Below are 1153433 nucleotides of genomic sequence, written 5' to 3'. Positions count from 1 at the left end.
CAATCTGAAGCCCATCTATCCATGCTACTCCATTTCTATCTATATGTCTATCCAATGACCATTTAAATGCCCTAAAAGTTGGCAATTCTACTACTGTTACAGGCAGTGTGTTCCACACCCCGACTACTCTCTGAGTAAAGAAACTACCTCTAACATCTGTCCTATATCTATCACCACTCAATTTATAACTACATCCCTTCGTGCTAGCCTTCACCATCTGAGGAAAAAGGCTCTCACTGTCCACCCTATCTAACCCTCTGATATGTCTCAATTAAGTCACCTCTCAACTTCTTCGCTCTAAAGAAAACAACCTCAAGTCCCTCAGCCTTTCCTCATAAGACCTCCACTCCATACCAGGCAACATCCTAGTAAATCTCCTCTGAATCCTTTCCGAAGCTTTCACACCCTTCCTATGATGCAGTGACCAGAAATGTATGCAATACCCCAGGTGCAACTGCACCAGAGTTTTGTACAGCTGCCGCATGGCCTCATGGTTCTGAAACCCATTCCCTCTATCAATAAAAGCTAACATACAGTATGCCTTCTTAACAACCCTCTCAATCTGGCAAATTTCAGGGATCTATGTACATGGACACCGTGGTGTCTCTGCTCATCTACACTGCCAAGAATCTTACCATTAGCCCAGTACTCTTTATTCCTGTTGCTCCTTCCAAAGTGAATCACCTCTCACTTTTCCACAATAAACTCCATTTGCCACCTCTCCATCCAGCTCTGCAGCTTATCTATGTCTCTCTGTAACCTGCCTAATACTTTGGCACAATCCACAACTCCACTGACCTTAATGTCATCCACAAATTTACTAACCCATCCTTCTATGCTGTTATCTAGGTAATTTATAAAAATGACAAACAGTGGACCTAAAACAGATCCTTCAGGTACACCACTAATAACTGAACTCCAGGTTGAATATTTCCCATCAACCACCACCCTCTTTCAGCTAGCCAATTTCTAATCCAAACTGCTAAATATCCAAAAATCCAAACCCTCAATCCCATGGCCTCTGTATTTTATGCAATAGCCTACTGAGGGGAACTTGTCAAACACTTTACTGAAATGCACATACACCATATCAACCACTATACTCTCATTCACCTGTTTGGTCACCTTCTCAAAGAACTCAATAAGATTTGCGAGGCATGACCTACCCTTCACGATACCATGTTGACTATCGCTCATCAACTTACCCATCTCTAGATGATCACAAATCCTATCACTTTTCCAACACTTTACCCACAACCAAAGTAAGGCTCACTGGTCTATAATTACCAGGGCTGTCTCTATTCCTCTTCTTGAACAAGGGAACAACATTTGCTATCCTCCAGTCTTCTGGCACTATTCCTGTAGACAATGATGACATAAAGATCAAAGCCAAAAGCTCTACAATCTCTTTCATAGCTTTCTAGAGAATCCTAGGATAAATCCCATCAGGGCCAGGGACTTATCTGTTTGCATACTTTCCAGAATTGCTAACACCTCTTCCTTGTGAACGTCAGTCCCATCTAATTTCGTAATCTGTATCTGAGTAATCACCTTGACAACATTGTCTTTGTCCAGTGTGAATACTGATGAAAAATATTCATTTAACATTTCTCTTATCTGCTTAGAATCCACTACTATCCTTGATTGACCCTAATCTTTCTTGAGTCATTCTTTTATTCTTGATATATCTATAGAATGCTTTAGGGTTTTCCTTGATCCTATTCTTCCAACAACTTCTCATGTCCCTTCATGGCTGTTCTTAGCTCTCTCCTTAGGTCTTTCCTGACTAACTTTTAACTGTCAAGCACTCTAACTGAGCATTCACATCTCATCCCAACGTATGTCTTTCTCTTCCTCTTGACAAGACATTCAACTTCTTTAGTAACCACGGCTCCCTCACTCAACCACTTCCTCCCTGCCTGACAGGTACATACTTATCAAGAATATGCAGTTGCTGTTCCTCGAATAAGCTGCACATTTCAATTGTGCCCATCTTCTGCAGTTTCCTTCCCTTTCCCAAGCACTATAAATCTTGCCTAATTGCACCATAATTGCTTTTCCCCCAGCAATAATCCTTGCCCTGTGTTATATACCTATCCCTTTCCATCGCTAAAGTAAACATAACCAAATTATACAAAGTTAAAAGTCAGACAACACCAGGTTATAGTCCAACAGATTTATTTGGAAGCACTAGCTTTCGGAGTGCTGCTCCTTAATCAAGTGGTTGTCGAGTATGAGATCGTAGGACACAGAATTTATAGCAAAAGTTTGCATGTGATGTAGCTGAAATTATATATTGAAAAAGACCTGGATTGTTTGTTAAGTCACTCATGTTTTAAAATGAGCATCTTGGTTTCAGTTCTTTCATATGTAAATCCCAGAACCTAAAGTTACATTCTCAAGTGAACTTTAACAATAGGGCCATGTTGACCCAGACAATGCATTGAAGGTGTGAGGTCTGTGTCCTGCGATATTATACTCCACAGTCACCTGATGAAGGAGCAGCGTTCTGAAAGCTAGTGTGTCCAAATAAACCTGTTGGACGTTAACCTGGTGCTGTGTGAATTTTAACTTTGTACACCCCAGTCCAACACCGGCATCTCCAAATCAAAACCAAATTGTTGCCACTATCACCAAAGTGCACAGCTACCTCCAAACCTAACACTTGGCCAGGTTCATTACCCAGCACCAAATCCAATGTGGCCTCGCCGCTTGTTGGCTTGTCTATGTACTATATCAGCAAACCATCTTATACACTTTGGACAAAAACTGGCCCATGTGAAGTACTCGAACCATAGTTTCTCTAGTCAATATTTGGAAAGTTAGAGTCTCCAATAACAGGTACCCTGTTACTCTTGCTCCTATCCAGAATTGTTGTTGCTATCCTTTCCTCTTCATCTCTGGAACTATTCAGAGAAAATTCCCAACAGGGTGACATCTCCTTTGCTGTTTCTAACGTCAGCCCATGCTACCTCAGTAGACGAGTCCTCAAACATCCCTACTGCCACTGTAATACTATCCTTGATTAACAATGCCACACCTCCCCCCCTTTTATCATCTTCTCTGTTCTTACCGAAACATCTAAATCCTGGAACCTGCAATAACCATTCATGTCCCTGCTCGATCCTTGTCTTCAAAATGGCCACAACATCAAAGTCTCAGATACCAATCAGTTCACCACCTTATTCCAGATGCTGCTGGCATTGAAGTAGACACACTTCAAACCAGCTTCCTGCTTGCCAGTGGACTCTTGCAATCATGTAGCCCTTCGGGTATTTTCCAACACTCTTGATATTTCAACTCAACTTCACCTTCGTACGCTGCACGCTGCATTAATTACTTTAATGCACAAGAATTGATCAACTTCTGTCTTAACAACAGCACATTCAATAATTCTGTGGGTTGGAGCATAAAAAAGATTCCCAATCATTTGAGTGACGAATTTTCTCTCCATCTCAGTTCTGAATTGTTGATCCCTTATCCAACAGTGTCCTCATGTTCTAGATTCTCCAGCCAGGGCAATGCATTGACTCTGTCAAGCTGCATAAGGTTTCTTTAAATTAAATTAAATCAACTGTCACTCTTGTATACTCCAAGTCCGAGTCAACTCAACTGCTTCTCAAACAATAAGCCCCTCATCCTCAGAACCAACCTAGTATGAATCCATGTTACAACAACTCTATGAAAGTATTCACTTTCTGATGCAATCTATTTATCAGCCTCACCAATGCTTTGTCTAAATGTAGGGTGAAGTTTTTACATTTGTACTCCAATCATTTTGTATAATTAAAGCTAACGTGCCATTTGTTATCCTATTTGCTGGCTGTAACTGCATGTCAGCTTTTTATAATTCATGTAGAAGGCTATCGAACCCTGGTCAGAAAGTGCAAAGCTATTATCTCTCAAATATTTTCCGATCTTTTCGATTTTTTTTCTGCCAATGTGGATAACTTTAGCTTTTACCGCATTGTATCCCATCTGCCATGTGCTTGTTCTACATCCCAACCTGTCTATTTCTATCGATAACTTCTTCTCATCCTCCTTGATGCTCACATGTCCAGCCAACTTTGTATTATCAGTAAGCTTGGAAGCATTAAACACCTCATCTATGTCATCATCAATATAGTAGATTGTAATTAACTGAGAGCCAAACACTGATTTTTGCCATACCCACTGCGAATGCCAATCTGAAAATATCTGACTTTGTCCCATTAGTGTTTTCTAACCATTAGCCAATCTTCGATCTATATTAAAATATTACCACCAATTTTATCAATCCTAGCTTTGTAATATACTCTTGTATGGCAACTTATAAAATACTTTCTAAACAAAATCCACATAAATCATTGGTTACTCCTTAGCCATCTTATTAACTATAATCCCCCAAAATCTCATTGATTTTTCAAACACAATTGCACTTTCAAACCCAAGCTGACTCTGCTGATCATATCCTGGGTTTCTGCATGCTCCCTCACCATGTTCCTAATGATAGGTTCCAGCACTTTCCCTGTTATCGACATTATGCTACAGTAAATATTTCCCTCTCTTCTTCCTTCTTTTAATAGCCAGGTTATGTTTAAGAACCGTGCTGGAAACTGGTGAATTCTGTGTAACAAAGTGAATGTATCCATTGACTGCATCTATTTCTATTACAGCTCTAAACTTTTTGTAATTAGGTGCAAGGGATCTGGGTCCCATTCATTTCTGCAGTACTATTTCTTTACTTGCAATAATTTCTTTACTTACAATAATTTCTTCAAATGCCACATTCTTGAACCTTATTACTCCCTCAATTTTCTTGTATCTTCCTGGAAAGCAAACACAACTTATCTATTTTATATCTCTACCATTTCCTTATTCTCCAATATAATTTCACTTGCCTCTGCCTCTGTGTTCACTTTCACGAACCTTTTCCCATCCATATATCAATTGGAACATCTGTGATTTATTTTCATGTGTTTGCTAGTCTACTCTCTTATTCCCTTTTCTCTTTCTTTATCAACTTCCTAGCCCTCCTTTTATGGTGAATTCTAATAATCTCTCATCCCCCTCCCTGAACAGATTGCTTTTTTGGCAATGAGTGTCTTCTTTTGATCAAAAATCCTTTTTACTTCTGCTTGCTATGCACATGTGGAGCATTTTATCTTGAGGTTTTTAAACCTTAAAGGAATCCTTATTTGTTGCAAATTATTGAATGACTCTTTAGGAATTAGCGACTGCTTATTTTACCATTATATCTTGAAATGCATTTGCACAATGTACTTTTGCCAACTCATCCCACATGCCAATATAATTTGCTTTGTTTAGATTTAAATCTCTTGTTTTTGACTGAACTAAATCAATTTCAAACTCAGTATAAAATTCTGTCACCCTATGATCACTTTCCCCTGCAGGCTATATCACTGCAAGATCATAAATTGATCCTTTCTTGTTGCAGTAATAGACATGGTCAGATGTCCTATGACACCAGGTAAATGTTCAACAGGCTTATTTGAAATCACAAGCTTTCAAAGCACTGCTCCTTCTTCAGGTGAAGTGGACAGAAGCACACAGGCACAGAATTTATAACCAGAGAGATCATTGCAAGATAATTCTAGGTAATTAACAGTATCAAAAGAGAAGCACAAATGGTGTGTGACAGGCTGAACAATAAATCTCTGCAGGTGATCAGAAGTTTCAAACTTTGTGAGTAAATTGTCAACAGCAAGTGAAATGATGACCTTTGTTCCCGATTAATAATTACAAATAGTCAAAGTTAAAAATCGCACAGTATCAGGTCATAGTCCAACAGGTTTAATTTGAAGCACTAGCTTTCAGAGCACTGCTCCTTCATCAGCAGGTAGTGGAGTATACTTGATGTATCAACCACATAATGAAGGAGCTGCACTCCAAAAGTTAGTGTCATAAAGTCATAGAGTCATAGGGAAACAGACCCTTCGGTCCAACCCGTCCATGCCGGCCAGATATCCAACCCAATCTAGTCCCACCTGCCAATACCCGGCCCATCTCCCTCCAAACCCTTCCTATTCATATACTCATCCAAATGTCTCTTAAATGTTGCAATTGTACCAGCCTCCACCACTTCCTCTGGTAGCTCATTCCATACACGTATCACCCTCTGGATGAAAAAGTTGCCCCTTAGGCCTCTTTTATATCTTTCTCCTCTCACCCTAAACCTATGCCCGCTAGTTCTGGACTCCACGACCTCAGGGAAAAGGCTTTGCCTATTTACCCTATCCATGCCCCTCATAATTTTGTAAACCTCTATAAGGTCACCCCTCAGTCTCCAATGCTCCAGGGAAAACAGCCCCAGCCTGTTCAGCCTCTCCCTATAGCTCAAATCCTCCAACCCTGGCAACATCCTTGTAAATCTGTTCTGAACCCTTTCAAGTTTCACAACATCCTTCCGATCAGAAGGAGACCAGAATTGCACATAATATTCCAGCAGTGACCTAACCAATGTCCTGTACAGCTACAACATGACTTCCCAACTCCTGTACTCAGTAGTCTGACCAATGAAGGAAAGCATACTAAACGCCTTCTTCATTATCCTATCTACCTGCACCTCCATTTCAAAGAGCTATGAACCTGCACTCCAAGGTCTCTTTGTTCAGCAACACTCCCTAGGATCTTGCCATTAAGTGTATAAGTCCTGTTAATTAAACTGTTCCCTCTTTGCCTACACTTGGTCTGTGGCCCTGTTGAAATTTCCTTTCCAATAATACAATCCATATCCATCTGAATAAGCACGTACAATTACATCCCAACCAAAGTGTAAATCTACACTCTACTCTGACCTTTATTCGCTGCACGTGGCTCTTTTACCACCATCTTCCAAAACCAGGAACATCTCCCACCTAGAAGAGCAACTGACACACGGAACATAACCACATGCAACTTTCCCTTCCAACTTACTCACCATGCTGACCTGGATGGGTTTCAGCTTCTCTCCACTACCTATAGGTCAAAGCTATTCCTCCCTCACAGCACTGTGGGCATTTCACCACCACACGTGCTATAATCCCTGCAGTATGGAAGCAGGCCATTCAACCCATCGAGTCCACACCGACCATCCAATGAGCATCCCACCCAGATCTGCTCACAGTCCTAGCTCCATTATCCTGCACTTCCCATGGCTAAACCACTTCACCTGTACATCCCTGGACTCTGGGAGGAAACTCACGCAGATAGGGGGAGAATGGGCAAACTCACACAGACAGTCACCCGAGGCTGGCATCGAACCCAGGTCCTGGTGCTGTGAGGCAGCAGTGCTAACCACTGAGCCATCAGGATGCCCATTGCCTGCAGGAGCTCAAAAAGGCAGCTGATCACTACCTTCTCAAGGCTATTTTGGCATCAGCATGAACTGCTGACTCAACCAGTGATACTTACACACCATGAATTAAATAAACCGTGATATAAATCCCCATTACTAAGCTTCATTATTAGCATTGTATCATTGTTATTTAGAAACTAAGGTTTAAAATTCACTCTTTAAATCTAAAAACATCCCTATTTCTCCTTATTTTTGAATGCACTTTAAAATGCGTGGTTTGTTCATAAGAACATAAGAACCAGGAGCAGGAGTAGGCCATCTGGACCTTGAGCCTGCTCCACCATTCAATAAGATCATGGCTGATCTTTTCATGGACTCAGTTCCACTTACCCAAACTCGCATCCTAACCCTTAATTCCTTTACTATTCAATAATCTATCTATGTTTGCCCTAAAAACATTCATTGAGGAAGCCTCAGCTGCTTCACCAGGCAGGGAATTCTAGATCCACAGCCTTTTCGATGAAGAAGTTCCTTCTCAACTCAATCCTAAATCTGCTCCCCTTTATTTTAAGTTTCTGACCCCTCATTCTTAGTTTCACCCAGTGTTTCTATCTTATCTATTCTCTGCATAATCTTAGATAGTGGGCAGCATGGTGGCACAGTGGTTAGCACTGCTGCCTCACAGTGCCAGAGACCTGGATTTAATTCCCGCCTCGGGCAACTGTCTGTGTGGAGTTTGCACATTCTCCCCGTGTCTGTGTGGGTTTCCTCGAGTGCTCCGGTTTCCTCCCAAAGATGTGCAGGTTAGGTGAATTGGCCATGCTAAATTGCCCGCAGTGTTAGGTGAAGGGTAAATGTAGGGGAAGGGGTATGGGTGGGCTGCTCTTCAGTGGGTCGGTGTGGACTTGTTGGGCCGAAGGTTCAGTTTCCACACAGTAAGTAATGTAATCATATTTATATAAGAATCACCCTGCCCCCATTCTTCTAAATTCCAGTGAGCACAGTTCCAATCTGCTCTATCTCCCCTCACAAGCCAACCCTCTCTCAATTCCAGTATCAGCTTAGTGAACCTCCTCTCCAGCCCCTCCTGTGCCAGTACATCCTTTCTCAAGAAAGGAGACCGAAACTGTACACAGTACTCCAGGTGTGACCTCACCAACACTCTGTACAGCTGCAGCATAACCTGCCTGTTTTAAACTACAAGCCTCCAGCAATAAAGGACAATATTCCATCTGCCTTCTTATGTGGGCTGAAAATGTGTTGCTGGAAAAGCGCAGCAGGTTAGGCAGCATCCAAGGAGCAGGAGAATCGACATTTCAGGCATGAGCCCTTCTTTAGGACCCATGCCCGAAACGTCGACTCTCCTGCTCCTTGGATGCTGCCTGACCTGCTGCGCTTTTCCAGCAACACATTTTCAGCTCTGATCTCCAGCATCTGCAGACCTCACTTTCTCCTAAAGCCTTCTTATGTGGCTCAACATCAAATTACATTTGATTATCGGTTCTGTCAAGTTGCTTGAGCTATCTTATTATGTTAAAGCAGTTACTTAAAGGCCGGTTATTATTGTATACTTTAAAATGCATTTCAGTTTGTCTTCCAACCTCCTTAGGGACAATCCTTTCAGGGTTGAATGATACCATTGAGTGCAACTATTGCTTCATTTTCATTTCTTAGTAGAACTGTGATAGACAATATTAGTGTATCAGTCACAAAGTCATAAAGATGTATACCATAGAAACAGACCTTCGGTCCAATTTGTCCATGCCTACCAGATATCCTAAATAAGTCTAGCCCCATTTGCTTGCATTTGGCCCATGTCCCTCTAAAGCCTACCTATTCATATCCCCATCCAGATGAATTTTACCAGCCTCCACCATTTCCTCTGGCAGCTCATTCCATACACGCACCACCCTCTACATGAAAAAGTTGCTGCTTAAGTTCCTTTTAAATCTTTCCCCTCTCACCTTAAACCAATGCCTTCTAGTTCTGGACTCCCCCACCCCAGGGAAAAGACCATGTCTATGTACCCTATCCATGCCCATCATGATTTTATAAACCTCCATAAGGTCACCCCTCTGACGGTCGAGGGATAACAGCCCCAGCCTATTCAGCTTCTCCCTATAGCGTAAATTCTCCCATGCTCCAACTTGCTTGTAAATCTTTTCTGTTTCAATAGGAAGGAGATCAGAATTGCATGCAATATTCCAAAAGTGGCCTAACTAATGTCCTGTACAGTCACTACATGATCTCCCAACCCCTATACTCAATGCTCTGACCAATAAAGAAAAGCATACTAAACACCTTTTTCACTAGTCATTTGTAATGTAACCTGCGTTTTCAGATCTTATATATTTTATGGTAGGTCATTATTGAACTGGCAAAACGTGAAAGGGAAATTGACCCTCCCAGCTTCTAAATGATGCAAGACTGAAATTTATTGCAAACCAAAACTGCTGGGGTGTCAGAAGACTACATAAAAACCATCTGAGCTGAGATGATGATTCCAATGGTGCACTATAGGCAGGACCGGATTTTCATAAATCCACACAGGAAAAGGTGGCGCCAAAGGTTAGAGTTTCATCCTGTGGTGCTGGCTTCCCAGGGAGATTGACCAGATGATCTTCAAATGAGACCAGAGCGTACTGAAACTGCTTGGGTGCCTCAATGCATCCTCTGCAATGAAGCTTAATTAAAAACATAACAACACATGAAGCATCACTCCAACCTTCACCACTCCACTTCATGACAGGGATATGCCTAGATACCTATCAACTTAGTGTTAACACGTGCATATCCATGAATCCCACCCCCACTCTGCCTCAGCAGATATGTAAAATTCAACTTACATACACCTTGCAAAGACCTCAGGACCCAGGTAAAAATGACATTGAATAAAGTTCCATGCAATAAAATTTTCCTGCCAACTGAATAAATGTCTGCTGAAGACTTCACTATATTTCATTCAATCCCTTGTAAAACAAAGCATTCAAATTTACTAAGTCCTGCTTCAAAGCCCTGATGACCGTTTGTAGCTGTCAATGAAACTGTGAAATAGAAGGCACCCCACTTGAATAACGAGTGGTTTGAAAAAAGCATTCAACTAGTAATGGAAACCCTCAAGCTTTATGAAGAGAGTGCATTCACAAGTGGTCATTTTGTTTTAAATCTAGATATTATTTTGCGAAAAAATTTTAAATATCTTGACAGATTCACAACTCCAATTGAGGTTCTGTTGCCAGGCCCCCTTGATGCTGTTGACAAGTGCTCTTGACAGTTCCCTTTTTGATAGAACCCATCTGCAGGTTGTCTTGAAACTCTTGACAGATCTTCAAGGCAGCTCATTTCGAGAGGTTCTCTTGACACTTGTCAACTCACCTCAAAAGTCGACTTGGTATTTTGTCTTGTCATCTTGACAGGTGCTTCAGGTGGCTTCGACAGCTGCTTTTGAAAGGTCCATTGACAAAGTCAATGAGTTTAACTGTACTGGATTTGTGCAATTTTTATGCGGATTTATGCCTGTGTTTCACAATTCCAAAGGACACTAGATCCAGCCCAAAGAGCATGTGATCTACCAAAGGCCATGTAACCTTCAACAAAGGGCATGTTTAGTTCCCCCAAAGGTGTCCCAGGACAAGATCCAAGAGGTTCTTTTTCTTCTCCAAACGGGTACCCTACAGCGTGGAAACAGGCCATTCAGCCCATCACACCAACCCTGCAAAGAGCATCCCACCCACACCCACCCCCATACCCGAGCACCTTGCATTGTCCATGGCTAATCCACCTAGCCTGCACATCCCTGGGCAATATGGGCAATTTAGCGCGGCCATCTGCATATTGTTGGACTACGGGAGGAAACCAAGGCACCCGGAGAAAACCCTCGTAGACTCAGGGATAATGTGCAAGAGAATAAGCGTCTGTGGTGCTGTGCGGCAGTAACACTAACCACTGAGCCATTATGCCGCCCACTCTAGTCAGTGTATTCTTCACAGATAGACGAGGAAGTACTCTAACATCATCAGCAGGATACATAGTGCTTAAAATCAACTGAGAACATCATTTATTTTTTATAATGTGAATAATGCTTCATTTCTCACAGATTTTAGACATAGCTTTGATCCAGCTCCTTTGATGCTATTCTAATGATCGAACTTGGAGACATGAGACTACTTCGTCAATCTGTGTCTAGAGGTTACCAGCAGTCGTCAACCAATCATTTGTAACAGCAATGTTCAAAACAAAGATCGCAAGTTGATAGATTCCAGTATGGGCAACTGACTCACCTGATTCAAGTAACATGTGTAACTTGCTGCTTTTAACCCATGTATTGACGCGTGTTTTGATGCAGCAAGACTATGGCTGCATTTCAATTTGAAATGTCAGGATTTTGCTAAAGGTTGCCAATTCTATCAGTGCCAAAGTCTAACCTGTACCATATCCAATTATATCAATCTGACATTTGCTAAAATAGATCACATCACAGATTGAACTGGGCATTGGCTATGAAAATTCTCAATCAAACATTTGGAAATTAGTCAGACAGAACATCATCAATATCATAACATTTCAATTCCTCGGGTCTTTTTTATTTTTAAATATGTCTCTCAAGCTATAACAATCAAAATGGGAGATGGTGGTGTGTTGGCAATTTGTCTATTAATCAAGACTAAAGCAAAAGCAGGAATGACTGGGACAGCTCGGCAGGTCTGGCAGTAACAGTGAAGAGAAATCGGCGTTAATATTTCGGGTCGAGTGACCCATCTTCAGAACCATATTAACATTTTAGGTGGAGGCACCTTTCTTCTGAAGAGGTTTCTGAAGATGGGTCTCTCGATCTGAAACGTTAACTCTGATTTCTCTCCACAGATGCTGCCAGACCTGCCGAGCTGTTCCAGCAACTTCTGCTTTTGTGTCTGATCGACAGCATTTGCAGTTCTTTCGGTTTTTAATCAAGACTAAAGCCCTGGGAATGTCTGTTCAAATCCCACCCTTGGCAGTTGGAGGAATTTAAATCAAATATCTAAATCAGGGAAACAACGTTCGTCTAAATAAAAGTGACAACCAGCATTGATTGCTGCAAAAGCTGATCATTGATTCTGACCTTTCTGCTGAAATAGCTGAATAAGTCTGTTAGTTCAAGAACAGTTAAGGAAGGGAAAAATGCTATCTCTTCAGTACTACCTACCTCTCACAAACAAAAAAAAATTGCTCTGTGCCATTCAGCTCCTGAATAAATGCCAGAAGTTACATTCCTTTTAAATTCACAAGTTTCACACATATATTACCAATACTGCTATAGAATCCCGACAATGTGGAACCAATTCTCTAAAGAACATCCCACCCCATTCCTGTAATTTCAATGGCCAATCCACCCTAACCCGCACATCTTTGGACTGTGGGAGGAAACTGGAGTATCCAGAGGAAACTCACACAGGCACAGAAAGAACGTGTAAACTCCAAGCAACACAATCACCCAATGCTGTAATCAAACCTGGCTCACTGGCATTGTAAGACAGCAGGGCTGACCACTAAGCCACCACACCAGGTAGATAGGATAGTGAAGAAGGCATTTGGTATGCTTTCCTTTATTGGTCATGGCATAGAGTATAGGAATTGGGAGGTCATGTTGCGGCTGTACAGGACATTGGTTAGGCCACTCTTGGAAAATTGCGTGTAATTCTAGTCTGCCTCCTATCGGAAGGATGTTGTGAAACTTGAAAGGGTTCAGAAAAGATTTACAACATGTTGCTATGGTTGGAGGGTTGAGCTACAGGGAGATGTTGAGTAATTTGGGGCTGTTTTCCCAACACTGTTGGAGCATTGTAGGCTGAGGAGTGACCTTATAGAGGTTTATAAAATCATAAGGGGCATGGATAGGGTAAGTAGACAAAGTTTTCTCTCCCTGGGGTGGGGGAGTCAGAACTAGAGGGGTTGAGAGGGGAAAAACTTAAAAGGAAATTAAGAGGCAACTTTTTCATGCAGTGGGTGGTGCGTGTATGGAATGAGCTGCCAGAGGAGGTGGTGGAGGCTGATATAATGGCAACAGTTAAAAGACATCTGGATGTGTTTATGAATAGGAAGGATTTGGGCAAAATGCTGGCAAATGAAACTAGATTAGGGTATTGGATTGGCATGGACTAGTTGGACCAAAAGGTCAGTTTCTGTGCTGTACATCACTGTGACTCTATGCTTGGACTGTGGGAGGAAATTGGAGTATCCAGAGGCACAGGCAGTACATGTAAAATCCACAAAGACAGTCACCCAAAGCTGGAATCGGACTTGATTCACTAGCATTGTAAGGCTGCAGTGCTGACTGCTGAGCCACCATGCCAGCCTCTGTGACACTGGTACTTTTTTTCCTTCAGTTTGATTTGTTGCTGTTTCATGAATCACATTTGTCCAAATCCAGAAACTGATTTTGCTTCCCCCTTCAACCCTTGACATCTGTTAGCTGTTGTCCACCTCAACATCAACAGACAATAGGGCTGACAGTAGTTAACCTGCATAGGCATGTGGAGGATCGCAGTGCTGGTTTAACACACACACCACTTTAAGTTTGTGCTGTGTAATGTTTTGAATGATCTCTGTGCACAGCCAACATTTCTCATGCTGTTTTATTGAATGCACACAACAGAAGGGAACTCGATATGGTAGCTGGCTCAAGGTATTTAAAGGCATTCTGCATCTAGCTCTTAACGATGTATTGTGGCTGAACAAAGTACGTGAATCGTTCTGTTTTTAAACAATGAATCTGGGTTTTCAAGGGTGGCTGAATATATGACAGAATAAGCACCAAGGTTTTCTGACAATGTACTAAAGAATGGTTGTGTTCCCATTATAACGTGACGATCCCCAGGCTTTGCTCTTTTTATTTTATGAAGAGAGCTTGAAACAGAGGTGGAATCTCCAAGCTGATAAAATAAATTGTTTGTGAGGCCTTGAAGATTTTTTTGGAAGTTGGAACAATAGAAGTAGCATGAACGAGTGGAGTCAGGCTCCCACAGAACCAAGGTTTTATAGACTTCTACAGTCGCAGCGTCAAACAGCATGGAAACAGACCCTCTGGCCCAACCAGTACGTGCTGAATATCATCCCAAGCTAAACTAGTCCCAACTGCCTGCTCCTGGACCATATTCCTCCAAACCTTTCTATTCATGTGCCTATCCAAATGTCTTTTAAACGTTGCAACTGTGCCCACATCTACCACTTTCTCAGTCAGTTCATTCCACATGTGAAACCACCCACTATATATAGATTTGGTCCTCATGTCTTTTTTTAAATCTCTCTCCTTCCACGTTAAAAATATGCACCTACTCTTGAAATCCCTTATCCTGAGCAAAAAAAAATCTACCATTAACCCTATCTATGCCCCTCATGATTTTACAAGCCTCTATAAGGTCACCTCTCAACCTCCTGCTCTCCAGTGAACTTTAATTTAGCTTTCAGTATTTGTTGGGAATTTGAAGCCTCCATACAATTCTCCCTGCTACAGCAGAACACTTGAGTTATTTCTCTCTCTCACTCTCTCTCTCTACCAGAATTTCCTCTTGATGTTCTTTCCTCCTGGACTGGAAATACACTGCGTGAGGGACAATCTATCTTACCGACTTTGCCTGTGCCAAGTGTGTGTTTATGGGATATTACTATATTGGGACAGCCACTGCTTAGTAGCCGCTGCTTATTATTCTGTTGAGTTTTCTAACAGAGTTGAAGTTTGACCAATTCCTCTTTCTTTAGGTTGTATTTTAGCTGTAGAATAAGAATGACATATTTTGCTAAAAGCCAAGTAGTGTCACCAATCAAATTAGACATGGAACACAACACCTTTAAATAAAAAATTTCGGGACAAGGCTATCCCCTTGATGTATTTGAAGATTGATAACAAGAGCCACTCAATAGTGCTCTGACTCCTACTACCAAGATGGTGACAGCAGAATAGATAATGCCCGTGCTCAGCCTACTCTGCATTTTCCATTCACTTCTTCTTTTTCCCTTTTCTCATTTTCTTTTAACATTTAAAAAAGAAACCCCGATCAGAGAGTGGTAGCATTGGCATGGGAGGGTTACAGCAGCTGAGAGCCCAGTGTGATGGTCAGTGGATCAGGAGTACAGCAGGAGGACTAGGGGTCAGCTGACCCAGAGTGGAGTAGGCCACCCAGGGGTCAGGTGACCCGGAGAGGAACAGGATGGTCGCAGAATGAGGGCTCGGTGTGGTCAGCCTGTCACAGACGATGGACAGCGAGCCCAGTTGGGGTGAGCCCAGTGTGGGAGAGAGCAAGTTCCAATTTGGACCAGCTACAGGCTACAGAAGGACTGTAATATTTATCTTTTAACTTTATTTCCTAATTTATTCAATGAAGACCTGTAATGCAGAACTCCTGGCTTTTTTCTTTCTTTCTCTATTTTCATACCTAATCTATTTTAGCAGGAAAGATTTGCAGCTAGGTACGTTGTACCCCCAGATGGTGCAGTGTCGGGCAAAATCATACACTTGTCACAGCGCTCCTGTGCTTTTGAACATTAGTACAGGTAATAATAAAACTTAATTCCAATTCAAATTCTATTCGCTGGCTTAGTTAGATATATGCCAGCTATCATGAGATGGTGTGGAAATGCCAGAGATGGACAAGGTCAAAAATCAAACAACACCAGGTTATAGTCCAACAGGTTTATTTGAAGTTATGATTTGAAGATGTCAGAGTTGGACTGAGGTGGACAAAGTTAAAAATCACACAACACCAGGTTATAGTCCAACAGGTTTATTTGGAAGCACTAGCTTACGGAGCGCTGCTCCTTCATCAAGTGATTGTGGAGTATAACATCGCAGGACACAGAATTTATAGCAAAAGTTTACAGTGTGATGTAACTGAAATTATATATTGATAAAGACTTGGATTGTTTGTTAAGTCTCTCATCTTTTAGATTGGGCATGTTGGTTTCAGTCCTTTCGTGTGTAAATCCCAGAACGTTTTTAAAGTTACATTCTCAAGTGAACTTTAACATTAGGTGCCATGTTGGCCCAAATAATGCCTTGAAGATGTGAGATGCCCTGTGTGAGGATGTCTGTGTCCCAATGTTCAGACTGATTCTAATAAAAAAAAAGTGATTTACAGAATCTTGCACGGATTCATGCAGTTTTCCAGCAAAATAAAATTTAATTTGCAAGTAAAAATTCACCCACAAACTTAGGTGTGTGTGTAAATGTAAATGTAAAGGGGTATAAGTCTGTGAGAGGGTGCGTGTGTGCCTGTGAGTGTGGGAGTGTATGTATGAGCATATGACAAGGAGCTTGTGTATGAGAGAGGGTCTGCATGAGTGTATGGGTCTGTAGGAGTGTGTGTGTAGGAGTGTCTGTGTGTCTGTGTCTGTGTGTGTACGTCTGTCCGTGTGTGTGTAGTGCAATTGAGTCACCTGTATTTTGACATGAACCCAAGGTCCCGGTTGAGGCCATCCCGATAGATACCGAACTTGGCTATCAGCCTCTGCTTGGTCTCTGCGTTGTTGCCTGTTCCTAAGCCTGTGTTGGAGGATGATCACCTGAAGGTCCGAGGTCGAATGTCCTGGACTGCTGAAGTGTTCTCCTGCTGGGAGGGAACACTCCTGTCTGTTGATTGATGTGTGGTGTCCCTTTATCTGTTGCCGTACCTCTGCTTGGTCTCGTCAATGTACCATGCCTCAGGGCATCCTTGCCTGCAGCATATGAGATAGACAACATTGGCCGAGTCACATGAGTACCTGCCACGTACATGTTGGGAGGTGTCCCCAGGTGTAATGGTGGTATCTGTGTCGACAACCTGTTCAAATAAACCTGTTGAATTATAACCTGGTGTTGTTTGATTTTCAACTTTATCCCAAGATGCTGGTGAAACCAGGCTTGAAGTTGCCCTGAAGGTAATTTTCAGTATCCTCAACTGAATAACAATAAGCCATGGTCCACACATTGAAAAAGTGCCAGGTCGGACATTGGCAAAAGCACAAGGAATATAGACACTGAAAGAATGCAGAATGGTTACATTGGTTTTTAAATGTGCACTTTCTGGTGTTTTATTTTCATTTTTGTGATGCTGGTTGGAGGAAGCCATTGGAGAAGGAGGTGACAAAAAGTGTTGTGGTTCTGTTCGCCGAGCTGGAAGTTTTTGCTGCAAACGTTTCATTCCCTGGCTAGGGATCATCATCAATGCTATTGGAGCCTCCTGTGAAGCGCTGCTTTGATGTTTCTTCCGGTATTTATAGTGGTTTGTTCTTGCCGCTTCCGGGTGTCAGTTTCAGCTGTAGTAGTTTGTATGTGGGGTCCAGGTCGATGCGTCTGTTGATGGATGTTCTTGCCGCTTCCGGGTGTCAGTTTCAGCTGTAGTGGTTTGTATATGGGGTCCAGGTCCATGTGTCTGTTAATGGAGTTAACAGTGACCTGGCATCACAGGGTTTCTGAGTCAATAAGGTTATCATCGTGAAGGTAAGGGGAAGTGAGTTTGTGGAGTATTTAGAAATGTAAAAGAAAAATCTTTGGTGAACTTGCTAAGGAATGGGAAGACAGTGGGGCCAAAGAAAAGATTGCAGTAAGTAGAAAACCAGGCACATTGGTCAGGATATTGCCTGCACTGTTCTGGCTTAAGGTCTTTATCCTCACTGTAAAAGAAATTGCATTAATTCCTTATTTTCGCTTTATGGTCATTTTACTGTCCACTTGATAGAACAAGGGAAAATGTAATTTTCAAAGGTCTTATGTGCTTTGCTGCTCTGTGTTCTTGACACCACAATGTCCATCCATGTTGATGTTATGGTCAAAAAAGCACAACAACACCTCTACTTCCTCAGGAGGCTAAGGAAATTTGGCATGTCCACAAGGACTCTTACCAATTTTTATAGATGCACCTCAGAAAGCATTCTATCCAGATGCATAAAGGCTTGGTACGGCAACTGCTCTGCTCAGAACTGTAACTACAGAGAGTTGTGAACTCTGCCCAGAGCATTACACAAACCAACCTTCCACCCGTTGAATCCATCCACACTTCCCACTGCCTCGGGAAGGCAACCATCATCATCAAAGGTCCCTCCCACCCCAGTTATAATCTCTCCCAACCTCTTCCATCAGGCAGAAGTTACAAAAGCTTATCACAAGCAACAACAGATTCAACAATAGCTTCTGCGCCACTGTTATTAGACTTCTGAATAGACCTTTCAAATTTCAAATTTAATGTTGATCTTGATCTCTGTGCACCTTCTCTGTAGCCGTAACATTGTATTCCTCGCTCTGTTCTATTACCCTAAGGCACTTTGTATGGTATGATCTGCCTGTACTGCACACAAAACAAAACTTTTCACTGTACTTAGGTACGTGTGACAACAATAAATCAAACATAAAAAATGATGAGCAGAATGGCAGCTATGCCAGCCTTGCCAGGAACATTTGATATGTTCTCATGGATATTGTAAACCCTGAATTTCTGCACCATTATAAGTCAGATTTCAACTTGATTTTATCATCATGATTCGGCTAGGTATAGCTTTTCTGGCCATTCCAAAATGCCTTGTGACAACTGTAGCTTTTCTATTTGATGGGCAGTGTGATAAATGGAAATAAAGCCCACAGCTAGACCTGGGTATGTGGTGTCAACTGTACAAATGTTCCCGCAACGATACCAGAAAATGCAAATTAAAGTATGGATATGATGACAGATGTGTCAAATACACTTATTCTGTCTCGGAATTCCCTCACTCCCCCAAGGATACTTTTCCCAAAGTTTTACATGTGACCCAGAGCTACATTTTCTGGCGTCCTTGAACCTTCCTCTCCCCCTTTGTTTAGCCACAGTCCCCAGTTTATAATGCGTATTGTTGTTACTAATAACACCAAGTATGTTAGAGAATCAGTGTTCTTCATTTAGGTATATTTACTTTTTAATCCACCCATTTGGGTGTGGTGTGATGCGTCTTCTGGGCAGGTGGTGCTTGAATCCGGACCTCCTGGTCTAGAGGTAAGGACTCTACCACTGTGCTGTAAGTCTCTCATTTAACTATGGGAATTGCTGCTACTTTGTGAATGGACAGTTCAATTTATAGCTCATGAACAGACCTCTGTTTGGAAAATACTTCTCTGCTGGCCACCTAAACTGTTTAATGTTTTGGTGAGGCAATGACCTCGCGGTACTATCACTGGACTGTTATTACAGAGACCCTCCCTTGAACAGCCCCCACTCATCCCTGATGAAGAGTTCATGCTCGAAAAGTCAGGTCTCCTGCTCCTCGAATGCTACCTGACCGGATGTGTGTTTCCAGCACCACACCCTTTGACTGTTATTACAGAGCACCCGGCAATATTCTGGGGACCTGGGTTCAAATCTTGCCACGGCAGATAGTGGAGTTTGAATTAAATTGAAAACAAAATCTGGAATTAAGAGATTAAAGTTGACCATGAATCCACTGTTGATTGTTGGGTAAAACCCTTTTGGTTCAAGGAAGGAAACTGCCATCCTTACCTGGTCTGGCCTACATGTGACTTCAGGCCCACAGCAGTAGGGTTGACTCTTAACTGCCCTCTGGATAATTAGGGATGGGTAACAAATGCTGCTTAGCCAGTGACACCCTCATCCCATGAATGAATAAATAAAGGAATCTTCAGTCCATAGTCAAAAGTGCCTTTAGGAGCAGAACTCTGTATATAGAGCCCATTCAGCCTGTGCAATTGTGTTGCCTACTTGAGAGACAGGAAAACCGGAATAAGACTATTTTTATCTTACTACCTGTATGTCCAATTTGGATACTTATGAAATACAGTTCTTGAGTTATTTCTCCACGAGACACTTGGATATACAGTGAGGGTGAACACTGCTACCTCCAGTTCTCACTTCTCAGCAAGACAGTGCAACATTGTTATCTCCATATGGATTCCATCTGAAGTTTGGAATCCAATATTACCCTCCGACTCCCCCACTCCCAGTGTTCCGGCCATCTTGGAGAAGCAGAATTTCTCAGAAGTCTGTTCTTGCCACATCCTGCGATCTACAGGAGTTTGCACATTGTCCTCATGTCTGCGTGGGTTTTCTTCGGGTGCTCCGGTTTCCTCACATAATCCAAATATCTGCAGGTTAGGTGAATTGGCCCATAGTGTCCAGTGCTGTGTAGATTAGGCGCACTAGTCCAGGGTAAATGTAGAGTAATAGGGTAGGGGAATGTGTCTGGATGGGATACTCGTCAGAGGGTCAATGTGGACTTGTTGGGCTGAAGGGCCTGTTTCCACACTGTAGGGATTCTATGATTCTCTGATTCTACATTCAGTGCCATGTTCCGCCCAATGCCCACAGACAAACCCACTCTCCCCACAACAGCACTGACTTGCCCTAGCACAGACCTATCCCTGTCCACCCATTTCATTCCATTCTTCAGTCTCCACTGTTGCCTTATAAAGTCATTTTTTTTCTCTTCCTTTCAGCTCTTCATTCTATTAATACAATGCTAGTATTATTCTCAATCACATCATGTTTGACTATTTCAAGCAATTGCTCGCGGGTTTATCACAAAGCAGCTATCGCCTCCTATATTGTTTTCCAATAGCTTTTCTGAATAGTTCAGTTCAATTTTAAAATGTTGCTCATTGGAATTATATCAGCATTCTAAAAGCACTTCAGTTCCAGTCTGTCTTGGATATGGTGTCCCAGTCCGATTAATAACAAGTAGGTGAAGAGGAATTGAGATTAAGGGCAGATGCACATTGGAACAGTTTGAAGAAAATCAACACTTTGAAACACAAGATTACTGAAGTGGACTGAGAGAAAGATTCGTCATCTCTGTCTCCTTGTTTGTATTTTATACAGAGGAACCACGATTATCTGGCATTCAATTAACTGAATTTTGGATTATCCAAACAAGATCGCAAGGCCCCAATTCTCAGCTAAATATCTCATCCGGAATTCAACTAACCAAACAAAATACTCCCCGCACGTGTCTTTCAGATAATCGAGGTTCCTCCCTGTTGATGACACTGTATGTTGGGTCTCACAAATGAATTTCCCATGACTTCAGGTTGCCAATTGAGGAGAGCAGGAAATCGGCCAATTTTTCCACTCATTACGTCTCAGGAGTGAATCGAAAGAAATCGCGACAAGTTATATTTGGACATGGTCAATGGAACTTGTGATATAGATAGACCTATATCTGTATAAATACAAGGCACATCTCAAGAGTGTTTTGGATTGCTCACAGCATCCCTGCCTTTTTTTTTGCTTTCTGCGCCTTGTCTTTCAGCTAAAGATACTAAGTTCACAGCATTATTAAGTGAAAACCAAAAGAAATGCTGATGCGAGATATCAGAAATAAAAATAGAGAACTGCTGGAAAAGCAAATCCTCTTGGGGGTGAGTCTGAGCTGGAGGCAGTTACTGAGGAGAGTGATGTCGCTGTGGAAACAGGTTTTAGCAAATATCTTGTCAATTGCCAGGATGCCACCACCAGACACATATACCACTCCCCTCCCCTGTCAGCTTTCTGCAGGGACTGTTCCCAGGTCCACTCCTCCATCACTGGCAACACTCCACCACATCCAGCCCCTGCCCCCACAGAGCATCTTCCATGGCAAGGTTTCACCCACACTTCCCACGAACTAGTCTGCTGCATTCACTGCTCACCATGTGGATCTCCTCTCCACTGGGGGAAACAAAGCGCAAACTGGGTGACCCCTTCGTAGAACATCTACGTTCTGCCCACAAGATAGATCCTGAGCTGCCCGCCACTCCAACACCCCACCCTGTCTCCTGGCCAACGTCTCTGTCTCAGGCTTGCTGCAGTGCTCCAGTGAAGCTCAGCGTGAGCTGGGAGAACAACACCTCATCTTCCCACTTGGGAACCTTACAGCCTTCTGGACTCAATATCGAGTTCAACAATTTTAGGGTTTGAAGCACCTTCTCCCATGTCCTTACCCCAAGCCCCACGCCCCTGTTATTAGATTAGATTAGACTTTTAGATTAGATTAGACTTACAATGTGGAAACAGGCCCTTTGGCCCAACAAGTCCACACCGACCCGCCGAAGCGCAACCCACCCATACCCCTACATTTACCCCTTACCTAACACTACGGGCAATTTAGCTTGGCCAATTCACCTGACCCGCACATCTTTGTGACTGTGGGAGGAAACCGGAGCACCCGGAGGAAACCCACGCAGACACGGGGAGAACGTGCAAACTCCACACAGTCAGTCGCCTGAGTCGGGAATTGAACCCGGGTCTACAGGCGCTGTGAGGCAGCAGTGCTAACCACTGTGCCACCGTGCCGCCCCCTTGCCACCGTGCCGCCCCCAATTATCACATGGAGAAAGAGAGGACTGCAGATGCTGGAGATCAGAGTTGAAGAGTGCAGTGCTGGAAAAGCACAGTCGGTCAGGCAGCATCCGAGGAGCAGGAGAATCAACGTTTCGGGCATAAGCCCTGATGAAGCCTGATTCCTGATAAAACGCTTAGGCACAAAACGTTGATTCTCCTGCTCCTCAGATGCTGCTTGACTGGCTGTGCTTTTCCAGCACCACACTCTTGACTTGTTATCACACAGTCTGCTATTACACATGTTTGGTCACTAACAGTCCCCATTAACTGCTCTCACACCCCTGGAGTGATCGTTATCCACCCCTTTGTTTGTTCAAATGTTCTTCTCTCTCTTTGGGTTCTATCTCCACTTAGCATTTACAGAGGAACCTCGATTACCCGAAGGACACAGGCAGGGAGTATTTCCCTCAGTTAACCAAATTCCGGATCATCAAATGCTGGATAATCGAGGTTCCTCTGTACTCCTTAACCCATTCCCCCATTCTACCTTCTGCATAAGAACCAACCTTTTCCAAGCTACCATAAGTTCTGAAGAAGGGCCACTGATCCTGACATGTTAACTCTGTTTTCTCTCCATACATGTTGATGGACCTGCTGAACATTTCCAGCAGTTTCTGTTTCTGCTTCATGTCATTGCTCCATTCAGCACACAGACACAAAGCCGGGGAGCTGGATATGGTTGTCAGATGTCCTCAGTTAAACCAAGGGGTATAACCTTCAGTGCGGGGATGGTTTCTGGTAAGACAAGGTCAGCCCTTCACTATCACTCATGGGTCTTGGAGTCAAAAAGTGTGGCTCTGGAAAAGCACAGTGGGTCAGGCAGCATCCAAGGAGCAGGAGATTCGATGTTTCAAGCATAAGCTCTTCATCAGGAATTGGACACAGTAGGCAGCAGCTACAGTCAGAGTCATACAGTACAGAAACAGACCCTTCCAACCATGGACTCTGTTTACACGGCTCGCTGCTGTGGAAGTGCTGTCAATATCATCACAGACCCCTCCCACCCCGGTAATGATCTCCTCCAAACCCTTCCACCAGGCAGAAGGTACAGGTCTATAACTATGACTGTAGTTAGCATGAAGGTGAGATATCAGAGAGTGAAAGATGGCACTTACGCTAGCCGAGTGGGGAAGATAATTGACCTTTTTTCCTACAGTGTTGGACATTCCACTAGGTGGCTGAGACTGGCATTGTTTGATTTTGTGGCCTCCTGTCATGTTGCTGAGACATGCGATCTCTGCTCATGCCTTATCCACAGGATTTCCAAATCCCTGTTTGCAACGTGCCCATGTATCCATGTTGCTATTTCACATCCATAACATCACCTGGTAACTGTGTCAGTATCGACTTACACGTCTTGTGTTATATTTTGTTTTATAATACATCTGCAAAGCATCTTAATGACATCCAAAGCAGGACACAAATGCAAGTTATTATTGTACCATGGAAATTGGACTCAGAGTTGATGGTAACTCACTTTGGTTCCCCATTTGTTTTGCAGAATTATCTCTGCAGGCAATGCATGTTTATTAAACATGATTTGGTTATAATGCGATTTGTGAATTGTGGAGTTTTTAAAAATATAAAGTGAACTCCCGTTCGCTGTTATGTGATTCCATCCCTGGCCCTTACCTGAACAGCGAAACCCAGCCTCAGGATCCTCTGTCTGCAAAATGCAAATTCAGTGGGGACAGCTATAGCAGGAATGTAATCTGCTCTGCAAGCCTTGAACCTGAGCCGGAAACTGGGAATTGTCGTCTACATTTAGAAGGAACTTTATTTCAAACCCGGGGCGAATCATGGGGAGGACTGGAATTCCGCATCAGGATCACATGGTCAGTCAGCTTGTGTGCTTTCTGGTGAAGAGCTTCATAGAAGGTACAGTGCTGTAGTCAGTGATTGTAGTGTTAAAGTGTTAAATTTACTATGTTATTTCATTAAAATATATGATTTAAAGATTTTGTTAGGCTGTGCTATCATTTGTGTTAGGCTATTATTTTTGTTTCAATTTTTACTGATATATTTGCTGTTTCGCCTCTCTTCCTGTTTTTGCCCACAGGCCACATTATTTATACTGCACCGTTTTGTATAACTCGGTATCACACAGGAACACAGCTACAGCGTTATACCTGTACATAAGAGTCATGGAGTCATACAGCATGGAAACTCACAATTGTATTCAAGTTGGCAAACAGTAAAGAACCATTTGGGTCAACCTTCCATTTGGTGGACAATCCAACCAAACAAAACATTGATCTGTCTTAGTCTGAAAAGCGAGAACCCGCTCTACTTCTTTCTCTGTGCCAAGATAGTTTTAATAAATAGTTGAGGCATTTTTCAGCAATAATGGGAAAACTGTTGAAAATCTAAGGAAAATGTTTTAAGGGGAAGAAGTTCCACAAAACAATAATGTTTGGAGAACCCATTCTCATGGGAAGGCGATGAGTGGTAGCATGACACATATGGGCTGGAACTCTCCTTTGTCTCCATGGTCTGAGATTTAATCATTTTGCAAACAACACACATCTGCCGCGATTGCCTTCCTCAACTGAAAATAGCTTTGCCCAACACTTTTTGTGTCCTTTCCTGGAGATGTTGTCCTTTTAAAGCTGTATCAAAGAGGTAGATTTAAACCGTTAGTAAACGAGTGAAATTGTTGGTAAGTGAGTGAACCTTTTTCCAGGCAATTTGCAAAAAAATCACTTTGGGCATCATAGTGGCTCAGTGGTTAGCACTGCTGCCTCACAGCACCAAGGACCCAGGTTTGATTCCAGCCTCGGATGACTGTCTGTGTGGAGTTTGCACATTCTTTCTGTGTCTGTACAGGTCCCTTCCGGGTGCTCCGGTTTCCTCCCACAGTCCAAAGATGTGCAGGTTAGGGTGGATTGGCCATGCTAAATTGCCCATAGTGTGCAGGCTAGGTGGGTTAGCCGTGGGAAATGCAGGGTCACAGGGAGAGGGTACATCTGGGTGAGACGACCTTTGGAGGGTCAGTGTGGACCTGATGAGCCGAATGCTTCCACGCTGGAGGGATCCAATAAAACCATTGCAAGGTAGGAAGAGCCTTTGACTGTAATTCCACTTTGTTGGTTACTGTGGTGAGAAGCTGAAATTACTGCAGATCATCTGATTAACTTGCTCAAGGCAGGACTTTACACATTGTGTTTACAATGGGTTTAAGGGTTTGGGGATACTTGGTGGCTCAGTGGTTAACATTATTGCCTCACAGGGACCTGGGTTCATTTCTATCCTCAAGTGACTCTTTTTGTGGACTTTGCATATTCTCCCTGTGTCTACATGGGTTTCCTCCCACAGCTCTAAGATCTGCAGGTTAAGTGGATTGACCATAGGAAATGCAGGGTTACAGGGATAGGATACGCGGAGTGGGGGTGAGGGTACTCTGGCCGGGATGCTGTTCAGAGAGGCAGTGTGGACCCGATGGGGCGAATGACCTGCTTCAGCATTGTAGGGTTTCTATGACCAGCCAGCACATTAGGTGCTAACGTTGAAGCTGCAGTTATAATAATCTTGCCTCACTGAGGGGGACATGGCGATATCAGGATAGTAAGAGACACAGTCAACAAAATATGGCGCTGGAAAAGGCACAACAGGTCAGGCAGCACCTGAGGAGCAGGAGATGTGTCGTGCAAGACCCTTCCAGCTCTCTCCTCGGATACTGCCAGACCTGCTGGGCTGGTTCCAGCGCCACACTTTCACGACTCTAACTCTCTAGCATTTGCAGTCCTCACTGTCTCCGATTTGCAAGAGACAAAGCAAGTAATACTTCATACTTCCTGTGTGCAGCTCACAATGTTTTGAGTTTGGTGTGTCACTCGCAGAGCATGTGTACAGGGCTTTGGTACGATATGGATTAAGAGGTTGTGTACTTCCAGTAAATGTGAGCCAGCTTTAGAAAATCCATGAGTATCAATATCACACTGACAAGCAATGGGAAAGCTTTCAAGAAGAGCAAATGTTTTTAAATAAAAAATAGATCAAGAAAATCTGAGCTCTTCTTTCCTAGGAAGAGGTCACTGGTGGAATATTGTGTGCAAGTCTGGTTTCCTTCCTATTGGAAGGATGTTGTAAAACTTGAAAGGGTTCAGAAAAGATTTACAAGGATGTTGCCAGAGTTGGAGGATTTGAGCTACAGGGAGAGGCTGAACAGGCTGGGGCTGTTTTCCCTGGAGTGTCGGAGGCTGAGGGGTGACCTTACAGAGGTTTACAAAATTGTGAGGGGCATGGATAGTTAAATAGACAAAGTCTTTTCCCTGAGGTCAGGGAGTCCTGAACTAGAGGGTATAGGTTAGGGTGAGAGGGGACAGATATAAAAGAGACCGAAGGGGCAACTTTTTCACGCAGAGGGTGTACATGTATGGAATGAGCTGCCAGAGGATGTGGTGGAGGCTGGTACAATTGCAACATTTAAGAGGAATTTGGATGGGTATATGAATAGGAAGGGTTTGGAGGGATATGGGCCGGGTGCTGGTTCAGAAAAGATTTACAAGGATGTTGCCAGAGTTGGAGGATTTGAGCTAGAGGGAGAGGTTGAATAGGCTGGGGCTGTTTTCCCTGGAGCGTCGAAGGCTGAGGGGTGACCTTATAGAGGTTTATAAAATCATGAGGGACATGGATAACGTAAATAGACAAAGTCTTTTTTTCTGGAGTGGAGGAGTCCAGAACCAGAGGGAACAGGTTTAGGGTGAGAGGGGAAAGATATAAATGAGACCTAAGGGGCAACATTTTCACATTTAGGGTGGTGCGTGTGTGGAATGGGCTGTCAGAGGAAGTAGTGGAGGCTGGTACAATTGCAGCATTTAAAAGGCGTTTGGATGGATGGATGAATAGGAAGGGATATGGGCCGGGTGCTGGCAGGTGGGACTAGATTGGGTTGGGATATCTGGTCAGCATGGGCAAGTTGGACCGAAGGGTCTTGTTTCTGTGCTGTACATCTCTATGACACTATGAGGTGATTAAGGTCTGAGCCTGTAGAACTATAATAAATATTACACGGCAAAAATATTACTTTGTGGTCATTCAGCCCAAATTTTAAAAAAGACATAAATTGAAATTGGTGGCAAGAAAATTCAAAGCTGCTTCCTGTTCATGTTAAATATATCTGTCCAATCCAGGCAAAACAATGAGAAACAAATGCTTTAGATGTATATAAAGAAAAACAAATCACTGACATTTGTCTTTACTTTAATAGTCCAAGGTTTAATTTGGCAGTGTTCACATCCCCACCCATCCTACTGCTCAAATTAATTGTTAAATTTGCAGATTTTGTTGGTTGGGTTAATTCACATTTAATTCAGTTAAGAGACCAACAATACCATGGTAATGAAACAAATAAATGCTTCAGCAAATGTTTTGAAAATCATTATCAGTGACCTTACGTCAGGTCATTTATCGATGGAAAGTTGGACAGAATTAACACAAATGCCCATTGTTTCTGATAAATCTATTTTCAACTTTTTTTATTCCTTTGAAGTTTTATTTGGTGAACTAGCAATTCCATATTATTGAAACTAGTCAATGCTTCAGAGGACTTTTTGAACATCATTATCCGTGACCTTACATTAGGTTGTTCACAGCTGGAAGATTATACAGATTCAATAAAAGTACCTACTGTTTGTGATAAAGCCATTTTCAATTATACTTTTATTCCTTCACCGTTTTATATGGGGGTTTCTAGAAAAAGCAACAATTGCCCATCCTTCAATGCCCTTGAGAGCAGTGACGAGTGAACGACATTAACATAGTTCCGAAGTCACATGTGGGCCAGACTCAGTAAAGGAAGCAGACATCTTTCCCTGAGGACATTCATGAACCAGGTAGGCTTTCAAGGCCTGATCGATTATCCATAATATCAAGATGGTCCCTACACATGTATAGGCATGGCCCATGATGTCATAGAATCCCTACAGTGTGGAAAAAGGCCATTTGGCCCAACAAGTCCACACCGACCCTTTGAAGAGTATCCCACTCAAAACCATTCCCCTAATGCTGAACTCTCCCCTGACTAATGCACCTACCCTACACATCCCCAAACACTATGGATTATTTAGCATGACCAATTTACCTAACCTGCACATCTTTGGATTTTGGGAGGAAACTGGAGCCCCAGAGGAAACCCAGGCATACACGGGGAGAATGTGCAACCTCCACACAGGCAGTCGCCTGAGGTCAGAATCAAGCCTGGGATCCTGACACTGTGAGACAGCAGTGCTAACCAGTGAGCTACCGTGCTGCTCCAGTTAGCTGCAGCAAGCTGCAGAAAGTGTTTATAGACACATATAAGGCTGACCTTGTGTACCAGGCTGAGATTAATGGATGATGAGGATGAAGAGGCCAAGGAGGCTGGAAAGGTCAGGGAAATGGTATCTAGAGACAGGTGGAAGTAGAGGCTTGGAGCAAGGGGGCCATGTAGGCTGGGCTTGAGGGCAGTGGAGATTTGGAAGCTTGCACTGATGAGCTTGAACTTCCCATCGCTGGAGATGTCTGTGACATCAGTCTCCTGCTGTTCTTTCACCACATTCATTGCAATGCTCCCTCACAGTGGTAAATCATAACCACATAGAGCATAAGAACAAGTAGGCCATTCAGCCCCTCGAGCTTGTTCCATCTTTCAATGAGGTCATGGCTGATCTGGAAGGGAAGACCCTTCAGAATGGAGGTGAGAAGAAAGTTCTTCAGCCAGAGATTGTCGACTCTATGGAATTCACGGCCACAGAAGGCTGTGGAGGACAGGTCATTGAGTTTATTTAAGACTGAGATAGATAGGTTCTTGATTGTTAAGGAGATCAAAGGTTATGAGGAGAACGCAGGAGAATGGGGTTGAAAAACTTATCAGCCATGATTGAATGGCAGAGCAGACACAAGGGGCTGAATGGACTGATTTCCTGCCCTTGTGTCTTATGGTCTGATGGAATCACAAAAATTTAGCATGCAGTTACAGCGTGTAATCACATAGGCTAACTGAATGCCTTTATTATGAGTGGAATTTAACATTAACATTAGGATGTTATGCTTTATTTAGACAGGTCATTAGTGAGGTCACACCTTGAATACTATGTGCAGTTTTGGTCTCCTTATTAAAGGAAGGATAGATTTCAGCATTGGAGACAATTCAGGAGGGATTCACAAGATTGATGCTAGTGAGAGTGGATTATCTTGTGAGGAAATATTGAACCGGCTGGGTTTGTTTCCACTGGAGTTCAGAACAGTGAAGGGTGATTTGTTTAAAGTAAATAAATGTGAATATTTTTGACAAGGTGGATGTGGCAAAGATGTTTCCTATTGTGGGTGTGCCCAGAGCTCGGGGCACTATTTAATTGAAAGTCCTGACTATCAAAATCAGATGGTAGAAGTCCTGAAGAAGGGTTACATCCGAAATATTGACTTCGCCACCTCCTGATGTTGTGTTGCTGTGTTCTTCTAGCCTCCTAAGTGTCTACCTTGTGTGCACCATCCAAAGGATGCACTGCAACACTTCACCCAGGCCCTTTGGACTGCACATACTAACCATGACTACTTCTAGCTAGAAACACAAGGACAGCAGATACATGGGAACGTGACCACATACAAGTTCACTTCCAAGCCAGACACCTTGCTGACTTGGAGAGTTTGATTTGGATAAATGTGAAGTACTGTATTTTGATAATACAAAGACAGGACTTATACAATTAACAGTGGGGACCAGGGCCATGTAATGGAACAGAGAGACCTAGGAGTTCAGATACATAATCCTTTAAAATTTGCATCAAAGGTAAGACAGGATGGTTAAGAAGGTGTTAAGCGCACTTGCCTTCATTGTTCAGAACTTTGAGTACATGAGTTGGGGCGCTATGTTGAGGTTGTACAGGACATTGGTGAGACCTCTTCTGGAGTACTGTGTCCAGTTCTGGTTGCCCAGTTATAGGAAGGGTGTTAGTAAACTGGAGAGGTTTCAGAAAAGATTTACCAAGATGCTGCCTGGAGTGGAAGGTTTGAGATATAACAATGAACTAGAAAGGCTGGGATTTTTTTCACTGACACATAGGAGGTTGAGGGATGACCATTTAGAGAATTGCAAAATCATGAGGGGCATAGACAAGGTCTTTTCTCTAGATTGGGGGATTACAAGATTATGGGAGCGAGGACAAAATTTTAAAATGGAAATGAGGGGCAACATTTTATACAGAGAGTGGTTTGTGTGTGGAATGAATTGCCAGAGTAAGTGGTGGATGTGGGTACAGGTACAATGTTTAAAAGACATTTGGATAAATACATGAACAGGGAAGGTTTGGAGGGATATGAGCCATGTGCAGGCAGATGGGACTGGTTTAGTTTGGAAAATGATTGGCATGGATGAGTTGGACTGAAGTGTCTGTTTCCATCCTGTCTAACTCTATGACTCTAAGTCAAAAATTAATAGTCCATATTTTCTCACTATTGTCACATGTTTTAGTGTGAATATCACTAAGCATCAGTGTCAAAGTTCACTGCCTGTCACCATCTGTAACAACACTCTGCTGACAAACAAATGGTGATAAATTTGTTGCTGAGATGAAGATGCTTCCAGAAGCTCCCAGTATGAGCAGATATCTGTTAGAGGCTGTAACTCTATTCCTATTTTCATCTAATGGTTATAAATTGTTGAAGTTTGAATCTTTGGCCAATAACATTAGGAAAGTTGCAATTAAATTTTAGCTGTAATGTACTCTTTCATATCATTATAACCAATTGAGATTTTTCATTAGTTTCCAGTGTGTAACTCAGTTTCAGGTTTCCATTATCCTATTCTAGGTCTTGCAGGTCTCTCACCTCAAAGATTAGCCCTTGTTGTGGTTCTGTTCGCCGAGGTGGGAATTTGTGTTGCAGACATTTCGTCCCCTGTCTAGGTGACATCCTCAGTGCTTGGGAGCCTCCTGTGAAACGCTTCTGTGATCTTTCCTCTGGCATTTGTAGTGGTTTGAATCTGTCGCTTCCGGTTGTCAGTTCCAGCTGTCCGTTGCAGTGGTCGGTATATTGGGTCCAGGTCGATGTGCTTATTGAGTGAATCTGTGGATGAGTTCCATGCTTCTAGGAATTCCCTGGCTGTTCTCTGTTTGGCTTGTCCTATAATAGTAGTGTTGTCCCAGTCGAATTCATGTTGCTTGTCATCTGCGTGTGTGGCTACTAAGGATAGCTGGTCATGTCGTTTCGTGGCTAGTTGGTGTTCATGGATACAGATCATTGGCTGTCTTCCTGTTTGTCCTATGTAGTGTTTTGTGCAGTCCTTGCATGGGATTTTGTACACTACATTGGTTTTGCTCATGCGTATCGGGTCCTTCGTTCTGATGAGTTGTTGTCTGACAGTGGCTGTTGGTTTGTGTGCTGTTATGAGTCCTAGTGGTCGCAGTAGTCTGGCTGTCAGTTTCGGGTTGAGTGACCCTTCCTCAGAACTGGAGGGTCAGGTTGTGGGTTTGGATGGGAGGCTCTTCAGAGGGTCAGTACAGAATCAATGACCCGAATGGCCTCTATCTGCACTGTAGGAATTCTATGAATGTCTGACTGTGTTTGCCCCAGATGTCCATTAACAGATCCTCTGCACAACTGACCAGTCCCTGACCACAGCCTTCTCAGCTTCCTGACTGATGATACATGAGTCCTTTCACTGCTCTTGCCTGGCCCCATATGACTGGCTGGTACCTACTGACTGGACAGTGCAGTTAGCTGGATGGCTGGTTTGTGATACCAGTGAAGCCAATGGCATGGGTTCAATTCTTGCACCTGCCGAGGTTACCATGCAGATCTCTCCTTTGTAACGGCTGCTCTCTCCTGAGGTGTAATTAAACTCAGCACCTGTCATCATTCTCTTTTTCATGACAGAGGAGCCCTGTGGTCTGCTAAACCCTTGCTGCAATCGAACTGATCCTCTGACCATTAGTGTCTCAAGCAGACAAATAACCATGGGCCCCTGCACTTTGTCTGTGACTAAACTGAGCACTACCCTCGAATTATTTTCCGACATGATTTGGTGCATTTGCCATTCAGGCAGCTGGAACATGCTGTCTCGGTTTGCTGTACACCAAGATGCCGTCCATTACTGGAGTGATCACTGCTGCCAAGCATGATAAGGAGACAGCATGTCAGTACTGATAGCCTTGAGCTGGTGGCTGAAGGGTTAACATGTTAAAGATATGGCAGGACATGGATGCTGTGAGTATGCAGGTTGGCACAAAGAGTCTACGAATGCCAAGGCAGTGGCCCTGAGAAACAGTCTGGCGCAGTGAGCTGGGAGTCTGTCCTTGTTTACAAAGTGTCCTCACTGTCGCCTTTCAAGGCTAGTTGCTGGTTCTGTCTGCAATGCAAAGGCTGTGATTCCTAAATGGGCAGCCTGTGGATTGGGGAGATGCCATGACTGATCGTGAGGGGTTGGTCGATGGTAGATCTGTGGGCAAGGGGCGTATGCGTTGTTACTCCCAATGAACGTTGCCTTGCAACAGCGTTTGGTTCTGATTACCATGGAGGCTGGCATCGTCTGGCAGCGAGCTGAAATTGCCAGGCACCAGCTCTGACTTCCACATCCAGTTTTCCTGATGTCTTCCTTATTTAGGGCATTTCATGATGACATAAATGTGGCAAATTGCCAGCTGATGGGATCACTGGCTCATTATGAAATGCCTCATTGACACTGCGACTCACCACTGCCTTCTGTGAATCACACCTTACTGCTTGGAAAATGTATCCAAACTATCCAGAGGATATCATAGACTCTTTCCAGCGTAGAAAGAGGCCATTGGGCCCAACAAGTCCACACTGACCCTTTGAAGAGTAACCCATCCAGATCCATTCCCCTACGTTTACCCCTGACTAATCACCTACACATTGCTGAACACTATGGGCAATTCAGCACAGACAATTCACCTACACATCTTTGGACTGTGGCAGGATAGTGGAGAACCCGGAGGATGGACGGATGGATGGACACACACGCGTACACACACAGGCCACTGCCCGAGGCTGGAATTAAATCCAGGTCCCTGGCACTGTGAGGCAACAATGCTAACCGCTGAGCCACCAAGACTCGAGATGGAACTCTGATGTAATTTTGTCAGTCAATTCGCCACAGCCCACATTGCTCTTCCAATTATTTTTCTTTCCAGGATTCTCTTGCGTGAAAGAAGGTGTAATTTTATTATCTGCAAAACGTGACCAAAGTAATAGAGATGTGACATCACTTGTACAGAAAAGTTAAAAGGGATAGCATGGAAGGACAGTGAAAGTAAAGTACAGTTTAAATCCTTCAAGTGTCTGTCATGTATAGATTTTTAACCTGGGATTGTGTTTGTTTAATTACATATCTTCAGCCACAGTAAATATTTCTGATGTCCTTTGAGTTCTCAGTGTTCTAATGTCTCTTCTTAAACTTTTCTGTCACTAAGCTTTGGAAAGGCTGAGAGGACACTTTTTCCAGTCAAAACGCAGGTCCTTATAAGACCGCCTGATATGTGTGTTTCTCCATCTGAGCTCAACGCTTCTAAGTCTTTCATCCCTCCAATGTGAAACTGACCAAAGAAATTGATTAAGCGAATGGGCAGATGGAATATAAAGTGGGAAAATGAGACGTTGTCAGGAGGGTTAAATGAGCTGAATATTATTTAAATTGAGGCAAACTGCAGAAAGCAGGGACTAGAGTGCTTTTGTGCATGAGTCATAAAAAGGTAGCATCCGAGCTCAGCACAGGATGGGGAAGTAAATGCATTGTTAGCCTTCAGTTCAAAGGAAATAAAAATAGAGATGGCTCACTAAATCTATACACGGCACTATCGGACCACAAGGAAAGATACACTTCCTTTGGAGGCAATCCCAGAGAAGGTTCATGAAGACCCTGAGCTTCCAGCTGCAATCCACTTGAACACCCCACCCTGTCCCCTGACCAACGTCTCTGTCTCAGGCTTGCTGCAGTGCTCCAGTGAAGCTCAGTGCAAGCTGGAAGAACAACACCACATTTTCCACTTGGGAACCCTGCAGCCTTCCAGGCTCAATATTGTGGTCAATAACTTTAAGAATTGGGCTGCCTCATATCGTTACCCCAATCCATCCCCTCCCTTCCCAGGCCTTGTTATCACATAGTCTGCTATTACATACAACCCACTGTTAGCCACTAACAGTCCCCATTAACAGTTCTCACTCTCCTAGCTTGACTGTTATCCATTCCTTTGTCTGTCCAAATCTTCTCTCTCTTTGGGCTCTATCCCCATCTACCGTTGGTTCTCTCCATGGATGCTGCCAAACTTGCTGACCTTTTCCAGCAATTTCCATTTTTGTTTCATGAAGTTGATCCCAGTTATGGAAGGATTTTTTTTCAGAGAAATTAAGTAGGTTGGGCCTGTACTCATTGGAGTTCAGGAGACTAAGAGGCAAGCTTACAGAAGTGTGCAAGAATTCTTTGGAGATTTGACAGTTTGGATGTAGAAAGGTTGTTTCCCTTTGTGGGAGAGTCTGGATAGCATTATTTCAGAATAAAGGGCCACTCTTTTAAGACAGAGATGAGATTGAATTTTTTTCCTGTGGATGGTAGTGAGTCTGTGGAATTCTTCACTACAGAGGGTTGTTGACCTTGGGCCATTATCTGTATTCAAGGCTGAGATAGATTAGTACTGTTGTTCATAAGAGGGGGTGCACAGTGACCCTGTGAGCCCTGTGAGTGTGAGGTTTTTATAGATGCACCACAGAAAGCATTCTATCTGGATGCATCGCAGCAGCTGCTCTGCCCAGGACCATAAGAAACTACAGAGAGTTGTGAACACAGCCCAGTCCATCACACAAACCAAATCTTCCATCCACTGACTCCATCTACCCATCCCACTGCCTCGGGAAGGCAGCCAACATCATCAAAGGCCCCTTCCACCCCGGTTATAATCTCTCCCACCCTCTTTTGTCAGGCAAAAGATAAAGTTTAAACACATGCACCAACAGATTCAAAAACAGCTTCTTCCCCGCTGTTATTAGATTTCAGAATGGACTTCTCTGACTTTAAATATAATGTTGATCTTGCTCTCTCTGCACCTTCTGTGTAGCAGTAACATTGTATTCCTTGCTCTGTTCAATTACCCTAATGCACTCTGTATGGTATGATCTGCCGGTACTGCACGCAAAACAAAACTTTTCACTGTACCCAAGTACGTGTGACAGTAATAAATCAAATCAAATCAAATCAAATCAAAAATGCATCAGACAAAAGTTGTTGTAAAGGGTGAAAAGATCATTGACCTTCTTCCTGCCTAGCATTTTAGATTAGATTACATTCCCTACAGCGTGGAAACAGGCCATTTGGCCCAACAAGTCCACACCGACCCTCCAAAGAGTAACCCACCCAGACCCATTTCCCTGTGACTAATGCATCTAACACTATGGGCAATTTAGCATGGCCAATTCACCTGACCTGCACATCTTTGGACTGTGGGAGGAAACCCACACAGACACGGGGAAAACGTGCAATGTCACACAGACAGTTGCCTGAGGCTGGAATCGATCCTGGGACCCTGGTGCTATGAGGCAGTAGTGCTAACCACTGAGCCATCATGCCCCAGAACCCTGCATTGACCCAGTCCATCAATACTAACAGCACTTCCATCACTTCCATCACACTCAATCCCTCCTGATGCACGATAAATGGTCCATTCTCTGGACTCACTGCATTTGCATTTCCTTATTCCAAACTTGCCTCATTCCTATGTAGCTTCGAGTTTCTCTCTTCCTGAGAAATGAGACGGTGCCAATTCCTGATATGAGAGAATGGCAAACTGATGGCAACAGCTTGTCGCTTGCTTTCCTTGGCTTTTGCCCAGCTCTGTCTCCACCATGATGTCCTTGCATGGACAGCATCCTCCTTTACCCTTTGCCCATACAAGTGAAGAATGTTAAACCCGCAATGCCATTACATCACCGTACTCACATTCAGACCAACTCACTCAACACTGACAGCTTCGGGACTTCACTTTGGAATTCACAAATGCTGATGGCTTGTGTGATTCTGCCAGCTCCATTTGCACGCAGGAACACAAGCACATCTCCTGCATCTCCACAGGATGCACCTTATGGCTCTTGGCTTTATTTCTTAACACCCACTTGCTTTGCCCGTCATTGGAGGCTGTTAGCCCGTCTGGCTTGCATAGCTTTTCAGCAGGTAGGGTGAGGCAGCAGCTTGTCACAGCCTGGAGAACTGAGCAGTCAAAGGAATGGACATGATGTTCAAAGTGGGTACCATGTTACATCAACATTACACTGACAGAACCTGTATGCTACTTATGCAGTAAACAATGACGCACACCCTTCAAACAGACGCCTATGTGTTAAAGACTGAGGGGATCAATTCTTGGTGGGTCAAGGGCTTTTGTATTAGTCAGGGGTATCACCACATTCCATCAGGGGTTCATCTGATTGCAGTCCAGGGCATTGGCAGTAATCAGTTCTGCAGGTCAAGTGCAGCCAGTCATAGAATCATACATCACAGGAAACAGACCCTTTGGTCCAACCAGTTCACACCCAGTTGGATCCTGAATTAAAACCATCCCACCAGCCTGCACCTGGCTTGTATCCCTCCAAGCCTTTCTTACTCATGTGCTTATCCAAATGACTTTTAAATGTTGCAACTGAACTGATATCCACCACTTCCTCAGGAAGTCCATTCCACACGTGAACCACCCTCTCTGTAAATAATTTGCCCCTCATGTATGCTTTACATCTTTCTCCTCTCACCTTAAAAATGTGCCTCCCCCACCCCCTTAGTCTTGAATTCTCCCATCCTCGGGAAAATAATACCTATCATTAACTCTATCTATACCTCTCATCGTTTTATAAACTTCAATCAGGTCGCCTCACAGCTACCCAGGGTCCAGTGAAAAAAGTCCCAGCCTATCCAAACTTTCTGTATAACTGAAAACTTCCATACCTGGCAACAAACCTCTTCTGAACCCTCTCCAGCTTAATCATATCCTTCCTATAACAGAACGACAAGAATTGGATACAGGTATTCCAGAAGAGGTCTCACCACTGTCCTGTACAGCCTCAATATGACTTCCCAACTCCTATACTCAAAGGGCTGAGCATTGAAAGCAACTCCCTGGATGGCAGGGTGTCAGTCGGAGTGCTGTGGAAACATCATATTGTTACGACACAGGGTAAGCTCTCCTGCTTAATTTAAAACCAGCAACACAGAAATGATTTATCCTGTGCAGTAATCTGTGAAAATACGATAGGCCAAGAACTAGTTAAAGTAAAAATTAATAATTTCTTAAAATATAACAAATTAACTAACAACTATTTACAACTCCTTCCTCTAACCTCACTTTTACTTTCCCCGTTTATAAAACAAAACGTCTGATATGAAAACCGATCAGCTTTCAGTTTTCTCTGTATTCCAGGATTTTGTTCTACGGGTCACTGATTGATAAAGATACTTTTAAGTTATTTTTCTGGGCAGTGTGCAGATGTTGTTGGCTTGGCAGTTCTCCTCTCCACTGTTCAATTTTCCCCAGTCTTATGCACCCAAAGCATCAGATTGTGTCTTTGGCTTTTATGATTGTTAAGATATTAAATTCAAACTGGATTGGAGTTTGGTATTTTTCGGGGTATAATTTAAACTGATTGGCTTAATTCAAATCTGGTTTTGAATACAGGCAACTAACTACCCTACATACCCCAGTAGTTGGAGCACATGTTTACATTGTATCTTATTGATAACACTTAGTGCTGTCACTGCCAACTTTTAACTCTCTTCAAGTTAAAGTACACCCACATGTTCATAACAATAGATAAACACCAGATGCATATAATTTTAGATTTTGAAAGCTCTTCACACTGTGGTCTAGCTGCATTATTGCAAAGGAAGTAACCAAGGGAGGTCAATTAGCTGCCCCATTCACCAACAGGGACCTGGAGGTGATGTGAGATGGAATGGTGGAAAGATGGTGAGGTGTTGTCAGTGAGGGAGTAGGAAGGGCAGTAGAGTTTGTTGTTTGGGAAAATGGAACAGGATAGAGCTGTTGAGTATTTACAATACATGGAACATGCAAGGGCATTGTGGTGGAGGCAGAACTGGATGAAAGCCCAGGAAAGCAAGTGTCAAGCTGTTGCCTTCAGTTTGCCATGCTATTATGTCAGGAATTGGTACCGTCTCATTTCTCAGGAAGAGAGAAATTTGGAGCTGCATAGAAATGAGGCAAGTTTGGCTAATAAGAAAATGCAATTGCAATAATGTTATTCAAGATCATTAGCAAGATTCTGAACTTACCATTCAAGCCTTAAGGGAAAAATCGGCACTTACTTTCTTGACGAGATGTTGATTTTTTTCTTGTTTTTGTCATATCTTCTCACATTTCTCACCATTGCCCACGTTATTCAAGGAAGTGAATAATTCCATTTTGCAGCTCTTTAACATTTAGTCAACATATCTTTTTCTGAATTCTTTGGAAAAAGCAAAATAATCACAGAGCAATTGCAGACACGTTACCTCTTTTCAATGCATAGACTATTTCTGTAAAATTTTGCAGCCTGTTCTTGCACAAAGGTTTGCAGATGTGATTAAAAACTCACACTTCACTCAACTATCATGAGGAATCACCATCGAACGAAGGCCTAATGTTTAGGACAAAGTGTGTCTTTGAAGCACAAACATCAAACGCAGAAATGACAAATCAGTGGGAACATTTAATCATATTGTAATGAAATATTTATTTTGTTGAGTTTTAGCCATAATAAATTTTAACTATGGTGACTTTATTTCAAACAACTTTTGAAAAAAAATGATTGAGGGATATATTATTCATCAAAGTTATAGTAACCTTTTACTCTAAGAGATTCAATTATAACTTTTTATGCTTGGAATATAAATCACTGCTATAATTTTCCAAAAACGTTACTGAGAGCAGGAAGTGGAAGTTGTGAACACAAGTTCTAGGAGAAACATTTTTAACTGGTGGCTCCTCAATTTCCTAAGGAAGGTCACATCCACAGTTACAGTGATGTTGGGTTAGAGAATTGGGGAAATAATTGCACCAGCAGGCACTGTCATAGTTAAGTTCTTGTTTTATACTGTTACATAAGACCATATTATTCATGGCAATTAAGTGGCAATGTTTACAGTAATTTGGAAATGAGAAATAGGTAGTTTCTCTGCAGCTCAAGCTGCAGATCTATTAGATAGAAAGCGGAGGCATCCCGGAGTTACCACTGTTGGAGAGTGGACAGCTTGGATGGACAGTTTCCATTATTAATAGGGAAATTGATGCAAGACAGTGACAAAATGTGATAGCAAGAGCAATGTTTTAGAAGATAGGAATTTTCATATATATGGACAGATATGTCTTGACAATCAATTTTCTTTTAATCAGTAATAACCATGTAACAGCTCTGAAGGACATTTTCAGATTGAATAAGTGGTTCCTGACATCATTTTTCATGATCATTACCATTCCTGTCCACCCACCTCACTGAGACAAATTTTGAGTAATGTACCGAGAACACCTCCAATGCCTGCTGCCCTGACATTTAGAATCCTAGAATTCTTACAGTGTGGAAGCAGGCCATTCAGCCCATCATATCCACTCCATGCCTCTAAAGAGCATCCCACTCAGGCCCACCCAACTACCCTATCCCTGTAATTCTGCATTTCCCATGGCTAACCTACCTAGTCTGCAGATCCCGCAATACTATGGGAAATTTCCCATGACCAATCCACTTACCCTGCACATCTTTGGATTGTGGGATGAAGCCGGAGCACCTGGAGGAAACCCATACAGACACGGGGAGAATGTGCAAACTGCACACAGCCAGTCTCCTGAGGCTAGAATCGAACCCGGGTCCCTAGCACTGTGAGGCATGTCAGGAGTCCCATTCCTTTGATTCCTACAGGAAATGAGACAGAAGCTTAAATTACCAAAAGAATGTTCAGTCAACATCTGGACAAGAAGCAAAGTGCTGCAGATGCTGGACATCTGAAATAAAAGCAGAACGTGCTGGAGAAACTCAGTAAGTCTAGGAGCATCAATCGTAGAACAATCCTATCAGACCTGTGGTGTTAGCTCCCTTTCTGTCTTTGCAGATGTTATCTGATGTTCTCAGGTTCTCCAGCACTTTCTGTTTTAGTTCTGAAGGAGAAGGTTTAACTAGTTTAACAACTACCTGATGAAGGAGCAGCGCTTTGAAAGCTAGTGCCTCCACATAAACCTGTTGGACTATAACCTGGTGTTGTGCGATTTTTAACTGTGTCCGCTCTAGCCCATCACTGGCTCCTCCACATCATAACTATTTGTGGGGAACTTTCATGAGACTGCTTGCTATGTCTCACTTTTCCAGCAACTCTAGCTCGAAATGAAGAGTCACTACATATCTTGCAGCTGCCTTTTTATTAATAGCCTGGCATAGCTTGGTGCTGATAACTCTTCTATCGTTGCTACATCTTTAGTGTTGCATCTTCAGTTAAGTCAAAACATAAATGTGGCCCAATACCAAGTCTTGTACAGTAGCCCTAATGCAAGTTCCTTAAAAGAAGCACATCTTGGCTCAATCCCCTCCTCCCACCCTCTTAACACTGATTTGATAATGTCAACATTCCAATCAGTCATGAAGGGCAACATTCCTTCAATGAATAAGTAGAGCCATAGTTGTAAATGAAAAAAAACATATTAAATGGTGTAAGTCATTCAGCAATCATGGCTGCATATGAAATGATTTTTCAATGAGCTAAGTTGTAAATTAACTATATATGAGTCTATACAGAAACTCATCTTTCTGCATCCATGATGACTTCACACTGGTACCTCTGTTCTTTTCATGGCCCCCCCTCCGACAGGCCAGTAGCAAAAGTTCTATTTGCATGTGAAATGGTGCTTCCGCAGACAATTATTTATACCCTGGCACTTAGCAATTGGACTCAATCTGCTGAAAACCCTTGAAATGTCAGCAAGGAGTGTATGCCTTCTACAGTTAAAAAAAAGCGATAAAAGAATTTGACAGTTCAGGCAGAATCTGCTCACAAAGACCGTATGAAAAAGGAGCAGAGTTAGACCACTCAGCCTATCGACACCGTTCCACCATTTGATCATGGCTGATATGTTTCTCAATCCCATTCTCTTGCTTTCTCCCCCTGACCCCTTGCAGGTATGTACAAAGTGCAGTAACACTGCTCCACCAACATCTACCATATATCTTCCTTGCAAAGATGCAGTTTTTAGAAACAATGAATTACTCGAAGCTGTTTGGATTCTGCTCCTTGTGCCATTGCTATTAAGCTATTTTTATGAAATGTTACTCTAACTTGGGTTGTGGACTCGGTTGTCACATCAACACAAGCTGGAACATCTCGGGACTGCTCTTTTAATATTTACATAACATGCCGGAATTCTGAATGTCAAACTTTGCAACTCGATTCAATCACGTTGATCCTCAGTCAGTCCTATCCACAGTAATACATTTGTAACCTTGGCTTTTATATGACAGATCCCATTGGAGCTATTAATTTCACTTTTGGCAACAGACACTCGGCACACAAAAATACATTTTCGCAGGCAGCTTGCAATTAAATGAAAGCTATTGATTTGGGACCACTTTATCTGTGATCTGGAGAAGACTCAGTACTCGTGAATAATTTAAAAAGGTTTGCAGCCATTATGTCCACAACAAATGGAATTTGCTACAGATTCATGAATTACGCCATTTATTTTGTTGGCAGAGGAGTTGGGATTTTCTGTAAATAATGGGAAACAGTACTAACAGCAAGAGGTTTTCTTTCAATTAGCAAGTTCTGGGAGATTTATTTTTGCACTGCCTCCGCATTCACTCTACTGTTTTAACAATCTTATGTGAAATTCTTTGGGATGCTGTTTCTAATTAAATGGTGCATAGAAGGGAAGTTAGATAAACACATGAGAGAGAAAGTAATGAAAGCATCTGTTGATTTGACGGGTTTGTTCTACGCAGCTTCTCGGCAGCTTTGACCTCTTCAAAATCAACATGACACGGTTCATTATTAAGTTATGAGAGGCTACTGAAAAGGGAGCTATCTGCTGTCCTTTATGTGAAAACATAACTGCCTCAGTGATGATGTGGGGGTGCCGGTGTTGGACTGGGGTGGACAAAGTTAAAAATCATGCAACATCAGATTATAGTCCAACAGGTTCATTTGGAAGCACTAGCTTTCGAAGTGCTGTTCCTTCATCAGTTAGTTGAGGAGAACAAGATCATAAGATAAAGAATTCATAGCTAAGGATTTCAGTGTCATGGAACTAAAATGATATATTGAACAAACCTGGATTGTTAAGTCTTTCATCTTTCATCTTTTAGAATTTACATGTCAACAAACCGAAACTTGCAATCCATTCTAAAAGGTGAAAACATAACAATCCAGGTTTGCTTAATATACCATCTCAGTTGCATGACACTGTAACCCTTTTGCTATAAATTCTCTGTCTTATACTCCACAACCACCTGATGAAGGAGCAGCGCTCCTAAAGCTAGTGCTTCCAAATAAACCTGCTGGACTATAACCTGGTGTTGTGTGATTTTTAACTTTACCTCAGTGATAGCATTCCCAACCAGAATGAGACAATCATGTATTTCAGCCTTCTCCAGAAACATGTTCCCAAACACTCTGGTGCAGGACTGCGACAATGCTGCAGTGTGAGAGGTGTTGACTTTCGAACAATGCATTAAATGTGGCTTATATTTGACCTCTCACATAGGTAGAGTCATACATCGTGGAAACAGACCCTTTGGTCCAACCAGTCAGACTATGTTTCCAAACTAAACTAGCCCCACCTGCCTGTGTTTGGCCCATATCCCTTCAAACCTTTCCTATTCATGAACTTATCCAAATGTCTTTTAAATGTTGTAACTGTACATGCACTCGCCACTTTCTCTGGCAGTTCATTCCATGCACGAACCTCTTTCTCTGCATAAAAAGGTTGCCCCCATGTCCTTTTTAAAATTTTCTTCTCTCACCTTAAAAAAAAACCCCTTAGTTTTAAACACCCTCACCCTAGAGAAAAGACGCTTGTCATTCATCTTGTCTGTGCCCCTCATGATTTCAACCGAGCAATCCCATGGCATAATTACAATCAAAAGCAGCAGAGTTCTTCCATGTCCAGTCAAGTATTGATCCCTCAATCAACGTTGCAAGGGGAAAAGCAGCATTGCCTGTCATACCCCTGTCACAGTTTGTGGGATCCTCCTGCATCTAAATCCGAAAAGATTGGCAAATTCTGAGTCACTCACTATCACAGAAATGTACATATATCCAAACTGCAAGCACTTTGGTAGATCTTGAGGATTTGGAAGGCACTTTGACCTTAGTTTTGCCCATTCTATTAGCAATGATAGTGACATATTCTTGGAAGTGGGTGGGGTGTGGTGCTGGGAAAATACAATGGGACAGCTCCACAAATCGTTTCCCACCTCAGAAGGAATTTTCAAGGTGGATTGGGATACAGTAGTCAGCTTCATGGCCAGCCAATCAGGACAATTTTGGCTCCAGTTCAGAATGAGGCTCGGAATACCACAGCGAGTAACTCACCTCCTGACTCCCCAAAGCCTGCCCACCTTCTACAATTCCCAAGTCAAGAGTGTGATGAAATAGACCCCCTTGCTCAGATGAGTGCAGCTCCAACAGCACTCAAGAAACTTGTACCATCCAAGACAAAACAGCTCGCTTGATTGACACCACTTCCACAAACTATCTACTATCTACAAGATGCACTGCAGAGATTCACCAGAGATGCTCAGACAGCACATTCCAAGCCCTCAACCACTTCCATGTAGCAGAACAAGGGCCGCAGATATATGGGAACACAACCACTTTCAAGTTCCCCTCCAAGCCACTCACCATCCTGACTTGGAAATATATCACCATTCCTTCACTGTTGCTGGGTCAAAATCCTGGAATTCCCTCTCTAATGGGATTGTGGGTCAACCCACAACAGGTAGTCTGCAGTGGTTCAAGAAGGCAGCTCACCCTCACCTTCTCAAGGGGCAACTAGGGATGGGCAATAAATGCTGATACAGCTAACGATGCCCACATCCCACATTTGGATTTTAAAAAACTTCCAAAACCAGGGCAGTTCCCCATCATTACATCAGCTAACCCTCTTCCTTCCTCACCCTTACATCTCACTGGCAGTTCCCTGGATGATGAAGCATCATTGACCAAAAACATGAACTCTCATTTTGCCCACAGATGCTGCCTGACCTACTGACTAATTCCAGTATTTTCTGTTTTTGTTTCGAACAATATACAGTGGAAACTGCACTGGTCAGCTTTTGACAATGCTTGAAACATTTGATCAGTTTAGACCATTTTCTACATTTGTAGAAGTCAAAATATTGCACCTTAAATTCCTCCAAATTCACTGAGTCTTTAAAGATCTAAAGCACTCAGCATCCCAGTGTTGTGTTCTGATGGAAACATTTGATCCTTGCATTTAATTTTCCCCAAAGTACGGAACTCTACACCAGAAAAATATATGAGTGAAATCACAAGTGATTTCATAAGTATTCCCAAGTTGTATCATTTATTCAAATATAAAAGGGTTAATTTAAAATCTGTTACCGAGTGACTATGCAACAAAAAACAAACAGGAACATGACATGATGGAGCTTTGAAACATACTGCTTGAGAATAATCTCAATAACCACAAATAAGAAGGAAAGGTCAGGTCAGTCGTTTGGAAATTGTAAGGACATTCCCTTCTCTACCATGAGAAAACCATCTTCTCTCACAATAAAACCAAAAAAACTGCTGATGCCAGAGACCAGCGACGACAAAACAGAAAGTGTAAGAAATTCAGCAAGTCTGGCAGCATTTGTGGAGAGGGAGACAGAGGTAATGTTGTGAGTCTGCTATGTTCTATTTCCCTTTTCCTCACAATATCTCAGAATTCATGTCTTCACATTTAGTTTGCACTGCTTCCATGGTGGCTCAGTGGTTAGCACTGTCCCACGGTACCAGGAACTGGTGTTCAATTCCAGCTTTGGGTGACTGTCTGTGTGGAGTTTGCACATTCTCCCCATGTCTATGTGGGTTTCCTTCCACAGTCCGAGGTTAGGTGGATTGGCCATGCTAAGTTGCCAGTGATGTGCAGGCTTGGTGGACTAGCCATGAGAAATGTAGAGGATTGGAGGGTCAGTGAACTTGATGAGCTGAGTGCTCCATTTTCACACTATAAGGATTCCATTCCTAACATTAAAAAAACTTCAAAGACAGATACTGTCGATTATTAAAGATTGTTGCACTATTTTGTTCCCCAGAATCACACATTTTTTTTCATGATAATTTAAAGGCATTGTCTGCTTCCCAACTGTTCTTCAGCCATCAGAGTGGGATGTTTAGATTCCATTCAGCCCAACAAGTCCACACCAACTCTCCAAAGAGTAACCCACCCAGACCCATTTCCCTCTTACTCATGCACCTAACACTTTGGGCAATTTAGCATGGCCAATTCACCTGACTTGCACATCTTTGGACTATGGGAGGAAACCAGAGCACGCGGAGGAAATCCATGCAGACACATGGGGAATGTACAAACCCCACACAGACAGTCACCCAAAGCTGGAATTGAACCTGGGACCCTGGCGTTGTGAGGCAGCAGGCCACCCTAAAGTGGTGAGCATTTTGAGAATAACTGGCCCATTCAGTTAGTTAGAGGTTCATGTCAATTGCTTCTAAGTTCTCTTTACTTCTTGATCATTATCAACTCCCCATAAAACCTATGCCTCTCCTTTCACATCCAAACCTACCCCCATCACTGACGTTAACCACTGGTCACCATTGTGCTAGGTACAGTTGTGTCAGATTGCTTCTTGTCAACATGTGGGGACTTGTGCCTAAATTGGGGGAGTTGTCCACGGACTCATCAAACAACAGCCAGATATACTCACAGGACGGGATCTTAACAATAACGGCCAAGACATCACAATTGCCATCCTCTGGCTATGTGTCGTCCTACCAGTAGGACGGACCCAGTAGGGGTGATGGTCAGTAGGTATCAGGACAGGAAGGTGTTGCCCTCAGCATTGGCTCTGATCTCCATGGCGTCAGGTCAAACTGGGAAAGGAAACCTCCTGCTGGTTATCATGTACCATTTCCCTCAGCCGATGAATCAATGTTCCCCCATGCCGAACATCACTTGGAGGAAGTGGTGAAGATGGAATGTGTGCACAATGTGCTCTGGGTAGGGTGCATCAATGTCCATCACCCAAGACAGGCTCGGCGGCACCTCTACTGACTATTGGTTGAATCCTGCAGTGATATAGCTGCTAGACTGTCTCTGTGATACATGGTGAGGGAAATATCAAGTGAGAAAACCATACTGCATGTATATCTATCCATGACTGCATTGACTTCATTGATATGAATGTCCAATTCATGGTCATTGTGGAAACAAAGACTCATCTTTGCACTGAAAATATGCAGCATCGTGTTGCATGGCACTATTAACTTGCTAAACAGAGCAGAATCTGAGCATGTTTAAAGATGGAACATCCTGATGGCACTGTGAGCTCTACCCATTGCTGAGTTCTAAAGGCTGTAAAGTGTCCAGATGGACATGAGCTGTTCCTGCAGCTCACTCACAGCTTTGTTCGAATACCATAGCAAACCCAGGACAGAAATGTCAGCAGGAGGAAGTAAGGTGGTTAGCCAAAATGACAAGCAATGGAAGGTCTCGGTAATTCTTTCAGCCAGAGCAGAAGTGAGTTGCAAAGCGATCACTCAGTCTGCATGTGACCCTGTCAGTATAAGGAAGACCACAAAAAATAGCAGCAATTGGTGTTGGGGCATGGGATCTAAGAGGCCAATAGAGTGACGATGAATGTGTCTACAATGGGAATGTGAGGTCTCTAGAGAGAGAGGAATCGAGGCAATTGTGGGGCCAATTGTTCTGAGGGATACTGTGCAAGTCAGAATCTAGTAACCTGCTGGAAGTTTATTTTTGTGCCTTGACATGGCTTTTGAGGCACACAGGGAGCACGGAGAGTGAAGGATGAGTGACTGAGGTCCTAATTGCCCAGACATAGGATCTTCTGGAGAAATGCTGTACATTATTACTGTCCCCTTGTTTTAAATGTTGCAATTGTACCAGCTTCCACCACTTCCGCTGGCAGCTCAATCCATACATGTGCCACCCTCTGGACCTTTTTAAACCTTCCCACTCTCACCTCAAGCACATGCCCTCTAGTTTTGGACTCCTATACCCTAGGGAAAAGACCTTGACTCTTCACCCTACCCATGCCCATCATGATTTTATAAACCTCTATAAGATCATCCCTCAGCCTCTGACACTCAGGGAAAACAGACTATTCAGCCTCTGCCTATAGCTCAAGCCTTCCAACCCTAACAACATCTTTGTAAATTTTTTTGAATCTTTTCAGATTTCGCAACATCCTTCCCACAGCAGGCAGACCAGAATGGAATGCAGTATTCCAAAAGTGTCCTAACCAATGTCCTCTGATTTTAGGAACATGCTGGATGTATAAAAGGAAGAACTTTATCTTTAAGGACTACAGCAAGGATGGAAAACTCACTTGAACATGGATTTTCAGGAAAGGGAGAGGAGACCGTGGCCACGGATGCTCTTTGTACACACACTCCCAAGTTGCCTCCTGCACTGAATTCCTTGGCCACTTCCATCCATGCCTGTTTGTAAAATACAATACAATGCAATTCAATACTGCACAGGATTAGGCCTTCCAGCCCACCAAGCCTGTGCCAGTTCTTAATCCTTACTTAAACCCACTACTTATTGTGTTTATTGTATGGTGGCTTAGTGGTTAGCACTGCTGCCTCACAACACCAGGGACCTTGGTTCAATTCCAGCCTTGGGTGACTGTCTGTGTGGAGTTTGCACATTCTCCCTGTGTCTGTGTGGGTTTTCTCTCACAATCCAAAGATATGCCAGTTATGTGAATTGCCCATGGTATTCAGGGATGTGTAGGTTAGGTACATTAGTTAGGGTAGGGGAATGGGTCTGGGTGAGTTACACTTTGGAGGGTTGGTGTGGACTTGTTGGGCCAAAGAGCCTGTAGGGATTCTATGATTCTTATTGCCATTGCGTGGTTTCTATCCACATGTTCACCTCCTGTCCATGTATCTATCAAGATACATTTTAAATATTGCTAATGGGCTTGTTTCCCCCACCTCCACTGGCAGTGTGTTCTAGGCAGCCACCCCCCTCTGTGTGAAGGATTTTCTCCGCATTTCCCTGCAAAACATTCCCCCACTCTCTCTGAACCCGTGTCCTCTTTCCACTCTGGGAAAAAGCCTTTAACTATCCACCCTATCTATGCCTCTCATAATTTTGCAGACCTCTCTCTTTCCAGTGAAAACTATCCAGGTTTATCCAACCTCTCCTCATAACTAAAACCCTCGAAACCTGGCAACATCCTGGGAAACCTTCTCTGCATCTTCTCCAAAGAATCCATGTCTACTGGTAGGGTGGCAACCAGAACTGCATGGAATATTCCAAATATGGCCAAATAAAAGTTCTATACAGTTGTAACATGGCTTGTTTGATTATAGACGTTACTGCTTTCTCCCACCTTTTGGAAGGATTGTGTCTTTGCATACCCTCGGATTCCCAACAGCCAGCTGAAGATAAAAGAGAATAGCCCATCCACGATCTCCTCTCCATTTCCTGAAAATCCATGTTCAAGTGAATTTTTTGAATCCTTGCTATAGTCCTCAAAGGTAGAAGTTCTTCCGTTCACACTTCCTGCATGTTCCCATCTCCAGAGGACATTGGCTAGGCTACTTTTGGAATATTGTGTTAAATTCTGGTCTCTCTGCTATGGGAAGGATGTTGTGAAACTTGAAAGGACTCAGAAAAGATTTACAAGGATCTCACCAGGTTGGAGCACTTGAGCTACAGGGAGAGGCTGAATAGGTTTGGGTGGTTTTCCCGGAGTGTTGGAGGCTGAGGGGTGAACTTATAGAAGCTTACAACATCATGAGAGGCATGGATAAGGTGAATAGATGAGGTCTTTTTCCAAGGTATGGGAGTCTAAAACTAGAGGGCATAGGTTGAGGAGAGAGGAGAAAGATATAAAAGGGACCTAAGGGGCATCTTTTTCACACAGAGAGTGGTGCATGTATGGAATGAGCTGCCAGAGGAAGTAGTGGAGACTGATACAATGCAACATTTGCAAGACATCTGGATGGATATATGAATGGGAAGGGTTTAGAGGGATATGGGCCAAGTGCTGGCAAATGGGACTAGAATAATTATGATATCTGGTCAGCAAGGACGAGTTGGACTGAAAAATCTGTTTCCGTGCTGTACATCCCTATGACTTTATCTGTGATTCAGAAACGTAAACAATGACTGTGAATACCATGATTGTGTTAATGAACTACAGGGAAGTCCACTAACAGAATCAACAGGCTGCTAACCCATGAACAATCCTGACAGATTGGCAGGGATTAACTGGCTAAAAAAACGTCTTGTGAGTCATTTGAGAAACTTGGGAGTGAATCGTTAATTCATCCATTCTTCACCAATTCTCATTTTAGATAAGACAAAACCAAACCTACATAAATTTCATGTTTTCATTTCTTTAGGATCCTCGATGAACATGCCTGGAAATGGTATGAACTTGTTGCATCTGACTGAATGGATTCTGTCTGGTCGAGATGAGATTCTGTGATTTTTGAAGCTGCTCCTTTCCAAATTCCCAAACTTTTGGGTGACAAGATCAAGTATCAACAACTGAGCTGATTTATTTCACAGCCAGCAAGTTGAACATGGGGCACACTGATTAAAAGGGATACCTTTTAATTTAACCACTTCTACTTTGTAAATTGGCAGAATCTTCGAATAGCATACCCTCTCCTTTCCTCAGGCTGAACTGCTCTTTTTTGGGATACCTTTCATTCTCAGTGAATTTTAACCTGAAACCTGAATATGTTTCCCTTTTGGTTTTAGTTTCTGTGCTATTTTTGTCTCTCTTCTTCGTGTCTGTAACATTTATTCCTTCCTCTCAAGTATTTCTCTTTTCTTCTCTCAATGCTTTCCTCCCAAAAGCTAAAAATTCCATTAGAAAGACAATATAACCAGCTACCTTTCTTGTAGAATCCCTGCAGTGTGGAAACAGGCCATTCGGCCCATCAAGTCTACACCGACCCTCTGAAGAGTAACCCACCTAGACACATTCCCCCCACTCTATATTTACCCCTGACTAATGCACCTAACCTGCACATCCCTGAACACTATGGGCAATTTAGCTCAGCCAATCTATCCTAACCTGCACATCTTTGGACTGTGGGAGGAAACCGAAGCAAACCCATGCAGACACGGGGAGAATGTGCAAACTCCACACAGACAGTCAGCCGGGGCTGTATTCAAGCCTGGGTCCCTGGTGCTGTGAGACAGCAGTGCTAATCACTGAGTCACTGTACTGCCCCTTTTTTAAAGGGTAACCCACCCATAACCATTCCCCCACTTTGGTATCCTATATTTACCCCTGACCAATACACCTAACCTACACACCCCTGAACACAAAGGGCAATTTAGCACTGCCAATCCACCTAACTTGCACATCTTTGTATTATGGGAGGAAACCGGAGCACCAGGAGTAGCACAAGGAAACTGTGCAAACTCCACACAGACAGTCACCTGAGGGTGGAATCAACCCCAGGTCCCCAGTGCTGTGAGGCAACAGTGCTAACCACTGAGCCACCGTGCCACCTGTATTTTCATGTTTAATATTTTAATATTACATTTTAATGCAATGCAACCCAACCAAGAATATTTTCCTTCAAGAAAAAAGATGATCAAATTCCAAAAACAGGATGAGTCCCAATCTCATCTACATTTGAAGCCTCACACGACAATAATGGCCAAAAGTGCTGTGTCTCTCATGTTAGCATTTAGAAACAGTTTGTAATGACCCAATACTGCCTGAGGTGGAGAGGAAATTGACATGCATCATGCTCATTCTGCTATCTGTCATGAATCATAATCATTTTACTTCAAAATACAGAAATACTGCAATAATGTTTTACAATAATTTATTGAAGAGAGGGAAATTCTGCCCAGAGGTAAAAACAGCAATGAGTATGGATTGGTAGCAAAGACGAAAGGTTCTATTGATTGATGTGGGAAAGTTCTCCTAGTAATTTCCTTGATTAAATTCTGTTACTTCCTCCTCCTCTTGGGACCATTATACATTATTTCCTCGCATTTGTTAAGACATTTTAGCATTAGGCTGTCTCTGGTGATGTTTGAACTTCCATCTGCAATCAACATCCAGCAAATATTTCAGAATATAATTAAGTTGCAATGTTTTTAAAAGATTTCTTGGGCTGTACTTGACAGTAGAAGTGTCTAACTTTTAGCACTTAACAAAGTGAGTCTAACAGAGTCATAGAGTTGTTGAGTAATACAGCATGGAAACAGGCCCTTCGACCCAAACTGGTCCATACTGACCATGGTACCCACTCAGCCAGTTCCAATTAAATGCAGTTGAATTGCATTGAATTGAGTTTATTGTCACATGTACCGAGGCACAGTGAAAAGCTTTGTCTTGAGAGCAGTACAGGCAGATCACAGAGTTAAGTAGAATCGATAAGTAAATAATAGGTAAATGGCGGCAAAAACAAAAAACACAGGTACAGGTGAATGTTAAGAGTTTGTGAATCCATTCAGTATTCTAACAACTGTAGGGTAGAAACTGTTTCGAAACCGGCTGGTGCATGTATTCAGGCTTCTGTACCTTCTCCCTGATGGTAGAGGTTGTAGAAAAACATTGCCAGGGTGGGATGGATCTTTAGGAATGCTGGCGGCCTTTCCTTGACAGCGGGCCTGTTAGATGGATTCTGTAGATGGGAGGTTGGCCTTTGTGATTGTCTGGGCTGAGTTCACCGCTCTCTGTAACCGTCTCCAATCTTGAATGGTACAGTTGCCATACCAGATAGTGATACATCCAGACAAATGCTCTCGATAGCACACCCATAAAAGTTGGCAAGGGTATTCACCGTCACGCCAAATGTCTTCAGCTACCTGAGGAAGAAGAGACATTGTTGGGCCTCTGTAACCAGTGCGTCCATATGAACAATCCAAGAAAGCTTTTTGTGGATGACCACTCCCAGGAGCTGAACATTCTCCACTCATTCCACCTCTATGCTGTTAATGTATTGGGGGGAGGGGCATAGTAATATCCAGCCAAAAGTCAATAATGAGGTCCATATCCCTCTAAATCTTTCCCATCCATGTACCTATCCAAATGTTTTTTAAATGTTGCTTTTGTAACTGCCTCAACAACTTTCTCTGGCAGAGATTAAACAAGTGGCAAAAGGTACAATGATTTTAGCATCTAGGATGAGTTGAACCTTTTGCCCTGCTGGGGATCAAGGATTGAATCTCATTGTCTCCATCTCAAAAGCTATTGATGTCCATCTTGATAATTTTTTTTTTATTTGTTCGTGGGATGTGTGTGCATATTGCTGGTATAACCAGTAATTATTGCTCATTCCTGATTGCCCTTGAGATGGTGGCCAAATTCTTGATCAACTATAGTTAGCGCACTTTATGAACTTTAATCACGTTCTAAAATAGAGATTGGCAGAATTTCCGCCCAGCAACAGTGAACGAGCAACAATTCAGCTCCAAGATGATGTGCCACTTTGGAAGGATAGTTTTGGCTGGTTTCATTCCCTTGGGTGAGCTGTCCGGAAGCCATCAAGATTGTCAATTTAAAGGATGCTATCAAATAGTAACAGTGCATCATGTTTGTTGAACACACTGGAAGCACTGTGATCAGATGGTGAAGAGGGTGGATATTTGTGGCAGCTATTGATCAACTGGGCTGCTTTACCCTGGATGGAAGTGATGTTTTTGAATGTTGTTGGAAAGGCCCTGACAATTGCCTGTTTCTTTCCCAAACTCCACTCAACTCCTGATAAAAGCATCATTGATACCATGGTCACCTCCACTCTCAACCATTCGAATGCTTTCTCAGCCATCCAACATCAATGTGTATGAGCCCAAATCTCCGTTCCCATAAACCCTAACCCTTCACAGCAGTATGGTGGCTCAGTGGTTAGCACTGCTGCCTCACAGCGGCAGGGACCTGGGTTTGATTCCAGCCTCGGGAATTTGCTGTGTGGAGTTTGCGCATTCTGCGTGGGTTTGCTCCGGTTTCCTCCCACAGTCCAAAGATGTGCAGGTCAGGTGAATTGGCCATGCTAAATTGCCTATAGTGTTAGGTGCATTAGTCAGGGGTACATATGGGGAATGGGTCTGGGTGGATTACTCTTTGGAGGGTCGGTGTGGACTTGTTGGACTGAAGGGCCTGTTTCCATACTGTAGGTAATCTAATCTAATCTTTCAGTCAGTTGATGTTCATTGGCTCCAGTCAACCTGTGCTTCAAATTTAAAATTCTCATATGTATGTTTAAATCCCTTTATTAATAGCCTCATCCATCCATTTCCCTATCTCCACAACGTCCTCTTTCTAAACAACCCTTCTATTGTTTATATTTCTGTTCTATTGTGCAACCTTCACTTCCTTTCCCTGACCATCAGTGCCTTGACTTCTAACACCTCGGCATTAAACTCCAGAATTGTCTTTTTAATGCTTCCTGCTCTTCTCAGTCTATTCCACTTTAAGATTCTTCTAGAAATCTGACCAGGAGTAAGGAAATATTCAACAGGACTGGCAGGACTAGAGAGAGAATGAACAAAAAACAGGGTTAGTTTTTCAGGTTGAAGACTTGTCAATGAACACCAAGTATGTTAGGTTTTAACCAATAAAAATTATCCAATAAATTTGTAGAACGGTGTAGTCCAGAAAGGAGCCATTCAGCCTATCAGAGTCAGCTTTCTCATAGAATCATAGAATCCCTTCAGTGTGGAAACAGGCCATTCAGCCCAACAAGTCCACACCGACCCTTAGTGTAGTCCACCCAGACCCGCTGTCCGACCCTATTACCCTACATTTACCCCTGCCTGATGCACCTAAACTGCACATCCTTGGATACTATGACCAATTTAGCATGGCCAATTCACCGGCACGTCTTTGGATTGTGGGAGGAAACTGGAGAACCCGGAGGAAGCCCACGCAGACACGGGGACAATGTACAAACTCCACACAGACACACTTCTGATGGAAGTATCAATTAAATGCTACCCTGCTCTCTTCCATATACTTGCAATTAGTATCTCCTCAAGCATTTATCCAACACTCTTTCAAATGTTACTATTGAATCTGCTCTCGCCAAAGTTTAAAGCGGTGCATTCTAGATTACAACTCCATCAGTTTTGTCAAATCACTGTTATGGACTATGCCAGACCCCTCAAAACATATTTAAGCATATAGCCCAGACTGTAACTTTGCTATTTGTTTTAGCTTAGTGTAGAGTGGATATTCTTGGAGTAAATTAGCTGGTTCAACTGCCAAGTTTTGAACAAGCAAAATTTATTTACAAAATTATGGAATAAAACTAGGGACGGCACGGTAGCTCAGTGGTTAGCACAGCTGCCTCATGGTCCCAGGTACAATTCCAGTCTCGGGTGACTGTCTGTGTGGAGTTTGCACGTTCTCCCTGTGTCTGCGTGGGTTTCCTCTGGGTGCTCCGGTTTCCTCCCATACTTCAAAGATGTGCGGGTCAGGTGAATTGGCCATGCTAAATTGTCCAAGTGTTAGCTGCATTAGTCAGAGGGAAAGTGGCTCTGGATGGGTTACCCTTTGGAGTGTCGGTGTGGACTGGTTGGGCCGAAGGGTCTGTTTCCACACTGTAGGGAAGCTAATCTAATCAAAACACAAAGAACAAAAAGCAGAATACTGGATAATTTATCTTATCCAAACCTGACTTAATGATGCTGTTCTGAAAAACACTTGCAACAGTCCTAATTTGCACATCCTGTAGCACAAACAGCGAAAATGAAACAAGCTTGAGCTTATAGGCTTGAGGTCAGAGGGCGAGATCAACAGCCTGTTTCACACATCCCAAACTGACTAAAGTTCTGAATTGAATTTAAAAAGGCTCTAATCTAAGCTAAGGCTAGCTATGCAGCTAGCTGGCCACTCCATTTTGACTATACCTTCTTTTAAAGACATGAAAGCTTTTGGCCTGGAACACTATCTATTAGGGGTAAACAAAGGGCTGCAGTAAAACTTTCAAACCCAGCCTAGTTGGACCCTGGCCACTTACTCTCCTCTCTGGAAAAAAAACACTCAAGGGTATAGTAACATTGGAAAAAGAACTAGCATTGTGACACCACTGAAGTGTCCATTGAACTGAATGTAACCGAAATAACTCCACAAAGGCTGGTATTCCGTCACCAAGTCACCCTTTATCTACATGTGTACAGTAGACCCCACTGACCCAGCTCACTCAGAGCTGGCTCTGAGAGTGAATAGAATCCCTGACACTCCTGTTTGCTTTTTTTTCACTGTTGACACTCCTATTTCTATCTGTCAGCTAGGACTACCTGATTGGCCCAGGTTAACAGCCCCACTCAGGGATCTCATATTCAATTAAATCTACCCAGCCCTCATTCCAATCACTACATTCTTCCTTCTTCCCAGGTCCGGGGACCTGTCCTTTCTCTTGGAGTTTCTCCTGGGACATTTTCACATCAGGTCCATTTCCTCCAACTCTGATCGGGTACAGGCGGTGTGTACCCGTCTCTTGCATCCGGTGCATTTCAGAACAAATTCCCCCTCTTCTTCAGGCAGTAATGGCGTCAAGGCGAAGACATCGGCCACATCCATCTCAGACTCTGATGTTTCTTCAATGCTAGACCAAGGGGGAGGACCCAAGGTTTCTGACAGCCTTTCCGGCTGTTCTGAGGGGCTGGGTATGTTTTACTCCTGCCCCAGTTGCGAGGTAGCAGCTATCATGTGAGTGAGTAGAATATCTGAGACTCCTGTTTGTATCTATCAGCCAGGACTCACTGCTAGGCACAGGTTAATAGCCATAATTAAGGAACACATAGTCAAACTGATCCGCCTGGCCAACTTTGTTCTAATTACTACATTAGAGTGAGAGACCTGCTCAGCTTTGAGGTTACTCTTTCTTGGCCTTCCTCAGAGGTGAAGGTGATATTTGCTATAACTCAGGGTGTCTAGTAGGTATCCAGGTGAGTGTTAATGTCTCTCTGTGTCCCTAAGGTTCTGCTGAACAGAAGTTAGGATGCAGATAACGGGGTTTTGGATGAGCTGCTGATGTTTCACTGTCAACCTCTGTTTAAATATTTAACAAGATGAGAGGTGACCTTACAGAAGCTTATAAAATCTTGAGGAGCATGGATATGGTGAATGGTCAAGCCCTTTTTCTCAGGGTAGGAGAGTCCAAATCCAGAGGGCATAGGCATATGGTGAGGGGAAATATTTAAAAGGGAACTAAGAGGCGATGTTTTCATGCAGAGGATGGTGAGTGTATGGAATGAGCTGCCAGAGGAAATGGTGGAGGCTGGTACAATTACAACATTTAAAAGGCATCTGGATGAGTACATGAATAGAAAGGGTGTTGAGGGATATGGATAAAATGCTGGAAATAGGAATAGATTAATTTAGGATATCTGATCAGCATGGATGAGTTGGACTGAAGGGGCTGTTTCCATGCTGTACATCTCTATGACTCTATGATTCCGATTACTCAGGGGTGAAATAACTCCACAGAGACCAGTATCCCATCACCAAGTCACCCTTTATTTACATATGCGCAGTGCATTACACTGACCCAGCTAGCTCAGAACTGGCTCTTAGAGTGAGTAGAATCCCTGAAACTTCTGTTTATATCTGTCAGCCAGGAGTCCCTGATTGGACCAGGTTAATAACTCCAGTCAGGGAACTCACATTCTATGAGGTCCACCTGGCTAACCTCATTGCAATCACTACACAAGGCTGAACAATGAGCTATACGATAGGTATGGGTATGCTGCCCCTCTGAAAGGGTATCCCTCCTCTCTAAGTTACTCTGGTATGTTCAGACCTTCTACCAGGTCAAAAGTTCACATATTGTATTTTGAATAGCGTGTTCAAGAAAATCATTACACCTCCATAAAATGGTAAAGTTGTCTCTATAAAACACAAATTTACAAAGTGGAAACTGGCACCATTCCCCATTACCCCAAGCACGAATCCTGGATTAGGGACTCCATCACCATTCGTACACAGATTGGGAGACCCACCTTCTATTCAAACATTTGTGCCCTTGTGTTGGCGACATTTTAGTAAATCCCCCTTAACAATTTCATATTTGCTCGCATTTTTTATTTCCCGGATTAAGACATTACAGGGATAAGTCATCACATTATTTTGCTTGGAATTAAAGTTCATTGACCACTCTTTCATTAAGATTGCATCCTTTTAAGGTCCAGAAACAACATTCAAAAACAGACTGACTATTATCAGTTCTGAAAACTCAGTGTTCTCGATCAGTATGTGAAATTAGTACTGTGAAAGAAATAAGGAACACAAAAGATAAATGCCAATAAATTTCATGCTTAGTGATCTTTCCTCTTCATTCCAAAATGTTTCATAATGTTAGTTTCCTATATTTGTTACTTTCATGTCCTTTTGGCTTTGTCCATGATTCAACATGATCCTTGTAACAGTGTACTTCAAATGAACATCACTTGCTTTATGAGCACGTTGGCTCATCTCATGGAACCATCGGGCTGTACAACACAGAAACAGACCCTTTGGTCCAATTTGTCCATGCCACCAGACATTCTACATTCAACTAGTCCCATTTGCCAACATTTGGCCCATATTCCTCTAAACCCTTCCTAATCACATACCCTTACAGATGCCACTAAAATGTTGTAATTGTACCAGCCTCCATCGCTTCCTCTGGTAGCTCATTCTGTACCCACACATCACCCTCTGCGTGAAAAAGCTGCCCCCTTTAAATCTTTCCCCTCTCACATTGAACCTAAGCCATCTAGTTTTGAACACCACCACCACACTGTGGAAAACACTTGTCTATTTACCCTACCCATGCCCTTCGTGATTTTATAATCCTCAATAAGGTCACCCCTCAGCCTATGATGCTCCAGGGAAAACAGCCCTAGCCTGGTCAACCTCTCCCTGTAGCTCAAACACTCCAACCCTGGCAACATTCTTTTCTAGAGTCTTTCACATTTCTCTAGGCATTGGGAATCAACAAAGGCACTCCTTGAGGCTGCTTCCTGTTTGTTAACCTGCTACTCTGAATCTCCAGCATCCCTCATCAGTCCCTGTCACAGAGTAGGTCTCTCTCACTCTCTTCAGTATTGTAACACACTTTATTTGACATTGTGCTATTACAGATTATTGACTACAACTCTCTGGATAATGCCTTAGTCTTGGCTTCATCGTCACTCTCTGTCCCTTTGCTTTGTTCTTCCATCATACTCCTCTGATGTCAGAATAACTTCATGATTTACATAAACCTCATGAGCATATTCTAACATCTTGCATCTTTGATACATTTACAGTATTTTTACTGCACTGCCCTGTTCTGCATACAGACTCCACCAACATTTATCTTTGTCCAGTGGTTCAAGAAATCCTATTTGGGCATTCAGCTGTTAATCCTACAATTTTTTCCTCTCGAGCCTTCGTTTCTCCAATAGAGTGATAAAGCTGTACAGCACGGAGTCAGACCCTTCGATCCAACTCATCAATGCCGACCAGACATCCTAAATTAATCTAGTCCCATTTGCCAGCATTTGGCCCATCTCCCTCTAAACTTTCCTATTCACATGCCCATCCAGATGCCTATTAAATGCAGTAATTGTGCCAGCCTCCATCACTTTCTCTGACAGCCTGTTCCATAATGCACCACCCTCTACCTGAACACGTTGCTCCTTAGGTCCCTGTTAACTCTGTCCCCTCTCACCTTAAACCTTTAGTTTTGGAGTCCCCTACCCTAGGGAAAAGACTTTGCCTATTCACTCTATCTATGATTTTATAAACCTCTATAACGTCACCTCTAAATCTCCAGGAAAAATACCTCCAGCCCATTCAGCTTCTGCCTATAGCTCATATCCTCCACCCCAGGGACATTCTCTTCTGAAACCTTTCAAGTTTAACAAAATCTTTTCTCTAGCAGGGAGACCAGAATCAAAAGTAGTATTCCAAAAGTGGTCTAACTAACATCCTGCACAGCCGCAACATGGCCTCCCAACCCCTATACTCAGTGTACTGACCGATTAGCTGATCCCTTTCCCTCTTTTCAGTCCTGAATAAGAGCATATACTACAAACATTAACTCACGGTTCTGTTTCATAAAGATTACTGCAGCTGATAGACTTGCTGCGAAATCCCAAAGTACCAGCAACTTCAATATTTGGAAACAGCGAATTAAAAAATCGTAGTACTGGTTCAGGTAGGTTGGTAAGAGTTAACAGCTGATGTAAGGCAATCCTTCAAGACAAGCGTGTGATCAAGTTAGTGTAAAAATTGGACATGATAAGAAGTGTGTCCACTCGCAATGACATTACAAACACGCTCCTAAAAGAAAGTGAAAGGCCAAATCATTCCATTAGTCAAAATCGTTGTGACATTTCTGGATAGATTTGCTTCACATAACTAGTGCTGGCATTAGTTTCAGTGCCTCAAGCTTCAATTTATTACTTTCCTTCTGGGCATCTAATTTTAGGAGCATATTTAAGTTCTCCAATGAATCTTTAATATTGTGAAACCTTCCTTGGATGAAATGGCTTCACCTCATCCCTTTAAATCAGCAGCATTCATCTCAAACCGATACATTGTGCGGCACTTTTCAAAGCCTCACTTTGTTGGTGGGGCCTCATGTAGCAAGGTCATTCATCAGCACACCTTGGCCTGTGGTCCCACTAACATCGCAGAGTAGGAAACTGTGGACTCATTATTTGTGAATTAACACTTGGGATATGCGACTTCAGAAAGGGCTGACTGTGATACCTAGGCAAAAGTGAGGACTGCAGATGCTGGAAATCAGAGTCTAGATTAGAGTGGTGCTGGAAAAGCACAGCAAGTCATACAGCATCCGAGGAGCAGGAAAATTGACGTTTCGGGCAAAAGCCCAAAAGGATTTCCTGATGAAGGCTTTTGTCCGAAACACTGCTCCTCGGACGCTGCCTGACCCGCTGTGCTTATCCAGTACCACTCAATCTAGACTCTGCCCATGATATCTATCTCATTCACACCCAACAAAATCAATAGGAATCACATCAACACTTCTCTATTACAGACCATCTAGACCGTATGTAACATTTTGTGAAATTAATTTCAATGTCTTCCTCAGAGCTATTCAGATGACTGGCATGGTGGCTTAGTGGTTAGCACTGCTGCCTCATCGCACCAGGGACCCGGGTTCAATTCCACTCTCGTGTGACTGTCTCTGTGGAGTTGGCGAATTCTCCCCATGTCTGTGTGAGTTTGCTCCAGATTCTTCCCATAGTCCAAAGATGTGCAAGTTAGATGGATTGGCCATGGCAAATTGACCATAATATCTAGGGATGAGCAAGTGGGGTGGGTTAGCTATGGGAAACGCAGGATTCCAGAGATATGTCAGTCTGATGGGATGATCTTCAGAGGGTCAATATGAACGCAATGGGTTGAATGGCCTGTTTCCACACTGAAGGGATCCAATCTATCAAGTTATGTGTAGGTACATATGTATGAGCTCACAGACTCCAAAGATTCAATTGTATTATAGTGGGATCACTCAAGGTCAGTTTTCACTTCCGTAGACATCATCAAAGAGATCCCATGATACTGTTGTAACATTCCAGCCTCCAAGTTGAAGACTCATCCCAGAACATGATAGGCAAGGTCAGTCGCTTCACAATGCAATCAAACATCTTGAGTACCAATTTGGAAATTCCTCAAACATGCAACAATTGCAGATGCTAAAAGTGGGTGAGGTTTCCGGTCAGTCAACTGATGGAAAGAAATTGGAGTCTCCATTATCACTATGACTCCAGGCTGTGACACATTAAATCACCTATTGTCACAGCAATTCCAACCTCTTGGGAGGCTTGGCTGCCTGACTGTATAATTGATGTGATTCACATTGATGCTAAAAGCACAGGGTTCATTTCCCCCTTCTGATGGCATGGATTTGCATTCTGGCCCTAGATTTGAGGGAAATCACTATGCTATAGGTGGGAACTGCCTGAAAGCAGAGATCTCAAGAAGAAAGTAAAGATTTCATGAAAACAATTAATAAAATGTACTTATGAAAGAATATAACAGACAATCTTTAAAAAAATACAGAAAACAAAATAGAAATTGCTGTAGAAAATCAGCAGGTCTGGTAGCATCTGCGCAGAGAAAGCAGAGCTAGTGTGTCAGGTTGACTGACCCTTCTTCGGAATTGGATTATAGACTCTAGATGTTAACTCTGTTTTCTCTGCAACAATTTCGTTTTTTTTATTTCAGACCTCCAACATCTGCAATCCTTTTTGTCACGAAAAAATACAGAGCCTAGGGAATGAGTCAGAGGTGATAGGCTGTATAGAATCCCTACAGTGTGGAAACAGGCCCTTCGGCCCAACAAGTCCACACCTACCCTCTGAAAAGTAACCCACTGAAACCCATTCCTCTACATTTACCCCTGACTAATGCACCTAACATACACATCCTTGATCACTATAAGGCAATTTAGCACATTGACCTGCACATTTTGCTTTGTGGGAGGAAACCACAGCACCCAGAGGTACTAGTGCCTATGAAACTTGGGTGGGTTGGGTAATGCTGTTGGGTTGTGGATTGAAGACTCATTTCTTGAAGAAGAGGAGCTAGAATTCCGTCAGAAAAAAAGTTCGGAGCTTTGAAGGACATTGCATTTGAAAGTAGCACCAAACATACTGCTCAATAAATCTATGACTTACATCTTTTTTGCATATGCTATTTAATTGATGTCTTATATTGATCACAATTTTGTCTGCTAATTCATATGGAATTTATATTGGTTTTGCTTTCAATTTTAAAGTGACATCCTGCCCCTGTGGTAACTTTGGTTAAGTCAGTCTCCGTGGTGATCATAGCAGTGCACAGAAATTGTTCTCGAAGTTACAGATTAGCATATGCTCATGGACAGCACATTTCTCCCGAGATGACTGTATACATCCAGGCCAACATACCTGAGTAAGATTGGCAGGTTGGAGCCAAATCCACAGCGTTTGCTGGTTGAACTACACTACCCCCCAGCTGAATCGAAACCCACATGCGCCTCTACGTCAAAATTCCTCGCTGTCTCCTCTCACCACAATTGATTGTGAGATACATGACAGACCCTAAATCTTATTATTTTCTGACTCCAAGCATAGGGTCACATAGTATTCAGAACACTGAGCAAAAAACACCCCAAGAATCTTACCTTGCTCATGTTTCAGATGCATGTCTTATTGACATGTTTAGAACTTAAAAAACTGATGTAAAATAAGAATTACCAGTGCAGGAGATCACTTTTTAGAGCACCTCTATATTAGCTTGCTCCCCTTGATATAACTGATTGTCGTTCTCCATTGCTTGACCTGAATTCTAATACAAAACTCTTGTCACCATAGAGTGTCTGATCGCCCAGCAATGCTGTGAATATTGCTTTTCGCATTATACTATCACTCGGGTGGCACAGTGGCTAGTACTGCTCCCTCACGGCAACAGGGAACCATGTTCAATTCCAGTCTCAAGCGAGTGTCTATGTGGAGTTTGCATACTCTCCCTGAGTTTGTGTGGGGTTACTCCAGTTTCCTCCCACAGTTCAAAGATGCGCAGGTTAGAGTGAATTGGCCATGGGATATGCATGGAAACAGAAGGGGGTGGATCAGGATGGCATGCTCTTTGGAGAGTCAGTATGGGCTGATTGGCCTCCTGCCTGCTATAGTGATTCTCCAATTTCACGGACATATTTTACATCTGCAGATTCCTCTTAGCATGTCTCATGGTAATCTTAAAGGCATGGAACCTCAGGATTTATCTGAACCCCAAACAATTCCCCATAAGGCTGATCTGGTTAATCGTTCCTTTATTGAATTGATTTGAATTAATTATTTCTAAATTGAATTGAATTGTATTTATCATCACGTGTACCGAGGCACAGTGAAAAGCTTTGTCTGGCGAGCAATAATGGCAGATCACAGAGTTAAGTAGCATAGATAGCAAATAAGCACAGTAAAGCAGCACAGTAATTATTTTCCTTTACGCTTGGATCCAGCCCTTGGTGTTCCTTCAGCCTATCTGACTTGAACCATTGGGTCATCTGAATTTCTGTACTTTTTATCTAATTTCAACCACTCTCAGTTTCTCTGGACATCAGAAGTTTCTGGCACAATTGTAAAATCTCCAGAAACCTAGACATTCAGTTTCCCTTTCAGTTATGGCTTGAGTCAAAAAAAAATATTCTTTAAAAGTGCAGGTTCCATCGCAACACTTTTATATTTCATGTCACAGCTGCAAGTCTCCTGGTTTTCTGAAACTCAGCATTCAATTCAACCAAACCAAAGACACAGCTCCAGCTGAGGGCCAGATTATCAGCCATAGAAATGTCCCAACACACAGTCAGTAATACGGAAGCTTTCTCGTTAGTCAGGTAGCATTGGAAGAGCAGGAGAGTCGATGTTTCAAGCATAAGCTCTTCCTAATGAAGGGTTTATGCTCAAAAAGTTGATTCTCCTGCCTGACCGGCTGTGCTTTACCAGCACCGCACTTTTTGACTCTGATCTCCAACATCTGCAGTCCTGACTTTCTCCCAGTAGCTTTCTCATCCACACTGCACTTTTCCTCAGGAATAAATTTCTAAACAGTGAATGCTTTCTGAGGAGTGACCCCTTGGTTGCCTTAGAATGAACATCAGATGAGAACAAAGATGGCCATCAACATTGGCAACATGTCCCTCTGGAGGAAAACCACAGCTGAACATCCTGGGGAGAAGGTAACAAAGGGGCAAAGCTGGGAGTTGGAACATCATGTTGAGGTTGTACATGGCATTGATGAGGCCTCTTCTGTGGTGTTCTTGTCTTCACAGCTATTGGAAGGATATTATTGAGCTGGAGAGAGTTCAGAAGAGATTTACTGGGATGTTGCCAGGTATGGAAGCTTTTTTGTTTTCAAGAAAGGCTGGATCGGCTGGGACTTTTTTCACTGGAGCATAGGATGTGAAAAAGTTTATAAAATAAAGAGGGACAGAGATAGGATTAATGGTAGTTGTCTTTTCCCTCCAATAGGGGACTTCAAGACTAGGGGGCATATTTATAAGGTGAGAGGAGAGAGGTTTAAAAAATACGTGAAGGCAAATATTTTACACAGAGAGTGGTTAGTGTGTGGAATGTAAAAAATGAGGTCTGCAGATGCTGGAGATCACAGCTGCAAATGTGTTGCTGGTCAAAGCACAGCAGGCCAGGCAGCATCTCTATGCTGCCTGGCCTGCTGTGCTTTGACCAGCAACACATTTGCAGTGTGTGGAATGTACTTCCTATGGAAGTGATGGATGTTGGTACAATTGCAACAGTTAGAAGACATTTGGATAAGTACATGAATAGGAAAGGTTTGGAGGGATATGGGCCAGGAGCAGGCAGGTGGGACTAGTTTAGTTTGCAGTTATATTCGGTATGAACTGATTGGACTGTGCTGTATGACTCTATGACGATGACATTATGATGTGATCCACGACCTATGACTTAGGATGTAATACCAGAGAGTGAACAACCTTAGCAATTTGGAACGCGATTGCTTATGGAGGCTCAGGCTATCACATCAGGTGGTGACAGAAGTCTGCAGAGTCTTAGAAAAAGGTCTGGCCTCCAGTGGAACTGAGAATCAGAAGCTGTCAATGGCTGTCAAAGTAATTACTGCCCCCAGTTCCTTTGCCTTCAAATCCTTCAAGGCTCTGCCAGGAATATATCCATGATCTCTCTCTGTCAACAGCACATAAACGCAAAGGCAAGTGACAGCTGCCAGGACTGGGAATTATTTAAACTCCACTTATGCAGAGACTAGTCAGAATTAATTGCACATGCGAGTTATTATCATATGTACTTCTGTGATCTGTACAACACAGAAAGAAAAACAATGCTCATCAACTACATCAGCTTCCTGCTCACCAAAGTGCAACTGATCTACAAAGACAAAAAACATTTCTGAGATGTGTGCTAGACTCCTGAAAAATTGAATGATTTTTTTCATCCAGTAAAAATCCAAGCTTCACAATGTTCTTAACATGTACAAAAAGACTTCAGTAGTAGCTGCGAGGAGACATATAGTACTCTCATTAAACTTGACAGCGATACTCTTCTGAAAGCCAACTTATCCCAGCTAATAGTGATACAGGATAAGTCAGAGTGCAGAGTGACTTGATTGATCATATATTATATTGTTGCTATTTGTTTATGTTAGTTGATCACTGCTTTAAACAATAAAACATAAACATTTGTTAGACATATAAGGAACAGTAGCTATAAAAACAATAAATACATTATGCAATACATGAATTAGGGACATGATTTGGAGATGCCGGTGTTGGACTGGAGTGTACAAAGTTAAAAATCACATAACACCAGGTTATAGTCCAACAGGTTTATTTGGAAATTGTAGCTTTTGGAGTGCTGCTCCTTCATCAGGTGATTGTAGAGAGTAAGATTGTAAGACACAGAATTTATAAAAAATAAATTGCTATAAATTCTGTGTTTTACAATCTTATTCTCCACAATCATGTGATGAAGGAGCAGCGCTCCAAAAGCTAGTGCTGCTAAATAAACCTGTTGGACTATAACCTTGATGTTATGTGATTTTTAACACCATACATGAACTGTTGAAATGGTCTCATTACAAATAGAAGAAATAAAGTATCAGCCTTTTTACTCTTAACACATCCCTTAAAGATACTCAAATCTCAGTGAAGAATAAACCCATCTCCACTTTAAATTTCCTGGTTCAGTTGACATTACTGTAATTTGTTCCTGGAGCTTTTAATCTTCCTGACTTCTAAATATTGATTGTACTGAGGTTGACATTGTAGAATAAGACTCCCCTGATTGGGATTGTTAATCTGGTCTCATCAGGGAACCCTGGCTGACAGATATATCAAGAGTGTCAGGAGACTGTTTGCTCTGATAGCTAGCTCTGTCATGTACTGCCCACGTGTAAATAAAGGGTGACTTGGTGACAGTATACCGGCCTCTGTGGAGTTATTTCAAACACCTCTGGAGCAAACACACACATTTTTCAAATTCTCATCTTCCAGCAGTTTTCTATATCTGGAGTCTTCTTTCAAAACATTGAGAACTTTGTTCTCAGCTTTCAAAGTTTTTTGCAATCTCCCAGGCAAACAGCAAATTTTCCCGCTGAATGATCCTACACGCACTGCCTTACCTTCTGTAATACTGGACTCCTGTTACTAAGCAACAGTAGTTTTCTTTCCTTCTACTCTTATTTTCTAATACACCAAACTGTTCACCTTAAGCTCCATTCCAAGGCTAGAAATACTGATGTGGAAATCCTATCCACAAACTTCAGATATGATTCATGGAACAAATCTAAAATGAAACTGAAAGCTATATCCTCCGCTCCCTTAACATTGTTATAGACCAGAATTAACCCCATCAAATCTATCATGGAGATAGTCTAGACCCTAACATTTTCTTATATAAAGGCAAGTATAAGGTGCTGTGTTCCAGATGTAATTTGATTGATTACACTACTCAGCTTTAAGAAAAACACACTTTATTCTTGTTCTACAGTTAAAATATAAACAAAAGAAAGAAGAATTGGTCTAACTTTAATCCTACTTAGCAGAATAATAGATTATTTAACAACAAACCAGCAAATGCACCTATATAGTAGCCTTCCCACATACACACAATTAGCACAGGCATATTCAGTAAAATAGATTGTCTCACGTGCAATGTTTCTCCAGTCCAGGGAGAAAAAACATCAAGAGACAATGCTGTAGCAGGGAGTGATGTAAGGCAGTTTCAGAACACCAACAACCACTGAATGGGTCTGGTGGGAGCCTGACTCCATCCATTCATGCTGCTTATGCTGCTCCAATTTTACAGAAAAACTCAAGACCTCACAAGCCACCTGCATCATTGGCTTGAAGAGACCACTCGCCTCCTCTGTCTCAACCTCTCTTCATAAACAAAAACCAGGATCAAATACAGCCATTGTATCATCATAACATACAATGCAACAATACACATCAAACCTAAAGTCATACATTGTTCATCAAACTTCGAGCCAACTAATCATAACATTATACTATAACGGTCAGAATTAGGGATGCTTGCCAATGATTGCACAATGTACAACACTATTCCTTACTCCACAGACACTGAAGCAGTCCATGTTCAAATGCACCAAGATCTGGACAATACCCAGGCATAGTCTGACAACTGGCAAGTAACATTCAAGCTTCATAAATAGCAGGGATTGACCATCACCAACAGGAGACAATCAAATCACCATCACTTGACATTCAATAGTGGTACCATCACTGAACCTCCACCCCCAACATTTGCGGGGTAATCATTGACCAGAAACTCAACTGGACAAACCACATAAACACAGTGGCTACAAGAGCTGGTCAGAGGCTAGGAATGCTGTGGCGAGTAACTCACCTCCTGACTTCCCACAGCCTCTCCACCATCTATAAGGCACAAGTCAGGATTGTGATGGAATACTCCCCAATTGCCTGGATGAGTGCGGCTCCAACAACACTCAAGAAGCTTGACACAATCCAGGATGAAGTAGCCCACTTGACTGGCGCCACATCCACTCCCTCCATCACCGATGCTCAGTAGTAGCAGTGTATATTATCTACAAGATGCACTGCAGAAACTCACCAAAGATCCTCAGACAGCACCTTCCAAATCCACGACCACTTCCATCTAGAAGGACACATGTAAGGTGCTGTGTTCCAGATGTAATTTGGTAGCTTTAAGCAAAATACACTTTAGTCTTAGTTCAGTCTTACTCTATGGTTAAAATACAGAAAAAAGCAAGAAGAGCTGCAGATACTGGGAACACCACCACCTTCAAGTTCCTCTCCAAGCCGCTCCCCATCCTGACTTGGAAATATGTCACCCTTCCTTCATCGTTGCTGGCTCAAAATACTGGAATTCTCTCCCAATGGCATGGTGGGTCAACCCATAGCAGGTGGACTACAGCAGTTCAAGAAGGCAGCTCACCCCCACCTTCTCAAGGGGCAACTAGAGACAGGTAATAAATACTGACCCAGCCAGCAATGCACACATTCCAGAAATGAATAAATATAAATAAAGAAAGTTCATCATAAAATTCACAATTCAATAACACTGCCATGCAAGCCAGATGACTGACCAATTTATGACAACGCATCCTCTTCTGGAGCACATACAGATGTGAAGACAGCCTTGAGAACTCACCAACAAAAGCCTCAAAACTGGGTATCATCTATTGCAGCCTACACAACACTGTATAACAGTGAAGTTTGGAACTACAGAGGGAACAAGGGGCATGGTAGAGAACACTTGCAAATGTATCTAATGGGAGGGGATGGAAAAGCAAGATGAGAATGACAAGAAGCAGGGAGATAGTGACTGTAGTTGACACCAGTTGCTTACTCAGCTACCTAGGATGATTTTTCTTGTAATGCAAGATTCACTTATATATTATCAGTGGGCCAATATTGAATAATTTAGTCTGGGCACCCACCTCACCTCCTCAAACCCATTACAATGCACAAAACAATTCAGCAAACAACGGTGCGGTGGCACAGTGGCACAGTGGTTAGCACTGCTGCCTCACAGTGCCAGAGACCTGGGTTCAATTCCTGACTCAGGCGACTGACTGTGTGGAGTTTGCACATTCTCCCCGTGTCTGTGTGGGTTTCCTCCGGGTGCTCCGGTTTCCTCCCACAGTCCAAAAGATGTGCAGGTTAGGGTGAATTGGCCATGCTAAATTGCCCGTAGTGTTAGGTGAAGGGATAAACGTAGGGGAATGGGTGGTTTTCGCTTCAGCGGGTCGGTGTGGACTTGTTGGGCCGAAGGGCCTGTTTCCACACTGTAAGTCTAATCTAAAAAAAATCGCCCATTACAAAATCTTCTTCACTTCTCATGCAACTCCCTTTCCATTTGCAAAGATTTACTATGAAGAGGAAGTCACTGATGATTCTTAGCTATGCATTCCTTTCATAGTCGGTCTTGTCAGAATCAGAATTGCAGCCTTACTTATCCTTTGAGGTCTTTAACCTGCATTTCAATCAAAGTTCTGCTCCTGTTCTGTGCAGGTTGAGTTAAGAAAAGGCCATTGCTGTGGACCATATGTGTTCCAGTTGGTGCTAAAGAAGGATTAGATATGGGAAAGCGCAGTTGGAATTTAAAATGATTGACAAATGTTCAGAGTAAAACAGCTCTTCCAACACATTTGAACAAATTTGTTAATGTCTGTGAGGACTGACTTAATTTGTGAAGAGATTAGTGAATGATGTGAGCAGTCTTATGATGTTCAGTTTGTACATTGACACCCAGGGCATTGTATATGCTAGTTAATATCAATTAATTGATGATTCATTTGCACTTTCAAAAAAATGATTTAAATTTTTTTTTATATTAGTAAGTGTTTGCTTTACTGTCAGGTGGCTGTAGTTATAATCCCTGGGACTGCTCATTTCTTGTGAGAATATCACAATTAAACAAGCATAAAGAGCAGGTTTTGCAGGGAAAATTGAGGCAAATCTGCATTGTGGAACAATTCTCCCAAAAATGCAGTGGTCTCTGATCTTTTCAAGGTTAATTGAAATTCCATGAGAGTGATGCTGGAAGGATTGACTGATGATTCATCCTAGGAACTGAGTCCGCACCTTCTCTGGCATTAAGTGGCAAACTGGATGGACATTCTAGCTGCTAAATTCTGAAATCCAAACAGCCGAATATGGAACATAGAACATCACAGCATAGTACAGGCCCTTCGGCCCTCGATGTTTCACCGATCTGTGGAACCAATCTAAAGCCCATCCAACATACACTATTCTATTTTCATCCGTATGTTTTTCCAATGACCATTTAAATGCCCTTAAAGTTGGTGAGTCTACTACTGTTGCAGGCAGTGCATTCCATGCCCCTATTACTCACTGGGTAAAGAAACTACCTCTGATATCTGTCCCATATCTATCACTCCTCAATTTAACACTATGCTCCCTCGTGCTAGCCATCATCATCCGAGGAAAAAGGATCTCACTGTCCACATTATCTAACCCTCTGATTATCTTATATGTCTCAATTAAGTCACATCTCAAATTTCTTCTCTCTATGCAAACAGCCTCAAGAGCCTCAGCCTTTCCTCGTAAGACCTTCTGTCTATACCAGGCAACATCCTAGTAAATCTCCTCTGAACCCTTTCCAAAGCTTCCATATCCTTCGTATAATGCGGTGACCAGAACTGTATGCAATACTCCAGGTGCGGCCTTACCAGAGTTTTGTACAGCTGCAGCATGATGTAGGTGTGTCACTGTGTGGTGGAAATTATTTGGCATTCTGCGTAAACTTTTATTCTTGAGAACCTTTAGAGCTTAGAAATAGCTGAATACCCTGTTTCCTGAATATCTATTCCTTCCAGATGAAGGAGTTAAACTTTCTTTGATTATACTCCCAGATCTAAGATGGAATCCAGTTGTATTCACTACAAGCCAGAGAGAACCCATTTGGCACCCAGGTCCAATGGATGAGAGCTGGGCACAACAGATAGAGTCATAGTGTCACACAGCATGGAAACAGACCCATTTGTCCAACCCAGAGCTGAAAATGCGGTTCTGGAAAAGCACAGCAAGTCAGGCAGCATCCAAGGAACAGGAGATTCGACGTTTCGGGCATAAGCCCTGAAGAAGGGCTTATGCCCGAAACATCAAATCTCCTGTTCCTTGGAAGCTGCCTGACCTGCTGCACTTTTCCAGCAACACATTTTCAGCTCTGATCTCCAGCATCTGCAGACCTCACTTTCTCCTTCTGTCCAACCAGTCCATCCAAACATAATCCCAAATTAAACACCTGCTGACTCCTGGCCAATATCCCTCCAAACCTTTCCTATCCATGTACTTAACCAAATGTCTTTTAATGTTGTAATTGCACCCATGTCCACCACTTCCTCAGGAAGTTCATTCCACACATGTACCAACCTCTGTGCAAAACATTCACACTCATGTCCTATCTAAATCTCTTTCCGCTTATTTTAAAAATGTGCCCTCCATGGTCTTGAAATTCACCCATTGTTGGGAAAAGACACCTACCATTAGTTCTATCGATACCTCTCATGATTTTATAAATTTCTATAAGATCGTCTCTCAACCTCTTATGCTCCAATGAAAGACATCCCAGCATATCCAGCCTTTCCTTATTACTCAAACCTTCCATACCCAGCAACATTCTGGTAAATCTCCACTGAACCTTCTCTAGCTTAATAATATCCATCTTATAACTGGTTACCAGAACTGGATGCAGTATTCCAGAAGAGGCCTCACCAGTATCCTGTACATCTTCAATATGCCTTCCCAACTCCTATACACAAAGGACTGAGCAATGAAGGCTGGTATGCTCAATGCCATTGTAACCACTCTGCCCAGTTGCGATGCAAGACTCAAAGAATTATGTACCTGAACTCCTAGGTACCTCTGTTCTACCACACTACCCAAGGCCCTACTATTAAGTATATAGATAATATATATAATTATATATATTGTACCTATATCTTTTATATCAAAATGCAATACCTCGCATTTATCTAGATTGAACTCCATCTGCCATTTTTCAACCCATTGATCCATTTGATCACAGAATACAAAATTAACCTTGATCACATTGTGCGGGTGAACTGCAGTCTCTATTTGGGTAAAAACAATGACTGCAGATGCTGGAAACCAGATTCTGGATCAGTGGTGCTGGAAGAGCACAGCAGTTCAGGCAGCATCCAACGAGCAGCGAAATCGACGTTTCGGGCGAAAGCCCTTCATCAGGAAGGCTTTTGCCCGAAACGTCGATTTCGCTGCTCGTTGGATGCTGCCTGAACTGCTGTGCTCTTCCAGCACCACTGATCCAGAATGCAGTCTCTATTCACCCTGTTTAGTTTGAAAAGGAAATTCTTCGAGGTTATACCATAGCCACACACCTCTTGGCTTGCCATAGACATGTGACTTCTAATGAGACACTGATTCTATCTTGTAGCCACCTTCAATACTGTTATGCACCAGGCCAGACCCCCTCAAAACATTTCAAGAAAATAGCCCAGTCCCTAACTTTGCCAGTTGTTTTAAGCAAGTGTAATACGGATATTCCAGAAAGGATGCAATTGGTCAAACCACGTGGTTTCAAACAAAACAGAATGGATTTACAAGATTACTGAATGAAGCACAAACAAAAAAAGAACAGAAAACGGGATAACTTAGACTCTCCAAAAACCCAACAGATTATCCAACTTAATGATGCTGTTCCAAATAATTGCAACAATCCCAATAAACACCCCTTGGCACAAAAGGTCAAATCAAACGCAGGATCTTACAGGAGAGGTGTCAGAGAGAGGGAGGATCAGCTTCTTTGGGTCCAGCAGCTTCACAACTGACTGACTGCCTTCAATGAACAGCCTGACCAGACCAAACCAAACCAGAGAAAAGCTGACCTGGGAGATCTCCTCACAGCGCCTGAGACCCGGGTTCAATTCCCGACTCAGGCGACTGACTATGTGGAGTTTGCACGTTCTCCCCGTGTCTGCGTGAGTTTCCTCCGGGTGCTCCAGTTTCCTCCCACAGTCCAAAGATGTGCGGGTCAGGTGAATTGGCCATGCTAAATTGCCCGTAGTGTTAGGTAAGGGGTAAATGTAGGGGTATGGGTGGGTTGCGCTTGGACGGGTCGGTGTGGACTTGTTGGGCCGAAGGGCCTGTTTCCACACTTTAAGTAATCTAATCTAATCTGGCCACTCCTTTTTTTTTACTTGAAAGCCTTTTGTATCTGTTAGCTATACTCAAACTGAGCCTAAAATTCTTTAATCCCAAATGTTTTGGAGTCTGTCTCTTTTACAATCTCTCTGAAAAAACAACGAAGGAAGTCATAACCTTGTCAAAGGAGCAGCATCATCACAATACAAACATAGTACAGATGACAATAATATTCCTTAATGCTTTGATTTTGTCTGAGGGTGGCACAATTGCACATTGGTGAGCACTGCGGCATCTCATTGCCAGGTACCTGAGTTTGATTTAAGTAATGGGTGACTGTGTGAAGTTTGCACATTCTCCCCGTGTCTGTGTGGGTTTCCTTCGGGTGCTCTGGTTTCCTCCCACAGTCCAAAGATGTGCAGGTTAGGGTGGATTGGCTACAGGAAATTACCCATAGTGTCCAGGGATGTGCAGGCTAGGTGGATTAGTCATGGGAAATGAGAGGTTATTAGGATGGGTTTAGGGTTGTTGCAGATTCGATGGGCCCATTGGTTTCTTTCTGCACTGTAGGGGCTTCTTACTTTTGTTTTTTGCTCAGAATAAATGATGCTATGCATCTCACACATCATGCATTTCCCCTCAGAAGGTTTCCTCATGAGGTTCAACTTCTCCAGCAGCTATTTTAACCTTATATTGTACCTCCTTGAGTTTTACCTTTGTGCATTGCAAGATCTGATCTAAGCTGTTCCCTGGGACCTTAAGTCCAGACCAGACCTTCAAGTATTTATTTATTCTGCTATCTCCACCATATAATCTAGGCCCATCACTTTTCAACAAGTTTCCTCAGCTGCCTGCAGAAGTCCATAATGGTATGGACTCAAGGTTATCAAAGGATAAGTTGGAAAAGTGGTAGAAAAGGTTATGGCTACAACATTTTGGGTCTTCAGTAAATATTTAAGACGTGCTATCAATATCACATCTCTGTTACAAAAAGAATAAACTATAGAGTGGTTACCCTTACTTTAGTGGCAGGCGAACACTTAATATCCACAGATTTTTGATAACATTAATGATCAAGTTTGAACCAGTGGCGGCACTTAGAGTCATAGAGTCAGAGAGCTCTACAGCATGGAAACAGATCCTTCGGTCCAACCAGATTTCGTAAATGAATCGAGTCCTTGGCCCATGTCCCTCTAAACCCTTCCTGTTCATGTCCCCATCCAGATGCCTTTTAAATGCTGTTATTGTACCAGCCTCCACCACTTCCTCTGGCAACTCATTCCATACATGCACAACCCCTTGCAGGTAAAGGTTGCCCCATAGGTCACTTTTAAATCTTTCCTCTCTCACCCTAAACCTATGCCCTCGAGTTTTGGACCGAGGGAAAAGACCTTGTCCATTTATCCTATCCAGGCCCCTCATGATTTTATAAACCCCTATATGGTCTGTTGCATTTCAAAAATGTAAGAGGATGTTTCGGGGACACGAATGATTGGACAAAGCAGGAAATGTTGCATATGAATTGTGAGCAGAAACTACCTCAAGAGGCTTTGTAGAAATGTGCACATACAAAATCTTTGAAATGTAGCTGCATTGATTGAATATTTGTTGATTGATAGGAGCAAAAATTGAGATAACTAGATATTGCTCGGATTGAAAAGGTATTGGAAACTGTGTCCCTCAGTTTGATTATGGGATCATGTTCTTCTTAATTGATGTATGCAGAGGACTGGGACATGGACATAGCAAGTACATTCACTGACAATAAAACAAAGACTCAACCAACAGTTGGGAGGACCAGAACATTTCAAGAAAAGATACAGTTCGATAGGTGGCAGATGCAATTTGATATGAAAAAGGGTCAGGTGGCACGGTGGCACAGTGGTTAGCACTGCTGCCTCACAGCGCCTGAGACCTGGGTTCAATTCCCGACTCAGCCGACTGACTGTGTGGAGTTTGCACGTTCTCCCCGTCTCTGCGTGGGTTTCCTCCGGGTGCTCCGCTTTCCTCCCACATTCCAAAGATGTGCGGGTCAGGTGAATTGGCCATGCTAAATTGCCCATAGTGTTAGGTAAGGGGAAAATTTAGGGGTATGGGTGGGTTGCGCTTCGGCGGGTCGGTGTGGACTTGTTGGGCCGAAGGGCCTGTTTCTACACTGTAAGTAATCTAATACATTGTTAGCTGGGGTGGCATGGTGGCTCAGTGGTTAGCATTGCTTTCTCACAGCACCAGGGAGCCAATTCCAGCCTCAGGCAACTGTCTGTGTGGAGTTTGCACATTCTCCCTGTGGATGCTCCAGTATCTTCTCACAGTCCAATGATGTGCAGGTTAGGGTGGATTGGTCATGAACAATGGAGTTGGATCTCAACGTGCTGCTCTACGGAGGGTCACTGTGAACTCAATAGGTCATCTGGCCTGTTTCCACACTGTACAGACTCTTAAAAAAAAGAGCTGCTCTTAAAAATCAAAAAATGAGGTGGGAAAAATTCACCTGGACAGGCAGCATTTGCCGACAGAAAGAAAGGTCATGCTTTAGGCCAAAGGTCTTTCATCAGAAGTAGATAGTTGGAGAAATTAAAGAGTTTGAAGATAAGAGTGGGCGGGAAGAACAAAGCAGACGGTCCGTAATTGGGTGGTAGTCATTATATATACAAAAACAAAATCATATGTAACAGCCAGAAAGAAAGTTCATGAATAAAGTGACGAAACAAAAGGTCATGTTCTATTGAGACATAAATTATTACATGAAAGTGTTTGAATGCGACATGAAGGGATAAAAAAAAGAAACAAGACAAGCAACAATTAAAACAGTAAAACATGTGTGAGAGAAAAAGGGAAGAAGCAAAAATGACATGGAACAAGGGAGAGGCAAAGTTTATGAACTAAATTTGATTTGATTTGAATTATTATTGTTCCATGTACCCAGGTACAGTGAAACGTTTTGTTTTGTGGGCAGTACAGGCAGATCAGACCATACAGATGCATTAGGGGTAATAGATCAGAGAGAGGAATACAATGTTACAGCTATGGAGAAGATGCACAAAGATCGAAGTCAACATCAAACTTCAAGTTTGAGAGGTCCATTCAGAATTCTAATAACAGCGGGGAAGAGGCTGTTCTTGAATCTGTTGCGACATGTGTTTAAGGTTTTGTAACTTCTGCACAGCGGAAGAGTTTGGAAGAGATTATAACTGTTTTAAGGTGAGAGCAGAAAGATTTAAAAGGGAGCTGTGGGGCAAAGTTGTTGCACTCAGGGTGGTTCATATGTGGAATCAACTATCAGAGGTAGCGAGAGATGCAGGTACAGTTACAACATTTAAAAGACATTTGGACAGATATATGAAATAAGAAAGGTTTAGAGGGAAATGGACTGAACACAGGCAAATGGGACTAACTTATTTTGGTAAACCTGGTCAGCATAGTTGAGTTGGACCGAATGGTCTGTTTCCTTATTGTATGACCCAATGATACTCCTTCTTTCTTTTCCCTGTTCTGCTTCTGTTTCCCTTTAACCTGCTCTATGACATTACACAACAGAGATTAATGCTTACTGCAAACCCACAGACACCCATAGCTGATTCATGGCCTCATGCCCTGCCACATCACATCTTTGACCAGGCCTTTCAATGCATCTGATATATTTTAAAGCACCTCTATTCTCATCCTTTGCCCTCCCTCCCAGGACTGTGATAAGGCTTGCATTATCCTTACCATCACCCCCACCGTCCTTCTGCCACTGCTGCCACAACCTGCATGATGCAACCACAAAGCACATCCTTCCCTGCTCACACTTACCAGCTTCTCCTGGTCACCATGGCAGCTGCACCACCATGGTCCATCGTCAGTCACACTTGACACACCCTGTGTTCTATTCAACAACTCTTTTGTACAAGTATAGGGGATGGATCTCCTATCATTCACCTTTTGTTTTTTATCATGGTCCGAATCCCTAAACATTCCTTCCAAGTGATATAATAATGTCATTCTTCCAAAAAAGTAGACAATATTCACTATTTATGTCTGGTCTCTTCTACATCAGGAAGTTTAAATGTAGACCAGAAGATCACCTTAGGGAATACCTCTATTCTAGCCACAAGCCAACCCCTAGCTTCTGTTACTTAGAGTCATGGAGTCACAGAGATGTACAGCACAGAAACAGGCCCTTTGGTCTAACTCATCCATGCTGACCAAATATCCTAAATTAAGCTAGTCCCATTTGCCAGCATTTAGCATATATCCCTCTAAACCCTTCCTGCTCATGTACCCATCCAGATGCCTTTTAAATGTTGTCATTGTGGCAGCCTCTAACACTTGGTCATTCCATACATGCACCACCATCTGTGTGAAAAGTTGCCCCTTAGGTCCCTTTTAAATCTCTCCCCTCTTACCTTAAACCCATGCCCTCTAGTTTTGGACTCCCTCACTCCAAGGAAAATATCTTGTCTATTTACCCTATCCGTACCCCTCATGATTTTTTTAAACATCTACAAGGTCACCCCTCAGCCTCCGACGCTCCGGGGAAAACAGGCCCAGCCTGTTCAGCCTCTTCCTCTTCCCTCTAAATTGCCATTTCTGTCCATGGCTTTCTGCAGCGTTCCAGTATGAGCTCAGAAAACACTTTATCCTTTCAACTGGCCCACTACAGAATGTTGGACTCAACAATTGAGGTCACCAATTTTTGATTGTAACAGCTGCCTCTGTTGAGTGTTCAAAATATGAATGGAGGCAGCAGGTGAATTTCCACTCAACACACATAAAATGGCAGGAAACATTCCTTAACCGGTGAGACGGTGGGAAGCCAATCAGAGAAAGATAGGTAGAAATGGTAGAATTCTCAGCTGCTGCCCCCACCAATCACGGGCTGTTGTTCTCTCACCTTTGCTGGTAGACTCAGTGATGAACCTATCTATCGCTGAGAATGTTTGATGGTTCTCCACGAGTGAGTTGGTCTCCTGAACAAATGTAGCAGGGGACCAACTCATTACTAGAGAATGGTCAAGCGTTTGGAAGCATTTTGGAACTGCTGTGCTTTGCCAAGGCTTTCCTCTCACCGAAGCTCTGACCTTTGGAAGGGACCCTGCATTGTGCATGTTGCTGGAGCTAGAAAGCTTGCCTTATGCTTGTTGTGGTTTGAACTTTAATGGAGGATTGGTGAGTATTGAGGGTGAATTATTGTCAACCATCTACACAAATACCGAAGGTACTGTTACTGCTTCATCTAACACATGAGGTAATGAGAATGAGAGAGGCGCACATGAAAACTAGAAAGGTTGCTCCTGAAATCAAAAAAATGGTCCTAAGGAAAGCCTTTGTATTTTGACCAATGCCTCCATCTTGTTCTATCATTTTTGTTATTTCTCCTTCTGTTTTGCTGGGTTGGTCTTTATCTTGTGTCTTCATCCCTTCAAGTTTAGATAATTTTTAACTAGCAATTCACATTGCATTTGTACAATAACCTTTGTTTGCATTACCATTCATTTTGTCTCTTGCACCACAAAACCATTTGTTGTTTCACCTTCCTGTCTACAGTGTGACACGAGGATGGCTCAGTGGTTAGTGCTGTTGACTCACAGAGCTAGGGCCCCAGATTTGATTCCAGCCTTGGCTAACTGCCTGTGTGTCATTTGAATGCTTCCCCTGTGTGTGCATGGGCTTCTGCTAAGTCCAAAGATGTGCAAGCTGGCTGGATTAGCCATGGCTGAAAATGTGTTGCTGGTTAAAGCACAGCAGGTTAGGCAGCATCCAAGGAATAGGAAATTCGACGTTTCGGGCATAAGCCCTTCATCAGGAATGAGGAGAGTGTGCCAAGCAGGCTAAGATAAAAGGTAGGGAGGAGGGACTTGGGGGAGGGGCGATGGAGATGTGATAGGTGGAAGAAGGTCAAGGTGAGGGTGATAGGCCGGAGTGGGGTGGGGGCGGGGAGGTCAGGAAGAAGATTGCAGGTTAGGAGGGCGGTGCTGAGTTGAGGGAACCGACTGAGACAAGGTGGGGGAAGGGGAAATGAGGAAACTGGAGAAATCTGAGTTCATTCATGGGAATTGTGGGGTTATGGGGATAAACTGGGTGTGCTGGGTTTGGATGGAATGCTCTTCAGAGGGCTGATGCAGATGCAGTGGGTTGAATGGCTTCTCCCTGCACTGTAGGGTTTCTATACCACGATCCTCCCCACTACCTCTCTGTTTGCACCCTTCCACTGACTTTGAAACCTATACATTTCAGCTCCAATGAAAGCTCATTGATCTGAAACCTTCCACCTCTTTCTCTTGACAAATGCTGTCTGACCTGTAAGTGGCTTTCCAGCTAACATTGTACTCATTTCAGATTTCTCATTTCCACAGTGCTTTGCCTTTTTATCAGCAATGTTGCTACCTAGTCAGTGGAACGATGTAGAGTGTATGAAAGAATGAAAGGGTTCAACTATAAATCCATCATCTAGGGCTTTAGGGGAAAAAAAGGCATAGAACACTAAAAGGTAATGAGAGCTATATATTTACCTTGGTTACTCTACTCTACAGATCTGACCATCTATTTATTAGATGGTCCCAAAAACTCAGGGAGAATATTTTCTAGAATCTTGAGCAGGATGTCAGGAATATGGAACTATCAACAAGGGGCATTAGAAAGCTAAGAACAGACCTAGTAGATGGTTTTAGAATGATGAAGGGTAATGTATAGGGAATGACTAATTTCTCTGATTGGAAGGACAAGGGGTCAATTTGACATTATTACTGAAGGTCATAGAGTCATAGACATATATAACATGGAAACAGACAGTCCAACTCGTCCATGCTGACCTGATATCCTAAATTAATCTAGTCCCATTTATCAGCACCTGGCCCATGTCCCTAGAAATCCATCCTATTCATATACCCATCCAGATGCCTTTTAAATGCTGCAATTGGACCAGCCTTCACCACTTCGTCTGGCAGCTCATTCCATACATGCACCACCCTCTATGTGAAAATGTTGCTCCTTCTAAATCTTTCCCCTCTCATCCTAAACTTATACCCTCTAGTTTTGGATTCCCCTACTCTGGAAAAAGGACCTTGGCTATTCACCCTATCTATGCCCCTCAAGATTTTATAAACCTGGTAAGATCACCCCTCAGCCTCCAACACTCGAGGGAAAATAACTGCAGCCTATTTAGCCTCTCCCTATATCTCAAACCCTCCAACCCCAGCAACATCCTTGTAAATCTTTTCTGAACCCTTTCAAGTTTCACGACATTCATCCTATAGCAGGTGAGGACATTTGGAAAAACATGTTTTTTAGATCATTGGGACTGTTGACGGAGAGACTATTCGAACGTATAAATGGAGGTTGGATACATATTTGAAGCAAAAAATATAAAAAAGCTTTGTATATAAGGTGCAGCAAAGGAATGGGTTTGTGCTTGCTCTGATAAGGAACAGGCACATACAAAATGAGCTGAATATTTTCTTTCTGTATTATTCACTACTATTGTTTCATGCATTGCATTTTCATTTTATGGTGCTGAATATTGGTATCCATATACATAGCTACAGTCCTTTATTATTGTTCTTACCATATTATGCTGTTTGATTTTGTTGAGACAATTGTAGTCTGTGTTGACTTTTATTTCTGATACACTGAATTGCTTTATTTAAATGTTGCTACATTTTGGTATTCCATTATTGGTAACAAAATACTTGTCTTTGATTGATGATACAATTGTATATAGATATGCTCCACTTAATAATTTCCATCGTTGCATTGTTGCGTTTTAGGATTTTAAAGCATTTTTCTACACTGCCACATTTTGAATATTGTACCTTAAAACAACGTATAAATCCAAGGACTGAGCTGAAAGTTGGTCAGATGATAACGAGCTTGGTGTTCTTCCAAAAATGTTTACAGCAAGAAGCATGATCTCCCTCTGGCAAAGCCATGCTGACTATCTGCAATTCATCCAATCCTTTCCAAGTGGGTATTATTTCCCTCCTTCAGAATTTTCTCTAAGCTGCCCTAAGAAATTGATTGATGCACTGGGGCTAATTTGGGTAGCTCCCAAAAATAAACCATGCATAATTAGCCTGTACTCATTCAGCAAAATACAGTAGAACCCCTGTATCCGCAGATTTGGTTTCCATGGTTTCAGTTATCTGCTCAAAAATATTATGTGGAATACTCCCGAAATAATTCCAGGGGGCTGCCAGGGAGGTAAACTTTCCATTTAAATGATAAAGTTTGCTACTATTCGCGGTTTCAGGCATCTGCTGTAGGTCTTGGAACGTATTGCCTGTGGATACGGGGAGGGACGAGGTGGGGGATGGGGTAGGGGGGCACCTGAGCAAGTAAAGTACAACTTTGTACTCCCTGTGTTTAAAGCAATTGCAACATGCAGTCGGTGCTAACAGTGGTGTGCATTGGCTACACCTATAAGAGGGTCAATAACTAGGAGGACAGCACCAATTAAAACTCACCCAAATTACTTAATAGCAGACTGCACTTCTGAAAAAAGAGATGTACTGTGCCTCAGATCATTTCTAGAACTAGTTCTACAATGAGTTTTGGCCGTGAAAGTTGGAGAAAATTGAATTGAATTGAACTAGGCTTTTTGTCACGTGCTCCAATGATGACGGTCAGTTCTTCTAGAACGCCATGGATGCATTCTTGTGCAGCTCCGGATTGTACAGAAACCATGCTTCCGAAACAGCACTTAAAGTGTTGGCGATGTAATTGCGTTACAGCCAACACACATTTTAAAGGTTGCGCTTTAGAAACAGCGTTCCCAATTCGTCAATCACGTTGCGGCGAATTCGTGTTAACGTAATGCGTGTTATAACACAACGACTTGTGCAGTTTCTAAGTCACCACTTACACTGCCACCTGACGTACAAAGGTACCTCGGTTCAGCTTCTTCCTTCACAGATTAGTTACAGTGTAATAATGTTACCAACACACGGTTCCATCTTAGGTATAATGTACCCAGGTAAAATCCTGAGTTGCAGAATAGAGAAATGAAGAAAAGACAGTGACATTACAGCAGAGAGTGTAAAGACAGGTCAGCACAACAAGAAGGATATGTGGAACAGTCCATCTTCCGCAGCTACACTGGCACCACCCCCCACCTTTTCCTCTGCTACATCGATGACTGTATCGGCGCTGCCTCATGCTCCCACGAGGAGGTTGAGCAGTTCATCCACTTTACCAACACCTTCCACCCCGACCTCAAATTTACCTGGACCATCTCAGACTCCTCCCTCCCCTTCCTAGACCTTTCCATTTCTATCTTGGGCGACCGAATCAACACGGACATTTACTACAAACCGACCGCCTCCCACAGCTACCTAGACTACACCTCCTCCCACCCTGCCCCCTGTAAAAACGCCATCCCATATTCCCAATTCCTTCGTCTCCACCTTATCTGCTCCCAGGAGGACCGGTTCCAATACCGTACAACCCAAATGGCCTCCTTCTTCAAAGACTGTAATTTCCCTTCCGACGTGATCGACAATGCCCTCCACCGCGTCTCCTCCACTTCCCGCTCCTCCGCCCTTGAGCCCCATCCCTCCAATTGCCACCAGGACAGAACCCCACTGGTCTTCACCTACCACCCCACCAACCTCCATATACATCATATCATCCGTCGTCATTTCTGCCAGCTCCAAACGGACCCCACCACCAAGGATATATTTCCCACCCCTCCATTATCAGCATTCCGAAAAGACCACTCCCTCCGTGACTCCCTTGTCAGGTCCACACCCCCCACCAACCCAACCTCCACTCTCGGCACCTTCCCCTGCAACCCCAAGAAATGCAAAACTTGCGCCCACACCTTCCCCCTTAGTTCCCTGCAAGGCCCCAAGGGATCCTTCCATATCCGCACAAATTCACCTGCACCTCCACACACATCATTTACTGCATCCGCTGCACCCGATGTGGCCTCCTCTATGTTGGGGAGACAGGCTACCTACTTGCAGAACGTTTCAGGGAACACCTCTTGGACACCCGGACCAACCAACCCAACCACCCCGTGGCTCAACACTTCAACTCCCCCTCCCACTCCACCAAGGACATGCAGATCCTTGGACCCCTCCATCGCCAGACCATAGCAACACGACGGCTGGAGGAAGAGCGCCTCACCTTCTGCCTAGGTACCCTCCAACCACAAGGGATGAACCTAGATTTCTCCAGTTTCCTCATTTCCCCTCGCCCCACCTTGTCTCAGTCAAATCCCTCGAATTCAGCACCACCTTCCTAACCTGCAATCTTCTTCCTGACCTCTCCGTCCCCATCCCCACTCTGGCCTATCACCCTCACCTTGACTTTCTTCCACCTATCACATTTCCAACGCCCCTCCCCAAGTCCCTCCTCCCTACCTTTTATCTTAGCCTGCTGGACACACTTTCCTCATTCCTGAAGAAGGGCTCCTACCTGAAACGTCGACTCTCCTGTTCCTTGGATGCTGCCTGACCTGCTGCGCTTTTCCAGCAACACATTTTCAGCAGCACAACAAGAAGCAAAGTTAAGAAGACAAACGTCAGAGTCTGTCTCCAAGGGCAGCAGACCAACATAGTGGGGCCTCCACACAGCCTGACTGCTGGTTGCTGCCATGCTCCACATAGGCTGCTGGTCACTGGTACCCCCACTTCGGATAACTGACTGCCGACCCTGCTTAAGAGACCAGGAGTTGGAGGCTGGGACCAGATGCCTGAGGCTGAGAGAAGGGAGAACACGGAGGAAAAGAGAGGGAGCAGACGGGCTCCAGCTCAAGCATTCTACTCCGCTGCCATTTTACCGGAAAGATACAACAGGACATGAAGCATGGTCCAAAATTCTCAGATGCTGCTCTGGAGGACTTGGTGGAGGAAATCCAAAGGAGGACAGAATATTGATGTCTGCAGGAATAGAAAAATCCCTTGAGACACCTCAGGAGGAGCAGATTGAAAATAATATCAGGGCAATGACCAAGACCATGATACAGTATTGTAAAAGGTTCAATGACATCACATGAGTGGTCAAGGCCAGTGAATGCATTTTCAAATTCTCTACCAACTGCACCACAACTCTCCCACACTGCACAATTCGATATTTCCCCTTCAGTCACTGACCAATAATTTCTGTCAACTGAAATGATTAATCACATGTCACACAGCGCCTTCCAAACACAGTTGAAGAATGAAAACATCATAACTGTTACTGAGACTGTGAACAAAGACTTGCAAATTTTTTGTTGATGTTCATACACCAGCCAGCCATTGAACAAGTGAAGTCCTTTGGATGGTAGTTTACAACAGTGTGATTTGCTATGTGCTCAAGTCAACGTAGCTATTGTGATGATCCCATTTGATATTAATATTGGACAAGTCAGATCCCTGAATAAAACCTGGTTTGACTGATCATATATTCAACTTATGCAATTGGTGAATGTAATGGTTATTCACTAAAACATATTCACACACAAGGTTACAAAAGTTCTTTAACAATAAAACAAAACTTTATTACAGAAAAGAAATACAAGTTATATATAGGAGAATAAGAAACATTTTAATGCAACGAGCAAAACAAATCTTTAAACTGTTTCACAACACTTATCTTTATACAGGTATTCAACTTTCAAGAGATATCACTATCATAACATCTCTAAATTCTTTAAGAAATTCCAATCCTTTTCTGAAATTCACCAAATTCTCAAGGTATACAATCCAGATCCTAACCAGTCAAAAGATAAACATATTCTGTCGTATGTCATTATTGATTCTTTTCCAACTACTTTAAATTGGTGGCCTCTGTTCCTCAACACTTAGGCCAATTGTAAGCTTATCTACTCTTTCTACCTGTCTCAAGATTTCAAACACCTCCACTTTCCTCTAAGGAATGCAACACCAGGTTTGATTAAAAAGTTCCTCACCCCTCGAACTAATCTTGTGAATTGTTTGCGCATTCCCTCTCCACCCTTGCCATCCTTTCTAAAGTATGGGTATCCAGAAATGGAACCAATGCTTCAGCTGAGGCCAAACTACGAGACAGTTCTGGTCGCCACATTACCAAAAGTATGTGGATGCTTTGGAGAGGGTGTAGAGGAGGTTCACCAGAATGTTGCCCAGTATTGGGGGAGGGGGGGAGTTGGGGGGGGGTGAGGGGAGCGCTAGCTATGAAGAGAGGTTGAGTCGATTGGGATTATTTTCATCAGAAAGACAGAGGTTGTGGGGGGACCTGATTGAGGCCTACAAAACCATGAGAGGTACAGACAGGGTGGAGACCAAGATATTTTTCTCAGAGTGGGTGACTCAATTACTAGGGGCCATGGGTTCAAGCTGAAAGGAAAAAAGTTAAAGGGAGATATGCATGGAAAGTTCTTCATGCAGAGGGTGATGGGTACCTGGAATGGTTGCCAGCAGAGGTGGTAGAGATGGGCACAATACAGTATTTAAGATGTATCTAGACAAATACATGAATGGGCAGAGAGCAAACTGACATATCCATAGAAAATGGATGACAAATTTAGATAGAGCATTTGGATCGGTGCAGATCTGGAGGATCAAAGGGCCTATTCCTGTGCTGTAATTTTGTTTGTTCTTTGTTCTCTTATTCAAACCAGAATTTTACAAAAACTTATCCAAAATGTTTTTGCCTTGTATTCTGTGCTTCTACTTATAATGTCCAGGTTCAAATTTTAAAATCGCACAACACCAGGTTATGGTCCAACAGGTTTAATTGGATGCACACTAGCTTTCGGAGCGACGCTCCTTCATCAGGTGATAGTCTCCAAATCTGGTTCTATATTTGCCTTTTGAACCACTTTCACTTACTGGCCTGCCACCTTCATTAGAATATATCACCTCACTGTGTTATTTCATATTCCACATGTCCACTAAATTCATCAGCCTTTACCCTCGTGATGTCTGTCACTTTGCTCCCCACAGTGCAGAATCCTTCCATATTTTGTATCAACTGCAACTGGGACTGGCTGAATTTCCCTTGCAGGGGACTAGTACAGATAGAAAGGATCGAATGTCTTCCTTCTATGAGTAGAGTGGTGCTGGAAAAGCACAGCAGTTTAGGCAGCATCCAACGAGCAGGGAAATCGACGTTTCGGGCAAAAGCCCTTCATCAGGAATATTCCTGAACTGCTTTTCCAGCACCGCTCTACTCCAGAATCTGGTTTCCAGCATCTGCAGTCATTGTTTTTACCTGTCTTCCTTCTATGCCATTACCGTCCTAAAATTCAATGATCTTCAGGGAGATTCTTCAGCCAGAAGATGGAGAATATGTGGGATTCATTGCCACAGAGGGCTATAGAGACAAACTCATTGAGTGTATTTAAGACAGTGATGGATAGTATACTGATTGGAACCACGTGGATCTTATTGACTATGTGATGCTTGATTAAGCAATCAGGGAGCCCTGGGCTACAGATGTAAACAGGGGATGCTACCGCAGTTAGATGGTAGTGTGGGGGTAATATTAATAGAAAGAACAGGAGTGTCAGACATCCTGTTCACTCTGAGAGTTGCCTCTGAGGGGGCTGAATCAGTGTCAAGGACTCTCCACATGAAAATAAAGGGTGACTTGGTAACGGGATATTGCCAACAAAAGTACGGTACTGAAGAAATTCGCTCGCAACAGTTGTGTTGAGTTTTTTAATTATTTGTGGGATGTGAGTGTCACTGGTTGGCCAGAATTTATTGCCCATCCCTAGTTACCCTTAAAAAAATAAACAGAGGATGCATTGCCCTTTGATGTGAAGGGCACTGCTTGCCGCTGGCCATTCCGGTGTTTCCTTTCTTCCTGGTGGTGGAATATGAATAAAGATTTACACACCAGTTGTTCATCACTGTGTCCGATACCTGCACACACACGACATGGGTGCTGGGGAAAAATAAGCACTGTTGCTGTCAAGCAGTAGTGTTGGAGAGAAAGAAAAAAAATACATCACCAGGAGATTTGGAATCCCTTACAAAGGAAGAAAGAAAAATAATTTTAAAAAGAGTAAAATCAATAAACAGGTGATTTAGAAGCTCCTCAGTATATAGAAAAAAATATATAAATAAAGGATGCATTGCCCTTTGTCGAGAAGAGCATTGCTTGTCACAGGTCACTCTGATGTTTCCTTACTTCCTGGTGGTGGAAAATGAATAAAGGGTTACACATGTTGTTCTTCACTGTGTCTGACGCCTGCACATACACAACATGGGGGCTGGGGAGAAATATAAGCACTACTACTGTTGGGCGGTAGTGTAAGAAAACAATTACAAACAGAAATGTCAGATATCCTGTTCACTCTGAGGGAGCTGGCTCTGAGGGAGCTGGATCAGTGTTTGAAGGACTCTCCATTTTTGTGTGTTAAGGAGGGGGGGAGCTGACCTCTGAACTGCCTGGACCACACAGTCAGTGTGTTTATTACTGCTGTTAAGAAGAAAATAAAATAAACAGCGGATGCATTGCCCTTTCATGTGAAGGATACTGCTTGTTACTGATCACCCTGGTGTTTCCTTTCCTCCTGATGGTAGAAATTGAATAAAAATTTGTACACCTATTGTCTTTCACTGTGACTTACACCTGCACACACATAACATGGTTGCTGGGGAAAATATAAGCACTACCGCTGTTGGCAGTAGGGTGGGGGAAATAGAGAAAAAAAAATACAACGACTAGAAAGGTAAAGAAAATATATGAACAGAGGATGCATTGCCCTTTGTCGGGAAGGACACTGCTTGTCACTGGCCACTTTGGCGTTTCCTTTCTTCCTAATGATGGAATATAAATAAAGGTTTATGCGGATGTTATTCTTCACTGTGTCTGACACCTGCACACACACACACTTGGGTGCCGGGGAAAAATAAGCACGACTGCTGTTAGGTGGTAGTGTGGGGGAAAATAAGTAAAAAATACACAAAAGATTCAGAATCTCCTCACTCCAGGGTCTGACTCCTAGCTGACTGGCCACAGCCACTGTACTGTACACGTGTAAATAAAGGGTGACTTGGTGACAGGATACCGGCTTCTGTGCAGTTATTTCAGACAGGTTCTTGATTAGTAAGAAGATCAAAGGTTAGAAGGTAAGAGAAAGGGGTTGAGAAACAAATCAACTGTTATCACATAGTGGAGCAGACTTGCCAAATGACCCAATTCTGCTCCTATATCTTATGGTCTTGAATTCTACTGTTATACAAATATGATGTGTTTTGTCATCGTTATTTGGATACAAAACTGGCTCGTAGGTAGCAGGCAGAGGGTGGTGGTGGAGGGTTGTTTTTCAGACTGGAGCCCTGTGACCAGTGGATTGCCACGAGGATTGGTGCTGGGTTAGAGCAAAGTAGACAGGAAATTCGACGTTTCGGGCATAAGCCCTTCCTGATGAAGGGCTTATGCCCGAAACGTCAAATTTCCTGTTCCTTGGATGCTGCCTGACCTGCTGTGCTTTTCCAGCAACACATTTTCAGCTCTGATACTCCAGCACCTGCAGACCTCACTTTCTCCTAGAGCAAAGTAGACCAAGACTTATACGCTTAATGGGAATATGCTAGGGGTGTTGCTGAACAAAGAAACCTTGGAGTGTAGGTTCATAGTTCCTTGAAAGTAGAGTCGCAGGTAGATAGGAAAGTGAAGAAGGCATTTGGTGTGCTTTCCGTTATTGGTCAGAGTATTGAGTACAGGAGTTGCAAGGTCATGTTGCAGCTGTACAGTACATTGGTTAGGCCACTTTTGGAATATGGCGTGCAGTTCTGGTCTCCTTCCTATCGGAAGGATATTGTGGAACTTGAAAGAGTTCAGAAAAGATTTACCAGGGTTGGAGGATTTGAGCTATAGGGAGAGGCTGAATAGGCTGGGGCTGTTTTCCCTGCAGGGTAGGAGACTGAAGGACGACCTTATAGATGTTGACAAAATCATGAGGGGCATGGATAGGGTAAATAGACAAGGTCTTTTCCCTGGGGTGGGGGAGTCCAAAACTAGACAGCATAGGTTTAGAGTGAGAGGGGAAAGATTTAAAAGTGACCTAAGAGGCAACATTTTCACACAGAGGGTGGTACGTGATTGGAATGAGCTGCCAGAGGAAATGGTAGAGGTGGGTACAATTGTAGCATTTCAAAGGCATCTGGATGGGTATACGAATAGGAAGGGCTATGGGCCAACTGCTGCCAAATGGGACTAGATTAGGTTAGGATATCGGGTTGGCATGGACCAGTTTGACTGAAGGGTCTGTTTCCATGCTGTACATCTCTATGACTCTAGGTATTGAGCAGTCTCCTGAATGTAACATGTCCAATCTGATAATGGAACTGCCTAACTATATAGGATCTGAACGACTATTTCTATATGAGTATATAGTGGAAAGTGATGATTTTAATTCCTTTCACCATTATGCATTGATCAGTTGATTAGGTTTTCGCATATCTGTAGTTACTGTTTTTCGTATCTTTGTGACTTGCAATTTCATTCCTAGCACTATTGTGTTTATTTCTGTTTCTTTTCAAACCATTGACATATTACAATGCTGCGTGTATGTATTGACATGATTCTGTATTGTCATGCTATTTAATATTTGCTGCTATTACAATTTGCCAGCTTTGTTTAATTTTATAACAACATCCTTGAACCATTGAACTACTTAATTTTATAAACATTTGCTATTTTCAATGAGGAAACAGTTGCATACCTTCTCAATGTTATATTATGGTGAAGAGCCAAGGTGTTGTTTTGACACCAGATCTTTGGTATTCATTAGCAACATTTAAATTTAATTTAATGGAAAATAGTCCAGCATTGTACATGTTTAGGTAACATCAGCTTGCTATCACTTCCATCCAAGGCCTTTGCTTATCTCATTCATCACCAACAACATTAATTTTAGTAGGTACAAGAATAAGGAAATTGTCATGAATGATGAAAACTTTTGGCACGGCATGCCATTCTGGGAGAAATAATGACTAAAACAATCTTGATGGTGCCTGCCAGATGTTAATGTTTTACATTGAACTGAAACATGTACTAGCTGCATGAGAAATTTATAACTGAGTATAAAATGTGCAGGAACAGAACGAAATCATAGTGCAAATGACATCCTGTCAGAGAAAATAAACATCGTTGTGGTTCTGCTCGCCGAGCTGGAAGTTTTTGCTGCAAACGTTTCGTTCCCTGGCTAGGGAACATCATCAGTGCTGTTGGAGCCTCGTGTGAAGCGCTGCTTTGATGTTTCTTCCGGTATTTATATTGGTTTGTTCTTGCCGCTTCCGGGTGTCAGTTTCAGCTGCAGTGATTTGTGTGTGGGGTCCAGGTCGATGTGTCTGTTGATGGATGTTCTTGCCGTTTCCGGGTGTCAGTTTCATGAACATCGTGTAAGCAAGGATGTTGTAGGGATTAATTGCCCTCTCTATTGTTATAAGTGAAGGGACCATAGAATTCCTACAATTAGAAGCAGGCCATTCAGCCCATCAAAACCATATCAATCCTCTGTACAGCATCCCTCCCAGACCTAGCCCCTACCCCCTACTCCAAACCCAACCCCATCTCCATCTCCAACCCCAACCACATCTCCATCCCCATCCCCATCCCCATCCTCAGTTCTAACCTCAACCCCATCCCCAACCTTAACCCCCATCCCTATCCCCAAACCCATACCCAACCCCATCCCTATCGCCAAATCTATCCCCAACCCCAACCTATCCCCAACCCCAACCCCATCCCCAGTCCCAACCCCATCCCTATTCCCAACCCCATCCCCAAACTCAACCCCTACCCCATCCCCAACCCCAGCACCAATCCCAACACCACCCCTAACCCCAGCCCCACCACCATCCCTGCCCCATTCCCATTCCCAACCCAAACACCACCCCCAATTCCATCTCCAACAACATCCGCACACCCATTTCCAATTCAATCCCCAACCCCAACCTATCCCCATCCCTAACCACATCGCAAACTCCATTCCCATCCCCATTCCGATTTCTAACCCCATCACCATCACCAATCTCATCCCCAACACACCATCACCGCTCCCATTTCCAACCCAATCCCAACCCCAACCCCATTCCCACCACAATCCCCAGCCCCATCCCCAACCCCATTCCCAGCCCCATCCCCAACCCTATTCCCACCCCCATTCCCAATCACATCCCCAATCCCATCCTCATCTCCAGCCCCATCCCCAACCCCACCCATATTCCCATTCCCAACCCCAACACCATCCACAACACATTCTCCAACACCATCCCCACCCCCCTTTCCAACCCAATACCCAAACCCCAAACCCCATCCCAATCCCCACACCCACACTCACCACCACCCACAACCCCAACGCCATTCCCATCCTCATCCACATCCCAGTCCCTATTCCCAATCCCACCCACAACGCCACCCGATCCCCAACCCCACACCCAAACCCAACCCCATCCCTACCCACATCCACATCCCCATTCTCAATCCCACCCCCATTCCCACATTCATCCCAACCCCATCCCTATCACCAACTCCTACCCCACCCTACCCTCATCCTCAATTCCATCCTCGACCATCAACATCACCATCCCGATATTCACTCCCACCCCATTCTCACCACCACCACCATCACATCCCCATCCTACTCCATCCACAGCCCCATCCCCAAACCCTTCCCCATCTTTAATCCCACCTCCATCCTCAACCCTATCTCCAACCCCACCCCATCCTAACCCCACCTCCATTCCCAACCCCATCCCCAGCCCCAGCCCCAATCCCACCCCCATCCTCAACCCCATTTCCAACCCTACCCCATCCCTAACCCCACCTCCATTCCCAACCCCATCCCTAGCCCCATCCCCAAACCCCTCCCCATCCCTAATCCCACCCCATCCTCAACCCCATCTCCAACGCCCCCATCCCTAACCCCACCTCCATTCCCAACCCCATCCCCAGCCGCATCCCCATTCCCATCCACATCCCTCACCCTACCCCCATCCCCACCATCACACCCATATCCAACCCCATCCTCATTCTCAAGCCCCTCCTCATCCCAATCCCACCCCCATCCTCAACCCCCTCCCTAACCCCAATCCTATCCCCATTCCCATTCTCACTACCATACCCAACCCACCCTCATCCCCACCCACACATCTGACCCCAACCCTATCCCCATCCCCATCCCCATCCCCATCCCTAAACCTATTCCCAGCCCCACCCTCATTCTCGTAACCCTACACTGCCTATGGCTAATTCACCTAACCTGCACATCTTTAGACTGTGGGAGGAAACTGAAGTACCCAGAGCAAGCTCATGCAGGCAAGGGGGAAATGTGCAAACTCCACACAGGCATGATGTCAAGAAGCCAGTTTTGGACTGGGGTGGACCAGATTATAGTCTAACAGGTTTATTTAAAGCCACAAGATTACCTGGAACTATCTTGCCATCATCTCTCTGTCTATATATTGTATTCCTGTGCACCTCCCTCCACTTCACCTAACAAAGGAGCAGTGCTCGGAATGCTTGTAATTTTAAGTAAACCTGTTGGACCATCGCATGATACTGTGTGACTTCTGACTTCGAATAAACTGTTGCCCGAGGTTGGAATCAAACTCACATTCCTATGCTGTGAAGTAGTAGTGCTAACCATTGAGCCGGTAGATGTACATCATTTGGGATTTAACGTCCACGCACTTACAGTTTGATGAATTCATGATGTATGGAATTGAAGAGTTCTGCTTCTACAAAGATCCCTCCACTGGGTCTATCTTTTGCTTACATCAGAGGAGAAAGTGAGGACTGCAGATGCTGGAGATCAGAGCTGAAAATGTGTTGCTGGAAAAGCGCAGCAGGTCAGGCAGCATCCAAAGAGCAGGAGAATTGACGTTTCGGGCATAAGCCGGGCGTCTGCCCGAAACGTCGATTCTCCTGCTCTTTGGATGCTGCCTGACCTGCTGCGCTTTTCCAGCAACGCATTTTCAGCTTTTGCTTGCATCAGCCAACATAATTCTGTTCAAAGTAATTCTTTGTTCGTGGTGTACATGAGCCCCTTTACCTGAGAGAGGTGAATTTGCTGTAAGCGCTTTCCTTAACATAAAAAATAACTTTGGATTTTTCATGGTTCGAGAAAGCTTTCATTAACTTCCCATGTTGGATCATTCCAGCTCTCTCCACCCTGAAATGTGGTTACTCAGCTAGATTAGATTAGATTTCCTACAGTGTGGAAACAGGCCCTTCGGCCCAACAAGTCCATACGGACCCTCCAAAGAGTAACCCACCCCCCTCTGACTAATGCACCTTACAAATATGGACAATTTAGCAAGGCCAATTCATCTGACCTGTGCATCTTTGGAATGTGGAGGGAAATCGGAGCACCCGGAGGAAACCCAGGCAGACACGGGGAGAATGTGCAAACTCCACACAGACAGTCGCCCGAGGCTGGAATCAAACCTGGGACCCTGGTGCAGTGGGCCACCGTGCCGCCCCTTGACAAATGTCCTTCTGTGTTTGTCATCATTAAGAATAGAATGGAAACCTACAGTGTGGAAAGAGGCCATTTAGTCCATCGAGGCTGCACTAACAACATCACACCTAGACCTAACGTAGCCCTGCATTTCCCATGGCTAACCCATCTAGCCTGCACATCCCTGGACACTATGGGCAATTTCCCACAGCCAATCCACCCTAAACTGCACGTCTAGGTATGAGCCATGTGAGCTCTAGGCATTTGACGACCTGTTCTGTTGTATAAAGCTCAGTAATAATCATCAGTTTAAGTTACACAGACTCTAAGAATAACACAATAACAAACCCTTCCTCTTGTTCTTTCTCAGGCTCCTGCATTTCCCAGTAGGGATCACTGAATAAAGATGCAACAATGGAACACAGTCAGCTTTCACCCCCCTCCCTTCCCCAAGCTCTTCCTTTTAAGAAACCCTGGATCAAAAAAAATGTCTTTGATGTTTGTTTTCCTTTGTATCAATGTTCAGAAAGTTAGAATCTAGCTTGTTACAATAGATGGAGTTTCCAGATATTCCACTGGTTAAAACTGACATTTTAAGCAACATGCTGTGTCAGCTGCATGTTAAACACTCGCTTCAGAAAACGTAAATGTTCAATATTAGAAAGTCAATGTAAAAGTTAAATGTTGAAATTTCACATAGAGGTGTTCGTTGTCTTCTTGTGTCAGTGGCAATTAAATCTTCTGACAGGAACTCCCTGATAGCTTACCAGATAGCAAGCTACGTGTTGTTGGAGCCCACACATGCCCGTGTTTTCTGGTATTGGTTCCATTCTGGTCAGTAGAGCTAACTGTCCCACCATACGTGCTGGCAATTGGTCAGGTCAGCCCAGCCTGCTCCAATGGGATATTGTCTTTCAGCACAAGTTTGATGGACCAAATAGCCTCTTCCTGTGCTGCAAACATTGAAGATCTGAAAAGAAAACAGTGCAGGACCTGGTGAACAGGTCCAGCAGCTTGTGTGGAGAGAGGGGAAAAAATGTTAACATTTCAAATTGAACACCACTTCTTCAGAACTGGAGGAAGGTGGATGATTTCATCCTGTCAAACATTGTGTGTGTGTGTGTGTGTGTTTGTGTGAATGTGTGTGAGTGTGTGTGAGTGTGTGTGTGTGTTTGGGTGTGTGTGCGTGTGTGTGTGTGTGTGTGTGTATGTGCGTGTGTGTGTGTGTATGTGTGCGCGCGCGTGTGTGTGTGTGTGTGTGTGTTATGAAGTTGAAGGCATGTATTGTACCTTTAAGAGAGACTGAAAGCTGGCAAGCACCTGTCATGTGACTGAATAGCAGTCACAGAGTGAGCTGGAAAATGGAAAGATGTAACATTTGGCTGTAACTTAGATACCTCGTTTGTTTGAATTTATCCAATCAGTTTAAATTATGCCTCAAGATACTAAATCCCAATTGAATTTCAATGTTAATGTCTTGACAATATCGAACCAATGAGACAATCGGATGGTTGGGGTATAAAGACAGCTGGCATTTTGGACAGTTAGCCAGAAAGAGCACCAACTGCCCTTGAAACACTGCTATTCACCACACTCTCTGTCAAAGGTACTTTTTTCACCTGAAACAAATTTGCAGCAGAAGACAGAAGATGACCCTGGAAGGTCTACAAACAGGAAGATCGACACCAGAGATGACAGCAGCTGTCTGGTTTTGAAAGTTAAATTGCTGTAAATCGAATAGGAGCTTTATTGGATCAGTATATTGTTATAGAGTGGGAGGTAGATAATAAATCTTTAAGGGATAGAAGGCTTAGAGTTGTAAATAGTTTTTGTTTAATGTTCACTTTTAGCTTTAAAGAATAAAATTGATATTTTTATTAAATAGTGGAATTTGGTAGTTCTCTGTCACTCATACTTTAACAGATGATGAGGCGAGGTGAGTTTTTCTGTGTGTTTGGTTTAATTAGTAGAAGGGTTCACTGCTGTGCTGTAGCAGTGTCACTCTGACTTCTCCAGCATGTGCAGTTTTCACTTTGTCTCAACCGTCCAGGAACCTTTGGTTATGGTCATGTGTGCAGATGATGTATTAAAGCTGCTCACTTAGGCCAGGGCAAGGCTTGTATGTGGTTTCCCAATCCACAAATATGTTAAAAAGGGAAAATTGACCATTTTATTGAAAATTTATTGTAAAATAAATTGAAAAATTTATTGAAATTTTATTCAAAATTTATTGAAATTTTATTCAAAATTTTATTGAAAATTTATTGAAAAGATCAGGGAAATGAAAAACCATCTTAATCAAAGAGGAATATTGCCTACAGCTAACCAACTAACGTCTAAAATGGACATCAAATACCTCTGGGCAGCTGGATCATCTTGGAAGGAGACTATTATAAGGTTGTCTCTGGTCTCTCCACCTCGGTGGACAGTTGCTTTGTCTTCTTCTTCTCTTTGACAGTTCTCCTGATCTATCCCAGGATTGTTGTGGTTCTGCTTGCCGAGCTGGAAGTTTTTGCTGCAAACGTTTCGTTCCCTGGCTAGGGAACATCATCAGTGCTGTTGGAGCCTCGTGTGAAGCGCTGCTTTGATGTTTCTTCCGGTATTTATAGTGGTTTGTTCTTGCCGCTTCCGGGTGTCAGTTTCAGCTGCAGTGACTTGTATGTGGGGTCCAGGTCGATGTGTCTGTTGATAGATGTTCTTGCCGTTTCCGGGTGTCAGTTTCAGCTGTAGTGGTTTGTATATGGTGTCCAGGTCAATGTGTCTGTTGATGGAGTTTGGGGATGAATGCCATGCTTCTAGGAATTCTCTGGCTGTTCTCTGTCTGGCTTGTCCTATGATAGTGGTGTTTTCCCAGTCAACTGGGACAAGCCAGACAGAGAACAGCCAGAGAATTCCTAGAAGCATGGCATTCATCCCCAAACTCCATCAACAGACACATTGACTTGGACCCCATATACAAACCACTACAGCTGAAACTGACACCCGGAAACGGCAAGAACATCCATTAACAGACACATCGACCTGGACCCCACATACAAATCACTGCAGCTGAAACTGACACCCAGAAGCGGCAAGAACAAACCACTATAAATACCGGAAGAAACATCAAAGCAGCGCTTCACACGAGGCTCCAACAGCACTGATGATGTTCCCTAGCCAGGGAATGAAACGTTTGCAGCAAAAACTTCCAGCTCGGCGAGCAGAACCACAACAACGGATACCCGAGCTACAAATCTTCAATCAGATTTTATCCCAGGATTTTCACCCTCACGGCTTGCTCAAGGTTTCCTTATTTCATCTGTATCCTTTCTTTGGCAAACCAGCCTCATATTTGGATGACAGAAATTGCGAGGGTTGAGCACACCAATGTGTTGCTGACACTCTGCCTGGTGTGCGCTGCAATATACCGCATGACCAGCCCAGGTATTGGACCCTCATTTTTCAGATACCTGGGTCTGCTTTACATTGCATCTTGGGAAAACATGCCGAGAGTGTGGATGCTGGAAAAGCACAGCAGGTCAGGCAGCATCCGAGGAGCAGGAGAGTCGACACTTTGGGCATAGGCTCTCCATTAGGAATTCCTGAGAAGTGTTACTAGCCAGGAGTACCCCTTATTGACCGCCAACCATTCCTATGTGCATTGAGAGGCTTGATATTTCATTGAATTTCATTGAATCCCTACAGTGTGGAAACAGACTACTTGGCCCAATAAGTCCATACCGACCCTCATAGTATCCCACGCCGACCCGTTCCTCTACCCTATTACTTTAAATTTGCCATGGCTAAAGCACCTAACCTACACATCCCTGAATATTATGGGCAATTTAGCATGGCCAAACCACCCTAACCTGCACACCTTTGGACTTTGGGAGGAAACCGGAGCACCTGGAGGAAATCCACGCAGACACAGGGAGAATGTGCAAACTCCACACTGACAGTCATCCGAGTCTGGAATCAAAACCATGTCCCTGGCGCTGTGAGACATTGAGAGATGTTGGTGCCTGTGAGTGGTCCAGGATGTTCAAGTCATGACAGCTCCTTGGCTCTCTCGTGCCCACCTACATTACCTGATTAATGTGGTCATAGACAGCCTGTCTAATGAGGGAATGGAATCCTTTACTATTGATGAATATTGCTGCTTTATGCTAGGTGCTCCAATAACCCTGTGGGTGCAATCAATTGCACCCTGCATTGTAAATAAACCAACAATGACAAGTGGACCAACCACTCGAGCCAGTTGGTTCACAGCACCTCAGGGAAAAGTGATAAATCAGTGGGGTCTTGTGGAGAGACCATCAGTAACTCCTCAGACACACTTATGAATGGAAGTTCCTGTGTAAAGTTCCTTTGGTCTTGAATGGCTCCCTGAAATAAACTACTGGTCTAGAAATTCAGGGAAGCTCTTACCTTTAGGGAGACTAAGACTGACTTGTCAACAAATCCATACAGTCACAGGCAGATGCATGAAACGATGGCTCATGAGGGTCTGAGGCATGCATAGCTACAGTGGAGCCAGTAGATAGCATTTTGTACATGGGCTCTCTCTCAAAGTGGTAGCTGTCATTCTGGCTCCTGTTCCTCTTTAGGATGGACCTTTGTGATTTTTGAGAAGATTTGTAACTCAGGTTGAGGTTCAGGTTGCAAGTTTGATCGCTGAGCTGGAATGTTTGTTCTCAGACGTTTCATTGCCAGGTAATATCATCAGTGAGTCTCTGTTGAAGTGCTGGCATTCTGCCCCACTTTACACGACTTGGTCTATTAAAGGGGGTGATATCATTTCCAGTTCTTTTTCTCAGAGGCTGGGAAATGTGGTCCAAATCGATGATTATTGATGGCGTTCTGGTCTGAATGCCAGGCCTCCAGGAATTCCCGTGTGTATCTTTCTTTAGCCTGTCCTAGGATAGATGTGTTTCCCCCGTCAAAGTGGTGTCCTTCATCTGTATGTAAGGACATGAGTGATTGTTGGTCATGTTTTTTTGTGGCTAGTTGGTGCTCTTGTGTCCTGGTGGTTAGTTTGGTGTCCATCCTGGATGGACCTTAGCAAGAAGTGGCTGATGCTGCCTCAGTAATTTTCGACACTGGTTCCTTCAGCCTTAATGGAGGCCCAACAGAATGGTAGAACGGATGTACACTATTGTCCTTGTGCTTTCAAGTGGTCTATGAAAACGTTGAGTGAAAGGACACAGGCAGGCTACTGGGACATTTCACTTCTTTCCCATGAAGCCTGATGTCATGCCTTCACAGAGGCTAGTCTCACACTTGGCCATGTCCCCAATCAGCATGTGCTCCGTGAGAATTGACATGGGCTGTGTGACGTCAGAGGCCACATCAGTGACTGCATCACAAGTGCTTGGAGGTATCAATTGTTGCTGGAGTTCCTTCAAGCATCCCAGTACTCCACACCTTCCCTCCACCCCCCACCCGTCTCCACACCCCCAACCAGGCTCAATAGCTTGACTTCAGACATAAAAACATTAAAAATAGGAGCAGGAGTAGGCCATTCAGCCCTTTAAGCCTGCTCCATCACTCAATATGATCATGGCTGATCATCCAACTCAGTCTCCTGTTCCTGCTTTCACCCTTTCATAGCTAGCCCCTTCTGGAAGCGCACAATGTTTGGCCTCAACTGCTTCCTGTAGCAGGCTCACCACTGTTTGGTGAAGAAACGTCTCTTCGCCTCAGTCCTAAATGGTACATTGTGACTCCTGGTTCTGAACTCCCCACTCATCGGGAACACCTTTCCCGCATTTACTCTGTCCAGTCCTGCTGGAATTTTATCAGTTTATAATGAGATCGCCCCTCATTCTTCTATACCCCATTGAATATAGCCCTAACCAATCTAGTGTCTCTTCACACCGCGCTCCTGCCAGCTCAGGAATCTACCTTGTAAATTCTAGTTGCACTCCCTCCACAGCCATAACATTCTTCCACAGATATGGAGACCTGCATGCAACACTCCCAGTGTGGCCTCGCCAAGGTCCCTTATAAATGTTGGCAGACATTCTCTCTCGATGAAGGCCAACAAACCTTTTGCTTTCTTCCCCACCTGCTGCAGTTAAATGTTTACTGTCATTCAGCAAACAATGAAACCCAAGTGTCTTTGCACCCCCCTGCTTCCCAACCATTCGCCATTCAAATTCATAGATCATAGAATTTCTCATAGAATCCCTACAATGTGGAAAGAAGTCCTTCAGCCGAACAAGTCCACACTGACCCTCCGAAGTGTAACCCACCCAGACCCATTCCCCTACCCTATGTTTACCCAACTAATGTACCTAACCTACAATATGGACAATTTAGCACGGCCAACTCACCTAATCTCTGCACATCTTTGGACTGTGGGAGGAAACCAGAGCACCTGTAGGAAATCCATGCAGACTGAGGGAGAATGTGCAAACTCTACATTCAAGGCTGGAATCGAATACTAAACTGCATTCCTGTTTTGCAACCAAAGTAGATAACTTCACATTTTTCCACTTTATATACTGCGTCTGCCATGCATTTGCCTACTCACTCAACCTGTGCAAGTCACATTGAAGCACCTTCACATCCCCCTCACTGTCAGAATGCGCCTCGTAACAGTTGAATCCATAGCAAGTATTCTTCAAACCACAGTCAGACCTATTGTCTTTCTCTTATTGCAGTTCTTAGAAATAGCTTACAATCAACTTAAGGCTAACAGTTCCATAGAAACATAACTTATTCTTTTCCATCTTATTGGACAACGATGAGAAACTGGCTATTTACCAGTCCCTTAGTGCAACTTGCCCATTAAGGAGCATTGTAAAATCATGATTATAAAATCACTGCTACCTCCTCTCTGACTTTCTTGAACAGTTTCTTTCCCCATGTCCTCATAATATACTTTTCTTAATAGTTACTTCAGCTAGGTTTTCTCTTCAGACAGCTTTATTTTTTATAAAAATAGGGTCCACCTGGCCATCACCTACCATCCCACCATCACCCACATCCAAAGGATCATTAGCTGTCATTTCTACCTCCACCGGTAGGAGGCCACCACTAGGAACATACTCCCCACCTCTCCCTTGTCACCTTTCTGCAGGGACTGTATCCTCTGTGACACCTTGGTCCACTCTTCCTTCACTCCCAGCACTTCCCAGCAGTCTCACAATAAGTTCCCTTGCAATCTCAGAAGGTGTTACCCCCTGCTCATTTACTTCCTCCCTCCTCTCTATCCAAGGGCCCAAATATACCTTCGGGTAAAGCAGCACTTTACCTACACTTCCCACAATTTAGTCTATTGCATTCACTGCCCACAATGTGGTCTCCTCTACTTTGAGAAATGAAGCATACATTAAATGATTGCTTCACAGAACACCTACGTTCTGCCTGCAAAAAAAGACCCTGACCTGCCTGCCACTTTAATACCTCACCATGTTCCCTGGCCAACATCTCTGTCTCAGGCTTGCTGCAGTGCTCCAGTGAAGCTCAGTGCAAGCTGGAAAAGAACAGCGTCTCATCTTCCACTTGGGACCCCTGCAGCCTTCCAGACTCAATATTGAGGTCGATAATTTTGGGGCCTGAGCACCTTCTCCCATGACCTTATCCCAAACCCTATACACCAGGCCTTGCCATCACATGGGCTATCAACGCACTGTCAGCCACTAATGGTCCCCATTAGCAGCTATTCATTCGCTCAGGGTGCCCTGTACCCATTCCTTTGTCCGCCACACAGCTTTTCTCTGTCTCTCTCTCTTTCTCTCTCTCGCTCTCTCTCGGTTCTACCTCCACATATTGTTTGTTCATCCCCCAACATCTTGCTCTGCAGCCCCCAACCCCCTCACAATCTTCAGCATAAATACTAACCCTTTCCGAGCTACAATCAATTTTGAAGAAGGGTCACTGGACACAAAATGGCAATTTTGTTTTCTCTCCCGAGATGCTGCTAGACATAGAGTCATAAAGAGAGTCATAGAGTCCTACAGCATGGAAACAGGCCCTTTGGCTCAAACTGGTCCATGCTGACCAGTATGACCATCCATGCTAACCTCATTTCCCTGAACTTGGCCCACATCCTTCTAATCCTTTCTTATCCATGTATTTGTACAAGTGCCTTTTAAATGTTGTTAACGTACCTGCCTCAACCACTTCCGCTGGCAGCTCATTCCACATGCGTACCACCCTCTGTGTAAAAAGATTGCCCTCAGGTTCCCATTTATTCTTTCCCCTCTAACCTTAAACTGAACCCCTCTAGTCTTCAAATCCCCAAACCCGGGAAATAAACTGAGTGCATTCACCCTCTCCATGCCTCTCATGATCTTATACACCTCTTTAAGATCGCCCTCAGTCTCTTACACTCTAAAGAAAAAAATGTCCTAGATTGTTGAACCTTTCCTTATAACTCAGTCCCTTCAGTTCTGGCAACATCCTTGTAAATATTTTCTGCATTCTTTCTAGTTTAATAACATCCTTCCTATAGCAAGGTGACCAAAACTGAACACAATATTCCAAGTGAGGCCTCACCAATGTTCTGTTTAACTGCAACAGAACTTCCCAACTTCTATACTCAATGCCCTGACTGATGAAGGCCAATGTGCCAAAAGCCTTCTTTCTCTGCTCTGTCTACCTGTGACTCTACTTTCAGAGAACCATGTACCTGAACTCCAAGGTCCCTCTGCTCCACTACACTCCTTAAGGACCCACCATTCACCATGAAACTCCTACCTTGATTTGACTTTCCAAAATGCAAGACCTCACAATTATCCATATTAAACTCCATTTACCATTTCTCGGCCCACTTCCTCAGCTGATCAAGGTCCTGCTGCAATTTCTGATAACCTTCCTCACTGTCCATGATACCACTTGTTTTAGTGTCTTTTGCAAATGTATTCATCATGCCCTCTACATTCTCATCCAAATCATTGATACAGATAACAAACAGCAATGTGCCCAGCACCAACTCCTGAGGCACTCCACTCATCACTCCACTCCAGTCCAACAAGGATCCTTCTACTATCACTCTCTGCGGCCTAACATCAAGCCAATTGTGTATCTAGATTGCCAGCGCCTACTGGATCCATGTGATCTAACCTTCCAGAGCAGCCTGCCATGCTGAGTTTTTCCAGCAATTTCAGTTTTTGTGTTTAATTTTGATCAACCTTTCCCAATTTCTCTGCCAGCCTTCATTGCAACTGATTGTTCTAATTTTCCTCATTTCTTGGAGATGGTGCTAGGAGAAAGTGAGGACTGCAGATGCAGGAGATCAGAGTGGAGAGTGCAGTGCTGGAAAAGCACAGCAGGTCAGGCAGCATCCGAGGAGCAGGAAAATTAACACTTAGGGCATAAGCTTTTCATCAGGATGTTAACAAGGACTGTTATTTGAGAATGCCCTTTCCTTTTACTGGCATTCTCTCCAACTCACCTTAAAATTTGAGCCCATCCTTCTTGTATAGCAATGCAACTAATAGTTCATCAATTTAACACTCTCTGTAATTTATCCAATGTGAAATCAAGTGAACAATTCAGAGATGACCATCTGTCTCGAGGGAGTGGTGCTGGAAAAGCACAGCAGGTCAGGCAGCATCCGAGGAGCAGGGGAATTGACACTCCTGGTGAAGGGTTTATGACCAAAACATCGATTCTCCTGCTCCTGGGATGCTGCCTGACCTGCTGTGCTTTTCCAGCACCACACTCTTGACTCTGATCTCCAGCACCTGCAGTCCTCCCTTTCTCCCAGAGACGCCCACCTCTCTGTTTTGTCTTGTTCAGACTGCGGTACTTCGTTAGCTGGATTCAGGGCATCAATAGAGCCATCCCATTTGCCTTGTGCAGCCTAGCCTCCGCCTTCCTGCAAGTAAGGTCAATGTGTGAGAAAAGCGTAGCTATCAAATCCGCAAACAGCTCAGGGTTAAAAATAGAAGCCACATAGCCAAAGGGTGAACCGCTAGTACTTTCGAATCATCGATTTAAAATATGTGGGTAAAATGCAGATTTCAAACCCAAACTAGTAATCATCATTCAACATACTTTCAAATTGCTGCCTTGAAACACTGGACATCCATATTTTTTTCCAGCATTCTCAGCATGAGCCTGGAGAAAATGGAATTTGGAAAATCTCTCCGTCACGCTGAGTTTGCATTGTAATTGGTGTGTCCTCACATGTTACCTGGTCATATTTGGGCAGGTACTTCCTGTCTTTATCATCACAAGTGTGCCTTCACAGACATCACTGTGCTTCCGAAACACTCTGTGAGTTAAGCATACATGAGAAAAACTGGGTCGCTCAATCAACAGCGTTTTCCGATCAGCACAACAGCTCCCTGCTCTGTTCAGTAAGCTTGCATAGGGAATACATGCCAATTATTACAGAAAATTGATTTCATGAACTGCTGTGATATAGTTTCACAGGCAATGCCCACTATGCTCTCATCCAGCACTTGGATCAACTGATCAAGAAGTCCTGTCGATTCATGAGTCCTGACTTATTACTTCTGAAGCCACATTTTTTTCCCTTTGAAGTTTCTGGCAATTTCATGTGAACACTCATAGTCTTGAGGGCAGTTTATAGCCACGAATTCGGGTCTGGATTCACATTTGAATTATTTGTCTGATTTTAGGACCACTTAAGTTGAGTCCTTTCCCAATCTTCAGGCACAGGAGTTATAAGGATGAGATCTTGAAAATGTTAATTGCAATGTGTGTAATGTGTTTGTTATTCCCACGCAATCTGCACACTTTATGACAGTAATCTGTGCCTTGAGGAGGAGTCATAGAATTAAGACCAGATTTTTACCAATGTGTGTGTCCTCCAATTTAAGCCAGAACTCTAACTGTTGTAAAATTCAGAATGAAAATAAGGTGACAAATAGTAAGAAAATGTAATTATTGATTTAAGGTGAAGTTGGCACGGTTGTGGTCAACAGCTCAAAATGTGAACAAAAAGCAGCTAACTGTTTCTGCTTTGAATATACAAACAAGGAGTAGCAGTTGGACAATCAGCCCTTGAGTTCGCTCCACTGTTTAATAAGATCACGAATGATCTGATTTTCACCTCAAATCTATATTCACAACTACCCCTGCTAGCGTTTTACACTCTTGGATACCAAGACTCAATCCACTCCTGCCTTAACTATATTCAAGGACGCTGTGCTCACCACCTTTCCAGGAAGAGAGTTCCAAAGATTACAACAATCTCATCTTCGTTCTGACACCCCTTATGTTTAAACAATGTCCCTGATTCTAAACTCTCATCCACAAGTGGAAACATCCTCTCAACATCAGAAGAGCAGGGATATTCAGGGGGCTGGAAACTGGAGCAGGGATGGTCAGGGGGCTGGAGGCCATAGTGGGGGATGGTCAGGGGGGTGGAGGCTGGAGTGGGGATGGTCAGGGGGCTGGAGGCCAAGTGGGGATGGTCAGGGGGCTGAAGGCCGGAGTGGGGAATGGTCAGGGGGGTGGAGGCTGGAGTGAGGATGGTCAAGGGGCTGGAGGCTGGAATGGGGAGAGTCAGGGGGCTGGAGGCTGGAGTAGGGGATGGTCAGGGGGCTGGAGGCTGGAGTGGGAGCGGTCAGGTAGGTGGAGGCTGGAGTAGGGGATGGTCAGGGGGCTGGAGGCTGGGATTAGGGCAGTCAGAGGGCTGGAGGCTGGAGTGGGGGCAGTAAGGGGGCTAGAGGCTGGAGTGGGGGATGGTCAGGGGGCTGGAGGCTAGAGTGGGGGATGGTCAGGGGGCTGGAGGCCAGAGTGGGGAATGGTCAGGGGGCTGGAGGCCAGAGTGAGGGAGGGTCAGGGAGTTGGAGGCCAGAGTGGGGGATGGTCAGGGGGCTGGAAGCTGGAGTGGGGAATGGTCAGGGGGCTGGAGGCTAGAGTGGGGTGTGGTCAGGAGGCTGGAGGCCGGAGTGGGGGATGATCAGGGGGCTGGAGGCCAGAGTGGGGGATGGTCAGGGGGCTGGAAACTGGAGTGGGGGATGGTCAGGGGGCTGGAGGCCAGAGTGGGGGATGGTCAGGGGGCTGGAAACTGGAGTGGGGGATGGTCAGGGGGCTGGAGGCTGGAGTGGGGGTTGGTCAGGGGGCTGGAGGCTGGAGTGAGGGATGGTCAGGGGGCTGGAGGCTGGAGTGGGGACAGTCAGGGGGCTGGAGGCCAGAGTGGGGGTTGGTCAGGGGGCTGGAGGCTGGAGTGGGGGTTGGTCAGGGGGCTGGAGGCTGGAGTGAGGGATGGTCAGGGGGCTGGAGACTGGAGTGGGGACAGTCAGGGGGCTGGAGGCCAGGGTGGGGGTTGGTCAGGGGGCTGGAGGCTGGAGTGAGGGATGGTCAGGGGGCTGGAGGCTGGAGTGGGGCCAGTCAGGGGGCTGGGGGCCGGAGTGGGGATGGGCAGGGGGCTGGAGGCCGGAGTGGGGACGGGCAGGGGGCTGGAGGCCGGAGTGGGAATGGTCAGGGGGCTGGAGGCCAGAGTGGGGACAGTCAGGTGGCTGGAGGCCAGAGTGGGGAATGGTCAGGGGGCTGGAGGCCGGAGTGGGGGATGGTCAGGGGGCTGTGGCAGAGTGGAGACGGTCAGGGGGCTGGAGGCTGAAGTGGGGGATGGTCAGGGGGCTGGAGGCCGGCCCCACTTATTCAGGACTAAGATGAGGAAGAATGTCTTCATTTAGGGAGTTGTGAACCTGTGGAATTCTCTCCCACAGGAAATGGTTGGGACTAGTTCATTAGATAGATTCAAGAGTGTGCTGCATGTAGCCCTTGAAGCTAAGAGGATCAAGGGGTACGTGGAGAGAAACCGGGAATGTGATACTGAGATTACATGGTCAGCTGGGATCATATTGATGAGTGGGGCAGACTCGAAGGGCTGAATGGCCTACTCCTGCACCTCGTGTCTCTGTTTAAAAGTTAAAATCTACGTAGAGTCTTAGAGTCATAGCATCAGAGAGCACAGAAACAGACCCTTCAGTCCAACCAGTTATATCCAAAATAATTCCAAACTAATGTAGTCCCACCTGCCTGCTCCTGGTCCATATCCCTCCAAACCTTTCCCAATCATGTACTTACCCAAATTTTTTTTTTTAAACATTGTAACTGTACCTCCATCCATCTCTTCCTCAGGAAGTTCATTTCACAGACAAACCACCCTCTGATTAAAAAATTTGTCCCTCGTGTCTTTTTTAAATCTCTTCGTCACACCTTAAGATGTGTACCCTGGTCTGGAAATATCTCATCCTTGTGAAAAAAAACAACTACCGTTAACTCTATCCATACCCCTCACGATTTTATGCAAGGTCGCCTCTCAACAGAACTTAGTTACAGTTATAGATCATTTAAGACCTGTTTTGCCTTTCAGTGAGATCATAGCTGAGCTGCAACTTAAATGCACATGATATCTACAGTCAGTCCCTTGTCCACAGCTTTAGTCACCTCCTCATTAGAGTGATCCAGTTTGATCTACCTTTACCAAATACACGTTAGATGATGGATTCTGTGCTGTATGGTTATGACACTCTCTGATCAACTGAAATGTTCAGGTTGCTCAGTCCTTAGTGATGGACTCCAGTAAGGTCTTGATGCATTACCATAGAATCCCTGCAGTGTGAAACAGGCCATTTGGCCAACCAGTCCACGCCGACCCTCTGAAGAGTAACCCACCCAGACCCATTCCCCTACCTCTCTGCATTTACTCCTGACTAATGGACCTACCCTACACATCCCTGAACACTATGGTCAATTTCCCCTGGCCAATCCACCCTAACCTGCACCTCTTTGGAGTGTGGGAGGAAACCAGAGCACCCAGAGGGAATCCACACAGACACAGGGAGAATGTACAACTCCACACCAACAGTGACCCAAGGATAGAATCGAATCTGGATCCCTGGCGCTGTGAGGCAGCAGTGCTAACCACTGAGCCACCATGCCATTATTTGACCAACTGGTCTGTAATTTTCTCATTTCCATCCTTTCTTAAATAGCTAGTTGTCATGGGCAAATTTTCAATTAAAAGAAATAGATTTAGAGAATTTAAAAGATTGTGTGAACATCTTTAATGTTCTCTCCTACTTCCTTTAAAGTCCTGTGATGGTGAACATCTCATTTTGGTGCTCATTGCTCTTTACTGTCACCACTTTCCTCACCAGTGCTATTCTGAATCTGTTGATTTCATAAGTCTCCTTGCTTGATTCAATATCCGTTCCCTTGGAATGTTAATATTACTCTCTATTGTAGGTACTGATCCAAAGATTCAATAGGTTTAAGTGTCCATTATTTCTTTATTTTCATTGAAATTATTATCCAGTTTTCAAGGGGCCCAAGTTACTCCCAATTGGTATACATTTCCTAAAATAATTGCAAAAAATAAGTGTTCAAGTTGATTTCCCTTTGAAGTTTCTTTTCTAACTCCCCTTTGTAACCTGACTTTTTCTTCATTCATTCACCAGATGAGGGCATTGCTGGCAAGATGGGCTTTTATTGCCCATCCCTAAGGGCAGTTACAACTCAACTACATTGCTGTGGGCCTGGAGTAACATGTAGGCCAGACCAGGTAAGGATGGAAATTTCCTTCCCTGAAGGATGTTAGTGAACCAGATGGGCTTTGTCCCCTGATAATTGGCTCATGGTTATTAGATAGATTCCCTATAGTGTGGAACAGGCCCTACAGCCCAACAAGTCCACACCGACCCTCCGAAGAGCAACCCACCCTCACTACGGGCAATTTAGAATGGCCAATCCACCATAACCTGCACATCTTTGGACTGTGGGAGGAAACCGGAGTACCCGGAGGAAACCCACGCAGACACGGGGAGAATGTGCAAACTCCACCCAGGCAGTTGCCCGAGATGGGAATTGAACCCGGGTCCTTGGTGCTGTGAGGCACAAGTGCTAACCACTGAGCCACCGTGCCACCCAAAAGACATATAGAATTCCTAGAGTGTGGCAGCAGGCAATGCCAACCTGCCAAAGAGCATCCCGCCCAGTCTCACCCCACCCCTATAATCCTGCATTTCCCATGGCTAATCCACCTAACCAGCACATGATAGAGAAAACCACAGCACCCAGAGGAAACCCACAGACACAGAGAGAACATGCAAACTTCACACAGACAATCATCCAAGGCTGGAATCGAACCCAGATCCCGGGTGCTGTAAAGCAGCAGTGCTAACCACCTCAATAGACTCTGAATTCTAGATTTTTACTGAATTCAAATTCCATCATCTGCTGTGGCGTGATTCAAACCTGGATCCCCAGAATATTACCTGGGTCTCTGGATTTACAATCCAGTGATAATTACAGTAAGCCATAGCCTCTGCCCATCCCCTTCACTGCTCTTTGTATCCCTCTTAGTTATCAGGGTCCTTTGTGACAACATGCAATTGCGCTACTGACTTCTCAATTTGTGTAACTACTCAAGGATAAAAGCTAACATTTCTGGGAGTAATCAGGTAACCTTTGATTGAATCAGGGGCAGACTTCATAGCAACTGAGTGAAGTCAAACTGTTTGTTTCTGGAAATAATTTGAGGTCTGGTGGTAACCATGGCGATCAACTCAAAAGAGCGAGCAGTGAGACGTCTCAGTTCTGTTGAGGAAACAGTTTGGACAGTGATAACATTCCCATATGCATATCACTTCAAAAAGTGAAAGTTGCGTGTATATTTTTAAAAAGTATGTTTTGGTCTCTGTGCAGTTTTGTTGTCTTGTTAGTTGGGCAGGGTGCTAACTTGGACCCTGAAGAAGGGCTCATGTCCGAAACGTCGACTCTCCTGCTCCTTGGATGCTGCCTGACCTGCTGCGCTTTTCCAGCAACACACTTTCAGCCCAGGGTGCTAAATTGTTTGCCAATCTGCTGAAAGCATCCTTCTAATTCACACAAAATAAAAACCGAAAGAGCTGCGGCTGCTGTAAATCAGAAACAAATCTGAAATTGCTGGAAAAGCTCAGCAGGTCTGGCAGCATCTGTGGAAGGAAATCAGAGTTAATGTACCGCATTCGGTGACCCTTCCTCAGAACATTCTGAGGAAGGGTCACCGGACCAGAAATGTTAATTCTGATTTCTCTTCACAGATACTGCCAGACCTGCTGAGCTTTTCCAGCAATTCCGGATTTGTTTCTATTTCACACTGTGGGTATCTCATGAAGAGAGTTCGAAGGCAGTGGCGGGATTCTTTTTTAACAGTGATCAGTAAGATTCAGGATTCAGAGATGTTTATATTCTGAGGGGAAATAAATTTGTTTACATCTAGAAAAGGTTTGCTATATGGTTATTTCTGAAACAGAACTATCTTCATACCTTTGTGTATTTTACTGACAAAAACGATAAAGGATGCGTCTATGTGTTGACACTAAGTTAAAAAGCTATAATCATGAATGCTTTCAAAGGAATAAGAAAAACAAGCTTGCCTATCAGGATATCATTGGTTCAAGTCTATTTAAATTACTGCTACGAAAGAGTACAGTTACAACAAGAGCAGCCGAATCTTCCTAAAAAACAGGCTCAAAGTGCTCTGCCTACGCATTGCTTAATGCCTGGGCATTAATGACACTAATGTATGCTGATGTGCTTGTGGTATTGTTGAATAGTCATTCCAGAGCCACTGGGACAGGTCTCTGGTTACAGTGATCCGGACAAGAGTTTAGCACTATTGGCAATTGCATCAATAATGCCTTGACTTAAAACCAAAGAATTTCAGTATTGGGAAGGGGAGCCAGTTATGTGCTGAATCTCACTGCGGCTGACAGACAGATCTTTGCTGTGTTTCTGGCCCATCTTTCCCTAGTAGATTATGGATTAATATGCTGTCAGATGCCATGTCAGATTATTAGCAGCTAAAGATGTTAGAAATCCTACACATTTAAAGTAAACAAAATGATGAGCTAAGTGTGTCTTCAGGATATAATTTAATCTGTAGGTTTTCAAAGCACCTTCCCTTATCATCTAGTCTTTTGAGACTATGCATCCATACTCTAGACAAGACCAACTTATGACTAGGCATGGAATTTATTTCTGTGTATCTGCTAACTCTGCTCTGTAACTGGTCACCCTTGATGGAAAAAGGGCTGCCTTTTGAGTTCAGTGCCTCTCTCTGGCAAGGTAACTGGAACTGGGAACTAATTGTGTGAAGAATTCTGGGCACAAATCTCTAAGGTACTGCCAATGTAACAACTTATAAAATCTTTATGATGAATACATTATCATTTCAAGATCAATACTCATTATAAAACAATGTTTTTTAATAGAAGTCCTATAGTGTGGAAACAGGCCATTCGGTCCAACAAATCCATACCAACTCTCTGAAGAGCATCCCATCCCTTACCCTATAACCTCATATTTTCACATGGCTAATCCACCTAGCCTGCACATTCTGGGACACTACGGGACTGTGGGAGGTAAACTGGGGCAAACCCGCACAGGCAGTGGCCTAAGGGTGGAATTGAACCTGGGTCCCGAGTGCTGTGAAGCAGTGCACCAATCAATCCACTGAGCCAATTCGCCACCATCAAAGCATGGTTAAAAGCCACTAAGTAGATGACAATGCCTTAAGTATGTGTGTGTTGTAAAGTCACTAGGACTCCTGCCATCCTTATTAAGTTAAAAAACACAATACCAGGTTATAGTCAAAGAAGTTAATTTGGAAGTATTTCCAAATAAATCTGTTGGACTATAACCTGGGGTTGTGTGATTTTTAACTTTGTCCACCCCAGTCCAACATCAGCACCTCCACGTCATCCTCATTAACCTTCTTTTATACAACACTTTATCGCATTATACATATCTAATCACCTGTCCAGTTTCACCCTACATTTACCCATTGAAATTCTGACTAGTTTGAATTAAATAAATATTTGTATTTATATAGATTTCATAGTCTCAGGATACCTCAGAAATTATACCGATAGATTCATAGAGATACAATGGGTGGGATCATTCCTTCCTTAAGGTGAGTGGGAAAGACTTAAAAGGGACCTAAGGGTCAACTTTTTCACACAAAGGGCAGTGTGTGTATAGAATGAGCTGCCAGAGGGAGTGGCGGAGGTTGGTCCAATTACGGCATTTAAAAGGCATCTGGATATATATATGAATAGGAAGGAATATGGGTCAGATGCTGGCAAATGGGGCTAGTTTAGGATATCTGGATGGGTTTGACCTAAGATTCTGTACAACTCGATGACTCTAAGAGGCAGAGATTTTAAATGAATTGCAAAAGAAGCCCGTGAGAAAGCAAAAACTCATTTTCACTCAGTGGGTAACCAGTGCACGACCTGGGGAGTGTGGTGAAGGAAGGTTCAATTGATGCAGGCTAGAGGATGATTATTTGAATACAGAGGTATGGGGGAAAGAGACAGTATATTGGCACCAGGTAATGAAACTCACTTGATGGGCTGGTGTAGGTAGGAGGGCTGAATGGACTTTTTCTGTGCCTTAAGAATTCTGTGATCTGCACTAATTTGTGCAAGACTTAGAAGCTGAATCCAGGGTAGGGGTGTGTCCATTGAGACTCATTCCCCATCAAGTAACATCTAGCTTGGAAACTATTATTTCATTGCAGTGAAACTACAAAGAAACATTGACTAACTCTGAAATGTCCATCAACGCCACTTTTATTGCTCGGAGTGTGACTGAGCTACTCAGGGAATGAAGCAGTCAGAAAGGATGGTGCACCCTCCCACAGTGGGAACATATTAACTCAACCTTGATGACTTGGACAGCAGAATGCAAACCTGTATATCTTGCGAGCAAACAAAGTTAGAGCTGCGATCAGCATTCACACGACATAGTTAATGCAGTGCAGAAACCAACAACGTGAGTCTTTGTAGCTACATTGGTACCACTTGGAAAACATTGTTCCTCACAGACAAGTGGAAGACCTAATGCAGCCTGACTGCATAGCGAAACATAATGAACATCGAGAGATATGAACCATCAATTAATCTGTCGAACTCCCGCACCACAATCTTTCACTGGGGTGCTGTGCTCCCACACATTTTGCACAGTTTTTTCAACAAAATGCCTTGGGAAATATATATTGCTTTTCATAAAATGATACCACCAGCTGGTGAGCACATGTGTGTACTAATGCTACTGGAGGCACGGGCTGTGGCATTTGAGCCAATTGTACCAGAAAAGATTGTCTCCAGGCAACCAGATTTTAATTGCGATCAAATCACAGCTGATTCAATATTTCCAAAGGGCTTTTTTTCCTCCAAAATAGAGAACACCGAAACTGGCTGAAGCAAGATTGATTAAGAATTTTCAGGAGTTGGATAAGTCAGTGAAAAGAAACAGTGCAGTCAGTTAGCTATGGCAGCAAGCAGCCTGAGAGGAAGATTGCTTTCAACTTCAAGTTGAACAAGGGCACTTACTGTGAATGTTCAAAGTGTTTATTGTTAATGCTAAAACTGGCAAGAGGCTTGTGTGGTGCACTGTAATCTTTTGTTCGCAAAGTTAGTGATAACTGAACATGTCTGTAAAGTCTTGTATCAATTTTTACAGTTGCCCATTCTATCTGAACGCATCACCACTTGGTATGGCAACTACTCTGCCTAGGACTGCAAGGAATTATAGAAGAATGTAAGGGAATGGGTTTGGGTGGGTTGCCCTTCGGAGGGTCGGTGTGGACATGTTGGGTCGAAGGGCCTGTTTGCACACTGTAAATAATCTAATCTAATCTAATCACACAAACCCAACTTCCCCCCCCCCACCATCCATTGACTCCATCGACATTTCTTGCTGCCTCGGGAAGGCAGCCAACATCATCAAAGAGGAGTCAAGATTAGAGCGGCGCTGGGCAAAAGCCTTTCATCAAAGACTGCTCCCACTCCAGTTAAAATCTCTTCCAACCTCTTCTGTTGGGTAGAAGATACAAAAGCATAAACACACATACCAACAGATTCAAGCACAGCTTATTCCTGGCTGTTATTAGATTTTAGAATGGACCTCTCTAATATTAACTATAATGTTGTTCTTGCTCTCTCTGCACCTTCTCTGCAGCCATAACATTATACTCCTCACTCTAGTCTATTACCCGGATATATTTTATATGGAATGATCTGTCAGTTCTACATGCAAAACAAACCTTTTCAATGTATCTAGATACATGGGACAATCATCAATCAAATCAAATCAAAGATTTTCCTCAAAGAGCCACATGAGCACTAATGTTACAACTCATCTGGCTTAAAGTCAATCAGTACATTTAAGTAAAGTCTTTAATGTGAGGCAATAGCTCAGATATTATGCTGACTTGGTAGAGGTTGCACATTTCAGATTTGTGAATCTTATTGCCCAACCATAATCCTAAACGATCCTCCACTCCTACATCAGACACAATGTTGTGCAATCAAAAGTGGACCATCTAGCAGCCTATGGTCATAAAACTGTTCAAAGCTTTAGGCACAGAGTGTTGATCTGGAGTTCCTTTGGGAATGCAATATAATTCCTGGGTCTTTACTTTTGCGCACTTTGCATTACTTCTCTAACACAAGAGACGATGTGTTTGATATTCACTGAAAGTATATCCGGTTGATGTGTTCCATTATGCCCCAGTATTATTAATGGAGATATCTGTGCACTTATTGTTACCTTTGATTTTCCCCTTGGTTCTATGCTGAATTGCGGTTGTAAAGCAGTCAACTTATGTGAACCTCTCTCTTCGTGCAACGCTATAACTTTCAATTGCTGTCTCAGCTGATTGCTTATACTCATAAATCACTAGAGTGGCACGTAAATATTTGCACTCAGTCCGCTTCTAATGAACCATTCTAAATTATGACAAGGAATAACTAAGGTATACCATTAGCACTGCAGTTGTCTTTTACAATATGGACAAATTAGTATGATACATTCTGCTTGAAAGATTCAAAATATGCAGCAGAAAATAAAAAGTAATCAGTGTGATAGAGATTTAAAAAAAGGAATGATGATGTTACACATCCCAACTCAATGGCACACTGAAATTAAAGTATAGTCATTTTCACAGCATCATGTCCAATGCACATTGCTGACTCACAATTACATAACCAGGAACCATTCTTAGTTAAATGATGATATTAATTAGGAACAACTTCTTAGAACTACTTTCTCACTTAGCACAGCTCATCTAAATATCCTGATGACTATTTCTGCACAAGGATATATGTTTGATAAAGTGAACATGAACTTGCTAAGAAAGATCATAATTTTGACTCATCACGAATGCCATTATTCATTGGTGCAAAAATATCGTGCAAACTAATAATTACATTTTTAAGTTTCTCTCATGTGAATGAATGCACCAGATATTGAGGATTAGAAATTAGAAAGCACTTTGTGCTGGAATCAGAATTTTGTTTCGAGTTAGAGTCATAGAGATGTACAGCATGGAAACTGATCCTTCGGTCCATCCTGTCCATGCCGACCAGATATCCCAACCCAATCTGCCAGCACCCGGCCCATATCCCTCCAAACCCTTCCTATTCATATACCCATCCAAATGCCTCTTAAATGTTGCAATTGTTCCAGCCTCCACTACTTCCTCTGGCAGCTCATTCCATACACGTACCACCCTCTGCATGAGAACGTTGCCTCTTGGGTCTCTTTTAAATCTTTCTCCTCTCACCCTAAACCTATGCCCTCTAGTTCTGCACTCCCCGGCCCCAGGGAAAAGACTTTGTCTATTTATCCTATCCATGCCCCTCATAATTTTATAAATCTCTATAAGGTCACCTCTCAATCTCCGACACTCCAGGGAAAACAGCCCCAACCTGTTCAGCCTCTCCCTATAGCTCAAATCCTCCAACCCTGGCAATATCCTTGTAAATCTTTTCTGAACCCTTTCAAGTTTCACAACATCTTTCTGATAGGAAGGAGACCAGAATTGCACGCAATATTCCAACAGTGGCCTAACCAATGTCCTGTACAGCTGCAACATGACCTCCCAAATCCTGTACTCAATACTCTGACCAATAAAGGAAAGCATACCAAACGCCTTCTTCACTATCCTATCCGCCTGCAACTCCACTTTCAAGGAGCTATGAACCTGCACTCCAAGGTCTCTTTGTTCAGCAACACTCCCTAGGACCTTACTATTAAGTGTATAAGTCCTGCTAAGATTTGCTTTCCCAAAATGCAGCACCTTGCATTTATCTGAATTAAACTCCAAGTGCCACTTCTCAGCCCATTGGCCCATCTGGTCAAGATCCTGTTGTAATCTGAGGTAACCTTCTTCGCTGTCCATCACACCTCCAATTTTGGTGTCATCTGCAAACTTAGTAACTGTACCTCTTATGCTCGCATCCAAATCATTTGTTTAAATGACAAAAAGTAGAGGACCCAGCACCGATCCTTGTGGCACTCTACTGGTCACAGGCCTCCAGTCTGAAAAACAACCCTCCACCACCACCCTCTGTCTTCTACCTTTGAGCCAGTTCTGTATCCAAATGGCTAGTTCTCCCTGTATTCCATGAGATCTAACCTTGCTAATCAGTCTCCCTTGTCGAACGCCTTATAGATCACATCTACTGCTCTGCCCTCATCAATCCTCTTTGTTACTTCTTCAAATTATTTGCTTGCTTTTGAAATATACTTAAATAAGATCTACCACTAAAATTGACAGATGAATTGATGGAAATGAACTGTTGTCCAAATAAGTACAGGCATGAAAAACTGAGCGAGCAAAGATATACATATGCATTGATTGACAGACAAAGAATGCGGAAACAGAAGATTGTGAAGCAAATGCAGATAGACAGATTTATAGAAAGAATGACAAATAGACATGGACAGATGCACTAAAAATGCATTCACATCTTTTCTAACATGTTGTTTAAACTTTTACTGAGGTGATTTACCCATTGTATGATGACTGGCGGAAAGCTTTATTCCTTTCGATGGGAATGGGAGAGGCCATCGGGAAATGGAAACCCTTATACATTTCACTTGTGCGCTGTGAGGATAAGAAGGTTTTTTCACAATGACTTTCTCCTAGAGAATGTTCTACTCCATGTCACTGTCTATGATTAATTCCTTCACTGTTGATTCATAAACCCACTCTAAATCTGGACTACTGTTGCAAATGCAATTTCACAGCAGTGTCAGGAGTGCTTCAAAAATTCCAAAGCTGGTCAACAGTCCAAAACAAATTCAATCTCGTTTCGTGATTCTTTGATCTCTTCCACCTCAATGATGAATCAAAATTACATTCACTCCCACATTAGCAATATTAGACATACACTTAAAAGCAAGAGTACTGTTTATATAAATTATTCAATATGAATAAGTAGTGAATTATCCCTGATGTTTTTATTTCATCAATTTCCGCAAGATATTCTCTACTGAACTCCGGATGCTAGAAATCTGAAATAGAAATTGATGGAGTAACACAGCAGGTCTGACAGCATCTGTGGAGAGAAAACAGAGTTAATGTTTAGGGTCCAGTGACCCTCCTTTACAGCTCATTAACTTTGCTTTCTCTCCAAAGCCACTGCCTGATGTTGCTGGAGATTTTCAGGCAGTTTCTATTTTTGTATTCTATATTAGCTCCTGACCTAATTTCATTATATTGGTTTTGATGCAAAAATGCTCATTATTTTACTATAAATTAATTAGAAATTAATATTTTTGCTCTGTTTCTTTTTGACTCTGGTAATTCAAGTATTCAAAAATGATAAATTTAGGGATTTGAGACTAAGCAGCCAGATCTTTGTGCAGCTAATATTTTTCACTGTCAAACTGCTGCCTCATGTCAGTAACATTTGAAACTAAAACACATTTGTAGATAGCAACTACGGCATGACATGTTAACAACAATTTGTGCAGAATATTATTGTGTGAAAACCTTCATCACTGTGCAGATTTCACAAAATAATTTCACAAGTGTTCTTAAGAACAAACAAATCTAATGCAATTAGACTGTATGTTTTATTTAACTTATCCATATCTTTTCTCCCTTCGGTGAGTCTCAAAACCAAACATTTGCTCACTCTCAATCCTGTTCATTATTACTTCCTTTCCTATTCTTCCCTCTCACCCCACTGCCACCCACCTTCTAACACCTTGTCCCAAACACTGCACCTCTCTCCACGATTCCCCTAACCTCCCGATTTACGATTATTCTGTGGCAATCTGACATCTACACAGAAAACTTACAGTTAGCAGATGGAAAAGCTATCCTTGCCCATACTTTAAAGCTATTCCTCTATGAAGTTGATGACAAGGAGAAATGTATTTTGCTTCTGCAGGATTAACAGGAGTTTTGGTTTATTGTTAATGAGCTCCTGGGAGAAATACCAGGAGTCGTTTTAAATTCTGTGGGATATTTATGTACATACATTTACATCATATTTTACAACACAACAATTTGCCGCTTGGTCAAACTGGTCTATGCTAGTGTTTAGTGGATTAGATTCCCTATAGTGTGGAAACAGGCCCTTCGGCCCAATAAGTCCACACCAACCCTCTGAAGAGCAACCCAGCCAGACCCATTCCCCTACATTTACTCCTGCCTAATCCACCTAACACTACAGGCAATTTAGCATTGCCAATTCACCTAACCTGCACATCTTTGTGATGGGGGAGGAAACCAGAGCACCCAGAGGAAACCCACGCAGACACAGGGAGAACGTGCAAACTCCACACAAACAGTTGCCCAAGGCAGGAAGTGAACCTGGGTCCCTGGCACTGTGAGGCAGTAGTGCTAACCACTGAGCCTTTTCCCATTTAACTGTATCAGCATGCCCAGCTATTCCTTTCTATCAAATATACTTAGCTAGCTTTCCATGAAATACATTGAGACTACTTGCTTCAATCATTACCCACAATAGGACGTTTCACTATCCGATCACTCTTGACGGATTTCGCACCATCACTGAATATTCCAGTGTGTGTTTCTCATATTGTCACTGGATATTCCAGGGCATATTTCTCACACCATCACTGAATATTCCAATGCATATTTCTCATACTGTCATTGGATATTTCAGTGCGTATTTCTCACACTATCACTGGACATTCCAGTGCGTATGTCTCACACCATCAATGGACATTCCAGTGCATATTTCTCACACAACCACTGGGCATTCCAGTGCATATTTCTCACACTGTCATTGGATATTTCAGTGCGTATTTCTCACACTATCACTGGACATTCCAGTGCGTATGTCTCACACCATCAATGGATATTCCAGTGCATATTTCTCACACCATCACTGGACATTCCAGTGCATATTTCTCACACCATCACTGGATATTCCAGTGCATATTTCTCACACCATCAATGGATATTCCAGTGCATATTTCTCACACCATCACTGGACATTCCAGTGCATATTGCTCACACCATCACTGGACAGTTCAGTGCATATTTCTCACACCATCATCAAATTGTTACATAAACAGGAGGAGAGCATCTGGCCATCAGGCTCTCACCAGCTCTCCAAAGGAGTAGTGAACCTGATGCCACTCTCTTGCCTTCTCCACGTCGCCCTGCATACTGTTCTTTTTCAGGTAATAATCAAATCTCCTCTTGAATGCCTTGCATGAACCTGCCTCCAGCACATTCACTGGGAGAATATTCACCAATTTAACCACTAACTATACAGAAGCATCCTGTGCTCGCCATTTCTATTTTTGACATTGATTTGCAATGTGTGTCCTCTCAATTGTGACCCTTCCACCAACGGGAACATTTTATCCATAGCTACTTTCGATAAATCCCTCGTGGTTTGGAACACCTTGAAATCTCAGCATAACCTTCTATCCTCCAAGAAAAAGAGTCCCAACTTCATCAATCTATTAATATAACAGAAGTTGTTTATCTGTGCATCCATTCTTATTCTTATTCTCTGTACCCTCTCTAATGTCTTCACATTCTTCCTGAGATGAAGATTCCAGATCTGAACGCAATGCTTCAGCTGAAGCTGAATATAACATAAACTCCTTGCTTCTGTACTCTATGACCCTATTGATGAGATCTATTTTGATGAACACACTTATAAACTGCTCTTTCAGTCCGACTTGCCACCCACTTTCACTTTCAATCTATCACGTATATATGAAACTGAACAATATTTTACTCATCCAAATCAATTCCATGCTGGCCTTGTGCAAGATATTGTACTTAAGTCAAAAGAATTGTGCAGAAAGATAAATGAAGGGCTTTGCAAAGTGACAGTTGCTTTGTACAGGTCAGGCAGTATTACACTAACATGAGAAAAACAATATTTTTACTGATTAAATGCACTTATATAGTTGGAGCATACTGCGCAACAGAAATATGATTGACCTTGATCAGCAATAGTTTTCGTTTTGATAAAGTTGCAGACCATTTAAACTCATGGTGTACGGGTGTTGGAGGAAGTGTAATAAGTAGCCATAGCTGCTCTTGTGATTAATAGTCAGGCAATTCATTTAACTATAAAAACACATTGAAAAAGGTTGCAATCTGAATGCCAATACGTTCTGTGCATTTCAATTGGATAACATTAGGACATATTCACCTTTATAACCCAGGGAATGCTGCTTTGTACAGATCATAGCATCCAGGGATGTGCAGGCTAGGTGGATTAGCCATGGGAAATGCAGGGTTACAGGGATAGAGTAGAAGGGTGGATCTGGGTGGGATGCTGTTCAGAGAGACAGTGTGGGTTCAATGGGTCGAACAATCTGTTTCCACACTTTGAGATTCTATGATTCTATTTTAACATTACTTTTAAGAGTTAAAAGCTGCTGATAAGCAGTTCTTCAGCAAGAAAATTTAATTTAAATCATACATAGAAAATGATAAATGTTCAGGAAAGAAATGGTCAACTAATCTGAAAATAAGATAACAATTTGTAGTCTGAAGGCAAGAGATTATGCTGTGCAATATTGCTGTGACAGAGTGTTGTGTATTTGTATAAATTATCTTGATTGCATTTAAATAGACAAACTTTGTTTTAAAGGAATGTATTCAGCATTTGTGTAATACTATATGGCATAATTAGATTTCCAACTCTGATGGCCTCACAGTGAAATTATTTATTACATTTTGCTTGAACTGTGCTGTGGAAACTTGCTTCAGTTAATGTACTCTTCCTGACACAAGCATGGAGTCAAATGACTGATACAGATTCAAACCACTGAGGTTAAATAGATTGTTAGATCTGTATGACAGACACCCAAACATCTGCAAATCCACCTCATCACAAATTAATGTTGACACTAACTGCTATTATTCTGAATTATCTACCAAAAGATACCATAAACAGCATGTTGATTAACTAATGTTGAAACGTATTATTAATTAGCATTGTTGTAATCAATATTATACAGGGTCTCAATTTGTTTGCTCCTCATACACATGAATACGGCACAATCCTTCAACACCATCACTTCAAAAACGATGCAGACGTTCTTTCCCACAACACGTCAAGCAGTGGCTTAAACCCAGCTGAAAGGTAATGGTCCTGCGCTTTTGCACTGGTCTGCCGCACAATACCGTCTCTTTAAAAAGGAACAATTTCTTCAGCTGACTGCCTTTGCAGAAATCCAAATTAAAATATACTTTTATCTGTCAACGTTAGCGAACTTCCTTAACTGTTTAAATATACGTATATATAAACAGAAAACACACCATCGTTAACAGACACTCAGGATGTCGAGGCAGCCGAGTTATCAGTGCAGCTGGCTACAAAGTACGTCTGCGAGTCCTGAAGATGATCTTTTTGAAAGCCTTGCGGAAGTCCCTGTTGAAGATGGTGTAGATGATGGGGTTGAGCGAGCTGTTGCAGTAACCAATCCAAAAGAAGAAGTTGAAGAGGGGCTCGGGGATGGTGCAGTTCTGTCGACAGATGGCCCTCAGGCTGTAGGTGAAGAAGAAGGGGAACCAGCACAGCACAAAGACGCCAATGACCACGGCCAGCACAAAGGTGAAGCGTTTCTCCCGCAGCTGGGCCAGCCGGCTCTTGCTGAGCCTGGACACGGGCCGAGCCGCCTTCCTCTTCCTCCTCTGCTCCAGGAAGAGCTGAGAGGCCCTATGGCCAGCCCAGGACAGGCGGCTACAACCCGGACCCGGGAGGGGAGGCAGGGTCGAGGAGGACGGAGGAGGCAGGGCCAAGGGAAGGGGGAGAGGGACCTCCTGACTCCTCCTGAGCTCCACAGGCCGGCTCTGTGCCTCCGAGGAGCAACTCTCCTCCAAGTCAATGTCTTCCAGCTCTTCCTCCTCATCGTCCTCCTGGTGTGGGTGGCTCTGGGAGCTGGGTGGGCTGCCACCCGGGGCACTCGCCCGGTCTCGGGGACGGCGGCGGCGGGAGAAGGCGCTCTCCAAGGGAAGTGCAGGGGCAGGGGCACCGGGCTGCCCATTGCCAGCCACCGAGACCACTGAGGTCCTCTGCTTGGCCACCCGGTAGATTCGGAAGTAGACCAACATCATGATGAGGCAGGGGGCGAAGAAAGAGACAGCGCAAGATGACAGGATGTACCAGGTCTCATCGTTGAGTTGGCAGCAGCCTTGCCTGGCACGGTCCACGCTGACCAAGGGCGGGAAGGAGATGACCGCCGAGATAAGCCACACCACCGCGATCATGGCTTTGATGCGGCGTGGGGTCCGTTTCAAGTTGTATTCAACGGCTCTGGTCACAGCCCAGTAGCGATCCAAACTGATGGCACACAGGTGGACGATGGACGAGGTGCAGAAGAGCACGTCCAGTGCCAGGTAGATGCCGCACCAGACGCTGCCGAAGTACCAGTAGCCCATCAGCTCGTTGGCCAGCGAGAAGGGGATGACCAGAGCAGCCACCAGGATGTCCGCCGATGCCAGCGACACCAGGAAGAGGTTCTGCGGAGGCCGGAGCGCCCGGCTGGTCAACACGGCCACCACCACCAGTGCGTTGCCCACCATGGTCAGCATGATGACCGTTACCACTGCCAGACTGACTGCTGCTGCCGCTAGCCCACTGTAAGGTGCTGAGGTCAGCTGACCTCCGGCCATCATCGTGCTGTTCCCCTCCTGGGAGCGGTTAGGGGCGGGCTGCCCACACAACTCCATCTGGGGGCTGGGGAGGGGCTGTCCCTCAACTGCCTCTCCCTCACTCCCTCCAGCTCTATCCCCCTATCACCTCTCCTTCACTCTCTCTAGCTCTACCCTCCCTCTACCACCTCTCCCTCACTCCCTCCAGCTCTACCCTCCCTCTACCACCTCTCCCTCACTCCCTCCAGCTCTACCCTCCCTCTACCACTTCTCCCTCTCTCCGTCCAGCTCTATCCCCCTATCACCTCTCCCTCACTCCCTCCTGCTCTACCCTCCCTCTACCACCTCTCCCTCACTCCCTCCAGCTCTACCTTCCCTCTACCACCTCTCCCTCACTCCCTCCAGCTCTACCCTCCCTCTCTTGTCTAGTCCTCACTCCCTCCAGCTCTACCTCCTTCTACTGCCCCTTCCTCACTCTCATCAGTTCTAACCTCACTCTAACACCTTCCCCTCCTTCCCTCCAACTCTGCCCTCCCTCTACGGCCCCCTCCTCACTCCCTCCATCTCTACCTTCCTTCTGCCACCTCCCTCTCACTCCCCCAGCTCTGCCCTCCCTCTACAGCCCTCTCCTCACTCCCTCCATCTCTACCTTCCTTCTGCCACCTCCCCCTCACTCCCCCAGCTCTTCCCTCCTTCTCCTGCCCCCTCCTCACTCTCACCAACTCTATCCTCCCTCAATCACCTCCTCCTCACTCTCTCCAGCTCTACCCTCCCTCTACCTCCTCCCTCTCACTCCCTGCTTCCTGTTACATACCCTCCGGCCGCTCTCTGCCCTCTCCTAGTGCAATCACCTCCTCTCCAGTGCCTCTCCTCAGTATTCACTCACTGCCGAATGTATCTCCGAAACTGCATTCAGGATGCTGCTCTCCCTCTCTCTATCTCTCTCTGTCCCTTTCTCTCTTTAGCAATCCCTCTCTCTCTCTCTCTCTGAGGAGGGAGAAGCTCAGAAGGCAGTGTTTGGTTGATTGGTTATTTCCCAAACGTTCCTGGATAACTCTCCGCACTTCGGATTTCTCTCTCTGTAGCCGCTCAACCTTTACAAAGCTCCCGGAGCCCTGACGTCAAGCCAATCGCAGTCTTCAGGAAACAAAAAGGGGGGGACTAGATCTCTCTCTCTCTCTCTTTGACTGACTCCAACACTTTATTCTGGACAGACAGGGAGAGAGGGTAACTACTCCTGACTGCTTAGCCAAGAGCTGTGTAGCTCATGTTGCAAGTGAAACCCTAAGTCTGTCTCACATCTTAATCTCACTTGGGTCAGGAGTAAATCCTTGTTCCAACTTTACTCCAGGTGAAGACGACGCCCCCAGCTTCCACAGTTGAACTTACTGTAGGTGTATTTTTCTCTCTCGCTCTCTCTCTCTTATCGATAATCTTGTAAGCGTGTGCATCGCCTTAATGTTGGTGTCCTTTGCAAAATGTCCTGGGGCATAGTCAGAAGTGATTACCCTCCCTCTCACCCTCCCTCTCTCCCCCTCTCTCTCTCATGGCCTGTCCACAATAAAACGTTGAAGTGCAGAGAGAGTCAAGGAGCTGAGGTGCCGAAGTGGAATTTTGTTTCTTATGACGCCGGTTTGTTTTTATTTCACTTCAACGTGAGACTGAGAATTGAACGCTGCATTTCGCCTGCCTCGAAACGCAGGGTGAATGAGGCTGGAAATTCCTGGGGACAACTCGGGCACCCGCTTCTCGCCCTGAACTACCCTTCCAGTGAAATGTTTCTGACCCATTTGCGGGGTCAGAGAGGTCACAATTTCCTGATGAGATTTAAAAAGCAACATGCGGTCCGGTGCAAAAGTCTTTGTCCGGGGTTCAGGTTGGGGTGAGGTGCGGGGGCGAAATACCACCGTCCGGATTTCCACAGTGACACTTCCCGCTCGGTGACAGCTGGGAAACTTGTTTGTCAATAATCTGCAGCAAAGGGAAGGCTGGAGCTGGCATTGTTAACCTTGGCTTCGATGCAAGAAATAGCCGAATGCATCCGCCTCAGACAGAGCCAGCTCAGAGAGAAACAGGAGGTGACTGATACCTGAATCCAGACAGGGGGAAGGAGTTGTTGAAGAGACTCCCGAAGGTGGCAGTTGGAATAGCAAGAAAAATATTCAGGTAAAGATGTGCAGGTTAGGGGGGATTGGCCATGTTAAATATTCCCACAGTGTCCAGGGATGTGTAGGTTAGGGTGGATTGGCCATGCTAAATATTCCCACAGTGTCCAGGGATGTGCAGGTTAGGGGGGATTGGCCATGTTAAATATTCCCACAGTGTCCAGGGATGTGCAGGTTAGGGGGGATTGGCCATGTTAAATATTCCCACAGTGTCCAGGGATGTGTAGGTTAGGGGGGATTGGCCATGCTAAATTGCCCCACAGTGTCCAGGAATGTGTAGGTTAGGTTGGATTGGCCATGCTAAATTGCCCCACAGTGTCCAGGGATGTGTAGGTTAGGGTGGATTGGCCATGCTAAATTGCCCCACAGTGTCCAGTGACGTGTGGGTTGGGGGGGATTGACCATGTTAACTTGCCCCGGAGTGTCCAGGGATGTGCAGACTAAGTCGGTTAGCCATGGGAAATGCAGGGTTCCACTAATACATTGGGGGGTGGCGGGAGATGGGTCTGGATGGGATTTTCTTCGGGGGACGGGGGTGGGGGGGCGGGGTCTGTGTGAATCGGAAGGGCCGAAAGGCCTGCTGCCAGGCTTGTGGGGATTCTGTGAGACAGTCTTGGGGACTGAGGGTAAGACTCATTGCTGCAGTTTGGGTGAAGGCATGGGGAATATGCCCCAAAATAAAACCGAAGGAAGCTCTGCGTTTACCTGACGCCGCTCACCACGCAGTCGGAAACCGGGACATTTATATTTGAAGCCACTGGAATGAACGTCCACTCAGCCAACGGCGTGGTGTGAGAATGAGCAGTGTCTGATATTTTTAGAGCCTGTGTGAGGCATCACTTACCCCCTCCCCCTCCCCTTCTAGGTAGTGCCAAGGGACCACTGACATCCAACAAAGGGCAGTGATTACGTTTCCTTTGCCTTATCCTTCCAAAACCCAACCACTACCATCCAGTAAGAGGAGGCAGTAGGTCCAGTTCTGCGGAAGGGTCACTGGACCCGAAACATCAATTCTGTGATTTTTCTCTCCACAGACGCTGCCGGACCTGCTGAGCTTTTCCAGCAATTCCTAGTTTTGTAGCAGATCCATTGGGATCACCAGCAATTGCATGTTATTCCCCTCCGCCCATCATCCTGACTTGGGAACAACCGTTCCTTCACTCTTGCTGGATGAAGAGGATGGAAATCCCTTCTGAACAACGCTAGAGGTGTGCCCCTATCCTAACGCAGCTCACCACCACCTTCTGAACGGCTTTTGAGCATCAATAGTAAATGCTGGTCCACCCGAATACAGGTGGGAGACACGGTATGAAACAAAGTCAGCGTCTTCCCCCCCCCCGCAATCCTCTCCCCCTTCCCAATCCTCTCCCCCTTCCCCATACCCCTCAATCCTCTCCCCACCCAATCCTCCCTCTCCATCACCCCTTCCCCATACTTCTCAATCCTCTCCACTCCCATCCCCATACCCCCAATCCTCTCCCTCTCCTCATCCCCCCTTCCCCACCCACAATCCTCTCCCACCTCCCAACCCCCCTTCCCCCATGCCCCCAATCCTGTCCCCTCCCCATCCCCCTTGCCCCATCTCCCATCCTCTCCCCTCTACCCATCCCCTTCCCCCATCCCCCAATCCTCCCCTTCTCCCATCCCCCATCCTCTCCCCTCACCCCATCCCTCCTCCCCATCCCCCTTCCACCATCCCCATCCTCTCCCCCTCCCCATCATCCCTCCCCTTTCCCCATCCCCCCATCCTCTCACCCCTCCCCTTCCCCATCCCCATCCTCTCCCCCTTCCCCATCCCCCCATCCCCATCCCCTTCCCCATCCCCCTTCCCCCATACCCCTCAACCCTCTCCTCTCCCATCCCCCCTTCCCCAACCCCCCAATCTTCTCTCTCTCCCCATACCTCCCTCCCCATCCCCCATCCCCCATGCCCCCAATCCTCTCCCCCATTCCCCACCCCTCCCCAATCACTGATGAGACAGCTTTCATTATTACACGAGAATCTCAAAAATACAAAAAAGGTGGGAACTGAGTTTTTGGTCTTCGAGCCTAGTGCCGACCTCAAGTGCTGTGTACAAGGCGGCTTGCCTTCATTACTTCCAGAAAGACCTGGTTAGGGAAGATTTCCCAGGATAGAGAGGAATGGGAGAGCTGATAGGAATTGGGGTGTTTTTGGGGGTTTTTTTTGTGAAGCCCACCAGGATAACTTGTATGTGGCAGCATCGTTGGAAAAAGCTGAGAGGAGGATCTCTGAGGTAATTGGACCGAGATAGAGGCAGGCGAATAATATTGGGGAGTTAGTGATTCCTGTGTAAGGATGGACATGGGCTCTCAGGTGAAGCACCCGCCCGCCTGTATACACCCACAGACTATGGTAGAGTTGGGACAGAGAGGAGGGTAAAAAGTGAGGTCTGCAGATGCTGGAGATCAGAGCTGAAAATGTGTTGCTGGTTAAAGCACAGCAGGTTAGGCAGCATCCAAGGAACAGGAAATTTGACGTTTCGGGCCAGAGCCCGAATGAAGGCCCCTGATGAAGGGCTCTGGCCCGAAACGTCGAATTTCCTGTTCCTTGGATGCTGCCTGACCTGCTGTGCTTTAACCAGCAACACATTTTCAACAGAGAGGAGGGTCCAACTCTTCCTGTATCAGAGCGAAGAGACATTGTAGCTACAATGAGTCTGCCCAAATCTGTACCCCTGTTAATCTACTAATGTTACCGAACCCCAAACTGAGAACGTTCCAGCAAGGACGAACCAAGAGGTGAAAGGACAGTTCCGGATTAGCGAGTCACTCACGAGCATAGAAAATGCTGGAAAAGCACAGCAGGTCTCGCCGCGTCTGTGGGGAGAACTCAGAGTTAACGTTTCGGGTCCAGTGACCCTGAGAACTCAGTTCTGAGGACGGGTGGCTCCACAGATGCTGCCAGACTTGCTGAGTTTTTCCAGCAATTTCTCTTTTGGTTTCTGATTTCCAGCATCCGCAGTTCTTTCGGGTTTATTTTTAGTAGCTCTGTTCAACACAATTCCGACTAGCAGGAAGATTTGCACGTGTCATGTGTCAGTATTCAGGTCCTGAATGGGAATAATCGAATCGCCTTTGGAATATACACCAGGGTAAGTCAAATGGCCCTTGTTGGTGATTGTTCCTGGTCGATGTGATGTGGGGTTTCTCAGGCTATAGTTACACCCAGTATCTCTCTCTCTCTCTCACCTGGTAACCAGTCACTCCAAAGCTTCATTGACCCTCCCTTCTCCACATGGCTGAATTCACCGCGAGATTTCCTCCCCTCTAGAGGGGGGAAGATGGATTGTTTACCGTGCCCACAATCCACTCTCCAGCGATCACACACTTCCTGAACTCAGAATCGATGCAGCAATCAAACGGCAAATTGGTGAGCAGTAAAACTGACTTCATTCGCTGGGAATTGTCGCTCATTCAGTTTGAAAACAAGAAAGCCAGCATTAGAAGCCCAAATCAGATATACTTTTTAAAGTTTCCACTATAAACTTTATTTTTGATCTCCAAAGCATTTATTTATTTCCTGAAACGTTAAATCGCCTGTGTTTTTTTTTCTCCAGGTGACTTTTGATTTTGCCTTCTGGTTTTAATTTTGTTGTTCCAGAACATTTACTAATACAATTTGCCTTAATTCATTTTTTAAAAATCACACAACACCAAGTTATAATCCAACAGGTTTATTTGGAAGCACTAGCTTTCAGAGTGCTGCTCCTTCATTAGGCTGAAAGCTAACGCTTCCAAATAAACCTGTTGGACTATAACCTGGTGTTGTGTGATTTTTAACTTTGTCCACCCCAGTCCAACACCGGCTCCTCCACATTATTAATTCATAATGACTGCTAATCATTAGGACTGTGTCCTCTAGTTAATTGGGTTTCAATATATCCCCCCCGTAGTTTCTATTTTTTTCATCCAACATTGGTGAGGCTTAATGTTTACCCCAATCTGATTCACTATGTTCTTTCTCAAAAGTACTTGATATGACACTTTGCCATCCAATCCTGTTTTTGGCATTCCCCAGCTTGTACCCCTCTTCAATACAATGGAGATAGTGAGCTGCTATGTTCCTCCCAGCAACCCAAGTGAAATGTATTTTAAGTAGAATGGCAGAAGACAATTAATCCAGGACAATTAGTTAGGACAACTAATCTCGATGAATAGTTGTGAAGCTGGAAAAGCACAACAGGACAGGCACCATCCGAGGAGAATCAATGTTTCAGGCAAGATCCCTTCATCAGGAATGATGAGCCACGGGGAGGGGGGGAAGTGGAGAGATAAATGGGAAGGGGGTAGGGCTGGGGGGAAGGTAGCTGAGAGGGTGGTAGGTGGATGGAGGTGGGGTGATGGTGATAGGTCAGAGGGGAGGGTGGGGCGGATAGGTGGGAAGGAAGATGGACAGATGGGGCAGGTCATGAGGGCGGTGCCGTGTTGGACGGTTGAAACTGGGATAAGGCTGGGGAAGGGAAATGAGGAAACTGGTGAAGTCCACATTGACGCCGTGGAGTTGGAGGGTCCCGAGGCTGAAGATGAAGCGTTCTTCCTCCAGGCGTCAGGTGGTTAGGATGTGGCGATGGAGGAGGCCCAGGACCTGCATGTCATTGGTGGAGTGGGAGGGGGAGTTGAAACATTCAGCCACATTGCAGTGGGGTTAGTTGGTGCTGTTGTCCCGGAGATGTTCTCTGAAGGGCTCTGCAAGTAGGCATCCTGACTCCCCAGTGTAGAGGAGTCCACATCGGGAGTGACCAATCCAGTAAATGACATGTGTGGAAGTGCAGATGAAACTTTGATGGATATGGAAGTCTCCTTTGGGGCCTTGGACAGAGGTGAGAGGGGAGGTGTGGCACAGGTTTTGCAACTCCTGCGGTGGCAAAGGTACATGCCGGTAGGGGAGAGTGGGTTCGTTGTGAGGTGATGTGGACCAGACAAGAGAATCGCAGAGGGAATGGCCTTTACGGAAAGCAGATAGGGTTGAGAAGGGAAAAAAATCTCTGGTGGTAGGGTCCGTTTGTAGCTGGATGAATATCCCATCCTCAGTGATTCTGTAGTCCGGTACATAATGTAAAAGACAAGTCTGAAGGATGATGGTCCCATTCAGAGAATTCCTACAATGTGGAAACAAGCCATTCAGCCCATCGAGTCCACACACCGCCCCTCCGAAGAGCTTCCCAACCCATCCCTGTAACCCTGCATTTCCCATGGTTAATCCACCTTGAGTGCACACTATTGGCAATTTAGCATGGCCAATCCACCCTAACCTGCACATCTTTGGACTGTGGGAGGAAACCGGAGGACCCTGAGGGTACTCACACAGTCGGAGTGAACGTGCAAACTCCACACAGGCAGTCACCCGAGGGTGGAATCAAACCCGGGTCCCAGTCACTTCGAGGCAGTAGTGCTAACCACTGAGCCACCCTCATTGTCTGAGATCTCCTCAGATCCTGAACAGATTAACACACATGCCACAAACTAATAACTGAATGGACTAGATTCAGTAAAGGCCAGAAGTCTCAACAATGTCCCAGCTATTGTGTTAAAGGCGAGCCCCAGAATTTGCCCACTCCTTGCCCTGTTGCTTCGGTACAGCTACAAAACTGACAATGTGGCAACCTTCCCAGATATCCTGACTATCTGCCCCAACCCCATCCTCCAAAAAAAGGTACAAATTCAGCATTGACATTGATCTGTCTCCTCTCAAAGGGATGGGAAGCAATCATGAATTATGCTATCAAATAGCATTTGCTGAACAATAAGCTGCTATCCAGCACTCAATTTGGATTATCCAAAGACCATTCAGGCTTCAGACCCCTTGGCCTCAACATGGACAACACAGTTGAATCAAAAAAAGTGAGGTGATGATAACTGTCATAAAGATATACAGCAATGGAAACAGAGCCTTCAGTCCAACTCACTTATGCCATCCAGATATCCTAAACTGATCTAGTCCCATTTGCCAGCATTTGGCCCATATCCCTCTAAACCCTTCCTATTCATATAACCACGTACCAGCCTCTACCACTTCCTCTGGCAGCTCATTCCATACACGCACCACCCTGGCAAAATGTGCTGGCAAGTCCATCAGAACCAGGCGTCTTTCCATTCTGAAGCTGCTTCACAGCCTTCTGCACCTCTTGCTCCGATAAGGGGGCATTAAGAAAAAGACACTTGGTTGGGCATTACACCTGGAAGCTCCAGATAATAGAGTCATTGAGATGTACAGCATGGACACAGACCCTTCAGTCCAACTCATCCATGCCAGATATCCCAACCTAATCTAGTCCCACTTGTGTGTACTGGCACTTGCCACTCATTCCATACATGCACCACCCTCTATGTGAAAAAGTTGCCTCTTAGATCCCTTTTAGGCAGGTTTCGACCAAGCATAGCATGAAAAAGCCCCAGTAAAATTAATGTCAATGAAAATGAGGTTGGAGCACTGGGACGAAAGGGTGAATTCTCCACCAACTGGACTGATAACCTGACACATTGTTGGAGGCCAGTCATCTCAGTGCCCACCCATCACTACACATCTTCCTCAAGGTAGTAACCTAGGGCTAAACATCTTCACATGCTATATTAATCTCTTCCTTCATCATAAAATCAGAAGTGGGCAGTTTCATTCTCAGCTCATTTGATTCTGGATTAGACTGTGTTTACATGCAGTAAGACCTGGACAGCATTCCTGTTTAGCTGATAAAGGGCAAGTAATACTTAAATTCAATAAAATTCTGGAATCAGAAGTTAGTCTTATAGCAACCATCTAACAAGTGTCATTAAAACCCATCTGGTTTCCTAATGTGCTTTAGCCAAGTAAATCTGCTGCTTATTACCTAATCTCACCTAATTGTGACCCATACCGATGGATTGACTCTTAACTACATTCTGAAATGATCTACAAAGCCAATCAGATCAATGGCAATAGAGAGAAGCAGTAATTGCTGACTTTGCCTGTATCCCATACAAGAATAAAGAGAAAACAAATCCATATTCATCATTTTTGGATATTGCTTACATAGCACACGTTTACTGTCCTTTGGTACATACTTATTCTAAAAGGTTTCTGACTTCCCTCAACAGAACCCTTCATATTGCAACCCATCCCAGTTAATTTCTTTCAATGAAATTTTTATGCTGTTGAAGTTCACTTTCTTGGAAATCCCATAATCTAGTCCAGGTTCCTGCCGCTGTATTTTATAAATTATCTCAACTTCCACTGTATTATGATTGACTAATGCCCGACGTCATATTACTTTTGAATTGTCGAGTCCGATCCTCCTGTCAGCCTGTAGCTGGAGATCTTTGTGGTGAGCTTCTTGAAGATTAGCAAAGAATTTCCAACGCAGATGCAGCTTAACATCTGAAAGGTTAGAAATGGGTTTTATGCTGAGCCAGCTGAGGCATAATTCCAAGATCCATTCATTTATCTTCGTTGTGAATTTCTCCAATCCTTTGCTCTTATTTTTAGCGCCAGTGTGATGGCTTCATTTTACTTGAAATCCTAATCAATTCTATCCACGCACATTGAATTCTCTCTCTCCTGCACTGACTGTTTCCAGAGTACCTTTGAGTCTCCTTCCCCCCACCTCCCTCTATCCCCGCTACATTTGCATTCAACTCCAGCATTTTATTTGAAATGGTTTCAGCATTTAGTTAAAAGCATTTATTCAGCTTGAACCTCTTCTACAGTCTCCTGTTAACATACTTTTCACCATGCTAGTATTAGTTTAGATTTCTATCTCAATATCTTATGACACATTCTCAGCTTGGCATGTAAAGAGATAGCCATATATCCCCATCTCGGACTTGAACCAAGGTAACAAATGAGAAAAGATGTTGCAGTTAATCCACTCCACTCTTCCATGCCACCTCCCCTCCACCCCCACCCCGATGCATTATTTATAATAAGAAAAGAGCTTGCTCTTCAACAGCACTATGACCACAAGATTTGTCAAAGTGATTAATAAGCAAATGATTACTTTCTGAATTACAGTCACTGTTATAATGGAGTCAAATGCAGTAGCTAATTCGTTCTTGGCAATGTGCCACCAACAAATAAATGATCATACACTCTGTTTATGATGGTATTAATTGAAGGAGAAATATTGACCAAGGCAGCAGGACTTGCTGCTTTAAATAGAATCATAGGATTGTTTACAGTTATTTGAGCAGACCTTTTGCTGTAAAGAGTCGTACCTGGGTCAGTGCTAAAACTCAAATAGTGCTCATGAGTGATAGCCTGGATGAGGCACTCATGTCTTGATTAGGGTGTGAAACAATAACTTTGTAACATAGCCAATGATGCCATTGTAAAGAATAAAGTGGATGTTGTTAGGGTATGGGCACTGCTGCTAGTTGTAAGCATTTCTGATCTATTCCCTCGTTGCTCTTGAGCAGTCACAGATGGCTCAGTGGTTAGCACTGCTGCCTCACAGTGCCAGGGACCAGGAATCGATTCCACCCTTCGGTGAATGTGTGGCGTTTGCACATTCTTGCTGTGTCCATGTGGGTTTCCTCCAGGTGCTCCAGTTTTCTCCCACAGTTCAAAGATGTGCAGGGTAAGTGGATTGGCACTGGGAAATGGAGGGTTACAGGACTGGGATAGAGGGGTGGGATGCTCTTTGGTGGCTCAGTGTGAACTTGATAGGCTGAACGGTCTGCTTCTACAGTGCAGGGATACTCTGATTAAATGTGCTGCTAAGTAGGAAGTTCCAGGATTGTGGCCAACAACCATGAAGCAACAATAATAAAAATCAAAGCCTGGCAGAATGGATGGACATGTCACAACTGAAAATTAACACAGTGTAATGTGAAGGAATGCCTTTTGGAACTAAGAACACAGAGTAATAATTTAAATAAACTAATCCAGCATTAAGTCGAATGTCAGAATAGAGAGATGCTTTCTTGCTAGAAATCATAAAGCCTTTGGGCTAAAAGGGTCACTAATGAATATAATGTGCTCAGCGGTAGAAAGCAGAGTGTTGTGGTGAATGGCTATTTTTCAGATAAGCGTGCTGTGCACAGTGAAGTTCCTCAAAGTTCAGTACAGGACAAGTGTACCTGTAAAGTTATGCAGTGTAAAACAAGCAATCCAGCAGCCTGTGCAGGTCTTGTTCTGTGTTACATACCCTGTAGGTTTGGCAGCACAAGACAGTTTAAAAGTACAAAACAGTGATTTTCTTTTATTTGTTCATGGGATGTGGGCTTCATTGACCAGGTAAGAATTTATTGCACATTCCTAATAGCCGTGACAGTGAGCTGTTTTTGTGGACTCTAACAGTCCTTGGGTGTAGATACACCACTGTTGTAGTTAGGAGGGGAGTTCCATAATTTTGTTCCCCAGTGCCAGAGAAGGAACAGTTATATACTTCATTGGCAGGATGGTGTGTGACTTGGGGGAGAACTTGTAAGTGTGCCTATGTGTCTGCTGTCCTTATTCTCCTAAACACTCAGTCATAGCCACTGGTCAGGACTCTGAAGGATGATGGCAACGTCTTACATGTAATTCCAAACTAGATTTTTAAAAAACTATACACCTAAAAAATAGCAGCAGATGCACGTTAAGTGGCTGTCTGGAGAGGTAGAGACATCCTAGTCCACAGGTAGACAAGTCTAAGGCATTTGGCATTCTTGCTTCCATCAGTCAGTGCACTGAGTATAGGAGTTGGGATGTTATGTACAAGATATTGGTGAGGCCACATATGGAGTACTGCATGCAATTTTGGTCACCCTACTTTAGGAAGGATATTATTAAACTAGAACAGATGCAGAAAAGATGCTCTCCTGGACTGAAAGGTTTCAATTATAAGAAGAGTTGGGATAGGTTGGGACTTTTTCCCCGGAGCGTAGGAGACTGAGGGGTGACCTTATAGACATCTGTAAAATGATGTGAGGCACCAATAACAAAATCATTGGAGGCACAGATAAGGTAGATAGCCAACAGCCTTTTCCCATTGTAGGGGAGTCTAAAACTAGAGGGCAAAAGTTTAAGGTGAGAGGGGAGAGATGCAAAAGGGTCCAGAGGGTCAATTTGTTCACACAGAGGGTGGTGAGTGTCTGGAACAGGCTGCAGGAGGTGGTGGTGGAGGTAAGTACAGTTTCTTCATTTAAGAAACATTTGGACAGTACATGGATGGGATAGGTATGGAGGGATATGAGCAAATGCAGGCAAATGGGACTAGTTTAAATTGTAAAAACTGGACAACATGGGCAAGTTGGGCTGAAGCGCCTGTTTCCCTGCTGTAGACCTCTACAACTGTAGTCCCAGAGGACATTGAGCTACTCTTCCATAAGAGAGAGACAACTGGTGATGAGATTAACCTGAGAGTCACATCTCAGGCAAGAGCCAACACTGAGATTGTATGGCCTTCATGGGAACGTCAGCCAGTATAGGAATTGAACTGACACTATTGGTGTCATTCTGCATCACAAACTAGTCATGAAGCTAACCGAGCTAAGCAAGTCACACAGCAGTCCACTTGTTTGGTGCCACATCCACAAGCACCCAATCCCTCCACTACCATCACTCAGCAGCAGCAGTGTGTGCTGTCTACAAGATGCACTGCAGGAATTCACAAAAGATCCTCAGACAGCACCTATCAAACCCACAACCACTACCATCTAGAAGGTCAAGAGCAGCAGTTACATGGGAATGCCTCCACCTACAAGTTTCCCATCCAAATCACTCACCATCCTGATTTAGAATTAGAATTAGCCTTCTTGTCACATGTACTTAAGGACCGGGATATATGGATACAGAGAAAAGCGCACAGTCCCTGCTTCTGGCACCATCTCAGTCACAAAGATACCTAGGTACAAATTCTTGGAAAGATATGGTCACTTCGTCAATGGCGTTGGGTGAAGATGCTGGAATTCCTTCTCGAACGGCACATGGACTGCTGTGGTTCAAAAAGACAGCTCACCACCACCTTCTCAATGGCAAATAGCCCAAGGCAATAAATGCTGACTCAGCTAAGTCTCACGAGAGAATAAGAAATAAATCCCATTTGATACCACTGTTGATAACCCCTTCCGTAACTTTGCAGTTGATTAGGAATGAATTGATGAGGAAGTAATTGGATGGGTTGAATTTATCCGGCTTTGCGTGAAAAAAATACCTGGGTGTATTTACAGTGATACCAGAAAAATGTTGGCTTGGGGCTTGCCTAGTTCTGGAGGACACATCTTCAGTTCTGTTCCCAGAATCTTTGTCAGGGCTCCTAGCCTTTGCAATACCCAATATCTTCACCAGGTTAATCTCATAATCAGTTATCTCTCTAATGAGAAAGCAGCCCTATGCCCTCAGGGACAAGGATATTATGTGAAGTGAATCAAATTTGATTTGAATGCTTCAGCCTTGTCTTTTACACTGATGTGCTGGCTCCCCCATTGTGGAGGGTGGAGATGTCTGTGGGGCAAGTCGCCCGACACCTCCTCAAAGCTTGAGTAATCTTCAGAAGGTCATGAGGCAGGCAAATCGATGACAAGAAGTCTGGAGTTTTCCTGGTCAATCGCCTTCAAACCTGCTGGAGGAGGGGCTCCGTGATTCAAAAGTGGCAAGAAAAGTTGAGAATGTTATTAAAATAAAAGCCTCTCAATCGTTACAGAATGCACTAGCAAGGCTTTCACACACACCTTTCAAACAGCTCAGAGTTTTTCAGCTCGGGAGCTAATCGATCTAGATTAGATTCAGAAGCACAGCCAGGCGAGCATGTCACTCTGCAAGTCCTTTGTGTAGGACGGAACATTCCAGGGTCTCTGACAGTCCGAGCACTGTTGGCTGCCAGCTATTTATATCGCTTCAGGCAGGAGACAATCCCATGGTCTTTGCCTGCCTCAGAAACATCTTCAAGATGCACAGAGGGTGTAGCTGGCAAACCGGTCCGAAGAATGAAGAACAGTACCAGGGCTATTAGTAAGGTGCTGGCTCTTACATGCCCATGTTTGGGATGGCACAGTGGCTCAGTGATTAGCACTGTTACCTTACAGTGCCAGGGACCCGAGTTCATTTCCTGTCTCAGGTGACTGTCTCTGTGGAGTTTGCACGTTCTCCTCGTGTCTGCGTGGGTTTCCTTTGGGTGCTCGGGTTTCCACTCATCAATCTGAAGATGTGCAGTTTAGGTGAATTGGCCATGCTAAATTTCCCATAGTGTTCAGGGGTGAGTAGGTTAAGTACATCAGTTTCCTGACGAAGGGCTTTTGCCTGAAATGGTGATTTTCCTGCTCCTCAGATGCTGCCTGATCTGCTGTGCTTTTCCAGCATCACACTCTTAACCATAACCTCAGCATCTGAAGTCCTCACTTTCGCCTAGGTGCATTAGTCAGGGGTAAATATAGCATTATAGGGGAGGGGAGTGGGATCTGGTTGGATTACTCTTTTGGAGGGTTAGTGTGGACTTGTTGGGCTGAAGGGCCTGTTTCCACATGGTAGGGATTCTGTGATTCTGAACTGCCATGGACACCCCACAGACCCCTCACACTCAGTGTCTGTCAGATAATATACACAGTCCATCCCTTCTGGAAAGCTGCTCAGCATCAACAGCAAGGTAAGGGGAGGGGTGGGGGTTCGGAAACGAGGCAACTTCACCTTCACTCAATGCCCCCTTTTCTCTCGGGGAGTCAGGGTAGTTCCGGCACCCACCACAGGGAGGCAGAGCCATACACCATATGCCACAAGCTTCTCAGAACACACCTTGGACACTCAGCCTCACCACCTCCCACCTGTCACTTGCCTGAAGCCAAGGTTGGACGAGCGTGCAACTGCCCAGGACAGTCTTAGGAGCCCTCAACCATCTAGGTCAAAATGTCCCTGGGGACAAACAACCAAGACTTCCAGGCAACAGGGCTCGGTGTAAGCAGGTTCTTTCCACCATAAATGTGGACCCCAGGACTACACTTTGAGGTACTGGGAGAGAAAGGAATAAAATTACCACCTGGGGGCACTTTAACAAATACATCTTCACTTAAGCTCATTAAGTGTCTGCTCTAGTGCCTTTGCAGCTGGTGAAGTTGAATCCATTTGAAATATGAGCGGCCTCGGCGCACATCCCAAGGGTTAGAAACATTGCAATGGCCAAGTATTGGTCATCTCTCACAAACAACTGCCTCCTTGGCTGTAGATAGCATCAAACATCGGGGATCCTTGAACCTTTGATGACTGCAGCAAAGGTGTGGTGTTGTATATTAATGTGGGCAACAGGCAATGATCAGGAATTGCACTGGCGCCTGACCTTGGCACAAATCATCCAGACCTACGCCCACCCTGTGAGTGAGAATATGGGTGGTGAGTTCACCAGGCAAGTTTTCATTCTGTTTTTCAGTTTCTCAAGGGAGCGCACTGCCATTGAAGGCTGGAAGGTGAACAGTAGGAAGGTCTGATCTCCACTCTCCCTCCAGGCCCAGTGGCCTCAGGAGAAGTTGCACAAAGCACTGCCTCCTCTCAGAGTAAACACCACCCTGAACAATAGTCAAAGGTTTCAGGACAGTTTAGCAGTAAACATTTTGCCTGAAACATTGAGGACAATTGAAATTGCCTCAGAGCTGTGAATGTTGAAGGGAAATTTAAAAGGAGATAGAATCATAGAGCTGTACAGCACCGGAACAAACCCTTCGGTCCAACCGTCCATGTTGACCATAGAGTCATTGAGTCATAGAGATGTACAGCATGGAAACAGACCCTTCGGTCCAACCCGTCCATGTCGATCAGATATCCCAACCCAATCTAGTCCCACCTGCTAGCACCTGGCCCATATCCCTCCAAACCCTTCCTATTCATATACCCATCCAAATGCCTCTTAAATGTTGCAATTGTACCAGCCTCCACCTCATCCTCTGGCAGCACATTCCATACACGTTTCACCCTCTGTCTGAAAATGCTCCTTCAGTCCCCTTTAAATCTTTCCCCTCTCACCCTAAACCATACCCTCTAGTTCTGGACTCTGCTGCTCTGGGGAAAAGACCTTGGCTATTCACCCTACCCTACCCTTCATGATTTTATGAACTTCTTAAGGTCATTCCTCATAGTTACAGTTTTAGAATCAGAGAGTTATAGAGATGTACAACTCGAAAACAGACCCTTTGATCCAACTTGTCCATGCCAACCAGATATCCTAAATTAATCTAGTCCCATTTGCCAGCACTTGGCCCATATCCCTCTAAACCCTTTCTGACCATGTACACATCCAGATGGCTTTTAAATACTGTAATTGTACCAGCCTCCACCACTTCCTCTGGCAGCTCATTCCATACACGTACCATCCTCTGTGTGGAAAAGTTGCCCCTTAGGTCTCTTTTATATCTTTCCCCTCTCACCCTAAACCTATGCCCTTTAGTGCTAGTCTCCCCCACCCCAGAGAAACAACCTTGTCTATTTATCCTATTCATGCGCCTCATGATTTTATAAACCCCTATAAGGCCATCCCTCATAGTTACAACTATAAAGTGTTTGGACACACTGGATAAAAGGAAGCTGTCTCCAGTGGCAGAAGGGTTGATCACGAAAAGAGAGAGATTTAAGATTACTGGAAAAGAACCAGAGTGAAGTGAAGTGTTGTCATGGTGAGGGTTGTTATGACTAGTTTGGAAAGAATCAGATTCAAGAACAACTTTTAAAAAATTAATGAGCTGAGAACTTGAAGAGAATATAGCAGGATAATGAGGAAAGAACAAAGCAAGAGACTAATTGGATAGTTGGCTCACTGATACAAATCCAAAATGGACCAAATAGCCTGCTACTCAGAGTCATGGAGGGGTTGTACAACTTTGATACAATTTGTCCACGCCAACCAGATATCCCAAATCAATCACTCTGTAATTCTCAGGCAGATGTTGTAAGACTTTGAGCAGACCTTGGAAGTGATAGTGTTCCCATTCATCTATTGCCTTGTCCAATCAAGTCAACACACGCTGACCTTTTCTGAATTTAATAAATAAAATTAATGCATTGTCATGCTGATGCTTTACGAAGGTAAAGTGCCTTGCGCATCAGCATTGCAACTCACTTGCATCTGTACTGGTGTAAAAGATTAGAACTCATCAAAGTTCATCACTTGCACAATACCTCTACTTGTGAGAGCACTATACCATCAAGAGACATCATAGTACGTTTTATCTATGGTGCAGAATTTAGAGTCACCCCATGTAATATGCAGGAAATGGAACGTTGAGTTAAAGCTGCTGAGAATGCTCAATTCTGAGTTATTGCTGCTCACTAAATCTGACATTAAATATTATTTATGGATATGAATAAAACATATTTTTCAGAGTTCGCTCTCAAGATTTCCATGGTTGGTTCTAAACCTCATAGAAAAGCAGTGGAATTGGAGATGGAGTGAAGATGAAAAGAAAACAATGAATGCTGAAATATAAAGGAACAGCCCTATAGTTAGGTTAGTAATCCTGATAAAATGAAAGTAAAATTAGAGTGACAGTCTTTGTAAAGAAATCTTTAACTTTCACACAGCGACTGATCTATGTTGATTCCTGGTCAAACAAGAGCATCAAGCAGAGTGCCTGCCCTTTCCTAAAGACAGAGATTGTAAATTTGCTATTCTCAAACTGAAACACCAATGGGGTTGAGTTTGAGGTTGAGGTTAAGGTTGGGAAATAACTCAAGCGAAAGCAAGGATGCTGAAAATCTGAATTATGTACGATAAATGTTGAAAACACCCAGCAGGCCATAGGGAACAAGATACAAGAGTAGGACTAGATCTCTTGGGAAATTGAGCCTACTCTGCCTTCAGTATGACAGATTCATCGAGCTGTAAAGTCTACATGATGCCTGAAACATTGAACACAACTGAAATTGTCCTCAGAGCAGAGAAGGTTTAAGGGACATTTAAAAAGAGATGGATTCATGGAGTCATAGAGCTGTATAGCACCGAAACATACACTTCGGTACAACTTGTCCATGTCGAACAGAGATCCCAAATTAATCCGGTCCCATATGCTAGCACCTGGCCCATATCCCTCTAAACCCTTCCTATTCATATACCTATCCAGATGCATTTTAAATGTTGGGATTGTACCAGCTTCCACCACTTGCGTTGACAGCTCATTCCATGCATGCACCACCCTCTGCTTGAAAACTTTGCCCTTGGGTCCCTTTTAAATCTTTCCCCTGAAACATATTCCCTCTAGTTTTGGACTCCCTCCCACAACTGATCTTGGGAAATCTTGGGCTTCAGCTCCACTTTTCCACCCACGCTCTGTATCTTTTTGTTCCCGACAATTTATTAATCTGATTGTCCCATTTTAAATGAAGGAGTATCCACAACTCTTGGGTAGAGAATTCTAGAGACTCGCAGTCTCATCTCAGTCCTTACACTTAATGTCTATGACCTCTCACCTCTTGAAACATTAACTCTGTTTCTCTCACAAATCTACTGAATACTTGCAGCATTTTCTATTTTTATTAAGGAAAACCTTACCTGTGCATGATATTTGTTGTGAACATTGTTTCACAGCAGAAACAGAGGGAAATGTCAAAGAAGAGTAAGATGAAAGAATTTTAAAAAGCATATAATGTCTGGGATGATTTCTGACATCTTCACTTTTTCTTAATTTCTTTTAACTGTCATGTTTTGACATATGAATTCATATCAATTTTCAGAGTAATTTAGAAACAGGCAAGTGTTGATGTCTTTCCATTCTGAACCAGTATTCACATTTTAGGACGTTATAATGGTCAGAACTGATTCAAAGATCATTGATTTGTGTACTTATGCAGTGTACTTAAAATGAAGCTTATTTTCTGGATCAAGTCCCAAACTGTAGAATAGGATTTATCTACCTAAAATTAATCGGTTATTTTTGGGAACCATTTTACACACAATGAATTCAGAATGTTTTGTTTCCTATGTTTATCTTCAAATGCTCTCCTCACAATGGAAACAATTGAAATGCATCTTTATTCTGTTCCAACAATATCCTTCCACACAGTGTGAAGTCTGACACGTTTTGTTTAACCTAACAGCATTATGATTCATCACAGCCTATACTAATAATTGCACTTTTGACAAATTAACTGCTAATTCACTCAATGAGATTTTGCTGGAAGTGGGTCCGTGTTTTCCTGAAGTAAGTGAGAAGGAAAGTTATTCCGATGTGTCCATTTCTGAGGTTTTGAGTAGGCCACAGCATCAAATGGAAGCTATTTTATTTTTCAGTCAAAAGCTTGTGAATCCACATTGTAGTAATATGATGTAGAGTGGCTCAGTGTTAGCACTACTACTTCATAGTACCAGGGGCCCAGGTTCAATTCTAGCCTCAGGTGACTGTCTGTGTGGAGCTTGTGTGTTCTCCCTGGACAACCTATAGTATGTAGGTGGGATGCTCTTTGGAGGGTTGGTGTAGACTTGATGAAGGGCTTATGCCTGAAACGTCAAATTTCCTGTTCTTTGGATGCTGCCTAACCTGCTGTGCTTTAACCAGCAACACATTTTCAGCTGTGATCTCCAGCATCTGCAGACCTCATTTTTTACCCGTAGACTTGATGGGCCAATGACCTGCTTCCATGCTATGGGGGTTCTATGACTTGACCTCCTTCTTTATAACACTGCTTATTTTGATGCAACAAAAACATTTAATTATTTTCCTCAACCTTCAATTAAAATGTAATTCTAGTCCAAAATTAAGGAACCATTCCAAGGTTTATTCATGCTAAAGAAAGAAATTACTTATTAATTCCAAGAGAAGTAACAAAACATTGCATCAAAAACACAGGGTTTAAAAAGGGGAGAGTGTCTTGTTCAAAAAGAATATCAAAAATGGGTACTTTAGAAAATCCTTACCTGAGACCACAGTTGATTAATTAGTGCATCCTCAACAGTGGCAAGTTTTCCAAATGACTTTATATTTCAAATGAATGGATGTTTCTCAAATTTGCTTTATCATCAGGAGCTGTTTTTTAAGAGGTTAAGAGAAACAGAGAGAGAGAGAAAGAGAAAGAGAGAGAGAGAAAGAGAGAAAGGCTTCTAGTTCTGTTGTTACAAATCCATACTCTTCTACACTGCTCCAAAAGCTGTTGCCTGAAATATAATTTCTTTGTGTTTTTTGTGTCTGGCTTCATTGTTTTTCCCATGCAGGAAAATCTGCAGCCAACTTTCATCCCAAATGCAAAATGTTCAGAAAGGTTTAAATCAGATGGGGGATACAAAACAGATTGGCTGCTTTCAATCATTTTGAAGACATGCTGATTTCAGTTCATGCAGGGTTTCACAAACTGGGGTTTAACTTTGTCAGGTGACCACTATAGTTATCTTCAATCCATGTTTCCCTTTCATTGCAAACTATTTTACTCCATCAAAAATGGTTCAGGTGTTAAAACCAGATGGTGAAAGTCAAAAGTTAATGCTCCATTCTTACACTAAATTAACAACTTGAGGGACTTCAGGGAATTGTGGACATCATTTAATCTGACATTCTAGTGCAGCACTGAGACAGTGAACACAAATTATTCCATAGCACTTTGTTGGAGAAAAGCTCAATTTATCTCTCCATGCGTCCGGCTCACTGCCTTTATTCCTGATGAAGGGCTTTTGCCCGAAACGTTGATTTTGCTGCTCGTTGGATGCTGCCTGAACTGCTGTGCTCTTCCAGCCCCACTGATCCACAATTTATCTCTCAGCCTCCCCCCACACTGCCCCCACCCACCCTGAACCTGCTGCATTCTGATGAAGGGCTTATGACCAAAACGTCAACTCTCCTGCTCCTTGAATGCTGTCTGACCCACTGTGCTTTTCCAGCATCACACCTTTCAACTCTGATCTCCAGAATCTGAGCCCTCACTTTCTCCTAGTTTTCTCCAATGCCCTAGCCAAAATTAATTTCTGTGCGAACAATACTAGAACAGATGAAATGGTCATCACAAGTTTGCAGGAGCTTTCTGGCTGCCATCTTTCCATATTACAACAATAACCGTATTTACAAAAGCAGTGTAAAGCACTGTGGCGATTCTGAGGTTGTGAATGGTGCGATGTAAGTGCAAGACCTTGTGAAAACTGTGAGGAAAAGAATGTTTGCAACTGAAGAGCACAGGCTGGAGTAGTCCCACATTTCCTCATGGCATGAACTTAACCAAGCAATATAGAGCAGTACTTCCCAAACTTCTTCCCACTGCACCCCATTTCGAGGTTTGCAAATTGCCATGACCCCTCGGTGAGAACAGGGGAGAGTAGGTGACTGGCTGAGTGTGTAGGTGCCTGTTAGGGTTGGAGTACAGCTATATAACTTGCTTGGACCTCCCCATTAGGGGTCACACATCCAAAATTTCAATTCACTTGGCATCTTGATTCCCACTTTGGGATCTCTAAATGCGAAGCTGAGACAGGGTCATTGTGTCTTGCTGATGCAGTTATAAGTCATAGAGGTGTACAGCATGGAAACAGACCCTTCAGTGCAACCCGTCCACACCGACCAGATATCCTAAATTAATCCAGCATTTGACCCATATCCCTCTAATCCCTTCCTATTCACATATCCATCCAAATGTCTTTTAAATGTTGTAATTGTACCAGCTTCCACCACTTACTTTGGCAGTTCATTCCATACATGCACCACCCTCTGTATGAAGAAGTTGCCCCTTAGTTCCCTTTTATATTTTTCCCCTCTCACCCTAAACCTATGCCCTCTAGTTTTGAACTCCCCTGCCCTGGAAGAATTAGGCTATTTACCCTATCCATGCCCTTCATGATTTTATTCACCTCTATAAGGTCACCTCTCAGCCTTCGACACTCCAGGGAAAACAGCACCAGCCTGTTCAGCCTCTCCCTATAGCTCAAACCCTCTAAACCTGGCAACATTCTTGTGAATCTTTTCTGTGCCCTTTCAAGTTTCACAACATCTTTCCTAAAGCAAGAAGACCAGCAATGCATGCCGTGTTCTAATAGTGGCCCCATCAATGTCCTGTACAGCCACAACATAATCTTCCAACGCCTATACTCAATGCACTGACCAATAAAGTTCGAATGAAAAGAAGCTGAGAGTGGCGTGAGAAGAACTTGGCTGAGGTGTTTCAGAATGGGGAAAGTCAAGGAGTGGTAGAGGTAGATAAGTCATCACAAGTTAGAAATTCAGCTTGTCTGCAGATTGACAAACTCACTGCCCATCAAATTAGTTACCAGTCTGTTAACCCCAAATTTGTCATCACATAGGAACATGGGGCTAAATCCAGCCCAAAGATGGGCCAACTGGTGCTTTTGTTGGGTTCCAAGGATGGTCTCACTCTGCAAGCTGTTGGCCAAAGTTTGCCTCATTACTAACCTACCACACCCCCTATGGGATCCCACTTGTCCAATGCTAGCCTCAATCTCCAACTTGTCCTGGGCACAAGTACTCAGCACTGCCAGGACATCAGGATTCCTCGCACCCATGCCATCTTTACAAAAACCTTGTCAGTCCAGAGCTGCCCTGCACAGTTGTGAAGTTTACCCTGGGCATGACAGACAAGGCAAGTTGGCACCCAGCCTTTTAGACAGGATACTGGAGGTGGTGCAGAGGCAGAGAGCTCTCTTCCACCAGGGACTGGCAGCAGACATCACAACACCAGACTCCAGGCGGCATTGTCCAGGCCACTGTCTGGGTCAATTCGGGATCAACCATCTAGAAGAATTCCCATCAGAACAAGTGGGTCAATGATTTTCTCCGTTCCATTATTTCCTCTCTGCTACCTCACACTCACTCTATATCACTTGTTGCTCCAACCAAGTTTCACGCTGTACCACTCTCACTATTGCATGCAACATCTTGCCTCTCTCTCTCTTACCGCAACCCCCCTCAAACAGTAGCCCTGCAATCTTCCTACTCACTCCTTCACTGTACCTCAGCACTTTTCTCTCACCTACTACCATCTGTGCCACCCACTTTCATCACACATAATCCCTCCCTTTCAATGCTGGAGTATATGGCCCATAACTGTTCAAGACAGAGATCAGTAAATATTTACATATTAAAAGACCATAAAGATGTAGGAACTGAATTAAGCTGTTCAGTCCATCTAGCCTGGTTCACTATTCGATCATAGTTAAGAGCCATTCATGTCTGCAAGGGACCGTCAATCTTAATGAGCTTTATTTCTATTCTTACAGAAGTGAAAATATGTTCCATGTCTACTGTCTAAATCTTTCATAATTTTTATGCCTTCCATTAGGGAATCCATTAGCCTTCACTCCTCTACAGAAATGTAACCCAGCCTGTTTATTCTTTCCTGCTGGACAAAAATTGCACAGTTCTGGTATGATTCCTGTCAGTCATTTTGCATTCTTTTCCAATACCTCTCTATGTATTTTATCGTGTGGAGATTAGAACTGTATAAGTGCACCAAGTGTGATTTAACCAAGGCTTCTTCTCAGATCCAATTGATTGGTTTGCTTCCATTGTGGCCTTATTGATCTGTTGATTATTTTGAGTGATATTTTGCATTTGCATTCCCAGATCACTTTGTTCCTCCATCCCATTTAAAATCTTTTGTGCACTCTGTGACTTACTTATTTTTAAAACAAAATGTAATGCAACATGCTTATCTGTGCTGAAATATTTTGTCAATTTTATGTCCATTCTCAAAGTCTCCTCAGTAATGAGTCTTCATCTACCTCACCACACCTTCCTTCAATTTAATATAAATTCGTATAAACTAATTAAATAAGTAGAGATGGCTGAACAGGTGATGTGCTGTAGCTGTATGATGTGGGAGCTGGCTGATCCAGTGTGAACGGCAGTGACCACATCTGCAGCAAGTGTTGGTTGCTGGAAGAACTCCGGCTCAGAGTTGATGATCTGGAATCTGAGCTTCCAACACTGCAGCACATCCAGAAGGGGGAGAGTTACCTGGATGCTTTGTTTCAGGAGACAGTCATACCCAGTAGATTGAGTAATTCAAATTCAGTTCGTGATCAGAAACAACAGGGTGTGACTGTAACTGAGGCAGGTTGGGGGATTCTGAGTTCATGAGTGGAGGAGCCTCAGCCCTTGTCCTTGTCCAACAGGTATGAGATTTTTGCTCCCTGTATGGATGAGGAAAAGGGCTGTGGACAGAATGAGTCATCTGACCACAGCACCATGGTACAGAAGGCCATTCAAGGGGGGGGAGCAAAAAGACAAGTAGTTGTTATGGGGGATTCTATAATTAGGGGGACAGATAGTATCCTTTGTGAGCCAGATCGGGAGTCCCACATGGTGTGTTGCCTGCCCGGTGCCAGGGTGCAGACATCTCCGACCAGCTTGAAAGGATATTGGAGTGGGAGGGAGAGGGTTCAGTTGTTGTGGTCCATGTTGGCACTAACAGCATAGGCAAGGCTAGGAAGGAGGACCTGTTTGGGAAGTATTAACCATTAGGAAGGAAATTGAAGAACAGGTCCTTAAGGGTCATAATCTCTGGATTACTGCCCGAGGCATGTGCTCATTGGCGTAGGGATAAGAAAATTAGGGAAGTAAACACGTGGCTAAGAGATTGGTGTGGGAAAGAGGGATTCCATTTCATGAGACATTGGCATCAGTTTTGGAATCAGGAAGATCTGTACCAATGGGACGATCTCCACCTGAACCGATCTGGAAAGGGTGTTCTGGTGAAAAGGATAAATAGGGCAGTCACCAGCACTTTAAACGTGTGAGTCGGTGGAAGGGAAAGGGAAATTGACAGGGAGTATGGAGTCAAGTAGAAAGATAAGCAGCAGGTTAGCATATATACAGGGTTTAAGTTTAAGGCAGACTAGGTATGAAGGAAAAAGGAAGGATAACTTAGATGGGATGATGGAAATCATGAGGATAATAAAATTAGCATTAAGGTGCTTTACTGAATGCTTGTAGTATTCGTAACAAAGTAGATGAATTAACAGCACAAATCATCATGAATGAATATGATGTGGTAGGCATCACAGAGACGTGGTTGCAAGGGGTTCAGGACTGGCAGTTAAATATCCAAGGATTTACAACTTATTGGAAAGACAGGGAGGTGGGCAGAGGGGGTGGGGTTGCCTTGTTAGTTAAGAATGAAATTAAATCTATGGGGATATAGGGTCAGAGGATGTGGAGTCTGTGTGGGTGGAGTTGAGGAACCACAAAGGCAAAAAAAACCATAATGGAAGTTATGTACAGACCTCCCAGCAGTGGTCAGGACCAGGGGTGCAAGATGTACCAGGAAATAGATAGGGCATGTCAGAAGGGCAAGGTCATGGTGATTATGGGGGATTTCAATCTGCAAATGGACTGGGTGAATATTGTTGCCGCTGGATCCAAAGAAAGGGAATTCATGGAATGCTTACAAGATGGCTTTTTGGAACAGCTTGTGATGGAGCCCACAAAGGAGCAGGCTATTCTGGACTTAGTGCTATGTAATGAGCCAGATTTTATAAAAGATTTTAAAGTAAAAGAACACTTAGGAGGCAGCAATCATAATATGATAGAGTTCAGTCTGCAGTTTGAAAGAGAGAAGGCAAAATTGGATATAATGCTGTTACAGTTAAATAAAGGTAATTACAGGGGCATGAGAGAGGAACTGACGAAAATCGACTGGAAGCAGAGACGAGTGGGCAACAATTGCAGGAGTTTCTGGGTATAATTGAAGACACAGTACAGAGGTTCATCCAAAAGAAAGATTATCCAGTGGAGTAGGGGGAGGTGGGGAGTGATTAGACAGCCATGGCTGACAAAGGAAGTCAGGAAATGGATCATAGAAAAAGAGAGATCCTATAAAGTGGCCAAGAACACTGTGAAATCCGAAGATTGGGAAGACTACAAAAACAAATAGAGGATAACAAAGAGAGAAATGAGGAACGTGAGGATCAAATGTGAAGGTAAGCTAGCCAATAATATTAGAAATGATAGGAAAAGTTTCTTTCAATACATAAGAAACAAGCCAGAGGCAAAAGTAGAAAATGGGCACTCCAAACTGATGCAGGAAAGCTAATGAGGGGAGATAAGGAAATAGCTGAAGAACTCGATAAATACTTTGTGTCAGTCTTCACAGTGGAAGAGTTGCATAATATCCCAACAATTAAGGAGAGTCATGGGGCAGAGTTGAGTATGGTAGCCATTACAAAAGAGAAAGTGCTAGAAACACTAAAAAGGCTAAAAATTGATAAATCTCCCGGCCCTGATGGGCTACAGCCTAGATTTCTGAGGGACATGGCTGAAGAAATAGTGGAGGTGTTGGTTGTAATCTTTCAAAAATCACTGGAGTCAGGGAAAGTGCCAGATGATTGGAAAATTGCTGTTGTAATCCCCTTCTTCAAGAAAGGGTCAAGACAAAAGATGGAAAATTATAGGCCGATTAGCCTAACCTCAGTTGCAGGTAAAATTCTCGAATCCATCATTTAGGATCAGATTTCTAAATTCTTGGAAGTGCATGGTCGGATTAGAACAAGTTAGTATGGATTTAGTAAGGGGAGGTCATACCTGACAAACCTGTTAGAATTCTTTGAAGAGGTAACAAGTAGGTCAGACCAGGGAAGCCTGGTGGATATTATCTACCTAGACTTCCAAAAGGCCTTTGATAAGGTGCCTCACGGGAGGCTGCTAAGTAAGGTGAGGCCCATGGTGTTCGAGGTGAGCTGCTGGCATGGATTGAGGATTGGCTGCCTGACAGAAGACAGAGAGTTGAGATAAAAGGTTCTTGTTTGGAAAGGTAGTGGTGACAAATGGTGTCCCGCAGGGCTCAGTGTTGGGGCCACAGCTGTTCACTTTATATATTCATGATCTGGATGAAGCGACTGGGGGCATTCTGGTGAAGTTCTCCAATGATATGAAGTTAGGTTGACAGGCAGGTAGTACTGACGAGGTGGGGAGGCTGTTGAAAGATTTAGACAGTTTAGGAGAATGGTCCAAGAAATGGCTGATGAAATTTAATGTGAGCAAATGCAAGGTCTTGCACTTTGGAAAAAAGAATACAGGCATGGAGTATTTTCTATACAGTGAGAAAAGTCATAAAGCCAAAGTACAAAGGGATCTGGGAGTGCTAGTCCAGGATTCTCTAAAGGTTGACTTGCAGGTTGAGTCTGTGGTTAAAAAAGCAAATGTAATGTTGTCATTTATCTCAAGAGGGTTGGAATGTAAAAGCAGTGATGTGCTACTGAGACTTTATAAAGCTCTGGTTAGGCCCCATTTAGAATACTGTGTCCAGTTTTGGGCCCCACCTCAGGAAGGACATAGTGGGACTGGAGCGTGTCCAGCGGAGATTCACATGGATGATCCCGGGAATGGTAGGCCAAACATACAATGTACGGCTGAGGATCCTGGAATTGTATTCATTAGAGTTCAGAAGGCTGAGGGAAGATCTAATAGAAACTTACAAGATAATGCATGGCTTAGAAAAGGTGGACGCTGGGAGTTTGTTTCTGTCAGGTGGGGATACTAGGACCCGTGGGCACAGCCTGAGAATTTGGGGGGGGGGGGGGTCAATTTAGAATGGAAATGAGAAGACATTTCTTCAGCCAGAGAGTGATGGGCCTGTGGAATTCATTGCCACGAGTGCAGTGGAGGCTGGGATGTTAAATGTCCTCAAGGCAGAGATGACAAATTCTTAATCTCGCAGGGAATTAAGGGATACGGGAGAGTGCGGGTACGTAGCATTGAAATGCTCATCAGCCATGATTGAATGGTAGAGTGGGCTCAATGGGCTGAATGGCTTTACTTCCACTCCTATATCTTATGGTCTTATGGTCTTAATTTGCCATCATTTGCAAATTCAGAAATCGTGCTTTTGATTCCAATGTTTGGATAACTAATTTGAATATTAAACAAGAGTGGTCTTAGTATTGATGCTTGTGGGACCCAACATTGCACCTGTTGAATGATAACTCCTTACACTATTCTCTGCTTTCTGCCTTGCAGCCATCTTGCTCTCCATTTTACTAATTGTCCCTTGACTCCACATGCATTATCCATCAGTTTGTTTTGTGGTTTCTTATCAAATGCCTTATAGAAAAGTAGTTTTATTCATAAGTGCAATATATTATAATTGTATATACTTTTGTATTTTTTTTTCTTTTTCTTTCTCTCTCTTTTTCTCTAAGAATTTAAAGTGTTTAAAAAAAAAGCTTACCTGGAGCAGCTGAGGGCTGGAGCAGCTGAGGGCTGGAATCATGGTGCAGAGCGGGGCCAGATGTTAGTCTGGGATTGATGCAGACAGTCAGACCACGTGTGCAAGCCTCCTATGCTGTAATATTTATCTGTAATCTGTTTACCTGACTGTAATGCTTATCCTTTTCAAAACCAAAAGAACTGTGGAAGCTGTAAATCAGAAACAAAAACAGAAACTGCTGGAAAAGCTCAGCAGGTCTGGCAGCATATTTGGAGACAAATCAGAGTTAACATTTCGGGTCAAGTGACCCTTCCTCACAACTTATATTTTGAATTTTATTTCTTATTTTCTAACTTATGCTGTGAATCACTGCAAAGTAATGAAACTTTGAAATTCTTTAGTTTTGCATTTTGTATATAAAATTTCTACCTAAAATGACACTGCGAGGGGCAACATTGTAAACTTTTCACTGTATCCTGTACTCGAATGCACATGACAAGAAACCTAATGCTAATTCTAACTCCTACAATCTCTTTATTCACTCACTTTCCAAAACTTTCAACATGTTTGCTTAAGTAAGTCTTTTCCTTTATAAATCCATTTTGATTTTATGAGTATAATTCTTCGGAGAAAGTAAGGACTGCAGATACTGGAGAGTCAAGACTGTGTTGCTGGAAAAGCATAACAGGTCAGGCAGCATCCGAGGAGCAGGAGAATCGTCGTTTCGGGCATAAGCCCCCACCTGCTTCTCTGTTACATCTGTTTTTGTCGGAATAGTCCATCTTCCACAGTTACAGCAGCACCAACCCCCACCTGATCCTCAGTTACATCTCCTCTAAACCAAAGGGCTAGCCATGGGCACCAGCATGGGACCCAGCTCTGTTGTCGGATACATGGAACATGGAACAGTCCATCTTCTGCAGTTACACCGGCACCACCACCGCCCCCACCCCCCTCAACTGTTCCTCCGTTACATCAGCCTGACCTGCTGTGCTTTCCCAGCAATACACTCTCGATTCTGACCTCCAGCATCTGCAGTCCTCACTTTCGCCTTGCAGATACTGGAGAGTCCGAGTCAAAAAATGTGGCGCTGGAAAAACACAGCGGGTCAGGCAGCATCCGAGGAGCAGGGGAATCGATGATTCCTGACGAAGGGTTTATGCCCGAAACATCGACTCTCCTGCTTCTCTGATGCTGCCTGACCAGCTGTGGTTTTCCAGCGCCATACTTTTCAATTTGAATACAATTCTTAGTTATTTGATATTTTTCTATTTTCTCCTGTGGTAGTGGAATGATTACTTCCAACTCCCACCATTAAGCTGGTTGTCTATATTTCTCACAAAATCATATTTTTCTTTATAAGTATAGATAGAATATGAACTTTTCACTTGTGCCCTCTGGCTCAACACTTTTGAATGAATTATTAAATGCGTCAGTTGGTTGTGCAGATCTGAATACTGCTGAAGAAAAGAGACAAGCTGTCATATCTTTACATTCTTTGACTGATCAGGACTGACACAAGAATATCAAATTTCCAAGGGACCAGCAATTTATGCTATATGAATAAAAGGGGCTGATTTGTTGGCAAGTCAATTTTCATTGGATATTATGGAGAATGTACCACAGAACTGTTGTGCCCAGGCATTGTATCTATTTTTAAATTAAATGGAAGCATAGGATGAGGAGTTCCCTTGGTCCATTCTCCATGGGAACAACTTGAACAATCGAAGTCAACTTGCCAACCAGCCAATATCTTTTTCCTTTAATAGGAAGACATTGGCCTAATGGCATTATCACTGGACTGTTAATCCAGAGATTCAGGTAATGATCAGGAGACACAGGTTTGAATTTTGCCATGGCAAATGGTGGAATTTAGTTCAATTCAAAATATGGAATAAAGAGTCTGAATATGACTATGAGTCAATTATTGGGGAGTGGTGGGGGTGCGGGGGGGAGAACTCATCTGGTTCATTAATGTCCTTTAGAGAAAGAAACTGCCATCCTTAACTGGTCTGGGCCTACATGTGACTCCAGACCCACAGCAATATGATTCACTCTTAGCTGCCCTCTGGGAAATTAGGGATGGGCACGAAATGCTGCCCAGTCAGTGACACACTCATTCCCATGAAAGAATAAAACAAAAAGTATAAGTTGTTGTTCCCTTTGAAATCTGGCATTCTTGCATTTGCCCTTTTTTTTAAAGCATGTTAAATGTTAATATTTCCTCTTCTTTCTCTACCTTAGATATTATAAAAATGCATAGTTGCAGTCTTCCCAGGCTGGGACTTTCATTCCATTTGAGTTTGATTGGTTTATTTAATATCAGTTTACTTCTTTTATTTTATTTTAATTTTATTTTGAAGGCAGTCATAAAATTTTATAATCTCATTTTCCAATGTTGTGCTGAGTTGATCAGTCAAAAGCAATGTAATTATTTAATATTTCTGCCATTTCACTGTTCCTTCCTGTGAGCTAATCCTGACTGCTTCTTCATGACCTTATTTCAATTTTGACGCTGTCTTTTTTGGCTGAGTGTCTGTTGAATATTTTGCTCCTGTATAATTTGAAGAAAATCCAGCTTTGGTTCTAAGTAATCTGCTTCTTCCTCAAAATGTACCACATCTCACATTTCAAATTATTCATCAACTGAGTCCCAAAAGGCTATTTTCTGAGAGAAATTCTATTAAATTTGCATTTGGATTAATCAATATTAATTGCTTCTATCATTTCCCTCGGCAAACAGTTCCATAGGCTGACTACTCTCTTCCAGTAATTAGTTTTGAATTTACCTCCATTCCAATGTAGGCATTGACCTTTGGATCAACTGGACAAGGTGAAATGGTTCACTGTAATCTATGTTACTTGGCCTCTTTAGAAACCTAAAGTCAGCAATTACATTTCCTGTTAACCCTCTCTGCCAGTGAGAACATGCTTAATCTATGTTAAGCATCTGTTGGCCAAAGCAGCTATTGATGAAGGGATCCAGCATCACCTCCAGTGTGCTAGAGTAGCGTTTGGCAACTTGAGGACAAGGGTGTACGGTAGCAACAACATCAGATCTGACACCAAGCTTATGGTACACAGAGCTGTGTTCCCACCCTCCTATATGGCTCTGAGGCATGGACTGTCTACAGCAGACACCTCAAGGTACTGGAGCAGTCCCACTAACACTGCCTGAGCAAGATCCTGTGAATCCACTGGGAAGACAGACACACCAACACCAACGTCCATGATCAAGCCAACATCCCCAGCATCGAGGCACTGACCCCCCTCTTGATCAGCTGCAATGGGCTGGGCATGTCGTCCCTATGACCGACACGAGGCTCCCCAAGCAGATGCTCTACTCCCGGCTCCAAAATGGCAGACGAGCCCCAGGTGGGACAGAGGAAGTGCCTCAGGGATACCCACAAGGCCTCACTGGTGGAGTGCAGCATTCCCACAGACACCTGGGAATCACCAGCCCGAGACAGTCCACAGTGGAGGAGGAGCATCCGGGAAGGTGTCAAGCTCCAAAAGACTTGCCGTCTGGGAAAAACAGAAACCAGGGGAGGGAGACGCCATAAGGAGCGTGAGCCTCACTAACACCCCAACCACCCCCCTTCCCATGACCACCTCCTGCTCCAAATGTAACAGAGCCTGTGGTAGCCCCATCACTCTGTATAGCCACCTGCAGACTCACGCTGAGAGTAGAAGAGAGTCATCCTGATCTGTGAAGGACCACCAATGATGGTGATGATGAATCCAAAGTAACATTCCTCATAATCCAGTCCCACCAACACCTCAATATTTCTGGCTGCTTTCTTCTGCAATTTTTCAATGTCTGCATTACGACACGCCCAGTTCAAAGCACAATAGTCTTTTCTCAGGCAATCACCCCTGCTGTGCTGTTCACAATATCTCACATGGAGCAATAATGATTACTGCTGTTGGAAAAGGGGAAATCTATGGTGGCTTAGTCTTCAAACAGTTCATGCGGGACACCTGGAAAGATTTCTCAATTTTATGGTCTGCAATGAATTCATAAAAGAGAAAGCTCTCTTTTCACTTGAATTCAGACAGATATCCCTCCATTGTCTGAACATAAAACACGGCCCACTTCTGTCGGTTGTTCTACTCCACCTGAGAATGCTTGAGGAGAATGAGAGAATGTACAACTCATCATTCCAATGCTTGTTGCAATCTCAGTAATGTCGTCACTCACTTGCTGGGCATATAAATTCTCCAGGTCGTATCACTGGAGGACCCTCCAGCATGCTGCGGTACTTTCCAAAGACGGACTTTCTGTCACTATAGACCTTTGGTAAAGAACATGCCACTAATCCCCCTTGACTCGCATTGATTCCCTTCCGTCTCACTCGTCCCTTTGACAGAATCAGTATCTACCCCAAGGTCATCTCACTCAACTGGCCATTGCATAAAGGTGGGAGCTTCAAGAGATTGGAGCCAAATTTAAGGTTACTGATGCATAATGGCCACAGATGCGCGTTTCCATCTTATTGGATTAGGTGACAATTTTCACTGCTTCTTTACAATAAACCAGCTTTGAAGCCATTGTAGCCGATACCAGTGCAGTCGAGGAAATTATCTACAGGCTCTTCTGAAAACATTCTACTTCCTTCATACACAGGTGCACCCCCACCCCACAACGTATCCGCGGTTGATATGTTCCAAGACCTATCGCGGATGCCTGAAACCATCAATGGTAGCCAACCCTGTCATTTAAATGGGAAATTTACCACCCCAGCAGCCCCCTAGAATTATTTCTCAAATGCTCCAGGGGCGGTACGGTGGCTCAGTGGTTAGCACTGCTGCCTCTCAGCACCAGGTTCAATTCCAGCCTCGGGCGACTGGCTGTGTGGAGTTTGCACATTCTCCCTGTGTCTGCGTGGGTTTCCTCTGGGTGCTACGGTTTCCTCCCAAATCCAAAGATGTGCAGGTTGGGTGAATTGGCCAAGCTAAATTGCCCATAGTGTTAGGTGTATTAGTCAGAGGGAAATGGGTCTGGATGGGTAACTCTTTGGAGGGTCGGTGTGGACTGGTTGGGCTGAAGGGCCAGTTTCCACACTGTAGGGAATCTAATCTAAAATTTTCAGGCCGTGGTCAATTGCAGATAGCGGAAACCGAATCCATGGATAATGGGGTTTCACTGCATTTACCTCAGCAATTGATTGAGCTATCCAAAAACTATTTTTGAGGTCCTATTGATTCTCACTTTAAGTCTTAAAAAGATGGTTTTAATGAGGGACACTGTAGAGATTGTAACGAGGTCAGCCGGGGGACATCATAGAATTCCCTGATGAGTTCCCTGATTGGGGCTGTTAACCTGGTGCCATCGGGGAGCCTTGGCTGACAGATATAAACAGGAGTGTCAGAGGTTCTGCTCAGTGTAGGAGTTAGCTCTGAGGAGGACAGACCAGTGTCCTCTCCTCTCTCTCTCTGTGCACATGTAAACAAAGGGTGACTTGGTGACAGGATATCGGTCTCTGCGCAGTTATCTCAGACATGGTCTCCCTTAAAGTGACAAATATCAGACTTGCTTTCTGTTGATGCAAACTTGACTCTCAATGGGCAACATTAAAACAATTGGATGATCAAGTAGTACTGTTATGCAGTTGATTACAAAGCTTTTTTGAGGTTTGAATCAGCAATGTTCAATACCTGATAGCTGGAAGGCTGCTGATCAAATTGGACTTGGTGTGCATTGGCAATCTCTTCTCAGGCAACCATGGATGTACACCATGGGATGAAATCAAACTTATGTTCAGATACGCAAGCAATACTTAATCTCTGACCCCACTTGAATTGTTTGGATTCGTCAATGGACTGGATGTAGACAAAATATTTATCAACAGTCGCAAGACTTGATCAGAATATCTAAACCCAGCGGAAATGTTGCCCTTTGATAACTGAACATTGATCGAAACCATCTGAACACAAAATCATTGCTGGATCTGTTGCAGTCTGAAGTTGTTTAACAGTGCAGAGATGTATTGCTGTGAAGGACTCTGGTCAGACTTATTTGGAATACTGCGAGCAGTTTTGGGCCCTGTATCTAAGGAAAGATATGCTATATAGATGGAGGTCCAAGGGAAGTTACAAGAATGATCCTGGGGATGAAGGGCTTGCCATATGAGAAGCGGTTGAGGACTCTGGGTCTGTATACGATGGAGTTTAGGAGGATGAGGGGGGAAGCTCATTGAAACTTACAGAATACCGAGAGGCTGGAATAGAGTGGATGTGGAGAAGAAGTTTTCACTAGTAGGAGAGACAAGGACCCAAGAGCAAAACCTCAGAATGAAGGGACGACCCTTACGAATTGAGATGAGGAGAAATTTCTTCACCCAGAGGGTGGTGAATCTGTGGAACTTATTGCTGCAGGGGTCAGCGGAGGCCAAGTCACTGAGTGTGTTTAGGACAAAGATAGATGGGTTCTTGATTAGTCAGGGGATAAAGGGTTATAGGGAGAAGACAGGAGAATGGGGCTGAGAGACATATCAGCCATGATCAAATGATGGCGCAGGCTCAATGGGTCAAATGGCCTAATTCTGCTCTTTTATCTTATGGTCTTATATTGCCACAGTATAGTTTAATGCTACACTCATCTAGTAGTTGTCATCTACATCTTCCTTAATGGAAAAGGGGACAACTTTAAATGGAGCACACACTGGCTCAGGAATTTGAAACCAGACTGAGGAATTCTGACTGAGTTCAGGTCAATGACTCTCCACCTGCTTCTCACATGCCTAGGCAATGCTTCCCCAGGGAAACCTAAGACTTCACTCATGCTTTCCTCATAGGATTTAGTAAAGTCTTCTTCCAATAACAAGTACATTAGGCCTCTGGGAGGCAAAATAGAGATTGCTTAACTAAGAATAAAAGAACATTGCTTCCTTTGGCGAAGAGGTGGTCTTTAAAACTTTGATCTTTGGCCCATTACAAATCGTGTGGCATCCTCCTTCAAAGCGGGAGAATGCTGCTCCAAATTCCGGTCACATCTTTGCAGATTGGGCCTGTGCATCAGCTATGTAAGAATTTAAATGATTCCTTATCTGGTTTTTGGAATGGGATCTCTGTCTTTTGAAACAGATAAGTTTGAATCCATCCACTATTCCAAACCATAAAATGTCTGGTTCAAGGGTTCTTTTGTAGAATTCTTCCAAACCCAGATGCTAATTGTGAATAATATTTAATGTAATTAAAGTTATTGGAATGTGTATCTGGAAAGATAACTACTTTGCATTACCTTTTGTTTCATTTTCTTTCACCCCACGCAAAATTAATTCAGATTAGTTAATACACCAAACATAATAGTTCCTGTGGTTCTGCTCACTGTATAATAGAAACAAATAGAGGTGCTGGACTGGGTGCAGAGAAGATCTGCAAAAATGGTGCCAGAAACGTATGAACATCCATGACAAGAAAGGATTGACTGGCTGGATTCTTTCTTTCTTGGAAAAGGCAGGATTAACATTTGATTAAAGCATATGGAATACTGAAAGGCCTGGATAGAGTGGACATTAGGAAGATGTTTCCATTGGTTGGAAAGACTAGGACCTGAGGGCACAGCCTTAGAGTGAAGGGAAGACCCTTTAGAACGGAGATAAGGAGAAACTTCGTCAGCCAGAGAGTGGGGAATCTATGGAATTCATTACCACAAAAGGCTGTGGAGACCAGGTCATTGAGTATATTTAAGACAGAGATGGATAAGTTCTTGATTGCCAATGGGAATCAAAGATTACAGGGAGAAAGTGGGAAAATGGGGATGAGAAACTTATCAGCCATGTTTGAATGGCAGAGCACACTTGATGGGCCGAATGGCCTAATTTCTGCTCCGATGTCTGTGAAGGGAGTGGTCGAAATAAATTGTATAGATACATTTAACAGGAAGTTAATGAGGGAGAAAACAATAAAAAGTAATTATGATAGGTTAGATAAGTAAAAATGGTAGAAAGCTGAAGTAGAGCAGGAACACTGGCATGGACTTGGGCTGAATGGCCTGCTTCTGTGCTGCATATCCTATGTATTGTCATTTTTGAAAAAAATTTGTTTTGTTAGTTAAAAAATCAGGGCTTGATTTCTTTAATTTCAGCGCTGCTTCAAAATCTGTGAATGGGAAACAGTTTTCAGTTAGCAATACAGAAGAAATCTCGTTTCTCTCTTCAATGACAGCTTGAGAGTAAAATGGGTAAAAATTGGTATAAGTTGAATCAACGTCCCATAAGATTATCCAAATTTAAGATGATTTCAGAAGATTAGAGCAAGGTGATGAACAGGTCAATTTTATTTGTTACAAATCAATCATAAAGGAATAGGCAAAGTTATGCAGTCATGGAAAATGGAAAAGCATTTATATTAAACTTTGAGTAACTGCAGTTCAGATATTAAAAATATCAAATGACATGACTGCTATAAATAGAACACCGGGTCCCCATTCTCTATTTCACTGTGAAGAAGTCAGCTGTTTATGAAAGGATTGACTTCCACCCTGGTATGGGCAAATAGCTGGAAGCTGTTTAGTGCCAGGGCATGGTCTGCATCCAGTTCCCAGTGGCAAGGGGACATAGAATTGGAGGCAAAATTAGGTGGCAAGGCAAGGGCTTTTGTGGTGTGATGCTCGGAGACACTGGTCAGAATGGTGAGGAGTGTGGGTGGATTGGTAGTCAGGCCAGGACTCAGGGGAACTAGATGAAATAGGGACCAAGGGAACTAGTGGCTCAGTGGTTAGCACTGCTCCCTCTCACCACCAGGTACCTGGGTTTGATTCCACCCTCGGGTGACTGTCTGTGTGGAGTTTGCATGTTCTCCCCACATCTGCATAGGTTTCCTCCAGGTGCTCCAGTCTTCTCCCACAGTCCAAAGATGTGCAGGTTTAGGTGGATTGGCCATGTTAATTTGCTCGTAGTGTCCAGGGATGTGCAGGCTAGGGTAGGTTATCAATGTGAGATGCAGGGTGGTAGGGATCGGCCTTGGAAGGATGCTCTTTGGAAGGTCAATATGGACCCAATGGGCTGAATGGCTACTTCCTCACTGTAAGGATTCTAGGTGAAGGCAGGTTTATGGTATTCCAAAAATGAGCCCATTAACGACCTTCCTCACCCACCATTGTTCTGCGTAACAAGCGATTGGCATGAGCCTGACCCACCACTAGTTAAATCGCAGGGGCAGCAGGCTGGTTGAAGCCCAAAGCAGGCCACCATTGGAGGAGTTATAGACCTAGATTATTAGGCCATGGATGTGTTCTTGTGCAATCCTGCGTCATAGAAAACTTGCACTTTAGAAGCAACACTTTAAGGGTTGGCAATGTAATCACATTACAGCCAACACATATTTTAAAATGTGTTCAATGAATTTGTGTTGAAGAAATGCGTGTGCGTGGGGTGAGGGAACATGTTAAGGAGGGAAGATAAGGATTAGCTGGAGTACTGTAGGGTGTGGGGGAGATCTTTCTTGTAAGAGATGCCCAGTCCCAACACCTGGCTGTGATAGGATCTGCTTTGCGGGCTTACATGTCTAAGGATTAGCCACTAAAGTCATCTGCAGAAGAGGCATATACTTGAGTAACAAGAAGTAGTTTACTACATAATAATACAATAACAGTTTACATTAGCTTAAGGCTAGTTAACTGCATTTACATTAGATAGGAGAATTTAATTCCTCTGAGATAGTAACTAGATCTATGCCATATGGCTGTAGAACTGACAAACAACAACTCGCCCTGACAAGTTGCTCCCAGAGACAATCATTTATAGAGCAGTATATATGAGTAGGCAGAACTAACCCAAAGCTTTCACATTAACATTTTCAGGCTAATTGCCTTGTACAAATACACCATCCTTTATCCACAGGATGCCCGAACAGGAGGAACTCCAAGCTTTAACCCACGGAGTCAGACTAGAGCTCCTCAAAATATTTTAAGAAGGCAGCCTAGATCTTATCTTGTTCTTATCTTAAAGGCAAATGTCAATAACTATAGCATAATAATAACAGTTTACTTCCGTGTAAGACTGGTTAACTATATTAACATTAGGTTCTCTGTTTCCTCAAGGCAACTAGTCAAACTACTCAACATTAAGCCAAATGCAATTTATTTATGCATGGTTAAAATACAACTAAAGAAAGAGGAATTTAGAATAATTTAACTCGATTGGAAACTTAACAGAATAATCCATACAGTACCTGTTACTAATTAACTGTTCCAATACAGTAATACCCCATACACACCCCTTGTCAAAAAGGAAAATCAGACACAGATTCTAACATGCAGTTCTCCAATCCAGGAGGAAAAACCATCAAAAGAAAAACTCAGAGCATGTAGAAGTCAGAGAAACATTCACTGAAGCTTCCAACTCTGATGAGACCTCAATAGCTTCGACTTAAAGCTAAACCTAAAAACTGAAAAAAAAACTTAGAAAGCCTGGACTGTGAGAGCTGGTCACATGCAGGCTGCTTCCATTGCTCTAACTTTGAAAACAACACCCCATGGGCTCACAGGCTGTTTGCTCAAGTGGTCTTCAGTAGCCGGCCCAGTAGCTCTGCATTACAACCTCTCTTCAAAAAAACCAGGATGAAATAGCCTCTTAAAGTGACAGGTTCACCACTCCTGCCAACATGGTGAAACAGCAACAGCAGCAGAAGACGACCTGATATTGACCATTCAAAAGCCTCAGTTGGGTTCCAGGCAAGTGGATAGGTGGGGGTTAGCTATCTAGTCCTCCACTGCTGGTAAAGGGCAATGGGAGTAGGCCCAGACTGTTTCAGACTGAAAGATTGCCGAAGGGTGGGATAGGCCATAGATTCAGCCCATAGGATGGTTACAATGCAGGAGGAACCACATGCCCATCTTTTATCCATAGCTCTGTAAGTATTTTCTCTTCAGGTAATTATCCAATTTTTTTTCCCAGAAGCTGCTTCCACCACAGCCTCAGGGGAGTTTATCCCTCATCCTAACCACTACACAAGACAGCTTTTTCTCAGTCGATGATGCTTCTTTTGCCAGACATAGAATCCCTACACTGTGGAAGCAGGCCGTATGCACACCATCCTCCAAACAGCATCCCACCCAGCCCTGCCCTCACCACCTCCCTGTGACCCAGCGTTTCCCATGGCTAATCCACTTAACCTGCACATCCCTGAACACTATGGATAATTTAGCACAGCCACTCCACCTGACCTGCACATCTTTGTACTGTGGGAGGAAACCGTGCAGGCACGGGGAGAATGTGCAAACTCCCCACAGACAATCACCCCAGGCTGGAATCAAACCCAGCTCCCTCGTGCTGCGAGACAGCAGAGCTAACCACTGAGCCACTGTGCAGCCCGTCATCGGCATCTTCGGATTCTTGATATATCTATCAATGGAAGCAGTTTCTCTCCTGGTCCACTCTGTCTAGACCTCTTATGATTTCAAACAGGTCTGTCAAATCTTCATTGTAACTTCTCTAAAAAGAACAGCACCAGCTTCCAGTCCGTCCCCAAACAGGAAGTCCTGTATCTTTTTTGCACATGATCTGACATTTCACATCCTCCCTAAAGTGTGACACTTAGAATTGGACTGAGGCTGTCCCTGTGTTTCATACAGGTTTTTCATATAGGCTTCCCTCTATGCTGCTATTTACAAAGCTCAAGATCTCACATTCCATTATAACGTCGCTCTTAACCTGCCCTGCCACCTTCAATGATATGAGTCCATATATCCCACGTTCTTCCAGCCCTGTACTCTTTCTGAATTTTTTTGCACTTCCTCTTTTTCATTCTTGGTACTAACCTTTTCATTTATCCCTGCATTATGCTTCATGTCGTCCATTCTAACAACCTATCTTCTTTATAATCTATCGTTGTTCTCTTCACAGTCTACAAATTTTGTTTCACCCTCAAATTTGGAATTATGCCCTGGGTATCCAAATCAAATTCATTTATATTCACCACAAAAAGGCAATATTGATGCTATGCAACTCCCATTGATAGCTCTTCCTTAAAATAACCAATCAACTTGACTCAGTATCCATGCCTTCCCTATTATATTTTAACTTCCACAATTCTAAACTTTGCTGCCAAAATTGTTGTGTAAGCATTTACTAAATGCCAGCTGGAAGGTCATGTACACCATATCAATCACATTACCCTCATCAAACTTTTCTGTTACTTCATCAAAAATCTCAATCATGTTAGTTCTACATTTTGACTTTTGCGGCTTTTCTTAATTAATGCACATTAGTGCAAGACACAGTCACCTTGACCCAGATTACTTTTTCTAAGCATTTTCCCCCCATGAGATAATTACTGAACTTCTCCTTATACAGTCGATTCTACTATAACGCGGTGGTTCCATTCTCTTATAATCCCGTTTTATAAGAAAATCATGTAATAGCAGCACCATTTAAACTAACAGGGCCAGTATCGCGTTATAACGAATACATGCTGTAAAACTTCGAGCTTTAGAAATAGTGTCCCCAATTCGACAATTGTATTCCAACAAATTTGCGTCAACAAAACATGACCTGTACCCGTTTTTGAAACAAGGGAGTGATACTATTGTTTAGAAGCATCACTGCAGAAAGATAATTTGTTTGGAAGGCAACTTGGAATTACCACTGGGGTAAGCTGTTCAATTCAGATGAAAACCAGCACACAATTTTGTGCAGTTTCAAGTGCAAGCTGAGGTCCTGCTATCTGTCATGTCTGTTTAAAAGGTATTTGTTCTTGCAGCCACTGTAGAGGGGCATGCTCAGGACACTTGCAGTAGCAATATATGTGACCTCCCCATTGGAAGTTGCTGCCTGCATTGAAGAACACTGAAATTGACTAATCATCATACAGGAAATACACTTTATTTAAAATTTAAATGTACGTGTAACTGAAATTGACTAATTATTTTACAGAAAATACGCTTTATTTAAAATTTAAATATACATGTGACTGAAATTGACTAATCATCATACAGGAAATACACTTTATTTAAAATTTAAATATACATATAATTGAAATTGACTAATTACTTTACAGAAAATATGCTTTATTTAAAATTTAAATATACATGTGACTAAAATTGACTAATCATCATACAGGAAATACACTTTATTTAAAATTTAAATGTACGTGTAACTGAAATTGACTAATTATTCTACAGAAAATACGCTTTATTTAAAATTTAAATATACACGTGACTGAAATTGATTAATTGTTATACAGGAAATACACTTTATTTAAAATTTAAATATACATATAATTGAAATTGACTAATTACTTTACAGAAAATACGCTTTATTTAAAATTTAAATATACAGGTGACTGAAATTGACTAATCATTATACAGGAAATACACTTTATTTAAAATTTAAATGTACGTGTAACTGAAATTGACTAATTATTTTACAGAAAATACGCTTTATTTAAAATTTAAATATACATGTGACTGAAATTGACTAATTGTTATACAGGAAATACACTTTATTTAAAATTTAAATATATATGTAAATGAAATTGACTAATTATTCTACAGAAAATACACTTTATTTAAAATTTAAATATACGTGTAACTGAAACTAATTAATTATCATAATGAAAATACGCTTTATTTAAAATTTAAGTACACACGTAACTGAAATTGACTAATTATTATACAGAAAATACACTTTATTTAAAATTTAAATATACATATATCTGAAATTGACCCGTTATTATACAGAGAATGTGTTCATTTAAAATTTAAATGTACATGTAAATGAAATTGACTAATTGATATACAGAAAGTATGCTTTATTTAACATTTAAATATTCATGTAAATGAAATTGACCAATTATTATACAGAAAGTGTGGTTTGTTTAAAACTTAAGTATACATTTAAGTTGCAAGTTTGTTTCTTGAAGTGCTTAGATCCTGGGGGCAGAGATGAGTGAGGCGGTAAGGGTTTGGTGAGCAAAAACGTGAGGGGATCTGCAAAGGAAACAACAAGTGGGATGTTAGGAGGAGTGGTGAGGGTTCAACAGACGAGGTCAGCTGCCATACACATGTGCTTATGGATGGACAGGATGCTAATTTCCTGTTCCAGGCCCATAATGATAGCAACAAATGAGGAGCAACTTACTGCGGATGTTGGAATCTACACCGAAAACAAAAAAATGCTGGAAATCACAGCAAGTCAGGCAGCTCATCTGTGGAGAGACAGCAGGCTAACGTTTCGAGTCAAGATGGTTTGTCATCAGAGCTGCTCTGATCAAAACTCATCTGGACTCGATGATAGCAATGATACTGACTTCCCATTCCTATGCAGTGGCAGGGCAGATGAGAAAGTGCTGCTATAGAAGCCAACCAGCTCACTAATCTGGCCACACTCACAACTGAATTAATTACCTGGAAGAATTTCCCCCAGTTGCATTAATTTGCTAGCCTTCAACAAGGTCCTAAAAATTAAGCTGTTCTTTTCAAGCATTTGCTAAAAGCCTGACTCCATACGCCAACACAACTAGTAATTTAGATTCCCTACAGTGTGGAAACAGGTGCTTCGGCCCAACAAGTCCACACCAACCTTCCAAGGAGTAACCCACCCAGGCCCTCTGACTAATGCACCTAACTTTATGAGCAATGCAGCCTGGCCAATTCAACTGGTCTGCACATCTTAGGATTGTGGGAGGAAACCCACGCAGACATGGGGAGAATGTGCAAACTCCACACAGACAGGTACCCAAGGCCGGAATCAAACCTGGGGCCCTGGTGCTGTGAGGCAGCAGTGCTAATCACTGAGCCACCGTCCCACCCTACCTGCTAAAATCATTTCCAGCTAATTAAAATCAGGTTACTCACATGCAACAGAACAGACACTGTGACTAGAATGTTCATTTATTTGGACCAACTCACTTTCATTTGCATTTGCTCCAGGTCACAACTCTCAAATATGTCACGGAATAGTTTCTGTTCATGCAATAAAGGTGTTGTTCTAATTCAAAATAAAGAACTTCAGATGCAGAAGACCTGCTGCAAAATAAAACAGAAATTGCTGGAGAAATTCAGCAGGTCTGGCAGCATCTGTGGAGAAAAAGCAAATGTAATGTTTTGAGTCCAGTGACCCTTCTTTTTACCTTTTTCTCCAAACAGTCTGCATTTGCGTTATTTTAATGTAGCTTGGTCTGAGACATGGCATTCTAAACTGCTCTCTGATTGATGGAAGATCCTACAGTCAGTGATATGCACATAATTTTGAATGCAAACTGGAATCAAAATTTCACTGTGCAAAGCGAATGTAATGATAAACACAATATGTACCAGATGGTCGATTACACTGAATGCAGAAACTCTTGGCTGTAAGTTCCAGTCTACCCCCACCCTCCCTCTAATCTATCCTTATGTTAGCCCAGTTCTGGAGCAGCATCTCAGTATGCACTACAGCTCCATCATGCGACAGCATCACCATGTCACAATATATTTACGCCTTCAAAGTTATCCTGTGAACGTACTTAAATGTATACACTTCGTTTAGTGAAATGTAATAAAAATGACCTGCCTGTGCCCCTCATTTTTAAGGATCCTTACAGTATGGAAACAGGCCATTCAAGTCCATACTAACCCTCCAAAGATCACCCCATCCCTCTGGATTCCCCACATCTAACCACTATGAATAATTTAGCATAGCCAATCCACCCTAACCTGCACATCTTTGAACTGTGGGAGGAACCCAGAGGAAACCCACACAGACACAGGGAGAATGTGCAAACTCCACACAGAGAGTCACCTGAAGGTGGAGTTGAACCCAGATCCCTGGCATTCTGAGGCAGCAGTGCTAGCCACTGAACTGTGTACACTGTATACTGACTGATGTTGTGTTAGAGAGGGTAATCAGCCTGATATCCACCATGCATAGAAATCATCACTTACCTCAGAGTGTTTAACAAATAAAAAATGCATCCATCTGCAGGACTTTCCCTGCTCATTGAGGTATTGGGGCTGAAAAAGACTTCTTATTTTTGCCAGAAGTACAGTTGGTTTAAGTTGGGCAAAGGGCAATCATTACTATATTGCATAAAGGAACAACAGGACAATAATACATGTTACATTGAATTTTATTACTTTCTTTGTCTCTTTAGTGTTTTATCTTAGAGACTCTGCCTGTATTAGGCTCATAGGAACAGGAGTGAGACATCCCAGTCTTCTTAAGAACACCCTGTTATTTAATATGATCCTGGCTAATTGAAGATTTCAATGTCTTTCACCCACACCATCCTTTCCACCAGTAAAACTTTATGAACCAAACCACTGAGCACGCTCCAAGACTAAGCTTCCACAACCCTCTGAATGCACAAAGATTCACCAGCCTCTGTGAAAAAAACAATTCTCATCATCTCAGTCCTAAATGGTATCCCCTTTTTAGTTGTTCCTTCTGGTTTTAGATTCACCTACCAGGGGAAATATCTTACCCTTTCTACCCCATTAGTAGGTTTCTAATGAGATCAACCTCATTCTTTGGAATTCTAAAGAATACAGACCAAGTGTGCTCACCCCAGCAACATGTCTGCTCAGGAATGATTTAAAAGGGACCTGAGAGATACCTTTTTCACACAGAGGGTGCTGTGAATGTGGCACAAGCTACCACAGTTGGAGGCAGGTGCAAATAAAACATTTAAAAGACATTTGGACAGATATGTGGATAGGAAAGGTGTAGAGGGATATGGACCAAATGCAGGCAAATGGAACTAGTTTCGTTCAGGATTTTGATTTCCATTCAGATTTCGATGTGGATTGGTGGCTCAGTGGCTATTACTACTGTCTCAAGCGATTGTCTGTGTGGAGTTTGCACATTCTCCCTGTGTCAGCGTGGGTTTCCTCTGGGTGCTCCGGTTTCCTTCCACAATACAAAGGTGTATAGGTTTGGCTGTGCTAAATCGCCCATAGCGTCCATGGTTGTGCAGGCTAGGTGGTTAGCCATGGGAAATGCAGTGGTACAGGGATGGGGTGGGATGCTAATTTGGAGGGCTGGTGTGGACTCGATGGGCAAAATGGCCTGCTTCCACACTGTAGGGATTCTATGAAACATGGACAAGTTGAGCTGAAGGGCCTGTTTCCGTGTTGTATGGCTTTATAACATTATCCTTCCTGAGATAAGGTGACCAAACCTGCAAATTTGGAAATATAACATTTGGTCACTGTGGCCAAATGGTTGATAGATGTTGCAAACAGCTGGGTGCAAGTACTGATCCTTCAGGTAACCCACTAGTCACAGTCTGCACATTATTCAGCTATTTCAGCACAGTCATTAAGTCATAATAATGTAACATGAGGCTGGTGGAAGAAATGGATAAGTAAGCTATAAAGCTTGTTTTGTTTTTTTTCATACAAATCTTCTTGAAATTGGTATTCAAACACACATCATGTGCCAATGTGATATATCAGCTTATAAAGTTGTTTTGTTCATTTATGTTATTTGTTTAATGCTCACATTCAAACAATTACTCAGTATAAACTGAAATATAATGTTTGGTTTATTATCACTTATACAGTTAGAAAGCATCACATCTGCAATACTTGATAGTTGCTTGCCTCCAGCATTGCAGTAAATGATTAGGCTCCACCACTTAAAATGGTGATGCAGAAGACAGTAACTTGCTAGTTCTTATCTGGAACTGATTTAAGTCCCTTACTTATTCCATCCAGCCTAATGTTTATCCCTCCAATTGCCTTTTTAGATTGCATTAAAGGAGTACAAAATATTTTTTAATTCCCAGCAGCCTTGTTAAGCAGTGTCCCAGTGGAAACTGCCAAACTTTCTTTCCATTGATGATATGAAGATGTAGCTGCAGGAATTTCTGTTACATGTGTGAGGGAGCTGATTCTTTAAGAAGTTATTTCATCCTTTTTGGAGATTGTAAGGCAGAGGCACCAAACGGTCTACCAATCCTTCAAGATTTTGAGCTGTTCTGCCCACAAGTCAACATGACATCTACATAGTCGGTGGTGCTTATGACACACTTAAGTATTAACCCTTTCAACCCAATGTTGAGTTGGCATCAGTCGGTTGCTCTTCCCCAGAGAGTGGAGTAGTGAACCTCTGTTGGTCCAGCTGATCCTCCCAGTGGGAAGTATAGTTTAAGCTAACAACCTGCCCGAGGACTTTACCATAGAAATAGTATATGATCTGATGGGCGGATAGCAGCAGAAGAAGGTTTTTTCATGTGTAACTGGGCACAGATGAGAACATACAGAGGAACAGATTTTTAAAAATTCTTTTGAAAAATTGGTCTCTTTCCTGAATAAATGTTAATGAGGCAGTGTATACCTTTCTCAGCTCCAAGGGAGGCTTGTTCATCTCTGTCATATTGATCGCAATGTTTATTTCGAGAAACATTGACAACTTGCTAATCTTAAAGGTTGTTTTCATAGTGGTGAGCTCTTATCTAATGAGGCACCGGAGGCTCATAATCGTCTCTCATCAGTAGTAAAGCTTTGATTGTGATGTTTATCCTGTGCAAGGGGAGGGGTGTGTGGAATGGTTCACCCTGATTTATATTGACATTTTACTATGTGTTAACAACTGCCTTCCCAATGCAGAAAGTCCTGATAATTTTCTGGGTGGCTTCATTTCAGATCAGACTTTCACTTGTAAATTAAACCTGATATGTGGATTTTCAACACTCTGGGCCTTTGAAATATACCGATGAGGTCAGGGTTATGTCTGGTATTAAGAATCTGTGAAATAAAAGACCTTTGTAAACACTTTTCGTTGTGTAATCGTGCCCCAAGGAGTTCCAACCAATAATTTTTGTGATGCAGTCACTGTGTTTCCATGGGAGACTATAGGAGAAAGTGTGGAGTTTGCGTGTTCCCCCACCGTGTGTGCTCAGGTTTCTGCCAGGTGGTCTGGTTTCCTCCCGCAGTCCAAAGATGTGCAGGTTAAGGTGCATTGACCATGCTAATCTGCCCTATAGTGTCCAGGGATGTGTAGGCTGGGTGAATTAGCCATGGGCAATGCAGGGTCACAGGGATAGAGTTGGGGAAGTGGGTCTGGATGGGATGCTGTTCAGAGGGTTGGTGTGCACTTGATGGGCTGAATGGTCAGCTTCCACACTGCCAGGAATTCTATGAAATCAATAGAGTACAAGTTTGGAACTGAAAATGTCAGTTTAATTTTATGTGTTACAACCTTGTATCTAACACACAAAGAATATATCTATAACTTTAGCTCAACATTAAGAGGCTAATCCTGGGTAAGAGAAGACTGAGTTAGGAAAAAGAGGTAGAAAGCTTGAACTCTTTAGCCTCAAACTATTCAGGGCGAAGTGAGGTACTGGAGCTTCTGGAGGTACAGCATGTAAATTGCTAAGCCCTAAATGAAATAGAAATAGAGAAGTTAGTAAAAAGTAATTTTTGGAACTGAAATCAGAAAGAACATAGAATCATAGAGATGTACAGCATGGAAACAGACCCTTCGGTCCAACCTGTCCATGCCAACCAGATATCCCAACCAAATCTAGTCCCACCTGCCAACACCTTGCCCATATCCCTCTAAACCTTTCCTATTCATTTACCCGTCTAGATGCCTTTTAAATGTTGCAAACCAGTGATGTTAGTTACCATTTTCCCTTTAGTTGTACATTTTACTTAATGTTATTCTAATGTCACAGTTAGATGTTTATTGCTAACTCTGCTACAGTGACCTTCAATTGCAGACTAATCTATCATGATAGATATTTAGTTATTCCATCTGATACAATAGTCTTCTGTCTCAAGCTGACTGTACTAACTATTAATTAGATATTTTAATGTCATGTCTCAAATATTCACGGTCCCAATCCTGTCATAATAACATTAACAGAGAAAGTTGCTTTATTACTTGTGTTATCTCATCTCGCCACAGTGACCTTTCAGCCTTAACCTTACCCTGCTAATTGGTGTAAGAATGTTCCACTATGGTTATCCCATCCTGCCCCTGCCTTCCACAGATCACAGATTGCCAGTGGTCTTCATGCTTTAATCCTTCCCATTATTTCATGTTCTTTATTTTCCATACCTGCTGTGCTTTACTAGCACCACTCTAATCTTAACTCTGATCTCCAGCATGTGCAGTGCTCACTTCGTCTGGCAGGTCACTCCATACACATACCACCCTCTGCATGAAAAGGTTGCCCCTTATGTCTCTTTCCTATCTTTCCCCTCTCACCCTAAACCTATGCCCTCTGGTTCTGGACTCCCCCTCCCCAGGGAATATTCTTGCAAAGAGAGATTAGCATGTGCAAACCCAAACAGGCCAGCAAAGACTTAGACTCTGGAACCATTCAAAGGAAAGCTGCGATACTGGTACAAGTTTGTATGGGAGGTCACTTGCTTGACTGAATCTGTTCATTGTGTTTATCATTATGATTTTACCCTTTCAGAAGACCACCTGTGATCCACAAGATTTCCATTTAATGCATTAACAATGTGGTCTTCAGCCTGCTACTCTGATATAGATAATTAATGAGATATGCTACAGTCTTTCAAGATGATTTGCCTGCTGTTTCTCTATCTTTATTACTTCAGGGGTCCAGGAATTACGTCTGTATAATTAAGTTTAGCAACATTGGTGAAGGATAATACGGTAAACATTCAAATTTATGCATGCTGTGTGTTTTGACCCCCACCATGCCATTAGGTTAGCTTCATATATGTTGAAAATGACAAGGAAGAGCTCATAACAGAGACCCACTAAAGATTTTGGAAAAAAAATCTTAGTTAACAGTTCCATCTCTCCTTCCCAGTAATTAACGCAACAAATATTGCACAATTAGTGAAATTTCAGCTGTGTGAAAGTGAGCACTGCACATGCTGGAGATCAGAGTTAAGATTAGAGTGGTGCTAGTAAAGCACAGCAGGTATGGAAAATAAAGAACATGAAATAATGGGAAGGATTAAAGCATGAAGACCACTGGCAATCTGTGGTCTGTGGAAGGCAGGTGCAGGATGGGATAACCATAGTGGAACATTCTTACACCAATTAGCAGGGTAAGGTTAAGGCTGAAAGGTCACTGTGGCGAGATGAGATAACACAAGTAATAAAGCAACTTTCTCTGTTAAGTGTTATTATGACAGGACTGGGACCGTGAATATTTGAGACATGACATTAAAATATCTAATTAATAGTTAGTAGAGTCAGCTTGAGACAGAAGACTATTGTAACAGATGGAATAACTAAATATCTATCATGATAGATTAGTCTGCAATTGAAGGTCACTGTAGCAGAGTTAGCAATAAACATCTAACTGTGACATTAGAATAACATTAAGTAAAATGTGCAACTAAAGAGAAAATGGTAACTAACATCACTGGTTTATTGTGTAGCTAGAGTGAGGTACTTTGATTAATATAGTTGGACATGCTGATAAGCTAACAGAAACATGATAAAAAAAGATATAAAATTCCATGGACCCTGAGGTTCTTGGGCATTCGAGAATCAGCTTTCTTAGTGTCACGGTTTTTTGTTTGCAAATAAAAGACCTACTTCTTGAAGAACTCTCTGTGTCTCCTGGTGGTTCTCTACATTTTCTCCACAACACAGGTCAGGCAGATCTGAGGAGCAGGACAATCAATGTTTCGGGCACAAGCCCCAATTCCCAAGAAGGACGTCTTTCGAAATGTTGCAGTGCATTAGGTTGTTCACCAGGTTACATCAGTACAAACATTAGAAGCATGGTTTGTGTGCGTATGTACCAGACTTCTTCTTTTAACATCAGATCATGATGAAACAGTGTCATCATTAGAGTAGTGAAAGTAACAGGCGACAATCTCGCTTCATATACCGTGTGTCACAGCTTAGATATTATCCCAAGCCATCTACATGTGTTTGCGTTGTTTGTTCAGAATGATGATATGGTCTCTTTGTAATTAGAGTGGCATTTCTTTGATGCAACAATTCGATGTCCTTCTTGTCAGTTCTCTTTCAAGTGGAGAACCATCTGGAACAGTGTGGCAGATATGAGTTTAATACTTTGCCACTTTGTACCCTGTTTATCCTTTCCCATCCAGCCATCAAGAGAGTAAAATGATAACTGCATCAATATAATAAATAGAGACACTAAACCTTGAAGCAAACGTCTGTCTGTATAGCGACTCTAACTTTATTATCTCTTGAGTCAGGCTACATTAGCTCTTTTCAAGCAGCATTCTCTTCATAAAACATAAACCTTTCCAAATCTTTTATTGTTTGAGGAAGAAGGGTCATCAAGCACAGTCACATTTCTGTTGCAAAGTGACACAGTGAGTGATGAACTTTCTAAAATGTGAGTCTGTATGTTCTGTGTTCAAACAGACATCATAAAAGATCTGGGATCATAGTGTTCTTTTAAACAAACTGATCGTGAAGTCAATTCCACATATTGTCACTTGTGTTCTTTGATTAAATTAAAGAGAAAGTTAAACTGGCTGTTTCATTTGGAAAACTAACCCTTTACCCGGTCCTTCATAAAGAGGAGTATGCATTCAAATCCCATGCCACCAGCGCAGGATGGGGTGGCACAGGACTCACCGCTTAGCGTTGCTGCCTCAGAGCACCAGGGATCTGGGTTCAATTCCAACATCGGGTCATTATCTGTGTGGAGTTTGCACATTCTCCCCATGTCGGCATGGGTTTCCTCCCACAATCCAAAGATGTGCAGGTTCGGGTGGATTGGCCATGCTAAATTGTCCTTGACGTTCAAGGATGTTTAGGCTAGGGGAAAAGGTATGGGTGGGATGCACTTTGGAGGGTTGGTGTGGACTTGTTGGGTTATAGAGTCATAGAGATGTACAGCATGGAAACAGACCCTTCGGTCCAACCTATCCATGCCGACCAGATATCCCATCCCAATCTAGTCCCACCTGCCAGCACCCGGCCCATATCCCTCCAAACCCTTCCTATTCATATACCCATCCAAATGCCTTTTAAATGTTGCAATTGTACCAGCCTCCATCACATCTTCTGGCAGCTCATTCCATACGCGTTCCACCCTCTGCGTGAAAATGTTGCCCCTTAGGTCTCTTTTATATCTTTCCCCTTTCACCATAAAGCTATACCCTTTAGTTCTGGACTCCCCGCCCCCAGGGAAAAGACTTTGCCTATTTATCCTATCTATGCCCCTCATAATTTTGTAAACCTCTATAAGGTCACCTCTCAGCCTCCGACGCTCCAGGGAAAACAACCCCAGCCTGTTCAGCTTCTCCCTGTAGCTCAGATCCTCCAACCCTGGCAACATCCTTGTAAATATTTTCTGAACCCTTTCAAGTTTCACAACATCTTTCTGATAAAAAGGAGACCAGAATTGCACGCAATATTCCAACAGTAGCCGAACCAATGTCCTGTACAGCCGCAACATGACCTCCCAACTCCTGTACTCAATACTCTGCCCAATAAAGGAAAGCATACCAAACACCTTATTCACTATCCTAACTACCTGCAACCCCACTTTCAAGGAGCTATGAACCTGTCCATCGGGATTCCCTCCAACAACTTGCCCATCACCGAGGTCAGGCTCACTGGTCTATAGTTCCCTGGCTTGTCTTTATCGCCCTTCTTAAACAGTAGCACCACATTTGCCAACCTCCAGTCTTCCGGCACCTCACCTGTGACTATCGATGATACAAATATCTCAACAAGAGGCCAGCAATCACTTCTCTAGCTTCCCACAGAGTTCTTGGGTACACCTGATCAAGTCCTGGGGGTTTATCCACCTTTAACCATTTCAAGACATCCAGCACTTGCTCCTCTGTAATCTGGACATTTTGCAAGATGTCACCATCTATTTCCCTACAGTCTATATCTTCCATATCCTTTTCCACAGTAAATACTGATGCAAAATATTCATTTAGTATCTCCCCCATTTTTTGTGGCTCCACACAAAGGCCGCCTTGCTGATCTTTGAGGGGCCCTATTCCCTCCCTAGTTACCCTTTTGTCCTTAATATATTTGTAAAAACCCTTTGGATTCTCCTTAATTCTATTTGCCAAATCTATCTCATGTCACCGTTTTGCCCTCCTGATTTCCCTCTTAAGTATATTCCTACTTTCCTTATACTCTTCTAAGGATTCACTCAATCTATCCTGTCTATACCTGACATTTTCTTAACCAAACCCTCAATTTCTTTAGTCATCCAGCATTCCCTATACCTACCAGCCTTCCCTTTCACCCTGACAGGAATATACTTTCTCTGGATTCTTGTTATCTCATTTCTGAAGGCTTCCCATTTTCCAGCTGTCCCTTTACCTGCGAACATCTGCCTCCAATCAGTTTTCAAAAGTTCTTGCCTAATACCGTCAAAATTGACCTTTCTCCAATTTAGAACTTCAACTTTTAGATCTGGTCTATCCTTTTCCTTCACTATTTTAAAACAAATAGAATTATGGTCACTAGCCCCAAAGTGCTCCCCCACTGACACCTCAGTCATCTGTCCTGCCTTATTTCCCAAGAGTAGGCCAAGTTTTGCACCTTCTCTAGTAGGTACATCCACATACTGAATCAGAAAATTGTCTTGTACACACTTAAGAAATTCCTCTCTGCCTAAACCTTTAACACTATGGCAGTCCCAGTCAATGATTGGAAAGTTAAAATCCCCTACCATAACCACCCTATTATTCTTACAGATAGCTGAGATCTCCTTACAAGTTTGTTTCTCAATTTCCCTCTGACTATTGGGGTTCTATAATACAATACCAATAATGTGATAATCCCTTTCTTATTTCTCAGTTCCACCCAAATAACTTCCTTGGACGTATTTCCGGGAATATCCTTCCTCAGCACAGCTGTAATGCTATCTCTTGTCAAAAATGCCACTCCCCCTCCTCCCTTGCCTCCCTTTCTATCCTTCCTGTAGCATTTATATCCTGGAACATTAAGCTGCCAGTCCTGCCCATCCCTGAGCTATGTTTCTGTAATTGCCATGATATCCCAGTCCCATGTTCCTAACCATGCCCTGAGTTCATCTGCCTTCCCTGTTAGGCCCCTTGCATTGAAATAAATGCAGTTTAATTTATTAGTCCTACCTTGTCCCTGCCTGCCCTGACTGTTTGACTCACTTCTGTTCTCAGCTGTACCCATCACAGACCGATCTCTTTCCTCACTATCTCCCTGGGTCCCACAGCCCCACTTTACTAGTTTAAATCCTCCCAAGCAGTTCTAGCTAATTTCCCTGCCAGTATATTAGTCCCCTTCCAATTTAGGTGCAATCCATCCTTCTTGTACAGGTCACTTCTACCCCAAAATAGATTCCAATGATCCAAAAATGTGAATCCTTCTCCCATACACCAGCTCCTCAGCCATGCATTCATCTGCTCTATCCTCCTATTCCTGCCCTCACTAGCTTGTAGCACTGGCAGTAATCAAGATATTACTACCCTTGAGGACCTCCTTTTTAAATTTCTGCCTAACCGTCTGTAAGCTCCAACAAGGTTAGATCTCACAGAATACAGGGAGAACTGGCTCAAAGGTAGAAGACAGAGGGTAGTGGTGGAGGGTTGATTTTCAGACTGGAGGCCTGTGACCAGTGGAGTGCCACAAGGATTGGTGCTGGGTCCTCTACATTTTGTCATTTGCATAAATGATTTGGATACGAGCTTAAGAGGTACAGTTAGTAAGTTTGCAGATGACATCAAAATTGGAGGTGTGATGGACAGCAAAGAGGGTTGCCTCAGATTACAACAGGATCTGGACCAGATGGGCAGATGGAAGTGGCAGATTGAGTTTAATTTAGATAAATGCGAGATGCTGCATTTTGGGAAAGCAAATCTTAGCAGGACAGATACACTTAATGGTAAGGTCCTTGGAGAGTTGCTGAACAAAGAAACCTTGGAGTGCAGGTTCATAGCTCCTTGAAATTGGAGTCACAGGTAGATAGGATAGTGAAGCTACAGGGAGAGGCTGAACAGGCCAAGGCTGTTTTCCCTGGAGTGTTGCAGGCTGAGGGGTGACCTTATAGAGGTTTACAAAATTATGAGGGGCATGGATAGAGTAAATAGGCAAAGTCTTTTCCCTGGAGTGGGTGGGTCCAGAACTAAAGAGCATAGGTTTAGGGTGAGAGGGGAAAGATATAAAAGAGACCTACGGGGAAACTTTTTCATACAGAGGGTGGTACGTGTGTGGAATGAGCTTCCAGAGGAAGTGGTGGGGGCTGGTACAATTGCAATATTTAAGAAGCATCTGGATGGGTAAATGAATAGGAAGGGTTTGGAGGGATATGGGCCGGGTGCTAGCAGGTGGGACTAGATTGGGTTGGGATATCTGGTCAGCATGGAGGGGTTGGACCGAACATCTGTTTCCATGCTGTACATCTCTATGACTCTATGAGGTTTATCTGAAATCACAAGCTTTTAGAGCAATGCCCACTTCAGCTGACAAAGGAGCAGCACTCTGAAAGTTTGTGAATTCAAATAAACCTGTTGGACGCTAAGCTGGTGTCATGTGACTTCTGACTATGTATATCAAGGCCACATGTGGAGGCACACATAATATAATGCATCTCCTTAAACAAAAGCTTGCATGTGTATAAGGAATGGCTTCCAGGCCCATCCTTCCATTGGAGCTATAACATTCATTACCTCAGTCTTGCAATATAGAAGGACAAGGAGGTTCAGAGATGTCTATAAGATCACAATCTGACCTCAACCCATCCAAACTAGTTGGGATGGAGTATGGCAGGGACACTGTCTCCATTTATTTTAATTTGAGATAAGGCAGGGGCATTGAAATAATCATGCATCAGTCATGCAATTTGACGTGACACACATCATTTCTTGAGTTTTGAAAACAAAATATGCCTTTGGAAAATGCATTATTCCATTCAGGAAACATTCATTTTTGGAGCATTGTGTGGTAGAATGTCACAGTCTCAGGGAGTGAGGTGAGAAAGTTTTAACATACGAATCAGTAGCAGACCATTCGACCAACACCTCGAGTCTACCCCACTCATGGATGGGCTCATAGCTGATCTGATTGTGGCCTCAACTCTATTTTAATACCTCTCTGCAATATCCTTTGACTCCATTGTCAATAAAGAATCTGCCTAGCTTTGCTGTGAAAATATTGAGTCTCTCTGCTTCTCCCATTCCCTGGGGAATTGAGTCCCACAGACTCACGATCTTCTGAGAGAGAAAAGAAAAACTCATCTTCAACTCATCCCGGATCCCTGACTTTTAAAATGTGTCCTGTAGTTTCAGCCTCTCTCTCAATCTGCACACCTTGAGACTCTATATGTGATCACTTCCTCTGCCAAACTCCAATCACAACCTGTCCAACCTTTCCTCTGAAGATAGCCCCTTCAACCTAGGAATTAATCAAGTGAATGGCTTCTGATGCAAAACTGTACCCTGTACATTAGTTGTGGCCTCACCTAAACCCTGTACAATTCACAGAACATCCCCACTTTGATATTCTATTCTTCAGGTATTCCTAATCAATGCCTTCCTGAACACTTGTTGTACTTGCAAAGTATCACCTGGTTTGTTGTGGGGGGGTTTTGTTTTTCAGCTACATGTGCAATTTTAGTTAAACATGCACTAAGGACTATCATAACATTAAAACCTCCCTGGATTTCTGAAGGTTAGTCAATCTGTTAAGTATAATTGTATGCTTACAGCCCTCCATCTAGTTATAAGTCAAACTATCAAATATTTTTGCTTTCGTGAACTTTGTTTGTAGGCCATTTGCAATAGTTTTTGTTATCTGATTTGGTTGATGACTCATATAGAGTCTTGGAGATCCAAACACAGAAAAAGGCCCTTCAGCCCAAACACATCTGTGCCAGTCAAAAGCAATCACCTAACTATTCTAATCCTATTTCCTAGCACTTGACCCATAGTTTTGTAAGCCTTAGCATCCCAAGTACACATCCAAATACTTCTTAATGCTGTTCAGGTTGCTGCCTCCTGTGAGAAATAAAGCTCACTCACTTCGATAATTTCAGTCCGAGACAAGATCTGAATCTGTAGTGTCATTTATTTCACACTTGCAAGTGGGTGTGATGTCCACAAGGCAGGGACAAAACACACGGAATTCAACAAATATTCGATATTTATATAATTTGGTTCCTACATTTTTAAATTTCATTGTTCCCCCCCCCCCCCCCTCCTTTACATCCTCCACTTCCCTGAGACCGGTACCCATTACTCCTGTTTATCTCTTGCCTTATCCGGCTTTGTTTGTGACAAAATGCTTATTCCTGGCCTCACAAGGCCATTTGACCTCATCCCATCTTTTGCTTACCATTATCTACTCCCTCCATCTGTGCCGCCCCTCTCAGCATCTTATCATTAAGCGCTTTTAATTGGGGTTTGTTCCTGTGTTTCTGTAAAAGTGGGAAACAGATGTTTATACTTACTGTTTATACAGGCCTCTCTTCACAGCATCTTATCTAGTACCTGTAATATCTCCCATTGTTTTGCAGTCCCGTCTCTTTCTTGCATACATTTTTAGCTAATACAAAACAAAAATTATGCATTTCCTCCACATAGTTTCCATTCTTGTTGACTCAGCTCTTGCCTGAAACAATTACACACTAGTGGAGTTCATTTACCTTGCTTAAGTAATTATGGTTGCAGAAGTAACATTAATTTACCTACATCCCTCAATCAGGAAGAAGGGTTGCACCAGAAACGTTGACTTCTTCACCTCCTGATCCTGCCTGGCTTGCCATGTTCTTCCAGCCTCTTACCTATCTACGGCTACCACACTTGCAGGCAGTGAGTTCCAGTTCCCACCATCCTTTGGATTAAAACATTTTTCCTCACATCTTCTCCAAACCTTTTGCCCTTTACTTTAACTCTACACCCCTATGCCCCCCACTCCCTGGTCACCGATCCCTCCATCAAGGGGAAATGTTTCTTCCTGTCTACTCTTATCCATGCTCCACATCTCAATCATTGCCCACTCTCATTCTCCTCTGGAGAAGGAAAACAACTCTAGTCTGTCCAATCTCTCTTCATAACGAGAGTTCTGCAGGCCAGGCAACATCCTGGTAAATCGCCTCTGTGCCATTTCCAGTGCTACCATATTTCTCCTATTATGTGGATTCCAAAACTGCACACAACAGTCAGAATGCAACATCTGACTTTATTTTCCCTTACGTGATGCAGTATTTTTAAATATATATATATATTTTTATTGTAAAATAGATTTTTTCGATATTGCAACAAATACAATTCAAAACAGTATAAAGAAAGAGCAAAAAATAAAACCAAACCCCACTCATGTAAAAATGTATAAATATATATTTTTAAAAAAACAACTAACTACTTAACTAAATAAATAATAACTAACAACTACCTAATAAACAATAATAATAATAATAATAATAATAATGTGACTCAGCAAGACAAAAGATTAGCTCTTGAATATCGAAAGCATTAAGTTTTACGTGTTCACATATTTGCAGTTCTCCTCTCTGGATATTACACTCGCAAAACACAATCGTCCCGGCTATATAAAAGCCCTTATTAGTGTGGCAGACAGATCTGTGTCCAGGTAATGCAAAAAGAGCCACTGTGTCTTATAAAAATTCTCAGTTTTATGATGCACCATACTTGTAAGAAAATCCAAGGGGAGTTGCTCCATAACAATCTTATGCCAACTTGACAAGCCCAGAGAATTTTCAGATGCCCAACCTAACATTACGTTCTTTCTTATGCACATCTACAGGGAATACACTGGGCAGGCCAAGAAGAAGTCGGGTCCCTCCCCACCCTTGTCCCCAAAATCCTCTCTGTTACACCTGCCACAGTGCTTCAGTGGCAGGACCAGAGGCAATGTGTAAGAGTATCCATACTCATTTTGCACTTGGGACATGTTGAAGATACTCCTGGTTTAAGTTTTAATAAACAATCTGGAACCAAGAGGACCCTGTGGAGAATCTTCAACTATAAAGCATGGTCCTCTTGCAAATCAAGATCTTTCTCGCATTTTTCCTAATATCTTCCCATGCCTCTGAGGAGATCTCGACACCCAACTCTCTCTACTACACCCTGCAAAGCCATTTGATCCCATTGGAGAAACCGTCCCTCAGCAGGTGATAAAGAGTGCTGACAGACAGTGAGTTCTGAGCACTGAACACTCTCTTTTCTATGTTGGATTTGTCGGGATCAGTTAAGAGTGTAGTCTTTTTCTGAATAAAATCCCTAATTTGAAAAAAAAACCGAAAGAGGTCTCTGCGAGATAGCTTGTACTTCCGGCTAGTTGGTCAAAATACATCATTGTGTCTCCCTCAAATAAATCACCCATGCAAGCCACACCCCCAGCTGCTCTAGTTTAAACCCTGAGTCCACCACCCCAGTTGAAAACCCAGCATACCCATTATAGATATAAAAAAAGATGTTTTGGCAATATTTCCTTTTCTCTGCCACATTGCTCTCCATGTTTTAACAGGAATGATAACCAGTAGATTGTGGCACTATTCCTTGACTATCGTCATTCTGTCCAGAAACAGCAAACCAATAAGGAGGCACTTTGCCTGAGAGGTTTCAATACCTAACCACATTGAAAGAGGGTCCTCACAAGTCCACTCACTCACATAAAATAAAAGTGAGCTTAGGTGATAGTTTTTAATGTCCGGGAGATCCACTTCCCCCCCCCCCCCAGTCTGTGAGGCAATTAAAATTTAGCTAACATAACAAGGGGCCGCGAACGATACCAGATAAAAGAGCTGAACCAGCCGTTCAGTCTCCTGAATGTTTGCTTAGTGAAAATCAAGGGGAGCATTTGCATTGGGTATAGTAGACGGGGAAGATTCATTTTAATAAGAGCTATCAGACCAAACCTCAATACCGGAAGTGTCTCCCAACTTTGAAGGACTTGTTTGACTTTGTCGAATAAATGAACAAAATTAGTTTTAGACAGCTGACCAAAAGCTGGAGTAATGAATATACCTAAATACAGAAAACACCCCTGTGACCACTTTAAAGGGAATCAAGATTCGCTCTCGTTTTGGTAAGACCACCCATTGGCGTAGCCTCTGATTTTGCAAAATTGATCTTGTACCCCGAAAAGGTGCCAAACGAACTGACTCATTGCATGAGGCGAGGCACAGAGACCGCTGGGTTTGACAAAACGCTGAGGGCATTGTCCACATGCAATGAAATCTTGTGTCATTTTGACTCCACTTCTGGAGCCGGTATATGAGGATCCCTATGAATGGCCTCTGCCAGCGGCTCAATCACCAATGTAAAAAGCAATGGCGAAAAGGAAACAGCCCTGTCGGCTACCCTAAAGGTATTAAAACTGCTTGATCATACACCATTGGTGAGCACTGCAATGAGAGGGTCACTGTAGAGAACCTTTACCCATCTTATAAAGGCTTCATCTAAGCCTAACTCCAGTAGAAAAAAGGTACAGCCACTCAACCCAAATGCCTTCTCTGCATCTAGAGAGATCACCAATCCCTGGATAGACTGCCGATGACACGCTTGAATTATATTAAGCAAACTCCTAACATAATTGGGGGATCTACGGCCCTTTATAAAGCCCGTCTGGCCCCCTTCAATAAGAGAAGGCAACACAGATTCCAGCCTTAATGCAAAAGTCTGAGAAAGGATTTTAAAATCAACATTTAAAAGTGAAATGGGCCTATAAGAAGCACTGACCTCTGGGACTTTCCCTTTTTCAAGAATAAGAGAGTTCCTAGATGTAGGTTTGCTCATTGAGCTGGAAGGTTCATTTTCATCACCATCCCAGGTAATGTCATCAGTGAGCCTCCAAATGAAGCACCAGTGGTATAGCCCACTTTTCAATTATATTTTTGAGTTTTCATGGGTTGGTGATGTCATTTCCTGTGGCGACATCATTTCCTATGGTGACGTCATTTCCTGTTCTTTTTCTCAGGGGTGGTAAACATGTCCAGAGACTCTAGCCACTCTCCCCTGCATCAAAGACATCTTTGAAATGACTGCCAGATAACTCAGACCCCTTGGCATCGTGATAGCCCACATACCCACCAACACACTAAAACATCAGCTAATGAACTTGAAAGACTCTATTAACACAACAAGTAAAACTAATGTCATTTAGAAACTACCTTGTAAGAACTGTAACAAATACTACATTGGACAAATAGGCAAAAAACTAGCCACCAGGATACATGAACATCAACTTGCCACAAAACAACATGACACACTCTCAGTAGGATTTGTGCATACAGATGAGGAAGGACACCACTTCACCTGGGACAACACATCCATCCTTAGGACAAGCCAAACAGAGGCATGAGATTTCCTAAAGGCATGGCATTCCAACCGGAACCCTGTCAACAAACACATTGACTTGGATCCCATTCACCACCACTGAGAAAAAGAACAGGAAATGACATCACCATAGGTAATTATGTCGCCACATAAAATGACATCACCAACCCAAAGCAACTCAAACATATAAATAGAAAATGGGCTACATCACCAGAGCTTCATTTGGACACTCACAGATGTTACCTAGTATGGTGATGAAACATCTGAAAATGAACCTTCCAGCTCAGCCAGCAAGCCTAAATGCAGAAACTCAACCTGAGTTACAATTCTTCTCAAAACTCGCTAATAAGAGAGATATTGGTCTCTCTTAGTGATGGCAGGAGGCAATCATGATGGTACGAGTCATTGAACATGTTGAGCATCAGGCCTGACAATATGTTTATAAATTCCTTATAAAATTCGCTGGCATGTCCATCAGAATCAGGCACCTTTCCATTCTGAAGCTGCTTTCCAGCCTCCTGCACCTCTTGCTCTGATAAGGACACGTTGAGAAAGGACTCTTGTTCAGGGGTCACACCCGGAAGCTCCAGATCTTAGGGTCATAGAGATGTACAGCATGGAAACTCATCCATGCTGATCAGATATCTCAATCCAATCTAGTCCCACTTGCTCGCGTCCAGCCCATACCCGTCCAAACCCTTCCTATTCATATACCCATCCAGATGCCTTTTAAATGTTGCAATTGTACCAGCCTCTGCCACTTCCTCTGCAGCTCATTCCATACACGTACCACCCTCTGTGTGAAAAGGTTGCCACGTAGGTCTCTTTCATATCTTTCCCCTTTCACTTTAAACCTATGCTGTCTAGTTTTAGACTCCCTCACCCCAGGGAAAAAACCTGTCTATTTACCCTACCCATGCCCTCATGATTTTATAAACCTCTGTAAGGTCACCCCTCAGCCTCCGAGTCTCCAGGGAAAACAGCACCAACCTATTCAACCTCTCCCTATATAAGCTCAAACCCTCAAACCCTGATCCTTGAAAAAAGACTGCCTCCTGGCCCGCCCCTCCTCACAACCTTCAGATTGGTACAAGTCAGAGTAAAACCTCTGAAATGCAGCATTAATCATTTTAGAATCACAGCTTAGATTTCCAGCACCTTCCCTAATCGAAGTAATGGATTGAGGGACATTCTTTTTTTCTGGCAAGATACGCTAAGTATCTTGCATGGTTTGTCACCACGCTCAAACAGCCTTTGTCTTGCAAAAGTAAGCTCCTCCTTTGCTGTCTGTGTGAGCATGGAATTCAGTGCAGACCACACCGCCGTAATCCTCTGTAGCTTGGCCAACAAGGACCTGTCAAAGTAAGCTTTCTTGGCTTCAACCGTGCTGCCAGGTGATATTTCTGCTCGCCCTGCTGCCAGTTCCCACTGACAGAATAGGAAATGACTAACCCCCTGGCATCAGCTTTGGCAGTTTCCCAAAGAGCAGGCGGACTACTAACCGAGCCTGAGTTAATTTCTAGGAATGCCCGAAATTCCCTAGAGAAGTACTGCACAAGCATACTATCCTTAAGGATAAAGGGATCCATTTGCCAGTGCCTGGGACCAGCTAATCATCCTGCTGCAATTTCAAATGCTCTCTATCATCCAAGTGTGTATCCTGCAATAAAGCAATATCTACCTTTTCCCTTCTAAGACTTGAGAGTACCTTTTTCCTCTTGATTGGTGAGTGACTCCCCTTGATGTTCCGGGTGCACCATTTAATCAAGTCACTAGCCATAACCTTCTGCAGTAACATTTGGACTCCGGAGAGAAAGAATTTGAATTACAAGTTACTGAGCCTTAGTGAAGGAAAATCCACAGAACATAAAAATTGCACAAACTAAAACCACTACAGTTAACAAACCTACACAGCTATCAAAAACTGTGTCCAACAAAAAACAAAAAAATCAAAACAACATAGAAAGCACCAATGGCACTGGATAGGGGAATTCAGCCCCTGCCCAAAGGAGAAATCTACACACCCAAAGCCCAACACCCTGCACCACTGCCAATACAGCAATCAGGGCATTTAAATACCTGAACAAGGCATAAACTGCCTGTTAATAGGCATCTAGCCATCCCAACCATTTTCTCTCCTCCTAGCTAGAGCTACACCAAAAACACAAGCATCAAAGAAAGAAAATACACAAAAGGATAACAATATGAACAAAGAAGTTAAAAATGAATAGTGAGTAAGTAAGCACCCCACCCATCCCTTTGTGTCGCTTAATTTAGAAGTTAAAAGTAAATACCCCAGCCACTCCTGAGAATAATTTAAACCAGATTATGACCAAAAAGAAAGGGGAAAAGAAAACCCAACACGATTTCCTTTTTTAAAAAAGAAAAATAAAGACATATTCAAATAATGCTACTATTCGTACATACTCAATTGTTCAGACTAAGTTAGCTGGTCCACAAAGTCTCTTGCCTTCTCTGATGAGTTAAAGAAATATACAGATCCATTAAAGTTGATAGGAAGCATTGCCGGGAACCTCAGAGATTACTGGATCCCGAGATCCCTCAGTCTGTTCTTAATGCAATCGTAGGATTTCCTTTTCCAGATCACCACCACCGAAAAGTCTTGGAAAAACATGATCCTATAGCCCTCGTAAGCTAAAGTCTTTGGATCCTTCCCCTGGATTCTGGTAGCTTCCATGATTCTCTTCTTATCTCTATAATTATGGAACTGTACCACGATAGGACAAGGATGTTGGTCCAGATCTGACCTTCGCGCTGTGACCTGGTAAGCCCGCTCAATCTTCAAGTTTCCCATTCCAGCCTCTAAGTTAAGGAATTTCGGCAACCGGTCCTCAATAAATTCCACTGACAGCTCATCTTCCTTTCCCTCTGGCAGACCTACGACCTGAATATTTTTCCTCCTGCCACGTTTTTGAGATCATCAAACTGGTCAAGCAAATTACGAACCTGTGTTTCCAGGGCCTGGATGCTATCCTTGGATGAATCAGTCTCGGCTTTAACCACCATGACCCTGCGTGTGACCTCATCCCACCTTTTCTCAAAGTCTCCCAGCTGCTGTTCGTGCTTCTGCAGCACAGTAGAGATCGGGTCCAGCTTCTCTTCAATTTTCTTACCCAACATCTCGCGAGATTTTGTGATCTCCGATACCAGGGCCTGATGCGAAATCGAGTCTGAGGATCCTGTAGGCCGGGCCATAGCCCTGGCCTTTGGGCAAGCCTCCTCCCGTCTTAGGCACCCCTGGATGGCGAAAATGCAGGTAAGTACCTTTTGAAAACTTCCTCGGACTCTGCGACTTTTCCAGAGTCCTAGGATACCGCGCTGACCCGGGTAGGATGGGTTAGGGTTTGTCCTGGCTGTGACGTGGTGCAGAGCTCTGTAACGTGATCTTTCTATATAGAATTCTATATAGAATTCTATCAACAGACACATCGACCTAGACCCTATATACCGGCCACTGCAACGGACAGCAACTGACAACCGGAAGAGGCAGATTCAAACAGTATAAATGCCGGAGGAATCAGCACAGAAGCGCTTCACAGGAGGCTCCCAAGCACTGAAGATGTCACCTAGAAAGGGGACGAAACGTTTGCAAGAAAAACTCCCAGCTCGGCAAACAGAACCACAACAACGAGCACCCGAGCTACAAATCTTCTCACAAACTTTGAACTTTGAGGTTTACTTATCCTAAAGTGCACTGTTCACTGGACAGTTTCAGCATAACATCCACAGAATTAAATATCTGGTTGGGTATCCCACCTAACTTTTACTTTTAATTACTTCTTAATGAGGTACAAAGTAAGACTTCTAAAAGGGTTAATGTTGGTCAATGTTTCCACATTGTAGAGAATCTAATCTAATCTAATATATTAGAGCCCGGCAAACCTGATCATGTCACATAGTCTTGAATGAAGAACCAGCAAGGTCTTTATTTTTGTCAACTCAGACTCCTGTTTCTCTTTATAAATATACCTAATTAGTTAATGTAACTTGTACCTCTTGCTAGCATGCAATAAACTATATCTTGTTGTTAAGTAAAATGCCTCTTCTCTTTCAGCCTCAATGGTGGTTTATCCTCTACTGCTGATATTATACAGACCCACAGACCCAGCATAGAAAGGAGGATGCTAAAGTTACTTTTCAAAAAGAGCAGAAAGTAAGATGAGTAGCAGCACTCTACCCCAACCAAAAGTTGGTACCTCAAATACAACATTATCCCATTAGCTGAAAATGTGTTGCTGAAAAAGCTCTGATCTCCAGCATCTGCAGACCTCACATTATCCCATTAGGGCAACATACAAGTCCTGCAATTAGATTAGATTCCCTACAGTGTGGAAACAGGCCCTTCGGCCCAACAAGCCCATACTGACTCTCCAAAGAGCAACCCCACCCAGACCCATTCCCTTCCATTCACCCCTGACTAATACACCTAACACTATGGGCAATTTAGCATGGCCAATTCACCTCACCTGCACATCTTTGGACTGTGGGAGGAAACCCACGCAGACATCGGGAGAATGTGCAAACTCCACACAGACAGTTGCCTGAAGCAGGAATTGAACCCAGGTCCCGTGAGGCAGCAGTGCTAACCACTGAGCCACCATGCCACCCAATAGCTTCCATCCTTTCTTATGTACATTCGGTTTCCTTCACTTCGCATCTATATTACTCTCCCAGTTTATATTTTATAATTGGCAATATTAAATTCCACTTGGTATTAATCTTCTCAATTGTGCAGCAATTGTATAACAGATATAAATCCTCCTAAGTTATTTCTCTCCTCTGCACTAAAATACTAAATTAACAATGCTAGCTGTAAGGCCTAAAGCAATGGCAATTATATTCCCCTGAGTTGCTGATGTGGCAAGATGTATTGCTGTGTTCCTCAAGTTTCACTGTTGCAAACAGAACAAATGTCATCTTCTGTAAACTCTTGCTGGCATTACACTGAATTGTAGTGGATCTAAAGTTTTGAAAATGTTCACTTTGCCAAGATATAAATGTTTAAACATTTCAACCAGCTTTGAGACAGACCATTGTATCACAATGTTAGCACTTTTCCTCTATAGCATTAACCTATATTATGAGCCCAGGCCTTCCAGCCTAGATGTTGGGACATTATGACTGAGCAACAGCGGACCTATACCTATCTTTGATGTAAGATTACAATGTCACAACAGAAGATGGACAGAGCTTAATTGATTACATGTAACTGATGAATAGCAATGATGTTGTTTGGGCAGGTCAATTAGTTGTCAAAACACTAGGCTATTGTCACACACTCTGTTAATTAATAAGACATTTGCCCAAGCTCATTAAGCTAGCTTCTAATTAATCGTTTTGTCTGTCAAAGCCATTCTTTTACACAGTGAGCAAGCTGTTGGGAAAACAACAATCTGACTAATGAGATAGAAACCTGTATCAAGGACCTAGCCATGAGTTGTGCTTCATACCCAAGTGCAGGATCATCAATGCTATTCCATGGTTAACTTGACCAAAGTATCACCTCACCTTTAAGCTTCCCAGTGGTTTCATTGTCACATTAATCCTTCATTAAATACACTGCAGAAATTTAAGGCTAGTAATTTACAGCAAAATGACTGTATGATGACATGGTCATTATTAATGACTGCTAATTAACCTCTCACATACATATCCATTACGAGGCACATTAGTAGTACCCCTCCCTTTAAGTCAGGAGGCTTGGATTCAAATCTCATCTGCTCCATCTGTAACCTCTGAACAGGCTGTTTCAACATAACATACAAGTTGGGGTCCAGGGTGGGGGAGTGTCTCTTGTGGCATGGTGGTAGTGTCCCTACCTCTGAACTAGGAAGTCTCGGTTCAGCTCCCACAGTATATCATTTTCTTATATTAATTCATGGGATATGGGTGTCTTTGGCTTGGTTGGTATTTATTACCCATCCCTAATTGCCCAGAGGGCATTTAAGAGTCAACCACTTTGCTGTCGGTCTGGAGTCACATGTAGACCAGACCGGGTAAGGAGGGCAGTTTCCTTCCCTGAAGGACATTAGTGAACCAGATGGGTTTCTCCTGTCAATCAGCAATGGTGTCATAGTCACCAATAGACTCTTAATTCCAGATTTTTTTTATTGAATTCAAATTCCACCATCTACCATGACCCAGTTCCCCAGAACATTAGCTGGGTTTCTGGATTAGTAGACTGGTGATAACACCACCAGACCATTACCTCCCCAGTAACATCTCTAAACATTATGATTAGAAAATACTTGCATACCAGTAAGGAGCAAGAGTAGACCATTTGACCTCCTTTAGCTTTTCCCAGTGTTTTACAATATCATGTCTGATCTCACCTCCATATTGCTGCTTACCCTTGATAAGGTTTTACCGCTTAACAGGAATCTAACCATCGCTGCCTTAAATATATCCAAAAGTTCTACTTTTGTGGATGAGAGTTCCAAAGACTCTCTGAGACAAAAGCTTTTTGCTCATTTCCATCTTCATTGGGCAACTTCTTATTTTTAAATGGTGACCCCTTGTTAAAGATTTCCCAACTGGGAAGTTTTCCACTCTGACAAGCCCTTTCAGTGTGTTACTTGCAATCAAGTGACCTCCTACTCTTCTAAATTCCAGTGGAACAGCAGACTTTTCCTGTCAATGTAAAGAATCTCATTTTTCTCTTCCCACTATATTTTTCCAGCTAACTCGTCACTGCCTACATTAGTCAGGATCTGGGAAAGTTTCATGGAATTCTTAGAATCACTACAGTTTAGAAACAGGCCATTTGGCCCAACAAGTCCACACTGACCCTCCAAAGAGTATCACACCCAAATCCATTCCCCTACCCTATTACTGTATATTTCCCTGACTAATGCACCTAACCTAACCTGCACATCCCTGAAAGCTGTGGGCAATTTAGTCTGACCAATCCATCCTGACCTTTGGATTGTGGGAAGAAACCAGAGGAAACCCATGCAGACACAAGGAGAATGTGCAAACTCCACACAGACAGTCTCCCGAGACTGGAATTGAACCTGGGTCCCTGGCGCTGTGAGGCAGCAGTGCTAACCAATGATGGTCACCTACTGACTGTCTTTCTATTCCAGGTCTGTTTCAATCAAAGTCAAATTTCAAAATCTGTTATGGTGGGATTTGAACCAGTGGCTCTAAGACCAATAGCCAAGGGCGCTTTATTATTGGCCTAATAATATTGCCACTGCAGTATCGTCTCCCTCCCAATACTTACACTCAATTTCCCTCACAATTCAATTAATTTTCCTGTATCCTAGTTTTCCGTAATTCATCTACTAGGATACTCAGGTTCCAAGACATAATGATGTTAACTAAAAGGGAAGCTTGTGTTAACTAAGAGGGAAGTTTCAGGCATAACCCCTTCAACAGGAATGATGAGGAGCTTTTGCTCGAAACGTCAACTGTCCTGCTCCTCGGATGCTGCCTGACCTGCTGGGCTTTTCCAGCACCACAGTCTCGACTCTAATCTCCAGCATCTGCAGTCCTCACTTTCTCCTCCTCAGTTCCCATTTCATCTCAAAGCTCTGCAACATATCACCATTTAATCACTCTGCTTCTTTTTCATTTTTCTGACCAAAGTGGAAACATTTCAGTTTCCCCCATTAAAGTCTATTTGCCAGATCTTTGCCCACTCACACTACCAGGACAAGATGTACTCCAGTAACTGACTAAAATTCCTTTTGACAACACCTTCAAAACCTGCAACCTATATCACCTAGAAAGACAAGTGAAGCCAATACATGCAAACAGCACTGGTTCCCCTCTTAGTTAACATCATTATGTTTTGGAAATGAATTAGACTCAGGTTTTATTGTCATGTGTACTCCAGAACAGGAATCCAGTGAAAAATTCACAATGTCGCTATTCCTGTCACCATCTTAGGTACAAAGGTAGCTCGGTACAAAATCTTCGGAATGGAAATAGATAAATAAAGAAATAAGTTAACTAGCTCATCACTGCAGCTCTTCTTAGCATTAAGAAGAATAAAGTTACAAGTTAAATATTACAGCCCTTTCCTAAGCCATGGGTCTGGAGACACCCCATGCTGACTTTTCACCAAGATCACTTGTGATCCCCCATGCAGGACATGATTTTGCCCACGCTGTGTTCACTCTCCCCCCATGCTGAGCTCACTCTGCACCACCGCCTCCCCCCCCACCACCACTCTCCGACCCACATACACACTGAGCTCAATTTCCCCCACACTGGGCTCACTCTCTCCCTCTGCACTCAACTCACTCTCCCCCCCTGCACTGAGCTCACTTTCCCCCCCTGCACTGAGCTCACCTCCCCCCACACTGTGCTTGCACTGGGCATGCTCTCCACACACACTGGGCTCACACTCCCCTGCACTGAACTCACTCTCCCCCTGCAATGGGCTCATTTTCCCCTCACACTGGGCTCACTTTCCCCACACACTGGGCTCACTCTCCCACCCCCCCCGCACTGGGCTCACTCGACCCCAAACTGCCTTCGCTCTGCCTCTGCACTGGCTTACCCACCCCCAATACCAAGCTTGTTCTCCCTCACATTGGCATCACCCTTCCCCCACACTGGGCATGCACTCCCCCCCACACTGGGTGAAGTCCCGCCCGGACATGTCTCTGCTTTGCCACCGACCGCCATCTTGGTTCATGCTGGGTCCCAACCATTGCCTCCACGACCAGGCTCTCCCCAGAAGGTCAGTAAAAAAAAAGCATGAAGCATTGAATGAAAAGAGAAAAAAAAAGAGGAAAAGAAAAACAAGGAAAGAAGAAAAAATAGAAACGCAGATAGAGTGGACGAGACCTGGGCTCAGGAGCTGCCTTCTCCACCACCGCCATTTTGGAGTAAACCAGTGCATGCTGGTCCACCCAGTGACACCCATATCCCATGAATGAATTTTCAATAACTTAACCCTAGACTAGAAGAGACTTTATTCTAACTTCTCTATCTGTCAACCCTTTTTGCAATCTTTCCTTTATTCTCTTTATTTCTCTTGCTTAACTGATTTAACTCTAACTCCCCAGTCTAACCTTTTGGATCTTCCTCTGCTTTTTTGTGATTTTGTTTAAATCTCAGTAACTGTATAATCTTCTAAATCTCTGTTACTGTTCAACAGCTATCTTGTTGCCCTCACTGCACTACACTGAGCTTGCAATGCCAGCAACTTGGTCTGCAAACCTTTTAAACATAAATTTACATAAACATGACTACATGCATAGTCATGGAGTCATACAGCATGGAAACAGACCCTTCGGTCCAACCAGACCACGCTGACCATAACCAATCCAACCTTCCTGCACTTTGCCCATATCTAACATACAGGGTCTGCCATAAGATGCCATACTCCAGTGAAATCTGACTTATTGCAATAAATTGTAACATGGGCTTTAGAAAAATGATATTAGGTTAAAAAGCAGGTCAGCAAGGTCACACTGGCTCGCAGCAGGAGCATCTCAGAGACTTTACCATGCGTCTTTTCCTAATTCACAGCCCCTTCATTCAATTCGAGACCGTATGTGGCCACCTGATGCTGCTAGCCCAGGAATGGTAGGGCAGAACCTCCACTGAGCGATGATGAGGCAAGAAGGAGACCTTGAGTATGCACAGCCACTCAGTGGTTAGCCCTGCTGCCTCAAAGTGCCAGGGACCTGAGTTTGATCCCAGCCTTAGGCAACTGTCTCTGTGTGGATTTTGCATATTCTCCCTATGTCTGCGTGGGTTTCCTCCATGTGCTCTGGTTTCCTCCCACAGTCCAAAGATGTACAGGTAAGGTGGATTAGCCATGCTAAATTACCCCATAATGTTGAGGGATGCGTAGGCTGGATGGGTTAGCCATGGGAAATGCAGGGTTATAGGGTAGGGAGATGGGTCTGGATGGGGTGGTTGGTGTGGAATTATTGGGCTGAATGGCCTGATTCCACACTGTGGGAACTCTACACATATTCATGGGATTCTATTCAAAATAAAAACATCTGGGGCCAGAGAGTAAACCTCTCTTGGGGGCCTGAGGGATAATAATGGCTGCCCTTGCTGATTGTCGACCCCTTTTAGGCACCGAGCTTCAGGCTTTGCTGGTCTCTGGGCTTCAACACAAGGCTGCCTCCAAAAAGCTGGCTACCTCTCAACATAAAATCATGAGGGACATGGAGAGGGTAAAGAGACAAGGTCTTTTCACTGGAGTGGAGGAGTCCAGAACTAGAGGGTATAGGTTTAGGGTGACAGGGGAAAGATATATTTGGGACCTAAGGGGCAACTTTTTCACACAAGCGGCAATGCGTGTATGGAATGAGCTGCCAGAGGAAGTGGTGGAGGCTGGTACAATTACTGCATTTAAAAGACATCTGGATGGGTATATGAACAGATATATGGTACATGAAGAGGAATATAGAGGGATATGGGCCAAATGGTGGCAAATGGGACTAGATTGGGTAGGGATATCTGGTTGGCAATGGATGAGTTGACTGAAGTGTCTGTTTCCATGCTGTGCACCTCTATGACTCTATTACAGAGAGCCACTTCGCCACTGGCAAAATGACAGCAGTTGCTAAAACGGTGTTTAAAAGGGCCATTATTTGCACAAATCCACTTACCACTTCCTTGGAAAGTGCAGCCAAGACCTTCAAAGACAACTACAGAGAAGTTTCCTCACATCAGGCCTGTACTGGACAGATACCCAAAGCAGCCTCCCACTATTGTACTGCCCTGCATTCCCCTCCACTGTCCATCACCCGGGACGCTAGTAAAACTCATCCATTGCATTGTAAATTCCTCCTGGGTATAAGGAAGAGTCTCTGCTACAGTGACTGGCAAGTGTCTGATCGGATTGGAGTATTTGAATTCTCTCAGAAGTGAACAATGTTTGAAGGATTCAGAGTTTCACAGCAATTATGAGGAAGCTTTGTGTCCAGGGTAATCAAGGTTTGATTTCTACGAATCCAGGAACTTTGTCAGATATAAATGAAAATCTTTCCCCTTCCTGCATAGATTTCAGGCCTCAACCATAAACCTGTTATTGCCCTACGCTATCTTTTATTTTGTAGCATATTTGACATGTTGACCACAGAGATGGTTCCCAGCATTTGCATGGATATGTGCATCCAAAATTAAGTCCCACTGCAGGGAGGAGACAAAACCTTATTTTGGATTGGCCTCATTGGAGGATCTCCTGGCTGGATACCTGATTAATTGGGTGAATATCTAAAGGACATGGTCCCAAATGCGGAAGAATCTAAATGAGGAACGTTTTTACGATTAGACAGGGAAATGCTCCAGAGGTGAATTTCCTCAGGATTGTTTTCATTCTAATTGCTGCAGATTTCAAAATATCTAACCATCCCCACAGCCTGTCAGATGTTCACCGTGCATGTTCAACTTGCAATTCAAACTAACATCAGACAGGAACATCCCACAACCCAGCTGCAAAATGCAAGCTCCATTCTTAATGCACATAGTGGACTATATGGCGGCTTCTTGAACGTCACTTTAGATGTTCCTGCAACACTTTGAAACTTACTTTGAGAAGTGAAAGTGGCTCACAACAGAAGAGAACAACTCCAAACTTCAAGAAATTTTAAACATACCTTTGAAGAGCTCTGTTGAAGATTGCTCCTTTGACCAAAGATGAAAAAGTGGAATGTGAAACTCTAATAGAGTACAAAGATTTTATGGCACTTTTATATCCCTGGTGTATTAACATGGCAATGCTATTAGAAATGGTATATTCTTAGCCCAGAAATGTTTTCTCTTAAACAAAGTGCCTAACTCACTTAAGTGTGAACACTGAACTTAAGACTTAGATACTTTGATACAAAATAGACTGAGAAGTGGTGGTTCCCCACCCTGCACATTTCTGCTTGCTCCTGACCAACTCTTCTTTGTATTCCTGGAATCCTCAACATCATATCTACAACCTTCTTCCACATTCCTGGGATCTCCTGGCTTATGTTTCTTCATATGTCCGGCAACATGCTGCATTCCGAGTTAACACTTTGCTATGTTCATCGAAAGCTATGGACACAACAAGAAATCAACAAAGAGTACATTATTCTGCAAGTGAAAGCAATATCCTCTAATTGTACAAATTAGTAGGTGAGATCTATTTGAAATCTTAAACAAAATAGACAAACAGGAAGTGAACACATCTCCACACATGCAGATTGATGCATGTCTATTTCCAACATTCACAGTTGTTACTACAGTGCTCATTTATTATACTGTGTAATTGTTTGTTTGATTCAGTGGCAATACATTATTCAGACAGATCATGCAAATCAGTGAAGAATATTGCATGATGTCATAGTGGACTTTTTTTGTAATCATCACTCTCTAAGGGCATTGGTAGAATCTAAAGGCATATTTCAATAATGAATAGATGGCCATTTGTTTGCAGGAGTCATTTCAGAAACCTGTTTCCCGTGCTCATTCTTCTCTTGACCACAGTAGTCTATCCTCATCAGCATAAATAGTAGGGTCTCTTTGCAGACTATGCTTGTGAAGCACAGTGCACTTTGCAATATATTATCAGAGCTGGTTTCCAATGGTGTTCTAATAAAGTCAGAAGTCGCGTGACACCAGGTTATAGTCCAACAGATTTATTTTAAGTCACAAGACATAAATTCTGTGCTTGCACACTTCCCTCCACGTCACCCAACGAAGGACAGGAAAAAGTTCAGGAAGGAGCAGTGCTCCTTCGTTGGGTGACATGGAGGGAAGTATGCACGCACAGAATTTATGCCTTCACTTGCTATTCTGCTATTCACTTTACTTACACCATTTGACAATTTTGATCACCTGCAAAGCCTTGTTGTTCAGCCTATCGACACTCCACTCACATCATTTGCACTGGCTTTTGACACTCTTAATTACCTGGAATTTATCTTGTCATTATATCTCCATCTACAAAAGTTGTGTCTGTGCGCTTTCCTCCACTTCACCTGCTGAAAGAGCAGCGCTCCAAAAGCTTGTGAGTTCAAATAAATTTGTTGGACGCTCACCTGGTGTCATGTGACTCCTGACATTGTTCATCCCAAGCTAACACTGGCACCTCCACATCACTGCTCAAATAAATCTGGATATCTCTGAGCAACGAATGTGCATGCATCTACATTGAGTCTTCCAAACGTTCCACTGCCTGCGGAGAGTGGAAAGAATTTCACCTTTCATTTCCTACGATAAATGTAGTGTTATGTGCGATGCAATTATGGCATAAAGGTAGGAAGTCAGGCTCTGAAACACACAGAGCAGCAAGCCTATCCATAACTGGAGGTTGCAGCCTGTTTATGTTGAAATCTCGTTATCTCAACCAACTTTGTGCTTTACAGAAACTACAGTGTGACTGCACAACTGAGTTCTCGATTCGTTTCTCTTTGTTATCCAAATCTGTTTTTGTGTAAATCTGTTTTGCAATCTTTTGAGATGACATGCCCATTTTGTTTTGGTGACTGAACTTTCTTCTGTCCTTTTCTAACTAGGGATGTGAGCAAGGCCAGCAACATCTTGTTAAGGCTGGATCGCTCAGGAAGTTGGCAATCAACATGAACCACAGCATTAAGAAACTGTGACTTGGATGGTTGGTAATTTAGTTTTAACGGGCTGCTGAATAAAAGTGTCTAACCCTGTCTCTGACATTGCTCTCTGTCAAAAGTGTTTAGTTATTTAGCTCATTGGCAAATAGAAAGGCCAGGTATGTGACTGACTCTCCTTCATCCTTATTAGTCTAATGACTGCAACCTATACCGTTGGTTCCTTTGATACTTTTTTCCAAGAAAATGTGGTCAGAATTAAGTATAAGAAATCAATCTCTTGCTTACTGATAACGGGTGAACAGGGAACAAATCATATCCAATTAAAGACTGCATTGCGCACTATACCCTTTTGAAATGTCAATATTTCACGACAAACAGCAGTTTATCAATGGATTACTGAAGCGTTTGGGGTGCGGTGAGAGCTAACACATACAGACACAAGAATATGGCAGAGAGCTGAGCCAATAATGCAGAGAGCTGGGCTAATGATGGAGAGAATTGGGGCCTGCATTCTAACCAGTCTGAAGGCACCCACACAGCCCCAGTATTGCCTCAAATCTGCCTGGAAAGTAGACAAATAAATCTTGCCCATCTACATTTGGGGCGGCATGGTGGCTCAGTGGTTAGCACTGCTGCCTCACAGCACCAGGGTCCCAGGTTCTTATCCAGTCTCTGTAGAGTTTGCACGTTCTTCCTGTGTCTGTGTGGGTTTTCTCCGGGTGCTCCAGTTTCCTCCCACGGTCCAAAGATGTGCAGGTCAGGTGAATTGGTCATGCTAAATTGCCTGTACTGTTCGGTGCATTAGTCAGGGGTAAATGTAGGGGAATGGGTCTGGGTTGGTTGCTCTTCAGAGGGTAAGTGTGGACTTGTTGGGCCAAAGGGCCTGTTTCCACACTGTAGGGAATCTAATCTAATCTACTTGTCTAGGTGATGAAAAATATGGTAGGTGTGGAGGAATTGACAGATCTGAATTGGTGAAATTTGGCAGAGCTGTTCCAAGGCTTTTCCTGTTCGCTTCAAGAATCAAAGGGCAAATTCTTCAACTGAACAATGCCAGCAAGGGTCAGCAATTTAGTAGCCAATATCAGTTGTTTTTATATTATAAATTCATTCTTTGGCAGCATGATAACTCAGTGGTTGGTACTGCTGCCTCTCAGCGCCAGGGACCCAGGTTCGATGCCAGCCTCAGGCAACTGTCTATGTGGAGTTTGTACATTCTCCCCATGTCTGCATGGGTTCCCTCCAGATGCAGATTAGAGTGGATTGGCCATGCTAAATTGCTCACATTAATCAGGGATGTGTGGTTAGGTGCATTAGTCAGGGGTAAATGTAGAGCAATAGGATAGGGGAATGGGTCTGGGTGGGTTACTCTTCAGATAGTCGGTGTGGGCTTGTTGGGCACTGTTTCCATCCTTGAGGAATTCTATGATTCTAAGTGGACAAAAATAGCAAGGTGAATATTTACTGTCCATTCCATTTTGCCTTGAGAAGCTGATGGTTTGACCTTTTCAGAATCACTAAAAACCTTCCAAACATTTCATAAAAGCGAGTAATGGTTGGCTTTAGCAACCAAATAATACTCAACTACTTTGGTGTGAAACAGGTAAGGAGTACAGATTTCCCTCTCATATGAATTTATTTGTTACAATGATCCAACAACTTCATGTCCACTTTTGCTGCTCACAACATTTTATTGCCAAAGGTTTGAAATTGAACTCCAAGAGTATGATGTGAAATCAAACTTACAGGATTAAGGCAGTGACCAGAACCACTATGTCACTATTACCCTGAATAAACAAAGAATAATACTTTCCCAACCATGCATCAAGATCTCTCAAGTGAGGATCATGGTGGCTCAGTGGTTAGCATTGCTGCCTCACAAGGACCCGGGTTCGATTCCAGCCTCGGGTGACCGTCTGCATGTAGTTTGCACACTCTCTCCTGTGTCTGTGTGGGTTTCCTCTGGGTGCTCTGGTTTCTTTCCACAATCCAAAGATGTGCAGGTCAGGTGAATTAACTGTGCTAAATTGCCCATAGTGTTCAGGGATGTGTAGGCTAGGTGCATTAGTCAGGGATAAATAAAGGGTAGGGGGAATGGGCATGGCTGGTTTACTCTTCGGAGGGTCAGTGTGGACTTGTTGGGCTGAAGGGCCTGTTTCCCCACTGTAAGTATTCTATGAAAAATCAGCCTTTTTATCTTAAATACTTTCATGAATCAGCTACAAGTTTAATTGTTACAGGCTCTTATACAGGAGCACTTTTAGATTATTATTTTTTAGATCAGATTAGATTCCTACAGTGTGGAAACAGGCCCTTCGGCCCAACCAGACCACACCGACCCTTCGAAGAGTAACCCACCTAGACCCATTTTAATAATAGACTTTGTAAGATGAGAGAAGCAAAATGGGAAATGCAGGAAAATAGGTAGATTCTGCAGAATACACAGAATTACTTAAACAAGTTATTAACTTGTAACCTCAGCAGTTCAAAGTAAAATCTTTTTTGAGAGCCATTGTATAAAATCAGAGTCGCAAGGATTGCCATGGAGGGATATGCTCTCAGATAGCAGTCAATAGGATCAAGCCTATTTGGTTTGGTGTTTTGTTTGAAGACCTGTGAATAGTTCACATGCAGATCTTTTTCAATCCTCACCAGGGCAGCCTCTGTCATTGGGTCTATTCTCAGGGAATGAGAGGTCTGGGAAATGAGTGGTGAGTGAAACTAATGACTGATGAATTTTCATCCAAATGCGCAGTTTCTTGGATAGGTCACTTTTAATCCAAACATATGTGCAAGGGAAGGTTATTGACTCCCAGGACTTGAAGCAATTGCAAATGCCTCACTGTTAGATAGAACCTTGCTTGGAGTGAATTAGCTCCGTGCAGTTGTCAGAGAGTCACAGAGTCCTGGAATTCCAAAATTCCAAACCAACTTCTAACCATTTCAACCAATTTCTATCTCCATGAAGCCCACCAAGGTTACATTTTCATTGAATTATCAACAGCCAATTTTTGTAGAAACATCCCATTCAGTCAGCTTGGTTTCAAGTGTGAGAGTCTATGCATTTTTTCAGCTTCAGTCATGGTTATTTAAAGGTCAACTGAACAGACAATCTTAAAGGCAGGTTTGGGAAGAATGAAGCCATTGTTTTGTAGCCTTGCTCTTAGTTGTTTCATTCTCAAATGTTGATTCGGCCACTTATGAAATAATGCATTCAATTCTGGTCTCCCTGCTATAGGAGAAATGTTGTGGAATTTGAAAGGGTTCATAAAAGATTTACAAGGATGTTTCCTGAGCTGGATGGTTTGAGCTACAGGGAGAGGCTGAACAGGCTGGGGCTATTTCCCCTGGAGCGTCAGAGGCTGAGCGGTGACCTTGTAGAGGCTTATAAAATCATGAGGGGCATGGATATGGTAAATAGACATGGTTTTTTCCACAAGGCTATTGGTGTACAAAACTAGATGGCAGTGGTTTAAAGTGAGAGGGGAAAGATTTAAAAGGAACCTAAGAGGCAGATTTCTCACGCAGAGGGTAGTGCATGTGTGGAATGAGCTGCCAGAGGAAGTGGTGGAGACTGATACAATTACAACACTTAAAAGGCATCTGGAATAGGTATATGAATTGGAAGGGTATAGAGGGATAGGCTTCAGGTGCTAGCAAATGGGATTAGATTAATTTAGGACATCTGGTCGGCATGGATGAGTTGGACTGAAGGGTCTGTGCTGTACGATTCTCTATGATTCTATGACTGACACTATCTCTCTCCCTGTTCTGATTTGGAGGTGCTGGTGTTAATAAACCTGTTGGACTATAACATGGTGTTGTGTGATTTTTAACTTTGTCTCTCCATGTTAACATTCTGAGGTTAAGGTAGCCTGGCTGTACACAACCTTGGTGTCCCATATGAGATCAGCTTTCATTCTCATTTTTGTGTTATTTCTAGGACCAGCTTTTACCATTGTTCAATTTCACCCCTGTTTTATTTCATCTAATGCTGATCTCTCACTCATGCCTTCATTAGCTCTGCTCTTTATTATTCCAATATACTCCAAGCTGATCTGAAGTCCTCTCCCCATTTCTGTATGCAGTTCTTCCAAGTGCTCTGGTTTCTTCCCACAGCCCTCCCAAGATTGGCCTTGCTAAACTGCCCATAATATCTGGGGACTGTAGGCTAGGTGGATATGCCATGGGAAATGTGGGGTTGCAGGGATGGGGTGGGGAGATTAGGTCTGGGTGGGTTGCTCTTCAGAGTGTCTGTGCAGACCAAATGGGCCAAATGGCCTCTTTCCACACTGTAGTGATTCTATCATTAAAGTGTTTGTGAGCTTAACAGGGTAGGTGCTGAGAAATTGCTTTCCTATGAATGCAGAACCTTTTCAAATAAAGACTTGCCTATTTAATATGGAGAAGAGGAGAACTTCTCCTAATTCAGACTGTTGTGAACTTTTGGAATTCTCATCATATGGAAGTTTCATATATCCATAGAATCGTACAGCACGAAAAATCCCTTCAGCCACCTACATAACTACCACATAACGTGTGCTAATCCCAATTTCCTGCACATGCCCCATATTCCTTGAATGTTACGATATTTTAGGTATTTGACCACATATCTTTTGAAGATTGTAAGGTTTCCAGCCCCCACTATCTTCTGTTCTAGAGCTATGTGAATACTCCATTATTGGGAATACTGTATTTACGAAATCTAATTGTCAGTCAGGGAATTGAAGAATATCCCTATTAAATTTGGTGTGATGGAGTCATACAGCATAGACACAGGCCCTTTGGTCCACCATGTCTATGCTGACCAACAGCAAACTACACTAATCCTATTTCCCTGCACTTTTAGTTCATAGCCTTCTATAACCTGGCAACTTAAGGTCAGATATTTTTTAAGATGTTGCAAGAGTACCTGCCTCCCCTACAATCTCGGGCAGCACACTCCCCATTACCACCAACCTCCAACCGGGTAACCATAGAAAACCTATTGTGTGGAAGCAGGATTTAGCATGATCAATCCATTTAACGTGTCCATCTTTGGACTATGGGAGGAAACCGGAGAACCCGCAGAAAACCCACGCAGGTACGGGGAGAGCGTGCAAACTCCATATAGACAGTCTGCTGAGGATCAAACCCGGGTTCCTTGCACTTTGAGTCAGCACTCAATGAGCTGCCATGCCATCTCTGATTTGAGCAAAATCGTTCCTCAGATCCTCTCTAAACTGCTTATTCCTCATCTTACAATTGTGCCCTCTGGTCTTAAATATGTCTGCCACGGGGAAAATGTGCTCACAAAAATTCTGACAATATCTGCTCAATGTATTTGGTTTTTTTGGAATCAAGATAAAAAAAATTATTCTGTTGTATTCCATTAACTTTCAGAATTATTGTTATCTGATAGAACTCAGAGTCACTGTTTGAAAATAAGGTGTCTTCAAGTTAAGAAGGACTTAAGGAAATGTTTTGTCTCTCTCAGCATCATGATTCGGAGGAATTCCCTTCCCTAGAGAGTGATGGAAGCAGATCATTGAATATTTTTAAGACAAATAAATGAATTGTTAACCAATAAGGAAGGAAATGGTCGGGGGAGTTGGTAGGAGTCTGATTATGATTCCATAATCAGATTTAAAAATCACACAATATCAGGTGGTTGATGAAGGAGCATCGCTCCAAAAGCTAGTGCTTCCAAATAAACCTGTCGGACTATAACCTGGTGTTGTATGATTTTTAACTTTGTACACTCCAGTCCAAACACTGGCATCTCCAAATCATAATCAGATTATCCATCATTTTATTCAAGATTGGCTTAAGCACAAGGGCATAAACTCATACACCTAAGTCTTCTGTTCGTATGTTCATTTGCATACTGACAGCTCCAAGTTCCTAACAGAATTGACCATTCTGCGAAAATTTCTGAACTAATTCAATTTAAGATATTCCAAAGGGCATAGCAATAAAAAAAATTTAACAAATATTTGTCTCAATTTGTTTGCAAGGATAGTGAAATGATAATTGACCTTTTGATTTTCATTTGGAATATAATTTGATCAGGACTGGAAGAAGTTAATGAGGCTCATTCAACTCTCAGTCAAATTTTATCATTAATCATTTGTTTAGATAAAACCCATTCAGCCACTTGACTGTTAATGTTCATTGACTCCATTGGTCCTTATGTTTACAATTTCCCTGCTTCTAGTGACCTTGACTCACTCTGTCATACAGTTATAAAATCATAAAGGTCTACAGCATGGAAAAAGGCCATTTAGCCCAACTTGTCTATACTGTCCAGCTTTCACAATTAAACCATTCCCATTTGCCTGTATTTTGCCCTCCATACTTATTCCATCCGTATACATGTCCAAATGTTTCTTAAATGATGAAATTGTACTCACTTCTATCAGTATCTCTGGTCCAGATACTCATCACCCTCTGTGTGAAAAATATTTTCCCTCTGGACCCTTTTGTATCTCTCCCCTCTCACCTTAAACCTACGCCCAACAGATTACCGGTAATCAGGAAGAACTCAGGTCATGTGGTAAAGCCACCGGGTATAACCTGGCACAATGTCTGGAGCTTTTCTTCATCAGGCTGTGGTCATGAATCTGACAAGTTCCTCATCCCTGTGTTTCCCCAACTCTGGGCGAAGATCAGGGCCAAGTTTTCTTCAACAGCATTCACTGCTCGTCCACTCATGAAATTCCTATATCACCTATTTTTCTTCCCTAATGTAGCATTTGTTTTCCTATCACTTTGTATTATGCTGCAGGTTTTTTTTTCTACTCACTGTGTAATATCTGAATTGCTTTATGGACTCCAGGTTATCCATAGATTGGTATCATTTGCCAATTTTGCCAAATTAAATTTAGTTAAGTTATATGAACTGAAACAGAGGTGGTTCCAACATCAATACTGATGGAATCACTTTAATACCACCACCCACTCTGACAAGATGTTCTTTAATGACAACTTTTGTCAACCATGTTGCTTTGCACCTTGACTCAGATACAGGCCAGACTGAGTTTCTTCTCGAAAGGACATTATTGAACGAGTTGGGTCTTTAATAGAGTCATAGAGGTGTGCAGCATGGAAACAGACCCTGTGGTCCAACTTGTCCATACTGACTAGATATCCTAAATTAATCTAGTCCCATTTGCCAGCATTGGGACCATATCCCTCTAAACTCTTCCTTTTCACATACCCTTCCTTTTCATATACCCATGTCATTAATGACAATTTTATAATCACCATTTCTGAAATGAGTATTGTATAACAGATTTATCATTTAATTGATTTAAATGAGTGCAATAGAGCAATTTCCCTGTACAAATAATTGATCAGATATAGATAGTTGGACGGCTTTATGGCAAGAATTGGAGATGCCGGTGTTGGACTGGGGTGTCCAAAGTTACAAATCACACAACGCCAGATTATAGTCCAACAAGTTTAATTGGAAGCACTAGCTTTCGGAGCGTCGCTCCTTCATCATGTGGTTATAGGAGTGGAGCTCCGAAAGCTAGTGCTTCCAATTAAACCTGTTGGACCACAATCTGGTGTTGTGTGATTTGTAACTTTATAGCTAGAACATCTTATATAACTACATCATGAATTTATGTATTATCTATTACTTATTGAATTATCCAAGGTGCTTCAGAGTAGATTTGTAAGACATTGACTGGACACATCTAAAGAAGGAGACATTGTAACAGGTAGCTTAAAGGACACTGCGTGTCACTGACCACTCGGGTGGTTTTTCTTCCTGGTGGTGGAACATGAGTAAAGTTTTCTGCACTTGTTTCTTCACTGTGTCCTGTACCTACACACACACAACATGGTGCTGGGGAGAAATAAGTATGACTGATGTTTGGCAGTGGTTTGGGAATGTAAAAAGATATAGCCAGGAGATTAGAACTTCCTCAGTTCAGGGAAAATTTAAAAAAAGATAGCTTAATGTTGAATCTGAAAAGTAAATTTTAAGCAATAGTTAAAGGAGGGGAGAAGAGCAGAGAGTCAAATGGATCAGTGGAGTAAATTCTAGACCTTTCAGACAGTTGAAAACATAATTCCCAATAGAGGGAAGGTGGGAGTCCAAGAGGCCAGAGTGGATGGATGCATGGTCCTCTGAGATATCTGGAGTTGGGACGTGATGAAGAGGTAAGGGGAGACATAGTCAAAGAAGTGAGAATTGCAAAATCTGGGTGTTGAAGAATTGGCAATGCATTCAGGTCAATGATTACAGGAATGATGGGTGATGGGAGCATGTTATGAATTGGATATGGGCAGCATTGTTACATGGAAGTGTTTTTAAAGAATATTCAGATTGATAAAATTATTCATGATGTTATGTTAAGACTCTTACTCACTGGAGAAGATCTGTGACAATGGAACTTGAGAAAACATTCTGAACAGCAACAACCAGAAAGAATATTTCAGCAGCTTTGCTGATAAAATCCAGGAGGGTCCGGATGCATATTTCTCTTCCATTACCTGGGAGCTGCCATTACTCTCTTTATCCAACTTTGGCAGCTCATTGGGTTTCTGAAACTCAAGTTGCAGGAGCTAGAATCTCATAGTTGCTTTCCACAGAGTGACAACTATTTTGAATTACAAAGGGTTCCTCACCAGTGATATAAAAAAAATGTCAAAGTCAATTTTAACAATTTTTTTCTGAGATAACAAAGACATCTTCATACATTGCAGTTCCTTCCAGGGCCAGTGAAAGCACCAGACGTGTAAATTTGTTCTCGTGATATTGACAGCCTAGGTTCATTATGTGGTATTATCATGACTGCAGAAAGCCTAATGGTTTTCAGCACAGTTTTGGAGTTGAGTATTCAGGCAGATGTCCCATGCACTTGACAGAAACCTGCCAACAAGAAGACATTTGTCAGACGTTGTCCTTACGTCTTTCAATCTGATACACTTCCTTTATCAGACACCGGTCTCTCTATTTTTATTCAATACCATCTGCGTGCTACTGAGATCCAATTAGAAAATGAGTCACATTAATGAAAGCTAATGATATCTCAATGGGGAGTCTGAATATCCTGCCCTGTAATGCGTAATCCCCTTCCAAGACTTGGAGAAGTGAATGCATACTTGTAGAGTCCCTAATTCAGGCTCATTATTTTGGGGTACACAAAGCTTTGGTTCCTTACAAGTGAAATTGGAAATTCTCAGAGACCCATTACAGGCAGACCTCCATGGGGGTTCACTATCTCTTATTTTAATGCTAGTTCTCAGCCTTGGTGTCAGTGACAGAACACAGAGAGGAACGAATTACTCTGCCCACACACATTAATCAGCAGCAGGGACACCAGCAAACAGACAATGAGCAGCACAGTGAAATGATTGAACAAAGACTTTCTGAGCCTGAGGAGAGCTAGACTGATAATAGGCAACCAGATATTTGTCGTCACTGCATGAAAGTGACTCAGCAGGATTATATTTCTGGTTAACGAAAGAAAGTTGCAATTTTAAAGCAATTATACAGATGCTTTCATGTTCATGCTTCATTAACACTTTCCTCTAATGCTCAACTGTCATAGGAACAAATACAATTTAGTTTGAATTAGAATTACATATGATCGTCAGATGTACTCATTACAGGAATATGTGAGCACAGTGAAAAGTGTACAATCTCTCAATTTCCAGCAACATCTTAGGTACAAAGGTCCCTTGGTACAAAATCCTAGGTATAGATTAGAAAAATAAAGAAATAAAGGTACAAATTCATCATTACAGTCCTAAAGCCGAGGAAGGGAGAGAAAAAAATTAAGAGCAGGCTGCAATGGTTGGAGCAAGGTTAACCAGCTGGATCGCTTGAGTACGAGATCTCTGATTGAGGCTGTTAACTGGGGCCAATCAGAGAGCCCTGGCTGATAGATACAAACAAGAGTCTCAGGGATTCTCCTCATTGGGCTCTCGAATAGCTGGTCAGAGCTCATGGTTAGAGTGGTGCTGGAAAAGCACAGCAGTTCAGGCAGCATCTGAGGAGCAGTAAAATCGACGTTTCGGGCAAAAGCCCTTGGTCAGAGTTCATGTACAGTGCACCGTGTAAATAAAGGGTGATTTGGTGACGGGATATCAGCCTCTGTGCAGTTATTTTGCAGATGGAGCAGACGAGTCCATGCTGGGCTTGATCTCGAGGCTAGGAGTCCGCGCTAGGTGTCACCTCACGGCGGGGAGTCCTTCGAGTCCATGTTGGGCCTCACTTTGAGTCCACGCTGGTTCAACTCACCACCACTGAGGCTGTACAAGGACCGGAGATCAACAGAAAGGAAATTAAAACATGAAAAGGGAACAAAAGAATGAAAGAATAGATGGCATGGAAGAGCTCTGGCTCAGACACCTACTCCACTGCCATCTTGTCTCTATCACATGAAGTCTGAAGATAATTATCATGCATCATATTTCCAGTCAGTCCACAGTCAGATGGAACTTGAAGATGAGATTATTTGGCAGGCTATCAGCAGCATGTTCCTGCAAGACAGTTATCATGTCAACAGCAGAAAAACCTTCGAAACTCACCCACATTTTACAGTTCCTGCGTCACAGTTGTAGTGTCCCTACTTCTGAGTCAGGTTCAAGTCTCATCCGTTCCAGAAGTGTGCAATAATTGATTGGGAAAGTAGAAAATAAACTATCAGCAATGTGCCTACACTCAGCGGAAAAACTCCCAGCTGACATGGTGTTATTCTGAGCAACAATATAATGTCATAGACAGAGTATTCCTCCCAAATACGCAAAAGAATTCTCTGAATACTTGCATTTGTTGGAGCGGTAATAACACTCATTGAAAGTCAATTTTGTTGAAAGAACTTTCTGTGGTGTCTAGATTATGGGAACTAGATGGACACACAGAGCTATTGACTAAAATGGTTTTGTTTTCACCATTTATAGTTAGAGCTGATTAAAATGAGGTTCACTTTTGTATCAGGGTTAAAATAAGACCAACATCAAACATTATAGGAGGAGATAAAAGCTGCGATTGAAATGAGTCGGAAAGCTAAACCAAGTCTGGCCAGGAAGCCAGAGGTTTTGGAATAGATGCTAGAAATTGAAACAGATGACCTAAGCCCTCACTAATTATTCATCTCCAGCTTAGCTTTCCTCAATATCTCTCTTAGACAGTTGTCTGGCATCAGAAAAGAAACCATTCTGACCTCTTTTGAAACACCTACATTAAAACAAATTCAAAGAAGGTTCAAACAGAGAAAAAAGAAAGAAGAGCAACACATTTTTTATTGCAATTGTTGATGTAGCGATTGTAATGAGGTCAGCCAAATGGAATATGAGTTTCCTGACTGGGGCTGTTTGGTTGACAGATATAAGCAGGAATGTCAGGGGTTCTGTTCATTCTGAGAGCCGGCTCTGAGGAAGCTGGATCAGTGCGAAGTGCTCTCCACATGTAAATAAAGGGTGACAGGATAAAGGGTAACTCCCCAAAGGGGAGTTACTTCAGTTTCTTACCAAGCAAGGTGATTCAAGTCTTCAAACTAAAAACACGGTTAAGATGAAGGAAAAACTCCTCCTGAAGGTTAGAAGTGAAATTGTAATCGCGAAAGCTCACATCCAGAAATGAGACTAATGGTCTAATTTGGCAATCAGGTTCTTCTGTTAAAAGGAACTCCTCTCAGAAGCATTGACTACAAAGCCTTAGACCTAATATTTCCCATCCATTGATCAAACCAGAGATCAGTGGTAGCATCATCAGAATATGACTCAGACATGAGTGGCAGTGTGTGTCTGGGAGAGTGTTGCATTAGATGCCCAGCATTGGGAAAACTACCTCCACTGAAGTTAAAGGTACAAATAGCCTGAGGCAGGAATTCCACTCCCTGGCAGACTGATATTACCAAGCTTATTCACCTGCCACTTCAGAGCAATTATCTCTGAACCCTCCGGGACCTAGTGATTCAATGAAACTCAAATGATTCACTGCAATTCCCAAAGGAACTGCAACAAATCCTATTAAGGTTACACAAGCATGGGCAATGAGTGCTGGCTAAGAGCCTAGATTCTCATAAAAGCATTCATTTTGTTGACAATGGTGCAAAAAAGGAAAAAGATGTTTAATTGACAGCTATACAAGATTTTTTTTTTCTCTCTGAGATCTGATTTGTCAATGATTTCATGACTTTTACACAGCATTATGGACCAGACCAAGCCCCCTTCAGTATTCAGTAAGTAGTCTAGTTCCTAACGTATTCTTATTTTAAAGGTAAGTGTAAGGTGTTACATTCCAGATGCAATCCAATTGGTCAAACTACTTGACACAAAGCAAACATACACTTTATTCATATACGGTAGTTAAACTGCAAAAAAAGAAGGAAGAAATTGGAATAACAACACTATTAGAAAACCTAACAGAATAACGGATTATTTAATTACTAAAGCGTAACTGTTTCAACATAGTAATGTCCCCGAAACACACCCTTGGCAAAAGACGAAATCAGTAAAACAGATTGTCTCCAATGCAATTCTAGCAGCAGGAAGAGAAACCCTAACTTTTAGCTGTATGTGAGAGAAGAAAAACATTTTCTATATCCATTTTCAAGACCCCAATAGCTGTTACTAAAAACTAAAACTCAAAATCCTGGTTCTGTGGGAGTTTGCCCCACCCAATCAGGCTGGTTCTATTGTTCCAACCTTAAAAAAAGCCCAAAGCTTCACAAGCTGTTTATTTTATAAGTTTCATTAGAGAGCTCAACACCTCTGTCTTAAAACCTCTTAAAATTGCAACAACATACACCTCTTAAAGCCATAGCATCATTACAACAAGATAAATAACTTTCAAGTGCTTATGCTTTCAGTTATTGAGACTTTAAAGATCTGGGTAATTGACAACTTTAGATGGTTGCAGGTCAATGGTTTCATATTTTTTACACAGCATTATGGACCAGCTTTTAAAAATTATATGAATGGGTGAGGGTATGAAATGAAACTCTACAAGTGCCATTGTTATTTCTTGGTTCATTGGATTTGTACAGAGTGTAGAGTGGGTGAATTATTATGGAAACGCTATAAGCTGGCATGTAGAATGGGTCATGGAGGTGGAGAGGAACATTATTCATGATTATGTTGGTAAAGGGGTTATAAAGGACCAGAGGTTATGTAAGGGCTATGGTTGAGCATTAAGTTGACGAGGGATCTAAGGAGTCATTAGGTGGTGGGTGTGGACATGTCAAGGGTGAAACTTATACAATGTAATATTTCAGAAAACAACTGGGAGAAATTCCCAAAAGGATGAGGTGGGTTGTTTAATTAGTCTGTCTCAGCATTCTACCATCATCACGGATACCTTCAATCTGTATGTGGAAATGACAGGCAGAACCCATTCTCACATCCTTCCTAGAATGAAAATCCTGCCAGTTGGGTACTTACCCCAGAAACAGTTGAAGTGAACCGGGAAAATTTATGAAGCGAAAATCCTATCCATCGTTTCCACAAACAAAAAAACAAACACACTCCCTCTTGCAACATCGTCTCCTTCATCCCTAAGGGTTCTTACAGAATGCTACCCAAGTGACAGCTTGTGCAAGGTTCCTGAGTTTGGATGGGGCTTGGAAGAGCACAGCAGGATGGTCTTCGTCAGCTCCTGGCCTGGAAAGACTACCCTCCAACTGCACAATCATGGCAAGGTGGCAGGAGTCAAGGCAAGGCACAGTAGTCCAGAGGAACGGATGTTCCAGTGGAGACATTGCCATTACCACAGTCATTCACAAACATGGAGGGCCCACAGTGAAGTGGGAAGTCTGGAAGCAGCAGTTTCAATGTCACTGAACTCCATCAGGTCTACTTATACAAATATGCCAAGTCAGCACAACTGTATACGCTGCAGGTCCAAAAGCTGATGATGTTCTGGTAAGGCAAAGTGTAAAGATGTAGTATGGGAGATCTTACATTCATTAAAATTCATGATGCATATGTTAGTTCTAAAAAAAAACTCGTTATTAAAAAGTCACGATTAAACATTCTCAGTGATAGACAAAATCAACCGAATGTTTTAATAGATCTCTGGGATGTTGCAGGCACTGAGCTTTCAAGCATGAATCATGAGGGATTGTAACGTAGTTGGTGTGAGGGGTGTGAAGACGTTGGCTTTTATTCAAACCAAGTCAGGCCTAACATTATGATGACATCAGAGATCATGGCTCAAAATCGGTCAGTTTTTGAAAGAAACACTGGGAATTCTTCTGTAATGGTTGATTGCATAGGCCACAGTGTTGTCACCCTTTCAAAAGCCCACAAACATGGCCAAGAATCGGAATCAATGTACTTGAATATATTGGGCTGAAGCTTACTTTTTTTGACTAAATGCAAGTTGCATTGTGTTTTTAGGGGGAATTCACTCTCCAAGAACCAGTGATTTCTCACCCTACCCTAACAAACGTCATTACCTCATTAACTACATAGTCATAGAGTTATGCAGCACAGAAATAGACCCTTCAGTCCAACCAGTCCATGCCAATCAAATATCCTAAATTAATCTAGTCCAATTTGCCAGCATTTGGCCCATATCCCCCTAAACCCTTGCTATTCATAAACCAGTCCAGATGCTTTTTAAATGCTGTAATTGTACCAGCCCACACCACTTCCTCTGACAGCTCATTCCATATACGCACCATCCTCTGTGTGAAAAAGTTGCCTCTTAGGTTCCTTTTATATCTTTCCCCTCTCACCCTAAACCCTCTCACCCTACGCCCTCTGGTTTTGAACTTCCCCCACCCAAGGGAAAAGACGTTGTCTATTTACCGTCTCCATGGCCCTCATAATTTTATAAACGCAAAAGGTCACCACTCAGCCTCCGACACTCCAGGGAAAACAGCCCCAGCCTATTCAGCCTCTCCCTATAGCTTAAACCCTCCAACCCTGGCAACATCCTTGTAAATCTTTTCTGAATTCTTTCAGGTTTCTAAAGCAGGGAGATGCGAATTTTTTTTTTATTATTAGATTCCCTACAGTGTGGAAACAGGCCCTTCAGCCCAACCAGTCCACACCGACCCTCCAAAGAGTAACCCACCCAGACCCATTTCCCTCTGACTAATGCACCTAACACTATGGTCAACTTAGCATGGCCAATTCACCTGACCTGCACATCTTTGGACTCTGGGAGGAAACCGGAGCACCCGGAGGTAAACCCCTGCAGACACGGGGTGAGTATGCAAACTCCACACAGCCCAAGGCTGGAATCGAACCCTGGTCCCTGGTGCTGTGAGGCAGCAGTGCTAACCACTGAGCCCAAAAAAGTGGCTCAGGCTTGAATGCAATATTCCAGAAGTCCTGTACAGTCACAACATTACATTGAAACTCCTATACTCAATGCACTGACAATAAAGGAAAGCGTACCAAATGCTTTCTTCACTACCCTTTCCACCTGCAATTATATTTTCAAGGAATTATGGACTTGCACCTCAAGGTCTCTGTTCGGCAACACTCCCTAGGACCCTATCCATAACTGAAAAGATCGACCCTGACTTGCCTTAACAAAATGCAACAACTCTTTTATCTAAATTAAACTTCATCTGCCACTCCTCAGCCCTTCGGCCCATCCGATCAAGGTCCTGTTGCATTCTGAGGTAACCTTCTTCATGAAAATGAATTTTCCAGCTCAGTGAGCAAACCTACATCCAGAACCTCAACCTGAGCTACAAAATCTTCTCAGAGCTTGGTAACCTTCTTCGTTGTCTACTACACCACCAATTTTTGTGTCATGTGCAAACCTACTAACTATACCCCCTATATTCACAACCAAATCATTTATATAAATGACAAGAAGCAGTGGGTGCAGTATTGATCCTTGTGGCTCACCGCTGATCACAGGCCTCCAGTCTGATAAACAACACTCCACCACCACCCTCTGTCTCCTTTCTATGGGTCAATTATGTATCCAAATGTCGAGCTCTCCCTGGATTCCATGTGATCTAACCTTGCTAACGTGTGATCTAACCTTGCTAACAAGTCTACCGTGCAGTCCATATCCTCTGCCCCGATGACATTTGTCACATCCAATTCTATCCCCATTCTACTACATGGTGTTTCCACAACCCACCACTCAGTGGATAGCCACTGAAAGACCAGAATACCTAACATCTGCATCAACTTTAAAAGGATGCTGTGCACCCCAGATAATCACTGGCACTCTGAAGCTGCCTTGCATGGTAAAGGAGAGAACTTTGGAGAAAGGGAAGGTGACATCAGGATTCTCCACCTGGATGTCCAGGTCGAAGGGATGGCGTAAAGGCGAGGAGCCCCTTTAAACAAGATATGCCTGGAGCATCAAGGTGGACCCAGGAAGTCAAAACATGCAGAGAATTTCCATCAACACAAATGACATATCATGCTTCTCAGGCATGGTCTGCCAAATTGGGAAAGTTTATTCCTAACACAGCCCAGGAGCGAGTTTATGGAAAAGGTCAGGGATGTTCCTGGAATAAGGAACAGGCTGCAGCTTTCCAGAAAATTAAACTTACTCATATTCTAACTCATAGAGTCATACAGCATGGAAACAGACCCTTTGGTCCAAATCATCCTTGCTGGCCAGCTATCCCAAACTTTACTGGTCCCATATGCCTGCATTTGGCTATATTCCTCTAAACTTTTCCTATTTATGTACCTGTCCAAATATCTTATAAATGCTGTAATTGTACCAGCCTCCACCGCTTCTTCTGGCAGCTCATGCCATACACTCACCACCCTCTGTGTGAAAACATTGCTCTTCTGATTATTTTTAATTATTTCCTGTCTCACCTTAAACCTATGCACTCGAGTTTCCTATCGTAGCCATGGATGGATAATCACTGGAATAGGAGCAATTGAAATGGATGGAACAAGCAAATCTGGAGATTTCATGCTGAGCGCCTAGACAGAAACTGAACAGAAAAGTACACAGCTTTAGAGAAGGAAGCAATGAGTTTTATATGGGCTGTGAAACGTGCATAGGCTGCCTGATAATACTGAAATTCCTGGTCAAGATAAATCTTTAGCAACATTATTAGGATCAAAGATCACAAAAATGCCACATATACACAAAGATTCAGACTTAGACTGAGGAGATGCCACTATGTAATTGTTGGGTCCAAAACTAGAGGGCATATGTTTAAGGTGAATGGGGCAACTTTTTCACACAGAGGGTGGTCCATGTATGGAATGAACTGTCAGAAGAATCAGAGGAGAATGGTACAATTATATCATTTAAAAAGCATCAGGATGGGTACATGAATTGGAAAGGTTTAGAGGGATGTTGGTCAAATGCTGGCAAATGGGACTGGATTAATCTGGTCAGCATGGAGGAGTTGGACCGAGGGGTCTGTTTCCATACTGTTAAGCTCTATGCCTCTACGTTACAAGGCACAAGTAATAGCTGATAAACTCTCAAGGGCAACAAGGGATCGAGCAGAAAAAGTAAGATTTAATCCTTAAGGAGCTTCTTACAGAAGTCTTTTCCTTTGGAAATATTCAGTATTATATCAGCAACTGAGAGAAGTCTTCAAAGGAATTTGCGCAGTTTGCAAATCTGAGGAGGAATGCAAAATGGTCAGAAAATTCTGACTGCACACAAATTCGAAATCCAATCTAGCAGATAAAATGTTAAGATAGTATCACAAGCAATACAATATTGAACAATGATGGAAGATATATTGATGCACCACCATAACATAGCTACACCAAAGTTGATGACATGGAAGAATTTGAGACTTTATGGGGAGGCATTTAACACTGCAGAATGCAGACCAAGGATTTACTTAACAGTGTGATAGTCAGACCTTATGGCAAAAAAAAGATTACATTTCAGCATTTATTGCAAAAACAGTCAAATACCTACCGAACTGTTATTTTCCTCAAAATGTCCAAAAGGTCTTGGGAAAGATGAACAAAAAGCTTTATTTGATTTCAAAGGGAGCCACACTTACTCTTAGTTTATTCCATTCAAGATGGACTGCAGTGGTAAGCCTTCATTCTTTCTCGAGCCAAGAAATGAGGGTAAGCAAGATTATCATTGGATACAGAACAGAGCAACCCATAATCAAGTGAAGTACAGAATAGTACAACGATTCCAGACGTGGTACAGCTGCTGAGATCAAGTGAAACAGATTGGTACATTCAGTCAGAGTTCCTGATTGTCTTTGGTAGGTGTAGGGAACATGTGATAATGTCATTGAGAGTTACACTGACTATGCAATGAAGAGTAAATTGGTATTGCATGTACCAAGAAAGAGAGAAACTTAGAGATTGATGTAATCTCAGGGAATGTGCAACTGATGATGGGAGCTTGATATCAAGCTTAAAAGAAGATATTAGACCAGAAGAAGCAACTAAAGAGAGGAGTCACAGAGACCACACTAAACAGCTGTATTTAATAATCTCTAATATACAGGTGTGAATAGAAGAGTGGTATAATACAGTGGAATTGAATTTATTGTCACGTGTACTGAGGCACAGTGGAAAGCTTTATCTTGCGAGCAATACAAGCAGATCACAGAATTAAGTAGCATAGATAGACAGCTACAAATACAAAAACACAGGTACAGGCAAATGTTAAGAGTTTGTGAGTCCTTTCAGTATTCTAACAACAATAGGGTAGGAACTGTTTCAAAACCGGTTGGTGCCGGTTATTACTTAATGGTTATTACTTAATGATAAGGAGTCGACAGAATATATGTGTAAACGTCCATAATCCAGAAATACTCAAGGGAAGTACTTAACTATGCATGTTGCAGCATTAGCATAGAATAAAGCAGGGCAAACTAATTTCAACTGACAGGAGATCAATAGTAGAAGGACATTACAATTATTGACATAATGACTAAAGAGAGGTGAGGAGAGTATTTTTACACAGCCAGTAGTTATGATTGCATTTTATATGAAGGGGTGATGGAAGTCACTTCAGGGGTAGCTTTCAAACAGAATCAGATAAATAGCGGGAGAGGGTATAGTTGTTCCGGGCTATGGTTTAATAGATCGCTTTAAGAGCTGGCACTGAAACGTGGAGCAGGATGGTTTCCTCCTGTGCAGTAAATGTTTCTAAATTTATAAACAACATAGTTCCTCACTTTTCATTTTAAATTGTTGGGAATTTCCTTGATCATCATACTTATTTTTAACCCTTAAAGGTTGAGCTTTGTTTGTTTTTTAAAACAGAACATTCAAGGTCATTGTATTTTCTGCTTTAACACAATAGAGGTAAAGGTTGGCATTGAAAGACTGTATGGAAATCCCAAATCAAAAACAATTCCTAATGCTGAATTGTTTGTGTTTTCAAACACCTCTCCAATCTTTGATGATTATTGCCCGCCTTATTATTTTCAGTTCCTTTCCTCTTTTGCCCTGTTCATTGACACAAAGTAAGTGAATGTTTTGCCTTCCATATCTTCTATACCTTTCATGGGCAGTGCAGTGGTTAGCACTGCTGCCTCATAGTGCCAGGGGTTTGATTCTGTTCTCAGGCAATTGTCTGTGTGGAGTTTGCACATTCTCCCTGTGTCTGGATCAGTTTCCTCCCATAGTCCAAAGATGTGCAGGTTTGGTGGATTGGCCATGCCTGCTAAATTGCCCATAATGTGGGTTTAGCTATAGAAAATGCAGGGTTATAGGGTTTGGGTGGGATGTTTTTCGGAGGATTAGTGTGGACTTGATGAGCCGAATGGCCTGCTTCCACACTGTAGCAATTCTATGTTTAGCACATGAGAGAGATGCACTTGAGAAAGAGCTTGCATCCTTAAAGATCTGATTTGTTTTTCCCAACTTGACTGCCCCCATCTTTCAGGTCATTTGCTATGTCAGAGATACGAGCAGAAACCTTGCAATTTTCTTTGATGGAGTAGACTTCCAATGGGTTCCAGGAACAGCAACCAAACCATTGTGCCAGATCTTCCTTACTGCGCTCCTTTTAGGATTTTCTTAATGCGCAGACAAAAAGCCTATCCTGATGTGACCCATGTGATACATTTATACTTATCTGATCCAGCACCAGATACTATTCTGTGGAATCATAGAGGCATGGATGCCATCGCCAATACACTCTTCTATCCAATGAGTCAGCTATGCAAGAGCAAGGTTTTTGCCCTCAACTTTGATTTTCCTACTCCTTGGATGCTGCCTGACCTGCTCTAATCTATACAAGAACATGGTCTACCTGCCCAGCAATTGTTGGCAGTAGGAAGATGGATCCTTTAACGTAATGGTGTTCTCATTGTAGACATGGAGATTAACAAATGGACATTGTAGGCCTGTTCTGCAAAAGCTTACTGCAATTATCCATGTGAAGCACACATAAGGAGAGCTCCAAAGAGTCATGCCTTCATCTACAACTCCTAGACGGGGTTGACTCAAGAAATGACAAGAAGCGAAGGAAGGTGATTCCGTTTTGTTCTTGAATGGAATCTATCACATTAAATCTGGGGTCTACATTCTCTGACAGAATGGTGCATAAACAGTGGCAAATATAGAAAAAGCTCAGGGGTGTCTAAAGGAATAGGTATTCCCAAACATAAAGATATTATTGCATGTGTGTTCCCTTCTTTTGTAAAATGTCGAATTTATCTGTTGATAACTGTTTTTAATATAAATTATAAGTTGAAGAAATACGCATGAACTAATGAAGACAACGTTCACATTCATCTCTGTCTCTGTTATTGCTTGTTACTTCTCTTTTACCTCACTACTTCCTGGAGCTGAATGAAACACACTGCAGCAAACACCAACAGTTTCTCATATTTCAAATTGTGGGCAATTAACTCAGACACCTTACTATTGAACCCAAATGGAACCATTTCATTCTATTACTGATTTGCCAGTGACGTATAATATGTCGAATTGCAAGTACTCTTCGTCTTGGATGACAAAGGGAAGAATAATTAGAATTATCTTGTGCCTGTATGAGGGTCTATTTGCAGTGATTAGAAATAATGAGATTTGAAGAATTACAGCTGAATGTATGGTTCAAAGATGTGCCAAGGATAGTTACGTATTGATCCACGGTTCGCATAACAAGGTGAAAAGGAAGGTAGTTAAAAGCTTCTACTATCTGGTAAAGTGTATATATTGATGATTGGGAGAATTAGGTTACTTCATGTCTAGGATTTGAACTTATTCCAGCCTGGACTGAATACATTTAAGTGACTGTTCTGTGACAATGGATAAGGAATTTGTCGTGTTTAGCAGAACAGAGGAGACGTTATCCTACATCAAACCTCTATCATTCCCCATACCATGTGTTCAAGTGTCATCACATTTTCAAATTTAAGACTAATTAGATTTTCTTTTGAGCAAAATTCCAAATAAAATTCCAGAATGTACTGCTGGACAAATGTGTTGTTTCAAAAAACTAGCACACTATTTAAAATAACACAGAAAATAATACAGGAAAAGCATTAGACCGTCAAGTACTATTATTGGAAACATTAAACATGAGCTTTAAGTGTACATTGGCATCGTATCATAACTGTCGGATAAGGTAATGGATCCGAAGGGGTTAAGGTTCATGTTACATTGGCTCCACCCGTTCAGCTGATGCCAGCAACAGTCTACAATTGAAGCAAAGTATTCTACTCAAGATTTCAGAGGAAGCAGAGATACCTGTACCAACTCCATAAGGTCTACGCTTGACTAAATCTAGTTGCAGGCTTATTGTTAGCAAGTGATCAGCCATCTTGTGGTACAGTGGTAGTGTCCTTACCTCTGGGCTAGAAAGCCTGAGTTCAGATCCCATCTTCCCCAATTGTGCCACAATGTATCTGATCCTGTTGATTAACAGCATCCACAATAAAAGTTCTTCTTATCTAAGAATAGTTGATTTTCTGTGGATATTCTACAGTGGTGGTGTATCCTTTGTCACTAATCATTAGGTGGGCCCAAGGCAAAGCAAAGACAGCAGAGAATTAGTGGCATTAAGCTAGAATGAACAGGCCTTACCCCAGTACTACATACTTGTAGAGGTGGAAAATATGACAAAATGACTGGAGTAGTCATCTGGGGAAATCCCACGATAATTCCACTGCTCCAATTCTGCCATAATTAGATACATTAAAAGAGAACATCATTTCACTCCACTAATCATTCCGATATCTGACATGCCACAGCCCAATGCTAAAACATTGCCAGGGATGGCACTGTGGTGGCTCAGTGGTTAGCACTGCTACCTCACAGCATCAGGGACCTGGGCTTGATTCCACCCTCAAGCGACTGTCTGTGTGGAGTTTGAGTAGTGTCTGTGTGGATTTCCTCTGGATTCCCTGGTTTCCTCCCACAGTCCAAAGATGTACAGGTTAGGTAGATTGGTTATGATAAATTATCCATAGTGATGTGCAGGCTAGGTGGATTAGAGTCATGGAGACATTCGGCATTGTAACAGAGCCTTCAGTCCAACTCATCTGTGCTGACCAGATATCCAAAATTAATCTAGTCCCATTTGCCAGCATTTAGTCCATATCCCTCTAACCCCTTCCTATTCATATACCCATCCTGATGCCTTTTAGATATTGTAATTGTACCAGCCTCCACCACTTCCTTTGACAGCTCATTCCATACACACACAACCCTCTGTATGAAAAAGTTACCCCTTGATGGTGAATGCAAGGTTATGGGGATAAGGTAGAGTTGGGGTCTGTGTAGGATGTTTTTCAGAGGGGCAGTGTGGACTCGATGGATCGAATGGCCTGCTTTTACGCTGTAAGGATTCCATGATCTGATTCAATGTAAACGCATCCCACCGCATTACCCTTTCAAAGGCCATTGGATCAGCATACTGAGGAAATCGTTTCCTTGACATTGTCCCAGAATCTTCAACTTTTCTGCAATTTCCTGAAATTCCTATCTTACATCCAACCTGAAACCAGGTTTTTTGAGAGTCTGCTCTGACCAATGAGACCTTGTGCAGCAAACAGGGCATTTTTGAAAAAATTCATTCCTAGGATGATGATGTCACTGACTAGGCCAGCATTTACTATCCATCCCCAATTGTCCAGAGGGTAGTTAAGAGTCAACCACATTGCTGTGGGTCTGGAGTCACATGTAGGCCAGACCAGGTAAGGATGGCAGTTTCCTTCCCTAAAGGACATTAGTGAACCTGATGGGCTTTTCCAACAATCAACAATGGATTAATGGTCACTAGACTCTTAAATTCCAGATTTCCTTTTTGTTGAATTCAATTTCCCCCATCTGCCATTGCGGGATTCAAACCCCGATCCTCAGAACATTGGCTGGGTCTCTGGATTAACAATCCAGCGATAATACCACGAGGCTATTGCCTCCCATTGCAACTTAAGGGCGCACTGGGGCATTCCGGTCATCCAGTCATGATTATCTAATTAACCAATCACTGTGTGAAAGGTCTTGCCAATAACAGTGCACTTCCATCAATTCACATCTCTTATACATCAACAAGCAGATTAAGCGAAAATAATTTCATTTCAAAACAAGAGGTTTTTTTCTATCTTTTAATAGGAATACTTGTACTTAGAACAGTTAGACTGAAGGGTCTGTTTCCATGCTGTACAACTCGATGACTCTATCTTAGGATAGCCAAAAGTCTTTGATACCCAACTGAATGTTTTTCAAGTGTAAGTAATGTCAGAAATGCAGCAACCAATTATTGCATAAGATCCCACAAGAAAAAATAATTGCTAACAGGAGTGCTGTGGTGGCTCAATGGTCAATGCTGCTGCCTCCCAGCACCAGGCACCCAGGTTCAATTCCAGTGACTGTGGGTGAGGAGTTTTAATGTGATGGGGTTAGTGTTGGACTGGGGTGGACAAAGTTAAAAATCATTCAACACCAGGTATAGTCAGCTACCTGCTGAAGGAGCAGCGCTCTGAAAGCTAGTGTTTCCAAAAAACCTGTTGGCCTATAACCTGGTGTTGTGTGATTTTTAATTGTGTGGAGTTTGCATGTTTTCCCCCTGTCTGTGTAAGATTCCTCCCATCATCCATAGATGTGGAAAATAGGTGGGTTGGCTATGCTCAATTGCCCCATTGAGTCCAGGGATTATGCCATTTTTTGTGGATTAGCCATGGTAAAGATAGGGGAATGGAATGGGGAGCTGGACTGGAATGGGATGCTCTTCAGAGGGTCGTTGCAGACTCACTGGGCTGAATGGCCTCTTTATGCATTTTAGGGATTCTATGAGTAATCTGGATTAAGGATGATGGTTGAAGGATAATTACTGACCTGGGGTTTTTAGTACTTGTGGCCAGCACTTCACAGGCTGACTCTATCACTGCTCCTAATTGATATCCCATATTTATTGTTGTGTATGGATGAAGGATCATGAGCAGGCAAATGAATTGCCACAATTGCTGATACGTGCGTCTACTCTGTGATAGAAGTGCTAAAAATTAAAACGTCACCCCAGATTAACTCAGAGTGATAACAAAGAGAAAGCTTCACCTCAGAACTCAACCATTAAGAGTAGGCTTTTGCAGCAATTCTCTGCAACATGGGCTTTGTTGACAGTTAACATTCAGAGTGCGAGCATATTATTGCACCAATAAAGGAGGCAAGAGCTTGTTTTGTTTGCTCACTGTCCAGCACCTGGTCTGTTTTACAGTTCCTAATGGAGCGCAAATGTATCGAGTCAGCCAGGCATACCTAGTGAAAAAAAATCAGTCACTAGATGATTCAATTAAAGATGACAAAATACAATAATGCCCAATGCCTGACAAACTGTTCATATTCCACATGTAATCATTGCAGTGAAATATTTATGATAAACAAATAAACCCATCTGGTTAAGACCACTGCTATAAAGAAGAAAGACTTGAGTTCAAAACTTTGCACTGTTATAAACACGAGATATATAAGATTGCTGTACTTTGGGGTTATATCTTTAACTTTGGATGAATTAAGAAGGCTATTGGATCTGTTCTGAGTTGTGTGTGAAATTAAACCTGGGTGGGGTGGTTGTCATTGATTAATGCTGTTTTACTGCAAGGACAGTGCAAACAGGAGGCAGTTTCTCACGTTACCCTGCACATTGAAGGCAATATTGAACATCACCATTGCTGCGTGTTGTTTACAATCATTTCCCAAGGTGTGGAGCGTAGTCTGTGTTTTCCAAAGCCTTGCTGTCGATTTCGATTGGCAGGCAGCAGTAGGTGATGGAGGGGCAGATTGTCTCACGAATGCTTAGTGTAAGGTTCACATTCTGAAATGAATTGAATCGAATTTATTGTCATGTATACCGAGGCACAGTTTAAAGCTTTGTCTTGCGAGCAATAAAGGCAGATCACAGAGTTAAATAAATCATAGGTAAACAGTGGCAAAGAGAAAAACCACGAGTACAGGCGAATGTTAAGAGTTTGTGAGTCCATTCAATATTCTAACAACAGTTGGGTAGACACTGTAATGAAACCGGCTGGTGCATGTGTTCAGGCTTCTGTACTTTCTACCCGATGGTAGAGGTTGTAGAAAACATTACCAGTGTGGGATGGATCTTTGAGAATGCTGGCGGCCTTTTCTTGACACAGGGCCTGGTAGATGGATTCTATAGGTGGGAGGTTGGCCTTCTGGTCTGTCTCGGTGAAGGTGTTGGAGTTTGAACTCCGAGTATACACATACACAACACAGTCCTGTAGTTTAATAAAAGAGGTTGAGATGCCTTTGGAGCTAGTCTATTCACAATGTTTCTGTTTGTCCCAAACATTAGCCCCATTTTGGTCAATGAGGCTGAGGTATTATTCATAGAATTCTTACAGAGTGGAAACGGGCTATTAGCCCAACATGTCCACACTGACCCTCTGAAGAGTAATCCACCCAGACCCACTCGCCTATTACTCTTTATTTAACCCTGACTAATGTACCTAACCTTGCACATCCCTGAATACTATGGACAATTTAACATGGCCAGTTGACCTAATCTGCACATCTTTGGATTGTGGGAGGAACCACTGAGCCCTATGCTAACCTAGGTTGCAGCAAGAAAGGTTGAAAGGAACACTGGTGTGGTGACAGAGCCTTGCATTACCTAAATCAAAACCATAAGTTGGATCTGTGATGGACCCATTGCTTAGAATCACAGCTTGAGCCTGAATGAAGGAGTGGAGGATGGTGACAAACATTTGGGGGCAGCCAAACCAGAGGAGGCTGCACCATAATCTCTCATGGTTGACGGTGTTTAGGCCTTGATAAGGTCAAAGAAGACCATGTACAAGGCTTGGTACTGTTCCTTGTCTTTCCCATGTAGTTGGCAATACAGATCAGGTCTGTCAGAGGGTGATTCTTGAGATAATTTTCCCTGATTCCAACAGCAAGGAAATTCCTGTGTTGTTACCACAGGCACAGACCTGACATCTTTCTTGACAGTGCTAATGGCGTCAGAACCTTAAGAATCCCTATGGTGTGGAACAGGTCATTCAGCTCATTGAGTCCACACCACCCCTCTGAAGATCATTCTGCAGAGACCCATCCCCCCAACCTTATCCCTGCATTTACTCATGGCCAATTCACCCAACCTACACATCATTGGACTATGGGAGGAAACCCATGCAGACACAGGCAGAATGTGCAAACTCTACATTGTTGCCCGAGGCTGGAATCGAATCCGGATCCGTGGCGCTGCGAGACAGCAGTGCTAACCACTGTGCCACCATGCTGCCCCAAATTCCCAGCATCTCTGAGATCTCCTTGCATACTTGCCTTCCAGAGAAGGGAAATAAGGTCAAGATATCAGGCCAATGACACTTCTCCACCACACTTGAGGGTTTCAGTGGGGTTTCCATTTGTCCCTGATGCCTTGTTGCCCTGAAGACAGGTTATACCTGAATCGCTGATGTCTCCACCTCCTGATGCTGCCTGGCTTGCTGTCCAGTCAAGTGGCCTTTCTACATCGCATTGTGTTGTGGTTGAGCTGACCTGATGATGGTTGGGCACGCTGCAGGACAGAGTTAAAGACACTCACATTGAGATAGAGTCGCTGTTCTGGAGATCTTTGAAATGTTCCTCCATCAAGCATCTGTCTGTCCTTGACAATCACCTGTCCAACGGTGGATTGAAGCATTGGGTGCATGGGCCATAGGTAGCCTTGACTGACTTAAAGAAACCACGTACATTGCGGTTATGAGATAACTGTTGGATATCCGGTGATCCATTATCTGTTCTTTAAGTCATAGGTTTCCTTTCCCAAGTCTTCAGCCATCAATGACGTTCCTGTGTCTGAGGTTATTCCCATTAAACCAGAATTTCAGCTCCTGCCACAGTGTGGGTGATATGCACATGTTTCTTTTTCCCTTTATTCATTCATGGGACATGGGTGTCGCTGGCTTGGCAGAATTTATTGCCCAGAGGGCAGTTAAGAGCCAACCATATTGCTGTGGGTCTGAAGTTACATGTAGTCCAGACCAGGTAAGGTTGGGAATTTCCTTCCCGAAAGGATATTAGTGAATCTTGCATTTATCATACATAGCCACTAAATATTTTCCAAAATCTTTTGAGTATCTGTTAAGCAACTGTTTTTTCTTGCCCTCACACTCCACCAAGCAGGTCTGCGTATTTTGAATTTGAATCATAAATTGTCACACCTATTTAATGCAAAATACATAGAGAAGTTTAAAGTGTCGCCATACATTGGCACCATTTTGAGTAACTTAAAAATTAAAAAGAAGATTTAAAACATTTTAAGAAAGATAACTTAAAGAGAGTCCAACTTCCGACCACCCCAATAGCCGTTTCCTCAACATGCCACAAGGGCTGCTCCCGGTTCAACAGCCAGCTGACTCTGTCACCATTTTGTTGCCAGGTACAGGAGTTGTGAGGTCATGTTGCGGCTGTACAGGACATTGGTTAGGCCACTGTTGGAATAATGCATGCAATTCTAGTCTTCCTGCTATTGGAAGGATGTTGTGAAACTTGAAAGGGTTCAGAAAAGACATACAAAGATGTTGCCAAGGTTGGAGGGATTGAGCCAAAGGGAGAGGCTGAACAGGCTGGGGCTGTTTTCCCTGGAGTGTCAGAGGCTGAGGGGTGACCCAATAGAGGGTTATAAAATCATGAGGGGCAAGGATAGGGTCAATAGACAAGGTCTTTTCCCTGGGGTGGGGGAGTCCAGCACTCGAGGGCATAGGTTTAAGGTGAGAGGGGAAAGATATAAAAGGGACTTAAAAAGCAACTTTTTCACACAGAGGGTGATACGTGTATGGAATGAGCTGCCAGAGGAAGTGGTAGAGGCTGGTACAATTACAGCATTTAAAAAGCATCTGGATAGGTATATGAATAGCAAGGGTTTAGGGGGATATGGGCCAAGTGCTGGCAAATGGGATTCGATTAGGTTAAGATACCTGGTCGGCATGGACGAGTTGGACCGAAGGGTCTGTTTCCGTGCTGTACATCTCCATGACTCTATGACTCCGGCCCCCAATGCTACTGCCTCTACAGCTGCCTCTAAAGCAGCCACCACTCTGGACCCCATCACAGCTGCCTTCCTGCCCACCAAGTTCTCCGCAGAAGGCAAGCAGAAGTGAAGACTAAAGAAGAAAAGATAATGAGAAAGAAGAAGGAGAAAAGAAGAAAAGCAGACGGAGTGGGCAAGCCCCAGGTTTAGGGGTGTGTGTGCATGCTGCCTACTCTGCTGAGGGATCATCTTCTATTAACGACCGATATCGGTGAGTGGTGAAAACAGCCACATTATTCAGCAATCACAGCACAAGTTCCAGGCGGCAATGAAATCCCGGAATACAATTCTTACAAGAGCCCTTTAGACACAGTTCTTATGTAGATTGAAATTCCATTACTATGGTGTTACATTGTTTTATCTATAGTACACAAGGGTTTGAAGGGCATCTGTCCTGGGAGACAGGAGATGGATTAAAATGTGCTAAATGCTGGCTGCTCCTTCTGATGGGATTAAGAGTGTCTATCTGGTCTGCTTACATAATTAAGAAGTGTTAGTCCTTTTGTTTTTTAAGTTAGTAATTGTTATTAAAAGTACGAGACCTATATGCTGTAATTTTGTTAGAAATTGTACCTGTACTTAATAAAAGAGTAAAGAATATTAAACGGATTACTGCAACTGGATTATGAGATGTGTTTACTATTTGCCTGTGTGAGTTTCATTCATTCGTGCAATTTTATGAAAGCGCTGTTTTATCAGGTAGTTTCTTAAAGGGATAATGGCCCACTTAGAATGTCTTTAACCGATACATACTAACTGGGGAATCTATTCAGGTCCAGGAATGGTTTGTAAAGGCTGATTAATATTATAATGTTTCGAAGAGACTTGATGGGGATGGTATTGTTCTAGACGCTACACTTATTCAGAAGCAAACACTGCTCGTAGGAAGGATTGATAAGGTGGGAAAATGCAGTAAAATGTAGCAAGCAAGTGAGTGAGTTAATAAAGATAACCTATAACACAATATCACACACCGCCATCTTGGAATATTACACCTTCATGGAGTAATGGCTGTGCATCAGTCAGAATCCCTATAGTGCAGAAGCAGGTAGGAGGAGCGGAGACAATGATAGATCAGCCATGATCTTAATGAATGGCAGAACAGGCTCGACGGGCCAAATGGCCTACTTTCTATTCTATTACTATGAGACTATAAGCAAGCCATTTGTCCCAATGAGTCCACACTGATCTCCAAAAAGCTTTCCCTCCCTCTATTTACTTCTGGGCTCCCCTCCCCAGACTTGATGAAGGGTTTCGGCCCAAAACATTGATTTTCCTACTCCTCAAATGCTGTCTGACCTGCTGTGCTTTTCCAGCTCCACATCTATTGACCCCAGATTTCCCATGGCTAACCCACCTAGACTGCACATCCCTGCACACAATGGGAAACTTAGCATGGCCAATCCTTTGTACTGTGGGAGGAGACTCATGCAGACACAGTGAGAAAATGCATACTCCACACAGATAGTCCCCTGAGGGTGGAATCGAACCGTGGCATGATGAGGCTGCAGTGCTAACCACTGAACTACCATGTCATCCTTTTGGAAAGAGCAAGTCTGGTTTCTGTTATAATTCTGGGCTTTGGTAGCAGCATGGTGAGCATTGGACATTGACAGAGAAAGATAATAACCTGGGAGTTTGATATAGCTGCTACTACAAGCATTTAAGCAGAGATGGTAAACAGCATATCCCACAGAGCTAATACCTGTAAAACCATTAGAAAATGCCAATATTGTCATTTCTATCACTTAGTTTTCCATTATGAATCTCAATAACACTGAAAAGCGATGACCAATGTAGCCAAGGGAGTAAAGCACAAAGACTCTGTCTGAAATTGCAAATTGTACAAGTTGAAGTGTTTGGTCAATTGAAATTTTGAAATATGCCATCATTAGTTGTGTGTGGTTGAGTCACAGGACTGAAGCTCAAAGAGTTCTGAAAGCAGACCCTGTGGATTGTGAAAATATGAAGTAAAAGCTGAAAATACTGAGAGTATTTAACCAACTGTGTCTGTGCAGAGAGAAACAGAGGTGATGTTGCATATCAATGTAACATAACAATGCCCTTTATCTCTGCGATTCTCACCATCCAAAATCCCTAAATATAATCGATTATATTCCTAACTCATACTAATGTAGTTTCTTTCTATATGAGGAGCACAACTTCCATTCAGTGCATAAATATGATCCTGAGCCTCAATTGACCTGCCATTTTAATTTTCTACCTCACTCTCCTGCTGCCATCTCTGCTATATGGTGCCAGTGAGTCAACAGAAACGTGAAGACCAGCACCTCATCATTGTGCTGGGCACTTCACAGCCTGCAAGTGTCAACGTTGAGTCAGATAATTTCAGATCACAATCCATTATATGTCATTCTCTTTGCACGTTTTTCTTTTTCTCTTACCTTCTTGAGACGGCATGGCGGCTCAGTGGTTAGCACTGCTGTCTCACAGCACCAGGGCCTTGGGTTTAACTCCAGCCTTGGGCGAATGTCTGCGTGGAGTTTGCACATTCTCCCTGTGTCTGCGTGGGTTTCCTTCAGGTGCTCCAGTTTCCTCCCACACTCCAAAGATGTGTAAGTTAGTTGAATTGCCCATGCTAAATTGCCCATAGTGTTAGGTGCATTAGTGAGAGGGAAATAATTCTGGGTGGGTTACTCTTCAAAGGGTTAGTGTGGACTTGGGTCAAATGATCTGTTTGCATACTTTAGGGAATCTATGATTTGGAGATTCTGGTGTTGGACTGGGGTGTACAAAGTCAACAACCACACAACATCAGGTTATAGTCCAACAGCTTTAATTGGAAGCACTAGCTTTCAGAGCGCTGCTCCTTCATGAGGTGATTTTTAACTTCGGGAATCTAATCTTCCTTTGCAAAAATGTAGCCCACCTGCTCAAGTTACAAATTTGTTTCTTTTCTTCCTCTCTCTCCATTCTCTTTGATCCTGCAGGACTAAGTCATTAGTTATTGAATCTTTTCAGTTTCTACCCTGCCACAGACGTTCCTTTAGCCCTTGACCAAACCATTCCATGCTCTTCAATCTCCTCAGTTCTGATGAAGAGTCATTGATGTTAAATACCACTTCTGTCTCCACAGAAGTTATAGGTAATGATACTACCATTACACTCGAAGAACTTCTCTGCTGTTTTGATCACATTCATAAACTCACTTCTCCCTTTAGCATGTGACTTATTCGAAAAAGCATTTAACTGCACTTTCTGGAGGTAAATGAAAACAGATTGATGCATGTACAGTAAGTTGTTCTGTAACACAATAATTGTACAACCCTGTGTTATAGAAAATCGCACGTCAAAAACAGCGCTTAAAGTATTGGCAATGTAATCACATTACAGCCAACACACATTTTAAAAGTTTAGGCTTTAGAAACAGCGTCCTCAATTCATCAATTGCATTACAGCGAATTTGCATTGACAAACATGCATTATAGCAAAACAGCTGTAGTGTTATGTGTGTTATCATATACCTACAGTTACACAGCCCAAATTACTTGATGAAATAACAGCGTGCACTGCATGTTAAGCTGTGAGGAAGAATTAGTCTGGAAAATCGCAAATCCATACTTTCTAAACCCTCCCATTCAAGGACAAAGTTACTTATTGGGAAAGCACTTTAACCTCAGAGATCAAGGTTTGATCCAATCCAGGCAAAAGAAAGTTTCTCTCTGATTGATAAACTAAGTTTGTGATCTGAGTCTATTTATTTATCATTCAAAACCACAAGTGCAAATGACTCACATCACAATCATCAAATTAACCCCCTCAACCAACAGGTCTTGATGTAATCCTTGATGTAATACTCCTCTTGCCAGAGAAGATTTCAGATACAAAGAATGAAAAATGGGGAAAAATTTTAAAGGGGGAGGCACAATTAGAGAGAAAGTTTTTTTTCAAAGTTTGCCAAAGGTAAATGAGTTTAGAGTGTGGGAACGTAAATAAGATTTATAAAAATGAGTTACGAAGGAGTAAAGTGACTTCTTACATCAGGTCCTAGCTCCCAGCCCTGTTGAGTTTTCACCATCCCCCCAGACCTCCCCCTCACTGAGGACAAATGATCAGTCCTCAGCAAATCCCTTATCTTTATCCCCCTCTGTCTACACATCAATGAACTTAATACGCGTCAGACACCACACGGGACTTCTGGCAAGTTAAATTTATAAGATAAACTTTAGAAGCATAGACCTTGAACATTTTAAGGGTCAGCACAAATGACTGGAGAGGAACCTTTTATATCATAAGGCTGTAAGTCATGTTGCAGACTAGAGATTATAAATAGATTCCAGTTGATTGGATAAGGAACGACCTAGGACAGAAGATTTCTGTTTATCGTACAAGAATGAAATGCAAACAACATATGCACATGTGATCACAGGGGTATAAAGATTGGTAGTTGTTTTATAAGTATGAGCTAGAGATTGAATAGAGTGGGACAGAATATCAGACTGAACTCTGCTTAGCTAGTCTAAGATAGGCTATCTCTCTGATATCAGTTAAATAAAGACACTTGATTACCTGCAGAGACATATTATTCACCCTGTCAACACTCCATTCACACCATTTGTATGATCTTTTGATCTCTCTGATTATAAATTCTGTGCCTATGTCTTCTCCTCACTTCACTTGATGAAGAGGCAGTGCTTTGAAAGCTTGTGATTTCAAATACACCAGTTGGACTATAACCTGATGCCATATGACTTCTAACTTAGTCCACCCCAGTCCAACTTTGACACCTCCGCATCATGAGAATCATTTTTAAAGCTCAGAAGTGTGCTGATTGAAGAATCAGGCTCCAGTGATGGGATAGAATAGAAAATGAATGGTAAGTTGACATCAGAGGGACAAAAAGTCTGAGCCCGAACTCTCCTAGAGCCCATCTCTTAGCAACAGTGAAACAAGATGGAGATACTTAAAAATGGGGCTTGAAACTGTAGCAAGTACGAGCATGATGGTGGATGACAAATTGTTTGAGAAATCCAAGTGATAACATGACACTGTTCTATGCATGTTGTCATCTGTGGCCATGGACAGTAATGATAGAGAGTCCCATTTTCTTTCTATCTCATGGTTGACCAGGAATCTGTCCCACTATTACTGCTGGCCATTAACTGGAAGGATTTGCAGTTTGAAAATCAACCTCTTTGGTAGCACTGTGAGTATGCCTTTGGAAAATCCAACAAAACTGCTGATGCTGTCAATCAGAAGCAAAAACAGAAATTGCTGGAAAAGCTCAGCAGGTCTGGCAGCAACTGTGGAGAGGAATCAAGAGTTAGCATTTCAGGCCGAGTGACTCTTCCTCAGTACTTCTGAGGAAGTTGGAGTGAATGCAGATGGAAATACAAATGAAGTCAATGGATGGGAGGTTGGTTTGTGTGATGGACTGGGCTGTGTTCATAACTCCCTGTAGTTTCTTGTTGTCATGGAAAGAGCAGTTGCTGTACCACATTTGATGCATTTGGGTAGGATGCTTTGTATGGTGCGTCTAAAAAAGTTGGGGTGGACATGTCAAACTTCCTTAGACTCCTGAGAAAGTAGAGACATTGTTGTGCTTTCTTGGCCACCACATCAACGTAGATGGGCCAAGGACAGATTGTTGGTGATTGTTCCTCTCAAGAACTTGATGCTGTCAATGATCTCCACCTCAGCACCATTGATCCAAACAGTTTCCGAAGTGGAGTTTTGGCATCATCAAAGTGAAGACAAGTGCAAGTGGATGATGTACCAAAGATGGAAAAGATAACTCTTTCTTTGTCCCTGGATTTGTGATAAAATACATCAGGGTAGGGTTGAAAAGAACTGTGATATTATGCATTATACTATTCAGCCTGAATGAACACCCAGGACAGACTTTGCCAACTTTATGGGCATTTAAATGGTCATTAGATAAACATATGGATAATCATGGAATAGTATAGGTTAGATGGACTTCAGATTGGTTTCACAGGTTGGCGCATCATCAAGGGCCAAAGGGCCTCTACACTGCAATGTTCTATGGAACTAAAGTGGGGTATAACAATTGCAGCAATTTAATAAAACTTAATTCTAAATTTGCCAAATAGACAGAGATTATCACTTGGAAATAGAGTGTTTTCCTTTTGAAATACCTAACATCATAGCAAACACACTCTAGCAGCAGTAGCAGTGTTCCCATTGTAACTCATGTTACAAAGGCAAGGCAGATTTAAGGTATGGGCAAGACTGGAAATATGGGAAAGGACTTATTATTTACACAGTGACAGACAACAAATCTGAATTGTTTGAATTCTGAGTCTGTCATGAACCCAACATTTTGGCTCTCACCTGATTAACTCTTTCCATTCACCACATTTCACATGGAGTCTCCATCGACATGCACATTTCCATCTACTGGCGGAATTTCCTTGTCCAGTTGGAGACTGGCTGGGAGGTGAGAGGTTTGAAAATAATGCCATGGGGACACATCAGGAGAAGGGCTACTGTCTATTCTCCTGAACCTTTTGCCCAAGTTGCCCGGACTCACTGGCACAAGGGGAGACCTTTTGGGATATCCCTCATGAGCACTGTGTGGAGAAAATAGGGGGGAAGTGAACACTGCAGATGCTGGAGATCCGAGTTGAAGGGTGTGGTGCTGGAAAAGCACACCTGGTCAGGCAGCATCCGAGGAGCAGGAGAATTGGCATTTTGAGAGTAAACTCTTCATCAGGAAAGGGGGTGTGGCCGAAGGGGGCGAAGAGATAAATAGGAAAGGGGTGGGGCTGGGGGGAAGGTTGCTGAGAGTTCAATAGGTAGATGAACATGGGGGTGAAGGTGATAGGTCGGAGAGACCGGTAGAGCAGATAGGTGGGAAGGAAGATGGACAGATAGGACTTGCTAAATTCATGCATATGACATTGTAGATAAGATTCCCCATGGTAAACTAATGGAGGAAGTGAAGTCACATGGTGTGCAGGATGTTCTAGCTAGGTGGATAAAGAACTGGAGACAGAGAGTAGTAGTTGAAGGGAGTTTCTCGAAATGGAGAAAGATGATCAATGGTGTTCCACAGGAAGCAGTGCTGGGACCACTGTGGTTTGTGATATACATAAATGATCTGGAAGATGGCACTGTTGGCATGATCAGCAAGTTTGTAGATGATACGAAGATTGGTGGAGTAGCAGAAAGCATAGGGGCCTGTCAAAGAATACAGAAGAATATAGATAGACTGGAGACTTGGGCGGAGAAGTGGTAGATGGAGTTCAATTCAGGCAATGTGAGGTTATGCATTTTGGGAAGTCCAATTCTAGAGTGAATTATACAGTAAACCAAAGAGCCTTCAGAAAAGTTAATGAGCAGAGAAATCTGGGGGTTCAGGTCCATTGTACCATGAAAGTGGCTGCACATGTGAATAGAGTGGTCAAGAAGGCATACGGTGTGCTTGCCTTCATCGGCCGGGGTATTGAGTATAAGAGCTGGCAAGTCATGTTAAAATTGTCAAGACATTGGTTCGGCCGCATTTAGAATACTGTGTACAGTTCTGGTCGCCACTTTACCGAAAGGATGTTGACACTTTGGAGAGGGTGCAAAGAAAGTTTACGAGGATGTTGCCTGGTGTGGAAGGTGCTAGCTATGAAGAGAGATTGAGTAGGTTAGGATTGTTTTCATTAGAAAAAAGAAGATTGAGGGGGGACCTGTTTGAGGTTTATAAAATCATGATGTGTATAGACAGGGTGGATAGAGAAAAGTTTTTTCCCAGGGTGAAGGATTCAATATTGAGAGGTTACGCTTTCAAGGTGAGAGGTGAAAAGTTTAAGGGGGATACACATGGCAAGTACTTTACACAGAGGGTGGTAAGTGCCTGAAACGTGTTGCCAGCAGACATAGTAGAGGCAAGCACGGCAGATTCATTTAACGTGTATCTGGACAGATGCATGAGCAGTTGGGGAGCAGAGGGATACAGATGCTTAGGAACTGGGCGATAGGTTTAGACAGGGGATTTGGATCAGCTCAGGCTTGAAGAGCTGAAGGGCGTGTTCCTGTGCTGTAAATTTTCTTTGTTCTTTGTTCTTCTTTGTAAGTCAAGGGGGCAGTGCCGTGTTTGAAGGTTGGATCTGAGACAGGGTGGAGGATGGTGAAATGAGGAATCTGGTGAAATCCACATAGATTCCATGTGGTTGGCGGGTCACAAGGTGGAATAAAATAGGTCCTACCAGTTGGGAACAGCACCATTAGGTCACCCCACACCTCTCACCATTGAGGAGCCCTCATTCTGGAACTGCAGTGTCAGGAATGACCACCATTAATGGTGGCACTGCTGAGGCTAATGTCCATCTGTTGGAGCTGACAGAGTCTGAGAGAGATAAACTACCAACCCAAAAGGGAACTCCCTGCCCTTCCAGTAGCTACCTAATTGGCTGCTCTGGGTAAAATGCCCATGATCTGTCATCCTCAAATGTGGAAACACCTGCTGCTTTTGCTGTATTAACTCACGAAATGTGGGTGTCACTGGCTTGGACAGCACTCATTGCCCAAATTTATAAACACCCAGAAGGCAGTAAAGAATCAACTACATTGCTGTGGATCTGAAGTCACTGTCGCCCAGACCAGCTAAAGGAGGGCAAATTTTCTTCCATATGGGGAATTACTGAATAAGATTTTTCTTTTCGGGACAACCATTATTGGGTTGGCTTTTTACTTCCTTTACGTTTTAATAGATTAAGATTTGATCTCCCGATGCAATAAGATTTACACTTCCAGACCTAGAATATCAACCTCTGTTCGGGGATTACGAACCCAGCCACATAGTAACTGGACCACCACCTTCCCTTTCAGACCCAGAAGCAGACTTCTAAGATTTCTCTGTGGAAAGGTCAGCCCTTTGATTCTGCCTCAATGCTTCGCGTCAAAGTAACCTGGTTGGAACATTCTCTGTGTGTACCAGCGTGTTATTTTCTGTTTCCCATTCCACCTACCTCTGACCCTTCGAAATGAGATTGTCAATTTAGTGTCAATTAAGAAAATTAGAGGCAGTTTTATGTTGTGCGCCCATGCCACAAGGAAATGATTAAGTCTGTATAAACCCATAAATTTTGCCATTTATATTTAATTTGATTTCATAACTGTGTCACAGTAGCATTGTATTCAGGGTGAACTTGTGCTGTCCTTTCCCATCCAACTTAATACTGCTCCAAAACATCAATTCCCATCAATTCCATTTATGCATCAACTCAATTTTGCCTTTTGAATGTAACTTGTAATGAAAGCGAATAAATACATGAAATTCATTACAAGGATGTGAGCTTCTGTAATACAGTTAACTCGGCTTCTCTCACTATCTATGAGGTAAGGTGGTTAAAACTTAACAAGGAAGTTGCCACAAATGACGTTGCATTAGAACATTATTTCAATGAGCCACCACACACTGCAGCACAGAGGAATTACAAAGAGCAGAGGAAAATCACCTACGCAATGCATTCAGAAAGAATGGGTACCCAATGAACACAGGAGACAGTGAGGTCTGCAGATGCTGGAGGTCAGAGTTAAGAGTATGTTGCTGGAGAAGCACAGCAGGTCAGGCAGCATCTGAGGAGCAGGAAAATCGATGTTTCGGGCTGCAGACCTACATCAGGAATCAAGCTCATTCTTGATGAAGGATTCTGGCCCAATACGTCGATTTTCCTGCTCCTCAGATGCTGCCTGACCTGCTGTGCTTTTCCAGCAACGCACTCTCAACCCAATGAACACAGTCCACTGATTCCTCAGCAACAACCCAAACAAGCAGACAAAGCATGTCCAGAAACCTTAGCCACTCTCCCCTACATCAAAGACATCTCAGAAATGACTGCCAGACTACTCAGACCCCTTGGCATTATGGTAGCCCACAAACCCACCAACACACTAAAACAGCAGCTAATGAACTTGAAAGACCCTATACAGACAACAAGCAAAATACTTTGCAAGGACTGTAACAAACACAACATTGGACAAATAGACAGAAAACTAGCCACCAGGATACATGAACATCAACTAGCTACAAAAAGACATGACCTACTCTCACTAGTATCCTTACATACAGATGAGGAAGGACACCACTTCGACAGGGACAACATAGCCATCCTAGGACAAGCCAAACAGAGACACACAAGAGAATTCCTAGAAGCATGGCCTTCCAACCGGAACTCTACAACAAACACATTGACCTGGATCCTATTTACCATTTTCTGACAAAATGACATCACCAGAGGAAATGAAGTCACCAGAGGAAATGATATCACCAACCCAAGGAAACCCAAACACATAAGTAGAAAGCGGGTTATACCACCAGAGCTTCATCCGGAGGCTCACTGATGATGTTACCGAGTTTGGTGATGGGATGTCTGAAAACGAACCTTCCAGCTCAGCGAGCAAACCTGCATCCAGACGTTAGCAAGGAATACTACAGTGAAAGCTGATGCCACCAGAGGATTTATACTCATTGTTTAAAGTTTTTCCCATGCATATCTAAATTAAATAAAATGTGTTTGCATTTTAGACAAATCCAAAGTGCAAGCAACAACGCAATTCTTCCAAGTGCATTATTAGCCTTCCTGTTTGGATTTGTTTGTATGATTCCTATAACCTGGTATTGTGTGATTTTTAACTTAGTTGGGCATTGTTGATGAGGTGGCAAGTATTTGTTAGAATTTTCTATTTAAGTACCTCCATTATTGCACTTCAAGTCAGAATGCCAAGGTTACATGTCAGAGTTCCCTGGGAATCAGAGCTAAGGGTTCAGAACCTGCAGATCAATAAGGCTGAGAGCTTCTCCCAGGAAAGCATTGGGATTCAGGCACTGGTTGTGTAATCAGGAGAGTCACGGATTTGGTCGTGAGATCATTACAAGGCAGGACTTTGGTCTACAGATCAGTGGATTGTTCTGGAGATCATTGAGAGCCAGAGAGTTTATCTGGAAATCAGTGGAACTCAAAGGATTGATTTTGAGTGCAGTAGGAGTCGCAGGATTGGTCAAGAGATCAGTGGGTATTGGGGAATTGATTCAGATATCCATGTGAATGAGATTACTTGTTGGGAGTCTAATGGGATCAAAGCTTTGGATGAAAACCAAAGGGAATTGGAGTTTTCCTTACAATCCCTACAGTGTGGAATTAGGTCATTCAGCCCAATGAGTCCACACCAACCCACCAAACAACATCCCAACCCTCTCCCTGTAACTCTGGATATCCCATGGCTACCACACTTAACCTACATGCTATGTGTGATTCAGCACGGCCAATCCACCTAACGTCACTGGAGTGTGAGAAGAAACTGGAGCACCTGAAGAAACCCACACAGAGAACGTGTGAACTCCGCACAGACAGTCACCCAAGGCTGGAAACAAACCCCAGGTCCCTAGCACTGTGATGCAATAATGTTAACCACTGAGCCTCTGTGACACTAGCTTTGTGGAGAGAATCCAATGAGAATCAGGAATTTGCTCAGGAAACCCGAATTCAGCTGGCAATTGTTAAGAAAGGATTGTATCTACATTTTTCAAAACTAGAGATATACTTAAGCTTTATCTGAATATATTGAAAACATTGATTCGATTAAATAAACAGCTCAATAAGAGCTACAAAAACATTCTATCTAGCCACGTACATTGGGATTGTATTATCGCCAGTTCATCAGAGTGCAGTCCAACATTAAAGCTCCGCATGATCTTTGATCAGAGACCTCCCGTGCTGCCGTAACATTTCTTTATCATCAAGTCTAAAAATATCAACGTATATTTTGAGAACAACATCACACATTAAATGACTTGCCCCTTCCACGACAACCAGTTCAGTGCTCAGTCAAGCAGTAATCAAGGAGGGAGGAAATAGACTCAAAATACTTGGTAATTATAACAGCGTTACTTATTGATCGTCGGTTGATTTTCATGTTGGCCAAATGAGATGGTGCTGCTGGCACTAAAGACGTTCGAGGCATCTTGAGATGTGCTTCTTTGTCGGGTTCCTCGACGTTGGGATCCCCTGTATCAGAGCAACAACATTTCCCAGTTCACCTCTAAACACCAATGACAGAGCTTTGTGCCAACACAGTTCTTTATTACGCATGTTTTAGAACCTGAGCCCACTCCTATTGCAAGGTGGAACTCATTCAAAATTAATCCATTACCAGAATAAAGTGCTCAGATAGAAAAGTAACAGGTTTGTCCACTCTGTCATTGCTAACGACCCACCAAGTGTTTGCAGCAATTTTTACTGAGACAATTTTTCCCGACTCAGGCGACTGACTGTGTGGAGTTTGCACGTTCTTCCCGTGTCTGCGTGGGTTTCCTCCGGGTGCTCTGGTTTCCTCCCACAGTCCAAAGATGTGCGGGTCAGGTGAATTGGCCATGCTAAATTGCCCGTAGTGTCAGGTAAGGGGTAAATGTAGGGGTATGGGTGGGTTGCGCTTCGGCGGGTCGGTGTGGACTTGTTGGGCCGAAGGGCCTGTTTCCACACTGTAAGTAATCGAATCTAAAAAAAGCACAGTGGGTCAGTGGTTAATAGTGCTACCTTACAGTTCAAGGAACCTGGGTTCGATTCCAGCCTTGGGCAAATTTCTGTGTGGAGTTTGCACATTCTCCCTGTGTCTACATGCGTGTCCTCCTACAGTCCAATAGACAATAGTGCAGGAATAGGCCATTCTGCCCTTCGAGCCTGCACCACCATTCAATATGATCATGGCTGATCATCCTTATGATCAGTATATATCAGTATATCAGTATCCTATTCCTACCTTGAGAGCTCTTTCCAACTCTTTCTTAAATGAATCCAGAGACTGGATCTCCACTGCCTTCTGGGGCAGAGCATTCCACACAGCTACCACTCTCTGGGTGAAGAAGTTTCTCCTCATCTCTGTCCTAAATGGTCTACCCCGTATTTTTAAGCTGTGTCCTCTGGTTCGGCACTCACCCATCAACAGAAACATGTTTCCTGCCTCCAGAGTGTTCAATCCTTTAATAATCTTATATGTCTCAATCAGATCCCCTCTCAGTCTTCTAAACCCAAGGGTATACAAGCGCAGTCGCTCCAGTCTTTCAGCGTAAGGTAGTCCCGCCATTCCAGGAATTGACCTCGTGAACCTACGCTGCACTCCCTCAATAGCCAGAATGTCTTTCCTCAAATTTGGGGATCAGAACTGCACACAATGCTCCAGGTGTGGTCTCACCAGGGCCCTGTACAATGATGTGCAGGTTAGTTGGATTGACCATGCTTTAGGTTTGAGGATGTGGAGGCTAGGTGGGTGAGCTGTGGTACGTTTGAGGTTACAGTAGGGGTCTAGGTGAGATCATCTTTGGAGGGTTAGTGCAGACTCAAGGGCCAAATGGCCTCTTCCTGCAGGATGGAGATTCTATGAAAAAACAGGTGTCATATTGCAGATAAGTCCAAAAATGTGCAGGTTAGGTGGATTGACCATGGGCAAATGCAATAAATACAGGGAGAGAGTGGTGGGATGCTCTTTGGTGTGGACTGGATAAGCCAAATGGCCTGCTTCCACATGGTAGGGATTCCATGATAATTACAGCACCTGAAAGTTTCAGTAAGTCTACTTTTGTAACTCAATTAGTTCTGCATTTGATGTCCCTGTGGTTAACGGTTAAAAAGGGGACCTTGTGTAGTTGGAGGGGAGAGGTGGTTGTGCTCAGTTTTGTACACTGGCTATTCAGGGAGTTATGATATGGAGGTGCTGGTGTTGGACTGGTGTGGACAAAGTCAGAAATCACACGGCACCAGGTTATAGTCCAACAGGTTACTTTAAAATCTTCATCAGGTGAAGCTTGTGATTTCGCTCAGGGACTGAAAGAGCCTTATATGGCTGTTCTCAAGAGCCAGTCTGAAAACTCTGCAAACTTAGAGGGGAGTGGGGATGACACATACTTTAAGTGTGTTGTTTTGACTAATGAGGCAATGGCTTGGCAGAAATCTTGCATTTAATTGGATTTGATGTTCATAGTAGTGGAGTTTGTACTATTTTTAAATTAATGAACTTTTATTGTTCATACATCACATACAAAAATTAAATGCATAAAAATTACCGAGACTGTTGCTAAGTAACTCATATATGCCTTCTTTGCATTGTTAGCAATAATATTGCTTTGATTTCTGGATAGCTAGTGGAGATGATTTGTTATTTTTAATTTGGCTTTTAGCTGCTGATTGAAAGAAGTGCACATGCAAAGAGAGAAATTTGCAATGACTCATGAAACATTGACGCCCAATTGACCCAAACTGTTTAATTTTCCAAGCTTAAACTCAAAGGATTCTTTCCCAGGATATGGATAACACTGATAAGGCTGGAATTTGTTTCCTTTGAACTGAGTGAGTTGCTGTGCTACTTCAGATACGGTTAAGAATTAACCACATTGCTGCTGGTCTGGCATAACATGTAGACCAGCTCATATAAGAATGGCAGATTTCCATCCCCAGAGGGCCTTTTAGAGTACCTACAGGGCAGATAGAGACCATTAGGCCCATTGAGTCTGCACTGACCCTCCAAAGAGTATCCCAAGCAGACTTAAACCCCACCCTTTAACCCCACATTTAACCATTTACCTAGCCTGCACAATCCAGGGCAATTTAGCATGGCCAATCTACCTAAGCTGGACTGTGGGAGGAAACCCACACAGACAGGCACCCGAGGCTGGAATTGAACCCAGGTCCCTGGCACTGTGAGGCAGCAGTGCTAACCAGTGAGCCACTGTACTGCTCAGATACTCTTTTCCAAAATAATAATTGCTCTTATGGTCATTATTACCGAGAGTAGATTTACATTTTGGATGTGTTAATTAAATTTAATTTCCCCCAACTGCTGTGGTGGAATTATGAACCCATGACTCTGGGCTTAACAAGCACAATGTTATCGCCACAAACCCTCCAGCAGTGAAGAAGAGAGAATTTTAATTGAGGCATTTCAAATTGGCAGCATTCTATGGAATCCTATCATTTGTACAGTATGTGAAAAAGTCTAGGGAATGTCTCATTGAATAGAAAACTGAACTCTTGATAAAAATCATCTAATTATTTTTTACATTGCAGCAAATGGAGATTTGATATAATACCCCTCAAACAGAATATGTGGTTGAATTCACTGGCTTGCAAAAAGCTACATTTTTTCTAACATAGTTATTCTGAAAAGGAATATTTTATCACCAGCAGTTCTGGAGGTAGAGAATGTGATTTTTCTTTCAGTAGCAGGCAGAGAATATAGTCTTTAAAAAATTTAATGTTTTCTGCCTCTCCCAACCTTTTAGACAGAGAGTCCCACTCTCTGAGTGAAAAAAAATCCTCAAATCCTCTGTAAATCTCCTGCTCCTTAGATTAAAGCTATGTCGCCCAGTCATCAGCCCTCAGTTAAAATTCTCTTGTCCTTAATATACTTACAAAATGCAGTTGCATTTTCCTTAATGTTACCAATCGATATTTTATCATCCCTCTTCTTCACTCTCCTAATATTATTTTTAAACACCCCGCTGCACTTTCTGCACTCTTGCAAGGCCGCTGCTATTTTGAACCTTTGGTATCTATCATAAACTTCCTTTCTTTTCATTTGATCCTGTGCATTGGAAGGATGTTGTGAAACTTGAAAGAGTTCAGAAAAGGTTTACAAGGATGCTGCCAGGGTTGGAGGATTTGAGCTATAGAGAGAGGTAGAATAGGCTGGGACTGTTTTCCCTGGAGCGTCGGAGACTGAGGGTGACCTTATAGAGGTTTATAAAATCATGAGGGCCATGGATAGGGTGAATAGACAAGGTCTTTGCCCTGGGGTGTGGGAGTCCAGAACTAGAAGGCATAGGTTTATGGTGAGTGGGGAAAGATATAAAAGAGACCAAAAGGGCAACTTTTTCATGCAGAGGGTAGTACATATATGGAATGATCTGCCAGAGGAAGTGGTGGAGGCTGATACAATTATAACATTGAACAGGCACCTGGATGGGTATATGAATAGGAAGGATTTAGAGGGATATGGGCTGGGTGCTGGCAGGTGGGACTGGATTGGGTTGAGATATCTGGTCAGCATGGATGAGTTGGACCAAAGGGTCTATTCCATGCTGTACATCTCTATGACTTGATGATTCTAACTCTTGATATCCTGGACTCTTTGGCCTTTCGGTCCTACCCTTCACCATTATGGGATCATGTTGGCTCAGTGCTCTCACTTTTATCATTTTCTCTCGTGGATCTGATATTGGATGTTCTTGCAAGTAACTGCTTCCAGTCCGCTTTAGTCAGATGTGACAAACTATTGGTCAGAGCACATTTGCAGTATTGTGTTCAGTTCTGGGCACCTTATTTCAGGAAGGAGGTTAAAGCCCCAGAGAGAGGTCAAAAGGGATTCATTGGAATGATACCAGGATTGAAAGACTCTAGATACAAGGAAAGATTAGAGAGATTGGGCTTGCTCTCCTTAGTGCAGAGAAGATTAAGAGGTGACCTTATTGAGGGTGCTCAAAATTATGGAGTAGAAAGTGAGGACTGCAGATGTTGGAGATCAGAATCGAAGAGTGTGGTGCTGGGAAAGGCACAGCAGGTCAGGCAGCATCCAAGGAGCAGGCGCATTTCTGATGAAGGGTTTATGCGTGAAACATCGATTCTCCTGCTCCTCGGATGCTGCCTGACCAGCTGTTCAAAATTATGGCAGGGTAATGGAGGACATTCAATTTCCACAAGTCAGCATGTCAGTAAGTATGGGTCACCAGCTTTCAGATTGTCAGTGAGAGAGCTCGGAGTGAGATGAGGAGAAACTTCTTTACTCAGAGAGTTGTTAGGATATGGAATGTGCTGCCTGGGAGAGGGGTGTAGAGATTCCATAGGAGGTTTCAGAAGAGAGCTGGATATGAATTTGAAAGTGATGAATTGAGAAGGCTACGGAGATAGGGCGAGGGAGTGGGGCTGGCTGGGTAACTCTTTCAGAGAGTCAGTACTGCATTCAGTGATGAGTTAAATAGTCTCCTTCTGTCCTGTAAAATCCCATGATTCCATGCTGTATTATTTTATTAACATCAGCCTTCCCCAGATTCAGAACCCTTTTAGATTAGATTAGATTACTTACAGTATGGAAACAGGCCCTTCGGCCCAACAGGTCCACACCGACCCGCCGAAGCGCAACCCACCCAGACCCCTACATTTACCCCTTCACCTAACACTACGGGCAATTTAGCATTGCCAATTTACTTATCCTGCACATCTTTGGACTGTGGGAGGAAACCGGAGCACCCAGAGGAAACCCACGCAGACACAGGGAGAATGTGCAAAATCCACACAGTCAGTCACCTGAGGCGGGAATTGAACCCGGATCTCTGGCGCTGTGAGGCAGCAGTGCTAACCACTGTGCCACCGTGCCACTCTGGTCTGTCATTAACTATGCATAATCACCTTAAATCTTAATAATTTATGGCCACTGTGATTTTTAAATGCTCCCCTACTGCCACATCTACTGTTTACCCAGCTTCGTTCCCAAAAATTAGATTCAGTACCAACCTCAGCTCTTGTAGGACGTTCTAGTGTTGGCTTAAAAAGCTCTCCTGGGCACAGTACACCTCAGAGAATGGGCTAAAAGGGAGTAGACCACTCGTAGACAGCATCCTATAACCCTCATTGCCATTTTACACATACAACGCGCTGGTCGTCTGATCGAGGAGAGATGTAAGCATGGAGGCCCTCCTTAAGGAAGTGAGAAATGGAAGATTGTGATCCCCTTCCCAGAAGGCAGCAGGTAGAGGCTTCCCTCACTGACCAAGGAGGAGGGAGTTGACATAATCAATCAGTCATTGGAGTGTGCTGCTGAGGAAACAGACCCTGTGGGATCACTGTGAACCCTTCAAATGAGGAAAAAGGGTTACACCCGAAACGTCGACTTCCCCACCTTCTGATGCCGCCTGGCTTGTTGTGTTCTTCCAGCCTCCTGCCTGTCTACTCTACTCCAAATGAGGAAGACAGCTGCCCGCATTCACAATTTGTGTGTCCACACGTGAGTCAGCAGGCATATCCTAGAATCACTGATTGTTTGGACATGGAAGAGGAATGCAGAGGAAGAGTTATTGCTCTTGTGGAAGGGGCTAAATAAAACAAAGACAAATCAAGCAAGGCAGACAGGTACCAAACAAGGTGTGTGTCATGCAACTAGTCATGTAGTGCAAACCACAACTTGCGCCAGTAATGATATGTGACCCACGTGGCAAGGATCTAAGGCAAATGACCGAATGCTACATGAGGCATAACCAAAGCAGGATATGATTAGTCCATCGTGTTGCTGAGGCTTGAAATCAATATGTAATTGGTCAATAAGAAGAAACCAATATACGTTTGACATGGATTTGTGTGTAGAAGTATGATTATAACTGCCAAAAGGCAGACTCTCTGGGCAAGGATGACCTTTGATCCTTGTAAGGTTAAGTCTGCTTGCATTACAGGTAGTAAAGATGCTGTGCCTGTGTAACAAGGATGCTATTGTCCGGCTGATCTTTTTTGACAATCTGTCTCTCTTTGCGCCTTTGTTGCTTCTCCACAGCAGAGTTTTCCAAGGACGCTCCAGCTTGCTGCACGGGTCTATCCCTTTTCGTCAAAGCGATGTACAGTCTTGGTTTGAGGGTGGGCAAGTCCATTCCCTTCATGGTTGCCCATCCAGCCCAGGTATTTATTTGGAGGGGATGGCAGTTTGCACCCAAGTGTTCCTCCATTCCAGCCACATGGAGTGGAGAGAAAGAGAGAGCATTCACCCCAAGGAGGTGAAAGGTGCCACCATTCACATGGAGTCATTATCATCTCTTGACCTCCAACAGAGCGATAATAAATGCAGCTTGTTTGTTGGAGAGGGTCCCTTCACTGGTGCTGGTGCAACAGTCTCTAGAGGTGTCGCTTCTGATATCTTCATAATGAGGATGACTACCATGAGCATTTGGGCAGCATGGTGGCTCAATGGTTAGCACTGCTGCTTCACAGTGTCAAGGACGCAGGTTCAATTCCACTCTCAGGTGTAGTGTGGAGTTTGTGTGTTCTTGCTGAGACTGCGTGTGTTTCCTCTGGGTGCTCCAGTTTCCTCCCACAGTTCAAAGATGTGCAGGTTAGGGTGGATTGGCCATGTTAAGTTGCTCCATAGTGTCCAGAGTTGTGTGGATTAGCCATGGGAAATGCAGGGTTACAGGGATAGGATTGGATGTTCTTCGGAGGGTTGGTATGTACTAAATGGCCTGCTTCCACACAGTAGGGATTCTATGATTCCGAACTGGTTGGAGGGCATGTACATTCTGCAAGCCATACAAAAATAAACAGGGCACGTCACTGGCTTCCTTCCCCAGATATAGGACACAGGTTACAAATGACCCAAAATATATGATCACCACCTATTCCTGATTTCCTGATGAAGGCCTTATGCCAGAAATATCAATTCTGCTGCTCCTCAGATGCTGCCTGATCTGCTACGCTTTTCCAGCAGCACACTTGCGACTCTGATCTCCAGCATCTGCTGTCCTCACTTTCTCCCAATCTTGTGAACCGAACTGATGGGTGCAATATATAAAGTTTCATCAAAATGTACCTTTTTTTTCAGCGACACTCAAGCCTGTAATTGCCAAATGACTGAAGAAGAACTTGAGTGAAGGTCTAGCTTTACCCATGGAATAATGAGTTACTGTTTCCAAACAGAAGGGAAGAAGATTGGATGAAGAGGTTGATTTAACTCAACCATTGGTTTGTAAGTTTCAAATGTAGACGATTGTAGGACTGAATCACTGTATCCACATACACAATCCCTAATGTAGAAAAGATGACTAAAACAACTATGCAACTCAAATAATACTGCTCCATTACACTAATGTTGTTATCCACAAACATGAAACAACAGATAAGGTAATTCCTAACAGAAAATTTTAAACATGCTCTTTCTGTCTGCAAAAGATCTGAATCCTGAAGAAAGGCTCATGCCCGAAACGTCGTTTCTCCTGCTCCTTGGATGCTGCCTGACCTGCTGCGCTTTTCCAGCAACACATTTTCAGCCCTTATATTAATGTGTAAGGCTTCCACTACACTCAGTGTCTCTCACTTGTGTGATTGACAGAAAATATTTTTAGCTTGATGGTAGCATCCTGTTAATAGTGAATGCCACTCATATTGCTATGCAACGTGAACAGCCAGCATTATCAGTTGTCTGTCAGGCTCTCAGTGAGAGACACTGAATGTAGTGGCAGTTAATCATTGAACCACCAGCCCCAAGCATAAGTCTTGGTGAGTAGGAGTAGAAATGAGTCTCCTTCCCCTCAGTCTAAGAACGTTGAGTCAAAGAACATTGGTTCAAGAACATTCCAAGAACACAACTCTTAATTGTCCCCATCATATAAGGAGAGAGTGAGGACTGTAGATGTTGGAGAAGGCAGAGTATAAATGGGTGGCACTGGAAAAGCACAGCAGGTCAAGCAGCATCCAAGGAGCAGGGGATTTGATGCTTCACACATAAGCAATGTCCTGATGAAAGGCTTATGCCCGAACCTTTGACTCTCCTGCTCCTTGGATTTGTCTGACCTGCTGTGCTTTTCCAGCAGCCCACTGCTCGATGTCCCATCATATAAGCTTAGTTAACTTGATGCAAGTTACAGCATTAAGAATTTCTTGCCATCAAGGCTAATAATCTTAGCACATGCATTTACCTAATTAATGACTGAACACAACTACTGAGTTGCAAGCATAATTTAATAGAATATTTGAATTCAGGGTGAATATGATTTCATTCTATACAGTTTCCTTTTGACTGGATCAATGTTTTTACATTAAAAGCAATCTATCTGCCTCTGAGAAATGCTAAGACATGTTCTGTAAACAGACCGTAAGATTTGTGAAGTAACTTGTCACAGATGGAGTGTTGTCAGGGAATGAGACCTCTGCTACCTTGCTACAATTTCCACAATGTGTTTCTTCATCATCATTTTTTGACAATTAACAGTGAATTTACATCTCAGGAAGATTGACATTAATCATGAAGCATTCAATCCCACGTACTGTAGAATGCTTTTCTTGCCGTGCAACCGCAGAATGGTAGGAGGAAGTGAGGACTGCAGATGCTGGGGATCAGAGCTTACAAATGTGTTGCTGGGAAAGCGCAGCAGGTCAGGCAGCATCAAAGGAGAAAGAGAATCGACGTTTCGGGCATGGGCCCTTCTTCAGGAATGAGGAGGGTGTGCCAAGCAGGCTAAGATAAAAGGTAGGGAGGAGGGACTTGGGGAGGCGCATTGGGAATGCGATAGGTGGAAGGAGGTTAAGGTGAGGGTGATAGGCCGGAGAGGGGGTTGGGGCGGAGAGATTGGGAAGAAGATTGCAGGTCAAGAAGGCGGTGCTGAGTCCGAGGGTTGGGACTGAGAAAAGGTGGGGGGAGGGGAAATGAGGAAGCTGGAGAAATCTGTATTCATCCCTTGTGGTTGGAGGGTTCCCAGGCGGAAGATGAGTCGCTCTTCCTACAGGCGTCGTGTTTCTATGGTCTGGCGATGGAGGAGGCCAAGGACCTGCATGTCCTTGGCAGAGTGGGAGGGGGAATGAAAGTGTTCAGCCACGGGGCAGTTGGGTTGGTTGGTGCGGGTGTCCCAGAGGTGTTCTCTGAAACGTTCCGTAAGTAGGTGGCCTGTCTCCCCAATGTATAGGAGGCCATATCGGGTGCAGCGGATGCAATAGATGATGTGTGTGGAGGTACAGGTGAATTTCTGATGGATACTGAAGGGTCCCTTGGAGCCTTGGAGGGAAGTGAGGGGGAAGGCGTGGGCGCAAGTTTTGCATTTTTTGCGGTTGCAGGGGAAGGTGCTGGAAGTGGAGGTTGGAGTAGGTGGGGGGTGTGGATCTGACAAGGGAGTCGCGGAGGGAGTGGTCTTTCTGGAACTCTGATAGGGGAGGGGAGGGAAATACATCCTTGGTGGTGGGGTCCGTTTGGAGGTGGCGGAAATGACGAAGGATGATACGATGTATCTGGAGGTTGGTGAGGTGGTATGTGAGGACTAGTGGGGTTCTGTCCTGGTGGCGATTGGAGGGGCGGGGTTCAAGGGCAGAGGATCGGGAAGTGGAGGAGATGTGGTGGAGAGCATCGTCAACCACGTCTGAGGGGAAGTTGTGGTCTTTGAAGAAGGAGGCCATCTGGGTTGTTCGATATTGGAATTGATCCTCCTGGGAGCAGATGTGGCAAAGGCAAAGGAATTGGGAATATTGGATTGCCTTTCCCAGGGTGGGAGGAGGTGTAATCTAGTTAGCTGTGGGCCTCGGTCGGTTTATAGTATATGTCCAGGTTGAGTCGGTCGTCCAAGGTAGGGATGGAGAGGTCTAGGAAGGGGAGGGAGGAGTCTGAGATAGTCCAGATAAATTTGAGGTCGTGGTGGAAGGTGTTAGTAAAGTGGATGAACTGTTTAACCTCCTCATGGGAGCACGAGGTAGCGCCGATACAGTCATCAATGTAACGGAGGAAAAAGTGGGGGGTAGTGCCAGTGTAGCTGCGGAAGATGGACTGTTCCACATATCCAACGAAGAGGCAGGCATAGCTAGGGTCCATGCGGGTGCCCATGGCTACTCCTTTGGTTTGGAGGAAGTGGAAGGATTGGAAGGCAAAGTTGTTAAGAGTGAGCATCAGTTCAGTCAGTCGAAGGAGGGTGTCAGTGGAAGGGTACTGGTTGGTTCGGTGGGAAAGGAAGAAGCGGAGGGCTTTGAGGCCTTGGTGATGGGGGATGGAGGTGTATAGGGACTGGATGTCCATGGTGAAGATAAGGCATTGGGGGCCGGGAAGCGAAAATCATGGAGGAGGTGGAGGGCGTGGGTGGTGTCCTGAATGTAGGTCAGGAGTTCTTGGACTAAGGGGGAACAGGACCGTGTCAAGGTATGCAGAGATGAATTCGGTGGGGCAGGAGCAGGCTGAGACAATGGATCGGCCGGGGCAGTCAGGTTTGTGGATTTTGGGCAGGAGGTAGAAACGGGCGGTGCGGGGTTGTGGGACTATGAGGTTGGATGCGGTGGATGGGAGATCCCCTGAGGTGATGAGGTTATGAATGATCTGTGAGATGATGGTTTGGTGGTGGGAGGTGGGGTCATGGTCAAGGGGGCAGTAGGAGCAGGTGTCCGCGAGCTGAACAATGCAGGTGGCCTCCTTCTTCAAAGACAGCAATTTCGCCTCAGACGTGGTTGACGATGCTCTCCAGCGCATCTCCTCCACTTCCCGCTCCTCTGCCCTTGAAACCCGCCTCTCCAATCGTCACCAGGACAGAACCCCACTAGTCCTCACCTACCACTCCACCAACTCCAGATACATCGGATCATCCTTCATCATTTCTGCCACCTCCAAACGGACCCCACCACCAAGGATATATTTCCCTCCCCTCCCCTATCAGCATTCTGGAAAGACGACTACCTCCGCGACTCCCTTGTCAGATCCACACCCCCCACCAACCCAACCTCCACTCCCGGCACCTTCCCCTGCAACCGCAAAAAATACAAAACTTGTGCCCACACCTCCCCTCTCACTTCCCTCCAAGGCCCCAAGGGATCCTTCAATATCCATCAGAAATTCACCTGCACCTCCACACACATCATTTACTGCATCCGCTGCACCCGATGTGGCCTCCTATACATTGGGGAGACAGGCCGCCTACTTGCGGAACGTTTCAGAGAACACCTCTGGGACACCCGCACCAACCAACCCAACTGCCCCGTGGCTGAACACTTTCATTCCCCGTCCCACTCGGCCAAGGACATGCAGGTCCTTGGCCTCCTCCATCGCCAGACCATGGCAACACGACGCCTGGAGGAAGAGCAACTCATCTTCCACCTAGGAACCCTCCAACCACAAGGGATGAATACAGATTTCTCCAGCTTCCTCATTTCCCCTCCCCCCACCTTTTCTCAGTCCCAACCCTCAGATTCAGCACCGCTTTCTTGACCTGCAATCTTCTTCCCGACCTCTCCGCCCCCACCCCCTCTCAGGCCTATCACCCTCACCTTAACCTCCTTCCACCTATCGCGTTCCCAGCGCCCTTACCCCAAGTCCCTCCTCCCTACCTTTTATCTTAGCCTACTTGGCACACCCTCCTCATTCCTGAAGAAGGGCTTATGCCTGAAACGTCGATTCTCCTGCTCCTTTGATGCTGCCTGACCTGCTGCGCTTTTCCAGCAACACATTTTTAACCGCAGAATGGTCACAATTCAGAAGGAAGTAATTCGGTCCATTATGTCTGTGCCAGCCTTGTGAGGGAGTAATTCACTGGGAGCCACTCCCCAACATGATCCCTCCCCCAGTTGAATGAACCTGCTTCCATCTCACACTCAGGCAGTGTTTCACAGACTATAACCACTGCTGGGGAAGGAGTTTTTCCACATGACACCATTGTTTCCACTGCCAACTCCTTTAAATCTGCAACCTCTTATACTTGATTTCTCCATTAATATGATCCTTCCATCTCAGAAACTCAACTAGACTCACCACATAAATACAGTGGCTACAAGAGCAGGCCAGAGGCTGGGATTACTGTGGCAACTAGGATTCGTCTTCTGACTCCCCGCAGTATCCCAGCACCATACACAATATTCCTGGTAAGGCCAAAACAGTGTTTCAAACAAATGTAACGTAACTTCATTGCCTTTATACTTTATTCACATTGATAAAGCCTGGGATGTTTTACCAACCACACTCAGGCTGCCTTGCCACCTTTGATGATTTATGTACATTTACAACTGCTCCCTCTACTCCTGTATTCCCTTTGGAATTGTAATCTTTATTCAATATTTCATTTTATTTTCTTCTTTATACCGCAATGAATCACTTCATGCGTCTTTGCATTAAATTTCATCAATCATTTTGTCCACCTGTTCCATTAACCTTTACATATCCTTTTAAATTTCTGCACTCTCCTCCTCACAATTCACAATACTTCCACGTTTCAGGCCTTCTGCAAATTTTGAAATCGTGCCCTGTACACCAAGGTCAAAGTCATAAATATATATCAGCAAAGGTTAGGATCCTGGGGAACATTACCATAAATCTTCCTCCAGTCTGAAGACTATCCATTAATCAGTGCTCTCTGTATCCTGCCACTCAGTCACATTTATATCAATGTTGTTCCTGTTCTGTTCATTCTATAAGCACCAACCTAGCCTGGTATGTAGTTCTTTATCAAATGCCTTTCAAAAACCCATGTACACATCACCTATAAGTATTACATTTGACAACCCTTTCTGCTGCCTCACCAAAATCTCAGGCAAGTCAGCTAGAATCATAGAATTTTACAGTACAGAAGAGTCTGTTCACCCATCATGTCTATACTGGCTCCTGAAAGAGCTACCCAGCTAGTCCCACTCTTCAGCCCTATCTCGGTAATCTTCTAACTTCATCGCTTTCAAATATGTATCCAGCTCTCTTTTGAATCATCCTATGGAATCCACCTCCCTCACTCTCCCAGGCAGCACATTCCAAATCGGAACAACTCTCTGAGTAAAGAAGTTTCTTCTCATCTCACTCTGAGCTGTCTCACTGACAACCTTGAAATTGCAATCCCTAGTTACTGACATACCAATGAGTGGAGATGGAATCTCCTTCATTACCCTGTCAAAATTGTTCATTATTTAAACACCTCAATAAATCACCTCTTAACCTTCTCTGCTCCAAGGAGAGTGAGCCCTCTAATCTTTCCTCACATCTGAAATCCATCATTCCTTGTATCATTCTCCTTTGCACTCTCTCCAGGGCTTTAACCTTCTTCCTTAAATAAGGCAGTTAAAAATCACACAATACCAGGTTTTAGCCCAACAGGTTTATTTGAAAGAACAAGCTTTCGGAGAGCAGCTTCTTCAGCGTAACTACCTGACAAAGGAGCAGTGCTCCGAAAGCTTGTACTTTCAAATAAACCTATTGACTATAAATTGGTGCTGTGCGATTTTTAACTTTTTCCACCCCAGTCCAACATCAGCACCTCCACAACTTAAATAAGGAAGTCATAGCCCAGAACTGAACATAATTTCATCTGAACATTTGGGTGGCACGGTGGCACAGTGGTTAGTACTACTGCCTCACAGCGCTAGAGACCTGTGTTCAATTCCCACCTCAGGCAATTGTCTGTGTGAAGTTTGCACGTATTCCCCTGTCTGCGTGGGTTTCCTCTGGGTGATCCGGTTTCCTCCCACAGACCAAAAGATGTGCAGGTTAGGTGAAGTGGCCATGTTAAATTGCCTGTAGTGTTAGGTGAAGGGGTAAATGTAGAGGAATGGGTCTGCGTGAGTTGCTCTTCGGAAGGTTGGTGTGGACTTGTTGGGCTGAAGGGCCTGTTTCCACACTGTGTGTAAAATAATACTCTAAATGTGGTCCAAGCAATGATTTATCGAGGTGAAGTATCACTTCCTTGATCCAATGTCTCTATTTATAATCCCAAGAATATTAGAAGCCTTCTTTTGGAATATCGTGTTCACTTCTGGTCACCCTGCTGTAGGAAAAATGCTGTGAAACTTGAAAGGGTTCAGAAAAGATTTACAAGGATGTTGCCAGGGTTGGAGAGTTTGAGCTATAGGAAGAGACTGACTAGACTGGAGCTATATTCACTAGAGTTTCAAAAATTAGATGAAATCGCATTGAAATTTACAGAATAATATAAGGGATAGTCATAGCAGATGCAACTAAAATATGCCCCCGGTTGGGGGAATCTGGAACTAGGGCAATTTTTTAAAATAATGAGGATTCCACTTAGAACTAAGATAAGGAGAATATCTTTAAATCAGAGAGTAGTGAATCTTTGGAATTCTCTGTCCCAGAGGGCTGTGGAAGTTCAGCTATAGAACACATTTAAAGTAGAGGCTGAAAGATTTCCTAATGCCAGTGAGGTAATGAGTATAGGGATAGTGTGGGAGGAAGGCATTGAAGTGGATGATCAGACCTGATTGTGTGCATAGCAGAGCATGGCGAAAGCCATTCACACAATCTCTGGAACATCCGCACCAACCAACCCCACCGCCCTGTGGCCGAACACTTCAATTCCCCCTCCCACTCCTCCAAGGACATGCAGGTCCTGGATCTCCTCCATCGCCACTCCCTCACCAATCAATGCCTGAAGAAAGAACACCTCATCTTCCACCTCGGGACCCTCCAACCCCAGGGCATCAATGTGGACTTCACCAGTTTCCTCATTTCCCCTCCCCCACCTTATCCCAGTTCCAACCTTCTCGGCACTCATGACCAGTCCCCTGTGTCCATCTTCCTTCCCACCTATCTGCTCCACCCTCCCCTCTGACCTATCACCATTACCCCCACCTCCATCCACCTATCACACTCACAGCTACCTTCCCCCAGCCCCACTCCTCTCCCATTTATACCTCCACCCCTTAGGCTCCCAGCCTCATTCCTGATGAAGGGCTTATGCCCGAAACATGATTCTCCTGCTCCTCGGATGCTGCCTGACCTGCTGTGCTTTTCCAGTGCCACACTCTCGACTCTAATCTCCAGCATCTGCAGTCCTTACTTTCACCTGAATGGCAGACCAGGCTCAGCAGACAGAATGGTATACACTACTCTGTACCTCACTGTTCCTTCAGGGCCAACGGAGGAGAGAGAAAAGGACAGGAAACAGTCCACCTGTCTGAACCTAGTTGTAACAATGTGTGTGCTTCATTGAACCCACAAGTCTGCCACCCTATTATAACAAATCAACCCATCTCACATGCTCAGTACAAAGCTCATACTCAATGGGAGAATCAGAGCTTTCCTGTTCCTTGCCCTTTTCAGATACCGCTGTTTGTTGTGAATGTGACATCAACGGATATACCCTGCTATATCCACAAATTGAAATGTTCCTTCATTTCAACTTTTCAGTTTTTGAATATGACAAGGATACCGAATCAGAGTTTAAAATTAAGTAATCTGTTTGATCCATCCACAGAGTCAATAAATATATAAACTAGTGAGGCAAAAACCCAAACTCCAGAAAAATAAATTTTCATGTTGAATAATCTATAAAGATTCAAACCTGCCTTAAACCTTTTATCTAATTTAATCTTGTTCATCCTCTGTAATAATGCCTACTCAACTCTTCCTGCATCATTGTGGGTATGATTATTTACAGCACCATCTTCGAGTGGATCATTATCGCTAATAAACCAATACTGCTGTGTTTCTGTCTGTGTTTGTCGAACATTTTCAGACCAGTTTAATGAGAGGTGAAAGGGCAGACAAGGGGAGAGAATGCAAAAGACTGGCATCTGCAATGAAAAGGAGTCGATATGTTTTCTGTGGGCATGTAAATAGCACAAGGGCGGTTAAAGGATCCACACACTCACTCACTTACACACACTCATTCTCTCTCTCACACACACACACTCACTCTCTCGCTCTCTCGCTCTCTCTCTCTCTCTGTCTCTCTGTCTCTCTCTCTCTCTCTCTCTTTCTCGCACACACACACACACTTTCTCTCACACACACATGCAGAATTGTATTTACAGAAACAGTCTATTTTGTTCAAAAAGCACACAATTTGTAGGCAGTCATTTTATAAATGTGACATTTTATAAATTCCTACTTTGGAAATAGAACCAATGTGACTTGAGGTTGGAATACGGACAGACCCTAACCTCATACGTTTAATGTGTTGTCGGAGCTGACTGTCACCTTTTTTCACAAAGCCTTAAGTTAGGTCGGGAATGGGACTGGAAAGAAGTTCTGGGATTTACATATTAATGAACTGAAACCCACAACCCATTCTAAGTGATTAAAGACTTAACAGCAACCGAGGTTTGTTCAATACCTCGCAGCGGGGTTGTATGATACCTTGATCTTTTACTATAAATTCTGTGCCCTATGATCCTGTCCCACCAGCTACCTGATAAATCTGCAGCACTCCAAAAGCTTGTACATCCAAATAAACCTGTTGGACTATAACCTGGTGTTGTGTGTTTTTTAACTTTGTCCATACCAGCTCCTCCACATCATCCTCATTAATAGTAAGGAGCCATAGGTCACAAGGGGCCTTAGACATCTTCCTGCATTAGACAGAGACAATTCATTATGTATAATTTGAGGGAAGCAAAAGATTTCTTATATCTTCCTGAATGAAGATAAGGAACCATTGTACATCGTTGCCTTTTCTCTATTCCTCATTGTAAATTCTACTTGAAACTGCCTGCAATGGACCCAGATTTGGCTTAGACAATCTTTTTTTTATATACTTATAGCTATTACAATCTGTTTTATATTTTCTCCTATACTTAATTCATATCCTGGTTGCGCTTTCCTTATCAGCTTCTTGATCCTCCTTTAGTCTTTGAATCCCAATCATCAAGATATTACTATTTCTGGCAACTTTATAAATCCTTAGTATCTTTATACAATTTTTAAATTCCTCACAACAAAGTTAGAATTTAAAAAGGAAGGTAACATCATCAAATATATTACTCAGTATAAGATTGGAGACACCAAGATTCCTTAAGTAATGAATGAAAAAAAAATTCATTGCAAACAAAACTTACTGAAGGAAAGATATGAAGGTTCTGAACAAAAGTTTTGAACTTAGCAAATACATTGAATTGAATTGAATTGAATTTATTGTCACGTGTATCGAGACACAGTGAAAAGCTTCGTCCTCTGAGCAATACAGGCAGATCACAGAGTTAAGTAGCCAGATAAGTAAGTAATAGGTAAACAGCTGCAAAAACAAAAACACAGGTACAGGCAAATGTTAAGAGTTTGTGAGTCCATTCATGATTTGGAGATGCCGGTGTTGGACTGGGGTGTACAAAGTTAAAAATCATGCAACACCAGGTTATAGTCCAACAGGTTTAATTGGAAGCACACTAGCTTTCAGAGCTTTGCTCCTTCATCAGCGATGCTCCGATAGCTAGTGTGCTTCCAACTAAACCTGTTGGACTATAACCTGGTGTTGTGTGATTTTTAACTGAGTCCATTCAGTATTCTAAAACGAGTAGGGCAGAAACTGTTACGAAACTGGCTGGTGTATGTGTTCAGGGTTCTGTACCTTCTCCCCGATGGTAGAGGTTGTAGAAAAACACTGCCAGGGTGGGATGGATCTTTGAGAATTCTGGCGGCCTTTCTTTGACAGCGGGCCTGGTAGATGGATTCTATAGATGGGAGGTTGGCCTTTGTGATTGTCCGGGCCAAGTTCACCACTCTCTGTAACCGTCTCCAATCTTGAATGGTACAGTTGCCATACCTGGTAGTGATACATCCAGACAGAATGTTCTCGATGGCGCACCTATAAAAGTTGGCAAGGGGATTCGCCGTCATGCCAAATTTCCTCAGGTGCCTGAGTAAGAAGAGATGTTGTTGGGCCTTTGTAACCAGTGTGTCCATGTGAAGAGTCCAATTAAGCTTGTTGTGGATGACCACTCCCAGGAGCTTGACACTCTCCACTTGTTCCACCTCTGTGCTGTTAATGTGTAGGCGGGTATGAGTAACATCCCGCCAAAAGTCAATAATGAGTTGCTTGGTTTTGCCGGCATTGAGAGCTAGGTTGTCTTCAGCGCACCATTTTTCCATGTCTTCCACCTCCCGTGTATAGTCTGTTTCGTCGCCATCTGATTTGTTGCCATACAGTAACCATGTGAACAAAATAAAGTGCATATACACTTCCAGACTGGGACATAAAAATAATTGTAAACTGTGAAGTGTTATCTTTGAGCAGGGCAACATGGGGCTCAGTGGTTAGCACTGCTGCTTCACAGCACCGAGGACCCAGGTTTGATTCCAGCCTCAGCTGACTGTCTGTGTGGAGTTTGTACATTCTCCCCGTGTCTGTCTGGGTTTGCACCGGGTGCTCCGGTTTCCTCCCACAGTCCAAAGATGTGTGGGTGAGGTGGATTGGCCATGCTAATTTGCCTTGTAGTATCCAGGGCTATTTAGGTTAGGTGGGCTAACTATTGGTAGCCATGGGTTTATGGGGATAGGGCGGGATGCTCTTTGAAGGGTCGATGCAGATAGATGGGCTGAATGGCCTTATTTGCCCTGTACGGATTCTATGCCAGTCTACCTTGGCCACGTAACAGCTGAGTTAAGGAACAAATTAGAGAATATTTACAGGTTGGTCTAACTGTTGGTCTGCAGCCACGTTTTACTCAAACTAATAAAGCTGGTCTGTCTGTCAGTATCAGTTATGGCTAACTCGCGTTCACTTCATCGAAAACAGTAAATACTGAATTCTCCCTTACCACTGGGAGGGGTGAGGTCATACAGTCAGTTTACAACTCACACACTTTAATAAGATGGGTTTTCAAGGAGGATAGCGAGAGAAAGCAAAGTTTCCCAAATTACGTGCAGTCCCTGATTTACAAACATCTAGCTGGTTACATTCAACTAAGATCCCATGTTAATGTTAAGCTTAAAGACATGGTGTGCAATCATTTGTTTCAACTTATGAAAAACTGTTTTATCTTGTATTGTATCGGGTCCCTGGAGTACAAACTGACTTACAAACATTCCCTGGAACAGAAACGGGGTTTGAACCCTGTTGAATCTTCCTTCTACATTTGATATCTTGATATTTCATTAGAGACACCTGTGCTGATCTACCACTTTTCACTCTCATTGGATGTCTCTAAGCGGTTTACAGGTCATGAAATATTCTTGAAGTGTAGCAATGGCACACAACAAGGACTGAATACTCTGTTTTTAGTGTTGACCGGAGCACAAATATGGCCAGAATTCCCGGGATAACCGGAAATCTATTTGTAATTTAAATTAGTGCCATTGGATCTTTATCTTTCATATTTTCTCTTGCTGCTGCCTGTCCCCTTTGCTTTGCAAAGTGTTCTCTCCACAATGTCCATGATACGGATAATTGTACAATGAGTGATGCTTTAAGTGAGCATTTCGGATAACATGTCTCCACAATAACATATTGCATCCTTTTGTAACTGGACACCTATCGTTTTGGGAACAGAAAGGAGGGGAAACATCCGATTTTGAAGCAACATGACTTGGATGAGTTCAAGCAGTTGCTGGAGCTGATCATCGGCAAGGCCATCCCATCAAAAGTGGCAAGCTGCTGGATACATGCCCACAGTTCGCAGCAGCAGTGGTGACAGCAAGGACCAGGGGGCTGCCGGGAAAGAAATGTCCCTATTTGAGACTAACCTCATGAATAGGGGGAGTGAAGGCTCAACTCATGAGTATGGGGATTGCTGGGGCTGTAGCTAAACTCGAGACACTACACATGTCCTCCTCCACTAGCCAAACAAAAGACTGTGTCTGGAAGGTTGGTAGGATCAGGCAAGGCTTTTGTTGATTTTTCTTTTCATTTACTCAATCTTCGTGGTAGCTTAGAGCAGAGGGGATGGAGGATAGGGCAGTTACATGCTCCTCTTGCAGGATGTGGGAGGTAAGGGTCAACACTGGTGTCCCTGCTGACTTCGCCTGTGAGAAGTGCATCCAACTCCAGCTCCTCACAGACCACATTAGGGAACTGGAGCTGGAGCTGGGTGAACTCTGATCATTCAGGAGGCTGAGGGGCTAATAGAGAGGAGGTATAGGGATGTAGTCACACATAAGTCACAGAATAAAGGGAGCCAGGTGACTATCAGAAGAAGGAAAGAGAATAGACAGACAATGCATCCCCCACCTCTCCTGTTGGTTGCGGGGGGACCTACCAGAGGAAAGCCACAGCGGCCAGGTTTCTGGCACTGAACCTGACTGTGGCTCAGAAGGGAAGGGGGGGAATAAGAGAGTAATAGTTATAGGAGATTCAATTGTGAGAGGAGCAGACAGGAAATTCTGTGGTCGTAAGCAAGATTCCTGGGTGGTGTGTTGCCTCCCTGGTGCCAGGGTCAGGGATGTCTTGGATGGGGTCTATTGAATTCTTAAGGGGAGGGGAGAACAGCCATAAGTCATGGCATACATTGGTACAAATCACTTAGGCAGGGAAGGGGAGGAGGACCTGAAAAGAGAATGTACCGATTTAGGTTGGAAGCTAGAAAGCAGGACGAACAGCATAGTAATCCCAGGATTGCTACCGGTGCCACGTGCTAGTGAGGCTCGGAATAAAGAACAAGTGCAAATGAACACATGGCTGCAGGGCTGGTGTAGGAGGAAGGGTTTCAGATATGTGGATCATTTCGGGATACCTTCTGGGGAAGGTGGGACCTGTTCAAGAAAGATGGGTTACACCTGAACTGGAGGGGCACCAATACCCCGGGTGGGAGGTTTGTTAGATTGACAGGGGGATGGGAACCAGAGCTAAGAGCAGATGATGGAGTAGCTAGTGATGGAGTCGGTACAGTGTGCAGAGAGTCTGTGAGGAGAGATAGGCACTTGAAATGGCAAAGGTACAGTCAGTGCGATGGATTGAAGTGTGTCTATTTTAATTTAAGAAGTATCAGGAATAAGCGTGACAAATTCACATGGGTCAGTACTTGGAACTATGATGTTGTGGCCATTACAGAGACTCGGATATCACATGGGCAGGAATGGTTGTTGGATGTTCCAGGGTTTAGATGTTTCAAAAGGAATAGGGGGAGGTAAAAGAGGTTTAGGAGTGGCATTGCTAATCAGAGATAGTATCACAGAAAGGGAGCTCTTTGAGGAGGGTTTGTCTACAGAGTCAGTATGGGTGGAAGTCAGAAACAGGAAAGGAGCAGTAGCATTATTGGGAGTTTTCTACAAGCTTTCCCCAATTACAACAGGGATACAGAGGAACAAATTGGGGGGCAGATTTTGGAAAAGTGTAGAAGTGGTAAGGTTGTTGTCGTGGGTGATTTTAACTTCTCTAACATTGATTGGCACCTACTCAGTTCAAATAGTTCAGATGGAGCAGTTTTTGTCAGGTGTATCCATGAAGGGTACCTGACGCAATATGTGGATAAGCCAACTAGAGGGGAGGCCATATTGGATTTGGTGCTTGGCAACAAACCATGCCAGGTGTCAGATCTCTCAGTGGGACAGCATTTCGGTGATAGTGATCACAACTTCCTGACCTTTACCATAGTCATGAAGAAGGATAGAAGCAGATGGTATGGGTCAGCATTTAATTGGGGGAGGGGGAATTATAATGCTATTAGGCAGGAACTGGAACAGATGTTCCCAGGGAAATGCACAACAGAAATGTGGAGGTTGTTTAGGAAGCACTTGCTGATAGTGCTGGGCAGGTTTGTCCCACTGAGGCAAGGAAGGGATGGTAGAGTGAATGAACCTTGGGTGACAAGGGATGTGGAACATCTAGTCAAGCAAAAGAAGGAAACTTACTTAAGATTGTGGAGGTAAGGAGCAGACAAGGCTTTAGAGGGTTACAAGGTAACCAGGAAGGAACTAAAGAATGGATTTAAGAGAGCTAGAAGGGGGCATGAAAAAGCTTTAGCAGGTAGGATTAAGGGAAACCCTAAGGCATTCTATATTTGTGTGAGGAACAGGAGGATGACCAGAGAGGGGGTAGGGCCGATTAAGGATAGTGGAAGGAACTTGCGCCTAGATTTGGAAAAAGTAGAGGAGGTTCTTAATGAATACTTTGCTTCAATGTTCACTACTGAGAGGGACCTTGATGTTTCTGAGGACAGCGTGAAACAAATCGATATGCTAGAACAGGTTGATGTTAGGAAGGAGGATGTGCTGAAAATTAAGTGTCAGGTTGAAAGTTTGCTCGCCGATTTGGAAGGTTTGACTTCAACTACTGCTACAAACCCTCCATCGGACAAACAGGCCGAAAACTAGCCACCAGGATACATGAACACCAACCAGCTACCAAAAGACATGACCCACTATCATTAGTATCCTCACATACAAACAAGGAAAGACACCACTTTGACTGGGCCAACACATCCATTGTAGGACAAACTAACCAGAGACATGCACAGGAATTCCGAGAGGAATGACATTCTAATCGGAACTCCAACAATAAACACATCAACTTAGACCCCATTTACCATCCTCTGAGATAAAGAAGCGGAAATGAAAACAAACCTTCCAGCTCAGCGAGCAAACTTACAACCTGAACCTCAACCTGAGCTACAAATCTTCTCAAAAATTGCAAAAACTTAAGTATAGATGAATCCCCTTGGGCCAGGCGGGATATAGCCAAAGTTACTACAGGAAGCGAGTGAAGAGATTGCTGAGCCTTTGGCAATCCTCACAGTCCACTGGAGTGGTGCCAGATAATTGGACGGTGGTAAATGTTATTCCCTTGTCAAGAAAGGGAATAGGGATAATCCTGGGAATTACATACCAGTCAGTCTCACGTCAGTGGTGGGCAAGGTACTGGAGAAGATTCTGATAGACAGGATTTATGATTACTTGGAAAACCATAGTTTGATTAGAGATAGTCAGCATGGCTTTGTGAAGGGTAGGTCATGCCTTACTAATCTTAGTGAATTCTTTGGTGATGTGACAGGGATGTGGTGTACATAGATTTGAGCAAGGCGTTTGATAATGTTCCCCATGGTAGGCTCATTTAAAAAGTAAGGAGGCATAGGATACATTGGAATCTGTCTGTCTGGATATAGAATTGGCTGACCCATATAAGACAGAGGGTGGTGGTAGATAGAAAGTATTCAGCCTGGAGGTTGGTGACCAGTAGTGTTCCGCAGGGATTGGTTCCAGGACCTCTTTGTGGTTCTTATAAATGACTTGGATAAGGAAGTTGAAGGGTGGGTTAGTAAGTTTACTGATGACACAAAGGTTGGTGGAGTGGTGGATAGTGTGGACGGCTGTTGTAGGTTGCAGCGGTACATTGACAGGATGCAGAACTGGGCTGATAAGTGGCAGATGGAGTTCGACCTAGAAAAACGTGAAGTCATTCACTTTGGAAGGTCAAATTTAAATGCAGAATACAGAGTTAAAGGCAGGATCCTTGGCAGTGTTGAGGAACAGAAGGATCTTGGAGTCCATGTCCATAGATCCCTCAAAGTTGCCACCCAGATTGGTAGGGTTGTTAAGAAGGTGTATGGTGTGTTGGCTTTCATTAGCAGGGGGAATTAATTTAAGAGCTGTGAGATTATGCTGCAGCTCTATAGAGCCCTGCTTAGACCACACTTGGGATACTGTGTTCATTTCTGGTCACCTCATTATAGGAAGGATTTGAAAGCTTTAGAGATGGTGCCGAGGAGCTTTTCCAGGATGCTGTCTGGACTGGAGGGAATGACTTACGAAGAAAGGTTGAGGGAGGTAGGGTTTTTCATTGGAGCGAAGAAGGATGACTTGATGGAGGTGTACAAGATGTTGATAGGCATAGCTACAGTGGATAGCCAGAGTCATTTTCCCAGGGTAGAAATGTCTATCATGAGGGGGCATAATTTTAAGGTGATTGGAGGAAGTTTACGGGGAGAAAGCCGAGGTAGGTTCTTAACTCAGAGAGTGGTGGGTATTTGGAATGCACTGCCAGCAGTGGTTGGAGAGTAGGATCCATTAGGGACATTCAATCAACTCTTGGATAGTCACATGGAAGACAGTACAATGAAGGGTACGTAGGTTAGTCTGATCTTAGAGTAGGATCCTACAACGTCGAGGGCTGAAGGGCCTGTACTGTGCTGTACTGTTCTATGCTCTAATTAAGGAAAGCGTAGCAGTATGGAATCCAACTGATATTGTTCTGCAGCCATTATTTGATTTAGCTGGTAGAATCACGAAGGTGTTAAGCCAGGGGTGAATATATAGGAACAGGAGTAGGCCATTCTGCCTCTTGAATCTTTTCTGCCTATCTGTGAGATCATGGCTGGTCTGTGGCCTAACTCCTACCTTTGGCCTTGAAGCCTTTGTTTAACAAAAACGTATCTCTCTCAGATTTAAACTTAACAACTGATGCAGTTGTCGTTTGTTGAAGAGAGTTCTGAAAAGTTGCCCTTTCATCTTTGTCCTCTCGAACTAATTCATTGTAATGGTTGCAAAACCTTGCACTGAGAAGCACAGATGTAGAAAGCCCTGGCTCAGGTTTCAAAAATTGTCTGAAGGCAGGGAAAGATTTGATGAAATTGCACCAAAATGGGGGAATAGTGAAGGGCTTTTGCCCCAAATGTCAATTTTTCTGCTCCTCAGATGCTGCCTGACCTGCTGTGCTTTTCCAGCACCTCTCTAATCTTGACTCTGATCTCCAACATCTGCAGTACCCACCTCAGCCTGAATAATTTCCACAGTCTGTCACACCGAGGTCCACTTGAGAAGATCTTTCAAGGCTCAGTCAGGACACAGTTGAAGGAACATTACCAGACAGTGACTGTATTTCCAGAAATTCAACATTGGCTGGATAGCACGTTGGGAGACCGTGAGATCATGAATATTCAGTCATATACAATATTAAAGCAGTTTAACATTTCTTTATTTGGAATGCTCCATATTGACAATAATATCCAAAACTGGAAGTGTTTTATTTGCTAGATTTAATAAATCTGATCTGGATGAGCACAAAATTTCTTCAGAAAGCAAGATAATTTATTTAGTCCATAGCCCCATGAGAGAATAAAAGAAAAATAATATCTTTGCTAAATCACGGCAAGAGTGAGGTTTTTAGAAGCCTTCATTAAACAAGCACGAACTATCTCTGGGGTTAATGTGGAATCGTCTCGGATGAAAGATTTTATGATGGCATACTTCAAATGTTCAAGAATTAATAAGTGCTCCTTTAAATTATTAATCTCATTACTATTCAACAGACGGCACAGTCAATCTATCCAAAAGAATTAAGGGAAGTTCCAAGGTTAATTAGTTTCTTGTGTTCCAAGTATTTATTAAAATAAATTCAAGCACACAACAGTCGCTCAGGCACCAGTGGGTCTGCACAAACAGGGCAGAGGTTCTGCAATCCCTTACTACTTTTGCCACATGAGGAAAACTTTGCAAAGCAAAGATTGGGTTGTACAAGAGTAGGTGCATCCCTTGTTTTACTCTCCTTATGCCACATTACACCACTCACGACAGAAAGAGTTACAAGATACCTAACTATCTGCTTCCGAATAGCTTAGATTTAAGCTTTATTATAACTTGTACTCAAGTACAGGAGAACAGTGAATAGCGGGCAATATCACTACACATGGCTCCATCTTTGGTACCGAGGTACAAAACTTAAATATGGGTAGTAACGTAGAGAAACAATGTTAAAAGTAAAGCATCACCTTTGCTCCGTAAGTAGAAAAATAAAGAAATAAAGTTAAAAGTTCAACAGTTTTTCTTAAGTGCAAGGTCTCAGTCTCCTCCATTTTGGCCTGCTCTCCTGGAGACCTCGGACTTCCCACTCTCAACTCCGTAGCTGCTGAGGGACCTCTGTCACCGACACTTCGGTCTCCCTCTAACTACCCAGGCCCACGGCCCCTTCCACACACCAGACCCTCTAACCAACACCATTTAGGATCATGCTCACTGCCAATGCCATCACCGTTACTCCTCTCCTGAAGCTCAAAGTCTGGTCACTATGTGGTGGCCAGTCATGGCCCAGGATGATTCACAACATTGTCTGTGGGTCCAAGGGGGTTCAATATAAGTCTTGCAGAGGGAAAGGGACCCGGTAGCTAAGCCAAGCTCTGATTCTCAATTTCAGGCACAACATGATGACATCAGCAATGATTAAGAACCTAATATTCAGACATTATAAACTATAGAAAACTTTGCTATTTTAAGTGCAGAGACAGAGTATTTTTAAAGAAGAGTCATACTGCAATGCATTTCTTGCCAGACATGTACCTGTTAGTGGCTTCGATGTTGATCTTGAACTTTTGGTGTTGTCTGGATTAATGTTTGGTGTCGATGGGCTGGAGCTGACATTGATCATAACCATGAATTCAGCTCTGCACCTCCTTCCCAACCTTCAGCTCAATATCCCAGATGTAAAATGGGCACACAAAGGGTGGAAGATTGAGAACAGGCAAGAGAGGGCAAACAAGTCCCATCCTCGGTGGCAGGAACAGTATTAAAGCTGTAGATCGAGCACAAGTTCCAAGCAAGTGCATTTCAGTTTTGGAGAGAAGATTTTGCTTTTTCAACTAATAGTGGAAAACTTTAGTTTAATTGTTTTTCACGAGCCGGATTTTTGAACGCAGTCTTCCTGTTTACATGAGTGCAGTCTCCCCAGACATTGTGAACATGTTGAAAAATATCAAGCAGAAGCTGCTGTCAGCCTCAGTAAGAGTGAATACTCCAGCACCAGCATGAGGTTACACTCACAAATACACACACACACATGCAGACACAACACACACACGTGCACACACAACACACACACACGTGCACACACAACATACACACACAACACACACACACGTGCACACACAGCACACACACATGCACACACATGCACATGTGGCACACACATACAGACACAACACACACATGTGCACACACAACACACACACGTGCACACACAACACAAACATACACACACAATACATACACGTGCACACACAACACACGCACATACACACACATGCTCACACACATGCACACACAACACACACATACACAAGTGCACACACAACACACACATACACACACAACAAACACACACATGCACACAGATGTGCACACACACACAAAAACACAACACGTGCACATAAAACACACATGCAGAGCACACCTGCATGCAACACACATACACACATACACACACAGCACACATACACACAAGTGCACATACAGACACACACAACACGCACACAAACACACACACGTGCACATACAGACACATGCACACACAAACACCTGGCACACATACACACACAAAGACACACACGTACACACACAACACACACACACACACAACACACGCACAAACATAATACACACACACACACACAAACACAAACACACGTGCACATACCACACACACACACACACACACACACACACACACATACACACACACACACACACACACACACTCATTGCAGTTAAGCAGTTTTTGGTCAAGTATTATTGTGATATTTTCAATGCAAGGCAACTTAATTTTTATAAATGGTCATTCTTGGTTTATGAGAATTGTAGGCAAAGCCAGCAGACATAGCTATCCCTGAGCACTTGATGGTGGAGTGGCAACTTTGAAATAGTACTCAAATAGGAACAGTAATCTAATATACTCAGGCCAATGCTCTGCAAAACTAAACACCAAATCCAACCACATCAGCAATCAATTAAATGAATAAAGTCTGGAATGAAAAGCTAATCTTCAGCAATTTTTACTTCTGCTCATGGGATGTGGGCTTCAATGCAGCACTAAATTTCAGCAGAAGGTAAGCGAGCGACAGTTTGGGACCTCACTTTATGAGGAATCTCTAAATACATAAAATAAAAAAAAATTTGCAGAAAAATAAAGGAGACGTTGAAAAAAGACACTCTAAAATTGACATTTTTGTCCTGATACAATAAAAATATACTAATATGGCTGCCCAATGATGATATAATTTATTGTATCCTGCCTGGATATTAAACACAGTCAGAAAACTTTGAATTACTCCTAGCCCTGCTTGAAGAAATGCAGTACTCAGACTCCAAGGTTCTTATGTCTCACACTATGAACAGTAATGTAACAAAACACTTCATTGCTAAGTTTCAGCTATCTCTAGCATTATTGAGCAGTGCCAGAAGTCAAATGACACCAAACCATAGTCCAACAGGTTTATTTGAAATCACACTCTTTCACTTGATGAAGGGGCAGTGCTCCAAAAGCTTGTGATTTCAAGTAAACCTGTTGGACTATAACCTGGTGTTGTAACTTCTGACTTTGTCCACCCTAGTCTGACACCGGCACATCCACATCATTACTGAGCACTGGATGTGGAAAGCCTTCATACTTAAACAATGTCATGATGAACATACCAGCATATGACCAATATGGTCACAGGACCTTTTCTGGATTACTCGAGAAAGGCAGGAAGTTTTGGTTTATCTGTTGCCTCTACAATTGGTTGTCATCACCGAATTGTTATTGTAAGCACCAACCAATGATGGTATTTCACCTTGATCACTTTCCAAACTTCCTTGAATTAGAAAAACACAGCGATGAAGACATGGCTAATATGATCTTGGATTATCTAATAAGTTATGCAACAGCTCATGGTGGCTCAGGGGTTAGCGCTGCTACCTCAGAGTGCTAAGGACCCAGGTTCAATCCCAGCCTTGGGTGAATGTCTGTGTGCAGTTTGCACATTCGCCCCTTGTCTGCATGGGTTTCCTCCAACAATTCAAGGGTGCATGGGTTAAGTGAATTGACCATGCTAAATTACCCATAGTGCTGCAGGATAAGTACATTACTTGGGAGCGAATGGACTTGGGCTACTCTTCAGAGGGTTGTTGGGCCAAAGGGCTTGTTTCCACACTGTAGGGATTCTAAGTAAGTTGTAAGCACAGTCATTTTGATAATGCAACTCATTTAATATGGCAGCAAGGTTTAATGGCATGGAGTAAAAGGAAAATAATTTAGCTATATTTATTCCTTGTGCTTTATATTCACAAAATATTGTACAGGACTACTATCTGGATGTGATTGTTGTGCTGTTGTGCAACAAATATACTCATTCTTTTCTGCCTGTACATAGCTCTGGATAGTACTCACATCATTTTGGGATCCTGATGTCACTGTAGCAATACATCTTCCTGACACTAGGTGGCAAGCACAGGCAAAGTCTACTTTTGCCATAGCTGAGAATCATGGTTGAGTTGTGGATATTGTTTCTCATCCTCATGCTGAGGATACTGAGGAGTGATAAAAGAACAGAAGTTGGCATTCCGCAGGAGAAAATGGAGAAGTTCAAGTTTGCATTCATGTTAGAACATTACAAAGATTTGTTAGATCAGTTCCACAAATTCAGGAAGGCCCTATAATATGCACCGATAGAACAAGCACCGATAGAATTATACAACCAGTCCATGCTAACCATAATCCCAAACTAAACTAGTCCCACCTGCCTGCTCCTGTCCCGTATCCCTTCAAACTTTTCTTATTCATGTACTTAGCCAAATGTCTTTTAAATGTTGTAACCGTACCCGCATCCATCACTTCCTCAGGAAGTTCATTCCACACACGAAGCACTCTGTGTGTGAAAAAGTTGCCCCTCATGTCCTTTTTAAAATCTTTCTGCTCTCATATTAAAAATATGCCTCCTAGTCCTGAAATTCCCCAACCTAGGGGAAAAAAAAACACTTGCCATTCATCTTATCTATGCCCCTCATGATTTATAAACCTCTTAAGGTCAACTTCTTTGAGAGAGACCTGATAAATATTTGTTGAAATTGAACTCAATATTAAAGAAAATCTGATGTGGACCACAAATGCGTGAATAAATTAAAAAAAACATTTGAATAAAGAAATCAAAGATAGCAGTTTATTTGCTGCTAATGAGACACTTTCCCCAAGATTCAAATTTCAAGTTAAATCCTTTATTCATACAATGGAAACCAACCTGAAGTAAAAAATAATCATAGGTGAAAATGTTGCAACAATTTGTTGCTTTCAATTATTTTGATAAAACCTACTCCAAATGAAAATGCTACCCCAATATATAAAGGTTGTGAAGTCCCATATCTTTCACAAGTACTGAGAGTATACATCAGATTTTCAGCTTCACAGAATTTGTTCTGGCAAGGAGTGACACGATGGCTCAGAAGTTAACACTGTTGCCTCACAGCACCAGTGGCCTGGGTTTGATTCCATGACTGTCCCTGTGTCTGCGTGGATTTCCCCCCCACAGTCCAAAGATGTTCAGGTTAGGTGGATTGGCCATACTAAATTGCCCTTCGTGTTCAGGGAGGTGGAGGTTAGGTGCATCAGCCAGGGGTAAACATAGGATAGGGGGAATGGGTGGGTTACTCTTCAGTGGATCAGTGTGGGCTTGTTGGGCTGAATGACCTGTTTCCCCACTGTAGGGTTTCTGTGATTCTATGAACTCTTGTGGCAATAGGACAGCTGGTAGTTTGTTCTTTTTGTGCATGGCCTTACTGATGGGTTAGCTGCTCATTCCAAGCTTTATTGAATTCAAGTTTCATTATCTACTAATCTTATCTGATCTACCATGGAGGAAGTTGAACCCACTCCCCTGGAACATTAACCTACCGTTTTGGATTGCTTGTGCAGTAACATTACCACCACCTCCTCAGGATTGTAGCTAGCTCCTAAACTGAGACGGAGTTAACTCACAAAATCTAAAGTCTCCACTTGGAGATTAAGGTAAATGTTACTTCATTATTTGATCAATATCTTACTTAAAATAATATCCTGCAACAATAATTGAATTTAAAAACTGATTTCTCTACTAGAAGTTAAATTGTACTTTCTTTTTGTAGAAATATATCACACTGTGATTGCATGTTGACATTGCAATTTTAATTGAATATTCAGTTTTTTTTAATAAACATGTAGTGATTTTGGAATTAATATAATTTCAGTTCATAATAAACTTGAAACTATTTTAGAATTTATATAATTTCTTTTTTAATAAACATGTGGCTATTTTGGAATGTATCTAATTTCAGTTTTTTAATGAATATGTAGCTATTTTAGAATTTATATAATTTCACAATGTCCTCTACATACCTAACTCATGAACCAAACTCTGTACTGTCTCTGATGGGGAAATACATTAACGTGGAGTTATACGCAGGTCCTAATAGCCTGGAGTAAAAAGAATGCTAAATAAAACAGCAATTCTGTGACCGAAGTAGATTGAAGTAATAACCCATTGGTTCGTTACTATCTTTAGAGAAGGAAATCTATTATCCTTAAGCGATCTGTCCTACATGTGTTAACAGACACACACCGATCTGGTTGACTTGTAACTGCCCTCAGGCAATGAGGGATGGACAGTAAATGCTGTCTAGCCAGAGATACCCAAATTCCACAAACAAATATTCTGGCTGAAACATGTTAAAGACTATCCAGTGAATTGCAATGCACTTAGTAGACATCTTGCCATCGGGGAGAGGTATCAGACTCATTAGTACATTTAGGGTCTGTCTTGCTCAAATTGAGAGGAATGGGCCAGGTACTTCTGAGCTGAGGTTATCCCAGAAAGGGCTGAAAATGTGTTGCTGGAAAAGCGCAGCAAGTCAGGCAGCATCCAAGGAGCAGGAGAATCGACGTTTCGGGCATTCCTATCCCAGAAAGGGGTTAGGAATATAACTCATCACATTGGAGGTCTGTGCTTGGTTTAGTTTACTGGCCAAGGGATGGGAAAGACCATCACTCTGGCCAAGGTGTAATCCACAATCTACCTTTCTTGGGTGGAGCTGACTTATTTTTTTTGGGATACATATGCTGCTTAACCTGGACAGCTCAACACGGAAGCCCCAATTTCAGAGTTCACTTTCCTTCGAAATACCACCAGTTCACAGGTTCTCAGTTTTGGAAACTTGTCACGAGAAGTACGTCCAGGAGTTTGAGGTCAACACAGCTCCGGTTGCTTCCTGTTCTAATGAAAGCTAGCTCCTGATGCCCACAAGGTGAACATCCACCATTGGCTAATGAATAACCAAGCCATTGACACAGACCCTCAAACAAAAGCACGATGGTCTGACTGGAATGCACACTGTCACAAACTGACAATCTGCCTATCTCTCTGTAAACCTGCCAACCCATCGAAGAAGTGAGTCCAGTTTCTGAGTGATATTGAGGAGTGTGATTAAACCATTGGGCTCATGAAACCTGCTCCAACATTTGATATGATCATGACTTTCCCTTCATGGAGAATCTTGAGGAAGGGCTCCGGCAAAACGTAGCTAGTGGTTCCACAAATGGAAATGAGGGAGAGCTCAATTTGGGACTGGATCCACTCAAGTCAGGCCCTTCTGCCTTCCACTGTCCAGGCACTGTGGCAATACAACCATTCACTCTGTCTCAAAGGGTGATGTTGAAGGGATGGTTGACTTTAACACTATGTTCTAGACTGTAAGAGTGAAAACAAGCCTGAGCTGTCCCACTCCAACCCTCCTCCAGAATAGATGCTACTACCACAACTACCATCCCCTCACCACCCTATACAAACCATCTTGCTGACCAGTAGCCTGCAAAACCACTAATTTAGGGCTGGTTCATTATGAGGACAATACTTTATTAATGCAGTTTAACGTAAGGTGCTCAGTCAATCAAACAAAAACTTACAATTGGTGGGGGAGTCCATAAGTAGAGGACACAGGATTAGGGTGAGAAGGGAAAAATTTAAAAGGGACTTAAGGGGCAACATTTTCACGCAGAGGATGGTGCGTGTATGGAATGAGCTGCCAGAGGAATGGTGGAGGCTGGTATAATTACAGCATTTAAAAGGCATCTGGATGGGTATATGAATAGGAAGGGTTTGGAGGGATATGGGCTAAGTGCTGGCAAATGGGACTAGGTTAGGATAACTGGTCGGCATGGATGAATTGGATAGAAGGGCCTGTTTTTGTGCTGTATATCCCTGTGACTCTAAGTGGAAGAATATTGGAGTCTAAAGGATAAGTAAGCATCCAACTAGTCCAGCCCTCAAGATGGACCATGTCTCCTGTTACATTATTGCCAGCTGTTTAAACACTGTCTAAGTCCAGGCAGGAATTTAAGCACTTGTTTCTAATATAGACACACATTTGATCTTACATGGTGTTGTCCAAAATGTACTGAAAACAGTTCACTTGACAAATTGTCAGGTTGGTTTTAAAGAAAATAAAATAACAAAACCACTGCCTGTATTGTTAGGTCAGTATGTTCCTGCTGGAATTGGTTACCCAGATTCAATTATTCATTCTAGGAATGTGGACATCACTAACACAATGCTTTATTCTTTGTGCTGTTTGAGTTCCTAATCAATTAGTCTAGTCTGGCAGTATCCATGACAAACTACCGTACATGCTCAAGTAAGAGTCAATTTTTTTAGGCATTTTTTAAGGTTAAGTTTGTGTGGTTGAATATTGCATGGAAACACTTTTGAAGAGCTGGCATACATGCCACAGTTCTTATCATTCACAGAAGCCCAATTGATCTCTAAACAAATAAAGAAAAAGATATTGATCTGTTATCTGTGAAGTACTAGATTACTTACAGTGTGGAAACAGGCCCTTCGGCCCAACAAGTCCACACCGACACGCCGAAGCGCAACCCACCCATACCCCTACATTTACCTAACACTACGGGCAATTTAGCATGGCCAATTCACCTGAACCACACATCTTTGGACTGTGGGAGGAAACCGGAGCACCCAGAGGAAACCCACGCAGACACGGGGAGAACGTGCAAACTCCACACAGTCAGTTGCCTGAGGTGGGAATTGAACCCAGGTCCCTGGCGCTGTGAGGCAGAAGTGCTAACCACTGTGCCACCATGCCGCCCCTTGCCACCTAGAGCCGATGTTTACGTGAGATATGTGGAAAATTCCAGATTCTTTGGCCAGAAATAGGGGGTCAAATTTCACATGAGATGGATTTTTACTGAAGTATATATCGTAATGTTTAATGCAGAATATAAAATGAATATTAATTCGTTTCATATTTGTCCTGAAAATATTAATAAATTAAACGAATGAAAACTGAAGCCTTAGTTCGTGTCTCAATCTCACTCCTCCCACATGTTGGAGAGCATTGAGACATTGGTTAAGGTGCAAAAAGGTGGATTTCCAGTTTAAAACAGCATGGTTAACCAAATGGGTTTAAAGGTCTCAGCCTGTTTACGTCAAAGACATTTCAATGCACAGTGTGACTTCTGAAATAAAGCGAGGCAATTGATAAGTTACTACGTCCACGTTATTTGAGCTGAAGAGGTTAGGGAGACATGGGTTTATATTGGAGATAGTGAGGATTGCAGATGCTGGAAAGTCAGTGTCGATAAAGTGTGGAGCTGGAAAACAGCACAGCAGGTCAGGCAGCATCCAAGAAGCAGGAGAGTAGATGTTTTGAGCAGGACTTTTCTTCAGGACTGATGAAGGGTTATGCCCGAAACATCAACTCTCTTTCTCTTCTGAAAATGCTTGACCTGCTGTGTTTTCTCCAGCACTACATTTTATCGACCTCCACAGACTTAGTATTTATGACTTATGTACCAGTGGAACTAGGTTGGAGAACCAGATTAGGAGTTGGCTCCATTTACCAGAGAATAGCCAATGTGTGGTACAGGCTAAGATGGTGGGCACTGACTCACTGAGTGCAATTCTGGTCTTCCTCCTATAGGAAAGATGTTGTTGAACTTGAAAAGGTTCAGAAAAGATTTACAAGGATGTTGCCAGGGTTGGACGGTTTGAGCTACAGGGAGAGGCTGAACAGGCTGAGGCTGTTTTCCCTGGAGCGTCGGAGGCTGAGGAGTGACCTTATAGTGGTTTATAAAATCATGAGGGGCATGGGTCGGGTCAATAGACAAGGTCTTTTCTCTGGGGTGGGGGATTCAAAAACTAGAGGGCTTGGTTTAAGGTAAGAGAGGAAAGATTTTAAAAAGACCAAAGAGGCATCTTTTTCACACAGAGGGCGGTGCGTGTATGGAATGAGCTGCCAGAGCAAGTGGTGGAGGCTGGTACAATTACAACATTTGAAAGGCATCTGGATGGGTATATGAATAGGAAGGGTTTAGAGGGATATGGGCCAGGTGCTGGCAAATGGGACTAGGATTAAGTTAGGATATCTGGTCGAGATGGACAGGTTGGACTGAAGGGTCTGTTTCCATGCTGCACATCTTTATGACTCTATGACTGATCTTTTTCACGAAAGGACTAGACTACAGGTTTGAAAAGCGATTTTACAGATTTCCTTTTCCTAACTGACACAAGGTTTTAAACTTAGCTTTGACTTATCATCATAACTGGCCTGGATGGCATGTTTAGCTACTGGCAAGGTACTGAAGGGAGCTTCTAAAATGCTTTATAAATCTGCTTACAATCTTCACAACTTCACCCACTACAGAATCTATTAGTCGCCTCAGATCTGTCAAAAAATAACTTATGTGATTCAAAACTGTTCCAGAGTTAAATTTCAAAATGAAACGCATTACATTAAATACAAGCCACATATTTTAAAAAGGATTTCCTCAGCAACTGGACAAAATAAGTCAGAATGTATTATTAACAGCAAATTTCTACATTCTCCAATGAACACAAATACACAATGATAGGGTTATGACAGCTTTCAATCATTTCAGTCTGAACTATTAAAATGGAATGATGAGAAATTGTAGTTGAAGTTTTCCATCATATTTCAGCGATTAGTTATACTTTTGCGATATTTTACATTAGACATTTAAACTGCCATCTTAAGTATACACATTTTACATTTTCTCTATTGTGACTTTCTCTACGAGAAAATGCAATCTTTTGGAGAAATGTTCAAAGGAGCCCTTTAAACACCTCTAAATAAAACCAGTAGGTGCTGAAGAAATTCAAAAGATTTGATAAACTTAGCTTGCATTGTACTTCACTGGAACCCTGCTGTAGGTGTACGGCAGATAGGTGAGCATAAGAGTGGGATGGTGTATTGAAATGGCAAGCAACTGAAAAGACTCTCCCGTAGTTTAAATGGAGTGTTCCACAAAATGGTCACCCGGTCTGTGATTGCTCTTAATGACATAGAAGAGTCCAGATTGTGAAGAACGACCAAACTAGTGGTAAGTACAAATGAATCATTGCTTCACCTGGAAGCAGTGCTTGAGGTCATCGAGAGCATGGAGGCAGGAGGTAAAAGAATGAGTGGTATTCTCCTTCAATTGCATGGAAAAGTGCCACACGAAAGTGAGATGAGGTGTTGAGGGTGATAGCGGCCCAGGTTATCATGGAGACAACAATCCCTTTCCCAAGGCCAACATGGCAAGAGGAAGTTCTGGGGGTGGCAGCAACAACAAAGAATGATCATTTGGATACAAACACTGATGGAAAGCGAGGACAAGGAGAACCCAAGCATGGTTCTGGAGGCTGGAAAGAGGTGAGGGCAGAGCTGAAGAAAGTGTGTGACACAGGGATGAAGTTCCTGCTCAACAGAGTGAGGGGAGTCCTTATAGAGGGAAAAGGAAGAGCATTGAGTATAGGAGTTGGGAGGTCATGTTGCGGCTGTACAGGACATTGGTTAAGCCACTTTTGGAATATTGTGTGCTGTTGTAGTTTCCCTCCTATAAGATAGATGTTGTGAAACTTGAAAAGGTTCAGAAAAGATTTATGAGGATGTTTCCAGGGTTGGAGGATTTGAGTCATAGGCAGAGGCTGAATAGGCTGGAACTATTTTCCCTGGAACATTGGAGGCTGAGGGGTGACCTAATAGTTTATAAAATCATGAGGGGCATGGATAGGCTGAATAGCCAAGGTCTTTTCCCTGGGGTGGGTGAGTCCAAAACTAGAGGGCATAGGTTTAGGGTGAGAGGGGAAAAATTTAAAAGGGACATGAGGGGCAACGTTTTCACACAGAGAGTGGTGTGTGTATGGAATGTGCTGTCAGAGGAAGTGGTGGAGGCTGGTACAATTACAACATGAATAGGAAATGTTTACAGGGATATGGACCAAGTGCTGGCAAATGGGAATAAATTAATTTAGGATATCTGATCAGTATGGACGAGTTGGACCGAAGGGTCTGTTTCCGTGCTATACATCCGTATGACTCTATGACTCTATCGGAAGTGACATCATAGAAGGTAGCATCTGCGGAACAGATGTAAGGGAGGTGGAGGAATAGGAAAACCGAATGCAATCTTCCAGGAAGAGGGGTTTGAGGAAGTGCAGTTGAAGTGGTTATGTGCATTAGAAGCTTTGCACAGAATATCTGCTGATAGGCTATCACTGGAAATGGAGGCAGAGAATGGGGAAAAGGCGGGAAATTGGATCTGAGGAATATCCAATCAGCCATGATTTTATTCAACAGCGGAGTAGACTCGATGAGCTGAATGGTCTAATTCTGCTCCTATATCTTATGGTCTTAAGCAAAGGAAGTGTCAGAGTTGAAACAGGTCAAGATGAGAGACGGAAATTGGAAGCAGAATTCATTACTTATTCCAATTCCAGACGGAAGCAGGAAGCAGCGCCATTACAGTCATCAATGTACCAGAGAAAGGGTTGTGGCAGGAAGAGCTGGAACAAGGAATGTTCCAGAAACTCCACAAAAATGACAGGTTGAATTATGGCCTGTGCGGGTACCCATTGTCAAGACACATTTTATTTTGAGGAAATGAGACAATATAAAAGAGAAAATAAATTTAAAAAAACAAAAAAGGACTGCAGATGCTGGAAACCTGGAAAGGTGCTGGAAGGATCCTGGCCGTCAGGAATACTTTGAGGAGAAAGGGAAGAAAGTAGAAGGAGGAGTGGGAGGGCCACACAAAAATCAAACAAATATTTGGGAAGGAAAGAAAGGGATTTTGAACCTTGTAGATGCTCGGACACTACCTCCCAACTCCGCTGGCGGAAATGGCGGCTAGTGATCCTTTGGATGTGGAGGCTGTGGGGTGGTAAGTGCGGACCCAGGGTGGGGGGACACCATCACTGTTGAGGGTAGGAAGAGAAAGGGTGAGGGCAGAAGTATGGGAGATGGGTCAGACCCAGCTGAGGGTCTTGTCAACCACACTAGTGGGGAACCTGTGGGTGAGGAAGAATGTGGACATTTCAAAGGCCCCACTTGTGGAAGCTGGCTTCTTCAGAATAGATGCAATGGAGACAGAGAAACTGGTAGAATGGAATGGGATCTTTACAGGAGGCAGGGTGTGAAGATGTATGGTCCAGGTAACAGTGGGTGTCGATGGGTTTGTAGTTTCTGGAAAGACTCCATCCCAATCTCTCAGTTTCTCTGTCTCCACCACCTCCATTCTGATGATGCCAGCTTCCACAAAGGGAGTCCCCAAAATGTCCACCTCCATCCTCAAGCAAAGATTCCCCACCACTGCGTGATAAGACCCTCAGCCACATCCAGCCCATCCCCTGCACTTCAGCCCTCACCCCTTTGTAAGATTGTGCTAAAATCCCAATCATGTAAAATGCTGTAAAAAGACGCAGGATTTTTCTAATGTCTAAAACAGTGAACAAAATCCTGAGCTCAGGCTACAACAAATACACACAGAGCCAGAATGGTTTCCATCTGGGACTATAGTTCAGCTTGGAATTCCAATATACACCTCCACTCTGAGAGATCAATCAACCAAATCTAACATTCTGGACTGAAATTAACCGTTACATCTTGGGCTACCCAACGCAGACAGTATGGAGCATCAGAGATACTGGACATTCAACGTCAGTCAAAATACACTCACACACAATCTTAACCATCAGGAAGTCAACTGACCAGAAACACAGCAGCAACACAGGTTTGAGAGGAGATAACATTAGGGAAGTCTGCATGAGTGCCAGCCCTGATCTTACCTGGGTGAGAAACTTTGTTAACAATGAACTTCTGCAGAAACAGCTTCCCCCCCAACAGGTTTCCAGCTGCAACACGCAGCTTCAAAACCAAGAGCCACAGACGCCAAGCGGAGGACCAACAACAGGAAAGCCAGACCGAGGGCTCCATCACAACAAAGGACATCCGAGAGGGGGGAGGCCAACCAAGTGCTATCCAATCAAGAGCTTCCAGACACGGGGCTGTTCTGAATCAAGAGAACTGATAGCAAGAGCCTCCACAACCAACACACATTTTAAAAGCATGTTTCCCTCAGTGGTGACCCTAAAGTTTCCGACCTTGCTAGCAGGGAGGGGAAGGCGGGTGGGAACAGTGGATGGGACCCCAAGGGTAGGAAGCCTAATTAAAGTTTCTGTGACTAAATCGGCTGTGTTTAACCTGTGCTTAATTTAATCGTGCATTTAATCACCATCCTCTGAACAATTGGATTAATTTCACAATTTATTGCATTTGCTTTTATTTATCATATTATCCTTATCTTTTCTGTATTTAATAAACGCAGAGATTCTTTCACCCTGAAACATCTGCCTCTGCCTTCTTCATTTCACATTCCCTCAATGGGTCCAATGTCAGAACCAGGGATCTGGGGATGATTCAAACCACCTAAAATCAGCAAATTACAGCAAGCCACAACCTTATACTTCTTCCCTCCCATAATACCAATAGAGTCCCATTTGTCCTCACCCACAATCCCACCAACATCCACATCCAGAGGATCATCAGCTGCCATTATCACCACCACCAGGGGATTCCATGACCAGGCACATGTCCCCCTCTGCTTTCTTATCAGCCTTCTGCAGGAACCGTTTCCCTCTGAGATACCCTGGTCCATTCATCCTATGCTCCCAACGCATCCCTATCCTCCCTTGGCATCTTCCCCTGCAACTGCAGAAGGTGCAACTCCTGTCCATTTACTTCTGCCCTCCTCATAATCCAAGGCCCCAGAGACACCTTCCAGATGAAGCAGCAATGCACCTGCACTTCACTCAATCCAGTCTACTGCATTCGCTGTTCACAATGTGGTCTCCTTTATACTGGTTGGACTAAAGTGTCAGTTTTTTTTGGATTAGATTACTTACAGTGTGGAAACAGGCCCTTCGGCCCAACAATTCCACACCAACCCGCTGAAGCACAACCCACCTATTCCCCTATATTTACCCCTTTACCTAACACGGGCAATTTAGCATGGCCAATTCACCTGACCTGCGCATCTTTGGACTACATTTTTGTGCTACATGACTCTATAACTAGGATGAATAGCAAGCTGTCTACAAAATCAAGAACAGTGAGTAAGGGCTAAATGTAGTCACTTGGACTTGAAAACACAGTTTCAGGATGTGCTCGAAAACAACTAGTATGGGAGTGTGGCTATGACAGCTGAAGAATGTGGCAAAATACAGGAAGGTATTGATAAACTTGCAGAATGGGTATGCAATTCTGAAATGGACTTCCAGGTGGGTAAGTGCAATGTGGCATATTTTGGTATGAAGGAAAAGGAGGGAATTTCTTGGAAAATATCCCCTTAATTGGTATGGAGGACCAAAATGACTATGGAAGTACAGATAGACAAATCAGTAACATAAGAACATAAGAACTAGGATCAGGAGTAGGCCATCTGGCCCATCGATGCTGCTCCCCCATTCAATAAGATCATGGCTGATCTTTTCATGGACTCAGCTCCACTTACCCGCCCTCTCACCATAACCATTAATTCCTTTACTGTTCAAAATATGATCTATCTTAGGTTTGAAAGCATTTACTGAGGAAGCCTCAAATACTTCACTGGGCTGGGAATCTCACAGATCCACAACCCTCTGGGTGAAGAAGTTCCTCCACAATTCAGTCCTAAACCTGCTCCCCTTTATTTGGAGGCTATTCCCTCTTGTCCTAGCTTCATCAGCCAGTGGAAACATCCTCTCTACTTCTATCTTATCTATTCCCTTCATAATTTTATATGTTTCTATTAGATCCCAAACAAACACTTTGATTTATTTACAAAGGAATAGAATTGGTTATAAAAAAGTTATTCTATTTAACTTGTACAGAAGCTTTAATTTGATGACAGTTCTGAGCTCCCTATTATGACATCACCTCCTATAGCAAAGCGCAGAAAAATATTTATGAGGATGATATCAAATGAAATACCTCCACAGAGGCCAGTATCCCATCACCAACTCACCCTTTATTTACACATGAACAGCCCTTAGCTGTAGTGCTGCCTTATTTAGGTTCAGTCACCAGAGAGTCAGTATCTCCGGCACACACTCACTTCATCTGTCAGCCAGGGCTCCCTGATTGAACCAGATTAACAGCTCAATCAGGGAGCATATATTCTTTGAGGTCCAGCTGGCTGACTTCATTGCAGTCACTATATCAAAGCTAATGTTTTCATCTGTCAGGAAACATTCAGAATGGAACACAATCAACGCCTGCAGAATTATAGAAAGGTCAGGTATCTTGCATGTGGAGAGACCAGAACTACAGTCTCATACGTGTGTTCGATAGTTATTAAGAAATTCAATAACAAAGTGAGGAAAACATATTGTTTTGACTGAGAGAGTCCTTAACTTGTTGCCATGATAAGTAGTTGAGTGAAATAACAGAGATACATTTCAGAGCAAGTTAGATAAACACACGAGAGAGAAATCTATATTAATGGAATTGGATGAAGAGAGCAGGATTTTAGGAGCATAAATAACAAACTGATCTTGTTGGGCTGAATGGCTTCCACTGATCTCTAAATGTTGTATAATTCTATGCAATATACCATATCATGCCTACAATGACTTCAGACTACCCCCAAAAAGCTTTACAACAAGAGAAATGTTTGAAATATAAGCATTGTTTTCATGAAAAACAAATTTTATTGCACAGCCTGTAAGAGATTTTAATTAATCCCATCTGTATAAACTGAGCAGCGATTATACTATATCACATACATTACAGTCTTAATAGAATTACTACAGTGTGGAAGCAGGCTGTTCGGCCCACCAAGTCCACGCTGCCCCTCTAAAGAGCAAACCCACCCCCCTTCTTTATCCCCATAACCCTGCATTTACCATGGCTAAGCCATCTATTCTGGACACCTTGGGCAATTTACTTGGGCAAATCTACCTAACTTACACATCTTTTACTGTGGGAGGAAATCCGCACAGACACAGGAGAATGTGCAAACTTCTCACAGATAGTCGCCCTAGGGTGGAATCAAACCTGGTCCCTGGCTCTGTGAGACAGCAGTGCCAACCACTGAGCCGCTGTGCTGTCCTTTCTTGACTGGTTATAAATACACAGAATATTCAGATAATTTTTGAAACTTCTCAGAAAAAAAAATGTTTGCAACAGAGAAGCAGTTAGGATCTTTCATAGTTCACATCATGGAGAGGACATACTTATACTGCAATACGTTATTAACTAAGATATCAGATCACCACTTAATGGACATAAGGAGATCAGCTGGCTTGTGATAGCAATGTGATGCTATGGGTTCAATTCCCACACTGGCAGACGTTACGATGGAGGAATTTCCCTCTCAACCTCTGAGATATGGTGGTTCTCAGGTTAAATCACCACCTATTGTCTCTCTTTAATGAAGGAGCAGCCCGACAGTCTGGGAAGACTATGGTGACATAATGTCTTCTGAATAAGATGTGCTTTGTCTCCCTCTGCTGAATGTTCCTGAGCCTTGCACTGTAAAGTGACACTTGGGGAATTCTCAATGAGATGAGGCTACATTTAGAGTATTGTGAGTAATTTTCAGGAAGGGCTTACTGGCTCTGGAGTGGGTTCAGAATGATCCCAAGAATGAAAGGCTTAATATATGAGGAATGTTAGAGAAATCTGGGTCTGCACTCAATGGAGTTTAGAAGCATGAGGGGGAATCTGATTGAAACTTACCGAAGACTGGAGAGAGTGGACATTGGGAAGATGTTTCCATTGTCAGGAGACACGAGACTTTAGAGTAAAGGTCTCCAGAACATAGATAATGAGAAACTTCTTTAGCCAGTGTGTGGTGAATCTGTGGAATTCAATGCCACAGAAGGCTGTAGAGGTCAAGTCATTGAGTATATTTAAGACCGAGATACATAAATTCTTGATTGCTAAGGGATTGAAGGTTACAGGGAGAAAGCAGGAAAATGGGTTGAAAAAACCAATGATTAAATGGTGGACCAGACTCAATGGGCTGAATGGCCAAATATCTACTCCTATGCCTTATGGTCTTGCAATCTTATAAATGTTAACAGTACTATATTAGTTCCATATTTAATGGCTAGCATCAAATAAAACCGACTGACTCCCACAGCTACCTGGACTACACCTCCTCCCACCCTGCCCCCTGTAAAAACGCCATCCCATATTCCCAATTCCTTCGTCTCCGCCGCATCTGCTCCCAGGAGGACCAATTCCAACACTGCACAGCCCAGATGGCCTCCTTCTTCAAGGACCGCAGATTCCCCCCAGACGTGATCGACGATGCCCTCCACCGCATCTCCTCCACTTCCCGCTCCTCCGCCCTTGAGCCCTGCTCCTCCAACCGCCACCAAGACAGAACCCCACTGGTTCTCACCTACCACCCCACCAACCTCCGCATACAACGTATCATCCGCCGCCATTTCCGCCACCTCCAAACGGACCCCACCACCAAGGATATATTTCCCTCCCCTCCCCTATCAGCGTTCCGCAAGGACCACTCCCTTCGTGACTCCCTCGTCAGATCCACACCCCCCACCAACCCAACCTCCACCCCCGGCACCTTCCCCTGCAACCCGCAGGAAATGTAAAACTTGCGCCCACACCTCCACACTCACTTCCCTCCAAGGCCCCAAGGGATCCTTCCATATCCGCCACAAGTTCACCTGTACCTCCACACACATCATCTATTGCATCCGCTGCACCCGATGTGGCCTCCTCTATATTGGTGAGACAGGCCGCTTACTTGCGGAACGCTTCAGAGAACACCTCCGGGCCGCCCGAACCAACCAACCCAATCACCCCGTGGCTCAACACTTTAACTCTCCCTCCCACTCCACCGAGGACATGCAGGTCCTTGGACTCCTCCACCGGCGGAACACAACAACACGACGGCTGGAGGAGGAGCGCCTCATCTTCCGCCTGGGAACCCTCCAACCACAAGGTATGAATTCAGATTTCTCCAGTTTCCTCATTTCCCCTCCCCCCACCTTGTCTCAGTCGGTTCCCTCAACTCAGCACCGCCCTCCTAACCTGCAATCCTCTTCCTGACCTCTCCGCCCCCACCCCACTCCGGCCTATTACCCTCACCTTGACCTCCTTCCACCTATCCCACCTCCATCGCCCCTCCCCCTAGTCCCTCCTCCCTACCTTTTATCTTAGCCTGCTTGGCTCTCTCTCTCTCATTCCTGATGAAGGGCTTATGCTCGAAACGTCGAATTCTCTATTCCTGAGATGCTGCCTGGCCTGCTGTGCTTTGACCAGCAACACATTTGCAGCTGTGATCTCCAGCATCTGCAGACCTCATTTTTACTCAAATATTTCCTGGTCAGGGTATAGTGCAGATGAATGAATGACACAACTTCATCCAATCAATGAAGCTTAGTCCCAACCTCCTGAAAGTATCTGCTACTGCAGGTATTCCAGCTAGATTATATAACTACAAATTGCTCCCACACCACGCTCAAACATAAAATAGGATCTGAAGGCAACACAACATCATTCAGAAATGATAGAGTGTAGGTGGGCACAAGTCAGAGGCCCGCCTACTAATCAGAAATGACTAATTGTCATTGAGCCTGGGGAAGAAGTCACTTGTCCTAAAGTTGTCATTACTCACTATATTTCTCGGATATCAAACATGGCAGGGTATGGCAGAGATGACGAGGCAACATGAAGCTGAAAGAGAAGACCTGGCACCAAGACTAGATGGGACAGCAGGACAGAACACCAAGACTCTTCACCGGAGACTCTCAGTGATGATGTTTCCTAGCCTGGTGACGACACGCCAGAGAACAAACCCACCAGCTCAGTGAACAAACTTACAAACTGATCCACAGCCTGAGCTACAAACCTTCTCCAAAATCTCAGATGGTGCCAGTGTCTATAAGATTTTTGAATTCATTTAGTCGCAACTTTTTGTGCCTTCTAGAAGAAATGAAGGCAGACTCAGTGAGCAGGGAGCTTTTGAATTTGTAGTCAAGACCGATTTCCTGCTCACAGCATGACTCCTCTCTGATGTGACCTCTGACCTAGACTTCTGACTGGGTACAGTCCCTGACATCATCATTGATTACCTGAATTCTACAGAGAGGATTCTAATCATCCAGTAAGTGGAAGACCCAGTTTCTTATTCGTCTCTCTCACCCCGCCTAACATCACAACATCCTACCCATTGTGTCAATTCCCACTTCCCAAGTCTCAAGCCTCAAGTCTGCGTGGAGTTTGTTCATTCTCCCCGTGTCTGTATGGGTTTCCTCCGGGTGCTCCGGTTTCCTCCACAGTCCAAAGATGAGCAGGTCAGGTGAATTGGCCATGCTAAAAGGCCCGTAGTGTTAGGTGCATTAGTCAGAGGTAAATGGGTCTGGCTGGGCTATTCTTCGAAGGATCAGTGTGGTCTTGTTGGGCCAAAGGGCCTGTTTCCACGCTGTAGGGGATTGAATCAAATCAAATCTTTTGTTCATGGCACCACTTACTTCATTTCTATGGTGCCAGGAGAATGGAGAGTAGATTTAGGACAGAGATGAGGAAGAGCTGCTTTTCCTAAAGAGTAATGAATCTATGGAATTCTCTGCCTAAGGAAGCAGTAGAGGCAACTTTATTAAATATATTCAAGACACAGTTGGATGGGTATTTGCATGGTAAGGGAATTAAGGGTTTTGGAGATAATGCTGGTAGGAGGAGCTGAGACGATGGATAGATCAGCCATGATCTTAATGAATGGCTGAACAGGTTCAGTGGGCCAAATGGCCTACTCCTGCTTCTATTACTATGAAACTGTATGTCCATAATAAAATGGGAAAGTTCCCCTTTCACGCTACAGGGAAGTTAGTTTGATGATTGGAACTCCATAAACTCCAGGAACAAGGGTGAAACAGGGTCACATTGAGTTCAGAGGCAATTTATAACGAACAACAAACAGGGCATTCCCTCCTTACACACATGACCAGGATTTGGACCTAGAGCCTATCAGATTCTAAAAGGACCATTGACTGAAAGCTTGACCACAGCTTTACCATCTCAAATTCAACAACGTTCAACAGGTTTTTGAGCATGTGGTCTAATGGTGCAGAAATAGTCTACCACAATCATGGCAGCGATCTGGGTACAGAAACATAAAGATACAGAGTGCACCTGATGAAGGATCCTGATCCGAAATGTTGACTTTCCTACTCCTCAGATGTTATCTGACCTGTTGTGTTTTTCCAGCATGACATTTTATCAACTCCAACCTCCAGCATTTGCAGTCCTTACTATCCCCAAGGTTCAGTGTGTAATGCCTGCGAACCTGAGAAGAATTTCGTAGTCACCACTTTTAGTTCAATATATTTGAGGTGGGGGGGGCAGTTGGGGTGAGATGATTGAGTATTGAAGGGAAAGGGATTGTGTGGAAGGACAGGAATTATTAATAGCTTCTATAGGCTTAGTACATGACCATATCTAGCATTATTTGTTATCAGTTTAATTCACCAGTGTTTGTTACGAGTAGCTGTTTTCCTGTCTCCAAGGAGCCCTCCATTGTTACCTGACCTTACCTTGAAGAATCTGGAACTCATACCGTCATGTTCCTACCCATAGTGATATTTCTACATTTTTGTTCGACTCCCTCAAGGTCTGTCCATACTGTAGAATTCCTTTTGCCACCTTGTTATTACCAGATACACCCTAGACTTGTGGCACATTGGCTGCTATTGCTTTCTGATCACAACTGGAATCTCACTATTGTCAAGGACTAGTGCTGTCAGATTCCAGCAATCACCTGTCAAACAATCCTCACATTTCTGCCTCTCGGTGCCACCAAATTGGTACATTAGCCCCACAATTCTTCCAAAGCCACAACTGTAATTGCTTCGAAACCTCAAAACCAGCTGCGCTACTATTGCCTCAAATCTGCTGCAAGAAAGTTACCAAATTGCTGGGCTTTAAAGAGGCTTTAAAGTGCGTAGATAAAGAAACATGTCATATCAATTAATTTCCTGTTGTCACTGAGAACCAGACATTTGGAGATTCCGATACCCAGGTATTCTAATAATGTTGCATAAAAAATGTTATTTAACTCATTCAATTGTGGAAGCATACGAACATTAATAATCAGAGCCCTAATAATATATCCTATGTTATATGCTATCATATGTTTGTATCCCAAGCCATTCTGCATAATAACAAGGTACATTTCTATGAGTCACAGCTCAGGCATCAAATGGCAACATTTCTGCATTAAACTTATTAGAGAGAGCAAGACAGACAAAGATTAATTTCCCTTGGATTATTCTATCTGTATGACAGAGATCTACAAAAAGATTTATCTTGCAGCACTGAGGAGCAAAAGGTTCATTAGCAACCTAAAAGCGATTAGTGTGTAATTAGTCTGTCCACACATATCCTTTCTCGAATGGAGTAGTTATGCAAAGCATAACTAATGATAACAATGAGAGGTCCACCTTCGAGATCACTTTGTAGAGGTTACTTACCCCAGCCAAAGAATCCCTTAAAAATACCTTTGGTTCTCTTTACCACAACAATACAAGGTATGTGTCATAACTGCTGATCTTATCCACTCACTGAGGAGAAAGAAGAATTTAATAATAACAGTGGGTATAATTTACCATGCTCAAGCATTCTAGTCATTTGACTTCACTCCTTGAATGGCTCAGGCAGAGCAGAAATATCAATGAATGAGACAAACCAAAGCATATCCAGGATGGACATGACATATTCTTTATATCTGCTCAGATATAACCTTGACAGCCAGTGAATGGTCAACCTTTATATTAAGAAAGTTGAGTCAATTAATAGTAGGAGCTTGCATTGTTATGTCTCTGTATTCTACTACACCATGTAATTTAGGAAACCCGGTGACATGATAAAACTAGATTGCCCTTTCACATATTCGTCTGTCTGTCCTGCCAACTTAAATGTATTTCCAAGCTATACTAAAAGCTATATCAGTTACCCAGTTAGCACATACCAAGACAGCACTTAGACTCATAGAGTCATAGAGATGTACAGTATGGAAACAAACCCTTTGGTCCAAGCCGTCCCACCTGACAGCACCTGGCCCATATCGCTCCAAACACTACCTATTCATATACCCATCCAATGCCTTTTAAATGTTGTAATTGTACCAGCCTCTATTACATCCTCTGGCAGCTCATTCCATACACATACCACCCCCTGCGTGAAAAAGTTGCCCCTTAAGTCTCTTTTATATCTTTCCCCTCTCACCCTAAACATATGCCCTCTAATTCTGGACACGCCACCACAGGGAAAAGACTTGTCTATTTATCTGATCCAAGCCCCTCATAATTTTGTAAACCTCTATAAGGTCACACCTCAGCCTCTGACGATCCAGGGACAGCCCCAGCCTGTTCAGCCTCTCCCTATAGCTCAAATCCTCCAACCCTGGCAACATCCTTTTAAATCTTTTCTGAACCCTTTCAAGTTTCACAACATCTTTCCAATAGGAAGGAGACCAGAATTGCATGCAATATTCCAACAGTGGCCTAACCAATGTCCTGTACAGCCGCAACATGACCACCCAGCTCCTGTACTCAATACTCTGACCAATAAAGGAAAGCATACCAAACGCTTTCTTCACAATCCTATTGACGTGTGACTCCACTTTCAAGGAGCTATGAACCTGCACTCCAAGGTCTCTTTGTTCAGTAACATTCCCGAGGACCTTACCATTAAGTGTATAAGTCCTGCTAAGATTTGCTTTCCCAAATGCACCTCACGTTTATTAAAATTAAATTCCATCTGCCACTTCTCAGCCCATTGGCCCATCTGGTCAAGATCTTGTTGTAATCTGAGGTAACCTTCTTCGCTGTCCACTACACCTCCAATTTTGGTGCCATCTGCAAACTTACTAACTATACCTCTTATGCTCACATCCAAATCATTTATATAAATGATGAAAAGTAGAGGACCCAGCACCGATCCTTGTGGCACTCCACTGATCACAGGCCTCCAGTCTGAAAAACAACCCTCCACCACCACCTTCTGTCTTCTACCTTTGAGCCAGTTCTGTATCCAAATGGTTAGTTCTCCCTGTATTCCATGATATCTAACCTTGCTAACCAGTCTCCCACGGGGAACCTTGTCGAACGCCTTATTGAAGCCCATATAGATCAGAAAACATCTCCGGGACAACCGCACCAATCAACCCCACCGTCCCATGGCTGAACATTTCAACTCCCCCTCCCACTCTGCCAAGAACATGCAGGTCCTTGGCCTCCACCATCACCACTCCCTCACCACCCGACACCTGGGGGAAGGATGCCTCATCTTCTGCCTCGGAACACTTCAACCCCAGGGCTTCAATGTGGACTGCACTAGTTTCCTCATTTCCCTTCCCCCCTGCTTTACCCCAGTTCCAACCTTCCAGCTCAGTACCATCCTCATGACCTGTCCCACCTGTCAATGGTCCCTTCCACCTATCCACTCCACCCTCCTCTCCAACCTATCACCTTCACTCCCACCGCCCTCCCATCCATCTCTCCGCTCCCAAGGCTCCCAGCCTCCTTTCTGATGAAGGGCTTTTGCCCGAAACGTCGATTTTCCTGCTCCTTGGATGTTGCCTAACCTTCTGTGCTTTCCAGCAGCATTCTAATCTTGATTCTAATCTCCAGCATCTGCACTACCCACTTCTGCCTAGTCTATGTAGATCATGTCTACCGCTCTACCCTCACCAATCCTCTTTGTTACTTCTTCAAAAAACTCAATCAAGTTGTGAGACATGATTTCCCATGCAAAAAGCCATGTTGACGATCCCTAATCAGTCCTTGTCTTTCCAAATACATGTACATCCTGCCCCACAGGATTCCCTCAAACAACTTGCACACCACCGATGTCAGTACCACTTTTCTTAAACAATTGATGTGTGAGTGTGCACAGATCAAAATGCTGGAAAACCTGACTGTGGTCAATACATATCCCAGCCACAGGAAGAAATGACGTAATCCTTTGAAGTTTGTGTCACAGGCAAACAATGTATTTAGCGCATTTGCCTTCATTGTTCAGACCTAGGAGTATAGGAGCTGGGACGTCATATTGAGGTTTTATAGGACATTGGTTGGGTCTCTTCTGGTCCCCTTGTTATAGGAAGGATGTTATTAAACTGGAGATGGTTCAGAAAAGATTTACTAGGACGTCGTTGGGAATGGAGGGCTTGAGATATAAAAATAGCCTGGATAGGCTGGGACTTTTTCACTGGAGCGTAGGAGGTTGAGGAGTGACTGTCTTGAGGTTTATAAAATCATGGGGGGCATATGTAAGGTGAATTACAAAGGTCATTGATGTAGGGTGGGGCGAGTGCAAAACTGCAGTGTACTTTTAAGGTGAGAGGAGAAGATTTAAAAAGGACATGAGAGGGAACGTTTTTACACAGCTGAAAATGTGTTGCTGGAAAAGCGCAGCAGGTCAGGCAGCATCCAACGAGCAGGAGAATCGACGTTTCGGGCATAAGCCCTTCCTCAGGAATGAGGACACTTTCCTCATTCCTGAGGAAGGGCTTATGCCCGAAACGTCGATTCTCCTGCTCTTTGGATGCTGCCTGACCTGCTGCGCTTTACCAGCAACACATTTTCAGCTCTGATCTCCAGCATCTGCAGTCCTCACTTTCTCCTCGAACATTTTTACACAGTCAGTATTCATGCGTGTAATGACCTGCCAGTAAATAGTGATGGATGCAGGTAAAGTCACAATGTTTACAAGGCATTTGGATAAGTTCATGATGAGAAAAGGTTTATAGGGATAAGGGCCAGGAGCAGGCAGATGGGATTACTTTAGTTTGGGATTATGTTCAGCATGGACTGGTTGGACCGAAGGGTCTGTTTCCGTGCTGGATGACTCTGTCTCTCTGACCATCTGTGTAGATGAATTTTGCTGCTGGTTTCCATGCAGAAATAGTCCTGGTTTCATGTAAGCCACTTTGATGAATGTCCAGAGCTCTTCACAAAGATGACATCTCCATGACTTTGGGATGGGATTAGGGTAAAACCTTGGATGGCGCATTTGTCTTAATGATGCCTGGAAAATGATGTGTAAATTTGGAGTGACAACACCCCTCTATTATCCTCCCCACAATACAATGATAGTGCCTGGCTTCAGGTACTGTATTCTGACTCTTTTATTGTGCTAAGTATAGATAATAAGCTTTGGATCTCTTTGTTGAAAACTAACAATAATGCCGCATTAAATACTGAACATCCACACATTACAGAGCTATCAATTTTGACAATCATTATCATGTTAGCTGCAGTTGCAAAAATGAAAACAAAATAATGCAGCCAGTCCATCAAAAGCCAGAATTTTGGTTTATCATATTGCTATTTGGAGCAATTATTATAACATTGGCCTGAAAAGAGAAAGTAATTATGTAAAACCTTTTCTATTCATGAACTTATCCAAAAGTCTTTTAAATGTTGTAACTTTACCTGCATCCACCACTTTTTTCTGGCAGTTCATTACACACATGAATACTGATTGTGTAAAAACACTCCCTCTCCCTTTTGAAATCTGCAGACATCTCAAAGTGTTTGACAGCAATGAAGTATTTTTGAGGTATAGTCATGGTTGTGATTTGGGGAATCACATGCAATCATTCAATAACCATAGAATCCCTACAGTGTAGAAACAGGCCCTTCAGCCCAACAAGTCCACCCTGGTCCTACAAAGACCCACCCAGACCCATTCCCCTACCCTGTATTTACCCCTGACTAATGCATTTAACACTAATTCTCTAAACGTTGCAGCTATTGTAATTTCAATGGGATGACAGTGATTGAAGGAGATGATTGAAGGTGAATTCTTACCCAGCAGAATACCCTGAGCAAAGCGATGAGGCGAATGAAACCAGAAACTGTTCAGTACCAAGATTTAAAGAAAAAGTATCCTTTTTGTAAACTTGAAAATTAATATCAATGGGCTCTTTTATTATCAATAAATGCATTCCCTGAACAATACCTGCCACACTAGTGGAAAATTGTTAATGTCACTTCATTATATAGGATGGATGTGACAGAAAAACTGGGAACTGAGTGGTAACATTCTGCAGTTCTGATGAAGGGTCACAGATATTACACATTGACCAAGCTTTTTTTTTAAGAGAACCTGTTTGCTTAAGCAATAATAACATAGTTGGACCAAAATTGGAAGACACTTCCCTGAACACTACATTTTTCATTTATGTAAGGTTGGGAATAGAGTCAGCTGTCCAATCCTGGGGACAATGCTTTGAGAAGGATGTGGATTTTATCAAGAGGATGCTGAAAAGATTTCTCAGAATTATTCCAGGAATGAGGAACTTCAGGTTTGTGGATCGATTATCTTCTTGGATAGGGGAAATGACCTCTCAATATGTCTCTAGCTTCAAAACCTTTTAATTTTCCATGTGATGAAGTCTCATTCTACAAAACTGCAGAGAATTAGACTTCATTCTATTTGATGGTCAATGAAGCCACTTAAGTAGCTAGTTAAGTGTCATCTCCCATCTCATTGGCACTTAGCATTGGGAGGATCGGTCACCATATGAGGAAACATCTCAGGAATCTCTTTTGGGGGTTGCCAGCAGTACTGGGGTAATGGGTGTGCGTGTGTGTGGGGGGGGTGGTTGTTGGGGGTGGAGTGGTGGGGGGTGGTGAGCAGACTCTCGCAGCACATGATTAAAAATAGTCCATGACGTAAACCATCAATTTCAGTCCCTTTGCACTTTTCCATTGTCTACAACGCAAAGTGATGGAGAAAGTCACTATAAGCTGAGCGTTTCAAATGATTATTATAATTATCAATGTTTTGAATAATTACCGTTGTCAAGATAAGGCGGAGAACTGTTATTGATGGTTTTCTATTTGCAGTCTGTACCACAAGTGTAAATATGACATTCCACAAAATCTAGCAACATTTCCAATAAATTCCAAAAGTAGGAAACAATGTGGGGTAGTTTATGCCAGGGGTATATGTAAAATTAAGTCAATACAATGGACATATAAAGTCTGATCTTGTTGAAGCAGGAGATCATACAGTTAGGGTTTCCTCAGTTCCAGGCTTTTATTTTATATGTCTTAACTTTCTGTCATTGATAATGGTGCAGTCAGGACATCACGACATCTGGAATTTTAATGAACAGCAGAACCATCAGTGTGTCTCCTACAAAAGATATATCACAGTTTGAGGAAAGTTGAAACGAGAGGAGGCAGTGCGGCAGGATGAATTAAAGGGAGATCGGGTACGGAAAAATAAATAAAAGAGAGAAAAAGAAAAGATTGAGAAAATACAGAAAAGTAAATGAAAAAATCGTGTTGTTCTTTTAAAAGAAAATCTGTAAGATCAACTTAGCATATGAATGAAATTTAAATAAAAATAGTTCACATTTCAACAGAGAGACTATGATGACATTATATTAGCAATAATGCAGAAAGGTAATTATCTGATTTAATTTTCTTTGCTGAGTTAAGTAGAATTGAATTTTAAATCAGGAGTTAATTCAGTCCTCTGTGCCATGTCTCTGCAAGAGCTTTCAGCTTGAACAATAGCTTGACAAATATTTTCTCCTCAGCCGCTATACAATCCACTTTTGAGGCTGTGAGTGAATTTGCTGCAGGTGTAATGCTGAGCCCTCAGAATTGTGAACACCTTGAGCAAATCATCTCTCAGTCTCCGCTTTACCACAAAGAACAGAATGGAGTGGCACAGTGGTTAGCACTGCTGCCTCACAGCACCACGGACCTGGGTTCCATTCCACCCTCAGGCGACTGTCTGTGTGCAGTTTGCACATTCTCCCTGTGTCTGTGTGGGTTTCCTCTGAGGGCTCCCACTTCCTCCCACAGTCCAAAGATGTGCAGGTTAGACTCATAGAGATGTACAGCATGGAAACAGACCCTTTAGTCCAACTCATGTCTATTTATCCTTTCCATGCACCTCATGACTTTATAAACCTCTATAATGTCACCCCTCAGCCTCCAACACTCCAGGGAAAACAGCCCCAGCCTATTCAATCTCTCCCTATAGCTCGAATCTTCCAACCCTGGCAACATCTTGTAAATCTTTTATGAACCCTTTCATGTTACACAACATCCTTCCGAAAGGAAGGAGACCAGAATTGCAATATTCCAAAAGTGGCCTAACCAATGTCCTGTACAGCCGCAACATGATCTCACAACTCCTGTATCAATACTCTGACCAAATAAATGAAAGCATACCAAACGCCTTCTTCCCTATCCTATCTACCTGCGACTCTACTTTCAAGGAGCTATGAACCTGCACTCCAAGGTCTCTTTGTTCAGCAACACTCCCTCGGACCCTACCATTTTTTTTTTAAAGATATTTTTATTAGAAATTTAATATTTTGACAGATTTACAAAAATAAACAGAACTTTCAAGCACAAACATTAATATAAAAATAGATCTTAAATATATAATCATCAAAATTCAAAGGAATGATACTAAAGAAGAAAGAAAAACAATGAAACTCAGTTAACTACTAATCTAATCCACAATTATCCAGAGTGTATAGTTGAGTCACTTACATCCTTCAAACAAGAGAAAATGTTCTCTAATACACTCATAACAGTATAATAAAAAGGAAACTATTTCCAAACAATAAGAACAAAAAAAATAAAACATGTTTGAATGGAGATCCTCCCCCTTGTTCTCAGGGGGCCTTACTTCCTTTCTAAAGGTCCACCATATCCTCTCCCAAACAGTGTCCCACCCTTGACCCGGGCGCCCCTTAATAGGATTTAGATATAATACCGAGCTAGAGTTAACAGTGAGCGCCCCACCCCCACCCCTCCCCACCCATACCTGAGTATATCTGATAGCATCAATGCCACGTACAAACACACATAACTATAAAATTACAACTCCAACAAATTACAGTTAAGTATAATAACATAAAATAGCAAGGGAAGACAACCCTGCTCCCAGAAGCAAAAGTAAAGTAGAGTAAAGTATCCATTTCTCCCCACGAAGTGTGGAACATAGAACATAGAACATAGAAGGATACAGCGCAGTACAGGCCCTTCGGCCCTCGATGTTGCGCCGACCGAATCCTACCTAACCTATACTAGCCCAATAACTTCCAAATGCATATCCAATGCCCGCTTAAATGACCATAAAGAAGGAGAGTTCACCACTGATACGGGCAGGGCATTCCATGAACTCACAACCCGCTGTGTGAAGAATCTACCCCTAACATCTGTCCTATACCTACCACCCCTTAATTTAAAGCTATGTCCCCTAGTAACACCTGACTCCATTAGCGGTAAAAGGTTCTTAGTATCTACCCTATCTAAACCCCTAATCATCTTATACACTTCTATCAGATCTCCCCTAAACCTTCTCTTCTCCAATGAGAACAGCCCCAAGTGCCTCAGCCTTTCCTCATAAGATTTTCCTACCATTCCAGGCAACATCCTGGTAAACCTCCTCTGCACTCGTTCTAAAGCTTCCACATCCTTCCTATAGTATGGCGACCAGAACTGCACACAATACTCCAGATGAGGCCGCACCAGAGTCTTATACAACTGCAACATGACCTCAGGACTCCGGAACTCAATTCCTCTGCCAATAAAGCCCAGTACACCATATGCCTTCCTCACAGCACTATTTACCTGGGTGGCAACTTTCAGAGATCTGTGTACATGGACACCAAGATCCCTCTGCTCATCCACACTACCAAGTAGCCTACCATTAGCCCAGTAATCCATCATCTTGTTATTCCTACCAAAGTGAACGACTTCGCACTTAGCTACATTGAATTCCATTTGCCACATTTCCGCCCAGCTCTGCAACTTATCTATATCCCGCTGTAACCTACCACTTCCTTCCTCACTATCCACAACTCCACCGACTTTTGTGTCATCCGCAAACTTGCTTACCCAGCTTTCAAGTCCTTCCTCTAGATCATTTATAAAGATAACAAAAAGCAATGGTCCCAAAACAGATCCTTGTGGTACACCGCTAGTAACTGCGCTCCAAGATGAACATAATCCATCAACTACTACCCTCTGTCTCCTTCCAGCCAGCCAATTCCTAATCCAAACCTCTAATGTATGAATAATGTGGAAGAGGCAAGCCAACATAAATTGTCTCTTACGATTTATTTAAACGAGTCTAAAAGTTCCTTAGCCTCTTCTGGTGATCTAAAATTATACTCGGATCCTTCGTGGTTAAAGCATAACGTCGCTGGGTAGCGTAAGGTGTATTGAATATTTAAGTTCCTTAGACATTTCTTCACCTCATCAAACGCCTTCCTCCTTCGTGCCAAAGCCGGGGAGAAGTCCTGAAATAACATAATCTTGGATCCTTCATGAATCATAGCTTTAGGATCCTTTCCAAGCTTTCTGGAGGCGTCCAGGAGTATCTGCCTCTCCCTATAACTCTGCAGCCGGAACAGGACCGGGCGTGGGCGCTGGTTTGGGCCAGATCCGCGTACTGCGACCCGGTAGGCCCACTCCACCCTTACCCGGTCAGTTTCAGCCCCCAGGTTTAAAAGCTGGGGCAGCCATCGCTCCAGAAATACTGCTAACTGTCCCTTCTCTTCTTGTTCAGGGAGGCCCAGAAGACGGATATTCTTTCTCCGATTTCTATTATCCAGGTCATCCATGTAGATTTCAAAGGCCCGGACTCTCTGCTCCAGAGCTCGTACCTGTTCTGCAGCTGTTTGTGCTGCAGCCTCGGAGGTCGTGGCCTTTAGCTCCGCCCCCTTCACTCGGCCCTGTAATTCCTCGAGAGCCTGGCTGTACTTTTGTAACTTTTCTTCGAATGAGTTCCATCTCTGTCGGGATTCTGCGATGAAATTGACGAGTGTCGTTTCCAGCCTGGCAATCATCTCTTCAAGGCCTGTTTTTACATCAGTTGCAGCAGGAGGAGGAGAGGAGGGTGGGGGAGGGGTCTTTGTTTTCTGAGAGCTGCGGGATCCCTTTGGTTTACTCATTATCCACTTAATATTAACCTGCTTAAATATAATAGTAAGCAGCTAATTAAGGTTAGAAATTTTTTTTGGGTGGTTTGGTAAGTGTGGTGGGGATGAGTAACTCACTTTACCCAGGTTTTGGGAAGAGCACTGTAAACTCAGACTTGCTGAGTCGCCGCCATCTTGGATCTCTCCGGACCCTACCATTAAGTGTGTAAATGTTGTTAAGATTTGCTTTCTCAAAATGCAGCACCTCACATTTATCTGAATTAAACTCCATCTGCCACTTCTCAGCCCATTGGCCCACATGGTCAAGATCCTGTTGTAATCTGAGGTAACCTTCTTCACTGTCCACTACACCTCCAATTTTGGTGTCATCTACAAACTTATTAACTGTACCTCTTATGCTCACATCCAAATCATTTATGTAAATGACGAAAAGTAGTGGACCCAGCACCGATCCACTGGTCACAAGCCTCCAGTCTGGAAAACAAACCTCTACCACCACCCTCTGTCTCCTACTTTTAAGCCAGTTCTGTATCCAAATGGTTACTTCTCCTTGTATTCCGTGAGATCTAACCTTGCTAAGCAGTGTCCCATGGGGAACCTTGTCGAACGCCTTACTGAAATCTAGAAAGATAATGTCTACCGCTCTGCCCTCATTAATTCTCTTTGTTACTTCTTCAATCAAGTTTGTGAACATGATTTCCCACCAACAAAGCCATGTTAACTATCCCTAATCAGTCCTTGCCTTTGCAAATATATGTACATCCTGTCCCTCAGGATTCCCTCCAACAACTTGCCCACCACCGACGTCAGGCTCACCCTGGCTTGTCCTTACTACCTTTCTTAAATATTGGTACCACGTTAGCCAACCTCCAGACTTGCAGCTCCTCACCTGTGACTAAAGACAATACAAATACCTCAGCAAGGGGCCCAGCAATCACTTCTCTAGCTTGCCACAGAATTCTAGGGTGCACCTGATCAGGTCCTGGGGATTTACCCATTTTTATGCATTTCAAGACATCCAGCACTTCCTCCTCTGTAATATGGACATTTTTCAAGATGTCACCATCTATTTCCTACAGTCTATATCTTCCATATCCTTTTCCACAGTAAATACTGATGCAAAATACTCGTTTAGTATCTCCCGCATCTCCTGCAGATCCACACAAAGGTCGCCTAGCTGATCTTTGAGGGGTCCTATTCTCTGAGGAGAAAGTGAGGTCTGCAGATGCTGGAGTATCAGAGCTGAAAATGTGTTGCTGGAAAAGCACAGCAGGTCAGGCAGCATCCAAGGAGCTGGAGATTCGACGTTTCAGGCATAAGCCCTTCTTCAGGAATCCTGATGAAGGACTTATGCCTGAAACGTCGAATTTCCTGTTCCTTGGATGCTGCCTGACCTGCTGCGTTTTTCCAGCAACACATTTTTGGGCCCTAATCTCTCCCTAGTTACTTTTTTGTCCTTAATGTATTTGTAAAACCCCTTTGGATTCTCCTTAACTCTATTTGCTAAAGCTATCTCATGTCCCCGTTTTGCCCTCCTGGTTTCCCTCTTAAGTATACTCCTACTGCCTTTATACTCTTCTAAGGATTCACTCGATATATCCTGTGCATATATGCTTCCTTCTTTTTCTTCACCAAGCCCTCAATTTCTTTTGCCATCCAGCATTCCCTATACCTACCGGCCTTCCCTTTCACCCTGACAGGAATATACTTTCTCTGGATTCTCGTTATCTCATTTCTGAAGGCTTCCCTGCCATCCCTTTACCTGCAAACATCTGCCCCAAATCAGCTTTTCAATGCTCTTGCATCTAATATCATCAAAATTAGCCTTTCTCCAATTTAGAACTTCAACTTTTAGATGTGGCCTATCTTTTTCCAACACTATTTTAAAACTAATAAAATTATGATCACTGGCCCCAAAGTGCTCTCCCACTGACACCTCAGTCACCTTGCCCTGGCCTATTTCGCAAGAGTTAGGTCTGTTTTGCACCTTCTCTAGCAAGTACATCCACATACTGAATCTGAAAATTTTCTTATATACACTTAACAAATTCCTCTTCATCTAAACCCTTAACACTATGGCAGTCCCAGTCTATGTTTAGAAAGTTAAAACCCCCTACCATAACCACTCTATTATTCTTTCAGATAACTAAGGTCTCCTTACCAATTTGTTTCTCAATTTCCCTCTGACTATTTGGGTGTCTATAATACAATCCCAATAAGGTGATCATCCCTTTCTTATTTCTCAGTTCCACCCAAATAAATTCCCTGGATATATTTCCAGGAATATCCTCCCTCAGTACAACTGTAATGCTAACCCTTATCAAAAACGCCACTCCCCCCCGCCTCCTCTCTTGCCCCCCTTTCTGTCTTTCCTGTAGCACTTGTATCCTGGAACATTAAGCTGCCAGTCCTGCCCATCCCTGAGCCATGTTTCTGTAATTGCTATGATATCCCAGTCCCATCTTCCTAACCATGCCCTGAGTTCATCTGCCTTCCCTGTTAGGCCTCTTGCACTGAAAGGGTGAATTGGTCATGGGAAACTGCTCTCTGATGTGCAGGCTAGGTGGATTAGCCAAGGGAAATGGAGATTGAATAGATGGATGCACTTTGGAGGGTCAGTGTGGACTTGATGGGCCACACTTTAGGGATTCTAACAGCCCCAGGTTCACTGATCTATCCATGTTAATGTAGTTACTTATCCTGGAACTATGCTTTGGAATTTTGCCTGTGCACTCACTAATGTTTACAAATCATTCTTCATCAACTGGCTTCTGAATCTGCACTGGCACCTTCAACAATTTAAACGTGTGCATTGCTAGATTCCTTTCTGCCTGCACTCCCTTTTATAATGGTATCCTATCTTTGATATTGCCTCTTGTTGTTCAGATATTCATCTGCTCCATTTCAAACAGGACCACTGTTGTGGTCTCTGCTGATTGAGGTTGCCTTTAATCTGAAGTCATTCACCAATCCTGCCAAATTGTGTAATATCACATCTAGTATTGCTTGCTCTCTTGGTTGGTTCCGGAATGTGCTACTCTTAAAGAACTTTCTTTGAAATATTTAATGAATTCTCCATCCAGGCTACCTTTGCCAGTCTGATTTTTCCAGTTTTTCTGTAAATTAAAATCACCAATGATCAGTGACGCCCCTTTAATCCATGTACCCAATATTTGTTCTTGTATACTTCCTCCTGTACTATGGTTACTGTTAGGTGCAGAGAGTTCTTCAAGAAGATGATCTTTTATTTGCAAACAAAAGCTGTGACAATCAGGATGCGAATTCCTGATTGCCCCTGAACCTCGGAGTCCGTTGTTTTTTTATATATTTTTGCTATGTGTTTTCTTCAGGCTTATCAGTATATCCAATTGTGTTAGTCAAGGCTAACGTAACTACAGACATGTCACAAAACAATGATGTCAGTTCATGTTATCTCTCTACTTCGGCCTCTATGGCATTTCCTCCTTCAAACTTAGTTCTACTCTACTATATCACGATTAGATATTTACTATCACATCTGTCACAATGGCTTTCAACCCCAGGGTAATTCTGCTAACGACTAATTAGATATTTGCTGCCACATCCTGCCACAGTGGTCTTTTGCTCCAGGCTGACTCTACTAATTGATGTCACACTCCAATGTAGCATTTCATCGATCCTTCCATGTAGTATTTTGATTAATGCAACATTTCACAGACCCCTTGTAACATTCCACCTTATGCTTTAACCATTCACATGCCTTATGCTCTTTCTTTTCCATATTCTTTAGATCACCTCACAGTGGCTTTAGTTGCCATACTAGTCTTCATCTCCACTTTAATCAATTCTGTATTCTGATCTCCTTAAACAAGCTTGTCATTATTGCTACCCTTGTTTGACCTTCCATCTTTACCCCGCTTTTTATTTGTCCCAAATATCTGTCAACACTCTTCAGTCAGCACCCAATGTCTGTAATTCTGCAGCCACATTTCCTTATTGTATGATGGTACTGTGCCTTTAGGTTAGATTCCCTACAGTGTGGAAACAGGCCCTTTGGCCCAGCAAGTCCTCACTAACCCTCCGAAGAGTAACCCAAGCAGACCTATTTCCCTCTGACTAATGCACCTAACACTATGGGCAATTTAACATGGCTAATTTACCTGACCTGCACATCTTTGGACTTTGGGAGGAAACAGGAGCACCTGGAGGAAACCCACGCAGACACAGGGGGAACGTGCAAACTCCGCACAGACAGTCACCCGAGGCTGGAATCGAACCTGGGACCCTGGTCCTCTGAGGCAGCAGAGCTAACCACTGAACCACCGTGGGAGTTGTTCTGTGGGGTGCTGTCACAGTGATTCTAGAATGTCTAGTTCAGAAGACATGGTGAGTAGACTGTTCAGATGAAGTTTTGTTACAGCCATTCAATTTGAAAATTATATACAGGACAGGACAAGAGAACATAATTGTCGACACGTTGTCAGGACTTTGATGAAGGAAGATGCTTGATGGTGGAAGAATGGACGGAGATGCATTATACAATTGAATGTTTACATGCTTAGGTTCAATTTAATATGGTTTAATAAGAGTTAATGATACTAAATACTTTGAAAGTGAAGCCACCTTTGTATTTTGATGGTTCATGTTCTTTTTTTAAGGGTGGAGGTGTGATGATACTGTGCCTTTAAGAGAAGTTCTATTCTGTTTCGAAGGAGGGTGTTGACACCATGGTGAAGACATGTCTGCTTCAATAGCAATTGGTAAACAGCTCTGAATTCCCTAAGTATCTTTCTACTTAGACAAAAGAAGCATGATTGAGTTGAGTCAGGCTCTCACAGACCTGGGGTTTTAGTTTTGCAGGGTTTGGAGTTGGCTGTTGAAGCTGATAGATGCAGCTCTCTCTCTGCTGCAATAAAAAGCTTGTGTTTTCCCCTTGCTGCCAGATTGTTTCTTTTGGTGTTCCTCTCTCTGAGACTGGAGAAAGGACGTGACGGTCTGTTTTGTTGAATTTGCCTTTGTCTAGGGTGAGTTAATACGATGCTGATATATTGGAGCAGTTAATGATTAGTTGTTAACTAATAAATTAGTTTATTAAGTATTTCAATAGAGTTAATGTTTTGCCAATTCTGCTTTTTTTGTCGTTGTATTTTAACTGTGTTGTAAGAATAAAGTGTGTTTTGATTAAAGCCTAGTAATCGAATCACATCTAGAACACAACACCTTACACTTGCTAAAGTGTAAACTAAAGTTAGGGTCTAGGCTATCTCCTCGATATATTTTGAAAGGGGTTGTGAAATCATATTTATTTATTTCAATATTTGCTTTCAATTGACTTAATTTGATATGAATGCTATGTGTACTCAGATACAGAGCTTTTAGTTTTGTCTTTTGTTTTCTTTGTAGTACTTAATCTTAACTACTGGTGTATTAGGTTTATTCTCTATTGTCTCATTCTGCCATTCATTGGCATCAGACAGGCCACACAGCCATTGGGACTACAGCTGCAGAGAGCGTGTCACTCTCCCTCATTATACTGTCCCCTAAGACCACAATATTCCATCTCACTGCCTCTCTTGGTGGCATCCTCCACCATAGTCAGTTAGCTCAAACACCTTGGCAGAGCCCAATCTCACTCACACAAAGCATGCAGAGCGTCAAACCCCGTTAGACAACAGCAAAGACTGAAGCCTTGCGTTCTGCCCTCTGTGTCCCCTTACCAGCCTTACTCACAGTTAGAGTTTTCTGTCTAGGAATACCGAGCAAGTCAGAAGACCCAACCCTAAAAGGTGTGACTGTTCCTCTGGTACAAGTAATCCAGGAAACATCCTGCATCCCTGATGGATTGCAATGTCTGCAGCTCTGGACCGAAGCGGCTTAAACACTTGCTTCAGGTGTATTTGGACTAGACAGAACTGTTATCCAGAGTGATGATGCTGCAGCTTTAAAAGGTGTATTTTGACCTGGTTTCTTTTACAGAGGGAGTGGGGACATGTAGCAAGCAGTCTATAAGAAGATAAACAATTTGTGAGGTGTTGAATTTCTTTTAAAAATTGCAACAATAGAAGCAGCCTTCCAGAATACTGAATGGTCTGGGCGGAGTGGATGTTGGGAAGATGTTACCATTGGTGGGTGAGACTAGGACCTGAGGGCACAGCCTTAGAGTAAAGGGAATATTAGATTAGATTCCCTACAGTATGGAAACAGACTCTTTGGCCCAACAAGTCCACACCAACCCTCCAAAACGTAACACACCCAGAACCATTCCCCTACCCTATATTCACCCTGACACTATGGGCAATTTAGCATGGCCAATTCATCTGACCTGTGGGAGGAAATCCACACAGACACAGGGAGATTGTGCAAACTCCACATAGTCGCCCGAGGCCAGAATCGAACCTGGGTCACTGGTGCTGTGAGCCACCGTGCCTTCCTGTTTGAAGACCTTTTCGAACAGAGATAAGGAGAAACTTCTTCAGCCAGGGAGTGATGAATCTATGGAATTCATTGGCACAGAAGGCTGTGGAGTCCAGGTCATTGAGTATATTTAAGACGGAGATAGAAAGGTTCTTGATTGTTAAGAGAATAAAGGGTGAGAAAGTGGGAGAATAGGGTTGAGAAACTTATCAGCCATGATTGAATGGCTGAACAGACTCAATGGGCTGTATGGCCAAACCTCTGCTCCTATGTCTTGTGGTTACATGAGTAGATGTGGTCAAGTTCTCACAGATCCAGGATTTCCCATTAGCTTTCAACAGTTGACACTGAGGTATCAGCAGGTTTGGAAGGCAATGAATCTTTCCTGGCTGCTACCACAACTCTGTCTGAGTTGTCTTGGATGTTCTTTCCTCCTCAATTGGAGAACTGCATTTGAGACAAATCTGTTTTCTCAATGTGCCTTTACCAAAGGGTGTGTTTATGGGATGTTATCACATTGGAATAGTCTATTAGTAACAGTTATTATATCAATTATTCTTTTACATTTTCCAATAGAGTTAAATTATTCCTAGTCCTTTTTTCTTTTGTTGTATTTGAATTATAACGGATGAATAAGATTAGATTCCCTACAGTATGGAAATAGGCCCTTCGGCCCAACAAGACCACACTGATCCTCTGAAGAATAACCTACCCAGACCCGTTTCCCATATTCACCCCTGACTAACGCACCTAACACTATGGGCAATTTAGCATGGCCAATTTACCTGACCTGCACATCTTTGGACTGTGGGAAGAAACTGGAGCAATCGGAGGAAACCCACACAGACACGGGGAGAATGTGCAAACTCCACACAGACAGTCGCCTGAGGCAGGAATTGAACCCTGCCACTGTGAGGTAGCAGTGCTAACCACTGAGCCACCATGCTGCTGCCTCTCCCCGCCCCCATCCCAATAAAGTGTATTTTGCTTTAAATCTGGCAGTTTGACCAATCAAATTGCACCTGGAATGCAACATCTTACACCAAAAAGAAAAAGTTAGAGTCGAGACTATCTTCTGAAAAGTTTGAGAGGGTTTGGTCTGGTTCATAACATCAGGAACTCCCACGTGCTTCAACAGTGGTACATCACCTCTCCTGCCATCCTTAGTTATTGTAATAGTTAATTTAGTCAAATTTGCATTTTGTTATGTTTTGATACATCTTACCAACTAGGTTCTACACTATATTGAATAGAATAAACTTTACTTACTTACCAGGTACCCACCAATATATCTGACTTTAGTGTGGATATTGAAAATCCAGTCATGGTAGAGCAGCCATCTATCCAGCTCTCGAGACAGTCACGATTCACAAGATTGAAACCATACTTACAGATGCAGGACAGATCAGATACAATGCAGTCAATTCAGTCAGCGATCTGGAAAGATTGGACGTTGATTGAGGCTAAGCCAGATACCAGGGTGATCAAATCTGAGACATTGAACCAATCCACACAAAGACTGGGATATTCCTCTCATGCTCTCTGCAGCGATACTCTGGGTTGTGAAATTGAAGTCATTGTCAGGTTTGGTTAGTCACACTTTAACCAGAGCTGGTGTGGACAGGTGCAATCAGCAACTGCTGAAGATGAACAAGGACATACGTTTGCAAATTGACTTTATCTAGGGATGAGGGATGGTATTAAAGAAGAAGCTGAGAAAATTTGTCTCTTTTGCCCTGCAGAGAAAAAAAACCTGGTGTGAAGGTTAAAGTAGACATGTTCATGAACGAAACTGGGCACAAGGGTTTTGAGGAATAGGTTGGAAGGTTGAGTTGAAGCCAATGTCACATCAGCATGGGCTGAGCAGAGTCGAGGGGCTGAATGGCCTACCTCTGCCTGTAATTTGTGTGTACACATGCTCATACCCAAATGCCGGGAACCCACCTGGTAAGACAGTACTCAAAGTCACAGAGTGCAGTGTGGTCCCCAATGTGGCACAGACCTTTGTGCAGAGTTTAGGGCCCATCCTTTGCCCAATGGACATTACCGTGGGCACTGCTTCACATTCAATGTGGCGGCAGAGTATCAAAGAATTATAGAATCCCTGCAGTGTGGAAACAGGCCATTCGGCCCAAAATGTCCACATGGACCCCCCGAAGAGCCCAACCAGACCCATTCCCCTTACATTTCCCCTGACTAACGCACCCTGAATATAGCAGGGCTGTGTGCGGGCTCCCACTCAGGACTCCTCCACTCCCACAAGCATTCTTTCTTTCTTTTTACTGCCACTCCTCTCCTTTTCTTTTTTGTTCCTTTTGTTTGTCTTTTCCTTTGGAGCCTGACTGTGACAGGTTGGTCAGTGAAATCGGTGTTGGCGGCTAGGGCGGACCGTGGGCGGATTGGCGACTCCTCCCAGTGGTTGGAGGCCATGACAGTGCCAGACAGTTTCAAGATGGCGGCACACCAGCAAGGCAATGTCTTGGGGTGGGGTTGGGGAGGTAGCCGGAGCCGGCTGGTTGGTGAGACCAAGGCAGCCTAATCAGGCAGCGGAGCTGGGGACATCCCGGTTGCCATGGAAGTGTGGGATCAGCATGGGCCCAGCAGCGAATATTGGTGGCAGTGATGTTTGGGCCCAGGACAAGGTGATGGCACCCAAAGACTGACAACTCCTACATTTGTGTATCCGCAGTGAGGCGATGGGGGAGGGGTTGTGCTGGTGTCATTGTTGAACAGCTCAGGGCTCTCACTTATATCGTTACTCCTTTCTATTCTTAAACTAATCAACTGTGCCAAATTGCAGCAACTATTGAAGCTTTTCACTGTATTTTGCTACATTATTCATGGTAAAATACACGTGACAATAAATAAATAAATAAGCAAAGCATGCTTTTGTGAAATCAAATCTGTGACAGCCAACCTCACAATATCCATTTTAGCAAAAGCAACCGGAGAAATTGGTCAATACTGAGAGTTTCAATTTACCAAACGATGTCTCTACCACACAATCCCATACAGATTGTTAAAACCAACTTGGAAAAGGACCGAAATCTCACAGCAAAGACCAGAACACCGAAATCAGCCATTAACTTGCCAGGATTTGCTGATTCTGCACACTGCTTAACATTGCATTGAGCAGCGTGAGATTGGGAAAAATTGTAGGCTAGAACGTGGAGCTCAGAAATGACACTCCTGGTCCCAAATCAATGTAAATGACTGTTCGTCATCATGATCTATCTCTCTGCATGTTGCTTGGCAGATGTTTGGTGCAGGTCTGTTAATGATTCCTGTTATCAGCATGTCAACTGGCCCACATCATTGTTGTGGTTATGTTCACAAAGCTGGGAATTAGTGTTGCAGATGTTTCGTCCCCTGTCTAGGTGACATCCTCAGGGCTTGGGAGCCTCCTGTGAAGCACTTCTGTGATGTTTCCTCCAGCATTTATAATGGTTTGTCTCTTCCGGTTGTCAGTTCCAGCTGTCCGCTGCAGTGGCTGGTATATTGGGTCCAGGTCAATGTGTTTGTTGATAGAATCTGTGGATGAGTGCCTCACAACACACTTCATATTCAACAACCAAATATTTGAGTGCCTCTCGGAATTCTCTGGCTGTTCTCTGTTTGGCTTGTCCTATAAAAGCAGTGTTGTCCCAGTCGAACTCATGTTGCTTGTCATCTGTGTGTGTGGCTACTAAGGATAGCTGATCGTGTTGTTTCGTGGCTAGTTGGTGTTCATGGATACGGATCGTTAGCTGTCTTCCTGTTTGTCCTATGTAGTGTTTTGTGCAGTCCTTGCTTGGGATTTTGTACACTACGTTGGTTTTGCTCATGCTGGGTATCGGGTCCTTTGTCCTGGTGAGTTGTTGTCTGAGAGTGGCTGTTGGTTTGTGTGCTGTTATGAGTCCTAGTGGTCGTAGTAGTCTGGCTGTCAGTTCAGAAATGTTCTTGATGTATGGTAACGTGGCTAGTCCTTTGGGTTGTGGCATGTCCTCATTCTGTTGTCTTTCCCTTAGGCATCTGTTGATGAAATTGCGCGGTTATCTATTTTTGGCGAATACATTGTATAGGTGTTCTTCTTCCTCTTTTTGCAGTTCTGGTGTACTGCAGTGTATTGTTGCCCTTTTGAACAGTGTCTTGATGTAACTTCGTTTGTGTGTGTTGGGGTGGTTGCTTTCATAGTTCAGGACTTGGTCTGTGTGTGTGGCTTTCTTGTATACCTTTGTGGTGAATTCTCCTTTCGGTGTTCTCTGTACCATCACGTCTTGGAATGGGAGTTGGTTGTCCTGCAACACAAATTCCCAGCTCGGTGAACAGAACCACAACAATGAGCACCCGAGCTACAAATCTTCTCACAAACTTTGAACATCTACAGGCAAGAGATGCTAAGACAAGCCAGGAAATGGGAATCCTGTGCCAACTGCCTAAGCGCCACATACGAACAACTTTGGTTCCTGCACGAATGCCAAAAAAAATCGAAGCCTTCCACCATGTGTCAGATACAGACCACCAATCAACAACCCACAAGCCAGAGACACAGCCAGACAGAACGGATTCAGGATGATCCAGGTAATGATTACAGACACACACAACAGACTATACAAGTACAGAGAAGAAATTGCACGCCAAAAATCATTAATTTCAAAAACCACCAATCAGGAATGGACCTGGACCATAGAACAGGCTGTCACCATAGGACAGAATAGGACCACACACCGCAAAAAAACAGCACTAAAAGAAAAAATGGCCAAACTAACACACAACAGAGAGGACACCACAACACACACCTGGGTTAGAAACCTCTCCCACAGACAGCTCATAGACACGGAAAGAACAATACTGGCCAAGGGACTCAACTATAACCACAGGGACGCCAAGACAGCAGACTTCCCAGCAGCACTAGAATACACACTCAGGAACAATGGACTGACAGAAGAGACACAACAAACAGTGAGACAAAGTATCGTACCCCTGATAACAAGGAAAAGACAAACATATAACTTCAACACCAAGGAGAGGGAAGCACTAAAAGCACTAAGAAATGATAAGAACATAATCATACTACCAGCAGGCAAAGGCAGAATGACGGTCATCCTGACAAAGCAGGGTACATCCAGAGAACACAACAACTACTTGCAGATACCAACACCTACCAAAAGAGGGAGCTTGACCCCATCCCACAGCTCACCAATAGGATAAACAATGCACTGAGGAATCTACAAAAAAATGTACAGATAACCAGGTTTGACCTACAGAGAATGAAACCTTAAAGCAACAACACCCCCAGATTCTATGGACTACCTAAAGTACCCAAACCAGACATCCCACTCAGACCCATAGTATCACTACCAGGGACACCACCACACAAACTGGCTAAAGAACTACAACAGAAACTGAAACACTGATCAGCGGATCCAGACACTCTATACAGTCAACACAGGAATTCTTGGACATCATCAGAAATATACACATAGACAAGAAGAAGCAATGGTCTCATTTGATGTAACGACACTGTCCACCTCTATCAACAAAACCCTAGCCAGAGAAACAATAGCCAGCCTGCTGGACATACAGAACAGACAACAAGACAGAGAACCTATCAACAAAGACGGCATACTCAAACTACTGGACCTGTGCCTCACAACACACTTCACATTCAACAACCAGATATATGAACAAATCAACGGCACACCCATGGTCTCACCGATCTCTGGAGTCATAGCGGAAGCTGTAATGCAAAAATAAAACAAACAGTCTTACCACAAATTCAACCCGAACTCTGGGTCAGATATGTGGATGACACCTTTTTAATCATTAAAAACACAGAAATGGAGAACACACACCGGATCATCAACCCCACACTCACAGGAATCCAATTCACTAGAGAGGAAGAAAAGGACAACCAACTCCCATTCCTAGACGTGATGGTACAGAGAACACCGAACGGAGAATTCACCACCAAGGTATACAGGAAAGCCACACACACAGACCAAGTCCTGAACTACGAAAGTAACCACCCCAACACACACAAAAGAAGTTACATGAAGACACTGTTCAAAAGGGTCACAACACACTGCAGTACACCAGAACTGCAAAAAGAGGAAGAAGAACACCTACACAAGGTATTCACCAAAAACGGATACCTGCGAAAGCTTCATCAACAGATGCCTAAGGGAAAGACCAATAGAATGAGGACATGCCACAACCCAAAGGGCTAGCCACGTTACCATACGTCAAGAACATTTCTGAACTGACAGCCAGACTACTACGACCACTAGGACTCATAACAGCACACAAACCAACAGCCACTCTCAGACAACAACTCACCAGGACAAAGGATCCGATACCCAGCATGAGCAAAACCAATGTAGTGTACAAGATCCCAAGCAAGGACTGCACAAAATATTACATAGGACAGACAGGAAGACAGCTAATGATCCGCATCCATGAACACCAACTAGCCACGAAACGACATGACCAGCTATCCTTAGTAGCCACACATGCAGATGACAAGCAATATGAGTTCAACTGGGACAACACTACAGAGAACAGCCAGGAAATTCCTAGAGGCATGGCACTCAACCACAGATTTTATCAACAACCACATCAACCTGGACCCAATATAACGGCTGAAAATGTGTTGCTGGAAAAGCATAGCAGGTCAGGCAGCATCTAGGAACAGGAGATTTGATGTTTCGGGCATAAGCCCTTCTTCAGGAATGTCCTGAAGAAGGGCTTATGCCCGAAATGTCGAATCTCCTGTTCCTTAGATGCTGCCTGACTTGCTGCGCTTTTCCAGCAACACATTTTCAGCTCTGATCTCCAGCATCTGCAGTCCTCACTTTCTCCTCCAATATAACGGCCACTGCAGCAGACAGCTGGAACTGACAACCGGAAACGGCAGAGACAAGCCACTATAAATGCCGGAGGAAACATCACAGAAGCGCTTCACAGGAAGCTCCCAAGCACTGAGGATGTCACCTAGACAGGGGACGAAACATCTGCAACACAAATTCCCAGCTCGGCGAACAGAATCACAACAACAACGAGCACCCAAGTTACAAATCTTCTCACAAACTTTGGCCCACATCATATCAGATTTGTGAATGGACCTCACAGAAGAGGTGGCTGGTGATCAGAACTCTACTTTCCAACTCCCCCCACCCCACGATGTTGTCTCCTTATACAGACGATGGTTGACCATGCTTCCACAGTAAGATTTAGAATGGGAGCTGTTTTTAATGTCATGTTCCAAAACATAAAACGTGATTACAGTGGGAGAAAAGGCAATTTGAAACTCTGATTAATTACAATAATTGGTGAAAATGGAATCCATTAGAATCTTGAATGCACTGTCTGAATGGGTGGTGAGACCACTTACATGACAGAAAGTCCAAGATGCATGCCTCAAGGACTTTTATTTGATTTTTAACTTGATTTTGATTTTACTGCCGCAAATAATTTAAACAGTAATACAATACAATAAAATACCGCGAAAAGGTGCCATTTTGAATAATTTAAGAATAAGGGAAAGAAATGAAAAATGTGTCTTGAAGACAGTCCGTCAGTCCAGAGCTAATTCATCGCTATTGATGCCAGCACCACCATGCCTTCTATCGCCGTTTTGCTGCTGTCTACACCGGACCCAACCGACATTGAAGTCATTTATCCTCAAGCGTCATCTTTGATGTTGGGTTGATAATCCTCTGCCACCACTTGGCTGCCATCTGCACTGGACCCAAACTGACATCAAAGTCGCCATTCTCAGGCGCCATCTTTGCCATTGGGTCAATGACCATTTGCCACCTCTTCGCTGCCATCTACCTCTGACCCCAAACCGACATCAAAGTTACTGTCCTCAGGTGCCATCTTTGCCGCTGCGCCAATACTTCACTGCCACTGCCTCCTGTGCTGAACCTATCAATGTCAGGGGCATGTCTCTTGCTGCTGGGCCCACCTCATCAACATTGCCATGACGCACCACCAGTTTTGGACCCAACCAACAATGAGGTGGCTGATCCTGAGGCACCATCTCTTGCTGCTGGCTCTTGCTCCCTCTCTGACATCACCTCTGCCAATGTGGTAGCTGCCAATTCCTGGTCCTGTGTTTGCTCCTGAAAAGTAAGTACATCGGTCACTCAAGGGCCGCCTTGGGTTCATGCTCTTGGCTGTCGTTGCTGCCAATGCCATCCAGGCTCAAGTAAGCAAGTAATCAAAAAAAGAAAAGAGACAGGGAAAAGAAAGAAAAAGAGAAAAGCAAAGTTGACGAGCTCCAGCACAGGAGCCCAATTCTGCTGCCATCTGGACCAGATAACGTTTATAGGATCATAGAAACTCCTCTGTGTGGAAACAGCCCATTCAGCCCAACAAGTCCACATCAATCCTCCGACCAGCATCCCACCCTATTTCTGCATTTCCTGTGACTTTGCCATGGGGCAATTTCCACAGGCCAATCCACCCTAACCTGAACATGGTTGGACTGTGGGAGGAAACCCCAAGCAGACACGGGGAGAATGTGCAAAATCCATACAGGCAGTCACTCAAGGGTGAAATTGAACCTGGGTCTCTGGTGCTGTGAGGCAGCAGTGCTAACCACTGAGCCACCGTTCCGCCCTTTGTTACTCGATGTTGAAGGTATTGGAGATGCAGGACAAGGAGAGTGACCAGGCCAATTGAGGGCATTGGGTTATGAAGACCATTCTGTAAATTGAGCAGGTCCTCGGCGAAAAAGAGGAAGCTCTGAAGGTCATATTGCTGCCACTTTTAAGAGGCTAAATGGACAAGAGAATGCTTGGATTTCCAAGGAGGGCTTGATTAATACAGGTCCTGCTTGGTCGAGGAGCTGCTAGACGAGAAGAGTCTGTGTATTTTCTTTTACAGAAATGGCTACTTTTCTAAAAGCCGCAGATGTTAAAACGTTGTTTCTCTTCAGCATTTCGATGGGCATCTGAGCAATAGGGTCCAGGAAATGATCTGCTGTGTCTTCCTCTCGATCTTGATGAAGTAATCGGCCTCGTGGTATTACCGCTAGACTATTAATCCAGAAACTCAGCGAATGTTCTGGGGACCTGGGTTCAAAATCCACCATGGCAACTGGTGGAATCTGAATTCAATTAAGAATCTGGAATTAAGGATCTAATGATGACTATGAAACCATCGCCAGTTCATCGCAGAAAACCCCATGTCGTTCAGCAATCTTCTTTAGGGAAGTGAACCTATCATCCTAACCTGGTCTTGTCTACATTTTACTCCAGACCCATAGCAATGTTGTTGACTCTTAGCTGCCCTTTGGAATATTAGGGATGGGCAATAAATGCTGGCCTAGCCAGTGACACCATATCCCATGAATGAATAAACAATAGTCTAGTTCCAAGGTTCTAGATTATGTACATGGCTAGGAGAATGAACGTCATGGCTTGGGAGAAGTGAGAGAGACAGTCTGAGGACCAGATTGAGGGATAGTGTGACGGTGAGAGCTGCAGGTTTAGAAGTTTGTTTAGGGAGGCTAGTTAATGCTGGAAATATCCGGGGCAGATGCCAGTCCTGGAGGAATTTCTTTTCTCCCTGGTTTACAAACAGTGCGAGAAGGACCACACTCAATTGGTTCTAGACGCACTCTCCAAGCCTCAGAAAACCTGACCTGCAAACATTAACTCCAAAACCCAATTAAAATCCGAGGAACACAGATTTATTTAAATATTTAAGCTCAGCTCCAAGGTAGAAAGGAAAGGGTTACTCAGCAGTCCAGCACTCCCCCACCACAGCCCCAACCCAACCACATCCGCCAGAAACACAAGTCAAGGTTGGCCATTTTTGCAATGCCAATCCCACAATCTCCCAAACCGCCATTCTCCATTCTGGCCTGGGTTGGGGAGGAGTGGGAATGGATTTCAAATTACTCCAATATTTCAGTGAGAGAGTGGTCACTCTATGACATGTTCCTCAGGTCAAAACTGGAAGTAAATGTTTCACACAAATTACAGGTAGTTTTCACAGAAGAACATTTTGAGATCTAATAGTTGAATAATTGGAGACATGACAATACTGGCTCCTACCTAAAAATATGAACAATTGGCCCAAGTATAAGCAGGACAAATCCAACCCGACCAATTACCACCTCACCTGTCTGCCCTTGATCATCAGTAAAGTGATGGACGGTGTCAGTAACAGAGCTCTCAAGCAGCACCTGCTCAGCAATAACCTGCACAGTGACGCCCAGTTTGGGTTCCTCCCAGGGTCACTCAATCCCTGAGCTCATTACAGCCCTTGTTCAAACATGGACAAAAGAGCTGAATTCCAGAGGGGAGGGAAGAGAGACAGCCCTTGACATCAAGGCTGCATTCAACCGAGTGTGGCATCAAGGAGCCCTGACAAAACTACAATCAATGGGTATCAGGGGGTAAACTCTCCAATGGTTGGTGCCATACCTGCCACAAAGGATGATGGTCATGGTTGTTGGAGGTCAGTCGTCTCAGTTCCAGGACATCTCTGCAGGAGTTCCTTTGGGTAGTGCCTGAAGGGTACAACCATCTTCAGCTGCTTCGACAATGACCTTCCCTCCCACCGTAAGATCAGAAATGGGGATGCTCGCTAAACATTACACAATATTTAGCACCATTTGTGACTCATCAGATATTAAAGAAGTCCACGTCAATTTGCAGCAACAGCTGAACAATATCTAATGCTGATAAATGGCAAGTAATATTGATGCTTCACAAATGGCAGGCAATGACTATCTCCAAATAATGACAGAAATGAACCATCACACGTTGACATTCAATAGCATTACCATCAACATGCTATGGGTAACCAGAAACTAAACTGAATTTTCATGTAAATGATACAAGAGCAGGTCAGAGGCAAGAAATCCTGCAGTGAGTAACTCAACTCCTAATTCTTAACTCCCTAATACTTGCCTACCATCAAAAAGAATGTGATAGAACACTTTCCACTTGCCTGGATGGGTGCAATTCCAACAACACTCAAGAAAATTGACACCAACCAGGTGAAAGCAGCCCATTGGATTGGTACCCATTCCAACACCTTCAGCATTCACTCCTTTGAATACCAATACACACTGGCAGCAATGTGCACTGTCTACAAGATGCACTGGAGTAATTGGCCTGAGGTTAATTAGGTCTAACATACGAGGAACGGCTGAGGATCCTGGGATTGTATTCATTGGAGTTTAGAAGATTAAGGGAAGATTTAATAGAAACTTACAAGGTAATACATGGCTTGGAAAGGGTGGACGCTAGGAAATTGTTTCCGTTAGGCAAGGAGATTAGGACCCATGGACACAACCTTAGAATTAGAGGGGGTCAATTCAGAACAGAAATGCGGAGACATTTCTTCAGCCAGAGAGTGGTGGGCCTGTGGAATTCATTGCCGCAGAGTGCAGTGGAGGCAGGGACGCTAAATGTCTTCAAGGCAGAGATTGATAAATTCTTGATGTCACAAGGAATTAAGGGCTATGGAGAGAATGCTGGTAAGTGGAGTTGAAATGCCCATCAGCCATGATTGAATGGCGGAGTGGACTCGATGGGCCGAATGGCCTTACTTCCACTCCTATGTCTTATGGTCTTATGAGCATCTTTCTGAACTCATGACTACTTCCATCTGGAAGGACAAGGGCAGAAGATACATGGGAACACCGCCACCTGCAAGTTTCCCTCCACGCCATTTGCTACCCAGACTTGGAGATGAAGCATCAGTCCTTCATTGTCTCTGCATCAAAATCCTGGAACTCCCTTCTCAATAACATTGTGAGTGTCTCTACACTCCAAGGATTGCAGCACTTCAAGAAGACAGCTGACCATCGCCTTTGCAAGGGCTATCACGGATCGACAAAAACGCTGACCTAGGCAGGGGTGACCACAATGTTTTTAAGAAGGGCATATAGTAAGTGTAGCATTTTGTGAAGGATCGATCTACCATTCCCAAAATTCTCTCATGATTTCCCTCATGTCATGCTGTGGACTGTGATTTCCAAGATTTATCTAAAAATCACTGTCTTGTAAAATGCAGCCAATAGGTTAGCACAAAGTGAACTCAATGGACCTTGGTCCTTTTACACTGAGCAATTCCAACTTTGCTAAATACAAGTTGTCACTGCAATGGGCAAAATCCTTTGTTTCATGACTCCATGTTTGTAATGTAATTCTCATGGAATTCACGTGGGACTGACGTAAGGATAAATCGCCAACTCTTACCTTTAGCAGATATGTTTTAATGAAGAGTATCTCACATTAATCCTCTTGTCATTGGTTTAATGCAGGATATTTTTGGAATCATAGAAAGTTACTTCCCATATATTGAGAATAGAGAGGAGAAGATTAATATTAGAGTATAGAAAAGGTTGAGATTAGGGAGGACTGAAATCAAGTTTCAGGGACACAAGATGGCACCGGCAAGCAAGAAGTTGGTTTGAAGTGTGTCTACTTCAACACCAGGAGCATCCGGAATAAGGTGGTGAACTTGCAGCATGGGTTGGTACCTGGGACTTCGATGTTGTGGCCATTTCGGAGATATGGTTAGAGCAGGGGGCAGGAATGGTTATTGCAGGTTCCAGGATTTAGATGTTTCAATAAGAACAGAGAAGATGATAAAAGAGGGGGAGTGTGGCATTGTTGGTCAAGGACAGTATTACAGTTGCAGAACGGATGTCTGGGGACTCGTCAACTGAGGTAGTATGGGCTGAGGTTAGAAACAGGAAAGGAGAGGTCACCCTGTTGGGGGTTTTCTATAGGCCTCTGAATAGTTCCAGAGATGTAGAGGAAAGGATAGCAAAGATGATTCTCGATAGGAGTGAGAGAGACAGGGTAGTTGTCATGGGGGACTTCAACTTTCCAAATATTGACTGGGAACGTTATAGTACAAGTAATATAGATGGGTCAGTTTTTGTCCAGTGTGTGCAGGAGAGCTTCCTGACACAGTATGTAGACAGGCTAACAAGGGGCAAAGCCACATTAGATTTGGTACTGGGTAATGAACCCGGCCAGGTGTTAGACTTGGAAATAGGTGAGCACTTTGGTGATAGCGATCACAATTCTGTTATGTTTACTTTCGTGATAGAAAGGGATAGGTGTATACCACTGGGCAAGAGTTACAGCTGGGGGAAAGGCAATTACGATGCGATTAGGCAAGATTTAGGAAGCATAGGATGGAGAAGGAAACTGCAGGGGATAGGCACATTAGAAATGTGGAGCTTATTCAAGGAAAAGCTACTGTGTGTCCTAGATAAGTATGTATCTGTCAGGCAGGGAGGAAGTGGTAGAGCACGGGAGCCATGGTTTACGAAGGAAGTGGAATCTCTGGTCAAAAGGAAGAAGAAGGCTTATGTTAGGATGAGATGTGAAGGCTCAGTTAGGGCATTTGAGGGTTACAAGGTAGCCAGGAAAGCCCTAAAGATAGAGCTCAGCAGAGCCAGGGGGAGACATGAGAGTTTGTTGGGGGATACGATCAGGGTAAACCCTAAGGCTTTCTATAGGTATTTAAGGAATAAAAGAATGAAGAGAGTAAGATTAGGGCCAATCAAGGATAGGAGTGGGAAGTTGTGTGTGGAGTCAGAGGAGATAGGGGAAGCACGAAATGAATATTTTTCGACAGTATTCACTCTAGAAAATGACAATGTTGTCGAGGAGATTACTGAGATACAGGCTACTAGACTAGGTGCGATTGAGGTTCACAAGGAAAAGGTAATAGAAATCCTGCAGAGTGTGAAAATAGATAAGTCCCCTGGGCCGGATGGGATTTATCCCAGGATCCTCTGGGAAGCCAAGGAGGAGATTGCCGAGCCTTTGGCATTGATCTTTAAATCGTCATTGTCTACAGGAATAGTGCCAGAAGACTGGAGGGGAGCAAATGTGGTTCCCCTGTTCAAGAAGGGGAGTAGAGATAATCATGGTAATTATAGACCAGTGAGCCTTACTTCAGTTTTTGGTAAAGTGTTGGAAAAGGTTATAAGAGATAGGATTTATAATCATCTAGAAATGAATAATTTGATTAGGGATAGTCAGCACAGTTTTGTGAAGGGTAGGTCGTGCCTCAGAAACCTTATTGAGTCCTTTGAGAAGGTGGCCAAACAGATAGATGAGAATAAACTGATTGATGTCATGTATATGGATTTCAGCAAGGCGTTTGATAAGGTTCCCCACAGTAGGCTATTGTACAAAATGCGGAAGAATGGGATTGTGGGAGATATAGCATTTTGGATCAGTAATTGGCTTGCTGAAAGAAGACAGAGGGTGATGGTTGATGGGAAATGTTCATCCTGGAGTCCAGTGACCAGCGGTGTACCGTAAGGGTCAGTGTTGGGTCCACTGCTGTTCGTCATTTTTATAAACAACCTGGATGAGGGTGTAGGAGGGTGGGTTAGTAAATTTGCAGACGACACTAAGGTTGGTGGAGTTGTGGATAGTGACGAAGGATGTTGTAGGTTACAGAGAGACATAGATAAGCTGCAGAGCTGGGCTGAGAGGTGGCAAATGGAGTTTAATGCCCACAAGTGTGAGGTGATTCACTTTGGTCGGAGTAACCGGAATGCAAAGTACGAGGCTAATGGTAAGATTCTTGGTAGTGTAGATGAGCAGAGAGATCTCGGTGTCCAGGTATACACATCCTTGAAAGTTGCCACCCAGGTTAACAGGGTTGTTAAGAAGTCATACAGTGTTTTAGCTTTTATTAATAGAGGGATTGAGGTTATGCTACAGCTGTACAAAACTCTCGTGCAGCCGCACTTGGAGTATTGTGTACAGTTCTGGTCACCGCATTATAAGAAGGATGTGGAAGCTTTGGAAAGGGTGCAAAGGAGATTTACTAGGATGTTGCCTGGTATGGAGGGAAGGTCTTACAAGGAAAGGCTGAGGGACTTGAGGCTGTTTTCATTAGAGAGAAGAAGGTTGAGAGGTGACTTAATAGAGACATATAAGATAATCAGAGGGTTAGATAGGGTGGGCAGGAAGAGCCTTTTTCCAAGTATGGTGCCGGCGAGCATGAGGGGGCATAGCTTTAAATTGAGGGGTGATAGATGTAGGACAGATGTCAGAGGTAGTTTCTTTACTCAGAGAGTAGTAAGGATATGGAATGCTTTGCCTCCAACGGTTGTAGATTCGCCAAATTTAAGTACATTTAAGTCGTCATTGGACAAGCATATGGACGTACATGGAATAGTGTAGGTTAGATGGGCTTCAGATTGGTATGACAGGTCGGTGCAACATCGAGGGCCGAAGGGCCTGTACTGCTCTGTAATGTTCTATGTTCTAATAGTTTTGATTTTTTAAATTCTGTCTCTTCTTCTCTCCCAAGGTATTAAATATCTAATTCAGTCCATTTGGGTCTCTGTAGGAGGCAGAATGAAGCAATGGAGGCAACAAAAGTAGGAGAGCAGCACCCTCCAGTGGGCAATGGCAACATTACTACTTGTGCTGAGTAATGAGACACCAGGACTTTTACCACATCGTGTGCTGTTGTTAGTTTCGCATTTCCAAGCTAATAATTGTCATAATATTTGATCTAGATACACTCTTATGAGCAATCAGAAACAAGCTGTATTGAACATAACTATAAACAGAGATGGAGTAAGTGAAGACTGCGGTGAGGACTCCCATCTATCCGCTCCATCCTCTTTTCCGACCGATCACCTACTATCCCACCTTCATCCCTGTCCATCACCTTTTCCATCTATCCACTCCATCCTACTCTCTGACCTATTATCTTCTCCCCCACCTTCATCCCTGTCCATCACCTTTCCCATCTATCTGCTCTATCCTACTCTCTGACCTATTACCTTCTCCCCCACCTTCATCCCTGTCCATCACCTTTCACAGCTATCTGCTCCACCCTCCTTTTTGACCTATTACCTTCTCCCCCACCTTCATCTGCCTATCACGTTCCCAACTATCTTCCCCCCAACTCCACCCCCTCCCATTGATCTCTCAGCCCCCAGCCCACAAACCTCATTCCTGATGAAGGGCTGCTGCCTGAAACGTTGATTCTCCTGCTCCTTGGCTGCTGCCTGATAGACTGTGCTTTTCCAGCACAACACTCTCAACTATAAAAAGTGATGGTAAGGGAGGACATCCTTGGTTCTGAAAGACAAAGGCTCCAGATCTGAAAGATCTAATGTTATTGTCATAACACCTTTTGCACATCGTAAGTAGCTGTACTTGGAGTAAATGTACAATCCCCTCTACTCTGCTGTAATCATCTTTAAGCTATTGTTTAATTTAAATTTCAGTGAACTCCCTCACAAGCGTTTTCTTCAAATGGACTTTATTTGCAGCTGTGACCAGGAGGAACACCAAGAAAGCTTTTGATATATTTATAGGTGTAAACCTTCTGAGATCTGCATTAGGATGATTTTTTTTCAGGTGTGTTTAATCTTCTATGTTTGACCTGCATGATCCTGGATGCAATGTGTATTTTGAAAAACATGTTCACAGGATTTCAGTGCAGCACATCAACTGATTGATTTCGAGAGCACGGTGGCTTTGTGGTTTTGCACTATTGTCTCGCAGCACCAGGGACCTGGGTTCAATTCCAGCCTTGAGTGATTTCCAGTGTAGAGTTTGCATGTCTGCCCTGTATCTACATGGGTTTCCTCCCATAGTCCAAAGATGCGCAGGCCGGGTGGTTTACCAGCATAAACCCCAACAACAGGTGTTGACTGGTGGGACTAGATTAGAACATCTGGTCGGCATGGACGAGTTGGACCGAAGGGTCTGTTTCCATGTTGTATATCTCTATGACTCTATAACTATTGAAAGCTAAACTAAAACCCTGGTTCTGAGGGAGCCTGACTCCACCCTAGGTGGTTTAGCTACACTATCTCTGCACTGTCCCTAAACCATCTCCCCTTGGTAGAATACCCATTGTTCAGATTTTCCTGCAAGTATTTGGCCCTAGGCTATCCAGCCCAGATGTTCTTGACCCACTCAAGTCTACTCTGTGAAGCTTATCTCTGCTTATTCTAGATTGACCAATGTCATTTTATATCATCATCCTGGACCTTACTTTCTTTTATTTGTTCACGGGATGAGGGCATCTCTGATGAGGCCAACATCTATTGCCTTTCCCAGAGTGCAGTTAAGAGTCAAACACATTGCTGTGGGTCTGGAGTCACATGTAGGCCAGACCAGGTAAGGATGGCAATTTCCTTCCCTAAAGGACATTAGTGACCCAGATGGATCCATGGTCATCATTATCTCTTAATTCCAAAGCTTTTCAATGAATTCAAATGCCACTGTCTACCAGGTCCTCCGGAACATTAACTGGGTCACTGGATTAACTGTCCAGCAATAATGCCATTAGGCCATCATGTCATTATGCTGCACTGATCACTGTCCCCTAAAATGTTCCCAATCTGACAGTTAATCTGCTTGACCTACCTCATTGCCAAGTACCAGATCGAGCAGTGCTTCCTTTCTTGTTGGACTGAACATGTAGTGTGTAGGAAATTCCACCAAGCACAATCTAGGAACACTTGCCCCTTAGTGATCCTTATTTTACCACTACCCCAGTTGACTTATGAGCAATTGATCTCGGCCATTATAACTACTTTATAATATTTACATCCTCCATAATTTCCTCACAGATTAGATCCTCTATATCTTTCCCACTGTTTGGTGGTCTACACAAAGGAATGTAACAGCACGTGCCTTGTTCCTTAACTCTAACCAAATTGATTCAGTCCTAGAGCTCTCTGAAACTCCATACGCTGTGCCTCGGAGTTCATATCTTCCTGTGCTAGTTTAGAAGTTTACGCTTTTCAAAATGACTGGAATTGAAACACGCTCCCCCATGGTTGCAAACTCAGCCACACGGTAACAGAATGTGCTCCCTTGCTGGTCTTCACATCGAGTATTTGAAAAGCCTTGACATTTCTTCACTTGCAGCCCAAGAACATGCTGTCTCTCAGATCCTAATCTTCTTGTAAGGTGATAACAATTAGACCATAAGACCAGTCAATTATAGCCTCAGTTGGGAGAACCAGTCTAAACATTTACTGGAACAATAACAGAAATTGCTGGAGAAACTCAGCAGGTCTGACACAGCATATGTGGAGAGAAAGCAGGGTTAACGTTTTGAGTCCAGTGACCCTTCTTCAGAAGTTTAGCCCTGATTAATTAAAAGAGCCATTCCAGATATATTTTCACAAATTGCACAGAATTTATGTTATCATAAATAAATGAAATGATACTTTATAAAAACAGTTGTTTTTCTGTCACCAGTTCGGGGATACTTAGAACACAGAACAATACAGCACAGAACAGGCCCTTTGGCCCTCGATGTTGCGCCGACCTGTGACCTATTCTCAGCTTGTCTCCCTACACTATCCCATCATCATCCATGTGCTTATCCAAGGATTGTTTAAATCTCCCTTGCTCACACATCTCTTGCTTTTTTCTGTTGACTAAAGGTATCCTGTCCTTAGTCTTTCTTCCCTGTGCACCGAATCACAGCAAAGCATCATTTATTTACCCTGTGCTAGTCACGACTCTCTGTGCATGAGCAGAGACATACTAAAGTTTAATTGGCTTGCCAATGCGTGAACATAAATGACCGATCTTAGAATGGCTAAACATTTTATGGCCAATTCTTAACTGGTTTCTTTAAAAGTGATGCCAATCATAATGACATTACTTCCTATTATTTCCTATGACATGCCAGTTGCTTTGTAAGTTCACCCCTTTATACACAGTTGGTCTATATCAATCTACAGAAAGTAATCAACAAGGCGAATGGAACATTTGCCTTTATATCTGGAGGATTTGGACGCCCAGTAAAAGGAAGGATTTATTTAGCTGAAGAGGGTTCAGAAGAGATTTACCAGGATTTTACTGGGTATTCAAGGTTTGAGTTATAAAGAAAGACTGGATAAGCTGGGACTTCGTTAACTGGAACGTAGGAGGTTGAGAAATAGCCTTATAGAAGTTTATAAAATCATGCAGGGCATAGATTGAGTTAAAAAATAGTTGTACTTTTCCGAGGATGGGGGATTTTCAGATGAGGGGGGCTTATTTTTAAGGTAAGAGGAGAGAAACTTTTAAAAGAACAAGAGGCAAATTTTTTCACACAGAGGGTGGTTCGCATGTGGAATAAACTTCCTGAGGAAGTAGTATATATGGGTATAATTACAGCATTTATTTGGAGAAATAGAGACCTTGGAGTGCAGGCTCATAGCTCTTTGAAAGTGGAATCGCAGGTAGATAGGATAGTGAAGAAGGCGTTTGGTATGCTTTCCTTTATTGGTCAGAGTATTGAGTACAGGAGTTGGGAGGTCATGTTGCGGCTATACAGGACATTGGTTAGGCCACTGTTGGAATATTGCATGCAATTCTGGTCTCATTCCTATCGGAAAGATGTTGTGAGACTTGAAAGGGTTCAGAAAAGATTTATAAGGATGTTGCCAGGATTGGAGGATTTGAGCTAAAGGGAGAGGCTGAACAGACTGGGGCTGTTTTCCCTGGAGTGTCAGAGGCAGAGGGGTGACCTTATATAGGTTTACAAAATTATGAGGGGCATAGATAGGATAAATAGACAAAGTCTTTTCCCTGGGGTGGGAGAGTCCAGAACTAGAGGACATAGGTTTAGAGTGAAAGGGGAAAGATGTAGAAAGGATCTAAGGGGCAACCTTTTCGCGCAGAGGGTGGTGCGTCTGTGGAATGAGCTGCCAGAGGAAGTGATGGATAATTGCAACACTTAAAAGGCATCTGGATGGATGGGTATCTGACTAAGAAAGGTTGGAGGGATATGGACCAGGTGGGACTAGATTGGGTTGGGATATCTAGTCGACATGGACATGTTGGACCGAGAGGTCTGTTTCCATGTTATTCATCTCAATGACTCTATGATTAAGTGCATGAATAGGAAAGGTTTGGAGGATATGGGCTAGAAGCAGGCAGCTGGGGACTAGTTTAAATTGGGATGATGTTCAGCATGAACAGGTTGAAGCGAAGGGTCCGTTTCCATGCTGTATGACGCTATAAGGACACAGAAATTCTGCTGCACTTTTACGAACCACAGTTAGACCCCACTTGGAGTACAGAGAGCAGATCTGGGCACCAGGACTTGGGAAGGATATTGGCCTTGGAGGAATGACAATGTACATTTACAAAAATGATATCTGGACTTGAAGAGAGGAGAGAAATCATTTTTTCTCTTGAGAATTTAGAAGGTTAAGAGATGATCTGATTGAAGCATTCAAGATATCAACAGGTAAAAGCAACACAGGAAAATGGATTCCATTGATGGGGGATTCCAGATCCTGGGGTCATAGTCTAAACATTGGGGCCAGACCATTCAGGAGAGAGATTAGGAAGCACTTCTACACCCCAAGTCTCTCACACAAATGGCAGTTGATGCTCAATCAGTTGTTAATTTTAAATGTGTGGTAGATTTTTTTGTTAAACAAAGGGCAGCACAATGGCAAGGTTGGCACAGTGGTTAGCACTGCTGCTTCACAACGCCAGGGACGCAGGTTCAATTCCACCCTCAGGTGACTGTGTCTGCATGAGGTTTCCTCCCACAGTCAAAAGATGTGCAGGTCAGGTGAATTGGCTATGCTGAATTGCCCATAGTATTGGTTGCATTAGTCAGAGGGAAATGGGTCTGGGTGGATTATGCTTCGGAGGGTCGGTGTGGACTTGTTGGTCTGAAGGGCTTGATTCCACGTTGTAGGCAATCTAATCTAATATGAAAGGATATGGGCCAAAGGCAGATACATGGGGTTATGCCACCAATCAGCCTTGATCTCATTGAATGGTGGATCAGGCTTGAGGGGCTGAATGGTCCCCTCCTGTTCAAATGTTCTTATGCCTATCTTTTACATCTTGACTCATAATGTGTACATCTGCTTAGTGTGCATACGTCACCTCCGTGTGATTAACTATACCTCAAAAGTCTCAACTGATGTACCTAGGTACCATATCCTTTAACTAATAGGACAATGTGTGACTCCACAAAAACGTGTTAATATCTAAAACTCAAAATGACCGTACAAAACTAATGAACAGAGGCATGCAACATACTTTATGTTACCAATCTAACTATTTTACAAAGTGAGCATTTAGAGAACACGGATACAATGCACGTACAAAGACTGACAAAAATGGAAATGACTGGAGTCAACACACTGTCTTATTAACAAAAGATATTTGTTCTGTGACCATGTTTATTGGTTAACTTACCAACTGTAAATTATAGTGCATGCATTTTTTAATGAAGAGAAGGATGTTTGGTGGAATGCAAGTGTATCCTGGTGTACTGGCTGGCTTACCACACTCATGTCGTTTCTACCTGCTGTAAGTGTTTTTGTGTGCAGCCACAAACTCTCATCACTCGAGACACTCTGAAAACAATGTGCAGAAAGTATTTCACGAGCTGACCTTCCCTATACCATGGCCTCATCACAACTGCTCTTAATCGGTATGTCTCAGGGCACAGTGAGGAAATGTTAGGTTAAAATATTCCTACTTACACGTCACTTCCTCATTGGACCAGAACAGGTTTTTCCCTATTTGTGTAACACAGAATACACAATTAGTAAAGCAGCCTACTACTTGCTATTCAATCCAGCATTTGGTATGTTTTCTTTGACCATCCATGGTCTGCAAATATGACATTGTTGTGTTAGCACTGATTGAATCAATATTAGCTGAGCAAAGGTCTCACTGTTGGGACAATCTCATTATTTTTAAATAACTGACCGCCACAATGACCAGCCTTGCCTAGTTCTGAATCAAGGCTTCAATCAAAACCAGTCAAGGGGTGAAGCTCAAGGCCTCAACTAACATTTATGTAATACGCTGAATAAATTTCAAGCTTTTCAGACACCATCATCGGTCATAATATGTTGTTTTCTTGAGGAACATTCCTGAGATGCATAGATAGGGTTGACTGTCAGAATCTTTTAGCAGAGTTGAAATGTCTAAGACTAAGTGGCGTGCATTTAAGGTGAGAGGGGGAAAGTTCAAAGGAGATGTGAGGGGCAAGTTTTTGTTTTACACAGAGAGGTTGAACATGAGATGAAAAACTGTAAAAAAAGTAAACAGCTTTAAAGGCTCTGGGTTTTTTTAAATTAAAGGTTGGAACAAGTGAGGCAGTCTGGCTGGTTGAGTGGCCAGTTCTCACAGACTAGGCTTGCTAGTCTTTTTTTTCATTTTTAGGTTTAGCTTTAAGCTGTTGCAGTTGTGGGCTTGAAGAAACAGAAACTTGTTTTTCCCTGACCTTTTGATTACAGCTAGAAGCTGGGGTTTCTTCCTGCTGCTGGGTTACCTGGGAGTCAAAACAAATTTTTAAAAAATTTTCCTTTCTTTTGCCAAGGGGATATTTATGGGATGTTACTGTATTGGAACATATAATTAGTAAGAGTTACTGTGTCTATTATTTAGTTAAGTTTTCCAATACAGTTAAGTTCTTCAAAGTTCTGTCTTTTGTTTGTATTTAAAATAAAATTGTTTTGCTTAACGTCGAGAAGTTTGACGAGTCACATTACATCTGGTACAAGATTTTACACATTTGTCTTAGAATTAAGAAGTTGAGGCTAACCTTTTTTGAATATTTTGAGTGAGTCTGGTCCAAAACAATAACGTAACAGAGAGGCATTTCAGGTACAAATGGTCAACCTTGGCTTGTCTACCTTCCTCGTTTTGGAGAGTATGTATTGAGTGATGAGTCAACTGTAAAAACATTAATGCCTATTTTATCATCATAGGTTTTGAGGATTTCATTTGTCCAGCTAAAGCTGATAAAATGTAGAGAGTTAAGAAGCTTCTAGAAATTTAAAGATGTCTGAGCATTTTTATGAGCCTAGTAAGATTGCGCATCGTTTAAAAAAAAACAGGATTTAAGCCTGAAAAGATAAAAACACATTCGTGATTTCTTATGCCCACTAGTCCTGACCAAGTTCTCTCAACTACCTCACTCAACAACACCCTGCCATTAATAATTCTTAGCTGTTTAGCCTTCGGCTAAAAAGCAAATGTTCTTTTGTCGATTCTTCTACATTCTTTGATCAGGTTTTTGGGGAATACCTGAAGTCTTTTATTAGTCTGGACTGATTTAAACAGCTGTCCAATATGGCATGTAAAGTCTTTTTACCCCGTGATTTAGTTGCCGGACTTATTCAACCACACAATATCTGGTGAGCTCAACTTTCGTTGCTCTCAAACCTTAAACTCTCTCATTCTGATGCTTATAATTTGGCAGGTTTCATCAAAGGTTGGTCAAGAAAATGAGCAGAAAAGCCCCATTTGACATTGCCCAAATTGTTAGCTCATTTTTGTTACTTGGCAACAATTTTAAACATACTTGGCTGGGGTATAGAGTCATAGTCATAGAGATGTATAACATGGAAATAGACCCTTCGGTCCAACTTGCCCATGCCGACCAGATATCCCAACTCAATCTAGTCTCACCTGCCACCACCCAGCCCATATCCCTCCATACTCTTCCTATCTTCTTAAATGTTGCAATTGTACCAGCCTCCACCACTTCCTCTGGCAGCTCATTCCATGCACGTACCACCCTCTGTGTGAAGTTGCCCCTTTATATCTTTCCCTCTCACCCAAAACCTATGCCCTCTACTTCTAGACTCCTCAACCCCAGGGAAAAGACTTGGTCATTTACCCTATCCATGCCTCTCATAAAATCCTCTCATTGTCTCATAAGACTCTCTGATGAATACTGACAAAGCAATCATTTAATATTTCTAAATTTTGCTGTTTAAAGACTCAAAATAATTAAAGTTTCCAGTGATTGAGGGGACTAGTACAAGGGACACAGATGGAAAATTATACATTAGTGATTACAGTATCTTGAACCTTAGCTCATGATGTTACATGTCAGCAAGAACCATTTTACAAGAATTTCAACTGTTTATAATCAGCATTTATTATAAATGTTAGAAATACCCTTTTCATGACTTAAATGCAAATCAAATCAAATCTTAAATGACTCAAAATAAACAAAAAAATCAGTTCCTACTCATTAATTTAGGAGAGAGAGTTTAAACAAAAGGAAGTTTGGCTGCAGAATCCTGATATCTACCAACTGACCGGATTACAAATATAAAATGCTAGAGAAACTCAGCCTAGCAGCATCAATGAAAAAGAAGTTAATGTTGAGTCTGATGTGACTTACTCCAAATTAAAAGGGATTAGGAAATGGTAGATTTGAAACTTTTGACTGAAGCAGATGGTATGAAGGTCCAGTTTAAGGTAAAGGAGTTGTTAATGGCAGTTAAAGAGAAATATAGATGTAATAAAGACTGCAAATCGAAGGTGCAAAAATGAGAAAATGGATTACAGAGGAACCTCAATTATCCTAAGGACTCAGGTTGGGGAATATTTTGTTCAGTTAATCGAACGCTGGATAATCGAGGTTCCTCTGTATACCTGCTTACAGAAAAGTAAACAAGACACAATAAAGACAAAGCCAGAGGTGAGGCAGAGTGGGTAAGAAAGAATCCAAAAAAAATGAAGGACATCAGGTGCAGGCCCAGGTTGTGAAATTTAATACCAAATCCTAGAGATTAAAATACCTAAATAGGAAATGTGCTAATCACAGAATCTCTACAGTGCATAGACAGGCCATTCAGCCCATCAAGTTCACACTGATCCTCCAAAGAGCATTCTACCCCATCCTCAAAATCATCCATTTCCCATGACTAAGCCTAGGCTGCAGAGCTTTGGACTGTAGGAGAAAACCAGAGCAACTAGAGGAAACCCACGCAGAAACAAGGAAAAGGTTGCAAACTCCACACAGATAGTCACCAAAGGCTGGAATCGAGCCTGGATCCCTGGTGGCTCGAGGCAGCAGTACTAACCATGGACTGACCATGTTATTCCTCAAGCTCATATTGTACTTCATTGGAATAGTGTAGGAAACCCAAGACAGAAATATTAGCATTAGCTTTGCTTATAACAAAATATTTTAACTGAATGGATTATATTCACTCAAATCTAGTCAAATAGCTATTTGACTACCAGTGCTCATTTCAGCCAGATGCTAACTTCTGTTCAATTGAATTAGAATTCACTTTTTTTTGCGACAATGTAACACACACTAAATAATGTCGGGTGTGGGGCTGAAAAAGCACAGCAGGTCAGGCAGCATCCGAGGAGTAGGAAAATTGACGTTTTGGGCAAAACCCCTTCATCAAGAATGCAGGGCTTTTGCCCGAAACATTGACTTTCCTGATCCTCGGATGCTGCCTGACCTGCTGTGCTTTTCCAGCACCATACTCTCTACTCTAATCGCCAGCATCTACAGTACTCACTTTTGCCTATGCACTAAATGCTTTCCACACACTTCCATCTAGAAACGCTGATGACATACATCTACAAATTAATGTCATATTGTCTCCAAATAGCACATCTCAGATGATGGCTGATGGAGGTAGATTTCATCCCAAGTACTCCAAATGGAGGTACAAGTTCTTGCAAGTTGCCGCTTTGTTTTGGCACTTGTTGCTAAACTGCTGTAGACAGTGGTCTTCTCAGTTGTAGACATCTGTGGAATGAGATGCTGTCCTTTCTCCCAATTATCACCTAGAGACTCCATTTGGAGTAAATGACATCAATAAACTTCAGGTACAGATTGCAAACATCCTGGGAACAGCTTTGACTTCCCCCTGGTCTACTAAACAATATCAAGGTGATTTGGTTTAGAACATGGAAATACTGAATGTACATAAATCAGTGAAGTATCTCCATTTCAAATCGGGAAGACGTTCAAATCAGAACAAATACAAAAACAAGTCACAAAAAGACAGATTGGACACTTCACCTTAAATTTTATTTAAAAAAGAGAAGCACTCGGCTGAAATCATGACTGTTGTTTACTGGGGGAAATTTGGGTTAAAACATTTCAACTCCACTAACTGGCAAGACAACCAGGAGTGCTCCTTCCCATCCAGTTTTTAACATGATTTTTATTCTGATTTATATTTTAAGTAAAATATAACTGCCAGAATGTGTCAAGAATTAGAAGTATATGCAGTTTACTGACAAGAGCCATAAACTCAACTAATTGAACACATCTGCACTGTTACCATTTCAGTGCGATAAACAGGTAGCTGTTGCAACTTCTCGAGGCTTCAGTTCAAGATCCAGGTTCCATGTAACACAGCTGTCGCCCAAAAACATCCTTCAAAACAGTCCATCTAATTACCAGTAGCAAAGAAAAAAAAATGCTGCATCATAATATCTTCAGGTGATGACTATAGATGCAGTTTGATTCCTTTTCCTGTGCCTGCCAAAATCTGTTAGTTTAGCATTAGGTGGCAAAATAAGTGCTGGCAGCCATTTTACAGTTGCACCGTAATCAAATATCACAATCACCAAAACTTCAGCTTTACACAGGAATTTACCCAGTACAGAACGAGTTCACATCAGTGGGTATCTTCTGTAAACTCTCTCAAACAAAGCTGAACAGAGAATTTATGATGAGAACTCAGAGATAAATGAACTTCAATGTTCTCTTCAGGATCAAATACTCAATCCGAAACTTATATATGGGCAATTACAATCAAATTTGGCTGCAAACCAAAAGTTTTATTTAATCGACCATAAAGTCTAGCTCTGTTGTATATCAGCAATTACACAAGGTGAATTACATTCGGTGAAAGACAACAATTTCACAGAGTCTCAAATGCTAATATTCCTACTTTATAAAGAGAAACTATGTATAGAATACTGCAAAAATACAGTATGAGAACGACTATCGTGCAAATCCGCTCAGGAGAAAAACACCTCTTCTTGCTCTGCCACTCCCAAGCTTGTTATATCCCTCCCAGTTCATTAAACAAGAATTGAGGCATTTTATTGCTTCTCCTCTTTCTTGTCTCCACTTTCTCCACTGTCCGTGCTGCCGGAACTCTCCCGCTCAGATGCCATCTGAAAAAAAAAATCAACAAAAAGCAGTTTGTTACTGTGCATTCTTCAAGGTTCAGTTCAGAATTTTGAACACCATTAAACCTGACCAACTACACATCGTAAGGAACAGACAACGTACAAGAATTACTAGACTACTGCTGAGTAGAAAATCCTCTAGCTTATTTGGCTGAATGTCATATACTAATAATTCACCTTCTTATATGCCATTTCAAAAAGTTTCAATGATGCCTGCTGTAAGTTGGACGCTGCTGCTTTGATGGCTTCACCCGTTTCAGTATCCTTTCGAGCCAACAGTTCCTTCAACTTTGTTATCTCATCACGCAATTTGTCACACTGGTGGAACAAAGCAAAGCAAAGAAAATGAAATTCACGTTGATGTCAAGACATCAGTTATCAATACCAAAATTGATTCCTTTCACCACCTAGAAATCATTCTTTCAACAATCTGTAATACCTCCTCTTTTGGAAGCTGATCCTTGAACTCCTCCATTTTGGACTCTGTGTCATGAATAATTCCTTCAGCACTGTTCACTGCTTCAACTGTTTCCTGTTGGGAGAGGGCAGAATTCTTTAAATCTGGCTATGCACAACACTCCCCTTCAGTTAAGCAACTGTTACAATTTTAAGTATGGGAATGTGCTTTGAAAAGTCATTGCTTTAGTTACCAGAAATATTTACAATATTAAGTTTTTAAAATGCAGTAATTCACTGCACTTTATAAATTTAAATAATTGAGAGTCGTTGCAAAGATTCTGAAATTTAAACAAAAGTGAACCATAGATTAGAAATTAAATGCAAAACAAAGAAGTTGTTTTAAACAAAAACAGAGGCATTGAGTTGGTCACACTTGTCCAATCTTTCTTTCCATGCACCTATGAATCCTACTGTTGTCATACCTTCTTCCTCCTGTCTGCTTCAGCATACTTTTCTGCATTTTTGATCATGTTCTCAATATCATCCTTGCTCAGCCCCCCAGAAGACTGGATGACAACTAGAATTGAAAAGAATTTTCAAACTTTGATGTTTCAATTAAATTCTAATCAGAAGCATTTAAAACAATCAAAATTCGTTTCAACAACCTAGCAGAAGTTCAAGTCAGCATCGAACCAGAGTCAATATTCCAGTTAATTAGGATTCCCCCCCCTTTATTTCTATACTCAATTCAAGTCTGCATGAAAACATTAAAATGTTTCACCTCTACACTCCTTGTTAAAGTTATTAATTTTAAATCACCTGATGAAGGAGCGGTGCTCCAAAAGCTAGTGCTTCCAATTTAACCTGTTGGACTATAACCTGCTGTTGTGTGATTTTTAAATAATTTTAAAAACTGTGATCAAATTACTTAATAAATGAGTAGAAATACATGCAGTCACTACAGTTTGAGTCAGTACTTACTCTGCTGTTCACGACCTGTGCCTTTATCCCTTGCAGAAACATGAACAATACCATTGGCATCAATATCAAATGTAACTTCAATCTGTGGAACTCCACGTGGAGCTGGGGGCAGTCCAACCTAGCAAAAAACAGAAATAACTTGAGGCTGTTTATTTATAAATCAAGTGAATGCAAGGTCACGAATCACAACAATCCTAAAAATCCTTATTTTAAATTTTTTATGTAGTCTGGATAACACAAAAGATTCTGATTCCAGGTGGGAACAATTCAATAGCTTTCTTTTCCCCCCTGCAGTTCCGTTCAAAACCTTTATAATTCTCAAACAAACTGGAGAACTTCAGCATGTCTGGCAGTACAAGTACACCCCCGATTGATTTTCACTTATACGAAAAAGATAACTGTTTCTTTGCTTTACACCATTTCTGCTTGAAAAAGATTTCATAGCAATGCTCTGCTTTTGGATAGTGGGGGGAGACCTGTATCTGTGGGGAGAGAAACTGAGTTAATGTTTCAAGTTAGATACGACTTCTTCAGAATTGTTTTTCTCCTTCCATAGGTGATGTCAAACTGCCGAGACTCTCCAGCATTGTGTTTGCTTCAGATTTATAGCATCCATTAGAATTTGTTTTTATGACATTCAGACTTCTGGTAATGCAGCAATTACAACTTGGGTCACAGTAAAAATACACAGTATGTTTGAAATAAAATGCATACAAACTCTTGCATGAAAGTAAATTTAGAGTCAGACGTAAATGTGCACTGTATTTACAGGTATTTCAACAATTATTTTCAAAATACTATGCAAATTGGTGTCACCCATATGTTCTGGCTACAAAGTGGACATATAGAACATTTTAGTTTCATTTACTTAAAGGTGTTAAGATATGGATCAACTTCCCAATTTAAAATAAAAACAACTGTGCAGTTAAGCAAGTTGATGGATCACAACAGAACTCACCAATGTAAACTGTCCTAGAAGCTTGTTGTCAGTTGCCATCTCCCTCTCTCCCTGGAACACTTTGATTTCAACTTGTGTCTGTCCATCAGCAGCCGTAGAAAAGACCTGCCATTGATACGAGTCAATATACAATTCACCATGCATTTAAACTGGGAGCTTGATGTATTAAAGTCTCAAGTCATGATATTAGCATAATTATCAAGAATGCCAACTTCAAAATACATTCAACATCAATTAATGAACACCATTCACGTGAAAACGTCGGTAAAATTACTAAACTCCGTACCTGGCCTTTCTTTGTTGGAATTGTTGTATTTCGACCAATAAGTTTGGTGAAAACACCACCCAGGGTCTCGATACCTAGTGACAGTGGTGTAACGTCAAGAAGCAGCACATCTGTGACATCGCCAGCAAGCACTCCACCCTGAATAGCAGCACCGACAGCTACAGCCTCATCTGGATTCACCGACTTACTCGGGGAACGGCCAAATAGCTCCTGAACAGTTGCCTGGACCTACATACACAAATGCAGCATCAATCAAGATAAAGTCATTCAAAATAAATTTTTAACTTAATATGCATGAAACATCTGTTACAAAGTTTGTACGAATTAAGGCAACTACTCCCAAATCGTGCTCCTAGTGTTAATATCTGGAGGGATCATCTCAAATAGAACACAGCTTAACATTCTCTGCTTCATTTGTTTGCATCCTGTTTTTGTACTGCCAACACCAGAAAAGACCAAAGCTGCGCCAAAAACAACCTGAATATCTTAAAGTCACTTACCTTTGGCATTCTAGTCATTCCACCCACTAGGATGACCTCGCCAATGTCACTTTTGCTGACCTCTGCATCCTGCATGGCTTTCTGGCAGGGATTAATTGTCCTCTTAATGAGATCAGCAACTATGTTCTCAAACTGAGCACGAGTGATTTTCATATTCAGATGTTTTGGTCCAGAAGCATCCATTGTTAAGTAAGGAAGGTTAATGTCAGTCTGTAAAAATACAAAGGAAACATTCAGCATAAGAAGAACATTGCGTCGTCTCATACCGTCTGTTTTTCCATTATAAGATAGGTAAGTCAATGGGAAAAAAATAGGACGCAATCCTAGCTGGAGGGCATTTTATTCCGAGGTAGTTGTCAGACTGCAAGTCAGAAAAGGATCAATCAATTTTGATAGCCTTGTTTGAAGTATTAAGTGGTAAAGTAATGGTGACAAATAGAATACACTAACTGAAGGTATATCGTTGAAATAGCAACAAATATATTTTCTTATTTTGCTCTAACCAAATGTTAAAAATTCCCAACTCCATTTGGATGGCATTTTACACTTCCTACACCAATCAGACTGAAAACTGCTAAAGCACAAGTTTGCATTACATAGTTCCTTGTTGACATGACTATCTTGGAAACTGAGTAGAACTTAATTCAACGTGGAAAAACACACTAGTCAGCATCAAATCCAATTTTCAAAATTATAAAAAACTAATTCGGATCTTTGGAAGTAAACTTCACCTAATCATTGAGTGAATATTTTTCAAGGGCATAGAAAAAGTATTGAACAGAACCAAAAGCAGCATTCTGCTCTCTCATAGTTGCAAAACTGCATAGATGTAGTTCACTATTTGCAAGCTAATTCAATCCTTTACATGAGAAAGATAAGGGCTGTATTAGGTTCTGGTATTATCCACTCAACTTTTTATCTCTGTTCTACTTTGCATTTAGAACCCTGTAAATGAGTTTTGAAAATTAACATTTCACATAATTCATACATAAGAGACAGAATCATTATCACCCAAATGTATTAAGCCTGTATATGCATATAAAAATATAAATTTAATTGAATTAACTTCACATCCCATAATTTGTAGATTCAAGTCATACTGTCCAGGAGGCATCTTCAAAGCCTTAGATATTTGTTATCATGCTTAACTACCAACAGCCAACTCATCCTTTATATACAATTTTTTTTGCAAAACAGATCAAAACTTGATTTAAAAAAGTAACAACTTTTGGAACAAGTCTGTATAACTATTCTGCTGGAAAGCTTTCTCACCTGAAGGGATGAAGACAGCTCACACTTGGCTTTCTCAGCAGCTTCTCTCACTCGCTGTAGTGCCATGTTATCCTTGGTAAGATCTACTCCAGACTGAAAATTAAGTTAAGACTTTAAAGAATGCAGCATTGCAGATAAGAAATCAAACAAGTGAGATATATCATGTTTGAATACTAAACTTTACAAACTTAAGAGCAGAATGCTAATAAGCCCAAAAGAACTTAAGATATGCAATAAATTCGACTTTTAATGCCCATACTACAGAAGATGTAGTGCTGGATGTCTTTAAGTGCATAAAAGTGGTTAAGTTCCCAGAACCTGATCAGGTGTACCCTAGAACTCTGTGGGAAGCTAGGGAAGTGTTTGCTGGGCCCCTTGCTGAGGTATTTGGATCATCGACAGTCAGAGACAAGGTGTCTAGGCAAAAGTGAGGGCTACAGATGCTGGAAACCAGAGTCTACATTTGAGTGATGCTGGAAAAGCACAGCAGGTCCTGGCAGCATCCGAGGAGCAGGAAAATTGAAGGGCTTTTGCCCGAAACGTCATCGCCTCCATTCCTGATGAAGGGTTTTTGCTTGAAACGTCAATTTTCCTGCTCCTTGGATGCTGCCTGGCCTGTGGTGCTTTTCCAGCACCACTCTAATCTAGACACAGGCAAGGTGCCAGCAGACTGGAGGTTGGCTAACATGGTGCCACTATTTAAGAAAGGTGGTAAGGAAAAGCCAGGAAACTACAGACCAGTGAGCCTGACATCAATGGTGAGCAAGTTGTTGGTGGAAATCCGGAGGGGCAGGATTTACATGTATTTGGAAAGGCAAGGACTGATATGGCAGAGTCAGGATGGCTTTGCACGTAGAAATCAGGTCTCACGAACTTGTTACTTCAAAAAACCTCAAACAAAGAATTGAGGAGGGCAGAGTAGTGGGCGTGATCTATACGGATTTCAGTAAGGCGCTCGACAAAGTTCTTCTTGGGAAACTGGTTGGTAAGGTTAGATCTCATGGAATACAGGAAGAACTAGCCACTTAGAAACAGAACTGGCTCAAAAGTAGGAGACAGGGCATGGTGGTGGTGGTGAAGAGTTGCTTTTTGGACTGGAGGCCTGTGACCAGTGGTGTGCCACAAGGATCAGTACTTTTCATCATTTATATAAAATGCTTTGGATGTGAACACGGGATGCATAATTAGTAAGTTTGCAGATGTCACCAAAATTGAAGGTATCGGGACAGCAAAGAAGGTTACCTCGGAGTACAACAGGATCATGATCAGATGAGCCAATGGGCTGAGGCGTGGCAGATAGAGCTTAATTTAGATAAATGAGAGATGCGGCATCTTGGAAAAGCAAATCAGAATCGTACGTATACACTTAATGGCAACATCATTGGGAGTGTTGCTGAACAAAGAGACCTTAGAATGCAGGCTCATAGTCCCTTAAAAGTAGTCGCAGGTAGATAGGATAGTGAAGGCAGCATTTGGTATGCATTCCTTTATGGTCAGAACATTTAAGTATAGGAGTTGGGAGGTCACGTTGCAGCTGTACAGGACAATGGTTAGGCCACTTTTGGAATATTGCATGCAATTCTGGTCTCCTTCCTATCTGAAAGATGTTGCATAATTTTAAAGAGTTCAGAAAAGATGGGCAAGGATTGAAGTATTAGAGCTATAGGGAGAGGCTGAATAGGCTGGGGTTTTCCCTGCAACATCGGTGGCTGAGGGGTGACCTTATAGAGGCTTTTAAAATGAGGGGCATGGATAGGATAAATAGATACGGTCTTTTTTCTTGGGTGGGGAGTCCAGAATTTAAGGACATAGGTATAAGGTAAGGGGGGAAAGATGTAAAAGGGGCCTAAGGGGCAACTTTTTCACGCAGAAGGTGGTGTGTGTATGGAATGAGCTGCCACAGGACGTCGTGGAGGCTAGTACAATTACAGCATTTAAAAGGCATCTGGATTGGTATAAGAATAGGAAGGGTTTGGAGGGATATGTGCCGGGTGCTGACAAATGGGACTAGATTAATTTAGGATATCTGGTCGGCATGGATGAGTTGGACTGAAGGGTCTGTTTCTGTGCTGTACAATTTTATGATTCTTTGTTTACAGGGAGGCACTGGGGAAAACTAGTGTCAGCACACCCATAAAAACATTAGGGAGGGAGTTACAGGATATTGACCCAATGAAACTGAGGAAGCAGTGATATATTTTCAAGTCAAAATAGCTTGGATGAAAGTCAGTGGCGATCCCGTGTATCTGCTGACTTTGTCCTTCTGAATGATAAGTGCCCTGCGTTTAGAGACTGCTGTCTAAGGAGCCTTGGTGAGTATCTGAAGTGCATCTTGTAGACAAAATAAGCTGCTGCCACTTAGTGTTGTGATGAATGGAATTAATGTGTGTGGATATGATACCAATCAAATGGACTGCTGTTTGATGATGTTAAGGTTAAGTGTTTTTGGAACTGCACCCATTCATTATAGTGCAAACTATTCCGCCACAGTGACCTGTGCCTTGCAGATGGCTGAGTGCCTTTGGGGAATCAGGTGGTCTTGCAGGATCCTTATCTCAGACTTGTTTTCGTAGCATCAGTAATTATACTATTAGTTCAGTTCAGTTTCTGGTCAATGGTAACCTCCAGGATGATGGTAACAAAATCACAAGAGATGGTAAACGGTATAGGTCGTTCAGTACCCAGAGGCTGCTTTACCATTCAGGAGAATCAGGGCTGATCGGACATTCCTCATGACCTGCATTTTCCCCGTAACCCTTGATTTCCCCAACTGATGAAAAACCTATGTTCTGCCCACAAAAAAAAAACGAGCTTCCAGTTGCTTGCCACTTCAAGCCACCATCCTGGTCCCCGGCCAACATCTCATCTCAGGCACGCTCCAGTGAAGCTCAGCACAAGCTGGAGAGCAGTATCTCATTTTCCACTTGGGACCCTACAGTCCTCCAGACTTAATATCAAGTTCAATAATTTTAGGACCGGAACTTTTCCATTTCCTAGCCCCTAACTCCACACACTGGGCCTTATTGTCACTGTCTGCCATTACACACTATCTATTGTTAGCCACTAAAAGTCTCCATTAACAGCTTTTCACTCTCCCAGCCAGATTACTATCCACACCTTTGTCTAACTATCCTTCTCTATCTTTGGGCTCTACCCATACCTATCATTTACTCCTTACCCCCATCCTATCTTTGTGCATAAAATGACGTTTTCCTCGTTACCATCAGTTCTGAGGAAGGGTCACTGGACTAGAAATGTAAACTGATTTCTCTTTGCAAATGATGTCAGATCTGCTGAGCTTTTCCAGCAACTATTTCTGACTTACAGCATCCGCAGTTCTTTTGGTTTTTATTTAAGAATCTACCTACTTCAACCTTAAATGTACACATGGACTCTAGCCCCCACAGTTCTGCAGCAATGAGTTACAAAGACTGTCAACCAGAGAAGTTCCTCCTTACTGAAGTCTAAAACTGGTGCCCCTTTATTCTGAGACTATGCCCTCTGGTTCTAGACTCACCCATAAAGGAAACCATCCTTGTAGTATTCACCATGTAAAGTCCCTTAATAATCCTACCCTTAATCCTTAATAATCATCTTTCATTCTTCTAGCCTTCAACAAGTAGAGTCATATACTTGATGAAGGGCTTTTGCCCGAAACGTCGATTTTCCTGCTCCTCGAATCCTGCCTGACCTGCTGTGCTTTTCCAGCACCACTCTAATCTAAACTTTTGCCTAGAGTTGTATACTGTTTAGCCTTTGCTCATAAGGCAATCCCTCTAGACCAGAGATTAGTAATCTTTTCCACGCATCTCCAATTAAATAATATCTTTCTTCAAACAAAGAGGCCAAAACTACTCTCAGTATTCCAGATATGGTCTCACCAGCATCTTGCAGAGTTACAGTCAGAATTCTCTATACTTCAGCTCTCTTGAAATAAAGCATTAGCCTTCCTGGTTACCTGCTGCACCTGTGTGCTAGCTTTGTGTTTCACGTGCAAATCCTACCCCCCACCACCCCCATCCCCCAAGTCCTTTTGTGTTGCAGCTTTCTGCAGTTTCTCTCCATATAAATAAACCTCCATGCTGTAGTGAAGGATTTGGTAATATTAATACCGTTGAATATCAAAGGATGATGCTTAGATTCTCTCTTCTGAAGATGACCATTTCTTAGCACTTATGTGGCACTGAAGTTACTTGCTAGTTGTGAATCTAAACCTAGATATTTTCCAGGCCATGCTGTATTTTGAAATGCACTGCTTTGTGTCAGTAAAATAATTGTAATACTGGCAGTACTAATTCTTAGGTGAAAAAAAAATCAAAATGATCGAAATGAAAGGCTAACTCAATCAAGTTATTTTGTTAAATACCAAGGCAATGTCAATACGAACCTCTCTCTTGAATTCCTTAATGATGTGCTTGAGTAAGGCCTGGTCAAAGTCCTCACCTCCCAAGAAGGTATCGCCATTTGTGGATTTTACTTCAAAAACTCCTTTCTGAATTTCCAGCACAGAAATATCAAAGGTGCCACCACCCAGATCATAGACAGCAATGCTGTAAAGTTCAAATGAAACAAAAACTTCCCAGAGTTAGGTCTTATGATTTTACTATATGCAAATCAACAGAATTTGCAAGCATTACTTAAACTTGAGTGAGGAATAGAATGTGGACATTTTAGCTATATTTAACAAGATTTTAATGTAATTTATAATACAACTTCAGTCTTTTTTAAAAGAAATAGTATCAGCTATTCTAATACAAATCGTCTGATGTGTACCTCAGTTCCATGCACCCAAAACATTCTTCTTGTACTTTACACCTAGCAAACTTCTATCCAGCAAAGTCTTGAAAGTTTAATTGACCTGATGTCCACACCTTTTTTTTGGACTGGTTTTAAATTTCCAACATCCTTTTTGAAGAAAAACTTCCTGTTTTACTCCACTAAGAACTAATACACCTCTACTTGCATAGAATTTACAGAATCAGGTGAGCTAGTGTAATAGATCAATGCAATGACCACATAAGCTGCCTTCTACCCACATAAATATATCCCACGTATATTTTCTCCTTCATGTACATACTAGTTTCTCTTCAAATGCACTAATACCATTTGCTTCAACCAATATTCCGCCTAAGCTGTGTGCATGCACAATCATGGCTGTGCAGCCAAAATGATACAACAGCCACAGAATCTGTGAAGTGTTCAAGGCCAAACAAAGAAATCACCAGGTACAACACATTGACATTACAGTCTGTATGCAAGAACTTTGGATCATTGGCCTGACTTTCATATGTTAACAACAAAGAAATTTTGTGTAATATTTTATTGTACAAGTAAACAAAAGATATTAATGGCCCATAGTTTTACACTGCCCCAAAGTCAAATCATCTTTTCTCTTATTTACCTTAACAAATTCATCATTTTACATGTCATCCCTTCTCTTGCAACAGTAAAGTATTCTAACCTGATAGTTACACTGGTGAAGGTTCGGGAATACACCACAATAGGAGAATTTCTCTATATTTAGCCTCAACATTTTCAGGACTTCAATCCATCTATTAATTTTCTAAGTACTTTAGGTCCTGGTGGTATTCTGGCTAATCTGCAATGCATCCCTTTCCAAGATCATTCGCTTTTCCAGAAACTTGATGCCCAATCCGATCGAGGTGCTATGCAACTGAAATGTAACTTTCTCCCTGCTGAATCTGAAACTCCCATAATAAAAAGGGCAGGACTGTATTTACTTCAAGTACGAGCATCAGTTTTTGATTGGTATACAGGGACACCTACATCTTGCTCCTCCATGACTGCTGGACGCTTAACATTGAAAAAATATTCAGATTTGACGCTCATTCAAAGAGAACCTTCATTCACAATGAACTCCATTTCAGGCTATGTTTCTCTGCAACTTCATGTTACCTTCAATGTCAGGATTTACGACTATTTTCTCACCTAAATCATTAATCTTTGTGCAAAACTGAAACCCCATAATCAATCAGGGAATACATCCCTAATTCCTATTCTCCATCTCTACCAATTACTGTTATGTCCACAAGCTTATCTCCAATTCCATATACAGAGGGACCCCGTATCTGTGGGTCTGGATACCATGGTTTCACTTACCCCCGGTTTCCCATGACCCGAACATTTAAAAGGGAATATTCCAGAACCAGGAGGCTGCTGGGAAGGTGTGTTTACCATTTAAATAAATGGGTTTGCTCCTATCTGCAGTTTCAGCCTTCCATGATGGTTCAGCCTTCACCAGTGTAACTATCAGGTTAGAATACTTTACTGTTACAAGAGAAGGGATGACATGTAAAATGATGAATTTGTTAAGGTAAATAAGAGAAAAGATGATTTGACTTTGGGGCAGTGTAAAACTATGGGCCATTAATATCTTTTGTTTACTTGTACAATAAAATATTACACAAAATTTCTTTGTTGTTAACATATGAAAGTTAGGCTAATGATCCAAAGTTTCTCTGCAGATACAGAGGAACTACTGTATTCCCAACTTTGCTAGTAATCCCTTGTGATTAGCTAAAAGTATTTTATATCAACTTCTACAAATAACAGACCTTCCTCTAAAGCTTTTAATGTCATGCAATGAAACTAGATTTGTCAGAAATCACATGACGTTCCTGTAATTCATATTAAACCCATCCATCCACCTGGAACACACACCTGTTAAATTATAGATAACATTTCCAATTTAACAATCTAAAAGCACAAGTATTTTGAAAGGTCATGCTGTAAAAGTATGGAAGCAAGGAGTCCATAAATCAAAATTCAAGACACATTAGCTATTTTTCGAAAAACTAGATATATATTTATTCCCATTATTAATTGTTAAGGATCACAAAGATGATCTAATCACAAAAAGTCTAAAATTTTGCCAGCTTTTTAACCCACAGTATCAATGCTGGTCAATGGACGATCCTTCAGATATGCAAAATCACTACATAATAGTATCCAGAAATGGCTTCTTTACAAGATTTCAAAGTTCTCTAGTGTGGCCTATGATCTATCGCTTTGCACTAAATGTAGAGCTCCAAAGCTTCTTCTCTATTGGCTTTCTTATCTTATATTGCCAGAAATCAAGCGAGTGGCTATAGCAATACAACTTTGCAAGCCAATTTCTTACACTGAAAATAATAGCAAGTGGGGGGAAGTAACGCCTCTGAACAAAGCCTAACCATGTCTTGTTATTGTTTTCTAGGATACTGAAGTCTGCATTACTAACTGTAGTAGCTTGGACACAATTTCTGATAGTCAGGGGATTAATGGTGAGCAAGAAATGGATGCACTTGCAGTCAATATATAGCAGACACTGCAAGACTTCAGTACAAGTGCAGGAGACAAGTGGAAATGAGGGAAGTTGCAGTCCTTTCCCTTTTATAAAAGGAACAAATTTGTTTATGAATTAGAAAATTTACTCTTTACGTACACTTTGTCTTCTGATTTATCTAATCCATACGCTAGAGCAGCTGCTGTGGGTTCATTGATGACTCGCAGAACGTTTAGCCCAGAGATCTGTCCAGCATCTTTTGTAGCCTAGATAGGGATAGCACCATAATTACTGAAGGTGTAAATAAACGTGTCAATGCTTGATACAGGAAGTAACAAAATACTATGATATAAACTTGGAATATTGTGAACATGCAGCTATCAGCATTTATAAGCACAATTAAAGTACCAAGGCCTGAAAGGTCATTTTTGCGAAATTACAATCTCCTTGCACTTTTCAAATGTTTAACGGGCAACATTTGATTGAGGACATCTAATAATTAAAATGCATTTACACTGTAATGAAGCAGAGCACATTTTTCAAGAGACAGGCTTATTTCACTTCTGAAACAAAGTGCCAAACTATCGCTTAGCAAGAACAAGCAAGCAAGCAGTAAATTCAAAAACAGTTAAACCAATTTAAGAATTAATATTTTGTTTTTACCTGTCTTTGAGAGTCATTGAAATACGCAGGCACTGTAATAACAGCATTCTTTGCCGTTTGTCCCAAATAACTTTCTATAAACAAAAAGTTAACATCAAAATCCTTCAATGTAACTTAATCCATGTCTACTTAAATTATATTGTAATATGAAAATGCAACATCTACTGTTGTCCAAGAATACATGAGGAAATTGATCCAAGATTTGGTCAGTATTCATTAGATAATATTGATCATATACCTAAAATAAATTATACAAACTTATTGATCACACTGAACGGTGAAAAGCATAAAGCTGGAATAGAAATAAACTGCCTGATCCTTTAATTTAGAACTGTAAAACAAATGCAAGGTTTTAAACTTGAACAGGTTCAAAGCTTCGCCTTTATTGTTCCTACCTGCTGTTTCCTTCATCTTCATGAGGACAAATGCTCCAATTTGGCTTGGAGAGTACATCTTCCCATGAGCTTCCACCCAAGCATCACCATTCGAGGCACGCACAATTTTATATGGCACATTTTTCCTGCAAATAGTTTTTAAAATATAAATTATTTTTGTTGGAGAATCAAAATACTAAAATTAAGGCTATAAAGAAACATTTTTTGCTTAAAAAGATAAAACTTACAAATCTTTCTGTACTTCAGAGTCATCAAAACGCCTCCCAATTAATCGCTTTGTGGCATATAAAGTGTTTTTCGGGTTGGTTACAGATTGCCTTTTCGCTGGCATCCCAACCAAACGTTCACCATCAGCTGTAAAAGCAACTACTGAGGGAGTTGTTCTGGCACCTTCTGAATTTTCAAGAACCTAGAACCCAGCACAAAATATCTCAGCAATCAAACAGGAACACAGTAATTGGGTACTGTAAGGAAAGCTGCACAGACAGATCAAAATATTCCCATTCAGATGGGACTCTCAACATAATCAAAGACAAGTGGCAAAAAGCAATACACATTCAGAATTTCCTGCTATGTGATATAGCCATTACTAACTGATTTAGCTTAGGTCAGGATCTTTAACAGAAGCAACCAGCAAGACACACTGCAGATGGACTCTAGTCTATTAATTTAATTTAAGGTTTACCACGTTACTGAGACACTAAAGGTTTCAAAGAAGATTAATATACATGTTTCCATTTAAGTACTCACTACTATTCACAAGTTGACAAACTATCTATCTGTCATCATAGCCTCGATGCAAGACCTATTTATTTGCAATACAAAGGATTACTGTTTCTTGGAGTATAAATTATTAAATTTCTGGAGTAAAAGAGCATGAACTGTCAGAGTATAATGGAGTATTCAAAACTGAACATGAAACACAAAACATGGAGGTAGGGTTTTAAAAAGATGTATTTGTCCCAAGATGTTTGATGCCAGTGACAATGTAAGGGTGGCAGAATCTTACAGTTGTGCGCTATTAGAGTTCGGGAATAGCCTCCAAATTGTAGTGTACACAGACTTTGCAGGATCATGCAAATGTTGGAACAATTTTAACTAGAGCAGGAAAAACTGAAGCAAGATTTAATAACTTAAATTGATGGATAATTTTGAACAGGGTGAATAATGCATGATGCCCCTTCTGGAAGAGTTGATGACAAGGGATTATTGATTTCCACCCATCAGCAAAGAATGGATATTTATGCAGATTGTATGCACAATGCAACATTTTGTTGCAAGGAATGACAGGGTCTTATTGCATCATTTGTGAAAATTGGTCAATGTGGAAATTAAAAGGCATTTCTGCCACACCCTTCACTCCAATCTCTTGCTTATTATTCATTTCATAGCTTTAGTCGGGGTATTTGAATAAGAAGGGTTTAAAGGGATATGGGTCAAATGCTGGCAAATGAGTCATTAATTTAGGATATCTAGTCGGCATGGACGAGTCGGACTGAAGTGTCTGTTGCACTACAACAAGGTGTTTCACAAAAGGGTTAAGTTTAAGATAGAGCCCGCGGCATTGGTATAGATATAGAATTGGTTTATGGGCAGGAAACAGAGTGGGGATAAAGGGTTGTTTCTCTGGTTGGCAACCTGTTGTGACCAGTGGGGTTCTATGGGCATCAGTGGCAGGACCCCAACTGTTTTTAACACATGTTTAATGACTTGGAGGAAGTAAGTAAATGTACAGGAACCAAATTGGCAGACAACACAAACACAGGTGGAAAGATAGGCTGTGAGAGGGATACAAAAAAATTGCAGTTTGATAGTTTAAGTGGAAAATGAAGTATAATATCGTCAAACATTACATTGCTCAGTTTGGAAGGGAGAACTAAACAATGGTATTACTTAAAATAGGGAAAAATGCTGAAAGCTGCAAAAAAGAACAGGGTTACTTGAAAATAAAACACAAGAGTAGTACATAGGTGCAGCTGATAATCAGGAATGTTGGCCCTTATTTTACAGGGTTGGTGTATAAGAGTATGGATGTCTTACTGCAACAGTACAATGTGCTGGTGAGACTACATCTGAAGTACATGAGCGGTTTGGGGCCACTTATTTAAGAGAAAGATATCATTTCATCCAAGGCAGTTTAGAGAATGTTCAGAAGGATGATCCCTGGTATAGAGTATTGTCTTATGAACAAAGGTAAAGCTGACTGGAACTGTACTCCCTGGAGATTAAATAGAATGAGGGATCTCATTGAAAAGTTCAGGATTCTTGAGAGGCTTGACAGGGTAAATGCTGAGAGGATGGTACCCCTCATGAGCATCTAGGACCAGAGACACAGTCTTAGACTAAAGGGACACCAATTTAAGACTCACATGACCAGGGGTTTCTCCTCATAGAGAGGAGTGTGTTTGGAACTCATTGCCACACACCTTGTTTATATTTAAAAGGTCAAGATGGATAATTCTCGATCATTTAGGGAAATCAACGGTCACAGGGAAAACAGAAAATTGGAAGTGAGGAATATTGGATCGACGATGATTCCACTGAATGGCAGAGCAGTCTCAATAAACCAAATGGCCTACTCTTTATCCTATTTTTTATGGGCTTTTTGCTCAATGCCACATTTGATTCCACATTTCAGCAATGCTCAGTTCAATTTCAGCAACTCAAAATTCCACATATTTTATTAGAAAATGTTCAGATATGCTCAGCTGGTCCATCAGAATCTTTAGAGACAGAACCTGTGAATGTTTCCAAAATACTGAAGAGTATTTCAGTACTTCACCTCAAAGACTTGGTTAAGATACAATAACCTACCCTGGCTTGTTTGCCCTCCATTACTGCAACACAGGAATTGGTTGTGCCCAGATCAATTCCAATAACAGCACCCTTAATAGCTTCAGACCTGAAAAACATCAAAATACAAGTATGGATCTGCAGTTCTTTCTAATAGTCATAACTCTCGATCAAAAATGGAACAATTATTCTAAGCAAGAGCTTGGCATAGTCAACACGCTGATATCCAATTATAATGAGAACTGACCCTGCACAACTCCATCCTAGCATCATCTCCTGTTACTTAACATTGTTATGTATTTTAATTTAGCAACACCTTAAGTCATTTAATAGTCACGCCAACAAACAAATGATTCAGAGAAGGAAATTTCAAATTCCCGCACTGTTTTGACAACACTTGTACTTACTGGAAACTAGATATAATAAATAGTGCCCTTCTGTTTTATAGAAAGGACACAAACACACATTAGACCTGCTCCAAGTTATAGAGAGTCATAGAGATGTACAGCATGGAACCTGACCCTTCAGTCCAACTCACCCATGCCGACCACGTATCCAGACCTAATCTAGTCTCATTTGCCAACAGTTGGCCCATGTCCCTCCAAACCCTTCCTATTCATATACCCATCCACATGCCTTTTAAATGTTATAAATTGTACAAGCCTCCACAACTTCCTCTGACAGCTCACTCCATACACACACCATACTTTACATGAAAAAGTTCCCCATCTCATGCATTTTAAAATCTTTCCCCTCTCACCCTAAACCTATGCTCTCTAGTTCTGGACTCCTACACCCGGGAGTAAAGACCTTGTCTACTTAACCTATCCATACCCCTCATGATTTTATAAACCTCTATAAAGGTCCCTCTACAACCTCCTACACTCCAATGAAAAAAAGGTCCAGTCTATATTTATATCTCAAACCCTCCTGACAAAGCAATACTCTGGTAAATCTTTCCCAAACACTAATTTAATAATGTAACAGGGCAACCAGAACTGTACACAGTACTCAAGAAGAGGCCTCACCAACATCCTGAGTAACCTCAACATGACATCCCAACTCCTGTACTCAAAGATCTGAGCAAGGAAAATAAGAGTACTAAATGCCTTAACCACCTTGTCTACCCATTAGACAAATTTCAAAGAATTACGTCCCCCTACCTCCATTCTACAAAATTACCAAGGAGCCTACCATTAATTATATAAGTCTGCCCTTGTTTGCATTACCAAAATGCAGTCTCTTACATTTATCTAAATGAAACTCCATCTGCTAATCCTCGGTCCTAGCAGCAGACATCAGCATTTTGAAATCAACAAACAGATAACTATAATTCAAGGCTACAAGTTGTTAAGCATAGAATAGTGCCTGAACTATGAGTGTGCTATTATACATTTAGAACAAATTACTACACCAGTCAGAATTTTGATGTGACATATTTAGTTTACTGTGATTATCTACAACATGAAATTAGAAGTGACAATAAGCTTCTAATAGTTACTGGCAGAGAGTAACAAGATCAGTTACATCATTGAGTACACAACAAAAACTCACGCATAATTGCGCTTTGACAATGATCGAAGTACATCCTGGCTCAGTCCATTCCAATGGCCCTGCAAAATAAATAATTTAGCATTAACACTTTTCAATCATTTGCTCCTATAATTTCAGACCGCAGAGACCAATTAAACCTTTCCTACAAGGAGGGGCTGTTAATTAACTCCAAACAGCATAATTTCTTGCACAACTAGGGAGCAAAGGTAAAACTATTACTCAAGATCTTTGCCAACTCAAACTCACAATACAGTTACTCTCCCGTTTATCCCAATTCTAACATCCCTCTCCAAAATAAGAAAGAAACCAAATGACTCCTCAAAAACACAAGTGACAGAAGAGAATGGTGTGGCTGACTATGCCATAGACAAGAGACTGGTAGAGTGCACAAGTCACAACAGATGACACTTGAGAGTTCAAAGGCTGTTTAAGGACAATTGCAAATGTTAAATTTATATTCCCTAAATTCCACTCTGCCACATAAGGAGCTCCTGCAGCCAGAGTGAGACTGTCAGTCTGGAATGATTGCCTCACTGTGTATATATTTTTTTCTTTAATATGCCAACAAGGATCAGGATGAATCTACTCAAACTGACTTTGGATCTGAACAGTTAGTTGAGAGATTTATCACTTCAAGTCAGATTAAATTTAATCCTAGCTTCAATCAAGGATGTTGCATCAGACACAAAAGTAGAGATTGCTGGGAAAGATTAGGCAAGTCTGGCAGCATCTGTGCAGAGAAATCAAGAGTTAGTTAGTGTTCCCATTCGAGTGACCTTTCCTCAGAACCTTCCTGAAGGATGTCCCATCAGATTATGGTTGAAAATGTGTTGCTGGTTAAAGCACAGCAGGTTAGGCAGCATCCAAGGAACAGGAAATTCGACGTTTCGGGCATAAGCCCTTCATCAGGAGGCCAATTTACACTTTATTGGGGGTGGGGGTGGCAGGGGGAAGAGATTCCCACTCTACTGTGTAAAGTACCTTCATGATTTGACACAAATATTCTAAAACTAATATTTTTCCGTGCCCTAGATTTCCCAGAGGAAGCTGTGTCGATCCTATCAAAGCACCGTCTGTGTCAATCACCAACCTTCTATATTCAAGGGCATCAACGCCAAATTTGAGCAACCGCTCCCCACAATGTGACCCTGGGTGTTTGAATGGTCCTGTTTAAAGGGGAAGGGGGGGGGGGGGGAAGGCGCTCGGGTTTAATCCAGGCCCCAGGATCTATGGAGGGTGAAATCTCACTGTTGGTGGGGATCCACGTGCGAAGGTGAAATCGCCCTGAAACGAGGAGGTTGGCCCTGGGGGGGGGGGGGGGTAACAGGGGTAGAGCTGTCTCACGTCTCCGGGATTCCGAGAACGGCCAGGCTGAGAGGGGTGTGTTGAAGGTCAGGGGTCGTGGCCGAGAGAGAGAGAAGAAAAGAGAAAAGGGAGATAAATAAAAGATGAAAAGGAGAGGGGGATGGGAAGAGAGAGAAAAAAAGATAGAGGGGCCGGGTCGGATGGGAGTGAGAGGGATGGAGGGAGACAGAGGCCTCGGCCCAGAGTCAGGCCTAGGCCCAGAGTCAGGCCTCGGCGTCGCCCTATCTCCCGCGCCCTGGCATCCCTCCCCAGCGGGGACCATCTTCCCCACCCTCCCCTCGCCGACGGCCTTCCCCACTTACCGAGCCGGCGGCGGCGGCCAGGCGCCGAGAGGCCGAGCGCACCAGGTACAACATGGCGGTGGCGGCGGTTGCTAGGGCTGTCCGTGTGGAGTGAAGGTCCGGGCGGCTCCGGCCGACAGCGCGAGGGGCGGGGGGCGGGTCCGCGCGGGAATCGGCTCCGGGGGGAGACTGTCTGCGGGCTTGCGCTCCGGCAGGCTCTGGGCAGGCGCGGCGGCTCGAGCGGCTTCTGGAAGATTCCGGCCAGCCCACGTGCTCAGTGCCGGCTGGGGGACGGTCAGGGAAGGACCGGCTGCAGTGCCCTCCCCTCCCGCTCTCACCGGCGGCAGCGGCGCCTCCTTCCTCCCTCGGTGTCGAACACGGAGCGGGCCCTCGGGCAGGCGCAACGACTGAAACGGCTCGGGATTCGAACGTTGTGCTCGGTATGTTCAACTCGTTTTTAAAAAAAATATTTATCAAACAGGCGCCGGATGGGCGGCTCTGGGTCCTTGCGCATGAAGGTGACAGGACGTCAGAGCATTGCAGGGAATTTCATCAGGCACCACCTGGGGGGTCAAAGGTTACTACGTAGGGGTCAGAGGTCAACATCAGGAGGTCAGAATACTGCAGGGAGTTTTATCAAGCACCACTTAGGGGGTCAGAGGTCAACATCAAGAGATCAGTGTATTACAGGGAGTTTCATCATCAACCACCTAAGGGTCAGGGGTCAGTGATCAGCATCAGGAAGTCAGTACTGCAGGAAGTTTCATCAAGCAACACCTGAGGGTCAGAGGTCAGCATCAGAAGGTTAAAGTATTTTGCAGGGAGCTTCTTCAGGCACCACCTGAAGTTCAGAGGCCAGCCACAGGAAGTCAGATTATTGCAGGAAGTTTCATCAGGGCAGCACCAGAGGTTCAGATGTTACCACCTGGGGATTAGAGGTCAGCAAGAGACAGCATCTAGGGATCAGGTATCAGGAGATCAGAGTTTTGCAGGGACTTTCACCAGGCAGTGTCTAGGGGTGGGGGAGTCAGGGGTCAGCACCAGCAACATCTGGGGACTAGAGGTCAGCAGTAGGAGTTCAGGGGTCAACATCAGGTGTTGAGATTGTACCAGGGAGTTTCATCAGGTAGCATCAGAGTCGGAGGTCAGCACCAAGGGGGCACGGGTAGGTACCAGTAGCACCTGGGGTTGAGGTCAGCAGCTGGGGGTGTCAAAGATCTGCATCACTGTGTACACAAATGCATTTACGTCCCTTCCAAGGCTGGATACACCCAAAAGATGAACCTGTCTGGTGTTTACACACAGGTCAGACATCAGCTTTGTTTTTACTTGGAGACTGCCCTCATTCTTCACCATTTTAAAGTTGAAATAAATTATTGTGTCACTTAATGTGACTCTTTCCTTTCGGTTCACCCTCGCATCAGATTCAGACGATTCTGGTTCAAATCCTGCACCACGACTTAAACACAGAAATCTGAGCTGGCACTCCTGTTCTTGCTCTATTCCATTAGAGTTACAGTGCTATGTTTCAGATGAGCTGCGAAATCAAGCCTGCAAAATATTCCTCCATGTGTATAATAAAAGACCCATGGCTCTACATCAAAAACACTGCAGTTGTCTGGAGGTCAAAGTATTGTAGGGAGTATCTCCAGTGTCTTTACCAATATTTAGTAACTTCAATCAAAATACACAAAAAGACTATCATTATCATAGAATATTACAGCACAGTATGAGCCCTTCGACCCTTGATGCTGCATCGACCTGTGAAACCAATCTAAAGGCCATCTAACCTACACTATTCCATTATCAATCATGTCTATCCAATGACCATTTAAATGCTTCATCCTCTGATCATCTTGTATTTCTCTATTAAGTCACCTCTTAACCTCCTTCTCTCATGAAAACAGCCTTAAGTCCCTCAGTCTTTCCTCATATGACCTTCCCTCCATACCAGGCAACATTCTGGTAAATATCCTCTGCACCCTTTCCAAAGCTTTCGCGTCCTATAATGTGACGACCAGAACTGTATGCAATACTCCCAAGTTCAGCCACACCAGAGTTTTGTACAACTTCAATGTGACCATACGTTTCTTAAGAACCCTATTAACCTGTGTGACAACTTTCTGGAATTTATGCACATGGACACAGACCTCTCTGTTCATCCACATTACCAGGAATCCTACCATTAGCCCAGTACTCTGTCTTCCTATTACTCCGTCCAAAGTGAATCACCTCACACTTTTGAGCATTAAACTTCATTTGTCACCTCTCAGCCCAGCACTGCAGCTTATCTATGTCCCTCTATAACCTCCAACATTCTTCAGCACTATTCATAAGTCCACCAACTGTAGTGTCATCCGCAAATTTACTCACCCATCCTTCTATATCCTCATCCAGGGCAGCATGGTGGCACAGTGGTTAGCACTGCTGCCTCACAGCGGTTAGCACTGCTGCCTCACAGCACCAGAGATCCGGGTTCAATTCCCGCCTCAGGCAGACTGTCTGTGTGGAGTTTGCACGTTCTCCCCGTGTCTGCTTGGATTTCCTCTGGGTGCTCCGGTTTCCTCCCACAGTCCAAAGATGTGCGGGTGAGGTGAATTGGCCACGCTAAATTGCCCGTAGTGGTAGGTAAGGGGTATATGTAGGGGTATGGGTGGGTTGCGCTTCGGTGTGGACTTGTTGGGCTGAAGGGCCTGTTTTCACACTAAGTAATCTAATCAAACAGCAGTGGCCCCAAAACAGATCCTAGTTACTGAGCTCCAAGTTGAACATTTACTATTAACCACCACTCAGTCTTTTTGCAGCTAGCCAATTTCTGATCCAAACCGCTAATTCACCATCAATCCCATGCCTCCATATTTTCTGCAGTAGCCGACTGTGATGAAGCATATCAAATGCTTTACTGAAATCTGTATACACCACATCACCTGCTTTACCCTCATCCACCAGTTTGATCACCTTCTCAAAGAACCTTGAAGGGCTTTTGCCCAAAACATAGACTTTCCTGTTCCTCAGAGGCAGTCTAACCTACTGTGCTTTTCCAGCACCATGCTAATCTCCAGTAGCTGCAGTACCCACTTCTGGCCCTAATCTTACTCTAGTCATTCTTTTATTCCTGACTTACCTGTAGAAAACTTTAGAGTTTTCCTTGATCTTACCTGCCAAAGATTTCTCCTGGTCCTGAGCTCTTTCTTTAGGTCATTCCTGGCTAACTTGTAACTTTCAAGCACCCTAACTGAGCCTTCAAGTCTCATCTTTACATAAGCCTCCTCTCTTGACAAGAGATTCAACTTCTTTAGGAAACCAATGTTCCCTCACTTGACCACTTCCTGCCTGACAGGTACATATTTATCAAGGACACGCAGTAGCTGTTCCTTGAACAAGGTCCACACGTCAATTGTGCCCATCCCCTGCAGTTTCTTTCCCCATCCTGGAGATGTTGTTAAGGTACAGGACTGGAAGATGAGTATTCAGGGATATAGAATCTTTAGCGGAGATAGGACAAGGAGGAGTGTAAAAGAGGTGGTGTTGCAAGATTGGTCAAGAAGTCAAGCACTGCAGTGAGGGGGAATGATATCTTGGAAGGTTCCTCAAATTTCACCATATCAGTGGAACTTAAAAACAGAAAGTGAAATCATTTTGCTGCTAATGTAGTATAGATTCCCAGTGAGGGAGACAGAGAAAGATGGATACGCAGTCAAAAGGAGTATCTTGACAGGCACGAACAGAGAGACAGAAACCGCATCTGGGTAGTGATTAGTGGGTCTAAATAAGGATTAGGAATCGGTGCAGGTTTGGTGGGCCAGAGGACCTGTTCCTATGCTGTATTGTATCGTATTAAGTTTTTTTAAATAAAGAGTAATTAAAGGAGGGGATGTCAATATCCCTAATATTAACTGGGATAGACAAAGCCTGAAATACTAAGAGGGGGCAGAAATCTTAAAATGTGTCCAGGAGAGCTTTTTAAATCAACACATAGAAGCTCCTATAAGATGGGTTGTGGTACTAGACTTAAATTTTAAGATAGGAATGTTATGATGAAGGTGATGGGTGGGACCCACCAAACCACAGAATCCTGGATTTCAATAGATCAGTTAAGGGAAAAAAAAATGCAACTTACGATATATACCAAAGTCTTAGAACAGCAAATGCTCTCGAGAATTACAGAAAGTTCACAGCATAGTTTAAAAAAATACATTAGGAGAGCGCAAAGGGGACATGAAAATACACTGGTGGATAATGTTAAGGAAAATGCAAAAGATGTTTTAAGAATATGTTAAGAGTAAAAGAATAATCAGGGAAAGAGTAGGCCCTTTAATGACCAAAGTGGCAATCAGAGTGGAGCCAGAAGCTGTAGCTTTAAATTATTACTTTGCATCTGTATTTATTAGAGAAGGATAATGTAGATATAGAATTAGAGAAGGGTTCTGTGAGGTATTTGAAAATGAACTAGTATGGAGTGAGAATTATTTATGATTTTAGGCTTGAAGATGAATAAATCCTCAGGCTGCTGTGGGAGGCAGTGGAGATTGCAGGGATTTTGACATTAATTTTCAAATCCTCTCTGGACAAAGTAGGGATGCTACAGGGTTGCTAATGTCAAAAACCCTAACATATTAATTGAGAAGGGCAGTAGGGTTGCACCAGGAAACTACAAGCCAGTGAGTCTAACACCTGTGGAAGGGAAACATTTTGGAAAACAAATTAGGGTCAGAAGAATCAATCTGCATTCGGAGTGTCAAGGATGGTGGTCAGCATAGCTTTGGAAGGGACAGATAACGTTTAATAAAGTTGACTGAATTTTTTGATGAGGTACGTACGTGTTCAAGCAGTCCCTGGTTGTTAACAGGTTGTGTTCTTAAGTCCATTCACAAGTTGATTTGTACACAAATCAAAACAATGCAGGACAACATGTAATAGTTGTCCATAAGTACAGGAAACATTTATAAGTCAGATCTTTAAAATTAGATCCACATAGGATTACGTTCATAAGTAGAAGCATTCGTAAATCAGGGAACTCCTGTAGTGCAATTGATATGGTCTACGTGAACTTCAGTAAGGTTTTTGACAAAGTCTTGCATGGCAGACTGGTTAAGGAACTAACAGCCAATGGGAGCAAGGGAAATTTGGCAAATCAGATCCAAAATTGGCTTAGTGGCAGGAAGCAGAGGGTAGTGGTCAAAGACTGTTTTAATGACTGGAATCCTATGTCCAGTGGGTTCAGTGCTGGGTCCCTTGCTGTTTGTTGTCCACATTAATTATCTAGGCACAAATATCAGAGCTACGATCGGTGAGTTCACAGCTAATGCACAAATTAGTGGTGCAGTAAATGGTGAGAGAGGAGTCCTTAAGACTACAGGACAATATAAACAAACAGTCTGGTCAGATGAGCTGAAGTCCAAATAGGCTTTAATCCTGAAAAGTGTGAGATGATACATTTTGGAAGGACCCACCAGGCAAAAGAGTACACACACATTGAATGATAGGACCCTCAGAAATACAAGAGGATGAAGGGAACTTGCTTGTGCATACCTATTGATCTTTAAAGACAGCAAGAGAAGAAGTGGATAAGTGTTTAAGAATCAATTTGGGATATTACCTGGACTGGAATAATTCATCTATTAAGAGAAGCTGGGCTTGTTTTACTGAGAGCAGAGAAGGGGAAACTGATTGAGGTGTAAAAAGTTCTGATGGGCATGGAGAAGTAGGTAAATGGACAGAACCTCAACTTGAGCTTCAAATCTTCTCAAAACTCGCTAGGTAGATAGAGAGAAACATTCCCCTTTAGAAGGTCATAATTTTAATGTAAGCAGGGGATTTGAGAAAACACTTTCACTCAGTTGCAGATACAGCTCGTTCTGCTATAACATAACACTTGTGTTCTTCTGCAACTTAGCAGTATAGGAATTGCACTACAGAAAACCACTATAGAAGACTGTGATACCCATTCAGTAGAAAGTCTGTTATCCAAACAACGTCCACAATTCCTCAATAACATTATTGCCAATTCTTGCTGATGAAAGATGCATATTAGGAGAACCGCCTGTATTTGGAATTTATCATCCAAAAAGCCTGGTAAAAGGCTAGAAATCTCAAATTATTTAGATGAACATTTGAAAAGGCCATGTCATGGGCGGATACAGGCTACATGCTAGAAAATACGATTGGAATAGGTTAATATTTGATGAGTGGACAGACACAATGTGCTGAAGGACCACTTCAACTGCTATAGAAATTCTGGCCATCTACAATTCTGCTTCTAGAGGACTTGCAACAATCCTCAAGTACATAATTAAGTTTAAAATAGAAGTGTGTGATGGGCAAGACATTAAAACAGATGGACGTTTTGAAAACTACATTCAATAATTTTGAAAATTAAGCAGCATTTCAGCCTAAAACAAAACAACATGCTGGGAATCAAATAATGCTGGAACTTAGCTGCAACAACTAGAGAGAAAAGTCTGGCAACAACTAGAGAGAAAAGTCAATTATTTATTCTACCATAAATTCTACTTGATTTGCTGAAAATTCCTGCATCTGCTGTTATATTTCAATTTTATCACTGCTATGTATCGCCAGGAATGGAAAGTTTTTTTTAATATTTAAACTTTCCAATCGGAGACTTATTTTCACTGCAGAACAGGAGGCTGGGGTCACTGTATTGAGGTTTATAAAATCATGAGGGGCATAGATACAAATTTTTAAGAGGACATGGGGCAATCTTAAAAAAAAATGGTTCATGAGTGGAATGAACTGCTAGAAAAAAGTGATAGATGCAGCTACAATTACAACAGGTTTGTTTTTTTCTCTCTCCTTGTGAATATAACTCAGATTGAGGAGAAAAAAAATTGGAGGTCATTACCTTGTGGCACTCTTTTCTCAATAATGCAGTCTCTGCCACTTTCTGTAACTTGTTCAAGGCAGAGATTATATTGATTTTGATGGATAGTAAGCAAAAGGGTTATGGGAAACAGAAGAAGGTGAAGATAAGACTTTAACCAGATCATTGATCTTAGTGAATAGCTACTCCTGTTCCTAAATTCCCAAACATCAGTCAGCACCAAATCAGAAGTGCTATGAAATCCAACTTCAGGAGAAAGATGCTCATTGAATGCAAGAACAACTCATTAAGACGACATTTTTATTCTGGGTACACAAAACCTGAAAGATGTACCCTAAACATTTCCACCAATTATGAAAGTCATTGTGAAATTTTAGTAGACAGGCATTTTTAAAGGCAAATAAGTTTGGAAGAATTTAAATAAAAAATGTTCCATATGTTCTTAAAACATGTATTAAACACTTCAAAACTTTTCTAAATGTTACAGTTCAGTGTAACTAGACACTAAGTCTTCATTTTAAAGTTGTCACCCATTTGCTAGCTCTGCATTCCTGATCCAAATCAGGAACAATATTTACTGAACAGCAATAATGAGTAAGATCAACAGGAAGACCCCTGAATGAACTAGATATCTATGACATGTCTGGCACGGATATTTGCTGACCCCACAAAAGAAAATTTGATGGTAGTGAATTGAATATTCAAACCCAAATGCAAATGGAAGCAGCTTCAAAAATCTATTGATGCCTAACCAGGTTCATAAACGTCAAGTTTACTCCATTTTTCAGGAAAAGCAAAAACAAATAAATATGCATAAAGTGCATAAACTTCTTAAAGACAGGTGAACAGAGCAACTTGGATAACAAAGGGCTTTACTAACCCAACCATGTTATTTTCACACTTCATCAAGGCATTGCAATATATTCCAAAGATAGGAAACAGGTGAATTTCCCGTTGGTTTGAATTTACTGCAAATTCTTTCGCAATAATGTATTGTCACAAATTCAATGTTTAAAAAAGTTCACATTGAAATGGGTTCCAGATGTTTCTTGCACCTATTATTTCAGCTGTTTAATGATGTCATTGGCAGAGTTTAAGAGTCCCAGGAAGTAACCATCTGTCTCACCCTCTTTCTGTTCTTCAGCAGCCAGTCCCTCATACTCTGATTGGAGCATGTCCAGCAAGGAACTCAGGCCCTGTATAGCCTGGTACTCGCTCCTACAGGATGAGATCATAAGGTTCATGGTCCGTAAAACTTTTTCTCTTGTGTCATGTTCACTGGATGTCAAGAGCTTGGGAACCATCGTGCACCAGTCCTGTTCCAGCATAAGAGGCAGCAAATTAAGCTCATCATATTGACGACATTTCTCCTGGTGTTGAACACTATCATCTTGTGTCCCTTGGATAAGTTTCTGCGAAAGAATTCAAACTAGATTGAATATTCACTCAGCTGGAGTTAATAATCAAGCTACAGTAAATTACTTGCCTTGTACTTCAGCTCAAAGTTTTGACCACATTTAAAAAGTGGAAGATTACTGTTTGCATCGGAACAAAAGATTTGTGAAAGCAAACAACTATCTCATTATGCACCTGAACATTAACCCGCATCTATAATTTTTGTCAACAATCTAAAAGAGCAGAATTAAGAATACTAACAAAAAGCAGCAAACAGGATGTGACTTTAACATTGTTAAACTGGAAAAAAATTGAAATCGTTGTGGAATAAATGACTCAAAACAAGAATAGAAAATGGTGACTGTTAGGAGTCAGAATTGTATACATGTATAAAAAGTCATGCTGACTTTTTATACGGTTAAAAAATCAACACTAAAATTTAGTCCGTTTCCTCACCTTCTCCATGACCATGTCATAGAGCAAAGTCATGATTCGAAGACGCAGAGACTCCATTCCCTTTGCCTGAAACAGCTGCCCAAGTATCTGCAGGCCTCCAAGTTTCAAAAACTGTTGCTGAGCAAATGGAAAATGGCGCAACAATGATGAGAATGCAAAGAGGGCCTGAAAAGAAAAAAGCACAAATAAGTGAGACATTTTATCCATGAACACACTTTTCAAAGTTCTTCTCCCTCCTTACTTTTCCAAATTACAACTTCCCACTGCCTTGGGGTTTTGGCTCCCTGTTAAAATAAAAGGGCATGAGAGTTGCAAGGTTTCTTAGTAGTCTACTAACTTTCCTTTTTAAGAGTTCAAATCAATTGTCCTGCAGAATTAGCTCAATTTGAAAATGGTGTTCAGACTAAACATTGTATTCCACCAATGGGCCCTTAAACTTGACTATAAAAAGGGTATCATGAAGTGAATATGTAAAACTGGAGTAAAAAGTGAGGGCTGCAGATGCTGGAGATCAGAGCTGAAAATGTGTTGCTGGTTAAAGCACAGCAGGTTAGGCAGCATCCAAAGAACAGGAAATTTGACGTTTCGGGCCAGAGCCCTTCATCAGGAATGAGGAGAGTATGTCAGGCAGGCTAAGATAAAAGGTAGGGAGGAGAGACTTGGGGGAGGGGAGGGGCGATGTAAAACTGGAACCCAGTGTGGGGAGGCTAACTGGATACTAGCTTCTACCTAAAACAAGGAGTAGGAGAGAGGAAATTGTGCTTCAGTTCTGCAAATCAGATCTGTTCTTGAGTAATGCCTTAAGTTTTTGGCACCAATAAAAAAAGCTTTTCTGATTTCAGAGTTCAGTATATATTTATGAATTAAATGGCTTAAAATGTTAAACTGAGGGGGTAGACAGTGAATCTGGTATGAAGGTATTTAGGTATATACAGGAAAACCAATTCATCTGGTGTTTAAATCCAGAATGAGGAGCAGCATTTAGATTTGATGCAGCCATATACATATAGTGAAAATGTAGAATCCTACAAGCCAAAATGTGCTAAGCAGTGTCGGTCAGACATGGCTGTTAGGGGATCTGGAACAAAGATAGTTAAATGTAGTTGGAGGTACAAATTAACCATAATCTAATTAAATGGAAGAAAAGGCACAAGGAGTTATTTAGCCTACTTCTACACCACTCAAATCCAAATCAAAGATTGAGTAATGAGTTTCTTTTCCCCCAAATGAGTTGATAACCTAACAGTGGGAATCAGTCTCATGGTCTTTCATGCTGATTGCAAGACCAAAAAGCAATACTTAAAAAATGGTGCTGTCTTACAAATGCTCATACAACTTCAAAGTAACAGGAATCAAGAGTTACTTGTGCTTAAGAAATGTACCTAACTTTGATCATTCTTTCTTCCCTTCCCACAACATTAAATGAAAATTTACATCCTTAAATAGGCTTGTGTACATTTTAATATTAAGCCGTTTCTTGGAATCCATTTTTTTTTAAATTGAGATTTGTCTTTGAGCAAGTAGTTCAAACACAATAAACAAGCCACAACCTTGGCCTTACTAGAGATTTACCTTTAGCTGAAAATTGGAAATTTTCTTTATCCATACCTTTTTCTTCATTGCCACTGGTTGATCCGTTGCCAACAATATCAACAATTTCTGTAAAGCCCCAGCTTCTATCGCCTCAATCTGAACTTTTGGGTTGCTAACAAAAAAAGTAGACTGGAGATCATTTATACAAATTACATAGAAGTTCTTGACAAATAGCATAGATTTATTAGGTTGGAAAAATACAACGCGTCACAAAACAAATTTGGTAAGAAATCCAGGGTCAAAGTAGTTAAAGGTAAGCACATAATATATACAGTGCAGAATGATAATGCAGTCTCCACTGGTACACTTAGAGGCCTTACATTACCAGTGCTTACCAGAAGAGCTAGAATATATCACCTCCACATTTTGAAAGGAAACCCAAAATTTAACAAGTTAATTTTCATTAGACATTTGTTTAAAGGGGCCAAAGAGGTGGTACATTAGTTAACTTGTTCATTATTTCTTGTTTACTTGAAAGAACATGCACAAATCGTGGAAGCTTGATCTCAGCTTGTCTCAAAAAGGCTTTGCAGCTCAAAATACATTTTTAAAAAAAAGTGTAGAAATGCATCTGCAAATTTGTACATTGGAAGGTTACAGAAAATAGCATTAAGAATAATGACTAGATCATTTATTTTAGTGATGTTGGTTCAGTGATAAAGAAGGACCAGAATTTCAGAGAGGACCATCCATCCTTCCCCAAATAGAGCACAATATATTGTACATTTGAGAGACAATAGGCAGGCCTCTATTTGACTTTACAACCTAAAAAAAAACAAAGTCAGTAATTCCCCAGTGCTGAACGATCATCAGCTTGATCATTTAGTCAAACCTCAGCAATGAACCTCAAACCCATAACCTAACAAGAGGGGAGAATGCTACAACTGAACCAAGGCTGACAATTTACTGGCAAAATACAGTGTTTCAGTACATATATCTTAATGGTGAGGATTAATTTATTTGTGGCAAGGATAACTCAGTGAATTACTCACGGTTATAATTTGATGCAGATTTAATACCTTTGTGAGCCTGCTCTCAACTAGTCAAGCATTTGTGACATTTATATTGTTAGCAGCCTTCATTGGCTTTATCAGTTAGGCCTGGTATTTAATGGCACAAGGACATTTGTAAAGTGATGATAAATGCCAAAGGAAACAAACAGTCTCACCATAGAGTCATAGAGATGACCAGACCCTTCGGTAAACCCGTCCATGCCGACCTAGATATCCCAACCCAATCTAGTCCCACATGCTTGCACCCTACTCATATCCTTCCAAACCCTTCCTATTCATATACAAATTCAAATGCTTCTTAAATGTTGCATATGTACTAGCTTCCACCACTTCCTTTGGCAGCTCATTCCATACCCATACCAGTTTGGGTGTGAAAAGTTGCCCCGTAGGTCTCTTTTATATCTTTCCCATCTCACCCTAAACCTATGCCCTCTAGTTCTGGACTCCCCGACCACAGGGAAAAGACTTTGCTTATTTACTCTATCCATGCCCCTCAATTTTGTAAACCTCTATAAGGTAACACCTCAGCCTCAGACACTCTGGGGAAAATAGTCACAGTCTGTTCAGCCTCTCCCTATAGCTCAAATCCTCCAACCCTGGCAACATCCTTGTAAATCTTTTCTGAACCCTTTCAAGTTTCACAACATCTTTCTGATAGGAAGGAAACCAGAATTGCATACAATATTCCAACAGTGGCCTAACCAATGTCCTGTACAGCCGCAACATGGCCTCCCAACTCCTATATTCAATACTCTGACCAATAAAAGAAAGCATACCAAACACCTCCTTCACTATCCTATCTATCCGAGACTCCACTTTCAAGGAGCTATGAACCTGCACTCCAAGGTTTCTTTGTTCAGCAACACTCTCTAGGACCTTACCACCAAGTGTATAAGTCCTGCTAAGATTTGCTTTCCCAAAATGCAGCACCTTGCATTTATCTGAATTAAACTCCATCTGCCACTTCTCGGCCCATTGGCCCATCTGGTCAAGATCCTGTTGTAATCTGAGGTAACCCTCTTCACTGTCCAGTACACCTCCAATTTTGGTGTCATTCACAAACTTACCAACTGTACCTCTTATGCTCGCATCCAAATCATTTATGTAAATGACAAAAAGTAGAGGACCCAGCATAAACCCTTGTGGCACTCCACTGATCACATGCTTCCAGTCTGAAAAACAACCCTCCACTACCACCCTCTGTCTTCTACCTTCAAGCCAGTTCTGTATCCAAATGGCTAGTTCTCCCTGTATTCCGTGAGATCTAACCTTGCTAATCAGTCTCCCATGGGGAACCTTGTCGAATGCCTTACTGAAGTCCATATAGATCACATCTACCGCTCTGCCCTCATCAATCCTTTGTTACTTCCTCAAAACACTCAATCAAGTTTGTGAGACATGATTTCCCATGCACAAAGCCATGTTGACGATCCCTAATCAGTCCTTGCCTTTCCAAATACATGTACATCCTGTCCCTCAAGATTCCCTCTAACAACTTGCCCACCACCAAGGTCAGACTCACTGGTCTATAGTTCCCTGGCTTGTCCTTACCAACCTTCTTAAACAGTGGCACCATGTTTGCCAACCTCCAGTCTTCTGGCACCTCACCTGTGACTATCAATGACACAAATATCTCAGCAAGAGGCCCAGCAATCACTTCTCTAGCTTCCCACAGAGTTCTCAGGTACACTTGATCAGGTCCTGGGGATTTATCCACCTTCAAGACATTCAGCACTTCCTCCTCTGTAATCTGGAGATTTTGCAAGAGGTCACCATCTATTTCCCTACAGCCCACAGTAAATACTGATGCAAAATACTCATTTAGTATCTCCCCCATTTTCTGCGGCTCCACACAAAGACCGCCTTGCTGATCTTTGAGGTGCCCTATTCTCTCCCTCGTTACTCTTTTGTCTTTAATATATTTTTAAAAACACAAACTAGGTTAGATTTTTTTTAAAAAACAAGATTATAGAACTTTTATCAATCTCAAATTTGAAGAGTTTGAAGAGTTCACTGTTTTCTTTTGTTACTACCTCCATTTTTTCCATCTTTGAATTACACGGGTATAGAAGATAAACCTCTGGCTGTGTCTGTGTTACAGAGAACCCCACTGATTTCCAGAAATACTGGCTCAAACAAAATTGGAGCAGCAGAAATAAGATTTATTTCTTATGCTGCGAGATGTCTAGTCCAACCAAATTAATAGCCAGTATTGTTAAGCAGGAAATACTCAGATCTGAGGAGAGGAAAATAATTAACATTTTCAGGTGATGAGAAGTCCTTAATAGCAAACATCAACTAAGTTCCTTTCTTTATAAATGCTGCAACACCTGGCAAATATTTCACTTTTATGCTATTTTTAAGCTGTGAAGTCTGCTTCTAGTCAGGTTTCGCATGTTTCCCCCAGTGATGCCAATGTAAAGCTCAGAGATTGTCGAGTGTTGGAGTAAGACTACCTATGGAGAGGAAGTGGTGAACAACTGAAAAATGAGTGAAGGGGAGAGATGCAGCACTGCATCCGTTGCTACATCTATGCTCATGGCCCAAACATTTCAGCGTGCAATCCTAGCTAGGATCCTGACCACCTCCCCCACCCAATTTGAGAAGATGACCAACAGAGGTGCTCGAATAGTTCTATTTTACAAGAAGTTTGCTGCAGTTGCATTCTGTAGACAGTACGTCCCTCCAAGATTTCAACAGACAAGTCATTACCCAGAGAGTGCAGATCCCAGCACAAAGGCAGCATGCTCCTGAATACGGGGTTCGGTGGCGTTTAGTGCCTTGATCACAAGTTGCAACCCCCCAATGGACATCAGATGTTGGGCATTGTCCACCTAGGAATAACCATAAGACAAAATGTCAAGTCTCACTTCCAGTTCCCGACAGTCATGTGACACATAAAACTTTGCCAGTACCTGATGGACATAGTATTCCAGGTCGTATAGAGCAGCAACCTTATCCTCCAGTGTCGCACCGGAGCTGTTGAATTTGCTGACAAGTTTATTGATTATTTCCATATCAGTCTCCATTACCACATTCATGGCTTCAAAATCTGCCATCAGTTCTTTGATTGGGCGGAATGTCTCACGGAGCTTCTCCTGATGACCCTCAAAAAGAAACATGACATAGCTCTACTGTAGCTCTAAGCTCAAATTCCTCTCCCAACCCCACTCCCCTTCAAAGAAAAAAAACCTGTTCAATTAAGTTTTTAGTCAGCTGTTTCAAGGCATATTTTGGTTCACTGTAGATTTTCGTCTCAGACTGTCAAGGACTTTAGAACATTATGTTAATGTCAGTGTAATATTCAATGTTCATTATGCATTTGGGATAAAATACAGGTTTAGTCCATTTCAGCAGTACTACTGACAGTACATTTCAATGAAGGTCAATGTAAACCTCAAAATATGAATATTTCCTAGAATGGGTCACCCCATTCAGCCGTTTGTTCACCCATTTCTTCATAAGTACTCCTAACAATGACAGGGCACTGCCACTTAAATGCCTAACTAAAGACCACTCCCATATCCTCAAGCATTTTGTCCAAGTTGGGGACATCAAGCGTAGCAAGCTAAAACAAAAGAACCACTGGCAGCCTCCCAATAGGTTCCTGGGGAAAAAGGAAAGGGTTCTGCGGTGTGTTTGATCCAGGGCAAGCACCTCAGCTGGTACGTACCCTTGTTTCCATACAACTCAGTTGAAAGTGTCCTCTCCTTCATACTGCAGCCCTAGCAGTAGCCCCCTCCAACAGTGGCACTGCTGAGCATCCAGTTCAGATTAGGTTGAAGCTCTGGAGGGCACATTCAACCTCCTTTGGATGGTGACCCAAATAACAAATGCCACCTCTGCTTTCTGCTGGGGATGTGGTTAACTCCTGCTTTCAATCCCAGCAGCAAGGGTTCGCAAATGAGAAAAATTCAGCCCATAGCATTTTTCACTCCCAAAAAATCAGGAAATGGTGGCAAAGCTTATTTCTGTTTCAACTGCAATAGCAAAATGATTAAGCTTAATTAGATTTGCTTTTTTTTAAAAAAATATATAGCTAATCAAGAGGAGGGATGGATAGAATTTCAGCTTGGGGGAAGACATTTATATGTCAGTTGAGCTGAACACAAACATTTGGCTTTTGCAGGCAGTTTGAATAAGGACAAAGTGTGATCACAAGAATAAATGCTCAATTTCAAAGATGACAGACTGAAATTGTAGGCAGAGTAATTGCAGAATTCACTGTTCATGAAACAAAGTTTAAGAAATTTTCAATGATGTACTCAAGTGAATTGTTTACACATACTGATGAATCACAAGATCTTTTTGCTGGGATACTTTGACTGAATCCATTCTAAAATGTGCCTTACCTCCTCAGTCTGTGTATTGCTTTCTAGTTTCATTAACTTCAAAGCCTTTTTCAACTCCTCGGCGGTGAAGGATTTAGAATCTAGATTAACCATTCCATGTCTGAAAAGGACAAAACTAGATGAGTGGGCAGGAGTCCTAATGCCCTGTTACACTAGCTGTAAGTAAAATGGCATGCACAATTTCTGAGACCAAGCTATGTTTCCCACCCAACTCCAGATAAATTTGAGAGGGTTCTGCTAAATTCAAATGAGGCCCAGAAATGAGACCTCATGCTCAACTCACTGCAAGGGATTGGGAGGAAAATTGGGGTTTCCTCCTGGGCCATCTGACCCACCTGCTCCTACAACTTTGGGTGCAATTTCCCACAAGAAAGAAAGAAAGAAAGATTGCAAGAAGTTACAGGATCCCTAATTTTACTTTTGTTCACCAAAAGCAAGACAGAAGTCTCTGTGCAAAGTTCCTACAGTACCTGGTTCCTTGCTTCCAGTACTTCAAACCAGTCTTCCCAGTCTCACCATCTGGTATCTTTGCCTCATTCTTTCCAGTTTCCAAGTTTAACCTAACATGTAGCCCTGCAGGAATTGCCTGACCTGTGCAGAGAAAACCAGAAGAATATTGATTACATAAGGTGGTATGGAGGTGGGGTGGGGAGGGGGAGAAAGAGGCGGGTGGGGGGGTAGAAATTCCTGGGATTACACACTTTCCCTGTGCTATAATTCTAGTGGAACCCTGATGTGCAGGTTGACTGTATGGTTCTAGTTCGCAGTTTATTGTTACACTTCATTGTGATAGTGTGCTAGAAATCAAGCCCAGCTATTGTGACAAAAGTTACAGACTTTGAGAAATGTATGCAAGAAATCCGATACTTGCCCATCTTTTACATCAGGTTGGCAAGGAAGTTTTCTGTAGTTAACACAAATTACTACATGAAGTGTACACTCTAGCTGCAGGTAAACAATTACGAATAGCTGGCATTTAATTCTAGTTGAAACTCTAATCCGTTAAAACTTGACCTTACACAAACAGACTAGAAATAAACATGCATGTTATAGATAAAGGGAAAACTCAAGCAATTCAGTGGTCAGTTCACGGGCTCTGCTGGGATTATTTTAGAACGCTGGTTCTTTTTGATCATCCTCCTTTGAAGGCCTTCACTTGTTTACAGGAGAGACTAGGCAGCTAGTCCACACTCCTATGGAGAGGTCTGATTTATCAGTTAAATGAAAGAAACTGCTTTTTCTTTAAGCTGAGTGACTTTTACTGCAGACAGCAAAGAGCCCCTGAGCTGCTGGAGATCTGCTGGCTTCTGAAATACATGGACTACTAAAGGAGAATCCTGCTGTCACTGTGGACTAGGTAAAGTTTATAAAGGGTGAATTACACCAAAATATTCTCATAGCTACCTCAGGAGGTTTTAATCAAACAATCGGATTTTCACAGCTGGGAAGGCTTGCTGGGCCCTATTTGGTACCAAAAGATAATTTAAGCATATTTCAGCTTAATTCGATTTATCGTAATTATGTTCATGGTGCTTATTTTGAAGGGGTCTGTTGCAGTTCCTTTTACTAGAGGCAAACAGTCCAGCTCTAGTCCTATAGGTTTACTCTGTGCTCAGTTCCACGATCACAAAGGAATTATCCATTTAGCTGCCTGACACCTTACAACAATGAGCTGCCCAAACAGTTGGATGTTACCCAAGTGGCAAAAGTTTGTTCATATCTGTTACTGAGGCAAGCAAAGCAAAAAAGGAAATTGTACTGCAGTAGGAGAAAGTGAGAAAGGGATCAAAAGGATTAGTAGGGGAGTTACCTGGTTTAACTACCTGCCAATCATTGGTTGGATAAAAGACCTCCATGTCCTCAGGGTCCAGATCATCCTCCACTGTTGCTTCCTCTTTACTCTCACCAACATTTTCTTCAGTGTGTTCCAGCACAGTAAGAGCAGACACTTGCTAGAAACAACCAAAATTAGTTGGAGATATTAGACAAGTCAGTTCTTTCTCCAGTTCTCCAAAGATGCTGCAAGAGGATTTGTTGGCAAGTATCAGGTTAAAAAGCCTCGAAATTAAGGAAACAGAATCTGGTATCCTGCTCCTTCCTGTGCCAGAGGGTTTCTCATTGGCAATCAAGCTTGGAGAGCCTACCTTCCTTTACTGGATGGGCTGCGAATTTGTCATGATGTTGGACAGGGTCAAAAATCACTTGACACCAGGTTATAGTCCAACAGGTTTATTAGAAATCACAAATCATCCAGTTAATGAGCCAGTTCAAGGGGGAAAACAAAATTACTAATGAACGAAGGTTTCCTCTGATTCTCCATTTTAGACTAAGTCCTGAAGCCCACTGTACATCCTGCCCAAAGTCTTAACTGAAAATAAAAGCACAGGTTACAAATTCATTAGCTCAATAGAAGATGAAACAGCATTTTCAGAAAACAAAAAATGTTCTGATTTCTTTCATTGCTTGCTTTTATACCTTCATCCATGAATTTGGATTTGAGACACAGACTATGAAAAGCATGGGGTTTCTTAATGAAGCACTGTTACATATAAAGACTAAAAATATATGGTGTTCAGAGATGTAACAGATTCTAATCTTACTATTACATTATTTAAAAAGACTATTCCATAAACATCACTGCGTAATGTCAGTGGGCCTATTCCACATTTCTCTGCACACATTTCTAACATTCACAAGGTTAGACTTCAGGTTTCTGCCCCACACTCCATGTGTTTCTCTCTCTAACTCTGCTCACTGTGTTCTAAAAAAGGCCCATGGAGGAACAATTGTGCGGTATCACAAAGTTGCACTTGGCCTAAAGCCCTTACACGACTTAGATATCCACAGAGGGAAAAAAAAGCAAAAGCACGTACAGATCTAATAGTATATCCAAATGTGCTTTTTAAAAAAAATACTACCAGGAAAATATTAATACCTCTCCTGGTATAACTTTCACTTTAGGTTCCCTTGCTTAAGTGGAATCTAATTAAGAGTTTACAGTGCAAAACTACAGGACCAAAACACAAGAGAACTATCACCATACTGAAAGTGGACATCACTTAATGAACTCTACTCCAACTCCATCACACAGGGATTATCTTTCCGACATTCCATAGTTTGGGACAAATACATACTTACCCCCTTTGTATAAACTTGCAGTTTATTGATAACTCACTTAACCCTTAAATCAAAGTACAGATTGAAACTGCATGCCAGGATGTGAACATTTTTAAGCTGACAGTTGGTGTACTTTTGAGCATGTTTTGCATTGTAGGTGTCAGTCTTCAGACAAAACTTGGAACTGTCAGTTCCAATGGAACTAAAAATATCCCAAGGGATTATTTGAAGGGGTGGTGGTTTTCCTGGAGTCTTATCAAACCATTTTTCTTTTGCATTACTCCGTGCTATTAATTTGTCATGATGTGGAAGTGCTGGTGTTGGACAAGGTCAAAAAAATAATAGCATGACATCAGGTTACAGTCCAACAGGTTTATTTGAAATCATAGGCTTTCAGAGCTTTGCCCCTTCTTCAAGTGCTAGTGTATTAATATTTGTTGTACCAGTCACTCCCCAAAAAAGGAATTACCTGGATATGTACAGATGTTTAAAACAAATTCACAACAAATAACATATCACATGTATATATGGCTATTTAGCAAAATTGACTAGATAGCTAGCATGGGTTCGGAACAACACTAACAATTTAGGTTTAATTTCCATTAAGATTTTGGACTTGCCACAGAGTGGAAAATAGCAAGACAATGAACTAATAGCCTGCCTTCAGGGGAATGATAGGGGATGGATGGATGGACGGATATACTACATAGACAAATCTATAACTTTCCAAGACTTACATTTTTCTACACAGGAAAACCACATTCAGATCAAGCTCCATTCCAATCTAACTTTATTCCCCCGGAACCCAGCTAAATCTCATTGACTTTCTTACCTGCTGTTGCCTGTTCTCACTCCAACAGTAATTCAAAAGTTGCACAGAAATCAGGAACAAGACCAGGTTCAGAAAACCAAGCTTCATTGTGAGAACTTCTGCAATCTGTTATGCAAGTAATGCAGGGTTGTGAAAACATACAAACTTAAAATTACATTAATCCTGTTATCAAACCAGTGACTCAACATCACCCCTTTTCATTTAGCTACCATACAGGTTCCCTACTGCATGTTTTTCTCCAATCACATCACCACCATTCTTGCTGGCAAAACTAGCATTTTGTTCATCTCTAGTTACCCCAAAATGCAGATATAACCAAGTGTAGTAAAGTTGGGTAGTTAAGAGTCAAGCATGTTCGTATGAGATGATGAGAGTGTCATAACCAGATAAGAATAGTGGCTAACTTAAAGAATATCAATGAACACATGATTTGTAAAGAAATGATGTTGCTGCCCAGACAATGGGACTAGTTAGTCCAGAAATTATCACTGGAACATCAGCTCAGAGAATAATCGGGATTTTAAATAGAATTCAGAAGTGGAGAAGACAGAATATGGGGAAGAGATTTGGAGGGTGAGGAGAGAGAATGGAATATTGGGGACAGAGTGGAGGGAGTGAGGAGAGACTGGGAGCGTGTGATGGGTAAGTTGTTAGAGGGTATTCTGAGAGACAAGATCTACAAACATTTGGAGGGGCAAGAACTTATTTGGGACACTCGGCATGGCTTTGTGTGGGAAATGGTATCTCACAAATTTGATTGAGTCTTGTGAATGTGTGACCAAGTAAGGAGATGAGGGCAGTGTGGTAGATGTTGTCTACATGGACTTTAGCAAGGACTTTGACATGGTAGGTTGTTGAGGGAGGTCACAGGACCTAGGGAGAGCTATCCAATTCAATAAAAAAAAGCTTGAAAATAGAAGGCAGAGGGGAATGGTAGATGATTTTCAGACTGGAGGTCTGTGACCAGTGGTGTGCCACAGGGATCAGTGCTGGGTCCACTATTATTAGTCATTTACGTAAATAATTTGGATGGGAATTTAAAAGTATGGTGTTAAGTTTGTGGAGGATACCAATATTGGTGGACCAGTGGACAGTGAAGAAGTTATCTGGGAATACAGCGAGATCTTGATCAACTGGGCCAGAAGGCTGAGGAATAGCAGATGGAGTTTAATTTAGATAAATTCAAGCTGTTGCATTTTGGCAGATCAAACTAGGGCAGGACTTGCGCAGTCAACAGTAGGGCCCTGGGGAGTATCATAGAACAAAGATCTACGGGTATACATTCATCACTTCTCAAAAGTGGAGTCACAGACAGCTTTTAGCATGTTTGTTTTTATTGGTCAGAGAACTGAGTTTAGGAATTGGGATGTCTCATTGCAACTGTACAAGGCATTGGGTAAGGTCACATTTGGAGTACTGTGTGCAGTCAGCCTACTATAGAAAGAATATTATTAAAGTAGAAAGAAGGCAGTAAAGATTAATAGGATGTTACCTGAACTGGAAGATTTTTGAGTTATAAGCCTCTCCTTCATTCCCCACACCTCCCCCAAGCATAAGAGACTGAGAGGTGACCTTATACAGATTTAGAAAATCATGAGAGACATAGATGCAGCCAGTAGCCAACAACTTTTGTCTGGTTTGTTTCCATGCTGTACATCTCTATGACTTTGTAGGGCATTGGTTGAAGGGAAGAGATACAAAAGATTCCAGAGAGAAAATGTTTTCACACTTGGAGGGGGGGGGGGGGGGGGGGGGAAGTGTGTCTGGAGTGCCAGAGGTAATTGTGGAGCCCAATACAGTTTTAACATTTAAGAAACATTGGGACAGGTATGTGGACAGGGGCCAAATACAGGGAAATGGGACTAAAGTCATGGCATAAACTCAGCAGCATGGACAAGTTGGGCCAAAGGGCCTGTTTTTCTGCTATTAAGCTCGATGAATCTAATCTCAAATTTATAGCATTCTAATGGTTTAATGTGATCATAAAAACTAAAATGAAAAGCTTGAAACTGTAAATTATTTCCCCCAAAAAACATTGTATTCATGTTCTGTGCATTTGGCCAGAACTCTGGATTATTTGTTTAATCATTGTGTTCCGAGACACTTTTGCAGTGTGAATGATCGAACATTAGGGCAAGATTTCACACAATACAGTACAAGAGTCTGGATCACTCGAGTATAGGTAACTTTGAGTACAACGCATTCACCTCTAGCTCGCGGCAAATACTCGTTGAAAACAAGAAACTTTCACTTAGGAATAAGAACCACGTTTTATAACAACATCGCAGGCACCATCCAGCAACCCTTGTTTATTCACTAGCCCCTCACTGCTCTCTCCTTGACTTCCCCCTAACTTTGTACTCTGTCCTCAAATCACCAGTAGGAAGGTTAGTGTAATCTCGCTTCCCCTCCTCCTTCACTTTACCCTGTCCCTGTCCCTGTCCTCTCATCTCCCTCTGCTGCTGTCTCCTTACTTCCCCGCTCCTTCACTTTACTCCGTCCCTATCCCCTCATCTCCCTCACTGCTGCTATCTTCTTGTCCCCCTCCTTCACTTTAACCTGACCCTGTGCCCTCATGTCTGTCTCTTCGCTTTCCCTTTCACTTCAGCCCATCCCTGTGCAGTCACTTCTCTCTCCCTTTACCTTATCCCGTTCTGTGCACTCACCTCCCGCTGAGCTGCTGTCTCTTTACTTCCCTTCTCTCAGTTTCTCGCCACCACCAGTTCCTGCTGATGACTTGGTTTCCTCTGGAACAGCCACGTCCTTTGGCATAGTTACCAGGCAGCCAATCACAGCATTTGCATGCTCGCTGATGCAATAATTTAAAGGGATAACACCTTAAAGGGACACTGACCAGTCTACAAACACCACTTCATGGGAGCAAATTTCCTGGGTGACTTTTGCAAGACTGCACTGACAGCCTCTCTCTCTCTTTACAAATACTTTTTTTTTCCCTTTGAAATAACTTTATCTGGATTATTTCAGCAGCTTTCAGGGAATGTTTGCAAAGACCTGAGAAATGCAGCTTCAGAAAAGTAACATCCTGGGATCTGATTCAGAGTTTATTTCAGTCACCAGAAAAGATGTGGCTGTGCTCTGGAAATTTTGCTTGAAGAAATAATACAATCATAGAACGAAACCAAACAGAACTACTGATATCAGAAACTGGGGGAGGGGAGGAACTCAGCATGTCTGACTGCATCTGTGGAGACTGTGTTGCTGGTTAAAGCACAGCAGGTCAGACAGCATCCAAGGAACAGGAAATTCGACGTTTCAGGCCAGAGCCCTTCATCAGGAAACTGCATTCTCCTGCTCCTTGGATGCTGCCTGACCTGCTGTGCTTTAACCAGCAACACATTTTCAGCTCTGATCTCCAGCATCTGCAGACCTCACTTTTTACTCGCATCTGTGGAGAGTAAACACAGTTAGCATTTTGGGTTCAGTGACCCTTCTTCAGAGTTCAAGAATATTCACTGGACCTGGAATGTTAACTCTGATTTCTCTCCACAGATGCAACCAGACCTGCTGAGCTTTCCCAGCAATTTTTGTTGTTTTTGTTTTGTTTCTGATACCACCATGGACTTTAATGTTTTCTGGTATTGCCCGACTATTAGTTTTCATAGTGTCTTTTGCATTCCTTTAACATTAAAGTATTAAAATAAATGGTAACTTCAAAGCAATAAACACACATGGTCAAGTTCAATTTCTGAAACAATAAACACATAAACAGTGCTGTGAATGCAATAAACTATTCCAAGGTGTTTTAAAATAGAGTAACATTATCCAAATAAGGATAGATTAGTTCAGATAACCATAGTGTTGGTCAAACAGCGAGGCTTTCAGGATTAATGGAGGAAAAGCAAGGTGGGGAGGCTTAAGAAGGGTATTTTAGATCTCAAGGCCAGGTAATTGAAGGCATGAGCACCAATTAACATCACTGATGGTTGGAATCAGAATTTGAGGAATGAAGAAGGTTGTGAAACTGGGGAGTGGGATATGGCCACAAAGATAGAATCAGTTGGAATTTAATTAGCATACATAAAAGGCCTTAAGCATATTTGAGGTACTACTCAAGATGCATGAAAAAAAATGGGCTACTCGGTAATTTCTAGCAGCCTTTGGAGCTATGCTTCCATTTTTCAATGGGATACAAGGAAGATATTTAAGTTCTGGAGGCTACCTAGACAAGGGCTGTAATACTGACTATAAGAATTTAGGATGTCTAGTTTTGGAAAAATAATTTCTGATGAATAAACAAAACAAATGTGATAGTAGGGTAGGGACTACTAGCTCAAGCTGCAGGCAAGTCTATGAATAAGATTTACATCGAGAGGGATGGAATGGGCTTCTGGATAGAGCAATGGAGAGGAAATTTATGAAATAATTTAAGATCTAGATATAGTGGAATGAATGCTATTGGGCAGCATGATGGCTCAGTGGTTAGTACTGCTGCCTCACCGCAACAGGGACCTGGGTCTGATTCTAACCTCTGGCGACTGTCTGTGTGGAGTTTGCATATTCTTCCTGTGTCCGCATTGGTTTTCTCTGTGTGCTCTGGTTTCCTCCCACAGTTCCAAGATGTGCAGGTTAGGGTGAATTGGCCAGGCTAAATTACCCATAGTGTTCAGGGATGTGTTGGTTAATTGCATTAATCAGAGGAAATATAGAGTTTTAGGGTTATGGGTCTGGGTGGAATACCCTTCATAAGGTTGGTATAGACTTATTGGGTCAAAGCACCTGTTTCCACACTATGGGGATTCTTAAGAAAGAAGTTGAGTGGTATGGTGGCTCAGTGGTTAGCACTGCTGCCTGACAGCACCAGGGACCCAGGTTTGATTCCACCCTCGGGTGATTGTGCAACTCTGCACAGACATTCTCCCTGTGTCTGCATGAGTTTCCTCCCAAAGAGAGTTAGGTGGATTGACCATGGGAAATTGCCCACAGGTGTCCAGGGATGTGCAGGCTAGGTAGATTAGCTGTGGGAAATGAACGAATACGCTGGATCTGGGTGGAATGCTCTTCAGAGGGTCAGTGTGGACTTGATGGGCTAAATGGCCTGCTTCCACAATTTAGGGAACATTGATCAAATAATTGCACTCAGGAACCCTTAACATTGAAGCCTACGGGGATAAAAGTGAAAATAATCCAGCGCCTAGAGTCAACAAATGAGATTGTTGTCTATATATCATTTCTCATCAACACCGTCTGAACACACAACATCAGGATCTATTTATGTATTGACATCAGCTAACTTTCCACAACCTCTCTTGCTTCCCTCTGGCTATTATCTCTGTGTTGTCAAACATGCTGCTGATACCTTGTCCTGACTTAAGTTTCAAAAGATTAAGTCATTCTCTTCATGTCCTGTCACAAAGGGACCTGACCACCGATTCCAACCCTCTCCCTGGCCAGTGTCCCCCCTTACTAAACCAAACCATTCACTGTCTAGGCATTCTACTTGGTTTAAAGATCAGAACTGAATTTTCGTTTCTCGTAGCACATTTTCTAGCTCCATAAATTCACCCAGTGCTCTGGCAGTTAGAATTTCCCCTCTGATGTGCTGGAATTCCTGGGGAATTAAGCTAAGTGGATCCAAAACAAAAGATTAGGATGCTGGGTTCATTGAATGAAGTGGGGGGTGATGATCATAGGAACTGGATGCTGCTGCTGTTTTTATTCTATGGAAAACTGCCATTGTGAAAGTAAACCGCACAGAGTCAGAAAGGAGAAGTTGCAGGCAAAGTGAGAAATAGGCTAGGCGAATATATTGTTTGGAGAATTTGAAGGCATCATGGGAACAGTACTGAATACCTTTCTTTTTTTCTCCATTTCAAAAGCTTCAAATTCGTAGTCTTGTTAAAGGGTCATTAAGGTAGCTGACTGAGGGACTGTCATCAGACAATCACTAGAAGCCTATATAAGGTCTCAACAGGTGCTGATCACTGTAGAAGCTTGCACAAGTGAGATAATGAGAGTTCAGAGGCTGCATGTTCCTGTTAGAGTGAAAGTTAAGAGTAAGGAACAGTGGATTTATTGAGATATTGAGGCTCTTGTCAAGAATAAGGAGGAAGCATATGAAAATATAGACAACTGAGATAAAGTGAATCTCTTGGAAAGGATAAGGGGTGTAGGGGAATTCTTAAGAGAGATATCAGGAGGGCAAAAATGGTACATGAAATAGCCTTGGCAGATATGCTCAAGGAGAATCCAAAGATATCCTACAAATATTTTAAGGGCAAAAGAGCAACTTGTGAGAGAATAAGGCAAATTAAAGATTAACAAGATTGCCTATGTGTGTGAGAAACAAAGCTCACTCACTTTAATAATTTCAGTCCGACACAAAATCTGAATCAGTAGTGTCATTTATTTCGCTCTTGCAAGAGGGGTGTCGTGTCTACTGTGTACAAAGGCAGTCACACACCCACACACTGAACTCAACTAGTACACAGTATTTATGTAATTTGTTCCTATTCCCTCCTCCCATTGCTCCTCCCCTGTTTACATCTCCCACTTCTCTAAGACCGGCGTCCATTACTCTTGTTCATCTCTTGCCTTATCCAGCCTTGTCTGTGACAAAATGCTTATTTCTGGCCTCACAAGGCCGTTTGATCACATCCTGCTGTCGTCCATTGTTAGGTATATCCTCCTTTACTACCATCTGTTTCCCTTACTTGTTACGACCTCATGACTTCTTGATTGTGGTTTGTTCTTGTTTTTGCAGAAGCAGGAAATAGATGCTTATAACTACTGTTTGTACAGGCATATCTAGCTTAACCCCCTCCCCTCATAGCACCTTATCTATTTGTCTGTAACATCTACCATTGTTTGCAGGCACATTTCATTGTTGTATGTACATTTTAGCTAATACAAAAACAATTATGTATTTCCTTCACATAGTTTTCATTCTTGTTGACTCAGCTCTTGGCTGAAATAATTATAAATGGTGTGAGTTTATTTACCTTGCATAAGTAATTATGATTGCAGACGTAACACTACTTTACCTATATCCCACAATTTCCCCCTTTTTCTTTAATTACCATTTGTTACCTCTTGCATTTTTCTTAAATGTCACTTCCAAATTGACGAGCATCTTACCCAAAATTTCATTTATTTTGGAAATCGCCCCGAGGTCACTTATTCCTTCATTGTTTAACAGGTAGAGCCCTTCTCTCCAATTACTCTTTAGGGGCATTTGTTTCATTAAGGCCGTCTCAATCAGTCTTTGGGTGAGTCTTCATATACAGGGTATGATACAACAGCCAATGGCTACCAATACCCCGGCTACTACTATCAGAGAAGTAAGGATGGAGACTACCACCCCCTTCAAATTTCCAAACCATGATTCAAGCCATCCTGTGAGAGATGTGTCTGTTTCTGAATTCTCAGCCAGTTCCTCTGCTAAGGTAGTCAATCCCCTTATGACCCGAATATTTGAACCATCAGGCGCAGTGTTATTAGGAATAAAGGTACAACAGCTTCCTCCTAACATCACACACACACACACACACACACACACACACACACACTTTTTCCGCTAGAATCATGACAAGGGCCATTCTGTTTTCCTATGCCATCCTACTTGTCGCATCAATCTGTTATGATATTCCTTTAACCGCATCTCTTGTATAATTTATAAATCACTGTTGATTATAGAAAATGTAATTTATCCAGTCTACATTTTTATTAATCATTACCCACCAGAAGAGAGCTGACTCAAAGCCTGCTGCAATCTGGTTGCGAGCCTTGAACTCATCAGGTACCCCCCACCCCCGGGACTCCTATAGAGTCTAGATAAATCCTGCCATCGAAAGAGGTGTCTAACAGTGATCTCTTACTCCTTCCCTTTTTCTCTACTATCTTTTCCTTCTCAAATGCCTGGGTAAATGGAATTGCCAATTGTACAATTGCACATATCCCTCGCCAATCTTGAGGGAGGATGGGTCTCAATATTTTGCCTCCACAGTACCACCACAGATCCACTCGGGGAACCTTTACTGCTGAGTAGTTCCCTCCCTTGTCCTTTTCGATGACATTCTTAATCTCTGTACATAATTTCAGCTCCCCCAAGTCTCTGGACCGATTTGTACCTTGCCGACACACACACGACGTGTGATTTCCAACTGCGGCTGAAAATGTAGGGGGGTGCTTTAAAGTCTTTCTTCTCCAAGGGAGGGAACATCAGAGATAGGGCGGTACAGTTCCTATCATTCCATGCAGTCTCATCCTGATACAGGGCTATCATACATTTCATGCTCTTCCTGTCTTGCTTCCACCTGAGCGGAAAGGGAACCACCTGGGCCACTGGTCTACCAGAAGGACATGCATAGCAATTGCTCTTGTTCAGACTTCTTACAATATACTTTACCCATTCAATCTAGGCATTTGCATCCCCATATCCAGTTTCTATTTTGATGGTCTGTTTCAAGTCCTTCACCTCTATAATTTGTACTGCTTTAGGGTCATCGGGAGGGGTGAAAGGTTGTATCTTATTATCCAGTAGTTCTGTCCGTTTTTCCCTGTCCTACGCTAATTCGAAAAGAACAGCCCAAGAAATCCTTCTCGTTTGCTTTCACTTCTATCCCAAATGTTTCATTTAATTGTACCTGAATTGTACCCCCCCAGAATTGCTTCGTGCCATGTGGTTTTCTTTATTGTTAGGTATACTGGGTTACGCTCTTTATCGGGACAATCGAGAGCTGATCGGAAGGGAGCCGGTGTACTGTGACAAGACCATTATACCAAGTACCATCCCCAAAGGACTTAAGATGTATCTCTGAGCTGCTGTACTGTCTCTGATTATCTACATTCCCACTATTTACTAAGTTATATGCATCAGGTCTATTGCGGATGATCAGACTTAGGAACCGTTAATAACACATATGAAAATAATGTTTGACAAAATCCCAATATTAAGAGAGCTTGTATCATAACCCTAAGCATCCCCAGCTAAAAATCATGTTGAAGCACCAAAAGACTTAATATACAATCCCATAGAAATAATCCCACACTTGCGTCGCCACTGTATAATCGGTTGCTCAAAGTCTTTTTAGCCTGAGTTTCAGTGGTTAAATAAATATTTATATATTAAAAATTCATTTATTCAATATTCAAAATGTAAAATGCAAAATGCATACAGTTCACAACTTTGAAATCCACTATAATTACCCAGTTTTAGTCCCTTAATTTAAATCCAAAATTAGTTTTCTTAAGTGGTCCTGACCAATCATTGCTCAAATACAATGCTATAGGTTGTGAAATAATCAGAGCTGCCTTAAAAGGATTTGTCTATTCAAGTTTAAAACAAAACTTCTAATGCATGAATAATGGCCGAATCCAAGGTCATGGATATTAACCATAGGATTTTGTTTTTACTACAATCTAATGTCGAACTGAAACTTCAACTGTCCTCCATAAATCGCTTTTATGTAAGGATAAAAGAGATTAGTTAGAAACTGATAGTAAAGCAGTCATGGTCTGTAAAAAGAACAGGAAGTATCATTTTATTTCATAATCACTATAGAATCCTTAACCTTAAAAGAAATCATGTTAAGTTTCCATAATAAAAATCAGATTCAAAACAGTCCTGGAGCTCCAGGGCATAAAGTACAAACATTCACTCACCAACAAATGTGCATTCAAACCAAATCACAAAGGGTTAAACTTTCCATTAGCTGTACAACTCTTTTCTTTCTCTCTCTCACACACACTATATCTCATAGACACTTTCTGAACTTCCTGCCACAACACCTCTAGATGCTCCTCACCTCACCCCTCTACTTTTTGAATATTTTTCTGGATGTCTGGCCATGATTTAATTACAAAGTGTACTCTCAGTAGCCCTCCAGCCACGAGCCCTTCCGACTTGTCTTCCCAGTGTCGAGGGCCACCACTCCCCCCGGCGATGGAAGAATATCCTGGACGAGGCCCCAATTGTGAGAAATAAAGCTCACGCACTTCAATAATTTCAGTCCGAGACAAAATCTGAATCAGTAGTGTCATTTATTTCGCTCTTGCAAGAGAGGTGCCATGTCTACTGTGTACAAAGGCAGTCTCACACACACATGCACTGAATTCAACTAGTACACAATATTTATGTAATTCATTCCTATTCCCTCCTCCCATTGCTCCTCCCCTGCTCACATCTCCCATTTCTCTGAGACCGGCACCCATTACTCTTGTTCATCTCTTGCCTTGACTGTGACAAAATGCTTATTTCTGGCCTCACAAGGCCGTTTGACCACATCCTGCTGTGGTCCATTGTTAGGTATATCCTCCTTCACTGCCATCTGTTTCCCTTACTTGTTATGACCTTATGACCTCATGACTTCTTGATTATGGTTTGTTCTTGTTTTTGCAGAAGCAGGAAATAGATGCTTATAACTATTGTTTGTACAGGCATATCTAGCTTAACCCCCTCCCCTCACAGCACCTTATCTATTTGTCTGTAACATCTACCATTGTTTGCAGGCACATTTCATTCTTGCATGCACATTTTAGCTAATACAAAAACAATTATGTATTTCCTTCACATAGTTTTCATTCTTGTTGACTCAGCTCTTGGCTGAAATAATTATACACTGGTGTGAGTTCATTTACCTTGCATAAGTAATTATGATTGCAGAAGTAACACTACTTTCCCTTTATCCCACATGTGGAACCACAGGAAATGGGTGAGTTAATAAGCAAATATTTTGCATCAGTTTTTACTGTGGAGAAAGTAATGGAAACTAGGGAACTAAGGAATAAATATTGATATCTTGGAAGCAGTCCACTTACAGAAAAGGAGGTGCTGGAAATTTTAAGAAGTATAGATGTAGATAATGTCCTGGAGCATCAGAGGCAGAGGGGTGACCTTATAGAGGTTTATAACATTTTGAGGGGCATAGATAGGAAAAATAGACAATGTCTTTTCCCTGGGTTGAGGGAGTCCAGAACTAGAGGACACAACTTTAGGGTGAGAGGGGAAAGATTTAAAAGGGACCTAAGGGACAATATATTCACGCAGAGGATGGTGCATGTATGGAATGAGCTGCAGAGGACATGGTGAAGGCTGGTACAATTACAACATCTAAAAGGCATCTGGATGGGTATATGATTAGGAAGGGTTTAAAAGGATATGGGTCAAGTGCTGACAAAATGGGACTAGATTAGGTTCGGATATTTGGTTGGCAGGGACGAGTTGGACCAAACAGTCTGTTTCCATGCTGCACATCTCTATGACTCTATAACTTTTAAATATACCCCAGGACGTTATGGGAAGCTAGTGAACAAATTGTGCAGCCCTTAACACAGATATTTATATCATCTACAACCACAGGTGAGATGCCGGAGAACTGGAGGGTGGCTAATGTTGTGCCTTTAATTAAGAAAGGAAGAAGCCTGAGAACTGTAGACTGGTGAGCTTGCTGTCAGTGATGGGTAATTTGTTAGAGGGTATTCTGAGAGACAGGATTTACATGCATTTGAAGAGGCAAGGATTGATTAGAGATAGTCAGCATAGCTTTGTGCATGGGAAATTGTGCCTCACTAATTTGATTGGTGTTTTGAGGATGTGACCAAGACGATAGATGAGGGCAGTGTGGTGGACATTGTCTACGTGGACTTTAGTATGGCCTTTGACAAGGTTCAACATGGTAGAGTGGTTAGTAATGTTAGACCACATGAGATTCAGGGAGACCCTGCAAATTTTAAGATAAAATTGACTTGATGATAGGAGACAGAGGGTTCGAGAGTTGTTTTATGTTCTGGAGGTCTGTGACTGGCAGTATTCCGCAGGGATCAGCCACTGTTGTTTGTCATTTATGTAAACAATTTAGGATAAGAATATAGGAAGCATTGTTAGTAAGTTTGTAGATTTAGTGCTACAGCAGGCAGTGAAGAAGGTTATCTAAGATTACAAAGGTATCTTGATTAATTAGGCCACTGTCTGCTCACTCCCCACTTGCACAAATACTAATAGAATTACTTTCATCTCACTCAATCCATCTCTTTCTCTCACTCCAGGAGGAAATGGCTCCTAATAAAGCCACAAGGGCCGAATAATTGGACTGTCAGATACATGTCTCCTCAACCCATACAATCCCACAGTGTGGAAACAGGCTATTTGGCCCAAGTCCATACTGACCCTCTCAAGAGCATATCACTCAGACTCTCCCCCAATGCCCTAGCCCTATAGGGGCCCATGGTATTGCAACCAGGGACTTTGTGCACCTACATGGTCAGACACAGGAATAGCAGACAACTTTGTTGGTTTACAGGACTGCAGCAATAGGATTGACCATGATGCCTCTGGACTGCAAGTCCTGGCTGCCTTCATGGGTATGTAGGCTGTGAAGAACCAAGGCCAGCAATCACAGAATCTTCTGGATCTCTACTTAGATCTGTGTGTCTCTAGCCATTGGGTGTTCAACCCGAATGGCAAAGTGACAAAGGACCTTGTGCTCTCTCCAGTGGTGCCAGTAAGCACCCTGCAGGAGTAGCAGTCACAGATAGGCTTCCCAGATGTCTCAAACAATACTACAGTGTAGAAGCAGATCATTTGGCCCCTTGGGTTTGCACCAAAGAGCATCCCACCCAGACTGACCTCCCTACCTATCTCTGCATTTCCTATGGCTAATCCACCTAACCTACACATACTCAGACACTACGGGCAATTTTCCATGACCAATCCTCCTAACCTGCACATCTTTGGATTGTGGGAGGAAACCAGAGCACCCGGAGGAAACCTACATAGACACAAGAAGAAGGTGCAAACTCCACACAGCCAATCACCCAAGGGTGGAATCAAACCTGGGTCCCTAGTGCTGTAAGGCAGCAGTGCTAACCACTGAGCCACCATGCTGTTTCCTGTCGGGACACTCTAGAGGTGGCTGCACCTTCTACCCCACCCTATTTTCCCTCAGCCATCTGGGCAAGGCCCACTCAGCACAATTTAGAAGGGGAAAACCCCAGTCTCCCCCAATCATACCTCTAAGGTCAACAGGCTCCACTAGGCAGGCTCCCTCCAACCCACTTGTGGAAACCAGGACTGCACTTAGACATTGTGGGAGGGAAAGGAAGAGGAGCATGTCTGATGTTGAGATAGGTGGGATGAGTGACGTATCTCTGTAAATAGAGTCATAGAGATGTACAGCATGGAAACAGACCCTTCGGTCCAACCCGTCCATGCCGATCAGATATCCCAAGACAATCTAGTCCCACCTGCTAGCACCAGGCCCATATCCCTCCAAACCCTTCCTATTCATATACCCATCCAAATGCCTCTTAAATGTTGCAATTGTAACAGCCTCCACCACTTCCTCTGGCAGCTCATTCCATACACGTACCACCCTCTGCATGAAAAAGTTGCTCCGTAGGTCTCTTTTATATCTTTCCCCTCTGACCCTAAACCTATGCCCTTTAGTTCTGGACTCCTCGACACCAGGGAAAAGACTTTGTCTATTTATCCTATCTATGCCACTCATAATTTTGTAAACCTCTATAAGGTCACCCGTCAGCCTCCAACGCTCCAGGGAAAACAGCCCCAGCCTGTTCAGCCTCTCCCTGTAGCTCAGATCCTCCAACCCTGGCAACATCCTTGTAAATCTTTTCTGAACCCTTTCAAGTTTCACAACATCTTTCCAATAGGAAGGAGACCAGAATTGCACACAATATTCCAAAAGTGGCCTAACCAATGTCCTGTACAGCCACAACATGACCTCCCAACTCCTGTACTCAATATGTTATCACATTTGTGTTCTCGTTTTCACCATCATCTGGTTGCATAAGTCTCTGCCCAGCCACAACTGCAAAGTTGAAGGTACAGGGCCCAACCCTCCTTAGTGCATCACTGATGGACAAAGATGTGAAATGAGCAGTGCGTAAATGGAAGGTGATTGCAACTTTGCCGATAGACAAACATCACAGGCATTAAAGGGATTCAGCTGTTATTTTTAATGATATGGTCAGGAGATTTGGGGAAGGATTTAGACTGAACACCATAGCTTAAAGCTTAAGGGTCATAAAGCATGTACAATTTCCTGGTGTGTTTCCATTGCACTGTGTGTGTGTCTGTGTGATGCTGTTGCCTTTGGAAGGACCTCACCTCACTTGAACTTGAATTCCCTTCCCCGCAGAAGGAAGCATTTGCCCTGTCCTCTTGTGGCTTGGTCCCAACCATTTTCCATCTCCATTACACAGTGACTATTTCCAGCTCAATGGAAGACCACAGCCTTCCCGTATCGAACAAAATCTCCCACCGCCCTTCCGTCTTGATAACCCTTTTCTGGTAGCCCACTGTTATGACACAGCGGTGAACCATTCTGTTAATTAACCGAAACACTCAGAAAAGCTCACCTCACTCTCTCATCTGTTACAGTGTGAGTGACAGAGGACTCTCAAATTCCACTATTTAAAGAAAAAAATATCAATTTATTCTTTAACCCTAAAAATGAACATTACACAACAACTATTTTAGCTCTAAACCTCCTTTCTCTTAAATGTTTGTTATCTACCTCCCACTCTATAACAATATACCATTCTGATAAGAACCCATATTAAAATTACATCAACTTAATTTCAAAACTACACACTGGCTGTCATTGTTGGTATCTTCTTACTCTGACTGTATATCTCCCTGGGTCATCTTTGGTTTTTTGCTGCAAAGATGTTTCACGTGATAGAGGGTATGCTGCTGGCAGTTACTCTGGTGATGGCAGTTGGTCTCTCTGGTTAACTGTCAAAATGTCTGCTTCTGTATATCCCAAATATCGGATTGTTTCATTGGTTCAATGTTGGCAAATTCAAAATCAATTGGATTTTAGTATCCTGGGGCATAATTCAAACTAGTTAAATTTGAATGGTTGTCAACATAGCAACCAATACTCAGGTATTTGTTTCACAGCCAAATGTTACACATTTTCAATTTTCTGGTACACTTTGAGACTGCTAGTCAGTCACGTGACAGGTGCCCACAAACTCTCAGTACGAAACAGCTTTCATGCTCTCTTAAAGGGACAGTACACACCTTCAACCTCTCATAACACCAACTCCATCAACTCCAAAGGCTTTGCACTCTCCCAAATCCATCTATTGAAGTTTTCATCTGACCGCCTAAGCTCCCACCCCAGTCTTGACCCCAACCCCAGGCTTCTCAAGTAAATGTGCTAGGTCTGGTAGTGTATTATCCCCTCCCATGGTCTGTCTTCTCCCATCTCTTAGAAATTGAGTTGTGCCTGCCATCAGTATTTTAATCCCTGCTATAATCCAGCATTCTGACTCCAATCGCCACCATTACACTCACAGTCTCCCTTCTGGAGTAATGGCCCAGAAATCACTCCTTTGATTTTTGATGGATGGACTCCATGATTGAGTGTGGCACATTAGCATTGAGTAACATAACCGGACAGCCTCGACTGATGACAGACTGTGATCCGTACAGCTCCCCAATTCTCCCTGGTCTGCTGCACTGGTTCCAAAAGGCTAACAGTGGCCTCGAGTCTCTGACAGTGACTGGCTGACCATTGCCAAGTCCCCGGATTGAATGTGGACAATACCTTTGCGTCAATATGCCTGGATTGAAAGCTGCCTTCCTGGACCTGACTGAGGGTTACTCTGCTTAAACTCTGAACATATAGTTATTTGGTTGATTTGCCACATATGTGTTGGACGTGTGAGACTGGCATAGCAGTGTGTGTGCTAAACAGCAACATGTCTTTGACTGAGTACTGCAGGTAGCCATGACAGCTGCCTGGCTCTGTGTCTGCATTAAACTGCGGAGCAAGACAGAATTACTGTCAACCTTTCAAGGTGTGGCTGAGTAGTGAAGTGTGAATAGACAAGGTAGCAATGCTGTGAACATCTAGGCTCTGCGTAAACAAGCGCTAGGAGAATACATGGTGTTAGATACGGCTCAAGATGCAGGAGCTGAGGAGAGGCTTTACAATGGGCTATTGTGTGAGTGGAATTATGCTGAGTCATTCAGGTCTGCTAAGAGCAAAGATTGCTGGGGAATCAGCAATTGCTGTCTCAACAGAAACATTCAGGATTGATCACGTGCTCGGATAATTCCAAATAAGGCATATAATTGGCACAGTAATCCGTGTATAAAGCAGCCCAGGAGATCCCTGATTTATTTTTCTGCAAAACTCTGGCGAATAACTCTGCAGGAGATACCGTACATCAGGAGGTGTGGAGAACCCTTACCAATCAAGAAACTGTCTCTTCAGTCTTAAAGATACTCAATGACTTATTGTTAGGCCAACACTTTTTATTTTTTTACTTTTCACCTCCCACCTGCAACCCAGCCTCCAAAGCTAAAAGCTGCCTCCACTGGAAAAATCCAGCTCTCTATTACTTTTTCCTTACCTATAATGAGGTCAGACACCTGATTACCCAATTTTTACCCAAGCCTTTTATCCCTGAAAACCTTAGGAACCTTACTCATAACCTTTTGTATTTTTGGCTGGGTTTGCTTTCCCTTGAAGTTGGGAGGTTGGGGGTGAGGGAGGAGGTAAAAAAATTCAGAGAGGCATAAGCAGGGTAGATGATGAGAATCTTTACTCCTATGGTGGAGGAATCTAAGACGAGAGAACATACGCTTCAAAGTGAAGAGTAAGTGGTGGTGAGGAAATCTGAGCAAAGATTTTTCACACTCAGAATGTGGTAGAAGTTAGAATGCACTGCCTGAGAGAGTGATGGAGGCAAGTATTCTCACAGCATTCAAAAAGCATCTCAACGAGCACTAGGGAATAGTGAGCTATGGACCAAGTGTAGGTCTGTAACATTAGTATCATTGGGTGTTTGTTGTCAGCATAGACATGGTGGGCTGAATGGCCTGTTTCTGTGCTGCATAACTCTCTCAATTTGCATTATTTTGGATTCAGAGAACATAGAGTCATAGAGATGTACAGCATGGGAAGCAGACCCTTCGGTCCAACTCGTCCATGCCAACCAGATGTCCTAACCTAATGTCGTCCCATTTTCCAGCACTTGGCCAATATCTCTCTTGACTCTTCCTATTCAAATACCCATTCAGATGCCTTTAAAATGTTGTAATTGTACCCACCTCCACCACTTCCTCTGGCAGTTCATTCCATACATGCACCAGCCTCTATGTGAAACAATTGCCCCTTTGGTCCCTTTTAAATCTTTCCCCTCTCACCCTAAACCTATGACCTGAGAAGGTCACTTCTCAGCCTCCAAAGCTCCAGGGAGAACAGCCCCAGCCTATTCAGCGTTTCCCTATATTGAGAACGGTCTTTTCCAGGGGGGGTGGTCTAGGCCTGGTGTGGCATTCTTATTTTAGATTAGATTAGACTTACAGTGTGGAAACAGGCCCTTCGGCCCAACAAGTCCACACCGACCCGCTGAAGCGCAACCCATCCATACCCCTACATTTACCCCTTACCTAACACTACGGGCAATTTAGCATGGCCAATTCACCTGACCCGCACATCTTTGGACTGTGGGAGGAAACCGGAGCACCCGGAGGAAACCCACGCAGACACGGGGAGAACGTGCAAACTCCACACAGTCAGTCGCCTGAGTCGGGAATTGAACCCGGGTCTCTGGTGCTGTGAGGCAGCAGTGCTAACCACTGTGCCACCGTGCTGCCCTATCTCGAGGTGGAGGTCTCATCCTGTCTTGGAGGCCTTGTTTGGCAGCTCTGGGCTTTCCAGCAGCCCGACATGAAGTTCTAGCCCCAGTGAATGTCACGTCCTTGCTTTGGACCTGGCTTCCAACGACCCATCATGGAGGTCTAGTCCTGGCATGACAGCCTAGGCCTGGTTTTCCAGTGTAAGCCCAGGTGTCATTAATTGCTTCGTGATGACATTTTACTTCTTATTTCTTCTTACTTATGACCTCCGGCATTAATTTAGGTGATGTGGTGTTGGTGACTTATAAAAATTGTCATGTGTACTTTACAAAAAAAACGTGAAAATAATGTGCTATTCTGTCCTCTCGTATCTACGAGTAGTTGTGGGATAACACCTGTTCCTGCAGCGTGATTTGGCTGTAATATTGCTGGAGAATTAGGAACGGTATTTTCGAGAACGCTTATCTCTGGTCGCAATAGCATGATGCCAGTGGGGATTGGTTTGCGCACTTCCTTCTGCGCATGCGCCGATGTCAGCTGCTGACAGAGCAGCTTTCTGTGAGAGATATTGTGCAGAGATCAGCTTTATTATATTTTTTAACGTACTGTGTTAAATTACTTTTGTTGATACATATGATTTCAACCTTTATTCAGGTTGTGCTATACTTTTGCGTTAGACTTTTGGGTGATTTTTGAGCGACCGTGAGTGACATTTTTTGTTGGTCTACTCCAACCCCACTTTTCTTTTAAGTAATTTTCTATTAAGCAAGGTTTCACTGGAACACAACTGCAGCGTTACAGGAGAACAACCTGTATTCTAAGATGCTGGGTTATGTTCAGTGCCATCTAGTGGCTATGAATTAAGGTGTACCCTCAACCTCTGGCTTGTCATTTGATTTCACTGGGACACTGCCCACTCTTGTGGCAAGAAACAGCTTTACTACCCTTTCTTTTGCTTGGCTTTACTTCAAAAGTTTGGAATCACGCTGTGTATGTACACAGAAAGATTGTTTTGGCAGTAGCTGCATATCCAGCCCTCCAGGATTGCCCTAAACTCTCCAGGAATTGGAAATTAATCATCAAGGCACCCTGAGAACAGAAATGCTGAAAAAAACGCGAGCAATCTTGAAAATGTAATTTAAAAGAAGTTCTAGGGTTTACATATCAAAGAACAGAAAGCAGCATATCCAAGTGTAAAAGGTGAAAGTTTTAATCTAAGATTGTTTACTGTATCACATCTCCATGACACAGGACTCCTTTGGCTATAAATTCTGTGAGCATGATCTTAATCTCCACAACCAACTGGTGAAGAAGCAGTGCTCTGAAAGCTAGTGCTTCCCAATAAACCTGTTGAACTATAACCTGGTGTTGTGTGATTTTTAACTTTGTACACCCCAGTCCAACACCGGCATCTCCAAATTATGAAGAAAGATATTGTAACGCTATTATAACAATTTTGGATGCTTAAAAAAATGTTCCTTTCACCGTGTTAGATTTTTAAACATTTAAAATGTTGGAGGTTGTGAGAAAAAGCCATTTTAGTAGACAGCAAAGAGTCTTTGAATAATCACGTTACCATAGCCACTGAAAGGACTATGGCTCCGGGCATATTGAGACACACGAGGCAGGAGTATAGGGGAAACAAAAGCTCATCATGGAAGTTGTAAAGAAAGGTCACTGCACCCAAAACATTAACTCCGCTTTCTCTCTGCAGATGCTGCCAGACCTGCTGAGCTTCTCCAGCAACTGCTGTTCTTGTTGCTGATTTCCAGTATCTGCAGATCTTTCGGGATTATTTTTGTTTTGTGTGATGGAAGTGCCAGGGATGTGTTTAAGTAGAACCGGAAACTCTTGCAGTAAATCTGGATGAAGAATGTTTGGTTGACACTCAGCCCAGAATTACTTCAACAATGTGGCCCTTCATTTCGACGGTTAGACCTGTGAATTGGAGATGAGGTAGAGGGGAGGAGTTGGTGTGGATGCCTCGTCGTTGTACCATTTGTCACTGGGGGAGATTTCCCTGAACACAACATGTCATCTTGCCAACTCAATATTTTAACTTGCAAGTTTCAGCTGTTACATCATGGTACAAAATCAGTTTTGGTAATCCAGGGGAGAAATGGCCCAGTGGTTAGCACTCTTGCCTCACAGTGCCAGGAGACAGGTTTGATTCCACCCTCGGGTGACTGGCTGTATGGAGTCGGCACATTCTCCCTGTGTCCATATGGGTTTCCTCTGGGTGCTCCCACTTCCTCTCACAATCCAAAGATTTGCAGGTTAGATGGACTGGCCATGCTAATTTGTCTCTAGTGTCCAGGGATTTGCAGGCTAGGTAGGTTAGCCATGGGAGATGCAGGGATTTTGGAGGGGGGATTGGTGGGGGGGGGGGGGGGGGGGGGGTGGAAACGTGGGTATGGGTGTGATGTTCTTTGGAGGATTGGTGTAGACACAATGGGCTGAATGATTTGCTTCCAACTGTAGGAGATTCAGTGAAGTCTCTCTTTTCTGTGGATGCAAATCCAGCTGCCTTTCACAACCAAGACCATGCGACTGAAGAAATCAATTCTGGTTTTGGTGGATTCTGCCATTTTATTGTTGCTTTTAAAGATCATATTACATTATTTGTTCATTAGATTTTGGGACAAAGGTTCACAATAACTGAATGTAGCAAATTCTGTTTAAACAACGCAGATCGTGGATACCTGCAGGTCATAACATGAGACATATGAATTTTTCATGGAATTTAGTTCTTGATAAGTTACATTTTTACAAGACCCTAGCATAAACAGCCTCCTATCCTTCTTGATGGGAATAGGCTATCAATGTTGTTATGACGAAGGGTCATAACAATCAAATTATTTTGTCATTTTGAACTTTTAAGTATAACACACTTTGTTTTTCTAAAATAAATACAAATTAGAGAAGGCTGAGAATGGAATTCATGGAATAGAACATACTAGAAAAAGTCCTGTGTGAATTCCACCCAGCATTGAGAGAGACCCTCTGAAATATTGCACTAGGCAGAATGTCAAGGAATCTCAGAGAATTTGATTTGATTTGCCACATGTACGGAGATACAATGAGAAGTATTGCTTTGTGTGCTAACCAGACAAATCATACCTTATGTAAGTACATCAGAGTAATAGAACAGAATGCTGAATATAGTGTTGCAGCTACAGAAAAGGTGAAGAGAAAGATCAACTCTAATATGCGAGAGGTCCATCCAAAAGTCTGATAACAGTTGGGAAGAAGCTGTTCATTAATCTGCTGGTGTGTGTTTTCAAAGTTTTGTATCTTCTGCCTGATGGAAGAGGGTGGAAGAGAGTTTCACTAAGTGGGAGGGGACTTTGATTATTTTGGTTGCTTTCCAGAGGCAGCGGGAAGTATAGATGGAGTCAATACGGTTATTGTGATGGACTGGGATGTGTTCACAAATCATGGTAATTTCTTGTGGATTTGGGCAGACCAGTTGCCATACTAAGCTGTGATGCATCGGGGTAGAATGGTTTCTATGGTGCATCTTTAAAATTGGTAAGAGTCATTGTGAACATGCTGAATGTCCTTTGCCTTCTGAGGAAGGAGAGATGTTGTTGTGCTTTCTTAACCATATCGTCAACATGGATGGTCCAACAGAATGTTGGTGATATTTTGTTGTACAAACTTGAAGTTCTCAACCATGTCCACCTCAGCACTATCAGTACAGACAAGGGCGTGGCCTCCACTCCACTTCCTGAAGTGGATGACCATCTCCTTCATTTTGATGTTGATGGGGAGATTATTGTCTTTACACCATGTCGCTAAGCTCTCTATCACTTTCCTGTACTCTGTCTTGTTGTTACTTGAGATCCGACCTACTACGGTGACATCATCAGCAAACTTACAAATCAAGAAACACTTCAAAGGAAGATATTTAATGGCAAAATCTGACTCATCTCTCATGAGCTGCATCCTCAGGCTGGGGATGTGATGTGTGGTAAAAGAAAGCGGGTTGCATCCCACCCAAACCCACCTCCTACCCTATCCCTGTAAGCCTGCCTTTACCATGATTAAACTGCACATCTCTGGGCACTATGGGCAATCCACCCTAACCTGCACATCTTTGGACTGTGGGAGGAAATCAGAGCACCCGGAGGAAACCCGCGCAGACACAGGGAGAATGTGCAAGCTCCGCACAGACGGATGCCCTGGGGTGGAATTGAACCGCAGTCCCTGGCGCTGTAAGGCAACAGTACTAATGGATTAATAGACATCCCTGACCTGCTAGTAAAAATACATAAATAAGGGAAAACCCTATCTTTGCTGAAAGTAGGTCATGAGTCAAAAGCCCCTAGTCAATCAGGAAACCTGGACAACAAATCTGCAAAATCCAGATTCTCCAAACAAACCACTGAATCGCCAGAGTCAGCCCAACTTGAATCACTGGATGTAACAGCTGCAATGTTTCACCATTTAATTCACACAAAACGGACTCTGATTTCTTTTTAAACTTATTTTCCTGCTCAGTTCCCATTTCCAGTCTGTGTGCATATGTTGTGCTTTCTCTTTCCTCACGCTCATTTTTGCTTAACTCAAAACCTGAATAAATTAACTCCTCTTTAAACAAATACATTGAAACTGGGAGAAGTATCCATCAGGGCAGGGGTTCTTTGTTGTGGTCAACAGAGGTGTGTTTGAACAAGGAAAGGGAGTCAACTCCACCTTCTGCATCTGGGATCAAAACAAACTGGTGAACCTTGCTGGTAATCAACTGTAATCACACAAAGGGTTAACACTTGAATAGTACCTTTAATTAGACAAAGTTAAAAATCTCACAACACCAGGTTATAGTCCAACAGGTTTATTTTGAAGCACTAGCTTTTGGATTGCTGTTCCTTCATCAAATGGTTGTACAGTATAAGATTGTAAGACAGAATTTATACCAAAAGTTTACAGTGTGATGTAACTGAAATTACAATCCAGGTCTTTTTCAATGTATAATTTTGATTACATCACACTGTAAACTTTTGCTATAAATTCTGTGTCTTACAATCTTATTCTTCACAATCACCTGATGAAGGAGCAGCGCTCTGAAAGCTAGTGCTTTCAAATAAACCTGTTGGACTATAACCTAGTGTTGTGTGATCTTTAACTTTGTCCACTTCAGACCAACACCGGCGTCTCCAAATCATAATTAGGCAAGTGAGTTGTAACTTGTAACTGGCCTGTGTCAATTCTAATGGCAATGATCAGGCTTGCAAATCCGCTGCTCCCCACCCCCCCAACATTTCATTTGACTGGTTCCAATGTTGGACCGAGCAATTCCTGTGCTGTTGGTTTCCTTTGCATTCGGCAGTGGTCAAGTTCCATTGTTATATGCTGCAGCCAGCCTTCTGTTCTGTACAGCAACCTGGGCCTCCTAAAAGGGAAGCTGCACTGAATGACATTAAATATTGTTATTGTAATTCTAACAAGAGGAGAACGGAATGCCAGGGTGGACAGCAGGTTCTGGGGGCACGGTTGAGGTGTTTGAAGCTTTTAAGTTTGGTAATGGACAGAAGGAGAGACACTGGTTCCACAGAGTCTAGAAGGCTCTCATGCACTGAGGTGGAAGCAGGTATCCAGGTTGCCTTAGTGCGCCCATAATTCTACCAATGTTCAATTGAGGCATTCAAGAAGTAAGTAGATAATTATTTAGATAGAAATAATGCTTAAAAGTATGGGGAACATTGCAGGCAATTGGCAGCAAGTAATAATGATTATTTCAAGAGCTAGGATGGAATGTCCTTCTTCTGCATTGTAATATTTCTGAGATTCTTTGATTATCCAAGCAAATTACTGTGGATGCTTAATAACTGAAACAAAAAAAAACAGAATGCTGTAGAAAATTGCAGCAGATCTGGGAAGGAGTTCATCTTTGACTAGAAAGTTACAGGCCTTTACAGCATCTTTCAGGCTTCAGAGCTCAATGTTGAGTTCAGCAACTTCAGACTGTGAATAATGTCTTTAATTTATTATATCATACCCCTGCCCCTCTTCCCCAACCCCTGTACAATCTTAATCTTGCCCCCCCCGCACACAAACACACCACACAGCACACATCTCACACACACACCCCATAAAACACACACACAACACACACACAGCCCACACAATATATACACACACAGCCCACACAATATATGCCACATACACGCACACACACACAGCCCACACAATATACACAACATAGCTCACACAATATATACCATACACACGCGCACGCACGCACACAGCCCACACAATATACACCCCACACACACACGCACATGCACACTCCTGGGTTTGCTGTCAATTTTCTATTGGTCACACCAACTATTAATGTCTATTCTGCATCTATTTCGCTCCTCTATTTCCATTAACACTCCCTTTTTCCTTTCCCATGGGCCATCTTAACATCGGTTCCAATTCTCCTCCTCCCACTTTGCTATCACCATGAAAACCATCATTTTCCTGGCCCCTTCAATTCCAAAGCAGAGTCATATTGGACTTGAAATAGTAACTCTGTTTTGATCTCTCAGGGCTGCTGAATTTCTCCTGCATTTTGTTTTTGTTTCAGATCTTCAACATCTACATTACTTTGCTTTTACTCAAAGCATTAATTTTGTTTCCCTGGCCCCTGCTTCTTCAAGACTTGCTGGGAGTCTTCCAGCATTTTCTGTTTTCATTACCATTGTTACCTGATGTATAAGGATCTGAAGAGTTGTAGAATCATAGAGACAGACCCTTCGGTCCAACCTGTCCATGCCGACCAGATATCCCAACCCAAACTAGTCCCACCTGCCAGCACCCAGCCCATATCCCTCCAAACTCTTCCTATTCATATACCCATCCAAGTGTCTCTTAAATGTTACAATTGTACCAGCCTCCACCAGTTCCTCTGGCAGCTCATTCCATACACGTACCTCCTTCTGCGCGAAAGTGTTGCCTCTCAGGTCCCTTTTAAATCTTTTTCCTCTCACCTTAAACCTATGCCCTTTAGTTCTGGACTCCCCGACCCCAGGGAAAAGATACTGAGGAATGCCTTAAGCACCACTCACAATGAAGAAGTCATATAGACCTTGTCAGAGACAGCTCCAGATCCTGAAGCAGTTAGGCCTGCCATCTGGGTCCTCTGTAACTATGTCTAACACATTAGTGTAACCTGTACGTCATTACTACCGTGCAATAACCTACGTCTTGGTTAACAGAATAGCCTCTTCTCGAGGAATTACCAGTGGTTTTCCTTTACTTCATGATTCTGTTGGTGATCTTTACCAGGATAGGGGATTGTGATCACAAACATACCAGATAATTTATGCAATAAGATAAACAGCAGTGAGGATTCATCCTATAACACCACCAGGCAAACATGTACATTTTCCTTCCTGCCTGTAGAGCTATGACTGACACATAACCTAACAGAGTAAAACCCAATCATTGACATTTAATGGAAAGGTCTCATGGTACTAGCGCTGGACTCTTCATCCAGAAACCAAGTAACATTCTGGGGACCTGGGTTTGAATCCTGCAGATGGTGGAATTTAAATTCAATTATTTTTTAAAAATCTGGAATTGACAATCTAATGATGACCGTGAATTGATTGTTGGGAAAAACCCATCTGGTTCACTAATGTCCTTTAGTGAAGGAACCTGCCATCCTTACCTGGTCTGGCCTACATGTGACTTTAGACCCACAGCAATGTGGTAGACTCTTAACTGCCCTCTGGGCAATTAGGAATGGGCAATAAATGCTGGCCTAGTGAATGAAAACAAAATTATTTCTTTGCACTTGCTAGAGAAGGTGGCACAGTGTAGCAGGGAGTAGAGACAGAATTAAGGAAATCAGGGCCATCCAGCATTGTTGACAGAATTGGGGATGACAGGATGATTGATTGTTGACACACATACTGAGATATAGTGAAAAGTGTTGTTTTGTGTGCTGTTCCGACAGATTGTAGCAAGCCAGGCAGCATCAGGAGGTGCAGAAGTCGGCATTTTGGGTGTAACCCTTCTTCAGGGTCCTGAAGGGTTATACTCCACTTCCTGATGCTGTCTGGCTTGCTGTGTTCTTCCAGCCTCCTGCTTGTCTACTTTGGATTCCAGTATCTGCAGTTTTTGTGTCTCTATTCAGGCAGATTGTACCATACAAAGTGCTTCAGAGTAGCAGAACAGAGTGCAGAACACAGTGTTACAGCTGCACAGAAGGTGCAGAGAGAGAGATCAACATTAAGAGGTTCGTTCAAAAGTCTGATAACAGCGGGTAAGAAGCTCTTGAATACGTTCATATGTGGATTCAATCTTTTATATCTTCTGCCTAATGAAAGACAGTGGAGAATATAATCAGTATGAAAGGGGGCTTTGATTATGTTGACTGCCTTCCTGAGGCAGTGGGAAGTATAGATGGAGTCAATGGATGGAAGGTTGACTTGCATGATGGACTGGGATGTGTTCACAACTCTAATTTCTCAAACCATGCTGTGATGCATCCAGATAGGAGGCTTTCTCTGGCACATTGTAAAAATTGGGTCATTGTTTTGGCATGCTGCATTTCCTTAGCCTCATACCCCTTTTCAACTCTCCACTCTGCTATATGATGCATGAGCAACCTGCAGAATGTGTGTCCATGGACCGCTTATGAATCACTGCACACCCTTCCTCTCATCACCTCCTTCTCCGCTTGGTATTTTCCTTTCAGATACTGGGAAAACATTAGCTGGCCATCCACAATGGTCCCAAGAGGAGAAAAGAGAGAAAAGACACAGAACTGATAAAGAATAACCCATCACTCAATTGAACACTCTCAACTGCCATTTCATATACTGGCACTGCACCCAACTCAGAGGCTAGTAGTGATCTACGTATAATGTCTTACTAAGCTGTGGGCAGGCCAGGACAAAGATTGGTTCATTCACTAAGAGTGTAAGATCACAGACCGGCCTGCTACATGGGACATGGGAATGCTGATGGGCACATGCACTGAGATCCTCAGACCCCTGTCAAGTAGCATGGAGGAATTTGGTCCCAGCTTGGCAGAAGGCACCACGTAGACCTTGACCTCTCTGAAGGTTCTCTCCCTCTTACAGCTGAAACCCTGATCTTGGGTGAGTGAAGTACGACTTTGGATCTAAGTAGTCTAAATTTTGGGAAATAAGAATCTCATCAGCCATTATAGAATCACAGAATCCCTACAGCGCGCAAGCAGGCCATTTGGCCCATCGAGTCCACACTGACCCTCAGAAAAGCATCCCACCTGGATTCACCCCTACCCTATCCCTGTAAACCTGCATTTCCCATGGCTAACCCACCTAGCCAGCACATCCCTAGGCACTATGCACAATTTAACTTGGTGAATCCACCCTAACCTGCACATAGTTGGACTGTGGGAGGAAACTGGAGCACCCAGAGGAAACCCGCGCAGACACGGGGAGAATGTGCAAACTCCACTTCAGGGTTCTGATGTCAGGAAAGTATTGACTTCCAGCAGAGCCTGTACAGGGTGGAATAATGAACTTCACATTGTGCACCTTCTAGGTGGAGTCCAGCTACAGACAGTGCTGTGGAGACGAAATTTATGCCTATTTATCTTAACATTAGGAACTCATTTGGTCATGTCCAAGACAAATTAAACACCCACAGCTCCTCAAGCATCATGTTGTACAGGTAAAATGGACCCAGCATTTATAGATTTCTAGGTCAGTGCTTGCTGTCATGCTTCAATTTTTAGAAATATATCAATTGTCCTCTAGTGGGAATACAATGGTATGTTAGAGTCAAGACTGAGTGCAATAATGGAATAATATGTCAGGCAAAACCATGGAAATTAAACAACTAAATTGCTTCAAACGCTGTTAGATGACAGAATGGAAAAGGTAAGCATGTGAGATTGATGGGCTTTGATGTCAATTACCTTTTTCTCATCCTCGACCTTTTCGTTCTTCGATGTTCCAATGCTTTTACAGTAGTATTCTGGTACCCTAGTGTATTCACAGGAATTGAGATTGATCATTTTTCAACTTGTAATCATTCATTCTGAATAAATGCATTCTAACTTTAGGTGTTGGCTTTATTGAGTTGAATGAGTTGGAAAAACACAGATGTAGCTTCAATTGGACACTGTTGGTCCAAAGCCAAGTTCCACACAGCTTTGGGGATTGGGAGCAGGGGGGATGGTGGGCAAAGAATAAACTCCCAGCTCACATATCCCAGACATGAGACTTCTTTAGTCAGACTTCTGTTCTTCTTTCTAATTTATCTTATTCATTGTATTCTTTGTCTACAATATACCTTTCTCTTCTTAGAGCCATAGAGATGTACGGAACGGATATGGACCCTTTGGTCCAACTCATCCATGCGACCAGATATCCTAAATTAATCTTGTCCCATTTGCCAGCATTTGGTCCAAATCCCTCTTAACCCTTCCTCTTCATATACCCATCCAGATGCCTTTTAAATGTTGTAATTGTACCAGCCTCCACCACCACCTCTGGCAGTTCATTCCATACACGCACTACCTTATGCATGAAAACATTGTCCCTTACGTTCCTTTTATTATCTTTCCCCTCTCACCATAAACCTATGCCTTCTTGTTTTGGGTTCCTCTACCCCAGGGAAAAGACCTTAACTATTTACCCTATTCATGCCCCTCATGATTTTATAAACCTTTCTACAGTCAAAGAGATCTTGGAATGCGGGTTCATAGTTCCTTGAAGCTGACTGACAGGTAAACAGGATAGTGAACAAGATGTCTGGTAAGCTTGCCTTTATTGGTCAGTGCATTAAGTAGAGGAGTTGGGAAGTCAAGTTGAGTTGGGAAGTCAAGTTGCAGCCGTACATGACATTGGTTAGGCCACTTTTGGAATACTGCATTCAATTCTGGTCTCTCTGCTAAAGGAAATATGTTGTAATTCATGTTTTTTTTAAACAGGCATTGCCTCTTAAACATCAAGAGTTACAGTTTCAGTATTAATCACTGTCACTTCTTCTCTTTGTCCTTGTATAGTCAGTTCTATAAAGGGACCCCTCACCTTTCTTTGCCAGGTCTCAACTCACTTTAACAAATTCAGTGAATACTACACAATAAGAAATGACAAAATTCAATCAGTTCTTAAACAAATTATAACAAGAACCGATACAGATTTGGTATGTCATTTAATGTCAAATATTGGAAGATATTTTATATCTTTGTGGTTTGATCTAAAACTTGTTTGATGTAGTGGAAAAACGGTGCTAGCACTGAACTGTTCAGCAGGAACTGAGCTGACTTCCATCATCCACTTGGTGCTCCCATGTGTATTCACATTAAACTGAAACAATTGGGAAGCTTCTGCTAATCAATCCCAGTTCAGTCGTAATGACTGCAGGCTAACTGAGGTCAGTGTAGGATCAATGACGATAGGTTATTGACTGACAGAGCAGGATCTGTATTAATGACTACAGGAGAACCGTTGTCAGTACAGGATCAATATTAATGATATTAGGCTGATGACTGTTGGTACAGGACCAATAGGGCGGCCTGATAGCAGTACATAGAATTGTAAGAGACATGGATTGAGTGGATGGTTGGAGTCTTTTCCCAGGATGGAAATACCAGATGGCATTGGTTTAAGGTGGAGGGCATGACAGAGGCAGATATGACTGCAACACTTACGAGGTATTGAGACAGACGCATGAACAGACACGGAATAGAGAGATACGGACAGTGTGCAGGCAGATGAGATTAGTTTTAGAATGGGATTATGGTTGGCACAGACATGGAGGGCTGAAGTGTCTGTTCCTGTGCTGTGTGGGTTCCGTGTTTAATATTAATGATCACTTGCTAACTACCTTCAATGCAGGATCTATATTTAGATTAGATTAGATTAGACTTACAGTGTGGAAACAGGCCCTTCGGCCCAACAAGTCCACACCGACCCGCCGAAGCGCAACCCACCCATACCCCTACATTTACCCCTTACCTAACACTACGGGCAATTTAGCTTGGCCAATTCACCTGACCCGCACATCTTTGGACTGTGGGAGGAAACCGGAGCACCCGGAGGAAACCCACGCAGACACGGGGAGAACGTGCAAACTCCACACAGTCAGTCGCCTGAGTCGGGAATTGAACCCGGGTCTACAGGCGCTGTGAGGCAGCAGTGCTAACCACTGTGCCACCGTGCCGCCCACAAATTGATGACTATATATTTTCCAGTGTCGTTGCTAGTTACTAATGACCACAGGCTAACCACTGTCAGTATAGGATCAATACTGGTGTTTACAGATTAACTCTGCCAGTACAATGTTACATCAACATAGGCTTTCTATCAATGCAGCTCAGTCTCTATATTGAATGAGTGTAGGCTCAATTAGGCTGAGTATTGAAACAGTATAAGCACAGTACTGATGTAAATAGGTTCAAACTAGAATTAATATTTATTCAAGACTACTTGAATCCTTACAGGCTCATCCAGGCTTAATGCTGAATCAATAATGCTCAGTTCCAAACTAATCCAAATTCCTAACGGAATCAGTTCAGGCACCATTCTGAATCATGAGTGCCATCATAAATGCAAGTTGGCATTTCATATCCAACTCATTTAGACTCAATATTGAACCAATATAGGTTCAAAGTGAAAGCTAAGGCAGAATTAGGATGCAAGAAACAAACTTGTACAAGAGCGACACCATGTTACACAGCATAAAAAGAGGATGCTGATTCGCTGAGCCATTAGAAGCATGGAGTTGCAACAAGAACAGACAGTTACCTGTCAATATTGATTCTCAGACTGGGAATGCCAATTTTGACTGGGTAAGGTGTTGCCACAGGGAACCAGCAGGGATTGGCTGCATCCACGACCCCACTATTTTATTTTTGAAACAGGCAGAGTAGGGTTCTTGTAGTGTAGCACCAGTGTCTTCTGTCTCTGAGCCAGGAGGCCTAGGTTCAAGTCCCACCTTCTCCAAAATGCACGTGATAATAGAACTTAGAATCTCTACAGTGTGGAAACAGGCCCTTTGGCCCAACATGTCCATACTGACCCTCCAAAGAATAACCCACCCAGACCCATTCCCTTATTTCTCTACGTTTCCCCTGACTAATACTAAGGCAATTTAGCATAGCCAATCCACCTAAGCTACACATCTTTGGATTGTGGGAGGAACTGGAGCACATGGAGGAAATCTACACAGACACAGGAAGAATGTGCAAACTCCACACAGACAGCTAACTGAGGATAGAATCAAATCCAGGTCCCTGGTGCTGTGAGACTGCAATGCTAACCACTGAGCCGCCCTATATCTCAGAACTGGTTGATTAGGAAAATGCCTGAGAATGGTGCAAATGTATATGACTTTTTTTTTGCTGAATAAAACTGGGTCCTGTGTATGTAACTCCTCTTTCAGTTTTAGCTTTCAATCTATATTGGTTCAATATTGAGTCTAAACGAGTTTGATATTAAATGCTAACTTGCATTTATGATTGGACCAATGATTCAGAATAGAGCCTGGACTGATTCAGTTAGGAATTCGCATTAGTTTGGAAGTGAGCACTACTGATTCAGCATTAAACCTGGATGAGCCTGTAAGGATTCAAGTAGTATTGAATAAACATTAAAAGCACCTCACTGGCACTGTCGGTCAACCTACAGCACATGGACATATAGTCATACAGCACGGAAACAGACCCTTCGGTCCAACTCGTCCATGCCGACCAAGTTTCCCAAACTAACCCATTCCCACTTGTCTGCATGTGACCCATATCCCTCTAAACCTTTCCTATTCAACTAACTGTCCAAATATCTTTTAAATGGTGTAACTGTACTTGCATCTACCACTTTCCCTGGCAGTTCATTCCACATTCAAACCACCCTCTGTGTGAAAATGTTGCCCCTCAGGTCCCTTTTAAATCTTTCTCCTTTCATCTTACACCTAGGTTTGTGGTGTGGAGAGAAATCAGAGTTAATGTTTCAGATCAAGTGACCCTTCTCAAAACATTAACTTTGATTTCTCTCCACAGATGCTGCCAGACTGACTGAGCTAACTTCTGTTTTTGTTTCTGATGTAAAACATTCACAGTTCTTTTGTTTTTTAAATAATCGTGGATATATTTTTTCAGAGGTTTGCCAGCATAATTGGCATGCTGTCCACTGGGAATGGTCAATGGGATGTGTTAAATACAACATGCGTAAAGACACAGGGCCCTGTTTTATGTAGGCAAAAGGAATTTGTCGATACATTGTCCCTTTTTCCAAAAAAACGTCATAGAGACCGTCAGTCTGCCACATCTCTATAGCAACATCTTCACCAATCAATCCAAATTGATCTACATGGTCTTCACAGATATTCCAGGCCTAACCAATCAGCACTCTTCTCTCATGCTGTATAAAATGACGCTTTCTTTGTTGAAATTTGTTTCTTGTATCTTGTTCAAAATTAAACGCTTCAACTTCGTATCCTCTTAACTAATGTTTAAGCTCTGTAACATCAAACAATGAGTGGAGCTTTAAACCAATACTAACTATCTACAAACTTGAACTGCTAACCTAAAGTAAAATAAATTAATTATCTGTCCATTTTTTTGGTGCAAACACTTTCATTTATTGTTTTGTACAAGACATAGTATTTCACAAAATATATAACATTAAAATGTACATATTTTTGTAAAACAAAGAATAAAGGGTTAAACACCTGTAAGTTGTAAACTGCTCAAGAGGTTTATTTCCTTGTGGTCATTATCAGGGAGAACGAGTCAGAGTCAGACTTCCTGTATCCACTTCTGCTGCTACATCTCACAGTAGACAGATAGAATAAATGGGCATGGTGTAAGGAGACAGGAATTGTTGTTTGTAGCCATTAAAGATGAAGTCTCACGTTTTGCCTCACTCTTTCTGACCATACTTCCATCCAGAATGGAAGTTGTACTGTCTGAAGCCTGTCAACACCTTGGTGATGGTTTCCAGTATGAAATATACTAAATCTCACCTCGTTTCCCTATAGTATGTAAGCCGCAAAGGAACCTTCACTGATTACAGAAGTGATGTAAAGGTGTGCATTTATCACGTACCATTGGACTTTTAGATCCATACACACCAGGTTGACAATTTTGATGAGTGGTTGCAAATACTGGATTGATATGTAAAAGATTAATTGCTAAAGAAATTGGCAATCATACGAGTGCAATTGATACTGGGTTCGCTGGGAGTAGCACATCACAGCCTTCAGTGCTGCAGAGTTAAACAACCATTACTATGAGATGCCCTTCAGTGTATTTAGGATGTTCTGTGAGAAGATACTCAATGTGTAAGGCATTATTTTGACTTTTCAGCTCTTGGGTTAACATATAAAACATAAGGTTGACTGTAAGTCCTCAGTTTAATGCATAAGGCATTGGGTGGATTGGAAGGTACTTATCTTAAGGCACAAGACATTGTAAGACTTTTAGGTTAATGTGTAAGGCATTGGGTTGACCTTAAGGGCTCTCAGTTTGTCAGGCATTGTGTTGATGCCAATTTTCTCCCTCAGCTTAATGTACAAGGCATGAGGTCAATTGTAAGGTCCTAATGTTAAGGCATAAGGCATTGGGTTCCTGTAAGACTTTCAGATTAACATGTAAGGCATTGGGTTGACTGTAAGGTTTCTCAGCTTAATTTATTAGGCATTGGATTGATGCTAGGACTTTCCCTCAGGTTAAGGTATAAGGCATTGTGTGGATGCTCAGGCACTTAGATCAATGCAGCAAAAATTGCACTTTGGTAATACTTCAGCTAAATGTAAGGCACTAGGTTAATTGCAGTAGATAGTGATTGGATTTTTAGGTCAATACAACAGTCAATTGTCTTTTCTCTTCGATTTCTTTATACTTTTTAATGAAGTGGGTGAGCAATCTCTAAACCTCTATAAATCCACTGTCCCACACACGCAAATCTCTTCAATAGATGAGCTCTACATGAGCAATAGGTGGGTTGTGGTGAGTTACGTCAATGGGAATCATCTGATGGGGAGCACTAGATCCTGAAATCCCTGATCTCCTTGTTGACTGATCATTGTCTTACCACTGCAAGTAATATGGTACACAAGTCGTTAGTTCTTCCATTTATCAGAATGCTATGTATATGATTGGAACTCTGGGACATCAGCATAGGAATTCCTTGCAGTTAAAGCCTTTGTTTGGACCAAACTGATTTATTTCCACATTAAACTCTCGAAAGAAAATTCAACACTTGCTGTCATCCATCACTTGCATCAAAACCATATTGTGCGGCTCTTCCTCTTCGATGTTTATGCTTAATGCTCTGTAAATCATTGGCCCAAGCAGCTGAATTGTACTCAGCAAATAATAAATCTTCATCTCCTGGAAGCTTAAATGTCTGATACCCAAATCCTCAAGAGCAGATAATAAGAACAGGGATTGGCACATGTGAGACATTTGAGATAGCAGATACCTTGGGGGCAGCAATATGAGACAGAAAATCAATACGATGCTCAGACATCACATAACACAGTCCAGTTTTACATTGCTTTGGTGTGTCACGGTAAAGAATCAAGCCCAACGTCTGTGCAGATGTGTAATCTCCTCTATTGCATGCACTATGGTTATCAGAATTAAATTTTATATATGTTTCCTCAACAGTATGACCTAATGTCTGGCAACACGGTCTAATGGATAAAAGAGCATTACTTTCTGCTTGAGGACCACTGAGCTATGGCAAGAGCTTTGAGGTCTAGACCTTTAATCATGTTAGCCAGAGATGAAAAGCTCTTGATTAAATGGTATTAGGAGATGGGCCAAATGCAGGCAAATGGGACTAGTTGGACCGAAGGGTCTGATCCATGCTCTACAACTCTATGACTCGAGAATAATAAACACCTCTCAGGTGATGTTTGTACAGGGTCAGCTCCAAGTGTGCAAATGGTGCCCTACGGGCTATCTGCAAGGCTAATCTGTGTTTTTGTTTATTTCCTGATTGGTCCTGTTTTTAATCTCTGGAAGTTTTCAAAATAAACTCTTGTATTCTTCAACCAATTGGGATACTGCATGCAGTAGTCTGACGGGGAACTGTGGAAGATTCATAGCTCTTCAGAGGGCAACACGGTGGTTAGCACGCCTGCCTCCCAGCACCATGGATTCAATCCCAGCCTTGGGTGAAACTGGCTGTGTGGAGTTTGTAGTTTCTCCCCATGTCTGTGTGGATTGCCTCCAAGTGCCCTGGTTTTCTCCCACAGGCCAAAGATGTGCAGGTTAGGTGGATTGACCATGAGAAATATTGGGTTAAAGGGATGGTGTGGGATACACTTCACAGAGTCAGTGTGGACTCAATGGCTTATTTCCACATTGTAAAATTTTTATGATCTGGTATTGGATGACTACGCCGTACTCTATGCTCAGTAACAAAAGTGCATTCCATACAATGTCAATACAGTATTGGATATCTTCAATACGTTGCACAGTGTTTAGGTTATGTGTGTAAATTCAGTGTGTATATTTTCTACTTGGTTACTGAAAATCTGTAATAAACTGTATCCTATTGTCAAAGTTACTGGAAATCTAGTGTGGTCTATATGTTATTTGTTTCCTTATAGAATGATTGACAATGTTTTCTCATTTTTGGATATCTGCTTCACATTGTGCGCATATTGTTAGGTATCTGAAATGGATTTTACACTGTATTATGTCATTGGGTTTCCACAGTATGCTTCACAACGTTATTGTTAACAGTGGCCTGTATTTTATGATTTGGAATGAAGAGACAGTGCTTAACACTGACCTCAAAGAAAGCTGTCAACAAAGATTTAACTATCCACATCTTACCAATTCTATCTTCTCCAGCATTAACTTAATTGCAGTGCCAAATGTGCCGATGCCGTGGCTTTAAGAGGTGTGTTTTGTCCTTTCAAATAGATAGATAGATAGACAGAGAGAGATAGATTGGGGAACAAGTACTAGGCATCCTATGAGAAAATAAACAACTTGTGAAGCCTTGGGTCTTTTTTTTTTGAAGTTGGAACAATAGAAGCAGCATGGATGGGTGTGGTCAAGCTCCCACCCACAGAACCAAGGATTTTTAGTTTTCAGCAGCTGTTGCTGTTGGCGTCTTGAAGAAGTGGAAGCTATTTTTCCCTCTCTCGATTACAGCTAAAAGCTGAGGGCTGTCTTCTTAGGTTACTGGATTGCATTAGTCAAAATTTGTTTTCTGAATTTGTCTTTTGCCAGGGGGGTGTTTATGTGGTTACTATATAGGAACTGTTAATTAGTAATGGTTACTGTATCTACTATTTGTTACATTTTCCAATAGAGTTGTTATTCTAAGTTCTTCTTCCTTTTGTTGGAATTTAACTACAGTGTTTGAATAAATTGTGCTTTGCTTAATGTCGCATAGTTTGACCAATTGAATTGCATCTGGAACACAGCACCTGACATTTACCTTTAAAATAAGAAAAAATTAGGGTCTAGGCTACCTTCTTAAAATATTTTAAGGGGGTCTGGTCTGGTTCATAACACCAAGTCAAGACAACCTCCTGCACCAATGATATAATTAATTCAACCAAATAGCCAAATACATTGGCGAATTCCCATAGACATCAAGTCAGAGAGGTAAAAGCACTGATTATCTGTGATTGTTGCACATAATTTCATGGAGAATGAAATAAAATTGGAGACAGATTTCCAGACATCACAGAATTGTGATACTGACAAATGGAAAAAAAGACTTGTGATTGAGGATCAGAGAAGTTGTTTAGCAATAATTTCAAACTTTAAAAAGCATTAAAAAATCCATTTAAAAATGACAACATGAAAAATAGTGGAGGTCCTGATCAGTCCAATGATTTTTGTTTTGTTGGTCAGTAATAAATCTGGTCCGTAACAACTTCAACAGTGCTCCATGGAGGAGCAGAGAGCCACTGTCAACAACTCATGGATTTCTGCGTTTAACTGTGCAAGTGTGGATGGTAGAAGCTGCTGGCAGTTACACAGCTTCATTAGCATTATGGCTATTAAATCGGAGACAGCAAGTTAGCAGGGATCTGAAGAGTATTGATTACACTGTATTGACAGTCACGTGAAAGTCCCTTGGACAACAACACAGGGGTCAGGAAGGATGATGGAGGCTACAGTAAAATGAAGAGCCAATTGGTATTCAGCGACGTTCCTTTCTTCAAAAGCTTAAGTCAGTTGGACAGTAATATAACAGGTCCTTCAAACACTTTCACATTAACCAATTGAGCAAGCTTTTTCCAGAATATCTCCGTCAGGTTAATAAAACAGAAAACAAAACATCTTGCAAAGGTAACAAAGTATGGTATACATACCCAGGTGATGTGATATATTTTAGTAATACCTGAAGAAAATAGTCCTTTTTTTTAATAATAAAAATAGGTTCTATTTGTTATCTTACAATATATTTCCATTTCTTTTGGTCCACTATGAGAGTTAAAGGGTTCAATACTTGTCACAGGTGCATGCTGTTGTTGAGCCTCCACTTCCTGTTTCGGGGCCCCTACAAAGAACAACTCCCACAGCCGCAGTCAACAACCCTCTCAACGTCTTCCACAAACGAGGAGCCGTCTGTGCACTGGAAGACATATTTCCGTCGCTTGCTACGTAGTGGCACACAGCACTCCCCATTGGCACAGCTTCCCTTGCATTCCAGCCGAGGGACTTTAACCGTGGTCTGGCATGAGGCGTAGCCTTGCTGCTTACGATAGACATCGCGAAACATTTCCTTTTGACAGAGGAGCTCTGCAAAATGAGAGGGGAGAGGTCACCATCAAGATTGCGTTTGCCTCACTAGCTTGCTTCAAATACTTTGATCCATGAGGATCAGGCATCGTAATTTCAAGGCAGGAAGTTGGTTAGATATTAGGAGGGGATCCATTTCCTGGGGAATACTGCTTCTACGGAAAAGGCTTGGGCTGATTTCCCTAGCTTGTCCAAGTGAGGTTAAGACTTTTGGCTGGCTCAAAGATCACGTCGGACAAAACGTGAGGTAGTAGAGTCAAAGTGTTCTCCTGATCTAGTGGTCAGCAGGAGAAATGGCAACAAGATTGGTGAGGAGCATGCTGGGAGTTTTGGCCAAGCTAATTTAAACTCTGACTTCAGTTAAACTGGAGCTAGGACATGTTGGGACTGGTCCTGTAAGTTGTGAACTGCAGTTTCCTGTGTTGATCGGATAAGGGAGGTTTTATGGTGGAGAGTATGGTGCTGGAAAAGCTTTTCCAGGACCATACTCTCAACTCTGATCTCCAGCATCTGCAGTCCTCATTTTCTCCAAGGTGGTCTACTACACATACTAGCACCACATTACTTTATACTGAGTACGGAATGTGGATGTTTACAACTTGGTGCAAACATTTTGGGAGTTGTTTACCAGTAAACTCCATTGGCTGGGATTGAACAATATGATCAGGCTTGGTCAATTCATTGGTTGAGTGCTAGAGAAGTTTCTAGAAAGTGGAGACACTTCAGGATAGAAGTTACCAGACAAAGGATTACGCAACAGCAGCCACTGAGGCCAACACCTGAGAAGCATGTGCCCCGAACTGATCCTCAGAGAAAACAAAGAACCACGAGGCAAGGTCTACATCAACAGCAAACACTGGTCACTTCATTCAAATTGGGGTAGTATTTGTTTCAAACCGTATAATAGAGCTAAAGTTATAGTTAGGACTAAGTATAATTTAAGTTCAAGTAAAGTGAGGTTAAATGAAATGGGTTAAAGTTTAATTTAAGGTAGATGAATCATAGACTCCCTACAGTGGGGAAGCAGGCCCATTGAGTTCACACCGATTCTCCAAACAGCATTCCACCCAGACTCATTCCCATACCCTACCCTTATAACCGTGCATTTCCCAGGGCTAATACACGTAGCCTGCACACCCTGGACACTATGGGGCAAGTTAACATGGCCAATCCACCCACCCTGCACATAGAATCATTGAGTCACGCAGCACAGAAACAGACCCTTTGGTCCAAACAGTCCATGCCAGAGATAATCCCAAACTAACCTAGTCCCGCCTGCCTGCTCCTGACCCATATCTTTTCAAACCTTTCCTATTCATGCACTTATCCAAATTTCTTTTAAACATTGTAATTGTACCCACATCCACCATTCCCACACGAAGTTCATTTCACACACAAACTACTCTGTGTAAGAAGTTTACTGGTCATGACTTTTTAAATCTTTCTCCTCTCACCTTAAAAAAGTGCCCCTTCACCCTATCTATACACCTCATGGATTTATAAACCTTTGTATGGGCACTTCTCAACATCTTACGCTCCAGTGAAAATCTAGGGACAAATGTTAGCTGCTGGCTTTGTAATTACCAACAGAAAAAATCTGGCATTGACATCAGGTGAAGTTTTGGTCAAATCACCAGATCACTGTGGGCCCTCCGCAGTGGTGGGTGAACAATTAATTGGCTGGAGGAAAGAGAAAAGAATTGTGCCTCTTCCCAGCCTTCATCCTGAATAAGTCCATGACAGGAAGGCTCTGCAGCCAATAGAAGCCTTCAAGTAGGTAAAGATTGTCTGCTCAGCAACTCATTGGAATGATTCCAATAGGATATACAAACCTGAGCATTGTTTGTCCTCTGAACCCATACAGAACCTGGGGTAATGGGGGATGGGTGGTGGAAGAGAGCAGCAAACATCCCTCATTGTCAGGCACTTGGCGTCCAATCAAGGCACATAGCATTATGAAAGGGGGACTGGGAATTATATTGCTGATAGTCACCCCACCATCCTTCCTACTCATCAGAACCATCCATCTGCCCAACCCCCTCTCCCATTCCACCCTACAAACCCCCTTTCTCCCATGTGCCGGGGTCCTTGAAGACTTTGGGTGGGTGATGTACTGACAGTAACCACTACCACTGCTGTGGTGCCACTGAGTATAGAAGAGCTTCTACCTTTTGGCCAGGCTCTTAATTGGTTGGCAGCTCTCAATGGACTGGACCTGTATCCTTGGTGTTTTTGATGCTAGGAAAGGCCCATCACTTGTGCCAGATGGGCAGAAATATGGTGGGCCTTCTCAAAAAGAGGCAACACACAGGTCTCATTGGCTCCCAGTTGGGTGATTAAGACATTCGTCACCTCCAGAAGCCTCTGAGCACAATGTGCAGCTTTAGGAGTCAAGACCCTTCTCTTTCCTTACCTGTTTGGCAGGTTTCTCCGGTAAAGTTGGTATCACACTCACAATATGGCTCCCCTTGACCAGATATCTTACAGCGGCCATGGTCGCACTTCAGATTCTGACAGTTGTCTGTCAGTTGGCCTTTATCACAGAGCTTGCCAACATAGCCATCCTTGCACACACAGCGGTATGTGGAGTCAGACATTACACATGTTCCATGAACGCACCTGGAAGGTGACATAAGAAAAGTTACTCATGAAAAGCAGGGGTCTCTGCAAATAGATCTGGCAGCATTTAGAAAATCTGGCAGCACTTAGATCTCGAGCAGTGTAAGACACAGATCGTGGAGATTCTCAATTATAAGCTGTGTTGAACCATCACAGTGAACACTGGATCATATAATCCCTAAAGTGTGGAAACAGGCCGTTTGACCCACTGAGTCCATATACACCGTCATCTCACACTGACATCCTCCAACCCCATAACCATGTATTTCCCATGGCTAAACCCTAGCCTGCACATGCCTGAACACTTTGGGCAACTTAGCATGGCCAACTCACCTAACCTGCATTTCTTTGGAAACTGGAGCACTCAAAGGAAACCCACTCAGACATGGGGAGAACATGCAAACTCCACACAGCGAGTCACCTGAGGCTAGAATCAAACCTGGGTCCTGGTATAAGGCAGCAACGCACTGTGTCGTTCTTTTACATTTAGTTGCATGTCAACAGTGAGCCATATGTGAGATTACTTGCCAAAAGATGCAGATAATCAAGATTTAGAGTCAGAGGTAGGCAAAAGGTAGGTCAAGTGAACCTTGTTGGAATTTTTTGATGAGATATGGAGAAGAGCAGTGCAGTGTCAGTGCGAAGTCTCTTTGGCAAAGTGCCAAAGGAGGGATGCAAAGGTCATAACATATACAACAGGGTGATGGCAGCAGAAGCAACTGAAAGATGGCTACAAAACAGAAAACTGGGGAGAAATGTGACGTTCCTCAGAGTTAGAAATGGGATGTGATGTCTCACAACAATCTTTGCTGAGACCACCGCTATTCACAATTTACTTAACTCAGAAACTGGAGTATTCGTAGTAAATTATGTTGATAGTATCAAAAGGTGGTGCAGGTTTGAGGTAATAATGCGGAAGGCTGTACTGCAATGCAAGGAGATGTGAAAAAGATTTCAGAGTCTGTGGATGAATGGAAAATGCAGTTGAATGTATTGCAGCATGAGGTAATTTACAGGTTATTCATTTCCGGGAAGCACCAAAATGGAATGGGTGAGAGGGGAGTTTCAGAAATGCAGACATTCAAATCTCTGAAAGTGGCTTCAAAAGTTCATACGACCATGAAAAATTCAAAGTTCTTTCTATTCTAAGAGTACAGAAAGCAGAACAGCGATGCTCATCTGATGGACTCAACACTGTGAGCAGGTCTTGCTGCTTATTTCTGCATTCCCTCTCTCCCTATAACTCTCGGTTTTCTGCGCACCTCCAATTCTGATCTCTCTCATACCCTCAATGTTCATCAGTCCACCACTGGCAGCAGTTTTATCCTCAGTAGTTGAAACCCCTCCTCATACCTTTCACTGTCTCTTATTTTTCCTATTTTAACGGCACTTCTTAAACCTTTCACTCATGAACAGGCTTTCAATTATCAGTCCTCATATCATCTTATGTGTTCAGTTTGTTTGATAATTTGCTATGATGTGTTTTGGGTCATTGGAGATTCTGCATAGATAATAAATTATTTATGGTACAACAAGAAATAATATTGAGACATTGTAGAAAAGACATCGGTAAGGTCACTTTTGGAATACTGCATTCAATTCTGGTCTCACTGCTATAGGAAAGATGTTACAAAACTTGAAAGGGTTCAGAAAAGAATTAGAAGGATGTTACCAGGGTTGGAGGGTTTAAGCTACAGGGAGAGGCTGAATAGCCTGGGCTGTTTTCCCTGGAGTGTCAAGGCTGAGGAGTGAGCTTATAAAGGTTTATAAAATCAATGATGTGCATGGATAGGTTAAATGGTCAAGGTCTTTTCCCTAGAGGGTTTAAGGTGAGAGGGCAAAGATTTAATAGGGGCCAAAGGGAGATAATTTTTTCGCACAGAGGGTGGTGAAGAGTATGGAATGAACTGCCAGAGGAGGTGGTGGATGCCAATACAACTGAAAGACATTTGGATGGGTATATGTAACGGAAAGGATATGGGCCAAATGTTGGCAAATGGGACTAGACTAATTTAGAATATCTGGTCAACATAGATGAGTTGGACCAAAGGGTCTGTTTCCATGCTGTATATCTCAAAGACTAAGTTGTACCAGAACTGGGGCAAGAGAATTCAACTATCATAAAATATTTTTTTCTCTCTGGAAAGGACAAGATTCCCATGTGATGTATGACAGGAGAATGGGTGGCCAGGCAACAGTGTCATTTTCCTCTTGAAACAAGGCAGGACTCTCTCCCCAGCAGATGGCGGTGTTGTCTGTTGATTTGCTCACAATCAAAAAACAAGTGATATACAATCCCTGTCTGCTGTATAAAGGCAGGATTGCAGCAGTTTAAAAAAAGCTGGCTGAAACAAGACAAGGAAGTCAAAGCTTACTCACGTTAAGGCAAGGGAAAGCAGGATGCAAGTTCATTTCAAGTGTGGCATGGTGACTGAGTGGTTAGCACTGCTGTCTCACAATGCTAAGGACCTGGGTTTGATTCCAGTCTTGGGTGACTGTGTGGAGTTTGTATGGGATTCCCCTCACAGTCCAACGATGTTCAAGTTAGGTGGAATGGCCATGCTAAATTGCCCATAGTGTGCAGGCTAGGTGGATTAACCATGGGAAATGTAGGGTTATGGGGTGGATATGTGTGAGATACTCTTTGAAAGGGTGGTGTGGACTCAATGGGTTGAATAGCCTGTTTCCACTATTATAGGAATTCTATCCTACAATCAGAGTCAGAGATCACGGAAACAGACCCTTCAGTCCATGCCGAACATAACCCCAAACGAACCTAGTCCCACCTGTCTGCACTTGGCTCATATCCCTCTAAACCGTTCCTATTCCTGTATTTATCCATATCTTTTAAGTATTGTAACTGTACCTGCATACATCACCTCCTCTGGAAGTTCATTCCACACTTGAACCCTCTGTGTAAAGAACTACTGCCTCCCCATGACATTTTAAAATCTTTCTCTTCTCACTTAAAAATGTACCCACTAAGTTTGAAATCCCCTCTCCCTAGGGAAAATCACCTGCCATGCACGTTATCTATACCCCTCATGGGCTATAAACTTCTACAAGGTCACCTCTCAAACTCCTACGCTCCAGTGAAAAAATGTCCCAGTCTTTCCAGCCTCTCCTTCCAACTCCAGCCCTCCATACCCAACAACATCCTGATAAATCTTTCTGAACCCTCTCCAGCTCCGTAATATTCTTCCTGCAACAGGGAGACCAGAACTGGACTCAGCTTTAACTGAGAGTTTATCCAAAACAGAGTGATATGTTAGCGTTCCGCGCCATAATGGAAAAGTTGTCTCACTGCACCTTCCATAGTGGGTCTGTAACACTTACCTGTTGTTAGGACAGAGGTGCTGGGTTTCCTGGTCACACAGCGGCCCTGTCCACCCAGGATGGCAATCACAGGTGATGCTGGACTGGTCGAGCGAGTGGCACACGCCGTGTTTGCAGACGTTGCAGGACCTGCATCCCGGAGAGACGCCCAGGGGCATCTGGGCCAAGCTCCTGAAGTCCTGCAGCTCGTTATTGATGCGCACATCGTGAATGCAGCCATGGAAGCCATTGAGGCTGCGGTCAGGTCCTTGGCGGAGTGCTGCCATCCCCGAGACTGGGGGGATGCCTTTAACGACAAACAATGGGCACGGCTTTTAACAAGAGAGGTGGTGGTGGTCACTATCTGAACCACGTCAACCTTAGGACACTGGCTGACATTCTCAACTTTGAACCAGAAGATTTCAATGCAATACTGAAGAGTTTTTAAAAAATTCATTCACGGGATGAGGACATTACTGGCCAAGCCAGCAACTATTACCCATCTCTAATTGCCCAGAGGGTGGTTAAGAGTCAACCATGTTGCTGTGGGTCATGTAGGCCAGACTGGGTAAGGATGGCAGATTCCTTCCTTAAAGGACATTAGATTACTTACAGTGTGGAAACAGGCCCTTCGGCCCAACAAGTCCACACCGACCCACTGAAGCGCAACCCACCCATTCCCCTACATTTACCCCTTTACCTGACACTACGGACAATTTAGCATGGCCAATCCACCTGACCTGCACATCTTTGGACTGTGGGAGGAAACCGGAGCACCCGGAGGAAACCCGCACAGACACGGGGAGAATGTGCAAACTCCACACAGTCAGTTGCCTGAGTCGGGAATTGAACCCGGGTCTCTAGCGCTGTGAGGCAGCAGTGCTAACCGCTGTGCCGCCGTGCCGCCCTCTAGTGAACCAGATGGATTTTTCACAATAATTGACAACGGTCATTATCAGACTCTTCATTCCAGATTTTACTGAGCTCAAATTACACCCATCTGCTGTGGCAGGATTCAAACATGGGTACCCAGAACGTTACCTGGGTCTCTGGATTAATAGTCTGGTGATAGTACCATTGCTGCCCTCATCACTGGCAGAGGTGCATTTTACAGATGAAATTATGAAGAGACACATAAACTTATAAGTGGATTTATTCATCAAAATGCATGTTGTCTCTGGTACTTAGCCAATATACAGCAAACTTTTTATTAACCGGCACTCTCCTGAGCCAGGTATGTGCCAGTTTATCAGAAATTCCAGATAATCAAGAGGTACGCATAATCGTCATAAACCCTGACAAAGCAAAGCTTCGAGACATTAACATCCCTCAGAAAACCTAAAGTAAAAATATCAACATACCTCAATGTAAAAACTGACAGTACTAGAAACGTAATGCAGGGGGTATACACATCACTGTTATACAGAGGAACCTTGCTATCTGGCATTTAATTATCCCAATATCGGATTATCCAGTAAGATCGCAAGACCTTGATGCTTGGCTAAACTATGTTATCCGGCATTCGATTATCTGGAATTCGATTAACTGAGTGAAATACTCCCCGTCCGTATCCTTCAGATAATTGAGGTTCCTCTGTACGCTACTTACAGATCGCAGTATTTTGAGTTATATCATTTTTGCCAGTTTATCAAGAGTGCTAGGTGATAAGGCAGCCGGCTAAAACAAAGTTTCGCTGTATGTCCTTTCTAATGTGGAGGTGTTGGTGTTGGACAGGGGTGGACAAAGTCAAACATCACACAAAACCCAGTTATAGTCCAATAGGACTTTACAGCATCAAATGACCTGTTTGTTGCATTCCCACAGCGATCTCTGTTGAAAGTGGCTGAAAAGTGCTCATAAACGGATTGTGTGAATAAAAAATAAGATTTATTTCTTGAACGTGCAGTTCAACTTGGACAGGCAATAATTGGGCCTTTTGAAAATAAGGATTGGACAATGTTGCATTTAAAGTAAATCAAAATTGTGCAGACAGAAAACAGAGGGCAATTGTACTAACGATAACCAATATACACTAAAACTATACATGACAGGCTCTTGTCACACTGTTCAGCTACACTTTCTAAAAAATCCGCCCTTTGGATGTGGGTAAATCTGACCAGGCCAGCATTTATTGTCCAGAGGGAAGATGAGAGTTAACCACATACTGTGGGTCTGGAGTCACATGTTGGTCAGAATGACAGATTTTCTTCCCCAAGGACATTAGTGAACCAGATGGGTATTCCTGACAATGGATTCATGGTCATCATTCGACTCTCTTAATTCCAAATGTTTATTAAATTTAAATTCCACCATCTGCCATGGCAAGATTTGAACCCAGGTCTTTGGATTAACAATACCACTAGGCCATTACCTCCCCAGTTCTTAGAATCATAGAATCCCTACGATATGGAATTGGCCCATTTGGCCTAACAACTTCACACCAGCCCTCCAAAGAGTTACCCACCCTTACCCAATCCCCTACCCTGATACTTTACATTTACCCCTGATTTATGCACGTAACTTGCGCAATTTAGCATGGCCAATCCACCCTAACCTGCACATCTTTGGATTGTGGGAGGAAACCGAAGCACCCAGAGGAAACCCACACAGACACGGGGAGAATGTACAAACTCCACACAATCGAACCCAGCTCCCTGGCATTGTGAGGCAGCAGTGCTAACCACTGAGCCACCGTGCCACCCCTAACTGGATGGCTATGTGCTCGATACTGGCCCCTTCCTGCAGCAGTGCCACCTCCAGACTGAGGCAACATGTGGTGAAAAAGGCCAAAGCAAAATGACAGTGGAGAACTGAGAAAAATAGAGGGGGCAACAGCAGTCAGGTCAGCCTGTTCCTACGCTATAGATTGTGTGTGAAGGTTGATAGAAATGGCTGAGAATTAAATTTACAAACAGCACACTGTACATATGAACATACAAATCTGCAGGAGTAGGCCATCAGCTCCATGAATCTGTTCCACTGTTCAATACAACATGACTGATCCAATTGTAACCTAAATCCATCGTCCCATCTATCTTTGATAACCTTTCAACTCCTGATTTGACAAGGATCTACTACCACTGCTTTAAAAACGCTCCATGACTCGACTTCCATCACCTTTTCGGGGAGGGGATTCCAAAGGCTCACATAGAAAATAAAACTCGCCTAATCCTGCTTTTAATGGACGACCCCGTATTCTTAAAACAGTAATCCTGAGCTCGAGGCTTTCCCAGTGGAAGAGGCACCTCTCCAGGTCCAATCTGTCAAGATCCTGCAGGATTTTGTGTGTTTCAATCAAATCACCTCTTCTTCCTCTCAATTCCAGCAGGTCCACATCTAATCATAACAAGAGGAATTGAGTATAAGAGCAAAGAGGTCCTTCTGCAGCTGTACAGGGTCCTGGTGAGACCACACCTGGAATATTGTGTGCAGTTTTGGTCTCCAAATTTGAAGAAGGACATTCTGGCTATTGAGGGAGTGCAGCATAGGTTCACGAGGTCAATTTCCGGAATGGTGGGACTATCATATGTTGAAAGATTGGAGCGACTGGGCTTGTATACACTTGAGTTTAGAAGGATGAGAGGGGATCTGATTGAGTTGTATAAGATTATTAAAGGATTGGACACTCTGGAGGCAGAAAGCGTGTTTCCGCTGATGGGTGAGTCCAGAACCAGAGGACACAGTTTAAAAATAAGGGGTAGGCCATTTAGAACAGAGTTGAGGAGAAACATCTTCACCCAGACAGCGGTGGGTGGATGGAATGCTCTGCCCCAGAAGGTAGTGGAGGCCAAGTCTCTGAATACTTTCAAGAAAGAGCTCTTAAGGACAGTGGAGTTGAGGGTTATGGGGATAAGGCAAGAACAGGATACTGATTGTGGATGATCAGCCATAATCATAAGGAATGGTGGTGCTGGCTCGAAGGGCTGAATGGCCTACTCCTGCACCTATTGTCTATTATCTATTATCTATAACACAATCTGTCCATTCTTTGTGTCAGTCTAGTGAACTTTCGCTCAGCTTCAACCTCCATTGAATCAGATTACCAATATTGTGCAATGTACTACTGAATCAGTCTCACCAGTGCCCTGCATAATTGAGGCAACCTCTCTGCTTTTGTATCCAGCTCCCCCAGCAAAAAATGATAACAGTCTGTTACTTTTCCTTACTTGCAATAGCTTCGTACTAAGGTTTTGCAATGGCAGGCGCAGGGACACCCAGGACATAATGCATCCTCAGGGCTCTGCAACCACACCATCACCTGGAAATCTCAGGCAAAACCATTTTTGGAACAGAAGGTGGAGAAAACATAGAACATAGAAAAATACAGCGCAGTACAGGCCCTTTGGCCCTCGATGTTGCGCCAATCCAAGCCTACCTAACCTACACTAGCCCACTATCCTCCATATGCCTATCCAATACCCGTTTAAGTGCCCATAAAGAGGGAGAGTCCACCACTGCTACTGGTAGGGCATTCCATGAACTCACGACTCGCTGAGTAAAGAATCTACCCCTAACATCAGTCCTATACCTACCACCCCTTAATTTAAAGCTATGCCCCTTCGTAATAGCTGACTCCATACGTGGAAAAACAATGAGCAGTGAAGGATAATACGTGGTGCAGCAAACGGAATGCATTGAGCAGCTGATGGGATCATGCTGAGCGGCTCGTGGGATTGCATTGAGCAGCTGAACGGAAAGCAGGCCCTCGCTTGTTGGAACTGCATAGCACTCACCCATATTGTGTGGAGTAGAAGCTGGCATCTTTGACCATCTAGGAAACAATAAGGACTGTGTGCGCTGAAGATAATCTGATGCTACCTAGTACTTGGTAGGAAGGAGAGAGGACAGAGACCCACCTTCTATTGGGTCCACGATCATGGTGAGAGTTAGCTGGCGAAGGGAATGACAGGAGCACAGACCCAACCACTCTTTCTTTTTAATCCCAAAGGGATGTGCGCATCACTGGCTCAGCCAGTATTTATTGCCCATCCCTAATTACCCAGAGTCAACCATGTTGCTGTGGGTCTGGAGTCACGTGTAAGCCAGACCAGGTAAGGATGGCAGTTTCCTTCTCTAAATGACATTAGTGAACCAGATGGGTTTTCCAAGCTATTGGCATCTGTTTCATGGTCATCATTGGACTCAATTCTAGACGTTTAATTGAATCTAAATTCCACCATCTGCCTTGGAGCTCCCCAGATTATTACTGATAAAATAGTTAAGGGATACTACCACTGGACCATTGACTCTCCACTTCAATGCAGTGTTAAAGCACTCAATGACATCACATGAATAGCCAAGGTCAGCAAGTTCATCTTCAAAGCTCAAAGTTAAAAATCACACAACACCAGGTTATGGTCCAACAGGTTTAATTGGAAGCACACTAGCTTTCAGAGCGCCACTCCTTCATCAGGTGATAGTGGAGGACACAATTCTAAGGCACAGAATTTACAGCAAAAGTTTACAGTGTGATGTAACTGAAATTATACATTGAAAAATGCCTTGATTGTCTGTTGAGTCTTTCATCTGTTCGAATACCATGATAATTTCACTTCTTTCATGTGTAAATCACAAAACCTTTTTTTTAAAAGTTGCATTCTCAGATTAGCTGTAACAATGACTGTTAGCTAGACAATATTGTTACAGCTAACCTGAGAACGCAACTTTTTAAAAAAAAGGTTTTGTGATTTACACATGAAAGAAGTGAAACTATCATGGTATTCGAACAGATGAAAGACTCAACAGACAATCAAGGTATTTTTCAATGTATAATTTCAGTTATATCACACCAAATTTTTGCTGTAAATTCTGTGCCTTAGACTTGTGTCCTCCCCTATCACCTGATGAAGGAGCAGCACTCTGAAAGCTAGTGCTTCCAATTAAACCTGTTGGACTATAACCTGGTGTTGTGTGATTTTTAACTTTGTACACCCCAGTCCAACACCGGCATCTCTAAATTCTAAGGTCAAATCCTACTAACTTCCCCACTAGCCACTGCTTCCATACCAGCAACCATTTACAAAGAATTTATAGAATTTCAGACTTGTATTCATATCCTTTACCTCATCCTGACTCACCAAGCAAGCACACTCCTACAGTTTGCAAACACTGTATATTTCTGCATTATAGGGAAATCCTCCTGCCTGCTCTGTTTATGTGTCTTCATCAAGGTGGAATGAAATGGGATTCTTTCTTTAACAGTGAGCTTTGGTGAGCCCTGTAATGACTGAACTTCAAGCTGTGCAATTCCACTTTTAACGTATAAATGCAAAGCAAAATGCTTGCAACAAGAAGTTCATTCATAACCAAAGCTCCCTTTCAGAGCGAGCGGAATGACTGGCAGTGGCAGTTCACTCATCTGCTGCCCGTTTCTCTGTTGGAGATGGAGAAAGTGACGAACGAACCCACCTCCAATATACAGCGGGGAGTTCAGACTCAGAGTCGGCTGTTTGTGTAGCTTCCCCAAGCTCCTGGGAGTTCCTTTGTCCACAACCAGGCTCAGCGATTGGTTCATCATCATTAACTCGACGGTGTGGAATTGTCCGTCGTTGATTGTCTCCACACTGAAAGGGAATGAAAAGGTGTCAGCCACAGGAAAACTGACAGGATATTGAATGTGAAATAAAAGGGATTGACTGAGCACGCGACTACAAACAGACATTATCTGGCCATTACTACACTGTTGTTTGTGCAAATTGCTGATTGCATATTAGCTGTCGTGTTTTTCACAGCGACTACACTTGCAAAATATTTTCGGTTCTGAGGAAGGGTCAATGGACTCGAAACGTTAACTGTGATTTCTCCCCACAGATGCTGCCAGACCTGCTGAGCTTTTCCAGCAATTTCTGTTTTTGTTTCTGATTTACAGCATCCCCAGTTCCAAAATATTTCATTGACTGGAAGTAAAATCCCGAGGTTAGAGAAGTTGTTATTGAATTGCTTCATTCCACTGCACGTGTCAGTCAGGATAGAATAGCGCAAGAGGAATTTATGACAGCAGTGGGCTGTCTGATTTCAGTCTTCCCCCATGGTAGCTATTTTACAATGAAACACTGCTCAATGTGATGACCAAAGAGCCTCTGTGACAGCATGGTGTGGTGTCTGAGAGAATTAATCCTGCCTGTTGGAGGCAGCAGACAGGATGAAAGGATTAAACTCCAGAGCTGAGAATGGTATCATAAATGACAAGAAACAGGTGACTGGTTCAGGATATTTCGTTGCTGCAAATTGCAGAAGTGTCTCTCTTTGAGGTTAGAGTCAGTTCAACAGTGGATGCAGACACAAACTCGTCAAAGGTCAGGATACTCCCTTCCATGAACAATGTTACACGAGAGCAGGACCACAAAGTGCAAATAATCAGCTCACGTTCCATATGAGAAACTCACAGCTGAGACAACACTCTCTGAACTGAAAAAGTTCTGTACTATTGCACGACACTGTTTTTATTTCCTTTCAGGCTCCTCACAATACTATGTATAATGGTCTGATGCAGACAATATATAGTCAGTTGCAAGGAGTCGGGCAAGTTATAAAAGCCAGACGGTACCACTTCCTGAGTAAGTGTTGGCAGTGATTTGACCACAACTAAGGTGACAACATGAAGACATGAATGGCAGCAACGTTTTTGATGACATTTTGCATGTGACAGCTGTTGTATGTTTTGGAATGAAAACCATGACCAGCCCAGGGCTGGGTTAGCTTACTGCAGCCAAGTGAGGGAAGACTCTTGTCTTAAACAAGATGTAGTTTATTGCATGACGGCATGAGCTATGAGTTACTCAGATAGATATTATTCCTGTAATTGTGAAGAGAGTAAGTCTTTACTCTGCATGCTGGCTCAGTGGTTAGCACTACTGCCTCACAGTGCCAGGGACCTGGGTTTGATTCCACCCTCGGGCGACTGTCTGTATGGAGTTTGTATGTTCTCTACGTGTTTGTGTGAGTTTCTCCAGTTTCCTCCCACAATCCTATGATGTGCAGGTTGCATGGATTGGCCATGGGAAATTGCCAGTAGTGTCCAGGGAAGTGCAGGTTAGGTGGATTAGCAATGTGGAAATGCAGGGTATTAGAATAGAGTGGTAGGTCTGGATGGGATGCTTTTCAGTGGGCCAGTGGGGACCCAATGGGTCGAATGGCCTGCTTCCATCTGTACTGATCGGAAGCTGCCTTGCTTTTTCCTCACACAGTCCATATCCCATTTACTCCATCAGAGTACACAACAGGGTTCTAGGAAGGGTCACTTGACCTGAAACGTTAACTCTGATTTCTCACCACGGATGCTGCCAAACCTGCTGAGTGTTTCCAGGAATTTCCATCTTTGTACCTTATACAACAGCATTGGTCCAAAAGTGTCTATCAGCAAACAATGTAGGATGGACAACTGGTGAGCATTGGATACTACTGACTGTCTGAGGTTTAACTGGCTGCTGGGCATCAGGCAATCTGCTGGTCAGCTTGTTGTGATTTTGCTCTTTGTTCAGAGTGTGGAAGCTGCCCTACTTCAATAAGGAGTCCTTTAGAAAGGAAGCAGGTTGAACTGCTCATACCCCAGCTCCTTTACAGGGGAATCACAGGATGGATTTCATTAACCAGCTCAGCCACAACAGGGTTTCACTCAACATGAGAACACATCAGACGGAACTTGAAGATTGATAAACTTTTCCAATTCTGGACCAGGGACACCTTCTCCGATGTCCTTACCCCCAACCTCCACACACCAGGCCTTGTTACCACATGATCTGCTATTGTACACAACTCATTGTTAGCCATGAATAGTTCCCATTAGTAGCTATGGGCTATTTCTAGGTCTGATCATTATCTAGCAGGCCAGGCAACATCCATGGAGAGAGATGAAGCGAACATTGCAAGTCCAGATGACTTTTCATCTGAGCTGATGTGCTTCACCTCTGATGAAGAGGCATCTAGACTCGAAACATGTGCCTGCTCTTCCTCCATGGATGCTGCCTGACCTGCTGTGATCACCAGTATTTTTTATTTCCAGTATGGATTGCAGCATCTGCAGTGATTTGCTCCTGATCATTATTTGATCCTTTGTCTGTCCAACTATTTTCTCTCTCTTTGGGCTCTATGTCGACCTTTCGTTTGCTCCTTACCCCCTCCCCCCACCCTATTTTCTGCATAAAAACCCAACATTTTCGTAGCTAGTTCTGAGGAAGGGTCACGGGACCTGAAATGTTAACTTGATGTCTCTCCACTGATGCTGCCAGATTTGCTGAGCTCTTCCAGCAATTTCTGTTTTTGTTTCTGTGCTGACCTCTTTGACATAACTCCTGAAATGTGCTCCATCTTTCCAAACTATTTCACAAAACTCTTCTCTGAGACAGAACACCAGTGGAGCAAGGTAAACTGGTAAAGGTACTTTGTTGAAAGGCTCCAGTTTGATATTTCATAATTTTAGATAAACAATTTATCTTTCCAGTAAAGAATTTAAGGGTTAAGACTGCATATTGAAAGATAGTATAAAAATATCTATTAATGATAAATTTGTTTATTAAAACCAGACACCAATTTGTTTATTTCACAACTAATGCAATGAGAGGCAATTATCTCAACTCTCACCCTGGTGCAATAGCCAGGGTAGGGGGGGGGTCCTTGAAAACAGTGGCAGATGTCCTGATTACAGATGTCCTTAATAGATATGAGAAGAGATTGTACAAACTTGGTTTGTTTTCAATTGAACGTCGAAGAATGAGGGACAACCTGATCGAAGTTTACAAAATTATGAGAGGCATGTATAGCCAGAGTCTTTTTCCTAGGGTAGAAATGTCAATTACTAGCAGCAATAGAGTTAAGGTAAAAGCAGGTAAGTTTAAAGGAGACGCGAGAAGCAAGTTTATTTTTACACAGAGGGCGGTAAGTGCCTGGAATTCGCTGCCAGACGATGGGGTGCAGTCAGACACAATAGCAATGTTGACAGTTATATGAATAGGCAGGGAATCGAGGGATATGCAGAACGTAGAGGCAAAAAGTTTTTTATTCCGAAAGGCATGTGTCAACATAGTCTTGGTGGGCTGATGGGCCTGTTCCTGTGCTGTATGTCCTTTGTTCTTTAAACACGTGCCTTTATCTACATTCTTCAATCTCTCAAATATTGATGGGAATGAAGCCATTGGGTAAGCTATGTGAGAAAGATACCATATCCAGTTCAGACTTTGCGGAGGGTGTTGGCCCTATGACAGTACCATTGGATTAAGCTATTGGATGCCATGGAGGGCTAATGGACCCATTAATGTAAGATGAATGGGCCGTAGAGTCATAGACATGTACAGCATGGAAAAAGACCCTTCGGTCCAATTCGTCCATGCCGACCAGATATCCTAAACTGAGCTAGTCCTATTTGCCGGCATTTGGTCCAAATTCCTCTAAACCTTCCATGAGAGACTTTTGAAAGCAGAGTCCAAACTTGCAATACCCAGTAAGAAATCTGCTAGAGTTTTCTAGCTTAGCTTCAGCTCTGTGCCTCTTGAGACTGCAGGGTGATGGCATTGTAGTCTTTGTGCAGATGTGACGGGAAAGTCAGCAATGTTAACCAAGGTCCATCAAGAAAACTCAGAGAGGTCAGTATTGCTGTCAGAACATACGGCAAAAAAAATGTAGGGGTGGGTTGGGGAGGTAGCCTCACACCGTTTTGTGAATTATTAGTCACAAAACACAGTGCACAGATTGGACAATGGGGAATTGAATTTTAAACAAAGGAGTGAGAGTGTAGGGAATGGGTCCAGCAGTTAAAGCAGCAATGGTAGGTGAACTGCTTGCAGTTTTTCGACAATGCAAACAAGCAAGTCAAGTCACAGAATCCCTTCAGTGTGGAAGCAGGCCATTCAGCCCATCGAGTCCACATTGACTCTCCAAAGAGCGTCCCACTCAGAGCCAGCCCTCTACCGTATCACCCTGCATTTCCCATGGCTCATCTGCTTGATCTAGACATCCCTCAAAACTATGGGCAATTTAGCATGGATAATCCACCCTAACCCCTACATTGTGGGAGGAAACCTACACAGACACAGGGAGAGTGTGCAAACTACTCACTAACAGTCATCCGAGGCTGGAATTGAACCCAGGTCCCTGGCGCTGTGGGGCAGCAGTGCTCACCGCCATGCCACCCCACAGAATGGGGCAGGAGCCTTCATTACATTATTGTTCTCTCCCCATGGTGAGCACTGAGAGTGAGTTATGGAAGTGCAGTTTTGTTTGGCTTTTACTCTCTGGATGATCATTAAAGCAATGCTCATTTTTGGATATGGACACAGCCAGCACGTTACCACTTACTGCACATTGCTGGGTGCCCGTGAGGATTCTTCCTGTGGGCTGTGTGACAAAGGGACTCACACAACGCAGTGCAAGTTCGAAGAGCATGTCCCAGCAACAATAAAAGAACAGTCATCTCAGTTCTGAACCTTCTGCGAGGGAAGGTTGGAGGTGATACACTCTAATGGAGGGGTAGGGGGAATGTTAAAAGTTTGGGAAGTGCTGTCAAAAAGTCCTGGGGAGTGGCAACAGTACAGCTGTATGTGAACCGAAGCAGTTAACAATCTTTCATGACTGGCATCATCTCACCGAATGCTTCAATGCTAATTTGAGAGATTGAAAGTGACAGGGTGTATAAAGCCACCATGTCCCGTTCTGATCACTGGCGGGGATTCTATTGTAATTCTGTCGGGTTATGAACTTTCAGCTGTTACACAGAGCTGCCGTACTCCTGACTACATGAGATAATGTATGCCAGTGACCGGTGCTGCTGGACACGAGAGGCTATGGGAAACAGATCCGAAACTTGTAATACCCAGTGAGAAGAGACAGCCTCAGGGAGCTACAGTATTCTAGCTCAATTGCAGCACTCTGCTGTTTGTCTGCAGTGATATTTATGAGCAGTGTACAGATGTGGGAGGTAGAACAAGTGGAAAGACAGCCAAGTTAACCACTATATTAAAAAAAACACACAGGAGGTCTCTGAGAAGTCAACATCTTCTTGTCAAAATGATCCTTACAAAAAGAACCAGAGAGAGACAGAGAGAGAAATGCAAGGATTGCTTGAAATACAGCATCCTTTTTTTCAAAAAAACATGAGAATTCTTACTGAAGTTCCTCCTTTCTTAAGGCACATAATATTAATTCCCACGGGCAGCTTAAAGGTTCCTCTGTCTTGTTTAGATGGAATGCCTTGTAGGAACTGATGATAAATCTCCGTGGTCTCAGACAGACAGAGACAGTGGCTTGGCACTGGATGAAGGGGAGTCAAGCAATATTTTGTGTCTTTATTTCATGGCATTCACCCTGACATAATGACAGCTACAGGCGCCAAACTGTGTATCCTGCCCAGTTAAGCAGCTAAACGTGCTGTTTAAACCTTTCCAGCGACTGACTTTTCACAGAACATGCAGCTAAATTAGGTCCAACACCCACAAACCAATCAGTGTTTTGGATTAAATAAAAAATGATTGTTTCCTGGAAAGCTGTGGCTTTGTGTTTGTACTTTCCTGCTTTTCAGATATAACAAGCTACCACTCTAGGTGAGTTTTCTAATATTAAAAGATAATATGAAAATTAATATTAGAATATTAAAAGTAGCCTTGGCCTATAACAATGGTAATTCATAGTTAAGCATCTGACTTCATGGCATGGTGGTTCAATGGCTAACACTGCTGCCTCACAGCACCAGGGACCCGTGTTCAATCCCACCCTTGGGTGTCTGTGTGGAGTTTGTACAGTCTCACTGTGCCTGTATTGGGTTGCTCTGGTTTCCTTCCATTGTCCAAAGACATGTAGGTTAGGTGGCTTGGCTGTGCCAAATTGTCCATAGTGTGCAGGCTAGGTAGATTAGCCTAGGGAAATGCAGGGTTGTGGGAGTGGGATGCAATTTAGAGGGTTGGTGTAGACTTGATGGGCCAAATGGCCTGCTTCCACACTGTAGGGATTCTAGTCTCTGATTTACATTTGCTGAGATTGCCTATTTTCACCTATGTAATATCGTCTGCTTTTCCCGGTCTTTGCTCACCTGCCTTTGAACCCTCATTTACACTTCAATTACCTCTAGATTTAGCTATTTCAACAGACTCTGAGCTGCATGATCTCTCTCACTCTGAAACTGAGGTCATTCACAACCCTGCTGCCCATAACGTATTTCACACCAAGTTCTGACCTCCTGTTGTTCATTGACCAGTGCTGACTGCCAGTAAAGCAATGTCTTCATTTCAAACTTCACATCCGTGTTTCCAAATTGTTCTGTGTCCTCACCCCTCCCAGTCTCTGTAAACATCTTTCCATACCCAAACCCTCAGAGATATCAGTGCTCCTCTAATTCTTTCCTCTTGACCATGCCCCAATTTTAATTGTTTCAACATTGGTGCTCTACCTTCAGTTGTCTGGGTCCCAAACTCTGGAACTCCCTCCTCATGCATCTTCGACCCTTGCATTTTCACCTTTAGGACATTCACTAAAAGCTTTCTCCAGGGTCTTTGTCATCTGACCTAATGCCTCATTCTATGGTTCAGTGATGTTTTACTGAACGACCTTTCTATGCAGTGTCATGAGATATTTTACTGTGTTCAAAGTGCAAAAACACAAGTCATTGTAGCATTGCAGTAAGTCGTACCAACCGGGGGCGGCACTGTGGCTCAGTGGTTAGCACTGCAGCCTCACAGCTCCAGGGACCTGGGTTCAATTCCCACCTCGGGCAACTGTCTGTGTGGAGTTTGCACATTCTCCCCGTGTCTGCGTGGGTTTCCTCTGGGTGCTCTAGTCCAGGTCAGGTGAATTGGTCATGCTAAATTGCCCGTAGTGTTAGGTGCATTAGTCAGGGGTAAATGTAGGGGAATGGGTCTGGGTGGGTTGCTCTTCGGAGGGTCGGTGTGGATTTGTTGGGCTGAAGGGCCTGTTTCCACACTGTAGGGAATCAAATCTAATACTCAGTTGGTTCTGAGTGAATTCATCACAAAAGGCAATCTCTAGGATGTTTCAGGACCATCCTCGCCAGTGCTGTCCTCCAAATTAATTGACGTTCACTGCCTGGGCTCGTACATGAACAGTGAAGCCATAGAGAACGGACAGGTCTCTCCCATGGGAGCATTCTCTTCATCATTGTCTTTGTCGGAGTTGTCAAAGGGAAGAAAGAAAGGGGCAGAAAAGGCATTTGGGAGATTTCTGTCTCCTTTCCTCCATCGGATTACCAGTGCTCAATGTAAAGATAAAAGTAATTCTTCAGGGCTATCAGCAGCTTACTTTTAGACAGCCATCACTTTTTATACAGCATTGTCAACTCATTTTGTGGGATCTGACTGTGTCACCATCATGTGACATTGCTGAGCTATTTTTTAATAAAATCATTGCGTCACCCCGCAAATTACGAAAATTATGTTTGACCCTAACAAGATAAAAAATGAATATGCCACTTCAACAAAACTGTGTTCTTTGTTCAGCTTGACGTACATGCTGTTGTCATGTTGAAGCCAATATAGGTCTTGTCCTATTTTACACCTCAATGGCAATGTTCAATGCAGCAGTATTACCCGAAGGCCACACAATGATGCTACTTACCTTCCGTGTAGCACGTCCAGGTTATGTCAGCAGAGGATTAACTGTGAAATACCACTGCCACAACAAGAGGCTTCAGCCAAGCATCGTGATCACAGTGCAGTCCTGTTTATTGTGAACTTGTTTGTAATAATGCTGCCTTTGATTCAGTTTGTCAGTCAGCTCCACATCGAATTGAATGAGCTGCATCGAAAGTGGCGGTGATTGAGATAGACCCCAAGGGGGAGTCTCAATAAGCACCCAGCTCCTCCCACAAACAGTGTGATTGGCACCTGGGTTTAAGTCAAAGTGTTGAAGGTTTTAAGACCATAGGACCATAAGACATAGGAGCAGAAATTAGGCTATTCAGCCCATCGAGTATGTTCTGCCATTGAATCATGGCTGATAGGTTTCTCAATCCCATTCTCCCGCTTTCCCCCCATAATCCTTGATTCCCTTGACAATTGAGAACCTATCTATCTCTGTCTTAAACATACTCAATGACCTGACCGCCACAGCCTTCTGTGGCAGTGAATTTCATAGGTTCGCCACTCTCTGGCTGAAGAAGTTTCTCAATATCTCCTTTCTAAAAGGGCTTCCCTTTACTCTAAGGCCATGCCCTCAGGTCCTGGTCTCTCCTACCAATGGAACCAAAATCCACTCTTTCCAGGCCATTCAGTATTCTGTAAGTTTCAATTAGATCCTCCCGCCCCTTCATCCTTCTAAACTCCACCAAATATTGACCCAGAATCCTCAAACAATCCTCATATATTAAGCTTTTCATTCCTGGGACCATTCTCATGAACCTCCTCTGGACCCACTCCAGGGCCAGTACATCCTTCCTGAGATCAGCCTCTGATGCTCTGGAAAAAACAGCCCCAGCCTATTCAGCTTCTCCCAATAGCTCAAACTCTCCAACCCTGGCAACATCCTTGTAAATCTTTTCTGCACCCTTTCAAGTTCAACAACATCTTTCCTGTAGCAAAGAGATCAGAAATGAACACAGTATGCCCAAAGCGGCCTAACTAATGCCTTATACAGCTGTAACATGACATCCCAACTCAATGCACTGACCAATATATGCAACTATTCCTTTAATCCTTTTAAAACACCATTCAAATCCTATTTCGTGGGCCCGCTAATTGGGATCTACACAAGTCAACAGGTTAGACTGACTGGGGTAGGTACATACATAATGAATCCAGCAGAAACTGGACACATAATTTCCCTTGCTCAGCAAGATGGCCAGGAATCAAATGCAAATGTATGACAGAAAATATAATATACAGGAAGCAAAACACCCCATCCAGCAGTTCGTTACCAATGACAACATAGATATCTATCATAACACTACCAAGCATCAGACATATGATGCCACACCAAGGGGTTAATAGGCATCAATTACAGAGACAAGCTGTGTTCCAGAACAGTGGAAGGAATCAATGCATTTGTTTCCCTTCCTGTCCCTCCTTCCCATTAGAAATGGTGCCAAACTCTGACTCATATATGCTCAAAGGAAAATGGTCACATATCCGCTAAGGGCACAAAGTAACTAAATCACCACAATGGACAAATGTACAGCACTCAGCCACTACCGCCAACCACAGCTATCAAAACATTGGGGCTTTTCTTCCTCTATTGAGGAACAGCTACATCCGAACAGAACCTGTTGGAAATCAGGCAAATGAGGATTTCTTGTGGTTAATCAGATGTGGACCAATTGCAAACAATTTTATAAAATCTTGCTTTGGCTCATCACCACTCTAACCTAAATTTAGTGCATGCATGGCAGGGTAATGGTATACCAGAATAAGACAGAACACGGTAGCTCAGTGGTTAGCACTCCTGCCTCACAGCAACAGGGACCTGAGTTCGATTCCAGCCTCAGACAATTGTCTGTATGGAGTCTGCATGTTCTCCCTGCGCTTGTGCAGGTTTCTTCCGGGTGCTCTGATTTCCTCCCCCAGTCCAAAGATGTGCAAGTTAGGGTGGATTGCCCATGCTAAATTGCCCAGAGTGTTCAGGGATGTGTAGGTTAGGTGGATTAGCCATGGGAAATGCAGGGGAAAGGGTCTGGGTGGGATGCTCTTCGGACAGTCATTGTAAACTCAATGGGGCAAATGGCCTACTTCCATACTGTAGGGATCCTATGATCTTAGAGATTGCTATAGAGTAATAGTACACCAGTCCAACACAGATATTAGATCCTCACTGAGTAAAGATATACCAGTCTAACACAATTCATCTCAGAATAAATGTGGACTAGTCTAACCTGGAATATTTCAAACATTGCTGAAAATGTGTTGCTGGAAAAGCGCAGCAGGCCAGGCAGCATCCAAGGAACAGGAGATTCGAAGTTTCGGGCATAAGCCCTTCTTCAGGAATGAGGAAAGTGTGTCCAGCAGGCTAAGATAAAAGGTAGGGAGGAGGGACTTGGGGGAGGGGCGATGGAGATGTGATAGGTGGAAGGAGATCAAGGTGAGGGTGATAGGCCGGAGTGGGGTGGGGGCGGAGAGGTCAGGCAGAAGATTGCAGGTTAGGAGGGCAGTGCTGAGTTCAAGGGATTTGACTGAGACCAGGTGGGGAGAGAGGAAATGAGGAAACTGGAGAAATCTGAGTTCATCCCTTGTGGTTGGAGGGTTCCTAGGCGGAAGATGCCTAGACGCTCTTCCTCCAACCGTCGTGTTGTTACGGTCTGGCGATGGAGGAGTCCAAGGACTTGCATGTCCTTGGTGGAGTGGGAGGGGGAGTTAAAGTGTTGAGCCACGGGGTGGTCGGGTTGGTTGGTCCGGGTATCGTTACTCTGTAATGTATTTCAAACATTACAGAGTTTTGGCATACCAGTCCAACATAGAACATTGTGGATCATGACAGAGCATGACCATTCTAACAGAGATTACCCCAGAGCATTACATAGTAATGTTATGCCAGCCTAACGCGGACCTTCCCGGATCATTACACAATAAGACGACAGCAGTTATATCTGGGATCATTGTGGAACAAAGATACACCTGGTAACCTGAAACTTCTCAGTTAATTACAGAGTGAGGGTATATCAATTTGGCATGATTAACAACTGTCATTTACTTTGCTTCGGAGAATTGCGATTACCTTTGTAAGACTGGCGGGTCTCGAAGTTTATTCTAAAGGAGACTTTCAATCCCGGCTCCTTTGTAAAAGACAAAGGATTCAGATTTTTTGCATAATTTTTCTGACTCCATAGGCCTTTAAAAATTGCAGGTGGGACATGGATCCGACTTCTTTCTCTGGCAGACTCGACTATTGTCAGTGAGGGCAGCATCCTTCACTCACACAGGAAAGAAACCCAAACTCAGCAAGACCATTTGAACTTAGCGCTGAGTTTAAATAGATCCATTGTAGCTGTTGGTAGGACATAGTGTGGAAACCACAAATCAAAAGAGTCTGAATAAATGGTCTTGAAGAGGATTAAGGTCTGTTTAAGTGTTATGCTCTGAATTGTCTTTTTAAAAATCCCTCAGTCTTTAAACATGACATGAAATCTTAGACTGTAAGTCAAAATCCAAAAATAATCCTCTGCTGGACAGCTTTGATGGACAGGCTATCTGTTGTAGGTGAGAGAATTAAATTAGCATCTGGCCATACAATCTCCATAAAAGTCTGCTGACATGTTGGCAAGGATAGACTGAATAGCCAAGGTCTTTCCCTGGGGTAGGGGAGTCCAAAACTAGAGGGCATAGGTTTAAGATAAGAGGGGAAAGATTTAAAAGGGGCCTAAGGGGCAACATTTTCATGCAGACAGTGGCTTGTGTATGGAATGAGCTGCCAGAGGATGTGGTGGAGGCTGGTACAATTACAACATTGAAAAGTCTAGGTATATGAATAAGAAGGGTTTAGAGGGATATGGGCCAAATGCTGGCAAATGGGACTGAATTAATTCAGGATATCTGGTTAGAATGGATAAGTTGGACTGAAGACTCTGTTTCCTTGCTGTACATTGCAATCTCTATGACATTTCCATCAGCGTTATCATTATGTCTTTATGAATGCTTTGCTTTGTTTCAAAAGCTACACTTATTTCAGTGAGAGTCCTGACTTCACAGTTTGAGTGACAGTTTAAAAGGGGATCCGAACAGAAGTTTGTTTTCATAAACAGAATAATCTGTTGAAGAAATTTGGAAACACTGGGTGGGGTTTTTGAATGCAATAGTTTTTTGTCACTATCAAGAATGGATAAGTGTGAGATATATTTGACTGTTTTTTTTCATCTCCACTTGCCTTCTGAGATCTGCCCAAAAAGGATACTGGATGAGTGACTATTCTGCTGGCATTGGGGTTAGGAAGGGAGATGGGCTGGCAGGCTTGGGAAGTCAAAGTGGATGGGTGGATGCAAGGGTGTGAGGGAAAGCATCTAGGTTGAAGTCCCAGAGAACGAAGATGGGCCTTTGAACCAGCTTCAGCACTCAGCCACCAAAATGGACCACTTTGGTTCCAGAATCAGAGGGCCCTGCTTTCACTTCACCAGGGCGAGGAATGAATCAGAGGAATCCTTAAACTCAAAGCCAGTCTGCTGAGATGGGAATTCAAGCTGCTTCAAAAATCTGACCCAGGGACTCCAAATCTAGATCACTTCTCAGTCCTTTGTATTAATTATGATTAACTTCAAGGATCCCCTCCTCCACTTGAATATATCTGTGGAACTGGTGACTCTTTTTCTTCCAATAAAATGTTTGCTGTTTAACATAAGCATAGAATTGGTGTAGTCTAATTTAACTTGAAGGTATGACTCATCTACAAGGCACAATTCAGGAATGTGATGGAATACTCCCCACTTGCCTGAATGAGTGCAGTGTCAACCACACTCAAGAAGCTTGACATCATCCAGGACAAAGCAGCCTGTTTGATTGGCACCACATCCACACGCATCCACTCCCTCCACCATTGACTAACAGCAGCATCAGGAAGGAGAAAGTGAGGACTGCAGATGCTGGAGATCAGAGCTGAAAAATATGTTGCTGGAAAAGCGCAGCAGGTCAGGTAGCATCCAAGGAGCAGGAGAATCGACGTTTCGGGCATAAGCCCTTCTTCAGGAATTCCTGAAGAAGGGATTATGCCCGAAACGTCGATTCTCCTGCTCCTTGGATGCTGTCTGACCTGCTGCGCTTTTCCAGCAACATATTTTTCAGCAGCATCAGTATGTACGGTCTACGAGGTACACTGCAAAAATTCATCAAAGATACTTCGATGGCAATTTTCAAACTAAACACTACAACAGTCCAGGAGGGCAATGGCAACACATACAAGTGAAAGCCACAGACTGAAGATTCCCTCCAAACACACATCATCCCGGTTTGTAAATACATTGCCTTTCCTTCAGTGTCACTAGACTGAAATTCTGGAACTCTCTCCCTAACAGCATTGTGGGTCTACACCGGATCAAATCGAGAAGACAGCTCACCATCACTTTCTCTGTAGCAACTGGAGATGGGCAATATAGATTGGCTTAGACAATGAAGTCCATATTCTCTGAGTTAATAATACGGAATAATGTTTAATAAGGAATAATGTTTAATGGATAAGGACTGACTTGAATATGATAACAGAGGGAAGGTAGTGTCCTCTTAAGATGTCACCTGAGAGAAGGGAACAGTGGTTTAGAATGGAACATGGAGGGATTCTGAGAGACAAGGAAACTCTGACTACAAGCCACTGCTGTAATTCTAAAGAAATATACAGAGCACCATCCAATCCTGTGCAATAAGTGATCCAATGTTTGTCATGCACGGTTCTTTAAGAATGTGTGCAAACCTTTACTGAATTTACAAACAACTGCCTCTTAGGAAATTGGATGCCCAAATTTAATGAGCAGCTTTCTCCGATTAGCCAGCTGGGAATTATATTTCCAAGACTTATTTCCAAGCTTAAGGGGATCCAAAGTTTGATTGCTTTTCTTACCAGTTCTGATTTAATTTGATGAGGATAGTTAAATCTTGCACCATCTCTCTTGCTGAGCTAACAAGATAACAGTGTGACATTTAATGAAAGGGTAGCGCATTAACCAATGGAATTAATTTCTGCGGCGAGGGCTCGACGCAGGTAGAATGGCATTAATCTTATGTTAATGAGATGTCACTGTGAGTGACGACCTCCTTCTTTATCAATATAATGTAATTAGAGCTCTTGCTGCTTTTGTTCTGCACTGAACCTTTATAGATGTGGACAATCTTTGAAAACCATCTGATCGAGGACCAGATTGCTGCCATCATGACATTTACAAATTGACAGATGAGGGCAGGGGTCCAGGAAAATTGTCACCTTTGAGTCAGCACCTGTATAATGAGATGAAGTCTATGGTAATTCCTATTAATGGCATGCCTGTACAGTGTTGCATCAAATGTCATTTTTACTCAAATATTTCATTTACTATATTTCTCAATTCAGTTCCCCTGAACAGCTAGTAACTTGAAGGTATTTTTTAAAGACAAAATTTATTCTATGCAATTGGTGCTCAATCTCAAAATGTTACATCCACACAATTACCACTCCAGGCCTTTTCTTTGGTCTGTCATAACTCAGTGATACTTTCAGCAGTGCATTCAGCTATGTCCTCAGCTCTGCTGTGTAGAATTGAGAGCTCAGAGTACAGGAATCGTGCAGTGAGTAACTCACCTCCTGACTCTCCAAAGCCTGTGCACCATCTACAGGACACAAGTCAGGAGTCTAATGGAGTAATCCTCACTTGCCTGGATGAGTGCAGCCTCAGCAACACTTGTGAAGCTTAACACCAACTAGCACAAAACAGTTTCTTCGGGTAAAAAATGAGGTCTGCAGATGCTGGAGATCACAGCTGAAAATGTGTTGCTGGTTAAAGCACAGCAGGTTAGGCAGCATCCAAGGAATAGGAAATTCGACGTTTCGGGCATAAGCCCTTCATTCCTGATGAAGGGCTTATGCCTGAAACGTCGAATTTCCTGTTCCTTGGATGCTGCCTAACCTGCTGTGCTTTAACCAGCAACACATTTTCAGCAAAACAGTTTCTTGACTGGCACTACATCCACAAGCATCCAGTCCCTCCACCACCGACACTCAGTAGCAGCAGCATGTACCATCTGTAAGATAAACTGCAGAAATTCACCAAGGCTCCTTAGACACCCCCTTGCAAACTCACAATCACTGTTATCTAAGGGCAGCAGGCACATGGGAACACCTCCATATGCAAGTTCTCCTCCAAGTTACTCATCAAACTGACTGGGAAATATATCGCTGTTGCAGGAGTTGTCTCTGGGTCAAAATCCTGGAACTGCCTCCCTATTGGTATTGTGGGCCGATGGTCTGAAGTGATCCAAAAAAGCAGCCAACTACTGCCTTCTCTGGGCAATAAATGCTGGTCCAGCCAGCAACACCCAGATCCCATGAATTAATTTTTAAAGAATGTGTGGGACCAGCTCCCTGCATTTACCATTATGGGGTAGGCAGCCTGCACTCTGTAGTACGAAGAGATCTACATTCTTTGTGAATGAACATCAACAGGATTTATTAACTCTAACCATGGACAAGGCATTGAGTGAAAGAACATATTTTGTAATGCTGGAGACTCAGGCTCCAGTTCCAGGTAAACTGATATCACCCTCCTCTAGCTTATCTCTCCACGCTTCCAGCTCACTGCCTTTATTCCTGATGAAGGGCTTTTGCCCGAAACATCGATTTCGCTGCTCGTTGGATGCTGCCTGAACTGCTGTGCTCTTCCAGCACCACTGATCCAGAATCTGATATCACCGTGGCATAGTTCCCTATTCATACACACAGTAAAGGTATAATCAACCTTTTACTCCACATATTCACTGACATTCTCATAGATCCATGACCCAGTGGCTCTAATTTGTCTTCAACCGTGAGCACATTCTGCCATTTACCCTCAGGGGCTCAGGTGATGGGGAAGGAGAACAGCATAGCTTCATTCGTGTTGTGCAAAATCCAACGCCAGTTTTTAAACCACTCCTAACTTTGTGACTTAACATTGCCAGCTAGAAGCCTCTTGAGAGTAAGTCTGCCCTCTTTAGACCAAATGAGATTGGCTACTTGACCACAAAATGACTCACCTGTACACAGTGGTAGGGGGATAGCTTGAAGCATCATATATCAGCCGAACATGTCCTTGGTAGAGTTCTAGCGCCAGAGGGTCATTGTCACCTTTGTACAGCAGTAAACCATTGTCCTTGTCTGTTGCAACCTAGATGGAAGGTACATTAGACAATATTCAATTACATCTCCTGAAATTTACACTTTATTTTGGATATCCAATTATGTGTCTTCTGATCATATCCTTCGCAACATAGAATTTCATAGAATCCTTACTCTGTAGAAGCAGGCCATTTGACCCATCGGGTCCTCACCAACCCTCCGAAGAGCATTCCACCCAGACCCACCCCCTGCCCTATCCCTACATTTCCCAGGCTAAACCACCTAGTCTGCACATTCCTGGACACTATGTGTAATTTAGAATGGCTAATCCAACATAACCTGCACATCTTTGGACTGTAGGAAGGAACTGAAACATCCAGAGGAAACCCAAGCAAACATGGGGAGAATGGGCAAACTCCACACAGACAGTCACCTGAGTGTGGAATCAGACCCATTGCTAACCATTGAGCCCATATCACATATCATTCCTGGGCAGGCAATACCTCTGGTTGTTGGAAATCCCTACAATCCACCTGAACTGGGAAAGTTTGAAGAAGCCCAATTTAAAATCAAACTCATATTGCAACTGGCCTAGGAGTGATTGCTGGGATATTGTAAATGGAATTATTCTGCATTTATCCCATGGTGAGGATCAATGCAGAGGGAGTTCTGACTTATATTTAGACTATAGTGAAATTATATATTTTTATCTCATTGTTTGCAAATATCTTGTTTGTGATTCATGTATTTTAGAGCATAAATGTTTGCTTTTAGGAATTCAATTTTAACAATAGAAACTGAGATAAATGCATCTGAATATCTTTGAAGTTTTGTCAGTTAAAAAAAAATTTGGGTCATGTTATGTTCAAAGGCTAAAAGCTAGAAAGATGGGTTCAGAGTCAGCCTGCTGAGCTTGCAACTTGGTATCTGAACTGCTTGCAGTAATCATCATCATCAAAGAAATTACAGAGTCCCTACAGTGTGGAAACAGTCGATTTGGTCCAACAAGTCCACACCAACACTCTGAAGAGTAACCCACCCAGATCCATTCCCCTCCCCCATTACTCCACATTTATCCCTGACTAATACACCTCAGACACATCCCTGAGAGCTATGGCCAATTCACCTGACCTGCACATCTTTGGACTATGGGAGGAAACCAGAGCACCCGGAGGAAACCCACGCAGACACGGGGAGAATGTGCAAACTCCAAACAGACAGTTGCCCGAGCCTGGAATTGAACCCGGGTCCCTGGCACTGTGAGGCAGTAGTGCTAACCACTGATTCAATGTGTAATGTCCAGAGAATGTTCACTTTGAGAGTGAAAAATATATATCCAGTGAACTCTTGAAGGTGGTAAGACTGAATTTCTTCATTAGATGCAAGAAAAAACTTGTAAATGATGATACTTAAACTATAAGTCAGGCTATGGATAGTTCAGAGTGTGTTATGTTATTATGGAAATGAATGCAGCTGAATATGAACCAGTGGTTACAACTTATCTGGGTGTTTGTGGGGAAATAAGTTAGTTCTAATTTGGAATAGGGAGCGTGCTTACACAGAACAAATGGCCACAATCAGCACAAGTGCTGGTATTAATAGACTCCAACAGGTTAGAGCTCACGGGAAGCCCTGGCAACATTGAAATTGCCATGCAGCTGTGAGGAAGCCCACAACTGCATTTGCTTGATGCAGCGAAGAAAGACTGGAGCTTAGAGAAATTCTGTGGCAGCTTGATAAAGCTGGGTGCATGGTAAATGCTGAAACTGTGTCAGAAATTAACGCTTGGGAGCAGTCTCAGGAGTGCTGGGAAACTTTGTCTCAGAACAAAAAAGAGGTTAAATGACCAAGGTATCAGGGATTATTGAAATAATCCATGTTGGAGAGGATTCTGAAGGACTTTCAAGGATGTATCTTCGAACGAGTTGGAATCCATTGTAAAGTGGAGAATATTTTAATGACATCAGTAACGCACAATATCACTAATATTTGGGGCTTGGGGATCAGAGTGACGTCCTGATCATAACTATAGACCAGTGAGCCTGACATCAGTGGCAGGCAAGTTGTCAGAGGGAATCCTGAGGGATAGGATGTACATGTATTTGGAAAGGCAAGGACTGATTAGGGATAGTCAACATAGCTTTGTGCATGGGAAATCATGTCTCACAAATTTGATTGAGTTTTTTTGAAGAAGTAACAAAGAAGATTGATGAGGGCAGAGTGGTGAATGTGATCTATACGGACTTCAGTAATGCATTCCACAAGGCTCCCCATGGGAGACTGGTTAGTAAGGTTAGATCTCATGGAATACAGGGAGAAGTAGCCATTTTTATACAGAACTGGTTCAATGGTAGAAGACAGAGGGTGGTGGTGGAGGGTTGTTTTTCAGACTGGAGGCCAGTGACCAGTGGAATGCCACAAGGATCGGTGCTGGGTCCACTACTTTTTGTCATTTACATAAATGATTTGAAAGTGAGCATATGAGGTATAGTTAGTAAGTTTGCAGATGACACCAAAATTGGAGGTGTAGTGGACAGCGAAGAGGGTTACCTCAGATTACAACAGGATCTGGACCAGATAGGCCAATGGGCTGAGACGATGGAGTTTAATTCAGATAAATATGAGATGCTGCATTTTGGGAAAGCAAATCTTAGCAGGACTTATACACTTAATGCTAAGGTCCTAGGGAGTGTTGCTGAATAAAGAGACCTTGGAGTGCAGGCTCATAGTTCACTGAAAGTGGAGTCTCAGGTAAATAGGATAGTGAAGAAGGCATTTGGTATGCTTTCCTTTATTGGTCAGAGTATTGAGTACAGGATATGGGAGGTCATGTTGCGGCTGTACAGGACGTTGGTTAGGTCACTTTTGGAATATTGCATGCAATTCTGGTCTCCTTCCTATCGGAACAATGTTGTGAAATATTTGAGGGTTCAGAAAAGATTTACAAGGATGTTGCCAGGGTTAGAGGATTTGAGCGGAGAGGTTGAATAAGCTAGGGCTGTTTTCCCTGGAACATCGGAGGCTGAGGGTTGATCTTATAGAGATTTATAAAATTATGAGGGGCATGGATACAATAAATAGACAAAGTCTTTTCCCTGTGGTGGGAGAGTCCAGAACGAGAGGCCATAGGTTTAGGGTGAGAGGGGAAAGATATAAAATAGACCTGAGGGGCAACGTTTTCATGCAAAGGGTGGTACGTGAAAGGAATGAGCTGTCAGAGGATGTGGTGGAGGCTAGTACAATTGCAACATTTCAAAGCATCTGGATGGGTATATGAATAGGAAGGGTTTGGAGGGATATAGGCCAGGTGCTGGCAGGTGGGACTAGATTGGGTTAGGATATCAGCATGGACAAGTTGGACTGAAGGGTCTGTTTCCATGCTGCACATCCGTATGACTCTGTGACTCTATATGTGCTATTTGATATAGTCTGCTATTAACTTGGGGTGTTCTAGCAATGTTTTTGTTTTAACTCATAATTAGTTATTTCTGGCTGTTAGAGTTGATTGGTTCACTTTTCTTACTTTGTATAGTGAAGTTTAACTTATTTGGTCAAAATCTTAGTATTTTGTGGCTTTATCAGGCATTCAAACCTTATCTGCTTGAAACAGAAAAAGAATGCTGTTCCCTTCCTAGTTTGTAACATAAATTTTTGGCAGTTACATCTGGGCCTGTAATATAATCCCTTGATGAGCAAAACATGCAATAAAAATCCCAGAATGAATTCTGAAGTGTTTACAAATGGACACATATTATTTTTGCAAAATAATTTTGCATCAATCCTCTGTGATGTCAACTTGCTCATCATCCAAACAATCTGCAGCTTATTATTCCCATTGCTAAAGTCATTGCAGCCATTCAGTTCAGTATTTAATATTTCTTATGTTTAATCCCAAAAGGCACAGAATCTCTGTATTATTGGGTACAGCTAGCCCTGATGCATATGTCACAAAATACAACTCAAACACATGCCCTGTGGCCATTTATTATGCAAACTATGTATGAGACTTAATGACCTAGAAGTTATTTCATTCAGAGGGCGAGCCTATAAACCAAAATTAAATATTCATTTGGAATGGATATTTCCAGAGAATGGCTAATGTTCTCCTCAGCATAAAATCACTTTGTATTGTAGAGGCTTTTAATGGTCAATTTCTTTAACAGGGAACTTTGAGCCACATCAGCTGCTAAAACAAAAGGGCAGCACTCACTGAGTGGAGTCATAGAGCTGTACAGCATGGAAACAGACCCTTTGGTCCAACTTTTTCCATGCTGACCAGATATCCTAAATTAATGTCGCCCCATTTGCCAGTATTTGTCTCATCTCCCTCTAAACCCTTCCTATTCATTTACCCATCCAGATGTCTTTTAAATGTTGTAATTGTACCAGCCCCCACCACGTCCTCTGGCAGCTCATACCATACACACACCACCCTCCGTGTGAAAAAGTTGCCCCTCAGGTCCCTTGTATATCTTTCCCCTCACACCTTAAACCTATGCCCTGTAGTTTTGGGCTCCCCTAACCTGGAGAAAATACCTTGGCTATTCACCCTATCCATGCCCCCTCATGATTTTATAAACCTCTATAAGGTCACCCATCAGCCTCTGATGCCTTAGGAAAATAGCCCCAGCCTATTCAGTCTCTCCCTACAGCTCAAACCCTCCAGCATCCCTGTAAATCCTCCAGGAAGCCAGCAAAAAAGAGAGGCTGGAGATGGAAACAAGAGCAGAAAGTGCTGGAGAAACCCAGCAAGTCTGGCAATATCTACAGGGAGAAAAACATAGTTAACATTTTGAGTCCAGTGACACTTCATCAGAGGTTCTGGAGAAGGGCTGTCAGACTAAAATGCTGAACTGTGTTTCTGTCTCCACACATGCTGCCAGACCTGCTGAGTTTCTCCTGCGTTTTGTGTTTTTGTCACCTTATTGTAGGAGTACAACATTCCTGCCCAATGATTCCACTTGGATTGACTTCATCAGGAACGCTGTTACATTCTGCAAACTAACTAAATCTTTAACATGGTGTGTGGTCTGCTCCAGAGAACATAAACACAGACTTCAACTCTGAATCCAGGTAGACCATCTGTCATCCTCATTTACCTGGCTTGTCCAACCCTCTGTCACATCGCTGAGGCTCCTACCTGGAGTGAGATATTTGCCTGCGGCCGAACCTGGGAGGCTGGCAGCACCACGTAAGAATCCTTCCCGATAAAGTTGACGGTGACAAGTTTCTCACACCTCTGTCCTGCAAAGCCAGCCAGGCACTGGCAGACGGGTTCATTATGTACCTCAATGCACTGAGCCTCGTTCTGGCAGTCGTAATTGTCGCAGGGACTGGTACGGGGCAGGACCATGGGTGGATGGATCTCACAGAACAACCCACTGGAGAGATAAAAACAGGGACACAAATGCCCACGCATGAGTCTACGTTTACTCTCTCTACCTTAATTAGTTTGTACAGTTTTCGATTGCTTGTTGCGTTGGTTAGACCTTTGCTATGTGATACCAATACCTATCATGTTATTCCAGCCGCTTGGTATGTCGCTAGTGCCATCTCATTTTTGATTATTTGCAGTTATGTCTCTGTGAGGTCATAGATTGGTTCACCAAGCTGATGTGTTTTTCTGCAGATGTTTCTTCACCTCGCTAGGTAACATCATCAGTGAGCCTCTGGTGAAGCGTTGGTGGTCTGTCCTGCCTAGTGTTTATGTATCTCTCTCTTAGAGTCATAGAGATGTACAGCATGGAAAAAGACCCTTCGGTTCAACCCGTCCATGCCAACCAGATATCCCAACCCAATCTAGTCCCACCTGCCAGCACCCGGCCCATATCCCTCTAAACCCTTCCTATTCATATACCCATCCAAATGCCTTTTAAATGTTGCAATTGTACCAGCTTCCACCACTTCTTCTGGCAGCTTATTCCATACACGTACCACCCTCTCTGTGAAAAAGTTCCCCGTAGGTGTCTTTTATATCTTTCCCCTCTCACCCAAAACCTTTGGCCTCTAGTTCTGGACTCCCCGACCCCAGGGAAAAGACTTTGCCTATTTACCCTATCCATGCCCCTCATAATTTTATAAACCGCAATAACAGCACCCCTCAACCTCCGATGCTCCAGGGAAAACAGCCCCAGCCTGTTCAGCCTCTCCCTGTAGCTCAAATCCGCCAACCCTGGCAACATCCTTGTTAATCTTTTCTGAACCCTTTCAAGTTTCACAACATCTTTCTGATAGGAAGGAGACCAGAATTGCACGCAATATTCCAAAAGTGGCCTAATCAATGTCCTGTACAGCTGCAACATGATCTCCCAACTCCTGTACTCAATACTCTGACCATTAAAGGAAAGCATACCAAATGCCTTCTTCACTATCCTGTCTACCTGTGACTCCACTTTCAAGGAGCTATGAATCTGCACTCCAAGGTCTCTTTGTTCAGTAACACTCTCTAGGACCTTACCACTAAGTGTATAAGTCCTGCTAATATTTGCTTTCCCAAAATGCAGCACCTCGCATTTATCTGAATTAAACGCCATCTGCCACTTCTCAGCTCATTGGCCCATCTGGTCAAGATCCTGTTGTAATCTGAGGTAACCTTCTTCGCTCTCCACTACACCTCCAATTTGGTATCATCTGCAAACTTACTAACTGTACCTCTTATGCTCACATCCAAATCATAAATGACAAAAAGTAGTGGACCCAGCACCGATTGTTGTGGCACTCCACTGGTCACAAGCCTCCAGTCTGAAAAACAACCCTCCAACACCACCCTCTGTCTTCTACCTTTGAGCCAGTTCTGTATCCAAATGGCTAGTTCTCCCTGTATTCCATGAGATCTAACCTTGCTAATCAGTCTCCCATGGGGAACCTTGTTGAACGCCTTACTGAAGTCCATATAGATCACATCTACCACTCTGCCCTCATGAGTCCTCGTTGTTACTTCCTCAAAAAACTCAATCAAGTTTGAGAGACATGATTTCCAATGCACAATGCAATCTGACTCTCCCTAATTGGCCCTTGCCTTTCCAAATACATGTCCTTACCACCCTTCTTAAACATTGGCACCATATTAGCCAACCTCCAGTCTTCCAGCACCTCATCTATGACTATCAATGATACAACTATTTCAGCAAGAGGACCAGCTATCACTTGTAACACAGAGTTCTAGGGTACACCTGATCAGGTCCTGGGGATTTATCCACCTTTATCTGTTTCAAGACATCCAGCACTTCCTCCTCAGTAATATGGACATTTTGCAAGATGTCACTATCTATTTCCCTATAGTCTATATCTTACATATCCTTTTCCACAGTAGAAAATACTCATTTCGTATCTCCATTTTCTGCGGCTCCACACAAAGGCTGCCTTGCTGATCTTTGAGGGGCCCTATTCTCTCTCTAGTTACCCTTTTGTCCTTAATGTACTTGTAAAAACTCTTTGGATTTTCCTTAATTCTATTTGCCAAAGCTATCTCATGTCCCCTTTTTGCCCACCTGATTTCTCTCTCAAGTATACTCCTAGTTCCTTTATACTCTTCTAAGGATTCACTCGATCTATCCTGACTATACCTTATATATGCTTCCTTCTTTTTCATAACCAAATCCTCAATTTGTTTAGTCATCCAGCATTCCCTATACCTACCAGCCTTTCCTTTCACCCTGACAGGAATATACTTTCTCTGGATTCTCGTTATCTCATTTCTGAAGGCTTCCCATTTTCCAGCCGTCCCTTTACTTGCGAACATATGTCCCCAGTCAGCTTTCGAAAGTTCTTGCCTAATACTATGAAAATTGACCTTTCCCCAATTTAGAACTTCAACTTTTAGATTTGGTCTATCCTTTTCCATCATTATTTTAAATCTAATAGAATTATGGTCGCTGGCCCCAAAGTGCTCCCCCACTGGCACCTCAGTCACCTGCCTTGCCTTATTTCCCAAGAATAGGTCAAGTCTTGCACCTTCTCTCGTAGGTACATCAACATATTGAATCAGAAAATTGTCTTGTACGCACTTAAGAAATTCCTCTCCATCTAAACCCTTAACACTGGCAGTTCCAGTCAATGTTTGGAAAGTTAAAATCTCCTACCACAACCACCCTATTATTCTTACAGATAGCTGAGATCTCCTTACAAGTTTGTTTCTCAATTTCCCTCTGACTATTAGGGGGTCCACAATACAATACAATAAAGTTATCATCCCTTTCTTATTTCTCAGTCCACCAAAATAACTTCCCTTGATAGATCCTCTTTCAGCACAGCTGTAATGCTATCCCTTATCAAAAATGCCACTCCCCCTCCTCTCTTGCCTCCCTTTCTATCCTCCCTGTAAGATTTGTATCCTGGAACATTAAGCTGTCAGTCCTGCCCATCCTGAGCCATGTTTCCATAATTGCTATGATATCCCAGTCTTCTGTCTCTGATTAGTTTGTATTGGGGAATGGGGAGAGGGAGGAATTCCTTTAAACCTGGCACTCCAACTAGAACATAGACAACACATTGAATTGACCCCATGTACAAACCAATCAGATGCAGAAGTGGACGTCCCAGGAAACAGAGGCATGTAAATACCAGGAGGGACAAACCACCATCGCTACACTGGAGGCGCACTCATGATGTCACCTAGCAAGGTGTCTGCAGAAAAATACACCAGCTTGGTGAACAAATCTACAACTTTACCCACAACCCGAGCTATATATCTTTTCAAACAACTCCAATTATCTTGCTATATTAACCAATCAGTTCATAGGTCATCTCTTCACTTGTTATTCAGCTGTTGACACTTTACTCACACTGTTTGACACTCTTGATCACCCGCAGAGATTTATTATTCAGCCTGTCGACACTCCACTCATATCATTTGTATTTATCTGTTGAAACTCTTAATTACCTGGAATTGTCTTTCCATTATCTCTCCATCTATTTATTCTGTGCCTGTGCGCCTCCCTCCACTTCATCGGATGAAGGAGCAGCGCTCTGAAAGCTTGTGATTTTAAATAATCTGTTGGACTATAACCTGGTATCATGTGGCTCCTGACTGAGTTGAAGTAAAAATGTGATGACAATCAATTGGAGAGTGCTTCATAAACTCGATCAATAAATGGAGTCTTCAGTATCCCATTCTAAAGACGCTACCAGACCTACTGAGCTTTTCCAGCAATTTCTGTTTTTGTTGCTGGTACGGCTACTGCTTCCGATGTGCAGGAGGTAGTTCTGGCTGCTACAAGTTTGGGCCTGACAAGTGGTGTCCCTGTATTTATGAAGTTGAGTAATGTTTTTGCGTGAAGTTATAATATTTCCGTCACTTGCCATGTGCTCGCTATCTTTCAAGTGCTCAGTTTGTTTAATCGATGTGTTCTTCTCAGTTGTTACAGATCATTGTGCAGGACACCATCTGGTAATCCTGTCTGTGGGTTCAGACTGTGACCATGTACAGATCATTGTGCAGGACACCATCTGGTAATCCTGTCTGTGGGTTCAGACTGTGACCATGTACAGATCATTGTGCAGGACACCATCTGGTAATCCTGTCTGTGGGTTCAGACTGTGACCATGTACAGATCATTGTGCAGGACACCATCTGGTAATCCTGTCTGTGGGTTCAGACTGTGACCATGTACAGATCATTGTGCAGGACACCATCTGGTAATCCTGTCTGTGGGTTCAGACTGTGACCATGTAGCCTGGTAGTTTGGTTCCTCATCATAAACTCAAACAGAGCATTATGTCAGTACCTCAATTAAATTTAAAGTAGATCAGAAATCTCAGTGCTTGTGAATATGCCGTGTTACCAACTTTGTTGCTCTCCCTATGACTGCTTACTTCTACCCAAGGTAAGACCACTTAGACCGATAAATAACAGCCTGCTATTTGGTATTTCACTGAGGCTGGAAACATCTCTGTAACTTCTAAGATTTCATCAGGGGTACAAGCCCCCTTATTATGTGGATCACACGAGTGTTGTTGAAGATCAGTGAATGCATGAGGTGTCGTACTGCCCAGCAGCACAGATTGGTGGTGGACAGTGATCCAGCTCTTGATCCATTGACTCATGTTGAGCTGCTGCACACAGTCTATAAAATCTGGACTGATTTGCAGATATAGCAGGTACTGAAGAAGGCAAATGGAATACTGTCCTTCATTCCTAGAGGGATGAAGCTTAAAAACAGGGAGATTATGCGGCAACAGTATAGGATGCTGGGCAGATCATAGCTGGAGTACTCTGTACAGTTTCAATCTCCTTACTTGAGAAAGGATGTACTGGCACTCGAGGGGATGCAGAGGAGGTTCGCTCGGTTGATTCTGGAATTGAGAGGGTTGGCTTGTGAGGGGAGATTGAGTAGACTGGGACTGTACTCATTGGAATTTAGAAGAATGAGGGGGGATCTTAAAGAAACATCTAAAATTGTGAAGGGAATGGAGAGATTGAAGCAGGGATGTTGTTTCCACTGGTTGGTGAAACTAGAACTAGGGGGCATAGCCTCAAAATAAAGGGTGAGCAGATTTAGGCCTGAATTAAGCAGGAACTTCTTCACCCAAAGGGCTGTGAATCTGTGGAATTCCCTGCCCTGTGAAGCAGTTGAGGTTACCTCACTGAATGTTTTTAAGGCAAAGATAGATTTTTGAGCAGTAAAGGAATTAAGGGTTATGGTGAGCGGGCGGGTAAGTGGACTTGAGTCCACAAAAAGATCAGCCATGATCTTATTAAATGGCTCAATGGGTCAGATGGCCTACTCCTGTTGCTATTTCTTAGATTTCTTATGTTCCAGTCAGCCCTAGCAATTGGGAATGGATTTGTTGGGATGGGGGTAAAGGGGGAGCTGGTAGTGAGGTCAATCTGTATTTGGGATCAGAACAAGTTCCTGCCTTCCAAAGCAACGCACAAAATTCATTTGCAGAAAAAAAGAATAAGTGACAAACATTTGGCTACAGAAGACTTCAAATGAAGCAAAAAATAATAAAAGAATGGCCCTGTCGGATTATTCTCTATTACCTAAATATCCACTCTTGGTTTATGTACTGGGAGAAACATAAGCATTGACAAATCAGGTAAACACTTAGTTGGAAGCACTGAAAGAGAGAGCGCTGGGAGATCCCACATACAACTCCACATTTATATTGATCAAAATTGACCAATTAAAGCATCCTTGTTCAGTCTGGTTTTGACACACTCTCTAACTCTTGTTAAAGCCCTTAAAAATGACCTTCTTATAGAGGTCCTGTAAGAAGCAATTTCTGGGAAACAATACAAAACACCCACACTCACACTTGTCCAATAACAGACGAATGAAAGATTGACTACTGTAGTTAGGATTGCAAGGGACAGAGATCGGACTGGTATCATTTATCCAACAATTCCCAAAAGCAAGTTCTAGTAGAACAGGCACCAGCTGATCTAGATCTTGATTGGAATGAGAACATCAGAAAAAGAAACCAACCCAACAGGTTGGCATGGTGGCTCAGTGGTAAGCACTGCTGCCTCACAGCACCAAGGACCTGGTTTCAATTCCAGTCTCAGGTGACTGTCTGTGTAGAGTTTACTCGTTCTCTCTGTATCTGTGTGGGTTTCCTTTGGGTGCTCTGCTTTTCTCCCATGGTCCAAAATACATGCAGGTTAGGTGGATTGGCCAGGCTGAAGTGAATAGGCTATGTGGGTTAGCTTTGGGAAATACAGGGTGCCAGGAATTGGTTAGGATGCTCTCTGGAGACTTAACGGGCTGAATGGCTTGTTCGCTCACTCTAGGGATTCTATGAAAACAGAATTTAATACAAATCTGATACGGCCTGAAGTTCACTTTTTCCCTCAATAGAAAACCTCATCACTTACCTGAAGCCAGTGGGGCAGACACATGTGTAACCATTAACAGCATCAACACATTGTGCACCGTGCCGACACTTATTTTCCACACAGTCGTCATAATCAGTTTGGCAGTTTTCACCAGTGTATCCAGGCAAGCACTCACATCTGTTGGAAGTGGGAAAGATTGGAAAATTTCACTGAAGGAAAGCTCGACAGCACACTGCAATCATCACAAAACCATACTGTAATGAAGTGGTCCCCATATGGAAAATCTCTGTATAAATACCGAAGACAAAGAGGATCCAGGTCAGTTCAGTAGCAAATGAACTTCTGTTACTCCCTGTCCAAGCACATAAAAGAAGAATGACCTCTTGGATGTGGTACTCGAAGGTTGGTGACATCTATGTAACTACAGCCCAGGAAGTTGCTCCCAATGGAGTGAGAAAGGGGGATTGGAGGGGAACACAATCCTAAACTACTCTGTCCATGACTGTAAGTGACTCAAAATAAGGCAGCATTGACTGAGATATGTAAGGGAGACCTGCGGAAAGGACAAACATTGGAGGGCCAGAATACAGCACTACTGATAACATAGAACATAGAAAAATATAGCGCAGTACAGGCCCTTCGGCCCTCGATGTTGCGCCGACCAAAGTCTACCTAACCTACACTAGCCCAATAACCTCCATATGCTTATCCAATGCCCGCTTAAATTACCATAAAGAGGGACAGTTCACCACTGCTACTGGCAGGGCATTCCATGAACTCACAACCCGCTGAGTAAAGAATCTACCCCGAACATCTGTCCTATACCTACCACCCCTTAATTTAAAGCTGTGTCCCCTAGTAACAGCTGACTCCATTAACAGAAAAAGGTTCTCAGTGTCTACCCTATCTAAACCCCTAATCATCTTGTACACCTCTATCAAATCTCCCCTAAACCTTCTTTTCTCCAATGAGAACAGCCCCAAGTGCCTCAGCCTTTCCTCTTACGATCTTCCTACCATGCCAGGCAACATCTTGGTAAACCTCCTCTGCACTCGTTCTAATGCCTCCACATCCTTCCTATAGTATGGCGACCAAAACTGCACACAATACTCCAGCTGAGGAGTTTTAACCTGTCCTGTTGCAATTCTGACTTCCCATTCTCAATCAATCCCAGAGGAACCATCTTCTCTGTGGTAGAGGAGGGACAAAACCTTGATGGGAAATCTGCTTCAACTCCTTGAATGTTCTTCTCAACAAATGACTATTCTCTAGCTTACACCGCAATTGGGAAAATCCATAATCTTAGGGAGGACATGCAAGATTAAGAGATTGGATGGCGGGGCAGTCGGCAATATTTTCATTGGAAAATATTGGAGAGAAATTGGAAAATTCTGCAGGAGATTCAACATGGATGAAAATGCTTGAGTTTCCTATTGTACCACACAATTGAAATTCAATATCTATGGAGTGCACAGCTGACTACGGATGTGACTATCTATGTTTTAATCACCTTACAGGTTCAATTTCAACTCCACTGACAACATTCTGGAGATTCAGAAAGATGGAGCGATGGAACTTGATACCTGTGTAACTTCCTGACCTCAGTCATAGCAACATGCAGAGTTTATGAAAAATGCTTTCTTCGGGAGAGAGAGGGGAGGTCAGAGTGAAAGTCATCCTTGACAATTGTGCACTGACGGAGGTATTTGGTACCTCTTTTGGAGGCAAGATTAAGTTGAGGTCTGCCCGTTCCCATGGCATTCCAAAGAGCCGGAGGTTTTTATGGTGTTCTGGCCAACATTTATCCCTCAATCATGTCCAATGTGAAAACAGATTCTTGAGACTTCACCTTGTTATGGACCAGACAGCCTCAAAATATATTAAGAAGTTGGCCGTTTCTTATTTCTAAGGCAAATGCAAAGTGCTGTATTCCAGATGCAATTCGATTAGTCAAACTACTCATTATGAAGTAAAACACAATTTATCCAAACACTATGGTTAAAATACAACAAAAGAAACAAGGAATTAGAATAACTTAACTCTATTGGAAAGCTTAACAGAATAATAGGTACACTAACTATTACTAATTGACTATTCCAATGTAGTAACATCCCTACATAGCATAAAGGCAAATTCAGAAAACAGATTTGCCACACATGCAGTTCTCCAATCCAGGAGGAAAGAACATCAACAGACAACTCAGAGAGAAAAAGTGTAGCAGCCAGGAGAGATTCACTGCCTTCCAATCCTGCTGAGACTCCAATAACAACTACCAAAACCTAATGAAAAATCCTGGATCTTTAAGAGCTTGACCACACCCACTCAGGCTGCTTCTATTATTTCAACTTAAAAAAAATCCTAGGCCTCACAAATTGTTTATCTTCTTATAAATTGCTCATCACCTGTTCTTCAATCTCTGTCTAAAAGAAACCAGGACAAAACACGCCTCTTAAAGCAACAACCTCTTTCTTGTGCATCTTGTAGTTGATCAATTTGACTGCTCTGTTTGCTCACACTTCAAAAGCATTTCACTGACAGAGAAGCACATTGGCATGTCTTACCAAGAGTGTTATGTAAGTCCAACTTCTTTTTTCACAGGTTGGAAAGTTGGGAGATACCGAACAAAATAGTGAAGACATTTAAATTTTTGTTAAAGCTTATAAAATTGATAGACTGAAGTCATACGATGACTGAATGATAAATCCCTGTACTCACCTGTACTTCCTGTCCTTTGAGATACATTTGGAGCCATGCTGGCAAGGATTATGGCTTGGAACACAGTAGTTTATCACCTCTTCACATAGTTCTCCTATGGAGAGAGAAGGACCATATTACTTAGGTGTTAAAATCAGGAATTGTTTGGAAAAATACAGTAAAGCTTAAGTATGCAAGCTGACATTAATACATAAATTTCTGGTGACAGCAGAACATTCTGTGAGTTGGGGAATCACCACAAGTTTCTGGACAATTTGCACCATTCTGCTGTTGTTGACTTCCCCTGTGAGTTTCAAGAAATTGATTTGATGTGAGTTATCGTATGTCAGGCAGATCATACTGTAGAAGTATATCAGGGTAACACTACAGAGTGCAGGATAGAATGCTAGAGCTGGTGCAGTGAAAGATCAACATGTACATGAAAGAGGTCCATTCAAAAGTTTAATAACAGCAGGGAAGAAGCTGTTCTTGAATCTTTTCATAAGTGTATTCAAACCTATATCTTCTGCCTGATGGAAGAGGGTGGAAGAGAGTATAACCGGGGTGGGAGGGGTCTTTGATTATGTTAGCTGCTTTCCTAAGGCAATGGGAAGTATAGATGAAGTCAATGGATGGGAAGTTGGTTTGCATAATGGACTGGGCTGTTGTTACGACCCTCCGCAGTTTCTTGCGGTCTTGGGAAGACCAGGCTGTGATGCATCCAGATAAGATTCTTTCTATAGAGTAACTATTAAAAAATTGTAATTTGAATTGCTGCATTACCACAATAATTGTCAATAAATCATCACAGATTTGGGGCTAGTACTTAGCCTCTGGATGTTTTTAATGACAAAACTCAGGTCCTGCAGCACCACTTAAGTACGAAATAGTTTCTGCCAATTGTACAAGCTCACCAGTCAGCATCTAAGAAACCCTTTGGCCTCTCTCCCACTTACACACCACTTTTCTGTTTGAATTTAATCAAAGAAAAGAGTTGCTGGAAGGTGAGAGCAGATTTGATATTTCTTTTTTTTAATTGATCAGATTCATTGTGAAACCAAGTAACTTAATTGGATACTGAGTTAGTTCACGACAAAACAAAACAGTGGGCATATGTCTCATTTAAAAAAAACAAGAGTGTTTGATGCATAGAAATGTGAAGTGATGCACTTTGATAGGAAAAACATTGAAAGGCAGAGACAAATAGAGGATAGAACTCTGAAGGAGGAGCAGGAGCAGGGAACCGATGTATATGTGTGCACAGATCATTGAAGGCACAGGACAAGTGGTGAGAGCAGTTAATAAAGCAGATGATGTTTTTGGCTTTATCAATAGGGGCATTGAGTAGAAGAGCCAAGGAGGTGATGTTGAACTTGTGCAAGACACTCATTCGATCTCAGCTAGAGGATGGTATACAGTCTGGTTGCCACTTCATTAGGGAAGGTGTGAAAGCATTGGAGAGCGTTCAGAAGGGACTAACATGGTTCCTGAGACGAGAAATTTCAGTTCTGAGAAACTTCAGAAAGAAACTGGTACTGTTTGCCTCAGAGGGAAGGTGGCTGAGAGGAGATGCATTTGGAGAGGCAGAGATTAGGGATAGTCAGCATGGCTTTGTGCGTGGGAAACTATCTCATAAACCCGATAGAATTTTTGAAGAAGCAATGAAAGAGATTGATGAAGGCAGAACAATAGATATTGCCTACATGGACTTCAGTGAAGCCTTTCACAAGATTCCAGATGGTAGACTAATTAGTAAAGTTGGATCACATGGGATTCAGGGAGAGCTTACCAATTGGGTACAAAATTGACGTGATGGTAGGAGACAGAAGGTGGTGATGGACTGAAGGCCTGTGACCAGAGATCTTCCATAAAGATCAGTCCTGGGTCCACTTTTGTTTGTTATTTCTATAAATAGTTTGGATGAGGACATAGGAAGCATCTAAGTAAATTTGTGGATGACACTAGGATTGGTCATGAAGTCAACAATGAAGAAGGTTATCAAAAATTACAAAGGGATCTTGATCAATTGGACGAATGGGCTGTGGAGTGGCAGATGGAGTTTAATTTGGATAAATGTGAAGTATGCACTTTGGTAAAACAAACAAGGTCAGGACTTATATAGATAATGGTGGGGCCTGGGAAGTGTTGTCGAGCAGAGAGACCTAGGGATTCAGATACATAATTCTTCGAAATTTGCATCACAAGTAGACGAGTGGTTAGAAAGCATTTGACACGCTTGCCTCCATCGCTCAGACCACTGAGTTTCGGAGTTGGGACATCATATTGCAATTGTACAGGACATTGGTGAGGCCACCTTTGGAGTACTGTGTACAATTCTGGTCACCCTGCCATAGGAAGGATACTATTAAATTGGTGAGGGTTCAGAAGAGATTTACTGGGATGTTGCTGAGACTGGCGGGTTTGAGTTGTAAGGATAGGCTGGGATATTTTCAACTGAAGCTTAGGAGGCTGAGAGATGACCTTATAGAACTTCATAAAATCATGAGGGATAAGATGAATAACAAAGGTCTTTTCCCTAAAGTGGGCGAGTTCAAAATTAGGTGGCATATTTTTAAGATGAGAGGAGAAACATTTAGATTAGATTACTTACAGTGTGGAAACAGGCCCTTCGACCCAACAAGTCCACACGGACCCGCCGAAGCGCAACCCACCCATACCCCTACATTTACCCCTTACCGAACACTACGGGCAATTTAGCATGGCCAATTCACCTAACCCGCACATCTTTGGACTGTGGGAGGAAACCGGAGCACCCGGAGGAAACCCACGCAAACACGGGGAGAACGTGCAAACTCCACACAGTCAGTCGCCTGAGTCGGTAAATGAACCCGGGTCTCAGGCGCTGTGAGGCAGCAGTGCTAACCACTGTGCCACTGTGCCACCCACAAGGGATTTAAAAGGGACCAAAGGGGCAACCTTTTCACAGAGACAGTGGTTTGTATGTGGAAGCAACTGCCAGAGGAAGTGGTAGATGCAAGGGCAGTTACAACATTTAAAATACATTGGACAGGCAGATGAGTAGGAAAAGGTTAGAGGGACATGGGCCAAAAGCAAACAAATGGGGCTAATTTCATTTGGGAAATTTGGTCAGCATGGACAAGTTGGGCTGAAGGGTCTGTTTCGGTGCTGTGTGGTGGTATGACTCTATTGGATTGCGGTTTTCAACCTCATGAGCGAGCTGGATAGAGTAGATAGGGAGATGCTGTTCTCCTCAAAAGAGGAACATGAACAAGAGGGAATAGTGTAATTAAAGTAATGTGCAAAAGAAGCAAGAGTGATGTGGGAATAAACTGTTTCACACAGTGAGCAGCTCGCGGATGGAATACATTTCCTAGAGATGTGAGGGATGCAGATTCAGTTGAGGCATTCAAAAGGGCATGAGCGGATTATTCAGGTAGAAATCGAGTTGAAGGGTATGGGGAACATGCAAGCGCTCAGCATTAGATTATGATACTTGTTTGAGGAGTTGGTGCAGGCATGATGGGCCAAATAGCCTCCACCCATTTTGCAAACATTCTATTTTCTAACATTTTAGAAATTGCTGAATAACTTTTGAAAAATTTGATTGCCTCACACAAAACAACAGAAACAGCAATCACCTATCCCTTGCAAATCAACTCAGTCTACCTCTACAGTAGTCACGTCAACCTCTATAAGTGCATTCTGGACACCACCACACATCTCACACAAATTGGCTCAATGAAAAGTTAGCTTGGCTCAAGTGTTGGCACTCTTAGTCAGAAAGCCATGGCTTCATGTACCAATCCAGCACTCGAATCTGTTTTCCGCAGTCTAGTAGACAACTCAGTGAGGGCTGTCTGAGCCCCAGATCCAACATTCCTCTTGGTTTTAGCACAAAAGAGGTGGCACTTCATCAACTACCCAGTAAATGCCCACTCAACATTCAGTTTAGTTGACTTCCAACATTCAGGTGTGCCACACAATCTATGGCAATCAGCACCACAATGCTGTTCTTTGTAACTGTCCAAGTCCAATTTCTACTTGGCTCTCTGTCAGGTGAGATGTTAATCCAAGGCTCCATTTGGTGACTTAATTTGAAGAAAAGTGGCTTTCCTCCCACAGTCAACACTTCCTAATAACTGATTAACCGCTCCTTTATATCAATTATTGCATGGAACACTTTCTAATGAGCTCATCAACTGCTGCTTGCCTGCACGACAACAGTGATTGCACTTGTAAAAGTAATTCATGCATGTGAAGTGATTTGAGAAGTCCTAAAAGACATGATATTCACTCTATGCACACACAGGCGCTTAATGTTCTAAGCTGAAAATGTGTTGCTGGAAAAGCGCAGCAGGTCAGGCAGCATCCAAGGACTAGGAGAATCGACGTTTTGGGCATGAGCCCTTCTTCAGGAACCCTGATTCCTGAAGAAGGGCTCATGCTCGAAACGTCGATTCTCCTGCTCCTTGGATGCTGCCTGACCTGCTGCGCTTTTCCAGCAACACATTTTCAGCTATGGCATTTAGTAGTCTGAATTAGGAACAAAATTCAGCAAGAGAAGTTAGTGGGCAGCCTTATTTGTGGGCTAGAACAGTAGAGGATCATTGGAATTGAAGACATCTCTGAAAGATCAAAGCGAGGTTACACAGGTCGGATCGCAAAGAAATGCTTTTAATATCCATGTCACCATGAAAAGAGGTAATATTTGCAAGCTTTGCGCTGTTTATCATGGAATCTACATCAGCTTACCCAGGGGAGTGACTTTCTTGAGTGTGTTCTTAGGTTGAAGTGAGAAGATTTCCTGTGGATTTTGGGTTGCCTCTGATCTGGTTATAAGTAGGTAAACCCCGATCTTTTGACCTCCGATTTTAATCCTCCTGATACACATCATCTTTTGTGGTTTAGATGGGAGGTAATCCTTGCCTGGGAACCACATGCCATCTCTCAAGGATGAAAAGGAAATGCACATGTGGGGCACATTGTGAAAGCTTAGAAATCACAGAACGCTCTGAACGCTAATGAGCCAAATGGAAACACCCTGCGTTTTCTTTGAATGTGCATTTTATTACAGATTTTTCTTAATTGTCATGAAGGTTTTTTTCTACAAGGTAGCAGAATCAGTTTAGGGGTATATTACAAAGTTTAATAGATCTTGAGGGAGGGATATTTCCCGTACTGGGGCCTTCATCGAGTGGGAGTACGGATGCTGTCCTCACAAGTGCCCGAATGGGTTGCAGTAGCGTTGAGTCACCCAGAGAAAAGTGATGTTGGGTTCCCACTGCAGTTTGTCAAGTGGTGGGCAAGACACCCACCGCCTTCATGAATAACGACTCGAAAGCCTGTTAGGCTGACGAACCAGGACATCATTCCTTTGCTAGAACCTTTCCTAAATGCTGCTTCCCATGTAAGGTCAAGTTCTGAGCTTATTTCAAGACAAATAGAATGAATACTGCTCCTAATTGATGGCCACACACATGCACTTTCTTATGGTGCTGCTAAGCTCACATCTATACGTTTGGGTTTGAGACAGACTGATTGAAGACAGAGTGAAGTCAACAACTGTGTGCAAGCATGGGGCTTCTTTATAACACTGTTTATTGCAATATTAAGGCTAAATCCTACAATATACTTTAATCAGAGATATACTAGTTTCCAATCTTGCATTATTGAAAAAACTATTCCACAAATCGACCACCCCACAGCAGTCAGCCTACCCCATAGGCTTCTTTGCAAAGGTTTTTAATATTCCCAAGACTAGACTTTGCCAAGTTCTGTGTAATTCTCTATAGTTTTCCCTCCTCTCCTGATTTCTGCCCATGCTCTGCCATTTGCACCCAGTGAGAAGCAGCTCTGTGACTTCTTTGCAAGACTGCTCCAGGGTCCTAAACTTTCACACACACTTTCAAACAAGAGATGCTCGACTGGAACCCAGTACTGGCAATGTGAGTGCTCCTCCCCTTCCCAAGCTCAGGGTTGCTGAGATTAGTCTATACTAGTGGCTTCTATTTTGTGTGGCTCTGGATAGGCCCTGAAAAAGACCTCAAGATTTTAGTACGGTAGTAAGGAAATCCTGTTCCTGTGGTGCCATACCATCCATACCTGTGTAGTTAGGCGGGCAAAGACAGGCGTAGTTATTGATTCCATCGACACAAGTGGCATTATTTTCACAGTCATTATCCTCACAGTCATCAGGATTTATCTCACACAGCTGCCCTTCAAAACCTGCAGGACAAAGGCACCTGGAACAAAAACGAGCAAAAAGAACTTAAAAGATACATGGAAAAATAAGGCTTTATTTAATATGTGCTGTGTAGCCATAAGAAATGGGATGGTGAACATAGAACAGGAGTAGCCCATTCTAGACCATAGCCCATTGATTACTCCAATGCCATTTCCTTCACTATCCCCATACCATCTGAATCATAGAGTCATACAGCACGGAATCAGACCCTTCAGTCCAACCAGGTGTTGCCGAACATAATCCCAAATGAACTAGTTCCACTTCCCTGATCCTGACCCATATCCTTCCAAACTTTTCTAACTTATCAAAATATCTTTTAAACTTTGTAATTATACACACATCCACCACTTCCTCAGGAAGTTCATTCTACACTTGTTACCAATATCTTAGAGTCATAGAGATGTACAGTACGGAAACAGACCCTCCGAACCAATTCATCCACACTGACCAGATATCCTAAATTAATCTAGTTCCATTTGCCAGCATTTGGCCCTTATCCCTCTAAACCCATCCAGATGCCTTTTAAATGTTGTAATTGTACCAGCCTCCAGCACTTCCTCTGGCAGCTCATTCTATAAATGCACCACCCTCTGTGTGAAAACGTCGCCCTTCAGGACCCTTTGAAATCTTTCCCCTCGCACCCTAAACCTATGCCTTCTAGTCATGGAATCTTCTTGAATTTACTTAATCAGGGAGTTTCCACAGCCCCGTGGGAGAGACAATTCCAAAGATTCACCATTCCCAGTCCTAAAGAACTTTTCTTTTATTCTGAAATTGTGACTCTTGGCTCTAGAACCTAAACTGTGGAGAAACATTCCTTCTGCATCTTCCACATCTATCCCTTTAAGACTTTTGTAACTTCCAAGAGATCACTTCTCATTCTTTGAGGCTATAAATACAGTGGGAAGTAACTCACCTCCTGCCTCCCCAAAAATGTCCACAATCTACAAAGCACAAGTCAGGAGTGTGATGGAATACTCCCCACTTGCTTCGATGAGTGCAGCCCCCAGCAACACTCAAAAGCTTGACACCATTCAGGACAAAGCAGCCAGCTTGCTTGGCATATTAAAATATGTTTGAAAGGAAGATAGGTCTAGTAAACTTAATTTTTTTAAAAATTAAATTTTCAACTCTAATTAATAGGGGGTAAGAAAACTGGATGATGCCAGTGATTATTTAAAAAAGACTATACCAATTGCTTGAATTGACAGGCCAGTTGATGGAGCTGTACAGCACTTGTTAACATTTCCTGATGGACTATTGTCATTTTATTATAAAAGCTTGTCTGAGTTTCAAAGTTATAATATCATCAGGGATTTCTGACTCTGACAGGTTAAAGAGTATTTTTTAAATTAGCTGCTTTTGACACGAGTGATGAATTCAAGTTTGTTTGCTTTCACCTTCAAAGGTATGAGAGGGACTTCACAGATGGCAATTTCCTTGACTACCAAGACAAAGTGATTGCTCTTTTTACTTTTTCTTCATTACTGGTATTTCAGCTGTACATGACCCCTGCCAACGGTGAATGCTCAGCAGGTTGGCAAGGATAGCGTAAGGAGTCATGGGGGTGTGAATGAGGTTCGACACGAGGAGGCAGTAAGGAATCAGGCGATGGGGTGAATGAGTAGTGAGGGCTAGAGTTCCTAACTGCACTTTTACAACTGGGGCAAGAATCCAGAGTAGCATGGTGGGCCTTTTAGCCAGTCTGCCCTGACATTCTCCCCCTCCTTTGGCCTCTGGGTTTGTTTCTCCAAATGATGGGCCTGACCCCATCTTGTACCTATCTACAGAATGCAAATAGATTGGACAGGCTTTAAATTGAGGTGGTTGAGAAATTTCCTGACTTGAGCTACCTGACTCAATAACAACGGTGAAGAGTGTGGCGCTGGAAAAGCACAGCAGGTCAGATAGCATCGAGAAGCAGAAGAGTCGACGTTTTGAGCATAAGCCCTTCATCGGGAATGTGGCGCTGGAAAAGCCACATTCCTGATGAAGGGCTTATGCTCGAAACATCGACTCTTCTGCTTCTTGATGCTACCTGACCTGCTGTGCTTTTCCAGCGCCACCCTTTTTGACTCTGACTTCGCCGACATCTGCAGTCCCCACTTTCACCCAGTAACAACAATCCAAAACTAATGCTTATTCAGGCAAATACTCTTGAGAGTTCACCACAAAATTCTGTATTAATATCATTCAGATACATCTCAGTTTGCACAGAAGAGCACCTGATATTTCTATGGTGAATATTCAAGAGTTAAGGTCATTAGATTCCATTGACTTTGACCAAGACAATGGATATGTTAAGAAGTTGTGAGCTCACACCCCACACTCTCTTAATTTCAACTTTCCAATTAAACCAGAGATCTGTGGTAAGAAAAGCTAAATCAATGCAGATCCACAAAGGTTAAAAATATGAATTTTATTGGGCATTTACTGATTATATTTATTATTCCGTTGGATCATTGGCCCCTATCCAGTGTAAACAAAGCTGTCTTAGGCTTTGGTTATTGATGCAGCAGACCAGACAAGAGCGTGACATTTTTATTTCTGAACCTAGTATACGAGACTATAGAAAGTTCATGGGAGCTTAGTCATAGTCTCTGCCCAGAAATAACACTTCAAAAGACGCAATCATTCAACCATAAACCGCCAATAAAATCAACTTAATTTCCTGGGAGATTTTCAGATACTATCAACTTTCAGAGTTTCATTTTCTGCTCCAGGCAACGAAGAAAGCATTTTGAAAAGATAACAGATCTGTAAAATCTAACACGGCAGCCAAAGACATGAATCTGTCACCATCTCTCCGACAATGCGGTATTTTTGAAACTGCAAGTCTTGAGTGCTGCTTAACCTTGTTAGGTTAACACAATACAATTTTAACATACTCCCAATGCATTATTATGAATGATCACAAGGGCTTCACTTTGTCATTGCATCAAAGCTGACAACCAACTGTTTTGTTTGCAATTAAAAAATCCCCCATTTGCTGAACATTCTTTCTTTGAAACAACAGGGGCAATTTTCAATTAACATTTTCCTTCCCATAAATAATATAACAGGCTCTCAATGATTCCACAATTCTCTTTAGAAATGCAAAACAGGACTGACTGATCAGTGAGTCAACTCTTATGCTGTGTGCCAATTGCATTATAAAACCCAGGAAGGTTCCAGGCACACTTGGGTCACTTTCTCTAGCAAGTGCCTCACCATGGTAATGTATTAGATTAGATTACTTATAGTGTGGAAACAGGCCCAACAAGTCCACACCGACCCGCCGAAGCGCAACCCACCCAGACCCATTCTCCTACATTTACCCCTTCACCTAACACTATGGGCAATTTAGCACGGCCAATTCACCTAACACGCACATCTTTGGACTGTGGGAGGAAACTGGAGCACCCGGAGGAAACCCACGCAGACACGGGGAGAATGTGCAAAGTCCACACAGTCAGTCACCTGAGGCATGGAGGTGCTGGTTTTGGATTGGGGTGGACATAGGCAGACATCGCACAACACCAGGTTACAGTCCAACAGGTCACTTCACCTGATGAAGGAACAGAGCTCCAAAAGCTTGTGATTTCAAACAAACCTATTGGACAAATACCTCACCAGTTACCTCTTAAACATGCCAACATCTTCACTGCCTAGCTGATTATCTGGTTCCATAGATCTATTACTCTCAAAGTAAATTGAAACACTTAAATTTTTCCACTAGCATGAGTTCACTAATTGTGAAGTTCTGGATCAGTGGTGCTGGAAGAGCACAGCTGTTTGGGCAGCATCCAGCGAGCAGCGAAATCGACATTTCGGGCAAAAGCCCTTCATTGTGAAGTTTGAAAATACCTCAAAGGTATCGTTAGAGGTCAAAGTAATCTTTAATGTTTTAATGGGAACCAGCTCAGAATCTTCTCTTCCCCATTGTATGAGTACTCTCAGATTCTACCTCAACACCCTCACCAAATGCAAATAGCAAAATTGCCCAGTCCAAGTCATCAAGTTAGCATTGCACCTTTTGTCCCCACTTTATTTATTGTGCCACGTCTAATGGTAACTTTTAAAACATTTTAAACCTTCAGATCCACACTTTCCTGACAACTCTGTAATAAGACATCTGAGCAAATCCTATCAAGGCTGAATTATACAGGGTGGCATGCTCTCCACCTCCTTGCCTAAGATGTCAAGGGAGCCACTCTCAAAATCCCAGGGGAGAAATGCCTGCCCCAGCAAGACTCTGATGACCATTTGGCTGTTCACAGAATCCCGACAGTGTGGAAGCAGGCCATTCAGCCCATTAAATCCACACCAACCCTCCAAAGAACCCACCCAGACTCCTATCCCTGTAATCCTGCATTTCCCATGGCTAATCCATCGAGTCTACACATCGCAGAACAGTATGGGCAATTCACCATTGCCAATCCACCTAACCTGCACAACTTTGGACTGTGGGAAGAAACCTGACCACCCAGAGGAAAGCTACGCAGCCATAAGGAGAACATGCAAACACTGCACAGACAGTCGCCCGAGGGTGCGATTAAACATGAGTCTCTAACACTGAGCGATGTTAACCACTGAGCCATCGTGCCACACAGACATTGGCGCAGTAGTTGGTGTTGATGGGCTGCACGTAGGATGTCCAAGGACAAGAAGTCCCACTTCCTCTGAGAGAAGCTCCTCAGGGGTGGGGAGTACTTGATGTATCGGTAGCACCAGCAGGAGTGTGGGCACTGGATGTGGGTGCTGAATTACAATAGGTCGGAACTTTGAGTGTTCAGGTGCCGTGTGGCTTCTACTCTTTGCAAGTGAACTGTAAGATAGGTTATCCTTTAAATTCCCAGCTATGAAGCACTGAGATTATGGTCTATAGACCTAAAATCAAATCTCTCTCAGTTGATGATATAAATGAGCACCTGAATCCATGCTTCTCCCCCTCAGTGAGGCGACAGGTTCCTCCATTTTGGCATGCGTGGTTGATACAGGCGTTGATGGGAACACCACAATCCTGGCCCTGTGAGAACAGAAGGATCAGAGAAATCACTGATGTCCTATGAAAAGGAGTACAATTCCCCAACCTACAATAATGCATGTGCAGCCTTCCAGAGCTGCATAGCATCCCATAACTTCGCCAATTTCTTCCATTCCCATGGTGAAAATGGTGATGTACATCAGGATTTGGTTCCACAAGTAGCTACAAGACTTAGTATCAAAACCAAGTGGTCAATTTCCAATTCGGAGTCTGGACAGAATTAGTATGGGACCCATGTATATTGGCCATCAAACATAAGGTTTAAGCTGAATTAATTTGCATTTTTATAACAGGGACTACTGAAAGCAATGTTAAACTAGACACAGGATGATTCACAAACACACACACACAAAAAAAGCTGGCAGAGTTCACAGAATCCCTGTAGTGCAGACAGAGACTATGCGGCCCATCACCAACAATTCAAACAGCATCCTGCCCAGACTCACGCCCATACTCTATCCCCATAGCCCTGCATTTCCCATGGCTAATCCACCTAACCTGCATATCATTGGAATGTTGGACAAAACCCAGAGCACCTAGAAGAAACCCACACAGACACAGGGAGAACAGGTAAACTCCACACAATCACCTGAGGGTGGAATCAAACTCAGGTCTCTGGTGTTGCAAGGCAGCAGCGTTGACCATTGAGCTATTGTGTCGCTCTACTGTTCCTACTAAAACTACTGAAGCTTATACACAAAGTAAACTTTCTGGTTGAAATGGCTAGGCCTTGGAACTCAAATATGCACAAACATGAGCAGAGGAAGGACACCTTTAGAATCGCAAAAGGTTTGAGTTTGACCCTTCAACACCATAGCAGAAGAAACTCAATGAGACACAGATTAGAGAGTGGTAGAGAGCAGTGTACCATCTTCTCACAAGGGAAATCCACCTAATAAAAGACAGCGATCTTCTGTCGCAGATGGCTCTTCAGGATTGTGTTAGCTGAGATTGGAGTCACCCCAACCCAGTTCCCAGCACTTGGGAGATGAATAAATCAATTAAAACAATGAACGGAAGACGCTGAAGATCTGAAACTAAAATAGCAATTGCTAGAGGAACTCAGCAGGGCTGAGAAACCTTGAAGTGCTGAAGAAGGATCGCTGGACTTCAAACATTAACTCTGCTCTTTCTCCGCAGATGTTGCTGGACCTACTGAATTTCTCCAACACTTTGTCTTCATTTCAGATGGGAGATGAAAATTTGCACTATTTATCCGATCAGTTGAAGAGCTCCCAAGCGCAATTGTGCAATAAACTGTATTCACCCTTTTATAGGCAATGGTGCTCTGACTGTAGGTTCAGGCAAATTCTTCTATTTCAAATGCAACTAAAGTTAATTATAAAACAAGATTAAGCCATTTTGGTCCTAATTTCTGGAACTTTCACCATGAACCCTCAATCTTGCTGTCTCCCTTCCCAGCTTTATAAACCTCCTCAATTCAACCTTTCACCACCCTTCTCTCCAAACCCCCGAAACACATTTTTTTTCCATAGATTTCTTACAGTCTGGAAACAGGCTACTTGGCCCATCAAGTCCAAACCGACCCTCTGAAGATATCCCACTCAGACCTAGTCCCCCCTAACCTATCACTGTACACCCTGTTTTGAGTATAAGGTAGAACATCAGCTTTCTCTGTCTGAACAGGGGAGGGGATTATAACTAGTTCAAAGGCTGCAAGACTGGAAGGCGAGGGCAGTGTGCCCATGAAGAAGTTCATTGTGCAATATAATGTGGCATGGTGGCTCATTAGATGGCACTGCTACCTTACAGCGCCAGGGACCGGGTTTGATTCCACCCTGAGGTGACTGTCTGTGTGGAGTTTGCATGTTTTCTCTTAATCTGTGTGGATTTCCATTGGGTGCTTCCGTTTCCTCCCACAGTCCACAGATGTGCAGGTTAGACTGGATTGGTCGTGCTAAATTGCCCATAGTGTCCAGGGATATGCAGGTTAGGGTGGATTGGCCGTGCTAAATTGTCCCATAGTGTCCAGGGATATGCAGGTTAGGGTGGATTGGTCATGCTAAATTGTCCTGTAGTGTCCAAGGATATGCAGGTTAGGGTGGATTGGCCATGTTAAATTGCCCCATAGCGTCCAGGGATGTGCAGGTTAGAGTGGGTTGGCCATTTTAATTTGCCCCATAGTGTCCAGGGATGTGCAGGCTTGATGGATTAGCCATGGGAAATTCAGGATTACAGGGATAGGATACACGGGGGTTGGAGCTGGGTGGGATGCTCTTTGGGGCGGGGGGGGGGGGGGGGGTTGGTGTAGACCTGATGGGCCAGTTGGCTTGATTCCACACTGTAAAGATTCTATGATAATCATTGTAGTTTGGTAAGCTTGTCCAGTCGGTATCTGAACCATACAGAGTTGGACAGTCTTGAGTTTCATCTTCTAATTGCTACCCATTGACATCTGGTGGATGTGCTTGTGTGTAAAAGGTAGAGGTGGGAACAAATCATCAACTGTCCCATTGCAAGTTTAACAAGATGTGGGGGCAGGTGACCAAAAGACTGGTCAAACACGTAGGCTTTAAAGAACATTATAGAAGGGAAAGATTGGCAGAGAGGTTTAGCGAAGGAATACCAAAGCTTAGTGTTAGATAAAGACTTGGTGAGCAATAGTGGAGGGATGAAAGTTGAGGATGTTGGAATGACCAGAATTGGCAGAATGCAGATACCTCAGGAGGTTATAGGACTGAAGGTGACAATGGTCTAGGGAGGGCAAAGCCACGAACAGATTTGGAAAAAAAAGGTGAGCATTTTAAAATTGGATCCAAACTTTAACTAGGAGTTAACGGAAACCAGCCAAGAACAGGTATTACAAATGAATAGGTCTTGACGTACAGAGCAAGAGAGTGACCTCAGGTTTAGGGAGGGCAGTCAAATGGAATAGGTGAATCTAGAGGTAACAATAAGTGTGGATGAGACTTTCAGCAGCAGGGGAGTTGATGCAAGGACAGAATCTGACAAGTTTATCAATGTGGAAATAGACTGTCTTGTTGAGAGCATCGATAATCCAAGTTGGGGTCAAATATGTCACTACTTGTGAACTTTCTCCCCTGTTATTAAACGATCTGCGGACAGTCACTGTTGAGTGCGTTACTATGACAGCAGACAGTGACGATGTTTATGCAATCACCATCCACGGTTAATTCACTGGAACGTCAGCAGAACAATCCCCTCAGGAGGGATTCAAAAACTGACAGGAAAATAGGAGCATCAAGGGAAACTTTGAGGTTATAAACAAGCCATTAAAATTACTCTTGCACAGCTAAATGACAAAGCATGTCTTAATCCAATAGCATGCAACATACCCACTCAAAACACTATTTCTTCCAATTATATCGCATTCCAAACAAGAAAGGCTCCATCAAACCATGAGAAAACAAAAGCACTAAGGGCCAAATTGAACCATATCATGAAAGCTTAGGAAATGGATAGCAGATGTAGAGAGATGTCTTTTTACGAATGCAGCAGAAAACTTGTGGTGTTATTGTTAATTTTGGATCTGGGAGCAGGGGCATGTTAGAAGATTTTATATTCCATGTGCCAAATACTGGAGCTGATGGAAGAGAGTTTTAGGGTTAAAATTCTCCAAACCAGGAATTAAACTCCATTTTGTGCTCATGACAATGTTTTTAGTAAAGATAACTAAAAGAACAATCTTACTATTTTTACCCACTCTCCCAACTACATTCTTACCTTAAACCCATAGGGACAAGTACATCTGAAGAACTCAGTGGGGTCACTGTTACAGGTCCCATTGTTTTTGCAAGGACTGGACAGGCAGGGGTTGCATTTGGCTTTGATAGCAATGTTCAGTGGATCTGAAAGGATAAAAGAAACAGATCTTATTGCAGCTTAAGATTACATGATTACTCCTGCTATCCAGGAACCCCAAAGCATAACGATTCTGTATTTCCCATGCAACATAAACCCTGCACTTTTTACAGGAGGGTGTTCAAGAGAATTGAGGAGAAAAAAACATAGACAAAGGATATTGGGGTGGTACAGTGGTTTGCACTGCTCCCTCATAGCACCAGGGACCCAGGTTTGATTCTAGTCTCGGTTGACCGTCTGCATGGATTTTTCACATTCTCACTGTGTCAGCGTGGGTTTGCTCTTCCACCCACAGTCTAAAGGTGTGCAGGTTAGGGTGGACTGGCCATGCTAAACTGCTCACAGCATCCAGGGATCTGCAGGCTAGGTGGATTGGCTGTGGAAAATTCAGGATTAAAGGGATAGGGTGGGATGATGTTTGTGGGGGGAAATCTGGAATCAAGTAGCCTGTTTCCACATTGTCGGGTTTCTGTGACACCAAATTAAGATAGAGAGAGGGTTGTTGCTCAGACTGGAGGCCTGTGACTGCTGGTGTCCACAACGATCAATGGCTGGGACCACTGTTGCCTTTTATTTTATTCATTCACAGAGTGAGGGCAGTTTGAGAGTCTGCTGTCTGGAGTCATATATAGACCAGAACAGGTAGGGCTGGCAGTTTCCTTCCCTAAAGCACATTAGTGCCACAGATGGGCTTTTCCAACCATTTCCAGTTTTTTTTTTATTGAATTCAAATTCCATAATCTGCTGTGGTAGGATTTGAACCCAGGTCTCCAGAACATTACCTAGGTATGTGGATTAATAGTCTCTAATAGTCTCAATACCGCTAGGCCATCACCTCCCCTTTATTTGCCAGTTATATAAACAATTTGGATGAGAACATAGGAGGCATAGCTAGTCACTTTGTGGATGACATCAAAATTGCTGGTATTGTGGACAGTGAAGAATGTAATGGGATGTTGATCAACTGGGCCAGTGGGCCGAGGAATGGCAGATGGAATTTAATTTAGGTAAATGCGAGATGTTTCATTTTGGTCAGACATCAGGGCAGGACTTACACAGTTAATGGTAGGGCAATGGGCAGGATGTTGAACAGAGAGACCTAGGGGTGCAGGTGCATAGTTCCTTGAAAGTGGAGTTACTGGTAGACAAGGTAGTGAAGAAGGCACTTGGTGCACTTGCTCCCCACCAACCCACCTTCCACTGCAAGAGGGGCAAAACCTGCACCCACACATCTCCCCTCATCTCCGTCCAAGGCCCCAAATGATCCTTCCACATCCGACAGAGGTTTACCTACACTTCCACACACTCCATCTATACGGCTATTGCTCTCGATGTGGTCTCCTCCACATTGGGGAGACACAATACCAACTTGTGGAACATCTCTGGGACACATGCACTAAACAGCCCTATCAGCCCGTGACTGAACACTTTAACTCCCTCTCCCACTCCACCAAGGACATGCAGGTGCTGGGCCTCCTCCATCGCCAAACCCTAATCACCCGACGCCTGGAGGAAAAACGCCTCATCTTCCACTTTGGGACTCTCCAACCACACGGGAACAATGTAGATTTCACCAGTTTTCCCATTTCCCCTCCCCCCACCTTATTCCAGATCCAACCTTCCAACCCAGCACCTCCCTTTTGAACTGTCCTACCTGTCCATCTTCCTTCCCACCTTTCCGCTCCATCCTCCTCTCCGCCTATCACTTTCGCCCCACCTTTATTTACCTTTCACACTCTCAGCCATCATCCTCCCCAGCCCCACCCCTCCCCTCATTTATCTCTCAGCCTCCTTAGGCCACCTGTAATTCCTGATGAAGGGTTTTTGCTCGAAACATTGACTCTTCTGCTCCTCGGATGCTGTCTGACTGGCTGTGCTTTTCCAGCACCACGCTCTTCGACTGTTACCGAGACTGGAGGATTTGAGTTATAAAAAGAGGCTGGATAGGCTGGGATTTTTTTTCCTGGAGTGTAGGAGGCTGAGGGGTGACCTTATAAAGTTTTTTAAAATCATGAGGGCTTAGATAAGGTGAATTGCCATGGTCATTTTCCCAAGGTAGGGGAGTCCAAATCTAGGCGGGACAGATTGAAGGTGTGAGAGGAAAGATTTATAAGGGACTTGAGGGCTACCTTTTCATACAGAGGGTGATGTACGTGTGGAACGAGCTGCCAGAGGAAGTGGTAGAGGCTGGTACAATTACGACATTCAAAAGACAATTGGACAGGTACGTGGATAGGAAAGGTTCAGAGAGATAAGGGCCAAATGTAGCCAAATGGGACTAGTTCAGTTTAGGATATCTGGTCAGCATAGACCAGTTGGGCCCAAGGCCCTGTTTCCCTGCTGTATGACATTGTTTAGTTCAAGCTGATTGGCTTGTGGCAGCAAATGAGCCTACCTCGATTTCTTTAGGAACAGTAGCTAGGAAATACCATTGGTCCCTTTCCTTGAGGAGTTTTAATGGACACAATTCAGAGACGATTCATTGGATTGATTCCAGAGATCAGGGGTTTGTCTTATGAAGAGAAACTGAGCGGTTAAGAGGTATACTCTCAGAAGTTTACAAGAATGAGAGGAAACCTAATTGAGATCTAATACAAGATGCTAAAGGAGATTGACAAAGTACACATAGACATAGAGACATTGTATTCATAGCATGAGACAGATCATTCCTCATTGGGGCAATCTAATATGAGAGATAGTAATTTTGAGATGAGGTAGCAGAATTAAACGAGAAATGAGGAGCAATTACGTCTCTCCAATTTGTGGTGGACATCAGTGTGTGCTGGATGCTGGGAAATTGGGTAAATTGAAGGGGGAGAGAGACAGATTTTTAACAAATAATGGATTAAAGGGTCCTGAAGAATAGACAGGAAAGTGGAGTCGAAGCTGAGATCTGATCAACCAGGATCGTATTAAATGGGGCAGCAGGCCTGAGTGGTTAAACAGCTGACTCCTGTTCCTGGTTCTTACGTTCACCTTTTTTGGGGGGGTGGGGGGGTGGGGATGGGGGTGGGGGTGTGGTGTTAGCTGGCTACACACACATCAGGCTTTCCAGCTTGCACACTTCCTAATTCCATTCAATTGGCAAAAACACTGGGTAGACTGCTGCTGGGTTGTTGGGTGGGACCACAGATCGGAGAATTAAACACAGAGGCGATCTGATAATTCACTCTCCTGACTTCCTCATCATTAATTTTCATGAGTCAGGAATGACGCAAGTTGGACCGACGGACTCTCCTATCTCTAGCGGAATCTGAAAAATGGGCTCCTGGATGCGGCGCCAGTGCTTCTCTCCATAACGTTCCTCCTCAATTAGTAATTCCGACATGATGGTGCATGAGACGATTTCGAGACCCTTTTCTGTGGTCCGACACAACATACCTTTGCAGTGAAACTTGTTTGTAGGCGTTGTTAGAAGGAGTTTCTCGTTCATTTCCTCTGGCCCGGTGCAGCGAGCAATTCCTGGTTCCTTGTAGCCTGTCTTCACCCATTCAGATAGCCAGCGCAGGCTACAATCACAGTACAAAGGATTAGCCCCAAGGGCACTAGAAGCAGACAGAGAGAGGAATGAAATCTTAGTGCATGTCCAATGGGTCAGTTTACCCTCTCTCACCAAGTCTCCACCCCCCTACCATCCCCCAGGAAGAACAACACCCAACATTTTCCTTGACTTTAACAAGTGCACTATGCAGAGATCCATTTCATTTTTAAACAGTCTACTGGTTAAACATACCAGTGCCAATGACCAACCCACTGCCTCTCAACTGTATCACTCAGTGAGCTGAAGATGTGCAGGGCCAGATCTAACTATACTGGCAGCACGGTCACTTGGTGATTAGCACTGCTGACTCACAGCGCCAGGGACCTGGGTTCAATTCCACCCTTGGGGGACTGTCTGTGTGGAGTTTGCATGCTCCCCCTCTGAGTGGCCCCCTCTGAGTGGGTTTCCTCTGTGTGCTTCAGTTTCCTCCCCAAGTCCAAAGAGTTGAATCGTAGGGTGGATTGGCCATGGGGAATTGCCCCATAGTGTCCATGGAGGTGCAGCCTGGGTGAGTTAGCCTTGGGAAAGGCGGGGTTACAGGGATAGAGTGAGATGCTGTCGGAGGGTTAGTGTGGACTGGATGGGCCAATGGCCTGTTTCCAGAATGTAGGAATTCCATGCTTGTGATTATGATACTGGGCTAGCAATGCAGAGAGCTGGAATATGATCTGGAGACATGACTTTACATTCAATCACATTGGCTTGAGAGTTTACACTAACTCTTGAATAAAAAGCTGTCATGAGTAAAAGTGATCATGAAACAATGGGACTGTTAATAAAAAACAACCCATCTCATTACTAATATCCTTCAGGGAGGAAATCTTTAGACTTCAGAACCACAGCAATGCCCAACAGCTGTGGTGCTGGAAAAGCACAGCGCTCTGTGAGTAGGCGCTTCACAGAACACCTCCAGGACACCCTCACCAACCAACCCCACCACCTTGTGGCCGAACACTTCAACTCCCCCTCCCACTCTGCCAAGGACATACAGGTCCTAGGCTCCTCCATCGCCTCTCCCTCACCACCCGGCGGCTGGAGGAAGAATGCTTCATCTTCTGCCTTGGGACTCTCTAACCCCAGGGCATCAATGTTGATTTCACCAGTCTCCTCATTTCCCCACTCCCCACCTTATCCCAGATCCAACCTTCCAAGTTGGCACCACCCTCATGACATATCCTACCTGTCCACCTTCCTTCCCACCTATCTGCTCTACCCTCCCCTCTGACCTACCACACTCTCAGCTATCTTGCCCCCAGCCCCAACCCCCTCCCATTTATCTCTCCATGCCCTAGGCTCACAGTCTCATTCCTGATGAAGGGCTTTTGCCTGAAACGTCGACTTTCCTGCTCCTTAAATGCTGCCTGACCAGCTGTGCTTTTCCAGCACCACACTCTCGTTCTAATCTCCAGCATCTGCAGTCCTCACTTTCACCTAGTTCTTTGAAGTGGGTTAGCAGGACATTCAGTTGCAATGAAGGCAACGCATCACCACTTTCAGGGCAATTAAAGAGGGGCAATAAATGATGGCCTTATTAGCAACACTGATATCCTGAGAATGAATTTTAACAAATCATTGAAGCCAATTTACCAGATGTTAAAAATTCCAAGTAGATGGAATAATACTCAGTGGCAGATTCAAGACTAAGTGCCCCTGGGAGATGGTCTCAGGAATTTGGTCATGGTGATCAAATACTACAGAATAATCCCAAAGAAAATACCATTTAGCCTATCATACCCATGCATGGTCTTTAGTAAAGAAATTCAACCAATCCTACTTCCTTGCTTATTCCTCAGTGCCCTGTTATTTGCTTTTTCCTTTCTGTATTTATTCCTCCCGACTTTCCGTCTCAAAGACGCTTAGTCTCAGCTACCAGAAATGAGACGCTGATATTCCAAACTAAATTCCACCCAGTCCTTCCCTACAATGCACAGTTCATCAGCCTGCACCGACCTTGAATAATCAAGGGTTGCAAGCCATGGATTTATGCCGTTATTTTACTAAAGGGCAGCAGAAGACATGAGCTTTCAGTCTACCTCAGCCAGAATTGGGATTAAACCCCAGGCTATTGTCAATATTAGCAACCTGGCAATGAGGTCCTCTGCCCTGACAACACATCTTTAACCATGGATAAATTTAGACAACTCCCTAGCCACTGCAGCATGCAATGAAATTGGAAGTGGGGACAGAAATAAACAAACTCAGAGTCGAATTGTATTGACAACTGTGCTCGCTGGGGATTTCACATCAGAACACGGAAGACAGAGGAGAATCATTATCTAATTTTGAGCTTGATTTAAACCAAAAGGGGTCAGAAGTGAAACGGCAGTATCCCACTGCACCCATCAGTTTTGTAAAACGGTCTCTCAAAAGAATACAGAAAGCAGATTATGGAAAACACAAGTTTAAAAAATGTGTAATTTGGCATCTTCATTACTGATAGTGCTACGAACTATGCACGATATAACTCAACAGAGACTCTTGTTTAATAAGCAAATGATAATGCAAAGCATGCGGTGTAAATCCTCTTAACTAAAACCATTAAACCAGTAAATGGAGAACATTAGCACAATAATTCCTGATGAATACATTAATTTCAACCAGTCCCTTCATCCCTTAATTCTTTTTATACCAACAGTATGTACCTGGTCAACTGCACGTAAAAGTTTAGTTTTACTCATAAACAAGTTGAAAGAAATGCCTGTTTGTTTCTGATTCTGTTTATCAAAGCCTTTGGTTTATTTCAAGTTAATGCACAAATTGTATTATCCCTTTAATGGAGTCCAGAAGTGTCTGGCTATTTTGTTATTCTGTTCAAGGTATATTGCAAAGTGCTTCATCATCACAACGACAGGTCAAACAGCAATACTTTTCACTGCAGCTGCACTGTTATTCTTAAGGAGGCAAAAGGTTGAGTGAAATCTATGAAGTAGTTCAGCAGACAAAAAGTTCAGCTCATTAATAATAACTCCCTCTCCAGCTAAGTCATTCAGTCATCCAGAGGAAATTAATAGCTCAATCACTTAGCAGATTGAGGTCCATTCTGTAGTATGGAAAGTTAAAGAAAATTTATTTTAATGAACTATTATTATACACCGGTGAGAGTTTGGTAAAATAATATTTGTTTAACTGTTAAACTATGAAGAAAACCATGATCATTAGACTCTCAAAATGTGGGGCTAGGATTAGCTGCTAGCTCAGGCTAATGGAATGAAAATCTTCATTTTCTACTGGTGGTAAGGTGCTTTACTCAAGATAACAGTATTGCTGCTAGGCTAGTCATCCAGAGACCCGCATAATGTTCTGGGGCTTGGGTCAAATCCCACCATGGCAGATGGTGGATTATTAATTTTACAAATATGTGTAGCACTGACCATGAAAGCGTGGCCAACTGTCGTAAAATCCCTTCAGGTTCACAAAAATCCTTCAGTGAAGGAAATCGGCTGTCCTAACCAAGTCTGGCCTACATGTGACTCCAGACCTACTCACTGTAAAATGCCCTTGAAGGAACACTGCTCCTTCAACAAGAGCAGCGCTTCGAAAGCTAGTCCTTCCAAATAAACCTGTTGGATTATAACCTGGTGTTGTGTGATTTTTAACTTTGTACACCCCAGTCCAGTGTCAGCATCTCCAAATAATGACTATTAGGTCTTGGGATCTGAACCATCTTGAAGCTTTTCAAGACACCCAACACCACCTCCTCCTTAATGGCAGAATATCAACATGTTCCCCCCAACCTTATCATCATCCATGTCCTTCTCCTTGGTGAATACTTATGCAAATTACTTAGTAAGGATGTCACCCACTTCTTCTGGCTCCGCGCACAAATTCCCTCCTTTATTCTTGAGTGAACCCACCCCTTCACTAGCAATCCTCTTGCTCTCAATGTACGTATCCAATACCTTGGGATTCTCCTTAATCTTATTGGCCAAGGACATTTCATGGCATCTTTTAGCCCTCTTAATTACCTGTTTAAATTCTTTTCTGTTTCTGTTATATTCCTCACGTACCTGTCTGATTTCAGGTTTCCTAAACTTTACATTTGCTTCCTTTCTCTTCTTAACTAAACTTTCAATATCTCTGATCACCCAGAGTTCCCGAATCTTACCATCCTTATCTTTCATCCTCATAGGAGCATGCTGGTCCTGAACTGTGATCAAATGGCCCACTCCTTTGGCCTTTGACCTGACAAAATGACCTCTTTTTCTGGTCACCTGTTCAGAGGCCTCCAGATTTCATTGGACACATTGCCCAGGACAGCACTGGGCCCTCATAACATGGGCAAATGTCAGGCGACACCCTTGAATGTCTACTTATTTGACCTCTCGGTGAGGTCAACCTACCAACAAGTCTGACAGAGAGGAGGCAGCAATGTATTGGATACGTACTGCCTTGCCATTATATCTGCTCATTCACAAAGCAAATTTCTTTTATTCCAACTATTTAGATTAAATTTAAATCCAACCCCTGCATGATCAGTCCAATGATATAACTACTATGTGACCGAATCTTTCAGCCAATATGGGAACACTGGAGTAACATTTGGGAATCAACTTGGCTCCAATTACATTATGCTTTCAAGGTAACATTGAAAACTTTGTTATTGTGATTGTTCAGTTAAGTGAAGCACAGATATAAATATGACGAAAGGTTGAGAAAAAGTTGCAAAGGTGTTTTGAAGCTTAATAGAAACAAGAACTAGTTGTTTTGTTTGACCTTTGACACAAAATGGCCATAGTCATCATCTGGGGTGTTTGACAGAGCTCTGTTGGGTGAGTATGTGATGTTCAAGTGGATTTGCACCTGAATGTTCTGCTACATATAGCACAGTTCATCACCGAACAATTAACATGTATATCCTGACAACAGGATTCTAGAAGTGCTCAAAACTTTGTGACATGTTAACCCCAAACCTCCTAACTGAGCCCAAATGCAAGGGGACAAACTAATCAATCAAACATGTGTATCACATTCTGGTCCCTCTCACTGACAGAAAGAGAAAAAGGACATAAAAAAAAAACGTTAATCTCTGTCTTTGGAACGGTCCAGGCACTTGAATAATCTCATTACCAAAGTACAACAGAAACAATAAGGAAGACATTCAGATGTACGGCACCATTGCATCCCCATAGCCCCTGCATTTCCCATGGCTAGTCCCTCAGCTTGCACATCACTGGACACAGGGGCCAATTTAGCATGGCCAATCCACCGAACCTATACGTCTTTGGACTGTGGGAGGAAACCAGAGCAAACCCAAGGAAGATGTGCAAACCCCACATACCCAAGGTTAGAATCAAACCCAGGTCCTTAGTACTGTGAGGCAGCAGTGCTAACCACTGAGCCACCAACTATATGGAGGTGTATCAAAAAGGTGTGTGCTGGTTATAAAAATTGCAACAAAATAATTGTACCTCTGCAACCAAATCATACAAAGAATAAAGCAATAAATGTTTTGGGGGGGGGGGGGTGCGATGGAATCTGCTATTTCCAAAACACTGACAATACTCAATAAAAACATCAGCAGAGAAAGTTAACTTTGAAAGAATTAAAATTCACAATGTCACTTCTGCAGCTCATTAGTGGGGCAAGTCACACTTTCTGCAAAACAAACAGTCTCAGCAGCCATAGTAATGGAGCTCGGAAAAACCTGTTGTCTAAAGTCTGCCTGGAATCGCTGAAAAGTGAGCCTCAATTTCACAAACTTATTTCAGTTGAGGCTGTGGCACATTACAAAGAATATCACAATGTAATTCCCAAGGAGTACCCCTTTCAGAAATTAAAGTAATGTGAAAATCAACCAGGAACACAAACTGCATACAGATATTAAAGAATTCTGCTTTTCGCTTACTCATGACTGTATCACAGACTAATATTCACATTCTGCCAACTTTTATGCTGTCAGCTCGAGAAAAAACAGATCTGCAGTGGTAGTCTTGATAATAAAAACTCATAAACAGAAATAATTTAGTGATGAGTCTTGAAGATTTCAAGTTACGTGGCTGGGAATATTTCCTTTGGCAGCTTGTTCCATTGTAGGAAGAAAGATTGTCGATACCTTCTCTTCAATACAATTCATCTTAGTAGCTTAGTCGCTAACTACCTTGTGTATTGTTATTGCTGGAGGGCACTCGGTACTTGTTCTTGTGAATTCCCACCAATTTATTAGTATACTCAATTTTCTTCTCAAGGGTGTTTCTTTGAAGAAGATAAGTCCTCTTTTTTACTTACAGGTGAGAAAGTGACGATAGACCACTGAATGCTCCGTTAGGAATGGTGGAGATGTCATTACCATGTAGGGTCCTATTTTTAAAAAAAAAATCTGTTAAAATTACATCAATGACTTTATACAAAATCCAATGGAACAATGTTACTCATTGGATACATTATTTTTAAAGTTGAAAATTTATATTGTATCCTTTGAAAAGGTGAGGGAAGAACTTTTCATATTATGTTTGACTATTTTATAGTGCAGGACACCTGTGAAAGTGGGCAGAATAACACCAGGCTCAGTCTACATGACTAATGTGAATTATACACAGGATCAGATGTAGCTTGGGTTGTCGCATACCCAGGATAATGCACAGGCTACAATATGACACACATCAAATAACACAGCTGTGTAATGCAAGGAATAGCCAAAGACACTAATACAGGGGTCCAGGGTACAACACAAAGAGTAACACACATTCTTATTCAACTATCAGATGTGGAAACAGTCAGGCTATAATCTGCTACAAGGCACCAACACATCATGAAGGTAAAATGACCTTGTACTAAGAGAGCAAACATGCCTAGGTCAGAGGGAATGTTAGGCAGTGGTATCAAAAATGAATTCTGCACCATCAGAATTCACTTCTCCTATATTTATATATTGTTTATCGTGCACGTTTCCAGGTCTCATTACATTATGAACTGAATTCAGTAATATTCCAATCTAATGCTGGCTCACTAATGTTCTTTGGGGATAGAACCTACCGCTCACACTTAGTCCAAATTGATCTAATCCATGCATGTTAAGAAGGAATGTACAACATTGTCCAGAAACAATGCAGGACAAAATTATGATGGTAATTCAGATTTGTGAGATAGAAACAGCATGTGGAAAGTGAGTGAATTGGAAGGGGTAAGCAGAGATAGAGAATGGGAGTATGGGCAGCAAGGTGTGAGATGGGAAGGGACTGGTCTTTGAGAGCCTGGGTTATTTTGCATTGACACTCCACACTGTGGAGCCAGGGTAAGGTCCACATTGACAATTCCTCATCACACAAAGTTTGTTTCAAGTAACACTTTGCTAAGTACTTACAACAACCTCAGAGATTTCAGACCATCAAAAGCATGGACGGGAATGCACCGCAGTCGGTTGTAGCTCAAAATTCTGACAAAACAAACATTAAGAATGAGTTAAGTTATGATCTGGGGACCAGAGCTTCCAAAAGTTTTAAAAAGAACCAGACACTACTATGTTCTGACATATTATTCTTCATTCTTCAGTAATGATTAATGGGATTCTTATTTGGTGTCTGAAATACCTCTATTTTCATCTAATGGCCTGGACCAAGTAACCAGCTGCAAGTAAAAGGCAGGGCAATTGCACTCCAGCAATGTCAATCCCTGGATAACATCAGCTTGAATGCCTTCCTCCTACTCTCATGGAGGCTCAAGCTCACCTTACATCCAGCCTCAGCCTAAACCAGGCTCTGAGTCTGAGGCTCACAAACAGAAAGCCAGTGCATTAATCCGATGTACCGGGTGAATTCTTGAAAAACAATTCGAGAGGCAAACTATTTACCTCGCATAGCTCTGTTGTCAAAGTAATTTGGTGCACTCATCCACAGCTATGAGCATTACTTATGTAAAAAATAGTGGTAACAGCAGTAACATTAATATCAAAGTAGTGCCCCATACACATTACTGTTGTTAGTAATAGCACAACTGACGGTATCAGGAGGCAAATTAATTGTAATAATAACATGCAGAGTAGCAACTCACACCACAGGGATCGATTGGATCACATGAACACACCAACAACTGAAGTCCGAAAATTCAGACATTTGAAAGAACAGAGAGGCTGGATCATGTACTCACAGTGTTGAGAGCTGGGACATGTTGCTGAAGCTAGAATTGCTCAGCACGCTGATACTGTTGTTGCTTAAATCTCTGCAAAATAAATCAACAAATACAATCATTAATTGTATCCGATTAAAACAAGTCTGTGCACTCTCTTCTCAGAGGCATACAATAGCATTGGGTTTATCATATCATAAACAAAATGCAAGGAGCTGTGCTGAACATAATTTGAGCATCACTGGCTTGTGGAGAAAGGAAAGTGATTGCACAGATAAGGCAACATTAATGTGCAAATGGGTCAGGATTAAGCAAGGAGGTGATGCACCATCAGTTACAAATTGCCACAATTTCCCAGCTGATGACTCTACCTCACTGCACCATGTGTTATATTAGGAACGAATTGTTAACTAAATGCCACATTCATTGCTCCAAAATGGCTGTGAGTAACAATTCACCAGCCGCATGGAGAATAGCAAGAAATACACCTGATGAAGTTCCTGATCTGAAATGCAATTATTCAAACTTAGAACCGCAAGATGTAAAAACACACAATAATAACAGCATGACCTCAACGCTGTTTAAACTCCCATGGGATTATTATAAACATTCTGCAGAAAGTTACGAGTTTGTATGTAACAATGCGAGTATTTTTAAACAAGTGATAATTAGTAGTGCATAATTCACTTGTCCAACCTAGAAGGGGTACATTCTAAGCTGCCATGTCTCATTCTCACGTGTAAACTTCCTCAAGACTTTGATTTAAATTCTATTTTTCCTTCCGTTTTTCTTCTTCTCACTCTTTCACTTAATCAAATTGTTTTATTCCTTGCTTATTTTGACAAATTAAGGTAGAGAGGGTTCACAAAAGATTTACCAGGATGTTGCCAGGAATGGAGGGTTGGAATTATATGAAGAGGCTTGATAGGCTGGGAGCTCTTTCACTGGATCTTAGGAGGTTGAGAGGTGACCTTACAGAGGTTAATAAAATCATGAGGGGCATAGATAAGGTAGGAGAAAGTGAGGACAGCAGATGCTGGAGATCAGAGTCAAAAGTTGGTCAGGCAGCATCCAAGGAGCAGGAGAATAAATGTTTCGAGCATAAGCCCTTCATCAGTAACCGTTATGCCCAAAATGTCGATTCTCCTGCTCCTCGGATGCTGTCTGACCCGCTGTGCTTTTCCAGCACCACACTCTCAACGGGCATAGGAAGGTGAATGAGAAGGGTGTTTTCCCTGAGATTTCAAAACAAGGGGGCATATTTTAAGTTGAGAGGAGAAAAATTTACAAAAGGTATGAGGGCCAACTTTTTTATACAGTGAATGGTTTGTGTGTAGAATGAACTTCCAGAGGAAGTGGTGGATGTGGGTACGGTTACAACATTTAAGAGACATTTGGATAAGTTCATGAATAAGAAATGTCTGGAGGGATATGGGCTAAGTGCAGGCAGGTGAGACTAGTTTAGTTTGGGATTATGGTCGGCTTGGACTGGTTGGACCGAAGGGTCTGGTTCCATGCTGTGGGACTCTATGAGTTGAACTTACTTCATTTCCTTCTTTATTCTTCCTGTTTCTTTCTAAAATGTTAAATCCCTTTGTTTTAAAGAGACAGACTATCGGTTTCACTATTCAGAAAAGGTCTCAGATGAGCTCTTCTTAATCCATTTTTTATGGAATTTTACAGGAAAGAAAGCTTTCAAGGTGGAAAGCGTGCAGGAAAATGTTTAACTAACTCTTCAGGATACACTGCTCCATCAAGATTTGGGCCAATTCTTTTCCAACCACTGATCCTGCAAACAAGGTTTCATTCAAATTGTGAGGAGTGTACTGAGTAATAAAGCCTCAAAGGGTTTATACATTCCAGTGGCCCAGAAATGCACTTACCTTAAACATGCTGAAATAGGAAAAAAAACAGTGGAAAATCTTACTTTTTTTTCCCAGGTAGTGACCAAGCAATTAAGGTTAGACCAGAGGGAAATTATGAAAGCCACAAGGGATAGGAGCTAAAGAGGTTTAGCCAGGGCAAATATTCACCAGCTCCCTACTAATTATAGAAACAGGAGAGTACAATCTCATGGGTAATGCGAAGCGACCTATTCCCTCCATCACTCAGCCAAGCACTGCACAATATTCAACATTAGGCCAACAAAAATGATCACCCCCACACTGCATATTCCCCATTACATCACCAGGGTGGAAGAGTTCCTCTGAGTGCCATGTAACAAAATCATGGACTGCTTGGACCAAAGGGTCTGTTTCTGTGTAGTATGGACCAATGAAGCTGACTCTTTATCAGTGCACTTATCACTCAGTTCTACATAGTCCACAGATGCAAATCTTCTCCTGTCCATCAGCTGAGGAGGGTTTCTGACTGCAATATGAATAATTCATTGCAACGATTGTAAATAAAACAGACCCCGTAATCCTGGATTACAGTTTTAATTAAAGGAACTAACAGGGTTATAATCAAAGCTTTATGTAGATAACAGATTTTATTATCCACAATGTATAAGTAGCTCTCTAACCTTCTACCTGGATTTTATTGGGATGTGATTTATTTTGAAGGTAACACAATGTAAAGATTTTCAGTGCTGTGGAATGCAATATATCTCCACTTCTTAGATTTTTTAAAATTCATTCACAGGATGAGGGCATTGCTGACTAAGCCAGCATTTATTGTCCAGCCCTAGCTGCCCTTGAACTGAATGGCTTGCTCGAATATTTCAGAGGAAAGTTGAGCATAAACCACATTGCTGTGGGTATGGTGTCATATGTAGGCCAGATCATGTAGCAGTTGAAAATGTGTTGCTGGTTAAAGCACAGCAGGTTAGGCAGCATCCAAGGAATAGGAAATTCGACGTTTCGGTCATAAGCCCTTCATCCTGATGAATTTCCTATTCCTTGGATGCTGCCTAACCTGCTGTGCTTTAACCAGCAACACATTTTCAACTGTGATCTCCAGCATCTGCAGACCTCATTTTTTACGAGATCATGTAGCAGTTTCCTTCCACGAAAGACATTAGTGAACCAGATAGGTTCATCTGACAATCGACAATGGTCATCATTAGACCCATAATTCCAGGTTTTTATTGAACTCAAATTCCATCATCTGCCATGGTGGGCTTCAAACCCGGGTTCCCAGCACATTATCATGGTTTCTGGATTAACAGTGCATTGATAATAACAGTAGGCCATCACCTCCCCTCTAATGGGCTAGATTTTTCTATCGGAGGAGAGCTTTGAGCAGTGAGATTGATGCCCATCTCGATTCTGCCTCCTTGACAATTGACAATCAGATGAGGAAGGACACCACTTTGACTGTGACAATACATCTATCCTTGGATAAGCCAAAAAGAGATTTGCACGAGAATTCCTAGAAGCATGGCATTCCAACCGGAACTCTGTCAACAAACACATTGAGTTGGATCCCATTTACCACCCCCTGAGAAAACAAACAGGAAATGAGATCACCATAGGAAATGATGTCACCACAGGAAATGACATTACTAACCTAAGGAAACTCAAATATATAAATAGAAAGTGGGTTATATCACCAGTGCTTCATTCAGAGGCTCATTGAAGATATTACCTAGTATGGTGACAAAATGTCTGAAAATGAACCTCCTGGTTCAGCGAGCGAACCAACATCCAGGACAATCAGCTTTGAGGAGTCATTTTTGTGGGATTGGGGTCTTTATACAGAGACAGATTTACCACCAACTTCACTCTCCTGCAGGTAGAAATGGGGGCAGGACATCCCATTCTGTCCCAAGCCAGCAGCCATTACAATGGTGGCATGATCGGCCATTGCAATGCACCTCTCTGTGCATGATCTTAAAAACACGGAGAGCATCTTCATCTCTGAAGAGTCAGAGTGAATGGAGAGCTCTAACTGAGGTAGGACATGGTTAAGAGGAAGACTGTTTATTGAAACCTTATTGCTGCTCTCCAGTATTTTGGTCCAAATGTTCACTTTTTTCATCATAACAAACAGTTTCAGCTCTGATGGTTGCTGTTTTCCAGTGAGCTGGAACTGGTCAGCTTCACAGAGCTCCAACCAACCTGCCCCAAAAAGTCAGCTTTTATTGAGCTTCCTGATCACCTCAACATTGTTAAAGTCACAAGGCGGGGCCTTAATGTCCTCACACACCAGCCCCACCCACTCCCGTCCATCCACCCATGTTCATGAAGGTTAGCGGAGTCAGGAATGGTAGACATAGACTGGCACACATTTGGTTGCTTCCCTGATTTGGGATAGGATAAGCTAAGCCCATTGTCAGCATCTCATCTTCCCTGGTCTGTAGCTTTAGGTAGCTGCATTGTATAATTCCCCTGACATTGCTGTATTGAGCAAACCCAAGTGCCCTGAGTGTGATAGGATGGACAGGGTAGATAAGATGTCTCTATCTCCTTGCCACAACCATGATGGAGATTGTCAGTCAGATATATCTTTGGGTAAAGGAAGTGGAGAAGGTGGAGAATTACTCTTAATAATCTTGAGTGAATTTAACTGAAAGAGTTGCTTCATTCTGGTACATCTTTGGCCAGACTAGAAATGGTAATGATGCCCCTCTCCATTGCCTGCCTAACAGAAGTGAAGGCAGAGATAGCCTGAGTGTTGGTTGGTTTGAAATAAAGTCACAGAGATCAGACAGTGCCAACACACCATTGCACTGCTGTCACCGAGTTATTTTATTTAACATCTCACTAAAGCAGCATAACAGCTGATCCCCACGTCTGAACAACCAAGCTCCTTGAGTTATCACAGCATATTGCCCTTCCTTGCTAAACAACAAGGACAGTACTGATTCCCCATGAAGGGTTAATGAGAGGAATAATCCTCAAACAGAATTAGAAACCAATCAACAGTCACTGCATCGGGTTGTAATAAAATGGAATTAGTATAATGCAACTCACTTCCTGTCATACATGACTTTTCCCCGTCATTAGATAAAGAATAATTAATTTATTACGATGTTACCATCATTTTGCAGCATGTTACAGAAATAACAATAGAGAGTCTAAGTCACCTACATGAGTGATAAATGCTTGTAGTTAGAGAGCTCTTTGGGGACTGACATCAGCTGATTCCCTTCCAAGTATCTGCAAAGCAAGACAAAGGCAGTCAATGGTGATGGGAACATGTACAATTGACATAAGCTTTCCCTAAAAAAAAGCAATGATTACCTGCAGTGAGAAAGATGTTTAATGCTTTTGTAACAAGAACTATCAAACAGACAGAGAGAAAGGTCACAGTCTGTGTATGGAATAATCCATCAAACACTCCGAACATTTGTTACCTTCCTTGGCAATATGCCGTGGCCCGAAATGAGAAACTTCAATTGTTTGTTAGAAGAATTACTGTAAAGAGGTAAATGAGGATCTAGTCAACTGAAGGCTAAGGGAGCATTCCAGGATTTGGGATCAAGTTAGCACTAAGATGAGGATGATTTTCTTCTATCAAAGAATTGGAGATCTTTGGAATTCTGTACCCCAGAAAATTGTGGATACTCAGTCATTGAATATATGTCAGGCTGGGTTAGATTTTTGGTCTCTCAGGGAAATCAAGGAAAATGGAGAGGAGTGGGTAAGTGGAGGTGAAGAAGATCAGCCATGATCATGCTAAATGGTGGAGCAGAACTCCTTTTAATTGTTGTTTATCTACAATTCCAATCCATCACAGTCTATAGGTGAAGGACAGGGAGCCTTACAAATGTGTCAAATATTGCCGTTAGGCAATAGCAAACATTTGTGGAAAGGACATCTATTGATTCTTAAGAAGGGGTTGTGTGGGAATGAAGAAATACCAGAAAAAAATCCCATTATGCTCATGCAGTCATTACAACGATCCTGCAGCACTGTAATTTTTCGTAGAACCCAGAAGAACATCTATTGTTTCTGTTGTGTATTGAAGTTGCTGTGTTTGTGCAGCCATATCTTTGAGTAATTTCTCATCTGAGGCCCTACGTCCTTTGGAAACTACACAAAGTCAAATTGAAGCCTCTCAATGTTTCCCACTCAGTGCATGACAATGCAAATGCAGATATGTCTACATTGACTTCTAGGTAAAAACAATGACAAGTCATGGGGACAGTGCTGAGCTGGAAGTTTGGAACTGGGGTGAGGTGAGGGAAGGGAAAATGAGGAAACTGTTCAAGTCCACGTTGATGCCCTGGGGTTGAAGTTTCCGAGGCGGAAGATGAGGTGTTTTTCCTCCAGGCGTCGGGTGGTGAGGGAGCGGTGGTGAAGGAGGCCCAGGACCTCCATGCCCTTGGCAGATTGGGCGGGGGAGTTGAAATGTTGGCACCAATCAACCACACTGCCCTGTGGCCCAACATTTCAACTCCCCCTCCCACTCTGCTGAGGACATGGAGGTCCTGGGCCTCCTTCACCCCCGCTCCCTCACCACCCGACGCCTGGAGGAAGAATGCCTCATCTTCCACCTCAGAACACTTCAATCCGAAGGCATCAACGTGGACTTCAACAGTTTCCTCATTTTCCCTTCCCCTACTTCACCCCAGTTCCAAACTTCCAGCTCAGCACTGTCCCCATGACTTGTCCTACCTGCCTATCTTCTTTTCCAGCTATCCACTCCACCCTCCTCCCTGACCTAACATCTTCATCCCCTCCCTCGCTCACCTATTGTACTCTATGCTACTTTCTCCCCACCCCCACCCTCCTCTCATTTATCTCTCCACCCTTTAGGCACTCTGCCTGTATTCTTGATGAAGGGCTTTTGCCCGAAACGTCAATATTACTGGTCCTCGGATGTGCTTTTCTAGCACCTCTAATCCAGTATATTGACTTCTAATCTCACTGTAAATCTTCATTGTATAAACTGTTCAAATTCTGGAAGTTCAGTTGTCAGAATGATTCCACAAATCCTGTGAAGTTACGTGATGAGGTAATACTGACACTCTGAGATTTATAAGCAGAAAAACTGAACATCTTTCTTTCATCTCTCTGAATGGATTCAAACCCAATTCTTAGAGATGGAAAGGCAAGGTTGTAACTTTTGTGATCCATGTCAGTAATCTGAATACAGTCTTCACCTGCCCACAACTTTCCTTACCCAAAACCAAGGCTATTTATCAAGGGATGGGTGGGTCATGGTAATGTCATTGAACTTTGTGGACATTGGTTCAGATTCAATAAATTAACAAGCAAATCAAAAGCTTGGTTTGGTAACTACAAAACTATAAATTTATTTGTTGCAAAAACCCATCTGTTTCTCTAGTTTCCTTTAGATCAGAATATTTATGACCTATCTGTGGCTCTATGCCCAACAATATGATTAGATTACTTACTTACAGTGTGGAAACAGGCCCTTCGGCCCAACAAGTCCACACCGACCCGCCGAAGTGCAACCCACCCATACCCCTACATTTACCCCTTACCTAACACTACAGGCAATTTAGCATGGCCAATTCACCTGACCCGCACATCTTTTGGACTGTGGGAGGAAACCGGAGCACCCGGAGGAAACCCACGCAGACATGGGGAGAATGTGCAAACTCCACACAGACAGTAGCCTGAGGCAGGAATTGAACCCGGGTCTCTGGCGCTGTGAGGCAGCAGTGCTAACCACTGTGCCACCATGCCGCCCTAATATGCTTGACTTTTATCTGCCATCTAGAAGGCTGAGCAAGTCACCCAGTTTAAGGGCAATTAGAAATGATAAAAATGACAAGTCCACACTGAATGTTATGCCATACTAACGTGTGTTTTATGTTAATGATCTGAGGAACATTGCGTATGGTAGGGGAGGGGTGTGTGTTTCAGCTTTGTTGGTGACTCATGATGCTATGGGGAGGGTCAATAGAAGTGGTGCAGTGTTAAGGAAAGCAAATTTCGAATGAGAATCGTATCATCTCTACAGCGTGGAAGCAGGCTATGCGGCCCACCGAGTCCACACTGACACTCCGAAGAGCATCCAACCCCATCCCTGTAACTCTGAATTTCCCATGGTCCACCCTAAACTGCACATCTTTGAATTACGGTAAAAGACCGGAGCACCCAAATTAAACCCACACAGACACAGGGAGAATGTACAAGCTCCACACAGACGGTCGCCTGAGAATGGAATCGAATCCGGGTCCCTGGTGCAGTGGGGCAGCAGTCCTAACCACTTCGCCACCATGCCACCTTAAATGACTACTTTTCATATATTATCTTGGATGAACTACAATGGCAGAGTATCCTAATGTTGTGACCAGTGCAGGCAATCCTAAACCTAGCCACACATTTAGGCATCCCAGTATGGTTCATTGGATAGTCACCAAGATCAGTAAGTCTAGACTATCAATTCATTCGACTTAACCCAGGCCAGCCATTGGTAATGCACCATAGATCAGAAACTGAACATGGTTCTGCATGACTCAATACTATCTTGGTCTTCCCATTAAACTGACGAAAGGAAGGTGAAAGCAGCCCAAACCCATACTGAACCTGAGGTATCTTTGTATGTTTCCAGTAACTACTGCAGCCTCTTGTGGTATTTACTATCTCTACCAGTATATGGTACTGGACTAGGGTTGTTTAAGGTAGATAACTGTTGCCAATCCTCCTATATCTTTTTTTTTGTCTTAGGCTCATCTAGTGACTAGTGCTGGAGGATAGACCAAGAAAGAGTATCTACAGATGAGGAAACACTTTTAGACAACAAGGGTGGCACGGTGGCTCAGTGGTTAGCACTGCAGCCTCACAGGGCCAGGCACCTGGTTCAACTCCAGCCTCAGGCGACTGTCTGTGTGGAATTTGCACATTCTCCCCGTGTCTGCATGGGTTTCCTCCAGGTGTTCTGGTTTCCTACCACAACGCAAAGATGTGCAGGTTGGGTGGATTAGCCAAGCTACATTGTCCCATAGGGTTAGGTGCATTAGTCAGAGGGAAGGGGGTTATTCTTTGAAGGGTCTGTGTAAACTTGTTGGGCCGAAGGGCCTGTTTCCGCACTGTAAGGAATCTAATCTAATCAAGAAAGCTGGTAAGGTAGTAATAAGAACAAAAAGACTCAGATACCAATAATTATTGAGCTAACACGGTTACCTCTGCTCAGTTGGAAAGCTACAACAGAACTTCTTACCTCCATTCACAGACTGAAGACAGCAGTAGAATGGGTAGAGCCAATGTAACATGAACATTAACTCCTTCAGAGTCATTACCCATACAGCAATATCCAACTTATTGGCCTTTCCACAGCTGGTTATTATGGGGCACACATAAATCTCAAAATCATTATCCTATTAACTTGAATAACACAAAATCGAGGTGTAAGCTGTTTTTTGACCCATTCACCACTGGGGCAGCTGCAACAACCATCATCCTTTATAAACCTTCAGGTTCACAACGTTGTAATTAGACAACCCTGCCACTGTTATGAGTAATAGAGCTGATAAACAGTTGTGCTTTAAGGACCATCTTTTAGGACTTGAGCTGGTGCACAGTTTGGACATCTGTAACCAAACAAATTCTGCACAATAGTTTGGAAAGGTATCCGGGGCTTAAGTGAGCACTGAATACTGGCCTGGAAAAAATAACAGAAAGACTTGCATTTACATAGCCTCATGACCTCAAGTCATTTCAAGCATTTATTATTATTGAAGATACTTAATTTGCTTGTAATCATGCCTGCACTACAGGAAGTGTGGCAGCCTGTTTGTATACAGTAATGGCTCCCATAAACAGCAATCAAATAATCTGCTTTTGCACTGCTAATTGAGACAGAGACATTGGTCAGAACATTGCGGAGAAGTTCTCTTTGAATACTGGTATTTGATTTCTTATGATTATCGAAAGGACAATTGGTTTATGGACTCATGCCATAGACCTTAGAATGAATGTTCATAGTTCCTTGAAAGCAGAGTCTGGAATAGACAGGGTGAAGAAAGATTTTGGTACACTTGCCTTCAATAAGTCAGTGTGTTGAGTATAGGAGTTGGGAGGTCAAATTGTGGCTGTACAGGACATTGGTTGGGCCACTTTTGGAACACTATGTTCAGTTCCAGTTTCTCTGCCATAGGAGCAATGTTTTGAAACTTGAAAGGGTCCAGAAGAGATTTACAAGGATGTTGTCAGGGTTCGAGAGTTTGAGCGAGAGGGAGAGGCTGAATAGGATGGGGCTGTTTTCCCAGAAGCTGAAGGGTGACCTCATAGAAGTTTAATAAAATCATGAGGGGCATGGATAGGGTGGAGAGCCAAGGTCTTTTTCCCAGAGTAGGGGAGCTCAAAACTGGAAGGCAGAGGTTTAGGGTGAAAGGGGAAAGATTTAAAAGGGATCTAAGGGGCAACTTTTTCACGCAGACTGTGGTGCATATGTGGAATGAGCTGCCAGAGAAAGTGGTGGAGGCGGCTACAATTACAACATTTAAAAGGGATCTGGATGGGTATATGACTAAAAAGGGGCCAAATTTTGGCAAATGGAACTGGATTAATTTAGGATATCTGGTCGGCATGGACAAGTTGGACCGAAGGGTCTGTTTCCGTGCTGTACATCTCAATCTCTCCTCTGACAGTACAGCACTCTCTCGGTACTGCTTTTGTGTGAAGCCTTTGGGGGTGGGATTCCAAGCCACAATCTTCTTACTCAGAGTGAGAGTCCGACCAGTGTATCGTGGCTGATGGAAGGTGTCAAAAGGCAACAGAGAGAAACAGACTGTTCTGTTCTCTGCCAAAACTGAAGGTTATGAAACTTGACACTTTGGAGAGGACAGAAACATCACATGAAGCACAGACTCACAGCTCAGTTGCGTCTTTGGGAATGCCTTTTGGTAGGGTGCGAAATCCTTTGTTACTGCATCTGACCACCGTGTCAACACAGCTGCAGAGTTCAGGACAGTGCAGCCCTGGCAGGCAGCTGCTCTCGTTGTTATCCACTGAAAGGCAAAAAGAAACAACGAATGAGAACGATTGATGGATGGGGTCCTTGGCCGACATCCAGGGACCAACCTCTGTGCTCCCACTTATTGCTTCCTGATGCTGGGCTGTGGTATCCTGCCGTGCCACATCCACAATCCCGCTGAGATACAGGGTTGAATTTTACCCCCAGGAAGGGAGGCCTGGGGTGGGGGTGAAGCACAAAGCACCGAAGTGTGATAGGATCAGGTGAACGGTCAATTTGCAAAATCAAAGGAGCAAGCAAAGACGACCTTGCAGCATTTCACTGCTGTAATATCCCCTATCCCCCTGCCAATGTGACCTGGAATAGGTGGGAGGGGTATCCTGCTGAGGCCCCAGTGTCTCCCCGGAGAGGTTTCCCCTCTGACCCCCCACCCTGTGAATTTCTATTGCACTTACCTGCACAGTCCAGCTGCTGAGGTCTCCCCTCAGCCTCAGCAGTGACCGCCTCTCCTGAAGGATGCCACTAGGCTTCGGAACATCCTGCCTTGCAGTTAAGGACACTGGGGCCTACAAGCAGCTCAGTCAGAGATTGTCTGTGGGAAAACAACTGAGCAGCTCCTGCAGCCGGCAGATAAAGACTCAAGATTTTCCTTTTGCTTCTACGGCCTCTGCAGTAATACTCAGGCCACATACCCTGGGTCCTACAGGGTCCTGCCTGATTGTTACAATGTACGGACAATGAAGATACCACTGGTGGCAATGGGTTGTGAACACGTTGGAAGCTCTGAAAATGCTCCCTGCAGTATTGCTCTGTGAATCTCGCACGCTGACATTTAATTTCCACAATCCTGAGATATTAGCACTGCTACCTCACAGCGCAAAGGACCTGGGATTGACTCCACCCTCGGGTGGCTGAGTGTGTGGAGTTTGCACATTCTCCCCGTGTCTGCGTGGGTTTCCTTCAAGTGCTCTGGTTCCCTCCAAGGATGTGCATGGTAGGTGGATTGGCCATGGTAAATTATCCATAATGCCCAGGAATGGGCAAGCTAGGCAGGCTAGCCATGAGAAATGCAGCGGTTACAGGGGGGTGGGTTTGGGTGAAATGCTACTTGGAGGGTCGGTGTGGACCTGATGGGCCGAATAGCCTGCTTCCACACTGTAGGACTTCTATGATAATTCTATATCTCACTTCCTCAATGGGTTAATGCCTCCACTAAAAAGTCAGTACTTAGTACGTGATATTTGTGAGGTACTACAGTGGATTAGAAACACGTTCTGTAAGAGCATGTATTTTATTCAGATGTATCATTGTTACAATGACATCCTCGTATTAAAGACAAAGGGAAATTTCTTCATGCAGACTTCCATCAATTCCCTGGCAGCAGATTGAGCTAGGGTCATGACCTGTGTACCATACTTCAATTCCATTAATGAAGAACGCCAAGCCTGTGACACTGTCTAACCTCAGGGAAATCAATGCAAGTTTGTGCCACTTTGCAAGTTAATTTATTTCACCTCCCCCAACTTACTTTTCTACAGCAGTTTCAATGTGAAGAAAAATGTTTCAAAGCACGTATACAGGAATAAAGTCTCTCAGCATCAGTTAGGACAAAAATCCAGGATCTAGCCTCGCCTGATGCAAGGTGTCCGTCTGAAATTGTAAGCTTTCATTTCAGAATTACAACTTTATCTCCCACTCAAAAGTTTGAACAGGGGACAAAAAGAATAGAATGGTTGGTCGGACACATGCATGCAAATACTACTTGTAGTCCTCGATAGAAGGGTTGTGCAGATTCTTTTACACTGTTGATTAATAACCTTCTCACTAAGACATTATCTGGTAAAAACAAACAGCAAGAGAATTGCAAAATTGCATGCAATTCTGGTCTCTCTGCTAATGCAATGATGTTGTGAAATTTGTAAGGGTTCAGAAAAGATTTACAAGGATGTTGACAGGGTTGGAGGGTTTGAACTACAGAGAGATGTTGAACAGGCTTGGGCTGTTTTCCCTGGAGTATCAGAGGCTGAGGGGTGATCTTATAGAGATTTATAAAATCATGAGGGACATGGATAGGGTAAAAAGACAAAGTCTTTTCCCCAGGGTAGGGGAGTCCAAAACTAAAAAGGCACAGGTTTAAGGTAGATGGGGAAAGATTTAAAAGGGACCTAAGAGGCAAGATTTTCACGCAGAGGGTGGTGCGTGTATGGAATGAGCTGTCAAAGGAAGTGGTGGAGGCTAGTACAATTACACCATTTAAAAGGCATCTGGATGAGTATGTGAATAGGAAGAGTTTAGAGGGATATGTGCCAAATGCTGGCAAATGGGACTAGATTAATTCAGGCTATCTGCTCAGCATGGACGGGTTTCCTTGCTGTACATCTCTGTGACTCTGTGGCACAAAATGCAGGCCAAGAAATGATGAAAACGATTTCAACATCTAACAACGGCTTCAAATGCAAAACAAACAAGAAATCAAAGTGATGCAACCTTTAACCTCTCAGCAATATCCAGAAAATGTGTCAAAGGATACAATTTAAACAAACAAGTGAACACACACAGGAGGTGAAAGTGCGGACAAAATGCTTTTATAGTCTGTCTTAATCTCTGAAAACAATTGAGAGATACAAATCTGGTCACTCTTACAGTGTCGGGAATGGAGATGAAAGAATCTACCGGAGACGTGAGTGTTTTAACTAGAATTTCAAAGAAAAATAGCATTTGCAATCTGTTAAGGCATAATATAACGCAATTATACCAAATATTTTTCCTGATGATAAAATCTTCTATTTCTCTTTTATAAAATAATGAATCATAACTGGGCACAAACGCTGATTTGATTTGAGAACTGGGACTGCAAAGAAAACAGCAAATTATTTGCCAGAAAGGTGACCTTGGTAAGCTGGAATCTCAGGTTTGAAATGCTACTGTGGCATAGAATGTTGTTATTTCCAAAATCTGCAGAATGGAACTGGAATACTCCCACCGCAATTTCATCTTTACTGTTATATTGTTCTGATTTGGAGGTGCCGGGGTTGGACTGGGCTGTACAAAGTTAAAAATCACACAACACCACGTTATAGTCCAACAGGTTTATTTGGAAGCACTAGCTTTTGGAGCGCTGCTCCTTCATTAGGTAGCTGTGGAGTATCATTCGAAAGCTCACTGATGATGTTTGAGTTGATTTGATTCCCTAGTGTTAAAACAGGTTCTTCAACCCGACCCTCCGAAGAGAAACCCACCCAGATCCATTTCCCTCTGACTAATGCACCTAACATTATGGGCAATTTAGCATGGCCAATTCACTCTAGACTGCACATCGTTGGACTGTGGGATGAAACCCATGCAGACACGTGGAAAATGTGCAAACTCCACACAGACAGGCGCCCAAGGCTGGAATCAAACCTGGGACCCTGGTGCGATGAGGTAGCAGTGCTAACCACTGAGCCACCCTAGTGTGGCAACAAAATGTCTGAAAATGATCCTTCCAGATCAGCGAACAAACCTCTTCCCAGAACCTCACCCTGAGCTACAAATCTTCTCAAAAACTCAATGACTATACATTGTTAGGTTTGTCAGTGATTTCCCTTTCCATTCTTTTTCTCTTGCTATCTTAATGAGCTCACAACTCTGTAGATATTTTAAGCCCTTGACTAAATTTCCCAGACAGTAGCTCCCAATAGAAGACAAAGACTTGAGACTTTTTCACGCAGAGGGTGGTACGTGTATGGAATGAGCGACAGAGGATGTGGTGGAGGCTGGTACAAATGTAACATTTCAGAGGCATTTGAATAGGTATATGAATAGGAAGGGTTTGGAGGGATATGGGCCGGTGCTGGCATGTGAGACCAGATTGGGTTGGGATATCTGGTCAGCATGGACGGGTTGGACCGAAGGGTCTGTTTCCATGCTGTACAGCTCTATGTCTCTATAAGTAAGTTCTTTTCAGGATGAAATTTGTGGAGCACTGTAAGGATCAGTGCTGGGCCCACAACTATTTACATTAAATATTCATAATGTGGATGAGGAAAGTGAAAGTAATATAGTTTGCAAATGGAATAATTGAGTCACAGAGATGTACAGCATGGAAATAGACCCTTCCGTCTAACCTGTCCTTACTGACCAGATAACCAAAATAAATCTAGTCCTTTTTGCCAACATTTGGCCCATATCCCTCTAAACCCTTCCTATTCATATCCTCATCCACATGTTTTTTAAATGTTGCAATTGTACCAGCCTCCGCCACTTCCTCTGGCAGCTCGTTCCACACAGGTACCACCCTTGATGTGAAAGCATTGTCTCTTAGGTCCCTTTTAAATCTTTCCCCTCTCACCTTAAGCTTTTGCTCTCCAGTTTTATGCCAGGGAAAAAACCTTGTCTATTTACCCTATCCATGCCCCTCATGGTTTTATAATCTCTACAAGATCATCTCTCAGCCTCCAAAACTCCAGGGAAAACAGCCCCAGCCAATTCAACCTCTCCTCATACCTCAAACCCTCCAACCTTGGCAACATTCTTGTAAATATTTTCTGAAGCCTTTTGGGGGGCACGGTGGTTAGCACTGCTGCCTCACAGCACCAGAGACCCGGGTTCAATTCCCGCCTCAGGCAACTGTCTGTGTGGAGTTTGCGTACTCTCCCCGTGTCTGCGTGGGTTTCCTCCGGCTGCTCCGGTTTCTTCCCACAGTCCAAAAACGTGCAGATTAGGTGAATTTACCATGCTAAATCACCGGTATGTTAGGTGAAAGGGTAAATGTAGGGGAATGGGTATGGGTGGGTTGCTCTTCGGAGGGTCGGTGTGGGCTTGTTGGGCCGAAGGACCTGTTTCCACAACATCCCTCCCATAGCAGGGAAACCAGAATTGCACACAATATTCCAAAAGTGGCTTCACCAATGTCCTGTACAGCCACAACATGACATCCCAACTTCTATACTTAATGCTCTGACCAATCAAGGAAAGCATATCAAACGTCTTATTTGCTATTCCATCTACCTGTGACTCCACTTTCAAAGAATTATGAACTTGCACTCCAAGGTCTCTTTGTTCAGCAACACTCCCCAGAACCTTACCATTAAGTGTATAAGTCCTGCTAAGATTTGATGACAGAAATAAGTGGGAGAAGGCGAATGGTGATGATGCAAATAGTTTGCAGAGGAATACAGACAAATAAAATGAATGGGCAAAAATTGTCACATGGGAATACAAAGTGGGAAAACATGAGGTCATGCATTTTGGTAGTGTGATACGGTAACTTCAGAACTGGGCGGCACGGTGTCAGTGGGCAGCACGGTGGTTAGCACTGCTGCCTCACAGCGCCTGTAGACCCGGGTTCAATTCCCGACTCAGGCGACTGACTGTGTGGAGTTTGCACGTTCTCCCTGTGCCTGCGTGGGTTTCCTCCGGGTGCTCCGGTTTCCTCCCACAGCCCAAAGATGTGTGGGTCAGGTGAATTGGCCATGCTAAATTGCCCGTAGTGTTAGGTAAGGGGTAAATGTAGGGGTATGGGTGGGTTTCGCTTCGGCGGGTCGGTGTGGACTTGTTGGGCCGAAGGGCCTGTTTCCACACTGTAAGTCTAATCTAAAACTCTAATAACTGCTCATTGGTTGAAAGCATCAGCAATAACTCCTATTATTTCCTGAGATATAAGGACAAACTGAGAAATGACTTCATGTGCCAATGAACCAGCCCCAGGAAAAGAAGGAAGAAAGCTACATAAACAAAGTGTTCTAACAACTGCCTGATAACTGGCTGCCTTATGCCAGAAGGACAAATAATTGCTCTGAAGAAGAGTTTAAGTGTTAATGGCAGGGTTCAAACAGATAGCTAACTTCAAATGCCACTAGGAACAGAGAAGCTCTACCAGATTCCCGGGATGTGGAGGTACCGGTGTTGAACTGGGGTGGACAACGTCAGAAGTCACACAACACCAGGTTATAGTCCAACAGGCTTATTTGAAATCACAAGCTTTCAGAGCGCTGCTCCTTTTTAGGTGAAGAGAACAGTGCTCTGAAAGCTTGTGATTTCAAACAAACCTGTTGGACTGTAACCTGGTGTCCCCAGCAACGCTTTCGGGTCCCGAACTGTTCACAGGGTGGAAAAGCTTTTTACCACATTTACTACTTTTGCAAATCACTTTAACTCTGTATCATCTCCACCTTTATAATTTTACGAGCAGGAAAAGTTTCTGTCTATCTATGTTAACCAATCTCCTTATAAGTTTGAAAACTTCCATTAGATCACCTCTTGGCCTTCTCCTCTCTAAGAAATTATAATCTCTCAAATCTACTTTAAAACTGAAGTCTCTCATCTCTGGAACTATTCCTGTAACCCTTTCCTGTACTCTCTCCAATGTGCTCACCTCTTTCCAACAATGTCATGCCCAAGGATACATTCCAGCTTATACCATGTACAACTTCAACATCACTCCTTACTTTTGTGCAATACACTCCTATTGACAAAGCCAAGGATACCGTATACTTTATTAACTGCTCTATTCACTTAACCTACCACCTTCAATGATCTATGCTCATGTACACACAGGTTCCTATTGCTCAGTCCTTTGAGTATCGGAGTTGGGAAGTGACACTGAGGTTGTACAGGACGTTGGTGAGGCTTCTTCTGGAATACCATGCCAGGTACTGTCATCTAGTTATAGGAAGGAACTATTAAGCTGAACTGGGTTCAGAAAAGATTTACCAGGATGTTGCCAGGAATGGAGGACTTGAATTACAAGGAGAGGTTGGATAGACTGGGACGTCTTTCACTGGAGCTTAGGAGGTTGAGAGGTGACATTATAAAAGTTTATAAAATCATGAGGGGTATAGATAGTGCTAATGGTAGGTGTCTTTTGCCGAGAATGGGGGATTCCAAGGCTGGGGGGCACATTTCAAGGTGAGAGGAGGAGGATTTTAAAAAAAGACGTGAGCAATTATTTTTAAACCGTGGGTGGTTTGCATGTGGATTGAATATCCTGGGGATGCATTGGATGTGGGTGCAGTTACAAGGTTTAAAAGACATTTGGATAAGTGCATGACTAGGAAAGGTTTGAGGGATATGGATCAGGAGACTAATTGAGTTTGGGAATGTAGTCAGCATGGACTGGTTGGACTGAAGTGTCTGTTAGCGTGCTGTATAATTCCTGGTGCTTTCTATGAAATGCATCATCTCATACTTATCTGCATTTAGCTTCATCTGCCAATGGAAAACTTGCGTATTTGAAGAATTACGTTGTATTCTTCAGAATGCTTCCAATCCATAAACTGTCCCCTACCCACCAAGTTCCAGACCAGTCATTTTCAGCATTAAATACTGTCTTTCCTTACCGTCACAGGTGAAATCCTGAACAGCCACATCCTGGATCGGGATTTCCTTGAGGAAGAACGGTTTCTGACAGCGTGGGTTTCCACTGACGACCCTTCTCTTCCTCAGCCACCGCCCCAACCAGGCCAGGTGACAGTTACAATTGAAGGGATTGGCCAAAAGGTTGCTATGGAGATTGGAGAACGAATTCATATTATTTTGTCAATTATAATGCCTTCACTTGGTCAATCTACCTTTCACATAAAAAAAAATGAACAAGAGTGTACAAAAAGGCTTTTAAGTAATTGAATCTTCTCACTGATGAGTTTGGCTTGGATCCATTGAATGTATCATGGCTTCACCTTCTGAGTTTTCTTTTGAGAACTAGGGGACACAGGTTAAAATATAGAGTATCTCAATTTTTATGTGTGGAACTCCCTGCTCAGTGAAGTAGGTAAGACAAAAAACTGTAGATGCTGAAGAAGGGTAACACCAAAACATTAACATCTCCACCTCCTGAAGCTGCCAGCCTTGCTGTGTTCTTCCAGTCTCATGTTTGTCTACAGTGAAGTAGTTGAGGCTTCTTCATTGAATGTTTTTAAAGCTAAGTTTTTTTTTGAACAATAAAGGAATTAAGGGTTACGGTGCGAGGGTGGGTAAGTGGAGTGGAATCCATGAAAAGATCAGCCATAATCTTATTGAATGGGGGACAGGCTCGATGGCTCAGATGGTGTACTCCTGCTCCTAGTTCTTGTGTTCCTATGCTCTAAACTGAGATGAGGAGACATTTTGTGCAATTAGGTGAAAGGTGAATACGTCATCTTCTGTCTTGGGACCCTCCAACCCCATGGTATCAATGTGGATTTCACCAGTTTCCTCATTTCCCCTCCCCCCACCTCATCCCAGTTCCAACCTTCCAACTCGGCATTGCCCTCACGACCTGACCTACTTGTCCATCTTCCTTCCCACCTATCCGTTCCACCTGCTTCTCTGACCAATCACCATTAGCCTGGCTTCATCTACCTATCACACTCACTGCTAGCTTCCCCCCAGCCCCACCCCCTCCCATTTATCTTCTCCCCCCGAATCACAGCTCCATTCCTGATTAAGGGCTTATGCCTGAAACATCGACTCTCCTGATCCTCGGATGATGCCTGACCTGCTGTGCTTTTCCAGCGCCACACTCTTGACTCTGTGGAATTAGTCTGCGGAACTCTCTTCCCAGAGAGCAGTAGAGACAGGGTTCATTTTAAGGCTAAGCTAGACAGATTAACAAGGTGAAGGTGGGCCAGTGCAGTTCAGACCACATTCAGATCTGCAATGATGTAATGGGATGGTGAACCAGGTCTGAAGGGCCAAATAGTCTACTCTTGCTGCTCATTCATATATTCTTGTGAGATATATCTTTACACTAGCTATTCAAGTGAAGAATGAATTGCCAGAGCTTTCTCTGACTGAAAACATGCAACCTCTACCACCACAGGGATGAGGGTAGCAAGGCTTGGAAGAACCATCACTTACCAAGTTCCCTTCTAGATGTTTCGTAAGCAATCTGTTCAGAGATATTATTACACGCCTCTGAAGCAGTTGGGATCTGAACCCAGGCCTCCTGGCCTGGAGGTAGGGATACTATCACTGCACTGCCAGAGTATCTTTGCAGGTTCCATTCTAAGGCACACACCATCCTGACTTCCAACTATATCACAGTTTCTTCACTGTCAATTGAGTCAAAATCCTGGAACTCTTTCCCTACCAACACAGAGTGTCACTCCACCTCATGGACTGACAAGTGGTTCAAGAAAGCACCTTCTCCAGGGCTGTGACTAGTGGTGTCCCACAGGGATCAGTGCTGGGACCTCTGCTGTTCGTGATCTACATGAATGATTTGGAGGAAAACGCAGTTGGTCTAATTAGTAAGTTTGCGGACGATACAAAGATTGTTGGAGTTGCAGATAGTGAGGAAGGTTGTCAGAGGATCCAGCAGGATATAGATGTGTTGGAGATAAGGGCAGAAAAATTACAGATGGAGTTTAATCTGGACAAATGTAAGGGAAAGGGCAAGTACAAGTGGAAATTATACAGTGAATGGCAGAACTCTTAGGAGTACTGATACGCAGCGGGATCTAGGTGTGCAGGTTCACAGATCACTGAAGGTGGCAGCACAGGTAGATAGGGTAGTAAAAAAGGCCCTTGCATGCTTGCCTTCATTGGAAAGGCCATTGAGTATTAGGATAGGCAAGTTATGATGCAGGTTTATAGAACCTTTGTCAGGCCACACTTGAATATTGTGTACAGTTCTGGTCGCCACACGATCAGAAGGACGTGGATGCTTTGAAAAGCGTACAGAAAGCTTTTTCCAGGATGTTGCCTGGTATGGGGGATTTTAGCAATGAAGTGAGGTTGGCTAGACTGGGTTTGTTTCCACTGGAATGCAGAAGGTTGAGGGGTGACCTTATATTAAGATTGTGAATATATAAGATTGTGAATAAGTTTATAAGGTTGTGAATAGTATGAATAGAGTGGAAAGTATGAAGCTTTTTCCAAGGGTGGATGAGTCAATTACTACAGGACACAGGTTCAAGGTGCGAGGAGGGAAGTTTAAAAGAGGTGTGTGATGCATGTTTTTCACACAAAGGGTGGTGAGTGCCTGGAACTCACTGCGAGAGGAGGTGATATAAGCAGACACAACAGCAGCATTCAAGAAGCACCTGGATGGATACATGAATAGGAAGGAAAGAGAGGGATTCGGATCCTGTAAGTGAAGACCGTTTTCATATGGAAGGGCAAAACGTGTCAGCGCAGGCTAAGAGGGCTAAAGGGCCTGTTCCTGTACTGTATTGTTCTTTGTTCTAAATCTTTAATAAAACGCTGAGCTGAAATTAGGTGGTACTCTGTGTACTTACATGGTGGAGAGAGAATGGAGGGTGTTGAAAGCTCCAGGGGTGATGGTGGTGACCCGGTTATCGTACAGTGACAGCAACCGGACAGAACTAAGGCCAGTGAAAGTGTCATTGTTGACACAACTGATCCGGTTATTCCGCAGCATCCTACAACACAGAGAAAGAAAAGGGAACACTTCAGCACCTAATAATCATATCAACATTGTTTCTCTTTCAAACATTTGGGACAAGACATCCATAGAATCTCGACAGTGTGGAAGCAGGTTGTTTGGCCCATTGAAGCCACACCAATCCTTTGAAGGGCATACCACCCCCTACCCTATCACATTTCCCATGGCCAATCCCCCTGACCCACACATTGGAACATCTGGAGAGAACCCATGCAGACACAGGGAGGAGAACGGGCAAACTCCACACAGACAGTCAGCCCAGGCTAGAATCAAATCTGGGTGCCTGGCGCTGTGAGGCAGCAGTGCTAACCACTGATCCACCGTGCCGCCCCATTAGTGAACAAGAGTTGCTGAGGACATTGCAGTATCTATCCAGTTAAATCACCGATGCTCAAAATAAAGATTAAAAATTTCATGAGTCATTGAAATAAATCCGGTTCGGCTCTTGGCCAAATTGAGAGATTCCACTGATTCAGAAATCCTCTTTAGATTGTGTTCAGTTTCTTAGGCACAATCCCACAATTTCAAAGATAGAACATAGAACAGTACAGCACAGAACAGGCCCTTCAGCCCACAATGTTGTGCCGACCACTGATCCTCATGTGAAGATCTTTAAAAGCTATTTACTAGGAACCCAGTAGTGCACAACCAAGGAAACCATTAAAAAGTTCAGTGCAGTTGTTTTTTTTTCATTTAAAATTGCTTTTAGTGAGCTTGGATTAGATTTCTCACACATAATGGATTGCAAACTTATTTAAAACATGTTTCTGTCTTGGTGATAAACAATCGTCAGCTGTGTCAATGAAACCACACGGCAATCATTCTTAAAACATGAGCAGGTATATTTTTGAATGAAAAGAAAAAAAAGAACCATTTTTAAACTGTCTGACTGCATTGGTCCATTACATATTTTTTATTAAATAAAAACCAAAAGAACTGCAGATGCTGGAAGTCAGAAACAAAAGCAGAAGTTGCTGGAAAAGCTCAGCAGGTCTGGCAGCATCGGAGGAGAGAAAGCAGAGTTACCGTTTCGGGTCCAGTGGCTCTTCCTCAGAGCTAATCAGATTCATCTTGACTCAAACGTTAGCTTGCTCTCTTTCTCCATGGATGCTGCCTGACCCACTGTGAATTCAAATATATTATTCTTATTTCAGCACAGATTCCCGCATCTGCAGTAACTTGTTCTTACCTTGTCACTAGGAAAAGTTGTTTTTAATGCAGAAGATAGGGTGAGGGAATTGGTGGAGATGGAGCCCAAAGAGAGGAGAACAGATGCTGAAAGAACTGCAGATGCTGTTAATCAGAAACAAAAGCAGAAGTTGCTAGAAAAGCTCAGCAGGTCTGGCAGCATCTGTGGAGGGAAATCAAAGTCAATGTGACCCTTCCTCAGAACCTCTCCACAGATGTTGCCAGACTTGCTGAGCTTCTCCAGCTATCTCTGTTTTTTTTGGGAGAGAGGGAAGAAGTTGGACAGACAAAGGAGTGGATAGTGATCAATCTGGGAGAATGAATAGCTCCTAACGGGGGCGGGGGTCATTTAGTGGCTAACAAAGATGGTGTGTAATAGCAGTCCATGTGATAACAAAGCCTGGTGTGTGGGGTTTATGGTAACGACATGGGAGAAGGTGTCTCAAGCCCTAGAATTGTTGAAATTGATGTAAATATTTTATGTCCGTGATTTTAATCAGAATCTTAAGTAATAGGCTATCCAGCACACTGCCCAGAATATTTTGGGTGGAATATTCTATCCAAAGTTGAAACTATGTCTGGCCACTTTCCATCTGTAACACCATCTGTGATTAACTGGCATAGTTTAAGTTGACGTACACTAAAAATCAAAAGTAAACAGCTTAAAATTAGAAATCCAACAAACTGGAGGCTTTTGGTGTATAAAGCAGATTTGCTCTGACAGCTGTCCTGATACCAGGTACTCTCCAGATACTGCAGATTATCGGCGCTCTGCACTTACAGTGTCTTGAGTCCAGAGAGACCAGCAAACATTCGGCTATGGACCATTTCCAGTTCATTTCCAGTCAGCAACAATTCCAAGACTCCTGACGCCCCTTCGAATGTTCCCTCCCGGATATCTCTGATCTTGTTGTTGCTCAGGTTTCTAATGAGAGACAGTGAAAAATATTAATTCTCAAAGGAACTATGACAAATGTTAATATGGGAAAATTATACTCCGTTCCTCTTTCCAAATGCATTTTCAGTGTAGATGTCCAACCTAAATAGCCTTTATGATTAGCCGTGCACAGAATTGGAAAATGAAGCAAGATGTTGATGAAAAATGGACACGTCTGAAACCCATTTCCTAAATTCTCCACAATGTTAAAATACATTTTTGATCAAAATTCAAACTGTTTTTAATATTCTAATTTAATTTATATTGTTAATGAGGTAGGTGGCACTGAAATTTAACACTGTCTGTGTACACTGTTTTATTAGGTATGCAGTCTGGCTTCCAATTCAGTTCATGCAGATGGAATGAAGCTTTCCCGTCAGATGGCAATTAAGGGTCCATGGTGAAATAAGTTTGGGCAGTCTCATAGTACAGTTCCCAGAGGAAACGAGTCCAGTTCACGAATCTGACTACAATTCAGCACTAATTGGGCAATACACCTTGGGATATGCACAAGGATAGATGGTGTAGGAAATAGAAATGTCACATTGATGCAAGTTGGGAATGTTTGTCAAGCATGTTACTAGGCGATATAAAGGGAACTGTGAACTCTATCTAACCTCAGCTATTTTGGAAGGGAAAGCGCTTAATGGAGACTAAGACGGTCCATTTCTAAGCTCTTCACACACGCATATAAACACAATGTCAGTGGATCTACACATGCACAGAGGTGAACATTACATTCTGAATGTGGATCCACACATACATGCACACAAGGTATCCTTGGTAGGTTAATACAAAAGGTAAAAATCTTCAGAATTGGGCAGAAGGACGTTACTTAGAGAAGCTCAGCTGGTACGATCATAATATTTAGCTATTATTACATTAGGGAATTTACCAATGGATCAGACGAGTTAAGATTTGATTAGAAAGTAAGTTTTGAAATGAGATGCCTATTATTATACAGCCAGGAACTCACAGGCTTTCCAAATTGAATCTCAGTAATAGGAAAATCCACTTATAATCTACAAAACAAGATTGCAAAGCTTAATCATATCTCTCTGTAACCTTCCGTTGAGAAACCTTGCAGTCGTGAGGAATGATTTGCAGTGTGACTCTGGGTCTACTTACACAATGTGAATGGCAGCGTTTGAGGGAGGCATCTTGCTGGGGCACTTAGGGGTGAGCAACAAATGCTGTCCATGCCATTGATGCCCATATCTTGGGAAAGAGCAAATACAAACTATGACTACATTAATGATGATTGAGACACAGATCATGGAGCAGGTCCTTTTCAAATGTATTCTGAACCTTTCCTGACTCATACTGGCACACTTCTAATGGACGGAAGAATCTCATGTTCAAACCCAGACTTCAGGCTATTGGATAATGATAAATGGATGGCAAGATGACAACCTGTAGTTTAAGAAGCAGGAAACTTTGTTCACAGGAAAGATTCAACAACAGTCGGCCAAAAACTATGAAAGCAATCTTTGTAACTGCAATAACCCCACAGAGGCCGGTGTCCTGTTACCAAGTCACCCTTTATTTATACGTGGAGAGGCGTTGACACTGACGAAGGGCTCAATCCCTGATGACGGCCTTATGCCCGAAATGTCAATTCTCCTGCTCCTCGAATGCTGCCTGACTGTGCTTTTGCAGCACCACACTCTTCGACGCTGATCTCCAGCATCTGCAGTCCTCACTTTCTACAAGTCCTTCACACTGGTCCAGCTCCCTCAGAGGCAGCTCTCAGAGTGAACAGAACCTCTGACACTCCTGTTTATATCTGTCAGCCAGGGCTCCCTGCCTGGACCAGGTGAACAGCTCCAGTCAGGGAATTCACATTCTCTGAGGTCCACCTGGCTGACCTCGTTACAATCATACAATAATCGTCCATGAGACAGGCAGACAGTCAACATTCTAGAAAACTTGGTCTATTGTCATCTTACAAACATGGGAGTGTGGGGGAGTCCACTTGCTCAGAAACCCAGCGGCATAATCTTCCTCACCATTACGTTAGTGTAGCAAATGAACCGTCAAATCAGAATATTGGCTCAGAGTTAACTCAAACTTGAAAATCTTTTCCTTCCTGCCTCTAAAAGAATCCATCAGGGTCCCTGGATGCCTGTTTTTTTGACTGCCTGTTTAGTTTCTCCAGGTGCAAGTTACAAAGCCAGTCAAAGAACTGATCCTGCTCTCCGAACTTAAATTTTGTCTGGAAAAAATAAACAGGCAGCTAAGTGAGGCAGTACTGGAACACCACTGTGCAATTCCTTGACATTAATCCGAGCACTAACATGGCTGATGCTTCGACGGTAATCACTGTATGTCCAATTGTACTGGAAACCTGTTGGGGCTAGTACAGAAAAGCATACAGCAAATCGAGCGGGGAGCTGGGTTAAGAAGTAAATTATACAAGGGCAACATGTAGAAGATGAGGTAAAGCCAGGCTGAGCCAAGACAGCAGAAAGGAGTGAGCCAAGAATCAAACTGTGCCAGAGTAGTAGAGGAAAAAGTAGAATAAGAAACTGTTTGAATGGTTAAAAAGCCAAAAATAACAAAGTTATGCAGGAGTTGCAGAATTGCTACAGCAGTCACGGTAATGCAAAGTCAAAAGTCACACGACACCAGGTTAGAGTCCAACAATACTGTTCTGAAGGCTTGTGATTTCAAATAAGCCTGTTGGGCTATAACCTGGTGTTGTGTGACTTCTGACTTTGTCCATGAGCAGTCCAACACTGGCACCTCCATATTATTGTAGTGCAGGGTTGGAAAACACTTCAGGAAGAGGTTAAATTATCACATTAGATCACTGACTCTTGATTATGGGCTCATTAGGATGTGAATACAATGGATGAAAGAATAGATAGAAGGCCACCTCATGGATTTAATCCAGAATTTTATCCCCCAGGAAAAGATGTGAAAAAACCTACTTGGTCAAAATACTTCCCAGAACTCAAATTGAGTCCGGTATGGAAAGGAGGGAGACACCTTGCCTTGATTGGGTATGAAGAAAGAGAGAGAATATATGAATCTTGCAAAGTATGAAAATGAAACAACTCATTATTCTCTAACCCATTTTCTGTCTTCAGTATGGTCCAAAGGTACGCATTCAGAGACATTGTCATGGAGTTATACAGCGGAAACAGACCCTTTGGTCCAATTTGTCCATGTCAACAAGATATCCTTAACTGATCGAGTCCAATTTGCCAGCACCCGGCCCATACCCCTCTTAAACCCTTTCTATTTATATACCCATCCAGATGCCATTTAAATGCTGCAATTGTACCAGCCTCCACCACTTCCTCTGGCAGCTCATTTCATACACGCATCACCCTGTGTGTCAAAAGTTGCCCCTTAGGTCCCTTTCAAATCTTTTCCCTCTCACCTTAAACCTATGCCTTTTAGTTTTGGACTCCTCCTCCCTGGGGAAAAAAGACTTTATCTATTTACTCTATCCATACCCCTCATGATTTTATAAACCTCTATAAAGTCACCCCTCAGCTCCCACACTCCAGGAAATTAGCCCAACCTCTGCCTGTAGCTCTAAAGCACCAATCTGTGCCATTCGTTACCACTCATTGAGAGGACAGCCAAAGATTAATCATCTTTGACTTATTTTCGTGTTATAATTTAAAGAAGAAATTCAATCTATTTTTCCTCAGAATCCTGGGAGTAATTCGAAAGTAAAGTGGTGTTGCATACTGAAACCATGACGATAAGTAACTGGCAACAAAGAAGGGTGGAGGTTTAGTGATGTAACAGGCAGCACGTCAGTTTCTGAGTCAGAAACCCTGGGTTTCGTTCCCACTCCAGCACGCGATGTCTAAGAACGATCCTCTCAGAGGGCGGAAAAACAGGTCGAGTGTTTGCGTATAAAATTTTGCGAGCACGCACCAATGGCAGGCAAAAAGACAGGAATGAAGCCCTGGTGAAGGTCTTATGCCCGAAATGCCGACTGTCCTGCTCCTCAGATGCTGCCTGACCTGCTGTGCTTTTCAGCGCCACATCTTTCGACTCTAACTCTCCAGCATCTGCAATTCTCGCTTTCCAAACAGAACCATGGACCAACACAGAAGTCCACGATGGGCAATGTCCTTTAGGGTGCACCAAGTTAAAAATCACACAACACCAGGTTATGGTCCAACAGGTTTATTTGGAAGCACTAGCTTTTGGAGCACTGCTCCTCCTGCTACATTGGAAGAGAAAGAAAAACGAATGTCCACTTTGGGGTTGAGAACTCATTGAGTTGGATCTGTCACATGAGTGATCCATTGTCAGTTTTTGTTGGAGCTATTCCAAGGGCATTAAACCCTGCACATTGTCAGCATGATCATTGCATCACACGTGCACTCATTTCCAATGTAGATATGTTATGGTCGGCACAGTGCCTCAGTGGTTAGCACTGCTGCCTGCATCAGAAACATGGGTTCGATTCCACCCTCAGGTGACTGTGTGGAGTTTGCACATTCTCTGCATGGGCTTGCTCCAGTTTCCTCCTGCAGTCCCAAGATGTACAGGTTAGGTGATTTGGCCATGCTAAATTATCCATGGAGTGCAGGCTAAGTGGATTAGCCATGGGAAAAATGCAGGAGTATAGGGTGGGTCTGGATGGGAGGGTTGGTGTGGACTAGATGGACCAAATGGCCTACTACCACACTATAGGAATCCTATGGTTTTATGTATAATGTTTCCAAATATCAGCTTTAGGATAGAAGACTATTTCCCCCTTTAGTTGTAACCTACCACAAGCAAAATACTAACACTGTATGGCCAATGAGTATTGTTTTCTTTCCAACCTCCCTAATCCCTCAAGGGAAACTCACTCTTGCTGAGGTACTTTTACCCTGGTGCCAAACTACGTCTGACTACCTTGACTAAGTGACCAGCCTTCATGAATGAATACAGGCAAGTCACTGAGCATCAGGCAAGCTTATCTTGCCTTTCCCAGCACAGTATATTTTACATATTTAACTGGATATTGCAGAAGGGCAAGGCTAGGAGTAACCTGAAGGTAGCCCAAAAGACTCAATAGTTGCTTGATCCACTCAGCCATTTGTACAGGAAGATACCAAGCATGCTCGGTCTCCATTTAAGGTCTAATCCATTCAGCAGAAAAGCAGACACACCTTCCCAGACTCTGCCTCAAGAGACATTACACCTTTCCCCTGGACACATTCAGCTCTGGAGTCAAGAGGGATTGATCACCCGATCACTGCACCCGATCAAGCTTGATGGGAAGTCAGTAAAACTAAAGACAAGCAGATCATCCAGGTGTGAGAATACTCAACTGATTTTTCTCCTTTTCTTCCACGGTGGAGTTTCTAACCTTCACTGTCATTCCCCCAATCAACCAACAAAAGTCAGACAACTTCAATTAAGAATGGGCAGATTAGATGGTTTGGCAATGCTAAATTGCCCATCGTGTCCAGGGATGCGCTGGTTCGATGGGGTGGCCATGGAAAATGCAGGGTTACAGGGAGACAGAAGGGGTGTGAGTCGGTGAGTAGGATGTTCTTCAGTGGATCCGATGGGCCGAATGGCCTGCTTTTACACTGTAGGGATTCTGTGAATGTAGTGGGGAAGATAGGAACCCAATCTGTGCCCTGCTACTTGAAGAGCAGCAAACACTGAGTGTGATAGTCTTTCATCCATGTTTGGACCGATTGGTCTAAATGGGAAGACACTTTGTTCTGGCTATTGGAGTGTTTGACTCACTTGGGGATTTCTGGAATTGCTTGCATAGAGCAAGAGTTCTGGTAGGTGCTAGATACAGGAAGTGAAGGAAATGAGATGAAAAGATTCCTATGGATCATCCAGATTTATTTTTCCACAGGTTCACTGGGTAAGTGCCCATTCGGATAGTGTTGGAATCAGCTGGCAGTAACCCTTGCTCCTGAAACTTTTAAGCTTGTGGCACTTGAGAGACGCAGTCAGTAATCACAAGAATGTGATGGATGCTCTCAGTGTTGTAGACTAGCAAGATAATTCCACGGCAGCGACTGAAGAATTTGGAGGCACAGGCCACTAGCATTCTCAGTCATCTAAAAGCATCTGGATTGCAAGCTCCAATTCTGGTGTGATAGACTTGACAAAGGAGATAGAACTACAGATGGTGGAGAGTCAACGTGGATAAAAAGTGGAGCTGGAAAAAGCACAGCAAGTCAAGGACCATCAGAGGAGCAGGAAAGTCGACGTTTCAGGTCAGAATCTTTCATCAGGTCTAGAGACAAAGAGAAGGCTGGGCGTTGGGTTACATTAAACCTGTACCAATGTCCAGAGATGTGCAGTTCAGGTGGGTTAGCAATGCTAAGTTGCCTATAGTGTCCAGGGATGTGTACGTTAGATGGATCAGTCATGGGAAATGCAGCATTAGGGTAGGGCATGAGATGTTCTTCAGAAATTCAGTGAGGACTTGTTGGGTTGAATGGCCTGTTTCTACATTGTAATGATCCTACGATTCTATGATTCAATGACTTGAGCTCAGAAATGCAGTCTGTGTCATGTCTTTTCATCGTCTGGCCAGGCAGACTTTGCGTGCCCTCTGTCAAAAAGGCTCAAGGCAGAGTAAAAAGTGAGGTCAGGGAAAATTGGCTTGGGTCATTCTTGGGTCTATTTGATTCAACAAATCATTGACCAATGATATTATTAGGGTACTAAGTACATCATTCTGCAGAGATCTGGCATTCTCAGTTCAAAGCGATAGCTGATATCCTCCAAGTTACACTCCAGTAATGTCTGGTAGAATTCATGTGTAAGTCAGCATTGTTGTATTTCAAACTATGGAAGGAGTGCTCAACAATAAAATCTTCATCAGTCAACAAAAATTCGAGGGTACAGAAGAATCGACATCACCGCACTCCTGTAATGCAAGGAGTCTGAATTGAAAAATGTGGTGCTGGAAAAACACAGCAAGCCAGGCAGCATCCGAGAAGCAGGATAAGCCCTTCTTCAGGAATGAGGCTGGTGTGCCAAGCGGGCTGAGATAAAAGGTAGGGAGGAGGGACTTGGGGGAGGGACGTCGGGAATGCGATAGGTGGAAGGAGGTGAGGGTGAGGGTGATAGGCCGGAGAGGGGGTGGGGGCGGAGAGGTCGGGAAGAAGATTGCAGGTCAAGAAGGCCGTGCTGAATCCGAGGGTTGGGACTGAAATAAGGTGAGGGGAGGGAAAATGAGGAAGCTGGAGAAATCTACATTCATCCCTTGTGTTTGGAGGGTTCCTAAGCTGAAGATGAGACGCTCTTCCACCAGGCGTCGTGTGGCCAGGGTCTGGCAATGGAGGAGTCCAAGGACCTGCACGTCATTGGCGGAGTGGGAGGGGGAGTTAAAGTGTTTAGCCACGGGGTGGTTGGGTTGGTTGGTGCGGGTGTCCCAGAGGTGTTCCCTGAAACGTACCGCAAGTAGGCGGCCTGTCTCCCCAGTGTAGAGGAGACCACATCGGGTGCAGCGGATGCAGTAAATGATGTGTGTGGAGGTGCAGGTGAATTTGTGGCGGATATGGAAGGATCCCTTGGGGCCTTGGAGGGAAGTGAGGGGGAAGGTGTGGGCACAAGTTTTGGACTTCTTGCAGTTGCAGGGGAAGATGCCGGGAGTGGAGGTTGGGTTGGTGGGAGGTGTGGACTTGACGAGGGAGTCGCGGAGGGAGTGGTCTCTCCTGAATGCTGATAGGGGAGGGGAGGGAAATATATCCCTGGTGGTGGGGTCTGTCTGGAGGTGGCGGAAATGATGGAGGATGGTACGATGTATCCGGAGACTGGTGGGGTGGAAGGTGAGAACAGTGGGATTCTGTCCTGGTGGCGATTGGAGGGGCGGGGTTCAAGAGCGGAGGTGTGGGAAGTGGAGGGCCCAACGGCCCGTGGCTGAACAATTTAACTCCCCGTCCCACTCCGCCACTAACATGCAGGTCCTTGGCCTCCTCCATCGCCAGACCCTGGCCACATGACGCCTGGAGGAAGAGCGCCTCATCTTCCGCTAGGAACTCTCCAACCACACGGGATGAATGTAGATTTCTCCAGCTTCCTTATTTCCCCTCCCCCCACCTTATCTCAGTCCCAACCCTCGGATTCAGAACCGCCCTCTTGACCTGCAATCTTCTTCCTGACCTCTCCGCCCCCATCCCCTCTCCGGCCAATCACCCTCACCCTCACCCTCACCTCCTCCCACCTATCATATTCCCAGCGCCCCTCCCCCCAACCTTTTATCTCAGCCCGCTTGGCACATCAGCCTCATTCCTGATGAAGGGCTGATGCCTGAAACGTCGATTCTCCTGCTCCTTGGATGCTGCCTGGCCTGCCTGGCCTGTTTTTCCAGCACCACATTTTTCAACTCTGGTACTCCAGCAGCTGCAGTCCTCACTTTCTCCTAGGGAGTCTGAATTGTCTAACAGTGACATGGAGAAACAACATCAACATCCAATTCTCCGGATTCAATGGGAAGACCATCAAAAAGATGCCGGTATCCTTTCTGAAGCCAGTTTCTCAAGCGCTCAGGCAAGGTCCCATAGAATTACCTTTGATGAACTGGACACTACACCCACATGGCTAAAATCCATGTTCCCTGCCAAGTTCTGCTTTCAGGAGCCAAGACTCCTGGCGAGGGCAAAGAAAATACTACAAAGACACACTGAAGCTCTGCTGGAAACAATTACAAAACGACACAGAGGAACTCGCTGCCAATCATTCATGACAACATGATGTTTCTAATCCAAATCCCTGAGTAATGAGATAGAATGACAGCAGAGAAGGGAAATAAAAAAACAAATCCTGCATTCTGGATCGCACTACTTCGTGAGACATCCTGCCCTGTGTTCACAAAGATTTGCTGGTCAGACACGCAGAGCAAAGGCAAAAATCCACATCCCTGACCAGACAGCATGGTCAACTCAAGGCACAGCCATTGACAAAGCCATCAATTCAGTCACTCGATAGACACTGATCCTCAGAATCAATAATTTGGCTTGTTTTCAAAAGTATCAGATTGTGTCTTAAACTCAAAGGGAACTGGTACAATGATTCAATCATCTGCCTTCCTTTGAACAAATCTAGCTACCGTCTTTTTATTGTGAGGATTTGCATGGTGGACATAATTTGCACAATGTATAAACCCAGATGGCTGTGTCAGTGATTGCATTTGTAACATCTGTTTATTGTAGTTAATCATATGCATGTATATTAAATTTGTTTTGGAGTTTATGAAACAAGGTTTGGCACACGGGAACAAAAACAGGGAGCTTAACAACAAGGGAATTTTTCAAATGAGGTTTGATCTAAAAATCAAAGCCTGGCTGATTACAAAGACAAGTTGTGCTCCCTGCTCTGTAAGAGAATGTTGTGATTTGTTTATTTAATGGATAATTGAACAGAGTTGGAAGCCAGTCTTCCAAAAGCTAACTTATCCATTACTGATATTCTGACATTAATTTTTTATGTTATTCCTCTCGTTGCCAATTGTTAGGTTTCTTGTTGTGATTTATTTGTAAATAAACATGAGGATTATCTACAAGGGATTGTAAGGATATGCAAAAATTCCCTGGAGTTTTCTAGTGCTCTTCTGTCAAAGTTAATATGGATTAACAGGGGAAAATGTCCATGAAAATTAATCCCCCTCACTGCCTTCACTGGCTGGGACATGGAGTACAAGAGTTGGCAAACCATGTTGCAGTTATATAAACCCCTCGTAAGGCTGCATTTGGAGGGTTGTGCGCAGTTTTGGTCGCCACACTATCAGAAGGAGGTGAAAGCTTTGGAGAGAGCACAGACAAGGTTCACCAGGATGTTAAAATCAACAAGGTAAAAGCAATGACTGCAGAAGCTGGAAACCATCCCTCACCAGGATGTTGCCTGGTCTAGAGGCCATTGGCTCTGAGGAAAGGTTAAAAAGACTAGGATAGGTTTCACTGGAAAGACGGTGGCCAAGAGGAGACCTGATAGAGGTCTACACCATTATGTGAGGCATAGATAGAGTGGAAAGTCAGAGGCTTTGTCCCAGGGTCGAGGTTTCAATTACAAAGAAGGCACAGGTTCAAGGTGAGGGGGGAAAGCTTAAGGGAGATGTGTGAGGGAAGTTTTTCACACAGAGAGTGAACGTACTGCCATAAGAGGTGCTGGAAGTGGGCGTGTTGGAGACATTTCAGAAGCATCGGGACAGTCACATGAATAGGGAAGGAAGAGAGGGATCTGGACCAAATACGGGCAGAAGGTTTTGTTGTTTGGTTGGGGCACGATGATCGGCACAGACTGGGAGAACCAAAGGGCCTGTTCCTGTGCTGTACTTGTCTTTGTTCTTTGTTCTGTACTACTGATACATAGATCAATACCCAAGATTTCAAAGGGGAGCAGGTAGGAGGTTGGTAGAATTTTAATATTCTAGTGGTAGGCATAAAATTGCATAAATGTGAGCGTCAAAGGCATCTCTGCAGAGATGGACTGCCAGAGTTTCCAGATTGTTGAGGAACATGGCTCCCAGAGGAACTAATCATAAACAGCTCAGAAAAAAGCCAAGACCACAGCAGTGTCACTGAGAACACAGAAGGTTGTTAAGAATGTTCCCATTTGCCTACTCAGTACATTCCTTCATCTTCTTCAGAGAGCTTTCACATACACAAAACGTTACAATGCTTGAGGTGAATACAGACCGGTGAGACTGACTGGTGAGTCACTTTCAAAAACCAAATGGTACCACAAAAGAATTAACTGCCCTGAGTGGCCAGCTCACTCACAGGCAGGAGACTGGGAGAAGGGAATAAACAAACACACAAATCGACCGTTCCCAGCAAATAAAACACTTTACAGGGTCCTACCCTTGACATTGTTGTGCCTGAGTGGTTCATTGAGTTGTCAGGGCACACAAAGCAGAATTCTCTGCGCTTGCTCAGAGATTTGAGATGGGTGGGTAAGGGAATTTAATTGGGCAGGAAGCAAAATAGACTGAGTCTCCTCTTGGTAGATTAAGCTTTTGTTGTTAAGTTCTCAGAACTTTGCAGACAAGTTGGACTTCCAAATCTTCACCTGTTTTGCATTTATTAGCAGGTCATGAATATGGATTGACACTATAGCCTACTGGAATTATGATCACAAGCGCAGTGTTGCTAGCCCAAAACGAGAAGCACATCTCGTTACAAATCCGACCAGACATAAGGGGGACAAACATGGGATGGTTGGTTGCTTCCTCCTAGGTCCAAAGAGTAAAACCATCTTCTGTTCCTTGGCTCCATCACAACCAAACCATTTCTTTCTGCATCTGATGGACATGCCTGGCACCAAATCTTTTGTGTTTAACTCCTGTGCTTGGCAACCTCACAATACTCAGGTCCACGAAGCATTGACTAGACAGTAGTTATTAGCCTGGCAGAGTGCAACACATCACTCATCTTCTTGTGACAATGGAGCCACATTCTCTTGAGCTGCCAATGGGCACTGGGCTCTGCAGCCACTTCTATCCAGGCTGCTGTCTTTAGCATCGCTAAGGATTCATAGAATCCCTGCATTATGGAAAGAGGCCGTTTGGTCCATCGAATTTGCACCAACCCTCTGAAGAACATCCCACCCAGACCCAGTCTCCCATCCTATCCAGGTAACCTTGTATTTCCCATGGCTAATCCACCGAGCCTGCACACTGCAGGGCAATTTGGCATGACCAATTCACCCTTACCTGTACATCGTTAGATTGTGGGAGGAAATCAGAGCACCTGGAGGAAACCCACACAGATATGGGAGAAGGTCCACATAGACAGTCGCCCGAGGCTGGAATCGAACCCAGGTACCTGGTGCTGTGAGGCAGCAGTGCCAACCACTAAGCCACCGTGGCGCACCTCCTATTGCGTCAGGGCAGGCTTCAGGAAAGCCTGTAAGCTAGTATCACTGATGCATGGCACTGATTTATTTGCCCAGTCTCTGATGTCTCCAGGGATGGGAGTGGGTGAGGTGTAGAGGTTGTGTGATGCTCCTGTACTGCAGAGAGTGAAGTGGTGTCCGGGTACCTTTTAAACATGGTGCCCAGAAGGATTTTTTTTTGCAAGGACTGAACCCCTTGCGTATGAAATGGGCAGTTTCTACACTCACGGTGAGCTGAGAAAAATGTCATCGTGCAGGAAATCTCTGCACTTGAATCAAGAAACCTATCACCTTTCACATAACGTGGCCACATAAGAGAAAATTCTACGGGGACAGACTAAATCAGCACTGCCTTCCTTCTCGGACTGCCTGCGCCACATTGACAATTTCTCCAACAGATGGACCGTGCACGCCAAAACCAAAGTGTTATAGATGCTGGAAATCAGAAACAAAAATAAGAGATGCTGGAAATAGCCAGCAATGACTGAGGTGAAGTAGGGTTAACGTTTCCAATGCTGAGCTTGCGCCAGACTTCCTAACGCTCGATAAACTTACATTTTCCGCAGGTTTGGCAGCTTCTTAAAGATACCTGTTGCCTCCAAGATCGTCAGTTCATTGTCATTCAGTCGCCTGAATCAGAAAAAAGGAGATGATTAGATGTATGAGGGAGAGGGTTACTACTTGATACAATAGAATTGTGCAGAAAACTCCAACGGAGAGAAACACTTTTTTTAAAAAGACCTTCCTAATCAAACATTTGTAAATTACAGGTGGAAGTAAAATCTCTAAATTTCACCCCTTGCACAGTTCACCCAGGAAAAGGTACAAAAGAAGTATCACTTGACTCCATCAACTGCGTTGCGGTCCTTAGCTCAGATTGCTTTGTTCCTTTTCCAACTTGCTGTCAGACTGGTGCTTCTTTTGAAACTGGAGTCAGTTCCACTTATTTCCTCAAGTAAAGCTGTACCCACTGCACTTTGTATCAGGATCCTCCACATCTCAAATGCCACAGGTTCCTTACAACTTGAACAAATGCGCGCAGGGCAGAGAGTGTCTAATCCCATCTCTCTCACGCTGTCAATAAACCCAACCTCTACTCTCATGCACAATTTCCTCCAGTTTCTGCCTGTTCCTTTCCTGGAGGTTCAGACATGTTGTTGTGGGTGTCTGTAACTCAAGAGGCTTTTTCAGAATCCCTATTGTGCAGGAAGAGGCCATTCAGCCCATTGAGTCTGCACAAACCTTCTGAAGCACATCCCAACTAAACCCAGACCCAGACCCCAATACCCATTACCTTGCACTTTCACGGCCAATCCACCTAGTCTGCCGAACCCTGGACAATTTACTATGCCCAATCCCTGGATGCTTTCCCATGGCCAATCCACCCTAACCTGCACATCTTTGGACTATGGGAGGTAACTGGAGGAAACCCACACAGACACAGGGGGAATATGCAAACTCCACACAGACCGTCACCCAAGGCTGGGATTGAACCTGGATCCCTGGCACTGTGAGGCAGTACTGCTCACCACTGAGCCACCATACCACTTCATGCCAATACATAATTTTAAAAAGGCATTGGCAGAGGATGTTTCAAAAGGAATGGTATCATATCAAAGCTTGTACCGTGTTCATGACATGTTCGGATCCAGCTTTTGGAGAAACATTGAAAACCAAATATATGCCTGTATTTTCTCGCTGGGAGAGTGAGGACTGCAGATACTGGAGATCAGAGTCAAAATGTGTGGTGCTGGAAAAGCACAGCTGGTCGGGCAGCATCCAAGGAGCAGGAGAGTCGATGTTTCGAGCATAAGCTCTTCGTCAGGAATGAAGACCATACCTGATGAAGAGCTGATGTTCGAAATGTTGACTTTCCTGCTCACACACATTTTGACTCTATACTTTCTCCTTCCCCAGGCCAATAGCGTAAGAATTCCTTCCATCTTGTCACTCTGCCTGAGATGGGCTAGTTGTGATTCTCAGACTCTCTCAAGCTCTCATCTGCTTCACAAAAATATTCTCAAAAAAGATCAGTCATATCATTGTCAATTCAAATTTGTCTCTTTTTCAGATTAGATTCCCTACAGTGTGGAAACAGGCCCTTCGGCCCAACAAGTCCACACCAACCCTCTGAAGAGTAACCCACTCCTTCTGACTCTTAATCTGATAATACTTCAACAGCTTTCATTCCTTTCTATCTCTGGGAGAGGTGATACTTAATGCTGTGCAGTTGTTGCTTGTTTGGGAGGGTATTACTCCACGCTGGGCCTCGCACTCAAGACTTACAGTTCAGTGGTGTATTCTGGGATGTGAGTGGGTATCCTGGTGAGCTTTTGGTTGGAGCAGTCCACAACGGTGCCCTCACAGCGACATTTCTCAGGGCACACCATGTCCATGAAGCAGTCACCAGTGAGCTTGGTCCGGTAGTCGTCCGATCCTGTGCACAACATCGAGCACAAACAGTTAGGTGCATTCATGACAATTCCTCTTTCTGCTCTTGATTTGATACGACCAGTCAACTATGCCGACACACGAGGCATACAGTTAACAAAATGTCGCCTTGGGCTGATTGGCGACACAGTGTATCAGAGCAACCAAGTGTGCGGTGACCAGAAGTGCCACAGATCAGTACGCTCCCATTTGGCCCATCGTACATGTTCTAACTTGTTAAATAAGCATTGTTACCCGGTGCCAATTTCCTGCTTTCCCCCTATACCCTCCCATGTTATTTTTATCCAAAGCACCACCCAATGCACTCACTCTTGAACAGCATCCCTGATCATCCAGATAATGAGTTCCCTTTGCATACAAGCACACCAAAACAGCATGTCTCATGGTAGTATCGCTAGATTGTTAATTCAGAGACCCAGGTAATGGTCTCAGGACCTGGGTTCGATTGCCACCACAGCAGATGGCAGAATTTGAATTCAATACAAGTCTGGAATTAATGATGGCCATGAATCCATTGTTGATTGTTGTAAAAGACCAACTGGTTCACTCATGCTCTTTAGGGAAGGAAACTGCCATCCTTACCTTACCGGTGACTGCAGACCCACAGCAATGTGGTTGACTCTTAACTGCCCCCTGGGTGATTAGGGATGGACAATAAATGCTGGCTTGGCAAGCGACGCCATCACCCCGTGGATGAATAAAAATAAAATTGATGGATAGGTAAAAACCTGCTGGTCCACCTGGGCTATTCCACAAATGACACCATCTCTCCTGTGCTGTCACTTCACTCCAATTGGTGCTTCCATGAAGGACACAACCACCTGGTTTCAATTTTCCCACAAACTGTACAACCTGTCACTCCTGGAAACTGTTCACAGGGCAGATTGCGAGTCTATTGTTCAGAGGAGGCTACAGCCTACCAAGGTTATCACTGTTAATCCTCAAAAACCCAGGTAACGTTCGGGTTCAAACCCCACCACAGCCGATCGTGGAATTTGAATTCACTGAATGTCTGGAGTGAAGAGTCTAAGGACGATCATAAATCTGTTGTTGGAAACACCCATCCAGTTCACTGGTGCCCTTGAGGGAAGGAAAGTGCCTTCCTTATCTGGCCTACATGTGACTCCAGACCCACGGCTGGTTGACTCTTAATTTAAGGATGGCCAATAACTGGGTGGCATGGTGGCTCAGTGGTTAGCACTGCTACCTCACAGCACCAGGGTACCAGGTTTGATTCCAGCCTCAGGTGACAGTCTGTGTGAAGTTTGCACGTTCTCCCCTGTCTGCGCGGGTTTCCTCCGGGTGCTCCAGTTTCCTCTCACAGTCTAAAGATGTGCAGGTCAGGTGAATTGGCCATGCTAAATTATTGCCCAAAGTGTTAGGTGCATTAGTCAGAGGGAAATGGGTCAGGGTGGGTTACTTTTCAGAGGGTCGGTGTGGACTTGTTGGATTGAACGGCCTGTTTCCACATTGGAGGGATTCTAATCTAATCTAAAAAATGTTGGTCGAGTCAGTGACCCCCTCATTCCGGGAGTGAATGTAAAAAAAAGCCACTGAGGCAGTGATCAAACAGCATCTCTTGGCCAATCGTTTGCACCACTGTGATTTTTGACTTAGTGCAGGCCTTTCCAAATTTTGGTCACGTCTGCGCCCTGCAATGGGGCCACAGGATTTCAGGATCAGGAGCTCCACGACAGCAATGGCAGCCTCAATGTTATGAGTTGTGAGGCCGCTTTAAATCCTTGTGGTTTTTTTTGTCCTACAAGTGAAGTGTAGAATGTCTCACTCAAACACCTTTCAGGACCTATTGCTGCTGCAAAACCAAAAACAGCTAGTTATAAAGGTCACATGAAATCTCACACATTATGCCAGGAAAGAGCTGAGGGATCTTTCTAAACTGCCAATGGTTAACCTCTTTGATAAGATAATTTAGCCAGAAGGAATCATAATCTCCCCCTTCTCCACTAAAAATTTGGATCCTCATCCTGGTGTTACTCAGCTGAATAGCACTGAGATTGGGGGTACAGTGAATTGGATCCTGAAATTAGTAATCCCGAAGCTGAAAGCTCAAATCCCAAAATAATTCAGAACATGCTGGAGAAACTCAACAGCACCTCTGCAGAGGGTCATGTTTCGAGTCCAATTCTGCGGATCAGAATGGGACTGGATAAACAACACCTTTTACGTTGTTGAGAAGGGGAGAGGAAGAGTGAGTGGAACAGATGAGAATGGTGCCCAGAGTAAAAGGGACTGTTCATGGCACGAACAGCAGCAGTTCGAATCCCACATCAGGAAATTCAAGTGGAATATCACAGCACAAACTCAACACTAATCAGAACAGAAATTGCTGGAAAAGCTCAGCAGGTCTAGCAGCATCTGTGGAGCCTAGTGAGAACATACTGATTTGATTTGATTTATTACTGTCATGTGTCCTGAGCTACTGTGAAAGGTGTTGTGATATGAGACCTCCAACAATGTGGTTTTCTCTTAACTGCCCTATGGGCAATTAGGAATTGGTAATAAATGCTGACCAAATCCGTGATGCTCTTATCCTGTGAATGAAAGAATATATCCAGTTCCAGTCTTGGTCACCTTGCAGGCATGTTCTTGAATGGCAATTAGACCATATCGATTCATCTCCTTCGTGCCTTTAGATGGTCTCCCTTTAGTTGTGAATGCTGCGTGCGGGCATGTAGAGTGCCCTGATTTGTGACAAATAACATTTGTATCAACAAATGCCACGCAATGGCCATCCCCGACATCGTGAAATTCAAGCATTTCTGCAAAACATTCAATAGAATCCCTACAGTGTGGGAGCAGGCCATTCAGCCCATTGAGTCCAGGCCAACATTCCAAAGAGCATCCCATCCAGACCAAACTCATCCCTGCAACCTCACGTTTCCCATGACTGACCCAGCTAGCCTGCACATCCCTGGACACCATGGGTAATTTATCATGGCCAATCCACCCTGACCTGCACATCTTTGGACTGTGGGAGGAAACTGGAGCACGCAGAGGAAACCCACACAGACACAGGGAGAACTTGCAAATTCCACACAAACAGTTGCCTGAGGGTGGAATGGAACCCCAATCCCTGGTGCTGTGAGGCAGCAGTGCTAACTCCTGAGCTGCCACGCTTACCCTGGTAATAGCATTACCATCTCTGAATTCCTCCACAATAACCAATTTAAGAGGGCTACTATTAACCAGAAAGTGAACTGTACCAACACTGTGATTACATGAGGCAGTCAAAGCCTGGGCCTTTTGTTGCAATTAGTTCCAGCATGTCTTTTTTTAAGTTTAAATGTAAGTTAGACAGAATTAACAACTTTCTAACAACTTTCCGAAAGCCAGTGTGCTTCCAATTAAACCTGTTGGACTATAACTTGGTGTTGTGTGTTTTCTAACTTTGTACACCCCAGTCCAACACCGGCATCTCCAAATCATAACTTTCAAGTAGGTAGTAGGAACGATTTCATTGTTCGACAGTAAACTGTTTGGTAGTAACAGTTATTTGTCAATAAGCTGAAAGTAGTTAGTTCAACTGGTGTTAATTACTGTAGCAGGAAGCTAAATTAGTTCGTGACTCATCAGGAGATGTCTTAGACTTAGCATTAGGGAGCTACATTTGATAACCAACAGAGATTCTCTAAAAGAATGTTGCTTTGCACAATGAGCTGAGGGGCCAGACGTAGAGATAGGGAGCAAGCAGGAGTGTGATTGAATACTCCCCACTTGCCTGGATGAGGGCAACTCCATCCAAGAAACCTGAGAGCATTCACTTGCTCCAGTCTAATGGCTACGCAAAAGTGAGGACTGCAGATACTGGAAACCAGAGGTTAGATCAGAGTGGTCCTGGAAAACCACAGCAGATCAGGCAGCATCCGAGGAAGGCAAGAAAACAGAATATGTTGAAATCCCGGTCTCAGGCTGTGGGAGGCTCGACACATCAAAAACATAATGCTGACTTTAAACATAAAGCCAAACAGAGGACAGCCAGGGAATTCCTAGACACATGGCACTCATCCACAAATTCTATCAACAAACACATCGACCTAGACCCAATATACCGGCCACTGCAGCGGACAGCAACTAACAACCGGAAGCGGCAGAGACAAGCCACTATAAATGCTGGAGGAATCAGCACAGAAGCGCTTCACAGGAGATTCCCAAGCACTGAGGATGTCACCTAGAAAGGGGACGAAACGTCTGCAACAAAAACTCCCAGCTCGGCGAACAGAACCACAACAACGAGCACCCGAGCTACAAATCTTCGCACAAACGCTGACTTTATCTCTGCCAAAGATCAAAATTTCACATCTCAACTCATTAAGCCACCCAAGATTGTGTTGCTTGCTCTTCAAAGTTCCATGAAATCCACCTTCCCCTCAGTAACCCAGTCCAAATTAACCAACTTGAACCTATCCAGATGCATTACAGTGTGGTTTGGCAACTGCTCTGTCCAAAACTGTTAAGAAATTACAGAGTTGTGAACACAGCCCAGTCCATTATACAAGTCCAACCCTCCATCCATTGACTCTATCTACACTTCCCACTGCCAACATAATTAAAGATCCCCTCCCACCCGAGTTATACTCTCTTCCATTGGGCAGAAGATATTAAAGTTTGAAAACACAAACGAACAGATTCAGGAACAGCTTCTTTCCTGCTATTATCAGACTTATAAATGGACCTCACACATTCCCTAGGGTGGGGAGTCCTAGAATTAGAGGGCATAGGTTTAGGATGAAAGGGGAAAGATATAAAAAAAACCTAATGGGCAAATCTTTCATGCAGAGAGTGGTACGTGTATGGAATGAGCTGCCAGAGGAAGTGTTGGAGGCTAGTATAATTGAAACATTTAAAAGGATATGGGCCAAGTGTTGGCAGGTGGGACTAGATTGGGTTGGGATATCTGGTCTGCATGGGAGGGTTGGACCGAAGGGGCTGCTTTCGGGCTGTATATCTCTATGATTCTATGACTCTATATGCGGCTGTACAAAACTCTGGTGCAGCCACATTTGGAGTATTGCATACAGTTCTGGTCAGTGCATTATGGGAAGGATTTGGAAGCTTTGGAAAGAGTTCAGAGGAGATTTACTAGGATGTTGCTTGGTATGGGGGGAAGGTCTTATGAGGAAAGACTGAGGGACTTGAGGCTGTTTTTGTTACAGAGAAGAAGGTTGAGAGGCGACTTAATTGAGACATATACGATAATCAGAGTGATAGATAGGGTTGACAGTGAGAGCCATTTTTCTCGGATGGTGATGGCTAGCATGAGGGGTGATAGACATAAGTCAGATGTCAGAGGTAATTTCGTAACTCAGAGAGTAGTAGGAGCATGGAACACACTTCCTGCAACAGTAGTAGATTCGCCAACCTTAAAGGCATTTAAATGGTCATTGGACAGGCATATGGACGAGAATGGAATAGCGTAGTTGGATGGGCTTCAGACTGGTTAAACAGGTTGGTGTAACATTGAGGGCTGAATGACCTGTACTGCACTGTAATGTTGTATATTAGAGTTAATCTTTCTCTGTTCCTTCTCTGTAGCTGTAACTCTGCATTCTAGTCCAATACCGTGGTGTACTTATGTGCAGCATGATTTGTCTGGTTAGCACACAAAACAACACTTTTCACTGTATCTCAGTACATGTGAGAATAATAAATCAAATAAAATCCATGAACAATGAGCTGACAAATGAGTTTGACATGGTAAGAATTACTGGCTTAGCACATACAAAAGAAAACATAATGTTTTGTTACTTCTTGAAGGATGAGATTAAAATCATTAGAAGGCGCTAGACAATTATACAGGAGCAAATTACTACAGATGCTGGAATCTATACTGAACACAACAAATGCTGGAGATCACAGTGGGCCAGACAACATCCATGGAGATAGAGCAAGCTAACGTCTCGAGTCTAGGTAACTCTTCATCAGATGTCCATCTGAAGAGTCATCTAGACTCGAAACGTTAGTTGTTTTCATGAATGCTGTCTGACTCTCCAGACAATTATATGTTGTGGAGGAGAAAATGAGGACTGCAGATGCTGGGGGTCAGAGTCGAGAGTGGTGCTGGACTAGCACAGCTGATCAGGCAGCAGTCGAGGAGCAGGAGAGTCGACGTTTTAAGCATTAGCTCTTCGTCAGGAATGAACAGCATTCATTCAGGAATGATGAGCTGCCAGAGGAAGTGGTGGAGGCTAGTACAATTGCAACATTCAAAAGGCATCTGGTTGGGTTTATGAATAGGAACGGTTTGGAGGGATATGGGCCGGGTGCTGGCAGGTGGGACTGGATTGGGTTGGGATATCTGGTTGGCATGGACGAGTTGGACCGAAGGGTCTGTTTCCATGCTGTACAGCTCTATGTCTCAATGACTATGAGTCTAAGCATGAGAGCATTGCCACCCCAGTTCATGCATAGCATGGATTTATAGTGATGCCAACCCTAGTGTTAGAGGTTGGTTTGTCAGAACATGTAGACGATTGAAGTTAAGTCAGTGCACTGAAATTGTGGGCCCTCTGGAAATCAAGAACTGAGGTGGGTTATGGGCCCAGCGAAAATTGACCAATACTTGGGATGGTATTGCCTGTGTCACCCAGTCTGTGGGAGAAAAGTTTGGGAACCTTCATGAAATTATCAAACAATTAAGCGAATTTAGTCTGTTTTTAAAAGCAAACTTCCTAAAGTAATTGAGAGCTCATCAGTTGTCCAAAATTAGGCACACCCCCACCCCAGGGGCAGACTGAATTGCCTTCCTTTCCCTGGCAGCCTCTAGATCCTCCCTACCTGCCTAGATAAGGGCAAAGAAAAACCAAAGAACATCCTGTAGAGGCGATCCCAGTTTCAAGAGTCCCCTTTTCAATCTTAGTTGGAAATGCTAATTATGAGCTCACCCCAAGATACTCTGGTATCATACCAACAAAACAAGCTTGACTCTTGTTCAATGAGAAGGACTCACTGCATTTATGCGTTACGTTCTTTAGATGAGGAATGTTAGTGCTGGGGAATTTCGGCTTCTCAGGTAAGCCCTGCAGTGCCCTGCTGAAGAAATCCCCCTCTGCTGAGCCTTGGTCCCAACCTATAGTGATTTGAGGGTCAGGTGGATCTCACTGACTATGAGGTCCTTGATTGGGGGTGTTAACCTGGGCCAATCAGGGGGCCCTACGTAGACAAGAAGCATGCTGGAAGAACACAGCAAGCCAGCAGCATCAGGAGGTGGAGAAGTCAATGTTTCTTGACATCTCCACATCCTGATGCTGCCTGGCTTGCTGTATTCTTCCAGCATGCTTGTCTACTTTGGATTTCAGTTTTCTTGTCTCAAATCAGGGAGCCCTGGCTGACAGGTATAAACAGGAGATTCAGAAGGTCTTCTCAGTCTAGGGACTAACTCTGAGCTGGCCATTCAGCACTGTGCACATGTAAATAAAAGGTGACTTAGTGACAGGATTCCAGCTTCTGTGCAATTCTTTCACAAACCCAGAAGATTTATAAGATTTTATTGTCAATTCATTCCAAGTTAAGCCCAGGCATATTGTCATTTTGTTTTGTTTTTCCCGAAACAATCTTGGGTTGATTCAGATGCACTGCTGCAGTGATTGGATTTGCATCCATGTCCCTGAGGATTGGTCTAAGCCTCTGGGTTACGAGTCTAGAGTCATGACCACACTGCCATCTCATTGGCCGCAGGCACATTGGGCTCCAGATCTATCATTAGCTGGATTGCAATTGTCCAATCAGATACAAAGCAATGACGAAAAGAGGCTTCTGTTTCATTAGTCTGGGTCCAGACTGAAGGATCCAATCCAGCCCTTTTTGGACAGGATTGTAGCCCATAAAATGCTGAACATTTGAAACAATTTAAGAAATCACGCAGAAGCAATGATATAGAATCCTGCAAAATAAAAGCATCCCCGATCAAGTGCAGAAACAACCAGCTCTTTCCTGAATGGGTATAAGAACTCTGATCAAATGTGAACATCATACATTTTGTATATCTGCATAAATGCCAGACCAGGCAGGCAGTTTGAGACAGTTAGAGGACATCACAGCTTGTGACATTCTGACATAAAGATGCTTTCTTTCAGCCATTTCCCATTTAAAGCAATGGAGTCAATGTAGTGCATTGTGTCAGTGATACATGCATAATGTAACAGCAACAGTCAGTCAGAGGAGAATCCAGATTGTGCGTTAGTCGATAATAAAGCACAGTGTTGCCAATAAACTTCAGGATATCTGTCTCAAAAGGATCCAAGCTTGGTTGCGTATGTTATGTGAGCTCCCACATGAGGAAGCATTCAGACTCTACCAAATTGGCAATGATGTTTCACACAAAAATTCGGTCAATACTCATGTCTGGTCCAGATAAAATCAGCTTTGATCTAGCACACACAATCAGCTTTAATCTAGTAGATGCATGACCCACTTCTAATTTAGTGCAGGAACTGCTAAGAGACTCGTATGAACATCTCCAATATTCTGTGGAGTGGCTGATGTATTTAATAATTATATATAGGACTGATTCCAGGTGATAGTACTTGCTGAGAGTGTTTGACAGATAGGGAGTGTAATGTGTGTGTGGCAATTCATTGCTGATAAAGCACTTTTAAAAAATTAACCGGTACTTCTAGGGGCGTGCCGGATGATCAATTATTCCAGATAATCAAGAGGTACGCATTACTGCAGTAAACCCTGACCAAGCAGACCACTGAGACATTAAAGTTAAAAAATCACACAACACCAGGTTATTGTCCAAAAGGTTCATTTGGAAGCACTAACTTTCAGACTGCTGCCCTATCATCAGGTGCTCCTTCATCAGTGGTGCTCCAAAAGCTAGTGCTTCCAAATAAACCTGTTGCGCTATAACCTGGTGTTGTGTGATTTTAACTTTGTCCACCCCAGTCCAACACTGGCACCTCCAAATCATTGAGATATCAACATCCATCAAAAAATATCTGTTAAAAACATCAAACAGTTCCTAAAATCTATGTAGAAACACACAGTAAGTAATAGAAACACAATGCATGGGGTATACACATCACTGTCATACTTTATTTCCAGAAGAATACTCGAATATTGCAGTATTTAAGGTATCTATTTTCTGCTGGCTTATCAAGAGCACTAGTGATACAGGTGCTGGTTAAAACAAAGTTTTGCATTGGATGATCAAAGATTATAAGGAACAAAGAAAATAACGGTGCCCCCAGTTTTGTTGGCCACATATGGCCCAGCTTTGGAGAAGGTATCCAGTTGGACAACCAAACTCACCTCTGGCCTTTGACCTCTTAAATGTCAAACAAACTTTAGGAGTTTGGGTTACTTTTGGAAAAGAAATAAATGGTTACAGAACAAATCTCTGAGTTCTCATTAAAACATCGAAACACACTGTATACAGAGACCATAATGGCCAAACACATGTATATGGGACTAGTTCGGTTTGGGAAAGCTGGTTGGCATGGAGGAGTTGGGCCGAAGGGCCTGTTTCCATGCTGTTTAACTCTATGGGAGCTATTCAATTTCATCAATTCCAACGCTGTTTCTCCATAGCTTGACAACTTGAAACATTTATTGGACTCCCTTTCTAAATCTCCAGTGATTCTACATTCACATCTTTTCAGGCAAGATGTCCCAGATCATAGCACTGTTGCAGTTTGCCTTACGTATAGACAGGGTGCTTAAAAAGGCACTTAGCACACTTGCCTTCAGTTGGGATGTCATGTTGAGGTTGTACAGGACATTGATGAGGCCTCTTCTGGAATACTGTGTCCAGTTCTGGGTCCTGAGTTATGCGAAGGATATTAGTAAATTGGAAAGGATCCAGAAGAGATTTATCAGGATATTGCTGGGTATGGAAGGTTTGAGTTATAAGGAAAGGCTGGGACTTTTTTCACTGGAGCATAGGAGGGTGAGGAGCTACGTGAGAGAAGTCTATAAAATGATGAGGGGTATAGATAGTGTTAATGGTAGTTGTCTTTTCCCTAGGATGGGAAATTTCAAGACCAGGGGGCACATTTTTAAGGTGAGAGTGTGGAGATTATAAAAAGACGTGAGAGGCAATTTTTTGACACAGAAGGTGGTTCATGTATGGAATGAACTTCCTCAGGAAGTGGCAGATATGGGTAAATTGCAGCATTTAAAAGACAATTGGTTGAGTGCATGAATAGGAAAGGTTTCAAGGTCTATGGGCCAGGAGCAAGCAGGTGGGACTAGTTTAGTTTGGGATTATGTTCGGCATGGACTGGCTGGACTGAATGGTCTTTTTCTGTGCTGTATGACTCTATGGCTTAAAGATGAAATTTAAATTCAACATCAAACCAAAATTTTGAATTCAGAGATAACAGAATGGCAACTTGTGCCAATAATTCCCAATGCCTGCCATCCTTATCTGTTCTAGCCAAACATTATCCCAGACCCATAGCAACATGGGAGAATCTTAATTGCTCTTGCATAGTGAGGGATGGGCTATAAATTCTGGCTCGTATTTGGAGACACTTACATCCCATAACTGAATAAACCAACAAGGTGAAAAACCTCAGGTTCTCCATACAACTGAGGTCTTCTATCCTTGGAAACATTCAGAGCTCTCTTTCTAACATCTTCAAAAGTCACTCGACACCAGGTTACAGTCCAACAGGTTAATTTAAAATCACAAACTTTCGGAGCACTGCTCCTTCATTGGACTATCACCTGATACCGTCCGGCCTCTGACCTTGTCCACCCCAGTCCAACACCAGCACAGAACTTTGACATTATGGCTTTCCAACATCATTACAATCATGTCAAAGTATTGTATCCAAAATTGGACAAAGTGCTTGAAAGTTTTTACATTTAAAATTGCAGGCTTAATACACAGCTAAGCACAGACATCGATAAAATGCATCTGGAGGCCAGCTACTATTCTAGATTTCCAGCAGTCCTTCAGCAGAAAACTGGGCAAGAGGCTGAGAAATGACAGTTCAAGTTACAAAAAGATTGTTTGGAGCATAGCTGCAAATGACGAAAAGTATATGAATTAGTTAGCAAGGCTATCTTGTTTGATCCAGAACACAGGAGAAATTTATAAGGATGTTGCCAGGACTCAAGGGTCTGAGCTATAGGGAGAGGTTGGACAAGCTAGGCCTTTTTTCTTTTGAGCACAGGAGGCTAAGTGGGAATCTCATAGAAGTGTATGAGATCATGGGGGACATAGACAGGGTGAATGCACTCAGTCTTTTTCCCAGGGTTGGAGGAACGAGGACAAGAGGGCATCAGTTTAACCCCTTACCCGGCAAAGACGAGTTAACTTGGCTTCATCCCATTTGTCTTTTTCAGAGTGCGACGAGTAAACTCGTCCAAAACATATAATTTCAAAAACAGCCACAGACAAGTTTATACGTCAATTCTCGGCATTTCTGGGCCCTTCTCAGCTAGAAACGAGTATACTCGGTGACTCATACGTCTGGTAGCTGTGTCTCTTCCGCCAGGGATTGCAAGAAGCGTCGCCGCACCACTTTTGGGCATACACTGTCATTCGGTTTTTTCTTTTTTTTTACAAATTACACCCAAATGTCGAGCTCAGATGACAATGAGTATGAACCTTCTATTAGAAGCTTGGATACGTCAGATGAGAGTGCAAGCTCGTCTGATAAGTTATTTCCATAATCAGCATTAAAAATACTATTAAAAAAAAGCAATTAAAAAATTTGTCTGAAAATGAAATGTTTTCTCCAAAAAAAGTCGCCGGGGGAAGGGGTTAAGATTAGAGGGGAAAGATTAAAAGGGAACCTGAGGGGCAACTTTTTTTATACAGAGAGTGGTACACCTGTGGAATGAGCTGCCAGGGGAAGTGGATGAGGCGGGTGCACTAACAACATTTAGATTAGATTAGATTACTTACAATGTGGAAACAGGTCCTTCGGCCCAACAAGTCCACACTGACCCACCGAAGCGAAACCCACCCATACCCCTACATTTACCCCTTACCTAAAACTATGGGCAATTTAGCATGGCCAATTCACCTGACCTGCACATCTTTGGACTGTGGGAGGAAACCGGAGCACCCGGAGGAAACCCACGCTGACACGGGGAGAACGTGCAAACTCCACACAGTCAGTCGCCTGAACCCGGTTCTCTGGCGCTGTGAGGCAGCAGTGCTAACCACTGTGCCACCGTGCCGCCCACAAAAGATGTTTGGACAAATACACAGATATGCAAGGTTTCAAAGGATATGGGTCAAGTGCAGGGAAATGGGGTTAGCGTGGATGGACATTTTGGTCGGCATGGACCAGTTTGGGCCAAAGGGCTTGTCTTTGTGCTGTAGGACTCTATGACTATGTGATCCCCGGAAGGAAAGGAACTTCCCAGAACTTTGTTCTCCCCAAATTGACAAATGACTGACAGAATAAGAAGTCTGTTAATGGTCCCATTAGGTTGACCCATCCAGATAGGCCAGACTGGTTTTCTCCCATTTTTTTTTGTACGTTCTTTTAAGCTATTCAAGGTTGAGTTAGACAGAATTTTGACAGACAAGAGAGTAGCGGGGTTACAGTGTGAAGGAAAGAAGAGTTGAGACCACAAGCTGATTTCAGGATAAGTGAATAACTCACAACTTTTCTACTTCAAATTGCGCCTCCTTCAGGCCATCATTTAAATGGCAACAGTAAATATTGTAGCAATGGACCCACAACAACTCTCAAATGCATTGTGACTTTACCATAACAAAAAGGACACAGTTAGCCTGCACAAGATGAAAATGATGAGGAAAACAGAAACTATTCAAAAATGTTCCATGTCTTTTTCATTAAACTTACTTTTTCCCCAACTTACAGCATATTATTTGGGTTCCACCCTTGCCCCCACAGTAATACCACCACTAATTATGCTTACAAACAAAGCATCGCAACAGTTGCTGTGGGGCAGAGGAGTTGGAGAAAAGACATGCATTGAGAACACTTCCTGGGCAGACCATAAGTGCCTTTGAATCACGTGAGATCTCGTTATTTTTACCCTTGTCTCAGCCATCACCATTTGTAACCCCGGCTTGTTGGAGTGAGGTAGGAAGAGCTTGACATGCTGCAGAAAGACACAAGGCGTACCATGGTGCTTGACGAAACCATGTTTTACTCATAGCTTGGAACCACATGGTTAGATCAAGCACAACAGAACACCTCGTTTAGAATCAGAGCCAGTGTTAGGCAACATCAAGGGCAGCAGAAAGACAAGAGAGAATAAAGAAGGCTGGTGAGCACAGTCTGGAAGCTTGGCTGGTAGTCAAGGATTTCATCCATGCAAAGACATTATGGAGCCAAATCATTCAATTAGAACAAGCCGTGCTTAAGTAGCAACACCAGGCAGAAGGATGTCCTTTATTGATGTGAAGAAATTATAGGTTCCCTGGTTTGGTGATGGCTTTCATAACCGGTTAGTTGATAGCAAAGTCCGAGCAATTCATCAAACAATATTAATTCGAACACACAGGGGAGACTGGGCTGCTGCGCCTGGATATTATATGCAGTCGCCTGAAGTGAATTAATCTTGCTCTGTGGATGTGTAAAATAATGAGGGAACAGCCCTTCAATACCTGACCACCCCTCCCCCCCCCCAGCAACTCCATCAGCACATCCCCACCCAATCCATATGAAAGGGGAGAAGCCAGGAGTTCCCGAGATGTAGCCAACTTAAACAAAGTCCGTTGGACACACGGTACATGGGAAAATATCAAATTGCATTTATGTAGCACCATTAATGCATTACAAGGCCTTTCACTGGGGCATTATTACAGGCTCAGTGGTTAGCACTGCTGCCTCACAACACCAGGGACTTGGATTCAATTCCAGTCTCGGGTGTCTGTCTGTGTGGAGTTTGCACATTCTCCCTGTGTCTGTGTGGGTTTCCTTCAACAATCCAAAGATGTGCAGGTTAGGTGAATTGGCCACTCTAAATTGCAAATATTATTCAGGGATGTGTTAGTTAGGGGTAAATGTAGGGTAGGGGGAGATACTCTTCAGAGGTTTGGTGTGGACTTGTCGGGCTGAAGGGCCTGTTTCCACGCTGTAGGGATTCTATTCTAGAACATGTAACAGACGCAACGGACACATTAGAACCAGTGAGCAAGAAGCTTAGTTGCATTCTATCCATTCCCATCATCAACCAGTGTTCTTACTGCTAGTTTTCAAGATGGCGGCAATGGAGTAAACAGCATCCAGGTTCTTGTGCCCAGGTCTCATCCATTCCGTCCACTCTCCTTCCACAGCAGTTGGTGTAAATCCGCAAAACAAGTCTCCCACAATAACCAACTCCTGCCCATGCTTTGCTTGCCATTTGCTGATTTCATTCATATACCTTCCCTTTAACGTGTGCCCCTTACCTTGGCGTGCACTAACCCAGAAAAGCAAAACGCCAATCCGTAACAAGGCAATGGAAGTCCCAACAAACTACAAGGTGTCAGAGAGCTTGGTAAAGCTTAGCACACACACCAATACATGAAAGCTGCAGTTCAGCAGCGGGGTCCTCCTGTAATCTTGAAATTATGCGGACCACCTGCTGTTGCCTAGAGGCAGGTCTCGTTTGTGCGAGACCATCAAAATTTTTTGGATTTGATAAAGAGAAGTCTGAAAGAAGGTCAGGGGGTGTACTGAAACTTTTGTGCTACTTGTGCTGTGTTCAGAATACTAAGCAGCAGCTAACCAGAATCTCTGGATTTAGCCTGTAGACATGTAGCTTCTGACACTGTACACGCCCCCATTTCACGGTTTATTTCATGAGTCTGAATGCATCATTGCTTTGTGATCATTCCCCAGGCCTGTCAAAAAGCCCCCGTGCACGACTTGGTTATCAACATGGATGTAGGTTTGCTCACTGAGCTGGAACGTTCATTTTCAGATATTTCGTCACCACGCTAGGTAACATCTTCAGTCAGCCTCCAGATGAAAATGAACCTCCCAGCTCAGCGAGCAAACCTACATCCAGAACCTCAACCCGAGCTACAAAACTCGCTTGGCTATTAACCCTATGAGTAAAAATGAGGTCTGCAGATGCTGGAGATCACAGCTGAAAATGTGTTGCTAGTTAAAGCACAGCAGGTTAGGCAGCATCCAAGGAATAGGAAATTCGATGTTTCGGGCATAAGCCCTTCCTGATGAAGGGCTTATGCCCGAAACGTCGAATTTCCTATTCCTTGGATGCTGCCTAACCTGCTGTGCTTTAACCAGCAACACATTTTCAGCTATTAACCCTATGAGATTGCTCTGGAGTCCTCAGAAATTGAAGCTTTGATTTGGTTTATTGTGTTATTTTGGTTTATGAACCCAAGTACAGTGACAAGTTTTGTTTTGCAGATCAAAGGGTTATACAACAGAGTGGGGAATACAAAGTAATGGCTGTACAAAAATCAAGATCGACATTAGGTTTGAAATTTGAGGTCCATTCAGAGGACTAATAACAGTGGGGAAGAAGCTGTTCTTGAATCTGTTCGTACGTGTGTTTAAGCTTTTGTATCTTCTGTGTGACGGCAGAGGTCGGGAGAGATTATAACCGGGGTAGGAGGGGTCTTTGATGAGGTTCTTCCCGTGATAGTGAGAAGTATAGATGGAGTGAGTGGATGGAAGGTTGGGAAGTGTGGTGCGGGAATAGCACAGCAGGTCAGGCAGCATCCGAGAAGCAAGAGAATCGATGTTTCGAGCATAAGTCCTTCATCAGGAAGAGCTTATGCCCGAAACGTCGATTCTCCTGCTCCTCAGATGCTGCCTGATCTCCTGTACTTTTCCAGTGCCACATTTTTCAACTCTGATCTCCAGCATCTGCAATCCTCACTTTCTGAATGGCTGGAAGATTGCTTTGTGTGAAGGACTGGGCTGTGTTCACCACTCTCTGTAGTTTCTGATGGTCCTGGGCAGAGCAGTCACTGTACCAAGCCACGATGCATCCAGATAGACACTGCTATGGTCAACTCTGTGTTATGATCCCAGCTGATTGTACTATAGGACAAATTAGAACCCAAAATAAAACCTGTCTTGCTCTTTATTTAAAAAGAAATATGTTTACTTTGGTCATGTGATGGTTGGTTAATGAGACCTTTTTGCACAAGTTTGCAGATTATCTTTAACAATCAATTGTTCATGACACAAAATGATAATGAAGCTGAGCTATCTTAAGTAACGAACCATGATTTGGAGATGCCGGTGTTGGATTGGGGTGGACAAAGTTAAAAATCCCACAACACCAGGTTAGAGTCCAACAGGTTTATTTGGAAGCACTAGCTTTCAGAGTGCTGCTCCTTCATCAGGATCCTGCTCCACAACTACCTGATGAAGAAGCAGTGCTCCGAAAGCTAGTGCTTTCAAATAAACCTGTTGGACTATAACCTGGCGTTGTGGGATTTTTAACTTAAATAATAAAGATAGTGAACTACATGTAATACAGAATGCAAAGCAATGTTTGAAATCATTTCCCGGCACAATTCATCGCATGGATTCAAACTGATTTAAATAACACCATGTTCTCAACTCTTCCAGGTTTATCTGAACTAACTCCTGACCTAACTTTAGACTGAGAAGACAAATGGACAAGTCCTTTCCAAATCTAGCAATGTGAATTCTTCCGTGGCTTTGACCTGAAATACCTGCCGCTCTAACAATTCCCACCCAAATTCTCCTCATTTGGAAGTTTTATATACCAAATCCTTCTGTACAGGTAACTGGCTCTCTGAACGGCCTCGAAAAACTCCTCGGAGATAAACTAAACTTGCTTCTAAGTTCCACAGACGAGTCTTCAGACTGCATTTTAAAAAGTTTAATTCAGCCCTAGATCATACTGAACTGAAAGCGAAACTAGTGATCTTAAATGTTTACCCGACCTGTTGTAAATCCAATGGTATATCATTCCACTAACATGATAGGAGCCTGCTGTCACCTTCTTTGAGCTTATTGTAAAAACCATAAAATCCTGTATTGAACTAACCAACACCCATATGCCTCTATTTTGAAATCCCTATTCCAATAAATGGTCATATATTATACACCTTTCATCATATCGTGAGAGAATTCAGAGAGCATTAAATACTCAAGGAAAAAAACGACACGACTGACAATCAAGGATTATCCAATCAGGAAACTCATGGACTGAGTTTAACTCTCAATCCTATGGCCCAGCTGCCTTCTCCATTATAGAGGTAAACATACAGCCCTTCAATAATGGACGCTTTTTGTCCTTTCTGTGATGCACAACAGGAGGATTGGTGTGGGCCTGGGATGGAGTTTGCTTTTACACTTTGTTTGAGAAATTAGGAAGATTGTGACACATCTTTGTAACTCCTAAAGCTGATTTGGAAGAAGGTTGAAAGATTACTGTATATGCACAAGCAGTTACACCATAAATCGGCAGGTACACCACTGTAAATAAAGGCACTGATGGCTTATTTGGTGACAATGGGCAGGGTTTCAACCATAACAAAGCAGATTGGCGTAATTATGAATGAACATTAAAGACTTGGGTGAAAGTGAACATAACAGGGAATAAGGAGGAAATTCCCTCAACATGCTGGGGACCAAGATTTTTTTGAGGTGGTGGCTATACAATGTTGTTGATGTCAGTGAAGAAGGCGTTTGATATGCTTTCTTTTATTGGTCAGAGCATCGAGTACAGGAGTTGGGAGAGTATGTTGCGGCTGTACAGGACATTGGTTCGGTCACTTTTGGAATACTGCATTCAATTCCGGTCTCCCTGCTATAGGAAGAATATTGTGAAATGTGAAAGGGTTCAGAAAAGATTTTAGATTCCCTACAGTGTGGAAACAGGCCCTTTGGCCCAACAAGTCCACATGACCCTCTGAACAGTAACCCACCCAGTCCCGTTTCCCTTTGATTAATGCACTAACACTATCGGCAATTTATCGAACTGGCACATCTTTGGACTGTGGGAGGAAGCAGAGCAATCCCATCCAGACACGGGGAGAATGTGCAAACTCCACACAGACAGTCGCTGAGGCGGGAATCGAACCTGGGATTCTGGTGCTGTGAGGCTTCAGTGGTAACCACTGAGCCACCGTGCCACCCCAACATTTACAAGGATGTTGCCAGGGTTGGAGGTTTTGAGCTATAGGGAAAGGCTGAATAGACTAGGGCTCTTTTCCCTGGGGTGTTGGAGGCTGACATGTGACCTTCAAGAGGTCTATAAAATCATGAGGGGCATGGATAGGATAAATAGATAAGGCCTTTTCCTTGGTTTGTGGGAGTCCAGAATTAGAGAATATAAGCTTAGGGTGAGAGGGGAAAGATATGAGGGACCTAAGGGGCAATGTTTTTCGCACCAAGGGTTGCACGTGTAAGGAATGAGCTGCCAGAGGAAGTGGGGGAGGCTGGTACAATGACAACATTTAAGAGGCATCTGGATGGGTATATGAAGAGGAAGGGTTCAGAGGATAAGGGCCAAGTGCTGGCAAATGGGACAAGATTAATTTAGGATATCTGGTCGGCATGGACGGGTGGGACCGAAGGGTCTGTTTTCATGCTGTACATCTCTATGACTCTATGCCTCCAGTATGATGGGCTATTCCGAAATCAATGAGATTCTGGATTTATATTATAGAAGAATAATGCTAAGAATGAGATGACATGGAGAGTCACATTTCAAGAAAGGAAGCAGCTGCAATCTAAGTGAGGCTGTTTCTGATGAAATTTGGAGAAACTCCCTTGTCACTATGGGTGTGGCACAAGCTCAGAAATCAGCCTCAGAGTCCCATTTGTAAGAGACCTATCAGAACAATAAGATCCAGGCTAGCTTTCGAACAAAGGCAACAAACTGACAAGGGAGGCCTGCAATCAGGACACACCCACAGGAATGGCAGATAATATTATTTAACAAATTGCAAGCAAGTTTTCTTTCCCTGAATCAGCTGGGGAGGTTCAATGGATATCAGCAAGTCCCAGCCTACAGTAGCCACGTTCACAGTCAGAAGTTCAGATGCAACTATTTACCAACATAACCACAAACCCTTTAAGTGCCCCACTCCCTGTCAAAATGCTGTTCCTGTCAAAATTTGGTCATATCCAGATTGCATAAAGGCGTTTTTGAAACAATAATACCCCAGGTCTCGACAAAGCTCTCGGTCAAGGTCATGGTGAATCTAAAGCTAGTTGAGAAGACTGGAAATGCTCGCCTGTGTCTCAGGTAGATATGGAAACAGAAGTTGGTGTTATCATGTGAGAAAACGTGAGTGAGAAAAACAGCAACTGGAAGATGAAAGAAATAAGGTGCGTGATAACAGGTTAAAATGAAATGCAAGTTGGAGCTTCATATCTTACCAACATTACTGATAACTGTATTCCTGTCGACTAATTCAAATAAAGTTCATTCGGCTCTAAGGCAATTTCCCTTATTTGAAACTGGTGTAAAACTGACTAGTTATTTTTGTAACTGTATTCTAATACTGGGTCTAGTTTGTGCTGAGCTGAGATATAACATACATCCTATTGTGTACCCATTCTGATGGAAGGAATTGGCTTATGAACATTGTGTAAAAAGGGAGGTCTGCAGATGCTGGAGATCAGAGCTGAAAATGTGTTGCTGGTTAAAGCACAGCAGGTCAGGCAGCATCCAAGGAACAGGAAATTCGAATTCCTGATGAAGGGCTCTGGCCCGAAACGTCGAATTTCCTGTTCCTTGGATGCTGCCTAACCTGCTGTGCTTTAACCAGCAACACATTTTCAGTTATGAACATTGTGACAATACTATGGCTAGAACAGGTTTTGAATTGTTTTTGTTTATAAAGAAAGGTTGAGACAGAGGTACTGAGTGGTTTGCTCAAAGCCCATAAAGTAAATAGCTTGCGAGGCCTTGTGGCTTTTTCCTAAGGTTGGAACAATAGAAGAAACCTGAACGGGTGGGTTCAAACTCCCACAGACCCAGTATTTTTAGATTTAGCTTTTGGCAGTTGCTGGGTCTTGAAGCTTGATGTGAAAGCTCTTATTCCTTTCTCTGTTACAACTAAAAGCTAGAGGTTCTCTTCCTTTTGCTAGAATTGCCTGTGAAACAATCTATTTCATTGAATTTGCCTTAGGCAAGGATGCGTTTGTGGATGGTTACCATGTGGGAACAGTTAATTTGTATCAGTTAACATATATACTTTTCTGTTAAGCATTTCGATAAAGTTACAGTTAATCCAATTCTTTTATTTTTATTTTGTCTGTGTTTTAACTATAGTGTTTTGCTTAATGTTAAGTAGTTTGACCAATCAAATTGCATCTGGAACACCGCACCTTATACTTACCTTAAAATAAGGACAAGTTGGAATCTAGGTTACCTTCTTAACATATTTTGAAGACATTGGGTTCGGTACATAAACAGTCAACACAAAGTTTGAACAAGTTGGATCAAATGATAAAACATTATATATCACAAGGTCAAAACAAAATAAGTAACAATACAGAGGCCAGACTACATTTTGCAAGATTTGACCAATTATTTACGCACAGTTAGAAGCAAGACTTGAATAGATTGAAAAGGACAGGGGCAATTAAGAAGGTAAAGAACACTGAATGGGTGTCATCTATCGTGAGAGTTCCGAAAGGACATTGGTCTTCAGATTTGTTGAGATTGTATTGATAGACAGTCAGCTAATGAGAAGGTGAACTATGCTGGAGGTGAGGGAGAGTGAAGAGAGTTTTTAAGGGTGAGACAGTGCAGGTGAACAGTCGTATAAGACAGTACATAAGGGTGGTGTTTTCAATTCAGGATGAGATAAAGGGCATAGCTTTGCCATAATTATACTCACCACTTAGTTTTCCGAATCTGTTCATTCCTGGATTCGAACTGGGGCCAGGCCAGAGGCTGCAAAGGCTCCAGCACAAAATTATAAGTGGGTTTTTAAAATCACAGCCAGGAGCCATTCCACCAATGACCAGAAACTTCAGACTTCAATCCCTAACACAAATTCCACTCCCTGACAATGTGACATTGGCCCCAGGTTATGTCTCTGACCACATATCCATGTCAGCAAAACTGTCCATCTCCTCCCCTGAAACAATAGACCAGCTCCACTCCTGTCTCATCCCATGTGCTGTTGAAACATTGATTTATTAGGTGCTGCCTCTGGATCTGACCAGGTAACATGCTCCTTGCTAGCTTCCCTTTTTCCACCCTCTGTAAACTTCAGGTCATCCGAACAGTCTGCTGCTCCTGATCCAACTTGCACCAAGCCCTGTTAACTGTTCGTTTCCAGCTAAGCAAGGCCTCAAAGTTGGAATTCTCAGTTTCATTTTTCCAACACCTCACCGCTTCCTATTTCTGCCACTACTTCCAGCCTCACAATCCGGTCAGACATCCGGATTTGTCCTCACTTACCCTCCTGATTTTAACCACTTTATCAACAATCAGCAACCCTCATCATATCGCCTTCAGGCACTGAAGTCTTAAGTAGTGTCTTCCATTCACTAATCTTTTTGGTATTTTTATCCCTCATACATCCTTTAATAGGATTCTTCAAATTTACCTCTTTGACCTTTCTTTAAGCCATCTGCCTTAATATCTTTTTTATGTGCCTCAGTATCGAATTTTGTTCTGCGAAATGCCTTGGGATGGTTAGTTACACTGAAGGAGCTCCATAAACACAGATTGCTGCCTTTGACATAACATATCCCCTTGTTCCAACGCCAACCATTTCATTTTAGATTGAATTAAATGGAAAAGTGTGACAAGTGCTTACCACAGGAAGTAGGCTTCTTCTAACAGGTTTCGGCTAATGATACAGGGTTAACTCAATGTGTAACTCAACGTGAAATGCAAGCCCAAGCAACAATAGCTCAATTAGTTCCACATTCATTAGCAATAAACAGTATCTTAAAGCACTCTGCATGGGTAAGCATTCATTGTTGTTATGTTCCAGTGATATTGTGTTTGATGCTACTCAAAGTTGTCACATTATAGAAAAAGGAACAATAGTGTAATTAGATTGCACCTTGGAGGTTTAGAAATGGCATATTGTTTTTAAACACAAAATGTGGGAGTACAATCTGTTCAGGAGCAAAGCTTTGGGGACTGTTTAATTAGGCAAATGCTGAAAATTAATGCTGTGAAACAGCTGGGATCATCACGTGATTGGTGTCTGGACAGTCGCCATTGGAAACAGTTTTATCACAAGTTCCAAACCTAAACCACCATGACCCTGACCATCTGTTAGTACTTTGAGCACTGTCTGTCGCTAAAACCTGTAGGCAATACCTAGAAGATCAGGCATACATTGAGGACATTCAGAGGACTGTTACAATCAACAACATGTAAAAGTGCCAATTTTTTTCAGAGGAATTTGGATTCAGACAGAAACGCAGATACACATTCGGATCAAATCTTTGTTTAAGGTCGCAGAAGTGGGTTAGAAAACACTGGATTCCCTTCAAAAATCCTTCCAAATCTTGGAACGCTTGTAATGGTGGAGCACTATTCAGAAGGTCCCAGGTGCTGAGCTTTGAGCTTAAGGTGGAGAGTGCTGAACTTTCGTTCAGAATAAACACCAGACCCTCACTGCCCCGCTCAGTCCCAACCCCCAGCCTCTCCAGCATCAGGTTTAACAGCATGAATTGTAAATTGCTGGTCTCCCATTCAAAGAGGCCCAACTGAATTGGACTTAGAGGTTGTGCACTTTCCTTCATGTTGTCTGAATTCAAATTTTAGGCTTGACTTAACGTTTCAACTCAACCGCTCTCAGTGGACAGACTTCACCTATATTCATTCCGGCAATTCAAACCAAAGCACACTGGACCAATGAAATATCCAGAAACCTGTTGCCACTTAGCTCCTTACTACATACTTCAGGACAGGGAAATGGCGACATGACCTTATACTTGCATTTCTTTTACCATCCACGAGGGACAGGTGTGGATTACCTGAACGGGCCCAAAGTTGAGTGTTTAATAATAAACTCCACATGACTAAGTTTTAGGCTTTCTCCAGGGGTCATTCTAGCTCAGTTGGCTAGATGGTTGGGTTGGGATATGGTGTGATACCAACAATGTGGGTTCAATTCCATCACTGGCTGACATCACCATGAGGGACTCTCCTTCTCAACCTCTCCCCTTGCCTGAGGTGTGGTGGACCTCAGGTTAAATCACCACTATTGTCTCTCTCTCTCTCTCATGAAAGAGCAGCCCTATAGTCTGACAGGACTATGAAAACTCCCTTCCCAGGGTCTCCGATAATTGAAATCTATTATCCATGCTATTGTTCAAAGACCAGGTTATACTCCAACAGGTTTATTTGGAAGCACTAGCTTTCAGAGCGCTGCTCCTTCATCAGCTATAAGCTGGTGTTGTGTGATTTTTAACTTTGTCCACCACAGTCCAACACCGGCTCCTCCACATCATCATTCTAATAAATCGCCTCACCTCAGCGTCCTCTCTCAGGTTGTGGTGTCCAAACAAAAGTGTGGTGCTTAGAATTGGACACAACATTCCAATGATTTACATTAATTTAACACAACCTCCTTGCTTTGTACCCTCTGTCTACTGACACCATTTCACAATATGATGCTCGATCCACGTGTTATTTCTCAGTTTCTTTATTCTTCTGCTCTGTGAACAATCACTGCAGTAGGGCATAGCAATTGTGAGGAACCGGATTGTCTTGGATTTGTTTTAGCAGGATAGCAGAGCTCGAAGCAGAACAAAGACCGATAACAGCACAGGAACAGGCCCTTCAGCCCTCCAAGCCTATGCTGACACGTTTTGCCCTTCCATATTAAAACTTTCTTCACTTATAGGATTCGTATCCCCTATTCCCTTCCTATTCATGTATCCGTCCAGGTGTTTGTTGAAAGCTGCTATTGTGTCTGTTTCCACCACCCGCTCTGGCAGCTTGTTCCAGGCACCCACCACCCTCTGTGTGAGAAACTTGCATTGTACATCTCTTTTAAACTTCCCTCCTCACACCTTGAACTTGTGTCCCCTAATTACTGATCCCCCCATCTTGGGGAAAAAAGCCTCATACTTTCTACTCTATCTATGCTGTTTGCAATCTTATAAAGTTCTATCAGGTCACCCCTCAATCTCCGGTGTTCCAGTGTAAACAAACCCAGTCTAACCCATCTTTCTTTGTAGCTAAAGTCTCCCAACACATCCTGGTAAACCTTTTCTGTATCCTCTCTGAAGCAACCACATCCTTCTGGGAGTGTGGTGACCAGAACTGTATGCAATATTCCAAATGTGGCCCAACTAAAGTTCTATAGAGTAGCACTATGGTGAGTAAACACTCATCTACAACAGTGTTATTGAGGGAGACCGACCACCTGTAGGAAGACTAGCAAACTAAAAATAAATAGCTCCACACCATCAGAGGTACGGAAAAGTGGACACCAACTATTATGTATCCTTCTGATTTCTCTCCACAGATGCTGCTAGATCTGCTGAATTTTTCCAGCAATTTCTGTTTTTGTTTGCTATTATGTTTCTTTCTTGTTTTTTGGCTCACAGATGTCAGAAATAGGCTTGGGAAGGGCTTTCTTCTTAATCCAACTTGCCATGTCAATTATTTAGCAGACTGCTGTGTGCTGGTGCACATAACCTGACTCTACTGCAATGATGAACTTGGGCCCCGGGTACACTCGCACATACATCTGATTCCTGCATAATTGGTTCTTAGGCCTTTACAGACAAGACAATGGTCAGTAACATCAAAGGTATGGAGTTCAAAACAGAAAGAAAAAAATTAGGTCAGTTTTAAATGTTGTTTTAAAGGGAAGTGGAGAGGGAGAAGAGTTGCAGTGGGAAATCTAGGAAGTTTTAGTTGGATGTCGATACCAATGCTGAAGCAAAGAGGTTAGAATCTGAAGAACAGTATGCACAGCGACACATTGTCAAACGAGAGGATGCTTCTGAGGTTTTAATATTATCCTGGACGGTTTTAAATTAATTGGAAATGTATAAAATCAGCTTGCCACGCTCCTCTGCATGAATAGCTCAATAATTGACTTCATTGTATAACATGCTACTGAACAATAAAGATCAGAGGGATCCCCGTTCCCTAATAACTTAATCAATGTCATTCAGAGATGCCAAATGTTTGCGGATTTGGGAACAGAAAATATTTGGTGTGATTTCAGCTCTCGATTGTTCTCCAGTGACCCCCCCTGACAAAAGAACATGTCCACTGATCCTAATTTGGAAGAAGCAGTGGGAAGCAATGGTGTAAATGTACTCTGGTCGGGGGATTTCAATGTCCACCACCAAGAGGGGTGCTGCTGCTACTGACCGGGTTGGTCGGGTCCTAAAGGACAGAACTGCTAGACTGGGTCTGCAGCAGATGGGAAAAACATATTTGGCCTCATCCTTCCGGCACGGTGGCACAGTGGTTAGCACTGCTGCCTCACAGCGCCAGGGACCTGGGTTCAATTCCCGCCTCAGGCAACTGACTGTGTGGAGTTTGCACGTTAGATTAGATTACTTACAGTGTGGAAACAGGCCCTTCGGCCCAACAAGTCCACACCGACCCGCCGAAGCGCAACCCACTCATACCCCTACATATACCCCTTACCTAACACTACGGGCAATTTAGCATGGCCAATTCACCTGACCCGCACATCTTTGGACTGTGGGAGGAAACCGGAACACCCGGAGGAAATCCACGCAGACACGGGGAGAACGTGCAAACTCCACACAGTCAGTCGCCTGAGGCAGGAATTGAACCCAGGTCCCTGGCGCTGTGAGGCAGCAGTGCTAACCACTGTGCCACCGTGCCGCCCCACGTTCTCCCCGTGTCTGCGTGGGTTTCCTCCGGGTGCTCCGGTTTCCTCCCACAGTCACAAAGATGTGCTGGTCAGGTGAATTGGCCATGCTAAAATTGCCCATAGTGTTAGGTAAGGGGTATATGTAGGGGTATGGGTGGGTTGCGCTTCGGCGGGTCGGTGTGGACTTGTTGGGCCGAAGGGCCTGTTTCCACACTGTAAGTCTAATCTAATCTAATCTGCCGGTTGCAGATGCATCTGTCCATGACAGTATCGGTAAGAGTGACCACCCGTACAGTTCTTGTAGAGACAAAGTCCTACTTTCACTTTGAGAACAACTTCCATCACGCTGTGTGGCACTATCACTGTGCTAAATGGGACAGACTTTAAACAGACTAGCAACTCAAGACTGGGCACTTATGACATGCTGTGAGCCATCAACAGCAGCAGAACTGTACTCCAGCACAATCTGTAACTCATGGCCCAGCATATCTTCCACTCAACCACGACCATCAAGCCAGGGGTTCAACCCTGGTTCAATGGAGGGTGCAGAAGGGAATGCCGGGAGCAGCACCAGGCTGACCTGAAGATGAGGTGTCAACCTGGTGAAGGACTACTTGCAGGTCAAACAGCATAAGCAGCAAGTGGTAGACAGAGCTAAGCAATCCCGCAATCAATTGATCAGATCTAAGCTCTGCAGTCCTGCCACATTCAGTCAAGAACAGTGGTGGACAATTAAACAACTCAGCGGAGGAGGAGGCTCCACAACTATCCCCATCCTCCATGATGGGAGAGCCCAGCACATCAGTGCAAAAGATACAGCTGAAGCTTTCGTAGCTATCTCCAGTCAGAAGTGCCAAGAGGATGATCCATCTCAGCTGCTTCCAGTGGTCCCCAGTAACACAGATACCAGTCTTCAGCCAATTCAATTCACTCCACATGATAAAAAGGAACGGTTGGAGGCAGTGGATACTTCAAAGGCTATGGGCCCTGATAACATTCCAGCAATAGAACTGAAGACGTGTGCTCCAGAACCTGTCACTCCCCTAATCAAACTGTTCATGTAAAATTACAACAATATGGAAAAAGGCCTAGGTATGTCCTGTACACAAACAGAAGGTCAAATCCAAAGCAGCAAATTGCTAACCCATCAGTCTACCCTCGATCATCAGTAAAGTGATGGAAGGTGTCAATGACAGTACTCTCAAGCAGCACCTGCTCAGCAATAACCTGCTCAGTGATGCCCAGTTTGGGATCCCCAGGGCCACTCAGCTCATTACAGCCTTGGTTCAAACATGAACAAAAGAGCTGAATTCCATAAGGGAATTCTGCAGTGAGTAACTCCTGACTCTCCAAAGCATGCCCATCATCTACAAGGCACAAGTCAGGAGTGTGATAGAATACCCCCCACTTGCCTGGAATTGCCTGGTGAGAGTGACAGCCCTTGACATCAAAGTTGCATTCAACTGAGTGTGGCATTAAGGACTAGCAAAACTGGAATCAATGGTTATTAGGGAGCAAACTCTCCGCTGGTTGGAATCATACCTGGCACATAGGAAGATGGTTGTGGTTGTGAGAGATCAGTCATCTCAGCTCCAGGACATCTCTGCAGGAGTTCCTCAGGGTAGTGTCCTAGACCCAATCATCTTCAACTGCTTCATCAATGACCTTCCTTCCATCATAAGGTCAGATGTGGGGATGTTCGTCGATGATTACATAATGTTCAGCATCATTCGTGACTCTTCAGATATTGAAGCAGTCCATGTTCAAACGCAACAAGATCTGGACAATATATAGGCTTGGGTTGACAAGTCACAAGTAACACTTCTGCCATGCAAGTGCCAGGCAATGACTATTTCTAATCGACCCACTGCCTCATTGCACTCAATAGTGTTACCATCACTGAAGCCCCCACTATCAATATCCTTGGGCTTACCACTGACCAAAAATTCAACCCATAAACACAATGGCTACAAAGATCTGTGGTTAGGAATTCTGCAGCGAGTAATTCACCTCCTGACTCTCCAAAGTATGCCCACCATCTACAAAGCACAAGTCATTACTCCCCACTTGCCTGGATGAGTGTAGTTCCACCAACACTCAAGGAGCTTGACAACATTCACAGCAGAGTACCTACTGATTGGCACCACATCCACAAGCATTCACTCCCTCTACCATTGACGCTCAGAAGTTGCAGGGTGCACTATCAAAAAGATGCACTGCAGAAATTCAAAGATCCTTAGGTAGCAATTTTCAAACTCATGACCACTTCCAACTAGAAGGCCAATGGCAGCAGACACATGGGAACATCATCACCTGTAGGTTCCCCTCCAAGCCACTCACCATCCTGACTTGGAAATATTTCTTCATTGTTGCTCGGTCAAAATCCTGGCATTCCCTCCTTAAGGGCATTGTGGGTCTACCTACAATTTGTGTTGTTAAGCACCATAGCAATCTTCTCTGCTTCAGTCAGGTAATAATTTATTCTCCTAAACTGCATTGAGTACAGGCCCAACCTATTCACTCCCTTCTCATAAGACAGGGTCTAACCTGGAATCAGCTGAGTGAACCTTCCCTGGATGCCTTCAATGTCAGCCTATCTTCCCTTGTTAAGGGGACCAAAATTGTTCATGCAATTCCAGGCTTGGTCTAACTATTGTTTTAGCAATTTATTCCAATCACTTTGTAATAAAGGTCAACATTCCATTTGGCTTCCCCTGTACCTGCTAGCTTTTTGTAATTCATGTACATGGACTCCAAAATCCCTCTGCATCCCAATGCTTTTTGCATTGAAATAATTTTCAACTTTCCGATTATTCTTGCCAAAGTGTATAACCTCACCTGCTACCATATTATACTGTGAAGTGGGAGTTGACACGGGGCATGCTGACATGGGGCACACAGACACAAGATGGCCGCTGAGCCGCAAGTGGGTCACTTAGCACACAAGATGGCCGCTGAGCCATAAGTGGGTCACTTAGCACACAAGATGGCCACTGAGCCAGTACAGGGAAAAGTGCAGTGAAGCATACACAGATACAGCCTGAGGCCAACAGGATACCAGCACAATAGACACAGAACATAGATAATTACTTTAAGGTGGGTGGGAGAGACAATACACATCAGTAACATCTACTGCCCGCCGAAGTATCTGAGTCCAGCCACCACCTTCAATAGAAATGTTAACTATCTGAGATTGCTTGTATTCAAGTGTTAATACCTTAGATTCGCAGTAATGGAAAACAATCTTCCTTCTCAGGATGAACGATCACGACCAATTACTGCAGCAAGGGACTTCTGTGTAGCTGCTGAAACTGAAAATGACTCTGTAACATTCCTCTGAAACTGACAATGACTCTGTAACATTCCTCCGAAACTGACAATGACTCTGTAATGTTTTCTGTGAACAAACCATGCTGCACAAAGACTCGATATCTGGACCATTATACCATAAAATGTATAAAATATTGTGACATGTGTTCCAAGGGGGAGAGAAAGCTCACAGCTGACAGCCATGCATGTCTCTCTCTTTCTCCCTGGAGCTCTGGTTTCCTTGTACAATAAACTCTGTCGCTGAATCCTGATTATGACGCCGAGACTGGTGATTTTCCCCATAATAATCATCTGTCAAGTCTTTGCCCTCTCATTTATTCTGTCTCTAACCTCTTCGGCTGAACCCTCTAACACACACCAACCCTCTGAACAGTATCGCACCTAAATCCTTTCCCCTATCCTATTGCTCTACATTTACCCCTGACTAATGCACCTAACCTACACATCCCTGAACACTACTGGCAATTTCCCATTGGCAATCCGCCATCACCTGCACATCTTTGGACAATGGGAGGAAACAGGAGCACCCACAGGTAAACCCACGCTGACACACTGAGAACGTGCAAACTCCACACAGACAGTCGCCTGAGGCTAGAATCGAACCTGGGTCCAGGCGCTTTGAAGCAGTGGCGCTAACCACTGAGTCACCATGCCACCCTGAGCACCTGAAGAAAACTCACACAGAAGTGGGGAGAATGTGCAAGGTCCACTGTCAAAACTGTGATGTTGATTGCCTTGTTTTATGAAGTTAAAATGTGGACCTTCAGAAACTAGGGCATCCAATCTGTTTTATCTTGTATTTTAAATCAATACTGCTGCCTGCACATTGAGATACGGCATTATCTTGAGCATATTGGTTGCACATACACTGTCCCCGAGGCTTCTTGTTTCCTATTTCTATGTAAAGCTCTTGAACTCCTTTTATCATGTGATATTCTGTGATTTACATCTGCACAGAGATGCTTCTCGAAGACAGCTCTCTGGTGTCTCGATCTCTCTCTACAGAAGCCCATTTGAGTTACATCTGTCTCAGAGTTGTCAGAGTCACATGATCAGATACATTGTCACGTCCAACATATATCCTATTATAACACACAAGGACTCAAAAATTGTGGAATGTGGTTCCTGAGAAAACAGTTGAAGAGAACACAAGAACAATTCAGAAGTTCTCAGGATAATGGGCAAAGAAAGATTGTTGGCGGCTATTATCCAGAGAGGATGAGAAGCTTGCAGTGATTGTATTCTAAGGCATGAGAACTTGTCAAATGAACATTTAATTGGATGTGGAAGAAGAGGGAGAAAATAATTCTGATGCTGAACCACATGAAACTGAGCAAGTGAAGAGCAAACTGCAAAATTAAGGATGAACAGAAGACCCAACCTCAGGCAGGGACTCCAATCATCTACTGGTGTAACAATAAAAATTGCTGGAAAAGCTCAGCAGGTCTGGCAGCATCTGTGGACAGAAAGCAGAGTTAACGTTTTGGGGTCCAATGCCCCTTCCTCAGAACTGCTGGTAGCTACGGTCATTGCCTGTCCTCAATGTACTCTGCTACAACAATGAAGGATTCGGTTTGGTCATTCTGTAAATTCTGTTTGTTGCAGTTCGTAGAAACTTCTTAAATAAATCTAAAATAGAGTTAGCTCAAATTGCTCAATATTTGTTGATAATAAAATAATTTTTTTCACATGGAGTCTGTTCCCAGCAAATTTGTGGACACACGAGAATCATTAGACCCACGATTTGTTATGACCATTCCAGCTGCTGTTTTACAGAGAAAACAAGTAGCTATTTTATGTGAAAAATAAAAATGTGGGATTTCCTACTTGCTGTGAATCTGAAAGAATCCTCAAATTTTAAGTTCCAAATCTTATTCACGATCAAGAGCTTCCCATAAACAAAAACAGAAATGGCTAGAAAAACTCAGCAGGCCTGGCAGCATCCGTAGAGAGAAATCAGAGTTAATGCTCCAGGTCCCATTCTAAGGAAGGGTCACCAGGCATTAAACGCTAACTCTGATTTCTCTCTGCGGATGCTGCCAGACCTGCTGAGCTCTTCCAGCAATCTCTGTTGTTGCTTCTGATTTACAGCATCTGCAGTTCTTTCGGTTTTTATTAGAGAGTTTCCCAGGTTGTTTGCACGCTCGGTGTGGAAGGAAACGCTGCTTCAAACATCATTGTAACACCATAAAAGACTGACATACAGCCATACAGACATATTAACTCACTTGGTTTGTTCAGCAACTGTCAGGGATGCATGTTAAAAAGGAACATCTATTAAACCTACAAATAGACGTCATTTATTTACAGAACTCTATTCCGGTCTTTCAGTCAACTAAACGCGTAAAGTTTCTCCACAAATCTTTTGAATGAACACACTTATGAATGAATTGATAGTGGGACTGCAGCAGGACAGACAATTCAATGCATTTAGCAGGAAGCTACAATGACACAATGGATTGGGAATGTGCCTCACTCTTAATCATTGAAACAGTCACTTTCACAGCGCTGTGAAAAATTTAAAATGTCTATTTTTACTTTCTCGAGGGATGGCCTGTTTTTCTCAATCGTTGGAAGGACGCTTCCTGACTGCTGCACTAATCTCACTTCAAAGAATGTTGCCCAGCCTTATAGAAATAGCTTGCTTAATAACAATCAGTATGACTGGCCCACCAAAGCACTAAGTCACCACTCTCTGAAACAGGATTACTTTCTATCACAGATTATAAATATCGCACTTTGACAACCTGTTAGCCGGTTTCTGTGGTTCTGAAACCCTTTTTCATGAATGGTAGCGGCAACATAACAGCAGCCTCACTTCGAAAGATTCCACATGTAGAATCATAGGATCACAGAATCTCTTCAGTGCAGAAGCAGGCCATTCGGCCCAACGAGTCCACACCGACCCTCCAAGAGCATCCCAATGAGAATCCAACCCAATTATTGCATCTGTCTAACCCTGCATTTCTCTTGGCCAATCAACACTATGGAACAATTTAGCATGGCCAATCCACCTAAGCTGCAGAAGTTCTGGTCACCCAGTGATAGGAAGGATATTATTAAGCTGGAGAGGGTTCAGCAGAGATTACCAGGATGGTACTGGATTGGAAGGCTTGAATTTATAAAGGAAGTTTGGAAAGCTGGTTCTTTTTCCAGAGGGGCATAGGGAGTTGAGGTTTATAAAATCACGAGGGGTATAGATAGAATTAATGGTAGTTGGCTTTCCTCTAGGGTGGGATTTCAAGACTAGGGGGCACATTTTTAAGGTCAGAGGAAAGAGATTTAAAAATACACGAGGGGCAAGTTGTTTACACAGAGGGTGGTTTGTGTGTGGAATGAACTTCCTGAGGAAGTGGTGGGTGTGGGTACAATTACAATGTTTAAAATGATTAAATACATGGATAAGAAAGGTTTGAAGGGATCTATAGGTCAAGAGCAGGCAGGTGGGACTAGTTTAGTTTGGAAACATGGTCAGCATTGACTGGTTGGACCAAAGGGTCTGTTTTCATGCTGTAGGACTCTATGGCCCTAACCCTCAACACCATGGGCCATTTAGCATGGCCAATCCACCGAATGGAATAAGACCACATGACCATAAGACACAGGAGCAGAAATCAGGCCATTCGGCCCATTGAGTTTGGTCCACCATTCAATTATGGCTGATAGGTTTTTCATTTTCCATTTTCCCACTTTCTCCCAGTAACCTTTGATCCCCTTGACAATCAAGAACTTGTCTAACTTATCCATGTGCTTTAAATAATACTCAATGACCTGGCCTCTACAGCCTTCTGCAGCAATGAATTGGTCGGCTGGTGAGAGACGCAAGTGTCTTCATTCATCTGAGTGACCACCAGAAGAAGAGGAACCCCCTTTCAATGAGCAGTATACTCCCAGTGGATAAATTAACTTTGTACTTTTGGCTGCCTTTGCGTTACCTGGACTTCAAGAAAACTTGGGGTGTAATCGGCGCGCAATATAAAGGTTTTGTCTCTGAATGTCAGCTGCTGCGCTAAAACAGCAACTACACTTTCAATGGCTGTAAAGTATCTTCGCTGTTGATGAGATTGTGAAAGACGCCAGTCTGTCATATTGCTGGCAGAACGCAAGTTGAAGACAATAGAACACTCCCATGAATTATTCTTGAATGGGCGAGCTGGTCAGGTACTTTCATCCAAACTAAGAGCATTACTGTTGATCTATGAGGGTTTCAAGGCATTTTATTGTTTTGTCTTTGTGTCAGGGATAGCCGGATTTATCTGCCTATTGTTGTTTGACATGAGCTCCAGCTAATTACATTTCCCAGTAGGTACACTCCATGATATCAATACCCTTCACTACTTAATCAACCCTATTGCCAACAGTGGTCAAAACAGAGAACCAACAGACGGTTGTCAAATTAATCATCATTCTTTAATACAGTTTCATTCACCAAATGCATACTGATTATAAAGATGAAAAAAGCAAAGATACCATCTTAAGATTGGATTCTTACAATAAATCAGTTAACCTCATTTATCAGTGTCTGCCCATCCTGCCTTTCTTCTTGCTAATGTAATAACATTTTCTGGATTTAATTTACAAAGATGGCCCTGTTTCCTAATTACTGCTGTCCCAGACAGTAAAATTTAATTTCAGCAGCCTTACTTTATGATACATATGTTTTCCAAACACATAAATTTGTGCTCTCGGTGAAAGCGATGACACACCATGGGAAAGGTGAGCTTGTCAAAGATCATTGGAAATTACAAAAGACCAAGAGAGGTGTACAGCACAGGAACAGGCCCTTCGGCCCTCAAAGCCTGCGTTGATCAATCATGCCCTAGCTATACTGAGAAAACAAACCATCGGCCCTTGGTTCCAACTGGCCTGCTTCCACCACCTCTTCTGGCAGTGCGTTTCGTGTTCTTTCCACTCTCTGTGAAAAATTTCCCTCACACATCTCCCTTAAACTTTCCCCCTCTAACCTTGAACCTGTGCCCCCTTGTAATTGAAACCTCAACCCTGGGGAAAAAGCCTCTGATTATCCACTCTATCCACACCTCTCGGCCGCCATCATTCCAGTGAAAACAATTCTAGTCTTTTCAACCTTTCCTCAGAGCCAATGCCCTTGGGACCAGGCAACATCCTGGTGCACCTTCTCTGCACTTTCTCCGAAGCTTCCACGTCTTTCTGTTACCATGGCGACAAAAGCTGCACACAAGACTTCCAGATGCGGCCTAACGAGGGGGTTTATATCACTGCAACATGGTTTGCCAACTCTTGCACTCCATGCCCTAGCCGGTGAAGACAAGCACGCCATATGCCTTCTTAATCAGCGTGCTGCCTTGCAGTAGGTTTTGGCAATCCCTGTTCCTGACTGTGTCCTGTCAGTGCAAAGGGACTAAACCCACATTCCATCCTCGCCAGCAATTCAATTGCCTTTCTGAGCAAGAGGCAGCCCCCTACCCTCAACCCCCACCAAGTTCAACTGGATACACAGCTCATGCCTCGGAATGCACTGTACCTGAACATCGGAACTTCTTGGCCTTGATCTGGTTGATCCGTTTGTTGGCCAGTCGGCGTGGGCTGGTGCAGCGGGCACCGCTAGTCTCAATCGGATTGTTGTGGAGGTAGTCAGCTAGCCACCTCAGATGGCAATCGCACACAAAAGGATTCTGGGCCAAGTGGCTGAGTTTAAACATTTTGTCATAGAGAGAGAGAGAGAGAGAGAAAAGGACAAATAACTTCAAAATCAAAGAATTAAGACATTGTAACATTCCATATATTTGCTGTCAATAGTTAACCAGATCCAAGACAAATCCATCCATTTAGAGACGACGGCACTATCACTATCTGAGTGACCACCAGAAGAAGAGGAATCCCCTTTCAATGAGTAGTATACCCCCAGTGGATAAATTATCTTCGGAAGTATATTTTCCCTGGAATGTCCGAGGCTTGGTAATTCGATAATTCTGCAATGATGCATTTTGTGTGATTGAAGGTGCCACATGAAAAAAACAAATTATTTATGGGACAACAAAAAAATCAATGTAGAAGCCTTGTAGAAAAGACATTGGTTAGGCCACTTTGAGACACAGAGTCATAGAGATGTTCAGCATGGAAACAGACCCTTACTTGTCCATGCCAACCATATCCTAAATAAATCTAGACCAGTTTGCCAGCACTTACCCCATTTCACTCTAAACCCTTCCTATTCTTATACCTATCCAGATGCCTTTTGAAAACTGTGATTGTTCCAGCCTCCACCACTTCCTTTGGCAGCTTATTCCATACACACACCACTTTTGGAATACTGCATTTAGTTCTGGTCTCCCTGCTATAGGACAGATGCTGTGAAACTTGAAAAGGTTCAGAAAAGATTTATAAGGGTGTTGCCAGGGTTGGGGGGTTTGAGCTATAGGGAGAGGCTGAATAGGCTGGGGCTATTTTCCCTGGAGTGACGGAAGGTGACCTTACAGATGTTTATGAAATCATGAGGGACGTGGATAGGATAAATAACCAAGGTCTTTTCCACAGGGCAGTGGAGTCCAAAACTAGAGAGCGTGGGTTTAAGGTGAGAGGGAAAAGATTTCAAAGGGACCTAAGGGGTAATGTTTTCACACAGAGGGTGGTGTGTGTATGGAATGAGCTGTCAGAGGAAGTGGTGGAGGCTGGTACAATTACAATATTTAAAAGACATCTGGATGGGTATATGAACAGGAAAAGTTTAGAGGCATATGGGCCAAATACTGACAAATGGGAGTAGATTAATTTTGGATATCTGGTCAGCATGGACGAGTAAGGGTCTGTTTCCGCGCCATACATCTCTATGACTTAATTCTATCTTTTAAAAAAAATGTTCGAGTATTTAAGCGGTTTTGGGAAACTGGCTGAACAGCAGGAGAAATACAGTCTGTAACTCAGAATGTTAGCTAGGAGGGCTTACTGAGTTTGGGAGCCTGCATAACTTCACCTTGGAAAAAAAACTAGTCTAATGGTGGCCGTATAATCATTGTTGATTGTCAGAAAAGCCCATCTGCTTCATCAGTGTCTTTATGGCAGGAAATCTGCTATCCTTATCTGGTCTGGCCCACCTATGACTCCAGATCCATAGCGATGCAGTTGAACTTTAATTGCTGTTTGGGAAATTATTGATGGACAAAAATTGCTGGGCCTAAGCAGTGCCAAGTGCATACCGTGAATGAATAATAAGAGAGAGGTATGGGTTACGACAGCTGGAGACATTGAAAAATAAAACGGAAATTTCCACTCAGAAAGGTTTTAAGTGTTGCACTGAGATCAGAGGTGAGAGGATAGTATGCAGGTAATAAATAAAAATTGAACTCTATGATCAGAATTTTAAAAATTGATTTGCAAATTAATCAAACCTTATTTTCATTCTAATAAGTCACAGACAAAATCTGCTAATTTTGTAATCATGCTCTGAATTAAGATTTCGTCTCATTGAAAGCCTACAGGTCAGAAGCAGGCCATTCAGCTCACCAAGTCCATAATAACATCCTGAAAAGCATCCCACCCAGACCCACATCCCCACCCTATCCCTGCATTTCCCATAGCAAATCCACCTAGTTTTCACATCCCTGGATACTGTGGGCCAATTCAGCATGGCCAATCCACCTAATCTGCACACCTTAAACTAGAGTATCCAGAAGAAACCCACGCAGACATGGGGAGAATGTGCAAACTCCACCCAACAGTCACATGAGGCTGGAATCAAACCCGGGTCCCTGGCGCTGTGAGACAGCCGTGCTAATCATTGAGCCACCATGGCACCCACTGCATTACCATTTAACTTCAGCTTTATAGTCGATGGAAGAGAGCAAACTAGGGATTTGAAAGGGCCGATTCCCACCATACTGTATAATAGAGTTTACCAATGAATTATAAAGCCATTGCAGCTGTATGAGGAACAAGACTGCGATGATACTCACAATGCTGGTGAATGTAACTCAAAAACCATTCAGTGTTGATTAACCAAGCATTCCCAGAGTCGAAGGCAATACGTAATGAGACTGAGCGCTTCCCAAAACTGAGGTGCACGCAATTTAAAACTTCCCCACTGAGACTGAAAGATTTTTATTAGGCAAGGTCACTTGGGACGCAGGTAGAGTCGCAGGTAGATAGGATAGTTAAGGCAGCGTTTGGTATGCTTTCCTTTATTGGTCAGAGTATTGAGTACAGGAGTTGGGAGGTCATGTTGCCGCTGTACAGGACATTGGTTAGTCCACTGTTGGAATATTGCGAGCAATTCTGGTTTCCTTCCTATCGGAAAGATGTTGTGAAACTTGAAAGGGTTCAGAAAAAAGCTTACAATGATGTTGCCAGGGTTGGAGGTTTTGAATAGGCTAAGGCTGTTTTCTCTGGAGCGTTGGAGGTTGATGGGTGACCTCAGAGACGATTATAAAATTATGAGGGGCATGGATAGGATAAATAGACAAAGTCTTTTCCCTGGGGTGGGGGAGTCCAGAACGAGAGGGCATAGGTTTAGGGTGAGAGAGGAAAGATTTAAAAGATACCCAAGAGGCAACTTTTTCATGCAGAGGGTGGTACGTGTATGGAATGAGCTGCTGAAGGATGTGGTGGAGGCTGGTACAATTGCAACATTTCAAAGGCATCTGGATGGGTATATGAATAGGAAGGGTTTGGAGGGATATGGGCCAGGTGCTGGCAGGTGGGACTAGATTAGATTGGGATATCTGGTTGGCATGGACAGGGTGGACCAAAGGGTCTGCTTCCATGCTATACATCCCTATGACTCTATGAGTCTAGTTAAAAGGAAGAAAGTTGCAAGCTAATTCTTATCTCATTGAATGGCAGAAGAAATTCAAGAGAGCTGAATGACCTACGCCCCTATTCCACAACCTGTTCCTAATCCTAGCCTTTGGGCTAGAATCGGAGCTGATATATTTCACAGAGATTATCACCAGAAAGATAGTTTGTGGATAACAGATGAAACAACAAGTAAATTAAAACATCTATTTCACACAAGGCATAATTTTGCTGGCCAATTGTCAAGATATATCTACCCTGTGTCAGAAAAAAAAATCAGCACCACAGTGCAACGATAGTATGTTGTGATGAGTCTGTATCCTGATCTTGAACCAGTAACAGGGTTAGCTGATGAGAAACTTCATTTGATTCAGACAATAGTGAGGACAGTAGGACACAGTGCGTTTCAGTCACTCAGACAGTGAGTACAGTGGGACACAGTGAGTTTCAGTCACTCAGACAGTGAGTACAGTGGGACACAGTGAGTTTCAGTCACTCAGACAGTGAGTACAGTGGGACACAGTGAGTTTCAGGCACTCAGGTAGTGAGTACAGTGGGACACAGTGAGTTTCAGTCACTCAGACAGTGAGTACAGTGGGACACAGTGAGTTTCAGTCACTCAGACAGTGAGGACAGGAGGACACAGTGAGTTTCAGGTACTCGGACAGTGAGTACAGTGGGACACAGTGAGTTTCAGGTACTCAGACAGTGAGTACAGTGGGACACAGTGAGTTTCAGGTACTCAGACAGTGAGTACAGTGAGACACAGTGAGTTTCAGTCACTCAGACAGTGAGGACAGTAGGACACAGTGAGTTTCAGGCACTCAGGTAGTGAGTACAGTGGGACACAGTGAGTTTCAGTCACTCAGACAGTGAGTACAGTGGGACACAGTGAGTTTCAGTCACTCAGACAGTGAGTACAGTGGGACACAGTGAGTTTCAGGTACTCAGACAGTGAGTACAGTGGTACACAGTGAGTTTCAGGTACTCAGACAGTGAGTACAGTGAGACACAGTGAGTTTCAGTCACTCAGACAGTGAGGACAGTAGGACACAGTGAGTTTCAGGCACTCAGGTAGTGAGTACAGTGGGACACAGTGAGTTTCAGTCACTCAGACAGTGAGTACAGTGGGACACAGTGAGTTTCAGTCACTCAGACAGTGAGGACAGTGGGACACAGTGAGTTTCAGTTACTTAGACAGTGAGTACAGTGGGACACAGTGAGTTTCAGGTACTCGGACAGTGAGTACAGTGGGACACAGTGAGTTTCAGTCACTGAGACAGTGAGTACAGTGGGACACTGAGTTTCAGACACTCAGACAGTGAGTTGAGTGGGACACAGTGAGTTTCAGGTACTCAGACAGTGAGTACAGTGGGACACAGTGAGTTTCAGACACTCAGACAGCTCACGTTACCAACAGAAATTGTTCCCAGCTTTACTTGCTGGGCTCCTCCAAAATGTTTTGGACTGAATTGTTGTCTAATGATTTCTCCAAGTGTAATCACTTTCACTACTGAAATGTAATGTGTTTTTTTAAAATCTGGTTGTTCTTTAAATCATGACAACTCCAGCCAGCCTTAAGTTTATCTTCTCCTATTTCACTCAACCGGGTGTAAAACTATAGGAGGAGAAATTAGGCCATTCAGCCCATCGAGTCTGCTCCGCCATTCGATCATGGCTGATAGGTTTTCCAATCTCATTTTCCCGCTTCCTCCCTGTAACCTTTGATCCCGTTGGAAATCAGGAACCTATCTATCTCTGTTTTAAACATATTCAATGACTTGGCCTCCACAGCCTTGTGTAGTAATGAATTCTACAGATTCACCACACTCTGACTAAAGACGTTTCTCCTTGTCTACATTCTAAAGGGTCTGCCCTTTGCTCTGAGACTGTGCCATTGGGTCCTTGTCTCTCCTACCAGTGGAAACATCTTCCCAACATCCACTCCGTGTCCTCTGCTGTACCTGACCTCCCCAGAGAACGCACCAGTACCCACCTCAAACGTGAGCACTGAGAACAATGTGAAATTACATCTCGTTCTGCTACCTGGCACCGGTCTCACTGTCCGGTCAGGCTGGGGCATGAGTGAAGGAGAAAAGACAAACAGAAAAGACTGTGCAGCTGCAAAGGCACATGCCAGTGCACCGTGATGCTGGCATATGCCCTGGATCCTTGCAATGGGAATTTCAGCTTGCTAAAACCTTGAGGATCAGATCAGCAGGAAGTGTTCCATTTGCCTTTGCATGCTGCTGATTATTCTGAGCTGACCAAGTCTAATGCACAATTGAAGAAACCCACAAGACATCGAGTGACTTAAAAACTAACTTCCTCTTGATCCACTAGTTTCCAATCCTGCCATTAAGACCCTTTATAACTTTCTCAGTTTCCCCTCTTCTATAACCTTCCCAAGGAAGGGAAGGGTAAAACATGAGGTCTGCAGATGCTGGAGATCACAGCTGAAAATGTGTTGCTGGTTAAAGCACAGCAGGTTAGGCAGCATCCAAGGAACAGGAAATTCGACGTTTCGGGCATAAGCCCTTCCTGATGAAGGGCTTATGCCCGAAACATCGAATTTCCTGTTCCTTGGATGCTGCCTAACCTGCTGTGCTTTAACCAGAAACACATTTTCAGCAAGGAAGGGAAGTGCTTCTGGGGTCTCCACTGAGTCTCTTATATAATAACAGAAATGGCACTCAATTGAATTCCTCTTTTAGCAAAGTCTCTAAAAACAGTAATGGAGTTCCCAATAAAACACAATACATACAGGGTTTGAATGGAACGGAGCGGTGTAAACAGTCCCTTTGTGATGGTCTGGAGTTTGTTGTCATACAATGAAAGGAGATTGAGGTTCTGCAGGTCCTGGAAGGTGTTCACACGCAAACAGTTAATCTTGTTGGCATTTAGCAACCTGTAGAATGTGGAGAAAAATGGTCCAATTAGATTCTGTTCACTTCAGTATGGAGTTACTCAGACAGGCATCAGTGTCAGGTCAGCGCCATATAATACATTATCAGACTGCTGTCCAATCACATGTACCAATGGCTAGCATATCAACTAGTGTTGAACCTGAACTGTTCAGTCACATGTACAGAAACTTTACGTACACCACACTGCACTTGTAATTTCAAATTACCTGCACTGCGATTTGCTCTATCAGTGCTGAACCTCTACAGATATTAGCCCTCAACAAGTGGTTGACTCTCCCCCCCCACCTTACCCCACTTCCAGCTCAGCACCGTTACCACAAACTGTCCTATCTTCTTTCCCACCTATCTGCACTACCCACCCCTCTGATCTATGACCTTCACCCTCACCCCCATCCACCTATCACCCTCCCTATTCCCTTGCTCACAGCCCCACCACCCCTCCCATTCATCTCTCCACCCCCGAGGCTCCCAGCCTCATTCCTGATGAAAGGCTTTTGCCCGAAACATCGATTTTCCTGCTCCTCGGATGCTGCCTGACCTGCTGTGCTTTCCCAGCACTGCACTTTTGACTGTGATAACTCCAGCATGTGCAGTACACACCTTCACCCGGTGTTTACCCAGTGTTGTCTAATCACCTGTAGAGGTATACTCTACGCAGAGCCTTTAGTGTCATAGCAAGCTACAGAATCACAGAAGAATTATTAGCAAAGTACAACACTGAGCCGCATAAAGAGATATTAGGTCATGTGATTGTTCAGAGAGAGGTTTTTTATGAAGTGTCTTTAAGGGGGACATTATGGGGGAAAGGCAGACAGATGAGGGAGGGTATTTGTCAGCTAAGAATCCAGGCAAACGTTCAGTCAATAGTGGTGCAGTGAGTAAAATTGGGCATGTGTAAGAGGCCAAAGACATCCTCTACTATGATTTTGCTATTAATAGGGTACCCACATTTGTGATACAAGGATATCACAGAAGCCCTACAGTGTGGAAGCAGGCCATTTGGCCCATCAAGTCCACACTGGTGTTCTGAAGAGCATCCCATTCCCCCACCATATCTGTGTAACCCTGCATTTCCCACGGGTAATCCACCTAGTCTGCAACCTGAGAGAGATGGGGACCAGAAAAAAATAGGGAGTGATGAGACTACGCAGGGATTTGAAAACAAGCATAAAAATTTTAAACTTTGCCTGCCCTGGAGACAATGTAGGTCACAGAGCACAGTGATTATCCTGGAATAGGAATCAGTGCAAATGGGCTCGTGTTCCTCAAGTACTAGGCTTCTCCAACAGCAGGAAAGGAAAGGCAAATTTCAAAATTAAACAAAAGAGATGAGTTTATCAGAGGTGGAGGAAGGCTGGGGACTCATGGGTATGTTGGCTCACAAAATGTAGCAATTTTACCTCAAAGTGGATTGCAGTCAGCTGACTACCCCCAGATTAACATAAAATTTATGAATGAAATTCAAGTTCTCCCCCTCAGGCAGTTCACTCATCCTGGTGCCAAATTAGGATTTGTTGGACGACATTGCAACAGACCCAATTCACTCCTCCTCTCAAGTATCAAGGTGTTAGGTTGAAGCTTATTTCTCTGCCCCCCACCCCCCCGCCACCAAAACGCATCTAATTGGTTTGCACAACATCCACATTTCTCAAATTCAAGCCAAACAAGGTCTCCAACAAGGACTGAAGGTTCTGCTGGTTCAGGGGGAGTTTGGTGCTGTTTATGAACACTCATGTTGCTTTGCATTTGCTCCCTTGCAGATTCAAAAGCTGGTGATGATCACTTTCGCAAAACTCTAGAGTCCACCAACAATTTGAGGAATGTAAATGATATTTCTTCTCTACATTTAATGACAGGAATAAAGAACTTTCTATTCACAAGTTGAAGCTTCTCTTCAGAAACATCTTTGCTGGATTGAAAATACTTGATTTTAGCTTTTAATGGAAACCACATGACCTCGGGTTCATTTCGGGTTCATTTCCCGCCTCAGGCGACTGACTGTGCGGAGTTTGCACGTTCTCCCCGTGTCTGCGTGGGTTTCCTCCCACAGTCCAAAGATGTGCAGGTGAGGTGAATTGGCCATGCTAAATTGCCCATTGTGTTAGGTAAGGGGCAAATGTAAGGGTAAGGGTAAGGGTAGGGGTATGGGTGGGTTTTGCTTCGGCGGGTCGGTGTGGACTTGTTGGGCCGAAGGGCCTGTTTCCACACTGTAAGTAATCTAATCTAATCTCTGTCCCCAGATGGCTTTGCCCTGAATGCACTGGGGTGAAATATTAGTTTTGCAGGTTAAATAAGGGGGTGGCACAGTGGCTCAATGGTTAACACTGCTGCCTCAAAGCACTAGGGTTCCAGGTTTGATTCCAGCCTCGGGTGACTGTCTGTGGGGAGTTTGCATGTTCTCCCCGTGTCTGTGTGGGTTTCTTCCAGGTGCTCCAGTTTCCTCCCACAGCCCAAAGATGTGCTGGTCAGGTGAATTGGCTGTGCTAAATTGCTTAGAGTGTTAAGTGCAGTAGTCAGAGGGAAATGGGTCTGGGTGTGTTACTCTTCGGAGGGTCAGTGTGGACTTATTGGGCCGAAGGGCCTGTTACCACACTGTAGGGAATCTAATCTAATCAAATAAAATTTGCCAATGATCACCAAGTTTTTGATGCACAATTTAGAATGTTGATTGATTGCATAAACTTTGGATTGTCTCTACTTCAATTTTTTTTCTCTCTAAAAGGGACGGTGTATAAGTCAGAAAGGGATAGAAGAATTTTCCAATAGGGTTACATGAGGTAGTGAGGGTGGAGGCTGACATGGAGAATAAACCTCAACATAGTCTGAGGGCTTGTACCTGTGCAATACATTCTTATGCAATTCAATATTAACTGTTCACAATTCAATAAAATTTTACCTGAAAAGCTTCCTGAACCACTCATAGCTCTCCAGTTTTGATCATGGATGACCCTGCTCAGAACATTTTGTCCACATTGCCTGTGGATATAGCATTATAATAGGCAGCACACGGCCTCCACGTCTCAATTCTCTCCCTCCTAGTAAGGTTTGCCCCACTTGCTCTTGGATCTGTCACCAAACTGATCTAGACACATTTTCAACATTTACCACGTAGATTTGGCAAAACATTTTTGAGAAACCACCATCACCGTCCCTCAGAGACAATGATGACTCTCTCCCACTCTCAGGGTGAGTCTGTAGGTTGCTGTACAGACTAATGGGGCTACTGCAGGCTCTGTTACACTTGGGGGTGGCCATGGGAGGGGGGTGGGTGGGGTGTTGGAATGGCAGTGTATTCTTGTCGCTGTTTCCCTCTAGTTTCCGCTTTCTCCCGACGGCAAGTGTCGAGGGGCTCCACACCTTACTGGATACTCCTCCTCCACTTTGGATGGTCTGGGGCCAGTGATTCCCAGATGCCGGTGGGAATGCTGCACTTTTCCAGTGAGGCCTTGTGGGTATCCCTGAAGCACTTCCTCTCTCCCACCTGGGCTGACCTGCCATTTCAGAGCTGGGAGGAGAGCACCTGCTTGGGGGGGTCTCGTGTCGATCATGGGGATGACATGCCCAGCTCATCGCAGCCAATCAAGATGGGTGTCAGTGACTCAACGCTGGAGATGTTGGCCTGATTGAGCACACCAGGGTTGGTGCGTCTGTCTTCCCAGCGGATTGGCAGGATATTGCTCAGGTAGCATTGGTGGGACTGTTCCAGTACCCTGAGGTTCACATCTCAGAGCCACATAGGAGGGTGGGAACCACCACAGCTCCTGTATACCATGAGCTTGGTATCGGATCTGATGCTGTCCTTGAATGCCCTTTCCCTCAGGCTGCTAAAGACTACACTAGCACACCGGGGGCAGTGCTGCATCTCTTCATCAATAGCTGCTTTGGCTGACAGGACACTCTCGAGGGATTGGAAATGGTCAACGTGCTGTAAGGCTGCCCTGTGGACCTTGATATTCCGGGGCTTGCTCCACAATGCCAGGCCACGGTAGTGAATGACCTCTGTCTCCTGGATGGTCAGGGTGAGACCCAGGCTCTCACATGCCTCTGTACAGGGGGTGACGATGATCTGGAGTTTGTCCCCCTGTAATTGCACATACTCAAGCATCATCTATTTTTAAGAAATACTCCATCAATAGTGCCACCCCAGACTGCCTTCCACTTTCATGTGCCTCAAATTTTGCTCAATCACAACTTTTGATTTGTATGTGAGAGACAAATGTTACGTTAAAAGGATGCGTGTTATAAAAAAAACAAACATAAGCTTCATTTGTTTTCAGATCTTCAATCAGACTATTTGACAACAATGCATTTTGATTTTTTATGTCATTTAAGAAGTTTTAGTCCAGAATATATTAAATTTTATTCCTTTCATATGACTCAGATGGAGTCAAATTATACTGTTTGTTCCAACTGCAGGGCTAATCAGGAGCCATAACTTGGACAGCTGCATTTTAAAAGGATCATAACAATTTTGATTAAATAAATCATTTTGAACATGCAGCCATTTTCAGTAACCCTGACATTACACTGACTGCTGTAGGTCATTTTAATTTTATGAATGGATTGCTACTCACAGCAGCTGAATCGATATCAGCCCATCAAACAGACCCTTGGGGATTTCAGTAATCTTGTTTCCATACAGGACACTAAAAAACACAAGGAAGAAGACATCGCTGTTAGGTTTCGAGACTTTACCTCAGAACTGAGCTTCATGATCATTCCTGACTAGACACCAAAATTATGGAATACACAGTTCACAGAATCCCCACAGCGTGGAAATAGGCCATTTGGCTCATCAAGTTCACCCTCCGAAAAGCAGCACACACCCAGGCATACTACCTACCCTGTTCCTGTAACCCTGCATTCCCTGTGGCTAACTCACCTGGTCTGTACATCCCTGGATATTACGTGGCAATTTAGCATGGCCAATTCACCCTAACCTGCACATCTTTGGATTGTGGGAGGAAAACGGAGCACCTGGAGGAAACCCATGCAGACAAGAGAAGAATGTGCAAACTCCACCCAGACAGTCACTCGAGGCTGGAATCAAACCTGGGTCCCTGGTGCTGTGAGGCAGCAGTATTAACCGTTTTGTCCCCATGTTGCCCACTGTGTCTCCATTTGACTTCAGCATTATAGTCAGTGAAAGGAAGAGAACTCCAGAGGAAACCCACGCAGACACAGGGAGAATGTGCAAATTCCACACAGTCACTCAAGGGTGGACTCGAACCCTGATCCCTAGCGCTGTGAGGTGCTAACCACTAAACCACAATGATTGCTTTCAACCTGATCGCATCATGTTTTGGTGCAATCAATTTGCAGGCACAAGGCCAGCAAAGCTGTCTTGCAGCAACCCTCCCTGGCTCAAGGTGGAAGAGCTCCATTGATGCTGACACGTTGAAATCTAAGTCACAACTATGTCCATCTTCAGAGTTCATTATAATCAATCAGAACTCATATTTAACCAGGGGCCACTGGTTTTCCATTTCCAAAGCTAGACTCAAGATACAGGGAACACACTGTCAGAAAATTGTTTTTGAAACTTAAAAAGTCGCAATGTCACCAGCGTGGGATGCATCAATAATAAGTAAAAGCAAAGTAATAGAGACATAGAGTCACAAAGTCCTACAGCGTAGAGACAGCCCATTGGCCCAAACTGGTCCATGCAAACCAAAATGTCCATCCACACTAACCCCATTTCCCTGCACTTGGGCCATATCCTTCTAAACCTTTCCTATCCATGTATTTGTCCAAATGCCTTTTAAATGTTGTTAATGTCCCCGCCTCAACCACTTCCGCTGGCAGCTCATTCCATATGGGTACCACCCTCTGTGGAAAAAAGTTGCCCCTCAGGTTCCCTTTAATTCTTTCACCTCTAACCTTAAACTGATGCCCTCCAGTCCTCGATTCTCCAACCCTGAGGAAAAAGACTGAGTGCATTCACCCTATCCATGCCTCTCATGACTTATACACCTCTAGAAGGACACCCCTCAGTCTCCTCCACTCTAATGAAAAAAGTCCTAGTTTGTCCAACATCTCTCTATCACTCAGACTGTTGATTCCAGGCAACATCCTTGTAAAATGATGCAAATAAATGTAATATAAATTATTATTAATACTCCTGGTCAGTGAACTGGATTAAACGATGATTTCAGTTTTGGAGTGATTTATTGCATTTTAATTACCGTATTAGTTTCTGTTTCAGCATTGCTACAATCTGAAAAACAAGGGCAGCAAAAGCTGAGAAGCAGTGAGCAATCAACTTGAGGGCTTGATGGGGTATCTGTTCTATAAACATTGCCTGAGGCTGGTTATACTGAGGAACAGAAACATCAGGGACATAATTCAAGAATCTCAAGAGAATAGTTTGCCACAGGCTGTAGATCTAAGCTATACAAGCCTCACACTGAGAAGAGGAGAGATGCAGAGACAGATAGGATTCAGCTACTTAACAGAAAGGCTGCAAGTGAGTGGAGACTGAAAAATGCAAGAGTAAAGTGAATCGGTGTCTTGAGGGATCGTGTGATTGAGAGACATCATTTTTTTTGGAGTCAGGCTGATTGGCCTGTAATTTTCTACACTGTACGATATCTCCATTAGAAGGTTAATGACTAGCAGGTAATTTGGCAGGTTATTTTTCCCATTTAAGTGAACAGCAGTGATAGGAGCTGCTCTGCTAACTCCGTGTCAGTTCAGATTTTTCACCACGAGTTAAGATTTTAATTCCACATGCTGTATGAAAATATGTCTGTGATAGATGGAGAGGTGTCACTGTTCACTCAGCAAGCCTGGGTTGCTACGGCAACAGGCTGACCGCGAGTCTTGCTACCTGCTCTTGGTTCGTGTTGGGAAGATTTGCATGTTGATACTCAACCCATCTAAACCCACCTTCCTGAGCCATGTCTGGGGGGACTTGAACTCAAAACTTCAAGATCAGAGGGAGGGATGTTAGCAACTGTGCCACTTCTGTATGTTGCAGGCTCCAGTAGAAAATGCAACTCAGGCTAAATGTCATACACAAGCTGGTCAGGGGATCACAGACCAAACACTGATTCACTGGTTAGAAAGACTTTACCATGAGCTGAAAAGGAGATCAGTTTAAACTGAAACTGATATGAGAATAGCTGATACTCAGCACTTTGCAACGCCAGAGATTACACAGCAAGGTTCCGAACTAACCTTCCACTCTCAGGAAAATGTTAAGTCTCAACACATTCCAGTCCAAAGCTGCACAGTTTCATCACATCCTCTTCCAATGGTCTACTCTTGCATAATGTCTCAGCCCAATGGTCTACACTCTGACCACGCCCAGCCCAATGGTCTACAGTCTCAGGACATCCCAGTCCAATGGTCTACAGTCTCAGCACATCCCAGCCCAATGGTCTACAGACTCAGCGCATCCCAGTCCAATGGTCTGCATTCTCAGCACATCCCAGCCCAAAGATCTACAGTCTCAGCACATCCCAGCCCAATGGTCTACAGTCTCAGACATCCCAGCCCAATGGTCTACAGTCTCAGAACATCCCAGCCCAATGGTCTACAGTCTCAGCACATCCCAGTCCAATGGTCTACAGTCTCAGCACATCCCAGCCCAATACTCTACAGTCTCAGCACATCCCAGCCCAATACTCTACAGTCTCAGCACATCCCAGCCCAATGGTCTGCATTCACAGCACATCCCAGCCCAATGGTCTACAGTCTCAGCAAATCCCAGTCCAATGCGCTACAGTCTCAGCACATCCCAGCCCAATGGTCTACAGTCTCAGCACATCCCAGCCCAATGGTCTGCATTCTCAGCACATCCCAGCCCAATGGTCTACAGTCTCAGCACATCCCAGTCCAATGCGCTACAGTCTCAGCACATCCCAGCCCAATAGTCTGCATTCTCAGCACATCCCAGCCCAATGGTCTACAGTCTCAGCACATCCCAGTCCAATGCGCTACAGTCTCAGCACATCCCAGTCCAATGGTCAGCATTCTCTGAACATCCCAGTCCAATGGTCTACAGTCTCAGCACATCCCAGTCCAATGATCTACAGTCTCAGCACATTCCAGTCCAATGATCTACAGTCTCAGCACACCCCAGCCCAATGGTCTACAGTCTCACCATGTCCCAGTCCAATGCTCTACAGTCTCAACACATCCAGGGCCAATGCTCTACAGTCTCAACACATCCAGGCCCAATGCTCTACAGTCTCAGACATCCAGGCCCAATGCTCTACAGTCTCAGCATATCCCACAATAATTATTTGTGGTGCATTTCTGCACCTCCCAGTGTCCAACACTGTGTAATGTGTAGAAGACTTGTTTGTATTTGCACTTCATGCTATACGTCTCTCTTGTACAATGTGCTGTTCATTCAAAACAGCTCTCCTGAATGTTACACTGTTTGTTCTCCAACGCCCTACTGTACTGTGTATGATTTCCTCCACAGATGTCCTCTGTTGTCTATTCTGCAGTACACTCTCTGATTTACCGTACTCCCCACTCTGCCGACCTGGGCACTGTACCAATCCGTTCACTTGCTGCTGATCAATGTTTTGCTCAGTTGGCTGGGAATGTAAACATTCACATGTTGAAAGAACACAGAAAGCTGACTCCTTGGAACTCCTGTCAGTTAGCTATGAATCTGGAAACTGGGCATAGGTTAGAGAGTTTAACAGCTTTCCCCTTGCTGAGCAGCTGTTTTCACGAAGCAAGTGGTTCAGCATATAAACTGGGAAGCAAGTCTCTACAGATAGCTGCAAGGTAAGAGCAGAATCTATTATCATTATTGGAATGAGAAACAAACTTCTATTAACGCAAGTGGCTGTATTGTGCAAGGTGATGTCTATTTTGACCAGGTTTCAGCCCTGGGGGGGTTCCACCAGTCCATGCTGCTATTACTTACAGAGAGAAAAATTTAGCATGAAGTGTGTGTGGGGAGAGTTGGTTGGAGGGGGTAGTGGGACCACACAGAAACTGAGTGATGAGGAGTGAAAAGGGGATCAAAAACGTTGAGGTGATCAGGGTGTTCAACAGGGGGCAGCAGCCTGGAAGAAGGTGAAGCTGACAAAGGGGCAGTGCTCTGAAAGCTTGTGATTTCAAATAAACCTGTTGGACTGTAACCTGGTATTGCATGACTCCTGATCTTGAGTCCACCCCAGTCCAACACCGGCACTTCCACACCATGCCGCAAGAGACAGATTCCAAAACATAACAACTTGCGCCACAATGCAGCAGAGGTAACGTTGACCTTTTATGTCACAGCCAGATTTTGGTTTGAGACATAAAATGAATTTGATTGGATTAGCCAGATTCGTTTTCATGCCACAAACACTTTGAGGCATACCATCATAATTTTTGCCTGTGTCATGCATGTAAATAGTTTTGGCTGTATTTAGTTTTTTTTCCCCTCTCACTCTAACTTCACACCACTTTAGCTAATCCATTCATTTAGATACCAGAGCCCTGCTACGTTAAATGCAAACTCCGCACTTCGCCAGCTTAACTATTTGGGGTCTCGCTAGACTATCCATCTCAAAGGAAATGCTGTCATTCTTTCCATGTAGAGACAAGCAACTGAAATAAGCAATACAAGGCCAGATCTTCAATCCATGGGTGAGATCATCATCACACTAGTTTGCCCCCATCCTTTTCGAAAAGACATAACTCAGGGTGCTCTCTGGGAGAACTTACTGAGACTGAAATTAAGAGGAAACTGGATTCATACTAGTCATTGTGATCTCTATAATTTTTAACATCAATGTTATGGATTACTTGAAACCAATAATCCAATTGAACACACTCAGTTTTGTCACAAAACCGTGTGCAATCAAAATTGTTCTTAAAACAACATCTATTTTTATAGTAAGTTTCAAATCACGAAACAGACCTCTGCACAGGAGCATTGTAAATCAAAAACAACTTGCTGGAGAATCTCAGTAGGTCTGGCAGCATCTATGGAGAGAAAGTCTCGGGTCGAATGACTCTTCCTCAGAACTGGATTTCTGTTCCAATCTTTTTTCTTGTCCACTGTCAGTAATCCCACTGTCGCTCCAGGTGTTTGACCAGCATTTGCTCAAACCCATTTCCACAGTCACATCACAGTCCTGAGGAAGGATCACTTCACCCGAAACATCAACTCGCCACAGGTGCTGCCAGACCTGCTGAGCTTTTCCAGCAATTTGTTTTTGTTTCTGATTTACAGCATCTGTGGTTCGTTCAGTTTTTGTTATAACTCAGAATTGAACACTAAGCCATGTAAGGGAATATGAGGACAGATGGGGACAAATCTTTAGTCAGAGGGATTGATTTTAAGGAAGTCTCTCATGAGGGGAGAAAGACAGAATTAGCAAGGCAGTTTACAGAGGATTTTAGGGATTTAAAGGCACTTTCGCCAACCATCGGGCAACTAAATGCTTGAGAAAAACACAAATGCTGGAAACCTGAAAGAAGAGTTTCAAACTCCAGACTTACTCAATCAGGCAGCAGCTGTGGAGAAAGGAAGAAGAGTTGATATTTCAACAGGAAACCTGATGAAGGGCTTATGCCCGAAACGTCGATTCTCCTGCTCCTTGGATGCTGCCTGACCTGCTGCGCTTTTCCAGCAACACATTTTCAGCTCTGATCTCCAGCATCTGCAGACCTCACTTTCTCCTCCATTTCAGGTCTGTTACCTTTCATTAGAACTGGGACAAGTTAGAACGATAGAATCCTTACAGTGTGGAAGCTGGCCATTCAGCCAATTGGGACCCAACAGATCCTCTGAAGAGCATCCCACCCAGACCCACTCTATCCCTGTGACCCTGCATTTCCCATGGCTAATCTACATCCCTGGACACTACAGGGCAAGTTGGCATGGCCAACTCACCCTAATCAGTTCATCTTTGGACTGTGGGAGGAAACTGGAGCACCAGAGGAAATCCACGCAGACACGGGGAGATGTGCAAACTCCACACAGACAGTTGCTCGAGGTGGGATTGAACCTGGGTCACTGGAACTGTGAGGTAGCAGTGCTCACCAGCGTGCCATCCCCATGAATGGATTTGAGCACGTGAAAAGATGTTGGGAGAGGAAGCTTGTGATGAAGTAGAGCTAGGGAAGGAGAAATGAAATACTAAAGGGAATCCCATGTGTAAGGGGGTGGCAACGGGCCGTGTCAATAAACAAAAGCCATGGAATGGGAGGCAGGGCTGGCTGGATTCTGAATAGCTTTCCAAAAGTGAAAAAGGAAACAAACCAGTCAAGAGAAATAAGATGAGGGCAGAGAGGTTACAATCGAAAATGTTTGAGTAATGTAGAACCTGGCAGGCCGTGAAGTGGTCAATCAAAAAGATGAAATGTTGTTCTTCAAGTTTACAATCAGCTTCACTTGAGCTGGCCGAGGACAGAGAGGTCAATGTGGGCTGAGAGGTGGTCAGCATTCACCCAGTCTGTGCATGATCTTCACATGTATGGATGCTTCACAGTATGGTATGGCAACTGCTCTCCCCAAGACCATAAGAAACTACAGAGCGTCATGACCACAGCCCAGTCCATCACACCAACTAGCCTTCCATCCATTCCTGATGAAGGGCTTATGCCCAAAATGTCTATTCTCCTGCTCTTTGGATCTTGCCTGACCTGCTGTGCTTTTCCAGTGCCACACTTTTTGACTTCCATCTATTGACTCCACCTGTACTTCTCAGTACCTCAGAAAGCAAACATATAATTAAAGACCCCTCCCACCCTGGATATACTCCCTTCCATTGGGGAGAAGATAAAGAAGTTTGAAAACATGTACAAACAGATTCAAGGACAGCTTCTTCCCTGCTGATATCAGACTGCTGAATGGACCTCTAATTCTGATCTCTCTCTCTCTGCACCTTCTCTGTGGCTGTAACACTGTATTCTGTACTCTGTCCTGATGCACTTTATATGGTATAATCGGCCTGTGTAGCACGCAAAACAACACAAGGGAAAACAGGCACAATTTGTGTTACAAAAACAGAAGTGGCTGGAAAAGCTCAGCAGGTCTGGCAGCATCTGCGAAGAGAAATCAAAGTTAACGTTTCGGGTCTGCTGACCCTTCCTCAGAAATTTGTGTAATCCCTCCTTTATAACTTAACTCCTGAAATCCAGGTATCATTCTTGTAAAACCATTGTTGTACTCCCTTCAAGGCCAAGATTTCATTCCTGAGGTGTGGTGGCCTGATCTTCCCACAGTGTGGTCTAACCAGGGTTTTGTATAACTGCAACATAGTGTTTGCATCCTTCTAAACCAGTCCCCTAAATATATGCACATGAAATACAATAAATTGCCAGATTCAGGTAGCCTTAAGGGATCTGGATTAGAGGAGTGCAGATATTGAGAAAGTGAAGGACAAACTCACAGAAGCAAGTGTCAAACTTGAGACATTGCTTGAGCAGGAGCCAATATGACCCCATGAGCACAGGGAATTATTAACGAAGAGGACTTGCTGCAAGGACAAAATTAAAAACCACACAATACCAGGGTAACTTCATCAGGCAGCAATGCACCGAAGGCTTGCACTTCCAAATAAACCTGTTGGGCTTTAACCTGGAGTGCGTGACTTTTAACTTTGTCCACCCCCAGTCCAACACCGGCATCTCCACATCATTGGTGCAGGGAAGGACACATGATTTGGAGGAGGTCAGTGAGGCAAGTATTAGAATTATTAAGTCTGGAGGTCACAGAGGAACGGAAAAAAAGGAAACAAAAGAGAGAGAGAGAAAGAAATACATAACACATCCACCTGGAATACGTTCCAACCTGACCACAACAAAAACAAAGAACCTTCCCAATGACACTTGAGACTTACAGTGAGGTGAGTGACCGGAGTCCTTGGAATGCATCTGCTGCAATCTCTGAGATTTGGTTCTTACTCAGGTCTCTGTAGGGCAGAGAAAAATACCATAGGGAGAGAATTTTAATTGATCTTTTAAAAAATGCTTAACTTGAAAATGGCAATCTTCTAGTGACTGCCATCTTACCTCACCATTCAAGTTGAACTCATTTCACGCCAAAAGAAATTCATATTAGTCAGTAGGAGCTTCATAAATATTGAGTCTCACGGTATATCTCCTTAAACAATTATATTTAGTAAGATTAGTGGAGAGGGTGGAACTTAAGAAAGGAACAAAGCCAAATGAATAAAGAATGTACAACCAGTGCCGTGACATTAGGAATATGCAACGGATTATTAACCTTGAGAATGTGAGTTCAAATCCCGCCATGCATGGAGATCTTAAATTCAGTTGATCAATAAAAGTGACCATATGGTAGCCAGCATTGTTTTTATGGACGCTACTGATTGATGTCTATTAGGAAGAGAATCCCACTGTCTTCAGGCAACATGTGGCACCGACATTGCACTGAGTTGTTAGCGGCCCTCTGAAATGACCCAGTACCTCACTCAGTTATAGCTGGTCCAATTAAATTTCAGGTCAGTGGGAATGACTAGGTAATTGTCTGGTTGTAGCTGAACCACAACGTGCACGCTGAATCTGATCTGGCTAAGTACTATTTCATCAGTCTTCTTTGAGCAAAGCAATGAATCATAGAATCCCTACAGTGTGGAAGTCGGCCATTTGGCCCATCGAGTCCACACTGACCCCTGAAACAGCATTCTACCCAGACCATCATGTCCCTGTAACACTGCATTTCCCATGGATAGCCCACCCGGAGTGCACATCCCTGTTTACTATTGGCAATTGAACACAGCCAATCTGCGCATCTTTAGATTGTGGGAGGAACCCACGCAGAGAACATGCAAACTCCCACCATCACCCGAGGCTGGAATTGAACCTGGGTCCCTGGCGCTGTGAGGCAGCAGTGCTAACCACTGTGCCGTCCCAATGGAAGCTGGTGTGGTTATGGTTTTCCACATGTCAACCCACAGAACACAGATCACTGAAAGGTAGGTTCAAATTGAGTCACATGTCTGCAGATTTATTAACAACTAACTGTGCACTCATGTGACATTACAGAATAACGTTTATTGTCTGGCTTTATGCTTGCTTAGATTACTGTTCTAATAGATAGCCTGACTAATGGAGTGACGGGATAACTGCCTGTTTAATGCTGTCTGAATGAACACAAAATCAGATGGGAATCTTTTATACTAGAGCAGCAAATGCATGGTGACATTTGGCCGTCGTAAAGATATAGTGGCTTTCTGTGATCTGTCCACCAAAGTCAGAGGACAGGGCCATGGACAGTGCTACACCAATCTGTTCACCAAAGCTCAGGATGGATTCCTTCAGGAATACTTGACATCAGACCTCATTATGATCTTGGTGCAAACATGGACAAAAAAATTACACGTCAGGAGTGAACTGAGAGGGATTCTCATTGACATCAAAATATCCTTTGACCGAATGCAGGACTGAGGTGTTGTAGCAGGGGTAGTGTTGATAATGAATTACAGAGAAGGGTCTCTGCTGCCTGGAGTCATGTTGAGCACAAGGAGCAACGCTTTTTCATTGTTGAATGCCAATTATCTCAGTTCTATGGCATCCCTGCCAGGATTCTATAGGGCAGGTTTGGGTGGGGTCAACCAATTTGAACCATTACTCATGGTCTTCCTTCCAGCCTAAGATCAGAAGTAGGCGATGTTCTCTGATGATTGCTCCATGGTCAGCATCATTCATGACTCCTTGAAAGTAACAAGTAATCAAAAGCTGCAAGGCCTGGGATTATAAATAGCAATCCCATACTCAGGCCTGGGATTATAAATGCTAAGGAATGTTCTTGTCAGGAAATGGCAACCCCCAACAAAAGAAAGTCTAATCATTTATTCTTTACTTTCAAACAACAATAACATTACTTAAGCTGCACCGCTAACATCCTGGGGTCTCCACTGACCAAAACCACAACTGGATCAGTCAAATAAATATGTTGGATGCAAGACCAGGTGGGAGGCTGGGAATTCTGTGCTGAACTATTCATCTCCTGACTCACTTAAACCTCTTAACCATTAACACTGTACACAAGTCAGGAGTGCGATGGACTTACACTCGATGGAATGAGACCAACAATATTCCAGATCCCTGACATCTTTCAGGATAAAGCAACCATTTGATCTGTACCCCATCCACTGGCGCACAGTAGTACGGCGAGTCCACAGCCTAGTCTGTAGGCCCCATTTTATTCCCCATTTGCTCTGTATCCTGTACAAAGTCAAAATCTACTCTAAGGCATTCAGAAGAGGAGGATATCAAAAATTGACCCTCCAAAAACTTCATTGCCCAATCGAAATCTGAAGGAGAATCACACACCCGTTACAAAACCCTGCTGACATTCATTGAGGGATATAAAGAAGACAATGATGCCCATTCTGCCAAATCATCACACTGGGCACACTGCAAGCCAGAAGACCTGGAGGGTTTCCTGCCACCCTTCACCAGATCTGAGATACAACTAAAGGAAAGACCGGGCACTCTCAGGGTCATGGCGATATATAGCACAGAAACAGACCCTTTGGTCCAACTCATCCATGCCGACCAGATATATCCTAAATTAATCGATTCCCATTTTCTTGCATTTGACCTGTATCCCTCTAAACCCTTCCTATTCATTTACCCATCCAGTTACCTTTTAAATGTTGTCATTGTATCAGCCTCCACCACTTCCTCATTCCATACACAGACCACACTCTGTGTGAAAATGTTGCCCCTTAGATCCCTTTTAAATTTGTTGCCTCTCACCTTAAACTTACACCCCCTACTTTTAAACTCTGCTCCCTGGGGAAAAGACCTTGACTATTCACCCTATCCACGTCCCTCATGATTTTATAAACTTCTGTAAGGTCATCCATCAGTCTCTGACGCTCTTGGTGAGTTTATTATTGAGCACAGAACATGAAAGCAGTCAGATGCTGCAGTGTGTGCCTACCGGGAGCAAGGCACCAGTTGTTTAATTATATATAGGACTCTAATTAATATTATTGCTATTTTATCAGATATGTTAAGTAGACACTTAATTAAGAAATTACTCCAAGGGTGTGAAAGATTTGATCATTACTGTCTGCTGAAGCCATAGGAGAGTTACTATAAAGAAAACATTAGCAGAATAAATTCAGCATTTCACAGCTACTTGATTATATTCTCTTCCCAGTGCCCCGCACTCTTTTCCCTCAATCTGCTCATTGACATTCTGAATGAAATGTTGAAAAAATGGTGCCAATTACTGGCTGCGTGATCCAAGTCTCTTGTCAAACCTGTATTTTGCACCTTCACACTTCTGGTATAAATTGCCGTGTCAAGTATGTCAGTTGGGTTCATTTATTCAGAATCAGAACAATTCTAAAGACTGCTGTGGCCTTGAACTCTCCCCATGAGATATTACCATCTGAATAGCTCAAGTGAATCTCATCAGTCTGCTGCTCGATCAGAGTGGCTGGCGTTTTTAAACAAAAGCCCATTTCCATTTACTCTAAGGTGAAGGGATTTCACGTGTGCACTCCTTTAACAATGAAATGCTTAGATAATCGAGTCATAGAGTCATACAACATGGAAACAGATCCTTCGGTCCGACCAATCCATACCAAGCATGTTTCCAATAGAATCGATAAACAGTGGAACTGGAAAGGTACAGCAGGTCAGACAACATTGGAGGAGCAGCAGAGTCAGCGTTTCGTGTTAGGACCCTTCATCCGTCCCGAAGCTGCCCGACCTGCTATGCCTTCCCAGCTCCACTCTTTATCAACTCTGACATCCAGCATCTGCATTCCTCGCTATCACCACGTTCCCAAACTAAACTAGCCCTGCCTGCACTTAGTCCATATCCCTCCAAATCTTTCCTATTCTTGAACTTATCCAGATGTCTTTTATACATTGCAACTGTACCTGCATTCGTCACTCGTGTTGCTAGCTCATTCCACACATGAACCACTCTCTGTGAAGAAACTTTGCCCCTCATGTCTCTTTTAAATCTTTCTCCTCTCAGCTTAAAAATATGCTCCCTAGTTTTGAACTTCCGCACCCTAGGGTAAAGACCCTTGCCATCCATCTTATTATCTATGCCCTTCATGATTTTATAAACCTCTATAAGGTCAACTCCAGTGATAAAAGTCCCAGTTTTTCCAGTCTATTTTTATAACTCATAACTTGGCAATATCCTGGTAAATCTTGTCTGAACCGTCTCCAGTTTTATAATATCCTTCCTATCAAAAAGGTGACCAGAACAGGACACAGAATTCCAGAAGAGGTTTCGATCATGCTGTATATCTCCATGACCCTGAGAGTGCCCTGTCTTTTCTTTAATTGTACCCCAGATCTGACCAAGGTTGGCAGGTCACTGGTGGCATGAAACCTTCTCGGTCAACTGGCTGGCAGTGTGCCCAGTGTGTGATTTGGCAGAATGGGCATCATTGTCTATTTTGTATTCCGCAATGAATGTCAGCAGGGTTTTGCAGGGGGTGCGTGATTCTCCGAGTAAAAAGTGAGGTCTGCAGATGCTGGAGATCAGAGCTGAAAATTTGTTGCTGGTTAAAGCACAGCAGGTCAGGCAGCATCCAAGGAACAGGAAACTCGACGCCTCGGGCCAGAGCCCTTCATCAGGAATGTGCGTGATTCTCCTTCAGGTTTCGATCATGCAATGGTCTCACCAACAGCCTATACACCCTCAACATGACGTCCCAACTCCTGCACCTGAAGTCTGAGCAATGAAGGCGAGTGTGCTAAATGCTTTCTTAACCACCCAGTCTATATGTGGCATAGGCTGAGAGGGATATGGGCCAACTGCTGACAAATGGGACTAGATCACTTTAGGATAATTGGTCGGCATAGATGAGTTGGACTGAAGGGTCTGTTTCTGTACTGAACATCTCTATGACACTGGAACTGTACCAACTGCATTGTGAATGAGTTGGGCACACAGTGCCATTCGCTACCAAGGTGCCTCTGCCTCTCGTCAGAGAGCCACTTCAGGCTATCTCCTCTCTGAGGATGAGTGGTTCTTGCAAGCTGGGATGTGAATGTCAGTGAAGGCTTTGGTGGACTACAGTTGTGGAGGGTGACTCTGAGGTAGGGGTGTGAGAGGGTGATAAGAAGCTGGGGAGATGCTGTGGCTGCGTCATCATTGGGAGCAAAGTGCCAGCTGCTTAATTATACTGAGAACCCTAATTAATATTCTTGCTATTTTATCAGAAACATTAAGTAGGGAATTAATTATGGAATTGCACAGGGGTGTGAAGGTTCTGATCATTACTGTCTGCTGAAGCCATGGGAGAGCTATTGTAAAGAAAGCATGAGCAGGATAAATTCAGCATTTCACAGCTACTGGAATACACGCTCTTCCCAGTGCCTCACACATTCCTCCATTTTAATCTGTTCACGGACATTCAGGAATACTGCAGAGATGGGAAGAGTGCAGCGCTACAAGGCACATTGTTCTGAGCAGAGCAGTGCAGGGGAATGATGGGACAGTCAGAGTGTGAAGCTTAGTTGGTGAAGTAAACCACACGCACGCTAAACAGTCAAAACAGCATGCAACAGATAGGGCTAAGCACTCCCGCAATTTAACTGATTAAATCTCAGTTCTGCAATCCTGCTACGTCCAGACATGAATGTTGGTGGACAATTAAACAACTGACTGGATGTGTAGTAGACTCCACGAATATCCCCATCCTCAATAATGGGGGAAGCCCAGCACATCAGTGCAAAAGGCTGAAGCATTTGTGATTCTCTTCAGCCAGAAATGAAGAGTGGACGATTCATCCTGGCCTTCTCCTGAGGTCTCAAGATCACTGATGCCAGCCCTCAGCCAATTCGATTCACTCCACAGGACTTCACAAAATGGCTGACCACTCTCAATGCAACGAAACCTGGGTTACTGACACCAATCTGGGAGTAGAACTGTGCTCCAGAAGGAACTGGACCTCTCCACGTACTGTCTCAGAATGGCTGCAATGCTGACAATTGTCCATCAATTCACAAACAGCTAAGTAGTCATTTTGCTTCATTGATCAATTAGTATTTTTTGTTTGAGCCAACCATTATGGGCACGGCCCAATGTTTTGTTTTCACTTAATTGTCAGAAATCAGAACAAATCCAACCCAGCTAATTCCCACCATCAAACATCAGCAAGGCTGTGTCACCTTCTGAACTGATGGATACCTGAAAGGCTGAAGGTTGATGTTATTAATATGATGCCATCAGACGCACAGTTACTGAATCACTGGGTTTGACCTGATTTTCATTGAACACCTGAATACTTACAAGCGTTTGAGCTTCTTATACTGGCTAAAGGCACCAGCTCCCACAGTCTTGATCAAATTCTGTTCTAAGCGTCTGCAAGACAAGGGAAAGAACACTGTTACATTTCAGCCACACAGATTGCAAGTTGTGCTGGTAATTACATGGCAGCATCTACAGTAAACGTGGAATCAGAACCTCTGGTTAAATAAGGCTGATAGGATCATCTCAATGGCTCTGGGAAGGGAGGGAAACACACAGGTCCAAGACCACAGACCACCACCTCAGGATTCTATTCACATGGCCCCACACTCTGGACCCCACGCTAACCTGACCACTCGGCATACGTCTACCTGCTCACTGTGGTCACACCCAACCCTCATTTGTTACAGATATGCACCCTGTTATGAAGATGTGGGTTTACCTTTAAGAGCATTAAAAACACAGAACTATTGGAAACAGCACCAATACGGCAACAGTGCAACATTGGGTCGAACAACTCGATTAGTCCGTTGCCTGAAGATAAAAACAAATTTGAATTCGGCCAATCAATTTAAATTATATCCCGAAAAATAACCAATTTCCAATCAAGTTTGAATTGAGTATACTGACAATCTTAAAAGCCAATGACACAATCTGATGCTCTGGTGTGTAAGAACTGGGGAAATTGAACAGTTGAGAAGAGAACTGCCAAGTCCTAGCATGTAACAGACTGCTTGAAAAAATATCTCTCTTAAAAGTACCTTTTCGAACAGTAACCTGTGACGCAGAAATTCCTAACATGGAGAAGACACAATAAGATGCAAAGTTGAAAATGCGTTGCTGGTTAAAGCATAGCAGGTTAGGCAGCATCCAAGGAATAAGAAATCCTATTCTTGGATGCTGCCTAACCTGCTGTGCTTTAACCAGCAACGCATTTTCAACTGTGATCTCCAGCATCTGCAGACCTCATTTTTTACCTTTACAATAAGATGCAAAGACAAGAACCTACAGCTGCCTGGTTTTGAGATAAGAAGTGTTGTTTTGTAAATCTTAATTGGGAGTTTTATCGGACTAGTGTTATGGAAGGGAAGGTAACAAATAGGTTAGAGGAAGGAGTTATAAATAGTGGTTAGTTAATTATTCTAAGAAATAAGGTAGTGGTTTTTACTTTACAGAGTTCTTGGCCTCTCAAATTTTTACAGATTACTGCATGGGATAAATCTTTTCTGTGTTGCTGGTTTTAAATTAAACAAGAGAGTTTAACCCATGTCATAGCAACCCATACACCTCAGTATCCACATCCCCTCACTGCATATGCACCCAGCCCCTCACTGTGTACGCACTCACTCCTCTCACTCCTACGCACCTACCACCTTTCACACCGAACTCTGCCATTCTCAACGCACTGACCATGTCAGTTTGTTCACCCTGACCCCATTTAGCTCTGATGTGGAGGTGCCAGTGTTGGACCGGGGTGGACAAAATCAGAAGTCACATGACACCAGGTTACAGTCCAACAGGTTCATCTGAAATCACAGGTTTGCGGAGCACTGCCCACTTCACCTGACTAAGGAGTAATGCTCTGAAAGCTTGTGATTTCAAATAAACCTGTTGGTCGATAACCTGGTGTCGTGTGACTTCTGATGATATCACACCAGATCAGGAGTTAGATCGGTGACTCCCGTCTCTTGTCTATCATATCGGATGGTGGAGAGGGTCGTCTTGTGATCTCAATTTTAATTTTGGTTAAAGATTTGCCCAATCATAACTATCTAGCAGTCAGACCTTTTGCAGTTTTGGAATAAAATAATACTGTGCATTATCCAGACTGGAAACAGTAGGCACTGGTTTGGTGTATGAAAACAAAGTGAAAACCCAATGAAGAAGCAGCGCTCCGAAAGCTTGTGATTTCAAATGAACCTGTTAAGACTATAACCTAGTGTCCTGTGACTTCTGACCATTTAGTTCTCTACGTTATCAGGGATGTTTCCAGGTTACTGCAGGCATTTGATGAAAATGAACTCGGTGTTTGCAATGATCTATGGGAGGTTATTAAATACAGCAATTCGTTCAGGGTCACTGACAAACCCCATGTGTAATAAATCTTATTCACACTTTCCTCTTCATCCCAGGTCATTTACCATCACATTAACAGCACGCTTTATCCTCAATCAATGAATACTGTTCTCAATGAAATTACTATAATTCAGCTTTCAAAAGTTATACAGGGTTGCTACAATAAATAAAGTATTTAATCTGTCCCTTATTGGCAAAATAAGATGACTTCATATGTAACGAATGCAGCTTTTCATTACTAATTTCCCCAACCTCCTTCTCCGATCTCCTCTCAGTCTTATACATTCTTTCACACATTCCTTGCCGATTTAAACAGCTCAGGATTGTTTCTCACTGTCATCAGCTTCCATTAACTCTCTGTGAGGTTATTAAACTCTTCTGATGTTCTGTTTGGGAGACTTTCCAGCTATTTCCCCCGTAAAAACACAACCTTACACTTTGAAGGTTAAGTACACACATTAGCACCCCTCTGGGTTTCTGTCACATCGACTGACTGATTACCCGGAGAGAGTCAGGCGAGAATCTGGAAATTATTGTTTGATGTTTGCCTTGTTAATGTACAATGGACCCTGCTTCTTAAGGCCAATGAGAAAAACACAAGCTCTGAGGAAGGGTCACCGGACCCGAGAGGTTAACTCTGATTTCTTTCCACAGATGCTGCCAGACCTACTGAGCTTTTCCAGCACCTTCTGTTTTTGTTTCTGATTTACAGCATCCGCAGTTCTTTTGCTTTTTCGAAAACACAAGCTGTTCTTTTTCTCTTCATATTTGCTTTAGCCAATTCATAAACCTGTATAAATAAAAACTTTCATTTATACGTAGTTTTTCATAACTGCTGGGTGTCTCTTTTTTAATATTCACTAGTGGGATATGGGTGTGGCTGGCTGGGCTCAGCATTCATTGTCCATCCCTTGTTGCCCCTTGAGAAGGTGGTGTGGATTTGTCTTCTTAAACTGCATGCTTTAAGTCTCAAATGCAGTCAGTAATGCAGTCAAAATTATAATTAGGAGTCACTGCAATAAACTTTGCACACAACAGACAGCAAGGCAGTAATAACCAGACTAGTTTATTTTGTAATACTGACTGAGATGTGAATATTCACCCGGTCATCCTGGGGAATCCCCTTGTCTACTCTGAAATAGTGACAAGGATCCTTTATATTCACGATAGGAGACAGACAGATCCTTGGTTTCACACATCCTTTGAGAAAGTGAGGCACGCCCTCTCTCATCCACTTCAGCATTGGTCTTGAATTTTGTTTAAAGCCTGGAGTGGGATTTGATCCCAGAACTTCGTGGCTCAGAAACTGATTAAGATACCGCTGACACACTGGATTGATTGAAGCTACCGGACCAGAGAGCACACAAGAGCTTTGTGAATATGAGTCTGAAGTGATTGGAGAAAGTGAGGACTGCAGATGCTGGAGATCAGAGCTAAAAATGTGTTGCTGGAAAAGCGCAGCGGGTCAGGCAGCATCCAAAGAGCAGGAGATTCGACGTTTCGGCAATGAGCCCTTCTTCAGGAGCCATTCCTGAAGAAGGGCTCATGCCTGGAACGTCGATTCTCCTGCTCCTTGGATGCTGCCTGACCTGCTGCGCTTTTCCAGCAACACATTTTCAGCTTTGTAGTGATTGGGACAAGGGACAGATGGGATCTCATTGCGTTCAAGATTGCTGCTTGGGGCTATTAACCTGGGCCAATCAGGGAGCCCTGGCTGACAGATATAAACAAAAGTCTCGCACTACCGCAGTTAGGCAGTAGTGTGGGGGTTGAAAAAAAACAGGAGTGTCAGAGGTTCTGTTCACTCTGAGAGCTAGCTCTGAGGAAGCCAGACCAGTGTCAAGTGCTATACATACATAATAAAGGGTATATGGAGTTATTTCATGCTATGTAAAATCCTGGAACTCCATCCTTAATAGCACTGAGACTGCAACTATATCATGTGCATTGTAAGAGTTTAAGAAGGCAGCTCACTATAAAAGAGAAAAAAAAGGAGTCTCAGAGACTCTTGTTACTATAGGGACTGTCTCTGAGTTAGCTGGTCAGACAGCATGCACTGGGCACGTGTAAATAAGGGGTGACTTGCTGACGGGATGCTGGCCTCCATGGAGTTATTTCTGAGTCCAAGATACAGGATGTCTTTTGTTGGTAAAATTCCGTGAACAAAAAAAGCACACACAATGCTCTTGACTGTCCCCCGCAATATAGAGGAGACAATCTGCTGTAAAGGGCTGATGAAGCAGCTCAGCGATTGGACATTAACATAGGGCTGCACAGTAAAGACATTGATACGAACCCTCTATGTTGGAGATGCAAGGATCTGGGTGGGAGGTGAGCTGTGAGGAGGATACGGAGATGTTTGAGTGACATTTGAGCAGTATAAATGAGTGGCTAAATGTATGCAATATGCAGTACAATGTTGGTGAATGTTGGGTAGCAAAAAAAGGCAGATTATTATTTGAATGACCATAACCTGGGAAAACTGTGCACCAGCCACACCTACTCCTGACCCTCCCTTCTGTTTTTCCATGTTTCAAAATGAACAAAAAATATGAACAAGCCACCACCTACACGCCTGTTGTTCTGCTTTAAAAGGGCTGGATGTTGATGTGTCATGTGACCTCTATGGAGAGGCAGGACACAGTTTACGTAGTTAAATAAATCTCCCACAGTGAAACTGGGTCACATCCACAGCTCTACTTGACAGTGTTTGTGCATGAGACTGTGGCCTTTTCCTACAAATCTCTGTCTAATGATCCTGCTCCACAGCCACCTGATAAAGCTCGTGCTTCCAAATAAACCTGTTGGACTATAACCTGGTGTTGTGTGATTTTTAACTAAAAATGGCAACAGTGCATATCATCTCCAAGATGGCAACACCTACCGCCTAGAATGATAAATGTGGAGGATTTTGGGAACACCACCACCTGCAAGAGCCCTTCCAAACGACATACCACTCTGGCTTGAAAATATATCACTGTTTCTCAAATGTCATTGGGTCAAACTCCTGGATCTTCCTTCTGCCTGGCGCTCTGGTGTTTTGTTTTGGGGTGGGGGTCGGGGGGGGGGGGGGGTGGGGGGGGGGATCTGTAACCCAAGAGACTGCAATGCTTCAACAACATAGCTCAACACCACCACCTTCCCAAGGGTGATTAGGGGGTAGCAGTAAATGCTGGCCCAGTCAGCAAGCCCCATATCTCATCAAATCAGAAAAAAGTCTTCTTGTAGCCTTTTCCTAAGCTAACAATAAAGAGTCTGCAATATGTCTGTTAGCCAGATAGGAGGCTGAATGTCTGTCAAGTTTGGTGCCTTATGGACTGTAATGAGGTAAACTAAGAACAAAATGTTTATAAAATCATGAGGGGTATAGATAAGGTGAAAGGCAGATGCCTTATTCCTCAGGTGGGAGATTTCAAAACTAGGAGGCACATTTTTAAGGTCAGAGGAGAAAGATTGTAAAAAGGCACGAGGGAAGGATGTTGCAAAGGTTGGAGGATTTGAGCTATAGGGAGAGACTGAACAGGATGGGGCTGTTTTCCCTGGAGCGTCGGAGGCTGAGGGGTGACCTTGAGGTTTACAAAATTATGAGGGTAAATGGATAGGATAAATAGGCAAAGTCTTTTCCCTGGGGTCGGGGAGTCCAGAACTAGAGGGCACAGGTTTAGGGTGAGAGGGGAAAGATATAAAAGAGACCTAAGGGGCAACCTTTTCACGCAGAGGGTGGTATGTGTATGGAATGAGCTGCCAGAGGATGTGGTAGAGGCTGGTACAATTGCAACATTTAAGAGGCATCTGGATGGGTATATGAATAGGAAGGGTTTGGAGGGATATGGGCTGGGTGCTGGCAGGTGGGACTAGATTGGGTTGGGATATCTGTACGGCATGGACGGGTTGGACCGAAGGGTCTGTTTCCGTGCTGTACATCTCTATGACAACTTTTTTTACACAGAGTGGTTCATGTGTGGAATTAACTCCCAGAGGAAATGCTTGATGCAGGTACAGTTACAACGTTAAAAGCCATTTGGAGAAGCACTCGAATAAGAAATATTTAGAGAGATGTGGCCAAAGCACAGGCAGGTGGGACAGTTCAGTTTGGGATTATGTTCAGCATGACTTATTGATCATCTGATTTTAATATTTGGGAACTCATAAGGATTAAAAAGATTTTTAAAATGGACAAGTAAAGACCTAAAATTGCTGCAGTGATCATCTAGCTATTGATCCAGGCAAATCTAGGAAACCAATGGATAATCAATAATATTTTATGCACTGAAATTAACATCAAAAGAACACTGAAACTAGTCACTGAGCCTGGCATCCAAAAACTCTCATCTCCTATTTCAATTTGCACATTTCTAATACATGAAAGATAGCCAATAGGTTATTTATCCAAGGGAAGACATTGGGGTCAGACTTGGAAATACACAAATAAACCATTTTTACAGCTACAGAAGAGAGAAATGGATCAGTGACAGCAAAGACTGGCAATCTGTCTCCTTCTGCCTCAATTTTCTTTTCACCGTCTCAAAAATAGCACCCTTTAAACATGCAACTAGGGGAAATAATTTACCACAAACTCAATAATCTACAAATTTAGCTATTGCTGAGGGTACCAGGCATTAATTTAGCAACTCAGGTCAAAATCCAACACCTCACAGACTCTAAGGACATTTAAGATTTTAGTATTAAAAATGTCTCTACCTGATACTTCTTTTCAAAACCTTGTACTTTTTCTGACTGTTGGAGAAAGCTTCTCTTTCTTCCACATGAGAAACCCTCATATTTAGCTCCTCAATATTGACTGTTACCAAGTTTTAATTGAACTGTCACATAGCTGGGTGCTCAAAGAATTATTTGTTGTGACAAACTGAGAGGGACTGAGAAAATAAGAAGCTTTTGCCTGGGAATTTCAATTCAATTTGCCATGACATCAGCCAGAAGGACATGAACTAATGTAGACCTCTGGATGACCGGCCAGTAACATTCCTGCTGCATTAACACACCCCTCAAATCACAGGCTTCCACAACTAGCCAATATTTGGGCACTATTGCACATTCAGGACAAACTTGATCTACAGGGAGAGGCTGAATAGGCTGAAGCTATTTTCCCTAGAGAGCCACAGGCTGAGGGGGTGACCTTATAAAGGTTTCTGAAATCATGAGGAGCATGATATTGGTCAGTGCATTGAGTATAGGAGTTGGGAGATCACGTTGCAACAATACAGGACGTTGGTTAGACCACGTTGCCATACTGTGTGCAATTCTGGTCTTCCTGCTATTGGAAGGATGTCGTGAAACTTGAAAGGGTTCAGAAAAGATATACAAAAATGTTGCCAGGGTTAGAGGGTTTGAGCTACTGGGAGAGGCTGAATAGGCTGGGGATGTAGTCCCTGGAGCATCGGAGGCTGAGGAGTGACCTTACAGATGTTTATAAAATCATGACGGGCATGGATAGGGTGAATAGTTAAGATCTTTTCCCAGGGTAGGGGAGTCCAGAATTAGACGGCATAGATTCAAAGTCAGAAGGGAAACATTTAAAAGGAACCTAAGGGGCAACTTTTTAATGCAGAGGATGGCGTGTGTATGGACTGAGCTGCCAGAGGAAGTGGTGGAGGCTGGTATAGTTACAACATTTAAAAGGCATCTGTATGTATATATGAACAGGAAGAGTTTAGAGGGATATGGGCCAAATGCTGGCAAATGGGAATAGATTAATTTAGGATATCTGGATGGCATGGATGCGTTGGACAGAAAGGTCTGTTTCTGTGCTGTACATCTCTATGACTCTATGTTAAGCTGGGTCCCTGCGTCTTTGTGCCAATGCGTTCTTCCCATTGCTAACATTTAACCCAGAACCAAAATCCAATAAAATACGTTATCTGGTCATTTATCTCAGTGATGTCCATGCTCCCAAAATAGTTGCTGTTTTCCTCAATTTAACAGAGACTACAGTTTAAACAATAACTGATTCGCCAGTAAGCATCCCGGCTGATCTTGAGGGTGGGACAGCCATTATATAATATTGGCCCGATCTTTTCATGATGCTGGTGCATATAATACACACACACGACCTTAATGCAAATCAACACAGCAAGAAACACAGATGTTTCTGCTTCCTCTACTTCCTCCATTTTCTCCAATGACTGCATTTTTTTCCCCTGACATCTCTAGTTGAAAGTGTTTTTTCACATATTTATCATTTTGCCAAGTTGGAGTCTAGACAGCACACATCCAGGAAATTCAACTGTTCTGAGTCCCATCTTGCTTTCACTCGATATCGAGGAACCTCAAATTCTCTGAATGCAGCAGAGAGGAAAGATCTCACCAGCATCTTCCGGAACTAAAGTAGGTGCTGTGTTGACTCATTGGTCTGATCTCATTATAGAAACATCATAGAATCATCGAATCTCTACAGTGTGGAAACTGACCCCTTTGGCCCAACAAGTCCACATTGACCCTCCAAAGAGTAACCCACACAGACCCATTCCCCTTACCCTATATTTAGACCTGACTAATGCACATCCCTGGAAACTATGGGGCAATTTAGCACAGCCAATTCACCGTAACCTGCACATTTTTGGATTGTGAGAGGAAACCAGAGCACCCGGAGGAAACCCACACAGACACGTGGAGAATGTGCAAACTCCACACAGACAATTACCTCAGTTTCTGCCTGCGATCACTTGCAATTCATGGGACCTTCCAAACCAATGTATTTGAAGGCTTTTGAGACCAAATTGCCTTATTAAACAGCTATAATTGGTATCTATGCACTCAGTATATTTGCAATATCAATACCTCCTTCTATCACCCCAACCCATTTCTTCACTAGATCCACTATGAGAATTGTAGCGTTCCAATCCGATAACTGTGAGTTACAGCCTACTGATATACAGCAAACGAAACAACTGACAAGAATAGCTGATTGCTATAAATCCATTGTCACTTTATGCCCTGACGTTAAATGACAGTGGGAATTAGGCAAACAAGAATTGAACAGCATGTCCAATATTGAATTGAATTGAATTAGTTTTACTGTCACATGTACTCACCATGAGTACAGTGAAAAGTTTATAAGTCACCACTTTACGGCATCTCCTTCGGTACAAAGATACCCTATACATATTCTCGAGTACAAATTCTTGGGAAAAATAAAGAAATATAAAAGTCCAAAATGTACAAAACCGTAGGAATGAATCAGAAAAATAAAGAGATAGCATGTTCAGAATAACATTCCTTCCACGATTGGATAATAAAGATCAAGAAATTTAAGAAAAAGAGAATTTATGACGAAATCTGTCTTAGGCCGTCTGGGCCCGAGGAGCTGACCCTGCCCCCACCCCACCCCACCCCCGCTGGAATCCTGCACCGGGCACCAACTACACACGGAGTCACAGCCAGGTGCTGAAGCTGCCACATGGAGACCCAGAACAGTGCCAACGAAAACTGCTTCTGAAACTATCGACAGGAGATGCCTGAGGAAGCAGTCATAATTTCAAGATGGCGGCGGCGGCAGGGTAGGAAGTGTTTGGGCTCTCTGTCTATACGCTCCCGCTCACCTGGCTGTCTGCATTCTTCTTTGTTTTTTTTTGCCGTGTTTCTTGTTTTGGATCAAAGTTCACCTTTTCTTCTTTTCTGTGCCATGATGGAAGGAGGCGGCTGTGAGGGCCTGTTGCTATGGTGACAGTGCATTGGATCCAATGTCAGTCCCTTGTGGCTGCGGCCTTTACCAAAGGCTCCATCCTTGGTGGATCGGTCCGTTCCTGCTGACGGAGATTTCAGCAGGGGCTGCTACAGTGCCAGTGACACAATGGTTCCCTTTCACTCCTTGGGGTTATGGCGGTAATATGGCGGCTTTGGGCCGTGATGGCTTCAGTGATGTCTTCAACGTCGGTGACTTGGTGGGTCCAGTCTGTCCCTATTTGGCACAGTGGTGAAGCAGTGGCTTTGGTGTCAGTTTTGGCCGTGGCAGCATGGTGGGTCTGGTCTAGAAATCCTCACTTTGGTGACGGTGTCCCATAGCCGCTCCAGAAATCCAGGAGCCGCGGGGGGTAGAGGGTTTGAATGAATGTTGAACTTTGTCCTAACTTTGTCTCAATTATTTCTTTTGCTGATTTCTGCAGCTAAAATGGCGCCAGACTGCGGCGACTTATACAAACCTCACTGTATTTTCACCAATAAAAGCAACAATGAATTGCTGTTCTACTCCAGAGCTACATTACATCTTCATGGTGGACAGGTGGGTGAGGAATCAGTTCAAACCTGTGTGCGAGGGACATGTCAAACAGCTGGACCTCATTTATTTGATCCTTGGTCAATTGCCCATTCAATACCAGTGGTAGTGCCACTGGTCTAAAGGGTGAGTAGACGAGCAGGTGACTGCAAGATGTAAGGAACAGTCCCTAGCATTCGCAGAAGTCATGTGGAGGATATCAAAGCATCATTCAGCATAGAAACAGGCCCTTTGGCCCACTACGTTTACACCAACCAACAAACACCAAACTACACTAATACCACTTATCTGCACTTAGTTCATAGTCTACAGTGTCCTGATATTTTAAGTGCTCATCCAAATGTTTCTTAAACGTTACGAGAGTACCTGCCTTCAACCCCTCTCGGGAATCAGATTCCATAAATCTGATGCCCTCAGATCACAGATCTCTGATCTCAGATCTCCTCTCAACCTCACACTCCTCACCTTCAACTCCTACTCTCTGACCTTAGACATTTATGACACGGGGAAGAGATTCTCACAATCCATTTGTGCCTCTCACAATGTTGTACACCTCTGCTCCAGGGAAAACAAACCCAGCCGATCCTGTCTCTCCTCATAGTTGTGAATTCCCATCCCAGGCAACATCCTGGAGTATTTCCTCTGCACCCTCTCTAGTGCAATCACGTCCATCCAATAGTGTGGTGACTAGAATTTCACACAGTATTCTAGCTGTGGCCTAGCCAATGTGTTAAGTTGCAATGAACCTTCCTTGCTCCAATATTCTAAGTCCTGGCTAATGAGGGAAAGCATCCTCTATGCACCCTGTCTACCTGTGCTGATACCTCCAGGGATATTAAGGCTTGAACACCAAGGTCTCTTCGTTCCTCTGTATTTCAATATTAGGACGTTCTTGTAAATAGCACTTAAAGGATGGTGGTGATGAGGGTGTGAGGGAGGACATTCAAACTCTTCCTGTTTGGTTAGAATAGCAAAATCTCATTTCACTCACTGAGCCTGCTCCACTGTTCAGTCCAATCAGGGCTGACCAAACACTTCAATGCCTTTTACCCACTCTGTCACCACAACCCTGAGACTCATAGGATCCCTACGGGGTGGAAGAAGGACATTCAGCCTATTGAGTCTATGCTGACCCTCAAAGAGCATCCCACCTGTAACCTTGCATTTCCCATGGCTAACCCATTTACACAATCTTGTTCACTGCAGGGTAATTTCCAACAGTCAATCCACCAAGACTGCACAACTTTGAACTGTGGGAGGAAACAAATGTAGACACAGGCAGAACATGCAAACTCGACATAGACAGTCATCCAAGGGTAAAATCGAAACCCCCTCCCTGGTGCTGTGAGACAGTATTGCTAATCACTGAGCCACCATGCCACGTATTATACCTTTGATAATCAGAATTCTATCAACCTCTATTTCAAACCTATTCATAAGAATGAGCTTGCACACTCTTCAGGGTTAGAGGATCTCATTGATTCACCAGCGTCTGAGTAAAGAAAATTCAGTCCGAAATGGCATCTGCCTTATTATTGAATGGGGGGAGCATCTTACTGGCATCTACCCTATCTATCCCTCTTCTAAGGTTCAATGAGTTCTAACTTTTCAAAGCACTTGACAATACAGGCCAAGTCTCTCTTGTCGGGACAGTCCTCCATTGGAACAAGTCTGGTGAACCTTCACTGCACTCCCTCTGTGACAATAACATCTTTCTTCAAACTGACGCAGCTCTCCAGGTGTGGTCTAACCAAGCCTCTGTACAACTGAAACAAGACTTTACTCCTCCTGCAATGAAGGCCAACATTTCATTAGCCTTCCTAATAGTTTGCTGCACCTGCAGGTTAGCCTTCAGTGACTTATTGTCAAGGACCCTGAGGTCCCCTTTGCATATCTACACTTTCCAACCTTTCACCATTAAAGAAATTCTCTGCACACATCTGTTTCCCCTACCAAAGTGGATAACCTAGTATTTGTCTGTGTTAAGTTCTATCTGCCGTGTCCAGACCATTCACAAAATCTCTCCAGATCCTCATAAAACCATGTTACACATTCCTGCCCAGCTCTGTCTGCTAATTTGTAAATATTATGCTTGGTCCCATACCCAGGTCATTGATATAAATTGTGAACCACTGGGGATGTGAATACTGATGTGAATATAGATGAGAGTGCTTGTAGCACCTCAGTAGTCACAGCCTGGCAATGCAGAAATGGCCCATTTATTCTCACTGTTTGCTTTCTGTCTGCTAGTTACTCTTTAACCCATGCCAGGACACAAACTCCAATCCATGAGGTTTAATTTTGCGAATCAAACACCCGTGGGGGTCAGGGCAGGAGAATTTATCAAACACCTTCTGAAAATCCACATATACTAAGTCTATTGGTTCCCCTTCATCAATTTTGTCAGCAACATACTGAGAAAATTCAAACAAGCTTATCAAACATGACCTTTCATTTGCAAATCCATGCTGACTATACCCAATTAGATCACTTTAATCTAAAAATTCACTTATCAGGTCCTTTGCGATATCTTCTCATATTTTCCTTGCAGCTGATGTAAAGTTGACAGGTCTACAACTCCTTATGTTCTCTCTGATTCCCTTCTTAAATAGTGGGTGAACACTTATTTTTTTCCAAACTTCAGGAATCATTCCAGAATCTAGAGTACTTTGGAAAATGTTCCCCATTGTCTTCAACACTCTGGGACATAGGCCACAATGCTGTGGGCACTTATCCACCTTTAGCCCATTAAGTTCTTCAGTACAATCTCTTAATAGTAATTTCCTTCAAACTCTTATCTTCCCATGTCATTTGGATATCTAATTCTGAGAGAATTCTTCTATCTTTCTACGTGAAACAAAGTAACCATTTAGTTTCTCTGCCATTTCTCTATTCCCAGTTATAAATTCTCCTGACCTTTATTTCTCTGAGTCAAATATTTACAGTCATAGAGATGTGCAGCACAGAAATAGACCCTTCAGTCCATCTCATCTGCGCCGACCAGATATCCTAAATTAATCTAGTCCCATTTGCCAGCATTTGGCCCATATCCCTCTAAACCCTTCCTATTCATATACCCATCCAGAAGTCTAATAAATGTAGTAATTGTGCCAGCCTCCACCACTTCCTCTAGCAGTTCATTCCACACACGCAACACCCTCTGTATGAAAAAGTTGCCCCTTGGGTCCCTTTTAAATCTTTCCCCTCTCACCTTAACCTATGCCCTCAAGTTATGGACTCCCCTAGCCTGGGGAAAAGACTTTGGCTAGTCAGCCTATCAATGCCCCTCACAAATTTATAAACCTCTATAAGGTCACTCCTCAGCCTTCGCTTCAGGAAAAATAGCCCCAGCCAATTCAGCCTCACCCTGTAGCTCATCCTTGGCAACATCATTGCAAAGCTTTTCTGAAACATTTCACATTTCACCACATCCTTCCTATAGCAGGGAGACCAGAACTGCACGCGGTATTCCAAAAATCGCCGAACCAATGTTTTGTGCAGTCACAACTTGACCTTCCAACTCCTATATTCAATGCACTGTCCAATAAAGGCAAGCAAATGCCTTCTTCACTATCTTGTCTATTTGAGACTTGACTTTCAAGGAGCTATGAACCTGCACTCTTAAGGTCTCTTTGTTCAGCAACACTCCCCAGGACCTAACTATTGAGTGTATAAGTCCTGAAAATGTGTTGCTGGTTAAAGCACAGCAGGTTAGGCAGCATCCAAGGAACAGGAAATTTGACGTTTCGGGCCAGAGCCCTTCATGGCCCGAAACGTCGAATTTCCTGTTCCTTGGATGCTGCCTAACCTGCTGTGCTTTAACCAGCAACACATTTTCAGCTGTGATCTCCAGCATCTGCAGACCTCACTTTTTACTCGGAGTGTATAAGTCCTGCCTTGATTTAACATTCCAAAATGCAGATCCTCACGTTTATCTAAATTAACGCTACCTGCCACTCCTCGGCCCATTGGCACATCTGATCCATGTCCTTCATTCTATGCTGGCATCTCAGTGAAGTACTGAGGGAGTGCTGCATTCCTGGCAATGCTATCTTTCTTGAAGTCAAACCAAGGCTCCGTCTATCCACATGTGGTTGGTAGGGGTGGGCGAGGGTGGATTGAGGTGGAGTCAGGGGATGTAAAAGATCTCACATCAATACCTAAACAGCTCTAATCTATTTATCTTTCAATCAACGTCCCTACAAACTGAGGATCTCAGTATTCTTTGCAGGAGTGAACCACACACAAATTGCCTGCCCTCTTTCCCCACATTACAACAGTGGCCAAATTTCAAATGTACTTTCTTGGCTGCAAGTTACTCAAGGGCTTCCTGAAGTTGTGATAGGTGATATATAAATTCAAATTTCTCCTGTCTTTACAAATACTTTCCCTCCGAGTTTCAAGTTAAAATGGAAGTTGGGTCCAACAATATCCTTGGAGTTAGTCTTTGCATATTTAGGAAGTTGTCTGTACTTGTTCACACCAGATGAAAATTACAACCTGAAAAATAATTGGTGCAGACTGTGAACAGAGTCTCGTGGGCTGGATTTAAACTGGATCATAAAATTGGCCCTTAATTGTCAAAACATGACACTTGTAAGCTCTCAATTACTTGTAAAACAAGCTTGCACACTCTTTGTTTCCAATTTTTTGCCATCGAGACAACTTGCTCCCTGACGTCAATGTATTCCTCCACTGAGTGTTGACCAAGGGATGGTAGCGCAGCAGGTCATCCTACCCTGGCTTGATCATCTAAACCATTCAATGTCCTTTCCTATTGGTTTTGAATTTGGAAATTGGATGGAGAGAGGTCAGACCAGCCGTCCTGCTGCTGCCTTTGTACCATACGTTGACGTTACTCCACACTTTCCTCCCTCCCATCCCGAGTTACTCTGTCTGGAATTGTTACTGTGAGTAACATATGTTCACAATAACTACTTACTATCTTTGGTGCTCGAAGGAACATTCACGCTCCAAAGATGTTACACTTCTCCAGAAACAAATTCAAGATCAGTGTGATTACATTTCTGACATAAAATCGCCAAGGGAGGCTTAACAAAATGAACAAAGTACTTTCAATCTTGATTGTTCAGGAATCCTTGCTTAATGTAAGATGGACACTGAACCAATCATTGGAAATTAAAATACAACCTTCCAGGTTCCTTTCTTTTTGAACTGCTGTACTCAACATCAGTTTGAAATTAAACGGCACAGACTTTTCTCCACTGCTGTAATAAAAGTGCTTCCTTTATCCTGCTGGTATGTTTTTACTGTCTCGGTTAATCAATGCTGACTTGAGCCATTCCTGACAGATAGCGTAATTCGATTACGAGAGCAGAGAAGGGGTAGGCGGGGTGTAGAGGGGAAGGAACTGGAGGCAACCAGCACTACACCTAACTTCTCTTTGAGGTAAAGCTTCACATGTCATGAACCCAGTGCAAATCCATTCAAAATTGATGCTTTTGCTGCACCATTAAATAAACACATACGACTGACAGCTAAGAGATACTGGAGATTGACTTATTTTATAAACATTGCATTAGAGACCAGATTGCTGTAACCCACAGGCCTCAGTAACACTTAAAAGACAGGCTGTTTCCTTGAATGTTTGCAGAGTTAGGCAGCCTGCCCTCACGTTCGGTTCCAATGCTTGACATACATGCATTGACAATGATACTGAAGTAACGGCAAGTGACCGTCAGTGAGCGAAGGTTCCGATCGTACTAGTTTTGTTTTCGATTTTACCCACCCTGACATGATGAAAAACATGCTGGCAACTCTCTGATGCTTTTGGCCATACAGAGATGAACTTGACATCTTAAGAGGTGTTGCCTTTCAACGAAAGTAAGGGCTAATGCCCGAACCTCTCTACCATACTGTCAGGACTACAGGGGAATCGACATTTCAAGGCTGCTGAAGGGCTTATGCCCGAAATGTTGATTCTCCTCCTTCTCGGATCCTGCCTGACCTGCTGTGCTTTTCCAGCGCCACACTCTTCGACTCTGATCTCCAGTTTCTGTTGTCCTGTCAGAACTACACAAAGGACATTTTGGCTCAAGCAGATGAGATGACAGGACACATGATATAGTCTATTGGCCAGGGAATGTTGGCATGCAAACAGTTAACGCAACTCCACACCCGCTTGACCCATGTCACTCAGATGTGACGTAGCAAGGTGGCACTGGCAGGCGTCAATTCTGTCTCAGTGCTTGTAGTAATCACAGGTGGGTCTGCTGTTTGGTATTTTTAAAAATTTTACTATGAAATGTCATTTAATCCTTTACCCCAAAAATTCCAAACGACAGCTGGTCTCGAGTGTTTTGGATAAAGGATTGTCATCCTGTACATGCAGATTGGCAAGCCCTCCTGGCCTGTCAGATGGGAGCACAGTGTGGACCATGGTGCAATTGGCTGGCAGGAACATGGCTGACAACTTTGCTGAGGAGAAAATGAGGACTGCAGATGCTGGAGATCAGACCTGAAAATGTGTTGCTGCACTGACACCCTCCTTCGACTGACTGAATTGGTCCTCACCCTGAACAACTTCTCTTACCAATCCTCCCACTTCCTCCAAACCAAAGGAGTTGCCATGGGCACCCGCATGGGCCCCAGCTATGCCTGCCTTTTCGTAGGATATGTGGAACAGTCCATCTTCTGCAGCTACACTGGCACCACACCCCACCTTTTCCTCCGCTACATCGATGACTGTATCGGCGCTGCCTCGTGCTCCCACGAGGAGGTTGAACAGTTCATCCACTTTACTAACACCTTCCACCCCGACCTCAAATTTACCTAGACCGTCTCAGATTCCTCCCTCCCCTTCCTAGACCTTTCCATTTCTATCTCGGATGACCGAATCAACACGGACATTTACTATAAAACGATCGACTCCCACAGCTACCTGGACTATACCTCCTCCCACCCTGCGCCTGTAAAAACGCCATCCCATATTCCCAATTCCTTCGTCTCTGCCGCATCTGCTCCCAGAATGACCAGTTCCAATACCGTACAGCCCAGATGGCCTCCTTCTTCAAAGACGGCAATTTCCCCCCAGATGTGATCGACGATGCCCTCCACCGCATCTCCCCCACTTCCAGCTCCTCCGCCCTTGAACCCCGCCCCTCCAATCGCCGCCAGGACAGAACCCCACTGGTCTTCACCTACCACCCCACCAACCTCCATATTCAGCGTATCATCCATCGTCATTTCCGCCACCTCCAAACGGACCCCACCACCAGGGATATATCTCCTTCCCCTCCCCTTTTAGCGTTCCGAAAAGACCACTCCCTCCGTGACTCCCTCGTCAGGTCCACACCCCCCACCAACCCAACCTCCACTCCCGGCACCTTCCCCTGCAACCACAAGAAATGCAAAACTTGTGCCCACACCTCCCCCCTTACTTCCCTCCAAGGCCCCAAGGGATCCTTCCATATCTGCCACAAATTCATCTGCACCTCCACACACATCATTTACTGCATCTGCTGCACCCGATGTGGTCTCCACTGTATTGGGGTGACGGCTGCCTACTTGCGGAACATTTCAGAGAACACCTCTGGGACACCTAAACCCAACCAACCCAACCACCTCGTGGCTCAACACTTCAACTCCCCCTCCCACTCCACCAAGGACATGCAGGTCCTTGGACTCCTCCATCGCCAGACCATAGCAACACGACGGCTGGAGGAAGAGCGCCTCATCTTCCGCCTAGGAACCCTCCAATCACAAGGGATGAATACAAATTTCTCCAGTTTCCTCATTTCCCCTCCCCCCACCTTGTCTCAGTCAAATCCCTCGAACTCAGCACCGCCCTCCTAACCTGCAATCTTCTTCCTGACCTCTCCGCCCCCACCCCACTCCGGCCTATCACCCTCACCTTGACCTCCTTCCACCTATCGCATTTCCAACAACCCTCCTCCCTACCTTTTATCTTAGCCTGCTGGACACACTCTCCTCATTCCTGAAGAAGGGCTCATGCCCGAAACGTCGATTCTCCTGCTCCTTGGATGCTGCCTGACCTGCTGCGCTTTTCCAGAAACACATTTTCAGTGCTGACAACTTTGCTATTCAAGTCTTCCAATTCTGGTCAGCCCAATTTTGTGGCCCGCATATCTTAAAACCTGTGTTACACTGGGCAGCACTAGCATAAAGTTTTATTTTTACAGTCCACTTTCTAAGTGTACAGTGTACTGCAAAAATTCATTTCAAACTATGCTGCTCCATTACCTAACCCACAAGCCCCCTTCACCCATCATCCCTAAACTGGCTGATCTACATTGACTCCCATCACACAACACTATGGATTTAAAATTCTCCATGAATCCACCGTTTTCAATGTCTCTCATCTCCTTCAGTTTGACAATCAGCAGAGATCTCTGCGTTCCCCAATTCTGACCATTTGCTCCCTTGCGCCTTGCTGGGGTTTGGTGGTCAGTTCGCTTTGGCTGGATGGCCGGTTTGTGATGCAGAATGATGCCAACATTGCGGGTTTGATTCCTGAATTAGCTAAGGTTACCACGAAGGACTCTACTTTTCAGCTTCCCCTCACTTGAAGCATGATGACACTCAGGTTAAACAACCACCAGTCATCTCTCTCTCTCTCTTGCTAATGAGAGAGCAGCCCGTTGGTCTTATAAGACTATGGCAACTCTACTTTTGCCTTCCATTACACCATTCATTGATGGAATGAGGGCATCGCTGGCTGGGCCAGTATTTGTTGCCCATCCCTAATTGCCCAGAAAGCAGTTAAGTGCCAACCACATTGCTGTGGGTCTGGAGTCACATTTAGGTAAGGATGGCAGTTTCCTTCTCTAAAGCACATCAGTGAACCAGATAGGTTTCGTCGACAATTGATTCATAGTCATCATTAGACTCTTAATTTAAATTCCACAATTGGTCATAGCAGGATTCAAACCCTGGAACAGTCCAGCGATAACAGCACTAGACCATCACCTCACCTTTAGATGCCTGCACTCTAAACTTTGGAAGATCCTCCTCTGCCTCCCTCACATTCTTCAAGCTGCTCCTTCTTTGACAATGGTTTTGAGGTCATTTGTCCCAATGTCTTTTAATGTGACTGGGTGGACCGTTTGTTTGGTAACTGAAGCATCCCAGGATGGTCTCTGATGTTCACAGCTCCACAAGTGGAGGCTGCTGTTGTTATGGGTTTGTTTTTCTTTTGTTTTCTGACTAAGTGGGTGGTGGGCAGGAATGCCATCTGGAACAGCTGAGGCTCCCCCAGCAACCTGACCACATCGCCGGATACAACTCTGCGTGAGCAGACAGGCCGACAAATCTGGCTCTAAGTTTGAAAAGAGACGGACTATATTTGCTATGTAAGAGCTTCTTCATGTGGTCCCTGGAAATGCTTAACTCATGAGAGCCTTGATCGCACCACCCTCTTCCCTACCCTGTTTTGCACACACCCAATTCCTTTCATAATGCAAAATTTTCGTGACTGGCAGGTCCATATTAACGCATGTAAACAGTGCTTTCATTCTCATTTCTATGGAGACTACGGGGATGCAATCGTCATGGTGATGTTACAAGTGACATCGAGTACTGGTACCAACTTAATCCAGAGGCCAGCAATGATACTCTGACTAAATGAGATCAAATCACAGCAACTGGAGGGATTTAAATTCAAATGATTAAGAAATCAGAATTGATTACTTATCAATAATGATGTTGAAACTACATAAAATGCATCTAGTTTATCCTTCAGGAAGAGGAAATATGTCATCTTTAGCTGGTCTAGCCTACCCTACATGTGACGTCAGATCTCCAGTCATGTTTTTGATTCTTAATTGCTCTCTGAAATGCCATAGCAGTGTTCACTTGCGGTGATGCAGGTTTGCAACACATTGTTATTATTCTTTGGATTTCAAAATGGAGGAAGAACAGATTTTGGTTTTCAGTCTGTGAACGTCTTTTTATCAACTAAGGGCAGAACCTCGTTTTGAGAGGTGAACTAAAGAGGGTTTTTACAAGAAAGCATTTGACATAAGTGACTTGATCAGCTATCTGGGGAGTTAATTGCAGAATGTTTGCGAAGTTGAGTTTTTATGTTCAAGGGACAGAAGATCAGGGACCTCTAGTTTAGCAGCAAAGTCATTCTAGTAGAAGGTGAGCTATTAATTAAACAGTTAAGAGTGAGATTTCACTGGGATTGACTGACTGCAAAGGATATTGCCGGGAGAAGTTTTTTTTGTTTACATTAAGATCTTGGCAGCCTTGTGTGAATATGTTGATTGACTGACAACTACGGTAACAAAACTGAAGAGAATAAAACTTATGGTCTATCAAGCCAGATTTCATTTATGGTCTAAATTGCCCAATGTTGCTGTCAGCTGCAGTCAGACCTGTTGCACCAAACCACTATCAAAAAGTAACGCGTGGACTGCAGTGGTTCAAGGAAGTGGCTCCCCAACACTTCTCTCGGGGGGGATTAATGATCAATAAATGCTGACCTTGCCTACAATTCTCACATCCCAAGAATGAATACGGATAAAAGCAACGGGGGAGGTGATGGCCCAGTGGTGTTATCATTAGGCTGTTAGTCCATAAATTCTGCTAACGTTCTGAGGGTGGCACGGTGACACAGTGGTTAGCATTACTGCCTCACAGCGCCAGAGACCCAGGTTCAATTCCCACCTCAGGCGACTGACTGTGGAGTTTGCACATTCTCCCTGTGTCTGTGTGGGTTTCCTCCCACAGTCCAAAGATGTGCAGGTTAGGTGAATTGGCCATGCTAAGTTGCCAGTAGTGTTAGGTAAAGGGGTAAATGTATGGGTGGGTGGCGGATCGTTGTGGACTTGTTGGGCCGAAGGTCTTGTTTCCACACTGTAAGTAATCTAGGCCTCGGTTCAAATGCTGCCACGGCAGATGCTGGAATTTTGACTTCAGCAAAAAAAAAATCAGGAATTAAGAATCTATCATGAAGCCATTGCCAATTATCGGAAAATCCTAAGTCACTCACTAGTGCCCTTCAGGGAAGGAAATCTGCCATCCTTACCTGGTCTGGTCTGTATGTCACTCCAGACCACACAGCAATGTGGGCGGCATGGTGGCTCAGTGGTTAGCACTGCTGCCTCCCAGCACCCAGGGCCCCAGGTTCGATTCCAACCGCAGGTGACTGTCTGTGTGGAGTTTGCACGTTCTCCCCGTGTCTGCATGGGCTTCCTCCGGATGCTCCGGTTCTCTCCCACAGTCCAAACATGTGCAGGTCAGGTGAACTGTCCATGCTAAATTGCCCCTAGTGTTAGGTGCATTAGTGGGACGGAAATGGGACTGGGTGGTTTACTCTTTAGAGGGTCGGTGTGGACTTGTTGGGCTGAAGGGACTGTTTCCATGCTGTAGGGAATCTAAACGTGTTTGACTTTCAATTGCCCTCTGAAAGAGTTTATTAATCGCTACACAATTCCTGCTGTAAGGGCATTCTGGGTTTACCTACAGCACTTGGAGTGCAGGGGTTCAAGAAGACAGCCCACCCCCACATTCTCAAGGGCTATCTAGGGATGAGCAATCAATGCTGGGCCCAGCCTACATCCCTTGAATGAAGTTTTAAAAAAAATTCATTCAGAGCCACATCAATCTTTAATCAGCCACTGAAACTATAATCAATCAGGCATAGCAAAGCCAGCCTTTGCTTCAAACAGCTAGATAATTGTCAGAACAAGCCATAATCATCAAAAATACAACCATAATGAAATATTGTCTCAATAGCAGTTCACAGTTCAATTAGAAAATGACTTCACTCAAGTCTGCTCAACCCATCTTCACATTTCCGTTCGGAAATACTGATTCCAATTCTGAGCCTTCAGATGAAAAAAATAAGTGTGCGCTTCTGATCTGATGGAATTGACTCAACTCAATGTTAGGGGAAGGTTGTTTCTTTCTCTGATGAAGCTTTGTTCAGATCCATTGTGACCACTCCATGTGCTTCCCTACTGCAACTAGTGGCAGCTCATCCTGTATTCGGAGGATGTAGTCACCTCTGCATCATAACAGACCATCCATCGGAATACCCTGAACTACAATGACTCTTCATGTTGTCCTTATTTGGCAGTATGCACGAGTCGAGAGTGTGTTGCTGGAAAAGCACAGCAGGTCAAGCAGCATCTGAGGAGCAGGAGAATGGGGCATAAGCCCTTCATCAGGAATGAAGCTTGTGGGCCGGGGCTGAGAGATAAATGGAAGAGAGTTGGGGTGGGTAGCTGAGAAAGCGATAGGTGGGTGAAGGGAGGGAGAAGGTGATAGGTCAGAGGGGGGAGTGATGGACCAGATCCGGAGGGCAGTGCCGAGTTGGAGGCTTGGGATTGGGATAATGTTGGGGGAGGGGAAATGAGGAAGCTGTTGAAATCTACATTTACCCCGCATGGTTGCAGGGTCCCAAGGCGGAATATGAGGCGTTCTCCCTTAAGGCGTTGCATGGTAAGGGTTTGGTGGCAGAGGAGGCCCAGGACCTGCATGTCCTTGATGGAGTGGATGGGGAGTTGAAGTGTTCAGCCACAGGGGGGAGGGATGGGATTGGTGGGTGCGGGTGGCATTGCATTGGGCTCGGGATACTGTGGTTTTGATTAGATCTCCTGAGGTAGACAAACAGGAGGCTGGAAGAACACAGCAAGCCAGGCAGCATCAGCAGGTGGAGAAGTCAATGTTTTGGGTACAACCCTTCTTCACGACTGGAGGTGGGGGTAGGTGGAGCTGCAGATAAAGGGGGAGGGGGGGTATTGGGAAAGGTTTTTGGCAGGGGAGAGGGGCAGAATGGTGAGGTAGTGATAGGTGTACGCAGGTAGAGGGAATGGCCTAGTTGGTGGCTGGAAGGGAGGGTTAATCAGTGGAATGGAAGGGAGAGGAGGGTCTGGAAAAGGGGTTAGGGGATGGGAGGGGGGAGGGTCTGGAAAGGGGGTTGGGGATGGGAAGAGAGGGGGAGGGGCTGGAAAGGGGGTTAGGGGATGGGAAAGGATGGGAGGGTCTGGAAAGGGGGTTGGGGATAGGAGGGGGAGGATCTGGAAAGGGGGTTAGGGGATGGGAAGGGGGAGGGTCTGGAAAGGGGTTTAGGGGATGGGAAGGCAGGGGAGGGTCTGGAAAGGGGATTAAGGGATGGGAAGGCGGGAGGGGATCTGGAAAGGGGGTTAGGGGATGAAAAGGGGAAGGGTCTGGAAAGGGGGTTGGGGGAAGGGTAGAGAGTCTGGAAAGGGGTTTAAGGGAAGGAAAGCGGGTCTGGAAAGCGGGTTAGGGGATGGGAAGGGAGTAGGAGGGGCTGGAAAGGGGATTAGTGGATGGGAGGCAGGAAGAGGCTAGAAAGGGGGTTAGGGGACGGGAGGAGGGAAGGGGCTGGAAAGGGGGTTTGGGGATGGGAGGGGGGAGGGGCTGGAAAGGGGGCTTGGGGATGGGAGGGGGAAAAGGTCTAGAAAGGGGGTTAGGGGAAGGGAAGGGAGGTTCTTTGAAATTCGAGAATCTCCTGAAGCAGGATAGTGCTACATGATGACTTCGGCAGCTGTAAGATCAATCTAGAAGCTCAGACGTTTTGAATCATCATCCCCTTCCCATGATCCGTAGACAAATGCGGATGAGGAAATCATTACTCACATTTCCACGATGTTTTCCGGAAGGCTGACCGGGATTTCGGTCAGCCCTTTCCCTCGGCAGTCCACGATGTTGTTGCTGCACACACACGCTGGCGGACATGATGTAGCATGGGCATTGCACGACTGAGTCTCGGTGGACTGTGGCCCTGGGAGGACACAAGAGGACACTGCCTCAGAACAGGCAAACAGATACACACAGCAACTGAGAAGGGTTCTCCACTGCTGACTGAGACTGGCAACAAGTCATAGAGATGTACAGTATGGAAACAGACCCTTTGATCCAACTCATCCATGTCGACCAGATGTCCTAAATTAATCTAGTCCTATTTGCCAGCATTTGACCCATATCCCTGTATACCTTTCCTATTCATATAACCATCCAGCTGCCTTTTAAATATTGTACTTTTATCAGCCTCCACCACTTCCTCTGGCAGTTCATTCCACACACGCAGCACCCTCTGTGTGAAAAAGTTGCCCCTTTGGTCCCTTCTAAATCTTTCCCCTCTCACCCTAAACCTATACCCTCCGGTTCTGGATTCCCCCATCCCAGAGAAAAGACCTTGTGTATTGACCCTATCCATGCCCCTCAACATGGTCACCCCGCAGCCTCTGACACTCCAGGGAAAACATCCCCAGCCTATTCAGCCCCTCGCTGCAGCTCAAAACCCCCAACCCTGTTAACCTTCCAGCAGTTATCAACAAGTAAACCAAAGCTTGCGACACATCTCTGGACAAATAAGCCAAATACTTGAGAATTTCTGCTTCATTTTTTAGTCAGGTAAATGTCCAATTGACTTTAATTGAGACAATTTATATTTATTCAACCTCCAACTTAATTGCCTCAATTTGTATCTTTGACTATATTTTTTAAAATTCTGTAAGGTTTGTACCAAGGAACTTGAACGTAACATGGCGTCATAAAAAGGCATTCTGGAAGAGCACCACTAATCCAGAATCTGGTTTCCAGCATCTGCAGTCATTGTTTTTACCATAAAAAGGCAGTCATTGTAAAAACTTTTCATTGTATCCCTGTACTGGCGACAAGTGACAATAAAGTATATTCAATGCAATATGTTTGTCTTTTTAAAAAAAAATTAATAAATGCATCTGAGACCCAGCAATGTGAAGGTTGCCATCGCCACATGCCTTATACCTTCCAGAACCTTTTAAATGTGGTTTGTAATGTGTGAATTTGCAGTTCATAGCTGGAAGGAGCTACAGCGATGAAAGCGAGGGGACCTCGATACAGGACAGCTGCTCCAGTGAGATGTTCTTACTAATCCAGAGGCTTGTGCCAAAATTGGGGGAACTGACTCACAAACCACTGAAGCAACAGCCTGAGGGAACCACACTCACTCGATTGTATCTGAACATAAAATGTCCCAGGTATAAACATCACCATCCCTGTGATTGACCTGTCCTGGCCGTAGGTCATCTCCATCAGTTAGTGGTAGTGTAGAATAGAGACAGAAAGGACTGACCCTCAAGATTGAATCCCAATGTCATAGAATCCCTACAGTGTGGAAACAGGCCCCTTCAGCCCATCAAGTCCACACCAACCCTCCAAAGAGTAACCCACACAGGCCCATTCCCCTGAGTAATGCATCTAACCTACGCATCCCTGAACACTTCGGGCAATTTAGCACTGCCAATTCATCCTAAGCTGCACATTTGTGGATTGTGGGAGGAAACAGGAACACCAGAAGGAAACCCATGCAGGCACAGAGAGAATGTGCAAACTCCACACAGTTGCCTGAGGCTGGAATCTAATCCGGGTCCCTGGCGTTATGAGGCAGCAGCGCTAACCACTGAGCCACCGAGCCACCCTATGTCTCAGGGCATCAGATCAAACACAGACAAGGAAACGTTTGGCTGATTTTCTTTTTGATTATTTACGGGAGCTAGCAATTGCTAGCCAAGCCAGGAATTTTTCCCCACATCCAGTTGCCCAAAAGAAACAGAGGTGGGGTGGCCTTGATCGATAGCAGTCCATTTAGTGTGGGTACACCCAGAGTGGCATTTGGAAGAGAATTTCATAATTCTGACCCAGAAGGAACGACAGTTTATTTCCAAGTCAGGATGGCGAGTGGCTTGGAGGGGAACTTGAAGGTGGTGGTTTTCCTATGTATTTAGCGCCCTCGTCCTTTCTAGATGGTGGTGGTTGTGTGTTGGAAGGTGCTGTCTAAGTGGCCTTGGTGAATGCCTGCAGTGCATCCTTGGGCACTGATAAACACTGTTGTTAGCCTTCTCTTGGAATTTTATTGGAATCCCCCTCCCCCCCCCCAAATTTCCCTGCTGCCCTCTTTGTCCTTTGCAAATTCTCTGAAGACTCATCTTCTCATCTATATTTTCAGTTCTGCTTCTGAGACTCTCTTTCTCTCTGTCTCTCTCTCTCACTCTCTCGGTGTCTCTCTCTCTCTCTCTCAGCTGAACATTCCCACTCCTTGTTTGGTGAAGTCACTCTGGGACACTTTCTGCATTCAGTAAAGTTGCAAATTAATGCAAAACCCACCAAAACAAAACTTTTGTAAAGGCAACCAGAGGAAGTGAAAATCAAATTTAATGTGATTTTTCTGCAGCTGTTTCAGAAAGAAAACAAATGGTGCAACACTTGTTTGAGGCTGGGATAATAAAAAACATCTTCAAATGAATGTTTCCATTTCGCTGCTTCGAAACAAGACTCTATCGGGCCTAAAACTGGATATGCCGGTCTACAGTTGAACATTTATGTGCATAGAAGAAAGATGGACCTATCGATTGCATTTTACGTGAGACCACCCCAAAGTAAGAACTTGGGCCAAACATAACAGGGATATTTGAAACAGTAGGGACTGTAATTTTAAAAGAGTAGAACACACACATTAACTAGCAGGGCTCCATCTCTTCATTGCATTGGAGCTATCCACCTCTATGTTCCTCCTGTGTGACTTTCTTCTATTTATTCATTATCGAATAGAGGGGGATTGAAGGGAAAAAGCACCAGCTATCCTGCTCCATCTGTCACAGTGGTTACAAGTTTACAAATGCAAGCCTTGTAATTCTCTGGTGTTTTGTTGACATTTCATTAACGGCGGACATGGCTCCCTGCTGAAATGTTTGACTATGACTTGTCCTTTTCAGCATGTATCAATAAATCACCAACATCTGTTCCATTGGGCTTTTGGGACCTTTCTTCTGGGATTAGCAATACCCCATAAAGTCACTGATGGATTATCTGATTTTTGCCCTTGACTTTTCCATATTTTTCTCCATCCTCTCACTCCCTCTCTCTCTCTCTCTGCCTGCCCTTTCCAAACTGCATTCTTCAGTTTGGGAAAGATAAGAATGCTTTAACCATAGAGTCATAGAGATGTACAGCACAGAAACAGACCCTTCAGTCCAACCCGTCCATGCCGACCAGATATCCCAATCCATTCTAGTCCCATTTGTCAGCACCCGGCCCATACCCCTCCAAACCCTTCCTATTCATATACCCATCCAAATGCCTTTTAAGTGTTGCAATTGTACCAGCCTCCACCACATCCTCTGGCAGCTCATTCCATACACGTACCACCCTCTGCATGAAAAAAGTTCCCCGAGGTCTCTTTTATATCTTTCCCCTCTCACCCTAAACTTATGCCCTCTAGTTCTGGACTCCCTGACCACAGAGAAAAGACTTTGTCTATTTATACTCTCCATGCCCCTCATGATTTTGTAAACCTCCATAAGTCACCCCTCAACCTCAAACACTCCAGGGAAAACAACCCCAGCCTGTTCAGCCTCTCCCTATAGCTCAAACCCTCCAACCCTGGCAACATCCTTGTAAATCTTTTCTGACCCCTTTCAAGTTTCACAACATCTTTCCGATAGGAAGGAGACCAGAATTGCACGCAATATTCCAACAGTGGCCTAACCAATGTCCTGTACAGCCGCAACATGACTCCCAACTCCTGTACTCAATACTCTGACTAATAAATGAAAGCATACCAAACACCTTCTTCACTATCCTATCTACCTCCAACTCTACTTTCAACGAGCTAAGAACCTGCATTCCAAGGTCTCTTTGTTCAGCAACACTCCCTAGGACCTTACCATTAAGTGTATAAGTCCTGCTAAGATTTGCTTTCCCAAAATGCAGCACCTCGCATTTATCTGAATTAAACTCCATCTGCCACTTCTCAGCCCATTGGCCCATCTGGTCAAGATCCTGTTGTAATCTGAGGTAGCCTTTTTCGCTGTCCACTACACCTCCAATTTTGGTGTCATCTGCAAACTTACTAACTGTACATCTTACGGTCACATCCAAATCATTTATGTAAATGACAAAAAATAGTGGACCTAACACCGATCCCTTGTGGCACTCCACTGGTCACAGGCCTCCAATCTGAAAAATAACCCTCCACCACCACCTTCTGTCTTCTACCTTTGAGCCAGTTCTGTATCCAAATGGCTGGTTCTCCCTTTATTCCGTGAGATCTAACCTTGCTAACCAGTCTCCCATGGAGAACCTTGTCGAACGCCTTACTGAAGTCCACATAGATCACATCTACCGCTCTGCCCTCATCAATCCTCTTTGTTACTTCTTCAAAAAAACTCAATAAAGTTTGTGAGACATGATATCCCATGCACAAAGCCATGTTGACTATTCCTAAGCAGTCTTTGCCTTTCCAAATACATGGACATCCTATCCTTCAGTATTCCTGTCTCTCTCAACAAGTAACCCCATCAATGGTTTGTTCATGATATTTGACCCATTCCAAAGCAATGGCCAATTTCAGTGAATCAGCAACGCATTCACCTTTTAACTTTCTGCTCCTGCCTGAAAACAGAGACACCCTCCCCAATCCCCTAACTGACCCTTCATCCATACTGGCTGTGATAGAATTCCCTTCAGGGTTTTCCTGATGTCCTCTTGTAACCTCTGGGAATGTACAATGCAAACTCCAGCAAGACATTTTACTGGAGTTTCTGCTAGTGTTTTACATGGAGTCATAGAGTCATACAGCACGGAAACAGACCCATGCCGAACATAATCCCAAACTAAACTAGTCCCATCTGCTTGCTCCTGTCCCACTTCCCTCCAAGTCTGTCCTATTCATGTACTTATCCAAATGTTTTTTCTACGTTGTAATTGTCCCACATCCACCTCTTCCTCAGGAAGTTCAAGAGAACCATTATGCAAAAAATTACCCCTCATGTCTTTTTAAAATCTCACTCCTATCATCGAAGAAAAGTGCCCCCAGACTTCAAATCCCCCATCCTAGGGTAAAAAAAAACACCTACCATTAACCCTATCTATACCTCTCACGATTTTATACACCTCTTATATAGTCAGTTTTCAACCTCCTACGCTCCATTGAAAAAGTCCCAGCCTTTCCAGCCTCACTTTATAACACAACCCGTCCATGCTTGTCAATCTCTTCTGATACCTCTCCAGCTTAATGCAATCCTTCTTAATCTTCCACTATAATGTGAACAGCCACTGCAGCCAATTTGCACTGTACCCAATAAATTGAAATGGAATAAATAACTTTTTTTAGTGATGATGGTTGAGATTGGTCAGAACACCAAGAATTCTTCTCTATATAGCAGTCGCAAAATGCTAAGTCTCTCCACACTTATTGCCAGACCTGCTGAGTTTCTCTAGCATTTTCTGTTTGTTGTTTCAAAGTTATTATTTAAATAGTGATAGAGGAGTTTTGTTTTATATCTGCCAGAGATATAACCTTTAGTTTAATGCCTCCCATGTTGTGCAACACATCTTCAGTACTGCAATGAATTATCCAACTGGATTATGCATTCATACAGGAGGTTGGTAGATGGAATTCATGATCTTATGATGCCAAAACAAGTGAACAAAAGTCAACACTTAATAGACCTGCTACACTTTCATCAATGCCCTTGTGCCTGGAGTTGGCAAATGAATCAACACATTTCCCTTGATGGAAGTGTGTTTCAATGGGCAAAGAACAAGTTTCAATTTTGATGCTCCCATTCAAACCCACTCAAATGAAAAATGGGAAACTCTATTGAGACAGCGGGATGAATGAACTCAGGATGTGTTGGATTCACTTTTAGAACTGGAATGAGCTTCTTGCAGGATATTATTCGCATCCACTAATCATTATGTTTCATTTTGCATAACTGCACATTAATTCACTGTCATATTCTTCATGAAATATTACATCTGTGATGTGCTTCCATCGATCAAAAGCAGAGTTGACACTGGAAAGTTGGTAAGATTGCAGAGTGTTCATAAGAACATAAGAAACAGGAGCAGGAGTAGGCCATCTGGTTACACCTCATCGAACCGGCTCTGCCATTCAGTAAGATCATGGCTGATCTTTTCATGGATTCAATCTCTTGCTCACCATAACCCTTCATTTCTTTACAGTTCAAAAGTCTATCTTTGCCTTAAAAACATTCAATGAGGTAGCCTCAACTGTTTCAATGGGCAGGGAATTCTGGAATTACTTGGAAGCTATACCCCCTTCATTCCTGCACATATATCTTACTAGACCTGCACTGCTTCAACCTGATTCCTGATGAAGGGCTTTTGCCTGAAATGTCGATTTTCCTGCTCCTCAGATGTTGCCTGACCTGTTGTGCTTTTCCAGCCCCACTCTGATCTAAACTCTGCTTTCCAGCATCTGCAGTCCTCACTTTTGCTTAGTCCAACCTGAAGACAACAACTGAAAATGTGTTGCTGGTCAAAGCACAGCAGGCCAGGCAGCATCTCAGGAATAAGGAATTCGACGTTTCGAGCATAAGCCCTTCATCAGGAATGAGAGAGAGTGTAGCCAAGCAGGCTAAGATAAAAGGTAGGGAGGAGGGACTTGGGGGAGGGGCGATGGAGGTGGGATAGGTGGAAGGAGGTCAAGGTGAGGGTGATAGGCCGGAGAGGTCAGGAAGGAGATTGCAGATTAGGAGGGCATTTTCAGCTGAAGACCACAACACAAATGTATCTCTGAGACTATGACATGACATATCCAATCCCGTCTTTTCATGTTACAAGTTGAACCAAACTCTAAGATCTAAAAGGTTTTCGAATTCGGTCGTGAGATACCAAAAGATGAGATGAGAAAAGTGGTCTTGCAACTCACTGACTCTAGTCAGATCCCAAGATGTTTCTGGTTGTACTTGTGGTTTTGAGTAGACTATCTGAGGCAGTCAAGGGCTGGTTAGAATCAGTTTGCAGATTCATTCATAGTTCCATTAGAATATCTCTTACATTTTCACTAGGGATCTTAATGCAAGGCAGCTGAGGACTGATTAGAATCAGGTCCCTTGACAGTGGATCATACACTGTCTCATTATCCATGAATTTTAGTTAAATGCAAGACAGCCATATCCTATTTACTGTTGTACTGTCTGGGGAAAAACCATTTTGTCAGTGGGATTGGGTAGCAGGAATTAAAGGAACTATAAAAAGAAAGTCATTAGATATAATTCGCCATCAAACACTGGCCCCCTGGATCTGATTGAGGCATTTCCAATTTGTTGCTGCATTTGTTTCAGGCTACTGAATTAAAGGACACAAATCATTTTCCTTTTGGACTCCTCTCCAAACTGTGCCTTATCCTGCCTTCATTCTCTGACTCCCACATCTCTCCTTCATCATCACAGGGCAACTGCTCTTCCAAGGCCCACAGCTGTGAACACAGCCCAGTCCATCACACAAACCAGCCTTACAGCCCAGTCCTTCACACAAACCTGCCTTACAGCCCAGTCTATCACACAAACCAGCCTTACAGCCCAGTCTATCACACAAACCAGCCTTACAGCCCAGTCCGTCACACAAACCAGCCTTACAGCCCAGTCCGTCACACAAACCAGCCTTACAGCCCAGTCCATCACACAAACCTGCCTTACAGCCCAATCTATCACACAAACCAGTCTTACAGCCCTGTCCATCAGAGCACCGGTGCTTCGACAGGGGGTCCCACTAGTTACCTGATGAAGGGGCAGCGCTCTGAAAGCTAGTGCTTCCAAATAAACCTGTTGCACAATAACCTGGTGTTGTGTGATTTTTAACTTTTGTCTGAGTCCAACACCGACACCTCCACAACACGATAGGGGCAGGCTGCTTGCCCCTCAGCACTATTCCTCAGTTCCATTGCCAGTGACAAAAGGGACCTGCAGTTCTACTTCCTGTCAGTAAGAGTTTAGCAGAGGTTTTATGGTATAGTGCTAGTATCAATAATTGATACACAAGACTAGGGTTCAAGTTCCACTCTCCCAAGGCATACTGTAACCTCTCTGATCAAATTGATTTGGGAACCCTGGGTTTTCCCTTGCTCTCTGATAGACCTCACTTCCATTTAGTCTGTGGTTAGCACTGCTGCCTCACTGCACCAGAGGCCTGGGTTCGATTCCAGCCTCGAGGGACTGTCTGGGAGGAGTTTGCACATTCTCCCTGTGTCTGCGTGGGTTTCCTTTGGGTGCTCTGGCTTCCCTCCACGGTCCAAAGATGCACAGGTTTGGTGGATTGGCCATGCTAAATTGCTCGTAGTGTCTAGGGGTGTGTGGGTTAGGTGCATTAGTCAGTGGAAATGTAGGGGAATGGGTGGGATACTCTTTGAAGGGTCGATGTTGGGCCAAAAGGCCTGTTTCCACACCGTAGGGATTCTATAATAAGGTACTGCTGCAATGTACAGCGCTGCCAATCCTTTCATCATCAGCGACCCTCAGAGAACACGACTGGTGAAACTATTTGCAATGACATTTGGTTTGTACTTGCATTTACCTTCCGGCTAACTTCATATCCTTTGCCGTACTTTATTCTCACAACCTTTTTCGAATGTTAACTCTCTTAAGGTGAACAGATCCAGCACATTATGGGGCAGCTATGAGGTGGTGCTGGGGGCTATAGAGGCATAGTGTCATAGAGATGTACAGCATGAAAACAGACCATTTGGTCCAACCCATCCATGCGAACCAGATATCCTAACCTAACCTAGTCCCATTTTCCAGCACTTGGCCCATATCGCTCTAAACCCTTTCCTATTTGTATACACATCCTGATGCCTTTTAAATGCTGTAATTGTACCAGCCTCCACCACTTCCTCTGGCCGCTCATTCCAGACACGCACCATCCTTTGTGTGAAAAATGTTGCCCCTTAGGTCCCTTTTAAATCTTTTCCCTCGAGATCTGGATTCCCCCAACCCAGGGAAAAGACCTTGTGTATTTACCCCATCCATGCCCCTCATGATTTTATAAACTCTATCAGGTCACCCCTCAGCCTCCAACACTTAACTGAAGATTCAAGCCCCCCTCCCCCCCCCCGACAACTGAGGTAGGCCACATTCTACTGGAGAGTGGCATTTACTTTGTGTTTGGTTCTCAGTCATTTCAATTCACTGAGCAACACTTCTCCCAAACAACATGCAATTAAAAAATGCCATCCTCTGCACCCATAGCGGTTATCATTCTCTGACTAAGTATCAACCAGCCATCCCATGTTATGTAGGGGTAATTATGGAATGGGGGAGTAGGTCTGGGTGGGTCGCTCTTCGGAGTGTCTCTGTGGACTTGTTAGGCCAAATGACCCGTTTCCATACTGTAGGTAATCTAATCTAATCATCCTGTTGGCAAATTGTCTTTGGTAATCAAACAATTTCCCTTCTTTCCTACTGAAGTGCCAGTTGTTGGTGATTGATGCTATAGGGACAGCAACCTGTGCCTTCCTGCAAGCATAAGACATATAGGCCTCCCATCCCCACCACTGCTCAATCTCCTAGTGATGGATCTACTGGTGTTATTGCCGGACTGGTAATCCATAGACCCTAGTTCTGGGGGGTCCTGGGGTCACATCCAGCGATGATAGATGGTAGAATTTGAATTCAATAAAAAAAAACCTGGAATTAAAGGCCTAATGTTGGCTACAAATCCATTGTCAAGGGGAAAAACCCATCTGGCTCACTCATGTCCTGAGGGAGGGGAATTACCTGGCCTGGCCTCCATCTGATTCCAGACTCACAGCAATGTGATTGACTCTTAATTGCCCTCTGGGCAATTCGGGATGGGCAATAAATCCTGCCCCTCATCCCGTGAAGAAACAAATGTAAGAAAAAAAAATTTGAGCCCACTCCTGGCTTTACCCATCTAAAACTCTCATAACTCCATTCCCTTAACTGTCAAAATCCATGTTAAATACATCAATATTACTCACTTCCAGTGACAGCTAGCTACACATTCTTTTGGATTTCTTGAACTTGTATTCTTTTGCCCACAAATCACTCTCTCTCTCTCTCTCTCCACTTTACCAAAACATGTCTTCAACCTAAAGGCCAACCACTAAACAACCTCTAAGAGTTGTTTTTTTCTTACTGCTTAAAAAGAACCTCACACCTCGCCATATCGATGCCAAGTGGTAAGTACAGGAAATTATATCAAAGTGTTGCACTCACATTGAGGAAGTGGAAACCTACCACACTGCCGCAGCACACAATGACGTGTTCATACAGCGCAACCAAGGTGCCCACCAGAAGATGTGTGCTGTGGCTTGCTCAGACTGACTGAATAAGCGAGAATCGTCATGACCAGTTGGTGTGTAGCATACAGAACTGCGCGAAATGTGATCCTCAGTCCATGGGTTACCACAGAAACGAGTAAATAATGTAATGCCACAGCTACGTTTTATCTTGTTTACAACGAGGAGACCAAAGCCAGATGGAAAGAATACAAATGAATGGCCTTGCCTCATCCACATTTGAAACACCGTTTCAGAAAAAGAAGTCGTAAGTAGGGCAGAAAACAGACAGCAATTAAAAATCCAATTACTTCCTCAATAATTGAAACAGGGCAAATCCAACATCATCTCAGGAATCTGTAATTATTTATCCTAATTGAAAGCACACTGCGGATATCCGACTTGGACATGGCTCCAGCAAATTAATTGCTATTTTAGTACGGGTTTCAACAGTTTCAATTTGTGACTGAGTTTTGAGATGCGGAGATAAATTTACAGACAATGCCCTGATTTAATTACATTCTTTCTGTCACAAGATTTACTTCATAAAAAGTGTCTGCACAGATCCCCTGTGGTATATGGATTAAAAAATGGTTTTAAACGAACCAGTTATCACAATTGCCATAAATCTGCTCTTGGAGATGTTATGGACAATGATATCCTGCTTCAAGGATTTGGGAGGGGGGTGGGGAGGTTGGCGGGAAGACCAATATGAGGTCACATGACTCTCTTTCTTGTCTCTGTGGCTATAAAAGCTTGTGATCCATCTCAACTGATGATTGCGTTGAGGAGAGAACACCACATTCTGTTTCCTGAACAGCTTAAGATTCTGTTCTCCAACTAGTTTCCTCTTCAAAACTTTGTAAATGTAAAGCGTCACTCAGACCACAACTGTACAGTCACCATCCTCTTTTCAGACCATAGGGTGCTCCCTCATTAGTGAGAGAGAGAGAAATGACTGGTGGTGATTTCACCATGCCTCAGGCGAGGGGAGATATTGAGAAGAAGAGTCTTTCATGGTAACCCCAGCCAGTGCGGGAATTGAACCCATGCTGTTGGCATCACAAACTAGCTGTCCAGCAAAGCATCTTAGCACACATTGCAGCTTCCAGGCTGAACTACAGGAAAAGTCGTCAAACCAACAAGATCACAAAACAACGTGACAGTGTCTACTCCAAATCAATAGCGTCACTGGGACACTGCAGCATTGCATTCCAATGTTGTCGGTTTGGACGCAGACAGACAATGTCTAGTCTTCTCCAAATCAATAAGATAAAAGAAAAACCCCAAGGCATCCAATCCAAACCAGCAGTATCACTCTGAAACACAGCTGGTTCGTGCCAACAGTACCATAGTAACACTCTACGGTGTCTCATCCAAACCAACAAGATTACAGTCATACTCGAAAGTACCCAGACCAAACCAACAGCAATGAAATGAAATGCAGCAGCATCGGTCCTAACTAACAGTGAAAGAGTACAGTGGCAAGTTTAATTCAACAGTAATGTGCTGAAATCTTACAGAGTCAAGTTCAAAATAGCTGTGTATGGCTAAAGAGTCTCGTACAATCCAGCAGTATCACAGTGACATCCTACAGAGCTGAGGTTAACAATTAAACCTGACAGCATCTAATCCAAAGTCTCTCAGTGGGGCAGGGGGCAAGGATGATGATGATGATGTAGTGGCACTGTCACTGAACTAGTTATCCCAAAAAACAGCGAATACTCTGGGACCCTGGGTTCAAATTCCAGCAAAGTGTAGGATGGAATCAATTTTTTTAAAAAACATTGGCAGTCATGGAGGTTTGCAATCAGGAGGGATATGGGCCTGGGAGGACTCACCATTGAGCCCCGGCCACCTGTCACAATGCATCAACCCAGCAGCATCACAGTGAGACTTCACAGCAACTGTTACAAATAAAAACTATCACACTAACACTGAGCAAGGTCAGGTTCACACCAACAATACCAGAATAAAACACTCCAGCTTCTGGACAACAGTCTCACTTTTAAACTGCTCAATGTCTCATTTAAAATTTTCTTTGCTGTGACACTGGTGTAGCAGTCACAGGGACACGTACTAAAATCCAGTCCAATCCAACAGTGAGGCCCAACAGCGTTTGGTTTAACCAAACAGGATCACACTAAGACTCAACATTATCCCATCCAAAACAAAGATGTGACAGCGAAATCCCACAGCGCCTGGCATCAAGTACAAAATAACAATATCACAGCAAACCTCTACAGCGTTCTGTTCAAACCCACAACATTGCAGTGACACTCTTTAAGTGCACACTTCCCATCACAGTGCATCTCTACACCCTATTGTCCACAACCAACAATCATACAGTGAAACCTGCAGAGTCCAATCTGAACCTCCACATTAGAGTGAAACCTTGCAGCAACTATTTCAAACCAATAACGCCTCAGTTATAACTTACTGTATCATAGTAACAGTATCATAATGAGAACCTACAGGGTCTATTGAAAATCAACCGAATCAAAGTGAAAGTCTTGTGATAAACAATATTATCACACCAAACACTAGTGTCAAGTCTGAACCAACACTATCACAGTAAAACACTGCACTGTGTAGGACAAATGAACTGTATCACAGTAAAACTCTACAGTAGCTTGTCTAAGCCAACATTATCACAGTAAAACACTACAGTGTATAGAAAGAACCAACAGTATGACAGTAAAACACTACAGTGTATAGAATGAACCAACAGTTTCATAGTAAAATATGAGAGTCCAAAACCACAATATCACTATAAAATCTCATGTAAACCATTACTACCATAATGATATCTGATAGCATTTAACTCAAATGAGCAGTAACAGAGCTAAACTAGGAGAAATTGAGGATTGCAGCTGCTGGAGATCAGAGTCGAGAGTGTGTTGCTGGAAAAGCACAGCAGGTCAGGCAGCATTCGAGGAGCAGCAGAATTGACGTTTCAGGCATAAGCCCTTCATCGGAAAGAATTAAACTACACAACTTTGATCCAAGCTAGCAGTAACACGGTGAAATCCTACACTGTCTAGTACAAATCCACAGTCTCATAGCGTAATCCTACATCTAATCTTAACCAACAATATCTCAGTGAGAGCCTATAACGGCTAGCCCAAACCATGCCGTTGTGAAACTCTGTTGTGGCTAGTTAAACTGTAATGACATAGTGAAGCTCTAGTGTCTGGTCCAAACCTACAATGTCACAGTGGCACTCTCCACCTTTAACTTCAACACAAGAGCAGATCAGTGAAACTTTACAGGGTCTAGGCCAGACCAACAGTACCACAACATCCAGCTTAAACCAGCAGCATCACAGTGAAATCCTCCAGTGTCTAATATCTCCGTGACACTCTACAGCATTTAGTCCAAACCGACAGCATTACAGTGATATTCTACAGTATCTGGGCAAAATGAACAGTGTCACTGTGACACCTACAGCTTCTAGTTTGAACAAGCAGTACCACAGTGATTTCTTCGAACAGCTACTACAATGTCATCACGAAATAAACAGAGAAAAACTCAGCAAGTCTGACACCATTCTGTGGAGAAAGACACAAGAGTTCTGCTCTGAAGAATCATCATACTGCACTCGAAATATTGACTCTGCTTCTCTCTCGACAAATGATTTGGAGATGCCAGTGTTGGACTGGGGTGTACAAAGTTAAAACACCAGGTTATAGTCCAACAGGCTTATTTGGAAGCACTAGCTTTCGGAGCGCTGCTCTTTCATCAGGTGGTTGTGGAGCATAAGATCATAAGACATAGAATTCATAGCAAATCTCTCGACAAATCGTGTCAGATCCCCCCCCCCCCCCCAACGTGGCTCCATTGTTCTCAGAGTTTGTTCTAGGTTTCGAGCATCTGCAGCATTTTGCCATCATTCGACTGTCATCATGAAACTCTACTGCATCCAATCAAACCAACAGTGACACTGTGTCACATCAAATCAACAATATCACTGTGACACTCTCCAACTTCAAGTCTAATCCAAAAGTAGCAGAGAGAAAGTCTACACAGCTGAGACTAAACCAACAGTGTCAAAATCAATCTTGGTTAAGCCAGCAACATTGCAATAAAATTTTACGACATTCCATCCAAACCAACAGTATCACAGTGACAATCTCAAGTCTCAGCCAAATTAACACCATCACAGAGAAACTAGTTCAAAACAACTGTATCACAGTGAAACTTGCGCCCACACCTCCACACTCACTTCCCTCCAAGGCCCCAAGGGATCCTTCCATATCCGCCACAAGTTCACCTGTACCTCCACACACATCATCTATTGCATCCGCTGCACCCGATGTGGCCTCCTCTATATTGGGGAGACAGGCTGCTTACTTGCGGAACGCTTCAGAGAACACCTCCGGGCCGCCCGAACCAACCAACCCAATCACCCCGTGGCTCAACACTTTAACTCTCCCTCCCACTCCACCGAGGACATGCAGGTCCTTGGACTCCTCCACCGGCAGAACACAACAACACGACGGCTGGAGGAGGAGCGCCTCATCTTCCGCCTGGGAACCCTTCAACCACAAGGTATGAATTCAGATTTCTCCAGTTTCCTCATTTCCCCTCCCCCCATCTTGTCTCAGTCGGTTCCCTCAACTCAGCACCGCCCTCCTAACCTGCAATCCTCTTCCTGACCTCTCCGCCCCCACCCCACTCCGGCCTATCACCCTCACCTTGACCTCCTTCCACCTATCCCACCTCCATCGCCCCTCCCCCTAGTCCCTCCTCCCTACCCTTTATCTTAGCCTGCTTGGCTCTCTCTCTCTCTTATTCCTGATGAAGGGCTTATGCTCGAAACGTCGAATTCTCTATTCCTGAGATGCTGCCTGGCCTGCTGTGCTTTGACCAGCAACACATTTGCAGCTGTGATCTCCAGCATTTGCAGACCTCATTTTTTACTCACAGTGAAATCAGACAGCATTTGGTACCAGCCAACAATATTGTAATGAAACACAAGAGCAAACGAACCTGTTCACAACTACACCTCACAGCTGTGTGTCCAGACCTACAATATCACTGTAGGGTTGTACAGCATCTAGTTCAAACCGACAGTATCATTGTGAAACCCCATCGTGTCCCAGCGTCTCAGTGACAGCATCACAGTAACAGCAGCACAGCATCACAGTAACACTCCACAGTGGTCCAAACCTACAGTGTCACAGAAAAACCCTACATCAACTGGTCCAAGTCAACTCTGTCACAGCAACCTGTATAGTTCTTTCCAATAGTGGTAAGAGTGAAACTCCACAGCATTCTTGCTCCTGAATGTCCATGGAAAAAGGGTGTGTTGCTGGAAAAGCACAGCCCGTCAGGCAGCATCCAAGGAGCGGCAGAATCAAAGTTTCGAGCATAAGCTCTTCATCAGGAGTCCTTATGGAGGGCTTATGTCTGAAACGTTGATTCTCCTGTTCCTCGGATGCTGCCTGACCTGCTGTGCTTTTCCAGCACCACTCTCTTGACTCTGATCTCCAGCACCTGCAGTCCTCACTTTCTCCTCAAACACATCTTCCAGAAGGAGTAGCAGGTTATTTTTACTTCTTTGAATTTAGTCCACTCTACTGGCTGTTCAGTGTGGATTCCTCTACATTGGCGATGCCAAACAGCGATTTGGCCACTGGTTTGTGGGAGACCTCAGCTCTGTCTGCAAGACCGGCCACAAACCTCCAGCTGTTTGCATCTTCTGCACACCAGCTCGCTCGCACGCTAAGACTTCCACACTTGGCCTGCCACAGTATTCCAGCAAAAGGCAACTTCAAGCTGGAGGAACAGCCCCTCATTTTCGGCACAAGCACACTGCAGCTTTTAGGATTCAACAATGATTAGATTAGATTAGATTAGACTTACAGTGTGGAAACAGGCCCTTCGGCCCAACAAGTCCACACCGACCCGCCGAAGCGCAACCCACCCATACCCCTACATTTACCCCTACCTAACACTATGGACAATTTAGCATGGCCAATTCACCTGACCCACACATCTTTGGACTGTGGGAGGAAACCGGAGCACCCGGAGGAAACCCACGCAGACACGGGGAGAACGTGCAAACTCCACACAGTCAGTCGCCTGAGTCGGGAATTGAACCCGGGTCTCAGGCGCTGTGAGGCAGCAGTGCTAACCACTGTGCCACCGTGCCGCCCATGAGTTTAACAAATTCGCAGCGTGAACACAGTCCTCCATTACAACCCCAGCCCCCACCCCCACCCAGGGCCTTGGTTGCCTGGATCTACTCTCAGCAGAGATGATCTAATTTCCACTATACACACCTACTTTACATCTCAATCCCTCCTTTACTATCATTAGCACTATAGTCAGCTTTTGCTCTGGGTGTCCTCACCATTAGTCCCACATGATCCTCCTTGACAGCAGCATAAGAAGCATCATTTTACATTTTCTTTCAGTTCTGACAGTTCCATATTAGATTCTAAATCATAACTGTGCTTCTCTCCCAACAGATCTGTTGAGTTTCTCCAGTCTTCTGCTTGAATCTCTGTGAAACTCCAAAAGCATCTCACTCAAAACACCAACGACATTCAACAGCATCCTCACTGAACCCGTCATATCACAGGGAAACTCTACAATGTTGAGTCCAACACTATTCTATCACGGTAAATTAACAGCTAGCCCCAGAATTATCCATGACTGCTCTTTGATTGTTGTAAGAATGATTAAAGACTAAAACAACAATCTAGGTTTGTTCAATACATCGCATCAGTTGTATCACACTTCGATCTTTTACTATAAATTCTGTGTCCTATGATCCCGCCCCACTGGCTCCCCAGGAGAAAGTGAGGACTGCAGATGCTGGAGATCTGAGCTGAAAAATGTGTTGCTGGAAAAGCGCAGCAGGTCAGGCGGCACCCTGCTCCCTTGATGCTGCCTGACCTGCTGCGCTTTTCCAGCAACACATTTTTCACCACTGGCTACCTGACAAAGGAGCAGTGCTCTGAAAGCTTTTACTTCCAAATAAACCTGTTGGACTATAACCTGATGCTGTGTGATTTTTAACAGTTGTAAGAATGTAATGGATTCACCAAACGCCTTTCGGGTCCTTCCTTGGTATAAATCACTTGTATGACTTCACCTGTATGATTCTTTTAAATTCCTCAGGACAAACAGAGATGGAAAGTCGACATGCAATTCTTTGCATTGCTTGCGATCAGTTAGCTGGAGAGCTGGTTTGCAATACTTAGTGGTGCCAACAGCCTGGGTTCAACTTCTGCACCAGCTGGGATTACCACGAACAGTTCTCCTTCACAGACTCTCCCCTCACCATCAGTTGTCCCTCGTGAATGAGAGAGTGGGGGACTATGGCAGCTTTGACCTTAGAGGAGAAAGTGAGGACTGTGGATGCTGGAGATCAGAGCTGAAAATGTGTTGCTGGAAAAGCGCAGCAGGTCAGGCAGCATCCAAAGAACAGGAGAAACGACGTTTCGGGCATGAGCCCTTCTTCAGGAATTTTAACCTTATCTTAACAGTCCAAAAGCAAAGGTAGTATTGGAACTGTGCTCATTTTGAAACATGTGTGTGGGTATGGCTTAACTGCGGTACTCTATGTCTCCCCACTCTACATCATTCCAACATGTCCTTTTAGCTCTTCATATGAAGCCTTCATGCAAAATGATCAATTTACGAGCTGAGTGTGGTGACTTGTTTAAAATGAATCATTTAACTATCCATCCCTCATTAACACTCAACATAGCGCTGATGCCTTTTTGAGGAAATGCAGTCAGTGGCTGGTAAACAGCATTTTCGACGTTGTTAGGTAGAGCTTACAATGCAAGAATTATGACCAGCAACAAAGACGACATTGTCCGAATGAGGTGTTCTGAGCCTTGGAGAGAAAAAGATGGCTGCCTTGGTGACCCAAACAGATTAAGATCCAGATCAAAATGGCTCAAAATCATTTCACAACAGGTTGTTACGGGCAGTACAGAACAGAACAGAGCATGGAGCTGAATCCAAATCCAGACAGTCCAGTCCTCTCAGAGAACATCTGCAACCACGTCAGAAATCAACTCTGGGTCCTTTCCTTTGGACTGGTGATGGTGAAATAGGCTGATGCACTGGATGTTAACCTGTGATCGGGGTTTGCACGCAGCCCGGCCTGACAAAATGTGACCCTCTGCTCACCGCAAACATCTCTCAGTCAAACTTACATTGTCTTGGCCAGAGGCATGGCTGACAGATCAGCAAACTACACCCTGCTTGGCATTAGAGAAACATTTTAAGAGAATTTAGGGACGGGCAATAATGCCGACATCCCAAGAAAGAATAAAAAGATAAGGGGCACTCTTCTGTGTTTAGGGACTGTGGTGCATCTGTATAGCACCGGTGTCCTCTACAACAAAAATGTTCCATTCTCTTGCATGGTGGCTCAGTGGTTAGCACTGCTGCCTCACAGCACCAGGGACCTGGGTTCGATCCTACCCTTGAGTGACTGTCTATGTGGAGTTTGCGCATTCTCCCCGTGTCTGTGTGGGTTTCCTCCGGGTGCTCCGGTTTCCTCCCTCAATCCAAAGATGTGCAGGTTAGATTGGGTTAGCCTTGCTAAATTGCCCTGAGGTGCCCAGGGACGTGTATGTTAGAAGAACTAACCATGGAAAACACAGGGTTACAGAGTAGGAGGGATGTAATGCTCTTCAAGTTAGTGTGGATTCGATGGGCCGAATGATCTGCTTACACACCGTAGGGATTCTAGAGATTGTAAATGTCTCTGACCACGAACTGTTGAATTGAAACTTCACAGTATTTAGATAGAAATTAAATCAATTTTACAGTTAATGCTGTTTTTGGATAGAATATATTTGATTAAAATGAAATGTTTAGATGATGTCGTTCTGAGTTATCCACCACGGGAATGAATGGTGTTCATTGGGAAACATCTTAGAGTCCAAGTATAGAGAAAGGTCCTCCAGCCCATTAAGTCTGCGAAGGTCAGAAACATTCATACCCATTTTCCAACAATTGGCCCCTAATTTTGTATACCTTGGATTCGCAAATGCATATCTGAAATCAGAAAAAGAGGCTTCCTGCTGGGAATGAGGTTGGGATTACTTACCGCTGCAAGTAAACTCTTTCTTTGGAACATCAGCAACGTAGAGGCCTCTTAGGTGAATAGGGCCAGCGCACTGGGCGTATTGACCAATAGGACGGCGTTGCCGCAGCCAATCTGAAAGCCAGGCCAAGTGGCAGTTACAGATCAAGTTATTGGAGTGAAACCGCCTGTGGGGGAGAGACGAAGAGAGCAGGTAAGGGAAAGTTAACAAATGCTACACGCACACACACGCAGACACACATATAGACAGAGACACACAGACACACAGACACACACACACACACACACACACACATACAGACACAGACCCCCCCCACACACACACATACACACAGACCCAGAAACACACAGACACACACACACACACGCACACAGACTCACACACACACATAAAAACACACATACACATAGAAACACACAGACACACACATACACAGACACACACATAGAAACACACAAACACACACACAGACACACACACATACACATGCACACACTCATACGGACACATGCATAGACACACAGACACACAGATACATTCACATAGAAACAGACAGACAGACAGACATATACACACAAAGAGACAGACAGACATACACACACACACACACACAAACACACTAATAGCCACTTCAATAGTTTGAAGAATATTTTGTAGTACTCAGTCATGTCATTGTTTTTAATGCATCTTCCCACAATTAAGATCAACTAAGTAGGCATTACCCCAAACTGTAGAGCAGAATATTAAAGAACATGCAGAGCAACAGAGCAAATCGTTCTTCTTCATGGAGCACCCTGTGGAATAGATAAATCCCCTCACTCATTACTCAAAGGAGCAACTGAATTTCACCACTTTTTCGTCCGACAGAAAAAATATCCGATGGAAACGTCCTCTGGCAACCAGAAAATCCTTTTCCTTTTCACTTTCACTCAGCTTGCGAGTGTGAAACACTCCACTCAGAATGTTCAACCTTTCAGTTCTCCAGTCAGACGTCTCTCACTGGACGGTGGTTGGATGGCGGGAGGGGGAGAGGTTGATGATAATGACTGAAGTCAAGTGGCTGTTGCCATGCCAACCCATAAACAGACGCATTTCCTTTGTAAAAACTGTCATTTGTCATTTACCTCTGCAGTCGCTCTCATTCACGTAAATGCTACTCTCCGCAACCACCTCCCCCCCCACTACCCTTACTTCTTTGTTTTACAGGCAATTTCGATATGCAATCAGATATAAAATGTAATTCTCATCTTCACAGCTTCCTTACGACACAAGCCAAATTCATAATGAATTGATTACCTGGGGACTGAGACTCAAAGAAAATAATATTGGATTGAAATAACCTATTCGGAAAACCAGTTGGTTCAGCCAGGGATAAGATAATCCAACTTTGGAGCGTCCCCCTGCAACTGCGCTTAATTTTATTTCTCGTACATCGTTTTTAATGTTAGTTTATCACTGCTTACCCATCAGTCTGCCTGCCACAATGCCTCCCACTTGCGAGGATTTTTCACAACTCTTCCTCACATCAGCAAAGAAAATCGAAAGAATTTCACTTTCCAGTCACATCTTCATTTAGAAGATTGCAACGAGAACTTTTCCTTCTTTCCAAATTGTCCCCAGCATTTTGCGTGCTCTTGAATGCCTTTCCTCTCTGCTGGACACACCTCACCCAAGTGGGCAATATTCAGCCAAGGGGTTGGCAGCAAAAAAGGTGAGGCACATTCTCCCCACCCTCTATCCATAGACAAGCAAGTTCCACAGAAAGCTGCAGACTTTGTGTCATTAGATATCTTCTAGGCTGCGATAGACAAGAGTTTCAAACAGGGTGGGGATGCTGTGGGGGGTGGGGGGGTAAAGTTAGGAAAGTGGAGTTAAGGATGGCAGAACAGTCTCGATGAGCTGAACGGTCTAAATTCTGCTCCTTTGTCTTACATGTTGCATTCACTTCAACAGTTGAGAGCAACAGCCTTGGGCTTCCTTCCTTCTTCCACTTAATTCAGGGGACTGAGGCTGATTTGTATGAATTCACTTCAATTCAGTGCAACACTGACCCCCTTTTCAACTGCAAGCTCACGTCAACAAGACTTTGGTCAACCATCCATATTTTGTATGGACACCTGCCAATCAAATGTTTGAACATAGAACATTACAGCGCAGTACAGGCCCTTCGGCCCTCGATGTTGCGCCGACCTGTCATACCAATCTGAAGCCCATCTAACCTACACTATTCCATGTACGTCCATATGATTGTCCAATGACGACTTAAATGTACTTAAAGTTGGCAAATCTACTACCATTGCAGGCAAAGCATTCCATATCTTTACTACTCTCTGAGTTTGGTCTCCAATGCCAATGCATCTCAATGTGGCCTGATCCCACGTTTTGCCTGGCGAATGACCCCCAGAGAGGTTCTTGAGACACTTCCTGTAGCACTATTAAAATGTTTGTTGCTGTTGTTGTGTGTGCTTGAAGTTGGAAGGCATCTGTGACAAACCTCCTGCTTTCTACCAGTGCCCGGCTCTAGCTGTCCTGCAATGTCTCAGTGAGCCAGCAGAGCATCATGGGAGAGATGGAGGCATGAAGGGCCTTTTTTGGTCATGACAGACACATCTTGTTGTTGGCATGAATTGCATCTGTTGATCGGTCTTCAACTCCAAGTTAAAAACACAGCAGGCAATTTGGCAAAACTCAGTTGTGGGATTTGCAGCAAGTGGTTGTAAATTCACCACGGGATCAGGTTAGAAGCTGTGTAGATATGAAGTCCAGAGGGCCCATATAGCACCGGATCGATTGGCAAAATTTAAGGCAGGAGCATCTCCAATGAGTCCCAAATGTAAAATAGAGGTGGGCACTCTTGTACATTGCCTATGGACCTGTCATAAGATCCGTAGATACTGGACTAAAGTAGCAAGTACCCTGACAGAAATTTTAGGAACGGAAATTAAAGTGGACCCTGTATCTCTCCTTTTGGGCTTGTCGAACTTTCTCTCCCTGGATATGCACGGGAAGAGATTATTTTCTATTCTCTCTTTCTGTGCAAGGAAAAATATTTTGGTGGACTGGGTGGCTGAGGGCCCCCCTGAACTTTCAAATTGGCCCAGATTAATGATTGAGTAAAAAATGAGGTCTGCAGATGCTGGAGATCACAGCTGCAAATGTGTTGCTGGTCAAAGCACAGCAGGTTAGGCAGCATCTCAGGAATAGAGAATTCGACGTTTCGAGCATAAGCCCTTCATCAGGAATAAGAGAGAGAGAGCCAAGCCGGCTGAGATAAAAGGTAGGGAGGAGGGACTAGGGGGAGGGGCGATGGAGGTGGGATAGGTGGAAGGAGGTCAAGGTGAGGGTGATAGGCCGGAGTGGGGTGGGGGCGGAGAGGTCAGGAAGAGGATTGCAGGTTAGGAGGGCGGTGCTGAGTTGAGGGAACCGACTGAGACAAGGTGGGGGGAGGGGAAATGAGGAAGCTGGAGAAATCTGAATTCATACCTTGTGGTTGGAGGGTTCCCAGGCGGAAGATGAGGCGCTCCTCCTCCAGCCGTCGTGTAGTTGTGTTCTGCCGGTGGAGGAGTCCAAGGACCTGCATGTCCTCGGTGGAGTGGGAGGGGGAGTTAAAGTGTTGAGCCACGGGGTGATTGGGTTGGTTGGTTCGGGCGGCCCAGAGGTGTTTTCAGAGAACACCTCTGGGCCGCCCGAACCAACCAACCCAATCACCCCGTGGCTCAACACTTTAACTCCCCCTCCCACTCCACCGAGGACATGCAGGTCCTTGGACTCCTCCACCGGCAGAACACAACTACACGACGGCTGGAGGAGGAGCGCCTCATCTTCCGCCTGGGAACCCTCCAACCACAAGGTATGAATTCAGATTTCTCCAGCTTCCTCATTTCCCCTCCCCCCACCTTGTCTCAGTCGGTTCCCTCAACTCAGCACCGCCCTCCTAACCTGCAATCCTCTTCCTGACCTCTCCGCCCCCACCCCACTCCGGCCTATCACCCTCACCTTGACCTCCTTCCACCTATCCCACCTCCATCGCCCCTCCCCCTAGTCCCTCCTCCCTACCAGATTAATGATGGAATGTATTCCCCTTGACTTCCTTACAAATACAGTGCACCGAAAAACCGAATTATTTCAAAAAATATGGCAGCCCTTCTTGAATTATATAAATACAGATATTTCGGCTATCCTAACAAGGGCTTTTATTTAATTAAGATTGCGAACCTGGCTGGTCTGGGGCCCCTTGGGAGAGGAATCCCGCACGAATACGGGTTTTGTTACATTTGATGTTAACACATTCCGAGCATGTATCTCACTATCCAGTTTCTGTGTTATCTGTTGTTTTTTTTCCCTTTCTCTTATTTGAATAATGTAAGGGACTTAATTATACACTCTGCTTAGTTGTAGGTTAGATTAGTAGTTAGTTGAGTTTTGTGTTTTTTTTCTCTCGGCATTTTTCTTTTGTTAAATTTTGTTATTATTTATTTAAGATTTAATTGTATATCAATGTTTGTACTTGAGAGTTTTTTTTATTTTTGTAAACTTGTAAAAATGTTAAATTTCCAATAAAAATATCTATTAAAAAAAAGATATGAAGTCCAGAATTGCTCGATACTTCTAAACTTAAGATAGTCAGGAATCATTGCTCCTTTTTGCAAATGATGCATTACAAGCCATCCAGCATGGTAACAGACCCCTCAGTCCAATCATGCCGAACATAATCCCAACCTAAACTAGTCCCACCTGGCTACTCCTGGCCCATATCCCTCCAACCCTTTCCTATTCATATACCTATCCAAATGTCTTTTAAATGTTGTAACTGTACCTACATCCACCACTTTCCCAGGATGTTCATTCCACACACGAATCACTCTCTGTGTAAAAAAAATGGCCCTCACATCTCTTTCAAATCTTTCTCTTCTCACCTTAAAAACATGTCCCCTAGTTTTGAAATCCTCCACCCTAGGGAAAAGACATCTGCCATTCACTTTATCTATACCCCTCATGATTTTATAAACCTCTTGACCTCCCACACACCAGTGAAATAAGTCCTAGACTCTCCTTATAACTGAAACCCTCCATTCCCCCAACACCCTGGTAAATCTCTTTTGAACCCTCTTGATACTAATAATATCCTTCCTATAACTGGGTGCACACAGTACTCCATAACAAGTCTCACCAACGTCTTATACAACCTCAACGTAATGTCACAATTCTTGCATGCAAAGGTCTGAGCAGTTGAAGGCAAGCACACTAAATGCCGTCTTAACCAACCTATCTATATGCGATGCAAACTTCAGAGAATTATGTACCTGAACCCTTAGGTCTCTCTGTTCTACAACACTACCCAAGGCTCTAATTTTAGTTGTATACAGGTAATGGGAGATCACATTGGATGGGATATTAGCAGAGTGAAGGGCGATCTCTATCCCATCATCTCAAGTGTTAAATACATTGAATTGATGAAGCCACAACATAATTTTTTTTGTGGGACATAATTGGTCACATCACGCTAACCTGGCGAATCTATTATTCTTTTTCTGTCAGCTGTTACTCAGTTAAACTCATAGTTATTTTCAACCATTCTGATCAAACACATTAAGATAGTCAGGAATCATTGCTCCTTTTTGCAAATGATGCATTACAAACCATCCAGCATGGTAACAGACCCCTCAGTCCAATCATGCCGAACATAATCCCAACCTAAACTAGTCCCACCTGGCTACTCCTGGCCCATATCCCTCCAACCCTTTCCTATTCATATACCTATCCAAATGTCTCAATGGCAGTTAGGTTTTGAAGTCAATAAGTTGCTTGTAATTCCATAAGCTTCAAGTTTAACTACTTGCAAACTTTGAGAGACTTTGCAAACTCCATAGACATAACTCTCCAATTCAACTCTTTGCAAAATTCAAGCAGGCTCATCAACCTTTTGCAAATCAATTCTAGCTTTTTCTATTCAGCTAAAGAATTTCAAGAATTAAAAGAATCACTCCTTTAATTATGGATTCTAGCAATTTCCCAAACAACAGACATGAGTCGAACTCATTTATAATTTCCTGGGTTTCTCTCTCTCACTCACTTTTCTTAAGTAGCAAAAGAAAGGAATAATTCCTGAATGATGATAAATTAGGAATGACGTGGGGGTGCCGATCCTGGACTGGTGTGGATAAAGTTAAAAATCACACAACACCAGGTTATAGTCCAACAGGTTTATTTGGAAGTACTAGCTTTCGGAGCGCTGCTCCTTCATCAGGTAACTGATAAGTTTGGAACATTATCTTTGGGATATCTGTAATGCCTTTAGCTCCTCTCTTTATCATCAGAGAATAGAAGCCATTTCACTCGAGGCGCGTGCCACTCTTTGGTGACATTAGCTTTCAATTTTGATGAGATCCTGTCTCTGATTCAATGTTACTTTAATTGGGAGGTCATCCAACTCCGTTTACAATAATTTATCTATCTTACAACAGCATGCAGGTCCATTATTGGCAAGAGTGGGGCTCTGAATAATTGGGTTCTGAGCTTTATTGGACTTCTTATCAAGTGGGACTCATTGCAGCACACATTTGTCCAAAGATTTCAGTTCAGAAATCAACATTCTTTAATCAGTTTGCATGGTTAAAAACTTGAATTTTTCAGTTTCATTCTAGGATTGTGGATGCCCCAGTCAAGGACAACAGTTATTATCCATTCCAAGTTTCCCTCAACATGATGGGAGTAAATCGTGTACAGGATCTGATCCAGTCATGTTGTAGATAGTACTCCCACAGTTATGCATAGTTCATGTTTCATGTGTTGTACTGTGAATTTTTGTTTTAGAAACCAAAATTTAACAACAGAAAATGGGATACAGCACCTTGAAGTATAGTTCACTTGAATGGTTGAATTCATAAATCTATAAGAGGTTAACAGCTAGTAAGATAAAGTAATTAAAATGCTGCTTTTTAGTCACTGTCAGAGGCTACCTATGTTTGTTCAATAGAATCGGAATAGATGAAGATTTAAAAAATAGCGGGTGGGTTTATTTAGTTCGACACTTGGTGTCTGCAAAGTTTGTAGTATTGGAAGTCCAGAGGAATTCAGGGCTAAGTCAACTTAAAGGCATTCCGTAAACCTTCAAGTGGGTGGCATGGTGGCTCAGTGGTTAGCACTGTTGCCTCACAGCACCAGGGACCTGGGTTCAATTCCCGTCTGGGGCGACTGTCTGTGTGGAGTTTGCACATTCTTTCTGAGTTTCTTCCGGGGGCTCTGGTTTCCTCGGTCATACTAAATTGCCCAAAATGTTGGACGCATTAGTCAGGGGTAAATATAGGGTAAGGGGAATAGGTCAGGGTGGGTTACTCTTCAGAAGGTCAGTGTGAACTTATTGGTCCAAAGGGCCTGTTTCCATACTGTAGGGAATCTAATCAAAAATTCAGAGCAGTGTGTTTGCTAGGGGAGGGACGTGGCTGTTGAAGGGTGAGGGAGTGTTGATGTAGTTGAAGTGGAACTGTTATTGCCGGAAGATTTGCTGACCCACAGTGGAAGACTTAGCAGGAGTTACAGTGACTAGGGGTTCTGCTGTTGGAAAAAGGAAAAAAAGCATCCCTCAAGGCAACTGGCAGTTCATCACAGCTGAGGATGAGTTGAAGAAAGCACATAAGCAGCATTTACTTGGTACAGCTGAGGAGCATCAGGACTTAGAGCAATTCAGCAGAATCGAGCAAGTTTGCTGAAAGCAGCAATTGCGACAACAGTTGGATGTTGGGAGCAGCATCAGGAACCTTGGGGAAATATATGTACGGGAGAGGATTGAACTCCCAAGATGAACGCACACATTTGAGGCTTTGATGACATTCCAAGGCCAAATCTTCAAAAGTGAAGAAATGGAACTCATGATAAAACAGACAGAGTTTCAATGAGAACCAAAAATACTGCGGATGCTGTCAATCAGAAACAAAAACAGAAATTGCTGGAAAAGCTCAGCAGATCTGGCAGCATCTATGGAAAGAAATCAGAGTTAACATTTTTGGTTGAGTGACCCTTCCTCAAAATAGAGTTTGAATAAGATTTGCTGACCCACAGAATCAGTCAAATCTGTGTAGGATCTGCTTTGGTAATTTCAACTTTCAAGTGTAGTCCGTGAGGTGTCCAATCACAAGTTTTCTGCTGACTCAAATTTACCTGATACTCACCCTGAACGTCACATATATGGTTTAGAATCATTACCTTTCCTGTTCAGAACATCTCATGTTCAAACTTGTCTAATGAAGTTTTTTTCAGGATTTCCATTCAACCCTGGAAATCTGCCAATAACTGCTGTATCCTTGAGTCTTCCATGTATTCTAACCTTTGAAAGCTTATAGTCCATCAAGACTGATTATAACAAAAAGCCATTTTATCTCGTATTCTCTTAATTGGATCATAACACATTGCTGTAAGGCAGCAATTTCCAGATTTCATTCCCGTGATTATGAAGGAGCAGTAATACTTGCCTAAGTCATCAATAGGTGGTGGTACATCAATACAGATGACAGTCTTCAAATGCATTCTCTCACTGTGGCTTTCTGCATGTGAAGACTTTCCAAAGTTCCGTCATGGAAAGTTTCTATTTTTTTTAATTCATTTACAGGATGAGGCCCTCACTGGTTAGATAGCATTTGATGTCCAAGAGTCAACCTCATCTCTATGGGTATGGAATCCCATGTAGGACAGACCAGGGAAGGATGGTACTTTACTTCTCTCAAGGACACCAGTGAACCAGATGGGTTTTCCCAACAATCGACAATGGATCCATGGCCATCATTAGACTCTGAGTTCCAGATTCTCTTCTAACTGAATTCGTATTCGAACCTGGGTCCCCAGAACATTATCTGGATCTCTGGACTAACAATCCAGCGATAAAACCATTAAGGCATGACCCTAGCCACCCACCCCACCCCCCTCCCGACTTCTGCAGTGCTTTCTGTAGACATTACACATCCATGATACACTGGTGATGGCAAGTAGGATATTTATATTGGTAAATAAATTAATAAAAATAGAAAGTGCTGGAGAAACGCAGCATGTCTGTCAGCATTGTGGAGAGAAAGAGACAGAGTTAATGTCTCGAGTCTGAAGCAACTTTTTCAGAACAGTCTGCTTTGTGCTCGATGTATTCAGAAGAAATTGATTCTCGTATTTAAAACATCTACACCGTCGAAAGTAATTTTACATTTTTTTATGGGCAGAACAACATCAAAACTAAAAATACGAGGATATATTTCAAATAAGGTACAATATATATCCATATTGTTCCAATGCAAGATATCTGGATTATTTTGGAAAAAGTCCTTCTTATTCTATCAGGCCAACCTGCTTCAGAAACGTTTTGTTTTCAAGGTGCCAGAGTTGTAAACCATGCTTTCATGTCCACTGCCTGAAATACAGCTGATGGAAAGTTAGTTGTACCTGCAAATCAAGAGAAGCCTTTTGTAACACTTCACTTTCAGTACAGCAGTTTATTTGTACGTGCTATGGGCTCATTTAGAAGGCTGGACAAAGAGGAAATATTGCGCTGAAATGAATGTTGTCAGCATTTTGGAATTATGGAAGTGTTAAGCTTTGATTTTTGCTACAGGTCGTTCTACTATAACATGCATTTTGTCAGCGCGAATTGGCTATAATGTGATTGACGAATTGTAGACGTTGTTTGGATAATGTGAGCTTTCTATAGCATGAGGTGGCACAGGAACACAACTGTTGCGCTATAGCAGAACGACCTGCGTTTTAGTGAAGTTTGAAAGGGGAAGATGCAATAAGACCTGGGTGTCCTCGTATACCAGTAACTAAAGGTAATTCAGGCGTAGCACACAAATGGTACATTGGTCATTTCGCGAGCGGATTCGCGTACAGAAGCAGGGATGTCTTGCTGCAATAGTACAGGACAGCAGTGAGACTAACACCTGGAGTACCGTGTATAGTTTGATCTCCTTAACTGAAGGAGATCTTTCTGGTTATGGGAGCGCATTGAACATTTACCAGACTGACTCCTAGATGGCCGGACTGATATACAAAGACGGACTGGTTGGTTCGAATCACAGAATCCCTACAGAGCAGAAGCAGGCCATTCAGCCCATTGAGTTGATACCAACCCACTGAATCTTGCTTGCCTCACGACTTCAGTACGGATAAATCCCAAGCTGACAGTGAAGACAAAAATGTCAGTCTACAACGCCTCGTCATAAGCACACGGATGTACGGCAGTGAAACATAGACTACTTGTGCCAGACAGGAGAGAAGACTGAACACCTTCTACTTCAGGAGTACCCACCATATCCTGGACATCTCCTGCCAAGACAGAGAGTCCAACGCAGCGGGCCTACCTTGCGCTGACCTTCCTGGCATGTACACACTGCTCAGGCAGCGGAGACTGCACTGAATGGGTCATGTCCACCGCATGGAGGATGGCCATATCCCAAAGGATATCCTCTGTGAGATCTCGCATCTGGGAAGAGATGCCCCCAGCTGCGCTTCAAGGACGTCTGATTGAGGGACTTGAAGACGCTTGATATCACTACGGAATCCTGGGAACGGCTTGCAGCTGACTGCACGAGATGGAGCAGCACTCTGAACCAACACCTCCAAACAGGGGAAAAGAAGCTGATGAGCACCGCAGCAGACAAGCGGGCACCAAGGAAGGAATGCAGCAGCTCGAGCAGATCAACAACCACATACAGATGTGACCTCTGTGACAGGGACTGTCACTCCAGCATTAGTCTCTTCAGTCACAAGTGACATTGCTTCAGAAAAGCAGCAAGTGAGAAAAATGAGGATGCAACCCATGGTCATCCATGACTAAAAGGGTCTCATTTCACAACCCACCGAAGAACACCCCACCTGGATCCTCCCCACTCCCCCCATCCCTGCATTTCCCATGGATAATCCACCCTAACTTGCATATCTTTGGGCTTTGGCAGGAAACCGGAGCATTCGGAGGAAACCCACACGGAGAATGAACAAACTCCACACAGCCTGAGGGTGGAATTGAACCCGGGTCCCTAGCCCTGTGAGGCAGTGGTGCTAACCACTGAGCCACCGTGCGGTGGTCAGGGACCATATTCACTGGGAGTTTAGGAGAATGAAGGGGGATTTCACAGAAATCTATAAAATTCTAACAGGGCTGGACAGGGTGAATGGAGGAAGGATGCTCTCAATGACCAGGGAGTCCAGAATCAGGGGGTCATTTTCAAAGGATATGGGTACAGCCACTCAAGACTGAGAGAAGGAGAAATATCTTCACCCATTGAATGGGTAACCTGTAGATTTCTCTGTCCCAGAAAGCAATTGAGGCCAAAACATTGACTGTTTTCAAGAAGGAGTTAAATATAGTTCCTTGGGCTGAAGGAATCTAAGGGTATGGGGTGTAATTGGGAAGACAGTACGGAGTTGGTTGATCAGCTAAGATCATATTGAATGGAGAAACAGGCTTGAAGGGCCGGATGTACCACTCCTTCTCCTATTTTCTGTTTAATGGGGGGGAGGGGGAGAGAGTGTAGTGGAAACAAGGCAGAGGGAGATTGTCGGATTTGCATGAGGAGATTTCAGGTTGGCATTGTATCACAATGATTAAGTTCAGATTGCAACAGTCAGAATAAAGAGACCTTGGAGTGCAGGTTCCTTGTTCCTTGGAGGTAGGGGGTGAAGAAGGCATTTGGTATACTTGCCCTTATTGGTCAGAGTATTGAGTACAGGAGTTGGAATATTGCATTCCATTCTGATCCCTCTGCAATAGGAAGAATGTTGTGAAACTTGAAAGGGTTCAGAAAAAATTTACAAAAATGTTTCCAGGGTTGGAGTGTTTGAGCTACAGGGAGAGGCTGAACAGGCTGGGGCTGTTTTCCCTGGAGTGTCAGAGGCTGAAGGGTGACCTTATAGAGGTTTATAAAATCATGAAGGGTATGGATAGGGTAACTAGACAAGGACTTTGTCCTGGAGTGGGGGAGTCCAAAGGTAGAGGGCATAGGTTTAAGGTGAGAGGGGAAAGATTTAAAAGAGACCTAAGGGACAACTTTAGTGTGTGTGTGTGTGTGTGTGTGTGTGTGTGTGTGTGTGTGGGGTGAAGGGTGGCGTATATGGAATGAGCTGCCAAGAGCAGGTGATGTGATGGAGGTTGGTACAATTACAACATTTAAAAGGCATCTGGATGGGTATATGAATAGGAAGGGTTTAGAGGGATATGGGCCAAGTGCTGGCAAATGGATCAATTTAGATTAATTTAGGATATCTGGTCGCCATGAACAAGTTGGACCGAAGGGTCTGTTTCCATGCTGTACATCTCTAAGACTGTAAGGAACTGAAGTTCAATTTGGATGGTGAGGGGTTACTGAGTGGACACAACCTGACCCTCACAGCCCATAAGCAATGCTGAAAAGACACCTTTCAGCTGATTTCAACAGCTCTAGTTATCCCAGCAGGCTATGTGCAGTGCCACCAAAGGGTCGCTACAAGTGGTTGGAAGTGTACTAGGGAAAATATAATCAACGATACAGACTGCTGACTGGACCAACTAAACCCTATTGCTGGGTTAACATTAGTAGATAGAGCTGTTCAAATACAATGTTAGTTGAGAGTAATTAATAAACCTGAGCTCTGCTGATGTTAACCCAGTCATTTTCCACATGAATGGAATTAGAAATCTCTATTAGCTCCTCTGGCTAATTTATCAATTAAACATTAGCATTCACAATGCAAAACAATAACAAGGACAAAGTTACAGGGATGTTAAAATAACTGGTTTTGCGTGCCAGTAATGGTTCCTGTAACCCTGTACATCTAACTGTACACAGGTCCACTAGATTTATGGGATTTTAAGTTAGGAGTCACTCGTTTATTAAGTTAAAGAGAGGAATAGGGAGGCACGGTGGCTCAGTGGTTAGCATTGTTGCCACACGGCACCAGAGACTTGGATTCACTTCCACTCTCTGGGTGACTGTCTGTGTGGAGTTGCACATTCTCCACATGCACACTCTCCATGTGTCTACACGGGTTTCTGATGAGTGTTCTGGTCTCCTCCCCAAATCCAAATAAGTGCCGGTTAGGTGGATTGGCCATGGGAAATGCAGGGTAAAGGGGGGTGTGACTCTGGATGGGATGCTCTTCGGAGGGTCAGTGTGAAATTCTTGGGCTGAATGGCCTGTTTCCACGCTGCAGAGATTCTTAAGGATAATGACTATCATTGGCAACCACACCTAAAAAGCAACACAGCTCAGTAATGTCACCGGTAAATAGAATCAAAGGAGGGATGGTACTGATGAATACCGGCGCTCTTCCAGGACAGGGATTGATGGTTTTGTTTCTATCACAAACTCTGGTCTGCCCAACACTGTGTTCAGTCACACTGAATCACTGAGAGCAGTGAAGGAGGGAGTGCAGAAGCACGAAAGATCATACAAAGTCAAGTCATTCAGCGGAGGGCAGAGGGTGGTGACTTCACTGATAGCCATTACCAGTTGGCATTGAATTAAATCTCCAGCAAGCTCCTTTCTTAGGCAGAGGTCACCACTTTGTACTGAACACGTTCGGGGAGAATTCAATTCTGAAATGGCCCACTCTAATCCCCTTATACGATTTCCTTCCTTTCCACATTTAATTACAGAAAGGAGATTAGTCAGCTCCATTCCCTCGAGAGCCCAGACGTTAAACAACCTCTGAAATTTAAAAAAAAACACACAGGGAAGAAAGGGTTTTTGCTGACCTGCCCAGAGGCGATCGATAGCAACTAGAAGCAGATCGATAGCAAACAGCCAGCAGATTGTAGAGTGGCAATAAAACTTCTACCTAATCAGGTAAATTAGGCTGCACTAACATTAATGTTTTTAAAGCCAAGGACAAAGCTGAGCAGCCTGTGAATCGTCACTGTTCTTTCATCTCACTTGACATTTCTAACTTATTTATTGCCAATGCACATTTTTCGTTTTGCCAAGTGTAATACGTTCAAATCCCACTCCCCCTCAACCCAGAGGGTCTTATCCAGTAACTCTCTGTCAATCGGCCATTTAATGGAGAAACAGGTCATTCAGCCCCTTCTTTCTGCTCACAGAATCCACAGGGTGGAAGCAGGCCCATTGAGGCCATCCAAAAAGCATCCCACACAGAACCCACCCCCGCCTTCCTATCCCTGTAACCCTGCATTTCCCGTGGCTAATCTACCTATCTTGCACATCCCTGGACACAGGTCAGCAATTTAGCATGGCCAACCTACCCAACCTGCACATGTTTGGACTGTGGGAGGATTAGATTAGATTTGATTATCTACAGTTTGGAAACAGGCCATTTGGCCCAACAAGTCAACACCGATCCTCTGAAGAGTAACCTACCCAGACCCCTTCCCCTACCCTATATTTACCCCTGACTAACGCACCTAACACTATGGACAATTTAGTATGGCCAACTCATCTGACCTGCACATCTTTGGACTGTGGGAGGAAAGAAGTGCACCTGAATACAGACACAGGGAGAATGTGCAAACTCCACACCAATGTTCTGCTTTTGTTTTGGCAACTGGTCTGACACCATTTACTAAATGATTCTTCAAAAACTGGCATGTTTTTTGGCAGCTTGATTACATGTTGAGCCATCCCATCCCTGTAACCCTGCATCTCCCGTGGTTAATTCACCTAGCCTGCACATCCCCGGACACTATAGCATGGCCAATCCACGCTAACCTGCACATAGTTGGACTGTGAGAGGAAACCCACATAGACACAGGGATAATGTGCAAACTCCACACAGACAGTCACCTGAGGGTGGAATCAAACCTAGGTCTCTGGTGCTGCCAGGGAGTAGTGCTAACCACTGAGTCACTCCATTAAATCTCCCCGTAAATTCTACCATGGCTAATTTGTAGCTGTATTTGCCTGTCTTTGCTTCATGTCCTTTGGCACCTTTACAAAACAATATATTGTTGTGTTACATGCAAGATTCACATTTAGAGGCCAGCTGGGAATAGGCCTTATCCAGTTTTGCACCCACTTTTTAGTTTGAATAATTCAAAATTGAACTCTATCAGCTCATAATTTTACAATTTGGGTCCAATTCGTTTTTTTTCAGTATCATCTCCATTTTACAAGTGGAAATATTCAGATTCAGCCTTAATGAAGAACAAAGTAAATGTCCAAACCTGAGATACTGACACCACCTCACTCCATCTACTTCAGGATTTGGAAGGAAATGGTAAAATCTTATGTCTGCCTATAACTGACAGTAAAGACTGACTGAAAGTAGCAATTTAGATGTGCAGAAGGAACAATTAAAATGAAGAACCCCTCTCCAACCTTTAATTATAATATTAATGAATTTTATTCTTTCCCAAGATCTCAAGATAGTGTAATTCTGAAATTGACTTCTTTCTACAATACACAGGGCTTTTAAATATCACGATTCCTTGCTCTAATCACAGCTTCTTGTTTTAGCTCATACTCACTACCTGCTGGTGCGCGAGATTCCTTGTCTCAGTCTTATTCATTTAGAAACAGCAATACAACCAGCCCAAACCATACCAGTAAACATCGGGCACTCAACACACAGTGACACTCCTGCACTTACACGTTATTGACTACAACTAGAAGAAAGAATATTACAGCACAGAGAAGGTCATTGTGCTTCTGCTCGCCGAGCTGGAAGTTTTTGCTGCAAACGTTTCGTTCCCTGGCTAGGGAACATCATCAGTGCTGTTGGAGCCTCGTGTGAAGCACTGCTTTGATGTTTCTTCCGGTATTTATAGTGGTTTGTTCTTGCCGCTTCCGGGTGTCAGTTTCAGCTGCAGTGATTTGTATGTGGGGTCCAGGTCGATGTGTCTGTTGATGGATGTTCTTGCCGTTTCCGGGTGTCAGTTTCAGCTGTAGTGGCTTGTATATGGTGTCCAGGTCAATGTGTCTGTTGATGGAGTTTGGGGATGAATGCCATGCTTCTAGGAATTCTCTGGCTGTTCTCTGTCTGGCTTGTCCCAGTTGACTGGGAAAACACCACTATCATAGGACAAGCCAGACAGAGAACAGCCAGAGAATTCCTAAAAGCATGGCATTCATCCCCAAACTCCATCAACAGACACATTGACCTGGACCCCACATACAAATCACTGCAGCTGAAACTGACACCCGGAAGCGGCAAGAACAAACCAATATAAATACCGGAAGAAACATCAAAGCAGCGCTTCACACGAGGCTCCAACAGCACTGATGATGTTCCCTAGCCAGGGAACGAAACGTTTGCAGCAAAAACTTCCAGCTTGGCGAGCAGAACCACAACAACGGATACCCGAGCTACAAATCTTCAATCAGATTTTAAACAGAGAAGGTCATTCAACCCTTATCATGTCTGTTATCAGGTAAAAAATGAGGTCTGCAGATGCTGGAGATCACAGCTGAAAATGTGTTGCTGGTTAAAGCACAGCAGGTTAGGCAGCATCCAAGGAACAGGAAATTTGACGTTTCGGGCATAAGCCTGATGAAGGGCTTATGCCCGAAACGTCGAATTTCCTGTTTCTTGGATGCTGCCTAACCTGCGGTGCTTTAACCAGCAACACATTTTCAGCCATGTCTGTTATCACCTTGAGATGAGTATTTGTTCCCTGCAATTCTTTTGCTTCTTTCCTGCACTTGAACAGGACATATAGTTAGTTTTGAAAAATTCTTAACGATTCTGCCGTTGCTAACATTTCTGCTTGAGCAACAAAATAAAAATTCTTTGACAAACTAGTTTCATGCAAAATACGTTATAAGAACCAACGAGTGTTGGAGGCCACTGACCCAGAATATAGCACACAAAAACACACACCATCCTGGCGTGGAACTCTGTGGTTGTTCTGCCAGTGTCACTGGATTGAAATCTCTCTCCCTGTAACAGCACTACGGGTGCACCTGCACTACACGGACAGCAATATTCCAATGAGGTATCTCAGCGTTACTTTTCCAAGTGACAATAGGAATGGGTAATTAGCGTGCACCAACCTGTGAAAGAATGGAAACAGTATAGGGGCAATTTTGTTATTGAAAAGCTGCAAAATGCAAATACTCACAAAGTCCTTAGTTTTGGCATGTGGTTGAAACTGGTCAATGGGATAAGGCTGATGTTGTTATTGTTGAGAGTCCTGAAAGACAAAGGAACACTTTCAGACTGAAGTTCAGTTAATATTCCTCAACAGGAGGAGAAATCATAGAATCATAGAATCTCTGCAGTGTGGAAACAGGTCATTTGGCGCAACAAGTCCACACCAACCCTCCAGAGAGTAACCCCTTTCCCTACCTATTACTCTACATTTACCCCTGACTAATGCATCTATCCCACGCATCCCTGAACACTATGGGCAATTTAGCATGGCCAACTCACCTAGCCTGCACATCTTTGGATTGAGAGAGGAAACCGGAACACTCAGAGAAAACCCACGCAGACACAGGGAGAACGTGTAAACTCCACCCAGACAGTCGCCCAAGGCAGGAATCGAACCCAGGTCCCTAGCGCTGTGAGGCAGCAGTGCTAACCACTGTACAGTTAAAACTGACATCTGGGCACAGGGTGATCCTCCATTTATTAAAGGTTGCTGTCACCATTCATCTACTTCCCTTTGTCTTGTTAGTTCAAGAAACCGAGACCATTATTGAGTGTCAGTCTATGCTATTCCACAATGGGTGGCTTGGATGTGTGTGAAACAGTGAAACAGCAAACCCATCCATCACTGTATCATGGTTACAAAGTGAGTATTCCCTGTCCTGTACCTTTTACAGAATCTCCATTGGGATCAGAAACTTTGCGAGGATGCTTAAGGATTGAGAAAAATGTTATCCCCAATCAAAATCGCTGACTAGTCACAGGTAATACAATGCTCACATTGCATAATGTGCACTAATTTTAGTGTCAACAGCCTTATGTACTCTCTCAAAATACAGACAAAAGCATTAAACAGCATCTAACAGCATTGAGAAACCAAGAAATCAAAGAACACAAAGTGTTTTTTAAAATGTAAATATTCTTCTTTTATTTTGTCATTCTAACAATGAGCCGACAATAAAAATCGAAGTTTACATGCCCATAGTATATACCAATATTAAAAAGTACAGGCCCATTGACAGTGCATGTCATTCAGATGTACATAGGAATCTGGAACAGGAGTAGGCTATCTGTTCCCTCAAGCCTGCTCAACCATTCCACGTTACAACTCTACTTTCTGCTGATAAAGTTTGACTCCTTCGTTAGTCAGGAACGTATCTAGCTCCGAATTAAGAATATTGAATGACCCAGCCTCCACCTGGGGGATAGAGCACCAAAGGCTAGTCCTCCTGAGAGAAAGAAAATCTGTTACTTTTCATCTTAAATAGGAATCCCCCTTACTTTAAAAATGTGCCCGCTATGTCTCAACTTTCCCGCAAGGGAAAACATCCTTGTCAGTTCCCTCAGATCTTATATATTTCACTAAGATTGCCTCCCATTCCTCCAAACTTCAGTTGGTACCTAACCTTTCCTTATGAAGTAACAAAGCATCAATCCGTAATGGCAGTAAAGTGAATTTTCTCCAAACTGCTTCTCATACATTTATATTCTTTCTTCAATAAGGCAATCAGAATTGTACACAGTAATCAAAAACAATTACAGCAAGATTAGCTTAGATTCCCTACAGCGTGGAAACAGGTCCTTCGGCCCAACAAGGCCACACCAACCCTCCGAAGAGTAACCCACCCAGTTCCATTTCCCTCTGACTAATGCACCTGACACTACGGGCAATTTAGCATGGCCAATCCACCTAACCTGCACATCTTTGGACTGCGGGAGGAAACCGGAGCACCCAGAGGAAACCCACGCAGACACGGGAGAATGTGCAAGCTCTACACAGACAGTCGCCCGAGGAATGGAGTCGAACCTGGGACCCTGGAGCTGTGAAGCAGCAGTGCTAACCACTGAGCCACCGTGCTGCAAGACTTCCTACTTGCTTTCCTCTCCTTCTTGCAATAAGTTCCAACATTGCAATTGCCTTCCTAATCATTAGCTGTACCCTGATACTAACTTGTTATGATTCATGGACCAGGATCCTCAGATCCCTCTGCACAACAGTGTTTTGCAATTGACATAATACACTGCTTCTCTATTCTCTTTGCTAAAGTATGTAAATTCACACAGCCCACATTATATTTCATCTGCCAGTTCTTGATTCCCTTCCTTTAACTTATCTGTACCCCTCTGCAGATTTCTTATGCCCTTTTCAGAACTTAATTGCATACCTGCCTTTGTATCATCATCCAATATTAACCATTGATTTGATCCTTTCATTTAAATATATACTGTAAATATTTGAACTTGGACACTGATCTCCATTGGCTTGTCACATAGAGTCAAAGTCATAGAGTCATACAACACAGAAACAGACCCTTCGATCCAAGCAGTCCATGCCGAACATAATCCCAAACAAGTCTCACCTGGCACATAACCCTCCAAACCTTTCCTATTCATGTACTTATTCCAATGTCTTTTAATTGTTGTAACTGTACCCACATCCACCACTTCCCCAGGATATTAATTTCACATACAAGCTAGTCCTTGTGTTAAAAATTTGCCCCTCATGTCTTTTTTTACCACTTCCATCAGGCAGAAGATACAAAAGCTTAAACACATGTATCAGCATCTTGAATAGACTTCTCAAAATTCAAACTGAATGCAGCTGTCGCCTTGTATATCTCGCTACATTCTATCGCCTCATGATTTGTATGTCTTTGTACGGTATGATTGGCAAGCAAAACATAACTCTTCACTGCATTTAGGTACATGTGAAAACATTAAGTCAAATCAAATTAAATCTTCGAGTCCATTAAATCTAGCAGATAATAATGCACCAAATGCAGCATCTTGTATTGTAACAAACACAAAAACCCACAACTGTACAGAATACTGCAAAAAATACTCCACTGAATGTAGAAATATATTGTACGACAAATGCGTATTCATCTCCATCGAAGGTAGCAAATAAAACTCTTATTTGGCATCAATATAGCATCTATTACTGCACCAAATACAACACCTTTGTTATAGGATGTGCATGCTTCTGGTAACTTCATGGCTATTTCAGAATGTAATCACGTTGCCATGGGTTCTGAGTCACATGAACAAGTAAGGACAGCAGGTTTTCCTCCCGAAACGTACTCAGAAAGTTTTCTATGACAATCAAAAAGGAGGCTCACGGTCACCAGCCCTGAGATGAGCTTTTAACCACAAATTTTCTTATCAGGAACATTCCCCTCACCAACCAGGGGAACATAGAGTCATAGAGATGTACGGCACAAAAACAGATCCTTCGATCCAACTTGTCCATGCTGACCGGATACCCGAAATTAATCTAGTCCGATTTCCCAGCACTTGTCCCATATCCCTCCATTCATATACCCAACCAGATGCCTTTCAAATCTTGTAATTGTACCAGCCTCCGTCACTTCCTCTGCCAGCTCATTCCATACACGTACCACCCTCTGTGTGGAAAACGTTGCCCCTTAGGTAGCTTTTAAACGTTTCCCCTCTCACCCTAAACCTACACCCTCAAGTTCTGGATTCACTCACTCCTTGGAAAAGACCTTATTCTATTCATCCTATCCATACCCCTCACAGGTTTTCTTTACCTACTCTATCAGTATAGTATCAACAAGACTGTCTCTATCAATTCAGTTTAAATGCACCACTGGTGCCACAGAGTACTGGCTGAGAGGTACAAGCTCAGAGATATTACCATGTGCCAGCTTCCCCTGCTGTGCATCTTGCTACTACATTCAATACAACTTCCTCCCCCGGCACTGCCCAATACACCAGGTACAGTGTCTTACTGTACCAAACTGAACTTAAGTGCACCAACAGAACTTGGTGGGATTCGAACCCATGCCACAAAAAAGCATTCCTGAGAACATGACAATTTCTAGCCTAGTGACATCACAATTGTGTCACCACCTTCTCCAACTGCAACAGTTTCTACTGCACCCCAAAAGCAGCATCTGCAAATGCACCAAATGCAATGTCTAACTGCGTGACATGTAGCACTTTCTATTGCAAGAAGTGCACTGCCCTCCAATGCAGCAATTATAGTGTCTGTCATTGTAAAAAATACAGAACCTCCTCCTGCCTACCTCGTTTTTATGTTTCTGCATTTGATACCGGAGGCAGTACCCTATATTGGGGAGTAGCTGATGCTGCATTTATGCATCAGGCGGTGCAGAGGGGAGGCTTTATTTTGTGCAATGGACGTTCTTCAGTTGACTCCTGTGGGATGTGCTGTATTTGGTGCAGGAAATGGTACTGAATCTGATGATTCCCTTGTTGATTGGAACGCTGCCTCTTGATCTTCTCCCAGTACTTTCACTTGTTTGTAGTATACACAGGGCGACTGGTGCATACAGATAAAAGCATGAATGAAAAGTCACAGCAAGTGTTGGGGGAAATTAGCTGTCAATGTTCTGTATCATGTTTGTATTTTTAATTGTGGACTGAAATGAGAAAGTAATCATTTTAACAAGTCAAGGATTGCTGCTCCTTTTAAAAAGAAGTTACCTGACACTCATTGTGCAAACAGTGAGGAACGGTTTGGTTACAGGTGAGCTGGAGCGAGGGGGCTATGCAGCCAACAACAAATGCTGCACCCCAGGTTATCGATGGCAAAGGCCTCATAACTGTGTGACTGGCTCCCAGGGAGCTGTACGGCTTGGGGATGGGAAGATTTAGGTCAGAAACCATCAGACCTCTGGAAGAAAACAAGCTCTTTCTGCTTTGCAGTAAAAAGCATTTTGAGCCTGAAGATGGCTGGCTTATCCCCCGCCTATCCCTTGCTGTGATTTTTCTTAAGTTAGAGACATTTTTTTCCATCTGCACCAGTCACCCTGTGCATTCTGCAAACAAGTGAAAGTACGAGGGGAAGATCGAGAGGAAGCCTTCCGATCAGAAAGAGGGTAATCAAATACAGTATCATCTCCTACAGCATTATCCCCTATTCCACTGAACATACTATCCCCTATTCCACTGAACATACTATCCCCTATTCCACTGAACATACTATCCCCTATTCCACTGAACGCACTATTCCCTACTCCACCAAACGCACTATTCCCTATTCCACCGAACGCACTACTCCCTAATCCACCCAACGCACTATTCCCTATTCCACCAAATGCACTATTCCCAACTCCACCGAACGACCGTTCCCTACTCCACCGAACACACTATTCCCTACTCCACTGAACGCACTATTCCCTACTCCACCCAATGCACTTTTCCCTAATCCACCGAAAACACTATTCCCTACTCCATTGATCGCACTATTCCCTAGTTCACCGAACACACTATTCCCTACTCCATTGATCGCACTATTCCCTGTTCCACCGAACGCAATATTCCCTACTTCACTGATCGCACTATTCCCTACACCACCCAACGCACTTTTCCCTAATCCACCGAAAACACTATTCCCTACTCCACCCAACGCACTATTCCCTACTCCACAAAACGCACTATTCCCTACTCCACTGAACGCACTATTCCCTATTCCTCCGAACGCACTATTCCCTACTCCAAACACGGAACTGCCCACAGCAACAAGTGCAGCAACTCACAATGCAGCACGAATATTGCATGAATATGATTAAATATTGCACATCCCCTTGCATCAAATGCAGCCCTTCCTTTCACACCGAATGCAACATCTCCTACTGCACTTGATGCAATGCCTCCTACTGTAACAAATGCTGTGCCTCCACATGCACAAAAATCTGTAGGTCCTATTGGATCAAATGCACCTGTTACTGTACCAAATCCTTCGACAGCACCAAATGCTATGCCTCCTACTGAACCAAACACCTCACACTGCACCAAATGCAGCCTTTCCCAATGTTACTAGCATCTGCCAATGCACCAAATGTAGCACCAACTGCCTGAAATGCAGAGACCTACATTAACACTTGCATCAATTTTGATTGCATAAAGAGTTTATCGTGCTGCATCCAATACTGTATCTTCCACTGCATCTAATGCAGTGTCCACTACCCCACCCAATACATTGCCTGCGTCAGACTGTATCAAGTGCAACAATCCCCCGCCATTGCAAAAATGCAGAATCACCATCACAGTACCTTGCACTGCAAAAGCCTTTCCTACTGCACTGAATACACACCTCCTTCTGCTTTAAATGTAGGGCCTCCCACTGCACCATATACGCCAATACTCAATGGAATAAACACAACACCTTTGAATGCACCAAAGACAGTGCCTTATCGTGGATCAAGTACAAGACCTCCCAGTGCATCACATTCTGTATGAATCAAAGAAGCATGCACTACTTCTTCTCACATAGAATACATTCTCATAGAATCCTACAGCACAGATGAGGCCCTTCAGCCCGTTCAGTCTGTCTCACCAAATATATACTATGACCTACACTTGTTCCACTTCCACACTGCCTCTCCTACTGCATCCAATGCAACATCTCATCCTACAGCAAATATATTGGCACTTCCTACACCATGAATATTCTGTTCTACTGCAGAAAACACAAACATCTCTACTGCACCAAATAAAGCAACTCCTATTGCAGCAAATACTGCTGCATCAAATAGAAATACATTGCAGGCTATACAACTGTGCCAATAACAGCATTGCTTGCTGCACCGCATAGAACAATTCCTAATGCAAACATATAATGCACCATAATAGACCAATATCCATGGCTTTTACTAAACAAAATACAGCATCTCATACTCACCAAATACAGCATTTCTGATTGCATCACCTACATTTCACATTGTAGCAAATACAGAACCATCTAATGGACTAAAGAGAGGGCCTGCTATTGGTTCAGATGCTGCTTCTAATTCTGTATCAAATGCTGTGTCTCTCACTGCAACAGATGCCCTGTCCCCACTGCAACAGCCGTCACATCACCTACTGAATCAAGAACAGCAGCTCCTTTGCACCACATGCAGCGCCTCCTACTGCCCCCACGGAACCTCGTCCTGCACCAAATGCAGCGTTTCTTACTGCAGCAAACGCAGTCACCTCTAATGCATCAATTACCACATCCTCCAGTGCACCACTTAGAGGATCTCCCATTGCTTCAAATGCTGCATTTCACGCGGCACCAAGTGCCATGTCTCCTCCTCCATTAAACGGAGCATCTCTGACTGCATCAAATGCTGCAGTCCCTACCGCATCAAATGCAGTGATGCCCACTGCACCAAATATAGCACCTCCTATTGCACCAGCCATTGCATTGACTTTTTCAGTGCAGGATCTTCAGTTGGATCTGGCAGAACAGAATGCAATTTGCAACTGGATCAGTTTTGCTTTGTTACGGCAATGAGCAGTGTTAGACAAAATGCAACAATCCATCCCCATTCTTCAACATTTTGCGAACATTAAATGATTAATTTCACATCTAAATAACAGGTAGTTGAACAAAGTTCCAGAGCGCATCTGCTCTGGGCAGAACTCTAAGTGTGAACACAATCACAGGGAAATTGAGAAAGGTAGCTGGCGCTCAGAGTCGCACAATTTCATCTGAAATTGGCTGGCTAAGTTGCTCAGGATAATGTTTCCCCTTGCCTCCTGCAGTCAGCTGACCAATTCATCAAACCTCAGTGCAGCTCAATGCATGTAATCTCCATTGTGTCCACGGAGGCATGTAATTGCTTTAACACAAAGATATTACAGCTGGCATGCAAAAGCCAATTACAGGCATTAGGAATCTCCTGACTACATATCCGCTACGAATAATCTATGGGAAGATTACCACAGTCAAAGCTTAACAAACTGTTTAATGCAATCCTGTCTCCCTGTACAGTTGAAGACAATTTTACAATTATCATAATTTTCCAACCGCTATTGTGTTCAAAACTTGTCATTTGTGAAACTGGTGTCTGACTTCAATAGGCCGATGTTGAGAGGTGACATACACCATCAATAGGTGTCTTCAAAACAATATGCTCAAACATTCTATCACAGACCTCCAGAACAGGTGGATGTGAACCTCAGGCTGCCTGGTTTAGAGGTAGGGACACTACCACTGCACCATGAGAGCCCTCCTTGTTCAATATGCTGTAATGTGGAGGTGCCGTTGCTGGACTGGAGTGGACAAAGTTAAAAATCACACAACACCAAGCTATAGGGCGAAAGGTTTATTTGGAAGCATGAGGTGATTGTCCTGATGAAGAAAGGAGCAGTGTTCTGAAAGGTGGTGCTAACAAATATTTTAAGTTTCAAATTTGTTCAGTATGTTGACTTAGAATGGGTCACTAGCTAATGCATTAAAAAGATTTTAAGAGTTTCCCTCACTACTTCATCAAACACAATGTAACCACCTAGTACTAAGATTCAGCGAAGGATCTAGCATCGGAGATAAGCCTTCTCTTCCATTACATTCATCTCAGTATAAGAGTTTCGGGCTAGAAATGTTGACTTTCCTACTCCTCAGATGCTGTCTGACCTGCTTTGCTTTTCCTGCCTCACATCTATTGATTCATGTTACTTGTCGTCTTCAGAACCAAAGAGGAAAAATACAGTCTGTTCTTATAATTCCACTCCTGTGCGATCCCACATTATAAGAAAATCGTGGAATAGCATCACCATTTAAACTAATGAGCCCAGAATCGCATTACAACCAATACAGGTAATACAAATAACGGTCTAAATTCTTCAATCACACTATAGCCAATTCGTGTTGAAGAAACGCATATTATACCAGAACCGAACGTACAAAGAAATCAGTACTGAAAGAATATGAGCAACAGTATTGGGCTGTGGAAGGCCACAGGACATTATTTTACTTTTCACAGCTGCTGAATAGATGCAATGTAAAGGCAGACATTGATACAGAACATCCCTTCCCGTGTCACTATAAAGAAGCAGCATTCCTGTCCCATGTGATCTTATGAGAGAAATTCTATCCAAAAATGAGTGATTCTAACCCAATCTAAAAGAAGATGCTGTGTTTTGTTTGTCATTTGCTCAGGGATGTGGATGCCACAGGCTAGGCCAGCATTTTTATTGCCCATCCCTAATTGCCCAGAGGGCAGTTAAGAGTCAATCATATTGCTGTGAGTCAAATGTAGGCCAGACTGGGTAACGACAGCAGTTCCTTTCCTAAAGGACGTGGGGAGTCCAGAACTAGAGGGCATAGGTTTTGAGTGAGAGGGGAAAGATATAAAAAAGACCTAAGGGGCAACTTTTTCATGCAGAGGGTGGTACGTGTATGGAATGAGCTGCCAGAGGATGTGGTGGAGGCTGGTACAATTGCAACATTTAAGATGCATTTCAATGGGTATATGAATAGGAAGGGTTTGGAGGGATATGGGCCTGGTGCTGGCAGGTGGGACTAGATTCGGTTGGGATATCTGGTCGGCATAGACAGGTTGGACCCAAGGGTCTGCTTCCATGCTGTACATCTCTATGACTCTATGACTCTATAAGTGAATTAAAACTCAGCCATAGCAGGACTTGAACCCAGGTTCCTGGAATATTTCTTCCTTCCTGCATTGATACTTTAGCAATACCACCACTGGGCTGTCACCTCCCCAAGTGCAGTGGTGAGTTCACTGGGCGAGTATTCAATGGGTCAAGTGAGGCTAATCCTCAGGGTAAGGAGTTATGCATCACGGGTTGGTACGCGAACTGCTCTGCCTAGGACCATAAGAAAGTACAGAGAGGTTCGAACACAGCCCAGTCCATCACACAAGCCAACCTCCCATCCACTGACTCCATCTACACTTCCCATTGCCTCGGGAAGGCAGCCAACATCATCAAAGACCCCTCCCACCCCAGTTATAATCTCTCCCAACCTCTTCCGTCAGGCAGGAAATACAAAAGCTTAAATACCCACACCAAGAACAGCCTCTTCTCCATTGTTACTAGACTGCTGAATGGACCTCTCAAATTTTAAATTTAATGTAGATCTTACTCTCTATGCACCTTCTCTGTAGCTGTAACATTGTACCCCTCACTCTGCTATATCATCCTAACACACTTTGTGTGGTATGATCTGCCTGTAGTCCATGCAAAACAAACTGTTTCACTGCACCTAAGTACGTGTGACAGTAATAAATCAAATCAAATCAAAGCCCACCATGACTGAATTTAAATCCAGTAAATGCTGAACAAGGAACTGCCATCAACTCTTAGAAAAACTGACCTGGTTGAGTCAGATCCTTTTGGAGGAGGGAAATCAGGTGTCCTTAGCTAGTTTGGCTTATATGTGACTCCAGACACAGAGCAAAATGGTTGTCGCTAAAATGGCTCAGCAAACCATTCAGTTCAAGCTGAATTAGGGATGGGTAGTAAATGAAAGAATGAAGCTTCTAAGAAGTTTTAAATCACATGAAAAAGAGATCGTGATCGGTCTACCGGTTTTTCTGATGCACCAACTGAGGTTAGGGTTAGGGTGAAACCTAACCCTGTGACACCAACTTTGAGGTTGTCAGCAATCAACAATCACAGGCCCCGGACATCAATGAGACCCTCAACAACATCCAAAGGGTCACAATTAACCAGAAGCCAATTGGATCAGCCATACTCTCACTGGGGCTGCTGGAACAGGGAAGGCGCCACTGATTCTGCAGAATGTGAAGAGTTTCCTGATCTCCCAAAGGATCTTCACTAGATTCAAATTGAAGATGAGACATCCAATGGAACATGCATGACTTGTCTCAATGCAATTCTGGCTGCATCAACATATGAGAAGCTCAACATCGTCCAGGTCCAAGCATTCCACTTGACTGGTGTCTGTGTGACCAGAATTTGACTGTGAGATTTTTAAAAAATTGATTTCAAGACATGTGAATATAGAAAATCTTTTGCATAGCCATTGTGAATATTGATTGGTCAGTAAGAACTATAATGATACAGTATGCTCTGCTTGTGGCAGGAACAGTACAATTTTAAAAGAAATGCAAGTTATTTAGTGAAAATATGATGGACAATTCAAGAACACAGTGTTTTGCAGAGTATACATTCTGACAGATGGGATCACTGTATTTCCTTGCTTTAAAGTGGATTTGTGGTACTGGTCTAATCTCATTCTTTCAACTTGAAGGGAGTTTGAACGATAGCAAAGGAGTTGAACAAGAATAGAGCAAGCAATTCTGGTCTCCCTCCTATCAGAAGGATGTTGTGAAACTTGAAAGGGTTCAGAAAGGATTTGCACGCATGTTTCCAGGATTGGAGGGTTTGAGCTATAGAGAGAGGCTAAATCGGCTGGTAAAAAATGAGGTCTGCAGATGCTGGAGATCACAGCTGAAAATGTGTTGCTGGTCAAAGCACAGCAGGCCAGGCAGCATCTATTCCTGAGATGCTGCCTGGCCTGCTGTGCTTTGACCAGCAACACATTTTCAGCTGAATCGGTTGGGGCTGTTTTCCCTGGAGCGTCGGAGGCTGAGGGGTGACCTTATAGAGGTTTATAAAATCATGAGGGGCATGGATAGGATAAATAGACAAAGTCTTTTCTCTGGATTGGTGGGGAATTAGAGTGCATAGATTTAAGCTGACAGGGGAAAGATTTAAAAGGAACCTAAGGGGCAACTTTTTCTAGCAGAGGATGGAGCATGTATGGAATGAGCTGCCAGAGGAAGTGGTGGAGACTGGTACATCTGGATGGGTATATGAATAGGAAGCTTTGAGAGGGATATGGGCCAGGTGCTGGCAAATGTTAGGTGCTGCTAGACTAATTTAGGATATCTGGTCAGCATGGATGAGTTGACCGAAGGGTCTGTTTCAATGCTGTACACGTACATGAATGACCCCCAGCAAAGGAAGTGCCACTGGTTGCCTGATGCCTTTAGCCCAGCACATGGATAACACAAGTCAGTGCTATAGAGTGTTCTCTCCAAGGAAAATCAATACTGCTTCAGCAGCAGCTCTAAAACAGGTGCTTTGCAAACAGGTCTCCTCCTTGTGTTTTCACCATCTGGAAATGCTTCAAAAATATACAGACAGTTAAGCAGATCTTGAAAGTTACACATGGAGATTTCTACAGACAGTAATGCCACAATGACAATAGGGTTAGGGTTAGGGGCAGGATCAGGGTGAGGATTAGGATAGGGTTAGGGGTCAGGATCAGGTTCAGGGTTAGGATTAGGATAGGGTTAGGGTCAGGGTTAGGATTAGGAAAGGGGTATGGTCAGGATCAGGGTTAGGATTACGGTTAGAATTAGGATAGGATTAGGGTCAGGGTTAGGGTTAGGATTAGGATAGAGTTAGGGTCGGGATCAGGGTTAAGGTTAAGTTTAGGATTAGGATAGGGTTTGGGTCTGGGTTTGAGTTAGGGTTAGGATTAGGATAGGGTTAGGGTTAGGGTCAGGGTTTGGGCTAGGGTTAGGATTAGGTTAGGGTGAGGGAAGGATTAAGATTAGGATAGGGTTAGTTAAGAATCAGGGTAATGGTTAGAGTCAGGGTTAGCGATAGGGTTAGGGTCCATGTTACGGTCAGGATCAGGGCAAGGGTTAGGGTCAGGGTCAGGGTCAGGGTTAGTGTCAGGATCGGGGAAAGGGTTAGGGTTAGGGTCTGGTTTTGGGTTAGGGTCATGTTTCAGGTTAGGGTTAGGGTTAGGGTTAGGATTAGGGTTAGGGTCAGGATCAGGTTTAGGGTCTGGTTTTGGGTTAGGCTCAGTGTCAGAGTCAGGGTTTGGGTGAGGGTTAGGGTGAAGTGCAGGGTCAGGATCAGGGTTAGTGTTAGGGTCAGGTTTCAGGTTAGGGTCAGGGTCAGGGTTTGGGTAAGGGTTAGGGTGAAGGTTAGGGTCAAGATCAGGGTTAGGATTAGGGTCAGGGTCAGTGTAAGGACGAGGCTAAGAAATACAGAGTTGACGTCCCCACCTCTCAGCCTGAAACTCTGGGTTGAAGTTCCACCTCAGAAGCTGATGGCCATGGGAAGTGTGTCAAACAGTTTCATTCCCAATCTGTAAATCTTTCCCATCGCTACTATGATAGGCAGTAAATGTGTGAGAGAGTTTCCTGGTCAGCAATGATGGCAACACATTATGAGACATGTTTGTCATCAGAAGACGACACTGGGTCTGTACTTGCTGGAGTTTAGAAAGATGAGGGGAGGATTTGATTGAAACGTACAGAATACTGAGAGGCCTGGATACAGCGGACATGGAATTTTATTCCCTCATGGAGAGATTCGGACCTGAGGGAGGAGCAAATCATTACAGATGCTGGAATCTGTGCTGAGAATAACAAACGCTGGAGATCATAGTGGGTCAGGTTGCATCCATGGAGAATGAGTAAGCTCTCTCTAAACCTAGCCTGATGAAGAGTAATCTAAACTCGAAAGGCTAGCTTGCTCCCTCTCCAAGGATGCTGTCTGACCCCCTGTGATCTCCACCATTTGTTGCTTTCAGTTGGGACCCAAGGGCACAGCCTCAGAATGAAGGGACAACCCTTTAGAACTGAGGTGAGGACTAATCTCTTCAGCCAGAGGGTGGTGGCTCTGTGGAATTCATTGCCTCAGAGGGCTGTGGAGGCCAAGTCATTGAGTGTATTTAAGACAGAGATAGTTAGGATCTTGATCAAAGGTTATGAGTAGAAGGCAGGACAATGGAGTTGAGAAACATATCAACCATGATTGAATGGTGGAGGAGACTCGTTGGGCCGATTGGCCTATTTCTCCTTCTATATGTTATGGTCATACTCCAGGCACAGGCTCTTGCCATGAGCAAGCGTCATCCTCAAGGGACTACCACACACAATGATAAAATTACATTGAAGGATAAATCTTGGTCAGGACAGTAGGAATAATTCTCCTGGTATCGTGCCATGGGATCTTTAATGTCCATCTGAGAGAACAAATGTAGCGTCAGGTTTGACGTCCTGTCTGAATAAAGCAACCTTCAATTCCCTTTGGACTGCAATGAAGCAAGACTTTGCCTCTGCAGCGAGACTTGAACTCCTAGCAATACTGATTCAGGGCTAAGAATGCTGTGCTTGAGTTTATTACAGAACTGTACAGGCCATTGTGGAGTCTGACTGGGGTTTTGTGTAGCTGCATCCCTATTCTCCAGCCCTCTATTACGAAGGCCAACATTTCATTAGCTGTCTCGACTAGTTTCTGGACCTGTTTATGGTATTGCAAAGGGCTATGCATCTAAATCCCAAATTTCTTTGAATGTCTACTCTATTTAACTTTGTACCGTCTGCTTCCCTGTGAACATCTCTTTTGTGTCGAGAGTGTGGTGCTGGACAAGCACAGCAGATCAGGCAGCATCCGAGGAGCAGGAGAATCGACATTTCGGGCGTTAAGCCCTTCAGCAGGAATCTGATTCCCATCTGATACCCCATTCCTGATGAAGGGCTTTTGCTTGAAACATCGATTCTACCGTTTCTCGGATGCTGCCTGACCTGCTGTGCTTTCCCAGCACCACACTCTTGACTCTGATCTCCAGCATCTGCAGTCCTCACTTCCTCCTGCATCCCTTTTGTGTATATAATTGACCCTATTACTCTTTTGCCACTCTTCTACAATTTGTATGCCCAAAGAAGACTTCAGGATTCCCCTTTAGGTTGGCTGCTAGACTTCAGGGTGGTTCAATGGTTCCCACTGGTGCCTCACAGGACTTGGGTCTGTGTCAAGTTTGCATGTTCTTCCTGTGTCTGCGTGCGTTTCCTCTGGGTGCTCCGGTTTCCTCCCACAGTCCAAAGATGGGCATGTTAGTTGGATTGGCCATGCTAAATTGCCATCTAGTGTCTAGGGATATGCAGGCTAGGTGGATTAGCCATGCGAAGTGCAGGGCTATGGGCAAGTGGGGACTAGGTCTGTGTGGGATAGTCTTCGGAGGGCTTGTACAGACATAATGGGCTGAATGGCATCTTTCTGCATTACAGGGGTTTTATGAATCTAAATTTTGGCAGGAAGAATAATTATCTAAATGATGAGAGATTGCAGATCTCTGGAATGCAGAGATCTCGGTGTCCTCATGCATGAATCACAAAAACATTTGTCTGCAAAGACACCAAGTCATTAAGAAAGCTAATAGATGTTATCCTTTATTAAGAGGGGAACTGAATACAAAAAATAGAGAGGTAATGCTTCAATTAAACAGGGTTCTTGTGAGATGGTATCTGATGTACTGTGCACATATTGAAGGTCACCGTATTGAAGGACGGGTATAAATGCTTTGGAGGTAGTTTGGAGAAGATTTACTAGACTAATCCCTGGAGTATTTTGAGGAAAACTTAGGCAGGCTAGTTGAGTTTGGAAGAGTAGGAGCTGGTTTAATTGAAACATAAAATCCTGAGGGGTCTGGACAGGATAGATTATGGAGAAATATCTATGGGAGAGTCTAAGATGATGGGACACTTCCTCAAAGGGTATCGCTGGAACAGCGTCCTTCTCAGGAACAGGCACTTTGATTATTTTTGAAGCAGACAGATTCTTCTTAAGCAAGGGGGTTGAAAGGTTCTCGGGGGTGGGCAGGAAGGTGGATTTGAGGGTCACAGTCAGATCAGGCATGATCATACTGAATGGTACAGGAGGCATGAGGAGCTGAATTGTCTGAACCTGCTCCTGCTTTGCTTGTTCACATTCCGTGGTCGTGTGCAGTGAGCTGTCACACTTCTGTCCAAACTGACATCAGTGCTGTGCAAGTTGCCTCTCCATTCTTCAAGTTCAGTCACCTTCCGTCTATGAGCTGGAGCAACCGCTGAAAAGATGCGCGCTGAGCATGAAACAATGTTGGCAAGTGAGACACAGTTACATTGACAGCGGGAGAGAAAAAAAATTAAATGGATCAGGCATCTTGTCAGATACTGGTACCATTACATACCAGTTAAAAAACATCAGAATGGGTATATAAATAGGAAGGTGTGGAGGGAAATGGGCCAAATGCTGGCCAGATTTATTTAGGATGTCTGATTGGCATGGACGAGTTGGACCGAAGAGTCTGTTTTCTTGCTGTATATCTCTATGACTTTAAAGAAGTTGTACAGGATGTTAGTGAGACCTCTTCTGAAAGACTGCATGCAGTTCTGGTCTTCCTGTGATAGAAAGGATTCTATTAAGTTGGAGAGATCCAGCAGAGATTTACCAGGATGTTGCCGGATATGGAGAGTTTGAGTTATAGGGAGAGGCTGAGTAGACTGGGACTTTTTTCACTGGAGCTTAGGACGTTGAGAGGTAATCTTCTGGAAATTTATAAAATATCGAGGCCTAATGATAAAGTGAATGGCAGGTGTCTTTTCCCTAGGATTTCAAGACTAGGGGACACGTTTTAAGGTGAGAGGAGAGATTTAAAAAAGACGTGAGGGACAACTTATTAATGCAGAGAGTGGTTCACATGTGGAATGAACTTCCTGAGGAAGTGGTGGGTGTGGATACAGTTGCAACATTTAAAATAAATTCAGATAAGTACATGAATAGGAAAGGTTTGGAGGGATATGGGCCAGGAGCAGGCAGATGGGACTAGTTTAGTTTGGGATTATGGTCAGCATGGACGAGTTGGACCGAAGGGTTTGTTTCCGTGCTGCATGACTCTGAAAGACATGTGGGCCAATGCAATGAATTTGAACACAAGAGAGTTCAGATACGTGAGAATGGATGAGGCATCAGAAAAAGTGCTAGTGTGAGAATACACTGGTGATACACAAGCATGTACCCGAATACATGAGTCTGTGATAGTAAAGGTTAGAGAGGGAAAGCCTGTATCAGATGAAACATCACTGTGCATGGGGAATGCCAGTGTTGGCACTATGTATACAGAATTAGTCTCTGACAGGGTAAACCCTGAGCATGTCAGCATCAGAAGTTAACAAAGTAAACAGGATGCTTCAAAATTAAACAGAGACATTATTTCAATTTTTTTTAAAATTCAAAAGAATTTCAGTTTGAACTGATAAAGGAACCGATACTGGACCACACCGGGGAATCTTTCCATTCCCAGTGACCATCCCTTTTCACATCAGAAGTCAATATTCACACTCACTGGAAAAGAAGAATTTGTCAATATTTTGGAATATCAAAATCAAACCAAAATGACTTATTCTTTTCGTTATAGAATCACATAGAGTCATACAGACCCTTTGGTCCATGCTGACCAGATATCCGAAATTAATCGTGTCCCATTTGCCAGCACTTGGCCCATATCCCTCTAAATCCTTCCTATCCATACACCCATATAGACACCCCTTAAATCTTGTAACTGTCCCACCCTCCACCACTTCCTCTGGCAGCTCATTCCATACACACATCACCCTCTGCATAAAAAAGTTGCCCCCTTACGTTCCTTTTAAATCTTTTCCCTCTCACTCTAAACTCATGCCCTCTTGTTGTGGTCTCCGCTACCTGGGGAAAAGACTGTGGCTCTTCACCTTATTCTGTGCCCCTCATGATTTTATAAACTTCTACATGGTACCTTTCAACTTGATTACAAATTTCTAAATATGTTCCAACTACCCTTAACCTTTCTGGCAATTAGCTTGCCCAGTTAGGATTGGTAATGCTGATTATAAATTTACATTGTCTGCTGTAAATTTCTGCTCTCATTTTGACTTGCTGTTAAATTTTGATGGCCGTTGGTTGGAAGAGGAAGAATAGACAAATGGATCCACAGTGGCATCATTCGAGACTGGAATATGTGACTGACTAAACACCAGCATACGGGCACCAGACAGAAGATGCAAAGTACAATTTATCCACTTTGCTCAGTCACTCTGCCGTGACACACCTACTGCACCGCTCACTCAGATTTCCAGTCCGGTTACATTCACCAGAGGACGTCAACAGAGAAAACATAAATGGTTCCTTAAAAGAGGAGAGGAGGTCCCAAACATTCATGGAGATTGACCATACCCTCAGCTTTGAAGCTTCTCAGTTAGCTACAGAGTTGAAGCACATTTTGGAAAAGGGAGCTTAAAATGTAGTAGATTTGCATCCAATCACCATCGTTTCTATACGAGAAGATGTTCAAACAGACCTTCTGTCCAAAGGTGAATTCTACTTATTGAAGATTTAAAAGGGACCTAAGAGGCAACTTTTTCACGCAGAGTGGTGGTGCGTGTACAGAATTAGCTGCCAGAGGACGTGGTGGAGTCTGGTACAATTACAGCATTTAAAAGGCATCTGGATGGGAATATGAATATGAAGAGTTAAGATTAGATTACTTACAGTGTGGGAACAAGCCCTTCGGCTCAACAAGTCCACACCGACCCTCCGAAGAACCACCCACCCAGACCCATTTCCCTATATTTACCCCTTCACCTAACACTATGGGCAATCTAGCATGGCCAATTCACCTAATCTGCACATCTTTGGACTGTGGGAGGAAACTGGAGCACCCAAAGGAAACTCACGCAGACACAGGGAGAATGTGCAAACTCCACACAGACAGTCACCCAAGGTTGGAATCAAACCCGGGACCCTGGTGCTGTGAGGCAACAGAGCTAACCACTGAGCCACAGTGCTGCCCATTTAGAGGAATATGGGCCAAATGCTGGCAAATGGAAATTGCTTAATTTAGGATATCTGGTCGGCAAGGATGAGTTGGACCGAAGGGTCTATTTCCATGCTTTTTGGTTCGATGACTCTATGACTCTCTAACCGTTGATCGGTCCGTGGTAAATCAACGTATTACAGTGATCTGGCTGGAAGAGTATGATTACTGGACCGCAATACACTTTGGCTTGTGTTGGAATAAAGTCAACAGCACCAGATGCTGGCTGAGGAGAGTTGCTGTGTGCCAGAGAGATGCATTAACATCAGTGCAGAGATACCTGTCAATTTAGGGCAGTGGCACTGGGGACTATATTAGTGCCTATGCAATAACGGCTCAAACATTACTCCCAGTTATTTCCACCAACTACATCATGAGTAATCATTGTTTAATATGAAATTACATCACCGGCGGTGTGCTCCAAAACAGTAACAATGCTGTTGGTAGAGGTGAATGATAAACTCTGGACGCATTTAATTACTGTGACCTCAGCGCAGACTGGTTCGGAAATGTGAAAAGATCTACAAGTCGGGGGGCAATGACAGTATTTTGTTGAAGGGGTTCCACAGGTAGGGAACAGGTGCTTGCAGGCAAATGTAGCGATTTGCAAAACACCCATTTCAGAAAATTCTTCCCATTTTTCTCCCCTCCCACTCTGCCTGTACTCGCACTGGACTACAGTAAGAACACTGGCACCCCAACACATTGCCGTTTCTCACAATTAAGCTTAGACCATGAGCTTGACCATTCTGTCTGACTGTGGAAAGTCAGCAATGATTCGCTTCACAGCTGATATTTCCACCCAGGCATTTCGAGTGGCCATCAATGGATGGCACACAGTGGCGTGAAACAATGTCCTTACCCTTGGTCACACTGAAACTGATGACAGCACCCACTCCCTTGATCCCACTGCCACCGCCTCCCTTGGCATGGGGTGAGGTTTCAAGGGATGTCAAAATCCATAGAAATCTCACCGCATTCAATACAGACAAGCGGAAAAGTCATTTCAAATTAAACAAGTCTTGTTCATCCCAATTTAAAAAATGCTATCACAATATTGGAAGAATTGCAGGATTGTTGAGGTACCAGGTAGTGCAAAAATTGCTCTTGCCTCCCAAAAAAAACATAAAACATGAGGTATCTCCTCCATACCATAGTCAAAAACCATTGATCAAAATGTTCTCAGTACAAATGAAATACACAGGAGTGATTGTTCCTTTTAACCATGGCATTATGTAATCCATATGATTAATATCAACATATTAATGTCGCACATTAGTGTATGCCGAGTTTAGCTACAAGTTCAAACACCTAAGCTGACTATCAATTTGAAACACATGACGCAAAGGAACAAGGTTTAAAGCAAGAATGGTATATAACCAAAGTGGATAGAATAAAATAATGTGGAGACCACAGTCAGCAAAGTACATCTCTTGCCCAATGATCTCTAATTTTACAAAGATGATAGAATATACAAATAATCTCTCAGTTAATTCCTCGCTTTACTTCAAGTAAAAAGCGGAATACATGAAACGTCCACCTGCAAAATAAGAACCGGCCTAAATTTCATGGAGAAACGTACCTCTCCTGGTCAAATGTCCTTGATTGAAGCGCATCGGCACGATGTGAACAAATAAAGATGATGCGGTAGACTTAAACATCACGGTTCTTTTCTCTGGTTGCATCAGCGCACTGCACCCTGCGTCGCCGCTCTCCCTTTGGTCAGCTCGCGCTTTCCCCTCCCATCTCCTGATTGCGGACTGTGGAGATTTATGCTCATCCAAGCGTGCTGACATCAGGGGGACTGCTAGTGATTGATCACTGCGGCCAAAAAATTAAACCATGCCTCCTTTTTTTTTTCAGAAAAATACTGCAGCAATTCTTTGGGTGGGGAGGTAGAGCTTAGCAGTTGCGCAGAGCTCACCTGGATAGTGATGGTACCAGCAATTGATGGACTCAACAGAACATGGACAAGAGGAGGAAGCGATGGTGCAGCTATGCAGATAATTTAATGTCTGGGACCAATTCCAAAGCTTCAGCCTCACACCATTCCCAGAGAGCCAACAGCACTGGGACACAGCATTGACTCACACCAACAGTAGGACAGTGAGATCATGGAGATCAGTGTTGAGTTATGCAGTACATTGCAGGTTGGGATACGGGGTGGGGGGGAACCTGTGTTGCGTCTGTGTGGGACTAACATGCTCAGAAACAGCTAGCATCGCCGCATTGGATGTAAGGATCACCACATTTTGAAGGTTGCTTCTGTAGTTTTTCACGTTGCCAAGGAAACATCTTACCATTTTTATTTCCGTCAGACCATACAAGGGGCTAGCAGTAAAACTTCATAAAACCATTAGGAAGAATGATAAAGGCGTTTATTGATCCATTGCAAGGAAAGATAAAACCAAGAATGACAATTTCTGCTGCCTACTCTGGCAGAGAGACAGGCGAGCTAAAAGAGAGCACTTTGCAACATCAAAATTTGGTCAGTCTCTTCCAGTAATAAATCAGGATCCAAAAGCATTGCACAGAGTTAATGGGATTACTGTTACTTAGCTGACTCACTGAGACAAACAGTGTGGGGTTTAAGGAGTGCTCATTGATGGATCTGGAGCTGAATCATTTAAGTGAGCATTTGTCTCCACTGAAGCCACAGCAGGCTTGGATCAGCAATTATTGCCAAACGGACTCTGAGTGTCCATTTTGCGTTCTTGGCACATGCTCCTGAAATCCATTGTGACACTCTTCCTTCCTTTGCTAACTCGGCGAAGGTGGACAGGAAGGCGAACATTTTGGAACTTGTCGTATATGCTATGCTGCCCACCCTCCACCATCACTCCTGCAGGGACCGACAGGTGAGGTGATTTGAGACTTCCTATAGAATCATAGACATAGAATCATGTACAACACAGAAACAGGCCCTTCGGTCCAACTTGTCCATGCCGACCAGATATCCGAAACTAATCTATTTATCCCTCTAAAGCCATCCTATTCATGTCCCCATCCTCTCATGTACAAATAAAATGGTCATCATCTTGAGGAAACTTCCAAAAGCTGCAGAAAATGCCAGGCACGTTTCTTTTAAAAATGTGCCAGGATTTCATTCGAAACGACCAAGGGAAGCTTATGCAGCAATAACTAAGCACACAACAGTCCCTGCATGAGCTACAGTTCCAAAAGAGGTCCTTTTCAAATGGGATCAATTAGCTGTCTTTAGGGGATGCACACAGACCCTGGAGTGTTTTGATATATCTACAAAAAAACCCCCACCATCCAGCCAAAATGAAGCAGATCCTTCGTTACAATCCCAAAATGAGATGGGTCTAATCCACAATAAAATGTATCAGTGTTGCATCTGTGGAGAATCAAGGCAGTCGAGATTGAAGTGCTTTTTGCATTTATGTCTTTACCTAGCACCCCCTCGCAAAAGCCAGTTCCATATCCATTCATTCCTTAAGTAAAGGCCTTTCGACTGAATTCCTCTCAAAGTCTAATGTCCTCAAACTAATAAAGCACCTTCCCTTCATCTATCTAATCAAACTCCTTCATCATTTCAAAGGCTATGAAGTGACCTGGTGGCCCTCACTTTTCCCTAGAAATTATCCCCGACGTGTTCACTCTTTCCCGTAAGCTGTAACCTTTCAAATCAAGGGTCTGAAAGGCACCTATCAAGTGCTGCCCATTGAGGACAGTACCCACTTCTGAGACTCAAAGCCTTGAGTGGATGGTTTTGGACGAATTTGAGGGAAAAGACGTTCACCAGGGTCATTAAAGGAAAACCATCATCGTGTCAGAAAAGTTATCATTGCACAGGAGAGTGCACAGCCATCAGAAATTCTGGACTAAGCCCCATTAACAAAGTGCGGAGGGATGATGTGATCCATAGCTCACAGACTGATCATTCCTGATAATGAAACGGGATGCCTTCACTGCTGGCTTTTTCAGCTGCCTTTGCTAAGCAGGAGTAAAGACATAGTCCTGAATGACTGCTTCAGCCAGAGAGGGGTTGAAGGGGATTAAGGAATTGGCATGAAGACCAGAGGAAACTTTGGTTGTTGAAATGCAGTTGGAACGCTGGAAGTCATCATTTACAAGCCCTTTGCTTGGCTCATCCAACATTTTCAAATTGTTTTGCTCTATAATATTGAAGGCTAAGTGTCTTAGTAGCTAATAGGTGATAAACACTAATCGAATCTCTGCAGAGTGGAAGTAGACCATTCAGCCCATCGAATCCATACCGAGCCCCCTGAAGAGCATCCCACTCAAACCCACCCCATCCCTCTAACCCCAGCATTTCTCATGGCTAATTCACCCAACCTACACATCCCTGGATACTATGGGGCACTTTCCCAATCTACCTAACCTGCACATTTTTGGACTGTGGGAGGAAACCAGAACACCCAAAGGAAACACACACTGTGCAAACCCCACACAGACAGTCACCCAAGGCTGGAATCGAACCTGGGTCCCTGGTACTGTGAGGCAGCAGTGCTAACCACTGAGCCCCCGTCATGAAATCCAGAAATAACTTGCCACCTGAGTAAGAAAATACTCACTGCTCATTACATCATTGTACTTCCTCTTGAGTAATTACAGAGGATGAAAAAACAGCGCAAATTTGTAATTTCTTCAAATGTACCAATTCCATTCGCGATATAATTGTCCCAACCTCTGATACATATGTTCATATGGAGTCATACAGCACGGAAACCAACCCTTGAGTCAATGTTGAACATAATCCCAAACTAACCTAGTCCCACCTGCCTGCTCCTGGTCCATATCTCTCCAAACCTTTCTTATTCCTGTACTTACCAAATGTCTTTTAAACATTGTAATTGTACCCACATCCACCACTTCCTCAGGAAGTTTGTTCCACACAGAAACCACCCTCTGTGTAAACAGCAAAATTGCCCCACAAGCCTTTTCTAAATCTCTCTCCTCTCACCTTAAATATGTGCCCCCTAGTCGTGAAATCCCCCATCCCAGGGGAAATAAATAACTGCAAAATAATTCCACAGAGCTCCCAGAGTTCGTAACAAATCCTGCTGTAAGTGAGATGAGAGAGGGATGTCTCTTTGAACTGAGCACTGACACACGATGCAAAACAAATCGCTCAACCATACCTCACTGTAAAGTGATAATAATTTTGAGTACACAGTTTGTTTCAGTCCCATGTCCCCAAAGGTCAAAAGGCAACACCATGCCCAGTTGAAGAAAAGCACTTATTCACGTAACGGATATACCATTCCAGGTATGACTTGCGTTCTGGTCAGAATAGGAGAGTTGTTGAACAGCGAGTACATAATTACAGATAAAATGACATTGGGAGGCAATCTCTAACCTCTCCCTCGCTGCATTCCTACCTTTTCATTTTGGGGATGATATCTGACCTTGCTTCATTCTTTTGTCTCTGCTTGCTTACAACTTTAGTTCCTGTGAGTTCACGAATTCAAGACACATTGTTTGATTTTTTTTCTCTCCTCTCTTTATCAATTTACAGCACGTGCCTCTCTGCCACATAAAGGTGGAGGTGAGAAGCAGTCTCAATGAGGCGCCCTTGTCTTGGTTAGGCTGCGTTCGGCTCTCAGTACATGTGATACAGCTTTCCCCAAGTAGGAATGGGTTAAAGCTTACAAAAGACAGGAACACGGAACGGAGGAGGAGAGAGAAAGACAGAGAGCAGACCCATACTTACAGAATCTCCAGGTCACGCAGAGCTCTGAACGTTCCATCCTCTATACAACTTATGTGGTTATTGTCCAGCTGCCTGTTAGACACATAAGATAAAAAAAAACACAAAGACATCAGAAGGGGGCAGCGAGGAAAATAAAAGACCCCCCCTCTCTTTCTCTCATTCTCAGCAGGCAAGGGGGGTGCCCCGAAAAGCCTGGCCACGGTGATTATCCGCCTCACTTGTAAAAGTCAGGCTTGGCACCGTGTAATACCGGGTTCCCTCTTGTCTTGCTGAGCCACACAGCTTTGTTTTACCCTTCACCGAATGAGAAACGTCGCACTGAGCACAGAAGCCTATCAGCTCTCTGTAAATATTAATTGCGCAGTTTTTTAAAGGCAGAGTGAGTAATTTCATTACATTAGGTGGCCTAATCCATTACAGGCTTTTACTGTCCTGTCATTGAAACCATTTCATTAAAAGTAGAGGCTTCTAAATCATTTGAAGTCGTCTAGCTCCCCTCGATGACCTATCAGCATTTTTTTCTATATATGTACATGTTTCAATTCCCTTCTTCCCCCCCCCCCCCCCCCCAATCCTGGTCATTCAAAGTCTGGCTGCATGTCCCTGACACAACGCTACCAGGGTGCACACTGCAATCCCCAAAATTAAACGCAGCAAAATCCCATTTGATGTTCACTCATTGCAGTGTGTGTTCCCTAAAAGATGAACTATGCTGCCCTGACAATGAACTATCACCTCCACCCCTCCCCCTGCAGTGAGTTGGGGTTCGACTAAAAGAAACAGAGAAACCAAAACACAAAAGCGTGCAATTTTAGGGGCAAGTTTTAAAGGCGTGTCATTGACATGAAATAAAAAGATCCTCGTGAATGAATAACAGGAGAAAGACTTGCAGTCACACCACATAATGATGTTCCAAAATGCACTTGTACAGGGGCAGTGCGAGTGTGTGTTCGTGTGAGTGTGAGAGTAAACAATTCACATTTCTATTCACAAACGGAGAAAAAAAACCCAGAAATTTCTGGAAAAGCTCAGCAGGTCAGACAACATCTGTGCAGAGAAATCACAGTTAACGTTTCGGGTCAAGTGACCCTTCCTCAGAAATCACTGGATCCCGAAATGTTACCTCTTATTTCTCTCCTCAGATGCTACCAGGCAGGGTTGGAGGGCTTGAGCTATAGGGAAAGGCTGACTAGGCTGGGGCTGTTTTCCCTGGAGTGTCGGAGGCTGAGGGGGGAACCTAATAGACGTTTATAAAATTATGAAGGGCCTAGATAGGATAAATAGACAAAGTCTTTTCCCTGGGGTCGGGGTGTCCAGAACTAGAGGGCATAGGTTTAGGGTGAGAGGGGAAAGATATAAAAGAGACCTAAGGGACAACCTTTTCACGCAGAGGGTGGTATGTGTATGGAATGAGCTGCCAGAGGAAGTGGTGAAGGCTGGTACAATGACAACATTTAAACAGCATCTGGATGGGGACATGAATAGGAAGGGTTTGGAGGGATATGGGCCAAATGTTGGAAAATGGGACTAGACTAATTTAGGATATCTGGTTGGCATGGAAGAGTTGGAGGGAAGGGTCTGTCCAACTCTATGATTCTATGACCGGCTGAGCTTTTCAAGCAGTTTCTGTTTTTGTTTCTGATTTGCAGCATCTGCAGTTCTTTCAGTTTTCATTTAGCATTTTTGTCAAAGATGGGTTTGCAATTCTGCACGATACAGAGCGCTTCAGTTTTTCTCAAAAGGGTGACTCCTTCGTTTATGCAGAAGAAGACCTCCTGGCAACAGTAGTTGCAATCTTAACAAAGGCACCACCAGTAAGTACACCGTCCGATTTGAAGCTTGTGGCTGGGTCACTGTGCACTGCCAGATGTCAGCAGCTCCAGCTACATGCACTTACTGATGAAATATTGACCCCCCTCATGTCCTATCTCCCATTTTCACACTGGATGTGGAAGCTCAATATCCCAGAAGAGGAAATATCCCACAACAATTAGTGAGAAGCATTGCTGGAATCACTAGAGAGTGTTGAGGGTTTATTCGTTTTAACAGCAGGAGAAACAGGGAGTACAAACTCTCTCTTAAAGCTTTAGAATCTGTCCTTCTAAAGTGTTTTCCAGCTGTAGAACAAAGAACAATACGCAAAGGAACAGACCCTTCAGCCCTCCAAGCCTGTGCCAACCCATTTTGCTCTTCCACACTAAAACTGTCTTCACTCACAGGATCCATACTCCTCTATTCCCTTCCTATTCATGTATGTTCAGAAATTATTAAATAACTTATGCTCTTTTCAACTAACAGTTCAGGCTTTCAAAGACAGGCTGAAATAGAATCGCAATTAAGCTATTTACAGATACAAAATAGAATTTTACATGCAGATCTAGACATGTGACCAAACAATGTGCACCTTGTTCTCATTTCATTTTATTGATGTCCTTATCATGGATAACAGAGATGTCAAGTACTAAGAAAAAATGTTGCCAAAGCTTTCTTTCTCTCCAAAAGACTTATAGAACATAGAATAGTACAGCACAGGGACAGGCCCTTCGGCCCGCAATGCTGTGCTTGAACATGACACCAAATTTAACTAATCCCTTCTGCCTACCCTTGGCCCATATCCCCCCCATTCCTTGCATTTTAATGTGTTTATCTAAAAGCCACTTAAACAACTCCACCACCTTGACCCTGGCAGCGCGTTACCGACTCCTACCACTACTTTTTGTCAGAATTTGTACGATTTACCAATATACCAGAAGATGATTGTGAGCAGAAATTGTGCAACAAAGATCACTCCTGTATGGGGATGTAGGGGGTGGGGACAGTGATGCAGAACACTGGAAAAAAATACAGTAGACAAGTATTGTATTTTCATGGTTATTAGTCTAGGGATTCTCCTCCACACAGATAGGGAGGTGCTGTATCTCTGAACACATCCAAGTGCACAAGCCATAGTGGAATTCATAGTCCCACATCACAAAAGTCCAAAAGAACTTGTAGCTTTCAATCAAATGGTGAATTAGATGGCACCCGCCTCTAAAACAAGCCCTGTGAAGTCGGTCATGCATCTCATCATCTTGTAATGGTAGCCTTCCTGAGGATACACACCGCTCATTCCTGGCCTTACCTCATTATGATCTTGTGCTATAAATTCTGTGTCTTATTATTGTGCCCCACAAGGTACTTGATAAAAGAGCAGCACTCTGAAAGCTAGTGCTTCCAAATAGACCTGTTGGACTATAACCTGGTGTTGCGTGATTTTTAACTTTGCTCACTAAGGAAGGTTAGGCCTATACCTACTGGAATTTAGAACAATGAAAGGTGACCTTATTGAAACAATCAGGTTCATGAGGGGACTGGGGAGATGGCTAGGAGAAGTTTTTTCTTGTTGGGGACGCTGAACATCGACGACAATGTTGATAAGTAAGAGGTCTCCCTTTTAGGGTAGGGATAAGGCATTGTTTTCTCTCTGTCTCAGAGGCTTGCTACTACGTGGAATGGAAGATGGTGTAGGTTGTGTGATCAAATTTACTCATGGCTCAATTAGATAGATTTTTGATAGACAAGGGAATTGAGGCATATGGGGAACAGATAGAAAATGGTCATGAGACCACAATCAAATTAACAATGATTTTATTGAATGGTGGAGCAGGTTTAATGGCCAAATGACTCCACTCCCAAGTTGTATGGCCATGTCAACAGACAGAGTAAAATAGAAGGCGATCCTTTTCCTTAAATGCTTTTATTTTCAAAAATTAAAAGCATTCGGGCTTTTACTGTTTTCACTGGTCACTTTGACAATCTTGGAGGTCTCCTGGAGAGCTTGACAGTGAGTTGTTATGGACCGTACCAAACCCCTTCACGGGGATAGCCTAGACCCTAACCTTTACCTTATTTATAGGCAGGTGTAAGGTGCTGTGTTGCAGATGTGATTCAATTTGACTTTACACCACAGTTAAAATACAAACAAAAAAAAATTTGGCATAACTTTAACTTGATCGAAATACTTGGTAAAATAATATATTACTACTACTCATCAACTGTCCCAGTATCAGGAGCATTCCATAAGCACACCTTTGGCAAAGGAAAATTCAGCAAAACAGGTTTCCCTCACTTGTGATCTTCGCCAGTCGTAGAGAAAGGAAAAAATGAAAGAATGAATTTAGCAGTAGAGACAGAACTCATTTTTTTTTCCAGTAGCAGAGAGGGAGCTGTATCCAGCAGCTTTAACTCCAACCACCCTAACTTCAAATCTAAAACTCCTGGGTCTGTGTGAACCTGATTCCACCCACTCATGCTTCTTTTGCCTACTTTTAAAAAAAGGCCAAAGTTATTTATTCTTCTTTCCATGGAGTAGACACCTCGGCATCAGATTTACAATACACCCCTTCAACAGAAACAAGGCAGACAAATTCATCTTCAAGGCACACATCGTCACAGAGTTCAAGCACGTTTTTGCACGGAAACACATCTACTTTTAATAATCCCACACACAGTCCCTGACCTCTCCTCAAGGGGTATCTCAAATCATTCCCAGAGACTGCTGAACCTTTCCCAAAGGACAGCTTACCTCTTCCACCAAATGTGCTCCATGACCAAATTCAAAGGAGTGCCACACTTCTTCATGATGGTACCTTAGCTTTCTGAGTGAGTCTGTAAAATTCAGAACTGCTCTAATCTGCACAGTGTGGGCTTATTTCACCCTAACATGCAAAGGTGGAAGTCACTGCTGCCATTAGTGACCCACTGTCTCTGAGAGCGATGTATACAAGAATCCCAATCCTACTCTCTGAAAATGGAAAGTGCTATGTTTGGGGCTGGGTATGATGATTTCTGGCCACTTTTCCCACTAACATCAGAGCTGAAAGGCTCTCCATTCCAAATTTCCTGAGGTGGAAAAATCACTATCTGAAAACTCTGGCCACAGATTCCTTCTCCCACGTGCTCTCCTCCTCCTCCTCCTCCCAGGAACTTCTCCCTGTCTGTTTTACCATTATGCTACAATTCAATGCAAAGTGGTCTGAGCAGAAACCTCCAAGGCTGAGCCTTCCCCATGGGTCACAGGAACTCACCAACTGTCCAAACCACCAAAGATTTCGACTGACTCCGCAAGTGTCAAGAGAAATCAATCAGCTGCTCAAACAGCAGTACTGGGAGTCAATTGGTCTCACTCATTTCTTGACATCATGAACACTATAAATACCGGAAGAAACATCAAAGCAGCGCTTCACAGGAGGCTCCAATAGCACTGATGATGTTCCCTAGCCAGGGAACGAAACGTTTGCAGCAAAAACTTCCAGCTCGGCGAACAGAACCACAACATCATGAACACTACCTACTCTGTGTAATTCTGACATACAAACCCTGAACACTTGTTACTTACGCACTCACTACCTTGGGATGAAGCTGTTCCTTTATCAAGGTTATGTTGTCCTTGTTTCTTTCGGCGAGGTCATAAATGATACAGACTCCAAAAAGTCTATGTTGAAGGGTTTTAGGCCAGTTTGATTATAGCCAGCAGATACTGCCCCAGGAAACAGGCTTTGAAGTTTAAAAAAAAACTTGTACAATGAAAGGGGAGTGGCCAGTTCTCCCAGCTCAGCCTGGCTTGGTTTGGTGTTCACACAGCAGAGTTAAAACCATCAGCTGGACTCACAGAAGGAGGTCCAGGCTGGTCCTCTCTCTGTGACTTCTCTCTTTTAAGAAGCAGTGTTTGATTTTACCTTTTGTGCTGAGGGATATTTATGGGGATTTTTGGAAGCATTGGAAAAGCATCATTAAGTCGGGATAATCTCTTGGATCTTCGAATAGGCTCAGTTATTCTGTATTCTGTTCTCTTTTGTTTGTGTTTCATTTGGTAATCTTGTAAATAAATTCTGTTTTGTTTAAAACTGAGTGGTTTGATCAGCTGCATCCCTCCTGGAATATCTGCGTTACACCCACTTAAAACAACTCGCAAATTTAGGGTCTGGGTTCCTTTCTTGAAATGTTTTGAGGGGGTCTGGCTTGGTCGATAGCAACCTGCAGCCTACACAGGATGGATCTAGCACTGCTGTACCAAACATGTGCATGCAGACTGCAGATGCTGTTTTGGAACCAAAAAAAAGCTTCTGTCAGTGCCAAACCAGAGATGCTAAGGAGCCCTGTTTTGTGGCTTTTATCTTGGCTGTAACTTTCCGCAGATGTGGTTAGCTATTTGTGACCGCAATCCTGGCTGACAGGTAAAAGCCTCAAGTTTGCATTCTGTCCCACAGTCACATACCAGCTGTACTGCAGAGATGAATGCTTTCTGATCGAATCACCAATTTTTACACTGGTCCTTCAGTATTTCCAAATTGTCCAGCAGCAAGCATTCCATGGGGGTGAGGATTTTCAGAGAGAGCTGTTGGAAGGTCATTTGTGTCTTTATTCTTAGAGTCATAGAGGTCTACAGCATGGAACAGGCCCTTCGGCCCAACTAACCCATGTCGCCTAGATTTTACAATTTAAACTAGCCCCTTTTGCCTGCATTTGGTCCATATCCCTCCATAGGAATCCCGACGATGTGTCTGTCTAAATGTTTCTTAAATGTCTAAATTGCACTCATTTCTCCCACCACCTCTGGCAGCTCATTCCAGACACTCACCACCCACTGCATGAAACAATTGCCCCTTTGGACCCTTTTGTATCTCTCCCCTCTCACCTTAAACTTATGTACTCTAGTTTTAGACACCCTTACCACCGGGAAAGGCTGCTGGCTATCGACCTTATCTCTGCCTCTCAAGGTTTTATGGCTCTCTCTGAGGTCACCCCTCAGTCTCCTACGCTCCAGGAGAAAATGTCCCAGCCTATCCAACCTCTCCTTACAACTCAAACCTTCCAGTGCAGGTAGCATCCTAGTAAATATTCTCTGCACTCTTTCTAGTTTAATAATATCCTTTCCTTTTGACGGGGCAGATGGAATGGAAGTATTAAAAAAAAATGATGGGGTCAAGATTAAACTCTGTTGTTGAGCCCAATGTTCACCTGTTATCTGTGGTATGAGATGCACATGGGACTAGGTGAGTGTGGCTGTTAAAAGTGCAATATTGGTTTGCAGTGTACAATTCTAGTTTTCAATAACAGGATGTACCTCCATGCTATATTAGGTACTTCAATCATATTTCTACAAACTGGTGCTGTTTGTAACCCTAAGTTGCTAGTCAGATTTGATATGCACATTGAGAGAAATTACCTGGTTATCACTGTTCTGTCTAGCTCAAAACTAAAAACAACCCAGAAATATCTGCACAGAGGCCAGTATCCCATCAACATGTCACCCTTTACTTGTGCACAATACACTGGCTGTGCCCAGCCAGATAGGAGTCTGTCCTTCAAACTGAGGAGATTCTACTCTCCTGGTCATCTGCTTTATTTTTGTTTCTCTTCCAAAATCATAATTCTTTTCACAAAATACAAGGAATTGTGACGTTATTGACAATTGCATCACGAGTTGGATGAAGCTTGCCTGCATTTCCTGCATTGGAACTTCAACCCGGGGCCCACACATGGGGCTGTCGGCCTACACATGGGGCTGTCGGCCTACACATGGGGCTGTTGGCCCACACATGGGGCTGTCGGCCTACACATAGGGCTGTCGGCCTACACACATGGGGCTGTCGGCCTACACATGGGGCTGTCGGCCTACACACGGGGCTGTCGGCCCACACATGGGGCTGTCGGCCTACACACGGGGCTGTTGGCCCACACATGGGGCTGTCGGCCTACACACGGGGCTGTTGGCCCACACACGGGGCTGTCGGCCTACACATGGGGCTGTTGGCCCACACATGGGGCTGTCGGCCTACACACGGGGCTACTGGCCCACACATGGGGCTGTCGGCCTACACACGGGGCTGGTGGCCCACACATGGGGCTGTCGGCCCACACACGGGGCTGTCGGCCTACACACGGGGCTGTCGGCCTACACACGGGGCTGTCGGCCCACACATGGGGCTGTCAGCCCACACACGGGGCTTTCAGCCTACACACGGGGCTGTCGGCCCACACACGGGGCTTTCGGCCTACACACGGGGCTGTCGGCCTACACATGGGGCTGTCGGCCTACACACGGGGCTTTCGGCCTACACACGGGGCTGTTGGCCCACACACGGGGCTTTCGGCCTACACACTGGGCTGTCGGCCCACACACGGGGCTGTCGGCCTACACAAGGGGCTGATGGCCTACACATGGGGCTATTGGCCTACACATCGGGCTGTCGGCCTACACATCGGGCTGTCGGCATACCCATGGGGCTTTCAGCCTACACACAGACTTTCAGTCCACACAAAGGGCTTTCACCTACACACGGAGCTGTCGGACTACACACAGGCTTTCAGCCCACACACAGGGTTTTCGCCTACACATGGGGCTGTTGGCGTACACATGGGCCTTTCTACCTACCTACAATATTTTCGGCCTACATATGGGGCTTTCAACCTAGACACTGCGCTGTTGGTGTACACATGAGGCTCTTGGCCTGTACACGTGGCTTCCAAACTACATACAGTGCTGTCGGTCTACACACGGGGCTTTCGGCCTACACATGGTATTGTCAGTCTACACACAGAGCTGTTGGCCTATGCATGAGACTTTCCACCTACACACAGAACTTATACACAAAGGTGCAGTCTGGGGCCTACACACTGAAGCACCATCACAGAGGTTGGGCCTTTACTCATGAGTACAGTGGCTGTGGTCAGCCAACTCGGAGTCAGTCCCCTGAACTGATGAGATACTAAATCTCCTTGTTACATTGGTCAGCCAGGGCTTTCCTGAATGGTCTGGGTTAACAACCCCAATCAAGGATCTGACGGTCAACAAGATCCAGCTGGTTCCAATCACGACAAAGCCTTAAGGAAGAATGGCAAGACTCCTCAGAATAGCACATTTCCCAGGGCCCTGCACACACGGCCTTGATATCAGCTGGTAAAATATCTGAATCAGCAGCGGTTTCCCCCAGTTTCAGGATAATGACAGTTGCTCACTGCCATACTGGTGGGCCAAGAGACACGCTGGCCAGTTCTATGCGTGTTCAACATATTTCTTGGGAGCTGAGCCTGTAGATTTGCCTGATACGGTAACGGCAAGATTCAAGACCACTTCCGCTCCACAGTCTTTCGTACACACACCATTGGCAGGCGGCCAAGAAGTGGAGTGTGGGAGGTGGGGACAATTTGGGTGGCAATGGCTTCAGCTGTGAAGTGCACGGCTCGACTTTGTAATGGAGACATCTCCAGACTTGCCCACTTGAGCAGGCGAGAGCTACACATGGCTAGTGCACACGGCCTCCACATCCCACAGGAATCAGTGACTCCAAGTGTGTGGGAGCCACAGTGGAGTTACCTGCTACCTCCCATCTGGAACTGTGCACTACAAGCCAACATTGCTCTTACCTTACACCTCACACTGCACATCAAGCAATCAGCAACCAATGTGGGATTTTCAGCAGAAATGATCTTCACCCTGAACACTGTAGGAGCGTGACAGACTTGTAGTTTGTTGCAAACAGGGAATACATTAAACTGCATTTACACGCCAGCATTTCAGCCACCTCTGGGAAACTTAAAAACAGCTCTGGTGTGTAGTGATGTGTTGAAAGAGACCAATGTTAATGAGGAAAGAAAACAAGGAAGATTGCAGAATTGATAGAATATTCTATTGTTAAATGCTTCAACATGGTCAATAATAACATGCTGATGTGCTCCTATTCTAGTGAAGTGGCACATTTGAGGTTTCCAATGACGTAGCTCTCCGCTGGCTCAGCCCCTTTAAAGATTGCAGGAATCTGAGAGTTAATCTTGTCACGCCTGTGATTCTTAATGGTGTCTTAGCCAAACCGTGTGTCTCCAGCTGCTGCCCATGATTGACAGGTTTCTCTCTGTGTGGTTTACCCATTCGCTGCCACCTTAGAGCTTGGGCTTAAACATAGCCCGTGACTCTGGCCGATGGAACATGCTAATGTTTCATTGCAATGATGGACGATGTTTCTTCACGGACTGCAGCAACTGGAGTTGCATTGTGTTTTACAACAAAAATCCTTCATCCAAAACCCCTGGCAAACCATGTCATTCAGACAGGCATCACCACATTATGTGCGGTGGAATTGTGATGAACGTATTCAGATTTGCTAAACATTTTCAGTTGGACCAAGCTGTCAAAATCGAGTTCGTGGGAATTATTCTGACTCTAAGTTTGTGCTGGATATGAATGCCCTTCGCTTATTATGTCCTACCGACTAAACAACAAAAAGGCAGTGTGATTGTGACAGTAAACAGATGTACAAATAATCATCTGTGAGTCCTTGGTATGACACAGTATCCATCCCTCCTCATTCTCCAGCACACCCTGAGTGAATGTTGAAGTGAGATGATGGCTGACTGCTTCAGCAAGTTCAAATAAAGTAGGACACGAAGACCAAATGAGTTTTGTCACCAGAAATGGCTGGCCAAATTGCCAGACCTTTATGACCATCGTTAGAGAGAGATGGAAAATGTTAATCGTGAATGGAGTTACAGAAAGGAACTAATATGAAATCAAACTTGAGAGTGATCCAACAGGGTAATCTGCAGAACGTATGCTGGAAATCTGAAATAAACACAGTGCATGCTGGAGAAGCTCAGCATTGGTGGAGAGGGAAACAGAGTTAACGTTTTGAGTCCAGTCTGAGTTTTTCCAGCATTCTAAGCCATAGACACAAAGGGTTATAGAGATATACAACACGGAAATAGACACTTTGGTCTGACTCATCTGTGTCGACCAGATATCCTAACCTAATCTAGTCTCATTTGCTAACATTTGACCCAAATTCCTATAAACCCTTCTTATTCATATACCGATCCAGATGCCTCTTAAATGTTGTAATTGTACCAGCCTCCTCTGGCAGCTCATTCCATACACACATCACCCTCCGCATGAAAAAGTTACCCCTTAGTTTTCTTTTAAATATTTCCTTTCTCACCTTAAACCTATGCCCTCTCGTTTTGGACTCCCCCATCCTGTGGAAAAGACCTTGTCTGTTTACCCTATCCATGCCCCTCATGATTTTATAAACTTATATAAGGTCGCCCCTCAGCTTCCAACGCTCCAGGGAAAATAGCCTCAGCCTATTCAGCTTCTCCGTTTGGCATGTGTTTGTTTACAATACAATGGAGTCCATTTGGATTTATGGTAGCTCCATTTAAGATTGTAAACTAGGCTCTTACCCAGTGCAATGTTCAGATTACACTCAATACAGGTCTTTTTTATCCAGTCTGGGTAACTGTAGAATATCTTGTTCGACCCTCAGAAGGTATCTTTAAAAGTTGATTAAATGATCATGTAGTGTTAGAGAATTGGAGACAGTAAAGATTGGAGATGCTGGAAGTCAGAGTCAATAGATGTTTGTGCTGGAAAAGCGCAGTAGGTCAGACATCATCCGAAGGGCAAGAAAGTCAATGTTTCAGGCCGAAACCCTTCATCAGGACTGGGGAGGGGTATTGGCCTGAAACATTAACCTTTCCTGCTCCTCGGATGCTGTCTGACCTGCTGTGCTTTTCCAGCACCACTCTTATCTAGCCCCTATATGTTAGAGAAGGTCAGCATTGACACAGGACAAAGAATCACACTGGATCCCTGGGTAGCTTTGCCCTTGAGGCAAAGGCAACTTGGCCAATTTGTATTTTATTTTCTAGCTTGTCAGAAAATACAAACTTCCCAGGTTTAGGAATGGTTGCTTTCAGTGTGGTCTGCAGGTATGAATGGGGGACGTTTTTAAATGCACAGCCTGCCGATTAATTGCTGCCACTGGTGTCTTCAGGAAGCAGTCAATGGCAGAAAAGAAAGCTCAGAGTTATAGCTCATGTCAGGTAACGGTAGCACTGGCCAGTCAACCTGGTGAGACCGATGCGTGGAGTGAGACACCTTTTTCTACAAGGAGTGTTCCTCCCCTCTCTCCTCCTACTCTTACAGTTTGAGTCATATAGCACAGAAGGCACACTTTGGCTTATTGAGTCTGCACTGACCTACCAAAACTCTTCCTACTTTCCAGAACTTGGCCCATAGCCTTGAATGTTATGACATTTTAAGTGCTCATCCATGTACTTTATAACGGCTGTGAGGTTTCCTGCTTCTACCACACTCCCAGGCAATGCATTCCAGACACTACTACCTTTCAGGTGAAAAACCTTTCCCTTAAATTCCCTCCAAACCTCCGGCCTTTCACCTTAAAATTATGCTCCCTCATGAGTGACCCTTCAACAAAGGGGAATAGTTTCTTTCTATCTCGCCCATCCATGCCCCACACAATCTTATACACCACATTCAGGTCCCCTCTCAATCTTCTCTGTTCCAAAGAAAACAACCTGAGCGTATCCAACCTCTCTTCATAGCTTAAAATTCTCCATTCTCCTCTCCACCCCCTTCAGTACAACCATATCCTTCCTAAAGTGTGGTGATCAGAACTGTACTCAGTACTCCAGCTGTGAAGTAACCTAATAACTTCCTTGTTCTTTTAATCTATGGCACAGCTGCTAAAAGCAAGTGGCCCATATTCCATCTCAACTCCCCTGTTCTACTGCCATCAGGGATCTGTGGACAAACACCTCAAGATCCCTCTGTTCCTCTGAGCTTCCTGGTGTTTTGCCATTCATTGAGTACTCCCTTGTCTCGTTAGCTCTTCCAAAGTGCATTTCCTCACACCTTTCAAGGTTAAATCTCATCTGCCACTGATCTAGCCATCTGATCAACCTGCCTCTATCTTCTTGGAACTTAAGATGTTTCTCCTCACTATGAACAATGCAGCTAATCTTTCTGTCGTTTGAAACAGACTTACCATCCCCACTCCCTTTGGCCAACACAGTCATCCATATTGTTTATGTATGCCATGAACAATAGACGACCCAGCATTGGTTGTACTGGCCTCTAATAATGCAAACAACCCTTCTAACATCACTCTCTGTCTCCTCACAATTTCGGATCCATCTCACCCTTTTGAAACCCCTTGCACATTTACCTTCTTTTTTCAAGTTGGTCAAATATAAGTTGAATGTCGAATGAGTAAGTGTGGTCTCACATTGTATTCAGTCTATTAGATAAACACCATCAGCAACACCCAATGCACAGCTACTAAACAGATCATCTGACTTGCCTTTGAATTCAAGAAGACTATTTGAACACAATGCCAAAGAATTAATTTTCTCCATTGATCTGACTGCATGCTAACTGATTTCCAGCCTGGTGTTTTGGTCATATTGTTTGACTTACATACTTTATGAACTCATTTATTTCCGAGCGGTTTCCATTGCTGTTCAGTCAAAGGTAGAGTTGATACAAGATTTGGGAAAAACTGCGATTCAATCCACATCTGCAAGATACCAGGCTGATGTGAGGGAAACAGCCTGTTGTATGCCTGATTCCCTAAGATCTACAACTTCAAAGGAAGCCAGCTACTCTCTTGTAAAAGTGCCAGTAAAGCATCCCCATTTCAGTCAACATGACAGCGTGTCAATGAGCTATTTCCTTGCTTCCTTCTGAACAAAGCTATGCTGGGAATTTGTTTAGCTCAGTTGGCTGGATGGTTGGTTTACAGAACAGTGTGATACTAATAGTGTGGGTTTAATTCCCATCACTGGTTTGAGTTTACCATGAAGGACTTTCTTTCTCAACCTCTTCCCTCGCCTGAGGTCTGGTGGCCCTCAGGATAAATCACCAGCAGTTGCTTCTCTCTCTAATGAGAGAGCAAGCCCTATGCTCTGGTAAAACTATGGTGACACACATGAACTGAATAGGTAAAAACAAGGACTGCAGATGCTGGAAACTAGAGTCTAGATTGGAGTGGTGCTGGAAAAGCACAGCAGGTCAGGCAGCATCTGTGGAGCAGGATGAACTGAGTGGAACAGACTGTTATGAAGAAGGATCACTCTGTTTTCTCTCCACAGATACGGCCAGACAACTTCTGTTCTTGTTTCTGATTTTCAGCATTCAGAGTACTTCAGCTTTTTTTTTAATGCATATTTTCACTTCCTTTATTTTTGGACCTTGAACTTAACAGGATACTGTTCTAAACCAAAGAGACTGTGCAAAGAGACAGCTTCACTTTTAAAAATCATTTGAGGGGACACATTGAGAGTTGAATAAAATGCCATTTTTTTTTGCTTGAATGGTGGGGGCAAAAGTAGATGCCACAAAGCTATTGGGCTCAGAAATGGACAACAACTGCTTAATGAGAACTTTCTGATTGGTTCCTGACCAGGTGACCAATGTTTGTGTGGAGGCTTGTGCAGACTTGGTCTGCAAACAGAACTATCAAAAATTCATGACCTTTCTTTTTATCCCATTGGGATGTACGACAAAATCTCAATAATAGCTGGTTGCCTTCCATACACGCCCATTGACAGTCAAAGGATGGATTCTCAAGCAGTGAATGAAAATGCGACACAAACAACATGGTGTCAACATCCAAGAACTAAATAGGAATTGAAAGGAAGGGGGAGAAATAGCAACTCATCACATCCCATGTTTTAGACTGGTGCTACTGAACTGTGTTTCCCCGATCGTTTTCACTCTTAATACCCATGTCTTGTCTATCTTCGTGCATCTGTTATCTGTAAAGAGGGGAATTTAAGAAGGATAGGATTTGAGTTGGACAGCTATATATTAGCAATTGACATTTTCTGATTCGCATTGGCCAGAGACCATTTCTTTCTAATCAACAATTTTATTCCACAGCTTTGGAGCAGGTGGATCTTGAATCCAGGCCTCTTAGCCCAAGGGCAGGCACACTATCACTGCAGCATGAGAGGACTCATGAAAGCTTTCATCGCTATCTCTACCATCTGCAGGATCACCTTGTTAATACAGAAATCTGGTGAGCTAATGGATTTGACTAAATTGTCTCACAGTTTTAGTCTGGCAGTAATGAGGTATGACTTGCATTTGGAGTTGGATAACTCAGCTGGTTTTATGATACAGAATGATATTAATAATGTGGGTTCAATTCCCACTCTGACCGAAGTTACCGCAGAGGTCCGGATTTTTCAACCTCACCTGCACCTCTTTGGATTGGGAGCGCCTGGGGGGAGAGGTCCCGCGCTGACACGGGAAGGGTACGTGGGTTCCACACAGACAGGCTGGAGTCGAATCCGGGTCCCCGGTGCTGTGAGGCAGCACTGTCCGTGCAGCACTGCTGGCCATTGAACCACTGTGAGCTGACTTGTCTCAAAGTCAACTGTCTCTGGAATCCAGTTCCAGCTGCAGAATCTCTGGTTGCAGATTGTCCTCAGCAGTTACCGCCATGTTCATCTTTCTTTCAAAGGATGAACGAGACCAGAATTCAAAATGCATTATTAATTGTGGACAAGCATGCTAAACTCGCTGTGGTTCCCAGCTGGTCAGGCAGCATCCATGGACAGGGGAGTGGGCTGGCGTTTCGAGTCTGGATGACTCTTCATTAATGTCATCCAAACTCGAAACGTTTGTTTGCTCTCTCTCTCCGTGGGTGCTACCTGATCCGCTGTGATCCCCAGCATTATCTGTTTTCAGTACAGATTCCAGCATTTATAATAATTTGCTCCTCCCTCTCTATGCTTCTCACGTTTTAATTCCATTTCTTTTCTGCTGACATTGGAGAAGAAACGAAATATCTAATCAGTGAGTCCACTTGATATCCTTCAGAAATAAAATGATATGGAGATGCCAGTGTTAGACTTGGTTATGCAATGTTAAAGATCACACAACACCAGGTTATAGTCCAACAGGTTTATCTGGAAGCACTAGCTTTCGGAGCACTGCTCCTTCATCAGATGGACAACCACCTGATAAGGGAGCAGTGCTCCCAGAGCTACTGCTTCCAAATAAACTTGTTGGACTCGACCTGGTGTTGTGTGGTTTTTAACAGAAATAAAATGGTACACTTGATTGCAGGTTTGCTTGTCTTGATCAACAGAAGAAGAATTAGACTGTGAAATTGGTGGGGGAGGGTGATTGAGAATACTTTTGAGATGCAGTTTGATTTAATTAAACTGCAGAAAGAAAAGAACGATTATGTTGAAGTAGCACATTGTGTGCCCAGCGAAACGACTTTGGCGAGAATACAGGTGGAAGTCTTTTGTTTTTTTTAACAAAAATCCAAGCATCAGGTCAGCAGAGTCCTGCCAGGTATCGTACAACAGCAACTTGTGGGAGAAGTGAAGTGACTGAATCTTCCAAGGATCTAATTATTTCTTTGCAATGTTTTACAGTTTGCAGATCTGTAACAAAAGTTAAAAAAAAGGTGGGGAAATGTTCAACCTACACTCTTATGTTAAAGTGAAAAGCCTCTAATTAGACCAAACACAAGCTTGGAGATGGGAGATGGCTCTGAACGATAATTTTCTAATCCATGACTGGCCGGACCTGCTGTTATCTTGACAAATGCAGCAGGTAGGAGAGCTGAGGGTCACAGCTTCAGGGTCCGAGTGTATATCCAAGAGGACATACTTCTGATCTGCTCTGTGTATTGGCAACTGTTCAAGAATCTCAGGCAGAATATCCTTTTCACATCAGCTGTAAGACACAGAACTGTGCTCCCCTGACAGCTGTGTGGTAATCTGCTCACTCCATTCTCAGCTTCGAAAATCTCAGCTCCGTCCCAATGCAGCCCATTAGAGTCACTGAGAGGTACAGGACTGAAACAGACCCTTCAGCGCAACTCGACCATGCTGACCAGATATCCCAACCTAATCCCATCCCACGTGCCAGCACCTGGCCCATATCCCTCAAAGCCCGTCCTATTCATATATCCATCCAGGTGCCTTTTAAACATTGTAATTGTACCAGCCTCCACCACTTCCTCTGGCAGCTCATTCCATACATTCACCACCCTCTGTGTGAAAACATTGCCCCTTAGGTCTCTTTTAAATCTTTAAGGTCTAACCTTAAACCTACCCACTTCAGTTTTGGACTCTCCCAACCCTGGGGAAAAGACCTTGACTATTCACCCTGTGTATGCCATTAAAACATAATTAACAAGGAATTAACAGGCAGTCAGTTGGAGGTATAAGGTGGTTCCCCCTGCCTCAGAGAGACTATATATTTTACATATTTTCATAGACAAAGATGCAGCACAGACACTTGGAGCTCTGTAAAACCCAATTAATTTATTAAGTAATTAAATTAACAACACACGCTTTTAACTACTAGAAGTAGCTCAATCACTGTCTTTCACTATCCTGGGTTGTCTAACTAACCCCAAACTCTCAAAGCCAGACAGAATCCTTCTCAACACCGTCACCACGTCTCCTGATGTAGGATACCTCCTGCAGAGTTATTCTTTGAAGTTCTGCTAAAATCAAGGATTATCTGGGCGCTTTATATACAGGTCTTTATACACAGTGCGCCATATTTGGAATTGTCTGTAGGCATGACCATTCCAGAATGATTCGTCTTTATTTGGTAGTTACTGATTTCCTGCAATTGTAGCTCTGAGCAGACCTGAATGACCCAGCGTAATTCCACTCACATCACGGCCCATTGTAAAGCCTGTTATCAGTTCCTGTTACCTTCAGTCTTACCCAACAGTAGCTTGTCAGCAAACAGGTCACCCCTCCTTGCAACAGCCTCCATGGTATATTGTGGCTTGTTCTGATAACATAATGCAGCATCTCAACAGCTCCAGAAGTGAGTCGGTTAGCTCTGTTGACTGGATGGCTGGTTTGCAATGCAGTATGAGTTCAGTTCCAACATCGGCTGAGGTTACCATGGAAGACTCACCTTCTGCACCCCTCCCCTCACCTGAGGTATGGTGACCCTCAGGTAAAACTCCCACCAGTTGTCATCTTCAATGAGAGAGCAGCCCTATAGTCCAGTAGGTAGGAGTTAGGAAGTCATATTGAGATTATACAGGATGCTGGTGACAGCTCCTCTGGAATACTACGTCCAGTTCTGGTCGCCCTGTTATAGGAAGGATATTACTAAGTTGGAGAGGGTTTAGAATAGATTTACAAGGATCATGCTGGGTATGGAAGATTTTAGTTATGAAGAAATGTTGGATAGGCTGGGGCTTTTTTCACTGAAACGTAGAAGGCTGAGAGGTGACCTGATAGAAGTTCATAAAATAATGTGAGGTACAGATAGAGCTGGTTGTAGTTGTCTTTTCCCCAAGATGGGGCATTTCAAGACCAGGGGGCACATTTTCAAGATGAGAGGAGATAGATTTTAAAAAGACATGGGAAGCAAATGTTTTACACAGATGGTGGTTCGCATGTGGAAAGGATGTTCTGAGGAAGTGGTAGATGCGGGTACAATTACAATGTTTAAACGGCATTTGGATGGATACATGAATAGGAAAGGTTTGGAGGGATAATGGGTCAGGAGACGGCAGTTTAGTTTGGGATTATGGTCGGTGTGGACTGGTTGGGCCGAATGGTCTGTTTCCGTGCTGGATATGACTATGACTACGATGCACGTTGATCATCAGGTTAAACCAACCTTGCTTCTCTGTCAAGCAAGCAGTCCAGTAGCCCTCCAGTGACTTCACTGCACTGATGAGTCATGACAAAGTCCCGGGGATAGGATTTTCTGAACAGAAACAACATAAGCTGTCCACTGCACCTCCAATTTTGGTGTCATCTGCAAGCTTATTAACTATACCTCTTTGGATGTGAGCATAAGAGGTATTGCTAGTAAGTTTGCAGAAGACACCAAATTTGGAGTTGTAGTGGACAGCAAAGAAGGTAACCTCAGATGACAGTAGGATCTTGATCAGATGGGCCAATGGGCTGAGGAGTGGCAGTTGAAGTTTAATTTAGATAAATGCGAGGTGCTGAATTTTGGGAAAGCAAAGCAGGATTTATACACTTAATGGTAAGGTCCTGTGGAGTATTGTTGAAGAAAGAGACCTTGGAGTGCAGGTTCATAGCTCTTTGAAAGTAGAGTCATAGGTAGATAGGATAGTGAAGAAGGCGTTTGGTATGCTTTCCTTTATTGGTCAGAGTATTGAGTACATGAGTTGGGAGGTCATGTTGCAGCTGTACAGGACATTGGTTAGGCCACTTTTTGAATATTGTGTGCAATTCTGGTCTCCTTCCTATTGGAAAGATGTTGTGAAACTTGAAAGGGTTCAGAAAAAAATTTACAAGGATGTTGCCAGGGTTGGAGGAGTTGAACTTTGGGAGAGATTGAATAGGCTGGGGCTGTTTTCCCCTGGATTGTCGGAGGGTGAGGGGTGACCTTATAGAGGTTTACAAAATTATGATGGGCATGGATAGGATAAATTTACAAGGTATTTTCCCTGGGGTCAGGGAGTCCAGAACTAGAGGGCAAGGTTTAGGGTGAGAGGGGAAAGATATAAAAGAGACCTAAGGGGCAACTTTTTCACACAGAAGGTGGTCCAAGTATGGAATGGGCTGTCAGAGGAAGTGGTGGAGGCTGGTACAATTACAACATTTAAAAGGCATCTGGATGGGTATATGAATAGGAAGGGTTTGGAGGGATATGGGCTGGGTGCTGGCAGGTGAGACTAGAATAGGTTAGGATATCTGGTCGGCATGGACGGGTTGAACCGAAGGGTCTGTTTCCATGCTGTACATCTCTATGACTCTGACTCTCAAGATTAAAGGTGGATTTAGAGTGATAAATGGGTAACGGAAGCACCAATTTTGTACCATCAAAAATAAGATGGCTGGAGAAATTACTGAAGCCATCCCACAGACAGAAGAGATATCCCTGACAAAGTTTCACGAGATAGTGAATTGTCCTCTCATGGTGCAGTGGTAGTGTACACACCTTTGGATCAGGAGGCGTTGGTTCAAGTCCCACCTGTTTCAGAGCTGTGGAATAAAATCTCTGAACAGGTTGATTAGAAACTCAGGGTGGCTCAGTGGTTAGCACTGCTGCCTCACAGCACCAGGGACCCAGGTTCAATCCCAACCTTGGGTGACTGTCTGTGTGGAGTTTGCATATTTCCCCTGCGTGGGTTTCCTCCCACAATCCAAAGATGTGCAGATCAGGTGACTTGGCCATGCTAAATTGCCCATAGTGTTCAGGGTGGTGTAGGTTAGGTGCATAAGGTAGGGGAATGGGTCTGGGTGGGTTACTCTTCGGAGGGCCAGTGTGGGCCTGTTTCCAGGCTGTAGCGATTCTTTCAAAAAAATGGGTTAAATGAAAAAAAAATCAAGAGATAATGAAAGCAAGTTGTTTGAACTGGCGAGTGAACTATAAGAACTATTGCCTTCTCGGGCCAAGAAGTCATCATCAACTGAAGCACCAGTCCAGCATTTGGGCTTCGATGGAAATGCAAGAGAGATCAGATATTTCAAGTGACGAGACATTGGAATCAGTTCATATTGAGTTATAGTCAAAGTGGCTTGAGTACAAAGATGAAAAGGAAGGGGAATTTAAAAACTTCAGAGAGAAAAAAAATCTAGGGCAGAGTGGAAAAAAACCTGGGATGTGAGTTGGATTTGAAGCGAATGAGAATGCTGGGGCTAGAGAGAGAGAGGGAGAAAAAAAAAACAACTTTTTAAGATACAGTTCTGAAAGGGGGGAGTTGGCAGAAGCCAATGGCAGCTCGACTGAGGAAACCTTTAGTCATGAACTAAAGTCCAAGAAGAAATGTTTGGCCAGTTTAATTAGATCCAAATTTGAGGGAAACATTGTGGAGAGATTCTTCACGTCATTTGAAAAAAATAGCAAGACAATGATTCAGCCAAAGGAAAAGTGGACGTGATCCCGCTCAGTAAGCTGATAGAGGACAGTCAATTTATGCATCAAGAAGGTTTCTCAAGATTTGAACATTTAACAAAAGGCTACTCTGATGAGTAGAAGGTAGTCCCCAAAGCATAGAGGCAAAAGATTCAAATTTGAAGAAAAAGCCTGGAGAAACTACAGAAATGTAAAGATAAAAATCACTTCATCAACATTAGCAAAACAAAGGAGCTGGTCAGTGACTTCAGGAAATGGAGAGGAGGGTACACTCCGGTCTGTATTAATGGTGCTGAGATGGAAATGGTCGATAGCGTCAAGTTCCTGGGAGTGATGATCACCAACAATCTTATCTGGGCCATCCACATCAACACAATGGTTAAAAAAGCACAACAACATTTCTGCTTCCTCAGCAGGCTATGAAAATTTGGCGTGTCCACAAGGACTCTTACCAACTTTTATAGATGCGCCTTGGAAAGCATCCTATGTGTATGTATCACAGCATGGTTTGGCAATCCAAGACTACAAGAAAATACAGAGAGTCATGAACACAACCCAGTCAATCACGCAAAATATCCTTCCATCCATTGACTCCATCTTTACTTCTCACTGCCTCGGGAGCCAACATCATCAAAAACCCTTCCCACTCCAGTTGTTACCTCTTCCACCCTCTTCCATCAGGCAAAAGATATAAACATTTGTATATACATACAAACAGATTCAAGAACAGCTTCTTTCCTGCTGTCATCTGAAAGGACCTCTCAAATTTTACATTTAATGCTGATTTCACTCTCTGTGCACCTTCTCTGCAGCCGTAACATTGTATCCCTTGCTCTGTTCTATCACCCTAATGGACTTTGTATGATATGATCTGCCTGTACTGCACGCAAAACAAAACCTTTCACTGTACTTAGGTACATGTGACAATAACAAATCAAATCAAATCAAACCTTCACTGAATTTGAAAGGGTTGAGCAAAGTAATTCTGATAGGTGGATAGGAGATTAGCAATTGAAACAATGACTAATGTTCTGAGATACATCATTCTTTTCGAAGAAGTTACGATCTAACTTCCTTTACTAATAAGAACCCGAAGAAGACCAAAGACTGGCAACTGCGAGACAGAGAGCAGCAAAGTCTCCCGATTATGAGCTGATCCATAAAACTGGGCCTTCTTTTCTGTCACTGCCCCCTCCCCCATAATCTCCAGATGGATGAAAGGTGGGAGAGTAAAAACCAGCCAAGTAGCCAGGGTGAGGAAAGGACAAGCAGGAGACTGGAAGAACACAGCAAGCCAGGCAGCATCAGGAGGTGGAGAAGTCAACGTTTCAGGTGTAATCCTTCTTCAGGATTGGGAAGCAGAGAACTTCTTCAAAGTGGGCAACTTTTGAAGAGACTTCATGGTGGTACAAACTTAGACAGAGACAAAAAAAAAACTGCAGATGCTAGAATCCAGAGTAGATAAGTGTGAGGCTGGAAGTACACAGCAAGCTAGGCAGCATCAGGAGGTGGGCCAGTGAAGAAAGGACAGCTAGGAATGTCCAGCGATCTCCTCCTCAGATCAAAAACGAAGGTGCTAATGGTGAAGGTGAAAATTGAAGAGCTAAGTGCTGTCATAAAAAATGGACAACTTCATTCGGAACCCTGGACACTGCAAGGAAAGCCCGTGGAATTTACTGGCATTCAGAAGAAGGAGCGTCTGTTGATACCCTGGAGTAAGCACAGTGGCAGTGAAATAGAGTCATAAAGCCAGAGAGACGTACAGCATGGAAACAGAACCTTTGGTCCAACCCGTCCATGCCAACCAGATATCCCAACCCAATCTAGTCCCACCTGCCAGCACTTGGCCCATATCCCTCCAAACCCTTCTATTCATATACCCATCCAAATGCCTCTCAAATGTTGCAATTGTACCAGCCTCCACCACTTCCTCTGGCAGCTCATTCTATACACGTACCACCCTCTGTGCAAAAACATTGCCCTGTAGGTCTCTTTTATATCTTTCCCCTCTCACCCTAAACCTATGTCCTCTAGTTCTGGACTCTCTGACCCCAGGGAAAAGACTTTGCCTATTTACCCTATCTATGTCCCTCATAATTTTATAAACCTCTATAAGGTCACCCCTCAGCCTCCAACGGTCCAGGGAAAACAGCCCCAGCCTATTCAGCCTCTCCTTTTCGCTCAAATCCTCCAACCTTGGCGACATCCTTGTAAATCTTTGTCTTTACTAAATTTAAATAAAGCATGCAAATGTAAAATAAAAATGAAAAGTATATTTCTCGCAACTAAAATACTATGAAATATATTAGATTTTTATTTCAAATCATGGTTTTATATTTTGCATGTGCAGTCTGGAAAATAAATGGAAGCAAATGTACTCAGTCAAAGTCTATTATTGTGTCTCTGGTGTCATCAGACACATCTTGACAAGAATGAGTTCAAAAAGGGATTTCAAAAGGACCCTACATCAAATTGTAGCTTTTAGCACAACCAGGGTGCTGGAGGTTAACACAGCAGAGAATGCAGGCGTAGGTGAGAGATACAAAGGATTTTCTGAAAAGGCCAGAATACTCCAATTTCTTCATATGATGCACCTAAACCCTTAATTATAATATGGGACAAAAGATCTACTTCTGCTGGAGTAGAATCTAATATTTCCTACAGAGAGTTCAATAGCAATCAAAGTGTGAGCAAGTGGCTTCGGTGGACAGCGTATCCCCATCCTATTGTTTGAAAGATTTGACTTGTTGTCTGAACCAGTGTTGGGGAGAGTGGTAAAGAAATTATCCATGAATGGTGCTGATTTACCATTGATTTAGCTGCAGTGAAGGATATAAACCAATTCCATAATCACGGAAAGCATGAGAGAGGTTAACGAGGCAGAAAAGTTACAATAAAAGATCCAGAACACAAAACAGAAGTTGTTGCAAAAGCTCAGCAGGTCTGGCAGCATGTGTGAAGAGAAATCAGTTTTACTGTTTCGGGTCCAGATCCAAACATGTTTCCATTGTTCACCGTGAACGCAGCAACGGCTAAACAATGTCGACCATCAGAGATCGAAATAATACCACGGGCAGATTTGAGAGTAGTTGTAGAGTTATAGAGATGTACAGCACAGAAACAGACCTTCCAGTCCAATCTGTCCATGCCAATCAGATAGCCTAAATTAATCTAGTCCCATTTGCCAGCACTTGTTCCATATCCCTCTAAATTCTTCCTATTCATATACCCATCCAGATGCCTTTTAAATGCTGGAATTGTACCAGCCTCCATCACTTCCTCTGGCAGCTCATTCCCTTTAGGTCCCTTTTAAATCTTTCCCCTCTCACCCTCAACCTATGCCCTCTAGTTCTGGTCTCTCCTACCCCAGGGAAAAGTTAGCAATGAGGAGAATTCCAAAGGATATATTTGGCATGTCTTCATTAATTGAGGCTTGGAAAACAAATCCTGAGTTAAATAAGTTCACAGAGGCAGTTCACACTAAAACTGAGGCTGAAGGAGCTCAGCAGTGTGATTTTGATCAGAATGGAGTTCTTATGAGGAAATGGGGACACCAATGTACCTGGAAATGAGGGATGGATCATGGTACCCATTGCATGTAGCTACTATGGTAGGTTATGTAAGAATATGTAAAGTTCAAGTTTCCATAAACAGGTGTGTTGGCTGACCCAGACTTCAGGAGGATGTAGTGCAACTCTAAAACATGCCACAGATGTCAACATGGAATCAAACTGCTAAAGAAAATACCAGTTTTTGAAGAGTCATTCAGTAAATTGTTAGGAAATTGTGTAGGATCAATTGCCAAAACAGAAGAAGAGCATAGGTGTGGAATTTGCACGTTTATTCAGTGTCTGTGTGGGTTTCCTCCAGGTGTTCCAGTTTCCTCCCACTGTCCAAAGATATGCACGTTAAGTGGAGTGGCCATACTAAATTGTACACGGTGTCAAGGTGAATTTGCCATGATAAATGCAAGGTTACGGAGATAGGTTGAGGCTCTGGGTGGGATGCTTTTCGGAGGGTCATAGTGGACTTGATGGGCCAAATGGCCTGCTTTCATACTGTAGGGATTCTATGACTGGTATATTCTCACAATAATAGACATGATGAGGTGTTTTCCATTCTTTTAATAAGGGTTAAGACAATTATGGAAATATTACATCTTTTATTAATTTGCTATGGCCAACCAAATGAAATGCAATATAGTCATAGTTCAAATGCTAGGTCTAAGGAATAACAGGACATAATCAGAAACGTGGGTATCAAAAAATTGAATCTAACTGTGTATTATCCACCATTATCCAGAGATTTGGAGAGTTACCATCAGTCTCTCAAAAACATAATTAAAGCATATAGTCGTGAAAAACCATAAGTTTGGAATAAAAGGGATAAATTTTTACTTCCAGATGAATCAACTGGCGTCAGTCCATTGAAATTCAACAATCAGCGTGAGAGTTGATTAAGGCTACATTCTTAAGGCAGAAAAATCAATCAATTTTGAATCCCATCTCCATGTTCCATGAGGGACGTATGAAAACACAGAGGTATTTAGCACAGGGGTATTTAAAAACAACACAACGCAGAAAAGAAAGGATGGGCAGACAAACATGCTCCAACTATTTATTTTTGTGCAGGAGGTGAAGGGTTGTTATGCTTGCATGGTCACCCTCTGAAAGCCAATTTCACACAAAGCTATCGGGAGGGTTAATAATGTGACTGATTTGACACCTGTGGGTGGAAGTGAGCCATTCAGCCCATTGAGTTCACACCAACCCTCCAAAGTGCATCCCACCCAGACTTACCCTATCCCTGTAACTCTGCATTGCCCATGGCTAACCCACCTAACCTGCACACCTCTGGAAACTATGGGGAAATTTAGCATGGTCAATCCACCTAACCTCCATATCTTCGGACCTTGGGAGGAAACCGCAGCACTCGGAGAAAACCCACGCACACATGGGGAAATGTGCAAATTCCACACATACAGTCACCTGAGACTGGAATTGAACCTGGGTCCCTGGTGCAGTGAGGCAGCAGTGCCAACCACTGAGCCACTGTGCCACCCAAGAGGATAAGATGGGACAATTGTGTTAGGTGGCAAGAGCAGTGGAGGATGACAGAGACAGAAAGAGTAAGGTAGAAGGAGAGGTAAACAGTTTATAAAATGAACCTCCTACATTCCAACTAGCCACTATGGAAACACATGTATACTTAGGTGTTGAGTTTTCATATCCAGAGGAAGTTACGGAAAGATACATCTAAGTTACCTCAGGAGTATGAAGAAATTGGTACAGATGCTGAGTCAAAGTCCTGGAACTTGCTCTCTAACATCACTGTGAGTGTACCAAACATCAACTAGGCCGCAGCAGTTCAGGAAGGCAGCTCATGACCACTTTCTCAAGAGCAATTAAGTACAATCCATAAACGCTGACCCAGCTAGCAATGCCCATATACCACAAATGAATTAAAATGTAGTGACATGATGAGACTTGGCACTGACAGAATAACATGCATATCAGATGAGCCCAGAGAAATCAGCCTATGTGGAAACAGAGATACCAAACATGTTGGAAAATAACTTGGTTGAACCTAGCCCAAGCACCTGACGTTTACTGTAATGTTAGCTCCTCATGGATCAATCAGATTTTACTTACATTACAGCAAATCCTGTCACAAAATATACCTTTACCCAGTTCCTCAGTTAGATGATTGTAATAGTAAAGTTGGCAGTGCCTCATTTCTTTCTAAAATTAGTGGGCGAAAGGGCTACTGGCATTTACATTATCATTTACACTACCATTAACATCAAAGCGTAAAGAGAAATCTGCCTTTATCATATCAAATGAATTATGCCAATGTCAAGTTATGCCACTTAGGTTTAAAAATGCCACAAGTACATTTCAAAGACTTATGCCCCAAGTTGTAACTGAAGGACCTAGCTGTGTAGTTTATTGAAACAATGTTGCAATATGCAGTAACAAATGAACATGTGTTTAAAACAATTGAAAGATCTCTTAAAGGCCTCTTGAAACATTTGCAGTTGGCAGGATTACTGATTAATCTAGCAAAAGGCGAATTTCCAAAACCATGAAAAACTGACCTGAGATATATTGTCAGACAAGAGAAAGTAAGGACTGCAGATGCTTAAGAGTCAGAGTCGAAACATGTGGCGCTAGAAAAACACAGCCGGCCAGGCAGCATCCACGCAGCAGGAGAGTCGACAGTTTGGGCATAAACCCTTCATCAGAAATGTGGGACAGGGCAAGAATAAATTATGTAGGACATACTGTGCTGCTAACAACAGAAAATGTGACAGCTCTGATAGAATTCTCTGTTCCTAAAACTAAATGCAAAACATGAATTGTTTAGGAGTCTGTGTACTTTATAGGAAAGTTGTGCCTAACTTCAGCTGTACCTTTAATACATTTGTTGAACTTGTCCACCCTAGTCCAACACTGGCACTTCCACATCATAAATACGTTATGGAAACAGAGAAAAGTGATGTGGTCAACAGGACATCAAGCTGCTTTCAAGAAGCCGAAGGCAATCCTAAGAGGTAAACCAATGTTGGTTGTCTGTGAATTTGCATACTTAGTGGTGAATGCATTTCTTAGTGATGAATGCATTTTTTGAAATGGTCCTTCATCTTTCCTAAGGTTGGAGGGATACCAAGACCACAGTTTTTATTTCTTCTATTTGCAGACTGTGGACTGAAAGGAATGGGGTTACTGCTCTAAACCAAGGACAGTGTGTAAAGTGATGACTGCATTTTTAAACATCTTGTTCAGTCAGCCATATTGTGAGTTGCACGCCATGTTGCATTTCTCCAGGACCTGAGAGAGCAAATATAGACAGGACGGAGCTGATGGCTTCTGAAACATTTTGACAATAAGGTTCTGATTGGCTCCTGACTATTAATCTATTGTGCAGTGCAACACAGAACCAACTAGTCTGTAAGGAATCAGCATTAAAAAATAGAACATAGAACATGGAACATTACTGTGCAGTACAGGCCCTTCAGCCCTTGTTGTTGCGCCGACCTGTGGAACCAATCGAAAGCCCATCCAACCTACACTATTCTACTCTCATCCCTATGCCTATCCAATGACCATTTAAATGTCCTTAAAGCTCGCGAGTCTACTACTGTTGCAGGCAGTGCGTTCCACACCCCCACTATTCTCTGAGTAAAGAAACTACCTCTAATGTCTGTCCTATATCCATCATCCCTCAATATAAAGCTATGTCCTCTCGTGCTAGCCAACACCATCCAAGGAAAAAGGTTCTCACTGTCCACCCTATCTAACGCTCTGGTTATCTTGCATGTCTCAATTAAGTCACCTCTCAACCTTCTTCTCTCTAATGAAAACAGCCTCCAGTCCCTCAGCCTTTCCTCATAAGACCTTCCCTCCATACCAGGCAACATCCTAGTAATGGCCTCTGAACCCTTTCCAAAGCTTCCACATCCTTCCTATAATGCGGTGAGCAGAACTGTACACAATACTCCAAGTGTGGCCGCACCAGAGTTGTACAGCTGCAGCATGACCTCATGGTTCTGAAACTCAATCCCTCTGCCAATAAAAGGTAACACACTGTATGCTTTCTAAAAGCTGTCTCTTTCTCTCATGTAGTGGTACTAGAAAATCTTAACAACATCTGGCTGAGTTTCTCTTGCTTTCTTTGCAAATCTCTGTTGAAGGAGGAAGAAAACACCCTCAAAGTCGGTGCAAGAATGGATTAGGAGAAAATGAGGACTGCAGATGCTGGAGGTCACAGCCGGTCAGGCAGCATCCGAGGAGCAGGAGAATCCATGTTTCAAGCACAAGCTCTTCATCAGGAATGGATTCACTGATTGGGAATGGATTTTCAACTAGTGAATAAAAGTGAGCATTAGTATTCAAGCAACCTACTGACAAAGGCAAAGAACTAAAAAGGAATTGAAAGGAAATAAAGAAGCAACTCATCAAACCCTGTAGTCCATTCTAGTGTTATCAAACTGTGTTTCCCTGAGCGTCTTTTTTTTTCTTTTTATGTACTCGATATCCATATTTTTGTGCATTTGGCCCCTTAAGAAGAGGGGAGAGATTGCAAATTGTAGAGTTTTAAAGTGGCAATTCACATTTCCTAATTGTCATTGGTCAGCGGCAATTTGCGCATGATAAACAGTCATTTTCTTGTTAAGTAAGTAGAGGGCATGGGTTTAAGGTGAGAGGAGAATGATTTAAAAGGAACCTTAGGGGCAACTTCTTCACACAGAGGCTGGTGTGTGTGTGGAATAGGCTGCCAGACGAGATGGTGGAGGCTGGTACAGTTGCAGCATTTAACAGGCATGTGGATGGGTATATGAATAGGAAGGGTTTACAAGGATATGAGGAGAAAGTGAGGTCTGCAGATCAGAGCTGAAAATGTGTTGCTGGAAAAGTGCAGCAGGTCAGGCAGCATCCAAGGAACAGGAAATTCGACGTTTCGGGCATAAGCCCTTCATCAGGGATATGAGCCAAGTGCTGCCAAATGGGACTAGGATAATGTAATCTGGTCGGCATGGATGAGTTGGATTGAAGGGTCTGTTTCATGTTGTATATTTCCATGACTAACTTCAGAAACCTGCTGAGTCAGTTCGACTAAATCCTTTCATATTTATAGTGATTCTAGGAATAATGGGGCTTGATTTCTGGTGTACTGCCACTGTGTCATGACACTATTGAGAGCTTCAATCCTGAAATACTTGTCTGGGAGGCCTTACCTATCCCTATCAGTAAGGCCACCTCTGACCTCCGATGAAATTTCTCTGATCTATAAATAACTCACAATCACTTTTAGAGTTTGGACTTTAAAACTAGTTGCATATGGAGCTGGCTCCCTTTGTTTTAAAAATAACTGGGTCAGCTTTTCCTTTTTGGAACAGTGACCTTATGCAATATGCCCCGGAGGGTTAATGGAAAATTGTTTTCCTTGACTGGTTTACACCCAGCAGTGAAAACATTAGCTTTTTTAATACCAGTTCATAATAATTAAGGATTGATTGAGGATATTAAAAGTTTTTAGTTCAATTTGGAGGAATCGGAAGAATTCTCTCCTCTAAAGAAGTATAGGATACTTCAGGGAAAGCATAGATAACCCAATCGAAAAGGTCAGTCTATGAAATTTCCAAATTTGGTACATTTGGTAACAAATTTGCAGGTTATTAAAAGCTGACAATTTTTAAGCTCTCAGTTTTGTGAATACTCATCTTAATATACTTAATTGTTCATAATAACAAACAGGAGAAAATCAGTTAAGTTGAACTTGGAGGTTTAATGTCAAAGAATAATTTCTCCAGATTGGAGTCAATGTATGTTATTGGGAAACAGGGTGAGATTTTGCTTTGCTGTGTGTGTCTTAAGGTCTTTCAATCTGTGTTCAACATTTTGATAGCTTGGTTTGTTTTATTTCTCTTTTGTGTGATACGTTTCTGTTCTGGATTTCAAGACTTTGTGTTGAACCCCAGGAGATAGGAGAGATACTAAATGAATATTTCATGTCACTTTGTAACGTGAAGTAAGAAATGAAGGTGATAGAATGCAGAGGAATAAATATCAATGTTTGAAAAACAGTACACATTACGGAAGAGGAAGCTTGGGAGGGCTTGGGGAATATAAAGGTGGGTATATCTCCAGGACCTGATCTACGGGTGGCACAGTGGTTAGCACTGCTGCCTCACAGCACCAGAGACCCGGGTTCAATTCCCGACTCAGGCAACTGACTGTGTGGAGTTTGCACGTTCTCCCTGTGTCTGCGTGGGTTTCCTCCGGGTGCTCCGGTTTCCTCCCACAGGTGAATTGGCCATGCTAAATTGCCCGTAGTGTTAGGTAAGGGGTAAATGTAGGGGTATGGGTGGGTTGCACTTCGGCGGGTCGGTGTGGACTTGTTGGGCCGAAGGGCCTGTTTCCACACTGTAAATAATCTAAAGTATCCCAGAATGTTGTGGGAAGTAAGGGAGGAAGTTGCGAGACCCCTTGCAGAAGTATTTGCATCATCTACATCTACAGGTGAGGTGCCTAATGACTGGAGGGTGGCTAATGTTATGCCTTTTGCTTAAGAAAGATTGTAAGGAGAAACCGGGGAACTATAGACCTATGAGTCTTATTTCAGTCGTGGGGAAATTGTTGAAGGTGATTTTAAAAGATGGAATTTATGGACGTTCAGAGAGACAAAAATTGTTTAGGCATAGTCAGCGTGGTTTGTGAGAGGAAAATCATGTCTTACAAACTTGATTTTTTTGGGGGGGAAGTTACCAAAAAGATTAATGAGGGCAGAGCAGTAGATATTGTTTACTTAGATTTTAGTAAAGCCTTCGACAAAATTCTGTGTGGTAGACTAATTAGTAAAGTTAGGTCACATGGGATTCAAGGTAAGCTTGCCAATTGGATACAAAATTGGCTAATGGCAGAAGATAGAGAGTAATAGTGAAGGGTTGCTTTTCAGACTGGAGGTCTGTGACCAGCAGTGTTCCACAGGGATCAGTTCTGGGTCATCTTTTGTTTGTCATTTATATGAATAATTTGGCTCTAAATACAGAAAGCATGTAAGTTTGCGGACGACACAAAAATTAGTGACATTGTCGACAGTGAAGAAGGCTTTCTAAGATTACAAAGAGAGCTGATCAAATGGGTCACTGGGCTGAAAAATGTAAAATGGAGTTCCGTCTGGATAAATGCAAGGTATTACATTTTGGTATAAGAAACAAGGGTGGGGCTAATACAATTAATGGTAGGGCCTTGGGTAGTCATGTAGAACAGAGGGACTTAACGGTTCAGAGGCATAATTCTTTGAAGTTTGCGTCACATCGACAGGGTGGTTAAAAAGGCATTTAGCACACTTTCCTACATTGCACAATCCTTTGAGTATAGAAGGTGAGATGTCATGTTGAGGTTGTACAGGATATTGGTGAGGCCTCTTCTAGAATAATGTGTCCCACTTCTGTTTGCCCAGCTACAGGAAGGATATTATTAAGCTGAAGAGGGTTCAGAAAAGATTTAGCGGGATGTTGTCACGTATGGAAGGTTTGAGTTATAAAGAGAGGCTGGATAGGCTGGGACTTCTTTCACTGGAGTGTATAAGGTTTAAAGGTGACCTTATAAGAGTTTATAAAATAATAAAGGGTTATACATTGAGTTAATGGTAGTTATCTTTTCCCTAGTCTAGGGGATTTCAAGACGAGGAAGCACATATTTAAGGTGGGAGGAGAGAGATTTGAAAAAGACATGGGGGCAAACGTTTTACACAGAAGCTCATTCGCATGTTGAATGAACTTCCTGAGGAAGTGGTGGATGTGGCTACAATTATATCTTTTAAAAGATATTTGGATAAGTACATGACTAGGAAAGGTTTGGAGGGATATGGGCCAGGGGCAGGCAGGTGGGACTAGTTGAGTTTGGGATTATGTTTGGCGTGGACTGGTTGGACCGAGAGATCTGCTTCCATGTCATATGACCCTGTGACTCTAAACTCTGCAGTCTATGTTTCAGTAATGGACCATCATAAAATGAAATAAAACATATGATTTATCAAGCCAGATTTCATCCTGAGCTCTGACTTGACAACAATAGTCATCTAGGCAGAGGTGGGTACTGCAGATGCTGAAGATTAGAGTCAAGATTAGAGTAGTGCTAGAAAAGCGCAGCAGGTCGGGCAGCATCCGAGGAACAGGAAAGTTGACGTTTCGGGCAAAAGCCCTTCATCAGGAATAATAGTCATCTGCCAACTCTTGACCTCTGCACATTCCTGATCTCAATTGCATTAGTCTTGGCAGGAGTACTTTCAGTAATCCCAGCCCTAGTCTTTGCATTATATCCCCTTATTCTCTCTACGTTTTGCTATTCCTCCTCTTTTAAGTGTCTCTTAAAGGTTACCTCTTTAGCCAAGGTTGTGATCACCTGTCCCGGAGTTATCTTAAACGAAAACAGAAATTGCTAGAAACGCTTGGCAGATCTGGCAGCATCTGTGGTGAGAACGCAGAGTCCAGTGACCCTTCATTGAAATCCTTCACAGGATATCTTAAAGCGGCTTGTGCTAAAATTGGTCCTCTGAGCACTACAAGATATTCTGTTTCATGAAAATGGTGTAGAAATGCAAAATTACTGTTATTTGGGGTAAGTCTAGTCTTGCAGGAGGTAAAAGAGGCATTTGGGGGAGGAAGCTGACCCACACAAATCTTAAGATGGCCTTGGAAGTAAGAAGATAAAAGATGATGTGAGGTTCTGATGGAAAAACGTTTCATAGGTTAGAATTTTAAGAGGTAGAAGGAGGTTTACTGGAGTGAATGAGATAAAAGGAGTAGATAGGTGTCAGACAACTGGAGGGTGCTCGTTGTTGGAAACGATTTTGAGGGGAACGGATTCTTCAATGATACTGGTCAAGAGGAGGGGCTAATCGTCTCTGAAGCCACAGGAAGTCAATCGCTTTTGGCAAGCAAAGATATGAGGCTTGATGCAGACGTAGAAACGACAGCAAGTTGCATCTTATGGAAGGTTAAGGTCATGAAAAATATAATCTCCACAAACCAAGGTAGGAGTTGTTAAAAACATGAATCAGGACTTTCGCAGGAGAGAAAAAGATAATTTGTAATTCACCAGCTGGAGGAAAGACGATGTTAAATTTGAAAGATTTCAGAAAAGATTTACAAGAATGTTGCCGGGTTGAGGGTTTGAGCTATAGGTAGAGGCTAAATAGGCTGGGCTGTTTTCCCTGGAGTGTTGAAGGCTGAGGGGTGACCTTATAGAGAAATCACGGTGGGCAAGAATAGGATAAACAGACAAGGTCTTTTCCCCAGGATAAACTTAGACTTAGACTTACAGTGTGGAAACAGGCCCTTCGGCCCAACAAGTCCACACCGACCCGCCGAAGCGAAACCCACCCATACCCCTACATTTACCCCTTACCTAACACTACGGGCAATTTAGCATGGTCAATTCACCTAACCCGCACATCTTTGGACTGTGGGAGGAAACCGGAGCACCCGGAGGAAACCCACACTGACACGGGGAGAACGTGCAAACTCCACACAGTCAGTCGCCTGAGTCGGGAATTGAACCCAGGCCTCCGGCGCTGTGAGGCAGCAGTGCTAACCACTGTGCCACCGGGAGTCCATCACTAGAGGACATAGGTTTAGGGTGAGAGGGGAAAGATTTAAAAGGGGCCTAAGAGGCAACCTTTTCACACAGAAGGCGATGCGTGTAAGGAATGAGCTGCCAGAGGAAGTGGTGGAAGCTGGGGTATACAATGACATTATTTAATAGGCATCTGAATGGGTGTAGTGATTGGAACTGATGGCCTTGAGACTATGAGATCCTTGATTAGGGTTGTTAAACTGGGCCAATCAGAAGGCACTGGCTGACCAACATTAACAGGGGATTTAAATTAAATAAAGACTTGTGCACTTTGTGTCTCTCACTGTGTCTCACACCTGCACACACACACCATGGGTGCTGGGGTCAAAATAAGCACTACCGTAGTTAGGCGGTAGTGAGGGGGATAAAAAAAGAGAGAAAAAAAGAGAAAAAAAAACAAACAGCAGATTTGATCACACAGCAAAAAAAAATTAACATGGGGATTTAGAATTTCCTCTGTTCAGGGGACTGACTCTGAGCTGGCTGATCACAGCCAGTGTACTGTGACCAAGTAAATAAAGGCTGACTTGGTGACAGAATACCAAGTAGTTACTTCAGTGGGTATGTGAATATCAAGGGTTTAGAAGCATATGGGCCAAATGCTGACAAATGGGACGGGATTAATGTAGTATATCTGGTCAGCATGGTCGAGTTGGGCTGAAGGGTCTATTTCCATGTTGTACATGTCTATAACTCTATAAATGGGACTAGATTAAGGTTGGATATCTGTTTGGCATGGACGGGTTGGACTGAAGGGGTTGTTTCCATGCCATTTATCACTATGACTCTATAACTGCACCTTTCAGAGTGCTCATGGTCAGTGAGTGACTTGCATTTCTGTCAGTGTTTGGAGTAAACTTGCAGCCAGTTTCACATGGTACAAGTTAAAACAAATGAGAAGCATGACCAGTTAGTCCCTGCTGGGTGACGCCAACAGAGAGCTCTCAAATTTTCTCCAGGAGAAATGAACCCTTCCTCCTGGCAATGTGTATTTCCAAACAGCAGCCTGAAGGCAGTCCGCATTTTCCACCCCTCTCTGTGGGCTGGAATTCATTCAGTGTGGTCAGAAATGTCAGCTCGAGCCATTTCATGGCACCACTTGGGTCCCGGGGAGCCTTACCTGGAATCTTCTTGTCATGAAAAACTACGCATTTGAAAAGCTGGAGAGAAAAGAAAATGGACGCAGCGGGCAAACAGCTCAGAAGCAACTGGATAATAAAATGGATGTGAAAGGGGGTAATGTTGTCAGAATGACGCATACTGGGTTCATGGCTTTAATAAAGCTGTTTGAAAGAGCAATTAAGAATTACAATGCGTTTTATGATAAATTAGCTCTCTCTTGTATCGAACAGGGTGGGCAGCATGAAACATCTACTCAATGAATATAAATCATTGCAAACATTTTACTCAGCATCACACCGGAAAACAGCAACTGATCTCACCACTATGACAGGCTTTTAACGTCTTTTTATTAGCCTCCGTGAGTGAATTTGATTCATCGCCAGAATCTGTGAGTCACCTCAGGTTTGGCGGTCATAATATTTTTTTAAAAATGAAAACTGGGATTGGATGACATTGAATTCTAACGCATTGGTTAAATGGGCTAACTTGGACAGGAGAAAGTGAGGACTGCAGATGCTGGAGATCAGAGCTGAAAAATGTGTTGCTGGAAAAGCGCAGCAGGTCAGGCAGCATCCAAAGAGCAGGAGAATCGACATTTCGGGCATAAGCCCTTCTTCAGGAAGAAGATTCCTGAAGAAGGGCTCATGCCCAAAACGTCGATTCTCCTGCTCTTTGGATGCTGCCTGACCTGCTGCGCTTTTCCAGCAACACATTTCTAACTTGGACAGGCCTAACTACTCCATGAAAATTGCTCGAATTAATGGATTCAGTTCAGTCCATTGCTCCCTGAGTCTTAAATGCCCTCTGACTGCATTGAAGAATAAACTAAAGGAATCTTAGTTCTTGGATATAGCAACAGTTATCCACTCTTTAAGCTGTTTTGAGGTAATTCAACCAAAAGGTAGCAACAGGTTATGTGCCTGACTTTCCAAATTCTCGCCTCTTCACTTCACGTTGCCTTATACTACTCTTTTAATTCTTAAATTATTCATCATGAGCTGTCAAGGGGAAACAGCAGCATTAGGATTCCATGATGTTGCCGGAAATGGAGGGTTTGAGGAGAGTTTGGATAGGCTGGAACTCCAGGAGGTTGAGGGGTGACCTTGTCGAGGTTTGCAAAATCAGGAGGGGTGTTGTTCAGGTGGACATCTTCCTCTACGACGGGGAAGTTCAAAACTTTAAGGTGAGAGGAAAAAGGTATGGAAAGGAGATGAGAGGCAGATTTTTCAGTGGTTAGTGTGTGGAATGAACTGCCAGAGGAAGAGATGGATGCAGGGACAGTTACAATGTTGAAAAGATATTTGGATTAGTTCATGAATAGGAATGGTTGGGAGGGGTATGGGCCAATGCAGGCAGGGGAAACACATTTAATTTGTGTACTTGGTTGGCACGGACGGGTTGGACCGAGGGGTCTGTTTCCTTGCTGTGTGATTCTACAAACACCAAAAGAACTGCGGATGTTGTAAATCAGAAACAAAAATGGAAGTTGCTGGAAGAGCTCAGCAGGTCTGCCAGCATCTGTGAAGAGAAATCAGAGTTTTGGGTCCGGTCACCCTTCCTTAGAACTGTTCCGAAAAGTTAACTCTGATTTCTCTTCACAGATGCTGCCAGACCAGCTGAGCTTTTCCAGCAACTTTTAATTCTGTTCTTGTGTGACTGTATGGCTGCTATTGGAATTATAGTTCCCTGGGATACACAGGATCTGATCAGCTGCACAGTGATGGAGAGGTAGGGACATGCAGAAACCTGCAAGATATGAGGGATCAAGCATCAGCGTGCAAGGAGCCTGCAATGGCTAGCAGCACTGAGACTGGATAGAGCAGCATCTGTACAGACAGGAGGAGGGTCGAGATGGCCCGTGTAACCCTAGCAATGAGGTTGTGGAGGTGATGTTTTAGGGCTAGGATTTGAATGCCTGTCAATACAGTTCTAACATTGTGACTTGGCAGCCTGTTCATGAGTTGGTACAAGGTTCCTTTTTAGTACGGTTACTGGGTTGGAATTCAAGTGCGTGTTAGTCTGGTCTCCTTCCTATCGGAAAGATGTTGTGAAACTTGAAAGGGTTCAGGAAAGATTTACAAGGATGTTGCCAGGGTTGGAGGATTTGAGCTATAGGGAGAGGCTGAACAGGCTGGGGCTGTTTTCCCTGGAGCTTCAGAGGCAGAAGGGTGACCTTATAGAGGTGTACAAAATTATGAGGGGCATGGATAGGTTAAATAGACAAAGTCTTTTCCCTGAGGTCGGGGAGTCCTGAACTAGAGGGCATAGGTTTAGGGTGAGAGGGGAAAGATATAAAAGAGACCAAAGGGATAACATTTTCACACAGAGGGTGGTATGTGTATGGAATGAGCTGCCAGAGGAAGTGGTGGAGGCTGGTACAATTGCAACATTTAAAAGGCATCTGGGTGGGTATATGAATAGGAAGGGTTTGGAGGGATATGGGCCAAGTGCTGGCAGGTGGGACTAGATTGGGCTAGGACATCTGGTCAGCATGGACAAGTTGAACCGAAGGGTCTGTTTCCGTGCTGTATATCTCTATGACTCCATGACTCTATCAGTACATTTACAGAACTGGATCTCAGACACCCAGACAGACCTGGGTCTTGAATATCTAAGCTCCAGTTGTAAGACTGGATGCTACATGCCTGGATGTGTAGGACCAAGAAGTTAGGTTAAAGAAATAGCAGTTTTCATTCTGTACAAACCATACTGATAAAGTGAGGTTTGACCCCGCCCTTCACATAACTGGTCATTTTAACCCAGCGTCCTGCTCCAGGCCACACATGTCTGTCCTCAGCACACTGCAGCGTTCCAGTGAATCCCAGCGCAAACTGGAGGAACAACATCTCATCTTCAGACTGGGCATGTTACAGCGTTCTGGTCTTCATATTGAGTTCAACACTTTCTTGCCTTTGAGAACCCTTACTTGTCTTTCTTTTAGCTTGACATCACATTGTATTATTCTCCCACCCCACGTACTGTCTTCTCTTTCCAGTCAGGCAGGAGACACACCATTGTTCTACCATTCTCACAATCAATCATTTAATGTAAACATCTTTTCTCCATCAGCACCCTACACCCACTAACCCACCTCCCACCACCCCCCCAACACCCCACCATAGCATAAATGCTGCCCCCTCCATACTTCACCTCAGCTCTGATGAAGAGTCATCTAGACTCAAAATATTAGCTTACTTTCTCTCCACGGATGCTGTCTGACCTGATGTGATCCCCAGCATTTCAAGTGAGGTTTGATATTTTGCAGCTTATGGTAGTGCTACTGGCTTAAAGGTCTTAAGTAGCCATTTCAGAATTGGAAATAAATTCAGAGGCCATCCACACTGTGCTCTGAGGTACAATATCAGTCATCCAATTGTAACAATGCTGCTCCTTTAACAAAGTTGTGCTGTCCTTGGCTTTATTTTCAGAGAGGCTGTAAAAACAGCAATTCTAAAAAGTCTGGCTTGGATGGGTTTTAGGTTCAGTTTGATGATAGCTAACAGATACTGCCTCAGGCAAAAAGGCTTTCAAATTATTTTTTAAAAAGCGCTTGTACGATGAAAAGGGAGTGGCCAGTTCTCCCAGCTCAGTGTTTCTCTGGTTTGGTTTGGTCTGGTCTAGCTGTTCACTGAAGGCAGTCAGGCAGTTGTAAAGATGCTGGACCCAAAGAAGCAGGTCCATGCTAATCCTCCCTCTCTCTGACATCTCTCCTGTCAGACCTTAGGATTGATTTCACCTTTTGTGCCAAGGGATGTTTCTGGGGATTATTGCAGTTATTTGGACCAGCATCATTAAGGTGGGATGATTTGTTGGGTTTTCAGAGAGGTTAAGCTATTTGGTATTCTTGTTCTGTTTTGTTTGTGCTTCATTCGGTAATCCTGTAAATAAATTCTGTTTTATTTATAACTACGTAGTTTGACCAACTGCATCCCTCCTGGGATATCAACTCTACACCAGCTTAAAACAACTAGTAAAGTTAGTTTACTTAAAATGTTTTGAGAGGGTCTGGCCTGGTCCATAACACAATCGATACAACAGATTCCAACTAATCAAGAGGCATTGACACTTGAGTTTGCAAGTTTGGATCAACTGTTACAAGTGGGCAGGGTCACCTTGGTAAAATCCTCATTCTCCAGCCAGAAAATCGTGGGTTCAAATCTGACAACATACACCAAAGCTCAAATCTAACAATCTGGTGCAGTACTGAGAGAATGCAGCACTGTTCGCAATGTGTCCTCAGATGAGACATTAAATTGAAGCATCATCTGCTCTCTCAGACAGACAGAAAATATTTGACAGCAACATTTCTAAGAAGAGTAGGGACTAACATCCAGTCTCCTGCCAAGTAATTTATTACACAAGCACAGATCATCTGGCTATGACCAGATTGCAATCTGTGGGCATTCACTCTGTGTAAATTAGCTGCTGCATTTTCTACATTACAGAAGTGTATACACTTCTAAAGTATTTCATTGCCTCTAAAATGCTTTAAGGCATCCTTTGATCATGAAAGATGCCACATAAGTGTAACTCTCTTCTTATTTACCACTCCAGGCAATAATGACCATATCTAATCTAACGTGGCTTAAATAAAGAATCCAAATTATTCAACTGATACCCAGATGTGCTAGTGCCAAACTATTTATATATTTCTGATCTTGCTTCCAGTGAACGCTAGTCAAGGGGACTGCACTAGTCTTTAATTTCACACCAAAAGTCAACATCGAAAAAGCCCTGAAAACTAACATGCTGGAAATCATAGTGGGTCAGGCAGCATCTGTGGAGAGAGAGCAAGCTAATGTTTGGAGTTGAGATGACTCTTTGTCAGAGCTGACGTGAAGTGTGGAGGGGGCAACATTTATGTAATAGTGAGGGTGGGGTGGAGTGCTGGGGGAGAAAGGGTATTGATGGAGTAGATTAAGTGATGTCCGCTCTCCCCTCCCCATACTCCAGTGGGACTGTCCCTCTTTACAGTCTGGCAGTTGAACACACCATTGTTCTGCCATTCTCACATTCCAATCAATTAATCTGAACCACCAATACCCTTTCTCCCCCAGCATGACGCTCTCCACCCACCCCCCTCACTCCATCATAGCATAAACATTGTCCTCTCCACACTTCACATCAGCTTTGACGAAAAGTTGTCTCGATTTGAAACGTAGGCTCGCTCTCTCTTCATATGTCTCCTGACTCGCTGCGGTCTTCAGCATTTTTTTGTTTTCAGTACAGACTCCAGCATCTGCGGTAATTTGATCCTATGTCAAAAAAAGCCCTGACTAGTTATCCCAGTTTAGATGCGATGTCCATTCTTTTGGGAATCACCCAAAAGTATAAGCAGATGATGGGCAACTAGAAGGGATAAAGGTCTCTTCACACGACGAACCCAAGTTCAGAAGACCTCAATTTACATTTCGACAGTTTCATGTCATGCCTTGTTATGGTGAAGTTGAAGTAAATCAATTCATTACAAAATAATTAAAGATTTCATTGTACATGCTACAGCATCAGAAAGTCAGAAGTCACATGACACCAGGTTATAGTCCAACAGGTTTATTTGAAAACACAAGTTTTCAGAGCTTTGTCAGGTGAAGTGGGCAGTGCTCCAAAAGCTTGTGATTTCAAATAAACCTGTTGGACTATAACCTGGTGTCGTGTGGCTTCTGACCTTGTCTACCCCAGGCACCTCCACATCGTCACAAAGGAGCATTGTTGACTGGGTTACCCGGTTAAGAGTTTTCAGGGATACAGCAATGGAAATTAAGAGGACAAAGTGTGAACAAAAAAGCACGATTACTCACAGGTTTTTGATGTCAACAATACCACGGAATGCTTTACGGGGAAGAGCTTGGATTCGGTTCTCACTGAAGTCGCTGTAAATAAGAAGAACTGGATTTACAACTGGACAATTTGAATCAGGTGGCCACAAGAAAGACAGTGTCTGTTAAATCATAGCAACCCTTCACTCCCAATGACTGGATTCAAACAAAGTGCAATTAATATAAACAAAGACAGAAATGGCTGGAAAAGCTCTACAGGTCTGGCAGCATCTGTGAAGAGATAAATCTGAGTTATCAGAGTTAACATTCTGGGTCCAGTGACCCTTCCTCAGAACTGATGGTAGCTGGGAAAAATGTTGGTTTTTATGCAGAAGTGGGGTAAGGGTTAAGGAGTAAATGATAGGTGGGGATTGTGCCCAATGAGAGAGAAGTTGTACAGACAAAGGATGGACAACAATCTGTCTGGGAGAATGAATAGCTACAAATGGGGACTGTTAGCAGCTAACAATGGGTTGTGTGTAGTAATGGACCATGTGATAACAAGGCCTTGGGTGTGGGGATTGGGGTAAGGACATGGGAGAAGGTGCCTCAGGCCCTAAGTTTTTTGAACTCGATACTGAGAAGGCTGCAGTTCCCAAATAGAAAATGAGACACTGTTCTTCCAGCTTGCGTTGAGCTTTACTGGAGCACTGCAGCAAGCCTGAGACAGAGATGTTGGACAAGGAACAGGGTAGACGTTCTGCACAGCAGTCACCCAATCTACGCTTCGCTTCCCCCAGTGTAGAGGAGACCACATTGTGAGCAGCGAATGCAGTAGACTAGATTGTGTGAAGTATAGGTAAAGCATTGCTTCACCTGGAAGCTGTGTTTGGGCTCTTGGATACTAAGGAGGGACGAAGCAAACGGGCAGATTTGACACCTTCGGCGGTTGCAGGGGAAGGTACTGTGGGACGATGGTGGGAGTGAAGGAGGAGTGGTCAAGGGGGTCCCGGAGGGAACGTTCCTGTGGAAGGCAAATAAGGGAAGGGATGGGAATATGTGTCTTCCCACTGGAGATGACGGAAATGCGGCTAATGATCCGCTGGATGTGGGTGCTGGTGGGATGGTAGGTAAGGACCAGGGGATCCTATCGCTGTTGTGGGAGGGGAAGAGAGAGGGTACGGGCTGGCGTGTGGGGGATGGGTCAGACCCGGCTGAGGTGCCAGGGAATCCTTGGTTGAGGAAGACGATGGACATCTTGGAGGCCTTCTCGCTGAAGGTGGCATCATCAGAACACATGCGAAAGAGATGGAGGAACTGGGAGAATGGAATAGAGTCATTACAGGGTGCAGGGTGTGAGCATGCATAGTCATGGTGACTGTGGGAGTCGGTGGGGTTGTCGGAGATATTGGTGGCCTGTCTATCCACAAAAATAGAAACAGAGATGTCGAGGAAGGGACGAGTCAGAGAGGGACCAGGTGAAGGTGAGAGCGGTGTGGAAGTGGAATTGATCAATATTCCCGATTTCACATGAGAGAGGGAAGCAGCACTGATGACATCATTGATATATTGGAGAAGGAGTTGTGGGTAGAGGCTCAGAACAAGGGATATCCCACGTGGCTCACAAAGAGACAGGCATAGCTGGGGCCAATGCGGGTATCCATGGCCACCTCTCTGACCTGAAGAAAGTGGGAGGAGTTAAAACAGAAGCTGTTGAGGACGAGGAAGGAATCAGACAAGTCGAGGAGTGTGGTGATAGGTGGGGACAATTCAGGCCTTTTCTCCAGGCGGAAGCAGAGAATCCTGAGACCATCCCGATGAGGGACAGGCGTGGAAAGGGATCGCACGTCCACAGGACTTGATGCACAGTCAGAACAATACCATTTTCATGCACAACTCAATAATTATCCAGTTTGCATGTATTAGTAGAAGGGCTCTGTTACAAAAGAACGTTAGTAATTGTTTATCTGCGCATTATGTCCAGAGATTTTAGCAAATTAAAAATAAATGATTTTCACATTCCAAACCTTTCAAATTAAGTTTTGGCAACGTTCTTCCAAGTATAATAACAAGCTAATCAATGGTAACAATGATGGATTTACTGTCTATCAAACAATGCAGTGATTTGTCATAAAATGGAAGCCATGAGAGGAAAGAGTTTGCTTCCAGAAGAAGACAGCTACACAGACAAATTGCATTTTATAAAGTGTGTTTCTCAAGGCAGGGAGAGGGAGACAAAGGCAGAAGTAAACAGCAGATGCAAGGAAACTGAAGAGTACAGGGGAGACATCTGAAGATGTTGCTCACGCCACATAATTCATGACTTGGAGGTGCCAGTGTTGGACTAGGGTGGACAAAGTTAAAAATAACCTGGTGCTGTGTGATTTTTAACTTTGTCCACACAAGTTAATAACTCTGTCAACAGGGGGAATGTATGAGACTGAGAAGGAGGCAGACAGGGTGAGATAAAGGGAGAAAATAACTAACTTGAGAGTGTGTGAGAATACAAAGCAAGTGGCTGTAATGAGAGAGATAGAAGAGGAGATGAGATTAAACAGGATGGAATGGAAAGTGACTGAGACCGTAGGAGGGAAAGAGCGAGGGACTGATAGGACAGGAGACTAAATGAGGCAATGAAAGGAAAGTGAAAAGAGAACAGAGCAAGGGAGTTAGAAAGAGGTCGAGAGAATATGAAGCAAAAATGGGCAGGTCACAGGAAGGGAGGGAAAGGGAAAGAAGGACTGAAAAAACAAATTTCTACAAAATAATTTTACTGCATTCTTGCAGTCTCAGCAAATATAGTTTTGATCCTTGTACAAATGATAGATTTGAAACTGATGTGTGTGTGTGTGTGTGTGTGTGTGTGTGTGTGTGTTTGTGTGTGTGTGTGTGACAGAGAGAGAAAGAGAGAGAATAGAACAGCCTTGTGTGTGTGGGAGACTCAGCGAGAGAGAGAGAACAGAATTATTGTGTGTGTGAGGAACAGAAAGAGACAGCAAGAAAGTAAGACTGGCGTTATGGAATTTACAGAAAGTTCTTCACTTGCAGTAACGTTGTACAGTTACAGGAGCTCCTACTTCCCCTTCACAAACGTTTGACCTCAGCTCTGTAACGGGGCCAGCTGCACAGGACTCAACAGGGAAATGTTACATCTTTGATATAACAGACAGCATGTGTGAACTCGACAAAACAAAACTCCGAAGAAAGAATCACCATGATCATATATTTACTACATCCCAGCTTAAGATAGCTGATGTCTGATGTTGGGGCGGTGATTGTATTTGCGTGGTCACAGGTTCAAACCCACTGACAGCTCTAAATGGGGAGCCTCTCAATTTAATCTCTCTCGACTCCATTTCGAGATGAATTTTGACTCGCTTTCTCTGGCAGAGGGAGGTGTCAATGAAAAATGTGCCAGTCTTGTTTGAAACACAATATGAATAAAAATAATCTGACATGTAAACCACTTGGTCAGAGGCTGACATTAATAACCACCATATGAAAATACATGGGGGGGCGGGAGGAGGAGGAACATTTGTCTGTCTATTGATCTGCTCATCTCAAAAAAGAGAGTAGGACGGGGTGGAGTTACAGCGACAGGCTATGGCTAATTTTGGAACATGTCTGAAATGTTTACTGAAGTCAGGGCTCTTCAAACCAGTAAGCATGAAGAGATCAGTAAAGCTCCTCTGGAGTCAAGATTAGTGTGGTGCTGGAAAAGCGCAGCAGGTCAGGCAGCATCTGAAAAGAAGGAGAATCGATGTTTCAGGCAGAAGCCCTTCGTCTGGAGGTTAATCAGAACGTTGGTTCACTTGCTGTGGAACACATCATGCCTGACACACTCTCAGTCCATCTGTTAATGACGTTTTCACCCATGCTTTTGTCACCTCCAGAATTTGACACTTTCAATGGTTCTCTGACTGGCCTCTTATTCCTCACAGTCTGAGAGTCCAGCTTCTCCAACGATTTCCTGCTGTTTTCTGTCCAGCTTCCAAGTCTGGTGTGGAGGTGCTGCTGTTGGACTGGGGTGGACAAGGTCAGAATCAAGATTAGAGTGGTTCTGGAAAAGCACAGCAGGTCAGGCAGAATCCGAGGAGCAGGAAAATCGACATTTCAGGCCGGTGCCCTTCATCATTCCTGGTGCTTTTTCAGCACTACTCTAATCTTGACTCTAATCTCCAGCATCTGCAGTCCTCACTTTTGCCTGGACAAGGTCAAAAATTAGACAACACTAGGTTATAGTCCAACAGGTTTATTTGAAATCACAAGCTTTCGGAGCACTGCTTCTTCATCAGGTGAAGTGACCTGATGAAGGGGCAGTGCTCCAAAAGCTTGTGATTTCAAATAAACCTGTTGGACTATAACCTGGTGTTGTATGACCTCCAGCTTCCAAGTGCTGCACATTGTTTCTGATGTCTGATGCCTCATCTCCCCAACACAGTCAATTTAAAATTCCCGACACTGAGTTGAAGCTGCCTTGTCACTTTCCCCCGTTCTATCTCTGTGGATACTTTCAACCTGAAAGCTTTGCCATCAAAGAATGCTTTGTTCTTCCGCTTCTGGCCTTTCGTGCATGTCTGTCCGCCTTGCTGTTGGTTGCCATACTATCAGCCTTACTCTTGAATTTCCTCCCTCAGCTCCTCAGCCGTCCATTCCATTCTATCCTGTCCAAACCCATCGCTTCAACTAAATGTTTGGTCACATTTCCTATTTGTTCCTTCTTTAGCTTGTTGTCCCATTTCACCTGCCTCTCCCTACTTAAAGTTCGACACTCAGTCTTGACTTCACAGAGGAGAGACAGGATGGTCACAGCCACCTTCCCCTCCCCACCCGAAAATCAATGCCCGGAATGGGCAAGCTGGCCTTTGGCACCTACTCATCACAACTGAGACAAGGGTGCCTGCTGAAACTGAATTCAGTTTCCTGGCTCACTATCGCCATCTCGGGCATAGTCAGACCACTCCACACCCCACCCACACAAACCAATGTATACAGATAGGCCGATAACTACACATTCCCAAAATAGCTCGCTAACATTGCTCCTGAACGCACCACAGTGGGAAGTCGAGATGCTCTGATGAAGAGTCACCAGACTCCAAAATGTTAACCCTGCTTTCTTCCCTCAGATGCAGCCAGACCTGCTGAGTTTTGCCAGCCATTCTCTGGGTTTTCTTTTGCTTCTGATCTCCAGCAATCACAGTTCATTGTTTAACTTAAGGGAAGAAAGGTTCGCCAAGTTACAAGGAGAAACCAAACAATGGCCTGGATAAGGTAGTGCTAATGATGGCAAAACTGCCAGCATTTGCTGGCATTGTTCCTGTGCGAGTGACAGCAACTTGGGTAACCAGGATGTTGCCGGGGATTGCACAAGAACGCAACCATTGCATTACAGAAGGACTGACTGCACAGCTCTGCACTTCTGAAAGGGTGGCTGAGCAGAATTTCCACCCAGAAGTGCAGAGCTGCCCTTTGATTTATTGTTACCACATGTACCTAGATATAGTGAAAGGTTTTGTTTTGCGTGCAGTACAGACAGATCATAGTGCGTCAGGGTAATAGAACGGAGCGAGAAATACAATGTTATGGCTGCAGAGAAGGTACACAGAGAGTGAGATCTACATCAGATATGAAATTGGAGAAGTCCATTCAGCAATCTAATAACAGCGGGGAAGAAGCTGTTCTGGAATCTGTTGGTGCGTGTGTTTAAGCTTCTGTAATTTCTGCCTGGCGGAAGAGGTTGGAAGAGATTATAACCAGGGTGGGAGGGGTCTTTGATGATATTGGCTACCTTCCCGAGGCAGATTGCTGCTCTTGAAAGGAGCTCAGAGAAGGAGTAGTTAAGTGTTTTGATCAGGCCAAGAAGCCAGAGCTAAGGGAAACAACTTTTCTTCCCTATATAAACTGCATGAGTTTTTAACAATTCAGCAATTTTATGATCACCATTGTCAATTGAACCTTTAACTTCGATTTGTTTTAATCAACTGAATTTATGTTCACAAGCTCTCAAGGTGAGATTTGAACTACTCGGTCTGAGAGGTTACAATATCAGCTCATAAAATTATGAGGGCCATGGATAGGGTGAATAGTCAAGGTCTTTCCCCAGGGGTGGGAGAATCCAGAACTAGCGGGCAGAGGTTAAAGTGAGAGGGGAAAGTCTTAAAATGGGCCTAAGGGGCAACCTTTTCACACAGAGGGTGGTGCATGCACGGAATGAGCTGCCAGAGGAGGTAGAGACTGGTACAATTACAACATTTAAAAGGCATCTGGATGGGTTGCTGATTGGGGGGGGGGGGGTGTTTAGAGGGATATGGGCCAAATGCTGGCAAATGGGATTACATTGGCTTAGGTTATCTGATCAGTGTTTGATGGTCTGTTTCCATGCTGTATAACTCTATTACTATGTCACCAAACCATTCTGCTACCTTCCCCATGGTACTCTTCCCAACTCAGTGGCATATGCACTACCACTGGATATTAAGAGGCTATCCGGTCCATTTACCATGTCTCCTAGCCTATCCAGATTAGCTCTAAATCACTCATCCATTTGCCATCACATCCTGCCTTTCGCAATTCTGACACCATTGAGAAAGAAGAGGCAGCACCACTGAGTTAGAGATGTTCTGGGTCACTTATAAGCCTACTGCAGCCAACAATCCATGTGGTATTTAACTTTATTATCAAATATTTAATTCTTTTAATCCCCTCAGGAAGGTGAATAACTTCAGGTTAAGTGAACATGAAGATAAATTCTGTGAAATGTCTCTTTGATTGTTCAGCAATCTCCAGGATACCAGTGTAACTAAAACCTGTATTACTCAACCCGATCCTGTTGCATTTCTACACATGCCATCACATTGCCTCAGGAGCACTGGACCTACTCGTTCCAAAGATGATTTCATCATATGTCAAAGTGCATCCTTACAGCTGTCAATCTTGGAAGAAGTGGATGGCCAAATCAAGCAAGGCACGCAAATATTTGCAGACAATTCTATACTCTTTGGTGATTTGAAGCTACATGAGGAGATGTAAGGATAATGAAGAACACATGGGAATAGGAGACTACAGGGATCTCTGTTCAAAGCTTTACTCAAATTCTTTACACCCACAATCAATGAAGGCTGATACAGAGCTAAAGCCATACAGATTTAAGGTTTCAAGTTGCGACTCTGGGTCTGTGCTGACTTTGCCAAATTCCTAACACAGCCATCACCCTAACACTGAGTGAAACTAGAGAAAGGAGAGGAAGAATCACTCGCTTCCTGAACCCAGTTTCCGTCCAATGGACATTACAGCAGAACAATGTCAGAACGAATGTTTATGTCCCCTTTTGGGGATAGGGCAGCAGCCAAGTGCAGAGCATAGTGGTAGCCAGTGGTCAGGCCGCATGGAGATCTGCTATGTTTGGCATGCTGCAGAGAGCCCGCGATATTCGTCTTTTGTTTTGTTTACTCATTCATGGATTGTGGGTGTGACTGGCCAGGCCAGCACTCATTGCCCAGAGGGCAGTTAGGATTCAACCCCATTGCTGTGGGTCTGGAGTCACACGTAGGCCACTCCAGGTAAGGATGGCAGTTTCCTTCCCTAAAGGGCATGAGTGAACCAGATGGGCTTTACCAACAATTGGCAATGAATTCATGGTCATCATTAGACTCTTAATTTCAGTGTTTTTTTTTCAAACTTGAATTCAATTTCTACCATCTGCCACGGTGGGATTTGAACCCAGGTCCCCAGAACATCATCTGGGTTTCTGGATTAACAGGCAAGTAACAGTACCAGTAGGCCAGCACCTCGCCTTTAACTTTGCCTCTTGTTTTCTGACCTGTAGTTACATGTGTACAGCTGGAATGTAACTTCTTTTTCATTATTTCTCTATTCTGTAACTGGGGATTGTACTTCTGCACCTAAGAGGTTGTAGACTAAGGAGACAGTGATTTTGAAACCGTCTTGTGAAGGAATATATTCCGGGGGCAGGTACAAGTGTAGGATTGACAACCTCGGAGTGTTATGGAGAGGAAGGAGGGAGATAGAGCTCTTAAATATCAGGGAGGCATGGAGCTGGCACAATAGAGGAGTTGAGGCCTGGACACGGCAAACACAAGGCTATAGAATGTCAAAGCAAGGGAGAGGAAATGTATGGTCAACACAGTGGTCAGCACTGCTACCTCACAACGCCAGGAACCCGGGTTCACTTCCCCACTTGGGTGAGCATTTAGAGGTGTATGGGCCCAATGCAGGCAAATGAGACTAGATTTATATGGGATATCTGGTTGGCACTGATGAGTTGAACCAAAAGGTCTGATCCCATACCCTGTGTGCGATGTGCAGGTGACATTATTATGCTGTAATTGAATAAGCTGCACCTGGGGAACCTTTGGACTTAAGATGACGCTGTAACTGGTAACTTATAAACCTTTCACTGTACTCATTTGAGTACATGTGACAACAAAGCTAATTCAATAAGAAAATGCTTTAATTGCAAACCTCCCCTGCTTCACAGGTAAAATGGGACATCAAGCTAAAGAAAGAACAAATAGGAAAGGTGACCAAACATTTGGTTGAAGAGATGGGTTTGGTGAGGGTAGACTGGAATAGAAGTCTGAGGTGTTGAGGGAGAAAATTCAAGAGTAAGGCTGACAAGATGATAACCAATAGAAGGGTGGATGGAGATACATGCAAGGCCAGAAGTGGAAGAATGTTATTTGATGGCAAAGCTTTCGGGTTGACAGTATCTACAGAGATAGAACGGAAGAAGGTGACAAGAAAATTTCAACTGAAAGACCAGAATTTTAAATTGAACTGGGGGGATTGGGTGCTCCCAGAGAGAAACAATGTGCAATGCTTGGAAGTTGGTGTAGAACAGAAAAGACCAGTAAGTGATGGGAGAAGCTGAATTCACAGACTGTGAGGGATGACAGGCCTACTAGAGGTCTACACGGGGAGAGTCAATTCTGAAGGTGACGAAAGCATGGATGAGAATTTCAGCAGTAAATGGACTGAGATAGCGCACAAGCAATGATCGATGCAGCCATGAAAGTAAGCAATGTGTGCTGCCCAGGTTATTAATATGCAGCCTGCCACAGTGACCTGGATCTGGGCAAGTTTCCCAATGTAGGGCTCCCATAGGAATTTGGAGATAGTGAGGACTGCAGTCGATGAAGTGTGGAACTGGAAAAAGCATAGCAGGCCAAGGAGCAGGGGAGTCGACATTTTAGGTCTGGATATTTCATCAGGACTGGGGGAAGGTGAAGGGGGCTGGAGAATAAATGGAGGAGTCGGGCTGAGGGAAAGGCAGGTGAAATGGCGATAGGTGGATGCGACTATGAGGTGATTGTGATTGGTCAATGGGTAGGGTGAAGTGGATAAGTAGGAAGGAGGATGACCAGGTTAGGTCAGGTTAAGGGGACTGGGCCTGGGGTGATGGGGTGAGGTGGGGGTGTGAGGAGATTTGAAAACTGGTGAATTCTATGTTCAGGCCATATGTTTGTAAGCTCCTGAGGTGAAAGGTAAGGTGTATTTTTAGAATTGGAATCTCTACAGTGTGGAAACAGGCCATTTGGCCCAACAAGTCCACACCGACCCTCTGAAGGTAACCCAACTAGGCCCATTCCCCGACCTTATTACTCTACATTTCCCCTAACTACACATCCCTGAAACACTATGAGCAATTTAGCATGGCCAATTCACCGAACCTGCACATCTTTGGACTGTGGGAGGAAACCCACACAGACACGGGGAGAATGTGCAAACTCCACACTGACAGTTACCCGAGGCTGGAATCAAGCTCAGGTCCCTCATGCTGTAAGGCAGCAGTGCTAACCACTGAGCCACTGTGATGCAAGGGTCGCAGTTCCCTTTCCTAGGTTATGAGGTGTTCTTCCTCCAGTTTGCGTGCCGTCTTGTGTTGACAGTGGAGGAGGCCCAGGATGGACATGTCGTTGGGGGAGTGGGAAGGGGTGTTGAAATGGCTGGTAACAGGAAGGTGGGGTCAGCTGGAGCGTGCGGACCATAGATGTGAATTGGCAAGCTGATTATTATTCCAATGAGGGGCTCCAATTAGGACAATTATCTCACAATGGCAGAGTTTTCCTGTTGCTGGGTGAGCATCCCTGGTGTACCTGAAAGACTGAAATAATATGCAAGTGGCTTTGTGGATCCAGCAGAGAAACCCCAACAAGGGAGCCCAAGATACTGTTAGATAGATAACCCCTCCACACTAATGACCTGAATAGCTGTGAGCCTTCAGGACTGTAGCTAACCCAGTGAACCCTGGGTTTGAGATGCCATCAGCTGTACCCATCTCCTTCAGTGCAGCTTCCAAACTCCTGCATCACTGTCCCTGAACTGGACGGTGAAAATGGAAGTGCTCCATTAACTGGCTACCTCCCATGAGACCCTCAAATATTTTCTACCTTGACGATTTCAACATGAGCCTGAAAAAGGGTTGTGGGACCGGAGGAGGTTAGAGATACAGGCAGTGTGGATGCCCCATTGACAGGTTATAATACCAGGATGAGAATTTTAAAATCCACAATTGTGGTCTCCACGTTATAGGAAGGATGCTGTGAAATTTGAAAGGGTTCAGAAAAGACTTACAAGGATGTTGGCTGGACTGGAGGGTTTGTACAACAAGGAGAGGCTGAATAGACTGGGGCTGTTTTCCCTGCAGCGTCAGAAGCTAAGGGGTGACCTTATAGAGATTTACAAAATCATTGAAGGGTCTAGATAGGGTGAAAGGATAAAGTCTTTTACCGAGGGTGGGGGAGTCCAAAATTGAGGACATTGATTTAAGGTGAGAGGGGAAAGATTTAAAAGGGACCTAAGCACAACTTTTTCACACAGAGGGTGGTGCGTGTATGGAATGAGCTGCCAGAGAAAGTGGTGGAGGCTGGTATAATTGCAGCATTGCAAAGGCATCTGGATGGGTGTATGAATAGGAAGGCTTTAGAGTTATGTGGATTGAATGCTGACAAATGGGATTAGATTAGGTTGGGATATCTGGTCAGCATGGATGAGTTGGACAGAAGAGTCTGTTTCCGTGCTGGACATCTCTATGACTCTATGACTCTACAAATTGACGAACCAACTGAAGTCGGCGAAAACAGATGTGATGGGTGAAAGATGGGAGACCGGATGTGGTTAGCAACACTTTATGCACAGAGGTGATGATGTTGGGGAAGGGCAAGGTTCTGGAGAGTTAGAACTGAGCTTGAGTCGAAAGCTACAACACTAGCTCATACAGTGGTACTAAAGAGGTCAACATATCCCAGGAAGTCTGCTCCAACAACAGTCCAGGATGAAATGAAAGCACGCAAAAGAAAAACAAAGTGCTTTGCAAGTTATTTCACTGATGTATAATCCAAACCTTTCCCACAGTGACCCCCCCCCCCCACCAAAGCGTAGCTTGAGAATTATTGTGACTGCTCAAGCAAGAGAGAGTTGTGGGCTTGTGAGAGTGGAACCAGGATACTCTCTGCATAACAGGAGTGCAGTTGCTTTAACTCCACAGCAGCTCTCTGCCTCAGAGCTCCACATTGGAAAGCGCAGTGAATAATTCACATCTGAGCTTTCAAGCAAATATTTGTTACGTTTCTGAGTAACTTGTGAAAATGTGACAATTTCTTTCCAAGGACTTTTATTGTTATTCATTTGAGCTGAGTAGAGGTAGAAGCAAAATAAATTCATGTAGAGCTTTGCTTCCAATGTACTGTGTCCTGCTCTCACACAAACATGAATCAGACCAGATATAGGCCTTAGCAGAGTCAGTTATTCTGCACCAGATGCAAAGTGCAGGCTGTGTTTGGTACAATCAAATATTCTTTAAATATTTACATAGCTCTTAAAACTTGTGTCATCTGAGATATTTTGATGTGCCGTCCAGAAATTTGGAATGGGCAAGAGCAAGAATAATTGCAGAATTTTAAGTGTGCTATAACTTACAGAAGAATTTGGTCTTTGACCGTTTAATAAACACTTTCCAATAAGTTGCCCTTTTGAAAGCCTCGAGATGAAATGACAGCGGACTCGCATTTCCACCACTCTCCTTAACTGTCCTGCTCTAAAGGACTGTTGCCATGGTAACCTCGATGGTTAACCCGAACTGTTCCCATCATCATGCTGCCTTTCTCTGAAGGGTGACAAGAGCTTTTATAAATGGGGAATTAATTAAGTGGTGCAACACAGCTTCCAAAGTTCAGCATCTGGGTAATTCCCCAACGGGCTCCACAGATGCGAGATTTCACTGGATCATTTGATTCCAAAAGTTAGTGTCGTTTTGCTTCAGAGAATGGGTAACTACTGTCATTTATATCCTCAGCTATAAACCATTCATCATGACCTGGCACATGCATTGACATCATTCTACAGCCCTTAATAATACATATAACCTCTACAATGTGGAAACAGGCCATTCAGCTCAACGAGTCCAGACCAACCCTCCACCAGAGCATCCCACCCAGACATATCTCCCTACCCTATAGCCCTGCGTTTCCTATGGCTAACCTACCTAGCTAGCACATCCCTGGACACTATGGGCAATTTAGCATGGCCAAACCACCATAACCTACACATCTTTGACTGTGGGAGGAAATCCACGCAGAGAATGTGCAAACTCCACACAGAAAGTCGCCTGAGTCGGGAATGAACCTGTGAGGGAGCAATGCTAACCACTGAGCCAATATGTAACCCTTTAACATTTCAGTATGAACGTTGGCATATGTAATCAATAATCAAAGAGTGTGGCGCTGGAAAAGCACAGCTGGTCAGGCAGCATCCGAGGAGCAGGAGAGTCGACATTTTGGGACATCGATTCCTGATGAAGGGCATATGCCCAAAACGTCGATTCTCCTGCTCCTCGGATGCTGCCTGACCGGCTGTGCTTTTCCAGTGCCACACTCTTTGACTCTGACCTCCAGCATCTGCAGTCCTGACTTTATCAATATATAATCAATAGCTAGCACATGTATGGATATCATCCACGATAATTGTCAGATCACAAACAGAGGTTGAACATGTGAAGCCCATATTGATCAAATACAGAAAGTGATTGATATCACATAAAGTTGAGAAAACAGGCTTACATTTTGCTCTAATGTCTTATTCTGTGCTTTGAATATTTGATGGGATTTCTGTCATGCATCTCCATTGCTTCACCCATCCTCTGCATACTCGCTCTAGGGTTTGCTGATCTCGGTAAACACCCAAGTAGAAACTGCAAAAAATGTTCCGGTATCAGCAACTTCCTTGCAAAGAGGGTGAGGTGACAATGGGCAGCTTTCTCTCTCTGCCAACCACAATACCTTGCCCCAAGCCAACTTCCCAATCTCACCTTTATCCAGCTGGCTAGGGGAAATGAAAACACTTTCCAGGAATGCTGTGCCTTTTCCAATTACCTCCGCACCCGCGCACCACCCTGAATGCTAACAGCCCAATAATGAAAGGCCATCCCTCTTCCTTCGGAAGATATGACCAAAGGTCACATGACAACAGGTTATAGTCCAACTGGTTTATTTGAAATCATAAGCTTTCAGACCATTGCCCCTTCATCAGAAGAAGTCAACGGGTGAAGTCACCTGATGAAGGAGCAGCGCTCCGAAAGTTTGAGATTTCAAATAAACCTGTTGGACTATAACTTGGTGTCATGTGACATATGACCTTCTCCACCCCAATCCAACACTGGCACCTCCACATCACCTTTTGAAGATATAATGATGGAAGGAATTCCACACACAGGATCTTGTCAACCCGGTCAGACTGGCTGTCTTGTAGGTGGCCAGGATAGTGAAGAAGGTGTTTGGAATGATTGCCTTTATTGGTCAGAGCATTGAGTAGAGCAGTTTGGGACATCATGTTGCAGCTGTACAAGACATTAGGCCTCTTCTGGAATGCGGTGATCAATTCTGGTCTTCCTCCAATAGGAAGGATGTTGTGAAACTTGAAAGGGTTCAGAAAAAATGTGCAAGAATGATGCCAGGATTGGAGCTTTTGAGCTAAAGGGAGGGGCTAAACAGGCTGGGGCTGTTTTCCCTGGAACATCAGAAACTGAGAGGTGACCTTATAAAGGTTTATAAAATCAGGAGGGGCATGGATAGGGTAACTAGACAAAGTCTTTTCCTGAAGGGAAGGGGAGTCCAGAACTAGAGGGCATAGGTTTAAAGTGAGAGGGGAAAGATATAAAAGAGATTTAAGGGACAACTTTTTCACACAGAGGGTGGTGCGTGTATGGAATGAGCTGCCAGAGGAAGTGGTGGAGGCTGGTACAATTTTATCATTTAAAGGGCATCTAGATGGGTATACGAATAGGAAGGGTTTAGAGGGGTATGGGCTGGGTGCTGGCAGGTGGGACTTGATTAATTTTAGATATCTGGTTGCCATAGTTGAGCTGGACTGAAGAGTCTGTTTCTGTGCTGTACATCTCTGTGACTGCAGATTACACTCACAAGCTGTCAGTGTCAATCTCAGAACTTTAGCCTGTTACCTGTTCGAAATAATGGCAGCAGCAGAGCATGGCCTTTGTATTGATTAATCTTCCCCTGTCTAACTTTACCTGGTTCCTCCATTCTTGCTGGGGAATATACAGGATTCCTTTCCCCCATTCTCACAGCCCGGAATACAGAGTGGGAGCAAACAGAGGTTTCAGTTGCTTCCTTTTTAAACAGAATAACAAGTTCAAAAGCAATCTTATCCTGCACTAATACCTCAGCTGGTCTAGCAGGAGTGCATTTATCCACACATTGTCATGACTAAAGTCTCCACCCATTTATGGAAAGGTTCATTCTGCACCTGTCAGTTGCTCAGTGATACTGAGTGTGTGGGTGATGTGTGGGCACATAACCCATATCCTATCATTCGCCGGAACAATGCATTTCTGTACCAGTGAGCTGCAGCATCAAAATGTCTAATGGTAATTACAATTTGATCTCATTCAAATTTGACGCCTTTGCCGCCTGGAGAAGGGAAAGAATTTCTTCCGAGACGCTCCGAGCACAAGAGTCGAGCTCCTGTGTGCCACGTGCCACCCTGTAGCAGAGGCAGAGCTGGAGGAACCAAACCCGGTGCTAAAACATCATGGAAGAACCACAAAAAGAAACAACTCAGAGGTGCGGGATGTCGTGATCGTAACAAGGTCAGGCCATGTCTATCGACATCTCCTGACAACGTGCTGAATACTATGTAGATAGACAAAACCCATTAGTCTACTTTAGTCCAGCTATGTTCTCTTTTCTCCCCAGAAGGGCGATCTTTCTGAATCCTACTCAGTGAATATAACTCTTATCCACATGCACTCTCAGCAATGTTCACAGATAGTGATAGCTGTACCAAGTTGATTCATTTAAACTCCAACCAATGAACGCTGCTCAACTTCCAACCAGAATGGAATAAATTAATAATGCTCCCTTCAATTTTTCAAGAGCAGCAAGAGCTGCTAAGGTATCTGACACAATTGCAGTTCCGATTCCAGAAGCATCGACTCCATAGAATCCCTATAGTGTGGGAACAGGCCCAACAAGGCTTTACCAGCCCTCTGAAGAGCCACTCCCCTACTACTGTATGTTTACTCCTGACTAATGCATCTGAACACTGGGCAATTTAGCATCACCAATTCCCTTACCCTACACATCTTTAGATTGCGGGAGGAAACTGGAGCACCTGGAGGAATCCCATGCAGACACAGGGAGAATGTGCAAACTCCACACAGAGCATTGCCTGAGGCAGGAATTGAACCCAGGTCCCTGGTGCTGTGAGGTAGCAGTGCTAATCACTGTGCCACCATGCCACCTCCAGTTGGTCCTCCGAAAGCAGACTGTGAGCTTTCCAATGCAGTCAACCTCCAAACTAGCAGACAAACTGAAGAAGTGAAGTTTGTGGCACTTTCTTGGCATTACCAAGCATTTGGATCGATATTTCAATCGACATTGAGACTGCTGGAACTACAGTCATTCAGAGTAGTTTTTGTTGCTAAGCTAAGTTCATACCCCGTCCAGAAAGCCTTCGTTTTTCCAGATGAATTGGCCTGTGTCAACCATTTTACTCTGTCTTTCTGTCTCGGCATCAAAAAACAAAACAGGTTTGTTACGCCATATCTCCAAGGACATACAGCCACAACTTAATTAATACGCTGTCAAAACCGATAATAATTTGGATTCATTGAGCATCTTTACGTGTTGAACTATACTCAGAATATGCAGAAAGGGTATTGTTCCCCTAGGGATCTGGACCTTTTGTGGGGAGGCACTCAGAAACACGGCTGATCCACTTATACCACCGTAAGAACAGTTGTTTCAGGCAAGCGATGTTTTAATACGAGCACGAATCGTCCTCAGAGCGAGACACAGATAAAAACAAAATCTATGAGCAGTGCTGCACAAAGGTAATGCTGTAACACTTAAAATAGGAATGAGAAATACTATCTCCATTTAACAGATCACAAAGGCTACCCTCACTAAAACGGAAAAGATTTGATTGCCACATCCTGCCTGAGTAATCACGTTTTTTTTTAGAAATCCAACCCATATTATCAACTTGTTTTCTGTCCAAAATTGCCATGTTGAACTCTGCACCACATCAGCTGCCCACACTGTATTTTTCTGTTCCAATGTTATCCCCTCAGTCCCTTGTTCCCCAAAGGCAGCAACCCACGTTAGAAATGGTTCGATGGACACTGGTGGGTGTCCCAAAACATGACCGCGCTGTCGACACAAATATCGACAAGCCATCACTGCTTTGGCCGTTCGTGTCCATGGCAGTTGTGGTTCCAGTCAGGAACCACATGATAAATGCGACAGTGCGTGGACATCTACAAGAATACAGTGGCTGAAATCACTGCACAGTTCATTAGCTGCGTTGTGCATCATTTTGGCTCATTGGAAACGCCATTATTTCTGAGTCAAGAGTTAGTACAGGTCCCACTGCAGAATCTCCTTGTAGTACCAGGACAACATTGCACAGTTAGAGATAGACTTTTGGGATGGGAACTTAAGCCAAGATCTTGTCTGTCCTATCTAGTGGAGGTAAAGGTCAGATTGCTTGATCATAAAGACAAGAAGGAAAGCACTTAGGTGTCACGTTGAATATTTATTTTTTTATTTTAAAAATATACTTTATACTTAAGAACTATCTTCATATATACATAAAATATGTAATCACAAAACGCAGCTCGGTTCTGTACAGTAGCATATCAAGGAAGCAAACAAACAATCTATCCCGACAAACCAAAGGCATCTCTTACACATACAAAATTATAGTCACATGCATTTGAGGCACTGGGAGGGTCTGGTAACTGAACGGACTGTCAATTAACATCAGCAGGAAGATCTCAGACAGTGGTCTTACTCCACTGCACCTTGGCGGCAGCTGCCGCAAGGTTTAGTGCCTCCCTCAGCACGTAGTCCTGGGCCTTGAAATGTGCCAGTGTGCAGCACTCAATCAGGGCCAACTCCTTGCTCTGGAAGGCCAACAGGTTTCAGGCAGAACAAAGAGCATCTCTCACCGAATTGATGGTCTTCCAGGTGCAGTTAATGCTTGTCTTGGTGTGTGTTCTGGGGAAGAGACCAGAGAGCACAGAGTCCTGCGTCATGGAGCTGCTCAAGACAAACTTCGACAAAAGCCACTGCATCTTCCTCCAGACGTCCTTTACAAAGGCACATTCCAGAAGGAGGTGTATGAAAGTGTCTGCACCGCGCCCCCACAGATGCTTCAAGGGCAGTGGCTGGTGGCACAGACCGAGCAGGCCTAGATGAAGGATCGGATATGGAGTGCCCTTCTCACCATACAGAGTCATAGAGATCTACAGCACGGAAACAGACCCTTCGGCCCAATTCATCCATGCTGACCTAATCTAGTCCCATTTGCCAGCACTTGGCCCATATCCCTCTAAACCCTTCCTATTTATGTACCCATCCAGATGCCTTTTAAATGTTGTAATTGTACCAGCCTCCACCAATTCCTCTGGCAGCTCATTCCATACACATACCACCGTCTGTGTGAAAAAGTTGCCCCTTAGGTCCCTTTTATAGCTTTTCCCTCTCACCCTATGCCCTCTAGTTCTGGACTCCCCTCCCCTGAGAAAATACCTCGTCTATTTACGCTAACCTTGCCTCTCATGATTTTATAAACCTCTATAAGGTCACCCCTCTGACACTCCAGGAAAAACACCCTCTGCCTATAGCTCAAATCCTCCAACCCTGGCAACATCCTTGTAAATCTTTTTTACCTGAATCCTTTCTAGTTTCACAACATCCTTCCTAAAGCAGGGAGACCAGAATTGAATGCAGTATTCCAAACATTGCTTAACCGATATCCTGTATAGCCGTAACATGACCTTCCAACTCCAATACTCATGCACTGCCCAATAAAGGCAAGTATACCAAACCCCTTCTTCATATGAACCAAGGGATGTCTTGGTGCTGGTTAGAAAGTTCTGGTGATGAGGCATTCTGCCAAATGACTTTGATCGTCTGCTTAGGGAGCAACCTGAAAGGATCTACCCTCTCCTTTTCCCTCATTCCAAATATCTATTCCTCAACGAATTTCTCTGAGACTGATTATTTGGTAATTATTGCATTGTTGCTTGTTGGACTAAACCACACAGAAACTATCAGTAATGTACTAGCGACTACACTCAAAAGGTGTCCCATGAGCTGGAAAATGTCTTGAGGAGCTAGAGAAATGTGAGATTCTCTTTCAGCAGATGGAATTGCTGAAATGCCACTTGAGCAGAGGTGAATGACAAAGAGATAAGCAGAGACAATTCAGTGTTTTTGAGGAGATTGAGGGATTAAATGTCTGATTCATGGTAAAAGCTCTGAGTGTGACCTAATGAACAGCAAAGCACGACATAAGATATTTTTTAAAGCACAGCAGGTTGATAATTTTTCATTAGATCAAGGTCACTGAATTAAAACTTTGTCTATTTCTCGCTCCAGAGATGCTGCCTGACTTACGGAATATTTTCCGCATTTTCTCTTCCTATTTCAGATACTCACAGTATTTTGCTTCTGTATAATTAAATCTGGGCCTCTGTTATTCAAACCAATGCTGCCAATTTATTACCGACACGACAAGATATGAAATAGTCCCCTGCCCATTTACATTGTATTGTCCATGCACTCTCAATTGAGACATGCCCGGTTCCTTGATAGCCTTTCAGAATGTTCTGGAACTGGTGGGTTTTCCCTCTCTGTCAAGCGTTGAAGACACCTCAGAATCTGAGATGGATAGCACGGAGGCCGCTGACTTTGCTGTCTGAAGGCGAGAATGAATTTCTTTTGAGAGGCTCTGGACATAAGAGGCAAGCTATCGTGTGTTGCACGCTGCCCTATTCTGAGGCAATGTTGGAAGAGACTGATCTGGTGCTGAAACGCCCCAGGAGGAGCTACACAAAACAGAGAGGGAGCGATGTAGTGGTTGTAATGAGGTTAGGCCATGTATTGACATCTCGACAATAATGGCAGCTAGCGTGCTGAATACTATGCAGAAAGACAAAACTAACCTGAACACATAAATAGAAAGCGGGTCACTAACATCAGTGCTTCACTGGAGGCTCACTGATGATGTTACCTAGTATGGTGACAAAGCGTCTGAAAATGAACCTTCCAGCTCAGTGAGCAAACCTACATCCAGAACCCCAACCTGAGTTACAAATCTTCTCAAAGCTCACTAAAGACAAACTGCTTGCCTATTTTTGTCCAACTATTTTCTCTTCTCTCCCCAGAAGGGTAAACCAACAGGCAAGTGATCTTCCACGTTCCTATTCAGTTAGAATGCCTCTTATCCACATATATGTCCAGAAACATTTGCAGATTGTGATTAGCAGCAAGAACTTTTGCATCTTTTTCTCATATTTAAGCTGGAGCACTGTCTTCAAGCAGAATATCATTATCCAGTGTCTTAGTTTAAGATGGTTGACTCAGAATAAGTTGGATATTGAATCTGAAGTTTGAAAGCCTATATATTTTGGAACTCACCTCCAGCTCTGTCTCCACAATGCTGAGTATCAGGATAACGCCATGCAGTGATCTTTAAATTTAAGGTTTGCAGGCTCAGTCTTGCAACAACAGTGACACGATGTTCTCAATGCATAAATACTGTCTACACTGGTAATTGGCTGAGCTGGTGAAACCACAAAAGGTCAATGATATAAAAGGGACCCAAGGGACAACTTTTTCACAGAGAGGGTGGTCTGTGTATAGAATGAGCTGCCAGAGGAAGTGGTGGAGGCTGCTGCAATGACAACATTTAAAAGGCATCTGGATGGGTATCTGAATAGGAAGGGTTTGGAGGGATATGCTGACAAATGGGACGAGATCAGTTTCGGATATCTGGTCAGCATGGATGCGTTGGACCGAAGGGTCTGTGTCTATGCTGTAAAGCTCTACAAATCCGTGACTTCTGAAATAACTCCACAGAGGCCGGTATCACCAAGTCACCCTTTATTAACACTTCTAGAGTCCTTGACACAGATCCAGCTCCCTCAGAGCCACTCTCGGAACCCCGACACTCCTGTTTATATCTGTCATCCAGGGCTCCCTGATTAGACAGGTAGACAGCCCCAATCAGGGAACTCAGATTCTATAAGATCCACCTGGCTGACCTCCTTACAATCACTGCAACTTCAGAAGAACAAATCAGGAAGTATTTAAGGTTATGATCTCAACCACTCCTTGGGCCAATTTTCAAATGTATCATCAGAATTGAGGAAAACTAAGTGTAGAAAGGAATGGGAAGAGGTGAGAATAATTACTCATGTTTCAATTTCAAAAGGGCTCCTTATCAAAAAGTTCTTCCTTCTACTTAGAAAGACAAAACAGTTTTCTGACTTTCCTCCAGCTATTTTTCTCGCCGACCCAGATGGGCATTTAATTGGTAAAGGACCTTCCTCATTTCTGGCACTGACTGTGTCATATCTGCATGCACCTTCACCCGCACCAAGGGCTCTCTCACTCTGAAAAGGAGGATTATCGAAAAGCCGAGTTAAACATACCGAGAGTGGGACCAACATTACTTCAGAATGAAGCAGGGAAATAACTAGGCAGGTTGCAATTGTTAATTAGCCGCCGTGCCAGGTTAATGCTACACAGTGGTCATAGCTAAAGACTGCTTTCAGTCATTGATACCTCTCACAGTTAATTACCTTGCTGGTTGCTCTTCAGTTTTATGTATGAAGGATGGTAACCAGGGTGAGTTTCTTGGGCAGCGGCAGCTGCCTCAGAAAACCATGTTTTTTTGTGATACAACCTCGTCAGGCTGAAACTTGAAGGGCGGGGAACATTTGTCAAAAAGAGACCTGGAGCACAGTTCCTGGCCTTGGTTCAGTTGTTTCCTTTTTTTTGGAGTACATTTCTGACACAAGGTGAAGGCTAACAACGATGCAACACTGCAAACTTCGCACAAGCACTTAAAATGTGACTTTTGCACAGTTGTATTGTCAAGTATACGGACTTGAGCCTGAGGTAGCGTTGATGTTTTTAACTTGCAATTCCAGAATGTGCTCTGTGAAAGGAGGGATGATGTAATTAAGTGTATATCTGGAGAGAGAGAGAGAAAGAGAGAGAGAGAGAAAGAAGCCAATATCCCCTTGTCAAGTCAGACTTTATTTACAAATGAACAGTCCTTGACTTGAGTACTACCCCCTCAAAGCCAGCTCTCTGAGTGCCAATATCTCTGCCCATTCCCTTTCTATCTGTCAGCCAGGGCTCCCTGATTGGACCCAATTAACAGCCCCCAAACAAGGAACCCACATTCTATCGTGTCCTGCCTCACATCAATTGTTACAATCATTACAATGGCAAAGATAATGTGTTCCCGATGACCCCCCTCCTCAACAGCAAAACTGCCCCCTGCAAATTATGTCCCAAAATGCCGACATACAGACTCATAGAGAATCATAGACATTTCTAACCCAGAAGTTGACCATACGGCTCATCATGATCTGACTACACCTATCGCATTTTCTAACTCTTTGCCCTGAAGGCTGTGGTAACAGAGGTAAATATGTAAATATTACAAGAGCTACTGACTTAGCCTCTCTTTCAGGCATTGAGTTATAGGCTCCAACCACACTCAGTGAACAACAATTCTCTCCTACTCCCCTCTTAGCCTCCTATCTCTTACCTTCAGTCTGTGCTTCCTGTTTATTGACCACTCACCAAATGGAAAATGTGCCTTCCCTCACAAGCCTATACACCTCCATTCAGTCCCTTCCCAACATCAGCAACCTTCCAGTCCTCTGACATCTCACCCATGGCCACAGAGGGTTTCAAAATTACCGCTGGAGCCTCTTACATCTTCTGCTTTGCCTCCTTCAACAGTCTAAAGCAGCCTTTGTATACTCCCCAGCCCTCAGGGTGCTTGGCAATTTTGGGTTTTTCACTACTTGGTCTTTACATGGCTTTATCTGATCCCCTGGTGGACTACTGTGTGCAGCTCTGGTCAAAAGGACAGAGTTGCTCTAGAGAGGGTGCAGAGGAGACTCACCAGGATGCTGCCTGGGATGGAGAGACCGGATAGGCTGGGTTTGTTTTCCTGGGAGCAGAAGACATGGAGGGGGAATCGGTATACAAAACACTGGTGGAGGGGTATACAAAATTATGAGAAGCATAGATGGGGTCAATCGTGAGAATGTCTTCCAGCATCTGCAGTCCTTACTTTCGCTTAGGGATAAACTGGCTCCCCTCCTTTATTCACCACTCTCCCTCAGTTGATTGCAACAAGGTTAATGTTAAAAGAATCCCCATCCCTAATGGATGCCTTCCTCACAGACCAAATAAAAATATTAAAACAATTGATTGTCTGTTAAACCTAGCAGATGAAAGGCTTAACAATCAATTTTTCAATGTATAATTTCAGTTACATTACACTGCAAATTTTTGCTATAAATTCTGTGTTACGATCGAGCCCTCCAAAATCACCTGATGAAGGAGCGTCGCTCCGAAAGCTAGTGTGCTTCCAATTAAACCTGTTGGACTATAACCTGGTGTTGTGTGATTTTTAACTTAGTGTTTGTTGGTTGGCATAGACATGATGGGCCAAAAGCCTTTGTCTATGCTGTATGATTCTGTAACTCTATGAGCCAAAGCCAGGAAGGCTGAGCTGTTAACTCTGTCCCAATCTACTGCCAGATCTCCAAGCCAGCACATTTTGAAGTTTACTCAAGGACAGGGGTTAAGAAGCCAGGTTTAATTCTATTGGTGTGCATTCTCAGCCAATCACCAAACCTCAGGGTCATGAGACTAACTCTTCCAACTACCAATGGCAATGCTACTGGTAATCGCCACAGCAACAGCTTAACATTCAACTCACTGCTCTTTGCAAAGCTGGTCAGTGGTTAGCACTGCTACTTCACATCATCAGAAACCCAGGTTTGATTCCAGCTTCAGGTGATTGTCTGTGCACAGTTTGCACATTCTCCCTGGCTTTGTGTGAATTTCCACCCACAGTCTGGGTTAGGTGGCTAGGCTGTGTTGAAGTGTCCAGGGTTGCCCAGGTTGGGTCAATTAGCCAAGGGAAATGCAGGGCTATAGGGTAGGATGTGTGGGATGCCCTTCAGAGGGTTGGTATGGGCTAAATGGCCTGCTTCCATACTAAAGGGGCTATATGCTAAGTCTACCAGTGTTTTTAAAAAACTTTTATCTTTTTGAACTCTTATTTCTAATAAGATGATTTTTCTTATATAGTGAAATTATTTTCATTGCATAGCAAATCAATTTTGCTCCTTTATCTGTGAGCATTAGATAAATCAATTTTCTCAAGTTTCTATTGTTTCAAATGAGATGCAGAGCTGAAAATGTGTTGCTGGTTAAGCATTTACTCCTGTATATAATTGTACATAAACTCAGTCTTTTTATTAATTCAAGAAACCTGATTAAATTGGCTTGATTTAATATTTTTATTTGGTCTGTGAGGAAGGCATCCATTAGGGATGAGGATTCTTTTAACATTAACCTTGTTGCAATCAACTGAGAGGAGCGGTGAATAAAGGAGGGGAGCCAGTTTATCCCTAAACGAAAGGGAGGACTGCAGATGCTGGAAAAGCACAGCAGGTCAGCCAGCATCCGAGGAGCAGGAGAGTCGACGTTTCGGGCGAAAACCCAAGGCAATTCTTCTGCTCTTCGGATGCTACCTGACCTGCTGTGCTTTTCCAACACCACACTCTCGACACCAGATTATCCCTCCTTACCCAAGAGCTTAAAAGTTTGGGGTATCCATCAGAACAGTAACAAATTGGGAAACATTGCTAATGGGCCGGCCACAGAATGTCTCCGATATTGTTAAGTAACATTGCTGCACAGACTTATTCATTCACCCCTCAATTAGCAGAAACAAGGTCTGTTTCTGTACTCTAGGTATTTAAATGCCTCACAATTTCAGAATGGCAAACAGGACAGCTAATGTACCTTCCTACCCATGTCTCTTCTGTGCCTACCTCTTTGAGAAATGCACTCCTGGTCAAGCGCCAAAGAGCTAAAGCGGTTCATGGAGATCTGGGGATAAGGTCATCATGAAAGCATTCTACAGCAACAAGCCTCCTTGCCTTACAATATGGTACAGGTCATTCTGCTATAATGCAGCACTTGCATTTCTCTGCAAACTTACTCTATAGAAAATCATGCTGTCCAAGATAGCGATAGAAAATTGCTATACCCATTCAGTGGAAAGTTTGGGTTATGCAGACAGTGGCCACAATTCATCAATCGCGTTATAGCCAATTCACATTAATGAAACACGTGTTATACGAGAATAACCTGCACCATTGATTCTTCTTTTGTTTCCCAAGACAATGTAAGGAACTCAGCCATATCATTGGCAATGTTGCATCTCATTTGAGTAAAAAGTGAGGTCTGCAGATGCTGGAGATCAGAGCTGAAAATGTGTTGCTGGTTAAAGCGCAGCAGGTCAGGCAGCATCCAAGGAACAGGAAATTTGACGTTTCGGGCACAAGCCCTTCATCAGGAATGAGGAAAGTGTGCGCTTTAACCAGCAACACATTTTCAGCTCTGCATCTCATTTGAAACAATAGAAACTTGAGAAAATTGATTTATCTAATGCTCACAGATAAAGGAGTAAAATTGATTTGCTATGCAATGAAAATAATTTCACTATATAAGAAAAATCACCTTTAATGGTCGCCTATGGCATCACATTAGTACACAGCTCTTCCCTGTCATGTTGGCAATTTCCTTCAAACCTGTCCTGATTCACACAGCACAACTTTCCCCACTCTATGTAACTACAATCCAAACTGGCTCTATTCTAAATACCTGATGTTGTATGAGGCCAGCGTACCATGCGATCTCCAACAAATGCATTCAGACTGTGCACAAACCCAATGTCATCTCCAAGCTGTGTTCAGCAAGCTCAACCCCCCCCCCCCCCCCCCCCGCAACCTTTCAAGTCGGTAATTGCCTGGGGCTAGGTTCGTAGAGAGAGGAGTTTGCAGCCCTACACTGCACTGTTGCTAATCCCCCTGCAGCAAGACACGTGTTTGTGTATTTCAAAAGACAACAGCACCAAATTCAAATTTGACCTCCCCCATGTTAACTCTCTTGATACATTCAGAGTAATACAGCAATAGTCAGATCGACTATGCTCTGTGTCTCAATCAATAATTGAATTGAAAGAAAATTGTGAAGAATATAAACAATATTGGGTAATACAGAACTTCATCATAAAATCCTTACAGTGTGAGCACTGGCCATCCAACCCATTCCAACCCTCCAAAGAGCATCCCACACAATACCTGTAACCCTATATTTCCCATGGCCAATCCACCTAACTTACACACCCTGACAATGCAGCATGGCCAATCCAACTACTTGGCAGACCTAGAACTGTGGGAGGAAAACAGCACCCGGAAAAAACCTATGCAGACACAGGGCAAACGCGCAAACTCCACGCACACAGTTGCCTGAGGGTGGAATCAAACCCAGGTCTCTAGCATTGTACGGCAGCGGTGCTAACCACGGAGCCACCACTCCATGCTTGCCTCATAGGATTTGTTAAAGGAAGGTTGAATATGACAAATTTGATCAAATGTTTTGATGAGGGAAAGCGGGATTATTGATGAGGGCAATGTATTCAATGTGGGCCACAAGGGCTTTAGCAAGGTTTTTGATAAGTTCACTCATGACAGACTGGTCAAGATTGGCTTTTGGGATCCAAGGCAAAATGGCACATTGGAGCCAACATTGGCTGGGAGTCGGAAAGCAGAGGGTGATGGCAGTGGGATCATTTTGTTAATGGAAGCCTGGATTTGGGGGTGCTGCTGTGCTAGGGCCCTCCCTGCTTGTGGCATCTGTTCATGATCTGGGCTTAAAGGTTGTGGGTTTGATCAAGAAATTTGCAAATGATATCTATAGTCATACGTAAAAGTGAGGAGAATAACCAAAAATGGCAGGAGGACATCAATGGACTGGTCAGGTGGATACAGCAATGGCATATAGAATTCAACTTAGAATCTGCATGGAGTTTGCACATTCTCCCCATGTCTGCATGGATTTCCACAGGTACTCCAGTTTCCTCCCACAGGCCAAAGATGTGCAGGTTAGGGTGGATCGGCTGTGCTAAATTGCCCATAGTGTTCATGGATGTGTAGGTTAGATGCATTAGCCATGGGAAGTGCAGGGTTACAGGAATAGGGTAGGGGGATGGGTCTGGGTGGGATGCTCTTCGGAAGGTCGGTGTGGACTTGTTGGGCCAAATGGCCTGTTTCCACGCTGTGGGGAATCCTATGATTCTATGATGAAAAATATGGTAAAATGCACTTGGGGAGGGCTAACAAGGCAACAGATTGCACTGAGAGTTGTAAGACCCTGGAAAGTGCTGAAATTCAGAGGGACTGTGGAGTGCATGTCCGCAGATCCCAGAAGGTAGGGAGATAATATGGTCATGAAAGCATATAGCATACCTGCCTTGATTAGCAGAGGCCACAGAATACAAGAGTGTGAGAGGCGCTTGCGAAGGTTGCTGTTACTGCAAAAAAATCACAAGGCTGAGTCATGGGGGTGGGGTGTATGTTAAGCTAGAAATGCACAAACAGCTACAAGTAGCTGCATCTGCAAAAATCACAAGGCGGAATCACGAGGGTCAAGACCAAGAAATAACTAATCGAAATGGGAGGTGGTCAACTGGTAGAAACAGATGTATTGACACGACAGTTGCAGTTGTCAAGCACATAGGGAGTTAGTATGAACAGGATAACCAAATAAGACCCAGCGTTGCGTCAGCAAAAGTAATAAGACCCAGCTATTGGGGGTGGGTTGCACACCAACAACAGGGCACAGACAGATGTGGTAAAGCGATTAGATTAGCAGCTACACAGAGCACTACAACTGTCACATATGACGCAAAAGCGGTGATACAGAGGGGCTCATAGAAAACTGTATAAATGTGCAATAAAATTATTCATAAGTGTGCCTACTTTGTGGTCACCCGGGCTTGCAAGAACGTACGAATAAAGACTGCTTCAGAATTTGACTTAGACTGACATTATTGAACAGTGAGTTTTGTTTCTCACAAGAGCAAGGATGTGTCTGCTGGGTAAGATGCTGGTGAGGCAGCAAAAGGAGTGGTGTGTGCAGTTCTGGTCACCACATTGTAGGAAAGATGGGACTTCAGTAGACAGGATGCAGAGATTTACCAGGATGCTATCTGGGCTGGAGGGTCTGAGCTCTGAGGGAAGATTGGATAAATTGAAGGTGTTTTCTTTGGACCAGTGAAGATTGAGAGGGAATCTGATGGAGGTGCAAATCTATGAGAGAAATAAATATAGTGGAGATAATGAGGGGAGCCTGAAACGCACTGCCCGCAACTTCAGGAACATTTCATTGGTATTTAAATATCTATTTCTGTCGACTCTGGGGTGATGGGCTGAAAGCTGGAAAATATCATCAGATTTTTATTGAACAGTACAGACACAATAAGCCAAATGGCCTCCTTCAGTGTTGTAAATATCTATGAGTCTAACCAATGCATTATCAGAAAAGGCACAGTTTGGGGGTCGGTGGGACTTGATGGGCTGAATGGCCTGTCTCCACACCATAGGGATTCTATGAAAATGTATGATATATCAGCATTACTCAAAATACGTGGAAAATAACTCGCCATAACTTAAACAGATATTAAACTACAAACATTTCTCACTTGATATTCTTAACCTTTCTTTAATGTAGGGGGAGGCTTATCCAGCATTGAACATTAGCTAGCAGCACTTGCTATTGAGTGACCGTGTGGGAAGCACAATTTCACAGGTTTACTTGTGTCAGTGAACAGGTAGACTTCAGTATTTATGCTTGTATTGACTGTTTTTCCTCACAGAATTACCAAACCCAGGAAAATGAGCCCCAGATGGATTATCACTGCCTGTCAATGCTGACCAGAAGGTGTCAGATTGTGACATTGTTCACATAAATTGTGAAGCGTATTGTGTTCCTTGTAGCGCCATCCTTTGCCTTCCCCAGAGAGATACGTGTCCTCTGATCACCATCGCTGATGTCTTTAAAACAGAGATAGAAATGGTGAGCTTTGGGTATCTCAGTGCAGAAATTACTGTTGCCAAGGAAATGTCTCATTGCCAGAATATTCCAACAAGCATCAAGATATCGCTTGGTTGGTGGTGAGAATGGCACTGCCCATGAGGTCCTTCAAGTACGGTCGGACTCTCTGCGCTACCACACGCTGTCCTCGGGTGTAGAGACTGTAAGACATCTCCTATTTAAATGTCTGAAATTTTGCAAAGGAAATCTGGAGAGACGTGGAGGCTCATCCTGAACAGCTCCATGACTTTGTGCACTACGGCCTGTCGCCCGGGACGCACACCCAGGCCAACATCGACTGTGTCAGGGGAACCATCAACTCACTGAAAATTGCTCTTGGGTCTACCCGAAATTTGTTAGTCTTCCAGAACAAGGAGTTGACCCCGACCGAGTGTTGCAGACTGGCACATTCCAAGGTCCAGGACTATGTGCTGAGAGACACACTAAAGCTTGGGGCAGCTGCTGCCAAGGTGCAGTGGGGAAAGGCCACAGTGAAAGGTGTCTCTGCCGAAGGTAAATGGGGGTCCATTCAGTTAATGGACTGTGCCCCCCTCCCCCAGTGTCTCAAGTAAATATAAATATAATCTTGTACAATCAGGAAATGCCTTTGGTTTGTTTGCTGGATGCAGTTAAACACCAATGTTTGTTTGTTTCTTCATATGTTTACTGTACAGAATCAAACTGCTTCAGTGACTCTGCACATAATGATACTTTTATGAATAAAATATATATTTGAAACAGAAAAGGATCAACAACAGGCACATTTCTTTGCTCAGTATGCAATTGTTTTGTAAAAATATTTTGCAAAAAACTCTTCCTCAGCAATTGTTTGCTGGAGAAAATTCTATATTCTATGTTTTGTGAACAGATAGATTTTCTAACCCATGGGTTAATAGCTGTATTAAACAGAATAATGTCAATGGCAAGGCGCAAACTGCAGATATAATCAAAGAGGAGATTAGAAACATATTCTTGTATTCATCGTGGTCAAATTGTGGAATTTTCTGCCACAAATCAATGTTCAAAATAACAGGAGTGTTATGGATGTGGGCAGACACCTGCTCCCTATTTCCCCCACCTTTGTTCAGCCCTTGAGCAACATCTTAAATACTCTCCTCCTCAACTGCTTCCTCAAAGATCTCATGGATTGTATCTACATCGCACTCCCCTGTGTCGATTTTGGATAGTGATCACTCTTAATGAAAAGCATGAGAGTCACCTGGACAAGTACATGAATAGGAAGGGATATGGATCCTGTCAGTGAGGTCAGTTTTAGTATGGAAGGGCAAAATGTGTTGGCGCAGGTGAGGACGGCTGAAGAGCATGTTCCTGAGCTGGACTGTTCTTTGTTCTATGTTCATAATTTCCTGATTTGGAAGATTATTTCAGTCAGAGGATCCAGCTTCAATTCCCACTTGAGCACCGTGACAGAAGCTGACAGTTTAATGCACGACTGTAGGAGTGCTACACTGCTAGAGGTACCCTCAGCCAGATAAGACATTGAGATGAGCTCCAGCCTGCTTTATCAGGTGGACATCCTGACTGCACTCCCCAGAGAGGTTGGTTCCCAGTGGTATTATCTGGACTGTTAATCCAGAGACCTAGATGATGTTCTGGGGACCCAGGTTCAAAGTCTGCCGCAGTAGAATTTGAATTCAACCAAAAGAAAATCTGTAATTAAGGATTTAATGGTGACCATGAATCCATTATCGATTGTAGGAAAAACCCATCTGGGTCACTAATGTCCTTAAGGGAAGGAAGTTGCCATCCTTACCTGGTCTGGCCTAAATGTGACTCCATACTCACAGCAATATGGTTGACTCTATACTGCCCTCTGGGCAAAAAATGCTGGTCCAGCCAGAAAGCCTTCATCCCATGAATCAGTAAAGGGAAAAAAAAACTATTTAAAAGAAGAAGAAAACTCCAACCAGCACCTGGACCAATATTTATTCTGCATGCAACATCATCAAAATAAATACAATCTACCATTACCAAATTGTTGTGTGTGGGAACTGTTATTAGATTCCCTACAGTGTGGAAACAAGTCCTTCATCCCAATAATTCCTCCTAAGAGTAACCCACCCAGACCCATTCCCCTACCCTATATTTACTCCTGACTAATGCACCTAACACTACGGACAACCTAGCATGGCCTATTCACCTCGCCTGCACATCTTTGGATTGTGGGAGGAAACCGGAGCACCCGGAGGAAACCCACACAACAATTGATAATGGATCCTTGGTCACCATTAAACCCTTAATTACAGATTTTCTTTTGGATGAATTCAAATTCTACTGTGGCAGGATTTGAACCTGGGTCCCACAGACACAGGGAGAATGTGCAAGCTCCACACAGACAGTCGCCTGAGGTGGGAATCGAACCTGGGTCCCTGGCGCTGTGAGGCAGCAGTGCTAACCACTGAGCCACTGTGCATGAAAATGATCAAGATCAGCTCACCACCATCGATGTAAGTTGGTTCTCAGTGGCTGAACTGGCATGGAGAAGTGGGGAGCAGGCATTTTTCCACATTATGTGACCACCCAGTTACTTTAAACATTAGTTTGTGGCGGAGAATTCCACATTTTAACCAGGGTCAATTACCGCCTGTGGGAACTGTTGCATTAAAATTATGAAGGCAGTTCACCACTATCTTCACCGGGGCAACTAAGGATGGTCAATAAATGCTGGCCCAGTCAGTGATGTCCATTTTAATAAGCTGGCACTTTTCTTACATTGTAACATTGACTACACAATCTATATTCCAAAGTGCTAGGAGCAAATTACTGTATGTGCTTTTATCTGGACTGTAAACAACAAGTTCTGGGGATCACAGAGCGTCAGACAGCATGCATGGAGAGAGAGCAAGCGAACATTTTGAGTCTAGAATGCTCATGTCAGAATATAGTACTGTTTGGTCACAACTTATAACTGGGTTCCATTGTTTCTTTGGTTGTAGCTCTGCGTTGATTAAGTTTTAGATCTACTAAGACCCAGAATGCTCTTTCAACTTCATCCTTGATGAGTTCAATGCCACCAATGCGCAACAGGTAATTTGCATTCTTGTTCATTTGTGCAGTCTTTAAAACATATCTGAAGAAAGAGTCCAAAGTTCTCTTAGTAAGGATTTGGAGAGCTGTTTTGAAAGGTGAAATATTACAGCATGGATCAGAGATGTGAAGAATAGTGATTTAACTGTCAGAAAAAAATATTCTGACAGAGGCTTGTTGGAAGCTAGGTGTGAATGTGCACTCTGAAGCGGTTGCAAAGGGGTACAACAGATTCAATAAGTGGGCAATAGTACAGCAATTTCATTATAATGTAGGGCAGTGGAGAGTTATTCATTTTAGTTGTAACAATAGAAAACCAGAATATTTCTTGAAGTTGCTAATATTCATGGAGACTTGGGCGTGTTTATACAAGGAAAACAAGACAATAAGTGCGCAGGAAGAGCAAGCAGTTAGAAGGCAAATGGCACGTTGGCTTTTATTTCAATGGGATGACAGTACAATTCAATGTTACTTATTCACTCATGAGATGTGGGCTTTACTGGTTGGCCCAGCATTTACTGCCTGTCCCTAGTTGCCCCTTGGGAAGGTGGGGGTGAGCTGCCTTCTTGAACTGCTGCAGTCCACGTGCTATTGATAGACCCACAATGTCCTTAAGGAGGTAATTCCTGGATATTGACCCAGCGACTCTGGATGGATGGCAATATATTTTCAAGTCAGGACAGAGAAAGGCTTGGAGGGGAAACTTGCAGGGGGTGGTGTTCCCATGTATCTGCTGCCCTCGTCCTTCTAGATGGTGATAGTTTTGGATTTGGAAACTGAATGTGCACTTGGAAGGAAATTTAAAGAAGTCTTGTTACAGTGTACTGACACAACTGTAACTGGAATACTATTTGCAGTCTGCCTCCACACTTAGGAAGGGGTATGGATTCATTCAAGGATGTACAACGTAGGTTCAGGAAACTGGACTCTGGAATGAGGGGTTGTCCTAGATGCTTAATAAATTGGACCTACATTCTCTGCATTTGAGAAAAACGCGAAGTGATCGCCAATTAAAATACACGATTCTGAAGGGCCTCGACGAGGTAGATATTGATACCTCTGGTCAAGAAATCTCAACTGAAGGGCATGGTCACAAGATAAACGGTCAATGAGGAGAAAGTATGGTGCTCAACATGTGGCAGAGCTTTGGAATTCTCAACTCCAAAGAGTTGTAGATGATTCTTTAAAACTGGGGTAGGAAGATTTTTGATCTCTCAAAACCAAGGGATTAGGTGAGTGAAGTCAAAAGCAAAGATCAGCGATGATCTTACTGAATGGCAGAGCAGGATCAGTGGTCTAACCCTCTCCCTCTTTATTTTGCATCCTTGTGTTGTGGAGCGATTGCTTCCTTTGTGGTTCCAACACTGAACATATTCAGCAGTCTTGCATAACATTGCCAACAGCAATTCTTAGCCATTCAAGTATCATGTCACTAATATGTACCCCAAAAAAATCAAAAAGGATGGGGGAACCAACAACACATTAGAACTTTAATCTCCAATTTAAAATTGCAAAATGCTGTACAGAGGCAGGAGCTTGAGAGGAAGTTTAAACTATACTCTCAAAACCAATTTAATCAACAAAAGATGTTCAGCTCTCTCATCAATACAATAGTGGCCAAGATGGAAACTCTCACCGTTGAGGCTGCACATGCTTTCGAATTTCACGCAAGCCCTTATTTAAGGGACAATGTTCTCATTTACTTGACTTCAACATTGGCCCAGCCTGGGAGCGTGGATTTTAATAGCTGCGCTATTCTCTTCTTGACTCAAGGTGACTCATCCTTTGAAGACCACACAGCGCCAAGAAATCAGACGACCTTGCAGTCGATTCGAGATCAGAGCCTGTGCCATTTTGTAATAACAATGGAGTTGAATGAGTGAGAACTATGAGGTTGGAAAAACCTTTACTCTGCAAACAAATTCTTCCCAAACACCAATCTTTGCGGACTGACATGCCCCAACTGGAAAAGTTGTGCTTTCCAAACCAGTTTGACAAAGCCAACTTTAGTGCCATAAACTACGGTTGAGTTAAGTTTGTAACAATGTTCGTGATCACTCAGGTTGGCTACTCTTCCATTAAGAATTTGCGGCATGCAAATTTGCAATGCCTGCTGATATCTGATCTTCTGAATGACACACCTTAAAGACAAGTAACAATATGACAGGGATGGCAAGTTAGAAAATGTTGCGTTCCATTTCAACCATAATTTAATTGAATGACATAGTAAGTACAATGGGCTACATGATGTTGCCTGACCTGCTGTGCTTTTCTAGCATCACTCTAATCTAGACTCTGATCTCCAGCATCTGCAGTCCTCACTTTAGCCTACATGATGTCCACTTGGTCCTATGTATTTCATCATTTTGTAATTCATAGAAGTCATACAGCACGGAAACAGACCCTTCGGTCCAACCAGTCCAAGCTGACCATAATCCCAAACTAAACTAGTCCCATCTGCCTGTTCCTGGCCCATATGCTTCCAAACTTTTCCTATTCATGTACTTATCCAAATGTCTTTTGAAGGTTGTAACTGTACCTACACACACCACTTCCTCAGGAAGTTCATTCCACACACAAACTGCCCTCTGTGGAAAAGATTTGCCCCTCATACTTTTTAAAATCTCTCCTCTCACCTTAAAAGTCATGAAGTCCCCCATTCGAGGGAAAAGACAAATCATTAACCCTATCTAAGCCCCTCATGATTTTATAAATCTCTATAAGGTCATCTCATGGTGGCTCAATGGTTAGCACTGCTGCCTCACAGCACCAAGGACCCAGGTTCGACTTCAGCCTCAGGCAGACTGTCTATGTGGAGTTTGCACATTCTCCCCATGTCTGCGTGGGTTTCCTCTGGTTTCCTCCCACAGTCCAAAGATGTGCAGGTCAGGTGGATTGGCCACGCTAAATTGCCCATAGTGTCAGGTGCATTAGTCAGAGGGAAATGGGTCTGAGTGGGTTACTTTTTGGAGGGTCGGTGTGGACTTGTTGGGCTGAAGGGCCTGTTTCCACACAGTAGGGAATCTAATCTAATCTCTCAACCCCCTACGCTCCAGTGAAAAAAGTCCCAGCCTTTCTTTATAATTCAAATCTTCTATACCTGGCAACATCCTGGTCAATCTCTTCAGAACCCTCTCCAACTTAATAATATCCTTCCGATAACAGGCCAGCCAGAACTGGACACTGTAACAAGGGATATGTAGGCTTTTTGCAACTGAAAGGGATATGCTTAGCTATGGACAAAGCACATTTACTCACAGCAGCTAAATTTAAATAAACCAAAAGAATTGCGGCTACTGGAAAACAGAAACAAAAACATAAATTGCTGGAAAATCTCAGCAGGTCTGGCAGCATCTGTGGAGAGCAATCAGAGTGAACTGAACCCGAAACGTTAACTCTGATTTCTCTTCACAGCTGCTGCCAGACCTGCTGAGATTTTCCAGCAATTTCTGTTCCTGTTACTCCCAGTGGCTGCTATGATGTGTAGTCTTCATGAGGAGAAAGTGAGGACTGCAGATGCTGGAGACCAGAGCTGAAAATGTGTTGCTGGAAAAGCGCAGCAGGTCAGGCAGCACCCAAGGAACAGGGGAATTGATGTTTCGGGCATAAGCCCTTCTTCAGGAATCTTCAGGAATCTTCTTTCCTGAAGAAGGGCTTATGCCTGAAACGTCGATTCCCCTGCTCTTTGGATGCTGCCTGACCTGCTGCGCTTTTCCAGCAACAAATCTTCATGAGGACTCAAGATGTTTTAGTCAGCAACAGTCTGCAAAACTTGCACTCGGATGAGAAATCATAACAAGGACGACAGACTTGATTGGATTTCCATTTTGCTGTTACATCCCTGAGGCTCCAAGCTCTGCCAACTTTACTCTGATGCCAACTATTGTCCACCTCCCAACCGGCTCCAGATGATTCTATTCCCCTACGACTTTCTCTCGCCCTCCACCTCGTGCTTTGGGGCAGCATGCTGATTCTCACCTCTCAAAGCAAGTGTCCCTCTGACCTCCTACACAGCCATAGATGTGTCATCACTGCAAACCAGGGAATATGTTGTTTCTTTCTATCTTTTTAATTCATTCACGGGATGAGGGCATGGCTGACTTGGGCAGCATTCATTGCCCACCCCTAATTGTTGAGAGCCAACATGGGTCTGGAATCACATATAGGTCAGACCAGGCAAGGATGGCAGATTCCTTCCCTAAAGGACATTAGTGAACCAGATGGGCTTTTCCGACATCAACAATGGTCATCATTCGACTCTTAATTCCCTTAATTCATTGCTGAGTGTTCTGGATTGGATATCTCCACATCAGTCCTCAGCCTGGTTCAAAGCTACTCCAGTTTTAAACCTGCTTTTCTAGGTTTTTACTTGCAACGAAAGAACAATTTGGCACAAACGCCCAACCCACCAGTATCGTTTCTGGACCTTCCTCCCCGTCAAGGTTCAATGCTTTCTCAGGGGAAAGCTCACCTTTGCAAGTGAATGTATGCAGCCCTCTGGATTGGATCTGGTTGCGATGGATTATCTTTTGCGATAACACAGTCGCTGGGAAGGCTCAGGCATTAGGAATGGCGCAGTCACATACTGATTTCACTGCTTGGCCTCACAAACAGCTTTAATTCCTTGAGTGATCGGCTGTGGTTTGGCAATAGCCCGCATGATAGAAGGTGGCCTGTTCAAATCCCACTCCTGAGCACAAAGTTAGGTAATACTCCAAAGCTGCACTACCAGAGGTGCTGTGTATTCTTAAGATGAGACATTAATCTGCTCTGCCCTATGACATCCAAGGGCACCACTCAGAAGAAGCTGGGGTGGAGGGGATGTTCCTTTGCTGATAATCAATAAAACACATCATCTGGTCATTATTTCATTAAGCTAGAAGTCACACGACACTGGGTTACGGTCCGACTGGTTTATTTGAAACCACAAACGTTTGAAGTGCTGTTCCTTTGCCCAATGAAGGGACTGTGCTCCGAAAGCTTGTGATTTCAAATCAACCTGTTGGGCTATAACCTGGTGTCATGTGACTCCTGACTTTGTCCACCCGAGTCCACCCCCGCATCATGTCATTTGTGTATTGCTCTCTGCGGGTGACTGCTGTGCGCAGACTTGCTGCCAGTTTCCTCCATCAGAACAGCATCTCCACTCCGAGCCAACTGGAAAAGCACTTGGGGATAACTGGAAATTGTGAGAGGCGCCACAGAAATGCATATGTTCCTTTCCTCAGGAGCCCGGGCAGGGAAGATGGAAAAGAAAGAGCAGGATGAAAAATGGTTTTAGTGACCGCGCTTTGGAAACTTCTACAGGGATGATGTCATTTAATTTTCTGACAGATACGGTCCAGAATGTTGCTGTAAAATTGCTTAAAAGGAATTGACAGCAAAATGCAGTCTAGTTAACTAGCTTTGTAACAAACGGTTTTGGGAACACTATTCCTATTCCATCTTGCCTGATTTACCCACGAGTCAATCTGATTTAATTAACCCGGAGTTTTATTAATATAAATATTCCTATATTGATTGCTGGAGATGACGTATTTAGGGCTCAGTCATAAATCAGAGGCACTTAACTATGCTGCATTTGCTCTTCTCTATTAAATCAATTTTAATGATAAAATATTACCTGTTGGTATGACAGGCATGAACCTCCAACCATTTGCCAGCCCTCAGGAAGGTTACAATCTCAGACATCAGACATGCATTCTTAAGCTCAAAATCAATGCACTTAATCAGAGGTGCAACAGATATAAAGGACCTGACAGGACCTGAGGGGAAGCTGGTGGATTTGGATTGCTAAAGCCTTCAGGATTGACCTAGCTTTAGGATTAATCTCTCAGACCCTGCTGCAAGAAAGCTAGTGAGGCGAACCATTAAGGGATGCAAAAATAACAGAGTGCGTTTTCTCCATATCTGTCACAAAAATATTGTTGACGAGAGAGAGAAAGATCAGTTTGGCTGAGTGGGGCATTTGTAGGTTGGACAACATTTGATGTTAACTCTGTGAAAATTTGAAACAAGGGTTTTGACCCTCGTTGGGAAATGGGGAAGGAGATACCATCATTAATTAATACCAACAGCAATATAGCCACCTTCACTAGCCTTCAGCAACCACCTTCCAGTTTTCAGCTTACTTAATATGCCCCATTGTTTAAGAACAGATCTGACTCAAATGAATTGGAATTGGAATCAAACCTTGGCTCGCAAAACTGTAACGAAACAGATTTGTTGCAGTCAAGATGTATGCTCACAGAGGGGAAAAAATGTAGGGCAAACTAATCCAGAGCAGGCTGGGTGGAAAAAGAGACAGATTGAGATGCAAAAGAAAAAAATATGCTTGTGTCAAATGTTGGATGGATAATCCAACTGGGAAATATGGAAGGTGTAGAAAGCTCAAAAGAGAACAAATATGAAAAGCAAAATGAGTGAATGGGAAGAGCAACCACAGGCCAATCATTCTGTTATAGAAAGGATATTATAAAGCTGGGGGAGGTTCAAAAGACTTACCAGAATGGTGGCAGGAATGGAGGGTATGAGCAAAAAGGAGAGGCTGGATAGTCTGGGACTTATTTCACTGGAGTGCAGAACGTTGAGAGGATGACCTTATAGAGGTTTATAAAACCCATGAGGGGTATAGATAGTGTTAACTCTAGGTGTCTTTTCCCTAGGATGGGGGATTTCAAGACTAGGGATATATTTTTAAGGTGAGAGGAGAGAGATTTAAAAAAGACATGAGGGCAACCTTTTTACACAGAGGGTGGTTCACTTGTGGAATGAACTTCCTGGGGAAGTGGTGGATGTGTGTACAGTTGCAACATTGAGTTAACTACATGAATAAGAAATGTTTGGAAAGATATTGGCCAGGAGCAGCAAGTGAGGTGTGTTTTGTTTGGGGTTATGTTCGGCATGGACTGGTTGGGCCAAAGGGTCTGTTTCTGTGCTGTATGACTCTATGACTCAGTGAACATAGAACATAGAAAAGCGCAGTACAGGCCTTTTGGCCCTCGATGTTGCACCGACCCAAGCCCACCTAACCTACACTAGCCCACTATCCTCCATATGCCTATCCAATGCCCATTTAAATGCCCATAAAGAGGGAGAGTCCACCACTGCTACTGGCAGGGCATTCCATGAACTCACGACTCGCTGAGTAAAGAATCTACCCCTAACATCTCTCCTATACCTACCTCCCTTTAATTTAAAGCTATGCCCCCTCGTAATAGCTGACTCCATACGTGGAAAAAGGTTCTCATTGTCAACCCTATCTAAACCCCTAATCATCTTGTACACCTCTATCAAGTCACCCCTAAACCTTCTTTTCTCCAATGAAAACAGCCCCAAGTGCCTCAGCCTTTCCTCATACGATCTTCCTACCACATCAGGCAACATCCTGGTAAACCTCCTCTGCTCCCGTTCCAGTGCCTCCACATCCTTCCTGCACACAATACTCCAGATGCGGCTGCACCAGAGTCTTATACAACTGCAACATGACCTCAATTGACCGGAACTCAATTCCTCTACCAATAAAAGCCCAGTACGCCATATGCCTTCTTCACAGCACTATTTACCTGGGTGGCAACTTTCAGAGATCTGTGTACATGGACACCAAGATCCCTCTGCTCATCCACACTACCAAGTATCCAACCATTAGCCCAGTACTCCATCTTCTTGTTACTCTTACCAAAGTGAATCAGTTCACACTTACCGACATTGAACTGGGAAGATTCTAGAAACTATAATTTGTTTCAACAGTAAGAGCATATTTTGTCCAACTAACTTGCTATGTTTTGTTTTAATGAGGTAACAGAGATGGTTGATCAGGATAATGCTAGTGATATGATGGACATGGACTTTCAAAAAAAGCATTTAATCCAATGCTGCAAAACAGACTTGTGAGTAAATTTACAGCTCACAAAATAAAAAGGCATCATGGATCAATTGATTAAGTAACAGGAAACGGTGTAATGATTGCCGGCTGTTTTTTTGGACTGGAGGCATGTTAAAGTGGAGTTGCAGGAATCAGTTTTAGAAACCTTGCTTCTTGCAACATGTAGTGAGCACCAAAACCTTAGTGTACAAAGCACAATTTTAAGTTGGTGAACATTACGGATGTTGGAAGTGTTGCAAGCTGTGAGGAGGGCTTTGTAGAAATTCAAAAAGATTTTGGCAGGTTGGTGGAATCGGCAGATAAGAGTTGGATGAAATGCAGAGAAGAATGGAGTAATTTAAGAAGAATGCAGAGAGACTATATAAAACAAAGGGTACAATTCTAAAGGGATGCATGTATAGAAGAATTGAGGTGTCCGTGTACATGAATCACTGAATGTGGAAAGGCCTCCTGCCCATCACTTCCCTTTGCTATCAAGGGAGTTGTATCTATGTTGAAACCCATCAGGTAATGGAAATGCATGCTTTGTTTAAAGCCTTTAGTCACATTAATCAAACTTGTTTCCTTGCAATCCCATTTTCATTAAGGATCTCTGATCTCATCGTTCAGTGGTATAACTAACACACACACACTGGCTGTAGTTATCCCAGGATCTCTGGGGGGATCTGAGTGAAGGTCAGTGTTCACACTCTTTAATGCTCTTCCCACACTCACTCCGCTAGGCTAGCCTTTGGTTACAGTCAAGATTAGAGTGGTGCTGGAAAAGCACAGCAGGTCAGGCAGCATCTGAGGAGCAGGAACATCGATGTTTCAGGCAAAAGTCCTTCATCAGTATGGCAGGTGCCTGGAACACGTTGCCAGCAGAGTTAGTAGAGGCAGGCATGGTAGATTCATTTAAGGTGTGTCTGGACAGATGCATGAATAAATGGGGAGCAGAGGGATACAGATGCTTAGGAATTGGGAAATAGGTTTCGACAATGGATTTGGATCGGCTCAGGTTTGGAGGGCCGAAGGGCCTGTCCCTAGGTTGTAAATTTTCTTTGTCCTTTTTTCATCAGGAATGAGGCTGGGAGTCTCCGGGTGGAGAGCCTAGCCTTTGGTTAGCAATGCTTTGATGTTCAGGCCACACATTGGGAGCCTGGAGCACTGCTAATACGGTGGCTCAGTAGTTGGCATTATAACCACACAGCACCAGGCAGATTAGTTTAATTCCACCCTCAGGCAACTATCTGTGGGAGTTTGCATCTTCTCCCTGAGACTATGTGGGTTTCCTCCAAGTGTTCTGGTTTCTGAGCAAAGGCAGGCAGCAGAGATGGATCGGCCATGCTAAATTGCCCAGTTTGGGCGGGCGAGGTGGATCAGTCATGGGAAATGCAGGGTCACTAGGATGTGGGAGTGGCTCTGGGTGAGATCCCACTCTTCAGAAGGGTAGTGTGGACTCGATAGGTCAAATAGCCTGCTTCCACACTCTTCAGTTCCTGTGATTTATGAAGGTCTTGCAACACCACACAAAGGAAGATGGTACGTGCATGGAATGAGCTGCCAGAGGAAGTGATGGAGGCTGGTACAATTACAGCATTTAAAAGGCATCTGGATGGGTATATGAATAGGAAGGGTTTAGAGGGATATGGGTCAAATGCTAGCAAATGGGACTAGATTAATTTAGGACATCGGGTCAGCATGGGCGAGTTGGAACAAAGGGTCTGTTTCCGTGCTGTACCTCTCCATGACTCTATCACTCTGTGATGCCCCATTCAGCACAGGTAGAGGAAGCTGTGACAGTGTGAATCTATGGGTCTGTGGTAAGTGGTGCCAATATTTCTGCCAGCTGGAGATGCCCTCAATAAGTGGAGACAGAGCCAGTTGCTGGCCGTGTTATGCTATCTCCCGGAGTATACCTTTAAGGGACATGTGACATCATCACTGTATCACATCATGTGACCTGAGGGTATAAATATCTGACTCCATCTTCTCTGGAGGCATAAGACGCTGAGGGAAAAGTGCTATTGTTTATAACCAGTTAGCTTAGTATTAGCCTGGATACCGAAACGTCTGTGAATGCAAAATATCAGCAGCTTTAGTAAACATCTGTTAAATCTTTCAATACCATGTTACTAATACCCAGCAGCAGGCACAGCCCACACTGTGCTGCCAATTCTTGGTTGGCCTTTCAAATTTTATTTATTCATTTGTAGAACGTGGCTGGGCCAGCATTTATTACCCGTTCCTAGTTGCCCCCGTTTCAGAAGGTGGGGATGAGCTGCCTTCTTGAACCGCTGCAGTCCACCTGCTGTGGGTTGACCCACATAGCCAGCTTCTGGCTAGGCAGCGGGAAGGCAAGGTGAGGGGAGACTGTGACCGTAATCATTGTTGTGGCAGGAATTGCCTTCTGGTACCACAAAGGACAAATTTCCATTGGACCATAAGACGCAGGAGGAGAAATGAGGCCATTCAGCCCATCAAATCTGCTCTACCATTCAATCATGGCTAGCGAGTTTCTCAATCCCATTCTCCTGCTTTCTCCCTGCAACCCTTGATCCCCTTCATAATCAAGAACCTATCTATTTCCATCTTAAATACACTCAAGGACCTCTAAATTTCCTTTCATCTGAGGGGTTCCTTCTGCTTTCAGACCAACTCCGAAGAAACTGTTCTGCTGACCAGTAGCAAAATCGCAGAGTTCTGCACTCAGGATTAATTAGGGAATTGAGGTCAAAAGCAATGATTGCAGATGCTAGAAACCAGATTCTGGATTAGTGGTGCTGGAAGAGCACAGCAGTTCAGGCAGCATCCAAAGTGCCGCGAAATCGACATTTCGGGCAAAAGCCCTTCATCAGGAATAAAGGCAGTGAGCCTGAAGCGTGGAGAGATAAGCTAGGGGAGGGTGGGGTGGGGAGAAAGTAGCATAGAATACAATGGGTGAGTGGGGGAGGGGATGAAGGTGACAGGTCAGGGAGGAGAGGGTGGAGTGGATAGGTAGAAAAGGAGACAGGCAGGTAGGGCAAGTCCGGACAAGTCATGGGGACAGTGCTGAGCTGGCAGTTAGGAACTAGGATGAGGTGGGGGAAGGGGAAATGAGGAAACTGTTGAAGTCCACATTGATGCCCTGGGATTGACTTATCGTCATCATCAAGTTGCCGTCACCATTTTTTATCTACAAAGCCCCAAGGTCAGCATCAGAAATGGTCAGGTTCTGAGTGGGTGAATAACCAACTTGAATGAGCTGCCCATCTAGATGGGATAGGGTTAAAATTCACCCCTTTATTTCTGTTGTCGAGCCAACAATAAGAAGCGAAACATGTTTTCCAGGACTATTCTTCCTTTGGGTGGATGACGATTTGCAGGGGATCTCTGGGAATGTGTCAATATTTACCAGAAAGCCCACATATTGAAATGCTTAGAAACCACAGGAGCGAAATGAATCTCGTGCTTTCCACTCTCAGTAAAATGAGGGGGTAAGAAATGAAGTCAGGAGCCTTTGTTGGGGATAACCAGGCTCGGTCTCCAGCTGGCATTTGCTGTCAGTGAGGAACAATGAGCCTGACACAGAACACATGGGAGGCCAGGAATTGATCAGTGGGAGGTCCTCAGAGGGGAGTGTGTGGGAGAGAGAAGGGAAACCAACTCTGGAGATGTATGACAAACTGAATTGCAGGAAGATCAATCATATCCAATACTGTAGAAAAATCTAGGAGGACAAGGTGGGACTAACGATCATACTTACATCAACACAAGACATCCATATTGTACCTATGATGTGGAGATGCCAGTGTTGGACTGGGGTGTACAAAGTTAAAAATCCCACAGCACCAGGTTATAGTCCAACAAGTTTATTTGGAAGCACTAGCTTTCGGAGTGCTACTCTATCATCAGTTGGTTATAGAGTATAGATCATAAGACACAGAATTTATAGCAAAAGATTACAGTGTCATGCGACTAAAATGGTATATTGTACAAACCTGGATTGTTAAGCCATTCGTCTTTTAGGATTTACATAATAATGAACTGAAACTTGCAACCCATTCTAAAAGATGAAAGACTTAACAATCCAAGTTTGTACAATATGCCAGTTTAGTTGCATGACACTGTAATCTATAAATTCTGTGTTTTATGATGTTATACCTCACAGCCACCTGATGAAGGAGCAGCACTTCAAAAGCTAGTGTTTCCAAATAAACCTGTTGGACTATAACCTGGTGATTTGTGATTTTTAACATTGTACCGAAGTATCTTTGTACAGAGCTTTATAAGGACTGTAATACTGATCTTGTAACACTATTTGTTTTTATTTTCTAACTTATACCTAAGGTTTTGTTTCATTTGGTTGATTATTGTCCGATGTACCTAGGTATCGAGAAAGGTTTTGTTTTGTATGCAGCGCAGACAGATCATACCATACAAAGATCACATGGTGATGGAACAGAATGAGGAATACAATGTTATGGCCGCAAAAAAGGCACCCAAAAAGCAAGATTAACATTAAATTTGAAATTTGAGAGATCCATTCAGAAGGTCTAATAACTACAGGGAAGAAACTATTCTTGAATCTGTTGATACGTGTGTTTAAGCTTTTGTACCTTCTCCCTGATGGAAGATGGTGGGAGAGATTATAACCGGGGTGGGAGGGGTCTTTGATGATGTTGGTTGCCTTTCCAAGGTAGTGGGAAGTGTAGATGGAATCAGTGGATGGAAGGGTTGGGTTTGTGTGATAGACTGGGCTGTGTTCACAACTCTGTGTAATTTCTTACAGTCCTTGGTATAGCAGTTGCCATACCAAGCTGTAATGGATCCAGATAGAATGCTTTTTATGGTACACCTGTAAACATTGGCAAATTGTACTAAGATGGCACCAGAAATGGTGACTTTGTACACTTTTCACTGTATTCATGTATTCTTGAACTTGAATATGCTTGACAATAGTTTTAAACTTTAAAATTCTAATCAAAATTAACAATTCCCTAGTCAAGTGAACTGCAGATTTTATTCAGAAATCCAACCCATATTGGATGCACTATGGATGACACAAAAAGCCAAGTTCTGTGTGGTACAATCAGGGTGTCTAGACTCTCAATCTTCTTGGAGCACCACCACCATATATGTTTGGCATGTCCAGTTCCTGTGCTGCCCTTTCCTGTACAGCAATATGGTTCATGGAGACATGGTTACCTTGATCTACAAAACATTTTGGTGCCACAGACGTCCCGAATGAGAGTTCCCACAACCCAGTTTATTCAGAATCCTTGGAAGTCAACAAAATTTCAGCGCATTCAAATTCAAGCCTTGAATGTCAAAAGGTGGGAACTGATCGATCAGTCAAAAACTGGACATCCACCAGGAGAATCCGACTTATCTTGAAGTTACACCCAGCAATCTTAGCACAGGTCTGCTTGATGTACTTGCGTCATGAAATATTTTTAAAAATCTATTATTTGGAAAGTAACAATACCAACATATAAATAAGCCATTTTCCATGGCACTTATACTATGGAATTTCACAGCATTGGCACAGACCATTATGAGTGACTGAAGAGTTTGGATCCTTCCCTACCAGTTGCCCTGTGGCATTTTCATGGGTGTGTTCCTTTAATTGGCATGCAGGCAACTTTTAAAAAAAAATTATCTGTAAGAATAAATGGGTAGTTATGGTAGGGCATTTTAACTTTCCAAACATCAACCGGGGCTGCCATAGTGTTAAAGGTTTAGATGGAGAGGAATTTCTTAAGTGTGTATAAGACAATTTTCTGATTCAGTATGTGGATGTACCTACTAGAGAAGGTGCAAAACTTGACCTACTCTTGGGAAATAAGGCAGGGCAGGTGACTGAGGTGTCAGTGGGGTAGCACTTTGGGGCCAGTGACCATAATTCTATCTGTTTTAAAATAGTGATGGAAAAGGATAGACCAGATCTAAAAGTTGAAGTTCTAAATTGGAGAAAGGCCAATTTTGATGGTATTAGGCAAGGACTTTCGAAAGCTGATTGGAGGCAGATGTTTGCAGGTAAAGGGACAGCTGGAAAATGGGAAGCCTTCAGAAATGAGATAACAAGAATCCAGAGAAAGTATATTCCTGTCAGGGTGAAAGGAAAGGGTGGTATGTATAGGGGATGCTGGATGACTAAAGAACTTGAGGGTTTGGTTAAGAAAAAGAAGGAAGCATATGTCAGGTACAGACAGGATAGATCGAGTGAATCCTTAGAAGAGTATAAAGAAAGTAGGAGTATACTTAAGAGAGATATCAGGAGAGCAAAATGGGAACATGAGATAGCTTTGGCAAATAGAATTAAGGAGAATCCAAAGGGTTTTTACAAATCTATTAAGGTCAAAAGGGTAACTAGGGAGAGAATAAGGCCCCTCCAAGATCAGCAAGGCAGTCATTGTGTGGAGCCACAGAAAATGGGGGAGATACTAAATGAATATTTTGCATCAGTATTTACTGTGGAAAAGGATATGGAAGATATAGACTGTAGGGAAATAGATGGTGACATCTTGCAAAATGTCCAGATTACAGAGAAGGGAGTGCTGGATGTTTTGAAATGGTTAAAAGTGGATAAATCCCAAGGACCTGATCAGGTGTACCTGAGAACTCTGTGGGAAGCTAGAGAAGTGAGATATTTGTATCATCGATAGTCACAGGTGAGGTGCCGGAAGACTTGGAGGTTTGCAAACGTGGTGCCACTGTTTAAGAAGGGCGGTAAAGACAAGCCAGGGAACTAAAGACTGGTGAGCCTGACCTCGGTGGTGGGCACGTTGTTGGAGGGAATAATGAGGGATAGGAAGTACATGTATTTGGAAAGGCAAGGACTGACTCGGGATAGTCAACATGGCTTTGTGCATGGGAAATCATGTCTCACAAATTCGATTGAGTTTTTTGAGGAAGTAACAAAGAGGATTGATGAGGGCAGAGCAGGAGATATGATCTATATGGACTTCAGTAAGGCGTTCGTCAAGGTTCCCCATGTGAGACTAGTTAGCAAGGTTAGATCTCATGGAATACAGGGAGAACTAACCATTTGGATACAGAACTGGCTCAAAGGTAGAAGACAGAGGGTGGTGGTGGAGGGTTGTTTTTTAGACTGGAGGCCTGTGACCAGTGGAGTGCCACAAGGATCGGTGCTGGGTCCACTACTTTTTGTCATTTACATAAATGATTTGGATGCGAGCATAAGAGGTACAGTTAGTAAGTTTGCAGCAAAATTGGAGGTGAAAACTGTGTTGCTGGAAAAGCACAGCAGGTCAGGCAGCATCAAAGGAGCAGGAGAATCGGTGTTTTGGGCATCAGAAGGGCTTATGCCCGAAATGTCGATTCTCCTGCTCCTTTGATGCTGCCTGACCTGCTGCGCTTCATTTTTCAGCTCTGATCTCCCACATCTGCAGTCCTCACTTTCTCCAAAATTGGAGGTGTAGTGGACAGCGAAGAGGGTTACCTCAGATTACAACAGGATCTTGACCAGTTGGGTCAATGGGCTGAGAAGTGGCAGATGGAGTTTAATTCAGATAAATGCGAGGTGCTGCATTTTGGGAAAGCAAATCTGAGCAAGACTTATACACTTAATGGTTAAGGTCCTAGGGAGTGTTGCTGAACAAAGAGACCTTGGAGTGCAGGTTCATAGCTCCTTGAAAGGTAGATAGGATAGTGAAGAAGGTGTTTGGTATACTTTCCTTTATTGGTCAGAGTATTGAGTACAGGAGTTGGGAGGTCATGTTATGGCATTGGTTAGGCCACTGTTGGAATATTGCATACGATTCTGGTCTCCTTCCTATCAGAAAGATGTTGTGAAACTTGAAAGGGTTCAGAAAAGATTTACAAGGATGTTGCCAGGGTTGGAGGATTTGAGTTATAGGGAGAAGCTGAATAGGCTGGGGCTGTTTTCCCTGGAGCGTTGAAGGCTGAGGGGTGACCTTATAGAGATTTACAAAATTATGAGGGGCATGGAGAGGATAAATAGACAAAGTCTTTTCCATGGAGTCGGGGAGTCCAGAACTAGAGGGCATCTGTTTAGGGTGAGAGGGAAAAGATATAAAAGAGACCTAAGGGGCAACTTTTTCACGCAGAGGGTGGTACGTGTATGGAATGAGCTGCCAGAGGATGTGGTGGAGACTGGTACAATTGTAACATTCAAGGGGCATTTGGATGGATATATGAATAGGAAGGGTTTGGAGGGATATGGGCCGAGTGCTGGCAGGTAGGACTAGATTGCGTTGGGATATCTGGTCGGCATGGACGGGTTGGACCGAAGGGTCTGTTCCTATGCTGTACGTCTCTATGACTCTTTGAATGTGAGCATCGCTGCCTGGGCCAGCATTATTCCCATCCCTAATTGCCAGAGGGCAGTTAAGAGTTAACTGTGGTCTGGAGTCACATGTAGGGCAGACAGGGCAAAGACCACAACTTACACTTCCGCCCTGACAATCAACAATGGCTTCATGGTCATCATTAGAATCACAATTCCAGAATATTTGCTGAATTCAAATTTCGCAATCAGCCATGGTAGAATTTGAACCCGGATCGTTAGTTGAAGTTTCCTGGATTACATGGTCTACCGATAATACCACCAGGCCATCACCTCCCTAAGGATTCCTATATCTGGGCAATTTGAGGCCTTTCAGGCTTTGAAGGGAAACTCTCTGCAGTAGAGAGTAAGTAACTGAGAGGGTGTTTCAACATGGAGACTCTCTCTCACCAACATTCTCAAATCCTTAAAAAAAAGCAAGCCCCTACTATAAGGCAGGGGTAGGTGGTGGATTCACTAAGGGGGATGTGCTCTTCATATTGGCCTTTGGACATGCACCCAGGGAGGGAGGGAGGGAGGGACTGTGCCCGAACATGCCACTGAGCACACATCTCCAAGTGAGAGATTGCAGAGAGATATTGCAGGCTGTTATTGGGTAGCTGAGCCAGCTGCAAGCCTTTTGAAGATGACTAGCATTGAGAATGGGTTCCTGAAAGCGTTCCTGGATGTTCCCTACAGTTTGTTTTCCTCAGGAAGGCTCTCACTTCCATCTTGCCAAGGCTACTGCCACACCCTGGGTGTGACTGCAAACTCCCGACCTTGGGGCTGTTCATACCACACACCAGCAAAGTACAGTGCGACAGAGAAGCTTGTTTCTCCGAGATAGTGAGGGGCTCATAGAATCCCTACAGAGTGGAAACAGGCCCTTCGGCCCAACAAGTCCACACCGACCCTCCGAAGAGTAACCCACCCAGACCCATTCCTCTATCCTATATTTGCCCCGACTACTGTATCTATTCTACACATCCCTGAACACTACAGGGCAATTTCGCAGGGCCAATTCACCAAACCTGCAACTCTTTGGACCGTGGGAGGAAACCCACACAGACACGGGGAGAATATGCAAACGCCACACAGACAGTCGCCCGAGGGTGGAATCAAACCCAGGTCCCTAGCACCATGAGGCAGCAGTGCTAACCACTGAACCACCATGCCGCACAGGTTTTGGGTTATGCTAAATACCATTGACGGCCAATTGCTGCAGTGTCCTCCAGAGATAATACACATCCCATCTCCAAGGCACACCATAACATGGCAGTTAATAAGAAGCACATAAGATGTCCCTGTCTCATTTTAGAGGTGCACAGGCCTGGATGATGTTTTGAATATGAAGAGAGGAATAAAGGAATTTAAACACAACGATCATGCCAAATCGAGAGGTGACAGAGGACCACATGTTAGCAAATGGTTGAGCAGGACAGGATATGGCCAGCAAAACGTGTTCCAACTAATGTTTATGAGGGTCCGAGGATGGGAGATGGCTAGGAAGGTACTGGAACAGCCAAACATATTGCAGGACTAAATTGCGTCACTCTCCCCCAATTATATCACTATAAAACGTCCACCTGCCTCCAATTATTTTGCAACCAGAAACCTGCATACAACACAAAGCTTGGCAGTGGTTGAAGAGAATGGATCTCCACCAAAATTCCCACTCCATTACAGCCCGTAAATTGGTGCTCGTGGGACACACCGGAAATAAGAAACAGTCCCTGGAGTTTTTGCGGCTGCTGATAAAAATTTCATCCAGCCCTTAATGGCTAAAACCACCATGTGCAGAAACGAGAAAAGTCAAATCTCTACCTTAAAAACTGGACTTTGGATATCCAGTTTGCATTTTAATAACATCTGCACAGCCCACTATATTATTATAACCCAAAGCTGGACAGATGGCAATCATAACTTCTGCTTTCCACTGGCAGTGTAAGTCAACCTCTAATTGCCGGTGTCGGCAGTCTCTGCTACAACTGCATATTACCTCTCCATCTTCCTGATGTTTTCACTCTCTTCCACTATACTGCTTTCCCCACAACCGGTTCATGACAATGTTTTAAATCCCTCTCTATCAAGGGTCTGCCACTGGTGACACAGCACTGCAACAGCTACAGCTTAAGGATCCAAGTGACCCTTTCAATGACCTTTGACCCACGGTCCCCTCCAGCACCTGCTGGAGCAGGAGTGTCCTAACTTGGTTCTTCTCTTACCTATCCAATTACAACAAGAAGATTTTGAGTAGTTGTGAGTTAAGCAGCAGAGCAGTCATCGGGTGATTACTTGAGAACGTACGAAGAGACAGAGTGGGGAGGCTCTCTATGGCGGAGTCCTCCTTTTCTCCAGCGAAGGCTTTGCTGCTCACAGGTTAAATCAGGTCATGACCCAGGACACCTGCCATTTTGGTGAGCTCATTCACGTTGAGTGTGGGAGGTTGTGACCCCTTTGTTACTATTGGAGGGGGGGGCTACTCCTCAGTTCTGTTTCCACTTCAGTCTCACACTCCTGGCCCCTTTGCCTCCTTCTGTAGTGGGGATCGATGGACCTCCTGCTGGGTTTGCTCTTGGACCTGGCCAAGATCAACAGGCCCAGGAAGCAAGTCAATGAGGCGGTTGATCAACTCCAGTGACTCCCTCTGGCTCATGGTTACACCCTCAGCCTAGTGTCCCTGCAGAGGGAGCACATGTCGTTGGCCAGTGTGCTACAGACCTTCCATAACGTGTGGGCACCACTGGACCTAGAGTGAATTATTTTTATCCTCAGCATGTTATTTTTATTTAGCAAGTTTGCTCGTTTCCTTTAAGGGTTGCGTCTTTAGTTAGTTTGTTAATTTGACTTGATTTATTGAAACACCTTGGCCTGTAAATTTCACTCAAACGTTAAGATGATGGATTTGAAATCTATTATCCAATTTTAAATCCTGCCAACTACACTCTTCATCGTTCTTAACTTTTATTCTGTTAAAGTTTTTGTTACAGTACTCTAGCTCCAGTACTACAGCTGTTCCTCAGTTACTTGATTCATTTATTTATTGTACTTTCCAACAAGTAGAAAGTACTTATCCCTTTAAGGGGTTATCGATTAGATCATTGGTTTGCTTGTTCTGAGTTTGCTGAAACATTTTCAAAAAGAGACATTTCTTGTCACTGCGGCTGGTTTTACAGAGTTCAGACTTTCATATTGCAATGTTTCACTTTGTAAATAAATTGAAAACAGAGTAAAGAATGACTTCTGGTTTCCTCCTTGCACCACTTCAAAAATGATGACTTCTCTTCCTGCCTCTGCACAGTTCCCTGTGAAGTTTCCCAGTGGATTTACTCCCAGTTACCTTCGCTTGTTCATCTCAGAGATGCCAATTGGTGAACGGTCTAAAGTTAAGCAGTCAGAGCCAGTTGTAGATCTCCATCACTCTTTGTGACTTCTCTAGTGATCAAGTGGTTAGCCTGCTTTTCTGATATCCAGTACTATCTGAGCTATCAATTCCTGGGGAGTCACGAGCTTCAGCCCCGAGAACTGACTCTCATCAGTGAATCTTTCTGAACCAGCCTACTTGCCACCTTCAGGCGACTTTGTGAAGTTTGCACGTTCTCTCCATGGCTGCGTGGATTTCCTCCAGGTGCTCCGGTTTCCTCCTACAGTCCAAAGATGTGCAGGTTAGGTTGGACTGGCCATGCTAAATTGCCCCATCCTGTCCAGAGATGTGTATGCTAGGTGCGTTAGTCAGGGGAAAGATAGGGGAATGGGTCTGGGTGGGATAATGTTTGGATGGTCGGTGTGGACTTGTTGGGCCAAGTTTCAGTCCTGATGAAAAGCTTTTGCCCAATACGTCAATTTTCCTGCTCCTCAGATGCTGCCTGACCTGCTGGGCTTTTCCAGCACCACTCTAATCTAGACTCTGATTTCCAGCACCTGCAATCCTCACGTTTGCCTTGTTGAGCCAAATGGCCTATTTCCACACTGCATGGATTCTGGGATTCTGGGAAATGAATCTTGGTATCTGAACTGACTACGAGCTGAGATCACAATATTCTTTCCAGCATAGTTTATTTCCATCCCTGTGAAATCAGGCATATCCACTTCCATTTGACTTCCATGCTTATTTTTTGGACTTCAAGACTTCAACAATTCAACGAATTTTTACCCAGCATCCGACCTCCATAATCATTTAGCTGATCCAGAACTCTGAACACTGCAGGTGGACGACATCGGTTCAAGAAAGTGGCTCAACTCACCTTCTCAAGACCAATTCAGGCTAGGCATTATATGGAGGCATGGCCGATCATGCTCATATCTCAAGAAGGAAAGAAAAACAACAAACATATTGCACAATTCTTTAGTTTCTATGCAACCCGTTTGAAAATGTTATGGCACACCTCTGGAGCAGGTAGGACTTGAACCTGGGCCTCCTGGTCGAGAGGTACAATTGCAACCACAAGAATCCTATGTTGCACCCTCTTTTTATACCCAAAACTTCTCTTACACACAACTGAATATTTTATGCTCCACCACCAAACCCCACGTTGTGCTTTTCTCATCTGTGAACCACTCTCAGTAAACCATTCATGCTTTCCAATTGATTAATTTACACATATTAAGCCCAATACAGACCATCAAAGGCGAGGAAGAAACAGGAAGGGAGAGAGGGTGGGTACTGTGCACCTTTCACCATTAGTTCAATGGCCTAGATTAAGCCTCACCAAGAAATCTGGCCTCATTTCCGGATCAAAAGTGCAAGATGGACTCACTTGGAAAGGCTCCTAATGTTGATGCTCATTTTCACACACATTTGTATGTGCTTTGTACATGATTTTACATGACAAAAGGTATTTAACTCACTGAGAAGGGACTTTTGTACTCATCTGAAACTATTGAAATTATTCAGTCTTTATTATAAATGAATTTTTAGCGATTTTATTCCATCCCTCACAGATGGACTACTATTATTAAAATATCTATTTCTGGTGATAAACCCATTTTCAGTTGCATTAATAGAACTGCACTCGATTACCTCGCTTAAATATATCAAACAACACATTTTAATAGAATTAAAAGAAATAATTACCTTCTTCGTTGGTGTTCTGATTAAACTGAGTCATTGAGGATTTTACATTTGGGATTATGCACATTAATTTCATCAGCAATTTAATCTAACCAATGCAACTTTGAATACTTTTAAGGTACAATTCCCTCATTGAGGGAGAATTGCTGCTCTTGGCAAGGGTGGGATGAGTGAGGGAACACGTTATTGCAGACGCTGCAAGCTGTCCTGAAAACAACAAATGCTGGAGATCACAGCGGGTCAGGTGACATCCATGGAGCGAGAGCAAGCTAACATTTCGAGTCTAGATGACTCTTCATCTAGAGGATGAGTGAGATTGGAAAGCAAGGACATTGGGTGGGGAGGGGGGAAGTTCTATTGAACAAATCCCAATCCCCCTACAAAACTGCCTGCTGATCCTTCAACACACTGTCCTGCAGTAAGTACCAAACTAAACCAGCACACACTTCCCAGTGATATTTCCTGGCAAACATCATAAACCCTCAATCAACAGGATAAACTGCACACGGAATTTCTGCTGTCACTTTATTGAAAGGCTGCAGGATTCAGACAAGTTCCTCTTAAAGTTACAAGGGCTCTGAGCCATAATAGATAATGATGTAATTGTGGTGGCATTTCTTAATTAAACATGTCGTTACCACTAATACCATAAGCAAGGACATTCTCCTCTGTGTCAGGAGAACAAGCAACTCATTTTTGCAGCTAATCCATCTCTTTTGCGTCTATTCATTGCCATGGTTACCTTAGGCCCCTTAGAACCAGACCTAATTAGCACAGTGGACCTAATTGGTTACATGATACTTGTTGCCAAGCACGAAGCATTTATTTAGTACATGCCAACACCCATGGCAGGGATTATCAGTGAGCTGTCTCCTTTTCTCTCAATCTGAAATCATCCCATGAGGAAAATGAGGAGCAGCACGATTGTGAGACCTTCCAGCATCCTAAACAGTTACCATGGTAATATTTGCGATGTGACCAAATTTGAGTTTGTTTCAATTTTTGCATCAGATTACATGAAGGAAGTCTTCGATGTTGACAACTGTTAGTTACAGTCTCTCCCATTCAGCACTTTCCGCTAGTCAAGTGAATCAGACACTGAAAGGAAATCAATTTCTGGTTTGCTGAGAAATAGCAGACAAATACCGTAGCCACTGGGTGGGAGGACGTTGTCCCTTGCCAACAATTTCCCATGTAGCAAGATTCCAATGTGGGCTCTTGTCTCAGGGGAAAGGTCACAGCTCCAAACACTTCCTGTGGGCTGGGAGTTAGATGCTGGGGTAGTTATTGCGATTACTGTTGCTGGCACCTCGTGGTATTCCCCACCTCCTCCATAAGTGGGCGGCACGGTGGCACAGTGGTTAGCACTGCTGTCTCACAGCGCCTGAGATCTGCGTTCAATTCCCAACTCAGGTAACTGACTGTGCGGAGTTTGCATGTTCTCCCCATGTCTGCGTGGGTTTCCTCCGGGTGCTCTGGTTTCCTCCCACAGTCCAAAGATGTGCGGGTCAGGTGAATTGGCCATGCTAAACTTCCCGTAGTGTTAGGTAAGGGGTAAATGTAGGGGTATGGGTGGGTTGCACTTCGGCGGGTCGGTGTGGACTTGTTGGGCCGAAGGGCCTGTTTCCACACTGTAAGTAATCTAATCTAATGAACATATTGCGCGATGGGTAAGGTTGAGTTTTGAAATAACTTGCTTCTACAAATCTTCCTTTACGTTGACCCTATCCAGCAGCTAGTGGGTTTTTTTTCTTGATTTGCAGGAAGAGGGTGTCACTGGTTAGGTGGGCATTTATTGCCCATCCTAATTGCCTAGAGGGCTGTTAAGAGTCAATCACATCGCTGTGAGTCTGGAGTCACATGTAGGCCAGACCAGGTTTAGGAATAGCACACTTCTTTCCCTCAAGGGCTTTGTGAACCAGATGGGTTTATCCCATAATCAGATTCATGTTTGCCATTATGCTCTTGAGTTCAGACTTCTTTTGGACTTTGAAGTCAAATTCCATCATCTGCATTGTTAGGATGCAAACCCAGGTCCCTAGAATATTTTCCTGGGTCTCCGGATTCACTGTCCACTGATAATACCACCAGGCCATTGCCATCCCTCAGGTAGAGCATAACCTTGCCATACAGAATAGACACTGTTCTCAGACAACAAACAAGTGTGTGCTTTTTCAGTGAAAATTTACAATTATGTTGCCATGGTTGGAGGGTTTGAGCTACATGGAGAAGGTGAAAAGGCCTGGGCTGTTTTCCCTGGAGCGTCAGAGGCTGAGGGATGATCGAGGTTTATAAAATCATGAGGGGCATGGATAGGGTAAATAGACAAGGTCTTTCTCTCGGGTTGGAGGAGTCCAGAACAAGAGGGCATAGGTTTAAGGTGAGACAGAAAAAAGGGACCTAAGGGGTAACCTTTTCAAGTAGAGGGAAGTTTGTGTAAGGAATGAGCTGCCAGAGGAAGTGGTGAAGGCTGGTACAATTACAACATTTAAGAGGCATCTGGATGGCTGTTTGAATAGGAAACTTTAGAGGAATATGAGCCAATTGCTGGCAAATGGGACTTGATTAGGTTAGGATATCTGATCAGCATGGATGAGTTGGACCAAAGGATCTGTTTCCATGCTGTACATGTCCATGACTATGGTAAGCACATTTGGTCAGGCAGAATTACTAGATCATTAAGGAATTGCTACAGGTCCCTCTACTCCCTCTGAAAACCAATGTAGAACCAATGTCTCCACTCTCAGGCTGCGTATGACATCAAGAGATTGGCTGGTGCCAATGGAACACAAACACCAATCTCCTCAAATCCATAACCTTAGAGAACAATTTCCTTATCTTGACCTCGTCCTGAATCTGTAGATGTTGGTCTGGATCCACTGGATTCACGTGTAGCTTAACTCCATCAACTTGTTGATCCAATTGGAGATCTTCAGCTCATTCTTTGTGGTGTCTCCCCGATGAAGTATAATTCCTAGCACTAGTTCTATTGCCGGCATTGATTGTTTTGTTGTATCAATTTATTTAGGAGACTTTTCTGTCAACTGAGCATCATCAGTAAAAGATTCCCGAACAAGATCAAGTTGATTTTGATGATCATTCTCGTTCAGTATTGCATCTTCTCACTAGTTGTGCTAAGTTTTAGCTTCCAGTTTGGTTTCATTTGCAATGGGAGTGGAGGTGTGGTGCAATATGAGGAAAGATTGCATCGACTGGACTGGAATTTAGAAGAATAAGGGGGAACATCACAGAAACGTGTCAAATCCTGAAGGGATTGGACAGGCTAAATGGAGGAAGAATGTTCCGGATGTTGGGAACAAGGGGTCACAGTTTAAGAATAAGGGGTAGGCCATTCAGGACTGAGATGAGGAAGAATTTCTTCACTCAAGAAATTGTGAACCTGTGGAATTCTCTCCCACAGGAAGCTGTTGGGGCCAGTCCATTAGATAGATTCAAGAGGAAGCTGGACATGGCTCTTGCAGCGAAAAGGATCAAGGGGGATGGGGAGAAAGTGGGAGCGGGATACTGAGATTGCATGGCCAGCCATGATTGTATTGGAAATGGGGCAGGCTCAAAGGGCCGTATGGCCTACTGCATGCCCCTATTTACCATGTTTCTAATGAAAAAGCAGCCCTTTGATCCGGTAGGACTATTGCGACTTTACCTTTTACTTATTACGACGTGCAATGAACTTTCTTGTTATCTCAGAACAGTGATGGCAGTAGCATACTGAGACAGGTAACCCTTGCCCAATACCAAAGCTGGCAGAGATAGCAAATACAAAATGCATCAATCACATACAGCTGAATCAGTTGGATTCAGTACCCTTTCATTTCGTAGGCAAGAATGCCCAGTTGACACATCTTTGAAGCACAATCGTAATTTATTTATCAATCTTGTCTTAACAACAGGAAGAAGAGCCCCTCAGAAATGCACAATGAAAACCTGCCATTTCCACAAACTTGATCAGACCTCAAAAATATACCGCTCCCTCCACTGGTATTTGGTACTGTTCTGGGTCTACATAATACACTCTGGAATAAAAGCTGAATAGTAGGGAACCGTTATTGCCTTCACCCACGCATACCACATGAAGCATTATGCTTGGGTCAGGCATTCTGTATAATGGGACAAAACGGGAATTGATTTTAGCATACGGAGACTCTGTACTAGGACCCAAGATACCTTTACTTGGCGCAGTTTGTAACTCAGATACTCAGCATGAGTCTTCGCTTTCCTCCTTCAGCAGCTGGCTGCAGTGAAAATAAAGCAAAGTCTGCCTATTTCACTCCCATTTCTCTAGCTTTCCAATGAAGACCATCAAAGCAGCAAGAACAATGTGACATGTGTTGGCAAGAATCCCTACAGTGTGGAAAGACACCATTCAGCCCAGAGAGTCCAAAACTGACCCTCTGCAGAGCATCCCATTCAGATCCAGCTCCCCCCCATCCCATCCATGTAAATCCCACATTTACTATAGTTTGCACTTTATGGGGCAACTTAGTATTGCTAACCAACCCCAACCTACACATTAGATTAGATTCTTACAGTGTGGAAACAGGCCCTTCGGCCCAAGTCCACACCAACCCACCAAAGCGCAACCCACCCATACCCCTACATTTGCCCCTTACCTAACACTACGGGCAATTTAGCATGGCCAATTCACCTGACCCACACATCTTTGGACTGGGAGAGGAAACCGGAGCAAACCCACGCAGACACAGGGAGAATGTGCAAACTTCACACAGAGAGGCGCCTGAGGCGGGAATTGAACCCGGGTCTCTGACGCTGTGGGTCTGCAGTGCTAACCACTGTGCCACTGTGCCACCCATCTTTGGGCTGTGGCAGGAAACCCACACAGACACAGAGATAATGCACAAAACCCACACCGGGTTCTGCGGGAATCAAACGTGAAACAGCAGTGCTAAACACTGAGCCACTGTGTCTCCCTTATAGTTGGGTACTGTAATGTAGGTAGATGAACGCATCTTTCACCCTCTGCCTCTCCTCCAAATAATATGGAGGAGCTGTGAAAGGACTTCTGAAGAAGGGTCACTACAGCTGAACATTAACCCTGCTATCTCTCCACAGACCTGCTGAGTTTCCGCAGCAATTTCTCCTCCTGTTTGTGAAAGGATCCTGCTATTTCATACAAGGTTCCTCCATCCCCTTCACACTGTCACAATCATGAGTGGTTACAAAACCTGACAACCTCTAATTTCACACTGCCTTCATTGTGAAGAATATATACTTCCCCGTGTTCATTTACCTACCTTCTCTCAACTAAGTCACTGCCTGGCCCCATCTAGTTCACCACATTCCCAAAATTTAGGTAAGACTTAAACAAAAGGGATTGAATCCAGTGTATTTGCACACAACGGTCCTCTGTGAAAGAACAGAGACACACTGTGCTATTATGACAGTACTGACCATCAAAGACAGAGATTTAAAACACACCTATCTGAGGTTCCATAATTCACCCTTCACTTAAAGAATTAAGGAGCAAATTTCTGTTATTGCTGGAATCTGTACTGAAAACGAAACATGCTGGAGATCACAGTGGGTCAGGCAGCATCCACAGAAGGAGGGAGGTGATGGCTAGACTGTTAATCCAGCAACCCAGGTAACATTCTGGGACCTAGGTTCAAATCCTGCTGTGGCAGATGGGGGGGGTGGTGGAATTTGAATTCAATAAATCTATTGAGTTAAGAATCTAATGGTGAACATGAATCTAATTATTGGAAAAGTCCATCTGGATCACTAATGGAAGGAAACTGCCATCCTTACCTGGTCTGGCCTGATGAAGGGCTTACATCCAAAACATTGATTTTCCTGCTCCTCGGATGCTGCCCGACCTGCTGTGCTTTTCCAGCACCACACTCTCAACTCTGGTCTCCAGCATCTCACTTTCTCCTGGTCTGACCTACACGTGACTCCAGACCCACAGCAATGTGGCTGATTCTTAACTGCCCTCCGGGCATTTAGGGATGGGTTATAAATACCGGCCTAGCCACTGACACCTCATCCTGAGAAAAGAACAAGCTAATACTTTGCATCTAGATGACTCTTCATGGAGAGTCACCTCAAATCAAAGCAGTTAGCTTGCTCTCTCTTCACAGAAGCTGCTTGACCCACTGTGATCTCCATCATTTTTTGTTCTCACTAAAAGAATTAGATTCATATTCCTCTTCTAAAGGCGGAGATCTTTCCTTCACCTTCCTGCCCCCAACACGGGGCTGCAGGGCAGCACTAAAAAAGAACCATTTCATTCTCCACAAAGAACTGCAAACTACAATCTGTAAAACGGTGTGTTTCTAGGCTTCAGCGAGAGTTCCTGTCAGTCCAGAATGCGTGATAAATAAACACAATTCCTCAGCTAACAAGGTACAGTATTCACACTGGGGTGCAAGAGCCTGGAGAACAGAATGCTTCTCATGTCGTGGCTAATAAGCTGATTTTACTGCGGGAGAAACAATCAGAATGAATGTGCAGTATTTAAGTTTGACATTATACAGCGCATGAAGCTAATAGCATAATCAATGAGTCACCTACAGAGGCAGAATGGATACTGCTTCAAAATGATTTATTTGCTTGCTGTTTGAGGCACTGGGCCAGCAGTGAAGCACTTTCCGTCTCTGTAATAACCTTAATGGAATGTGATTGCAGATGGCTTGTTCATAAATAAATAAATAACGCTAAACGCAGGCCCGCTGGCAAAGATGCAGCACACTTCATATCTTGTCAATAAAAAATTCTCAAATATTCAGAAACGAAAAGGAACAGAGGGACCCAGTGCATACAAATCACTGAAGGTGGCAGGACAGGTTAAGGAAATCACTGATCGTGGGCTATTGGGCGGTTTTTGGGCACCCCATTTTTGGAAAGGATATGTGGAGACGTTAGACAAGATGCAGAAACAATCCATGAGAGTGATTCTGGGAGTCAGGAACTTGGGTTATAAGGATAGACCGGAGAAGCTGAGGCTGTTCTCTTTGGAGAAAGTGAGGACTGCAGATGCCAGAGAGTCAGAGTTAAAAGGTGTGTTTTAACATTATTTAGGCCTTTTGGCCAGCTCCAAGACCAGTGAGGCTGCTGATTTCCCGTCTCGTTTTTCCTTTGAAGCTATGGCAGGCTCCAAGATGTCTGCCGTCTGCCTTTGCTCCACGTGCAGATGGGTCCTGGCTCCGGGTTACACTTGGCATCACTGATCGGATGCTGAGACCCGTCTCTGGTCTAATGAGAGTGTTTTTTCATGATCGCGCTGCCTGTATGGCACAGTTAAAGCGCAGTGACAGGATCCAGAACACGTTAGAGGGAAGTCAAAACCACCAAGGGGATGGCATGGTGGCTCAGTGGTTAGCACTGCTGCCTCACAGTGCCAGGGACCCGGGTTTGATTCCAGCCTTGGGCGACTGTCTGTGTGGGATTTGCACATTCTCTTTGTATCATATAGAATCTCCACAGTGTGCAAGCAGGTCATTTGGCCCATCGAGTCCAAGTGCAAGCCACCCAATCACAATCCCCTCCCTACCCTGTCTTTGTAACCCTGCATTTCCCACGGTCAACCCACCCTAACCTGCACATTTTTGGACTATGGGAGGAAACAAAAGTCGGTGGAGTTGTGGATAGTGAGGAAGGAAGTGGTAGGTTACAGCGGGATATAGATAAGTTGCAGAGCTGGGCGGAAATGTGGCAAATGGAATTCAATGTAGCTAAGTGCGAAGTCGTTCACTTTGGTAGGAATAACAAGATGATGGATTACTGGGCTAATGGTAGGCTACTTGGTAGTGTGGATGAGCAGAGGGATCTTGGTGTCCATGTACACAGATCTCTGAAAGTTGCCACCCAGGTAAATAGTGCTGTGAGGAAGGCATATGGTGTACTGGGCTTTATTGGCAGAGGAATTGAGTTCCGGAGTCCTGAGGTCATGTTGCAGTTGTATAAGACTCTGGTGAGGCCTCATCTGGAGTATTGTGTGCAGTTTTGGTCGCCATACTATAGGAAGGATGTGGAAGCTTTAGAACGAGTGCAGAGGAGGTTTACCAGGATGTTGCCTGGAATGGTAGGAAAATCTTATGAGGAAAGGCTGAGGCACTTGGGGCTGTTCTCATTGGAGAAGAGAAGGTTTAGGGGAGATCTGATAGAAGTGTATAAGATGATTAGGGGTTTAGATAGGGTAGATACTAAGAACCTTTTACCGCTAATGGAGTCAGGTGTTACTAGGGGACATAGCTTTAAATTAAGGGGTGGTAGGTATAAGACAGATGTTAGGGGTAGATTCTTCACACAGCGGGTTGTGAGTTCATGGAATGCCCTGCCCGTATCAGTGGTGAACTCTCCTTCTTTATGGTCATTTAAGCGGGCATTGGATAGGCATTTGGAAGTTATTGGGCTAGTATAGGTTAGGTAGGATTCGGTCGGCGCAACATCGAGGGCCGAAGGGCCTGTACTGCGCTGTATCCTTCTATGTTCTATGAAACCCACGCAGACACGGGGAACTCCAAACCAACAGTCGCCCAAGGGTGGGATAATTTCCTTCCAGGATGCAAAGATGTGTAGGTTAGATGGATTAGCCGTGGGAAATGCAGGGTTACAGGGATAGGATGGTCTGGGTGGGATGCTTTTTGGAGGCTCAGTATAGCCTTGATGAGTCAAAAGGCCTGCTTCCTCACTGTAGGGATTTGATGATTCCCATCAGACTGTGGGATTAAACCTTCTATTCTCTTTCTTCCCACAATATTATGGATCCCAGGATAATAGAGTACTCCATTCATGTCTAGTCATCAAACTAGCCGAGAGACAAAAGGCACAATTTGCACTTATACAGCATCAGCTTAGTCTATGGCAGAAATGAATTAAACAGAGCATAGTTTCCTCTTTTACCCAGTTTTAGGGAAAATTTTATGCAATGTGGAGAAGCTTCATCTTTCTCTCCCATCAGTATGACGGGTGCCAACGTCACTACAGAAAGCAACGGTTGCTTCATGATATATCAGTGCTCCACTCCAAGCTCAGAGTGTGATTGTGAGGTTTTTTGCAATTGAGGTACTGGTAATGCTGTGTCTTATTGGGAACAGGATTGTACTGATCATGAATATAGACCCAGGAGCAGTATGGATGAGCTCCTTACTGCTGAATGTATAGAGCTAGATTCGAAAGTGGGGACAGGACTTTTAGACTCTGACAGGACGGGCAACTACAATGGATCCTTGATTATCCGGCATTTAATTGTCCCAATATCGGATTATCCGGCAAGATCGCAAGGTCTCGATGTTTGGTTAAACGATGTTATCCGGTATTCGATTATCTGGAATTCGATTAATTGAGTGAAGTACTCCCCGCTTGCGTCTTTCGGATAATCGAGGCTCCTCTATGTAGGGGTCATAGCAATTTGCCCTACCTGCTGGCATGTTGGATCCATCCTGCCCCTAGGCTACTCTTCCAGAGAGGGGTGGGGAAATGGCAGGGCTATCCACCCATGTGATGGGAAACCAATTAAAGGGATTCAATGCCTCTGAAAAGAATATGTTGAATAAGGTAATGGTGCTGACAGGGTTAATGTTAGCAAAGATATTCAGCGCCACCTTATTGGATCATGTCACAGATGTGGGAGAAACAGAAAAATCTTCAACTATTGTACAGTGGAGACTTATGTCCACAGGTCTTTGTTGATTGTATCCGTGCTGTCAAGCAACGATCTCCATTTTGTTTAAGACAAGAGTCTCTTCTCATTCAAACTCACGAGTGGTTTTCTTCCACCATTCTAAACTAAGCGGATTCTTCCAGCCAGTCAAGGGAACAGAGGCTATTGTTAGCCAACTCCTCCAGCCACAGGCCGGTGATCATTCATACGGCAGCTCCTCCGGGTGCCTGGGATGGTCAGGCCCCAGAAAGTGTGAGGAACAGGCGGCAAGTTCTCCAGTCAGGCTTTCGGGCCCTCTCCATCTGCCTGACTCAGCTGCGGCTCTGTGACTTGAAGGGGTTTCAGTTTTTAAAATTCTCACTTTTTTAAAAAAAGATCGGAGACGGGGTTACACATAAAGCTTCTATCTTCCTTGTACCCTGAGGCCATCAATTCCGCAGGCCCATTAGTTGCTTGAAGACTGCAAGCATGGCATCTGGCCATTAAACTGGGACAATTCAGGGGAAGAAATATCACAGCAAAGGTGACAAATCCCCCACAGGGCCAGCTCTGACCTTGACTGGGATAAATTCTGTCTTAGGTGCCAGAGCCTGGAAGTCAAGAATAAATTTTCAACGTGCCTACGGTCTGGAAGTAAAACAACTTTGCGAATCGGCCCATGGTTAAAGGAAGTGCCGCTGATTTTGAAGGCATTGCAACTTTTAAAATAAAACTTCCCTTCTCATCCACTACCCCTGCCTCAGAGAGGTTTACCACTAATGTTCTATCACTGGCTGTCACACCGTCATAACATTGCAAAGGAACAGGCATCTCTATTGATAGAAAATAGTTTAAAAGCAGAGAAAGAAAAATCACCATTTCACTTGAAGCTGCTGTGCTGTCATTTTGCTCAAACATCTCATTGCAAACAATTAGGAAATTGAAATTCATTTCGATGGGATTTCCTTTTTAGCAGCGAGCATGAGCCGTGAAGAGGGTGTGGGGTTAGTGCAAGCAGTAAAACAGATGATTGTATCTTTTTACAAGGGCTCCTGGGGGATCTCAAACTGCATGTCACTGCAATCTAAGTTAAAGTCACTGTTCGATTTAATTAAGGGAGGCCACATACCGAGCATTACAGATATAATGAGATGCAGTCGGTGAGTGAAAATGCAGATTAAAGTTGTAATATATCAGATTAAAACATCAATGCTGGCCCAGCCGTGGAACAGCCTTTAACCCATTCAGGATTACACTGAGACAGCTGCTCCCAAACATAGCAAACGGAATAGAATAGAAATTTATTGTCTACTCAATATAAAATACTGTGAAAAGTGTATACCGTCACTGTATATAAGCATTATTCACGGTAATGAAAGTATAACTTAAAAAGAGAATAGAGTAGAACAAAATAGTAATTTGTTATCAGTTGTGTTGATGAAAATATAATCAGATGTGTTTCAGTCACCACAATCGAGCACCATTTTAATTACAGAAATGATAAAAATAATTGAGACAAAGTTAGGACAAAGTTTATCATTTACTCCCCCTGCCACTGCCCGGGCACGGCTCCTGGGTTTCTGGAGCAGCTATGGGACACCATCACCAAAGTGAGGATTTCCGGAAGGGACCCACCACACTGCCACGGCCAAAACCGACACCGAAGCCACTGCCTCACCACTGCAGCAAGGAGGGATAGACCGGACCCACCCAGTCACCGATGCTGAAGGCATCACCACCCGAAGCCACCATATTGCCGCCAAAACCATGAGGAGTGAAAGGGAACCACTGTGTCACCGGCGCTGTAGCGTCCCCCCACTGAAACCTCCGTCAGCAGGAATAGGCCCACTCACCGAGGATGGAGCCTTCTGTAAAGGCCGCGGCCACAAGGGACGGACATCAGATTCACCTCACTGTTGTCATAACAACAAGCCCTCACAACTGCCTTCCTCCAGCGCAGCACAGAAAAGGAGAAAAGGTGAACTTTGATACAAAACAAAAAACATGGCAAAAAAAAGATGAATGCAGCCAGCCAGGTGAGCGGGGGTGTACAGGCACAGATCCCAAACACTTCCTACCTTGCCGCTATCTTGTAACATGCGCCAATTTTCTAAAACAAAATGTAATTCTGTGCTTAATTTTCAGCATTGCGCATCCCAAGTTTTCCCATCATCCTGTACTTTGTTGATGACGGTTTCAACAGACTCATATCCTCAGAGCTGAAAGAGACCCCCCTCCAACACCCACCTCATTGATACTGCTGCTTTCGAGATCACATAAATCATACCACACTGCACTCTGAACCCTGCTTCCAGTATGACCTGGTCCTGTCAGTGCTCTCCACACCTCATCGTCACCACCACACGCTCCGCAAACTTTTTCCATCTCTTTTGTCTCTGTTTCCTTCTCCTCCTCCTTGGGCACACACTCAGCATTATTGCGCTGCTAACAAGGAGAGGGGACGGAGATGTATGTACGGCCGACAAAAACAGGTGATTCCAGCTTTCAGGAATTTAAGGTGCGTAAGAGACTTGGTGTAAGCAGGGAAGATTGGCACGTTTCCCTACCTTTTTTACTCACAACACAACACAAAACATTTTGAGGAGCAGCCTGCATCGGATGACCATTTAGACTCTGAAGAGATTTACAGGCGGCCATGTGATGAGTTTAAAGGTTTCAGAGATTACGATGACCAATTCGTTGAGATTGAAGGATCACTCCCAACGAGACTCCTTGTTTCCAATAATTCAATATCTCCTAACCACAACTGAATAGTAAAAAGGATGAAAGACTGAGGGTAGGATTTCCCAGCGAGCATTATGAATCCCGTTGACAAATGGATGTCAGAAGATATGGAGGAGAAATCCAACAGCCAGGGAATTCCTAGAGGCATGGCATTCATCCACAAACTCCATCAACAGACACATCGACCTGGACCCATATACCAATCACTACAGCGGACAGCTGAAACTGACACCCGGAAGCGGCAAGGACAGACCACTATAAATGCCGGAAGAAACATCAAAGAAGCGCTTCGCAGGAGGCTCCAGAGCACTGATGATGTCTCCTAGCCAGGGGATGAAACGTTTGCAACAAAAACTTCCAGCTCGGCGAACAGAACCACTACAACAAGCACCCGAGCTACAAATCTTCGCACAAACTTTGAGGAGAAATCCAAGTTGTGATTTTCTGTGAATCAGGCAATGCATAAAGGGCTTGCTCAGGTGCAGGGTGGCTGAAGCAATGCTCTTTCAGGTAAAGTGGGAGAGGGGATTGGCAACCCAAAGTTCACGTGCCCTCTCCCCTCCTTAAGTTTAAAAATAGACCTCTGATGCCAGGCCTCTATGACACAGGATGGCCTGAGCCTGTGCTAAAGCCAAGGTGGCCTTCTGAGCCTGGCGGGAGCACCCCTGGGGTCCACCAGGAAAATTCCAGGCAGCTTCTCAAGAGTAGGCCGCAACAGGCCTTTAATTTTCACCCCATCCCACCACTCCCCACCACTCTGGCCTTGGAACATGATGGAGACTGGAGGATTGACGCTGGAGCTGGATTCATTTCCAAAGTCCCCAATGTTCTAATGTCCGCCTCCTCAACCAAAATGTGGCTTGAACATTCAATCCCAAGGGAGTCAAAGATCTTCTGTTTCCATTGGCATTGGCTGCAGAATGAGATTCTTAAGTTCCTAAGAAACAGGAGCAGAATGAGGTCATTGACCCATTGAGTCTGCTCTGCTATTCTATGGCTGATATGCCCCTCATCCCATTTTCCCACCTTCTCTCTGTATCCCTGCATCCCTTCACTGATTAAGTGTACTCACTGTCCCAGCATCCATTGCACTTTGGGGTAGCAAATTCCACAGACTTCACATCCCTTTGGGAGAAGCAGATTCTCCTCAACTCTGTTTTAAATTTGCTGCCCCCTTTATCTATGACCTCATGTCCTTGAATGCCCCATAAGTACAGGAAACAGGCCTGTGAGTCTCTATTTCAACTGAAAGGATAGAGTTGTTGTTGTGTGGCATATTTGGCATTTGGAAAGAGCAAGGGAACAGGAGTTAAGTGCAGCAGGAGCAACCTCACCAGATAAGTTGAAATTTGCCTCAGAGGGAGGAGATGGAGGTCGGCGATAACACAGCTACCTCTGCCTGTCATTGTAGTCTGGGCAGTGTGTGAGAGAGTGGGGTCAGAGGACTCCCTAAATCTCCAAGTGAACATTCCAATATTTAGGTTTGGAAGAATTTCAGCTTTAAAGATTTATTTCGACTTATTTTGGTGCATCTCAGTTCGAGAAATAAACTCAGCTCCAGATGGTAGCTTCATGTGTTTAAACAAACAACTTTCAGTCTAACCTTTCCGAATATCAACACTCTCTCACTCCTCGATTCCCTTGTGGTGATGATTCTGTTCATGGAAAATTAAGAATTGCTCAGGGCTCTGGAAGGATTTGAAGGCAATTTTATCATCCCAACTGGACTGGTACTCAACAAATTTGATGAAGGGTTTATGCCCAAAATGTCGATTTTCCTGCTCCTCGGATGCTGCCTGACCTGCTATGCTTTTCCAACAACACACTCTTGACTTTGATCTCCAGCATCTGCAGTCCTCACTTTCTCCAATTCAATAAATAGTCTGACTGTCGGCTCCCTTTGACATTTCAGAGGCTAGTACACTGGATTACATGCTGGAAGCAAATACGTTGATTGTTCAAACATCAAAACCAGGAAAGATTGACCACCTGCCCTCACAGTCATGGTGTCAGTGTGCAGTCACTAAGGTCTCCATCTTCCAATGGTTACTCAATGACACGAAATTCCGGAACCTGTTCCCTACTTTAAATCCCAACATCACAAATCCATGCAATAAAACTTCGATCCATAGAATGGTCATGGCAGTGTAGAAGTAGGCCATTTGGCCCATTTTATCTGGACTGACTCAAAGTAAGAGCAACCAACCTAGCATCAATCCCCACCTCTTCCCTGTAGCCTAGCAGATTTTGTCCATTCTGATAATTATCCAACTCTTTTGAATGCCTTGATTGAACCTACCCCACCACACGCTCAGGCCATACATTCTAAATCCATACAATTGGCTTGAGTTCATGAATGGTTTGTACCGACTGACAAACTAACTGGCATCACCTGAGGTTCTCTTTGCTCCTCGTGCCCACATGCCCTTTGTGACTTGATCCAAGAGCCAAAGGCAGATCAGGCTGTGGTCAGACCTTTCCCGAGCTGTCTCGGCAATGGGTCGCTCAGAGGAGATAGAAAATGTTTATCCTCCAATCCATCCCACAGCTTCGAGGTCGGCTCACCTCCATATTGGGAAGGACCTTCTGACTGCCCACAGCATGGCTGACTTTGTGCTGGGGTACACGGCCTTTGCAAACATCCGGCACAAACACATTTCTCTGAGTTGCACCAAATGTAAAGTCAGTCGTACCGAAACTGCATTGTAACGGTCGTCTAGGTAAACCTATCCATTGATTCCAAAATCCCCGTGCTGGTAACTATCGGGCAGACGTGGTTAAAAGTCACCAAGCTGTTCCTGTGCAATCCCAAAAACTCTTGCTCCAAACAAGCTAAGGTTCATCCTTACAGATGCTACTGGCCTGAATCCTAGAAAACTGCCTTTTTCTGTTCACATTGCTCCCGTGCACAATATCTTGCTGGGGCACATTGGAGGAAGGGGCATTCCCAATGTATATCAACTTCCACACACCACCAAAGTGACTTGCATCAGCACAGCGATGGAATCGTAACTCCTGCTCACCTCCTTTTCTGGAGGTTTGGCTTTGTGGCACATGCCGTGCACTGCCCACTTGCCCAGGGAGGTCTGTTGAGACTGTCAACTGTTCCACCCGGCATTCCTCCACCACCATCCCCGCTACCCCCGCCCCCCCATTCCCACTGCCCCTAACATCCTGGGAATCACTTCTGAGTAACGGTAATGGTTGAATTCTGCACGTCAACCATCTCTTGAACAGCTGGATAACAACGGCTCCTTCCAGTTGAAGATTGAAGGTTGGGTTGGAGGGCTGGAGACAATGAGGGCGGAGAGACTTGACAGCACATTGATTCCTGAGATGACACGTTAATTGCGTTGTTCACCTTGAATGTTAATGGATGTGAAGCATTTGGCTGGAACCAGACTTCTGGCAGCAATTTTTCTGTGCAGATGTTAACTAAAGTGATTTATGTGTTGCACAAGTGCTTGGGTACTGAATAGAACAATAGACAAATAACCCTCTGATGAGACAACTATCAAATGTTCTTCCTTTCTGTAACGATCTAATCTTCCTGTCTCTTCACCCAAATGTTACAACTGTTCATAGAACATGTTCTCACTGAAAATATTAATTAGCACGGCTGCCTCACAGCACCAGGGACCCAGATTCGATCCCACCCTTGGGTGACTGTGTGGAGTTTGCACATTCTCCCCATGTCTGTGTGGGTTTCCTCCGGGTGCTCTGGTTTCCTCCCACAATACAAAGATACGCAGGTTAGGGTGAATTGGCCGTGCTGAATTGCCCCATAGTGTCCAGGGATGTGCAGGCTGGGTGGGTTAGCCATGGGAAATATGGCTTTACAGGGATGGGGTAGGGGGTTGGGTCTGGATGGGATGCGCTTCAAGGGTTAGCGTGTTCTCAATGGGCCAAATGGCTTCCACACTGCAGGGATTCTGAGTATAACTCACCCAAGGGACCCAGACGTTGGAAGCCTACAGGCTATTCATCTGCAGATGGCATTACACTGTAGGCCCAATCTGCTCTCATCTGAGTGCTGTACGAACTCCGAGATGGGACTCAGCACTATGACTCTAGCCTGGAATGTTTCCCTCCCTGGGACACGTCCTGCCAACTGAGAGTGCAGAGCACAGTGAAGCCCACAGCTTCTGATTATCAGACAGCATTTTATATCCAGTAACCTCCCAGAACGAGCTGACCCTAAATATTCCCCCAACCTGTCAACTCAGAGTCTGACTGATATCAAATTGGGTTCATCTTTCTTTTTTTATTTATTTTTTTTAAAACATGTGGATTAAATTGCATCAAGTCAGCTCATCTGCCAGTTCTGTGTCTGTTTCTTTAGGAGCTGGTTCAGTAAGAGACCGAACGAGCAGGCAGGAAGAATGCGAATAATTCTGTCCACCATCTTGGCATAGGACAAACATGAGGCGTTCTTTATTTAGGCCCAAAAAAATCCATCAGCTCGTTCAGAACAAGATTAGAGGTTGCTGGAAAAACTCAGCAGGTCTGGCAGCATTTGTGGAGACAATTGGAGGGCTGGAGACAATGAGGGCGGAGACACTTGGCAGCAAATTGATTCCTGAGATGACACGTTCACCTTCAATGTTAACGGATGTGAACTCGGAACGTTAACTCTGATTTCTCTTCACCGATGCTGCCAGGCACGCTGAGCTTTTCCAGCAACTTCGATTGTTATTTCCGATTTATGGCATCTGTGGTTTATAATTGGTTTTTAATTAGCTCCTTCGCGTTTGATTGTGATTTTGGCAAACCATTAGAAACTGATCCAAACACCAGTGATCCGAGGTCACATAGATGACTATCACAGTGCAAGCGGCACTATTATGAGGACTGAGCCCCAAACTGCAGGTCTCCTTGGATTTGTAAACATTTGCAGTGACAGCGGGCTGAGATTTAAGTGCTCACTGGTAGGAATTTCAATGGCTTGGGCTTTGTCCCAGGATTTTCTAGCTTCCTGCTGTCCACACAACTTGGTAAATGCCTCCTGTTGCTCAATGCCTAGCAATCTTGTCATCTCACTCTCTTTCAGACACATTCTTGTCAGGTTATAACTGCACACACAGATTTGCCAGCCAAATCCAAGTCAATTATTGTAACTCCTGCCGTTTTACCTCGGGGTGGGACTCTGTGGATTGAAACACACCCTATCCGGCATCTGTCTCAACATCTACAAGCTTGGATGATGAATAAGCCAAGCCAGAATCCACAGTGACGGGAGTAAAGATCCCAGGAGTGGCTGTACCATTGGCTCTGCTATATATGCACGTTTCTTCAATGCAAATTGGCTACAACGTGATTGACGATTTTAACCAGTTATTTGTGGAACGCAAACTTTTCCTTTACCCATGTTGGCTATAACATGATTAAATTGGTTTAAATCGCACCGCCATTACGTGATGTTTCTTACCACGCAGGATCACACGGGAATTAAACTATCACGTTATAACAGAACCGACTGTATTGTGGTTTTTCCCCAGATCTAGGGTGAGGAGGGAAAGATTTCAAAAGGACCTAAGGGGCAACGTTTTCACGCAGAGGATGGTGTGTGCGTGTATGGAATGAGCTGCCAGAGGAAGTGGTGGAGGCTGGTACAATTATAGCATTTAAAAGGCTTCTGGATGGTTATATGAATAGGAAGGGTTTGGAGGGTTTGGGGCCAAGTGTTGGCAAATGGGACTAGATTAGGTGAGGATATCTGGACGGCGTGGACGAATTTGACGGAAGGCTCTGTTTCCGTGCTGTACATCTCTATCACCCTATGATCACACTCACTCAGAAAGAACTCTAATTTTCTAAACTTACCTCAGTTGCCATAAATTACAGATTCCGACCACCAGGTTATTTTTTTCCAGTGTTGAAATATTCTCAATTCCAATTTACAAGCGAGTCATGAAAGCTCACACATCTCCGGATGCGAATGAAATGAATGCAGTTTTGCCATCTACAGAATGTAGCCTTAATCTTGCAAGACTTAAGAAGTCTCCTTATGTGTTAACCTGCTGTTTGTGTTTACTTTAGATGCTTGTTAAATGGGATCGGCGCAAAGTTATTGTCTTGTTAAACTGCACAGTGAGTATTCTGCCTGCTCTCTGTGAGTCCAGTCTACAGCGAGACTTAGTTTGTTACCCAGGCTGGGCCAATATCCGTGTGTTCGTACCAGGCAAGTTAAAGAGATTTTTCCAAACACGAACCTGTCCTTTGGCCTTTTATCGGAGCCCCGTCAGAGTCAAGCTGCCTCATTAGGAAAGCTAATCTATTCTGTAATGATTTTAATCCAGTTAGTGACGGAAAATGGGTGAATGGCATTTGAGCTGCAGAAAGCGGCTGATCTGCTGTCATTAGCTTCCCACGGGAGATACCTTCTGAACCAGACCCTTCATTAGCAAGCAGGGTCCTCCTGGCCTACCCTCGGTGCTGGGAACTCAGGATCCTGAAGACAATGTCTGACTGAAATGTGTCTCTGCCCTCATGCTCTGGATTCTGAAATTCACGTCTCCTCACTTGATAAATCTCCACGCACGAAATATTAAAGCACCCACTGGATGCAGCCATAGGAACGTGAAAGCACTCTTTCAATCTGGTCAGGAACCAATCCCAAGGCCCATCCCTCGACCGACAGGGGATAAGCTAAACATTTGGTTGACTAGAAATGAAACATTATCAAGTTGATCTGTCTGGATTTATCAAATTAGGAGCAATTGCCTTAACGGGAGCTCAGTTTAACAGCTGAACAATACAGTGAATTTATGCTCCTAACCCATAGCTGAAACAACAATACAAGGGTGGCATGGTGGCTCAGTGACTAACACAGCTGCCTTGCAGCACCAGGAACCTAGGTTCAGTCCCAGCCTCAGGCAATTGTCTCTATGGAGTTTGCACATTAGTCTATAAGGCATAGGAGCAGGAACTAAACCATTGAGCTTGCTCAATCATAGCTGATAAGTTTTCCAAGCCTTTCTCCCCATAGCCCTTGATACTCAAGAACATATCTATCTCAATTTTAAATATACTCAATGATCCGGCCTTCTGTGGCAGTGAATTCCATAGACTCACCACTCTCTAGCTGAAGAAGTTTCTCTTTATCTCTGTTCCAAAAGGTCTTCCCGTTACTCGAGGGCTATGCCCTCAGGTCCTAGTCTCGCCTAGCATTTTCTCCCTGTGGGTTTCCTCCCACAGTCCAAACATGTGCAGGTTAGATGGACTGGCCCTGCTGTAGTGTCCATGCGATGTGCAGGTTAGCAGGTTGAGCCATGGGAAACAGTAGGGTTATGGGGAAAGGGTCTGGGGCCAGGTCTAGGTGGGATGCTCTCTGGAAGGTCATTGTAAATTTGATGGACTGAATAGCCTCTTTCTTCAATGTAGGGATTCTATGAATCGACACCCCTGACTGCTGTGTGATGGAAGACGTGCAATGAATGCATGATCAGTTCTGAAGAAGGGTCATCAGACCTGAAATATTAGCTCTGATTTCTCTTCTTGGGTGCTGTCAGACCTAATGAGCTTTTTGCAGTGATTTCTGTTTTTGTTGAATGTAATGAATGCACAGTGTTTCACACTGGAATATAAGGTAAACTCTGAAAGGCAAGTTAGTGTGTGTGTGTGTGTGTGTGTGTGTGTGTGTGTGTGTGTGTGTGTGTGTGTGTGTGTGTGTGTGTGTGTGTGTGTGTGTGTGTGTGTAGTAAATCACTGCGACGGATCCGATGAGTGGACTTAGGCTGGAAGATCGTACACCCTCCCGAATGTATATGATTTTATTTCAGATGGAAAAATGTGCAGAACTGTTAGCTTTCTTGCTCAAATTCCCAGTCCTCCCTCCTCCTTCGCACGACATTAATCTAGAAATTACAGCATGGAGTGTGGAACAGCATCTAATTCAATGAACTGGCAGATGAGACGATGGAAGGAATACTTTGCCACTAGGAAAGACAGGAATACCAACATTCACCAAGGAAAAGGGACAATAATGTGTCAGTTGGAACTGGGGACCTGGAGAGAAAGAATTCTACAGGCAATCCCTGGGTTACAAATGGGTTCCATCATGGATTCCGTTCACAAGTTGATTTGTACAGAATACGATGCAGAACAATGTAAAATGTCCAACCTTCCAGCTCAGTACCACTCTCATGACCTGTCCTACCTGCCTATCTTCCTTTCCACCTATCCACTCCACCCTCCTCTCTGACCTATCACCTTCATTTCACCCCCATTCACCATTGTACTCTTTGCTACCTTCCCCCACCTTCCTCCCTGACCTATCACCTCCATCCCCACCCCCATTCACCTACTGTACTCTATGATACCTTTTCCCCACCCCCACTCTCCTCTAATTTATCTCTCCATCCTTCAGGCACTCTGCCTGTATTCCTGATAAAGGGCTTTTGCCCGAAACGTCGGTTTTCCTGCTCCTCGGATACTGCCTGAACTGCTGTGCTTTTCCAGCACCACTCTGATCCCGTCGGAAATTAATTGTTGTGTGGAGAAAGCCCCTCTCACTTTCTGGGAGCAAAGAATCCTACCCATTGTCTTTCCATTAACATCGGCCTTAAAGTGAGTGACTTCTGGTGTCCAATAACTTTGCTGGAATTTGCCAGAACCTTCTAAAGAGAGAACTGCCTAAATATACTCCTCGTCGTCATTTCCAGTCATAGAGCTGTACAGCATGGAAACAGACTCTTCGGTCCAACTAGTTCATGCTGACCAGATATTTTACATTAATCTAGTCCCATTTGCCAGCACTTGGCCCATATCCCTCTCAACTCTTCCTATTCTAGCTACCATTTAAATGTTGTACCAGCCTCCACCACTTCTCTCTGGCAGCTCGTTCCTACACACACCACCTTCGACATGTAAAAGTAGCCTCTTCAGTCCCTTTCAAACCTTTCCCCTCTCACCTTAAACCTATGCCCTCTAGTTCTGGACATCCCCTAGCTGGGGAAAAGACCTTATCCATACCCTCTCTCCCCACCCATGATTTTAAAAACTTCTGAACTGGAAGTGGCCACGAGATGGTGCCTTTGAATGGGGGGGGTGGGATTTGAAGTATTTTGCGTCAGTATTTACTGTGGAAAAGGAGCTGGAAGATGTAGACTGTAGGGAAACAGAGGGTGACACCTTGCAAAATGTCCAGATTACAGAGGAGGAAGTGCTGGATGTCTTGTAATGCATAAAAGTGGATAAATCCCCAGGACCTGATCAGGTATACCCTAGAACTCTGTGGGAAGCTAGAGAAGTGATTGCTGGGCCTCTTGCTGAGATATTTGTATCACTGATAGTCACAGGTGAGGTGCTGGAAGACTTGGAGGTTGGCTAACATGGTGCCATGGTTTAAGAAGGGTGGTAAGGACAAGCCAGGGAACTATAGACGTGTGAGACTGACGTCGGTGGTGGGCAAGTTATTGGAGGGAATCCTGAGGGATAGGATGTACATGTTTTGGAAAGGCAAGGACTGATTAGGGATAGTCAACATGGCTTTGTGCATGGGAAATCATGTCTCAAAGACTTGACTGAGTTTTTTTGAGGAAGTAACAAAGAGGATTGTTGAGGGCAGAGCTGTAGACGTGATCCATTTGGACTTCAGTAAGGCATTTGACAAGGCTCCCCATGGGGAGATCGATTAGCAAGGTTAGATCTCACAGAATAAAGGGAGAACCAGCCATTTGGATACAGAACTGGCTCAAAGGTAGAAGACAGAGGGTGGTGGTGGAGGGTTGTTTTTCAGACTGGAGGCCTGTGACCAGTGGAATGCCACAAGGATCGGTGCTGGGTCCTCTACTTTTTGTCATTTACATAAATAATTTGGATGTGAGCATAAAAGGTACAGTTAGTAAGTTTGCAGATGACACCAAAATTGGAAGTGTCATGGACAGCGAAGAGGGTTACCTCACATTACAACAAGATCTTGACCAGTTGGGCCAACGGGCTGAGAAGAGGCAGATGGACTTTAATTCAGATAAATGCGAGGTGCTGCATTTTGGGAAAGCAAATCTTAGTAGAGTTAAAAATCACACAACACTAGGTTCTAGTCCAACAGGTTAAATTGGAAGCACACTAGCTTTCGGAGCGCCACTCCTTCATCAGGTGGTAGTGGAGGGCACAACTGTAAGGCATAGAAGTTGTAGCAAAATATTACAGTGTGATGTAACTGAAGTTGTACGTTGAAAAATACCTTGATTGTCTGTTGAGTCTTTCATCTGTTAGAATACCATGATAGTTTCACTTCTTTCATGTGTAAATCACATAACGTTTTTTTAAAAGTTGCATTCTCAGGTTAACTGTAACAATGGGTGTTAGCGGGACAATATGTTGAAGGTGTTAGCCCCTGTGTTCTCTGTCTTTACCATAATGTTTAGACTGATTCTAATCTAAAAAGTGAGATAACAGAGTCTTAAATGGATTCATGCAGTTTTTGAGCAAAGTACAATGTAACTCTGCAAGTACAAATTCACCCCACAAACGTATAAGTATACTTATGCATGTGGATCTTTGTGTATGTGTGTGTCTGTCTGGGTTGGGGAATTGTGAGTGTGAGAGAGAGTATATATGTGTGTGTATGTGAGTATAGAGTGTCTTAAATCTGTGAGAGGGTGCATGTGTGAGTGTGAGAGTGTGGGTGTCTGTAGGAGTGTGTGTGTGTCCGGGGTGGGGGGTTGTGAATGTCTGTGAGGGAGAGTCTATAAGTATGTGTGTGAGTGTAGAGTGGCCTAAGTCTCTGAGAGGATGCATGTGTGAATGTGGGAGTGTGTGTGTCTGTAAGGGTGTGTATGAGTGTCTGTATGTGTGTTGAAAACGTGTTGCTGGTTAAAGCACAGCAGGTTAGGCAGCATCCAAGGAACAGGAAATTCGACATTTTGGGCCAGAGCCCTTCCTGATGAAGGGCTCTGGCCTGAAACGTCGAATTTCCTGTTCCTTGGATGCTGCCTGACCTGCTGTGCTTTAACCAGCAACACATTTTCAGCTCTGATCTCCAGCATCTGCAGACCTCACTTTTTACTCTGTATGTGTGTCTGTGTATATGTATGTCCATGTAAAGGAGTGTGTGTGTGTGTGTGTGTGTGTGTGTGTGTGTGTGTGTGTGTGTGTGTGTGACCAAGGTCCCGGTTGAGGCTCTCCCTATGGGTATGGAACTTAGCTATCAGTCTCTGCTCGGCCACTTTTCGCTGCTGCCTGTCCCGAAGTTCGCCTTGGAGGATGGACACCTGAAGGTCTGAGGTTGAAAGCCCTGGACCACTGAAGTGTTCCCCAACTGGGAAGGAACCCTCCTGTCTGTTGATTGCTGTGTGGTGTCCATTAATTCTTTGCCGTAGCCTTTGCTTGGTTTCCCCAGCTGTCTTGCAATTGTGTCCTCCCCTATCACCTGATGAAGGAGCGGCGCTCTGAAAGCTAGTGCTTCCAATTAAACCTGTTGGACTATAACCTGGTGTTCTGTGATTTTTAACTTTGTACACCCCAGTCCAACACCAGCATCTCCAAATCTTAGCAAGATGTTTACACTTAATGGTAAGGTACTCGGGAGACCTTGGATTGCAGGTTCATAACTCTCTGAAAGTAGAGTCGCAGATAGATAGGATAGTGAAGGCAGCGTTTGGTATGCTTTATTTTATTGGTCAGAGTATTGAGTACAGGAGTTGGGAGGTCATGTTGCGGCTGTACAGGACATTGGTTAGGCCACTGTTGGAATATTTCATGCAATTCTGGTCTCCTTCCTATCGGAAAGTTGTTGTGAAACCTCAAAAGGTTCAGAAAAGATTTACAAGAATGTTGCCAGGGTTGGAGGATTTGAGCTATAGGGAGAGGCTGAACAGGCTGGGGCTGTTTTCCCTGGAGCATCAGAGGCTGAGGAGGTAACCTTATAGAGGCTTACAAAATTATGAGGGGCATGGATAGGGTAAATCGACAAAGTCTTTTCCCTGGGGTCGGGGAGTCCAGAACTAGAGGGCATCGGTTTAGGGTTAGAGGGGCAAGATATAAAAGAGATCTACGGGGCAACCTTTTCACACAGAGGATGGTACGTGTATGGAATGAACTGCCAGAGGAAGTGGGGGAGGCTGGTACAATTGCAACATTTAAGAGGCATCTGGATGGGTATATGAACAGGAAGGCTTTGGAAGGATATGGGCTGGGTGCTGGCAGGTGGGACTAGATTGTGTTGGGATATCTGGTTGGTGTGGACGGGTTGAACCAAAGGGTCTGTTTCCATGCTGTACATCTCTATGACTGTATGGGTTTAAGACAGAGGAAAAAGACATAAAGAAATGATGACCAGCAATGCACATAACGTAATCGCATGTCCTTGGGGCAAAATGTGGTGGGGGAATGCGGGGGGGTGAGGGGATGAGGGGCGGGCTAGGTGTGAAAGGCTAGTCAACCTCTGGTTCATTATAATCACTGATTTCTGCAGAAATTTATAATCCTGAACGCGATTACATCATGGTACTGTCTTCACAAGACACGTTGCCATGACGACACTGCCTTTTTAAGTATACATCCTGCGAGGTAAGAATCAATCTTAATGAGCTATATCATCTAGATTGGGGCAGATTTTATTGGAGCCCAACAAGAGAAAAAAAATGAATGGTTCCACTTTGCTAAGCCCCTCCATCTCTGAGACACATAGATTAGGAAAATAAATAGTAGCTGCCAATCAACAGAGTGTCAATCTTGCTGGTAGAAAGGTACTTGAGCACAGTACATGAGGCTGAGTGACAATCTGTCATATTGCAAACTCAATCTCTTAACTAAATAAACCCACTGTCTTGTCTCACACACAAAACACATGCAAAACAGCAGGCAGCTCGGTCTCCACAGCACCAACAGTGACTTAACCCCTTCAGTACCAAGTAGAAATATATAAAAATATGAGAGGCATGGAGAGGGTGGATAGTCAGAGCTGTGTGGAAATGTGAAACACTCGCGGGGCTGAGGTTTAAAGCGAGAGGGGAAATGTTTTAATGGTGATGTGTCAGGCAAGAACTTGACATAGTGGATGGTAAGGTGCCTGGAACACACTACCAGGAGAGGTGTTAGAAGCAGGAACAATAGCAATGTTTAAGAGGCATTTACACAGGCACATGAACAGCCATGGAATAGAGCGATATGGACCATGTGCAGGCAGGTGGGATTCCTTTAGAATGGCGTTATGGTTGGTGCAGTCATGATGGGCTGAAGGGCCTGTTCCTGTGCTGTCCTGTTCTATATTCTATCACCGCGATTAGATCCTTCCTCGCACTAGTACTAACCCCTTCAGTACCAAATGCAAGTAGACCCTTCCTGCTAACCAGTACTAACCCCTTCATTACCAAATGCAAGTAGACCCTTCCTGCTAACCAGTACTAACCCCTTCATTACCAAATGCAAGTAGACCCTTCCTGCTAACCAGTACTAGCCCCTTCAGTACCAAATGCAAGTAGACCCTTCCTGCTAACCAGTACTAACCCCTTCAGTACCAATTGCATTGCAAACCCAGTTCTGAAGAAAATAAATCGACAGCCTAAAACAGTGCTCAAAACAGATGCAAACAGATCCCCTTCAACACCAACTCCTCATTGATCAAGGATTAACCCTTTCATCACAAAACAAGACTAACTGCTATCATGGCAAAAGTGAGGACTGCAGATGCTGGAAACCAGAGTATAGATTAGAGTGGTGCTGGAAAAGCACAGCAGGTCAGGCAGCGTCCGAGGAGCAGGAAAATCAACGTTTCGGGCAAAAGCCCTTCATCAGGAATGGAGACAGGGAGCCTCGAGGGTGAAGAGATAAATCGGAGGCTATAATATCAAGTGAGAGGGTTAAGCCCTCTCCGGTATCCCATTGGGTGAAACTCCCTCAGTAGCAAGTGGGGTTAACCTCTTTGTTTCCAACTGGGTTTTCAGATGGGTTTAAATTTCTCTGAATCCTTTACGTGGAAAAATTCTCAACATAATTCTGAAACATGACAGAGGCTCCTTCTCAAAGTTGGTGGTCATTGACGAAGCTGACAGAGGGTTGACACAGACTCTGCTTGGGTCACTGCATTCCTCAGTTCCGGGCCTTTGTTAATTCCTTCCCTCCAGCCTTGGGACGGGTGCTGCAATTCAGCTGACTCATTCCTAAACTGCAGAATTCCTGCTTTACATTTCCCTCTCCTCTTAAAAGGTTTGCCTTCATATACCACAAGCTGTTTGATAATGCTCCTGTGAAACTAGTTGGAACTTAACTACATTAAGGAAGCTATATAAATGCAACTTGTTGTCCTCATTTGCAATTACTGACAGCAGTTGACCAGTCAGACTGATGGCACCAGTTCCTTAGGGCTGAATCATCTTCCCTTCCTCTCCCACATAAACATTCCCAATGGTCTTGCGACATCCTCAAGGAATAACAGAATGAGAGGAGCAGTTACCGGCAGTAGCAGGGACAGAGTGAAGTCAGAGAGATAATGAGATCTGACCTCTGGGGAAAGTGCAGTGCAATCTCTTGTTAGCATTCATTCATCTCCACCACAGCAGCAGCTGTGAATAGGCTCTGAGCTGAATGAGAAAGGGAATTGAGTTGTGTACAACTTGGGAGATCAGCGGGATTTGGACTACTGCTGGTTTAACCTATTTCATTGTACGTTCTGTGATGAATTACACAGCAACAGCCCTCCATGACTCCTAAGGGCACTAATATCGGAAAGTATTAGTTACAGATTAACACTCAGTGGGGTGGCTGAGTGCTCCAGCACTTTTGAGTCCGTGAGAGAAATACCCAGTGTAATCCTCTTTAGGACTACAACCACGTGTGTAATTATCAGGCCAAAGACAAACTCATCTTCTTCATTGCTGGCATTGCTGTGAGGATCTGGAGTGTGTTGCCCAGGGTATAAATATCGTAGAGCGTTTCACTTCCCTGCCAGAACTTGACTTCACCAAAACAATTAATTTCCATAAAACATCCCAATGTAACATCCACCTCTCTATCGTGTTTCAAGCATACAGTCACACACTTCCAGTGCACTGCATTCCCAGTGATTCTGTTCCAGTGCACTGCATCCCCAGTGAATCTGTTCCAGTGCACAGCACCCAGAGTAAATCAGTTCCAGTGCACTGCATCCCCAGTGAATCTGTTCCAGTGCGCTGTATCCCCAGTGAATCTGTTCCAGTGGACTGCATGCCCAGTGAACCTGTTCCAGTGCGCTGTATCCCCAGTGAATCTGTTCCAGTGCACTGCATCCCCAGTGAATCTGTTCCAGTGCGCTGCATCCCCAGTGAATCTGTTCCAGTGGACTGCATGCCCAGTGAACCCGTTCCAGTGCGCTGCATCCCCAGTGAATCCGTTCCAGTGCACTGCATTCCCAGTGAATCTGTTCCAGTGCACTGCATCCCCAGTGAATCTGTTCCAGTGCACTGCACCCAGAGTAAATCAGTTCCAGTGCACTGCATCCCCAGTGAATCCGTTCCAGTGCACTGCATCCCCAGTGAATCTTTTCCAGTGTGCTGCATGCCCAGTGAATCTGTCCCACTGCACTGCATATTCAGTGAATCCGTTCCGAACACTCAAATATGTTCCTGTGCGCTGTCTCTTCTTCCACAAAATAAACTGTTCCCTCAGTGACATGGGGTCACCTTCCCATTGGAAGTCAAGTCAATCTAGCCTTAACCCTAGAAACGTTTGCTGAAATAGATTCATTGTCGGAAGGTCAGGATTCGTTTTCAATGCCAATTTCAGAGAGGTCAGTTTCTCTGCTGGTCATGAATAATTTAACAGACAGCATCTCCCAAATCCATGACCTCTACAAACGAGAATAAAGGGTGCAGTTCTGCTGGGCTTGGAGGAGCAGAGGGATCAGTGTGTGTGTGTGTGTGTGTGTGTGTGTGTGTAGAAGCCATTAAAGATGACAAGGTAGGTTGAGAGGTACTCAATAAATCATGCAGCATCCTCGACTTTATTATTAAGGGCACAGAGTACAAGGGCAAAGAGGTTATATTAAACTTGTATACGACATTATTTCAGCATCAGAGAACGAATGGGTATCAATCTTTAGGAAGTTAAAAATCACGCAACACCAGGTTATAGTCCAACAGGTTTAATTGGAAGCACACTAGCTTTCGGAGCGATGCTCCTTCATCAGGTGATTGTGGAGGGCTCGATCGTAACAGAATTTATAGCAAAAATTTGCAGTGTGATGTAACTGAAATTATACATTGAAAAATTGATTGTCTGTTAAGCCTTTCATCTGTTAGAATACAGTGATAGTTTCACTTCTTTCATGTGTAAATCATGAAAGTCAAACTATCACTGTATTCTAACAGATGAAAGGCTTAACAGACAATCAATTTTTCAATGTATAATTTCAGTTACATCACACTGCAAATTTTTGCTATAAATTCTGTGTTACGATCAAGCCCTCCACTATCACCTGATGAAGGAGCGTCGCTCCGAAAGCTAGTGTGCTTCCAATTAAACCTGTTGGACTATAACCTGGTGTTGTGTGATTTTTAACTTTGTACGCCCCAGTCCAACACCGGCCTCTCCAAATCAATCTTTAGGAAGGATGTGAAAACACTGCAGAGGATGCAGGAGGATAGTTATGAGGATAGCCTGGAAGTGCTGGGACAGATTTGTCAGGACAAAAGAAGCTTGGAAATATTTAAAAATTAAGAGTAGGCTTGACAGAGTAAATAGAGTCAGTTCCTCTAAAACACCATGGGTGGGTTCTTGTGCGTTATAGAAAAATCGCGTTTTAGAAACAGCGCTTTAAGTGTTGGCGATGTAATCACATTACAGCCAACACATGCTTTAAAGGTTCGTGCTTTAGAAATAGTGTCCCCAATTCATCGAGCGCGTTACAGCCAATTCGCGTTATAGCATAACAACCTGCAGACTGAAATGTTTTCACTCGTATACAGATTAAGAACCAGAGGCATAAGTTTAAAATATCAGCAAAAGGAACAAAAGCTACAGACGGAATTTGTTTTTCACACACCCGTGGGAGAGGCAGATTCTCCACTGATGAATTCGAGAGGAAATCCAATGGTTATTGGAAAAAGAACAATATCTAGCCTTACAGGGAGAAAGCAGGAGAGTGGTACTCAATGAGGTGCGCATTTGAAGAGCAGTTGCAGCTCCCCTGTCACACAACAACTCTGTGATTGTGATTCAGATCGCCCTCCAAATCACACACCTTAGTCTGCTGCTCCTTCATGGGACACGAAACACACACACACACACACACACACGGGCACACACACACGCACACACACACATCCGAGTTCATGACTTTTAGGAAGAGGGATCTTTTCAAGGACTGTACTTGCTGGGTGAGCACTTTTAAAATAAATTATACTCTTTAAGTATTCCGATTTTTCTTAGTGCAACCAAGAAGCTATTTCTCCAGAAAGTGATTTGAACCAAAGGCTGAAACTCATCAAAGGTGGAGTCAAAAAGTGTCGCGTTGGAAAAGCAGCGCAGGTCAGATAGCAGCCGAAGAGCTTGAGAGTTGACATTTAGGGCATTAGTCCTTATTCTGCTGACCCAATCAGTACCCCTCCACCAACACACTCATTCGATTAGCTGAACTGGTCCTTACCCTCAACAACTTCTCCTTCGAATCCTCCCACTTCTTCAGCTCCGTCATCAAAGCTGAAGCCTACAACCCGTCACTTGATATTAAACTTGAGTAGAAATTTAGATTTTGATGTGCCTGATGAGGAAGTCCTGAAGGAATGGGATAGGAACCAGAGAACTCAGTTGAAAGGTTTGTTGCAGCAGGATGTGAACATGTGTAGAAATAGAAATACAACAGCACATGAGGTTCATGTAGGGGACATCACTTGATTCAAAATGTTAACTTTGATTTTTCTCTCCAAGATGCTGCCAGACCTGCTGGTAATTCCTATTTTTATTTCTGACTTATAACATTGGTTCATAATATAGCTAAGAGATTGCTTAGAAGCACTGAAAGGTTTCTTCCACAAGTATCTATCTAATCCTTTGGCCTGCACTTTAGTGGAAATCCTGGGTACTTTCCTCACCGGTGTATGGTCAGTGGGCATGGTCTGATGGAGGTCCCACTGCCAACACTGTCTGCAGAAGGCTTTTCTTCCTGAAATAAATCCACACTTCTCCAACCCTTTCAGATGGTCGTGAATGCTAAGAAAAAAGATAACGCTTAAAAATTAAAAAGTAGCTTAAAACTTTGAGAAAGGTTTTTCAGGACGGTCAAACAGAAAAACAAACACAATAATGTTTGGCCAAAATGCTCAAAAAACAAAGAACAAAGAAAATTCCAGCACAGGATCAGGCCCTTCGGCCCTCCAAGCCTGCGCTGATCCAGATCCTCGATCTAAACCTGTCGCCTATTTTCTAAGGATCTGTATCCCTCTGCTCCCTATTCATTCAGAGATTCCTCAGGTCAATCATTTGGGATTCTGTGGAAGATGTAAGGACTTGCATTTAAATATAATCTTCAACATGATATAATGTGCTATGACAATTAACAGATGCAATTAAGCAAGAATAGACATTGTAGCACCAATCTCCAATTAATAACCGTGGTCTTAGCAGAGATTGCTGAATCTGGAATCTTTTTACTCCGCTAGACAGTATTCTAACACATGGGAATGAATATATGTCTACTTTCACAAATATTTATAATAATAACACACTGCTGTAATTAAAACAAAATGTCTGAATTTTATCATCTCTGCCGGCATTTTGTGGATTAGCTTGGAAACTGTCTCAGCTATTAAAGTTGGACAACACATGTTCTGCTTTAGGAAGCCAAGGTAAACATTGTGGAAAACTAATTTGAATTCTGAAAGAGCAGTGGATCATAATCCTGTGACTAACAAGACCTGTGCAAAAATCAAGAATGCTTTCATCAAAGTGTTGATCTGTGACCACTTCCTCTAGACAATCTCGTCATGACTTCATTGCCAGCTGAAGCTGGACATTTAAGTGAAATGTCAGATTAATGTAGCAAAGAGAGAAACGCATCGAGGTTTAAGCTGTAAAGATGGTCTGGCAGAAAGCCATTCAAGACCACACATTCCATGGTCTGATATATCTTGGCCTGTAGTTGGCCCCTGAGGGTCACTCTGTATTCTAGAGTCATAAAGTCACACACCACACAAGGCGCACTGTAGCTCATTGAATCTGCGCTGACCTATCTGCACTCATCCCACTTTCCAACCCTTCGTCCATTGAGTTTGAATGTGATGACATTATCAGTGCTTACCCATATACCTTTTCCACTGACTGATGGGATTTACTGATCACACATGTGACTGAGGACAGTGAAAAGCTTTGTTCTGCATGCAGTACAGGCAGATCCCAGCAAACAAGGAGAAACAGATCACAAGGTGCTTAGACAGAGTGGGGCATATAGGGTTACAGCTGCACAGGAGGTGCATGCAGCAAGATCAACATAATGTGAAGTTAGAGAGGTCCATACAGCAGAATAAAAACAGCAGGGAAGAAGCTCTTGAGCCTGTCAGTGCATATGTTCAAGCTTCTATATCTTCAGCCTGACAGAAGTGATGTAAGTTTTCCTTTCTTGCACCATTGTCCTAGGCAGTCCATTCTAGACTCCCACTTACTTCTGGGTGAAAACAGGTTTTGCTCAAATCACCTGTTCTTCAATTTAAAATGAGACCCCCCCTTGTTATTGGCCCTTTAACTACTTTCTATCCACCCTGCCCATGCCCTTCATAATCGTATACACCTCTATCAGGTTCTCCCTCATCCTTCACTGCTTCAAGAAAACAACACTCCTCTCCTACTGAATCACTATCATATTCTGGGAAATAAATCTAACTTTAACTTTAACGGAGTCATACAGCACGTGAACAGACCCTTTGATCCAACCAGTCCATGCTGAACATAATCCCAAATTAAGCCAGTCCCACCTGCCTGCTCCTGGCCCATACCCCTCCAAACCTTTCCTATTCATGGATTTATCCAAATATCTTTTAAAGGCTGTAATTGTACCCACTTCCCATAATGTCAGGTCTAACTCTGATATTTAAGTCTTTGGATAGAAAGGTGGCTTAAATTTTCAATCCTTTCATCTCTTATCCCACCGATCAGACTTCTAGTCTGTCAAAACATAATCTGTGTTTTCCTAATATCTGTTTGCCTCTTTGCAGGATAGGATCATTTGGTTGAAAACTTATGTTGAAAAATTTCAGTTATTTTATCCCAGACAGGACTTGAAGAAGTGTTGAGAAATACCATAACTGGGGCTTGAAAGACAGATATCCAAATTAATTTTCAAAATTTTGTTTGCATCAGTTATGAGACACTGATTGCTATCAGGTTAGCCTTCAAAAACAGCTTTGTTGAAGTTCAGACAACTTCCCCATTGTGTTCTGAAGGTTATGACAAGATTGATGGCATTTTCTCATTTTACTCCTTGTAGACATGGGAACTATTACATTGGAACAAAATATTGTGGCAAACGCAGGGTTAAACCAAAGCAAATTTCAGAATTAGCATAGTCATTTATTCTTGTCCATTATTGTTGACATGTCATTCATTACACACTATAAATCCTGTGACAGCATGGAATGAACAATCCTTAAAAAGCCTTCAGTTGATTTCAAAATGGTCCTTTCCTTTACCTCCCCTTTGACAGTCAATTTAATGCCTGACAGATTAATAAATTAAATGGGAACGCGTCATAATTGAGCACCGTGTTGCTCTTTTCGAAAGGAAGCTCTCAAGAAATGTGGGGATACTTTCAATTTAGAATGCTTATGTAGACGGAGGCACGGATGGGTTTGTTTTCCTTAGAATGAAAGCTCCAGATCGAAACTTCATTTTGTTTAAATCAAGATTAATACCGCTCGCTGAGGTTCCTGGCAGATTATCATTTGAACGGCAGCCCTCGAAGTCAGGAGAGACAATGGGTCCAGGATTGGACAAGGCCACTGCAGTGGAGAACCTCACCGTTGTCCCTAAGGATTAAGACTCCAGTAGAGTTTTCAGAAATAACTGCACAGAAGCTGAATCCCATCACCACGACACCCTTTATTTACAGTACACTGGCTGTGAATGTGTTGCATCCAAGGAGCAGGAGAATCGACGTTTCGGGCATGAGCCCTTCTTCAGGAATCCAAGGAGCAGGAGAATCGACGTTTCGGGCATGAGCCCTTCTTCAGGAATCCAAGGAGCAGGAGAATCGACGTTTCGGGCATGAGCCCTTCTTCAGGAATCTAAGGAGCAGGAGAATCGACGTTGGATGCTGCCTGACCTGCTGCGCTTTTCCAGCAACACATTGTCAGCTCTGATCTCAAGCATCTGCAGTCCTCACTTTCTCCCAGTACACTGGCTGTGGCGAGATTAGTCAATTCTCAACTGAGGAGATTCTAACCTCCTGGTTAGTTTTTTTAGAATCTAATTTCTTGTTTTTTTTTAATACCCCGGTTTACCAGGATGTTGCCTGGCATGGTAGGAAGATCGTATGAGGAAAGGCTGAGGCACTTGGGGCTGTTCTCATTGGAGAAAAGAAGGTTTAGGGGAGATTTGATAGAGGTGTACAAGATGATTAAGGGTTTAGATAGGGTAGACACTGAGAACCTTTTTCTGTTAATGGAGTCAGCTGTTACTAGGGGACACAGCTTTAAATTAAGGGGTGGTAGGTATAGGACAGATGTTAGGGGTAGATTCTTTACTCAGTGGGTTGTGAGTTCATGGAATGCCCTGCCAGTAGCAGTGCTGAACTCTCCCACTTTATGGTCATTTAAGCGGGCATTGGATAAGCATATGGAGGTTATTGGGCTGCTTGGCTCTCTCTCTCTTATTCCTGATGAAGGGCTTATGCTCGAAACGTCGAATTCTCTATTCCTGAGATGCTGCCTGGCCTGCTGTGCTTTGACCAGCAACACATTTGCAGCTGTGATCTCCAGCATCTGCAGACCTCATTTTTTACTAGTGTAGGTTAGGTTGACTTTGGTCGGCGCAACATCAAGGGCCTGTACTGCGCTGTATTTTTCTATGTTCTATGTTCTATGTTCTACCCCGACGCCGATAACAATCCGACAATAGAATTGAAGATGGGTGCTCCAGAACTTGCTGCTCCCCTAGCAAAGCTCTTCCAGTACAGGTACAACACTGGCATCTACCCAATAATGCAGAAAATTGCCCAGGTATGTTCTGCACACAAAAAGCAGGACAAATCCAACCTGGCCAATTACCGCCCCATCAGCCTACTCTCGATCATTAGTAAAGTGATGGAAGGTCTCATCAACAGTGCTATCAAGCAGCATCTGCTCAGCAATAACCTGCTCAGTGACACCCAATTTGGGTTCCACCAGGACCACTCAGCTCCTGACCTCATTACAGCCTTGGGTCAAACATGGACAAAAGGAGCTGAATTCCAGAGGGGAGGGGAGAGGGAAAGCCCTTGATAACAAGGCTGCATTCAACCGAGTGTGGCATCAAGAAGCCCTGACAAAACTGCAATCAATGGGTATCAGGGGCAAACACTCCGCTAGTTAGAGTCATATCTGACATAAAGGAAGATGATTGTGAAGGGTCAGTCATCTCAGCTCCAGGACATCTCTGCAGGAATCTGTCAAGGTAGTGTCCTCAGCCCAATAATCTTCAGCTGCTTCATCGATGACCTTCCCTCTGTCATAAGGTCAGAAGTGGGGATGGTCGCCGATGATTGCACAGTGTTCAGCACCATTCGTGACTCCTCACACACTCAAGCAGCCTGTGCTCAAATGCAACAAGATCTGGACAATATCCAGGCTCGGACCAACAAGTGGCAAGTAACATCGCGCCACACAAATGCCAGACAATGATCATTCCCTCCCTACTGGCATTGTGAGTCAACCCACAGCACAGGGACTGCAGCGATTCAAGAAGGCAGCTCACCAGCACGTTCTCAAGGGCAAATAGGGATGGGCTATCAATGCTGGCCCAGCCAGTGACGTCCAAATCCCACAAATGAATTAAAAGAGACAGTCTAACCACTGCCGCTTGACATTCAACGGTATTGCCATCAATGAATCCCTCACTGTCAGCATCCTTCCCCGTGTCTGTGTGGCGTTCTCCCCGTGTCTGTGTGACGTTCTCCCCGTGTCTGTGTGGGTTTCCTCCGGGTGCTTCGGTTTCCTCCCACAGTCCAAAGATGTGCGGGTCAGGTGATTTGGCCATGCTAAATTGCCCGTAGTGTTAGGTAAGGGGTATATGTAGGGGTATGGGTGGGTTGCGCTTCGGCGGGTCAGTGTGGACTTTTTGGGCCGAAGGGCCTGTTTCCACACTGTGAGTAATCTAATCCTACGGGTTACCATTGACCAGAAACTCAACTGGACTCACCACATCAACGCAGTGGCTACAAGAGTAGGTCAGAGACAAGGGATACGGCGGCAAGCAACTCCCCTCCTGACACCCCAAAGCCTATCCACCATCCACAAGGCACAAGTCAGGAATGTGATGGAATATTCCCCACTTGCCTGGATGGGTGCAGCTCCAACAACACTCAAGAAGCTTGCCATCATCCAGAACAAAGCAAACCCCTTGATTGGCAGGTCTGAAGGGCTTATGCCCGAAACATCGATTCTCCTGATCCTCGGATGCTGCCTGACATGCTGCGCTTTTCCAGCACCACATTCTCAACTCTGATCTCCAACATCTATAGTCCTCACACTCTCCTGTTTGATTAGCGCCACATCTATAAGCATCCACTCCCTCCACCACGGGTGCTCAGTAGCAGCAGTGTGTACCATCTACAAGATGCGCCGCAGAAACTCGCCAAACATCGTTAGACAGCACTTTCCAAACCCATGACCACTTCCACCTAGAAGGAACAAGGGCAGCAGGTACTTGGAAACACCAACACCTTCAAGTTCCCCTCCAAGCCACTCACCACCCTGACTTGGAAATATACCGCCGTTCCTTCACAGCCGTTGGGTCAAAATCCTGGAATTCCCTCCCTACCGGCATTGTGGGTCAACCCACAGCACAGGGACTGCAGCGATTCAAAAAGGCAGCTCACCAGCACGTTCTCAAGGGCAAATAGGGATGGGCTATCAATGCTGGCCCAGCCAGTGACGCCCAAATCTCACAAATGAATTAAAAAACAACTACTGCCATACAGCAGTAGTGCTTACATTCCCCAGCATCCACATTGTTTGTGTGTATGTAGGTGCGAGGCACAGTGAAAACATCAGGTGTGCAAATAACTTTATGAATGTTCCAATCTCCTAATTATATTGGTCAGCCAAGGCTTTCCTGATTGGTTCAGATTAACAAACCCAGTTAACAACCTCGTAGTCAACTCAATCACGACAGGATTGTTGAGATGGAGAAATATCAGATGTATGGCTGAGATGGAAGACGACATGTCTCTACATTATTCCGGTTATCACAGCATATACTTAAATGTTTTACCGAGACATCAAAATGACCAACCATATACCTTATTTATATTAGGTTCAGAATTAAATACCGCCAACTGGGTTTCTTTAATAAGCGTTAAAATGATTGATTCATCATGGAAATAGAATTATACTGCTCATAGACGAAGCTGATTAACTCTGTTTTAAACATGAAAATATAAATGCCTACCCTTCCCAAAGTGAGGGGGGAATAGTTTAAGGGAGATATGCGTGGAAAGTTCTTCACGCAGAGGGTGCCTGGAACGCGTTGCCAGCGCAGATGGTAGAGGCTGGCATGATCGCATCATTTACGATGTATCCAGACAGATATATGAATGGGCAGGGAGTAGAGGGATACAGATCGTTAGAAAATAGGTGACAGGTTTAGATAGAGGAGCTAGACCGGCGCAGGCTTGGAGGACCAAAGGGCCTGTTCCTGTGCTGGAATTTCCTTTATTCCTCCAAACCCAGATCCACACAGATCCCATTAAAAGAGAGGGAGAAATACAGGATTTCCTGTGCAGAGATCAACTTTAGGGAAAAGACTTTGACAGAATTCCCCCGCTTAGGGAAAAGACAACCACCATTAACTGCTTTGCTTTGCATTTTTGGAGGACTTAAAGAAGCACATATCACACAGAGATACAGTCCAAATTAGTTCTTGAAAGAAGATGAATAAGGCATGTAATGTTCAAGATGGTTTTCAGCCTGCCGAGGGCAATGTAAACAGGTAATGCTAAACACTGGAACCTCTGCAGATGCACTATATTCGAGAAGGATGCTTTCCATGGCTTTTCAGTGGAACAGCTGGATCGAGGTTTCAGTTCCAATGCTGGATTCTCAGAAGAGTTCTCTCAGAAAGGCAGGAGAGAAGTTGAGTGACTTCTCCTTCAGCATGTCCTACTCCAACTGATCTCCAGGCAATATGCAAAACAAATAGTCATCCCCAGCCCTAAATCCAGGCTTGTGGATTCCAGCACATGTATCCAAGCAATTAGCATAAACCTTGTGACTTCCAAGAAATGTCTTCAAAATCATGTCCCAGTATATCCTCGGAGTGATCCCTGTTTTTTGAATAAAAACAGGCTTGGAGACCGAGGTGAAAGTGAGCACTGCAGATGTTGGAGATTAAAGTCGAGAGTGTGGAGCTGGAAAAGCACAGCAAGTCAGGCAGCATCTGAGCAGTCAGTGGGTCGACATTTCGGGCAAAAGCCCTTCATCAGGAATGAGGATGTATCCAGCATTTTCTAGTCATAATCCTTTAGACATAAATGCTCAGAAAATCTGAAAAAGGAAGTCTCGTCCTGACATAGGGTTCGAAATTGCTATCATGGGGAAACATTTTCATCTGCTTTCTCAAGTTAAACAAAAGTTCATCTTTTTATTATAATCTCTTGAAATATTAGGTTTCGATGTCAGTTATGGCTTAGTAGTAACACTCATTCTCGCAGATTATAGGTCAAACCTACCCTTGAAATTTCATTCAGGCTGATACTTCAAGCGCAATATTCAGGAATGGGATGTTAAACACAGGCTTGTTTCTCATTTCAAACATTCTGTAAAGATCTCATTATTTTTGTGATGGTACATGGACAGGGACTGAACTAAGCATCAGTCACTCCCAGTGTTCAGATTGTGTTAGCCACCATAAAACAAAATTTAACACACACCATAACATGTCTCCTGGCATGGTGTTATCTTATCAAGTCAGAGTCACACAGCATGGAAACAACCCGTCAGTCCACGCTGAATGCAATTGGGGAGGCACAGTGGCTCAGTGGTGAGCACTGTGGCCTCACAGCACTAGGAACCAGAGTTCAATGCCACCCTGGGGCAACTGCCTGCGTAGAGATTGCACATTCTGTGGGCGGCACGATGGCACAGTGGTTAGCACTGCTGCCTCACAGCGCCTGAGACCCGGGTTCAATTCCCGACTCAGGCGACTGACTGTGTGGAGTTTGCACGTTCTCCCCGTGTCAGCGTGGGTTTCCTCCGGGTGCTCCGGTTTCCTCCCACAGTCCAAAAATGTGCAGGTTAGGTGAATTGGCCATGCTAAATTGCCCATAGTGTTAGGTAGGGGTAAAATGTAGGGGTATGGGTGGGTTGCGCTTCGGCGGGTCGGTGTGGACTTGTTGGGCCGAAGGGCCTGTTTCCACACTGTAAGTCTAATCTAATCTAATCTAATCTAATCTAATCTAATTCTCCATGTTTCTGTGTGGGTTTCCTTCCACAGTCCAAAGATGTGCAGGTTAGGTGGCTTGGCCATGCTAAATTGCCCATGGTGTGCAGGTTAGGTGGGTTAGCCATGGGAAAAGTAGGGTTACTGGGAAAGAGTAGAGAGATGGATCTAGGTGGGAGGGTCGAGGTGGACTTGTTGGGCCAAATGGCCTGTTTCCACACTGTAGGGATTCTGTGATAATCCCAAACTAAACTAGTCCCAGCTGCCTGCTCCTGGCCCATATCCCTCCAAACCTTTCCTATTCATGTACTTATCCAAATGTCTTTTCAATATAATTGCACCCACATCCACTCCCCCGCAGGAAATTCATTCCACACACTAACCACCCTCTATGTGAACAATTTGCCCCTCATGTCTTTTTTTTTAACTCTCTCCCCTCTCACCTTAAAAATGTGCCCCCTAGTTTTGAAATCTCCCACTTAGGGAAAAGACAGCCACCATTAACTGCTTTGCATTTTTGGAGGACTTAAAGAAGCACATATCACACGGAGATACAGTCCAAATCACAACAGCATTTTTGTTGGACCAGTCCCAGGTTCTGTTACTGTCCCAGCAGACAGACATCAAAGGAAGTCAAGTCCCATTTAAAGGGCAGACAGCTCAAAGAGCATCTGACATCAGGGAACTGAAGTCAATAGGTAAGTTTGGTCAATCTGAATTTGGAAACAAGTGGAGGAAGGGTGCAGCTGGCAGTATCTGGTGTGGCATCAAAAAAAAAGCTTTATTCAGCTTAAATGTCTGGAAGGATATGGGCCAATTGCAGGCAGGTGGGACTAATTCAGTTTGGATTATGGTCAGCATGGACTGGTTGGACTGAAGGGTCTGGATCCATGCTGTATAACCCCATCACTCTGAAATCATTTTTTTGATCCGTCACGTTTCCAACAAATCGCCACATGTGAAGGTTGAACTGGACCGGTCCTGAGTGGGGTCAAATGGAAAGTACTGCCAAGGGGCTCACCTGATCACAGGCCAGGGACTGGTCATGATCAGCTCTACAGGTCAAGTACAACTAGTCAGGCGATGACAGTGTGTCAGTCAGGGTGCTGTGGAGGCACCAGTCAGGGGAGTGGGCTAGCTTTTCCTGCAATGAGACAAAGGGAACGGCTGACTGATGAAGGGTGGCATGGCAGCTCTGTGGTTAGCACTGCTGCCTCACAGCACCATGGACCCAGTTTCGATTTCAGCCTCAGATGACTGTCTATGTGGTGTTTACATCTTCTCCCTGTGTCTGCCTGGGTTTCCTCTGGGTGCTCCGGTTTCCATCCACAGTCCAAAGATGTGCAGATTAGGTGAACTGGCCATGAGAAATGGTGGGAGAAAGGGGTTGGGTGGATGTAGATGGGACTTGGTGTGGACTCAATGGACCAAATGGCCTGTTCCCACACTGTAGGGATTCTATTCTATGATAATTCCTCCAGGTTCTCTGGTTTCGTTCAACTGTCCAAAGATGTGTAGGCTAGGTGGATTAGCAATGGAGAAAGGGTGAGGACATGGGTAGGATCCTCTTCAGTAGGACAGTCAAGACTTGGTGGGCCAAATGGTCTCATGCACTGTAGGGATTCTGGGATGACAGTGGACAGAGAGCAGATAGTGGCGGTGCTGCAATTAGAGAGGTAATGTGGTGTACCCAGCAGGTGAGCAGGGAGGATCAGTAGGTTGGGAAGGCGAGGCGAGCGTGAGCTGTTGGGTGGACATGAAGCATCTAGTATAGAGCAGTGTGGTCACTGAGAGGTGTGTGCTGCAACAGAATTAGAGCGACTGGTGGCACTGACACTCTCTTAGTATCACAAGCAAAACTATAAACTTTGGATGTGTACACCACAAAGGATTGGTTTTAAATTTTAAATAAAAGACTGAGAATACTGCAGCATTCACTGCACAATTCTTACCTCTTACATCACTACCCTGAGATGATTTGTTATCTTTCTTAAAGGGCCATTACATTCTCAAAGGTGTGGTTGAGCCATTAATGCTACTCGTTTATGAATTGCCATTCTGGTCAATCCCTTGAAATGTGACAGATTTTTTGTAATTATCTCTCTGCCTCAATTAATCAGATTATAGGTCATCTTTTCACTCTACTCACACCATCTGATACTCATGATCACCTGCAGAGATCTATTATTCAGCTGTGAACACTCCATTCACACCAGTTTTATGATCTTTTGATCTCCCTGCCCGCATATCTCTCTGCCGATAAATTCTGCGCCTGTGTGCTTTTCCCCACTTCACCTGATGAAGGAGCAGCGCTCCAAAAGCTTGCGATTTCAAATAAAGCTGTTGGACTATAACCTGGTGTCCTGTGACTTCTGACCAGATTTCAAAATGTGGCGTGCTCTCAGGCAATTTTGTCAACTCATCCAGTCCTGGAGCCACAGCTGCATGTGGGTGGAGAGGACCTGAGTTCCTCTGACAAAGGGACATAGGGGGCATGGGGGTTTTACAAGAAAGTGCTCTGCCCTCTTTTCACTTCCATCACTCCACCTCAGTGCTGCTGATGCGGTCAGTTTCTGACTGCGCTGCAGCTGGTTGTATGAAGCACTGTCACATGAAACGGTTTACAAATAAACAGGTAATAAAGCAAACCTTTACACAACTCACAAGTGATATTGCTGGGCAGCACTTGCAACTCCTCCACTTTGAATTCAAGTAAGTTTTCCCAAACATTTTCTTTCATTTGAAACAGACTTTAAGCTGACTGCTTTGATTTGTCCAAAACTGAACAGACCACAAGGAGGGGCTATACAGCAGTTGATAGCTATCCATCTCTGTGTGAGGTGTTCGCTCTCCAAACCTTTGTACTCTGTAGCACATGAGAACAAGTTTCCTCCTGGACATCAGTGTTATCACTGGCCTTTTTTGTCCTGATGAAGGGCTCTGGCCCGAAACGTCGAATTTCTTGTTCCTTGGATGCTGCCTAACCTGCTGTGCTTTAACCAGCAACACATTTTCATCCCTTTTTTGTCCCCTGTTAAACTTACTTTAATCTTTTCACAACATTTCGATAATACAAAGAAAACTGCAAACTTGCGATTGTTTGAGAACAAGATTTCAATATTTTCAGAGTCGGAGTTACAAATAGGGTTGAGGAACAGGTATGTCATAGAGTTGTGTTTGCATGCACATAGAGCACGGAAACAGACCCTTCGCTCCGACCAGTCCATGCCGGCCATAATCCCAAACTAAACTAGTCCCAACTGCCTGCTCCTGGCCCATATCCCTCATGTACATGTTCAGTAATAACGTGTTTTTCAAAGCTAGAAGTTAAAATTAGCTTTGAAGGGATGGAAAGGAAAATGAAAATGAAATTTAGTTTAATTTAATGGAGATTACACTTCTTTGACAGAACTAAAGTTTAATACATTCACTAATGAGCTTCCAGTTAATATCTGTGGATGGGTACATGAAGAGGAAGGGTATAGAGGGATATGGGCCAAGTGCTGGCAAATGGGACTAGATTAGCTTTGGATACCTGGTTGGCATGGATGTGTTGGACCAAACGGTCTGTTTCTGTGCTGTATAGCTCTATGACTCTACGAATATAATTCTGAATTGTACAGTCATTGATAATGCAGTCAGAGATACCCTGGTAGCTTTCCTTTGGCATTGTGGATATTCAGGTCCACAACTATGAAATGCTCTAATTTCACTTCTTTAAAATTTCTTTCCTTTTTTTAATTATAGGACTGTTGTTCTGAACTTTTTATTCATTTATTTTTTTAAATTTGTCACTGCGAGTTTGCACTTTTAGAGATCTGCGATGCAGGACTTTTCATTCTTTATTTTTCTAAATGTTTTTCTCCCTAAGAACCCTGTACTGAAGAATCTTTACCCAGGTACCTTTGTACCTAAGATGGCGCCATCAGTGGCAACTTGTCAACTTTTCACTGTACTCATGGTGAATACAGGTGACAATGCAGCTAATTCGATTTAATTCAATTCATTTTTCCAGGATCAGCCATTGTTGTCTTGTTGCCAGTTGGATTCAACTTTCTTTTACTGGTCAAAAATGCATATCGGCCATTACTTTATTTTGTATTTTTCAACTAATACTACGGATAACTAAGCAATATAAAATTTTTATTTTCTTTATTTCTCTACTTTGTATCTATGATCTGTATCTATGATCTGTACCTAGGTACATTGTATCTAAAATGGCGCTATATGGGACAATATTTTAAAGTTTTTATTGTACTCCTATACTTGAGCACATGTGACAGTAAACTTAATTCTAATTCTAATACTAGCCTGTATAATCCTTCTTCTTATACTCTAACTTTCAAATGAAAAGAAAACAAACTGCAGATATCACTTTGTGAACCAATACATACAATAGAACCTCATGCAAGCAATCAATTGTGATGTGTGGTCAAACTTCCAGCCCATAATGGAAACAGCCAAATTCAATATCATCAGAAATCACGTTTAAAATCTTTTACAGTCAGAATTAGTTAGGGGAGTCACGGGGAGAACTGGGAATGATGATACACACTGTGAGCCCTCAAACCACACTCTTTTGTCACATGACTTTAGAATCAGAGAGTCCCGACAGCGTGGAAGCAGGCCATTCAGCCCATTGAGTCCACACTGACTCTCCAAAGAGCATCCCACCCAGACCTACCCACACCCCCAGCCTATGCCTGTAACCCTGCATTTCTCATGGCCAGCCACAAAGCCTGCACACCCCTGGACACTAGGGGGAAATTTAGCATGGCCAATCCACCCTAACCTGCACATTTTCGGAGTGTGGGAGGAAACCGGAGCACCCGGAGGAAACCCACGCAGGCACAGGGAGAATGTGCAAACTCCACACAGACAACATGTCAGCCCTAACAGCTCAAGTTTTTCTAAGCTATTCCAGACTGAAGAGAAAGCGTTGCTTTAAAACACCCTCTCTTCTGAATATGGGAAAGGGGCAGCGTGGGTCAGTCAAAGCAAACTCTTTTACATATGAGATGGTGTAAACAGCAGAATCACATTGTAAACCAGAATTGTTTCTTTCCCACTTGTAATGATTTTTCCTGCTCACTCAATATCCTGTTAATAAGGGACGAAGAAAGCGAACCAGTTTCAGGAGATGATCAGATAAGGCTCCACAAGGAAGCGGCTGAGTGCACATTCTTCAGAAAAGGAACAAGCAAGCATTCTCTCATAAATTCCAACCATTCAAGGCTCACTCAAAGATTCTGGCAACTCTCAAATACATTTGCAAGTACTCGACGTGTTTTCAGCGTTCCTCTTCAAGTGCTGTACCTTCTCATTGCTCACAGTCTTGAGACTTTGGACAGCATTTTTACCTTCACATCCTCCCACTCCCACCCCCAAATACAAACCTCCTCTACAAATACAGCTGGGCTTCAGCCAGAGAGGCGTTTTCAAAACAAATTTTGTTTATGACTAGGTGAGCACTTACTGCCTATCAGAGGGTAGGTAGTTTAGAACTAACCACATTGCTGAGGGTCTGGAGTCACATGCAGGCCACATCATGCAAGGATAGCAGATTTGCTTCCCTAAGGGATGGATTAGCAACAGCAATTGATAGACTGGCTTTTTAATTGTGGAATTGTACTGAATTCATACATCACCATTGACCCTGGTGAATTATAGAATCCCTACAGTGCAGAGAGAGGCCATTCCTCCCATTGACCCTCCCAAGAGCATCCCACCCAGACCCGTGACCCCCACCCTATCCCTATCACCTCACAATTACATCCCTGCACACTACGGGGCATTTAGCACAGCTAATCCATCAAGCCTGCACATCACAGAACACTATGGGGCCATTTTAGCATGGCCAATCCACCCTAACCTGTGCTCTAATCTTTGGAGTGTGGGAGGAAATTGGAGCACCAGAGGAAACCCACACAGACACAGGGAGATTATGCAAACACCAAACAGACGTTGCCCGAGGTTGGTATTGTACCTGGCTCCCTGGCGCTGTGAGGCAACAGTGCTAACCACTGAGCCACTGTGCCACCCCATAGACAAAGACAAATGCGATTAGATCCCATGTCCTTCACCCTGGTGCTAATCCACTGACAGAAACCCTACGCCACCACCTCCCTTAGTGCTGATCATTGGATAAAATCAAGGACTTGCTCAGCCTATACGATATCACAGTTGCCTTGGTGTGGCAGTGCGTTCCCCCGGCTTCCGCTTTTTTTCCCCGACGGCAAGTGGGCGGCACGGTGGCACAGTGGTTAGCACTACTGCCTCACAGCGCCTGAGACCCGGGTTCAATTCCCGACTCAGGCGACTGACTGTGTGGAGTTTGCACATTCTCCCCGTGTCTGCGTGGGTTTCCTCTGGGTGCTCCGGTTTCCTCCCACAGTCCAAAGATGTGCGGGTCAGGTGAATTGGCCATGCTAAATTGCCCGTTGTGTTAGGTAAGGGGTAAATGTAGGGGTATGGGTGGGTTGTGCTTCGGCGGGTCGGTGTGGACTTGTTGGGCCGAAGGGCCTGTTTCCACACTGTAAGTAATCTAATCTAATCTAAGTCTCAAGGGGTTTGATACCTTCCCAGATTCTCCTCCTTCACTTTGAATGGTGTCAGGCCAGTGATTCCCAGGTGTCGGTGGGAATGCTGCACTTCCCCAGTGAGGCCTTGTGGGTATCCCTGAGGCACTTCCTCTGTCCCAGCCGGGGCTGGCCTGCTATTTCGGAGCTGGGAGTAGAGTATCTGCTCGGGGAGTCTCGTGTTGGTCATGGGGACGATGTGCCCAACCCACCGCAGCCAATCAAGAGGGGGATCACTGCCTCAATGCGGAGGGTGTTGGCCTGGTCAAGGACTTGGTGTTGGTGTGTCTGTCTTTCCAGTGGATTCACAGGATCTTACACAGGCAGCATTGGTGGGACTGCTCCATCACTTTGAGGTCCCTACTGTATGCAGTCCACCTCTCACAGCCATATAGGAGAGTGGAACCATCACAGCTCATTGTATCATGAGCTTGGTGTTGGATCTGATGTTGCTGTTCTTGGACAAGTTTTTCCTCAGGTCTCTAGGCCCCCCCCAGCCCACAAGCTGCATTCCTGATCAAGGGCTTATGCCCAAAACGTCGATTCTCCTGCTCCTCGGATGCTGCCTGACCAACTGTGCTTTTCCAGCACCACACTCTCAATTCTGATCTCCAGTCCCTAATTTCTCCTCAGGTGGCTGCATTAACACAAATATGAAGTGCATTATCGGTCTAGTAGGAAGAGCATCTGAAGTGGATCTGAAGTCCTGTCTCTTCACTGAAGGACACAGTGCAGGGTTCTGCACATTTCACAACACCAACACGCATGTATTAACCTGCTTTGTGCTCTCTACAGTCTTCATCAGATCTACGTCAAACCAAAGATCTCCCAGCTGAGTTCAAATGGCCTCAGGTAGTTCCATTCTCTCCCAGGCCATTGTAGCCACAGCACCGATGTGGCTTCCTCCACATCAGGAAAACAGGACCAGATCGTTTCAGAGAACATCTCTGGGACACACACACCAACCAAACCCACTGCCCTGTAGCTGAACACTTCAATTCCCCCTCCCACTCCACCAAGGACATACAGATCCTGGGCCTCCTCCATCACCAAACCTTCACCACCTGACGCCTGGAGGAAGAACACCTCATATTCTGCCTTGGGAACCTTGCAACCAAACAGTGTCAATGTGGATTTCACCACTTTCCTCATTTCCCCTCCCCCCGCATTATCCCAGTCCCAAGCCTCCAACTCAGCACCACCCTCTTGAAGTGTCCATCACCTTTAGGGCAGCACGGTGGCACAGTGGTTAGCACTGCTGCCTCACAGCGCCAGGGACCTGGGTTCAATTCCTGCCTCAGGTGACTGACTGTGTGGAGTTTGCATGTTCTCCCCGTGTCTGCGTGGGTTTCCTCCGGGTGCTCCGGTTTCCTCCCACAGTCCAAAGATGTGCGGGTCAGGTGAATTGGCCATGCTAAATTGCCCGTAGTGTTAGGTAAGGGGTATATGTAGGGGTATGGGTGGGTTGTGTTTCGGCGGGTCGGTGTGGACTTGTTGGGCCGAAGGGCCTGTTTCCACACTGTAAGTAATCTAATCTATCCACTCCACCCTCCACTCTGACCTATCACCTTCATCTGCCTATCGCATTCTCAGCCACCTTCCCCACCCCACCACCCCCACTCGTTCCCATTTATCTCTAGGCCCCCCCCAGCCCACAAGCCGCATTCCTGATCAAGGGCTTATACCCAAAACATCGATTGTCCTGCTCCTCGGATGCTGCCTGACCAACTGTGCTTTTCCAGCACTACACTCTCAATTCTGATCTCCAGTCCCTAATTTCTCCTCACATCCCACCCAGGCACATTTCCCCACTCTATCCCCGTAACCCCTGCTTTTACCATGGCCAATCCAGCCTAACCTAAACATCTTGGGAATGTGGGAGGAAACCCATGCAGACATGAGGAGAATGTGCAAATAGCATGCAGACAGTGACCCAAGGGTGGAATTGAACGCGGTCCCTAGCACTATGAGACAACAATACTAACCACTGACCCACAGTGCCACCCATGTAACAAGGCAAAATTACATCCCATTGCTTTAATCCCCTTGGTCATTCACAATAAGTAATTTCATTTTGACACACAGCTATGCCACTCAGCATTGAGAGGTCGGTTTAGCTCAGCTGGCTGGATGGTTGGTTTGTAAAGCCATATGATGCTGATTGTGTGGGTTCAATTCCTGCACCAGCTGAGGTTACCATAAAGTACTACCCTTCTTGACCTCTCCCCTTGCCTGAGGTGTGGTAGCCCTCAGATTAAATCACCACCCCCCTAATGAGGGAGTAATCTGACAGTCTGGTAGGGCTATGGCAACTTGATTGTCATTTAAATATGTTGCTAATTAGATCAAAGTGCAGAATCCTATTACAAGGTTTAACTGAATGTTAGAATAAGGAGTTTTATGACCTACAAGCCAGACAAAAAGCATTGAAGAGACAATATCAAACACACAGAAACAGTGGTGATATGTTTAAATAGGAGAGAGCGAGTTGAATACAGAGGGGGAGAACAAAGGCTACACCATTTAATGGTCCTTGAGGGTTTTTTTTAATGTGAGTCCACAGTTGTTCATTTGTACAACTAATGAACCCTACATTGTGGAAACAGGCCCTTCGGCCCAACATGTCTACACCACCCCTATGAATAGTAACCCACCCAGACGCATTCCCTAACCTATAATTTACCCCTGACTAATGTACGTAACACTATGGGCAACTTAGCATGGCCAATTCACCTAGCAACCATATCTTTGGACTGTGGGAGGAAACCAGAACACTCAAGAGGAAACCAACACACTCATGGGGAGAATGTGCAAACTCTACACAGACAGTCACTCAATGCAGGAATTGAACCCAAGTCCCTGGTGCTGTGAAGCAGCAGTGCTGACCACTGAGCCATCGCGCTGCTACAGGAAGACTGAATATCTTACTTCCCTGCTGGTTACAAACCCACATTCTTCCTTGTCACTTTACTGCATAAATACTGAAATATAGTTCAGTGTGCATTCCTGAATTTAGCTACACTGGCTTTCCAAACTGACTAACTGGTAACTGAGTCTTTCATCGCCCAATATGCTAAATTCTCACACAAATGTGCACTAGAACAGAAAATACACAATTCTTGACAGTGAATCAGTTGCCTCATTTTTATGTCTTCAGATATATAAATGCTAATTTCAGTGCGGACTGTTTTATTTATCTGACATAGGTTTCCTGAAGCTTGCAATAATCTTCAAACATATGGTTACGGCAACCAATTTTGGGTCCATGCATCTTTCTTTTTCTAATTAAAAATCATTTCAGTCCATGAAATGCCATAGGCATAACAACAAGATGATATGAAAAATTTGATAGTCCATAGTTACCATTACCAATACATTTTGGATGAGGGACAACGTCCTTTAGTTGGGTGACTGTCCTGTAATACCTCCCTAAGGGCATTGTAGAACTCTCTATAGTACATGGACTGCAGTGGTTCAAGAAGGCAGCTCACACCCCCTCACCCTTCTCTGGGGCAATTAGGGACAGGCAATAAATGCTGGGCCCAGTCAGCATCACCCACCTTCCACAAAACATATAAATAAAATAAAAGTTGGGATGTTGGGGATCACTGAATTTGGTCATTCCATTAAAGTCTAACCAAGATCACTCATTCATCACACAGCCCTCTTTGGCTACACTGCTTTTGACCTTGGAGAAAGTGAGGACTGCAGATGCTGGAGATCAGAGCTGAAAAATGTGTTGCTGGAAAAGCGCAGCAGGTCAGGCAGCATCAAAGGTGCAGGAGAATCGACGTTTCGGGCATGAGCCCTTCTTCAGGAATTGCCCTATATTTAATAGCAAGCTGAGTCTCTGGGCCCAGAGCATCTTGATCACAAAGACAGACCTCAATAATGTGACCCACACATGCTCCCGTCTCGCTGAACCTTGCGTGCATGCCTTTGACATCTTTCTCCTCTTGATGACTCCAATGCTATGCCTGCTGCTCTATCGTTTTATTGTCTTCATTCTCCTTGAACTTCAATTTATTCAAAACCTCACAGCAAGATCCCACCCCCCACAAAAATCACCATTCGTCTGATTCTGAACCACTTTACATCAACCCCACCTTTTGTCTCACCCTATCACAAACCACCTTGCCTTCAGTTGCTTAGAGTTCACATTCCGAAATGTAAAATATATCCCATGTCCCAAAGTGAATAAGTGCTCATTTCCTTACAATATGCCCCATCTCGCATTGTCATCCACTCAGTTAATTGCTCTACATCTCCTCAGAGTCCTCCCTGAAAAATTCACATCTCCACCCAGCTTTGTATGAGATATGTTACTCTCTGCCTCTTGGTCTAAGTCGGGAATAAGGATTTAAATAGCTGTGAACCCAGCCCTGATCCACCACTTAAAACTAGCTGACTTAAAAACACCCCATTCATGACTACTTTCTCCTTCCTGCCTGTTAACCAATCTTTCAGTCACATTAGCTCCAAAACCAGGTGCTCCTATTTTACCTATCAATATTCTGTGTGACAACTTGCTCAAAGTTAAAGTGTTCTAATCATACAATTAACCTCCAAGTGCAATGCTAAGATTTCCTCAGTATCTCAGCATCACAATACACTGCAGTTACATGATACAGCCTTCTTGAAATTATAAACCAGCATTTTTACCGCTAATGGAGTCAGGTGTTACTAGGGGACATAGCTTTAAATTAAGGGGTGGTAGGTATAGGACAGATGTTAGGGGTAGATTCTTCACACAGCGGGTTGTGAGTTCATGGAATGCCCTGCCCGTATCAGTGGTGAACTCTCCTTCTTTATGGTCATTTAAGCGGGCATTGAATAGGCATTTGGAAGTTATTGGGCTAGTATAGGTTAGGTAGGATTCGGTCGGCGCAACATCGAGGGCCGAAGGGCCTGTACTGCGCTGTATCCTTCTATGTTCTATGTTCTATGTTCTATGTTCTATGTTCTATGTTCTAAATATTTCACTTCCAGGGTCTAGTGCCAAAAGTGATCTGCCAATATACTTTAAGATGCGTTCCCTATTAGTAAAATGGAAATTGGTCTCCTATTGTGATGACTACAGAGTTCTTTGAAGAACTGGATGAAAGAAATTTGTTATTGAATACTAATTGAGGAATGTTGTAGTAATGCCAACACAAGAGGAGATGCCAATGGTACAAGAAAGTTCTGTGCGTAAGTTCCGTGAACTGAGTGGTTCCCTGAGTAGTGTGCTGGAATGAATCTCCAAATGTCCATTACTAAATTAAATTGTCGCCCCTGCTGAAATTCTGTGTGCACCTCTCAATTTTGAAATGATTGAAAAAAAAAGAGTAACAGAGCAAAAGGTAGATTAAAGATAAAGACGGAGTAACATGTCAAAAGAAAAAAAGGCAACATGGGTCTGTTGATGTTTTTCTTCCAGTACTTTATTTCAGGAATTTATTCAATGCCTAGATTCTGAACCCATTCAGAGCTGCTTGCCCACCTCATGTGCCCTGTTCTCTCAAGTTCATACCCAATCCAAGCTAGACATCAAATGAATCAAACACTGCCTTGTCACTCAGAGTCATAGAAAAGTATAGCACGCAAACAGACCCTTCAGTCCAATTTGTTCATGCCGACCAGATATCCTAAATTAATCTAGTCCCTCTAAACCCTTCCTGTCCAGATGCCTTTTAAATATTGCAATTGTACCAGCCTCCACCACTTCCTCTGGCAGCTCATTCTATACACGTGCCACCCTCTGCGTGAAAAAGTTGCCCCTTTGGTCCCTTTTTAACATTTTTCCCCCACACCTTAAACCTACACCCTTAAGTTCTGGACTCTCCCACCCCAGGGAAAAGATCTTGTCTATTTACCCTACCCATGTCCCTCATGACTTTATAAACCTCTATAAGGTCACCCTTGAGCCTCCGACGCTCCAGGGAAAACAGCCCCGGTCTTTTCAATCTCTCCCTATAGCTCAAACCCTCCAACCCTGGCAACATCCTTGTAAATCTTTTCTGAATCCTTCCAAGTTTCACAATATCCTTCTGTTGGGAAGGGGACCAGAATTGCACACAATATTCCAAAAGTATGCCAAAAGATTAAAATAGAATAGAATCACTCACAAGGAGTACCAATGAATTAATCTCCTTTCCAATTACTCATACTGTACAGAATGAACTGAACCTGTTCCCAATCATTAGAACCTAGGGGTGCAGGTACATAGTTCCTTGAAAGTGGCATCACAGGGAGATAAGGTGATGGAGAAGGCATTTGGAGCACTTACCTTCATCGATCAGAACACTGAGTACAAGAGTTGGGACATCATGTTACAGCTGTATGAGACATTGGTGAGGCCACATTTGAAGTACTGCATGCAACTCTGGTCACCCTGATATAGGAAGGATGTTATTACACTGCATAGAGCGTAAAAATGATTTACAAGGATGTTACCAAGATTAGAGTTAAAAATCACACAACATCACGTTATAATCCAAACAGATTTAATTGGAAACACTAGCTTTCGGAGCGCTGCTCCTTCATCAGGTGTTGTGTGATTTTTAACTTTGTTCACCTCAGTCCAACATGGGCATCTCCAAATCATGACAGGCTGGATAGGCTAGGACTTTTTTTCCCTGGAGCTTGGGAGGCTGAGGGATGACCTGTTAGAGGTTTATACAATCATGAGGGCCATAAATAAGAGGAATAGCCAAGGTCTTTTTCCCTGGGGTGGGGGAGTCCAAGACTAAAGGGCATAGGTTTAAGATTAAGATTTGGGCGGCATGGTGGCACAGTGGTTAGCACTGCTGCCTCACAGCGCCAGAGACCTGGGTTCAATTCCTGCCTTGGGCGACTGACTGTGTGGAGTTTGCACGTTCTCCCCGTGTCTGCGTGGGTTTCCTCCCACAGTCCAAAGATGTGCGGATCAGGTGAATTGGCCATGCTAAATTGCCCGTAGTGTTAGGTAGGGGGTAAATGTAGGGGTATGGGTGGGTTGCGCTTCGGCGGGTCGGTGTGGACTTGTTGGGCTGAAGGGCCTGTTTCCACACTGTAAATAATCTAATCTAATAAATTAGCGGAGAAATATTTAAAAGGGACCTAAAGGACAACTTTTTCACACAGAGGGTAGTGTGTATATGGAATGAACTGCCAGAGGAGGTTTCTTTTTAAGTCATTCATTCATGGGGCAAGGGTGTTGCCAGCTAGACTAATATTTATTGCCCATCCCTAAGTGCCCAGAGGCAGGTACAAGTGGTTGGCACAATTACAACATTTCAAAGAGATTTTGGACAGGTACATGGACAGGAAAGGTTTGGAGGGATATAAATGCAGGCAAATAGGGCTAGTTTAGTTTAGAATATCTGGTCAGCATGGACAAGTTGGGCTGAGGAGTCTGTTTCCATGCTGTATGATTCTAGTACAGTATCCAAATAGACCGAAATTCACTAAAAGACAGGCAAGATGGTGTATATTTTAGATGTTCAGTCACACTTGTGTCAAATAAGTGAGGTTGTTGCAGAGGATTGACAAATTTGAACAAATCAAAAATGAGCTGCTGCTATCGCATGCAAACAGGCCGTGGTCATCAATAACAATCCAAACACAGAGTAAATCTGACACAACACACAGATCAATGAAAGCAACATTAAATGTTAATAACACCATGTACGAGCAACCACAGAAATAGGATTCAGACTTTGCAGATCAAAACTGTAAAGCAGATATGTTATGTTAAACGTGTACAAGACCTAGTTCAGGTTTGGAATAGACTTCTACATTCTAAGTAGGCACAGGAGAAGGTGCAAAAATAAATTCTTAGAACGCAACCAGAAACACTCATCACAAATGACGGAACAGGGTGTACTCTTTCCCTTAGAAAGGAGAAGACTGAAAGGTGATCAGATTTAAGAGAAGAAAGATTTAAGAGAACGCGGTCACACGTTCAATGTGAGAGGTGAAAAGTTTAAGGGGTATACATGCAACAAGTACTTTACACAGAGGGTGGTAGGTGCCTGAAACACGTTGCCAGCAGAGGTAGTAGAGGTAGGCACGGTAGATTCATTTAAGATGTGTCTGGACAGATGCATGAGTAGGTGGGGAGCAGAAGGATACAGATGCTTAGGAATTGGGTGATAGGTTTAGACAGTGGATTTGGATTGGCTCAGGCTTGGAAGGCCGAATGGCCTGTTCCTGGGCTGTAAACTTTCTTTGTTCTTTGTTCTAATAAAGGGGTTGATGGAGAGATGAAGGGAAGAGCTTTCCATTTGAGAGAATAACTCGGGGGCATAAATACACAATAAACATGAATAAAATCACTACGGAATTCAGGACAGACATCTTTACCCACAGCAATTAGAATGTGTAACTCACAAAATCAAGGAGTAATTAAGTTGAACTGTGCAGATGCACTTTTTGATTTGATTTGATTTATTATAGTCACATGTACCTGGGTGAAAAGCTTTGCTTTGTGAGCAGTTCAGGCATGTCATAGCAAACAAGGGCATAGTGCAAGGTTACAACTGCACAGGCGCTACACAAAGCAAGCTCAGCATTAGCCAGATCAACCTTAGTTGAAGATAGAGTCCACTCATCAGTCTAATAACAGCAGGAAAGAACCTATTGGTGAGTGTGTTCAAGCTTCTGTATCTGCTGCCTGATGGAAGAGGTTATAGGAGAGCAATACCGGGGTGAGAGGGCTCTTTGATGAGGTTGGCAGCCTTTCTGTGGCTTAAGTTGAAGCAAGATAGATACAGTGGAGAAAGGAATATGAAGTTATCTACATTAGGTAAAGACGAATAGGAGGAGACTTGTGTGTAACATGATCAGTGGCAAAAGACCTATTGGGTAAATGGATTATCTATGTGCTGTCAACATTTTGTAGGGCTTTAAGAATATTAATACACATGTATTAGAATATAACCAATTCAGATGTTTAATTCCACTGACTTTACATTGTGCAGAATGGTTTGCAACACGCAAGCAAAATCCCACTACCTCACAGAGTAAGTGTGCAGCAGTTGAACTGTGCCACAAGTTACAGACTCAGCAATGTAATTTCTGCTTCTCCTGCAGTAACAACTCCAGTAATTACCAAACTGTCTGGAGGTCTCAAAATTAATTTTTTATAACCCTACTGTTTAACCCGACATTAACAGAGTTCTCTTGTTACTTTGCTGGTCATGCAGATGAAAGCTGTGGTAAATGATAGTGTTGGCCAAGCAAACAATTTAAGAACAATCACTCTGTGCCTACAATGGAGCGGGAGGCTCAGGGGCTGGGGAGAGTTGGTCAGCTTATAATTTATTGCATTTTCTGGCAGTAGCAAATGGAAGCAGCGTTTGGAGCAATCTCACAGCAATTAATTTAAAACCACTTAATGTAACACAGGGACATTTATAATAGCTAATAACGTATTGTAGTTACCTAAAGCATTCAGCTCCCTCCCTCTGCCCCCATTCTCTCAAAGTCACCTTCATGTTCCATTCTTCTCTGCTCCTACTGTCTTTCTGCTGCTATAAAACAGTTTAGAATGCCTTTTGAACAGGTCAGAATTGTTTTATAGAGTCATACAGCACAGAAACAGACCGCTCAGTCCAACTCGTCTATGCCTAATATAATCTCAAACCAAACTTGTCCCACATGCCTACATTTGGGGCATATCCCTTCAAACCTCTCCTACACATGGACTTATGCAAATCTCCATTAAATGTCATAACAGGACCTGAATCTATCACTTTCTCTGGCAGCTCATTCCACACATGAACCACTCTCTGTATACACGAAGTTTCCCCTCATGTCCTTTTCAAAACTTTCTCCTTTCACCTTAAAACTATGCCCCCTAATTTTGAACTCCCCACCCCCTCCCCCCCCACCCGCCCTAGGGAAAAGACCCTTGCTATGCACTTTATCTATGCCCCTCTTATAAAAAAGAAGCCTGTTTCTAATTTACATCCACAGTTTTGATACTTGATTCGGTTGAGAGGAAATTTGAAACACATGACTGCTTAGCCACTGAGCTATTTTTCATCTTTTTAAATTCTCTGTTGTCGAGTACTTTTGAGAGCACAAGAACATATTTTATTATTAAAATAGAAAGAGCTTGCAATTGTCAGATCCGTTCAGCTCAGCCTAATACAGATTGATGATCCAGGCATTAAAATATACACGTACTGTTCCCACTTTAAAACGTTGCTGAATTTGCTGGACACACCCTCTGACAGTAGCTGAATATCTCCTATTGCAATCATGAAGCAAAATCCAAGGAGGAAAATTCAGATGGGAATACCTTGTCACTCATTCCCGACCAGCACAGATGATCTATGTCACTCCACATTCTGCAAGATAGTGAGCACTGCAGATACTGGAGAGTCAGAGTCGATAGAATGTGGCACTGGAAAAGCACAGCAGGTCAGGCAGCATCCAAGGAGCAGGAAAATTGACAAATTAAAGGCTCCTGCCAAAAACATCGATTTTCTTGCTCCTCAGATGATGCCTGACCTGCTGTGCTTTTCCAGCACCATTCTAACCTTGATTCTGATCTCCAGCATCTGCAGTCCTCACGTTTGCCTAGCACCTGAGGAGCAGGAGGGTCACCGTTTCAGACAGGATCCTTCAGGACTCTCCTGCTCCTCGGATGCTGCCTGACCTGCTGTGCCTTTTTCCAGCTCCACCCTCTATCGACTCTACATTCTGCCATCAGTTCAACCATCAGCCTCAGGAGTGGTATGTTCAAGGCACCGGACAGTCACTGCAGAGGTTGTGAGTTCAAATCAACATCATGTTAATACAGCCACGCATCAGAAATTCACCAAAGACCCTCAGACAGCACCTTCCAAATCCACGGCCATTTCCATAGGATAAGGACAACAGATACACAGGAACCACCTGACTTTTAATTCCCCTCCAAGCCACTCATAAAGAACAAAGTACAATACATCTTAGCACAGGCCCTTCGGCCCTCCAACCTTGCGCCGGCAAATTTTGCCCTTCCGTACTAAAACAACATTCTGACTTGGAAATACATTCCCACTCCCTCACTAATGCTGGGTCAAAATCCTGCAATTCTCTCCCTAGGTGCATTGTTGGTCCACCTACAGCACATGGACTTCAATAGCGCAAGAAGGCAGCTCACCCCCACCTTCTCAAGGGGCAACTAGGGACAGGCCCAGCCAGTGACAACCACATCCCACAAAGAGTAAGAGAAAATACTGATTCTTTGCAAAGTGAAAATGATTATGAAAAATGGATTGCTGCAAAATTCTAACTGATTCATTAGCCTCTCTCTGGGCAACGTACACAGTCTAACCTAAACGCAATTCCGTGCCTACCTTAAATGGTTGATCATTAATGGCCTTTACGTTGGCTGAATAAGTTGGCCAGTTGTAAAAATGGTAGTCCACTACATCACTGGTCAATAAATGTGATCTCACCATTATTGTCCATGTCCCAAAAATACAAAGAGGGACTTTTCTCGTGGAAAGTGCCAGCCTTTGCGTGAGCAGGCCAATCTTACATCTTACACTTGATGACCCAGTTACAACTTGCGTTCTCCTTTAGCTTCTGGCACATCACGAATGAGAGGTCCGAGAGGGGGTGGTGGAGAACGCAGGAGGATTTCTGTCAGGACCAATCGATGTCACTCCTCAAGGCGCCACACAAAGGCAGCATGGATTGTGTCTCCACCCCTTGCCTGGGTGCGCCAGCGTCTACGTTGAAGTTTACAGCACAGCTGATCATAGCCTTGCTCTCAAACATCCAAATACACACGATTTAGAAGGTGGGAATCAGAAATCGGCCAATCAGAAATCGGCCTTACTTTTTATCCTCCCTCATCCCTCCGTGCCCCTATCTAAAACTCAGCCACCAGCCTTGCTCAATGCAAAGATCAACAAAGTATCTTTTGCTTGGTTAGATGATTACCACTTTGGACAGTGTTTATCCACTAACCCATTGGGAGAATCTTGACAAAGCGACCTTTGACCGGACCTTCGTGTTTGCCTACTTGGATGCACGCATCAAAAGTAAAGGAAGGCAATACAAAATATCGTGAAGTGAGGTAAGGGATCGCAGGGACCTGAGAGTGAGTTATGAACTGCCATAGAGTATTGGAGCATGGAAACAGACCTTTCGGTCCAACCAGTCCACGCTGACCAAACCAGCGCCACTTACTTGCATTTGCCCCATTTCATAGTCATAGTCATACAGTCAGAGAGATGTACAACACAGAAAGAGACCCTTCGGTCCAACTCATCCATGCCGACCAGATATCCCAACCTAATCTAGACCCGTTTGCCTGCACTTGGCCCATCTCACTCTAAACCCTTCCTATTCATATACCCATCCTCCATACCTTTCCGTTTCATGTACTTATCTAAATGTCTTTTCAACATTGTACCTGTACACACATCCACCACTTCCTCTGGAAGTTCATTCCACACCCAAACCACTCCCTGTGTAAAGAAATTGCCCCAATGGCCTTTTAAATCTTTCACCTCTCATCTTAAGAATATGCCACCTAGTCTTGAAATCCCCCATCCTCGGGAAAAGACAGTTGCCATTCACCTTTTCTGTGCCCCTCACGGTTTTATAAACCTCTATAAGGTCACCTCTCAGCCTCTGATGCTCCAGGGCAAACAGCCCCAGCCTGTTCAGCCTCTCCTTATAACTCACACCCTCCAGTCCCAATAATATTCTGGTTAATCTTTTCTGAACCCTCTCCAAATAAATAACATCCTTCCTACAACAGGGTGACCAGAACTGTCCAAGGTAGTTGAGAAGAGGCCTCACCAATGTTCTGTACAACCTCAACGTGACATCCTGACTCCTATACTCAAATGTATGAGCGACAAAGGCAGGCTTGCTAAATGCACACTTAACCAATTATTCAGTCTACATGTGATTGAATTGAAGATTTTAGATAGTTATTACAATGAATTTCATGTTATAATCCACCAGTAAACTGGCAACCACTCTTTGAAATGCAAGGAAGGTGTTTCATGCCAATTGGCAGCAGGAAAGTGAGGTACATCAAGGCTGAACAGCCAAGACCCAGTGTTCTACGGGGGGCATATCCAGCTCAAGTTAGGAAGAGAAGGAAGCCTCGGCCAGGAACAGCACCATGCTTTCTGTCCCTCTTCCTTATTGCCAGGGCAGAGAATGGAAAGCATTACTCATCAGTCTGGACAACCGCCCGATGTGTGTTTTAATTACAACAGAAAATCACAGACATCCTGAGTTTCTGCTGTGCCATACCACGACCAGATTCTGAGACTCCAATCTGTTTACACCAAAGATATGCTGCAATTCAAATTTAAGTGGGTTAACTTCGACAACAAGGGAAACTCAGAATTCGTTCCTGACTAAGACTCAGCCCCCTTACTGACTTTATAAATGGGGATGATATGTATTGATACCAGGCTGCTGCGCAAGGCTCATAACCACTCTGAAGCAGTGTCCAGACATGATCTGTCTGGACAGTAGTCCCCCTGTACCTGTGGGGGCTATGTTCCAGAACACACCGCGGAACACCGATGGGTGCGATGGGTGGGAACCCATTCATTTACATGAGAAACATGCCTTCCCGGTGGCCTCCCGGTCCCCGGTGCTGAAACATTCCCTATAATATGCTCGGGTCGTGGTAAACAGCTGGTAACTGAAACCACGGAAAACAATTCCACGGATACGAGAGTCGCCCTGTATTTATTTAATCTCTCGGTGCTTGGTCATGCTCAGCTAACAGCTTAAAAAAGAAACTCAACATTGTGCATTCCTTTGGCATTCAAATAGTGGCTGCAACGTTAACATGATAAATCCATCAAAATGTCATAATCTCTTTCAGAGAATCATGTGAGTTTGTGTCTACCCGCAGACCACAATGGTAAAGAAAACAGCTCTTGTTAGATTACTTACAGTGTGGAAACAGGCCCTTCGGCCCTACAAGTCCACACCAACCCGCCACCCACCCATACATTTACCCAACACTACAGGCAATTTAGCATGGCCAATTCACCTCACCCACACATTCTTTGGAACATGGGAGGAAACCCACACAGACACAGGGAGAACATGCAAACTTCACACAGTCACCTGAGGTGGGAATTGAACCCAGGTCTCTGGCACTGTGAGGCAGCAGTGCTAACCACTGTGCCACCATGCCATGCTCCAACAGACAGAAGAAAGGTGCTCTTAAGTGAATGAAGGGGTTTCCCGTAAATGTAAGTCATGACTTTAAGACAGCTCAATGTCTACAATGGTCCCCGCACTGACAGGTAATAGTCAGTGATCCAAGAGTCAGGGAACTTGGACACACATCAGGACCATTTTAACTACACAGCCTGTGGGCCGCATCAAGGACATTTTGAAGGAGGCAGGGTCTACTGGGAGTAAAACCAATGAACAGGATGCACTCTCCATCAACTCTCTCATTCTTTCAGCATTTGACCAACAGGCACCCACAAGGAGGAGTGGGGCAATTGAAGCAGGAGTTATGACTATTATGACACAGCTCTGCAAAATCTACATTTCACAAATTACCACACAGCAGCTCCCTTCCAGCCAGATTCACACTAGGAGCAAATGTAAAGCTATCTTCAGGCCTCCTAACATAAGAATAGAAACATTTGGAGGGGCACAATGCAAAGGCAGGGTAGATTTGACACAGTTCAGCAGACAAGGCTGCCAAGCAGAACACAGCACTACCTAATTATTGGTCCTGCACTCCATGCTTATTGCCTTTCAAGCAGACAGGGCATTCATTCATTTCCTCTTAGCTCTGCTATACTGAGCAGTCAGAAATATCAAGTTACAGGTTTATCACAGTTACAAAGAATTATATTAAACAGCAGCAAAAACTCCAGGACGCCTGGCATTAGCACTCCTTTATTGAAACATGCAGCAGCATTGATCAGTCAGGAAAAGTTTCACAGAGGAATAGAGAAACAGAAGATGGACTTGGCTTGAACAAAGACACAAGGCATTGAAGGGCTAGGGGTGTGAAATAGTGGAAATAGCATATGCTCTAACCAAAGCAAGTTAATGCACTGGGCAGACCCACACTTGGCAGTGATGTGGGGTTTGGCTTGTAGACAGAGGTTGCTAATCCCTCTTTGACAGCACAAACAAGACTGTGCACAAAAGAAACCAAACATTATTATATAAACCACAGTGAGAAAGTGATCTTGAGACTGTGACAGACTGTGATAAACAGTGCTTCTGTAATTTCCTCGCATCCAACCATAATGCCAATCTATACACAAGACAATTTAACAGAATATCAGAAACCCAGTCTCACAACGTTATTTTTTTCTAAAAGAAAACAGAGAATTGGAGAAAGGAATTTTGAGGTGGGCGAACTGATGTCTATAATAGATAATCAAACACAGACCCTTACAGGACAAACAGCCCGATCTCATTTCAATTCTGTACAACCTCCTGATTAAAAACCCCTCAAGGAACAACTTTGGCCCAAACTTTGTTGGAAAAACAATGGCAAATTCATAAATTCACTCTTGGCACATAGGAGGATGGTTGTGATTGTTGAGGGTCAGCCATCTTACTTCCAGGGGCATCTCTGCACGAGTTCCTCAGGGTAGTGTCCTTGGCCCAACGATCTTTAGCTGCTTCATCAATGACCTTCCCTCCATCAGTAGGTCAGAAGTGGGGATGTTTGCTGATGACTGCACAGTGTTCAGCACCATTCAAGATTCCTCAGATATTGGCCCAAATATAGCAAGATATGGACAGTATCAAGGTTTGGCCTGACATGTAACATTCACGCCATATAAGGGTCAGGCAATGACCATTCTGAACAAGAAAGAAACCGATCATTATGCTTTGACATTTAAAGACATTACCATCACTGAGTCCCCCATTATCAACGTTCTGGGGAGTATCACTGAACTGAACTAGCCATTTAAATACTGGAGCTACAAGAGCAGGTCAGAGGCTAGGAATCCTGCAGCGATTAACTCTTCTCTAATAATGTCAACTATCTACAAGGCACAAGTTAGGAGTGCAATGGAATACTCACCCTGCTTGCCTACTTCAACAGTAGTCAAGTGACGACACCATCCAAGACAAAACAGCTGCTTGACTGACATCACATCCCCAAACATCCACTCTCTCCACCACTTGTAGTCAGGAGCAGCAGAATGGCCTAGTGGTATAATCACTGGGCTGTTAATCCAGAGATCCAGGTCATGTTCTTGGGATCCAGGTTCAGTTCCCACCATCGGAGATGATGGAATTTGAATTCAATAAAAATATGGAATTAAGAATCTAATGATGACCATGAATCCATTGTCAGGAAAAAAAAACCCTCTAGTTCATTACCTTCCTTTAGGGAAGGAAACCATCTGGCCTACATGTGACTTCAGACCCATAGCAATGTGGTTGACTTGTAACTGCCCTCCGGGCAATTAGGAATGGGCAATAAATACTGGCCTAGCCAGCGATGCCCACACCCTGTGAATGAATATTAAAAAGTACAGATGGACTCATGTTGTCACTACATAGTTCTTACTTTCTATTTTCAGAAACCAGTCCCAAGATGCCTCATTCAAACAAAATCTCAGCCACTTCCTTGTTTAAAGCTGCTCCAAAATTTGTGCTGCGAGACTCGAGGGATATGTTTGCAATGTGGTCTCATACTCAAGAAGGAGATCTCAGTTTCAATTCCCAAGTTAACTCATCTAAGTCAGTATTGAAAAGGACTTGCAACGTTCACTCTGTTTTTTTCTCCACAGATGCTGCCAGGCCTGCTGAGTTTCTCCAGCCATTTATGTCTTTGTTTGCTTCAGATTTCAGTATCTGCACGTAGTTCATTGTGTTTTTGGAGTCAATGCTGGAGTTGTTCTCACTCCTAGAGCCTTTCTTCTGGCTGCAGATCACTCTGGGACATTTTGTGGTTGTGAAAGGTGCTATAAAAATGCAAATCTCTTTTTGTAAGTGTGGTCTCATCAAATCTCCATAGATTTCCCTGACTTGAAAGGGCTTGACCTGATGAAGGGCTTATGCCCAAAACGTCGACTCTCCTGCTCCTCGGATGTTGTCTGACCAACTGTGCTTTTCCAGCATCACCCTCTTCAACTCCAAACTTTACAGTCATAAAGGTTGATACATTATTACAGGTATATAGATAGGAAAGGTTTAGAGGGGTATGGGCTAACTGCAGACAAATGAGACTAATTCAGTTTCAGAAACCTGGTCAGCATGGATGAGTTGGGCTGAAGGGCCTGTTTCCAAACTGTACGACTCAGAGAGATCTGGGTGTGCAGGTCCATTGTACCCTGAAGGTTGCTGCACAGGTGGATAGACTGGACAAGAAGGCATATAGTATGCTTGCCTTCATTGGTTGGGGTATTGAGTATAAGAGCTGGCAAGTCATGTTAACATTGTACAAGATGTTGGTTCGGCCGCATTTAGAATACTGTGTACAGTTCTGGGTCGCCACATTACCAAAAGGATGTGGACGCTTTGGAAAGGGTGCAGAGAAGGTTTATGAGGATGTTGCCTGGTATGCAAGGTGCTAGCTATGAAGAAAGGTTGAGTAGGTTAGGCTTATTTTCATTAGAAAAAAGGAGATTGAGAGGGGACCTGATTGAGGTTTACAAAATCATGAAGGGTACAGACAGGGTCGATACAGAAAAGCTTTTTCCCTGGGTGAAGGATTCAATAACAAGAGGTCACTCTTTCCAGGTGAGAGGTGGAAAATTTAAGGAGGATACATGTGGCAAGTACTTCACAAAGAGGGTGATGGGCTTTTGGAACGCGTTGCCAGCAGAGGTGGTAGAGGCAGGCACGGTAGATTCATTTAAGATGCGTCTGGATAAATACATGAGTTGATAGGGAGCAGAGGGATACAGATGCTTAGGAATTGGGCGACAGGTTTAGACAGTACATCTGGATTGGCTCAGGCATGGAGGACTGAAGGGCCTGTTCCTGGGCTGTAAACTTTCTTTGTCCTTTGTTCTTTAACTCTGTTCCCAAGACTAAAAGGTGAAAGTAGAGGGGAAAATTGGTTTCTGGTTTAGATTTTACATTTGAATCCTACTTGGATGCCTCATTGGGTAACTTGACCCAAACACCCCAGCTACTATCAGGTATAACAGGACTGGAATCCTACACCAACTATTCAAAATTCAACCAACCAGCCATGATCCTATTGAATGGTGGGGCAGGCTCGATTTACTGAATTGTCTCCTCCCATTCCTATGTTCCAAACTCCCTCTGTCACCCTCCATCCAAATCCCACAGACCTGACATCTCTTGATATCCAGTTTATTTCTTTCCTTCCATCTCACTAAGGCCTATTTTGTGGCTGGGGCTTGTAGACCAGACCTCAAAACGACCATTTTTTTTGTATTGTCAAACAGAGGTCAGGTTAGATGAACTGTGGTCCATAAAAAGCTATGCTCTAAACATAGATAATGTTATAGACTAGACCAGACCTCCTCAAAATATATGAAGACTGTAACCCAGACCTTAACATTTTCTTATTTTAAAGGCTAATGTCAGATTCTGTGTTCCAGATGCAATCCAACTCGTCAAATTACTCAACATTAAGCAAAACACAATTTATTCAAACACTATAGTTAAAATACAACAAAAGAAAGGAGAACTTGGAATAACTTAATTCTATTGGAAAACTTAACAGAATAATCAGCATGAATGGGTTGGACCGAAGGGTCTGTTTCCATGCTGCACATCTCTATGACTCTATAACTATTGCTAATTAACTATTGCAATACAATAACCTCCCTTAAACATCCCCTTGGGCAAAAGAGCAAGTTGAAAAACCAGATTTTGTCTCACATGTAGTCTGGTAGTCCAGTAAGAGAACCTCCCAGCTTTTGGCTGTAATTGAGAGAGGGGAAAAGTAGCTGATGAAGGGCTTTTGCCTAAAATGTCAATTTTCCTGCTCCTCGGATGCTGCCTGACCTGCTGTGCAATTCCAGCGCCATTCTAATCTAGACTCTGATTTCCAGGATCTACAGTCCTCATGTATGCCAACAGCAACTATTGCTGAAAACTGATGATTAAAAATCCCTGGTTCTGTGCGTGGGATCTTGACCACACCCATTCAGGCTGCCTCTATTGTTCCAGCTTTTAAAAAAATATCCACACACAGCCTCACAAGTTGTTTATTTTTTCATAGACTGCACATCATCTATCCCCCAGTCTCTAAAAGAAACTGGGACAAACACATCACTTAAAGCCACAGCAATGTCAAAATCAAAACAGAAACATTGGCGATAAGCGGCAAATAGGCAGCATCCATGTGGAGATAGCGTTTACACTTGGAGTTCAATGATTAGTTCCAGAATTTTTGCTTTAAATATCTATTACACAGGTAGGTATGGTCAGCTATCCACCCCTTCTAATCAATATAAGTAATGTGGTAAACTAGATTAGACTCCCTACAGTGTGGAAACAGGCCATTCGGCCCAACGAGTCTACACTGATCCTCCGAAGATTAACCCACCCAGCCCATTTCCCTGCAACTAATATACATAGACACTACGGGCAATTTGGCATGGCCAATTCACCTAACCTGCACATCTTTGGACTGTGGGAGGAAACAGGAGCAAACCCACACATGCATGGGGAAGAATGCACAAACTCCTGAGGCTGGAATCAAACCAGGGTCCCTGGCGCTGCGAGGCAGCAGTGCTAACCACTGAGCCACCGTGCTGCCCAACTACTGGAGAAACACAGCAGGTCTGGTAGCTTCTGTGGTGTGGTGTGAGAGAAAAAACTGAGTTCACATTGCAAGACCAGACCTGCTGAGTTTCTCCAGCAATTGCTGTGCTTGTTTCAGATTTCCAGCATCCATGGTTTTTATTTAGGTATAGTACAGATCTCATTTGCAACTGGGGATTTTGTTCAGAACTTTGAACTTTTGACAAACTTCTAATGGAGCTATTCTAAAAGTGCTGCAGGTTGCGTGAACAGTAAAAGTAATAAAAGTAATAAAATAACTTTTGCCACAGGCTATTTTTGTTTACTTTAAATTACATCTCTCTGTTCTCAAATCATTCGACAAAATCACCGCACAATATGTACACATTCTGCAATCACAAATGAAGGACAGATCTCAGTGTTGTTCACATCTCATATTATTGACGCAAGGCAGAATATATCTGCCAGATATAAAAGACACAATTGAAAGTAGAAATCTTGCAAGTCCCAAGAATTTGCTGCTATAGAATTTTCTCCACTGGATGGATCTTATGAAACAAACTCAATCTTCTTTCAGGCTTGGCTATGTTAATAGTGTTTCCAATCTCAATTACACTTGAGCAGATTGGAACATCCAGTTTGTGTCCTATTGTGATTCTGTTTTCAATTAAGTGTCACTCAGTTGACTGCTTTGGGAATCTCTCTGGTTTTGTTGATAGAAACAAACTTTAAATTGTAATTTCAGGCCATCAGTAGTCCATTCTCTTTTGCCTTGAAGCATCATTCTTACTGCCAGTTAATCATTCCTGCTGCCCCACACACAATCATTGACCTTCCTCTCAGCTTTTCCCTCATGTGGTTCTACACTTAAGTTAAATTTCTAGTTTCTTTTATACAGTGAAAGAACTGTACAGCATGGAAACAGGCGGGTTGGACTGAAGGGTCTATGCTGACCGTAGAGTCATAGAGTCATAGAGTCATAGAGATGTACAGCACAGAAACAGACCCTTGGGTCCAACCCGTCCATGCTGACCAGATATCCCAACCCAATCTAGTCCCATTTGCCAGCACCCGGCCCATATCCCTCCAAACCCTTCCTATTCATATACCCATCCAGAGGCGTTTTAAATGTTGTAATTGTACCAGCCTCCACCATTTCCTCTGGCAGCTCATTCCATACACACACCACCGACTGCGTGAAAAAATTGCCCCTTAGGTCCCTTTTATATCTTTCCCCTCTCATCCTAAACCTATGCCCTCTAGTTCAAGACTCCCCCACTCCAGGAAAAAGACCTTACCTATTCACCCTATCCTTGTCCCTCATGATTTTATAAATTTTTATAAGGTCACCCTTCAGCCTCCGACGCTCCAGGGAAAATAGCCCCAGCCTGTTCAGCTTCTCCCTACAGCTCAAACCCTCCAACCCTGGTGACATCCTTGTAGAACCTTTCTGAACTCTTTCATGTTTCACAACATCCTTCCTATAGGCGGGAGACCAGAATTGCACTATTAGATTAGATTAGATAGATTAGATTACTTACAGTGTGGAAACAGGCCCTTTGGCCCAACAAGTCCACACCGACCCGCCGAAGCGCAACCCACCCATACCCCTACATTTACCCCTTACCTAACACTACGGGCAATTTAGCATGGCCAATTCACCTGACCCGCACATCTTTTGGACTGTGGGAGGAAACCGGAGCACCTGGAGGAAACCCACGCAGACACGGGGAGAACGTGCAAACTCCACACAGTCAGTTGCCTGAGGCGGGAATTGAACCCGGGTCTCTGGCGCTGTGAGGCAGCAGTGCTAACCACTGTGCCACCGTGTAGGTGAGAGAGACCATTCATCAGTCTAACACCATAAGAATCTGTGGCCTGCATTACTTAAGTCCTGAGTTCTCCTTGAACATCACTGCCTCTCTCACTCTCTTTCTTCCAATAAGACAATCCTTAAAATCTACATCATTGATCAAACCTTTGGTAAAAAGTTCTGATGTGTTTGAGGGTCAAATTTTGTTCGATAGGTGCCGTTGTTAAGTGACTTGGAGTACGTTAAAGGTGCTACTTATGTACAGTTTGCTGTTGCAATTGTTATTGATCATAGAATCCCTACAATGTGTAAGCAGGCCATTCAGCCCATTGAGTCCACACCGACCCTCTGACTGTTGTGTACAGTCTGGGTGCCACGTTATTGGAAAGTTGTGAAAGCATTGCAGAGAGTGCAGAAGTGATTGAAGAGAACACTTCCAGGGATGAGAAACTTCAGAGATTGAGGAAGTTGGGGTTATTCTCCCTGAACAGAGGGAATCTGGGAGGTGACTTGATGGAGGTTTTCAAAACCATAAGCGGGCTGGACAAAGTTAACAATCACACAACACGAGGTTATAGTCCAACAGGTCTATTTGTTGTCAACCACCTGATGAAGGAGCAGCGCTCTGAAAGCCAGTGCTTCCCAATAGACCGGTTGGACTATAAGCTGGTGTTGTGTGATTTTTAATTTTGTACACCCCAGTACCTCCACATCATAAGCGGGCTGGACAGAACCAACACAGTGAAGCTATTTTTTCTTGTAAAATAACAAGAGGACAGATGTAAAGTGATGTGCGAACAAAGCAAGGGTGATATGCACAAAAACCTGTTCACACAGTGAGTGGTTAAGGTCTGGAAGGCATCCTGTGGCAATGTGATGGAGGCAGGTTCAATTCAAGAGGGGTGAGTGCATTATTATTTGGGCAGAAATGGTGTGTGGGAATATAGAAAAAAGGCAGTTTAATTGGCACTAGATAGTAACAGCTGATGTCATCACAGTGGATCGAATGGCCTCATTCTGCACTGTAATAATTCTGCGATTGTGTGATATATTGTTAAGGAAACATACAACTGGTTAAACCGAGCCTGTACTGCGTTGAGGATTTAACGTTTTGAATAATTCAACAGAACTGGTGCTTCACAATGTCTGAAGGCAATACTGGTTTTCTAGTGCGGGTAAAGTTGTCAAAATGAGAGCATCCTTCTCCTTCCTGAAGGTTATTTACTGTATCCTCGGCATTGCTTTGTACGATAAACTGGGTGAGCATGGCATAGCAAGATTGGATAAGCAGTGTGCGGTAACTCTCCATTTAATTTGAGAGTCACATTTTCAAAATTTGTAGATGAATATAAGTGACCTTTTGGGAATGTAACCACATTTGGAGACAGACATCAGACAAAACTGAATTAATTTTTAAAAAAAATTTAACCTGCTTTTCCTATCAGCGATGATACTGCACACCACTAGAACAGGAGGGGAGACCGGTTAATAAAGCATACAACATTCACAGCTTTAGGGGAGGTGATGGTGATGGGAGGTGGTGGACTGTTAGTCCAGAGGCCCAGGTTGAGTTCTGGGCATCTTGGTTCAAATCTTGCCACATCAAATGGTAGAATTTGAATTCAATAAAAATCTGGAAACGAGAGTCTAATAATGACCAGGAAATGAATGGTGATGTTGGAAAAGCCCATCTGGTTCACTAATGCCCGCTAGAGAAGGAAACTGCCATCCTTACATGTGACTCCAGCAATGTGGTTGCCTCTTCAACTGCCCTCTGGGATGGGCAATGAATACTGACCTAGCCACTGAGGCACACAAGCTGTGCGTGAATTGAAAAACAATAATAGGGGCACAGAGTAAGCAGGTGATGTTGAACTTGTCCAAGACACTTGCATGATCTTAGCTGGAGCACAGTTGTGGGCGCAACGTTACAGGAAAGGTGTGCACACATTGAAGGGATTTTAGAGAGTAAAGGAGTTTTAGGGATGAGAAACTTCAGAGATAGGTTGAAGAAGTAGGGATTAATCCCCCCTGGAGAGAAGGAGAAAGTGAGGTCTGCAGATGCTGGAGATCAGAGCTGAAAAATGTGCTGCTGGAAAAGCGCAGCAGGTCAGGCAGCATCCAAGGAGCAGGAGAATCGACGTTTCGGGCATAAGTCCTTCTTCAGGAGAAAAGGAGGCAGAGAGGTGACCTGATAGGGGTTATCCCAAATCACAACTGGGCTGGACAGAGCAGATAGGGTGAGCTTGGATGAGGTGCTACTGGAATCTGGAAGGGTGGTTTGGAGTCCTTGTACAGGGGTGAGGGGACAAGCGTTACACCCCCTTGCGGCTGCAGGGAAAGGTCCCAGGTGTGGTGGAGAGGTTGGCGGGGGATGACATGGAGCTGATGATGGAGTCGTGGAATGAACAGTCCCTGCAGAAAGTGGACAGGAGTAGGGGCGGAAATATCCTTTTGGTTCGAAAAGGCAAACACAACTTTTAGATTAGATTCCCTACAGTGTGCAAACAGGCCCTTGGGCCCAACAAGTCCACACCGAGCCTCCGAAGAGTAACCCACCCCCCTACATTCACCCCTGACTAATGCACCTAACACTATGGGCAATTTAGCATGGCCAATTCACCTGACCTGCACATCTTTGGACTGTGGAAGGAAACCGAAGCACCCAGAGGAAACCCACGCAGACACAGGGAGAATGTGCAAACTCCACACAGACAGTTGCCCCAGGGCCCTGGCGCTATGAGGCAGCAGTGCTAACCACTGAGCCACCGTGCCGCCCTTTACATGGCAACAAATGTTGGCACAGCCAGCAACACCCGTGCCCTGTCAACAAATGTAGGGCAAAGTGCACTTTGGCTGTGGGGTCCAGTTGTAGGTGGTGGAAATTTCAGAGGATGAGGCGTTGGATTGAGAGGGCGAAGCTGTTTCTGATTGTAAAAGAACAAGAGATCCGATATAGAGTGATGTGTGAACATAACGAGGGCAATATGGATAAAAAACCGTTTTCACACAGTAAGTAGTTAAGTTATGGAAGACCACCTGGTCCAGGAGTAGGGACACTATCACTGTGCAACAGGAGGGCCCCTTTAAATTAAATTTAGTGTAATGTGGGAAATGCATTTTGTTGTTGACAGGGTGTGGGTATCGCTGGCTGTGCCAACATTTATTGCCATGCAGAAGACGTGTTTGCCTTTTCGAACTGTTACAGCCCTTGGGCACGGTTTGAGAGAGAAAAAAAAATAAGGTCCGGACATCTGTGACAAATGACAAAACATCAAAAGGAATATTTTTAGAAACAAATTCAAAGGTAGATTTAAGTTTGAAAATGATTTCAACTGAGAAATTGTGTATTGAACAGGGTGGAGTGTGTGGAAATGAAATAAAAGGGGAATCTGAGGGTCACAAGAAATTAAAAGGGGGGGGGCTGGTGCTGTAGATAAAGGGGATTAAATATGAGAGATTTATGTCAAAGAGCTGTGGGGAAAGGGAGAAAGTTTATTGATGACAGGAGCCACATGGGTTTCTTCAACAGCATCAGTGGAGAAACCCAATTAGGATACATGTTCTTCGAGAATATACAGCCTGAGAAATTCTGCTTTGAAGCTGTGAAACATGAACGAGGATTTCCTCCAGAGAAATGAGGGGCTTCAGAATTCACTATCAAGGTCAGTGCTTGAAGTGAAAACCAGGTTAATATTTAAAACTAAGTTGGACACAAGGCTCAAGGCAAGGAGGATAAAGGAATCTTGAAACAGAATAGAAGGCGAGAAAAAGGAATATTCCTTAATCGGCAGATGAACAACAACGCAGGCATGCTAATGTCCACAGAATATTTAATAGGATTGAAGGACTTTGAGGTGTGTTGAGGATAATGCAAGAATCAATAAAGTTGCTCAAAATCTTGAGGAGCAGTGATAAGGCACCTAGGGAACAATCTGAGCCCGAATTATTGCTAACCACAGAATCCCCATACTGTGGGGGCAGGCCATTCAGCCCGGCAAGTCTACACCGATGTTCTAAAGAGCATCTCACCCTATCCCTAACCCGACATTTCCCATGGCTAATTCACCTAGCCTGCACACCACAGGACAAATTCCCACAGCCAATTATCCTAATCTCTGAACTGTGGGAGGAAACCAGTGCACCTGGGGAAACCCACGCAAACACGGAGAGAATGTGCCAGCTCCACACAGGCATTCGCCCAAGGCTGGAATTGAACCCGGGTCCCTGGCACTGTGAGGCAGCAGTGCTAACCACTGAGCCTTGGTGCTGCCCCATACTGAGCCACCATGTCGCCCCATCCAGTGACCAATCGTTGGGCATGAGGACCACAAACAATCAATCAGAGCTCAATCTTACAATTTTTTTGGGTAGCTAAGTGAGAGTTGCGTCAAGCTTTAAGGAGGGTTTCTTGTTGTGAGGGCCTGAAAAATCTTACTTCACAAATTCCATCAACCATCTCCCCTGCCCTACAGTGTCTCTTACAGTCTTGTCTTCCAACACACACTGAAGTGCAGCAGCATCCTGTAGGTGGATCAGTGATATGCCATGGAGGATCTTAGAGAGGTTGGCACATGTCAGTCACCAATGTCTGTGGATGAGTGTTCCATGTCAGTCGGTGCCCAAGGAGTGTGCCCTAAGAATTTAGTCTTCTCTGTCCAACAGGGAGATCCTTTGGAGCTGATGTTGCCCAACAAATCCACACCGACCCACTGAAGACTAACTGCATCCCCCTATATTTAGCCCTGACTAATGCGCCTTACACTATAGGCAATTTAGCATGGCCAATTCACCTGACCTGCACATCTTTGGACTGTGGGAGGAAACTGGAGCATCCGGAGGAAACCCATGCAGACACGGGGAGAATGTGCAAACTCCACACAGTCAGTCACCCGAGGCTGGAATTGAACCCGGGTCCCTAGTGCTGTGAGGTATCAACGCTATCCAGTGCTAGCCACCGTGCCACCAAAGGTTAGGGAACATAACAATTTCAAAAATAAATTTTAAGAAATTAAAAAAAGACCTTCCACAATAATATGACAAAGATAAAAAAAAGAAATGAAGGAAAATAAGGTGATCTAAGACAAAGTTCATCTAGGCCACTTCACAGCTCTGGGTTTGTGGACCCAACCCTACCCTGACTGGGAACACGATGCCCAAGACAATGCCACATGGAGTCACAGACTGACTGGAAATTCCGTCCTCAGTGTTGACTCTAATTTGTGTCTCAAGGAGAAAGGTGCTGCTCCCTCATTTCTAAAGCCTTATCATCGTGGACAAGGCTGCTCCCCTTCAACTCCACCCAACACCATCGACGACCTTCTCCACCCAACACCATCCACCATCCTCTCCATTCACCACCCTCTCTACGCAACACCATTCACCACCCTCTTCACCCAACACCATCCACCACTCTCTCCACCCAACACCATTCACCACCCTCTCCACCCAACACCATCCACCACTCTCTCCAACCAACACCATCCTTCACCCTCTCCACCCAACACCATCCTCCACCTTCTCCACCCAACACCATCCTCCACTCTCTCCACCCAACACCATTCACCCCCTCTCCACCCAACACCATTCACCACCCTCTCCACCCAACACCATCCACCACCCTCTCCACCCAACACCATTCACCACCCTCTCCAACCAACACTTTCCACCACTCTCTCCACCCAACACCATCCAGCACTCTCTCCACCCAACACCATTCACCTCCCTCTCCACCCAACACCATCCACCACTCTCTCCACCCAACACCATCCACCACTCTCTCCACCCAACACCATTCACCTCCCTCTCCACCCAACACCATCCACCACTCTCTCCACCCAACACCATCCACCACTCTCTCCACCCAACACCATTCACCACCCTCTTCACCCAACACCATCCACCATTCTTTCCACCCAACACCACCCACCACCTTCTCCACCCAACACCATCCTCCACCCTCTCCACCCAACACCATTCACCTCCTTCTCCACCCAACACCATTCACCCCCCTCTCCACCCAACACCATTCACCTCCTTCTCCACCCAACACCATTCACCCCCCTCTCCACATTCAATCGGAGACAAGTGGTTGGCTGGTGGTTAAAGCATCACTACTGGAATAACCCAATCAGGAACAGAAATTAAAATAAAATCCATGGTAGCTTTTCAACAAAACAAGCACAAATAAATATTTTAAGGAGGAAAAATGGAAGGTGTTATGAGGGAGTGGCCATGGGTGTTGGGACTGGCAATGATAAAGTTGGGTCTGGATGATATAGAATTCTATGTGCAACGAGCAGACTGTGTGTGTGTGTGTGTGTGTGTGTGTCTGAATGTGTGTTTCTCTGTGTGTGCATTTCTTTGTGTGAGTACGTGTGTGTCTGAGTACGTTTCTGTGTGTGTGTCTAAGTGTGTGTCTGATTGTGTGTGTTTTTCTGTTTGTGTGTGTGCATGCGTATCTCAGTGTGTGTACATTTCTGCCTGTCTGTGTGCATGTGTTGTGTGTGTGTGTTTCTGTGTGAGTGGGTGAGAGTGTGTCTAATTGTCTGTGTGTTTCTGTGTTTGTCCGAGTGTGTGTATGTTTCTCTGTGTGTGTATGTGTGTGTGCGTGTGTGCCTGTGAGTGTGTGTGTGTGTGTGTGTGTGTGTGTGTGTGTTTCTGTGTATGTGTTTCGATGTGTGTGTCTGTGAGTATGTTTCTATGTGTGTGTGTGTCTGTGTCTGTTTCTGTGGCTGTGTGTGTGTCTGTATGTGTGTCTGTGTGTATCTGTGCGTGTGTGTTTCTGTGTGTATGTGTTTCTGTGTGTGTGTGTATGTTTCTGTGTGTGTGTGTGTGTTTCTGTGTGTGTGTGTGTGAGTCTTTGCGTGTGTGTTTCTGTGTGTGTGTGTATGTTTCTGTGTGTGTGTGTCTGTGTTTCTGTATGTGTGTTTCTGTGTATGTGTATGTGTTTCTATGTGTGTGTCTGTATGAATGTGTCTGTGTGTGTTTCTGTGTGTGTGTGTGTGTGTGTGTGTGTGTGTGCGTGTGTCTGTGCGTGCGTGTGTCTGTGTGTGCGTGTCTGTGTCTGTTTCCGTGACTGTGTGTCTGTATGTGTGTGTGCCTGTGTGTATATCTGTGCGTGTGTTTCTGTGTGTGTGTGTATGTTTCTCTGTGTGTGTGTGCCTGTGTCTGTTTCTGTGACTGTGTGTGTCTGTATGCGTGTGTATCTTTGCGTGTGTGTTTCTGTGTGTTTCTGTGTGTGTGCGTGTGTGTTTCTGTGTCTGTGTGCGTGTGTGTTTCTGTGTGTGTTTCTATATGTGTGTATGTCTGCATGTGTTTCTGTGTCTGTGTGTGTGTCTCTGTGTGTGTGTCTGTGTGTGTCGCTGTGTCGTGTGTGTGTGTTTCTGTGTCTGTGTGTGTGTCTGTGTGTGTGCATGTCTGTGTGTGTGTGTCTGTGTGTGTGCGTGTCTGTGTGTGTGTCTGTGTGTGTGCGTGTCTGTGTGTGCGCATGTCTGTCTGTGTGTGTGTCTGCGTGTGTGCGTGTCTGTATGTGTGTGAGTCTGTGTGCATGTGTCTGTGTGTTTCTATGTGTATGTCTGTATGAATGTGTCTGTGTGTGTTTCTGTGTGTGTCTGTGTGTATCTTTCTGTGTGTGTCTGTGTGTGCGTGTGTGTGTCTGTGTGCGTGTCTGTGTCTGTTTCTGTAACTGTGTGTGTGTCTGTATGTGTGTGCGTGTGTGTTTCTGTGTGTATGTGTTTCTGTGTGTGTGTGTGTGTGTATGTTTCTGTGTGTGTGTGTGAGTGTGTGTGTCTGTGTGTGTGCGTGTGCGCGTGTGAGTGTCGATCAAGGTTTGAATCCACCCTCTCCTGACTCGGGAGACTAAAACTGCAGCATTGACCAATGGAGGTTGGATGACTTCGAGTAACAACTGGAAAAATGATATCCTCAAGAATTTTAGCTTCCTTTCCAAGGCAAACAAGATAATTAAAACAAGCCTGCAGTGAGTTACAAGGTGCTAACTCAATCCAGCATAATGATCTCTCTTCTGTTGCATGAAACTTGTGCTATAGGATTTGATGCACATTGTTGCAGGGCTGCAGTTACTTGGAGTAGAAGAAAGGACAGACAGAGGCACATTCTCTGTGGCAAAGAACTCTTAAGCTGGGGTGGGGGCAGAGTTACTGAGGAAGTGGTCAGAAGTGGAATCAGAAGTCAGGGAGATGTTTTAGAAGTCAGTACACACAGCTAAGTGTTGGAATGTGAGCTCAGGAAAAGTCCAAGGAGTTCTGGCAGCTCAGAATAAATCGTGCGCCTTTAATAGCTCAATGTAACTGTGAGTAAAGGGATCCCATGAGCAGTACCTGCCTTGTGCAGCTGAATAAGATTGATTTGATTTGATTAGTTTAGATTGGAAAAGAAATTAGGGGCCGTACTAACCTGGCAAAGCTAACTGTCAGCAAAACGCTGGAGTGGTGCTTGTGACTAAGGGCTGGAGTACAGTTTCTGAATCCAGGGGTACATCATCCTAGGGAAATCTGAGCAGTGACTGTGACAGTTCACGATAAAAATGGCTCTTCAGAGAGTGTCAAGGCCAGTTTGTTACAAGTGAACAGATGCCATGTTTTCCAGTTTTAATGAGATTCATTAACATCTGATGGGATTGCTGAGTAATCTGTGGGATCTGTTTGATTTAATTTGCTATTTGCCATGTAATCCAACATTGTTTGCCTGTTACCCCTTTTTTTTGCCTCATGTTAATTATGGGATGTTAGAATATAATTCATAACTATCTCAGCAAAACCCGAGGCATTTTGTCAGTATTTTATTCAGAGAGAAATAAGCTGCAGATGCTGGAGTCCGATGTAGACAAGCAGGAGGCTGGAAGAACACAGCAAGTCAGGAATCATCAGGATGGGAAGAAGTCAATGTTTCGGATGTAACCCTTCGTCAGGACTGGGGGTGGGTTACACCCGAAACACTGACTTCTCCACCTCCTGATGCTGCCTGGCTTGCTGTGTTCTTGCCAGGCTGTTCTGAGTAAATTTTTATTTGTACAAGAACTGAGTTATTCTTTATTGACAACACAAACTTTGCTGACACGTTGTTAATGTGAACCTAAACATGAGACCTCTATTATACAGCCGGATCATTGAAAAGATGTTGCGTGAGGTAGAGGTGTGTTACTATGAAAGAGTTGATATGCTCTGGCAATTGTGGTCATAACACAGACTAGTAATGCCTCAAAGAAAATGGAAAATGTCTTGTCTCATACTGAAAAAAAAATATCAAAACTCAACTCAATGTTTTGCTCGATGGATAGTCTCAGCACCCTGATTCGTAAAGGTCACCCAATCCAAACTCGACTGCGTGGGATGCAGAAATGATGTATGCCCACATAATCCAAACTGGTCATATTTCAAAGTTCACCTGAGAACCAGCTACATACATGCACCAATTCAAGTTACCTTTTAACTAGTGAACCCATTGCTGTACAAAACCACTACTTTAAGTTTAAGTCATCAAATCCATTCCACAAACAACAGGCCAGACAGATGGAAGGCCAGAAATCATAAATCAATCAAATAATTGTAATCTATAAACATGCACAACTTTTATCTGCTTTTAAATTGCTAAATTGTTTGTGTGGATGATGGTGTGTGAGTCTCTGTGTGTGTGAGGCTGTGTGTGTACGTGTGTGTGTATGTGTGTGAGTGTGTATGAGTCTCTGTGCATATGTGTGTGACAGTGTGTGTGTGGGAGAGTGTATGTGTGAAGGAGAGTGTGTCTGTGCATTTGTGTGTGCGTGTGTGAGTCTCTGGGTGTGTGCAAGAGTCTATGTGTGTGAGAATGTGTGTGTGTGAGAGAGAGTGCATGTGCATCTCTGTGTGTGAGAGTCTCTGTGTGTGCAAGAGTCTGTGTGTGAGAGTGTGTGTGTATGAGAGACAGAGACAGACAGTCTCTGTGTGTCAGTGTATCCGTGTGTGAGAGTGTGTGTGTATGACAGAGTCTCTGCGTGTATGTGTGTGTCTCTCTCTCTGTGTGATGGACTGTGTGTGTGTATGTGTGTGTGTGTGTGTGTGTGTCTGAGAGCAAGTCTCTATATGTATGAGAATGCATGTGTTTGTGTATGCATGAGTTTGTGCGTGAGTGACATTATATTAATTCAAATTAAATCTGGGAGAACAAATGGACTCCTTCATTCTAAACTCATGAAAGCCTACTGCTGAATGAACAGTCATACACATTTCATGAGTAACAAAAGACACAGCTTTTTCCACACTAAGCATATTCATTATTAGTCACCTTTTTGACCAAGGTTTTTGGCACCTGCTCTAATGTCCCCTTCTTCATGTTGTTAATTTTTTTTTATTGGTCACATCTAAAAAGTATCTTGGGTCACCTTACCATCTTAAAGGTACTGCTTGCAAAACCTGTGGCATTAAGGCATGTACTATATATTTGCTCATATGTAAATATGTAAATACAATCATATATAAACAATTCAAATACTAGATGAAGTTCCAGGTAACAGAGGATCTTTTCCACTTTCCTGTTTGTGTTCAGATCATACTTACTTATGTTCTTCCATCAAGATGTCCCTCCCTCCACCACTACTTAAACTCTCATTGAATCCCTACAGTGCGGAAGCAGGCCATTTGGCCCATTGAGTCTACACTGACCCTCCAAAGAGTATACCATCCAGACTCACCCCCCTACATTATCCCTCTAACCGATGTGTTTCCCCTGGTCTATCTGCCTTACCCACACATCCCTGGACACTACTGGTAAGTTAGCATGACCAAGCCACCCTAATCTGCACATCTTTGGACTGTGGGAGGAAATCGAAGTACCTGGAGGAAACCCACGCAGACACAGGGAGAACGTGCAAACTCGATGCAGTTGCCCGAGAGTGGGATTGAACAAAAGTCCTGTGAGGCAGCTGTGCTAACTACTGAGCCACTGTTCTGCCCCTCTCCTTTCCTCATTTCAGTTTCCGCTGGTATTTACCCATCACTGTATCTCTGTATCCACCCTAATGGGGTATTTCCAACCTAAATCCAAGGACTTGGGTAAGAACTGGTCAGAATGGAGCTGTTGGATTGTGAATCGTGCAGGAATCGCTCCGCAATGAAGGATCTGAAGTTAAAGCGCGTGGACAAGATGGCTTACAGTCCATCTCCACCCTTCCGGTATCTCCTCACCCACCAACATGCAATAAGAATCACTCAACTGCATCTAAGTGTTGGCTTCAACTTCATTCCACTTATACTTCCAAAAGAGTTGAAGGGTGTCAAGCCAACTCAGAGTTGCACACTAGTTTCCCAATCTTCAATCCAGTTCTGAACTCACTTCAATCCTTCAATGTCAAGCTGAACTTAAACGGACCTGAGTAAACAGAGATCAAACACTCACCTGTCCCAGCTTCCCCGGCTATGCGCGCAGAACTTCAACAGGTTCTGAGAACATGCATTTATTGATATTTTATCAATATATTATTACACTGCAACCACAGGTAAAACCCAAGCCCACAGCACAGCACGCTGAACTGTGTTGTGAGACCCCATGACCCATTTTAATCTCTGTTATGGATTTTTCTGCAGGAATGACTTCACTTTTCTGCACTAAAAAAAACACATATGTAAAACAGGGTAGGAAGGTTAACGCGTATTGCTATTCATATCACGCAACGTAGCATTTAGGATTCATTGCAATGCTTCTCCACATGTTAGCACTTTGTGACATACATTAAATGTAGCTATCCCCGAGTTGTGCTTGAACCTTTGTGTAACCCTTCTCATGCTCTGCCTTACCCTGTCTGTTGCCCTTGCCAGTCTATATTAGATACATTGCCTGTGTCATGTCTGGATGCATCCACCTTCAAATGACAGTGGAGCAGTGAAATGCGTTGGGGGGTGGTGGGAGAAATAAATCAAAAATTGCATTTACATGTCGCCTTTTAGCACCACAGATTGCATGAAGCTTCTTCCAACCTGCACTGAGGGTGGGTGGAGTTGGTAAAGCATAGGTAACATGACTGGACAAGTAATACAGAGGTCAAGGTTACTAGAGAGGGTCCACAGCATCAATCTCCGAGGAGTGATGATCACCAACAACCTGTCCTGGTTCTCCCAAATAAATGCAACAGTCTGGAAGGCAGAAAAATGTGTCTCCTTCCTCAGGAGGCGAAGGAAATTTGGCATGTCCATAAGGACCCTCACCAACCTTGACAGATGCACCACAGAAAGCATTCTGTCTGGGTGCATCACAGCATGGTACGGCAACTGCTCTGCCCAGGATCATAAGAAAAGACAGAAGGTTGTGTGCACAGCCCAGACCATCATGGAAGCCAACCTCCAGTCCATGGATTCCCTTTACATGGTGCACTCCTGCAGAAAGGCTGCCAACATCATCAAAGACTCATCGCACCCTGGTAATGCTCTCCTGCAATCTTTTCTGTCAGGCAGAAGATACAGCAGTTTGAACATATATGCCAGTAGGTTCAGGAACAGCTTCTTCCCAGCTGTTATTAGACTGAAGAACGGACCTCTCAAATTTCAAACCCAATATTGATTTTGCTTTGTGCTCTTCCTGTACAGTGTAACGCTGTGTGCCTCACTCTGTCTAAGCACCCTATGATCTGTATGTCCTTGTTTGCTATGATCTGCCTGTACTGAACGCAAAACAAAACTTTTCACTGTACTTCAGCACATATAACATCAACAAATCAAATCAAATCTTACAGATGGTGGAATTCAAATGCATCTAATAAATACCATTGATTATTGTAACAATAGAAAATGAATAGTGGTTGTGACAATACTGGAAGCATGAGTGGGTGGAGTCAGGTTCACACAAACTTGGGGTTTTAGTTTTGCGGGGTTTGGAATTGGCAATTGAAACTGCTAGATACGGCTCTCTCTCTCTCTCTCTCTCTCTACTGCAGCAAAAAGCTTGCATTCTCTCTCTGCTGTGTTATAGTTTCTTTCAATGTTCTTTTCTCCTGGACTAGGGAAGGTATGCAAGGGAAATCTGTTTTGGTGAATTTGCCTTTCCCTTTGTATTTATAGGATGCTGCCATATTGGACCAGTTAATGAGCTGTAGTTATATAATACATTATTTTATTAAATATTTTGACAGGGTTAAAGTTATGCTAGTTCTTTATAAATTTATTTATTTAAAGGGTGTGGGCATATGGTTCATCCATAATTGCACAGAGGGCAGCTGAGAGTCAACCACATTGCTGTGGGTCTGGAGTCACATGTAATTTGTATTTTAAACGAGTTGTGAGAATAAAGTGCATTTTGCTTCAAGCCTAGTAGTTGACCAGTCGATTCACATCTGGGACATACTGCCTTGCACTTGACTGTTGTCACAAAGCTAGTCCCTTTTCATTCTAAAAGTTGTTCCTTCACTCAAGGAGACTTTGTCCTTGATTTTTTTCAGAGGGGCAATAAACCCGGCCGGGCTCCGATCAGGCTGGTTTGGTACAGAGATGGAAAGGATATTGAGAGGCATTTTTGTTTATATGTAAACAGATGGGACTTCAGCCCAAAGTGGTCATGCTTCAAAAGTGACCAACATAATGAAAGGGGAGTGGTCAGCTCTCTAGCTAACTGAGCTGAACAGTTTTAGTTCAGGTTTGAACTGGTTGGATGTTCAACAGGGAGCTGTGTGGAAACATTCTCTCTCTCTTTCTGTCTTTCAACTTCAACGTGCCTTTTAAAGGGAGTTTGCTTATTGGGACTGTTGCGTGTATTTGGAACAGTATAGTTAAGTCTAGCTGGAAAGGCTGAGTTCTGCAAGGGTTTTTTATTCTGTTCTTTGTGTTTCATTGTGTAATTTTGTGAATTTTTTTTTTGTCCGTTTTAAAATCTTGTAGTCAGCCTAGCTAACTTATTCCGGGTAGTTTTCACTGTATGCTTACTGAAACAAATTGCAAAGTTATGGTCTGGGCTGCCTGCTGAAGATTGTTTTGAGTGGTCTGGCCCAGTTTCATAACACTATACACAAAATGAAAGTTAGTGTCTCAGCTATCTCCTTGATATGTTTTGAGGGAGTTTGGTCAGGTCCATAACATGGTTCACTGATGTCATCAAGGAAAGGAAATCGATCGCCCTCACCTTGAGTGATCTATGTGTGACTCCAGATCAACATCAACATGGATGACACCTCTAATGGTTCTTCTCTGAAATGGCCGGGCAAGTCACTCAGACTGAGGGCAATTGGGGGATGGGCAGCATACTTGCCAAAGTTGCCACATGCCCTGACAGCATAAGGGAAAAACAAGGAGTACCAGCACAAGATTTATGGGACTCAAACCCACCACGTTCTGCTCAGAGACTATACAGTTACCATGGTATTGGTAGACCACAGGGCTGCTCTCTCACTGGAGAGAGATAACTAGTGGTTATTTAACTAAGGATCACTGCACCATAACCGCAGGAAGAGGTGGAGAGGGAGAATCCTTCAGCCAGTGTGGGAATTGAACCCATACAGCTGGAGTTACTCTATACTGGAAACGAGCTGTACACCCAACTGAGTGAACAGAGCCCCCACTCACAGAATCCCTTGGTGTGGAAGCAGGCCATTTGGCCAGTGAAGGGCATCCCACCCAAACCCACCCTATCCCTGCATGTCCCATAACTAATCCACCTAGCTTGCACAACCTTGGACACCATGAGCAATTCATCATGGCTAATCCGCCTAACCTATACATTCCTGAACACTATGAGAAATTTTCCATTGCTAATCGACCTAACCTACACATCGCTGAACACTATGGGGCAATTTTGCATGGGCAATCCATCCTAACCTGCACATCTTTGGACTGTGAGACGTAACCCACGTATATACAAGAAGAACATGCAAACTCCATGAAGACAGTTAAAAATCACACAACACCAGGTTATAGTCCGACAGGTTTAGTTGGAAGCACACTAGCCATCGGAGCGACGCTCCTTCATCAGGTGATGAAGGAGCGTCGCTCTGAAAGCTAGTGTGCTTCCAATTAAACCTGTTGGACAATAACCTGATGTTGTGTGATTTTTAACTTTGTACACCCCTGTCCAACAGCAGCAACTCCAAATCATCCATGCAGACAGTCACTCAAGGGTAGAACCGAACCCAGGTCCCTGACGCGGTGAGGCACCAATGCTACCACTGAGCCCCCCTGCGCTGCACTCAGAGATTATATAATGTTACTAGACATTCTTAACAAAGCAGAGGGAAAATACATTATCTGATAGAGCTCAGGAAGCTTTAAGTATTATGGGATATCAGGCAGTTATATAAGGAATGGGCCTTTGTAGGTGAGAGAGTCAAACATCGTGTTGGGGGTTGGGCGATATCTGTGTATTAGACTGATGAGCGAATTTACCATTCCATCAAATGCTCCCAGTGTTCTGTTCGGCATTGACTAATCATGTGATTGTCAGTGAAAGCAATGGGCCAAGGTCCCTCTGACTGATGGTTAACTTAATGTTGAATCACGACCGACTCCAATAACAGAAAACACAAACAAAGGCATGCTGATGGACTGAATTAGTTTGAGGAGAAGCTGTCTGTGTTTCTTCACCCGCTGACATGCTTTGAGAGAAAATCGTGAGGAAAAATATAAGAAATCAAAGCAGCTGTACAAACAGGGCTTAGACCTCAGGGTTCTTTTTTTCTTTTGAAAATTAAGAAAAGCACAGGAAACTGTCCAGTGCCCTGCCAAAGTAAGTCCCTGCTCACGTCTACAACACAGACCACAGAGGCCCAGGCACCACCAGGGTTTTCTAGTCACACACGATGGGCTCGTGTCAGGTGACTTGATACTCAGAGTTAACCAGTGGCAAGAAGTCACAGTGTGGAAGCAGGCCATTCAGCCCATCGAATCCAACACCAACCTTTCTAAGAATGTCTGTCATGTGGAACATGTAAAACCAAGCTTGCTCTTGCCCTCCCTGTTTAGGAAGAGAAGATTGAGCAGTGCACTAAGTGTATTGAAGCGTCCCATGGAATAGCACTGAGGATGGCGAGTGGGTGAATGCTGTGCGTAATCAATGCCGGACATGCCCTGATTGTGTTCGCTGGGCAGTGCTGAGCAGTCTGCTTCAGAGGTTTGCTGTAGCTGAGGAGGGAACGGCTGATGTGGAGCCTGGAGATAGCAGCTAGCTGTTCCTAGAGCGCTTTGTGCTGAAGTGGGTGAATAGGATATCAGAGGTGTGACAAATCAATGGAGTCAGGTTTCATCTGAAAGTGATGCAAGAGCCCACAAGATGATCTTCGGCTTTTGCCACCTACAAAATATGGCCACAATTTCCTTTTGCACTTCCATTTTATTGCAAAAATATACATCACTCGTGAAAAAAAATCATAGTGTACTTTCACAATTCCTGAAGCAGTTCTGTAAAGTCTTTATGTGGGAAGAACAAACAAAAAGGCATGAGAATTTGGCATTCCCTTGCAAAAAAAACCCCATGGCATTTCTTACTTATGCAGAACGACAATTATATACAGTACATTCAAAGTACTAAGAAGGTGTGATAACTGAACGGACCTCCCTCCAAACCCGCACCCCCCCAAACCCCCCCCCCGCCCCACCGCATTGTACTTTGGCAGAAAGGTGGTCATCATTTCCCACTAAGTGCAGGATGTTCAAAATCCAGAATGACTAAGGAACATTGTGCCTTCTGAGAGGCAGGATGCTGACTCAACACAGGGACTCTTCATAATCACTTCTCATTGCAGGGAACCGATAATTATTGTTAATTAACACTTTAGAAAATTAAAGTTTATACATTAGAGATAGACTAATGTGGAAAACACAACCTTGGTGCGTTGTTTACTTAAATGTATGACACAGCTGGTAAATTATGGGGACACTGAGACTAATTCAGCAGTTTTAACATCAGCAAAACTGACTACAATGTTTCCCATCCCAACAACTTCCCACTCACTGCCTGCAGCCCCAGCCCCCCACAGTGAAAGTTTTCACTCGAGTAACTCTGGAGTGGCAAATAGATACTTGCTGGGCCAAATCTGTTTGCTGTTTTTCAAGTTATTGAGTTATCGAGTCATAGAGATGTACAACACGGAAACAGACCCTTCGGTCCACCCTGTCCATGCCGACCAGATATCCCAACTCAATCTAGTCCCACCTGCCAGCACCCAGCCCATATCCCTCCAAAGCCTTCCTGTTCATATACCCATCCAAATGCCTCTTAAATGTTGCAATTGTACCAGCCTCCACCACTTCCTCTGTCAACTCATCCCATACACGTACCACCCTCTGCGTGAAAAAGTTGCCCCTTAGGTCTCTTTTATATCTTTCCCCTCTCACCCTAAACCTATGCCCTCTAGTTCTGGACTCCTCCACCCCAGGGAAAAGACTTTGTCTATTCATCCTATCCATGCCCCTCATAAGTTTGTAAATCTCTATAAGATCATCCCTCAGCCTCCGATGCTCCAAGGAAAACAGCCCCAGCCTGTTCAGCCTCTCCCTGTAGCTCAAATCCTCCAACCCTGGCAACATTCTTGTAAATCTTTTCTGAACCCTTTCAAGCACAGAAACATACCCTTCGGTCCAACCAGTCCATGCCAAACATAATCCCAAACTAAACTAGTCCCACCTGCCTGTGTTTGGCCCATACCCCTCCAAACCTTTCCTACTCATGTACTTATCCAAATGCCTTTTAAACACTGTAACTGCACCCACATCCACCATTTACTCTGGCTGTTCACATACAAATCATTCCACATGTGAAAAAGTTGCTCCTCGTGTCCTTTTTTAAATCTTTCTCTTCTCAGCTTAAAAAAATTGCCCCCCAGTTTTGAACTCCCCCAGCCTAGGGAAAAGACCTTGGTTGTTCACCTTATCCACGCCCCCTCGTGATTTTGTAAACATCAATATGGTCACTCCTCACCCTCCTCTGAAAGATGTCCCAGACTTTCCAGTGTATTTTGAGTCTGATCCTTTGAGCCAGTTTATTGTATTGGTTTCACACAAGACTGACCAATCCCTCCCCAAAAAAACTGCATCATGAACACAAGCCTGTTCATGAGACAGCTGCCTGGACAAGAGAACTTAAGGCTCTGTCAGATCATTCCACACTGACTAACCTCAGATACTTGCTTCCTCGTGCTGTCCCTACAACAGTCAGCACTATTTGGGCTTTGATTTCATTACCACTATCCTGGTGTGTCTCATGGTCAGTATACCTTTAAGAGACATGCTCATGAGATCATCACTGCGTCACAGCACGACTCGAGACTTTAAGAGCTATAACGTGCATTCCTTCAACGCAATTTGGCTTTAACATGATTGAAGAATTTAGACCGTTATTTGTAGAACGTGAACTTTCCTTACCTGTATTAGCTATGATGTGATTCAGGGCCCGTTGGATTAAATGGTGCTGTGATTACACGATTTTCTTATAACGCGGGATCGGATGGGAACAGAACTATCGCATTTTACCAAATCAGACAGTATCTGGTTCTCAGACTCCATCTCACCCCAGAGATCAGTTCAAGCATGACACCTCCATTAAAGGAATGTAATTGAATTAGCTCAGATACCACTGTGCCTGAGAACTATAACGTTTCTACAGAATTGCCTTTTTCAAAGTTTTCCCATCGCATGCGGGTGTTACTGTGATGTGCCAGTGCTTATTGCCCATTTTTAATTAGCCAGTGGGGTAAAAGTCAACCACATTGTTCTGGGTCTGCAGTCACATGTAAGCCAGACCAGGCAACGATGATAGATTTCTTTCCCTGAAAGGATATTAGTGAACCATAAGGGCTTTTGTGACAATCAGCAAAGGTGACATGGTTGCTATTAGGCTAGCTCTGTATTCCAGTTTTTCACTGAATTCAAATTTCACCTGCGACCTTGGTATTTCCCCAGATTTGATGGTCTGATTGGATTATTGGGTCCAGTGACGTTATCTGTATGTCACCACCTTGCTGTTCGATTCATCAATGATATCTATAATCCCAATTTTTATGTTACAAGTGATAACATCAGCATTACTGCTCACATTAATCTCCTGTCCCAGATTGAGGCCAAACCTAACATTCCACCTGTAATCTTGCCTTGTAAGAGTCACCCACATTGCTGTGGGTGTGGAGTCACATGTAGGCCAGACTAGGTAAGGATGGCAGTTTCCTTCCCGAAAGGATATTAGTGAACCAGATAGGCTTTTTCTGAGAAACAATATCATTACACCTGATAACATTTACCTGAGCACAGATTGAAAATTGAACTGGTGAGCAATTTGTTTACGGCGTTATTCAGCACCGTTTGGTCCAAGTCAAAACATCCGTTTGTTGCGAGTGAAAACTGAGCACATTTTGTTACAATTACATTGAGGTAATAAAGAACCCCCCTTCCAACTGGGCGATCTACTCAGTATATATCTGCTTGTCAAGTTCATATCAACTTGAAAGCTTTCAACCAGTCAATTATAACTTTCTCTTCAATTATAACAACTTATCTCAGCCTAGACATTGGCTGTTTTATCCACATAGCAGAAGTAAACACTTATTCTCCAAACAGTCCTAATCTCATAGGGTTACTCTGTTCATATTCTTTCACTTCAACCACCCGTCTAACCTATTCCAAAATGTCACAATGGTCTCTGCTTAAATCATGAAGGCAATAATGTGTTTTTCTGATGCAAATTAATTTCTGTTCACCCAATAGTGTTGCCAATAATTCCTGCAGCCCACAGGGTTACTGGAAGCAGCCTCTGGCTGGGAGCTTTGGAGGTTATTGGCAGACAGGGGATTAGATTCCCTACAGTGTGGAAACAGGCCCTTCGGCCCAACCAGTCCACACCAACCCTCCGAAGAGTAACCCACCCTGACCCATTTCCCTCTGACTAATGCACCTAACACTATGGGCAATTTAGAATAGCCAATTCACCTGACCTGCACATCTTTGGATTGTGGGAGGAAACCAGAGCACCCGGAGCAAACCCACGCAGACACAGGGAGAGTATGCAAACTCCACACAGTTGCCCAAGGCTGGAATCAAACCTGGGTCCCTGGCGCTGTGAGGTAGCCGTGCTAATCACTGAGCCACTGTGCCACCCAACGGAGTCAGTGATAACTCAGGTTTCTGGTCCACACTTACTGTGCATCAAAGTTTCTCTTGCCGTGTGGGCTAAATCGCTTAGATTTACATTTCCACCAATGTCCTCTTGGGAGTGAGCTTAGAGAGGCAGAATGGGCAGGCCCTAAGGTTGGCGGCAACCAGACTGCAGGCCCAGAAGGCTTGATCACTATCCAGAATCTGATGGTGGGTGTGTTAGATGACACACACACATCAATAGCAGAATGAGCTTGAACCTGCACCTTCAAGTCCAGAGATTGAGACAAGACTGATGCATCAAAAGAGGTTTTTTTTTACTCATTCATTCACTAGGCCAGTATTTATTGCCCATCCCTGATTGCCCAGAGGGCAGTTAAGAGTCAAACACATTGCTGTGGGTCTGGAGTTACATGTAGGCCAGACCAGGTAAAGATGGCAGTTTCCTTCCCTAAAGGATATTAGTGAACCAGATGTGTTTTTCCGATAAGCAACATCATTAGACTCTTAATTTCAGATTTTTATTGAATTCAAATTCCACCATCTGCCTTTACAAAATGCAAACCTGAGTCCCCAGAACATCGCCTGGGTCTCTGGATTAACAGTCCAGCGATCATACCATTTAGGCCATCATCACTCCTGAGTACAGAACTGTAGAATCAGCGATATGTAGATCGTCAGTCTGACGCTTTTCCAACTGAACTACTTCAGCTTGTATGGACTAGACCAGGCATCCCCTCAAAATATCTTAAGCAGTAGCCTAGGCCTTATTTTTTTTTATTTTAAGGGTAGGTGTGAAGTGTGTATTTTCAATGCGATGTGACTGGTCAAACCACTCAATGTTAGCAAAACACAATTTATTTAAACACTGTAGTAAAATACAAATGAAAGAAGGAGGGATTTAGGAGAACATAATTGCTGAGAAGCTCAATCGAATAATAGATACAGTACCTATCACTAATTAACAGTTCCAATGCAGTAATATTCCACAAACACAAATTCAGACACAGATTCTGACATGCAGTTCTCCAATCCAGGAGGAAACAACATCAAGAGAGATTTCACAGAACGTAGCAGTTAGGAATCATTTACTAAAGCTCCAACCTTCTGGGACTCTTCTGAAAAAGTAGAAAGCCTGATCTGTGGTTCCCTGACATCCTTTCAAGGAGAGAAATTCCACCAGCATTCTCAAAGATCCATCCCACCCTGGCAATGGTTTTCTACAACCTCTGCCATTGGGGAGAAGGTACAGAAGCCTGGACACACGTTATCAGCCGGTTTCGAAACAGTTTCTACCCTACTGTTGTTTAAATATTGAATGGGCTCTCAAAACTCTGAGCATTCGCCTGTACCTGTTTTCGTTTTGCTGCTGTTCACCTGTTATTTACTTATCTATGCTTATTTACTTAACTCTGTGATCTGTCTGTATTGCTCACAAGGCAAAGCTTTTCACTCTGCCTGATAAAGTTCAATTCAAATCAAATCTGCCGTCTTCACGAGGGCTGGCCTATAGGTGACTCCAGGCCCACAGCAATGTGGTTGACTACTAAATGCTCTCTGAAATGGCCAAACAAGCCACTCAGCTCAAGAGAAATACAAGATGGGAAGTAACAGGCAAAAGCTGAAGGGCTTTTGCCCGAAACGTCGATTTTCCTGCTCCTCGGATGCTGCCTGAAATGCTGTGCTTTCCCAGTACCACTCTAATCCAGTATCTGGTTTCCAGCATCTGCAGTCATTGTTTTTACCTAGATGGGAAGTAACAACACCCACATGCTGTGACAGAACTTTATAAAAAACCCAGCTGCATTGTTCTCTATACCGTAGGCTGCATATGAAAATTGGTGGATCACTGACTCTGGAAAACAATGTCACTTATTGTCATCAGGTCATTTCACCTTGCCCCTTAACCTGCAGTTTAATCTTTGATCACAGAGTTGAATTCTGGATCAGTGGTGCTAGAAGAGCACAGCAGTTCAGGCAGCATCCAATGAGCAGCGAAATCAACGTTTCAACTGCCTGAACTGCTGTGCTCTTCCAGCACCACTGATCCAGAATCTGGTTTCCAGCATCTGCAGTCATTGTTTTTACCACAGAGTTGAATACCTTACTGTCCAAACTGGCTTAAGAGCACTCAATGGTTGCAGGCTGAGGGTAACTAAAACAAAACTATATTTTATAAAAATAACCAGCGCACAAATATTAGACTCATTCGTAACAATTGCAGTATGCTCACTTGTAAGTTGACAGCAAAACCTACTTGGAAATACATCAGCCGCCACATGGTCTGGCCCCTATTTCAACTGCCTTATTGGCTCCTCTTTAGAATAATCAGCACCTTGTCACGCAAACATAGTGTTCATTGTCTGTCAAATTTCTTACAAGCTAACCATGAGGAAATTGCAAATTAAATCCTAACACCAGGCTTGGAAGAATGTCAGCTAAAGCCCAAACAAAAGATCTCTATTTAGATAGCACCTAGACATGTCTTTCAGCAACACTCCCATGTATTTCTCATTTAATGAATCTAACACAGTTTTAAGGGAGCTTTCTTTCAGTCCACCTGGCAGCTTCTAAGAAATATTGTACTGAGACAGTAAGGGGGCACCTTGAAGCTCCATTTATTGACTGTGCGATAGTGTCGCAAAATGGAATGTCTCAAGACATTTTTGAGGTCAGGTATCGAAGTTATATCAAGGACGGGAGACCAAAAACTTAGCCAAAGTGCTTTGTAAGAGACCAAAAGGAGGAGGACAGAGAGATAAAGATGCTTAGGTCATGAATTCTAGAGCTAAGGAAGCCAAATGTTGGTGGGGCAATTGAAATAGGAGATGCAGAAGAGGCAAGAATAAGTTGAAGTCTTGGGGGTTGTGTGGCTGGAAAAGGTCATAGAGCTGGGGAAGGTGTCTGAGGAAGGGTCACTAGACCCGAAACGTTAACTCTGATTTCTCTCCACAGATGCTGCCGGATCTTGTTGAGATTTTCCAGCCATTTTATTTTTGTCTCTGATGCCACGGAGGGATTTGAGGGGAAGGACAAGGATTTCAAATGGAGCCACAGCAAGACTGAGTGTCAATGTACGTCATCGAGCACCGGGGAGGGGGAGTGACGGTTAAAACAACACTCAGTGCAAACTAGGATACAGGCAGCAGATTCTACAATCAGGTCAAGTAGCATACTAGGAAATTCCTGGGATCTGCGCTTCGTCTCGACTGTCATGAGTTCACCAGAAGTGCGACAGAGAGACAAGGAATTTTACGACCAATTAGGGCAGAAATTGAGACGCTTTATTCCGAAACTCACTGGAGCTGTGGGAGAGCTCTTAATGGGGCACTGCTGAGGATTCCTAGCTCCACACCTGACTTAACACACCACCCATTTGATGCCAAATAGATTTTGTTGCAGAACTACTAGAAAGAGAAATTGTTCTGTGCAGCAGTTAGTTAGGGTTGTCTGAAAAGGGACACTTGACACATGCGTGAACCTTACAAATAGCAATAACCTGCTGTTTTTATAAACTTGGCTTGCACTCACGGCTACAGATACAGAGACAAACACAAGCTGCAACATACCAGGGAACAAACTGACACTTTTTACTGGTAAACCCAATGTTTTTTAGTTTTATCTGCAGCCCAATAAATCTTGCTCAGCACTGAACAGCACAGAGAAGATAATTTAAACAATCTAAAGTGACCAGTTCTATCAAAGAGTTAGCATCACTAAAGCCTCGAAAGTCTTATGCTGATCCAGTGTTTCTGATTGTTATCATTTTAGCTTTCTTACATATCCACTTGCTCTCTGACTCAATGCATTGTCATGTATTGAGCTCCAGCATTAATAACGTACAGCACATAAAGCTCAACACACTTGCAACAATTTCAGAGTGGACAAGGTCTGCAACGTTCCCTAAGGAAAGTTTGTGAGAAGATTTGTAGCTCGGGTGCTTGTTGTTGTGGTTCTGTTCGCCAAGCTTTGAATTTGTGTTGCAGACGTTTCGTCCCCTGTCTAGGTGACATCCTCAGTGCTTGGGAGCCTCCAGTGAAGCGCTTCACAGGAGGCTCCCAAGCACTGAGGATGTCACCTAGACAGGGGACGAAACGTCTGCAACACAAATTCCCAGCTCGGCAAACAGAACCACAACGTTCCTTGAGGAAGTTCTCCAGGGGGACAGGGGCAATATGTTGGTATTAGGCCATGCAGCTTCATTGGTCTACTCATTGTCATTGACTGGTAGCTTTGTCACAGAGCCTTGGTCAGGCACAGATACCAGGTCGGTTGGACTGGTCTCCAATTCTCCTGAGCCAGCTGCAGGTGGGACACAGGACATTTTTAACTAGTTCTGTGAGACTAAGAGAAAGTGAGGACTGCAGGCGCTGGAGATCAGAGTCAGAGAGCTGGAAAAGAGCACAGCCGGCCAGGCAACATCCGAGGAGCGGGAGAGGAGCAGGAGAATCGACATTTCAGACATAAGCCCTTCATCAGAAAACTGTGAGACTAAGAGCCATATTCAATGGTATGGACAGCAGCAATTAATTTACACTGTGCCCTGTAACAAAAGGCTTGAATTGAGATCTTGCAACATGTATGTTTGAAAAAAGATCTCAATTTGCATCCAAATTTTAACTCCACGATAACACTTTCTATATTTATAGAATGATAGACATTTATGCAAGGAAACAGATCCTTCGATCCAACTTGTCCATGCCGATCAGATATTCCATATTAATCTAGTCCCATTTAGTGAAATGTTTTGGAGAGAGTGCAGAGTTCAAGATGTTCATAACAAAGGGGCATTCATTCAAGATTGGTGCTGGAAGCAGAATGGAGGACTCAGTGCAGATTATTTTTCACTCAAAGAGTAATGAAGATTCTCACTGCATTATAGCAAGTGGTTACTGAAGCAAAGTTAATCACAACATTCAAAAGGAAACCAGATAAATGCCTGAAGAAGAAAGATATTCAAAGGTACAGAGGACGAGCAGAGAAATAGGATGAACAGCTTGAGTTGGGTAACAAGGACAAACACCAGAACTAACTTGTGTTAGTGCTGCTTTTGCCATGGAATGTGCTACTTCAAGGACTCAGGCTGGTCTTATTGTAACTTCATGCATTCTGCCAACCATTAGGTTTGAACTCTTGAGGGTGCACTACCTAGCTAGACTGTCCGCTACTCAGGGTAGACAAACAGGAGGCCAGAAGAAGACAGCAAACCAGGCAGCTTCAGGAGGTGGAGAAGTCAACGTTTCGGGTCTAACTCTTCTTGACTTCTGCACCTCCTGAGGCTGCCTGGCTTACTGTGTTCTTCTAGCCTCCTGCCTGGCCACTTTGGATTCCATTACCTGCAGTGTCTTCGTCCCTCCTCGGGCTCCACCACATCTCTAAATTATCTAAAAGTAATTACTGTTCTCACTTTCCAGTCGATCCAGCAGACTCTGTACCTACATTCTCATATACAGAGGGCTAATCACACCGTAGACATTTCTTCTTTTTCCCTCCTTGTTCGAGTCTCAATACCATGTGACTGTTGCTGTCAGAGTTACATCATCATCCGCATTACATCACAAGTACTATAGATTGTAGGAAAGAAAGATTTGGGGTGTTGAGCTATTTTTGAAGGATATGTTTTGACCAGGGGACCTCGGAGAACACCCCTAATCGCCTTCAAAATAGCATCATGGGAGCTTTTTGTAGAATGCACTTGCTTTAGCTATGACAGTCCCAGAATAGGAGAATCCAGTTTCAGTTCTATTCTGGGGGTAATTGGTATGGCCCAGACCAGACTCCCTCAATGTATTTTAAGAAGATAGCCTAGACCCTAACTTTTGCTTATTTTAAAGGTAGATGTGAAGTGTTGCATTCCCAATGCAATGACCAGTTAAACTCTTCGATGTTAAGCAAAACACAATTTATTTAAACACTGTAGTTAATATATAAAAGAAAGAAGAATTTAGAATAACTTAATTATTGGAAAACTTAACCAAACAATCGATACAGTAATTATTACTAATTAACTGTTCCAATATAGTAACATCTCACAAACTCACCACTTGGCTCAAAGGCAAAATCAGAGACAGATTCTCAAATGCGGTTTTCAAATCCAGGAGGTAAAAAACATCAAGAAAAAATTCAGAGAGAGTAGCAGCCAGGGAGGCATTTACTGAGGCTTCCAACTCTTTTGAGAACCTGAAGGCTTCTGCTTAAACCTAAAAACTAAAAAAACTCATAGCCCGTGAGAGCGGCCCACACCCAGACTGCTTCCATTGTTAGAACTTCAAGAAAATACCCAAGCCCTCACAAAATGACTTACTTTTTTAACGATAGTATTATGACGAATTGGGTGTGCCTTTAAGAGAGTTAAAAGCAGCAGAACTACCAGGCACAGCACCAAGTGTTCTCAATAAAGCAACAATGTATGTAACATTGGGTGGAACAACACGAGTAGTTCGTTGCCTGGAGACAAAAACAAATTCAAATTCGGCCAATCAGTTTAAATTATACCCCGATCAAAAATACCAAATTCCAATTCAGTTTGAATTGAGTATATTGACAATCTTAAAAGCCAATGACACAATCCAAAGCTTTGGCGGTATAAAACCAGGGGAAAATTGAACAGTTGAGAGGAGAACTACTAAGCCCAGTGTGTAAACAGGCTGCCTGAAAAATAGCTCTCTTTTCAATCAGTAACCTGTGATGAAGAAACTCCTAAGAAAAAGAAAAGACACAGGAAGATCTGAATAGAAGAACGAAAGCTGCTGAAGAAGTGTTATTTTGTAAATCTTAATTGGGACTCTTATCGGACTAGTATTATAGAAGGGAGGGAAAAGAGAGGTTAGAGAAAGAAATTGTAAATAGTGGTTGGTTAATTATTATCTATTATACTTTAAGAAATAAAGTTGTTAATTCTTATTTTACATAGTTCTTAGCAAATCAAAATTTTACAGAATACTGCATGTTTTAAATCTTTCCTGTGTTTCTGGTTTTAAATTAAGCAGGAGAGTATACCCCATGTTGTAACAACAGCTCTTCACCAGGAAGATGCTAAATAGGTTGGGGCTGTTTTCCCTGGAGCGCTGGAGGCTGAGGGATGACCTTATCAAGGTTTATAAAATCATGAGGGGCATGGATAGGACAAATAGACAAGGTATTTTCCCTCGGGTGGGGGAGTCCAAAACTAAAGGGCATAGGTTGAGGGTGAGAGAGGGAAATTTTAAAAGGCAACTGAGGGGTAACTTTTTCCCATAGAGGTGTTGCGTGTATGGAATGAGCTGCCAGAGGAAGTAACCAAGGCTGATACAATTACAACATTTAAAAGGCATCTGGATGGTTACATGAATAGGAAGGGTTTGGAGGGATGTGAACCAAGTGCTGTCAAATGGGACTAGATTAATTTAGGATATCTGGTTGGGATGGACGAGTTGGACTGAAGGGTCTCTTTCCACGCTGTACATCTCTTATGATGCTATAACCACTGCCTTACAACATCTCTTCAAATAGAAAACAAAATTACCTCTTAAGGTGACAGCATTGTCACACAATCAAGAGACGCAATGGTGTTGCTTCCTGCTACTCAATGGTCAAGCCTCATTCACAAGTTTCTCCTGAGTGGAGGATAATGAATGGATGCTCCACAGCAACTGAGGACAGCAGGAGGTCTGTCAGCTCCTCCAGACCGGAGGGAAAGGGGAGACAGTCCTACCCACACTCTCATTGGTCACCAAGTCTTTTGGGAAGCAGCAGAAGTATTTAAGATGCTATCATCAGCAACTTTTGAGATCGACACTACTGCAAACAGTTTATTACTTCTCGGTCCTTGTCAGCGACTGGCTGTGTTGAAGGTAGATGTTGACGTCAGCAAGAGCAACAGAAGAAAATGAGCAAGCCTGGGCATTAAACTGTGCAAAGAAAGAAATTGCAACAAGAGGCGATATAATCTACCTCACCAGTGCTGGCATCACTCTCCCAGTAGAATAATGTGAAACTGAGTTGGGGCTCCCAATCCAATTCCTTTCCAGCATGGAGGTTGTCTACTCCCACCTCTGTAATCTCACTTGTGTCTGCTCAATTACAATCTTCATTCACATGTATGTTACATTTGGACTGGCCTCTGCCTAGCCCCCCCCTATAAAGATGAGATGTCAAATTCTCTGCTACTCAAATTCTAACTTGTATCAAGAACCTGGTCACACATCAACTGTGTGCTTGCTGATCAATTTTCACTGCCAGTGCGGCATCACCTCAATTTGACCATCCTCATTCTACATTTTATCTCTTTCAACTGCCTCTTTAACTTCCTTCAATCCTGCGGCTGTCTGACATTTCTGTGCTGTTGAGGTTCAGCTCTCTTCGACATCTTTGAACTTCACTGCTCTGCAATTGGTGATGATGAATTCAGCTGCAACATGGACTGACTGAAAGTTTTAATGCAAATCTCTCTCCTTATGTTCACCACCTGTCCATGAGCAAGTTGTTAGAATCCCAACATTGTGGAAGCAAGCCACTCAGCCGATCAAGTACACACCGACCCTCCAAAGAGAATCTTACCCAATCCCTGTAACCCTGCATTTCCCATGGCTAACTTACCAAGCCTGCACATCTCTGCACACGGCGGGCAATTCAGCATGGTCAATCCACATTACCTGCACATTTTTGGACTGTGGGAGGAAACCGGAGCAAACTCACGCAGACACAGGGAAAACCTGAAAACTCCACACAGTCACCCGAGAGTGGAATCAAACCCAGGTCCCTGATGCTGTGAGGTAGCAGTGCTAACCACTGAGCCACCATATCACCCCATTATTTTGTCCCCTCTTATATTTAGACAGTGGAGCTGTTCATGGGCTTTGACTTTATAAGGGCCACAATGATATGGTCAAACAAAAAGTAGAGTTCATTTTGCACAAGGGAAATCTCAGACATAAGTGCACTTATAAACCTACAAGGAGATGGGGAAACAGAAATTATGAAGAGATTATTTAATTAGTAGCAAATTAAATCCAAAACTATAGAATATACTGGTTTATTAATGTCCTTACTTCTAAAAATGGAATACAAAGTTGGAGCTAGCAATCTGGGATATTTTTATATGGTTGTGTCAATTTGCTAGCTCACAGTTGAGGAGTTTTAAGCAAAACCCTTTTAAAAGTCTTGATTTGTTTTATTGTTATTGCATGTACCGAGGGACTGTGAAAAGATTTGTTTTGTGTGCAGTAAAGGTAGATCATACCATACAAAGTGCATTAGGGTAATGGAACAGAGCGAGGAATACAATGTTATGGCTGCGGAGAAGGTACAAAGAGAGCGAGATCAATATTTACGTTTAAAATTTGAGAGGTCTTAGGAGATGTTTTTCTGAAACATGACTTCTGCCTCACCATTTTGACAAACAGAAAGTCTTTGCACAAATTCTTTTGTAGGTAAGATGTATTTTATTACCTCTTGTAGCCTAGAGGGAGGGCTGTTGATGTTGTTTGGAGCAGTGATGACCCCAAATATATCATTACAGGTCGCTCTGCTATAACTCGACAGTTGTGTGCCTCAGTGTTCTCGTGCTATGGAAAACAGCTATGGAAAACCGCTGTAGAAAATTGCGCTGTGGAAGATCACTATACACATTCAGTGGAAAGTTTGCGTTATCCAAACAGCTTCCATAATTTGTCAATCGCATCATTACCAATTCATGTTGACAAAATGTGCATTATACCGGAATGACTTGTAATAATGTTATAGTTAAAAAGGTGTGAAAGCAAAATACTGCAGATGTTGGAAATCAGAAATAAACACAGAGAATGCTGGAGAAAGTCAAAGGTTCTGCTGTCAAGAGAGAAAACAGTTAACGTTTCAGTTCTGTTCTGAAATGGAGTCATAGCATTAATTCTGTTTCTCTCTCAACAGACATGGCCAGACCTGTTGAGATTTTTCAGCATTCTGAGTGTTAGTTAAAAAGGCATTTGGATTGAATATTGTGGGAGACATGTGATCAAGCCTCCTAGGAAAGCAGACAAAGTTTGACTTTGCAAGAACCGTTGGTTTGATGTGAAAGTTAATTTTGTGGTGCTCCTTTGAAAGGCTTTGGGAGTTTTATATAAACGAATGTTGTTATTGATGGGGATTTTACTGGCTTTCGTTTTTTGACAAGTTCGGGCAATGCTCATCAATGGATAAGGAACCACTCAGTAGTGTATCTGAACATGATGGAAAGACTGATCATACACTCTGCACCATCAAAATTAATTAGTAAGTTAAAAGCCAGTGCAGTGCCTTATCCAGGTCAACAGTGGATACTGGAAATCCTTCCAAGGGCAAGATGGATGAACAGCAATCATTTGACTTTAAGATTACCAAAAACAAAAAAAATGTAACAAATTCCTGGGTCATGCTTCAATCTCAGGAATGAGTTGCAACACAATTGATTGTTATTTTATTGTGATACGCAGTTGCTTTTTCGCTACAGCTTCACATTGCAGGATGAAATACTGCATGTGACAGGTCTGTTAGCCCAGTTTGTGTGATTGATGGGATTTCTGTACTGAGCACCATTTTAAGCAGTAATAATCAGTACACAGGGGAGTCTGCTGCCAGGTCTTAGAAGGTGGACTGCTGGCTTTATTCTTCGCTTCTGAATCTGTAATGAATTAGTACGAATTAAAATGTCACCTCTTACGGCATTCATTTGTCTATTTTTCCCCTTGCAGGAATTTACATCGCAGGAGGCCACTTAGACTTTGTATGTAGACGTAGATCTTAACTCGAGAAATCAAAGATGAATTACCCGAGTTTCTTCTCTAGCGGCTTGAATTAGATCTACCTTAAAAAGGTGTCAAGGCATCTACTGCAACGACTAACTGCACACACACATCTTGCTATATATAAAAGCAAAATGGCATTTTTGCTCATTCTTTCTTCACTCCCTTAACGACAAATTTCAATTGATGATATTTTACTGAGGCATCTCAGTCAGGTGAAGTAGACTTTTCTCACTCGTAAAGTCACACAGACGTACAGCACAGACTCTTCGGTCCAACGTGTCCACATCGACCATGTTCCTAAATTAAACTAGTTCCACCTGCCTGCGCTTGACCCATATCCCTCCAAACCTTTCCTCTTCATGAACTTATCTAAACATTTTTTAAATGTTGTAAGTGTAGCTGCATCCATCACTTTCCCTGGCAGTTCATTCTACACACCAACTATTCTCTGTGTCAAAAAAAAGTTACCCCTCATATCCTTTTTTGCATCTTTCTCCTCTCACCTTAAAAATACACTCCCTGGTTTTGATCTCCCCCACCCTAGGGAAAAGACCCTTATAATTTACCTCATCTATGCCGCTCACGATTTTATGAACCTCAATAAAGTCAACCCTCAACCTTCTATGCTCCAGTGTAAAAAATCCCAGTCTATTTGTATATCTCAAACCTGCCACTCCCAGCAAAATCCTTTTGGAACTCGTTCCAGTTTAATAATCACCTTTGGTCAATTGAAATCAAATTCTTAAAAATAATCTCTAAAAAGAATTCTGTGAGTCTTGTCTATTTGATCATAAATAGTTCCAATTTCTCAAAGTTTCCTGCCATTAGATCTTTCACAGCATAGTGTTATGTTATGTCAAATGCTGCAATTATACCAGGCCATCACCTCGATTCTACTCCAGTTCCTCGCCTTCTTGTCAATCACACTGCGCTATTTAGAAACAGAAAGAATCCCATCTGGATGCATCACAGCTTGGTATCTCCCTGCCCAAGACCACAAGAAACTACAGAGTTGTGAACACTCCATCACCCAAACCAGCCTTCCATCCACCAACTCCATCTGTACTTCCTGTTGCCACAGGAAAGCAACCAACAGAAATAAATACCCCTCCCACCCCAGTTATACTCCATTCCACCCTCTTCCGTCACATTTGAATATATGTGTAAACAAATTCAAGAACAGCTTCTTCCCAGCTGTTATCAGACTTTTGAATGGACCTCTCAAATGTTAATTCTGATCTCTCTCTCTCTCTGCACTTTTTCTGTGGCTGTAACACTGTAACCTGCACTCTGTTCTGCTACCCTGTTGCACTTTATTTGTTACGAACTGCCTGTAGAGCAAGGAAAACAACACTTTTCACTGTATCTTGTACATGCGATAACTATAAACCAAACTAAAACTCTAGAAACCATAATTCTGATCACGGATAGAAAAAAGGGATGTTCCTTGTAGATAGTATTGCAATAAATCTAATTATTTGAACTGGGTGACGTTAAAGTCAAAAGTAGCAAACTATAATGTAAATGAGCTTATTTTTGTTTCAGCTTCAAATGTCCTTTCATTTCATGGAAAAATGGATGGAATCTTACGATACAGTTCCCAAAAAACAAACAGCATAAGTGCTGGATTCTCATAAGATTAACAAATGATATTTACAACAGACTGCTTCCCTGGGTGTAGGAAAACCATCAGAATTGCCAAGTATTTGGAAACTTTGAGTGGACTTCCACTAAGTTTGCAAGAAGGCATGTCTCCTCACATAAACTCACACGAATCTCCAGCCAGGTTCCAGACTAAGTGTGGGAAGGAGGGGAACAAGTTGCGAGCTGTAAGATTCCCAGTTCCAAAGAGTAACAGAAAGGGCAAACATGAATTTCTGCGGAATTCCCAAAATGCACTGAAGCTAATGAAGTGATTATTTTCGAGTCTAATTGCTGCCTCACTAAGGAAATACAGCAAACAATTCATTCACAGTAAGGTCACCCAAACAACATGGGCAGGTCCCACAGTGTAGTGGTTATCACATCTGCTTTACATGCAGAAGGTTCTGGGTTTGAGCCTCTTTCAAGTTGTCATGTTTTGGTGTGGCTTAGTGGTTAGCACTACTGCCTCACAGCGCCAGGGACACGGGTTTGATACCAACCTCGGGCGACTGTCTGCATAGAGTTTGCACATTCTCCCCGTGTCTCCGTGGGCTTACTCCGGGTGCTCCGGTTTCCTCCCACAGTCCAAAGATGTGTGGATAAGGGTGAATTGACCATGCTAAATTACCCAAAGTGTTCAGAGATGTGTAGGTTAGGTGCATTAGTCAGGGGAAATGTAAAGTAATAGGGTCGGGGATTGGGTCTGGGTGGGATATACTCTTCGGAGGGTCGATGTGGACTTGTTGAGCCAAATCGCCTGTTTCCACACTGTAGGGATTCTATTCTATGAGATGACACCCAGTTGAGGGCAAGTCCAGCCACCACCTTTGCGATGGGCTTTTATGAAGAAACGTTTAAGGCCTTCAAAGGGCCAGTCTGCAATTTTACTTCCTCTCGCGGGATTCCAGACAGTCCTTAATTTAACGAACACAGGCTGAACATGTGTAGGGGCCGACTCTTGAACAGAACAAAGTAACAGAGCATGACCTGACCTCTCATGGTCATGACCTGCAGATTCGGCTTTCAAAGGCTTTTTCCAAAGCTACGGAGTAATCTACAGGCAGCTTTGAGGATTGAGTTACACAGGCAGCAGCCTCCTGATGTTTCACTGACAGGCTGTACACACGGGGTGTGAGCAGTGAGCTGTGAATGGCCAAGAACACGGGCTCCACAGCACTAGCAGCCTGGTCAGTGACAGGGAGACTTGGAGAAAATTAACCTCAGCTGGCATCAAGGCATGCCTTGTGAAGATCGTGCTCCAAGTTGGCACTGCCCGTTTGGCTGAACTACTGCAGTACACCTTCCTTAATATCAAAAATCTCAAAAACTGCTCAGGTGAATTCCAGCTCTTTGATTTTGTGACTTAATGAGAATTAAATATCGCTGCAAACAAAAACAGTATGCCACTCATGATTTTGTGACCCTCAATAAGGTCACCCTCCACCCACTGTGTTCCAGTGAAAAAAGGTTCCAGCCTATCTTCATAACTCAAACCCTTCATTCCCCACAATATCTTGGTAAATCTTTTCTGAACCCTCTCCAACTTAATTAAGTCCTTTTATTTTAATGTCATCCAATTCAAATAATGGAATTATTCAGCTTGCTTATACAATAATGTATACGAGGAAATGTCCTTTTTACTGTCTATGATCAGAATTATGGTATTTAAAAGGTTTCTTGAGTTTGGCTTATTGTTGTCGCATGTATCGAAATGAAGTGAAAAGTGTTGTTTTGTGTGCTATACAGGCAGCTCCTACCATACAAAGTGCAGCAGGCTGGCAGAACAGAGTGCAGGACACAGTGTTATAGAGTTTGTAGAGTCATATACCACAGAAACACACCCTTGGGTCCAACTTGTCCTTGCTGACCAAGTTTCCCAAACTAAACTGATCCTACTTGCCTGTGTTTGGCCCATATCCCTCTAAACCTTTCCTATTCATTAACCTGTCCAAATGTCTTTTAAACGTTATAACTACCCCTGCATTCATCACTTCATCTGGCAGTTCATTCCACACCCAAACCACCCTTGGTGTGAAAAGATTAGCTCTCAGATCCCTTTTAAATCTTTCTCATCTCATCTTAAAATGATGACCCCTAGTTTTGATCCCTCTCTACCCTGGGGAAAAACCTATTTCTCTGTCCACAGAGTCTGCCAGAGTATCTCCAACACTTTCATTATTTTTTTACTTTAAATACTTACATTAATCATTCTTAGCTTACTGATGAAGTCAGTATTCATGAGTGTATTAAAAAGCAGACCACAACATAATATTGTGTTTTACTGTAATACGTATTTTCTGTTCATTAATGGGATGAGGGGATAACTGACTAGGCCAGTATTTATTGACCATCCCTAATTGCCCAGAGGGCAGTTAAGTGTCAACCCCATTTCTGTGGGTCTGGAGTCACATGTAGGCCAGACTAGGTAAGGATGGCAGTTTCCTTTCCTGAAGGACATTAGTGAACCTGATAGGGTTTTTTTTTCCCTTGACTATTGATTCATCATTAGACTCTTAATTCCAAATTCAAAGTCTACCATGGCAGGATTCTAATCCAGGATCCCAGACCCCAGTCTCTGGATTCACAGACTCGTGATAATACCACTAGACCATTGCCTTCCTTGTCCCAACTACTGTGAGAAAAGGTGAGCCTGCCTCAATCTGCAGCCAGTTGAGTTGCTGTGGTGACGTACACTTTTATATCCATGTTATTAGACTACTTACAATGTGGAAACAGGCCCTTCGGCCCAACAAGTCCACACCGACCCGCCGAAGCGCAACCCATCCATACCCCTACATTTATCCCTTATCTAACACTTTGGGCAATTTAGCAGGGCCAATTCACCTGACCCACACATCTTTGGACTGTGGGAGGAAACCGGAGCACCCGGAGGAAACCTACGCAGACAGGGGGAGAATGTGCAAACTCCACACAGTCAGTCGCCTGAGGCGGGAATTGAACGCGGGTCTCTGGCGCTGTGAGGCAGCAGTGCTAACCACTGTGCCACCGTGCCTCCCACTATAGCCTGTAGCTAAGAGCAAAATTGGTAGTGCCTCCAACAGTGTTCCAGCAGATAGCTGACCTCTTAGCGCCTGTTGAAGCAATTTGCAAGATGCTTTCCAAACTGTTTGGGTGAGTTTAGAATGTATCTTCCTTGATCATCAAGCCCTAGAGTGGGTCTGGTACTGGCTCTGTTGACTCAGTGGCAGGGATGCTAATACTGCAACACGACACCTCTTACCGGTGGTTCTAAAGACATAAAGTGTCAAACAAAGCTATCCTGGACTACTATGGATTGGTTGTTTGGTGAAAGTCTCAGATGATGAACCAGAAGAGAACAACAAAAAGCCTGCTGGGTTAAAATAGAATCTTATCACTGGAATATCTTGGGTCTTTAGGAATTGTCAACAAATCCTTGAATTTGTGTTACCGTCCCCCCAACCTTTTCATCTCCTCCATTTAAGGCTATGTAGTCTTGCTGAGATATACAGGTTTTTAAATGATGGCCAACCTTCCATAACTGCCGATATATCAGGAGCAACTAGAGATCAAAGATTAAATATTGAAAATGGCAGCATAGGATTCTGGCCTCTCACAACAATTGCATGTGTGCATTTTTTTGCAGTAGCACAGAGGACAAGGCATGAAAGATTGATCTTGCAGTCCTCAGTCGAAGGATACTAATGCCAGTTATCATATTCACTGGTACCTTGCTAAGACCAGCCAGAGCTTTCTGGGCCTGAACTTTCTGGGATGGCACGGTGGCTCAGTGGTTAGCATTGCTGCCTCACAGCACCAGGGTCCCAGGTTCGACTGTCTGTGTGGAGTTTGCACATTCTCCCCGTGTCTGCATGGGTTTCCTCTGGGTGTTCCAGTTTCCTCCCACAGTCCAAAGATGTGCAGGTCAAGTGAATTGGCCATGCTAAATTGTCCATAGTGTTAGGTGCATTAGTCAGAGGGAAATGGGTCTTAGGAGGGTCAGTGTGGACTTGTTGGGCTGAAGGGCTTGTTTCCACACTGTAGGGAATCTAATCTAATCAAATCAAAAACTTAGATCATTTAGGTTTGTGCATGATTCACCTCCAACATCCCTCGAGAAATTGATGCTGTAATGTTTAACTGTGGAAATAAAACCAAGAACTCTGCTATCAGCAAGATGTTGTAAAAACTTGAAAGGGTTCAGAGAAGATTTACAAGGATGTTGCCAGGTTTGGAGGATTTGAGTTACAGGGAGAGGCTGAATAGGCTGGGGCTGTTTTCCCTGGAGCGCCAGAGGCTGAGTGGTGACCTGATACAGTTTTATAAAATCTTGAGGAGCATGGATAGCGTTAAAAGTCGAGGTCTTTTCAACAGGGTAGGAGAGTCCAAAGCTAGAGAGCACAGAAAAGGGAAAGATTTAAAAGGAATCTGAGGAGGAGACTTTCATGCACAGGGTAGTGGTGGAATGAGCTGTCAGAGGAAGTGGTGGAGGCTGGTACAATTACAACATGTAAAAGGCATCTGTATAGGTGTATGAATAGGAAGGGTTTAGAGGGATATGGGTCAAATGCTGACAAATGGGTAATTTCAGATATGTGGTCGGCATGGATGAGTTGGACCGAAGGGTATGTTTCCATGCTGTACAGCTCTATGTCTCTAAATACAGCAATGGGAATCAACAAGGGAGATATGATAATGGTGTTTGACAGAAAACAGGGATCACTGCAGATAAAACAGAGGCACTTCCAAAAATAGCTTCCTGACTGGTGAGTGTTAATGCTGTCATGCAGACAACTGACATGGTTAAAGAAATTTCCTTTTTTTCTGGATGGAATGAGACACCATGGAGTCACGTTGTCATCTCCTCAGTGGCCTTTTATCTAGAAAGCTTTAAGCCGTGAACTGCAACATGTCAATCAGTGTCCCTCAGTAAATCTCATTACCCTGAAGTCCAACAAATCTCTCATATTTATGATGATAAATATCTTGCCCGGATTTAAAATGTATCAAACTGCAAAAGCACATAAAATATGTAAAAGGAGGGAAACTATGGAAAAGGATAATCTCCCGCTGACGTCCAGTAAAAAGATGGGATCATCATCAAGCTTACAATGTGCTCGATTACTGCGACATTCGTTCAAGGCTTGAGGCCATTTTCCAGCTTACCAGAAATAATTACTCATCTGGACCAAAGAGATTTTGGGATTGTATTTATATTACAACTTTGCGATGAAGTTAAACTCTCAGAAATATAAGTGATTACATTCTTTAGCTGAAGTGTGAAGCAAAGTAAAGATCAATCAGGCAGCTCCTCACAGCAGCATGGTGGCTCAGTGGTTAGCACTGTTGCCTCAAAGTGCCGGGGACCTGGGTTCGATTCCCACCCTTAGGTGACTATCTGTTTGGAGTTTGCACATTCTCCCTGTATCGATGTGAGTTTTCTCTGGTTTCCTCCCACGGTCCAGAAGTGTGCGTGTTAGGTGAATTGGCCATGTTAAATTGCCCCACAGTGTCCAGGGATATATAAGCTAGTTGGATTAGCCATGGGAGATGCTGGGGTAGGGTAGGGGCAAGGGTCTGGGTGAGATGCTCTCGGCAGGATTAATGTGGACTAGATGGGCTGAAGGGCTTGCTTCCACACTTGCTGGTATTCCATGAAACTCACAAAACCCTAAGGAAATGTGCAGATTAGTTAGAACATCATATGTGTGCCAATAAAATGATCACTCAACTCTGTAAATCTACAAATTTACAGCGAATTGCTTCTTTCAAAGCTAGCTCTGGAAATTTGTAGATTTACAGCGCTAGCTTTGAAAGAAGCAATTCACGATTGATCATTGGCGAACAATAACATGAATATTAACATGCGTTTGCTTTTATGTTTAGCTCACTGGGGTAGTCCTGTTTAATAATGAGATGCTCATGAAGGAACCAATTGACAGGCATGTCTGTGAGTGAAACCTTTATTGGATAGACACACCAAAGAAACAGAACGTCAACATATTATCGCTGACTGAGTGCCTACTGGCGAAGTCTACATTCACTGACACTGCATCTATGATGTTGTAACAATGTCTACAGCGTGAACTAAAACACTGACCCTAAATGTTGGAATTTCTACTAAATTTTCATTAGCTTCCCCATTCAAAAATCACTTGTGTGACTGCAGGCTGTGGAGAGTGAGGGAAAGACACTGTCACCAATATTGCAAAGGAGGTGTTATAACATCAAACAAGTTATCTCTCCAGAGTAATCCTTTACTGCAGCCTGAATGAGCCTCAAGGTACATTCCTTCAAAAGTCAATAAATGTGTTGCAATTGGTGACAAGAATGGCTGTGAAATTCCTCCAAAATTAGTCCGAGCCTCTGAGATCTTTCATGCTTGCATGTCAGAGGTCAAACATGTCTGACCTCTTGTGACCCTTAACCTTCAGTATGCTATAGCCCTGTTTATAGGTGCGCATGAGACTCGGACTGACAGACTCATTTCCGTACACATTCATTCTCTCTCAGCGCGGGACCAACGAGCTGGTGCGAGCGAAACAAGAGCCCAATTCTGCCGGTGTTTTACAGGCCCGGCTACATCTGGCTCCCAGCTGCTGCTCAATCAACTTCCCCCTCGATTCTCCGACGGGACAGGTTTTATTGATGTACACAGGGAAACATGACAATGTCGTATTAAAAACCTCAGAGGACAAGGCACTGACTGACCTGAATCGTACTTATACAGTCACTGAGGGAAAACAGAAGTTCCGCAGCAATGTGGAAACCATCACACAAGTTCCTGAAATGTGCTGCTGGAGTCAATACCCTGCCTTGGCTCTCTTTAGATTTTATTTTTCACTTCCAAGTCTCAGTGTTGAAGGGGCAGGACTTTTGGCCACGATATCTGTGCTCCAGGTCAGTGTGGCGGCAGAAATCCTGGCACCAAGTGTATTGCGTACAGTTCTGGTCACCGCGTTTTAGGAAGGATGTGGAAGCTTTGGAAAGGGTTCAGAGGCAATTTACTATGATGTTGCCTGGTATGGAGGGAAGGTCTTATGAGGAAAGGCTGAGGGGGGTGACCTTATAGAGGTTTACAAAATTATGAGGGGCATGGATAGGATAAATAGACAAAGTCTTTTCCCTGGGGTCAGGGAGTCCAGAACTAGAGGGCATAGGTTTAGGGTGAGAGGGGAAAGATATAAAAGAGACCTAAGGGGCAACTTTTTCACACAGAGGATGGTACGTGTATGGAATGAGCTGCCAGAGGATGTGGTGGAGGCTGGTACAATTGCAACATTTAAGAGGCATTTGGATGGGTATATGATTAGGAAGGGTTTGGAGGAATATAGGCCGGGCATTGGCAGCTGGGACTAGATTGGGTTGGGATATCTGGTCGGCATGGATGGATTGGACTGAAGGGTCTGTTTCCATGCTGCACATCTCTATGACTCTATGACTTGAGGCTACTTTTGTTAGAGAGACGTGACTTAGGTGAGACATATAGGATAATCAGAGGGTTCAATAGGGTGGACAGTGAGAGCCTTTTTCCTTGGATGGTGATGGCTAGCATGAGGAGACTAAGCTTTAAATTGAGGGGTATTAGATATAGGACAGATGTCAGAGGTAGGTTCCTTACTCAGAGAGTAGTAGGGGTGTGGAACGCATTGCCTGTAACAGTAGTAGACTTGCCAACTTTAAGGGCAGTTAAATAGTCATTGGATAAATATATGGAATAGTATAGGTTAGATGGGCTTCAGATTGGTTCCACAGGTCGGTGCAACATCGAGGGCCGAAGGGCCTGTACTGCGTTCTCATGTTCCATGTCCTATGGTCTATGACCTTTACAAAATGGCAGCCCAAGTTCCACGCTGGGGATGCAGCGGAGGGAGAGGGTCAGGCAGGGCAGCCCAGAGGATTGTGGTCAAAGTTCACTCTTACCGTCTCACATGTCACGTGCCAACATCCAGAACACTGTGTGTCACTCTACATAACCTCGTGGCCTCACTATGCAAACATTGTGCCCACTTCCACCCAATCTCTTTCCCTTATCATGTCAACTCATTATGTAAGCATAAATACTCAAGCAGGAGAAAAGAGATAATTCCATTATTCAACACTCTATATTTCATACTATACTTTATTGAGTCCTTTCATTTATCCAAACACATTCAGACACTTCTTCACAGCTCTTGATAGGTGAACATTTGATGAGACTTTCAGACAGCTATTGACACATCTGGCATTCCCAAGGGGTTTATGTTAGAGATATCCTTATAAGGAAGGAAAGTGCCATCCTTACCTTGTCTGGCCTACATGTGACTCCAGACCCATGTAGGTGTGATGTGGGCACCTGGAATATTTTTGATCTCTGTACATAAGGAAGGATATATCTAACTTTATAGATGATGGCATGAAGATTTGCTCAGTTGATTTATGGATGAGTGATTGACACGTTATATCTCTAAGAGAGTGAGGGGATAAGGAAGTTGGGTTGGAAAGATGAACCATGATCTTATTGAATGTGGAGAGAATATTTGAGAAGAATGACAGCTGAAGTTATGTGCCTTTTAGGAAACACTCAAAATCCTCTGCTAGCCTATTGCCTGCTTGGTGTCTCTGGGAAGTAGAAGGTCAGATCCTCTGGGCAATTAGGGATGGGCCTAGCCAGTGGTGCCCCCATCCCATGAATAAAAAAAAGCATAAAAAGTGCACACTAGTGATTTGTATTCAAATTATCCAATGCAATAACAAACAAAGGAAAAAAAGATGGATGGAATACAAGGAGAAAATTCTCCCTCTGTACAAAGATGATTCCAAATGGTCAGGTTGAGGCCTTCAGCAAGAATGGTACTTTCACCTGTATTTAACATAGGGCTCAAAACTTGATAACAGAACTTCCACTGGAGATGGGGCCTGGTGGATCGCCAGAAAGCTCATTAACATTTAACTTCACCAGACCCGAAACGTTAACTCTGATTTCTTTCCACAGATGCTGCCAGACCCGCTGAGCTTTTCCAGCAATTTTTGTTTTTGTTTCTGATTCCCAGCATCCACAGTTCCTTCCGTTTTAATTTGCTGGTCCTGTTCATTAGAAAAGTTGTGTGGCTGGGATCTGACCTTCTACTTCCCAGAGACACCAAGCAGGCAATAGGCTAGCAGAGGATTTTGAGTGTTTCCTAAAAGGCACATAACTTCAGCTGTCATTCTTCTCAAATATTCTCTCCACATTCAATAAGATCATGGTTCATCTTTCCAACCCAACTTCCTTATCCCCTCACTCTCTTAGAGATATAACGGGTCAATCACTCATCCATAAGTCAACTGAGCAAATCTTCATGCCATCATCTATAAAGTTAGATATATCCTTCCTTATGTACAGAGATCAAAAATATTCCAGGTGTACTTTCATCAAAGTCTGATATAATTGCAAAAGCTTTCCTTAATCTTAACCAACTCATACACCCATGAAAGCCAAGGCATCATTTGCCTTCACAATTGCCTGCATATTAACTTACAACATGTATATGGGCATGAAGCTGTGTTGTTTCAAATGCTGAACTTCCTAAAAGGCTATTTTTTAACCAAAATGAAGAACATTAAGACGCCCAAAATGAATTTGCATTCATGAAGCTGCTTTCCACCCCACAAAGACACAAAGTTTCCGGAGACCCCTGGAGATGTGAGTCAAGATCAGAGTGGTGCTGGAAAAGCACAGCAAATCAGGCAGCATCCGAGGAGCAGGAAAATCGTTGTTTCGGGCAAAAGCCATTCATCAGGAATCGGCCCATCTACCTTGAAGAAGTTGTCCTCCCCCCCCAACATCTGCAGCACCCACTTCTGCCACCCTGGAGATGTGGACAACTCCTGCCCATAAGGACAAGATGCAGGACGAACCATGCAGGAGTTAATAGCTAGAATGTAAAACATTCCCCAGCTTGGATGTTGCAATGGCTCAGACACAGTTGGATCACACATGAGCAAACAGACAAAATGGAAAACCAACATGATGACAGGTATTGCACTATGACCTTGATTACGGAGTGTCTGAATATTGATTTGAGTAGGGAATCCACCACATTTATCTTTCGCCATATCACACCATCCAAACTTAGAAACCTGCTTTAGTGAGAAAGAGGAGTGTGGGTATCAACTTTAGGACAGACAATGCCTTTCCTAAAACCCACTGGAGCTCGACAATAGTATTTTGCCAAGAGAAGAGGGAACCTGCCAGCCACAACTTCAAATCGTGACTTCAACCGAGGAAACAGCTGATGCACACAGCGAGTGAATCTTCACAGAGTTTTCTTTACCTTTAATGTGCGTCTTTGCACATGATTAGATTCCCTACAGTATGGGAACAGGTCTTTCGGCCCAACAAGTCCACCCCAAACCTCCAAAGAGTAACCCCACCCAGACCCATTTCCCTCTGACTAAAGCATCTGACACTATGGGCAATTTAGAATGGCCAGCCCCCTGAATTGGCACTGTGGGAGGAAACCAGAGCACCCGGAGGAAAACCACACAGAAACAGGGAGAACGTGCAAACTCCACACAGACAGTTACCCAAGGCTGGAACTGAACCTGGATTCCGGGCGCTGTGAAGTAGCGGTGCTAACCACTAAGCCACCATGCCACCCTAGTGCTAGTGCAAGGTAATGCATATTAGTGCAAGGTAGGAAAATATATTAAAAATGAACAATTACACTGAGTAGGTTTCAGCAATAAAACTAACTTATTGTGTTTAACTCAACGTAATTTAATTATAAATTGACTTGGCAACACATCATTCTTTTTTAACTTCAAACAACTGCTGCAATCAAACAAGAGAAATGAGGGAAATGATGTATTAGAGCTACCTCACCTCACTTGATCATAACAACATTATCTTTAATCTTTGCTGCTGTAGGGTTTAAGATTACTTTTGAAACACATTACAGGATTTTCTAAGGTACTTCATAAAGACATCAGCTAGATGTAGTCAATATGTAGTCCAGAAACTCTTGAGGAATTGACCCACACAAGAAAAGTGCTGTGCTGTTCTATCTTATTGGATTCCTTAGAGTCAGATAGTACGGAAACAGACCCTTCGGTCCAACCAGTCCATGCCGACCATAATCCCAAACTAAACTAGTCCCATCTGTCTGTTACTGGCCCCTATCCCTCCAAACCTTTCCTATCCATGTACTTATCCGAATGTCTTTACAACATTGTAACTGTACCCGCATCCACCACTTCCTCTGGAAGTACATTCCAGACACAAACCAAAAATAGTGCCCCTCGTGTTTTTCTTAAATCTTTATCCTCTCACCTGAAAAATATGCCCTCTGGTCTTGAAATTCCCAACCCTAAGGAAAAGACACCTGCCATTCACCTTCTCTGTACCCCTCATTATTTTATAAACCTCTGCAAGGTCACCTCTCAACCTCCAGTGAAAGTTGTTCCAGCCTATCCGGCCTCTCCTTGTAACTTAAGCCCTTCATTCCTGGCAACATCCTGATAAATCTCTTCTGAACCCTATCCAGCTGAATAACATCCTCACTATAACAGGGCGACCAGAACTGGGTCACTGGGAGAAAAGGGAACGCTTTGCATTCCTGCTCAGATTCCCTCTCGGCTTGGGGCAGGAATAGAAGGAAAGGGAGGCAAGAAGGACTCTAGGTTTGTGGTGAATCGTTGAGGGCTCTGCAACCTGTTGAAGATGTGTGAACCGCTGTGACCGCCAGCGATTGCGCCAGACACTCAGGCTCAATAGTGCAAGAGAACTTGCAAACACAAGTGTTAGGGGCGAAAGTGGCCAATCAGCTTCCCAGGCCTGCTCCACCATTCCGTAAGATTGAATTCCTTTTCCCACATTCCTGCCTGTGCCTGAAAAAACGGTGGACTCCTTCCTCCTCCGAGAACAAGAGAATTCTTCCCCACCAGGACCTTCTCTGCTGCGCCTGGGGAACTGGGCGTCTTCTCATTCACTCACACTGAACGTGCTGCCAGTCACCTGTGATAATGTTGCAAAAAACCAGCAACATCATAAACCCACGTCCACCACTGAGCAGGGATGCAGTCTGAAACCTGCGGGTGCCTGCTTTTGGTAAATTTAATTCATGGGAATCAATAATCAGGATCAAGAATGCAGGATTTCAGTCAGGTATAACATGTTGGCAGAAGATTCATTTGATATGAGCTTTCAAAGTAATTCCTGCATGATTTCAAAATGAGGTCTCTTCTGACATTAGGAGAAAGTGCGGACTGCAATGCTGGAGATCAAAGTCAAAAAGTGTGGTGCTGGAAAAGCACAGCAGGTCAGGCAGCATCCGAGGAGCAGTACAGCCGATGTTTCGGGCACAAGCCTTTCATCAGGAAATTATCAGCCTCATTCCTGATAAAGAGCTTTTGCCTGAAACGTCAACTCTCCTGCTCCTTGGTTGTTGCCTGACATGCTGTGCTTTTCCAGCACCACACTCTTGACTCTGTTCTGACATTCCAAATCTCTAAGGCAGACGTGGGTACTGTAGGTGCTGGAGATAAGGGTCAAGATTACAGTGGTGCTGGAAAAGGTCAGCAGGTCAGGCAGCATCCGAGGAGTAGGAAAATCGACGCTTTGGGCTTAAGCCCTTCATCAGGAATGGGTGGATGAAGGGCTTTTGCCTAAAACATCCGTTTTCCTGCTCCTCAGATGCTGCCTGACCTGCTGTGCTTTTTCAGCACTACTCTAACTCATAACCTCTTTCAACTGAAGATTACACTTGGTTTCAACTCCCCACATGTGAAATAATGCACCATCAGCAAGTCTAATACAGCCAGCAAATATAGGGTTAGAAATGTACATATCCTAGTCAAAGGACCACAATGGGCGGCATGGTGGCACAGTGGTCAGCACTGCTGCCTCCCAGCACCAAAGACCCAGGTTCAATTCCTGCCTCAGGCGACTCTCTGTGTGGAGTTTGCACGTTCGCCCTGTGTTTTGCGGGTTTCCTCCGGGTGCTCAGGTTTCCTCCCACACCAAAAAACATGCAGGTTAGGTGAATTGGTCATGCTAAATTGCCCGTTGTGTTAGGTGCAGGGGAATGGGTCTGGGTGGGTCACACATCAGTGGGTAGGTGTGGACTTGTTGGGCCGAAGGGCCTGTTTCTACTCTGTAAGAAATCTAATTGAATACCAGAAACTTAAATCTTAACATTGTCATCACTTAACTATCTTCGGTCCATTTCCCAATTTCCACTCAGCACACTTGGAAGAGCATTTTCATTCTGAAAAGGACCAGTTCTCAAGTGCTTCCCTGTGCCAAATTGCATTGGAAAGTGCTTCTGTCAAAGGACCGTAGAATCCCTACAGTGTGGAAACAGACCATTCGGTCCATACTGACCCTTCAAAGGTGCCCCACCCCTGCATTTCCCATGGATAACCGACACATCCCTGGACATTATGTGCAATTTAGCATGGCCAATTCACCTGGTCTGCACATTTTTAGAGTGTGGGAGGATACCGGAGCACCCAGAGCAAACCTACGCAGACACGGGGAGAACGTGCACACTCCACACAGACAGTCATTTGTGGGTGAAATTGTACCCAGGTCCCTGGTGCTGTGAGGCAGCAGTGCTAACCACCGAGCTACCGTGCCACACCATAGAGAATACATCAATGCAGAAGAGACAGAGGAAAGGACTGAAAGAGAGGGAAACAAAGATCATTGAAAGACAGCGAAGTTGGATGGAGTTAAATACATGAACATGTTTGAGTCTGGATTTAGCTGTTTGCACACATTAGTACAAGTTACGGATAACAGTACAGATACATAAATCAGACAGCTACACTTCCGATTGCTCCCTTCATTAAGCTGAATGGATATCACCAGGTAAACCTGACCCTCGGGTTAAAGTAATATATTCCTGGTAAGAATGTGAGTAATACGACATGTGGTGGCAAAGGGACATCCCCCTTCCAGTGAGCCCTGGGGAAATGAACCCACATAACTCTGCTCCAATGCCTGCTCCTCTGGCATGCAACATATCCTGAACCTTAAGGTTCTGAGGAACAGTCACTGGACCGGAAATGTTAAATGGTTTCTCTTCACAGATGCTGCCAGACCTGCTGAGCTTTTCCTGTAATTTCTGTTTATGTTTCTGATTTACAGCATCCATAGTTCTTTTGGGGGTTTTTGGAGAGCAAGGTGGAAAGAGAATAATGCAACAAAAAAATGTCTTTATTGTGAAAAAGTAATTTTCAAAACCCTTTGTCCCTCATTCTGCTAAGATTACTTGTGGTATTGATTTTCTTTATGAACAGCAAGCTTGTGGTTTGACTGAGTCATGAACCGTTGACAAAACTGCACTCGTATACCCTGACTCAGTTTGGCTGCCATCTGTTTTTGTGTTAACAAGAAACAGCCCGATGAGCCCAAGTCAGTCCTGCATTTCTCCAGACAAACTAATGAGAACTCATTCCTTAACAACCCAAGATTTTTCCATTGGCTTCCCTATTGGAAGGCTAGGCAGCCCTTTGTGTTGCTCAAGTCATTTTTCTCCCAGCTCAAAGGGTCTCCCAAGCATATGCCAACTATTACTGGGAGGGCAGGCTGCAGACTGTGGGGAGTTTGTCAGCTTTGCCAAAACTGCTATTGAGCCATCAACTTAAGGCGAACACGTTTTCCCTTCCTCTTATCTCTACTTCTAAAAAAAGAGACATTTGCAATAAGATCTGGACACTATTCAGGTTTGGGCTGACAAGTGGTGAGTAACATTCATGTCACACAAATGCCACTTCCAGTAAGAGACAATGTAACCACTGCCCCCGACATTCAATGGTGCTACCATTACTGAAGGCCCATTATCAACATCCTGGGGGGTCACAATTGGACACAAACCCAACTGGACTCACCACATAAATACAGTGGTTACAACAGGTCAGACCCTAGGAATACCACAAGGAGTGAACTACCTCCTGACTTCCCAAAGCCTGTGCAGTATCAACAAGGAACAAGTCAGGAATATGATGGAATACTCCCCTTTGGCCTAGATGGCTCCAACAATACTAAATAAGTTTGACACGATCTAGGACATCATGCCCACTTGATTGGCACCACATTCACAGGCATCCACTCCCTCCACCATCGGCACTCAGCACCAGTGTCTATCATCTACAAGATGCACTGCTGAAATTTACCAAAGATCCTCAGGCAGCACCTTCCAAATCCATGGCTACTTCCAAACCCAGGGCAGCAAAACATGGGAAAACCACCCCCTGCAAGTTCCCCTCCAAGCCACTCACCATCCCGACTTGGAAATATATCGCTGTTCTCCTCACTGGCGCTGGGTCAAAATACTGGAATTCCCTCCCTAAGGGCATTGTGGGTCTACCCACAGCAGGTGGCCTGCAGTGGTTCAAGACGGCAGCTCACCCCCACCTTTACAAGGGACAACGAGGAACCAGCAACAAATTCTGGGCCCAGTCAGCGAGACGCACAACCCATGAGTGAACTGAAACAAAAGACAGTCTCATTCTCCTGCCTTTACCTTGCAAATTGTTTCTCTTTAAATATTAATATCACAATAGTAATCAATTGCTCAGACCTTTGAGTATAGGAGCTGGGACATTGTACAGGATATTGGTAAGGCCTACTCTGAAGTGCTGTGTGCAGGTCTGGTCACCTCGTTATAGGAAAGATATTATTAAGCTATTATATAGAGAAGGAATGTCAGAAAGGCAAGGTCACAATGATCATGGGAGACTTCAATATGCAGGTGGACTGGGTAAATAATGTTGCCAGTGGATCCAAAGAAAGGGAATTCATGGAATGCTTACAGGATGGCTTTTTGGAACAGCTTGTCATGGAGCCCACAAGGGAGCAGGCTATTCTGGACCTAGTGCTTTGCAATGAACCAGACTTTATAAAAGATCTTAAAGTAAGGGAACCCTTAGGAAGTAGCGATCATAATGTGGTAGAGTTCAGTCTGGAGTTTGAAAGAGAGAAGGCAAAATCGGATGTAATGGTGTTACAGTTAAATAAAGGTAATTATGAGGGCATGAGAGAGGAACTGACAAAAATAGACTGGAAGCAGAGGCTAGCGGGGAAGACAGTAGAGCAAAAATGGCAGGAGTTTGTGGGTATAATTGAGGACACTGTACAGAGGTTCATCCCCAAGAAAAGAAAGACTATCCAGGGAGGAATTAGACAACCATGGCTGACAAAGGAAGTCAGGAAATGTATTAAAGAAAAAGAGAGATCCTATAAAGTGGCCAAGAGCAGTGGGAAATCAGAAGATTGGGAAGGCTAAAAAACAAACAGAGGATAACAAAGAGAGTAATAAGGAAGGAGAGGATCAAATATGAAGGTAGGCTAGCCAGTAATATTAGAAATGATAGTAAAAGTTTCTTTCAATACATAAGAAACAAACAACAGGCACAAGTAGACATTGGGCCACTTCAAACTGATGCAGGAAGCCTAGTGATGGGAGATAAGGAAATAGCAGGAGAACTTAACAAGTACTTTGCGTCAGTTTTCACAGTGGAAGACATGAGTAATATCCCAACAATTAAAGGGAGTCAGGGGGCTGAGTTGAGTATGGTTGCCATTACAAAAGAGATAGTGCTAGAAAAGCTAAAAAGTCTTAAAATTGATAAATCTCCTGGCCCCGATGGGATACATCCTAGAGTTCTGAGAGAGGTGGCTGAGGAAATAGCGGAGGCATTGGTTGAGATCTTTCAAGAGTCACTGGAGTCAGGGAAAGTCCCGGATGATTGGAAGATCACTGTTGTAACCCCCTTGTTCAAGAAAGGATCAAGACAAAAGATGGAAAATTATAGGTCAATTAGCCTAACCTCGGTTGTTGGTAAAATTCTAGAATCCATCATTAAGGATGAGGTTTCTAAATTCTTAGAAGAGCAGAGTCTGATTAGAACATGCCTGACAAACCTGTTGGAATTCTTTGAAGAGGTGACAAGTAGGTTAGACCAGGGATGTGGTCCATCTAGACTTCCAAAAGGCCTTTGATAAGGTGCCACACGGGAGGCTGCTGAGCAAGGTGAGGGCCCATGGTGTTCGAGGTGAGCTACTGGGATGGATTGAGGATTGGCTGTCTGACAGAAGGCAGAGAGTTGGGATAAAAGGTTCTTTTTCGGAATGGCAGCCGGTGACGAGCGGTGTCCTGCAGGGTTCAGTGTTGGGGCCACAGCTGTTCGCATTATATATTCATGATCTGAAGGGACTGGGGGCATTCTAGCGAAGTTTGCAGATGATACGAAGTTAGGTGGACAGGCAGGTAGTACTGAGGAAGTGGGGAGGCTACAGAAGGATCTAGACAGTTTGGGAGAGTGGTCCAGGAAATGGCTGATGGAATTCAATGTGAGCAAATGCGAGGTCTTGCACCTTGGCAAAAAGAATAAAAGCATTGACTACTTTCTAAACGGTGAGAAAATTCGTAAAGCCAAAGTACAAAGGGATCTGGGAGTGCTAGTCGAGGATTCTCTAAAGGTAAACATGCAGGTTGAGTCCGTGATTAAAAAAGCGAATGCAATGTTGTCACTTATCTCAAGAGGGTTGGAATATAAAAGCACCGTTGTGCTACTGAGACTTTATAAAGCTCTGGTTAGGCCCCATTTGGAGTACTGTGTCCAGTTTTGGTCCCCACACCTCAGGAAGGACATACTGGCACTGGAACGTGTCCAGCGGAGATTCACACGGATGATCCCTGGAATGGTTGGTCTAACATATGAGGAATGGCTGAGGGTCCTGGGATTGTATTCGTTGGAGTTTAGAAGATTAAGGGGAGACTTAATAGAGACGTACAAGATAATACATGGCTTGGAAAGGGTGGACACTAGGAAATTATTTCCGTTAGGCGAGGAGACTAGGACCCGTGGACACAGCCTTAAAATTAGAGGGGGTCAATTCAGAACAGAAATGCGGAGACATTTCTTCAGCCAGAGAGTGGTGGGCCTGTGGAATTCATTGCCGCAGAGTGCAGTGGAGGCCGGGACGCTAAATGTCTTCAAGGCAGAGATTGATAGATTCTTGTTGTCTCGAGGAATTAAGGGCTACGGGGAGAATGCGGGTAAGTGGAGTTGAAATGCCCATCAGCCATGATTGAATGGCGGAGTGGACTCGATGGGCCGATGTCTTATGGTCCTTTGTCTTATGTCCACTCCTATGTCTTATGGTCTTAAGCTCGAGAGAGTTGAGAAGAGATTTACCAGGATGTTGCTGGGTGTGTAAGTTTGAATTATAAGGAGAGGCTGGGTATGCTGGGACTTTTTTCCTTGTAGCTTAGGAGGTTGAGGGGCGACCTTAAAGAGGTTTATAAAATCATGAGGGGTTTAGGTGAGGTGAATGGCAGGTATCTTTTTTCTGGGGTGGGGGATTTCAAGACTGGGGGGCATATGTTTAAGCTGAGAGGAGAAAGACTTAAGAAAGACATGAGGGACAATTCTTTTACACAGAGGGTGGTTCATGTGTGGAATGAACTTCCTGAGGAAGTGGTGGGTGTGGGTACAGTTACAACATTTCAAAGGCATTTGGATGAGTACATAAATAGGAAAGGTTTGGAGGCAGTTGAGAGTGTGGTGCTGGAAAAACACAGCAGGTCAGGCAGCATCCAAGGAGCAGGAGGATCAACATTTCTGACATCAGCCCTTCATCAGGAACGCTCCAGACTGAATCGTCGATTTTCCTGCTCCTCGGTTGCTGCCTGAACTGCTGTGCTTTTCCAGCGCCACTCTAATCTAGAATCAGCCTTTCACTGGACATTAGGCAGCCTGGTTCATTCAGTTGCCAATCCCTTGCTCGCTCCCCAGTGTTTCAAATCAGTACAGTTGCCAAAAGTACATATCAGCACTGCGTACAGTGAGGCAGAACCTTCCAGAAATGGTGGCTGTTCTGGCCTAAATTATGCCAATACCCCTCACATCATGAAGGGGCAATAGGTCAGTATATGGGATATGCAGAAGTACCAACTCTAACCAATTCAACTTCAAAACACTATCCAATACCCTCTCCCTCTTCCACCAGCCTTGACATATTGAGAGATCTTCAGATCAGTTGTTTACCTGAGGTAACATTTGTCTATTCCAGTGAAAGTATAAAGGTCCGTGGCACAATTTCACCAACAGCACAGAATTCTCTCCGTGTCCCGGTCAACAGTCTTCCCGCAACTAATGCAACCAATACATAACCAGCACGACCATTATGTATCTGTTAAAAATCACACAACACCAGGTTATAGTCCAACAGGATTAATTGGAAGCACACTAGCTTTCGGAGCGATGCTCCTTCATCAGGTGGTTGTGTGATTTTTAACTTTGTACATTCCAGTCCAACACCGACACCTCCCGATCATATAACGTTTCATTGTATTTACTCTGTGTGGAATCTTGTTATGCATCAATTGGCTACCATTTCGTTCACATAGCAGCAACAACAAATAGTGTGGTGGCTCAGTAGTTAGCACTGCTGCTTCACAGCGCCAGGGATCTGGGTTTGATTCCAGCCTTGGGTGACTGTCTGTGTGGTGTTTGCACGTCCTCCCCGTGTCTGTGTGGGTTTCCTTGGAGTGTTCTGGTCTTGTCCTGCAGTCCAACAATGTGCAAGTTAGGGTGGACTAGCCATGCTAAATTGTCCCAAATAGTATCCAGGGATGAGTAGGTTAGATGTAGAAATGCTGCAGACACAGGGGTTCAGAGTTGAGAGCGTGGTGCTGGAAAAACACAGCAGGTCAGACAGCATCCAAGGAGCAGGAGAGTCAACGTTTCAGGCATAAGCCCGTCATCAGGAAATACAGGGTTATAGGATAGGGGTCTATGTGGGATGGCCTGTTTCCACAATGTAGGGATTCTATTATTAAAAAAATCTTAACACAGATTGAATTGAATGAAACAAGCTTCAGGACATCTGGACAGGCTTTCACTGAAGCAGACAGATGCATGATTGTAAGAGCAAGCATTCATGTTATCTTCGAGATTGTGGATGTTAAGGGGCTGCATTGTAAAGCATGCACATAGGACAGCGTTGTTGTTAGAATGTGTATTATAAATTGGATAAGACGCGGCAAATCAAAGAGCACTCTCAGAATCTGGAAAAGTACAATCGAAATGACTGGTTTGTGAAGAGGGAAATTGTTTTGATGGAGAATAGTGACACCTTCGAAGAATTCAGTGAAGGAGCTAAAGGATGACAGATGGATTCTGATGGTGACAGTGTCAGACAATATGCACCAAAACAGGAAACATGAAACACGTGCATGCGGTGAAGATCAGCAAAGCTAGCGGAGGAGGAATTGATTCAGGTTTGAAAAATGAGCTCTCGCTGAAAGTTTACGTTCAAAGCCTGACAGTAGTTTGTAAAACTGCAGTGAACCAGTGATGGGATCCGTCCTGAAGGCACTTGGCTCCAAGTCAGAAAATTACTCTCAGTGTACAGCCCATTAGTGAGGCATTGTTTAGACTATGCTTGTGGATCTGGCCTTCACAAGAAGGACATTGATCTATTCGGGATGCTTCATGGAGTTACAAGCAAGAATTCTGGCTCTAACCAATGGAGGTTCTCACAGCTCAAGTTGTCCTTGAAAGAAGGGAAATGAGGAGGGCTTGAGTCAACTCTCTGCGATGGGGTTGGGGAGGGGGGAGGTGTTGAAAGTCTATTCAAAGCCAAGATAAGCAGGCTGCAACTTGCACTGAATGAAGAGCAAAACAACATGTGCGAAATTAACAAGCCTTGCAGAATTCCCCTTCCAAGTATATCTGAAGCAGTCTCCCAGATAAAAGTCAATGATGAGCAGATTAACTCCACTTTAGACCCTTGAATAAGTGTCTGGTTACAAATAAGATTAGAGGCTGCAGGGATAAATATGGACAAAAATTAATCTTGCTTTTATCCAATACATACATCATCTGAAGCCTTGTGTAACTAAGTCACAGATGTCTCTCTATATATATAGATATATAGTTATAGAAAACCATCTGAACTCCTGTTAATGTGTATGCAGTATGTTGAGGCTAGGCTGAAATTCCCTTTGCCAAAAGTAGACTCATGCAGAATTTAATTATCTAAATTACAGCAGAGCTCCAAGTATATCACTTCGGGTCCAAGGAAAAAGTCTGTCTTGCCTGGTAATTACCCATTACTGATTTCTCACACAGAAGGAGAGAGGAATGCTGAGAGAAGTTCTCATCTTTCTCCTCACTTCTCACCTGTGTACAGTGTGGTGTATTTTAAAGAGTGTTTTAGATGCTTTCTGAGTCTTGTGATTTTCAGTAATAAACAAGGAAACGGGCTTTTAGTTAAGGTGAAACTGGAAAATAAAGCGAATGTTTATTAAAATGACCGAGAACATAGATGTCATTAATTCACTCACCCCCACATTCTCTCATTCACACGCGCGCGCACACCCTTACTCACACAAACTCACACACTGTCACTCAGTCCCACACACACACACTCTCCCTCACACAAACTCACATTCTCACCCAAACACTCACATACACACACACACATTCATGCACTCACACACACATGCTCACTCACGTAAACTCACACACTCACCCCACACACTCTCACTCACACAAACACACAGATACACAAGCACACAAAACCACACAGAGACAGTCACAGAGGCAAAAATACATTGTAAAAAAACAAGCACAGAGCTAGACAATCAAAAGGATACAAGAAGGAAATCACATTAAGATCGAATCCTTGAAGGTATACACTTTAGATGGGTTCCCTCTTTTTTTGGAAAAATTGGAAGTCTTGGAATTTCTCTATCAGTTGAAACAATTGTCCCTCCCTTGTTGATCTCCAGAATAACTAATTCTGCCTGGTTATCTGTTGCTCGTTTTGGTCATATGGTCAACAGTCTCATTGCTCCTGCAGAGTGATTTAATTAGAAGCCCCCATTGCCGTTCAATGGTAAATGTTGATATTTCACACTGACTTACGACCTGATTACTTTCTTTAAACTTGTTCTTAAATTTCAAATCTGGAGACTGTAATACCAGGAGTGCATTAATGCTCAGTTTTGGGTTAGTTCACAAAAATATAGATGTGATTGTTATGGACTAGGCCAGGCCACTGAAAACATTCTTAAGCAGGAAGCCCAGACCATAACTTTGCAATTTGTTTTGGTAAGTGCACAGTGAATATTACCCACCGTAAGTTAGCGAGGTTGACTACCAGGTTTTAAAACAGACAAAAATTTATTCACAAAATTACACAATGAAACGTAAAGAACAGAATAAAAGAACCCTACAGAACTCAACCTATCCAAACGAGAGTTACGTATGCTGTTCCGAATATACACAATGGTCCCAATAAGCAAACCTCTTTAAAACATAGTACAAAAAGGGTCAGATGCTTACAGGTTGAAGCTAGAAGGGCAGAAGGGAGAGTTTCCACACTGTTGAACTCCCAACCAGTTCTGGAATGAACTAAACTGCTCAGCTAGAGAGCTGACCACTCCCCTTTTATTATACAGGTCACTTCTAAAGCATGATCACTTTGGTGTGAAGTCTCATCTGCTTCCATATAAACAAAAGTCATCTCAAAATCCATTTCATCTCTGTACCAAACCAGATTGATCGAAGCTTTAGAGAGGGTGCAGAGAAGATTTACGAGCATGCTGCCTGGAATGGAGGACATGTCTTATGAAGAGAGATTGAGGGTGCTAGGGTTTTTCTCATTGGGGCAAAGAAGGATGAGAGTTGACTTGATAGAGATATATAAGATGCTGAGAGGTGTAAATAGAGTGGATAACCAGAGACATTTCCCCATGGCAGAAATGTCAATCATGAGGGGGCATAATTTTAAGGTGACTGGAAGAAGGCTTAGGGCAGATGTCAGAGGTAGGTTCTTTGCACAGAAAGTGGTGGGTGTGTGGAATGCACTGCCAGCAGTGGTACTAGAGTCAGAGACCTTTAGGACATTTAAGCTACTCTTGGATAGGCACAGAAGTTAGTACAATAAAGGGTGTGTAGGTTAGTCTAATCTTAGAGTTGGATAAAAGGCTGGTACAACATCGAGGGCCGAAGGGCCTGTACCATGCTGTACTGTTCTATGTTTATGTTCTGTGTACGACACTGTTCTTTCAATGTTGAAATAAATGTCATTCTTTCCAAAATCTCATGGGCACATGACACAATTGTGACAATTAAAACAGTGGAGTTTTCAAAACATAGAGATTAATCATATGCAATTCTTACTGAAATAATCAGTTAGATACTTCATAATAGAAGGGTCCAGGAGTAGGGCCAAGATCGTCATAGAATCCACAGCGTGGAAGCAGGACATTCAGCCCAATGAGTCCTCACTGACCTTCCAAAGAGCATCTCACACTGACCCATCCCCCTTAACCTATATTTCCCATGGCGAATCCACCTAGCCTGGACATCCCTGGACACTACAGCATGGCGAATCCACCTAACCTGCACATCTTTGGACTATGGAAGCACCCAAAGGAATCCCACACAGACTTGGGGAGAATGTACACAGACAGTCACCCAAAGGTGGGATCGATCTTAGGTCTCTGGCGCTGTGAGGCAGTAGTTTTAACCACTGAGCCACCATGAATTGCTGGGTACAAGGAGTTACTTCCTGCATCCACAAATAAGCTGAACAAAGTCCAACGTGACTTGATGTATTTGCAGAGTCCAACACAACTGGCATAAGTATCTTGCTAACATACGCCGAAGTAAATTCATTCATCTTTTGTCCTAAAGGAGGGAAGAAAAGGAAGGGAAAGGCCAAGGGTCAAACAGTGAGTTAAAGCAAAATCTTTAATCTTCCTGTTTGATCGTCAGTCCATTTAACACACCCCAGGCCTATCCATTATGTTGAACTGCAATCGCATGCTCTGTTGCCTCAGGGGTGACAGAAGTAAGCATGTCAAGCTGGTTTAGACACAGTTGGATTTTCAATTGTCAGTGATGTCCTCTGGGAGGGGAAATTTCTGTCACAAATTCTGCCGTGTAGAATTAACCCCCATCCACGAGCAGAAACATGGCCTTGCTGTGTCCCCTACCTTTCCAACCCCCTCGCCAACAGTTAACCGTGAGGTGGAGGTACCAGATTATAGTCACCTGATGAAGGGACAGTGCAGCGAAAGTTTGTGATTTCAAATAAACCTGTTGGACTATAACATGGTGTCGTGTGATTTCTGAGCTTACCAACAGTTCGCAGAGAACCAGCCTAGAAAACATCCATCAACCCAATACCACCACAGCAAAACTGTGTCTCTAACAAGATTTTTCAGACAGTTTTATTTTAAAACTCCAGATCTCTGCAAGCAGGGTTTCAACCCTCATAGTTCCCTTGCTGGATATCTTCAATTTGACCAAGTGAGCCCATACCACAAAACAACGACATGTATTATATATATATAAATGTCTTCATCACTGCATCATTACTCTGCACATCCTACTTGGGTGATATCGCAATGTTTAAACTTTCCTCTGTAAACTAAACTCCTTCACAATAGCTATGCAAGCTTCCCAGAAATATGGAGAAAAGGATTTTTTTAAAATGTTATTTTACAAAACTTTGCTGATTATTTAAATCTTTTGCAGCTGCCATTGAGCAGATTTCAGTCCGGAATTTGCAACTTCAGCAGTGGGTTGGAAAAATAAAACATCTGGCTCACCAATTCAGCATGGGCCAAAAGCAATTATATTTTAGTTGCTTTTTAATTATTGTCACTTCACTCCACTTCAGTCCCACACTATTTGAGACCACAAGGCTCTGTGCTAAATTTCTGCTGACTCTTTAATTTTTGCCAGTGATTGGGATTGGCCAGCTATTATCAATTGGTTCTACACCTTCCCTAGTCAGTGGATAACGTCCAATTTTGTTTATTCAGTCATGAAATGTGGGCATCGTTGTCAATTCCCAATTGCCCAGAGGGCAGTGAGTTTTGAGAAGATTTGTAGCTCAAGTTGAACTTCTGGATGTAGCCTTGCTTGCTAAGTTGGAAGGGTCATTTTCAGATGTTTCGTCACCATACTAGGTAACATCTTCAGTGAGCCTCTGGACGAAGCACTGTTGGTGTCTCCTGCTTTCTATTTATATGTTTGGGTTTCCTTGTGTGAGTGATGTCATTTCCGATGGTAATGTCATTTCTCAGGGGGTGGTAAATGGGATCCTAGTCAATGTGTTAGTTAATAGAGTTCCAGTTGGAATGCCATGCTTCTAGGAATTCTCGTGTGTGTCTCTGTTTGGCTTGTCCAAGGATGGATGAAGTGGTGTCCTTCCTTATCCGTTTGTAAGGATACGAGTGAGAGACGGTCATGCCATTTTGTGGCTAGTTGATGCTCATGTATCCTGATTGGCTAGTTTTCTGCCTGTTTGTCCAATCTAGTGTTTGTTACAGTTCTTGCACGGTATTTTGTAAATAACATTAGCTTTGCTTGTTGTCTGTATATGTTCTTTCAAGTTCATTAGCTGCTGTTTTAGTGTGTTGGTGGGTTTGTGGGCTACAGTGATACCAAGGGGTCTGAGTAGTCATTTCCAAAATGTCTTTGATATAGGGGACAGGGCAGTTCAGAGTCAACCACATTGTTATGGGTCTGGAGTCATATACAGGCCAGACTAGGTAAGGACAGCAGTTTCCTTCCCTTAAGGACGTTAGTGAACCAGATGGGTTTTTCCGACAATCAACAACGGTTTCATGGTCAATATTCTTGAACTGAATTCAAATTTCACCACCTTCTGTATCCGGATTCTTCCATCAGGCGGTAGATACAGAAGCATCAACAGCTTCTTCCCTGCCATTAACTGACTGCTGGATGGACCTCCCTAATTTCAAACTTAATGTTGAGCTTGCGTCATGTACCTCCTGTGCAGCCATAACTTTGTAAGCATCACTCTGTCTAAGCATCCTTTCATCCGTATATCCTTGTTTGCTATGATCTGCCTGTATTACTCGTAGAACAAAGCTTTTCACTTTACTTAGTACATGTGACAACAATAAATCAAATCAAGTCAAACAAATCCAGGTCACCAGAACACGAGCTAAGTTTCTGCATTAATAGTTTAACGGTAATACCACTAGGCCATTGCCTCTCTAGATATAGCTCCCATACTAGCTATAAGCCATTACCATTCACTATTCATCTTGTAGAACTCACCAATGCTCTCTCAACAGCACCTTCCACTCACACACACTCTCAATCACCTGTAAGGACATGGACAGCAAACACATGAGAACACCACCAGCTCCAAGATTCACTCTAAGCCACAGACCATCCAGACTTCGAACGACATGATCAACCCTTCACTGTTGCCAAAATCTGAATGGCACTGTGTGGGACTCCAAGTAGGCACCACGCCACCACTTTCTACAGGGCAAAATCGGACATGACACCAGGTTATAGACCAACAAGTTTATTTGAAAACACAAGCTTTCTGAGCACTGCTCCTTCGACAGGCGAAGTCAAGATCTACACGGCAATTAGAGTTGGGTAATAAATGTCAACCTCAACAATGATGTTCAGATCTTAGGGATGAAGAAAAACAACATATGGTGTTGGACTGGAGTAAATATGGAGGTGCTGGTGTTGGTCTGGGGTAAATATGGAGGTGCTGGTGTTGGACTGGAGTAAATATGGAGGTGCTGGTGTTGGTCTGGGGTAAATATGGAGGTGCTGGTGTTGGACTGGGGTAAATATGGAGGTGCTGGTGTTGGACTGGGGTAAATATGGAGGTGCTGGTGTTGGTCTGGGGTAAATATGGAGGTGCTGGTGTTGGACTGGGGTAAATATGGAGGTGCTGGTGTTGGACTGGGGTAAATATGGAGGTGCTGGTGTTGGACTGGGGTAAATATGGAGGTGCTGGTGTTGGACTGGGGTAAATATGGTGGTGCTGGTGTTGGACTAGGGTAAATATGGAGGTGCTGGTGTTGGACTGGGGTAAATATGGAGATGCTGGTGTTGGACTGGGGTAAATATGGAGGTGCTGGTGTTGGTCTGGGGTAAATATGGAGGTGCTGGTGTTGGACTGGGGTAAATATGGTGGTGCTGGTGTTGGACTGGGGTGGGCAAGGTCAGAAGTCACACAACACCAACAAATCACAAAGCTTTTGCAGCTCTGCCCTTCTTCAGTTGAAATCTGATATTTTATTTAATGGTAAGATTGAATAAAAAGCTCATGGTTCATTGGTATGAATGACTACTTAAAGCAACTTATTGCAAAGGGAGAAGGGGAAAGCTTCAATACAAGTTACTTCCTTCCATTTCACATTACAGGGCAAAGTGAAAATTTCCTCCAGGTGATATTTCCTGTTGTGAATTTTTCGGGATTGAGTTTTGGGTCCCCTGTAATGATGCAGTACCTTGGGAATTGCTTTACCTCAGTCAGTTCTGTGAAAATCTGTGACACCAACTCAGCAAGTAATGTATTAGTCTGCTCCAATGATGAGTGAAAGGACCTGATTTCAGTCCTTCGGCCTCTGCTGAATCTAACTGGGTTGACAGAAAATGAGTTCTCCCTCATTTTTAAAACATTTCCCTGTTCTGTTCACTACCCATTTCCCACTCCCTCGTGTCTAGTTCTTGTGTCACCAGGTTTGATTTTCCAGTGACAGAGGATGAAAAAGGCAGAAATCTCGATTCTTCTAGTGATGGTTTTCGCGATAACAAGAGGCTGGGTTGTTTGAGACTCTTTTAACTGGAGCACAGGAGGCTGAGGGGTGACCTTATCGAGGTTTATAAAATCATGAGGGGCATGGATAGGGTGAATAGCCAGGGTCTTTTCTCTGGGTTGGGGGAGTTTAAAACTAGACAGCATAGGTTTGAGGTGAGAGGGGAAAGATTTAAAAGGGGCCTAAGGGGCAACTGTTCAAGACAGTGAGTGGTGCGTGTATGGAACAAGCTGCCAAAGGAAGTGGTGGAGGCTGGCACAATAACAAGATTGAAAAGGCATCTGGATGGGTATATGAATAGGAAGGGTTTAGAGGGAAATGGGCCAAATGCTGGCAAATGGGTACTTTAGGATATCTGGTTGGCCTGGATGGATGGACCGAAGAGTCTGTTTCTGTGATGTACAACTCTATGAATCTAAGTACGGCAATGGGAGTCAACAAGGTAGATATGGTAATGGTGTTTAACAGAAAACAGGGATCACAGCAGATAAAAGAGAAATACTTAATAAACATTTGGACAGATACATGGATAGGAAAGGTTTAGAGGGATACGGGCCAAACACAGGCAACTGGGATTTGTCAAGTTTAGGAAAGTTAGTCAGCATGGATGAGTTGGGCCGAAGGGTCTGTTTCTGTGCTGTGTGACTCTACGACTCTGCACATTATCCGTTGTTGAACTCATCTCACAGATGCCTCAGTGCACTTGCCCAAATACCAGTGAGCGCAGTTTCGCTAGTGAGAAGACCATTGACTTGTGTAAGGAACATAGAGGAGACAGAATATGAGTTGAAATGGGAGCAGTGTGGCCGAGAAGAAATGGATATCAATACTGGAAAACAAAAAGAAACAATAAAAAGAATAGAAAATATATGTGTAATGGAATGAAAGGTACCAAAATAGCAGTGAAAATCAGCCACACTGCATACAAGTACACATGGATATAAAATAGCATTCCAGGTCCAGCAACCCTGAATCAGATAAGTAATAATTGGGGAAACGGTGAAGTTTTAGAAAGAGCTTTTCATGGCCCTTAATAAAGGTAATCAGGAAAATTGTCCAATTCTAATTTAGCGTAGCATTATTAAAGACTGCCTCATTGCAATCTGGAGATGACAATTCCTTCAGCCCAGCTGCACATTCCACAGTATTTGATCATTCCGTGATTTCACATTCCGAGAGCCTTCAATTCCCCTCCAATCCAAATATATAGAAAGAGCTGCAATAATCAACAGATCATTACACTTCATAGCACTCTCTTCCATATATCCACCTCCCTGTGGGAGATACAGAAAAAAAAACTTCTAATCCCTTGACTCATTTGAGTCCCATTAACATTATACTCATACTCTCTAATTCTGTTATTTCAGTCCAAGCTAAATAGCCTGTTTATATCTGCATTAACTGTGTCTCTCAACACTCAAAAGTTCTGGATCATGTCCCCTCTCATTCATCTGGCCTCCAATGAAAACAAATTATACTCTGTGAAACTCAGTTTATAATCTGAAAATTCGAGGTCTGAATATTTCCAGTTGCTCTTCCCTGATAAACACCAATTTGCGTTAGAAACTACAAAGTATAACTTCACCAATGTTACACACTCAGTAGGTTATAGAACCAACAAGGTCAGGTCATAACCCTATCTCTGAACTCAGGGGGTCAGCTCTCTTGCTGAGTGTAAGTCTAAAAGTGTGGCACTGGAAAAGCACAGCGGGTCAGGCAGTATCCGAGGAGCAGGAGAGCCGATGTTTCGGGCATAAGCCCTCCATCAGGAACGAGGAGGGGGAAGGCAACTGAGAGATAAGTAGAGGCGTGGGGATGAGGTTGGGAGCAAGGTAGGTGGGAATGCGATAGGGAGATGGAGGAGGGGGCAATAGTGATAGGTCGGAGAGGAGGGTGGAGTGGATAGGTGGGTAGGAAAATGGACAGATAGGACAGGTCAAGTGGGCGGTGTCGAGCTGGAAGGTTGGATCTGGGATAAGGTGGGGGGCGGGGAGATGAGGGCGCTGCTGAAATCGATGTTGATGCCGTGTAGTTGGAGGGTCCCAAGCCCGAAGATGAGGTGTCCTTCCTCCAATTGGCAGCATTTGTAGTCCTCATTTGCTCCTCTTGTTGAGTGTGCACATGAAGCGAATCTGGTCTGATTTTCCAACACCCAAAACTGAAGATCATTAAAGTCACAAATCAATAAATCCTCTTGATCTCCCGTATGGCAGTCAGTCTATTATCTAAGACAAACAAACAGTCATGCAAAGGCTTGAACACACATACCAACAGGTTCAGGAACAGCTTCTTCCCCGCTGGTATTGCACTTCTGAATGGACTTTTCTCATTGGAAATTTAATGTTGAATTTGCTCTCTATGCACCTTTGCTGCAGACATAACATTGTATCCCTCACTCTGACCACCCTAACACACTTCATATGGCACCATCAAAACAAAACTTTTCATTGTACTGCGGCACACCTGACAATAATAAATCAAATCAAATCAAAATATTTTCATAACATTGAGCGCAGGAGGGGAATACTGAAACCAATTCTTCTATGTTGTAGGTAGCTCATCAACTGGATTACCTCATGAGATCTATTCCCTCTGTTTTAACCAGATTTGCTATCCTTTCATTGGTTTAACTTTCAGTGTCGTGTCAGTGGCAGCTTTATCACAGTTAATTTCCTTTGCGAAACGTGGGTACCTAATACTGCAAGTAATACTGTAAATGGTGGCACAGTGGTTAGCACTGCTGCCTCACAGCACCAGAGACCCGCGTTCAATTCCTGCCTCGGGCAGCTGTCTGTGTGGAGTTTGCAAATTCTCCCCGTGTCTATGTGGGTTTTCTCCGGGTGCTCTGGTTTCCTCCCACAGTCCAAAGATGTGCAGGTCAGGTAAATTGGCCATGTTAAATTGCCCGTAGTGTTAGGTGAAGGGGTAAATGTAGGGGAATGGGTCTGGGTGGGTTGCTCTTCAGAGGATCGGTGTGGACTTGTTGGGTCAAATGGCCTGTTTCCACACTGTAAGTAATCTAATCTAAAAATGATACAAATGCAACATGATTTCTTTGCTTTTATAGTGGTGACCCTGGAATCCGAACGCCCTATTGCTCAAACAACTTGGAATCCGAACAATTATTTCAAGAAAATTTTGCCCTAAAATCTGAATGCATTTTCAGAATCCGAACACCACGTACCATTCAGGTCGTACATTGTTTGTTCAGTTCGTCCCGGGAAGTAGTCGTGAAAGCATCTCTCATGTCTCTCTCACTAGTTTACCTCATGTTTTCACCTTGATTTGTGCTGGGTTTTTTTTAAATTATCACCCTTGTGCATTCACAATGGCACCCAAGAAGAGCAGTGAAGAAAATAAATGCATTCACCATTAGCACTCCTCACTAAAGTAAATTAAGTTATTTTCATGTTAGTTATTTATTTCTTGCTTTTATTATTATTACTTGATATTTAGCTCATTTACTCATCTTATTTTACCTTAACCATGTGTATTTGCAGTTAAAAGTTTCTTGAAAATGTTTTTTTTTGGGTCCAGAAATGGATTAATTCACTTTCCATTATTTCCTATGGGGAAAATAGTTTCGGAATCCGAACTTTTCGCAATCCGGACAGCCTCCTGGAACGAATTAAGTTCGGATTCCGAGGCACCACTGTACATCCATTGTGCGAGTAGATAAACAAAGCTTCATATTTGTTTTATTTTTCCGCGCTAATTATAAAGATCACTATATCTCCACCGTAAATCATTTCACTTGTGAGTTGTGGAACATTTCAGTTTAAATTTCAATTCTTTTATCAAAAAACATAAGGCTTCGCATTTCTCTGCATTCGACTGGATAGACAGAAGCCATGCCATCCTGGGTTTCTCATGGTACACGTACCACTGGGCTGATCAGAATGTTCCAGGTGGAATTTCGGCTAGTGTGTGGAATGCACTGCCAGAGAAAGTGGTGGTACACAAGCAAAAGGTTGGAAGAACACAGCAAGCCCGGCAGCGTCAGGAGGTAGAGAGGACAACATTTTGGGTGTAACCCTTCTTCAGGACATGGGATGGGTGGGGAGGGCTGCAGATAAATGGAGTGGTGGGGGGCAGTGTGGTGAGGTGGGGATAGGTGAAGACAGGGAGAGGGTACAATCTGGTTGGTCAATGGGAGGAATGAATCTGGTTGGTGGCAGACAGGAGTGGAAGGGAGGGGAGGGGCTGGGAAGGGAGTCGGGGGATGGGGAGAGAGGTTATTTGAAATTGGAGAACTCAATATTGAGTCCTCCAGTCTGTAGGCTGACGAATTGGAGGATGAGGTGTTGTTCCTCCTATTTGCGGTGTGGTTTGCTGTGGCAATAGAAGAGGTCATGTCAGAAAGAGAGTGAGATGGGGAATTAAAATGGCCGGTGACTAGGAGGTCCCGTCAGCCCCTGCAGGTCTGGCTGTGATGCTCAGGGAAATGTGCCCTACGTTTACGTTTGGTCTCCTCGATGGTGGCAGGTGCAACTGCAGAGTTTAAAAGACGTGGATATGTTCCTGAATAGGAAAGGCTGGGAGGGCCAATCACAGGCAGGAGGGATTGGTTTAATTTGGGAATATGATTGGTGCAAACTGATTCTACTGAAAGGTATATTTCCGAGATGTATGACTCTATGAAAGAGTGCTTCAGCGTTTAGCGTTGTAGGACGAACCAAAAATGGTGCTCGCTTTCATTGCAAATTGTGAACATCAGGACAGTGAAACACCTTAAAGAATCTTGACCCCAAATTATTCCTCACCGCCTACCTATCTCCACCAAATCAAGGAGTCTTCTTTTCAACCTAACTTTCCAAAATAAGTAAAATAATCACATTTAAAATAAAATGAATTAAATATTGTGCAATTTGTCCAAACCACCAGGCATCAATGTCCTTTTCCATTTAAATTTATAAAGGTAACATTGAAGAACTGGAAATGAGAGAATGGCTATATATATTGCAAAACAGGATACAGCTCACTCATAGAATCCCAACAGTGTAGGGAGCAGGCCATTCAATCCATTGAGCTGAAAATGTGTTGCTGGAAAAGTGCAGCAGGTCAGGCAGCATCCAAGGAACAGGAGACTCGACGTTTCGGGCATAAGCCCTTCTTCAGGAATGATTCCTGAAGAAGGGCTTATGCCCGAAACGTCGAGTCTCCTGCTCCTTGGATGCTGCCTGACCTGCTGTGCTTTTCCAGCAACACATTTTCAGCTCTGATCTCCAGCATCTGCAGACCTCACTTTCTCCTCGAAGATTCAATCCATTGAGTCCACACTGACCCACTGAAGAGCATCCCATCTAGACCCTGCCCTACCTACCCCTGCATTTCCCATGGCTGATCTACCAATCTGCACACCATGGGTAATTTCACATGGCCAATCCACCATAACCTGCACAGCTTTGAATTGTGGGAGGAAACCCATGCAGACATGAGGAAAAGAATATGCAAACTCCACACAGACAGCTATTCAAGGCTGGAATCGAAGCTGGGTCCCCGGTGCTATCAGGCAGGAGTGCTAACCGCTGAGCCACCATGATGCCACTAGATGGCTATGGGACTGAAGTGCTAAAATATACACAATTTAACAGTCTTACTCCGAGAAGTCACGAACTTGACCAAAGTGGTGTATGGTTGGTGGTTTATGATCTAGGTACAGGGGCATTGGCCTCCCTTATTGTTTCTTGATTTTGTTCAATAGTGAATGAGCAACACATTGTTAATCTGGGTGATGATAAGTGAGGACGCCTCCGCATTAGTGGCAAGCAAAATTATTGAGGTGGAGGTGCTGACGGACTGGGGCGGACAAAGTTAAAAATCACACAGCACCAGGCTATAGTCCAACAGGTTTATTTGGAAGCACTAGCTTTCGGAGCGCTGCTCCTTATAACGTAGTGTTGTGTAATTTTTAAGTAGAATTGAGTCAGTCCCTCGGAACTCTTAACCAGAATCAGCTGTGATTTTATTTAATGACTTTCTCAGCTCGTATTTCTCGCATTCTTGTCATAACTGTTGCAGACACATAAACAAAAGGAATATTGCACAAATGCCGAATGGGTGGGCAATCTGTTCCTTTCTATGTTGTAACTTGTTGAAGATGAACTGTACCACTCTCTCCCCTCCAGTAATCCCAATCAAATGGAGTCATTAATGACATGAAGGAGTCCAAAGTTAGTGCTGACTCTCTGTCGAGTGTTCTGGTCAGTCCCATTCCCCAGCTCCCCTCCTTCCCACTCTATCCCTATACCACTGCAATCTTTATTTCCCCCAAGAGTCCTCTCATTCAACATCTCCTCTTCCACCAGACCTGTAGACAGCAATTTTCCAAAATCGCTATGCGTCTCATCTTGAAGCCTTACTTAACTCCACTTTCCTCTGTCGTTGTAAAAAACAGCACATAGCCATACTTGAGAAATTGAGATTTGGAAAACTAATAATGTTTTCCGGTACACGTATGGTTAAAAGGAACATCTTGCAGCTGTGTTTGCTGATATCCAATTACTTACAGAAGCTAAAGCCCATGCAGTACTTACGAGGGATTTGTGTAGTTAAAAAGGCCATATTTTCCCCGCAGCTCAGGAGAAGGGAACTTAATGAGGCTTTATACTTTTCATTTAATTTAATTCCTAACCCACGCCCTCTCTCGCAAGGAGCTGACTGCAGTGCTGACAAGTCCTAGCACCAGTCAAAACACTGAAGTGAAGGAGCAGCAAAAGTCACTGATCCAGTCTGTGGTCGGACCCATCATTATTCTGATAAATCAAGGCACAACATCAAACAACACACGTTTGTGTGTCTGTCACTCGAAGATAAAAAAAAATCAAAGTTCACATTTTTATGACTTTTAGATGCTGGAGGCACTTTACTGATGAGCTTCAGACTTTGTGTTTTTGAAGATAAGACCACAGGCAAAATAAATCAGAGTGGAGAAAAATGTCACAAAATTGCTATGCAATTAATGGCTGTTGAACAAAATTTGTTTCGTAAGTAACATTCGTACAGAGCATAATAAGATACATCCAGGTGACTGGGCGAGCTTCAGTATTGCTGTGAAACTGACATAATCTCTGATGGTTCTTAATCTTCGCAAAGCACTTTGGTAATAAAGCTAATTCATCCATTCATTCAATTCAATTCTCCACTGTCATCCATTCTAAGTGTTATCTTAAAATGTGAAAGAACTGCGGATGCTGTCAATCAGTGTTAACATTTCGGGTCCATTGACCCTTTCTCAGAAGGGTCACCAGACCCGGAACATTAACTCTGATTTCTCTCCACAGATGCTGCCTGACCTGCTGAGCTTGGCCAGTGATTTCTGTTTTTGTTGCAAATGTTACTTTATATGCCTGGTAAAATATTCAACCTGAAGGACGCTTTGTGAAACAAAAGCTCAGCAAACTCTGAATGGCTATCAACAGCAAGACTCATTGTCATTTCATTCACGGTGAAAGTATACCCGGTTGTACAGTGATGTGTTTTGACAATAATGGTATGTATTTCCACTGTGCCTCTTCAAAACCAATAAAACAAAGTCTGTCAAATGCTTCTACATTAATAAACAATTTATGGAACTGCATCCTTGTCCCTTTTAGACATAAAAATGAAACTATAATACACATGGAGATAAGTGTCCTCTTTACCCATCTGTTCTCCAAGTCTAACTTCATTGGGTTGTGTACAAACTGGAAACTGTAAATCTGAGCAGCTCAAAATTCATTTAATTGAAGTCCTGGCTTATTCCTCCTGCCTTCAATTGCACCTATCTCATCTGTTACAGTCATAGAGCACAGAAACAGACCCTTCAGTCCAACTCGTCTATGCCGACCAGCTATCCTAACCTAATCTAGTCCCAGCAGCCAGCACCCAGTCCATATCCCTCCAAACCCTTCCTACTCATATACCCATCCAGTTGCCTTTTAGATGTTGTAATTGTACCAGCCTCCACCACTTCCTCTGGCAGCTCATTCCATACACGTACCACCCTCTGTGTGAATATCAGGGGGCAGCCTTGAAAGAAGTCGAAAGTTAACATATTAAGGCATTCTCCAATGTGTTTCAGAACACAATGGGTCAAGGGTCCAAAAGCAAAGAGAAAACTGTGAGGACAAAGGCACTAATTTGTGAAAAACTGGGTTTCTATGAGGTGCACAGAAAGACTGACTTTTTTTGATCAATTACATTGAGCAAAAACACCTACAAACAGAGAGAAAAGCCATAGTAATAATCCCTGTTGAAGAATGTAGTGCTGGAAAAACACAGCCGGTCAGGCAGCATCCAAGGATCAAGAGAAGTGACGTTTCGAGAATAATCTCTTCATCAGGAATGTGGCCTCATTCCTGATGAAGAGATTATGCTTGAAACATCAATTCTCCTTTTCTTTGCATGCTGCCTGTCTGGCTGTGCTTTTCCAGCACCACACTTTTTGATCTCCAGCATCTGCAAAGTTCACTTTCCCCTTCTAATCCCTGTTGCCAACCAGGTGCCAATAGAGTCATAGAGATACACAGCACAGAAACAGACCCTTCAGACTAACTCGTCCATGCCAACCAGATAGCCTAAATTAATCCAGTCCCATTTGCCAGCATATAGCCCATATCCCTCTAAACCTTTCCTATTCATATACCCATCCAGACGCCTTTTAAATGCTGTAATTGTACCAGCCTCCACCATTTCCTCTGGCAGCTCATTCCATACACACACCACTCTCTGTGTGAAAAAGTTGCCCCTTCGTACTTGAGCTCTCATATCTGTGGATGTTGAGAGGTGGCAGAGCTGAATGCTCATGTGCCCTGCCCTTTGTGACTAAAGTAGCCCGTTGGCGTTCACTGACTGAACATGCACGTGGCAGCTCCCAAGCGAGAGATCAGATGGCGTTCACATTTATGAAATTAGGAATGAAACGATATAAAATGGGCTGAGGTTGCAAGAACTGGAAAACAGATGCAAAAAGGCATGTGTGTCACCACATGGTACTTGAATATACCATGAAACAAGATTCCACTGTTAAAAATCAACAGGTCGTGTAGACTAATCACAACAGGACATTAACATTTGCTCTATACTGCTGAGGGAAACGTAAAGCTTTCAAGTCAGTTAATAACTTTCTCCATGGGAACATGAACTCTCCTGGTGTGGGTAAACATTTGTTTTTCAATCTTATTGATGCCCCTCAGCGGGATTACTAGCTCAGTCCATTCATCAGCAGAGCTGATGCTCATACATTAGACAATCTTTATTATTGAACTATATGAAAAACAATTAGTGGCAGAGACCACAAAAAGCAGAATTTGGATTGTTGAAAAACACACACACACACACACACACACACACACACACACACACACACACACACACACACACACACACACACACACACACACACAGAGGAACAAAGGCTTGATCAAAATGACACCCAACAGTGAGAGGAAACAGCAAACAGCATAAAGCATTGCAGGGAGAGTGATAACTTTCTCCTTGGAAGCCTGCCAGACACAAAAGTAAGGCAATTGCTCAGGGGAATTGAAGACTTGAAAACCACATTTTGCCAACCAGTGGGTCATTCTGGTGGAATCCATCTAAGGCAAAAACAAATGGTGGAGAATTGGCATCTTTATTATACATCCTGGGCAGAGCGTAAAACTGGCTGCCACTGCATCCCAAGACAACATTGATGTTAAAAATCCAGTTAGCTGTAAGATTAAACACGATCAATTGGATCCTGTCTACTGGATATTCACCTCACAATTTGGTATTCTGCTGGATGGTATTTAAGACGATTTGGCACTGTCGGATTCATAGCAGTAATATTATTAATGCAGCTCTGATGAAGAGACATCTCGACTTGAAACATTAGCTTGCCCTCTCTCCATACATGCTGTCTGACCGACTGTGACCTCCAGCATTTTTTGTTTTCAGTCATTATTAATGCAATAGTCAAATAATAAATGGGAGGAGTAGAAAAAAATTGGCATAGAAGCAGGGAAAAAAAAATCTCCCTATCTTGCCATCTCTTAAAATCATCCCTACATTCTCATTTTTGGGCTATCTCTTCACTAGGCACGACTGTGCGTTGGACTGGCTGAGGAATTCACCTAAGAGACCATTCATAATCATCAGCGTATCATTAGTTAATAAACAGCATTACTGTATTTCTAAAGTGAAATATGAAAGAATATTTTAAAAGTACTTTTCCTTTAGCAGAATTAAAACATGTAAGAAATTGTGATCGAACATTGCCTTTATTAGATTACTTACATTTTTTTTAGATTAGATTACTTACAGTGTGGAAACAGGCCCTTCGGCCCAACAAGTCCACACCAACCCGCCGAAGCGCAACCCACCCATACCCCTACACTTACCCCTTACCGAACACTACGGGCAATTTAGCATGGCCAATTCACCTGACCCGCACATCTTTGGACTGTGGGAGGAAACCGGAGCACCCGGAGGAAAACCACACAGACACGGGGAGAACGTGCAAACTCCACACAGTCAGTCGCCTGAGTCGGGAATTGAACCCAGGTCTCTGGTGCTGTGAGGCAGCAGTGCTAACCACTGTGCCACCGTGCTGTAACAAAGAAAATGGTGAAATTGTCATTTGTCTCAATGTTATTGACGCATTGGCTGCCACATGTTTCAACAGGAATCAGTGCTTACATTTCAAAGGTGAAATTGTACTGTATACGATGATAGTTCTGAAGGGGTTAATGCTTATGTTTTACTGGCTCTACCATTCTACTTATGTCACAGACCGCCTGTGCGTGGAGACATGAAGATCTATCCCAACATTTACAGGGACCTCATGTACTTTGTTCTTATTGCTATCAAACAATAAACCTCATGTTGTTCATAAGAATTATGAGAACATAAAAAAGAGGAGCAGGAGTAGGCCATTGGGCCCATCGACCCTGCTCCCCCATTTAATAAGATCATGACTGATCTTTTCATGGCCTCAGCTCCACTTCCCAACCTGCTCACCACAACCCTTAATTCCTTTACTGTTCATAAACCTATCTTTGCCTCAAAAACATTCAGTGAGGTAACCTCAACTGCTTCACTGGGCAGGGAAATCCACAGATTCACAGCCCTTTGGGTGAAGAAGTTTCTGCTCAATTCAGGCCTAACTCTGCTCCCCCTTTATTTTAAGGCAATGCCCCCTAGTTCTAGTTTCACCCACCGGTGGAAACAACCTCCCTGCTTTGATCTTATCTCTTGCCTTTATCATTCTAGATGTTTCTATAAGATCGCCCCGCCCCTAACGCATTCTTCTAAATTCCAATGAGTATAGTCCCAGTCTACCTATTCTCTCCATACAAGCCAACCTTCCCAACTCCAGAATCAACTTAGTGAACCTCCACTGCACTCCCTCCAGTGCCAGTACATCCCTTCTCAAGTAAGGAGACCAAAACTGCACACAGTACTCCAGGTGTGGCCTCACCAGGCCTATACAGCTGCAGCATAACCTCCCTGTTTTTAAACAGAACAGTTTGCCTTCAATTGCAACTTTCTGATGGTAGACCCTCTAGAACTCAGCACTTGATTGCCTGCACTTTGTCTGGGACCTCAGGAGGACTGGCAGGAACAAGTTACCTTAAAAACAACCCTTACCTAATACCGTCGATAAAATGTGGGGCTGGAAAGACACAGCAGCATTGAAGGAACAGGAAAGTCGACATTTCAGGTCAGGACCCTTCATCAGGACTTCATCCTGAAACAACTTCACCCAATACCACCTTCTGGTAGAGGTGGCAAGCACTGCAAGACACTATCAGTGGTTGTCTGGGAAAATACTCAGATTGTAAACTGCTTTGGGATGTCCTAAGAATGGAGCCCTGACTGACAGACAGAAACAGGAGTGTCAGAGTGTTCATTCTAGGAGCTGGCTCTGAGGGAGCTGGACCAGTGTCAAGGACTATGCACGCGTAGGTAAGGGGCAATTTGGTGATAGGCTACCGGCCTCTGTGGAGTTATTTCATGTTCTCTGTAACTCTACACAACAATTTGGGAATGGTCATTTTCTCACTGGGGATTTATGGTATAAGATTGCCGTTATAACAGCACTTTTGCTCAAAGGCTTTTATTCAAGTGGCTAGATCACTGTACAGGGGCATGATCTGAAAACACTCCCACAGGAAATCGTCAAGGTGACTTTTCTTGGTGCATTCTCTGGGAAGGAAATGAGAGAGAAGGAAACAGCAGATTTTATCACGAAATGAGGCATAATGGAATGAGGCCAGAGTGGAGTTTAACGGTTGGTATGGAATAGTTGGGCTGAATGGCCTGTTTCAGTGCAGTATTTTCACTGTAATTCTATGCAACAATTAGGACTTGGTTATTTTTTTCCCTCTTCACTCCAAATATGAACCCATTTTATTAAAAAATAATTCAGATTTCCTTCTGCAAATTAGAACAAGTCAGTTATTTCATGGTCTGTATTAAATAACACATTACAAACTGCTGGAGCATACAGGTAAAACGCATCCAGTTGGTTGAGCTGTGGGAATGAATTCCCTTGGCTGCTGTAAAACTTCTATAAATTCACGCTTTTTCTCCCCCCTCTTCCACACGAATTGAGAATTGCAATCATCAACATTGGGTTATAGAGCTACCAGGTTTCAGTCATGTGAGAAAACTAATTTTGTGGAAGATAAAATAATCTTTCTTCAGGCTCACTTGCCCTCCAGACTATCATTTTTGTCCGAGTGGATTTTATAACAGCAACAATGAACTGGAAGCTGATGAATGTACAAGGTGTAACAGAAGAGTGCGGAAGATCATTTTTAAGCTAATGTGTATATTTAACCATTAGGTGTGCTGGTACAGTGATGAAACTCAAATACAAGTTGTGAATTATTGCTTAGCCATGCATGTCTTCATGGTTCCAGTCATTTAAGGAGGTTTATACCAATGCACAAATCTCCTTGCATCATGGGAGACTGATGTAGCAGTGAAAATAGAAATGAACAAGCCATCGTTGCTTTGAATTTCTGATGATTTTCAATTTGCTGGAGTTTTTGCCTTTCTGCCTTCCTTGGACAGCTTAAGGAAATTTGCGATAAGGCATTGTTGTAATTACACCACAAACCCCAAGGAGAATGAGTTTGACAGTTCTAAATAAATTCTATCTACATTCAACCAACAAAATAGCATCCATTAAGAGTACAAATTGCATACCATGAGGAAAAGTGCTGCAGCAGCACGAACAGAAATGGAAGGCTTTTTACTCCCTTGAGTAAAAACATGCTGATACCAGGAAAACACTCGGTAAAGACAAAATTAAAAGTTTGTACTAATGGACTGCTAATCACCTAAGAATATGATGCCCCATCCTTGACTCTCTGCCAAGATTTGGAGCTCATATCATAATATCTTCAGTCTCAGCCGACCTGTCTTGCTGCAAAGTGTCTTTATGGATCCAAGTATTGCTCTGGAGAGATGGCTGTAGGGTAGAGTTGTGTCCATTGATCACAGCAGCAATGGTGGACAAATGCCGAGGTGGGCAACTGAGTGGACCTGCTTCCGGTGTCAGAGATTTATTCCGGGCTGTTTTAGAAACTACGCTGCATGGTGGTTTCTTGGCTTGTGAGTGGGTCCTGCCTGGGGCATGATCCCCAGGCACCAGGGGGAGATCAGGGAGGCAGCAGCAATGGCATCATGACCCGACGCAGGAAGAGTGAGCAGTGAGGGAGGTCCTCAGGAACTACGGCAGTTTCATCGAGAACAGGTAGCTGAGGTCTCCTGGAGAGCTGGCAAAGTGGAGGGTGGGAGTAGATTGGGTTGGGATATTTGGTCGGCATGGATGGGTTGGTCCGAAGGGTCTGTTTCCATGCTGTACATCTCTATGACTCTATGCCTCATCAAGGGCTGTTGAACTTTTAACTTAATTCCTTTATTTTTCTGGTTGAAACTAAGAAGCACTTTAGTGTTAACTATTACCTTTTGCTTTACTTATGAGACTCTTCGAGATGTACAGTACGGAAACAGACCCTGTGATCCAGCCCGTCCATCCCGATGAGATATCCTAACCTAATCTAGTTCCATTTGCCAGCATTTGGCCCATATCCCTCCAAACCCTTCCCATCCATATACCCATCCAGATGCCTTTTAAATGTTGTAATTGTACCAGCCTCCACCACTTCCTCTGGCAGCACATTCCATACACACACCACCCTACACTTGAAAAGGTTGCCCCTTAGGTCTCTTTTATATCTTTCCCCCCTCACCCTAAACCTATGCCCTGTAGTTCTGGACTCCCCCCCACTCCATCCCCAGGGAAAAGACAATGACTATTCACCCTATCCATGCCCCTCATGATTTTATATACCTTGATAAGGTAATGCTGAGGTTTTTAACTTTGCTTTTTTACTCCTTTCTACCTGAGTTTCTGGTACCTAAGTTGATGCTGCGTGTGGCGACATTTTACACTCCTCACTGTACAGAGGAACCTCGATTATCCAAAGGACATGGGTAGGCAGTATTTTGTTTGGTTAATCAAATCCCGGATAACATTGTTTGGCCAGGCAAATGGACCTTGCGATCTTGTCGGATAATTTGATATTTGGATAATCAAATACGGGATAATCGAGGTTCCTCTGTACTCCTGTCCTTCTGTAATTCAGTACACATAATAATAAAATCTGAATCTAAATCTAAACACACAATGCCCTTTCATTCTCATCACTTCCCATCTAACCGGCACCTTCTACCATCTACGTAGCCACTTATCCAGTATCCATCATAGCCAGACCTCAGAAAGAGTGGTGGTTAGAAACACACAGTCTCATTACAACACTACAAGGCTCTCACTCAATACAATTGAGTCTTACAGTTTAAAAAAATCTCATAATGAAACACATGGAGGGTTTTTAAATCTCCTTCCATTGCAAAGGCAGACAATCCCTTCCTTAGACACTTTAACCTCAGAAACTTCCTAATATAACTGAAGCTTCTGAAAATCAGCCAAGCATTCATAATCGAATAATAGCAGACTTTGAAACTATAAACAAAAGCTCTACTGAAACTGGAATAGCTGGCCATTTTTGCTGAATTATACCAGATGGCCTGTTAATAGGCCAGCAGATTTAAAAAAGAACTCTCTCACAACTACTAGGCATTCAGAAAATAGAGCTAACTCAACAGGTTAATCACTTGGTCCAGATCAAACTCCAGACTGTTCTCTTGCTTTAACATTAGCCCCTGACTATGGAAGTAGCTGGTTCTTAAATAAATGCCCCATTTGACATTGTCAGAAGTCACACAACACCAGGTTACAGTCCAACAGGTTTATTTGAAATCACAAGCATTCAGAGCACTGTTCCTTTGTCAGGTGAAATGACTTAAAATAAATCTGTTGGACTATAACCTGGTATCTTGTGACTTCTGACTCTGTCCACCCCAGTCCAACACTTGCACCTCCACATCATCAACAGCTCATAGTCATATCTGGACCATGCCCTTACCTATACTTAATGTGCTTATCAGTTGCAATATTGTCACCAGGGAGGGGAAAAAAAATCACATCCTTTCTCTCCCTTTCTCCCCACAGATGCTGCCAGAACCTACTATTTCATGGTCACCTGTTTTACATTGCAATTACGGTGACTGGTGCAAGGCTAAATCTGTTCACTATAATATAATGTGACAATGCTGCTCAGCAACATGGTCCAGGGACTGAAGGAAGAAATTCAGCATAACTCTTCCAAAGTCCAGCTTTCAACGAATTCAACATTGTGGATAAGATGCTGAACACGTGGAAACAGCTAATCTAATGACATCTCAAGTGGGAAATACACTCTGTGAATGAATATTTGGACGTCAACACAAGAGGTTTGGTTAGCAACTTTGCAAATGACACCAAAACTAGTGGTGTAGTGGACAGCGAAGAAGGTTACCTCAGAGTTCAACAGGACCTTGATTGGTATGGATGAGTTGGACCAAAGTGACCCTTCCTCTGAACTGATGGTAGCTAGGAAAGTTTAGGTTTATATGCAGGAAGAGGGTAAGGAGAGAGGGTAAGGAATAACAATAGGTGAGGACGGGACAGTTGGAGAGACAAAGGAGTGGATAGCAATCTGGCTAGGAAGGTGAATAGCTGTTATTGGGAATGTTAATGACTAACAGTGGGTTGTGTGCAAAAGCAGACTACATGATAACAAGGTGAAAGTGAGGACTGCAGATGTTGGAGATGAGAGTCAAGATTAGAGTGGTGCTGGAAAGCACAGCAGGTCCGGCATCATCCGAGGAACAGGAATATCGACATTTCGGGCAGGAACACTTCATCAGGACTCCTGATGAGGGGCTCCTACCTGAAACATCGATCTTCCTGTTCCTCGGATGCTGTCTGACCTGCTGTGCTCTTCCAGCACCACTCTTACATGATAACAAGGCTTGGTGTGTAGGGGTTGGGGTAAGGATATGGTGGAGTTCAAAGCCTAAAGTTATTGACCTCGATATTGAGTCTGGAGGGTTGCAGAGTCCCCAGGCAGCAAATTCCTCTCTGCAGATGCTACCAGACCTGCTGAGCTTTTCCAGCAATTTCCATATTTGTCTCTGATTCATGTATCTGCAGTTCTTTTGTTTTTTTTTGCCTTGAATAAGCATGGATTTCCTCTGAATGCACTTACCTCTCCAGGTGTTAGCTTTGTTAGAAATGCATGGAACACTTATGCATATTGACCCTTTCAATGATGAGGACTTCCAATTATCCACTGAGCACTTAAGCAAACTGTTAAAATGTAACACTGCCATTATAAGTGTTTCTGCCTGATAGTCACTGAACTAATAGGGCTGGTGGCAATGAGTTACCAGTATCAGCTGGTGAAATGGGATTTAGAAAGCTCACCCCACCTTCCAGTGAGTATTGAGATGACAAATCTTGGATTCTTCGGCAGGAAAGGGGAATCAATTGAAAATGGAAGCACAATCCATCAAAGACATGTTAGGGTTAGATTGACCATGGAAGACAATGAGATAGGCCAAATAAACATGCAAATCCAAATAGGTGACACCTTCAAGTCAGAGTAAGTGACAGATAAGAAGCTCACCTAGAATGCCTTTAACATTAAATGTAATCACAATGTCTAATATTGAACAATATAGGCTGCTGTATGCAACATTAAAGTTTGGCAAATTCTTTTCCCACTGATGAGTTGGTGGTTGCTAAACATGTCAAGCAGAACATGAAACAATTCAAAAATTATTTATCACAGGTGTGACGATTGGTATGCCTCTTATGTGGGAAGGAAGTTCAGAATTGGGTTTGTTGAACTCTAATAAGTTGAACTGATTGGAAAATTGGAGGGGTTTGTATGGTTGGATCAGGAGGTTGCATGTGAGTGCTATCCTTGGACTAAGCATTCTGCAGCAATGCACATGAATTGAAAGTGCTTTGGTTCATTGAGGGAGTATACTTAAATCAAATACATATCTATCCAGAGGCAATTACATGGAGAACTTAAAGCTCTGAAAGGTGAAAGGAACCAAGTATAATGGTTCCATTATTCAAGATTCAATGATGGAAACCACGAGATGATATTAATAACCTAATGGAGGCATGGATTATAAGGTTACAGACAATTAGTGAGTGACGTGATATTTGCTGTATTATATATGCATTATTGAAAATACTGAAAACAAAAAGTGACAGGTCTCTCCAGAGGGAAAATCACTAACTCAAAGGATAAGCTATTCATCCGACATTGAGACGCAGCCATCACACTCAAGGCACTCTCTAAATAAGTCTGTGTGTCAGGCTGTTCCAATATTATAACCTTTCAGTCAATACACTATTTAAATTCATTCATCATTCTCAGCAAATTGAATTACTATTGCTTACACATCGAGTCAGAGTACAGTACAAGTGACAGAATGCTAGCTCTGTAGTTGCAGGGGAATAGCACAGAGATAAAAAGCCCGCCGAACTATTCAGAGGGCGGGAATAGCTGTGTGTGTGTGTGTGTGTGTGTGTGTGTGTGTGTGTGTGTGTGTGTGTGTGTGTGTTCCCTTCCCAAATATCTTCTCTTCTCAAGGTGTTGCCTCGAGTTGAAATGAAATTTTGTTGCCTCCATCCACACTCCAACAGCACACCAAAATAGCCATTCCTCTGCTATGAGCCCAGTAACCAACTGCTGGGAGGATGCTCAGCAGAGGGGTGATGGCCCAGTGGTATTATTGCTGGACTGTTAGTCCAACGACCCTGCTAACGTTCTGGGAACCTGGGTTCAAATCCTACCACGGCAAATGGTGGCATTTGAATTTGATAAATATGTCTGGAATAAAGAGTCTAATGATGACCATGAATCTATTACTAATTGCTGGGGGGGAAGAAACCCATCCAGTTCACAAATGTCCTTTAGAACTGGAAACAACCATCCTTACCTGGTCTGGCCTAAATGTGACTCCAGACCCACAGCAATGTGATTGTCTCTTAACTGACCGCTCGGCAATTAGAGATGGGCAATTAATCCTGGCCTAGTCACCTATGCCCCATCCAATGAATGGATAAATAAAACAATGTCAGGAAGGGGCAGACACTGAGACAAAATCAAAAATACTACTAACGTCATCTACATGGACTTTATCAAAGGCTTTGCTTAAGTCCCTCATGACAGACTGCTACAAAAGGTGAAGTTACATGGTATTGAGGTGAGCTGGCAAGATGGACACAGAACTGGCTTAGTTATAGGAGACAGAGGGTAGCGGTGGAAGGATGCGTTTCGGATTGGAGGCCTGTGACTAGTGGTGTTCCACAGGGATCAGTGCTGGAGCCTCTGCTGTTTGTGATCTACATAAATGATTCAGTGGAAAATGTACCTGGTCTAATTGATAAGTTTGCGGATGACACAAAGGTTGGTGGAGTTGCGGATAGTGAGGAAGAGGAGACAACAGGATATAGATCAGTTGGAGGCACGGGCAGAAAAATGGCAGATGCAGTTTAATCTGGACAAACATGAGGTGATGCATTTTGGAAGGTCCAGTACAGGTGGAAATTATACAGTGAATGGCAGAACCCTTTGGAGTATTGATATGCAGAGCGATCTGGGTGTGCGGGTCCACAGATCACTGAAGGTGGCAACAGAGGTAGATAGGGTAGCAAAAAAGGCCAATGGCATGCTTGCCTTCTTTGGAGGGGACACTGAGTATTAGGGTAGGCAAGTTATGCTGTAGCTTTATAGAACCTTGATTAAGCAACACTTGGAATATGACGTAAAGTTCTAATTGCCGCACTACCAGAAGGATGCGGATGCTTTGGAGAGAGTACAGAAAATATTTATTTGGATGTTGCCTAGCATAGAGAATTTTAGCTATGAAGAAAGGTTGGATACACTGGGTTTGTTTTCATTGAAATACAGGAGGTTGAGGGGCGACCTGATGGAAGGTTATAAGATTGTGAATGGCCTGGATAGACTGGAAAGTATGAGGTTTTTTCCCAGGGTGGAGGGGCCAATTACTAGGGGACACAGGTTCATGATGCAGGGGTAGGGTTTAAAAGAGATGTGCGAGGCAGGTGTTTCACACAGAGGGTGGTGGGTGCCTGGAACATGCTGCCAGAGGGGGTGGTGGAAGTAGACACAATAGCAGCTTTCAAGAAACACCTGGACAGATACATGAATAGGAAGGGAATAGGGGGATACAGATCCTGTAAGCGAAGATGGTTTTAGTATGGAAGGGCAAACTGTGTCAGCACAGGCTTAGAAGGCCGAAGGCCTCTCCCTATGCTGCATTGTTCTTTGTTGTTCTTTGCTCAATCTGTTGCTCAAATTCCGGTCAAGTTAACTTTCCCAAAAGATCACACTCACTAGCCTACATAAACCAGATCCAAAGGGCCCTCATTGTTATCTTAACAATGAAGAGTCTGTCCCAAAGGTTGAAGCTGGGATTATCGTCGGTTTGCTTAAAATTCATTTGTGGGATACTGGCTGGGCCCAGCATTTATTGCTTGTCTCTAGTTGCCCTTGAGAAGATGGTGATGAATTGCCTTCTTGAACCTGGCTCCAATGTCATTAAAGTGGACTTGCCGCAGGTTCATATAATCCTGACAGTGTGAAAGCAGGCCATTCAGCACATCCGAGTCTACAATGACCCTCCAAAGAGCATCCCAGCCAGACCCACCCAATACTCGTGTATTCTCTACGGCTAACCCACCCAGCCTGCACACTAAGGGTAATTTCCCATGGCTAACCCACCCAGCCTGCACACTATGGGTAATTTCCCATGGCCAAGCCACCCAGCCTGCACACTATGGATAATTTCCCATGGCCAAGAACCTAGCCTGCACACTATGGGTAATTTCCCACGGCTAACCCACCTAGCCTGCACACTATGGGTAATTTCCCATGGCCAAGCCACTTAGCCTGCACACTATGGGTAATTTCCCATGGCCAAGCCACCTAGCCTGCACACCTTTGGACTGTGGTAGGGAACTGGAGCACCCGGAGGAAATCCGCAGGCATGGGGAGAATGCAAACTCCACCCAGTCAGTTGTCTGAGGCTGGAATTGAGGCGCTAAGGCACAGTGCTAACCATTGAGCCACTGTGCCACCCTACCAGCTCAGATGCTGAGCGAAGACTGAGAGGAAAGTTTAATTGAGTCAGACAAGAACAAGACACCTGTCCACAATACTGAGTGGCAGGATACCGGGAGTGGAAAGTGGACCCAATTGGAAGGGGAACATCTGCTCAACGCAAGAAGAAATAAGTCTGCATTGACCAAAACATTTAATGACTGACCAAACCTTCCTGAACTAAATATCTCGTTCACATTAGCCAGCTAAGTTCACCACAGACTGTCACTTACAAATCTATTGTGTGGAGACAGTGAGATCTGCAGATGCTGGAGTTCAGAGACGAGGGTGTCTTGCTGGAAAAGCACAGCAGGTTAGGCAGTATCTGAGGAGCAGGAGAATCGACGTTTTGGGCCAGAGCCCTTCAACAGGAATTCTATTGTGCGATCCACTCCAAACCTTCCCTTAAAGAAGTCAAAATGTGTGGCGCTGGAAAAGCACAGCCGATCAGGCAGCATCCAAGGAGCAGGAGTATCATCTTGATGAAGGGTTTCTGATCAAGATATTGACTCTCCTGCTCCTCAGATGCTGCCTGACCGGCTAGGATTTTCCAGCACCACCCTTTTTGACTCTAATCTCTCACGTCTGCAGTCCTCACTTTCTCCTATTCCCTTAAAGAAGCCAATGGAAGAGCTGCAAGTCTGGCTCCAAGACACAGCTGCTGATTTATTTTTGACTTCCCCTAATCACAATATGTTTTCTTCGCAATGGCCAACTGTTGGAAAGTCTGCTCTGGACAACTGATTCTGGAAAAAGACAGAGAAAAATCCAAAGGAGGAAAAGAAAAGGGCATAGGAAAACGAAGAAAAATCACTATAAAAATCAAAAGAAAGAAAATCCAGAAAACAACAATAACCTTGGAAAACATAAAATGTCAATTTAGATTTTTAAGACTAAGGTTCTGAGAATTAAAAAGAGCATTTACTTCAGAACCTGAAACTTAGAGCAGCATTATCATTAGAGTGTGTTTTGGAAACTTTTATAGCTACAGTTATTATTGCAATAAATAGGAAGAATTGAAACAGCTGCCTCGGTTTTAAATTACATTGCTTTTTTATGTTTTTCTTCATCAAATGCTTTTCCACTTCGGTTTTCAGTTAAAGGTGGGATCTTCAGCTCCTATCAGAGTTGTAAATTGAGATGGGTGCTAATTTAATTATAGCCACTTAAGGTCAATTGAAGGGGTGGCACAATGGCTTAGTGGTTAGCACTGCTGCTGCACAGAGCCAGGGACCCAGGTTCAATTCCATTCTCTGGTGACTGTCTTGACAATGGAGTTTGCACAATCTCCCTGTGTCTGTGCGGGTTTCCTCCGGGTGTTCTGGTTTCCTCCCACAGTACAAAGATGCGCAGGTTAAGGTGGATTTGCCATGCTAAATTGCTTGATAGTGTCCAGGAATATGCAGGCTAGGTGGGTTAGCCACAGGAAATGCAGGAACATAACCTTGTGTGACAGGGATGTTCTTTGGTGGGTCGGTGCAGACTCGATGGGCCAAATGGCCTGCTTCATACTGTGGGGATTCTGTGAAGGAGGTAAATTGAGGTTTTCCCATTGTCCTGCAGGCTATTTGGAGGTGACCTCCTAATGAGAAAAGGGGGGGGGAGGCTTTGACCCATCCAATGCTAACCCCCTCCACACGCTGGTGACTTGTCTGAATATGTCATTTACTTCTAAATTTTAGAAAGTAGAGAGAGAGGATACCTTCTCCCTCACTTCCCTTCAATGACATCCTGCTTCTCCTTCCGACCCTGACTGACAACCTCTTTAATCATTCAGAAATCCAATAACCTTCTGTGTTAACGCAATCTGTCACTCTTCTGTGGCTAACCCTGAATCAATGCCCCTTTGTTACTTTCTTTACCAACTACTGCAATCAATCATGCAAAACTTAATGTTGCAAAACCCTTTGCCACTTTGAAACCGTTATGAACTTCCCCATACGTGTTTTATAGTCCGAGTGGGAAAAGTCAAGACTTCCCAAAGCTGCCTTTACCACTCAAGATGAACCTGTGAAGGATGGTTCTCTACGTATCTCATCAGAGGACCTGCAGTAATAATGCCCTGACATGACCCAGTTGCCTATGCCATAATAGTTGGTCTAAAGTTACCTTGGGGTTGAGGGGAGCCATTGTCACCTGGATTTAATCCCTTGTCTTCATTTATGGGATCAAGATTGAGATATGATCTGAAGCCATGTGGGTCCAATCAGCTGAGTGGTGGCAAATGGCACCAGACACCAACCTGTGTGCCAGCACACTTTGATTTTGACCTGATTGTACCAGATTAAGACAAGTGGGACCGGACAATCTGAAACTTGTTTAATGGGAGGTACTGAACCACTCTGATGTTGACCAGATCCTCTTTGGAATATCCTTGGTAACTCAATTCCAACCAGCTATTCAAAGATAAACCCAATATTTATCCATCTTTGTAAATTCAATATTAAAATAGCTCACATCAGAATGTCGAGGTGGGAACAAGGTTACAGGAATTAAAATGATTTATCTAGTATTTAAAATGAGGATGTGCCTTGTATATTAATTTTTTTATATATGGGACAATTATACACCCTTCTTTATGAGTGCATCAATTATACCATCCATGCAAAGTACTTTTGTCTAAAGATTCCAGTTCTGAGGAATGGTCACCGGACCCGAAACGTTAACTCTGATTTCTCTCCACAGATGCTGCCAGACCTGTTGAGCTCTTCCAGCAACTTCTGCTTTTGTTTCTGATTTCCTGCATCTGCAGTTCTTTCAGGCTTTTTTTGCTGTCTCAAGATTATTTCCTATCTTAAATCCAACAGTAACAAGTAATCTGATAAGTTAAGAGACAGAGGGACAAGTTCAGCCTTGTCTAAAATCTGCAGGCTATCTTTCGGTGAATGACACATATACAACAAAGCTTTCAGATGATGTTGGGGGGCTTAGAATGAGGCCACCTGCTATATACATGCTCTCAGTTGCATTGTAACAGAGGTACATCTCACTTAAATATCAATTCCAGACTGTTCCAGTCCTGTGTCCTATAAAAGTTACAAACTAAACCTCTTCCAGTCAGTGAAGCATCAGCCAAATGTCCAACTTGTAATGCATGGGCTGTGAGGCAGTGGAAGTCATTTCAATCTATCTTACCCCAGTGAGAGAATGTCAGATCCGCCCCTCAATGTCTTTGAAGTGACTGGATGGGGTAAAACAGACAGCTCATTTGATTGAGTCAGTTTTCTGGTGGACAGGTTAGGTTAATATCAACCCCAGGAGCTTGATCTGCGACAGCAACTTTTATCCCCAAGTGAGTTAAAGCCAATGCAACGCTTTTGCAGTGTAACGTATGTACTTAGGAAAATGCATCAGGCAATTTTTGCGCAGCGATCTCCCACAGAAAAAAATGTGATAATGAAACTGGAGCTGAGAAAGAAAACACACAAGCACAGTACTTTTACAAGGATTTTCTTTGACTGTAGGAGTTTGTGTTTTGAACACTGATTCAAATGTCTATACTGCTGCAAATTTAAATTGTGACCAAGTTAAAGAGTGATTGAGTCATAGAGTAGGGAAACAGACCCTTTGGTCTAACCAGTCCACGCTGACCATAATCCCAAACTAAACTAGTCCCACCTGCCTGCTCCTGGCCCATATCCCTCCAAACCTTTCCTAGTCATGTACTTATCCAAATGTCTTTTAAACGTTGTAATTGTACAGCATCTGCCACTTCCTCAGGAAGTTCATTCTATATTCAAACTGCCTTCTGTGTAAAACAATTTGCCCCTCATGTCTTTTTTAAAACTCTCTCCTCTCACCTTAAAAATGTCCTTCCTAATCTCAAAATCCCCCATCCTAGGGAAAGGATAACAACCATCAACTTTATCTATACCTCTCATTACGTGATGTCATACCCTAAGTTGGCTAACACTGTGCTCAAAACACAGGGGGTACGAGTCATCGTAGAACACACTGTAAGGGGGAGATGTAGAATTTTATCATGCTTTCTGTAGTACTGATTGGGAAATCAATTTCTAACCCCCAGCAGGTGAAAACACTTAACTTTCTGGATTTTTCAGAGCAATGTTACGATGGATGATCGTTCACATCTCACTCAACACAGAACAAACAGCTCAGAAAACCACACCACTGCATTTGCTGCTGTACTCCAGAAAGTAAACTCTCAAAGTATCAGAATGCTTGCCCTCCATACTAATCCAAGTGGCTGGATGGAAACTGTAAAACCACTTGAGGCGTACATCCGGCATAAAGTGAGTGTTTTCTTTAAAATAATCATTCACAGGGCATCCTCTGGCTCGGCCAATACTTATTGCCCATCCCTAATTACAGTTGACCACATTGCTGTGGGTCTGGAGTCACATGTAGACCAGACTGGGTGAGAATGGCAGTTCCTTTCCCGAAAGGACATTAGTGAGCCAGATGGGCTTTTATGACAATGGTCATCAATAGATTTGTAATTCCAGATTTTTTTTTTCAAAAGTAAATTCAAATTGCTTGATAGGATGAGAACCCAGGCCCCTAGAACATTACCAGGGTCTCTGGATTAACAGCTCAGTGATAATACCACTAGACCATCACTCCCCTAAATATTGCGATTATAACTTGCAACTGCACGAGGTAGTGAGGCATCTCTACATGTAGGTAAAGAAACTGACCTGATTTTGCTTGTTATGCAACGTTAAAATTAAACAATGTGCTGTGCTTTGTAAATTTTCAAAAATAGGTAGTTAATGTACTTGGATTTTAGTAGAAAATGTTAATTGACAAACCTTACTTATCAAATTATCATCAAGTGGCTGGCTGAATATACTCTGTACTTGCTTGCTGCAGACTGGATGTCATCAATACTGTTTCCATCTTTACAGGCCAATTAAATAAAATCAAAAAAGTCTCACTGATCACATTCAGAAAATAAATGTCAATCTCAAAGCAAAGGAAAAGGACCTCAATCATGTGGATAAATTTTATCCTCCACTGTTGGATTGTATCTGGGCAAAAAAAACAGGGAAGTATTGTAAAGCACCTTATTAAATCATTCAAAGATATCTCAAAAGATGAGATGTGGACTTAATAGCTTTGAAGTGCTGTGAGAGAATCCCTATGGTGTGGAAGCAGATCATTCGGCCCATTGAGTCCACACCGATACTCTGAAGAGCATCCCATCCAGACTCACCCTCCTACCCCATCCGTGAATTTCCCATGGTTAATCGGCTAGCCTGCACATCCTTGGACACCCTGGGCAATTTAGCATGTCTTTGGATTGTGGGAGGAAACCACAGCACTTGGAAGAAACCCACGCAGGCACAGGGAGAATGTGCAAACTGCAGAGTCAGTTGCCTGAGGGTGGAATTGAACCCAGGTCCGTGGTGGCTAAGCACTGAGCCACAGGGCTGTCCCTTTCATGTTTGCAAATGCAGCAAAGAGTGTGCAAAGAGTTCCAGAACCAGGAATAAAGTTGCAGTGGGAGAAAGTAAGCATTTCTGGCAGCACTGAAAGGGAGTATAATTCTTCCTATTCCTGACTGACACCTAATTGAAACAATAAGTGAGATCCCAACATGGTTAAAGGCAAGCATTAAACAGCAGTAATGTGCAGATTTAGATTGTTTGGAATGGGAGTGACGAAGCAACTCTGTGACAGACACAACTATGGTGTTGAAAAGATATCATGCAGAGTAGAGTCTTCAGAATTCTGTGTGTTAAACATTAAAAGCAAAAATACCACACCATAAATCTCCATTTCGCCTATATTGGTTTGAACATAATTTGCCCACTAGCACATTTCAACTGCACACAGGTAATTGAAAAGCCACTTTTTCTTAAAATAAAATGTTGAGGAGTTGTATGAGACCTGAACTGAGCTGCGTATCCCCCTTAGGCCTTGCAAATCCCTTTTTCCATATTGTATTCATATTACAACTCAAACTCAATGCACACAAAGCAAAAAGATTCATCATTGATTCTCCGCAGTAGTATAGAACATAGACTGGTTTATTAAAGGGGCACCCAATGTCATGTTGGTCAATTTTTCAGAAGTCTATAATGATACAAGTACAGAATTGCAGTCATTTAGCACACCCCCATGACAATAAAAATATCAAAGCTCTTTTTCCTGGGAAAGAAAATGTATATTCACTTTTCCTCTTGAAGCCAGTGCTCTTGAAAGAAACATTTGATTTCATTTCAAGAGAAGTGACAATGTTTTCAGCAGGTACGTGATGGCAGTAAACCCCAATGACTGCATCATATCTACAATAGAAATATGGAGACGAAAATCTGGGCCCCTTTCAGAGATCAAAGGTTCTTCTTGGACATGGCGACGGACAAGACAACCTTATAGCATCGTGGGAAATCTGCTAGCCATCAACCTAGCTGTGTTATCACTGAACTGTGAACACAGAGACACAGGTAATGTTCTGGGGACCCAGCTTTGAATCATGCGATGGCAAATGGTCGAATTTGAATTCAGTAAACATCTGGAATTATTTGGAGAAAGTGAGGACTCGCAGATGCTGGAGATCAGAGTCCAAAAGTGTGGCGCTGGAAAAGCACAGCAGATCAGGCAGCATCAGGAATGTTGAAGGTGTTATGTCCAAAATATCGACTCTCCTGCTCCTCGGATGCTGCCTGACCGGCTGTGCTTTTCCAGCGCCACACTTTTTGACTTTGAATCTGGAATTATGAGTTTAATGATGACCACGAATCCATTGCCAATTGTTGGAAAAACACGTCTGGTTTCCCTCATGCTCTTTAGAGAAGAAAACTCCCCTCCTTACCTGGTCTGGTCTACATGTGAGTCCAGACCCTCTGGGCAATTAGGGATGGGCAATAAATGTTGGCCTAGCCAACGATGCCCACATCTAGTGAATGAATTAAAAAGACACTGGTCACAAATTGAAACCTCTTGCTTAAACAGATGTTGGTCCACCACAAAGCTGACCCTTTTCCTTCATTAATGTTCACTTCAGTGATTGTGTTTACATTAGAGTCTGCGCCTTGAGACACCAAACAAACTGGGCCATTCTCCTGCTTTATGACATGACGTTGATTTCCTGGGTAAAATGGCAGCATGGCTCTGGGAGCCCTGTTCCCTGCAAGGTTGTCACTGCACTGATATTGTCAAAGTTTGCCGAGGTATGAGGGTGACAGACATCAGCACCTCGCCTCGAAAAATGGGTAGCCACATCATCGGTACATTTATTAGCTTTGGAAAGTCTGGCAGGGTAATGGATCCATCGAGGGCTCTCTCACTCTCATTGCTCACCTGCGCAAACCCCAGTGGGAATCCACGGCTACATCCTGTTAAGAAGCTCACTAAGGCAGCTCAGGAGCAAAGAAGTGAAATGCAAGTGACCGATAACTTCTGGTTTTCCTTTACTCCACTTTGTCCCTGAAGCTGTCATACTCCGAGTAGCCCAAATCTTCACTACAGGCTGTCTGGAGTCTGCAGCAAGCAAGCAAGCTGCTTTCCCTGGAGCACTGGTTCCTTGCAGGTTCTTCTGTAGCTGTACAGGGCCCTGGTGAGACCAAACCTGGAGTACTGTGTGCAGTTCTGGTCTCCAAATTTGAGGAAAGACATTCTGGCTATTGAAGGAGTGCAGCGTAAGTTCACGAGGTCAATTCCTGGAATGGCGGGATTACCTTACACTGAAAGACTGGAGCAACTGGGCTTGTATACCCTTGAGTTTCGAAGACTGAGAGGGGATCTGATTGAGACATATAAGATTATTAAAGGATTGTACACTCTGGAGGCAGGAAACATGTTTCCGTTGATGGGTGAGTGCCGAACCAGAGGACGCGTTTAAAAATACAGGGGAGACCATTTAGGACAGAGATGAGGAGAAACTTCTTCACCCAGAGAGTGGTGGCTGTGTGGAATGCTCTGCCCCAGAGGGCAGTGGAGGCCCAGTTTCTGGATTCATTTAAGAAAGAGTTAGATAGAGCTCTCAAGGATAGTGGAATCAAGGGTTATGGAGATAAGGCAGGAACAGGATACTGATTAAGGATAATCAGCCATGATCACATTGAATGGTGGTGCAGGCTTGAAGGGCAGAATGGCCTACTCCTGCACCTATTGTCTATTGTTGGAGGCTGAGGGGCGACCTTATATAGGTTTATAAAATCATGAGGGAGCATGGATTGGGTAAATAGACAAGGTCTTTTCCCTGTGGTGGGGGAGTCCAGAACTAAAGGGCATAGGTTTAGAGTGAGAGGGGAAAGATTTAAAAAGGACTTAAGGGAAAAAATTTTCATGCAAAGGATTGTGCATGTATGGAATGATCTGCCAGAGGAAGTGGTGGAGCATGGTACAATGACAACATTTAAAAGGCATCTGGATGGGTCAATGAATAGGAAGGATTTGGAGGTATAAGGGCCAAGTGCTGGCAAATGGGACTAGATTAATTTAGGATATCTGGTGGGGATGGACGAGTTGAGCCAAGAGTGTGTTTCCATGCTGTAGGTCTCTATGCCTATGATTCTATAAAAGTCTTTGTTTCTATCTCTATGAAGAACTCCATTTGAAGTACCTGGCCTCTCAGCAGCCTGTCCTACTGTCCCACCATCAGGATTACCAGTGTCACAAAGCAGGTCTTTTTTTTTTCCCCCAAAAGCTGTTCCTTTCCTCAAGGATACTGTGTCCTTGATTTTTTTCAGAGGGGTCATAAAACAATCCGCACCCTGAAACAGCTGGGTTTGGTACAGAGATGAAAGGGTATTGAGAGGCCTTTTTTGTTTATATGTAAACAGGTGAGACTTTAGGCCAAAGCTTTTATGTTTAGAAGTGACCTGTATAATGAAACAAGTGGTCAGTCCTGGAAACTGAAGTTAAGCCGTTCAGTTCAGAATTAGTTCGAGAGTTTAGCTGTGGGCTGTGTGGAAACAGGCTGCTAAAATCCCCTGCCTTCTGTCCTTCTAACTTCAACCTGTAAGTCTTTCTTTAATTTTTACTGTGTTTCGGGGGTCAGCTTATTTGGGACTGTTGTCTATATTTGAAACAGCCTAATTAAGTCTAGTTTGGATAGACTGAGTTCTATAGGAGTTCTTTATTCTGTTCTTTGTGTTTCATTGTGCAATATTGTGAACACATTTTTTTGTCTGTTTTAAAACCTGGTAGTCAACCTAGCTAACTTACTCTGGGTAATTTTCACTGGATATTTACTGAAACAAATTGCAAAGTTATGGTCTGGGCTGCCTGCGTTAGAATGTTTTGAGTGGTCTGGCCTAGTCCATAACAATGAGGCCAGAGAGAAGACACTAATGTACAGAGGGCTCTCTAGAGGTCATTCCCTGATCCATTTCAAGTTATTTTCATTCCGTCCATGAGCGTCAGTTGTAAGTAGCCAGTCTCTGAAAGCATGAGGCAGCAATTGTAAATTGCCTCAAACAAGTTCTTCTTGCAATGAACAGTTTTGAAGACAGAATTGGCACAGATGTGTCCTTCAGACTATTATCATTACACCAACTATGACTAGTTTCAGAAGCGAAATCAATGAAAAGGGTGCCAGATTACATACTGTACCAACTCTATAACCAAGACACATCACATTCCGGTGGCTCTTCCATGCCTAGTTATTGCATAGATAGTAAATATTTCTAACAAAACCCTCCATCTTACAACCTGCTCTGAAAACTCTGCTCACATTTTGACAGCTGTAAATAATTCTACCATCCAGAGGCTGAACTAGCACACATTCCATGTAAAACAACCCATACCATGCAAAATAAATAAACTTGTCCCATCTCGCAATGTCAATGGATCCTGCAGAAAAACATCTGGATGTTCTGTCACCAGAAAGGAATTGGTTCTTGCTTCGGACATGATCTGTCTATGTATCAGGTTTCACTGGAATCTATCCATTACTTTTTTTGATTTATTACAGACAAATAGACCAAAAGGGATTAAGAGATTACCTTCTCAAAACTTCAGTGGCAGAGCTAATTAGTGAGTCCACAACAATAACATTCTTTTAAATGAATTTAGGTGGGGGATTTTCACATTTGAAATTTAATCACCATTGCCTCGAAAATTTTTTGTTATTAGCGAACAGCTGCTCAGTACGTATGTCAGATATACCTCCTGGCACTATTGTAGGAACAATCACTGGCCTACTTGTTTTACATGATTTAACATTGCTGCTAAATCTGCAGAGGAATTGCATTGAAATTAATTTTGTATGGACTAGACCAGACTCCCTCAAAATATTTTAAGAAGGTAGCCTAGACCCTAACGTTTTCTTATTTTAAAGGTAGATGTGATGTGTATGTTCCCAATGTGATGCGACTGGTCAAAGTACTCCACGTTAAGCAAAAAACAATTTATTTAAACACTGTAGTTAAAATACAAACAAATGAAAGAGGAATTTAGAATAACGTAATTGTTGGAAAACTTAATCAAATAATAGATAATCTACTTATCACTAATTAACTGTTATAATACAGCAACATCCCACAAATACACTCCTCAGCAAAAAGGCAAATTCAGGCACAGATTCTGACATGCAGTTTTTCAATCCAGGAGGAAACAACATTAAGAGAGTTTTCAGAGAAAGTAATGGCTATGAATCATCTTACGGAAGCTCTAACTCCTCTGGAACCCAGCATTGCCTGACTGTGACAGCTAAAACCAAAGTGGAAAGCTTGATCTGAGAGAACTGGTCACTCGCCTTCCTTTGTTACAACTGTTTTGAAAAAAAACCCCTAGGCTTCCTAAACTATTCCTTCCTGATGAAGGGCTCCTGCCCAAAATGTTGAGTCTCCTGCTCCTCGGATGCTGCCTGACCTGCTGTGCTTTTCCAGCGACACACTCTCGGCTCCTAAACTATCGACTTAGGCCATCTCCAGTAACCACTTCAGCACCTCTGCCTGTACAACATCTCTTCAAACAAAACTTGAGACAAAATAACCTTCTTAAAGTGACAGCATCATCACAATTTTGTACACTAACATTGGCAACAACCATGCTAAAACTCCTACACATCATCTCTAACTTCCCACGTCTTAAACTTACAGACTTCCTCACAAATACTGATCTCCGAAGTTTACACATAATCTGGAATTTTTTTTTGTCAGGCTCTGGTTTGATTTATTGTCATGTGTACTCAAGTACAGGAGAACAATGAAAAGCTTTCAATCTCGCCACACACAGCAGTCTTCCTGATGAAGGGCTCTGGCCCGAAACGTCGAATTTCCTATCCCTTGGATGCTGCCTGACCTGCTGTGCTTTAACCAGCAACACATTTTCAGCTCTGATCTCCAGCATCTGCAGCCCTCACTTTTTACACACAGCAACACTTTAGGTGCAGGTCCCTTGGCGCAAAAACTTAAGAACAAGGTTGGAAGAAATAAGGATGAACATTAAAGGTACAACAATACAATCCTTCTTAGTATTAAGTCAAAAAATAAATAAATAGTACCAGAAGTTCAACCATTGCAGTCTTTCTTAAGTAAAACCAATAAATGCGGGAGATCACAGCGGGTCAGACCGTATCCACGGAGAGACAACAAGCTAATGTTTTGATTTTTCATCCACACTATACTTCAGCTCTGATGAAAAGTCATCTGGACTGGAAATGTTAGCGTGCCCCCTAGTCTCCACGGATGCTGCCTGACCCGCTGTGATCTCCAGCATTTGTTGTTTTCAGTACAGACTCCAGCACCTGCAGTAATTTGCTCCTACACAGTCTTTCTTAATTGCTTAGCCGTGATGAGACCACACTTCCTACAAGGGCTCGATCTTTCCGCTCTGGCATACTTTCCCCCTGCTCCCAATCTCTCCTGCCCTCGTCATCACTGCAGATGGTGGAGGAAGATCCATTGTCGCGTTGGATCACAGAGCGCCAAAGCCCCAATCCAGGCACCGTCCACACCAGGCCTCGGTCCCACCTTCGGTCTGCATGCTGAGGGCATCGGGGACTCACCGAGAGTCGCGGCCCAGGGTCCCCCACCACTGCCTCCTACTGGACGCCTCTCCGGCTGCCCGATTCAACGGCCTGATACACTGCTGCTGCCTCCCTCCAAGAGGTGGGTCAGGCGGAAACACAAACTGAAACTGAAAAGAGGAAAAGATGAACGAGAAAAGGAGAAAAAAGAAAACAGAGAGGAGTGAGCAGAATAGATGAGCCTACATCTTGCAGAGGTTGCTCAGATCTCTTGATGGGGACAGCAATTCCTTGAGCAGACCTTCAAGTAGCACACAGTGCTATGTACTTCACAGTGTTGAATGATGGCAATTGGAAACTGTATCCTTCCTCTATAAAGATCTCAGTGAGTCTCTCTCCCACTGCAGCCCCCTAGTCATCCCTTCCTCCCTGAGGCACTTTTACCACATCCTGGTACTCCATCCCAACCACCTTTCCTCCAGCCCAACTTCCCACCCGCTCCTTTTATTTCTCAGCCCCCTTCTCCAGCCTGGTGAAAGGTTCCGACCTGAACGTCACCTCCCGTGCTCCTCTGGTGCTGCTTGACCTGCTGTGCTCTCTCCAGCTCCACACTTTACCTACGATCTGTCAGGTTGGCATAACACAGGGAAGCACGGTCAGAAACAGGAGCTGGGATGAGGACATGGTGTAGGCACACCATCTCCTCAGCTGCATTTGACCTTTCCTGGCTGCCTCGCCCTTTTGTTTCACTCTCCGTCATCTCTCGCTGACCTATCCTCCCTTCCCCTCTACTCACCAGGTTTCTTGACCCCTACTGTTAGCACAGGAGATGCAATCAAAAGGGTAATCAATTCTCTCAATGAAGGCTGAGGATTGCAGCCTCAAAACAGTCCCAGCCTTTGTGCCAGGAAACGGAATGAATTTCTTCAATCGAGATCTCTTCTTGATGACAGAAGTTCAGTCAAACGAAACAGGCAGAGAAGCAGCACACCTGCATCACAATGTAGGCAGACCCCCTCCGGTCTCCTCCTACCAGGGTCACAGGTCAAATACAGGAACGTCAGTGCCTAGCAACCAGGAATTTAGATCAGGAACGCGCAACAAGTTGTGCCTCATTTCTTATCTGAAAGCACAAATCGATAACAAAGGTGGGAATTTAGAAAGAAGAATGAGCATTTAGTGGTGTAAAGTCACACCTGCACATTCACATGCATGTTTTCACATCTGTGTGTGAGAGTGAGAGAAAGTTTGCACATGGGGCAGCATGTTGATGAAGGGTTCACAGTCAGTTGACAAGTCAACCAACATCTGCAAATTTATTGGTTAAGCTTACTGTAAATATATATTTACCACAAAATTAAATGCATGCTTTGAAAGATGTCCTTCATAAACAATCAGGCATGTCTTTCCAACAGCTGCAGACACTAGGAGTCTGAAGAAAGAGGAACACCAATGGCTGGAAGGTAAGACTACATCGGTGGATGATGTGGAGGTGTTGGACTGGGGTGGTCAAAGTCAGAAATCACACAACACCAAGCTATTGTCCAACACGTTTGTTTGAAATCACAAGCTTTCAGAGTGCTGCCCCTTCATCAGGGGAAGTCTCAGCATCAATGAGAGAGAAATCGTTAACATTTCAGGTCAATGGCATTTCATCCGAACAGACATTCTTCCTCCCTACAGCACCTGAAAAGCACAGCCCAGAGGAAATCCAGCTCAGGCCCAGCGTGATTAGATTGTAGATTAGATTTAGTGCACTTGGTAGCTCAGTGGTTAGCACTGCTGCCTCACAGTGATAGGGACCTAGGTTTGATTCCACCCTTGTCTGCCGGGAGTTTGCACATTTTCCCCGTGCCTGTGTGGGTTTCCACCGGGTGCTCCAGTTTCCTCCAAAGAGGTGCAGGTTAGGGTGGATTGGTCATGCAAAATTGCCCCATAGCGTCCATAGATGTGAAGGTTAGGTGAATTAGCCATGGGAAATGGAGTTGCAGCAATAGGGTGGGATGCTCTTCAGTGAGTTGGTCTGATGGGCCAGAGCTGATGGGCCAAATGGCCTGATTCCACGCTGTAAGAATTCTACAGAGCTCTGATGGGCAGAGCAGTGGCAGGTGGGGAAGCACAGATTGTGAGTGTTAAGGTCCCAATGATTATCACAGCATCTTCCAGAGATTGTCTTCTAGTGAATCTAGCTGAATCAATAAATTTACCCATAACATATGATTTGTCCACTGGCAAAACTGAGTCTGAAAGTCAACAATTTTGATCAATCAAAAATTGAATCTCCAGAAATGAATTGTAATAAACTGCAATCCAAACAATAAGTGCAACTGATCTAGTTTTCCGATTGTCTGACAAAGTCATGTTATGATATATTTTAAATAAATAACATTCTGAATGATTGAGATATGGAGTTGCACTAATTCTCATTCTTTTTAACACAAACCAACAAATGATTTGAACAGCACTACTGGAGCACTATAACTTACAGGATCAAAACATTCATGAAAATGTCTTAAAAGACAACAGGAATTTATGAAACGAAAGATATAATTTCCGAGAGTGATGATGCTCCCACTGAGTTTAAGGACAGGTCTCACCATCAGTAGCAGAGGGTAGGCCATAGCTGACACTCAGCAAGAAGAGGCACTTGTGGTAGTTTATTGCACTGCAGCAATAGGCATAAGTAACATTGTCGAGTTAGGCAGAGGTACTCAGGGAGCAGTTAGTCACTGCCGACTCCTTTGAGACCTCATACAAGACTAACTGCATTCTCACCCAAAGACTTTATCATCGTCAGATTGGGTAGAACTTAACACAACTTAAGCATTAACTCTTCCAGAAACATGATCTCAATACATTTCCTTAAAAGCTTTTATTTCCCACTGTTAACATTTACATATTCATACCTATTGACTACTTTTATATTTACTGCTGCCCTATCTACCCAAGGTCTCCGTCTTCTCAAATGCAGGTAGACATGGGGTTGCATTTTCTTCCAGACTATGTTCTCATTGGTCTTTGGCTTGAGGACTGTTGACCTCATATCAGTTTTGATCTTGATTTTGATTTTTCTGTAAAACAAGATGGGAGATGGATGTCCTCCACAGAGGAAGACGTTCCGGATGAAGTTGGCCCCTCACTTAATTTGGAGGATCTTCATCTCCCGAACTACCTTCACAGAAGAAATCTTCTTCACTAACTCTGAGTTGTCCGATAACATCATGTAGGGGACATTTCACCTAATGAATGTTCATTATGGAAAGCTGTTGTGCTCTTGAAATGAGTACAGGTAGTTCTCCTGTAATGCTGTAGTTGTGTTCCAGTGAAACCTCACTTAATAGAAATGATGGGGCCTGTGGGAAAAGTGGGATTGGGACAGACCAGCACAAAATATCACTCACAATCGCTCAAAAATCACCCAAAAGTCTAACACAAAGCATAGCACAGCCTGAATAAAGGTTGAAATCATATTTATCAACAAAAGTAAATTTAATTCAGTACATTAAAGCATGCAAGAAAGCTGATCTCTGTACAATATCTCTCACAGAAAGCTGCTCTGTCAGCAGCTGACATCGGCGCGTGCGCAGAATGAAGCACGCAAACCAATCCCCACTGGAATCGCGCTGTTGCGAACAGGGATAAGCGTTCTCGAAAATACCGTTCCTTAATTCTTCAGCAATATTACAGCCAAGTCGCGCTGCTGATATACGCGTTATCTCAGAACTACCTGTTTCTTCTTTGCAGTATCCAGGATTTCTGGACTGGAGCATTGCTTGCTGAGTTGAGCAGATATTCCCTTTCTTTGCAGTAGCTTGGAAGTTCAAACCAGGCAATTTCTTCTCTTCGACCGAGCCCTGAATCTGTGGACAGTGGTCTGGCTTCCATGGAATCATATCAAGTTCACCTCCATTTCTCTGAGGCAAGTCTTTTCTCCCAAACTGTCAATACATCAGAGTTGATGAATGCAGGTTATTTATTCCAACTCATAGATCTGGTTGAACATATTTGCTTGATCTCTGTGAACATCTTCCTGGTAAATGAGACATCCTCACTCACATTACTGCTTACTTGGCATTATCTGTCATAGGCACTGACAGACCTGCTTCGGGAGACAATGGTGAGAAATGTTCTCCAGTGATTATAGGCAAGGTAGGAACTGAGCACAGCTATGGCTCTAGGAAACCCATCTAGTCACTGCTCCTTGATCAATGACATGTTTCTGCACCATTTTTCTTGTGGAACATGCAAACATTTTCTTTTGCTAATATCAGGCCAAAACAGGCATGTGGGCTCAAAAGTAATTGAGAATTAAGTAAAAATGTTCTACTCCCTGTGTTACTTGTGGCATACATCAGAGAATCCCTAAAGTGTGGGAGCAGGCCGTTCAGCCCACTCAGTCCACACTGACCCTCCAAAGAGAATTCCAACCCAGTCCCACCCCATCCCTGTAACCCTGCATCTCCCTTGGCTAACCCCCCTAGTCTGCGAGTCATTGGACACCATGGGGAAATTTAGCATGGCCAATCCATCCTAATCTGCACATCTTTGGACTGTGGGAGGAAACCCATGCAGACACAGGGGAGAATGCGCAAACTCCACACAGACAGTCATCCAAGGCTGGAATCAAACCTGGGTCCCTGGCACTGTGAGGCAGCAGTGCTAACCACTGAGCCCTTTAGGGTGGTATGGTGACTCAGTGGTTGGCATGCTGCTTCACAGCACCAGGGACCTGGCTTTGATATATATTTTTCATCAACCTGCTCAGAGATAGTACTACACACCTCTGGAGCAGGTGGGTCTTAAACCCGGGTAATTGCCCCAGAGGGAGGTACACTGTTACTCCACAAGAGCCCTGCTTGTAGCATCCTATTGCTTTTCAAAGTCTTTCTTCCTGTCCAGATTATCTCATATCTGTTGGTTATAACCTGTTCCACCACGGTATTTGGTCTGATGGTGACAACCATCCCTCTATCAAGCTCAAAATTAATGGCATATCCATTCAAAGAAATCAATTCTGAGAAGCTTGGATCATTTCGATCAATAATTGCCCCTCGGATTGCCTTGGGTATTGTCTAATGCAACTTCCTTTTTGAATGGAGTTTTACTTTCCATTGTATGAGGAAGCATTTGACTTTGTGATGCTCTGCTGATCCTGCTCCACAGATTGAATTCTGATTTAAAAAATGTTACTGTCAAACATCAATTGGAAAAACTCTGATTATTTTATGTTGGGAACCTTCCATTGTACACTTCAAGTAATTAGCTTCTGAAGTGGGAGATGGCATGGGGCAGGGTGACACCAGGCACACGGCCCACATAGATGGCTGCTGAGCCATAAGCTAGCCATTTGACACACAAGATGGCCGCCGGACCACAATACGGAGAGAGACAGCAGAGCAAACACAGATACTGCCTGGGGCCACCAGAATGCCAGCATAATGCACTCACAACCCAATTGATTAGTTTAAGATGGGTGGGGGAGAGAATATACATGAGTAGCATAAACTGCCTGCTGAAGTGTCTGGATCTAGCCAACACCTTTGATAGAAATGTTAAGTTTGATACGGACTCAACACAGAGTGATAACAGCCAGGGCTGCAGTAATCATCTTTCTCAGGAAGAGCGACTAGCGTCCATTACGACACCAATGCACCTTTGTGCAGACACTGAAACTGACAACGACAGCACTGAAATTAACAAAGGCTGCACTGGAACTGACAATGACTGTATTGAAACTATCAACGATTCTGCAATGTTTATATTAAACAAACTATTATTGTTTGTTTACAATAAACAAACTAGTGGGCGGCATGGTGGTTAGCACTGCTGCCTCACAGCACCAGAGACCCGGGTTCAATTCCCGCCTCAGGCGACTGACTGTGTGGAGTTTGCACGTTCTCCCCGTGTCTGCGTGGGTTTCCTCCGGGTGCTCCGGTTTCCTCCCACAGTCCAAAGATGTGCGGGTCAGGTGAATTGGCCATGCTAAATTGCCCGTAGTGTTAGATAAGGGGTAAATGTAGGAGTATGGGTGGGTTGCGCTTCGGCGGGTGGGTGTAGGCTTGATGGGCCGAAGGGCCTGTTTTCACACTGTAAGTAATCTAACCTAAAACTATGTTCCAGAGAGAAGAACCTCATCACTGACCTATTATATCACAAAATGTATAATAGCATCTTGACATGTGCTCCGGGTGGAGAGAAGACTCGCTGCCCACTGTGCTGTTGGGATCTTTCTCTCCCCAGACTCCGGTATTTCCTTCTACAATAAACTCTGTCAGTGAACCCCGACTCTGACTCCAAGGCTGGTGATTTTCCCCACAACACTTCCTTGTTTTGATACTGAGGAGATGACCCATAGCTTGATCTCCACAAAGTAGCTGAGCATTTTTATCCCCATACCTGTTTCCAAACATTCACCATTTTCTTTCAAATTGGTGTTAATTGACAAAATTAACTGTGTACTTGATAGTCAACTTAACAATGAATTACTCTCTGGACAAAATAATTCCATTTCATATAAATATTGCTCAAGGCTCATTAATTTTGGATTAATGTGTTCTCTCTGGCACAGTTAGATTACATGAATTTCCATTAGCCATTTCTCTCGGTTTTCTGAAATAACAGCCTGAATCATATGCACATTATGGTTTTGCTGCTCACATGGACTTTGAAATATACGCCCTTTTGCAATAAGTGAAGCCACTGGGCAGCTTCACCTAGTCAGAATGAAAACAGGTACATGTGATTCACACGACAGCTATGTCACATTCACTTCCCAAACTGCTCCCGTGTTGCCTTGATAACGGAATGAACATTCCCAGAGGAATGGTTCTTCCCTGCCCTGAAAATCCCCCAGTTTTTTTCTTCATTCTGAAGGGGATGCCAACTGTGCCACATTATTTGGCACGTTTGCCAGAAGCCCAATTCGTTGTCATGAACAGTAGCTGGAAATGGCAAAGCAATCATTCCAGATTCAAATCAGCAATTAGCACAGCTTCAGAGCGCCGTTTTTTTTTCGTGAGGTGCAATTAGTTAGAAGCATATTCAACAAAAATCAATATGGCTAACTCAGTTTGACGCATACGTGAAAAGGTTTCAGAAGCGATATAATTGAACGCCCATTGTTGCAACGCAATACTTTGAAGTTTATGTCCTACACAAATGCATCAGACTGAAATGTCACTGCACTTAATCTAACAGCAGGCTTTTCCTGACTGGGCTCCTGTATTTAACACATTGCTCACTGCATCTTCTGTCAGGAAGCAGGAACATCTCACATGGATTTCATACTAATTTACAGGGTGATTCAACTGCACTACAGTTTCTTGAGGGAAGTAAATTTGACACTGCCTCTGGGTCATGGCTCATTTACAGAATTGTTACTGTGCAGAAGGAAGTTATTCGGACCATCATGCCCGGAACAGCTCTTCAAATGGGCATCATTACTTAGTGCCAATCTCCATTCTCCCCCTATCCCTGTACATTTTTACACTGAAATAATCATCCAGTGACCTCTCCAATGCTTCAGTTAAACCTCATTTCCAGGCAGCACATTCTCATCCTAACCACGGGGTTGTGTGAAAAAGATCATTCTCCCATCAACCTTTTGAGCATCACTTACACCTTCTTGTACCTTTCACAAACAGGAACCGCTTCTCCCCGGGCGAAAGTGAGGACCGCAGATGCTTAGAGTCAAGATCAGAGTGGTGCTGCAAAAGCACAGCAGGTCAGGCAGCATCCGAGGAGCAGGAAAATCGACGTTTCAGGCAGGAGCCTTTCATCAGGAATGAGGTGGAGGCCTCGGGGGTGGAAATATAATTGGGAGGTGGGGGGGGGGGGGGGGGGTGGGGTGGGGAGAAGGTAGTTGACAGTGCAATAGATGGATGGAGGAAGGGGTAAAGGTGATAGGTCAGAGAGTATTGAGTACAGGAGTTGGGAGGTCATGTTGCAGTTATACAGGACATTGGTTAGGCCACTGTTGGAATATTGTGTGCAATTCTGGTCTCCTTCCTATCGGAAAGATGTTGTGAAACTTGAAAGAGTTCAGAAAAGATTTACAAGGATGTTGTTGGGTTTTTAGGAATTGAGCTATAGGGAGAGGCTGAACAGACTGGGGCTGTTTTCCCTGGAGCGTCGGAGGCTGAAGGGTGACCTTATAGAGGTTTACAAAATTATGAAGGGCATGGATAGGGAAATAGACAAAGTCTTTTCTCTGGGGTCGGGGAGTCCAGAACTAGAGGGCATAGGTATAGGTTGAGAGGGGAAAGAAATAAAAGGGACCTAAGGGGCAACTTTTTCACAAAGAGGGTGGTAAGTATATGGAATGAGCTGCCAGAGGAAGTGGTGGAGGCTGGTACAATTGCAGCATTTAAAAGGCATTTGGATGGGTATAGGAATAGGAAGGGTTTGGAGGGATATGGGCTCGGTGCTGGCAGGTAGGACCAGATTGGGTTGGGATATCTGGTTGGCATGGACAGGTTAGACCAAAGGGTCTGTTTGCATGCTGTACCTCTCTATGACTCGATGACTCTATGACTCTAGGAGGGTGGAGCAGATAGGTGGGAAGGAAGATGGACAGTTGTGATAGATCATGAGGATGGTGCTGAGCTGGAAGATTGGAACTGGGGTGAGGTGGAGGGAGGGGAAATGAGGAAACTGCTTCTCCCTGTCCACACTATACAGCCTGCTCATCATGTGGGAGATTTCTATCAGATCTTTTCCCCCAGCCTTATTCTCTCCAAGGTAAGCAGCTCCAGCTTCTCCCATTCTTCCTCATTCCTGGAACCATTCTCATTGATTACTTCTGCACTCCCTCCAACGCTTCCTCATCTTTCCTCTAACATCGCACCCACAACCGTACACAGCATTCCAACAAATGTCTTATACAAGTTCAACATCACTTCTTTACTTTATGTATTCTATTAATAAAGCCAAGGACACTGTACCGAGGAGAAAGTGAGGGCTGCAGATGCTGGAAAGTCGAAAAATGTGGCGCTGAAAAGCACAGCGGGTCAGGCAGCATCCGAGGAGCAGGAGAATCGACGTTTCAAACATGAGCTCTTCATCAGGAATGGTGAAGAGTTCATGCCCGAAACACTGACCCTCCTGTTCTTTGGATGCTGCCTGACCTGTTGTGCTTTTCCAGCGCCACATTTTTCACCAAGGACACTGTATGTTTTATTAACGGCTCTCATTACTTGTCCTGCAACTTTCAATGATCTGTGCACATCTACACCCAAGTTTCTCTGCTCCTGCGCCCACCTTAGAGTTGTACACTCTGTTATATATTATCTTCCAGCATTCTTCCCACCAAAGCACATCACCTCACACTTCTCTGGATTGAACCTCACCAGTCTATCTTGTCAATGTTCTTTTTGAGTTCCACACTGTTCGCTTCCCAGTTTTACAGTACTTCCAATTTTAGATTTATCTGCAATCTTTGAAATTATCTCCAGATCCTTTCCACACATCAGAAAAAGCAAGTTTCCCAACAGTGAAACCTGGGGTACTCCACAAAAAAACCTTCCTCTGAAAAATATCCATTGACCATTACTCTCTGTTTCCTAGCACATTGTGACCCGTAACTTCCCTCACAAGCTGTTGTGTAGCACTGTATCGAACACATTCTAGAAATCCATGTATATCACATTGATCTTTCCTGTTACCTCTTCAAAGAACTCCAGCAAGTTACTTAAATATGATTTCTCCTTTAGAAATCCATGTTGCCTCTTCCTAATCAACCCACTTTTATCCATGCGATTACTAATTCTGTGTCACGTAGTTGTTCCCAGTTGTTACTGGTCTGGAATTGCTGGGATGGTCCTTATGTCTGTTTCTTGAACAACTTATATTTGCAACACTCCAGTCTCCTGCGATCTACTCTGTGTCCAGGGAAGGCTGAAAGACGACGACCAGCTCCCGTGAAATTCCAACCCACACCTCCTTCAAAACCTTTCAATACACTTCAGTCTTGATGCTTTGTTAAGTTTATGTGTCAACAGTATATATGGGTCAACACATTCCTTCTCAATTTTCCTCAATTTTGAACCCTTCTAGTTACATTTTCCAGCTATGTCATCACTTCCTGGGTAACATTCCTTTTTTTAGTAAAGACAGATGCAAAGTATTCATTTAACACCTCTGCCATGGGCCAGGAGCAGGCAGGTGGGACTAGTTTAGCTTGAGGTTATGGAATGGACTGGTTGGACCAAAGGGTTCGTTTCCATGCTGAATGACTCTTTGTGCAAATCTCAAAGTGTGGTGCTGGAAAAGCACAGCAAGTCAGGCAGCATCCGAGGAGCAGGAGAGTGAATGTTTCGGGAATACACCCTTCATCAGGAATCATGACTCTCCTGCTCTTCGGATGCTGCATGACCCACTGCACTTTTCCAGCGCCACACTTTTCGACCCTGACCCCCCAGCTTCTGCAGTCCTCGTTTTCTCCTTTATGTGTAAATCCCCTTTTAAGTCTCTATTCAGCCCTACTCCTCCTCTAACCCTTTTACTACTTAGTTATTCGGTTGTCTCAGTTAGCCAGATGGTGGTCTGTGATGCACAGTGACGCCAACAGTATGGGCTCAATTTCTATACCAGCTGACGTTACCAGAATATCCCACCCCCTTAATCTCAAAACCTTGACTCTTGCTTGAGATGTGGTGACCCTCAAGCTAAACCACCACTTATCACCTCTCTCTAATGAGGACCTATAGTCCCCTGGGACTGATGTGACATTATTTACTACTGTGCTTCTCACTGACTTTGGAATTCCCCTCTATGCTTGCTGCTAGTCATAGTGATATGGGAGGCCGGAAGAACACAGCAAGCCAAGTAGTATCAGGAGCTGGAGAAACCAACGATTGTAAACTTGGACTTCTCCACCTCTCTGATGCTGCCTGGCTTGCTGTGTTCTTCTGGGTTCCTGCCCGTCTACTTTGGATTCCAGCATTTCAGCTTTTTTTGTCTCTAGTGATAATCATACAGCACAGAAACAGACCCTTTGGTCCAACCAGTCCATGCCAAACGTAATCCCAAACTAACCTAGTCGCACCTGCCTGCTCCTAACCCATATCCCTCCAAACCTTTCCTATTCAGGTATTTATCCAAATGTCTTTTAAACATTGTAACTGTACCCACATCCACCACTTCCTGAGGAAGTTTATTCCACACGTGAGCTCTGGGTCAAACATTTGCCTCTCATGACTTCTTGAAATCTCTCTCCTCTCACCTTAAAAATGTGTCCTTGGTCTTGAAATCTCCACCCTTGGGAAAAGACACCTACCATTCACTTTATCTGTGCCCCTTATGATTTTATAAATCTCTATAAAGTCACCTCTCAACCTCTTACATTCCAGTGAAAAATGTCCCAGCCTATCCAACCTTTCATTATAATTCAAACATTCTGTACCCAGCACCACCCTGGTAAATCTCTTCTGAACCCTCTCCAGTTTAATAATATCCTTCCTATAAGGCGACCAGAACTGCACACAGAATTCCAGAAGAGGTCTCACCAGTGTTCGATACATGACTTCCCAACTCCTTTACTCGTCTTTTCTCACCATTCCTCTTTGCTTCTCCATTTTGCTTTCTCGCACCACCCCCCCACCACACCCCCCCACACCTCCCCCCACACCCCCAAAACTTTGACATTCCACTTGACTCTCAACTGCATTTTCTACTTGTCACTTTTTACTTCTAATTTCAGCTTCTATCTTCTTGAGAAGTCTAAACATTGCTTGTCTTGCCTTTCCTATTTGATGAATAGACCATGACCCTATCCAAATTATCTGCTCGGTGATGGTGGATCATTGTTCAGTTACCGCTTTTCCTGCCAACCTCTTGTTGCAGTCAATCCTGCCCAGCTCTGCTCTAGCCCCATTGAAGTTCTACCTCTGCTGGTTTGGCTCAACTGCACGGTTTGTGTTCCAGAATTGGACAGGTTTGCACTTATCTGAAGTGAGCCTTGTTCTTTTCTGTTTCATAAATGTCCCTCCAACTGCAACGGTAAGTGCACCAAGACTTGTCATTAAAGAGGAACAACAAAACAAAATGAGTATGCGAATCAGAAAAAAGGTTCAGGGGTATATACAGTGGCCTGGGATCCAAAAAAGAGTAAGTTATCAAGTCATAGAGCACGGAAACAGACCCTTCTGCCCAACCGCTCCATGCTGACCCTGTTCCCAAACTGAACTAGTCCCACCTGCCTGCTCCTGACCCATATCCCTCCAAACCTTTCCTATTCATGAACTTATCCAAATGTCTTTTAAATGTTGTAACTGTACCAACATCCATCACTTTCTCTGGCAGTTCATTCCACACATACGAATCACTCTCTGTGTCAAAACATTGCCCCTCCTATCCTTTTCAAATCTCTCTCCTCTCACCTCAAAGATATGCCTCCACCTGAGGGAAACGACACTTGCCATTCACTATAAACCTCAGTAATATCCCCCCTCAACCTCTGACACTCCAGTGAAAAATGTCCCAGCCTTTCCATTCTGTCTGAAACACAATGACAAAGGACAAAGGACAAAGGAACTTACTTGAAGAAGTAACACAACTTGGCAATGCCACACCATAATGTTATTTTCTCACTGTACCAGCAAGATTATCAGAGAACTGTGACAGCAAACACAACTGCAACCAACAGGCAGGCGAGAGGGCTTGGTGTAAATTTGAATGTGGAGATCTAGTGAGACCTTCATCACTGCAAGCCCTCAGATTTAAACATTTCCGTTCGAAGTGAAGACAGTTTGAACCTTGAGATAGCTGTCCCGACATAGGACAAAACGACAATGGCTCTAACCATCATGTTCCAGCTTCTTACAATTACATGTTAAAGTAGACAACACACTCCCTGGGTCACTTTGAGTGAAATTAAAGGCTGTGTTGGATTAAATAGCTCATTAGTGGTTTTGGTTTGTTTGCAGCACTGGAACATGTCATTAGCAGAGCTTCACAATAACTTCCAGCTATTTCTCTACAACATTCAGAAGAGGAAGCCTGTTTAGTTCTTGGAAGGAATAAGGCATTTGGCACCAGTTACTCTCTGACCAAGCCACTGCCTATCTCCTGGAGAGTAAACACTTAACCATTTACTGCTCTGAAGGCAATTGATTCATCAGTTCAGCAGAAAGATGGATTTAATATCACTTAAGTACAGAAAGGAGATCTAGAGGCTAGAATCATTTGATAGATTTCTGGCTGGTTTCACAGGCTGAAATTCATGTTGTATGCTCTATCTGAACTCGTATCAATCTCTGACCTCAGTGTGAGTCATTCAAAGCAAGGAATTTTTACAGACACTATATCAGATTCCAGTGGTTTAATAAATGCTGGAGAGGTAATTTACTTCAAAGCAATGGTTCTGTTCTTTAAAGCAAATGACCACTTGTCTCATCCCAGTTTAGTCTCAATTGGGTCAACAGTTGGATCTGACACCACAGCCCTTTGGTAATGGAAGCACGTTACACCATGAAGCCACAAGCAATGGAGTTCCACACATACAGAATAGAATGGAATGACATAGAGTCATACAGTCATAGAGATGTACAACATGGAAACAGACCCTTCGGTTCAGCCCGTCCATGCCAACCAGATGTCCAACTCAATCTAGTCCCACCTGCCAGTACTCGACCCATATCCCTCCAAACCCTTCCTATTCATATACCCATCCATCCAGAGTTCAATGAGAGTGCCTGTTATGTGAATTTGCTTGTGATAAGATGAAGAGTACATTTGGTGTCTCTACAGCCTGTACTGTAGCTCTTCATTCTCCCAACTCTTCAGATCGTGTGATGGGTCACTCCAGGAGAACGTGGGAACTGCAGATGCTGGAGAGTCAGAGTCGATAAAGTGTGGCGTTGGAAAAGCACAGCACAACATCCGAGGAGCAGGAGAGCTGATGTTTCGGGCATAAGCCCTTCATCAATGATCCTCCCTCTTTGATAAGGTCTGAAGTGGGAATGTTCGTTGATAATTGTGTAATGTGCAACACTATTTGCTGATGAAGGGTTTACGCCTGAAGGACTCTCCTGCTCCTCACATGCTGCCTGACCTGCTGTGCTTTTCCAGCTCCACACTTTTCGACAGACTGGTCAGTTGAACCTAACCTGCTCAGCAGGCTGACTGGATTGGGTCAGACTTATTTCGATCCTGTCCAACATTCCTGTCCACTGAATTCTTGCACAGGTCAGTCATACATGGAGTAAAATCGACAGACTACCTGATGGTTTAAAATTGCTGCCTATGTCGATTAGCTTTCGTCTCTCTCTTTTTTGGTCTTCACTCCCTATTCTTCTGGTTATTGAGCAACATAAAGGAATAGAAACATATGTGAACAGCCTCAGTCTTTTGAGTATAGGTGTTGGGATGTCACATTGAGGTTGTACAGGATATTGGTGAGGCCTCTTCTGGAGTACTGTGTTCAGTTCTGGTCGCCCTGTTATAGGAAGGATATCATTCTGGAGAGGGTTCAGGAGAGGTTTACCAGGATGGTGCTGGGTATGGAAGGTTTGAGTTATAAAGAAAGACTGGATAGGCTGGGACTTTTTTCACTGGAACGTAGGAAGTTGAGGGGTGACCTTAACAGAGGTTTATAAAATCATGAGGGATATAGATCGGGTTAATGGCAAATGTCTTTTCCCTAGGATGGGGGATTTCAAGACACAGGGGGCACATTTTTAAGGTGAGAGGGAAAAGATTTTAAAAAGACATGAATCTTCATGACTCTATGACATGAGGGTCGACGTTTTGACACAGAGAGTGGTTCATGTGTGGAATGAACTTCCTGAGGAAGTGGTGGTTGTGGCTACAATTACAATGTTTCAAAGATATTTGGACAAGTACATGAATAGGTAAGGTTTGGAGGGATATGGGCCTGGAGCAGGCAGGTGGGACTGGTTGAGTTTGGGATTATGGTCAGCATGGACTGGTTGGACCGAAGGGTCTGTTTCCATGCTGGATGACTCTATTGCTCGATATAGTCTGCAATGGTACATTGGCTGTTATTTGGCTTCAACACTTCTCCTCTAATGAATACTCAGTCTGTGATAATGTGATGACTCTGCCCGATGAAGTAGTGTACACTGAATGTGTTTCTTCATCAGCATATAGACCAGAATGCCACGATATTGTTGCTAGTCACATTATCTGTGTCTCCAACCTGCTTCAGCCAACATGTTACGTAAGTAAATAAAGATATATTTTAAAAATGGCAGGCTGCATTAATGATTATCCGTTGAGCATTCCTGTCATACATAAGACAGCTACAATATGTGTCCTCTGGTGTAATGCGGTTTGCAAAACACATAAATTATACTCCATCTGTCAGGGTTTTCACATTAATCCTGGGCTGTAATGAGGGAACCTTTTCCAGGGGAGACAAGGTGTACTGAGAAAGGAATGAATGAGTACTTTAGGAATACAAAAAGAAATATTTCCTCATGATCTGTCAAGAATGACAAATATTAATTAAATGCTACAGAGCATTTCTGACAGAGCAGGCTCTGTAAAAGGCACCGTGTGGACATCTGGGCTTTTAGTTAATGAAAAAGACTCAGCGAGCAGACAAATTCACCGTTTTATTAGATTGTTATTAAGCCTAAATATTTACATCATGCTTTAGGCAAGCTGTCCCTACCTCTGCCCAAAAGGCAGCTGCTAGTCAACATGAAAATGAACTGTCGTTTGTACACTGTTGCAAACATGCTAGCTCTTACCCATTGACTGTTGATTTGATGTGATTTACACTGTCACACGTACCTACAGACAGATCATACCATACAAAGTGTATTAGGGTAATAGATTAGATTAGATTACTTCCAGTGTGGAAACAGGCCTTTCGGCCCAACAAGTCCACACCGACCCACCGAAGCGCAACCCACCCAGACCCATTCCCCTACATTTAACCATTCACCTAAAACTACGGGCAATTCAGCATGGCCAATTCAGCTAACCTGCACATTTTTGGATTGTGGGGGGAGTAGTAGAACAGAGCGAGGGATACAATGTTACAGCTGCAGAGAAGCTGGACGAAAAGCAAGATCGATATTAAGTTTGGAATTTGAGAGGTCCATTCAAAAGTCTAATAACAGCGGAGAAGAAGCTGTTCTTGAATCTGATGGTACATGTGTTGAAGTTTCTGTATCTTCCACCTGATGGAAGAGGTTGGCAGAGGTTATAACTGGGTTGGGAGGGGTCTTTGATGATATTAGCTGCCTTCCCGAGGCAGTGAGAAGTGTAGATAGAGTCGACGGATGGAAGGTTGGGTTTGCATGATGGAATGGGCTGTGTTCACCACTCTCTGTAGTTTCTTACAATCCTGGGCAGAGCAGTTGCCGTACCAACCTGTGATGGAGCCAGATAGAATGCTTCCTGTGGTACACCTGTAAAGGTTGGCGAGAGTTCTCACGGACATGCTGAATTTCCTTCACCCCCAGAAGGTTGGTGTCCCTTCATGAGTTGTTGCATCAATGTGGCTGGTTCATGACAGATTGTTGGTGTTTGTCACGTCTGGGAACTTGACCATCTCTGCCTCAGCTCTATCGATATAGATAGAGGCACACTCTCCTTCTTCCTTCCTGAAGTCCGTTGAGATAGTTTAGCAAAAGGAGCTGCTGTGCTGCATGTTCCAATTCAAGTTAATGCAAATCTACAGCCCTGGGAGTGACCCAGCTTTCTCCTCAAAAGCTTCTGTCTGAAACCAGGTGGAAGGTGGTCAGCAGAGTGAGCTATCACTCTGTTCATTTGGGGAATGACCTTCAAACAATGATGCTCCATAGCAGTGTTGATGAAATGAATGGCTTTTAATGAGGGGAAGGGGGATGATGTGTCTGTGGCAGTAACTCACTTTCCTCACTCCAGCATTTAAGAAGCATGAATGCCTGACTTTGAATGTCCACATTTAATTATAGTTGTGGTTCAGTGGGTCGGACTCACAGTCTTGAGTCACAATGCCTTGGGATCTAATCCTACTCCAGAATTAGAGCACAGGTCCCAAGGCTGACACTCCAATATGTTTTTCTGCAAAGGTTTCACCCCCTCACTTGGTGACAACATCAGTGTGTCTTTGGTGAGGTGTGGACAGCCGGTCCTGCTTGGAATTTATGTGTCCCTGTTTTGCCTGTGCTGTGATGGTTGCATGGTCCCAACTAAATTTGTGTATGGTTGGAAATAAGAGACTACTGATCATGTCCGGCAGTAGTGAGCTGATGTTCGTGCACTCGCATGGTCAGTTTTCCTCCTGTTTGTCCTACGTAGTGTTTTTCACAGCCTTGCAGTGTATCTTGTAGATAATGTTCATCCTGCTGGATGGGGGTGTCCGGCCTTTAATCGTTCTGAAGAGCTGGTGAAAGGTGTTTACTGGTTTGTGGCCCACTAACATTCCTAGGGATCACGAGACACGTGAGAGAATTCCTTGAAGCCTGGCACTCCAACCGGAACTCAACCAATAAACACATCGAACTGGACCCCATGTATAAACCACTCAGAGGCAGAACCGGAAAACAGAGACACATAAACATCAGGAGGAACAGACCACCAACACCTTACCGAAGATGCACTGATAATGTCAGCTAGTGAGACGATGAAATGTTTGCAGAGAAACACATCAGCTCGGCGAAAGAATCTACAACCCAAGCTACAAATCTTTTCAAAAACTCCAAACCCCAGTGAATTACTGAAAGAGTGCTTCACTGCTGTCTATTTAACAGTGGCCTTTTTTACTTTCACGAAAATGTCCATTCCACGTTGCTTTGAAGAACATCTGAGACACTATCCTGAGATAGTGTCCTGAACAACCTTTCTCTCCCAACATCACAGCAAAGCAGATTACTCCTTCATTATCACCTTGCTGCCTGTGGGCTGTTGCTGTGCACGTACATGTGTCCTATGTTACCCTTCATTGGTGTAAATCGAGTGAGGCTTCCAGAGATCGGGAAAAGTGGGACAGAAATGCAAGTCTTCCTCTTTTTATTTAAAACTGCAAGCTCTTCCTTCTTTTATCTGTATTCAGCCATAAAGGAATGCTGCTTTAACGTTATCTGAAAGAGATTTCCCGACAGATATTTGAGCCTTTTAAAGGGAATGTATCCCTACTTTAGTCAAACGGACAGGAATAATCAGGATGAAATCCAATGACAACTCACTGGTGAGAGGAAGCACATTTGATATACACACCTCGGGGAGAGAGAGAGAAAGAGCATTCAAAGTTTGTGAGAAGATTTGTAGCTCGGGTGCTCGTTGTTGTGGTTCTGTTCGCCGAGCTGGGAATTTGTGTTGCAGACGTTTCGTCCCCTGTCTAGGTGACATCCTCAGTGTTTGGGAGCCTCCTGTGAAGCGCTTCTGTGATGTTTCCTCCGGCATTTGTAGTGGTTTGTCTCTGCTGCTTCCGATTGTCAGTTCCAGCTGTCCGCTGCAGTGGTCGATATATTGGGTCCAGGTCGATGTGCTTATTGATAGAATCCGTGGATGAGTGCCATGCCACTAGGAATTCCCTGGCTGTTCTCTGTTTGGCTTGCCCTATAATAGTAGTGTTCCTAATAGTTACACTACTATTACAGGACAAGCCAAACAGAGAACAGCCAGGGAATTCCTAGAGGCATGGAACTCATCCACAGATTCAATCAATAAGCACATTGACCTGGACCCAATATACCGACCACTGCAGCGGACAGCTGGAACTGACAACCGGAAACGGCAGAGACAAACCACTATAAATGGCGGAGGAAAGTTCACAGAAGCGCTTCACAGGAGGCTCCCAAGCACTGAGGATGTCACCTAGACAGGGGATGAAACGTCTGCAACACAAATTCCCAGCTCGGCGAACAGAACCACAACAGAGAAAGAGCATGCATGTCCAGAAGTCTCCCACTTCTACAGCAGTTTGCAAATCAGAGTGGGAGGAAAGGGAGAACCTCTTTGATCTGAATATCGACAGCAGATATCTTAATGAATTCCGTGCAACACTTCCTCAAAGTCCAGTCCCCAAAGACACAGTGACTCTAATCACCGAGAGGCTGCTCTAACTATATCTGCATGTTAGGTCTGCAGTGAATTGCCAATTGAGTACAGCTTTGCCGTATTGTGATGCTAATCAAGCAAAGCTAGTTCATTAACTGGCATCATTCCTATAAATTGACTTCTCACTATAGCCATGACAAGGAAGCTTTATGCAGGTGCCAATGTGGGATTAGCAGTTAAAATAAAACAGTGTTACTAACAACAGTAGAAAATATTATCCTGTCCTTGACCTTACAGAGGTTTACAAAATTATGAGGGGCATGGACAAGATAAATAGGCAAATCTTTTCCCTGGGGTTGGGGAGTCCAGAACTAGAGGGCATAGGTTTAGGGTGAGAGGGGAAAGATATGAAAAAGACTGACGGGACAACTTTTTCACACAGAAGGTGGTATGTGTAGGGAATGAGCTGCCAGAGGGAGTGGTGGAGACTGGTACAATTGCAACATTTAAGAGGCATTTGGATGGGTATATGAATAGAAAGGGTTTGGAGGGATATGGGCTGGGTGCTGGCAGGTGGGACTAGATTGTGTTGGGATATCTGGTCGGCATGGAGGGGTTGGACCAAAGGGTCTGTTTCCATGCTGCATATCTCTATGACTGTATGTCTCTAAGTCAAATGCTTGATGTTTGGCTGTCTATGAAAAGCAATCAGTCAATCTTGGTCTTGGAGGGCAAATTTCCTTAGATTAAAATAGTTGCTGTTGTTGTTGTGTCACCGTCGTCTGACCAGAGCGTAGGAGCTGTTTTCTCATTAGAGAGAAGCAGTTGTCGGTGATTTACCCTGAGGGCCACCAGAGCTCAGGCAAGGGGAGAGAGTGTGAAGGAGAGTCCTTCATGGTAACCTCAAACCGGTGATGGGAATTGAACCCATGCTGTTGGCGTCACACTACTCTGCAAACCAAAGATCCATCCCAACTGAGCTAAACTGATTAAAATAGTAAGAGTTGCTAACTGGGGACATTCACTGTCCAGGTCAAATCCGAGCTCAGGATGCAGCCAAATTGATCTGAAACTTTATGCACGGTCAGAATGGGATTCACCTAGCACCCAGTTGTTGTTAACATCTTTTAGAGGTAAAGAATCAGAGCCATAATTTGCCAACCCCAAAGTTGCTTGGGTTGGGAGATTAAGTGCTCACAGAATCATAGAATCCCTACAGTGTGGAAACAAGCCATTTGGCCCACCAGTCCACACCGACCCTCTGAAGAGTAAGCCACTCAGATCCATTCCCCCTCTACTCTACATTTACCCCCAACTAATGCACCTAACCTACACATCCCTGAATGCTGTGGACAATTTAGCATGGCTAGTTCACCTAACCTGCACATCTTTGGATTGTGGGTGGAAACCCACGCAGACACAGGGGGAATGTGCAAACTCCACACAGACAGTCACCCGGGGCTGAAATCAAACCCAGTCCCTGGCGCTGTGAGGCAGCAGTGCTGATCACTGAGAGACTTTGTTGTCATGCACTTTGACCTATGAGATAGCAAAGGGGATTGTGATACCATAAAAAAGAGACTATTTCTTCAAATGACATAGACCACAGTGTGATTGGATATCGGTGGCGGAGTTGCTGCCGAACTGTCTCTGAAATCTGAAAATAGCAATGTGTATCTTATCTAGACCTGCATTAACTCTTGGAACCCCAGGCACCTGAAACTTCAAATTCCCAGCTCTGGAATTCTGACTGAGGGACAAAGCCAGAGCCCACTCCTCTTCGCTCCCAAGTACATGTGAGTGAAACTGTGAAACTAGGGCAGCTGAGTGTCCTTTCGAACAGTAAAAGGAAAGTGATTATCAGACAGTGACCCTGTCAAGAGCACTGCTGACCATCAAGATCTGGCTGCTTACCATGTGGAGCAGTTTTGTCCACAGACTCTGATGGTAAACTTCTCCAACTGTGAGAATTGGTTTGCGTCTCTCTATATCTGTCTCCCATGAGCTAAATGGACTGAGTCCAGTGTGAGATGCTCGGTTCCTAAGCAACGCTCAGCTGCCGCTTTACAGAATGGCAGAGATAGTTTTACTTTTTGTTCCAGGCACCATTAACTAATGGATTTGTGGATTAACAGCTCAGCCTGTGGAAGCATCGGTGCTCTCGGGAGTTGCTGAAGGGCCAGATACTTGGCATGATTGACAAGGCAAACGAGCTTGCTGATTGGGAGTTATCCAGGCAGCCTGCAGTGCTCAGACAGCTGATGAAACAATTAAATTTAAAAGATAATCCCCATGCTTTAACCCGTCAATCAATAAACTATATTAGCGTCCTTTCAACTTCTTCTGGAATTATGAATGTCTAAGACTCTACCCAGTTGACTCTAGGAAGAATATTGAGATAAAATATGGAGTGGCAGGGTGTCAGGAATGGCATAATTGAATATGGCTATAAATGGTCAATATCACTCTTATTCTCTACCAGCACAGTGGTCTTGCAATACACTATACATTATTATAGGGTCCGAACACAATAACAGTTGTAAAGTTATTGAGCACAAAAAGAATCCTAAGTCCATTCATTGTTCTCACCCAATGTCTCACAAAATGCACAGAAGTCTTACCAGGTAGAAATTCTGATTATCTTAGCCCAGCCTGCTGCAACCACTTGTACAGGGAGCCCAGCACAAACCAAGCACTGCCTTATTTAGCACACACTTGCGCAGCATATGGACCAGTTCAACATCAACCAATCCCCCTGTGTTTATATTTTTATACTGAAGGTATTGGAGAGAGGTTAGGATGGCGGTGGTGGCTCAGTGGTTAGCACTGCTGCCTCGTAGTGCCAGAGGCCCAGGTTTGATTCCAGTTTCAGGGGACTGACTGTGTGGAGTTTGCACATTCTCGCCATGTCTGTGTGGGTTTCCTCCAGGTACTCCGGTTTCCTCCCACAGTCCAAAGGTGTGCGGTTTAGATGGATTGGCCATGCTAAATTATTCCATAGACAATTTAGGCTAGGAGAATTAGCCTTGGGAAATATGGAGTGAGAGAGTTGGGGGGGGTGGGGGTGGATCTGGGTGAGACAGCCTTTGGGGAGTTTGATGTGGACTCAATGGGCTGATTGGTCTACTTCCAAACTGTAGGGATTCTATGATTCCAACTGACCAGTTATCTTTCACAACCTTCTGAAGAGTGGAACAGCAGAGAGAGAGTTATCTTTTCCTTTTCCAAAATTCATCCTCAGAGGTCCTGTAATAACACTTCTTCCTGACAACATTCAAGCAAAGCAAACATCAGAGAGACACTCATGGCGATAAAAAGTACAAACACCAAAGCCTGCATCAAACTACTCTTCCCCAACAAAGCCTTCAGCACCGATTGGGAATCATTGCAGGAAACGGATATTAAAATAAATACATTCACATTAGAAAATTGGGACAAAGGGGATCTTTCAAATGCTTCAGGCATGTAGCAACTTCATTCTTAAATGTTATTGTTGTTGCTCGCTGTGTCTGTCATCATCTGTTGGGATGAAATCTCAACACAGGAACACATGATAACAGTTAAGGGTTCCGCTCCTGACATGCGACAGAGCTACATTCTTGTGTATTTTCTTAAATAACTACTAGACTCTGGATGAACATAGCGCTCGGAATCTCAAAGGCCCACGGTAGCCCCAGGATAACATGTCCGATCTGACAAAAGAAAAATTGCCTGTTGCTGTTTAGGCTATTTGGCAATATGCTTCAAAATTCAGAGAATTTGTCATTGAAGACAAGCATAAATATATCCTGGAGATGTTTGTGCATGTCTGTGTTGTTATGGACCAGACCAGTCCCCTCAAAATATTTTAAGAAGGTAACCCAGACCTTAGCTTTATTTTATTTTACAGGTAGATGTGAAGTGCTGTGTCTCTAGCTGTAATGTGATTGGTCAAACAACCCAATATTAAGTAAAACACAACTTAAATTAGATTCCAAACAGGCCCTTCAGCCCAACAAGTCCATGCCGACCCTCGAAAGAGCAACGTGCCCAGACCCATCTCCCTCTGACTAATACACCTAACACTGTGGGCAAGTTAGAATGGCCAATTCACCTGACCCGCACATCTTTGGACTGTGAGAGGAAACCAGAGCACCCGGAGGAAACCCACACAGAAACAGGGAGAACGTGCAAACTCCACACAGACAGTCACCCGAGGCTGGAATCGAACCTGGGACCCTGGTGCTGTGAGGCAGCAGTGCTAACCACTGAGCCACCATGCTGCCTACAGTGCTTATTTAAACACTGTAGCTAAAATACATCCAAAGAAAGCAGAATTGAGAATAAGTTAACTTTGTTGGAAAATTTAGCAGAATAATTAGTAACTATTACTAATTAACTGTTCCAATATAGTTCCCATAAACACAGCCCTCGGTGAAAATTCAGGCACAGATTCTAACATGCAGTGCAGGAGGAAAGAAAACATCAAGGGAAATTCAGAGAGAGTAGCAGCCAGGAGACATTCACTGAAGTTTCTAACTCTGTCGAGACCCCAATAGCTTCTGATGTTACTGAGAAACCAAAACCCTAAAATCCTGATCTGTGAGATCTAGCCACACCCAGTCAGACTGCATTACAATAAGTCCAAAGTTTCCCAAGCTGTTTATTCAAGTGGCCTCAACTGTTCAGCTCATCATCCCACATTCAATCTCTCTTTTAAAAGAAACTAGGACACGTGCGGCACAGTGGCTCAGTGGTTAGCACTGCTGCCTCGCAGCACCAGGGTCCCAGGTTTGATACCAGCCTTGAGCGACTATCTGTGTGGAGTTTGCACATTCTCCCCATGTCTGCGTGGGTTTCCTCCGGGTGCTCTGGTTTCCTCCCACTGTCCAAAAATGTGCAGGTCAGGTGAATTGGCCAAGTTAAATTGCCTGTAGTGTTGGGTGAAGGGATAAATGTAGGGGAATGGGTCTGGGTGAGTTGCGCTTCGGCGGGTCGGTGTGGACTTGTTGGGCCGAAGGGCCTGTTTCCACACTGTAAGTAATCTACCGTGCCTATAGTATTAGGTGCATTAGTCAGAGGGAAATGTGTCTGGGTGGGTTACTCTTCGGAGTAACTGATTGGGCTGAAGAGCTTGTTTCCACACTGTAGGGAATCTAATCTAATCAAAATGCACCTCTTAAAGTTGTAGGATTTTCACAGAGTGCATTTATGCTGAGGCACATTGTAACATTTACATTTTTCATGTGCCTGTCAGAAGGTAGATCCATTCATTTCAATGTTAGCATTCAATCAGAATCTATGACCTCATGGCCTGGTGTCCCAGCACCATAAAGTCAGGGGAATGATGTTAGTTCAGTGAAGAGCACAGCAGGGCATGGCCAGAGAGCAACAGGCAGGCCAACATAAACAGCCCGGTAAAGTGACCACACAGGGCTACCTACATGCAAAACAGCGGAAGCTGCCATGCGCTAAGACAGAGCTAAGCAATGGATCGGATCTAAGCTCTGCAGTCCCGACACATCCAGTCGAAAATAGTGTTGGACAGTCAAGCAGGTAACAGGAAGAGAAGACTTCAGGAGTGTCCTCTCTTCAAAATGGGGGAGGCCAGCACATCAGTGCAAAAGACATGGCTGAAGCATTCGTAACCACCTTCGGTCAGGAGGTAATCCATTTCAGCTTCCTCGTAAGGTCCTTGGTGTTCCCGATGCTATTCTGTCAATCCATGTGTTATTAAGAAATGGCTGCATTGTACTGTAATTACAGTGGCACTCTGCAGAGCTTAGAGTGGATCATTTCTTAGTGCTGTAGCTCATTGACTGCACACGCATTCACGGTGCCTGTAGGACTACTGCATGTAACAGGTGGATCAAAGAATAGAACTGGATAAAAAAGATTTATTAAAATGCTTTAAATCAATTCAAACCACATTCTGGAATCATCAACAACATTGATATGAGTGGAAGGGTGGTTCTGCTCAAAGATTTTACACAATTAGGAGCTGAAAAGCAGAACCAAAAAGGTCATAACCTTGGGCTTGCCCTCTGAATCACAGGCAAACTAGATAAAGTCACGGAGTTACATTCACGGCAATTATACGGCACTTCGAAAGAAACGAGGGCAGAATTGGTTGGAGTTAACTGGCAAAGGCATTCAGCAGAAAAGACAACTGATGAACAACGGCAAACAGTTTAAGAAGACACGTCATGATTTACAATTAGCAAGTAGAATAAAAATGGACAGCAAGAGCTTCTTTAAATATGTGAAAAGGATGCCGGAGACCAAAGTAAGCAGAGGCATCTTAGAGAACAAAGCTGAAGAAATAATAAAAATGGGAACCAGAAATGGTGGAGGAGTTAAAGAAATACTTTGCATCGGTCTTCCCAGTAGAGGACACTCTTAGTATTGCAAAAATACTAAATAATCACCTGCCAAGGAACAGAGGCAATAAATTGAAAAACTATCAGCAGATGGGGAACTAGCGAAGCAAACACTGAGAAGCTCCCTGAATCTGATGGAACATTAACAGGAACAGGGATACTGGAAGCACTGGCAGCAATCTTCCAAGAAACCTTAGATTCTGGTAAAGACCCAGAGGAGTGGAAAACTGCCAATGTAGACACTTGTTCAAATGGATGGGTGGGTTGGTGGTGGTGAAGGGAGGAGAGAAAACAGAGGTAACTATAAACTAATTATCTTAACATCTGTCATGTTATGGCTATACAAGACATTGGCTAGGCAACTGTTGGAATACGCCATACAATGGTTAGCACTGCTGCCTCACAGTGCCAGGAACCCGGGTTCGATTCCAGCCTTGGGCAACTATCTATGTGGGGTTTGCACATTCTCCCCGTGTCTGTGTGGGTTTCCTCTGGGTGCTCCGGCTTCCTCCCACAGTACAAAGATGTGCAGGTCAGGTGAATTGGCCGTGCTAAATTGCCAGTAGTGTTAGGTGCATTAATCAGAGGGAAATGGGTCTGGCTGGGTTGCTCTTTGGAGGATCAGTGTGGACTTGTTGGGCTGAAGGGCCTCTTTCCACATTGTAGGGAATCTAATCTAATTCTGGTCTCCCCACTGTCGGAAAGATGTTGTTAAACTTGCAAGGGTGAGAAAAAATTTATGAGGATGTTGCCAAGTGTGGAGGGTTTGAGTTGCAAAGAAAGGCTGAAAAGGCTGGGACATTTTTCCCCTGGAGGCTGAGAGGTGACTTTATGGAGGTTTATAAATTCATGAGGTGCATAGATAAGGTGAATAGCCAAGTTCTTTTCCCCAGGGTAGGGGAGTTCAAAACTAGAGGGCATAGGTTTAAGGTGTGAGGGGAAAGATTTAAAACAGTTAGCGAGTTTTGAGGAGATTTGTAGCTCAGATTGAGGTTCTGGATGTAGGTTTGTTCGATGAGCTGGAAGGTTTGGTTTTCATGAACCTTCCAGCTTAGTGAGCAAACCTACATCCAGAATTTAAAAGGGCCCTGAGGAGCAACACTTTCACAGTGAGTGGTGGTACATGCATGGAGTGAACTGCCAGAGGAAGGAGGGGTGGAGGCTGGTACAATTATGACATTTAAAACGCACTTGGACAGGCGCATGGAAAGGAAAGGTTTAGAGGGATTAAGGTCAAATGCAGGCATGTGGAACAAGTTAAGTTTGGAATACCTGGTTGGCATGGATGAGTTGGACAGAAGAGCCTGTTTCTGTGCTGAATGACTCTGTTTGCCCGACAACGTGGCAAATTGATGAGGCATGCTCTGCCCAACAAAAGTAGCAGAAATCCAAAATCGGCCAATTACTGTCCCAAGCAGTCGACACTTGATCATCAGCAAAGTGAAGAAAGGAATCACTGGCAGGGCTATCTAATGGCAGTAGCCTGCTCATTGATGCTCAGTTTGGGTTCTGTGAGGGCTATGTGAGTGGTGGAGCTCACTATTTGGTGCAAACCTGGACGAAGGCGCTGAACTCAAGGTGAGAGAGATTGTCTGCGACTTCAAGGCTGAGAGGGATGCCAAAAAGCCCAAGCAAAACTGGCCTCAATGGAAATCAGGAAGAAACATTTCGCAGGTTGGAGTTGCACCTAGCACAAAGGAAGATGGCTACTGCTGTTGGGGGCCATCATCTCAGACCAATGCTCAGGGTGGTGTCCAAGGTCAAAGCATTTCAACACCTTCATCGCTGATCTTCCTTCCATCATGGGCGGCACAGAGGTTCAGTGGTTAGCACTGCTGCCTCACAACACCAAGGTCCCAGGTTCGATTCCAGCCTCGGGCAACTGTCTATATGGAGTTTGCACATTCTCCCTGCGTCTGCATGGGTTTCCTCTGGGTGCTCTGGTTTCCTCCCACAATCCAAAGATGTGCAGGTCAGGTGAATTGGCCATGCTAAGTTGACCATAGTGTTAGGTGCATTAGTCAAAGGAAATGGGTCTGGGTGGGTTACTCTTCGGAGAGTCAGTGTGGACTGGTTGGGCCGAATGGCCCGTTTCCACACTGTAGGGAACCTAATCTAATCTAACCAGGTTAGAACTGGTGATGTTCACTAATGATTGCACTATATCTCACATTCACAATATCAGCAGGGCAACCTTCAGGCTTAGGCAGACACATGAGGCAACTAATATTCACGCCATACAAATGCCAAACAATGAGCATTTCTAACAAGAGAGGATCAAACCAGCCCACCTTTCACTGGAATGCAGGAGGTTGACGGGGTGACTTGATAGAAGTTTATAAGACTGTGAACAGCACGGAGAGAGTGGAAAATGTGTAGCTTTTTTCCCAGGGTGGAGGGCTCAATTCCCAGGGGTCACAGGTTCACGGTGCAAGGGAGGATGTATAAAAGAAATGTAGGGGGCAAGTTTCTCACACAAAGGGTGGTGAGTGCGTGGAACACGGTGCAGGAAATGATAGTGGAAGCAGACACAATAGCAGCATTCAAGAAGCAGCTGGATGAACACATGAATAGGAAGGGAATAGAGGGATATGGATCCTGTAAGTGAAGATAGTTTTGGTATGGAAGAGCAAATGTGTCAGCACAGGCTTGGAGGGCTGAAGGGCCTGTTCCTGTGCTGTATCGGTCTTTGTATGAATAAACAATGAAGTGGAGGTGCCGGTGTTGGACTGGGGTGGACAAAGTTAAAAAACACACACCAGGTTATAGTCTAACAGGTTTATTTGGAAGTACTAGCTTTTGGAATGCTGCTCCTTCATCAGGTAACTAGTTATAACCTGGGGTTGTGTGATTTTTAACTAATAACCAATGACATACCATTGCTGAATTCTCCCAGTGCCAATATCAAATGGTCTCCGTAAAGTCAACTATTTCTGTTTATTTATCTGTTTGCACTTGTTTACTCATACACATATAATGTATACTGGAGTGTTTATGTATAGTGTTTAAATGCTTGGTTAAATTGATACGTTAGTACATGTAAACAAGCCTAAACAAAATCGTTTGCAATATTGGGGAATAAATACTTGAGAGAATCATGTGAAATGCATCCAACCCTACTTTAAAGGAGACATTTACCCACTAAAAACAAACATACTGAAATAACATCGAAGGAAGTATTACCCAAAGTATTAAGCATCATCTACTACGGTCAACCATAATCTTTTGGTGTTTATAGCATCGTCAAACCCCAAAGTTCACCCATTCTTCCAGGAAGGCTCTATGATTGCAACTTGAAAAAGTAGACTTTAATTAAACAATGGGAGCAAGGATTGGAGTCAATTGCATCAAAATGTGGAGGCATCGGTTTTGAATTGGGGTGGACAAAGTCAGAAGTCACATGACACCAAGTTATAGTTCAACTGATTATTTAAAATCACAAGCTTTCAGAGCACTGCCCCTTCGTCAGGTGAAGCCAACATGTGAAGGTGCCTGGTGAAGGAGAGGTGCTCCAAAAGCTTGTGATTTCAAATAACCTTTTGAACTAGAATCTGGTGTCATGTGATTTTTAACCATGGTAAATAATGGAAAAGAATATAGGCAGTGAGGGCTCATTGGAGGTTAAAGTTTCTAGAACAAGTAATAGGACTGAGAATATAAGAAAGGGTCAAGCAGGTAAGTGGACAACTATGAGAAAGGGGTAAGATTGAGGGTGTTGTATTTAAATCCACAATCAGTGTACAAAGTCAGATAAATGAGCAGATTGTAATTAGCAGGTAAGATGCTGTGGGTATGATAAGAGATGTGGCTACAAGGGCTGGGATTAGATTAGAGTCGTGCTGGAAAAGCACAACAGTTCAGGCAGCATCCAAGGAGCAGGAAAATGCTGTGCTTTTCCAGCACCACTCTCATCTAGAATCTGGTTTCCAGCATCTGCAGTCCTTGTTTTTACCTACAGGCCTTGTTGGAAGGACAGGCAAATGGGCAGAGAGAGCAGGTCACCTTGTTAGTAAGAGATGAAATTAAAATCAATAGCAAGAAGTGACCTTGTGTCGGAAGGTGCAGAATCTGTGCGGGTAGAGTTTAAGAACTCTACGCAAACGAGAAAAGACCTCGATGGGAGTTGTGTCCAGGTCTCCTAGCAATGGTCAAGTCATGGAGAAGAAAATCAATCAGGAGACAGAAAAGGCATGTAAGTAAGGAACTGTTACAATAATCATGGGGGACATTGAAATGCAGGTGGACTGGGAAAATCAGGTTGGTGGTGGATCTCAAGGAAAGGAATTTGTGGAATGTCTATGGGATGGTTTGTTTGGAGCAACTTGTGGTGGAGCCCACTAGGTTATAGACAATTCTGGATTTGGTGTTGCGTTATGAAGCAGACTGGATTGGGTAGCTGAAGCTGAAGAAATCCCCAGGGATGGTGACCACAATATGATAGAGTTCATGCTGCAGTCTGACAGGGAGTCAGGTATAATAGCATTACAATTGACTGAAGACATGAGGGAGGAGCTGGCCAGAGTTGATTGGAAGCAGGGAAGATGGTGGGGCTGCAATGGCAGGGGAGTCTGGCAGTATTTCAGAGGCACAACAGTATTCCATCCGAAGGAAGAAGGAACATACTGAAGGGGGGATGAGGCAATCATGGCTGACACAGGAAGTCAGGGACAACATAAAAGCAAAGGAAAAGCATACAATGTGGTGAAGATTAACAGGAAGCCAGATGATTGGGAAGCCTTTAAAAACCAGCAGAGGAAAACCACAAAATCAATAAAAGGGGAAAAATTGAAATATGAGAGCAAGCTTGTTAGTAATGTAAAAGAAGATTGCAAGAGATTTTATTAGATACACAGAGGATAACAGAGAGGCAAGAGTGGATATTGGACCACTAGAAAATAAGTCGAGAGAAGTAGTAATGGGGAACATAGAAATGGTGCAGGAACTGAACAGTTACTTTCCATCAGTCTTCACAATGGGCAACACCAACATCATATGAGAACTTCAAGCGAATCAAGGGTAAAGGTGAGTGCTTGAGAGGAAGTGCTGGGGAAACTTGAAGGTCTGAAGGCGGATAAATTACCTGGACCAGATGAGCTTCACTCCAAAGTTCAGAAGGAGATAGCTGAGACGTTTTGGTAGAACCAAAGACGGTGATCTTTCAGGAATCATTGGAGTCAAGGAGGGTCCCAGAGGACTGGAAATGGTACCCCCCCCCTACCATTTAAGAAGGAAGGAAGGCAGAAGACAGGAAACTACAGGCCAGTTAGCCTGACCACAGTTGCTGGTAAGATTTTGGAGTCCATTATTAAGGATAATATTAAACCATGAGCGAAAATGGGAAAAATCAAGTAGTTACGCATTACAGAGTAAATGTATGAGCTGGGAGCAAGCAGAAAGAGGGTTCCAAAAGGTCTCCATCAGAGATAGGAGTGCCCAAGTCTAAACACACACACACCCACGCACACACATACACGCATAAACACACACATACACACACACACAAACACACACACACGCACAAACTCATACGCACAAACACACATGCACAAACACACACACGCACAAACACTTACACGCACACACACACGCACAAATACACACACAAACATACATACGCACAAACACATGCGCAGAAAAACACATGCACAAACATACACACGCACAAACATACACACATGCACAAACACACACGCACAAACACATGCACACAAACATGCACAAACGCACACATGCTCAAACTCACGCAAAAACACACACACGCACAAACACACACAGAAAAACACACACGCACAAACACACACACGCACAAACACACACAGAAAAACACACACGCACAAACACACACAAACACACACGCACACACATGTGTACAAACACACATGTACAAAAACACACACGCACAAACACAAACACGCACATGCACAAACACACACATGCGCACACACATGCACAAACAGACAGGCACAAACGCACGCACACAAAAACACACACGCACAAACACACACAAACATACGCATGCACAAACATACACACGCACAAACATACACACACACAAACACACACGCACAAACACACACGCACAAACACACATATGCACAAACACACACGCATAAACAAACATGCACAAACACACACGCGCACAAACACACATGCACACTCACATGCACAAACACACACATGCACAAACACACAAACACACACATGCGCATAAACACACACATGCACAAGCACACACATACAAAATACACACGCACAAACATACACATGCAGAAACATACACATGCACAAACACACACACACAAACACTCACATGCACAAACACACACGCACAAACATTCGCACAAACACACACACGCACAAACGCACACATGCACAAACACACACACGCACAAAAACATACACACGCAAACATACACATGCACAAACACACACACGCACAAACACACACACGCACAAACACACACGCACAAACACATACAAACATACATACGCACAAACATACACACGCACAAAACTAAACATGCGCAAACAACACGCGCGCACACATGCGCACAAACACACACGTGCAAAGCACACACACCTATGCACATAAACATACATAAAAATATGCACACATGCGCACAAATACACACAGACACACATGCACTTTTTGCTTTTGCAAAAAGAGAGCGTGTTCCAAGGTTTGATGCATTCAAAAAGATTACATCAATCTATGCCATCCCGTTGAACTCAGGAGAAACTAAGGAAAATATATCAGATACACAGAGTGGGATCAATTACTACAAATTCAAAAGGCTACATCTGCAATTTTACTAATAACAAGAAAATGAAACAGTTCATCAAGGCAGCCGTCCAACATGCAACCTGAATATTCTTCTGTGGAATGCATGTAACTGGGAAAATAATCCAGTCAATTGTAGAATATATGTGTGTATGCATTAGACACATCCCTGTGTGAATGAACTGGGCTCTGAAACTAGACCCACCAAGCTGTCAATCAGCACCAAGATAAACTAAAAGCTGTTTACAGGCACAGACCTTAGGGCAGGGAAGGGAGTTGCAAAAATAAATGAAGCATGGGCCAGGGAAAGTCTATAAACAAACTACAGGGGCTGACAAGATTCCCAGAGAGCGGCTCTCTGTGTTTTATTTCACCCCAGAACTAATTATCTACTGTCTGGGGAAGCCCTGGGAGCTTCAACTTACCATCCAGTCAGCGACACAAGGAAGCTTACATTTGAAGGGGAGGATTGACTCAGAACGCAACCTTATCCTTTCTGAGTGAACTGCAAGATTGCATTCTGCTTCCAGTAGTCACTTCTAATGAGCAACATTATTCATGCAAGATGCTGCAGCACATGCATTCTGAACTGGGCTGCCAGGTCAACACACACATGCAATTTTTCTTGAGGAGATGATTTACTAATGAACAGGAAGTTCCCATTCATGCTTCCTTTAAAATATTCAACTGACCACTTACCATGGAATGTTTCACTTGATTGCATTTTGTCCATGACGTCCATTGCTCAATAGATTTAGACTGGTTCAGAAAAGATTATTAAGGATGTTGCCAGGGCTGGAGGGTTTGAGCTACATGGAGAGGCTGAACAGGCTGGGGCTGTTTTCCCTGGAGCATCGAAGACTGAGGGAATGGAGGTTTATAAAATGAAGAGGGACATGGATAGGGTGAATACCAAAGATCTTTTCCCCAGGGTACAGGAGTCCGAAACGAGAGGGCATAGGTTAAAGGTGAGAGGGGAAAAATATAAAAGTGACACAAAGGGAACTTTTTCACAAAGAGGGTGGTACGTGTATGGAATGAGCTGCTGACGAGGTGGTGGAGGCTGGTACAATTACAGCATTTCAAAGGCATCTGGATAGGTGTATGAATAGGCAGGGTTTAGAGGGATATGGATCAAGTGTTGGCAAATAGGATTAGATTAGTTTATGATGTTGAATTTGTTGGATAAAGTTAAAAATCACACAACACCAGGTTATAGTCCAACAGGTTCATTTGGAAGTACAAGCTTTCGGAGTGCTGCCCCTTTGCTACCTGATGAAGCAGCAGCGCTCCAAAAGCTAGTACTTCCAAATGAAACTTTTTGGACTACAACCTGGTGTTGTGTGATTTTTAACTAGATTAACTTAGGATATCCAGTCAGCATGGAAGATTTGGACTGCAGGGTTTGTTTCCATGCTGTACATCCCTATGATTCTATGACTGAGAGACCATTTGCCAGATCGTGTGATCGGAACTTTAAAAACATTACTCCCATTATATCAATCGGTGGCTAAGAGCCCTCACAGTTGTGAATGGTAAAGCTCATGATCCCTAATACTCATCTTGTGTGGTTAGATCTCCAGCAGACTGACTAACGTGCCGAGAAAGGCTGATGTTTCTCCTCTTACATTGGAGAGAATAATAAAATCCCGAGTAGTTCTGTACAGATTACAACGCTGTGGATTCCATAAAAATGTCAAACCATCTACAGAACAACCTTGATTATCCGAATGAGATGGGCAGGGAGGTTTTTTTTGGATAACTGATCGTTCGGATAACTGATTGTTCGGATAATGGACTTTGAGATCTTGTTCGGATAAGTAACATTTGGTTAACCGAGTGCTAACGATGTAAGCACCCAGTTCAGCTTAGTGGGTGCTGATCTGGAGATGTAATCAGTGAGACACTGCACATGACTGCAATTAACGTCTGGGAGGTTATAACTGGGCACTTAGAAAAACTCATGCTAATTATGGATAGTCAGAGTGGTTTTGTGCAAGAGATATCGCATCTAACCAATTTACTGGACTTCTCTGAAGCAGTAACTGTGAATAAAGCAGTAACTATACCTGGATCTCCAGCAGGTATGTGACAAGAAGCCACAGATAAACTTTTACTGCACAAACTAGGATATCATGCTGTAAGTGGTTGACATTGTATCGTGGACAGAACATTGGCTGGCTGATGGAAAACAGAGGGGATACAGGAACGGGGCTTTTCCTGATGGGCAGGATATGACAAGTGGAGCCCTGCAATTACCCCTCAGCTGCCTTCTAAATCTTTCCACTCTCACCTTAAACTGATACCATCTAGTTTTGGACTCCCCTTTCCTGGACTAATCACCCTATTCATGCCCCTCCTGATTTTATAAGTTTCTATAAGGTCACCTCTCAACCTCCGACACTCCACGGTAAACAGCCCCAGCCTATTCACCCTCTTCCTATAGCTCATACCCTCCAACCCTGGCAACATTCTTGTAAATCTTTTCTGCATCCTCTCTAGTTTAGCACCATCGATGCTGCTCAGCACCATGGAGCATGCAAAAATGATCCATTTATTCAGTCAGCTACATCGCTAAGATCAACCCTTCAGGGACTCTTAGAAAGATCCAAGCATATTACCCACAATTTCCACTCACACAAAGTTACCATTGGCAGAGTGTCAATGTAGATTATCAGACACCACATGCAATCTTTATTTTTTAGGAATTCACCAGAAACTTATTTTTTAATCATTAACACTGTCCAATGTGGATTCCAATATTTTATTGTCAGCTGCTAAATTGGTGTAAATGTTTATTTATCAATAGAGACACTCAGGTGTATTGAAAATTTCTGTAGTTGAATCAAATGAGCTGTGGTATCTGTTATTAACAAGATAATCTTTTTGGTTACTTGACTGTGATTTTTTCATTTTACTTTTTCAGCCTGGAGTTAGCTTGAACAATATTTGCCATTTGGTATTTTTATTTAAGAGCCCTGCAGTGTGGAAACAGGCCCTTCAGCCCAGTTAAGTCCACACTGACCCTCCATAGAGTAACCCACCCAGACCCATATTACTCTACATTTACCCCTGACTAATACACCTAACCTACACATCCCTGTACACTATGGACAATTTCCCATGGCTAATCCACCAAGCTTTGGATTTTGGAGGGAAACCCTCGCAGACACAGGCAGATCATGCAAACTCCACACTGACAGTTGCCCAAGGCTGGAATTGAACCTGGGTTCCTGGCATGTTAAGGCAGCAGCACTACCCACTGAGCCACCGTGCCGCCCCTCCTTGAGCTATTGATATAACACAGATGTTAGCCCCTCTCCCCCACCCTGTTTAAAATGGGGAAGACCCCAGAAAAAGTAACAAACAAAGGAATGTTTTATGGATGTATTGGATTTGGGGATTACTGATTGCTGTCTCAAGAGAACTTGGAATAATCCAAGGTGAACCCTTCGCTCAGTGATAGCACAATGGCCTCTGATTCGGAAGGTCATGGGTTCAAATGATTGTGCCTGATCTCAGAGTTAGTAAGTCTTTGAGAAACATGCTCATGAAATAATCATTATATTCCAACATGCAAATCAAGGGTATAAAAGTCGCAGACTCCATCTTAACTGAGATGACTTGAAGCATGACATGCTGATAGTAGCATACTGTTCTTTGTAACCAAATAGCCTCATGATGGGACAAGTACTTCTGTATCTATAAACCCAAATACAAGTGAGCTATAATATACACTTTTTGAATCTTTCAAGATAATGTTACCCATATGTTAGTTTCTTATTTTTCAGGAATGGGACAATAGAATCCCTGCAATGTGGAAGCAGGCCATTCAGCCCATACTGACCCTCAGAATTTTCTCTAAATTTACCCCTAACTATTACCCCGTAACTTACATATCTCTGAGCACTATGGACAATTTAGCATGGCCAATCCACCTAAACTGCACATCTTTGGATTGTGGGAGGAAACCCATGCAGACACAGGGATAATGTGCACATGCCACCTGAGGGTGGAATTGAACCCGGGTCCCTGGCACTGTGAGACAGTAGTGCTAACCACTGAGCCACCATGCCACCTGAAATTCCAGCATCTCCCATGGCAGGATTTGAACTTGGCTCCTCAGAACATTAACCTGGGTCTCTGGATTAACATCTCAGTGATAATCACCTCATATGTTATGAGGGATAACATAAACATTGCCTAATTGGACAGAAATTCCTGGTTGAGGCTAAACAAACATCAGAAGGCCCACTCCAAAGAGTTAAGAGTTCAGGCAGTGTTTAAAATGCCATGCTTCAATTGATATAAGTTAATTTTACCATTTCACTGTTTAGCCTCCTCCTTGATTGAACAATCCAGGAGATGTACTCCAGGGAAGTAATACAAAGGACAATGAACAAAGAAAATTACAGCACATCATCATGACCTTCCGAATCAGAGGCCATTGTGCTCTCACTCCCAGCCTGCGCCGATCTAGATCCTCTATCTAAATCTGTCATTTATTTTCTAAGGATCTGTATCCCTCTGCTCCCTGCCCATTCACGTATCTGTCTAGGTACATCGTAAATGACGCTATCCTACCCGCCTCAACCACTGCCACTGGCAATGTGTTCCAGGCACCCACCACCCTCTGCATAATGAACTTTCCATGCATATCTCCCCAAAATCTTTCCCCTCCCACCTTGAACTCGTGATCCCAAGTAATTGAGACCCCCACTCTGGGAAAAAGCTTCTTGCTATCCACCCTGTCTCTGCCTCTCATGATTTTGCAGGCCTCAATCAGGTCCCCCTCAACCTCCATCTTTCGAATGAAAATAACCCTAATCTACTCGACCTCTCTTCATAGCTCGTCCCCTCCATACCAGGCAACAACCTGGTAAACCTCCTCTGCACCCTCTCCAAAGCACCCAATGCCTTTTAGTAATGTGGTGACCAGAACTGTATGCAGTATTCCAAATGTGGCTGAACTAAAGTCTTATAGAACTGTAACATAACCTGTCAACTCTTGTACACAATACCCCAGCTGATGAAAGAGAGCATGCCGTATGCCTTCTTGACCACTCTGCTGACCTGCATTACCACCTTCAGGGTACAATGGACCTGAACACCCAGATCTCTCTGAAGATCAATTTTCCCCAGGGCTTTTCCATTTACTGTATAGTTCACTGTTGAATAACATCTTCCGAAATGCATCACCTCACATTTGCCCAGATTGAATTCCATCTGCCATTTCTCTGTCCAACTCTCCAACCTTTCTATATTCTGCTGCATTCTCTGACAGTCCCCTTCACTGTCTGCTACTCCACCAATCTTAGTTCTTCTACAAATGTGCTAATCAGACCACCTATACCTTCCTCCAGATCATTTATGTATATCACAAACAACAGTGGTCCATGAGGGACTGCTGGAGTGCTGGATGGCCACAAGTGCCATATTTTCACTGAGATGTTAAATCCGACAAAATGAAAGAATCAACGTCACTTCCAGCAGAACAGCCACTGATTGCTCTTGATGCCTCCAATCAACATGACTGAAGTAAAATTAGCTCAATGTAGTTTGATTTGCATGAGTTAGCTGCTGCTGCATTTACCCACATTATATTTTCCTCTCTAGTTTCTTCACTGCATCTTATCACCAACAGACTGCCCATGGCCAGGAAGTTACTCAATGAAATAGATGGGAAACTTAAACCTCCATCAATACAAAGCCAAATTCATTCTAACCTCAATCATAGAGTTTCAGTGTTCAGTTGAAGCTCTCTGTGAATCCTCACTTAGAAACCCCTTTTCAGATCAAGCTGACTCCTTTTCTGAAGCCCATAAAAAAACTGCAACTTTCATTAATCCCCAAAGAACTGAGATCCTCTTTGAATCTGCTCCCAAATCAAACTATTTCACTTGTAGCAGGTAATGTCAACGGTTGGAAAAAGTGGGCCATTTTCTCCATCTTGGGAACCTCGTCTCAATGAAGACAGGAACAGATGATGAAAATCATCAATCATACAAGTCAGAGAGTTATACAGCATGGAAACAGACCCTTCGTCCATGCTGACCATAATCCCCTTCCAATGTTTCAGCTCAGAATTCAGGCAAGTGTATTTGAGAATCAGAATCTCAAAGGCAAGACCAAAGTCATAGTTGACTGAACAGTAGTGATTCCTGCCACCCTGTAGGTTCTCGACACTTGGGAAACCTACCAGAAGCACCTCAAAGAATTGAAGAAGTGGTGCGTATAGAAGATCTTCCAGATCTGGCCAGAAATGCACTCTAACTCCAGTTCCTACACCCAAGATAGTCACCCAAAACCAGGTCCATTGGATAGGGCTGGTCATTCTTATGTCCAGCACCACACTCCTGAACCAATTGCTGCCTCAGTCACAGAAGAAGTCACGATGTGGAGGTGTCAGTGAAACACCTGAACTGGGATGAACACAGTTATAAATCACACAACACCAGGTTATAGTCCAACAGGTTTATTTGAAAGTACAAGCTTTCAGAGCACTGCTCCTTCGTCAGGTAACTCATGGAGCAGAATTATAGGACATAGTCATCACAGAAGATACTTAAAGTATACAAGAAGAGATCAAACATATTCAGCCACTCATGGGAGACTTGTGACAGTTGCAGATAGAGAAGCTGCATTCAGGAAGGCACTAAACTTTGAGGAGACTTTGTTCAGACTGCACAGAAACAATACTATAGAAATCACGCAAACCTCTAAACAGCCCATCTACATAACCCCCTCCAAGAAAGGGTTGTGCACATAGCACACTGGATTTGACAACTACCTCAAACCCAATCACATTTGATAGGAAGCAATCCTGAGAAACTGTTTAAGAAGAGACCTGTCAACACTTTGAAAGTAAATGGCTGCAAAAGTACTTTAGTAAATTCTTAGGTTGTGGGGGATGGTGCTACATAAATACACATTTTTCTACATATGGTAAAAATGCTATTTCTAGGTTTAATAGAACTCCCAAGCATTTGAACTCACGTGACTGCAGGGCTAGATGACTGAGATTAGATTTCAGACGCTATTTAAAATGTCATGCTTCAGTCTGTATAAGTTAATTTCACCATTTCCCTGTTTGTATATCCCCCGCCTTGACTGAGGAAAATCAAGCAGTTGAGTTTAGCGCAAGTAGACACTAAGAGTCATAAGACTCCAATTCCTGGGATCGCAACTGAAAAGAGAAAAACACACCTTGGGGCATTAAGTCAAGACTGGAAGGAGGAAGGAGTTAATCTCAGATGGGAGATGTTGAATTCTCCAGCTAAATATTGAAGGAGCTGAGAAGGAAGCCACTGTACCTGCACCAGCCAATTTTCTGCCTTTTCCCCATACTTCTGTACACCATTTCTATCCAAACAATGAATCCATTCCTCCTCTCAAATACCTTGATTGAACCTGCCCCCACTATTTTTCTGAGCCGTACTTTCCATTATGGACTCTAACTCCACACCGTGTGAGAATGTCTTTTTCTGACTTTGTTCGTATGTCACTTTAATCACTGCCCTCTCATTCTTGTTTCTTGTACAAGTGGAAACAGCTTCATCCTATTTCCCCATTGGCCTGCTCATGATAATGAATCATTATTTTCAAACAGATCTCCTCTCAACTTTCTCCTCACCAGGAACAGCAAAACCAGTTCTTCCACCCGCCCTCGATACCAAAGTTTCTCATGACTGCACCTGCTTCAGTTGAGTGACACCCTTGACATCAAGGAGATCTAGCATTAATGAGAATCAGAGGGAAGACTCTGCTCTGGTTGGAGTCAGACTTGGCACAAAGGAAGATGGTCATGGTTGTTGGGGGTCAGCCATCTTAACTCCAGGACATCTCTACAGAAGTTCCTCAGGGTAGTGTCCATGACCTAACCATCTTCTGCTGCTTCATCAATGACCTTCCCTCCATCATAAGGTCAGAAGTGGGGATGCTCGCTGATGATTTTACAATGTTCAAGACCATTCATAGCTGCACAGATACTGAAGCAGTCCATATTCAAAGGCAACCAAATCTAGATAATATCCAGGCCAAAGTTAACAAGCATCAAGTAACATCCATGCCACACAAATGCCAGGCAATGACCATTGCCAATAAGTGACAATCTAACTACTGTCCCTTGGTATTCAATGTTATCATAACTGAATCCCCCACTGTCACCATCCTGGGGAGTTTCCATTGATCAGAAACTCAACTGGACTCACCACATAAACGCAGTGGCTACACAAGCAGGACAGAGGCGAGGAATGCTACAACAAGGAGTAACTCACTTCCTGATTCCCCACAGCCTGCCCACCATCTGTAAGGCACAAGTCAGGAATGTGACGGAACATTCCCCACTTGCCTGGATGGGTGCAGTCCCAACAACACTCAAGAAGTTTGACACCATCCGGGACAAAGCAGCCCACTTCATTGGTCCCACAGCCACAAGCATCCACTCCCTCTACCACCGACACTTAGCAGCAGCAGTGTATACCATCTACCAAGATACACAGCAGAAATTCAATGAAGATCCTTAGCCAGAACCTTCCAGTCCCATGACCACTTCCATCTAGGAAGACAACAGGGCAGATACATGGGAACAGCATCCTCTGCAAGTTCCGCTCCAAGCCACTCACCATCATGACTTGGAAACATATCACCTTCAATATTCCTTTGGTGTCACTGGGTCAAAATCCTGGAATTCCCTTCCTCACAGCATCATGGGACGACCTACAGCACGTGGACTGCAGTGGTTCTGGAAGACAGCTCACTACCACCTTCTCAAGGGGCAACTAGGGATGGGCAATAAACGCTGGGCCCAGTCAGTGATATCCACATTCCACAAGTGAATAAAAAAATTAACAAATTTCTTATAATGTGGCACCCACAGCTGTACACAATACTCCAGCTGAGTTCTAACATATGTCTCATACATGTTCAACATCACTTCCTTGCTCCTGTACTGAATGCCTCTATTAATAGAGCGAGGACACTGTCTGTTTTATAAACTGCTCTCCCCACTTGCCCTGCATCTTCAGTAATCTGTGCACGTATACACCCAGATCCCTCTGTCCCTGTACCCCTGTTAAAACTGGACTCATTATTATCATGTATTTTTCAAAGTTCTTCTAACCAAAGTGGCCAACTGGCCCAATAGGGTTTATTTTAACAGAATGAAAATTTGTGATAACGTAATGTGCCTTTACATTGTTAAGAAGAAGCGAGAGCTTTTTACAAGAGTGCAGAGAAGATGCTAGCTGGACTAGAAGGTTTGAGTTACGAGTAGAAGGTTGGATAGGCTGGGACTCTTTTCCCTGGAGGGTAGGAGACTGAAGGGTGATCTTATAGAGGTTTATAAAATTATGGGAAGCATAGATAAGGTAGCTAGCCTTTTCCCATGGTAGGGAATCCCTCCACAAGGATCTCAGTGAGTCTCTCTTTCTCAACAGTGCAACAGTTTCTTCCCCCAAGCCACCAGGCTCCTTAACACTGTACAGTCGGATTCTTTTCCATCTGAAATTCTTTGCACGACTTTGAATTGCTGTTAGAACAATGTCTATCAATTATCATTCTTTTGTTACACTGTAATTTGCACGTTTTGCATTGTTATTGCCCTTTGGATGATGATGTAGTTTGTGCTCTCCATGTAGCATCTTGATCCTGGAGGAACACTGCCTTTTTTTTTACTGTATCAGTTGTATCCGGTAGGAGTGACAAATAAAAAATCTACTCTGCCTACTCTCTCACTGCACCTCCCAGGTCATCTCCTCCTTCAGCCACCTCCTGAAGCAGACCCACTACCACAGCCACAGCTCCTTCCTCAGCGCCTGCCGACACATCTGACTGATCCCGCATGGACTCCAGGCTACATTCAGACCAACACAATTTGGACCTGACCAGGGCACCCACCACCTACAGCAAATCCAAAGCCTCCAGAAACGGTTCTCCCTCCGGATCCTCCACTCCACCCTCACAGCCAAGCGCGGTCACCTACTCTTCCTGCCATCAGCCCTGCCCCAGCTCAAGGCCATACTCTCCCAGACCTACAAAGGACCTCACATTTCTGATGAACATCTTCTGCCCGAAATGTTGACTCTCCTGCTCCTCAGATGCTGCCTGACCTGTTGTGTTTTTCCAGCGCCACACCTTTTGACCCATGGTAGGGGGGTCTAAAAACAAAGGGCATAGGTTAAGGTGAGACAGGAGACACGAAAAGCTCCAGAGGGACAATATGTCCGCACAGAGGATGGTGCGTCTCTGGAACAGGTTGCTAGAGGTAGTGGTGGAAGCGAGTACAATTTTGTCATTTAAGAAACATTTAGAAAGGTACATGGATGGGATAGTTATGGAGGGATAGGGCCCAAACACAGACAAATGGGACTAGATTAAATGGAGAAAACAGGGCGACATGAGCAGGTTGAGGTGAACAGTCTGTTTCCATGCTGTGGACCTCAATGACTCTAAATCTGAAATTGCTACTTTAACTTCATCAAATGTACTAAAGCAAAATTTTGTTTTGCCATCAACCTCAGCTTACCATGCTGTTTATCATTTCCATCCATCAAAGAAGTTGAGAAATATATGCGGAGGAAGATTAAGGTTTACTATTCAAGGGGGCACATTATGGGATTTTCCAATCAAAGGGTACTGGTACCTGACAAGATAATACTCATGCTAGCTCCTACAACATAAGAACGAGACATGAGTCACACAGCACTGAAAGATTGAATAGACATTTACTACAGCTGCTCGTAAAAGTGCAATCACATGTATTGTGTGTCTGGACCAATTCTGACCAATCTGTTTCCAAACTGTAGCAGGCTTCCTTCAGCGTGACATGCTGTAAGAGGCTGCAAAAATGACAGAGCCTGAGGTCTTTATACAATGAGGGCACATGCTGTGATATGATGACAATATGAGAATGGGGCTTAAAGAAAGTTTGCACAGTCGCTGGGAGGCATTACCCAACATAGCCCAAGTGGGAGTAGCTCATAAATTAGTTACTTTTGGCTTATTAATTAGCAGGGGGCAGCAGGTCAAGCTTGGGACCTCCTGTCCAGAATTTCATTTGAGCAGACATGGTGAAGCCAGTGGGGTTCTGGGATACTTAATTAAGTTGCCTTCCTGCCTCCAGATGTATTACCTCTGGGCAGAGAAAATTCCACTCAAAATTCCAGTGCAATCACCTTTTGTCAGAACTCTCGATGAAAGGTTTACATCTGTCAGTCTCTCCACAGACACCAACTGTTCTCCCACAGTCCAAAGATGTGCAGGTTAGCCATGGAAATGCAGGGCTACTGGGACAGGGTGGGTTTGGCTGTGGTCAATGAAGTCCACACCGATCCTCCGAAGAGCATCCCACCCCATCCCTACATTTCCATGGCTAACCCACCCATCTTTGGGCTGTGGGAGGAACCCAGACAGACTGTGCAAACTCTATACAAACAGAGACCCAAGGCTGGAATCGAACCCAGGTCCCTGGTGCTGTGAGACAGCAGTGCTAACCACTGAGCCACCATGATAGTGGGTGACGCTTGGCAATGCAGAATGAAAGAATGGAATCAACCAAACAAAGTGACAATAATTTCTCATTTCTATCAGGAGGCTCAGCCTAGCCTGAATAGATAGACTGAGTTAACCTTTCACTGACAATTTTAAAAATTACCTAAAATCACTTCAGGCATTCTCAGAAAGTTTACAATTAAACCCATACAAAGAAAATTCAGAAATGTATGTTGTACAAAGTCTATGAGAACAAAGACAGATTTTCAACTGGTGGGCTTGGTGTGTTTAAACAAAATCGCAGCTTTTTGTTTGAAGGCTGTAATTAGCACATTACCAAGAAAGAATTACAAAATGAATTGCTACTCTGGGAAACAGTGCAATAATTAGAACAGCTACAATTATAAGACAGTGGAAAGGGCCCTATGATTTACAACCCATCTCAAATGCAAATCAATAGAAGCCTATACAGTGATTTGAAACACTCCATTAACTTATTGTTATTAAAACTTTGCCTGTAGTTATTCATTTCACATTCAAAACTCCCTTTTGATATTGTCTCTTTACATCTGGAATCAGTTGTCCCACCATCAAGGCAGGCCAATGGAATGGAATTGCTGGGAACATTTGGGATTCTTTTATGGTGTGCCTTTGGTTGCAGGAGACAGCTACCACATGGCCATCTGTGTGCGGCTTTTCAAAACCTGCACCATCCTCTGCCTCCCACCCCGGTAATGCTCTCCTGCAACCTCTCCCGTCAGGCAGAAGATACAGAAGCTTGAACACATGCACCAACAGGTTCAGGACCTTTCTAACTTCAAATAATGCTGATCTCGCTTTGCGCCCCTCCTATGCAGTGTAACCCTGCATGCCTCACTCCATCTAATTACCATATGATCTGTACGTCCTTGTTTGCAATGATCTGCCTGTACTACTCACAAAACAAAGCTTTTCACTGTACTTAGGTACACAGGACAACAATATATCAAATCAAATGTGGGAGACTAATTCAGGAAGCCCAAACCTAATCTCAAGGAGATGCTTGCAATCCTTCAGGAGGGTGGGTCAGAATGAGTTTTTGATTTGATTTCATCTATTATTGCCACATGTACCTAGGCACAATGAAACATTTTATTTTGCTTGCAGCATGGACAGATCATAACACACAAAGTGCATGAGCGTAATAGGACAGAGCGAGGAATACAATGTTACAGTCACAGAGAAGATCAACATTAAATTTAAAATTTGAAAGATCCGTTTAAAAGTCTAATAACAGCAGGGAAGAAGCTGTTCTGTTGGTGCAGAATGACAGATATATCCTCAAAGTTTGTTGTGCCACTTGACTAAGAGAAAGTTTATTTCGCACCTTTCAGGATTACCTTAAAGCTGTTCACAGCCAATCGAGGACTTTTGAATTATGTTCACACAGAAAAGCAGCAGCTAGTTTTCACACAGCGAAGCTCTCACGGGCAGCAATGAGATAAAGGTCCTGATCATTTTGTTTGCTGGCGTCAAAGGTCAGGACATGACGAGGAGTCCCTTGATGTAGTGTCCCATGTCAACTGAGAGTTGTGCTTTGGAGTGAGGGTTGAATGCACAATGTTAAACTTAGAGATAAGAATCTTACCACCGAAGCAAGAGTGACACTTGAGCAAAGACATTCTTCGAACACAACAAAAAAAGGAGTAAAGGAGTTAAGGGTTATGGTGAGAGGGTGGGTAAGTGGAGCTGAGTCCACGCAAGGATCAGTCATGACCTTATTGAGTGGGGGAGCAGGCTCGATGGGCCAGATGGCCTACTCCTGCTCCTGGTTCTTACGTTCTTATGACTTGCTTCGAATGGTTCCTCAAAAGAGTATAATCAGACTTCCTGACATTGGGAAGATGGCTGAGTTAAAAGGTATATACTTTTAACGTTCTTTTCTGCAAGTAAATCCAAAGCAAGTTAAGGTTGGCTCTGGTTCCATCCGCACAATTGACTATCAGAAGAATTCACATTAATGTATTCATGCTCCAACATACATTCCTCATCGTAGCATTCCCTGGACCGGATGGACAGTTCACCACTAGCAGTAAAATGGGCCTTAAAATTACCAACAACAAGATGGTCACCACCCCCAGTTCCCCGAGGGATTCAATTTTGGTTTCTCCCGGATTACCAACTTAACTCACTGCTTGCAATTTACTGTATTCAACAATATATCCCAGCCTGTAATAACTGCAGTGATAATTACTGACCGAAAAATGTTAACATTGCCAAAAAGGCATTGCTGAAGATTATGAGACAAAATAACTGGCCCCTTGAATTGTCAGCCCAACTGCTGGGTTGGAGCTGGGCCACCTCTGTTTTAATCCCAGATGTTTCTTCAGGAATGAGGATTGAACCTCACACAAAGCGATCACTGGAAGGGAAGGGTTATTAAAATGGCTGCTCAGACTACCACATATTTGGCTGTGGTTGGCCACAGATTAATGCAAGCAGTGTTGAGAATCTAAATGAAGCAATCCCGAAAGAAACTGCTCATGCTGCCGGCTGAATTGCAAGTACCCGAACGCTCCCACTCCATCTTAAATGAGATCTCCTCTTGCACACATAGAATCCCTACAGCATGGGAACCAACCTCTCTCTTACTCTACATTTCCTTGACTAACCCACCTCAGCTATCTATCTCTGAACATGTGGGCAAATTAGCACTGCCAATCCACCCTAACCTGCACATCTTTGGACTGTGGGAGGAAACCCTTACGCAGACACGGGGAGAAAGTTAAAACCCCACACAGTCACCCAAGACTGGAATCGAACCCAGGCCCCTGGAGCTGTAAGGCATCAGTGCTAACCACTGAGCCACTGTGCCACCTCAGAGTCCATGTTACCTCTTTTCAGGAATTCAGTACTGATCAGGCATTTCACTAGACAACAATGGGGTTTCCCCAGGATCGAGAACCCTCAGGGCACTCATCCCAGCACGCCCCAGCCACGGAGGGCTGCCAGCCAATCAGAGCTCTGTGTCGCTGGGTGGTGCCAGCCGGAGTGGTGGCAGCAATTGGCAATGCAGCCATTCGCAAGCCAGGGTAGTCGATGGGCCCAGGGGTGCAGGCGAGTGATGGGCTGGCAGCAGGGTGAGGACTAGCACCCATCTTCACTCCCTTCCCAATGCCATGTCCATGGACCAGGAAAGAGGGATGCTGAAGCATCGCCTATTTCAGGGCCTCTAGTGGCAATGAGGCAGAGGATGCATGGATGGAGGATTCAAACTCAGCTCCCTTCCAGTTGATTAAAAGCTCCCCCTCACTTCAAAGTCAACACTGGGGAGGGCATTAAGCTCTGTCTGTGAATATTCCATACTCTAACATTTCACACATCCCCTCACACTCAAGAGATGTCTGTCAACATTCGACTTATTTTGTTTGTTCAATGCATCGTATCAGTTGTATGACACTTTGATCTTTTGCTACAAATCCTGTGTCTTATGATTCTGCTCCACTAGCTACCTGATGGAGGAGCAGCGCTCTGAAAGCTAGTGCTTCCAAATAAATCTGTTGGACTATAACCTGGTGTTGTGCGATTTTTAACTTTGTCCACCTCAGTCCAACATCGGCACCTCAACATTGACATTAGACTTGAGCAACAGTTTATGTCAGGGAAGGTGTGTTACAGGTTTATTTGAAATCACAAGCTTTCAGAATGTTGCCCCTTGGTCAGGATCTGGTGTTGTGTGATTTCCGACTTTGTCCATCCCAATCCAACACCAGCATTTCCACTTTAACGAGTGTGCTTCAGACGCTAATACAATACGTGTAGCTTCCTGTTGCTTAGCTTCATTAGATTCGATCCCATGTGACAAACTGATTAAAATCCATGTCAAAGAGACAATGGAAATTCATTTTGTCTCAAGTCTTCAGCGTTAAGGGAGTTACAGGGGTCAGAGTTAAAAACTGTAGCGCTAGAAAAGCACAGCCGGTCAGACAGCATCTGAGGAGCAGGAGAATCGATGTTTCAGGCAGAAGCTTTTCAACTCTGACTCTCCAGCGTCTGCAGTCCTCATTTTCTCCAAGTTACATGGATGGGGGGGCAAGACACCAGTTCACCAACCTCTTCCAAACTCTCTGTTTTACCCCATTATAATGAAATGTATGAATTAAAGGAAGTATATGGACTTCATTTACCAACAATGATTTAACAGAATTGCTGTCTCCTCCCATGCTCAGAGTAACTGGGTAGCTGCTGGATAATTTCCCCAGTATTGTACATCCCATTTATTTTGCTCCTCCTTTAGCCGAGGTTAGGAGTGAATGAGGGGTATCCATCACTGGAGTCCATATCCAAACCTGCAGGAATGGAACAAACCCATCCTTCTCTTCAAATCAAAGTAAATACACCATCCAGCCTAAGTCCTGTGACTTCAGATTAGTGAGAATTTTAAAAAGATGGAATTTGAGATAGCTAACTACGCACTCAGTCCTCAGCAGATGGCTGGAGTGAAGGAAGGCTCTTCCCTCTCTGCTGGTGTCTAAGAAAAATGTATTTACTCAGTACAGGAGCCAGAGCCCAAATCTCACTGCCTTTCACATTGGTTCTCTTGGCCTGTTTGACACTGTTAAAGTCGAGTTAGCCACCTTCAATTGAGCTGTCTTCTTTCTTAACAAGAAATGTACCAGCATTGGACAGCGCTATCAAGACAGGCAAGGGGCGAAAGGGCTGAGGAAAAGTAAACAGAAAACCTTCAAAAGCGAAAAAGAGCAGATTGCGTTCCCTGATCCGAGCGGTGCAAAATTTCCCAAATTTTACCAGCATCATTCAGCGTTAACATGTTTACCCGTGCATTTAATCATAACTCTGTTTTCTCTACTGTGTTATTATCTGGACAAATCTTAATGACACCAAATCGGCACAGAATTTCCTTTCAAAGATTCAGCTGGGGTCGGCTCTGATTCAGCTAGAGCAGAGCCAAGGCCAGAGCCAAGGCCTAGTACTGGAGGAAATGAGTCTTTTGCTGTGAAATACTGCCAACACTGCTAGTAATCTTGTGTTCCCTTGACCTTTGGCACTGACCCCAGTCTCCTTTTAATCAGCCTCATTGGTTTGACCAGTTCCCATGCCACTACTGAAATTAACTCCCCATCTTTCTGACTCCAGTTACTGGGCCAGACTGAAGTCATTGTCTGCCTTCTGTCCCTCAGTGCCTACACCACACTCTCGTGCTATGAATACCACTGCGGAGAAAGGCGGTCATGTGATTGGACAAGAGTGAGAAACAAATAGATTATCACAAATTGGATGTGTAGAAAGGGCAAAGGACAGAGTTTTTAGATTAGACTTACAGTGTGGAAACAGGCCCTTCGGCCCAACAAGTCCACACCGACCCGCCGAAGCGCAACCCACCCATACCCCTACGTTTACCCCTTACCTAACACTACGGGCAATTTAGCTTGGCCAATTCACCTGACCCGCACATCTTTGTGACTGTGGGAGGAAACCGGAGCACCCGGAGGAAACCCACGCAGACACGGGGAGAACGTGCAAACTCCACACAGTCAGTCGCCTGAGGCGGGAATTGAACCCAGGTCTCCAGGCGCTGTGAGGCAGCAGTGCTAACCACTGTGCCACCGTGCCGCCCAAACAGCTCGAGGTAGAATTGAACAATAGCAGAGAATGGTTTCGATCCATCGACCTCCGGGTTATGGGCCCAGCACGCTCCCACTGCGCCACTCTGCTTTAACATTCCACAGTTAAAGTTGTGTTCAAGTGGGGATATTGATTGATGATGGCTGAGAGAACCCATACCCATTCTTATAGCTAAGACTGCCAATATGTACCAGAGAGTTTTGCAAGTGACATTTTGAAATATCATCTACAGAACACCATTATGAAAGGTAGTGAAGACATACACTGAATAGAATATGGCTGCTAATCTCTGAAAGCAGATCCAATGTCCAAACTCCCATCGTACTAGGATTTCACCATTTCTTTTAAACCAGCTTTTTGGAATACTAATGCCAACTCATTTTGTTGAGGAAACTGGAAACGCATTGAGTCATAGAGATGTACAGCACGGAAACAGACCCTTCAGTTCAACTCGTCCATGCTGGCCAGATATGCTAAATTAATTTAGTCTGATTTGGCAGCATTTGGCCCATATCCTTCTAAACCCATCCAGGTGCCTTGTAAATGTTGTAATTGTACCAGCCTCCACCACTTCCTCTGGCAGTTCATTCCAAACACGCACCACCCACTGTGTGAAAAAATTGCCCCTCAAATGGTCCTCATTTTAAATCTTTCCTCTCTAAGCGTACACCTATGCCCTCCAGTTTTGGACTCCCCTACCCTGGGGACACGGTCTTGGTTGTTCACCTTATCTATGCCCCTCAAGTTTTTATAAACCTCCATAAGGTCACCCTTCAGCCTCTGATGCTCCAGGGAAAATAGTCCCACTCTTTTCAGCCTCTCCCTACAGCTCAAACTCTCCAATCCTGACAACTTCCTTGTAAATCTTTTCTGAACCCTTTCAAGTTTCACATCATCCTTCTTGCAACAGGGAAACCAGAACTGAAAGGAGGATTCCTAAAGTGGCCCAACCAATGTCTTCTACAGCCGCAACATGACCTCTCCAACCTTTATACTCAGTGCAGTGACCAATAAAGGCAAGCATACCAAACGCCTTCCTCACTATCCTGCAGCTCCATTTTCAAGGAACAATGAACCCAAGGTCTCTTTATTCAGCAACACTTCCCACAACCTTACCATAATGTGCATAAGTCCTGCTATGATTTGCATTTTCAAAATGCAGCACCTCACATTTATCTAAATCAAACTCCATCTGCCACTCCTCAGCCCATTGGCCCATCTGATCAAAATCCCATTGTAATCTGAGGTAACCTTCTTCGCTGTCCACTACACCTCCAATTCTGGTGTCATCTGCAAACTTACTAACTATACCACCTATGTCCTTAACATAAACCAAATGAATGTTCAGTTTCACAGGAGAACTGATTGAGCACAACACAGTCAGTAAGAACCAATTCTAATCTCAGTAAACTTCAGGACAGGAATCACTACCCTTCTCAAGGTTAATAAGGAATGGACAATAAATGCTGGTCTATCCTGTGGTGTGCACATCCTGTGAATTAATTTTGTTAACTGGGGCTGGAATCCAGTTTGATTTTTACTCCCCTCCAACATGCAGACAGATATCACCGATCTCAGTTCAAACCAAGGTCTACAAACCTGGCACCTCCGAGAGACTGTAAAATGTGTAGGTGGGCATCGTGTAGGTGTCCCGCTTTAAAATTTGGCATATAAGTGAATACCTGTGCCAATTTCTATAGGTGCACCATTGGGAGCATTCTGTCTGGATGTATCACTACCTGTATGGCAACTGCACCATTAGGGGTGGCACAGTGATTAGCACTGCTGCCTCACAGCACCAAGGACCTGGGTTCGATTCCAGCCTCGGGCGACTGTTTGTGTGGAGTTTGCACATTATCCCCGTGTCTGCGTGGGTTTGCTCTGGATGCTCCGGTTTCCTCCCATTGTCAAAAGAGGTGCAGTCCAGGTGAATTAGCCATGATAAATTACTCATAGTGATAGGTGCATTAGTCAGGGGTAAACATTGGGGAATGGGTCTGGGTGGGTTACTCTACAGAGACTCGGTGTGGACTTGGTGAGCGAAGTGGAGGGTTTCCATACTGTAGGTGATATAATCTAATCTAATGAAGATCGGTGACGGTTACAGAGAGTGGTGAACTCGGCCCGGACAATCACAAAGGCCAACCTCCCATCTATAGAATCCATCTCCCAGGCCCACTGTCAAGGAAAGGCCGCCAGCATTCTCAAAGATCCATCCCACCCTGGCAATGTTTTTCTACAACCTCTATCATCAGGGAGAAGGTACAGAAGCCTGAACACACACACCAGCCGGTTTCAAAACAGTTTCTACCCTCCCGTTGTTAGAATACTGAATGGACTCACAAACTCTTAACATTCGCTTATTGTTTTTGCTTTGGCTGCTGTTTCCCTATTATTTACTTATCGATGCTACTTAACTCTGTGATCTGCCTGTATTGCTCACAAGACAAAGTTTTTCAATGTGCCTCGGTACACGTGACAATAAATTCAAATTCAACCTAATTCAAAACTGCAACACTTCAGCCCTGCGATTACTCAGCCCCCACAATCTCGGAACACTGCTGACTAAATAAGGAACACACAATGGAACGGTACACAGTTCACAACCCTGCACACTCCTGACAAAGCAAAAACAGAAATTCCCTGTGGCCAGTAGAGGATTGGAATGGACAAGGGGCTATTTGATGGAGTTATATGGGATCAGACATAAATCTAATTAGCAACTAGAAGCAGAATTCAGCTTCCAGCACTAAAGAATTACAAAGCAATGAAAAATAAGCTCAAAAGCTGTTCTTTTTTAAGAAATTCATTTAGTGATTGGGTGTCACAACAGACCAATAATTATTGCACATCTGTAATAGCTCATGAGGGGGTGGTCATCACAATTAGGTCACTTGCTGGTCCATATCAGTGAATACTAACAAGTGGTTGTGGATTTGCATGTAAGTTTGCTCACTGAGCTGGTAGGTTCATCACCCTACTAGGTAACATCTTCAGTGAACCTCAGGTGAAGCACTGTTGATAATTCCTGCTTTATATTTATATGTTTGGGTTTCTTTGGGTTGGTGATGTCATTTCCGGTGATGATGTCATTCCTGTTGTGAAGTCACTTCCTGTTCTTTTTCTCAGGGGGTGGTAGATGGAGTCTAACTCGACGTGTTTGTTGACAGAGTTCTGAAGATGTTACCTAGTAGGGTGGCGAAACGTTTGGAAATAAACTGTCCAGCCCGGCGAGCAAACCTATGTCCAGAATCTCAACCTGAGCTACAAATCTTCTCAAAACTTGTTAAGGTTGTGGATCTAGAGTCACACCGAGATGGTTTATGACCAGAAGGTATCCTTCTCTAAAAGCTGTCCATGTGGATCACAGGTCCTGCTGGGAGCTCTGCATTGGGATGACAGCACGATGTGAGTCTTAGCCAGAACAGAGTGTAAATAGGACGTGTTTAAAGACTGAAAAAACAGCAGAGTTCTTCTTTAAAAAATAAATCGCAATATTTAAGTACAATTTTCAGAGCAAATTCTGTTGTAACCTCACCTCCAGTTTTGGGGACTTCTGTCAAAACCTCCAGGAAGATCTATTTCAATTATTTGCGTCACTACCAAAAGCCACCCATTCTTACTGTGTTTTGTTGTAAGTGCGTGGACAAGTTACTGTCATCTCAAACTCAAGACATTGGCCATATCCCACGAATGAAGTTTAAAAACCATTGAGCAAAAGTCACTCCTGAATTTCTTCACTTATAAATTCAGTTAATTGTTAAAAATTACTTGGTGGTGCCAGTGTTGGACTGGGGTGGACAAAGTCAAAAGTCACACACAACACCAGGTTATAGTCCAACAGGTTTATTTGGAAGCATTGGCTTTCAGAGTGCTGGTTCCACAACCACCTGATGAAGGAGAGGCCTCCGAAAGCTAATGATTAAAAAGGTTAATGTGAGGAAAATGGTTCAGGTTAAATTTACGAGCTATTACTGATGTGATGGATCAAATGGCCAGTGTCACCCGACAGCTGCTTCTCAATTCACTGAAATGTAATGATCTGAATGTTTAAACAGAAAAAGTTGACTTGAAAAGCTAACAGATTTTCTTTTAATGTCCATAAGAATTGTACCAATGTTTCCATTTAGTCAAGCTCTCCTAGCTGACTGGAGTGGTTAGCCTGTAGGATAAAATCCCGCAAAACAACAGCGAATGCTCCCAGCTATAAATTTGCTGAAGGAGGAAGAACAGCAAAAGACGTAGCTGGGTAAAAGACTTCATTTGTATAATTTCCTGTTACATATGTTAGAGATTTCTCCAAGTTATTATGAAGCCAAATCCTCTGGTCTCTTGCACTGAACTTCCTGGGAATTGTACAGGAAGTCTAGACTTCTGATGACCATTTCCCTGCATCCCAGGACTCACTAACCTAGAATCACTGATTTCAGACAGTTCTGCACTCAGGAAATGCTGATAAATCTAAGAAAATTTCTAGAGAATTACACTCCCACTCACTGTCAGCCCCAACTTTAATCCTGACTGACCCCTGATTCCCCAACTACCCAGCTGAACCACTCCTCTTGGTCTACTCTTCAACCACCTGACTAGTCCCTCTGGTCTGACTACCCTTCCCAACAATACCAGCTCCTGACACTGCCATCCCTCTCGACTTGACTATCCCTCCCAGCCTGACCACACTAAACCTCTAAGACCCAACTAATCGACTCTGGCCACCCAACCATCCCCAACAGAGATGTCTATTACCCCTGACCCAACTCCCCTTCCAGTAACTCTATCCTCTGACCACTTATTACAGGACTAGCTCCTCAACCTGACCAGGCCAGGCCACGCTATCCCTCCCAACCTGACCATACCTCCCCTCCAAACACTCAACGTACCTGCTAATGCAACATTATTACCCCAATTGATCTGATTGTCCCTCTTGACCCAACACACACTGCGCTTTGGCCATGTGGCTATTCCTGTAACAGGTCCTGACTACATCCACCACTCTCTTTGCAGACCCGACTTAACTGAATATTCTCCCTGACCTGACCAGCCCATCACCTCACACTAACCCCTCTCTGCCCCCAACGAACCTAGTCACCTCTTCTATCTACCCACCTCACCCATACCCACCAGACACAGTTGTCCAGTCATCCATTTGCACTCTGCATCCCTGAAAGAGAGGGATATGGAAGTTTTTTGGAAGGAAGGTGGAGCAGTGTCAAGCTCAGGGTCATTTTCCATCTTTTTCCAGTGATTGTTGGAAGACCAGGCTCTGTCGAGTTATATAATGACCATTGCAGGGCTACAGAGATAGGGTAGGGGGGTGGGTCTGGATTGGATGCTTATGCTGGGTGGGTATGGATTTGATGGGCAGAATGGCGTGCTTCTGCATTACAGGGATTCTATGATTCTATTGCGCCGTGGGGAAAAGCAGGGACCATGGTCCACACCAGCCAATCCTACAAACAGTAATGAATCGAATGCTGGGATAATCTGCCCCTGTACGATCCCACAGTACCATGTTGCTTTCTCCAGCACCTCAAAATAACTCACACTGCAATTGGGAGGCAAAGGGTGAAAGAAGTTTCTAAACTGGAATCTCACATGTGGCTTGTTGACACTCCATTCCAGTCTCAGGAAAATGAAAGAGAAAACAAAGCTGATTGCTAATGATTATGTAAGTAATTGGACCTTTGCCAGCTCTAAGTTAATCTATTTATACAGATGAAAGCCAAAGACTGAATTGCTGTAATTAATACTCAGCACAACATAACACAATAGATCTAGGTATTTAACCAACATGTTAAACTGAGAGTGGAAGACCCAGACAGTTTGCATTCCTTTACCACCTGCTCCTGCAATTGCTGCTCTATCTCACTCAGCCTCATTTATTACCCTCCTCACAGTAGTGCTCTGTAGATGGTCCCTTGTCCAATTCATCTCGCACCATGCCCTGTGCTGCCCTGTTCCCAACACCAACCCTCCCCCCCATCCTCACACACACAGTGAATGATTCGCCAATATATTTCCTTTTCTCTCACACTTTTCCTCCTTTACCAATGTCCCTCCTAACACCGTCTGTTTGCCCACACCTCTCCCTGCGCCTGTGCTATACCCACTCGCAGCTGGTGCTGTGCTGATAGAGTTTTTGCTTGCGCTGATGCAGCGGACATCAGTCCACCTCTAATCTTAGACTCTAAAGCAATGCCAAGCTCTAATACGCCATTAAGAGTACTAAGAGTTAGAGTCGGAGAGATGTATACAGCACAGAAACAGTTGATTCAGTCCAATTTGTCCTGACCAGATATCCTAAATTAATCTAGTTTCATTTACCAGCATTTGGCCCACATCCCTCTAACCCTTCCTATTCATATACTCATCCAGATGCCTTTTAAATGTTGTAATTGTACCAATTCCATCACTTCCTCTGGCAGCTCATTCCATACACTAACCAAACCTTGTGGAAAAGTTGTCCCTTAGGTCCCTTTTAAATTTTTCTCCTTTCACCTTAAACCCCTGCCCTCTAGTTTTGGACTGCCTTATCCTGGGGAAAAGACCTTGACCGTTCACTCTATCCATGCCCCTCAAGATTTTATAAATCTCACTAATGTCACCCCCTCAGCTCCAGGGGAAACATCTCCAGCTTATTCAGCCTCTTCCTACAGCTCAGACCATCCAACCCTGGCGTGCTCAGGGGAAGAAGGGGATAGGAGCAAGTGCGGGCTGCAGATGCTGGAGAGTCAGTCAAAATGCGTGGAGCTGGGAAAGCACAGCTGGTCAGGGAGCGTCTGAGGAGCAGGAGAATCGACATTTCGGGCATAAGCCGTTCATCAGGAATTCCCGATGTGGGAAGAAGGTGGTAACCACCCCAAATTCGCTCACTGACTGAAGAAACGGCAGTGTAAAGTGGGAAGGAAAGTGCCTAGTGGCAGGAAGAATGGATACATTCTTGGCGGCACAGTGGCACAGTGGTTAGCACTGCTGCCTCACAGCACCAGGGACCTGGGTTCAATTCCCACCTCAGACGACTGACTGTGTGGAGTTTGCATGTTCTCCCCGTGTCTGCGTGGGTTTCCTCCGGGTGCTCCGGTTTCCTCCCACAGTCCAAAGATGTGCGGGTCAGGTGAATTGGCCATGCTAAATTGCCCGTAGTGTTAGGTAAGGGGTAAATGTAGGGGTATGGGTGGGTTGCGCTTCGGCGGGTCGGTGTGGACTTGTTGGGCCAAAGGGCCTGTTTCCACACTGTAAGTAATCTAATCTAATACCTGCTCCTCCTGAAGCTGTGGTGACAGGAGGGATGTGGGATCTAATGATACCTTGAATTTGCGTCGCACCTTCAACCATGAATTCTTTGAAGAGTTGCAATCCAAAACTGCACGCAGAATGAAAGGATGAAATATTATGAGAAAGAAGCAAATCTCAGTTTGCCAGGGAGAGAAAACTGGAGACAGAAGCATTTAGAGCCCGAATTCCAGAACTTGAGGCACAGCTTCCAATTATCGTATATATTCCCAAAGGATAGAGGCCCCTATTGATTCATCCTGGTCGCCTTCTGTCAACATTCCAGTTCGGATCTGGGGACGCATATTAACTTAAAGGTACATTCTCCTCATCAACACAAGTGAGCACTAATAAACAAACTCACCAGATGTGAGAAGGCAGCAAGCCTGGAGAGAGAGAGAGAGAGACCTTATCAATTCAACTGCTTAAAAAAAAATCTGAAGACCTACCCCCAACCCTGAGCCGATTAGTGGGTAAACACACGATGTGCTGAAAACTGAGGCTTGCAGAGCAGAGGAACCCAGGTTTGCTTCTTCAGGCCTGGACTAAGTTAGTCAGTTTTAGCAACTGTTTTAATTATAATTGAGCTCGATGCCCTAAAGCTAGTTAGGGGGCAGGAGGATCAAAAGCTGGCAGAGGTTTCCATTCCTGATTGAAGGGCTTTGACGGAGCAAATAAGGAGAAGCAATTTCTGTCAGGAAGGGTGTCAGGGAATACATTCAAAATAACGGGAAAATGAATGATGGAGGAGACCGAGAATGTCGAGCAGCTAGTTTTAGAATATCTACAATGTGGAAACAGGCCCTTCGGCCCAACAAGTCCACACTGATCCACCAAAGAGTACCCCACCTAAACTGATTCCCCAACATTAACCCCGAACCTACACATCCCTGGACACTATGTGTAATTTAACATGGCCAATCCACCCTAACCTGCACATTGTTGGACTGCAGGAGGAAACCCACATAGGCACAGGGAGAATGCGCAAACTCCACACACACAGTCGCCCGAGGCTGGAATCGAACCTGGCGCTGTGAGGCAGCAGTGCTAACCACTGAGCCATCATGCACCCATGATGGTACTAGCTAGAAGCTGCTGCCTCCAATAGAGAGTCAAGGAGTACAGAGTTGGAAAAACAAGCCACTAGCAAGGCTACAGGAAAGGAGCAAGGATAAAAAAAACACAAATTAGAAAGCTTCTTCAAAGAACTGGTATGGCCAAAACGTGCTGACTGGCCTCGTTCTGTGCCAGAGAGAAAAAAAAATTTCTCTGCCCCCCCCCCCCCCCCACCAACCAACTCCACTGGGAAAGACATGTGTAGAACGAACATGGAAATGGGTTTGATAGGTTGCTGAGGTTCACTGTGATGTTTGGTGTGGAACAGCCACTTGACTGAGATAGTGTCGGTTCTTACAGACCTTAGCCATTGCTGTGAAGACCCAGAACAGTAAAAGCTAATTTCCTTTCGGTGCTGATGCCAATACGGTAAAACCGTCACACATGCAGGGAAATTGAAATTCTCAATTTGTTTTCTGAAAAAAGGTTTGCCGGAGGGATACAACAAAAAAGGGAGCAAATTAGATTACTTACAATGTGGAAACAGACCCTTCGGCCCAACAAATCCACACCGACCCGCCGAAGCACAACCCACCCATACATATACCCCTTACCTAACACTACGGGTAATTTAGCATGGCCAAATCACCTGACCCACACATCTTTGTGACTGTGGGAGGAAACCGGAGCAAACCCACACAGACACGGGGAGAACGTGCAAACTCCACACAGTCAGTCACCTGAGGCGGGAATTGAACCCAGGTCCCTGGCGCTGTGAGGCAGCAGTGCTAACCACTGTGCCACCGTGCCGCCCTACAAATTGTTCCAAACAAAATCAGAGGAGTTGAATCTGAACAGTCAATTAAAAATACATGTCCTTCACGGAATGGGCAAATTGATTGTCGCTTACAAAATATCACAAAGCATGGTAGCATACAAAATGTATGGCTGTATCAAGGCATATTGTAATGAAGATTATACTTAAATCCTCTTCCTCTCTGCAGTTTGAGTGGAGGATTTGTGGTTGCTGGGATAACCCCACTCCAGCTCTTCGCAGCTCTCCACAGCCCGTGAGAGGAAGTGCGAACACAACCTGAAACAACACGTAGGTGTAAGGAGATGGCCCACTCGGAGGGGGAACACCTTACACAGTCTTAGTGGGCACAGGGTGACCAGTCCAATGAGAGATCTGTCTCCCATTCATGCATCAGATGGATATAGAACATGGTTTCAATCAGCGATAATTACCAAACAATTTCCTTCCTGTCAAAATAACTAATCTGCTTCCTCCAGAATAATTTCAATATTGAGATACTATTTTTACTGGAATTTGCAATGAAATAGCGACTTGTTTCGAGCTCTATGATATGGGATGGCTATTTGAAGGCACAAGGCCCCTTCTCTAAACCTTACGGCTCAGTGTCATGCTCAGTATGGAGTTCCATTTATTCCATTGATGTCTTGGTGCAACCCTATTTGTTCACTTGTACAAATGCAGGAAGATATCACTTTGAAAAGGAAGTATGAAGTGGGGTGGGAGGGGCACCAGAAAATCAAGAAGGAGGGGTTTTCTGAGTTTTTATTAGACCCTTACCCAGTGCTGTGATGACACAGAACAACAGAAACAAAGGTGCTTTCATTGTTGATGCTAATAATTTAAAACTGCCCCACATGCAGGTAAATTCTCAAACTGTTTTGTGGAAAAGTTTTGCCGGAGAGATACAATGAAAAGGGAGTAGAACGAGGGGCCATAACCTCCAAATAAGGGGGGGTGGGGGCAGATTCAGGACAGGGTTGAGGAGGAACTTCTTCACCCAAAGGGTTGTGAATCTGTGGAATTTCCTACAGTTGAGGCGACCTCACTGAATGTTTTTAAGGCAAAGATAGATCTTTGAACGGTAGAGGAATTAAGGGTTATGGTGAGCGGGCAGTGTAGGTGGAGATGAGTCCATGAAAAGATCAGCCATGATCATATTGAATAGGGGAGCAGACTCGATGGGCCAGATGGCCTACTCCTGCTCCTGGTTCTTATGTTCTCATGTTCTGCTCTTGGCAGGAAGATGGCTGGATTTGCAGGATTTACGGCAGGATTTCTAAAGAACAACAAGGGAATATGCTGATTGGGAAGTTGAGGGAGCAGGGGAGGGTTTAGCAGCACTATGAAGCTGACCACCAATGTAATGACGGCAAAGACAGGACTGCACCAACATCTCTATGTGTTAGGAGAACATCACCAGCTCATGTCTGTGCAGAAAGAACGGGCACTTAAGGTGAGCAGACCTACAAATTGATGATGGGCTTGACAGGACGGGAATGGTGAGCAATGGAAGTTCTCAACTAGCCAACACAAAAACTACTCTTGCTTTCAACCGCACCTGTGCCAGAAAGATCAAAACACCACCTCAAGATGAGTCTTAATATCAGATGTTAAAATTTAGACAATGGAAATATCTGTGGGGCACCGAAGCAAAATGTGAATGAAGTGCGATTTTCTTTGCAAGGAAAGGTGAACATGGAATTGCGTTTATTCCACTGATGCCTGGAATGCCTGATGACCCTTTGGTGTAATCCTATTTGTTCACTTTACACTTTACAAGTGCAGAAAGACAAAACTTTGAAAAGGAAGTGCTCAGCTCGAGGGATGGGAGGCAGCAACTAGAAACTCTGGTTCCACAGACAGACGGATAAGTGTTTGGAAAACATTACCGATGGAGCTGACGATGGGAAACAGAAAACCGAAGCAGATCTCAACAGCAAAGAAAGAGTTCCAGATGGTCAGGATGATAGAGGGTCATTAGTTTGACAGTCACAGTGAGGAATGGAAAGGAGACAAATAAGAGGCTGGAAGAACACAGCAAGCAAGCCAGCCAGCATCAGGAGGCGGAGAAGTCGATGTTCTGAGTGGAACGCTGATTTCTCCACTTCCTGATGCTGACTGGCTTACTGTGTTCTTCCAGTGTCCTGCTGGACTACTTTGGATTCCAGCATCCACAGGTTTTTTTCATCTCTCACAGTTAGGAATGAAAGCCTTTGGAAGGACTGGATGGATGGACCAATTATTTTCTCGTGTTGAGACAGAAAATGTGACATCTCAATTGGAATTAGTTATGTTTGGTTGCATTTCAGTGATCTGTGATCAGGGTGAGGCAAAGTAGATTTTTGAACAGTAAAGGAATTAAGGAACTCTTAAAGCGCTGTATGGTTAATGATAGATTTACTAAGTAACCCAGCACACACACCACCTTATGGTATAAAAGAATGGAAAAGTACAGCAAGAAATATCAACAATTCTTTCACAATTAGAATGGAACACCTTTCATCAGTCCCGCAGCAGACTACACGGTTTGGATTCTCACTGCTATCACAGTAGTAAGCCATTACAATCACCAGGCAATCATGTGAATGGAGTTTCCCAGTTATTGCTCTATAGCGCGCACCCACACATGAGTCAGGAATCCACACCAGGCTTCAACAGAAGATGACATAGCTAAAGAAAGACGTGTTTTTCTTCCTCCCCACCCTCCCTCCCTCAGTTATCTCTGCACCACATGATGTAAGGCAGCACAAATCTGAGAATGTGCTTCCTCTGACAAACGACTGAGAAGCTGCGCCAAGCGATTTCCTGGCCAGCTCTCTCTCCTGCTCCAGAATCTTGTCAGAAATGGCACAAGATGGAAAAATTGTAAACTGGGAAAGAAGCCGGTAAGGCAGCTTGCATTTAACATTCAATCAAAGCATGAGCATCCCATGGTGCACTTCAAAATGTATTCACCTTCTGCGTTTAAATGCAATCTCAGCAATGCCCTATGTGTACAGACACTGTGTTAGAATGTTGAAATAATCTTGGCCGAGAAGAGAAAGCCTAGATCAGATGGGAGATTGGCCAGCTCTCAATTCCACTTCGTCTCGTTCACGCCCTGAGTGAGATTCACTCCGTGACTTCAAAATAGGATGAGAACACGTACGACAGATAATCCCCAGACTGACCAAGCGACAAGGTCACACCACTTGAAGAATGGTGGCTGAGATACTCAGGAAACCTCAGCAGTCATTTTGCATCATTAGCCCTGAGTCATGGGAAAAGTAGGTGATAAAACAGCGGCAGACTGAACTCCACAATTTACAGTCGGGACATCCACCACATGAGCCTCTAAGGATGCTGCTCTATCTTTGGTTGGATGCAAAATGGTATTAGGTAAAAACAAGGGCTGCAGATGCTGGAAACCAGATTCTAGATTAGAGAGGTGCTGGAAAAGCGCAGCAGTTCGGGCAGCATCTGAGGAGCAGGAAAATCGATGTTTCGGGCAAAAACCCTTCATTAGGAATCATATTCCTGCTCCTCAAGTGCTGCCTGAACTGCTGTGCTTTTCCAGCACCACGCTAATCTACAAAATGGTATTACTTGTCTTGTCCTAAACTTAAACTCTTAACCAACATCCTACTTCTTCAGATGTCTGCCTGAAGGAAGGCCTGCCTGGCTAAAACTATAGAGATTGGGGAATGGGGGATTGAGTTCCATGTTGTTAACACCGACTGACCCACTGCTCGGGCTGTCTTAGCGACACATCTACCCTGACCACCCGCTCCTGCAGTGGGAGTTGGAGCTGGTGATAACAATGTTGAACGTATTAGCAGCAGTGTTAAGAGTCTAGCTTTTCCATTCCCCAGTTCTAATGGGCGAGGTTAGAAGCTAAAGAAAATGCAAGAATTGCTGCAGTAACTCAGTAGATCTGGTAGCTTCTGTGGAGAGAGAAACAGAGACATCATTTCAAGTTTGACATTTCAACTCAAAACATTATTTCTATCTCTCGCTCCACAAACACTGCCAGACCTACTGTGTTTCTCCAGCAATTGTTTCAGATTTCCAGCATCTGCAGTATTTTGCTTTTATTTGAAGGATAAAGTGGAGCCTGTGGAGAGTTAAATGGGAAACCTGTTGTCAAAATTCAGCCACCAGAACCATCCTTGTTCACAGGATCCCTACAGTGTGGAAGCAGGCCACTCAGCCCATTGACTCCACACTGATCCTTTGAAGAGCATTCTACTCAGATCCACCCACTATCCCCTGGTTCCCTTACCCTATGTTTCCCACGGCTAGTCCACTGCGTATCCTTAGACACTACAGACCCATGCTCCTAACTTATGGTCAGAAACCGGAGCACCAGGAGGCATGCAGGCACATGGAGAATGTGCAAACTCCACACAGACAGTTGCCAAGGCTGGGATCAAACCTGGGTCCCTGGTGCTTTGAGGCAGCAGTGCTATCCACTGAGCCACTGTGCCGCCTACTTTAGGTAGAAACAGATTTTATTTAGAGTCAAGATGGTCAAAACACAAGGAAATTGACAGTAAATTGGTCGCAAAGTGAGTAAGCCTCACTTCAAAACACTTAATTTTATTGTTGATTAGCGAATAAATTTAAAGCTTATTATCATTGTTATTGTCTTGACCTTCACAGTCAATGATCAGAATCACCTCAATAAAGAATATCCTTGAGGTACCTCATGTGTGACCCTCAATATGGCTCCCTGAGGAAAGAAACAGTAACACAGGCCTGACTGTGATTGTCTGCCGCTGTATAATCGAAGTGGTTGTGGACAACCCATTCATAAATAAAGAATTCAGGCCCTCGCTGGGTTTTGAAAGTAGAATAACTGCTCTCATCTCCTGAGCCACAAAAACATTGAGAAAGGAAATGGATGTCAGAATGTAAACCAAAAGCTGCCCCGTCATCAAACCTGCAAGCATTCCACTTTTCCAAACAATCACTGAACTCGCTTTTGAGGTAATTAATCAAATGAAGGCCTAGAGGCCTGGTTAGAGTAAATTATCCAGAAAAAGCCTAATGGTATCCAGGGATCCAATACCCAAGAGATGAGCGTTCTAGGGCGGCCTATCAAGTGAATTTATTCTGACACAAAGTTATAGATGGTGTTCGGCAATCTCTTAATTTTTAACAGATCCAGATGGTAAAGGATGATTGGACTATCTGATCCTTTGGAGGTTTTGTTTTCCTCAAAAGAAAAAGGTGGGATAGAAGGTCGGAAAGTGAGCAATGTGATGCCTGGATTCAGATTAGAAGCAGATTGTTGCAGAGTAGCATGCGTGCTCTGCTTTCAAACACCACACTGACAAGCCAGGCCTGGGATGAAAGATGAAGTCTCAACTTGAGGTTATTGTGGCCTCCTTTTGGGAGTTGTTTTCTCAATCTATCAACTTTGTGAAACTCTTTTGAAGTTCCTTCCTGAAGAATGTTCAGAAAAAAAGAAACATACCCGTGGTGGTATGTGAGGCAGGGAGGTGGGAGGCTGGGGGAACAATATGCAGCAACTCGTTATGTAATGAAACTCGTTATAATTTCATAAGAGTGCTACGCAGAGCCACATGACAAGTGGTGCTAGATTTGCCATACTCGTTTGAGAACACCTCTCCCCTGTTCAAACAGCGCTCTGACAAGCTTTCGAAATATTAGCTGCGTTCAATGCTCAGGATATGACAACAACGATATGTCAAATTTTAAAACTGTGCCTTTGAAAATGAACACAAAAACCTTTCTGGATGCTTGGCAGGAAGCAAATACCTAATCAAATATGGATAAACAGCTAAAAATTCAGAAGTCACACAACACCAGGTAACAGTCCAACAAACTTCACCTGATGAAGGGCAGCGCTCTGAAAGTTTATGATTTCAAATAAACCTGTTAGACTATAACCTGGTACCGTGTGACTTTATCTCATTGACCTGACATTGAGTTTGGTTGTTCCACATCCAAAACACCGTGGCCATCTCAAACACTCAGAGAATCATAGTCATAGAGATGCACAGCATGGAAATAGACCTTCGGTCCAACCCGTCCATGCCGACCAAAGATCCCAACCCAATCTAGTCCCACCTGCCAGCACCCGGCCCATATCCCTCCAAACCCTTCCTATTCATGTATCCATCCAGATGCCTTTTAAATGTTGCAAGTGTACCAGCCTCCACCACTTCCTCTGGCAGCTCATTCCATACACGTACCACCCTCTGCGTGAGAAAGTTGCCTCTCAGGTCCCTTTTGTATCTTTCCCCTCTCACCCTAAACCTATGCCCTCTAGTTCTGGACTCTCCGACCCCAGGGAAAAGACTTTGTCTATTTATCCTATCCATGCCTCTCATAATTTTGTAAACCTCTATAAGGTCACCCCTCAGCCTCCGACGCTCCAGGAAAAACAGCCCTAACCTGTCCAGCCTCTCCCTGTAGCTCAAATCCTTCAATTCCTTGTAAATCTTTTCTGAACCCTTTCAAGTTTCACAACATCTTTCTGATAGGAAGGAGACTAGAATTGCATACAATATTCCAACAGTGGCCTAACCAATGTCATGTACAGCCTCAACATGACCTACCATTGCTGTACTCAATACTCTGACCAATAAAGGAAAGCATACCAAACGCCTTCTTCACTATCCTACCTACCTGTGACTCCACTTTCAAGGAGCTATGAACCTGCATTCCAAGGTCTCTTTGTTCAGCAAAACTGTCTAGCACCTTACCACTAAGTGTACAAGTCCTGCTAAGATTTGCTTTCCCAAAGTGCAGCACCTCGCATTTATCTGAATTAAACTCAATCTGCCACTTCTTGGCCCATTGGCCCATCTGGTCCAGAACCTGAGGTAATCTGAGGTAACCCCCTTCGCTGTCCACTACACCTGCAATGTTGGTATCATCTGCAAACTTACTAAATATACCTCTTATGCTCGTTTATGCTAATGACAAAAAGTAGAGGACTCCACTGGTCACAGGCCTCCAGTCTGAAAAACAACCGTCCACCACCGCCCTCTGTCTTCTACCTTTGAGCCAGTTCTGTATCCAAATAGCAAGTTTTCCCTGTATTCTGTGAGATCTAACCTTGTTAATCAGTCTCCCATGGGGAACCTTGTCGAACGCCTTACTGAAGTCCATGTAGATCATATCTACTGCTCTGCCCTCATCAATCTTTTGTTACTTGACAAAAACCTCAATCAAGTTTGTGAGACATGATTTCCCACGCAAATGTTGACTATCCCGAGTCAGTCCTTGCCTTTCCAAATATATGTACACCCTGTCCCTCAGGATTCCTTCCAACAACTTGTCTACCACTGAGGTCAGGCTCACTGGTCTATAGTTCCCTGGCTTGTCCTTACCACCTTTCTTAAACAGTGGCGCCACGTTAGCCAACCTCCAGTCTTCTGGCACCTCTCCTATGAATATCGATGATACAAATATCTCAGCAAGAGGCCCAGCAATTACTTCCCTAGCTTCCCACAGAGTTCTAGGGTACGCCTGATCAGGTCCTGGGGATTTATCCACCTTTATGCATTTCAAGACATCCATCACTTCCTCCACTGTAATACGGATATTTTGCAAGGTGTCACCTTCTATTTCCCTACAGTCTATATCTTCCATATCCTTTTCTACAGTAAACATTGATGCAAAATACTCATTTAGTATCTCCCACATTTTCTGTGGCTCCACACAAAGGCCGCCTTACTGATCTTTGAGGAGCCCTATTCTCTCCCTCGTAACCCTTTTGCCCTTAATATATTTGTAAAAACTCTTTAGATTCTCCTTAATTCTATTTGCCAAAGCTATCTCATGTCCCCTTTTTGCCCTCCTGATTTCCCTCTTAAGTATACTCCTACTGCCTTTATACTCTTCTAAGGATTCACTCGATCTATCCTGTCTGTACCTGACATATGCTTCCTTCTTTTTCTTAACCAAACCCTCAATTTCTTTAGTCATCCAGCATTCCCTATACCTACCAGCCTTTCCTTTCACTCTGACAGGAATATACTTTTTCTGGATTCTAGTTATCTCCTTTCTGAAGGTTTCCCATTTTTCAGCCGTCCCTTCACCTGCGAACATCTGCCCCCAGTCAGCTTCTGAAAGTTCTTGCCTAATACCGTCAAAATTGGCTTTTCTCCAATTTAGAACTTCAACTTTTAGCTCTGGTCTATCCTTTTCTATCACTATTTTAAATCTAACAGAATTATGGTCACTCAAAGTGTGAAATCCACAACACAGGATTTGTACCAACGGAACACATCATCTTATTTTGAAAGAGGTCACTTCAGCCTGGTAAGAGATTACGTTGCTAAGGCAGCCATGATTATTAGCTGCTTTTAAAAAAATAACTGCAGAAGTTGTTCTGAGAGAGAAAAACTATCAGAGGTACCGTCTGAAAGTCAACAAACAGGCTGCCTAACAGCTGAGCAGCCAGTGTAAAAATACTTCGAAAGCTGCACACACTCTCACCGCCAACTCTCTTATCCCCAACTTATTCCAACTTCAAGTCTGCCTAAGGGCAGGCCTCTTTGCTATTTGATGATAAGAAGTCTTGCAACTTCCTGAAAATCTTTTATACAACCTCCACTCCAGCTAAAGCATCAAATCATCGAAGGAACTTTCAAGCTGCTACAAAGGAGACTGAAAATATCTCCGCGTCATGATCATGTTCTTTTCCCTTCATTTAATCTCTGAGTCAGTGATGTTATGTGTGATGCATTGTGTTTTGAGACATCAGGTTATCAACAAGTAGCAATTGTTATTTCGAATTCACAAAAGCTTGCTGCTGAAACATCAAAATTCAGACAAATCACGCTGAAGGAATGGATACACCTGAGCCTCACATGTACAAACATTTTGATTGCAGTCACAAATAAAATTCATAAACTCTGACCATGACACCAATTATAATCATCAAACCTTTTGATTATTATTCCAAGGTAAGTTGGAGTGTATAAGTTGGATTTATATAGCCAGGTGTATATATTCTGTTTGGCAATGTGCCCTATACAATAACAACGTATTCTTCATCCAAGAACATACTGAGGGAAATGGGGAGGAGTATGTTAATTTGACCAATTAGAAAGTATGCCCTGTATATCAATGTCAAGCATTTGGGTGGCTTGGTGGTTGGCACTGCTGCCTCACATCTCCAGGGACCCAAGGTTCAATTCCACCCTCGGGTGACTGTCTGCACGTTCTCCCTCTGTCTGTGGGGGTTTACTCCCACAGTCAAAAGATATTCAGATTAGGGTGGATTGGCACTGTATAGTATCCAGTGGTATGCAGACTTAGGTGGGATAGCCATGGGGGGATAGGGTAGGGAGGCCAGGTCTGGGTGGGATGATCTTCAAATGGCTGGCATGGACTTGATGGGCTGGAGATTCTATGATTTCCCTCCCTTCACCCCCCTTAAATGACTGGATTGAGGATAGCAACACCTCACTTTGAAACCATCTGGCCTCAAGTTTAAGCACAAGCTGGAAGAACATTGCCAAGTTCTGGGTGTTGGTTTGTGGTTCTTGTGGACTCATATCAGATACAGATCAAGTATCAGCACTTTGCCACACTTCAATGTCTTAAAGGCAGGTGGGGCGGGGGGGGTGGTGCTGTCAAATTTTAGCTGATCAATGGGGCTCCAATGTTTTTCATGAAATAATCTAACAAGATGACTGTTACACGGCAGCAGTTTTAAAATCAATAGGAGAGACACTGTGGCAATCGATTAAAACATTGACAGAAATGGACGCCTGGTATTTTTGTAAGAGCAGGCAGCCGTATCCCACACGTTAAAATTGGAAATAAGTGCCTAGTTTCAGCGAAAGAACCTTAGTATACCTCAACTTTATTTAAACAGTTACAGCACCGAATATGATGCTATGTTTAACTACTGCCATTTCACTGTATTCCTCTTCCGTGTACAGGTTAGTTTAACAGTTTTATCCTTATTTATGTTTCAAGTATTGTTGACAAAACACATACTTTGTTAAAACTTTGTCATTCGGACAGAGATTGTTGGTTAACTGCAAACCATGACTAACTGGTATATTCGCCATTGCAATAGAGTCTGCCAATCAGAGTCGACTTGCCAACCAATCAGCACTCTCCTCTCATACAGTATCAACATTGTTTGCTGTTTATTTTGGCATTTTCTGTGAATTGTCTTGATGAGCTTCAACAAAATGTGTTTTTTTAAAAATCAGATGTACTCAAGTTCTGCACCAACACATGAATGTTTCTAACCCTGTTAGAAACTGACAATTCAAATTATAGGTCTCAACGTTTTCCATCCTTTCCTCACCACATATCTGAGTCTGGTGTAGATGGATAGATAAAGATTATTTACTCATCAACAAATCTATTAACAACACAATCAACCTCCAGGATAAAAGAAAGCAAAATACATTGAATTTTGTCTCTCATCATTAAACAGATAGTTAAACAATTTATGTCCATGTACAACAAGACCTGGGAATATTCACGCTAGCAAAGCCAAGAAACATTTATATCAGCAACGATGATGTCCAACATGAAAGAAGCAAACCTTTTCCCATTCTACATATCATCATTCCTCTCCATCAAAGTCCTTAGGGTTCTCATGAGTAGAAAGCGAACTGAACCAGCCCTCTAAATACTGTGATCACAAAAGCTAGTCAGAGACTAGCAACTTTGTGGGAGGCAACCAGCATCTTGTCTCTCTGATCCCAGGCCACCATCTACAAGGCACAAGTCAGGAACGTGATGCCAGACTCCCCATTTGCCTGGATGTGTGAATGCTCCACCAACAATTGAGGAAGCTCAAGACCATCAACTGCCTGGGGAGATGATGGCCTTGTGGTATTATCATAGAACCTAGAACATAAAACAGGAACAGGGCCTTTGGCCCACAATGTTGTGCTGAACATGATGCCAAATTAAATTAACCTCTTCTGCCTGTTCTCGGTCCATATCGCTCCATTCCTTGCATCAGTGGACTGTTAATCCAGAGAGTAAAAAATGAGGTCTGCAGATGCTGGAGATCACAGCTGCAAATGTGTTTGGAATACCAGATGAAGGGCTTATGCTCGAAACGTCGAATTCTCTATTCCTGAGATGCTGCCTGGCCTGCTGTGCTTTGACCAGCAACACATTTGCAGCTGTTAATCCAGAGACCCAGGCAATGTTCTGGTTTCCAATCTTGCTATGGCAGACAGTACAGTTTGAATTCATTAGAAGCCTAATGATGACAATAAAACCATTGGCAATTTTTGGGAAAAGTCCATCTGGTTCACTAACATGCTTTAGGGAAGGAAACTGCCATCCTTACCTGGTGTGGCCTACATGTAACTCCAGACCCACAGCAATGGGGTTAAATGTTAACTATCCACTTGGCAACTAGAGATGCGTAATAAATGATGGTCTAGCCAGAGACACCCACATCCCATGAATGAATAAAATAAAATATTTATTAAACTTTATTCCCAAAAATTCATTCCCCCATCACCACTCCTCCTGCCTCCCTCGGCCACACCAACAGCAACATCTACATACCTATAATGTTTACCATCTCGAAACATAAGATGTTGGAGAACCTCAGGCACCTGCTATGGAGTGAGAAAGAGGGTTAACATTTTGATTAGATTCCCTACAGTGTGGAAACAGGCCCTTCGGCCTAACAAGTTCACACCGACCCTCCAAAGAACAACCCATCCCCCGCTGATGAATGCACCTAACAATTGTCAATTTAACATGGCCTAGTCACCTGACCTGCACATCTTTGGACTGTGTGAGGAAACTGGAGCACCCGGAGGAAACCGACGCAGACACGGGGAGAATGTGCAAACTCCACACGGACAGTTGCCCGAGGCTGGAATCGAAGCGGGGTCCCTGGTGCTGTGAAGCAGTAGTTCAACCACTGAGCCATAGTGCCACCCTTGAGTTCCATTACTTTTCTTCAGACTCACTCCGCGTACGATCTGCAGTATTCGTGGTATATTGCTCTTTGCACCACTTACAAGATGCACTGAATCAACGTGCTGGGGTCCTTTGAGGAACCTCTATAATTGGAAGGACAAGGACAGTAGACACATGGGTACACCCCTACCCACTGCAGGTGTCCCTGCAACACATTCACCATCCTGAGTTGAATCCTTCTTGCCATTCCTTCACTGTCACTGGGTAAAAGACTGCCACTGCCTCAACAGATATTATGGGTGGGCACACATCCCATGGACTGCAGCAGTACAATGGCAGCTGACTATCACCTTCTCAAGGGCAATTAGGGGTGACAGCAAATGCCAGCACTTAATGAAATATTCTGAATAAACACCCCCGTGATCAGTTAAAATGAAACTGTATGATCAGATACCCCAGAGAAGTGTCCAGGTTTGATGATGCATTTTGACGCAGACCAAAAAAATATAAACCGAATACCCTTTGAGATGGCTGGGCTCTTTCAAATTTATATCCCTTGACAGTACAAGTCGATTTTATGAATCAGTGTTTCAAATGATGGGAACATATGTCAAGGATGTATAAACAGTGGTTCCAACATGAACTGCCACCCAGTAAAATTAAACACTGAGCAAGTCGTGTTTTGTGTGTTATCTCCTGTTTCAGAATCTCCAATGTTTACTTCCCATGTGTGAAACCTTGGCTTCATGTATCAAACCAATGCCTACTGTCTTCAGTTGGAATAATGCAAAGTATTATTTCATTTCAAAACTACACAGAGACCGACAGCTAGATATTTATGATTCGGCAAACCTGTAACCAAAATTAAAGTTAAGGTCACAAGATGACCCTCTCCATCATCTTGATGTGATAAACAACAAGAGATGGAAGACACCAAGCTAACTCCTGAGTTTTTCACATTAGATTCCCTACAGTGTGGAAACAGACCACTTGGCCCAACAAGTCCACACAGATCCTCTGAAGATTAACCCACCCAGACCCATTTTCCTCTGACTAATGCACCTAGCACTATGTGACAATTTAGCATGGCCAATTCACCTGACCAGCAGATCTTTGGATTGTGGGAGGAAACCCACACAGGCACAGGGAGAATGTGCAAACACCACACAGACAGTTGCCCGAGGGCAGGAATCAAACCTGGGCCCCTGGCGCTGTGAGACATCAGTGCTAACCACTGAGGCACAGTGCTGCCCCACTCTGATAATAGACAATAGACAGTAGACAATAGGTGCAGGAGTAGGCCAATCAGCCCCTCGAGCCTGCACCGCCATTGAATATGATCATGGCTGATCATTCCTAATTAGTATCCTCTTCCTACCTTATCTCTATAACCTTTGATTCCACTATCTTTGAGAGGTCTATGTGATACCATCAGAAATCAAACGACACCAGGTTATAGTTCAACAGGTTTATTGGAAATCACAAGCTATTGGAAATCACAAGCTCAGGTCCACCTGATGAAGGAGCAGCACTGCAAAAACTTGTAATTTAAAATAAACCCTGTCAGGACTCTAACCTGATGTCGTGTGACTTTGGACTCTGTCCACCCCAATCCGACACTGGCACCTCCACATCACGTGATAAATTCCAGGTGCAATGACTCATTCTCCATATCTCACTCCAACAGTGAAATGCAGTTCCCTCAACAACACAGCAAGGCCAAAAGGGATTTCTGCAAATCTCCATGACTGCTACCTCCCCAAAACATTTGACCCCATTGTTAACCACAAGGATCAGATCACAAATCAGTTAAGTAGTTGTTCACAAAATGTGACGACCAGAGCAGCCTTCTTGATGGTCAGCACTTTTCAAAGCCAACAGCAGCAGAGTGCTTGAGCTCATTTTCGATTTTAAAAGTTAAATAGCTCAGGTACCTATGGGAAACACTTCACATTAAAAGCTGCAAGAGATAATGGGAACAAATTGGTTATCTGCATGGTCTTGATGGATTATCTAAATTTTTGAAAGTTGGTGCAAAACACTCCCAGAAATTCGCAATTTGCAATCCATAACAGTATCCTTGGCCACGAAAATATCTTCATCTCTCTTAAGGTCCTCACATATCCAATCATAGAGTTAGGAGAACTGCTCAGGGAGACTAAATGTGCCCTTGTCCCTCTCAGGTAGCCTCTGTTCAATACTTCCCAAGAATCAATCATAACTATTTGTTGATCTTAGATACTAACAGTCCCCATTGACAACTATTCATCCTCCGAGCCAGATTTTTATCCAATGCTTTGTCTGGCCAACTATTCTTTTCTCTCTTTGGACTCTATCCTCACCTCTTGTTTACCCCTTACCTTCTCCCCCTACCCTATCTCCTGCATATAAACTGACATTTTCCTTGCTACCATCAGCTATAAGGAAGGATCACTCAACTTGAAACATTTTCATAGAATAGAATCCTTGCAGTATGGAAACAAGCCATTTGGCCCAACAAGTCCACACGACCCTTTGAACTCATCCAGGCCCATTGCTCTACCCTACTACTCTACATTTACCCCTGAGTAATGCACCTCATCTACACATCCCTGGACACTATGGGCCAATTTAGCCAATCTACTCTAACCTGCACATCTTTGGACTGTGGGAGGAAACCGGAGCACCCGGAGGAAGCCCACGCAAACCAGGGGAGAAGCTGAGGCTTGAATCAACTCCAGGTCCCTGGCGCTGTGAGGCAGCAGTGCTAACCACTGAGCCACCATGCCATCCCTGTGGCGCACTAACTCTGATTTCTTTCCACAGATGCTGCAAGACCTGCTGAGCATTTCCAGAAATTTCTATATTTGCTGATCTTGCTTTTTGTAGACCTTGTTTGTGGCTGTAACCTTGTATTCCTCACTCTGATCTATCACTCTATGATATTTGTTTGCTATGATCTTCCCGTACTGCACACAAAACAAAACTCTTCACTGTACATAGGTACATATGACAATAATAAAAAAAAGTCAAAATTATTTGGGTGCAGGCCTGGAGTGTTTCTTAATGCACATGGTCGCCATTTTCTCAATTTGTTTAAAATCTAGAACAGCGAAAAAATACCCACACCGATAGAGCCACGGAGTCAGACAGTACGGAAACAGACCTTTCAGTCCAAACCAAACATAATCCCAAACTGTCTACTTTGGACTCCAGCATTTCAGCTTTTTGTCTCTAGTGATAATCATCCAGCACAGAAGCAAACCCTTCGGTCCAAGCAGTCCATGCTGAACATAATCCCAAACTACACTAGGCCCGCCTGCCTGCCCCTGGCCCATATCCCTCCAAACTTTTCCTATTCATGTACTTATCCAAATGTCTTTTAAACGCTGCAACTGTACCCACATCCAGCACTTCCTCAGCAAGTCCATTCCATACATGAACCACTCTCTGTGTCAAAACATTGACCCTCATGCCTTTTTAAAATCTCTCCCCTCTTATCTTGAAAATGTGCCCCTTAGTCTTGAAATCCGCATCCTAGGGAAAAGCCAACTACCATTAACCCTAACCATGCCCCTCGTGATTTTATAAACCTGTAAAAGATCACCTCTCAACCTCCTATGCTCCAGTGAAAAAGGTCCCAGCTCAAACCTTCCATACCCAGCAACATCCTGGTAAATCTCTTCTGAACCTTCTCCAGCTGAATAATATCTTTATTCAAATTATGTCTTACAGTCATAGGGGCATAGAGCTTTACAGCATGTAAACAGATCCTTTGGTCCAACCCGTCCGTGCCAACCAGATATCCCAACCCCATCTAGTCCCACCTGCCAGCACCCAGCTCATACTCCTCCAAACCCTTCCTATTCATACACCCAACCAAATGCCTTTTAAATGCTGTAATTGTACCAGCCTCCACCACTTCCTCTACTTTAAAAAATTGCCTCTTAGGTCTTTTTTATATCTTTCCCCTCTCACCCTAAATCTATGCCCTTTAGTTCTGGACTCCCCCACCCCAGGGAAAAGATGTTGTCTATTTACCCTATCCATGCCCCCAATAATTTTGTAAACCTCTATAAGGTCACCCTCAACCTCCAACACTCCAGGGAAAACAGCCCCAATCTATTTAACCTGTCCCTGTAGCTCAAATCCTCCAACTCTGGCAACATCCTTGTAAATCTTTTCTGAACTCTTTCAAGTTTCACAACATCCTTCCGTCTTCCTTTGAGTAGATTCACAATAAATTGTTAGACCGAAGGTTCACAGTGTATGAAAATGCCAGAAACTTTATGAATCATTACTTTGCAAAACAGACTTGTTGGAAGTTTATGAAGTCGCTTCTTTGAATTTCCATCTCCTCCTTGTTTTATTTCAACCCTGGACTGCACAGCAACGTCAGCCAAGTCAATACATGGGTGGCCTGACATACCTCTGCCCAGAATTCTTGCAAGAGGAGCCAGGTAGTAACTGACACTCTGGATTTTATTTCCTTTCCCAAGGAGCAAGTTGGGCGTCTTGCCACTAATACGAGCAAGCAGTGGGACGGGGAAGGGAGGGAAGAATTGTAGCCACAGACATGTCTGCTGATGTTGCAGCTTCCTTCTCTCGTAAGGCAAACCGACCATTAATGACAGCGACACTTGTAAAGACTCCCTCTGTACAGCATTTCTTTTCAATCACATTTACATAGCATCATTAATGCCAAGAATATCCCAGGCACTTCCTTGGAGTGCAACCATAAATGAAAGGGCACAAAGCCAGAACTGAATATGTTAAGATGACAAAAAGCAAGGTTTGAAAGAGTTTGCAACTTTCCAGAAATTTTGAACTTACATTCATCATGCTCATACACTTTTTTATTTTAGGTTAGACTCCCTACAGCACGGAAACAGGCCCTTTGGCCCAACAAGTCCACACCGACCCTCCGAAAAGTAACACACCCAGACCCGTTCCCCTTACACCATGGGCAATTTTCCATGGCCAATTCACCTGACCAGCACATCTGTGGATGGTGGGAGCAAACCCACACAGACACGGGGAGAATGTGCGAACTCCACAAAGACAGTCGCCTGAGGGTGGAATCGAGCCTGGGTCCAAGGTGCTGTGAGGCAGCAGCCGTAATCACCTAGCCACCGTGCCACATTAAAACTTTGAAAAGATCCTCCCCAGTCAGTAAAAATGCCCACACGATAACATAGTCAGTGTTGAAATGGCCGCAACTCCTTTTCTGCACCAATAGGTTTGAGTTATGAAGAAAGGCTGGATAGGCTGGGACTTCTTTCACAGGAGAGTGAGAGGAGACCTTATAAAAGTTTATAAAATAATGAAGGGTATAGACAGAGTCGATGGTGGTTGACTTTTCCCCAGGATGGGGAATTTCGAGACCGGGGGCACATTTTGAAGGTGAGAGGAGAGAGATTTGAAAAAGACACGAGGGGCAATTATTTTACACAGAGGGTGGTTCGCATGTGGAATGATCTTCCTGAGGAAGTGATGGGTGTGGGTACAATTACAACGTTTGAAAGACATTTGGATAAGTATATGAATAGGAAAGGTTTGGAGGGATACGGGCCAGGAGCAGGCAGGTGGGACTAGTGTAGTTTGGGATTATGTTCAGCATGAGCTGAAAATGTGCTGCTGGTTAAAGCACAGCAGGTTAGGCAGCATCCAAGGAACAGGAAATTCGACGTTTCGGGCCAGAGCCCTTCATCAGGAATGCCCAAAACGTCGAATTTCCTGTTCCTTGGATGCTGTGCTTTAACCAGCAGCACATTTTCAGCTCTGATCTCCAGCGTCTGCAGACCTCACTTTTTACACTACATTATGTTCAGCATGGACTGGTTGGTCCAAAAGGTCTGTTTCCATGCTGGAAGACTCTATGATTGAGAACTTGATTGGACTCCAAAAGACAGGGGGGAGTCACAAAGAGGGAATGAATAACACATGCAATTTGTTTTTACTTTTCTTTTACATTCTCCTAAGATCTTAATATGAGACTCTGTAAAAATCAAATTTGCCTGATGTTGCTGATCTCATAAAACTCTTTGCACGTCTATGACATAAAAGCTCATTGTACTGTAAAGGTGGTTATGGAAAGCAGGAACCAAACTTCAGTCCCAGTGGCACACATTCCCCATCAACCTAGGTTTGACTCTGCCAGTTAAGTGTAACAATTGACAGAATGCCAACGAGTAAACGTTTACTCCACAAACAGCAGTTACAATCTACAGGAGAACATAACTCAGTGTAACAAAATCCAAATGAACAAAAAGCCATCGCCATTCCTCCCTGAGGCCTTAAACACATAGAGTTACTTCTCAGGAGGCTTCTCAGTGCAAGAATATCCGAGTTAAGTGATTGTCACTTTGCCAAATGATAACCCTAAAATAGGTACTTATCATTATTGCAGCCTCAAGCTAAATGCTGGTGAGGAATGGATGGAAAAATGACTATGTGTGAAACGTGGTTGTATGTAGAGGTGAAAGAGAAAACTTTGCATGTCTAAGTTCAGAAAATACCAATACTCAGCGCAAATACACGTTAACTGGTTCATAGCGTATTCAGTGCCAAACATGTAGCAGGGTATTTGTTTGAGAGAACGATTAACTCCATATGTAGACTTTTACAAACACTGCAGCAATATCTGGAATCAACATCCGTTTAAAATAAATGGAATTCACCATCTTCATCTTTTTGAAACATTCAGATGGACCCAGGAGCTCCATGATTTCTGGATGGCCAAGTCGTTAAATAAACAAACTACTCAAATAAACACCTTCTTAATGAGATGGCAGACCAACCAACACGCCACAGACATGGCACTGACTGATCAGTCAAACAAACATCTTACAAACACCACTTCCTTCCACTGCACAATCCAATTTTATAAACTAGGTTAACTCCATCAGACAACGTGCATTCAAAGCTGTGATTTTGAATAAGTATAAGGATACTTAAGTTTAAAAGAAAACATGATCTCTTGGTTACTTACAGCCGGGAGAGCTTGGGGGTGCCTTGGAAGAGTAGCTCAGGAAGTACCTGGAGTTTATTCTTGTTGAGCCGCCTGCAGGAAAATACCAAACAAATACCATCAGAAATCGATGCATTGCACCTAGAGCTGGTGCAGGATTACTGACAACTCCGATTCACTGTGTGTTCAAAACATCAAAACTATCTGCTTATGTTGGGCATCCTGACAGAGATCGATCAGTCCAGTGCTGCAGAACATCCTTTACTGTAACAGTATGGGCAGCACGGTGGCTCAGTGGTTAGCACTGCAGCCTCCCAGCACCAGGGACCTGGGTTCAATTCCAGCCTCGGGCAACTGTCTGCATGATGTTTACGCACTCTCCCCGTGTCTGCGTGGGTTTCCTCTGGGTGGTCTTGTTTCCTCCCACAGTCCAAAGATGTGCAGGTCAGGTGAATTGGCCATTCTAAATTGTCCCATAGTGTTAGGTGCATTAGTCATAGAGAAATAGGTTTGGGTGGGTTACTCTTTGGAGGGTTGGTGTGGACTTGTGGGGCCAAAGGGCCTGTTTCCAGACTGTAGGGAATCTAATCTAATCAAAAAAATGAAGTTGCAGTTCAATCTGTTGTACATACAACACATCGCAGCAAGCCCACACCAGCTAATAGGAGAAAGTGAGTTCTGCAGATGCTGGAGATCAGAGCTGAAAATGTGTTGCTGGAAAAGCGCAGCAGGTCAGGCAGCATCCAAGGAATAGAGATTTGACGTTTCGGGCATAAGCCCTTCTTCTAACACAGGAGATTCGACGTTTCGGGCATAAGCCCTTCTTCAGGAATGAAACGTCGAATCTCCTGTTCCTTGGATGCTGCCTGACCTGCTGCGCTTTTCCAGCAACACATTTTCAGCACATCAGCTTATAGACTTTTTGTATTCATTCACAGGAAGAGGGCATCGCTGGCTTGGCCAACATTTATTCCCACCTCAGAGCAGGGTCAAGAGTCAACCACATTGGGGTTCACATGTCATCCAGACCAGAAAGGGTCCATAAGTGAAATAGATCTGTTTTTGCAATAATCAACAATGGTTTCATGGTTATCATTAGACTTCTGTAGTGATTGGAATGGGATTGGCCAGGTAGATCTCATTGAGTGTGAGATCTCTCATTGGACTGTTAACCTGAGCCAATCAGGGAGCTCTGGGGAGGAGTCTCAGGGGTTCCCCTCTCTCTTGGGACTGGCTCTGAGCTGGTCAGAGCCCATGTACTGTGCATGTGTGAATAAAGGGTGACTGGGGGCTGGGATACCAGCCTCCGTGGAGTTATTTCAATTTTAATCACACATTTTTTAAAGTTCAATTCAAATTCCACTATGTGCCATGGCAAGATTCAAACCCAGGTCCCCGGAAAACTATCTGAGCTCCTGTCCAGCGATGGGCTGTCACCTCTCCCAGCTTAACACAGAGGAAGTTGGAGTGTTAAAGTAATGTAATCAGCCACAGGCCCATGCTGTTGCCTTGGAGACTTGGTTCCAACAGCAGTTGCTGAATTTAACTTCTTAAAAAGTCAAGTCTCAGAAATGCTCAAATGATAGGTTTTTTTTAAACATCCTCTGGTTCACCCACTCCCTTTAGGGAAGCAAATGTGCCATCCTTACCTTTGGCTTGAGACCCACAGCAATGTGGCTGATTCTTAGCTGCCTCTGGGCAATGAGGGATGGGCAATAATTGCTGTCCATGCTGGCCACAGACATGTTATTCTGGATCAGTGGTGCTGGAAGAGCACAGCAGTTCAGGCAGCATCCAACGAGCAGCGAAATCGGGCAAAAGCCCTTCATCTGAAACGTCGATTTCGCTGCTCGTTGGATGCTGCCTGAACTGCTGTGCTCTTCCAGCACCACTGATCCAGAATCTGGTTTCCAGCATCTGCAGTCATTGTTTTTACCTCACAGACATGTTATGTATAGTCGAACCACGTGGTGCTGGAAAAGCACAGCCAGTCCAACAACATCTGAGGAGCAGGGGAATTCCTGATGAAGGGCTTATGGCCAAAACATCAATTCTCTTGCTCCTCAGATGCTGCCTGACCTGCTGTGTTTTTTTTCCAGCGCCACACTCTTCCACTCTGACCTCCAGCATCTGCAGTCCTCACTTTCTCCAAGTTACGTATAACCCCAGGAATGATTTTTTTGTTTAATATTTCAATCCAAACTGACTGTGTCAGGAGAGCTGAGGGTGGGCAAAGAAGCAGACACACCGACAGTGGTTGATTAGATTTGTCTGATCACAGATCCATGCACCGAGCTTGATTGCTTGACCTGGTGGTTAGAGCAAGTGAGTCCTGAATCTGACATGACTTTCAGAGAGAAAACCACAGAGAGAGACTGTTATATTATGGTATAGATTCCTGACCAGACTGACTTAGACCTCTAAGCTCACTAATTCCCTTTAGGGCAGGGAACTTCCATCCTTACCTGGTCTGGCCTACATGTGACTCCAGTCCGACAGCAATGTGGTTGACTCTTAATTGCAATTGGGGATGGGCAGTAAATGCTGGCCCAGGCAGCGATGATCACATCCCGTGAAAGATAATGCTATTCAAATATCAGACGTTCTTATACAAGGATAGTTCCCTTGCTTTTTGGCACTTTCTCTGTTTAATGCCGTCAGTCCATTCTGTGTCCAGTAACATCAATACATGTCGAACCCAGATTACATGTTTGTGTAGTAGTGATATCAATTAACTGTTGAGATATTTGACTGAACAGAACCCAACTACCTGTGGTATATGTTATATCGGCTAACGTATGTAAATCAGAAACAAAAACAGACATTGCTGGGAGGTCTGCAGGTCTGGCAGCATCTGTGAAGAGAAATCAGTGTTAACGTTTCAGTCCGGTGATTCTTCCTCGGAATTAGATTACTTACAGTGTGGAATCAGGCCCTTCAGCCCAACAAGTCCACGCTGTTCCCCTACATTTACCCCTTTACCTAACACTACAGGCAATTTAGCATGGCCAATTCACCTGGCCCGCACATCTTTGTGACTGTGGGAGGAAACCCGGAGCAAACCCACACAGACACAGGGAGAATGTGCAAACTCCACACCGTCAGTCACCTGGGTCAAGAATTGAACCCAGGTCTCTGGCGCTGTGAGGCAGCAGTGCTAACCACTGTGCCACCGTGCCGCCCAGGAATGTTAACTCTGATTTCTCTCCACAGACGCTGCTGAGCTTTTTCCAGAAACTTCCTTATTTACAGGATCTGCAGTTCTTTCGTTTTTTATTTAACATATAAAGCCACAAGTGACATCAAAGACTACGACTACATGTAGATTGAAAATTCCGTACAGTTCCAATATATTTGAAATCAGGAAATGAACTTTGAGTTCTGGACCATCTCTGCATAAACAAGACAGACTGCAACTCAATTTAAAGATAACAATTGTTTATTTTAGAAACAGGCCATTTGGCCCAACAAGTTCACACTGAACCTCTGAAGATTAACCCCACCCTATTACAGAATATTTACCCCTGACTAATGCACCTAATCTACACATCCCTGAACACTATGGGCAATTTAGCATGGTCAATCCACCCTAACCTGCACATCTTTGGACTGTAGGAGGAAACCAGAGCACCCGGAGAAAACCCGCACAGACACAGGGAGAATGTGCAAACTCCACACAGTTTCAACTTTCAACTACACCACTTTCAACATTCTCAGATACAAGCACTGGACAACCACTCAGAATTAGAGAAACTCAATCAAACTTTCTCAACAGAAAAGGATGATTTTCAGCAGTGCAGATTTCAACATCTGATGCAGAGTGTGCAGTGTTTGATTTACAGGATTCTCACTCTCAGTACACCTTTTAGTAGTTGCAAAGCATTATTTCTGCAGCTTTTAGTTTTTCTGATAACGTGTAGAATTCTGCTGCAAATTAAATAGATCAACATCATTGGATACATTGTAAAGTCTGTTGCTGCAACAAACAGTGCGCTGGAGATGTATGACCCTCGGTGGAGACACTCAGAAACAAGGTTCTGCCTCTGATAATCCAGTCGCCTCACATAGCTACGCTCAGCAATACCTTCCAGTCAGCACCATGTGCTACTGACTGAGTGCACTGATAATAGAGTGAGCACGGAAGGGTGGCTCAGTGGTTAGCCCTGCTGTCTCACAGTGCAAGGGACCTGGGTTCAATTCCACCCTCAGGCAACTGTCTATGTGGAGCGCCCCATGCCTACATGGGCTTTCTCCCACAGTCTGAAGATGTGCAGGCCCGGTGGATTAGTCATGAGAAATGCAGCGTTACAGGAATAGGATAGGGGGTGGGTCTGGGTGGAATGCTGTTCAGTGGGTTAAGGTTAATATGATGGGCTGAATGGCCGGATTCCACAATAACTGCACCACAATCAGTTCCGGTGAGTTGTGCTTAGTTTTGGGGATCAAATGAGCATTGTGTGTCGTTCACATGCATCTTACAGAATACAGGCAGGGTCCCTACCTTGCTCCTTACAGCAATCTCAGGATTTAGACAGAGTAACCCACTTTGTTCATTAGTGCGGCCAAATACACTAACAAATTATACAGCTCAGCTGCATCACTCAAAGGCAAGATCGGCTGTGACTGACAGACTGCATTGTTCAAAAGTCAATAAATGGCTGTCCACAAGAGAGTACAGAAGCTGTGGTTTTCTCATTTATTGATTGATTTATTGTCATGTGTAATGAGATAAGCTTTGTTTACGAGCAGATCATAGTCAGCAAGGACATACAGATCAGACAGAGGCTTACAAGTTACACTGCACAGGGTGTGCACTAGGTGAGATTAACATGATCAAGGTCGGCATCATTTGAAGTTAGAGAGTCCATCCATCAGTATAATAATGGCTGGGAAGAAGCTGTTCCAGAACCTGTTGGTGCGTGTGTTCAGCTTTCTGTATCTTCTGCCTGGTGGAAGAGGTTGTAGGAGAGCATTACCGGAGTGGGAGGAGTCTTTGATTTTGGCAGCCTTTCCATGGCAGCGAGCTGTGTAAAGGGAGTCCATGGATGGAAGGTTGACTTCTGTGATGATCTGGGCTGTGCACATCACCTTCTTTCATTTCTTATGGTTCTAGACAGAGCAGTTGCCGTAACAGGCCGTTACGTCAGTATGCTCTTGATGGTGCATTGGAGGAAGTTGGTGAGAGTCGTTATGCATATGCTGAATTTCCTGAGCCGCCTGAGGAAGAAGGCATCTTGGTGGAGGTCAGATATAAAATCAAAGGGTTGTTAAGGCCTCCCAGACAACTACTCAGAAGGGTGTCAGAGGTAATGTTCAATACCAGATGTATAGCTCCAAGAATTCATTCTACATTTGTACCAAGTAATGGCCATCACCAACAAGATGAAGGACAGTAGCTTCTGTTGACATTGAATCTTACTAACATTACAGAATATCCCACCTGACAACATTTTGAGTGGATTCTCATTGAAAAGCCACATAAATAACGAGGTGATAAGGTCAGAGATTGAGAATTCTGTGATGGGTAACTCACTTAGTGACTCCCAAAACCTGTCCCTGAATTACACAGTGAAAAGCAGGAGCGTAAGAAGCTCAATGGATCCAGGGCAAAGTGACTTGTGTGAGTGTGTTAAGTTTCTCAGAGCAACGCACTAGTTTCTAACTGTACAAGAGATCTCTTTACAAGACATCAAAAGTATCTCTGCAATTAAAAAGAATGTTTGCTGCATTCCCACCTTCCGCACCTACTCGTTTTCCTCTGGACTGAGTCCATGCCAGGTTGAACCAATCAAGAGAGCACACTGAGCATTAGATCAGTTACCAGACTCACATAATCAAACCCAGAACAAGTGAACACCACCATTGGCACCTCATCCACCACCTCAAACATTAATTCCCTGTGTTGTGCGGGGGTGATGTTTTCATGCCGCTGAACATATGTTCAGTTTTTTTTTGAAGTCTAAGAGGATGTTTGCTGGCAAAGACCTCCAAAATTACAATTCCTTTCTCCCTCTCCGAAATGTACTCACAGCATTTAGATTAGATTAGACTTACAGTGTGGAAACAGGCCCTTCGGCCCAACAAGTCCACACCGACCCACCAAAGCGCAACCCACCCATACCCCTAACCTAATACTACGGGCAATTTAGCATGGCCAATTCACCTGACCCACACATCTTTGGACTGTGGGAGGAAACCCACGCAGACACGGGGAGAATGTGCAAACTCCACACAGTCTGTCGCCTGAGTCGGGAATTGAACCCGGGTCTCAGGCGCTGTGAGGCAGCAGTGCTAACCACTGTGCCACCGTGCCGTGCATATCTTTGTAAAGATATAACACTTTGCATCACATGGAATGCAACATCTAGTAGTTTCCTCAATCCAGGACATGGAATGCCTCGCTGTAACTGCTGCAATGGTTTACATTTACACTGAACATGGTTCATGTCAAACATTTTGTGCTTCATACAGCCAAAGGCATTTTACAAGGTTGTCAATTTCTCAATATAGGCTGGCAGGAGTGCTGTAATAGTCTTGCCCCATTGAGCCTGCTATTGAATGGCATCATGATCTGCTGATTCATAACTCATTAGGTGCGTGTTTGTTAACCAATACAATAAATGAGGCACTTTGCAATAGAATTGACTGCATCTTGGTAGCACCCAATTTTGTTCCCATTGTCTATTACTGGAAACAACACTGCAATGAAGTAGTCTCTACCGCGTCCCTTATAAAGCCTTTGTAACATAGTCTCCTTAAACGCAACAAAGACAGGTTGTTCATTTCAACACACTGTCTCTGGAAAATCCTTTCTTGTCGTACGATGCCACGAACCCAGAGGGCAACCCGGTACATGCCTCCTGTCACGAGAAAAGGTCACTGAGTATATTTACACAAGAGACAGAGCCCCTTCGAGACCTCAGCTGGGAATAAATTTGTTTTTGCTTCAGGCTTCTGTGTGCTAATGAGGTGACACGTAATTACACAGAAATGAACCTCGTCTGCTTGCCTGCATTTGCAGGAGACCAAAGCAGCGTTCCTGACGTCAGGCGAAGGAATAGTTCCTGTTAATTAAAGGAATGGTTACATTAGAGTGCCATTTGTGTGTCACTGGGATCTGCAGTTTTTCGCTCTCATTGATAAGGTCACCCCATAGGTCCCTTCCTTTGCTCACCTCGTACTAGAATGCGCGTCAAAAGTGAACAAGGGAGTGGGCTAACTGTACATCCAGCTTCGAGGCTGGCACTAATGTTTTCCTTTCATCGGCAAAGATGGATACACGTTTCTGGGCATAACCAGCTCCCCAAATTTCCAATCTCCCTCATCTTGGAGAGTCCATCTTTTAAACTTAGGGTGGCAAGTGTCTGATGAAGGGCTTATGCCCGAAACGTCGAATTTCCTGTTCCATTCCTGATGAAGAGCTTATGCCCGAAATGTCGAATTTCCTGTTCCTTGGGTGCTGCCTGACCTGCTGCGCTTTTCCAGCAACACATTTTCAGCTCTGATCTCCAGCATCTGCAGACCTCACTTTCTCCTGGTAAGTGTCTGGAACAGCTGCCAGAGGTAGTGATGGAAGCAACTCCAATTTTATCATTAAATTTAGACAGGTACATGGATATGGTGAGATATGGACCAAACTCAGGCAAAGGGTCTAGATTAAATTGTGAAAACCGGGCAGCATAGGCGAGATGGACCGAAGGGCCTGTTTCCATGCTGTGGACTTCAATCACTCTACGGCTCTTAACAATGTCTTGAAGACCAACACAACGGCTACAGCCTGTACTCTATGGTATTTCTTGCTACTTCAACATAGATCTATCAGTGCCCCTCCATCCATCTCCTCCCCAATCCCACTCCCCACCTTCACAACCTCCACACTCTCTTCAAAAGTACCTTTGGGACTTCCATTGTTCAGTAACCTTGTCATGAATTCATCTCCCTCACACAGCACAATTAATAAAATGAAAAGCAAATGTTTACATATTCAGTCGAATGTGCTCCTATTACTTTTTGCCAAAAGGTAATAGACACTTCATTATAAAATATTAATTACTAATTAACCATATTTGAATTACTTCCAAGATATATATTCCACATTTGAAGGCAAATGTGACAAACAACATTGAAAAGGAGTGATAATCAGTCAGACAATGGAGACAGAGAAAGGAAATTAGTCACTGCTCCAAATCCACTCATCGCTCCTAGTGATGAATGGGAATAGGAAGGCAGATGCCATTTGGAACTAATGGGGAGGGGAAGAACATACCAAGCGGAGGGTAAAGAAGAAGGAATGTGCCAGGTGTAATTCAAAGGTGATAAAATAAATGGAGGAGGGTGCCAGGGGAATTGGAAGGGCATTAGTGCCAGCTCAGCATGGGTGGCATGGTGGCTCAGTGGTTAGCACTGCTGGCTCACGAAACCAGGGTCCCAGGTTCAATTCCAGTCTCGGGCGACTATCTGTGTGGAGTTTGCACATTCTCCCCATGTCTGCGTGGGTTTCCTACGGGTGCTCTGGTTTCCTCCCACAGTCTAAAGATGTGCAGGTCAGGTGAATTGACCATGCTAAATCGCCCATCAGTCAGAAAGAAATGGGTCTGGGTGGGTGACTCTTCGGAAGGTCGGTGTGGATTTGTTGGGCCAAAGGGCCTGGTTCCACATTGTAGGGAATCTAATCTAAACTGGACAGGGATGGAAGACATGGTTGATGTGAATTAAAGGAGGTGAAAGAATAAGATCATAAGAGACAGGAAGCAGGAGCAGGTCTTTGGCCTCTCAAGTCTACGCTGTGATTCAATATGACCATGATTGATCTGACATTCCTCGTGTCTATTTTCCTGATTTTTTCCCCTAAGGCCCTGGTTCCTCGAATGATCAAGAATCTATATACCTTCATTTTAAATATCCACAAAGATTCTGTCCCCACAGCTGTCAATGCAACGAGTTGTAAAGACTCACAGCTCTCCCAGAGAAGAAATTCCTCTTCATTTCACTGCTAAATTGGTGCCCCTTATTTCTAAGTCTATGCCTTCTGATCTGAGACTCTCCGATGAGGGGAAGCTTCATTTCAGCATTTGCCCTGTCAAGCCCCTGAAGAATCCTGTATGTTTCAATGAGATCACCTCCCAGTCTTCAAAGTTCCAAGGGATAGAGTCCCAACCTGTTAAATATTTATTCATAAAACAATCCCAGAAAAGTGGATAATAAACAGGATAATGGAATGGATCGGGTTGGGGTTGAGATTTGGAAGAAGTCTTAGAGTCACAGAGATGTACAGCACGGAACAGACCCTTCGGTCCAACTCGTCCATGCCGACCAGATATCCTAAATTAATCTCGTCCCATTTGCTAGCACTTGGCCCATATCCCTCTAAACCCTTCATATACCCATCCAGATGCCTTTTAAATGCTGTAATTGTATCAGCCTCCACCACTTCCTCTGGCGCCTCATTCCATACACACACCACCCTCTGTGTGAAAAAGTTGCTGCTCCCATCTCTTTTAAATATTTCCCCTTTCACCTTAAATCTATGCCGTCTAGTTTTGGACTCTGCTACCCTGAGGAAAAGACCTTAACTATTCACCCTATCCATGCCCCTCATGACTTTGTAAACCTCTATAAGGTCACCCCTCAGCCTCCGACGCTCCAAGGAAAACAGCCCCAGCCTGTTCAGCCTCTCCCTATAGCTCACATCCTCCAACCCTGGCAACATCCTTGTAAATCTTTTCTGAACCCTTTCAAGTTTCAGAAAGTCTTTCATAAAGCAGGGGACTGTTATTAATTTGCTCTCTACATCTCTAATTTTCATTTTCAACTGGTGAGCTTGTTGTCTATGATCTTGTCCAACATCGTCAGAGAGATGTACAGCACGGAAACAGATCCTTCAGTCCAACTCGTCCATGCTGATCAGATATCCTAAACTGAACTGGTCCTGTTTGTCAGCACTTGGCCCATATCCCTCTAAATTCTTCCTATTCATATACCCATCCGGATGTCCTTTAAATGTGGTAATTGTACCAGCCTCCACCACTTCCTCTGGCAGCCCATTCCATACACGCACCACCCTCTGCGTGAAAAGATTGCCCCTTAGGTCCCTTTTAAATGTTTCCCCTCTCACCCTAAACCTATACCCTCGAGTAGAAAGTGAGGACTGCAGATGCTGGAGATCAGAGTTGCGAGTGTAGTGCTGGAAAAGCACAGCAGGTCCAGCAGCATCTGAGGAGTAGGAGAATTGACCTGATGAAGGGCTTATGCCCAAAACATCAATTCTCCTGCTCCTCGAATGCTGCCTGACCTGCTGTGCTTTTCCAGCACAGCACTGCCGACTCTTTGCCCTCTAGTTTTGGAATCCTCTACCCTGGGGAAAAGACCTTGATTATTTACCTTCTCCATGCCCCTCATGATTTTATAAACCTCGATAAGGTCACTCCTCAGTTTCTGACACTCCAGGGAAAACAACCCCAACCTATTCGGCCGCTCCCTGTAGCTCAAACCCTCTGGCTCCGGCAACATCTTTATAAATCATTGCTGAACCTTTTGAAGCTTCCTTTCTATAGCAGGGTACTGCTATTAATTCTCTCTCTACAACGCTACTTTTCATTTTCTACTGGATGCGCTTGCTGTCTGTGATGTGGTTTGCCATGGCAGCAGAACCCTGGGAAATCGGTCACTGATGGAAGTGATGTCCACTTTGTGCTTCATTCAGTTGGGCCAGTAACAGCCCAGAATGTCAACCCAGCTTCAGAGACTGGGAAACTACAGGAAACGAGGTAAAACAGAAAACTGTTGCAGGCTACCTCACTGTGACAGCTAGAGACTGATTTGTAAATTGACGGCGCCTGAACTAAACCATTTGTCCTTGTGTGTTTAATTACAAAGTAAGTTGTAAAAATTGTCTGCATCTGGAGCCTACATTTGAAAGCATAGTTCAATCTATCAATGACACTCAACCAGTTAGTTTAACATAATGCTTAAATAGACAATCCGCAAAAGAATTCTGCAGCTCTGTTGCTGAATTAGCTCAAGGTCAACATTTGAGCTAATTTCTATCTGATCTTTTTAACCTTCCCCAGTGGATAGCGGTCTCTTTATCTTTTCCCCAAAAGCTGATTCAGAAGCCTCTAACAAAGGCTCGACAGTCCGCTGGGTGCCTTTCAATTCAAGCTCCTCAACAAAAGGAATCATCACAAATTCGGAAGACATGGTTTTGTGACCACTGCACTTGTGGTGGTCAGTTATGATCATTTGGCAACATGATCCCCCTGGGCCAGTGTCTACAGTCAGAGGATGGTCGTCGAGAGAGGTTAAGGTATTGGGGGTCCGTCGATGGGATTCTCATGTTGGTGGCATTCAGTGCTCAGATGTGTCACACCAAGGAGGTGCCTTCAATCACCGGTGAGCTTAGGCACCGTCACAGCTAATGTTCACCCTGTGCCCAGGAAGCACTCTGGGCAGCAATGTGACGTACTGTTATCAGTCCCTAAGGGGACTCTAACATCCGACTGCAATTACCTCACTGTGACTTGCCCACTTCTGCATGACCCAAAGTTCTGTTGCCTGATGACCACAGTCATAGCAGAAGGATATGGTGGGGCAGGTAGGTATGTTTGATTGTTCTTGTAATGTTTCCATTCCGTAATGGTGCAGCCTCTGGTGGCTGGTTTGGGGCGGGTGTGGAGGGGAACAGCACATTGAGCTGAGCAGCTGGAAGTTCACATTACCCCCAATCCAACCCCCATAACCAAATGCTGCACTCTAACTTCATAGAAGCACTATTGCAGGCCACTCAGCCCATCGAGTCCACACCGACCCTCCGAAGAGCAACCCAACTAAACCAATTCCCCTACCCTATCCCCGTAACGCTGCACCTTTCCATGGCTAACCCACCTAGCCTGCACATAACCTTGGGCACAACAGGGCAATTTAGCAAGGCTAATCCAGCCTGACCTCTGATCCACATCTTTGGACCGCAGGAGGAAACCCACGTGGACACAGGGAGAAAGTGGAAACTCAACACAGACAGTCACCCTAGGGAGGGAACCGAAGCCAGGTCCCTGGCGCTGTGAGGTAGCAATGCTAACCACTGAGCCACTGTAACCATGCACATGTTTGTGGGAATCATAGAGACAATCAGGACAGGGGTGGGGGATGAGAGTGAGAAACAAGAGCATAGAGCTTTTACCCAGTGGGTACTGCCTTGCCCTTAACCCAGTCCCTTCATTGGGCACAGATTGAGATACAACCCTTCCCTCCACCCCCCTACTCTAAAATGACCAATTACCCATTCGGTTTGACCATGACACATAGCGACACATGGGTTAATCCCAGTGGCAGGCTCCGGCCTTAAGTGGTTCTTAATTTGGTTAAAAGCATCCAACACATCATCCTGGTGGAGTTGTTCAGGTGGGCCAAGACCCCGTCCAATTAAACACTGCGTCCGCCTCCAACTAAAAGCCAAAAGAACTGCGGTTGCTGTAAATCTGAGGTAGGGTCTCTTGACCTGAAACGTTAAATCTGATTTCTCCCCACAGATGCTGCAAGACCTGCTGAGATTTTCCAGCATTTTCTGGTTTAGTGTGGACAATTCCAAGGTTATCACCTCCTGGAGCAGAGGATTTGACCCATAGAATGAGAGCGAGCATCAATATCACAAACCTGAAGTGAACACAAAGAAATTATCTCAGTGAACGCTGCTGGAGCCTCCATAGCTGACGCTTGCTCCCATGGTCCAAATGTATCTAAAACACACCCAAAAGTCTTTGCTGAGGATATCAGTTTGGATCCATTCAAGTTCAGACAGCATCAAGTTCAAAAACTCTGTTTTCAAAACCACTCATCAAAAATGCCAGTGGATCATTGAAAGTGACAGGAATAAAGTCCCATTTATTCGTGATGCAAAGAGAACAGCCTCTCTCTCAATGGCGTCAAAACTAAAGAACTGACTTCAGAAAGAACAAGGAGGACACGCTCCCATCTACGTCAGCAGAGCGGGGGTGGAGAGGTGGAGAAAGTCAAATTCCTCGGAGTGATGATAACTGGCAACCTGTCCTGGACTTCCCACATAGATTCAACGATCAGGAAGGCACAACAACACCTGTTCTTCCTCAGACAGCTCAGGAAATTTGGCATGTCCATAAGGACCCTCATTAACTTCTGCAGATGCACCATAGAGAGCAGACTGTCCGGGTGCACAACGACCTGGTATGGCAACTGCTCTGCCCAGGACTGTAAGAAACTACAGAAGGTTGTGTGCACAGCCCAGACCATCACGGAACACAACCTCCCATCCATGGACTCCATTTACACAGCTTGCTGCTGCGGAAAGACTGCCAACCTCATCAAAGACCCCTCTCACCTCGGTAATGCTCTCCTACAACCTCTTCCATCAGGCAGAAGATACAGAAGTTTGAACACACGCACACACACACACACACACACACACAGAGGTTCAGGAACAGCTTCTTCCCAACCGTTGTTAGACTGCTCTCTAACCTCAAATAATGCACAACTTGCTAATGTTCATCTAGCGCACACCCTGTGTGGTGTAACATATATGCGTCTGTCCAAGATTTTGTTTCTCTCAACCTATGATCTATGTGTCCTAGCTTACTTTGGTCTGCCTGTACTGTCTGCAAACAAAGCTTCTCACTGAACTTTAGTGCATGTGACAATAAATCAAATCAATCAATCATTTATATTGGCACTTCACTTGCTATTCAAATGGTGCACAGAGTTCATGATTCTCCAGCGGTTCACAATAAATCACTGTTGCCCTCCTCCAGCACTTGAGTTTCTTGCCTCCCCCAACATTCCACGGATCTTTGACACTGTGGGCCAAATGTTTTATCCTAAAATGGTGCTTTCTGGATTGAACCTGTGTTGTCAATTTCTGTATAAACTCGCTTGTCTTTTTCGTAAAACGAAGCACAATCACTGCGTCTATCACCACTTATGTCATCACTTGACAGAAGCTCATCAAGAGATACAGCAACATTACTTCAATGGATGTTAAAGTTAGACAGTTGAATATATCGCACGCATCAGGAACAGTTGTTGCAGAGCACTTTGGCCACAAGTATCGTTCTCATTAGGTTTTCAAGTGGTTGGCACAGGTTCTGATAATGAGATGCGCAAGGCAACTCGGTGAATTTGATGATGGGAAACAAAAGATCAAAGAGCAATTGAATAGCATCCAGGCCTAGCCATGCATCAACACAGCTGCAGAGCAGTGAACTGTCTGTGTCCATCAAAGAGTACACCCATTTACGCTCATTCTGCGAACGTTAATGTAGGTTCAGTGCTCAGTTGGAATCAAAGTCTCCACATTCCGAGCCTCCTCCACCTCAACACCCAACCCCCAATTCATGCACTAATGTGTTAGCGTTTACTTGAAGAATTACCCATCAGAATGTTGTTTTCCCTGCCACATTTTCAGTTAATTACAGGCAACATGTTTCATTCACAGAGTGGTGTGCACCACAGCAGCTAACATACATCCACAGTAGTTGTGAGGTTGCAGCTGTTCAGGGTTAATGATCAATGGATCACCTTACAGTGATGACAGGCGTTTGAAACAATGATTTTATCAGAATTAAACCAGATGAAAGCTGCATTGCGCAGATGGACTTGTGCAGGGAGAAGGTGTATTGAAAAAATTGGAAGGATCATTATTATCATGTAGCACTTTGGAATTAGTTTTCAATCACTGTCTAACATAAAAATTAAGTTAAAAAAATCACACAACACCAGGTTATAATCCAACAGGTTTAATTGGAAGCACTAGCTTTCGGAGCGCTGCCCCTTCATCAGGTGATTGCAGCAGCACTCTGAAAGCTAGTGCTTCCAAATAAACTTGTTGAACTATTACCTAGTGTTGAGTGATCTTTAACTTTGTACACCCCAGTCCAACACCGGTAACTCCACATCATAAAAAATAAGGATTGTGCACCTCAGTGCTATATTACTGGGTTTATTACACCCTGCTTCCTTCTCTCATTTAATTGATCCATGTTGTGTATGGACACCCCTGGAGCATCAGAGGCTGAGGGGTGACCTTACACAGGTTTATAAAATCATTCGGGGCCTGGATAGGGTAAATAGACAAGGTCTTTTCCCTGACGTTGGGGAGTCCAGAACTAGAGGGCATAGGTTTAGGGTGAGAGGGGAAAGATTTTAAAGGGACCTAAGGAGCAACTTTTTCACACAGAGGGTGGTGTGTGTATGGAATGAGCTGTCAGTGGAAATGGTGGAGGCTGGTACAATTACAACATTTAAAAGACATCTGGATGGGTATATGAATAGAAATGGTTTAGAGGGATACAGGCCTAGTGCTGGCAAATGGGACTAGATTAGGTTAGGATATCTGGTCAGCATGGATGAGTTGGGCCGAGGGGTCTGTTTCCCTGCTGTATATCTCTATGACTCTGTATAGATGTTAACCCTTTCTGCCAACTTACACAAGCGACTGTTCTTTATGTGTGAACCTTGAGGATGGTACTGTTGCCATCCAAGATCTTTTCTCATTCAGCCACAACGTCAAGGAGTGATACTTGTGAAGAGACCAAGGATAGGAAGACTGGTCAGTTCTGAGCTAATTCAAGGTCAATTATGTGACAATGATGTCCCTTTAAGAGGTTATTTTGTCCTTTTCTTTCGAAGAGAGGTTTTAAGGCAGAGGCGTGAGCTGGCTATTGAAGAGTAAACAGCTTGGGAGGCCTTGCGTTTTGTTTTCCCACAGCCTGGATTGCTGAGATCAGAAGTCACACGATACCAGGTTATAGTGCAACAGGTTTATTTGAAATCACAAGCTTTCAGAATGCTGCCCCTTCTTCAGATGACTTCTGACCTTGCCCACCCCAGACCAACACAGGACCTCCACGTTATGAATGGGTGGGGCCAGCTCTCACAGAGATCAAGATTTCTGGTTTTTACCTTTAGCTTTAAGCAGAAGCTGTTTGAGGTTTCAACAGGGTTGGAAGCTTCAGTGAATATCTCCCTGGCTTCATCACTCTCTGAATTTTTCCCTTGATGTTTTTCTCCTCCTGGGTTGGAGAACTGCCTTGAGAAGCTGTGTCTGAATTTACCTTTTTGCTAAGGGGTGTGTTTATGGGATGTTACTGTATCGGAACAATTAATAAGTAATAGTTACTGTTTCTATTATTCTGGTAAGTTTTCCAATCGAGTTACATTGTTGGAAGTTCCTCTTCCTTTGGTTGTATTTTAACTACAGTGTTGAAATAAAGTGTGTTTTGCTTATCATCGTGTCATTTGACCAGTTGCATCTGGAACCCAGCACTTCACATTTGCCTCGAAAATAAGAAAAAGTTAGGGTCTAGGCTACCTTCTTAAAATATTTTGAGGTGGTCTGGTCTGGTCCATAACTATTATAGCAACTCAAACATTGTATTGAGATTGGCTCAGCGCAGAAGAACAAATCTAGAACATTGGCTATTGCTTCTCATGCAAGTCAAAAATAGTGACACAGGCAGTCTGATGTGACTTCCAGTATCTAGTTTCAGTCTGCCATTAATTAGATTAGATTAGATTTCCTACAGCGTGGAAACAAGCCCTTCAACCCAACAAGTCCACACCGACTGTCCGAAGATTAACCCATCCAGACCCATTTTCCCTCTGACTAATGCACCCAACACTATGGGCAATTTAGCATGACCAATTCACCTGACCTGTACAGCTTTGGATTGTGGGAGGAAACAGGAGCACCCGGAGGAAACCCACGCAGACACAGGGCGAATGTGCAAACTCCACACAGTCAGTTGCCCGAGGTTGGAATCGTACCTGGGTCCACTGAGCCACTGTGCCACCCTGTATGAAGTTTTGGTAGTGTAGTCAAAAGTTATGTACACTTACCCAATTACAGATTTTCAAGCAGTTTTCACACAATAAGAACTGCAGCCAAATACTCCAGTCAGGTATGATCCTAACTGAGACAGAGCTCAAGTTATATGCATCTAACATCCCGAACATGAATACAATTGGATTCTTTGAATTCCACAATGAAACAAAATGAAAATATCATCGTACAGTCACAAACTAGAACTGTACACTGAAACGGGCAATTATGTAGATGGGAAGAGTTGGCTATGGTTGAATGGGTAAATAGCTGAAAATGTGTTGCTGGAAAAGTGCAGCAGGTCAGGCAGCATCCAAGGAGCAGGAGAATCGACATTTCGGGCATGAGCCCTTCTTCAGGAATCCTGAATCACTGGATTCCTGAAGAAGGGCTCATGCCCGAAACGTCGATTCTTCTGCTCCTTGGATGCTGCCTGACCTGCTGCGCTTTTCCAGCAACACATTTTCAGCTCTGATCTCCAGCATCTGCAGACCTCACTTTCTCCTGAGTGGGTAAATAGACTAAAAGGAGAAAGTGAGGACTACAGATGCTGGAGATCAGAGGCAAGAGTGTGGTGCTGGGAAAGCACATCAGGTCAGGCAGCATCCGAGGACCAGGAGAGTCGATGTTTTGGGCATGGGCCCTTCATCAGAAGTGTCCCAACGAAGGGCTTATGCCTGAAATGCCGATTCTCCTGCTCCTCGGATGCTGCCTGACCTGCTGTGTTTTCCCAGCACCACACTTTCGAAATAGACCAAAAGGGACAGCTGTAAGTGACCAGTTGGAAACATTTGAAGAAACATATCCAGCAAAAGTACGTTCTATTGCAAAATGGGAACCGAGTGGGAAATATCTATCTGTGGCCTACTGAGGGATAGTATTAGATAGAAAAAAAAATCTGGGATGAGAGTGTCATCCAATGAAGAAGAGCTGAGTAAATTGGGTCTGTAGTCCCCAGGGTTTAGAGAGGTGATCTCATTGAAAAGTGCAGATGACAAAGGGGCTTTTTAAAAATTAATTCAAAGGATGAGGGCGTCACTGGCTAGGCTGGCATTAATTGCCCATCCCTAATTGCCCAGAGGGCAGTTGAGAGTCAACCACATTGCTGTGGGTCTGGAATCACATGTAGGCCAGACCAGGTAAGGATGGCAGTTCCCTTCCCTTAAAGGATATTAGTCAACTAGATGGGTTTTTACAACAAGCAACAGTGGTTACACAGTTGCCATTAGGCCATATTTATTTTGATACCAGAGTTTTATTGAATCCATTTCTCTGGCTGTCATGCTGGGATTCAAACCCATGTTCTCAAAACAAGTCTAGGGCTCTGGATTACTAATCCAGTGACATCACTGCCATCCGCTGTCATCTAAATCCTCTGCCTTATAATTTTTGAGAAAAAAGAAGACAGCTTGTAGTGCCTCTCAGTTGCCAAGTATCAAGTGCCTGTAATTTCAATAGATGTTTGAGGTCGTAAGTCTGCTTGGAACTATGATGGCGAATGTTTGGTTTTGTAATGGATTAAGTAATTGAAGAATAAGTTTGTTTGTATGCAATTGGAAAGGGAGTTGCATGCATTGCACGGACTTTTATCAGTGAGTGCATTTTAACATCTGGTGGATATTGTGTGAGTTGGCAGACAGTGCAAGGGGAAAGAATGGTGGGTATGGCTTCATGGGCTAACATGAGTTTGCATTAAGATGGCAGGGCACTCAAACAGACTATCAGGATTAGAGGTGAGTCATAGTTTGCCCTCAATTAACAATAAAGGGACATGGAGGCTCCAGGGATCATGGAGGTAGAGAGGCATAAATCGGCATATGAACCAGAACAGTGTTGGGTGGGTCATAAACTGGCAGAGATTTGACATGGGAAGGATAAGGAGACAGCAGATGTAAGAGGTGATGACTTTTTAAAATTGCTTGTTTTTGTAATCGTTTTGTTCCAATTGGGATGAAATCCCAGGACACCTTTAAAACAGTCTGTCTTGGCTCCGTACAGACCCATCGCTGTCTTTGCACCCCTTCCTGGGGCAGCTGGCCTAACCCCAGTTAGCATTGCCCCAAACCAAAGGCCAAAGATTCGGATCGCTTCCTCTAGAGTTGGGTTTGCAGAGTTGGGAATTTTCCTGAATCGTCTGCACACCTGACACATGTACAGAGCAAAATTTCCGGCCCTAACTCAGGGTCAACCAGACTGGACCCTCCAGTAAAATGCAGCACCTCGACAGAAACTCCATACAAAATAAAAAGTGGAAGCACAACTACTTTATAAAAGACCAACTTTGCTAGTCCAGAGAGCGGCAACAGCTGAACAGCACCTTCCCATGAAACCACAGAAGGTGCAACCGCTGCCTCTTCCCCTCCTCCACCATCGAAGGGCCTAAACAGCCTTTCCAAGTGAAGCAGCATTTCACCTGTCCCTCCTCCAATCTTGTATTTGCTACACCCAGTGTGGCCTACCCTAGACTGGAGAAACCAAACACAGACTGGGGACTGCTTTACAGAACATCTCTGGTCTGTGCACAAGTATGACTCTGACCTTCCTGTAGCCAGTCATTGTAACACAGCGTCCTGCTCGCATGCTCACTTGTCTGTCCTCAGCACACTGCAGTGTTCCAATGAATCCCAGCACAAACTGAGGAACAACATCTCATCTTCAGACTGGGCATGTTACAGCCTTCTGGACTTAATATGGAGTTCAACTCCTTCAGATTGTGAACCATCTCTCATTCCTTCCCCTTCGTTTATCTTGACTCTGTTACATTCTCTGTCACTGTGTTCTCTCTCCCTTCCCCCCACCCCAGTAGGACTGTCTATACTTTCCAATTATACACACCATTGTTCTACCATTCTCATATTCCGATCACTTAATCAGAACTATAAACATCCTGTCGGAAAGGGAGTGGGAAGGGGAGTAGAAATGGGCGGTGACTGGGAGGTCCAATCAGCCCCTGCAGGCCCAGCTGCAATGCTTGGTGAACCGTTCCCTAAGTTTACGTTCCAATGTCTCTAACTGCTGTGAAATCCAGCATTCGTTGTTTTCAGTACAGATTCCAGCACCTGCAGTAATTAGTTCCCACAATGAACTGAATCAATAGGTGTGGCCCCTTCTCTGTTGACTGCCAATTCCATCTGGATGAGCAAGGGAAATTGAGATGCCACAGAAAGATAAGTACATGCGCACAACAGTGGCACACAGAGTAGTGTAAATACAACTTAATACATCCAATCGAATGAATACCTGCCATTCCAAACGTAAGAATCAAACCTGCCCACCCATCCGAACACCTTTTGAGACGAGTTAATGTCAATTTTATAGATGAATTCCAATCAAGTGCTGCTGTGTCTGTTCTGCATTGAATTATTGTGCAGGAGATTCTTGCTAAAATGCTCTGTGCTCAATACACTGGAATCTCTGTGTAAGCTCCAGTCAGAGCAGGGTTTAAAAGGTCAGGACTGACACGGCTGAGGCCTTCAGGAAGCAGGGATTGTGGGCCAGCCTAGTACAGAGTCGGGGAAGGCGATGACAGCTTCATTGTTGCTAGATTATACAGGTATAGAAACTCTCTTCGAGTTTGAGGAAAAGCTTATCAGCAAAGTTAACAAAATGCTATGTCTCGGGTGAAACTTCAGATGAATCGGGAGGAAATTACCCGTATTTTTAAAACAATCTGAGCTTTCAGTCACCCTGTTCCTGAAGCAGCTTTGGCTCCAGTGTTCAATCTGAATAACCTATTCTGCTCTGTGTAGGTCTGTCTATTCACTTCAGACCAGAAATAAAACCTGTAGAACTAATGCACTTTGTAAGAGTCATTTTGAAGCATACAGAATACTGAATAGCCTGGATGTTGGGAAGATATTTTCATTGGTAGGAGAGACTAGGACCTGAGGGTATAGCCTTAGAGTAAAGGGAAGACCTTTTCGAACGGAGACAAGGAGAAACATCTTCAGCCAGAGAGTGGGGAATCTGTGGAATTCACTGCTACAAAAGGCTGAGGAAGCCTGGTCATTGAGTGTATTTAAGATGGAGATAGATAGGTTCTTGATTGTCAAGGGGTTCAAAGGTTACTGGGAGAAAGCGGAAGAATGGGGTTCCCCTCCACACTTCATGTTAGCTCTGATGAAAAGTCATCTAGACTCGAAACGTTAACTCACTCTCTCTCCATGAATGCTGCCTGAACTGCTCCCAACCCCTCCCGCTCCCTTCCACTCCTCCCTGCCACCAACTGGATTCATTGACCTGCCAAGTCGTACCTCTACCTGTCTTCACCTATCCCACTTCACCACCCTGCACCAGCCATGATTGAATGGCGGAGCAGACTCAATGGGCTGAATGGCCTAATTTTTGCCCATATGTTTTATGGTCTTATTTTCCCTGCCCAATCCTACAAAGCTTCACAACCCCTTTGCAATGGGTTTAATCCATCTGGTTCAACTCATGGAGAATATCTTCTAATCAACCTACAGTCGCAGTGGTCCCTCTGACAAGGTTCTGCCTCAGCACCTCACAGTAGGGGACTGAGCTTTATCTAACTTAAACCCCTTCCCCTGGCCAATTTGGAAGGATTTTTTTCATGTGCCTTACTTTAAATCCTGTTCTGAAAGTTTAAATGCACATTAAAAATCTGGTTGTCGTCGCTTTAAAGAGCAAATAGCATACCCAGTTTCCAAGTCAACACAAGCCTCTATCTGCATAACAAAAGATTTTGTCCTTTTTAATCCAATTTACTGCTTGCGAAATGTTTTGCACTGTTTCTTAGAGATGTCGTCAAGTACAAAACCCTGGTGAAGGTTTGAAGGTATTAATTAGGGAACTAGCTAAATTGAACGCACCACGCAATAATGTGGCTGCAAGGTCAGAGGCAAGAACTAACATATGAGCTGGGGCACACAGAAATTCATCCTTCTTGCACGCTAAACACCTCCCACAGATTAGCAAAGGTATTAATTGCAGTAATATAGGCTGTATTCATATCACGAGAAATAACATGAAAAGAGAATAAATAGCAAAGGAACAAGAGAAAGTAATAAGAAGATGAATGTTTGTGGTTGTCCAAGGCATCTAACTTTGTATTTTGTATTACTTAGACTCCAGAGAGTCTAAAGAGCAAGCCACAAGTATGCTTCAAAAGGAACTTGTATTTCTTTGAGTGAAAGTGTTAGGTTTTCTGGATTGCGCCCTGAGCAGACTCCAGGACGTCGGTCCCACATAGATCCAAAGGAACAGGCTAATGTGATCGCAATGTAAATTAGACGGTAAGGGACACACATTCTAGATCACACAACAACAACACACGCAACACACCACACATGCACCGAAGCAGCCTTGCGTCATTACAACAAAAGCAGAAGATAAGACCGATGCAAACATCACTATTGTGGTCTATCGACCTTCTCAGCATAATTTGTGTGGAATGGAGAAACAATCAATTCAAGGCGAAGGAATTTTCTCAGAAGCTAACGGCAGTAAACCAATATCAATTAGGAGTAGTCTTTGATGCTTTTTAATTGCGGGAAGGGAGAGGGGAAGCCAATGGACTGTCAAAATGACTCTGAGACAGAGATAAATGAAGCATCATGAGCAGTAATCTATCCAACATCTTTATACAAAGAAAATACAGAATCATCAGAAAAGGACAGAGGATGGGTCAATTAATGCTCAAGTTGCTTTCAAAGGATGTAGGAACTGACCTTTCAAACTCCCTGTTGAATTATTAGAAATTTTTCTGAATAAAACTTCCAGCATTTTCCTGCTGCTTTTCAGGTCATGTTTCAAATGGTCTTGTGTTCTATCTGACATGTACATATACCACTTTTAAAAGCTTGGAAGTGAACAAATCAAAATCTTTGTTCTCAAAAAAAAGAAAAATTTCAAGGAACCTTTTTTGAAAAGTTGAGGTTGAGCTATTGCAAGCAGTACTGACGAAAAATAAACTTTGTCACCCATGACAAAAACAAAAGTTGGTTAACACCATAGAACATAGAATAGAACATGGAAAAATACAGTGCAGTACAGGCCCTTCGGCCCTCGATGTTGCGCCGATCCAAGCCCACCTAACCTACACTAGCCCACTTTCCTCCATATGCCTATCCAATGCCCATTTAAATGCCCATAAAGAGGGAGAGTCCACCACTGTTACTGGCAGGGCATTCCATGAACTCACGACTCACTGAGTAAAGAAATAGGGCTACAGTCAACAACTCTTAATATTAGGCTAGATGGAGTTTCTGAATTGATGCTGCCTGACCTGCTGTGCTTTTCCAGTTCCAGTTTGATATTTTTGAACTGAGAGTCAGAAATCTCACCAGGTTATAGTCCAACTGGTTTACTTGAAATCACAAGCTTGAAAGTGACTTCCCCTGACAAAGGGCAGTGCTCCAAAAGTTTCTGGTTTCGAATAAACCCATGGGACTATAATCTGATGTTGTGTGACTTCTGACCTTGTCCACCCCAGTCAAATACCTTCAGATCATGAATTGAGAATGTGAGGGCAGTGTGTTGCCAGAGTCTTACCAGGCCAGAAAGCCGCGCTCTCATTAAACAGACACGACTGGTGTGGTGGTTGAACCTGATGGCCACCATACTTCAGGCGGGGGGAGAGGTTGAGAAGGAGAATCCCTCATGGTAACCTCACCTGGTGACAGCAATGTAACCTATGCTGTCAGCATCATAGTGCTTTCGCAAACCAGCTGTCCAACCAACTGAGCTGTAAGGTATTAGATTAATGTCAACAGGAGATGCAGTCAGTAGCACACAGAACCAGACATCTGACATTGGGAAAGAGCTAGATTAGCAGCTGTATGAAAGTCACATTGCATCTTGGTTGAATAAAGTCATGTTTTACCCAAGCTGCCTGCAGGAACCAGGCCCTCTGACCCCTAACTTTAACCTTGCTGAATTCAGGCAGAGATTGTCATCACCCCAAAAGGCACAGGTCGTGTCTTCATCCTCATCATGCCTTAATTATCACAATGTGCATAGACCCAGAAGCATAAAAAAAGGTAAAACTGGTGAATAACAGAAGCTGCTCTGATTCATCCCAACTAGTTCAAAAGGATCTGCAATATGAACCCAGCCTGTTCATTTCTAATTATTATTGAGCGATTTGTTTCTCACTAGTTTTTCGCATGTAGGTGGTATTTTAACTAATGACCCACTGTCTCAAATCTACTCGTGTGAGTAGGAGGCAGTGGTGACAGAAGGCCAAGACATATGGTTGAATCTGAAATTCTTTTACCTAACTTCCCTGTCACACCACCCTTCCCTCCCACATGCCCCGGATCACAGGTTGGCAAGCTCGACACCAACTCATGACGGAACGTTTCTCTGTTGCCATCAATGTCGAACCCTGCCTTCCCTCCAGCACTCAGTGCCACAGATTTTGATGCTTGCCTCACCCTCAGGCAAGATGCGCAAACGATCGCAAAATGTCATTTAAAGGAAATGAGCACTTAGAGTTCGAGAGGCACACAGCACGGAAATTGATCCCTCAGCCCAACCAGTCCATCCTGACCATAATCCCAAACTAAACTAGTCCCACCTGCCTGCGCTTTGAACGTAGTGAAACTTGAAAGGGTTCGGAAAAGATTTACAAGGATGTTGCCAGGGTTGGAGGATTTGAGCTATAGGGAGAGGCTGAACAGGCTGGGGCTGTTTTCCCTGGAGCATCGGAGGCTGAGGGGTGACCTTATAGAGGTTTACAAAATTATGAGGGGCATGGATAGGATAAATAGAAAAAGTATTTTCCCTGGGGTCGGGGAGTCCAGAACTAGAGGGCATAGGTTTAGGGTGAGAGGGGAAAGATATAAAAGAGACCTACGGGGCAACTTTTTCGTACAGAGGGTGGTACGTGTATGGAATGAGCTGCCAGAGGATGTGGTGGAGGCTGGTACAATTGCAACATTTAAGAGGCATTTAGATGCGTGTATGAATAGGAAGGGTTTGGAGGGATATGGGCCGTGTGCTGGCAGGTGGGACTAGATTGGGTTGGAATATCTGGTCAGCATGGATGGGTTGGACCAAAGGGTCTGTTTCCACGCGGTACATCTGTATGACTCTATATCCCTCTAAACAATTCTAATTCATGCGATTGTTTAAATGTGACAGAGTCACAGTCATAGAGTCAGATGCAGCATTGAAATAGACCCTTTGGCCTAATCAGTCCATACTGACCATAATTCCAAATAGACTCGTCCCAGCTGCCTGCTCCTGGCCCGTATCTCTCCAAACCTTTCCTGTTCATGTACTCATCTAAATGCCATTTACAAAATGGAGCTTCACCTACATTCACCACCTCCTCAGGAAGATCATTCCTCACACGGTCCACTCTTTGTAAAAAAATTACCCTCATGTCTTTGTTAAATCTTTCTTCTCTCACCTGAAAAATATGCCCCCTAGTCTTGAAATTGCCCACCTGGGGGCAAAGGCACCTGCCATTCATTCACCTCCTCACCTATTCTCCAGTCCAGACCGAAGAAAACAGGGAGACCCAGCCACATCGTCAGAGAACACTTGAAGGTAATTCATATTCTTACCACATTTAATCGAACAGAAACAGCTAGATATCGATTGTCCCGGGGAAAGATGATGCCTTTCGGAAGGTTACTGCTGTACAGTCCACATTTATAATGTTTGATGTGATCGAGAGAAATTGCACAATAAGAGATAATGCAAACTGCCTTCACTCGGCTAATGCCCTGTCCTTCGCACGTCTGAGATAGAAATTCTTTCTCATTAGTGAAACAGAGAGTGCATTCACACTGTTTCCCACCAACAGTTCCTGGTTTGGTTCCACCACACCACATCAGATCCCAAAGGAATGTTTGCCCAGGTGACTGATGAAAGGAGAGGTACAGACAGGCACGATTGGACACAGACACAGTACAGTAATGTGATCAGACACGCTTTCATTACTGCACATTCCCAAGGCACTAGCAGCAAGTGCATTAATCCACACACAGTACACAGAATTTACAATGACAGTCACCACAGGCTGGATGGAACAGGTACCACTTACTGGGAAATAATCGGGGAACTTACATCCAACATAGGGTAATACTGCCTGAGACCTTGGAGTGCAGGTTCATAGCTTCTTGAAAGTGGAGTTGCAGGTAGATAGGATAGTGAGGAAGGCATTTAGTATGCTTTCCTTTATTGGTCAGTGCAATGAGTATAGGGGTTGCGAGGTCATGTTGCAACTGTACAGGACATTGGTCAGGCCACTTTGGAGTTCTGGTCTCCTTCCAAAAGCAAGGATGTCGTGAAACACGAAAGGGTTCAGAAAAGATTTACAAGGACATTGCCAGGGTTGGAGCATTTGAGCTATAGGGAGAGGCTGAATGGGCCGGGGCTGTTTTCCCTGGAGCGTCGGAGGCTGAGGTGACCTTATAGAGATTTATAAAATCATGAGGGCATGGATAGGATAAATAGACAAAGTCTTTTCCCTGGGGTGGGGGAGCCCAGAACTAGAGGGCATAGGCTTAGAGTGAGAGGGGAAAGATATAAAAGAGACCCAAGGGGCAACGTTTTCACGCAGATGGTGGTACGTGTATGGAATGAGCTGCCAGAGGAAGTGGTGGAGGCTGGTACCACTATAGCATTTCAAAAGCATTTGGATGGATATATGATGAGGAAGGGTTTAGAGAGATATGGGCTAAATGCTGGCAAATGGGGCTAAATCAGAGTCATAGATATGTACAGCACGGAAACAGACCCTTTGGTCCAACTCATCCATGCCAACCAGATATCCCAACTCAATTTAGTCCCATTTGTGAGCATTTGACCCATAACCCTCTAAACCCTTCCTTTGAAATGTTGCAATTGTACCAGACTCCACCACTTGGTCTGGCAGCTCATTCCATACACGTACCAACTTCTATGTTAAAAAGTTGCCCCTTAGGTCCCTTTTATATCTTTCCCCTCTCAACCTAAACCTATTTCATCTAGTTCTGGACTCCCCCACCCCAAGAAAAAGACTTTGTCTATTTACCCTATCCGTGCCCCTCATGATTTTATAAACCTCTAAAAGGTCACTCCTCAGCCTCTGACGCTCCAGGGAAAACAGCCCCAGTCAATTCAGCCTCTCCCTGTAGCTCAAACTTTCCAACCCCAGCAACATCCTTGTAAATCTTTTCTGAACCCTTTCAAGTTTCACAACATCTTTCCGATAGGAAGGAGACCAGTATTGCACTCAATATTCCAAAAGTGGCCTAACTAATGTCCTGTACAGCCTCAACATGACCTTCCAACTCCTGTACTCAATGCTCTGACCGATAAAGAAAAGCATACCAAATGCCTTCTTCACTATCCTATCTACCTGCAACTCTACTTTCAAGGAGCAATGGACCTGTACTATCAGGTCTCTTTGTTCAGCAACACTCCCTCGGACCTTACCATTAAGTGTTTATGTCCTGCTAAGATTTGCTTTACCAAAATACATTTATCTAAATTAAACTCCATCTGCCACTCCTCAGTCCATTGGCCCATTTGATCAAGAACCCGTTGTAATCTGAGGTAACCATCTTCACTGTCTACTACATCTCCAATTTTGGTGTCATCTGCAAATTTACTAACCACACCTCCTATGTTCATATCCAAATTATTTGTAGAAATGACAAAAAGTAGTGGGCCCAGCATGACTCTTTTGGCACTCCACTGGTCACAGGCCTCCAGTCTGAAAAACAACCCTCCACCACCACCTTCTGTCTTCTACCTTTGAGTCAGTTCTGTATCTAAATGGCTAGTTCTCCCTGTATTCCATGCGATCTAACCTTGCTAACTAACCTCCCATGCGGAACCTTGTTGAACGCCTTACTGAAGTCCATATAGATCACATCCACAGCTCTGCCCTCATCAATTCTCTTTGTTACTTTAGCTCCTGGGAGTGGTCATCAACAACAAACTTTCTTGGACTCTTCATGTGGACGTACTGGTTACAAAGGTTCAACAATGTCTGTTCTTCCTCAGGCAGCTGAGAAAATTTGGCAAGACGGCAAATACCCTTGCCAACTTTTATTGGTGCCAAGATTAGAGAGGTGCTGGAAAAGCACAGCAGATCAGGCAGCATCTGAAGAGCAGGAAAATCAATGTTTCGGGCAGGAGCCCTTCATCAAGAATTCCTGCTGAAGGACGCCTGCCCGAAACGTTGATTTTCCTGCTCCTCCAATGCTGCCTGATCTGCTGCGCTTTTCCAGCATCACTCGGATTCTGACTCTGATCTCCAGCATCTGCAGTCCTCACTTTCACCTAACTTTTATAGGTACACCATCAAGAGCAAGATGTATCACCACCTGGTATGGCAACTGTACCATTCAAGATTGGAGACGGTTACAGAGAGTGGTGAATTCAACCCGGACAATCACAAAGGCCAACCTCCCATCTATAGAATCCATCTACCAGGCCCACTGTCAAGGAAAGGCCACCAGCATTCTCAAAGATCCATCCCACCCTGGCAATGTTTTTCTACAATCTCTACCATCGGGGAGAAGGTACAGAAGCCTGAACACACGCACCAGCCGGTTTCACAACAGTTTCTACCCTACTGTTGTTAGAATACTGAATGGACTCGCCTGTTTTGTTTTTGCCGCTGTTTATCTCTTATTTACTTATCTATGCTACTTTACTCTGTGATCTGCCTGTATTGCTCGCAAGGCAAAGCTTTTCACTGTGCCTCAGTACACGTGCCAATAAATTCAATTCAATTCAATTCAAACCTCAATCAAGTTTGTGAGACATGGTTTCCCACGCACAAAGACATGTTGATTATCCGTAATCAGTCCTTGCCTTTCCAAATACATGCACATTCTGTCCCTCAGGATTCTCTCCAACAACCTACCCACCACTGACGTCAGGCTCACTGGTCTATCGTTCCCTGGCTTGTCCTCACCAGCCTTCTTAAACAGTGGCACCACGTTAGCCAACCTCCAGTCTTCTGGCACCTCACCTGTGACTATCAATGATACAAATATCTCAGCAAGGGGCCCAGCAATCACTTCCCTGGCTTCTCACAGAGTTCTAGGGTACACCTGATCAGGTCCTGGGGGTTTATCCACCTTTATGTGTTTCAAGACATTCAGCACTTCCTCCTCTGTAATATGGACATCTTTTCAAGATGTCACCATCTATTTCCCCATACTCCATGACTTCCACGTCCTTTTCCACAGTAAACACTTAAAGGGAATCTGAGGGGCAACATTTTTACACAGAGGGTGGTACACATATGGAATGAGCTGCCAGCGGAAGTTGTTGAGGTGGGTACATTAACAACATTTAAAAGGCATTTGGACAAATACATGGATAGGAAAGGTTTAGAAGGATATGGCCCAAGTGCAGAGAAATGGGGTTAGTGTGGATGGACATTTTGGTCAGCCTGGTCCAGTTTGGGTCGAATAGCCTGTCTCTGCGCTCTAGAAGTCTATGACTCTATGGGCACAAATAACACACACTATAATTAATAACTCTGACTGGACGGTGGTGTTGGAGTGTGTTTACATCTGCAGAGTCGAAAAGTGTGACGCTGGAAAAGCGCAGCAGGACTGGCTGCATCCGGGGAGCAGGAGAGTCGACATTTCAGGCATAAACCCTTCATCAGGCATGTGGGGGTGGGGGTGCTGAGAGATAAATAGGAGTTGTGGTTCTGTTCGCCGAGCTAGGAATTTGTGTTGCAGACGTTTCGTCCCCTGTCTAGGTGACATCCTCAGTTCTTGGGAGCCTCCTGTGAAGCGCTTCTGTGATGTTTCCTCCGGTATTTGTAGTAGTTTGAACCTGCCGCTTCCAGTTGTCAGTTCCAGCTGTCCGTTGCAGTGGTCGGTGTATTGGGTCCAGGTCAATGTGCTTATTGATTGAATCTGTGGATGAGTTCCATGCCTCCAGGAATTCCCTGGCTGTTCTCTGTTTGGCTTGTCCTATAATAGTAGTGTAGGAAGACAGCTAACGATCTGCATCCATGAACACCAACTAGCCACGAAATGACACGACCAGCTATCCTTAGTAGCCACATACGCAGATGACAAGCAACATTAGTTCGACTGGGACAACACTACAACACTACTAAGCACTTCACAGAAGGCTCCCAAACACTGAGGATGTCACCTAGACAGGGGATGAAACATTGCAACACAAATTCCCAGCTCGGTGAACAGAACCACAACAACGAGCACCCGAGCTACAAATCTTCTCACAAACTTTGAAAATAAATAGGAGGATGGGGGTGAGGCTGGGGGGAAGGTAGCTGGAAAGGCGATAGCTCGATGGAGGTGGAGGTTGATGGTGATAGGTCAGAGCAGAGGGTGGACCCTCCAGGGAAAAAAATCTCTGTGTTTGAGAGGTCACAAGCACTGAAGGAGCCCCTTTGGGTGTTGGGTAATCAGTGTTCCGTGGTCACAACAAGTTAGCATTTGGAACTCCTCCCACTGAATTTAGACACACCACTTGTTTAAAATCGTGAGTTAAGTTCCGCAACAATATCCTGACAGATCTTCAACATTTCTGGGGAAACACAGATTGCAAAAAGCTCATTCCTCGAAGATCCACTTTTCCATCAATGTTTATAAAGGTTTCCCATCAATGGAATCAAGAATCGTTGGGTCAATAGACGTGAAGCTGGAAAAGCACAGCAGGTCAGACAGCAACCGAGGAGCAGGAAAGGATCTTTCGTTTGTAATCACTGCATGGTGCGTGTGTTGAAGTTGCCTGTTCCATGTTAGGTCATGTAGGGCATCTCAGCAAGTTGCACACCACCAACAGGTTTATTCGCTGGCAATCATGGGTCAGATTTTCAGGAGGTCAGGAGTAGAGGAGCACCAACGTGGGCCAGTGAAAGCCAATTGCATTCTTGCCTCATTGGAAGAAGGCCAACTGAGATTTTTTTGTTAGCCTCCAATTTTCCGACCCAAAGAGCAATTGATTAACTGTTCATGTTTGGCAGCCAGGAAGGTTCCACTGAGGAGGAAGACGAGGCAGAAGATGACGTCTGGAGGAAGAACACCTCATCTTCTGCCTTGGGACCCTCTAACCACATGGCATGAACGTCGACTTCACCTGATTCCTCATCTCCCTCCCCCCACCTCATCCCAGGTCCAGTCCTCCAACTCGGCACCATCCTCATGACCTGTCCCACTTGTTCATCTTCCTTCTCACCTATTCACTCCAACCTCCCCTCCGACCTATCACCATCATCCCCCACCTGCATCTACTTATCGCCTTCCCAGCTACCTTCCTCCCAGCCCCACCCTCCTATTTATGTCTCAGCCCCTTCCCCCTCCACATTCCTGATGAAGGGCTCATGCCCGAAACATCAATTCTCCTGTTCCTTGGATGCTGCCTGACCTGCTGTGCTTTTCCAGCATCACAACTTTTGACTCTGCCCTTCAGGTAGGCCTAGAGGCCCAGGTTGCCTGGATGTAGACCTGAGGCCCCTCCAGAGAGACACTCTGCCTGTTGCAACCTTCACCAGTGGTCTAGCCATGCTGACAGCTCACAGCCCTTGATCTAAGCCTTGATGTGGGGCAATTATAGTGAGTCAGTATTCACAAGAAATACTTTATTGAATAATGGGATCATTTGTTGACTGGGCAACGCAGTGTGATGCCAAAAGCACGGTTTCAATTCTCGCACCGACTGAGGTTACCATGAAATACTCTCCTTCTCAACCTCTCCCCTCGCCTGAGGTGTGGTGACTGTCAGGTGAAACTACCACCAACTCATCTCTCTCTAATGAGCGAACAGCCCTTTAGTCTAATAGGACCATGATAGCATTACTGAACTTTCTTTCATTGAATGATGAATTGAGGTAAATGAAAAATTAGGATTTTTTTGATTAGATTAGATTAGATTAATTACAGTGTGGAAACAGGCCCTTCGGCCCAACAAGTCCACACCGACCCGCCGAAGCGCAACCCACCCATTCTCCTACATTTACCCCTTACCTAGCACTACAGGCAATTTAGCATGGCCAATTCACCTGACCCGCACATCTTTGGACTGTGGGAGGAAACCGGAGCACCCGGAGGAAACCCACGCAGACACGGGGAGAATGTGCAAGCTCCACACAGTCAGTCGCCTGAGTCGGGAATTGAACCTGGGTCTCTGGCGCTGTGAGACAGCAGTGCTAACCACTGTGCCACCGTGCCACCCAGATGTTTTGGTTAAATGTCCAGTGTTGTCTTTTAAATAAGATCTATTAATCAGTGGTTCGCACTACTGCCTCACAGCGCTAGGGACTCAAATTTGATTCCAGCCTTGGGCAACTGTCTGTGTGAAGTCTGCGTGGGTTTCCTCTTGGTGCTCCGGTTTCCTCCACAATCCCACAATTCCACCACACTTATGCCTTGTGCCTTGTAGATGGTGGGCAGGATTTGGGGAGTCAGGAGGGGAGTTACTTGCTGCGGTATTCCGAGCCTCTGACCTGCTCTTGGAGCCACTGTGTTTGTGTGGTGATTCCAGTTGAGTTTTTGATCAATGATAACCTCCAGGATGTTGATCGTGGATGTTGACAGTGTCGTCTTGGGTACAAATGTACAAATTCTTCGGTTACGAGAATTTAGAGCAATAGATAAATTAAAAGGTCCAGCATTGCTGAAAATAAGTTCAGAACAACAGTCTTCCAAACCCAGACCACACTGGCACCTAACCTGCAGTCCACACCGGGCCTTGGTTCCAATCCACACCAGGCCTTTGGATCCAGTCCACACCTGGCCTTTATTCCAGTCCACACTGGGCCTTGGCTGCAATCCACACTAAGCATTGACTCCAGCCCATACTGAGCCTTGGTTCCAATCCACACCGACTTGGCTCCAGACAGCGCCAGGCTTCACCTTGAGGTTTATGAAGCTGGGAGATCACTCTAGAATCACCTCGAGATCAGGAGACCATGCTGAGGCCTTGCTAGGCCGAAAGGATGCCAGTGCCATGCCAGAATAGCGGGAGGAATTGATCCGCGGTGTGGGTATCAGGTACCGTGAGTTTGGGGTGGGTTACAGCGATGGCTTGAGGAGGGGCAGAGTAGGCTGTCAGGTTGGGTCTAGCATTGGCAGGGGAAGTGGTCAAGCTGGGTCCCTTGGCGAGGTGTAAGGTTTGATTCGGGGGGGTCTGGGGTGAGTGTGAAGGGCAGGGTAAGTTGTTTCTAGTCGGGGGGATGGGTTGCGGTGTTCAGAGTTGGGGAAGGGGGATCTTGACAGGACAACGGGGGGGGGGGTCGGATTGGTTTCCATGGCAGAAGAAGGATTGCTGAGTAAGGGGTCTGCAGGAGTGTGAGGTGGGAATAACGAGGTCTGTTGAGAAGTTATCCAGGAGTTGGGCTAGGTATTTAATAGTCCAACTTTACCTGAGTAACTCTTTTCCTTAATTATAGAGGGTTCCAAGGGCAGAAGAATTGCCCAACTTCAGTTTCCCAGGGTCCCCATGCATGATTCCCATCTACACTGAAATAATGACTGGATCATCAGAAAATCTAGACCAATATTCCACCTGCTCAGCACAAAGACTCAGATCTGGTCTTTCTATCTACTGCTGGTGAACCAGGAAAGAGTGTGAAATGAAAAAAAAACAAAAGTTTTTTTTGTTAAAAATAGCATCCAACAAATATCTTTGGAAACATCTCTGATAATGTAAGCTGGTAATCATGTGCTGTTCATCTATAATACAATCTCAAGATTCATGTGACTCTTAAGAAAAGCAACAAGCATGACTTCCATGGTTTTGCAATGCCTGGAAGACCATTTGACTTTCTCGTAGCCTTGTCAGTTAACCCAGTGCATCAGCTCCCCCTCCCCAAAAAGGCAGCCACCATCTTCGGTTTGTTCCAGTCTTACTGCAAATCTGTCTCACACTGCAGAGGTGAGCTGTGACATTTCAGTCAATGCTGTGCAAAGGTCCTTTCAATACTCTCTGTAACCGTAAGATCATGAGCAAGGCAGGGCTGTGAACTCAGAGCGCTTGCTCACTTCATTCCAACTGCAGCCAATGTTGAAAGATACACTTCACCTCCCAGAGACCCGGGTTCAATTCCCGCCACAGGCAACTGACTGTGTGGAGTTTGGATCAGTGGTGCTGGAAGAGCACAGAAGTTCAGGCAGCATCCGAGGAGCAGCGAAATCGACGTTTTGGGCAAAAGCCCTTCATCAGGAATAAAGGCAGAGAGCCTGAAGGGTGGAGAGATAAGCTAGAGGAGGGTGGGGGTGGGGAGAGAGTAGCATAGAGTACAATGGGTGAGTGGGGGAGGGGATGAAGGTGATAGGTCAGGAAGGAGAGGGTGGAGTGGATGGGTAGAAAAGGAGCTAGGCAGATAGGACAAGTCCGGACAAGTCATGGGGACAGTGCTGAGCTGGAAGTTTGGAACTAGGGTGAGGTGGGGGAAGGGGAAATGAGGAAACTGTGGAAGTCCACATGGATGCCCTGGGGTTGAAGTGTTCCGAGACGGAAGATGAGGCGTTCTTCCTCCAGGCGGTGGTGAGGGAGCGGCAGTGGAGGAGGCCCAGGACCTCCATGTCCTCGGCAGAGTGGGAGGGGGAGTTGAAATGTTGGGCCACAGGGCGGTGTGGTTGATTGGTGCGGGTGTCCCGGAGATGTTCCCTAAAGCGCTCTGCTAGGAGGCACCCAGTCTCCCCAATGTAGAGGAGACCGCGTCGAGAGCAATGGATACAATAAATGATATTAGAGGATGTGCAGGTAAAACTTTGATGGATGGAGTTTGCACGTTCTCCCTGTGTCTGCGTGGGTTTGCTCCGGTTTCCTCCCACAGTCCAAAGATGTGCAGGTTAGGGTGAATTGGCAATGCTAAATTGCCAGTAGTGTTAGGTGAAGGGGTAAATGTAGGGGAATGGGTCTGTGTGCGTTGCGCTTTGGCGGGTCAGTGTGGACTTGTTGGGCTGAAGGGCCTGTTTCCACACTGTAAATAATCTACTCTGTTTTCTCCACATACCCATCTTCTGCTATGGGTGACAACAGCTATCTGGAATGATTTTGCATTTAATACATCAGTGCGTACAGGAAACAAAATCACCAGTCTATGTGACCATACACCCATCTAAAACTCAATCAGGTTCTGAGGCCGGGTCACTTGACTCAAAATGTTGCTTTCTCTCCACAGAAGTTGCCAGACTTGCTGAGTTTCTCCGGCAATTTCTGGTTTTGTTACACTCCAATCGAACATCCCTGATTCACGAATGGGAGCAGAAACCCTTGCAAATTTGTCTCCCGATTCGTGGCTGAGGTTAGCAATGACGTAGACTCACTGCAGTCAGAGAGTCATAGTCATATCCAGCACAGAAACAGACCATTCGGCCCAACCAGTCCACGCCGACCATAATCCCAAACTAAACTCATCCCACTTGCCTGCTCCTGACCCATTATCCCTCCAAACCTTTCCTATTCATGTATCCATCCAAATGACGTTTAAACGTTGTAATTGTACCCACATCCACCACTTCCTCAGAACGTCCATTCCACATGCGAACCACCATCTGTGTAAAACATTTGCTTCCCATGTCTTTTTAAAATCCCTCTCCTCTCACCTTAAAAATATGCCCCCTGGTCTTGAAATGCCCCATCTTGGGGAAAAAGCAACTACCACCAGCTCTATCGGTACCTCACATTATTTTATGAACTTCTATCAGGTCACCTCTCAGCCTTCTACGTTTCAGTGAAAAAAGCCCCAGCCTATCCAACCTTTCTTCATAACTAAAATCTTCCATACCCAGCATGATCCTTGTAAATCTATTCTAAACCCTCTCCTACTTAATAATATCCTTCCTATAACAGGGCGACCAGAACTGGACGTAGTATTCCAAAGGAGCTGTCACCAGCATCCTGTACAAACTCAACATGACTTCTTAACTCCTACCTACTGGACTATAGGGCTGCTCTCTCATTGAAGAGTGACGACTGGTGGGAGTTTTACCTGAGGGTCACCATACCTCAGGTGAGGGGAGGGGTGTGGAAGGTGAGCCCTCCATGGTAACCTCAGCCGATGTCGGAACTGAACTCATACTGCATTGCAAACCAGCCATCCAGTCAACAGAGCTAACCGACTCACTTCTGGAGCTGTTGAGATGCTGCATTATGTTATCAGAACAAGCCACAATATACCATGGAGGCTGTTGCAGGGAGGGGTGACCTGTTTGCTGACAAGCTATTGTTGGATAAGACTGAAGGTAACAGGAACTGATAACAGGCTTTACAATGGGCCGTGATGTGAGTGGAATTACGCTGGGTCATTCAGGTCTGCTCAGAGCTACAATTGCAGGAAATCAGTAACTACCAAATAAAGACGAATCATTCTGGAATGGTCATGCCTACAGACAATTCCAAATATGGCGCACTGTGTATAAAGACCTGGATATAAAGCGCCCAGATAATCCTTGATTTTAGCAGAACTTCAAAGAATAACTCTGCAGGAGGTATCCTACATCAGGAGACGTGGTGACGGTGTTGAGAAGGATTCTGTCTGGCTTTGAGAGTTTGGGGTTAGTTAGACAATCCAGGATAGTGAAAGACAGTGATTGAGCTACTTCTAGTAGTTAAAAGCGTGTGTTATTAATTTAAGTACTTAATAAATTAATTGGGTTTTACAGAGCTCCAAGTGTCTGTGCTGCATCTTTGTCTATGAAAATATATAAAATATATAGTCTCTCAGAGGCAGGGGGAACCACCTTATACCTCCAACTGACTGCCTGTTAATTCCTTGTTAATTATATTTTAATGGCATACACAGGGTGAATAGTCAAGGTCTTTCCCCAGGGTTGGGAGAGTCCAAAACTGAAGTGGGTAGGTTTAAGGTGAGAGACGAAAGATTTAGATTAGATTCCCGACAGTGTGGAAACAGGCCCTTCGGCCCAACAAGTCAACACCAACCATCCAAAGAGTAACCCACCTAGACCCATTCCCCTACACAGTATTTACCCCCGATTAATGCACCTCACACTACAGGCAATTTAGCATGGCCAATTCACCTGACCTGCACATCTTTGGACTGTGGGAGGAAACTGGAGCACCCGGAGGAAACCCACGCTGACACGGGGAGAATGTGCAAACTCCACACAGACAATTGCCCATGGTGGGAATCAAACCCGGGTCCCTGGTGCTGTAAGGCAGCAGTGCTAACCACTGAGCTACCCTCCGCCCTGCATGGACTGGAGGGGCAATGTTTTCACACAGAGGGTGGTGCGTGTCTGGAATGAGCTGCCAGAGGAAGAGGTGGAGGCTGGTACAATTACAGCATTTAAAAGGCACCTGGATGGATATATGAATAGGACAGGCTTTGAGGGATATCGGCCAAGTGCTGGCACGTGGGATGGGATTAGGTTGTGATATCTGGTCAGCATGGTCGAGTTGCGCTGAAGGGTCTGTTTCAGTCCTGTACCTCTCAGTGACTCTAACGGGCTGCATTGGGACGGAGCTGAGATTTTCGAAGCTGAGAATGGAGTGAGCAGATTACCACACAGCCGTCAGGGGAGCACAGTTCTGTGTCTTACAGCTGATGTGAAAAGGATATTCTGCCTGAGATTCTTGAACAGTTGCCAGTACACAGAGCAGATCAGAAGTATGTCCTCTTGGATATACACTCGGTCCCTGAGGCTGTGACCCTCAGCTCTCCTACCTGCTCCATTTGTCAAGATAACAGCAGGTCCGGCCAGTCGTGGATTAGAAAATTATCGTTCAGAGCCATCTCCCATCTCCAAGCTTGTGTTTGGTCTAATTAGAGGCTTTTCACTTTAACATAAGAGTGTAGGTTGAATATTTCCCCACCTTTTTTTTAACTTTTGTTACAGATCTGCAAACTGTAAAACATTGCAAAGAAATAATTAGATCCTTGGAAGATTCAGTCACTTCACTTCTCCCACAAGTTGCTGTTGTACGATACCTGGCAGGACTCTGCTGACCTGATGCTTGGATTTTTGTTAAAAAAAACAAAAGATTTCCACCTGTATTCTCGCCAAAGTTGTTTCGCTGGGCACACAATGTGCTACTTCAACATAATCGTTCTTTTCTTTCTGCAGTTTAATTAAATCAAACTGCATCTCAAAAGTATTCTCAACCACCCTCCCCCACCAATTTCACAGTCTAATTCTTCTTCTGTTGATCAAGACAAGCAAACCTGCAATCAAATGCACCATTTTATTTCTGTTAAAAATCATGCAACACCAGGTTATAGTCCAACAGGTTTATTTGGAAGCACTAGCTTTCAGAGCACAGGCATACTAATTTCCCCCATAATCGTAGAGTCATACAATCCCTACAGTGTGGAACAGGTCATTTCACCCAAAAAGTCCAGCCCGACCCTCCAAAGAGTAACCCACCCATTCATCTACCCTATTACTCTACTTTTGCCCCTGACTAATGCATCTAACCTACACATCCCTGAACACTCTGAGCAATTTAGTACAACCAATCCACCTTAACCTGCACATCTTTGGATTGTGGGAGGAAACCAGAGCACCCGGAGTAAACCCACACAGACACGGGGAGAATGTGCAAACTCCACACAGACAGTCGCCCGAGGCTGGAATCAAGCCCTGGTTTCTGGCACTGTGAGGCAGCAGCTAGTCACTGAGTCACCGTGTCGTCCCATAGTGTCCAGGGATATACAGGTTCAGTAGATAGGCCAAGCATGGGAAATACAGGGTTCTGGGGCTAGGGTTGAATCCGGGTGGGATGGCGCAGATTCAATGGGCCAAATAGTCTCGATCTGCGCGGGGGGAATTGTATCATCTGAGCTACTGATTCAGGATTTAATTTCTGCCATTGATTAAGCTTGGAAGTTTTAAAAGAAATCAGTGTGGCAGATAAAGCGTTCCTGAAGGAGCTTCCCGATAACCTGAGTCAAAATAAAAATGTCCTCATTGCACATCCTTTGGCTGTCACAGGAGCTTACCTCTTTGTAGAAAGTGCATTCTGCTAAGTGAGTGCCCAGCTTTCCAACCACAAAGCCAGATTCCACTCTGTTGTAACCATCTCGGTTATAGCCCTGTGCACAGCATACCAGCCCATGCTCTGCCAGCGCTTTCCAGAAACTTAGAAGGAGAGCTCAAGTAACACAGTGTGCACATGGAAAGCTTCATTGCTGTAGGGCAGAGTGGGTAGGACCATTGCCCTGCAGCCTTCAGGGTGCAAAATCGTGACTGCAACGTCAGTGAGGAGTCCACTCCACCCTAACCTGGACAGACCAACCCACCCTAACCTGCACATCTTTGAGACGGAACCTCACGGGGAGAATGTGCAAACTCCGCGCAGACAGTTGGCCGAGGCCGGGATCGAAACTGGGTCCCTGGTGCTGTGTGGCAGCACTGCCAACCACTGAGCCACCCTGAACTGATTTGTCTGCAAATCAACTGTCTCTAAAATACAGGCCGTTCTGCCACAACGTGCGTGCTGTCCGCGCGAACCCGCTGTAACGCGATTGAGGAATTGGGAAGGGCGCGAACTTAGAAACCCTGCGCTGGCTGTAAGGCGATGATGTCGCCAACACTTTAAGCACTGTTTCTCAAGTGGGCTTTTCTCTCACACGGGGTTGCACAAGAACGCTACCATCGTGTTGAAGAAGAGCTACCTGAAACAGAAGTAACATGGTGAACGACCCACATCAAAGTTAATGTGGATTGAGTAAAGCAATAGTCAAGCTTACTCATGATCTGCCCAGACAAGTTAAACTTGCAAAGTAGCCAAAATCTGATGAAAGGTCATTGACTCAAAGACATTAATTTTGACCAGAATCTGAGGGACGTGAGCTTTGGGAAGATTTGTGGCTGAAACAGCCAGGCCGTTCCAATACAGTTACAACACTGGCATCTCCCTGACAATGTGGAAAATTGTCAAGATTAAAGTGGTTCTGGCAAAGCACAGCAGATCAGGCAGCATTCAAGCAACAGGAAAATCGACGTTTCAGGCAAAAGCCCTTCATCAGGAATCATGTGGAAAATTGCCTAAGTATGTCCTGTACCTGAAATGCAGATCAAATCCAACCCGACCATTAACGCCCCATCAGTCTGGTCTCGATCATCAATAAAGTGATGGAAGGGGTCATCAAGTTTTGGTGAGGATTATCCCAATGGTGAGGTTGTCTTGACGTGTCTTTCATAGTTTTCCCAAGTGGTGTGGTGAGGTCCTCACCAGGGACAATGGGTTCCCAACTAACGCTCATTCTTGCGTAGAACATGACTGGCCCCATTAATCTTCTGAATGCCGCCTCACCAACCTCGTCCACACCAAGTCGCCATTGGGAAAACTTGGAAGTGGAATCCAGGGAGGTGGTTTTTTTGGGGGGGTCTTCAGCTCGCCACTTGCTCCACAAGAGCTTCCTGTTGAAGGCCAACATCTCAGTGCATGGGCACTGGCCTTACGCACCCCACTTCCAAGGACACTGGCATCTGACATGTGCCAACCAGCTCCAAGGCACATCTCCAACCCACCGACAGGATTCTTCTGCATCTCAAAGCTACCACTTGGACTGCCCAAGGTATCAGAATACGAAGGGTTTGGAGGGATATGGGCCGGTGCTGGCAAGTGGGACTAGATTGGATTGGAATATCTGGTCAGCATGGACAAGTTGGACTGAAGGGTCTGTTTCCATGCTGTACATCTCTATGACTGTATGTCTCCATGACCAGACTCTGTCTTACCTTACTACTGTTTACCAAGCCATCTCTAGAACAGACACAAAGCCAGGAAGCTTGCTACAGTTGTGACTATGTGTCAGTCTGGTCAAGGGGGGGGATCAGTCTTCACTGGGACACAGTAAGTCAAAAGCAGCCTCCTTTAGCAGTCTTGCTCAGGGCAGTCGAAGTCTGGATCCTCCTTCAATAAGGCAAAAGTGAGGACTGCAGATGCTGGAAACCAGAGTCTAGATTAGAGTGGTACTGGAAAAACACAGCAGGTCAGGCAGCATCTGAGGATCAGGAAAATCGACGTTTCGGGCAAAATGAATCCTGATGAAGGGCTTTTGCCCGAAACGTCGATTTCCCTGCTCCTCGGATGCTGCCTGACCTGCCGTGCTTTTCCAGCACCACTCTAATCTAGACTCCTCCTTCAATAAGCTGAATAATGGATGGCACACCACCTTTGTCCCCTATTGTGGGCTGTTTTGCTCCTGGAAAGAGAGAGAGGGAGGTATTTCGGAATACGGAAGCGGGTGGCACAGTTACTGCTGTTGGTGAAGGTGGGGAGGTGTCCAGAGTGAGTAGGTAGGTAGGCAGCACAGAGGGCATGCGGGGTTAGCGGGTTTCGGGAGTTGGAGAAATGCTGCAGGAATGATGAGAGGGGCCGACCATGAGCTTTGGTGGGAGATGGGCACAGCAGCCAAAGGCAGAGTGGGCGTGGGATATCGGAAAGAAGATGGTGGGACTTGGACCAGCAGAGCAAAGAAGAACTTTGACCTTTCTCATACGGCAGGGGGCACACATTTGCATTTTAAACATGGCGCTGAAGTGAGGGGTGCCAGTCAAGTAGTCTGGAATCTCTGGTCAGTGGCACGTTGGTTGAAGAAGGGCAATTTGGGTGGAAATTGGGTGGGATACTGACCAAAAGGACAGGAATGGTACTTATTGCATCGAGTTACGTAGGATCAAGTGAGAAAACTCGCTTGACATTGTGGCAAAAAACTGCTCCACAAAACTTTAATGAACTAAAGAAAATATAAGATTCAGCCCTTTGTTTCTCTCTTCACAAGCACTACCAATCCCGGGTGAATATTTCCAACATTTTCAGTTGTCTTTTTAAGAATTCTGGCAGCCGCAGTAAAAACACACATGGTTTTTGTAAATCGGTAAACATGTCATTTTTGCAAATTATTTGCTAATTTTCTTGATAAATTCTTTGGAAGACTTTGATGGTCAATTACTCTTCATCGAGTTCCTTTTGGTTAGTGTGAGTGTTAAGATTAAAAGGGGACTGCAGATCTAGATGTACAGATTTCTACAAGAGAAAGCTGACCCTTATGCCTTGACGGGGTGATAATGGATTGAAATTGTTGCCTTCCTTCTCAAATATTCCCAGAGACTGGTTCTTTCACTTAATCATGACTGGAAATTATAACTTCATTTGCATGGTTGATCAGAGAATTAACATATAAATTACCTTTTGTAATTGGATTGATTCCAAGCAAAGTTTACCGATGTCTGGAGAAAATTGTTTCCCATCAGCCTTGACAATTTTCCAAGTAAACATTTGGACTCTATTTTGAGTTTACCACAACTTATATATAGTTTGGACTTCACTCCCATGGTGAAAAGTTTATTTTTCACAGAGCCTGGATCAGTTTATCAGCTCTTTACAAAATCTTGGATCACATCTGAGTCTTCTTTATCCCCAGGGAAAGCAGATCTAACCTCCTTAACCTTCCCTCACAACTTATTTTTCTCATTCTCAAACACATCTTGCTCTGTACCATCTCAAAGTGATTAACACTTGGTGATACAGAAATAGAAACTTCTGGAAGTACTCAGCTGGACTTGTGGTATCAATAAAAAGAGAAATGGAGTTAATGATACAAGTCCAGTATGATCCATCTTCAAACGTTGACACTCTCTCTGATGATGCTACCAGAACCTGTTGCACTTTTCTAAGTACTTAGAATCATACAGCCTGGAAACAGACCCTTCGGTCCAGCCAGTTCATGCTGACTAGGTGTCCCAAACTAGACTAGTCCTACTTGCCTGCGTTTGATCCATATCCATCTCAACCATTCCTATTCATGTCTCAGCTACCTTCTCTCAGCTCCCTTGGCTCATAAGCCTCATTCTTGATGAAGGCCTCATGCCAAAACATCGATTCCCCTGCTCCTTGGATGCTGTCTGACCTGCTGTGCTTTTCCAGCACCATACTTTTTGACTCTGATCTCCAGCATCTGCAGTCCTCATTTTCCTCTATTCATGGACCTATCCAAAAGTCTTTTGAATGTTGTAATTGAGACCACCTCCACCACTTCCTATGGCTGTTCATTCAATACATGCACCACCTTCTGTGTGACAAAGTTGCCCCTCAGGTCTCTTTTAAATACTTCCCCTCTCACCTTAACCCTACCTTCAGGAAAAGACCTTGGCTATTCACCTTATCATGATTTTATAAACCTCTGTAAGGTCACCCCTCAACCTCCATCACTCCAAAGAAAAAAACAGTCCCAGCTTCTCCTTATAACCTCAGATCCTCCAGTCCCAGCAACATCCTTGTAAATCTTTTTGGAACCCTTTCCAAACCAGAACTATATGCACTCCTTCTCCTCCTTTTATTTCTGATTTCCAACATCCTTCAGACAATAGAAAATTGGAGCCGGGCTAGCAAAGTGATTCAGGTAACTGAGCCTGCACCTCCAATCCACCTGACAATAACTGATTTTCTCTGTCAATACCAGATTTCCACTCTCTCTCCATGCCCCTTAACTGGCTCAGTGGTTAGCACTGCTGCCTCACAGCACCAGGGACCTGGGTTTGATTCCAGCCTCGGGCGACTGTCTGTGTGGGGTTTCCTCCGGATGGTCCGGTTTCCTCCCACAGTCCAAAGATGTGCAATTTCGGTCAACTGGCCGTGTTAAATTGCCCACAGTGTTCAGGGATTAGATTAGATTAGATTAGATTTACAGTGTGGAAACAGGCCCTTCGGCCCAACAAGTCCACACCGACCCGCCGAAGCGTAACCCACCCATACCCCTACATTACCCCTTACCTAACACTACGGGCAATTTAGCTTGGCCAATTCACCTGACCCGCACATCTTTGGACTGTGGGAGGAAACCGGAGCACCCGGAGGAAACCCACGCAGACACGGGGAGAACGTGCAAACTCCACACAGTCAGTCGCCTGAGTCGGGAATTGAACCCGGGTCTACAGGCGCTGTGAGGCAGCAGTGCTAACCACTGTGCCACTGTGCCGATGTTTAGGGTAGATGCATTAGTCAGTGGAAATGTAGAAGTTATAGGGTAGGGGAGTGGGTCTGGGTGGGATACTCTTCGGAGGGTCAGTGTGGGCCAATGGCCTGTTTCCACACTGTAGGAATCCAATGACTGCTGTGGTTTCTATATTTCTTTCTTAAATATAATTACTGACTTTGCATCTGTAGCCTTGCATGGTGGTGAATTCTATGCATGGCAAAAAAATTCCTCCTTGTCTCAGACAAGGTATGCTGAGATTGGGATCACTTGTTCTAGCTGGGGAAATGTCATCTCTGCATCCAGCCTGCCCAGCCCTGTCAGAGTTGAATACGTTCCCCTCTCATTCTTCAAAACTCCCAGTGAGTACAAGTCCAATCGCTCCTCATGCGACCAGCCTGGAACCCAAGACTCAGACTGCTGAACCTATGTTACAAATCTTTTCACTCAACTGTGGGATGTGGGGATCGCTGGCTGGGTTATTGCCCATCCCTAGTTACCCCTTGAGAAGGTGACATGTGCTGCAGGTGGACCCACAATGCCCTTAGAGAGGGAACTGGGGCAAGGCTGAATTGGCATTTCAGTTTGCCCTCCATTCTGTGTAAGGTAAAGGATGAGATCAGACTCAGCAGGAAGTAAATGTTTTACATTTGATTTGATTTATTGCTGTCACGTGTACCTAGGTACAGTGAAAAGTTTTGGTTTGCGTGCAGTACAGGCAGATCATAGCATACAAAGTACGTTAGGGTGATAGGACTGAGCAAGGAATACAGTGTAGGTGCAGAGAGAGCGAGAGTAGATGAATTCAAAAGCCCTGTATGCATTCTTTTAGCCAAGACCGAGAGATGGACCTGCTTTTTGTACTAGCAGCATGTTTAAGGCCCCTTGTTTTCTTACCTGGATTGATGGCTCCACCCAAACCCCCAGGACACCATGCTCTTCCCTTCTTACTCTTCCAAGCTTCTGACCCTACTCTCCATTCTCCTCAATCCCCATACGACTGACTGACCCATGATGATCCCAACACTGCAGGTGCCACAAGATACAAAGTCAGAAGTCGTACGACACCAGGTTACAGTCCAACAGGTTTATTTGAAATCACACAAGGTTTTGGAGTGATTGTCAGGTGAAATCCACAGGCATAGTCACCCGATGAAGGGGCAGTGCTCCGAAAGTTTTTGATTTCAAATAAACCCGTTGGACTATAACCTGGTGTTGTGTGAATTCTGACCTTGCCCATCCCAATCCAACACCGGCACTTCCTCATCGTGACAAAATACAACAAGGAAGACCACTGACGTGAGGCACAATCCTACAAGGCTGCTTGCTGTCTGCAAATATTCAAACAGTCAGGGGACAGATGGTTTGTATGCTTCACCGACTTTATCTTGATAAGTAATTATGAAAAGTTTTATGTCATAGAAGCCATACATTATGGAAGCAGGCCATTTGGCCCCTCAAGTCCACACCAACCCTCTAAAGAGCATCCCACTTAATTCTTGTAACCCTCACCTAATCCACATAGCCTGCACCTCCCTGGACACTATGGGGTAATTTAGCACAGCCAATCCACCTTATCTACATATCTTTCGACTGTGGGAGGAAATGGGAACACCCAGAGGAAACCCATGCAGATACAGGGAGAACGTGTAAACACCACACAAACATTCACCAAGGTTGGGATTGAACCCAGGTCCCTGGCTAACCACTGAGCCACCATGCCCTCATTGAATGCACACTGACATGCAAATATATTAGAAGTTGAAAACCCACCAGGGGCCAGTGTGAGTCTTGGCCTACCACTAATGTTCCCTTGACTTTATCCCAAATCTAATCCACAAAATCAAACTGTTTTTCCAACTAATTCTGTTGTCCCTCCATTCTTGCAGACTACATAAATCCAACCACGCGCTCCCACCTCGCCAACTGACTTTGATTGTGTAAAACATACGATGATTTATCTCACTTAATGGGTGTGATTACCCTTTCTGCAGACTCTAACTCCTCCAAAGGGAGAAAAAAAAAGGCACATTTGATGAGCTTCTTTCATCTCAAAACCACATGCACGATTTAAATCTCTGACTGCAAAACCTGTCGGGGGCTCTTCACAAGCTTTAAAGAAGGGTCAAGCATTGAAGAAGCTTTTATAACTCTCTCTCTGACCTTGGAAAATAAACATAGGTTCACTTTTAAACCTAATTAACTGCAAGCCTGTTTGTATTGTACTGACATCAGAATTGTGCTCTCAAACCTGCCCCCACCTTTAATCAACAGTAAAACTCTTCAGTTCCTAAAACTAGAAGTTGTATTCTAAAACATCTGAATTAGGTACTCAGAACACATTGATAAGTGTACTCACATCAAAGTCTGCTTTATTCTAATTCATGGGTCATTCACCCGTATTCTTAGCCTATAAAAAGACACCAAAAGCCACAGCAGACCCACAGCAATGGGGTTGACTCCTAACTGCCCTCTGGGCAATTAGGGATGGGTAATAAATGCTGACCTAGACAATGATGCTCTCATCCTGTGAATGAGTAGTTTATTTTAAAAAATGGGTTTAATTAAACATACATGTGTGTTTTTCCTCAGAACGCAATGCAATTTTGAACCAGGGTTGGAGGATTTGAGCTATAGGGAGAGGCTGAAAAGACTGGGGCTGTCTTCCCTGGAACGTTGAAGGCTGAGGGGTGACCTTATAGAGGTTGATACAATCATGAGGGACATTGATGGGGTAAATAGACAAGGTCATTTCCCTGGGGTGGGGGAATGCAGAATCAGAGGGCATAGGTTTAGGTGAGAGGGGAAAGATATAAAAGGGATTCAAGGGGCAACTTTTTCATGCAGAGGGTGGTACGTGTATGGAATGAGCTGCCTGGGGAAGTGGTGGAGGCTGGTTCAATTACAACATTTAAAAGGAATCTGGATGGGTATATGAATAGGAAGGGTTTGGAGGGATATGGGCCGGATGCTGGCAGGTGGGACTAGATTGGGCTGGGATACCTGTTCGGCATGGACAAGTTGGACCAAAGGGTCTGTTTCCATGCTGTACATCTCTATACTCGAAGACTGACACACATCGACAAGAAATCCGTTTTCACTCTTGAGCAGCTACGAAACCTGTGCACAATGTTCCCTGCACAGCTCAATGCTGCTGTCTGACTAATTCACAATTTAACACAGCCAGGCAGTTCTGCTGCTCCAGCCGGCTCCTTGCAGCATAACAGAGACTCGGTGTTGACAGCTCGCACTCCCAGGCCAATCTGCTGAGTGCTTCTTGTAAACGATGTGCAGACTGAACGAGCAGATGAGGTACAGTCAGGCTGGGCGAAATTTCAACCCCGCAGAGACAGACACAAGAGAGCTCGCATCATTAAATAAATAGAACCTTAGAGCTGCTCAACCAGCAGTACACACTTTGCAAATTTCCAAAACAGTTTCAAACTAGACCCGCCCAGCTTCTTGGCTGGGCAGTCAAACTTTATCTGTGAAAAAGGAACTAATTTACTACGTACCTGCTGCCCTATAAAGACTTCACAACAACCTGAGAGCTCCATACCATCGCTAGGGATTTCTGTAGGGGTGTGGGGAGGAGGAATCAGGAGGTCCCAGTTGATCACAGTAACAGTGGTCGCCTCAGACAAGCGCAGGCAGAGGATTTTCACTGACCGGTTCCCCAAATTGCAGCGGGAGAAACGCAAGGAGGTAGTGAAAACAGGAAGGCAGGTGATTATCCGAATGGTGAGAGATTGGGAAAGGGAGAGGTGCAACCAACTCTGTGTGCCCATGTACACCACTCGCTGAAGTGCAAAAGGCGGAGAAGAAGGCCAAAGACTTGTTGGCTCTCATTGTGTGAGGATATGAGCACAGCAGCAGGGAGGTCTTGGCGCAATTCTACAGGGGCTTGGTTAGACCACGTCTGGTGTATTGTGTGCAGTTCTGGTCTCCTTATCTGAGGAAGGATGGAGTGGTGTACGGGCAATAGATGGACTAAAGGGGGAATGGAATAAAGGTTTTTCACACGGTTTCCCAGGACTGACATATAAAGAGAGACTGGTTCAGTTTGGGTGACATTCACTGGAGTTTAGAAAGCTGAGTTGAGGGGAGGGATCTCATAAAAACCTATAACATTCTACTGGGATTACACAGAGCAAACGCCAGAAGGATGTTCCTGATGACCAGGCAGTCTAGAACTGTCTAAGTATATGGAGGTAAGCCAGCTTGGACTGAGAGTTGGAGATATTTCTTCACTCAGAAAGCAGTGAGACTGTGGACTGTCTCTGCCACAAAAAGCAGTGGAGGTCTAAACATTGAATGCTTTCAAGAAGGAATTAGATACAGTTCTTATGGCTAAAGGGATCAAAGGTGGAAGGCAGGAACAGGGTATTGATTTGATGAAGAAGGCTCAAAGACACAATTTTCTACTGCGGTTCCTATTGTCTACATTTCTACAAAGTTCCTGCTACAATCCTTTGTTTCTGTCATATGACCTCACTCTTGAATTTCCGTGAATCATTCTGAGTTTAGGGAAATATCTTTTTATCTTTTTTATCAAACGATGATTATTGATCCGTCACGTTCTCATCTTTACAATTGCTGCTTTATGAATATGCTTGAGTCAATAAAGTGGATGTGCAATGGATATACAAGGTACAGATTACATATGCGCACACACACACGCACACGCACACACAAACACACGCACAGGCAAACGTACACACTCACGTACATACACGCTCACACGTACACACACACACACACATACACACAAATACACACACACGCACACACATACACACGCACACATACACATATGTGTGGAGGCTATGATCTTAATGAATGGCTGAAGGTTGAAAGAGTTCCTATTTTTCTGTGTAACTGTTGCTGATGCGATATTATAATTGGTCTGAAATTTATGTTGTATATTATGGTATATATACACATGGCATATATTGAAATGGTATGTTGCGATTGTTTACAATGGTCACCTAACACCTGCTGTTAATGCCACTGTTGAAGTCTATGTGTGGGAATGTGATCCAAATAAATAATTGCAGACAATTAAATAGCTTGTTAATTACTGGTGGTAATAAAAGGTTAATTGCATGCATTATAAACTGTGGGCTCCAAGTTAATAAGCTTTAAAGTTACTTTTTTTTAAAGATTGGTTTTGCATCTATGGCAAACTATGGCAAACTGAGTGTGATATCCGTGTTGTAACATTTGAAGGATGATAGAAATGTGATTGTGATATCCAGCAAGAATCGATCTCCCATCAAGTGGCTCATACTGATTCGAAGGACATGGACAATAACCCACTTGATCATCTGCCCGATATATTTGTTTTTCATCCAATGAAATGAAAATCAGAGGGGTTCTATCGTCTCCAATGAGCACTGCTTTGAATGTTCAGCCATTATAAAAACCAGATAATTTGTTTTTCAGAATTCTAAATGGCTGATTCTAAAGCTAAACATGTATGAAAGTTCATCTGGCCTTCGAAAGAAACAAGGACTAATTATAGCAAGTAACATCACGAAGAATTACCCACAGTGGGGAAGCAGGTCAATCACCCCATCAAGTCCACACCAACCCTCTGAAGAGCATCCCTCCCAGATCTCCACTATCCCTGTAACCATGCATTTCCCATGGCCAATCCATCTAACCATTGGATTGTGAGAGGAAATCCACACAGATATGGGGAGAATGTGCACACTCCACACTGCTGGTCACTCAAGGCTGGAATCGAACCTGGGTCCCTGGCGCCGTGAGACAGTGGTGCTAACTACTGCCTCACTTTGAGGATCAGCTAATGGCAATTGATTAAATTGTTTTGAATAATGTGAATATAAACTCAATAAACACAAAATAGCTTAAACAGCTGTTGTAATTTTTTAGAAATTTAGTAATTTCATATTGTTTGATATGTACATTCCAATAATTCAGTTTAAATCTAAGAACCACAGATGGGAATGTGTACATAGTCTCCAACGTGATCTCTTCACACTATGCTGAATAGCATAATGTACTGTCTACAGTACATTAACATGTACCAATTATAATACATTGAGTAACTATACAGCATTTAACAACATAATTTAGATGATAATCTTGACATTATCTACAGAAAATTGTATTGTTTGCCATTTGTTTTGGCCATAAGTCTCCATTGCTGCTGGAATTTTACTATACACTATTGGTTTCCCTGCTAATATTAATATTTATTATCCTGTTATCTATATCTCATCATTCCTGTCACACTGAAGGAAATAAAGCAGCACAATGAAATTGTGAATATTAGGGAATTAAGTGCAGAGAAGCTTCAATTATCCACACTGCTTTTATCTACACTTTCAATTATTTGTAAGAGTTTCTGAGGGAGTTGCGAGGCCAGTCAAAGTACAAGCTTAGTTTTGCAATTGAGCGTTTTGAATTGATTTTCACAGACTCTGGGCTCCTGATCCCACGGGATACAAAGCTGTTACTTGGATGTCCAGCACCTGATCGAATTTATTAACCTTGCACCCCTGATATCTGGTGTTAAGTTAAAAGACCCCTGGGAATTCAAGCCTCAGGTCTGCAAGACCGAGGTGACTTAGATTGCTGGTACTTTTCTTCCAGAAGAATGTTGAAAATGGAAAACGATACTGAGAACGTGATTAAGCAATCTAAACAGAACAGTCGGAAACTGAAAATAATTCACTCTGCCAACCTATGTAAAGTGGACTCAATTATCTGCCAATTTGCATGATCTATCAAGAGGAGATCTATTCCATTAGGGCAGATAATTGAGGTTCTCCTGTTAAATAGACATTATATATTAGAATTGATAACAAACGGCTGGGAGTGATTTCGTTGTTACACTGAATTACTGCCATATAATCTCCCACCACGTCTCCATTGTCCAACACTTAATATTGGTCAATAGCATTGGGAGATACAGGCAACATTATCTATTAAGTCTTTAAAACTGCTTAACCAACCCCTTCCAACTATGTTAACTCATTAGAGTCATTGAGTTGTACAGAATGGAAACAGACCCTTCGGTCCAACTTGTTCATGCCAACCACATATCCTAAACATGCTGACCAGCTATCCTAAATTAATCTAGTCCCATTTGCCAGCACTTGGCCCATATCTCTCTAGATCCTTCCTATTCATATACCCACCTAGTTACCTTTTAAATGTTGCAATTGTACCAGCCTCCACCACTTCTTCTGGCACCTCATTCCATACACGTACCACCCTCTGTGTGAAAAAGTTGCCCCTTAGGTCCCTTCTAAATTTTTCTCCTCTCACCTTAAACCTATGCTCTCTAAGCTTTAGACTACCCCAATCCAGGGGGAAATAAAACTTATCTATTTACCCCATCCATGCCCCCTAAGTGATTTTATAAACCTCTATAAGGCCACCCCTCAGCCTCAGACGCTCCAGGGAAAATGGACCCAGCCTGTTCAACCTCTCCCTATAGCTCAAACCCTCCAAACCCAGCAACATCCTTGTAAAGGTTTCACAACATCCTTCCTGTAAGCAGGGAGACCAGAGCTCAATGCAGTGTTCTTGAACCAATCAGGGCATCTTCACAAAGTTGTCCGACCGAGCACCAAACTTGGAAAAATGTGATCAGTTTTAAGAAGGAACCCTTCCAGAAACTAAACATCGTGAGAGGTGGTCTCTTTACCAATGGGAGATAGAATTCTAGAATCAGCGAGCTAACCAGGAGGTCATTCAGCCAACCATGTCAATGCTGGCTCTTTGAGAGGTCTACGACCAGTTAGTCTGACTCCTGGACTCTTTTATCGTAAACCCTGCAACATTTCCCCTTTGAACTTTCACCCAATCTGCTCTGAAAGATACAACCAATCCTGCTTCCAACACACTCTTAGGGAGCAGAAATCAACCATAACAGCTCACCATGTGAAATAATAGGCTTCCCATGTTCCTTCTGGTTTCTTTGCAAATCTGCATCCTCAGCTCGGGGGGTGCCTGCTGGTGAAGGGTCTGGTGGTGCAGTGGTAGGAGGGTGCCTGCTGGTGAAGGGTCTGGTGGTGCAGTGGTAGGGGTGTGCCTGCTGGTGAAGGGTCTGGTGGTGCAGTGGTAGGGGTGTGCCTGCTGGTGAAGGGTCTGGTGGTGCAGTGGTGGGGGTGTGCCTGTTGGTGAAGGGTCTGGTGGTGCAGTGGTAGGGGTGTGCCTGCTGGTGAAGGGTCTGGTGGTGCAGTGGTGGGGGTGTGCCTGTTGTTGACGGGTCTGCTGGTGCAGTGGTTGGGGTGTGCCTGTTGGTGAAGGGTCTGGTGGTGCAGTGGTAGGGGTGTGTCTATTGGTGTAGGGTCTGGTGGTGCAGTGGTAGGGGTGTGCCTGCTGGTGACGGGTCTGGTGGTGCAGTGGTAGGGGTGTGCCTGCTGGTGTAGGGTCTGGTGGTGCAGTGGTAGGGGTGTGCCTGTTGGTGTAGGGTCTGGTGGTGAAGTGGTAGGGGTGTGCCTGCTGGTGAAGGGTCTGGTGGTGCAGTGGTAGGGGTGTGCCTGCTGGTGACGGGTCTGGTGGTGCAGTGGTAGGGGTGTGCCTGCTGGTGAAGGGTCTGGTGGTGCAGTGGTAGGGGTGTGCCTGCTGGTGACGGGTCTGGTGGTGCAGTGGTAGGGGTGTGCCTGCTGGTGACGGGTCTGGTGGTGCAGTGGTAGGGGTGTGCCTGCTGGTGAAGGGTCTGGTAGTGCAGTGGTAGGGGTGTGCCTGCTGGTGAAGGGTCTGGTGGTGCAGTGGTAGGGCTGTGCCTGCTGGTGACGGGTCTGGTGGTGCAGTGGTAGGGGTGTGCCTGTTGGTGAAGGGACAGGAGGTGCAGTGGTGGGGGTGTGCCTGTTGGTGACAGGTCTGCTGGTGCAGTGGTAGGGGTGTGTCTGTTGGTGAAGGGTCTGTTGGTTCAGTGGTTGGGGTGTGCCTGTTGGTGAAGGGTCTGGTGGTGCAGTGGTAGGGGTGTGCCTGCTGGTGAAGGGTCTGGTGGTGCAGTGGTAGGGGTGTGCCTGTTGGTGAAGGGTCTGGTGGTGCAGTGGTAGGGGTGTGCCTGCTGGTGAAGGGTCTGGTGGTGCAGTGGTAGGAGGGTGCCTGCTGGTGAAGGGTCTGGTGGTGCAGTGGTAGGGGTGTGCCTGCTGGTGAAGGGTCTGGTGGTGCAGTGGTAGGGGTGTGCCTGCTGGTGAAGGGTCTGGTGGTGCAGTGGTGGGGGTGTGCCTGTTGGTGAAGGGTCTGGTGGTGCAGTGGTAGGGGTGTGCCTGCTGGTGAAGGGTCTGGTGGTGCAGTGGTGGGGGTGTGCCTGTTGTTGACGGGTCTGCTGGTGCAGTGGTTGGGGTGTGCCTGTTGGTGAAGGGTCTGGTGGTGCAGTGGTAGGGGTGTGTCTATTGGTGTAGGGTCTGGTGGTGCAGTGGTAGGGGTGTGCCTGCTGGTGACGGGTCTGGTGTTGCAGTGGTAGGGGTGTGCCTGCTGGTGTAGGGTCTGGTGGTGCAGTGGTAGGGGTGTGCCTGTTGGTGTAGGGTCTGGTGGTGAAGTGGTAGGAGCTGTGCCTGCTGGTGAAGGGTCTGGTGGTGCAGTGGTAGGGGTGTGCCTGCTGGTGACGGGTCTGGTGGTGCAGTGGTAGGGGTGTGCCTGCTGGTGAAGGGTCTGGTGGTGCAGTGGTAGGGGTGTGCCTGTTGGTGACGGGTCTGGTGGTGCAGTGGTAGGGGTGTGCCTGCTGGTGACGGCTCTGGTGATGCAGTGGTAGGGGTGTGCCTGTTGGTGAAGGGTCTGGTGGTGCAGTGCTAGGGGTGTGCCTGTTGGTGACGGGTCTGGTGGTGCAGTGGTAGGGGTGTGCCTGCTGGTGACGGGTCTGGTGGTGCAGTGGTAGGGGTGTGCCTGTTGGTGAAGGGACAGGAGGTGCAGTGGTGGGGGTGTGCCTGTTGGTGACAGGTCTGCTGGTGCAGTGGTAGGGGTGTGTCTGTTGGTGAAGGGTCTGCTGGTTCAGTGGTTGGGGTGTGCCTGTTGGTGAAGGGTCTGGTGGTGCAGTGGTAGGGGTGTGCCTGCTGGTGAAGGGTCTGGTGGTGCAGTGGTAGGGGTGTGCCTGCTGGTGAAGGGTCTGCTGGTGCAGTGGTAGGGGTGTGCCTGCTGGTGAAGGGTCTGGTGGTGCAGTGGTAGGGGGTGTGCCTGCCTGTGAAGGGTCTGGTGGTGCAGTGGTGGTGGTGTGCCTGTTGGTGATGGGTCTGGTGGTGCAGTGGTAGGGGGAGTGCCTGCTGGTGAAGGGTCTGGTGGTGCAGTGGTAGGGGTGTGCCTGTTGGTGAAGGGTCTGCTGGTGCAGTGGTTGTAGTGTGCCTGTTGGTGAAGGGTCTGCTGGTGCAGTGGTAGGGGTGTGTCTATTGGTGTAGGGTCTGGTGGTGCAGTGGTCGGGGTGTGCCTGCTGGTGACGGGTCTGGTCGTGTGTGGTAGGGGTGTGCCTGCTGGTGAAGGGTCTGGTGGTGCAGTGGTAGGGGTGTGCCTGCTGGTGAAGGGTCTGGTGGTGCAGTGATAGGGGTGTGCCTGTTGGTGAAGGGTCTGGTGATGCAGTGGTAGGGGTGTGCCTGCTGGTGATGGGTCTGGTGGTGTGTGGTAGCTGTGTGCCTGCTGGTGACAGGTCTGGTGGTGCAGTGGTAGGGGTGTGCCTGCTGGTGAAGGGTCTGGTGGTGCAGTGGTAGGGGTGTGCCTGCTGGTGAAGGGTCTGGTGGTGAAGTGGTAGGGGCTGTGCCTGCTGGTGAAGGGTCTGGTGGTGCAGTGGTAGGGGTGTGCCTGCTGGTGAAGGGTCTGGTGGTGCAGTGGTAGGGGTGTGCCTGTTGGTGAAGGGTCTGGTGGTGCAGTGGTGGGGGTGTGCCTGTTGGTGAAGGGTCTGGTGGTGCAGTGGTAGGGGGTGTGCCTGCTGGTGAAGGGTCTGGTGGTGCAGTGGTGGGGGTGTGCCTGTTGGTGAAGGGTCTGCTGGTGCAGTGGTTGGGGTGTGCCTGTTGGTGAAGGGTCTGGTGGTGCAGTGGTAGGGGTGTGCCTGTTGGTGAAGGGTCTGGTGGTGCAGTGGTAGGGGTGTGCCTGTTGGTGAAGGGTCTGGTGGTGCAGTGGTAGGGGTGTGTCTATTGGTGTAGGGTCTGGTGGTGCAGTGGTAGAGGTGTGCCTGTTGGTGGAGGGTCTGGTGGTGCAGTGGTAGGGGTGTGCCTGCTGGTGACGGGTCTGGTGGTGCAGTGGTAGGGGTGTGCCTGCTGGTGACGGGTCTGGTGGTACAGTGGTAGGGGGTGTGCCTGCTGGTGAAGGGTCTGGTGGTGCAGTGGTGGGGGTGTGCCTGTTGGTGAAGGGTCTGCTGGTGCAGTGGTTGGGGTGTGCCTGTTGGTGAAGGGTCTGGTGGTGCAGTGGTAGGGGTGTGCCTGTTGGTGAAGGGTCTGGTGGTGCAGTGGTAGGGGTGTGCCTGTTGGTGAAGGGTCTGGTGGTGCAGTGATAGGGGGTGTGCCTGTTGGTGAAGGGTCTGGTGGTGCAGTGGTAGGGGATGTGCCTGTTGGTGAAGGGTCTGGTGGTGCAGTGGTAGGGGGTGTGCCTGTTGGTGAAGGGTCTGGTGGTGCAGTGGTAGAGGTGTGCCTGTTGGTGGAGGGTCTGGTGGTGCAGTGGTAGAGGTGTGCCTGTTGGTGGAGGGTCTGGTGGTGCAGTGGTAGGGGTGTGCCTGTTGGTGAAGGGTCTGGTGGTGCAGTGGTAGAGGTGTGCCTGTTGGTGGAGGGTCTGGTGGTGCAGTGGTAGGGGTGTGCCTGTTGGTGAAGGGTCTGGTAGTGCAGTGGTAGGGGTGTGCCTGTTGGTGAAGGGTCTGGTGGTGCAGTGGTAGGGGTGTGCCTGCTGGTGAAGGGTCTGGTGGTGAAGTGGTAGGGGCTGTGCCTGTTGGTGAAGGGTCTGGTGGTGCAGTGGTAGGGGTGTGCCTGCTGGTGAAGGGTCTGGTGGTGCAGTGGTAGGGGTGTGCCTGCTGGTGAAGGGTCTGCTGGTGCAGTGGTAGGGGTGTGCCTGTTGGTGATGGGTCTGGTGGTGCAGTGGTAGGGGTGTGCCTGTTGGTGAAGGGTCTGGTGGTGCAGTGGTAGGGGTGTGCTTGTTGGTGAAGGGTCTGGTGGTGCAGTGGTAGGGGTGTGCCTGTTGGTGAAGGGTCTGGTGGTGCAGTGGTGGGGGTGTGCCTGTTGGTGAAGGGATATGGGCCAAATGTTGGCAAATGGGACTAGAATAGTTTAGGATATCTGGTTGGCATGGACGAGTTGGACCAAAGAATCCATTTCCATGCTGTACCTCTTGATGACTATGTGTGGGAAACATACCCCATTTGTCTGAATGTCCTCAGTAACTCACCAGAGATGGTGATAAAAGAAAGACCGTTCCGATTGTCATCAGAACAGCTCCTCATCCCTGCAGATCTCTGCTGTGACAGATGTGTGGTTTGTCCAATTTTACCGCAGGTCGGGGGAACACTAAGCTTGACATTGCAACACGATCAGGCTGTTCCCAACAAAACATGTGTGAGGTCTTCATTTCATGTGCACTCTAATTACAATGGACACTCCAAGCTTGTTTGGGTTTGGTTAGAACAATGGACATGGAAATATTTTAGGCAGTCAAAGGTTTTGTATTCCAGCAAAAACAAACCACTGCAGTGCTTATTATAATAGCAGAGTAATAGCAGTGTAACTATTCCAACTGTCAAACTTTCTCCTGCCCCTTTAATGGCTGTTTTGGCAATGAGAGGTGGTCACCGTTCTATAGACAGAGGATCACAACTCCAGTTGACAAAGATCTGGCTCATATCCAGAGAGAAATGCTAGTGTTTATAGCTTCACAGGACACGACTTGACAAGAATTGATTATGTCGACAATCTCAGCCACAAACAACAACCCTATTTCATTCAATTCATGAATGTTTTTTGAAACATCTTCGACTTACATCCAGTTAGCATATTTTGACGCAGCACGACATCCCCATGTGATTTCAATGACAAGAATGAGACCAAATAAAATACCAACATCACAGAAAGAGATGTTGCAACAGGTGACTAAAAATGAGCAGAGGAATGTATAAGGAGCATCTTTAAACATTTAGAACATTAGACTATAAGACAGAGGAGCAGAAATTAGGCCATTCGGCCCATCGAGTCTGCTCCGCCATTTGATCATAGCTGATATGTTTCTCAACCCCATTCTCCCGTTTTCTCTCCGTAACCTTTGATCGTCTTGGAAATCAAGAACTTAGCTATCTCTGACATCAACATACTGAATGACCTGGCCTCCGCAGCCTCGTGTGGCAGTGAATTCCACCGATTCACCACTCTCTGGCAGAAGAAGTTTCACCTTATCTACGTTCTAAAAGGGCTTCCCTTGACTCTAAGACTGTGCCCTCAGGTCCCAGTCTCTCCTCCAATGGAAACATCTTCCCAATGTCCACTCTGTTCAGTATTCTGTAAGTTTCAGTCAGATCCCCCCTCATCCTTCTGAACTCCATTTGAGACTGGTAAAGAGGTGGAAAGGTTTCAGGAGAGGATTTTAAACCAAGGTTACAGCAGCTGAAGGCATGGCTCATGATAGTGGAGGAATTACATTTGGAAATGTGCTGGAGGCCAGAACTGGAACACCACAGAAATCACAAAAGCATGTAGAGATTGTGGCAACTTCACAGTTATGGATGGGTGAGACAAAAGGTGAATTCTGAAGTAAGGATGTGGATCTTAAAATTGATGTGTTGTTAAGTGGAATGCTTTGGTGTGCTAAAGAGTGAGAGGTGACTAAGATTTGGAGCAATTTAAGATGAACACAGCCAGAGCTTTGGAGAAAGGTGGGGAGAAAAATGGGAGGCTAACCAGGAGTGCATCAAGTCTAGAAGTAAGTAAATTGCAGTTGATGGTTTCAATACCTGATGAGCTAAAACAGGGAAGAGTTAAATGATGTGACACAAATGAATACAACTGACCAACCTGTCAATCAAATAAGGAGAAAGTGAGGACTGCAGATGCTGAAGATCAGAGCTGAAAATGTGTTGCTGGAAAAGCGCAGCAGGTCAGGCAGCATCCAAGGAGCAGGAGAATCGACGTTGCTGCGCTTTTCCAGCAACACATTTTCAGCTCTGTCAATCTAATAAATCAGTCAATGGGTGAGCCAGATAGCCATTTCTTCAGCCAGCTTCAAAGGTTTCAACGTATCCATTTTTAGAGTCTTTGATGACACGGCTGAGTAATGGCATCGCGTTATGAATGCTTGGCTGAACTCCAAACCTACTAATGGATTCCATTTAGTGGGGGTATTTATACAGCTGTGAAGAGACATTTAGCTTTGTTTCATTTGCAGTTTTGTGAACTTAACAGAGATGTGATATTTCATTGAATTTACTTTTCAATGCATATGTATTTATTTGGGGAAGGGAAAGTGTTTTTAAGAAGATAAAAGCTTACATTCAATTGCAGTACAAATGCTTGTTATGATTAATGGCTTTATGAGCATTTCAAAGGCTTGCTAGTGTTATTATGGGGCACACTGGTTCTCTAGTGGATACTAGAGTAATGGGTATGGGTGAGGCATTAATATTTTGGATGCAGCATGGGTATTAAAGGGTGGCATGGGGTGAGTGAGGGTGAGGGCTAAGGGTCTGGCTTCTAACAGAATAATGGGAAATGTGGCGGGGACTGGGTGGGGGGAGTAGAGTCATTGAATAACAGTCATCACCTCAATGAATGGCAGTACAGAACCTATTTCCACACCCATCTAGGAATAAATGAACACTGAAACATCAAATCAGTAAAATAGTTAGCTATTTCACAAGAGAGTAAAAAGAAAAGAAAGGGGACTGGGTCACATTGTCGATCTAATAAGACAATGAAAAATAAGAGAGAAGGTTCCCAGTGTCCTGCAGAGAATATAGTGGCTACATTATCAATGACACAAGTCGAATGAAATCGTCAATATGCTTGCCTTCATTGCTTAGTCCTTTGAGTATAGGAGTTGGGACGTCATGTTGAAGTTGTACAGAACATTAGTGAGGCCTCTTCTGGAATACTGTGTCCAGTTCTGCTCGCCCAGTTATAGGAAAAATATCAGGCTGGAGGGGGTTCAGAAGTGATTTACCAGGATGTTGCCGGGTATGGAAGGTGTGAGTTATAGAGAAAAGCCGGACAGGCTGGGACCTTTTTTTCACAGGAGGGTAGAAAGTTAAGAGGTGGCTTTATAGAAGTTTATAAAATAATGAGGGATGTGGATAGAGTTAATGTAAGTTGTCTTTTCTCTTGGATGGGGATTTCAACATGAGAGGGGGTACATTTTTAAACAGAGTGAGGTTTAAGAAAGACACGGGGGCAACTTTTTTACATAGAGGGTGGTTTGCGTGTGAAATGAACTTCCTGAGGAAGTGGTGGATGTGAGTACAAATGGAACATTTAAAAGATGTTTGGGTATGTACAGGAATAGGAAAGATTTGGAGGGATATCGGCCAGAGCAGGCAGGTGGGACTAGTTTGGTTTGGGATTACATTTGGCATGGTTTGGTTGGACGGAGGGGTCTGTTTCTGTGCTGTATGGCTCTATGACATGGTAAATGGGACAGATCAGTTGTCACTTTAAGAATGTCATGACTATTTTCATTTAAGTTCCTGTCTCTGGAATATACAAGAAGTTGAAAAGTTTGATCCGGCTCCAAAAGCAAAGCTAGCAGAGAGTGATATAAGCCTCAAGATAGATGGTAGTAGCTGTTCATCACTGAGAGTGCATGAAGTGACTTACAGTCTTTCCAATTGCTTCAGATCCTGAAAGGCTCCTCTTTCAATTACGTTGATCTGGTTTTCCTCAAGATGTCTGCAACAAAACAAAGGAAATGGTCAGCCGTTGGATCTCCTCTCTCTTTTCACTTGTGTCCCCAAAGTAAGCATAAAGTTTTCACTGAAAACAACAAATGCTGGAGATCACAGCGGGTCAGGCAGCATCCACGGAAAGGCAACAAGCTAACGTTTCAAATTTTGATGACTCTTATCAGAACTCTGATGAAGAGTCATCTCGACTCAAAACATTAGCTTGTTGCCTTTCCATGGATGCTGCCTGACCTGCTGTGATCGCCAGCATTTGTTGTTTTCAGGACAATTTCCAGCATCTGCAATAATTGGCTCTGGTAAAATTTTCACTACTTGTGTAACCGGTGTTATGGACCAGACCAAACACCCTCAAAATATTCAGAAGATAGCCCAGACCCTAACCTTTCCTTATTTTGAAGATAAACGTAAGGAGCTGTGTTCTAATTTGACTAATTTGATTAGTCAAACTGCCAGATTTAAAGCAAAGCACACTTTAATCATCCATTGTAGCTGAAATACAACAAAAGAAAGAAGGAATTGGAATTACTTTACTCTATTAGAAAACGTAAAGGAATAATTGATGCAGTAACTATTACTAATTAACTGTTCCAATATGGTAACATCCTGTAAACACACATTTGGCAAACAAATTTGTTTCGCATGCAACTCTAATAGCAGGAACAGAACCCCTAGCTTTTAGCTGTAAACAAGAGAGAGGAAAATAGCTTTCACTTCTTTAAGACCCCAACAGCAATTGCTGCTGAAAATTAAAAATTAAAAATCCTGGTTCTGTGGGAGCTTGAGCACACCCACTCAGGCTGCTTCTATTGTTCCAATTTTAAAACAAAAAGTTGTCAAAAGTGTTTACTCCAGTGGTTCGGGTAGACAGCTCATGACTTTTGACTTAAAGCCTCTCTTCAAAACAACACAGAACAAAATACATCTCTTAAAGCCTCAGTGTTGTCACGCCTGTGATATTATGCTGTGACAACGCACAGCTCCTGATATAAGAGATTATTCATGACTCCATGCATCATACTCAGCTTGTTCTGAGCAAAACTGGCAGCAATAGCAAGACACTCATGCCCACAACTTTTTGAATGCAAAGTCATTTTTGATTTCAACCTTTTCAATAACCCTCAAGACATTCTCTGACCAAACCTGGCACTTCCATCTGAAAACAACACAATCTTTCATCTTCGAAGGGATATTTGCTGATGAAAGGGTAAATCCCACTGACCACAGACTATTGAGTCTGGGCAATATTTTGATGGAAACAATGAGAGATTATATTTGTATATTGAGAAAAGTAGATTGTATTCCGAATAGCAGGGTTCTGGCTCGGAAAGCATTTTTCACTTTTTGCTCCTGGTGTCAACGCTCAGTGTTCCCTTGTCAGTTCCAGTTAGAGACAAGGTGCCCTGAAAAATATGCCTTGATTCCAACTTGTAATACCATTGGAATGGGAATGCAAATAATGGGACCAATGGTCACTGGGAGCTATATTGAGACTGTGACCTTCTGGACTCAATATTGACTTCAATAGCTTTAGTGCTTGAGCTCCCCCATGTCCTTATCCCAACCTCCACACACTGGGCCTTGTTATCACACAGTCTGCTATTATACACCACTCATGTTAGCCACTAGTGGACCTTATTAACAGCTATTCACTCTCCTAGCCAGATCATTCTTTACTCCTTTGTCTATCTAACTGCTCGTCTCTCTCTCTCTCTCGCTCTCTCTCTCTCTCTCTGTTTGGGTTCTATCCATCATTTACTCCTTACCCTCACCCCCATCCCCATGCCTCCCACCACTCCAGCATCATCTGCGTATAAACCAACATATTCCTAACTACCATCAGTTCTGAGGAAGGGTCACACAACCGTTAACTCTGATTTCTCTCCACGGATGCTGCCGGACCTGCTAAGCTTTTCCAGCAATTTCTGTTTTTGTTTCTGATTTACTTCATCTGCAGTTTTTTTCTGTTTTAATATTAAGAATGTATTGTTAGTTCAACAGAAATGTGCTCCCTTTGCAGAACTATATTAATGCCTGTGATTCAAAGACCCGGAGGAGAGAGAGAGAGAAAAGGAAATTATATCCTGCTCTCCATTCTCTCTCGGCAATTATGCATGATAGTGTTTAATAAAACAACAGTACAAAAGCAATAAATTGATATGGACATTGCTGAGACAGTCATTTTCATTTCCATGGGATAGGAGATGGTCATCCTATTAGTATGAGCTGTGTGCAACAGCCAGAATTAAAGATACAGTATCTAAACCATTGCTCCACCCCATCCTCTCAAGTCAATACTGATATCCCAACTTTACTGGCCATTTTAGAAGGAGGAAGTGAGGACTGCAGATGTTGGAGATCAGAGTCGGAGTTTACTGTGTGTGTCCTACAATCTCAGACTGTCTGTGTCAGAAGGACTCCATCAGCAGCACCATATCAATGTGGCTTTCAATTCATTTTGCAATGATAATCATTACTAACGCGTGTGATTTTGATTTATGTTGTACAACATCCTTTTTCAAAACTCTTGACAACATTCCCTTGAGATCATCACACAAAGATCCTGCACAGAAGCACAGGAGTCACACAGACAACAAGATTATAAGTTTGTATTCTGCTCTCGACTAAATTGTTTCATCTCAACAGATTTTAAAAGATTTGAGAAATACTCCCATCTAAAGCAGAGGCCGAATTATTACTGAGACTCTTGTCGATATTACAGGGCATTTGGTCATAGCTACTGGTGCGTTGACATTGGACATAAAATATTCTTGTCTAACTAATGGCTGGTGTCTTTTCCTTAAGATGGGAGATTTAAAGACTGGGGGATATTTTTAAGGTGAGTTAAAAAGGCCGGGGGCGGGGGGGGGGGTAAATTTTTACACAGAGGGTGGTTTGCATGTGGAATGAATTTCCTGAGGAAATGGTGGGTGTGGGCACAATTGCAACTTTTAAAAGACATTTGGATAAGTACATGGATAGGAAAGGTAGAGAGGGATATGGGCCAGGAGCAGGCAGGTGAGACTGGTTTAGTTTGGGATTATAGTCAACATGGACTGGATGGGCCAAAGGGTCTGTTTCCGTGCTGGATGACTCTATGACTCTATAATCATTTATGGGGACAGCACAAATCAAATGACTTCTCTGCCTAAGTTTCTATTCCAAATTTCCGTTCATTATCTTTTGTTGGAAATTTTGTTGGGTATGCTCAAAACGACAGCTCTTAATGTTAAGATAGTAATGCAAAGGAGCCCACAGAGTCTGATCATAAAATATGGTTTAAGACAGTGACAGGAAATTTGAAAATTTATGAAGAAGCGTGTGAAACAATCTTTATTTGTTGTTTTCGAAGGATTGAATTTAGAACTACCAATTCCATGACATCTCTTACGTCATTACCTCCTCGTTGGTTTCTGTTGTACAATATTAAGTGGCATTGTGCTTTTAATAAAGATCTGCAATAACATTCAGCATGAATACTCTGTGAAAAAGATGGCAATGCATGTAAGCACGGTTAAGTGTGGAAATCGCAAATTGTTGTCAGTGATATCCTGCTCCTCTGCAGGGTGTAATGATGCAGCCTTTTTATCTGAAATAGGTTTTGGCCCAGAAATCAATGATTGATGCTACAGTTTTTTGCACAGTGTTCTTGTTATTACGTGCACTGAAGATGTTATGTTGAATGAGGTGTGACTGAGCTTTTTCTAGGCGACTGAATCATAATTACTGCTGAATAACCACCCTAGCCCTGAAAGACTCCTTTGAGAAATAATTCATGATATTAAAAAAAAAGGATCTGTTGAAAATGTATTTTACTACATAGTTTGATGATATTTTAGCTTCAGCTTCAATCCCATGGACATGTGCCAATCTTTATTTCACTCTCTGTAAAATGATAAAAAGAGGTTAAACAAAAAAGTATTTTTATCAACCTATTCCTTAGAATAAAGAGAAGACCTTTTAGAACAGAAATAAGGAGAAATCTCTTTAGCCGGAGAGTGGTGAATCGATGGAATCCATTGCCACAGAAGATTGTGGATGCCAGGTCATTGAGTATATTGAAGACTGAGACAGATAGATTCTTGAATATCAAGAGATCAAGGGTTACAGGGCGAATGCAGTTGAGAATCGTATCAGCTATGATTGAACGGAGCAGACTCGATGAGCTGAATGGCCTAATTTCGGCTCCTACGTCTTATGGTCTTATTCAAAGTTGCTATTACACGCTCCTGGAACAGGTGAGACTTGAACTCAGTCCTCCTAGTTTAGGGATGTGGACACTACCACTGCACCACAAGATTTAAGAAAGACAAATAGTGTATTTTTACTTTTTGTTTTTTTTGATTCTGAGAATTGCTTACTCCAATTGGCTGCTAACATTACTTGGTGACCTACTGTTGCTGAACAGCAGAAAAGTCCTTGTACTGGATCCAGAATGGCTTTTATTACAGATTAGTAGAAATTGTCATCTCAGAGCTTACTACAGTATATCTTTCTGGACAACTTTCTTCAAGTTCAGCAGCAAGAACTGTTGCCTTGCCTCAGATGCAAAATCCGAGTCAAAAAAAATCTAGGGACTGAAATGCACTGTGAAGATATTGCAAATGTAGTGCAACTTTGTGAGCTACTGATTTTAGTTGTACACAAGCTAAACACAATGCCTGTAATTCAAACTCTTTTGGAATTGCAGTTTCTAAATAAAAACAATGTTTGTGTGTGCAAACTACAAATAATGCCTTTACTTCAAACTATTTAAGAATTGCAGTTTATAATAAATAGAGCAAAAGTTTGTGTATCTAAACTATAAATAATGCCTCTACCTCAAACTATTTGAGAATTGCAGTTTATAATAAGTAACAAAAATTAGACAACATATTGCACGTGATTTCCCAACATTTGGGTATATTAAACAATACTAATTCAGTAAGTGAACTGAGATGATGAAATAATGGTATACATAAGGCATGCTGGGAGGATCCAGCTGGTCTGGATAATCAGTCAATGCTAATGCACCGAAAAATTGCATTTGATGAAAGACACCATTCCGTCAGGAGTTGCAAAACATTGTTTGCAAGTTACTAAATTTCCTATACATCAAAAGCAGAAGCACTATTAGCAGCTCTCTGCTGAGACTACATGATATTGTGAGTTACTACACAGCCCATGCATTCCTGGGGCTTTGGCTCGTATTCAGACAAGACAAAATATGCGAAGACCTCTCACTGATGACTGATGAAGACATTAGGCAACATGTGTTTCAGCTATCTTAGCACAGGCCCTGCAAGCACCAAACAAATCTCTGCTCCCCTAATGGCACAAAGAATTTGGGGAGAAAAGGACAGAATAAAAGCAGGCTGTTGTGTTTTTTATTGGTCATTTACAACTTTTTGCAAGGAGTCTCAGACACGGGTTGGAATTTACTTACAAAACCCGGAGATTCTTCAGCCCAACAAAGTCCATCTTTGAAATCCGTGTGATGTTGTTCTTGTCCAGATCACTGTGAAATAAAGAAGACCGATTGATAAGAGGCTTTTGTATGGGGTTAGCATTGGCATAAGTGACTCCAAACAACAGAAGTTCACCAAATGCAAAACAATTTTAGCATCAAAATATATTATTGAGCCTCCTAAGCATGCTGTTACAGCTTCATTTAATATGTCAGATATGGGCACAAAGATATTTTCCCATTAAATATCTTCACAGTTTACCTCCAATTTATGCCAAGAGCTATGATTACCTCTAGATCTTTATTCAGCTCAACCAACAGCTCAATCACCTTAGAGACTTATTCATTCAGCTCACTGCTGCCCACATTTGGTTTGGAATTATGATCTTTGACAATATTTCCACATGAATGGAAAGCAACAAAAGCTTGGCCCTGTGAAAAAATTGGCCATAGATTTATCAGGAGTCCATACACGTACCACCCTCTGTGTGAAAAAAGTTGCCCCTTAGGTCTCTTTTATATCTTGAACCAATTTCAACCGTCAGTGTTTAATATGCCGTAAGTTACAAAAGAGCAAACATCTGCTAAACGTGGTTACAACAGCTTGATCAATGCTGAAGCTTAGTTGGTGTCCATCCAAGGTTTACTCACAGATTATGAACTATTCCATTGAAATTCTACCTAGGGACTCACTGCCAACCATCTATTATCCTGCAACTAATGGAAGGAGCAAAGGGAGGATGGGCTCAGCCAGGATTGAGGAGGATCATTTTGATTAAAGTGTGTGGCTATTGCTCTGTAACTGCATTCAACTCTTAAGCCCATCTCTTATCTACAGCTCCATTGCATTGGCACTTTATGGCTCCTCATGATATGGATAGTCTCTTGGGTCTTGTATTTGTCTGCCTTAGCTGAGTCCATTGTAGCAACGATGCTGATAATTCCCCACCTTTTCAAGGGTAGGAGTGGGACCTTCACACATCAGAAAGCAAACCTACTCTCAAAGAAGAAGGATTTTGTTGGCCATTCCTATCTTTTAAGAAATCTCACCTTTGTTTGAATCAAAGCATTCAGCCTCGCCTCTGAGTCAGGAGGTTATGGGTTCAAGTCCGACCCCAGAGAGAAATAATTTAAACTGAAGCTTCTCTGTGTCACATTGTTGTACTACCATTTGGGTGAGACGTTAAACCATGGCTCTATTTTGTTCCTTTAATTGAATAGAAAAGATCCCTTCCCACAATTCAAAGAAGGTTTGGGAGGTCTTACTCATGTCTTGGGTAATATTTTTCTTCCAACTGCCAGGAGGGGTATGGATAGGATAAATAGACAAAGTCTTTTACCTGGGTTGGGGGAGTCCTGAACTAGAGGGTGTAGGTTTAGGGTGAGTGGGGAAAGATATAAAAGAGACCTAAGGGGCAACTTTTTTCACACAGAGGGTGGTACGTGTATGGAATGAGCTGCCACAGGAGTGGTGGAGGCTGGTACAATTGCAACATTTAAAAAGCATCTGGATGGGTATATGAATAGGAAGGGTTTGGAGTGATACGGGCCGGGTGCTGGCAGGTGGGACTAGATTGGGTTGGGATATCTGGTCGGCATGGACAAGTTGGACCGAAGGGTCTGTTTCTGTGCTGTACATCTCTATGACTCCATGACATCACTGACAATATGGTTGGTGTTACTTTGCTATTTGTGGAATTTTGCTTTGTACAACTTGGCTGGTGGGTTTCATAGAATCCACACAGTGTGGAAGCAGGCCATTTGACTCACTGGTGAAAATGTGTTGCTGGTTAAAGCACAGCAGGTTAGGCAGCATCCAAGGAACAGGAAATTCGACGTTTCGGGCCAGAGCCCTTCATCAGGACTCTACATTTGACTCACTGGGTCCACACTGCTGACTACACTTCAAAAAGAATGACTGGCTTGGCACATCCTGAAGACACCATTGGGTCCACTGAGACACTAGTTCTTTCCTTTTTGCTGTTTTTCCCTAAGTGGATATAAATTCTTTATTTTAACATGCATTTTGTACACTTTACAGAACACCAGCACATCAGTGAAGTCAAACCCAGAGCACTGCCTCACAAAAATACAATTCCAACCACACCAATGTCCATGAAGAGTATTTGAACAGATGGGCAGGCTTTGAAACTTTAGCCACCTAGAAAGACGCATTTGAAATCTGACATTCCTGATTTGCCTCAGTGATCAATTTGATTCCACGAATTGTTCCTGTACCTGCACACAGGTCAACCCCCTCTTGGGTAAACACACACCATGGACTACAAAGGGCTTTAAATGCTCTCAGAAAGCACACTGCAAATTCAACACTGGTTCAATTCCTCACAGTTGGGAATAAAGTTGTCATTCTGCAGTTCGGTCTGGATGCCTCACACCCCAAGTGCCCACCACGTTTCGCTTGGCGGTTTCTGAGGTCCCCCACTGACGGTTCTTGCGGTTAAACAGACCTTTTGAACTGCTCTTTCACATATCAGCAGGTCAAGAAAAGCAGATGGGTATGATCAGCCCAGAACGATCCCGAATTAGCAACAAAGGACCTGTGGTTAAAGAGCTCAAAACAGTCAGAATCTGAGAAGATTGAGGCTTCACTTGCCATTTGTAGCTGGAACTGTGGCACAGATTATTTTTCCAAATGGATCAATGAGACAGCTACCCTGGCTGCAGCCCATTGCACACATGAACTGGGAACTGTTACTAAATGTAAAAAAAAGTGATATAATTCCCCTCCCATGCTCAACTCCCTGACATGAATGAATACTGAAAACATACCATCATGATACTCTTGTTTATTTTTTTAAATTTTAAATCTTTGACATTTTGTGTGGTTGCCACTTAACTGACAGGGTTTAGCTCAGAAGTCTGCGCACAGAATGCATGTTGCAATGGAGAATTTGGTCTATTTTGGGAAATAAAACAACAAGAAAGGAAGAACTCATATTTTGATCACTTCAATCATGACTTCATACCATGGTTGGTTAACTTGTTTTTGCAATCACTACTGTATTTACTTAAATACAGTAGCAAACTCCCTTACCAATCCGGTGTTATGAACCTCGTAGGAAGGCACTGTTGGAACATCATCATTTTTAAACTACACACTAACCTCTCATCTAAGTCTCAGCATCCAACTAGGGAGAGATACATACTTTTTCGAAACAGTTCAGCCCTGAGAGACTCTCCAAGTCATAGAGTCATACAGCACGGAAACAGACCCTTCGGCCCAACCAGTTTAGACAGACCGTGTTCCCAAAGTAAACTAGCCCCGCCTGCCTGGATCTGTCCCATATCCCTCCAAACCTTTCTATTCATGTAAGCAGCCAAATGTCTGTTAAACGTTGGCAACTGTACTTATGTCCATCACTTCCTGAGGAAGATCTTTCCACATGCAAACCATCCTCGGTGTAAAAACGTCCCTCATGTCTTTTTTAAATCACTCTCCTCCACCTTAAAAATGTGTCCCTTAGTCTTGAAACTCCCATCCTCGGGAAAAGACAACTACCATTCAGCCCATCTATAACTCTCATGATTTGATAGACTTCTAAAAGGTCACTTCCCAACCTCCTATCCTCCAATGAAAATGTCCCAGCATACCCAACCTTTCTTTATAATGTAAACCTTCCAGGCTCACCAACATCCTGCTAAATCTCTCCTGAACCCTCTCCAGCTTAATAACATCCTTCCTATAACTCCTCCTACTTGTGTGAAATACCAATGTCATAGCAGAAGATGCGACCTCCTTTGAAATGTGTTCTGGGAAGAATCTCAACCTTTGAAATAGAAGGATAAAGGAATTGGATGTGTACGGCAATCCAGGGAGACAGGAATAAACCTATTTGCTGAATTATGGTCAATCATTTGAAACTTTTAAAAAATGATGGGAACTGAAAAATGTTAATCCAGTTGAGTGTTTGTCACCCTGTAATTTTACTTAAGGAGGTACTCCACCCTGCTTCAATGGGCCATAGTAATAATAATCATAATGTCAGTGGTTGGACCTTAAGTGCAATCCTTTGCCAGTTTTTCTGAACGTGTGCAGTGCTGTGTTGTGGAGGTAATCATGACTGTAAAATCTCAGACTCTGCCTGTCCTATCCTAATTACTTTCTCCCCTGTTGAGAATGTTTTGTGCTCCCTGAATCTTTTTTCTAGGCTCAGTGATTTATGCCAACACCATCCTGGATTCCACCACTTTTAATTCTTTTTAAAGCCTCCTGGCACCACAGTGAAAAGTGTCAGACAAGTTTCAAAGTCTGTCTTGCTGGGAGGTCATGTTGCGGCTGTACAGGGCACTGGTTAGGCCACTATTCGAATACCGCGTGTAATTCTGGTCTCACTGCTACAGGAAGGGTTTGTGGAACTTGAAAGGGTTCAGAAAAGAGGTGTAGGGTGAGAGGGGAAAGATATAAAAGGGACCTAAGTGGCAACTTTTTCACAGAGAGGGTAGTACGTGTATGGAAAGAGCTGCCAGAGGAATTGGTGGAGGCAGGTACAATTACAATTAAAAGGCAGCTGGATGGGTATATGAATAGGAAGGGTTTGGAGGGTTATGGACCAAATGCTGGCAAATGGGACTAGATTAATTTAGGATATCTGGTCGGCATGGGCAAGTTGGACTGGAAGGTCTGTTTCCATGCTGTACATCTCTATTTACAAGGATGTTGCTAGAGTTGGAGTGTTTGAGAGAGAGGGAGAGGTTGAATAATCTGAGACTATTTTCCCTGGAGTGTCTGGGGCTGAGTGTCAGACAGGTTTATGATTACAGTTACCAACCCTGATGCACGTTAACATACAAGACCTTACCATGAAATCGTATATGTCAATTATCTGGAAATCTAAAATTCAGGAATTTAACAGAAAATCTAGTGTCTTCAAACAGGTTCCACCGGTCAGCAATGTGTCAAATGCATGATTACTTGCTCTCATCCAGTTATGTTCAATGTCCTATGTTGAGCGTTGAACTCTGTATTACTTGTAGCCTTATAGAGGTTTATAAAAACATGAAGGGCATGGATAGGGTAAATGGACAAGGTATTTTCCCTGGTTGGGGGAGTCCAAAACTAGAGAGGTATAGGTTTAGGGTGAGAGGGGAAACATTTACAAAGGACCTAAGGGGCAACTTTTTCACACAGAGGATGGTGTATGTATGGAATGAGCTGCCAGAGGAAGTGGTGGAAGCTGGTACAATTGCAACATTTAAAAGGTATCTGGATGGGTATATGGATGGGAAGGGTTTAGAGGGATACGGGCCGGGTGCTGGCAAATGGGACTAGATTGGGTTAGGGTAGTCCAAAAAGTGCTTTGACGGTCAAACAGATTTTCAAAATGGACATGAGTCAAAGATGGAGAACGTCAAGAAAAGTGACCAAAAGTTGGATCAAAGAGATCCGATCCTAAAGCGGCATTGAAAGGAGGAGGGGAACGTGCAGGGACAGAGAAGATTAGGGACGGAGTCGGGCTAGGGGAACTGAAGGTATTACCAGCAATAGCTGTTGAGGTGGATGCACAAGAGGTTAGAGCTGGGGCACAGGGCATTACTGGGGGTTCACAGGGGAGGTTCAAGAGTTGGCCAATACCATTGAAGGATTGAAACATGAGGATGGTCATTTTAAACTGGAAGCATTGGGGAGCTAGGTGTTAATACCGATCAACAATGACAGGAATAATAAGTATGGCTGTGGGGCAGACTGTAGGCAGTAGCGTTTTGGATAAGCTGAAGTTTTGCAAATATAGAGACAGGGAGACAGAACGTTGGAACAGTTACACATGGAGATGACAATGAAATTCATGAGTGGATCTGCAGCAGAAGTGAACAATTTTGTAGAGCAGCAAGATTCCAGTCAGATATCTTGTTCGCTTCGACAGCTCGCTGTAGGTTTCTGATCCGGGGGAACCACTCTTCACACGTGTGGAATTAACTTATCCTAGTTAAAAATCACACAACCCCAGGTTATAATCCAAAAGGTTTAATTGGAAGCTAGCTTTCGGAGTGCTGCTCCTTCATCAGGTGGTGAGATTTTTAACTTTGCATACCCCAGTCCAACACCGGCATCTCCAAATCACACATCCTAGGGCAAGTGAAACAAAGACACACACAGGAATTCCTAGAGGCATAGCATTCTAACCAGAACTCCATCAATAAACACATCAATTTAGATCCTATCTACCTTACCTTGAAAAAAAGAACTGGAAATGACATCAACCACCTTAAGAAACCAAGACCTGCAAATAGGGAGGCAGGACATGCCAGCAAACCTTTACCAGAGACGCTCTCTGATGATGTTATGGTGACAAAACATCTGAAAACAAGCCTCCAAGCTCAGTGAGCTAACTTACAGACTTAGTGATAAAGCCTTCATTCCCAAATTACAATGAAATCTCAGATCCTAACTCTACAAATGTAAAATTCTTACCTTTATGTTTAAATCCCTCCAAATGTTATCATACAAACTTCACAAATGCCTTCGGCAAGGCACTGCACTCGTTTTGTAAACAGTCTTGTATTGCTTTTTGCACCCACCATGTAAGTAGAGAACAGATCACTCTGACTGCCATCCCAAATGTTGGCATGGCCTCCAATGTAAGGTGTTTAAGCCAGAAAACTCAACAGTGGTTTCTGAACGTTTTCAGACACAATTCCTAGCTGTACTAGCCCTCTGACTCATCCTGAACTGAAAATGTGTTGCTGGAAAAGTGCAGCAGGTCAGGCAGCATCCAAGGAGCAGGAGAATCGACGTTTCGGGCATGAGCCCTTCTTGAAGAAGGGCTCATGCCCGAAACGTCGATTCTCCTGCTTCTTGGATGCTGCCTGACCTGCTGCGCTTTTCCAGCAACACATTCTCACTCTGATCTCCAGCATCTGCAGTCCTCACTTTCTCCTCTGACTCATCCTAAAACGCAGCACTTGCAGGAAGATCACAACAAATTACAAATGGCATTCAAAGAAAGAAATACTTCTGGCTTTCCTTCCAATTTCATTTTTACAAAATATTTTCAGCACAGAAACCAGTCATCCAGTCCAGCAGGTCTATGTGCCAGAATTTGTGCGGTTTATAAGCACCCCTTCCAATTCTTCATTAAACTTCATCGACATATCCTTCCAATGTTTCCTTCTTCATGTGTTTAGCTAACCTTCCCCTCAGATACATCTTACCTCAAATACTACGATGCAAAAGTATTCCACATTTCAATCTTTCACTGGATAAAGACATTTCTCCTGAATTGCTTTTGGATTTGTTTCTGACTGTCTTATATTTGTAGTCCCTGGTTCTAGTATTGTTTTTTTTATCTGTCTATCTTGTCAAGTTCCTTTATATCGTAAACTTCTACCACATTACCATCCAGCTATCTCCTTCAGAGAAAAATGTCCCTGTTTCGTCAATCTTCCCTGTCAAGTAAAAGCTCTCAGTTTTGCTATCATTCTTGTAATTATTTTGCATCTTTTATATTGCCTGTATATAAAAGAATCATATAGCACGAAAACAAACTCTTCGGCCCAACCTGTCCATGCCAACCATAATCCCAAACTAAGCTCGACCCACCTGCCTGCTGCTGGCCCATACCCCCCCACCCCCCCCAAACCTTTCCTATCCATGAACTTATCCAAATGCCTTTTAAATATGGTAACTGTACCAACATCCATCACTTCCTCTGAAAGTTCATTCCACACACTAACCATTCCACACACAAACCATTCTCAGTGTAAAAAAAAAGCTGCCTCTCATGTCTTTTTAAATCTTCCTGCTCTTACTTTAGAAATGTGTCCCCTAGCCTAAAAGCCCCCACCCTGGTGAAAAGACATCTGCTATTTACCTTATCTATGCCCCTCATGATTTTATAAACATCTATAAGGTCACCCGTCAACCTTCTACATTCCAGTGAAAGAAGACCCAGCCTAACTAGCCTCTCCTTATAATTCAAACCTTCCACTCACAACTACATTGTGGTAAAGCTTTTTTGAACCCCCACCAGCTTAAAAATATCCTTGCTATAACAGGGCGACCAGAACTGGACACAGTCATCCAAAGCAGGCCTCATCAATGTCCTGTATATCCTTAACATGATGTCTCAACTCCTGTAGTCAAAGGTCTGAGCAATGAAGGCTACAGCATGCTAAATACCTTCTTAACCACGCAGTCTCCATGTGATGCAAACGTCAAGGAACTACAAACAAGAACGCCCAGATCTCTGTTCAACAACACTACCCAGCTCTGAGCTATCAGACACGTTTCATGAGGCTTTGGGCCAATGAGGTGGGGAGAATGATTCTGGGCACATTTTAAATGCTCCTCACCAGCCCATTCAGCAAGGTCACTTGCAGGGCACCCCTTCATTCCTCTCTCTCCTCCTCCCCTCTCCAGCCTCAGCAGTGGAGGATAAAATCCAGCCATACCCTCAGGTTTACAGCCAGCTAGACATAGAATCATAGCCCCAATAGTGCAAGATAAAGGCCATTCAGCCCACCAGGTCTGTATAATCCTCTGAAGAGCACCCCAGCCAGATCCATCCCTGAGCCTATTTACGTAACCCACACTTATAATGGCTACCATCCATCAACACTACGGACAATTTAGTATGGCAAATACACCTGATGTGCATATCTTAGAACTGAGGGAGTAAACCAGAGCACCCGGAGAAAACCCATGCAGACACGGGGAGAATATGCAAATACATCATGGACCGTTGCCTGAGGCTGGAATCGAACGCTGGTCCTTGGTGCTGTGAGGCAGCAGTGCTATGAAATACTGTGCCACGCAATAGAGATGCTGTGATGTATCTCAAACCCACATGTTCAGATTAGATTAGATTACAGCGTGGAAACAGGCCCTTCGGCCCAACAAATCTATACCGACCTGCCGAAGCGCAACCCACCCATACCCCTATATTTACCCCTTACCTAACACTACGGGCAATTTAGCATGGCCAATTCACCTGACCCGCACATCTTTGTGACTGTGGGAGGAAACCGGAGCACCCGGAGGAAACCCACGCAGACACGGGGAGAATGTGCAAACTCCACACAGTCAGTCGCCCGAGGCGGGAATTGAACCCGGGTCTCTGGCGCTGTGAGGCAGCAGTGCTAACCACTGTGCCACCGTGCCACCCACACCACTGTGCCACTGTGCCGTCAGACTTCAGTCTTCCGTGTACTATGCAGTACCATATTAAAGGAATTTTAGAAATTGTAGGAAGGATACTAATAAGATGGAGAGGACTCAAAAGACATTTACAAGGATATTGCCGGGTTTGGAAGGTTATAAAGAAAGGCAGAATAGACTGGGACATTGTTCACTGGCGTGTAGGAGGATGAGAGGTGCCCTTATGGAAGTTTATGAAGAATGAGATGGAGAGATAGAGTTGTTGGTAGTTGTCTTTCTCCCAAGATGGGATTTTCAAGACTAGGCACATTTTTAAATTGAGAGGAGAGAAATTTTAAAAAGACATAAGAGGCAATTTTTTTACACAGAGAAGGGTTTGTGTGTGGAATGTACATCCTAAGGAAGTGGTGGATGCGGGTGGAATTGCAACATTTAAAAAAGCATTTGTATAAACCCAGGGATAGGAAAGGTTTGGAGGCACATGGGCCAGGAGCAGGCAGGTGGGACTAGTTTAGTTTGGGATTATGGTGGGTACGAATCGGTTGGACTGAAGGGTCTGTTTCCGTGCTGTATGACTCAATGACTCGATAACTTCCATTGCAATTACCTTATCTGTCTTTTGTGTTCCTTTTTTCACAATATTCAGTGAGTTTGATTAAGTGGTACATGCTCTTTCAGAATCAATGTTGACTGCACATTATTATTTTATCAGCTGCTGAATGTTTTGCTGTTGTGTCTTTCATTTAGGATTATTGGTACAGTGTGTAACTGCACTGAATGAAGAGCCATTGCTCAGGTAACACCATGACTTGTAGAACTAGGTGGAAATCAGTGTTCCATCTTTCCCTCTCTAGTACCTACAAATTGTGTCTGACAGCTGACTTGCAGATGACAATGAAATCGCTGCTGGTATAGGGCAGGGGCATTTTAACAACAGCCATTACCAATATCTCCATCGTCATATTCAGACAAAGGGTTGCACTGTCTCGTGTCACAACAGAAAGATTACCACATGGTTCCAGTTTTATGGGGATGGATTTCAGCAATCCCCAAACCCATCCCAATTCTAACTCTGTCCAGGTAGGTGAGAAATTTGAATGAGTTGAATGAGAATGCTGCTCCCATGCCACAATTCCTGAAACACTCCTTGGCGGGGGAAGGAGGTTAACAAAGACGATGTCCAAAACACCTGACAATGTCAAAGTTTGGGCTGACAAGTGGCAAATAACATTACCAGCACACAAGAGCCACGCAATGGACATCTCCAACAAGAGGGAATCCAGACACAGCCCCTTGACTTTCACTGGCCATTACTGAATACTCCAGAATGAAAATCCTGGGGTTACCACTGACCAGAAACTGAACTGGGCTAGCTATGTAAATACAGTAGTTACAACAGTAGGTCAGAAACCATGGAGCCTGCAGCAAGTAATCCACCTCCTGACTCCCCAAAGCCTGTTCACATCTACAAGGCACAAGAATGATCCTACTAACTTTGATATTGCCTAGCGCCCACCTTGTGTGACATAACTTGTATGCCACTACCTAAGTGTTTGTTTTTCATCCTCTGACCTTGCTTATTATGATCAGCCTGTACCGCTCATAAACAAAGCTTCTCATTGTACCTTGATACACATGACAATAAATAAATGAAATCAAGTCAAATCAATTCAGGAGTGTGATGAAATGCTCCCCACAGCTCCAACAAGACTTAAGAAGCTTGACACTATCCTGGACAAAGCAGCCCGCTTCATTGGCACTACAGCCACTCCTTCCACCACCGACGCTCAGCAGCAGCAGTGTGTACCATCTACAAGGTGCACTGCAGAAATTCACCAAAGGTCCTCAGACAGCGCCTTCCAAACCCATCACAAACAAAAGCAGAAGTTGCTTAAAAAGCTGAGTGGGTATGACAGCAGAACTGAGGAAGGGTCACCGGACCTGAAATGTCAACTTTGATTTCTCTGCATCGATGTTGTGCTTTTCCAGCAACTTCTGCTTTTGTTTCTGATTTACAGCACCCGCGGTTCTTCCAGTTTTTACTTTCCATACCCACGACCGCTTCCATCGAGAAGGACAAGGGCAGCGGATACATGGGGACACCATCATCAGCAAGTTCCATTCTAAGACACATACCATCCTGACTTGGAAATATATCGACGTTCCTTCAGTGTCATTGGGTCAAAATCCTGAAACTCCGTCCCAAAATGCATTGTGGGTGTACTTACACAAATTGGATTAGAGTGGTGCAAGAAGACATTGCCACCATCACCACCTTCTTGAGGACAAGTAAGGTTGGGCAATAAATGCTGGCCCAGTCAGCCGTGGCTACATCCCATGAATAAGAAAAAAGACGAGGCAGTGTTTGAACTTTAAGACCTGAGTCAATAAATTACTTTAAAAATTATCACAATGCCAATTTAATTCACAGGTGGGGGCATTGCTGGTTAGGTCGTCATTTCTTACTCACCCCTAATTGTTGAGAGTCAACCCCATTGCTGTGGGTCTGGAGTCACATGTAGGCCCAGACCAGGCAAGGATGGCAATTTCCTTCCGTTAGGGACACCGGTGACCCAGATGGGCTTTTCCTGACCAGGAGACAGTGAGGACTGCAGATGCTGTAAGTTAGAGTCAATAGATGCGAAGCTGGAAGAGCACAGCGGGTCAGACAGCATCCGTGAGGCAGAAAAGGCAATATTTCAGACTGAAAACTGGCAGTCCTGATGAAGGGTTTTAGCCTGAAATGTTGTCTTTCCTGCTCCTTGGATGCTGTCTGGCCTGCTGGGTTTTTCCTGGCAACGACAATGGATTCATGACCATCATTAGACTCTTAATTCCAGATGTTCATTGAATTCAAATTCCACCGTCTGCCATGGCCGGATTCCAATCGAGGCCATCAAAACATTTACCTGGGTCTCCTGATTAACAGCCCAGTGATAATTTGACTAGGCCATTGCTTATCACAATAGTTAACAATATAAACTAAAGCACGGTTTATCAATGACACTAAAAGTCAGAATGATTTCAAGTTTATGCCTATCGCAGAAAATAATCAATGGTAATTGTTTTTTTCTTATCTTTTAAGTCATCTAGGGAGATAAGAGGTACCTTTAGAGTGTGATTCTACTCTCCTGTCTATGACTGAACAAGAAATATGTTTATTTTGTGCACATCATTAGTGAAAATTAATGGGTATAGATTCAAGTGTTGTGGTAAGAAGTTCAAAGGAGATGATAACATTTGATAACTCATTGCAGGAAGGAAATGTTTTGTCAAGTGTAAGGGAATTAGGGGGAGGAACATGCCCATGAATACCACGCTTTATGATGTCTGGGCGCTGATCCATTGAAGTTACACCGTTCATGAGGAAGTCACAACATCACAACCTCTCAAAAACCAAGCAAAGCAAATGAAAATGAACATGACTGGTATTAATGCATTTTGTTTCTGTTTGCATTTACAGTGTTTGAACAGTGAATACAGGGAAAAATAATTAAACAACACCTTGCTGCATCAAAATAGCTCAAACAACTTCCACAAAGAGAAAGACTTGTATCCGTATAGCACGTTTATTGTCATGAAATGTCTCACCAAGGGGCATTACAGAACAATATCACAGAGACTCAAAGAGAGAAATTACGGCAGATTTGGTTAAAGAGAATCATAGAATCCCTACAGTGTGGAAGTAGGCCATTCAACCCATCAAACCATACTAACCCTCTGAAGGGCATCCAACCAAGCCCGCACTGTCCTTTGCAACCCTGCATTTCCCATGGCAAACCTACACAGCCTGCATGACCCTGGACACTATGAGAAATTTAGCATGGCCAATCCACCCTAACCTGCACATCTTTGGACCCTGACAGAGAACGAGAGAGAGAGAGACAGAGAGAGAGAGAAAGGAAAGATATTTAAATAGGGAACTCCTGAGTTCGGGGACATCAAAGGTGGAGTGATTAAAATCAAGGTTGAGACTAGGATTAAAGGAGTGAAAATATCTGAGGGAGGACATTTCAGAGATAGGGAGAGATGAGGCCAAGTGGGATTGGAAAATTAAAATGAGAAATTTAAAATTGATGCATTGTTTTACTGGGAACCAATGTGCCATCAGGTACAAAGATGCCAATGAATGCAAGTCAGGAGTAGGGCAGCAGAGTTTTAAGTGATGTCAAGTTTAGGGCAAGGGTAGAAGTTGAAAGGCTGACTAGGAATGCATTAGAACCATTGAGTCTGGAAGCCACAAAGGTGTGGCTAAGCACTGAGCAGCAGCTGAGTTGAGGAAAGACCAGGGTGGGGGAGGTTACAAAGGTGAAACAAGCGACGATAGTGACATCATGGGTCTATCATTGGAAGGCCAGTGCATGGTCAAACACAACATGGAGATTCACTATCCAACAGCTGTAATGGAGTTGGATGGTTCGATGGATGTACAGCCAAGACAGATGGATAGAGGACAGAGTTTGTGATGGAAATAACAGCCTCTGTCTCTGCAATATCCTGTGAGAAAAAACTTTGGTCCATCTGATACTGAATGTTAGAGAAGGAGTTTAACAATTCATTGAAAGTGCAGATGAACTACTATTGAGCCACAGTGTGAATACTTTAACACCCTGCAAAGCAGATGGAAAGCTGCAATCTTAGTAGTGTACAAATCTTCTGCACTGCCTCAAACTCCCGCTGTTGGTTTTTATGAAAACAAGGTGGAGGCAGAGTGATGACTAATCCACTGTCAGGAGACGGTCCCTCATTTAAAAATTTAAATGCTCATTAAGACGGCATGCCTGAGATTATACCCATGTCCCAACTTTACCACTGGCCAATTGGTTTGTCTAGGTCTTCCAGATTTGCTGAAGCTGGGGGCAGGGAGGAAGACTGTGCTTTTCAAGCCCTGCTCGTGGGCCCGAAGGAAAGTTTGTGTCTACATTGGCCCAGCAAACTATCATGTTAACCTTCCTACTGTAACATCCTAAAGACAATGTGCTCTCTCAAATCGATTATCCACTCATTTGTTTCATTGGTATCTATGAAATCTTGCTGTGAACAAATTGGTTCCCGCGTTCCTCAATATTTTAACAGTGAGATTTTGACAGTATTATTTGAAGTCCATTTTGAATGCAATTTCTTCCTCTGTTTAGATTTCACGGGTTCTGGTTCCCAGCAGACAACATGGTATCCTAGGAAAACTCATCAAAAGGGAATAACACAATGTTTCCATCGATTATAATAAATGGATGCTACCATTTCTCTTTAGCTGACTAATTTGTGATGCAGGTACATGAAGGTCTGTTCCCAGAAACACTAACGTTCGTAAAATGTACCCTTATGACGTTGATTTGATTTGATTTATTATTATCACATGTACCTAAGCACAGTGAAAAGTTTTGTTTTGTGTGCAGTACAGGTAGATCATACCTAATAAGGACATTCAGGTCATTGGGCGATTGAGCACAGTGAGGCTTACAAGGTCGTGGCTGCAAATAAGATTCACACAACAAACAAGATCAACATTAGACTTGAAATTTAAGAGACCCACACAGCACTCTGATAATAGCGGGGAAGAAGCTGTTCTTCAATCTGTTGGTACATGAGTTTAAGGTTTTATATATTCTGCCTGAGGGAAGAGGTTGGGAGAGATTATAACCAGTTTGGAAGGGGTCTTTGATGATGTTGGCTGTCTTCCCAAGGCAGTGATAAGTGTAGATGGAGTCAGTGGATGGAAGGTTGGGTTTGTGTGATGGACTGGGCTGTGTTCACCACTCTCTGTAGCTTCTTACAGTCCTGGGCAGAGCAGTTGCAGATTGCAAGGACGGGAAATTGAATTAACCTTTTAGAGCTTTTTGTGCCATCTAGCCTAACCTGTGCACGGCTCATCTGTGGCTACGTTCTACCCTTTCATCTCCAGGAGCTACAGCAAGAAATACTGGAATAACTATTGAAACCAACTATTGTATCCCAGTTTCTGGACATCATGGATAATAACCCTCTCTGTAGCCCCCACAGTACAGGAACAACCGCATTCCAAACAAAGTTTCTGAAATATTTCCCGCCAACCCAGAACAAGCTCCAATCCTCTTCCCTAGTCTGGTGTTTATTCTGTTTGTTTGACATAACATCAAATGTTTTTTAATCCCCTCCTATCTTAGTCCGAAATAATTCTTTTGCTAGTTGTTTGTTTGAGTCTCTGCGATGGGAGATGCAAAGATTGCAGCTTTGGATTTATAAATGTGTGTATGGGTCTCTGAGAGGAAAGCATTGAATGCTTTGAGGGATTCTGTAGCCGTTATCACATTCACCTAACACGTGAAAGGTCCTTAGTTCGAAACCAGACAGAAGCAACAAGCCTCTGTCACTATGGCTCATACAATGGGAGAAAGGGAGGACTGCAGATGCTGGAGATCAGACTCACATTCCTGATGAAGAGCTTATGCTCGAAACATCAACTCTCCTGCTCCTCAGATGCTACCTGACTGGCTGTGCTTTTCCAGCACCGCACGTTTTGACTCATGGCTCCTATAATCTCTGTCAAAGTAAATACCAGGGTAGGACGTTTTGTGGGGTCCTTTGACTGGCCCATGTACTAGAACCTGGGCTGAAGTATTGCAGAAACCCTGGACTAATTGGATGAAGTTATGAGGAATGAGTGGGATAAATCGTACAGAAATCCACCTTACTGTCACAGGGTCAATCGTGGCTCACGTGTTTGTCGCAAAGTTTTGGTTTCAAATCCCACTCCCTGGACTTGAGCACAAAAACTAATGCTTACATTGTATTGCCGTACCAAAGAGTGCTACACTAATGAAGGTGCTGCCTTTCATTTAAGATGCGAAATTAAGGTATGGACGACCTGTTCAGGGGCTGGTAAAAGATCCGATGGCAACATTGGAAGAACAGCTGGCAAGTTATTCCTGGTGACTTGGCTAATACTTATCCTTTAAACAACATCACAAAAACACATTATCTGTTCATCATTGCATTGCTATTTGGAGGACCCTACATTGTATTGTCTGAAGCGTTTTCATGTTTAAAACAATGATTATGCTTCCAAGTGAACAAAGAGACTTTGGGTGCAGGTTCATAGTCCCTTGAAGGGGGAGTCACAGGTAGACAGAGTGGTGAAGAAGGTGGTTTGGTATACTTTACTTTATTGGCCTGTGCATTGAGTGTAGGAGTTGGGAGGTCCATGTTTCAACCATACACGACATTGGTTAGGCCACTATTGGAATACTGTGTTCAATTCTGGTCTCCCTGCTCTAGGCAAGATGTTGTGAAACTTGAAAGGGTCCAGAAAAGATTTAAAAGGTGGTTGCCAGGGTTGGAGGATCTGAGCTACAGGGAGAGGCTGAACAGGCTGGGGCTGTTTTCCCTGGAGCATCGGAGGCTGAGGGGTGACCTTATAGAGGTTTATAAAATCATGAGGTGCATGGATAGAGTAAATAGACAAGGTCTTTTCCCCAGGGTAAGTGAGTTCAAAACTAGAGTGTCATAGACTTAAGGCGAGAGGGCGAGGATTTAAAAGAGACCTAAGGGGCAACTTTTTCACGCAGAGTGTGGTGCATGTGTGGAATGAACTGCCAGAGAAAGTGGTGGAGGCTGGTACGATTACAACATTTAAAAGGTATCTGGATGACTTAAGGGGATATGGGCCAAATGCTGACAATAGGACTAGGTTAGGTTGGGATATCTGGTTGTTATGGACAAGTTGGACCGAAGGGTCTGTTTCTGTGCTGCACATCTCTATGACTCTATGCTGTAGAGAGATTTGAACTGACTGGCATTGGTTAAAAAGTATTATATAAATGCATGTCTTTGTAAGTGCTATACTGGTCACGTAACTTAAGCACACAGATCAAGAAGGTTTTCAGTTTGAATCTTGGCCTGGGGCTGTGGGGTAGGCAGGAATTATTTTCATTTGAGTTTGCCAGTCAAAACAAAACTACTTCAAAAGTTCTATTTTCTAAATAGAAATTTCACAATTGGGTTCAAGTAGAAATGTTATTACTTCCGTTAAATTGACAACTCAAATAAAAAGTGAAAAATAGTTTTGGCAGGCAAAGAAAAAAATCAAGTTCAAAGTCAAAGTGCTGCTTAGATGTTGCCAATCTATTAATAACTCCTAGAGTTAACTACAACCATCCCATCTAACTGTTACGAGATCAAACCCAAGGAATCATTCTTCACAGGTCACATTGTAGAACTGAAATGTCGACTCTCCTGCTCCCTGGACGCTGCCAAGTCTGCTGTGCTTTTCCAGCGCCACACATTTCAACTCCAGCATCTGTAGTCCTCACTTTCTCCGAGACATTGTAGAATTGACCAGCTTTGAAGGAACACCCTTGTCTCAGGCGATCTAAGGTGCATTCTTTGGATTGGAGGAGCTGTCCAGTGAACTATTGTGAATATCTCCAGGGGCTTTTAAACATCTTGAACACTACTCCATCACCACTACAACCTCTAGTTTGAAACGGACGATCTCCAAAAACGGTGACCAAATAAGTTCTGCAATTTGCCTTTTGGATCACAGTTGGGGTTAAAACAAAAATCTGATGGATTTCTGTTCCCAATATCTATCATTCTCCCTACTGAAAAAACGATATATGTGTAGAAATCTTTCAAATTCCTATACCAATCGGATTCAATAGTGCCAAAATCCCACTGCAATACTAATTAACTCACGTGTTAATGTTCACTATCTAAGCTCACAAAGTGCAAGTGGACTTGTAACATGCATTGAACTGGAACCCACCAAGAATTAATCCCGCTGAGCAACTATTAGCTGTTGCTGCATTAGAAGCAGCACATTAAACTTGGAGGCACAAACAAAAGTTGCTGGAAAAGCTTAGCAGGTCCAGCAGCATCTGTGGGGAGAAATCAGAGTTAACGCTTCGAGTTGAGTGACCCTTCCTCAGAACTGATGGTAGCTGGGAAAATGTTGGTTTACATGCAGAAGATGGATTGGAGGGAGGGAATAAGGAGTACAGAGGAACCTCGATTATCCAAACGAGTTGGGTGGGCACTATTACGTTTGAATAATTGATTATTCGGTTAATTGATTTCCTTTGGGGCTCAGAGTTTTCTGTGAAGTTTGTTCCCCATTGAGGAGACTAGGGAGCAGCACATTGCACACGAGATCCCGCCCCCAACAGTAAGGCTGCTGCTACTTTTGTGGGGTAAGTCTCCAAATAGTGCACACACACACACACACAACTTTCTGACAAGTTCTACCTTTGACCTTTGCCCTGTACAGGACAATGTTGGAGAGATTATCTGAGGAAGGGGGGTTTAGTGTTCACCCCTGTGCGGAACTCCAGAGAATGTGTGTGGGGAGATGGAGAGAGGGCGGGAGGTCAGTCATTTAGAGACTGTGCCTGGACTGATCAGCACTCGGCAGCATTTCAGTGAGCCAACTTCATTTTTAAATCATTGTATCTGCAAACAAAAGACGCGATCGGGGTTGAGATAGCTCTTTGACATCACGTTTCTATCAGGTCCTTGAAATCCTCTTCGGATAATCTGATATTCGGATAACTGATATTCGGATAAGCGAGGTTCCTCTGTAAATGATAGAGGGGAATAGAGTCCAAGGAGAGAGAAGGGTAGCTGGACAGACAAAGGAGTGGATAACGATCAGTCTACCAAGGTGAATAGCTATGAATGGAGACTGTTAGTGGCCTACAATGGGTTGTGTGGGATTACATTAATAGCTATTTGCCCTCCCAGCCAGATCGTTATATACTCCTTTGTCTGTCGAAATGCTCTTCTCTCTCTTTGGCCTTCATCCCTACCTATTGCTTACTCCTTTCCCCATCCTCATCCTCTGCATATTAACCTACATTTTCCCAGCTACCATGAGTTCTGAGGAAGGGTCAACAGACCCAAAATGTTAGAACTGATTTCTCTTCACAGGTGCTGCCAGACCCATTGAGCTTTTCCAGCAATGTCTGCTTTTGTTTCTGATTGGCAGCATCCGTTCGGCCTTTGCATTAAACTTGGAGATGGTTTGTGGCTTGCCTTCACCTTCCAGAGTCGGAGTGGCCATTGCCTTGCCACGCCCAATCTCCATTCCATTGGTTTAGATTGCAATGACACACCAAGGCAGCCTCTACAATGGATTGGAAGAAAGGGAGTGTGGGTTGTTGCTCAGGGGAGACAGAACAATACCTTGGTCTAACTAAAAACTGAACTTGACGATTCTGGTCCTCTTTGCCAGTTGGAATCCCTCTGAAGCTTCGCTGGTCGGAATTACTGTGTTGAAACAATTTCAGCAGTTTGCACAGAATGGAATATTGTGAAGTCCCACAAGGTGAAACGGTTTAGCCAGCATCTTTGTATAAAGGTTTTGGACGTAATAGTTTCATTGGCTCACTCTAGCCTTTTTCTGGCTCCATGTCATATATTCCTAAGTGCACAAAGTGAAAATTCAGACAATTTATTCCAACCTCATGCTTGGCACAAATGGGTTTTTGAAGATGAAATTGGCAACAGAGCTTTTTCAGGAATGGTTCTCATTAAGATGGGTAAGTAACACAGCGATTTGTCTGTGCTGCTTTCTGGCATCTTTCTAAAGGAAAAAAACTAAGGTCAAATAAGCTTTGTCTTCACTTCCTGGTCTGGCGCAAGGCATCACCAGCAGGGGAAGCGGGTTTTAATTCAGCATGCCCCCCATTCCCTCACCTCCCCTTGCATTTACTCTTCAAGAAGAACTGAAGATTTGGCTAATCACCACAAAGACAGGATAATCACAAAAGTTCAGCAAACCTTTACGCAACAAACTCACTCTCACCCATTTAGTCCAGATCAAAGGACATGTCAAACATTCTTTCAGTCAGAACTCTCATGCTTCACTGTATCTGTCGACTGCAGGAATTTATGAACTGCACAATAGAGTCATCACCTCTGGCTTAATGTCATATCCATCATCTCCCACAAACCAAGTGGAAAATTTGTTACCGCCTTCAACAGTACTGGACAAAACCAGCAGTGCTAAACTTGGCCAGTTACCATTTATCTATGATCACAACATATTTCGCTTCACAAATCACTTGAATATTCACAGCATTATCCCTTCACCTGGAAAAATTTTGTATCGGTGATTCAGTACCCAGTCGATTCAGAACATCAGTTTCACTGATCTTTTGACAGGAGTTTTCCTGTTGCGTCTCAATATTGAGACCTGTTGGAATTTAGATCAACTAATTTTGCATGACTCTCACGCCAAATTGCGCTAATTTGTGCAAATATATCTCAACATGTACAGACAATGTGATGGTAAAACAGCCAAATCGCACAAAAAGCAACGTGCTATTCTTTTGATTTCCTCAGACCTCCTGGATACAATTGACTTGTGTAATGCTCATTAATGCCCTCGAGCTGGGTAGAAGACTGTGTAGCAGAAATTCAGCACCATAATAACTTTCACAGCTATTGGTAATGCAGCATTAGTCACATATTTAATCGCAAATGGCAGAGAGCAGCACTCTTTTGAAAATAAAAGCTATGCAAACACTAGGAAATAGTTGGTTTTTTGACTGTAAATTCTTCTGTCAGGAAGATAACTCATTCTCCAAATTCTCTTGCCTCATCATTGGTACATCACTGCTCCATGGGGAAGGAAACATTATACAAAGAGAATATATCACATGACTTCATACTCATAAAACTGACAGAATTGCTCAACGTGATATCCATTCTACGTCAATGTTAACTCACAATTTTATGGCATACCTAAAACACATGATCAAGCGAGCTCAATTGCCAGGGGATGTTCCACACCAAATGTGCGGCTCAGCGATGGGCTGGCACAGTGGCTCAGGGGTGATCTTATAGATATTTATGAAATCATGAGGGGCATGGATAGGGTGAATAGCCAAGGTCTTTTCCCCAGAGTCACAGAGTCCAGAAGCTGAGGGCACGGGTTTATGGTGAGAGGGGAAAGATTGTAAAGAAAGGGAATGGGCAACTGTTTCACGCAGAGGGTGCTGTGTGTATGGGATGAGCTGCCAGAGGAAATGGTGGAGGCTGGTACAATTACAACATTTAAAAGGCATCTGGATGGGTATATGAATAGAAAAGGTGTAGAAGGATATGGGCCAAGTGCTGGCAATTGGGACAAGATTAGTTTAAGGCATCTGATAGGCATGGATGAGTTGGACCAAAGGGTCTGATTGGATTTAATTTGAATGAATGAATATGAATGAATAATAAGCCTTTATTGTCGCATGAACCCGAATGAGTGCAGTAAGAAGTTTGGAATGTTGCCACTCAGCCACATCTTCGCTACTGGGTACCTTGGTACAGATACTTTAATTGTAACAAATAGTAAAAAGATAGATTAGCATGGAAATACAGAGTTTAAGAGCCCAGAATGCGAATAAAAAGTATCCTTAAATTACTCAAATTATGGTCCTTTTAGTCCTTTTCCAATATGAGTCCATGCCCATTGGCCTGCAGAACACGAGGCCACACTGTGTCCATACGCTGACCTCAACCCAGGATTCACACGCCTCCCCGCTCCGGGACTCTCTCTGTTCCCCGCTCCGGGACTCTCTCTATTCCCCACTCCGGGTCTCTCTCTGCTCCCCGCTCCGCATCTCTCTCTGTTCCCCGCTCCAGGACTCTCTCTATTCCCCGCTCCGGGACTCTCTCTATTCCCCACTCTGGGTCTCTCTCTGCTCCCCGCTCCGGGACTCTCTCTGCTCCCCGCTCCGGGTCTCTCTCTGCTCCCCGCGCCGGGTCTCTCTCTGCTCCACGCTCTGGGACGCTCGCACTCCAGGACTCACTCTGCTCCAGGACTCTCTCTGCTTCCCACTCCAGGACACTCTCTGTTCCCCGCTCCAGGACTCTCTCTGTTCCCCGCTCCAGGACTCTCTCTGTTCCCCGCTCCGGGTCTCTCTCTGCTCCCTACTCTGGGACTCGCTCTGTTCCCCGCTCCCAGACTCTGTCTGCCCCCCTCTCCAGGACTCTCTCTGCTCCCTGCTCCGGGCTCCAGGCTCCGGCCGTGACTCATCTCCCTTCATCTCGCTTCCATTCTTCAGGGGGGTAATGCAGTCTAATAACAGCGGGGAAGAAGCTGTTCTTGAATCTGTTGGTGCGTGGGTTTATGCTTTTGTATCTTCTGCCTGATGGAAAAGGTTGGGAGAGATTATAACCGGAGTGGGAAGGGTCTTTGATGATGTTGGCTGCCTTCCGAGGCAGTGGGAAGTGTAGATGGAGTCAGCGGATGGAAGGTTGGGTTTGTGTGATGGACTGGGCTGTGTTCACCACTCTCTGTAGTTCATTCCAGTCCTGGGCAGAGCAGTTACTGTACCAAGCTGTGATGCATCAGGATAGAATCCTCCCTATGGTGCACCTGTAAAAGTTGGTGAGGGTCCTTGTGCCAATTTCCTTCGCATCCTGAGGAAGAAGAGGCAATGTTGTGCCTTCTTGACTGTTGCATCAACACGGGTGGCCCAGACAGATTGTTGGCTATGGTCACTCCACAGAACTTGACACAGCGGACCCTCTACATCTCGGTTCCACTAATATAGATTGGAGCATGGTGTTTCTGTGCTGTATGACTCTGTAACTCTCAGTAGCTCTTCTACTCTCCTCCCACTGATGCGCATGGGGTCAAACAAAGTCTGAGGCAAGAAAATGAGGTCCTACTGGCAACAAGATTGGGAAGCACTATTCCATCCTCATCCAAGACAAAGGTAAATGCCGCCCACAGAACCTGGTGTCTGCCCAACACTCTCTGCAGGAAGATGGCACTAAGACAAGCCTCAGTGTGGGAATAACAAAACCCAAAAGAGAGAAGCTGACTGCTAACTTGGCCATCACGCTGCATCAAAAAGACACACGGAGATCCAAGATGGTGGTGACTCAGCAAGTCTGAGTCTACAGAGCCCTTCCCAAAACCTGGGCAAAGTGGGTTACCTGCCCCCACCACACTTGCCAAACCACCCAAAAAATTTCTTTAATCTTAATTAGCTGCTGAATATTATATTTAAACAGTCTAATACTGAGTGGATAATGAGTAAATCGAAGGGACCCCGCAGCTCTCAGAAAACAAAGACCCCTCCCCCACCCTCCTCTCCTCCGGCTGCAGCTGATGTAAAAACGGGCCTTATAGAGATGGATTGCCAGACTGGAATCGACACTTGTCGATTTCATCGCAGAATCCCGACAGCAATGGAATGCATTCGAAGAAAAGCTGCAAAAACAGAATCAAACCATCGGGGAACTACAGGGCCGAGTGGAAGGGACGGAACTAAAGGCCACGACCTCCGAGGCTGCAGCTCAAACAGCTGCAGAACAGGTGCGAAAGCTCGACCAGAGAATCCAAACCTTTGAAATTTACATCGATGATATTGACAACAGAAATCGGAGAAAGAATATCCGTCTTCTGGGCCTCCCCGAGCAAGAAGGGAAGGGACAGCTAGCAGCATTTCTGGAGGGGTGGTTGCCCCAGCTTTTAAACCTTCGGGCTGAAACTGACCGGGTAAGGGTGGAGTGGGCCTACCGGGTCGCAGTACGCGGATCTGGCCCAAACCAGCGCCCACGCCCGGTCCTGTTCCGGCTGCAGAGTTATAGGGAGAGGCAGATACTCCTGGACGCCTCCAGAAAGCTTGGAAAGGATCCTAAAGCTATGATTCATGAAGGATCCAAGATTATGTTATTTCAGGACTTCTCCCCGGCTCTGGCACGAAGGAGGAAGGCGTTTGATGAGGTGAAGAAATGTTTAAGGGACTTAGATATTCAATACACCTTACGCTACCCAGCGACGTTATGCTTTACCCACGAAGGATCCGAGTATAATTTTAGATCACCAGAAGAGGCCAAGAAACTTTTAGACTCGGTTAAATAAATCGTAAGAGACAATTTATGTTGGCTTGCCTCTCCCACACTCCGTGGGGAGAAATGGATACTTTATTCTACTTTACTTTTGCCTCTGGGAGCGGGGTTGTCTTCCTTGCTATCTTATGTTATTATACTTAACTGTAATCTGTTGGAGTTGTAATTTTATAGTTATGTGTGTTTGTACGTGGCATTGATGCTATCAGATATACTCAGGTATGGGTGGGGAGGGGTGGGGGTGCGGCGCTCACTGTTAACTCTAGCTCGGTATTATATCTAAATCCTATTAAGGAGCGCCCGGGTCGAGGGTGGGACACTGTTTGGGAGAGGAGATGGTGGAACGTTGGAAAGGTAGTAAGGCCCCCTGAGAACAAGGGGGAAGATCTCCATTCAAACATGTTTAATTTTTTTGTTCTTATCGTTTGGAAATAGCTTCCTTTTTATCATACTATTATGAGTGTATTAGAGAACATTTTCTCTTGTTTGAAGGATGTAAGCGACTCAACTATACACTCTGGATGATTGTGGATTAGTTGAATTTTGATGATTATATATTTAAGATCTATTTTTATATTAATGTTTGTGCTTGAAAATTCTGTTTATTTTTGTAAATTTGTCAAAATGTTAAATTTCCAATAAAAATATCTATAAAAAAAAAGAAACACAATATCACATTAAAAAAAAAGCAGCTATTGAAAAGGTAAACAGAAGAACAAGCAGCATAATGATTGAGGGAATGGAGCAATGTCATTATGGCTGGTCTTCAAGTAAACTGAGACATCAATGATTGCTATTTTAAAGACAGCGTGTCATATGAACTATAACACAAAAGCAGAAAGTGCTGGAGAAACTCGACAGATCTGGCAGTATCCAGAGAGAGAGAGAAAAAACGGAGTCAATGTTTCGAGTCCAGTGACCCTTGACCAGAACCATGATGCACTGCTTCACCTTGCAGAGAGCCAGAGGGTGGAGTCTATTCGAACTTTATGTGATGACCGTCTTTTAAAATGTCCCTTTAACGTATTGTAAAGCAGGCAGTTCCAAAGTGGGGGATGGTGAATTCATTGCAAACACCTGAGTTTGGAGAAGCAGACATGTGATCTCAGGTTGCCATGGGGAGAGAAACTCAAAACAAGAAAATCATTGAGGGGCGAGGTGGCGCAGGTCCCACAGAACAGAACAGAATACAGAGCTGGGACTTTGTCAAGAAAACTACTATTACTACTAAAGACCAAACAGGGCGCTTTCAAAGGTTCCCTTTAAATTCAAAAGGAAGAGAGCAGAACACATGAGGCTTTTGAAGATTTAAGGAATGCAAGGTCTTTGAGATGATAACTGCATCTGGAAAGTTCAGACACGTGGAACTGTTGTCCAAGAGCTCTGGAAGTTTTGAAACAAAAACAGAAGTTGCTGGAAAAGCTCTGCAGGTCAGGCAGCATCTGTGGAGAGAAAGCAGATTTAATGTTTCGGGTCCAGTGAGCCTACCTCAGAAGTTTCTCCGGTGTTCTGAGGAAGGGTACCCGACCCAAAGCTCGGATTTCTCTCTGCAGATGCTGCCACACCTGCTGAGCTTTTTCAGCAACTGCTGTTTTCATTTCTGATTTACAGTTCTCTCAGTTTTTATTCAGGAGGTTTCGAGCCTGGTGCGTCGAGGAGAGGTGAAATTTGTCTCTGGAGTTGGGAGCTAGGAAAATCTGCTTTGCTTCCCATCCCTCGGATTTGCTACAGGACAGGTCAGGCTAAAACTGCCTCCATTGTTGCAGTTAGAGAGTGATTCATTTTTGGGCACATTGGAAGCACGATTTTTTAGCCTCATTCAGAAGGTAATTAGGCAGATTTTGTTCAGGGAATAATGTCTTGGGGACACCTGTTTGTGAGGAGATTTGGGATTTCTGGTTCCAAGCTAACCCTAGTTCGGTTGTAGTTTATCAGGATTGATTACGACAATTAGTCAAAAATATTATTTCTTTGTATCAGACTGCTACTAAGAGAGAGGGGCGATGACCTTGTAGCATTATCGCTGGACTATTAACCCAGAGACAGAGATCATATTCTAGGGACCCAGGTTCAAATATTGCCATGGCAAATGGTGGAATTTGAGTTCAATTTAAAAAGAATCTGGAATTAAAAGTCTAATGGTGACCACGAATTGATTGTTGGGAAAAACCCATCTGGTTCACTCATGTCCCTCAGGTAAGGAAACTGCCATCCTTATCTGATCTGGCCTACAAGTGACTCCAGACCCACAGCAATGGGGTTGACTCTTAACTGCCCTCTGGGCAATTAGGGACGGGCAATAAATGCTGGCCTGGCCAGTAATGTCCTGATCCTAGTGACTGAATAAAAACAAAAGATGATAGAAGACAAATTGGACAGATGTCAAAATGTTGATCATTTAGTTATTCTGATGTTGCTTTGCAATTGTCAATTGTACACAACAGCACAAAGGAGATACAAAGGATTACTTTGGTAGCTTGTAATTTAACACTGAAGCAACTTGCTCTTCTATAGAATGACCAGACTCAGTCCAAACTCTGTCCATCATCACTTTGCAGCAACTGGTACATCTCAATCTCCAGCTTTTCCAAGTCCTCTTGCGACATGACTTGCTTAGGGTCGCTTGCTGCAATTTACAAACAAATTGTTCTGCTTAAGCCCAGACAAGCAGGGGCCTGTGTCTGTAATATGTGTAGGTACCAAGATTAAATGTCTATTGAATTCTTCTGTGCTACGTGACCCAAGTCTCGATCTTATGTTGGAGGAGTTAACATTAGCATCATATCACCATTATCAATACCCTGTTGAAGGTAACAAGACACCACTACACATCCAGGAGATCATGAGGGCAGAACAGATCAGGTTAATGGGTGTCTTTTTATGATGAAATGATTCACAGATCCCAGACACCACATCAGTCACTGATAAATGGGGATGGTTGGGACCTGGTGTGTCTGTCAGGGCAAGTAGGTTTGGATTATGAATGGTGTCTCTCCATTGCAACCCAAGAACAAATATAAAACACAGACAGGAAGTCACACACAAGCCTTCAGTCGGTGCACTGCTCTCTCACTGAATGAAGCTCCACACATTCGGTTAATTACAAAAGAAGTCTTGATGTTTGATCTGATCTAAATTGTCCTGAAGCAAAGTTCACTACCATTTTTGGAAATCCTCAAAAGGAGTTCCTTCCTGCACTCAGTAATGTTACAGCATGTTCTGCAATGATTAATCTGGGTTCCAGCTCCTACTTCATGTGTTGAAAGACACAAAGTGGCTAATGGAAAACTTTGAAGAACACCCAGTCACCCCAAAGCATGCCAATAAGCAATAACCATGAAAAAAAAGCTACTCCTCCTGCTCTTCTTGTGGATGCATAACATAATAAGCAAGAACAACGAAGAAGAAAGTATGCAGTCATCTGTTTTAGATTTCACCGTATATGGTAGGTTTTTGCATAATCCATTCTATTCTGGCTATTAACCTTTCACTGATGTGACAGGCACTGTATCCAACATCTAATACACGTGTTCTGGGGCACTAGTGTGGGATTTGCTTTTAGACGTTGTATAAGTGACAACAAAGATGAAAAACTATTGCAATGGTATTATTTTCAACCGTGAAACGCAACCATCGACAGTAATTTCATCCTTTAACAAAAGGCTTCAACCTTCAAGAGCTCAGTATTTATGATAATTTTATGCATAAGGAATAAACTCCAATTTTTTTTCCCCATTTGCTTCAGGGCTTTTATTTATATGCAAATACTTATGCCAACTCTGTGATAAACTGCTGACACACTTGCAATGTAATTGCATAAGGCTTTGAGAGGTTCATTCACCCTCCTCACAGAAATTTTAAAATCGTGAGCACTGATGTAAAGGTAAAGGTAAAGCCATTATGACCTGACCAGATCACGGAGCTGTTCTCTCAGTAGAGGGGGGAACGATTGGTTGTGGTTTAACCTGAGGGTCACCACACCTCAGGCAAGGGGAGGGGTTGAACTCTCTAAAAGTAGCAAATTGCCAGGAGGCATCTTACTGCAAAGGTCAGGTTTGGGGAATAAGTGAAGACACAGTGAAAATGTGAGTCATTGAGGGGGTCTTTCAAAGCAGAGGTGAAATGTGGAAAGGCTGTACCGATCATGCCAGCTGAGTTTTGCCACTTCAAGGAAGCAGACAGGATCCACGAGATGGTCAGGTGTATTTCTGAGGACCACACTAATAGGCAGCTAAAAAGAACCGAAGAGGTCACTAAGTACATTAACAAGTCACAGCCATGCAAGGTCACAGACTGTTGAAGGTCAAGGAGATCAAAGGTTTGAAGTCTTGCTACAGAATAAGTAACAATTGCACATGGAATGCTGTTGGCATATAATCGCGAACATATCTTTCATTCTCGACCTACATGAATGTTGTGGGCAAATTTAAAAGTCACACAACATGGGGTTAAAGTCCAACAGGCTTATTTTGAAGTACAGGCTTTCACAGCGCTGCTCCTTTGTCAGATAGCTAGGTCCCCGATGAAGGAGCTGCGCTCTGAAAGCTAGTGCTTCCAAATAAACCTGTTGGACTATAACCTGGTGTTGTATGATTTTTAACTTTGCCCACTGCAGTCCAACACCAGCACCTCCACATCATAGCTGTATGAATGTCATAAGCCCACTGTTTCTTTTCCATTGTGGGAATGAAACTGGGGTCATGTTGATCACATGGCATAATTATTCTTTTGCATTATTGACTGGGCTACAGAGAATCTTAAGTGTTTCTCCTTACTTAATTTGTACAAAGAATAGTCAGAACACTTCGAATAGTCAACAATTAGATAAGCTCCCTACAATCCGGTTGGATGCCTCAACCTTTTAATTGCCTCACTATCATTCTTTCTCATTTCCCTCTCAGACTAAAAAAAATTATCCAAATTAAGTGTGCTTACCCTTAACTCACCTGAAACAACCAGGGGTCTAATGGGAATGTGTCATAGAACCATACAGCATGGAAATAGACCCTTTGGTCCAACCAGTCCATTCCAAACATAATCCCAAATTAAACTAGTCCCAATTGCCTGCTCTGAGCCCATATCCTTCTTTTCCTATTCATGCACATATCGAAGTGTCTTTTAAACATTGCAACTGTGCCCACATCCACCACTTCCTCAGGAAATTCATTCCACAAGCGATCCATAGTCTACGTAAAAAAATTGCCCCTCGTGTCTTTTTTAAATCTCTCTCCTCTCACCTTGAAAATGTGCCCCTTAGTCATGAAACCACCCTCCTCCCCAGGGTAACGTTTGCACTGGCTAACTGTTTCACAAAGCAGCTTGTGCTTGGACTTGCTCCGATGCCCAATCCTTTAGGTGGCTCATGTTCTGGAAGCTTTTAATAAACACATCGGTAAAACTTCACCCGATTTGAGACAAAGGAAGTGTCATTCCTTTTCCACTTTGAAGTCGGGCCAGGATTGTATTCATTGATGTCATCCATAATGATTTCAACCATAAACCCATTTACAAAACCATTGCTTAATGGGCCTTTGTTATTTTTCGAGAGTCAAGTCAAGCCTGTTATCTGGCATGTGAGAAAACATGTCACTTCAGATCTCAAGGTAATCACCACTGGCTCTTTCTCACGGTACAGCTATATAGATACTAAACTGCCTGGTGATGTCCTTAATCAGCTATTTTAACTGGCTATATGTCAAAAACGAAATTTCGTGGCTCACTGCTTGCTAATACTTCCATTAGCCAACAATGAGCAGAAATAAAAGCTGCCCGTGTGAAAAAAGTTATGTTCTTGCTGACCTTGGTGATCAGTACATCAGGAGAACAAGTCAATCCCATAATGCATTTTGTCCACGAAGGAAGAGGGTCCAAGGAAGAACTGACTTGAGTTGACAACTCATGGCTCCTGCTGTCCCCGTGTTAAGATATTTTCTAATTAACCTACTCAGGCATATTGTGATACACCTCTGGAGCTGGAGGGACCCAAGCTTGGGCCTCCTGGCTCATAGGTAGGGACACTTCCAGTGCACAACACACCCCTGTGCCTATGTTGACCTTATAACAAATATTGTCACTCACCTGGAGGGGGCATCTCTATTTTCTTTATGTCTTCTATCAATATTCCCATGAGTTTTTATACTATACCCTAAGATGAGGCTGGTTAATCAGTAAATACTTTAACCCTGTCTGTGCATCCAAAGTCACCTCATTTCTGTTGACCATGACCACTCAGCTTTTGAAGCACGTGATAGTGTATCGGAAATAGGAGTAGGTGTCAGTCACTTGGCCCACTGTATTTACACTGACATTCTGTAACACTATGAAAGATACTTGATTGTCACTCCACTCTCCTGCCTAATCCCCATGCCTGCCAACTCTTACGCAGCCCAACAATCTCTCCCAGCCTTCAACAAACTCAATGATGGAGCATTGTAATGGGGCAGCAGAAATTTTCAATGATTTACAAATCTTGGAGTGAAGAATTTTCGTATTGATGCTGTCTAGTTGTTATCCTGAAAGCATATCCCCTCGTTCTAGACTCAGTGCCCAATGGAAATGGAACACTTGAGAGAGCCAACAAGTAGACAGGTTCGCTGCACTCTGTTAGATGCCTCAACCATTTAATTGACTCAAAGTCAGATTTTTTTTTCATTTCCCTCCCAGAGTGAGGGAATTATACAAACCGAATTGGTTCAACTCATCAACCAAGGGAAACAGTCTCTCAGTATCTACCATGTCAAGCCCTCACAGAATTTTCAATGTTTGCCATCTTCAAAATTCTACGCAATCTCTGCCCATTGTGGAATCCCCTGATCCCAGGACTCAATCCAGTGAACATTTATTGGACAGGTTGTTTTGGTAAAACGCATGTTTTGTCAATGCAAATTCGCTGTAACGCGATTGACGAATTGGGGACTTTTAAAGTTTGTGTTGGCTGTAACATGATTACATCACCAACACTCTAAACGCTGTTTCTAAAATGCGATTTTTCCATAATGCAGGCTTGCACAAGAACTCAAGCATCATGTTATTCAAGAACTCACTGTACTCAGGTTCAAAGGTGAAAAGATGGAGGGCTTATGGCCGAAACGTTGATTCTCCTGATCCTTGGAAAGGTCCTGACCTGCTGTGCTTTTCCAGTGCCACACTTTTTGACTTCAAATGCTGGAGAGTACTTCAGATTACATCTCACCAAAGTCCTGTACAGTCATAGCACTGGATCAAAATGCACAGATGTGTCAACAGGTTCATTGTATCATTACACATTTCTGTCACACCCCCTCTCAGGTAACTATATAACAGTTAACACAGCACATCACTCAGCATGTTCTTGACAAAATTCCTTCTTTCATTAACACCATCAAAAACAGACTAACTGTTCACTAAATTTGGAATCTTGCTGTGCAGAAGACGGCTCTACATTTGCTTCCCTAAATAAGTTCTTTCCATAAGATACATTCAATGGAAATACTGACAAATTCCTGGAGCATTCCACTTTGCACTGTTACCCCAAGGGAAAGGTGTTACCGTTGCAGACTGCTTTTTTTTTCCCAATTAGCAAATAACAACAAAAAAGGACATTTCAAGTCAACAAATACGGAAAAATAAAACTGCTAACAACGTCTTGGAGTGTAGACTGGTCTTCAGTCCTGATGAAGGGCGTTTGCCTGAAGCATTGATTTTTCTGCTCCTTGGATGCTGCCTGACCAGCACCACTCTAATCTAGACTCTGATTTCCAACATCTGCAGCACCCACTTTTGCCTAACAACGTCTTGGATCCTGTGAGGCAAATGAATCCAGACTCTGATGCCAGGTGTACAAATAATGTCACATCCGGGTTAGTTGGTGTTGTGAGATGAGCGCCTCAACATGGGCAAGTTGGCTGAGGAAAAATATTCGCTGTTGGCCCACCTTTCCTTGTGCTGGGTTTGGACCATCCGGCACCCCCGGTGGTGGTACTTCTCCAGAGCTTTGAGATGGCTGCTGTAGGTATCTGAAACAAATAGGAGCACTGGGATCACTGTTTCCTGGTCAACCATTATGATCGGGTTGGGTTTGAGGTCTTAACCCCAAATAATACTTTCCTCATTCAACTGAAGGTTGAGTTGCGGTAAATGACAATTTTTGTAAAATATATCTGTCTTCATTGAACGGAGGCTACCAAGACTTGGAAACTGATCCACATTTTCCTGGATCGCGCTGTGGAGTTTGGTTGAAGGGCGTACTACGTGGTGTGGGTGTTCATCAGAAGACAATGTTGGTTTTCGATGTGTTTAGTAAAAGGCTCATCTTATCACATGCTTCAGAGAAGGAAGTGGCAATACCTTGGAACTCAGTTTCTGTACCATCTGATGCTCTACAACTGAGGTTTGCGTTAGATTTGGTTTTAGTTTGAAAGAGGTTTAGGTTGAGTTGTCTCTCTCTTGCCCTGCAGGTTATTTCCACACCTGGTGCAGAACTGCAGTGAGGAAAATGAAGAAGAAATTACAATGATGCAGCCTCATTTGGCCCTGGTTTTCTGTGAGATGGGCTCGTGGTAGTTCCATTGGTGAGGATCAAAGCTTCTATATCAGCGTGAACTAACCAGAGGAAGGTAAATCTGGGAAGCCAAATTTGAGAAGGATGTTGCATTAATATAAATGTTTGACAGAGTCACAAGGGTTGGAAACAGTCAATGGCATCAGTTGGAGCTGTTTCATGTATTTTTCTTGAGTTTAGCAGACAATGAAGAGCTTCTCAATGGGTAAAAATCGCACTGCATCTCGACAAAGCTCCTTAACCATTGCAAGGAGGCAGTGCAGAAATTGCTTTCAAAGGTATTTCTATGGCAGACATTGACAAGTCTCTGCTGTAATTATCACCATCAGACTTGTATCTCTTCTTGAATAGACTCACAATCACAACGTCTCTGATCACCAAAGGCATACACTCTTCTTCACAGTAGTGTGCAGCCATTGGAGAATGAGTATGACATAGTGTGTTACATGAAATATATGTCACAGTGGCTCATGTGTCAAATATCAGAGGAAATTAATGTTATATTGGGTCATGCGTCAAATATCAAAGGATAGAAAGTTATATTAACAGATTAAACAGCAAAGCCGTTGGGTGATAGGCTGGGTATGTTATAGCATGGTGTGTGTTAAGCATCATGGGCACTGATGTATTTGAACATGTGTTAAATATCAGAGAAGGAGAACAGGATTTTGAGATGTGTGTTTTAAATACTAAAGTGTGGGAATGTTAAACCAGGACACATGTTAACTACCACAGGAGGTGAATCGGAAATCGAGATGTTTAAACGCCACAGGAAGGAAAAATTTTGTAAAATTATGTTAAATATCAGAGTGTTGTAATCAAATAAATTACCCAAGTAAGTTTAAAAAATGAAATATAAACAGAGTCAATCTCAATGGACTAATAATTTTGAAGACAAAATCTGGTCAGATATAAATTAAAATAAAACAGTCAAACTAAATTTGGAAAGTAAGGATTGTGAGGGCAGTTTGAGAATCAGTTTGTATTACAGGATCCAACTGAGGTATTGGTTATGTAATAACTCATCAACAATCTATTGGAGAATATAGTTAGCAATGACAAAGTTGTTATCCTCACTGGCGGTCTATCAGTAAGACTCATTGTCCAAGTGATTCTCTACTGACTTAACTGGTGAGACAGTGAAGGCTCTCTCAGCTTCTAACTTTGTTTGTTTGGTACTTAGATTTGAGCCACACAAGCACTGGTTGGTCTGAAGTTGAATCATGTCCAAGGTATGAGTGAACTTGGAAAGCTTATCTCCGGAGTATGTTATTGAACAATGTCGATTAATGTGAAAGCCATAAGCAATGTTTGCAACATCAGATGTTGTGGTGATCTATCAAGTTAGCTTATAAAAGAAGGACTAATATATTAACAAACTCAAGTTGTGATGTGCCTAACATATACAGTTACGCATTTGAAATATGTACTGCTCTGAACTTGGGTTTTGGCCAAACCCACAGATTGGAACTGCTTAAACCTCACAGATATAGGCTCCAAAAATGATTGAGTAAGAGTCTATTAACAAAGAAGGGACTTTGCAATCTGGCTGGCTGAAAGGCTGAGTTGAAAAAGTTTAGATATTTGGCTCTGATGGACCAAAGCTGCTCCTTGGGCCATTGAATTTCAACAGGTATAAATAAGTGTTGGCTTGATCCCAAGGTGCTTTCTGTCAGATTAAACTTGGATGAAAAAAAAACCTGATTTCGTTGGCACTATGAACCTTGGAACTGGGCCAATTTCAAGCAACAGCATCTGAATTTTGTTTTTAACTCACTGTTCTCCGATCATCACTATAGATGTTCTTCTTGACCCAACATCCTCACCAGAAAAACTCCAGGATTTCACCCATGTCATTCTTTGTGAATAAGCTTTAACTATGATTGCCGGGAGTCACACAGTGCATCGCTGGAAAAGCACAGCAGGTCAGGCAGCATCCAAGAAGCAGAAGAATTGACGTTTCGGGCATAAGCTCTTCATCAGGAATGAGGCTTGTAGGCTAACGTGGCTGAGAGATAAATGGGAGGGGAGGTGGGGTTGGGGGGAAGGTAGCTGGGAATGCGATAGGTCGGTGGAGGTGGGGGTGAAGGTGATAGGTTGGAGAGGAGGGTGAAGCAGATAGGTGGAAAAGAAAGTGGATAGGCAGTACAGGTCATGAGGGTGGTGCTGCGTTGGAAATTTGGGATTAGGATAAGATGGGGGGAGGGGAAATGGATGATTGCTGGGAGACCATTCAATAGTGGAGGAATCAGACACAAGCTCAGGTCCATCTTTACCCCCTGATGTCCACATTTATCTCATCTTGAACATAAATCACATAGGGTCACAATATGCAACAGAAGTATTTCTTCCATATTGCTTCAGACCAAAACTTGTTGCTGACTCAACAGGGGCAGAAGATCAAAACTATTTGGACAGGAACTGTCACAAAGAGATTAGACATCTGGGGTTTGCACTCTTGTAAGAAAATGCCTGTCATTTACACACCATCTGCTCTTGATTTCACAGCCAAAATTGGAGATTTCCGAGTGGGAATTGGTGGGAGCCGAGATCTTAAGAGTAGGACCAGGCTCTTCGGTCTTTCAAGCATGGTCAAACAAATCACGGCTGATCTGATTGTACTGTCAACTCCACCAACCTGGCTCCATCCATTGCCTGTCACTCCCTTGCTTGTCAAAAATTTATCCAACCAAGCCTCAATATACTCAATGATCCCACCTCCACTCCTCCTGATAGAGAGCAGTTTCTTCCCTGCTGTTATCAGACTTCTGAATTGACCTCTAAATTTTAAATTCAATGCTGATCTCACTCTCTGTGCACCTTCTCTGCAGCAGTAAACATTGTATCCCTCGTCTTTTCTATCAACCTGATGCACTTTGCCTGTACTGCTCACAAAACAAATCTTTTCACTATACGTAGGTACATGTGACAATGTAAATCAAATCAAAAATAAAAAACTTCCACCTGCACATGACCCTCTAATGAAAAATGGGGTATCTCTTTAGTCCTGTAATAAAATACTGATCTCTTATTCTTCAAAGATGCCCTCTAGTTTAGTCTCTCCTATAAAAGAAAAAAATCCTCCTGATGTCTATGCTTTCAATTCCCTTCAAAAAGGTCCCAACACAGTTTTCTAAACTACACTGGACACAGACCCAACTTGTTAAACCTCTCTTCACAAGATAAGCTCTTAATCCCAGGAATGAATCAAGTAAACTTCTCTCAACGGCTTCGAACGTAATTATATCATTTTTCAAATAAGCAGACCAAAACCATGTGGCAGTCTTAACAAGGTGTACAGCTGCAATATAAACCTCCTGCTTCTCTGTTCCATTTCCCACGCAGTAAACAAGAACATTCCAATCGACTACCTTTCACTTGTGAAATGTATGCTAATGTTTTGTGATTCGTGTAAGAGGACAGTCAGATCCCTCTGTACCTCTGATTTGCCTGTACCTCGGAGTTCTACAATCTCTGTTTATTAAATGCTGTGCTAAATATGAATTCATCCCTGACCATTCTGTCTATAAGTGGTCAATGCATCAATGTGCAATTCCTTTCCAAAAGCCTCAATTTTTCTCTCATTCCTTTTTTTCCAGTTTTGTCTCTGATCTTAACTTGAAGACTGGAACCCTTGAAAATGGGCTTGATCACCAGGAGAATTTATTCTACTTGAAATGTTGGAAAGGTGCATATGTCTCATTTCATTACTGTCTTTTACAAACACCTTGGTTTGGTAGCTTTTCCTAAGCAAGTCCCAGGTGACTCCATTGATAAATGTGCTTCCCAATGCCCCCAAGCTTGAGCACTGGCCCGGGTAGAATTAACATTGGACTGGGACCCGTCACAGAATTTTCCATTACAGCTTCAGGACTGGCTTCTGGCTTCTGGCCAGTCCAAACCTCAGCCCCTGCCAATGGACTCAGTCCACCTGCATTTCTCTGCTTCCCTTCACCATCTCCCCCTCGGAATGATTTCAACCTTGCGTCTCAGACATTTTTGTTTGGCTAATATCATGCTTGATGGATGATATTGCTGAGGAATGGAACCCGGTGTGTGTTTTTCTTTTCTTCTTCAGCTTTTGGCAATGAGTGCTTTGAGGTCAGGTATTTCAATGGTTAGAAGCACACTACAAAGCTGGCTGCCTGTGTTCGAATGGGAATTCATTTGGAAATCCCGATCCACAAAAGAAATAACATAATGGAGCTGTTTTGATTCAAATAGATGGGGGTTTAAGGGGTTATTTTTTAGAGATATTTAACATTTTGAAGGAGTGGAACAACTCAGATGAAACCCAACTGAGTTTCCAGTATTTTATGGAAAATACACCATCATCATCTCAGCATATGAAATTAATGTGTCAAACAAGGAAAATGCAAATCTGCTGCTTCACGTACTTTGAAATAAGCCAAATATCTATCCATGTATGACTGCAAAGATCTCTGGTGTTTGTAGCACATCTACGAGGTGAATAATTGTCACAATAGACGTCACATTAATTGCTGAAGTTGACAAGCAGTTAGACATTTCTAAGACTTGGATTTAACAAACAATTGTCTCAACTCCAATCGACCTCTGGATTTTCTTTTTAAAAAGGCAGCAAAATCCCACTGCTTTGCACATGGAGTCCGGAAAGAGTTGTGTCAAATTGACAGATAGAGTATTGCAAATGTTTTGCAGCCGTACAGTGGGTCAGTAGTTAGCACTGCTGCCTCACAGCACGAGGGAATTCCAGTCCCAGGTGACTGTGTAGAGTTTGCGTATTCACCCCGTGTCTGCTTGGGTTTCCTCTGGGTGTCCTGGTTTCCTCCCACAATCCAAAGTTGTGCAGTTTAGGGTGGATGGGCCATGCTAAATTGTCCATAGTGTCCAGGGATGTGCAGGCTAGGTGGGATGGCCATGGGAATTGCAGGGTTACAGGGACTGAGTGGGATACTCTTTGGAGGGTTGGTGTGGATGCAATGGGCCAAATGGCCTGCTTCCACACTGCAGGTACTCCATGAGTTCATGCTGCATTGAGGGAAAACATTAAAAGACTCCAGACTGCCCAAAGTATTAAACATAAAGGTATCATGGTTGTCAGCCAGAAACGTACAAGCACTTAGCAAATGGCAAATATCCCTCAGCTAACAGCAAATAAACTTTGATTAATCTCAGATTTGCATGTAGACCACACTTGAGAATTGGTTTTAAATAGACATCTGCTGGCTAACTGTGGCTGAGGCCTCTGGTTGTACATGAACCACGCTGCAGATAATCAGTTAATTAGGATATAAAATCACTCTCACTGCCTTTTCAAAAAGTACTAATATTAGAGCGACAGTATATTCTGAATGCACATTTTCAAAAAATTTATGAATTCATTTTTGAGAAAAGGTGGGCAGCTGATGTTTTGATGGTGTCTGCATGTGCAAGTTAGTGTTTAACATTTGTTATGTGCTTATTAATTCGATAATTTTGGGGAGGCAATGGTCTAGTGGTATTATCACTGAACTATATATCCAGGTAATGCTCTGGGGACATGGTGGAATGTGAATGCAATAAAAATCTGGAATTAAGAGTCTAATGATTAGGGAATCTAATCTAATCTAATAAGCCACTTTGAAAATGGGCCTCACATCTCCCGTAATCAGGAATGTGCCTTCATTCATCTACGACTTGGATAAATACAGGAATATCCCAAGGTCGTATGGAAAACACATATCACTACAGGCCACCTTACAGCATGTGCTATCACACAATCTCCTTAAAGTTAGAATTCTAGCAGATCCATGGTGGCCCACTCCAATTCCCAGCTTCTTCCCCATATCAGTGCCTGATTTCACCTCCTGTCTTTGCTGTTCCTCCCTCACTGTTATTCAATTGTTTCTGATGCTCTAAGAAGTCTCTGATTACCATAGAAGCAGGAAGTGACATCACTAAGCTCTGCATGGAAGACAGTGCTGTCACTGATTGGGTGGCAAAGTGGAAGGCATTGGCATGACAAGCATAGTACCCAATCACAGCAGACCCCATTAATTCCAATAATCTTTATCAAATCCTGGTTTGATTAATATTGAGGACTAATGCACCCTTTTCAATTGTAAGCACATTTAATATGATTGGCTGCAAGCACTTTTGGGCATCAGCAACTTACTAGTATTCTGATTGGCCCACAACCCAATTGCATGAATGACTAGGAAAAGAGTGTGTAGCTGATTCCATAGCATTCCTGTTTACATCGTACCTAAAATAGTAAGGTCTTCCAAGTTCACAGACTCCCTACTGTGTGGAAGCAAGTCATTCAGCCCATCGAGTCTACACCGATCCTCTGAAAGCATCCCACCCCATCCCAGTAACCTTGCATCGCCCATGGCTAACCCACATGGCCTGCACTTCCTTGGACACTATGGGGCAAGTTAGCATGGCCAATCCATTCTAACCTGCATATCTTTGGATTGTGGGAGGAAACCGGAGCACCCGGAGGAAACCCATGCAGACACAGGGAGAACATGCAAACTCCACACAGACAGTTGCCTGAGGGTGGAATCGAACCCGGGTCCCTAGAGCTGTGAGGCAGCAGTGCTAATCCCCAGATGTTGCTTCACAGAATCATGCAGACATAAATATGATATAATGTCATAAGTGATTCATGTCTCACATGTCAACATTAAAGTAATAAAATATTCCAATGCACTACTTTGGAGTGTTATTTAGATTACCTACAGTATGGAATCAAGCCCTTCGACCCAACAAGGCCACACCAACGAGTAAACCACCCAGGCCTAGCCCCCTACCCTATATTTACCCCTGACTAACGAACCTAACATTATGGGCAATTTAGCATGGCCAACTCACCTGACCAGCATATCTTTGGATTGTGGGACATAATCCAAACCCACATAGACAAAGGGAGAATGTGCAAACAGTCACCCAAGGCTGGAATCGAACCGGGGTCCCTAGCACTGTGAGACAACAGTGCTAACCACTGTGCTGCCCCAAATAGTCGATAGCTAGAAATGTCAGTAATGTTTGATGTCAAACCACCCAACGAGATAAGAGCACAGAAAACTAGGAAGTTGGTCAAGGAGGTCAGCTTTGTAGGATATCTTAAAGGAGGAAAAAGAGATGGAGAGTTGAAAAGGATTAGGCAGGGAGTCCCAGTATTTCTGGCTGGGATGGCTGATGTAATAATACCACCGATAGTGGAATGATTAAAATCATGAATGTGCAACACAATCGAGTTAAAGGAGTGCAAATAGCTCAGAGAGTAATGGGTTGGAGGAGATGACATGAAGACGGAGGAGTGAAGCCATGGATGAATTTGAGAATGAAGTTGAGAATTTAAAAACCAGGCAATGTAGACGAGGAGCCAGTGCTGACCAGTTAGCATGTGGGTAATGGACAAACTTATGGGTTGCCTGTATTCGCCAGAGCTCAGCAGCTGTCCAGTAGCAACAGCACTACTGGGAGTGGTGGCCATTGCCGGTACTGCAAAGGGGCCTACAGAAGCACTGTGCCCAGCAAGGCAGATGGGTCAGGTGAGCGGGTCAGGCTGAGGATGGGATCACAGGCTGGATACGGAAAGGCCTTGGGTGAGTGGAGCCCTGGGGTGAATGGGGGTGTGGGGTTGGCAAGGCTCTGCAATGGGTCCAGGAGCCGGTTAAGGAGGTAACGCCCATAATCCGCCAACCGCTTACGCTGAGAGAATTGCGAGGATGAGCTCTTGGTACGGGCCTCTCCTGCTGCTGGTCAAATCCCGGTGCCAGAAGAGGGAAGAGGCCCTGGAGTGGGAACAAAAAAACAATTTGATGGCCTTAAACAGCCCACGAGCAGGGCAAGACTTCCGAAATTGGTAACGTCCAACCGGTGGTGAAACTATGGTGGAGTTGTGCACAGGCAGGAAGGCTGTCCACTGAATATTTTGAGCCATCCTTTGAATCCACCAGTTTGGGGGAAGGGGTTGGAGGGGGAGCGGAATTGTGAAATCCAGCCCAATACTTCTTGCGATTACAAACTCTCAATACCTACTCCCTCTGACTCCACAAAATGACAAGGCACAGACAATCTTTGAACCTCTGTCCTGCTGGTTCTTTTCTGTCAGTTGCATGGCTTTGAAACTTTTGATTAGTTTTATACCATGGTATTGGAATGGCCAAATAAAGTATGCTGACAGGGAAAAGCTTACTTTTAGACATGCCTCATTCAAAAACTTTCTGAAGATACATTGGAATGAAGAACATTATGTCCCACATATCATATAGGTATTATCGGATAGTGAGTGACTCACGGTTAGCAATCACTTGTCTCTCAATAGCTGCAATCAGACCTTACAGCAGAAAGGCTGTTTAAGCCATACCTTCTTGTGCCTCGTTCTGAGGTACAATATCAACCAGGGCGCAATGCATACTGAACAAAATTTGGGTGGCACAGCAGTTAGCACTGCTGCCTCACAGCGTCAGAGACCCAGGTTCAATTCCCACCTCAGGTGACTCTCTGTGTGGAGTTTGCACATTCTCCCTGTGTCTGCATACGTGTGCTCCGGTTTCCTCTCACAGTCCAAAAATGTGCAGGTTAGGTGAATTGGCCATGCTAAATTGCCCGTAGTGTTAGGTGTAGGGGAATGGGTCTGGGTGGGTGGCGTGTCGGTGTGGACTTGTTGGGCCGAAGGGCTTGTTTCCACACTGTAAGTAATCTAAAAACTTATGGAAACTGTTATAGGAAACTCACTTCCTTTAGCACTGTTTTTGCTGCAACCAGTAATCAGCAGCCAGTAGATAATTAATCACAGGCAAAAACAAAACAAGGTTCATACCACGGGATGACCCAGAAGCTGATAAAGATGGTTTCCATTTGAATACTGATCACCTGTTTGTGCTCAGCGCTGCTATCATTCAGCGCTCCTGATTGAAATTCCATGCAGTAGAAATTCCAATTGACAAACCTCATGAACAGATGTTTAATGTAGTCGTACTACTTTCCTGAATGTGTTATTTCTATGCAGGTAATAACCTGCTGAGAATAGATGATTTAATTTTCACAGTAAACTAGCACACTAGGAACGCAGAGCAAGTGCATTAAGACTTTGTATATGAAATATGCCAATTGCAATTCTTCGATTTCTGTTCCAATCCCACACACAAAGTCTAGAATTTCAATTCTGTTATTCCCGCTGCCTTTAGCAAGCAATCATCCTCGAATACAAAATAGGATTTCTTTGGTGCAATGCTACAATAAACAGTCACAATATTTTCATTGTGAAATCACAGTTAGCAAAGAGTCCTGGTGAGTTTCTGTGGTTTGGTGTGAGGATGTTCAGCCTACATCTGACACAAACGTAGGTACCAAAACTGGCAATGTTGAGGTGAGTCTGAGGGTTTACATCTGAGCTTCCCTTCCTGGGGTGTCAGCTATGGTTCGATTAACACTTGTCTGGAGAGAGATGCAGTGGTTTGTGTTGAGTGGTTCATCCCTCGTAGCTCTGTGACACGGGACTCTGTGCTCTATTGTCTGTTCCCCGGGACGCACACCGAGACAAACATCAACTGTGCTTGGAGGACCATCAACTCAGTGAGAGACGCTCTTTGGTCTGCCTGGAATTCATTGGCCTTCCACAGCAAGGAATTGACCTTAACCAAGTGTTAAAGACTGGCACGTTCCAAGGTCCAGGACTACGTGCTGAGGGACATACTAAAGCTGGGGGCAGCTGCTGCCAAGATACCATGTGGTAAGACCACTCTGAGGGATTCCTGCTGAAGGTAAATGGAGGTCCCTTCAGTTGCTGGATCTTCCTAGTGCCTCAAACACATGTAAATACTGTTTGGTTCAAGTGAGAGATGTCTTTGGTTGTTTGGATAGAGTCAAATTCCAATGTTTCTTTGATATGCAACTGTGTGGAACTGAACTGCATTTGTGACTATACTGTGTATATAAAAATATAACTTATATTAATAAAATATATGTTTGAAATATAAAAGACTCCACCTCCGGCAATTTCTGATTTTGTTGTAAATAATTCCTGGTACCTAGCATCATCGAGAAATGCCTTCAGATTAGTTGGAACTATTGAGAAAGTCAAACCCCAATGTTCATTTTCTTCTCTGTACACAAAAACTGTCTCCAGCAGGTTCTGAACTGCTTCAGTAACTATACACGCATATAAAAACATTCCTTTTTTATGAATAAAGTGCAAAACAATAAACTCCACCTCTGTATCCGAGGAGTTTTGAGGCACTAGCCTTAGGCTAGCACTGGAGTGTTGTGGTGAGAGATTGATTCAGTCAGAATTGCTGTTAAACCAAGCCTCTGCCTGTCCTCTGATGTGAAAGATTCCCATGTCAGTGTTCTGAGAATGTGCAGGGTAGCTGTCTCCCTGGTGGCCTGACCAATGAAGCATCACTGAGCCCACATCAACAAACTGGAAGATCTGGTCATTATCTCATCGTGTTTGTGGAAGCTCACTGAGCACAAATTGGTCACCAGCAGAGAGACAGTGGCTATGTTTCTGAGCACTTTATTTAATACATGTATCATAACCATGCTAACTGTTGACAGCAATGTGAAATAGCCACTGAAAGTGCTAATAAAGGGAAATAAAGCGAGCAATCTCATTTATGCAGCCTGCTGCGTAGGTGGTGTGATAAAACCACCTTTAGCACTGTAATGATCCATTAATAATATGGAATTTCCACGGTGTGTGGGTATATTGTACCTGGAACAGGCACAGTTTCGGATTCAACCCCTGACTTGAGTTAAAATAGTTGGGCATTGACTGGGTTCACTCCAGTTACTGCTGGTTGCTATTCACTGACCCCTGCTGGAAGGTCAATGTATAATGGCGATGATTTTATTTGGGCACAGTTGGGTTGAGTGATTACAAAGATACTCCAGATGAAACAACCATGTCAGTTTTATCTCTGAATAACTGTTGCTTAACTGCAGCTGGGGGACTACTGACACTCACAGAATTGTCATCCAGACTTTCAACACAGAAAACCAGGAAAAATGTTTTCTGTGGGAGCTAAGAGACCTCACTGCAGCTGCTCAGCAGGCACCTGTGGAAGCAATGGTCTAGTGGAATCATCGCTGGACTGTTAATCCAGCGATCCAGGTAATGTTCTGGGGAACAAGCTTGGAAAAGCTCAGTAAGTCTGTGGAGAGAGGTCAGAGTTAACATTTTGGGGTCTGGCCCCCCTTTCTGATATCTCTGCACAGATACTGCCAGACCTGCAGAGCTTTCCCAGCAATTTCTGGGTTTTTTTTTCCTGATTTACAGTATCCACAGGTCTTATAATGGTCTGGGGACATGTGTTTGAATCTCACCATGGTGCACAGTGGAATTTGAACTCAATACTTGAAAGATCTGGAAGTAAAAGTCTAATGATGATTGTTGATTGTCAGGAAAACCCATCTGGTTCACTCATGTCCTTACCCAGTCTGGTGACTCTGACTCTTAGCAACGTGGTTGTCTGTCAATAGCCCTTTCGGAGATTAGAGATGGGCAATAAATGTTGGCCTAGACAGTGGTGCCTACATCCCGTGAATGAATTAAAAAGAACTCTTGAAGCACATATCTCTAAGTACATCAAACAAAGTGCAAAGATGGACACAATCTCGTATTAGAGCATGACATTTATCAGTCACAGGCAGTCCAACGGAGTATGATATATTTATGATCGTTCCCCAACCCCACCAAACCTGCTGTGTCATTAGTTATGGGCATCAGTCAATGACCTGGCTCCCATTACACCATCAATTCTGTCCGGATGTCATGAGGGCATTTACTCAACAGAGTGCACTTGCACTGCAATGGGATTCAAACTATCACCAGAACTAACCACAGTACGTGCACAGTATTAAAGTGTAATGTTATAGGGCTGGGATTTTCAAGGATCCAGTGCTACTAATGAACTGTTCATGCTTCAGACTCAGGCTTTAACTCAAACCCTCTTTGATAATACTAGTGCCTTCAAATCCATCCCTGGATATTGTTACAAGCTACAGCACAGAAACTACAGTGTTTGTGTGTGTGTCTGTGTGTCTGTGAGTGAGTGTGTGTCTGAGTGAGTGTGTGTGTGTGTCTGTGAGTATGTGTCTGTGAATGAGTGTGTGTGAGTGTGTGTGTCTGTGAGTGAGTGTGTGTCTGTGTGTGTGTCTGTGAGTGAGTATGTGTCTGTGAGTGAGCGTGTGTCTGTGAGTGAGTGTGTGTGTGGCTGTGTGTGTGTGTGTGCGCGTGTATTGGTGGAATATTAGGGGCTTGTGTGCTGCACTTGTCAAATGGATGGTATGATCTCTCAGGGGACCTCTTACATGTGTTGGTATACATTTCTCCTACCTCCAGGCTTCCCCAATCCTCTGTGATATTAGGAGCCACGTTTTACTGAGAAATGCAGTTTCAGAGCCCAATCTGAGTGGATAGGGTGAATAATCAAGGTCTTTTCCCTGGAGCATCGGAGGTTGAGAAGTGACCTTCTAGAGGTTTGTAAGGGGCATGAATAGGGTAAATAGTTAAGGTCTTTTCCCTGAGGTTGGGGAGTCCAAAACTAGAGGGCACAGGGTTAGGGTGAGAGGGGAAAGATTTAAAAGGGACCTAAGGGGCAACTTCTTCACACAGAGGGTGGTACGTGTATGGAATGAGCTGCCAGAGGAAGTGGCTGGTATAATTGCAATATTTAAAAGGCATCTGGAAGGGTTTGGAGGAATATGGGCCAAATGCTGGCAAGTGGGACTAGATTAATTTAGGAGATCTGGTCAGAACGGACGAGTTGGACCAAAGGTCTGTTTCCACACTGTACAGTTCAGTTTATGATTCTAATGGGATATGCTGCTCGCAGTAACTAGTTCAATGGCACAGTAACTAGTTTTAATGACATGAAATCACCTTACTCTGTTACTCTGACCAAAAACACACACACTAAACTGCCAGTTTAAAACATAAACTGTACTTGCTTTTGTTCTTGGTGGTACAATTTAAACACACACACACACACAGAGTTAGACACACACACAGAGTTAAACACACACACAGATACACAGAGTTAAACACACACACACAGAGTTAAACACACACATACACACAGAGTTAAACACACACACACAGTTAAACACACACATACACAGTTAAACACACACATACACAGAGTTAAACACACACACCCATACACAGAGTTAAACACACACACACAGAGTTAAACACACACACACAGTTAAACACACACATACACAGAGTTAAACACACACACATACACAGAGTTAAACACACACAGAGTTAAACACACACACACATACACAGAGTTAAACACACACACACAGAGTTAAACACACACACAGAGTTAAACACACACATACACAGAGTTAAACACACAGAGTTAAACACACACACACATACACAGAGTTAAACACACACACACACAGTTAAACACACATACACAGAGTTAAACACACACACACACAGTTAAACACACACACAGAGTTAAACACACACAGAGTTAAACACACACACAGAGTTAAACACAGACACACAGAGTTATTGAAGGGCATGTAAGTTTCACTTCTGAGTTTAGCTGTATTCAGTACAAGTGAAAGCATAATTTTACTCACAGTCTCTCAGTATTCCTGGGTATTCCTCTCGGGACAGCCTTTAATCCCAAATGATGACAATCCACGTTGGATCCAGAGCAGACACAGCGACTGGGGCAGGCGTGGGTGCAAAATCCACAGAAGAGAAGGGTGAGCAGCACAGATCCTGGAAATCTGTCTTTAAATCTCGCCATTCGGGAGGATGCAGAAAGAATTGCAAGAGAGACTAGCACAGAGGGAGAGAAGGAGAGAGAGAGAGAGTTCAAAGACTGGGAGGTGGAACAGGAACAACTCCGTCAAAGTTTCAGCTTCCTCTCTTCACTTATCAGCTTGGGGAGGTGGGTGGATTGGGGGGGAGTTTTGCAGAGACAGGCGTGCAGAGCTCACACAGCCCTCGGTTATGCTGAGCTGCGGTGAGCGAGGATTTAATTCCTCCAGCACCTCATTTGCAGCAGAAACTCTTGCTCGGGCAGTGGATTTCCCAGTCCCTCGCTGCTTCAAGCAGCAAAAAGTCGTGTCACCGACCGTCTCCAACCTTCAGTCCTTCCCTCCGACCTCCCTTCACCCCAGAGACAGGAGCTCCAACACAGTCCCCACTGAAGAGCTTATTCCGAACAGTTTCCACTTAGGAGATTCTCCAGAGGAATGGGTGGGGGAGGAGGAGGAGATGCAGACACCAGAGCTTTTTATCCCCTCTCCTTACTGAACAGTATTCCTAATCTCCCTCTCTCCCACCCACCAGTTATTTAGAGAGAGAAAAAATTGGATTGGAAGTGGAGGGAATCAGAAATGACCGAAATCTCCAATCAAAGCCGCTGCACTCTCTCTTGAAGGGTTCAAACATCCATTAAATCCTTCAGTCCAAACCGACACCTCTGTCGCCAAACTGCTATGTGATCAATACCTTGAATCTTGCACAGATTTCTGTACAAGTTCTTCAAGCATACATGTCAGGGAGTGAGCTTCCTTCGCTTCAATCTTGCCTTTGTGTTTTTTCCCTGCTTGTTGTTAAACCCCTGGCGATGTTTCCTTATTCCTTCTGCTACTTCTGATTGTTATTAGGTTCTTGAAGTTACCTTTTACATTTCCCAGCTCTGCACACTGCTCTCTCTGTGTGTGTTGGGTTTTTTTTAGTTGCGATAAAAGTTCTTATCCTTGCCCTAAACTTCCAGCTGAACTTTTTTACTGGTTCACTCTTTGCTGATGTCAGCCAACATGTTAGAATAAAAGAGTTTTTTTTCTCTCACACACACACAGACAGATTTAACAGGCCCTCTCCCCTCTCACGGTCTTCTATAGTGCACGCTTGCATGCTGTCACACACAATTGATATGGAGCAAAAGGAGGCCATTCGACCCATCCTAACTGCACTGGCCCTCCACAGGGACCCGAGGGCAACCTTTTCACACAGAGGGTGGTGCATGTATGGAATGAGCTGCCAGAGGAAGTGGTGAAGGCTGGTACAATTACAGCATTTAAAAGGCATCTGGATGGGTATATGAATAGGAAGGGTTTAGAGGGATATGGGCCAAGTGCCAGCCAACCTTGGAAGCAGATCCTACGATGGCACAGGGGCAAATAATTTTTTTTTTCATTCACATGTGGGATATGGGCTCGGTCAGTGGGTCTGGAGTCACAAGCAGTCCAGACCAGATAAGGATTGTAGATTTTCTTCCCGAACAGACATTAGCAAAGCAGATGAGTTTTTCTGACAATTGACAATGGATTAACAGTCATCATTAGACATTAGATGCCAAGTTAGAAAGCCTACTGTGGCTCTCTGAAACTCAATCCCTGTTGCTTCCAAAGATTTTAGGCTCTCACAAACTCATCTTTCAATCTCCCTCATCCTCCAATCAGACAGCATAACCACTTATGCCCTCCATGCCAATACCAACTCATCTGTAGACCATAGACCATAGAACATAGAACATAGACCATAGAACATAGATCATAGACCATAGAACATAGATCATAGGCCATAGAACATAGACCATAGAACATTGACCATAGAACATAGAACATAGACCATAGACCATAGAACATAGATCATAGACCATAGAACACAGAACATAGACCATAGAACATTGATCATAGATCATAGAACATAGATCACAGAACATAGAACATAGATCACAGAACATAGAACATAGACCATAGAACATAGACCATAGAACATAGAACATAGACCATAGACCATAGAACATAGATCATAGACCATAGAACATAGAACATAGACCACAGAACATAGAACATAGACCATAGAACATAGACCATAGAACATAGAACATAGAACATTACAGCGCAGTACATCCTTTGGCCCACGATGTTGCGCCAACCATTGTGCCATGGAATTAATCTGAAGCTCAACTATCCTATGCTATTCCATTTTCATCCCTATGCCTATCCAATGACCATTTAAATGCCCTTAAAGTTGGCGAGTCTGCTACTGTCACAGCAGTGCGTTCCACACCCCTACTACTATCTGAATAAAGAAACTACCTCTGACATCTGTCCTATATTTATCACCCCTCAATATAAAACTATGTCCCCTCGTGCTAGCCATCACCATCCAAGGAAAAAAGCTCTCACTGTCTACCCTAATTAACCCTCTGATTATCTTATATGTCTCAATCAAGTCATCTCACAACCTTCTTCTCTATACGAAAACAGTCTCAAGTCCCTCAGCCTTTCCTTGTAAGACCTTCCCTCCATACCAGGCAACATCCTAACAAATCTCCTCTAAACCCTTTCCGAAGTTTTCGCATCCTTCCTATAATGTGGTGACCAGAACTGTATGCAATACCCCAAGTGCGGCCACACCAGAGTTTTGACCAGCTGCAGCATGACCTCGTGGTTCCAAAATTCAATCCCTCTACCAATAAAAGCTAACACACCATATGCCACCTTAATAATCCTATCAACCTGTGTGGCAACTTTCAGAGATCCATGTACAAGGACATCGAGATCTCCCAGCTCATCTCCACTACCAAGAACCTTACTCTGCATTCCTGTTACTCCTTCCAAAGTGAATCACCTCGCGTCTTTCCGCATTAGAGTGTCCAACATGCATCCACCATGGGCCAATCTGAAAATCAGCTCCCTATAGGGACGGGCAGACACCGGATTTTCATGTTGTCTTTGTACGTTGTGTTGAGGAGAGTTTGCCATATAGGATTCCATGTGCTGTGTATATGTAATGTTGCAAGTCTGCCTGACAGTTAGCTTGCCGTGGGTTTTTAACCTGCACAGAAAGAAGTAAGCTGGTTTGGTGCAATGTTTGTTTGTTTCATTGCTTTTAATGTGTTTTACTGTTTTAAATAAGCTAGCCTGTGGAATTAATAAAACCCCGGTGAGTGGTCAATTCTTAGATTATAACATTAATGTGCCACTTAACACACCACAGTTGAGTATCTGTCTCATGGTAATGAGGTTTGCTTCCATTGGCAGGACTGAAGCTGGACTCCATCAGTTGGTCAGATCCTGGTGTAACTTCCAGGGATTTGTCTTCTCCTGATTTGTCGTTTGCAACCAGAGGTAAGGAGTGCAAAAGTGACAAGGGTATGGGGAACCATAACATAGCACTGGTTCAGCTCCATTTGATGTGTGATGTCCAATTCTGGGCACCACGTTTGAGGGAATGTAAAAAAAGGATTTACAAGGATGTTCACCGAGATGAGATGGATACCTCATCCAAATCCCTGGATGGAATAGAGAAGCAGGAGCTGTAAACCTTGGTGAAGAGAAGAGGGTTAAAGTTCAAAGTCATGAGGGCATCTGGACGGAGTAGGCAGGGAGAAACAGTTCATATTAGCAGGGGCGTCGATGTAAGGTGAATGGCGAATGAAGCAGCGGTAGCACGAGGAAACTCTCTGTGTAGATTATAGTTATAATCTGGAAAGCATTGCCCGAGAATGTGTTGTGGCCTTTCGATTTGGTTTGATTTGATTTATTGAGGAATACCCGACAATTGACAAACTGTCCACACAGGTAACAAGAATGCTTACACAGATATAAACCCAATGGCAGTGGGCTGAGGTCCTTACGTAGTCAATAATTGGTCTCAGGGATGTCAATTCGTGGCAAGGCAGGTGGATTGACCATTGGGCTTCCTACCCTTGACTAAAATCCGGTCGAGATGAGATGGTAGTTTGGGGTTTGGGGACATGGTTATCCAACATACTGAAGTACCCTCCTGCCTCTAAACCCATGGCCTCTGGGAACAGATCATTACCCTCATAAAACAAAAGGTGTATTTCCATGTTACTAAAAATGCTCCAGGGCCTTTGCGAACCTTATGTCAATTCAAGGTGCATAGTCGGCAGAATTCCTGACATTCACCTCCGTCATTGTCAACATGCCCTGTAATGTGGGCAGCCCGGTGGCTCAGTTAACACTGCTGCCTCACAGTGGTAGGGACCTGGGTTTGATTCCAGCCTCGGGCGACTGCCTGTGTGGAGTTTGCACATTCTCCCTGTGGATTTCTTCTGGGTGCTCCAGTTTCCTCCCACAGTCCAAAGATGTGCAGGTCTAGTGAGTTGGCCATGCTAAATTGCCATAGTGTCAGGTGCATTAGTCAGGGGTAAATGTAGGGGTGTGGGTCTGGGTGGGTTACTCTTTGGAGGGTCAGTGTGGACTTGTTGGGCCAAAGGGCCTGATTCCATACTGTAGGGAATTTAATCTGAAGCTCTCTTTAATGCACGCTTTCCATCTATCCCACATTTTTGCTTATTCTCTTAACATCATCTCCCACGACCTCCAATGTATGGATTGCATATGGAAAGAAATGGAAATCTTCTTCTTGCATGAAATTACAAGCTTGCTCAGAAAAGAAACAGTTGCATTTAATCAGGTCTGCTCCCTACTATTTGCACCCCAAAGTACACCATCACTCAGAAAGTATCTTGAAGTGCAGTTATAGTTATATAAAATGCAAATATAACAATTAACCTGCACCCCACAGAGACTGATATGAGTTCAAAAGAAGAGTCACTTGAAATGTTAACTCTGATTTCTCTCCACAGATGCCGCCAGACCTGCTGAACTTTTCCAGCAATTTCTGCTTTCATTTCTGATTTACAGCATCTGCCATTCTTTTGGTTTTTATTCAAGACAAATACAATGTGACCACGATCAGTTGATTTTCATTGATGGGGATGTTTGGAGGATAAATGTTAACCAGGTGACAGCAAGAGTCCGCTTCTACTGAAAACAACAAATGCTGGAGATCACAGCGGGTCAGTCAGCATCCGTGGAGAGAGAGCAAGCTAACATTTCCAGTCTGAATAGCTCTTCCTCAGATCTGAAGTAATTCCCTTCCTCGTTCTTTCAGTGGTAACATGATTTTTTTTTAGCCTTCATCTAAGCAAGAAAGCGGAAAAACTCCACTGACGCCAACTGTGCAGCACTCCCTCACTGCTACAGAATTGTCCCATGGAATATTGGAAATGGCTGTGGTGGAATGAGACATTATTGTGGTTTTTTTGAAGGGAATTTAATTTCCTTTTTCACAAGATTGAATCTTTATGGCCAGGATATAATGCAGATGACTGAAGAGCTGGCAGTACATCCCTACTGTCCCTTCTAGGGGAGACAGATCACATCACTGTACCAATCAGGCATTGGCAAGGCCAACAGTGTGCCTTTGCCTGGAATTAGGACCCCAGTGTTGCATATACCACCCAATGAGAGTGTCCAGCCAATCAGAAGTTGTTGCTTTGGACAGCACTACATGCGAGGCCAGGATTACTTCTGAAAGTGACACCCTCAGAGTTCCAGATCACAGAGGATCCAGGACTCAGGCATGAGTTCTAACTTTAGCCAGGTGCGGAAGAGGAGCCAGGGAGGCCTCTGGGTTGGGGATTCACAGGGAGTGGAGTGTATGTGGGTCAGAATCAAAGGCTGAAGGGTGGCTACCAATATCCAACTCTTTGCCTGATCCCCAGTCCCTTGACCATATATCTAATGCTTTTGTTTGAGCAATGCCCCCAAGTGATAGGCTGCCCACACAGGTAACAAGCATGCTTACAGTTGTAACAACCCAACGGCAGTGGGCTGATGTCCTTATACAGTCAGCAATTGGCCTCAAGGGTGTAAATTTGTGGCGGGGCAGGTAGATCAACCATTGGGCTTCCTGCCCTAGACTAAAATCCGGTCAAGGTGAGACGGCAGCCTGGGGCTTGAGGTATGATCATCCAACATAATGAAGTACCCTCCTGCCTCCAAACCCACTAACCCTGGAACAGATGATTCCATCTATGGTCCTCTGGGCACTATTTATCACTCAGAAGGTCTAAGCTGCTCCCCTGTTCCTCTCCTCATCTCATTCTGCCTTCTTTTGGGGCCTCGAGTTTGATTTATTCCTTGTTGCTGGCTGAGGAGCATTTAGCTGTCACTACAGTGACAAGATATGATTTGGAAATGAGGGAATTTGAGATTAGGATGGGAAACCACATCCCATTAATTCCATGAATAGACTACAGGTACTGCTGAAAACGCACCACATTTTGTTGTAGTTGTTCCTTGTGCACTCATTCAGGACAATATGTAAGAATATCCATTTTATAAAAAGAACGTTTATACTGTAAGTTGTAAATGTGGATTTCCTCTTGAATTGGTATTCTTGTAATTCATCCTGATGATTGCAAAGTGAAAAGCTTCAATAAAATGAGTCTTCTTTTCTTAAGTTCCATATTACAAAGTGACAGATTGGATTTAATGGTAGTTATGTACACAGTGGATAAGTAGCTAATTTAATAACAAAAATAATCAGTATTAAAGATCAATGTGGGCGATTGTCCTCCACATCAAACTCCGACAGTCCAAACTTGAAGAATAAAAAGACGGCAGAATGTTGGGTCCTTAATTTGATTAAATTTAGTGACAGATGGCATTTGTGCAACGCTATCTTGGAATCAGCACTGTGCAGTAACTGATACCATCACAGATAAAATGCCATCCATCCTTCTGCTGTTGTTCTCTCTTTCCCGCAACTGGCAGCTTTAAATATATCAGTGAGAAAGAATTTGATGAACCAATGCTAGAACCAAGGAAGGGATTCTAGAGGCGTCTCTATTGTGAACAGATTGGGGAGATTTTACCGAAAGCTTGCTCCCTGTCCAGAGGGCAAATCCATTCTTTGAGACACTTGTAGTGTTTTTTTAAATCATTGTGAGGAGATATGCTGGCAAGACCAGCATTTATTGTGCATTCCCAGTTTGCTTTTTCACAAGGAGTTGGTGGTGATAAGATTTCTCCAGCCAGCGGAGCATTTTTGGCAGAACTTGTGGCAATGCTGTGGCTTTAAGAGGTTATATTTTGAGGGGATCTGGTCTGCTCCGTACCAAACTTAATGACTTGCTGGGCCGCACAAGGAGACTCATTCCTGATGAAGGGCTTTTGCCCGAAACGTCGACTCTCCTGCTTCTCGGATGCTGCCTGACCTGCTGTGCTTTTCCAGCACCACACTCTCGTCTCTGATCTCCAGCATCTGCAGTCCTCACTTTCACACAAGGAGGCAGTCATGAGTCAATCACCTTGGTGTGGGGTTGGCATCACATAGAGACAGGGGCAAAGGGCAGACTGCCTTCCCCAAAGACCAAGACATCCCACACCTTCATCAGCATTTTCATTGACAAGAGCTTTTTATGGTCAGTGTTGTTTAATTTGAATTGAATTTGATTTATCATCTTGTGCTGTCCGCTGAATGCAGTGCGAAGTTTGTAATTGTCATCTCAGATACAGGATGCCCAGGTACAGATACTTAAGTATTTAGTACAAAATTGAAAGAATCATAAATAAAAATCCAGCATAAGAATAAAATGGGGGAAAATATTACAGTCCCTTTCGCCACAGTTTGTGTCAGCCCCTAGCCTCCTGTTCACAAGGGACTCCCCTCCCCGTTCCGGTCTCCGGAACTCCATGTATGGAATGAGCTGCCAGAGGAAGTGGTGGAGGCTGGTATAATTGCAACATTTAAAGGGCATCTGGATGGGTATATGAATAGAAAGAGTTTGGAGGGATATGGCCCGGGTGCTGGCAGATGCGACTAGATTGGGTTGGGATATCTGGTCGGCATGGACGGGTTGGACCGAAGGGTCTTTTTCTGTGCTGTACATCTCTATGACTCTATGACTCCCCTTCCCGCTCTGGGACTCCCCTTCCTGCTCCGGTATCTGGGACTCCACTTCCCGCTCTGGTCTCCAGCTCAGGACTCAGCTCTGAGTCTCAGGTCTCGCCTCTCACGCCAACCTCCAGTCCGGGACTGAAATTCTCATGACACTGCAATGAGATTTTGAACTAATTTTCTCAGATGTTGCTCTGGACTATTTGTTTGCTACGCATAGACTGACTTTGCAAAGAATACAGAAGGTGAAAAACAAAATGTTTATGCAGTGTTTCTGATGGCATTAATATGGAGAGATCTAGGGTAATCATTCACCTCATGAAGCCTGGCTTCATTACTGTTGTAATTCACTCTTTTTCTAACAAATAAACTCTTGGTTTATGTAAGACATGCAACAGAAAACAAAGCAGGAATGATATCCATCCTCTTCAAACACTCTCAAACTTGCAGGTTTCCAGTGAATCTTTGAAGGACTTGCGTGATTCCAAACCGCACAATAAACCACACTGACCACGGCGTGAGGAACTGTCAATAACAGTTGTCCACATGATAGGAGAAATGCAGGAAACGCTCATTAACGGGTAAGTTGAGTGACTTTAAAATTAAAACAATGCTTGAATTGTGAGCAGTTGTGTGAGTGGATAGGCCCAGGCAAGGTGCAACATGTTGACTCAAGGGTCTCAGAAACTGAAGGAAGGGCAAATTAGCCAGGATTTGTACTCCTCATACATTCAGCCATACCAATAGGCAATTCAGCAGGGATTCAGGGAAGAATGGTTATATTATTCTGAAGAAAATTGGGAAAGGCAATTAAAGAATCGGGAAATACAAAATAATTTTTTTTTCCCAATTAGTTTCTTAAACCTCATGTTGCTCTCATCTGTTCCTAAGTCCAATCCTGTGTTTTAGAAAGCTTTCCTATTATTACAAGAATTCAGTGATGAACTGTGGATTCTCACCATGAAGGCTGCACTCGTTCAATTTAATTTGGCATGGATTAAAGACCAAAGGTATATCTGCGAGTTACAGACAAGACGTCTGCCTAGATTTCAACGAATTTCCTGCAAGTTGGAAGAGACAGAAATCATCGAAAGATTTCCTCTTGTTTGGAATTTTCTGCTTCAGATGTTACTTTGAGCTCTTCCACTGCCCCCTGCTGGAGATAACCCGACACGCATATCCAATGGGTAGTATCGTTTCTCCTGTTTTCATTCGGTTGAGCATCTTTGTTCTTCTGCCATCATTCAGCTTTGTGTCTGACTGAAAGAATTGCGACTTCTTTGTCTGAGACTGAGTCATTTACATCGAATTTAGGGATCTAATTGAATAGTGATGAGTACTAGGTTCACTTTGCATTGATCTCACCGCTCCTTAGGCTCGATATCAATGAAACAAAATGGCCAACTTTTGCCTCATAATGATTTCCCAGTTTAATATTTCATCTCATGTCTAGTTGCCCTTGGGAAGATGTGGAGAGCTGCTTTCTGGAATGGCCGCAGTCCATGGGGGTCACCTATGGTGCTATTAGAGAGACTTAACAGCAAACTAGGTGTCGAAGTGGGAGATGGCACGGGGCAGGGTGACACCAGGCACATGGACACACAAGATGGCCACAGAGCCATAAGGTGACCACTTGATGTGCCAGGTGGCCGCCAGACCACAATATGGAGAGAGACAGCAGACAAACACAGATACTGCCTGGGGCCACCAGAATGCCAGCACAATGCACTCACAACCCAGTTGATTAGTTTAAGGTGGGTGGGGGAGAGAGTGCACATGATTTGTGTATACTGCCCACCGAAGTGTCTGGGTCTAGCCAACACCTTTGATAGAAATACTAACAGTTTGATACGGACTCAACACAGAGTGATAATAGCCATGGCTGCAGTAATTGTCCTTCTCAAGAAGAGCGATTAGTGCACATTACTACAGCAGTGAACCTCCAGGCAGACATTGAAACTGACAATGTCTGCACTGAAACTGACAACAACCGCACTGAAATTAGCAAAGGCTGGGCTAGAACTGACAATGACTGCATCGAACCTATCAATGATTCTGCAATGTTTACAATAAACAAACCATGTTACAAAGACAATAACCTCATCACTGACCTACTATTACAAAATGTATAATAGTATCTTGACATGTGCTCCGGGTGGAGAGAAGACTCGCAGCTGCCCGCTGTGCTGTTGGGGTCTTTCTCTCCCAGGAGCTCCGGTATTTCCTTGTACAATAAACTCTGTCAGTGAACCCCGACTCTGACTCTGAGGCTGGTGATCTTCCCCACAACAGTGTGTTCAAAATATCACATCAGTGTATGACACTGTGATCCTTTGCTATAAATTCTGTATCCTCTGATCGTACTCCACAACCACCTGATGAAGGAGCAGCGCTCCAAACACTAGTGTTTCCAAATAAACCTGTTGGATTATAACCTGGTGTTGTGTAATTTTTAACTTTGTCCATCCCAGTCCAACACCGGCACTTCCATATCATCACTGATAGAGAGGTGACTACTGGCTATTGATGCAGCAATGTGAAGATACAGCAAAGGAATTCAAGACAGGTTAGCATGTACCCTGAAGGACAACTTGATCCTGAGCATCTGCTGCCCTTGTCCGTGCAGATCTGGATGGTGCCATTGATGGAACATTGTCGAGTTGACGCAGTGCACCTTGCAAGTTGTTTTTTTATTCACTTGGGGGATGTGGGCATTGCTGGCTGGCCAACATTTATTGCCTGTCCCAACAGCCCTTGAACTGAACAGTTTGCTAGGCCGTTTCTGAGGGCAGGTGAGAGTCATAGAAACATATAGCACAGAAACAGACCCTTCGGTCCAACCAGCCCATGCTGATCATAATCCCGAGATAAACTAGTCCCAGCTGCCTGCTCCTGGCCCATATCCCTCCAACCTTTCCTATTCATGTATTTATCCAAATGTCTTTTAAACATTGTAACTGTACCCACACCCATCACTTCCTCACACAAACCACCCTCTGCGTGAGCCATTTGCCCATCTTGTCTTTTTTAAATCTTTCTCCTCTCACCTTACATATGTGCCCTTTAGTCTTGAAATGGCCTGTCCTAGGGAAAAGACAACTTATATTAACTCAATCTATACCCCTCTTTATTTTATAAACTTCTTTCAGGTCACCTCTCAACCTCCTACACTCCAGTGAAAAAAGTCCCAGCCTGTCCAGCCTTACTTTATAACTCAAACCTTCATACCCAGCAACATCCTGGTAAATGTCTTCTAAACCCTCTCCAGTTTACTAATATCCTCACTAGAACAGGGCGACCAGAACCGGACACAATATTCCAGAAGAGGCTTCATCAATGTCTTGCACAACTCCAACAAGACTTCCTAACTCCTTTACTCAAAAGAGTGAGCAATGGAGGCAATTGTGCCAAATGCCTTTTTGACCTCGCTGTCTATACGTGATGCAAACTTCAGCAAGTTGTGTGCCTGGACCTATAGTTTCCTCTGCTCTGTAACACTTCCCAAGGACATAACATTAATTGTATAAGTCCAACCCCCTGTTCAACCATATTGCTGTGGATCTGGACTCACATGTAGGCCAGACCAGGTGAAGATGGCAGATTTCCATCCTGAAGGACATTAGTGAAGCAGATGGGTTTTTCTAACAATCAGCGATGGTTTCATGGTCATCGGTAGATTGTTAATTCCAGATGGTGCACACAGTTACCATGTGTGAAGAAAGTGAAGATTTGAAGATGTGGATGGAGCACCAACCAGGAAGGCTGCTTTGCCCTCAGCAGCATGAAACTTCTTGAGCATGTTGGAGCCACCCCCTTCCAGGCAAGCGAAGAGTGTATGACCACATGGAAGCCAGTGGAAGATAGGATGGGCTCAGAAATTGATGCCCTTTCTGTCTTTCACTGTCTCACTAACCAACGCCATGTACATATTCACAAATTTAGAAAAATAAATGTTGACCGCGATGGGTGTTTGTCACAGCAAGGAGCAATGCCAACAGGAGGTAAGAAATAAGGCAAAACAATGGGGCAGTCCAGCACTCATGGGCACAGGTTTCAGATGACAGGGAGAAAAGATTTGAAAGGGACCTAAGGGGCAACATTTTCATGCAGAGGGTGGTGTATGTTTGGAATGAACTGCCAGAGGAAGTGGTGAAGGCTGGTACAATTGCAGCATTTAAAAGACATCTGGATGGGTATATGAATAGGAAGGATTTAAAAGGATAAGGGCCAAATGCTGGCAAATGGGACTAGATTGATTTGGGATATCTGGTCAGCATGGACAAGTTGGACCGAAGGGTCTGTTTCCTTGCTGCACATCTCCATGGCTCTATGACTCCATGAATGTGAAAAGAAACAGGAATTATTGGAACAAATACCAAAAATACTAGAGAAGCTCAGCAGGTCTGGAAGCATCTTTGAAGCGAGAACTCAGTTACTGTTTCCACTCTACCACATGGCATGGTAGCTCAGTGGTTAACACTACAGCCTCATAGACGCAGGGATTTTGGGTTTGATTCCATCCTCAGGTCTCTGTGTGGAGTTTATATGTTGTCCCCGTGTGTCTCCTCCCTGTGTTGTGCAGGATGGGTGGATTGGCTATGCTAAGTCACCCCATTGTGTCCATAGATGTACAGGGGGATGGGATGGATCTGGGTGAGTTACTCTTTGGAGGGTTGGTGTGGACGTGATGGGCCAAATGGCCTGTTTCTGCATTCTATGATTCCATTTTAACTGTTCTTTAGAACTAAAAGGGGTTGGAAAATGATTGTCTTTAAACTTTTGACAAAGGTGGACGAAGAATAAGGGAATAGATCATGTAGAAGCCCAGCACAAAAGATAAACTGGGGTGAAAGAGAAACAGAGATGTAAGATGCATATAAATTAAGGGGCAGAAGGATGAAAATATGCCCTCTCAACTGAGCACAAAATAAAGCAGACACTAAACAGGATCAGGAGAGGGGGCTGGAGAAGAATATAAGAAAAATGGAAGATGACATCATGAGGTCAGGCAGTGGAGTTGTAGATTTTCTTTTGTTGTGTCTGAGAGGTTGCAAAGTTTCTAAGAAGAAGATGAGGTATTGTTCCTCAAGCTTGCATTGGAACAGTGCAGCAAGCCCAGGACAGAAATGTTAGCACGACAGCATGATCTTTCACTGAAATAGCAAGCAACTGGGAAGTTTGGCTCGTTCCTGCAGAGTAGAGGTGTTCCGCAAACCAGTCTGTGTTTGGTCTTGCCAATGCAAAGGGAGACTGCATTGTGAGCAGTGAATGCTCTCAACTATCTTGTAAAAGGTACGAGTAAAATGTTGCTTCTTCCTGTATGTGATGAAGGTGAAGAAGTGGACTGTATCTTTAAGAGAGTTGAAAAGGTAGCAAGGAGTGACAAAGCACAGAGAGTCCTGAACAAGGTAACAATGTAACACTTGGTTGAAACAAATAGCAGCAGATGAATTGCCATGAAACAAAAACAAATCCAAATTTAGCCAATCAGTTTAAATTATGCTCCAAGATACCAAAATCCAATCAAATTCGAATGTTGTATTTTGATAATATGAAAGCCAATGAAATGATCTGATGTTTTGGGGTATAAAACCGGACATTTTGAACACTTAGAAGAAGAACAGCCAAGGACATCCACAAATATAGACTGCGAGCTGAAGAGCTCTCTGAAAGGTACCTGCCTGTAAGAAGTTTGCTCAGCAGAACATTAAAACTGCCCTGGAGAAAACATCCAGTGGAGAATCTACAAAGGAGAATTGACAAAGCTGACTGGTTTTTGAAACGTGATTTTAAAAAAAATCTTAATAGGTTTTATTTATCGGACCGGTATTGTAGAGTGGGAAGTTAAAAGGTAGGTTTAAGAGAAAGGAGTTGTAAATAGTTGTTGATTTTAATATTCTCTGTTGGATTTAAAGAATAAAATTGGTAATTTTTGCTTTAATTGGTGAAATGGCCTGTCTGTAACAGTAGTAGACTCGCCTATATTAAGGACATTTAAATGGTCATTGGACCTACTTATGGATAACAATGGAGCGGTGTAGGTTAGATGGGCATCAGATATTTTTCACAGGTCGGCGCAACATCGAGGGCCGAAGGGCCTGTACTGCGCTGTTCATGTTCTATGTTCTATGTAAATAGTGACCTCTGGGATAGTTCTTTACCTCTCAAAATTTAATAGGCGTGAGGTGAACCGTTTCCAGGCGGCTGGTTTAAATTAGCAGAGGGGTTCACCCCATGTCGTAACACTGTGTTTGGCAGCTTGGAGAGTGAGATGGGAGAGCAATTGTTACACCTTCTATAATTGCAAGGGAGAATCCTTTTGGGAGATTGAGGAAATACGAGGAGTGATGGAGAAATGAGCCAGGGTGTCAGAGGGAACGACCCCTGCTAAACACTGACAGTGGTGGGGAGGGGAAGATGTATTTGGTGGTGGTATGCTGCTGGAGAATGGTCTTTTGAACGTGGAGACTCGTGAGGACAAGGGTAACACTATTATTGTTCTGGGGTGAGGGCAGCAGTGTTTTTGGCGGGTTGGACACGCTGGTGGCTGTGTCTATCACAGTGGGAGGAGCCCACAGCTGAGGTAAAAGGAAGTTATGTCAGAGGTAGCCTTGGGAACAGTGGCCTCATCAGAACAGATGCATTGGAGACAGAGAAACAGGGAGAGTGGGATGGAATATTGAGGAAGTAAGGTGTGAGAAAGTGTAAAGGTGATAACTGTTGGAGTTGGTGGCCTTGTAATGGATATTGGTGGACAACCAACCCCCAGAAATGGAAATGGAGAAGTCAAGGAAAGGAAGGGAAGAGTCAAAGATGGACCAAAAGAAGGCGCGAGAAGGATGCAATTAGAAACAAAAGTTGATTGATTCTCCCAAGTCCAGACGAGAGCAGAAAGCTGTATGAATGGCGTTGCCGATGTATTATCGGGGAAGGATTTATGCCTGGCTCCTAAGCAGGAGTGGGATAAGGAATGTACCATGTACCTCACAAAGAGACATGCATAGTTAGAACCCATGATGGCAGCCTCTGACTTTGGACAAAATGTGATGAGCTTAAGAAGTTGTTCAGCCAGGCCAGGGATGGAGACTGTGCAGACCTCGATTCAAGGAAGATGTGGAAAGCCTTCAGCCTTGGGCAGGTGATGGCCTATTGGTGTTATGACTGGGCTGTTAATTGGGGACCTGGGTTCAAATCCCAGCATGGCAGATATGTAACTTGAATTCAATGAGAATTTGGGGTTAAAAGTCTCACGATGACCATGAAGTGATTGCCAGGAAAACTCACCTGGCTGACCAATGTTCTTTAGGGAGGGAAACTGCTCTCCCTACCTGGTCTAGCAGGGAGCTGGAGGAATGCACCGTCAGGAGGTGATGCTAATGCTGCCTGGCCTGCTGTGTTTGTCCAGCCTCCTGCTTGTCGACTTTGGATTCCAGCGTCTGCAGTTTTTTGTCTCGAATCCTTGCCTGGTCTGACTTACATGTGACTCCAGACCCACAGCAATATGGTTGCCTCTTAGCTACTCCATGGGCAATTAGGGATGGGTAATGAATGCTGGCCTGGAAATGGAGTGGGTGGGGTGGGGTGTGGATTACACAACCATGAATTATTGGACTTCTTTTCCCCAAGTAAAAGTAAGAATGACTCTGGTGCAATTATCCAGGTGATCGATTGCTTCATTATGTCAGCCATATTTCTTTTTTGCCCTCTTTGCTTTTACCAAGAACTTCCAAAACTCGAAGAGGAGGCAGACAAATTGTTTTACTCAGACAGCTGCTGGCAATATCAGAGGAGCCACATGTACAGACTGACCCTCCGACTTTACCGTCCTCTTTGTTCCTGTAGCTTGACCTGCTTCCTGTCAATCAAGCACTCACTAAGTGGGAGAAACTCAGTGGCTTCAGCTAGCTTCCCATCCGTCAATGAAGAAGATCGATGCATGGTGCCACCCGGGACCCCACGGTGGCACAGTGGTTAGCACTGCAGCCTCACAGCGCCAGGGCCCAGGATCCGGTCCCAGCCATGGGTGGAGTTTGCACATTCTCCCTGTGACTGTGTGGGTTTCCTCCAGGTGCTCTGGTTTCCACAATCCAAAAATGTGCAAGTTCGGGTGAATTGACCATGCTAAATTGCCCATAGTGTTGAGGGATGTGTAGGTTAGGTGATTTAGTCAGGGTAAATATGGGATTGGGAGACAGGCCGCCTACTTGTGGAATGTTTCAGAGAACACCTCTGGGACACCGGGACCAACAAACCCAACCACCCCGTGGCTCAACACTTCAACTCCCCCTCCTACTCCACCAAGGATATGCAGGTCCTTGGACTCCTCCATCGCCAGACCATAGCAACACGACGGTTGGAGGAAGAGCGCCTCACCTTCTGCCTAGGAACCCTCCTAGGGATAAACTCAGATTTCTCCAGTTTCCTCATTTCCCCTCCCCCCACCTTGTCTCAGTCAAATACCTCGAACTCAGCACCGCCCTCCTAACCTGCAATTTTCTTCCTGACCTCTCCGTCCCCACCCCACTCTGGCCTATCACCCTCACCTTGACCTCCTTCCACCTATCTCATCTGCATCGCCCCTCCCCCAAGTCCCTCCTCCCTACCTTTTATCTTAGCCTGCTGGACACACTTTCCTCATTCCTGAAGAAGGGCTTTGGATGCTGCCTGATCTGCTGCGCTTTCCCAGCAACACATTTTCAGCTCTAAATATGGGATAGTAGTGGAATGGATCTGGGTGGGTTACGCTTCGGAAGGTTGGTTTGGACTTGTTAGGCCCAAGAGCCTGTTTTTGCATTATAGGGATTCTATGATTCAATCTCCTTCAGGTATCAGGACTCATCCTTGAGAGCAATCCAGGAATGCTGGTTAAATCATGAGGAAGGCCTTGCTTATTATGAATCGACATTAGCTCGATACCATTGACCCAGAGTTGAATGAAAATATTTATTTTAATGTTTCTAAAGGGAAGTGGATAGATGTTTGAACAAGAAAGCTTGGGGGGTAAGAGCTGGAAAATTCTGTGAACCAATGTTGGAATAGGATATTTTACTAAAAGTAGGACATTACAATGGATCAAATAGATGAAAAATTCAATTAACTGGACTATAATTAATGACTATGCATAAATTCATTTGCAGCATAGATCAGTGACCAAGTGGAACCTTGTACAACAGGCAGACATTACTGAGTAGGTTGTTTAACTTGTGTCTCCTGTGTCCAGTGATAACAACCATTGACTGTTCAAGTTTGATTCCAACCACTGTATCACCTTGGTTTTTCACTCAGCTAATTGCGGTCATCCACATTTGAAAGTCACTGATTGATTTGTCCCATTTAATATGTTTCCTTTAGTAACTCCAATTTTACGTAGACAGCTCATTTGTCTGTTTCACAACTCTTGCCTGCCTTAAGTGGCCTGTTGCCTTCATGATGTTCTGGACAGCCTTACAGTCATTAGTCACAATCCCACTGGCAATGTTCACAGGAAGAAGAGGAAAAAGGTGTTTCAAGACATAGCCCTTACATTTTGCAATATATAATAGAGAGCATCTACCCCACAACCTGAGATCAAGTAGTGGTTCATACTTAGATGTTCATTTGGGGTGTTAGTAGTTATAGTTTATAACAGTACAGACAAACTAGGTTCTGGCAATAACACACCCTTTGGAAAACAACTGATAGATGTAATTAAATGTCAAAAGCATCTGACTGATGAAGCTTAAAGCTGAAAACTTGAGAATTTTCTTTTAGTTTTCTTCAGGCAGCATTCTCCACAGCTATTGTCAAAGGTTTCTTTGTACTGTTGGCAACTATGACTATTTTTTAAAGGTTTCTTTAAAAGTACATTACTGGCTACACTAATTTCCTGCAATGTTGTTCCTACGAAGTGTTCATTCAACGCAAGACAATAGCACACTTGTCTCTTCCACTTTCTGGAATGGATAGTGCAACTCTGGCAGAAATATCAATTAACTTGGATTGACTGTACCAGACTGTTAAGACTAATCCTATGTGTAGCCTGCTCAGAATAAAAGGCATTAAGATTTAGAGTCATTTGCTCTAAAGCAGGGATAAAACCGTGAACTTTATACTGGACTGGATTCAGACTTCCTTTCAACTTCAGTGGTCTAACTTTGAGTCAAAAGCCAGGAAAAAACAAAAGAATTTCTGGCTAGTGATGAGAAGTTGAAGAGTTTTGATTCCTTATGCTCTGATCGATGGTGAAAATCTCCAAGATCAGTCTGCTGGAGGAAAAGTCACCCCACAACAATGTTTGTAAAAATTGAGTGTTTTCTCTGTTCATTAAAGTGGCAAAGTCAGATTCATTTTCTAATGGCCTGGGGAAGAACTTCACATGTTAACTTATGACGTTGAGGGAGATGTGTATTTTATCCAACTCTTTGTTGCCTCAGGCGACCGTTCTGAAAGAACGAACGTTGAAACTGCATGTAGCTTCACCCAATCCAATGGGTGGAGGATCAGACAATCTAGCACAAAGTTCAATGTTAGGGACCAGACTAAACCCCCTCAACGTATATAAAGGAGACAGCATACACCCTAACTTTTGTCTTAGTTAAAGGTAAATGTAAGGTACTGAGCTCCCAGTGTGATTTGAATGGTCAAACTATTAGGTTTTAAGCAAAACACACTTTATTCTGACAACACAGTTAAAATACAAACACAATAAGAAGTATTGACTTAACAAAATAGTATATTATTTAACTTGAGCATAAGAGGTACAGTTAGCAAGTTTGCAGATGACACCAAAATTGGAGGCGAGATGGACAGCGAAGAGGGTTACCTCAGATTACAATGGGATCTTGACCAGATGGGTCAATGGGCTGAGAAGTGGCAGATGGAGTTTAATTCAGATAAATGCGAGATGGGAAAGCAAATCTTAGCAGGACTTATACACTTAATGATAAGGTCCTAGGGAGTGTTGCTGAACAGAGAGACCTTGGAGTGCAGGTTCATAGCTCCTTGAAAGTGGAGTTGCAGGTAGATAGGACAGTGAAGAAGGCGTTTGGTATGCTTTCCTTTGTTGGTCAGAGTATTGAGTACAGAAGTTTGGAGGTCTATAAAGGAGAGGCTGAACAGGCTGGGGCTGTTTTCCCTCGAGTGTCGGAGGCTGAGGGGTGACCTTATAGAGGTTTACAAAATTATGAGCGGCATGGATAGGATAAATAGACAAAGTCTTTTCCCTGGGGTGGGGGGAGTCCAAAGCTAGAGGACATAGGTTTAGGGTGAAAGGGGAAAGATATAAAAGAGACCTAAGGGGAAACTTATTCACGCAGAGGGTGGTACATGTATGGAATGAGCTGTCTGAGGAAGTGGTGCAGGCTGGTACAATGACAACATTTAAAAGGCATCTGGATGGGTATATGAATAGGAAGGGTTTGGAGGGATATGGGCCGGGTGCTGGCAGGTGGGACTAGATTGGGTTGGGATATCTGGTCGGCATTGTCAGGTTGGTCTGAAGGGTCTGTTTCCATGCTGTACATTTCTATGACTATTACTCATCAACTGTTCCAATATAATAGTGCCCCATAAACATACCCTTGGTAAAGGCATATTCAATGAAACAATTTCCCGCACTTGTTATCTCCTTCAGTCCACGAGAAAGAACACCGAGAGAATGAATCTACCAGCCGAGAAAGAACTCAAATTTTTTTTTGCAGAGAGAACAGTATCTAGCAGATTCAATTCCAAACACCCCAACCTCAACAACTGAAAGCCAAACTAAAAAAGCTGGGTCTGTGTGAGTCTCATTTGATCCACACATGTTTCTTTTGTCTAATTTTTTAAAAAGCTATTTAATCTACTTTCCATAGAGCAGACACCTCAGCACCAGACTGACAACACCCCTCTTCAAGAGCAACAGTACAGACAAATCCCTCTTAAAGGCACACGCTAGTTGCTCCGCTATAATGCATGTTTCATTAATGCAAATTCGCTCTAACAAGATTGATGAATTGGAGGCACTGTATCTAAAACGCAAATGTTTAAAGTTGATCATAACGTGATTTCGGCCTCATCAGTTTAAATGGCGCTGCTTTTACACGATTTTCTTATGACCTGGGGTTGCGCAGGAACAGAACTAACTGCATCATCACACCAGATAGAGACTGCTATATCACCTCTGCTTCAGATAATCTTAAATAAAGATGCCTAACAAGTCAATGTAATGTATACCTATTACAGTAAGAGAAGAACCGTTTCCTGATAACACTCATTATTTGGCTATCATCTGCCTTCGATTATTATGCAGACCCTTAGACTCAATGTAGAAAGGAGGATGAATGCCAGCACTAGGTACAAATGACAAACTAACCAGTGTTCTGTAATCCAGAGCCCAATATCACATCTTTAACATGTTAAGTTCTGCATTTTGCAAATCATAATTTGTTTATTTTTTTTTTGAGACACAAGCTGCACGAATCTTTATTCAATTTCCACCACGAGGAAGATAGGAAAACACCCGAGTGGTCAGTGACAGGCAGTGCCCCTCACTCCTGTATGTATTTTTTTCTTTTTTCCATGGTGTGTGTGTGAAGCTGTGAGACACAGTGAGAGACAAGGTGTACAAATCTTTATTCAATTTCCACCACCAGAAAAAGTAGGAAAACACCCGAGTGGCCTGTGACAAGCAGTGCCCTTCACATCAAAGGGCAATGCTGTGTGAACAAACAGTGAAGGGGAGGGCAGGGACTAGATCAAAATAGAGTTGGAGGGGGAAATGATGCACTCCACTCCCTGCGGCGCCCACCTCTCCCTGAACAACTCCAGGGTGTTGCATAATTTGTTTATTAATTCATGAGGTAAGGGTGTCACTGGCTGGGCCAACATTTATTGCCCATCCCTAATTGACCAGAGGGCAGTTTAAGAGTTAACCACATTGTTGTGGGTCTGGAGTCACACATAGGCCCAGACCAGATAAAGACAGCAATTTCCTTCCCGAAAGGATATCAGTGAACGAGATGGACTTTTCCTGACAATTGACAATGGATTCATAGCCATCATTAGACTCTGAATTCCCAGATTTCTTTTTAATGGAATTGAAATTCCACCATCTGCCATGGCAGGATTTGGACCCAGGTCCCCAGAGTATTCAGGCAACATGGTGGCTCAGTGGTTAGCACTGCTGCCTCATAGTGCCAGGGATCCGAGTTCAATTCCCACCTTGGGCAACTGTCTGTGTGGAATTTGCACATTCTCCCCTTGTCCGCGCCGGTTTCTTCCCACAGTCCAAACATGTGCAGGTTTGGTGAACTGGCTATGCTAAATTGCCCGTAGTGTTAGGTGCATTAGTCAGGGGTGAATGTAGGGAATGGGTCTGGCTGGGTTGCTCTTTAGATGGTCAGTGTGGACTTGTTGGGCCAAAGGGCCTGTTTCCACACTGCAGGGAATCTAATCTAATTACCTGGGTCTCTGGATTAACAATGCCACTAGGCTATCATCTTCCCCTCGTGAAAATACAAAACTCTTATTGTAAAATTCACAGTAAAAGTACTTCTCTGATACTTTATCCACATAGAGAATTAAGAATAGCCAGCAGCCTACAGAAAAACAGTAGAATACTCTTCAAGCTGACTAGAACCTTTTGAACAATGGATGAGGGGTGTCCAGTGATTCTAATTTACTTGGATTTTTGGAAGAGGTAGAAGTTTCATAGAATTGATAGCAAATTTGCTTGCTGGCAGAAAACAGAAGGTGATGAAATTTGGACCAGATTGTGTCTGGGGAGTTGTAAGAATTGTAGTCTCACAGGGTTTCAAATCAATCCCTCTGCTGCCGAGGCTATTCACTAACAATTGATAAAATTCAAAGAAATCTGGACAGATTAAGTGCATGGGTTAAGGAGTGGCAGATGGAACTTAATGTAGATATAAATGTAATGTAATACACATTGGTACAGGAAACATGAAACATATGTACATTGAAGAGCTTTGTTGTTGTTATTCCCGATGGGACTGTGGAGCCAGGCAGAGTGCAACTCCACTGTGATTCATCAGATGCTATCCCGAAGTGGGGGAGAAACACAGAATCACAGGGAATTGTGGCTTAATTGCAAGATCACTGTTTTGTCAGTGTGCAGTTTGAATGTAGGAATGGGTAAGAGTTCAATCCCACGTGGGACAGCATTAAATTGTTCCTATTAAATGACTAATGCTGAAATTACAGGGAGGGATGGCATTTATTGAACTTGGCCAGTTTAAGGCGAGGGACAACAAAGCCCATCTCAACAGGAGCAATTAACTTTCTATCCTAACCCAGCATCATTATGAAACTAACTGGTAGAACATTGGAAAATGGGAGAGAAACAAAATGCAGGCGCGGTCATTTAACATTCAGAGAGAATATTTCATCAGCTGCATCGGACTTCCTCCCTTAGATAACCAGAGTAAAGATTAAATTCACGAAAATTCTTCCACAAGAAACAAAAAGAAAATAATATGGGCCACAAATACATTCTCGAGTCCTCTTAGTTCATTCAGCTCTGTGCTGGCAGTGCTAAGTCAGAAAGTGTTACCCCTTCGTTCAGCTAAACCAATCAAACCAAAAGGCATTAACACACAGCAGCTGAACAAGTGATCGAGGAATAGTTTTGTAAGCACGACATAATTGGCCGTTCATCAAGTCATAGATTTGTACAGCATGGAAACAGACCCCTCAGTCCAATTTGGAGAAAGTGAGGACTGCAGGTGCTGGAGATCAGAGTCGAGAGTGTGGTCATGGTAAAGCACAGAAGGTCAGGCAGCATCTGAGCAGCAGGAGAATCGGCGTTTCGGGCAAAAACCCTTCATCAGGAATGGTGATGAAGGACTGATGAAGGTTTTTGTTTGAAACATCGATCCTCCTGCTGTGCTTTTCCAGCACCATACACTCGACCCTTCGGTTCAACTCATTCATGCCGACCAGATATCCTAAATTAATCTTGTCGCTTTTGCCAGCATTTGGCCCATATCCCTCTAAACCCTTTCAATTCATATACCCATCCAGATTCCTTTCAAATGCTGTAATTGGACCAGCCTCCATCACTTCCTCTGGCAGCTCATTCCATACACGCACCACCCTCTGTGTGAAAAAGTTGCCCCTTTGGTCCCTTTTAAATCTTTCCCCTCTCACCTTCAAGCTATGCCCTCTAGTTTTTGATTTCCTCTTCCCTGGGGAAAAGACCTTGTCTTTTTACTCTATCCATGCCCCTCATGATTTTATAAACCTCTATAAGATCACAAGGCCTTATCATTGCAAACATCCCACTGTACATTTTGGATTCATGATAGAATCTCTAAAGCCTGAAAGCAAGCCACTCAGCCCAACAAGATCACATCAGCTCTCCAAAAAGCATCCCACCCGGATCACCTCCCCTATCTCTGTAATCGGCATCACCCTTGGCCATCCCACCATTGAAATTATGAGCAACTTAGCATGGCAAATCCACCCTAGCCTGCACACCTTTGGACTGTGGGAGGAAACCCCCACGGACAAGGGGAGAGTGCACAAACTCCACACAGTCACCCAAGGCTGGGATTGACCCCAGGTCCCTGGTATGTGAGACAGCAGTGCTAACCCTGTGCTGTCCAGCAGTTGGTTGCAATGAGATAAATTGTAATGAGGTAATGATTTAAATCAATGGATGCATACAAATTTGTATCCCTACATTAGAACAAACAAGCACAAAATGATTGACTTTTTGAAAAAAGATTTTCCCGAGGAAGGGTCACCGGACACAGAACATTAACTCTGATCTCTCTCTTCACAGATGCTGCCAGACCTGCTGAGTTTTTCAAGCAACTTCTGTTTTTGTTTCTGATTTACAGCATCCTCAGTTCTTTCAGTTTTTAATTAAACTTGTCATAGTTTGAAATATGAATTCTGAATTTTAAAGGATAGTCTAAAACTTGTACTCATGTAGATGTAGGAAGGAAATGAGCATCAAACAACCATGATCAACAGCAAAATTAAGCATAGGGTAAATAGACAAAGTCTTTTCCCTGGGGTCGGGGAGTCCACAACGTGAGGGCATAAGTTTAGGGTGAGAGGGGAAAGATATAAAAGAGACCTGAGGGGCATTTAAGTTTGAGTTGAATTATGCTACTTTACCTTTGTTTAATTTAATTTTATGGCCATATTTGACTGCCTCATCTTCAAAGGAACGTTAATACATCGGGGACAGTTAAACAAAGTTGGAACGGCAATACATCTAAACAGAGGGGTTTTGCAGAAGCGAATTTGATTTCACTGAAAGCAAAATGAACGCCAGGGTGCACAATTCAGGTTTCTAACTGATGAGACAGTCAGAAACAAACTATTTAACTTAAAATTGTAATCCCAGAACTGAAAAAAATGGCACATCTCAAGCTAGGTTACAAAGCAAGCTTTGGGGGTGACTTCATGCAAATCCTTAAAGTTATGGAAGTTTTCATGGGACTGGACGCAAAGAGAATATTTAGGATTGTGAGGAAAAAAAAACAAGAGATCATCAACAATGGGTCATCACCAACATTTCCAAAAGGGAAATCAGGAGAAACTTTTTTACCCAAAGAGAGGGGATGTTCAATGCATAGTGAAAGGAAAGAGTATTAACACATTTTATGAGGGAAAGGGTTGTTACCATGATAGATTTAGATGAATAAATCACTGTTATTTTTCTATTACATGGAGAGTGTAACCCTAAGTATTTATACATACTAACGAGTGAACAGGAGCAAACTGCGAAGGGAAAGAAAAAAACAATGCAGCGAGCAGAAAAGCGAAGAAAGCAGCAACATTGCATGAGGCGAAATTGTAAGCAATAAATAAACAATATTCCCAAAGTTTCAAATGTCATGTAGATGAACTCACTTTAAAATACAGATAAAGCCTTGATGTCATTGACTTGTACAAAATATATTCATAAAACCATTAATATAAGTGTTTTAGTGGAGTGCCACAAGGATTGGTGCTGGGTTCTCTACTCTTTGTCATTGACATAAATGATTTGGATGCGAGCATAAGAGGTACAGTTAGTAAGTTTGCAGATGACACCAAAATTGGAGGTGAGATGGACAGCGAAGAGGGTTACCTCACATTACAACAGGATCTTGACCAGATGGGCCAATGGGCTGAGAAGTGGCAGATGGAGTTTAATTCAGATAAATGCGAGGTGCTGCATTTTGGGAAAGCAAATCTTAGCAGGACTTAGACACTTAATGGTAAGGTCCTAGGGAGTGTTGCTGAACAAAGAGACCTTGGAGTGCAGGTTCATAGCCGTTTGAAAGTAGAGTTGCAGATAGGTAGGATAGTGAAGGAGGTGTTTGGTATGCTTTCCTTTGTTGGTCAGAGTATTGAGTACAGGAATTGGGAGGTCATGTTGTGGCTGTACAGGACATTGGTTAGGCCACTATTGGAATATTGCATGCACTTCTGGTCTCCTTCCTATCAGAAAGATGTTATGAAACTTGAAAGGGTTCAGAAAAGATTTACAAGGATGTTGCCAGGGTTGGAGGATCTGAGCTACAGGGAGAGGCTAAATAGGCTGGGGCTGTTTTCCCTGGAGCGTCAGAGGCTGAGGGGTGACCGTATAGTGGTTTACAAAATTATGAGGGGCATGGATAGGGTAAATAGGCAAAGTCTTTTCCCTGGGGTAGGGGAGTCCAGAACTAGAGGGCATAGGTTTGGGGTGAGAGTTGAAAGATATAAAACAGACCTACAGGGCAACTTTTTCCCACAGAGGGTGGTACGTGTATGGCATGAGCTGCCAGAGGAAGTGGTGGAGGCTGGTACAATTGCAACATTTAAGAGGCATCTGGATGGGTATATGAATAGGAAGGGTTTGGAGGGATATGGGCTGGATGCTGGCAGGTGAGACTAGATTGGGTTGGGACATCTGGTCAGCATGGACAAGTTGGACCCAAGGGTCTGTTTCGATGAATACATCTCTATGACTCTATGACTCCATTTAAATATGAAGAACAGGAGAATATCGTTTGGAGAATATTGAGTAGAGCACATGAAAAGAAGAGGACAATAGAGTGAAAACAGCAAATGCTGGAGATCACAGTGGGTTAGACAGCACCCATGGAGAGAGGGCAAGCTAATGTTTCAGAGCTCTAGTGAAGAGTCATCTCGACACGTAACGCTAGCTTGCGCTCTCTCCATGGATGCTGCCTGACCCGCTGTGATGTCCAGAATTTGTTGTGTTCAGTACAGATTCCAGCACCTGCAGTAATTTGCTCCTACTCAGACAACAGAGTGATTTGAGTGAATGTAGAAAAGCCTGGAAGGATGCAACAGAGTGGTGATTTAATGGAGTCATTAAGCTGTGGATCAGACAAATCCAACACATTAAGTAGGCAGAAGATCAAATTACCAAATGGAAAACATAGGTGTCATTTGAGACAGTTCTTCACTCTGAATGATCAACATAGAGAAGATCCATGGGCGATTGTCTCCACTGGATACCAGTTTATAAGGAGGTCACATATTGGGGAGGGATGTAGGATTGTTCCTCTGAGTGTAGTGACTGTTTATTTAATGAATGTAAAATATTCCATGTATTGTTCAGATAATCACTGTACTTAGCTAATGTCTGTCTGATCATTGCATGTAAACACCAAACAATTCCTTCCTCTGATTTAACGTCATAAGACCAGACTGCCAACTGTGAGCAAATCCTAGTAGTGTGATTTTCATACATGAGTCAGCATTGTGCTTCAGGCACTGCAGTTCTGCCAAAGCAAACATAGCTAAAAGCAGCAAACAAGATCCACTAAAGAGCTTGTGACAGTCAATCATCCTTTCATCTGAGTCCACTTTCATTAGAGTGTAGAAGTTCTTCCAGCGATATAAGCATTTGATCAGGCCCTAATTCCAGACAGAAACATCAGAAGCCAAGATTCCACACTAGGGATGTTGGGCCCTGGTGCTGTATAAGAGTCTAACATTTAAAAATGTGTTGCTGGAAAAGCGCAGCAGGTCAGGCAGCATCAAAGGAACAGGAGAATTGACGTTTCGGGCATGAGCCCTTCTTCGGCTTATGCCCGAAACGTCGATTCTCCTGCTCCTTTGATGCTGCCTGACCTGCTGCGCTTTTCCAGCAACACATTTTTAAGCTCTGTAGTCCTCACTTTCTCCTTGCTATATAAGGGTCGCCAATGTTCATTGTTAGTGAAGAAAAGGTAAGCTTTTAAAGCTAATACAGCCATGAGTAACTTGCCAGAAATCATTAACAGCCATAAAGAATGTATTGACTACTCAATTTAATCAATAACATCTTTGTAAATAAGACACGTGAGGGGACTCGAACCTGTGCCTCAGTACCGTGCACTCTACAATTATGCCTCACAACCTCAGGTTGAGAATGGGCTATTAAAAGTATATTTCCTTATCCCACTATGAAATCAAAACAAAATATTCTAACTGAATTAAACAGCACAGAATGAAGGATCATTTGACCTACAGTGCCTGTTCTAGCTGTCTGAAAGATCTATTCATTAATTTCACTCTCCCTGCCCATTTATATTTTTCCTCTTCAATATTTATCAATTCCAACATTTAAAGCAACTAAAATTCCACCTCCATCCATGTTTGTGATTAAGCATTCCATATCTGAACAATCTTCTTCAAATATTTTCCTAACCTCTTTTGTCTTTGTGAAGTCTTAAATTCATATTCTCAAGTCTCCACTCATCAATGAGTGGAAAATGTTGATAATTATCCTGTCAAAACCTTTCATAATTTTGAACAGCACAGCAATATTTCCCTTTAACCTTCCATACTGGAATGAACAAGAGCCCTGTTTCTCTATTCATAGAATCCCTACATGTGGAAGCAGACCATTCCACCCATCAAGACAACACTGATCCTCTGAAGAGCATCTCACCCAGACACACCACCCCCTAGTCTACCTCTGCATTTCCTATGGCTAATCCAGCATGGGCAATCCACCCTAACCTGCATTTTTGGATTGTGGGAGGAAACCTACACAGACACTGGGAGAATGTGCAAACTCCACACAGTCACCCAAGGCTAGAATTGGTCCCTGGTTCCCTGATGCTACGAGGCTGTCATGCTAACCACTGAACCATTGTCTTCTCATATCAAGTGACCCTAATATTAAAACGCCTTAGAACTGAGAAAGGGCCACTGGGCCCTTAACTCTGATTTCTCTCCTCAGATTCTGCCAGACCTCCTGTGCTTTTCCAGCAGCATTCATTTTTGTGTCTGATTTCCAGCATCTGAAGTACTTTTGGGTTTTATTTGGCCCTAAGATTAACCTAGGCACCCTCTTCTTGGCCTTATCATTCTTGATAAATCAAGGAGTCCAAACACTGGACATATTAATCAATGAAACCTACATCTCCATTCGAACTGATTAAAGACTTAATAGCCATCTAGGTTTGTTCAATACATTTGCATTAAGTTGTATGACCCTTTGATCTTTTACTATAAATTCTGTGTTGATATACTCTCTCTCTCACTAGCTGCCTGAAGATGGAGTGGGAGCTCCAAAAACTTGTGGTTCCAAATAAACCTGTTGGACTATTACCTGGTGTTGTGTGATTTTTTAACTTTCTAGAACTTCAGCCCAATGTTAACATGGAATTGACAATTTATTTTACCCTCTCTCTTCTCTCTTATCCCTTTTTCTTTCATGTCTTTTTTTTAATGAAAAGAATAGTACATGTAGGGATTCTATGACTAGAGAAACAGGGCTCTTGTTCATTACAGTATTGAGGAAAGATGCCACACCCATGGAACCAGCAAGAGTCAGTACCTTCAGAGAGCCTAGGGGAGCTACCAGAATGCATAACATTGTTGTAAAGAGATCTTTTAACTTTAAGGAGTTCAGGAGGGAAAGCAATGGCCTGCAGTGACTCAGTGTCACTTTTCAGTGAATTTCAGCCTCATTAGCTTTGAGTTACAAGCACATGGACAGCATCCCTGATGGAAGCAGCAACTCACTAAAGAAACACATGGAATCTCTTAAAGTGCTCTTAAAGTAAGCAAGCTACAGTCCCTTGGAGAAGAGAAAAGAATAGACATGTTAAATTAAAAATATTTAACAGAGTATTTATCCTTCTGGTCTGAGATTATGATTGCGCATTTCCCCATTTGCCTGCATATGAAATGCTCTGTAGGTTCAGCCTGAAGGCCTCACTGTGATCACTGCCATTTTACGTCTGGTACACATTAAAAGCTTCCCTTTAAATTAGGAGCAGATTTCCCCGCACTGCAACATCTGCGATGCGAAAGGGAAAAAGAAAAAAATAAATTGGTTGGCCAGTTATTTTTCATTGGGGCTTCTGCTAATTATTATTATTGCGCTAGACTCTGAAGCCACAGGGAGGGGAAAAATAAGGCATCATTGTTCAGATTTAAGGCATTTTGTCTCTTATTGTTGGAATGCTTTGCTTTTACAAATAACTTGCTTTATAGTGTTCCAACAAGCAAATGTACATCCCCTATAATGTGCTCGAGCATCCCAAATACATTCCTTGAATTTCTTTTTTCCTGAATGAAATGGCCCCTCTAATTATTTCCTGTTAAGTTGTTAACTTGCTGCAGAGAAATGCATGGAAGGGAGCCAGCTGTCTTACTGCAGCCCTTCCATTATGTACCAGTTGGTCTCTCTCCCCAGCTTGGAAGAATACCCTTTTCTCTTGTGTTACTCATTGAAGTGGGTGGCAATTGCTGCTTGATCAGCTGGGGGTAAAGATCCTCTGGACGCCAATGATGTGACAGCAGAAAAGGCACATGACAAGCCAACACTGAGCTTTCGTTGGGTCTGCACTCACTGGGCAGTGGTATTAAGTATCTGATGAGCAATGCTATTTGTAACACACGAAGGTTGGAGTGATATCCAAGCGGTATTATCACTGGATTGTCAATTCAGAAACCCAGGAAATATTCTGAGGACTTGCATTCAAATCCTGCCATGGCAAGCAGTGGGAATTTGAGTTCCATTTTAAAAATCTGGAATAAGAGACCATGCGTTGGGATGTCATGTTGAGGTTGTATAGGATATTGGTGAGACCTCTTCTGGAATACTGTGTCCAGTTATAGGACAGATATTGTTAAGCTGGAGAGATTTACCAGGATGTTGCTTGGGTGTGGCAGGTTTGGGTTCTAAGGAAAAACTAGATAGACTGGGACTTTCTTTCACTAAAGGTTGAGAGGTGACCTGATTGAAGTTTATAAAATAATGAGAGGTAGAGATAGAGTTGCTGGGAGTTGTTGTTTCCCTTGGATGAGGGTTTTCAAGACTAAGGGGCACATTTCTTTTAAGGTGAGATGAGTGAGATTTAAAAACAACATGAGGGGCAAATTGTTTACATCGAAGGTGGTTCACATGTGGAATGAACTTTAGGTTAGATTCCCTACAGTGTGGAAACAGGCCCTATGGCCCAACAAGTCCACACCAACACCGACACATTTCCCTCTGAGGAAGTGGTGGATGTGGGTATAGTTACAACTTTTAAAAGACATTTGGATAAATACATGAATAGGAAAGGTTTGAAGGGATGTGGGCCAGGAGCAGGTAGGGGGAACTAGTTTAGTTTGGGATTATGGACTGGTTGGACCAAAGGGTCTTTTTTTGTGCAGTATGAAATAATTGTCGATCTTTGGAAAAAAAACCTAACTGATTTACTAATGTCCTTTGCAGAAGGCATCTGGCCTACATGTGACTCCAGACCCACAGCAATGTGGTTGACTCTTAACTGCCCTCTGGGCAATTAGGGATGGGCAATAAATACTGGCCTAATCAGTGATGCACCCATCCCATGAATAAATAAAAAAGAACTTTCGAGATTAGTTCAACAATATACAACCAGAGGAAAAAAAATCAACAAATTAGGCTTAAATACATTATTTTATAAAATTTGTGAGTAGAATGGAGGACTGCTTATGGAAAATGCCTAATTATGGGCCTCACTAAAGCCGGAGATTAAATTAAGTTTTTTCTTCCTTTGCCTCCCATGACCCTCTGCTGTGATATAGGGTTGGAACCCACTTCAGCAACCAAGACTTTGTTCCATCTGTATAATTCTCATACGTCTCCTCTCTTTAAATAGGTGATGTGGCCTAAGATCTGCCACTTTTGTCTGATCCAGCCTTCATGTGAGTGATTGGCCTATAAACAGCCTCTGAAGTGACTGAGCAAATCATTTCCACGAGAGAACATGGAATGCTTCAACATCCCTTGTGCCCATACCACCTTGAAATGCGTATTGTGCACTAGGGCAATTACTGTTGGAGCTTCAGTGCATGGTCCCTGGCACCTACCTCAAAGATGCCAGGCAGGGAGAAACTGGCATCCCTCTCTGCAGGCAGGAACCTGGTGGACTTACTTGATAAGATGGTGCCCAGGTAGGATTTATTGATTTTCTGAATATGCACTTACATAAAAAATGTCAGATCAGATTAGGGATGACATAGTGGCTCAGTGGTTAGCACTACTACCTCATAGCACCAGAGACCTGTGTTCAGTCCCAACCTCAAGTGATCCTCTGTGTGGAGTTTGCACATTCTTCCCGTCTCTTATGGGGGTTTGCTCTGGTTTCCTCCCACAGTCCGAAGGTGTGCAGGTTAGGGTGGATTGGCCATTGTAAATTACCCATAGTGTCCAGGGATGTGTTGGTTAGATAGATCGGCCATGAGAAATGCAACGTTACAGGGAAAGGTGTGTCTGGGTGGGATGCTCTTTGGAGGGTTGACATGGAATCGATGGGCTGAATGACCTACTTCCACACTGTAGGATTCTGCGATTCTAATGCAGCTCAATGGCAGAGGTTGAGGAGACCTCTCTGTAGTTGAACATGAAGAGCTTTATTGCCTTTTTTGAAGAGATGGAAAACAGGTCGTCCACTGGCTCAATAATTACCTGAGAGCCAGTAGCGTTTGTCAATATTTCTGCCCAAATATATACATTTCTCATTTGCACAGCTCCAGAAGTTGAAGAGTAGATAAAGCTGGAATGAGTCTGAATCTTTACCACTAGGTGGTGTGATTTTGATAAAGAGTTATGTGAATATTTTGATTAATCTTTATATGTTTTAAGACCTGTCTGGTTCTTATGTCTATATGTATACTCATATGATATGTAGATATCAATTCTACTTTGAAGTACAGAAGTATGAAGCATATTTGTTCTGAAACATAAATTTCCTCATTTTTCTCACTGTTAGACAGGACTGGTGTTTTTATCAATTAGACTTCATTGACTGAATAATATTTGTCTTCTTGTTCCAACTCCTCTCTCTCCTTCTCTCCCTCTTCCCTAACTTCTCCATTTTCATATCCAATCTCATACTCATACTTCTCATGATCAATGCTTTGTCCAATCTCCCCTCACCTTCCCACCCTCTTTATATGACTCCAACTTCAAAGGACTTAGTTAAACTTCCTTCAACCCTACTCGTTGGATCTCACCTCTCCTTTTCTGTAATCAAATGTTTCATAACTGGACCAGCAGTTCCACAGAATCCCTTCAATGTGGAAACAGGCCCTTCAGCCCAACAGGTCCACACTGATCCCCTGAAGGGCATCTCACCCAGACCCATCCCCTATACTGTAACCCTGCATTTCCCATGTTTAATGTGCCTAACCTACACAACCCTGGATGCTATGGGGCAACTTAGCATGGCCAATGTACCGAACCTGCACATCTTTGGACTGTGGGAGGAAACGGGAGTACAACCACACAGACACAGGGAGAATGTGCAAACTCCACACAAACAGTCACCCAAGTGTGGGATTGAACCTAGAGATCCCTGATACTCTGAGGCAGCAATGCTAACCACTGAGCCACCCTCTGTCCCTCTAAGATTATCACTGTTTCCACCTCTATATCATCCTATTCCCTTTCCAAAGTGGACAGAAGTTTCCCCCAATGTGACAGATGTTCAATGTACAAGCTGCGGAAAATCAATGAGGAGAAAGTGAGGACTGCAGATTCTGGAGAGTCAGAGTTGAAAATTGCAGTGCTGGAAAAGCACAGCAGGTCAGGCAGCATCTGAGGAGCAGGAGAGTCAATGTCTCAGGCACAAGCCCTTCATCAGGAATGGATCTCACCTCACCTTCTTTCTTCCTTTGATCGAACATTTCTTAACTGAACATCAGTCCCACAGAATCCCAACAGCATGAAGAGTTGCCATTCGACCCAATGAGTTCACACACCCCTCTGGGGGGCATTTTACCCAGATCCACCCTGATGAAGAGTTTATGCCCGAAACATCGACCCTCCTGTTCCTCAGATGCCACCTGACCTGCTGCGCTTTTCCAGCGGCACTCTTTTTAATACAGAAAATGGAATGTCTTAGAGTGGGAAAAGATTCAAACTTACAGAATTCTCTTTTGATTTCAATTCTTATCAGAATACCTGTATAGCTCAGGACGAGAACTGGAAGTCACTGTGTTAGGAAGTTACCATTGCTTTATCAGTCACAACATTGCACTGGTTTGATTTGAATGGTTGTTATATCAATATTGACACAGACATTCCTCTGATGCATTGGAAGTATGCGTATTCTCCAATTACTGCTCAACGATCTAATGGGTGGCACGGTGGCTCAGTGGTTAGCTCTGTTGCCTCACAGCACCAGGGTCCCAGGTTTGATTCCAGCCTCGGGTGACTCTCTGTGTCGAGTTTGCACGTTCTCCCTGGGTTTGCTCCGGTTTCCTCTGACAGCTGGAGCTTCAGTGCATGGTCCCTGGCACCTACCCCAAAGATGCCAGGCGGGGAGAAACTGGCATCCCTCTCTGCAGGCAGGAACCTGGTGTGACCCACAGGTCAAGTGAATTGGCCATGCTAAATTGCCCATAGTGTTAGGTGCATTAGTCAGAGGGAAATGGGCCTGGGTGGGTTACTCTTCAGAGGATCTGGTTGAGCTGAAGGGCTTGTTTCCACACTGTAGGGAATCTAATCAATTCTGATTGAAAAGTGTCCTTATTTGTTTTAAGTACATGGTATTTATTTCCCAGACTAACACTCAGAAGAGGGCATTTCATTAGTTTGGATTATAGAATGTATCAGCACATTCTTTACACCATGTACGGACAGCCAAGCATTGCCTTGAGAATATACAGAATGTCAACATACGCCAAGATTAGAATGATGTACGATAACATGTTTAAGAGGTAATTGTACAGACTCATGGATTAGAAAGGGATTCTGTAACAGCAACTAGCCACTCCTATAGCTAAGCTGATGCAATATACAGTCACACTGGTAACTACCTGACAATGTGGAACATTGTCCAGAGATAATCCGTCCACAACAAATGAAAGAAATGCAGCCTGTCCAAATCCTACCACATCCGTCTGCTCAATCATCAGCAAACTGACGGGAGGGCTTGGCTACTGAATAATAACTGCGGACGCTGGAAAGCAGAAACAAAAATAGAAATTGCTGGAAAAGCTCAGCAGGTCTGGCACCATCTGTGGAGAGAATCCAAGTTAACATTTCAGGTCTGATGACCCCTCCTCAGAATGTCCTCAGCTATTGAGTATCAGAGAATTGAGTATAGTTCTGGTCGCTGCATTATAGGAAGAATGTGGAAGCTTTGGAAAGGGTGCAGAAGAGATTTACCGGGATGTTGCCTGGTATGGAGGGAAGGCCTTATGAGGAAAGGTAGAGGGACGTGAGGCTGTTTTTGTTAGAGTGAAGACGGTTGAGAGGTGACTTAATTGAGACATGTAAGATAATCAGAGGGTTAGATAGGGTGGACAGGGAGAGCCTTTTTCCTCTTTTGGTGATGGCTAGCACAAGGGGACACAGCTTTAAATTGAGGGGTGATAAATATAGGACAGATGTCAGTGGTAGTTTCTTTACTCAGAGAGTAGATTAGATTATATTACTTACAGTGTGGAAACAGGCCCTTCGGCCCAACAAGTCCACACCAACCTGCCACCCACCCATACCCCTACATTTACCCCTTACCTAACACTACAGGCAATTTAGCATGGCCAATTCACCTGACCCGCACATCTTTGGACTTTGGGAGGAAACCGGAGCACCCGGAGGAAACCCACGCAGACACGGGGAGAACGTGCAAACTTCACACAGTCAGTTGCCTGAGGCAGGAATTGAACCCGGGTCTCTGGCGCTGTGAGGCAGCAGTGCTAACCACTGTGCCACCGTGCCACCCACAGTAGGGGCACTGCCTGCAACAATAGTAGACTTAGGCAAACATGAGGGCTGCAGATGCTGGAGATCAGTGTCTAGATTAGAGTGATGCTGGAAAAGCACAGCAGGTCAGGCAACATCTGAGGAGCAGAAAAATCGACGTTTCGGGCAAAAGCCCTACATCAGGAATGAAGGCAGGGACCCTCTGGAGTGGAGAGATAAATGGAAGGGGAGTGGGGCTGGAGAGAGGGTAGCCAAGAGTACAATAGGTAGGTGGGGATGAAGGTGATAGGTCAGAAAAGAGGGTGGAGCGGAGTGGTGGGAAGGAAGATTGGCAGTAGGACAGGTCATGAGGGTGGTGCTGAGCTGGAAGGTTGGAACTGGGGTTAGGTGGTGGGAGGGGAATTGAGGAAACTGGTGAAGTCCATATTGATGCCATGGGGTTGAAGTGTTCCGAGGCGGAAGATGAGACATTCTTCTTCCAGGCATTGGGTGGTGAGGGAGCGGCAGTGGAGTAGGCCCAAGACCTGCATGTCCTCAGCAGAGTGGGAAGGGGAGTTGAAATGTTGGGCCATGGGGCGGTAGGGTTTTCCTGCTCCTCGGCTGCTACCTGACCTACTGTGCTTTTCCAGCACCACTCTAATCGAGACAATAGCAGACTCGCCAACTTTAAGGGCATTTAAATGACCATAAACATATGGATAAACATGGAATTGTGTAGATAGGTGGGCTTCAGATTGGATTCACAGGTTGGTGCAACATCGAGGGCCGAAGTGCCTGTACTGCGCTAAAATGGTCGATGTTCTATTCATTCTCCCAGACCAATTGTTATAAACTTCTGTCTATCCAACTTCTCTTTATTCTCTTTGGGATCAATGTCCACATCTCACTTGCTCCTTACCACCTCCCCCCTATCTTCTGCAAAAAAACCAACATTTTCCCAGCCACCATCAGCTGTAAGGAAGGGTCACTGCACCTGAAATGTTAACTCCGCTTTCTCTCCACAGATGCCGCCAGACCTGCTGAGCTTTTCCAGCAATTTCTATTTTAGTATGCATCCAATGTTCAGTTTAGATTCCACTTTGATGAGTTAGCGTTACTGTCCGAACATTGACACAGAGCCTGAATCCCAGTGACGGTCTTAATGTTGTGTAGCTTTCAACTGAGTGTGATAACCAAGACTTGGAGATAGCTGAAGTGAATGGGGATGAGGGTGAAAATGCTTCAGTAGCGAGTCAAAACAGACAAAAAGGAAAATGCTTGCAGTTGCTGGAAGTCACTCATTTCAGCTCTAGGCTGTTGCTTCAGAAAATCCTCAGGCTGACATCCAAGCCTAAGCCAATGTCTGATTGATGATGGTTGCTGCATCACCAGTAGGGCTGTTAACTGATGACTGTAGTATTTAACCCCTGGATCTCTGGGGAAACCCATGCCAACACACGGCAAGATTTGGGAAGCATATAGACGCAGACTGCTCAGTGGCAATTAACAGCCAAGCTCCCCAAAGCCCAGCGATGGCCCCTTCAAACAGGGGATAACCTAACCATATTCTCTTGATGCTTAATAAACATATATTCATTCACCCATAACACCTCTATACTGTGAGTTACTATTGACCAGTAATACAACTGTACCAGCCACATAGCTGGCTGTAAGAAAAAATTGCCTACAGTGTGGGGACAGGCCATTCAGCATCTCCAAAGAGCATCCCACAGGGCCTATCTCCCCATACCTGTCACCTTGCATTACCCATAGGTAACCCACCTAGCCTGCACACTAAGGGTAATTTACCACAGCCAAACCACCCTAACCTGCACATCTTTGGACTGTGGGAGGAAACCCACACAGGCATATGGAGAATGTGCAAACTCCACACAGATAGTTGCCTGAGGCTGGATACGAACCAGGGTCCCTGCTAGTGTGAGACAGCAGTACTAACCACTGAGCCACCGGTCAGAGTGGAACAGAGCTTGAATATTCTAGGGTTAAAAATTCACTTTTTGGACCACCTACAAAGAAGCTGAGCTGATTCCAAAAAATAGCTAAAGGTATTGAATACCACAAAGGCAATGAGTCCTGACAACAATCTGACAAAAGGACTGGAACTTGTTCTCGAGAACTAGCTGTGCATATGATTTGGCGACGCCAGTGTTGGACTGGGGTGTACACAGTTAAAAATCACACAACACCAGGTTATAGTCCAACAGGTTTAATTGGAAGCAGTAGCTTTTGGAGTGCTGCTCCTTCATCAGATGATTGTGAAGAAGGAGCAACACCTATACTCAAAGCACTGACTAATAAAAGCAAGCATACCAACGCCATCTTCAATACCCTGTGACTCCTCTTTCAAGGAGCTACGAACCTGCATTTCAAGGTCATTGTCCAATTGAGGAATCACTGCTGCTGTTAGACTGTATGTTCTAAGTAATGGGTTGATTGAGTATAGTCAGTATTCTTCTTGTTGTGAACAGCCAAAGGGATGTTGTTCGCCGATGTAATGCAAGCATTGTTGGGATGAGCAGCCTACATCTCTGGCATCGCAATAGCAATTTCTTCTTTATTCATTCGTGGGATAAGGACGTCACTGGCTCGGTCAATATCTAGTGCCCATCCCTTATTGCCTACAGGGCAGTATAGTCAACCACATTGCTGTGGGTCTGGAGTCACATGTAGGCCAGACCAGGTAAGGATGGCAGGTTCCTTCCCTAAAGGACATTAGTGAACCAAATGGGCTTTTCCAACAGGGAAAAGGTGAGGACTGCAGATTAGGCTTATGCCTGAAACATTAACTCTCCTGCTCCTCAGATACTGCCTGACCTGCTGTGCTTTTTCAGTGCCACACTCATGACTCAGGTTTCCTGACAATCACTTCATAGTCATCATTAGATCCTTAATTTCAGATTTTTGTTGAATTCATATTCCACCATCTGCTGTGGTGGGATTCAAAGCTGGGTCCCTGGCAACATGACCTGATGTCTCTGGATTAACAGTCCAGCGATAATACATCAAGCCATCACCTCCCTCATTGTCAACTGTTTCAAATCCATATACTAGGTTGCTCAGTAGAATGCCTTGACATCATCACCATGTTTGTCGAGAATGTCCCTCACATGATGCCTATATTTTTGATGCACCTTAATCTTTGAGAGTAATACTGGATAAGCTGGAAACGTTTCAAGACTGAAAGTGGTGGCATTTGGTACGACGTACAGGATGCAATGATTTGATTGGGGTGACCATTGCTCTGCAGAAGAACATTTCAGCATCAAGCCTGCACAGTGAGAAAATCGCGAACCCAAGTCATGAGATTGCCCATAAGGCCAATCCTGTAATGGGTGGAACTGTATGACTCCCAATGCATATAGCAACCAGTGAAGAACCCATTCATAGATTTCTGAATCAGCTTCCATGTAAAGAGACCTGCTGGACTGCTTCAATTGATGAGCTGAGTTATAGAGTCAGAGAGTCATTGAGATGTGCAGCACGGAAACTGACCCTTTGGTCCAACTTGTCCTTTCCGAACATCTATCCCAACCCAACCTAGTCCCACCTGCCAGCACCCAGCCCATATCCCTCCAAACCCTTCCTCAGGGCAAATCAGTGAAGCTGACGAGAAAGGAAAGGATTAGAAATGTTGGCAGGGGATAAGAGGACAGAGAGTGGGAGGAGCTTTATATGGGATGGCATGGTGATCCAGTGGTTAGCCTCACAGTGCCAAGGACATGGGTTCAATTCCACCCTCAGGTGACTGGGTGGAGTTTGCACATTCTCCCCATGTCTGTGTGGGCTTCCCCCGGGTGCTCTGGTATCCTCCGCAGTCCAAAGATGTGCAGGTTAGATGGGTTGGCCATGGGAAACACAGGGTTATGGGTTATGAGGATTTGGGGGCGGGGGGGCGGTAGGGTTGGAGTGGGATGATCTTTGGAGTGTTGAATGGCCTCTATTTTCAGTGGATTAGCTATGGGAAATGTGGGGTTACGAAGGTGTGGTGGAGTTCTGGTTGCAGTGTGCGTCAGAGAGTCAGTGCAAACTTGATGGACAGAATGGCCTCTTTCTGCACAGTAGGGATTCTATGACTCTTTGACCTCAATACTACCATGAACACGATGTGCTGAACAGCTTATTGCTAGGCTGGACATAACTCAGACAAACAAGTTAAAGTGGGAGAAAGTGAGGACTGCAGATGTTGGAGAGTCAGATTTGAAAATTGCAGTGCTGGAAAAGCACAGCCGGTCAGGCAGCATCTGAGGAGCAGAAGAATCGACATTTCAAGCATCAGCCCCTCATCAAGAATGTGTCAAACAAGTGGAAGAGTTGGAAACACAGCAGTAGCCTATAAGTGACCATTTGTGCTTTAATCCAGATACAATTTCTAAACAAGATTAAAATGGCCAGCATTACAAAAAAGACCACACGACTTGTTGCCGTGAGGTATTCCGGTTATAACCATCATTTGAATTAGACTAATAAAGCACATTTCTCTTGATAAAGACTATGATCCCCAGGCTATTAAAGGCATCTGTCGGGCAAACGGACACCCCTTACCCCTGGCCCCACTCTTTACCAGTAAGAGTCTGGAAAAGATTGTGAAATTGGTGGAGACCTCTCTGCTTTTAAGAGCCACGAGGGATACTCAGCCAAGTTCTGGCATTGTATAGAAGCTGCTGAAGGGCATCTTGCCTCTTCTGCTCAATGTATTGACTAAAATTAAAAGGAATTCAGCATAATTTAATTTAATTTTCGATCTATAATGGAACAACAAAAGTTGGGATAGTTTCCAAAATGTTCAATGAACGATGAGCCGTAGTTTCAATTGAAAATATTGGAGCGGACGGTAGCAATTAATAATGATTTTAAAAGCATTTGTGCAATCAGAAAGCTATTGATTTTTTTAAAATGCTGAGTTTGGAAATGCTAACTGTTTCACAATGTTCAATGAATCTTCACAATGCCAATATTTTAATCGCTTGTAGCAATTGTGTTTTCCAAAGATAGTCTTCTCCTGTACCTATACATCTTCCTTGCATACATTACTTACCATTAACATTTACAGCGAGATTTAAGCCACTGAATCTTTCTTTGAAAACTAACCTGGCTTTAATATTTCAAATGCTGCCCAAAATTCCACTTTCGTTCTTAATCATTAATGCTTTTAACCAAATGTAATCATCGTTCGATCTGACTGCTATTCAAAAGAATCTTTTGTGTGTTATTCTCCAGTGCATTTGATGATGTTAAACTCATGTTTCTCTTTCTATTTGCAGCTCTGTCTCCCTCAATCCATCAAAATACAACCTTGTAACATTGCAATTTTGTGTCCTCCATTATGTATCTCCCACCTTGTTCACACACTTGCACACAAAAGTCATTTAATCTGAGATTAAATCTTAATTCAAATGACCTAATCATATGATCTCTTTAGCACTGCTAAATTCAGATTATGCTATTTCCAGGGAATGATTCAAATAAATCAAAAAGTTGTGCTAAAAAAAAGCACTTGAACTGAATTGAATTTATTGCCACGTGCACCAAGGCACAGTGAAAAGCTTTGTCTTGTGAGCAATACAGGCAGATCACAGAGTTGAGTAGCATAGATAAGTAAATAATAAGTAAATAGCAGCAAAAATAAAAATATAGGTACAGACGAATGTTAAGAGTTTGTGAGTCCATTCAGTATTTTAACAACAGTAGGGTAGAAACTGTTGCGAAACCGGCTGGTGTGTGCGTTCAGGCTTCTGTACCTTCTCCCCGATGGTAGAGTTTGGAGAAAAACATTTCCAGGGTGGGATGGATCTTTGAGAATGCTGGGGGCCTTTCCTTGACAGCGGGCCTGGTAGATGGATTCTATAGATGGGAGGGTGGCCTTTGTGATTGTCCAGGCCAAGTTCACCACTCTCTGTAACCGGCTCCGATCCTAAATGGTACAGTTGCCATCCCAGGTAGTGATACATCCAGACAGAATGCTCTCAATAGCACACCTATGAAAGTTGGCAAGAGTATTTGCTGTATTACCAAATTTCCTTACTTTGAATAAGCAAAAGAAGATTTATGTCTGTCTCATCATCATGCACCTCTTACAGCCTTCCCATCTACTTTCTCTCTGCAGATGCAAGGAGCAACTTTTTCACACAGAGAGTGGTGCATGTTTGGAATGAGCTGCCAGAGGAAGTGGTATATGGTTTCTTTCTTGCTGTCGAATAGCTTTGTCTGCAAGCTTTCTTTGCCTCTGTTTGTCAATCCTCCTATGTTTTGTGTACTTTCTGTCTCTCCAGTGATATTCAGTCTCTGTCACTTGCAATACTGAGGAGCTGCTGTTTTAAAGTAAGAAACATCTTCATACAAGTCCCTAAGCTGGAGATCTATTTGCTCCAGGTTTTATGTTGAGACAGTGGAAGAGCAGAGTGGACACGGTATTGCAAACTCCATCCTGATGTATTCTCAGAGGTTTTGTCAATGATTTCCCACCTCCAAAGACTCTAATCTATGAAACAGCCTTTGATTCACAAAACAGAAATTGATGGGGAATAAAAATCGAAAGAATTGCGGGTGCTCTAAATCAGAAGTAAAAAACAGAAATTGCTGGAAAAGCTCAGCAGGTCTGGCAGCATAGAGCCATAGATTCAGAGATGAACAGCATGGAAATAGACCTTTCAGCCCAACTCGTCCATGCCGACCAGATATCCTAAATTAATCTAGTCCCATTTGCCAGCACCCGGCCCATGTCCTCCTAAACTTTTTCTAGTCATATACCCATCCAGATGCCTTATAAATGTTGTAATTGTACCAGCCGCCACCACTTCCTCTGGCAGCTCATTCCATATACGCACCACTCTCTGTGTGAAAAAGTTGCCCCTTGCATCTGCAGAGAGAAAGTAGATTTGGGTTTAGTGAGGGTCACTGCACCCAAAACGTTAACTCTGCTTTCTCTTTACTGATGCTGACAGATCTGCTGAGCTTTTCCAGCAATTTCAGTTTTGTTGTTTCTGATTTCCAGCCTGTGCTGTTCTGTAGGGTTTTGTTTGCTTCGTCTTCAATTCACTTCTGTCCAATGTCTTGATATCTGGTGAACAGAGGTGCACAAAGATAATAAGACAAACCTAGTTTTTGCCTTGCCTATAATTTTGTTCCTCACCACTCACTGCGTACTGTAGATGAACCATCAATGGCTGGAGATTACTGGACAATTCTGAAGGCTAGCATCCTCGTGGGTAAGTCAATCACCCATCCACCCTACTGACTATTTAAACCTTGAGTTGTGGATCCATTTAAAATTATGTAAGTTTTGGCTTTGCACTGGACTTAGTGCCATTGACTCTCTCATTAGTGTAACCCTACATCCGTATAACCTACATCTATGTCCCGTTGTCTTGTTGCAATGGACAATGGAGATAGATGTCACTCATTATCAACAGTATAATTCTAATGGCTTGTCATTCCGAGAAACAGCCTTCCTATCTTCCAGAAAACAAGCCGATACATTTTATAGTCGGACAGGGCAAAATATAAATCAACATGTTTGCTTGGTTTTGATGTAACATGTGGGCACTAACAGATAATTAATTACTGTGAAGCTTAATTTAGTTCATAACACCCCTTATGGCTTATGAAATAGCAATGCATATCACATTATCCCTTCTAATAGGTGAAATTTAACTACCGTTTTATTTCTAAAATGTGCTTCATTCATAAAAAAAATTATTTGTATATGTACATAGTCACAAATCGTGTTCAGGTCTCCAGTTGGTTCAGCTGTAATGTGTGCTTCTTCAACAGGAATTGGTTGAAGCATTTGGACTGTTAGTTGTAGAACGTGAACTTTCCTTACCGGTATTGGCTATCATGTGATTCCAGCCCCATTCGTTTAAATGGTGTTGCTATTCTGTGATTTTCTTATAATGTAGGATCGCACTGGAACAGAACTATGGTGTTGTCTCAGAACAAACTGTATACAGTAGCATATCAAAGAAGCAACTAAACACTATCCAAACGAATCACTTGTACAAGCCAAGTTTACTTGCATTTGAGGCACTGGGAGGGTCCGGTAACTGAATGGACTCCCATTTACCTTCAGCAGAGAGACCTTTCACTGAGGTCTTTCCCCACTGCTCCTTGGCAGCAACTGCCCCAGGCTTTAGAGCGTCTCTCAGCACATAGCCCTGGACCTTGGAAAGTGCCAGTCTGCAACACTTGGTCGGAGTCAACTCCCCGTCCTGAAAGACCAACACGTTTCAGGCATTTGCTGACTAGTAAATCTTGAAACACGTCAGTGCTAAACATCGAAAGAATCTTCACTTCTTTCCCTTAAGTTTCAGGCCAGATTGCATCACAAGTCTATTTTCCAACTAGGTTGAAGACCAAAGAGTTGACTCTGATCCTTCCTTAACATTCTGGAAGCAATCCTAATTTGACATGCCCATTGGTAAATTGGTTGGATTGCTGGTAACATTAAGACAACCATAAGACATAGGAGCAGAAATTAGGGCATTCAGCCCATTGAGTCTGCTTTGCCATTCAATCATGGCTTGTAAATTTCTCAGCCCCATTCTCCAGCTTTCTCCCTGGAAACCTTGATCCCCCAGATACTCAGGAACCTATCTATCTCAATGACCTGGTCTCCACAGCTTTCTGCGGCAAAGAATTCCATAGATTCACCACTCTCTGGCCGAAGAAGTTTCTCCTTATCTCCGTTCTAAACAGTCTTCTCTTTACTCTAAGGCTGTGTCGTCGGGTCCTAGTCTCTCCTACCAATGGAAACATCTTCCCAACATCCACTCTGTCCGGGCCATTCAGTATTCTGTTAGTTTCAATTAGATGCCCCCTCATCCTTATAAACAGAGTCCTCAAACATTCTTCATATGTTCAGCATTTCATTCCTGGGACCATTCTCATGAACCTCATCTGAATATGCTCCAGGGCCAGTACATCTTCCTGAAATATGGGACTCAAAACCACACACAATACTCCAAATGTGGCTTGACCAGAGCCTCAGAGGTACATCCCTGCTTTTATATTCAAGTCCTCTCAAAATAAATGCCATCATTGCATTTGCCTTCCTAAATACTAACTCAACCTGCAAGTTGACCTTGAGAGAATCCTGGACTAGAACTCCCACATCTCTTTGCACTTGAGATTTCTGAATTTTCTCGCCATTTAGAAAATAGTCCTTGCCTCTATTCTTCCTACCAAGATACATGACCTCACACTTTCCCATATTGTACTCCATCTGCCACTTCTTTGCCCACTCTCCTAACATGTCCAAATCCTTCTGCAATTAGTGTTATAATTAGACTAGATTACTTACAGTGTGGAAACAGGCCCTTCGGCCCAACAAGTCCACACCGACCCGCCAAAGCGCAACCCACCCATACCCCTACATTTACCCCTTACCTAACACTACGGGCAATTTAGCACATCTTTGGACTGTGGGAGGAAACCGGAGCACCCGGAGGAAACCCCCGCAGACACGGGGAGAACGTGCAAACTCCACACAGTCAGTCGCCTGAGTCGGGAATTGAACCCAGGTCTCAGGCACTGTGAGGCAGCAGTGCTAACCACTGTTCTTGAGTACAATCAGGCAAAATGCATATCTATTGTTTACAAAATTCAGGAAGCCAGGATTGTACAATGCTTTTCAGTGCTCATGAATTTACACTCCTGCACACGTGGCTATAGTGCTGCCTCCTACAAAAATAGTTAGCTGATCCTTTGAGACTTTGAAACCAGGAGTAGTTTTCTTTCGTACAAAATTGCATATTCTAGATGGCACACCTTTCCAGTATAATGCGATTTCAGCCTCATTAAACACCTGCGCAGGATCATACCTTCTTTGATGATTTTCTTAAGTTATTGTGGAAACACTTTTGCAGAATCTCGTCAGCGCTGGCTGTCTCTCACTGAATTTTAATGTTTTTGACACTATGTCGCGTCTGAAACGTGTAAAAGCAGCCGCGGCAACTTTGAATGGTTTCTTCTTTGCTGCTTCTTCATCTCCCATCTCCTTTTTCAGGTCGTCATGCAAACTTTAAAGGCCGTCCACTGAGTGAGAGTTAAATTAAATGGAGAGTTCCTGGATCCAAATTGCCAGCAATTAGTCCATTCTTTCCATGAAAACATTGTATTTTTGCCTTGTTATTCTAACCTCTGAATGTTTTAAAGCATGCTTCGTTTTCCATTTCATCAACATTCTTTAGGATCAGATGTAAACTCATTGGAGGAAGATTCAAACATCACTCAATATCAACCACAAGTATATCTTTCTACTACACTTTATTATTTCTGATTTTACATCCAGTGTAATACAACTGTGCTTTTTCTTAGCGCGACACTCGGTACATGCATTCATTGTTGAAGTCAGAAGTCACACAGCACCAGGTTATAGTCCAACAGGTTCACTTGAAATGCTGCTTCTTCATTGGGTTTCACCTTGCTTTAAGGATTAAATGAATGCCTACTGTTTTCAGCCTGATAATGCACAGTATTATTTTATTCCAAAACCGCAAAGGGACTGACAGCTAGATATTTAGGATTGGGAAAACCTGTAACCAAAATTAAAGTTGAAATCACAAGATAACCCTCTCCACCATCTGATACGATAAAGAACAAGAGATGGAAGACACCAATCTAACTCCTGATCTGATGTGATATCATCAGGATCACACGCCACCAGGTTATGGTCCAATAGGTATATTTGAAATCACAAGCTTTTTCAGCACTGCCCCTTCATCAGTTGAAGTAGAGGCACAGAATATAAAGGCAGAGATAATGTCAAGATGATTCCAGCTATTTAGGAGTTTCAACAGATAAGTATAGTTTGTAATGATCTCTCAGTCTTAATTAATCAGTGCAAAGGTCATCCCTTCACTTTACTCACACTGTCTGACACTCTTGATCACCTGCAAAGACTTGTTATTGAGCCTGTCAACAGTCTATTCACACCATTTGACGCTCTTACTTATCTGAAATTATCTTGTTATATTTTGGTGTTTTATGATTTTTTTAAACTTTATCCACCCCAGTCGAATACCGGCTCCTCCACATCACAGTTGGGCCCTGATCCTGTTGGTCCATCACTCAGCAACATTCAGCTGTTATTACTGTCCCACACTGAAAGGAACAGTGCCTGGATAAAGTGGGGAGAAAGTGAAATCCTATTTAACGGAAAACACTTGCCATGTAATATCTGGAAGGTGATGCTTTGCCAGTGTATGAACAAGCTGGTGTCTACTGCCTTTGTGGAGTGACATTAAATCTGTGCCAGGCGATCTGACTTATCATAGTTCTACTTCAATGTTGATGATTTTGTCAGAAAATATTGTATTTGAGAGTAAAAGAACATTGCCACTTGCCTCTAAGGCCCTGTGTCATTTATAATGTCAGAGGCGCAGCCATATAATAAGAACAGCCTTAATAAGATGTATGTTATGACATGCTAACAATTAGGTACAAGTTACTTTAGCAAGTTAGACATTGCTAAACAGACTATTGGAAGATGCAGATGACACAACTGTTCCTTTTAAGATCCAGAGCTCTCCTCCTGACTCTCTCACCTTAGACTGTAAGATTTCATCAGATTAAGTGGAACTCAATGCAATCTCCAACATCAACTATTTCAGAACCATTATCTCACACACCGGTAAACATATTTGTAATTTGACTCAAAACACTGACCAAAGGCAACCTTTATGAATGACTCTCCCATGATTTTACAGTCTGATCAGAACAAACCCTATCCTGTAATTCACTGACACCAAGAGCTCAGTGAAGATAAATGTATTACAGTGTCTATTACAAACCTGTAATTATATGCTTTGGTTGACTGTCTGTGTGGAGTTTGCATATTCTCCCTGCATCTTCCTTCAGGTGCTCTGGTTTCCTCCCACAGTCCAAAGATGTGTAGGTTAGGGTAGATTGACCATGAGAAATTGACAGTAGAGTCCAGGACTGTGCAGGCTGGGTGGGTTAGCCATGAGAAATGCAGGGGTACAGGAATAGGGTTGGGGAATGGATCTAGGTGAGATGCTTTTCAAAGGGTTGACGCAATTTGGGCTCAATTAATTCTACCTACACTGTATGGAAACAATTTTCTGAAATGCAGTTAGCATTGAAAACTGTAGATGAAAGATGTTGTGAAACTTGAAAGGTTTCAGAAAAGATTTATAAGAATGTTGCCAGGGTTGGAGGATTTGAGCTTTAGGGAGAGGTTGAATAGGGCTGTTTTCCCTGGAGTGTTGGAGGCTGAAGGGTGACCGTATAAAGGTTTATAAAATCAAGAGGGGCATGGATAAGATAAATAGACTAAGTCTCTTCCCCGAGGTGGGAGAGTCCAGAACTAGGGGACACAGGTTTAGGGTGAGAGGGGAAAGATATAAAAGAGACTTAAGGGGCAACTTTTTCATGCAGAGGGTGGTACGTGTGTGCCAGAGGAAGGGTGGAGGCTGGTATAATTGCAAATTTAAAAGGCATCTGGATGGGAAGGGTTTGGAGAGATATGGGCCAGGTGCTGGCAGGTGGGACTAGATTGGGTTGGGATAACTGGCTGACATGTTCAGGTTAGACCAAAGGGTTATTTCCATGCTGTACCTCTCTATGACTCTATAAATATACTTACGTACATAAACCAGGCAGATATTATTACAGAGGCAAGAACTACAATATAATGAGACATGAAGGCGTTAATGATGATGTGAGTCTCACAACGGCAGAGCAGAGAGGGAGAAACATGCAATATAGACTTGAGGGAAGAACCACTATACCAGACATATATATATATATACACACACATACACATGGTGATGTATACCATGGTATAGATAAAGAGTTTACAGGATTGCAGAGGGTGAGACAGCCTTACTCGAAGTTAAGCATAAACCAGAGACACAAGATAATAAACAAAGAACTGTAGATGCTGGAAATCTGAAACAAGTGCTGGAGAAATTCAGCAGGTCTGGCAGCATCTGGGGAGAGGGAAACAGGGACAACGTTTCAGGTGCATCAGGCTGATGAAGGTATTGCCAGACCTGCTGAGTTTCTCCAGCAATTGCTGTTCTTACTGGAGATCGCAGGGACTTGGAAGAGTTGCAGCCTAGTAAAACAGTGCAGTCTCTAAGTGTGCAAGAGTAGGTGCCGAACTCTTTAAAGAACTAAGAGAGTGTAGAATTCATGAAAAGACAACAAGTACGCAGCTGTCTGTATGATGAGCACAATCCACAGACTTAGCTAAAAATAAAACCAAAAGAACTGCGGACGCTGGAAATGGCAAACAAAAACAGAAGTTGCTGGAAAAGCTCAGCAGGTCTGGCAGCATCTGTGGAGAGAAAGCAGAGTTAAAATTTCAGGTCAAGTGACCCTTCCTCAGAACTGATGCTTGCTGGGAAAATGTTGGTTTTTATGCAGAGGATAGAGTGGAGGGACGGGATAAGGAGCAACTGATAGATGGACATAAAGCCCAAAGAGAAACATGAACAGTTGGACAGAAAAAAGAGTGGATAATGATTGCTCTGGGAGAATGAATAGCTCCTAATGGGGATTATTAGTGACTAACAGTGGGTTGTGTGGAACAGCAGATCATGTGATTACAAGTGTGTGTGTGTGTGTGTGTGTGTGTGTGTGCGCGTGTGTGTGTGTGTGTATAGTGATAAGCTCATGGGAGAAGGTGCCTCAAGCCCTGAAGTTGTTGAACTCGATATTGAGTTCAGAAGGCTGGAGTGTTCCCAAGCTGAAAATGAGGTGCTGTTCTTCCAGCTTGTGCTGAGCTGAGACGTAGACCTAGCTACTTCACTGCAAGAGCAGGAACAAAGACGAAACAGAAAATAGCAGAGGGAACTTAGATTAGAGACAGAGAGGAGGAATGAGTGAATTAGGATGGGATTAAACAGAATGTATGGAACAACAGAGAAATTAAAGGTTGAGAAAGACAGACAATTTCAACGTAGGATGAACAAAGAATGCTGATGGAGAAAGTGGAGCCAGAGAAAGACAAGAGCGGAGGCAGCAGGAGAGCGAGGGAAATCTTTGAGAAGATAAAGAGAACAAAAAAAACCATCAGACATGAGAATGACACTGCTAGAGAGGAAAGCATATTTTCCCTTCGTACGCCACAAAGTGGTCTTTTTCAAACAAAGCACATTCATTGAAGGTTAACTGTAGTTCCCACTCTATCAGATAGTTTGGTTCCAGTTTCTAAGACAGAGGAGAATCTGTCAGATGTTTGATTCAATTCCTGATTCAGGAAAACTCTAATTCTAACCATGCATTTCACTTCTTCCTCACAGATAAAGACAGATTTAAAAATAAAAATGAGATCCTTGCCAGAAGAAATTAGAAGACATAAGATATCCAAAAGGAAAATGGAAGAGGAGATCAAAACAAGTTGCCCTCGAGATAGTCTTATGGTCATTTTGATTACCCCTTTGTTGGTTTTGAGTGACACATGACAAAAACGAGTCTGAAATCTCAGGTTGTTTTCTGCTGGGAACTGGATTGAGATTTTGACCTGACTCATCTGTCAACTGTATCCTATTTCCTTCGGCTAAGCATCAGAGACAGGCAGAAATTCAAGGATAAGGTTTTAACTCATTCTGTACCCTATTCTGGGAGAGAGTGCATGAGGCAATTTTCAGAAGGAAACATGGACATGGGACAAGGAACGATAATTTGGCCCATCAGGTCCATTCTCCCTGAAAATGTGCAATGCTGTGGATCCAGCTGTAATGCTCCCTCTCAACCCCTTCTCAAATCTTCCCTGAGTCCAAAAGCAGTGAGCAAAACTATTCAGCATTCATATTTCCACTCACTACAGCCCAAGCTAGTGCTTCCAAATAGACCTGTTGGACTATAACCTGGTGTTGTGTGATTTTTAACTTTGTCCACCCCAGTCCAACACCGGCATCTCCACATCATGACTACAGCCCAGATTCACAAGTAAGCAAAGGCCTTTTACCTTTCCTGTCATCGTGGGCTGTCTGATCTCTGCATAACTATGGTTACACCATAGTTACCAACAAATAGTATCACAGGATTGGGAAGACTTTTCTTTAAAAGTAAACCACAAATGTCATCATTTATTTCCCTCTCTCTGTAATCTCCACATACATCTGTTGTTTTCCTTTGTGTCTGTATTGGAGGCAAGAGAGATTTTCTTTCAGATATGAATTTTTGTGTGTGTGTGTGTGCAGGATTGAGATTCACATGACGACCTTGTTCCAAAGCCTTTGAAGGTTATGCAGGAATTAACACATTCCGCCCCATCAGGACTGATCTGCGATGTGTTTGCACACATTGCTTTTGTTTCCAATGGAGTCAGAGTATGTCGGAAACAATCATCGAGTTATGCAGTGTAAACAAAGAGACCACAACAAAGGCATCCTAACCAAGAGTTACATTGCATTGATATAAGTCAGGTAGAGCTGTTAGCCAAACAGCTTCCTTCCAAGGATTTCCACTCACTGCAGCCTGAAGGTCAAGGTTCCCACCATTCTCTGGGCTCCTGTATGGCACTGAACATTTTCTATTCCCTGTAGAATCCCCTCAGTGTGGAAGAGCAGACCATTTGGCCCATCGTGTCCACACTACCCTGCAAAGAACATGCCACCCAGAAACTCTGCATTCTCCATCGCTATCCCACCCTATCTGCACATCCCTGGGTACTATGGCCAATGCCATAGTACAATCCTAACCTGCACATCTTTGGACTGCAAGAGGAAACCCACGCTGACCACTAAGCGACCGTCCCGCCACGGTCATAGAGTCATAGGGAAACAAACCCTTGGCTCCAACTCATCCATGCTGAACAGATATCCCAACCCAACATAGTCCCACCTGCCAGCACCCAGCCCATATCCCTCTAAACCCTTCCTATTCAGACACTCATCTAGATGCTTTTTAAATGTTGTAATTGTACCAGCCTTCACCACTTCCTCTGGCAGCTCATTCCATAAACACACTACACTCTGCGTGAAAAAGTTGTCCTTTACGTCTCTTTTATATCTTTCTCCTCTCGACCTAAACCTATGCCTTGAGTTCTGGACTTGGAGAAAGTAAGATGCTGGAGATCAGAGCTGAAAAATGTGTTGCTGGAAAAGTGCAGCAGGTCAGCCAGCATCCAAGGAGCAGGAGAATCGACGTTTCGGGCATAAGCCCTTCTTCAGGAATGAGGAAGATGTGCCAAGCAGGCTAAGATAAAAGGTAGGGAGGAGGGACTTGGGGGAGGGACGTTGGAAATGCGATAGGTGGAAGGAGGTTAAGGTAAAGGTGATAGACCAGAGAGGGGTGGGGGCGGAGAGGTCGGGAGAAGATTGCAGGTCAAGAAGGCAGTGCTGAGTCCGAGGGTTGGGACTGAGATAAGGTGGGGGGAGGGGAAATGAGGAAGCTGTTTCACAAGTAGGCGGCCTAACTCCCCAATGTAGATGAGGCCTCATTGGGTGCAGCGGATGCAGTAAATGATGTGTGTGGAGGTGCAGGTGAATTTGTGATGGATATGGAAGGATCCCTTGGGGCCTTGGAGGAAAGTGAGGGGGGAGGTGTGGGCGCAAGTTTTGCATTTCTTGCGGTTGCAGGGGAAGGTGCCGGGAGTGGAGGTGGGTTGGTGGGGGGTGTGGACCTGACGAGGGAGTCGCGGAGGAAGTGGTCTTTCCGGATGCTGATAAGGGAGGGGAGAGAAATATATCCCTGGTGGTGGGGTCTGTTTGGAGGTGGCGGAAATGACGAAGGATGATACAATATATCTGGAGGTTGGTGGTGTGGTAGGGGAGGAACAGTGGGGTTCTGTCCTGGTGGCGATTGGAGGGGCGGAGTTCAAGGGCGGAGGAGCGGGAAGTGGAGGAGATTCAGTGGAGAGCATCGTTGACCACGTCTGAGGGGAAATTGCGGTCTTTGTAGAAGGAGGCCATCTGGGCTGTGCGGTGTTGGAATTGGTCCTCCTGGGAGCAGATGCGGCGGAGGCGAAGGAATTGGGAATATGGGATGGTGTTTTTACAGGGGGCAGGGTGGGAGGAGGTGTAGTCTAGGTAGCTGTGGGAGTCGGTCTGCTTATAGTAAATGTCCGTGTTGAGTCGGTCACCCGAGATAGAAATGGAGAGGTCTAGGAAGGGGAGGGAGGAGTCTGAGACGGTCCAGGTAAATTGGAGGTCGGGATGGAAGGTGTTAGTAAAGTGGATGAACTGTTCAACCTCCTCGTGGGAGCACCAATACAGTCATCGATGTAGCGGAGGAAAAGGTGGGGTGTGGTGTCAGTGTACCCCCCACCTTTTCCTCCACTACATCGATGACTGTATTGGTGCTCCCACGAGGAGGTTGAACAGTTCATCCACTTTACTAACACCTTCCATCCCGACCTCCAATTTACCTGGACCGTCTCAGACTCCTCCCTCCCCTTCCTAGACCTCTCCATTTCTATCTCGGACGACCGACTCAACACAGACGTTTATTATAAACCGACTGACTCCCACAGCTACCTTGATTATACCTCCTCCCACCCTGCCCCCTGTAAAAACGCCATCCCGTATTCCCAATTCCTTCGCCTCCACCACATCTGCTCCGAGGAGGACCAATTCCAATACCGAACAACCCAGAGAACCTCCTTCTAAAAGACCACAATTTCCCCTCAGACGTGGTCAACGATGTTCTCCACTGAATCTCCTCCACTGAACTTCCCGCTCCTCCGCCCTTGAAGCCTGCCCCTGCCAATCACCACCAGGACAGAAACCCACTGGTCCTCACCTACCACTCCACCAACCTCCAGATACATCGTATCATCCTTCGCATTTCCACCACCTCCAAAAAGACTCCACCACCAAGGATATATTCCTCTCCCCTCCCCTATCAGCATTCCAAAAGGGCCACTCACTCCGCGACTCCGTCGTCAGGTCCACACCCCCCACCAACCCAACCTCCACTCCCGGCACTTTCCCCTGCAACCGCAAGAAATGCGCCCACACCTCCCCTCTCACTTCCTTCCAAGGCCCCAAGGAATCCTTCAATATCCACCACAAATTCACCTGCACCTCCACACACATCATTTACTGCATCTGCTGCACCCGATGTGGCCTCCTCTACATTGGGGAGACAGGCGCCTACTTGCGGAACGTTTCAGAGAACACCTCAGGGATACCTGCACCAACCAACCCAACTGCCCTGTGGCTGGACACTTTAACTCCCCCTCCCATTCCGCCAAGGACATGCAGGTCCTTGGCCTCCTCCATTGCCAGACCATGGCAACACGACGCCTGGAGGAAGAGCGCCTCATCTTCCGCCTAGGAATCCTCCAACCACAAGGGATGAATGCATATTTCTCCAGCTTCCTCATTTTCCCTCCCCCCACCTTATCTCAGTCCCAACCCTCGGACTCAGCACCGCCTTCTTGACCTGCAATCTTCTTCCCGACCTCTCCGCCCCCACCCCCTCTTTGGCCTATCACCTTCACCTTAACCTCCTTCCACCTATCGCATTCCCAACGCCCCTCCCCCAAGTCTCTCCTCCCTACCTTTATCTTAGCCTGCTTGGCACATCTTCCTCATTCCTGAAGAAGGGCTTATGCCCAAAATGTCGATTCTCCTGCTCTTTGGATGCTGCCTGATCTGCTGCTTTTCCAACAACACATTTTTGAGTTCTGGACTTCCCTATCGCAGGGAAAATACTTTGTCTATTGTTCCTATCATACCCCTCATGATTCTATAAACCTCTATAAGGTCACCCCTCAGCCTTCGATGCTCCAGGGATTTGATTCCACAGACTGGGCAACAATGAATGTAAATCAATAGAAAGAACACACTTTGTGAAAACAATGCAAGTTAGGAAATAGGAATCTAAAAATCCTGCGCATGCTGGAAATCTGAAAAAAAACAGTAATTGCTGGAAAAGCTCAGCAGGTCTGGCAGCATCTGTGGAGAAAAAGCAGAGTTAATTGTTTCGGGTTCAGTGACCCTCCCTCAGAGTGGATTTACTGGAAATGGAAGATTTCAGTCATTTAGAAAGGCTGGATAGGCTGGGACTTTTCTCACTGGGGCATAGGAAGTTGGGAGATGACCGTAAAGGAGTTTATAAAATCACGGGGGGTATAGACAGGGTTAATGATTCGTGCCTTTTCCCCAGGACGGGGAATTTCAGGAAGAGGCGAATATTTTTAAGGTGACAGGAAAGAGGTTTTAAAAAAGACATGAGGGGTAAATACTTTACATGGAGGGTGGTTCTCGTGTGGAATGTACTTCCAGAGGAAGTGGTGGATATGAGTACGATAACAGCCATTTGGATAAGTACATGAATAGGAGAGGTTTGGAGGGATATGGGCAGGCAGTTTGGGATTATGTTTGGCACGGACTGGTTAGACTGAAAGGTCCATTTCCATGCTGTATGATTCTACAAATTGCTGCCAGACCTGCTGAGCGTTTCCTGTAATTTTGGTTTTTTGTTAGGAAATAGGAATATTGCTGAGCTAGTACCAAGGCATCCAGACCAGAAAGGTTACACCGATTTACTGATCTCTGACCAGCACGACGGCTGTTACTCATTGTCCATGGTGAGGGAGAGGAACAAATTCGTTCAGGTTAGTGCTCTGTTTGATAATTAGTGATAGAAAGGTTAACCGTCCGTTCTGAAGAAGATAACTAGAATCAAAATGTTAACTCTGTTTCTCTCTCTACCGATGTTACCAGACCTGCTGAGTTTCTCCAGCAATTTTTTTCTGTGTTTCAAATTTCCAGTATTTGCAGTTCTCTGTTTTATATTAGGGAAGCAGACAAAAAGCTGAAAATGTGTTGCTGGTCAAAGCACAGCAGGCCAGGCAGCATCTCAGGAATAGAGAATTCGACGTTTCGAGCATAAGCCCTTCATCAGAAGGGCTTATGCTCGAAACGTCGAATTCTCTATTCCTGAGATGCTGCCTGGCCTGCTGTGCTTTGACCAGCAACACATTTTCAGCTGTGATCTCCAGCATCTGCAGACCTCATTTTTTACTCTAAGCAGACAAAAACACCTGCAGACACTGGAATCTAAAGTAGACAGGCAGGAGGCTGGAAGAATACAGCAAGCCAGGCAGCATCAGGAGGTGGAGAAGTCAACATTTCAGGGGGTAACCCTTCTTCCTCGGACTGAAATTTCGACTTCTGCACCTCCTGATGCTGCCTGGCTTGCTGTGTTCTTCCAGCTTCCTGCCTGTCTACTTTAGGTTGGGGCTGGGCAGTAGTTACTTGCTTTATCCCAGCATTACCCCATCCTGAGAATGCAGAAATAAACACGTTCACTGCTAGAGCTGCTGTCTGCTTAGTTTAGTGCTTACAATGTTAACAATAGACTTTCAAACTTTTCCTACAGCTATAACGAAGTGAATAAGATTGTGTTCAATTCTGTGTCCCACTGGCATCCATTTACCATGTTCCTTTGGAAGTGGACGGACAGGAATCTCTCACCGAATCACTCAACAGCCGCTGAAAAAATTCACTCGGTCCACGCCTGAGCCACTAACTTTTTTCCCCCTGTGAAACAGCAAGGATCATCCTGCCCTTGTCTATTTACTTCATCTTAGGTTGAAGTGAAGAGAAAAATCTTAATATTTCCTTGTTTCCCTGTTTCTCTGTGCCATGGTAGGCACAGTCTGGTATGTAAGGGGTTTTTAGATAAACACATAAATACGCAAGGAATGGATGGATATGGACCAAGGGCAGGCAGAAGGGATTAATTTATTTTGACGTCATGTTCAGCACAACATTGTGGGCTGAAGGGCCTGTTCCTATGCCGTACTTTTCTATGTTCTCTGTATGTTGCTCCAATCCAGGTGCTGGTTGGATTTATTGCTGTTATCCATCGTGACATAGCCTTACAAAAGTATGTCGGTGCATCAAAATTATCAAAAGCAACATAAATTTTAAATTATTTTACTTCTGGATGGCACAATTGATTACAGGGCTGTCAATTGTTTATGAGCAACTCACATCATTCTATGCTTTTACAGTGAAATGCATATAATTCACTTTAGAGTCAGAGACTCAGAGAGATTTAAAGGACGTCAACAGACCTTTTGGTCCAACTTGTCCATGCCGACCAGATATCCGAAATTAATCTCGTCCCATTTCCAGTACTTGGCCCATATCCCTCCAAACCCTTCCTATTCATATACCCATCCAGACTCCTTTTAAATGCTGTAATTGTATCAGCCTCCAGCACTTCCTCTGGATGCTCATTCCATACATGCACCACCCTCTGTGTGAAAACGTTGCCCCTTAGGTCCCTTTTATATCTATCCCCTCTCACCTTAAATATATGGCCTCTAGTTTTGGATGCACCTACCCTGGGAAAAAGTGGCCATTCGCCCTATTCATGCCCCTTCTGATTTTATAAACTTCTATAAGGTCACCCCTCAGCCTCCGATGCTCCAGGCAAAATACCCCCATCCTATTTAGCCTCTCCCTAAATCTCAAACCCTCCAACTCTAACAGCACCCTTGTAAAGCTTTTCTGAACCCCTTCAAGCATAACAACATCTTTCCTATAGGAGAGAAACCACAACTGAATGCAATATTCCAACAGTGGCCGAACCAAAGTCCTGTACAGCCACAACATGACCTCCCAACTCCTGTACTCAATACTCTGACCAATACAGGCAAGTGTACAAACACCTTCTTCTCTATTCTATTGACCTGCAACTCCACTTTCAAGGAACTATGAACCTGCACTCCACAGGTTTTACATAGCATACCTACAGTGTGAAAACAAGCCATTTGGCCCAACCAGTTCACACTGATCCTCTGAAGAGTATCCCACCAAGACCCGTCGACTTATCCTTGTCACCCCCAAGGCTAATGCCCCTAACCTACACATACCTGGACACTACGGGCAATGTCCCATCGCCAATTCGACTATCCTGCACATCTTTGGACTGTGGGAGGAAACTAGAGAACCCACACAGACACTTGGAGAATGTACAAACTTCACACAGAGAGGTGTCCAAGGCTGGAATCGAACCCGGGTCCCTGGTGCTGTGAGGCAGCAGTGCTAACCATTGAGTCACTGTGCCATGTTCAGCAACTTTCCCAAGGAAACTACCATTGAGTGTACAAATCATGCTCTGCCTTGCCTTACCAAAATACAACACCTCGCATTTATCAAAATCAAATTCCATCTTCCACTCCTCAG

The 1153433-nt window shown here is 43.7% G+C and overlaps 4 protein-coding genes and 1 pseudogene across 7 annotated transcripts; all 5 read right to left on the bottom strand.

Moving 5' to 3' along the window:
* Window positions 1–111206: 111206 nt before the first annotated feature.
* Window positions 111207–111310, bottom strand: LOC132823577 (U6atac minor spliceosomal RNA; annotated as a pseudogene).
* Window positions 111311–121257: 9947 nt separating this feature from the next.
* LOC132823134 (alpha-2Db adrenergic receptor-like) lies at window positions 121258–122759 on the bottom strand. The gene has a single exon (XM_060836680.1). The coding sequence runs from the start codon at window positions 122707–122709 to the stop codon at window positions 121351–121353; it is 1359 nt and encodes a 452-aa protein (XP_060692663.1). The 5' UTR covers window positions 122710–122759; the 3' UTR covers window positions 121258–121350.
* Window positions 122760–326373: 203614 nt separating this feature from the next.
* On the bottom strand, window positions 326374–346623 carry hspa9 (heat shock protein 9). The gene is made up of 17 exons (XM_060837021.1): window positions 346264–346623; window positions 344597–344655; window positions 343064–343151; window positions 340477–340658; window positions 340250–340374; window positions 339855–339928; window positions 339351–339457; window positions 336294–336456; window positions 331907–331999; window positions 330635–330844; window positions 330135–330362; window positions 329849–329953; window positions 328891–329008; window positions 328392–328486; window positions 327950–328042; window positions 327688–327828; window positions 326374–327495 (listed from the first exon to the last, which is right to left on the bottom strand). The coding sequence occupies exons 1-17, from the start codon at window positions 346315–346317 to the stop codon at window positions 327421–327423; spliced, it is 2010 nt and encodes a 669-aa protein (XP_060693004.1). The 5' UTR covers window positions 346318–346623; the 3' UTR covers window positions 326374–327420.
* Window positions 346624–353403: 6780 nt separating this feature from the next.
* Window positions 353404–368593, bottom strand: sil1 (SIL1 nucleotide exchange factor). 3 transcript variants are annotated; one of them, XM_060837022.1, is made up of 10 exons: window positions 368508–368593; window positions 365842–365946; window positions 363703–363844; window positions 362363–362483; window positions 361893–361992; window positions 360456–360647; window positions 360253–360374; window positions 356507–356639; window positions 354935–355099; window positions 353405–354495 (listed from the first exon to the last, which is right to left on the bottom strand). In XM_060837022.1, exons 2-10 carry the CDS (start codon window positions 365926–365928, stop codon window positions 354142–354144), a joined length of 1416 nt encoding a protein of 471 aa, XP_060693005.1. In that variant the 5' UTR covers window positions 365929–365946; window positions 368508–368593; the 3' UTR covers window positions 353405–354141. The 3 variants fall into 3 exon arrangements, with proteins under 3 accessions (XP_060693007.1, XP_060693005.1, XP_060693006.1); XM_060837023.1 differs by having other exon boundaries at window positions 353406–354495; window positions 356543–356639; XM_060837024.1 differs by lacking the exon at window positions 360456–360647 and having other exon boundaries at window positions 353404–354495.
* A 29369-nt stretch (window positions 368594–397962) lies between these two features.
* On the bottom strand, window positions 397963–1097208 carry LOC132823328 (slit homolog 3 protein-like). Of its 2 annotated transcripts, none has more exons than XM_060837019.1 (37): window positions 1096983–1097208; window positions 1096100–1096304; window positions 1050018–1050089; window positions 1044510–1044581; window positions 985082–985153; window positions 695703–695774; window positions 654970–655041; window positions 630867–630938; window positions 613840–614003; window positions 594308–594452; window positions 570451–570522; window positions 564050–564121; window positions 555821–555892; window positions 551084–551227; window positions 545054–545217; window positions 510363–510513; window positions 508632–508706; window positions 496092–496235; window positions 493956–494099; window positions 491076–491239; window positions 483655–483790; window positions 477954–478022; window positions 472942–473013; window positions 472160–472231; window positions 471085–471156; window positions 464700–464863; window positions 461181–461305; window positions 457360–457457; window positions 452308–452447; window positions 446245–446338; window positions 443569–443706; window positions 436891–437131; window positions 431669–431799; window positions 415470–415624; window positions 409083–409368; window positions 405541–405746; window positions 397963–403127 (listed from the first exon to the last, which is right to left on the bottom strand). In XM_060837019.1, exons 2-37 carry the CDS (start codon window positions 1096270–1096272, stop codon window positions 402886–402888), a joined length of 4557 nt encoding a protein of 1518 aa, XP_060693002.1. In that variant the 5' UTR covers window positions 1096273–1096304; window positions 1096983–1097208; the 3' UTR covers window positions 397963–402885. The 2 variants fall into 2 exon arrangements, with proteins under 2 accessions (XP_060693002.1, XP_060693003.1); XM_060837020.1 differs by having other exon boundaries at window positions 1097155–1097199.
* Window positions 1097209–1153433: the final 56225 nt, after the last annotated feature.

The sequence above is a fragment of the Hemiscyllium ocellatum genome, chromosome 16, assembly GCF_020745735.1.
Source record: "Hemiscyllium ocellatum isolate sHemOce1 chromosome 16, sHemOce1.pat.X.cur, whole genome shotgun sequence".
Lineage (NCBI taxonomy): Eukaryota > Metazoa > Chordata > Chondrichthyes > Orectolobiformes > Hemiscylliidae > Hemiscyllium > Hemiscyllium ocellatum.
Note: the sequence above shows the minus strand (reverse complement) of the source record. Positions and strands in the feature narration are given on the sequence as shown.

What these genes read in the sequence shown, in the direction of transcription:
- LOC132823134 (XM_060836680.1), bottom strand. Translation starts at nt 122,709, where the DNA reads ATGGAGTTGTGTGGGCAGCCCGCCCCTAACCGCTCCCAGGAGGGGAAC.
- LOC132823328 (XM_060837019.1), bottom strand. Translation starts at nt 1,096,272, where the DNA reads ATGGCGAGATTTAAAGACAGATTTCCAGGATCTGTGCTGCTCACCCTT. An exon ending in TACAAGCATTTATCACTCAT is followed by an intron (nt 473,014 to 477,953) that starts GTAGGTGACTTA and finishes TTTATTTTGCAG; the next exon opens with AGATTTAAGCAACAACAGTA. An exon ending in CTCCCCGCTGTATATTGGAG is followed by an intron (nt 409,369 to 415,469) that starts GTGGGTTCGTTC and finishes TTGTCGTTAAAG; the next exon opens with GCATCCCCCCAGTCTCGGGG.
- hspa9 (XM_060837021.1), bottom strand. Translation starts at nt 346,317, where the DNA reads ATGTTGTACCTGGTGCGCTCGGCCTCTCGGCGCCTGGCCGCCGCCGCC. An exon ending in TGGAGGGCAAACAAGCCAGG is followed by an intron (nt 340,659 to 343,063) that starts GTAGGTTATTGT and finishes GCTGGGTTCTAG; the next exon opens with GTTCTTGAAAATTCAGAAGG. An exon ending in TTCCAACAAAGAAAGGCCAG is followed by an intron (nt 329,954 to 330,134) that starts GTACGGAGTTTA and finishes TATCAATGGCAG; the next exon opens with GTCTTTTCTACGGCTGCTGA.
- sil1 (XM_060837022.1), bottom strand. Translation starts at nt 365,928, where the DNA reads ATGAAGCTTGGTTTTCTGAACCTGGTCTTGTTCCTGATTTCTGTGCAA. An exon ending in TACTGGAAGCAAGGAACCAG is followed by an intron (nt 361,993 to 362,362) that starts GTACTGTAGGAA and finishes TGTCCTTTTCAG; the next exon opens with ACATGGAATGGTTAATCTAG. An exon ending in CTGGGATCTGCACTCTCTGG is followed by an intron (nt 356,640 to 360,252) that starts GTAATGACTTGT and finishes TTTTTTTGTTAG; the next exon opens with CAACCCAAAAGTTCAGATTG.